The sequence below is a fragment of the Lissotriton vulgaris genome, chromosome 4_1, assembly GCF_964263255.1.
Source record: "Lissotriton vulgaris chromosome 4_1, aLisVul1.2, whole genome shotgun sequence".
NCBI lineage: Eukaryota > Metazoa > Chordata > Amphibia > Caudata > Salamandridae > Lissotriton > Lissotriton vulgaris.
In genome coordinates, this window is record NC_141691.1 from 82,222,457 (window position 1) to 83,375,889 (window position 1,153,433).

A 1,153,433-nucleotide genomic window follows, 5' to 3' on the forward strand; every position below is an offset into this window, starting at 1 on the left:
TGCGGTACATGGGCGTTCCGATGCAACCACCCATAGTTTTTGTCGCAAAACTCTATTTACTAAAAAAAAGTTGGCAGGGGATTGCTTTAAAAAATAACGCCCATATCAAATGGGTGCTATCACAGAGAAATGCTTTTATTTCTCCTTTCTCTTTCGACTTTGCATGACTTTGCACTTGTGCTGTAATGTACATTACACATTCACGGTAAGAAAAGATGTGCATGTGGCACTCAGAGGCAACTTTCTCCATCTGTGCTACGGAGAGGGGCGGAGAGAGCCCTGCCTCTAAAAATAAGGTGCTCTCCTGCTCACGCAACGCGGCACAGCACCGCATTTTTTAGTAAATCTGGCCCAAAGTCTTATTTTTCCAATATTATTCCTTGCATGCCCACCACCTCACCCCAAGAACGTTTCTGTTGCAAATACTAGGCTTTGTAAGACCCTCCTCCCCAACAGACCATTGCCATGGACAAATATTCCGATTATCTGGTGGTTTAACCATGGGTTGGCGTCAGTGTGAAATGATAACATGTGTATTTGTAAAGCGCACGTTCACCCCGGGGTATCTTGGCGCTGAATAACAGATGTTTATTGACACCCAACTCAATAGTACTCATTTTATCAACCTATGAAGCATGAAAGGCTGCGTGGCCCCACTGGGATTTGAACCCGCAGCCATAAGGTCGAACACATGCCCCTTACGTGGATGCATTAGACCACTAAGATACCAGACCCGGCTAATGTTGATACCAGCATGTTAGTTCGTCACACTGAAGAGAGGAATCCTGTTCTGAAACCAGTAGTTGAAGCAATTACACTATCAGACTAGATGGTGGTGACCAACAGCTGTTGCTATAGAACACGCTGAGGATCACTGAAACTGAGCATGAATAGCATTGATGTAGCTGTACGTGACAACCCTTAAGGCCGGCACTTTCGATGTCGCGCCTTCTTAAACGTCTGTCCAGTCCACTCCTCTGACTTGTAGCCTAATTCCAGAGGTTCTTGTACATCTCACTATTCCTTCTGACACAAGAACGCATCACACCTAGAAAAGTGGGAAAACATACACAAACTTGTGTGTGGACCTACAACCACCACCCAAGCACCAGTTGACCATCTTTCACATTTAGGGTTGTCCAGGAGAGCGCAGAGGAAGTCATATGCAAAGATCTGTAATTTGCTGAATCAGAGACTTTGCAAACTCTAAAATCTTTTGTGCATGAGGCCATGTGGTTTCTAGTTGTTCGGCTAACCCATACTATTGCAAACAGGTTTTAGAGATCCCCAAGGATGTATATGTGGGGACCCCGGCTCTAACGCTAATCCTTAGACACCACACTGGAAGAGTGAAATGCAATAAAAGATGTGACCCCTAGAAACAGTGATCACTCGTCTAGCCACTGTTGTTCAGTTGGGGATACGACACTAGTTGACTACAGTCTGCACCAATTCAGGACCCAAATGGTTCTTAGGATTTTTTCAAATAGATTCATGAAAGTAGTGGGTGTGTTTGCACTGCAAAGACCCAAAGTGCCTTTTGGCTCAGGGACCTTTATATTGAACATCTAAAAGTCATGATCAAGATTTTTTAGTGGTAAGAGCGGCCACTAGAAATGGGTCACTCAATGCAGTCATTACTGACACCAGTCTCAACTGGTGACTGGTTCGCTAGGTGTAGCTAGTGACCATGGTTTTAACAAATGATATCTCCAGTATAATAAGGACTACACAAATAGTACCGTTGGCTTATTTTAGTTCTGAATGCCCCACTCATGCTAGATGAGCCAGTCCCCAAACCAGGCTCCTGAAGCCCGACTGCCCCGGGCCCCTCTGAGGCTGACATCAGAAATAATATTTACTGTGTTGAGAAAAATACATCACAACGTTTTGAAGTGTAACTCTGCTTGTATGAGAGACATATTTTTGAAGCTGTAAATCCGCCACATGGCAACTTACTTCACATTTGCATAATCACGAATTCTTAAATGTTTCCAATGAACACTTCTGGGAACCTTAAATTCTCACATCTTCCCAGACATATGCCTGACAATCTTAGTGAATTCCAGAAACTCAGAAACCTGCACCCAAGACGAATTAGAGTAACATACCTGAAATCAATTCTTAGGTGAAAAGCTCAGAACTGGAGACAGTGCTCGTAATTCCCTGCAGTGAGTTGGTCACCCTAATTTTTATACACACCTACCTGGAACATACTTTCATAAATGCATCTATTTGTCCCTGCTGAGGTCTCTTGTAATACCTTATCATTATAAGCTCACTGATGCTTCCAGACTGTGTACAAACATAGCCCCACTCCATTCTGTGGATAGAATACGACATATGTTGATTATATAGTCGGGTGGGCAATAAATTCTCCTCCTCCTCCTCCCTTTTACGCATGTAAAACCACCACGTTACACATGTAATGCGGAGATCCTGACAAATTCCGCTATCCGCCACATGGTGGCGTATATATTGCGCACAGGACACCAGCGGTATATTCACAAGAGAGATTTGACTGGTGTGATTTCCGGGCTAGGAGGGCACCTGGAGAGATTTCCCCCCAACATGTGCAGTTGCGTCCATTCACACTCAGAAAACTGCGACTCGAGGAGAAAATCCACTCGAGAAGCAACAAAATCCTCTCGAGAAGCAGCGCCTTCCGATGCACCGCGTTGTGCCGTTTGCTCTGATTTTTCAGCATGGAACGAGCTCCGGCACTAAAAATCAGTGCGAGCAGCGCAGCGTGATTGATTGCACCCACTTGCAGTGCACTGTGGAATCTCACAGTTTTTGTGTAACGCCGTGAGTTCCGCCCACCCCGATTATTTTGGACTTATGATGTGTTTGATGAATGTGTGATGCATTTGATGAATATGTGATTGTATCTGCCCTTTTCTTAGGCCCTGGTTACATTTTCATTACGCTGGAATAATCTTGCTTAATTTCTGGCTTTTCCTGTTTTGCTTGTTTCATGACATTTCTAAAATTAAGCCATTTTGCCACATTGCACTATTTTGAGTCCATTCAGATAAACATTCTATCATGGGGGCAGGGAAAAATGTGATTAATCAGAACGCAAGCTGCTGTTGTTCACGCCCGCCATAAGGGCGGGGGTCCCGTGGGGGTACTAGGATGTGCCCGCCACAGTGGCGGGCACATCCTGTATTTTTAGCATTGTGGCGGGCGGTGCTCTCTGCACAGGGACCCCCGTGTTCACCCCCTACTCTCCTTCACTCTGGGGGCCCGCATGGGGCCCCCAGAGTGAAGTCCGCCTGCCTTTCCGTGGCGGCATTGCCGCCACGGAAAAACATCTGCAGAAGCCCATCCAAATATGGCTGGCGGTGTCTGATAGACACCGCCACCATATGAACCCTTTTCCACCCCGGCCGCAAGGCAACCGGGGCGGAAAAGTGGCGGCAGTGTTTGCCTCCGCTGCGCCCCCCCCCCGCCATTGTAATGTGGCGGGGGGAAAAGGGTGGCGGGTGGGCATTTATGTTGGGCGGATCGCCACAGCCACCATGGCGGTGGCGATCCGCCCGACATCGTAATTGGCCCCTTAGTTTTTTGCTCTAATTTTGTACTGTGAAATACGCCTTCAAATCCAAAATGTCCTAAAATATAGCACTAATTATAAGATTTGTGTTTCGTGTCCTTTAACATAATTTTTCCAAATTTGCGCACACTGCATAATTATGTGAAAGGAAATTATGCAAATGTTGTACCCTCCTGTTTGCAACTCGAAATAAACTGAAGTGGAGGTGATATTACCCCACCTAAAGCAGACATAATTTGGTCGTGCATCTTCGATAATCTTACCCCAAACACCATGGGCCTCATTTATGAGAAATGACGCACTCCTTGCGACATTCCTGATGCGTCATATTTAATGTATGACGCATCATGTCGCAAGGAGTTACAGATACGTCAGTATTTCTGACGTATCTGTAAGCGCAAAAGTGACGCATTGCTGGAGTGTGTCACAAAAGTGACGCAACTCCAGCAATGCATCCTTTCACATGGGGTAAGCCCCATCTGAAAGGGCCTGCGTCAGTCTTACGCCTGCTGTGAGGCAGGCGTATGATTTTGACGCAATGGCGTCCTAAAAGTGCCGCAGTGAAATCTCATAGATTTCACTGCGTCACTTCCACGACCCTTCCTTGCGTCAATACGCCCCCCTTGCATACATTATACCTGGCAAGGGTATAATGTGGCGCAGGTGTTTACAAAGTGACGCATCTACCTAAATGCGTCACTTTGTAAATATGGCGCAACAAGGTGCATTTTTTACGCCACTGGTGCATCACAAAAGTGACGCACCGGCGGCGTAAAAGTGAGGCACAGCCTCATAAATGAGGCCCCATGTCATTTGAAGGACATTTTGGCCTGCAGTGTCTTAATCCCCGCTCTTACACATATTTATAGTAAATGCTGCACTTAGAGCGGCTCTGCTGCTTTGTGTGATAAATGTGTTTTTCCTGGAGTGAAGACAGCCTATAAAAGATACATCTTTTCTTCCTAGATTCGATTTCCTTTTCGGTGCTAAATTTATGAGTTTTGAATTTTTATTTTACTCCAACAGCATTCCTGAGCACTACTGTACTGTCTGACACCTCCTTTCTACAGCGGTATTGTATCCACGGAAAGCGCTAGCGCTGCGGATACAAGAGGCGCTTTGTCCGCGCGCCGGTGGGAGGTAATGGTGAAGTTCACGCGGCTTCTGTCATGTCCGCTTGACAGCGCGCGCACTACATCCTCACGCACCTAATCAAGCGCCACAGGGCCTGCTCATTATTACCGCAGCACCCTAAAGACATTACACACTCACGGTTTCTCCCTCCGTCGGAAACTATCGAATTATCCTCCACTGCTCTGGTGTCTTTCATGTGAAGCCGAATTCCATGACCAGCTTGCACTGTTTCAGAAAGGTGAATTTTTCATATTTTGCAAATAGACTTGCGTCTGCAGCGATCCCACAGATGGACTATTCACCTCTTAAAGCACTTGGTAAGGGTATGTTTATCTATTGATATTCAACCCTAGTTTAGAGAATATTTGATAACATATATATTTGCAGGTGTTTTTGGACAAAGATAGATGCATAAATCACAGTTTCCCTTCTTGAATTGTGTGATCTTAGACAAATATTTTATGAAACAAACATTTTTTGTTCATTATCGCGGGTGAAAGCACTTTTGAATATGTCAGTTCAGAATACCAGTTGTACAAACTATCATTTTGAATAAGTACCTCTCAGTGCTGTACTTCCACATGTTAAAGAAGGACACTTTTTTCAATTTTGAAGAGACTGTATCAAATTTTACATGGTTTGTTGTATGATTTACATAACACATATTTGTAGGGCTTGGCTTGTGCATGGGCCAAGCCCTAAAATGATGATGGCGCTGAACAGTAAAATAAAATTGGTAGTGACAGGGCCTGTGAAATTATCATTTCATCAAGACGTGTTGCTAGAGAGCACTCTGTGCAGCCGCATGAAGTTTGTCAGAAACTTCCATAAAAGTTAAGGTTTTTCAGTTTTGCTCCCCAAATTCTTACCTTTTATGAAACTTTACGCGAGGCGTGGGTGGTGAACTTCGCTCCGTTTGCTGAGTTTGCGGGATTTTGTGCACTCTGCGGAGTTCACTGATTTCTGAATAACTCCATTTCATGTCGCTGAGTTTTTATCCCACTCGCGCTTGCCATCGGTAAATTGGCGAACGCAAGGGAGAAAAATCCAATGCTAGACCGCTTCCCTGCAAGATTTCTCAACGTGGGTGGATGTGGATGGTCGCTACCGCTTGCATTGAGAAACCTTCTGTTTGCATTGAGAAAGCTGCCGCTTGAGTAGAAAGAAGCTGCACCCTCTTGTGCTGACCGTGATCCCGCTCGCTCTGATTTTACACCATGGGCCAAACACCCGGCGCTAGAAATCAGCAAGAACGGAGCAAGGTAACACACTCCGCGGCTTGCGTAGCTTGGTGGAGCTTTTTTGTCACTTCGCTGAGAACTCCGCCCCGGCCTTCTTTATATGCGTTTTTGTTGTTTTGTCAAAAGAAACGTGGCTACCTGTTTGCATCACATTTTTACGAAACTTGCTGCCGCCTTGGCAGAAACTTTTAATACAGTCTTTACCCCAGCACCACTAATTACAGCAGGTGATTCAACACAGGACATGCAGTTTGACCGGTCATTGCAAAGTAATACGTATGCCACTATATGCAAACAAGCATTAGCAAATCCAATAGCTATCACCTGCGAAAGCTATTGGCTTTGGCAATTAGTTTTTGCCATGCTGTGCATCAGGGCTTAAAAAAAATGTTTTAAAGTGTTATCACGCAGTCAATGCTAATGTGCTTTTTTTAAAATTAAAAACCACAAACACAGGAGTGGGTTGGGGGACAAGGCAATACTGAGAGAGGAAAGGCAGGTGAATTCGGGTGGGGGAGAGGACACACAGACAATGGGGGTTGGGCAGGAGTCAAACGGACAGTGGAGGGTAGGTGGGGATGCGGAAGCAAATGGACAACAAAGGGCAGGCGGGAGTGGCTTGGGAAGCACACGGACAACTGAGGGTGGGCAATCAAGCTGGAAACATGCTGGGGGAGTAAGTTGACAACAGAAGGGCTGAGATAGCAAGCTGACAGTGGAGAGTGGGCAGAGGGGTTTATAGAGCAAGCTGACAATGAAGAATTAACATAAGAGGCTGATTAAGAAAGCTGATAGAAGAGAACGGGCAGGAGGGGCTAGTGAGAGCGACAGAACATGGAGGGTGGGCAGAAAGGGCTAGGGAAAGCAGATTGATAATGGAGAGCAGAAAGGAGGGGCTGGGATAGCAAGCAGCTGAAAATGGAGAACTGTCAGAAGGGGATGGGGCAGCAAGCTTACAGTGTATGGTGTGTGGAATGTGCTCAGATAGCAAACTTGCAACGGAAGGTGGGTGAGCGAAGATGGGGCAACAACCTGGCAGAGGAGGGTAGGTGGGAGGGGAAAGTGTAGTAAAGTGACAATGGGGGTGGACAGGAGGAGATGGGGAAACACACTAACAATGAACGGATGGAAAGCAGGAGGGCTGTAAGCCAACAAACAGCCGGTGGGCAAGTGGGGCTGGGGAAGCACAAGGACAACTGAGTGCGAGAGTCAATGAGGCAGCAATCAGACAATGGTTGGAGGGCAGGGGCTGGGGCTGCAAGCTAACAACAGGTGAGCAGGAGGGAGTGAGGAAACAAATAAACAGTGGTGGGCAGGAGGGGTTGGGGAAGCACGTAGACAATGGAGGGTGAGTGAGAGGGGAGGAACACACACAAGGACAATGGTGGGCAGGCAGAAGGGGTTGGAGAAGCAAATGGACCGTGGAGGGTAGAGCAAATCGACTAGAGAGTGGTGGAGAAACAAGAATGGCATGGGAAGGTGAGCAGGGAGGAAGCAAATATGGCCCCCGTGGGAAGGCTAGAAGAAGGATGATGGGAGAGACCTACATGAGGGAGACAAAGTGAAACTCCTGTATAATGGGTAAACAAAAAAAAACAGAATTGGCAGGGCCAATAGGTCTCGCCTGTGTAAAATCAATTCTCTTTGGTGGAGTGGAGTGGGTTGGAGTAGTGTAGAGTGGCGTGGGATCCAATGAAGTGACAAGTGTGATGTAGAGTGGAGTGTAGTGGCATTGTGTGCATGAAGTGGCATTATGTGACATGGAGTCAATCAATCAGGGAATTGTAAGCGTGCTACTCATCAGGGAGGGTCTCATGGCGCTGAGGGGAGGGGTCCACAGATCTGTTTAGCCGAAGAGCCAGGTCTTGAGGTTCTTCCGGAAGGTGTTCAGGGAGGAGGAGCGTCTGATGTCTACCGGTAGCTTGTTCCAGTTTGTGGCTGTAATATGAGAGATGTGGAGTAAATTGATATTGTGTGACAAGGAGTGGTGTGTGGCATGGAGTGGAGTGTAGTGACGTGGTGTGGAGGAGCACTGTGTGGAGTGGAGCAGGGTGATATTTTGTGATGTGGAGTGGAGTGGCATTGTGTGGAGTAGAGTGACGTTGAGTGGAGTGGCATGGCGTTGTGTGGAGTGGAATGAGTGGAGTAGTATTGTGTGGCACAAAGTGAAATGGAGTGGCATTGAGTGGAGTGGAAGGAAGTTTAATTGAGTGGAGTGGCATGCTGCAAAGTGCTTCAATGCCTCATCAGGGTTAGTAAGCACTATATAAATGTAATTGCAATTGAGTGGAGTGGAGCGGAGTAATGTTCAATGGAGTGAAGTGAAGTGGCATAAGTGGAGTGGCATTGTGTGGAGTAAAGTGGAGTGGAAGGTCATTGTGTGGCGTGGAATGGAGTAGCAGTGTGTGGAGTGGAGTAGAGTGGAGTGGAGTGTAGTGGCATTGTGTGGCATGAAGTAGAATCACATTGCATGGTGTGGAGTGGTGTGGGGTGGAGCGGCGTGGCACTGTGTGATATAGCGTGGAGTGGCATTGTGTGATGCGGATTGGTATTGAGTGGCATGGAGTGCAGTGGAATTCCATTGAGTGGAGTGGAATGACATTGTCTGGCATGTAGTTAAATGAAGTGGCACTCAGAGGAGTGGAGTGACATTGAGTGGAGAAGCATTGAGTGGCAGTGTGTGGAGTGGACTGAAGCAGCATTTTGTGGCTTGAAGCGGAGTGAAATTGTGTGGTACAGAGTGGCATTGTGTGCCATGGAATGGAGTGGCATTGCATGGAGTGGAATTATGTGGAGTGGCATTGTGTGGCATGGAGTAGAATTGTGTGGCACGGAGTGGAGTGATATTTATTTTTTGTTGTTCTGGTTTTAAACTCGGGTGGTCATATTGAATCAGACTGCGATTAACAATGATAATGTGGATCTATATTTTTACAGCTCATACCAGCGTCTCTAGGGCCACCATTTTTTTACTTTTATCTCCGGTTAGCTATTTCTTCGGTGTTACTGGGGCAAAGTGTTTTATTTTTTATTATTTAAGCTCCTAGTGGATTCTTATTGCTTACCTGGTATTTTGTGTGTTTTTTTGTAAGTGGGTGTCAAGAAAGCCTTCATTGTAATCCTGTTTGTGCTTCTATGCCAAAGAAATAAATGCAGGACTACCCTGAAGTCTCTCTGGCCACCTGATTTCTATTTAGAAACAAAAGCACTACTATGTCTAAGAATCAAAGATCACTTCACCACTTCTAGTTTTAATTTACTTATTATACTTATGCATGTGAAGTGTTGGCATGTACATATTTGCTTGCCTAAGTTTGCATGAGCTATAAAATTAACACCAAACATATTGGATTTGCCAATGCTTATTCCCTGGCGTCACTGCCTGGGAATAATGGTGGATAGTCCTGGGGTGCGCTCTACATATCGTAGATCCATCGCGCTATATCCAGGTGCGTTCCTGTCTCCCAATCTCCACTCCATGTCCCTTCACAGTCCTGCCCCCAACATCACTGGCCCCCTCACCTGTTCCTTCCTATAACTCCGTGTGCCCTCCTGCTGCTATCCCTCTGCAGGAACACAAGAATGACGTCACGCTGGTCCTTAAGTAGACGTCATTTACTTGTTCCATGGGTTTTGCACTGCCTGGGACATTTAAGGATCCATTTTATGTTGAAATCTGTACTGCAACTTCTGTTGCAAAGGCTCAAATGCAGGGCGGGCTTCACATTTTGTGCTCACTGAAGCTTTCTTTTGAGCACTTGTCTTAATGTATGCTGTAGTTTTTTATGGTTTTATTTTAATTTAACATAACTAATATCACTGTATAATATTTGACGTTATGGTTTTTAAATTTTCTTGTATGTATCTTTGATGATTATATTTTTAACCGAATAAAGAAAGAGTAAATGAATGAATAACAACACTGTTTCAACCCACAACACACCTGATTGTATCTTGAGATGGGGACTTCATCCGGGATGGAATCACTGTAGAGAACTTACAGCCTGGACGCCCCTAAGGAAAAGAATTCGCATTATCTTAGTTTTCACCTTTTGAGATCTGAATATGAATTATTTAAAAGATATGACTTTTCAGAAGTTTTCCTCAAAGCCTATTTTTAGAGCACAGTAGAGGGCTTTCATTTCATATATTGTACCACAATCCAACAATGTCAATGCCATAATGAGAAGAAGAATGTTCTTTCTCGCCTTCGGGAGCATCACAAATGGAACATTGTAAGTGACATGTTAAATTGCAGTAAATGAAGCTTAATTAAGAAAAGCAAATGAGCTTCATTAGGCATGATAAGAATCAGGAAATGACAAGAAAAATTAAACGTGCTGACAATTGTCTTTATGGAGGAAACACGCTCAGTCACAGTAAAGACAGGCTCTTTGTGGGGATGCTGAGCTTGAGTTGACCAAGTATGACAAATTAGGAATTCTAGTGACAGTGATTAGTATGTCATTATCACAATGTATTCCTAATGAAATATTGCAGCACCTAGGAGCGCTTTCAATGACACTTTTGTTCCACTCTGCTGGAGTTCAGGAAAGTACTCAAGACCTGGCTGTTCGACTGAGCCACCACGACAAGACCCTCCGTGCCTGGAGACCCTCAACGGGGGATAGTCCTGTTTGACGATGATGATGACGTGGGAGAGTAAGTGAGCATCCATTTATAAAGTGCAGATTTGGTATACAACCTTTACAACAAATCTTTTACCACGCACTACCATTACAACGCAGTCATTACAACGCAAACCATTACAACGCATTGCGCTGGGGGGCGCTCTAGGATAGGGAATAAGTTTAATTTACTATCCATCACCTTCCCTAGTGTCCACGGGGACTGGAGTTGGAATAGTAAATTAAACTATTCACTATCCAGCACCCCAAAGCGCTATGCGTTGTAAAGGCATGCGTTGTAAAAAACGCGTTGTAAAGGTATGCGTGGTAAAAGTATGCATTGTAACGTCATACATCCTGCAGATTTACACCTTAAGACTTCATGGCTCTAAGAATTGGAGGTAACATATGCCGCACTATCAATTAATTTAACAGAATAAATAGTTTCCAAACTATTTTCTATAAGGAATAAAGGGGCATATCATCAAGCAGCAGCGATAAATATCGCTGGCCCCGTGTAGCGTGCACATTTCTAACGCCATCTATCGCCGGATTCTAGCACCTGGTTAGCGCACTATTAACAGCACGCATCTCAGAGATGATAGAAATCCCGGCAATAGCTGCAAAAATGGGCAATATCACAAGGTTTCCAGCGATAGAAAACAGCGTTACGGAAAACATTGTTGATAGGGAGATGTGCACTTATCATTACAACCTCCCATGATACCTATGGCTAAGTCAGAAAATTAGCAGGCGTAAGAAACCAGCGATATACCAAGTTAGCGCTACTTTTTATGTCTGTAGGCGGGTTAGCGATTTCCTTGTTGATCGCGAGAATACCTGCAAGAGATTATTTTCGCTTTATTTCAGTCGGGAACGCCTACCTCGCATCTCATTAGCGATGCGATGCGAGGCGCAAAGAAAATGGGCGCTAAGGCATGGATTCACACGTTAGCGTGTCCATGCTGATAGGCCGATAGAATTATCACCACATTTCACCCGAAAACGGACGCTATAGCGGCGACCATTCTCTTGATAATAAGCCCCAAAGTTCTCCTTTTGCTGAAGCTGCTTTGGTAGTCATTCTACAAAGAGGGAATGACCACAGAAAAAGATCTTCCCCCTAAAATTGTTTTGTGAAATTAGGAAAATCGTTCATGGAGGGGAATTTTCATATCTCAGACACCTACCACAAGTATATCTTGGGAGCAACCTTTGAAAAAAAAAACCCTTCCTGTGGAAGGCTTTACAGCAATAACGTACGGCTTTAAATTTAACACATCTCTCAGCCAATGAAGGGGCAGATGAGCTTCAGGGACTGGATCAGATTTCCCAAGATTGAAAATAGTCCTTACAGCAAAATGCTGAATGAACTTCCAGAGAGCTCCATCTTGAAGCTGTAAAAAGCACGTATTAGCATAATTTAAAGGGAGACATGCCTGCAGAGTTAGCCAGCAGTGCTCTCAAATTACTTGGAATAAAAGGACAATTATCTGTAAAGCTAGAAGCTGCTGAAAACGAGTTTGTGATATCAGACTGAGATCTCTGCCCAGTACAAGGCCTGAGCCCTCAACTTTCAAAGCAGGCACTTTCAAGGAATTGAACACAAAATGATGGAAATCAAGAATCAGTTTTGCCAGAGTCAGCTCTTCTGTTTCCGAAACATTTTGGGCCTCATTTATGAAAAGTGACGCATCGCTGCGTGAAAATAGCGATGCGTCACCTTTCATTGTGCCCTCCTTGCGACATGCTGGATGCGTCATATTTACAGTATGATGCATCATGTCGCGAAGAGTTACAGATAAGTCAATATTTCTGTCGTATCTGTAGGCGCAAAAATGACGCATTGCTGGAGTGTGTTACAAAAGTGACGCAACTCCAGCAATGGGTCATTACACATGGGTAAGTCCCATGTGAGATGTGCTTGCGTAAGTCTTGCGCCTGCCTTGAGGCAGGCATAAGATATTTACACATTTGCGTCCTTGAAGTGGCGCAGTGCAGTCTCATAGATTTCACTGCGTCACATCTACGAGGCTTACTTGCGTCAGAATGCCCCCCCCTGCATACTTGGGGGCCGATTCACAGAACTAACTTAAGACAAAATCCTAAATGTACTACTTTTGGTCTTCACAAAAGGCATTTAGTGTAGTAAAGTTAGGATTTTATCTTAAGTTTGACTTAAGACAAACTTAAGACAAACTTAAGACAGACTTAAGATGAACTTAAGACAGACTTAAGTTAGACTTAAGACAGACTTAAGGCAAAATCCTAACTTAAGTCTGTCTCAAGTCTGTCTTAAACTTGTCTTACGTCAAACTTAAGACAAAATCCTAACTTTACTACTACTAAATGCCTTCCGTGAATACCAAAAGTAGTAAGTTTAGGATTGTGTCTTAAGTTAGTTCTGTGAATCAGGCCCATTATACCTGGTGCAGGTATAATGTGGCGTAGGGGTTTACAAAGTGACACATTTACTTGGATGCATCACTTACCCTGCTGGTGCGTCACAAAAAGAGACACACGGGCGGGGCAAAAGTGACGCAAGGGCTCATAAATAAGCCCCTCATTGTTTAAAAGCTGCAGTTCATCAAATTTAATACCACCGGTGAAGAAATATCTTCGTTACTATCTTGAACTGGTTTATAAGGCCTTAGGTTACCCTGTGCATCATTTGCATCAGATATTTTTCTACATGGAAGGTTTCCACCAAAAAAAGCCAGCAGACTACTGATGCAAATATAAAATAAGATTAGTGAAAGTGCAGACCCCTTGGGGACACTACCTAAGGATGGAAGGCCGCAGAACTTTCAGAGAGTAGAATAGTGGCACATATTCTATTACTAAAAAGGATTTAAGCCACTCTAGGGCTGTAGTCGTTATCAAATCTGCATGACCAGAATGAACTGCCTGCAGATTTACCACCTGGCCCATGAGGGTGGTCGGAGGTTTCCTAGCCTCCTGCAGTACAACAGGTGGCCCAACTTCGTATCCTGGTGGAGTGGAAACGTAAGGAGTCTGAAAAGTATTGGTGCTTTATGGATAGGGCGATAGCGGGAGAATATCTCTGCAAAATCCTCTGTTGGCAAAGGAAGCTGAGAGCCTGGGAGCTGTATTATTCCCCTGTTATTACAGCCACCCTCGGAGTTTGGGAACGAGTCTCCATTCAGAGGAATTTTACCTCGTTCCCCTTACTGGTGATGCCTATCCTAAAAAACTCACAGTTATCCCAGGTCTACACCCCACTGCTATGGGCTGTAGATCTATTGGGCACATGTTTGACTTTAAAGGTCCAATTTCCTTCAAACATCTAGAAGGCAACTACGGACTGCCTAATACCTGCAGGTTCGCCACTGGGTCACCCACCCTGACATTCGAGGGTGGGTGCAACGTACGCTCACACCCTTCGAAAAGGGACTACTGTCAATTACCAGCATCTCATCCCCTCTTACTGCAATCCCAAACAGAAGAGAAAACACTGAGTTAGAAAACATGGGAGTTGGGGTGGACCCTGTTGTATAAGGGGGAAGACCTGTTATAACTCCTTCACAGCAGGGGTAATTCCCCGGCTGTGCTGGGAGGCGGGGGCGCACACAGCCGCCCCATACTTTTGACGAGCTCAGCCACGGTGGTCGCCACACCCGTTCCTTTAGAACGCTCGCACAGCAGGGGAATTAGCTTGTCATGAGCATCGAAGGTGTTAAGGCACATCATACCCCACGCAACACAGCAAGAATAGAACCTGCCACTAAAATCGCAACTTACTGATATATAACACTTGGTAGGCTTTAGAGGGCAAGCCACAATCATAGTACGGACTGCTGGAAGGTTGTGGGGCTCCAGGGTCCTTACTTCACCTCCTCTGCACCTTCCCATATCTAACAAGGCACTAGGATGCAGTCTTGTCTGACTCTGACACAGACTTCAGCACAGAGCTTCCCAGTTTTCCAGCATAAATTCTCCTGGGGCTCCCAAATCTCTTTGCCTTTCCTCTTAAATCTAGGGGGGGACAGCACATTGCTTTGGCACTGGGAGCGGCGCTCCAAGAAATTCTCTTGCAATGGGGCATGAAGAAACTTTAGATGCACACAGCTTTGCTCCATAGGATATGGCCAGTGGTAGAAGTGGGCGGGATCGGAAGGGCATGGCGCGCCCCTTCTTTTTAAATTTAACACAGTGGGTTCCCCTACTTATTCATTTTAAAAATGCATCCCACAATGGCAGGAACGGTCTATAGGTACAAAATATTGTGTGATCGTCCAGCCCTGTGTGGTGCACATTGAGGAAGGCTTCTGGAGTTACCAAGACCTCTTCCCCTTTCCCCTCGGTATCTGTGGGCAGGGGCCTGCCCAGCAACACTGTAGGAGCAGTGTTGCAGTGCAGGAGCAATCAATCAGTTTTTCAAAATGGCTTCCCATGGTGGCCCCGCTGTTAAAGTGTGATTTACACCTCATTTAGTGACAAGGCCACCTTCCTACCCCACTGTGACCAATACAATGGTCACATCAGGATGCATTGGCGGCCCGCCCTTGACTTAATCTAGACTTTATTTTTGGGCTCCCCTGACTGAAGATGCCACAAGGAAAGGAAGAGCACTCCAGTGTGGAATTCATGGCGGACTGTGCCCAAACCTTGGAGCTTTTTAAAACAAATATCTGTAGAAAACGTTTAATGTCTCATCAGCTGTTATCCTTATTTTATAAAATGTGTACTGATGGTCTGTCTGTGTTCAGGGATGTGGTCTTTTTGAAACATACTGTTTACCTTTTTTAAGGATATAACTTAAAGAAGCCCGAGGTGTTAAGTTCTGTGACACCCGAGCACCAGAGCCCCTTGTGGACCCCATACAGGGAAAGAAATGGGTGCAGGCACCAAGGCATCAATGCAGGACTGTGCTAATGGGCATCGGGCAGGAGGCTGGAGGAGTGGGGCGCTGGCTTTGTTACTGGGGGCTGCAAAACCAGCCCCCTGTAACTAAACTAGCAGGACTGTCCAGCACAATAACTCACTCCTCACTCTCAGAAATGCATACATCACTGCAGAGTTCCTTGTAAGCCCAACAGTTTTCATGCAACAATAAAAGTGTAAAATTTGATGTCTCTGGTGGTTTCTCTTCCTGTTGGAGAGAGATTGGAGTATTGTGTATTGTAAGTTTTGACTCATCTATTGTAGGGCCGAGGGTTAATATGCCTGCTGGAAAGAACATGTACCAAACAGATCACAGAACTGAATTTAATATGCATAGCTCAGGGGGTTACTGCTTTTGTCACAGAGATACTTTAGTTACTTGCACTGCATAACTTACATTCGTAATAAATCTAGTACCTTGAGTTATGACCTGCCATCAAAGAGCTGCATGCAAACTACATGGCAGAGGTTTGGAAGTTATGTGTTTTCCCCCAGTCTTTCATTTTCCTAATACAACTAAAATAAGTTTGTTTGTGTAGAAATACATTGTTATTAGTAAATCCAACCACTGTGTTACGCTTTGAATCCTGGGTTTGAGCTTCTCCAGATCTTTAAAAATGCCTACCAGAATTGATGTAATGTGAATCATACATCTTCTAGTCCCTTTTGTCTTGTATAACATTTTCTAAACACTGATTTACACATGTATGATTCATCGTCTCTGTATGTGGGAATGAGGAACCCTCATCTTCCGACCTCCTGGGCCCCAACCCCGAGGAACCCCTGGACCCTGCGGACCTTTTAGCGAATCCATCATGGACATCATCTCCCTGCATGTCATCGCATCCACAAACTAGACCCAGCTGGGAGATCTCAACTTCCACCTCGACAACCAACTGGACCCCAGCACCGCATTCCTCCTGGACAACCTCCACAACATTGGACTCCGCCAGATCGTGACCGGACCCACGCACTCAGCAGTACACACCCTCGACCCCCTCTTCACAACCGGAAACTCCATTATCTTCAGCCAAACCACAGAAGTCCCATGGACTGACCATCAATGCGTCCACTTCACCTTCAGAACACCCACCATCCACAGACACCAGCACCTGCTCACACGAAGAAATTGGATAAGAATCACCGACGACCAGCTAACCTCATCACTCAGCAACTCCACCCCGAACTTCGAGAGTCCAGACGCACATGCAGCCACCTCGAAAAGGACTGGAGGATTACCAAATCCACAGAAGCCCACAACAACTTCAGAGCCACCACCAAAGCCCACCACCAATTCATCAGAAAAATGAGGAAAAAAGTGATCGAAGTCAGAATCTTCACCCAAGCACACAACAGCAAAGAACTCTTCAACATAATCAAGGAGTTCGCCCAACCTACCAGCGAGTCCACCGACATCCCACCCTCACAAGGCCTCTGCGACAAACTCAGCACCTTTTTCCACCACAAAATCAAGAGCATCTACGACAACTTCGACAAAGACAACCAACACACTGAACCCTCACCAACCACCCCATACACAATAAAGTCAACGATCAACAACTGGACAGCCCTCACCACCGTAGACATACTGAAGACGATGAACTCAATCCACTACGGGGCCTCCACGGACCCCCCACTACATTGTCAACATAGCCACCGACACCATCACACCCATGCTCTGCCACACCATCAACCGCTCCCTGGCAACTGCATCGTTCTCTGATGACTAGAAACACACCGAGATCAACCCCCTCCTCAAGAAACCCTTAGCAAACCCCAGCGACCTCATAAACTACAGCCCCATCTCCCTGCTCCCATTCCCAGTGAAAGTGATCAAGAAAGCCATCTACAGCCAACTCGCCACATTCATCGAAGAGCACAACATCCTTGACTCCTCCCAATCCAGCTTCAGAAAAAACCACAGCACGGAAACCACCCTCCTCGCCGCAACAGACAACATCTGCACCCTACTGGACAAAGGAGAAACCACAGACCTCATCCTCCTCGACCTCTCAGTGGCAATCAACACAGTCTCTCACCACACCCTAATACGCAGACTCCATGATGCAGGGATTCTAGACATGGCCCTTGACTGGATCCACACCTTCCTCTCTGGCAGAACACAGAGGGTCAGACTCCCCCCTTTCCTCTCGGACCCTAAACTAACCACCTGCGGAGTCCAAAAGGGGTCATCCCTCAGCCATACGCTCTTCAACATCTACATGGCTCAACTCGCCCCCATCATCAGAACCTACGGACTCAACTTTGTGTCATACGCAGACGACACCAAACTCATCCTCTCCCTATCCAATGAACCCAACACCGCCAGACACAATTTTCGAGAAGGCATGGAAGCCGTTGCCATATGGATGAAAAACAGCCGACTTCAACTAAACACCAACAAAACAGAAGTACTCATCATGGGCCCACACCCCGATGCCTGGAACAACATCTGGTGGCCCCCCGCCCTCCAAAGCCCGCCCACCGCCACGGACCACGCATGCAACTTGGGAATCATCCTGGACTCTGAACTCAAAATGGACCGCCAGATCAATGCCGTCTCGTCCTCCTGCTTCCACACCCTCCGCCTCCTACGCAAGACCTTCAAATGGATCCACATCGAACACAGAAAGACCGTCACTCATGCCCTGGTCACCAGCAGACTCGACTATGGCAAAGCACACTACGACGGAATTAACAAAACTTCACACGCCTATCTTTTTTATCGAAATAAAGCCTTCTTGACTTGACTTGACATTTCTCCCTATCTTCACAAGAAACCTCAACACTGGCTCTTCGACAGACCCCCTCCCTGATGCGTCACGTTGTAAAGCCCTGCGCCACATGTGGGCATTCCGGCGCAGGGTGGGCGTTCCGGGGCAGGTGCGCCTCACAAAAGTAGCTGAGTGAAATCTACAAGATTTCACTCAGTCACTTTTAGGCCAGTGCTGCATCAAAACCCTGTGCCTGCTTGAAGCAGGCGTAAGGCTTGACGCAGCATTGGACAGATAGGGCACCCCCGAACCTTGCTGGAGCTGCGTCGCGCTTGCGACGCAACTCCAACAATGCGCCGCCTTTACGGCACAGATAAGTCACGCATCTGTGCTGTTTTTGCCCCATGGTGCGCCGCATTGTAAATGCGGCGCACCATGGGTGCCGGGGCTGCGGCGCACAATAACTGGCGCATCCCTGGGGATGCGCCAGTTATTGTAAAATGTGCCCCATAATGTCTATGTTTGAGTATCTTGTTGACTGAGATGAGCCCTTGTGGTTTCCACAAGTCAGATAAGATTCTGCTGAAGAGTCCCTTTCTCTTCAGAGCCCTGCTTAACCCCCTCCTTGCTCTCCATGAGTGCAACAAAGGAACACATGTGTACAGGAGGAGCCCTGTGTTCATGTCCTCAATGTTTCAGGTAAAAAACACTCATTGATTTCAGAACAATGAGTGTAACAGAGTTAAGGTAACCATGTCGTTCCTGCTTATATTTCACATGTGTTTAATAATCTTGCACTGCCTATGAGTGTTTGCTTTTTCAATGATGTTGTTACTTTTTTCAGGCACTGCATAATTTGAATTGAGTTACATCCAGGTGTTTATAACGGGGCACAATTGGGTTGCAGCTGAAGGCAGTGTAAGTTTCTCTCAGTGGGGTAGAAAGGAAGTTGCTCAGGGGGTAAGAGGATGTGGCACTGTGGCCAGAGCAACTGAATTTGGAACTGGGGAACTAGGATCAGGCTTCATGACCAGTCCACCAGACCACTCTCCTGAGGGAGTACATTCCCCTAATAGACCTTTGAAGGCCCCGCTTGACCATAAAGCCCTGGTCTCTTAGCACCGGCAGGTCTAACCAAACAGTTGCCAGTGTGGGTAACCTTGAAGCCCTGGTTCACCTCCAGTCTTGGGGGCAGGCCTACAAAGCAGCACACCCTAGATCAACAGGGACATTGTCACTGCGGTCACAGGACCCGTGAGGCCAGTCCGCCTCACCCATTTGTGCCTCCATTGGCCTTGTTCCAGCAGTAGTAGTGCAACTCACCAAGGATCGGCAATGAAAGCTCACACCAAACTAAGGGGCATATTTACGAGGGCCTTGCATCATGCTTGCACACCAGGCATGGTAAATGCACAACATGAAACTCCAAGTCATATTTATGAAGCCACTCAATGCCACTTTGCATGGCTTCCTAAATATGGAGTAATGCAACACAGAGCAAATCTCTGCTCGCCTTACTCTGCACTAGGAAGAGATAGCGGTGGGTGCTCCCACACAACTCCAAAGATTGTTGACACATTCCAAGATTTACAAGGACTTGTAAACAGGGGAATGCATCAAAATCTTACGCTTCCCCAAGGGAGGCACAACAAGGAGAAATATCTGTATTTCTCCCTGTTTTTTTGTCTTTCTATAAGTGCAGCGCACATAGAACAAGGAAAAAGCCTCTCAGGACTGTTTTTGTGCAGAAAAGTACCCCTTCCTGCACAAAAACAATCCTGCATACAATGGAGGCACCCGTGCACCATGGTGGCAAGGGTGCCTGCATTGGGGCCTGGCTGATGAAACTGTGCCAGTGCAGGGGGAAAGGACAGGAATACATCGTATTGGATAAATACGATGCATATCTTCCCTTTCCCTGTGACGCAGGTGAGCACAGCACAGTAATTTACTATGCTGCCCTGCACCACCATTCCCATAAATATGCACCTAAGTTCACAACTTCACAGTCTCTCCGCTTCTTGCACAAGCACTTTTGACATGCTTTGGGGCCACTGCAAATATGCAGCAATGGAGAACAAAATTATGCTGCAGAGTAGACTAAATTATGCAGCAAAGAAATGCAGCGTAATGTGGTACATTTCCTGATACTTTATTATTTTGGCATTTTTACACATACTAACAGTTTCTGCAAAGCTTTCACCTCATTAATACCAATTAAACATACAAGTGCAGCAGCGAAAATGGTGACCAGTTAACCATTGTAAGGCGCCCTCCACTTCACAGCAACACAAGTCACACTGTTTTGATCCGTTTGAGCTACAAACAATTTTTTGTTAAAACCATCAGATTATGCAGCAGATGATGTATTATGTGGCAAATACAGCAGAGCTATAATATGTGCAAAACATATGCAAACTAGGACATTTTGCCATTCATGTATGAACTTCTCTCATGCAGTCTCTGTTTGGGGGTAGTTCTAGACATCTACAGTGCTCGCGGAGAGACAAAGGATGAAGGCGTTTTATAGTAATTGCAGAGGATGGCAGTCTGAAGGATAGAAATAACTGATTGAAATAATCCGCGGACCACTTCCTATTTCTGACTCTACCAATGTTTGAGTCTCATAATTTCAGAATGGATACATTTGCCATTCTCATTTTAAATAAGTTGAGTAGTAATTACACAAACCACTAACATAGTAGTTGTATCTCATTCATCTGATACTGCTAAAAGCATCTGCAAAACCAACAGGTTTGGCTCGTTTTAGGTGTATATATTCCTTTTTGAGTGCTATTTCTAGATAAAATACCAGAAAACTAGGAGGCATCTAATGCTGGCTTCATGACATGTTGCATGAAGCACATAAAAAGCTTAGGACTACAATTTTGCATTGACCAAGGGGCACAGAATGATGTAATCAACAGCGCTCCCCAACAGGTGGGTCCTCATGTCAAAGAATTTAAACCCAAATTTTATGTTCAGAAATAGTTGGAAAAAGGGAGAAGTGCTGATGAAAGAAACTGCATGGCTCGGAAGCAAAAGGCTTTTGGCTCTCATATAATTGTATTTGGGACATTCTGTGATTGTAAACATAACCCACATTATAAATGTATTTTAATGTCAATTACTCATATATTAAACCTTAAATAAACGTGTATCTATTGGTTGTATTAAATAACATTATAAGCTGTAACTGGTCAGTGAAATGCCAAACATAGTAAAAATTGGTATATTTTGCTCATTCTAGCCACACCTCTGACTCCGCCCACTGACCCAATCCACTGGTTATTCCGCCCCCTGATGCTCCGCCCACAGTTTCCCTACTTTTTTTCCACACTTTGACCACTAGGTGTGGCGCATAGTGGGCGTGGATCACCTGACTCTTGCATTGACTCATCACCTAGTAGCCTATCGAGAGCTGTGGCAAACTTACATATCACGGCTCACTGCAGAATTTTACAAAATGACATGCCCTAGATACCTACGCTTTCTGCGATTGTTACGCTAAATGACGGGGCATGACTTCAGTAGGAAGACGATGGGGTGCAGGACACAGGAGACTAACATGATACTTAAATGCTTTATGTCAGAGTGAGTACAAAGGGTAGGGGTTCAAGGGTGGGGGGAATAGTTTAATGTTTCGGTTGCTTCGTATCTCTTCCTTCTGTGCAGCACCCTAGGCAATGGGGGTTTGCTGCATACAGTATTTCTGTATTATTTAGCATTGGAATAATAAAATAAAACAGATTTGAACCATAAATCATTCAAGACTAACACCAGAACAGCCACTCCTGCTAAACACCAGTACCAGCATTACTTATGTGCTACATTTATCATATATTTATATAAACACTGCAAGGAAAACTGAGCGGAAGAATAGACACACAGCGCCACCAAGTGGTGTGATCCCATAATAGTTACCAGTGTTTAGAAATAAGTGCTTGTGCCGAGTACTGGAAAATACGGCACAAAATAAGCCCTGGTCCTATTGTCTCCATAACATTTAAGGACCTATGGCCATATTATCAAGAAAGGGCGATACATTATCGCCGCTTTAATCGGCAGGAAATTGCCGCTAAAGCGGCGATAATGGCCTTGATAATATGCCCTTGTGAATTCCCATAGAAGCCCAGGTTCTGGTGTTAACCTGGGCTTCTATGGGAATTCTCAAGGGCATATTATCAAGCCCATTATTGCCGCTTTAGCGGCAGTTTCCTGCCAATAAAAGCGGCAATAATGTATCGCCCTTTCTTGATAATATGGCCCCTATTCACCAACAATCATAAGCTAAACTGCACTCAGATTTTTAAATTTAAGTCTATCTGCAGTTTTACTACTTTATAGATTTCGCAATCTCCTCAAGACGTAAGAAGGAATGCTCTGCTTGTCGCAGCTCTCTGTGTGGATTCTTTGAGATACCACAGATAGTTTCCTTACTGTGAATGAATTCAGTCAGAGATGTCCACATCCGTGAAAGAGCTTATGGCTCTTTGTGGGTTCCTGGAAGGCATAGATAAGGTAACATGTGTTTGGTAATTCACGTTTATGGCCGTATTTGCCTTTGTGACTTGGCCAATCATAACCACACCTACATATGCAGGTGAAACTGTGGGGCTTTGTGAAAAACACATCTGTAAATCATGTGTAGCATGTTTTGTGGCTGAACGTACAAAAAGGAGCAGAGACATTCTGAAGGTGTAGTAGTAGCAAAGGACTTTTGAAGGTCACTTGAAGGTGATAATTTAATACTACATGAAAGGCGCCTTCATCACCCTTACGTCAAGTGACGTTTGTGCACCAGTCAGAACTCTTTCTGCCGCACACCTATGAATAGCAAACGTTTGTTCCAAGAAATGTCTAATATATCTAATCAAAGTCATTGCTGCCACCATCTATCTCCAAATGACTGAAAACACACCATACATCAGCTGTCCACTGGTAGAGTGAAGGTCTACCACCCTGGCCTTTATTGGCCCCCCTCATGACACTACCCTGACATTAGGGTTGCAGCCCGTGAGTCACCTTGGTAAGTGTTTCTCTTGCCAGCATGTTTTGCTTCATTTCTGCAGCTGTAGCTGTAGATAGCCCATCCATCCCTTTCACAGGGTGCAACAATAAATACTTGTGAAGTGCTGGATACTGAGGAAAAGGCAACCTATTCTGGAAGCCACAGTGTCTGTCCCTCTTGGAAAATAGGTTACAGGGTGTACGCCTTCAGGAAACACGAGGAGGAGAATGAGAAAGGCACAAACATCTACTGTGCTGGGATCTAAGCATACAGCAGTATTACAAGGCTGGAGGTTTGGGCCTGGGTAAGACCAGGTCTGGAGCACACCAAGAGCTGAATCTGGCAGTATTTGAGCAAGACTGGAGTAAGACCATGACTGGAGCAGAGCTGGAGAAGGCAGGCCTGGATCAGCTCTGGAGTAAGAATAGGACTAGAGCAGAGCTGAAACTGACAGGACTGGAGCTGAGCTAGATAAGACCAGAACTGGAGCAGGAGCTGGCAGGCCTGGAGCAGATCTGTTATAGCAAGACTGGAGAAGATCTGGAGTACAAATAGGACTAGAGCAGAGCTGAAACTGACAGGCCTAGAGCTGACCTAGATAAGGCCTGAGCTGGGGCTGGGAGGTTTGGGGTGGAGCTGGGATGGGATCTGGAATGGACCAGATTAGGAGCAGACAGGCATGGATCAGAGCTGGTGCTGAAGTGATTAATAGCTATGACGAGCAGAGCACGAGCCAAGACTCAAACAGGAGGAATGAGCTGCGTTGTGATGCAGAGATGTGGGCTCGAGGCTGGAGAACCAAGGTTGCATCTGTGTTCAATATCCCGTGGTTCTTAGCAAATCAATTAGGGCCATATGTAGGAAGCCTAATTGCGCTTGCAAATGCTGAAATTCGCAGAATTTCAGCATTTGCGATCGCAATTAGGGCAGTGTGCTATGTAGCACACAAAAACCCACATGCAAAATAAGGAATCGCAAAATTTGCGATTCCATATTTTGCTTTTGCATTTAAGGAATCGCAAATTGCGATTCGTTAAATACAATGTAGGAAGCACCCAAGTTGTGCGACTTCTGGCTTAAGGAATCGCAAAATACCACCAACTTCAGGCTGGTGGTATTTTGCGATTTCTTTGGAAAATGCACTTTTTGGCATTTTTCAAAGTGCCATGTGGGTTACATGCATGCCTTTGGAGCATGTATGTGGGCCACATGTGCACACATGTCAATTTCAGGGGGGGTGCAAAAGGGTGTCCTATTGACACTCTTACAACCCTGAAATTGCAATCTCAATTTGCGATTCTCTAATTGAGAATCACAAATTGAGAATGTCTTCCCACTCATTCCTATGGGGATTCTAGCCCATAGGAATGAATGAGAAATATTTGCGACTCGCAATTTGCGATTCGCAAATAAGGAATAAGTGGGATTCGCAATACAATTTTCTAATCCTACCTACATTTCGTTTTGCGATTCTCTAATTGCGATTCCCTAAAAATCGCAATTTGAGAATCGCAAAATGAAAATTACCTACACATGCCCCCATATCTCCCTTTGCCTTAAAATGGAAAAACATTTGAAAGAAATATACTGGTTCTGCTCTGAAGCAGTCTAATGCAGGTTCACACTATAAAATAATGCTGTGAATAAACTAGACTGCCACTCTGATCTGAGGCTTTTTATAAACTGTTAAGACAGGAACCACCATACAGAAACAGGCTAGTCTCTCAACAAGAATCACCGGACAGGAAGCAGCTGATCACAGTCAAGAACGTACAGGATTGGTGTTGAAGCTTGGTGGCCATCTTGAAATAGAATCTGCGTTTTGTGGCCATCTTCAAATGAAGCCTCACTAAAGGGGAGTTGGGCTCTATCTTCCTGTTTACAACTGTCCCCTTTGCTTTTCTTGAAATATAACAATGCTGACAACTGGGTCGGATGAGCCCCTTCTCCATATACCTACTCATGCCCCAACAACCCATGAACTGCAGGTCTGTAATGCCCTGTAGGGATGGTACAGATGTATCTGTGACTGTAGAGTTCCAGTAACATGGCACTTTTAGTGTCCTTCTGGGGACTGAAGGAACATCTTCAGGTAGAAAGAGATGACTATGCTCCAAAAGCAATTTCAAATGTATTAAAAGACAGATACAGCTCAAAGAGTGCAGGAGTACTGTGTGTCTCAGGCCAGCTGTGGATACAACTCACTGGTCCCTGTCTGAATGTAGTTACACATTCTACCAAAGGGGCCTGCCCCGAAATGTTTGTGTTTCCATCTGCAGTTCCTCAGCTGGTGTCATGGCCCAGTTTACAGAGCCAAGTGTTTGACAGAACATCCCATTAAATTGGTGTTTTTGGGTACATTATGGGGATGCAAAAATATGCTGGCCAAAGCTTTGAGGGTGGTGGGGGTTGGGGGGATCTGTCAGAAGTTTTAAAAAGTAATAGAACAATAATGAACAAACATAATTTAAGACTGTTTTTTTTTTTGTCCTCATCTCAACAATAGACATCTACAGATTTAACAAGCTGTCATATCTTACAGCTGGGCGCCCCAAGGCTAACTGCATTCGCCTAGGTCAGCCCAACCTGCCCCGGGTAGTAAGGGCTTGGTGTAATCATAGGACCCGGGGGGAAGACCAACACTCTTCAGATTACTATTGTCGAAGAAAAAAAAGAAAAAACTAATCGCAAATCCGGGCCCCAGCTTAACAAAGGTTGCCAAATGTTAATCAGTGTCTCCCTGCTCCCCTCTTGCTCTAATCGTGCCATAACAAACGAGGCATTAAGCCAGTCTTCTCTGTTCGGGGGGGATAGAGTCTTTCCACTTTATACATATCGTCCTCTGAGCGAGCAATATGAGGTAAGTTCAAGTTCAAGTTCGGAGATTTGTATAGCGCACTACTCACCCATAGGGTCTCAAGGCGCTTGATGGAGGGGGGGGAGCTTTACTTGTCGAATATCCAAGTTTTCAGTTGTTTTCTGAAGGCGAGGTGGTTCTGTGTAAGGCGGAGGTGGGTGGGGAGAGAATTCCAGGTTTTGGCCGCTAGGTAGGAGAAGGATCTTCCCCCCATGGTGGATTTATTGACGCGCGTAATGGCGGCGAGGGCTTGATTGGACGATCGTAGCAACAATCCCCTATGAATCTGTGATAAAGCTAATTTAGTAGAGCCATTACCCCCAAAAAACATCAACTGGAGGTTGATCTCGATGTTTACTTAGAAAATATCCGATAAGGAGTCTCCCACATATTTCCAGTAAGATCTTACCTCCAGACATTCAAAAAAGATGTGGATGTCGTCCGCATTCGGTGATTTACATCTAGGACATTTGGGGGGGGGGGAGCGGAGCAAACTTGGCTATCTTGGCCGGGGTATAGTAAAGTCTGTTAAGAACGAAAACATTATTCTTTTTTTAAGCTGGCTGGTTTGATGTGGTTATAAAGTAGTTTAAAAGATGGCTCAAAAAAATCTACTGTGTTGTATCCCTAATGGAACATTAAGGACATCCCCTTGGGCACACCTTATTTTCCTCCCTTGAAATCAGAGGATTCCACACATTTTATACTTCCTTAGTAAAGCACTTTCTTTTATTTCATTTTTTTGAATGATTTGTTTTCAACATCTTGTGAATATTCCAAAACAACTTTCTCATCTTTTCCACATCAGTGACAATCATTCCTTTTTATTCCAATGCATTTCGGGCGAGTTTAAATCGCCCTTCATCAGGGAATCAGTACTAAAAAAAAAAAAAAAAAATAACGAAAATAATTAAGTTAATGTTCCAGAGTACAGTGTATCATCTGTATGTTTGTTTGCAAACTGTGGGTCACCCAGTGTGTGTACCATATCTTATGCATGCTCCCTTAATCTGCCCGCGTGTCTGTCTATCTATTTAATAGCACATGCATTCACTTACGTGCCACTGTTCTGCACTAAACCGTCATCGTCTGAAAAACAACAATATCAAAAAACGTATAAGCCATGCGCTCTAACCAGGTTTCAAGCTACCTATATTACATTAACGACCTGAGAAGTTTTACCCAGTTCTAGAAGCAGAAACTGACCTGATACTCGCTATTTTGGGGTTTCGTTCCGCGTTCTCAAATCCACCATTGCGGGCGGTTGTCATAGTTACTAACATGCTGCTCAACTATACGCTGTAGTTCCGCTCACGTGACCATGGAGCGAAACGAAATACAACTATAGATACTCCGTCTGAGTCAGACGACCAGCCTCTATTCTCTATATCATTAGTCATTAATCCTTTATGAAGTTTCCCGTTTAGTCCAGATCAAATGTAAAGCCAAAAAACGCCCAAGCCTACTTCTAAATAAATATAATGAACTTCAAAAAAACTAAACCTACTGGTGATTCGAACCCCTGTTTACCATGTGACCAAAATCACCGGCTCTACTCGGTGTGCTATGGTATAAGTACGGTGTGTGATGTGACTTGGCTAATAGTGGGTACCTCCGATACACTCTGGAAACTGAAAACAAATGGTTAATCAAATGCAAATAATAACACATCATAGTCTGTCATATCGCAGGCCTCCTATCTATTGTAAGGAAGACAAGAGCACATGTTTCTGGATTCAATTACAAGTAACATGAATATTCACTCCGTTCATTAAGCCCATTCGGGCTATGGGTACACAGTTTATGTATCCAATAGTTCTCTCGTTGTAACATGTGTTTCGTGTTGTCTCTTCCCTCTGTTCTTTCTACTACCTCCAAAACTATGTATTGTAATTGGGAAATATTATGTTTCGCCTCCATAAAATGGGTGGCTACTGTGGATTTGGTGTTTTTCAGCCGTATGTTTGATTTATGCTCTGTCAATCGAGTCTTTATGCTTCTTTCCGTTTTGCCAATGTATAATTTCCCACACGGGCATTTCAGCGCGTAAATAACATTCTTAGTATTGCATGTCGCATTGACTCTGATCTTGATGTTGTTACCTTTCATTGGGTGATTTATGGCATTACCTCTAATGATACTGTTACAACTTCCACAACTTAAACATGGCTTTGTTCCTTTAAATACTTTAGAATGAGGTTGTCGGTGTTTCAGATTCTCTCCAACGTTTTGAGCTCTAGTGTGAGCGAATATAGGGACTTGATCAAAAGTTTGTTGAAAGTCGGGTTCAGACTTTAACATTTTCCAATGTTTGATGATGATTCTTTTGAAATTGTGACTTAGTGTAGAGTATTTTGAAACCGCTACTATACGTGCTTCCTCAGGTTTTTTGGACGGTTTAAGGAGATCCCTTCTTTCCATATTATCCACTCTTCTTCTTGCTTTATCAATGGTTTCTTTGGGGTAACCTCTATTCATGAACCTTGTGGCCATTTCCTCCAATGCAGTTTTTACCTTTGTGTTGTCTGATGTGATTCTTTTAACTCTTGTCATTTGGGAGTATGGTAGATGTTGCTTTAAACTGGGTTGGTGGAAGCTTGTGAAGTGTAGCAGGTTGTTTCTGTCTGTTTCTTTTCGATATACATTTGTTTCAAAGCCTTTATTGGTGATGGTGATTCTCACATCCAAAAAGGTTACTGTAGAGTCCGAAATCTCCCAAGTCAATTGTATGCGACTGTCCTCTTTGTTGAATTCACATAGGGCTGTTTCCAAAAGAAGTTTTTAAGATTTCCACAATATAAAGATGTCGTCTATGTAGCGAACCATAAATTTGAGATTTTCTTTCCACATTGGTTTAGAGAAAATATTGGTTTCCTCGTAGTTTTGCATGAAAATATTAGCGTACACCGGTGCCGCCGAATTTCCCATGGCTGTTCCTGTGAGTTGTTGATACCACTGATCTCCATATTTAAAATAGCTTTGATACAACGTGAAAGTCATTAGTTCCATGAGAAAAACCTGTAAGTCTTGGTTCAAATCAGTGTTAAGTAGGGCTCTTTCGATAGATTCCATTCCAAGTTGATGTGGTATCGATGTGTACAGAGACCGGACGTCTGCTGTGCACATGATAATAGTTTCATTTTGGTCTATGTTGATTTTTTCAAGTTTTAGTAAAAAGTCAGTTGTGTCTTTGACATACGTTCTCATATTTCTTACTGTTGGTTGGAGATGTTTATCAATCAATTGACCAATGGGTTCATGTAGACTTCCTCTTGTTGACACAATAGGTCGCAGGGGTGGATCCGTCAAATTTTTATGGATTTTCGGTATCATATAAAATACCGGACTTTTAGAATTTGGTTTCACTAAAAAGTTCTTTGTTTTGATATTGATGGTTCCCATTTCGTACGCTTTGTTCACAATGTTGCATAGTGTTTTTGAAAACTCCATTGTGGGGTTCCCACTTAGTTGAAGATAGGTGTTTGTATCTGAAATATGTTCTAGAACTTTTTCTTCATACATAGAATTGTTCATAATAACAAGGGCACCTCCCTTGTCAGCTTTTGTGAACCTTAAATCCGTATTCATAGCCAGTTTCTTTAAAGTGTCCAAATCCTTCTGTGTCATGTTTCTTTTGGAGTGTTTGTCACATTTTAGTTGGGATAGATCCTGTTTTACCATCTTCTCAAACAGATCCAATGTTTTATGACTTACAGGTGCTTGAAAAGTGCTGGTGGTTCGTAATCCGCACAGTTGGTCATCGGGCTCTTTGTCTGAATGAGGAAGAACATGATCAAAGAAGTGACGCAGCCTAAGTTTTCGCATGAGTTTGAAAAAACTTACTTCTAATTCCAATGTATTGGTGTTAGTCGTTGGAACAAAAGAAGTCCCTCTCTGTAATAAGTTAAGTTCATATTCACTTGGTTGGTAATTACTGATATTGATAACCAATTGATTCATATTTGTGTTTTCTTCTTGTCTTTGTCTTTTTTCAGAATCGTGGTACTCCTCGTGTTGGGGTGTTCCTTCTCTTTGTCTTTTTCTTTTGCTTTGTCCTCTCCGGGGTCGCCTTTTTGGGCCTGGCCTTGTTCTAAAAAAGGATTCACTGTTGCTGGCATGCTTGTCGTTGGTTGTTCTGTTTGGGTATCGTCTTGTATACTGCCTCCTGATTGTACTCTTGGATCTGGCTGAACTTGTTCTCGTTGTTTTGTACTTGGTTGTGGTCTGGGAGCTCTCTGTGAGGTATCACTTCCGGTGGAGGATGTATCCGTATTAGGTGAGTATGGTCGATTTTTTCTCTTCTGGGCGTAGATGTCAGCCCATGTATATACTTCCCCCAACTTGTAATCAAGGGTGTCCCTTTTAAATTTTCTGATTTTTCTTTCATTAATATCTTTGGTATGTTTTTCCATCTGTTCTTTGATATCTTTCAATGTTTGTGATAATTCCTCCTCAGTTAGCATCTTTGATAGATCCTCCGATACTTCAGCAATTTCTTTCGTGAGTTCTTCTAGTATTCCCGAAAGTTCCTCTATTATCAATAGGATGAGGTCCAGTGAGCATTTATTAAGGATTGCAAACCACTTATCCTGGAACTGTTTAGAGTTTTTACACAATGAGGGTTTTAGGGAAATCCTTAGGCCTCTCGGAATGCGCTGGGCTCGATGATATTTTATCAGTGTACTCGCGTGGAGTTTTTGATTTATTTTTCTCTTAGTCAGATAGATTAGTTGTTTAATGTTTTGTTCCTTACCTCGGGTACAGTGGCACGTAAGTGAATGCATGTGCTATTGAATAGATAGACAGACACACGGGTAGATTAAGGGAGCATGCATAAGATATGGTACACACACTGGGTGACCCACAGTTTGCAAACAAACATACAGATGATACACTGTACTCTGGAACATTAACTTAATTATTTTCGTTATTTTGGTTTTTTTTTTTAGTACTGATTCCCTGATGAAGGGCGATTTAAACTCGCCTGAAATGCATTGGAATAAAAAGGAATGATTGTCACTGATGTGGAAAAGATGAGAAAGTTGTTTTGGAATATTCACAAGATGTTGAAAACAAATCATTCAAAAAAATGAAATAAAAAATGAAATAGAAGAAAGTGCTTTACTAAGGAAGTATAAAATGTGTGGAATCCTCTGATTTCAAGGGAGGAAAATAAGGTGTGCCCAAGGGGATGTCCTTAATGTTCCATTAGGGATACAACACAGAATCTGTTAATTAGGCGCCCAGGGACGTTGGCCGCCACCTACGGAGCACCCAAAAAATATAAACCAATTGTGCAAAAGAAGTTGTGCACTCACCCTACCTTTCGTAGATCAAACAAATCTTCAACATTATGGTCAAGGGGAGATTGGTTCCAAACCTATGATTGGGAAGGAAGTTCTATGTCATCTGCTTCAAGAAGCCTCGTATACCACATGGATATCTCTTTCTTTTTTGGCTGGACATTTTGCAATAGCCGCTCTAGCTCCCAATTGCCTCTTATTTCACCTACTTCTGCCTCGTATCATTATTTAAGTTGAAAGTACTTAAACGTAGAGAGTGCAGGACCTATCTTAGCGCTTAAAACCACCCATGGAAGAATTCCATCTACATCCATCAAGTCAGACCACTTAGCCACACCTGCTCTCTTATTCGGTATCACCAGACTACCTCTAAGGCCGAGTGGGGTCCCGGGGGAATCCCATTGGGAGCAAAATCAGAGTAATATCCAATACCCCATTTGCGTCTCACTTTATACCATGTCTCCAGGGAGGCCTTAAGGACCTTGAGGCGCACACGTTTAAAATATCTTGGAGCCCCAAACATATATAGAAACCTTCTCCTTCACTTCCCCCCTCGACCATGACCATCTCACCCAGGAGCCTACCCCATGTTGTATCATCTGGGATTTAAAGCAGCATCCTAATACTCTTAAATTGAAAAGCAATTAAGTACCATCTGATGTCAGGAAGGGCCAACCCACCTTTCGTGAGCCTCCTCCTCTGCTTTTTCCAGGACATCCTTGCGCTTTTATCCCCCCAGATAAAACTCCCGATTTTATCCTGGATCTTACTAACGCTCTTACTGGGGAAGACTAAAGGAACTGCATTGAACAGATAGGTCAACTTAGGGAGAATACTCATCTTCACCAAATTGACCTTCTCATAGATTGTCAAGGGAAGATTTCTCCATCTGGCAAAGAGGTGGTCAATTTCCTTAATGGTTTTCTCCAAGTTGATCAGGGGATTTTATTCAGATCTTTAACAATTTTACTACCCAAATACTTAAATTCATTACTGATGCCGCCTCCCGTTTAGTCGATGTTCCAACACGTCACTTCTGTTTTAGAGGAACTGGCTAGATAGCCAGAAATAGAGTCAAATTCCTCCAACAGATTTTCGAGCCGTGGAATAGTTACCTCCGGATCACTAGTATGTATAATAATATCATCAGCATACAATGCTATTTTACAATGATAATTTAGTGATTTAAAAGGACAGATTAAATCATCTAACTAATAGCTTGCGCCAAGGGCTCAATATAAATGTTAAATAAAAGAGGGGACAAGGGGCACCCCTGCCTAGTCTATCTATGAATGTCAAAGCTAGTAGTCAGAGTGCCATTCAGCAGGATCTTTTTGGAGGCTCCCCAGTAACAATTCCGCAAGTTCTGGACAAAGACAGGACCCATGCCCAGCCCCTCGAGAACCCCCAGAGATACCTCCAGCAGACCCTGTCGAAGGCCTTGGCCGCATCCAAGGCCACCACTGCCAAAGGATCCGTTCTCACCACAGCCAAATCGATATTCCCAATCAACAATTGTCTCTGTTCCTGGATGTACCTCCCTGCAATAAAGCCCTTCTGGTCAATATTAATCAGACTAGGAACCAGTTTAGCAATTCTCCCTGCCAGAATGCCCCCTGAGAATTTAAGTAAAATAAACCAAGGTTGCCAACTAATCGTTTATAAACAGACTTTGGCAAGCAACACATTGCAATCTATCTGGAACAATCCAGAAATTTTAGGAACAAGCCAGAAGGTTTTGAAACAGCCATGCGATGTGGCAGCCATCTTTGATTTTAGTAGGGTATACATACCACTCTCTTGGATCCCACCTTTGCTCGGCAACCCGATTTCCGAGAAGACATCCCCCGTTTTTCTCCAGCCGACCCAGCTTACCTGCTCTTCCAGAACATCATCTTCTTCTGAGAAACTTGCGCTTCCTGGAGGGAGTTCCTGACGATATGCAATAGATTAAAGAGACAAGAGAAAACTAAGTCCATTTGATGTTTGCCTCGTTCATGCATGGAATTCGAGACAAAGGAATCATAATTGAGCACCAGTGAATGGATTTGGTGGACAAAAATGCCAAGATACTTCATTGTTTACATGACACTTAATTATTATTCAATGAATCGTGCAATCTGTGCTAACCAGAGAGAGATTTTAAGGAAACCAAGCAGTGTATGCCAAATCTAGGTACTAGTTTAATTTTAGTGAAGAAACATCTAGAAGAGTGACACCTCATTTTTAATGGATTCTCAAGCGAATTCACAGGTATATTGAGTCATGATTGAGAGAGACAATGTTTGAAACTATAAATCAAAAGCTGTAAAGGTATTTTCTTTGCTGTAATGACTAAATATTTGTTCTTGTTGTTGTTCAGACACCCGCACAGTGAGAGGCAGATGACAGACAAGCCTGAAGGAAGCTGTCAAACAGTCAGCGGTTGACTATTTTCATATTTTGTCACATTCCCCTTGGTTTTCCTCCATAATGAGTGCTGTGTACAACTCGCATGGTAGAGCATCATGGGATGTGGGAGGATAAAGATCGCTCATCGCTCCTGCTGGTCCGGTTATCACTGGTTAGTCACACTGCTCAGGTTTGGTGAGGCCGTTCCTAGACATTTGATAGGCTGCTGGTGCGGGAGCACACTGATGATTTACATGTGTTGTGAATTTAGAAAGCTTTGTGTTTCGAGCTTAAGAGGTACTGGCGGTGACCAACCAGTTGCTTCATCTCCAGCCAGTCTAGAGTAGTCATGAATGCTAAGATGTGCCATGCCCTCTTTAACATAAATGGGGTCCGACAACATCATTTTGTAAATGTTTAGGGTTTTGGTGGGAAACCTTGCCTAGGTTTTAGTGCACTAATAACTGAAGGACAAGAGTGGTGGGTAAGAGGAGTCACCAGAAGGTCACTTAGGCACTCGTTAACCTGCTGTGTGAAGGGTTTGTTTGTAATGGGGATTGCTCCCAGGTTATAGGCTTGATGATCAGGAATAATAGTTGGACTCCTAGAAATTGACCACGACAATGACAGGTGAGCACAGGTTCACCGGCTTCAGACTCATGACCTCTGTTGGATGCACTTACACATAAGTGAATGGTTGGCATTTGAACATGTATATTCATGAGGTATTCCACACAACCACACAGTAGGTCAAAGAGTATCTGGGCATGATCACATGTGTGTGGAAGGCAATCTTATTGCTTCTGAGGATGTGCACCAGAGGGCCTTACAGACCATAACCTCATGAGATGTTAGCGGTCAATCATCTGGAGAGACCCAAGGGCATATTTACAAGCCCCTATTGCCACAGGAGACTCACTTTTGGTGATGCTCCATTTCTATTTCCCACAATTACAAGGTGGAGCTAGGCCACTTAATGTGGTTAACAGCGCCTTGTAAATATGCCCCTTTCCGCCAAAGTCCTCGGCGGCAAAGGGGCGTGCATTGGGTGTTGCAGTGGACGGTCCACCTCAACACCCATTGCTTTTTGGTGCTGCCACAGATTTACAAGGCTGTGGCAGCCTCAAAAACAAACTCAAGGAAAAATCTGGTCTTAGAATGGCGATACTAGAAGAAATGATTAATTTCTCCTTGTTTTTGCTATTTCTATGTGTACTACGAGCATATCGCCATTATTGATTGTTTATGTGCAGGAAGATGTGCCTTCCTGCACATGAACAATCGCCCCTGGATCGCCTGTAACAGTGCAACATGGCAGGAGAGTGCCTGCACTGGCAATCAGCAGGTTTTTTTGCGCCACTCTTATGAGAAACACAGGATTGCGCTGTATTCATGTGAAGACGGAATATCACAGTGTTTTAAAAATGCCAGAGTGCAGCCTCACCGAATTTTTCATAACACCGCAGTGCAACATTTTTTTGTAAATATGTCCCTCTATCTTACTTAAGCATGACCAGACAGCAAGCTGGTGAACCTCAAGCATGCACATATACCATGGACCAAGTTATCAAATTGTGATGCAGATCTACACAAACTACCCAAACCACTGCCCACTATGTAATACCAATCTATAGACATCCTAAACTAAGATGTCTACCTGCGTTAGTCTTCCACTACTTCACTTGAGAGCATTTAACACTGAAAATGTAAAGGATGTGGACAAAGTTGGTTCTTGCCAGAGATGTGTAAATTGCATCTGAAGGCAGTAAAACCAGTAGCTGTGTATCCATCATCAAGTGTAGTTTACTTGTACCGTCTGCCAAGACATCAAAATAAACAAAGCTGTGGCAGCTGCCGCTCTATGTCCTTACTGAATCGTGACATCAAAATACTGGCCAGTATACCGGCATCCCAACACCGCAAAGTCATCCCATCTCACAAGTGGGATTCGTACCCGGACTCTCCTCCAGAAACCACATGCTCACTCTGGCCCACATGCTCTGGGCCACTACAGCTCTTCGGACGGATGCACTTGTGCTCTAATTGATGCAGAAAAAGCATTTGATTGCATCAAATGGAGCTACCTGTTCAAAGTAATGGAGAGCTTTGGCCTGTGCGACCAATTCATAGTCAATGGACAACTGCTATACGACAACGCCACAGCTCAGGTAAACGGCGGGGCTTTGTATCGGACCCATTCCCGATCCATGGGGGGACAGGTCAGGGGTCCCCCCTCTCCCCACTCCTTTTTCTCCTGCCCATGGAACCGCTAGCGGCCACCATCCGTAAATGTTGTAGGGATACCTCTCCCGATGGGTGTGTCCAAAATCTATCTTTATGCGGACAACATCCTGCTCACCCTCACGGACTTGCGTCGATGCCTGTCATCCCTACTTAACATTATAAATGATTTCTCATCATTTTCTGGTAACAAAACCAACTGGGACAAAAGCGAGGCGCTTCCCATCTCCGACGGCACCACGAAGGCTGCCATACATGGATTCCCCTTCCACTGGCAATCATCATGCCTTAAATACCTGGGCATCCTGGTAAACAAAAGAAAGATGGGGATGGTGATGGATAACCTACATCTCCGAATTGCACAGATGACTTGGACTTTGAAAAATGGAAGGTGCTAGGGCTTTCCATGTGGGGTAGGATACAGGGGGTGGTGATGGATGATAAATGCACGAGTCAGCAGATATTGGTTCTTCAACATTGATTTCTGTACGCCTGAATGCACATTAATCTGGCTGAGAAACCAGCAGTTTTCATGATGATGCCTTAAATTGGTAAACAATTTTTGTTAGATATTCAAAGTATTACACATTCATTATTAACTTTTGGGCCATTTGCTAAAAAACTGGATCACCAATTTTTTCTGGAAATGATTGAGTACAAATATATATAAATATACAAGTACGTAAGAAAAGTCTTTAAAAGGCTTTTTTTATTGTTTTGTGCTTAATTATCTGTTATTTCTCTCTGCTCTCCTCAATTTATGTAAGGGAGTGGATCTTTTAAAGACACACTGTGAACTCAAATGACTTGTAGGAATTGCTTTTTTATTAAGACATTCCAACTGCTTTACCTAATTGCAGGCAAGTTTTTGGGGGCTGGGTCGAAAACTTAAGAGGGGCCCTTCATTACAGTAGGACATTTGAGTTATTTAAAAAATAAAAATAAAATTGTAATAGAAAGAAAAATCCTGCAAAATGTGAGAAAACAAGATGGAGCAAGCATCTGGCCCCACCAAGTGGTATTAGCCACGCCAGCTGCATTGTGATTAATAAGTAAAGGCCTTATTAATGGCGGTCGGACCGCACACTGTCAGGTTATCAGTGGCAGTCTGACCGCCGACAGCCCTTGGGTCTCAGCAGATGGACCAACGGTGGTCGGTGGGAAGACCGCCATCTCCACCAGGATAAATAATCGCAACGGGGTGGCGATCAGAATCTTATTCCCAAATGGCAGCGATGCCGAGGCATGCACCACCATCGGGATTACAATATCCTTTTCTAACAGCCTTTTCATGTTGGGAAGACCGCCTTGAAAAGCAATAGCAGCTACTACCGGATGGGAGTGGTGGGGTGGGGGAGAAAATGAAAAAAATACAAACACCCCAATTACCTGGGCCGGCAGCCATCTCTCCTCGATCATCTTTCTTCTTCTTCCTGCAGTCCCAGTTTGTCCGAGAGGGCCAGTCAAGCAGTCATGCGCACTTGAGGAGTGAAAACCCCTTATCTCACTGCTTTTCCTAGCCCTGCCAATCCCCGATAGCCACTGAATCCAATAGAAAAAAATACAATGATAATAACAGTACGTTATTATCATTGTGTTTTTCCTTTTGATCAGTAGGGCAACTCTCCTCCGCCTTAGCGGAGGAGCTGCCACTGTTGAAAAAGTTGTCAGAAACAGAATTTGGGGGCCCCAAACAGGTCTCCCGTCTGTCATGGACCACTATAAAGTGACCCTGGGGGCACATGGAGGTGCAGGAAGTGCTCCATACCACAGTGGCTTGTGCTACGGCTCTTTTTCTTTGCCAACGCAGTGGTTATTTCATATTGCAGCGGTCGGGCCGCTGCATGCTTGTCGGGCAGTGTCCTGACCGCGGCAACAGTTGATGGCGGCCCAACTGTCCGCTATCAAAAGGATTCCCTGGGTGTTCAAATCTATAAATAAATGTTGCTGCATGAGTCAGAGGCCCTCAAAACCTGAGGACCCTGGAGAATAAAACCTCCTTAGCTCCTGCTTTCTGACAGCTCTGCATACATTTGTATTAATTTCTACTGGTATAGAGACAAAATATCGACTCCAAAATATCGACTGGACATAATATCGAGTTTTAAATATCGACTGGACAAAATATCGACTGGACATAATATCGACTACAAAAATATCGTTTTTCAGGTAAGTGAAGTAATATCGACTGTATAAAATATAGATAGCATAAATATCGATTTTTTAATAATATATAATATTTTATAGTCTATTTTTATGTAATAATATGTGTGAATAGTGTGTATTAATGTTATTAAATATTTTATTACATGAATTTTGTTTTGATAATAATTGCGTAATGTAATTCTGTAGCGGGTTGTGGGTTTATAGGGGAATAGGGTGGGAAGTAATTTAATAATAATTAATTAATTAATATATGTTTGTTAAAATTTTTAATTAATAATTAATTGATAATTAATTAATATTAATTAGTTAATTAATTAATATAATTTTGAATATATTTTGTATTAGTAAATAATTGTTAATTAATTAATTGTAATTAGTTAATTACATTAATTAGAGTACATTTTTTATATATTTAATTTTGGGTTATTTTTAAGTAATTAATTTTTATAAAATAATATTAATTATTAAAATAATTACACCTAATGTTCTAATATATTTACTTTATTGTTATTGTTAATTAATAATTAATTGGTAATTAAATAATATTGATAAATTTTGGGTAAAGGGGTATTTTTAGGGTTTAGGGTCAGTTTTCAGTTCATGGGTAAAGGGGTATTTTTAGGGTTCAGGGTCAGTTTTCAGGCCATGGGTAAAGGGGTATTTTTAGGGTTCAGGGTCAGTTTTCAGGCCATGGGTAAAGGGGTATTTTTAGGGTTCAGGGTCAGTTTTCAGGCCATGGGTAAAGGGGTATTTTTAGGGTTCAGGGTCAGTTTTCAGGCCATGGGTAAAGGGGTATTTTTAGGGTTCAGGGTCAGTTTTCAGGTCATGGGTAAAGGGGTCTTTTTAGGGTTCAGGGTCAGTTTTCAGGCCATGGGTAAAGGGGTATTTTTAGGGTTCAGGGTCAGTTTTCAGGCCATGGGTAAAGGGGTATTTTTAGGGTTCAGGGTCAGTTTTCAGGTCATGGGTAAAGGGGTATTTTTAGGGTTCAGGGTCAGTTTTGGGTTTTTGGGTAAAGGGGTATTTTTAGGGTTCAGGGTTAACAAATAAGATTTTAAAAAATTATTTTTATTATTTTCATTTATTATTTTATTATTATAATTTAATTTAAGTCGTTTAAAGTATATTTTAGTAATTAAAATTTAATATTAATTTAATTTAACACTGTTTTTAATAAAGTCGATATTTTTTACATCTATATTTTTGTTAACGATATTTTGTACTCGATATTTTTGTACTTACCTGTTTGTAGATACAAACTCGATATTTTGACTGTCGATATTTTGTCCACGATATTTTGGCAAGTCGATATTTTGTCAGTCGATATTATTTCAGTGATCCATTTCTACTAATGAAAGCTAACACAAAAATGCTTGCTTCCATATAATGCCTGCAAGCAAACATTAAATCTGTTTAAACAGATAACAAGCAAACTCATGCCTCAAGTGTAGCACATTTTGGGGATTATTTATGATTTGTGTTTGTGCAAATGGCTCAGATGCTCTTTTGCTTGAATAGGCAATGTCATGCCACAATCCTTTAACCGTATTTTGGAAAGAGCGGCCATAGGGCTGTAGTAGGGCACTGAAAAATAATGGAGGTATAGATGTGGCAGGAGGCTGAGCATTAATCAGTTCACCGCAGAAAAGTTGCAACAGCTTTTCTTGCTCTTATTCTTTATGTCTGAGGGTAGTGACGTCCAGACTATCAGACCAACTCCTGCAGGGCTAGGGCACTCACACCCTGCAAAGCCAGGCCCTTGGACCATTGGGAGATTACCTGATCTGGAACTTACAGATGAGCAATTATACGATTCTTATGCCCTGCTGCTACAATGAGGGATTTCTAATGGTATTTATAGGTCAAATAGACCAATTTATATAGTATACTTTTTCTTACAGGCTGCCAATGAGGAAGGCTAAGACCTGCAGGGATGCTGAGAAAACTTCCATAGAGTGACCCTGTGGCAGGCAGCTGCAGTGCTACAGGGTGGTAGACCTGGCTTGTCTGAACACTCCAAGTGCAAAAACAATATTTGAGCAGTTTCCCAGGCCGGGATAGAGCTGTAAAAATTCTCCCTGGTGCTGGTTTCTGGTATCTGGTTATCTCATGTCAGTGGGGTGCTTGGGGCAGATTCTAGATTGCTGACAATCTGAGAAGACTCAGACATTAATCTGAAGACAGATTCTAACAGGATAAACCTTTGGGTTGAAAAGCAAAACAACATGAATTAAAAAATGAATCAGTATAAAGCATGCATTGCCACAGCGTGCCTCTCTGCCTTGGTAACAGGGAAGGGTTAGGGACAGCTTCACCATGACGACGACGGTGAAACCTCACCTCGAATAGACAGTTCTTCCTTCCAGTTCATAGCATGTGTATTTTTAAAGCGCACATTCACCCAGAAGAAGGGTATTTTGGCGCTGAATAACAGATTTTTATTGTTGCCCAACTCAATGATACTCATTTTATCGACTGCAGAAGGATGAAAGGCTGAGTGGAATGGCCAGGTTTGAACCTGTGACCATGAGGTTGAATACAGGCCCCTACAGTGGGTGCATTAGTCCACTGAACCACCAGCCCCGGCATCAGGCAGCAGCTACCCAGCTCGAACATCAACTCGTGGAGATGGGCAGCGGTGCTTGAACATTACCCTGACCTGGACTCAATCTGAGCTGCTCGCAGAGAAGCCCAAACAGCACCATGATGAGGCCTTTGAACCATCCGTTCTTTTACAAGATGGACTGGAGCGCCTGGCGCGACAGCTGACGGACATGTGTCCGCTCACGTCTGTGCTCTGTGCCAACTGTGCTCTCTGAAACACACATCCTGCTATCTGATCACCTTCAACCAGATGTCACGGAATCGCCAACAAATGCTGACATGTGAAACCCTATAAATCTGCGTATTCTGCCATCCTTGGCGTCCCACATACTCTAAAGATCACAGAAGTCCCCCAGGCCCATGAGGCCGCCTCTTCTGAGCGATGACATGGATCAGTGCATTAATATGGGTCAGCCTTGCCTTCATCTCCAGTTCTTCTCTTTAGACAGACCTGAAATGGGAATCTTGGCTTATAATGGTATGTCCGTGTGGGCGGGGCTCGCAGCCCAACCTCTGGTCAACAGAATCCTGAAACTGAAGCAAGTCAAAACAATACCCAACCTTCTCCTGTTGATTCAGCGCGACAGAAGGTCTGGTCATCAATCCAAGACGCCTGCGGGTTAAGCTTCTCCCAACAAATATTGGTGTGCTAGAGGGATCTCTCCATTAGAGTTTGAAACTTCAAAAAAGAGCAAACATCCAGCGCACAGGTTGAGGCGGTCTTTGTAATATCGTCGACCACCTTGTTCTTCGTTTCTTAACTCTTGGTTGTAAACTTATCGAAACTAAAGACAAGGGGGACTTATTTATGAGAGGCTAGCACTGCTGGAGCATCACTTTCTGTACTCTCCGGCGGCTTGAGCCTCTCAATAATATCTATGAGGCCACGCGAAGCCACTCTGCGTGGCTTTGCATTGCCTCATAGATATGGATTTGGACAAAGCAGTGCAAGTCGCTGTGTTGCCTTACTCTGCACTCAGAAGGCGTTCCATGGGCGTTGCTGTGAGTTTCCCCACGCACCACACATGGATTTTCACGCTGCCCCATGTTTACTTTATCAAGTACACCTGTGGCAGTGTCAAAACCTTACAGCTCCCAGAGCAGCCGTAACAAGGAAAAATATGTTTAGTTCTCCTCTTTTTTCCCTCTTCCCTTGTGTGCTGCATTCTGTAGCACACATAGAAAGAGGAAAACAACACTGTGTTTTTGTGCAGAAAGGTCCCCCTACCTGCAGAAAAACAATCCTGCCTGGAACAAGGCACCATTGAACCATGGTGCATGGGTGCTTACGTTGGCACTAGGCAGCAAATTGTGCACCAGTGCAGGGGGAAAGTGCAGGAATGCACTATATTGCATAAATATGGTGTACTCCTGCCCTTACACATTGGAGTAGGGCAGCTCAGCTAGGTGTCTTGCAGCGCTGCCTTAGGCCAGTTCCTCATAAATACGGCCCTAAGTTTGAGCCCACCACAAATGGGTTTCAGTAAACTGTTGTCAGCAGAATCCAGGCCTTTAAGTGGGCGGGGTCTGCTAGTGCTCAGCACCATACTAATTGGCATCTTATTTTGAAACTGGCCCCAACCACACCCCATATGTTCATGGACTTAACTTTGCGGCAAAAACTCCAGGACAACAAGTGTGGTAATCCAAGTCAGCAATGTGTAACCTGCTTATATTTAAAGCTTTACGGCATCCTGCATTCCACACGAGTATTTGTTCTTTTACAGGTATTGTGTTTCTTTTGAGTGATGAGGTTGTGAATTTTGAGTCCGATGCAAGCCCTTGAGGTGACAAACCACCTGCTATGGCTCTGATAGTGACAGGAGGCCTGGTCAGCCATGTCCAGGACATTACCAGCAAAAGAACAATGACGTGCCCCCTCGAAATCTCTTTGTTACTAGCCGGATATAATACCCGAAGAGCGCAGGTGGATACAAAGTGTCCATTATTGTCGCCTTCCTCATTGTTAGTCATACATGCCAACAGACCCGTTTCAGGCGGGAAACTACCGATTTTTCAAGCCAAAAATGGCTTTAATTTAGCTTTCACCGGCCTGAAATTGCATTTTCTACTATAGAAGTCAATGGTGAATTTTTATTCTCCCGATGTTTAACTTTCAATCTCCCACATCCCATGTTTAGTTTCCTTCTTTTTCGTCGAAACCCTAGAGAAGGTTTGTCTACTGGGGCACCTTGCGCACCAAGGCCACGACGGGAAGCACTAATTAATCTCCATCACGCCACTTTATGATTAATGCGCCGCAGGAGGCGTGATGCGTCACATGTCATTGAGGTATCAATGGGCGCGAGGCGCTTTCTTCCTCCGGGAAGTGACTGAGCCATGTTGTGACTACGCATGGGCCTGACGTCGCCCACATGTCATTGGGATGGCGGGGGTCGTCTGGTTCCAGCCCCCCGAGCCCCCAGGCCGGGCAGCTGCTGTGCCACTCCGATGGCAGCGGCCGTCCCACGGCCTCTGATGAACGGCAGAGGCAGATGGGGTGAAGGTCGGCGCACTTTTATCACGATATGTCACCAGACGCCACTGTTGCGTTTGTTTTTAACATCATGCTTCAGAAATGGAAAGTGATCCCTTTGGATAAATGTGCAGTTTAACAGGTTCCTGCATTCTGCGACTCCAGCATTAGGGAAAAAATTGAAAACGCTCTCACGGTCTCTATTAAGAGGTACATGCCTAGAGCTCAACTTAAAGAGGGGAAGCGCTGACAGCAGTTTCTACTGTTACCCCACTCACTTCTAATTATTTTGGAGCACTTGGAAAGGTGAGAGACTTAAAGCAGCTACCAGATTTCGAACTTTTGACTTCCAGTTAATGCACAGAATTCTGCTGTGGATGCATAACTCTCTATGTAACATAACCAGTTCTGAGACAACGTGAATAATTAGATCTTTTTGAGCCAGCAGAACCATGTCTCATTAAATATAGTACTGGACAAAGTTTCACACTTGGGACCTTGAGTGCTAATTCTTGGTTTACCATTGGTCCAACATGTTGCGATCCAGAGGCAATTCCTTCCTCAGCCTTCCACAGGTTAGTCTGGTTGAAAGACCGGTTCTCTACTTCTGTAGGCGCTGTGCAACAAGGTGGCTAGGGCCATCCTTTCTAATGTGAATATACACCCAGCTAGCAAGATATAGATGGGACTGGTGTCAGATTAGTCGATCGGCAGGGCTTCCTCCTCTGGAAATCCACCTGACAATGTGAAGACAGTTGAACACTCATCCATTTCTGTGATGCCTGAAGTCTACAGATGTCGTCCTATGTGGGAGAGCCCACACACCAATGGTTGGTTATAAGGGCAAGGCCCCAGTGGACCGCACAGTGTCTGGGAGTGGCACAGAGCTCAAATGGCAGGGAAGATCACAAGGGGGGCAACGCATGGACCACGGAGAAAAATATCTCCTCTGATGAGGAGCCTCCTTACAAGGAAGCAACTGAGCCACACTCTTTTTTATCACATATCAAATGCAAATTGTCGCATAAATAACCTAACAGAAAAGAGTAACTACAAGTCCTCGAATTCACAATGTTGTTGTCTACAAGACCACAACTTACTGATGGTGTCTCCTAAGCCCTTGGACCACTTGATCCAGGAAACTACGCCAGGTAATTATGTTGGAAGCATGCATGTTGGGAGAGGTATTGAGAGCTTGGAGCAATCCCAAACTTGCTTTATGACTGTGTATCCCAGGTTCCTCCAGCAGGATATCAGGTCCTGGCACAGCTGTCTCAAGCAGTCAAGCTTCAGTGACCGCCCTCACATGCACAGGTAATGGTTGATCTGAGAAGGAGACAACAGCAGTCAAAGTTACGGTTTTAAACAAAGCTCTCAGGCTTGTGACACAAGTAGCTTGGTAAGTTAATATTTCCTCTTTGCATTCTGGTACTTGTAGTCCTGTTTATTTCATTATAAACTCGGGAATGTAACTATCACAATTTGGACTGGAGCAGCTACTCATACCTGGAAGTGGGAAAGATTGAGAGCTCTGATTTTGATCCCCTATAATATCCTGGTTCTGCAAAGAAGGCTGGACAGAGAACCACTCTTAAGATAGACTTCTGTTTTAGTCCAGCAAAGTCTCAATACTTATCGTTTTTAAATAAAGAGAATTTTCGGAGGAAATCAGACTTGTAAAGGAGGCGTAGCAGGAAGAGTGCTCAGATTTTATGCATATACAGAGAGAATATTTCCCAAATTGTTAGTTCAGGGACAGTCATACTTGTTGTGTTAGCTCGTTTTACAGTCAGTCACTGTGGGTAGCTGCAGTCACCCATAAAAGCACCCCAAGACATCGTTTTACTTGTGTCAATACTTCTCCGTACACTTGTCCGGGATCTTAGAGTACTGTTAATGTGTTGTCAGCTTGTTTTTTCTATGCTTAGGGATTGAATTTCACAAACTGCCCCGATGGGCAGTGGCTATTTGCACCTGCTTTTGGCATCACCAGGGTGACAGAAGCCGCTGCTGATTCTTATGCGGCTTCTTCTGTACTATGGATGAGAACGGTGCAAAACAGGCGCTGCCACCACCGTAAAAGTCTTTCCTTCATTTTCATCAAGGTGTGATTCCATGCAAATAACAGAATACTTTGACTCTTGTGCCCATGATGCACTGCAAACAATCCGTCGGCAGGCGAAATGATTGTACACCAATTATTAAGTGACACAGCGCACCCCACTGACACCCCTTAGTTGGGGATTGGAGGTCACTGGGACCCCCCTGCCATACAAACTGCAGGTGAGTCCCAACCCCCTTTTGAAAGTGAAGCTGGGTTTGCTGGCAGTTTTACACTGAGCTGCAGGTGCGTGATTGGCATAGTTCGGGGAGAGCATTTCTTCTTCTGTAATTATGTGGGTTGTCCCTGTCTTGCCCCAGGAAGATGCGGTTTAGGGTGGGCTGCAGCTCAGACAGGGATAGTGCTTCAGAACAGTAATATGGGCTCAGTTCTGCCTGGCCAAACGTCTGAAATCCTTAAAGCAGTGAGGGTTAATAACCCTTTGGAATGTGGTGGGGATGGTGTTGCCGTGGCATGGACACTTGCCAATGTGTGGGGCTGCTGCACCTCTATAGTTCCTTGGAAGAAGTGAGCCTGCTTCAGTGCCTTCCTCAGCTCCCCTTTTGCCTCTGGATTTGCCTGAAGTCCTTTTTTTTCTTTAAACTTTTTTCCCATTTTAAATGCTCCAAAACGAGTGCAACGTATGTGAAAGCAAACACCACGACTGGGTGAGCTATTCACACCTACCATGGGGAAACTTGAGAGCACCAGCTTCACCCCGTGTGTCATGCAATGCTCTGGCTACAACTGGAAGTTCAACACCATTTGCATAATGTTTGGAATATCTTTCATCTACAGCGATAAGACTATTTCATCCTGCGTACATTGCAACAGACCTCAAAACAGAAACAAACTGAATGACAGTCTCTTGGTGGACTACTTTGACTGCTGCATCAATAAAATATCTGTGTTCTGATTCATTGATCAATCAATTCAGTATTTATAAAGCGTGGCCAATCACCTGATAGGGTATCCAGGCACTTTCAGATTCCGGAGGCTTATTAGAACAGCCAGGTCTTGAGCTTCACTAACCAATCAACATGCTGCTCTCAATGCTGTTAACAAGCATGAGAGGAGGGCCAGGATTGGATGAAGTGGGTTGCACTGACTCTCCTCCAGCCCCTGGAGGCCTGTGCTTGCTCATCACCCAGCTGTCTAAGACAGTTGAGTGGAGAGTTACAAATTGTGCATGTCAGGCTGTCCGTCCTAAGACAGCCGGCCAAACTGACATGCGTAATTTGCAATGTCTTGGCAGTCCTCCATGCTACCAATTGGCTGCAGAGGACACTCAGGACACGCCCCCATTTCTCCTGGTTTAGGGGCAGAATGTTGGCTGCTTCGAGCCACGCTAAGTGTTAAAATTAAATGGCAATAAAATCATGTAATATACATTTTATTTTGCACATTTAGTGCGGCTCACAGCGGGCAGGGGGCAATGCTCCCCGCTCACATAAAGAAACCGCCACTGGTCTTCACGATTGTTGGTGGAAGGGATGATGATACTTCATCTCAAATGAATGACAGTTACAACAACCAATGGATGAGTAGAGGGCGGGGATCAATTGCACCTCAGGTGGTATAGACTGCATTAACCCTACTTAGCATAAGTTAATATCAATATGTCTTACTTTTCGTTTTTGGGAGCACGGCCAGACTGGGCCCCGGGTTCTTGGTGGGCTGGCAGGGAGGGGCCCAGTTTCTTTGCTGTGGGGGCTACTTGTTTATTTTGAAGTGCTGCAAGAAGGAATGCTGGCGGCATGTCCTCAACAACAAAGCGGGTCCCCACAGCTAAAAACCGGCCCCAAGCTGCAAGCCCGCTAAAATGCCCAGTGACCAGTACAACCCTGGGCGGGGCTTTCCAGGGTACCTAGCGGCTTATTCCGATCGTTTACTTATGAACTCGAAGAACGGAGCTCATGTGAATGCTTTCAGGTCTTTTCGCAACCATTCACACCATCATTCACCAGAATTTCAGTGGTCAGTGATTTTGGTTGTGTTTTGTATTCTTTACGGTGCCTTATTTTGGACTGTGTCCATTGAGGGTATACTAAGACACAGTGGGCCATATCAAGGACCGCGCAAACTTTATTGCCGCTTTACCGGCAGGAAACTGCAGCTAAAACAGCGATAAGGGGCTTGATAATATTCCCTAGAGAATTCCAATAGAAGCCCAGGTTTGATGTCCTTGACACCAGAACCTGGGCTTCTATTGGAATTCTGATTCTCTAGTGCAGGGGTCTCCAAACCGTTCCTGGAGGGCCGTATCTATGCCAGATTTTTATAATTACTATATGTATCTCAATGGGGATATCCCAAAAATCTGGCATAGATTCGGCCCTCCAGGACCGGTTTGGAGACCCATGCTCTAGTGCATATTATCAAGCCCCTTATCGTCACTTTAGAGGCAGAGATTGCCGGTAAAGAGGCAATACTGTTTGCACTGTTCTTGATAATATGGCCCAGTATTGGTTAGTGATAGCTTTATTGGGTACAATCTGGATAAATCTTTTCACTGATACATGTGAAGCAGTTTTTGTATGACTATGTGCGCCAAAGGACTTTGCTTAATTTTTTGGACTTTGCATCTCGTTTCTTTCTGCTAGGGTGCAGTGAGGTTCATTGATCAGCTAGGGTTGGCTTACACGCTCCCCGGTTACCCCTCCTATGTCTGAGTCCAGCATATTTCCTTCTGTTCCGCATTATACCTCATCTTCTACATATCTCTACATATCTCCAGACCAGCGCCGGACTGTCCTCTTATTTCACTGGGCATTTCCCCGGAGGGTCGGAGTCATGGGAGCCCAGAAAGCCAAGGGATGCTACTGATGCTTCTGCCACTTTCCCAGCACTTCCAGGTTAATTGCAGAAGGCAGGGGAGGCTTCAAGAGACAGAGAATAAAAGGCGGGAAGGGGAAGGTAGGGAGGAACAGATCAGACAGGGTGAAGGCAGAGAGGAGAGATGGAGAGAGAGAGAGAACGGATGGATGAAAAGAGGGAGATTGCTCAAGGAGGCGAAGGGATCGGGGTTGGTTTTAGCATTTGTATCATGACCTCTTTTGACTCGCCAGTCCCGCATTCCCCAGAGCTCGCTTTATTGAAATATGGAAATTGTTACCCTCTGACTTTCTTTCTCTCCTCATGCTCCCTTCACTGGTTTGGACAGAACTCCCCGTTATGAGTTGCCTTCTCTGCTTTCCTCACTTTTCCTTCAGCTTCATATTTCAGATTTTCTCATATTGTTTTGTATCAATAATACCAGCATTAACCATTAAAAGCCTTGTTTTTGCTTCTGTGCAGCGTAACCTTTCCGTAACAGGACGAACCATTCATTCCTGCATTTCAACCTGGAGCTTTTCAGACACTTTTTTATTCATTTACAGACACTTTTGGTGTAATCACTAAAAAATAAATACATTTACAAAACAATGAATACATTTATCAAATGTTGCTGAAGCAGTCGAAATCACAACCGTGGCCGTGAAGTTGTGGCTTCTCATTTTTCGCTTTGATGTGTGGGATTATATCCACAAGAAACCCCCATCCACCAGCCCCTATATAATAATAGGGTTGTTTTTTTATTACACTAGCAAACAGCTAATATTCCGGTTTACATTGCCGCTGGTCTGGATGGAAATGTCCTCAATATATACAAGTTATGTATATTTGTGGAGAAGGAGAAGACGTGTGCACGAATATCCAGAACTGCTACACTTTCCTTTTCACAAAGTGACAAAATGGCAAGTAATGTCTGAGGCTGACAAAATTTACTGAATAGCTAAAAAGATTTAGAATTACTCGTTTGGTGAAGTCTTGACAACTTTCATTTTGTTTTCCCACTTTTAGAAGGGAAATATTTTTGGGTGAATAGTGAAGGTGGAATGACACAATTCCTTAGAAGTGTTTGCTATGCGCATAGCTCTAGTTCCTAATAATGTATTTATTTTTCACATTTAACCTATAACTTTACCTTCTTGTTTCTTGTTCTTTTTTCCAATCTTTTCTCTCTTTTTTGCATGCCCCGCTTCCCGCCTCTCCCCCCACCTACATGTTTGATTGGAACATTCCTGTTTATGTTCACTATATACCGGTTTAAATTGAACAATATGCTTCACATTATTTGCTTGCGTGAATTCAGTTTATTTCTACTTTATGGTGCATAACTTCAATTTACTTTGCAATGTGTGTTTCACATTCAACGTACATTTTTTCCATACAGCATCTTATTCTCACGATATGCCCAGTTGCATAGAGCATGTGATACTGTACTACATTACAATTCACGTATAACAATTGTGTTCATTTTCACTATACTTTAATGTACATTTCTCATAACTCGTTTAAACTATTATTACTTAAATATCTGTGTTAACCGGCAACGTAATACCTAAAAGATTGATCTTCCTGTGTTATATTTATGTTCAGGGTTTTATAGTAATTGTGCACTGATTTCATTATGAAATTATTATGCTCTGAAGATTTATACTAAATATGCTGGTTCTCTTGATATGCTTGTTTGTTTACAGTGTTCATTCTTCTATACCAAATTTTTGTTTTGAATTAATTTTGCAGTTGTGTGCCTCAGATCCGTACTTTTCACGTTTCCTGGTTCTATTTAAACTAAACGAAAATAATATACTTTATGAATGAAGTCTATTGAGAAAACTCTTTTTTTGACCAAGCTTTACCCTCAAAATTAATGACACTCACAGGGTTGCCGAATCCATATGGTGAATGTCTTTCCTTTCTAAAGGGTTTTCCTAATAATTGTTATTCTTTGGCATCATACAGAATCTCAATTACCTAATTCTTTATTGTGGGGAGGGGATTCCTTTGGACAGAGTACACTGACTTCCATATATTCGGTATTTTTTACATCTGTAATTAGTAGTCAAAAATAATAATCTTTCGTTTACTTAGCCCAGAGTCTTCCTTGCCCACATTTAGCGCATTCTCTCTCAGCTTATCCCCACAAAACTGTATTCTTCTCTTCAAGTCTAACATATCTTTTCTCCACCCCTTCCTAATCATGTGCTTTCAGTTTTCCCTTTTTGCTTCTTTAACAGAGATGCAGTAGAATCTTTCTCCTTTATTTCCCTACTGATTCCTTTTTGCCGCTTTTTCCTTGGCCCCTCCGGCTCTACTCCTCTTTCATCTTCTTCATTTAAACATTTTTCTTTTTTTTTCCCGGGACTAACTTCTCAACTCCTCATGTACATTTCCCCATACTTTGCTGATTAAACATCCCTCTTCCTTTTACAGCGTTTTTGCCTCACCTGACCAGAGTTTTCACCCTTCTTCGACTTCACGTGATAGTCACAGTAAAAATAAAAAGACTACCACCACCTAATTTATCTCTCAATTTACCCTCTTTGCTATTTTTTTTTTAATCTAACTATATTCTACCTATCAGGTCCTAGTATTTTTGTAACTATAGTAAGTGCTTATGTTTTTTAAAAAGTTTGTTTTATGATCTGGCAATCTTTTATTTTCAATATTTGCCAATCTGTCAAAATAGGTTTTCTTCGGATTTGGCAGCCCAGGTAAACCAAATTAATTTTGTATAACATGTAGCAATTAATTATACATTAACTTCTAATGTTTTTATATCAGATATCGTTACCACAAAACATTTTTTCACTCAGGAGTTCACAATATCAAAGTCTGCTTTACGTTCATTTACAATGCATACAAAATGTATTTTCATTCCATATTTACAATCCAAACATGCACATTTTTGCTAGAAAATAATAAATTGCCAAAACCCAATGTAGTGTAATGATGTATTTACATATTTGGAGGCTATGTAATTCAAAACATTATTCGCATCTAAGCTCAGAAGACGTACAAAAAGACAATTTATCAAAATGCAGATGTCCACTGGCGCACATATGCTTAGTAAATCTGTTAGTCAATAATTTGTATATATTTTACAAACCAGACATATAGAAGATTTTTATGACATTCTGAGCCATTCCCAATGTTAATATGACTTCTAATGCAGCTTCAAAGAAAGAATCTCAAAAGAAATTCTTTCCCGTAATTTTCAGCATTTATACAGGGTACGTCCACCAACCAGTAAAAAAAACACGTCACAGGTAATAGGGGTACACAAAGGAGAACACAAAAAAATGTCATAATCGTCTCTCCACTATAATAATAAATCCTTGTTGAAGCAGGTTGGAGAACAATAAAGCAGAAAACAGTTTTAGTGACGTAATGGTATGTATTCATGTCCACAACTAGTATTCAATAAGGCACCAGCAGGACTTAGCACTCGTATCACTTTAGTACCAGTGTCCAATTTTACTGCTTCTCCTGGTTAATGAACATAACTTCCTTGTCTTGAAGATCTGGTGTAGGGTAACCCTGACCTCTAGAAACCCCCTCTTTGCTTGGAGATCGTGAAGTAGAATGTAGGAAGCGCAACTGGCACTTTAGTCAGAGGGCATCTCTATGCCACATTTAGATTTGCAGTTGTAATTGTATTTGACAATGGGTTCAGGTGCACACAATACCCTCTCTGACAAGACACTGGCAAACAGGCAGCTAAAACATGTCAAGTTGTCAACACATACTTAACCTACTATTTGTAACTACTACTTAGATTTTCATATGCTGCGATAGAATAGAATCATAAGGCATTGTACGAAGGATATTTCTTTCTGGAAAGACCAAAGATAAAAGGGGGTATGGTGTATTGGCCAGAGCTGCTGCCATTGGAGCTGGTGAACCAGGTTTGAGTCTTGGTGTCAGTTCAACATCTTGTGATTCTGGACAAATCACTTAACCTCCCTGTGCCTACACAAAATTAATGTGTCTTTGTGTTATGAAACTGGTGCTCATGTAAAGCGCTCCAATATATTTGGGTCGAGTTTGCGCTATGTAAAAATGCAAAAAAACCAAAATCTTGTTTTAGGCACTAATGTTCATCCCTAGAACGCATGTCAAGTTGTATGCAACTACAGTCCTCAAAGGTAGAGGGGTGACTCAGCTTTGCTTTCGTTCTTGGCTTTTAAAATGTTTGCTTCAGGCAGTTTATTAGATTTGGTCTTGAAGTATGGAGAACTGAACTCTCAAATGTCCTGCTGCTAACATATCGCTACACACTATTCATTAAATCTTTCTACATGCCGGTTGCCCAAACGTAGCAAGATTCCTGGCCTAACAACACTTTAAAAAATGGAAGTAAATAAATAAGTAAGAATAAACCACAATAACATGACACTACTTGAACACCTGCTGCAATGTGAACACAATAACCCTCACTTGCATGTTGTTGAGTAAGTTAATGGTGAGGCAAGTTTCATATCTGGTGAAGCTCTATGTGTGATTGTAGACTGTGAAGCAGTGGGTGATTTGTGAGAACTGATCCGCACCTCAGGGTGTCCAACATTTTAAAAGTAGTTACCACTAGATTAGATAAAGGCATGAACCAAATGGGGGAGCACAACTGCTCATGGTAACTGTAATGTTGTAAGACAGAAACTACAGGTTTTTAAGGATCCAACAGCAAGCCACGAAATTTCAATTTGACAAAGTATTTACCTACTGTTATGTGGGCCTGAGTGGAATTAGTAAATCCTATGCCACTAGAGTCCAACACTTTACCTACTGTTATGTGGACTTGAGATGAAATAGTTAATATAACCCCACAGGACTCCAACATTTTCTCCACTGTTATGTAGACTGGAGTGAGAATAGTAAATCTAACCCCTCTGAAGTCCAATACTTCGCCTAACCTATTGTTTCATAGAATGGTGTGCTTGCAAGGTAAATATTTAATGGAATGTTTGTTAAATTAGCGCAGACGCAAAAAAAACTCTTACAAATTAAGAGCCCGTTGAGGAAATGGATAGAGGCAAAGGGCATAGTTAAAACCCTCGCACTAAGACTTTCTGGGGGGAGCCCCTCGGACCCTATGGTCTTAGATCCCTCCTCAACTGAAACAACTCCCACAAGTGCTCTATCCAGCAATAATAGCTCACAGTCAGTGGAGCAGATCTTGGAACTGACACCAAAGGGAAATGGGGGCCCTACCACCTCTAACGCACTGGCGCCGACACCTACAGGAGCAGGAGGCACGGCTAATAGTGACACTACTAGGGGACATCAGATACCAGCCACCGAGTCGAGAAATGCATCATCGACTAAAATGACTTTTGAAGGCACTGACTTTGAAGTGTCACCTGGCTCAACTTCAGGAACTACAATGACCAACCAATCGCCTCTAGATGAAATTTTACAAATACTAAGTAACCAACGAGCGGAGGCACAAGAATATTACCTTCAACTGAGGGAAGACAATAACAAGATGCAATCTTCTCTCTCTGAACTTACAGCTAAAATAGGTGGAATATCACAAGAAACAATAGAGCTCCAACAGCGGGTCGCGGAGGTGGAGGAGACCTCTACCAAAATGGCTGCTTCATCTGAGAAACATGAAGATCAGATCTCTGGACTCCTTAGGAAAGTTGAGGACTTGGAAAATAGACAAAGACGCTCTAATCTGAGACTTTTTGGGATCCCAGAAAATTCAGAGGGGTCAGACCCAAGAGCGTATATTGTCGGTATACTTCAAAAGGCCCTACCTGACCTGTCTGATTGGGACTGGGACTCACAGATTCAACGAGCCCATCGTCTGCCACTATTTCAGAAAAACAAAAACTCACAGTTTCCTCGTCCATTTATAATTTATTTTGGGAATTTTCTTTTACGTCAGGCTGTTTGGCAGAGAGCACGTCCTAATTCACCAATCCGGGTTGGGGAGATGTCACTTTTCACTCGCTCAGACTTAAGTAAGGAAACAATGGACAGGCGGTGGCATCTCAGAAAATTGATTGATCCCATTAAAGCTTGCGGCGCCCAGATATTTCTACAAGAGCCAGCCCGCCTTAAAGTTATTAAGAATGGGCGCACGCATTATCTTAACGATCCTAAGGAGGCAGAAGCTTTTCTAGCCAATATAAATTCAGACAAAAGTTACACTAAATTCATAGAAGAGCTATGTAGGGAATTTTTATAGTCTTTCTAGCATAGTTTTTGATGAAGTAATCAGATTATACGGAGGTCTATAATGGTTTACTATAGGAAGGGGGTACAGGGAGCCCACAGTGACGACCCTCTACACGAGCTGCCTAACCAACGGCAGCCAAAGCTGAAGGGCGGTTCCACCCCGGCTGGGGTAGGCAACAGGGGGGGCAAGGGGGGAGGGACCTTCTCCGCAGGTCATGTTGGGTGGGGGGTGGGTGACGGGAGAATAGTAAAAATCAGTTTACAGGCTGACAAAGACTTATCTGAAGATGGACTAGACATGGATGGTATGGTATTGAATGAGAATTGTTTTAGACGATGTATCACTTTGCTGTGGAATCAAGAATTTATAAAGTTTTTGTTGTCTTTTTTGCTTTCTTGCATATACAACCACAAACGACTAATTGGCTTCTGGGAACGGGGATCGATGTATCTGTTAAAAAATGTTAATGCATGAAATAAAATGCCTAGCCTGGCATATAGCGGGTTTGAATAGCAAAGGTAAAAGATCTCTGGTCTCCGAAGAGCTGAAATTATATAAGCCACATTTTTGTTTATTATCAGAAACACATCTTATTTGGAAAGATAGGAAACTACCAAATCAACTAGGATACGAAATTATGGTTTGCTCTTCTGCTGGTACATCAATAAGAGGGGTGGCTATACTTAAAGACCGGCGAGTTAGGTTAGAATTGATGCAGACTGCTTATGATAAAGACGGTAGATGGGCAATAGTCCAGTTTAATTATGAGAATAATACATTTGTACTATGTGTGGTATATGGATCAAATATAGATGAGCCAAGGATCTTCGATCAATTGAACATTAAACTGTTGGACTGGGCTGGAGAACTTATAATTATGGGCGACTTTAATTGCATCATGGATTATAAAGTGGATACCACTAGACCAAATAGTCATCAACGGATGCATAAGACGAGGACAGCTATACTAGATATCTGCCACTTACATAACATTAAAGATGCCTGGCGCTACCTCTACGCTAAACGACCTGGGTATACATACTACTCGGCACCCCATAAACTATGCTCCAGACTGGATATGGCCTTGGTGAGCGATAATATATTAAAGACTTGCTCTATGACCCTCTGCCCTCGTATCTCATCTGACCACAATGCCATAATCATATCATTTTCCACACCACATAGTGTAGCCCCCCTCAGAGTGTTCTCCTTTCCTAGATATCTTATCTCAGATCAAACTTATACCTCGCAGCTGAAAGCCCATCTTGCTGAATTTATTAACATCAACAAGAACTCGGCATCATGCCATATAGTATGGGACGCCTGCAAGGCAAGTATCAGGGGCTTTACACAGGCCTATGTGTTCAGGCAGAATGCTGAACTTAAACAAAGTCAAGCGCGGGTAACCTCGCAAATAATTAACCAAGAAGAGCAATTAGCTCTAGCATTACGACATAATTTGCCTACCTGTATGGATATTAATCTTAAACTCAGTGAATTAAAAAATTATGCAAAGAAAGATCTCTACCGGAAATACAGTACTAATATTCATAAATATAAAATAGCCCAATATGAGGGAGGGGACAAAATTGGCCGTATTTTGGCTTACAAAGTGGCGGAAGCTAGAGCAGGCTCCTTAATCTCTAACATTCGGGGATCCGATAACAACATTTATAATAAACCACAGGAAGTTTTAGAACAATTTGCTAGCTTCTACAAAACTCTATACACCCCAGAAAATCAACCGGATCTATATCTTATACGGGACTATATAGATAAAAATACACCGAGGTATGATGACAGGCCAGATTTGAGCTTTTTGTCTGACGACTTAACAATGACAGAGCTTCACCAGGCTATCAATTCTTTGCCCGGGGGCAAAGCAGCAGGGGAAGACACCATCCCGCTAGAGTTATATAAGGCCTGTATGCCTGAACTAGATTCACTATTATTAGAAGTTATGCAGTCAGTAGGAAGGAACGGAATTGCACCTAAATCATGGAATAAGGCGAAAATAATATTTTTTTTAAAAAAAGATAAACCGAAAGAGGAGATGGGGTCATACCGACCAATCTCATTGATTAACACTGACGCTAAACTTTTTGCTAAAATTCTTGCACACAGACTGGCAACTGTTATGCCCCAATTAGTTAACACACAACAGCACGGATTTATTTTCGGGAGAGATACCACTTCACATGTAAACATGGCTATTACGGCGTTCGACGTTGCAGAGATGGAGTCCACCCCACTAGGCATGATCTTATTAGATGCAGAAAAAGCATTTGATCGAGTGGGGTGAAACTATCTCTGGAGTGCGCTGTCAAAAATAGGGCTAAAGGGAAGGTTCCTGAGGGGTATACAGGCTTTATATAATAACCCCATTGCCTGCACAAGTTATAATGGTTTAACTTCCTTAGATTTCCCAATTCTGCGGGGTACACGCCAAGGCTGCCCTCTCTCACCTCTTTTATTTGCTCTCTCTTTAGAACCTTTTTTAATGGCCCTCAACTCTCAAAACTTGATTGTTCCGTTTAGCTCTGGCTCAAAGGAGCTTAAACTGACCGCCTATGCTGACGATATTGCTGTTTATACACACGATATAAATCAGGCTTTAAGAGGAATTAAAATAGAAGCAACTAAATTTGGGGAAGTGTCGGCTACAGGCTTAATATACAAAAGACTCAAGTAATTGCCAATTACTCACCATCTACGGCTACCTTAGGGATTTGTAAGGTAGCTACCTATCTTGGCGTTAAGATTACGGCCAAAATACAAGAAATTTATCATATCAACTACAACGAATTAATCAAATCCACTGCTTTAATTTTAAAGAAATGGCATAGGCTACCTCTGAATATTATAGGTAGAATTAATCTTATTAAGATGAAGGTATTATCCAAATTCTTATATTTATTTAGATCGATCCCGATAGCATTGAATAATCGTTTTTTTCAACAACTAGACGGTATTTTTAATAGCTTTATATGGGGCTACAAAAAAGCGAGAAGATCATTGAAACACTTGAAAAACACCACGAACGAGGGAGGGCTTAATTTTCCTGACTTTAAGTTGTACTTTTGGTCTTCTTTTGTCTTACGATTACGTTCTTTACTTCTTAAAGGGGAAAGCAATTTTTTTCATCAATTTATGTTGAAACAAGAGTCAAACATGTTTTTGTTTAGAGTAAATGACCCAAACTATTTCAAGAGGGTAAGGTTCAAGACAGCCAGGGATATAGTAAAGATATGGAAAAACATATTGACTTATTGCAGGACTTCATTTTTCCATCCAAAGCTACCGCTTTGGGGCAACCCAGGTCTTCCAAGCTTATTCTCCGACATTACTAATAACATCTGGGCTGAGAAGGGAATTAATACTCTGGCTGATTTATATGGCCCACATCCAACAAACAATTGAGAAGGGTCTAAGGGCGGGTTTACCGACCAACCAGGTATGTGCCCCAAACACAATATACAACAACAATTAATACCTGGGGGTCTGAAATCATATAAGTAAGTCAGACAAATTGGATCACAAAACCAAGACTACGCAAATTAACACCAGTGAGATATAGTTAGTAACTGCAGGCCAAGTCAAGGCTCAAGAGCACATGGAGAAAAATAATTTCCATCAGAAGCCACACTGTACCGCCCTCTTTGTCATCATTTGGGTTCTCCTTACCCAGGAGACGAAACGGCCGGTCAGTTGTTACCGTGACCGAAAAATGTGATAAGTGGGAAGTACAGAAAAAATGCAAGTGGCTAATGAAAAGCAGTGTATAGTGATTAGGGTGAAAAGTGAGGGGTAATAATAAAATTAGGTGAACTGGGTAGAAAAAGAAATTTATTAGTATCTCCCAATCCCTAAGATTAAAAGGCAGGTGTGAGTGCGGGTTTGAAATAATAACCACACTTTTTAATGGTCAACATGTTTCTGCATTACATAGAACAGAGTTTCTAATGCATTCTTCAGGACCTTGTTGGAAGTACACTACTGCTTAGTGAATAATAATGAAAAAATATCACCTGAGAGTCCCAGGCGTGCTCAACCGTATACTGTTAATGCATAGTAGCATTGGATCCAAACGAAAGACAAACAAACACACAAATAGAGAAACAAATGAGCATGAATGAATTCCGCGCTGAAAATGATTTATAATTATCTTTAGAGCGGTGCTCCTTTTACCTGCGCTGCAGCCAGGTGGGGTGAAGCCTCTCAACCAACATATATGGGTGAGTGTGTATACTAAAGCCTGTGTCTTAGTATGAGTGAATATGTTGCAATCACAGTATGATTTAAAATAGGAACTATTTGAGTAGGATTCATTCATGCTCATTTGTTTCTCTATTTGTGTGTTTGTTTGTTTGTTTGATTTTTTTTATAAATTGGAATCAGTGATGTAATCAGTAATGTCAAATGAGATGTCAGTGATGTCATCAGTGATGTCATTTGAGATGTCATCAGTGATGTCATCAGTGATGTCATTTGAGATGTCATCAGTGATGTCATCAGTGATGTCATTTGAGATGTCATCAGTGATGTCATCAGTGATGTCACTGACCATGTCATGAATGATGTAATATGTGACATCATTAGCAGTGGATTGCGGGTCCGCGATATATAGTTAGTGCAACTAACTATATATGGAATTTCAATGGTTTTGTGCAAATAAAATAAGGTTTTTTAAATGCTAATCCCTAACTATATATGGTCTATAACCTATGGTTTTTTCATTGAATTTTCAAGGTTTTGTAAATGCAAATTCCTAACTATATATGGTCTATAACCTATGTTTTTTTCTGTGAATTTCATTGGTTTTTTAAAAGCTAATATCTATAGCTGTAAAATATATTCTTCATTAAGTGACGTATCACGTAGCCCATGAGACGCCTCATGATGCATCGCATAACCGTGACGTATCGTCTCTGCAGCGCAAACCAAACCCAAAACGTAAGCGCGCCAGAACACGCTTAAAGATATATATATATTTTTTTAACCTTAATTAGACAAAATCCACACGTGCACATATCACAAACGTTCAAAAAACACAATATGTCGGACTCCCGTTACGCTGCCGGTTAACTGCCCGGTTAACGTACCAGGAAGCACCTTTACCTCGAAAAATCGCAATTTTTTTTTTCTTTTGCCCCGCAGGGAACTTTAATAGCCCCCTCATCAATCCTAGGGGTTCAGGAGGGGTCTGCCTTACCCCTTTCATTCATTTACACCTTTTTTTTTTCCACCTCTTGTCTCTCGATCCCACAGAGAGACAAGATGGCGGCCGCTCCAGACTGTTTACAATGATAACAGCCAATCAGCTTCTCCTCATACTCCCGTTACACTGCCGGTTAGCTTCCCGGTTAGCTGCCCGGTTAGCTGCCCGGTTCGCGTACCAAGACGCGTCTCTACGGCGAAAAAATCGGATTCTTTTTTTTTGGGCCCCGCGTGGCTTTATAATATCCCCCTCATCAATCCTAGGGGATCAGAAGGGGTCTACCTTGCCCTCTTTCCTTCATTTCCCCCTTTGTTTTGGCCTCCTCTTGTCTCTCGATCCTACCGAGAGACAAGATGGCGGCCGCTCCGGACTGTTTACAATGTTGACAGCCAATCAGCTACTCCTCAGACTCCCGTTACACTGCCGGTTAGCTTCCCGGTTAGCTGCCCGGTTCGCGTACCAAGACGCGTCTCTACGGCGAAAAAAATCGGATTTTTTTTTTTTTTTTTTTTTGGGCCCCGCGTGGCTCTATAATATCCCCCTCATCAATCCTAGGGGGTCAGAAGGGGTCTACCTTGCCCCCTTTCCTTCATTTCCCCGTTTGTTTTGGCCTCCTCTTGTCTCTCGATCCGACCGAGAGACAAGATGGCGGCCGCTCCGGACTGTTTAGAATGTTGACAGACACCGGAGAGCCAATCAGCTTCGCTTCGCAAAGTTCCGATACGCGAAAAGTTCGCGAACCGGAGCGCTACCCAGAGCGCTGTTACAGATATATATCTTGTTTTAAACGTTAATTTCTCAAAATCCACTGAAGCACATATATTGAGACCTAGCAAAGGCACATCGGGCTAACAGTCCCTACAATTTTGCCAAGTTTCGTGGAAATCCATTCAGCCGTTCGGGCTAAAAGTGAGGCCAACCGCCCTATGGAAATTAACATGGGAAAAACGCGTTTTGGGACCCCCTTTTTTCTCGGCCCCCCCTTGACGAACCCCCCCCAAATTTTCAGGGGCTGCTCAGAAACAAAATGTGCCATTTTCCTGAAAATTTCAGCCAATTCCGTCCACAAACGCCAAAGTTATTAGACATAGAATTTTCAAAAGTTCCATAGAGAAAAAATCCTAACTATATATACCTACTGGCTATCGCCAGTAGGTAATATATATATATATATATATATATATATATATATATATATATATATATATATATATATATTACTGTTTTATGATTATGTGGTATATTTATTATAAGGGTAAAACAATTTTATATGGTTAAGTTAATAACGGAAATTAGTTATATTTCTTTGGTGGCTGTATATATTGTTAAACATATTCAATCTACTTTACTGTTAGTTTTTTCTTATAAACATATTTGGAAAACTGTTTTGTATTGTCCTGTTATTTTATAGCATATATATATATATATATATATATATATATATATATATATATATATATATATATATATATATATATATATATATATATATGAATATATAAAAATGTATGCCTACACATATAGTGTAATAATTGATTAAAACTATTTAGTTTACATTATATTACATTCAGCTATAATAGTTCTTTACAATTCTTCTTTACTGTTAAGTTTTCATTATAAATGTATTTGAAAAACAGTTGCTTACTGCTCTTTTTATTTCATAATGTATATCTATATGTCTATATACATATATATATATATACATAAATATACACGCACACAAATATAAGTATAGTGAAATAATTTATTAAAACTATTTAGTTTACATTATATTACATTTAGCTACAGTAATACTTTTAAAATATTGCCTATCAGTCTAAATTTGTATATAAAAAACGATATTCTTACCTTTTTTTTTATGATATTCAATTCAACTATATTTTTGGCACAATATTTTTGCCCTTCCTATTATATATTTTGGAGGATACAGCACGATATTCAAATGTCTTGATATAAGATGCTTTCCAAAAAACTGCACAAATAAATAAACAAATGAGCGGGTACCAAAATTCAGAAGAGTTTTCCATTTAACACACAGGACCTGGGACAGGAGTAAGAATTCATGAACTCGCCGTTGGTCATAGGACAGGATTCTTCACTAACTGTTCAGGCCCGTCCAGGCTCGGGGAAGGCCAAGCTAACAAGCATTTGCAATGCAATAGGTCTCGCATTAGGAAAGTTTGAGCTATTGGTATTGTAAATGACATTTTTTATTCATGCGTTGGTTTTAAAAATAGCGAAATTAATAGCTTTGTCATTTACAATGCCAATAGTTTTAACTTTCACAAATGTGACACCTATAGCTTTTGTAATGCAATATGTGTTGTATTTTCACGAAAATCCAAGAACAGAATTGAAATATTAACATCTTTTTGTGACATTTATAAGACAGACGTCATCGTTGTTCGAGTACTTTACGCTGGTGTTTGTATTCCTGTAAATCCCCAGCGTTGCAGGGTGCTTAAGAATTTTGTGATCACAGTTGTACTGTATTCTGTGCTGGGGGGGAGGGGAGGAGAGAGAGAGAGAGGGGAGGAGAAAGAGAGAAAGAGAGAGAGAGAGAGAGAGAGAGAGAGAGAGAGAGAGGAAGAGAGAGAGAGAGAGAGAGAGAGAGAGAGAGAGAGAGAGAGGGGAAGATAGAGAGAGAGAGAGAGAGAGAGAGGGGAAGAGAGAGAATTGGAGTTATGCTAATGCAACCAACACTTACCTTGTCAATGGTCCATCTCTGTGCAGACTTACAGATCCATCTACAAGGTTCATAAGACCTCCAGCACGTCCTGGTAACTGGCGTGTCACACTGGATTTGTTCCGGGTGCACTAACTTGTGTTAAATTCTATTGTAGCTAATACCGGTCCAGCGTTCGTCACAGAATATGTTTTTGACATTTTTCAAAAGTTTATGGTAGCAATAAACAATAACAAAGCCTCACTCATGAGTCGATTTCTTTCATCCACAGTGCTTTGCCCAACCTGACTCCTCCTTATCAAGGGGAATATCACGTAATTTCGCAAACCTGTCACTCAAATGTAGGAGGCGCAGCTACTGCTAGGCAGTGCAGTTTGTGAGGCATAATACTTTTAACTCTGCTTCAAAGTCCGCTCAAGCAGGACAAAACTGCAACAACATTATTGCATTTGATTTATGTCCACTGAAACCCGCTGCCATAACAGTTTTCTAGTCGAATAAAATCCGGCGCTCATACTTTATGTAAATGAGGAGCTCATAGGCTAGATTCTGTCGAATTAAAGAAAATGCAAGTACATCTTAATAAATCTAGTTTATTGGCCTTTAGCGCATCGGTCTGTTTGTGCGGATGGGAGAAAGGAGAGGGCAGAGATTTAGAAAGAGGGAATGGAGAAGAGCTAGCAAGAAAGAGAGGTTGTGAGTAATAGAAAGATCAAGAGAGAGAGTTAGATAAAATGGTGAGAAGGGGCAAGAGAGAGAGAAAGAAAGCGAGGGGACAGTGGAGGGGCTAAAGAGATAGAAAAACTATAGAGGGACAAAAAGAGAAACAAAAGTGGAGATAGAAAAGAAAAAGAGAGTGACAGTCAGAAAGAGAGAGAAACACAGAGAGAGAAAAGGAGAGCGATCCAGACTTGAACTTAGTCTGCCACTGGGGCACACCCTTTCTTCACCAAGGCTTCGGCAATAACTGTTGGCATCTGCGTGGGGGTTCTGATACAAGGCACCAGGGATTCGCCTGACAAGTGTCTGACTCCGCCCCTGTCCTAATGGCCTTCCAGACACGGGCTGTCGGAGCATTTCTTCCTTTGCACAAGAGCACACCGTTCGAACTGCTTTCCACTTGCACAGCTCCTCTGTAGAGTTCTAAGCAGTTGGTGGGGAGTGCCCCGTGAGCGAACAGCCTGTCCTTCGTGTTCACCTCGCTTGCCCAACGGAATTCTAACAAACATCACGACACAAGAGCCTGCCTATGGCCAAGAGGAGGCGCAGTGATACTCCAAGCAGGCAGGGGCCGTGCACTGTGCGTAGCACCAACACGCACATTCTGCACGCCATCACTATTCATGCACGGCTAAATCACAACAAACTAAAGTGGGCTCAAGTGCTTGCTAATAATGCATTACCATTTCAGGTACCTGTGAAGACTGGAAGTCTGAGCTGCTGAGCAGAGCCAGCTGGAAATCCAACAATCTCTGACTTGGTTTACCCTGGCAGGCGCACAGCCCGCTGAGCTATCTTACGATCACTGTCAGAGCACAGTGGAGGGACTGGGAAGTGGGGGATTCTTTTCAAAGGCATGCGCTTCTGGCGACGTGTTCACCAAGTAAAAGTAGTAGCAAGTAGTAATACAAGTATCAGTTCTGTCCCTATTGTGAAGCATTCTGACGCCTTCGGGTAAATTCCGCGCTATATAAAAACGCATTAAATAAATAAGTAAATAAAGAAGGGTGTGCGGAGTAATAAATCAAACCAATGAAAAATGCACTGACAAAAGAAACACTTGTTTGTGGCTTGGAGCATTCAGTGGAATCAAACGCACACATCTGCTTTGAAGATGACGGACGGTGCCTCGTTTCGGCCAGCTCTTTACCCGGGCACTTTGGAACTGAAAGGACATTGTTTTTAATGATAAAGTCACGCAATCCGGCAAACCGACCTGTCAGGCAGCGACATTCCGGATCTTCAAAGCGGCATTAGTTAGGAAGATCAACGGCATACACTTCAGGACAGTAATAATTCAACGTCCTTAACCACAGATGCCTCGTGACCGCCATTGCAGACGGACCCGGAAGCTCTTGGCCGGCCGGCCAATCCGCTCGCGGCCGACCGGAAGTCCCGCCTCCTGAGGTCCGCGAGCTGCCGGCGCATGGAGCGCCCTGCCGTCTGGTGTAGCCCGGGTCCCCAGGAGGGGGCCGGGGAGAAGGAGGAGTGTGGCGCCTGTTGCGGGGCTCCTCTGACGTGAGTGAGCCCCGATTTAGATGGAGACGCGCCGTGAGGAGCCCCGCCGGAAGAGCGCAGTTGGTGAGTGGGGCCCAGGGCTGATGTAAAGTGCGTGCATGCCTGTGTGTATGCGTGGGGGGGGGGAGTGTGTGCGCGCGTGTGTGCGCGAGGGAACGTGTGTGCGCATGCGTGACTGTGTGTGATTGAGAGAGAATGCGAGGTAGGGGATAGTGTGCCTGTATGGGTGCTGTATGCCTGCGTGTGCATGCGCGCGCCTGTGTGTGTGTGTGTGTGCGTGCGTGCGTGCATGCAGAGGGGTGGGGGCTGCCTGTGTGTGAGCAAGGGCTTTGCGCATGCGCAGCTACCAGACGCTCGCTCCCGAGGTGAAATCTGACCTCGTCAAAGCGCGCGTCTGGTAGCTGTCCACATTCCTAAATACGGGCCACAAAAGGTCTGAAGCAGACACTCTCAATGCTCACGCATTGAGAGTAGGTCTGCTCGACCTAAAAAAAACTGTGCCCTTTGAGCAGGTGGGCAAACTTTCCATGGTGAAGTTCAGCGCACCCAGCTCAAGGTAGCGGCAGCCCACGGAATACCGCTGACCAGAGACGTTTTTTGGCATGGGCAAAGTAGGCTCTGGCCCAGCCTTTCAGTGGGGGGGGGGGGGGGAGGGGGCTGAGAGAGTCTTGCCCTGGTGACCTAGATTAATTCCTAAACAGATTGTTGGCAATAGTGTTTTCCTTTACATCTATTTTTATTGTGGGTTATGTGTGAGAGTCTACTGCAGACATTTTTCAGACAAAAGTTGTGTTTATGTTTCATGCAAGATCCATAAAAAAAGTTTATTGTAGATAAAAACGGTACCTTGCATATGAGAATTGGTAGGGTGTCACAGCAGTGGCGTAAGGAAAGTTGAGGGGAAGCCCCTGCATGGTACATAGAGGAGCCCCCTCTCTGGATTTAATCCGGAGCTCTCAGGCCTGAGTACTGTGCTCAGGTGGATCCCTCGGGCTCGGGGCCCCCCAACCCCACAGAGCGGGCTGTGAGGACCTGTGTTACATTACTGTGTCACTGAGATTATTTTCAGATATATTACTGAACTGCTGCTGTGTTACAATCTGGACACATCAATATCCCTGAGTATTCGATTTAAACACATTGAGAATTTGGACCCAAGTGACTGTGCACTGTCAGTGACCTGTCCAAAGAGGGCATGAGAGAGATGAGATAGGATCACACACTTAAAGCTGTTCCGAACAAGGGTCCCCAAAATAGGTTTGGCCCAGGGCCCCCAAAATCCTTAAGACTCCCCTGCCTCTGACAGCTCTGAATGGCAGCGAGAGTCGGTTCTAACTACTGTGAACCTCCACCCAGCTCACACAGGGGCGGCTCACAGCAGGGGCAGCTCACAGCAGGGGCAGCTCACAGCAGGGGAAGCTCACAGCAGGGGCAGCTCACAGCAGGGGCGGTGCATAGCAGGGGCAGCTCACAGCAGGGGCAGCTCACAGCAGGGGCAGCGCATAGCAGGGGCAGTTCACAGCAGGGGCAGCTCACAGCAGGGGCAGCTCACAGCAGGGGCGGCTCACACAGGGGCGGCTCAAAGCAGGGGCAGCTCACAGCAGGGGCAGCGCATAGCAGGGGCAGTTCACAGCAGGGGCAGCGCATAGCAGGAGCAGCGCATAGCAGGGGCAGCTCACACAGGGGCGGGTCGAAGCAGGGGCAGCTCACAGCAGGGGCGGCGCATAGCAGGGGCAGCTCACAGCAGGGGCAGCGCATAGCAGGGGCAGCTCACAGCAGGGGCGGCTCACACAGGGGTAGCTCACACGGGCAGCTCACAGCAGGGGAAGCTCACAGCAGGGGCTGCTCACAGCAGGGGCGGCTCACAGCAGGGGCAGCGCACAGCAGGGGCAGCTCACAGCAGGGGCGGCGCATAGCAGGGGCAGCGCACAGCAGGGGCGGCGCATAGCAGGGGCAGCTCACAGCAGGGGCAGCGCATAGCAGGGGCAGCTCACAGCAGGGGCAGCTCAGAGCAGGGGCGGCTCACAGCAGGGGTAGCTCACACGGGCAGCTCACAGCAGGGGCAGCTCACAGCAGGGGCTGCTCACAGCAGGGGCGGCGCATAGCAGGGGCAGCTCACAGCAGGGGCGGCGCATAGCAGGGGCAGCTCACACAAGGGCGGCTCACAGCAGGGGCGGCGTATAGCAGGGGCAGCTCACAACAGGGGCAGCTCACAGCATACCTATGATCGGGTTCTCTCTGCCACAAACTTCTGACACGTTTTTCGTCTAAACTTGCACGCACCATCCTCCATATATCTTGCAAAGAAGTTATGTTAAAAACCCTGTGCAAGAATGCAAGTCAGCAATCTTTGCAACTATGCACACCTTTTGGCCTGAGAAATGGGAAGGGATATTATAAGTCTATTTATGTCCTTTGAAGCTGGCGTAATAGTGCTTTAATCAAAGCAATAACAAAACTAGAAAATAAAATAGAGTAAGACAGATGTATAAAACAGTTTTACCCATTTCGTGTCCATTGGAAAATGTGTTCATATATCTGGCCCTTAGAAAGCCCATGAACTGTAATTTGATTCACAAGAAGCACTTGTAAATTGCACAGCAACTTTTTTCTAAAAAATGGAAAGGTATTTTGCAAAGTTACCTATGTACTAATATGTCAGTTACCAAAATACCGAACACCAGCGGGTCACAGAACAACCTGCCTAATTAATATTCATGACGCAGGCTGTAATCACAGGCATCTTTCAAACCAGAAAAGTTTTTTTTTTTGTTTTTTAATGCAGCCAGTTCTCCATTTTGGAAAACTTCAGAGGGAGCAGGCAGTTGTCCCCCTGGACCAGTGCATTCTTCCTCCGAGGCTACCAACACGATCCCCAAAGAGGAAGTGGCCCCAGGGTGGCCTTATTCCCTTTGTGAATCAATTTGCATCCCAAGTGGGGGAGGGGGGTCAGTAACTCATCCGTGGTTTGCGAGCGCAGTTGCAATCCTGTATCATGGACAAATTCATCCAATCAATATTGGAGAGGGGCGCCCATTTCTGACACGTCCTTTTTGCAATTTGGAAAGGATCCCAAACGTTCTTTTTTGAATAGGAAACAATTTCCCAACTCCTAAAAACGACTCTTGCACATAAAGAAAACGTCATAATCGCAAACCCTGTGATTTTGCAATTTATAAGATTTGTGACCACATGAGGCCCATAAGGCCCAATACTCAGCAGGTCATTTCAGAATCAGATAATTGGCAGGAATATTGTGGCGTTGTTGAAAAATTATAACTCAGTGAATTTTCTAAAACTAAATGTTACCTTAAAAACCTTTTCACATATTCTCAGGATCTATATGGCCATGATCCATTATGATTTGTTTATTCATCAGCGGGGCTTCTTGGCGCTCTGTGAGGAAAACTAAGAACCCAGAACATTTTGAGCCTCTATATTACATGAGCAACGTCATAGGAATGTTTTTGAACCACAAGAGGTTTGCTGGACAGGGCGGGGTAAGAGGACGCAGCTGGCCAATAGGACAGCGCGTACGGTAAACTTACAGAAAAGGATCCTCAAATCTCCTCATCCTGTAATTACCGACACAACCAGGAACCACTGGAAACTGTTCATCACAGTTCATTAAAAGCCTATTCAAGCAGGAATGCGGACAAAACCTGCCAGTCAACACCACACAACTGCCTGTGAAGCCCCGTTCCAAATACACCGCTAAGAAAGTGTCAAATATATTTTTCTCTGTGAAGTCGGAAAGAATTGATGTTTAGACTCTCTTATTACCAAACCTCGTGTGCATTCAATACTTTAAACAAACATGCATTGGTTGTTTACATCGCATTTTAAACATGGTGAATTCCCAACCCCTACAGGCTGAGCGCCTGCTCTCCTTTCACGTCCTGCTATCTCTGCTAAAAGGATGTTGACAAATCCTTGGCCAAGATCACAAGTGGAGGGGCAGCGAGCCAGACCGCCCTTCACAGGCTTGACTCAGGCTTGCAGGTTCCAAGGCTGACCACAGAGGGAAGGTTTGCATACCCTGCAGAAGCTTTGTTTAACACCAGTGCCGGGAAGAGACGACGCCCAAGATGGGTCAGCCGAGTTTAAGTGAAATACGACAACTTTTCTTGAGCGCGGATCCTTGGCGCTTCTCGTGGACAACTTGCCAACAGCATCATTCATAACATGAGCTGTATGTACACAAAGGATACAGTTTATTCCATCTGTTCAACACCAGTCGACTTATTTGTGCTTGCGTGGTACTCTTCAGGACGGCGGTGGTGAGATGTCAACAGTGGCGGAAATGAGAGGCTGACGCCGACGCGTTAGGGGGCCTGGGCACCGACACAGTGTTGATGGATCCAGTTTCATCCTTCCACCCCCCCTATGGTTTTGGGATCAGAGTTGGACTTGGGTTGTGTTGAAGGAATTCGGCTGGGGACACTGACGTCTCTCGAAGGCTATGAGTCATTCCAGAAGCGCGCGGGGCTCGGGCATGCTGGGATTCCAGTCCAAGGCCATGGTCTGGATCTGTCAGTCTTCCTAACTCAATTTCCACCTGGAAAAAGCAATTGGCATTGGGAAACAAATGTAAATCCAAGCACGAGAGTTTACCAGGAAAATACACAGCATAAAGCAATCATATGGTGAACTTACAATTAAAACTGAACATGCCACAAATTATTATTTGTTTTTACATAGTAAGAAGAGGTTAGTCAAAGTGGGAAGATATTCCAAGAACAAGGGCCGAATGAAGTAAGTGACATCTGAAAGCAAGAGACAGAAAAGGTAGTTGATCTTACTAAAGAAAGCAAGTGCAGAGGATGTCTTAGCGCATTAGTAAAACACATACCTGGGTCAGAACAGATGCACAACAGCAGTGTGGCTAAGATGGCTCAAGACCCCTGACTCAACAAATAGGCAGCAGCTATTCTGAGAATCACTCGATCACTCCTGAGAAAGGATATGACTGACATGCTTTGCAGCAGCCCGTTGTTTTCCCAGAAGTCCTGTTGCATCTCAGAATTCCATCTGTGTCCTTCCTTCCCACCATGTGCACAGAGGCGTTTCATTTGCTGTCCCTTATCATTGAAAGCTGTGAGATTGGATAGGAACATTTACCTGTGCACATATCTGCCCAAGAGGAAGACCCAGCAGGGTCTAGTGGAAGAGAAAAGTTGATGGATCCAGCATGGCCGTCAGTTGGCGTTGTCAGGTGTGGCACCGGCCATCCAGGGCTTGCTGTTCGGTAACGCTTACACTGCCCTTGTCGTTAGTGCTTCATTTGCACCAGCGGTTGCACATGGTGGCACCCAGCCCTGCCAAGTACCACACATCAGGGGTTAGACTAACGCATTTTAGTGCTGCTGACCATTCCACCGCACTAGTGCATTAGTCATGCATACAGAGCTCCCTGACATCTTTGTGAACCCTTAGGCGCTCCAAAAAGCCATCTTGCACATAGCGCTTAATGTGTGCACTGGCGGGCACTAGCGCTCCGCGCTCCTTTTTTTGGGACCAGGGCTTATTTTTTATCATAAGACATTGGCCCAGAGCAGAAGACAGACGGGCAGCAAATGGAGGAAGTAGGAAGAGAAGGAAAGAAAGAAATACAGTGACAAAACATGACAGCGGGGATGGAAAATAACCTGCAACAGTGTGATAAAGTGACAGGAAGTGCAGAGTGGTCAAGGAACGTTGCTTGAGGTGGAGACGAAGCAGCCAGCCATTGTGTTCACGGGAAATCAGCTCCTAAGAAAATCTTTGGGCCCCCGTACTTAAAAAAAAATGAAGCACTCCTGTCAATTTGTTTTTTGTTTTTTTTTGTTAGGTTTTTATTACATTTTTCAAAAGCTAATCACAGACACCTCAGAAGTCTCACTAGCAATCCTGTACATAGATCTAAGGGATGGATTCTAAACAAGAACAAGGCAGTGCTCATTGGAGCAAAGTTAGAATAACACCATGCATATGTAGCCAAGAAGATTAATTGATTACAAGAAAATTTATAGAAGCTTTAAATCAGGAGCTAAATGACAGTATGGTGCCACACTAAGGGCCTGATTATGAATTTGGTGGTCCACCGACTGCCAGACTCATGGGGGTGCAGTGGTGGCGGTCTTCCCAACGTCCTATTACGATTAGCGCGGTTTAACCACCATTGCCCCACCGGAGCTGCCAGGGAACCACAGTCACCTGGCGGTGGTGCAGCAGTCTTGAGGCCGCAATATGATAGTCGGGTCCCCCTTGTCCATCTGCGCCATGGGGTGCATGCAGGGGGACACACACATGTGCCACCTGTGTGCATGCACCCGAGTTCCCGCCCAGTTCTCGCCAAATGCAATGCAGCACGCGCAACAAAATTCATTTTATTTATTTGTTTGTGTACTTACTTCTGTGCGGCCGTATTCCACAGTTTAGTACCCCCCACCCTGCCCCTCCCCCGCCCCACGTCAGCACCCGGCAGCACTCCCACCAAGGGCCGCAACTGCTCTATAGTCCGTGCCAGGCAGGAACTGTTTTTGCCGCTTCCATTGCGGTGCCTATTTTCAGGGCACTGCCGTGGGACCATAAAAAAAGCCCATCAAACATGAGAATCATTCTAAATCTGGTGGTCAAGTGTTTGGCCGGTGCCGCACCACGAAACTCGTAATCATGCCCAATGCCAAGCAAGAATAATCATTCACTGGTTTGTTCAACTGTCATTCACACTTTCCTTCCATCTACCACCTACCACAGCATAGAGCATGTAATCAACCCTCTTAAGCTATTGCCTTCCTTGCAGTGGGAGGGATGGCATTGGCCTGATCACATGTGAACATCCACCTAAAAGGAATGAATGGCAGAACCGGGGCTTAATTTGAGGCAGTATTTTCTGTTGCTCAGCACCGGCATTTAGTTATAAACAACTGCGCTTTTCATGAGAGCTAGATAAATACACATTCATTTATGAGGAGATTAAGTCATTTGCTCCGAATCATAGAATTTTGAGCCGAAGCTGAGACTCAAACCTGGTTCCCCAGCTCCAAAGGCGGCAGCTATGACCACTACATTACATCCTGTGCCCATGGTTAGTAGTTGGTTTTGTTTTAGGCGGCAGTAACTGGAAAAATTGGCTGGTGAAAGCTGCCTCCTGACCAGAGCCCAAGCACTTTTTTTTTTTGTACAAATTAACCACTGGGCAGTATCAGGGGTGAAGGCTTATACTTTACTTCCCTAGTGCTTTTTGTCTTTCTGTGCTTTATCCTTTCCTGATTTTTTTGTCAATCTTGCGTGTTTAAACTATGTCTTCAGGTTATAGCAACTAAAAGACAATAGTAACTTTTCTCTGGGCCTATAATAATAATATTTTCATATGATGTGTATTCGAACTAAAAAGTGTATTTGTATCTGTTGTAGGTACACCTGCCTGCTAGAACTTTAATCTGTACTGACTCGATGCAGTCTGGACACGTTTTCTTACTCAGCGGTCTGAAAAGCCAACTTTAAAACGATCATATTAATACTTTACTTGACCTGATCTCACCTTTCCCATGCCTGAATCTATTTATAGAGTACCATCTCCACCTTAGAAGTCCTTCAAAATATGATTGAACCTTTGAGAGTGGAATGAAGCACGCGCTGGCAGGGTTTCTGCTGATTCACATCATTGCAACGATTTCCATCTTCTGCTCTCAATAACATGATTAATAAGGACGTTTGATCTAAGGGACAGCAATATTTGAACTCTGACTATCAGCGATCAAATATTTTGACTTTGACCTTCCTTGTAATAAGTTGGTCTCCAAAATCCACATTTGAAAAGTTTGGGATGGGGAGGGAGAGGAGGAGGGGGGCGGGAGGTTGGCCCTGAAGAACAGCGGCTAAGGTAGGGTTCAGGCTCCGAGACAAAGAACAACAGAGTCCCTCTGCCAGAGGAAAAGCTATCACTCGCCACAGAATCAATGCCTTCACTACAAACCTGCCCGCCCCTTCTTCCTTCCTGGATCATGGCAGCACTGACTCACCTGTCTGCCCCCTCCACTGGCAAATCCTTATTGCCCTGACGGTAGCCATTTAAAATTATGCTGCTGATTGCAGCTGGTGAACACTGGTGAACACTGGCACTCACTTGGAGACTGGCACGTATTTTTCGTTATCATGCTTTGTGCCAGAGAAAAACAGAAAGGTAGGGAAACAATAAACGAGGAAGGAAAAGATAAGAAGAGAGTGACAAAGGGAGAATCATGGACGAAAAAAGAGCCTTATACAGTTTGCTAAAGAGACAAGAAATGGACGGATGTGGAAGAAGGAGTCCTGAAATGGAAACAAGAATAAGCCGGCTCAGGCTCCGGGACACGGACAATGTCGGGGCGGGCAGGGGCCGGGGCGGGCGAGGGCCTGGGTGGGCGTTTGACCCTGAAGCCTCATTGCCTCCGGACAATGTCGGTAAGTAACTAAACGGGTCTGGCGTGAAGCACAGTAAGGCTGCGCCCAAGTAGAAGTCAACAAAACAATTTGCCAGTACTGTGCAATAGTTAACAAAACTTTATGTTAAAGAGCTATTAATTGCTCTTTCCCCAATGACCACTCTTTCAGTCAAGGTAAGTTGTAGAAAATCTTTTGTTGATCTTTATTCTTTTGTAAAAATATTTTTTGTTTTTCTTGTATTTTTGTTTTCAGCTATATACAACATTAAACGTTATTTAACAATACGGAGGAGAAACAGATTCATAGACAGGGGGCTTGATCACTGGAGTGCATTATACAACATTTACACATGAACTCGACAAACGACATAGACACCAGACAACAAGTGAACACTGATCAGTAACTGAAGGGAAGGGGCGGTGGTAGTTGGTGGCGCGATTTTTTAGCAGTTTGTTCAAGAAAATCAAATTTGTTATTATCCTATGTAGAGTTTAACCTATTTACAATCAAAAACAAGTTGAGGCCAACTTAATGGGTACTGCACTTTGGATATGTGACAAATGCGAAACAATCGATTTTCAATAAAACTTTACGATTTCCAGTTAATACAAACAATTGGCCAAGCCACTGGCCAAACAGCCACAGAAGTGGCGCCAACTAACTAACACCTTGGTTGACGCGTTTCGAATCCTAGTTTGTTCGAAAGGATTCTCTTCAGGACCATACACATTAAATCTGTCAATGGTTTAACTGGGGCTTGAGCGTGTGATAGATAGAAGTATTTATGTCATGTCCAAATCCACATGGGGAAATCCAACAAGTAAACGTCATCCACTGGTTGTTTTGTGTTTTCTGACGGGCCTCGTGATTCAATCTGAGGCGATGCGTCTTTCTCCTCCAGGCTCGGTCGCGGTCAGCTGTAAGCGCGATGACAATGTCAGGGCGCGCTGCTAGTTTAAAATATTAATGGTTCCAAAAAAATAGAAAATCCTTGTTATTTTACCAATTCCTCTTTTCGATTCAGTTGTTTGTTGGGCTACTGTAGACTTTAATTGCTTGCTATTATGTGGCTGTATTGTTCTGTTACATTTATGTGCAATGGCCCATTTATTTTTTAATATAAAATGTTATTGTACATTAGACCACTACATTTAGGCAGTTTTCTTCGGTTTGTTTCCGTGGCATGTGCTTGTAATAAAAAGAATGTAAATGTAACCACTGCAACAGCTTGCCAAGGACAAACACTGCAACAGCTTGCCAAGGTGAAACATGTTAGCTTTGCCAATACCTGTTGTGCTACATTCGCAGATGGTGCATCTCAGACACATAGGATTATTATCACTGCTTACATCCAAATTGGAATCAAAATTAACTTGACGTGGGATTTAGGGCTTTTCTTGAAATCTCTATGGTAAACCTGCTTGAAGATGCTGGTGCATTAAGTCGATTTTCCTACTAGCAAGTACCTAATTTTTAAAGACGCAGGAATCTTTTTGACACCATATATTCATACTGTCATCAGACACTTTCTGGCTAATGGGCCGCGAGGTTGTGTTGGCCCTTGTGGGTGAACTTTGTGTGCTAGGCAAGTCTAATCACCAAGACACTTGTATTGCTAAAAATAGGGCTCATGAAGACCTCACCACACCAGGGGAGGGCCCAGAGACCGCCCATCTTCTGGGGCAGAGGTCAAAGATGCAATGGGCTGGTGGTGAAGGTTGTATGATGTTACAACACGATCAAAATGATCACGGTACATCACAACGCATCTTTTACAACGCAAGTCATTACCACGACTTGCGCTGTAGGGTGCTGGACTTAGGAATAGTAAGATTTACTATTCCAACTCCAGCCTACGTACAGTAGGGAATGTGTTGGAATAGTAAATCTACTATTCCTTAGTCTAGAGCGCCCTCCAGCGCAAGTCGTGGTAACGACTTGCGTTGTAAAAGATGCTTCGTAATGGCACTGCTGCGTTTTGACCGCGTTGTGAAGGATGTTCCCCGTGGTGAATGGGCCAGTTTCCCCATTGCCACTCACCTATATAGAGATATTTTTCGTTCTTTATTACCGCTTCAGTTTGAGTGTTTTGCATGATTTATAACAGGCAGTGCCTGTTAGAGACAGTATTTATTATATAATGATGGATCCTGAGTGTGTTATAAAATAGATTCCCAGTTGGTGTTTGCACCTACTCTACTGTATTCGTTTTTATTTTTTAACATATTGTGTCTCAAAAGTTGCGTTGTGCCACAGTGGGAGATGCTTGGAACATTGTAGCTTCAGCCATGTGTAGGTTGATTCAATCTTGTACTCGCTTCTGGATGACTAGAGACAGGAAGGAGGCGGACAAGATACTCACCACTTGCATGCCAGGGACAATCATTTGGGTACCAGAAACGCTGCTATGGAAGATGATGGGGTCTTTCTACACAAAAAAATTGACACATTCCTAGCACCCCTTGCAGGCCACAATGGGTTTTCATTTGCCAGTGCCTATGTGTGGCTATAGAGAAAAACTACTGTGGTGGTTGTAACCACATGTCCTAATGAGAGCGGTAGAGTTCCTGATGTTATGATTATGGTTCAGTAATTTCAAAGGCTCTTCTGAGGTCCTATCCATAGGTCATCCAGCTGATTCCTTGGCTGTATTTTAAGGTCCTTTATTTGTGGATTTTAGGGAGCGCCTGACTACCACTGAGGATATCCTGACACTGGGGGACACTGGGGAGCTGTGCAGATGCAAAAGGAATTATTGAGAGAAAAGCCAAGTTTTTAAGACTTTCCTGAATGCTAGATGATTGCCAGTAAGCCATAAAGCAATTGAAGAGAATTCTGTGATTTAACAGTCAGGTAGCAAAGGATTGGTCCCCCAACAGGTCTGAGTGGGGGATGTCAAATAGATTGGATAAAACAGAATGAATAGGGTTCTTAATAAAGAGTGGGCGTCGGCCAAAAGAAGCTTAGTGGAAGATGCAGAGACTCCTACAAATGATGTGTTTACCACCTGGGACCCATCGCAGATTGTCTGAGGTGCTGCAAGATGCAGGCCTGCCTAAGATGACCCATCAATAGCCGTGCTGATGCTTTCTGAATGAGCTGAAGTGTGTTAAGTTGAGACCCAACAAAGGGGTCTCCACATGCAATTGTCCAGTCATGAGCCCAACATTTCTCAGATAACATTGTGTGCAAAACAGTTGGTATCAATAGAGGAATCTTGTTGGGAATTGTAAGGTGGAAACTACAAGAAGATGTCACTTCAGTCAACTCTGGAGATCACCCATATTTTAATAATTAAGTATCCCCTACAAGGGACATGACATTGTACTTTTGAACAATAAACCATTTAAACAAATAAACAAATAGTTGTGGTTACAGGCAGCAATAGGCTTGATTATTTGCAATATTATGAGAACATCTCTGGCATGGCTTCCTTCGAAGCACAAGTTAGATACAGTATGAGAAGTTCCACCACAGAAAATATCCCACTATTTTCTATAAATGGAAAAGAACTCCAGCAGACCGAAGAATAAAATAGCATGTCGGTTCAGGAAGTCTGAGGCCCACTGATGTCTTATCGAAGTCTGATTATGCTAACTTACACACACTCAAATAAACATTATTTCTAATTTGTAAATCTGTTGTAACAGGACAAGGCAAGTTGTGAATGAGACATCGATTAGGGACTCCTGAGGCAAGATGGATGATGCACATACAACATGGACCCTTGGGGATACACAATGTTACACCCAGAATGATGGGTGGGAAGGACTTCTTGGTCAGTGATAGGCTGTGGGCCCTTCAACTAGGATTCATTACTGGCCTGGATGTTTTACCACGTCTGAAAACTGAGATAAACCATGAAAAGAATAAATGTGGCTTGAATGCTATGAATTTTAGTGCTGGAAAAGGGATGCTAGTGTTTCACAAACATCTTGAGAAGACCCGGCCGCAGTCTTACAGGCAGACAGTTCAGGTCGTTCATTGCAAATCATAAGTAGTTCCCTGGTAGAGTTACCTACAGCACTAATGTGTATGCCTGTAGTGTAGTTCCTATATCCCTAATAGGCTCTGCGCATTGGAATAACATAGATTATAGATTGTACTTAGGACTGAGGTCAGTATGTCTTTTTCGAGTATATTACACTTAATTGTGTGTGTGCCAGCTAACTCTGAGGTCACTAGAAACTTTCTCGATTAAACAAGAAGGGATTAGTTTCTGACAACCGCATAAACATGACAACTTTGTTTCCCCTAGAATCGGAACAATATCTTCAGAGTCGTGGAAACAATAGATAACGATTTCACTCAGTCAATCGTGCATGCTTCGTTTCTACAGAGTTGCATAGAAATAGTGTGATGGGCGTTTTCAATAAAAGGGTTTATTGAACAATCTTATTTCTCATGCAAGAGATATGAATGGCTACAATCGTAAGACAGAATGCGAAACAGAATATGTACATAGTTAGCAGTAATATAAAATATTATTGTAATCGCATGGTTTTGTGGCTATCACATATTCATTAACCTCATCCGTGCGGTGCATATTTACCGCCGGTGCTGGGCCCTAATGAAAACAGGCGTGGTCATGACGGAACGGTTCCATCATGAGCACAGCTCGACCAATGCTCATGACGGAACCGTTCCGTCATGAGCATCGAAGGGGTTAAAATGCATACATAAATGACACAAGCTAAAATACTCAACTGGGGCTTCTAAATAATCCTACCCCAGTGTACCCAACCTAAGTATAGTATGAGGGAATACGTAGGTGCTGTTTAGCTTTAGTTTAGTTGTGCCTAGAATTGCGAAATGTTTCTCTAGGCAGTGGCGTCACTAGGGGGTGCGGGGGGTGCGGACCGCACCGGGTGTCACCCCATCTGGGGGTGACACCAATTTACTACACTAAGAAGCGCACCACCCCCGTCACCACTCACAGTCACACAACGAAGGGTTTGCAATTGTTTCTTCTGTGAGTGAGTGTGACGATTCAAAACCGAAGAGCCGAACCCTGTTATGAATCATCAGGCAATGGCATGAGCAGCGACGTTGATTGTTGTTCAGACAGACTTTCAGAAAGTTTCAGTTTCACTTGCCCAGCAGTTTGGTCCCAGGGCCGTCAATCTAGCCCTACTACCAATGACGTGACGGCCCTGGGACAGCCCCTGCACGCTGTGCGCAGTGCGCAACTACACCTGCTACTCTTAGCCTGGGGGTGAGAATAATTAAAGAACAATTAATACCCACGCCACGTGTCACGGCCAGTCGGACGACGACATCAGACTCTGAGACCACCACCGGACCGGCACTATCTTTTGCTGTGACTGTCTGTCTCTCCCCTTCAAATTTTGAACGGTGAGAGAGTGCTGAAATAGTATAATTAATTTTAATTTATGTATATATCCTATGCATGCCCATGACGTAAGTAGTAGCAAGTTAAAAATGTGGCAGTGCAGTGGCACACATATGAAAACACGCACACGGCCCTGAGGGCAGGGCCCTGGCCTCAAGCTGGCTTTCTTTTCTTCCGGTAGTACTAGTATAAGTAAAAAATGTGGCAGTGCAGTGGCCAATGAAAAAAACACGGCCCTGAGGGCTCTCTTCGGGCGGGCGCACCACGGCTCAATCTGGTTTTCTTCCTAATGCCCCCACACATGCCCTTTTCGAGACGAGTCAGCGTCCAGCCCCCGCCGCCAAAACTACAAACTTGCTGATTTTTATTGCCCAGGCTGCAGGCAGGCTTGATATAATATGTCCCTAATTCTCTGCCGACACCTGCATATAGTCCTTAATTTTTTTGAGACTCATCACAAAGACCCTTGTGTAGCTGAGTCTTGTCACTCTTGTGGGAAGCAAATACTTTTTACCCTGCACCGCCACAAGGTCTAGTGGCATAACTATTGAATCATTTTCTGTCTCCGTACAGTACTAGCTCCACGTAATCTGTGTGCTGTTCTAGTGGTTCTCACGGGTCCCAGATTCTAGCCGGAATATCACGGAGGTGTCTGTGGCCTAAAACTGGGTTGGTTTCCTGCAACTTGCAAGCTGGAGATCCACAGAGCAAGCGTCTCCTGCCCTGGTCTCCTGACCCAGCCATGCACATGGCGTACACCGGACCTTCATATACTGCATGGCAGGGGGGGGCGGGAGGGGGGGGGGAGTGAGGAGAGGAGAAAAGAACACCATAGGCATTACTAAAGCACGCAGTAAACTTCACTGCTTACAACTTAATGGAAAGAGAGAGACAAAATTGGGTTCTTCCTGAAGGTACAGTTCTACAGTCTTGTTATCGTTTAAAAATTGGCATGCTTGAATTATTTCCTGAGGCCAAGCTGGGAGTCCCATGATTACATTAAAATTGCACCATAAACTTTTAAGTGTGAGTGAAAACCTCCAAACAGAAGTAGCACAATCGCCTCACTGGAAAACACTTCATTTCTACAAATCAGGTGACTGCGCTCCCGGCACCACTCCCCATACAGAAGCCACAATATCTAACATCGCAACAGGCAGAGGGGAGATGGTGCAGGAAGAGGGTGAGATGGTGCAGGAAGAGGATGAGATGGTGCAGGCAGAGGACGAGATGGTGCAGGCAGGGAGTGAGATGGTGCAGGCAGAGGGGAGATGGAGCCGACAGAGGGTGAGATGGTGCAGGCAGAGGGGAGATGGTGCAGGCGGAGGGGAGATGGTGCAGGCAGAGGGGAGATGGTGCAGGCAGAGGGGGAGATGGTGCAGGCAGAGGGGATATGGTGCAGGCAGGGGGAGATGGTGCAGGCAGGGGGAGATGGTGCAGGCAGAGGGAGGGATGGCGCAGGTGGAGGGAGAGATGGTGGAGGCAGAGGGAGACATTTTGCAGGCAGAAGGAGAGATGGTGCAGGCAGAGGGAGAGATGGTGCAGGCAGAGGGGAGATAATGCGAACAGAGGGAGAGACGGTGCAGGCAGAGGGGAGATGGTGCAGGCAGAGGGGAGATGGTGCAGGCAGAGGGTGAGATGGTGCAGGCAGGGGGTGAGATGGTGCAGGTGGAGGGGAGATGGTGCAGGCAGAGGGGACTTGGTGCAGAGGGTGAGATGGTTCATCCGGTAAGTTGTGAGGGGGTGACACCATGAGTTACCCGCACCGGGTGACACCAACCCTAGTGACGCCACTGTCTCTAGGTTCTAATCAGCTCCATACCTTAGAATGAAAGAGGTTGGTATCTCTTTCCTGGGACTCGATCTCTAATACCCCACCAGTGGAATCAGAAACACTGGAGCTTGATTCTCGGCGAGGAGGATGACAGCGTCTTGTCAGTGCGTCAGCTGGGGAGTTGGCTTCCTTGGGTACTTGCTGTGGCGAGCTGCGTCATGCAAGTAGGTAGTCGAACTGCACCGAACCACACTGTGTCTTGCCATAGCAAGTGAAGGTATATTTACACCTTGAAGATGTTTAGGAATGCCAGTATTGACATAAAAGTCGGGCATATGAACGTCATGAATGAACCCCTAAGGAATAGATTCCAGGCAAGGGGAAGTCCCTACAGCTTAAGAGACTGGTTTTTCAAGAAATCGTCGTGACATAGATGAACGGATGGAAAAAGCCATGCCTGAATTTGGGTAGCATGGACTATGCCTAAATAAGGACTGGATTTCTATGCCTATATAAGGGCAATGTGAATTGCACCTATATAAGGGCATGAATCTGGAAATTCATACGGAATCTAAATCAATACACAATATGCCATAGTAAGTGGACCGGCCCAATCTATCTCCCTATTTGTATTTTTTTATAGGTGTCTGATAGTTGCAAACAGTCGGGAGAGAATACTCAGAGCACCAAAGCCTTTTGAGAGCCTTCCAAGATCTTGTCAACATATTAAGGGTTTCAGTGTACAAGGAAGCAGAAAAAGTAGATCAAAGGGAGCCATTTGTTTTTAACAGAGTAATATTGTCAAATGCTTATTTCAGCCAAACTTGAGCATTTGAGATCACAGACTCAAGATTAGTCCCAGTGCTAAGGCTACGTTTTACCGGATGGGAAGAAAGCATACTGGTTGCAAATTTGGTGCAATTCCTTCTAACCATGGGGTGAAAGGTGTTGGGTTATTTTTACCTGGTATGAAGGTGGTAAACAAGATAGAAAACGAAATGGCTGTCTGGTTGGTGCTCTGAACTGGTGAGCAGTAGGGTTGACAAGTAAATTCGAATAAAGTGAAAATAGGGATAATGCAGTAGCGGCTGGTGTCAGAAAAATGTGGTGCGACTGCATGAAGGGGGGGCGCGCAAGGTGGGAGCAACACCAGGTAGGCCGGTAACAAATTAAATAATAAAAAAAATACCTGCCTGTCTTCTGCTCGCTGGTCTTCTGCTCGCTGGTCTTCTGCTCGCTGGTCTTCTGCTTGCTGATCTGCTCGCTGGTCTTCTGCTTGCTGGTCTTCTGCTCGCTGGTCTTCTGCTCATCTGGGCACAGGCTGAAGCTCCTAGCCTCCACTACAGCCAGTCCAGACACTGCTCTCATACCCATGTTTTGCGTCAATCACAAGCTGGGAGCCTGTGTCTGCTGCTCTGGGTTGGAGTGATGTTGATGGACATGATGGATTGGCCATCATAAGACAGCCGGCCAAGCCGTCACACGCACTGACAGCAGGGCCCACCTCTCTCCCCCTTCCCCCCAGCTGCAGTGCTGTGGCACACCCCCAAGACTTGGCTACGGGATGAAAAATAATATTATCTGTATTTTATTTTTTGTTTGCCTTTGCGGGCAGTGGGGAGAGCCACTGCTGGGCCAATCCTTTCATCGGCAGTGATGCACACGTGCACGTACGAGTTAGCGTAGACAAATAGATGAGCCAGAATCGAGCAGAGATTTGGATGCAGAGAGTGAAGCATATTAAAGTTGCTCATGAAGAGTAATTTTGAAGCTGTAACAGCAAAAGAAGAGATATATTCTCGGAGCAGGCTCCAAGATTGTGTTGCTATCCCAGCGATACACCAAAATACCAGAGAGAGTATTGGTGGGAAAGATGACATTTTGAAAGCCAGAATTTTGACACATGGAAGGACGGTGGTGACAAAGCTTAAGACTAGGTCGTTGCAGGACAGTACTGCTGCACCACCCCAGGGCACAAGTCCTAAAAAAAGAAGTGGGGGGACGCTGACGTCACGACAGGAAGTGACAGCACTCAGTTGCATTTATAGTTATCGTGCTCCCGGTAAAATAAGTGGAGGGATGCCGTCCACCCGCGTGGTACCCCGACTCGAGCCCTGCACCACCCCCATTCCCAGTCTTACCACAGCAGTTGCCACAAATACATTTATTAGAGTTACAAACAGCTAACGCTGTGTCAGGCTTGGACGTTTTTGGACACATGTTTCACTTATAAAGACTAAGGTCCTGATTTAGATCTTAGCGGACGGGTTTCTCATCACAACAACAGTGACGGATAACTTGTCCACCGAAATATAAATCCCATAGTATATATGGAGATGTATATTATGGGATATCTGCCACCTTTGTTATGGAGTGACCCATCTGCAGAGATCTAAATCAGGCCCTAAGTCCAATTTATTGTCCAAAATAAAATTCTGAATTTCTGTAGCGTGTTGTGGTAGCGTCGCTCATTGAGTCGTATAGCGCGGAGAAGCCGCTCATTAGTAAAGCGGTAGGTTTGTCAGTGGGAGGTTGATCGTGCTCTGCAGAGCAGATTTTGCCTAATATTAAAGTTTCAGGACCAGCAGCATGATTTGGGGGTGAGAATAAACTATTATCAGAAGATGATGATGTCCTGTCTTTCTTGCTTGTTGAAATGTTATTCTGCTGCAAAGGCTTGCGGGTGGGAGGCTGGGAGCGAGAAGTCGAAAGACGTTTGCCACAGCCGTGATCGGGGCATAGACAGGCACAGATGACTTGCCTTCTATCCATTTGCGGTGTGCCATTGCACACATCCCTTACACAGTTATGCACGCAAGAGACTTAAATGGACCCCTGTCTTCATAAAGTGGGAGGGAAGCAGAGATTCAGGGGTGGGGGGCGGGCATTGCATTGCTATGGCAACTGGACCCATTTGAGCCTTCTGAATAGCAATCAGTAGCAACAGCGTTAATGACAAATGTAATTATCATGATGCTCAGCATCATATATTCTATATGGTACATTTTTAGAATCCATACCTGCTTGATCTTGAAGCATCAAAGTATTTCCTTAATGAGGGTCGTAATTTCGATAGAATTGACACATATCCGTATAGGTATGTTTATCCAGTTTGCAAGGTTACCTGCAAAACATGGCTAAGTTATGTCTGTGCTGAGAAATATATCCTTCCCTTTAAATATAACAAGGCTTGGTCACAACGATGGCGACCCACCGTATTGAGGTCAGTACTACCCTCACTCATTAGCCGTGTCCTTGTCCTCCAAGCAAGGCATGGGGGAAACGGCATGGGGCGTGTTAAATGGCCCCATAGACTGTGGTGGATGCGCCCTTCACAGCAGAGAGAACCCCTCCAGCCAGGCAGAGATTTTTAAATGCGGCGGGCGGTCCTCCACCAGGATGGCGGATCATGACCGCTATCACCCTGGCAAGTTAGCACAGTACCCACCAAGGTCTAAATCAGACCACTGGTCCCCAAGCTGCACTGCCAGCATCTTTGTCTCATCTGATGTACTACAGTGGAGAGTGTGGCCTCATCCAGCAGACAGTTCGCAGGAAATTCAGCCTAATAACTGCAGCTCTGTTCACAGTGGCCGGCTAATGATTCACCGCCAACCGTATGAGGAATTGAAACCTCTCACAGATTCCATTTCCCTTTAGTTCTGAAACAGGAGCGTTTTAATGTCATCAATATTCCTATCAGCATCACACAAGTGCTCAAGTGTCAGGTGTCTCGAATTGCAGGAAAGTGACACCACTCAAATATATCTGCATTCTACTGCCATACCATCTGCCTAGACAATGCCATTGTTTCTGCACTCATTTCTTGTTTAGTGAATCACACTGAAAGACAAAGGGATTTATTTAAGGGCATCTCACAGATATTTATGAGCCAAAGTTTGCCAACCTTAAGGATTTGGGCAATTGTTGGAAAACGTTGACAGCTTAAACGGTGTGTATATTCCAGTTAAATAATCATATCATATCACAAATATCCAGTGCAGTGGAAGCGCCCACATTTTTGGCACTGATGTTGGGATCATTGGAATACATAAGAGGAGATAACTGGAAAGTGGGATAGAGAAAATAATAATTTTGGAACCCATTGATGTTTGGGAATCCTTTCAAGAAGATTTCAGTTACTTCCAGCTTTTCTGGAGTATATGAGGAGAAACCCTTCCAGGCTAGAAAACTCACCCACACCACAGAGCTGAGAGAGCAGGAGGTCTGAGAGCAGGACAGAGAGCCTGGAGCAAGAGAGCAGGAGGCTGAGAGCAGGACATCGAGTCTGGAACAAGAGAGCAGGAGGTCCGAGAGCAGGACATAGAGCCCGGAATAAGAGAGCAGGAGGCTGGAGAGCAGGATAGAGAGTCTGGAACAAGAGAGCAGGAGGTCTGAGAGCAGGGCATCAGGTCTGAAATAAGAGAGCAGGAGGTCTGAGAGCAGGACAGAGAGTCTGGAATAAGAGAGCAGGAGGCTGGAGAGCAGGACAGAGAGTCTGGAATAACAGACTAGGAGTTCTGAGAGCAGGACAGAGAGTTTGAAATAAGAGAGCAGGAGATCTGAGAGCAGGACTGCGAGTCTGGAATAAGAGAGCAGGAGGTCTGATAGCAGGACAGAGAGTTTGGAACAAGAGAGCAGGAGGTCTGAGAGCAGGACATCAAGTCTTGAACAAGAGAGCAGGAGACTGAGAGCAGGACATCGAGTCTGGAACAAGAGAGCAGGAGGTCCGAGAGCAGGACATAGAGTCTGGAACAAGAGAGCAGGAGGTCTGAGAGCAGGACAGAGAGTTTGAAATAAGAGAGCAGGAGGTCGGAGAGCTGGACATAGAGTCTGGAACAAGAGAGCAGGAGGTCTGAGAGCTGGACATAGAGTCTGGAATAAGAGAGCAGGAGGTCTGAGAGCAGGACATAGAGTCTGGAACAAGAGAGCAGGAGGTCCGAGAGCAGGACATAGAGTCTGGAACAAGAGAGCAGGAGGTCTGAGAGCTGGACTGCGAGTCTGGAATAAGAGAGCAGCAGGTCTGATATCAGGAGTGAGAGTCTGGAATAAGAGAGCAGGAGGTTCTAGAGCAGGACAGAGAGTTTGGAATAAGAGAGCAGGAGGTCTGAGAGCCTGGAATAAGACAGGCAGGAGTTAAGAGAGAGCAGGAGTTCTGACAGCAGGACAGAGAGTCTCAAATACGAGAGAAGGAAGTCCTAGAACAGGACAGAGAGTTTGGAAGAAGAGACCATGAGGTCTGAGAGCAGGACAGCATTTCTGGAATAAGAGAGCAGGAGGTCTGAGAGCAGGACAGTGAGTCTGGAAAAGAAAGGCAGGAGTTATAAGAGAGCAGAAGGTCTGACAGCAGGACAGAGAGTCTGGAATAAGAGAGAAGGAAATCATAGAGCAGGACTGTGAGTCTGGAATAAGAGAGCAGGAGGTCCTAGAGCAGGACAGATAGTCTGGAATAAGAGACTAGGAGGTCTGAGAGCAGGACAGAGAGTTTGAAATAAGAGAGCAGGAGGTCTGAGAGCAGGACTGCGAGTCTGGCATAAAATAGCAGGAGGTCTGAGAGCAGAACAGAGAGTCTGGAATAAGAGACCAGGAGGTCTGAGAGCAGGACAGAGAGTTTGGAACAAGAGAGCAGGAGGTCTGAGAGTAGGACTGCGAGTCTGGAACAAGAGAGCAGGAGGTCTGATATCAGGAGTGAGAGTCTAAAATAAGAGAGCAGGAGGTCCTAGAGCAGGACAGAGAGTCTGGAATAAGAGAGCAGGAGGTCTGAGAGCGGTACTTTGAGTCTGGAATAAGACAGGCAGGAGTTATGAGAGAGCAGAAGTTCTGACAGCAGGACAGAGAGTCTGAAATAAGAGAAAGGGAAGTCATAGTGCAGGACTGAGATTCTGGAATAAGAGAGCAGGTGGTCTAATATCAGGAGTGAGAGTCTGGAATAAGAGAGCAGGAGGTCCTAGAGCAGGACAGAGAGTTTGGAATAAGAGATCAGGAGGTCCGAGAGCAGGACATAGAGTCTGGAATAAGAGAGCAGGAGGTCCAAGAGCAGGACATAGAGTCTGGAACAAGAGAGCAGGAGGTCCGAGAGCAGGACATAGAGTCTGGAACAAGAGAGCAGGAGGTCTGAGAGCTGGACTGCGAGTCTGGAATAAAAGAGCAGCAGGTCTGATATCAGGAGTGAGAGTCTGGAATAAGAGAGCAGGAGGTTCTAGAGCAGGACAGAGAGTTTGGAATAAGAGAGCAGGAGGTCTGAGAGCCTGGAATAAGACAGGCAGGAGTTAAGAGAGAGCAGGAGTTCTGACAGCAGGACAGAGAGTCTCAAATACGAGAGAAGGAAGTCCTAGAACAGGACAGAGAGTTTGGAAGAAGAGACCATGAGGTCTGAGAGCAGGACAGCATTTCTGGAATAAGAGAGCAGGAGGTCTGAGAGCAGGACAGTGAGTCTGGAAAAGAAAGGCAGGAGTTATAAGAGAGCAGAAGGTCTGACAGCAGGACAGAGAGTCTGGAATAAGAGAGAAGGAAGTCATAGAGCAGGACTGTGAGTCTGGAATAAGAGAGCAGGAGGTCCTAGAGCAGGACAGATAGTCTGGAATAAGAGACTAGGAGGTCTTAGAGCAGGACAGAGAGTTTGAAATAAGAGAGCAGGAGGTCTGAGAGCAGGACTGCGAGTCTGGCATAAGATAGCAGGAGATCTGAGAGCAGAACAGAGAGTCTGGAATAAGAGAGCAGGAGGTCTGAGAGCAGGACAGAGAGTTTGGAACAAGAGAGCAGGAGGTCTGAGAGCAGGACAGAGAGTTTGGAACAAGAGAGCAGGAGGTCTGAGAGCAGGACTGCGAGTCTGGAACAAGAGAGCAGGAGGTCTGATATCAGGAGTGAGAGTCTAAAATAAGAGAGCAGGAGGTCCTAGAGCAGGACAGAGAGTCTGGAATAAGAGAGCAGGAGGTCTGAGAGCGGGACTTTGAGTCTGGAATAAGACAGGCAGGAGTTATGAGAGAGCAGAAGTTCTGACAGCAGGACAGAGAGTCTGAAATAAGAGAAAGGGAAGTCATAGTGCAGGACTGAGATTCTGGAATAAGAGAGCAGGAGGTCCTAGAGCAGGACAGAGAGTTTGGAATAAGAGATCAGGAGGTCCGAGAGCAGGACAGCATTTCTGCAATAAGAGAGAAGGAGGTTTGAGAGCAGGACAGAGAGTTTGGAACATGAGAGCAGGAGGTTAGAAAGCAGGACTGCGAGTGTGGCATAAGAGAGCAGGAGGTCTGAGAGCAGAACAGTGAGTCTGGAATAAGCGACCAGGAGGTCTGAGAGCAGGACAGAGAGTTTGGAACAAGAGAGCAGGAGTTCTGAGAGCAGGACAGCATTTCTGCAATAAGAGAGAAGGAGGTTTGAGAGCAGGACAGAGAGTCTGGAATAAGAGAGAAATAGGTCCTAGAGCAGGGCAGAAATTCTGGAATGTGAGAGCAGGATGTCTGAGAGCAAAACAGCAATTCTGGAATGAAAGAAAAGAAGGTCTGAAAGCAGGACAGCTAGACTAGAATAAGAGAGCAGAAGGTATAAGAGAGCATGAGGTCTGACAACAGGACAGAGAGTCTGGAATAAGAGAGAAGGAAGTCATGGAGCAGGACTGCGAGTCTGGAATATTCAATTCAATTTGACTTTATTCGGTTAAAAGAATAATAACCATAAAAGTACATTAAAAACTGTTCATAATAACACAGTGTCATACTCAATACATCATACAAACAGGTAGAATAAGAGAGCAGGAGGTCTGATATCAGGAGTGAGAGTCTGGAATAAGAGAGCAGGAGGTCTGAGAGCAGGACACAGAGCCTAGAATAAGAGAGCAGGAGGCTGGAGAGCAGGACAGAGAGTCTGGAATAAGAGAGCAGGAGGTCTGCTATCAGGAGAGAGAGTCTGGAATAAGAGAGAAATAGGTCATAGAGCAGTACAGAGAGTTTGGAATAAGAGAGCAGGATGTCTGAGAGCAAGACATCAATTCTGGAATAAAAGAAAAGGTCTGAAAGCAGGACAGCTAGTTTGGAATAAGAGAGCAGAAGGTATAAAGAGAGCATGAGGTCTGACAACAGGACAGAGAGTATAAAATAAGAGAACAGGAGGTCTGAGAGCATGACCACGAGTCTGGAATAACAGAGCAGGAGGTATAAGAGAACAGGAGGTCCAGGACAGGGGGTCTGGAATGAGAGAGCAGGAGGTCTAAGAGCAGGAGAACAATTCTGCAATAAGAGAGAAGGAGGTCTGAGAGCAGAACAGCGAGTATGAAATAAAAGGGTCAGGAGGTAAAATAGAGAGGAGTTCTGACAGCAGGACAGTGAGTCTGGCATAAGAGAGCAAAACACCAATTCTGTAATAAGAGAGCAGGAGGTCTGAGAGCTACACAGCGAGACTGGAATAAGAGAGCAGGGGATCTGAGGGCAGGACAGTGAGACTGTAATAGGAGAGTAGGAAGTATAAGAGAGCAGAAACCGGGAGTAAGAGAGCCAATCTGGAATGAGAGAGCAGGAGGTCGAACCAGGACTGAGAGTCTGAAATAAGAGAGCAGGAGGTCTGAGAGCAGAAGAGCGAGCCTGGAATAAGAGAGCAGATAGTCTAAGAGCAGGGCAGCAAGTCTGGAATAAGAGAGCACAAGGTCTGAAAGCAGGACAGCAAGTCTGGTATAAGAGAGCATGAAGTCCGAGAGCAGGACAACAATTCTGCAATATGAGAGAAGGAGGTCTAAGAGTAGGACAGCGAGTCTGGAATAAGACAGGCAGGAGGTATGAGAGAGCAGGAGGTCTGAGAGCTAGACAGCGAGACTGGAATAAGAGAGCAGGGGATCTGAGGGCAGGACAGTGAGACTGTAATAGGAGAGTAGGAAGTATAAGAGAGCAGGAATCTGAGAGTAAGAGAGTCAATCTGGAATGAGAGAGCAGGAGGTCGAACCAGGACTGAGAGTCTGAAATAAGAGAGCAGGAGGTCTGAGAGCAGAAGAGCGAGCCTGGAATAAGAGAGCAGATAGTCTAAGGGCAGGGCAGCAAGTCTGGAATAAGAGAGCACAAGGTCTGAAAGCAGGACAGCAAGTCTGGAATAAGAGAGCACAAGGTCTGAAAGCAGGACAGCAAGTCTGGAATAAGAGAGCACAAGGTCTGAAAGCAGGACAGCAAGTCTGGTATAAGAGAGCATGAGGTCCGAGAGCAGGACAACAATTCTGCAATATGAGAGAAGGAGGTCTAAGAGTAGGACAGCGAGTCTGGAATAAGACAGGCAGGAGGTATGAGAGAGCAGGAGGTCTGACAGCAGGCCAGAGAGTTTGGAATAAGAGAGCAGGAGGACAGAGAGCTGGGGGTCTGACAGCAGGACAAAGTGTCTGGAACTAGAGCAGGAGGTCTGAGAGCAGGACTGAGTGTCTGGAATAAGACAGGCAGGAGGTATGAGAGAGCAGGAGGTCTGACAGCAGGCCAGAGACTGAGTTTGGAATAAGAGAGCAGGAGGTCAGAGAGCTGGAGGTCTGACAGCAGGACAAAGAGTCTGGAACTAGAGCAGGAGGTCTGAGAGCAGGACTGAGTGTCTGGAATAAGACAGACAGGAGGTATGAGAAAGCAGGAGGTCTGACAGCAGGCCAGAGAGTTTGGAATAAGAGAGCAGGAGGACAGAGAGCTGGAGGTCTGACAGCAGGACAAAGTGTCTGGAACTAGAGCAGGAGGTCTGAGAGCAGGACTGAGTGTCTGGATTAAGAGAGCAGGAGGTCAGAGCAGGATTGAGAGTCTGGAAAGGGAGGGCACATGTAGAGTGAGATGTGGTATGTTAGATTGAATGGGTTTTACTTATCTATGTATTTATTTATTTTTTGTAGCCATGGTCTCAAACACAAAATACCATAGAGAATGCCTTACCCATTGAACCACCAGCTCCAGCTCAAACTGATCATGGTCTTAGCTTGCATGTACCTTGTGTGCTACTTACAGGTCTGTGCCTCAAATTATCAGGTACAGTTGTGGCTTAAACACATCTTGGGCTACAGGGGAGGCAGCAAAGCAGACCACCAGTTTCATAACTTACCCTGTAGGTTTGAGGTTCCCCTGAAAAGAAGAATGTCTTGTGGCTGTGACCCAGATTCATCATTAGGATTGGGTGATTAGCAGTGCTTTATAAATCCTGATTGGTTGATCAAACAGTGGCATTCCCATCCACCATCCAAATGGCTCTCTCTGGAAGCAGCTTTCTTTTCTTGGCAGTCCCCAAACTCTAAGATCACAGAATATATTTATGTGAATTTTGTCTGCCTTAATATTTATATAACCTTTTGACATGCTCTCAAACACATTGTTCTCACTGAAATTTTTCTATCACTAACTCTTTTCTCAATACCAATCCCCCTTGTGATGTTTAAGCAAAAACGTGAATTTCATAATCTATGTCAGAATTCAACAAAATAATTGTGATAGGCCCGACTACCTTCAGCTATCTGACCTCCCCTTTTGTTAGTATTGCTTTTCCATTGGTTGCACTTATATTTAAAAGACGATCTAATTTATTGTATTATCTGCAGTTCTCTCGGATTTTACTTGTATTGACTGTGATGTGATTGTCATTTAACAGCCAGGTTTTTTTCAGATTTGTACATTCTGGAGTTATTCTACAGTGCCAGATCTGTACATTCCGGTGTTATACTTCAGTGCACGATTTGTACTTTCTGGACAGATTTGTACATTCTGGAGTTATATTTCAGTGCCAGATTTGTATTTTGTGGAGTTATACTTCAGTGCCAGATTTGTACTTTTTGGTGTTATACTTCAGTTTAAGATTTGTACTTTCTGGACAGATTTGAACATTCTGGAGTTATACTACAGTGCCAGATTTTTATTTTGTGGTGTTATACTTCAGTGCCAGATTTGTACTTTCTGGACAGATTTGTACATTCTGGAGGTATACTTCAGTGCAGGATGTGTACTTTCTGCCCAGATTTGTACATTCTAGAGCTATACTCAGTGCCAGATTTGTACTTTGTGGTGTTATACTTCAGTGCCAGATGTGTGCTTTCTGCACAGATTCGTACCTTCTGGAGTTATACTTCAGTGTTACATTTGTACATTCCAGAGTTATGCGTTAGTGTCAGATTTGTACTATCTGGGCAGATTTGTTCATTCTGGTGTTATACTTCAGTGCCAGATGTGTACTTTATGCAGAGATTTGTACATTCTAGAGCTATACTCAGTGCCAGATTTGTACTTTGTGGTGTTATACTTCAGTGCCAGATTTGTACTTTCTGGACAGATTTGTACATTCTGGAGTTATACTTCAGTGCCAGATTTGTACATTCTGGAGTTATAATTTAGTGCTAGATTTGTACTTTCTAGAAAGATTTGTACGTTCTGGAGTTATACTTCAGTGCCAGTTTTGTACTTTCTGGAGTTATTCCTCAGTGCCAGATTTGTACATTCTGGAGTTATAATTTAGTGCCAGATTTGTACTTTCTGGAAAGATTTGTACATCCTGGAGTTATACTTCTGTTCCAGATTTGTACATTGTGGTGTTATAGTTCAGTGCCAGATTTGTACTTTCTGAACAGATTTGTACATTCTGGAGTTATACTTCAGTGCCAGATTTGTACTTTCTGCACATATTTGTACATTCTAAAGTTATACTTCAGTGCTAGATTTGTACTTTGTGGCGTTTTAATGCAGTGTCAGATTTGGACTTTGCAGAGTTATACTTCACCGCCAGATTGGTAGTTTGAAGACAATTTCCAGCAAAAAAACATATTTTGCTCTAATTCTTCTGCTAAACTTAGTTTTCGAGTTCTGGTTCCCTAGGGCTAAAACAAATAAAAACGACTCATAAAATAAGTTTGCTTATTTTTCTATTTCTAATATTTGCCGAGACACCTACACACTTTCACAAAGTGGTTCATTTTGCTGCATGGCACTTTTCCAGCACTTCTTGCCACTGGCCAGGCACTCTGCAGCATGCGGACAAATTTCTCCGCGGCAGCACAAAGTCAGCATGGTTTCTGGCTCCCGCTTGGTAGTGCTAACTTGATTGATGGAAAAGTGAAATTGTGGAAATATGCAGGTAGGTGGACGGATGAAAGAATGAATGGATAGATGCTTGGAAGGAAGAGACAAGAGAGCTATTCTGGGAGGGTCATGAAGACTTGATTTTCTTGGTTGGTGCCATAAGAGGTTTGGTTTGAAGTGGGGGGTATTTTCATTTTCTGGCAACTCCCTTGCCTCTGACAGTGCGTTGTGTGGGGAGCACACCCTGGGCCACTATCCCCAAGAGACAGGGGTAAAACAGTGTACTCCCCGAGTTAGAAGCCAGCCTCAAAATGCAGGGTATGACTTCCATAGCGCTTCGTAACCCTACTGTGCTTGCGGAGCACTGCAGCTGAACAAAGTTGATATTTTCTTTCCAGGCTCCTTGGTTCCACCCTATATCAACTTTAGCAAAGGTGTATCCTCACAGGGGGCCCGATTCACAGAACTAATTTAAGACAAAATCCTAAACTTACTACTTTTGGTATTCACAGAAGTTAGGATTTTGTTTTAAGTTTGTCTTAAGTCTGTCTTAAGTTTGTCTTAAGACAAACTTAAGACAAAATCCTAACTTCTGTGAATACCAAAAGTAGTAAGTTTAGGATTTTGTCTTAAATTAGTCTGTGAATCGGGCCCAGGGTTTCCTCCCCCCCCCCCCTAGTCAGCGCATGCAAGAATGAATAAATACACAAGACAACTTTGTTATGGGAAAATATTGTTGCAGGTTTATTCCATAATTGAGTATGCAATATGTGGGTTTTCTTACGGGCGATCCAAGGACGGGCAACTGTGCCAATCTATGCTGCCCCCGCCCGCCTGGTGAGCCAGCAATGTGGGACACCCCGTCCGAGGCTGGCAAACAGAGGCCGCCAGGAGGGTCGGGGAAGGCAAATATGCCCTCCCCCCACCTGGTGCACCGGAAGGTCGCCACAGTGGCGACCTGGCTACAGGGGCGGCCTTAGGCATGTGCAAGCTGTGCACCTGCACAGGGCCACCTGACCCCAGGGGCATCCACGCCAATATGTATCCTTAATATAATAATCCTCTGAGGATGGATGCATATTTGCGTGGTGGGCCCTGGCATCGATTTGGCCGCCTCCAGCTCTGTTCCACTTCCAAACACCCCGACCCCCCCCTTTCACTGGCCTCTGCGCTCCGCCCCACCCGGACCCCCTCTTCTGGGGCTCCCTACCTACGCTCCCTGAGCCTATGGCTGCCCCTGCTGGCTATTGGGCTCCTGCAGGAACCCCTCAAACAACTAGAGCCAGGGCCGGACTGGTGCTTTTGGGCACCGGGCAATCCCCCGGTCGGCTGGAAGGGGTGGGGGCCGGTTTTCAAATAGGGGGCCGGTTTTGTGGCTGGGGGCCGATTTTCGGTCCGACCGTCACAGCGTTACTCACGTCAGTCACCAGGTGTCGTGTGACTAGTGTCTGAGACTCTCACAGTCTCAGGCTTTCCAAGTGTTCCAAGTTCCCGTGTGCACTGCAGTGCAACCTAAACAAATGTTTCAGGAGGAGGTGCATGTGCGCAGCGTGCAGAATTATGCCCTATCTCCTCCTCCGGCGCGTCTACGCGCCTCTCTAGGGTGCGGCTGATGTAATTCCCGCATGCGCAATTGCGCATTGGGCAATTAAAACTGCGCGTGACTGGTGCTTTACAGGCTGCAGCATCACAAGTGGCGAGAGGAGCAGACCGGAGCGGCCATAATTTAATTGGCTAGCCTGTTTATGCCACTGCCACCGCCATCAACAGCAGGAGGTAAGTGTTTCCGCCCTGGGCTGGCCCCGGCACCAAATCAATTAATCATGACATGATGAATGTTTGCCTTCACATTCACAAACAGTTGGCGGGCGTCGGACAGTGGTGGTGGTCTCTGGTCTGGAGAGTTCAATCCGACAGTTACCAGCACTGACCGTATATGCACAGCTCTGTCTAATATCCGCTCCGGACACAGTAACCGGGTCACGGTGCCCGCAAGTCACTCACAACGCCCCAAAACGGTTCTTAAAGTGCTCTCCTAAATCCTAAGGACTTTACAAGCCCTCACCCAAAGGAAAAAAAAAAGGCGCGGTTACTCATTCTTTAGACCTCGGTGGGATGAAAGACTGAATGGGCCCTGTGGGTTTCCAAGCATGTGACTAGGTGGCGAAACACATATCACTGCAAAGCATGCATTGTACACTAAGAACAGATGTATTTGTAAAACTGGGCCGTAAAATGGATGGCGTGACGTCTCACTATTCTTGGGAGAAAGGCCACAGAACAGGATCAACAACAGCCACAACTATTTCTATGTGAACTCGCACTGGAACATTTCCCGGTTTGCAGGCGGTTTGCTTTTAAATGCCACCAGCCTGTCCATCCCTAATAGTTTGTTATAGGTTGAGTTTTGATTTTTGGGAGCGTGACTTTCCCCAAATGGCCATAAATTCTTTAACGGAAACCGTCGCTGCCTTGTCAACGGTGCTTTTTCAGTATTGGAAAAAAATAGGGAATGAGCCCAGGGGCTGAGAGACAGAAAAGTGAGAAACAAGAGCGCAAATATGTGCGTGGGTAGGAGAGAGAGAATCAGAGAGAAAGAGAAACAAAAAACAGCCACTCGTGCAGGACCTGGAAGCACGCGTCCTGTGCTGGGGAGGCTGAGACAAAACAACTGCTCTCTTCAACTTCACAAGCAAGGCCATCACTGGTGCTGTGTGTGATGGGAAGAGCATGAAGTAACAGTGATTGGCCATGTTCTCGGGAACACCCAGCCTCAGTGCTGACTGCTGAACATCGGTCAGCGGGAATATGCCTACCTACCTCAGCTACGGTGCATACAAAGCTAGGAGGAGTGAGGGGCAAATGCATCGGGGAAGTGAAGTCTCTCACCCGCCCTTCATAAACGTGTGAGCGTGTATGCTGGTAAGGTAGATCGGCAGCTCAATGCACCTGCAGCTGGCGACCCGAATTGACTGGCACAGTATTATTCTGTTGAAGAACTAGTGTTATTGAGCGTGGAGAACTATAGAGGGCTTCTTGTCAGTGCTCATGCTACCAATCTGACTTACAACAGCTGTAGTCACTACATCAACCAGTCTGTTAATGATATGGAAATTATCATAATATCGACAAGGCTGCTGCCTTGACCTCCCTTGAAGATACCTGACTCGTCAACTGGCAATTTAAGTGATACTATCTACATCTTCACTAAACGTATCTCTAAGATGGAAAAATATAGAGACAATCTCGCCTGTGAGAGGTATTGGCTTTGTCAACGTTGTTTAGCCATGTCACACAGCAGCGCGGCTGCCGGGCTGCAGGGCAGCATGACTGAAAGTAAAAAGAAAGTAAAGCAATAGGACATTGTACTTTTATTTTTGTGAGAGATAGGGCAGTAAGAGAGACCACGAGGGAGGAAGAATGAGCATGGAGGGCAGCACAGATAATGCAGTGTGTGAGAAAAAAGTGATGATGCGGGCAGCAGCGCCAGCGTTATAGTGTATTTTTTTGTTATTGTGGGTGGAGGAGCAAAACAGACAACGGAGGAGCATGCACAACATTGACAATGGAGGTAGAGCAGGTTATGGCTAACATGTGCAACAGTCAGAGAGAGGGCAGGTGAGGGGTTGAGACATGGACAACAGAGTGCAGTGGCAACACAGAAAATGGATAGGCAACACAACCATCAGAGTGGAGGGTGTGTTGGGGGTCAATACGGAGAACAAGGGGGTGGTGAGTGGAGGGCACACAGACTGAGACAACTGAGGGAGGGTGGATTGGCGCAACTTGGACAATGAAGGGAGAGCAGGTGGGGTGAACATGGACATTGGCGGGCGAGCGGGTTAGGGCAACTTAGGCAGTGGACAGAGGGCGGATGGGAGGTCAACACGAATAATGAAGGAAGGGCAGGTGCACACATAATAAAAATAACAAAATTTAAAGTTTTAAAATAGTACATAAAACAGCAAGTACTCCAATCGATTGGAGCGGGTGGCCAGGCCGGCAGGCTGCAATTAAAGTAGGAGAACTGAAGTAAGGTAATGCAGCAGGCTGGCTGGGTGCTTTGTTCGTTCTCCTACTTTAATCACGGCCTAGACATGGGTTGGATTAATATTGGTAATCAGCAATTGCCATATCATGTGTCTTAGTGATAACTCCTAACAGTGAAATCTACTTATTTTTGACTAAAAACCCAGTTGTGTTTAAACCTTGGAGATAATCGTATGATCACACATTTGTTTGCACTTTGAGGAGCAAAGGAAAGTTAGGCTGACAAACGTGATGTAAAAAAAGTTGTCTCTTCCTTTGGATCTGCTGCAGTTTACAAGTTTTGAAATGCTGACTCAGAGGCGTCCAAGTTTGGTCCAGGAAGGCTGGATCCTTGGCTGGTGTTCGGATAAGTACAGACTGTGTAATGTGTTCCATTTCAGATTCAGTGGATGTGCATTTATCTCATGTCCATTACCTTAAAACGTCTCTTTGACTATGGAGCTTTTGGTTTAATTGTTGCCTGCTGTCAATATTGGGAGGTACAGGTAGCACAGTCGTGCTCTGTCTAGCATGCATGTTGTGTTGCCCCATAGGTGGCTGAAGCAGAGCCAGTCGTGGGTGTAGAGATGAAAGGAAGAAGAAAAGACAAATGCGGACAGAAAAGGGAACAGTGTGATATCTCTCACTCTCTCTCGCGCCCCCTCTCTTTCGCCCTCCTTCTCCCTCCCTCTCTCTCTTTCTCGCTCCCTCTCTTGCTCCCTCTCTCTCTCTCTCTCTCTCTCTCTATCCCTCTCTCACTCTCCCTCTATCCCCCCTCTCTATCCCCATATCTCTCTCGGTTCCTCTCTCACTCTCAATCTTTCTCTCTATCATTTTTTTCTTTCTCCCTCTCTCTATCCCTCCCTCTCTTTTCTATCCCTGTATTTCTCTCCCCATTTCTCTCCCTCTCCCTATATCTCCTCTCTTTCTCCCTCTCTCCCACTTTCTTTCTCTCGCCCCTCACTCCCTTTCTCTCTCTCCCTCCCTTCCTCCCTCTCTCTTTATTTCTCTATCCCTCTCTCTCGCTCCCTCAGGCGCTCTCTATCCCTCTCGCTCTCTCTATACCTACCCCTCTCTCTCTCTCCCCCTTCTCACTCCCTCCATCCCTCCATCCCCCTCTCTATTTCTCTTTCCCTCTCTCTCGCTTCCTCACGCGCTCTCTCTCTCCCCTCTCTCTATCTCTCATCTCTCTCCTTCTATATTCTCCCTTCCCTCTCTCCCCCTCTCCTTTCTCTCCCTCTATCTCCCCCTCCCTCTCTCTCTCTCTTTCCATCCCTCGCCCCATCTTTCTCTCATTCAACTCCTTCTCTCTCATTCTCTTCCTCTTCTACTCCCTCTACTTCTCCCTTTCACTTCTTCTGTCTCCCTCTCCTCCCCACGTAGAAACATAGCCAGGCCCATTGCCGCAGTCAGTGCTTGTTCATGCTCCCAGCTAGTAGTGGTTGCTCACTTCGCTTGCTCTCTACACACCATGTGGGGGCTGGTTTCACTTTTACTTTGTTCTCTCTGATTCACTACTTGTGTCGATTTTTGGTGCTCTCTGAAAGAATGCCTATGGGTACATATGACTGGGTGGGTAACCTGATGTTCTTTAAGGTCATCATCTACTATTTACTGTGCTTTGAAAGTTGATACAATTTGAATATGTAATGAAAAAAGTGTTGTAAATTTAACCATTTTGGTCGGCTCGCTACGTGCCGGACGGAGGCTGGTCTGGCAAAATTTGCCTGGGCTGCTTTCAGTTCCCAGTCCGGCCCTGGCCCTGACTAGAGCGGCGGTGGGCTGTGCCGAAATGGCACTAAAGGGCCGCCCTGTGGGGGCCGCGGACGGCCGCATTCATTTAGGTGGTCTGTGGAACTCAAACAGATGCGCATCCAACCTTTTTGAAAGTGTGTAACAGGCCTGGCCTATTACACATCTCTCATAAACAAAAGGAATCCACTAGGTGGACGGCGGTTGTTACCACAATGGTGGGGAGCAACCAGTGTTGTTAAAATACCCCTCACACACCAACAGGCCCCTTGGTGTCATGCTTCATCATCGGGGTCTTCGCAAACCTCTACGGAATGCGGCGTGCTACGACTTCACGACTACGCAGGAGCACTTTATGAGTGAACTATGTGTTTGGTGTGTGAAGGTACCAATAATGTGAGTGGTGAGGTGAAAAGTGAGGAATTAAAAAATACCTGGCACGTGAGTGCTGAAAAAAATTTTTATTTAGTCTCCGGCTGGTATTATTAAAAAAAGTGCTAGAGTGGTTGTGGTTTACTAATTAGGGTAACCCAACCAAATTAGTGCGTCGACATGTTTCGGAGTACTGGAACTCCTTCTTCAGGACGGGAATATGCACTACTTATCCCCACCTTACTCACATGTGTGTAGATATTAAAAATTGTGCTCTACAAAAATAGATATGGTGAATAATGTACCTATCTATGTTGGATGTACGGTCCGTTGCGCCCAGTTGGCGGTTCAGGATACCTGTAAACAGAAAGGTTATGTAAAACAAGATGGCACATATTGTTGTGTCCATACTGTGCTAAAAAACACAGAAGGGTCATAAGGAACAAAAGTGAAGGTCCAGGAACCCTAAAAAAATTTTTACTACTAAGCAAGATAATACATATTTTTATGTTACTACTGTGTAAATACACAGAAGGGTAACAAGGAACAAAAGTGAAGGTCCAGGAACCCTAGAAAAGAAAAAAACGAACTACATATAGATTGAGACACACACACACATTCAAAATATCAGATAGGTCTTAGAGGGTATGGTTTGTGACCCAAATGCGTAGCTTACTTATTAATAGAGGTCCAATGGCCTCATGAGCCACAGCGTGTTGGGGCGTGGTCCGTTCTACCCGATATGGCAACCTGTGAGGTATTTAAGGGAATGGATCAAAAGGTAGTAATACCTCGGTAAAAATAGATCACACACCTTCAGGTTTGTTCATACATCCATACACACTCACGGTTCTGCACAGGGCTGTCTGGCTTGTTCCCCCTCCACGCGGCTCCGACGAGTGAGGTGGTGAACTAGGGAGCGAGTTTAAATAGTCTCAAAAAACCTCAATTAGCCCCTAATGGAAAACGGAAAAAGCCCATACTTGGTCCGGTCCCCTGGTTTGCTATCCGCATTTGCGTGCACCGGGAAGGGTGTTCCCGTGTGAATGCGCATGTGCGGAGGAGCAGTGTTGCGCATGCGCCCATGCTCTTTCGGTTAGTGGCAGCACTGAGTCGCTTCGCGCATGCGCGAAATCTAGATCCAGTGTCTGCCACCGCGCGCATGCGCAGTGACGGTGTTGTGGCCTGTAATCGACTCGATTTTGCTGAGAAACCTCATGTATTACCAAAGGGCGAGTTGTGATCCCTATGGTGACAGCGAAAAGTATAAGCCGCCTATACCCGGGGGTCCTGATAAAATTATGACCACATGCATTTGGGGTAAAACAGCAAATATTTAAGAAATATTAAGAAAAGCCTGCAAGCCATGAGGTAGGCAAGATTAAAAGGCAAAAACCTGAACCCCTATCAGCCAAATAGGAACATCATGGTTTTACCTGGATGTCCTCCAGTGGAATGAATAAATGGTATGGGGAACTGATTGAAGGGCAAGATGGTTTACAGATCTAAGGGTGCTGGTTTTGTTAAACGCAGTTTGCTTCATGCAATGGAGTTGATGGTTGAAAGGTCTCTGATTTTTTTGAGCAGAAAAAGGGGGTTATTATTTAGCGTAATTGGCTCCATGGAATGGAGTCATTCAACCCGGTCACATCTGAGCCCAGACGGAACACCCATCTTTGTTCCTTCTCAAACAAACCTCTTTCAGATTTTAATTGCTCAATAACAGTCCAATGTATGTCATTCACACAGTGCTGTGCCTCTAGGAAGTGAGATGCCATTTTCGTTGTCTGTTTTTTGCATCTCACATTGCTCTTGTGTTCATTAATTCTGGTTTTTACCGCACGCGTGGTCATTCCTACATACTCCTTACCGCAAGGGCATGTGATAAGATACACCACATTGCGGCTGTTGCAATTCGTGACAGCGCGTTGTTCCCATTTCTCGCCATTACTGAATTCAAGGGACAGGCTTTTCTTTGTCAGGTGGCAACTATTACAATTCCCACATGGGTGATGCCCATGCAGTCCTTTTAGCCTCGTCTGCTGTGTTACATTGGTTTGGGGTCTTGTATGGACCAGAATATCCTTCAAGTTTCTCCCTCTCCTATGTGCAAAGATTGGTTTTTCCAGATCTAGACTCACACTTGTAAGGATGCGCCAGTGTTTGTTTACCAGCTTGGTCACTTGGTTTGACACGGGGCTGAAGGTTGTGACACAGACTGGTCTAACAGATTCCTCTTTCCGTGGGTTGTCATCTAAAAGAGCTTCCCGGTTATTGTTCCGTGCTCTTTTCATTGCCTGGTTAATGATCTTGTCAGGGAATCTAGCACTTTTTTTAATAATACCAGCCGGAGACTAAATAAAAATTTTTTTCAGCACTCACGTGCCAGGTATTTTTTAATTCCTCACTTTTCACCTCACCACTCACATTATTGGTACCTTCACACACCAAACACATAGTTCACTCATAAAGTGCTCCTGCGTAGTCGTGAAGTCGTAGCACGCCGCATTCCGTAGAGGTTTGCGAAGACCCCGATGATGAAGCATGACACCAAGGGGCCTGTTGGTGTGTGAGGGGTATTTTAACAACACTGGTTGCTCCCCACCATTGTGGTAACAACCGCCGTCCACCTAGTGGATTCCTTTTGTTTATGATAGTTGCCAGGGGAGACAGAATCCACTTTTCCCTCTCCATCCCTCCTTTGTTAAAAACTATTACACATCTCTGCAGAGAGGGCTTTTTGGTGCAAAACCACCGCAGCCATTGACAGGCAGAAGAGGGCGCTGGAATTTATTTATGCAATTTTATATAGCGCGGACTTTACCCGAAGGTGTCAGAGCGCTTCACAATAGGAACAGAAAAGATACAAACTGAGAACATTACACGAGCAACAGATTGCAGAGGCATACGTTACGTTACATACGGTAAAGTGATAATTGTGAGCAACCAAGAATACATGAGGTAGTAAAAATTGTGAGAAACCAAAAATACATGAGCTGGAAAGGTCTGCCCCCACTGAACGCATAAGAGGAACATTGTGTTTCCTTGCACACATGCCTGCCTCGATACCGCTCGGGGGTCACCTTCATTCACACCCGTGTGCCCATCTATCAGGCCCGCCTGTCTGGGGCCGGTGTTACCAGATACCGAGGCGGGCTCGGCAGACGCCATATTTCTCCCAGACTGCTCCGGGATTAGTGGAGTGGACAAGCACTAAATTATGGAGGAGATCACGGGACAGGATTACAGGTGATAACTTATTCTGCAGCTACTGGAAGGACAGGGGATGAAAGGGAATGAAAGAAAAGAAAGGGTGAGGAGAGCAGGGGGGCATGGCATGGACGAAGGGGGGCACGGGGTTGTGAGGAGGGGGGTGGAGAGCAGGGGGGCATGGGCATGGAAAAGGGGGGTCAAAGGGGGTGGAGGCAAAGTGAAGTGAGCAGAGAGGGGCCATGGAGAGCAGGAGGGCATAGGCATGGAAGAGGGGGGCAAGGGGATGTGAGGAGGGGGTGGGGAGCAGAGGTGCATGGGCATGGAAGAGGGGGGCAAGGGGATGTGAGGAGAGAGGGAGAGTGGAGGTAAGGGAAGGGGTGCCTGGGCCTGCAAGAAGGGGCAAATAGATGTGAGGAGAGGGGCTGAGTGGGGAGCAGGGTGCATGTGCATGCAAGAAGCAGGTAAGACAAGGGGATATAAGATGAGAGTGGGTGTGGAGAGCAGTGCTGGATGGACATGCGAGAAGGGACAGGGATGAGGATGTGAGGAGAGAATGGATTTTGAAAGCAGGGGTGCATGGGCGTGCAAGAAGGGGAGCAAGGGAAGGGTTTCAAGGGGAGAGGGGCTGTGGGGAGCAGGGCTGCATAGGCATACAAGAAGGAGAGAAAGGAAGGTGTTTTCAAGGGGTTATGGAAAGCAGAGCTGCATGGGCGTGCAAGAAGGGGAGCAAGGAGAGAGACAGGCCAGGAGCTCCAGACAGCGCCATCTGAAGGGGGGCCTTTAGTCCTGCAGTGCCCAAGATACAAAGTATGAGCGACTCTCACCATCTCACACTCAGCCACTGAGGAGCATAAAAAAAGAAGAGAATTGTAATGATGAGTTCAATGGGGGTGCGGTCAGTGAGTGTGGGGCGGTTAGAGACATAGCAAAGAAGAAGAGAACATTCTGTAACTATTTTATTGGCCTTTCACTTAGATGTAAAGCATATATCGTAAATGAATTGTATCTGCAAGCTAACCTAATCTGTGGGCAATAAATGGCTCTTGTGGGAAAGATCATCTGGTTAATGTGATAATTTCAAATGTCTGTGCGTCTAACAGGAGGGTTATTGATTTGAATCATGGTTTGTGCACTGGGGAATGGGGACATTTATATATGTAGTGCTTTGATGTCCTTGCCTATGATAAAAATTACTATGAATATGCAAGTTATTAGTATATTTACACAGCGTAAGATAAGCCAAAGTGGTTATTAAAATGTATTACACACAGTACAAAATAGGCTTCTACATGTGCAAAAAATTCCAGTGGCGGCTCTTCCACGAAGGCGGAGGAGCGTCGCCCCACTGCTGCTGTGCAGCAGTAAGAGAAAGGAAAAATAAAATGATAATAACGCAATGTTAATGGCATTGTATTCTTCCCTGCTGAGGAACCAAGAGGGTGGGGCTGCTCTGCTTCCAGAGCAGGGGAGGAGTGGAGGGCACACTAAAGTGCGCATGATGCTTTGACCGGCCAAACAATCATGTGCACTTTAGCATGTTCTCCACGCAGGCTGTATTACAGCCTGCATGGAGAACATGTCCAGGACCCCAGTCCCCATCTCAGTGCCGAACCACGGTGCTGAGACCAATCACAGTGCTGCTTTACAGCGTTGTGATGAGTTTAGGGGAGCCAATCATGACACAGCATTGCGATTAGCTCGGGGGAGCCTGGCTGCTTCCTGTTCGGTGGAGGAGAGACGTCATGGGACAGAGCGGTGAAGAGTTAAGTGAATGTTCGTTTTTTTTAGAACTATACCACCTTACCCCTTTGCCCCCCGCACACATCCCAGATCCGTGCTGCCCGCCACTGAAAGAATCAATGTGTAAGAGCTTAGAGTGACTTCGAAAGTTAGACATTTAGTAATAGCAATGAAACTGTACCCAGTACAAACTTTTTTAAATATGCTTAATTTAAAAGAAGCCATTCCAGAAATGGGAAAACTCTTACAGAACCCGCTAAAAGAAACACTCTGTCACCATGAATCTTCATGTGATGCCATCAATTAAAGCCTATGCTTAAAGCAGCCTTTAGATTTTCTGATTAACCAATTGCACACATTTACATTCCTTTCAGGTAGCAGGTATCATGAAGGAAATGTTTGTTTCTTCTTTAGCTGTCTGTCTTCCTCTCCTACTCTGGTTCCAAGAGACCCTCCCCTTCTCTTTCTGTCTCAGGCATTGTAAGAAGTGGGTTATTAGTTGAGAGGGGTTAAAGCCCCACTCAAATAATAAACACAGTGTGTGTCAGGGTGAACTATAAAAGTCACTAAAAAATCTATGTTTAACCCTCTCACTATGGGGAGGGGCATAGTGGAAGATCATTGTTAAGGTGCAAAGAGCCAGTCCCCGCTGGAGCTTTCTGTTGGTGGTAATGTGAGCTATTGCTTCTGATGTAGCCTGTCGGGGATACCGCAAAGAACAGTAATCACTGGAGATTTGCGTTGGTGGGGGTCGTGGACAGTCGATGTTCAACATGAAGAGTCCATTTTGCGATCGCGAGGAGAACAAAACTTCTAGATTTTCCCCTAGAGTACAGAAGTAGTACACTCTCATGCCAGAGAAGGCTCCAGGGCCTGGGGGCACCTCTTGGGGATCAGGACTCATTCCAGCAGAGGCCAGCAGCAGGGCTCAGGCTGATCCAGTTGGTGTTGTCCAGCTGGGCAGCAGTAGGGACACCACTGAAAGCTTGTTGTGTCCCTGTAGCTCAAACAGCAGGTCAGCCAACTGACCCTTGAACTCACTTCTTGCTAGCCTGGGTTCAAAGCATACAGGTCCAGTATTCCTTCTTCAGAAACCAGAGCAGTTCTTATATTGAATCTTCCACAATTTCAGAAGAGTTAAAGGTTCTGAGGGTGCCACTTTTATACCTGGTGCCAGCGTTTGTGTTGGACAAATCACTAGTCTACTTTCCAAACTGGTTGTGGTCAGTTCTTCCCCTTCCTCTGGGTTTGGTTCCATATTGTCTAGGGCAATATAGTTAAAGGTCGACCTGGTGTCAATTTTCTTTGTGTGTCCTGTAGGCAGGGTCATTTGAAATGTGATCAGAGCAGGACACAACTACTAGCCAACCATCCTGTCAGGACGACACACTCCTTCCACACCCAGGTCTCTTTTATCCCCAAGGCTCGAAGAAATATACAACCCGTGACAGGAGAGCCATTCACAGCCATGTGACCCAGGATACTGGCAGAAAGGCTTAAACAGAAACATGCTAACTAAAAGTGGAATTTTCAGAATTGTAATTTATAATCTGATTTTACTAGTAAGGATGATATTAAATTACAATTCAAATGAGTAGAAGTTGCATTTTTCTATCTGGTCCCAAACTGAAGTTATTTTTTTTGTTTAAGACATTTTTATTAAGCATTGAAAAGTAATACAAAAAGCATGTCATGTAAAATTAGGAAAAGTACATAAGAATATATGAAGAAATGACATTAATCCAGAGGAATTTATATATGAGAAAGAAGGGTAGAAAGAAATAGAGAAAAGAAAGAGGGGGAAAGAGAGAAAGAGGAAAACAGAAAAGGAGGAAAGAGTAGAGGGGAGAAAGAGAGGAAAGGATAGATAACCAGAGGGATCATGAGGGGTGAGAAGCACGCGGTAAGGGAGAAGGATTAGAGGAAAGATAGGAGGTAAAGGGAAGCCATAATAGGTCGGATTTAATTTTCAGAGGGACAGAGGTGGAGGAAGCAATAGAAATTCTATGTTCATCGCAAATAAAATTCCACCAAGTGTGGACCGAAAGTTTTAAATTGTCTTTCCAACACGATAAAATAACTTTAAATGCAAGAGCAATAAACAGGTCTAACAATTTAGCAGAAGAGGGTGTAACAATATCAATATCATCAGATAAAGAACCTAAAAATATTCGTAAAAAAGACAATTGGGAGGAAAGAGATAACATTTTCATACATATAGTCCAAACATCAGTCCAAAAAGATAAAACAGGGGAACATTCGTACAGTTGGTGTTGTAGAGTACCTGTAACTTTGGAACAAGACCAACATAAAGGAGAAGAGGTTGGAGAAAATGTATGAATGGTAACCGGGGTAATAACAACTCTATGATATAAAAAAAGTAAGGATTGAGTAATGCGTGCAGCAACAGAAACTTTGAAAATCCTGGACCATAAACGATCCCACATTACAATGTCAAGGGAGACATCAAGATCGGTCTCCCAAGCAGTCTCTACTTTGGATTTAGAGCGAACAGAAGAATTGGACAGTAAAAGTGGATATACAAGAGCAGCTTTAGGGAGTTGAGTAGAAAAAAGAGGATAAAGTGGAGTGACAGGAGTGAAGGAAGAAAAAGCTGCAGAGGAAGAAGATAAGGAGGATAAGTGAGATTGAATAGCAGATGTTATAATAGAATATTCAGAGAGAAATGAGGAAGGTAAATTAAACATGTTTTGTAATACTGGAAAAGAAATAAGAGAGGAATCAAGGAAAAATTGATGTACAAACATTATATCCTTTTCTTTCCAGTGTTTAAAATAGAACGATTTACCTTTATATCTAAGAAATTTGTTATACCAAACGATAGAGGATAAAAAACATTGCAGAGGGGAGAGAGCAGAGGAAAAAACATTCTGTAACAGAGATTGGGAATACTTCAAAATGGGGTATTTGGATATAAAGGCACAATTTGACATAAAATTAATATGCTGAAAAGAGAAATCTTTTAGGAGAGAGCGTTCCAGAAGAAGCCATTTAGGGACAGGATTATCAAGGAAATTGTAAGCCAAGGAGAAGGATTGTTTGATCAAAAAGGCAGAGTGGTATGAGCCAAAATCGGGAAATCGAACACCACCTTCATTTTTAGGTCGGATCAGCTTATGTAAACCAATGCGGGGATGTTTATTATTCCACAGAAATTTTGTACATAAAGAGTTAATACGAGAAAAATAGGATTTGGGAATTTTGAAAGGGAGCATAGAAACAGTATACAATACATGTTGGGTAATCATCATTTTGATGGTGTCCAATCTACCCCACCAGGATAGAAATAAGGGGGACCAAATTTGCAGAAGGGATTGGATTTTACTAGTCAATGAAACAAAGGTTAATTTAAGGGTATCTTTTAAAGAGGAGGAGAATCATATACCAAGATATTTAATTTTGGTTGGACACCATGCAAAATCAGTATTATTAAACATGTATTGGAAACATAGTGAGTTAAGTGGTAGAACTTCCGTTTTGGATAAATTGAGTTTATAACCAGATATGGACGAATACAGCTGAACTTCATTTAAAAAGGGTGGAAGGGAGGATTCGGGATTAGACATGTAAATGAGGACATCATCAGCATACGCTGACAATTTAGTTTCGACAGAGGAAAATTTTACACCAGTAATATCAGGATTCGAACGAATGCGCTGTAGAAAGGGTTCAAGACATAAAATAAATAATAAAGGGGAAAGGGGACAACCTTGTCTTGTGCCTCTGGACAAAGAAAAGAATCTGGAGAATTGGTTGTTAACAAAAATACTGGCACGAGGGGATGAATAAAGAAGTTTAATTAAGGATATAAAATTTGTGCCAAAACCAAACCAATTAAGGGTACGGAACATATATTGCCAATTGATACGGTCAAAAGCTTTCTCGGCATCCAGAGAAAGGGCTGCCAGCGGAGCTTTGACATTTTTACTGTGATCAAGGACATTGGAAAATAGACGAGCATTGTCAGCAGCGAGTCTACCCTTAACAAAACCCACCTGATCTGTGTTAATTAAGCGAGGGATAATGGAATCCAAGCGAGAAGCGAGGATTTTAGCAAAAATTTTACAATCATAATTAATTAAGGATATGGGACGGTAATTTTTACACTGGGAATGATCTTTATCAGGTTTGGGGATAATTACAATGAGAGCATCCAAAAAGGAACCAGAGGCTTTAGCCTCCTGTAAGCGGGTTGGTAGGTAGAGGCAAGAAACGTGTCTTAGTTACCACTGGTATAGGTTTTATTTTAGACAAGAGCTGGTCTGTACATTTCAGTCTGACACTAGATTTCCTCGGAGAGCGACTTCTCTCGGTCCTGCTCTTGGAAAGGACTCCTTCTGTCCTTCTTTTCTTTAGTGTCCTCCTTCGGTCTCCAGCGTCTGGCTCCGTCGTGTCGTCCTCCCAGTCGGTGTTTATGCAAAGAAATCAGGAAACGCACGTTAATATCACGGCCTTTCTGAAAAGTGCCCAAATCACCCGGGGGGGGAAGTGCAGTAAGGTTCGACGAGTGCTCCCAACAAAAGGCAATGACAGACAGTGATTCTGTGAATTAGAAGGAGAAGTGAACACCCAGCACAATCCCCTTCACCAAATGCCGGGATGAAGAGCTCTAGCGCCTCACCCTTCTCCCTATCCAACCCGCTATACGGGAACGTACCTCGCGAAGCCACGCCCCTCCGGGGGAGTGGCTGGGCGAATCGCGATGCCGGTGGCCTCCTGGCTCCGCTGCTACCTCCGGTCTCCCGCTGTCAGCTTCAGGCTGCCTTTCGCCGCTGCTGTCCTCCTCTCGCTCCTCACAGACCTCGGCCACGTCCTCTCCGTAAACACCCTCCTGCCTCGCCTGCGGTCTCTCCTCTCCAGGTGCGCTGTCCCACGAGCTCCGCTCCTGCTCCGCGTCGGATTCGCGCCTGCCGTCCGGGTATGCCGCCTGTCTCAGAGGATCTTCCCGCATCCGCTGAAACCCCTGGATAGTCTCCTCTTCCTCCGTTCTCTCGCCCTGGGGGGTCCGTCGCTGCAGTCTCCAGTCAGGCGAATCGTCCTCCCACCACTCGCCGTCTTCTTCGTCCTTGCTCCACGCCGCACCGCTCCTTCCACAAACCGCTCCTCCGGTGTAAAGACACACCTGGTCTGGCGCACCCTCCTCTTTTCTAGCTGGGTCCGGCCACTCCCCCTCAGAACCAGGTATCCACTTAAAGGGGCCACCGTCCAGATCCTCCTCATCGCAGCTATAACGTTCCTCCACTCGGTGCCACGATGGAAGCTCCAGGCTGGGCTGTGGAAACATAAAGGGGGGTTCACAGGTTACTTGGACACCAGGGGGCCCCTCGGGCACCCCTTTACACACCTCCCCCCCTGAACTCTTCCGTTCGGGAAGGGGATAGCGAGAAAGAAAGTCAGCCCCAATATTGTCAGTTCCACGTTTATGTACCACAGTAAAGGCGTAGGGCTGTAGGGCCAGGAACCAGCGCATCACCCTGGCGTTATTCGCTTTGTTCCGGGCCATCCACTGTAGTGGAGCATGGTCAGTATACAGGGTAAACGGTCTGCCCTCCAGGTAATAAGAGAGTTTTTCAACCGCCCACCGAATTGCCAGACACTCCTTCTCTACCGTCGCATACTTCATCTCCCTGGGGAACAGTTTTCTACTAACGTACAGTATAGGGTGGTCTGTCCCCTCCTTTGACCTTTGGGATAACACCGCCCCTATCCCATATTCCGAGGCATCCGTGTGCAAAAAAAAAGGCTGTGAGAAATCTGGGGATGACAAGACTGGAGTGGAGGTGATACACCTTTTCAAGGCAGTGAATGCCTCTTCCATCTTGATCGTTGGATGTAGTAGAGTTTTCTCCGGTGTCCTACTTCTCAACGCGTCCGAAAGGGGGGCTGATATCTGGGAAAACAAGGGTATAAACCTACGGTAATAACCTATCAACCCCAAAAATGCTCTCATGTCTTTTTTTGTTTTGGGAAACGGGGTCTCTGCGATGGCTCGAACTTTTTCTATCTGGGGCTCTATCATCCCGTGACCTAATACATAGCCCAGATACTTTACTTTTTGATAGGCCATTCTTGATTTCTTGGCATTGATTTTTAAGCCTGCTTCTCGCAGAGTATCTAACACTCTCTGCAGATGAGTTAAGTGGGTTTCCCAGTCCGGACTGAAGACGACAATGTCGTCCAGATATGCTGATGTAAAAGAGGATAACTCTTTCAATACAGTGTTCATCAATCTCTGGAAAGTGGCTGGGGCACCGTGTAGTCCGAATGGCAGAACTGTAAACTCATAATGACCGTCATCTGTAGAGAAGGCTGTTTTATGTCGGTCGTCCTCATGGAGAGGCACCTGCCAGTATCCCTTGGTCAGATCGATGGTACTGATGTATTTGGCCTCTCCTAATTTCTCGATCAACTCATCAATGCGGGGGATCGGGTAGGCGTCAAACGAGGAAATTTCGTTGAGTGCGCGAAAGTCCATGCAGAATCTTCTTGTTCCATCTGGTTTAGGGATCAATACTATCGGACTAGACCAGTTGCTCTTTGAGGGGCGAATAACGCCCAGTTTCAACATATCCTGAATTTCCTGTTTGATCCCTTGTCTTCGGGCCTCGGGGACTCTGTAAGGCTTTATCTTCACGGTTTTTCCTGGTTCTGTAAGTATCCGATGAGTTGCTAACGTGGTTCTTCCGGGTATATCAGAGAACACCCCTGCGTTTTTCTGTAAGGTGTACATCAGCTCTTCTCTATCTTTTTCCATCAGGTCTTCATTCACTACTAGTTGGTCTATGGTACTAGGGGACTTGAGGGGGAGATCTTCCGTCAAGTGTACCCCTGTGGGAGGGGTCCTAGCCATTTCTTTAGTAGGTTGATATGAAAGACCTGGGCCTTCCTCTGGGAGAGTTGCAGTTTATAGCTCGTTTTTCCGATAGTGCTTATGATTCGAAAAGGACCTCCCCATTCGGCCTTAAACTTTTGAGTGGAGGAGGGTAGGAGTACCAGAGCCCAATCCCCTACCATCATCCTTCTCCATTTTTTCCCTTTATCGTAAAACGTCTTCTGACGTTGTTGACTTCTTTCAAGATTAGCATAGGCTAGTTCTCTCAGTTTTCCTATCTTGGATCTGAGATTTCTGGCGTATTCTAAGGTCTTCAGCGTCTCTTCTGGGGTCTCCTTCTCCCAAGCTTCTTTGGTCATTTCTAAGAGGGATCTGGGCTGCCGACCATACAACAATTCGAATGACGAGAACCCCAGACTGCTTTGTTTCTGACCCCTGATGACATACAAAGCCAGAGGCAGTACTTGATCCCACTCTGCTCCGTTGATCTCCAGCATTTTCCGAAGGGTTGTTTTCAGGGTTCGGTTATAGCGTTCCACTAGTCCGTCCGTTTGGGGGTGGTATACAGCAGTTCGGATTTGTTGTATGTGTAGGAGCTGGCAAACCTCCTTCATTAGACGCGATACAAATGGCGTTCCCTGATCGGTTACGATCTCTTTCGGAAACCCCACTCGAGAAAACATTTCTAGCATCCTGTCGGCTATTGGTTTGGTAGTGGTGACAGTCAAAGGATAGGCTTCTGGGAAGCGGGTGGCGTAGTCCACTACTACTAATACGTACTGGTAACCCTTCCGGGTTTTTGGTAAGGGTCCTATCAGATCCATCCCGATCCGCTCGAAAGGAGTTCCTATAATGGGCAGGGGTTGTAGAGGTACCGCAGGGGGTCGGGTCATGTTCTTTTTTTGACATACCTCGCACTCCTGACAATACTTTACAGTATCTTTATAAATTCCAGGTCAATAGAAGTGTCGGAGCAGATTTTGCGTAGTTTTTTCTGCTCCGGTGTGTCCGGCAACCAAATGGGCGTGGGAGTAGAACAACACCTGCTCAGGGAAAGACACGGGTACTAGTAGTTGTTCGGGATCATCCCTTTGGCCCTGGCGATAGAGCAAGTCGTTTTTCACCAGAAATCTGGGATATTGTAGGGGATGTTGGTCCTTGTCTCTTTCTGCCGCCTCCCAGGCGTTGGAGAGTGTAGCGTCATTGCATTGAGAGAAACGAAAACTACGGTCCAGCACCCATGGCTCGGCTGTCACTAAGGCCGGGACGTTTCCCTCACTCTTTTTCGTTTCTGAGGGGGGGTCTCCCTTATATAGGCTTTGACTAAACATACTTATAAAACCTGGGTTGTCAGTGCCTATTATGAGATCCTCGGGGAGAGTGGCCAATACCCCCACCCTTATCGTGTGGGGGCTCCCACCCAGAGGTTCTATGGGCAGCATCGCCACCGGATAGGCCCTAACATCTCCATGTACACAGCGTATATTCACCTGATTCTGTCATACTATCTGGGAGGGTCTTACGAGCCGTGCGTGTACCACTGACTGGCGACAGCCAGAGTCTAACAGGGCCTGGAGGGAGGTGCCGTTTACCCCAACACTTACTCGGAAAGCTTGACCCATTTCACTGGAGAACATCACCGCCCTTGGAAGATATCCGACTTCCATTGGTTCTTCCTGCTGCTTCCGTCGGGGACACAGGCGGGCTATATGTCCCCACGTGCCACAGTCAAAACATTGCGGCCCGGCAGGCAGGGGCCCCTCCGTTCTCCATGTTCTTGGCCTCGTGGTCTCTGGAGGTTTCACCTGCTTCCTTTCCGTCTTTCCTAGGGGTTTGTGTTTCTCGCTCTCCCAGGCCTGGGAGACCCTAGGTTGAACCCTTGAAAACGTTGTTGCCATATCCACGGCTTTTTCTGTTGTGAGATGGTGGTGCTGTCGTAACCACCTCTGCGTGGCGTAGGGCAAGGCCTCCAGGAATTGTTCTAGATATACTCTATCCATGATCTCTTCCTTAGTACTGACACTAGGGGTCAGCCACTTGTCGGCTGCCATCTTTAGTCTCACAAACAAGGTCTTTGGGGACTCGCCGGGTACTCCTCTCTCCTTTCGGAACCTAAGTCTGTAAGCTTCTTGGTCTAGACCTAAGTGGTCTAGGATTATCCGTTTCACCTCGGCATACGCTGTGTCACCCGTGGGGTTAGCCACCTGATAGGCCGCCTGGGCCTCTCCTACTAGAAGTGGCGCCAGAAAAAATGGCCACTTGGGCACCGGCCACCCACAAGCTCGGGCCGCCCTCTCAAAGTTAAGCAGAAAGGCGTCCGGATCCTCACCCGGCTGGTACTTTTGCAGGGACACCCCGCTGATATGTGGGTTAGATATGGAAGCTGTGACCGGTCCGGTCATAACCGGATTTTCCATTACCCTGGCGGTCACTGCATTCTTCATGGCTTCTCTGTCCGCAGCCGCTGTGATAATCTGTTGCTGAATAGCCCATTCAAGTCTCTCCTGCCCCTTAACCAGTGATTGTACCACCTCATCCATCTTGGGGTTACAGATGGCCACTCTGCCTGCATTCTCCACCAGTGTAAGCGGGTTGGTAGGTAGAGGCAAGAGACGTGTCTTAGTTACCACTGGTATAGGTTTTATTTTAGACAAGAGCTGGTCTGTACATTTGAGTCTGACACTAGATTTCCTCGGAGAGCGACTTCTCTCGGTCCTGCTCTTGGAAAGGACTCCTTCTGTCCTTCTTTTCTTTAGTGTCCTCCTTCGGTCTCCAGCGTCTGGCTCCGTCGTGTCGTCCTCCCAGTCGGTGTTTATGCAAAGAAATCAGGAAACGCACGTTAATATCACGGCCTTTCTGAAAAGTGCCCAAATCACCCGTGGGGGGGAAGTGCAGTAAGGTTCGACGAGTGCTCCCAACAAAAGGCAATGACAGACAGTGATTCTGTGAATTAGAAGGAGAAGTGAACACCCAGCACAATCCCCTTCACCAAATGCCGGGATGAAGAGCTCTAGCGCCTCACCCTTCTCCCTATCCAACCCGCTATACGGGAACGTACCTCGCGAAGCCACGCCCCTCCGGGGGAGTGGCTGGGCGAATCGCGATGCCGGTGGCCTCCTGGCTCCGCTGCTACCTCCGGTCTCCCGCTGTCAGCTTCAGGCTGTCTTTCGCCGCTGCTGTCCTCCTCTCGCTCCTCACAGACCTCGGCCACGTCCTCTCCGTAAACACCCTCCTGCCTCGCCTGCGGTCTCTCCTCTCCAGGTGCGCTGTCCCACGAGCTCCGCTCCTGCTCCGCGTCGGATTCGCGCCTGCCGTCCGGGTATGCCGCCTGTCTCAGAGGATCTTCCCGCATCCGCTGAAACCCCTGGATAGTCTCCTCTTCCTCCGTTCTCTCGCCCTGGGGGGTCCGTCGCTGCAGTCTCCAGTCAGGCGAATCGTCCTCCCACCACTCGCCGTCTTCTTCGTCCTTGCTCCACGCCGCACCGCTCCTTCCACAAACCGCTCCTCCGGTGTAAAGACACACCTGGTCTGGCGCACCCTCCTCTTTTCTAGCTGGGTCCGGCCACTCCCCCTCAGAACCAGGTATCCACTTAAAGGGGCCACCGTCCAGATCCTCCTCATCGCAGCTATAACGTTCCTCCACTCGGTGCCACGATGGAAGCTCCAGGCTGGGCTGTGGAAACATAAAGGGGGGTTCACAGGTTACTTGGACACCAGGGGGCCCCTTGGGCTCCCCTTTACACCTCCAAAATAAAGGAATTAAATAATTGAAGGAGTTTAGGGGCAAAAAAGGAATGGAAGGAGGAATAAAATTCAACAGGTAGACCATCAGGGCCAGGGGCTTTTGATTTTTTTAGAGAATGGATGGCTGTGGTGATCTCCTGGAGAGTAATTTCACGTTCCAAGTGAGAAAAATCAACGGGGAGGGAAGGAGGAGGAGGAAGGCCTTCAAAAAATGACGCTAAGTTTGCATCAGAGGGGTTTGTGTCATCTGTATATAGGGTTTGGAAATAGTTGTGAAAGACTTCCGCAATGTCTTCATCGGAAGTAACCAGTCTATTGAGAGAATGATTAAAAATTGGGCCGACAGCTTTGCGTTCAGACTTGATTTTTAAATAATTGGCCTGCATTTTCCCAGCTTTGTTCTGACCACCATGGAATTTAGATTTTATTTTAAGGAGGGTGTGACAGGCTTCATTGGTGATAATTTTATTAAGTGCTGTTTTGGCAAGAATCAAGTCCTGAAGGGTAGAGGGGGCTTTGGAGGTGAAGTAAATGTGTTCGAGAGTTTTAATCTGTTTAAGTTGATCTTCATATTTTTGCTTATTGAGCTTCTTTTTTGTAGAGACATAGGAAATAACAAAAGCTCGGAAAGAAGCCTTAAAAGCATCCCAGGTGTTAGAAATGGAGGTGTCAGCGGGGTTATTAAAGGAGAAGTATTCAGTAAAAAATTCTGTACATTTTTTCATGAAAGTGGCATCAGATAAAAGAAAAGAATTAAACTTCCAACGACTAAATTTAGAGGGACTTAGGGACAGATCAAGGGTAGTATATACAGGAGCATGGTCGGAAATAAAAATAGAACCAATAGCAGACTTTTGAATAGAGGGGAGAAGGGACTTACTAATCATAATATAATCAATTCTTGAACGTGTGTGGTGAACATTAGAAAAAAAAGTATATTCCAATAAATCAGGGTTACACACTTTCCACGAATCATACAAAGGGCGCGAGGCAATGGCAGATTGAAAGCTCTTATGAGTTTTATCAGGCTGAAATTTACTCGAAGACAACCGATCTGAAAAAGGGTCTAACCATTGGTTAAAATTACCAGCTACGATAAAATCGGGGCAATCTATAGATGCAATGAGTATTTTGATGTCTTTCCAAAATTTGGGATCCGGGCGTACAGGGCCATATACATTCAATAGAACCATCGTCTTATTTTGAATAACAACCTTTGCCATTGCCCAACGACCTTCATCATCATTCTGAGAGGAAATAATTTGAGCATTTAAAGCTTTATGGAATAATATAGCAACCCCTCCTTCTTTGTTAACTGCAGGAGAAAACACAACCTGACCCACCCAATGTCTCTTAAGCTTAAGCGATTCAACGCCTGAGCAATGCGTTTCTTGAAGGAAAACAACCTGTGAATGGAATTTGGTTAAGTGGGACAATACCTTCTGACGCTTGACAGGATGACCAAGAGCTCGAACATTCCAAGAGACAAAATTACACATGATGGGAGGAGGGGAGGATGGGCAACAAATGGAGGCGACACATGGCAAGGAGATCACTAGAAAAGGGGAGACAAAAAATACCAGGTAAACATCTGATTCGAGGAACGCTCATCATAAAAAAGTCAACACTAGTCAAAAAACGAGGAACCAATAATCGAACAAACAGAGAAAACAAGAGAGACCACTTAGGAAGTAGAAAGCAAAGATAAAGAGAAGAAAGAGAAAGGTAAGAAAGAGATGTAAAGAGAGAGAGAGAGAAAAGGAACAGATCGAAGCACGAAGGCTCGATCTGAGAAAAAAACAGTGACCAAAACATGTGAGACGAGGGTACACCAGAGAGAAGACGTGACCCACGAGCACACAGAACACGGACATTAGGAAAAGGAAAAACACAAGGATGTGAGGTAAATATCTGACGAAGAGAAAAAGGGGAGATACATTAAGAGAACAAAGAAAGACGTAAAAGCATTAGCTAGCAGTGTCCATAGTGGAAGGAGAGACACTTAGCAAGTAGTCGCGAAGAGTCTGTGGATCATCATAGGATTTGGTGCGACCGTTATGCGTGATCTTGCAGAAGCAGGGATGTAGAATTCCATATTGAATGTTGAGCTGTCTCATCATGGGACGGAGGTTCAGGAACTCTTTACGCCGAGCATTAGTAGCAGAAGATAGATCCTGGGAAATGAAAATGTTATGACCAGACCACTGGAGACGGCGTTTGGCCCTGGCGGCCTTCAGTACAGCCATTAATTCGGTGAACTCCAAGAAGAGCATAATGATGCCACGGGGTTTGGAGGCATTAGAATTGAGGCGGCCAAGACGGTGTGCTCGCTGGATGTTGAGAGGGTATGACGATGGTTGGAGTTCCAAAAGTTCCTGGAGAAATTTTCGAATAAAGGAGACCATGTCAGCCCCTTCCAAATTTTCCGGAACACCATAAACACGTAGGTTATTACGTCTATTGCGATTTTCCAAATCCTCAGTGTGTAGTTTGAGCTTGTGAATCTCTTGTTCCAATAATGGGATCTTAGTTGAGAGATCTTGGACATCGCTCACACGCTGTTCTAAATTCAAAACTTTATTTTCCATGACCACCCAGCGTTCCTCAATTTGTTGTAGTTTGGCATAAGTAGCAGACATAAAAGGTTGAAGACCACGCACCTCTTCAAGGATAGAGTCCAATACAGGATTAGTCGAAGAGTTAATTGGGGAAGGCGGGTCATTTTTAGGTCTTTTAGGCTTGGTTCCGGTCTGCGACAACTTCGGCGAGGTGAGACGTTCACCATGAGTAAGAATAACAGAAGCAGATATGTCCAATAAATCGTAGAATATGAGCCGGACTGGAGATGCACTATGGTGATAGGGGCACACACTGTGGCAAAAATAAGGCAATGAAAAAAGGAACCGCCAAGTAACGCACTATTGGTCAGTGCGAAAACAGCGAAAAGCCACACAACACCATGAAGGAGGCATCAACCAAGACCAGAATATGGACAAGGTGGTATTCCACAGCGCTAATATGAAGTGGCAGGCTGGAGAAGTAGTAGCCGGTACACAATAAGACTTGCAGAAACAGAAGAAGAACAAAATGCAGAAGGTAGCTGGTCACGGAAAGGCAGGAGAGCAAAGAGTATTGCAGTCACCACATAGCCTTTATGTAGAAGCAAAAAACATCACAGCCAGGAGATTCAAAATGGCGGCCATTTTACCTCAGAGGGGTTGTTGCGCATTAAAGCGAAATAGGCAAAGTGCGCAAAGTAGAAATAAAGTCCGAGCAGACAGCAAAAAAGAGCAGCACCATATTATTATGTCCAGAACGAGCTAATGCCAGAATGAAGGGGGGATTGAAGAGGGTGCGAAGAAAGACATTTGCGTCGGTGGTAAACAAAATGGCGGCCGTTCGTGATGAGATGTCAGAGAAAAGTTACCGTTACAAATTATTCGGTGAAATTGCGGTCTTCAAGGCTGCAAAAGCGCTCCATTGTAGACTGTCCACCTTCCGACACTGCTATATACCAAGAAAGCCGTCCAAAAAACGGCAGGAAGGGTCCTCACGGCATCCGCGGATCAGTCCGTAGCGGAGCTCACGGGAAAGACGTCCTCTGCAGATGGCGCGCAAGCCACGCCCCCCAAACTGAAGTTATGACTTATTAAACGCAATAAGGTAAGCTAGTGTTAGTCTATCTTTGCATCAGTGAAAATAAAACGACTTTCGGAGTCTCACGTTCAGGACATGTGAAACTTGAGAACACATGTTCTACTTTTGAAATACCATGCATCCTGTCCTCTGAGCCTTTTGAACCTATCTTAGTAGTGATTTCTAAGTATTAAAAAGGAAGGTGTAGGCCTGACATAAGGTTTATTTTGCCAGGTAGATATGTAGTTTAAAAGTGCACTACAGGAGGATGAGCTTAGCGCGCATCCAAGATGGTCGCGTGAGCTGTGAGCTCCCGAGACCCTCGCTGCCTCCACCGACTATCCTGGCATTAATCCTGTTTTAGACGACAGGTTCTTCTAGCCGCGACTCTCCTGATCTGGAAGACCCTTTTCAGAATTCGATTTGGACGCCGGATGCCTAACTTGCTCCTTCCTTGAGCCTAGAGGCCTACGTCGTGGCTAGTCCCGGACCTTGGGCATTAGGAGCACCCCGAAAGTAGTTGAACAACAACGGCCTGTGGCATGATACGGATGCCCGGGGCCTACTTTCGGTTTCGTTTCTCCTTGGCCGCGAGGATTGGAGATAGCTGTTTTCGAGCCTGCTGGCGACTGCCACTCCCTGATTGATCCCCATTGACGCCCTGTGTTTCAATACTTTGTGGATTTTTCCTTTGAGGGTGCCATTTACACCAGATCTCGGAAGCCCCTGCGGGGCGGGCAAGTCACCATCGCGGCTAAGTCTGTGGGTGACAAACGGTCTCTCAAAACTACAACTCGAGGTGGCGGGACCAAGCCTCCATCATGGACAGATTTGCACGCAAAAACGGCTCGCCGAGTGGGACTGGTAAAGCCTCGGAAGGCATGGTTAGTGGCCCCCCGGAGTCGGACGAACCGACTCTTCGAGACGTCATGGGTGCCATCGCCAGCATACAATCGTCGATGGGCCAACAATATGAGACCTTGGCACACGAGATCGACACAGTGGCGGTGGACGTGGGCCTGATCAGGGCAGATCTGGCTAAAACCAACGAGAGGGTGAAGTCGTTGGACATTAAGACTGCCAGTCTCACCACAGATGTATCCGAGCTCCAGACGGAGGTTCGTACCCTTCTATCCTCTAGCGATCAGTTTGCCCACCGGCTTGAGGATTTTGAAGGTCGTGCTAGGCGCAACAACGTACGCATAGTCGGAGTTCCGGAGACATCGGCGGATCAATCAACGGACCTTCTTGTTGAAGACCTGATCGTAAACCATCTTGCCCCCAAAGGCTTGAGCAAGCTATTTGCTGTGGAACGCGCCCATAGGATTCCGGGTGGCAGACGCACGCAGGGGACGGCCCCGCGGCCCATCATTGCGCGGATCTTCAATTATAGAGACAGAGACGCCATTTTGCAGGCTTCGAGGACCAACGGCCCCACCAGGTTTGAAAATGCCTCCGTCAACTTTTACCCTGACTTTACTCCCCTGGTGCAGAAACAGAGACTGGCGTTCTCCGGGGTGAAACGAAGACTGCGTGATTTGGGCATGAAATATGCCATGCTTTTCCCCGCTCGACTGCGCATTGAACACAATGAGCGGGTGCTCTTCTTCGATATGCCTGAGGTGGCCAGTGACTGGTTGGACACTTTATCTATGCCTAGAGACAATGCGGATCACACTGATGGTGTGGAAGGTGGCCGACGGGACCAGGAGGAGTAGAGGCACCGGTGTGAGCCTCCATTGTACTGTGCTACAATGGTTTGTTCTTCTTGTCTGGGTTGATGACTTTTATAATTTGGACCCCGGGGCGGCGGGGTGTTTGGGACTTCTCCTCCTCCGGGGGTGTTTTTCCTTTCCATCTGTAGTTTATTTTTGGGGTAGGGCGACAGGCACACTGCTGGATGGGGTGGTTACTTGGTTCATCGCAGGGGTGCAGGGTGAGGGGTTGTTGTTCTGGGGCTTTGGGGGAGGGGGGCTGGGTTTTTCTTTCTTTGTTCATACTGCATTTGGGGCTACGTATTGCTGCATATTCTGTGTTTCCTTCGTGGGGTTCGGTGGACCTAATTGCACACTTCCGGGATGGGGGGTAGGGGGCTACGGGTCTTGAGCTGGAATGTCAATGGCTTGGGGGACAAGATAAAGCGGGGGATTGCTCGGTTAAGAGCAGGCGTGAAGGCGTGGAGCAGGCTGCTTCTGTCCCTGGTGGGTAGAGCAGCCTTATTCAAGATGATGTCTCTCCCCAGATTTTTGTATGCTCTCCAGAACACTTTAGACCTAGTGCCCTCCAGTTACTTTCATGAGATAGAAAGCTTGCAACAGAAATTGGTGTGGGCCGGTCGTCCCTGGATTGCCTTAGCCAAGCTAACGCTACCATGGTACGATGGCGGAATTGTGCTACTGGATATCCGACGGTATTACTGGGCCTCCCAACTGAGCCCAGTTAACCATGCGATGTACGGTGCGGCTGCTAATCCGGCCTTTGCGATGGATAAATGGTTGCTTCCGGGCGGAGACTACAATAGGGCACTTTATTCGAAACGGTCTGATGTGGACCTAACCGGGCCTACTAAGGTCGCGGTGCGGGTTTGGTACAACGCCACCGCTGCCACGGGTTGGTCGGATGCCCTTACTCGAGCGACCCCACTCTATGCGTCTGAGAAGTTGGGTAAATTGTGGACGACTAAGGGGTTCGATAAATGGGATCTTATTGGAATCAGTGTGGTTGGTGATCTCTTGCGGAAGGACAAGATTAAATCGTTTGAGGAGCTGCGACAGGAATTTCAACTCGGCCCTCGCGAACACTTTCGTTATCTGCAAGTTCGACACGCCCTTTCTTCTGCAATGGTGCCTGGGACGTCTGTCCCGGACTCCTCGCCCCTAGAGGATAGAGTACTGGATGGGCATATCCCGGACAGTACGATTTCGCTAATATACAAGAAATTAATAAACCATAGGGCGGACCTTCTTTTACAGCTCCGCACGTCTTGGACCGGCGATGGAGTGGAGCTTGACGATGAGGACTGGCAGGCGGCGATATCCTCTCCAAAGGAGGTGGCGATCTTGGCTCGTCTGAGATTGGTGCAACTAAAAATCTTACACCGAATGTACATGACGGGTCCTCGATTGTTGCGGATGGGGTTTGTGTCGGATGCTTTGTGTAAACGTGGCTGTGGTATAGTGGGTACATTCCTCCATATCATATGGGAATGTCCTGCGGTAACATCATTCTGGACTCGTGTGCATGGTGTTATGTCTGAGGTGACGGGTGTCTCGCTTCTGCTTGAGGCCCGGAGATGTCTGTTAAATGTATGGGAACCCAACGACTATAATGTGGCCCAAACGCAGTGGGCCACCTTGGGCAACATGATTGCTAAACGTGACATTGTGCAATTGTGGGGGTCGGCAAAGCCACCGAGTCTGTCGGCCTGGTCTAGGAACATGGATTGGTGCATGTTCTGCGGAAAAACAGTATATATTGCCAGGGGCAGACCCAAGAAGTGGGGTAAAATATGGGGTCAGTGGAATCAATACCGCGGTGAGATCTGCACCCCTCCCTTTGAGTCGCCACCGGGGCATTTACAGTCCCCTTAACATGACATTCCCTCTTGTCCAGGTTCTGTTTACGTATTGTTGCTTACTACCTGTTCCCTCTCTTTTCCATTCCGGACATTCACTTTGGTGACTATATATCATTCGAGACACGGTACCCCTATCCAGAAGGATTCGCCAGGATTGTTCCCTTTTTATGTTGAGCCCTTGCAGTAGTTTCTTATGTTTGTTTGTTGGGGGGTTGTTTTTCAAAAAAGATAAAACCAAAACCTTACTTCTCCTGTACATGTACGTATGGTTCAACAGGATTTCTTACTTGCCGCCGGGCCCTGTGGGTTGTCGGCTGAAGGGCTGTGTAATTTTCATCCTACATTGATTTGGAACCGTTGCCAGCCGACCCACAGTGGCTGTATGATTGCTATTGTACCTTCATGTCTTTTTCAATAAAGGTTTAAAAAAAAAAAAAAGTGCACTACAGGTGCAGTGTCAGGCCTGTATTGTGTTTTACTGCTATACTATAGTGTGTGGCACAATGAGGGCCACAGGACACTATTAACATTTAATGTACAGGCCCTGGGTACATGCAGTACCATTTACTAGTAATAGGGAATTATAAGTAAATTATATGTGCCAAATGGGTGAATGCCAATTTTACAATGCTTAAAAGGGAGACACTCATAAGCGAGGAAAAAGTGCAAGTCCTAAAAGTCAATAAAAAGGGGTTCAACAAAGGTAGGCAAACAATTGGCTTAAGCCTGCAGAGAAGGCATGCAGGGCCCTAGTCCAACAGGCATTATTCCCGAGTAGTCAGCAGTAACTATTCAGAGAGTATTAAAACTGTTTTGGTAAAATAAAATAAAAAGTAGGAAGCATAGTTCTCAGTAGATTACACCCACTTTGACCTCTGTTTACATTCCAAGAGATGGAAAGATTTCAAGAGCAGACCAAAGAAAGAATGTACATAGCAGATATAGATGCATGATAAATGAGTTAAGTCAAAACACACCCTGCAAATCAATCATGCTTATGAAGATGGAGGGCTTGATTCACAAAAGTAAATTTATACTTACTAGTAAGGTGACTACTTTCCTCAGAATTCACAAACTACATACAGAGTTTTACGACTCCACACGTCCTATACTTATGTCTGCGGAGTTCTCTGCACCTGGAGGCCCGGCAGGCACAGGCATAAGTATGAGTGCAGAGTTGAAAAACTCTGCAGGTAGTTTGTGAATTTCATTTTTGAAGTACATTTTGTAGTCTACAAGGTGTAGTTTGTGAATCAGGCCCTATATATATAAGCAAGGGATGTAATAGTCTATGTATAAGTGTGAACAGAATCCCAAACTAACTAATTAGAAATATTATAGTCTCCTTTAGGTCACAAAACAACCCTGGCTTCTAGTACATTCTGACATGCAAGAGTTGACATTTGGATGAGGGGGACATAGAAAAAGGTGCTGGGCAAGTTGGGGGAAAGTTGAAAAAATAAATAAAATACATGAAAAAAGAGGGCATGTATAATACACAGCCACTTTCATGCATCAGCGAGCCCTTTTCATAATGAAGCACACTTACACACTACAGAGGCCGTGTTCTTAGAATGTTTCCTAAGCTGGCCTATACCAGTAGTTAATGCTTGAGTAGGAAGCATTCTGATTGGCTGCCTAGAGCTGTTGTACTAAATTCTTTCACCAAGTTAAAGTCCTGAAGCACCTTATTAAATACAGATATTAGACAATAACATTAGGTAACTCAGGTAATCAGAGCTGTTCTTGCTTTAAGGAAGTGATTCTTAACTTGTGGTCTGGAGACTCCTGGGGGTCTGCGTTGCCTGGTCCTTGACTGTTAAGAAATTAAATAATATTAACAGATTAACTTGTTCCATGCATGCTCATGTGTGTAGGATACCTCCTGGTCATCCTCGCACATGGCGCAGGAAATCCCTCTGGTGCGGGCACCAGAGGAATTTAATTTCAATCTAAACACCCTCAGGAACTGGGGAAGCTTGTTTCTCTGAAATGACGATCGGCGTGCAGGTCGTGCTGATGTCATTTCAGAGAAACCGAAACTGAAACTCAGTTTCAGTTTCACTGCCTCAGTGCTCAGGGAGCTATCTCAGCTCCCTGAGCATTGAGGCAGACGGGCGAGGAACCATTGGAAAGGGGAGAGTAGAAAGTCGACTGCTGCTTGAGGATTGCCTCAGTATGGCGATCCCAAAGCAGGGATCCACCCACCAGGCACCAGGGAGGGGGGAGCGACCCCTTGGGCCAGGGATTTTGCTCACCCCATATTTTTGGGCCAGATCAGTCTTTCTGCTCCCCCGGGAGGCAGATGGGGGAAGAAAGCACACTAGGCACCAGGGATTTTTTTATTTTATAGCTAAAGGATTGGGGGTGCCAAAAATGGGCATGTCAATGCCCACACACCCACAAAAAATTACACAGGCTTTCTGCCCCCCCAGGAGGCATATGGGGGCAATAGCCCCCGATATGCCCCCGGGGGGCATATCGGGGGCTATTATGGGTGGGAATGCCAATGCCCCCACCCCCAAAGAAATTCCAGTCTTTCGGCCCCCTCAGGCTAATGGAGGCAATAGCTCCTGAAAGCCCACTAGGCAACAGGATTGTTTTTTTTTTTACATGTAGGGGCAGGGGCTGCCCGAAATGGGCGTGCAAATGGCCCCACCCCCCAAAGTCCCCAAGGTGGCATATGTGGGCAATAGCCCCTGACCCCCCCCCCCCCCCCCCCCCGGAGTAGCAGAAAGCCCACTAGGCACCAGGGATTATGTTGCTTTCTTTTACATAGGGGTGAAGGCGGCCCAGAACGGGCATGCCAATGCCTCCACCCCCAAGAAAATGTATCATAGTCTTTCTGCCCCCACGGGAGGCAGATGGGTGCAATAGTCCTTTATCTGCCCCCTGGGTGTCAGAAAGTCCACTAGGCTCCAATGATTATGTTTTTTATTATACGTAGGGGGGGGATGCCCAGAATGGCATGCTTATGCTCCCATTCCCAAAAATATATTCCTGGAAGGCAGATCGGGGCAATACTCCTTATTTGCCCCAATAGGGCGGGGGGAAGAAAGTCCACTAGGCACCAGGAATATATTTATGGGCATGTCAGGGAGAAGCCCAATAGGCAAGGGTCATTCCCCTTTTTTAGGCACACATTGTGGCTGTTTCAGTTATATTTTTAGTCTCATCGTCCCACAAGTGAGGCCATAAAACCACTAGAAACCAGGGAGAGTTTGTGTGTTTGTGAACTGGAGTTTGGCTGACGGTCTGCGTGTACTGACCTTTGGCTGGCATTTTGCTGGCAGTGTGTGTGGACCTGCACTTGGCTAATGGTGTGTGTGGACTTGTGCTTGATGAAGGTGTGTGTAGATTGGAACTTGCCTGGTGGTGTGCGTGAAGTGGCACTTGGCTGGCGGTGTACCTGGACTGGTGCTTGGCTGACTGTGTGCATGGATGGTGCTTGGCTGCAGGGCCGGACTGGTGGTAGCGGGCACCGGGCGTTTCCCCGGTGGGCCGGAGGGGTAGGGGTTGGTTTTTCAGCCATGGGGACCGGTTTTGTCACTTGCGGCCGGGTACGCAGCAGTGCTGCAATATCGTCCGCCTGTAACAAAAGCAGGCGTCGTGCTTTTTACTAGAACGCCCCCTCCCCAGGGCCAGTCGAGCAGCAATCTGCCAAGACCGGTTGCTGTTCCTATTCCGGCTCTGCTTTGCTGGCATTGTGCATGGGTGGTGCTTAGCTGGAGGTGTGCTTGGATAGTGCTTTGCTGACTGTGTGCATCGATGGCATTTGGCTGGTGGTGTAAGTGGATGGCGCTTGGCTTGCAATGTGCATGGATGGCGCTTGGCTGGCAGTGTGTGTGGATGGTGCCTGGTTGGCGGTGTGCGTGGATGGCACTTGGCTGGTGGTATCCATGGATGGTGGTGTACGTGTACTGACTCTTGGCTGGTGGTGTGGCTTGCATGGATTTCCCAGCGTTTTCTTACCCAGAATCCCCCGCAAACCTCAAATTTACCTACAAAGTAAAATTTTCCTCACATTTCTGTGTGGGTAAGTTGTAGGATCACCGCACATGCACAAATTTCCTACCACCCAGAATTCCCCTTGGTCTCCCAAGAAAAATGATACCTCACTTGCGTGGATGGCCAAAGTAGCTTCAGCCTAAAAACAGATACCAGCGGAAAATGTGACTTTTGAGCTAAATTTGAGGTTTTTAGGGGATGCTGGAAAGGATAACATAGGGGGATCCATGCAAGCCACACATCCCTAGACTCCCATGGGTGGGTGCGGGGGAACACCCACACAACACCTATGGAAGGCCTTCCCAGGGCAGAGCAACACAAGGCAGTGATTTGTGCTGCCTTGCATTACTCAGGGCCACGCAAGTGGCCTTGCACGGCTTGATATATCTCACTTAGGTTTTGTATCACCCTTACTCCCCCTTGCTTGGCACAAGGGCAAAGCAAAACCTTGAGAAAATCTGGCCCTGTGATCATAATGCATGAGCAGTCAGATCTGAAGACTAAAGCTTCATTCAAAAGGAAGCGGCAATGAAAATGATCTAATTTCTGGGAAAGTGCTAAATCTGGAGGAGAATCCACTGATATAATTTCCTATGCCATTGGGAAACTGAGGAAATGGAGGGGAGGGAATTGAATTGCCAGTTTCTCCTCTGAATTTAACATTTCCTCTAGGAGTTGCAGATAAGTCTTTAAATATCCAACTACAGATTAGTAGCTAAACCTAGTCTTTCTGTGCTGCTAATGTGTGTGTTTGTGCGTGAATGTGAGTGTGTTGGTTCGTGATTGCATATGTGTGAGTAAAAGAGTTTATGCCTATTCAGCTCTAATTCTTCTGTAGTATTTCACTCCTAAATATTTATATTACCCAGTAGTTATAATTAGGTCTGCTTTTTTTAAAGAAAATGCATTTTTTTTAGTATTTATATTACCCAGTAGTAATAATTAGGTCTGCATTTCCATAGAAAATGTGTTTTTTGAGTTGCTAATAACTCTGCACCTTTTGACGAATCTCCACAAAACTTTCCAAAAAGTGCTCTTTTTTGCTTAGATTGTATAGTTTGTACATGGATAGTTTTGGGGTGATCTGTCAGGCTGAGAAAAAAGGGGGATTCCAAAACGCAAAATCCCCATGCTTTTTCTATAAACGACTTAGGCAGTGCTACTGCAAAAACTGCTAAATGGAATGACACCAAATTTGGCAGATAGCTACATCTTGGTCCGCAGATTGTGCTTTTTGTTATTTGGTGTGAATCCGTTTAGTAGTTTTTGAGAAATTAAGGTTCACAAATATATGGGTATCTGTACGGTTGGGTTCAAGGAACTCATGAGTGTCCCTCAAACCCAATTTTAAAGAATAGAACTTTCTGATCATGGGACTGATAGAGCACCATGTTATTCTGAAAATTTGTAGGGGTGCATTATAGTCACAGATAGTCAGCACCCGCATATTTAGAGGACTGTACTCATGTGTGATTATAAGAAATGTAGTAATTATTCAAATTATGTTAGCATTTTAGGAGTAATCATGTCGTTTGGAAACTAATGTAGTGTTAACATGAGAAAGTGCCCTAAGCAATGTAGAGGTGATTGCTTCACGTATAAAATGTTGCATTAGGTTTAAACGTGTACCACGCTAGAAAGTTGCATGTGTAGGTTGCTTATTAATGAGTGAAATGTAATGCATTAACATGATTTTGAATCTAACATTATAATGCAATTTAGAAATGTGTTTAAGTTGTGTAAAGGCCCAACTGTATGAAGGCATTATCAATAGGCCTAACTGTGGTTCTTAGCTTGTTGAGAAAGCTGTAGGCCTGAAAATGTATTTTTCCTTGGGATGGCTTCTTTTCAGTTGAATTTCACATTGCAGATTTGTGTGTGTACAAGGCCAATTTGTTCGCAAGCTTGCACGTGCAAGGACACATGTCTAGTTAGGTTGAATAACTCTTTGTTTCGGGAGTTAGGATGGTGGAGGCCCAGGGTGTAGGAAGACCCTGGAATGTGCAGAAGATACATTTGGGGGAGAAGGTGCCTGGGACCCAAGGGCACACCAACGGTTTTTGGACAAGGAGTTGGTTTTTATGGAAAAGCACAGCCTGAAGTCGTGCATCAGGGGTGTGTTTTAGGGCGTGCCCAACGTTTTGGGATTTTGTATTAGGGAAAGAGCCCAGAGGGAGGAGAGTCAGTTCTCAGTTCTCAGTGCGCAGTGTAGCTAGGTCAGATGGAGTAGGGTCTTGGGTTGCAGTGGAACTAGGCAGGAGAATCTAAGGAGTATCTTAGAACGAGCTCAGTGGCTTAGGCTATTTACCGATGGAAGGTGAATGTACTTCTTAGGAAGTCTTCACGGCTGACACCTTATTCTCTTGCCTGGAGATGATGCTAAGTAGTGCTATTGTAGGGGCAGACTAACTTTCTTTTCTTTCCTTTGAACGAATGCAGTCAAAACTTCAAGCAGGAACTGTCATTATTTGCCTAATGCTTTTAGAAATAAGTTTGCTCATCATTCTGAGTCGTATGAGACTTTTGCGAAGGATTATGTTTGTATTAGTGCCCGTTTTTTTTCTAAACCGCTTGCTGAGGTGTCTGTATGTTCAACTATTTTTGGCTTTGTAATAAAACAATTAAACAAGTTATTATGACCCTGTTGTTCTTCCCGTCACACTTCTTAGCAGACCAGACGGTCCAGTCTACCAAGGATTCTTAGGATTGGTAAGAGGAGAAATCTGGTTAAGAATCCAGCCCGTAACAGTTGGTAGCAAATGAGGATGGTTAGTCTCTAGAGTAAGGGGAGATCTATCAGGTCAGTCCTAGATTAGGATAAGAGTTGTCCAAGGCCCATAGAATTCAAGTGATGATTGTCCAGTGGATTACCGGCGGAAGACGACGTTCAATGGAAACCGACGGAGAGTGACAGTGCGGTGAAAGCAGCAGTTCGTGGGAGAGTGAGTATGAATAGGGTTTTGTGTTGTTAGATTGCGGTGTTTATGTTGTGGTGTTTATGTTGTGATGTCTAGTGGACTTGGAATGCCTGTTGTATGAAAGGAGATCAGGCTGTGAGCGCGCGCAGCCTGGGAAAGTCTTAGGCTCAAGGAGTAGCTTAAGCAGTTAGGTTGTGGCAGACACTCAGCGTAATTGTCGACCACCGTTAAGGGTGTCGTGAGGTACCATCGACTGCCTGTTTGGACCGAGATAGGGGGAGCGAATGTGTGAGTATGTGAGTAACTGATGCTGTTCGTGGGTTGCTGTATGTGGAATATCGAGTGTTTGTTACCTATCAGTATAGGTGATTGTCCGGTCATTTTGTGGACAGACAGTTGCCAGTTTTCGGTAGACAATTACATGAGACTGTGGACGTACAGTCAGACTGTAGACGTACAGTCAGTGAAGTGATTGCTTGGGCGTACAAGTGATTATTTCAGTGTATGAATAGGACGTATGCGTGAGTAAGAAACAAACTGTAAAGGAGAGGAACTGCTGTGGGCGGGGGAAAGTGACGTCAGAAGGTGCCGCTCTGTGAAAGGGCGGTTGGTGTGAAGCCGCGATGGTATTGGTGGATTGTCATTAGGAGTTAACAAGCGCTGCTAAAAAAGAAACTCTGGTTTCATCATGAAATGTTTTAAAGTGTTACGAGATTTGTTTAAAATAGAAAGGAAATTAGAAACTCGGGGAGGAGAAGAGGCTCCACACGGGGATACTCCAGCTCATTTCATGGCTACGAATGTGGGTTTGCACACCATACTTTGGCTTGAGAATTGGTGTAAAATGACAGTAGGAAATGAAGAGTTGACCTTTCCCAGATATGGAACCTTTAGATTGGAAGTGTTGTATCAGTTAAAATTATGGCTTCTTTGCGACCTTTGCCCAGACCAACACAGTTTGAGGCACTGCATGCCTGGATTAGGGCGGCACACAAAAGGAACAGGGACAGGAGACAAGAAAGAGTGAAAAGGTAGGTCAGTGCAGTTCAAGATGCGAGATGGGACGCTTTGGAGAAGAGATGGAGAGTACAGACGATCCAGGGGGATAAGCTGTACCCATTGTTGGTCAAGACAGGGAGCACGCAGAAGGGGGTTGCAGAGGAAGATGACAGTGATACATATGATAGCTTGATAGAAAGGTTACTATCTGAGAGACCACCCCCATACAATCCAGAGTCGGGGGGGGGGGAATCAGCTCCGGCGGAGGAAGCCAGAGAATCGCAGGCTCTGCCGAGTGCGGGAGTAGTGGGCAAGCTCTCGCTGGGAGGAATGGGAACGCAGAATACAGAAAATACAGATACTGGGAGGTTACCAGATGCCCTTACTGTGCCGGTTACCATTGGTCCCATAGAGTCGGTGTATGATTCAGATCAGTTGAGGAGTGGAGATACACTTCAGACAGGAGCCGAAAGGAATCCTAGCGTAGGAGAAAGTAGTTTAGTGGGTGGATTGGTTCAACTACCCAGACCTGTAGAATCGAGTACGCCATTGCCAGCCACGGCAGGCTCGTCAAGGGGACCCATGGATCTGTGAGGTCCGAGGCCGAAATCCTTAGCTGAGTTAAGACCTGACCTGAGGATGTGGGATTCACCGGAAGAGAATCAGAGCATCAGGGCAAGGAAAGATTGGGACCATGGGAATGCAGAAAAGAGGATAAGTTATAGGGGTACATCTGAAGTGAGTAGGTGCCGAGAACAAGATAGTGACTGCAGGGAGTCAGGTGGCACGTCCAGTCGAGACACACTGAAAGCAGCAATAAAGGCAAAGAGGTTAGATGTAATGGGGTTAAAAGCAGAAGTCGATGAGATTGTTGAAGGAAACTTGCCCATAGAGAGAGTGGACCTTTATGAGCCAGACGAGTTGTTGTTTGTAGCAAAAGATATGACTCGCAAAGCAAGATCAGCACATGAGAAACTAACTGAATCAGCAAAGAGATATGATGTGGAGTTGTCTAAAACAAAAATGTTACAAGGTGCTCACAAGTTACAGTACACTGATCAAGATCTAGCTGAAAAGAGAATAATTGGACTAAAGACTCACATTAGAGAGTTGATCATAGGAATGCGAGCGTGGATCAGGCTTGACAAGTGGGATGAAAGATGGTCCAAGAAAAAGAGTGTCAAAAGGGGTGTAGCAGAGACACCTCCTCCAGGAGGGGGAACACAAGGAATAGGGAACTACCCTTTACAAGAGGGAGCTAACAAAGGGTATGTGCATGTGCCGTGGAGTAGAGGTGATTTGGCAGCATTCACAAAAGATTTCCCAAAGCTGAGGGAGAGTCCATTTGAATGGTACAAGCAGATTGAGAGGTTTGTGGAGATTTCAAAGGTGTTGTGGATTGGTTTGAATACGCTGTTCGACATTGTGGTTCCTGGTGATTTGTGGGTAGCCTGTAAGGTTGCTGTAGAATGGCCCACTTCTGAACCAGACAGAGATCCTGTCACGAATGGCCCATCACCAATTGTCATGAAGAAACAGTTCAAGAACCAAAGGAGACAGTGCATGAGTATTATGAGAGGCTGTTACAGGTCTTCAAGCAGTACAGTGGGTTGGATGTGTTGGACCCTAAAGAGATGGGACAGTTTGTTTCAAAGTTTGTCCTAGGATTGAGACCAGAGTTTTGCCTCATGATGCAGCAGCATTTGATTTGCTGGCAGAATAGACCGCTAGATGAGATACTGAGGTACACAATATACTGCAGTGATGAAATAGAATCGAGACATAAAAAGCTTAAGGACAAATTGATGCTGGTCCAAATGCAAGGCAAGGGGAGTCAAGTGCAGCCTAGCGGAGGAACGTTAGGAAGGAAACAGAATGGTCAGAATAAAGGGAAGGGAAATATAGAGGACACTAAACCAAGAGTAGATTTGGCAACTTTGAAAAAGACCACAGAGTTTCACCTTTGTCATCAGATTAGACATTGGAGACGCGAATGTCCCTTAATCCTGCAAATCAGTTGCAGCAGGAGGAAGAAGTAGCTCAAGTACAGGTGCCTGAGATGACTGAGACAATAAAAAGGCTAAGATCGATGACATGGGGGACTTTGGCTCCATGAGTACAGGTTCCCCAGCTACCGAAGATCCCGGGAGGGACTCGGACTTACTAGCAGATGCCTCTTTTTGAAGAAGATGATGATTGTTACCTAGTTCCGTTGCAATGATGATGCCTGAGAGGGGAGGAAGACTGAACTCTTGGGGCAGTCTTGGAGGTAGACCAGAGGGGACCATTTGTGGAAGCTGATGTCGATGGTCAACCGACCACCTTTCTGGTTGATTCTGGTGCTACCCGTTCTACTGTATTTACAACAAGGGGTGGTGAGGGACAGAGTCTCTGAATTAAGCAGAAAGCTCTCACCCAGTCAAGAGATCAGGGCTAGATCCAACACCGTTTTTTAGCTCACTGCACCATCCCAGTTTCAGAACCTGGCTGTATGCAAATTAGTCTGTTCCTGTCCCAGTGCATGATGGGAACAGGGCAAACCAAACTACAAAAGCCAATTCTTACACTGGGAAGGAAACAAGCTCCCGGGGACCGGTTTCTGGCATTACAGCCGTCTTCGGCCCGGTTTGCTTGAATCCTGATGGTGCAATGAGCAAGGGTCTCACATCTGAGAATACCCTTCCACGCTTAGGGTGGACAAAAATATTAATATTTACAACAAGGGGTGGTGAGGGACAGAGTCTCTGAATTAAGCAGAAAGCTCTCACCCAGTCAAGAGATCAGGGCTAGATCCAACACCGTTTTTTAGCTCACTGCACCATCCCAGTTTCAGAACCTGGCTGTATGCAAATTAGTCTGTTCCTGTCCCAGTGCATGATGGGAACAGGGCAAACCAAACTACAAAAGCCAATTCTTACACTGGGAAGGAAACAAGCTCCCGGGGACCGGTTTCTGGCATTACAGCCGTCTTCGGCCCGGTTTGCTTGAATCCTGATGGTGCAATGAGCAAGGGTCTCACATCTGAGAATACCCTTCCACGCTTAGGGTGGACAAAAATATTTACAACAAGGGGTGGTGAGGGACAGAGTCTCTGAATTAAGCAGAAAGCTCTCACCCAGTCAAGAGATCAGGGCTAGATCCAACACCGTTTTTTAGCTCACTGCACCATCCCAGTTTCAGAACCTGGCTGTATGCAAATTAGTCTGTTCCTGTCCCAGTGCATGATGGGAACAGGGCAAACCAAACTACAAAAGCCAATTCTTACACTGGGAAGGAAACAAGCTCCCGGGGACCGGTTTCTGGCATTACAGCCGTCTTCGGCCCGGTTTGCTTGAATCCTGATGGTGCAATGAGCAAGGGTCTCACATCTGAGAATACCCTTCCACGCTTAGGGTGGACAAAAATATTTACAACAAGGGGTGGTGAGGGACAGAGTCTCTGAATTAAGCAGAAAGCTCTCACCCAGTCAAGAGATCAGGGCTAGATCCAACACCGTTTTTTAGCTCACTGCACCATCCCAGTTTCAGAACCTGGCTGTATGCAAATTAGTCTGTTCCTGTCCCAGTGCATGATGGGAACAGGGCAAACCAAACTACAAAAGCCAATTCTTACACTGGGAAGGAAACAAGCTCCCGGGGACCGGTTTCTGGCATTACAGCCGTCTTCGGCCCGGTTTGCTTGAATCCTGATGGTGCAATGAGCGGTGTGGTGATGAACTCAGACACTCTGTTCATCACCACCCCCTTTTTGTAAATCGTTTTTGGCCACTATAGGTGTGGCAGGGTATACTCAGACATGAGTCCCTTTCTCACTGCTCCATCAGGATCCAAGCAAGCCGGGCCGAAGAAGGCTGAAATGCCAGAAACCGGTCCCCGGTAGCTTGTCTCCTTTCTGGTGAAGAATTGGCTTGGTAGTTTAGTCTGCCCTGTTCCCATGATGCACTGGGCCAGGGACAGACTGATTTGCATATAGCCAGGTTCTGAGCTGGGATGGGGCAGTGAGATAAATAACGGTGATGGATCAAGCCCTGATCTTTGGACTGGGTAAGAGTGGTCTGTTTAACTCAGACACTCTGTTCATCACCACCCCCTTTTTGTAAATCGTTTTTGGCCACTATAGGTGTGGCAGGGTATACTCAGACATGAGTCCCTTTCTCACTGCTCCATCAGGATTCAAGCAAGCCGGGCCGAAGAAGGCTGAAATGCCCGAAACCGGTCCCCGGTAGCTTGTCTCCTTTCTGGTGAAGAATTGGCTTGGTAGTTTAGTCTGCCCTGTTCCCATGATGCACTGGGCCAGGGACAGACTGATTTGCATATAGCCAGGTTCTGAGCTGGGATGGGGCAGTGAGATAAATAACGGTGATGGATCAAGCCCTGATCTTTGGACTGGGTAAGAGTGGTCTGTTTAACTCAGACACTCTGTTCATCACCACCCCCTTTTTGTAAATCGTTTTTGGCCACTATAGGTGTGGCAGGGTATACTCAGACATGAGTCCCTTTCTCACTGCTCCATCAGGATTCAAGAAAGCCGGGCCGAAGAAGGCTGAAATGCCAGAAACCGGTCCCCGGTAGCTTGTCTCCTTTCTGGTGAAGAATTGGCTTGGTAGTTTAGTCTGCCCTGTTCCCATGATGCACTGGGCCAGGGACAGACTGATTTGCATATAGCCAGGTTCTGAGCTGGGATGGGGCAGTGAGATAAATAACGGTGATGGATCAAGCCCTGATCTTTGGACTGGGTAAGAGTGGTCTGTTTAACTCAGACACTCTGTTCATCACCACCCCCTTTTTGTAACCCGTTCTACTGTGACATCTGCAGTAGTCCCCAACCTACCCCTCTCAGGACAATCGATCCAAGTTGTAGGTGTTGATAATAGGAAAATGACCAACCCATTGACAGAACCGATTCCCGTGAGAATAGGGAATTTCCACGACAGGCATCAATTTGTAGTGTGCGACTCAAGTCCTGCTTGGGTATACACCTGTTACAACGCATTTGTTACAACGCACTACTGTTACAACGCGACTTTTACAACGCATACCATTACAACGCATTGCGCTGGGGGGCGCTCTAGGATAGGGAATAAGTATAATTTACTATCCAACACCTTCCCTAGGGTCCACGGGGACTGGAGTTAGAATAGTAAATTATACTTACCACTATCCAGCACCTCAAAGCGCTATGCGTTGTAATGGTATGCGTTGTAATGGTCGCGTTGTAACAGTAGGTAGTTGTAATAGTATGCGTTGTAACATGGTACATCCCCTGCTTGCCTGTTAGGGAAAGATCTTATGTGCAAACTCAATTGCACTATCTATTGCACCCCCAAGGGAGTGGAACCGCAAACCAATGATGGCGATGCTACCTTTAAGGTTGCAAATTAGCACGTGTGTATAGAATTGTATCCCGTGTTGACAGTGGAAGAACTTTCGCTTGATTTGAGAGATTCAGTCTCACAGAAGGTGTGGGATTTTACCGGTGAGGACATAGGCTTGATCAAAGGAGTTGAGCCAGTCAAAATTCAGATTAAGCAAAATGTTGATTTCCCCAGAACACCTCAGTACAATTTGACACCAGAAACAGTTGCAGGGATAAAACCTGTGATCGAGTCCATGGGAGTGCAAGGGATTCTGAAGGAAGTAATGAACTGTCCATGCAACTCGCCTTTTATGGGATTGCAGAAACCGAGCACGAAATTTAGGATTGTACAAGACCTGAGAAAAGTGAACAACATAGTTGTTTCATGTTGTCCAGTGGTACCAAATCCATCTGTGATACTGTTTCAAATTCCATACGAAGCGGAGTGGTTCATTGTGATTGACCTTTGTCAGGCTTTCTTTTCGATACCATTGCATGAGGAGAGCCAATTTGTTTTGCGTTCAAGCTGGAAAACCGTGTTTTAACATGGTGTCATATCCCTCAGGGGTATACAGAAATCCCATTGATCTTTAATCAGATTTTGAAATAAAATCTTGAGTGCCGGAGAACTCAGTGTTCGTACAGTACATAGACAACCTCTTTGTGGCGTCAGAAACTGAGGATGCATGCACGATTGGTACCATTGCCTTAGTGAATCATTTGACAGAGAATGGACACAAAGTGTCACCAAATAAGTTATAGTACTGATTGAACGAGGTGCAGTATTTGGGATCACAGAATAGAGAAAGGCAAGAGAAAGGTCTCACCTGACAGGATTGAGGCAATTATGACACAGAGAGAAGTCAGAATGTTTCTAGGGATGGTTGGCTACTGTTGACAGTGGATTGCCAACTTCTCATTGAAGGCAAAACATTTGTAGAAACTGACACACAAGCATGTGAGTGATCCGGTACCATGGGACAATGACTGTATGAAGGGGTTCCTTGAGTTGCGAGAGGACCTCTGTCGTGCTCCGGCACTTGGGATGCCTGACTACAACAAACCTTTTTCACTGTTGAAGGACTGGCTAATTTAAAGCCCAGCGGTGCCAGGGGACAACACCTGAAACCTTCGTGGGGATTCCATGTTCCGGCGTACAAATTACAGAGACACGGGACACTTCCTTCGGCGTCAAAGATCAGCGTTTATTTACTGCAGGGACACAGAAATCGCTAGAAGTACAACATAGTGTATGTTCAGAGAGTCTGCTTCAAATTGCAAAAGTGGATCGCTCCTTTTATACACGTTTTAGCCATTGCACAACATAACGAACAAAAGGTTACAACTCAGTTCCCACAGTAAACTTCAAAAGGATCACATTCATGTTTTCAGAAGCCCGGAACATAATTACAGAAACATGTCGGTTCCCAACTGTAAAAGCACACTATCCCACCATTAGGCGCATTCCATTCTAGTCGTAAACGACCTAAGAGAAGGGACAGAAACAGGTGCAAGGAAAACAAAGACAGACAACAGATTGAAAAGAGTGTGGGGGCAATATCGGAAGCGTGATCACAGGATCAAAGGATTCGAGCCTAACGTATGCAAGGCTGAAACAATAGACCGGCACGGCAAGATGAGCCTCGAGCGGAGCCATCTGCTTCTGCCGTGTCACTTCCCTAGTCATAAAGGCACACTCAAAGGAATATGCATCTTCCGCAAGAGCTTGGGAATCCCAGGGTCATCAAGCGGACATTGTCCGTTCGCCGACTACGTGAGGGCAAGAAACAAAATGGATGCCATATCTAAAATGGAACCCGAAGGTTCAGATGAAAAACCCGTAAATAAGACAAACCCTTCCAAGTAGTGTAACGAAAACACGTACATCTACTAATCTCATCATTTACGGTTCGTAGATACCAAACTCATCCGTATCCGACCAAGCCCAAAACGTTGTTCCGATTCTCACCGAACCTCAGACGCTCCTTTTGCCCTCATGTAGGCAAGCACTAATCGATATCAGAATCAATATCGATATTCATCAGATCGTTTAGATGTTGCTGGAGCATTATTCTATCCATCAATGTCTCTCTGGTAACAGATGGTCTTCTTATACATGTTGTAGCACAAAGGCTACATAAGGCTGGACCACACTGTACACAAAGACAACACGTGAACAGCAACGTCACAACAACCCCTACAATCATCAGAATCTTCCAACCCCAAGTCGACATCAAACCCCAAAACCATCCTAGAAGCGTCCAATCACCTTCGTCCACGTGTATGGACTCGGAGATTTTATGCAACTTCGAGATGGCTTGATAAACAGTTGGAGCATTGTCAGGTATGAAAATACAGCAGCTCGAATGGATCACCTTGTACACACCACCTCTATCTGCGAGTACAACATCTAGAACCATACGGTTCTGTAATGTCATCAGTCTATCCGCTTGCAGCTCTGCTGTCAGGTTACCAAGAGCACTTGCAGTTATGTTAGCAGTTGATTCTACCACACGAGTCAACTGTCTCAGGTTCCTACTATTAACCATAGGTCCCCAAAACGGTAGGAAACCCTTAAAGAAGTCTCCTGCTTCTTGACCGGCAGTATCCTCTTTGCTAATAACGCCTCTCACAACTCTTGTTTTGTGGTAGTCTGAGGCAACTGTGAAAGTCGGTGGCAAAAGATTTGCGATATAACATGTGCCCGAGAAGTCACGGGGCAACCACGTATAAGCGCGATCATAGCACACAAAATAGGTACCTTTGGCAGTCAGAAATACAGGGGAAGAGAGCATTGGTAAAACGTACGTCTCAGTACAAGCACTCTTCCCGAGCTGAGCTCTCGGATTTCGACCAAGACCTTGCAGACAGAAATGACCAAGGTGGGGTACAATCCAGATTGGAGACGAGCTCTTAAGCTGTCTATCACCTACTGAAATACTGTACTCAGCCTCACTCAGATCCTTGTAGGCTCGCACCTCCTCCTCTGGAATAAGCGATGTATCAAAAATATCTCTATCCAGATCAGCAATCGCTATCGTCAAAGACTTGTGGTACGGGCCAGAACCAAGGTCTGTGGAACGTGGCTCTCGACGGGGGTAGGAATCTAGTGCACTACGGAACATGGTTTGGAATGCCCGAGCTGACCCCTGGGAGCTGTAGGGAAGAACTAAATACGGGATACCCTTATCCATGGTATGTGGCATTAACCCACACACCCAACAGTTGGTAGTATTCATCACCAACTGATGCTGATGCAAAAGTTGGACAAATGAATTGTTCATAAATTCAGCACGTCTGACCTGTTCATGTTGGGGCAGAAGATGAAAAGAATGTGGAGAGATAGTGGGAACGAGAACAGAATTCAGATCATGAGAAGGGGGAGTAGGTGAAGTGGAAGTGGAAGGCAACAGAGACTGAATCCCAAAATACACTCCACCCACCAATAACATAGACACAGTTAGGAACAACATGAAAATATGAAACAAAAAACACTTTGTTTGTAAAATCTTACACAACTTAGATCTTTGCGCCAACATCATCTCTATTTCTGACAGCTTAGAGAACTCCATCCTCTAAGGACCGTCCGTAACGTTCTTGACGCACCTAATTCTGAGTAGCAATTTTCAATTCCCAGGAGTTCCCAGAAACTGACAAAAGTAACCGACCTAGTGTCAGAAACCTGCCAAACAGAAGTAGGTACCCGTACGGCCCTACGGCCAACCCAGATGGTAGGTTTAATCAATTAAGCATTCAATTTCATTTAAGTCTCCTAGCTGCACAGAAAAGGAACACACGTAATATATAAAACAAAATTAAAGAACTCAAGATCAGGAAAAATGCAAATATCCACAATATTCATAGCAACAGAGAGGGGGGTAATGTGGATTCAAAAACAAAAGGGAATTTTTTATTTGTCCTTAGTCACGCGATCGAAGGAAATATCGACATTTTCCAGGTAGAGTTTGTTCTTCAAACAATGGTTCAGGTGGCAAGACAGCGTTCGATTGTTCAGGTGACGGTTCAGAACTTGAATTCTCCGATGCTGAAGACACAGGTATAGTTCCAGATGATTCAACAGACGTATCTGGCTGAGCTGGATCGATCTCTACAGGTTGAGCATCACTAAATGGCACAAACTTTGGGATGACATCTGTTTCAGTCCTTATCCAATTATTTGCTGGCAATGGAAGCGGCACTCTCTTCGTGTGGGTGGCGTGCACCCAATGTTTCCTGCCGTCCAGCCGAACTGCAGTCCTCGTTGCCAACAAAACTTGGTAGGGTCCCACGAACCTTGGCTCGAGATTTCGTTTTCTCCCAAAATTACGAACCAGCACCCACTCTCCAGGTTGGAGTCGATGTCCAGGTCCTTCTGTTTGTGCCGGTAGAGCTTCAAAAACCTGTTGATGAATCAAACTCAATTTAGCAGTCAGATCGTAAAGATAGTCAATCAACATTGGATATTCAATTCTGCTAAATTCCTTAGGCCTTGAAACTCCCCAAATGTTCGCAGGACGGCCGAACACAATCTCATATGGGCTAAGCCCTACTCGAGAGTGCACAGTCGCCCTGGTTGACAGGAGTGCTAGAGGCAATGCGTCAGGCCATGATAACCCACTCGTTGCTTGGATTTTGGCAAGTTTCTGTTTCAGAGTACCATTGTACCCTTCTACCAAACCCGCCGATTGAGGATGGTTAGCACTATGAAATTTTTTGCGAATACCCAAACCCGCACACACACTCTTCATCACCTGTCCCACGAACTCACTACCATTATCCGACCATACGATCCGTGGCATTCCATACCATGGGAAATACTCTTTTAGTAGAACTTTTGCTGTGGACAGGGCAGTATTATCCTTAAGAGGGTATGCCTCAATCCATCTGGAGAACGCACAAACCACAACCAATACATATTTCAAATTATTGCATCTCTCCATATGGATGAAGTCCAACTGGATAACTTCAAAGGGGCATGTAGGAGGAGCAAAGTGACCAGGTGGAGTGGGGGTGCCCTTGCCAGGATTATGCATCAAACATACCATACAATTCTTAACCACTCTCTCAGCACGCTTAGCAATCCCATCATTCTTCCATACGGGAGACAACAACTTACATATACCTTTCGTGCTAATATGTGACATGCCATGGGCCATGGTAACAACAGCAAGCACATACGCATCCGGTAACATCCATCTCTGATACTCTGACAAATCAACCCAACATCCATTCATGTCTAACTTCCCCGTGCTTTCTTTCCACTTAGCCTTTTCAGTTTCGGTAGCCTCATTCTGAATCGCTTTCACACTCTCAACTGTGTCCTCACACATACCAGTCTCCGCCGGCCATCTCACTGAACTCGTAACATACATTTGGTTTGTCAGATTCTTGGCCGTTTCCATAGCAATCTCATCGGCAAACGCGTTACCACGACCAACATCATCTGTAACCTTTCGATGTGCACTGCATTTAATGATTGCCACTTGCTTAGGCAATGCAAGTGCATCTAAAAGATCGTTCACGAGCTGTCCATGTTGAATCTTCGTGCCATGAGACGTCATGAATCCTCTCTCTCTCCACAATCGACCAAAACTATGCGCTACGCCAAACGCATACTGACTGTCAGTAAACACATTCACTCGCTTTCCTTTAGACAAAACACACGCTCTCGTTAAAGCAATCAACTCTGCAGCTTGTGCCGAATTCTGACTCAGTCTCGCAGTTTCCACAACCGTACTCAACGTCACTACAGTATACGCAGTCGTCACATCACCATTCGGCAACTTGAAGCATGAACCATCTACATACAAAGTACCATCAGGATCTACCAATGGAGTGTTTTTCAGGTCGATACGACCCTTCGTCTCTTCTTCAGTTCTTAAGTAACAGTCATGTGGTGCTACATCACCTGATTCCATATGAATCGGCAACAGTGTCGCTGGATTCAACACAATACAACGTTTTATCTGTATATGACTTGCCAAAAGTGTCAACTCATAGCCGGACAACCTTGCACTCGTCAAGTGTTGAGTCTTCGTTCGATTCAAGAGAGTGTCAACTGCATGCGGAACCATCACTGTAAGCATATTATCCATGACCAGACCTGCGGACTGTCGAATGGACACCGCAGCTGCCGCTGTCGCCCTTAGACAACTTGGCAATGCTCTAGCTACTGGGTCTAAAGTCGAAGAAAAATATGCACATGGACGCTGTTTGCCGCCAAATTGTTGCGTCAAAACACTTAACGCACAACCTTCTCTCTCGTGAACATATAGTGTAAACGGCTTACTGTAATCAGGAGTACCTAACACAGGAGCCGAACACAACGCATCACGCAATTCAGAAAAACTTTTCTGACAATCTTCAGTCCATGGCAAAGGAGTCGGAACATCCTTGCACGTGAGAGCTAACAATGGCTTCGCTAACAATGAGAAGTTTGGAATCCATTGTCTGCAGTATGACGTGATACCTAGAAAGGCACGTACGTCTCTCTGAGTTGTTGGCACAGTCATTCGAGCAATCACTTCAATTCTTTCTGGGGTCAACCTTCTTCCCTCCTTTGACAATAAGTGACCTAAATAGGTTACTTCTTGACAACAATACTGCAACTTAGAAGGTGACACCTTGTGATGTAAGTCACATAAATGCTTTAACAACGATACCGTAGCAGTTTTACAAATTTGCTCAGTGTCGGCAGCCACTAACAGATCATCGACATACTGAATCAAGGCCGCACCAGCAGGTAACACAAATGCATCAAGTTGACTCTTAAGGGCCTGACTGTAGATCGATGGACTCTCACAGTAGCCCAGTGGTGCGCGTTTAAACCTAAAACTGCGACCACCTAATGAGAAGCCAAATAGATCTCTGCTTTCCTCAGCAATCGGAATACTAAAGAAAGCATTCTTTAGGTCTATCAACGAAAACCAGGAGGCAGAGGCTGGGATCAGGGTCAGCAAAGCTGTAATGTCAGGAACCACTGGAAACTGTGGAATCACAATGTTATTCACTTCTCTCAAATCAATTACAAAACGGTACACAGGAGGCTTGGATGGGTCAGTTCATTTCAAAATAGGTAACACCGGACTATTACACACATTTCCCCTAGTTTCTTCAATAACATCCTTTTCGATCAAGTCATAAATGATCGCTAATAGCGCTCGCTCGCCATCAAGAGAGATACGATACTGGGGGATACGCGGTCATCTCACATTTGATTTTAATTGGACTACATAAGGTGGTATGTCCAGTAGTCCCACATCATTGGGACCTGTTGCCCATAAAGACTCAGGAAGGGAACTCAATTCCGGCGGGAGCTTATCAGTTGACAAGTACATAGGAGAGATCACTCTCTGACCTAATGTAAGCTCCACCCCCGTAGGAGAGCAATACAGAGTCGCATATAACCGCTTCAACAAATCCAGACCCAAGAGATTCTCACCACAACCAGTAGTTAAAATCAAAGGAGCCTCCAGCTCATGTGTCCCGATCGTAAGGGACAAAGGGCTAGAAACTGGATTGCTAACCGGGGCGCCAGGAAATCCAACGGAAACATTCGTTAAGCCAGACAAAGGTGCGCCAGGGAGTTTCGAATTCATGATGAAACTTTTTGCTCCACCAGTGTCCAACAGAAAAGGCTCAACTACGCCCGATGTGGCAACTGCGACGTAAGGCCCTCTCAGCGCCGAGACGCCTAAGGGTAATTGTACGCGCTCTATAAATGGCATTAAATAAATAAATAAATAAATAAATAAATAAATAAATCAACCGGAACTGATACTACTCCCTCTCTTTGTCTATGGCTGTCCTAATAATCGCCGTCTGCACCAATCTCATGCTCAACATAATAGTCATCCACATGATACTGTGCAGATCTATCAGACGATGCATTCCGCTGATCAAAACAATTGTTCGTGTTCGATGGAGGAGCAGAACGCTCATTTTGATTTTGAGAGGTACCACGACCTCTACCTCGAGAGACTTGCTGATGACCACCACGACCTCCTCGAACCGAGACACCATTCGTTCGGTCACGTAAAACAGAGCAATTAAACTTATAATGGCCCTCACCCTTACAATATGCACACTGATTACTCCCAAGCATAGATCTGGATGCAGAGTATTCAGAGCGCGGCTGCATCCTAGAAGACTGCGCCTGTGGTCGATACTGCACATGCTGCTGTTGTGAGTCATTCTGATTCGAGCGCGGAGGATACGCTTGCTGCAATAAGACCTTAGTTTTTAGCTCCTTCGTTTTCTTTTCTGCACGATCATTCTCCTCTTTTTCTCTATTCTCATAATATTGAGCCGTTGCTAATATTTGAGCTGTGGTTGAAACAGCCCAAGCACTTTCAGAGTTTTTCAACTTGTTGCATAACTCAGGCAACAGATTGAACACAAACTTATCGACAAGCAATCGCTGACCTCCCTCAGTGCTCATATCCTGACCACTATGATCAATAAATGCCTCCTCAAACCTAGTAAAGAAATCGGAGACACTCTCGTCTTTCTTTTGCTTGCAAGCAGACAATTTATCCCAATTCACCTTCATCGCTGGCATGAGTGTTTTCATGAGCGTAATGATCCTTTGGGGCAGATCCGCAATTAACTGATCAGGCTTAGCCCCACCAACTTGCTGTCCATCGGCCGCTACAATTGCAGCCCAATCACCACCTAACTCAACTGCATGATTCTCGTTACGAATCTTCGCCCAGATTGGTTGCGGTACAACATTACCAAACAACATGTCGATATCAGCAAGGTTCATAATAGAAGCATCCACAAATTGGGATAACTCCTTGTAATAACCTGCCGGATTCTTCCGTGGGTCAGGCAAGGATTGTTTCACCTGCAAGACTTCTGATCGCTTCCATGGGAGATGTATCCAAACTCTCTGGAAGTGTGGCAAAATTGGAGGATTAACAGTAGCATCACCTGGCCTCCACACTGGGGGGACCTCTCGCATGGGATACTGACCAGATTTCATTTTTAGATCACCGGAGTCGTCGCCAAACGACACTCGTGAAGGCACTGTGGACCTAAAAGCTAACAATCGCTCTAATGCACGCCGTACATCACCACCTACAATCATACCGTTCGAAAACTGACTCTGAAGTTCAGTCATATCGGGCGGTACGATATCTAGCTCATCATTATCCCACTCTTCTCTCAATGATTTGCACATCTCTTCGAACACGAATCTCTGTGTGGGCTCATTAAACTGACAGAACGTATCGAAAACTATGCGTGAAGTGTACTTAGCAGGGTGTCTAATCCACCTACGCGCCATAGATACCAACATCTCACTCTCCTTTACACCAGGCATTTGACTTCGTCTCTGAGAAATTTCAGAGGCATCGGATTCAAATAACGATCCGAAAAGTGGAGAATAGAGATTAGCAACAGAATTAGGTATACGTTTACGAACAGAAGGAGAAGAGGAAAGAAGAACAGGAGCAACAATGTTAGGACTAAACGTAGGAGCAGTGGAAGTAGCCAAGATAACAGGAGTAGTAGTAGCAGTAGACTGAGAAGTTACGGGCAGAGGAGCAGTAGGAAGAAGAGGTGGTAAAGGAACAGAGCCCACTTGAGGAACAAGGGGATTCGGAGGAACAGGGCCAACTACAGGCTGACCAGCAGCCACCGGAACAACAGGCGGAAGAACAGGAGGAACTATAGGGGCTATAGTACCCTGTACATAAGGGGGTGGTGACTTTAGTAAATAAGATAACAAAGGATCCTCTTTCGATTCTTCTTCCATCTTTTCAGAACTCGACGGTAAAACCGGATAACATTTATCCACCGCCATGCTATGCTGTCTGATAGAAACTTCCCTTTCCTTCTCTGCCTTGTCTCACTGATGCTGTTCTGCACCTTGCATTATCGAAAGGACACCCTCTTTCTTATTTTTCTTAGTCAGCTTGATTTCTTTCTGTCTGGCCTCTTTGCGCCATAACCGAAAGGAATCAAACATTGCTGGCCTAGCTTTCTTTTTAAACAATTTTGCTTCAGGATTATCTAAAATCTCATGTTTCAAAGCTACCATGGGGTGGCCAACTAAGGACACCATCTTTTCTCGTATAACGGATCCAAAATGCGTTATATACAATGGGGCCCACTCCATGTCTACTATAGAGCTCATAAATCGGAGTTCCAACTGGAGGTATCGGACACGAGTCCTCCAACCGGGAATCCGTGTTGCAACATCTAAGGAAACCAAACAAGATACTACGGCCAGGCATCATGCACACTAACCGAGTTTCAAACTTCAAGGGTTATCAAATTACGATATCCTCGCAAAAATACGAGACCCTCGGTTTTTGGCAATTGCAATTGTCAAAGAAAAAAACTAAGGACCAAAAAATGCAATGGAACCATGCAATCAACCAAGTTTCGACAACAACAACCAAGTTTCAAAGTACATAGCAAATGTCAAGCAAATGCCAAGTTTTCAATTTTGAAACAAATGTTCCAAAAAGGAACCAAAGAGTTAACCTAAGAACTGGGAGCGACCCACAAATATTTAACTGAAAAAACAATGGCGTCACCAGGAAGGCCCGTCTATCGTCTCGCCGTACAAAGGACTACGCCAGGCGCCAAAACAGGTCGACAGTCAGGGCATCAGTCCGTCGCAGCCGTCGGGAAGCGGGAATCTTCACGGGAAAAATCTTCGGACCACTTATTTCGACAACAGGATCGATGAAGCGGGGTGCACCTTCCCTCGGAGATTTCACACGAAGTTCCTCACGATCGTCAGGCTTTGGACCGGTACCGCATGATGTTGCCCCACGTTGGGCGCCAACTGAAGGACTGGGCTAATTTAAAGCCCAGAGGTGCCTGGGGACAACACCTGAAACCTTCGTGGGGATACCTGTTCCGGCGTACATATTACAGAGACACGGGACACTTCCTTCGGCGTCAAAGATCAGCGTTTATTTACTGCAGGGACACAGAAATCGCTAGAAGTACAACATAGTGTATGTTCAGAGAGTCTGCTTCAAATTGCAAAAGTGGATCGCTCCTTTTATACACGTTTTAGCCATTGCACAACATAACGAACAAAAGGTTACAACTCAGTTCCCACAGTAAACTTCAAAAGGATCACATTCATGTTTTCAGAAGCCCGGAACATAATTACAGAAACATGTCGGTTCCCAACTGTAAAAGCACACTATCCCACCATTAGGCGCATTCCATTCTAGTCGTAAACGACCTAAGAGAAGGGACAGAAACAGGTGCAAGGAAAACAAAGACAGACAACAGATTGAAAAGAGTGTGGGGGCAATATCGGAAGCGTGATCACAGGATCAAAGGATTCGAGCCTAACATATGCAAGGCTGAAACAATAGACCGGCACGGCAAGATGAGCCTCGAGCGGAGCCATCTGCTTCTGCTGTGTCACTTCCCTAGTCATAAAGGCACACTCAAAGGAATATGCATCTTCCGCAAGAGCTTGTGAATCCCAGGGTCATCAAGCGGACATTGTCCGTTCGCCGACTACGTGAGGGCAAGAAACAAAATGGATGCCATATCTAAAATGGAACCCAAAGGTTCAGATGAAAAACCCGTAAATAAGACGAACCCTTCCCAGTAGTGTAGCGAAAACACGTACATCTACTAATCTCATCATTTACGGTTCGTAGATACCAAACTCATCCATATCCGACCAAGCCCAAAACGTCATTCCGATTCTCACCGAACCTCACTGTTCTACTGTGAGCAAGAAGGTTGTGCATTGTCAGTTCTAGTTCAGTATCATGGGGGTGTCCGTAGACCAGTTGCTTACTTCTCAGCTACTTTAGACCCAGTAGCTTCAGCGTTGCCTGGATGTCTCAAATCTGTTCCTTTAACGGGTGTCAGCATTGAGAGATGTGAAAGTATTGTCATGAGACATTCTCTAACTGTGTATGTTCCGCATTCAGTTGAACTGTTGATGAACAGGACCAAGACACAGCACCTGACCAACAATAGGCTCACACGCTACGAGCAAGTCATTCTTGCTGCAGAGAATGTGACCCTTAAATGGTGTTCTGTTTTGAATCCTGGCTTTTAAAGCCAAAAAGGCAGAGATAAAACTATTGCCCTATTTACAAGAAGGTGCTAACATGCATTAGCGCATGTTAGCACCCTTTTACCCAAAGCCTCCCTTTGCATCTCTAATGAGATGCAAAGTGGGCGTCACTGAGCAGAACAACCTTGTAAATATCGCTGATGTGCACATCACAATATTTACAAGTGGTGAGCAGCCTTTACAACGCGGGAATTAACACGCGCTGCCATTACTATGCTGCTTTTACAATGCAAGTCGTTACAACGACTTGCGCTGGAGGGCGCTATTGGATAGGCAATAGTTTAATTTTCTATTCCAACACCTTCCCTAGTGTAATGTGGGCTGGAGTTGGAATAGAAAATTAAACTATTCCACTAGTAACGACTTGCGTTGTAAAAACAGCGTTGTAATGGCACGCGTGGTAATAGCCCGCGTTGTAGTGACATACAACTTTTACAAGGCTGCCAACATATTTTAGCAGACATTATTTTGGGGCGAAAACCGCTGTTTTCACTGGAAACTAACGTCTGCTAAAATGCAGACTTAGGCATACCTATTATGGGTTATGGATTGTGCTGATACGATCCTGTGACCCTGTGGGTCGTATCAGCAAGGTAATCGCCGTTTTGCAGGGAACATTGCTGGAAAACCAGCAAAGTTCCCAGCAAACCAGTGATCTCCCCGCTATCGCTGGTAATTAAATCGCCCTGGGGAAACGCGTTGTATATAATGCGCTAACAGGGCAATATAATCAAGTGATAGACGGCGATAAATAGTAAAGCGCTAAGCGCGCTTTGCGTCTATTTATCGCCGTCCTTGTAGATATGCCCCACGGTGTGCTTAAGTTCTCTAATCTATTAATTTCTATCAAGATCACAACCAGTGCAGGGCAAGGTGCAAAGTGCAGGCAGTGCCGGATTTAACCCTGTGGCGGCTTCTAGGCAGTCGAAATTTCGGGGCCCCTCTAGCAAATGATCTCCGAATACCCAGTGCACCAGATTGTTTTTACAAACTGCGAGCTGTCAGAAGATGAGCTTTTTAGAGACAAACTGTTTTGTGAGTGGGATGTCTCTGGTTTATGTACTTTAAGTTGTTAACAGGTACATCACTTTAATACAGTATTTTCTCTAGTGAGTCTTTAATGTAAACTTTTCATTTCTTTAAGTTGATTCATTTTTTTCTATCTTTTGGAAACAATATATAAGAAAGCTTGAATGTAATTTTCTTTCATTATCAAATCAATAATATTTTGATATGTTGTTGTGGGGCCCTAAATGGATTTGGGCCCATAGGCCGGTGCCTACTTTGCCTATTTAGTAATCTGGCTCTGAGTGCAGGGTGTGGTACGTCCTGTCCTGTATTTAAAGTCTCCTATGCAATCTACTTTTTCCATTACTCAGTTTTACAATATACTGGATTCTATCATGATCTCGGCAAATACAGGATAGACTGCAATGAAGTATGTGATATTTTAGGTGTCCTGTGAAAAACGCATCTATTTCTACTCTAATTCTCGATGCTAACCATTAATAGGGGACTCATGCGGTGCTGTGGTTGATCAACTCGTGTGTTCTCTTATGTAGAGCTGTGTCACTTCTTACAGACTCATGCTATATTGTGCCTCATCTGCCCAAGTTTTCTCTTAGGTTGGGGTATGCTAACCATTGTGGTTGTCAGATGCAGTGTGCTAGCCCTTAATAAAGTGCTTAAACTATAGTTCAAGTTCAAGTTCACCCAGAGGGTCTCAAGGCGCTTGGGGAGGGGGTGCATTATTTATCGAATAGCCAGGTTTTAAGTTCCTTTCTGAAGGAAATGTGGTCCTGTGTAAGGCGGAGGTGAGTGGGTAGAGAATTCCAGGTTTTGGCCGCCAAGTAGGAGAAGGATCTTCCTCCCATGGTGGATCTGTGGATGTGCGGAACTGCGGCGAGGGCTTGATTGGAGGATCTTAGTTGGCGGGAGGGTGTGTAGAAGGACAGTCATGTGTTGAGACATTCTGGTCCTATTTTGTAGAGGGCTTTGTGTGTGTGGGTGAGGAGCCGGAACGTTATTCTCTTGTTGACGGGAAGCCAGTGGAGGTCTTTCAGGTGACCGGTAATGTGAGCTTGGCGTGGGATGTCTAATATGAGTCTGGCTGAGGCGTTTTGGATGCGTTGGAGTTTTTTCTGTAGTTTGGCTGTGGTTCCGGCGTTGAGGGTGTTTCCATAGTCCAGTCGGCTAGTGACCAGTGCGTGGGTGACAGTCTTTCTTGTTTCGGTGGGGCTCCAGCGAAAGATTTTTTTGAGCATACGAAGAACGTTGAAGCAAGAGGAAGAGACGGCGTTGACTTGTCTGGTCATCGAGAGGGAGGAGTCAAGGATGAAGCCTAGGTTACGTGCGTGGTCTGTGGGTATGGGTGCCGTGCCCAGGGCCGATGGCCACCATGAGTCGTCCCAGGCAGAGGGGGATGATCCTAGGATGAGGACTTCTGTTTTGTCTGAATTAAGTTTTAGGCGGCTGTTTTTCATCCATTCGGCTACTTCTTTCATGCCTTCGTGGAGATTGGTTTTGGCGGTGTTAGGGTCTTTGGTGAGGGAAAGGATCAGCTGGGTGTCGTCAGCGTAAGAGATGATGTTAAGGTTGTGTTGTCGCGCGATGGATGCGAGGGGACTCATGTAAACGTTGAAGAGGGTGGGACTGAGTGATGATCCTTGTGGAACTCCGCAGATGACTTCAGTGGCTTCTGATTTGAATGGGGGGAGTCGGACTCTCTGGGTTCTCCCGGCGAGCAACGAGATGATCCAGTCCAAGGCTTTTCCTTGTATGCCGATGTTGCTGAGGCGTTGTATGAGGGTGCTATGACAGACTGTGTCGAAGGCGGCGGAGAGGTCGAGTAGGATGAGGGCAACTGTTTCTCCGTTGTCCAGTAGTGTTCGGATGTCGTTTGTCGCTGCAATGAGGGCTGTTTCGGTGCTGTGTTTGGCTCGAAAGCCGGACTGTGAGGAGTCAAGGGAGTTGTTGTATTCAAGGAAGGCGGCAAGCTGGCTATTGACGGCTTTCTCAATGACTTTGGCAGGGAATGGGAGGAGGGAGATGGGGCGGTAGTTCTTAAGTTCAGAGGGGTCTGCTGTGGGTTTCTTCAGGAGGGCGCTGAGTTCGGCGTGTTTCCAGCTTTCTGGGAAGGTAGCGGAGTTGAAGGAGCAGTTGATGACATCACGGAGATGGGGTGCGATGATGGAGTCTGCTTTGTTGAAGATGTGGTGGGGACAGGGGTCGGTTGGCGAACCTGAATGGATGGAGTTCATTAGGCGGATGGTGTCTTCAGTGGTGATTGGGTTCCAGGTGCTAAGGTTGTTAGAGGGCGGTTTAGGTTCGGAGGTGGGTGGAGTGGAGTGTTCTTTGGAAATGTTCTCAAAGCTGTTATGTATGTCGGCGATTTTGTTGTAGAAGAAAGAGGATAACGAGTCGCAGAGGTCTTGGGAGGGAGTAATGTCGTTTGAGGCTGCGATGGGGTTGGTAAATTCTTTGACGATGTTGAATAGTTCCTTGCTGTTTTGGGCATTGTTGTCTAGTCGATCCTTGAATGCTGATTTCTTGGTGGCTCGGATCAATTGGTGGTGTTTGCGGGTGGCTGTCTTGAAGGTGGTCAGGTTGTCAGTGGTTGGGTTTTTTCTCCATGTTTTCTCGAGAGTACGGCATAGTTTCTTGGATTTCTTAAGGTCATCGTTGAACCAGGAGGCCTTTTTGCTACCCTGTTTGGTTTGGTGGTTTTTCAAGGGAGCTAGTTTGTCAACGCTGTGAGTGATCCATTGTTTGAGTTTGGTGGCAGTTTGGTTTGGGTCCGATGAGAGGGCGGGAGGGTTTTGTTTGAGCGATGTTAAGAGTTGGTCGGTGGTGATTTTGTTCCAGTTTCTTCGCGGAATCGGTTGTGGGGTGGTTGTGGGTCGAGGTAGTTTTGTAGCTGAAGTGAACACAGCTGTGGTCCGTCCAATGGAGAGCTGTGGTGTGATCGAAGGAGATGCGCTTGCTGGAGGTGAAGATTGGGTCGAGCGTATGTCCGGCTACATGGGTGGGGGTGTTAACAAGTTGTTTGAGTCCGAGATTGGCCAGGTTGTCCAGAAGGGTTGTGGTGTTGTTGTCGTTTTTCTTTTCCAGGTGGAAGTTGAGGTCTCCCAGTAGAATGTAATTCTCGGAGGTGAGGGCATGTGGGCTGATGAAGTCAGTGATGTCTTCGCAGAATTGTTTACGGGTTCCTGGTGGTCTGTAGATGAGGGTGCCTCTAAGTGTTGTCCTGGGGTCGGTGTGGAGGTGTTCGGCGGTTGCAAGGTTATCGTCAAGGCTGGTCGTGACTCTGATGGTGTTCTTATGGACGATGGCGATGCCTCCTACTGTTTGGTTGGTGCGGTCTTTTCGTATGATCTTGTAAGCGTCCGGGATGGCTATGGCGATGTCGGGTGTTGATGATGCGTTCATCCAGGTTTCTGTAAGGAAGGCGATGTCCGGTGAGGCAGTGTCGAGTAGGTCCCAGAGTTCAGTGGCGTGTCTGTGGACCGAGCGGGTGTTCAGCAGGATGCACTTCAGGAGGTTAGAGTCGGAGCTGTGTTTGGAGTTAGTGGATTTGGTGTGGGTCTTGATGCAGGGGAACTTGCAGGAGTGGCAGGCGAAGGGACCGTGGGTGCGTCCTGGGGCAGCTTCATAGCATTGTGGCGTGCGTCCGGGGTTAAGGGCTAAGAGGGTGGCGGCGTCATACGTTATGCGGGAGGAGTGCGGTTTGCGGGGACTAGGGGGTCTGGCGCTGGGCGCGGTCCAGGCGCGGACGGGCGTAGACGGGCTTACCTTTGGCGCACCTTCGGCGCGAATGGGGCGCGATCGCTGCGCATGAACGCTGCACGCAAATGCAACTGTCATAAGTGGAGAAGTGGAGAGGGGGGGGGCGAGGGAGGGTCAGCTGGGAGGTGGGGTGGAGATCAGGGAAGGAGGCAGGACAACAACAAACAAGATGGCAGCAAGCAGGCAATATCGAAACAACACTGGGGCACAATGTAAACTAGCGCGATGTAAATGGCGGAGGCGCGGGCAATCAGGCACAAATACAATTTCAGGCTGCACAGCACAACAACTGATGTCACACAAGCGCACCTTGGCAGTCGAGCGTTACAATTTAATTAGTCTCGGCGGAATTAATCAATAATGCAAAGCAGGCGGGCAATCTAGCGCTACGAACTAGCTAGATGATAATATGATAATGCAGGCTAAGGCAGAATGCGAGATAGGCGCTCAGTGGACAACGATACCAGTTTAAGGAGGCTGGGAGCAGCGTGTGGAGCGGCCGCTTCTGCTGAAGGCAGGACGGTCACAGCGCAAGCACGGTGGAGCTGTGAGGTCAGTATCAGTGGGAGGGAGGGTCAGCTGGGAGGCGGGGTGGAGATCAGGGAAGGAGGCTGGACAACAACAAACAAGATGGCAGCAAGCAGGCAATATCGAAACAACACTGGGGCACAATGTAAACTAGCGCAATGTAAATGGCGGCGGCGCGGGCAATCAGGCACAAATACAATTTCAGGCAGCACAGCACAACAACTGATGTCGCACAAGCGCACCTTGGCAGTCAAGCATTACAATTTAATTAGCCTCGGCGGAATTCATCAATAATGCAAAGCAGGCGGGGCAATCTAGCGCTACGAACTAGCTAGATGATAATATGATAATGCAGGCTAAGGCAGAATGCGAGATAGGCGCTCAGTGGACAACGATACCAGTTTAAGGAGGCTGGGAGCAGCGTGTGTCTCAAAGTTCTCTATTGCACAAGATAGAATCAAGTCTCTCAGCTGTTAAGAGATAAAGTGCAATAACGAAAGTACTTAAACTGTAAAGTGCCTAATGCCTTGAAGTTCTATATTGCATGAGATAGATTTAAATCTCATAGCTATTACGAGATAAAGTGCAATGTGCGGAAACTGCAGTATGTGTCTATCTTGTACTTGATTTCATCATGTCCTCCAGATAATTTTATTTTTTTAGAAACATCCTTACATATTACCAAGCCTGTCTAATGGCATTTGAATTTGCATACTTTTTCCTGAACCATCAGCTATATCAGTGGCAGCTGACATCTACGGGGAGGCCTTCTGGCATACTGATGGTTAGGGGAGGTCATTCCCTTGGCTCCAGAGGGTCCTAAAGTGCCAAGTACCCCTCCTGTTACCTCCTGTAATACCCACACTGCTGGATTGCTAAGAGGCAATCAGAGGCCACACTCTCTTCCTCCACCACTCTGAAAACGTGCCTCCTGGCGCACCATGTTATGTTATTTATGTTCTTTATGGGTCTTATATAGCGCAACGGCTACTCTAAAGGAGTGTCCCGGCGCTTTGAGCTCCAGACCCAGAAAGGAGACTGAAAAACATAACAAAGGAAACAGAGAATAAGGATAGAGGCGCTCTAACCAGAGAATAGCCAAGTCTTTAGACCCTTCCTAAAGGCAAGCAGATTGGATGTGGACCGTAAAGACAGCGGTAGAGAATTCCACAACTGAGGGGCCAGGAATCTGAAGGACCGACCGCCTACACGGGCCTTCTTGATACGGGGAACTACAGCAAGTGCTAATGACTCTGATCTTAAAGATCGTGTCGGCCGGTAAAAATCCAGCCTCTTCTGTAGGTATTTTGCACCAGTGGCGTGGAGGGCTTTGTGGGCTAATGTCAGAGCCTTAAACATTATCCTCTTCCGTATTGGGAGCCAATGGAGAGACTGCAGCAGGTTTGAAGCACTGGCTCGACGATGCAGACCAAAAATAGCTCGAGCTGCAGCATTCTGGGTCACCTGCATTCGCTGTAAGAGATATTCTGGAAGACCCAGATACAGAACATTAGCATAATCCAATCTGGATCCGACGAGGGCCTGTACAATTATTCTCCGATGTTCCTCAGAAAGCAAAGGAAAAAACCTTCGAAGCACCCTGAGGATGCCGAAACACGTCCCTGTGAGGGTGGACACCTGGGATTTGAGCGTAAGCCCGTTGTCAATTTTAATTCCCAGGTTCTTAGCCCATTTAGAGGACTGGGCTGGAGGGAACATGTCAGCAGGCCACCAACCATGCCAGTCCGGTTCCGATGGGCATCCGAAAAAAAGTATCTCGGATTTATCCGAGTTACACTTGAGGCTGTTCACAGTTGGAACCAGTTAAAAACAGCCCCAAGGCACTCTCGGATACTTTACCCATCGAAATCTTCGCTCTTGCGGCAGGTGAAAAGAAGCTGGGTGTCGTCAGCATATGAGACGATCTGGGCCCCGTAGGACTCCACCAATGTCGCCAGAGGGGTGGGGGAAGAAGTCCACTATAGACCTATGGCCCTCAAGAACCAAGGGACTTCATCCCCAACCAGCAGCGCCCCAACATGCGTGTTTGAAGAGTAGTGGAGAAAGGGGGCGTGGCCTGGCCTCCAGCGAGTTGTCAGGCTTTTTTTCCTTTTTTAGAGAAGGGTGGCTGCGTAGCCCCCCTTCCCTGGACTGATTTCAGCCCTAAGTATCCCATCCTCCGGTGCTAGTCCTTTATGAAATGGGGAGGGGGACTGCACAGCCCCCCTTTCCAGGTTGATTTTGGCCCCCCTTCCCAGGTTAATTTCAGCCCTGGGGACACCATCCCCCGGGGTCCAGCCTTTTTGTTATTTAATTCTTTATTTTTAATATTAAAGGGAGGGGGGCTGCATGGCCTCCTTCCCGGGCCTATTTAGGGCCCAGGGACCCCATCCGCTGGGGCCTGGCCACAATACTGGGTGCCCTGGTTCCACGAAGACCTTTTTTTTGCCAAATTTGGTGAAATTCCATATAGCCGTTTTGGCAACAGTCATATCTAAAATTTCCTGTGGGAATTACATGGGGAAATGTGTTTTGGGACCCCCTTTATTCTCAGCCCTCGCTTGGCAATTCACCCCAAAACCTTTAAGGATGGAGCTGAGGTGAATAAACTTTGTTTTGGAAAGCTTTTTGAAGATTCTTTAAACAATGTCAGAATTATTAGAAACCAAAAAAATAAATTCTATGGTATCTAGCTATAACGACATATACATTTTTTTAAAAGCACTAGTTATAGTTTACTGAGCTAACTATAACTTGCGCTCCAGCCATGCCCTGCTTATGACTTCACACATTACATCACTCATGATGTTTAATAGCATCCCTGATAACACCTCAAATGACCGAACTTCCTTACTGAGCAGATTTTGACCGCACACAGTAGCGGGTTGAATGCTGGGTCTGTCTGGTGGCCAGGTCCTGTGCCCAATCCAGCAAGAATGAAAAACTCCCCACCATGCACTGATGGGCAAAAGGCTCCCCCTGCTGTTCATGACTAAATACCATTTGTGGCTGTACATTGAGCCAGGCCCTCTGATGAGTTTTTTGTTGATACCAGCATAGAGGGTGCTCTGCAGTCCAGCTTACTTCTGACCAAGGCATGCCTGATGGTTTTCCAAGTGCTGATTGGGAGCCATTTGAAAATATTCCTCAGCGTCTTCATGGTATAGAAGCATAAGGCGGTGACGGTGTTGACTTGGGCTGTCATTTTGAGTTTGCTGTCGATGACAACCAGGAGGTTTTTGGTGTGGGTGTTGGAGATGGCGTCCCTAGCTCTGTTGGCCACCAAGTGGAGTCCCATGATTAAGTGCTCTTCCCAAAAATCACACAGCATAACATAACATAACATAACATAACACTCATTGACTTACTCTCATTGGCCTAAACTTTGAGACACTAACTTGCATGTTACTAAACTTTTCAGTCGCTTAAGAATGCTTCCTTCACCCACTTCCTCATTCACTAACTCCTCCAAGTACCTGCTCAGTCACTCATGTTCTAATTCACTTAATTATCCCCTCCCCTGCTGGTGATGGAACCACTCCGTCATCAGCCGCGGTCACGCTGTGCTGATGACGGACCGGTTCCGTCACGGCCTGCTCGGAACGCCTGCGCGGCGCGGATTCCGCGCCTTCGCTGAACGTTCTATTGAGCGGGCGGGGCCGTGACGGAACCGCTCCGTCATGAGCACAGCGCAACCGCGGCTGGTGACAGCGCGGTTCCGTCACCAGCATGCGCCCGCGGCGCGGCCGCCCCACCCCCTTACCACTGCGGCGGAATAGCCGGCGCAGTGAAGGGGTTAATGTACTTACTTACTAAATTACACTCTCACGCTTGCATAAACTTCGATTTACTTTCTATTCACTCACATGCACTAGATCGCTCACTCACTAGCTCATTCAGTTCAGTTCACTGATTTACACAGTCATTCACCTATTTGCTTTCTTTTTTGTAAACTTATTCCCCAACCTGCTCACTTTTTACTCATTAACTCTCTCATTCACTCATACATTTGGTGTCCTACTCACATTTGTCCATGACCTTTCTCTGGGGCTTTGGGCGCAGATCCCTATCAGAATCTGCTTGAAGGTCAGAGGATTACAATAATCTCAAAGAGATTGGCGACAAACAATGCTAGTGAATCACTTTAAATGACACATAATTATTGGACTTTATTCCATATAAAGCTGTTCCAGAAAGAGAAGGATTCTGGTTAAATGTGCAGAACGTCTGTGCAGTTAAATCGAAACCATTTGGAAATAAAGAGGTTCCGAGCCAGAAAAGTGCTGTGCAACCCACAGGGGTTTGAAGTGCATGTTCTGCTGCTGCTGTTCGTTCACACCATGCCTAGCTGAGACCTTTCCAGTAGGCCTGCACACTTCGCTGCCAGGGATCCTGCCTTTCACTTCCTCCAGCAGCTCAGGAGGACTTCCGGCCGGCTGCAGGTTTGCAGGAAGACTTTCCAGTTGATGAAGCAATCAAACCACCGAATGAAAGTGTGTGTGGAAGGGGAAATGAAATCCATTATCACAGCTGGAGCCTGCTCATCTGGACTGTCAATTACAAGTGAGACAGCCCAGCCTCGGCACATCCTCACACACATGGCTCACCGCCTGGAATGGGGGGGAGGGGGGTTCTCTTTCTTTGTGAGGGGGTTGTGGATCCTGTCTGCCTGCTGCGCATTTCCCATGGTGGGGGAGATCTGTCTAATCGACTGAGACACATTGTTACTCTACTTCCAAGAAGACGTAGAAAGGGCAAAGGCAACAGCCAGCATCAATGCGCGCGACTCCTTGGAGAGTGCGGTGCGCGCACCTGTGGTGCGCGGCAGGAGATCGTGCAGCCAGACAGATGGCAGCATTTACACACACCTCATACGGAGTGAGGTGAGACCTTTGCGGGTTTCTCCGTTGTCCAGAGATTGCAAGGCTTGCTATGAAGCTGAAGGTCCGCTGAGCAGCTGGCGTCCCTAGCTGCTAGTCACCTCAGGGGCAAGAGGTCTCCAATGACTAATGAATGACCAATCTCTCTGGAACCCATCAAGGGCAACATCAGGATTGCATTGGGGTTTAACATTGGTGGAATCCAGGAAGGACACATAGTGTCCAAAGTCCAATCTACTAGACCGGACAGGCAAGGCCAATCCACGAGACAGAATGGCCATGGAACTGCTCCCAATGTGGATAATTTAACCCATCTGAATGTTCTTAAGTAAGGCTAAATCTGCCAGAATTAGCCCAGGAGACCTGTCTTAGCTGACGTGACAGGCCTCTGATGATCAAATGCGGCTTCCACTCAAGAAGGGCGATAAGCGTTCAATAACTCTGAGGATGGAGATTGAAGTGGGAAGAGCTTTTCGGTGCTATACACCAAGGTATCTTTCACTTGTGAATAATTTATATGTGAACATTTTCTCTTGCGTAATTTTACTGCTTGCGGCTATCCACAAAACGCATGTGTAAAGTTACTCGACTATGTAGACTTACATGTCTACACCCCTGAAATAGGGGGTGGAGCCAAATTTACGGGTGTAAGTTACTACTGCCAAAAAATCCAGCAGTAATTTTAGTACGACGCGTGGCCAACCACTGATACAGCAATACGCTTCATAGAAAATATTGGAGGAAGGCACTTAAAATAAAACCTCACAGTAAATAATGATAAATTAAATACACTATTTAAAGTATTTAAGGATATACATAAATATAATTACATGTTAAAAAGAGACTAAAAATCAAAAATGATTATCATTTATATTTAGAGTTTTTATCAACATTTTATCATTTTAAAAATAATGTAAGATTAAATTTTAATAAAATATAATTAAATGACTTTAAATTAATTTATACACCACTTTTTAATAAATATGAATTCATAATAAATGCAGGTTTTTCATTTTAGGTCTAAATTTTTTTATTTTATTTAATCTTCTGGAAAAATATTTTTTATGTAATGTATATAAGTGGAGTTTAGCTGCCAAGTGCTGCATTATGTTACTTTCCAAAATGATTTATTGGTTTCAACAATTTCAAATGAACCGGATGAGTATTCACTGGAGAGATCTGAAGGTATTCTCCGCATGGATGCTTAGAAATTGGGCCGATAACTGAGGTCAATAAAAGGGATGCCAGTCACTAGGATAATAATTTCACCACTGGCTGGTACATTTTGTATGGTGCATTAATAAATGATGAATATACTAATAAGTAATAATTAATTAAATATTATTATTAATAAGGATAATAATAATATCATCATAAATGTTGTTCGAAAAATTTAAAGTAACAGCTCCAGAAACGTGATGCAGATATATCCATAGGTTAATGGTGTATGTCTAGGATGTTTCCAGATGTATGCCAAGTCACATCTGCTTACGACAGACAGACTTGGATTGTCCAATAGGTTATGAAGAGAATGTGGATGCCTGGTTGGGTGTAGTGATGAACAATGGAACGTCATGTGTAAGAAAATACAAGGTAACAGCTTCACGGCATCCTTAGACTGTCACACTGACTGGGACTAGGGTGGCTGGTTAAAGGCACAGCTGAAGGCAGCCTTACAGCAGGGAAGGACAAGTGAAGACAAACTCAGCAGGCACAGCTCAGGACGGCCCCAAAAGCGAGGAAGGACAAGGGAAGGCAAACTCAACAGGCACAGCTAGGGCGGCCCCAAAAGCGAGGAAGGACAAGGGAAGACAAACTCAACAGGCACAGCTCAGGACTGACAACCGCGCCACGCACGGTCTAGGCCACGTTTTGGGTCCTTTGAAAACTTCTTAAGAAATGTGAGCATGCTCACGTCGATCTCGGGCGTCTCCACCACCTTGTCCGGCAACTCCTGTCTGGGGCACTCCGATCTGAGTCGGTTACGCACTTCTCTCGAGAATCCCTTCCTCAGATTTTCATGAAGGTAATCTGAAACCGCAGGAGGCGGTATCCAGTCCGAGGACCGGGGGTGGACGATTTCTGAGGGGTCAAAGGTGAAAGGGGTGTTAGGAGGCTCGGCCGAGGCCTTGGGGCCAACCTTGGCTTTCTTCGGTGGAGGAGCAGGCTCCTCTGAAGTGTCAGTGTCTGTGTCAGTGTTAGTGGTAGTGGTATCCGTATCAACCTGAACCTTGGCCGTAGGTTTGGGTAAACCACTTGCGTAGGCATGGTCCGTCGACCCACTAGGAGGCAGGGTCGCAAGAGTCTGGGAGTGCAGCCATTGTTTGGGATTACTTGAGCCTGTGCCGGAAGTAGACACCTCAGATTTCTTTTTCTGATGTTCCTTGTCGTAGCCATGACGTTTGGCGAAACCCTCCAGTTGTTTCCTAATTGGGCGTAGGGCTACAGCCAGTGCTTGCTGCACAGTTTGAGGGACTTTGGTCTCCATAGCTTTATTTACTGAAACTTGGACGGAAGCATCTAGGGCTTCCACTAGGTTGTCCTCCAAGACAGCCTCCTGCTGTCCTTCACCAACTTCCTCCTCCTCTTCATAGTATTCTTCAGGATCTTAAACCCACTCATCCATAATTAGGGTTGGATAAATACTTATATTAGTGGAGCAACTCCAAATATTCACTACCAGGAGGGGTAATGGGGGGGGGGGGGTCAGCCCACATGCACACAATATAATGCAAAGTTACTTAGACCCCCCTCAGCAAAGCTGTAGTCATACAGGTCAGTGACCTGGGCCAAAATACTGTCCAGACAGCGTGTGCTCGCTCTAATGGCCGAGATTTTACAACCTTTGGTGCAGGCGATTACACAGAGAGGCTGCTGGTGTGCAGAACGCTCTAAAATGCGTTCCGAGTCTGCCAAGGAAATCGCGCCCAGGTGCGCAGCCCATACGCGACCAAAACCGCCCAAAAAAAGCCCAAATTGGTCGCGTTTTGGGCGCGTGCGTCGGCCGTGAGCCACCCGGCCTGTACGCGTAGGAGGGCTATTAGGGATGCCCAACATGAGTCGAAAGTGAACTTGCCGGTAACCAAGGCTCCTGTGAAGAGTCGCGGCCGCGCCTCTGCCGGTCAGGGACCGTATACTTAAAGTGCAACTATCGTCGTCTGGTCAGCAATGAACCTGACTTCAACTGAAGCCGTCGCACAGCCCCTTTTACCCCAGGCGATCGCGGCTTCATGAGGCGGACTGGAGCGAAGCTCGGAAATCATGAAAATACGGCACAATCGAACAAGTGAGCTAAGGCACCATACATAACCAGACAATGTCAATGAAACAATTCCCAAGTATTAAATGCATTCAACTATCCCCATGCCAAGCAAAGTATGGTCACCAGTAAATAGGTGCACTTAACTCTTGCTGTGAGCAGCAAAGAAAGAGGAGGATGGAGGCACGCAGAGGGTTCTTATGGACTATGGGGGCGTGCCTCTACATGTGTGTATCATGGGAAATGTAGTTTTGTTATACTGTGTTTATGAAAATATACATTTTCATTGGCTGCTGTGTTTTCGCAGTAAAGATTGAGAAGCATAATCCTCGCCTCCGTTTCCTTAATAGAATTGAAAATTCTTGTCGCGAATGCTAGCAAATTTTTGACTCAGCAGGCACAGCTCAGGACGGCCCCAAAAGCGAGGAAGGACAAGGGAAGACAAACTCAACAGGCACAGCTAGGGCGGCCCTAAAAGCGAGGAAGGACAAGGGAAGACAAACTCAACAGGCACAGCTCAGGACGGCCCCAAAAGCGAGGAAGACAAACTCAACAGGTACAGCGCAAGACAGTCTGAAAGCGGTAAAGGACAAAGGGAAGACAAACTAAGCACGTACAGCTCAGGGTGGCCCTGAAAGCGAGGAAGAACAAGGTAAGTCAAACTCAGCAGGCACAGCTCAAGGCAGCCTAACAGCAAGCGAGGACAAGGGAAGACAACATCAACAGGCACAGCTCAGGGTGGCCGGAAAGCGAAGAAGAACAACGGAAGACAAACTCAGCAGGCACACCTCCGGGTGGCCCGACAGCAAGGAAGGATCAGCAAGGAAGTATAGGGGAAGACATACTCAGCGGACCAGCTCAGAGTGCCCGAAAGTGAGGCAGGACAAGGGAAGACAAATTCGCCAGGTACAGCTCAGGGCGGACCGAAAGGAAGGCAGGGCAAGGGAAAACATACTCAGGTGGCACAGCTCAGGGCGGCCCGAAAGTGAGGTAGGACAAGGGAAGACAACCTCAGAAGGCACAGTTCAGGGTGGCCTGAAAGCGAGGAAGGACAAGGGAAGACAAACTCAGCAGGTACAGCTCAGGGTGGCCCGAAAGCGAGGAAGGACAAGGGAAGATACTATACCTCTGATGCTCGTATTTCAAAGTGCAACAGCTGCACTGAAATGAAGAAGTGACTGAAGAGTGTCTCAGATCAGGGGAGGGAAAACTGCATAAACATTGCCAGCACATGGATTCAAACTAGCCTGTCTGATGAGGGGTGTTAGTCTGAAACTGGTCCCAGGATGCTTCTTTCCGGTCCAGGGAAGACATGGCTTGGGAGTTCGGGCTGGACTGTTCCCATGAGGCACAGGGTCAAGACTGATTTGCATATAGCTATGACTGAACTGGGGTGGCAAAGTGAGCCACAGAATTATGATGGATTCAACCCAGATTCGTGACTGGGGGAAGGGTTTGGAAAGTTTCAGCGCTCCGACCATCATCTCCTTGTGTTTGCTACAAACCATACGTCATCTGTTAAACTAACCCTTGCACCCCTTGGCACTCCGCTCATGCATAGAATGTTGATACACGTGGCCATCCATAGCCTCAAGAGCACTTTCTGGGCCTCATGCAGAACACTACAACGCAACACTGAAGGATGAGACTGCAACCAACACCTGTCCCCATTCATTGACTGGAAGAATAGGAAACCACCTACTCAACCAGTTGGATAGTGCCTTGGGGCCTCTGCAATATGCAAGAAAGCACTGTAGATATTGCCCCAGGTGGTCTTCTTAAGACTTTTAGTTGCAGTTTTACAATGTCTGGCCTGTATGACATGGACCTCCTCTGGCTTCTGGGTGGAATCTGTATAGTGATTTACTATTGGTTAAGATGTGACACCAGGGGCTGGGCTCCTAAAGCACCTGGGATCGCTCTATAACGCTGTCTGTTCATGGTCTAACAGTATCTCCATGGACAGAACCTTCTACTGCTCTTGGGTGGATTCGATTAAGGGGTCAACTTATGGTTCTACAGTGCTAAATTTCTATAACAAATTACTGTCAGGGCCCTCGTCAAGAGGACACTACAGCTTGCACCATCCTTTGCCCTTGTCAGTGCTGCCAATGAGAGTGCCAACAAAACAACTAACAATCACACTCTTACAAGTGTAACAATGCATCCCATTCCAGTTACCCAAAGCTATAAGAATAGCTTGTGCGGAAGGTATTAATCGTTGTAAATGTAATTTGAATTAATAAACAGATGTTGTTGAGCTCATAGGTAAAGTAGGCAGACAGCACCACCATGTGGCAGACTGTCATAAGTGCTGGTACTGGCAATTAAGTGCCGGTGCTGAGCACTGGAAAACACCAACTCAAATTAAGCACTGTAGATTCTCTTGCTCTTTGGTGGACTTGATTAAGGGATCTACTGGTGGTTAATACATTGAGTTAACAGAAACCAGTATTTTACTAGTGGTTGAACTGTGCCTCCGTCCCCAGCTAGGACCTAATACTACTCTTGGGTTGACTCGATTAAGAAATCTACTGGTTGGTCTACTGCTCTTGAGTGGACTTAATTAAGTGGTTTACTGGTGGTTTAACACTGAATTAATAGAAACCAGTGTTCTACTAGTGGTTTCACTGTGCCCTCCTGGGTAGGACCTTCTACTACTCTTGGGTGCAATAGATTAAATGATTAACTGTTGGTTTAACAGTGTTTCCATGATCAGGACCTCTTATTACTCTTTGGTGGACGCCATTAAGCGGTGAACTGATGGTTTAACAGTGAGTTAACAAACACCAGTCTTCTACTAGTAGTTTAACAGTGCCCCCATGGTTATGACCTCCTACTGGTCTTGGGTGGACTCCACTAAGTGGTTTACTAGTGCTTTAACAATAAGTTTCTGTTTAAGACATTCTATTTCTCTTGGGTGGACTCCAAAGAGATGTCTAGCCATAGTTTAACAATGAATGCATGGTTAGGGTCCCACTTTACTTCTGGGTGCATTTCAATACTGCATAAAGTGGTTCTCCCAGACAGACAGGTTCCTCACGAGGCAGGTCAATCAACAGGCCCGCATCCCAGCACCAGAAAGTGTAGACTGCTTTTTTGAGCCCAGTGGGAGAGGCCCCATCCTAAGTACTTACTTTTTAGCTTCTACCTTGACTCCTCTGCATGTACACCCACAAGAGGTGCTCCCCCTCCAGTTCTTACCATGTCTGCTTTGTCATTCCTGAGCCAGATCCAATGTGCCATGCTTGTTTCCTTAACCCTTTCTCCTTCTGCCTTGAACTTTCAGCTGGGATTCAGCTGGGATTTCTGCATGTGGCCACCCAACATCCTCCTACCCACTGATGGCTCATGTGGTATTAGGGCAATTTCATTAAAACATTATTTAAACTGTGACTGTTCTGCAATTACTCATCAGCTTTGTCATGGTTGTAATACTTGTTCCCGTAGCTTTCTTGGCTTTGACCTGCCTCTCACCAATGAGTCAATACATCATTGGGCTTATCAGTCGATGAGATAGTGTCGAAGTTGTAATTCGTTGAGTCATAATTCAGTGGTGGAAAACATAACATTAGCAGAATCATGGGATACAACTTTACCCTTACTTCATGCCTTCTGAAGAGAAAGATGGCTTTTATGAACCGCATCACTGGTGGAAAGGGAGTGCAAACTCAATACCTCTGGAAGTTGAAGGGCTCAACTGCAGTTATTGAAAAACATATTTGCTTTACAGAATTGATGGCTGGTAGTTCTGAAGAAACATGAACCTCCTGGGCCCAGGACTCACCAGAGACAGTCAGAGGAAGCAAGTAAAGGCACTGCGCACCATCCTCCCTGCCGGGTCCATGATGAATTTTCTGTGATCGTGGTCACGCGGAGTGGTGTTCCGTGGTCCATTGGGGGCCATAACTCAGCATAGACAGTAGTGGAGCAGTGCAATCCTGCAACTGGCACAGGTGACACATATAGGGCCAGATGTTCGACCCGTTTTTGCATGCGCAAACGGGTTTGCGAACCAGTTTGCACGTGCAAAAACATATTGCACTATGTACATAGCCTATTAAGTGAGTTGCAATTTTTTCGACGCGCTAAATAGGTTTTGCGACTCGCTATTTGGAAGGGGCATTCCCTTCTAAATAGCGAGTCTCAAAACAATGTATTAATGTACTGCGACCGCAATTGTAGTCTCAAACCACTCAAAATGACCACCTACTTCAAGTAGGTGGTAATGCATTTGCAAAGGGGAAGGGGTACCAAAGGAACCCCTTTCCCTTTGCAATGGATGTGAAATAATTTTTTAAGGGCGGAAAGTGGTCCTAGGGTGAACACAGGGTGTCCCTGTGGCTCATGAGGGCAGTTACCCTTTCCCTGGAGAACAGGCTGTTGGAATAAGCTACATTAGATCATTCTGTGAAGTCAACTGCTATGCTCCAAGTAGTGAGAAAACTTTGCACCCCACCATACTCCAAACTTGTAGCATAATGACCACATCTCACCCACACTGACACAACTCCACTGCCTCTAGGCCAAACACCTGCACCCAATGCCATGTGCTTGTACAGATGGTTTTTCATAGTCAGAATCCCCCCTACTTAAACATGTGCTGCTGGCATACCATTGGAAAATATGCCAAAGGGCGTCCATCTAAAATAGATTTTCTACTCACCTGAGAGATACAGACGGATGCTTGGCAACATAAGTGATATTTCCATCCTGATTTGCTCAATGTTGACAAATATTACCCCCACCAGTCCACTTTGATCCTACTCAAAGCTACCTTTATCCCCACAGCCATCGAAACGTACTTTGAGCAACCTCTAGGTCTAAAAAATAAGCTACACAAAAATAAAAAATGAGAATAAACTTAAGGTTGTGTGCTTTGTGATGATGGCCCAGTGCAGCTGCTTGATGGTCCTGAGTTGGAGATTGAAAAGTACGCTGTCTCTTTACAACTTGGGGGAAGTTCTCATCTAGGCCTGGGGTTTGGGTCTGTCGTGAGCCTCATGTTTCACAGGTTACGGTGAGTTCCTGCTTCGGAGACGGCATACCCAAAGAAGCCGGGTTTATCAGTGAAGAAATCAAGTATATATATTTGTTGAGCCTGATTCAGGATTGCTCTGAGGCAAAAATGGCATGGCATTGCTGTGGTTGATGACACAGTGGAGCCAAGACCGTACTTTGCACATTAAACACTTCTTCCTAGAAAGAGATAAGCAAACGTAGGCATTTCTAGCATCTGAGACTCATATGTGTTGGAAAAGGTAGCTTGAGGTTTTCACTTTGTCGGATGGTAGCGTTTGGTATCTGGAGTGGTTGGCAGAACTTTGTCTTAGTATAAAGGATCAGGCTATCTAACCCCGTTCAATGAAGTTCGCGAGGGCCACACTTCGGAGAAATGAAGTGTCAACAGTGAATATTGTGCCACCATCTTAAACCAAACCTGCTCAAAGACTGATGGGCACATAGGGCAGCAATTATCTGACAAGGAAGTATGAGGAGAAGCAACTTAATGTTCTTTATGTAGGTATGGTGGCAGTAGTGTGGTCACCCTCATTAAGGCATGATGGCAGCAGCTTTTGTGTCCATCATCTAGTTATGTTGGGAGGTAACCTAGTGTCTGATGTGTGTATATGCAGGAGGGTTTTCATGCTGGTAGTTGTGGCAGTCGGGGAGGGGACAGCGGTGTGGTCTTTAAGCATGGGAAGGTCATGCAAGAGTGACTTGTGGCTTCAAGTGGGACACGCTCAGTGGAAATCCATAGGAAAGTACTTCAGCATAGCGCAAGTTTGCACGCCGCCCTGCGCAGTCGTATTATCTTTGATGTGGACTGCAGTACAATGTGATGTGAGCACACAAATGTAGCAAGGAAACTGGGGTCTTATGTTTCTCGTGAGATGGTGATGGTGCCAACATACTCTGATTGAGAACTTTTTTCAAACTATGGATCAGAGAATGGTGTATGGTGCCAGTGTCAGGTGATGATTCAATGCCTCAAAGATGGATATCAATGGGTGCAAAAGCGACACAACCTTCAAGGTTCGATGTGTCAACCCACGCAATGCCCCCTGAGTGGCTAGATGAATCCAGAGTAGCACAGCGCAAATTGGTGCATTGTGTTAATCTGCCCCAGGGAGATGTTTCATGAGTGGTGCATGTGTGTTCCCACACAAATCTCATGGATTTTGACACATTCCTAGGATTATCAGAACTGGTAAACCTGGGGATGAGTTAAAATGCTACATCTCCCCAGGAGGGACATAGAGAGGAGAAACATCTTTATTTCGCCTCGTTTTTTCCTCTCCTAACGCAGCACACATAGAAAGAGGAAAATACCTCAGAGGATTGTTTTTGTGCATCTTTGGGGGGATTTTTAAGTGGGGAAACTCTCCTCCCCTCAAATGGAGGCGCCGCCCCTGACAAAAATACAAGTGGCGGGAGCAGCAGCTGTTCATGTTCTGGCTTCTTGTGTTGTCATCCAATACGCACAGAGAAATTTTGCGACGAGCTGCACTTAAATATGCAAAGTGGCATAAAGTCGTTGTTATTTCAGGAGTTTCGCGTAGCACTCTTAAAATGAGATTCCCAAAATGTTGGAAATTACGCTGCCACCATGTAAATTTTGCAGGGCCTTCTGTAATCACATCCTAACCATATGTGGAGATTGACTGGAAATGGGCGGCGAGAGTGCTGAGGATGTAGGACACGTCTTATGACAAAAATTGCAGCTACATCTTATACGTATTTTGGAGGACAGATACAGACATTAAATTGGTCAACAGACATTTTTTTTAAATAAATGTAGGCCAAGGTGTGTGAGGACAGGAGAGCGCCATATCTCTATAGATATGGCGCTCTCCTCCTCCCTCCCTGTAAACTAACGCAGCACAGTATTTTTGGCTGCTGCGCTGTGTTCTGTGATTTGTTGAGATTCTGCGCTGTAGTCTTCCAACAGATATTTTGGAGGCAAAAACAATAAATGTAATCAAACAGTCACAACAGACAATTTTGGAAATAGTTGGGTAAATCTGCCAATCACATAGGGTATTTGTTTGAACTATAGGGGTGACAAAGGCACTGTATAAACCATCTGCATTGCCCTTTTCTGTTGGGCCCTACTCAGAGAGCCCTTACTTTAAAATTTGCTCCAGACAGATTTCTTAAATGTTTGGAGCACAGTTACAGGGATACCAGGAGTATACTAGGAAATCTATGACAGCCACGTATACCATTGAGAGTATTTACTCCAGGTATAACATTCTATAAGGGTAAATCTGATGGAAAAAATAATTAGCACATTTTAATGTTTCCTTTTGTTTTTCATGGAGAAAATTACCCCATATCTTTCCCAGGTGACGTCTTATTTGCCCTCCACCCATCCAATATGGGGGTTTTCCCTCCTCAGTGCCACACTTAAGGGCAAGCCTCTTGCTCTGCCGTGCATCATTTTGTTGATGCTCTGGCCGTGTAGAGTGCAGACCCATATCTACCAGTCCACGCAAAGCCACTTTGCATGGCCTTTTGTGGCCTCAAAGATAATTGTGTAAGGCAACGCAGCACAAGTCACTGCATTGCCTTACTCTGATCCCGGGAGGCATTCCACAGGCGTTGCGGTGGATGTTTCCATGCAACACTCATGGGTTTTGACGCATTCTGAGATTTACAAGGCTCTGTAAACTTGAGAGTGTGTCAAAACGGTATGCCCCCCCGGGCTGGTGTAACGAGGAGAAATATCTTTAGTTCTCCTCGTTTTTTCCTCTTTCTATGTGTTCTGCATTCTGTAGCACACATAGAAAGATGAAAACGCCTCCATGATTAACTTCCTGCACAAAAACAATCCTGCCAACAATGCAGACACCGGTTGAAAGGACAGGAATGTGCCGTATCCCACAAATATGGCGCATTCGTGCCCTTTCCTTTTGATGCAAGTGGATTGCATCTGGCTAGGTGGCATTCTACCGCGCTGCGGTTTTAAGCGCTGAAACTTTTAATCTTTATTATTTGACGCATTTAGCGCGCTTTTGCTTCGCTCTCATTTTGTCTGCATTTTAATTGTGTTCTGCTTGGGCTCTCCCCCCCCCTCATACCTGCACTTAATTCAGGAATCTTCACCACCGTTTTCGGTGGGCCCGGGTTCTGTGGGTGGTCCGGGGACTGTGAGTTGATCGGCGACCAGCGCCATCTTGGCTTGGGAACTGGCTTTCTTCGGCGGGCGCCATCTTGGAGCGTCCACGCGCTCCTCCCTCCATTCCGGCGCCTATTTTAAGTTGCTCTTTCCCGCGCAGCGGGAACGCGCAGCTGGGACGCCGTCGCATGCCGGAGTCGTGCCTGAGTCCTGCCCGTCTGCGCCCGTCCGCGCTCGGACGCGCTGGTCGTTGCGGGCAGTTGGGGTCCTGGAGAGTTGGTCTTGGCTCTCGTTACCATGCTGGTGTACTCTGGCGACACTCTGCGGGGTATAGGACGCTCAATTGTGAGTTGTACCCTTCCCCCAATACACCCACTAGCGGGCCCCTTACACTGTGCGTGTGGAAGGTGGTCTTTGGATCCCCCTACCCTGAGCTCACACGAAAATCCGGCGGTTTCCCTTAGTAGAAACCTCGCCGAGCACTCCCTTCGCATCTTCAGCCTGAACGCCAGGTCTCTGGTGCTGCATTATCAGGCCGTGTTTGACCTGATACAGGAAGAGGCCCCGGACATCGTAGCCATCACCGAGACGTGGTTGAAGGATGACGATGCAGCCATTATCAACTTGGCTTTTCCCTCTGCTTTTTCGGTTTTTACCCTTAATCGATCTACCAGGGGAGGGGGTATTGCGTTGGCCTTGCGACCTGGCCTTACTGGTAGTTGGTCTGGTCTGACCATTGCGGGATGTGAAAGTGCGGTGTTTAAAATCTCGGTCACCCCACAGTTCACACTCTCGGGGATGGTGGTTTATCGCCCCCCTGGGAGTGATGTGGCGTTTAGAGCGGCCCTCCCCGACATGGTTAGCTCCTTGGCAGTAGGCTGCCCCAATTTTTCGATCTTGGGAGACCTCAACTTACACTTTGAGAACCTCACCTCCCCCTCGGTTAGCGGTATTCTCGCTGACCTGGAGGCCCTTCAACTGGTGCAATTGGTCCGACAGCCTACTCATACAGGCGGCCATACCTTAGATCCTTTTTTCACTAATTTGGCAGACGCTGCTGTCTCCGCCGTCACACCTCTTGGCTGGACGGACCACTCTTTGGTTTCCATCTGTACCCCTTTGCCGGGAATGATTGTTGTTCCCCCGGCTAAGCTGGTTATTAGGCGGCAATGGAGTAAACTACGGCTGGAGGACTTACACCGTGCCCTCGCCGAGGAGCCTTTAGATCTTCCACTGCTGGTGGACTCAGGTTACGAGAAGTTCTGCTCCTGGATTTCCAAGGCGCTTGACGCCCTTATTCCACTTACCGCTTGTAAAGTCAGCTCCAGGGACTCCAGCCCGTGGTACGATGGCGCCCTACGTTCACTCAAGGGTAGTTGTAGGCGAGCAGAGAGGGCTTGGCGGAAGGCGTACGATACCGGGAAAAAGGCTATCTATCTCGCCTCCGTCAAAGTTTACCATCGGGCTGTTTGCCAAGCTCGGGCAGCTTACTATGCTACTGAATTCGGCAACAGCTCTAACCCCTCTAAAACCATCTTTAAAGTGATGAAGGATCTCCTGGCAAAGCGTGCCTGTACTACTACGACTGGCTCCACCACTCACTGTGAGGCTCTTGCTTGTTTCTTTTTGGAAAAGGTCCAAAACATCTATCGGACGTTCCCTTGTACAGAGCCTCCAGTTGAGACCCCGATCAACATCTTTGGTGATTCCACCCTGCACGTGCTGCCCCCGCTGACACCTGAGGGGTTTGACCTTCTGGCTCTGCAGGTCAAATCAGGGTCCCCCGCTGATCCACTTACTGCGACTCTCTTTAGGGAGCCGTCGTTTGTGGGACGGGCCGTGGTTCACTCCCTGATTAACATCTCTTTGGAATCAGGCACGGTACCTGCTAGCTGGAAGCGGGCAGTGGTTTCTCCCATTTTGAAGAAGCCGTCTCTGGATCCAGATAAGCCTGAAAACTATCGGCCCATCTCCTTACTCCCGTGGCCGACTAAAGTGTTGGAGGCCCATGTCAACAAAGCTCTTTCGGCTCACCTTATCCATGCTAACATCTTGGATTCCACCCAGAATGGGTTCCGTGCTGGACACAGCACGGAGACCGCCCTCCTCTCCATGGCTGAACACCTTCGCACGGTGATGGATGCGGGCCAGACAGCAGCGCTCGTCTTATTGGACTTGAGCGCTGCGTTTGATACTGTCTCGCATCCTATCCTGTTGCATCGCCTGGAGGAGATTGGGCTGGGTGGACCTGCCCTCCAGTGGTTCCGGTCTTTTCTAGACGATCGTTTCTTTAGCGTTGCTGTCCCACCGTTCCAGTCCCAATTCCATCCTTTGAAACAGGGGGTGCCGCAAGGATCCTCGCTGAGTCCCACGTTGTTTAATATCTACGTGAGACCGCTGGCTGAGGTCGTCAAGCAATGGGGCATGACTATGGTCTCATATGCTGACGACACTCAGCTAGCGGTTACGATCAGCGGGGATGCGGACCGGGATGCCCCCAGGTTTCAGAGCGGACTTAGGGCGGTGGCGAGCTGGATGAAGAACAACTGTCTCCAGCTCAACGCTAAGAAAACAGAGATCATGATCGTAGGCAAGAGATCGGAGCTTTGGGGGGACAGATGGTGGCCCACGGAGCTGGGGCCGGCCCCCCTCCCGGTCACGGAATTAAAGAACTTAGGAGTATGGATGGATCCTTCCCTCAGCTACGTTGGCCATACGAAGAAAATTGCGGCCTGTTGCTTTGGTATCATACGGTCGCTTCGCCCGGTTTTGAAGTTCTTTGACCATCGCACCAGGCAGCTGATAGTCCAGGCTACTGTGTTATCCCGCCTGGACTATGCCAGCTCTCTTCTGGTAGGGTCCAACGTGGCTGAGGTTACCCGCCTCCAACGCGTTCAGAACGCTGGGGCGAGAGCCATTGTTGGCCTTCCCCGTACTTGCTCTGCCTCCAGCACTTTGAGATCACTGCACTGGTTGCCTATCAAGGCCAGAATTCAGTTTAAAGTGCTGTGTATGGCGTTCAAGATTTTGAAGGGAGCAGGTCCCCCCATTCTTGCGGACCTTCTGTCATGGTATGTGCCTACTCGGCCCCTGAGATCCTTGGGTCATGCACTTACTGTGGTTCCCCGATACAGGCTGTGTCGGGTTGGCGGCCGTTCCTTCCGGGTCAGAGCAGCCGAGCTCTGGAACTCCCTTCCTGTAGAGTTGCGACTGTTAGATGATCTGCTAGTCTTTCGTAAAGCCTTGAAAACCGTTTTGTTTTAATAAATTCACTTTTTTCCCTTCTGTTCTGTTTCCTGTGGTGTTGCATTTTTACCTGCCATGCGCCTGGACGCCCCTTAGCTGAGGCAGCAGTGCGCATTACAAATGTATGTAACATAACATAACATAACATAACATTGCTGTACTGCAAAGCACCGCTAAACTCGTAAATGAGGTCCTTAGTACATTTTCTTCCAGGGTGGAAAACTATCTCTGAGGCTTCTGGAATACTCACAGTCTTACAGGTCTGCGAGTGGTTACCTACCATTAAAGGTAGGCCAAGAATCTCTCGCGAACACTAATTGAGAAATGACTTTCTAGCTGCTCGTAGTATTTGTATACTCAGATCATTCGCTTGGCTCACATACTATTCTGCCAATCTGGATTAATTGCATTCGATTTTTTGCTCCTAAGTGAACGGGACTGGTGGCCGCTTTCATTCTAGCTTTAGGACAGCGCACATACCCTGAGTGGAACCTGCAAACACTGCAACCTGCAAACACTGCAACCTGCAAACACTGCAACCCGCAAACACTGCAACCCGCAAACACTCCAACCCGCATACACTGCAACCCGCAAACACTGCAACTTGCAAACACTGCAACCTGCAAACACTGCAACCTGCAACCACTGCAACCTGCAACCTGCAAACACTGCAACCTGCAAACACTGCAACCAAACACTGCAACCTGAAAACACTGCAACCTGCAAACACTGCACCAATCCTGCCCCGGATGAGCTCACAAAACAAAAGCCAGCACTGTAATGAATTCAGCTTTATGACACTTGCACAGAGGGCCTTACAAATGCTCCCTGCACACCTGCAATGTTGCTCAGGGATGTGCACAGGTGCTTCAGACAATTGCCGGAGAGGATGTTTATTTGAAAAGATGTTTTTATAAAAGGCGATTTAAATGTTTTTCTGAAGAGACACCCGGCAGCAGATGGATCCAGGCTAATGGTGCCTTTGTGACACAATATCCTGTCCTTGAGTGGCCTTGCAGCCAGGAAATATTTCAAAGGACCAGGGTAGAAACAGAGGCTGTTCCCCTGGATAAACAGATTGGAATTCGGCCATGAATTCTCCAGTGAATGAGAATTATAAAATGAAAAGATTCTTGCATTAAATAGCACATAGGAGTGCTGGGTCTTAAAAGGGGTAGGTTTATGAGGCCAACATGGCTCAGAGGGGCACCGGGTGCCCATGAGTGGCAGGTTCAGCAAAGATGGTTAACATTTTAGGAGTGTCTGTATCTGATGTCATTAATTCTCTTGTTGAAGGGAGTGATTCATAAAAGCATTTATGAGGATGGGAAGTAATACTACAGGAGTACTCTTTTACATACTCTTACGCAGCTTTGTGACTTGGCTCCAAAATGTCAACTCCTCGCTAATAAAAGTGCAAAGCAGGCACAGCTCTTTCTATTTGTACTCACTGTATATGAATAGACATTTTATATTCCCATTTTAGAAGTTTTGAGGCCAATTCACAAGGGCATGACAATCATAAACAAAGATATGTAGATCATCACCTACACAATGCTGCTTGAGTTGCCTGATTCCATTAGCAGACTCCCTAATCCAAACAGTCTGTGGCAATCCAGGGTACACGTTACCGCACACTTATGAAGGGCATATCATCTTAGTCCAACTTTAACATCTATGCGGTGCCTTGAATTAAAAAGGCCCGTTGTAGGAATGTGGAATCTGACTACATGGTTGCCCCCACTTTTTTTCGAGGCGTTTTGATGGTTTTTGACTTAGTTTGGCTGGGATCCTGACATTCAGGGCCCCAGCCTATCTGCTTTCCTATCTAAGTTGATTGCAAGTACTTTAGGTACACTCCAGTTTGGTTACTGGGGTACCCTTATGAGTCCCTAGCATATGGTACCTTAGGTACCAAGGGCATAGGTACCCCAGAGGCCTACCAGGGGCTGCTGCATGTATTATGCAACCCCTGGGAAGCCTTCCAAAATGACACCACAGGACTGCTACTGCAGCCTGGGTAAGGTGGTGCATGCACCCCTTACTAAGATATAGGTTACCTATATCTACCTTAAATCACTGCACATAGAAACTTATCAGTCACCCCTATGGCAGGCCTTATCAATCCTGAAGGAAGGGTGCTTGGTTTTGTGTGAGAGGGTACCCATGCATGAGCAGGGCCCCTCTGCAGCTGTCTGAACCTATTCTCTGGGGCTGTTCTGTGATGCAGCCAGACCATATACTCTTAACTGCATTATAACCTCACTGTAAATCCTAACTTTGGAATGGCTGCACGGAAACATGTCGTGTTTGGTGTCAAACACTTTGGAATCCTACGCCCCACCAGTCCTAGCGGCGGGGGTAGAATTCCACCCTTCTAGAGGGAGAGACATGTACACACTGGTATACTCGGTAACAGTTTAATAGAGCCCTGGCATCACAAAATGGATGCTGCAGTCACAGACACAAGTCTGGCCTCCTGCTGCTGGACGAAACTCCAGCTGGGGAGGCCTGGACAATAGGTTTCCCGTCACAGGGAGGTGTAACCACCTCCCAGACAGACTTTAGTGTATTGTAGCTGGGTGGGTGCACTCTGCGAGTGTTTTGAAGTCTGCACTGGGGGCACATTTAGTGTCCCTGTTCTTAGCCCAGTTTAAACCGGTTACAGGGGCTACTAGTCCCTGCTTTGGCATGAAACTGGACAAAGAAAATGGGTATAGCCACCCCTCTTTCCAAACCCTCCCATAGGTGGGTCCCCAGAGTATGTCCAACCCCTTCCTTGGGTTTATGAAAGGAACCCCTGGCTACAGGACTTTAGATTATACCTGTACGAAACTCTGCTAAAGATATCCTGGAACTTCGACGATCTACACAACTAGATGACTGAAGAATCTCCCTAGGAGTAAAGGAGTTACTCCTCTGCTTGGCAAGCACCAAAGAAGCATCGGACCTGTATGCATCTCTGAAGCTCCCACCAGACGCCGAAGACTTTGTAACACCAGAGGTAGATTTCCATACTTCCCTGAGGCCAAACTGAGTCCCCAGCAAAGCTGAGACCAATAGCCCTCGGGGGTATCATGGAACCAGAACCCCTGGATACTCTGCACATTTGCAAGTGCATCAGCTTCCAGACCACTCTCGAGGCTGTGCATTGGGTTACTTGTAGCCCAGACTCCGAGCACATTTTGCACCAAAGATTGTGGGCCTACACTCCACGACTGTTCCATGAACTCGCTCGTTGCATTTCAGCTCGAGGTACCATCACGATCCCTGGTCTGTTGACTGGTGGGTACCTGAGAAGGTAACTTTTACTTTCCATGGGTTTTTCTGTTGCTCCAGAAGTTCCCTGACTCTTAACCACTTAGTGAGTCCCTCGGACCTTGCTGGTCCGCACAGAAGCATTTCTTCACTTTCTGTGTGTGGTTGCTGTTGCCAAGGCTTGTTGGGACCAATCCAGTCAACGACGCCGCAGCACTCGACATTTTTTGTGGGACAGCTTGAATCCAGCTCCTGGTTGTTGTCAATGCCTTCTGGTCCTCGTGGCTGCAAAGTCAAGCTTCACCTCTTCAACCTGAAATCACCAGACATCGGTGGGCATTCGTCTATTGTGCCCAGACTCTGTCCCCTCTGCTTTCAGGTTCTTCTCATCTTTGATCCAGGCTTGGATCACCCCGGACACTTTCCACTTCGACAGCAGCAGCACTTTGCAGCAGATCGCCATTGAAATCAACGACGATTCCCAACACCAAACGACACCTATGCACCCGCCTTCTCTGGGTGAGGTAACTTGAATACTCCGGTGCTCTCGTGGGTGTTGGCCCTAGAACCCCTTAAGTCTAAAGGAGTTTGATCAAAGTCCTCTCCTAAGTGCCCTCAATCTGTGAATTTCCAACCGCGACTTCCCCATAGAAGCTAACGGTGATTCGCAGCTGTGTTCTCACACTGAACGTGTCCCCCGTGGGTCTCCTGTGTCACTACCTTGGGTAGTTCCTTGAGGGCCCAGCGCTTCTACAGGCTCTAGGCCTTGTGTCTAGTCAAGTTTTGGTTCTAATACCACTTTCTTGATATATGGTTTGGTACGCCGTATATTGTGCTAATTTACTGTGTGATATTAAATGTAACGTATGTGCTTTTACATCTAGCCTCATAAAGAGACTAGTACGGTGTGTTTAGAATAAATACATATATTTTATATATATACCTGTTGTGGTCCTGCTCTCATTCATGAGATTATAGACTGGTAAAACAATCTGCTTTGCATTCCTTCAAGACTTAGCCTGAAGGCTGCTCTCCCTAGCTACCACTAGGATAGCTGTCAATCAAGGTTGTCTTTAACCTATCATCTCTAAGGGGTTGTTTGGACTGGTGCAAGGAGCCCACTATAACTAGTGGACAGCATATGCCAGGCCAACTTCTCACACTCGTGCACCCGTGGATGACAGGAACAACCACAGGGATGGGCGAAGTCCACATATATCGTAGGAAGCATCAGTGGTGGTGCAAGCTGTAGTATGCTTATGCATGGTGTACTGGTCCCTCAGAGTGTGGACTGCTGCAGTGGGATGTGTTGGTTGGGGATGAGTGCTTCCCTTACCTGGCCTTGTATACATATATAAGGTGCATCCAGGTTGCTTTAAAAACAAGTAAACCGCAACACAGCATAAAAACATGGAGTATCTTCAGCTTAAAAAAACAATGCTTTTATTGTATGAACACTTGGTGGGTATGGAAAGTAATATCTAAATGTGGAATAAGATATCCCTCACAGGGCAGAAGGTTCACATGAGGTCAAATGAAATCCTCACTGACTGGACTCATACACATGCAAGGAATCACTCATTTATGGCTTGTGCAGTGCATATCACCGATTAGAAGGGTCCTGGTCCTAGAGGAGGACCACAAGCTATCCTTCCCGCCTGGACCGCATCAGCGAAATAAGTGGCCCTACAGCCATAACTGGCTAAGCTTCTTCATAGCAGAGGACTTAAGCATGTCCTAGTGTCTGTGCTTGGCCGCACCAGGGCATGTGGCTGCACAGTGCCGTCAGGGAAAGACAAAGTTGCCTAGCACATGCATCGCTCCTGACACTGGAGGCCACTGGGAGACTGACACATCCCACTGCAGGCCGTGGAGGCCTGAATCGGACTGCACAAAGCCAACGGGCACGAAACTGGGGAAACAAAATTAATAAAGTGAACGAAGGGGGCAGAGTAACAGAGCCCCACATTGAGTGTGGACTTCCAGGCTAGAGGGGGCTGGATTAGCCCAGCGCAGGGTCCGCTTTCGTGCTTATGGTGCCCAGTGTCTCAATTATTTTTGGTGCCTCCACCCACGATGAAGCCTCCTCGGATTGTTTCACTACTACCAGCAAAATGTGCCCATCACCTCTTCAATCATAAGTTATTGCTAAAAACAGGTTCCCCCCACCCACCCCTGAGGTCTGCTCCCCCTCCACAGGTCAGAGCCGAGTGCGGCCGCACCGGTCGCACTGCCCTAAAGCCGGCCCTGGCCTGGCGGGCCTCTTCACAGACATGAGCCACAGCACATAGGGGTGAGACTGCCCCTTGCTGGGGGTGCGCTGTCAAGACCAAGCCTAGTAAGAGACAGAGTCTGATATTGAATTACCCACCACACAGCGTGATGTTGAACCCAGTATTGGCGAATGTAGATTTTAGGGAGCGAAAATGGCTGATGATGCGCAGGTTGGGGGAGCAGATCAAGAAGTGCAGAGAGCTGCTATCAGAACAGCTGTCAACATCCACTTCAGTGGTAGGGGCCCTTGCACCCTTCAGTGAGCTGTCGGACCTTGTGGCGGCATCCCCCAAATGGGAAACCTCGGTGGGGAAACTGGAGAACTACTTTAGAGCCATAAGAGACAAGGATGGCGAGGTCAAGAGATCCCCATCAACGCATCTTGGTGTGAGGGACAAACTCTACAGGATGTTTCAACACCTCCCAAACACGGAGACATTGATGACTGTGACACAGCCATAACTGCCCTGAATGCACACTTTAATCCACAACTGAACCAAGATTTTGAACTTTTCAAGTGACGCCATGCCCATCAACGAAAAGGAGAGTCCATGGACAATTTCTTTGCTCGCCTGAGAGCCTTAGCCAGCACTTGCATGGACGATGACCAGCAAAAAAAAGTCAGGGCATAGCTCATACAAGGGTTCAGGTCGAACAACCTTAGGAGACTGGCAACCCAGGACCAAACTCATAGACATGCTCATCCTACCTCGCACACATGACCCATCGAGTGCCAGGGTGGATGCGATAGAGCTGGCGCTGAACAGAGGAAAAGGGCAGTGAGTGAGCCCAAGATCACCAATGATCAAGACGTAGGCAGTAAATGCCATTAACAGCTGACGGCCAACACCGTGACCAAAGACGAAGCAGGAGTCCGACACACCCTGCAGATAATGTGGCCTGGAATACCACCCAATTGGGAGATGCCAAGTGGCTGGGCGCACGTGCTGTGCAAGCAACCAACCCAACCACTTAACAAAGGTCTGCAGGAGCAATGAGCTGAGACGTCAAGCCCGAGGTAGGGGAGCACTGACGAGAGCATATGGAATCTAATGCTCGAGGAACAAGCACCCCCTGGAGGTATCAAGGATAGCTGGCGGAGGGTGGATGAGGTCACAGTAGATGAACCGGAGCAGGAAGATTTGTTCCTCATATCATACATGGCCTAAAGGGAGCAAAGGCTGTCGCCGTCAGCCGCCCTACAGAGTGAGGACCACAATTGTGCCAGCCCTCATAGACACAGGCGCATCGGTAAATGTGATGATGCACAAGCAATACATGCTACTTAACCCCCAGGCCACCCATCAGCCCAGGCAGACTAACATATACACCTATGGGGGCAGGGAACTGCTCTCCCTAGTAGGGGCAATAGATGTGAGTGTACAACACGGAGACCATGAAACCTGCCCTGCATTCCATGTGATGACCTACATAGAGGGGACACTGATAGGATGCTACAATGCCAAAGACCTGGCTTTAGTCTTCTTCACCAGAGAAGTCCATGAATTACAAGTAGACCAGATACTGGAACAATTCCCCAAGCTATTCCAGGGACTCAGCTGCAGAAAAGGGGCTGACGTCAAGCTACACATAGATAAAACAATACAGCCCACAGCCCTCCGACACTACTGAGTGTCAATCCATCTGCCCAGCCTAGTGGAGGCTGTATTGGACAAAGTCGAATGCATGGACGTCATTGAAAAGGTATCGGAACCCCTTGTAATAACGGAAAAGCCAAAAGAGCCTAGGGCAATCTGCTTGTGCATCGACTAGAGGCTGCCAAACTGAGCAATCAAAAGAGAGTGCCACATCAAACCCACAATGGATGACATTATCACTGATTTGAATAACACCAAGTTGTTCTCTAAACTGGACTTGAGCGCGGGGTACCACCAGTTGGTACTCCATCCCAACAGTTGTTATATCATGACATTTTCAAAACACTGGCAGCTCAGGAGGTACAAAAATAAACTTTGGGATCTCCTCAGCCGTCAATGTGTTTCAAAACTCCATCAGGGAGACACTGTCCGGGCTGGAAGGGGTCCTAACCATTAGTGATGACATATTAATATACTCAACCGCACAAACCAATCATCATAAAACTCTCAAAGCCACTCTGCAAAAACTGAAAGACAGCGGGCTGACCCTTCACAAAGGAAAATGTTCCTTCTTTGAAGCAAAGATTGAGATCTTTGGATTTGTCTTCTAAGAAGATGGTCTACAGGTTTGAGGTTCTGTAAATCCTATCTTGTCCTGTGAGGTTATGGTTCCGTTACGATTTTGGTGATGTCGTACCGTATTTAGTGAGTTCGGCTAATATGGAGTGAATTTGTCACGTTAACTGGCGAGTTCATTGCGTATTCAGAGACTTTGTCTCGAATATGGGTTCCATTTTGTCCGTGCCTCCATTTTGTGTTGCCATCACGTAGGCCGATGAATGTGGTCGAACGAATAAAGCGACCTGGCCTTTTCATACCGGTATACATTAACTAGGTTCTTCTTGACTCTAAGGTGAACTGTAACGACCTGATCCCTTCACCTGAAACTGACCCTGCTAAGCCAATTTCCTTGGTTGGTCGTTTTCTGAGATTGCCAATCAATGTTCAGGACATCGTTAACTTTTAGTCTCTTTACACATGCCTTATCTTGCTCGTTATCTGTCATTGTTTCCTTTCTATGTTTCTTCATTACATGCATTGTGCTTTCAATTATGGGTTTGTCCGGCTTGGGACATTCCTAATAATTAACTTTGGGTTGGGTTATTGCAAACTGAGTTTTCTGTCATGTGATACTTTGTTTGAAAATGTACCTTATTGGTTAGAATTTTGTGCAATGGGTGTGCATTTGTAATGTGAATATTGTGTATAAAAGGAGATGTCTCGCCTTACAAAATTGAGCAGTCTCCTGAGAATTTACACAGTGATGTATTTCTAGGATCACTGTTACTAGCTGCAGCTAATAAATTTGGTCTCTGATGCCACCCAGAAGTATTCCGTGTCTCTGTATACCAAGACAGGTGAATCCGAAGACTTTGGGCATGCCCCTGGCGCCGCTGGGTTTAAGATCCGGTTCTTCAGGTTGACCCCAGAAAGTCTGCTGCAATCAAAGATGCCCCAGCCCCTAGTAGTGTCACAGAGAATCACAATTTGTTGGCATTGAAACATACTGTGGCCAATTTCTACCGAACCTAGCCACTTTGATGGAGCCGCTCAGAGCACTCACTAACGCCCGGCCGAAATGGTCTTTGGGATCCCAGGAACAAGAAGCCCTAGACAAAATCAAGGATGCTTTTCTGGCAGATGCCTCAATGGCATATTTCGATCCTGAGAAGGCCACTTAGCTGGTGGTGGATGCACGCCCAGTAGTCCTAGGAGTGGTTTTGACCAAGGAGCAAGAAGGACAAGTATGGGCACCACTCGCATTCTCCAGCCAGGTATTGAAGGCTACAGAGGCACTCTATGGGCAAATTGAACAGGAGGCCTTGGCCATCAAATGGGGCTGTTGCCACTTCCACATCCCCATTGATGCCAATGAATTTGGCAAAGAATTCAAGGTAATCACAGACTACAAACCACTGGTGAGCCTATTTTTCGGCACGGCCCCACACCCACCCCCCAGGATCTAGCAGTGGGTTTTGTAACTGCTGCCTATAACTTGCTGGTAGTTTACAGGCCAGGAGCTGGCAACCCAATGGAATTCCTTTCCCTGCTGCTTCCTGAGCAGATGGAAGGACAAGATGATGGCATGGAAGGAGAAGAAGAGTGTGCACAGATGGTGACAACAACTGCATGCTCCAAAGCGAAGACATCCGAAGACATTCAACAAGCCAACCCAGGATGACGATAGCCTCCCGAAAGTCATTGAGGCCATCAGCAACAATGCATGGAAACTGTACCTCCAAGATGCCAACCAGTGGCGCCCCTAGAAGAAGTCAGGGCTCTCACATCTGTGGAAGATCCTCGATGAGCTGACTTCCATGGCGAAGGGCATTGTAATGATGGGGCACTGCACCACGCGTCTGAGAGCACTGGAGAACCGTGAAATCGAACTAGCACATGAGGGTCACCAAGGAGTGGAGAGGACCAAGGCAAGGATGAGAGGAAAAGTGTTGTTCCCAGACTTTGATGCAAGGGTGGAGGAAGTGGTACAGCTATTCCAACACGCCAATTCATGGGGAGCCCTGTATTGCCTGTCCCTGTGGCCATGGAGGAACCGGCCACAGCCACATGGGAGAATAAGAGTCTGGACTGCAAGTACTGATAGAGCGCCAACTGGCCGTGGGGTGCACCTCAAACTGCAGCTGATCTGCTATCTTGTTGTGGGTCCTGTTTCGTACTATTTTTGTTACAAGTAACTTGTTACTCAATTGTATGTCTCACCGGGGCGAGTTGCCACGGTCTATACTCTTTGTATGTAACTCAATAAAGTCTGTTTTTTTTTTAAAAATGGGGGAATGAGAGTCTGGACTTTGGAAGTTTCCTGGACAGCATGCTGACCATGAGCATGGTCTATGATCGATCCAAATTCCCTCTCGTAGAATTGGTGGCTGCTAAGGAATTTACCCAGATCAAACCACTCTTGGAGAAAACATGTGTGGCCTATGGCATACCTGGCATGATCTGTGTCAACAACAGGCACAGTTACAGGGAGCTAAATTCAAAGATTATCTGGAGAACCCAGGGAATCCAACATCACAGAATACAGCCGCAGTGACTGCAGGCAAAGGGCACTGAGAAAAAGTTAATGTGGACACTCATTAAGACCCTACATGTGGCAGTGGCTGTGGGTGGGAACTGCATCACTTTGTCCACGCCTATCGAAAAAACCCTCACTGCACAATGCACCCCCATGCAGTTAATATTTCAAGGGCTGGTCAAGAACAGCATTCCAACTGGTCCCAGCTGGAGACCAAAAATATATGATGAGAGAAGAGCTCAGGCGAGATGGTGGAGAACACATGAGAGAGCGGACCCAGCCCACCATGCAGCCGAAAGGAACATCCAAGTAGGAGACTGGGTACAAGTCAGAGACCGACACCCAGGGTGGAAGTTTAGACCCCGCTTGAGAGGGGAGCATGGACAGGTATCAGGGTGAAGGGCCCCAGCGGTCAAAAAGTACAGCTCCTGGTTCCGACTGAAAGCATCTCCTGAACAAAGAGAGCGAGAGGGGGCCAACGAATGGGAAGCCAGCGATGTGCACCCAATGCAAGACAAGACACGTGGGATCCCGGTAACCAGTCCGGTCACACCACAGCCGAGGGCCACCGGCGACAGACAATACCCCACTCCGGTGGCCAGACAAGGTGAGGAGGTGGAGAGCCCCATGGTCCCATCGAGTGGACGGAACCACAGGTACGAACTGTGGACCAATCCTGCCCCCAGTCAGCAGCCACAGGACTTAGTGCATGTTTACTTGGAGACGCTCGTGCCATCTAACATTGGGTGGGATGTACTGAGCTACCCGGCTCTGTACCAACCCACAATGTATGCACAAGGTAATAAATAAATGCGGACAAACCTCTTGTGGTTCAGTCCCGGCACATTGAACACAGAGAGTGTGTTATTTGCCAGCGCCTGTTCCCCCCCATACTTGGGCCCATTTTAGTTGCCGCCATTGCTTGCTCATAAAGGCGCACTCGAGACACAGGTTGCATGGTGAGTCACTCACTTATGATTGATTCACCAGCGGGGTTTCTTGTGTTTTTATTCCTCCAAATGTTCAATAAAGGTTGTATTTGTATGTGTTGTTATTGTTTCAAAAGAGAACATTCTTCATCATGTGCAACATTCTTGACTGGAACAGCCGATTTTTGTCCAATGTCAAAAAACCTATTTCTACCTTTTTCAACTGTGAACGTGTTGATGTTCAAAATCTATATGTTAACATTTTTCTAGACTTTTCCAGCTAATCAGTATTGCTTCAGATTCAGTGCTCACATTAGGACTAGGTACACTAACACCTTATAAAGGCAAACTGGAACTCACTGGGAATAAAATGGAGACAACCTACAAGAAACTGAAGGAATTCATAATGCTTAAGCAACATGCCATTTTGCTTACGTAGTGATCCATCAAACAGAAAAGGTGTTTTTTTTCTATAGTTTGGTATTAAAACTTACGGCCTTATTATGAATTTGACTGCCCTACGGTAACTACACAACATATCGATTTAAAAATATCAACTTACATAAATATTGACTTCAAAATATAGAATGGACAATATATTGAATGGACAGAATATAGTCAACAAAAAAATCGAATTTAAGGTAAGTAATTTAATATCGAATTTCATAAATATAGAAAGTCAAAATATCGAATATATAATATAGGTATTAAATATATCGAATTTTTAATAATTTCGATTTTTTAAAGTGTTTTGTTTGTTAGTATATGTGTGAAAAGTGTATATTTATTTTACAATTTATTTTAAGTAATGAATTTTATGTTATTTAATGTTTGCGTAATTTACTTCTGTAGCGGGTTGTGGGTTTATAGGAGAATAGGGTGGGAAGTAATTTAATTATAATTAAATAAATATTTAAATTTATTTATTGGTATTTATTTTGAATTACTTGTTAATACATTTTTATTTGGTAATTATTTCAATTTTAATTGGCAATTAATTTTACTTAATTGATTAATTGATAAATATGTTAATTTTATTAATTTATTTTCCGTAGTGGTTTGTGGGTTTATAGGGGAATAGGATAGGAAGTAATTTAATTATAATTAATTAAATATTTTAATTTATTTTTTGGTATTGTTAATTAATTTTTCCTTTTCTATTTGATTAATTGTTAGTTGGTAATTAATTTGTATTAATAGGTAATTAATTTTAATAATTAATTTGTATTTATATTTTTAATTGATTAATTATTATATGATATTAAATTGTAATTACTTTTAATTCATTTTTATTGGTATTAATATTTTTTTAAAAATAATATAGGAAGTATTTACTTTCCCTACTGTTGCACTCACTGGAGTGGGAATAGTAATTTTTACCCCTACGTTATCCAACGCTTTCCCTACTGTTGCACTCACTGGAGTGGGAACAGTAATTTTTACCCCTACGCTATCCAGCGCTTTCCATACTGTTGCACTCACTGGAGTGGGAACAGTAATTTTTACCCCTACGCTATCCAGCGCTTTCTCTACTGTTGCACTCTCTGGAGTGGGAATAGTAATTTTTACCCCTACGCTATCCAACGCTTTCCCTACTGTTGCACTTACTGGAGTGGGAATAGTAATTTTTACCCCTACGCTATCCAACGCTTTCCCTACTGTTGCACTCACTGGAGTGGGAAAAGTAATTTTTACCCCTACGCTATCCAACGTTTTCCCTACTGTTGCACTCTCTGGAGTGGGAATAGTAATTTTTACTCCTACGCTATCCAAAGCTTTTCCTACTGTTGCACTCTCTGGATTGGGAATAGTAATTTTTACCTCTACGCTATCCAACGCTTTCCCTACTGTTGCACTCACTGGAGTGGGAATAGTAATTTTTACCCCTACGCTATCCAACGCTTTCCCTACTGTTGTACTCACTGGAGTGGTAATAGTAAATTTTACCCTCCCGCTATCCTACGGTAAAAATATTGTATATTTTTTTATTAATATTATGTTAATATATATATATATGTGTTGAAAAATATATATATTTTTTTATAACTTAAATTAATTATTTTGTAATTTTATGGTTATTTATGTATTTTTAAGTATATTTTAGTTAATTATTTTTATTATTTCATTAATTTTAAATTATTTTTAAGACATTTACAAAGATTCGATATTTTGACTAACTATATTTTTTTAAACAATATTTTTGTACTTACCTGTTTGTAGATAGGAATTCTATATTTTTGTATTTGATATTTTATCCTCGATATTTGTGTAATTCATTATTAGTGTAATTGATATTATGTCAGTGATCTTGTCCTACATCGGCGCAGCCACTGTGCCATCTGCTGGAGGACCACTAAGGCCGTGGTTACGAGTGCAATCCATGGAGGAAGTGCATTACAGCGGGGGTCTGATGGCGGTGGTCTGTTAGACTCATTGGAGAGCCTAACCTGCTGACTGCCATGGTGGGAGTGCAGAATACACGTTCTAGAGTGGTGTGGCATGCATCATTGTGCAGGAACTGGCGGTGCAAATCAAGGGGGGCACATGTAGTGTCCCCCCACATGCACCTCTTGGCCCAGGGTGCAGCAGGGATTAGGCCCCTCTCCGCCACCCTTTTCATGTCGGGCTCACCACCCTGAAAGGGAAGTCAGACAGGTAACTCATAATATGCTCGACAGTGCTGCAGCAGTATTGCCAGCATATTGCAGCTCCACTGTGGGATCCTGGATTCTTGGCAGACGCAATGGTCCTGTGGCGGTCTGACCGCCACACTCGTAATTCTGCAGGGAGGCCCACAGTGCGGTGATGGTCGGACCGCCACAATGAGTATGGCGGTCCTATGGAACAGGAACCTTGTAGTTCTCCATCCTGCAAAAATGAGAGGAGCTGCCTTAAGCCTTCTTGAAGGAAGGAGCACACTAACTGCTGAGGAGTAGTGCTCTTGATGTCCCCGAAAGAAGGAAAGCTGCCTAGAAAAGAAGGGTCATGAGGAGCTGAATAGGAAGAACTGAAGCTGGCCCACCGTTGTCCGGAAAAGGTGCTGCACTGCCAAAGTCATGTGGTGAGAATGGAATCTTGCTTTCATAGTCTGTGCTAGCTTTGGTCCAGTGCTTAACTTGGAATAAAATAAGTGCTAGGGGCCTTGTCAGGAGGCCACTACAGCTTGCACAACCCACTGCCACTACCCAGCGTTGCCAAATACAATTCAACAAAGCTACTAACCTTCACACTACTACAAGTGTGACAATTCAGACTATTCCAGGCCCCCAAAGATATAAGAATGATTTAGCTGAAGTTATTAGTCAATTTCTGGACCAATGCAAGCACAGAGTTTGAAAGCAAGATTCCATTCTCAAGGGGACACCTCTCAGACTGGCAGACTCACAGGGGCAAATTTACAATAACTGGCGCATCCCCGCACATCAGCAGGGATGCACCAGTTATTGTGTGCCACAGCTCCGCCATCATGGATACGCCGCATTGTAAATGCGGCGCACCATGGGGCAAAAACGGCAGAGATGCGCCATGCATCTTATGATAAAAAAGATCTCCCCCTACCTGCCCATAGACTCCTTGAAGACCATAGTGCACACCCTCATTACCTCCCACTTGGACTACTCTAATAGCCTATATGCGGGTGCCCCTGCATATCTCCTACAACGGTTGCCGATTGTTCAGAATGCTGCGGCTAAGCTGATTTGCAATGTTCCCTACCGCCATTCTATCTCCCCCCACTTAAAGAACCTGCACTGGCTCCTGATATCCTCCCGTATCCAGTGTAAGGCCTTTGTTCTTACTTTCAGGGCCTTGAATGGGAAGGGTCCTGGGTATCTCAGACATAGGCTGAAGTTAGTCCACTCATCTTGTGCTCTTAGATCCAACCATCTCCGTCTTCTGCTCCCCGCTCGCTTCCGTCGAGCCAGAAAAGAAGGTAGAGCGTTTCCGGTGGTCACGTCAAAATTGTGGAACTCTCTTCCTTTAAGCCTTCGATTGATCGAATCAGAATCTCAGTTCAGATGTAAACTGAAGAAATGGCTATTCTCCAGCTAATAACTTCTAGGTACTATGCTGCTGCTCTTCATAGCGCCGGGAAACCCCTGTTGGGGGTAACCGCGCGCTTAATAAATGTCATTAATAATAATAATAATAATAATAATCTGTGCTGTGAAAGTGGCGCATTGCTGGAGTTGTGTCGCAAGCGCGACGCAGCTCCAGCTATGCCCTGGGGGCCTTATCTAGTTAATGCTGCGTCAAACCTTACGCCTGCTTCAGGCAGGCGCAGGGTTTTGACGCAGCATGGGCCTACAAGTGACTGGGTAAAATCTTGTAGATTTCACTCAGCCAATTTTAGGAGGCGTTCCTGCGCCAGAACGCCTCCCCCTCCCCCCCCTCCCCTGCGCAGGAATGCCTACATGTGGCGCAGGGCCTTACAACGTTTACAACAAGGGGCTTATAAATCTGCCCCACAGTATTTGCCCTCTCTTGACAGCAGGACAGTGGGGTGGGGCTGAGAATCTCGCTGTTGGGAGACCCAAAAGAACAAAAAAGGGAGAGACTACCTCTTAACCTGTTGGGGCAAAATGGCACAGGAAGGAGTTAGGCCCTACTTCTACACTTCTCAGACACACTCTGACTCTGATCTTCCATAACATAAAGTCTGGAACACTACAACTACACTACTGATCAGATTCCTGTCTGACAAGTTCCTTCAACCTCCATCTTATATACCATTTATACTCAGACACCCCAAGAGGGATTGCTGGACTGCCAAAACCAGACACTGCAAATATGCTCCACGTGCAACCAACTACCTATACATTAGGTAAATATTTATTTATTTATTTATTTTGGATTAGTAATGCCCATGGCTGCCTCAGCAACGAGGCGTCCCAGCGCAACCAGAGACCAAAGACAGGGGCCTAAGAGTGCAGCATAGAGATTAAACAGCAAGAGTAGGGAAAAGCCAGGTCTTTAAGGCTTTTCGAAACGCCAGATGGTTCGGAGTGACTCTAATGGGAGCCGGAAGCGAGTTCCAGAGTTTCGCCGCCAAATAGCAGAAAGAGCGCCCCCGGCCCTCGCTCTCCAGACTCGAGGGACGTGGACCAGCGCAAGATCAGCAGATCTCAATGAGCGCCGAGGTACATAGGGCTCCGGTAAATGAAGTAGTCCTGTTGGGGCCTGGTATGCCAAGATCTTATGTGAAATATACAGCGCCTTAAACTGAAAGCGCTTTTCAACAGGCAGCCAGTGGAGTTTAGGGAGCACATGCCCCACTAGCAAGATCTAGGCAGTGCGACCAGAAGCTGTGCCGCCTCGTTCTGGACCCTCTGCAGGCGCTTGATGCTCACCTTATTCGTGCCCAAGAAGAGGGAATTACCATAGTCCAGTCTGGACAGAATGGACGCCTGGACAATGGTCTGGCACACCTTGGGAGGGAAGAATCCCAGCAACGGTCTCAGGCCACGCAAAAGCCCGAAGCAGACCCCTGCAATGGCTTTCATTTGCTTGTCGAAAGTCAAGCCATTATCAAACCACACACCCAAGTTCTCCACAACCTCCTTGGGGAGTGGAGTGGGTTTAAGGCGATCCGGCCAGCACTGCTCACACCATGACTCCCGGTCCTTACCGAACAGCAAAATCTCCGACTTACTGGCATTTAACTGTAAACAGTTTGCCGCCATCCAGTCGGAGACGGCCAGGAGAACCTCCTTGAACTTTCCCAAATTGGCATTGCATTTCTTTGAGAAAGCAATCACCAATTGGGTGTCGTCGGCGTACGACACCAAGGACAGCCTCCTGCCCTTTGCCACCTCTGCCAGGGGTCTAACATACAGGTTGAACAAGAGTGGACTTAATATGGAGCCCTGCTGCACCCCCTGATGTAAAGCAAACTCCTGAGAGTTAAAAGGTGGTACTTAAACCTGGAACGACCTTTCCTCTAAAAAAGACTGAATCCAGTCCAAGGCCACATCCCTGATCCCAACTTCCTGAAGGCGTTTAAGAAGTATATCATGGGAAACAGTGTTGAATGCGGCACTTAAGTCCAGAAGGACCAAGGCCGCTGAGTCCCCTACATCCAAACTGCCCCAAATGGCTTTCGATACTACCAATAACGTGGACTCGCTACTATACCGAGGTCGGAAACCAAGATAGCGTTCTGCTCAATGAATTTGGACAGAGTAGAATTCACATATAATTCCATCAACTTGGCCAGAAAAGGCAGATGGGAGATGGGACCTTCCAGGGACCGGGTCCAGGGAAGGTTTTTTTAGCAATGGGATAACTTTAGCATGTTTCCACGCCCGGGGTACTGATGCTGACCTCAAAGGCAAGTTGACCAAATCTACACTCACAGGAGAGATCAGTGAGTGAAACTAGCGATAAAGCGAAGGTGACAAGGGGTCAGCCGGGGAGCCTGATTTAATTTTTCAACACAAGACCTCAAATTCCGAGGGTTTCAAGAGCGGGAACGATGACAAGCAATTACCCTCCATGGTATCCCCCGTTTCTGGCGCCGCCCCCTCCGTAGGGAAGGCCGCCATTAGTAGGCTTTGGTAAATCTGCTCAACTTTGTTTACAAAGTACTGCGCTAGCTCGTTGCACTGATGGTTAGAGGCAATGGGAATGACCTTAGTAGCAGCCGCGCTCTTTATGCCTTTAAGCAGGGAGAAGATAGCCTTCGCAGAATTTGAACTGGCCAGGATTTTATTGGCCACAAACTCCGCACGTGCTCTCCGAATGCACTGGTGATATTGCTTAACAGCCGCCTGGTATTCTAATTTTGCAGACGTGTCGTAATAGTGTCGCCAGGCACGCTCTAACTACTTACAGCTCTTCTTTGCTAAAATTAGCGGCTCGTTGAAACACGGATTGGAAGATCCTCACCCCTTCTCTCCCCGTTTGGCCGGGATACAGCTATCATGGCCGGCCATCAGCCATTCTTGTGAAACACGAATTTGCCGCGTCAACATCTGGTGGTAGTTGAGGCCTATGCTCAGCTAACCAGGCAGAGAAAAGGTCCAAGTCTAGCTTGTGCCATGGGCATTTGAGACCTTGGGCAGGGCAGATCGCATCAGCTTTGCCCTGCAACTGCAGAGCAAATGAAACCAAAAAGTGATCAGTCCAAGCCTGCAGGACCGGCGAGTGGATTATTAAAGGACTGAGGTTGGAGAAAATAGGGTCCAGAAAATGGCCGAACACGTGTGTACCCTCGAGACCGTGCTGCGTTAGCTGGAAGGCCTCTAAATCAGCCAAGAAACTGGCGATCTCAGCTTCCCCCCCAGTTCTCAAGATGGAGAGTGAGATCCCTGAGGATGGTAAAATTTGCCGCCTTACTGGCTAATTGTCCCACTTAACTCAGTAGGTTTTCCCTGAACAAACTCGAAGGCCCGGGTGGCCTATAGATTAAGAGGCCAGATACTGTGGGCCTGATTCACAGAACTAATTTAGAACAAAATCCTAAACTTACTACCATTTTGGTATTCACAGAAGGCACTTACTCATTTCGGTATTCACAGAAGTTAGGAGTCCTAACTTTTGGAATCCTAAATGCCTTCTGTGAATACTGAAAGTCTTAAAGTTAGAATGTTTCTCAGTTTAGGAGTAGTAAAGTTAGGAGTCCTAACTTTACTACTCCTAAACTGAGAAAAATCCTAACTTTAAGACTTTCAGTATTCACAGAAGGCATTTAAGAGTCCAAAAGTTAGTACTCCTAACTTCTGGGAATACCGAAATGAGTAAGTGCCTTCTGTGAATACCAAAATGAGTAAATGCCTTCTGTGAATACCAAAATGGTAGTAAGTTTAGGATTTTGTCTTAAGTTAGTTCTGTGAATCGGGCCCTGTGAAGTTATGATTGAGACTGATTTTAAATGAAGCACTTTCGCAGTCCACTATATTCTCCTCACACAGGCTGAAGGAATAAGTTTCCTTAACCTCTTCGACGCTCATGACGGAGCGGTCCGTCATGAGCGCCGGTTGGGCTGTGCTTATGAGGGTACCGTTCCGTCACGACCACACACGTTTTTTAGAACTTTCAGCAGAGCGCGAAAATTCACGCCGCGCTGAAGGTGTTAAGAACCACTGCAATACAGCCCCCTCTTCCCCCCTCTCTATTGATGGTCTCCAACACAAACCCTTGAGGAAGAGCCAACCAAGGCTCTGCACGGAGTCTTGGGTGAGCCAGGTCTCCGTTAGAAATAGGGCATCGGGGGACTCATCAGCTAAGAGGTAAACACCTCGGCCTGATATTTCGCCAGCGAGTGGCAGTTCAAACTGAGGAACTTATACTTCTTGTGGCCAGTGAACACAGACCCGCTCCACTGGGGCCAGCTTGAATGCACAGAGTTCACAGTGGAAAGGTCGCTCATGAACAGCCCAGGGTAGAGAAGGGAAGTTGGATGTGAAAGCCGGGAGCTCTTCCCGCAAGTACCTGATGGAATCTGTGGCAAAAGATGCAGGGGTCCTGGCGAATAGCGACGGTCTGGCGCGAACGGGCGCAGACCGGCTTGCCTTGCACACCCGCTGCGTGGTCGCAGCTGTGCCTGCATTTAAACAATCAGGGCCACAACAACTGTCCCGCCAACTTTGCACTCCCCCCAAGATGGTGGAAACGCTCCAACAGCCTCGGGAGAGTTGCAGCCTAGTGCCTTGCCCACCACCTGCTGAAACTCAATGCCTCCCGCAATTCCCAGCAGTACAGAAAGCAGGTAAATTTGAAACGAAGCAATAAAGGTGTCAAAGGAAATTATTTTTAAAAGCAAATAATGCGCTAAAATAGCCGTATGCACTCCCGGCTCAAGCCTCAGGAGTCTGGTGCCAAACGCGGTTGCAGCTGTGCCTGCATTTAAACAATCAGGGCCACAACAACTGTCCCGCCAACCTTGCACTCCCCCCAAGATGGCGGAAATGCTCCAGCCGCCCCAGGAGAGCTGCAGCCTAGTGCCTTGCCCACCACCCGCTGAAACTCAATGCCTCCCGCAATTCCCAGCAGTACAGAAAGCAGGTAAATTTAAAACGAAGCAATAAAGGTGTCAAAGGAAATGATATTTTAAAGCAAATAATGCGCAAACCATACATGCATAATGAATGTCCCACATGAGCAGAGCTTCAGGGGATTGACAGACAAATTTAAGTAGGCAAAGGCATGTGTTGCTGGTAGAGTCCTTTCTGCCATCATTGTCTCTTCTCCACAGTCCAGTGTGCCGTGGGTCAGAGTACATGTGGTGTGCTCGTCCAGACCTCAAGGACCAGTTCAGCATTGCATTTTGGGCAGGGCCGGACTAGGAGCCCAAACCAGCCCTGCAATTCAGTCAGACCTGGCCTGTGAGGCGGGGAGGGCGGCTAGCGTGAAGCACTGCTGTTGCTTTTGTTACAGGAGGCCAATATGGCAACACTGCTGCAAAACCGACCCCTAGTCACAGAATTAGCCCCTACCCTTCTAGCCCACCTAGAAAAGGTCTGATGCCTGCTTCGGCCAGTCCTGCCCTGATTCTGTGTCTCAGCTGGGCATCAGCTTGTTCTCATAATTGTTGTGCTTGCAGGGGCTAAAAACTTAAGAAATCCCCTCAGTATGGGGAACTCAGAGCAGCGGTGCCTTCTCTCTTGAGCCTTTTCCATCCCAACACATTCAAGAAGTGCAAAAGTCGTCAACTTTGAACTACTTACTAGAAATGCTTTTATTATACGCACTACTACTGGCACTACAGAGCTGCTTGATATTGTGGTACATCTGAGGCCTCCTGCAGCTCCCAGAACTGATCCAGCCTCAGCATGTCTATGTCAGTGTCTTGTAAAAGCTATTTGTGAAGAGGAGCGCCTGAGATTAAGAGACAAAATACGGCAAAGATTGTGTTAGATGGAGGCAAGTATGGTATGGTATGGTATGTGGTATAGTTTGGTATGTATGGTGCAGTGTGATATGGTGAAGTGTGGTGTGGTGTGTTATGGTATGGTGTAGTGTGGTGTGGTATAGTATTGTGTGGTGTGGTATGGTAGGGTATGGTTTGATATGGTATGGTATGGCATGCTATTGTATGGCATGGTATGGTGTGGTATGGTGTAGTCTAGTATGGTGTAGTGTGGTGTGCTATGATGGGGAATGGTAGAGGTGGTAAGGTATGGAATGCTATGGTATGGTGTGGTATGGTATAGTGTGGTGTGGTGTGGTAGGGTGTGATATGATATGATATGGTATGGTATGTTGTAGTGTGGTTTGGTACAGTGTAGGGTAGCATGGTGTGGTATGGTGGAGTGTGGTGGGGTGGTATAGTGTGCTATGGTATTTCTTGCTATGGTATGGTATGGTATGGCATGCTATGGCATGGTATGGTATGGTATGCTATGGTGTGGTGTGGTGTGGTATGTTATAGTGTGATGTGGTGCAGTATGGTAAGGTATGGTAGGGTGTAGTATGATATGGCATGCTATGGTATGGTATGGTGTAGTGTAATAAAGTGTGATATGGTGGGGTGTGTTAGGGGTGGTATGGCAGGGGGTGGTATGGTATGGTATGGAATGGTATGGTATGGTATGGCATTCTATGACATGGTTTGGATGGTTTGGTATGGTATGCTATGATGTGGTCTGGTGTGGTATAGAATAGTGTGGTCTGGTGTGGTATGGAATAATGTGGTGTGGTGTGGTATGGAAGGGTATGGTATGGCATGCGATGGCATGGTTTGGTATGGTATGCTATGGTATAGAGTGGTGTGGTATGGTAGGGTATGGTAGAGTGTAGTATGATATGGCATTGTTTGGCATGCTGTGGTATAGTATGTTGTAGTGTGGTGTGGTGTGGTAGGGGGTGGTATGGTATGGCATGCTATGGTATGGTGTAGTGTGGTATGGTACAGTGTGGTGTGGTGTGGCATACTTGGCTGTGGTAGGATATCGTATGGTATGGCATGGCATGGCATGCTATGGTATGGTATGGTATGGTATGGCTTGGTATGGTATGCTATGGTGTGGTCTGGTGTGGTATAGTATAGTGTGGTGTGGTGTGGTATGGAAGGGTATGGTATGGCATGCAGTGGCATGGTTTGGTATGGTATGCTATGATATGGTGTGGTATGTTATAGAGTGGTGTGGTGTGGTATTGTAGGGTAAGGTAGGGTGTGGTATGATATGGCATTGTATGCATGTTGTGGTATAGTATGTTGTAGTGAGGTGTAGTGTGGTGTGGTGTGGTGTGGTGTGGTGTGGTGTGGTGTGGTGTGGTGTGGTAGGGGGTGGTATGGTATGGCATGCTATGGTATGGTATGGTATGGTGTAGTGTGGTATGGTACAGTGTGGTATGGTGTGGCATGGTTGGCTGTGGTGGGATGTGGAATGGTATGGCATGGTATGGTACGGCATGCTATGGTATGGTATGGTATGTTGTAGTGTGGTGTGGTGTGGTATGGTGGGGTGTGGTAGGTGGTGGTATGATATGGTATGCCATGCTATGGCATGGTGTAGTTTTTATGGTACAGTGTGTGTGGTGTGATATGGTAGAGTATGGTTGGGTGTGGTAGGGTATGGTATTGCATGGCATGCTATGGTGTGGTATGGTATGGAATGGCATGGCATGGTATGGTCTGGTATGGTATGTTGTAGTGTGGTGTTGTGTGGTATGGTGGGGTGTGGTAGGGGGTGGTATGGTATAGTATAACATGCTATGGTATGGTATGGTGTAGTGTGGTATGGTACAGTGTGGTGTGGTGTGGTATGGTAGGGTATGGTTAGGTGTTGTAGGATATGATATGGTATGGTATGGCATGGCATGCTATGGTATGGTATTGCATGCTATGGTATGGTATGGTATGGAATGGCATGTTATGGTATGGTATGGCAGGCTATGGCATGGTATGGCATGCTATGGTTTGATATGGTATGGCATGCTATGGCATGGTATGGTATGATTTGGTATAGTATGGTATGGCATGCTATGGTATGGCATGCTATTGTATGGTATGGCATGCTATTGTATGGTATGGCATGCTATAGCATGGTATGGTATGCTATAGTGTGGTGTGGTGTGGTATGCTATAGAGTGATGTGGTGTGGTATGGTAGGGTATGGTAGGGTGTGATGTGGTATGGCATGCTATGGCATGGTATAGTATGGTATGGTTTGGTATGGAATGGCATGCTATGGTATGGTATGGCATGATATGGCATGGTATGGTATGGCATGCTATGGTATGGTATGGTATGGTATGGTTTGGTATGGTATGGCATGCTATGGTATGGTATGCTATTGTATGGCATGGTATGGTACGGTATGTGGTATAGTATGGTATGTATGGTGCAGTGTGATGTGTAGTGTGGTGTGGTGTATTGTGGTATGGTGTAATGTGTTGTAGTATAGTATTGTGTGGTGTGGTGTGTGGTATGGTAAGGTATGGTAGGGTATGGTTTGATATGGTATGGTATGGCATGCTATTGTATGGCATGGTATGGTATGTGGTAAAGTATGGTTTGTATGGTGCAGTGTGATGTGTAGTGTTGTGTGATGTGTTGTGGTATGGTGTAGTGTGGTGTGGTGTGGTATAGTATTGTGTGGTGTGGTGTGGTATGGTAGGGTATGGTTTGATATGGTATGGTATGGCATGCTACTGTATGGCATGGTAATGTGTTGTGTGGTGTGCTATGGTATAGTGTGGTGTGGTATGGTAGGGAATGGTAGGGGGTGGTAAGGTATGGCATGCTATGGTATTGTCTGGTATGGTATAGTGTGGTGTGGTGTGGTAGGGTGTGGTATGATATGATATGGTATGGTATGTTGTAATGTGGTTTGGCATGGTGTAGGGTAGCATGGTGTGGTGTGGTATGGTGGGGTGTGGTAGGGGTGGTATGGTATGTCATGCTATAGTATGTTATGGCATGCTATGGCATGGTATTGTATGGTTTGGTATGGTATGCTATGCTGTGGTGTGGTATGGTGTGGTATGTTATAGTGTGATGTGGTGTGGTATGGTAGAGTATGGTAGAGTGTGGTATGATATGGCATGCTATGGCATGGTTTGGTATGGTTTGCTATGGTGTGGTGTGGTATGTTATAGTGTGATGTGGTGTGGTATGGTATGGTATGGTATGGTATGGTATGGTATGGTATGGTATGGTATGGTATGGTATGGTATGGTAAGGTATGGTAGGGTGTGGTATGATATGGCATGATATTGTATGGTATGGTATGGGGTAGTGTAATAAATTGTGGTATGGTGGGGTGCCTTAGGGGTGGTATGGCAGATGTTGTTATGGTATGGTATGGAATGGTATGGAATGGTATAGTATGGAATGCTATGGCATGGTATGGTATGGTTTGGTATGACATGCTATGGTGTGGTCTGGTGTGGTATAGTATAGTGTGGTGTGGTGTGGTATGAAAGGGTATGGTATGGCATGTGATGGCATGGTTTGGTATGGTATGCTATGGTATGGTGTGGTATTGTATAGAGTGGTGTGGTGTGGTATGGTAGGGTGTGGTATGATGTGGCATTTTATGGCATGCTGTGGTATAGTATGTTGTAGTGTGGTGTGGTGTGGTTGGGTGGGGTGGGGTGTGGTTGGGGGTGGTATGGTATGGCATGCTATGGTATGGTGTAGTGTGGTATTGTACAGTGTGGTGTGGTGTGACATGGGCGGCCGTGGTAGGATATGGTATGGTATGGCATGTTATGGTATGGTATGGCATGCTATGGTATGGTATGTTGTAGTGTGATGTGGTGGGGTGGGGTGTGGTGTGGTAGGGGGTGGTATGGTATGTTGTAGTGTGGTGTGGTGTGGTGTGGTGGTGTGGGGTGTGGGGTGGTAGGGGATGGTATGTTGTAGTGTGGTGTGGTGTGGTAGGGGTGGTATGGTATGGTATGGCATGCTATGGCATGGTGTAGTGTGGTATGGTACAGTGTGGTGTGGAATGGTAGAATATGGTTGAGTGTGGTAGGGTATGGTATTGCATGGCATGCTATGGTGTGGTATGGTATGTAATGGCATGGTATGGTCTGGTCTGGTATGGTATGTTGTAGTGTGGTGTGGTGTAGTATGGTGGGGTGTGGTAGGGGGTGGTATGCTATGGTATAGTATGGCATGCTATGGTATGGTATGGTGTAGTGTGGTATGGTACAGTGTGGTGTGGTGTGGTATGGTAGGGTATGTTTGGGTGTCATAGGATATGGTATGGCATGGCATGGCATATGGTATGGAATGGTATGGCATAGTGTGGTATGGTATGGCATGCTATGGTATGGTATGGTATGGAATGGTATGGCATGGTATGGTATGGCATGCTATGGCATGGTATGGCATGCTATGGTATGGTATGGCATGCTATGGCATGGTATGGTATGCTATGGTGTGGTATGCTATAGAGTGATGTGGTGTGGTATGGTAGTGTATGGTAGGTTATGGTAGGGTGTGGTATGATATGGTATGGTATGACATGCTATAGTATGGACTGGTACGGTATGGCATGCTATGGTATGATATGGTATGGTTTAGTATGCCATGCTGTGGAATTGTATTGCATGCTATGGTATGGAATGCTATGGTATAGTATGGTTGGCATGCTATGGCATGGTATAGTGTGTATGGTTTGGTATGGCATGCTATGGTGTGGTGTGGTATGCTATAGTGTGATGTGGTGTGGTATGGTAGGGTATGGTAGTGAAGAACCGGGTTTTAGAACCCAGCGGCGCCAGGGGCACGCCCAAAGTCTTCGGATTCTCCTGTCTTAGATTACAGAGACACGGGATACTTCGTGGTGGCGTCAAAGGTCGAATTTATTGGCTGCAGCCAGTAACAGAAGTCCTAGAAATCATCACAGTATGAGTTCTCAGGAGACTGCTCACTTTTACAAAGCAAGTCATCCCTTTTTATGCCAAAAATCACATTCCAGACAAACACCCAATATTTACGAAATGTCCAATCGCATGTATCCACACCAAAGGTATCGCATGACGGTAAAACCCACTTTTTCAGTTGTCCGGCCCATGGCCAATCATTGGACAAACCCAACATTCTTCTATAGACAAGCCGGACAAACCCAAAATAAAGAGGCCATGACCCATATCATAAATAGACCATAAAGGAAGAAACAGAAACAGGTAGAAGTAAGATAAGGCATATTTGTGTGCAGTAAAACTTTATGATGTCCTGCGCTCCGATCTTTAGTCTTGATCAGCTAGCGGCCAAGAACTAGCTTAGCAAGGTCGGCTTCAGGCAACGAGGTCAGTTCACTTCGGGTCATGTAAAAGTCAGCACAAACTCGAGCTAAGGGGCACAGGTCCTAAAGACTCGTTCGGCCGCAGTCATCGGCCTATGTGAGGGCAACCACAGAATGGCTGCCCTACATAAAATGAAAACTACGGTTCGGAACGAAATCTTCAAATAGACAGTGAATCCATGTGTGTAACATGACGAAAACACTCGTACTTGCCGAACTCGTTAGTTACGGTTCGCTGTTACCAAAATTGTAATGGAACCATGACATTTAAAACACGGGTTCAGAATTCACGGAACCTCAGTAGGGTGTGGTATGATATGGCATCTATGGCATTGTACGGTATGGTATGCTATGGTGTGGTGTGATATGCTATAGTGTGATGTGGTGTGGTATGGTATGGTGTGGTATGATATGGCATCTATGGCATGGTATGGTATGGTATGGTTTGGTATGGTATGCTAAGGTGTGGTGTGGTGTGGTATAGTATAGTGTGATGTGGTGTGGTGTGGTGTGGTATGGTAGGGTATGGTAGGGTGTGGTATGATATGGTATGGTATGGGATGGTATGGTATGGTATGCTATGGCATGGTTTGGTATGGTATGCTATGGTGTGGTGTGGTATAGTATAGTGTGGTGTAGTATGGTATGGCATTGTATGGTACGGCATGGCAGTGCATGGTATGGTAGCATGTGGCATGACATGGTGCTTTATTAGTCTTTTGTAAAGCCCTATGAGTGGCTGGCATAAGGCCACTTGGTGCATGTGAACACTGCTGGTGAAAATAGCTGCTTGTACTCGCTGTATAAGCATTTTTCATGGTGTAACGGCTGAATTTGGGACTGGGGTATAACTGTATAATTGGGGTATTGGCACTTGGCCCCTGCTTGCGTGACTCTGGGTGTTGCTGTGTCCCAAGGGTACTACGGTAAGCATGGTACTCCATACAGTGCCCATTCATCAGCCACCCCCTTTACGTTCTCTCTACTTGTATGTGTACATATGGTATTTCTATAGCGTGAACCTGGTCAAAAGGCGGTGGCAGCTACAAGGTCATCCGTCCACCAATGCCCTGATGTACCACTCTGTGGACTGTTTTGGGTGCCAATGCTGAAGTCATAAATAAATACATCCCAGCATTACTGCAACGCGCTGCATGTCTGTTATTGCATTCATTACCGGAGTCTTGTGACATTATAGCCATGATGCTCACTTGAATGTAAAACTCACTCCAGGAAGGCTGCCAGGGAGTTTAATGAGCATTTTTCTATGGAGACGCAATGGTTTGTACTCTCCCACAGATGTCTGCTTGAATGTCTGATCATTTCCTTATGATGCAAGAAGTGCGAGACCTTAATATCATTACCGGATCATCGCAGGATTTTATTAAAAATGAATGCATTCCAAATGTTTACAATCGAGTATAATGAGTACTTACTTAAAATATAAGAATAATGATGTGTCCTGCACACTTTGAAGATGAGGCTATTAGGTTCATCATTAGTATGTCTAGTATAGTACAATTCTTGTGCTTCTGTATGTACACTTGCAGTGCTTTGAAGTCCTCTGCCTGGAAGCAGACGCCTGTAGAGTGGAGCGGCACTGAGCAGGAAGTCACGTGAGCACTGACCGGAGCAGCAAACAGCGCCACACAGGGGCAAACACAGGTGGTGCGGGTTCAAGAGGGATAAAGAAACAAAAGGGCGGCACTAATACCGACTCAACAAAGGTGTGCACTCTGAATATCAAATCCAGAGTATCACAGGACGCAAATATCGAGGACAGAATATTGAATCCAAATTATCTAAAGGTAAGCAATAATCATTTTATATATCTAACTTCACAAACATGTAGCTTGATGATGTATACATCTTCAGGGAATGTAGAAGTGGAATTAAGAATAGTAAATCCTCACTCATGGCTACAAATGCATACACAACAATGGACCCAAATACCTCAACGACAGAATCAACTTCCACGTACCCAAAAGAAACCTCCGATCTTCCAACCTTTCACTGGCCGAAACCCCACGCATTCACAGAGCCAGAGCAGGCGGAAGATCTTTTTCTCACATCTCAGCCAAGACCTGGAACGAGCTACCGGCAAACATCGGACGCGCCCCTTCCCTGAACACCTTCAGGAAGACCCTCAAAACCTGGCTCTTCAGCTAAACAGACCTACGGACACTCCCTCCCCTCAGCGCCTTGAGACCCTAACGGGTGAGTAGTGCGCTTAGAATTCCCTGATTGATTGATAAATCTATACTGTCTTTAAATGCACTTACATTTACATATTTTTTAGTCTTCGAAATTTTGCCGACAATATTCTTTTGTGATGATATTCATGGCCTTTGTATTCAGTAATACAATCCTCAACAAATGGATGCAAATCTCAAACTTTGAAGCACAGTTTCACTCCTCATGTGCGAGTCTCACTTTCTGTGGTGCAGGACCTGCATATCAACTCCCAAACACTGCTTTCTATAACATAACCTCATAGGTAACATATCGTCCGTGTGAAAGTATGATGGGACTGAATATCGATGTCAAGTGAATTATTTTCATGTTATTAACAATATCAAAGTTTCAAATATAGGGGCGGGTTAGGTATGTAGTGGAGAGGGTCCTCCCTCTCCACCAAACCATTGGTCCGCCCACCTGATTTACAGGTGGGTGGACCTTAAGTACGTCTGCGACAGATCCTTCTCCGGCTCCGTCTCTTACGTACTCCTCCAATAGCATGATAGAGTACATATAACACCGTCTGCCTGATTTAGAGTGAATGGCGTAGAAAAGAAAATAGGTCCACGCCATATATGGCAACTTCTATGGTGTGTGGGTCAATATTTTTTCCTTTTCTAATTTTCAAAACCTTGCTTTGGGATTTTCCTTTTTTTTAACCCGTTAACCACGGCGGTAATTCCGCCGCGGTGCGGGCGTTTTCGTGCGCGGGGGAATGCCGTCGCCGACGGCAGCACTGGGGAGGTAGTGCTGCCGTCGGCCATTGGCCGACAGCAGCAGGGAAAGGGTTAAAAAAGCAAACACGTATTTATAGTTTGACAGGTGTCCGTTATGTTATGGTACCATCCGACAAACTTATAACCTATTGACACGAACTGCTATGACGGCAGTTCCTGCCAATAACTAGAGATGTCCTCCGGGCAGGTGGACATCTCTAAATTCAGAGTATGGATACTCCGTTAGGGCGATAGAGTAACTACCGTACTCCACACTCCAAATCAGGCAGATAGTGTACTAAAATATCATCATGAATAATATCAATTTTATGGATGATGATATTTGGATATATATGTTAGCAATATTTTTACATAAATGTATTATTTAACTTGGAATTTTATTTGCAATATTATTTTTTAGGGGGTTATTGGAATTATTGTGGACTAAGTCGGTTGTGTTTTATTTTCTTTTAAAATGTATTTGTAATATGTGTAGAACAGTAGATCTGATCTTACCCCCACCTTCCCAAATGGGTCCACTTTTCCCAACCTAAGTCGGTCTGGAATTAGCATAGTACATTACTCACCGCAATAGTTACACTTTCCTCAAAGTTTCTGGAATTGAAGTAAAAGTACTAAATGTGTCCCCCTTTAATTTACTCAATTTTGAACAATAGTTATGGGACTGTAGCTAGAATAGTAAATGTGCCTCGCTGGTTTCCTAATTCCTCTAACCATTGTTTTATTGGTGTTAGTACAGTAAATGTGTACCCTTTGATTATTTTTAATGTTCGTGAGTTACACATTCAGTTTTTAAATGTATTAATTGTTTATTTTATGCATTTCAAAGTTGTGAAAGATTTTTGAAGGCAATTAAAAATTGTAAATAGTATATTACAAAATCAGTTTTAAGAGAAAAAAAAGCATGCGCATTTTAGCAATTGTATAATTATATTTTTCGTGTTTTAAAAAAATGTATATCTATACTACAATTATAAAGAGAGAACGCAAACCTTTTGGCAAGGTAAACTCGAGAACCACAGCACCAATCCACACACCCAATACATCGTTGTAATTGTCAGGGTCTGCAGATGGACATAGGCTATATAAAAAAAATATATATACGTTCTTTAAAAAATTTACAAACAAAAAAAAAGTAGTCCCTTGGAAGTAGCGCCGGCCGGGACGTGCGTGCTGACATCAGAAGCGCAAACGCAGGACCCCTACTCGGCAGGAGAGGTGGCGTGGACCCAGGCGGTCAGGTAAGCTTTCTTTACTTTATTTTTAACACCCCCCAACCCCCCCCCCCCGGCCCTCACCCCCGTGCGACCCCCCCCCCCCCCCCCCCCGCAAGGATTGAGAGCAGTGTTTTTAAACTCTCTTTTCCGAAAACTGCTGGCGCAAATGCCAGGGCATAATCTGTGTAAGAGATGAGCAGAGTATAATGGCCCCTTTCTCCCGTCTGAAATAAGGGCATCTTATTGAAAGTTATTTGCATGCCTCGAGACTGGGTGTCAGGCTGGACGGACGGCGAGGAACACGAGGATTAAACGTACAAAACACATTGATGTACACAAAAGAAGCGCGAGGCTTGCAGGTAGAATTAATAACACAAGAAGGGGCCAAAGCCCCTCGGGAGCCTCCGTGGACGTGGGGCCCGCTACTCCTCGGCAAGGTGGGGGATGCTGCGTGCGCTCTGGGCAGGGGGCGAAGGACATTCGGTTGCCAGATTGCGCGTGGTCATATCCCGGCTGGCATGGGTCTTGACTCTTGCACCTTTAAACTTTGAGTTTCACTTCAAATGGACATGGAATGTTTTGTCCATCAGGGTGAAGGCACTGCACTGCATGTACTTAATAAGACTGCTCACATGCATCTCCATGCCTAGCCTTCTTTTAAGCATGGCTGTGTGCCGTGTGCAATCTCTACTCTGGACATCTGTCGGTGCATTTTTAGTATTAGTTCAGTCTCTCTGTGTGCATTGCCTTATGTAGATATGCGCGGGTGTGTTCAGAGCCGCGTTGTTACTTCTGTGTGCATCTCCACTTGGGATCTCTGTGTCTGTACTCTGTGTGTATGTAACACACCCTTTGGCTTCACCTGATTATCTACCACTTAGTATACCTGACAGACTCACCCGAGGCCTGGGTGGCCTGCTGCAGCTTCAGAGGCAGGCAGGCACCAGCACCAAGCAAGCAGCCGAAGAGAGGGCAAGGCCGGCTACCCTGGCAGCGGGGCAATAATTAAATTATGGCCTGGGGTGCTGCACTGTGACCGTGACGGTCTCTTTCTGTAGAAATTGTGGCTGGTGGCTGGGGCCTGGGTGGGATGCCAACCTCACTAGCCTGACGCGCACTTTTAATTGCGCTTCTGCGCATGACAATCGTCACCAGCCCCACCCTGAAGACGAGCACTTGCACAGACATCTGCGCGCGCGCGGGGCGCGCCAAGCACCATCTATACTACTAAATTAAAGAGAGAACTTTGAACCTTTGAGGCGGGTAAACTCTGGAACCACTGCGCCAATCCAAGGGTCTGCAGATGGACATAGGCTATATAAACAAAAAATATACGTACTTTAAAACATTTCAGAAAAAAAAGTAGTCCCTTGGAAGTAGCGCCGGCCGCGACGTGCGTGTTGACATCAGGAGCGCGGGGAGGAGCGGCGTACAGGAGTGCGAAGAGGAGCGGCGGACATGAGCGCGGGGAGGAGCGGCGGACAGGCGGGGAGGAGCGGTGGACAGGCGGGGAGGAGCGGTGGACAGGCGGGGAGGAGCGGTGGACAGGTGGGGAGGAGCTGCGGACAGGCGGGGAGGAGTGGTGAGGAGCGGCGGACAGGCGGGGAGGAGTGGTGAACCCAGGAGCGCGGGGAGGAGCGGCGGACAGGTGGGGAGGAGCGGTGGACAGGCGGGGAGGAGCGGTGGACAGGCGGGGAGGAGCGGTGGACAGGTGGGGAGGAGCTGCGGACAGGAGGGAGGAGTGGTGAGGAGCGGCGGACAGGCGGGGAGCAGCGGTGAACTCAGGAGCGCGGGGAGGAGCGGCGGCTGAGGTAGGTGAAGCGGCCGCGGGTGCGCTCCGGGGGACCCACGGACAATGTCGGGGCGGGCGGGGGCCCTGAAGCCTGATTGCTCCCGAACAACGTCGGGACGGGCTGCTAGTATTGAAATATAAACGTTATTTAAATTATTTTAGAGTAGGGGTTTTAGTTCATATACACTATAGTACTGAAATTTATTTTTTTGGTTACATCTATATCCATTTTAATAATATTAGATGTTTGTTGTCTATATTTTGGTGATCAATATTTTTCTGTTCACTCGATTTTTTATCACAATACTTTGTGCTCAATATTTTTGTACTTACCATTATACGCATTGAAATTCATTATCTTTGCTATTATATTTTTATTCAACATTTTTGTATCACAATATTTTTGTACTCCATATTCTGGCAGACAACCCTTCTGGGGAGTAACCACACGTATGTTAAACAAAGCAGATACATGTTGCACAGTTCCACTGATTGCGTTTGAGTTTCAGTTCTTGGAGAAAGAACATCGCCAGCTGTGGCCTGAAATACACTGACTGCAGGCCGTGGCTCACGGCACCTGCGATGAAGAAAACACAAAAAACGTATTGGAATATGGCATAGGAAAAAGGCAAGTACCAAAAGTACAACATGACGGGCGATGTGAGTCATGGCGTGGGTTGTAAGCTTTGATTGTCTTAACGGGCAAATGTCAGTGTTTTTTGCTCATTTGAGTCAGAATCATAACTCATTTTCTAACTGTAGTGCTTTTCACTGTAAACATATCTTTTATGATTTGATTTGCAGGGACAGACCTTGCTGTACATTTGTTATAAATTCATGCAGTTGCTAATTCCTGATTTATTATTAAATCTTTTCCCTCCCTATCGCCCCACTCCAGGCTGTCGAGGCACTATCCCCTGGCAGACAGATGTCGTGAGGGTGAGACGGCGCCCCTCACAGTCGTTTTCTCCAGACGGCGCAGTCTCCCTGACCTGCACTCAACCTCCTGCAGGCTCAGCTTTGACAGGCGGAGGAATCTGCTGGTTGACGATAGGAGTGCCTTTTTGATTACCCATGATGAGGGGGGGCCTCGCCCCCCAGACCAGTTCTCCAAGTCACGAAAGGGATCGATCGGAGCTACCAGATGTAGCGCCTAGCGCAGCGCCATCAGACATGCGCCCGGGTTCGGCGCTGTGTTACTTCACAGCCCGCCCCGAGCGGCCTCTGTGTTGGCAAGTGGCAGCTCGCGTCGTGTTTGCTTCGGAGGCACATTCGCTGTGTCTGGATGGAGCGGCGCTGGTACTTACACAGCGCATGCGCGCTCGTCAGCTCAGAGACAGCGGGGACTGCTTTTAATTACAGCTGCCAGCGCTTTTCATTCTGATCCAAACCTTCCCAAACTTGTTGCGGCCTAATCCGATTCCAACGATACATTTCAATGTCAGTCACACTTTAACTTACCCCGGTCCCCAAAGTCTCTCTTACTCTGTCACCTCGGGTGTGCGAATCACTGTCTCGAAACTCGTGAAGTTTTCCTGTAGGGCTTCGCCTAAGATATGAACTTTCCAAAGTTAACTAAAAAGCAGATTGATTTAACCTTTACGAATTTAACTGAACGACCTGAACTGTTGAAGATTTAAGGCATTGCCTCATGTAATCAAAGAGAAATATCCGTCTGCCTCTGACGTCTCCTCCACAGAATGATATGTGCACGCACGGCTAACTAATATGGGTCAGAGGCGAAATCCATTTTCTCTTGCACAATATCTGGCTTGCAACCATCATTGACTTGAAAGTGCTCTAGAGGGCTATTTGTGACATATTAATGTCACATACACATATACAGTCTACGACTCCAAACTTGTTTCTTCACTCCCCTTAATGACACCTTCGCCTCTATGACTTACGCGTACTCAAACTTGTTCATACTGCTCCGAACAAATCGTCTCCTTTTCTGTTTCTGCTATCTGCCGAACCTTGTTAAAAAAAAAAAAATTACACTTTGTCTGCTCTGTTTGTGCAAAATGTTCTATACTTACTCTGCCTCTTTGTAAAGTGCTCTGATACCCTATCCTGGGTCTTGTTCTCTAAAAATAAATAAAAAATAAATAAAATAGTCTGCTCTAGTGACACAAGTGCCCTGAGTTTACCCATCTAGCGAAGGCGTCAGCGTAAAATGATCCACATTGTTCCCCACATGTCTTGCCATGACACTCAGACTTGGGAAGGCAGAGCACGGTGTAGGTGTAACGATCCGTTGGGTTCTCTGCTTTCCATGTTTAGGCGTGACTTGTTTAACACGCTCTCCACTCCTCATGACAAACATTCTGTATTTTACATTTACTTTGGATCAAGCTCCATTAGCCATTGGCTGTTGTTTTCTTTAGAACCTTTAATCATTGGCTTTAGAGATTGTCTATCACATCTTGGATCACAGGAAGGAGTATTTGAATCACACAATTTTCTTTGAAAAAAATAAAGGCTCTGACCAGATTTGGAGGCCCTGTTCGGAAAGTAAAATAATCGTACAAGTAGGTTTTGACCGAATTTAGGTTTTGAAGCCTACCTGTGCCATGGCGCAGCTTTAAACAGGTGCCCAAGGTGCAAACAGGGACAGTGCGTGCGCCCTACTGGGATGAATGCACTGCCCTCAGGGCAGCCACAAGCGAGTGCAGCCTTGGGACAGCAGCACACTCAGATTCACACTGTCTTTACGCCATCCGGCTCGCATTATGGCTTCTTTCTGGTTTACATTTGACTCCCCCTCTATTTACTACTCCCCCCTCCTTTGCACTCCCCCTCTATCTTTGATGTTTCCCTACTGTCAATGCAGTTTCTCTCAAATATATATTTCTTGACTCAATCGCACTGTCTTCCTTCTTAAGGTTACTTTCTCTTCAGATTCTATTCTGCTTAGTTGAGGCTCCATTCTGTTCAGTCTCTATTGCTTCTCTTTATTGGTTCTTTTGCTTTTTCAATTCTTTCCACAGCTTTGACTTTTCCCTCTTTAATGTTTCCTTCCCTTTGATACCTCTTTCTCTATCTTTCATCAACCAATCAGTGATTTATATAGCATGGCTGCTCACCCGTAAGGGTCTCAAGGCGCTGGTGGGTAAGGGGGCTGCAGATCCGTCCGGGCGCAGGGGTTCAGTCGAAGAGCCAGATCTTGAGATCCTTCATCTTATGCTCTTTTCTACTTCTGTGGTGTCCTTTCTGCTCTCCTGATACACACATTAGCTTTTCCTGACATTTTTACGAAACTCCATGAAAATGTAGTAGGTTTATGCAAACGTGAATACAGACAAAAATGTGGTGTGCTTGGATCCGGCATAACCTTTTCACCTGAGTGTGCACCTCAAGAGATGCCAGCAGGAGACTCTATCGAGCAGGAAATGTTTCTCGGTGAGACGTTTTCTTCCCAAACTAGTCTTCCACTGTCAAAAATTGTGCACAATCACACAGCTATGAATGTCAAGCTATGTCTACTCCTGTTTCTAGAGATTTCAAACAAATTAAAAATAACAAGAAGCCATAACGTGGAGAGGAGTGCTGACTAAGGGCAGAGCAGAGCATCTGTGTGTTTTCCTCTGAGGTGTCTACAGTTAATGCCTTTAAGGCCAGATGTTCAAAGAATGGTGTCAGTAAAAATCATCGCGAATTGCGATCCGACTTTAACCGAATCCATTCTGGTCTTGCAAACCGATCTATGTACTAATGTCAGTGTGTAAAAACCTGGGGGCATATTATCAAGAACGGGGTTAACATTATCGCCGCTTTAGTGGCAGGAAAGTGGCGATAATGGGCTTGATAATATGTCCTTGTGAATTCCCATAGAAGCCCAGGTTCACACCAGAACATGGACTTCTATGGGAATTTACAAGGGCATATTATCAAGCCCATTATTGCCGCTTTAGCGTCAGTATCCAGCTGCTAAAGCGGCGATCATTTTTACGTGGTTCTTGATAATATGCTCCCTGATTCGAAGTGAGTCACAATTTGACTTACCAAATACATTTTAATGACATTGTTTGCATATTGTAACTTACTATGAATTGCTGCCATCACGGGGATGACAGTCTGTTATTTCTTTTCAATAAATCAATTTTCTTTTTGACACATCCCATTTGCAAAAAAAAACCTGGATGCATTTAAGAATACAACAAAGGTAAGTTTAACCCCTTGTGGGCTTCTGTCGCCCAACGGCCATCGCGCGCACTACCTTCATAGTGCTAAGTACTTCCGTTGGCCGACCCAGCCCCGCCCACTCCGCTAAACCGCCGCACCGCAGCGGAATTGCCGCCGCGGTTAAGCGGATAAGCAACGTCATGTTTAAGAATATGGACCACTTCATACTGAAAAAAATGTTTTTTCGAAATTGAGAAAGGGGAAGGGATCCTTGCAGGGTAGATGTTCCTGTTGGCAGTCATCGGTAATTAGCAATAGGTAAAATATTAATATTTTACAACTGGATTTCGGTCTCAAAACATTAATATATCTCACTGCAATTCCGTATTTGGGAGGGATGCCATTAACACACCCCTTTCAAATACTGAACCTGTATGAAGTTGCCAACCTAAATTGCTATTCGGTAATGTGTTACTGAATCACAGTTTGGGTATCTGTCAATCAGCCTATTTGCAAACAGAAAAAGGCTTGGAACATCTGCCTCCAAACTCAGAATCTCTCTTAATTAATTCATGAGATACATACTGCAAAAGTCGGGAACAGTGAGCCGTATTATTTTGTTCTGTTTCCAACTTGTGTGTACAGTTCATGCATTATCTTGGAAAAGTCAAATGTATGAACTAAAATAAAAACAAGAGGCACACAGCTCTGTGCTGAGTCAGCGCCACTATTCATGAGGCAGACCTTAGTGTTTAGAGTTGCTTGTGATTCGAAGTGCCTAAGAACCCTAAATTAATAAATACATACATTTGAAATATGCTGGTTATTATTCTACCGCTTAACTGCAACTGATGGACTGCATAATCCAAATTTCAATTGATTTATTTTGAGCTTCCTTCACCCTAAAACACTGGCACCAGTCATAGATGGTGTGTTTCAAAAGGTAAACTTACACTTATGTGTAAGTTTACTCTTTGTTTGGTATTCATAAACTATTAATTTAACCCCTTCGCTGCGGCGGCTATTCCGCCGCAGCACTAAGGGGCGGGGGGGGGGGGGCCACGTGGCGCCCCCATGCTGGTGACGGAACCGCTCCGTCACCAGCGTCAGTTGAGCTGTGCTCATGACGGAGCGGTTCCGTCACAGCTCCGCCCGCTCAATGGAACGCCCAGCGCAGGCGCGGAATCCACGCCGCGCAGGCTCGCCGAGCGGGCCATGACGGAACCGCTCCGTCATCAGCACAGCGCGACCGCGGCTGATGACGGAGCTGTTCTGTCACCAGCAGGGGAGGGGTTAATGTTACTAATGATAATTTCACAACTGTCCTATATTTTTATGTGCAGAGTTCTCCGCCCGACTGTGGAATCTCTGCAGTCATAAAACTATTAGCAAAATTAAGCTTGTGGTATATGAATACAGAAAAAAATTGTGAAGTTAGTGAAAAATTTGAGTTTACCTTTGTGAATCAGGCCCTGTGTCTTTTGTCAGACAGGATCCTTGCTTCGTGATGCCTCCCAGGAGTACCTGCCCCAGGTGGATCAAAAGCACAATGTGGTTCCTCAAACTCTGTGGGACTTAGACAGAATGTCCTGGGATGAGCTGTCTGTCATGCCCTCCCTTACACCAAGCATTGGAGGAGCGTATGTATTGACATCAAAGGCAATTGACAAGTCACTTTTTAGGGGTCAGATGCTAAATTGCATTTTCCCAGGCACTGTGAATGAGTCAGAACGGAGATATTGGGGGTTTTGAAATGTGATGCTGTGTACAGGTTTGAAAAATGAGACAGGTTGTGTACTAGCCAATGGGCAAGAAAGAGGGGCAGGTTAGGGAAGAGATGACTGATAACGTGACAGCTGGGGTTAGTCCTTTAGTATTTAGGGGTGTACAATTACTATTTACGACCTCTAGTTCTGAAAGGTTTCTACAGATGGAATTTCACTTTAAAACTGCACCTCCTTTACTTTGTATGGGAAAAATATATCCGCTACACATGTAGTTCCAAAGTGTCAAAGAAGGTTTCAAAGTTAACTTGCAAGAAAATGTCAGAGCCCTCTGTTAGTGCCAAGTAGCACAGCACAGACAATATTTCCATTTTCACGGCAAACACTAGACCAGATCACACACACACAAGAACAACAAGGAGCTGTTTGCTCTGTGGTTAGGCCTGTAACCGAGATCTTGCAGCATGGGCTTTATTGATCACACTAGGTTGCAATCACAATCCTTTTGGTTAGGTAGAAATCTATTTTGCCAGGAAAAGGTTAGGCATTATGCATGCATAATAGACCTGTGACGTACAAAGCCAGGTACGTCTAAAATATGTGCACACAGACATCAAATGAGGGCATCCGGGTGGCTCAGAGGGCTCAATGCCCCCTCTGTAGAATGCAGCGAGCGAAAAGGTCACAATTTCGGGTCCATGCGAGGCCGACTACAGGTTTAATCCTTCCGATATTGGTAAATTGAGTAACACTAACCTCTGTTATTTGCAGTGGCTAGAAATGGTAGAAGAGGGGTGAGAAGTAGCAATAAAAGAGAAACAAACAGGTTTGTAATGTTCTCTGAGATCCACTGCAGGATTTCCTGGAGCTTGGTCTGTGATAACAGAAAATATCGAAATTAACTAAATAATGTTTACTTGAGAGTATCTTTGGGAAAGTATAGTAAAATGTACTGAAAATTGCATTTATTGGTCTAGTACAGAAACGGCAGGATGTGTGCAGTAAAGTATTAAGACTGAAGGAAAATCAGCGCTATCAAAAATAAGTGTGCGGGAGAAGCTGAACACAGGGGCAGATTTATGTTAACTGGCGCATCCCGAGGGATGCGCCAGTTAACATGCGCCACAGTGCGCCACAGCTACGTAACCCATGGTGCGCCGCATTTATGATGCGGCGCACCATGGGGCAAAAACGGCACAGATGCGTGACGCATCTGTGCCGGAAATGTGGCGCATTGCTGGAGTTGCGTCGCAAGCGCGACGCAGCTCCAGCAATGCTCTGGGGGGGCCTATTCTTTCAATGCTGCCTCAAGCCTTACGCCTGCTTCAAGCAGGCGCAGGGTTTTGACGCAACATTGCCCTGAAAGTGACTGAGTGAAATCTCATAGATTTCACTCAGCCACTTTCAAGAGGCGTTCCTGCGCAGGAACGCCCCCCCTGCGCAGGAACGCCTCCTCATGGCGCAGTGCTGTACAACGTGACGCATCTCCTCGATGCGTCACGTTGTAAATAGGGCGCAGGGATGCGCCACGTTTCCGCGCCGTTGCGTCACGCAACGGCGGCGTAAACGTGGCGCAAGCCCTTCATAAATCTGCCCCTTAGTTAATGTAATGTTAGTATAATATATTTGTTGTGTGCATTGCACATGCCTATACTCACACAGTATACGTTACCATTCTGTGTAAATACCATACAATTACCAAAAAACTTTCAATAATGACCGACTCCCAAATTTCTTGAGCTAAGGTCGTTCACAAAAAAAACACACACACACCATCATTTACTAAGGCCTTGCATTGTCATTGCATCACAGAAGGTCACACAAAGACACTGTGATTGGCTCTGCAACACTTAGTAAATAAAGAGTAACCCAAATCAGCGCACGTCACTGCCTTGTGTGACTGTGCATTGGGAAGGCGTTTCGTGGGTGGAGTGTGGGTGTTCCCACACAGACTCCCACGGATTTTGGCACACTCCCAGAGTTACAAAGGGTAGCAAACCTGACAATGCGACAAAATGTTACGCCTTCCTAGCAGGTGTAACCAGGAGAAATCTCTTCCTAGTTATTTCCTCTTTTCAGGTGCTACAGTCTGCAGCACACACAGAAATATCCGTAAGGATTGCTTTTGTGCATGAAGGTGTCCCTTGCTGCACAAAACAATTCCTCCTGTAACGCAGGAACACCTGCATCATGGCGCAAGCCTGCCCGTCGTGGCACTATGCAGCCCTCAGTTCGACTGCGCAGAGAGAGAGCAGGAATTTGCCATACCTTAGTAAATATGGTGCATCCCTGCCCTCTGCAGTTGATTCAGCACAGCAAGTTGTCTTGCTTGAAATACTAGTAAATATGGGCCACAATTTCTGATGGTACACTCCACTTTATTCACCACAAGATTTGTTAAATGTTTCAACCATAAAGGGTTCTCGCGACACTGGAAATCAGGGTGCATTTTCTTCTATTGTAACTTTAGTTTTGGTCTGGGGATTTGGAACACTTTATGGTGGACCACCCCACTAATGCCACTAAACACCCACAAACTTCCACAATTCACTTCCAGTAGGTAATTATGAAAAGAAAGTTCCTAGGGGTTTGTGAAATGTAACTTCACTCCAGAATACAGGCGAAAAATGCACCTTTTGCACAGGTGGACAAAGTTTCCTGACTTTGATGGTTATAAAGAAGAGACTTGTAACTTTTCACTGCGGACCGAAATCCTATTAAAGGAAATAAGAGTGTCAGACCACAGAGAATGGCCCCCACTTTCCATCAGTACTACTCAGGGCTTTGTATGTCCTTGAGACAAAGTTGAGACATGCTGTGGCTCCCCCTATACCCTGCCGTTAAGTGCTGAACTTCCGGCATAGAGAAGACTGCCTGCCATGTCAACAACAGAAAATGTATTTATTTTTTATTTTATTTTATTTTAGTAGTTTTGTATAGTGCTAGCTAGACCAAAGGGTATTACAGCGCTTCACAACATATACATCATATACAATAGTGATAAGACATGAGATCCAGGAGAGTGGGGGAACATGTGGGTTACGGCAGACGTGGGACTAGCAAGTGGCTACAGGGTAGACGTGCCGAGGGTAGGATCATATCTTTGGCCAAACCAGATCGGGAATAAAAAATAAATAAATAAAATTTAAACATAGAAGGGTTTCTTGAACTGCTTCACAGGTTAGGGTCTGATATTCAACCATACAAAATCGGCCATCAAAATGTTTGTTCACAGAGGATATCTTGAGCTGCGACCATGTTGTCGGACTCGAATTTTAGTAAAGCTGGAGTGACAATTGAGGGACTGTCCAGGGTCTGTCAGTTCCCTCGAGTACGGTCGAGGAAGAGGTCTTTGAGTAGACTGTTGAATTTTGAAAACGAGGGGATTGTTCTAATGTGGGGTGGAATGGAGTTCCAGATTTTGGGAGCATTACCAGCAAAAGATTTGGCTGTGGTTCTGTGCTTGCGAGTTTTTGGTGGGATGAGCAGTAGAGAGCTGGCGCTCCTGAGGTTTCTGGACTGGCCTGCCCTGTTGAGTTTGGCGGCCAGGTATTCTGGTTCGCCTGTATGCAGGGCTTTGTGCGTGATGCAGGCTGTTCTAAAACTGGCTCACAACTCCACTGGGAGCCATCTGAGTTCTCTGAGGACTGGAGAGATGTGCTCAAATTTCTTAATTCCGGAGACCATTCTTGCTGCTGCGTTGAGTATCATCTTCAAGGGGGCAAGGTGGGTTTTTGCTGTCCCTGTCAAGGTCGCGATCCCGTAGTCTATTCTGGAGTGGACGAATGCTTGGGTGGCTTGTTGAAGGTCCTTGGGTGGGAGGAAGGGTTTTATTTTGTATAGTAATTTTAGGTTGAGAAAGGCACTTTTAGCAGATCTTGAGATGTGTTTCCTCATGTCAAGTTTTGGGTCTAGGGTGATCCCTAGAGATTTCACTGAGTCTGCCAAGGAGAGGTTACCATTGGGGGCATTGATGGCTTTGAGCCATTCTTTGATTTGAGGGTTATCATCTTTGTTGGATATGAGTAGTATTTCTGTTTTATCTTGGTTCAGTTTCAAGTGATTGGTTGTGAGCCAGTCTTGTATCTCCTTGAGCGTGTTGTTTAGTCTCTGGATGTCATCAATTGAGGTAGTTTCCAGATAGAGCTGCGTGTCGTCCGCATATATTTGAAAGTGGATGTAGGATTTTCTGAGTAGAGAGGTGAGGGGTTCGATGTAGACGTTGAAAAGCTGGGGGGAAAGTACTGACCCTTGTGGAACACCTCTGATGACTGGGTGGAGGTTGGATTCAAAGTTTTTGATTTGTATTCAAAGGAGGGCGCTCCTTTCAAGTCCGGGCTGCTCACCTCTGGAATGAACTCCCTATAGCAATCAGACAAGCGCCAGACATTCTGCACTTCAGGAAACTACTGAAGACATGGCTGTTTCAGCAGTAATTCTGGCTCCGCTCCGTATGCGCGCCTCCTTCTATCGCTCGGTTCCCGCTAGCGCCGGGACACTCTTCTGAGTAGCTGTGCGCTCTACAAATATGGTAAATAAATAAATAAAAATAAAAATATTCTCTGTGATCGGTTGTGAAGAAAGGAAGAGAACCAGTGAAGGACCGTCTCTTGTAGACCAGCTCTTTCTTGAAGAACCCTTAGGAGCAGATTGTGGTTGACTGTATCGAATGCAGCCGATAGGTCTAGGAGGATGAGAAGGCAGCATTAATCCGAGTAGAGTGACTTGAGTAGCTCGTCTATGACTTTGAGGATTGCAGATTCAGTGCATGGAATCTAGAAGTTTGATGTTTTTTAGGTGAAGGGTTAGCTGAGGGAGTACACATCTTTCCATGATTCTGGCCAAAAATGGAAGGTTCGACACCGGTCTGAAATTATTCAGATCTTCTGTGTCTAGACCTGGTTTCTTTAATAATGGTGTGACTTGCCCTACCTTGAGGCAGTCTGGTACAGATCCTGAGCTCAATGAGCTATTGATGATCTTGCACCAAATTGGAGCTAGGACTACCTTTAGGTCTTTGGTCAGGATAGGCGGTAGCTGGTCCAGGGCGTGAGCTGAGGGCTTGGCGTTGGAGACTAGATTGACTATCTCTGCTTACTGGATGGGAATGAATGATGACCACTGTTTTGGAGATTTCACGGAAGCGTTGACAAGGGTTTTGGACATTTTGATCTCATTGAGAGAGATAGGATTTAGGCCCAATGCGAGGTCGATCTTGACGATTTTATCGTTGAAAAAGGTTGCGAAGCTGTCACACCGAGCTTTGGATGCCTGAGTTAAATGGGTTTGGAGGTTTGATTCCTTATGATGTTGAAAAGTTCTTTGGGCCGGTTTTTTGCGTTATCTAATGCCGAGCAGAAGAAAGCTGACTTGTTTTTCTTGATGTGATTTTTGTACATCCTGCGGGCTGCTTGGAGTTGATCAAGGTGGAGGGTTGAGGGATTGTTCCTCCAGGTTCTTTCTTAAGCTCTTAGTTGTCTTCTTTCATCGTTGATGTCAGTGGTGAACCATGTTCTAGAGGGGATGTTCCTAGCTTTCTTTAGTTTCAAGGGAGAAATTTGGTCTAGGGTAAGCGTCAAATTGGTGTTGTAGAGAGAGGTGATATTGTTGGTTGAGAGGTGGTCCGTGGCGAAGAGGAGCAGCAAGCGGATTCTTTCTTCTAGGACCGCTCGTGGAATTTGGGCTGTGTTCCTGACCCATTTCGGAGGGTCTCGTTTGGGAATTGGATTGGTCAGGATCGAATGGTTGATGTGAATGTGCTCCGACTGTCACATGGGCGCTGTGCTTGCAACATTACTTATTATTTTAGAAAAAATTAAATGCAGACAAAATGTTATTAGGTGTGATTTCAACGTTTTTCACCATTAAAAGTTTACTTCGGTGAACAGTAGGTGCAAATGCCCTACCAGGGTAGGAAAGAAAGAGAATAACCCATCATTAAATGTCTGTGTAAGGTAATAGATTTGTGGCATGGAAAATATTTTCCAGCTGAAAAATAGAAAGAAAATGGTGCACGTGAAAATGCACAATGCCATAAGGTTACATCGTGTGGTTTTCTGGCTTAGTAGAAAGACATAAATTCACAAAAAATCCAGAGGTTTTGAAAGGGCATCACAGAAATGCTGTAATAAGTTCATGGTCCCAAAACAATTTTGAGAGAAAATGACTCTCTTTAAAGGATTTCCCTTCCCCTACAAGGCTACCCTGGCATGACGTCATGCCGTAACTTCTCCACTAGTTAGAAGTGAACAGTGTGAGCACGCGCACATCGATGTGCCTGCTGTCAGTGCAGGCTGGAAAAGAAGGACCCCCTGTGCCAGGGCACAAAACAGAGCTCGATAGAGACCTGTTTAGAGGCCCCCTTTAAAAAACTGCCGGTTCTCGGCACCGGTGAGACCCGGCCCACCTAAAGCCCTGTACTCAAGGGCAATTTAGTTCTAGTAATATATATATTGACTAGCTTACCCGTTGCGCATTGCTGCGATCTCAGAAGAAAGGAAATTTAAGGAAACTTGTTATGATAACATTCAATTTACATTGTGACATTTGTATTGAAACTTAGTCATTTTAATATGGAAAACATTTTAAAGTGTTGTTTTAATTCTGTTTATTTATTCGAGTGCTTGTGGATACACAGTATTTTTTGTTTTTCCGTCTGGTGCGTACACAAATAAATCAGAAGGTTTTCCGACGCGTGAACTGGCCACATACAGTTGTCCATGTGAGAAGCACGGATTCTCAAAATGTAGTCCATACACTTGCAGCGATTGTCCTTGTGCTTTGTTGATGGTCATTGCAAAAGCGAGTCGCACCGTAAACTGTAAACGTTCAGTATTGGAAAGATTATGAGGGCCCTGGTGGGCCAGGGGGCAGATATTTAACAAATTTTTCTTTTTTTCTTTTTTTTTTTTTTTTTGCCAGAGACCTTCGCGCGAGTTTACTCAACAACTTTTAACGCATTTTTTTTTTTCGCCAGAAACCTTTGCGGGAGTGTACTCAACAACTTCCCAAAGTTTCATAGCGATCGGATGAATGGTGTAGTAATGCATAAAGGACAAACAGACATACTTTCCTTTTTATATATATAGATTGATTAATTGGCTGAAACAATACGTGTTTTCTGAAACCAAGGTTAGAAAATTGTTTTTCAAACTTAGGAGGAATTATTACTGAAACATCAACTTTAAGAATGCAACCATAGTGCCGCCAAACGTCAGCTTGTCAGTTTCAGAAAATGGACACATTTCAATATTGAATATAGAGTTTTTATTTTGGACACATACGTTCAATACCCCCAAACATCAGCATTTTATTTTCATAAACAAAAAACAATTTTAGTCCTTAAGTGCCCCATTTTAAATTTTAGCAAAATCTATTTAGTCCCCAAACATCAGGGCTTATTTTCCATTGAGTAATTGCCAATCTTGGACAGATTCTAACTTTCATGCTCATGTATACCTGGTATGACATCATTTCGCTGGGATTTCCTTCATCATTATGGCAGGGATATCCAGAATTGTGTCACTAATGCCCAAAATACTATTAAGATAGGATTATCTTAAACATATTTCCAAGATAAGCCCTTCTCTTAAAACAGTCTTCATACAAAAATATGTAGTTTTCAAAATCTATTTACCCCCAGGGCCGGACTTGCCATAGAGGGCACCGGGCATCCACTGCTGCGCTGCATGGGTGGGGGCCAGTATTGGGGCCCTGGGGGCCGTTTTTGTTACAGGGCCATATTTGCAGCATATCGTCCGAAAACCGGTCCTCACCCCCCCAACCCCCCGGGGGGTGAGGACAGCCGAGTACTTTGCTAGGGCCGGTTTTGTTTCCCAGTCCGGCCCTGTTAACCCCCTCCCATTTGAAAGTGACTAGAGTTGAGCGCTGCAAGGAACATGGCCTGGTGGAGACGCAAGTCTGATCTGAAAATGCTAATTTAGATGCTCAAAATCCAAATATTTTTAGAAATAGGTAGGTTTACAACAAGATTCAAATCGTTCAGGAGGATGAGGTTGTCACGGACCTAATTATGCGTCAAATACACCTCCGCCATTAAACACTGAACTCTTTTGATAGACAATAGCTAGTAAAAACCTTTGATTGTATCTTAATCCATGCTTCTTAACAAGGGGAAAATATCATCACAAATATTTTCATTGATAATTGGCTAATGCAGATATCATTCATGACACCCGTAGCATGAACTTTGTATGTATTAAATGCCTACAAGACTTGTGTACAAATATTTGGACAATGTACTACAGACACCCCCAAAAAAACAGAATCTGGTAAAAAAAAATGTAAATGTAAATTGATACTTGTATAGTGCACTACTCACCCGCAAGGGTCTCAAGGCGCTTGTACGAATACCGCTGTGGAACCCATCCTGGCTTTCCCTGTGAGGCGTCCACTCCTGGGCACCCACAAGGTGGAGGCCAGGCATCCTTAGCGTTGTGGGGGCCGTTGTGGAGATTAAGCTAGCTATTGCCCAGAGTTGCAGACTGGGACTCCATGATTGGAATAGGCACCGAGGCGAGAATTAAGAACAATCTCCTTCTCGAGCGGTGAATGACTCTACTTGTCTATCCTTCAGGAACCAACTCACGCACTTCCGCTTCTCCCACATCCCTCTGCCTCTTGACCCCCACCATGCTACTTCCTTTCCGGAGATGACCAGGCCAACTCAAGCAACCTCTGGTTGGCACTGCTGCTACCCGCTCTATTGCTCGAACTTTGAATACACCTTTGCATCCTGCCTATGCCTTGCATCTTTTATTACATCTGCCTGTAATGAGGGAAGTTGGATCATTTCTGGGGCATCACCTCGGCTACAACCTCCAAGCGAGGGGAGTTAAGCAAGTCATAAAGCTTGGGAAGAGGAGCTATACTGAGTTCCTGCACAGCCATCAGCTGTACCTGCAAGCAAATGAAGAGCCGCAAAATTTAGAATCCACTTCCAACGAGAGAGCATCTTCACAGGGTGGACACACAATCACCACTCCGGGCACAGATTAAAATTCCACAGAGTGCTGGTCGGCTGGTCGGAGTGCTGTGATAAGATGTGAGCTCAGCCTTTTGTCTTACAAGGAGGAAGGGGTTGATAGATGTTGGTTCATCACCTGTCACAATACAGGAAGATCAAGTTATCTGAGCATGCTCTCAGAACTATTGTCCCAACACGCTTATCTAATCTGATGCAGTGGTCCGGTGCACGCTCCCAGGCATATCTTCCATCCCATGGGGTGTAGAAGGGAAACATCCAATACAAAGCAGTCATTACATCGTACTGCTTTTATAACACAACTGTTACAATGCAACTGCCTTTACATCGCATGCCATTACAACGCATGTCACTACAACGCATGCCACTACAAAGCATACCATTACAACGTATTATAAGTTAAGTAATGGAGATTTTTTTTAGTTTTAGGGTGGGTATGGGTTTTGGGGTAGATGGGAATAGTAATTGTTACCCCCACCCTATCAAACACATACCCTACTGTTGCACTCACTAGAGAGGGAATAGTAATTTGTACCCCTACACTATCCAACACTTACCCTACTGTAATGGTATGCGTTGTAATGGTCTGTGTTGTAATAGAAAGTGTTGTAAAATCATGCAATGTAATTGTAGTTGCGATGTAAAAACTGTTATAAAAGCATGCGTTGTAATTGCTTGCGTTGTAACATCATATATTCGGTGTAGAACCACAGATATCACATTCACTGTTTGTTGTGCACAGTCAGTATCTGATCTCATCAACCTTTGAGTCAAGTTTTGCAGCAAAGGGGGCACACCTTGTTTAGCACTGCATAAGACATGTTGAAAACAACTTATTCTACCAATGTGTGAAGTGACAATGCATTGGCAAGTATACATTATGGACGAAACATGGAACATTACATCCATGCTGCTGAACTCCCCGTGGCAAAGCTATGCCCACTCCATTTGTAGCACGTCACTGTCATCCAGGGTTAGCTCCAGGTAAAAAATGCCTCCAATAAAATGTTTTTTTTTAAGATAAAAAGTTGTATTACATAACGTGCATTTGTAACACGCGCATTCAACCGTAGGATTTTTGGCACTGAATAATAGATGTTTACTGTTGATCAACGCAATGCTACTCGTTATCGACCTCAGAAGGATGAAAAGCTGAGCGGACCCACTTTGATTTGAACCTTCCGCAGGGAACACAATAGCCCACTGAGCAACCAGAATTGCTCACAATGACATCTGGTCTGCTTACCCGTTGTAGGAGTTAAGGTTTTTAGTAGAGCGTGAGATGCACCGCAGGCCTCGACCACTTCCAGTGAGTTTGCAAGATTCAATATGTCCTGGTGACAGTCCATTACCGCTCACTGAGGAACGATGCTCATTCATTATAAATGTACCAGCATGTTCCTCTAGGTGAGAGACTGGAAGAACGTCCTCAATTTTCCTGCAAAAAGACAGCTTTTCTTTGAGATTGCCTTCTGCAACTCCAACATTCAGTGGATGTTTCATTAGCTATTTGTTATTATCTGTGACCTTCACAAACTTTGCAAAGTTTGAAAGTGCTGCAATTTAAAGGAAACAAAAGTTTAGGACCGGAGCATTCTGTCCTTAGAAACAGGGAGCCACCCTGTAACGTTCATTGAAATTATGTAGGTTTCCACATGTCCAGTCTTCTACCCGCACCACTGGTATGTTAATGTCCAAGCCGGTACAAAATAAGCAAACATAAACAGCAAATATAAACAGAATGGACTTTTAAATGTGCTCTAAAGCTGGATTAATGATCCCTCCCAAATAATTAAAGTAAACAAGGGCTAAAAGGTCATGTTACAAATGGATACATATGGTTTTGTTTAAAGTCCTATTTGATATCAAGTGCACACTGTTGCAGACTCCTAAACCAATAACAAATTGCCAGTATTACAGATTTTTAATAAGAATACATATGGGTCAAGTGAGTCTGATCAGATATTGTTGCCCAGTGTGTGTGGAAAGATTAGGTCAACTTTCTGTGGGGCAGTAAGAAGCAGTCATGCTATCAGCAGTAATTTGGGTATGAAAATGACCAGTCTAATGGAGAGGGAGTTTAACTGTAGAGAGGTGTAGGCCTGCTGGGAAATGCAGAGGTACCTCTATTGGTGTCCAACTCAGTTCCAGGAGGCCCAGATTCAGTTATTGTATAGTACGGTAACATTCATTTAGCGCGTACTACCCCTTTGTGCTTGCCAACATGAGTTGCACGCTACACCGACCAGCCAGGTGGGGTTATCATCTGTTTGAGATGCAGAGCTTAGCAGTGTAATAAATGAAATATTGTGAGAGACAGGCACACAGATTATGGTTTTTAGAGAGCCGGCAGCTTTGAGTGGGATACAGCGTTTACAACGCTGTAAGTACCACGCACGTTTGTAACAAGGCGGACGTTACACCTTCCACGTTGTTACGACGCATGGCATTCAATCGCCAGTCGTTTCAACGACTTGCGCTAGATGGCGTGCAACACCAGGGAATGTGTTGGATTTTAAGTCCAACACATTCCCTGCTGATGCGCTAACTCGAGTAGGAATAGTAATTTATACTATTCCTAAATCCAGCGCGCCATCTAGTGCAAGTCGTAGAAACAACATGCGCTGAATTGCCATGCGTGGTAGGAACGCGGACGATGTAGTGTCTGCGTTGTTACCTAAAGCGATGTAATATGTTGCGTTGTAACGTCACATATTCCTTTGAGCGGCTCTGCAGGTCCTTATATGATATTTCTTAGCATCATTGTCCACTTAAGTGTGCTGAGGGATCTATTCTGAGATATTTTCTTTAAAGTTTATGATCCTGAGCAGGCATAGATTGGAGGGAGAAAATGTGAAGAGATCTGCTGGGATGAACTGTAATATCATCCCATATCTAATTGTCACTGTGAGATGTCAAGAAGCCGTCACACAATGTAGGATGTAGGGATCTGCAGTGATGGACTAAATTAAAGTCATTCTTTGTCCATCAGCATGTGGCAGATCCTTGATTTATTCCACGTGTGTCCATTTGGGGATGAGCAGTTTAATGGCTGTGAACTGGTACAGTGCTGGGTGATAGACATGACCCATTGCAGTTTTATCTTATGTGAGAGCAAGAGTATCAAGCGGTACAACAGAAGTATTACGCATCCCTCATGAGCTACAATTGACTGTCTGAACACTGAGTGCTATGGTATAACAATTAGTGTAGGGCAAGAGATGTATTTATTGTATTGTAACTGCAAGTAAATAGTTCCTACTACATATGATGAGGTATTTAAGCACTTTATGGCTAGCAGTATGATGTTCCACAACTGAAGGTTAATTCTTTTTTATGGCTTACTCACCACCCTTAAGTCCATATCCTCACTTAAGAAGATGCTGCTGCTTACTTGTCTCTGACATTAAATCACATTGCACTTGCCACCACTTTATGCCTGAGGTGGATAGGCCTTACAATTGAACTCTACTGAACCCCATGCCAATCCAGATGTTGCACAACAATCAATCAATCAATCAAGAAATTTGTATAGCGCGCTACTCACCCGGAGGGTCTCAAGGCGCTTGGGGGAGAGGTGTCCGCTACTGCTCGAACAGCCAGGTCTTGATTTGCTTCCTGAAGGAGAGGTGGTCTTGGGTCAGACGGAGGTGGATGGGGAGGGAGTTCCAAATCTTGGCAGCCAGGTAGGAGAAGGATCTTCCTCCCATAGTGGCTCTTCAGATGCGTGGAACGGCGGCGAGGGCGTGGCTGGTCGATCGTAGCTGGCGGGTGGGAGTGTAGAAGCACCCCTACTTCCCAAAGCTAATAACAATAACAAATCTTCTTACCACAGCTAATAAACACAACACATCTCAAACATCCCCATTTTACACCCCACCAGATCGAATGTCTTAGCGGATCACATGCAGGCTCCATGACAAATTTTCAAGTTGACCACCCACTATGTAAGTTACTTATCTTTGGTTAATTGGAGGTGCATTTAACTTATGCAGCCACCCCGAAAGGCTACCATGGATCTAGATTGGTCTCAACGAATGTTTGAACCCCCTGCACCAAAGATTCATCAGAGGACTGTGGGGTAAGGAGAAGCAGATACTCTGCGAGAGAACACAAGGACTGACAGGGAAGCAGATACTCTGTGAGAGAACCCAAGGACTGACGGGGAAGTAGATACCCTGTGAGAAAACACAAGGACTGACAGGGAAGCAGATACTCTGTGAGAGACCCCAAGGACTGCCGGTGAAGCAGATACTCTGTGAGAGAACACAGGGACTGACGGAGAAGAGTGAGAGAACACAAGGACTGACGGGGAAGCAGATACTCTGTGAGAGAACAAAAGGACTGACAGGGAAGCAGATACTCTGTGAGAGAGCCCAAGGACTGACAGGGAAGCAGATACTCTGTGAGAGAACACAAGGACTGACAGGGAAGCAGATACTCTGTGAGAGAATGCAAGGACTGACGGGGAAGCAGAAACTCTGTGAGAGAACACAAGGACTGACAGGGAAGCAGATACTCTGTGAGAGAACCCAAGGACTGACGGGGAAGCAGATACTCTGTGAGAGAACACAAGGACTGACAGGGAAGCAGATACTCTGTGAGAGAACACAAGGACTGACAGGTATTTTGAATGCATAATTAGGGATCTTATGAAGCACTGCAGATACTTCAACGCGCCTGACAGATAGGATCCAAGGGAGGGCTCAGTATAAAGAATGGCGCATAAGTAGGGGATATGGAGGTTTTTTGGGGGAGCACAGTGCAGGCTGCCTGGCTTCAAAAGGTGGGGGGGGCTTGTGGTGTCTGCTCATGCTCGAGCTGGGGTCTTTGCAAGGTTGGTGGGACATCGGACTAAGGAGACAGGTAACAGTTGCTAAGTGCGGCTGTCACCCTCTACTGTAAGCAGCTGTAAGCAGCACAAGAACAGTTTCCCACTGAGGTATGCATGAGGGTTTCTATAGCACATAACAAAAATTATTAATGGGAGAGGCACACCAGAGTTCTATCAAATCTGAATCAATATATAATTAACTTCTCAATGCGTGCTACAGAGGTTAGCGCAATGCCCAAACTGCGCCAGGGAACATGAAATAATATAACCAAGCGAAACCGCTTGTCCTCTATGCACTGTTGCAAATCCGGATTGGAATTATAAACACAGTTCATCCAATATATCTCATGATATCATATGGAAACATCACTGAGAAAAATATTTTTGATTCAATACTTTTTTACTAAGATCTCTTAGTTCATCAGAACATTATTATGTATCATAACATTCCATAAGTGATAATAATATGTTGCTTTTTTAGAAATCCATTTTTTCTTTCAAAAGGTGCCCTTGCCCAATGCATTTCGGGCCACACGGCCCTTCGTCAGGGGCTGTACCTGAAAAACATAAAAAATGTATATACATTCACAACAAAGAAAAACCTCCAACTGTATAGGTTACAGTTCTTTGTAACAAAAACAACATTATGTCCAAAAATATATGTACTTCAACACATTCCTGGTATTCATATTGACTCTGAGAGAAGAAAAAAAATATTAGTAGTAAAGAGACCAGTATTGCAAACAAACTGTACCATCCTGTTATGTGATACTAATTTACACATTCTCCCTAGTGTAAAACTCACTTATGAGTGTGGAAGAGACGTTAATCGCGGTGACGAGAAGAAACAGTTTGGGAATCCGAGGTGGCGTGCCGATCTTCTAGGAACAAAAAAAATAGCTGATTGTGCTGTTCAACACCGTGACGGTGAATAGACCCAAATAAAACACACAGACCAAAACACTGACCTGAGTAAAAAAAGCAATGTAAAGATGAGGAAGTCTAGGCCGAATGTGTTCGGTTACATCAGGTGCCTGAAAAGCGCACAAATATAATGAGCCGCGTAATTGAGACAAATACAACCCACTAATCTGAAAACACTGACTCAAACTAGAAATACACAACCAAAACTGACCTTACGTGATATGATCAATCCAACGGGTTAACTCTTGATGAGGTTCAAACCAACCTGCTCCCACGTTACTGTTATACGGCTTTACCGTAGGTGTTGTTTCTGAATGTAACAACACAACAACGTATAAATGTTAGAGGTAAATCATGAAGCCTGTGACACGGTGAGTACGTCCACCGGTTCGTAATAATCCTGCATACCTTTGAGAAAGAAATAGCCGTCTTGCTTGAATCCTGATGGTGCAATGAGCAAGGGACTCACGTCTGAGTATACCCTCCCACACATACTGTGGACAAAATCGATTTTGGAAAAGGGGGTGGTGATGGACAGAGTTTCTGAATAATGCAGAATACTCCTACCCAGTCAAGAGATCAGGGCTTGATCCATCACCGTTTTTTAGCTCACTGCACCATCCCAGCTCAGAACCTGGCTACATGCAAATAAGTCTGTTCCTGTCCCAGTGCATGATGGGAACAGGGCAAACCAAACTACAAAGCCAATTCTTATACTGGGAAGGAAACAAGCTTCCGGGGACCGGTTTCTGGCACTAAGTGTGGGAGGGTATACTCAGACGTGAGTCCCTTGCTCATTGCACCATCAGGATTCAAGCAAGCCGGGCCGACGACGGCTGAAATGCCAGAAACCGGTCCCCGGAAGCTTGTTTCCTTCCCAGTATAAGAATTGGCTTGGTAGTTTGGTTTGCCCTGTTCCCATCATGCACTGGGACAGGAACAGACTAATTTGCATGTAGCCAGGTTCTGAGCTGGGATGGTGCAGTGAGCTAAAAAACGGTGATGGATCAAGCCCTGATCTCTTGACTGGGTAAGAGTATTCTGCATCATTCAGAAACTCTTCCATCACCACCCCCTTTTCCAAAATTGATTTTGTCCACACTAAGTGTGGGAGGGTATACTCGGACGTGAGTCCCTTGCTCATTGCACCATCAGGATTCAAGCAAGCCGGGCCGACGACGGCTGAATTGCCAGAAACCAGTCCCCGGGAGCTTGTTTCCTTCCCAGTGTAAGAATTGGCTTGGTAGTTTGGTTTGCCCTGTTCCCATCATGCACTGGGACAGGAACAGACTAATTTGCATATAGCCAGGTTCTGAGCTGGGATGGTGCAGTGAGCTAAAAAACGGTGATGGATCAAGCCCTGATCTCTTGACTGGGTAGGAGTATTCTGCATCATTCAGAAACTCTGTCCATCACCTTTTCCAAAATTGATTTTATCCACACTAAGTGTGGGAGGGTATACTCAGACATGAGTCCCTAGGTCATTGCACCATCAGGATTCAAGCAAGCCGGGCCGACGACGGCTGAATTGCCAGAAACCGGTCCCCGGTAGCTTGTTTCCTTCCCAGTGTAAGAATTGGCTTGGTAGTTTGGTTTGCCCTGTTCCCATCATGCACTGGGACAGGAACAGACTAATTTGCATATAGCCAGATTCTGAGCTGGGATGGTGCAGTGAGCTAAAAAACAGTGATGGATCAAGCCCTGATCTCTTGACTGTGTAAGAGTATTCTGCATCATTCAGAAGCTCTTCCATCACCACCCCCTTTTCCAAAATCGACATCAGAGGCCATGTCAGGTAATGTGAAGGGGACAGGCGGGATCAGAGGCCATGTCAGGTATTGTGAAGGGGGACAGGTGGGATCAGAGGCCATGTCAGGTAATGTGAAGGGGGACAGGCGGGATCAGAGGCCATGTCAGGTAATGTGAAGGGGGGACAGGTGGGATCAGAGGCCATGTCAGGTAGTGTGGAGGGGTACAGGTGGGATCAGAGGCCATGTCAGGTAATGTGAAGGGGGACAGGTGGGATCAGAGGCCATGTCAGGTAATGTGAAGGGGGGACAGGTGGGATCAGAGGCCATGTCAGGTAGTGTGGAGGGGGACAGGTGGGATCAGAGGCCATGTCAGGTAATGTGAAGGGGGACAGGTGGGATCAGAGGCCATGTCAGGTAGTGTGGAGGGGGACAGGTGGTATCAGAGACCATGTAAGGTAATGTGAAGGGGGACAAGCGGGATCAGAGGCCATGTCAGGTAGTGTGGAGGGGTACAGGTGGGATCAGAGGCCAAGTGAGAAACGTATGGTATTACAAGGGGAACAAATGTCATGTGAGGCAGTGTATGGGATAAAAACTGCGTCTATTCAGGGGCCATGTGAAGCGGTGCTGGGGGTACATATAGGAGCAGAGGCCATGTGAACAGTCACCTGGGGGCAAAGAGACGGACCGGCAGAGGCATGTGGTTTGATAATAGTGGCGGTACCACTTGGTAGTATGTGGAACGAATGAAAGTGGCTGACAGTCTAGCAGGGTTCAGTGGAGGAAGTACAGAAAGAGGGGTACGGAGGGAGGAATGTGTGGGAGATTGTGGCAGATGTAGGCAGTTTAAGTGGGCGTATCAAGAGATGCGTGGGAGCAGTTCTTGCGGTCATTGGCTCAGGAAATAGCGTGTCCTGTGGGACAGCGTGAGCGGATCAGTTGATTGTTTATACACAACGAGAGAGGGGATTAACCCTTTAACCGTGGCGGAAATTACGCCGCGATGTGGGCGAAATAAAAGGTGGGCGTGGTTCGGTCGTCCTCCGCACAAGCCCTCCGTAACGTCGGAAGGGGTTAAGAGGAGTGTGAGGTGTTTGGGGGGGGACTCAGATTGTTGTTTAGACACTATGGGGCCGATTCACAGAACTAATCTGAGACAAAATCCTAAATGTACTACTTTTGGTATTCACAGAAGGCATTTAGTAGTAGAAAAGTTAGGATTTTGTCTTAAATTAGGATTTTGTCTTAAATTAGGATTTTGTTTTAAAACCAAAATTTAAGACAAATTTAAGTTTAACTTAAGTTCAATTTATGACAAGATTCTAATTTAAGACAAAATCCTAACTTTACTACTACTAAATGCCTTCTGTAAATACCAAAAGTAGTAAATGTAGGATTTTGTCTCAGATTAGTTCTGTGAATCGGTCCCAATGAGAGAGAGGGTTTAGCATAGTTGAGGGGTTGGGGGGGCTCAGTGTGTCGTTTGAGCATAATGAGAGAGAGGGTTTAGCTGAGTGTGAGAGGGTCAGAGGGAAGCAGGAGTTCTTCAGAGCAGACACAGGGGTGAGTGGAGCCGCGCATGCGCAGACAGCTGACTAGCAGGCATTGTGAGCCCAGAAAACAGTTCTCACAAACAGTCCACGGTTTGCAAATGCAGCCCACATGGGAGAGGCCGGCAGCGCTGCAGAGCATTAAAGAAAGTTGATCTGGGAGGAATCCGCCGTGGCAGAACGGGCGAAAGGAAGTAATTACGCGAGAGTCCAGTTACCGCTTGTTTAGCAGGGCTGGGGGGGTCAGCATCTCGGGGCTGCTTTCCATCACCGCCTGTGTTGGGACCGCGTTCTCCCCGCCCCGAGTCATGTCAGGCACCGCTCCCATTTACCATGACAAGGCCAAGGTCACGGATCAGAGGGCCGGGCGAGTAAACACGAGGGGTGGACTGTGGGAGCAGCAGGGCGGCCACGCCACCAGCTGAGCGGTGCTGCGGGCTCTGGACGTGAAACAAACGGCCCTCAGTGCTGGGGGCGCGGGGAACGGTGGGCCACGCACGGGAGCGTTGCTCTCTTCGCTTCTCCTGCACAGTGGAAGGTCGGGCAGGGCCCCGGGAGTCACCGCGGGTCACCCTCCCTCAATGCCTGCCGGTGACTCATGGATGGGAACACACGGGCCTGCATCCGCTAACAGACTGTGAGGGCTCGCAAATATATAAAGGCAATACACACGCTCTCACGCTCAGCACATATCTACATGCACTCGTCTCGTGTGTGCGCGCGCACATATATGCATCCACTTCTATGCTATGTTTGAAGACACCCTCTGCAAAATAGTGTGTGGGGTATGGGAAACTATGCAAACTCCATAAATGGAGCAAAGTTCATTGCCCAGGGTCAGCCATAACCCTCCCTCATGGCTTCCAAGCTACTAGACAAGGCAGCCCATCCGATGGGGTCATGACAACCACTGCCCGACACTGGCTTCTCTGCAAACCGACCACTCAGTAATAACTGATTTAAAAAAAAAAACAGATGCATCCTAAAGACATAGGATGCACTCTTAGATTAACACTTACACCTACAGATGCACAAAATGAGATTGGAATGTTTTATGCTACTTCCAATGTCAAACTCAAAAACCCCTTGCCAATATCACATGTAAGGTAGCCACAGCAGTGATATCTTGGCCTGGGGTGAGTATCTTCAGCACTCTGTCTATGTCAGGCAATCATGCACCTAAACCAAGAAGCTGTATATTTATACTTCACCTTGAGCAGCCCCCAGCATGCAATGCAAGCCACCGAGGAGCGGAGCACATGTTGGCTGAGAACCAAGTGGAAACAATCTGAACTACACAAATTGAAATTATGCAAGAACCAACAAAGAAAAAACACAAAAGCAGTCAGTTGTACCTTATTTGTAACATCTGTATGAGTGCCCCATTACAAGTCTGGTGGTGCAGGTCCGCCCGCTCCCACACCGCCTAGCCTGTGGTTGAACTGTCCACCAGATTCTTGTTTTTCTCCTGTCTGGCGGACAATACTTTGGCGTTCCCACGGCGGTGCCTATCAAATAGGCACTGCAATGGTAACGTCAAAATCAGATCTTCCACTTCATGGACTGCTGCACTCCATGCCGTGCAGATATTGGGGTGCATGCACACAGGGGGGAACATCTGCCCCCCCTGCATGCACCCCATGGCGCAGAGACGCAAGAGGTCCCTGGAGGGCCCCCTATGTATCCTCACGCCACACTTTTCATGGCGGTCGCACTGCCATGAAAAGTGTGGTGGTGAGGAAACTTGAAATCTGCTTGGCGGTGCCGTAGTGGCCCCACCAAGCGGATGTCTATGTCTATGTGGGAATATTTATAGAGCACAATGTTGCTCCAAGAAGTGTCCTGGTACCAAAAAGCTGAAGGGTAGCAGCACGGAAGACAGGCTACGGGCATGAATAGAACCAAGTTTTCAGGTTTTTTTTGGAACAGAGGTGTAGATTTAATGTTTCTCAGATGGAGGGAAGAGGGCAGAGGGGCATATTGTGGCCTCAAAACTGCTGCGCCATTGCCAGAGATCTCTGATCCCTAGCAGTTGCGATGGTCCCAGGGTGGCTCGACCAGCCTAGTTGCAAGATGGCGGCTGAAAGAACGCCACTGCCGCACCCCCGCCAGTCTGTTGGTCCATAAGCCGCTAGACTCGTAATGAGGTCCTAAGTGTTTGACTAGCTTGATCTGCACTCATCATATGTGAAAACTCTGTATCTCTGCTACAGAAGGTGGACCATACCCATATTTACTAGTGCACCATTGAACAGATGACAGTTTAATAACTACATTTAAGACAGTGGATGGCAACAAAGGTTCCCCTTAACCTTAAAATTAACCTTAAAACCCCAATATCATATGCAAGAACCTCTTAAAAAATGAAGGAAAGAAAGGAACAAAGGGAGGAAAAACACAATTTCAATTTATTAAGTGTAACACCTCCTTTGGAATGCACTTGTTGAAGATGTATTAATACTACTTATAAAAAGTGAGGTTCTGGCATTTGGTAACTTCACGAAGCTTATACACGTCATAAAACTTCTAAAAAAGTGAAAAATCCATTAAAAAGTAGGGGTTTCAGGTCAGATAGCAAGAATACCTTATTGCAAGTGAAATATCTGCTGATAAATCAAACACGGAGCTATTTTTTGAAGGAAATTTTAGGAGCGTGCAATGTGGTTTTTAAATCTGATAAGCATGCAAGAATATCTCCATCGCAAATTATTGCCGGTGGAATTATAAATTAATGCACCTTAATTATCATATCAATGGGAGCTAAAAGAAAAGATAACTAAACTTAAGAAAGTGAGATTTCCTAATTAAAAAACGAAAAACAGAAATATTCATATTGTTGCATAAAGTTTCAGCAACACTGTGCAATCTTATTTTAGGATGTGAGTTTCTCATGCCAGTAAGACTTACTCAGCAAGGCTCTAAACCAGAGTGATCAGAATCATCTGTGGGAAACATTAAATATTAGAAATCAACTCCCTAAAGGTAGTAGCTAACCTCTCCTGTCTTTCGATGTATTCTACAACCAGGAGGAGTAAACGCTTTTAAAAAGTGATGAAAGGTTACAAGTTATATTTATGTGTCCACTGAAAAATGTTTTAACCTTAGTAAGTGTAGGAATACGGTACTAAAACACATGTTGGCATATGCGTAGCTAATGATTTTGAGTTAGGATGTGTTGAATTTCCAAAGATGGCACATATTGAAATCTTAAAGAAAGAATGTTCAATAAAATTTAAGACTGTGATTAAGATTGTGCCTCTTAGTTTATCTTTATATGTACTTTGATTAATAGGGAGGTATTCAAGGCTGTAATTAGAGGAGATGCCAGCACTGTTCCCCTGAAAATCATGTATTATGTTCAAGATCACAGTCCCGGAAAAATACTATGACCAGGAGCCAGGAAAACTTATAGAAAAGGACGGGGTTGTGATCACTGGGGACACTCTAGGACCAATAACTAAAGACTTAGACGCCTACGCTGGCACTACGTCAGCTCGCCGTCTCCAACGTCCTTCGTAGGAAATTGGCTAAATCAATAATATATTTTGTCTCAGAACTTTGGAGCCGCGTCTCTGGTGGGTCGGTACATTGCTCTCAGTAGTCACTAGTCCAGAGCCAGAATGCTGGACCCCTTTGTAGTGCTGGCGTCTCATGTTGATGGTCTCACGTTCAGGAACATCTGCCAGGAGACCCTACAGTAAATTTTCTTAGTCTTGAGTGCATGCCCGACTGGGTCATAAGTCTTCCCCTTCCCTTGTGCAGTCAGAAGTCCCCAACAAGAACTAAATTCAAGCTTGGGTCCGTCCTTCCAAGTCACCAAGCAACTGTTTTCAATAACTTTGCAGGAATGTTTTGGCTAATCCAGATGCTAAGCAGGGTTCATGTGCAGTTGAAATTCCATCTGCAGCCTTCCACATGTCACTTCCTCCGCATGTGGAGCGCGCGGTCTCTGGGTACCGCGTGGCGCGTACAAGGTGGGCGTCTGCTTCTTGCAGCCTACCTTGCGGTGTGACAGAGCCACTAATCACCTGTAATTAGCGTGCTCAACTACCAGGCTGTAATGTAAAAAAGACCACATGACATCATGGCATGGAGGGAAGCTGTAAAAACAAAATCAATGCAACTTTTTCCAGACCCCAGAAGAAAAACTACTGGAGGCTTCAAACTGGGCAGGAGAAACTGCTGAGTGAAGAGGGTGAGAAATGGGGTACTACACTGGCAACCCTGAGGGATATGTTTTACTAATTTTTCTAATAGCTTGTCTTTTATGCAGCCCTTTGTACAGCGCGTCTGCTGTCTCGAGGCACTGTAACAGGTGGTTCCATTAGCCCATTCATTATGGTGATTTTTACTGACTTTGGAAAAATGGAAGGCTGGGTCTGCCTGGCCGAGATTCTGTGTTGTGACTTTCAGATCACTGCATTTGGCAGCGGCAACCATCCAACACACTGCATGGCTCCCAACTTTTACACGGTGTCCATTCCTGCAAGGGCCACAAAGAGCGTTGTCTTGTCCAATTAACATGGAAAGAAGTTATGTCACTGGCAGTACTGGTTCTGATGATTCATGGATGTTATTTAGGGTTGTATGACAGAAGCTCGCATAGGTAAACCCCACATGCCTCTACATCGCTGCCCCAGCAAGGAAGCGTCTTAACAACACTTTCCTTTACCACACATACCTTTACCATGCATGCCTATCCCACACACGGTCATGGTAAAGATCACAACCCAGCCCCCCCACCCTGAGCCCTAAAACCCGGCCCCACGTACTAAAAACAATCCAACGCCAGATCCACCCTTGAGCCCTGAAAATGCCCCAGCCCTGAAAACGGTCCCTCCCCTCTGCCCCTCACATCCTAGAAACTACCCCTACCCCAGCACCCTCTCCCTAAGCTCTAAAAGATAACCCTCATTCCCTAATCCTGACCCCAGTCCCCCTACCTTGAGCACCAAAAACTGATGCCCACTCCTGAAAACTACCCTATCCCCTCTGTCCTAACCCTAAAATCTGCCCCCGCCTAATAAACAACTCAACCCCCCTGAGTCCTAGAAACTACCCACACACCTAAAACTACCCTCCCACCCCCCAAAAACCCAGCCCTAATCTCACTTACCAGACCGGGTCCTCTACCAATCCTTCCTCTTCCTAACCCCGCCCATCCACACATCTGAACCACACTCTGCCTTAACGACGCATATGCGTGGTTAAGGAGAAACAACCTTTACAACGCAGTCATCATATCACACTACATTTACAACACAGTCATTACACCGCAACATCCTTTACAACGCATGTCACTACAACGCAGCCATTACAACGCATGTCAGTACAAAGCAGGCATTTCAACGCATGTAATTACAACGCTTACCATTATAACACATAGCACCCCTACACTATCCAACACTTACCCTACTGTTGCAGACGCTGGAGTTAGAATAGTAACTTTTTACCCCAACACTATTCAACACTAACCCTATTGTTGCACCCCCTGGAGTTAGAATAGTAATTTGTACCCCTACACTATCCAACACTTACCTTAAATGCAATGTAATAGTATGCGTTGTAATGGTATGCGGTGTAAAGGTATAATGCGATGTAATAGAATGCGTTGTAAATTAATGTTAAAAAAATTGTTGTAATGGCATGCAATGTAAATGTATGCGTTGTAAGGAATATTGAGGTGTAAAAACTGCATTGTAAATATATGCGTTGTAACGTCATACATTCGTGGTTAAGGCATATGCGCGGTTAAGCGTAAGCGTCGTTCGGCTTGTGGGGAAACGGCACACCTGGCTCAGCCTACGTTGTAAAGGCTGTTTCCCAATATGTCGCTGTAGCCATGAGTAGCAACCGCCCATTGGCAACTCTGCAGTGTCCTTGCTGTCCCTGTTATCAGGCGGAACTGAGGAATCAGTAGGAACAAAAATTAATAAAAACATCATGAGCCATATCTGCTTCCTGTATCTTGCGCTCATTTACTTTCTCTTGGTGCTTCTGAAGCAGATAGGTGGCTCCTAAGGGGCTAAAGGCAAGACAAGTACACAACCCTGTGATGTCATTGGGGGTTAAAGGTCAGGTGAAATCATTTACACTAAACTTGGAATTTTGGAGAGTTGACATCCATGTCTGCAACCCTAGATCCTGTAAACAAAGATACAGAAGGAAATATAATATTAATTGAAGATAAATGTAGTTTTGATGAAAATGCTATACTATGATAAAAAATATTTTGGTTTATGTGTCTCAACCACTTTTCATAAAACCACGATTTGACATACGGTCCTAAACTGATGACTCGCAGCTGGTTTATGTGCATAACTTGCCACTGCAAATGAGACCCTACTGGCCAAATTGCGAGTTGTTCCAAACACAGCTGCCCGTATCATTTGCAAGCTTCTACCTGGTTCCGCCTCTACACCTTTTCTAAGATCCTTACATAGGTTGCCTGTCAAGAAAAGAACTCTCTTTAAAATCTGCTGTCTTACAGGTTACCAACACAGGTGCAATACAAGCTTCACAAACAGTTGCAAGGATAGGACTGATAATGTTAATGACCATCCTACTGTGTGGTTGGGTGAGTAATTCATCAGTTTACAGGTTTTGTTTTGTTATATTTGTTTATGTTAAGTTATTGATAACACGCATGGCAGCCCAGATGGTTCAATGGGGCTATACTGCAACAAAGAGAATTAGGGTAGATTTCTGTGGATTAGAGTGATGAAAGCAACCAGAATTCCAAACCTTGTCATAACCTCTGACAATTCTTCCTTAGACCTGGTCTGGTAGCAGCACAGGGGTAGGGATACGGAAGGTCCTTCATACCTAAAACTGACACTATATTATAGTGTCTGCCACTACCAGCACAGGATGTCGTATAGCCATGACTCGACTAGGGTTGGGGTATAGATCTGCCTGTACCACTTTTTAGGGTGCTGTATGGGTGGTCATACATGTACTTAATTGAAGGCCTGACCACCACCAAAAAGTGTAGGTAGATCAATTTCTGGTCCTGAGGAATTGCCATCAATAGATAACAGACAAAAAACATGTTGACCTAATACACCAGCACATATCCCCACAAACCTTAGGGTGGGAGTGTGCGCTTTTCCATTTTCAACCAGGGTAGTGACCTCAACTCATTAAAATTGTTCTGAGTGAACCACTATTCCCTGTTTTAATCCACACACTCACAGTAGAACCACCTACAATCCTATCTCACACCAGGGCCCTCACACGCACTGCACCCAACGGCTTAAGGAATAAAGATCTCCGCCATGTAGGCCCCATCACGTGCGCCTGGTCGGGTATTGCAGCGCCAACCCGAGTAGGAGCAGACCCAATGATGAAGCAAGACACCTGCTTGTTGGGTGTGTGAGGGTATTTTTTCAAAAAGGAGGAATCTCTTCTCCTGCCCTTGTGTACCCACACACCAGGGTTCACTTGCAAAATCACATACCTCCACCTGCAAACACTCATTAGGAACTGCATACCTTGTTGGTTACTCTAGTCATTGGGCATTTATGCTGGACCTCAATAAAAAAGCCCTTTGTTCCCCCTCTTGGAAACAATTCTTCCTTAATGGCAGGAGGTTTCATGATTATCGTCCCAGAGCTAACAATAAATGTCTACCTTTACTGTGAGTGTGGGGTACCACCATCAAGTAGTGGTCCTCTGAGGTAGGGATAATTGCAAGCCAGACTATAGTTCAAAATGTGAGGGTGCATGTTTTAAACAGCCTATGCATCATATGTATTACTTAGAAAAATATTAAGAATTTGAATAGCAAACTCTGACTGGGACACAGTTTTAAGAAGGTCCAAGTAAACCCAGTTGGCGCAGTCCGGCCTTGTCCTAGTTCTGCTCTGATGGAAGTGCCAGCTGTGGTTATCAGCAGAGGAGACTTGACATGTGGGTCCATGTGTAGGGAAAGAGAGATAGAAAAGATTAAAAACATGAAAGGGTATGAACTCAGGGACCCTGTCCTAGTGGTGTGGACACGCCTTGTAAAGATAGTATTGTAATGAGGGGGAAGTCTAATTTCCATAAACTATGATCTTTGTAAAATAACTTTCTTTGTGCATTTAGTAAAATAAATTTCTTTTATTTATTCATTTATGTATTTATTTATTAATGTATTTACTTATTTATTTCTAGAAGCACAACTATGCCCACTAAGAAGACGCTGCAGCACTTTGTAACTAGGTCTCCAACACAGAACATCAATATAAAATGTGAAATAGTTATTTTTGAAGGTTGCGTACTTGCAAGCGTTTAGTTTTTTTGCTAAGCATGGGCGGAAAATCCGTTCCGCTCGCGGATTTTGCGGATTTTCGGTAAATTCGCAATCCGCGAGATTCGCGAATTTCCCGCAAAATCCGCAAATTCGCATGCAGCGGATTTTTTTTCTTGGTGATACAATTTTGCGGCGTGCGGTGTTCACTTACCGTCATTCAGCGTTTGCTGAGTTGTTTTTCTCGATATTTTTGCGAGTGCTGCGCCATTTTGGATCTTGCTGCGGGATCCCGCTGGAGTTTGGCGACGCATCGGGAGAGTTCGCAATTGCGAACATGTAGGTGCGGCGGGCAGCAACAATCTCGCACTCGCGAAATTACAAAATTTGCAATTCTGCACAAGAAATCCTCTAGCAAGCAGCATAGACCTTCTGAAAATGATGATTTTTATCAGAATAACTCCTCAGGTTGACATTTGCCTGCACTTTTTTGGATTTGAGGCCTTTTGACTCTCTTTGGATCACTTTTGGATTAGAAATCAACTTTCATAAGTAAGTTTGTTTAGGGCATTACAGTTGCTGTTCTGCAGAAAGCACTCAACAGGTGAAAAAGTTCACTCATCATTAGTAACCATTCCCTGTAGTACTTCCTGAGGGCCCCCTCCAGAGTTCAGTTGCCTATGTTTGTTTGGGGCATTACAGTTGCTGCAAAAATGAAAGCACTCAGCAGGTGCAAAAGTTCAAACTCATCATTAGTAATAGTAACCATTCCCTGTAGTGCTTCCTGACTGGGGCCCCTCCAGAGTTCAGTTGCTAGTTGCAACAATTGTATGACCCTGCTCTGACCCTCACAGCAGGCTCATAGAATAGCTACAAGTAGGCCACAAAGGTCCTGGAAAAAAAAGTTGCACTGCAACAGAAAGCAAATTACAGATAAGGAAGCAGGTGCCAGACTGGAATTTTAAAACAGTGACACATTAATAAACCAACCCCAAATTAATTCATGTCAGTTGAAGCAGGGCAGGTGTGCTTGCTTTTCCCCCCCATAATCTACAGTGATGATGAACCAGAGGGTGGCATTGATGTACCAGAGGGTGGCATGGGTGAAACAGAGGGTGGCAGTGGTGAAACAGAGGGTGCTGGGAACCTGTGATGATGAACCAGACGTAGAAACAACATAGTCGCGACCGTTGCGAGCCGACAAGTAAGTTCGCAATTGCGAACTGGTACCAAATCCTCGCGAACTGGCAGAAACCCTTGCGAACACAAAAAAAAAATCCGCAAATTCGCGAGAATTCGCGGATTTTGCGGATTGCGAGTTCGCAAATACGCAAATTCGCGAACGCCAGATTCGCAAAATTCGCCCATGCTTATTTTTTGCACATATGAGACCTGACATGCTGGACTGTATCGTGATCATCCCAGGATCAAACATTTCGTTAAGTGAGCAATCCAGGACTAGAACTCTTGCCTTAGGTTGCTACTAACAAATTAGCCACTACGTCATCATAAACTCAGTCCACCTGCTGCTAAATGGCATTCTCCACCAGGGCTGGCTTTAGGGCGGTTCAACCGGTGCGGCCGCACTGGGTGCTAACCTGGAGAGGGGCACTGACTTCAGGGGGGGCGCTGTGTTTAACCATAACTTACGATTTAAAAGCACCTGCTACAGAGTTCTTTGGGCCTCATTTATGAGGCTGTGCGTCACTTTTACGTCGCTGGTGCGTCACTTTTTGTGACGCACCAGTGGCGTAAAAAATGCGCCCTTTTGCGCCATATTTACAAAGTGACGCATCTAGTTAGATGCGTCACTTTGTAAACCCCTGCGCCACATTATACCTGCGCCAGTTATAATGTATGCAAGGGGGGCGTTTTGACGCAAGAAATGGTCATAGAAGTGACGCAGTGAAGTCACTTCTAGGACACCATTGCGTCAAAATCTTGCGCCTGCCTCACAGCAGGCGTAAGACTGACGCAGGCCTTTACACATGGGGCTTGCCCCATGTGAAAGGACACATTGCTGGAGTTGTGTCACTTTTGTGACACACTCCAGCGATGCGTCACTTTTGCGCTTACAGATACGTCAGAAATACTGACGTATCTGTAACTCCTTGCGCAATGATGCGTCATAATGTAAATATGACGCATCATTGGTGTCGCAAAGAGGGCACAATGAAAAGTGACGCATCGCTGTTTTCACGCAGCGATGCATCACTTTTCATAAATGAGGCCCTTTGTGCGCTCGGGAGTTTTGTCTAGTGGCAGTTTTGACTCGCCATAAACTAGCGCAGAGGGTTTATATGTCTGCTTCAAAGAACAGATCTGTATTTTATGTGGATTGCTGAATGGATTAGTAAAGCCAGCCTTTACCAGCACTTTAAAACAAATTAAACGTATGTAAGAGGGGGGCTATGGAATGATGAGGGTCAGTTTTGCGGGTGGTAGTGAGGGAATCCGAGGAGGAGGTCATGGGGGAGGGGTTCCAACAAAGATTGTCACACTAGGCGCCATCAGAGCTAAAGCCGGCCCTGTTTGTCATATTGTTAATTTGTCAATCATTGGGCAAATCCGGTCCCCTCTGCTCCCCTTGGCAATGAGCGCTGCGCGGAAGCGGCTAGGACCGTGGAAGGAGTTACCAATGCTTACTCTCTGAGCCAGTATTAAAGCGATGAAAGAAGCAAGACAAGCGCCCCCGGTATCACTTTCCCCATTATGATGATTTGTATGATGCATTAAACAGCTGCTGTATAAAAGCATAAAAAAGATTCAGAGGGGAGCACTCAAAATGCTCTGCTTAATATCCCTTTGACTGGAATATAGGTCCTTTCTTAGGTTCCTCCTTTCTGGTTTACAATTCTTAAAGGTGCGATCAATTAGCTTTTATTTCGACTATTGAAATAAAAAGTGGTACCAATTATTTTTTAATCTGACTAGTCAAAGAAATAACTCCCCTGGTAAAGTAGAGCACTGCATTGGGGATATGCAAAGTTTATATTCTGCGAGCAAAGTTTTGCGAAATTCCTCATTATTGTTGCCTTTGGATTGTTGGCGGAGTTTCTAACTTTCCTTTCGACTTCGCCCATTCCAAATGTTTTCATGCTGAACCTTTTCTTGTAAATGTTATCGTTGTGCGGACTCTGTATGGGGTAGGCCGCTCTGAAACCGGATGTACATCCAATTTTCTGTGCCTTCTTTGTGACTCTGAAACTAGATGGATGCATGAAACTCACAAGATAAAGTTATGGCAGTTTAGTGCCCTCTTGCATCTGAAAAACAGTGCAGGAAACAGTATGGTAAAAATGGGAAGCAAGCCATAGAGAAGCATCAGCAAGTCCCAAATTTCAAGTGAAAACCCAAAGGCGAAGTTGTTGATTTTTATACAGTTTTACAGATTTTGCGACAAATAAGTGAAGGTGGCGAGAAAACATGCTTTTCAACACCAGGTCTGTGGGTTGTGATAATATTTTGAATGAATGCACAGCCAGAGACCTGCATATTGACAGTGCCTTCTCTGTCCCTTGAAGGGCCTGAGCGAAGGAGCCATGAAGTGGAGCCCAGCTGAGGTCTTAGAGAACCCCACCTTGCCTAACCAGCTAATTAATGCAACACAGTAGAGTACAGAGCACTGCCAGGTTCAGAGCCAGGCCTCAAGTATTTACACAACACCGAGCCCCCAAAGGCTGTCAATACACAGAGCAGAGTCCAACCGCTGTCAAGGCCATTGGAAAAAACAAGCGGCTAACATAAACCATGGAGCGGTGCGCTTCAGCAAAAACTGACGAGGAAGAAACCAGAGCTCAAGCCACTTGTCCCGCAACCGGTCCAGCAATGGCCAGATGCAGAGACCATTTCATGGGATGATGTTTGATGGAGACTCAATTTACATGCCACAGTACCAGTGTTCCAGAAGCCAATCAATTTACACGCCACAGGAGCAGCGTTCCAGAAGCCAATCAATTTACACGCCACAGGACCAGCGTTCCAGATTCCAATCAATTTAAATGCCACAGGGGCACCGTTCCAGAAGCCACTCAATTTACACACCACAGTACCAGCGATCCAGAAGCCAATCAATTTACACGCCACAGGAGCAGCGTTCCAGAAGACACTCAATTTACACACCACAGTACCAGCGATCCAGAAGCCAATCAATTTACACACCACAGTACCAGTGATCCAGAAGCCACTCAATTTACATGGCACAGGACCAGCGTTTCAGAAGCCAATCCATTTACACACCACAGTACCAGCGATCCAGAAGCCACTCAATTTACATGGCACAGGACCAGCGATCCAGAAGCCAATCAATTTACACACCACAGTATCAGCGATCCAGAAGCCACTCAATTTACACGCCACAGGAGCAGCGTTCCAGAAGCCACTCAATTTACACACCACAGTACCAGCGATCCAGAAGCCACTCAATTTACATGGCACAGGAGAAGTGATCCAGAAGCCACTCAATTTACACAGCACAGGACCAGCGTCCAGAAGCCACTCAATTTACACGCCACACGACCAGCATTCGAGAAGCCACTCAATTTACACGGCACATGACCAGCGTTCCAGAAGCCACTCAATTTACACGCCACAGGGCTAGTGATCCAGAAGCCACTCAATTTACACACCACTGGACCAGCGCCCAAGAAGCCACTGATCAAGGGTGGACCAGATCAAGCCAATGTACAGCATGTCTCATACAACCACTACCTAGGCTACTCTACCTTCTCAAGTGAATGGTATCATCTGGTATCTGAAGGAGGAAACAGCAACCCTACACAGAAATCAGTCAGTGGAGCTATTGTGCTTTCTGGAACCTAGGACCACACTTGTGCTCCTAACCACAAGGTGATGCGTGCTGTGGAACACATGAAGGCTGTTCATAGAGCAGACCGGCTAACACAAACACAGCACGTTAGTGTGTTCCTATTTATCTTGAGGTTGGTAGCAATGATGAGAACTGGCAATCACCATGAAGCACAACATCTGCAATCTGTGAATGAAAAAACTGCTTAGCTGGTTCATTTGTCCACATCGCATGATCAATTGGTGGAACTGACTAACCTATGTCCCACAAGCTTTTTTTCCTACAAACTTCTTACTCAGTTTTTCGATTCATTGATAAATCATGGTCTCCTGTTGCTTATACATGGTCAATTGTAGGTGAACATGGCTTAACTTTTTTCCGGCCACCTACTTTATTAGAATCGAGGACCAAGTGGTTTTAGCCTGCCCAGGCCTTGCAGCTACAATAATTGCATCAATTGTGCTTCCTCCCTTGAGATGTAAAATAGGTGAAGGTCAAAGTTTTTCGATCCAGGAGTCCACCTTCTGCAATGCCCTTCCAATAGTAATGTAAATGTTTCCCTCTTTACTTTCTTTTTATGAAGCCTTAGGGCCTAATGACAAGTTTGGCAGTACGGGAGCAGGGCGGTTCACCACAGCCCGACTCCCGCACGAACAAACCCGGACGCTGCACGCCCGCCAGATTACAATACAAATTGCCTGGTGGGTGGGCAGCATGGCGGTGACGCGGCAGTGCAGAAAATGGGGTCAATGAGCCTGTAATAATGGACTGGGGAGTGCTTGCACACAGGGGGGCACAATATGTGCCCCCTGCACCAGGCACCTACCTGCATAGGGCAATGGGGGCTGAAGGGCCTCCTTTATCTCCCCACTACCAGCTTTTACATGGCGGCGCTTACTGCCATGTAAGGCTGGCACCGGTGAAACTTAACATATGCATGACAGTGTCAAAGCAGCAAAGCCAGCATATTCTGTGCCCCTTAATGCTGTGCCACCACAAGGGTACACGATTCCCTGGCACTTGCGGTGGTCAAATGGCGGTCTGACCACCAAGCCTATAATACGCGGTTGAACTGCTGGTGTGGCGGTGGCTGGAGAGCCACCGTTGTGCCGCACCACCATGAGTTTGGACTGCCAGAACACAACACAGGATGACACCAGTAAGCTTTCAGCACTTCACCTGCACCCTTAGGACAGCAGTCCTAGGAAAACAGGGAAATAGGGAGGGGTAAATGTGAACCAGTGTAGAAATGTTGACCTTGCTCCTGTGTTCAGAGGAAAGGATCAAAAGGGGCAGTGTGAGTGAAGAAGAACTAGCCTCATGCTATGGAGGCAGGGAGGGGTGAGGGGGCTAGAATGATCCGACCCTGCTGAGTGAAGAATAAAAGTTAAGGACTCATAGGCCAGAGCCAAGCAAGTATGTGTGTTGGGGAAAGTAAGATAAGATTAAACAGGAACAGAACATACCAAGCAGAAACAAATGCAGAACTAACATGGTTTTGATAATTTCCAAGATGTATGTAACACGTAGTTCGACTTTGTGTGTGTGTTTTAGAGAGGGGGTAATAGTGTTTTTAGTTTCTAGGGGCCAGATGTAGGTGGCCATTTACCGGCCGGTAACGGCCGATTTCGGCCGTTACCGACCGGTAAATGCAAATTGAGATGTAGGGCCCTGTATTTTACAGAATCGGTAAATTTACCGATCGGTAAATTTACCAATTCTGTAAAATACCGAATCGGTATTTTATCAGATTCGGTAAAATTGATATGTAGGTGGGACTCTTCTGAGTCCCACAAGCATTACAGAATCGGTATTTTACCATCAAATTCTATTTGATGGTAAAATACCGATTCCGGTGTGCATGCACATGTGTGCATGCACACCTGTGCCATATGACAGGCAGACCTGCCCTTAGGGCAGGTATGCCTGCCACATGGCACCCGAACCTTTTTTGGGGGTGCTAGAGGGTGTCAAAGTGACACCCCCTGCACCCTTGTCAAAATCGGTATTTACCGATTCGGTAAATACCGACCGGTAATGCCCCATTCATTCCAATGGGCATTACCGGTCGGTATTTACCGAATCGGTAAATACCGATTTTTACCGATTCGGTAAAAGGGAACATCTGGATTCCCTACATACCCACCCCTCACATTTACCGATTGTTAATTACCGAATCGGTAAAATTCGGTAATTTTCGGTAATTAACAATCGGTAAATGTTACTTACCTACATCTGGCCCTAAGTGAATTGAGAAGAGTAGGAATGGTTCTACTGTTGATAGAAATGCTATTCTTCATTTGTGGGTGCTTAGATAGAGAGAAGGCCTGCCTATTGGTCTTTATCTTCTTGCATCTCTTCGTATCCCGTCTAGTAATGGTGATGCAATCTGCTTGAGGTGGTCGGTTTCTTGGCCAGGTATGTGGAGGTGTTTCATCTAATAGCTTTGCATGTGAGGCAGTTGCAGCCAGATTCATCAAGCCGAAATAGGCTCGCAAAGGGCCAGATTCTGAGAATATGGCCCTTTGCGAGCGCTATTTTTGCATTTGGGATTCATTATCCCAAATGCAAAAATCGCAATTTTAGAAATCGCTAAATTGCGATGAATTGCATTTAAGGAATCTCAATTTGAGATTCCTTAAATGCAATTCATGAACCATTTTAAAATTGCGAATTTGCAATCTGGGGCCGCTATTTACAGCGAAGTCTAAATAAGTGGTAAATAGCAAAAACTTAGAAAAATGCACTTTAGTGCATTTAGTTGTATGTTACACACACACACATGTCCTTTGGACATGTGTGTGCGCAACACCAGTGTACATTACCATTTCAGGGGTGCTACAGGGTGTCCTTTGGACACCCTGGCACCCTTGAAATTGCTTCCTTATTTGCGATTCGCTAATTGCGAATCGCAAATAAGGAATGACTCCCCATTCATTCCTATGGGCCTTTAGGCCCATAGGAATGAATGGGAAAGCCATTCCTTATTTGCAATTCGCAATTACCGAATCGCAAATAAGAAAGCTGTAGAAATCGCATAAAATATTGCGATTTCTACATGCATCCCGTTTTGCGAGTCTTTAATAGCGATTCCTTAAAATTCGCTATTAAGGACTCGCAAAACGTTACTTTGATGAATCTGGGGGTTTGTCTTTTAGATTCTACGGCAGATAGTGGAAGATAGATCCGGCAGTGGTGGTTATGAGTTAGAATAGTATTCTTTTCAGAGGTGCCAAAGTAAACTTTGGAAGACCATCGAGCAGAGAGTTACCTTCATCTCGGTAGGAGTTGGCCAGGGATTGCAAAGTTCTTCTGAAATCTGCCTGTGGTAGAAAGGGGTCCACTTTCTTCAGGAGGGAGAGCTGATACCAGGCTGGATTGGTTATCCTGGTGATATTTTCATTAATGTGATGTCAGTGTGATGGGTAAATCAAAGTGGCTTCATATTGTCAGCCAGTCCTGCACTGGCTTACCAGCAAGAAGCGCATCTCCTTTAAGGTTCTGAATTTGGTGTACAAGGCAATGCATAGTAACTGCTCATCGTACCTTAAAACTATGTTTCAGTGGTACACTCCAGTGAGGACCTTGAGAAGCTCTTCTCTTAAAAAACTGGTATCTCCCTGATTTTACAGATCCAAGTGGGGTGGCTGCTACTTCTCGGTGGCATCCGCAAAACTCTGGAACTCTTTGCCCCTTCCCATTTCCAAGGCGGACTCGCTTCCGGTCCTCAGGAAACTCTTAAAGACCTGGTTATTGCCTCCCAGCGGGTTGTTGGTGTTCTCACTTCTCCCTGTTCGCTTAGCGCCTTGACACCATCTGGTGTAAGTGTGCTTTATAAATACTATCCTATCCTAGCCATAAGAAGAAGTCAAGGTTGGAGTCAGAGAGACTCTTGCTGTTTGAAGCTGATGGAGAACAAGTGGATGTCAGACTTTGTCTGGCTTGAACTCATGCCGAATGGGATGTCACGTACCTACCCAATAATTAAACCAATAAAGACAGATTTTTTTTTATTCACCTACATATTTACATAACCACGGGTTCAAGCTGGGCTCTCTAGCATGAACCTTTGGAATTACAAGTCAGTTCACCTGGACAGGTAGGACAGTACACTCAGCATATACCTGGAACAATACTGGGTCGTAATGAGCCGAAATCCCAGGACCTTTGCTCCGTCATTGTGCCTAACATCTGGTAATGCAGGAGGAACAACTAATTGAAAGTGCTGCACAACATTTTAAGAAAAAAAGTTATGAATCAGGCGTACAATGATTTCTCGAAAACTCGCACTAACAGGATTGGAAAACAAAAATTGTCAGAAATCCTGCATATTGTTGAAGATCACATTAGGCTCATCCCATCTGTGAAGGAGACATAATTCTTTGCTGGTCACTACAAGACCACTTCAGTGGCCTTTCTTTTCTCCAACTACTGATGGGAATGCATGGGGGTCAGAAACAGAGATGTTCAGATCTTTGCCCTGAACACTATAGCAGATTCTGATTCTGATAAGAAGAAATGTTTTTGAATGTAGCCACCTCTAGATCACTAAAAGTCCAAAAATAAATCTGCTTTCTGGCAACACATTTCGCCTCTAAGACTAAATATACAACATCGATGACAGTGTCAAGGTTCAACTGGCTTCTACTCACGTCATCAGGACCCTATCACCCGCAGAGAGATAAAACAGCTTTTGCCACAAATGAAAGTGACAGACAACAGCCACTGAGGTTTTCTTAATCTAGATTAGTGTTTAAGAGAAACCCCATGTTTTAGTATTCTCTGACCTTGTAATCACAACTGAGATGGATTTAGGGATATCATACACAGGAGGTGTCCAGGGCCCATCATGAAAACTTCTGCTCTGCATCTGAAGTTGATGCCAGTTGGACCCTGTCCACTCGCTGATGTCTTCCAGACACGCAGACAATGAATCATACTAGCCGAGCATGCCAATTATCCATTGAAAAAACATGTGTCACTGCTGTATGAGTGCACACCAAGTCCATGTTAGTCTGCAAAGTCCAAAAGAAATGAGAAACTTTTGAACAGCAATTGATAAATCCCTGGATCTTCGACGAGTCGCCGTGAACTCCCGGGACCTGCCCCCCTCAGCCCTTTGAGACCTTCTCGGGTGAGTAGTTGTGCTTCACCAATCCCTGATTGATTGATTGATTGATTGATACATTTAGAAGGAACACCATTGGGATATCCATGAGTCTGCAGATCAGCACCATGGATCGCATCCCTTACGAAAGCCTCAGATGTGATGCGATGCATGCCATTTCATAGCTTCATGAGCTTCACTGTAATTTCTCACACATTATAGTAGGGCAACATCTGTGAACGTTTAATACGCAGGGGCATCGCAAGACTCAATGGAAGCTCGGCTTATTTATACATCTGCTGGAACAATTTGTGTTCAACTTACAGCGCAGAGTTTACTAATAGTGTGAGATGACGCAACAAGCAACATCTAACTTTAACAAGGCCGAAGACGTGCCAAACAGCTGCCAAAGATGAATATCTATAATTGACAGCACTACCGACGTACTATGAGGTGGACAATATGTTATTACAATGTATACTGCACACTATATATACACATTGAAGTATAGAGGTAAGTTAACATCAGTATATGTAAATGTTTCCAATTTTAAAATCTGAATTTTCATAAGCTTTTCGTTTGACGGTGTATCCTTAGGTGTGCTGCCAATATTATCAATTTATTGTAAAGTCGTTTTGCTTGAATTAAATTTTCAGTATCATTTTCCCATTCTCTTTTTGCATCTAACAGGGCTTTCTGCTGCCTTCACCATGGGTGTGGAGAATCTTTACAAGCGTTAATTGATGGATTAATAAATGGCTGGGTAAGAGAATGGCTTCTTGATGGCTTTCCTCGGTTCTTCAGCTTCTCACCCACCTTCATGCGCAGCACTGCAAGTTGCTGCTAGTAGACGTTCAGCAGCTGAAGGTTTCTCCAGCTCTAGCCAAGACTCCTTGGTTGTGTCTACATGTTGCATGAACCAATGAGGCTGTGTTTCCTTAAAGAGATTTGTTTACGTCATGGGTCCCATGGCTCATTGGTTAGAGCAGCAGATCCTGATGCAGAGGTCTGGCACGGGGGACCAGTGTTCAATTCCCGCCTCAGCAGCTCTTGCACTCAATCTCCCTGGACCTGATAATTCTCGCTCGGTGCCTAGTCTAATCATGGGTCCCACTCTGTGTCTCTGGGCAACAGCTCGCTTAATCTCCACAACGGCCCCAGCAGCGCTTGGATGCCTGGCTTCACCTTGGGAGTGCCCAGGAGTGGACGCCTCACAGGAAAGCCAGGAAGGGTTCCTCAGCGGTATGAATACAGCGCTACGAGACCTCTGGGTAGAAGGTGCTATAATAATACAAACACATTTACATTTATATCATGTATGTGAGTCATCTTCCATCTGGTACAAGAGAAAAGAGTAATATGTCTGCCATGCTCAAAGGAAGACAAAAGAGGCTCAACACCGTCTTTTAAAGTCCCTTGTTCATGACTTGGTACTCAAGGCACAACTCTGTTCCTGCTGATGGCACTGAATGTGAAACCAGGACCAGGCTTTGGCTCGTGCCCTTTGACCTTGATGGATTATGTGTTTATATTTATGTCTGAACTATAAGCAATGGAAGGAAAGTAGAACCGGTTGATCTTTTCACAATACTTTTCATAAAATGACGATGGAGACATCGTGCATAGACCACCATCGAAGAAGAGATACTTACGACCCCTGTGCCTTTGTCTGTTCAGAAATGGCCTCTTGCAGGATCTTTAAAGAAAGTTATTGTTTTGAGAAAGAGGCTCAAGCCACAAAATGCCAAGGCAAGTGGGGATCCAATTATATATTATATATTATATTGAGGAAAATGGAACTTTAAAGGAACATATGCCGCAGAGCTCCCCAGTTTTGCACACAAAGAACCCTGCCTCGATGATCATCGATAACATCGATCAATCTCCAACAGCTCCTGAATAAAATCCAACAGTGATCAAAACATCACTGCAGAGAGAAAATGGCCAATTTGCATTGCTCAGGATACTTTACATTTTAGAGATGGAATTAATAAGAGAATTACTAAGTATGCATCAGGCTTACGTTTTTAGAATGAACAGCATCCGCACTGGCACTGGGAAAGAAAATGTCCAAACACCAGGATAATGAAATATCTTAAGGTTGCTCCAAAAATGGATTTCGTCGCACTGCAGATAATTCATAATTCTGTGGCGACACTGAAACACCTAGACAAGCATATAGGAAATGTTAGAACCTGACCCTCGCACATCATTCATGTGGGAACTCCACAATAATTAATGTAAAAATACAAGACTCCCCCTCTCTCCCCCCTGTCCTTTCTAACCCCCTTTCTTCTTCAACACATCAGGACACCGTTTACATGTGCACACCTTGCAGTTACATCTGTTTCATCTCATCCAGTCCTATACCATGCCGTTGGCTCAACACCACATGCTTTTGTTACATCCTGAGAGCTGGATTTATGTCTATTGTTATCTTATGCACTTTAAGGTCATCAATTGTATGTACCACAGTTATGTTCAGATCACACTATTGTCAGGTGTTTTGTTTGATTTTTTCTTCTCCCTCCTCATTTCCTCTGTATTGCTTCTCATTATTAAAAAAACGGATAAAGCTTCTTGAACAAAATAATAGCTACAAAGTAACAGGTTGAATCTACAAGCCTCTAACCCCAACGCCTATTAGTAATCCCACAGGGGAAGCAATAAGTGGCCTTTCGTATCAGGGACTACTTGCTATGCAATGAGCTGCCAACAGCCCAATGCAACATAAAGTTGTTCATTAAAACAAAAAGTCAAAATCCCCTTTCAAATCTCATTTACTGACAAATGATGTCTCAAGAATGGTACATTGTATATATTGTGATCCTATTACTCTCAGGCATGCAGACACTCTTCTTCGTTTTTGTAGTTATTTTCTAATTCTTGAGATTGCCAAACTCAGGCTTCAAAGTTTCACCTTCAATTGGTCTTTGTGGCGTCATCAGAATGGTCCAGCCTGGATGCATCATCTTCACGGCAGAAGGCTTTTTCTGAAAACCTCCTCTGTGTTACCAAAATATACCACTTCCTCGGACTCCCTTAGTACCTCAGTTGGACACACGCACCATATATATATATCATCATGGAGAGAATGGGGTGGATTACAAGTCAAGAAAAGGTATGCATTAAATAACCCTTCCCACTGATCGCATGACAATTCATCCTGCCTTAAACTAGACTCAAAATCTGCAGTGATAAACAAGGGAGCACCATCATGGCTCCTTTGACTAGACCCAATAACCATTCACTGTGTCCTTGAGATAGATTCAGAAAAATAGCAAGTGACAAGACAGTATTGGGGGGTGTAAGCATGTAGCCTCTTCCCATTCATCACCAGGCCTAAATATTATTAATGTGCTTATATAAAGAGCAATAAATCCTTCAAATACACCTGACTAATAAGTGGCTTATTTATTTAAACTCTAGGTGTCAAAGACATCCTATAAAAAAACACAACACACAACAATACTGAACCTGTACCGTGTAATGGTGTACAACATCGAGAAGCATGTCTGTTCCCATTGCTGATGTCCCTGAAACCCCCATAGTACATAACCTTCACGCAGCAAAATAAGCACTGCATTGTAATCCATTCTGCTTTTGTTTGTAAGGACTCTCCAACAAAGGTCAATGCAAGGATAATCAAAATAAACAATAAAAGGCTTGTGATTCTCATCCAGTTGAGTCACGGTGACTGACCACTGTAATGGTTGGTCATAAAAGAGATGGTCTCATCTGATTGTGTTGTGACCAGAACAAAAACCCCTGGGAGGATGGACATACTACACCTTCCTATCAATGGCAAATTGCCTACTTGCCTACTTTGATGAGTTAGGCAGAGTGTGCCGCCATCTAGGATCTCTCTTCTGCCTACCATCAGATTGATTTTTGCCCAAAATCTTTCTATCTCCCATCATATGTCACGTTGTTTAGGGCATATCAGCATCATTGATGTCACTTGGGCTAGCATCTGCATTGGTAGTGTTGTATAGAGTATGCAGAGAATATTTATTGTGACGTTATGCAGACATATGCTTTGGCTTCAAGATCAAGAAGAGCAACAAGCTGATAATGTGCTGGGTTGGAATGGTCACCTTTTTATTGGATGGGGATTAGAATTGATCCCCTCCCGGAGAACGCTGACGTGTGATTAAAAAGTGGTGTACGAGCGGGCAGCAAAAACGCCCCCTGGTTCAACGATGAACTTAAGAAATCCAAGAAACTCTGTCGCCCCTTTGAGAAGGCCTGGAAAAAAAAACCAAACACCAGCACCAGAGACGCCTTCAAAAACGCCACCCGCATACACCACCAACTGATCCGGACTGCCAAGAAAGCCGCTTTCAAAGACCGACTAGACAACAACGCCCACAACAGCAAGGAATTATTCAACATCGTCAAAGAGTTTACTAACCCCACTGCCAACTCCAACGACATCACTCCCTCTCAAACCCTCTGCGACTCCCTAGCCTCATTCTTCCACGACAAAATCGCTGACATCCACAACAGCTTCGACAACCAACACAGAGACCAACCCACCCAACCTTCTGCCGCACCTTCACCCCCCTTGAACATCCTTAATGACTGGAACCCAATCTCCACTGAGGACACCATCCGCCTGATGAACTCCATCCACTCAGGATCCCCCACAGACCCTTGCCCTCACCACATCTTCAACAAAGCAGACTCCATCATAGCACCACACCTCCGAGACGTCATCAACTGCTCCCTGTACTCCGCCACCTTCTTGGAAAGCTGGAAACACGCCGAACTCAGCGCCCTTCTGAAAAAACCCACAGCTGGCCCCACCGAACTCAAAAACTACCGCCCCATCTCGCTTCTTCCATTCCCGGCCAAAGTCATCGAGAAAGCTGTCAACAACCAGCTCGCCGCCTTCCTCGAAACCAACAAATCCCTCGACTCCTCACAATCCGGCTTCCGAGCCAAACACAGCACTGAGACCACACTCATCGCAGCAACACACGGCATTCGAACTCTACTGGACAATGGAGACACAGTCGCCCTCATCCTCCTCGACCTCTCCCCAGCCTTCGACACAGTCTGTCATAGCACCCTGTTACAACGCCTCAGAAACGTCGGGATCCAAGGAAAAGCACTGGAATGGATCACCTCGTTCCTTGCCGGATGAACTCAGAGAGTCTGCCTCCCACCATTCAAGTCAGAAGCCACTGAAGTCATTTGTGGCGTACCACAAGGATCTTCACTCAGCCCCACCCTCTTCAACGTATACAAGAGCCCCCTCACGGCCATCGCACGCCAACACATCCTCAACATCATCTCCTACGCTGATGATACTCAACTGATCCTCTCACTCACCAAAGACCCTAACACCGCCAAAACCAACCTACATGAAGGAATGAAAGAAGTAGCCGAGTGTGAAGGACTGGGTTCTTTTGGACCCAGCGGTGCCAGGGCACAACACCTGAAACCTTCGTGGGTAACCTGCTCCGGCGTACAAGTCACAGAGACACGGGACACTTCCTTTGACGTCAAAGATTCAAGGTTTATTTGCTGCAGGGAACACAGAGATCACGACAAGTACACAGCGTGCAACTTGGGGAGACTGCTTCAAGTTGGTTCTGTGGATCGCTCCTTTTATACAGTTTTTACCCATAGGATAACATGATACACAAAAGTTTACAACCCGGTTCCCACAATTATCCCCCAGAGGGGTCGCTTTGGTCACTTTGAAACACACGAGGTCCGGAACATGAGTGCGGAAACATTTGGCGGTTCCCAACTGTAAAAACCCATCTTCCCACCATTAGCAAATTCCAATCAGCAGTAAAATAGATCGAAAATAGGAACGAAGACAGGTGCAGAGGAAGACGGAGACAGTGGGGAGATCGGAAAGGGTGTAAAAGGGGAGGTATCGGGAAACACGAGATACAGACATCAAAGGGACGTGCCTAATGAGATGCACGGCTGAGACAATAAGCCCGTGCGGCAAGATGAGCCTCGAGCGGCGCCATCTGCCTTACAGTAGCATCCCCCTCGTCATAAAGACACTTACAAAGAACATGTGTCTTCCGCAAATATCTTGGGAGTCCCAGGGTCGCGAAGCGGACAGCGTCCGTTCGCTGGCTACTTGAGGGCAAGAAACAAAATGGATGCCGTATCTAAGATGGAACCCGTGGGTACAGATGAAAAACCCACATAACAAACGAACGGTTTAAGTTAGCACAGCGAAACTGCGCACACTTACTAAACTCGTCATTTGCGGTTCATAGATACCAGACTCGACCATATTCGTGCGAGTCGAAAACACCACTTACAATTGTCACGGAACCTCAGACGCTCCTTTTGCCCTCATGTAGGCAAGCACTAGTCTGAATCATATTCAATATTCATCAAACCATCGAGATGTTGCTGTAGCATAGCTCTGTCCAACCGAGTCCCTCCGGTAACAGATGGTTGTCTCATACACGTTGTAGCACAGAGGCCACATAAGGCAGGACCACACTGCACACAAAGGCAACACGTGAACAGGAACACTACCACAACCCCAATGATCATCAGAATTTTCCAACCCCAAGTCGACATCAGGCCCCAAAACCATCCAAGTAGCGTCCAATCCCCTACATCCACGTGTATGGATTCGGAGATCTTATGCAACCTCGAGATGGCTTGATAGACGGTAGGAGCATTATCTGGAATGAAAATGCAGCAGCTCGAATGGATCACCTTACATACCCCACCGCGATCTGCTAAGATGACATCTAAAACCATACGGTTTTGTAACGTCATAAGTCTCTCCGCCTGAAGTTCTGTGGTGATATTACCAAGGGCACTGGCAGTAATATTAGCTGTTGATTCTACCACTCGAGTCAACTGTCTCAGGTTCCTACTATTAACCATAGGTCCCCAAAACGGGAGGAAACCCTTGAAAAAGTCTCCTGCCTCTTGACCGGCAGTATCCTCTTCGCTAATTACACCTCGCACAACTCTAGTCTTATGATAATCGGCATCTACAGTGAACGTCGGAGGCAACAGATTTGCAATAAAACATGAGCCCATGAAGTCAGCGGGCAACCATGTGTATGCACGATCATAACAGATAAAGTAGGTACCCTTGGCAGCCAGAAACACAGGGGACGAGAACATAGGCAGAATGTAATTTTCAGTGCAAGCACTTGCTCCAAGTCGGGCTTGCGATCTTCGGCCACGACCCATAAGACAAAAATTACCAGTGTGGGGTACGACCCATATTGGAGGCGAGCTTTTAAGCTGCTTTTCACTAGTGAACACACTATATTCACCTCTACTTAGGACCTTATAAGCTTGTACCTCTTCTTCAGGGATAAGCGAAGGATCATAGATCTCACTATCTAGGTCCTCTATAGCTATCGATAAAGGCTTCTGATACGAGGTAGGACCAGAGTAGGGGGAACGTGGTTCTCGAATGGGGTGGAAACCCAGTGCGCTTCGAAACATTGTTTGAAATGCTCGAGCAGACCCTTGGGAGCTATACGGTAACACCAAATATGGAATTCCCTTATCCGTAGTATGTGGCATCAACCCACACACCCAACAATTAGTAGTGTTAACCACTAACTGATGCTGATGGAGGAGCTGAATAAAGGAATTGTTGCGGAATTCTACACGTCTAGCCTGCTCGTGTTCCGGTAACATGTGAAAGGAATGGGGAGAAGCAGTAGAGGTAAGATTTGGGTAAGGAGTAGGAGTAGGTGTAGCAGGTAAGAAGTAAGACATCGTGTAATACACCCCACCCGCCAATAATGCAGAAGCAGTCAAAAACAATACAAACAGTTGGAATATAAAACATTTGGTACGACTGAGTTGCTGCAGCTTGAATCTATAGACTTGAGCCCCCTCCAAATCATTCAGCTTCGAGAATGCCATTCCCTACGACCGTCCGCAACGTTTCTTGACGCACTTCGTTCTGTGTAGCAATAGTCAATCCCTAGGAGTTCCTAGGAGCCGACGGCCTTTAACCTAGCGTCAAGACCTACTATCCAGAAGGAAGTACGCGCGCGGCCCTACGGCCTTCAATACACAATATGTATATACAAGCACAAAGTCTCTCGGCTGTGGAAGTAAAAAAAAGATACAAGGAAGGAAACTCAATATATATATATATACACAAATCACAGTGATACGAAAGTTCAAAATTGATCACGGGAAACGAGGATATGCAGTAGTCAATTTCAGCAAAGCAAGAAAATTTTATTTGTCCTTAGTGCGAGATCGCAAAGAATATCGATGTTTCCCGGGACGTGTCTGCTCGTCGAACAAAGGATCCGTTGAAGAGACAGCGTCCTGCTGATCAATTGATTGTTCTGGTCTTGAGTCTTTTGCTGACAAATGTTCAACAGTGGCTTTCTGCTGCGCTGAAGATTCTCCAACAGGCTGTGCGTCGCTGAAAGGCACAAACGCCGGCAATGTTTCTGTTTCTGTTGACGCAATGCCTTTCCTTACCCACGGGTCTGCCGGCAAAGGGATAGGGACTCGCTTGGTGTGCGTAGCGTGCACCCAATTTTTGCGCCCCTCAAGACGAACGGCAGTCCTCGTGGCCAGGAGCACCTGGTAGGGTCCAGTAAATCTTGGGTCCAGATTATTCTTGCGTGAAAAGTTGCGTGTTACCACCCAGTCTCCGGGCTGGAGCTGGTGGCCTGGACCCTCCGTCTGCGTCGGCAATGCGTCGTAAACCTGTTGGTGAATTAACCTCAGTTTAGCAGTCAAGTCATGTAAATAGTCATTCAACATTGGATACTCAAGATCAGAGAATACTCCTGGCCTAGGAACCCCCCACACATTCGCAGGACGGCCGAACACTATCTCATAGGGACTAAGCCCTACTCGGGAGTGTACAGTCGCCCTAGTTGACAGTAATGCTAAGGGTAAAGCGTCAGGCCACGAAAGACCAGTCGTAGCCTGAATCTTTGCTAGCTTTAGTTTAAGGGTGCCGTTATACCCCTCAACTAATCCAGCTGACTGGGGATGATTGGCGCTGTGGAATTTTTGGTTTATTCCAAGGCCCTTACACACACTCTTCATCACACTTCCAACAAACTCACTTCCGTTATCTGACCACATGACTCTAGGCATTCCATACCGAGGAAAGTATTCCTTCAGTAGGATTTTCGCAGTAGACAAAGCAGTATTGTCTTTGAGGGGATAGGCCTCAATCCATCGGGAGAATGCGCAAACCACAACTAAAACGTATTTCAGGTTATTGCATCGCTCCATATGGATGAAGTCCAATTGAATCACCTCAAAGGGATACGAAGGAGGAGCAAAACTGCCAGGGGGAGTTGGGGTTCCTTTGCCAGGATTGTACATTATACACACCATACAATTCTTCACCAGACGTTCAGCACATTTCGTAATGCCATCATTCTTCCACACAGCAGCCAACAACTTGCAAATACCTTTCGCGCTAATATGTGCTAACCCATGTGCCATTGTCACAACGGCCAGCACATACGCATCAGGCAACATCCATCTTTTCTGATCCGACAAATCAATCCAACAACCATTCGCATCCAACTTTCCCGTACTTTCTTTCCACTTCATCTTTTCAGTCTCAGTGGCCTCATTCTGAATTGCTTTCACACTCTCTATAGTATCTACACACATACTTGATTCTGTAGGCCACCTAACCGAACTCGTCACATACATTCGAGTGCTAAGGTTCCGGGCAGTCTCCTTAGCAATCTCGTCCGCAAACGCATTACCACGACCGACATCATCCGTCACTTTACGATGCGCACTACACTTAACAATCGCAACTTGTGTAGGCAAAGTCAATGCATCCAAAAGATCATTCACAAGCTGGCCATGCTGTATCTTCGTACCGTGCGATGTCAAGAAACCACGCTCTCGCCACAATCGTCCAAAACTATGCGCTACACCAAAAGCGTATTGGCTATCGGTGTACACATTCACACGTTTCCCTTTTGCTAACACACATGCTCTAGTAAGAGCAATCAGTTCTGCAGCTTGGGCAGAATTCTGATTCAATCTTGCAGTTTCAACCACAGTGTTCAACGTTACAACAGCATAAGCAGTAGTCACATCGCCATTCGGCAACTTAAAACATGACCCATCCACATACAGAGTGCCATCCGGATCTTCCAATGGGGTGTTTTTAAGGTCCACTCGACCTTTCGTTTCCTCTTCAGTCCTCAAGTAGCAGTCATGTTCTGCTACTTCATCTGACTCTGTGCTAATTGGTAACAAAGTTGCCGGGTTTAGGACATTACAACGTTTTATCTGAATGTGGCTTGCCAAGAGCGTCAATTCGTACCCAGACAACCTCGCACTCGTCAAGTGCTGAGTTTTCGTTCGATTTAAAAGAGTATCGACTGCATGCGGAACCATCACCGTAAGCATATTATCCATGACCAATCCTGCTGATTGTCGGATGGAGACCGCAGCTGCCGCAGTTGCTCTCAAACAACTCGGCAATGCTCTAGCTACTGGGTCTAAGGTCGAGGAAAAATATGCACATGGACGTTGCTTACCACCAAAAGGTTGCGTTAGAACACTCAAAGCACAACCTTCCCTCTCGTGAACATATAACGTGAACGGCTTGCCGTAGTCAGGGGTACCTAACACAGGAGCCGAACACAATGAATCACGCAGTTCAGAAAAACTTTTCTGACATTCTTCCGTCCATGGTAAAGGAGTTGAAACATCCTTGCACGTAAGAGCCACCAATGGTTTCGCTAGCAATGAAAAATTAGGAATCCATTGCCTGCAGTACGACGTGATACCTAGAAAGGCACGCACATCTCTTTGGGTGTTTGGCACAGCCATTCGCGCAATCGCTGCAATTCTCTCTGGGGTCAATCTCCTTCCCTCCTTTGACAATAAGTGACCTAGATAGGTTACTTCTTGACAACAATATTGGAGTTTAGAAGGTGACACCTTGTGATTTAATTCGCAGAGATGTTGCAGCAACGACACCGTGGCAATTTTGCAAATGTCCTGAGTATCGGCAGCCACCAATAAGTCATCGACGTATTGGATTAAAGCCGCACCAACCGGCAACCGAAACGCATCCAGTTGACCCTTCAAGGCTTGACTGTAAATCGAAGGACTTTCACAGTAGCCCTGAGGAGCGCGTTTAAACCGGAAGCTACGTCCACCGAGAGAGAAACCGAAAAGGTCCCTGCTCTCTTCGGCAATCGGGATGCTGAAAAACGCATTTTTCAAGTCAATCACCGAAAACCATGAAGCAGTAGCTGGAATCAGAGTCAGTAGCGCCGTGATGTCAGGCACAACAGGAAATTGAGGAACCACAATTTTATTTACCTCCCGTAAATCGATAACAAAGCGATAAACAGGCGGTTTTGTAGGATCTGAACGTTTAAGAATGGGCAGTACAGGGCTATTGCACACGTTTCCCCGAGTCTCTTCAATAACATCTTTCTCGATCAGATCATAAATGATCGCTAACAAAGCTCGTTCACCATCAAGGGAGATACGATATTGGGGAATACGCGGCAATCGCACATTCGATTTCAACTGAACAACATAGGGGGAGATATCAAGTAGGCCCACATCATTTGGACCCGTCGCCCACAAAGACGCAGGAAGAGAACTCAATTCCGGTGGAAGCTTATCGAGGGACAAATACATGGGAGAGACTACCCTCTCTCCTAACGTAAGCTTTACACCCGCAGGAGAACAATACAAAGTTGCATACAAACGTTTAAGCAAATCCAGACCCAAAAGATTTTCACCACAACCAGTAGTCAAAATCAACGGAGCTTCTAGCTCACGTGGCCCAATTTGAAGGGGCAAAGGGCGTGAAACTGGATTGCTAACGGGGGCGCCAGAGAATCCAACGGAAACATTTGTTAAGCCAGACAAAGGTGCGCCAGGGAGTTTCGAATGCATGATAGAACTTTTCGCTGCACCAGTGTCCAACAGAAAAGGCTCAACGACGCCCGATGTAGCAACTGCGACGTAAGGCCCTCTCTGATCAACCGGAACTGATACCACTCCCTCTCCTTGTCTTTGGCTGTCCTAGTAATTACTATCGTCAGTTCCCTGATCGACGTAATAATCATCTACATTGTACTGCGCAGATCGTCCTTGCGATGATCCACGTTGATCAAAACAGTTATTAGAATTTGATGAATTGTCTGAGCGATCGTTTTGAGCACCACGACCTCTACCTCGTGATGCCTGTTGTGAACCACCACGGCCTCCTTTAGACGAATTACCGCTGTTACGTTCGTTTAAAACAGGGCAATTAAATTTAATGTGTCCCTCCTGTCTACAATAAGCACATTGATTGTACCCTAACGAAGATCTTTGGGAGGAGGAATCATTACGCGGCTGCGATCGATTCGATTGCGACTGCGATCTATTCTGTTGAGGCGCATTCTGATTAGAACGCGGCGGATACGCTTGTTGCAACAACACTTTAGTTTTCAGTTCCTTCGTCTTTTTGTCAGCACGGTCATTCTCCTCTTTCTCTCTATTCTCGTAATATTGTGCCGTAGCCAATATCTGAGCTGAGGTAGAAACGGCCCATGCACTCTCCGAATTCTTTAATTTATTGCTCAAATCGGGCAACAAATTCGACACAAATTTATCCACAAACAACCTTTGTCCACCCTCAGTACCCATATCTTGTCCACTATGGTCAATGAATGCTTCCTCGAACCTCGTAAAGAAGTCGGAAACACTCTCATCTTTCTTTTGCTTACAAGCTGACAATTTGTCCCAATTCACCCTCATAGCTGGCATAAGAGTTTTCATTAATGTTATTATTCTTTGAGGGAGAGCAGCAATCAACTGTTCAGGCTTAGCACCACCCACTTGCAACCCATCTGCCGCTACAATGGCCGCCCAATCACCACCCAATTCATTTGCGTGATTTTCCTGACGAATCTAAGCCCATACCGGTTGCGGTACGACATTGCCGAACAACATATCGATATCGGCAAGATTCATTATCGTAGCGTCTACGAGCTGCGATAATTCCTTGTAATACCCTGCAGGATTTTTGCGAGGGTCAGGCAAAGATTGCTTCACCTGTAACACTTCCGATCTTTTCCATGGGAGATGTATCCATACTCTCTGGAAATGCGGCGGAACAATAGGAATGGCATTAGCATCGCCGGGCATCCACACTGGTGGAACTTCCCGCATAGGGTATTGGCCAGACTCGTCTGGTTGTTTTTCAATATCCTCAACAAACAATGCATGAGGTATCGGAGCGGGACGGAAAGATAGTAATCGTTCAACAGCACGTCGAACGTTGGTATCCACTATCAGCCCATTTGCGAACTGAAGCTGGAGATCAGACAGAGCGGTGAGCGCCTCGTCAGGCGCGTCGGCCGCTATCTGATCATGAAGGAACTTGCACATTTCGTCAAACACATATCTTTGAGTTGGTATGTTGAATTGACTAAACGTGTCGAGGACGACACGGGGTGGATTTCTCTGAGGGTTTACCATCCAACCCATCGCCATATTATATAGCGCAACGCGTTCCCTGTTACCAGGAAGCTGACTACGTCTCTGAGGACCATCGGAACCAGCAGACCCATGAACAGGTCCGAGCGACTGAAAGAAGCTAGCCGCAAGGGGAGAATTACGACTACGAGTAGAGGGGGAGAGATACGACACAGGACTAACAAGAGAAGGAGTAGAAACAGTGGCAGCAACAGGGGTTAACAAAACAGGAGCAGTAGCGGGAGCAGGAGTATGTGGAAGCGGAGGAGCAGTAGGAATAGAAACAGACAAAGGTGCAGGAACAGATGGAAGAGCGGGTGCAGGTTGAGGAACAGGCGGAGGAACAATAGGTGGAAGAACAGGTACGGCAGGGACCACAGGAACTGCGGTACCCTGTACGTACGGAGGTGGCGACTTCATAAGATAGGACATTAAAGGATCCTCAACCGCCTCTTCCTTCTTATCCGACTCCGTAGGCAAAGCAGGATAACATTTATCTACGGTCATACGCTGTAGTCTGTCAAACACTTCCTTATCCTTATCCTCCTTATCACGCTGGAACTGCTCAGCTTTCTTCACTATAGTAGCAACATTATCTCGCTGACTACGTTTATTCTGTCTGATCTCTTTCTGTCGGGCTTCTTTGCGCCACAATCGAAAGGCATCAAACATGGCCGGCCTTGATTTACGTTCGAACAACTTCATTTCTAGATTATCTAAGATCGACGCCTCGAAGCTACCGTGAGGTGGCCAACGAAGGTCGCCGTCTTTCTTTGTATATTTAATCCAATAATCGTTAAAGGTAATCGGGCCTAGCCCGTGTTTGCTATACAAGTCATAAGTAGGAGTCCCAACCGGAGGTATCGGACACGAGTCCTCCAGTCGGGAATCCGCACCACAAGGTCTGAAACAACTGAACAAAGTACTGCGACCAGGCATCTTGCACACTAGCCGAGTTTCACAAACTTCAAGGGTTACGGGATTTACCAAGTCCCAGCAAAGAACAAAACCCTCGGTTTTTGGCGGCTGCAGTCGTCAAACAATACAACAAAGTACGCTAGCAAAGTGTCACCGACAAAAACACTCACACAGCGTTAACAACAAAAACACTCGCTAAAGTGTTCAACAACCAAGAACTCTGGGAGCGACCCACAAATACTTAACTCAAAGATCGATGGCGTCACCAGGAAGGCCCGTCAATCGTCTCGCTATACCAAGGTCTACGCCAGGCGCCAAAACAGGTCTACAGTCAGGGCAGCAGTCCGTCGCAGCCGTCAGGAGGCGGGAATCTTCGCGGGAAAAGTCTTCGGGCCACTTATTTCGACAACAGGATCGATGAAGCGGGGTGCACCTTCCCTCTGAGATTTCACACGAAGTTCCTCACGATCGTCGGGCTTGGACCGGTACCACTGATGCAGCCCCACGTTGGGCGCCAACTGAAGGACTGGGTTCTTTTGGACCCAGCGGTGCCAGGGCACAACACCTGAAACCTTCGTGGGTAACCTGCTCCGGCGTACAAGTCACAGAGACACGGGACACTTCCTTTGACGTCAAAGATTCAAGGTTTATTTGCTGCAGGGAACACAGAGATCACGACAAGTACACAGCGTGCAACTTGGGGAGACTGCTTCAAGTTGGTTCTGTGGATCGCTCCTTTTATACAGTTTTTACCCATAGGATAACATGATACGCAAAAGTTTACAACCCGGTTCCCACAATTATCCCCCAGAGGGGTCGCTTTGGTCACTTTGAAACACACGAGGTCCGGAACATGAGTGCGGAAACATTTGGCGGTTCCCAACTGTAAAAACCCATCTTCCCACCATTAGCAAATTCCAATCAGCAGTAAAATAGATCGAAAATAGGAACGAAGACAGGTGCAGAGGAAGACGGAGACAGTGGGGAGATCGGAAAGGGTGTAAAAGGGGAGGTATCGGGAAACACGAGATACAGACATCAAAGGGACGTGCCTAATGAGATGCACGGCTGAGACAATAAGCCCGTGCGGCAAGATGAGCCTCGAGCGGCGCCATCTGCCTTACAGTAGCATCCCCCTCGTCATAAAGACACTTACAAAGAACATGTGTCTTCCGCAAATATCTTGGGAGTCCCAGGGTCGCGAAGCGGACAGCGTCCGTTCGCTGGCTACTTGAGGGCAAGAAACAAAATGGATGCCGTATCTAAGATGGAACCCGTGGGTACAGATGAAAAACCCACATAACAAACGAACGGTTTAAGTTAGCACAGCGAAACTGCGCACACTTACTAAACTCGTCATTTGCGGTTCATAGATACCAGACTCGACCATATTCGTGCGAGTCGAAAACACCACTTACAATTGTCACGGAACCTCAAGTGGATGAAACACAGCCGTCTGAAACTGAACTCAGACAAAACAGAAGTCCTTATCTTAGGTATCTCCCCCTCCGCCTGGGACGACTCTTGGTGGCCAGAGGCCCTTGGAAAAGCACCCATCCCGACGGACCACGCACGGAACCTGGGCGTCATCCTGGACTCCTCACTCTCGATGACCAGACAAGTCAACGCTGTTTCATCATCCTGTTTCAACATTCTTCGCATGCTCAAAAAAACATTTTGCTGGATCCCCACCGAAACTAGGAAAACGGTCACCCACGCACTGGTTACTAGCCGCCTGGACTACGGAAACACCCTATACGCCAGAACCACAGCAAAACTCCAGAAAAAACTCCAACGCATCCAGAACGCATCAGCCAAACTCATACTAGACATCCCGTGTAAAGACCACATTTCCGGTCACCTGAAAAACCTCCACTGGCTCCCCGTCAATAAGAGGATAACATTCCGCCTCCTAACCCATGCACACAAAGCACTTTACGAACTTGGACCCGAATGCCTCAACACACGACTTTCCTTCTACACCCCCTCCCGCCAGCTACGCTCTTCCAACCAAGCCCTTGCTGCTGTACCTCGCATCAACAAAACCACCATGGGAGGAAGATCCTTCTCCTACCTAGCGGCTAAAACCTGGAACTCACTTCCCACTCACCTTCGCCTCACTCAAAACCACCTAGCATTCAGAAAGCAACTTAAAACTTGGATATTCGACAAGTAATCCCCCACCCTTCTTCAAGCGCCTTGAGACCTTCTGGGTATGTAGCGCGCTATATAAATTATTTGACTTGACTTGACTTGACTCTCTTTTATCTGACATACTTTCTGCTTATAAGCTACCCTCAGTGCAGCGATAGTTTAGCCGTCTGTTGTTTTGCTGTGACAGCAGTCGATAGAGTAAATGACAGAGATTCTGAAACAATACACATGGGCGGCTGGCAACGATACCCGGAGACCACCTGCCAACCCCAGCAAGAACAAGAAAACCAGGGTCTCATCATAGTTGCTGTAACCGAAATCATCATTTAGGGGGTCATTACGATGGGGGATGGGTAGAATTGCCTCCAAAGGAGTTTGTTGTGCTAGCTAAGTTATTTTAGTTATGTAACTGAATTGAAAAAGATAACTTAATTATCCTGGGTGAAATTAATTAAAAAAGCTTAAATGAACATTCATAGACTAAACTAAACAAAACAGTACTTGACATAAGACAAAAACGAATAGACATGTGTATAGGCAAAAAGTGAATTTTATCAAAATTGAATCATAAAGGGAAAGATACAAAGCATAAAGAATCTGCAAAACAGGAATACAGGATAAATATAATGAAATAAATCAAAAAATCTCTGTAAAGCCTGTGAGCGGCCTATCCAAAATAAAGATTATGAGAAAATCTTCTTTGGATAAGGTTGAGGTCGACGTTTCGGTCTTTATGGATAGCTCTTCAAGACCATCATCAGGACAGTAGGCAATTAATATTTGTAAATCCCTTAAATCAAAAGCTTGAACTCCGTATGGTGGAGACAGGTGATTTGTAGAGCCGGGACAGAGGTAAATCTCTGAATTCACAAGGAAGTTAACATTTGGGGCTTATTCTTGTCGCTTGTTCGAGCCGCATCAACTATTGTGCAGAGAGTCACAAAGAGATTCAAGTCGTCTAAGTTGGACGATCTGTAAACGCGTTGGGCAGAGCAGGAACGCGAGCAATTAAAGCTCTGCTCTTTGTATATCGATCCTCACAAGTTTGTTGAGGAGATCTCTATTAATCGCCAAGTCGCCAGGAATGCGCGATCTGTAAAAGTTCTCAATTCCGAGGTAGTAGGAAGTGTAAGCCGTCACTCTGGAAGCAAGACGATGGGGGGCCATGCATGTGGCGGTCCCGCACACCCAATTAGGATGCGATCACATCATGGCAGTCGCATTTTGTAATTTAACATTGCAGCGGGTGCTGCTGACTGCAGCACCCGCCGCAATGTTAAAAATGCATGTTGTGCATTTCACTGCACAACGTGGCAGGCATCACACAGTGCCTGCCACTTGCTGCAGTGAAATTTAGGGGTATACCATGGGCACCCCTCAGTGCACAAACAGCACCCCCAAACGCAAAGGGGGCCCCCAAAACCAATCCCCGCCAGCCTTTCAATGGCTTTTTACCCGCCATTGAAAGGCTAGCTGAAGCCAGCATCCTAATTTGACAAGACGGTGCCTGCTAGGCACCGCCACCATTTTAGGGATGCAGACCGGTCCGCCAGGCCATTGGAACGATTGCCTGTGGCAGTTCCGTGGCTGACCGTCTTTGCGTCCGCCACGGTCGCAGTCTGGATCCCCCTGCATCGTAATATGTTGTATCTTGAGTCTCCCTGCTGCTCAGCTAGAATGCATGTGTTGTAGAATGTTGGATGAGTGGAATGTTAGTATGTTATGAATGTCAGTTGAGTGAGGGCTGAGCAGCAGGGAGACTCAAGATACAACATATCTCCCTTCGTTATAGGGGAAAGAATTGCATAGTGAACAAATAAGATGATGACCACATGTTAAGTACACATGTGGGGAAGAATCGCGGAAGGCCCGCCACCGCACGGCTGGTGGTGGAGGGACTTCCACCATCATAATGACCCCCTTCGATATTTCTTAAACATGCCTCATGGTATGTAATGGCGGGAAATGCATTCTGTGCCTATCCTACTAATAAAAAAGTTACTATTCAAAGATAATTTGAAAATGTGAAAAATAGGTCAAAATGTGGTTCAAAAGTCTGTTTTCCTTTTTTTTCATTCAATATGAAGTTCATGTGGTCTATATTCTACATGCAATAATGTGCTTTGACGCAATAACTTAAAGGATTGTCAGAAACAGTCAGGGATACTCAATAACTGAGTAAATTAGCAATAACTTGTGCTCTATATTTAAAAGTTTTATGCAGAAGGTCTTTGCAATTATTTCCAAGTCTGCATCTGGAAGACACAAGGATGTCATCCTTCAAGCTCCTGCAGGAGAGGATGAAACAGCAGAGGCAGAAGGGCGCGCAAGCAGGAGCAAGCAAGCAGCGCGCGACGTCAAACAAGGTAGTTAATGGAGCAAACAAAGAGGAAATGTGACTGGTCCAAATGCCTGCTGAAGGAAATAAAATGGTGCAGTGCACATACTCGGGCACGCGCCTGACACGCAGTTCTCGCAGGACAACTTGGAAACTACATCTGCGCTTGAAGACGTCTAAGACAAGATGGCGCGCGGCAAGTAAGGGCTCCTCAGCCAGAAAGGCCTTTTCATGCTGCTCGCAGCTCTCTCATGTCCCCTATCGAGAAAGAACTCAGTGCTGACAAAGTCAGGAGGTAGTAGAAACTGCGCGAGACATCAGCAGCCTCTTTGTAGAACACTTTCTGCGGGAATTTATCGCGCGACAAATGCAAAAGCGCAGCCCTGGCTTTCTCATTACTCCAACTCTTTCTAAAGCCAGATTTCACTTTTCTGCGCCTGAAGTCTTATTTTTTCCCGCTCCGACAGAATGCAAGAAAGGGGCTCTGTTGACAGCAGAGATGTGGCATTAAAATGCAGGGCGGAAGCAGCGATTTCAGATTTAATAGCGAGCTGTCACGGGGCTCAGGACGCCCGTGGCGGCGGCCCTCGCTTCACTGCGGCGGCTGCGAGCAAACATCACGACAGCGACGCGGACAGCTTTGCGCGCAATGCTCTAATATTTTTATTTTCGTCTGGACCTGTCTTGCGGTTGGGGGACGGGATGACTAAACTGCTTGGAGCTCGTTAAAAGCGCCATTATTTACATCCTGTTGTATATAATCTAATTCCCTCTCTCTTTTCTGCGTCCTTCATTAGCATAATGGGACTTTGTAATCATTTTAATTCCTTGTGCTCTTTCATTTATACATCAATGTTCCCAGGTTATATTTAGTGTTCATCAAAGGTACCAGATTGGGGGAAGATGAACATGAGATGGTCGTACATCATCAGACCGGGTGCAGGAACTTTAAAACACAACCAGAGCACATTCAGGACAGGCGCAGCGCAGGAACAAGCAGTGCAAACAGGCGCAGCGCAGGAACCAGGAGTGCAAACAGGTGCAGCGCAGGAACAAGCAGTGCAAACATGTGGAGCACAGGAACCAGGAGTGCAAACAGGTGCAGCGCAGGAACCAGGAGTGCAAACAGGTGCAGCGCAGGAACAAGCAGTGCAAACAGGCGCAGCGCAGGAACAAGCAGTGCAAACATGTGGAGCACAGGAACCAGGAGTGCAAACATGTGGAGCACAGGAACCAGGAGTGCAAACAGGTGCAGCGCAGGAACCAGGAGTGCAAACAGGTGCAGCGCAGGAACAAGCAGTGCAAACAGGTGCAGCGCAGGAACCAGGAGTGCAAACAGGTGCAGTGCAGGAACCAGGAGTGCAAACAGCTGCAGTGCAGGAACCAGGAGTGCAAACAGGTGCAGCGCAGGAACCATCAGTGCAAACAGATGCAGCGCAGGAACAAGCAGTGCAAAAAGGTGCAGCGCAGGAACCAGGAGTGCAAACAGGTGCAGTGCAGGAACCAGGAGTGCAAACAGCTGCAGTGCAGGAACCAGGAGTGCAAACAGGTGCAGCGCAGGAACCAGCAGTGCAAGCAGATGCAGCGCAGGAACAAGCAGTGCAAACAGGTGCAGCGCAGGAACCAGGAGTGCAAACAGGTGCAGTGCAGGAACCAGCAGTGCAGGAACCAGGAGTGGAAACAGGTGCAGCGCAGGAACCAGCAGTGCAAACAGGCGCAGCACAGGAACCAGGACTGCAAACAGGTGCAGCACAGGAACCAGGACTGCAAACAGGTGCAGTGCAGGAACCAGCAGTACAAACAACTGCAGTGCAGGAACCAGGAGTGCAAACAGGTGCAGCGCAGGAACCAGGAGTGCAAACAGGTGCAGCGCAGGAACCAGCAGTGCAAACAGGCGCAGCGCAGGAACCAGGACTGCAAACAGGTGCAGCGCAGGAACAAGCAGTGCAAACAGGTGCAGCACAGGAAGCAGGACTGCAAACAGGTGCAGTGCAGGAACCAGCAGTGCAAACAGCTGCAGTGCAGGAACCTGGAGTGCAAACAGGTGCAGCGCAGGAACCAGCAGTGCAAACAGGTGCAGCACAGGAACCAGGACTGCAAACAGGTGCAGCACAGGAACCAGGAATGCAAACAGGTGCAGCACAGGAACCAGAAGTACAAACAGCTGCAGTGCAGGAACCAGGAGTGCAAACAGGTGCAGCGCAGGAACCAGCAGTACAAACAGGCGCAGCGCAGGAACCAGGAGTGCAAACAGGTACAGCGCAGGAACCAGCAGTGCAAACAGGCGCAGCACAGGAACCAGGACTGCAAACAGGTGCAGCGCAGGAACAAGCAGTGCAAACAGGTGCAGCGCAGGAACCAGGAGTGCAAACAGGTGCAGCGCAGGAACCAGCAGTGCAAACAGGCGCAGCGCAGGAACCAGGAGTGCAAACAGGTGCAGCGCAGGAACCAGCAGTGCAAACAGATGCAGCGCAGGAACCAGGAGTGCAAACAGGTGCAGCGCAGGAACAAGCATTGCAAACAGGTGCAGCGCAGGAATCAGGAGTGCAAACAGGTGCAGCGCAGGAACCAGCAGTGCAAACAGCTGTAGCACAGGAACCAGGGGTGCAAACTGGTGCAGCGCAGGAACCAGCGGTGCCAACAGGCGCAGCGTAGGAACCAGGGCTGCCAACAGGTGCAGCGCAGGAACCAGGAGTGCAAACAGGTGCAGCGCAGGAACCAGCAGTGCAAACAGATGCAGCACAGAAACCAAGAGTGCAAACAGCTGTAGCACAGGAACCAGGGGTGCAAACAGGTGCAGTGCAGGAACCAGGAGTGCAAGCAGGTGCAGCGCAGGAACAAGCAGTGCAAACAGGTGCAGCGCAGGAACCCGGAGTGCAAACAGGTGCAGCGCAGGAACCAGCAGTGCAAACAGGCGCAGCGCAGGAACCAGGAGTGCAAACAGGTGAGGTGCAGGAACCAGCAGTGCAAACAGATGCAGCGCAGGAACCAGGAGTGCAAACAGGTGCAGCACAGGAACAAGCATTGCAAACAGGTGCAGCGCAGGAACCAGGAGTGCAAACAGGTGCAGCGTAGGAACCAGCAGTGCAAACAGCTTTAGCACAGGAACCAGGGGTGCAAACTGGTGCAGCGCAGGAACCAGCAGTGCCAACAGGCGCAGCGCAGGAACCAGGGCTGCCAACAGGTGCAGCGCAGGAACCAGGAGTGCAAACAGGTGCAGCGCAGGAACCAGCAGTGCAAACAGATGCAGCACAGAAACCAAGAGTGCAAACAGCTGTAGCACAGGAACCAGGGGTGCAAACAGGTGCAGTGCAGGAACCAGGAGTGCATGCAGGTGCAGCGCAGGAACCAGAAGTTCAAACATGTGCAGCGCAGGATCAGGAGTGTAAACAGGTGCAGCGCAGGAACCAGCAGTGCAAACAGGCGCAGCGCAGGAACCAGGAGTGCAAACAGGTGCAGCGCAGGAACCAGCAGTGCAAACAGATGCAGCACAGGAACCAAGAGTGCAAACAGCTGTAGCACAGGAACCAGGGGTGCAAACAGGTGCAGCGCAGGAACCAGCGGTTCAAACAGGCGCAGCACAGGAACCAGGGCTGCCAACAGGTGCAGCGCAGGAACCAGGAGTGCAAACAGGTGCAGCGCAGGAACCAGCAGTGCAAACAGGTGCAGCGCAGGAACCAGGAGTGCAAACAGGTGCAGCACAGGAACCAGCAGTGCAAACAGATGCAACACAGGAACCAAAAGTGCAAACAGCTGTAGCACAGGAACCAGGGGTGCAAACAGGTGCAGTGCAGGAACCAGCAGTGCAAACAGCTGCAGTGCAGGAACCTGGAGTGCAAACAGGTGCAGCGCAGGAACCAGCAGTGCAAACAGGTGCAGCACAGGAACCAGGACTGCAAACAGGTGCAGCACAGGAACCAGGACTGCAAACAGGTGCAGCACAGGAACCAGAAGTACAAACAGCTGCAGTGCAGGAACCAGGAGTGCAAACAGGTGCAGCGCAGGAACCAGCAGTGCAAACAGGCGCAGCGCAGGAACCAGGAGTGCAAACAGGTACAGCGCAGGAACCAGCAGTGCAAACAGGCGCAGCACAGGAACCAGGACTGCAAACAGGTGCAGCGCAGGAACAAGCAGTGCAAACAGGTGCAGCGCAGGAACCAGGAGTGCAAACAGGTGCAGCGCAGGAACCAGCAGTGCAAACAGGCGCAGCGCAGGAACCAGGAGTGCAAACAGGTGCAGCGCAGGAACCAGCAGTGCAAACAGATGCAGCGCAGGAACCAGGAGTGCAAACAGGTGCAGCGCAGGAACAAGCATTGCAAACAGGTGCAGCGCAGGAACCCGGAGTGCAAACAGGTGCAGCGCAGGAACCAGCAGTGCAAACAGCTGTAGCACAGGAACCAGGGGTGCAAACTGGTGCAGCGCAGGAACCAGCGGTGCCAACAGGCGCAGCGTAGGAACCAGGGCTGCCAACAGGTGCAGCGCAGGAACCAGGAGTGCAAACAGGTGCAGCGCAGGAACCAGCAGTGCAAACAGATGCAGCACAGAAACCAAGAGTGCAAACAGCTGTAGCACAGGAACCAGGGGTGCAAACAGGTGCAGTGCAGGAACCAGGAGTGCAAGCAGGTGCAGCGCAGGAACAAGCAGTGCAAACAGGTGCAGCGCAGGAACCCGGAGTGCAAACAGGTGCAGCGCAGGAACCAGCAGTGCAAACAGGCGCAGCGCAGGAACCAGGAGTGCAAACAGGTGAGGTGCAGGAACCAGCAGTGCAAACAGATGCAGCGCAGGAACCAGGAGTGCAAACAGGTGCAGCACAGGAACAAGCATTGCAAACAGGTGCAGCGCAGGAACCAGGAGTGCAAACAGGTGCAGCGTAGGAACCAGCAGTGCAAACAGCTTTAGCACAGGAACCAGGGGTGCAAACTGGTGCAGCGCAGGAACCAGCAGTGCCAACAGGCGCAGCGCAGGAACCAGGGCTGCCAACAGGTGCAGCGCAGGAACCAGGAGTGCAAACAGGTGCAGCGCAGGAACCAGCAGTGCAAACAGATGCAGCACAGAAACCAAGAGTGCAAACAGCTGTAGCACAGGAACCAGGGGTGCAAACAGGTGCAGTGCAGGAACCAGGAGTGCAAGCAGGTGCAGCGCAGGAACCAGAAGTTCAAACATGTGCAGCGCAGGATCAGGAGTGTAAACAGGTGCAGCGCAGGAACCAGCAGTGCAAACAGGCGCAGCGCAGGAACCAGGAGTGCAAACAGGTGCAGCGCAGGAACCAGCAGTGCAAACAGATGCAGCACAGGAACCAAGAGTGCAAACAGCTGTAGCACAGGAACCAGGGGTGCAAACAGGTGCAGCGCAGGAACCAGCGGTTCAAACAGGCGCAGCACAGGAACCAGGGCTGCCAACAGGTGCAGCGCAGGAACCAGGAGTGCAAACAGGTGCAGCGCAGGAACCAGCAGTGCAAACAGGTGCAGCGCAGGAACCAGGAGTGCAAACAGGTGCAGCACAGGAACCAGCAGTGCAAACAGATGCAACACAGGAACCAAAAGTGCAAACAGCTGTAGCACAGGAACCAGGGGTGCAAACAGGTGCAGTGCAGAAACCAGGAGTGCAAGCAGGTGCAGCGCAGGAACCAGGAGTTCAAACATGTGCAGCGCAGGATCAGGAGTGTAAACACCTGCAGCACAGGAACCAAGGGTGCAAAGCAGTGCAGCACAGGAACCAGGAGGGCAAACAGGTGCAGCGCAGGAATCAGCGGTGCAAACAGGTGCAGCGCAGGAACCAGCAGCAAACAGATGCAGCACAGGAACCAAGAGTGCAAACAGCTGTAGTGCAGGAACCAGCAGTGCAAACAGGTGCAGTGCAGGAACCAGGTGTGCTAACAGGTGCAGCGCAGGAACCAGGAGTGCAAACATGTGCAGCGCAGGAACGAACAGTGCAAACAGATGCAGCACAGGAACCAAGAGTGCAAACAGCTGCAGCAGAGGAACCAGGGGTGCAAACAGGTGCATCTTAGGAACCAGCAGTGCAAACAGGTGCAGTGCAGGAACCAGGAGTGCAAGCAGGTGCAGCGCCGGAACCAGGAGTTCAAACATGTGCAGCGCAGGATCAGGAGTGTAAACACCTGCAGCACAGGAACCAAGAGTGAAAAGCAGTGCAGCGCAGGAACCAGGAGGGCAAACAGCTGTAGTGCAGGAACTAAACAGTGCAAACAGGTGCAGTGCAGGAACCAGGTGTGCTAACAAGTGCAGCGCAGGAACCAGGAGTGCAAACATGTGCAACGCATTAACCAGCAGTGCAGAAAGGTCCAGCTCAGGATTCAGCAGTGCAAACAGGCACAGCGCAGGAACCAGCAGTGCAAACAGGTGCAGCGCAGGAACCCACAGTGCAAACAGGTGCAGCACAGAAACCAAGAGTGCAATCAGGTGCAGCGCAGTAACCAGGAGTGCACACAGGCGCAGCACAGAAACCAGTAGTGCAAACAGGTGCAGAGCAGGAACCAGGAGTGCAAGCAGGCGCAGCACAGGAACCAGGAGTACAAACATGTGCAGCGCAGGATCAGGAGTGTGAACAGCTGCAGCACAGGAACCAAGAGTGCAAAGCAGTTTAGCGCAGGAACCACGAGGGCAAACAGCTGTAGTGCAGGAACCAGCAGTGCAAACAGGCGCAGTGCAGGAACCAGGTGTGCTAACAGGTGCAGTGCAGGAACCAGGAGTGCAAACAGGTGCAATGCATTAACCAGCAGTGCAAAAAGGTGCAGCTCAGGATTCAGCAGTGCAAACAGGCACAGCGCAGGAACCAGCAGTGCAAACAGGTGCAGTGCAGGAACCAACACTGCAAACAGGTGCAGCGCAGAAACCAAGAGTGCAATCAGGTGCAGCGCAGGAACCAGGAGTGCACACAGGCGATGCGCCGAAACCAGCAGTGCAAACAGGTACAGAGCAGGAACCAGGAGTGCAAGCAGGCGCAGCACAGGAACCAGGAGTGCAAACAGGCGCAGCGCAGGAACCAGGAGTACGAACAGGTGCAGCACTGAAACCAGGAATGCAAACAGGTGCAGCGTAGGAACCAGCGGTTCAAACAGCTGCAGCACAGAAAACATGAGTGGAAACAGGTGCAGCGTAGGAACCAGGAGTGCAGACAGATGCAGCACAGGAACCAGGAGTGCAAACTATTGCAGCGCAGGAACCAGTAGTGCAAACAGGTGCAGCGTAGGAACCAGTGGTGCAAACAGGTGCAGCGCTGGAACCAGGTGTGCAAACAGGTGCAGTGCAGGAACCAGGATTGCAAACTGGTGCAGTGCAGGAACCAGGAGTGCAAACAGGTGCAGCGCAGGAACCAGGAGTGCAAACAGCTGCAGCACAGGAACCAGGGGTGGAAACAGGGGCAGCGTAGGAACCAGCGGTGCAAACAGGTGCAGCGCAGGAACTAGGATTGCAAACACGTGCAGCGCAGGTTTAGGAGTGCAAACAGCTGTAGTACAGGAACCGGGAGTGCAAAGAGGTGCAGCGCAGGAACCAGTAGGGCAAATAGCCGCAGCACATGAACAAGAAGTGGAAACAGGTGAAGAGCAGGAACAAGCAGTGCAATCAGCTGCAGCGCAGGAACCAGCAGTGCAGGAACCAGGTGTGCTAACAGGTACAGCGCAGGAACCAGGAGTGCAAACAGGTGCAATGCATTAACCAGCAGTGCAAAAAGGTGCAGCTCAGGATTCAGCAGTGCAAACAGGCACAGCGCAGGAACCAGCAGTGCAAACAGGTGCAGCGCAGGAACCAACACTGCAAACAGGTGCAGCGCAGAAACCAAGAGTGCAATCAGGTGCAGCGCAGGAACCAGGAGTGCACACAGGCGATGCGCCGAAACCAGCAGTGCAAACAGGTGCAGAGCAGGAACCAGGAGTGCAAGCAGGCGCAGCACAGGAACCAGGAGTGCAAACAGGTGCAGCGCAGGAACCAGGAGTACAAACAGGTGCAGCACTGAAACCAGGAATGCAAACAGGTGCAGCGTAGGAACCAGGAGTGCAGACAGATGCAGCACAGGAACCAGGAGTGCAAACTATTGCAGCGCAGGAACCAGGAGTGCAAACAGGTGCAGCGTAGGAACCAGTGGTGCAAACAGGTGCAGCACAGGAACCAGGGGTGGAAACAGGGGCAGCGTAGGAACCAGCGGTGCAAACAGGTGCAGCGCAGGAACTAGGATTGCAAACACGTGCAGCGCAGGTTCAGGAGTGCAAACAGCTGTAGTACAGGAACCGGGAGTGCAAAGAGGTGCAGCGCAGGAACCAGTAGGGCAAATAGCCGCAGCACATGAACAAGAAGTGGAAACAGGTGCAGAGCAGGAACAAGCAGTGCAAACAGCTGCAGCGCAGGAACCAGCAGTGCAGGAACCAGGTGTGCTAACAGGTACAGCGCAGGAACCAGGAGTGCAAACAGGTGCAATGCATTAACCAGCAGTGCAAAAAGGTGCAGCTCAGGATTCAGCAGTGCAAACAGGCACATCGCAGGAACCAGCAGTGCAAACAGCTGCAGTGCAGGAACCAGCAGTGCAAACAGGTGCAGTGCAGGAACCAAGAGTCCAAACAGCTGCAGCACAGGAACAAGCAGTGCAAACAGGTGCAGCGCAGGAACAAGCAGTGCAAACAGCTGCAGTGCAGGAACCAGCAGTGCAAACAGGTGCAGCGCAGAAACCAGCAGTGCAAACAGGTGCACCTAGGAACCAGCATTGCAAACAGGTGCAGCGCAAGAACAAGGAGTGCAAACAGGTGCAGCGTAGGAACCAGGAGTGCAAACAGGTGCAGCGCAGGAACCAGCAGTGCAAACAGGTGCACCGCAGGAACCAGGAGGGCAAACAGCTGCAGCACAGGAACCTGCAGTACACACTTCACTCACACAAACAGGGGAGCTAAAGCAATGGTTAGTACACAACCCAATCATCCATCACACAGACAGGAACCAACAGCGCACAATTCACTCACACAAATAGGAGAACTAAAGCAAGGGTTAGCACACAACCCAAGCATCCAATACTTTCCAGTCAAAGTTGCATCAAATACCAGGCGAAAAGTGGGGGGACTACTGCAATAGAACCCAGTTTCCTACAGTTAGTACACAACCCGAGCGTCGTGACACACTCAGAACAGGTGCAGCACAGGAACCAGCAGCACACACTTCACTCACACAAACAGGAGAACTACAGCAGGTTAGTACAAACCCAAGCATCCATTGCACACTCAGGAACCAGCAGCGCACACATTACTCACACAAACAGGAGAACTAAAAATGTGTATGCCCCGAAGAGTGTCACAAATGTTGTCAAATCCTGTGGCTCCATAGCATGTGTAACTGGGTGGTATGCCAACCTTAAGTCCAACAAGGAAAAATACTTTGCATGCCAATGTTGGCCAATAAATCATAAATTTTGAGTGATGGATGTCAATCTATAATGATATTTGTGTTCAATGGGCGCAAATCTGCACACAAGCGAATATCCCTTGTTTTTTCTGAACAATGAACAATTGGACTAACCAACTCTGAATACTCTGTGCTCTCAATAATGCCTTTATTAGTGTGTTTAACTAATAATGTTTTTAGATCATCTCTTATGCTAAGTGGTACTGGCCTAACTTTATGCTTGACTGGTATGGCATATTTTTTCAACTTTATAACATGTTCATATGTCTTTATGGTGGCAATCTTGGAATCAAATACTTTGCTTAACTGTTTGTTAATATAATTTACGTTGAAATTTGTGTGAACCATCACCAGCGAGATTACTGCAGTATATAATACCACCGGGTTTTCAGATCCTGGCACCAGCATTAAACCTAGCGTAGCTAAATCTTACCACCAATGATATTTTTAACTTTGATAGCCACATAAATTGTTATGAATTTGTTCCTTTCAAGACCTTGCAAAGTACTAATAAAGTATCCTATCATATCTATGTCCTGGTCACAACAGACTTTTGGATGCATGTCTTTTTCAGTTAATGTTACAGCACTAGTCAAATGCTCATTGAAAATAATATCTGAAATTACTGTGATAGGTGCACCTGAGTCTGCCATCGTTATGAATGAATTCTACCCCACCAATGGTGACATCGCATAAAGGATCTTTGACTTTGTTTGAAACCTTCCTCAAATGTCAACCGTAGGTACCACCTTAGATAGATCATGTGTACATTCTTCTGCTCTAACATCACTTGAACTGACAAATTGAATTTTTCATATTAGCTTTGTCTCAAAAATCAAAAGAGTAAGGGAAAAGTTAAAGTTCCAATCAACCTCCCTTAAATGAATATGTAAAATCAAAAGGAGTGGAAGACTTGTGTTAAGACAGTGGCAGGCATACTTAGCCATTGATCGTTACATCCTTGGATCTTCCCTCCACCAGGAAAGGATTGTCTCTTGAATCTGAGACCATTTGGGATCCATCATGTGAGGAAAAAAGGTTTAAAAATACCTCTTGCTTTTAGAAGGGACACATGTTATAAAAAAATATCAAAGGTAGGGGCATGATTACAAAATGTGAGCTGTGAAAAGAGAGGTATTAGGTATCTTTCACATCCATCTCTGGAAGAACCAGGTCAACATGTTTCAGTCTACTTTGCGCCCTATGGCTCAATGGCTATCATCAGGACCGAAAGGTTGTTTTGTAGGATTTCTTCATGAAGTCAAAATTAAATAAAATGGGACACTTTCCCTCCAAGATTTTTGTAATCTTTGTTTTGGTCCTATGGGACTCTTTGTTCAGGTCTTAGTTACTGTTCTAGAAGGTCTTCATAGGTCTGGGCAGAGGCACAGTATTATTATTCCTTTCATTAGAGAGAAGAAGCTTAGACTTTCAGTGTGGACCCGCCTCCATCTTGAAGCATGTTGGCCTGGCTCTTCCAGAGATAGATGTGAGAGACAACTAATACCTCTCTTTTCACATCTCACATTTTTTATTCATTTCACTACATTTGACCTTCTTAATAAAATGTGTCCTTTCTAAAGGCAGTAGGTATTTTTAAACCACTTTTTCCTCACATAGTGGATGCCATCTTGTCTCAGAATCAAGAGAAATCCCTCCCCGTGGAGGAAAAGACCTAATGAGGTTAAGATCAGTGGCTGAGTACGCAAACGAGAGACCTGCCTTTGGTGGAACAACACTGTTGTGGATCCCACAACAGTATTGGTGTTGCCCTCCTGTTCCCCCAGTCTCATCACAGATCTTCCACTCCTTTTGATTTTTCATAGTGTTAGCTTTAAGCACACTCTGATAGTGTGCAATCTTTTTGCATCTATTACATTGTTTACCAATTGCTGGAAAATTAGAATTGTTACTTAAATGCATCTTCGACCCAAATTTAAAACACACTGTAATATTTATTTTTTATTCTTAACTGCTTTGGTATTTTAGGTCGAGCCTAGCAGCAGCTCGCATGCACTGCTCGCTCTGCAAGGCATGCAGTAGTTGAGTATGCTGTGTACGCCTCTCCCACTCTCCGTCCATACTTTTCATTGGCTGGTGTCATTGTCCTTGGTAAATGCTGGCTTCAGGTTCATTTTGAGGCTTGTTAGTCCCTCCTTGTTACCGCTTTGTTGCCATTTGTTACCGCCCATGATGACTGGACCTTTTACCTGGCTCTGTACACGGTCAGCTTTATCCAGGGGGTCAGCACTATTTTGTTTATGGGCGCTTATGTGGACAATGGCAGATGCTATTTTATTGTATTTGTATCCTGAGTGCGGCACCCGCTTTAGGGACAGCAAGCTCAGTTTATTTATATATAATGTTAAATGTTAAATGTCGTATATTTGTAAAGCGCACAGCTGCCCCAGCAAAGGGGCGTCTCCGTGCTGTATACCGCTGGGGAACCCACCCTGGCTTTCCCTGTGAGATGGTCCTGAAGAACCGGGGGGCATATTATCAAGGGGGTTTATCTCCGTTTTTTGGCTTTAAAAGCCAAGAAAGCGGAGATAAAATTATCTCCCTATTACCTAGCTGTCGCTAACACCAGTTAGCGACAGCTAGTAGGAGATAGCGACCATCTTGGGCCCCACTTTGCATGTCAGTGATATTTATCACTAATGACATGCAAAGTGGGCGTGCCAAGATGTTAGCGACTGAAAACAGTCACTAACATCGCTATCTCCTATTACCAACTTTTGGAGATATTCGCGCTAAGCGCGAATATCTCCAAAAGCTAACACCTGCCCTGAGCAGTTCTTAGCCATGTTATCCAATGGGAGGTGGATAACATGGCTAAGAGCATTAGCTCGGTAATGCATGAATATCGCTGACTTTTCAGCGATATTCATGCATTGCGGCGATTTTTATCGCATTTGCGATAAACCTTGGTAATACCAAGGTTTATTTGCGGTAAAAATCGCCGCAGCTCTGTCTCTAACCAAGCAATAGCGATAATTATCGCTATTGCTTGGTAATATGCCCCCGGGTTTTTAGACCCCAACGGCGCCAGGGGCACGCCCAAAGTCTTCGGGTTCACCTGTCTTGGTATACATAGACACAGAATAATTCTGGATGGTGTCAGAGATCAAATTTATTAGCTGCAGCTAGTAACAGTAATCCCAGCAATACAACACAGTGTACAACTCAGGAAACTGTTCAATTTTTGTAGAGCAAGACATCACTTTTTATCCACATTTTGCTCATTATAAATGCATACCCACTGCGACAAACACTGGCGAATGAAATACATTTTCCCACACATTATCATATCAAAAAGGCTCGATTTACATTGTACCAACCCATAAGTTAATTATTAGGAATGTCCCAAATTCGATTTCCACAAGCCGGACAAAACCCATAATTGAAAGCACTACCCATGTAATGAAAAGTCATAAGAAAAGAAACAATTACAGATGCTGAATAGGATAAGATATGTGCAAGAGAACTAAGGTTAACGATATCCTGAACATTGATTGGCAATCTCAGACAACGGTCAGCCAGAGAAATTGGCTTCGCAAAAGGGTCAGTTTCAGGTGACGGGGTCAGCGTCCACCAGTTCACTCACAAGTCAGAAAAGGCCTAGTTAATACGTGCATGAACAACGAAGCCCATGCAACTTTGTTCGTTCGGTTACCTCCACGGGCCTACGTGAGGGCAACACAAAAATGGCGTCACTAACAACTCGAACAAAATGGAGTCCGGTCCGAGAATCACAGAACCTCAGACCCTCCTTTTGCCATTACGTAGGCAACAACCTAAACTCATGTCAATCTGAATCCAGGTCTATATCTATTCTCATCAGGTCACCAAGGTGTTGCTGTAACATCATCTTATTATCCTTTGCTTCTCTCGGGACAGGTCTTCTCACACACATTGTAGCACAGAGACTACAAATGGTGGGACCACACTGGAAGCACAAACAACACGAGAAAAGGATAGCTAGAACCATACCAAGGAACATCAGAATCTTCCATCTCCATCAGGATAACAGTCCCCCGATCCATCCAGTCAATGACCAGTCCCCTTCGTCTACATGTATAGACTCAGCGGACTTATGTAACTTCAAGATGGCTTGGTACACTGTCGGGGCATTATCTGGTATGAAAACACAGCAACTAGACCCGATCAAATTACATACTACACCTCTATCTGCAAGTATAATATCTAAAACCATACGATTTTGTAACGTCATAAGACGATCCGCCTGAAGCTCAGCTGTAATATTGCTAAGGGCACCAGCAGTTTCATTTATAGTGGCCTCAACCACTCTAGTAAGCTGATGAATATTCCTACTATTGGCCATAGGACCCCAAAAGGGCACGAAACCCTTAAAGAAGTCTCCAGCTGCTTGTGCGACAGTATCTTTCGCATCGATGACACCTCTACCATATCTTGTCTTATGGTAATTGAAAACATCAGTGTATGTAGGGGGAAGCACAAATGCCACATAACATGTACCTGAAAAATCAGGTGGCAACCATGTATATGCTCTGTCGTGACAAATAAAATATGTGCCTTTAGCTGGCACGAACGGTGGAGAATTCTGGGATGTATAGACATAGGTGTGAACACACACACTCTTACCAAGCTGAACTCTCAGATTCTGACCATTACCTTGCAGACAAAGATGACCTCAGTAGGGTACAATCCAAATAGGGGGAGACCTTTTTTGTCTCTCCTTCTCTGTCAAACTTATGCTATATCCAGTCTTGTTCCAACCAACATATGCTCGTACCTCATCCTTAGGGATAGCATTGTATGCATCGATATCTCTGATCATATCTACTATTCCCTGTATCAAGGCATTGTTACTCGCATTATCTTTGACAGAACGTACAGGAGATGCTTAATTCGCATAAATAAACATTGCTTGGAGTGCCCACACTGACCCATTAGGCGAAAAAGGCAAAACCAAATATGGCATTCCCTTATCTGTCGTATGTGGCATAAGACCACATACCCAGCAATTCGTAGTATTTACTACTAGCTGAGGCTGATGCAACAATTGTATAAATGAATTGTTAACAAATTCTGATCTTCGTGTCTGCTCATGTTCAGGGAACGTATGAAACTCATGTGGAGAAACAGTAGAAAAAGAAAGAGCAGGTTGGGACGTAGATGCAAGCGTCTGTTGTGTAATATAGACAATCCAACCCACACAAACCAATATAATATTCAAAAGCATCAGGAAATACAATATTAAAAAACATTTGCTACGGACCAATGTACACATTTTCATTTTAGCATCAATTCTCTCAACACCTTTTTCAGTTCCAAAAGACTCCATCCTCTAACGTGCTGCTCACGGCTATTACCTTCTTCACTTAAGTGTGCGCCAAGATGGTACTAACAACCAAGAACCACAGACCTTTCGTCAATTCGCGGCTCACCCCTTAAGGCTGTACCGCGACCCTGCAGCTAAGTCCGGATGGTGACTCGAAAAAGGGAAAAAAAAGAAAAATAGTCTTTTGTCTGAAAGGGTGTAACTCACAACAAAAATTCAAATTTGTATTTGTCCATTTATTGGTCCTTTCTCAAACTTCATATGTCCTTTCTCAGTCTTAGGTTGTAGCGCTCTTTGTTAGGCACAGTTTTCTCCTGAAAGAGTGTTTCTGGATCCATGGTGTCCAATCTTAAATGCAGTGGCACAGCAGCTTGCAAAGTTTCATCGTCCTCACGTTCTGACTGAGTCCATTCCAAATGTGCGTCACTAAAAGGTACGAACCTAGGAATTCTTTCACATTCAGAATCAGCTATACCTCCCCGCACCCACTTGTCATACGGTAAGGGCAATGGAACCTTTTTACAATGGGAACCATGTACCCAATTCTTTTTACAGGCTACTCTAACTGCCGTCCGAGTTGCTAGTAATACTAAACGCGGTCCAGTCCACCTTGGATCCAAGTTCTTAGTTTGTTGAAAATTCTTGGTGCGCACATAGTCACCAGGTTGAATTGTGTGGCCTGGATCCACAGTCGCTGTCGGTAAACTGTCATAGACCTGTTGGGGGAGAACACGTAATTTAGCAGTCAAGTCATGCAAGTGATCCACCAACATAGGGTACTCGATATCACTGTATTTCTTAGGCCTTGGCACACCCCAAACATTGGCCGGACGACCAAAAACAATTTCATATGGGCTAAGTCCCATACGAGAATGTACTGTCGTCCTCGTTGACAAAAGGGCCAATGGCAAGGCATCTGGCCAACTAAGACCAGAGCTAGCTTGTATTTTAGCTAACTTCAATTTCAGAGTGCCATTATAGGATTCGACAAGTCCAGCAGACTGGGGGTGATTTGCAGCATGAAATTTCTGATTGATACCCAAACCCGCACACACTTTCTTCATGATCTGGCCCACGAATTCACTTCCATTGTCACTCCATACCATTCTCGGCAAACCATACCTAGGGAAATACTCTTTGAGCAAAACCTTGGCTGTAGACAAGGCAGTATTATCCTTTAGGGGGGAGGCCTCTATCCATCTGGAAAAGCCACAAACAACCACAAGGACATACTTCAAATTGTTGCATCTCTCCATATGAATGTAATCTAGCTGTATCACTTCAAACGGATACATTGGAGGAGCAAAATGACCAGCTGGAGTTGGAGTTCCCTTTCCAGGATTATACATCAGACAAATCATACAATGCTTCCCCACATTCTCAGCACATTTAGGAATTCAAGCATTCTGCCATACTGGAGCCAACAACTTGCATATCCCTTTCGAACTAATGTGAGCCATTCCATGAGCCATAGTAACCACTGGGCGCACATACGCATAGGGCAACAACCATCGCCTGTGCTCCGACAACTCAACCAAACAACCTGTCGAATCCAACATACCCGTAGTTTCTCTCCACACACTAACTTCTTTTTCCGTAGCCTCAGCCTGAATCAACTTCACACTTTCTATTGTGTCTTCACACATTCCACCAGCCATAACCCATTTAGCAGGGCCCGCAACATACATTCGACTCGTCAGATCTTTCGCCGTTTCTTTCGCAACTTCATCCGCAAACGCATTCCCTCGACCCACATCATCCACAACCTTTGTATGCGCACTACACTTATCACAAAAAGGGTATCAGAGGGTCAGAATTTCTACAAGTGATTATTGGAGACAATAGTAGTGAGTTATTACCACTAGCCATACAACAGGTCTTTTTAGTGAAAATAACAAGAGCCAGGTCAGGTCAGTGTCTGGTCTCTAGCACCCATCAGTCACCACTCGGAGCCGCCCTTCATCATTTGGGGCTCCGAGGACCAACACAGCACCTGATCTTGTCTTTAACAGGAAAGGGCTGACCTTCCTGTAGGCAGGGCGCGTTCGCTTTCAGTTGGAAAGATATGTATGAGTGATGTAACTGACAGGGTGAAAAAGTGCAGTGCAAAGAACAAAGTGATATCAAAGGATAAAGAAAAGGTGAATAAAATTGGTTTAGGAAGCAAATTTTTTTTAATTGGATATAGCTCCCAATACCAATATTAAAAATAGCCAAGACAGGGAAAAATGTATAAACTGTCTAGTGGTGGAACGTGGTCAACATGTTTCAGCAAATAATGGCCAAGTGGCCTTGCTTTCTTCAGGACCTTAAAATGACGCTACTGCAAACAAAAAAACCCCAAAGTCTGAAGAAGTGTTTTTTGAAAAAAAGATTATTGGAACAACTTAGATACTGATATATATGTCACCTGGACCTCCTAGGTGTACTTGTTCCGTATCTTCTCACAAATTCAGTTGTCCACTGAAAAAGAAATGTATGGCATGAGTACGTCACGCACAACTTATCCCCCCCAAAAAAAAACTTGTTTCTATCGCCATTGATAAATTCCGACATTAGTGAAGCCTATATCTAAAAATGAGGCCAAATACACTGTATGTACTCATGCCTTCCAGTTCCTATAGAACTTGAAACTTTTCAAATTTCACATGCTACATCTTACCTGATTTGTAAGAAGTAGAGACCTCACCCCACCTGGCTGCGGCTCAGGACATAGGTGAAGCACCGCTCTGTAAGGGTGAATAAATTCAAACCATTAAATCATTCACCATAAACATGCCAACACACAACACAGGTTTAGTTATTGCCGAGAAATTCTGTCATGATATGAAGCTAGTGCATAAGTGGATTTCGTTACTCCTAATGTACTAGCATGGTAAGTAGAGCGATATAGGTGTTATTATATCAGCTCTTCGCAGTCTCTTGCCTGAACCTATTAAGCTAATGTGCCCACAAGGATCTATAGGAGTAAGGCGTGATAGCAAACCCGCCTCTCGAACCTGGTGGCGGAAAGTGTGTGCCCAAGAGCGATATTAATGTCATTCTATCAGCTCTTCAAAATCAATTGCCTTGACCCGTTATGCTCATGTGCCCAAAAAGAACCATCCAAGTATAGAGGTATGGCGTGATGGAAATCCCGCCTTTCAAAACCAGCAGCGGATGGTATGTGCCCCACAAAGTTACACGCTGCTGCCGGATAAGATAAATACTCTACTTACCATGCTAGTACATTAGGAGTAACGAAATCCACTTATGCACTAGCTTCATATCATGACAGAATTTCGGTGCTTCACCTATGTCCTGAGCCGCAGCCAGGTGGGGTGAGGTCTCTACTTCTTACAAATCAGGTAAGATGTAGCATGTGAAATTTGAAAAGTTTCAAGTTCTATAGGAACTGGAAGGCATTAGTACATACAGTGCATTTGGCCTCTTTTTTAGATATAGGCTTCACTAATGTCGGTATTTATCAATGGTGATAGAAACAAGGTTTTTTGGGGGGATAAGTTGTGCGTGACGTACTCATGCCATACATTTCTTTTTCAGTGGACAACTGAATTTGTGAGAAGATACGGAACAAGTACACCTAGGAGGTCCAGGTGACATATATATCAGTATCTAAGTTGTTCCAATAATCTTTTTTAAAAAAAACACTTCTTCACACTTTGGTTTTTTTTTGTTTGCAGTAGCGTCATTTTAAGGTCCTGAAGAAAGCAATGCCACTTGGCCATTATTTGCTGAAACATGTTGACCACGTTCCACCACTAGACAGTTTATACATTTTTCCCTGTCTTGGCTATTTTTAATATTGGTATTGGGAGCTATATCCAATTAAAAATTGTTTGCTTCCTAAACCAATTTTATTCACCTTTTCTTTATCCTTTGATATAGTTTTTGCTCTTTGCACTGCACTTTTTCACCCTGTCAGTTACATCACTCATACATATCTTTCCAACTGAAAGCAAACGCGCCCTGCCTACAGGAAGGTCAGCCCTTTCCTGTTAAAGACAAGATCAGGTGCTGTGTTGGTCCTCGGAGCCCCAAATGATGAAGGGCGGCTCCGAGTGGTGACTGATGGGTGCTAGAGACCAGACACTGACCTGACCTGGCTCTTGTTATTTTCACTAAAAAGACCTGTTGTATGGCTAGTGGTAATAACTCACTACTATTGTCTCCAATAATCACTTGTAGAAATTCTGAGCCTCTGATACCCTTTTTGTGATGAGTATTTGATAGGACATGTACTCAGAGCTGGTCATCAAATTAGCCCTAGGGTCCCCCATAATTATATGTGTTGTAGTTGCGCACTACACTTCACAATCGCAATCTGTTTTGGCAAAGTAAGTGATTCAAGAAGTTCATTCACTAATTGCCCATGCTGAATTTTCGTACCATGGGAAGTAAGAAATCCTCTCTCTCTCCACAAGCGGCCGAAGCTATGAGCCACACCAAACGCATACTGACTGTCAGTATAAACATTCACTCGCTTTCCTTCTGACAACACACATGCTCTAGTCAATGCTATCAATTCTGCTGCTTGCCCTGAATTCTGTGCTATACGTGCTGTTTCAACAACTGTATGTAAAGTTTGACAGCATATGCTGCAGTCGACACTCCATTTGAAAGCTTAAAACACGAACCATCTACCCATAGCGTACTATCAACATTCGGAAGAGGAGTATCTTTTAAATCGACTCTAGCCTTCGTTTCCTCCTCTGTCCAGAGAAAACAATCATGCTGTTCCTGAACATCTGTCTCTACAGAAATCGGCAACAATGTAGCTGGATTCAACACATTGCACCTTTTGATGTGTACATGGCTAGCCAAAAGCGTCAACTCATAACCTGACAAACGTGCACTAGTAAGATGCTGAGTCTTTGTCTTATTCAATAAGGTATCCACTGCATGTGAGACCATCACAATAAACGTATTATCCAATACCAAACCAGCAGACTGTCGGATAGAAACAGCCGCTGCCGCTGTAGCTCTCAGACAACTCGGCAACGCCCTAGCTACTGGATCTAACAAAGCTGAAAAATACGCACATGGGCACTGCTTGTCTCCAAATTGTTGCGTCAACACTGACAATGCACAACCTTCTCTCTCGTGTACATAAAGTGTAAAAGGTTTACTGTAGTCCGGGGTACCCAACACCGGAGCAGAACACAATGCATCACGTAATTCAGAAAAACTTTTCTGACATTTGTCAGACCAAGGGAGAGGATACGGAGTATCTTTAAGAGTCAGCACCAACAGAGGTTTTGCTAATAAAGAAAAATTTGGAATCCACTGTCTACAATACGAGGTGATACCTAAGAAGGAACGCACCTCTCTCTGTGTGCATGGCACAGTCATTTGGGCAATCGCTTGAATTCGTTCTGGGGTCAATCGTCTTCCCTCCTTCGACAAGAGATGACCTAAGTAGGTCACTTCTTGGCGGCAATACTGTAACTTTGAGGGTGACACTTTATGATGAAGGTCAGACAAATGTCATAACAAAGAAAGAGTAGCTTCTTCACAAATCTCTTCGTCATCAGCAGCGACCAACAAATCATCAACATACTGGATAAGAGTAGCACCATAAGGTAACACAAAATTGTCAAGCTGAGTTTTCAACGCCTGACTATAGAATGAGGGACTTTCACAATAACCTTGAGGAGCGCGTTTAAACCGGAAGCTACGACCTCCTAAAGAGAAGCTAAAAATATCTCTATTTTCCTCAGTGATCGGAATACTGAAGAAAGCGTTCTTCAGATCGATAAATGAAAACCAAGCAGCTGAAGCAGGGATCAGAGTCAACAAAGTGGTGATGTCCGGGACAACAGGAAACTGTGGCACAACAATCTTATTGACCTCTCGAAGATCGATCACAAACCGATACACAGGTGGCTGAGAAGCATCAGTACGCTTAAGGACAGGCAGAACAGGACTGTTACACACATTACCTCTCGTTTCTTCAATTACACCTTTCTCAACCAAATCATAGATAATCGCTAAAAGAGCTCTCTCGCCATCGCTAGATATTTTATATTGAGGAATACGAGGTAGCCTAGCATTTGACTTAAGGGTGACAACATAGGGTGGAATCTGCAAAAGACAAACATCATTGGGACCTGTACCACAAAGTGTATCAGGAAGAGAACGCAATTCCAGTGGAAGACAGTCTGTAGACAAATACATCGGGGAAATCACTCTCTTACCCATCGTAAGATGTACTCCCGAAGGAGAGCAATGTAATGTTGCATGCAATTTTTTTCAGCAAGTCCAAACCCAACAGATTCTCATCACAACCAGTCGTTAGAATAAGGGGGGCTTCCAATTCACAAGGACCAATAGAAAGGGGCAAGGGACTAGAAACCGGATTACGAACTGGGGTGCCAGAAAATCCTACTGAAACATTAGTCAAGCCAGAAAAAGGTGCGCCAGGGAGTTGAGAGTGCATAATAGAACTCTTCGTCGCACCAGTATCCAAAAGAAAAGGTTCTGCCACATCTAATGTAACCACTTCAACATAAGGTCCATGCTGGTCTACTGGAACTGACACTACTCCCTCTCTTTGCCCATGGCTGTCCTAACTATCATTATAACCAGCACTCTCACCCTCGACACAATAGTCATCAGCGTAGTACTGGGCAGACTGAACAGTTGGAACATTCTGTCTATCAAAACAATTCGTAGAATTCTGAGGGGGAAAGGAACGCTCATTCCGGGGAAACACACCACGTCCCCTACCCCTAGGAGCTTGTTGGAAACCACCACAACCTCTATGACCAGATACACCATTCGCACGCTGAAGCAAAATCGGACAACTACTCTTGAAGTGACCTTCTTCTCTGCAATAAGCGCACTGGTTAGGGCCTGGCGGAAATCGCTGAGCGAAAAACTCGGGCTCCTGTATCAATCTCTGAAACTGTGGGGGTTGCTGAAACTGAGGCTGATTCGGGCGAGGCGGATAAGCTTGCAGCAAAAGAACTTTCGTCTTTAGGTCTTTAGTCTTCTTCTCTACTTTATCCTTCTCATCCTTATCCCTATTCTCATAATATTGTGCAGTAGCCAATATCTGGGCCGACGAAGAAACAGCCCATGAACTCTCAGAATCCTTCACCTTATTACAAAGTTCAGGAAGCAAATTAAAAACAAATTTGTACACAAACAACCTTTGACCAACTTCTGTACTCATGTCCTGACCACTATGATCAATGAATGTTTCCTCAAACCTAGTGAAGAAATCAGACACACTCTCTTCTTACTTTTGTTTGCATGCTGCTAACTTATCCCAATTCACTTGTAAAGGAGGCATCATAGTTTTCATTAAATCAATAATCCTACCAGGTAATTCTGCAACTAAGGGCTCAGGTTTGGTACCTCCTACCTGCCGACCATCTGCAGCAGTAATATTAACCCAAGTATCTCCTAATTCTGGCGCATGATACTCATGATGGATCTTCGCCCACAAAGGTTGAGGAAATACATTACCCATCAACATATCTATGTCAGCTAAATTCATAACACACGCATCAACTGTCTGAGACAACTCTTTGTAATAACCAGCAAGATTTTTACGGGAGTCAGGTAAGGTCTGCTTAAGAGCCAGGACCTCTGCTCTTTTCCAAGGGACATGTACCCACACTCGCTGAAAATGAGCTGCTACACCCTGAATACCCTGATTAACATTAGCAACAACTTCCTCTCTCCATACAGGGGGAATTTCTCTCATAGGATACTGCTTCACTTTCCTCCTAACAGAGGAATCAGGCTCGTACAGTGTCTGAAGCGGAAGCCTAGACCTAAAAACAAGTATCGTCTCTACGGCATCTTCAACATCAGACTCCACTATCGTCCCTTTAGCAAATTCGGACTGAACATCAAGCACTTTCTGCGGAATCAGACCCAACTCATTATTTTCCCATTCCTGACGAAGAAAAGTACACATTACATCAAAAACATACCTTTGCTTAGGCGGATCCCACTGTAAGAAAACATCCATAACCGCTTGTAAATTATACCTAGAAAAATGTAAAACCCATCTACGAGCCAAAAGATCCAACACTACCCGCTCTACGGGACCAGGAAGCTGACTACGACTCTGCTTACGTTCCGAAACCGGGGTCATATTCAGTGACCCAAAGAGTAGAGACAAAAGACTAGCAACAGTCTCAGTCTTTCGTTTTCGAGCAGAAGGAGAAGAAGTTGACATAAGGACAGGAGAAAGAGTGGTTTGAGGTGACAGAGGCGTAGGGACAGAAGTAGCAGGAGTCGGAGATACAGGAATGTAAGGTACAAGAGCTTGAGGCAAAACTGGTAGCAAAGCTGGCGGCCCTGGAGGGGGCTGCACCTTAGGAGGGAGAACCATCTGTGAAGCGACGGGTGGCTGAACAACAGCAGGGGGCTGAACAACGAAGGGTGCCACAACCGGGGGTAATGGAGGTGCAGTAGCACCCTGCACATAAGGGGGTGGTAATCTCAGTAAATGAGACATCAAAGGATCTTTTTCAGGGTCTTCAGTCACCTTTGAAAAGGAAGACGGCAAGGCCGGATAACCTTTATCGATGGCCATGCAACGTTGTCTATCTGACACTTCACTCGCACGATCTTCCTCATCTTCCTTAAACTGCCTAGCAGCTTGTAATACTTACATATTCTTATCTTTCCTGTCTCTCTTTGCTTGTTTAATTTCTCACTGTTTGGCTTCCTTATGCCAAAGGCGGAAAGAATCAAACATCGCCGGCCAGGCTTTCTTCCTAAATAGCGCAACTTCCAGATTATCTAAAATATTTAATTCGAAACTACCATGTTGGGGCCATTGTAAAACACCATCTTTCTTCGTATAGCGAACCCATACTTCATTATAGGTGATAGGACCCACTCCATGTTTTGAATAGAGCTCGTAAGTCGGAGTTCCAATCGGAGGTATCGGACACAAATCCTCCAATCGGGAATCCCTGTTGCAACCACAACTAAACCATTTCCTAATTTTGCTAAGACCAGGCATGTTATAGCTCACTAATCTAGCTTCAAACTACAAGGGGTTATCAACTATCGATACACTCGCAAATATACAAGCCCCTCGGCTTCGACTATTGCAACAACCGTATCAAAAACCAAGAAACAAAACAAAGTCGTGGGAGCGACACACTTATACTTAACCAAAATATCTGTCACGCCACCAGAAGACCGTGTATCGTTTCGCTCTACAAATCATCAATCGAGGGTCCAAGACAGGGCGACAGTCAGGGCAGCAGTCCTTCATAGCCGTCGGAAAGGGGGAAGCCTCACAGCAAAAACCTTCGGACCACAGACGACATACAGGGGTCGATGAAGTGGATGGCCTTCTTCCAGAATTTCCTCGCGTGGCTCCTCAGGATCTTCGGGCTTGGACCGGTACCGCTGAAGTCGCCCCACGTCTGGGCGCCAACTGAAGAACCGGGTTTTTAGAACCCAGCAGTCTCCGGGTTCACCTGTCTTGGTATACAGAGACACGGAATACTTCTGGATGGCGTCAGAGATCAAATGTATTAACTGCAGCTAGTAACAGTAATCCCAGCAATACAACACGGTGTACAACTCAGGAAACTGTTCAACTTTTGTAGAGCAAGACATCACTTTTTATCCACATTTTGCTCATTATAAATGCATACCCACTGCGACAAACACTGAAGAATGAAATACATTTTCCCACACATTATCACATCATAAAAGCTCGATTTACATTGTACCAACCCATAAGTTAATTATTAGGAATGTCCCAAATTCGATTTCCACAAGCCGGACAAAACCCATAATTGAAAGCACTACCCATGTAATGAAAAGTCATAAGAAAAGAAACAATTTCAGATGCTGAATAGGATAAGATATGTGCAAGAGAACTAAGGTTAACGATATCCTGAACATTGATTGGCAATCTCAGACAACGTTCAGCCAGAGAAATTGGCTTCGCAAAAGGGTCAGTTTCTGGTGATGGGGTCAGCGTCCACCAGTTCACTCACAAGTCAGAAAAGGCCTAGCTAATACGTGCATGAACAACGAAGCCCTTGTAACTTTGTTCGTTCGGTTACCTCCACGGGCCTACGTGAGGGCAACACAAAAATAGCGTCACTAACAACTCAAACAAAATGGACTCCGGTCCGAGAATCACAGAACCTCAGTCCTTCCTGGGCATCTCCAAGGTTAAGATAAGCATCCCCGGCGCTGATGGGGCCGTTAGTAGAGATTAAGCAAGCTATTACCCAGAGTTGCTGAGTGGGACCCACGGTTGGAGAAGGCACAGAGGCGAGAATTATCGAGTCTGCTGACCATGGCCCAAGACCCTGCCACGTTGGGAATCGAACCCTGGTCCAGGGTCGACCTCTGCTTCCGGGTCTGCCGCCTCTAACCAGTGAGCCACACCACTCTACATTTACATTTAACTTTTATATTGAGCGCAGCTTCCACTTCTCGGACACAGCGCTCTGTTTATTTAATTATTTATTTTTTACTTTCATAATGAGCGTGGTGCCAGCTTCAGGGACACTGCGCTCGGTTTCTTTTCTTTTTTTTTCTACTTAAAACTGAGTGCGGCGCCGCATCAAGGACACCGTGCTCAGTGTTAAAGTTAAAACAACAAAAATGAAACCGAGCGCAGTGTCCTTGATGCAGCGTCGTGCTCAGTTTTAAACTTAAGCAAGCATTTGCAATGTAATAAGTCTCTCATTTAACATAAATAAAAGGCATTGTCATTTACAATGCCAATAGCTTAAACTATTGCATTGCAAATGCATGTAGTTACAGTATTGACATTGTCTCAATTATTCAATTACTTTACTGTATTAGACTCTGTAGTGCCCTATCATCCTGCTAGAGACTATGGAAGCTTCAATGCCTTTTGCTATATCTACTACTGATTACAAACTAGGAGCTCTACAACTTAATAAATCTACTCGAATTTTTCCTAAGTGACATCTATAAACAAATTGATTGTGAGTAAAGGTGTCGAATGAACTGCCAAAGTTACATGTTGAGGCAAAAAAACCTTAAAGCTGACACAACCTCTTCTACCAATACCTCTTGATCATGTTTTCCTTTGAAAAAATTTAACCTTTCTAATAAAATACTTGCCTGTTCTGTAAATTTATTTGACAACCTATCCATTGCTTCTGGATATTCATTCCAGTTTGTAAATTCTCCATATGGTGGTGCTTCCTCTGGCAGATTATCATAGATCTGCTGTCCTTCTTGACCAAGGTGACTGAATATTAAAGCTGCTTTCCTTTTTGGTTCAAACTTCTCCCCCTCAATAGCCACCCAAAAAATGTCAGAAGTACGAAACCAATCTTTCCATCGGACTAATAGTTTCCCAGGATGCGGCAGTAACAATGTGATAATAATCAGTTGAGGAGATGTAGCCATAGTAACACAAATCCTTTCCAAAAATAATACAATTATTTATGAAAGTTATTACACTTACCAATAGTTATGCAGTGGACATCAAAATGATGCAATGATCTGGTATTCTGGGCAAATAATGTGTCAAAACTAAAGTATGTTTCCTGACAGTCATTTCTGTTAAAGATGGCCGTCAGTCTGCGCGATAAAATGAAAACTTCATAATCTGTGTACTAATGCACTGAATGCATGCGCTATCCCGGCTGTGCTGGGTTTCCCAAAATAAAGATGGCCGCCAGGCTGTGGGCTGATGTCAGTAGTTAAACCACAGCACCTCCTACGCGATAGTCGCTGTTGACTTCTGTCGAGCTCTCGCACTGATGAGCCATGTGACACTTCCGCATCTTCTGTCTCATCAACAGCAAAGAGAAATCCTGGAGGCCTCCCAAAAGCGATCTCACCCACAGCTGACTGCAAATGGAAAGTTGTGGAAGACATCTTGAAGAAGAAGAGTAATGCAACACCCCAAGGTCCAGTTCTAGACCAGGTGGCACAGCGATTCTGATGTGCAGCGATGAGCTCCTGTCAGCCTCTAAGTTGTTGTCCCTCATCACCAATTGTTAAGAAGGGATTTGAATCCAAAGGTAAGTCTTGTAGTGCTTTACTTCGTATATAGGTAATGCGCTCACGTCCCATACCTCCTGCTCCAGTATTTCCTGTGACCAATGATGCAGCGCTACTCCGGAAATGCCTTCTAAAACCACATCACCTTTCCCTGAAGTACCAAATCATACATCTACTCATCAGTGGGGCCCATAACACTGCGAGTTACTCACAAAACACTTCCATCCTACTTCATGGATCGGCGAGATTCAAAGCGGAGCTGCTGTATCATAGCGGAGTGCCTAAATCAAAACTAAATATTTATACTATTTACACCTGCAGTTTAAATGAGTTTTACCATGGTTTTATTAACAAGACATTTTATTCAGACACACCACCATTATAGTTGATGGATCTGCTAGTAAAAAATTATGCTAAGGAAAATACAAGACCAGCTTAATTCTCCATTTGTCTAATTTTTTTTCAAACAATTATTTGGCATGTCAAGCATTTTATTCACTTTATTTATTTCTTTATTCAAAAATGACTTTTAAAAAGGAAAGTTTTATCTCAAACAGTTATATTAATTTGTTTTAAAGATTCAGAAATAGACATTATTATTTAGATTATAGGACACAAATATTAGCAAAAGACAGATAGTTCCCAAAGTTAATTTTTCTCCTAGCTTCCCTAACTAATAGCCTCAAATAAAATTCTGTTCCCATTCAAGGAAATAAAACATTTATTCAAAAATCTGACATCTCAGGAAAATCAGCATACCGACAGGAGGAAATCGAAAGAGAGTTTTTTCTTTAGAAAAGTCACGACTATTTATACCCTTTTCACTAACTTTATCTATCTACAAAAGTAACTATCAATACAAACTCAAGTCCTGATTGGACAACTTGAGGGTGGATGAGCATCAACTCATCATTCTAATATTCAATTTCTGTGGCATCAGCTGAATTTAAAGAGTCCTTTTTTTGAGAAAGTATTTGGCCTACTCACATCCTCAACTCGTTATTACAAGTTCCTTTCCCACGATCTGTAACTCAAATGTTCATTCTGTTGGCAGTCATCAGGACTTTCAGGGCAAGCCGTCCTTGAACTGCTTTCGTTCAGGCACAGGCAGCTCATATTCAGTCTTGTCTTGGGCTGCGCATGCTCAGTTTATCTTCCACTCACAGTTAATAAAGCAGCCATTTTTTTACTAGGCCCCACGGGCCAGAACGGGAACTACCATAGAAACAAACACAAATACATGTTAATTACTGGATTATAACACTTCTGTTTACCTCCCCCCATACTAAGGTTTTCCCTGTTAGTTGTTACCTAGCAAATAAGCAACACAAATGCATGATATACTCACTTATCTTCATGTTTTTGCCACAAAACACATAAACAGAAAGCACATTTATGCCGCTTTTGATTAATTTCAAGCGTTTGCATTAATAAACAACATGACAACATTACTAAATTAGTCAGTTATAGTTTTCCCATGCAAGCAGATTAGTATTCTCACGTGTATTTGTGTGCGCTTTCTATACTACGTTGATTAGTTTATCAAACTCACACAATTAATAAAGGTAACAGTTATGACGAAATGACTTCACGAGGGGTATACAAAATTTTGTTTCTCCACCTCGCTCCATCACCAACTGCCTTGAGTAGGGCGTTGGCTGGAACACCAATAGAGGAGAACCAGAACATGGAACTCCACATGAAAGAACACAACACAGCTAAGTACATATACAATCAACCAGTATATATACTACAGTGTGGTAACCACAAATAATGATGATACACATGTTTTTTCCTAACTCTATGTGGTAAAAAAGTAAGCAATATGAAGATTGTGGAAGCAGGTAGGGTAATTGGAACCATAATTTCATTCCAAGACACTTTTTGCTTGTAAAAATAACATTGGACATGACCAATATACACGCATTGACAGATTCCGATGAAGCAGAACGGGTTGGTGTACTTCCTTACATTTTTTGCGCATCGTATGTTACGCATGTGGCTGTAAGCTAGCAGCACAGATAATGGTATGCAAAACTATTTACCCTTACCTAGCAAGTTAGTACTATGGGGCAGATTTACAAGAAACTGACACATCTGTACAGATGCGTCAGTTTCCCCATGCCTCCATTCAAAACCCTTGCACCATCATGGATGCGCCATATTTACAATACGGGGCACCATAGTGCAAGGATTGACAGATGTGTTAGAAATGCTGACGCATCTGTTGACCAAAAGTGACGCATTGCTTGAGTTGCTCATGAAAGTGATGCGACCCCAACAATGCGCCACAACAGATAGGTGAGTCCCATCCAAAAAGCCCTGCATCATTCCTTACACCTGGTCTGAGAGGCGTTGGGATTTTGATGCAGTGAAGGCATACAGTGACGCAGTGAAATGTTGTAAATTTCACTGCTTCAGTTCTACATGGCTTTTTGAGTGGGAAAGCCCACCCTGCATACATTTTACCTGACACAGGTATAATGTGACGCAGGGCTTTACAACGTGATGCAGCTCACTAGATGCGTCACATTGTAAATGGGCCACAATGTGGCTCATTGTTTATGCCACTGCTGCGTCACAAAAGAGATGCAATGGCAGCGCTAAAATGTTGCAAGGGGCTTGTGAGGTTCCGTGAATTCTGAACCCGTTTCATAAAGGTCATGGTTTCGTTACAAATTTGATAGTAGCGAACCGTAACTAGTGAGTGCGGCAAGTACGAGGGATTTCGCCATGTTAGACCGATGGATTCACTACATATTTAGGGATTTCGTTCCGAACTCTTGGGTTCCATTTTGTGCATGGCAGCCATTTTGTGGTTGCCCTCACATAGGCCGATGACTACGGCCGAACGAGTCTTTAGTACACGTACACGTTACCTGACTCCTAGATAACCTGAGTGAACTAACCCCGTTGCCTGAAGCTGACCTTGTTAAGTCAGTTCCTTGCCCGGTAGCTGATCAAGATTAAGGATCAGAGCATAGGAGATTGTAAAGTTTGGTATGCACATACACACCCCTTATCCTACTTCTCATCTGTTTCTGTTCCTTCTTTTATGGTCTGTTTATGATATGGGTTGTGGTCCTTTATTATGGGTTTGTCCGGCCTGTTCGAGAAAAAGAATGTTGGGCTTTCCCGTGTAATTGATGGTGGGCTGGACAACTGAAAAGTGGGTTTGTCGTCATGCGATACTTTTTGCAATGTTACCTGTGATTGGACAAATTGTAAATAATGGGTGTTTGTCCAGAATGTGATTTTTGGCATAAAAGACGATGTCTCGCCATACGAAAATTGAGCAGTCTCTGACGAACCTACTTGTGTCATACTTCGTAGACATCTGTTCCTGGTTGCAGCCAATAAATTTGAACTTTGACGTCACTGAGAAGTATCCCGTGTCTCTGTATTCTAAGACAGGTGAACCCGAAGACTTTGGGCGTGCCCCTGGCGCCGCTGGGTTCTAAAACCCGGTTCTTCAGTTGGCGCCCAATGTGGGGCGACTACAGCGGTACCGGTCCAAGCCTGAAGATCGTGAGGAGCTTCGTGAGGAAATTCTGGAAGAGGGCCCCCACTTCATCGACCCCGGCATGTCGAACGTGGACTGAAGGTTTTTGCTGCAAGGCTTCCCGCTTTCCGACGGCTACGAAGGACTGCTGCCCTGACTGTCGCCCTGTCTTGGACCCTTCGTGACGATTTGTACGGCGAGATGATAGACGGGTCTTCTGGTGACCTGACTGATACCTTAGTTAAGTATAAGTGGGTCGCTCCCAGTCCTTTGTTTTGGGTTTCCCTTGGATCTTTGATTTGGTACTTGCAAGCACCAAAGCCGAGGGACTCGTATATTTCCGAGACTATCGTTTTTGGTTATCCCTTGAAGTTTGAAGCTAGATTAGTGAGCGAAGATGCCTGGTCTTAGCAAAATTAGGAATTTGTTTTGTTGTAGTTGTAACAGGGATTCCTGATTGGAGGACTCGTGTCCGATACCTCCGGTTGGAACTCCGACTTATGAGCTCTATTCTAAACATGGCGTGGGCCCCATTACGTTTAATAAAGTATGGGTCCGTTATACTAGGAAAGACGGTGTCTTAAAGTGGCCACAGCATGGTAGTTTCGATTCAGAGATTTTATATAATTTGGAAGTTAAACTATTTAAGAAGAAAGCCCGGCCGGTGATGTTTGACTCTTTCCGCCATTGGCGTAAGGAAGCCAAACAGAGAGCAATTAAACAAGCTAAAAGAGATAAAAGAGAGAAGGATATATCGATAAAGCAAGCTGCTAGGCAGTTTAAAGAAAATGAATAAGATCAAGTGAGTGAGGAGTTGCATAGGCAACATAAAATGGCCATCGATAAATGTTATCCAGCTTTGCCACCTCTTCTACAAGGTGCAACAAAGGACCCTGAAAAGGATCCTTTGATGTCACATTTGTTGAGTTCACCACCCCCTTATGTGCAAAGTGCTACGGTACCTCCACAACCTCCAGCTGTTCATCCTCTGGTTGCTGCTCAGCCGCCGGCTCCTCTTCAGCTGGCTCCTCCTCCTCTGGCACAGCCTCCTCTAGGGCCGCCGACTTTGCTATTAGTTCCGCCTCAAACTCCTACGACCTTTTCTCCTGTACTTGCAACTTCTTCTGCTACTACTTCTACGTTTGTTTCATCTCAGTCTGCTTTGTCTCCTGTCCTTATGACAACTTCTCCTTCTGTTCGACAGAGAATGACTGATACTGTTACTGGTCTTTTGTCTCCTTTCTTTGGGTCATTGAGTGTGACCCCTGTTTCTGCACGTAAACAATTACGTAGCCAGTTTCCTGGTCCCGAAGAACGGGCAGTGTTAGATCTTTTGGCTCGTAGATGGGTTTCTAATTCTTTGAGATATAATCTAGAGTCAGTTATGGATGTCTTCCATCAATGGGAAGCACCGAAGCAGAGGTATGTCTTCAATGTTATGTGTACTTTCCTCCGTGAGGAATGGGAAGATAGTGAGTTGGGTCAGACCCTATTGGAGTTACTTGATGTACAGTCCGAGTTTGCGAAAGGGACGATAGTGGGTTCCGATGTTGAGAAAGCAGTTGCGACGTTACTTGCGTTTAGGAGTGTGTTTCCTTCTCAGCCGTTGTTTGAGCCTGATCTTTCTGTTAGGAGGAAGGTGAGACAGTACCCTATGAGAGAGGTTCCTCCAGTATGGAAAGAGGAAGTTTTGGCCGATGTCCCTAATGGTGTCTTGGGAGAACCAGCTCATTTCCAGCGTGTTTGGGTACATGTTCTGTGGAAGAGAGCTGAAGTTTTGGCCCTTAAACAGACTCTGCCTGACCCCCGTAAGAATCCTGCAGGGTATTACAAGGAGTTGTCACAGACAGTTGACGCATGCATCATGAATTTAGCTGACATAGACATGTTGATGGGTAACGTAGTTCCTCAACCTTTGTGGGCGAAGATTCGCCACGAGAATCATGCGCAAGAGTTAGGTGATACATGGGCAAACATTGTTGCCGCAGTTGGTCTTCAAGGTGGAGGGGCTAAACCTGAGGCTTTAGTTGTGGAACTCCCCGGTAGGATTATTAATTTCATGAAGACTTTGATGCCTGCTATGCGAGTGAATTGGGATAAGTTAGCTGCATGCAAGCAGAAGAAAGATGAAAGTGTGTCTGATTTCTTCACGAGGTTTGAAGAGACGTTTATCGATCACAGTGGTCAAGACATGAGTACGGAAGGTGACCAAAGGTTGTTTGTGGATAAGTTTGTTCATAATTTGCTTCCCGAGTTGTGTAATAAGTTGAAGGATTCAGAGAGTTCATGGGCTGTTTCTTCGTCGGCCCAGATATTGGCTACTGCACAATATTACGAGAATAGAGATAAGGATGAGAAAGAGAAAGCAGAGAAAAAGACTAAAGTTTTAAAGACGAAGGTTCTTTTGCAACAGGCGTATCCGCCTCGTTATAATTAGCGCGAGTTTCAACAACCTCAGCAGTTTCAGAGAGGATCGCAAAGGTCCGAGTCTTTTCAGCAGCGTGTTCCTGTTGGCCCTAATCAATGTGCGTATTGTAAGGAAGAAGGCCACTTCAAGAATAGTTGTCCGGTTCTGTTACAGCGTGCGAATGGTGTGTCTGGTGTGAGAGGTAGAGGTGTTCAGCAAGCTCATAGAGGTAGAGGACGTGGTGTGTCCCCCCAGAATGGACGTTCCTTTCCTCCACAGAATTCTATGAATTGTTTTGATCAACAGAATGTTGCATCTGGTTAGTCGACTCAGTACTATGCTGATGATTACTATGTTGAGAGTGAGAATGCTGACGGTAACGATTGCTAGGACAGCCATAGACAAAGAGAGGGAGTAGTGTCAGTTCCAGTAGATCAGAGTGGACCTTATGTTGAAGTGAATACATCAGGTGTGTCAGAGCCTTTTCTGTTGGATACTGGTGCTGCGAAGAGTTCTATCATGCACTCTAAACTCCCTGGCGCACCTTTGTCTGGCTTGACGAATGTTTCTGTAGGTTTTTCTGGCGCCCCAGTTCGTGATACAGTTTCTAGTCCTTTGTCTCTTTCTGTTGGACCTTGTGAATTGGAAGCACCCCTCATTTTAACGACAGGTTGTGGTGAGAATCTGTTGGGTTTGAATTTGTTGAAGAGATTGTATGCGACATTGTATTGTTCTCCTTCATGAGTACAGCTTACATTGGGTAAGAGAGTTTTCTCTCCGATGTATTTGTCTAAAGATCGTCTTTCATTGGAATTGCGTTCTCTCCCTGATACTCTTTGGGCAACTGGTCCTAATGACGTGGGTCTTTTGGAGATTCCATCATACGTCGTGATGCTGAAAGCGAATGCTAGATTGCCACGTATTCCCCAAAATAGGATCTCTAGTGATGGTGAAAGAGCGCTTTTAGCGATCATCTATGATCTGATAGAGAAAGATGTGATTGAGGAAACGAGAGGTAATGTGTACAACAGTCCGGTTTTGCCTGTTCTTAAACGCACTGATTCTTCTCAGCTGCCTGTGTATAGGTTTGTGATCGACCTTCGAGAAGTGAATAAGATTGTTGTACCGCAGTTTCCTGTTGTTCCGGACATTACTGCTTTGTTGACTATGATTCCTGCTTCAGCTGCCTGGTTTTCGGTGATTGATCTGAAGAATGCTTTCTTCAGTATCTCTATTGCCGAGGAGAGTAGAGATATTTTTGGCTTCTCTTTAGGAGGCCGAAGCTTCCGGTTTAAACGCGCTCCTCAAGGCTATTGTGAAAGTCCATCCATCTATAGTCAGGCTTTGTAAACACAGCTTGATACGATTGTTTTACCTGATGGTGCTGCTCCTATTCAGTATGTGGACGATCTGTTAGTTGCTGCTGATGATGAGGAGATTTGTAAAGAAGCTACTCTTTCTTTGTTGCGAAATTTGTCTGACCTCCATCATAAAGTGTCACCTTCGAAGTTGCAGTATTGTCGACAAAAAGTGACCTACTTAGGTCATCTCTTATCGAAGGAGGGAAGAAGGTTGACCCCAGAACGAATTTAAGCGATTGCGAAAATGACTGTGCCAACTACACAGAGAGAAGTACGTGCTTTCTTGGGTAATACTTCATACTGTAGGCAATGGATTCCGAACTTTTCGCTACTTGCGAAACCTCTGTTAGCACTTACTCTTAAGGATACTCCGAATCCTCTTCCTTGGTCTGACGAATGTCAGAAGAGTTTTTCTGAATTGCGTGATGCATTGTGTTCGGCTCCAGTGTTGGGTACTCCCAACTACAGTAAGCCTTTTACACTCTATGTTCACGAGAGAGAGGGTTGTGCATTGTCAGTCCTGACACAGCAGTTTGGCGATAAGCAGCGTCCATGTGCGTATTTCTCGTCGACTTTGGATCCGGTAGCTAGAGAGTTGCCGAGTTGTTTGAGAGCTACAGCGGCAGCGGCTGTTTCTATCCGACAGTCTGCTGGTTTGGTGATGGATAATACGTTGATTGTGATGGTTCCACATGCAGTGGATACTTTATTAAACAGGACTAAAACACAGCACTTGACTAGTGCTCGATTGTCAGGTTACGAGTTGACGCTTTTGGCGAGTCATGTGCATATAAAGCGATGCAACACGTTGAATCCAGCTACGTTGTTGCCGATTTCTTTAGAGACAGATATTCAGGAACAGCATGATTGCTTTCTTAGGACAGAGGAAGAAACGAAGGGTAGAATTGATTTGAAAGATACTCCTCTTGTGAAGTCTGATGGTACCTTATGGGTGGATGGTTCATGCTTTAAGCTTCCGAATGGCGATACGACAGCAGCATATGCGGTTACGACTTTACATACGATTGTTGAAACTGCATGTGTCCCACAGAATTCAGCTCAAGCAGCAGAGTTGATTGCACTGACGAGAGCGTGTGTGTTGTCGAAAGGAAAGAGAGTGACTGTGTACACTGATAGTCAGTATGCGTTTGGTGTTGCCCATAGCTTCGGGCGTTTGGGGACAGAGCGTGGATTCCTTACTTCGCATGGTACAAAGATCCAGCATGGTCAGTTGGTGAATGAACTTCTTGAGTCACTTACGTTGCCGACGCAAGTTGCAATCGTGAAATGCAGTGCACATAAGAAGGTTACCGATGACGTTGGTCGTGGTAATGCGTTTGCGGATGAAGTAGCGAAAGAAGCGACGAAAGATGTGACGAGTCGAATGTATGTTGCGGTTCCAGCGAGATGGGTTCCGGATAGAGGAATGTGTGAAGATACGATAGAGAGTGTGAAGTAAATTCAGGCTGAAGCTACGGACAAAGAATTGAGTGTGTGGAGAGAGAGTACGGGAAAATTGGATTCGACTGGTTGTTGGATTGAGCTGTCGGAACATCAGCGATGGTTGTTACCTGATGCGTATGTGCTTGCAGTGGTTACGATGGCGCATGGAATGGATCACATTAGTGTGAAAGGGATTTGTAAGTTGTTGGCTCCAGTATGGCAGAATGCTGGAATTCCTAAGTGTGCGGAGAATCTGGTTAAGAATTGCATGGTTTGTCTGATGTATAATCCTGGCAAGGGAACTCCAACTCCAGCTGGTCACTTTGCGCCTCCGACGTATTCGTTCGAGGTGCTGCAATTGGATTTTATCCATATGGAGAGAGGCAACAATTTAAAATACGTCCTTGTAGTTGTTTGTGCCTTTTCAAGATGGGTAGAGGCATACCCTCTAAAAGATAATACTGCCTTGTCCACAGCCAAAGCCCCACTCAAGGAAATTTTCCCTAGATTTGGTTTGCCAAGGATGGTGTGGAGTGATAACGGAAGTGAATTTGTGGGTTCGGTTATGAAGAGAGTGTGTGAAGGTTTGGGCATTAGGCAGAAATTCCATGCTGCAAATCATCCCCAATCAGCCGGTCTAGTCGAATGCTACAATGGCACTCTGAAGCTGAAGTTAGCCAAGGTTCAGGCGAGTTCTGGTCTCCAATGGCCCGATGCTTTGCCGTTGGCACTTTTGTCAACAAGAACTACAGTGCACTCCCGAATTGGTCTTAGCCCTTATGAAATAGTTTTTGGTCGCCCGGCAAATGTGCGGGGAGTGCCGAGGCCGACAAAGTTTAGCGAGATTGAACATCCTGTGTTGATTGACTACTTGTATGACCTGATGGCTAAATTGCGTGTCTTACATCAACAGGTTCATGATAACCTTCCACAAGCATCTGAAGATCCAGGCCACGCTATCAAACCTGGAGAGTGGGTCCTCGTATGCAACTTTCAACGGATCATGAACGATCAGGCCCATTGGACAGGACCTCACCAGGTGCTTCTATCAACACGAACTTCAGTGAGAGTCCACGGCAAGAAGAATTGGATCCACGGCGTACATTGTAAGAGGATTCCTTTACCTCTGCCGTACGACCAGTGGGTCCTTGAAGGTGTTGGCGATTCAGAAACAGAGACATTGCCGAAATTTGTGCCGTTCAGTGACGCATGTTTGGTTGGAACAAGGTCTGAACGAGAGGACGATGACATTTTGCAAGCAGCTGTGCCTCCTTCTTTGAGATTGGACACCACTGAGCCTGAGTTGCTGTTTTGTGATCAGACATTGCCTGGTAAAGGCCGCTATAATGTACGACCGAGAGTCAATGGACAAATAAAACATTAATTCCTTTTTGCTTTTGAAAACTATGCTCTCTCATCCAGAAAGCTGTTTTGATCTATTTTTCTTTTTCGAACCGCCATCCGGGTTCAGCTGTAGGGTCGCGGTATAAAGCCTTGGAGTGTCAAGCCGTGTAGACGTACGATCGACGGTTCTAGTTTGTTCTAGGGCGTTCCCTGGACTTACAGACGTACACCTGAGAGAAGAGAACCAACTGCAGTGAACAGCACGGTTAGAGAATGGAGTTTTTTGAGATCGAGAGAGCTGTTGTAGAAATGAACTTTAAGACGAGACTGCGTAAACTAATGAGTAGCAAATGTTTTTTGATAATGTGTCTTTTAATGTTACTTAGCATGACGATGTTTTTGGTGGGATATCTTGTTTTTTCTTTCCAAGTGACTTTTGCACCCACCACACAACCTATGTCTTTTCCTACTACTATTTCTTTGCATTCTTTTCATCCTTTACCTGAACATGAGCTGATTAGAAGATCAGAGTTTGTTAATAATTCCTTTGAACAGCTTCTACATCAACACCAGGTAGTAGTTAACACCACTAATTGCTGGGTATGTGGGCTTATGCCTCATACTACGGATAAGGGTATTCCCTAATTGGTTCTGCCATTCAGCTACAATGGGTCTATATGGGCGTATCTAACGATGTTTATCTATGCCCATGAAGTCTATCCCCTGCGTTCTATGAAAGATAGTCCGAGTAATAGTGCTCTAGTGAAGGGAATAGTGGATATGATTAGAGGTATCGATTCCTATGAGACTATTCCTAAAGATGAGACACTAGCTTATATTGGATGGAACGTGACTGGATATGGTGTTAGTCTGAGTGAAAAGCAGCGAAGGAAAAGGTCATCTCCGATTTGGATCATACCCCATCGTGGTAATTTTTGTCTGCAAGGTAGTGGCAAGAATCCGAGAGCTCAGTTAGGGAAGAGTGTTTGTACTGAGACATATGTTTTTGCGTCCCAGACTTCCCCACCGTTTTTAGCAGCTAAGGGTACGTATTTTGTTTGCTATGATAGAGCATATACATGGTTGCCCCCTGATTGTTCGGGAACATGTTATGTTTCGTATCTGTTGCCCCCTACGTATACTGCAGCTGCAGATTACCACAGAACGAGAGTAGCTAGAGGTGTCTTCAGTAAGGAAGATACTGCAGGACAAGAATTGGGAGACTTTCTTAAGGGTTTCCTTCCGTTTTCAATCAATCAATCAATCAAGCATTTGTATAGCGTGCTACTCACCCGGAGGGTCTCAAGGTGCTTGGGGGAGGGGGGTCCTCTACTGTTCGAACAGCCAGGTCTTGAGTTGCTTCCTGAAGGAGAGGTGGTCTTGGGTCAGGCGGAGGTGGATGGGGAGGGAGTTCCACGTCTTGGCGGCCAGGTAGGAGAAGGATCTTCCTCCGGTTGTGGCTCTTCGGATGCGGGGAACGGCGGCTAGGGCGTGGTTGGTCGATCTTAGCTGGCGGGTGGGAGTGTAGAAGGTCAGGCGGTCGTTGAGGTATCCAGGGTCTTGGTTGTGGAGAGCGTGATTCTCTTGATGACGGGGAGCTAGTGCAGGTCTCTCAGGTGTCCGGCGATGTGGCTGTGCCGGGGGATGTACAGGATGAGTCGTGCTGAGGCGTTCTGGATGCGCTGGAGTCTTTTCTGAAGTTTGGCTGTGGTTCCGGCGTAGAGGGAGTTGCCGTAGTCCAGTCGGCTGGTGACGAGGGCCTGGGTGACCGTCTTCCTGGTTTCGGTGGGGATCCACCATAAGATCTTGCGTAGCATGCGTAGGATGTTGAAGCATGACGAGGAGACAGCGGTGACTTGTCTGGTCATCAAGAGGGAGGAGTCCAGGATGAAGCCCAGGTTGCGTGCGTGGTCCGTTGGTTTGGGTGCGCTGCCCAGGGCAGGGGGCCACCAGGAGTCGTCCCAGGCGGAGGGTGATGGTCCTAGGATGAGGACTTCCGTCTTATCTGAGTTCAGTTTCAGGCGGCTGTTCATCATCCACTCGGCTACGTCTTTCATCCCTTCGTGTAGGTTGGTTCTGGCGGTTCCGGGGTCGTTGGTGAGGGAGAGGATCAGCTGGGTGTCGTCTGCGTAGGAGATGATGTTGAGGTTGTGTTGGCGTGCGATGGCCACGAGGGGGCTCATGTAGATGTTGAACAGCGTGGGGCTGAGTGATGATCCTTGTGGTACGCCGCAGATGACTTTGGTGGCCTCGGATCTGAATGGGGGGAGGCGGACTCTCTAGGTTCTTCCGGCGAGGAAGGAGATTATCCACACCAGTCCCTTCTCCTGGATTCCGACATTGTTCAGGCGCTGCACTAGGGTGAGGTGGCAGACCGTGTCGAACGCTGCGGAGAGGTCCAGGAGGATGAGGGCCGCTGTTTCCCCGTTGTCGAGCAGGGCTCGGATATCGTTGGTGGCTGCGATGAGGGCGGTCTCGGTGCTGTGGTTGGCTTGAACCTATGGCTAATAGTAGGAACATATGGCAATTGACGAGAGTGGTTGAGTCCACCATAGTTGAGACTGCCGGTGCCCTTAGTAATTTGACTGCTGAGCTTCAATCGGATCATCTTATGACATTACAAAACCGTATGGTTTTAGATGTCATACTTGCAGATAGAGGAGGGGTATGCAAACTGATCCAATCGAGCTGCTGCGTTTTCATTCCAGACAATGCTCCTACAGTGTACAAGGCCATTACTAAGTTACATAAGATCTCTGAGTCTGTACATGTGGACGAAGGAGATTGGTCGTTGACTGAATGGTTTTGGGGATTGTTATCCACTTGGGGATGGAAGATTCTGATGATCATTGGGATGGTTTTAGCGATTCTTTTCCTGTTCTGTCTTTGTGTACAGTGTGCTCCTGCTATATGTGGCCTTTGTGCTACTACGTGTGCAAGGAGACCTGTCTCGAGAGAGGTACTAAGTAATAGAATTATGCTCCAGCAACATCTTGATGATCTGATGAATATAGACCTGGATTCAGATTGAAGTGAGTTTAGGTTATTGCCTATGTAAGGGCAAAAGGAGGGTCTGAGGTTCCGTGAATTCTGAACCCGTTTCATAAAGGTCATGGTTTTGTCACGAATTTGATAGTAGCAAACCGTAACTAGTGAGTGCGGCAAGTACGAGGGATTTCGCCATGTTAGACCGATGGATTCACTACATATTTACGGATTTCGTTCTGAACCCTTGGGTTCCATTTTGTGCATGGCAGCCATTTTGTGGTTGCCCTCACATAGGCCGATGACTACGGCCGAACGAGTCTTTAGTACAGTCACACGTTAGCTGACTCCTAGATGACCTGAGTGAACTAACCACTTTGTCTGAAGCTGACCTTGTTAAGCCAGTTCCTTGCCCGGTAGCTGATCAAGATTAAGGATCAGAGCACAGGAGATTGTAAAGTTTGGTATGCACAAATACACCCCTTATCCTACTTCTCATCTGTTTCTGTTCCTTCTTTTATGGTCTGTTTATGATATGGGTTGTGGTCCTTTATTATGGGTTTGTCCGGCCTGTTCGAGAAAGAATGTTGGGCTTTCCCGTGTAATTGATGGTGGGCTGGACAACTGAAAAGTGGGTTTGTCGTCATGCGATACCTTTTGCAATATTTCCTGTGATTGGACAAATTGTAAATAATGGGTGTTTGTCCAGAATGTGATTTTTGGCATAAAAGACGATGTCTCGCCATACGAAAATTGAGCAGTCTCTGACGAACCTACTTGTGTCGTACTTCGTAGACTTCTGTTCCTGGTTGCAGCCAATAAATTTGATCTTTGACGTCACCGAGAAGTATCCCGTGTCTCTGTATTCTAAGACAGGTGAACCCGAAGACTTTGGGCGTGCCCCTGGTGCAGCTGGGTTCTAAAACCCGTTCTTCAGTTGTAAATCTGCCCCTTCATGAATAGCAAACAAATTACGTTTCCCTGGCCACTTCTATAACACCTACCTGGGCAGGTCACAATTGTAGACAGAGGGCAGATGCATGTGTGCATAATGTGTGCATGTCTTTGCGATATTTTGCATGCACATATTAAACCCAGGTGTAATTACACTTTTGTGAGTCACCTCTTATGTACAAAATGACCTTTCCTAGGTGTAAGAATCAGGTTTACTGTATCCAGGTCAGAGTCAGTACAGTTATTCAGACAATCCGTGTGAACCCCCACCTGCTCTAAGGTGTGGTAAGTTGTGAGGCATCTCTCTCTTACAACAGCTTTATTCATCTATTAAACCCCCCTCCAAACGTTTTACAGGTGATTCTGTGGGGAATATAGTGACAGAAGAAAGAGTCCTTTTCATTCACTAGAAAATTGCTCAGGGAGACGCTCTAGAATAGTCTTTTGTGTCTGTGGTTGATTCGAAGCTTTTGTTCTCTGAAATGTCAATATGTTCTGAACAAGAAGTTCTCTTGTTGTCACGAGGGTGCAGCATTATGAGTCAGCTGTGCATTGAGCGAGGAAGCCATTCTGTGCCTTCAGACCCTCAGGGGGCAGGCTCTGCCAGCTAGAAGGGTTCTGGGTGCTGACTGCATTACCACTTGCTTTGTGTTCCATACTTTAAAAAATGAAGGGGCATATTAACAAGGGCAGTATCGCTGCTTTAGAGGCACTTTTTGCCGCTAAAGCGGGGATATTTTCAAGGGCCTATTTACAAGGTGGTGATAACATGCCTTAGCGCATGTTAGCACCCGTTTTCCCGACGCATCGCTTTGCATCTCTAATGAGATGCAAATTGGGCATCACTGGGCGAACCCCTGACGGACTAGCTTGTAAAATATCACTAGATGTACATCGCGATATTTACAAGGAGCCCCGCGCATTTTAGCAGACGTTAGTTTTCGCCAAAAGCTAAAGCCTGCTAAAATGCTGACTTACCTATACCTGACAATGGGGGTGGATTATACTGATACGACCACAGGGTCGTATCAGGAAGGTTATTGCCCTTTTCCATGGAACATCGCTGGAAAACCAGCGATGTTCTATGGAAAACACCGCTATCACTGGAAAATTATCGCCATTGCGCTATGCATTGTTGATACAGCGAAAGCATGTCGATAATGGCCAGCGATAAATAAGTTCTCACTAAGAGCTGCCAGCGATAATTATCGCTGCCGCTTGATAATATGCCCCGAAGGTCAATCGACTACTTAGGAGTGAAGCCTCTGGAGTACATATGTCTTATTGAGCAAATAAGAATAAAGCAGCAAAAATGCAAGCGTTGTGAGTGATGTTATCCTCTTAGAATTACAGGTTTAAATGTGGTTTCCAGCACATGGTAAATAGGCAGTAACACTAGTTCTCGTAGAACATTGACAATGAAGGTGAGGGGCTGATCTGCACTCACTTGCAATGCTCACAACGTGCTCATATATAGTTGTTTCAGGGCTTAACATCTCCAAAGGTCGTGTCAATGGTATTGAAACATCTGCCCCCTTTGGGAAGCCATCCCTCAATGCCATGATATGTACTACAGGAGCGACAACCAGAAACCGGACCTGAAAATCAAAGCCGGGCTCCTGTCACTCGGTCGCCAGGTACCAGTCACTGCTCATAATGTATCCGTGGCGTTCAAAGCCTCACTCTGTCTTCTCCCCAGTGGACTGCAGGCTGAGAGACTGCTTCCAGAGCAGGATGGACTGCCATGGTCCAACCACGAGAGACCCCACGGCCTCGATCTCGAGGAGGGGTGGACATTGTATCAGGCTGCAGACTGAGAGACTGCTTCCAGTGCAGGATGGACTGCCGCCGTGCAAGCACGAGAGACCCCAGGGCCTCGATCTAGAGCAGGGTTGGACATTGTGTCAGGCTGCAGGCTGAGAGACTGCTTCCAGTGCAGGATGGACTGGAGAAGTGTGGCTCAATGGTTAGAGAGGCAGACCCTGATGCAGAGCTCTGGCCCGGGACCAGGGTTCAATTCCCGCCTCGGTGGGTCTTGGGCTCAATTTCCTCGGACCTGATCATTCTCGCCTCGGTGCCTATTCTAATCATGGGTCCCACTCTGCAACTCTGGGCAAAAGCTTGCTTAATCTCCACAATGGCCCCAACAGCGCTGGGATGCCTGGCTTCACCTTGGGGGTGCCCAGGAGTGGACATTTCACAGGGAAAAGCCAGGAAGTGTTCCACAGCGGTATGCGTTACAGCGCCAGGACACCCCAGTTGGGGTATTAGTGCTCTTTACAAGTACAAATTACATTTACATTACTGCCGCAGTCCAAGCACAAGAGACCCCAGGGCCTCACTCTAGAGAGGGTTGGACATTGTATCAGGGTGCTGGCTGAGAGACTGCTTCCAGTGCAGGATGGACTGCCGCGGTGCAAGCACGAGAGACCCCAGGGCCTCACTCTAGAGGAGGGTTGGACATTGTGTCAGAGTACAGGCTGAGAGACTGCTTCCAGTACAGGATGGACTGCAGCGGTGCAAGCACGAGAGACCCCAGGGCCTCACTCTTGAGGAGGGTTGGACATTGTGTCAGAGTACAGGCTGAGAGACTGCTTCCAGTACAGGATGGACGGCAGCGGTCCAACCACAAGAGACCCCACAGCCTCATTCTCGAGGAGGGTTGGACATTGTGTCAGGGTACAGGCTGAGAGACTGCTTCCACTGCAGGATGGACTGCCGCGGTGCAAGCACGAGAGACCCAAGGGCCTCACTCTAGAGACCCCAGGGCCTCACTCTAGAGGAGGGTTGGACATTGTGTCAGAGTACAGGCTGAGAGACTGCTTCCACTGCAGGATGGACTGCCGCGATGCAAGCACGAGAGACCCCAGGGCCTCACTCTAGAGACCCCAGGGCCTCACTCTAGAGCAGGGTTGGACATTGTGACAGGCTGCAGGCTGAGAGACTGCTTCCAGTGCAGGATGGACTGCCATGGTCCAAGCACGAGAGACCCCAGGGCCTCACTCTAGAGACCCCAGGGCCTCACTCTAGAGCAGGGTTGGACAATGTGACAGGCTGCAGGCTGAGAGACTGCTTCCAGTGCAAGATGGACTGCAGCGGTCCAACCACGAGAGACCCCAGGGCCTCACTCTAGAGACCCCACGGCCTCACTCTAGAGACCCCACGGCCTCACTCTAGAGACCCCAGGGCCTCACTCTAGAGACCCCAGAGCCTCACTCTAGAGACCCCAGGGCCTCACTCTAGAGACTCCAGGGCCTCACTCTAGAGACCCCAGAGCCTCACTCTAGAGACCCCACGGCCTCACTCTAGAGCAGGGTTGGACATTGTGACAGGCTGCAGGCTAAGAGACTGCTTCCACTGCAGGATGGACTGCCGCGGTGCAAGCACGAGAGACCCCAGGGCCTCACTGTAGAGACCCCAGGGCCTCACTCTAGAGGAGGGTTGGACATTGTGTCAGAGTACAGGCTGAGAGACTGCGTCCACTGCAGGATGGACTGCCGCGGTGCAAGCACGAGAGACCCAAGGGCCTCACTCTAGAGACCCCAGGGCCTCACTCTGGAGACCCCAGGGCCTCACTCTATAGGAGGGTTGGACATTGTGGCAGGCCTGTGTTTGGTTTCCAGTCTGGCCCTGCTTCTTTCAGCTCCTGGTCCTGTGGTCCTCGTGTGCCTCTCAGTGGTGCAGTCTGTGCATTTGTCGCTGTTTGTGATGCCCACTCCTTTGGAATGTGGGTTCTTGGACAGAGCTCTCATGTCCAGAGGCAGGTTCACACTACTTGATTAAACCTGGACACACAGTGATCCAACTGACCCTGAAAAAGCTACAAAGACTGAAGGAGTTAGACAAGCTGAAGAGCTCTCCACGAGACATACGAGTGTTATTACACAGCATAGCCAGATGGCTTAGAGTCCTTGCATTGTCAGGTGATGTTTTCTTTTTGTCTAGGAGATACAGAGTAGACAATATTTTTATCTGAGAAGATTCACAACAGATCCCTTATCATGGTCAAGGCATAACACGTTCAGCCGTTTATGTAAACAATAAACTTATCTACCTCATTCATCTCTCATAAAGATCGTCTTCTAAATCTAGTTTACAAACATGTTGTCCTGTGGAATGTAGATTTTCTTATTATTGACTCACATCTGGCAATATTTCGGTAGACAATATTTAGATAAGATACTTCTGCAGGTTATATTTTGGTTATTCGGGTACCATACCCTGCTGGCAGATGCAAAACGCCTCTTCTCCTCCTGGTTCAGTTCCTCCAGCTCAAGGGGTGAGTTGAGGGGAGGATGGTGCTGGTGAGAAGGGTCTTAGGCTGTAGATTGCCTAAGCCTCTGACCCTTGCGATGATGCTGGCGCGTTGTATCAGGTCACAGCCTCCATGGTGGACTCAGGCGTCTGACCTGGGACTGGGATACTGCTAGCTAATACTTGCTGAGGGATCTTTGAATTAACTTCTGGTATTTGGGCCTCAGCTTTCGACCTATGGACCAGAATGGATGGAAGGAGGAAAAGCCCTTTCATCCAGTCAGATTTTTAAAATAATTTCATCCACATGACCCATGAATCCAAGTTTTTTAGATGAAAAGTTCTCGAAGACTCCTGAACGGATTTACACCCAATGAGGAAAAGGCACTGTAATGAACAACTTTCTGTTGTAATGCCAAGCTTGGTGTAAATCTATTGCATCATTTTTTCTATAGTGGAGAGCAAAGAATCCTACAGGGGTTAAAACGGGAAAATTCTGAGTTCAGCAGCCCCTGTTTTTGCCTCCTTCCCTCACGGAACTGCACAAAGCATCCAGTAGGAAATGCAAGTTGAAGTATGAGGGGCAGATTTACAAACCCCCTGCGCCGCCAGTATGTCACTGTTTGTGACGTACTGGTGGCGCAGAGGGCTCCTCCATATTTACAAGGAGAGGAAAAGCCACCCTGCGTGACTTTTCCTCTCCTTGTAAATAAAGCCCCTTCACACGCAGCATTTTGCGTTGAATGGGTGTTCCATGGGTGTTGCTGTGGGTGTTCCCACGCAACACCCATGGAATGAGACACAGCTCCAGATTTATGAGAAATCGTAAATCTAGAGATGCATGTGAATGCTACGCCACCCTAGAGGTGGTGTAGCGAGGCTCAACGAGGAGAAATGTTTTCATTTCTCCTAGTTTTTTCCTCTTTCAATGCGTGCTGCATTCTACAGCACACATTGAAAGATGAAAATGCCTGTAGTGATTATTTTTGTGCAGGAAGGTGCCCCTTCCTGCACAAAACAATCTCCCCACGACGCAGGCATCCTTGGACCATGGTGCAAGGGTGCCTGTGTCGGCGCATGGCTGCAGTTTGTGCACCAGTGCATGGGGATGCACAGACATGTGACATATTCTTGTAAATATGTTGCATCCCTGTACTTCGGAAGGGCCGCAGCGTACCGACCACAGCTGCGTTCACTTCACCTACAACAAGCCGAAAACCATCAACCACTCCCAACCTACCCTGCAAAGAAACTGGAACAAAATCACCACGGACCAAATCTCCGCATCGCTCCTTCGAAACTCCCCAGCCCTCTCTTCTAACGCCAACGAAGCCGCCGCCAACCTCACCCTATGGTTATCCAACACCGCCGACACCTTAGCTCCACTGAAAAAACGTCAAAGCAAACCTGGCAGCAAGAAAGCCTCATGGTTCAACGATGATCTCAAGAAGTCCAAGAAACTCTGCTGCTCCCTTGAAAAGGCCTGGAAAAAAGACCCAACCACCAGCACCAAGGACGCCTTCAAAAGCGCCACCCGCACTCACCACCAACTGATCCGAAAAGCCAAAAAAACAGCATTCAAGGATCGACTTGACAACAACGCCCACAACAGCAAGGAACTTTTCAACATCGTCAAGGAATTTTCCAATCCCTCGGCCAACTCCAACGACATCACCCCCTCTCAAACCCTCTGCGACTCCCTAGCCTCTTTTTTCCACAACAAGATTGCAGACATCCACAACAGCTTTGACAACCAACCCGTAAACCAACCCACCCTAACATCCGCTGACCATCTTTCCCCTGTAAACACCCTTAACGCCTGGAACCCAATCTCCACTGAAGACACCATCCGCCTGATGAATTCCATCCACTCAGGATCCCCCACAGACCCATGCCCTCACCACATCTTCAACAAAGCAGACTCCTTCATAGCACCGCACCTCCGAGACGTCATCAACTGCTCCTTCAACTCCGCTACCTTCCCAGAAGACTGGAAACACGCTGAACTCACCGCCCTCCTGAAAAAACCAACAGCGGACCCCACCGAACTCAAAAATTACCGCCCCATCTCGCTTCTTCCATTCCCGGCCAAAGTCATCGAGAAAGCCGTCAACAACCAGCTCGCCGCCTTCCTCGAAGCCAACAAATCCCTCGACCCCTCACAATCTGGCTTCCGAGCAAAACACAGCACTGAGACCGCCCTCATCGCAGCAACAGACGACATTCGAACTCTATTGGACAATGGAGACACAGTCGCCCTCATCCTCCTCGACCTCTCTGCAGCATTCGATACAGTCTGCCACAGCACCCTTCTACAACGCCTCAATAACATCGGAATCCAAGGAAAAGCACTTGAATGGATCACCTCGTTCCTCACCGGAAGAACCCAGAGAGTCCGCCTTCCTCCATTCAAGTCCGAGACCTCTGAAGTCATCTGCGGCGTACCTCAAGGATCCTCACTCAGTCCCACCCTCTTCAACGTATACATGAGCCCCCTCGCGACCATCGCACGCCAACACAACCTCAACATCATCTCTTACGCGGATGACACTCAACTGATCCTTTCTCTCACCAATGACCCCAGCACCGCCAAAACTAACCTACACGAAGGAATGAAAGAAGTTGCCGAATGGATGAAACAAAGCCGTCTGAAACTGAACTCAGACAAAACAGAAGTCCTCATCCTAGGCACATCCCCCTCTGCTTGGGACGACTCCTGGTGGCCGGAAGCCCTCGGAAAAGCACCCATCCCGACAGACCACGCACGGAACCTTGGCGTCATCCTGGATTCTTCACTCTCAATGAACAGACAAGTCAACGCCGTATCCTCTTCCTGCTTCAACATTCTTCGCATGCTCAGAAAAACATTTCGCTGGATCCCCTCCGAAACAAGGAAAACAGTCACCCACGCCCTGGTCACGAGCCGACTGGACTACGGAAACACCCTCTACGCAGGTACCACCGCTAAACTCCAAAAGAAACTCCAACGAATCCAAAACGCCTCAGCCAGGCTCATATTAGACATCCCACGCAACGAACACATCTCTGGTCACCTTAAAGACCTCCACTGGCTACCCGTCAATAAGAGGATCACTTTCCGACTGCTCACCCACGCACACAAATCACTCTACGACATCGGACCAGATTGCCTCAACTCTCGACTGTCCTTCTACACCCCCTCCCGCCAACTACGTTCTTCCAACCAAGCCCTCGCCACTGTACCTCGCATCAACAAGACCACCATGGGTGGCAGATCCTTTTCATACCTGGCTGCTAAAACATGGAACTCACTCCCCGCCTACCTTCGCCTCACCCAGAACCACCTAGCGTTCAGAAAGCAGCTTAAAACGTGGATATTTGACAAATAATCCTCCTCCCCTTCCTAAGCGCCTTGAAACCCTCTGGGTATGTAGTGCGCTATACAAATTTTATGACTTGACTTGACTTGACTTGTAGATCTGCCCCTGAGTGTGTTTTGGACAGTTTCAAGCTGATTTGTTGAACGGTGGCAAAGTTAAATATAACAAAGAGCCGTTTCCATGGAAGCTCTGACCTAACCATGACTACTGAGTAGTCATTCACTGAACTTAGGTTAAAGGGAAGTTATAGTTAGTTTTGGTTATAAGATCTTAACATATATTTTAAAAGCCCTAGACACTTTCAGTGATGTAATCAACAAAGAGAGGTTAATAGTGATTTTATCAATGCCCTTGCATCAGGCCTTATGCTCAACACACTGCAGAGGGCCAACCCCACTGCACATGGCCATTGGCCATTCACAATGGTAGTTGGCCGCAGGACCTAGTCTTCCACCTGGCTCTCCACCCGACCCACCACAGGCAGCCAACGCCACGCTGCGTAGGATCTTTGGCCATTACTGGTTGCCACGGCTGCTTAGTCTTCAATCCACTTCACACCTCTTTAATCCACCATCAGACCCTCCCTGCCTCTTTATCTCACTCTTGCCGGTCCCATTATGATGGTTTTTTCTGTCTCCTTCTTTCCCTTTTGCATGTTCTCCCTCTCTTGTTATCTGGAAATGTCTGATGTGGAAAAATAGGTGCCAGTCCCCATAAATGAATGCCGCTGGCCCCCACGAGCAACCACCGGCACACATTAAGCACTGGGTTTAATGATCCAAATGTGGGACCAGGGGCCCAAATTGGCCAACACGGGTACAAAACTCCTCGTCCAATGGCAAGATTTTATTTTGCAACTTCAGGCATGAGGATAGTCTGCAAAAAAGGTTCAGGCCCACCAACAATTTATTTTACTTGTTAATTTTTTTAAAACTATTTATCAGATTTATATCAAACCAAGCAAAGGCAAAGTAAAGCTCTAGTTTAATGCCAAGTTTGGTATAATTCCGTTCAGTGTTTTTTATTTGTGGAGAGGAGACCTAAAGAGTTCTATAGAACGTACAATGATAAAGATGCAGTTTTGTACATTGCATTATGTGTTTCCTTCCCTTATACAGATTTGCATGAAATGCAAAATATGAAAAGCATGCTAAACATGGTAAGGAGATGCACAGTGGGTCTGGCTGCTTGCTAAAGGTTGTGTGGCCCGGCAAAACTCCAGCCCCTTCACTAACTCCTGCAGGACAAGGCTGAAGGCTGTGTGCAGCGGCCTTCAGCTGCAAGTGGAGGGTTGGACATATTCAGAAACTCAATGCAAAAACAGTTGAAGAGACGTTATAGTTGGATTTGGCCATATAACATTGATAGAACTAAAAATAATCCCAACTTCACGTACAAGAACACAGCAAAATTGCAGTATGGTTCCAAAATTAAACCAAAAATCGCCTGAAATTCATCAGTTATGCATAACTTTGCAAACCATATCTTAACCATATTTTGCACACCTGCTAGACAAACCATAACTTGCAATTTAAATGAGACCCTTTGTAGAAGGTTCATTTATTACACTTGTGTACAGCTATTTGTTTACCATTCTATGCATTGGGTTTAAACTCACCTCATTTCATTATTCATTAATCACGTTGTACTTTAAGTGCATTTAAATGAATATGCTGCTGATTAGTCGCATTGTTGTCTAAGCCTCTCTAATGAGTCTCACTTAAGCAGGCATCACACAAACATGCCTCATTACAGTATTGGCAGTATTGACAGTTCCCTTAAATACAATAGTCTAAGCATCAATATTAGCATTAAGTAGTTCTTGATCAATTTCAAGCACCTCTGAGTCATTTAAGCCATAATGGATCTTATTAGAACGTGTAACCCAGTTAATTGCTTCTCTTCATTTAATTGCATTTATCATTTCCTAAGGGTAAAGTTACACAAAGAGCATCTGGGCCACTGATCACTCCAACAAGTAAGAAACTCACAGAACAGGAATGTGCTGCAAGCATCTCTGGAGGATGGTGTTTCTCAATCCTGTGCAGATAGTGGTAGGTCATTGCAGAGTTTGCATCTTTAAGTGGCTCTCACTCCAGTGCCTCCATCAATAATACTGAATGAGAACAGAAGAGTGGTTACTAACCCTAGCTTTGGAAAAGGAGCTCGCCTTAAAAAGCCTTTGGTTTTATAGGAAGTCAGTGCAGACTTCGACCCTGATTAAGAGTTCAGCGATCCATTCGACCACCGAACCTGTGGTGGAGGTTCGATGGCGGTCAGGAACTGCTGCGCCAGCGGTCCAAATGCTGTATTACCAGGGTTGGATTGGGATTACAAATCGGCCCCGGGCACGCATAAAAAAATCGGCCCAAATATGCATAATGCCTTCCCTCAAATAACTGCTTCGGCGTAATTTTACATTAAAAGGGGGGAGAGAGGGGGAATATACACGCATCAGTTTACACTAGTGAAGCACCCCTGAAAACAAGTGAGGCCACTTCTGCACAGGGCCCCTGTCCTGCTCAGTAGGCCTATATTAATGGGAAGCCCAGCAAGAGAAAAGGGGTGACACCTCTACCTGTTGCTGCTATACGGGAGGTAATGAGCGCCCTTCTCCATCCAGAAAGACCTACTTAGACACCAACTGGGCCGCTGGTGGCATCGAACAATAGAGACACTGCCCAAGTCAGCTCCCAAGCTGCTCAAAAGCAGCCCTCAGGTGGAAGTCGGCCCCCGGCCCCTCGGGATTTGCCCGAATGCCCCCATTACCAATCCGACGCTGTGTATGACGAATCCTGAGGTCAGACCTGCAGAGAACTGCTAGGGTTCTGCGATCGATGGTGATGGCACGGCGGTCTAGGGAAGCAATAATCTTGGCAGTGTTGGACGAGTTTCCCCACCGTTGGCCTTTTCACGGCAGTGAGCCCACCATGAAAATGCTGATGGTGGGGACACAGAGGCACCCCTACAGGGCCCCCTATTGCCCCTGCGCTTTGGGATGGATGCAGGGGTTCCCCCTGTGTGCAGACACCCCCTTTCCTGTGTGACGTGGACTGTGAAGGATCTAAATTTCTTAAGGCCGGACTATACTTACCGATAGTCCAAGGATATATATTAATATATCTATAATCAAAGAATAACAAGGCAGTCGCAATGGAGAAGTTCGAATCGTTTATTGAATCAAAATACAAGCCCTGACAGGGGAGCCTCGGTCTACACGACCCATAGAGTTGCGCAGAAGAGACGAAATACACATAAAACAAAGTATATATACGTTTTACATATTCTGGTTAACACCCAAAAAGGAAGTACACAAGTCGTCCATTAGTCTACAGGAACACCCATTTAAGATTCTTACACATTTGTCAATAGCTAAGCTAAAAGTTATTCCGAGGGTAGGTCAGTGAGGTGCCCTTCTTGCCTATCTTAGACCCGAGGAGTACAGAAACGGACCCTGCTAGAATGTATGCATCCTACGAGAAGAGCAAATGTGACCTTGGGTTTCCCTGAGCCATGTTCGAATGAGAAGAGAAGCAGACTAAGCAACTTAACCTGTTTTCGTATCCTGCGTTATACCATGTAACTTCTGAGACTGTATAGATAGATGAAGGGAGATGAAACAAAGTAGTCCTAACTACATCAATAAGTCAAAACGAACCTTCATAACCTATCATTAGGCTATCATACAATATTGGTTTATTCAAGATTATGAATACGGATATGCGGTTATATGGTACATAGTGGGACAATCATGATCATATATGATTTTATATTCCAACAACTGCACAGTCCGTGCCTCGCAGGAACAGCCTTTTACGCTCCCATTGCAGTACCTTTCCTATAGGCACCACCGTAGGACGGCCTCGCCGCCCGCCAGACCACAAGAAAACTTGTAATCTGGTGGGTGGCCGGTGGTTGGCTTTGGTGGTGTGGGAGCGGGCAGTGGTGTGTCGGCCTGCTCATACACCGCTAAAGTTATAATTAGGCCTTTTGTCTGGCCAGGGTGTTGTGCTAACATTGATCAAAGTCAGCAGCTTTCAAAATAGAAGCGTTTTGAACTGGTTTCTATCTGCCTACGATGCTTGCTAGGAGACAGCAGTGAAAGATATTGCCATAATCGAGAGCATGGAGCCGGAGGATACTTTCTCCTGAGTGGCTTTCATTATAAAAGATAGAAGGGTGGGAGTGCCAAGAGGGCCCATTGACTTGAAGGAGAGAGTTTCATTGATTAAGACTCCCAGCGAGCTTCAACAAAATATATCAGTCTTATAACCCCACATGGTGACGTTAAACATGTCACGCCAGCATCACTAGGAGGCTCTGGGATAAGGTCACAATTTGCAATCTATAGTGAGGGCATTTTGTACCTTGAGTTTAATTCATGAGATCTTTGTGCACTTGGGCCTTCTCAGGCATACCTCGTGATTGTTACACATTTTGCACCTGTAACCAGTGCCTCTTGCTCTTCTGCAGCGATGCACCCCCTGCTGCATGGATCCTCCCCTTAAAGTGCTTCACAGTGAGGTGGCCTCATCTAATGGCTTCCCAAAAGAAGGACATTAGATACATCAGCCTCTTGATGAAACCGGCTTTGAAGGCTGAGGCAATCTCTGGTTCAACATAGACCAAAGATGCCTTCCAGGAAAGCCATGTTTTTGCTTCCTGCCAGAACCTGGCTCACATTCTCCTGCCTGATTCTGTGCTATCAGTCTTTCCCTCTTTCATGTACACCTTTTTGAGTGCCACATATGATTGGCTGCATTCCCACCACAAACCAATCATTGCACCATGCAGTATGAGTGAAGATGGCTGCCTCCAAAGATGGAGATTCTCTCCACCATTGATATTGCTGGACTCCTTCCACCCTTGGACCTTCTCGCCTCTCTACGTCCTACACTTTACCCCAGCATTTGTGGTGTGACTGAGCAGACTAGCTTTCTCCACTGTAGTGTTGCGCCACCCTGCCCCAAAAACCTAGCAAAAACTTTTCCCATTCCTCTCAAACTAACTAACTAAATGTGTGTGTGTGGGGGCGTGGGGGGTTATGGCTGAGGGGCAAATCTACTCTTGTTTTCAACCAACAGCAGTGAAAGATACTGTGCTGCACTGAGAGAAAGGGATAGAGAAGGACAGTGCCCTATCCACACTTTCTGGAACACTTTCTGACCACCTGTCGCCAGACAACACAAAGGTGTCTGCACTAGTCTAGCACTTTCCAATACAATGCTTAGACTTACTATTAAACATTTCCCACTTTGCATGTGTGCTGTGCAGTACAGCACATATACAAAATTAGAAAGGATTGGAGAAAAGAAAACTTGTCTCCTTAAAGAAGCACAATTTTTTGGTGCAAAGCCCTGTCTACAAATGTTAAAAACTATAGGTGGTTGCCTGCGAACGCCCATGCACCACCAATGGCATGCCCCCTTAACACAAAGTAGAGCTTAACACTACTTTGCATTACTTTTAGACAACTTACCAACACAAAAATTGTTATTGCGCTGGAAAGTTGTATAAAAGTTTTGTAATGAAAAGTAAACCCCAAATCAGAACTTTGCACCGGTTGGCATTGCTCTTGGTGACCCTACCCCGGTGCAAGGCGTTGATAACTCCATTCCAGGGAGTCTTGATTGCATGGCCAGGGGTTTGCAAATTCGTCGGTCACTCCATCTCCCTCACTATCACCGTTTGCCAGTTGACCCTAGTCTCCTACCTCATACTACTCGGAGGAGGGAAGAGTCCAACAGTGGTCTTTCAAAGCCCTTGATGAAGCCAGGCACTTGTCCTCAACCTGCAGCACATCTGAGCTACCCTTTCTCTACTATCCGAAAATGTCCTTGTATGAACCAGTCCACAAATGGAAGGTCCTTTTGACCATTTGCTATTGATCTCTACTTGCTTATGCAGAAGGATTAAGTTCAATATAGGAATGTTGTTTTTGTTATTTTTCTTGCATTATCTATATACACTAATGCCCAAAACCTAGGTATTCAAGTAGAGCGTTGTAATTTATATTGTAATTGTATTTATGTAGCGCTCACTACCCCTGATGAGGCATTGATGCACTTTTTCAACGAGTAGCACGCTACTCTGTACACCCAGCTTTAGCAAATAGTTAAGTGTTGATTTGTAGTTTACGGGTCTGATTCCCACAGGGTCTCAACATTTGTGGTGGAGGCCCTGAAGTCGTAGGGGTGTCTCCGCACTTGGGCGGAATCTCGGCAATCAGATTTCTCATTGCGGAGAGTCCGCCCTGAGTGCGGAGACCCCCCCCCCCCCCCCGAGTCTACGTGGAGGGTCTATGTGGGGTTCAGGTGGAGCACAGAAGGAGGTGGTGTGAATATTCTGTTGGTGGCAGTCAGGTTGGGGGCTCCTGCGAGGAGGTGCTGTGCAAAGGGATACAGTCCGTGTAGTGTGTTGTCGATATTGATTATTTCAGAAGCTGAGAATTTTGAGGGGATTTGTGTTATTTCTGATGCTGATGTTGAGGTGATGAAGGGTTTAGAGATGATTGGGTGAAATGTGGGATCTTGAGAAGGAGCAGTGAGGTCCATGAGTGTTTCAGGAGATGATCCTAGTAGAGGGTAGGGTGAGGAAAGACTGGTAGGACTAGTAGTCAGGCCATGGGTGAGGGTAGGGGGAAGGGTCACGAGAAGAGTGTGATGCTATACAGATTAAGTTAGAGGATTTCAATGGGAAAGGAGTTAATGGGTTGAGAGGATTGGTAGGAGGCTGTAGGGATAGAGTAGGATGAGGAAGAGGAAGAGGGGGTACTGGTTGGCAAATATGTGCAAAGCAGGCATAGTCAAGGGAGAGAAGGTCAGGGAGGAAGAAGGGTGCAGGAGTAATGTACAGCAAAGTTTTAGTATAGATTGTGGGACAGACAAGAGATGTAGTGGGAAAATGTAAGCATGAGGTGAGAGATTAGAGGGAAGGATGGTTATTTGTGATCAGCTGGAGAGGTGGGGGTGAGTGTGTGAACTGGGGGTGCACAGGAGTGTGAGGCGGTGAGCACTGTGTGAGTGTCAATGCATGTATGTTGTATTTGAGAAGGAAATACCAGCAATGAGAGGTTTGAATCCCTTGGGGTGTGTCCTGTGTGGGTTGCGTCTGCAGGGACGGAGGAGTTACCCTAAGATCAGTTGTTGCACCATGCACAGGAAAGGGTTTAAAACCAGGGGAGGCTAGACTCAGTCTGTTGAGGAGAGGGTCTTGCCTGAGGGTAACACTCACACTGGCTGAGCAGCTAGTTACAAAGAGAAAGGGGACATATATACATAACCTGAGGATACTACAAGTTTCTGCACCTAGCTCCTTCCAAGCCCAAACAAGGACTTCTCACTGCACAAAATAGGCTGTTGCAGGAGGTCACGTTAGCTGGTCAGCTGGTTAACGAGCTGCCAACGTTTACTATCATGTTGTCATATATTACGTAGAAGAGCATGACAAGGGGCTCACACAGACAATTCCCATCATTAGCTCCAAATAGAAAAGTGTATGCAGTTATACCTACACAAAAGTTTTAGGATGCTGTTCAATGAGAAAACTGAAAATTATTTCGCTTTTAATTTGGAGGGAGTATATGAGGGCTATTTCAGGAGACTTTTGGGTGGTTGGTTGCCGTCTCCAAGAGATGTGCTGTTCTGATACCAAGTAGTTCCCACTGTGAGGTTTTTTGGGCACTTCCTGCCCCTTTGTTCTCCAAACCAGAAGAGGAAGTCGGAAGGCCAAAATGTCCCTTTCTAGGTCGTGGTAAATGAATCCTTCTACGATAACAGATCTGTGCTGGAGACCTTCGGCTCAGAGGAGATGCTAAAATGAAAGAGTCAAGTAAGTTCGCCCATTGTTTTCCTTCCGGGATGGGTCAAAGTTCACAGTTAGTAAACTGTTGCTGAATTCTGGAACCCTTGAGGCTCATAAATATTTGCAAAATGGTTTCCTTTGCTGGAAGTTCCCAGCTGGAGATTGCACAGACACGCCTCCTGAGCCTCTTCTGACACAGCTTTGAGGATGTCATGTCCCTGACTCATGTGGCATCTCGGAAATCAGAAGGGAAGGGTATGGCACCGCATACCATGTTCGTGCCCAGTTTCCTCTAAGAAAACTTGCATAAAATAGTTACTACCTTTTGACCAAGATCACAGGAGTGACACTAAAAGATACATGTTTCAGCCGGGTTTGGTGGCTCAGTGGACTAATGCATCCACGGCAGGGGCCTGTGTTCGACCTCATGGTCACAGGTACAAATCCCGGTGGATCCACTCAGCCTTTCATCCATTTGAGGTCGATAAAAGGAGTACCATTGAGTTGGGTAACAATCAACATCTGTTATTCAGCGCCAAGATGCCCCGTTGCAGAGGGGAACATGTGCTTTACAAATACACCTGTTAAGTCATGTTTCTGGTTATAGCCCAGCTCCTAATTACTGGGGAGCCATCATGTGCTCGATTTTCGTGACATATTATGTGATTCTTGACGGAGAACTTCTCAATGTGCCAGACCTCAAACTTCAACTGAAAGATTTTCTCCTTCTTGCACACGAGTGTGAGTTTGACCCTGATTTCTGCTGGTGGCTAATTGATGAGATAAGTTCAGTAGACTTAGAGAGGGTATTATTTCTCTTTTGATATTAGGGCACCCCTTAAGGAAAAAACAAATTTAACGTATCCTTAAAGTGGCATGTGTCCCAGTTGAGTGTTTAAAGAATACCTTGCCCGGTTATTCACACTCTCTCTCTGGAGTACTGCGCTGTCACTGAATAGGGGAAAGTGGTGGAAGGGCCAGAGATGCTGACTTTGGATTTGGGGAAACGGGGTCGCATCTCGGCGCCACTCAACATCCTGTGATTCTGGGCAAATCACTTAATCTCCCTGTGCCTACCACAAACGAATGCGTCCTTGTATAATGTAACTGGTGCTCATGTAAAGCGCTCTAATAACTTTGGGTCAAGTTTGTGCTATATAAAACTGCACATAATAAAATAAAAAAATAAGATAACTACACAGGTCTGCAGATGGGGTACCCCAGTCTTCAAGAGAGACGTTCGGTGCTTCTGGAGGGTCTGTTCTGGGGTGATTGCTGAGACTGGGTACAATATGACCGACAACAGTATAATTTCTCGTGCACACAAATAGTTGGCCACAGTGGGGGCAGCTCGAGCCTGCTGGAGCCTGTTCCCACCCTGCTGGGGGCTTGAGACAGTGAGCTACTGGTTCAAGTCCTTGGTCTCAACTGGTCCAGTCCTGTGAGGAAGCCGTCCACGAAACATCTGGTCAAACTCCCGTTCCAGGATCACACAGAGGGTGAGAATGGGGAGCTGAGACATCCTGGAAACTAGGCACTTCAGTGGCTGCCACTGCAGCTCTGGTGCCTTCGACAGATGTAGGAAGGAGCCTTACTGGCCATAGGGATCGCCACGAGGTGAGGCCACCATTAGACGTCAATGTAGAGAGGTGCTCAGGTGGTCACTGAGGCACAAGGTGCGATCCTCAGCAGAACCACACCAGTTGGAGAGGTCTTTTCTGAGCTCTCGTTCAGCTACAGCCATGAAGGCGAGAAATCTACTACTAGCCTGGGGAGGCAGCACCTCACTAGGATTCATATTACGCCTCCAGCAGATCCAACTCATTTGCTAAACAAAATACATAATGCAATGGTAAAAATGTAATGGGTATAGCAAGAAGGAAAGCAATAGAACCAAGACAGAAACTGAAATGAATACAAAGATGAGTCACAATAAAGCACAATAGCGGAGCAGATTTACAAGCCTCCTGCGCCACCAGTACGTCACTTTTTGTGACGTACTGGAGACACATTTCACTTCTCCATATTTACAAGGAGAGGAAAAGTCACGAGCCCCCTTCGTGACTTTTCCTCTCCTATTAAATATTGCCCCTTCGCACGCAGCATTTTGCGTGGAAGGGGCATTCCATGTGTGTTGCTGTGGGTGTTCCTACACAACACCCAAGGAACGAGACACATTTCCAGATTTATGAGGAATCGTAAATCTGGAAACGCATGTCAATGCTATGCCTCCCCAGGGGAGGTGTAGCGAGGCACAACGAGGAGAAATGTTTTCATTTCTCCTTGTTTTTACCTCTTTAAAAACGTGCTGCATTCTACAGCACACATTGAAAGAGGAAAATGCTTGTAAAAAGAGGTATAAAAAGGGGTGGGGCCTCGAACCACCTCTCTGCAACGCAGCCCTGTGGCGCCAACTGGAGGTACCTGGTGGGCTAGTTGGCCCCCAGGGACCCTCAGGATTGTAGGGGAATTAATTCCCCAGCATAAAACGTGCCAAAGGGCGCGTTTGCATAGTGTTGGTGGGAGGGGGCGGGGCCTCTGGCGCGATGGCAGCATTTTTTAAAATTTTGTTTTTTAGAAGGGGGGCTGTGTGGCCCCCCTTCCTTTCATATTTTTTTAGGTCCTGGGGACCCCATCCCCCAGGGCCTGACCCATACTAGGTTCATTTAATTTTTTTTAAACGAAGGGGGCTGCGTGGCCCCCTCGCCGAAGCCATTTTTAGCCCCAGGGACTCCATCCCCGTGGCATGGCCACTAAATATTTTTTCTCTATATTTTCAAAGGAGGGGGGCTGCGTGGTCCCCTCCTGAGGCTTCTGTTAGCCCCGGGGACCCCATCCCCCGGGGCTCAATCTCGTGTTTTTTTGTGTTTTATGACTGGGGAGGGGGGCCACTTGCCACACAAGGGCCACTTCTGGCCCCGGGGACCCCATCTCCCAGGGCTGGCACTCTCCTTTGGGGACCGTGGGGGAGCCCCAATGCCCCCACTGTCCCTGCCGGCTTTCAGCCTCCTGCGAGAATCGGCATTTCTTTTCCACATGGGGAGCTGCTAACATGCAGCTCCCCGTGTGGAAAAGCAATCTGGTTTGCTTCAATGAAGAGAGCAGGTTTCCCTGCTCGAGCTACAATGAAGCAAAGCAGAGTTTGCTATGGCAAGGCGGGAGCCGTGCTCCCACCCTACCATAGCAAACAGCAGTGTTCCGGGGGTTGGCACCCCAGGACACTGCAGGAGTCGGCCCTGTGGGTGGCCGCCCCCACGGCCATCATGGGCTCCAGGAAGAGGGCCGCATGGCCCCCCCTCCCTTCAATTACAAAACCCCTTGGAGGTAGTGGTCTCGTGTGTGCCCCCCGCAACTCATTAATCTTTCCCCTGGGAGGCAGCGGTCCCCGGGGCAGTGTGGGGGCGATTGGGGCCCCCCACACTTTTTTTACACTGCCCCCGAGACCTGGCCCACCCGGGGGCTTCAATATAACGAAGCGCTGTAGCACGCGCTTTGTTTTTTTTAATTTTCTCTGCTGGATCCACGCACCCAGAGCGAATTTGGCCGATTTTTTTTGTAATGCTTATTTGGGCCCTGGGGGTCCTTGTGGGACCCCCTGAGGAGGCCTAGGGGGTCAGGGTATTTCTGCCCTGCCCCCTTTTCTTGTTTTTCGCGTTTGTTTTTCTGTTTTCTTGGGACTCCGTTTTACCGAGTCACAAGATGGCTGCCAACACTTCCTGGTTTGGAGTGTTGACAGCCAATTAGAATAAAGCGCGTGGGTGGGAGGGTCCGCGGATCCACCGTGCCTCTAGATATCGAAACTTTTATTTTTTGATTTTCTCAGCAACTACTGAACGGATTTACACCATTTAAAAAAAGGGCGCTTTCTGAACCAAGCACTAACTTTTTGCCAAATTTGGTGTAATTCCGTTCAGCAGTTCGAGCTGCATCCGTGTCTAAAGTTTCCTATGGGAAATTCATTTTCCAACCTCTTTATTTTAATTTCTCAGGAACTACTGAACGGAATTACACCATTTAACAAAAAGAGTTCTTTTTGAAACAAGGGCTACCTTTTTGCCAAAGTTGGTGTAATTCTGTTCAGCAGTTCGGGCTGTAGCCGTGTCTGAAGTTTCCTATGGAAAATAACATGGAGAAAACAAGTTTTGGGACCCCCTTTTTTCTCGGCCACCGCTTGCCAAATCATCCCGAAACATTCAGGGTAGGAGCTGACCGGAACGCCCCACGAGTTTTGAAAATTTCGCTAAGATTTTCAACCGGCGCCAAAGTTATTGGGAAAACAAAAAACGCTTTTCCTATGGAAACTAGGTCCTAACTTTAACTATCTACTAGCGACCGCTAGTAGTTAATATGTATATATAACTTACTTGCTGTCATCAGTAGGTAGCTATAGTTAGGACCTAGTTTCCATAGTAAAAGCAATTTTTGTTTTGCTAACAACTTTGAATCAGTTCAACAAAGTTTCAGGAAATTTACAAAACTAGTACCCACAGGGATTCTAGACACGACTAAAGCCGGAACGATTGAATGGAATTACACAAAATTTGGCGGCAAGCTAGATCTTGGTCCAAAAGGAGCTCTTTTTGTAATCTGGTGTAAATCTGTTCAGTAGTTTTTCAGTAAATTAAAAAAAATTAGGTATATTGGTGAACAGCCATGACAACACAGGGATTACCCCGCAATGCTATTACAACGCAGGGATTACAACGAAAGTTGTTACAACGACTTTCGCTGGAGGGCGCTGTTGGATAGGGAATAGTTTAATTTTCTATCCAACACCTTCCCTACTGTCAATGTGGGCTGGAGTTGGAATAGAAAATTAAACTATTCCACTTTCCAGCGCCCCCCAGCGAAAGTCATTGTAACGACTTTCGTTGTAATCCCCGCGTTGTAATGGCATGCGGGGTAAATGCCCGTGTTGTAACGTCATACAACCGGTATATTTAGGGACGCAGAGGATCCGCAGATCATTGGCTGACACCACTTCAACCAGAAAGTGGTGGCAGTCATCTTGGAGACTCAGGACTTGGCCTTGGGTGATGGGGTTCCTTGGGCCTAATAAGGCTTGGGGATGGAGACAATGTGGCCCCTCTTACCTTTTATTTCCATTTTGGCCCCAGAGAATGGGGTCTCTGGGGCCACACTTTCCCCCTTTTATTAATTACTTGGCCCTTGTGGATAGGGTCCTCAGGCCTTATAAGGCTTGTGAAGGGGGGTGCTACTTGCCCCTTCCCTTTTTTTTAATTAAATTTGACCCCGGGGATAGGGTCCCAGGGCCAGAAAAGGCACACAGGGCTGCATCATCCCCCACCCCCTTTTAAATGCCCTTGGCCCGAGGGATCTGGTCCCCAGGGCATTTTATACAAAAAAACAGCCTTGGGTATGGGGGTCCCCTTCCCAATTTTATTGGTTTGGCCCCAGAGGAGGAGATCTCTGGGGCCCGAAGCCAACCGTACGCTGCGACCGAGAAAAGCTGTATGTGTAGTGGGGTTAACAGCCTGCCGGGGGATTGGCCACAGGGCCTGCGGCAAGCAAAGCCCTTTGGCCCACCCCCCGCTGCACATGGGAAAAGGCTGCCTGGGGAGTTGGATACAGGTCCTGTGGCAATCCCACACCATGCACGATGAAAGGCCGTGTGCCTTGTGAGGTTGGCTGTCTGAGGGGAAGTTGACTGCCTGCTAGGAGGTTGGCCACAGCAATGTCATAAATGATGTCATGAATTATCTAATATGTGAGGTTATAAGCAGTGCATGGTGGGGGCTCTGCTAACTATCCCTGGTGAGGTTTCGTGTGGTTGTTTTAGTTCAAAATGCTAATGTTATCACTGACATATTCACCTAACTATAACGTTACTTTAACCATTGGACTTTCAGTAAATATATACATTTATATCTAAGATGCAGGGGTTTCCTTGTGATCCAGCATTTGAAACCAAGACGCCAGCAGACATGACTAAAACATCTCGCAAAGTCCTGTTGAACTACGGATGAGCTCCACTCCAGAACCACCTTTGCCTGAACTTAAGATGGCTGCCCTTGGCGCAAAATCGGCAAATTGACCAAACTACACAGTTGCCTCAGCAACGACTTAAAAGAAACAACTGCGCTGGCAAGTCACCTTCCGCCTGACCCTCACTTGCATGCATACTGTAGTGCTGTGGGCACCCCAACTTGGGCATATCCATCAATGCCTAAGCTTGAGATGGCCGCCCTGAGCACTGAATCGGCAAATCAACCAAGCTACACAGCCACTATGACAGACCCCAGTTTCTTCTCTGATACCGAGCTGGACTACACCAAGCGTCGCCATCTCCACCTACACTTTGATTTTAGCAGCAAAATCATCCAGGGGGGATGTTCCCCTGAGCGGGGAGTCCCAGCAGGGTGGCCTCTCCTCTATCCTCTATTGGGGACTTGGTATTCTATGTTTGTCTATTTAACTGTAGCTAATATACCTACTCAAAATTGATTATTCCTGTCTTCACGACCACAGAGACCTGAGTAACATTTTTTATTTATTTATTTATTTAGTTTATATAGCGCAAACAGCTACCCAACAAAGGGTTTCCCGGCGCTGTGATTCAGTAATAGTTGACAGGACAACTGACTTAGATGTTGAATAGCCAGGTTTTCAAGGCCTTTCTGAATTTCATGTAGTTCACCTCCAGGCGCAAAGCTTGTTGCATCGCATTCCACAGTGAGGGCCTAAGGTAGGCGAAAGATTTGCCGCCCATGTGTGAAAGTCTTATTTTAGGGACAACAAACTTGTTGGCTGTTGCAGATCTTAGAGTCCTAGATGGATGATAACAATGTACCAGGTTTTGTAAATACTTGGGGGCTTTTTTTGTAAAGATCTTGTGCATGAAGCATAGGGACTTACATTTAATCCTATTTTTAGCCAGTGCAGCTCACGGATAAATTTGGTGGTAGATGAAAAAATAGGATTTTTTCCTAACAATCTCGCAGCTGCGTTCTGCACAGTTTGCAGTCTGCGGATTGTAGTTTTATTTGCCCCCATATATAACACATTCGCGTAATCTAACCTTGATGTTATTAAGGCATTGATGACCGTTTTTTTTGTGTGTTCTGGTAGCATCCAGCAAATTTTCTTTAGCCACTTTAGGATAGCAAAGCAAGTGGCCAATGTTTTAACTGCTTGCTGGTGCATACTCAACGAGTCATCGACAATAAAGCCTAGATTACGGGCCTGTGTAGTTGGAGTTGGGGGAGTACCCATTACAGATGGCCAATGTTGGGGTCCCCAGAGTTCTTTATTTTTCCCCAAGACAATTAACTCGGTAACATGGCTGATGCCCGGTGGAGCTGTTAGATAGCTGTAGAGGAGCTGTAGAGGAGATTGGCCCCAGTTCACCCCCTTGGCCATCTCCTAACCAGCCGGACTTTGGGCATAGTTCACCTTGTCACCCGTTGTGTCTCAACTCCCTCTCTGGCTTGTTTCTATGCCCTCCCCCTTACTTTCTTCTTTTACTTCCATCCGTGTAGCCTATACATCTATACTAAACTGTTTTTCCCGAATGTTGAGACATGGGCAACATGACTGATGCCCGATGGAGTTGCTAGACAACTAATGAGGAGATAGGCCCTGGTTTCCCCCTCGACCGTCACCTACCCAGCCGGACATTGGACACAGTTCTTCCTCGTCTCCCTGCTACGGCTCTCCCCTCCTTACGTATAAATCCTCTCAACATCGTTGTTTGTTTACTGTACATTATTATGATATTGCAACTGATGCAATTTGTAACGCAATGTTTCTCTGTTATTGCGCTCTGATACCTACGGGTCTAGCCAGCGCTTTATAATCATTTTGATGTACCTCCTAATGAAACGTTCCCCTGGTTAAGTGCTCTGATACCTCCGGGTCTAGACAGCGCTATATAACCGTCGCAAATCAAATAATCTAAAAACTTTTTTTTCCTGAAGGCTGAGGCCTGAGCTACATGGCTGATGACTGGTTGAGCTGCTTGACAGCTAATGAGGAGATTGGCCTGGTCCCCCTCTTGACCGTCACCTACCCAGCTGGATATTGGGCATAGTTCCTCCTCGTCTCCCCGCTATTACTCCTTCTTCCCCTCCCTCCTACAATTTATTGAAACATTATTTATGTGCACTGTACCTTACTATACTCTTGTATCTGATGTAATTTGTAATGCAACGATCCTAAATGTAAAGCGCTCTGATACCATCTAGGGTCAAGTTTGCGCTATAGAAAACTTTATAAATAAAATAAATAAATAAAAAAATCTAATTTCAAATACAACTAGCATATATTTATACCATGTACTGTCATTTTTACAAGAATTTGGCTACAATCATTTGCTCACATGGCTTACCTTTTACATCTATTCTGAAGACCATTTAGGCATGCTGAGACTAGAGGGACACAGTGCAAACTCTGCCCTTTAAAACAAATTGTTTCTACATTAGGTTGTGACGAGAAATCCTACAGTTTACTCTATTGAGTCTTTGTTGTGAGTGTGTACTTGTTTCTGCACAGTTTGACTGCGGTAACCGTATCTACTTAGGATTTCCTGCTAGGCTCATACCTTATCTGTGACACAAACACAATTTTGTGGCAAGATTACAGTGATGAGACGGAGTGGGTTTTAAACAGTGTGTATTATCCGTTGTATAACATACAATATAAATAACATTTTCAGACAACCCACAAAGCGCTTTGAACCTCACAAGGGGTAGGAAGATGCTCTTCAAATACCAATATATTAGAATACATCACTGACCCACCTTTTATGCCCACACGGCTCGTGTCAGGGAAAAGAGGCGGGCCGGTAGGGCCAGGTGGATGGGGGATGACAGAGATAACTAAAAAAAAAGAACGTCCCTGCCGCCCTCCAGCATCGCGCTCTTCCACTCCTCTACTCTGCAGGCACAGGCTCCCAGACTTCCCTGCGGCCAATACTGAAACTGCACTCATGCATGATAGCAGCTTCAGGATTGGCTTAAGGCAGACTGAATTTGCGCTCCCAGACAGACTGTGAGCCTGTGTCTGCTGTCTCCAACCCGGCAACACAGCTCGGTTGGAGAGAGCTTCAGTGTGCATGACAGTTTGGCCGCCCTGAGACAGCCGGTCAAATTGTCATGCGCTCTGATAACAGTGCCCACCATTACCCCTCCAGTACTGTCACCCCCATGGCCATGCCCGCAAGACTCAGCAGCAGAAAAATAAAATGATAATAAAACAGATTTTAAACCCGTTTTATCGTATTATTTTTCAAGTTAGTTGTAGTAGTGATGCTATCATCACTATAATTACTGTTAGTAGTATTGTTAGTTGTAGTAGTGTAGTAGTATTAGTGGTAGCAGTATTTCTGATAGCAGTAGTAATAATATGAGTTGTAGTTATAGTAGTAGTAGTCGCAGTAATAGAGGTTGGAATAGTGGTACTGGTAGAAGCAATAGTAGGAGTAGTAGCAATATTAGTAGTAGTGGTAAAAGTAATAGTATTAGTTGTGGTAGTAATAGTATTTGTAATAGTGGCAGGAGCAGTAATAGTTTTGGTAGTAGTAATGGTAGTATTAGTTGTTGCAGTAGTAATGGTAGTAATAGTAGTTGTAATAGTGGTAGCAACAGTGGTAGGAGCAGGAGTGTAGTTGTACTAGCAATATTATTAGTAGTAATAGTAGCATTGGTACTAATAGTATTAGTAATAGTAGTAGTGGCACTAGTAGTAGTAGCAGCAGCACTATTTGGAGTAGTGGTAGTATTAGTACTACTAATAATAGTAGTAGTAGTGGCAGTAGTAGTATTAGTATTAGTCGTAGTAGTAGTAGTAGTAGTAGTAGTAGTACTAGCACTGCAAGCAATAGAAGTAGTAGTGTAAAAGTTGGTTCATGTATTAAATATGTTTCCACTGCTCCAAAGTCCTACGTCTGGAAGTAGAAATCAGGCCGTGCGTGAGGTGCTCCTAGAGTAGAACAAGATAAAAAGAGAGCACAGAGCTGGCACCAGCGTGGAGCATAATGTAGGGACAGAGATGTGGCAAAGCACAAGAAGTACAAGCAAAAAGTTTTCAGAGTTTCTCTCACTGGGTGCAGGTCTCATGCCTCGGAGCACGGTCCCACTCATTGAATGGGAGTCTCGCTTGACTTCTCATTGTGAAGTATTCTGAATTATTTGTAAGTCTTGCTTTTGGGAGCACATCATCCCTCTCTTGTTGCGAATATCACACGTTGCTGCAGAGTCCTTCTCATTGGATGTGAGCCCCATGTCTTTCAGCATATTTCCTTTTGGTGAGCTTAAGTTTAATTTGGTGGTGCACGAGACACTCAAAGAATGTGATCATTATATTTTAGAAAACGTTTTCACTTACTGGGTACACGTATCACTCTTGGACAACAGTTTCATTCGCTCATTCTTATTCTTATGTCCATTCATTTGGCGTGAGTCTCACTCCAGGGTGCACCGTCAAATTAATGAGTGTGAACCCCACACCAGAAAGTACAGTCTCGGTCACTGAGTGTGACTGTGTGGAGTAACAAAATGTTTAACAGATAAAAAACAGTGCAATATTTAAGAAGCCCCATACCTCATTAACAGGGGTGGCTCCTCCATTAGGGCGTAGGTGCATTGCCCCACTGCTTTCTCGCAGTGGGAGAAGCAGAAACATAAAATGCCTTTTGTGAATACCGAATGTTATTAAGTTAGGATTTTGTCTCAGTTTAGGAGTAGTAAAGTTAGGAATCCTAACTTTATTACTCCTAAATGCCTTTTGTGAATACTGAAAGTCGTAAAGTTAGGATTTTGTCTCAGATTACTTTTGTGAATCGGGCCCCTGGTTTTTACCAAGTGAGCATTCAGAACCGCTTGGCTTATGGAAGTCCTACCAGCTGGGCACTTTGCACTCGCTTTTTGTTTAGTCAGTTAATGATTTTAGGACGGTTTGTAATGCTTAGGGTTTTAAATATATTTGAATCAAAAAAACAATATTTGAAGCATGTTTTTTCATCTCCCTTCTAAATGTTTTATGTGTTTGTCTTTAAGGTTGTTGTAGTCTCTGAGGAGCAGAAACAGTAAAATAACTTTCTGCAAACTTCTTGCGAACTTCTTGCCAACTTTAGAGCTTGATTGATGTTTTATTTATTTTTTTAAGCCTGTTTATACTAGAGGCTGTCATCATTGTGTTCAGAAGATGTCCCAACTTTTTCAGGCGCAGTTTCCAGAGGGTATGGTACGTGCGGGGAGTGGTGGGTTGTAGTTGTGTGTGTTAGTGTATTTGTTAGTGTGTGGGGCTGTGTCTTAGGTCTCAGAGTTTGTGTTGCTTTGTAGTTTAGGATGTCTCGGAACATTGTATATAGTGTAATTTGAAAGGTTTTGTTTGGAGTCTAGTCAATGGAATTTTGAGGTGAGGCGGTTAAACTTTCATTTAGTTTTGTGCCTTGAATGTGTAGATTTATCAATGATGGCGAAATACTTATTGGAAGAAAGCTGGTGTATTCTGTGCCATTCCTGTCACGCTGCCAGACTTTCATGATTACATATCTTGTGTGCATAAAGGATGTAATGCATCATTGTGAGTGTCCAGAAATTTGGTGGTAGGGCCTCATGTCTCAGAAGATGACAATACTTGCACGCCTCGGACTATTGTGCATTGCTAGTCACAATCTCATTTCATTCTTTGACATGAGGCATGGGGAACCTTAAGTTGTGATCCATTGATGAATTTCAGTGACTGGTATTGTGTTGTGTTTGTGTGACAATGTGGGTATTGGTGAGTTTAACAAGTTGTTGGGTGGATGTCTAAGCTAGACATCTGGGGGGTTGAGTGTGAGTGATTGTCCTTGTAATTTACGGGTAGGTGAATGGCTGTTCACTGTTTTGTTTGTAAGAAAGGGATGTGAGTAGTATCCTGTGTCTCACTTCCCTGTATGTCTGACCTTGCTTCTGGAAAGCTAAAAGTGAATGGTGTAATAGAATGTTTGTGTGTGGTGTGGAGTGGAAGACAGGAGATAAAGACATTTGGAAGGAGGATGGAAACCTGACGGTACCTACCTGCTGTTGCTGTAACTACCGACCCAACATGAAATAAAGGACTCACCTCCCGAGTGCCGTGTGGATCTTGTATGAATACCCTGCTCTTTAACTACAACATTGCAGAGCATTTTTGCACTGAAGTGGAAAGGCAAAGGAAAGGGACAAGAAACAACAAAAAGGGATATCAAATAAAACAAGAGGTAAACATGGGTGGAGTTAAGGAGGCAGACTGTGGCAGAAAGAATGGAAGATGCCATCAGCACGAGAAGCAGAAGACAGGAGTCACACCACGGTCTGCCCTCTCCAGCATGGTAGTTGGCAGCCTAGGGCTGGACTAGCCATTCTAGCACTCTGGCATGTCCCCGGTGGGCCTCAGGCTAGGAAGTTGTTTTCAAAGCATGATGGGCTGCCATGACCCAGCCATGACCTCATAACCCCATCATAGTAGGTAGGCAGTAGGGTTGCCACCTTTCCAAGAGAAAAATACTCGCCATCTGTTCACGTTTTAAAATTCTCACAAAGACCTGGCATGATTCTTAAGTAGAATGAACTTGTGTGTATTCATTTTGAACACTGTGTTTCTGTCTTTTAGGGCCATTAAGGCAGCCTCAGCAAAAATGTAACTTAATTTGTGTACCTTCAGGGACATTAAGGGTCATATGTATCAAGCAAATGTGCATTCTCAAAGGCCGAAATTCTGCGAATTTCGTCCTTTGCCAATGCGAATTTACTAAATGGTATGTATAAAGCAAAATCTGGTGCAAAACAAGGAATCACAAAATTTGTGATTCCTTATTTTGCAATTGCATTTAAGGAATCGCAAATTTTGCGATTCCTTAAATGCAATGTATGAAGCAAAAACAAATTAGCAAAATGTGCTTAAGGAATCGCAAATTGCCACCAACTTCTAGTTGGTGGTAAGTTGCGAATTCCTTGAAAAATGCAAATTTTTGCATTTTTCAAAGTGCCATGTGACGCACATACATGCCCTTAGGGCATGGCATGTATGTGCGCCACATGTGCACCCATGCATATTTTAGGGGTGCACCCTTGAAATTATTCTCAATTTGCGATTAGCAAATTGCGAATCCCAAATTGAGAATAACTTCCCATTCATTCCTATGGGCCTCCTGGCCCATAGAAATGAATGGGAAAGTATTCCTTAATTGCGATTCGCAATTTGCTAATCGCAATTAAGGAATTTTAAGAAATCGCAAAAAAATTGATTTTGTACATACATACCTATTTGCGATTCTCAAATAGTGATTTCTTAAAAATCGCTATTTGAGAATCGCAAATCAGGTTGTTGATACATATGGCCCTTAAATACTGGTTTTGACTGTGTAAAACCCACTAGGTGCAACCCTACATGATAGACTTCCTCAAAGTACAGGAGTCTGGCAGCAGCCGCTAGCACGGATCGGAGGTAGGAGGGCAGCGGCGGCAGGGGAAAGGTCGCTGGGATAGCGGGCAGCAAAAAATAAATAAAAAACGTACCTTCTCACTGCATCCTCGTCCTTCCTTGTTTCGGCGCTCAGATGCTGACTGGGAGCCTGGGCATGTTCTCCACGTAGGCTGTGATGCACCCTGCATGGAGAACATGCGAAGTGCGCAAGACTGTTTTAGCGGTCCCGGCGGGCCAGCCAAGCAGTGATTGTCCACTAAGGAGGGTGCAACCTCGCCTCACCTGCCCTCGCCCCCTCACGCAAAGCTGCGGATGTAGGACGAAATAAAATTATATTAAACGCAAGTTTTTAACATTTTATTTTCTCCATATTTCCCTGCTTAAAAGCAGTGAGGCGATGCCCCTCTGCCTTAGCGGACGAGCCGCCACTGGAATCTGGGCCATCAGCGACCATCAGAAGTGGGGGAAGTGGGTAGTTTAGACAGCTGTGCGCATTTCTTTTTACTTAGCTTGAGTAAGTGTCTTTTCCTCACACTGGCATGGTGATTACCTTGAAAACTTTGGTCGGAGCACTCTTCATGACATTGACATAATGAATGATTCATCAGTGCTTCCGAAGGATCTTATTCCTCGTGTGATGACATTTAAATGGCTCTGTCAGAGTTAATCAGGTACATATTTGCTTCTCGGAATAGCTCAGTGCTCCCTACTCCATAAATAGCCCGAGCCACGAATTGTTTCTTTTCGCATTGCATGGATGCAATATTTTCACAACTTGGAGGCATCCGCCTTTAATTCTAACATAAAATAATGAGATGGGAGTGCTGAGTGAGCACTTAGAATGCTAGCCTGGTGCTGCTGACGGTTCAGTGACGTCACTGACTAACTGAGCTGGTGTTGATGAGAGAGGGGGGAAAGTACATTTGTGTCAATACCACACAATATTAGGTTAACTGAAAGTGACAAAATGCACAGTATGACCCCTCATGGCATCACAGGTGATCCCTCCCCTGACCCATAGCCCCTCCACAGCAGTTTGAGGGAATAAGTGGAAGTGAACAGTGGGCAAACTTCAGTAAGAAGCAAACATGGTTCAAATAGCCCTGTTGTCTTTCTTTTCCCATTGCTGTTTCCATGGTCCATGAGATTGGGTGGGTCTAGCCAGCGCAGTCATAGGGCTACCAATGGGTATGCCAGGAGCTACCCTTGTATACACCCTAATCAGTGTCCTCAAGATTGAGAACGTTTTTTTCAAATCACTTCTTGCTTTGTCATTGGCTGGTAGCGTACAAGCGGGCTGTCTTTTCACTGATAAAAAAGTAATCCTAATTTCAAGTAACCAGCCTAGAGGGACAAGCGCAAAGCAGACCCGTGGCCCAGGACATGTCCAAATGTGTGGACAGGCGAAGAGCAGGCCCGTTTCCGTCCGTTTGATCCCAGTGGAGGCTGGACTGGGCTACACTCCTTGGTTTTAACTAATAATTGACAGGTACTGTATTTTATTATTATGGGCAAGAGGAAGGCTTCTGTAACAAAACCAGAAGTGGGCAGACGTCCCGCGGCTGCAGCTGATTAGCATCATACTTTACCACTGCAATGGATCTGTTAACTTCAGAAATTGGAAGGGAGGAGAGCGGCTATCTTCGGTGCACAGAGATTTTAATGGGGGTTGATCTGCTGGAGGCAAACGGGGTATTGACTCCACTAGTAGGCATTCTAGATATGATCCCCTAACCCGGCAACTTTGGTAGATACCGATAACAATCAGAGAGAAGAATAGCGCATGCAAGGGCACTACACTTGCATTCCAAGAGAGTCGCAAGCCTGTATTGAGCAAATTGAATCCCCATTGGCCAAAACTTTAAGGTCCCTTCTCCTAAGAGGGAAAGAAAGAGGGTTTGATGGGGGCTAGGACATGGATGGCTGACGATTGTGGAGGCAATGGGTCATCCGAAGATTTGCATGTTTCTACCATTTCCACAATTAACTCCCTGGATTTGAGTAAGCTAGAACAAACTATAGTAAGTTTCCTCACACAATCACTACAGAGCATATTAAGGACTATTCTGTCTCATCTAAAAGGACAAACAATCATCCCAGAGCTTGCATCATACAAACCCAAGGATAGCTTCAAACCGTGGAACAATAGTGGCTGGATCCACCAATGATCCATCCCTCTCGGTCAGCGCTCCTGGCGCTACGAGCATTTCTGGTGTGATGCCTCTCCCAAGTGATGGTGGACCTCAACCTCCGGCTAGTGTAGAGCAAACAGCTTCTCAATACAACTTGCCCTCGAATGCACACCTTACAAGATAGTTTTGGAGAATGTTCTGGTCATCTCAGGAAATCACATTCCTATTTTCAAAAGACATTCCTATTTACAATACTGCATTCCTAACATTTCATCATTCAAACATCAGTCATCCATCAATCATACAAATACAAAAAATTAAAAAGTGATAGGATTCAGTAAACCACAGATTCGTGTTCAGTATATAAAAAAACAGTCATTGGCTTTGTTTGTGAATACTTTGATTCCAGCACTTATTGAATCATTGATGTATCTTTGTTTTGTCTGTTTTTGTAAAAAAAAAATGTTGTATTTGTATGATTGATGGATGACTGATGTTTGAATGATGAAATGTTAGGAATGCAGTATTGTAAATAGGAACGTCTTTTGAAAATAGGAATGAGATTTCTGTTGGGTACATAAGGTTTTTTAAACATATGCAAAATTTGATAACGTATTTGATTTAATACAAGAGCATTGAATAAAATAAGAAGCAAATTAAATAATTGGAATTCAATCCATTAAACATAGTGTTCCTGTCGTATGTTTTTTACTAATAAGATGTCAGGATAACTTGGTAGCGGCACGTGCACTTATTCTGTTTAATATAAGCTTGTGGCAATCTGTGCCGTTGGGAGCCCAGACCCAGTGGTGTTTTTTTTATCTCAGGAGATAGGCATCACAGGTGGGAGGAGTTGAGAAATAGTGTAGTGCACTGGCTCAAACAGAACACTAGGTGGCACAAAAATGGACACAATGCGTTGTATACAGTCTGAAAGCTACTCCAGGGGACTGCGTAGTTATTAATTTCAAAAACCCATTGGTGGTGGAAAAGCTATAGTGCAGACTACACGCAAGTGTTATCATGCAAGGAAAGTTCAAAAGTATGCCACTGGATTAATTTAGAAGCCACCAAGAAGACTGTAAACCTTTGCTCACAATGGAGGAAGGTCGGCATTGGAATCCAGACCCCCAATAGGTCAATTTAGTGTCCCTGTTAGAAATCCGTATGGCCCTCTTCAGGATCTGAATATTGACTGACTCCAGTTATCACCCAATGCACATGGGGAGAACCCAACATTGTGACTCATTGGTCCCGATGCATCAAATCAACTTTACGATAATGGCGCCTGTCGAACTGTGGTCAATCACTCAGCAAGTGTTTCTGGGACCAATAGTATGACCAATATTGGCTATATTTTATGTATAAATTTGATTGAATCAGTTGCCAGGATTTTTATATTATTGCTTATCGTTCTTTTTGAACATCGGCTGTCCAAGCTAACATGGGAAGACCAAGTGGGAGATTGGCAGTTTTAGTATCAGTTAATAGTACTAGCCGTACAACAAAGGATATGTTTATTTCTCTTCATTGTCAACCGGTTCTGTTGTAAATAGAGGAAGGCCTTAAGATACTACTTGATTCTTCTTATCATAATGCTTTCAACAATGCGGATGTCTGAACGGTAAAAACTTTGAACATGATTTAGATACCCTGCTGAAGAAATTCCACAGCACAATTCCAATGTATTGGTTTGGTGAATTTAATATCACGCTCTGTACATACTCTAGTTGTTTGAATACAACAGGGGAGAACCATCCACACTTTAAACACAATCCTTATTCTTTCCAACTGTTCAGCAGAGGGGCCCTGAGTATCACTATCTTTCAACATTTATTGGGAGAGACTTAGGGAGTACTATGACTATCTTTTATTTTCAGTCGCCTTTGCGCCTGTTAAATCTCATTTCAAGGTTATACCGAAATACCATAGTGATCATACCCCAATCACAGGTGGCATCCTTGCTAGACTGAACTTTAGTCAGACGAAGGCCTTGCCACTAAAATACTCAAAAAATCAATGGTAGGAATAAAATGGGAAAACATCGATCTGATTAATTTTTCTAACACTTCTGTGTAAAGACAATCAATGATCCCTGCAGGTATGTCTAAACCCAGAAGGACATCCGGATAAAGTTATGCACCCCTCTCAGTTACTTACTAAGTCTATAAATTTAATTTAATCAGTAACGCTCAAATCAGCAATCAAGGTAGTAGTGGATGGTTAAATCAGGATTGTTCTGAGACTCAAACAGATTTCAGAGGCCCTTAAGAGGACGCAGAGATCATATATTGAAGATTACTGAGCCAAATCCAATTATAATCAGATCTTGAAAATTTGGAACAAAGAACTAAAAGAAAAAGCTTGGGCTGATTTGGAGATAGCTGGTAGACTTAAAGACACTGGGGCTTTTTGGCTTGTGATGAATGTACCATAATTTAATACGTCTAATTTGAACCCAATTGAGGTGATAACTACTACAGATACGTATGTCACAGATTTTGCTAAGGTTTTGAATCCCAGTCAAACAGGGACAAAAGGGGAGCTGCTTCCTCACCCCCTGATACAGACAGGCTTGAGTCTTTTGCTCATTCCATACAGGTACAAGAGGTTGAGGTGATTATACTGCTGGCTTTATCAGGAAAAGCGCCAGGAATGGATTGATTCACAGTTGATGATTTTGAAAGTAATATCTTATTTTGGGTCCCATTGCTAACAAACATGATAAGGGCAGCTATTGATGGATCTTCCCCTTTTCCTGGTCAGAAGCAATTTTAGTTCTGATTTTTTTAAAAGGGGATCGGAGTTTACTCTCTTGTTATTGCTCAGTTCTCTGCTCGTCTACGGTGAAGGTCTTGAGGAGAATTCTTCTTAATAGGCTACACATTTGGGCAGAGGAAAAAGAGATTAGCTCGTAAATCTAACAAAGCTTTCATGCTGGTTTTGGAACAATAGAGCAGTGTCTCAGTCCTGTCACCAACCCAAGAACAGCTTCATCCATATGGGCTTTATGGACTTAACAGAAGCTTTCGACTCAGTGAATAGGTCCAAATAATGGGTTTTATTGGAGTCCGCCAGAGTGGAAAAACCATTCAATAACATCCTAAGGAGGTTACATCTAGACACGCAGAACAGGCTACGTTGTGCTCCTTCCGGGGCTTATACAGAGAAATTAGCTTTAGGGTAATGGATGAGGCAGTAGTGTGTCTTGGCACCATTGTTATTTTCGTTTTATATTAATGGTTTTGATCAATTCTTGGTAGATAGAGGGAAAGACATCCCACAAGTGGGTAGATGGCCAGTTCTGATATTGCTATAATCGGATGATGTCGTATTGTTATCAAGAACAGCAAGTGGCCTTCAATTTTTTATTAATTCTTTTAACTTATTTATGAGGAATTTGGACCTAAATATTAACAGAACAAAATCTTATGTTACGACTAGTAGGCCTAGGAGTAATAAAAACAACACTAATTCTATGGATAGTTTAAAAGTTTAAGGGGTTCCCCATTTCACCTACTTGGCTTTTCCATTTGTGGCTACATTAGAATGGAAATACCTACTCACCATCAGAACCCACAGATGCTGAGATATTCAGAAGCAGCTAAGAGATTTGCCGCAAAGATAGGAGGTAAATCAACTAAATCCATATTGGAAATCTGTAGGACAAAATATTTGAAAGTGAGCACTTATTTGCAGGGGTTTGGGGCTATACCAATCCCGAACCCTTACAGAATTAAGAAAATACGTTTTTACAGTTTTTTGGGCCAGTCCTCAAATCTATTTCTAATTTTATTCATCATGCGGTAACCGGGATGCCTTATGTTTAGGATTTTATTAGAATTCGCCCCATTCTAAATTAGTTGCAAATTGCGAACTGCCTCATGAATATTGATGAGGGAGGTTCGTTTTGCGACCCACTGCGAATCGCTAACAGTGTCAGACACACCACTGTACATCGCAGTTTGTGATTTCCTAATAGCGAATTGCTAAAATCCACTATTAGGAAATCGCACATTTGTGATTTCGTGGCCCTATGACTGATCAATGATGGCATCTTTGAGATAGTTCTTTGTATATTATAATAATTGCTCCTGTGACAATGTTGTACTGTATTATTGATACCTTATCTGTTATGGCTCAATCATACCAGAATAAAGAATAATTTGATTTGATTTGATTTGATTAGAGTGGGAAACTGCGAGAGACACACAGTGGCTAATACGATCTGTAGGCAATAAGCAAGCCATTTATTGATTGAGTCTGTGAACCACTAGTGACTGCAGCCAGGTTTGTGCCTTTGAGCCAGTGTCACTGAACAATTCTTGAAAAAGATGCAGCTCCCAGGACCTGTAATGAAAATCCTGGAAACGACGCAGCTCTCAGGACCAGTAATGAACAATCCTGGAAAAGATGCAGCCCTCAGGACGAGTAATGAACAACCCTTGAAAAGATGCAGCTCTCAGGATCTGTAATGAACAATCCTGGAAAAGAGTTGTCTCTCAGGACCAGTAATGAACAATCCTGGAAAAGATGCGGCTCTCAGGATCAGTAATGAACAATCTTGGAAAAGATTTGTCTCTCTGGACCAGTAATGAACAATCCTGGAAAAGATGCGGCTCTCAGGATCAGTAATGAACAATCCTGGAAACGATGCATCTCTCAGGACCAGAAATGAACAATCCTGGAAAAGATGCGGCTCTCAGGATCAGTAATGAACAATCCTGGAAAAGATGCGGCTCTCAGGACCAGTAATGAACAATCCTGGAAAAGATTCAGCTCTCAGGATCAGTAATGAACAATCCTGGAAACGATGCAGCTCTCAGGATCAGTAATGAACAATCCTGGAAAAGATGCGGCTCTCAGGATCAGTAATGAACAATCCTGGAAACGATGCGGCTCTCAGGATCAGTAATGAACAATCCTGGAAAAGATGCGGCTCTCAGGACCAGTAATGATCAATCATGGATAAGATGCAGCTCTCAGGATCAGTAATGAACAATCCTGGAAACTATGCAGCTCTCAGGATCAGTAATGAACAATCCTGGAAAAAATGCGGCTCTCAGGATCAGTAATGAACAATCCTGGAAACGATGCAGCTCTCAGGATCAGTAATGAACAATCCTGGAAAAGATGCGGCTCTTAGGACCAGTAATAAACAATCCTGGAAAAGATGCGGCTCTCAGGATCAGTAATGAACAATCCTGGAAAAGATGCGGCTCTCAGGACCAGTAATGAACAATCCTGGAAATGACGCAGCTCTCAGGACCAGTAATGAACAATCCTGGAAAAGATTCAGCTCTCAGGATCAGTAATGAACAATCCTGGAAAAGATGCTGCTCTCAGGATCAGTAATGAACAATCCTGGAAACGATGCAGCTCTCAGGACCAGTAATGAACAATCCTGGAAAAGATGCTGCTCTCAGGATCAGTAATGAACAATCCTGGAAACGATGCAGCTCTCAGGACCAGTAATGAATAATCCTGGAAAGATGCAGCTCTTCAGGACGAGTAATGAACAACCCTTGAAAAGATGCAGCTCTCAGGATCAGTAATGTAAAATCCTGGAAACGATGCAGCTCTCAGGACCAGTAATGAACAATGTAGGAAAAGATGCTGCTCTTAGGACAAGTACTGAAAAACTCTTGGAAAAGATGGTGCCCCTTAGGACCAGTAATAAACAGCCCTTCGAAAAGATGAAGCCTCAGAACAGCCCTTGGAAAATGTGCTGCCTCTCAGGACAAGTTCTGAACTACCCTTGGAAAAGATGCAGCTATCCGGCGTAGTACTGAACAACCCTTGGTTAAACACTGCCTCTCTGGACCAGTACTGAATAACCCTTGGAAAAGAAGCAGGTCCCTCAGCCAGTACTCAATCCTTGTTTAAGGCCCAGTACTGAACAACTCTTGGAAAAGACAAAGTTCTCAGGAGTAGTACCGTGATGCTTGCAGTAAAGGAGAGGGGTCAGTCAGTACTGCTGATGTCCTGGAAAGGCTCCAGTCTTTTGTTGCCACAGGATTTAGGGACACTTTGAAGGGCTGATGTCTTACTCCTGTATTCTGGGAAGATGACCTGTTGGAAGCGACCCTGCTTGGAAGCCCCCGGGTTACACCATGTAGATAGAGTAAGTTCCGTACAGTAGCGCTGTCCTAGAACTGGCAAGGATTCTGTCTGACCTACTGGATTATTTCAGTCTGCACTGTAGCAGTGATTTGCAGCTAAAAAGATACACTGGAAAGAAAGCAAATATTGCTTACTTATGGTCTCTGTCCCCACTCTAATGGGAGTCAGCTGAAGCATCAAGAAATTCTATCACATGATGTATAGCTTTGTCCACAGGCTTTCCATCCACCAGTTGTGAACATACCTCCTCTGCCACACTATTGGATTCACTGCCAGGTCGCTGGAGGGTTCCCCTGGTGAAAATCCCTCAATTGCCCACACTGTGTGGTGGGATTTAGCCATCCATGTGGATCCCGACAATGCTGCTTGTCAGTGCCCACGTAGCATATTTCTCTGACATGCCACGGATGCTTCCCAGCATGTCAGGAAGAAAACCCTTTCTTATGAATTCATGCCATGTTATTCATGGCTGTCTTTTGCATTCTTGCACCTGCTGGATAAGGTGCCAGGCAACTCATCCTAGACTTGTAGGAGAAACCATCGTATCCTCCCAGACATAATAGCAGATCCTGTGGAGTCCCCTCTGCTGCCGGTCTACCCCAGAGGCAACTCCTATAGGGTGGGTCAACAGCTGAAAGCACAGGACAAGTTACATCACTTTACGCACACTAACTGCGTATTTTGGTGGGTTACTCAATTATCAACCCCTCTAAACCAGATTGTCCAAACTTTCATAACTAATATTAAGCACTTGAGGCTGCATTGCAGGAAGTAACTTTCAATAAATATCATGTAAGGGAACAAACAGCCTTAGGAATCCTAACTTTACTACTCCTAAATGCCTTTTGTGAATACCGAAAGTCGTAAAGTTAGGATTTTGACTCAGATTACTTTTGTGAATCAGGCCCACTGAGTCTATATAGAAAGAATCCAGGGGAATATTATCAAGGGGGTTTATCTCCGCTTTTTTGGCTTTAAAAGCCATGAAAGTGGAGATAAAATGATCTCCCTATTACCTAGCTGTCGCTAAAACCAGTTAGCAACAGCTAGTAGGAGATAGCGACCATCTTGGGCCCCACTTTGCATGTCAGTGATATTTATCACCAATGACATGCAAAGTGGGCGTGCCAAGATGTTAGCGACTGGAAACAGTCGCTAACATCGCTATCTCCTATTACCAACTTTTGGAGATATTCGCGCTAAGCGCGAATATCTCCAAAAGCTAACACCTGCCCTGAGCAGTTCTTAGCCATGTTATCCAATGGGAGGTGGATAACATGGCTAAGAGCAGTAGCTCGCTAATGCATGAATATCGCTGACTTTTCAGCGATATTCATGCATTGCGGACGATTTTTATCGCATTTGCGATAAACCTTGGTAATACCAAGGTTTATCTGCGATAAAAATCGCCGTAGCTCAGCGGTAAATATTTGTCTCTAACCAAGCAATAGCGATAATTATCGCTATTGCTTGTTAATATGCCCCCCAGTCCCTCACAGAGGGCACCACAATAGAAGCATGAAGTGGTGACAGTGAGTACACGTTGTGGTTGATGTTCTTAGTCACACAAATGTCTCTACTCCATGCTCCAGTCTATGGCCCCCATAGGGCTTTGGGACAAGTAAATTAGCTGATACGGACTGCGATGTCTTCTGCTCATCACTACCACCATGTTGTTTACGTTGCCATGTGCAACACACCGTTAATGTCCAATGTGTTATTTTAAAATGTAGGTTCGGTTCCAGAGACTCAGGTAAATACAACACATGCAAATATAAACAACTGTAAAAATCAAATTTGAAGTCACTGTGAGGCATACCATCATTAGGCAGCGATAAATATCGCAAAGCGCGCTTAGCACTTTCTTATTTATCGCCGTCTATCGCTGGAATTTATCGCCCGGTTAGCACGTTATAAACAATGCTTATCACTGAGGCGGTAAGAATTCCAGCAATAGCAGGGATATCGCCGTTTTCCATGGAACAACGCTGGTTTTCCAGCAATGTTCCATGGAAAACGGCAATATCCTTGATGATAGGGCTTGTGATCTTAGCCACACAATCCACCCCCATTTGAGGTATGCCTCAGTCTGGAATTTGACTGATGTTAAATTCAAGCGTTAAGGCATAGTTAACGCAATTTCAAATATCTCTACCCCTCGTTGATATTATCGCAAAGCTGGGTCAGCGATATTTTCCCATGGGGTATTGTCAGGCACACCTCCTTTGCATCTCATTAACGATGCGAGGCGTGCTGACAACGGGCGCTAAGACAAGAAAACACACGCTTGCGTGTCCTTGTTAATAAAGTGATAATATTATCGCCGCTTTTCGCCAGAAAACAGACGCTAAAGCGGAGATAATGTTATCGACAGCCCTTGATAATATGGCCCGTGTTCTCCCTCCTACTGATGTGTTTGATTTCTCTCACCCAGGTTTGTTGTGTATTTCGAAGGTGCACATGAAGAGACTGCAAAACAGACAAGAATAAAATGAAATGGTGCAGCACCTGTAAATGTGATTTTTGAATTGTTCAATCAAAAGTTTGACACAGTTGTGCCCCATCATGCTTCTTGCCTTAGCCCACTTAGCCCTGGCTTCTCAACTGTCAGATGTATTTGCAACTGTATGAAACAAGTAAAAGAACCAGGGGCAGATTTACAAGCCCCTTGCGCCGCCGGTGCATCACGTTGCGTGACGCACCGTTGGCACAACCTTCTGAGTGATATTTACAAGCACAGGAAAAGTCAACCTGCGTGACTTAACCTGTGCTTGTAAATATCGCCCCTGTTCGCGCAACACTTTGAGTGTTGCTGTGGGTGTTCCCACGCAACACCCATGTCCACTGATGCATTTCCAGAGTTACGAGAAATCGTAAATCCGGAACTGGGTCAGAATGCTACGCCACCCTAGAGGTGGCGTAGCAACGACGAGAAATGTTTTCATTTATCCTAGTTTTTTCCCCCTTTCAATGTGTGCTGCATTCTACAGCACACATTGGAAGAGAATATCACCTCAATTTATTGTTTTCGTCCAGGAAGGTGCCCCCTCCTGCACAATAACAATCTACCCACGACACAGGCATCCTTGCATCATGGTGCAAGGGTTCCTGTACTGCCGAATGGCAGCAGTTTATTCGCCAGTGCAGGGGGAAGCACAGAGATGCGACATGTTGTTGTGAATATGTCCCATCCCTGTGCCTTGAAACTAACGCAGTGCGGCGCAGCAAAATTACTTGTGGCACCACAATGTGTTCGTTTCTTGTAGATCTGCCCCTATGATTCAACAGTGCAGTAGCATTTTTGTTCTGTTTTGTAGTTATGCTCCTACTTGTAAAGCATTCAGAGTAATTACTATTATAGTTAAACTGGATACTTTATTATGAAACTTTAAAAAGTCCAAGAAGTGTACCACATCCCAGAGCTCATGAAATGCCTCAGAGTTATTGTTGTTGTATGTTCATCAGGGGGCAGATTTACAAGCCTCCTGCACCACCAGTACGTCACTTTTTTGAAACGTATCTTAGTGCTCCATATTTAAAAGGACAGGGAAAGCCACCCTGCTTGGCTTTTCCTGTCCTTGTAAATCTGGCCCCTTTACACGCAGCACTTTGCGTGAAAGGGGTGTTCCATGGGTGTTGCTGTTTGTGTTCCCATACAACACCCATGGAACAAGACACATCTCCAGACATACGAGGAATCATGAATCTGGAAATGCGAGTGAATGCTACGCCTCCCCATAGGAGGGGTAGGGAGGCACAACGAGGGGAAATGCTTTCATTTCTCCTTGTTTTTTTCCTCTTTCAAAGCGTGCTGCATTCTACAGCACGCATGGAAAGAGCAAAATGCCTGTAGTGATAGTTTTTGTGCAGGAAGGTGCCCATTCCTGCACAAAAACAATCTCCCTTCTACACAGGCATCCTTGCACCATTGTGCAAGGGTGCCTGCCCAGCGCATGGCAGCTGTTTGTGCACCAGCGCAGGGGGAAGCACAGAGATGCTTGTAAATATGTCGCACCCCTGTGCTTTGAAAGTGACTCAGTGCGGCGCAGATACCCCTGTTTTACTACACATTAAGGAAATGCTATCGGATATGCACTGAGTCACTTTCATTGTAAATCTGCCCCTTGGTTTTCAGCTGGATTCTTGGACCTTTGTCTTCCAAACCTCTCTTAGTGGTCATAACTTCATGAAAATCTCCAGTGAAAGATTGCAACTGGTATGCAAATCGGACTGCCCCCAATATGTCCAAAGGGGACTGATCCATGCCAGACCTTAAGGATGGTTACTATGAGAGTAGTACATATTAAAGTCAATTACAGGTAACTTGCTCCTAGGTGTAAATGTTCTATGACAGGGAACCACATGATGCAGTTCTCTGGAACCTGGTCAAGAGTTTACACGCCCGGCAGAATACATGAGTATATATATGTTCAATTTGCAGGCTGACTTCCCCTGCATGTGTCACACATGACGTATGAGTAAATACTGACAGGAGGTCGGCCCCTCGGGTCATCTTCTCTGAATGTTTTTATTGCATTTATTAAGGTTTTAAACAGAGTCAAGTACAGCACCGCATCTTTAGACATTTGATACTCAAGCAATATAAGTGACTCACTTTGCAACACAAACCCTCTAATGTTCAGTTCTGTCTCCCCCCCCTCACTGGTTCCCATCCCCCAGTCTGTTAGCCCAACTATGCCATCTAGTGGCTGACTCTAGAATGTCCCTCTTCCCATTCCGTCCAGCAACGGGTCCATGATCCCTCCAAGGATGTCTCCCCACACCGCCAGCTCCTCCTCTGCCTTATCCTCTTCTCTAATCGTTTGCCAGATTGATGCAGTATTGTCAACTCTACTTAACCTCCAACTTTACGTTTGCTCCTACACTACAGCATCACAACAGCGCAAGTTCCTAAATCCCCTGATGCACTCCAATTCCCTCACTAAGGATGACCTGATACATTTTAATGCAAAATTTTGCAAATCTCATTTGAATGGCATTTCCTGCATTTTATTATTATCCTTATAGACTGTAAGTGTCTTGGGGGGCTGGAGGGTTCCCTCAAAATACTGGGGATTATTACTACTGGCCGTCACCCAGTACTTGTTAACAGTACTCCCGAAGGCCCAGGTTAGATGTCCTGCACATCTAACCTGGGCTTCTATTGGAATTCTATAACTCATATTATCAAGCCCATTATCGCCGTTTTAGCTGCAGTTTCCTGCCACTAAAACAGCAATAATTTTTACGAGCTTCTTGCTAATATGGCCCCTGGTTCTGAGTTGACTTTTGAGAGAAAGAGCAGCACCTAAAGGACAGAATGAAGTCCTCCCCGCAGCCAACATCCTGGACAGATGGGATGGGACCAGCTGTCAGCAGCAGTGGCAGCCTCCAGTCATTATAGAGCACGTTCTTTCTAAGGTCCCGCCCTATACAGACCACAATGTGGAAGATGGAGGTCGGGCCTCATTGATGAACAGACTTTATCAGCACCGCAAAGCTCTGCCCTCAAATTAAAGAATTATTAAAAGGAGTCAGAAGATGAAGTTATTGTGGGGAAAGTGAAAGGATTATAAATGTAAATCCATACTTCTAAAGCGCGAACAACTCAACCTTACGGGTCTCAAGATGCTGGGGGCCATCGTGGAAATCAAGTGAGCTAATGTCCAGAGTCACATGTTGCTGGGTGGAGCTGCCGCCAGAGCCGGGGATTGAACCGTGAACTCTGTGCTCGGAAGCTAGCTGCCCCAGCCGCTGCACCACACCGCTCCAGAAGGGTTATAGTGCAATATATTGCATGCTAAATACTTTTAACATAAGATCAGCAGTTCTGATAGTGGCCTGCTGCCTATGGCATCCAGGGCAATTAAGATAAGCATTGGCAAAGCCAACATGTGTTTGGTGGCGTGATAGTTATGTTTTTTTAGTGCAAGCATATGCTACAAAATAGAAGAGATACAAATATGCTGCCACATGATTATCATAAAAATGTAAACATTTTAAAAAACATTCACTGGGGTGGCGAATTTGGTAATGGTACTCTTTAAAAATAAGCCTTTCAGTTTGGCCAGGCGTTTTATTATTATTTGTCAAGGAGATGCCAATAAATCACTACCAAGCCAAACACTCGAATTCCATCAGCTACAATGTGACAGTGTCGCTTAAACACTTTATTACAGCAACTTTAATAAAACAATCTGTTCTTAAAGCTAATATAGGAAATGTAAAATATATAAAGCACACATTGAACTAGCTTTGTCACGGAAGAGAAAGGAACTATGCACTGGCGGATGTGAGGTTTGTAGTCTCTCAAAGTGAAGTGAGCCAATGGGTAAAGTGGGCTGGCCCTTTGTTCAATTCAGGGTGCAGCCAGTGAGTAAAAGCAAAATATGAATGACAGTTTAACAGACCAATGGATGAAGCCCACTGACCCCAATCCCCTCTTTGTATGTATGTTATGTATCATGCCTTGGAAAAAGTATAGCTTGGTGAGACAGATAAAGATATCTCAAAGACCAGACCCGAAGAGGTGGAGAAAGATTTGGGACAGAGAGAGGAACACACTAAGACAGGGGTAGAACAGGCAGTCACAGGCTGTATAGTGGCTGTGGCTTGTCCATCTGGTCAGTTACACTGCTAAGGAACACTTGAATCAGGGAAAGCCTTTTAAGTGGATCGCTGCTATGTTATGAAATCAAAGATAACCTTTGATCTCATATTTTCTATTTACATGTTTATTGTGGGCCTTAATAATTTACAACTTATTTAGGAAATGTCTGAACAGGTGATCTCTGAGTTGTTTCCAGAAGGTGGATTGAGTGAACCCTTAGCTGATGAAGAAATATCTAGTCTAATATCTACTCCACCACTGAACAGGTAAAAACAAAGTAATCAGGTCTCTGAGTCACACAACTGGGTGACAAGTGGTGCCACGCTGAGCATAAATGCTAAATACACACTCGACCTTCAAATTCAAACAAACATATAAACTTTCTTGTGCTGAATTACTTACTTTAGTATTCTTGCTTCCTTGCTGCCTCCTGCCTACTGAAAACTGGCCCTGAGCCCTGAAACTGACCCCCAGCCTTGAAAACGATCCTGACCCCGTCCCTAAAAACACCTCAGTCCCTGCCCTGAGACCTAAAACCAGCCCCAACCCAAAAAACTACCCTGACTCTCCACCTTCAGCCCTAAAACCCGCCTCAGGCCTAAAAAAATACCCCTAACCCAGCCATAAAAACACCCCAGCAACCCGGCCTGTGCCTTAAAACCAGCCCTAGCCCTAAAAACGACCCCAAATCCCCGCGGACCTGAGCCCTAAAAACTTGGCCCCCCAGCCAAAAAACTACCTTGACCCCAGTTTACCCACCGAGCCGGAGCATATCCTTCCTGTCCCTTCTATTCTCTCCGCCCATCCGCTCTGAATCTAGTGAGCTGACTGCCTTCACCACACATATGTATGGCAAAGGCAAGCCTGGGAGGTAACACTTGCATGGTAATGTAACGCGTTGAAGGACTGGGCTATTCTAAGGCCCAGCGGTGCCTGGGGACAACACCTGAAACCTTCGTGGGTTACCTGTTCCGGCGTACAAATCACAGAGACACAGGACACTTCCTTCGGCGTCAAAGATCAAGGTTTATTTACTGCAGGGAATACAGAAATCGCAAGAAGTACACCATGTGTAGGTTCTTGGAGACTGCTTCAAATTGCAACAGTGGATCGCTCCTTTTATACATATTTTAGTCATAGCACAACATGGCGAACAAAAGGTTACAACTCAGTTCCCACAGTAAACTTCAAAAGGGTTGCTTTCATGTATTCAGGAGTCCGGAACATATTTACAGATGCATCGCCGGTTCCCAACTGTAAAAGAACATTATCCCATCATTAAGTACATTCCATTTTAGCTGTAAACGAGTTAAGGAAAGAGACAGAAACAGGTGCAAGGAAGACAGAGATAGACAACAGATTGGAAAAGAGTGTAGAGGGGCAATATCGGAAGCACGATTGCAGGATCAAAGGATTCGTGCCTAATGCATGCATGGCTGAAACAATAGACCGGCACGGCAAGATGAGCCTCGAGCGGGGCCATCTGCCTTTGCAGTGTCATCCCCCTCATCATAAAGACACCCTCGAAGGAACACGTGTCTTCCGCAAGAGCTTGGGAATCCCAGGGTTACGAAGCGGACAGTGTCCGTTCGCTGGCTACTTGAGGGCAAGAGACAAAATGGATGCCGTATCTAAAGTGGAACACGTGGGTTCAGATGGAGAAACCCACGAATAAGACGAACGGTTCAGGCCAGCATAGCGAAAACGCGTACACCCACTAAACTCGTCATTTGCGGTTCATAGATACCAAACTCGTCCATATTCGAACGAGTCGAAAACACCACTATAATTGTCACGGAACCTCAGACGCTCCTTTTGCCCTCATGTAGGCAAGCACTAGTCGATATCAGAATCGATCTCGATATTCATCAGATCATTCAGATGCTGCTGCAACATCATTCTATCCATCAATGCTTCCTTGGTAACAGATGGCCGTCTTATACACGTCGTAGCACAGAGGCCACATAAGGCAGGACCACACTGCACACAAAGACAATTAGTGAACAGAAATGCTACAAAAATCCCGATGATCACCAGAATCTTCCAACCCCACGTCGACATTAGGCCCCAAAACCATCCTAGTAGCGTCCAATCACCCATGCCCACGTGTATGGACTCGGAGAACTTATGCAACTTCGAGATGGCTTGATAAACAGTTGGAGCGTTATCAGGGATGAAAATACAACAACTCGAATGGATCACCTTGCACACACCACCTCTATCTGCAAGGACAACGTCTAAAACCATACGGTTCTGCAACGTCATAAGCCTATCCGCCTGAAGCTCTGCTGTCACATTACCAAGAGCACTTGCAGTTATATTAGCAGTCGATTCGACCACACGTGTCAATTGTCTCAGGTTCCTACTATTGACCATAGGTCCCCAAAACGGCAGGAAACCCTTAAAGAAGTCTCCTGCTTCTTGACCGGCAGTGTCCTCTTCGCTAATAACGCCTCTCACAACTCTAGTCTTGTGATAGTCCGAGGCAACTGTGAAGGTCGGTGGCAACAGATTCGCAATATAACAGGTGCCCGAGAAGTCACGAGGCAACCATGTATATGCGCGATCGTAACATACAAAGTATGTACCCTTGGCAGTCAGGAAAACAGGGGAAGAGAGCGTTGGTAAAACATACGTTTCAGTGCAAGCACTCTTCCCAAGCTGAGCTCGCGGATTTCGGCCAAGGCCTTTCAAGCAGAAATTTCCGAGATGGGGTACGATCCAGATCGGAGACGAGCTCTTAAGCTGTCTATCACCCACTGATATACTATACTCAGCCTCACTCAGATCCTTGTATGCTCGCACCTCTTCCTCTGGAATAAGTGATGCATCAAAAATATCTCTATCTAAGTCAGCAATCGCTCTTGCCAAAGGCTTGTGGTACGGGCCGGGACCAAGGTCTGCAGAGCGTGGCTCTCGATGGGGGTAGGAATCTAGTGCGCTACGGAACATAGTTTGGAATGCTCGGGCTGACCCCTGGGAGCTGTAAGGAAGAACCAAATATGGAATACCCCTATCCATGGTATGTGGCATTAACCCACACACCCAACAGTTAGTAGTATTCATCACCAACTGATGTTGATGTAGAAGCTGGACAAAGTTCATGAATTCCGCACGTCTAACCTGTGCGTGTTGGGGCAGAGGATGAAAGGAATGTGGAGAAACAGTGGGAATAGATTTCGGTTCAGAAGAAGAAGTGGGTGAAACAGAAGGCAATAACGACTGTATTCCGAAATACACTCCACCCACCAATAGCATAGAAACAGTCAGAAACAGCAGGAATACCTGAAACAGAAAGCATTTTGTTTGTACAACCCTGTGCAATTTCAATCTTCGAGCCCACATCGCCTCTACTACCAACAACTTAGAGAAATCTATCCTCTAAAAACCGTCCGCAACGTTCTTGACGTACTTCGTTCTGAGTAGCGATTATCAATTCCCAGGAGTTCCCAGGAATCGACAAAAGTAACCGACCTAGTGTCAGGAACCTGCTAAACAGAAGGAAGTACCCGCACGGCCCTACGGTCAACCCGGATGTAAGGTTTTCTTTAATCAAACATTCAATTTTAATGCAAATCTCCTAGCTGTGGAAGAAAACATACGTGGAAAAGAATTCAAGAATTAATAGAGGATGTAATTGTTCATAATGTTCATGGCAACAGTAAGGGGGTAATATGAATTCAAAAGGAAAAAACAAAAAAAATTCTTTTATTAGTCTTTGTTACGAGAACGAAGAAAATATCGACTTCTCCCAGGTCGAGTCTGTTCTTCAAATAATTGTTCAGATTGTGAAACAGCATCCAATCGATCAGATGACAGTTCAAGCCTCGAGTTCTCCAATGCTGATGGTTCAACAAATGTATCTGACTGCAATGAAGTATCTCCTACAGGTTGAGCATCACTAAACGGCACAAATTTTGTTGGGGTCTCCGTTTCCGTTGCGGCAATCCCAGTCCTCACCCAAGAATCTGCTGGCAAAGGGATAGGAACCTTTTTGGTGTGGGTGGCATGCACCCAATTCTTTCTGCCTTCCAACCGAACTGCAGTCCTTGTAGCCAGCAGGACTTGGAAGGGACCCACAAATCTCGGCTCCAAATTACGCTTTCTGCCAAAGTTGCGGGCGACGACCCAGTCACCCGGTTGGAGCCGATGTCCGGGACCCTCTGTCTGTGCCGGTAGAGCTTCAAAGACCTGTTGATGAATTAACCTCAGTTTAGCAGTCAGATCATGAAGATAATCAATTAACATTGGATACTCAAGACTATCAAAGGCCTTGGGCCTCGGGACTCCCCAGATGTTCGCAGGACGGCCGAACACAATCTCATATGGGCTAAGCCCTACTCGAGAGTGTACAGTCGCCCTGGTCGACAAAAGAGCCAGAGGCAAGGCATCAGGCCATGATAGACCAGTCGTAGCTTGAATCTTAGCAATTTTCAGTTTCAGAGTACCATTGTACCCTTCAACTAAACCCGCTGACTGGGGATGATTGGCGCTATGGAATTTTTGTCGAATTCCAAGGCCCTTACACACACTCTTCATCACACTCCCCACAAACTCACTTCCGTTATCTGACCATACAATCCGTGGCATTCCATACCGAGGAAAGTATTCCTTCAGTAGGACTTTCGCTGTGGACAGGGCAGTATTATCTTTAAGAGGATAGGCCTCAATCCATCTGGAGAACGCGCAAACCACAACTAAAACGTACTTCAGGTTATTGCATCTCTCCATATGGATAAAGTCCAGTTGGATAACCACAAAGGGACATGTAGGAGGAGCAAAATGTCCAGGTGGAGTGGGGGTGCCCTTGCCGGGATTGTACATCATACATACCATGCAATTCTTAACCACTCTCTCAGCACACTTAGCAATACCATCATTCTTCCATACAGGGGACAGTAATTTACATATACCTTTCGCGCTAATATATGGCAAGCCGTGAGCCATAGTCACAACGGCTAGCACATACACGTCCGGCAACATCCACCCCTGACACTCCAACAAATCAATCCAACATCCATGCGCATCTAACTTTCCCGTGCTTTCTTTGCACTTAGTCTTTTCAGTTTCAGTGGCCTCATTCTGAATCGCTTTCACGCTCTCAACAGTGTCCTCACACATACCAGTCTCCGCCGGCCACCTTACTGAATTCGTAACGTGCATTCGGGGCGCAAGATTCTTAGCTGTCTCTTTAGCTATCTCATCCGCAAATGCGTTACCACGACCAACATCATCCGTAACTTTTCGATGCGCGCTGCATTTAATGATTGCCACCTGCTAAGGCAATGTAAGTGCGTCCAAAAGATCGTTCACGAGCTGTCCGTGTTGGATCTTCGTACCATGCAATGTTATAAATCCTCTTTCTCTCCACAAACGACTAAAGCTATGTGCAACGCCAAATGCATACTGACTGTCGGTAAACACATTCACTCGCTTTCCCTTAGACAAAACACACGCTCTCGTCAACACAATCAACTCTGCCGCCTGCGCGGAATTCTGGCTCTATCTCGCAGTTTCCACAACCGTACTCAATGTCACCACAGCATACGCAGTCGTCCCATCACCATTCGGCAACTTGAAACACGAACCATCAACATACAAGGTACCATCGGGATCTGCCAATGGAGTGTTTTTTAGGTCAACATGACCCTTCGTTTCTTCCTCAGTTCGCAAATAGCAATCATGTGGTGGTACATCATCTGATTCCATATTAGTCAGCAACAACGTCGCCGGGTTCAGTACATTACAGCGCTTTATTTGTATATGACTTGCCAAAAGCATCAACTCATAACCGGACAACCTTGCGCTCGTCAAGTGTTGAGTTTTTGTACGATTCAAGAGAGTGTCAACTGCATGCGGAACCATCACCGTAAGCATATTATCCATGACCAATCCTGCAGATTGTCGAATGGACACCGCAGCTACCGCTGTCGCTCTTAGACAACTCGGCAAAGCTCTAGCTACTGGGTCCAAGGTCGAGGAAAAATATGCACATGGACGCTGCTTACCACCAAATTGTTGCGTCAAGACGCTCAACGCACAACCCTCTCTCTTGTGAACGTATAGTGTAAACGGCTTACTGTAGTCAGGAGTACCTAACACAGGGGCCGAACACAACGCATCACGCAATTCAGAAAAACTTTTCTGACACTCTTCAGTTCATGGCAAAGGATTCGGAACATCCTTGCACGTGAGGGCTACCAATGGCTTCGCTAGCAAAGAAAAATTTGGAATCCATTGCCTGCAGTATGACGTGATACCTAGAAAGGCACGCACATCTCTCTGAGTTGTTGGCACAGTCATTCGAGCGATCGCTGCAATTCTCTCTGGGGTCAACCTTCTTCCCTCCTTTGACAATAAGTGACCTAGATAGGTTACTTCTTGACAACAATATTGCAGCTTAGAAGGTGACACCTTGTGATGTAAGTCACAGAGATGCTGTAACAGCGATACTGTAGCAGTTTTGCAAATCTCTTTAGTGTCAGCAGCCACTAACAAGTCATCAACATACTGAATAAAGGCCACACCCGTCGGTAACACAAAAGCATCAAGTTGACTCTTTAGGGCTTGGCTGTAGATCGATGGACTTTCACAGTAGCCCTGAGGAGCGCGTTTAAACCTGAAGCTGCGACCACCTAATGAGAAACCGAATAGATCTCTGCTTTCCTCAGCAATCGGAATGCTAAAGAAAGCATTCTTCAGATCGATCACTGAGAACCAAGAGGCAGAGGCTGGAATCAGAGTCAGTAAAGCCGTAATGTCAGGCACCACAGGAAATTGTGGAATCACAATTTTGTTTACCTCCCTTAAATCGATGACAAAACGGTACACAGGAGGCTTGGATGGATCAGTTCGTTTCAAAATAGGTAACACAGGACTGTTACACACAGTTCCCCGAGTTTCCTCGATAACATCCTTCTTGATCAAGTCATAGATGATCGCTAACAGCGCTCGTTCACCATCGAGAGAGATACGATACTGGGGAATACGTGGTAATTGCACATTCGATTTCAATTGGACAACATAAGGTGAGATGTCCAGCAGGCCCACATCATTGGGACCTGTTGCCCACAAAGACTTAGGAAGAGAACTCAATTCCGGTGGGAGCTTATCAGTTGACAAATACATAGGAGAGATCACTCTCTGACCCAATGTAAGCTCCACTCCCGCAGGAGAACAGTACAGGGTCGCATAGGAGAACAGTACAGGGTCGCATATAACCGTTTCAGCAAATCCAGGCCCAATAGATTCTCACCACAACCAGTAGTTAAAATCAAAGGAGCTTCCAGCTCACGAGGCCCAATTGTGAGGGGCAAAGGGCTAGAAACCGGATTGCTAACGGGGGCGCCAGAGAATCCAACGGAAACATTCGTTAAGCCAGACTAAGGTGCGCCAGGGAGTTTCGAATGCATGATGGAACTTTTCGCTGCACCAGTGTCCAACAGAAAAGGCTCAACTACGCCCGATGTGGCAACTGCGACATAAGGCCCTCTCTGATCTACCGGAACTGATACTACTCCCTCTCTTTGTCTGTGGCTGTCCTAGTAATTACCGTCAGCATCGATATCATGCTCGACGTAACAGTCGTCCACATGATACTGTGCAGATCTACCAGACGATGAACCGCGCTGATCAAAGCAATTATTTGAGTCTGATGAAATGGTAGAACGCTCATTCTGATTCTGAGTAACACCACGACCTCTACCACGTGATGCCTGTTGAGGACCACTACGACCTCCTCGAGCCCAAAAATTTAACTTCAAATGGCCCTCACCCCTACAATATGCGCATTGATTATAGCCAAGCATAGGTCTCGGTGTAGAGGAGTCAGTACGCGACTGCGACCTAGAAGACTGTGATTGCGATCTATTTTGCTGCTGTCCGTCATTTTGATTCGAGCGCGGAGGATACGCTTGCTGCAACAGAACTTTAGTTTTAAGATCCTTCGTTTTCTTATCCGCACGATCATTTTCCTCCTTCTCTCTATTTTCGTAATATTGAGCCGTGGCTAATATTTGAGCAGAGGTAGAAACAGCCCATGAGCTTTCGGAATTTTTCAACTTGTTGCTGAGGTCAGGCAACAAATTCGATACAAATGTATCTACAAATAATCGCTGACCTCCCTCAGTGCTCATATCTTGACCACTGTGATCGATGAATGCCTCCTCAAATCTCGTAAAGAAATCGGAGACACTCTCGTCCTTCTTTTGCTTGCACGCGGACAGTTTGTCCCAATTAACTCTCATTGCTGGCATAAGTGTCTTCATAAGTGTAATTATCCTCTGGGGCAGATCAGTAATGAGCTGTTCAGGCTTGGCCCTGCCAATTTGTCGTCCGTCGGCCACCGTAAGAGCAGCCCAATCACCGCCTAACTCGGCTACGTGATCCTCTTGACGGATTTTTGCCCATATTGGTTGAGGTACTACGTTACCGAATAGCATGTCGATATCGGCAAGGTTCATAACAGTAGCATCCACTAATTGGGATAACTCCTTATAATAACCTGCCGGATTTTTGCGGGGGTCAGGCAAAGTTTGTTTCACCTGCAAAACTTCCGATCGCTTCCATGGGAGGTGTATCCAAACTCTCTGGAAGTGTGGCAAAATGGGAGGAACAGCAGCAGCATTACCTGGCATCCATACTGGAGGAACTTCTCGCATGGGATACTGACCAGGTTGTGCCATCCACTCCTCAGTTTCGTCCTTAAACAATGCTCGAGGTAGTATTGTAGATCGAAAGGATAGGAGAGGCTCTACAGCACGTCAAACATTACTACCCACAATCATACCGTTCGAAAACTGATTCTGGAGTTCAGTCATTTCGGCAGGCACATTGTCTACCTCATCAGTATCCCATACCTCTCGTAAGGATTTACACATTTCCTCAAACACAAATCTCTGCGTGGGCTCATTAAATTGAGAGAACGTTGTAGGAGAGTAGGGTCTGCAATCCTATGATCACCCAGATTTTTTTGCTTTTGTTTCACTGGTTTACGACTTTCTCGGGCTGTGGGCCTGCCAATCAGACCCACAGCCTAGCTGTTCTCTCGCTAAATTGATGTGTACCGCAGGTGCATTACCCAATTGGAACTGGGCCACCTTGTCAGACCCTGTAACTCAGGGCATCGGTGTACCCAGGGCCTACCAGGGGCTGAAGCATGTATTATGCCACCCCTGGATGGCCATCTAAATCTGACACAACTGGCTGCGCGACAGCTGGGGCAACGTGGCGTACTCGCCCGTTGCTTTAGATATAGTATACCTATAACATATCTAACCCTAAAATGGACACCCGAGTTCCTATCAGTCACTCCTATGGCAGGCCTTGACAATCCTGAAGGCAGAGTGCGTGGAATCGTGTGAATTGGACTCTGGCACGAGCCGAGCCTGGTTGCAGCTTGCGGAACCAAGACCCAATGGCTGGTCCATGATAACGCGTACCATATTGGTAACCTCGGTGTCGCGTTATCAAGACATGTCGAGTAAGGTGTCATACGAATCGGGATGCTGACCCCTCACCAATGCTGGCGACGAGGTTAGCATTCCGCCCTTCTAGAGGGACACGACATGTACGTAACTGTGAACCCCGGTTAAAGTTAACTGAAGCCTCAGCTCCACAAAATGGATGCTGCCACCACAGACACGAGTCTGACCTCCTGCTGCTGGGAGTCCTTCCAGCGAGGAGAGCCTGGACAAAGGGTTTCCTGTCCGGGGCGGTGTTCGCACCATCCCAGACAGGGTTTTGTGTATCCTGGGTAGGCAGGGCTTTACAAGAAGGTGACTGCGGAGTGGCACCCCGGTGCTCACTACGCATCTGCCGGCTAGAACCAGTTCCAGGGGCGCCAGCCCTTGACCTGGGGAAAGTCCGGCAGGGGGGAGGGGTGTAACTACCCCCCTTCCTGGTCCCACCCCTAGGGCAGGACCCAGTCACGTACCCACCCCTTTCTTTAGAATAAAGGCAGGAGCGGGGACCCTTCCAAATTAGATCATCTTTGAATCAAGAATACTTTCTACGAAAGGAACTCTCGACTCTTCTCAAGATTTCTCCCTTGTGGCTAAGGAGTAGTCACCCTGCATCCACAGGCACCATCTAAGAACTCTGCGGTTTGCTGCAAGTCCTTCCTCAGGAATCCGACTGCCCAGCTCGACGAGAACAGGCTTCCCTGGCACCTCTGACCTCTACCCACATCGTCAGCTCAGCTGAGATCTGTGGGTGCGACGAGACCTCGAGGGACCGGCCATCATCAAAACCTGCACGCTTTCTTAAACCAGCACGACCACTGAGGGATCCTCTGGTGAGTGCTCTGGGGTCCGAGAAGCCCCGACCCTGAGCAGCTCCAGCATCGAAGCGCAGCCTCCCAGCATCTCCACGATCTGCGTGGGGCCCTTCTGCTCTTTGCTGTTCAGCACGTTGTCTGGTCACTAGCCGCAGGCTTGTGACCTTCTTGACGACACCCGACAACCAACGCTGCTGGTCTGGTTGCTCCAGACTGGCCTTTGCTCCCTTCTGAGAGAGGAGTACCCCGGACCCTCCTGGTCCACTAAAGACGCCATTTTAGGCCCACCACGTGCCCCTGAAATTTGCCAAGGCTTGTTGCCCCAATCCTGGGCCCAGCGACGCCGACAGCATCAACCTTCGTGGGACAGCTCGCACCTCCATCCTGGTCGCCGACAACGCCTCCTGGTCCGTGAGACTGCAGAGCCTAGCATCGCCCACTCACCTAGTCGAGGTGACGATCATCCGGTGCCCTCCTGGTACCCTCTGACTACTGGCTAGTAGTACGAACTTGGTCCCCTCTGCTTTCAGGTGTCATCCATCTCTGATCCAGGCTTGGATCTCTACGAACTATTTCCACTGGTCGCCGGCCAGCAACTCCTTCCTTCCGGCTCCTGGCTCGTCAGCAAAGACTCTCGACGTCTGTAAAGACTTGTGCAGCCGCAGCCCTTGGGGCTAGGTAACTTCGGCATTTCGGTGCCTGCATAGCCTCTTTATTTAAGTGTCCCGAGTCCCTATCGCTTCCGACTTGCCTTATCGGGTCCGCCCGAGACCACTAAACTTTCCGTGCCCTCGGGCACTTGTATTGATTGTGCACTTGAAATATTTTCTCAAGAGTTTCGTTGTGTGCTTAGTACCCTGTCCTCATAAAGAGTACAGGGCTGTTGTGATTCTAATAAATACACTGTTTTTTTTCATAACACTTGTGTGGTGTCCTTTCACTTGGTGTTCAAGGGGTATGTGATGGTATAACAGCTGGCTTAACACGCCCTCTAGAGTTTAGCCCGAAGACTGCTCGTATCCACGCTACTAGGATAGCTGGTCTCAGGTTGACTTACAACCAATCACCATAAGGGTCGTTTGGACTGATGCATAGTGATCACTAGAATAGTGAGCACTGCATATCAGGCCAACTTCTCACATTGGTGAGCAGCGGTTGGGATTTGAGCTTGCTGTTGTTTTATCACGCGTATCCTAAGAATATCTTGTGAAAGATCGCATAAGTACTCCAGGTACATATAACTTAGCTTAGAATACTCTGAGTTCTACTGAACCAGCTGTTGTAGCTCCTCAAGGCTTAGCACACCTTGGCTACAACTCTTAGCAAGGGATCAGTAGGTAAACATATAGTGTAGGTAGGTGCATCACTTACACCACACTAGAAGCAGCATGTCAGACAAAGGAGGAAACTCTGAGTCTCCCCTTGTGTCAGTCGACCTTCCACAGGTCACTTCCAGATATGCTGCACTTAGCTTCCAAGAGATGCGACAAATCTGTACATCTCGGAAGCTAAAACAGGGTGCAAACCCTACCATTCCGTTTCTGATTGGTCTCTTGGAGACTTATGATGCTAGGAGGGCGGGTAACAGCGACCCTTCTCATCCAGAAGGGAATATGCCCCCCCTCGAGGGAACCTCAGGTGACCCTGACCTTATCCATCTCTCCGCAGAAGGTGAAGAGGAGGACGAGGATCTAGAGACATCTGGGGACGAGGCAGACAAAGGTCCAGTAGTGGTTAGCCAGCTAACTAGGGACAACTTAAGCAGGCACAAGAGTGGTACTAGGAGACCCCTGGGGCCCCTCTCCGGCCAGCTTAACATTGGGAATGGACGAGTTAGGTCTCTGTCGAGAGGCTCTAACAGATCCGTTCGAACCAATGGCTCTCGAGGCTCTTCTCGAAGAGGGATGACATCCCCTCAGAGGAGAGTGTACGAAGCTAAGGAGCGGGAAGTCAATCTGAGGATTGAAAGGGAAGAACTTGCCCTGGCCAAAGAAAGACTCGCCTTTGCTAGAGAGCAAGAATTGAGTGGGACAAATCCCACTGGTGGCAGCATTCCCCCACGGGAAAACAGGAGTTTAGACACTAGACACCTGAGTAAGATAGTGCCCCCCTTTAAGCAAGGGGACGACATCCACAAATGGATTACTGCTTTGGAGCGGGCCTGCACTGTACAGTGCGTCCCCCAGAGTCAGTGGGCAGCTATCTTGTGGCTCTCCTTTGAAGGTAAAGGTAGAGATAAGCTCCTCACTACTAGAGCTGAGGATGCTAACGATTACCAGGTCCTGAAGAGCACACTGATTGATGGGTTCGGCCTAACCACTGAGCAGTACAGGTTGCTGTTCAGGGATACCCAGAAAACTCAGTCTCAGGACTGGTCTGCTTTTGTCGATTTTGCCACTAAGGCTTTGGAGGGCTGGTTGCTGGGCAGTAAGGTTACTGATTAAACAGGATTGTATAATTTGATCATGCGAGAACAGATTTTAAACAATTGTCAGAACCAGTTATTGCATCAGCACCTTGTCGACTCGGATCTGACCTCTCCCCAAGAATTGGGAAAGAAGGCAGACAGATGGGTCAGAACAAGGGTTAAGCAAAACCAGGGCCAGAACCAGGGTGGTCAGAAGAAAGCAGACCAGAAGGGTAAAGATTTGAAAGGGGAACAAAATGACCAGAAGTCTTCGACAGGTCCCCAACAACCCAAAGAGGGGGGGGGGGTCAGGTTTCCCAGAAAAAGAAGAATCAAGAAGGCCAATCGAAAAGGTGGTGCCAATACTGTAAAAGTAAAACTCACTGGTTTAGTGAGTGCACCAAGAAAGGAGGGCAGACTCCTGCTACTGCAGCCCCTAAGGCCCCTGTGCCCCCTAGTACAGCCAGCAGTAGTAGTGCGCCTCCCAAGGGACTAGTTGGGTTAACCTTGGGTTCTGAGGGGTGTGACAACTTAGTCGGCACACTCACTCAGGCTGTCCTTGTCTGTACAGGGGATGTAGATATATCCCCTGATGTCAGTCCCAATACTTTGGGCAAATACCGACAGACGCCTTTGATCAATGGAAGAATGGCTCAGGCCTATAGGGACACTTGTGCCAGTGTCACCATGGTGATGCTTAACTTTGTGGACCCTGGACAGATCATGCCAGGTACAGATTTCCTGGTGACCAATGCCAGCAACGTCACTACCAGTCATAGTATGGCGATTGTTGCTTTCTCCTGGGGAGGGGTAAATGGCCAGAAAAAGGTTGTTGTTAGTTCAGACCTCCCAGTGGATTGTTTGTTGGGCAATGATTTGGAGTCATCACAATGGTCAGAAGTGGAGCACCGGACTCACATGGAAATGTTAGGCTTGCCAGCACATGTGCTTGCTGTGACTAGGTCACAGGTCAGAAGATGCCCCACTGAACCGGTGCTGGATCCTGGAACAATGGACCAGACACCTCCCAAGAAGAAGAGCAGTCGGGTTAAGGCATCGCCTTCCCCCTTGCCCCAGGTCGAGGATCAGGTCTCAGAGGAGGCTGACCTCCAGGAATTGTGGGAAACTGAACCTAAAGAACTCGAACTTGATCAAGTTGAGTTTCTGGGCTCAGGGGGACCCACACGAGAAGACCTGGGGAAGGACCAGTTAGACTGCCCTTCCCTTGAACCCCTCAGACAGCAGGCTGCTGCTGAGGCTGCTGGGAACGCCACAGGTACCCACAAGGTATACTGGGAGGATGGACTCCTGTACACTGAGGCAAGAGACCCCAAGCCTGGCATGACCAGGAGGCTGGTTATCCCCTTGTCTCAGCGTGGTTTCCTTCTTACCTTGGCCCACGAGATTCCCTTAGCAGGACACTTAGGCCAGACGAAGACGTGGGACAGGCTTGTCTCACACTTTCACTGGCCTCACATGAACGAGGATACCCGGGAGTTTTGTCGCTCCTGTGTCACTTGCCAAGCCAGTGGTAAGTCAGGTGGCACGACAAAGGCCCCCCTTATACCAATGCCTGTGGTGGGGGTGCCCTTTGAACGAGTGGGGATTGACATTGTCGGTCCAATGGAACCCCCAACAGCATCAGGGCACAAGTTTATACTGGTGGTAGTGGATCATGCAACCAGGTATCCTGAAGCTATTCCCCTTAGGACCACTACAGCACCTGTTGTGGCCAGAGCCCTAGTTGGAGTGTTCTCCAGAGTGGGCTTCCCTAAGGAGGTTGTCTCTGACAGAGGTGCAAACTTCATGTCGAGCTACTTGACTGCTATGTGGAAGGAATGTGGTGTCAACTACAAGTTCACTACACCCTATCATCCACAATGCAATGGGCTTGTTGAGCGGTTCAACAGGACCCTAAAAGGGATGATTCATGGACTACCTGAAAAGCTCCGGCGTAGATGGGACGTCCTGATTCCCTGCCTTTTATTCGCTTATAGAGAAGTCCCACAGAAGGGGGTTGGCTACAGCCCTTTTGAACTTTTGTACGGACATCCTGTAAGAGGACCCCTGTGTTTGGTGAAGGAAGGATGGGAGAGACCTCTCAAAAAGCCTGCAACCAGCATAGTGGACTATGTGCTTGGCCTCCGCTCCCGGATGGCTGAATACATGGAGAAGGCATCCGAAAACCTTAAGGCCAGCCAAGAACTCCAAAAAGCTTGGCATGACCAAAAGGCTGTCCTAACTGTTTACCAGCCTGGACAGAAGGTGTGGGTGTTGGAGCCAGTGGCCCCAGCAGCACTCAAAGACAAATGGTCTGGGCCCCACACGATTCTTGAGCAAAAGGGAGAGGTCACCTACCTGGTGGACCTGGGAACTCCCCGGAGCCCCCACCGGGTGCTCCATGTTAATCGGCTCAAAGCATATGTCGACAGGAAGGACATGAGCTTGCTCATGGCCATAGATGAGGGACAGGAGGAGGAGAGTGACCCTCTCCCAGACCTGCTCACTCAGAATCCTGACGATGGATCAGTAGACGGTGTTGTCTTTTGTGGCAGCCTCTCTGAACATCAACAGGAGGATTGTAAACAGGTTCTTCAATCCTTGCGGCATATGTTCTCTCTAACACCCAGTCAGACCAATTGGTGTACCCATGAGGTTGACACTGGTGACAGCTTGCCCGTCAAGAGTAAAATCTACAGGCAGCCCGATCACGTTAGAGACTGCATCAAAACTGAAGTGCAGAAAATGTTGGAGTTGGGAGTCATTGAACCCTCGGATAGCCCTTGGGCTAGTCCCGTAGTTCTAGTGCCGAAGCCTCACACCCCGGGTGGTAAGAAAGAGATGAGGTTCTGCGTAGACGACAGGGGTCTCAATGCAGTCACTAAGACTGATGCCCACCCAATACCAAGGGCAGATTAGCTTATAGATAGATTGGCTTCTGCCAACTACTTAAGTACATTTGACCTGACAGCTGGGTATTGGCAAATCAGGTTAGCTGAGGACCCCAAGCCTAAGACAGCATTTTCTACCCCTAGTGGGCATTATCAATTTGTGGTAATGCCCTTTGGTTTGAAAAATGCACCTGCCACCTTTCAAAGGTTGGTGAATCACGTTTTCACTGGGCTGGATGACTTCTGTGCGGCGTATCTTGACGATATTGCTGTCTTTAGCTCCACCTGGGAGGATCACCTGGTCCACCTGTGGAAAGTGTTTGAGGCTCTCCAAGCAGCAGGTCTCACTATCAAGGCTACCAAGTGCCAGATAGGGCAGACACAGGTTGTATACTTGGGCCACCTTGTCGGTGGAGGCCAAGTTCAGCCACTGGAGAGCAAGATACAGTCAATCAGGGACTGGGCTCCTCCAACCACCCAGACTCAGGTTCGAGCTTTCTTGGGCCTGACTGGTTACTACCGAAAGTTTGTCAGAAATTACGGGTCGATTGTGACTCCGCTTAATGAACTGACAAGTAAGAAAATGCCAAAAAGGTTCAGTGGACAGCGAGCTGTCAAAAAGCATTTGATGACCTAAAACAGGCCATGTGCACAGCACCTATCCTCAAGAGTCCAGACTACTCCAAACCATTCATTGTCCAAACAGATGCTTCTGAGTTGGGTGTGGGAGCTGTTGTATCCCAACTGAATCTTGATGGTAATGACCAGCCCATTGCTTTTATAAGCAGACGGCTGACCCCCAGAGAGAAAAATTGGTCAGCTATTGAGAGGGAGGCCTTCGCTGTGGTTTGGGCCCTGAAGAAACTGAGGCCATACTTGTTTGGCACTCATTTCAAGATTCAGACCGACCATAAGCCCCTCTTATGGCTAAATCAGATGAAGGGTGAAAACCCCAAACTGCTTAGGTGGTCCATTTCCCTACAGGGGATGGACTTCACAGTGGAGCATAGACCTGGCACTGATCATGGCAATGCAGATGGGCTCTCCAGGTATTTCCACTTAGAACAAGAAGACTCACCTGGTCAAGGTTAGTTTATTGTCCCAACGTTTGGGGGGGTCATGTAGGAGAGTAGGGTCTGCAATCCTATGATCACCCAGATTTTTTTGCTTTTGTTTCACTGGTTTACGACTTTCTCGGGCTGTGGGCCTGCCAATCAGACCCACAGCCTAGCTGTTCTCTCGCTAAATTGATGTGTACCGCAGGTGCATTACCCAATTGGAACTGGGCCACCTTGTCAGACCCTGTAACTCAGGGCATCGGTGTACCCAGGGCCTACCAGGGGCTGAAGCATGTATTATGCCACCCCTGGATGGCCATCTAAATCTGACACAACTGGCTGCGCGACAGCTGGGGCAATGTGGCGTACTTGCCCGTTGCTTTAGATATAGTATACCTATATCTAACCCTAAAATGGACACCCGAGTTCCTATCAGTCACTCCTATGGCAGGCCTTGACAATCCTGAAGGCAGAGTGCGTGGAATCGTGTGAATTGGACTCTGGCACGAGCCGAGCCTGGTTGCAGCTTGCGGAACCAAGACCCAATGGCTGGTCCATGATAACGCGTACCATATTGGTAACCTCGGTGTCGCGTTATCAAGACATGTCGAGTAAGGTGTCATACGAATCGGGATGCTGACCCCTCACCAATGCTGGCGACGAGGTTAGCATTCCGCCCTTCTAGAGGGACACGACATGTACGTAACTGTGAACCCCGGTTAAAGTTAACTGAAGCCTCAGCTCCACAAAATGGATGCTGCCACCACAGACACGAGTCTGACCTCCTGCTGCTGGGAGTCCTTCCAGCGAGGAGAGCTTGGACAAAGGGTTTCCTGTCCGGGCCGGTGTTCGCACCATCCCAGACAGGGTTTTGTGTATCCTGGGTAGGCAGGGCTTTACAAGAAGGTGACTGCGGAGTGGCACCCCGGTGCTCACTACGCATCTGCCGGCTAAAACCAGTTCCAGGGGCGCCAGCCCTTGACCTGGGGAAAGTCCGGTAGGGGAGAGGGGTGTAACTACCCCCCTTCCTGGTCCCACCCCTAGGGCAGGACCCAGTCACGTACCCACCCCTTTCTTTAGAATAAAGGCAGGAGCGGGGACCCTTCCAAATTAGATCATCTTTGAATCAAGAATACTTTCTACGAAAGGAACTCTCGACTCTTCTCAAGATTTCTCCCTTGTGGCTAAGGAGTAGTCACCCTGCATCCGCAGGCATCATCTAAGAACTCTGCGGTTTGCTGCAAGTCCTTCCTCAGGAATCCGACTGCCCAGCTCGACGAGAACCGGCTTCCCTGGCACCTCTGACCTCTACCCACATCGTCAGCTCAGCTGAGATCTGTGGGTGCGACGAGACCTCGAGGGACCGGCCATCATCAAAACCTGCACGCTTTCTTAAACCAGCACGACCACTGAGGGATCCTCTGGTGAGTGTTCTGGGGTCCGAGAAGCCCCGACCGTTAGCAGCTCCAGCATCAAAGCGCAGCCTCCCAGCATCTCCACGATCTGCGTGGGGCCCTTCTGCTCTTTGCTGTTCAGCACGTTGTCTGGTCACTAGCCGCAAGCTTGTGACCTTCTTGACGACACCCGACAACTAACACTGCTGGTCTGGTTGCTCCAGACTGGCCTTTGCTCCCTTCTGAGAGAGGAGTACCCCGGACCCTCCTGGTCCACTCAAGACGCCATTTTAGGCCCACCACGTGGCCCTGAAATTTGCCAAGGCTTGTTGCCCCAATCCTGGGCCCAGCGACGCCGACAGCATCAACCTTCGTGGGACAGCTCGCACCTCCATCCTGGTCGCCGACAACGCCTCCTGGTCCGTGAGACTGCAGAGCCTAGCGTCGCCCACTCACCTAGTCGAGGTGACGATCATCCGGTGCCCTCCTGGTACCCTCTGACTACTGGCTAGTAGTAGGAACTTGGTCCCCTCTGCTTTCAGGTGTCATCCATCTCTGATCCACGCTTGGATCTCTACGAACTATTTCCACTGGTCGCCGGCCAGCAACTCCTTCCTTCCGGCTCCTGGCTCGTCAGTGAAGACTCTCGACGTCTGTAAAGACTTGTGCAGCCGCAGTCCTTGGGGCTAGGTATCTTCGGCATTTCGGTGCCCGCATAGCCTCTTTATTTAAGGGTCCCGAGTCCCTATCACTTCCGACTTGCCTTATCGGATCCGCCCGAGACCACTAAACTTTCCGTGCCTTCGGGTACTTGTATTGATTGTGCACTTGAAGTATTTTCTTAAGAGTTTCGTTGTGTGCTTAGTACCCTGTCCTCATAAAGAGTACAGGGCTGTTGTGATTCTAATAAATACACTGTTTATTTTCATAACACTTGTGTGGTGTCCTTGCACTTGGTGTTCAAGGGGTATGTGATGGTATAACAGCTGGCTTAACACGCCCTCTAGAGTTTAGCCCGAAGACTGCTCGTATCCACGCTACTAGGATAGCTGGTCTCAGGTTGACTTACAACCAATCACCATAAGGGTCGTTTGGACTGATGCATAGTTGTAGTATCGGGTTCCCAAGGCCTACATGCTCCGAAGATAACCCACTTACATTGAAAGAACTGTTGGCACGGAAACTGAAAAGTACAAAGAACAAGTTTATTAAGACCCCATGGGGTGGTGGTACATTCCTACAGCACCCTTCGGTAATGCAAGAAGTATCACACCGAACATCGGTGTGACCCGTTCTTTTATACAATTTGCAGGTAATAAAAAGATAGGCGGTACAGAGTTACAGAGCGTTATGTACATATATGGTCATTTTTGGAACACAGCCAGCTCATTGGAGGGGTTACAACCCCGCTGGTCAGTTTGGCGGCACATTCCTGAGGGGTGACTGGTCAGTTGGGACTGCGCATGTACAGGCTTGACCGTTACTAAAAATAGCCTGTTGCTGGGCAAACTCGAGTGGTCAGCGGTGCGGACAACGGACTAAAGGGCACGCTGGCCATGAGGCCGCTCATGATCTAAGATGGCCGCCGTAACAAACAAGATGGCGTTTCCAAGTATAGCCAAGTTAAGCGGGAAAACGTGTAGCACAGCTAAGCGCTAACCCGGCCATTGTCAAATTACGACAGACGACCCTTTTAGCGTTTAGCTGAAGCTACCTCATAGTGAACATAATCAGGGTGTTCATCTTCAATATCAATTAGCATTATTTGGGCTACTTCTTTATGAAGCATCATTTTGTTGTGAGCAAGAGCTCGTTTTGATGGTATGCAAGCCGATAAGCACATGGAACATAAAGCTGGGCCACATTGTATACATAAACATACAAAAAACAATATCCCAACAATGATGCATAGAATCGTTAGCAGTTTCCAACCCCAAGTGGTAAGCATTGACCAGAACCATCCTGAAAGAGTCCAAGTTCCATTGTCTGGGTGTATTTCGGCAGCTATCTTGTGCAATTTCGAAATAGCATCATAAACAGATGGTGAATTATAAGGTACGTATACACAGCAGCTACTTCCGATGATTCTACATGCCCCCCCACGGTCAGCTAGAACCACATCTAAAACCATTCTGTTCTGTAGCGTAACAATCCTAGAAATCTGGAGTTCTTCAGTAATATTTCCTAGCGCAATAGCAGTATCATTGGCTACAGCCTCAACAACACGGGTCAATCGTCGTATTTTCCGACTATTCAAAGCAGCCCCCACAAAGGAAAACAGTCCCAAATTAAAGTCCACATATTGTTATAAAGCAGTATCAGTCTGATCGATTTCATCCAAAACAACAGTACGTTTAACACGATTCAACACGAAATCATGGTAAAGGACATAATCATTATGATACATTGGTGGGGCAATGAATACAGGGGGCAATACAAAGGATACATAACAAGTACCTAACCATCCCAACGGGAGCTGATGATAACCCTTCGTTCCACAAATAAAATAAGTATTGCGAGACGCTACAAACAATATGCCATTCGGGCTGTCAAATGTAAGTGTAATGTTGCATTCACTTTTCCCCACCGGAATTGTACCTTTATTACGTATGCACAAATCAGCTTTAGTGGCAGTAACATTAATAACATGTGAACTGGATACATTGATGTTCCTTTGGTTGCTGTAAACACGTGGGGCAGACGCATTATCGGGGCGGTACTCCTCCCATTCAAATCGAGTACCCTCGGCTCGTGGATACCCATCCCGGTCATGGTAGCAAATTTTATTCAAACGGAAAAGCACCCCCCCTTTTGTGGGCCATCTCAAAGTGAATAGAAGAGTGTACCAGGCATTGCAAGATCCATTATGTGAAAACGGGAGAGGAATGAGTGGAGTGCCCCCTTTCTTCTGGTGCCCAGGCAACATCCCACACACCCAACAATTTGACGTATTTGTCATGTTATGCGTATGATGCAGAATCTGAATAAAGCTATTGTTCAAATAAGTCTGTCGGTGCCGTTCTTCATGGTAGGGCAAGGTAAAGTGAAAATGTTCAGATGGAGCCGGGGTAGTCGGCAGCAGATGTTCACGTGCAGGCACCACAAGTTCAACTACCCAAGCTATCACTGCTATTACCACAATTGTCAAGACGAAAAGGATGGCACCAAGTATTCTTTTGTCTTGTGATGCAGAAGACACCATAGTTCAAAAAGTTCTTAATGTCTCAAATAGTTCAAAAAGTTCACAAAGTCTCAAATGTACATATGTATATACCTAAAAAAGAAAAATACGGTGCTGAGCTCCGAGGTAGCCGTTGTTTTCTTCTCCGGGGTCAAGACGGGTGTCGCTACTCTTGGCAGAACTGATCCCCCCCGCTTGAGATTCCCGGCTTCCGTTTCACAAACCCCAGAGCGGTAACCAACCAGTCTCGAAAACCAAAAAAAATCTTCTTATCGTGGCCGCAGATTATAGCGCTCTCGTCCAGAAACAGTGTGGTCCGGGAAGGCTCCCTCAACTTCGGCCGATGTCACAGCTGGGCTCTTTTCTTTCTCCAGAATCTCCTTGTAGTCGGTCAACACAGCAGGATTCACTAGATCAGGAGAGACACGACGGCAGTGGGTTGAATGCACCCACCGCTTTCTGTTGGTCACTCGTACAGCTGTTCGAGTCGCCAGGAGGACCTGCTCGGGGCCACGCCACCTCGGTTCCAAGCTGTTCACCCTCTCAAACGACTTTATCATGACAAAGTCGCCAGGGTGAAGATTGTGGGCCTCTCCAGTAGAGTTGTCAGGGAGCGCTTCTCGAACCTGTTGATGAATAGAAAGCAAATCATTTGTTAATCGTGCCAAATAATCGTTCATCATTATACAAGGCACATCATGTATCAATCGCGGCTTAGGCACTCCCCAAATATTCATAGGCCTTCCAAACACCACCTCATACGGTGTGAGGCCAGTTCGCGAGTGGGGCACTGATCTGAGAGAGAGCAATGCTAGCGGTAAGGCATCCGGCCACTTCAATGTCGTAGACGCCACAATCTTAGCCAGTTTTAGTTTCAACGTGGCATTATACCGCTCAACAAGACCTGCTGACTGAGGGTGGAACACAGCATGAAACTTCTGCTGAATCCCCAACCCCTTCAGCACATATTCCACAATTTTCCCAACAAAATGAGGCCCATTATCGCTCCATAAAAATTTGCAAATTCCAAATGGAGGGAAATACTCCTTGAGAAACACCTTAGCTGTTGTCAAAGCTGTATTGTCTTTCATGGGGAAAGCCTCGAACCATTTGCTAAAAGCACATACCACCAATAAGACATACTTAAGGTTGCTGCAACGCTCAAGCTGGATATAATCCATTTGGAGTACCTCGAATGGTGCCGAAGGTGGAACGAACCCTCCTTTCGGAGTATGGGTCCCCTGTGCAGGATTGTGCTGCAAACATATCAGGCAGGTCTGCACTACTCTCTTGGCAGTATTGGCAATCTCGGGATGCTCCCAAACTCGTGTTAACAATCGAGTAATTGTAAGAGCCCCCACGTGCGCCAACCCATGTGTCATCTGGACCATCGCTTGCAAGTAAGCTGCAGGCAATTTCCATCTCTCCATGTCCTTGCTTCTCCAACAACCTTCATCATCTAGCACCCCTTCTGCTGCCCATGCCGCAAGTTCTGATTCAGTAGCTGATTTCTGAATATCTAGTATCTCTGCTCTAGCATCATACCATCGCTCAGCCTGTGATTGTGTTACGTACATGGGGGAGTCAGTTCGAGACATAGCCGTTTGTCTCGCTATGCTGTCCGCAAAGGCATTTCCCTGACCCACTTTATCGGTGATCTTTTTATGGGCACTACATTTGATTATCGCTACTTTCTTTGGACAAAGCAACGCGTTTAGGAGATCATGCACTAGTTCTCCGTGCATAATGTGTACTCCATGAGACGTCAGAAACCCACGTTCTCTCCAGAGTAGCCCGAAGTCATGCGCTACTCCGAAGGCGTACCGGCTGTCTGTGTATATGTTCACACATAGGCCAGCACTCAATTCGCAGGCTCTTGTCAAGGCTATCAGCTCTGCTGCTTGAGCCGATTTCTGTGGTATTCTAGCTGTTTCTACCACTGTCTTAAGTGTCGTGATCGGGTATGCTGCGGAAGTCGTACCATCTGGCAGCCTCAAACACGATCCATCAACCCACAGTTCCCCATCCACATCTGGAAGTGGCATATCCTGTAAGTCGACACGACCCTTTGTCTGTTCCTCGGTCAGGAAAACACAGTCATGATGTTTTTCTTCCTGACCCTCCTCGACCGGATAGGGCAATAAAGTGGCAGGGTTCAGGGTAGCGCATCTTTTCAGTGTGATATGTGGCGCCAAAAGTGTGAGCTCATATCCTGTTAAACGTGCACTGGTGAGATATTGGGTCTTTGTTTGATTTAACAGGGCATCTACTGCATGGGGAACTAACACCAACAGTTTGTGCGATAACACTATTCCCTCACTCTGTCGTATAGCTACCGCTGTTGCTGCAACCGCTCGAAAACACCCAGGTAACCCTCGTGCTACAGGATCAAGAACCGCCGAGAAGTATGCGCACGGCCTCAGCTTATCCCCGTGTGCTTGCACTAACACTGATAACGCGCACCCATCTTTCTCGTGGACATAGAACGTGAAAATCTTTGTATAATCTGGTGTACCTAACACGGGTGCAGAACAGAGGGCTTGTCTCAATTGTTCAAAGGCATTTTGACATTCATCTGTCCATTCAAGGGGCATTGGTGTAGCTTTGGATAGTAACGCTAACAAAGGTTTTATAATGTGCGAAAACCCCATAATCCACTGCCTACAAAAGGACGTTAAACCTATGAAGGCACGTACATCTCTCTGCGTGCGGGGGACTGGTGTGTCTAAAATCGCCTGAATTCGATCTGATGTTAATGCACGCCCCTCCTTAGACAAAAGATGACCGAGGTAGGTCACCTTGGGTCTACAGTATTGAAGCTTTTTCTTAGAAACCTTGTGATTGTTCTGTGCCAGAAAAGAAAGCAAAGCAATCGTACTCTCCTCACATTGTGCATAAGAGTCTGCAGCAAGCAAAAGGTCATCTACATACTGGATAAGGACAACCCCAGACTGTAACTCAAATGAATCAAGCTGTCTTTTCAGGGCCTGGCTGTAGATACTAGGGCTCTCAGTGTAACCTTGAGGAACACGACAAAATCTATACGATTTATTATTTAACGTGAAGCCAAACAAATATCTGCTATCAGGATGGACAGGGATAGAAAAGAACGCATTTTTCAAGTCAATAACACTAAAGGTCGTCGCCGTTGGTGGCACCAGTGTAAGTAAAGTCGTAATGTCGGACACCACCGGGTATTGGGGAATGACAATTTTGTTAATTTCTGTCAAATCAATAATAAAACGATAGACTTTGTCGTCAGTATCTCTCTTAAGGATCGGAAGAATAGGGCTGTTACAAACATTGTAAGGAACCTCCTCCACCACTCCTGCAGTTATCAAATCTTGGACAATCTGTGTCAGGGCAATTTCACCTTCCCTGGAAATCTTATACTGTGGAACACGTGGCAGAGAGACTCCCTCCTTTACAGTAATTCGAATAGGTGGAATACGCATCTCTCCCACATCCGTGTCTGAGGTCGCCCACATCGTGTGCGGGAGAGAGGCCAAAGCTGGAGTGTCTAGTATAGTGCAAAACCTGTCTGATTCAGGATAATTGTCATTCAGGATAACCCACACTCCCTCGGGAGCGCACCGTATCGTTGCTCGAAAATATTTAAGCAAGTCAATGCCCAGGATATTATCTGGTGTATGGGGAGATAGCAAAAATTGACCAAAACTGAAAAATTTGTCAAGACAAAGTGCAAGGGGTTTTGACAATGGGCTAGGGGAGGGTGTGCCATCAAACCCTACACATGTTATCATTTCGCCAGACAGGGGAGCCCTCGGAACCAAGTTTTTTGACAAAGCGCTACGAGTAGCTCCTGTGTCGACTAAAAATTGATCAGTAGAACCCAAAATGCCCGCTGATACATATGGACCGTTCTGATCTACCGGCACTTCAACTGATTCCGTACCCCATCCTACGCAGTCCTATGCATGCACATAATCCTGATGCTCCACATTCTCACCCTCCGATATCTGATATTGATTTCGTCTATCAAAAGCATTTCGTTCATCCTGGCCACGGCCCCTCTCTTCAGCCCTTCCACGATCACCTCCGCCACCTCTCGCCCCCGTGTAACTGCTCCTCGACCTTCCACCTCCTCGACCACGCTGGCTACGTTGTTCACGAAGTACCGGACAATCTTCGGCCCAATGCCCAAACTCTTTACAATAAGCACATTGATCCTCCGCTATATCCGTGCGACCATACGACGTATTGCCTCCACCTCGTCTACCTCTATCATTCCCTCTATTTTGTGTTCCACGAACCTGTGCCAACATCACCTTCGTTTTCAATTCTTTCGCTTTTTTATCAACACTTTCTTTAGCCTCCAACTCCTGCCGCTCATAATACTGAGACATAGTTAACAAAGACGCAGGGGTCGCCGTGGCCCAGGAACTTTCACTCAATTTTAATTGTTTCGCAATCTCCGGTAGGAGATTAGCCACATACTTATCTACAAACAAATGCCGACCCGTATCGTCTGTTAATGATTGACCACTGTAATCATGAAACGCCTCTTCGAAGCGTGTAAAGAAATCTGAAACCGTTTCATCTGGCTTTTGTTTGCACGAAGCTAACATGGTCCAATCGATCTTTTTAGATGGGACGAGCGTTTTTAATTTAACCAAAATAGCCGCCGGGAGGTCTAAAATCAACTGACATGGCTTACATGCCGGTTCCCTATCTAAATCAGCTGCATTTATTTCTTTCCATGTTCCCCCAAGTATTGTTTCATCATTATTTTTACGAATTAGTCTCCACATGTCAGGTGGAAGAATTAACCCAAAAAACAAATCTATATCAACCAAAGTCATGACACAGGACGAAATAGCCCCTTCAACCCCTTCATAAAATGCTGCCGGGTTTTTACGAAGGTCAGGTAAAGAATTTTTCAACGCCATAACATTAGCTCTATTCCAAGGCGTATACACCCAATTATATATAAAATATCCCTTTGCATCCTTTGACAGTTTATCATCATCTGTACCTTCCCCTTTAGGCGGAACATACAAAGGTGCGGCTTCACGCATAGGCATAACATGCATTGTAGAACTCTTATCTGAACCCCGGAGAGAACACTCCTTAGATTGCCCAATAGACTCCGGCCCGGACTCCTTATTCTTTTTCCGCTCGTCCCGCAATCTGGACGTCTCATCCCGCAGCTGCATCAGTTGCTTGAAAAACATATTAACATCTGCAAGAACAAATAAACCTTTATCTAGATTCTCATGATGAACCGCTACAGCCTTAGGTTCTAACGTGTCCGAATATTTACGAAATGCGGTAACAACTTCATCAGCCAAAGTGGATAAAAAACACATCAATTCCAGTTCTGTCCATTTACCCCTCTCTGCAATAACTTCGGTCACAGTTACAAAATTTGTATTCAATTTACGGGCCCAACTACGCAAATCTGCGGATCTTTCTGCATGTAACCTGACACTCGACTTGCTCCCTTTTCCCGACTTATCCTGTTCGTCATCATCCGAGTCCGCAGTCGGAGCCGTGGGTGGAACGTACGGAGGCGGTGTTCGATCTAGTAACGAAAAATCATCAATTTCATTATTAAGGACAGGATAAAGCGATCGACGAATAGGGAATTGACCAGTTGTTTGCAATTTACGTTCCCGTTCCTCTCTCTCTCTCTTTTCCTGAGCCTCCTTTTCCTCAAACTGTAAAGCCTTATCACGAGCAGCCTTGCGCTGCTCTTTGTCCGCCAAGGCAACCTCACGTTTCATTCGCTCACGCACCGCTTTCTCCCACATTCGCACACAATCAAACATATTTTGTCTAGACCTTCGCTGAAACAAACATTGCTCCACAAACTGAACCTTACGCAAATCGAACGACCCATGTAGTGGCCATTGCAATTCAGGATCTGATTTGGTGTATTTATGCCATAGTTTACTGTACATTATAGGGGGAAGGCCGAATTTAATGTACATTTCACGGTTTGGTGTTCCTTCTGGGGGAGCCGGCTGTGATTCCGCTAACCTAATTGTGGTACCATTCCCAAGACAGCACATCCCTCGGAGTGTGCTTAAAACAGGCATGTTCAAAAAGTATCACGAAAGCGCGATACCGTATAAAATGGCACTTACAGTACTTCACACAAACGTGCCGCTCAGAGGAAAAAAAACAAAATTAGAGAAACATCTCTACATGCCTGCCTATGTGAAGTGCACTACACATATAGATTCAAAGTTCACAAATTCACAAATGTTAGCTAACTCAAATCAAAGTCACAAGTCATAGAACTTCGGCAAGCGTCCGAGGACTACCTTACCGATCACAAATCATAGAACTTCAGTAAGCGTCCGCAGACTACCTTACCGATCACAAATCTTACCCAAAGTCTCAAAGGTCCAGATTCCAACTGCCAAGGTCTTTTAATCGAATCAGCCAAACTGCACTTTATCCAGCAACGCAGACGATCAAGAACTCAGTCGGAGACCGGCGCCACCTGGAAGGTCAGATCAGAAGGAAAGGAAGAAACACCGCGGGTGCCAAGACTCGGGTCACTCGGTGGCAGCGTACGCGTCCATGGCGAGTTTCCAAACCTTCGTCACGACCTCTCCTTCGGGCATCCGAGTCGCCGATGAGTCCCTTCGTGGTCGCCAATTTGTAGTATCGGGTTCCCAAGGCCTACATGCTCCGAAGATAACCCACTTACATTGAAAGAACTGTTGGCACGGAAACTGAAAAGTACAAAGAACAAGTTTATTAAGACCCCATGGGGTGGTGGTACATTCCTACAGCACCCTTCGGTAATGCAAGAAGTATCACACCGAACATCGGTGTGACCCGTTCTTTTATACAATTTGCAGGTAATAAAAAGATAGGCGGTACAGAGTTACAGAGCGTTATGTACATATATGGTCATTTTTGGAACACAGCCAGCTCATTGGAGGGGTTACAACCCCGCTGGTCAGTTTGGCGGCACATTCCTGAGGGGTGACTGGTCAGTTGGGACTGCGCATGTACAGGCTTGACCGTTACTAAAAATAGCCTGTTGCTGGGCAAACTCGAGTGGTCAGCGGTGCGGACAACGGACTAAAGGGCACGCTGGCCACGAGGCCGCTCATGATCTAAGATGGCCGCCGTAACAAACAAGATGGCGTTTCCAAGTATAGCCAAGTTAAGCGGGAAAACGTGTAGCACAGCTAAGCGCTAACCCGGCCATTGTCAAATTACGACATAGTGGTCACTAGAATAGTGAGCACTGCATATCAGGCCAACTTCTCACAAACGTCTCAAAAACCATGCGCGGGGTGTATTTAATGGGATACCTAATCCAATTGCGTGCCATTTTCACTAACGTTTCACTCTCCCTACCACCAGGAATTTGACTTCGTCTTTGAGGGACATCAGAAACATCGGACCCAAGGATCGGTCTAAACGGAGAGTAAAGATTAGCAACAGCATTAGGTATGTGACTACGGACAGACGGAGAAGAGGAGAGAAGTACAGGGGCAACAACATGAGGACTAAACATAGGAGCAGTAGGAACAGTAGAAACAGTAGGAGTAGCCAAAAGAGCAGAAGTAGCGGGAACAGCAGACTGAGAAGGTATAGGCAGTGGAGCAGTAGGAAGAGGGGCAGGTAAGGGAACAGGGACGACTTGAGGAACAAGAGGATTCGGAAGAACAGGACCAGCGACAGGCTGACCAGCAGCTGCCGGAACAACAGGTTGAGCACCAGGAGGAACCACAGGGGCTGTAGTATCCTGTGCGTATGGAGATGGTGATTTCAGTAGATAGGACAACAAAGGGTCCTCTACCGCTTCCTCTCCCTTCTTATCAGTACTCGACGGTAAAACGGGATAACACTTATCCACCGCCATGTGTTGCAGTCTAGCAAAAACTTCCTTTTCCTTCTCTTCTTTGTCTCGCTGAAACTGCTCTGCATTTCTCATCACCGTAATGATACCTTCCCTCTTATTTTTCTTAATCTGTTTGATTTCTTTCTGCTTGGCCTCCTTGCGCCATAACCGAAAGGAATCAAACATGGCCGGCCTAGATTTCTTCTTAAACAATTTTGCTTCGAGATTATCCAAAATTGCTGTTTCGAAACCACCATGAGGTGGCCAACTAAGGACACCATCGTCTTTAGTGTAGCGGATCCAATAATCATTATATACGATAGGACCCACTCCATGGCGACTATAGAGCTCATAGATCGGAGTTCCAACTGGAGGTATCGGACATGAGTCCTCCAATCGGGAATCCGCGCCACAACATTTAAAGCAACCAAACAAAGTACCACGGCCAGGCATCGTGCACACTAACCGAGTTTACAAACTTCAAGGGTTATCGAATTACGATGTCCTCGCAAAAATGCAAGACCCTCGGTTTTTGGCAATTGCAATCGTCAAATAAAACCCAACAACTAAGAACCAATAACTAAAACCACAAATGCAATGGAACCATGCAAACAACCAAGTTTCAACAACAACCAAGGACTCTGGGAGCGACCCACAAATACTTAACTGAAAGAGCAATGGCGTCACCAGGAAGGCCCGTCTATCGTCTCGCCGTACAAAGAACTACGCCAGGCGCTAAAACAGGTTGACAGTCAGGGCATCAGTCCGTCGCAGCCATCAGGAGGCGGGAATCTTCGCGGGAAAAGTCTTCGGACCACTTATTTTGACAACAGGATCGATGAAGCGGGGTGCACCTTCCATCGGAGATTTCACATGAAGTTCCTCACGATTGTCGGGCTTTGGACCGGTACCGCTGATGTCGCCCTACGTTGGGCGCCAACTGAAGGACTGGGCTATTCTAATTCCCAGCGGTGCCAGGGGACAACACCTGAAACCTTCGTGGGTTACCTGTTCCGGCGTACAAATCACAGAGACACGGGACACTTCCTTCGGCATCAAAGATCAAGGTTTATTTACTGCAGGGAATACAGAAATCGCAAGAAGTACACCACGTGTAGGTTCTGGGAGACTGCTTCAAATTGCAACAGTGGATCGCTCCTTTTATACATATTTTAGTCATAGCACAACATGGCGAACAAAAGGTTACAACTCAGTTCCCACAGTAAACTTCAAAAGGGTTGCTTTCATGTATTCAGGAGCCCGGAACATAATTACAGTAGCATCTCCGGTTCCCAACTGTAAAAGTACGTTATCCCATCATTAAGTACATTCCATTCTAGCTGTAAACGAGTTAAGGAAAGAGACAGAAACAGGTGCAAGGAAGACAGAGATAGACAACAGATTGGAAAAGAGTGTAGAGGGGCAATATCGGAAGCACGATTGCAGAATCAAAGGATTCGTGCCTAATGCATGCACGGCTGAAACAATAGACCGGCACGGCAAGATGAGCCTCGAGTGGGGCCATCTGCCTTTGCAGTGTCATCCCCCTCATCATAAAGACACCCTCGAAGGAACACGTGTCTTCCGCAAGAGCTTGGGAATCCCAGGGTCACGAAGCGGACAGTGTCCGTTCGCTGGCTACTTGAGGGCAAGAGACAAAATGGATGCTGTATCTAAAATGGAACCCGTGGGTTCAGATGGAGAAACCCACGAATAAGACGAACGGTTCAGGCCAGCGTAGCAAAAACGCGTACACCCACTAAACTCGTCATTTGCGGTTCATAGATACCAAACTCGTCCATATTCGAACGAGTCGAAAACACCACTATAATTGTCACGGAACCTCAGCGTGGTCCGTCCACATTGTAGGTGCAGTTACCCTTCCAGAGTAGGTTTGTTTCTGTGCAGGTTTTGAAGGTAGATGATTCAAAGCAGAGGGTTTTATGAATTGTGAGGACCTGAGAATGCCCCAGATGATGAGACATGAATATGGAGGTTCCAGTAAGAGCCTCCTTCTCGCTTCTGGAATTCCGCAAGAGGCTGAAGATCTGACTCTTCAACTAACACCCAGCAGACGATGTCCACCACTGCTCCAACAGCTGGACATCCTTCGGGTGATACGACGATGTCCACAACTGCTCCAGCAGCTGGACACCCTTCGGGTGATATGACGGTGTCCGCCACTGCTCCAGCCGCTGGACATCCTTCGGGTGATAAAACGATGTCCGCCACTGCTCCCGTGGCTGGACACCCTTCGGGTGATACGACGGTGTCCACCACTGCTCCAGCAGCTCCGGGTGACAGACGATGTCCAGATCTGCTCCAGCAGCTGGACATCCTTTGGGTGATACGACGATGTCCACAACTGCTCCCGTGGCTGGACACCCTTTGAGTGATACCACGGTGTCCACAACTGCTCCAGCAGCTGGACATCCTTCGGGTGATACGATGATGTCTGCCACTGCTCCCGTGGCTGAACACCCTTCGGGTGATACGACGGTGTCCGCCACTGCTCCAGCGGCTGGACACCTTTCGGGAGATAGGACGGTGTCCGCCACTGCTCCCGTGGCTGGACACCCTTCGGGTGATACGATGGTGTCCGACACTGCTCCCGTGGCTAGACACCCTTCGGGTAATACAACGATGTCCACCACTGCTTGAGGTTTTGTAATTCTCGAGTCTGACTCCATTTTGTGTTGCCCTCACGTAGGCCTGTGAAGGTAGCCTGGCGAATAAAGTGGCCTGGCCTTCTTAGTTCATGTATACATTAACTAGGTTTCTTTTTGACTCTGAAATGAACTGTAAGAAACTGACCTCTTCACCTGAAACTGACCTCGCAAAGCCAATTTCCCTGACACGAACCCCTGAAATGCCTGTTACTAAACTGTCGTTCGGCAACGAAACATGCATCTGACATAGCTGCTCTCATTTTGAACAAGCAAATCCACCTGGCCTTCTTTACTGAAACTTGGCTCAGCGAATCATCTTCACCTAACTTAGATCTCCTAGTTCCTCCTCAATATAACATTGTCAGATTAGACAGACCTAAGAAAGTGGGAGGAGGCATAGCCTGCATCCACAGGTCTGAGATTGAGGTCAGCCAATTCCAATCTGACCCCCTAGAGTCTTGTGAATACCTCGGCCTCAATATAAGATCAGCAAACAACCTAAGATGCAGCATTCATGCGTTCTACCACCCCCCTGGAGATAACGCAAAGTTCTCAGAGCAACTCATGGAGATCATAACAACCAACTCTAACCCTGATGCCCACAATATATTCCTCGGTGACTTTAACCTCCATTGGGAGGACGGCAATGACAAACTAGTTAACTCACTTAAAGACTTCCTCATCGAGCTAAACCTTACACAAGCTTGCACACATCCCACTCACTCACAAGGAGGGACCATAGACTGGATTATTTCAAGGAATAAAGAGACTTCAATTCTCGCCATTGACCCGTGTGATTGGTCCGACCATCACGCCATAACTTTTGCGATAACCACAATGAAAAAGGGCAGGACCATACAACCCCGCAAGGCCAAAAAACTGGTCCGTGACACAAAAGAGGCTAATATGGAACTATTGGTGGAAAGATGTGAGAAAGTCTTGAAGCCACCAAACAACAGAATGAATGTCAGCGAGTTAACGGAGCACTACTTAACATCAATAGGAGATATCGTCAATGACACCATGCCACAGACACTGAAAAGAGTATCCGAGAAACCTAAAAATCCTTGGTTCAGTGAGTCACTAAATGAGGATAGGCGCAAATTGAGAATGGTCGAAAGGAAATGGAGGCAACATCCCTCCTCTCCCGAGCTGATAGCCCTTAGGAATACCAGAAGCCAATATAACAAGAAGATAATTAAATCCAAAAAAGATTTTATAAAAGCCGAACTTGACAATGCATCAAACAGACCTCGGAAACTCTTTGAGATTTTAAAACAACAGTCGAATAAGCTAGCTAAAACAGTTCACGAGAATCCAAATACTCCCTTAAGTTGTGAGGAATTCTCTACATTTTTCACGGAGAAAACCAAACTGCTTGAAGTGGAACTCTCAACTGCTGCAACTAACATCTCAACCCTTACCTCACCTACAAAAGAGGCCAATGAGCCAACAGAGAGTCCCCAAACAAAAAATAAGGCACAGTGGGACACATTCGAACTTTATGACCAAGATAAGATCACCAAAATGCTAAGGGAAATCAGACCGAACAACCATTATCAAGACCCTCTACCGGCAAAGTGCGTAAGAGTAATTAGCCATACCCTGGTTCCGATCTGGACTGAGATAATAAATGCCTCACTTACCCAAGGGACCCTGCCCGACTGCCTAAAAACAGGTCAGGTTGTGCCCATCATCAAAAAACCGACAGCGGATGCAACTGACCCGAACAACTATCGACCAGTGACCAACATACCTTTACTAGCCAAAACTATTGAGAAATGCGTACAAGGTCAACTGAGTCAACACATCGCTAAGTTCTCATTACTAGATGATTGCCAATCTGGATTCAGAGCTGGGCATAGTACTGAAACTGCGATCCTGCATATCGTGGACGACGCCCTACAAGCCCTAGACAGAAATCAAGCATGCCTGCTGATTCTCCTAGACCTGTCATCTGCATTTGACACGGTAAATCATGAAATGCTGATGACCAGGCTACAAGAAAGGATGGGCCTGTCGGGAAATGTGCTGAATTGGTTTAGATCTTTCCTGCAAAATAGGTCTCAACGTTTCCTGGTCAATCAAGCGACCTCTTCCCCTTGTCCTACTGCCGTCGGGGTCCCGCAAGGGTCAACATTATCCCCAGATCTATTCAACCTATATGTTGAACCTCTCACGGAGATTCTTCGGGGATCACAGATACCCTATCATATGTATGCAGATGACACGCAAATATACATAAAGATCGCCTCCCGTGTTGACATTGACCTAATGAACATGACACTAAAGAGAGCCCTACAGTGGTTAACCACGAACCATTTGAAACTAAATGTCCATAAAACGGAATTCCTGTTAATATCACCGACAAAGAACCGTCCTGAGGTAAAGGAATTGACGAAACTGGTGACAGCCCTGAACTGCACCCCGACCCTAGTTAAGTCAGCTAAATCACTTGGAATCACCTTGGATGAGAACCTGGACATGAAAGACCACATAAACTCAATGGCCAAGGGTGCCCGCTTCCATCTGAACTATCTAAGAAAATTGAAACCATACATCTCAAAGACGGACCTAAAACTGGCCGTACAATCCCTAGTTATTTCGAGGATTGAATACGGTTGCACTACGTTAGCGGGTCTACCCAAAACATCCATAGCTCCGCTAAAAGCCTGTCTCAATGCAGCGGCAAGACTGATCACGGGATCGAGGAAATTCGACCACATATCTCCTCACCTGAAGACACTAAACTGGCTACCCTATGAAGCCAGAATTCAAATGAAGATTGCTTGTATTACCCACAGAGCAGTCCACTTCAACATGCCGAGATACCTTGCCAAGAAAATTAAGCTATCGGGAAGCAACAGACCAACGAGAAGCGCTAAAGAACTGCTACTGAGGCCAGCCTTTTTCCGTAAGAAAAAGACCTACAACCGAGCGTTCTCAGGAGCCGCCCCCAGAGTCTGGAATTCTTTACCTCCGAACATCAGGAAGATTAAAAACTTGATATCATTCAAACGCGAACTGAAGAACCACTTGATGCGCAAACACCTCTCTTAGGAAAGAGTATTGAGTACTGACGAGAATATCCCCACCAAAGAGAGATGGCCTCGACTGGAACTTCTTGATGATCAATTATCTGTTAACTGACTGATTTCATGTTTATACATTGGCCACACACGTTACCACTACCTCAAATCAAGGTGATCCGATATCTGTAACTCTCAGACAATACGATATACCCTCTACCTCACTTTGTTTTATTGCCTAGGATCCGGCTACATAGCAGCACTTTTTACTCCTTAATGCTATTTATACACGATATTTGCACTGTTATGCTATACAACCCTACCTCATTCACCTCCTAATACTAATTGGATAGGCTGAAGAACTATTACCTATAATCCCCTGTACAGCTTACCGCCTTAGACCTTACACTCATGTATGTCTGCTGTTACAATTGCCTCCAAATGTTTGCAACTTATCCTACATGTGAAGCGCTCTGATACCCACGGGTCTTGTCCGCGCTATACAAAACTTTATAAATAAATAAATAAAATAAATCGATCTTTGTCTGAGATTGCCAATGTTCAGGACATTGTTAACTTTTAGTTTCCTTGCGAACGCCTTATCTTGTTCAGCATCTGTTATTGTTTCTTTTTTATGTTTCTTCATTACATGGGTTATGCTTTCAATTATAGGTTTGTCCGGCTTGTGGAGATTGAATTTGGGACATTCCTAATAATTAACTTTTGGGTTGGGATATCGTAAATTGAGTTTTTGTTATGTGATACTTTGTTTGAAGATGTACCTTATTTTCTAGAATTTTGTGCAGAGGGTGTACATTTATAATGTGAATATTGGGTATAAAAGGAGACGTCTCGCCTTAGTAAAATGAGCAGTCTCCTGAGAATATACATCGGGATGTATTTCTAGGATCGCTGTTACTAGCTGCAGCTAATAAACTTGGTCTCTGATGCCATCCAGAAGTATTCTGTGTCTCTGTATACCAAGACAGGTGAACTCGAAGATCTTAGGCGTGTCCCTGCCGCCACTGGGTTAAACCCCGGTTCTTCATGCTCCAGCCGCTGGACATCAATCGGGTGATAAAAACAATGTTCGCCACTGCTCCCGTGACTGGACACCCTTCGGGTGATACGACGGTTTCCGCCACTGCTCCAGCTGCTGGACATCCTTCGGGTGATAAAATGATGTCTGCCACTGCTCCAGCAGCTGGACACCCTTCGGGTGATACGACTGTGTCCGCCACTGCTCCAGCAGCTGGACACCCTTCAGGTGATACGTCGATGTCCACAACTGCTCCAGCAGCTGGACATCCTTCGAGTGACACGATGATGTCCACAACTGCTCCCGTGGCTGGACACCATTCGGGTGATACGATGATGTCCACAATTGCTCCAGCAGCTGGACATCCTTTGGGTGATACGACGATGTCTGCCACTGCTCCCGTGGCTGGACACCCTTCGGGTGATACGACGGTGTCCGCCACTGCTCCAGCGGCTGGACACCCTTCGGGAGATACAACGGTGTCCGCCACTGCTCCCTTGGCTGAACACCCTTCGGGTGATACGACGGTTTCCGCCACTGCTCCCATGGCTAGACACCCTTCGGGTGATACGACAATGTCCGCCACTGCTCCTGTGGCTGGACACCCTTCGGCTGATACGACGGTGCCTGCCACTGCTCCAGCCGCTGGACATCCTCGGGTGATAAAACAATGTCCGCCACTGCTCCCAAGGCTGGACACCCTTCGGGTGATACGACAGTGTCCGCCACTGCTCCAGCAGCTGGACACCCTTCGGGTGATACGACGATGTCCATAACTGCTCCAGCGGCTGGACACCCTTCGGGTGATACGACGGTGTCCGCCATTGCTCCAGCGACTGGACACCCTTCGGGTAATCCGACTATGTCCACCACTGCTTCCGTGGCTGGACACCCTTCGGGTGATACGACTATGTCCGCCACTGCTCCAGCCGCAGGACACCCTTCGGGTGATACGTCGTGCTTTACACATCTTGCTATGTTAACAGTAATGGGTGACTCTTAGAACAAGGCAGCAGATTTTAAATGGGATGCTTGCCAGGATGGAGAGGTTGTAGAGGTCATGGGGCGATATAGTCAGATTTTCTAGCAGAGTGAACTGGCCTAGGGCAGAGGGTGGCACATCCTTGAGATGGCAATGGATACTGAGAGGGATATACCTCGTTTGGTGTTTCCAGATCTCCTGACAAGATGAATACTGAATGGCTGGCTGTTTGGTGATGAACCAGGAAACGCGGTGATGCTGCACTTTAGCTGTCTTCATCACTTTGTTCATTTGGGGGACGGTAGTGCAAGTGTAATTGCTCAAAGCTTTAACATCAGGAAAAAGATTGCATCAAAGCACGTTTTTCTATAAGCAGACGCATGCATGTTAAACACGAGTATATACTAAAAGCACGCACCATGACACGTCACACGCATACGCACACTGCACGTATCCACAGCTGGATTTTAATTCAGTAGCCACCGCAGAGGAAGATTTCCTGTTTAGCTCTCCAGTTACGTAGTTGATACAATATTTATTTTCAGGGTGTTTGCACAAAACCTTCTGGATTATAAATATTTGGATGATAAGCGAGCTGCTCTCAGTCACCGCTGATTTACTGCAAACAGCTCCTCGGCGGTAGGTTAGTGAATGTGAAAGGAATGTCAGTGCCAGTCACTCCAAGCCTCAGTCCAACTGGAACCCAACCAGGAAAGGCGCGAGAGCCCGCCAAGAGAATGTCATTCACAGCAGCATCATCACGCATCTCATCTCGGGAGCAAGAAAAGGACAGCTAGCTGGTTAAGAGTCTTTCGTGTTCATTTCTGTTCCTCTCTCTCTCCCCCTCTCTCTCTCTCCCCCTCTCTCTCTCTCTCTCTCTCTCTCTCTCTCTCTCCCCCCCCTCTCTCTCTCTCTCTCTCTCTCTCTCTCTCTCTCTCTCTCTCTCTCTCTCTTTCTCATTCACTCATTTCATCTTCGTACTTCCCTTTTTCGCCTTCCCTTCCTTTCCCTTCCATCCATTTACATGTTTACATATCTTCCCTCCTCTCACCCTCCCTCTTGCCACCCTCAATACTACACTACTTTTCCTCCCTCCTACCCCTTACCTTCCTGCCTATGTGGGTCCTTTCTTTCTCCCATTGCCTCCTTTTTTTTACCCAATTCCTTTCGCACCCACTTACTTCTTCCCTCTATCCCTCCAACACTGTCTTCCTCCCTTGCTTCCTGCTCACTAACCTTCCTTCCCGGCTCTTTGTTTCCATAACACCTTCTTTAGTTTACCCTTTCCGTCTGCCCCTTCTTTTTTCTTTCCTCCCTTCTCTCCCTTCTTATTTTTCCCTTCTTTTATCATTCCTTCCCTCTTACATATGTCTACTTTTACCTTCCTTTGTCCCTTGCTTCTTTCTTTACCTCCCTTTGTTTCCACTGCTCTTTTCTTTTTCTTTCCTTGCATAACCTCTTTCTTTGTATCTCTTGTTCTGCCTTCCTTACTTTATACCTTTACTTTTATGTTTATTTTGCTTGTTTAACTCATTTACAGGAAGTGGGGAAGGAAAGAAGCAGATCCAAAAGCAGGGGCAGTTGCAAATGCACCTGATATTGCACTGGAACCTGATGTACAAAGCCCGTTTGTGGTTTGAACATTTCATAAGGTGCATATATATGCCCATTGGCATCTTGGCGCTAGCAAACTGTCTGGAACTGTTAGTTGGTGAGCAGCCAAGTTTTGAGCGATTTCCTGCAGTGAGTCAGGTTGGACTGAGAGGTAATCTGTTCCACCCCAAAATACTATCATCTGAGAGTGCCCTGTATCTCTATATTGCTGGATAATGTAGATTGGAAAATTCTCTTAGGGAGGTACCACTGAAATCTTGACTTCAATAATTCCGGGCCTGAGTCATGCAGTGTTTTATGGGCCATGCAGAGGGACTTCAAAGGGACCCTTTTCCTTACTGGCAGCCAGTGAAGAAGACTATTGCCTGGAAACTGACAGAAATCTTGGAATATTTCAGAGAAAAAAGGCTGCTGCGTTTTGTAGGACCTCAAGTTTATTCACTAATCAATTCAAGATAGCAATAGTCCAAACATCTGCATTCTCACTCTAGAACATATGTATAAAGTGGCCCCAAAACCACCACACTTGGTTTCAGCTCCAAGTCCTTCATGACCAAGGAAGGTCGGACGGATGTGTTCTGCACAGTATTTGGAGGACTTCTATGGAAAGGGGCCTGGTGTCTGCCTGATAGCTAGTCTTCCAAAGGTTTGGGACATCACTTAAAGTCTGCACTTTCTGGTGGAGAAGCTTAGAATATGCCTTAAGTGTCTAGAATGAGGGAGTAAACACTATTCAGAGGAGAAATACCCTGTGTGCCCCAGAGACAGAGACGGACTTAGGAACCAACATGCTGCAGATAGCCCGTTGGGTGCTACATATGCCGTGAGCATCACCTTGGCTTATTCTGCATCAACGGCATATATTCCATTGGTGATTAGTCACGAAAAGATGCTGTTAAAGCCCTGTTTCTTCGCCAGAAGTCAATTCACAACGTGAGTCGAGAAACCTACATAGCACCACTGTTCACCTGATATCAACCTTTGTGTATCCTAAGATCTAAACATGCATTCTTGATCAAAATGCCTACATTTTAAGAAGCAGGTCACTCTTTAGGGGTGGTGTCTGCTTAGGTATCGAATTCCTTGATGATAACTCTTTGAGCGCAATCTAATCTTACTATCTTCCGCAAATATCTTAAACTCTACCTGTTCATTACAAATGTCTTAGGAAATTACTCACATTAGGAAGTTGCAATCTCCTAGATTGAAATTTATATCAATTATCTTTCCTAGCAGCTCAAGGAGCAATTTGGTTTCTACCAGATTCTCATTACATCCCACCGTGGATACATATAGAACAAGACGTGTGCTTTCCTTTTAGCACATTCTACCTTTTCACAAGGTCAAAATTTACAATACCACATTCTCAGCGTATTCTCTCTGATACGGTTAGTGCTTTAAAATACCTTGATAGACGACTCTCTAAGCCCATCCATTAGTCCAGATGGACATCTTTATGGCTCCATTCTCAGCTCATTTCTGACATTGAACCTAGTGCGGCCTCACAATGGGCCTCTAAAGGTATCAGGTTAGTTAGGGACCTTTATGATACTAATCATGAACCTCTTCCTTGGCTATAAAGCATAACCTTAGAAACATGGATTTTTATATTTTTTTTAAACTTAAAGTTAAACTCTCTAAATTAGTTCTTTCTACAGACTCGGTAGTGGTCTTACCTCTCTCCCTGTGGCTACGCTCGCGTCATATAGCCTCCAAAATCTAAAAATTTCCCTCTACTCCACAATCTTCACAATCCACAATTACTGGTGTTAAATTGTCTCACCGCTTTGAGGAGGATGTCTTCAAACACATTTCCCATGCTATTTGGCAGCTGATTGGGAAAATATCCCTTAATAACAAAATTGCTCCACTGCCTATTCAATCCAAATTTTTCACAACGAATCTCCTACTTTGGACTCCTGTTTGCTTACATAAATTGAAACTACAAGATAACGATTTGTGCTGGAATTGCAACATAGAACCGAGCCCTCATCAACATATGTTTTTTAAATGTACACTATAAGAATAGTTTTAGGTTCCAATACAGAAGCATTTCTATAATCTTTAATAGCAGCATGTACGATGGGACCCCCTCAAAAAGGTTGGATGTGGCCAAGGAACAGAGGGGAAAAGGAAAACATCACTGTGAAAGAATTGTTCCTTCAATGGCCATAATCTTCAAATATTGGTATACATCCTATTGATTTGAACTTGGCGACAGAGTTATTCTAGACAAGTTTTATTTCATTATTTATTTTATTTTCATATTATATAGTTTCTTATTTTTAAATTTGTAAAAAACATTTCATCATGAATACATTTTTTATGAATATTTTTTCAAAATACATAATTCTTAACAAATACAAACAATTATCACAAAATAGTTATAAATATGTACAAAGTAATATGACACAAGATATATAAGAAAACACCACCTGATATCATACACACAAACTCAAAATACTGACACTCTCACACCCATACTTCATTCAAACCACACCATCAAAGGAAAAGGGAGAACTGAGTCTAAATTGGCAAGATCTAAGTACCAATTCTTGGGTCTCAAGATCCAATTTGAGACCCCTGCACCAGGTCGACGCGCGTTTCGGCGGCTCTAGGCCACCTTCCTCAGGACCTTTTTCTTATAATTTACTCCAAAGATATCAGGGGACGGTAAAAGCAGATATTTCCTATTTCTTCGGTCCTATTTTCATGTAAGATGACCGATTTGGAGAGACAGGATATATATAAAAGGCACCAGTTCTTAGCACCACACGTGGTTCGGAATTAACGATAGATCAATTCTCCATGGTACCACATGTAAGATCTTCCATGAATCAGGCTGACTCCTAGTCAGGTGATAGCTTCCACATTTCTTTAACCGGAGTAAAATGGTAAGACGTTTTCTTACGACAAGGGGGCTTGCTCTGCTTATACACGATATTTATCAATTCTGGGGTGCGTTTCCATGGAGATTAGAAGAGTTTTAAGACCGTTAGCTCTGCCCGACCATCAGGGCGTCTTACGTTGCAGAGTTCACTCTCCTCTATCTTAAATGTTCGCGGTAGATCGCGAACATTTAAGATAGAGGAGAGTGAACTAACAGTCTTAAAACTCTTCTAAATGAATAAGAGGACAAGTGAAAAGCATATGTTTAAGATCTGCGTATGAGTTGGAGCAAGACCAACATGTGGAGCGGATAGATGAATCAATAGTGTGTAATCTGGCAGGAGTGATGAAAAGCCTATTGTAAACAAAAAATAAAGTCTGAGTAGTATTAGCTGCTCTAGAAGATCTTATTTTATTCCATATGTCATGCTATAACGAACTAGAAAAAGTGTCTTCCAAGTCAGATTCCCAATCTTGTTCTGTCTTGGACTTATCTCTAAGTAGAGGAAAATCATGTAATTTTTTATAAACTTGTGAAGCCAAAGGCGAAGATAAAAGAAAAGGAAGAGTAAGAGAGGAAGTTATACGGGGAGAGGAAGGAGTAAGAAAGGAGTTATATGACGTTTTGAGAGCCTCACGCAGCAGATTATATTTACTAAGAAAGGATTGAGGGAGAGACAAACGAGACTGGAGAGACGAGAAAGGAAGGCAAAGGCCATCCTGAAAGAATTGATAAACCCAAATAAGACCAAGAGAATGCCAATCCTTCTAGAAAAAATTTCTATTTTTAATTTTAACAAAAGGGTTGTACCCAATGGGAGATTGCAAAAATTGAGCTCGATCATCAAGACCATTAAGGAAAAGAGGTAGAAAGAGTTTTCTAGTAGTTTTAAGAGTAGGAAGAGACATCCTAGATGGAACGTGAGAGAGAGAAATAAATTCTTTGAAAGTAAAAGGATGGAAGAAGGAGGATTCAATTGCAACCCATATCAGAAGTGAGGAGATATCTGATTCCGAATCTAATAAAAAAGAGGTTGAATGGGAAAGGAAGAATGAAGAGTGATAGGACACAAAATCCGGAAAGTTAACTCCACCTAGAGATTTGAGGCGTTTAAGCTTGGCAAAAGACATCCTAGCTTTCTTATGATGCCATAGAAATTTTGAAAGGACAGAATAAATGTTCTTAAAACAGGATTTAGGAAGATTACCAGGAAGGTTAGAAAGAAAAAATAAGATTACGGGAACCAGCATCATCTTAATAGAGTCTAATCTACCCCACCAGGACAAAAATAGAGGGTGCCATCTAGTTGTGGAGTCAGTTATAGTACCCAGTAGATTCTTAATATTTAAAGCCACCGTATCTTTAATAGAAGGAGTAAACTCAAAACCCAGATATTTAATTTTATTAGGACTCCAATGAAAAGATGAAATTAAAAAATCAGCATGGAAACAGTATTTATTGAGAGGGAGAATTTCACCTTTATCAACATTAAGTTTATAACCAGAGACTGTTGCATAGGAGGAAACTTAGGATAAAAAAGCTGGAATAGACGTCCGAGGATGGGAAATAAACAAAAGAATATCGTCTGCGTAAGCAGAAAGTGTTAGCTGCTTGTCTCCATATGGAAAACAAGAGATATCTTTATTTAGTCTAACTTTTGACAAAAACGGTTCTAAAGCAAGAATAAAAAGTACCGGAGAAAGAGGACATCCCTGACCAACACCACGAAAAAGAGGAATAGAAGAAGAAACAAGACCATTAGCAAATATAAAAGACCTAGGAAAGGAATATAATAGAGAAATATAAGATATGAATTTAGAGCCAAAACCAAAGCAAGAGAGAGTAGAGAGCATAAAAGACCAGTTAACTCTATTGAAAGCTTTCTCTGCATCTAATGCAATTGCAGCTAAGGAATGATTGAAAGTGGGAGATTTACTGAGAACATTAAAGAAAGGCGAGTATTATCAGAGAGAAGACGACCCTTAATGAAGCCACATTGTTCTCTACCTATCAGGTGTGGGAGAATTTTATCCAAACGAAGAGCTAAAATCTTTGCAAAAATGTTGTAATGTAAATTAATTAATGAGATAGGTCTATCATTATTACAGAGAGTGTGGTCCTTGTTGTCCTTAGGAAGGAGGCAAATCAGAGCTTCTTGGAAAGTACCTTCGGATTTCTGAGAGGATATAAAAAAGCAAAATAACTGGTGAAGTTTGGGAACAAGAAAAAAAGAAAATGGGAATAGAATTCTATAGAAAATCCATCGGGACCCGGTGCTTTACCTTTTTTAATTACATGAATGGCATCTAAAATATCTTTGAGAAGAATATCCTTATCTAAAGAAGAAAAATTAACATCTGCCGATTGTAGATGAGGAATAGAGGATAAGTACTGATCAATGTCGGAGGGTACTGGAGGAGATTCTGGAGTGTAAAGGTTTTGGTAAAAAGTAGTGAATTCATTTAAAATATCTTCATCTTTATGAAGTATATTATTATAAGAGGAAACAATCGATTCCATTTTTGTTCGTTCTTTTTTGACTTTAAGATAATTGGCAAGAATGTTCCCAGTCTTATTCTGTGCAGAGTAGAATTTAGCGCTAGACTTAAGGAAAAACAAATTGGCAGAATTGGTAGTTAATTTATTGAAATAGAGTTTAGCTTTAATGAGTTGAGTAAGGACCGACTGAGATTTGGTTGAGTGATAAGAAAGCTCCAATTGTTTAATCTGCGAAGTTGAAGAAGATAAAGACTGGTGTGCAAGACGAAGTTTCTTAGCAACATAAGAAATAATAAAGTCCCTAGAGGCAGATTTAAAAGTGTCCCAAATTAATTGAGGAGAAGATTGTGGTGTTTCATTTTCTGCAAAAAAGCGTGGTGCAAAATCAAGGAAAGCAGAAGTAAAAGATGTGTCCAAAAGAAGGGCATTATTAAATCACCATCTTCGTGTACATTTAACTGGAGGGAGTAAATCAAGACCTAATGAAACAGGGGCATGGTCAGAAATTAGTATAGACCCAATGTCAGAGTGAGTGATATGCTGTGATAGAGGCTTGGAAATAAAGAGATAATCAATTCGTGATTGAGAGGAATGGACGGGTGAGAAATATGTATGTCCTTGTAATGTTGGATTGGAAAGTCTCCAGGAATCAACAAGAGACCTCTGAGAAATAGTAGATGTAAATTGGGTATGAACCTGAGAAGGAAAAAATCGAGACTTGGATTTCCTATCTAGAAATGGATCCATAATCATATTACAATCTCCCCCAAGTATAAAGTAGTCATCAGTATAGTTCATAGAGGATTGAAGGATGGAAGGCCAAAACAATTTATCAGGAACAGTAGGGGCATATAAGTTGAAAATGGTTAAAGGAATTTTATTAACCAATAACGAAACCACAACCCATCTACCTTCCGTATCATTGTCTTGGGAAAGAATTTGAATGCTTAAACGTTTATGACATAAAATTGCAACCCCATTAAGCTTCCCCGAGCCAGGAGAGGCATAAACATGACCCACCCAGTTACGACATAACTTAGCTATTTCAACATCTTTAACATGAATTTCTTGCAATAAAACGATATCAGCTGTCAAATGGGCTAAATGTGAAAGAACACGTCTCTTAATCGGGGACCCCAAACCTTTGACATTCCACGAAATTACTTTAATAGACATTTAAGCTTATCAGCAATATCGAAAAACACGATACTTAGCAACATCAACATGAGTAACCAGCAAAATATAGAATTAGACCACAAGGTAGCAATGTTAGCAGAAGATGAAGAAGTATAAACCGGAGATGTGAAGAAAAATAAAGGAAGAAAAGCAGTGTAGAAAAAAAATGATTGAAATATAAGAGAAAGGAAAAGATTGAAAAAGATAAAAGAAAACGAAGGAAGATAGAGAAAAAAGAAAGGGAAAGAAAGGGAAGAGTACAGAACAAAAATAGGAGAAGTACATTATATGAAAAACATACCACAGGGAAACAGAAAAAATAGGGATGGTGCAGCCACATGAGGGAGATGGAACGAAAAATGGGAAAACTCAACGACGAGAGTGCAGAGAGGGAAACTACCCCAGGAAGCATCGCAGAAGTTAGAGAACAATTTGGTACCATACACGAAACCACCTAGAAGGGGAGAGAAAGGGGGAGAAAAAACGTTAACAACAGGGGAAAGCTTACAACAAAACCTACAAAAGAACACAAGCAAAGCCACAACCTCTGTATAGGTGAGGGATGACATCAAAAAATAAATATCAGCAAAATAAAAGACAAAAATCACCAATAAAGAGAGACATTATAGGAGAAAAAGAGAGTGAAGAAGGACAAAAAATCATGCAATGGAGGCTTCAGACTTCATGGTTGAGGAATGTTCATTGCATCCACTCTGCAGCTATTCAGGAACCGTTGGAGAAGAGCAGGATCTTCGTAAGTGGTGGTTTTATTGTTATATGTCACTTTGAAAAGGCAGGAATGGAATAGACCATATCTTGCATTCAAACTGAGTAACGCCAGCCTCATATCCATGAATTTCTTACGTCGTTCCGCTGAAGCTTTCGCATAGTCCTGGGCAAAAAATAGTGTAGAGCCATTCCAAATGATCTTCCCACGTTGTTTAGCAGCTTGCAACACACGAAGTAGTTCAGTATATTCAAGAAAGTACAAAATAACTCCCCTAGGCTTGGTGGAGGATGCTGAAGATGATGGACTTGGACCAAGACGATGCGCTCGCTGAATATTCAAAACTGGAGAATCAGGAAGACCAAGAAGTGTTGGCAAAAAAGTTTGAAAAAAGGAAATCGGTGACGGACTTTCCAAACCTTCTACTAGGCCATAAATGCGTAGATTATTACTTCTATTACGGTTTTCTAACTGTTCAACCTGCTGTTTAAGATGTGCGATCTCTTTAGACATGGGTGGAATCTGATCTGCAAGGCTTTGAATAAGATCAACACGGTTCTCCAACACTCCCACCTTCTGTTCAGTGACAGACCAGTTGGACTCTAGATTAAGCAGACGAAGATTAGTTTCCTCCATGTGAGGTTTAAGGGCACGTAGTTCTTCAAGAATGAGGTCTGAGGAATTCAAAGTGGATGATGCAGGAGGTGGGGAAGGAGGATTCACCTTGACTCGTTTGCCTTGTACAGAAGATGGATTTGGTACAGTAAGGGGCACTTTAGGGCTTTGCTTAGCATCTAAGCGTGACACCGAAGGAGCAGACCCCTTAGAGTAATAGAGTCAATGAGGGAATCTTCTTTAGAGTCTTGCAAGGCATTAAAAGGATTAAAGTCCTCCAAACTTGTGTCCTTTGGTTTAAAGGACCCATTGCGATTAGTACGTGCCTTAGCCATGATAGAAATGAAGGGAAAACCACTCCCTATTCGATAAAGGCACCGTGGAGAACCAACTGGTGTAAATAAACAGAAATTCTGCAATTACTGCGTTAAAAAACACCCATGTACACCAACAAGCAAATAATGTCAAAAGCAGGTCAAAAAGAGGAAAAAAACAGACTTATGGCCGAAAAGTAGAAGGTCTGTCGAGGTATTGTGAGGTAAATGCATCTGAGAAAGTGTGCAGACGGGAAAACGCGAACGCGCCGAAAAACAAAATGACGGCCACGACGCTGCTGTGGAGAACGGCAACAATAAACAAAAAGAAGGGTAACTTCTTACAAGGTGCAGCTGTCGTGGCAGCAAGGCAGGCAGCATCCATTCCGACGCCAGGAAATATCAAACTCCGGGTCCAAAAATGAAAACAAAGTCCTGGAAGCCGCTCGGACTCCTACGTCCCGACGGAGCTCCCGTGAAACGCGGCCATCTCCAGAGGCTCCTAAGCCACACCCCCAAACTATGCTTACCTTCTAATAGGTACATTCCTTTTAATCTTGTGTTCTTATTGACACTTGAGCAATAACATCTGCATTACCTTAATGGTCCTAGGGTCTCCAACTAAGGACATTGGGCAAAGCAAACCTTCAGCTCACCATTCAAGCAAGAGAAACCTCTGGTCCCCTTAAGGCAGGAACAGTCTACATGTATCTCTTATATGTGAGAAGAGTGCTAAGGCATCAGTCAGTCTATTTAGACATAGAGGGGAGGTTGAGACGTTTTCAACCTTTAACAAAAACATATTTTATACCATATCAGTGAAAACCTGATTAGATATAAGAACAACTTTATTTTCTAAGGGACCCCTCTGATCTGCTAACTGGGTTTCAAATCATGGTTGGTAAAAGTAATTCTTCAATCCTTCTCTCACTTCATGATTTCACTTCTAGCCGACCTATCCAAACACACCTAAAATCAAACTTTCCCATTAAATGGCAATAATCAATCTTGGCAGAAATCCATCAAAAAAATGTCAAGCACATGCCCTCAGTAAAATCCAACAGTCCACTTAAGAAACTCTTATCTCGCTGTTGGGACAGCGAAGTCCCAGACATCTTGGAGACAAAAAACCTACTGGACACCTCCTGCGGTGGTGGCAGCATATCATGTTTTGTAGTAATGAACAGTACAGTGAACATGCTCTTTTTTAGCTGTGTTACTGGAGTGTTACTGGAGTGGGCCTACTGGATCAATTGTGTAAACTTTTGCTGCTGTGTGCTTAATTCACCCTTGGCTTGCATCATGTTAGCGTGTAGTGCTGCAGTGTGTGAGCTTTGCTGTGTGTGTACTTGTGAATGGTACAATTCTTAGAGGCGTGTGGGTTCCATCTTGGAAACCCAGGGCCTTGGAAAGGCACACAGAGGTGGACGAGCCTTTCTAGGTAGATTTGTGTATTGCCACATTTCTGAGAGGTGGGTGGGACTAGAGGAAGGGAGGGTCAGGCTCTCCGGTGCACTTCAAAAGGGCTATATAAATATGGAAAGGTCACTAATCAGTGGGGCCTTGGCATATCATAAGAAGAAGATGGGGCTTATTAGGGAAACACTGCAGAGACAGGGAATAATAAGGAACAGCAATGGGGCCTTTGTAACAACTTGTTAGGCGTACATCAGTGTGGCTACCATCGAAGTGATATACTCGAGTCACTCCCACTTCCTGTGATGTGGAGCTATCAATTATTATGACTAATAGTGCATGAACACTTTGACTTCTAAGAAGACATTGTAGTACTTCTAGGTCTTGTGTTCATTAGCGGGATCTAACCTGAATATTAACTCACATAAATAAGGAATAACCAATGCTAGTAGCCTGGGAAATGGGACATAGGATCTTGCTCGGGTAACGCCAGAATGCTGGCTTTACGAAGGCTGTGTATATTGTTTGTGTGTGCCATATTACACTTTATTTTTGCATATAAATACAACTTTCGTCATAAAAGCAGGTATGGTTGAGCATTCATTTATTGGGGTTGCTGGATGTGCTTTGAGTCTTGTGCCTGTGCAAACCTTATACCGATTCCCCCCAGTATTCCCAGAAAGGCTTGGTCTCCTCGACCCGCACTACCACTGAGAATCAAGTGCTGAAGGGGTAGTACTTGGATCAGTTGCTCAGGATCCACAGGACGTCGGAATTAAAAGGCCTCAATGTCCACGCCTCAGCCTAGGAGCCCCTGATATCCCACTGGTCCTCTGAAAGAGGATATGGCACTCGCAGTAAAAGGTTCACACACTTTAGGTTTCATAGCAGGTTGCACTCTGCATCAGGCACAAAGCGCCTGGCATGACTCTCACCAAGAAATATGGATAGAGCCAATAAAGTATTATCCGGGGTAATCTCCTTCATGAGAGGAAATCTGTCAATGCCGATACAGATATATTCCAGTTTGAACTAATAACTACCCCTCTTCATTTGTAGCCTCCCAACATGCCTGCCTTTGCTCTTACAGCCAATCAGAAGACTCACATTGCAGATAATCACATATTCAAAGTCTTTGTAATTGGTCTAGATTATATTACTTCACTCTGGGGTAATCTGTACCCCTCTGGCTCACACTGTTCTGTAAAATAGCCACATAGCAGTCTAAATACTTCACTGGTTCTAACATAGAAAGTAGGGGTGGGCAGAAAGTTGTGGTGTTTTGCTGACACCACTCTATGCGTGTATTGCGGAGTTCTGGCAAAACTCTGCGATGCGCTGCATGGTGTTTTTTCTTGTGCGCGGCTTGCCAACATTAAATTGATGAGCTAGAATCCCCTAGTACAATGTTTAGGCTCTAGAACTCCTCCCGGTGAGATTTTCTCAGCACAGACAGTAGCGTCAGGTTGCAACCATTCGAGTAAAGAAAACTGCTGCTCAGGCCGCAAAAAGAAGCAACACCCTCTGGAGTGCCGCGTTGTGTCGTTTGTGCCATTTTTACAACGCGGATCACGCTCCTGCGGCGCAAGCAGTGCAACGTGCCAAATTCCGCCTGCTTATGGACCTCCGCGGAATCTTGCAGAGTTTTTGTGTAACTTTGCGGAATTCTGTGTAAAGTTTTTAAGTAGCTCCACCCACCCCTGATTGAAAGTAATACACATCCTGTCCAGCACGTCTTCTTGTGTTCAAACTGGAGGAGTATGAACTTGTGAATGTGGGTGCCCATAGCTTCTGGGCTGAGACGGTCGCCCAGAGCCAGGAGTGACAGCTGCTTATCTTTTTCATGTCCTTATTTTTGATGCATGTTATTTCCTGAGGCTATGATTCTAACTTCTAGCAGTGGAGAAACGAGAAGATGTGGCTGAGTGGGGGGTGGTATGTTTCCCTGCTGGTACTCAGATGACAACAGGGAAAAACAGATCCCTGTAGCTCTTTCGTTTGTCAATGGCCCTGACCATAAGTTGCATGGTACTGGTGGGTGCAAACTCCACACATGTAATTACTGTTCATTTTCAGTAACAGCTCTCTAGTACCGTGCAGTTACAAGTCAACCCCCCTCAGAATTGGGGATATCTGTGCAAATGGAATTACCAGGCAGTATTCCACAAGGTAATCTCTTTTTCAAGAATTTTAATGCGCGCATGTACTCGTAGCAGGTGGTAAATGTGTGCAGGGGATTTCTAGGTGGAATGAGGAGTTGGCGGTAGGGATTGAGAGAGCGCAAACTGACCAAAATGTAGAAATATATCACACTTACACGTAGTAAGCACAAATCATGAAGAGAAATGCCATGAGTGCTGATAGTATCCAAAGTTATATTCTGAAATGTGTAGTTAATATAGAAGTTTAAATAGAAGTGGAACTAATACAGAGTTGTGTGAAGTAATGCGATTTTATTAAACGTGATTATTCCTGAATCCATGTTGTGTAGCTGCTAGAATGTAAGATGGCATACGAAAACGTTGAAATGTGGTAGGCCTCAGGGCCAGAGCAAGGCGGGAGGGGGAAGGTGATTAAGATGCACAATTTGGATTGCACTAATGTTTAGTATTAATGAGTAGGCTTTTGATTTATAGATGTGTTTACCGAAATCAGTAGAAAATGAGTACTAACATGCTAATAATTAAAGAAGAAGTTGAATGCTATAAATGTAGTAGAGCTGGAAAGTTTTAATGTTGATTTATACGTATTAATCTAGGTTGGGGAATGTTGCAAGGCGGTTGGAAAACCATGAGAATTGGGAACAGGCTGCAGATGTCTGTCTGGAAGAGAAAAGGGGGGTATTCAATTATTAATATAATGAATAGAAGCTTGTTCAAGAAATGGACCAGACATGGAGGAGGGTTCCGGAATGTTTAAGGGGTATCAGCGGGCCGGAGACGAGTCTGAGAAGCAAGGTCGACTCTGACCGCAAGGCCTCATCATGGAAAAAGCCAGGAGCTACACCACGTGAGGGGCGTCTCACGAGGGGCGTCCTAAATGTTGTTGGATTTTTGTATTAGGGATAGCACCCCTGGGTGGAGTTAGAGCAGACGCCTGAGGACCCTTTAGAGAGCGGATGGGTAGGCAGAGAGGGGTCATGATTGGAGATCTATAGGTTTTCACCAAGAGTTTGAGAGTGGGTGGCTTCCCTTGGGAGTCATTCACTGCTGACACCTTTGATAGGTTGAGACCTGGTTAAGTAGGGATACCATCTAGAACAGGGTAGGGAAAGCCTAACCTGTATTTTCCTTCCGCCTGTAAATGAGTGATAGATTTCAATATGTGTCTATGCTAACGGCACTATTGTTTTTAGAACTGGTATTGATAGTTTCTGTTGTTCGTCTGAGGGCTTTCAGAGAACACATGTACGTAATTGGGCCAGTGTATTTAGTGAATCTCATCTTGAGATGCTTGTACCTGCAACTTATAATAAATCTTTGAAAGCTAGAAGTTGTTTGTGATCCTTTGAAGCAGAGTCCTTTATTGGGGAAACTAACTTGGTAAGAGATGCACTTTCTTTCCTCAAAGACAGGCAATAAAGATTCAGTCGGCCAGACCGGGGTTTTAGATCGATAGTGATAAGGTATTGATCAAAATCTCAACCCTTCCAGTTGGTAGCTATAGAGAATGGTTGCCTTCTTGAGGAAGGTGATCTAGGCCAGGTTAGATTACCCCAAGCCCCCTAGAGACCGAGGATCGGAAGAACAGCCCGCGGAAGAAGGACCGGATGACGTAAGGCAGAAAAGCAGCAGTATCGGTCGAGAGTGAGTATAAAGGGTCATGCGTGTTAAGATTGCGGTGTTTTGTATTGTATCTATGTGTAATGTTTGGCGGAGTTGAATGACTGTAGAGAGACTGTGGAACAGGTTGTGAGCGCGCGCAACCGGTGGAAATCTTAAGCTCAAGGAGAGCTTAAGTGGTTTGGGTGTATCGGACACTCAGAGTAATTGTTAATCAGTCTAAAGGGGGTCATGAGGTACCAGTGACCACCCGAAGGACCAGATAGGGGGAGTGAGTGCGCGAGTAACAGACGCTGGTCGGAAGTTACTGTGTGCGTAAAGAACCTATCAGAGTGACGACAGACATCTCGTCAGTTGTGTTGATAATTACAGATAGACTGTGGACGTACAGTCGAGGGAAGTGACCGCTTGGTCGGAAGTAGTCATTTTTCGGAGTATGAATGGGACGCATGCATGACCGCGAGGAGAGTTGAGAAAGGAGGGGTGCTGCTGCGAAGCGGAGACTAGTGACGTCAGAAGGTGCCGCGCTGGGATTGGCCGGCCGGTGAAAGACCGCGCTGCGATAGGCCAGCTAGCAAAGCCGCGCTAGGATTGGTGGATTGTCATCAGGAAGTAAACAGAGTATTCAAGCTGGAAATCTTGCGCATAATTATGAAGTGTTTTAAATGGTTAAAAGCGCTGTTTAAAAGAGAACGTAGGGGATCGTATGAAGGGGAAGAAGCCCCGCCGGAGGGTACGCCAGCTCATTACATGGGGGTAAATGTTGGGCTGCACACGATTCTGTGGATCTCAGAGTGGAGTAAGATGACAGATGGAAATGAGGAACTCACGTTCCCGAAGTACGGGACGTATAGATTAGAGGTGTTACACAGACTAAAAGCAATTATGACCTCTACGAGACCCTTGCCTAGACCAACACAGTTTGAAGCCCTTAATGCATGGATTAGGGCAGCGCATGAAAAGAACATGAACAGACGGCAGGAAAGAGTGAAACGCTCGGTAAGAGCAGTGCAGGATGCCAAGTGGGATGAGGATGCTAAAAGATGGAGGGCGCATAACATGGAAGTAAACAAATTGTATCCAGTGTTAGAGATGCCCGGAAATAAAAGCCCCCTAGAAGAGGATGACGAGAGCGAGACAGAGGATAGCCTGATAAACAGATTATTGACAGACAGGCCGCCTCCGTATAACAGAGCAGAAGGAGATGCCGAGAAAGGGGGGGGCAATGCAGGAGAGCATGGGCCACTTCCCAGTTCCGAATGGGATCCTGCTGCAAAGAAAGAACTGTCCCAGCCTAGCCAGGTGCCACAGGTGGTCGGGAGGTTTGTGGTGCAAAGAGCGCCAGAAATGGAGTGTGCCACATCCTACGCGTTACCTGATGCACTACAGGTACCTGTTACCATAGGTCCTATAGTATCAATATATGACCCAGAGGGAGCAAGAGGGGAGGAACGGGTACGGAGGGACAGAGAAAGAGCAGAGATGGCAAGGAGGAATGATACGATCAACTCCCCAAGCCAGTTGCCGATACCAAGAGAGTGGAGTACCCCAGTACCCACGGCAGGGGATCTGGGGAACATTAGATACCCAGAGGATATGAGGGGACCAGGACGGAAATCCTTCCAAGAGTTAAACGAGTACATGAAGCAATGGGATGAGGCAGTTGAGGCTCACAAGAGCATCATAGTGGCGGAAGCTGAAAGGGAAAGGCAGGACAGCAGAGCCCGAACTCACTGCGGGGCTGAAGAGAGCAGTCCGGAGTGGGACGGGAGGGAGAAAGACAGTAGGAGAGGCACCCATTGGGCCCGGAGTGGAGGTAGATCAGACCTGGAAAACGGAGGGGTGTCTCGCCCACTATGTAGTGATGAAGACAGAAGGGCTCGGGAGTACAGAGACAGCTTTAAGTGTATCCACTGCGTGCCAGACAATAGAGAGCAGAGTGGGAGTTGCGAAAGGCCGCACCACAGTCCCTGTGATGACGGACATGAGAACACCCCAGGGAATATGGGAAACAAGGAAGGATCGTATCAGATACTGAGTGATACGAGGCCAAGAGAGAATGGTGATCGAAGGGAGAATAACAGAGAGGCTTACTGTGAGAAAAGAGGAGAGAACGGGCAGAGTAAATTAGGGGGTAACAGGCCTGTGTTCCATCACCTTCCAAGATCGGATGGCCGAGCATGGGATCTGGAGAGATGGGAACAAGAGAGAGCACTCCCCAACTCTCCCGAACCCAAACGAAGGGCCCGGAGTTGGGATGGGAGAGACACCTGTGAACCTCCCTCGAAGGAGATATTACGAGCAGAAATAAAAGCCAAAAGGCTCGATGTCTCCAGCTTAAAGTCAGATCTGGATGACATGGTAGATGGTACCCTGCCCTTAGAAAGAATAGACATGTATGAGCAGGGTGAAATTCTGTTCATGGCAAAGGACGTAACTCGAAAGGCGAGAGCAACCCATGAGAAATTAGTGGAACTAGCAGGCAAGTACATGGTAGACCTGTCAAGAACCAAAGCCTTACAGGGCAACCACAGGCTACATTACACAGACCGAGACCTAGATGAGAGGCGAACCATCGGATTGAAAACACACATAAGGGAACTGATCACTGGAATAAGGACATGGAGGGCCCTAGATAAGTGGGAAGAGAGGTGGTCCAAGAGAGGGACCGTCAGGAGAAGCACACTTATGATGACACCAGGAGGACAGCAGGGAGTAGAGACATACCCTTTGAGGGAAGTCGCAAATGGGACCTATGTCCACGTCCCTTGGAGTAGGGGGGATTTAGCTGCTTTTACCACCTCTTTCCCCAAATTGCGGGAAAACCCAGTGGAGTGGTATAAGCAAGTTGAGAGATTCGTAAAAATCTCAAAGGTCTTATGGATAGATTTGAACACGCTGTTTGACATAGTAGTGCCAGGAGATTTGTGGACCGCATGCAAGGTTAGCGCTGAGTGGCCCACCATAGAGCCCGAGAGAGATGCTAAGACTAATGGGCCGTCTGAGAGTGTGATGGCAAAGTTCGAGAGAGTAATGACTTGGCTGAAAGATAAAGTGCCAATGCAAGACATAGATTGGGTAAAAATTGACCGAACAAGACAGGAACCCAAAGAGACAGTTCACGAATATTATGAGAGATTGCTGAAGGCGTTCAAACAGTATAGCGGTCTGGATGTAATGGATCCAAAGGACATAGGGCAATTTGTGTCCAAGTTCGTCTTGGGTCTGAGACCGGATATTGGTTTAATGATACAGCAACACTTGATCTGTTGGCAAAATAAACCCCTAGACGAAATATTGAGGTATGCCAGGTACTGCTGTGATGAAATAGACTCCAAGGCTAAGAAGTTAAAGGAGAAACTGATGGTGGTACAGATGCAGGCAGCAGGGAAGGGGGGACAGCAGCAACAGCAACCAGGAACAGGTACTGGAGGAAAGAAACAGTACAGTCAGAACAAAGGCAGATCCACGATCAGGTCAGCCGCCGTGCCAGGCCTGCCTATGTCTGGAGAGACCATACAAGTGGTGGGGGTCGCTAACAGGAGAATGACCAGTCCTCTGACGGAACCCGTACAGGTGAAAATAGGGAAGTACAGTGATGAGCACCAGTTTGTGGTTTGCGATTCTAGTCCTGTATGTCTGCTAGGAAGAGACCTTTTGTGCAAGTTAAATTGCACCATATATTGCACACCACAGGGCGTGGAGGTATTGACTAATGATGATGATGCTGACTTTAAAGTCGCCAATTCCAGAATATGTGTGGAACTGTATCCCACTTTGACAGTAGACGAGCTACCCTGGGATCTGAGAGAGACCGTTGCCCCGGAAGTATGGGATTTCACTGGGGAAGAGATTGGGTTGGTGAAAGGAGTAGACCCAGTGAAAATCGTAGTGAAACCTCATGCTGAGTTCCCAAGAACACCTCAGTATAAATTGACACCAGAAACGATTGCAGGTATACAACCCGTGATTGAGTCCATGATTAGGCAGGGAATACTGAAGGAAATCGTGGGTAGTCCATGTAACTCCCCGATTATGGGTCTGCAGAAACCAAATGGGAAGTTTCGGATAGTGCAGGACCTCAGAAAGATTAATAACATAGTCGTTTCGTGTTGTCCAGTGGTACCGAATCCATCAGTGATACTGTTTCAGATACCGTTCCAAGCAGAATGGTTCATGGTAATTGATCTTTGCCAGGCTTTCTTTTCGATCCCTTTGGACGAAGAAAGCCATTTCCTTTTCGCATTTAAGCTGGAAGGTCGCGTCCTAACATGGTGTCGTATTCCTCAGGGGTATACAGAGAGCCCATCGATCTTTAACCAGCTCCTGAAGAGAAATCTTGAAAGTCTAGTACTACCCCAGAGGTCAGTTCTGGTCCAGTACATAGACGACCTCCTTGTGGCGTCAGAGACAGAGGAAGCTTGCAGGGAAGACTCTATTGCCTTGTTAAACCATCTAGCCGAAAATGGGCATAAGGTGTCCCCGGGAAAATTACAGTACTGCCTGACAGAGGTACAGTACTTGGGACACAGAATTGAGAAAGGGAAACGGAAGGTGTCACCAGACAGGATAGAGGCCATCATGAAGATGAGTGCGCCTAAAACGCAGAGGGAAGTCAGGATGTTTCTAGGAATGGTGGGATATTGCCGACAGTGGATCGCAAACTTTTCACTGAAAGCAAAGCCCTTACAAAAACTGACGCACAAGGAGGTGAGTGATCCGGTACCATGGGACAAAGACTGTTTGATGGCGTTCCTGCAGCTGAGAGAGGACTTGTGTCGTGCTCCGGCTCTGGGAATGCCAGATTACGATAAACCATTCTTGCTCTACTGTTGTGAGAGAGAGGGATGCGCGCTGTCTGTGTTAGTCCAAATCCATGGGAATGCCCGTAGACCAGTCGCGTATTTCTCGGCTACTTTAGACCCAGTAGCCGCAGCGTTGCCCGGATGTCTCAAATCCGTTGCTGCAACAGGTGTCAGCATTGAGAGATGTGAGAATATTGTAATGGGGCACCCATTAGAGGTGCATGTGCCCCACTCTGTTGAATTGTTGATGACCAGGACTAAAACTCAGCATCTGACGAATAGCAGGCTCACGCGCTATGAGCAAGTCATTCTTGCTGCAGAGAACGTGACCCTCAGGAGATGCTCTGTTTTAAATCCTGCTACCTTAATGCCACTTCCAAATGATATTCAGGATGATGAAGAATGTACAGACCATGACTGCCTCGATGTGACTGAACTATGCACCAAACCAAGACCCGACATCGTAGATGAGCCACTGACTGACCCAGATGAAATTTTCTTTGTCGATGGCTCATGTGTAAGAGACGAAGTTGGGCAGTTAAGAGCAGCTTACGCTGTTTGTACAATTACTGGAGTAGTGGAAGCTGGATGCCTGGAAGGAGTACACTCCGCTCAGGTAGCCGAGATTATTGCCCTGACGCGTGCCTGCCTGGCAAGCAATCAAATCCGAGTCACCATATACACTGACAGTCAATATGGTTACGGGGTAGTTCATGATTACGGGCAGTTATGGTCTCAAAGAGGTTTCATGACCTCTTCAGGCTCTCCCATTCGCAATGGAGAGTTTGTGCGCCTGTTGTTAGAGGCATTGCAATGTCCAGCAGGTATCGCAGTTGTGAAATGCACCGCACATACCAGAAATATGGACTTCGTGTCACAAGGCAATAGATATGCCGACGAAGTCGCACGGTATTGCGCGGAAACAGGGTATTCTTTCACCGAGGTGGAAGTGGGTGGAATAAATGTAAGGACTGAATTAGCTATGATATTGGAAACTGTTGATACTTGGGACGAACTGAAGGAGATGCAAGAAAATGCTCCTGACTGTGAAAAGGAGACATGGCAAAAGGCAGGATGTGTGGTGGGGGAGGCCCATTTCTGGGTTTCAGCAGATGGCAGAGCAGTGTTGCCCAATGAGATGGTGAGCCCAATGGCCCGACACATACATGGTCCTGTCCATTTAGGAAGAGACGCAATGCTGAGAGTGTTTAGACAGACCTGGTACAACCCCAAGTTCAGAGTAGCAGCCGAAGCAGTGTGCCAGCGTTGTGTGACGTGCCAGCAGTTGAATGTAGGGAAGAAGACACCAGTTGCACTGAGCCACATAGGGAGGTCAGGAGGTCCATTCAATCGAATGCAGATAGATTTCATTGAAATGCCAAGGTGCAGCCGCCTCCGTTATATCCTGGTGGTTGTTTGCGTTTTCTCCAGATGGGTTGAGGCATATCCTACACGCAGGTGCGACACCCTCACAGTAGCTAAGATATTGCTCAGGGAGCTTATCCCGCGCTTCGGGGTGCCGGCCTCTTTGGAATCAGATAGGGGAACGCATTTCAACAGCTCGCTTGTGAAAATGATTTGTGCAGCTTTGAAAATAGACCAAAAACTGCATTGCAGTTATCGACCAGAGGCTTCAGGAATTGTGGAGCAAATAAATGGCACCATCAAGGCCAGAATTGCGAAAGTGTGTTCATCAACATCCTTGAGTTGGCCTGATGCGCTGCCATTGGTCCTTATGAGCCTCCGTAGTACCCCGGATAGGAGAACTGGTTTGTCTCCTCATGAGGTATTGATGGGAAGAGCAATGAGGTTACCTTCTGTCCCAACTGCTGCATTGATTAGCATCACAGATGATATGATCCTGGACTATTGTAAGGGGCTGTCTGACGCCATTCATTCTGTGTCCCTTCAGGTGCAGGCCGCCGAGGTACCATCGAGCCAGGACCCTTGTCATGACTTGCTTCCTGGGGACTGGGTCCTGGTGAAGAAGCACGTGAGAAGCAGCTGCTTGGATGTTCGTTGGCGTGGGCCCTTCCAGATCATCCTGACCACAAACACAGCCGTGAAAGTGGGAGGCCTGCCCAATTGGATCCACGCGTCGCACACGCGGAGAGTTCCAGCACCTCTGATAGAAACAGCTCCTCTCTCGGATAGACGTCCAGCAGCGGACCGAGAAGCCATAGAGGGGGCTAGCCAAGCTGTAGAGGTGCCAGCGGAAGCAGGGAACGAGTCTGACCAAGCTGAGGACGGTCAGTACAACAGCGAAACAGACAACGCTACTGAAGGAGAAAGTAGCTGGGAGTACGAGTCAGACACTGACAGGTCTGACAGAGAGCGTGAACCAACGAGAAGAAGACGGAGTAGAAGGGTACGCGGAGAAGCTGATTGGCCGCAGAGAAGGAGCTCTAGCCTAAGGTCAACTCTGGAGAGAACCCTTCCTCCAATATCAGAAGACTCAGACCCAGAAGACGGTGCTCAGGGCGCTGAGGCACCAGAGTTGAGGAGGTCAAGAAGAGTGCGTATGCCTAACAGAAGATACTCCACCCCTGAGTGGACATATCTGGCGACAGATGGCTTCGAAACCAGTGACAGGGAGGATCCGAGCGGTGGTGGTGTCCAGTTCTGAGCCCATCGTGACAGTGGAGATAAGATTGTTAGTGCCCGGTGTCGAACAAGAAGGGTCACTGACATTCATGCTCCCCCGTCCTCCCCGCCTCAGCAAGATAAAGGACATGTTTCTCACAGAATTGCAATTCCCTGATTTTGGTTCAAAGATATCAGCCGCAGAAGAGCACAATCTTCGTCTGGAAATATTGAATTTTGCTGTCGAAGCTGCAGGCGAGCGCCTGATAGTGGATGCTTAAAAAGACTTTGTAAATAAGCGTGAAGAAAAGAAGATTACCTAGCGCCTAGGAAGCAGAGAATCTTAGGGACTTTCCCTGAGTGGATGGAGAAGGGCTAGGGTTGTCTATATTGAACTAAAAGGAACTTTGGCGGAAAAGGTTGTCAGCTTCCAGTTGCGTGGTTCTCAAGACAAAAGGAGTAAAGAGACTGTAAAGGAAAGAAAGAAAGAAAGGAACTTTGTGCAGAGTTACGAGAGAGCCACACTATCTGACGAAATGGAGGCTGGTACCCAGAACCGCAGAGCAAAATGTATAATAGGTACACTAATAGTAGGAGTGATAATACTAATAGCTCTAGTAGTGACAGTCTCCTATGTAAAGGGACGTGAGGAAGAGGCAAAGGTAACTGATGTGAAATCTGTAGAGGTGCTTACACCCACCGTGGCTGGTGGGAAAGGGGAAAACACACAAGAGAAAGCGTTATTAGCTGCAGAAGCCCGCAGGTTACATGTAGATGAGTCCCAAGGTGACTTTAGGTCAAATGCTTATGCAAAATTATTGTATGAATATGTGGATGCCATGGAGGTCAAGGACTGCTATGTCTGCATGCAGTTGCCGGCGTCTGTAGATGAAGGCATTCGTTATCATCACCTCCCGCTGACATATGGCATTACATGTAGCTTATTGCTTAGTATATTTTATGGGAGAGATAGTTTTGAATACTATTTCTCCAATTTCGATTCAGTGTTGCCGGAAGTCCCAAATTATAAGCAGATGAACAAGTGGGACTACTGGAAAAGTGAAGACAGATTGGCAAAGTTTTTCATTCCTTGGATTACCTTAGATACTTCACATGCCCGCAGAAATAATCTGACATGCAAGGTGTCGGAAGTTGAGAAAAAGTTCATAGGGCAGGTGGATGATCGAAACAGGAGGCAAAGGATTTTGAAAAAATCAGGACAAGGGAAAACAGATTGGACCGATGAAGAAAGGGTACACAAAAGAAAGGGTAGTAGTGGTCCAATAGCTTTAGATAGAACGCAGAGAGGAAAGTTATGTCTTCACAGAGCCAAAACGTATTATGAAAATGTATACGTGGGAGAAGTTAGCTGTGAACATGCTTTCAATTTAGAGTACTACACCAAGGACTTCCTGAAGGGAATGCAAGTGATTCCAAATGTATATTTTGTATGTGGAAGAAATGCTTACGTGAAGCTACCTGATAATTGGTATGGCTCATGTTACTTGGCAATTATCTTCCCTAAAATATACCATGCCCAAGACTTAGAGATCATCGAGGGCAAGACATCATCGAGGGGAAGGAGAGATGTAGGAGGTGTAGAAATGGTTGGAGATGTCTTTGGAGCTGTGTTCCCTTTTCTAGGATTAATCCTTAATGATGTTAAAATTAGACGACTAGCAACAGTCGTAGACAGGTTGTCTGCCAGTACTGCTCAGTCCTTAATGCTGGTAGAAGGAGAGATGCAATCGATAAGGGCTATGGTTCTTCAGAACCGTCTTGCCTTAGATGTCCTATTAGCAAAAGAGGGCGGAGTCTGTAAGGCTTTGAAGGTCCAAGAATGTTGTACTTACATTCCAGACAATTCGAAGCCCCTTGAAAAGGTTATTAGGAACATAACTGATATTCACAAGGAGATCGAAGACCTAAGCAGAGAAAATGTCTGGGAGAAGGTGGGCCAAGGGATAAGTGACGCTGGAGGTTGGCTCACCACCTTAGGCAAAAGCTTTGTGTGGAAGGTACTAAAACCCATCATCATAATCTTGATCTGTGGGATCGTGTTGTGGGGATTGGTGAGGGTATTCAAATGGTACAGATCAAAAAGGTCAGAGAGAGCTCAGAGAAAACAGCTGCAGAGATTGGCTGCCATACAAGATAGTCAGTACCGGAGTCTGAGGGCTCTAGAAACGCAGAAACGAGTTATGCTAGCAATCACTGCAGTTTAAATGTTAATGATGACCCCGAGAGGTCATCAAAGGGGGGAACTGAGAGAGCGCAAACTGACCAAAATGTAGAAATATATCACACTTACACGTAGTAAGCACAAATCATGAAGAGAAATGCCATGAGTGCTGATAGTATCCAAAGTTATATTCTGAAATGTGTAGTTAATATAGAAGTTTAAATAGAAGTGGAACTAATACAGAGTTGTGTGAAGTAATGCGATTTTATTAAACGTGATTATTCCTGAATCCATGTTGTGTAGCTGCTAGAATGTAAGATGGCATACGAAAACGTTGAAATGTGGTAGGCCTCAGGGCCAGAGCAAGGCGGGAGGGGGAAGGTGATTAAGATGCACAATTTGGATTGCACTAATGTTTAGTATTAATGAGTAGGCTTTTGATGTATAGATGTGTTTACCGAAATCAGTAGAAAATGAGTACTAACATGCTAATAATTAAAGAAGAAGTTGAATGCTATAAATGTAGTAGAGCTGGAAAGTTTTAATGTTGATTTATACGTATTAATCTGGGTTGGGGAATGTTGCAAGGCGGTTGGAAAACCATGAGAATTGGGAACAGGCTGCAGATGTCTGTCTGGAAGAGAAAAGGGGGGTATTCAATTATTAATATAATGAATAGAAGCTTGTTCAAGAAATGGACCAGACATGGAGGAGGGTTCCGGAATGTTTAAGGGGTATCAGCGGGCCGGAGACGAGTCTGAGAAGCAAGGTCGACTCTGACCGCAAGGCCTCATCATGGAAAAAGCCAGGAGCTACACCACGTGAGGGGCGTCTCACGAGGGGCGTCCTAAATGTTGTTGGATTTTTGTATTAGGGATAGCACCCCTGGGTGGAGTTAGAGCAGACGCCTGAGGACCCTTTAGAGAGCGGATGGGTAGGCAGAGAGGGGTCATGATTGGAGATCTATAGGTTTTCACCAAGAGTTTGAGAGTGGGTGGCTTCCCTTGGGAGTCATTCACTGCTGACACCTTTGATAGGTTGAGACCTGGTTAAGTAGGGATACCATCTAGAACAGGGTAGGGAAAGCCTAACCTGTATTTTCCTTCCGCCTGTAAATGAGTGATAGATTTCAATATGTGTCTATGCTAACGGCACTATTGTTTTTAGAACTGGTATTGATAGTTTCTGTTGTTCGTCTGAGGGCTTTCAGAGAACACATGTACGTAATTGGGCCCGTGTATTTAGTGAATCTCATCTTGAGATGCTTGTACCTGCAACTTATAATAAATCTTTGAAAGCTAGAAGTTGTTTGTGATCCTTTGAAGCAGAGTCCTTTATTGGGGAAACTAACTTGGTAAGAGATGCACTTTCTTTCCTCAAAGACAGGCAATAAAGATTCAGTCGGCCAGACCGGGGTTTTAGATCGATAGTGATAAGGTATTGATCAAAATCTCAACCCTTCCAGGATGATAAGGGAGGGAAGGGCCTGGTTAGTTCTGGCAGGTGAAACCACTGACTACGTCCCCCTTGCCGGAGAAAAATGTCAGGGTGGAGTGGGGTCGAGGATTGGCTGCTGCCGCATCCAAAGTCTCATGCAATTTTACCAGTTGGAATTACCGGTTGGGACTATCTTGTACAGTGTTCCAAGAATCCAGAAAAACCTGGTGCAAGAACTCTGGACAATCTCTGGAGTGGCATTTACCTGGAGATACCTCTCCGCTTCACTCGTAACCAGGCCCTTTGTTGAACATTACATTGCCAGAATAGGTGTAGTTAAACTATTTCATCTAACTAGAAAAATAAATGAAACTGCAACCACACCCAGCTCAAACACCTACAAATCATCAATCAAACAATCTAACATTTATATAGTGCAGCAAATCACATGTGAGGGTCTTGAGACCTCACACATACCAGACTCTTGGTCCTTGGAGATTTTAACCTCTGGGCCAATGGAAGGCTGGATACAGCATTTAACAACCTGATCCAGTCCTGCGATAATCTGAGCCTAAGACAATGGGTGTCTGAACCTACACACACGGAAGGGCACATTCTGGACATGGTTTTTGCAGAGGAAGGCTTGGTCACAATGGGGAATATAATGGTAGCGGGTTGGACGGACCATCATCTGGTCATTTTCAGCCTGGATATCCGAAATCAGATGGGACCCGCCAAGGTGCTCGAAAGGACCTTCCGGGGGAGAGACTGGAAAGGTCTGCTGAGAAAGGCAAAAACGGGCCCTTTGTTCGATCTACTTTCACTGGTTGATCCAGAGAAGCAAGTCACAGTGAACTATACTGCTCTCTGTGAACAGCTCACCAGGAGTATATACCAACTCGCCCCACTAAAAGATATAAAAAAAAGAGGGAATCCCTCGGCCCCCTGGTACTCGGGAAAAGTTGAGAAACCTGAAGTTGGCCTGCAAGATGACCGAAAGAAACTGGAGGAAGACCTATGGTGAGAAAGAGAAAGCCAGATGGAGGCTTATTGTAATTAAATATAAAAATTAAATAGCCACGGCCAAGACAGAATACTTCGCCTCCACCATCCTTAATAGTGCTAACAAATCTAGGTTTATCTTTAGTATCGTAAGAGATATGACTCACCCCGACTCTATCAACAGTAAAGTCAAACCAACACAGGAGCTGTGTGATGGTTTGAATCATTTCTTCCTATAAAAGGTCAACACGATCATGGAAGGTCTGAAAGAGTCAACCACTCCTAGGCCATTAGATAAGCTGGAGGGGGAAAGGGGTGACAACAGGGACTAGGACATCGGGGTAACTGCCCCTAAGGTCATCCTGGATAGTTTCCCGAGTCCCTCGGAAGACGAGTTTACCCGAACAGCTTTGGGAATTTCATCTGGATCTCCTCTGGACCCTATCCCTCATAAAATACTGAAGGAACTCAGAGCCGAGTTGTTCCCCATTTTGTACCATCTGTGTTGCCAATCGCTCAGCAATGGACTGGTACCATCGAACTGGAAGCAGGCCATTATAACGCCTTTGCTGAAGAAATGAAATGAATGAAACTTATATAGCGCACGACTTACCCTGGGGCATCTCAGCGCTTGCTTAGGGAACCCGTCCTGGTATTCCCCTGTGAGATAACCCTGGCAGGGTATCCACAAGGTGAAAGCCAGGCATCCCACCGCGAGGGGCCGTTGTGGAGATTAAGCAAGGTATTGCCCAGAGTCGCAGAGTGTGAACCCGTGAGTCGAGAAGGCACCGGAGCGAGAATTAACGAGTCCGTGGAATTTTGAGCTCAAGACCCGCCGAGGCGGGGAATTGAACCCTGATCCCGGGCCGAACTCAAGCTCCAGGTCTGCCGCCTCTAACCCCTGAGCCACACTCAGGGCCACTGAGCCACAAGCCCACTCTTGATCCGGGTGGTTATAAAAACTACAGGCCCATCTCCCTCTTGCCTTACCTGACCAAGATAGTGGAGTGTCTGGTGAGCAGGGCGCTGTCCCTTTTTTGGGAGAAAAACAATAAGCTGGTGGAGGAGCAATTTGGCTTCCGACCACGCCACGGAACAGAGACGGCCATAGTGACCGTCTTGGATAATCTCCAAATCCGAGCGGACAGGGGTCAATCGGCAACTCTGGTTTTGCTAGACCTGTCCACCGCATTCAACACGGTTAACCACAATATCCTTCTAAAAAGATTGGAATCCCTAGTTGTAACTGGGGTGGCACTAGGTTGGATGCGTTCCTATCTATCAGTTAGGTGGCAAGCAGTAGCGCTTCCTCCTTACCAGTCGCAATTTCCACAGGGTTTGTCCATCAGCCCGTTTCTGCTTAATGTATATTTGCAACCATTGCTGGGAATCATCAAAAGGTATAACATCTGTGTGATCAATTACCCCGATGATACCCAGCTCATTGTCTCCCTGGACGGAAAGCAAGCAGACTCACTGGAAAGCTTTCACGCCTGTTTGTCTAAAATGGCCAATTGGCTAAGAGGCAACTCTCTCCAATTTAACAAGGAGAAGACAGAGATCCTTCCCTGTAAAGTAGGAAAGATCTCCCGAGGACTGCCAAATGATTTCTGGCCGACAAATGGAAACGGCCCACTGGCAGCAGTCTGTGCTGTATGGATCCTCGGGGTCAGTTTCAATGAAAAAATGAACCTGGAGTCACATGTAAATAAAGTAGTGGGAGCTTGCTTTACCCTCATTCGATGACTGCGTAACATACTGCCCTTGCTGCCGGTCCAGGCAAGAACGACAGTAGTCAAGAGCATTATTTTAAGTCATCTTGACTACTGCAATGCCCTCTTTTTGGAAACCCCGGGATATTTGAATGCCAGAATCTAAAGTGTACAGACCATAGCTGCAAAGCTCGCGCTGAGCCGACCACGCCAATCGTCAACAACACAGGCTTTAGCGGAGCTTCACTGGCTTCCGGTAGCACAAAGGATTTTGTTTAAATCCCTGTGCGTAACATTTAAGGCGCTTCATGGGCAAGGACCTAAGCCGATCCAAGCCAGGTTCCAATGGTACGTACCCAATCGCAATCTTCGTTCTGCATCTGCCCACCTGGTCAGGGTACCAAAGACAAAGAAGGCAACCATGGGAGGTAGAGCCTTCAGTGTGGCAGCTGCCCGTCTCTGGAACAGCCTGCCTCTGGATATCAGGAACACACGGAACCTGATGCTTTGTCGCAAGAAAGTAAAAACCTGGCTCTTTCCTAAAGCCCGCCCCCTGAGTCTCTAACTCTGTACCTAATATCTGCCTAGCGTTATCTGGTCCGTATGTTGTCTTAGCGCCAGGATGCCCGTAGGGTTACAGTACACTCTACAAATGGCAAAAATAAATGAAATAAATTGAGGCACTGACAAACAAAGGGGTATATTTACAATAAAGTAGTGGAGCGTGGGTTAGCTCCAAAATAACGCCTTGCTCCGTCACTTTGAAAACGCAGGGATGCACCATATTTACAAAAATACGGTTCACCCCTATGTTTCTTCCTGCATTGGCACTAAATTAAGCTGCATAGCGCCAACGCAGGCACCCTTGCACCATAGTGCGAGGGTGCCTGCGTTGAGGGCATGACTGTTTATGTGCAGGAAGGTGTCCCTTCCTGCACATAAACAATCACAAATGGCGAATTGTAACTTCTATGTGTGCTTCATTGTGCAGTACACATAAAAGTTGCAAATCATAATTTTTTTAATGATTGTTTATGTGCAGGAAGGGGCAAGTTCCTGCACATTAACAATCGAAGGCGTTTTGCTGTTTCTATGTGTGCTGCACAATGCAACACACATAGAAACAGCAAAAACAAGGAGAGATTGCCCTTTTGTAACGTTCCCTGGTGCAGGAGCCTGCTCCGGGAAACAACCATTAAAACGCAGTCATTACAACGCAACATCCTTTACATCGCATACCATTACAATGCAGCCATTACGACACATGTCACTACAATGCATGCCATTACAGCACAGACCACTACAACGCATGCCATTACAACACATTATTAGGTAAGTAATTGGAAATAGACATTTTTACCTTACACTATCCACCACTTACCCTACTGTTGCACTCACTGGAGTGGGAATAGTAATTTCCCTTCCTGCACAGAAATAATTATCCCTGCAATGCAGGCACCCTTGCATCATGGTTCAAAGATGCCTGCGTTGGCCACGGCAGCCCATTGTGCACGGCCACAGGGGAAAAGGACAATGAATGCGCTGTATCTGATAGATGCGGTGCATTCCTGCCCTTTTCTTTTACTGTAGGGCATTCAGCAGGAAGGCCTGTGGTGCTGCCCTACGGTAAAACCTCACAAATTATTCCAAAGCCTTTTTCCTCGTTTCACCATAAGACCAAGTTTTCCCCGGTTTTAAATTTGGTGCTGCTCCATATTAACGCCATCCTTGTAAATAGAGGGCAGCGTCAAAATCCATGGATTGTGGCAGAATGCCCACTGCAACACCCATTGCCCTCCCCTTTTACAACATGGGTGCCTTATTGAAAGGCAGCGTTAAACCACATTAAGTGGCTTAACACAGCCTTTTAAATAAGTCAAAGGCCTTGTCGCCACCACAACATCACTAAAAGTGCTTGTAAATATGCCTCAAAGTGATAAGAGTGCCGCATCCACACTCCTTTGGTCGCCCATGTGTTAAGTTTTCTGCTGCCTTTACGTACACCTCTGTTTTTACAAGGGGGAGAGTCGAGACGGCTCCAGTCTGGATCTGGGCCACTTGTTTTCGATACGCTTAATGTTCAGAAGCCAAAGGCCTGGGGGAAATTACAGCGCGCAGATTGTTGCTACGAGGAAACAGTGTTAGCGATGGCTGCGTTTCTAGGTAACACATTTCTGCTTCCACCTGCGTTTTTTAAAAATAAACACAGTGGCATGTACAGGAGCACTTCATGTCTGCAATTATCTCTGTTTTTCGGTGACAACGTTAAACTGAAGCGCCTCGTGATACCCGCCCCCTCGCCGAGGAGCGCCCCACTTTCCTCGCCGGCTCCACTCAGCCCCCAGACCTCAGGACTAGAAGACTTCTGCGGCGGAGCAGAGTTAAAAGCGCAGCCCGCTGCTCGCATCTCCTTCATGCCTCGCTGTGGGCAGCCAAGAGAGAAACATGTTTTACATTTTACACTTCCTTATGATCCTTTAGTTCCGGGGAAGCAATTATAATTTTTTCATAAAAGTTAAACTTTCACACAAGAAACCGGAGTAAAAAGGCAAAAAAAAGTATCCCACTGTTCAGGTCTCAGATTTATTTTTGCTGACGTTGGCGTGGATGAATCTGGAGAGATTTTCTGCAGTTGATAATCAGTTAGGGCCTCATTTATGAGGAATTGGCCTAGGGGCAGCACCACAAGTCTTCTTGCTGCGCTGCCCTACGCCAATGCGAAAGGGCAGGAATTCACGGCATTCATGAATTACGGTGCATTAATGTCCTTTTCCCCTGCACTGGTGCATAATTTGCTGCCTAGCGCCTAGACACGGCTACAGCCCGAAAGGCTGAACGGAATTACAAGAAATGTGGCAAAATGGTAGAGTCTGATTCGCAGATCACACTTTTGCTTAAATGGTGTAAATCCCTCCAGTAGTTCCTGAGAAAATCAAAAGAAGAAAAATATATATATCCATAAGTGTGCACGGTACGTGTACCCTCCCGTGCACGAGCTGCATGCTGATTGGCTGCCACTGTCTGTCAACACTCCAAAACAGAAATTGTTAGCAGCCATCTTGTGCCTTGGTAGACTGAGGCACAAGAAAGCAGAAAAAAAAACATGTAGAACTCCAAAAGGGGGCAGGGTAGAAGCACCCTGACCCCCTAGGCCTGCTTAGGGGGTCCCACAAGGCCCAACATTTTTTTTTTTAAACCTGGTCTGTTTTTTTTCAAATTACCCCCCGGGGGGACCAAATCACGGGGCATAGTGATAAAGAAGTGTGGGGGGGGGCAATCCCCCCCACACTGCCCCAGGGACCGCCACCCTCTGGGGCAAAGCAACTCAGCCCCTTGGCGCATACTGGAGACTCCTAGTTGGCCCCCAGGGTCCCCCAGTATGCAAGGGGAATAAGTTCCCCCTCTGCAAACGCGTCAGGGGGCTGCGTTGCAGAGAGGTGTAAAAATGGGCATAGTCTCATTACACCTCTCTGCAATGCAGTCCCCTTGCGCATACTGGAGGTTCCAGGTGGGCTAGTTGGCCCCCAGGGACCCCTAGTATGCCAGGGGAATAAGTTCCCCTCTGCAAACGTGCCCGGGGGTTGCGTTTCAGAGAGGTGTAAAAAAGGGTGTGGCCTCAATACACCTCTCTGCATGGCAGCCCCCTGGTGCATATTGGAGGTTCCAGGTGGGCTAGTTGGCCCCCAGGGACCCCCAGTATGCAACTGGAATTAGGTCCCCCTATGCAAACGCGCCAAGCGGCTGCGTCGCAGAGAGGTATAAAAAGGGGCATAGTCTCATTACACCTCTCTGCAATGCAGCCCCCTGGCGCATACTGGAGGTTCCAGGTGGGCTAGTTGGCCCCCAGGGACCCCCAGTATGCAAGGGGAATGAGTTCCCCCTCTGCAAACGCGCCAGGGGGCTGCATTGCAGAGAGGTGTAAAAAGGGGCATAGCCTCATTACACCTCTCTGCAATGCAGACCCCTGGCGTATACTGGAGGTTCCAGGTGGGGTATTTGGCCCCCAGAGACCCCTAGTATGCAAGGGGAATTAGTTCTCCCTCTGCAAACGTGCCCGGGGGCTGCGTTGCAGAGAGGTGTAAAAAAGGGTGTGGCCTCATTACACCTCTCTGCAATGCAGCCCCCTGGCGCATACTGGAGGTTCCAGGTGGGCTAGTTGGCCCCCAGGGACCCCCAGTATGCAAGGGGAATTAGTTCCCCCTCTGCAAATGCGCCTGGGGGGCTGCATTGCAGAGAGGTGTAAAAAAGGGTGTAGCCTCATTACAACTCTCTGCAATGTAGCCCCCTGGCGCATACTGGAGGTTCCAGGTGGGCTAGTTGGCCCCCAGGGACCACCTGTATGCAAGTTGAATTAGTTCCCCCTCTGCAAACGCGCTCGGGTGCTGCGTTGCAGAGAGGTGTAAAAAGAATTTTTTTTCAATTTATATTAAAAATATGTAATGTATTTTAAAAAATAAAATATCTAAAAATAAATAATTTAAAATAATGTAGTAAATCAGTATAAAAAATATAACAATTAATACATTTCAAAATTATCATTTACAAAACCATTGAAATTCACTGAAAAAAACATAGGTTTCACACACGTTATAGTTAGGAAATAGCATTTAAAAAACCTTTGAAATTCACTGAAAAAACCATAGGTTTCAGCCGCGTTATAGTTAGGAATTAGCATTTAAAAACCTTGCAAATTCACTGAAAAAACCATAGGTTTCACACACGTTTTAATTAGGAATTAGCATTTTAAAAACCTATGAAATTCACTAAAAAAACCATGGGCCTCATTTATGAGAAATGACGCATCGCTGCGTGAAAGCAGCGATGCGTCACTTCTCAGTGCGCACTCCTTGCGACATTCCTGATGAGTCATATTTAATGTATGACAAATCATGTCGCAAGGAGTTACAGACACGTCAGTATTTCTGACGTATCTGTAGGTGCAAAAGTGACGCATTGCTGGAGTGTGTCACAAAAGTGACGCAACTCAAGCAATGCATCCTTTCACATGAGGTAAGCCCCATGTGAAAGGGCATGCGTCAGTCTTATGCCTGCTGTGAGGCAGGCGCAAGATTTTGACGCAACGGGGTCCTAAAAGTGACGCAGTGAAATCTCATAGATTTCACTGCGTCACTTCTACGACCCTTCCTTGCGTCAATACGCCCCCCTTGCATACATTATACCTGTCGCAGGGGTTTACAAAGTGACGCATCTAACCTAGATGCGTCACTTTGTAAATATGGCGCAACAAGGTGCATTGTTTACGCCACTGGTGCGTCACAAAAAGTGACCCACCGGCGGCGTAAAAGTGCCGCACAGCCTCATAAATGAGGCCCCATAGGTTTCATACCAGTTATAGTTAGCTGGTCATTTTACTTATACATAACCTTTGAAATTCCCCCATTTTAGTTAGTTCAGCTAACTATAACTCGCGCGCCCGCAATGCACTGCTGATGACGTCACATATTACAACACTCATGACATGGTCAGTGACATCACTCATGACATCACTGATGACATTTCAAATGGCATCACTTTTTGGTTTTGTATGAGTACAATGACCAGCTAAATATAACTGGTCTGAAACCTATGGTTTTTTCAGTGAATTTCAAAGGTTTTTAAAATGCTAATTCCTAACTATAACGTGTGTGAAACCTGTGGTTTTTTCAGTGAATATATATATATATATATATATATATATATATAAATATATATATATATATATATATATATATATATATATATATATATATATATATATATATATATATATATATATATATATATATATATATATATATATATATATGGTATTGAAAATACAGCGCGACGCCCCCCCAACAGGCACAAACATCGACTGCGATCTTCAATACTGTTGGGGAGAGAGGTCCCTGCACCATATGGGGAAAGGTGTGTACTTAAAGAGACTTACCATCAATGCCTCCCAAAAAGACTGTCCGAAGGGTTTTGTTTCGTTGGCTAGTAAAGTGGGGCACCACAAGGTGTTCGGGGACCTAATCACTGCAATTCAGGACCCTGCAGCGGCTCGTACAAAACCCGGAGTGGACAAGGATTGGGACCTGCGTCTTCTGCAATCAAGGGTGATGGGCGTGACAACTAACTCCTGTAGGAGTGGACTGCCGTGTATTTAATCTGGCCCCCAGGTGCGATGTCAGCGCAGAAGTGAAACCGGCACTATATATATATATATATATATATATATATATATATATATATATATATATATATATATATATAAAATTTCTATGGCAAAATAAAACCCCTCATTTTGTTCCTTTTCAAATTAAATGTATTAAGTGTTACCACTTTATTCCAATCAAGATGACTTCAGGTGTGCCATACTTTTGTCATAAGTAAGACTGTTAGCGTTCTAGTTGTTCTTTAGAACACTCTGGGACATTCTGTCATTGGGCTATAGTTGGGCTACATCTGGCTGATATTTGGGCTACATTTGGGCTCTTTTTGTCTCTGGTAGCCATCTTTGGGCTACATTGGGCTACATTGGGCTACATTGGGCTACATTTGGGCTCTAACATATATATAGCCCAATGTAGCCCAATATATATTTTTTCAAAGTTAATTTTCGTAAAAACCACTGGAGCATATATCTTGAGACATAGCAAAGGCACATCGGGGTACCAGTCCCTACAATTTTGCCAAGTTTGGTGGAAATCCATTCAGCCGTTCGGGCTAAAAGTGAGGTCAACCGCCCTATGGAAATTAACATGGGGAAAACACGTTTTGGGACCCCCCTTATATCTCGGCCCCTGCTTGACCCCCCCAAACTTTCAAGGAAGGACCGGAGCTCCGCGAGGCAAATTTGAGGAAATGCACAAGACCTGGGATTCGCAGAGCCCAACATGGGTCATAAGGTGGTTGGAGGACTACGAATCCCAGAAGTCCAAAGATGACGTCAGCAATTTCTGCTATTAAACAGGACGTACCAGGGACTTGTTCTCTTCCTACGTCTGCCGCTGCATGCCCGCCCCGTGAGCAAGGAGCATAAGGAGCTCAGAAACACGTTGGGGCTTAATGAAATATCCAGCGCTGTGTCCCGTTGTGCCTCAAAAAAATGATTTAACCGTGGTGGCTGAGTTCGCCTGTCATTGGATGCATCTCCAACTGTGGCAGCGTAATGGAATATATATATATATATATGGTATACACAACATACCAAGATTAGAAGAGGTCTAACACCTCAGAAGCTGCAACTACAGTTACCAGCAAAACAAGGTCGTTCCTGCAGAGATAAAGGTCTTCCTGAGACAAAGGCGAAGTGCAGAGCTCTGCTGCACTCAGGCAGCTGTGCAAATGTGGTGATCAGGCGTTTTATGTATTTGATTAATTGCTGGTGCTGGTGCTGGTGCGACGCACAGGCTGGTCATGACTATCTTGCAGTCTATTCACTCCATGGCATCTTCCCAATCAGCCCCTCAGAGCTTAATAAAACTTGAAGAAAGACTTTGGCAAAGTGCTGCTGTCCCGCACCTTATCTGCTGTACAGGCGAAGGGGGGCCAGTTGGCGGCTTTTAACGTGATGTGCGAGCACGCAAGTCTTTAAACCTCAAGCAGAGCCAGTGCTTTATTTGTAAAACAATAAGTGCAGGAGCCCAAGTTTTGTTCAGAAGCCTGCAGCCATCGCTATCAAAGGTCAGGGTGCTGAATTCTAAGGCTGCATAGTCTTAATTCCTCCTGACCCTCTCATCTAACACAAGACAATTCCTGCCCCATTACGTCACTCCTGCAGGTTCTTTTCCTCCCTACTTTCTCCCTTTGCCACTGTTTTTGAGTCTTTCTCTTGCTCTTTCTTGACCTCTTTTGTCTCTCTCTTTCTCTTGGCGAAAGTTTGATGAGGAAAAATAAGTGCTGGTCCCCAAACGATGAGTGCCGGTGGGCCCCACCCATAACCACTGGCTCAAATTAAGCACTGAGCAGAGCCAGGCATCTGGCTCAAGCCTTCAGTGACTTGCCAACCTCTACCCACATCTCTGCTCCCATACCTCTTTCCCAGAGATGAATCCGCCTATAACTGTATTGCCACGAAACCCTGTGATCAGACCTACTACCAGATAAAATTCCATTGGAGGTGTCACTCCAACCACAGTCACACTGCCGACACCATTCCCAGCAGGTTTTTTTTCTATCACAACTGTCATGTCTACAATGCAGTTCCAGTCAGAAGATGCCCACAAAATACAAATGTTCCTTGTTCACAGGGAGAAAACTCTCAACACATGTAGTTTCGTTTTCTGGACACCATGAGCAGTAAACACTAAGTGACCTATTTACAAGAAATGACGTAGAGCAGTGCCACAAGGCTTTTTGCTGTGCTGCCGTACGCCAATTCAAAAGGGCAAGAATGCACCGTTGTTACAAGATACAGTGCATTCAGCCGGTGCACATTTTGCAGTCGTGCCCCAGCGCAGGCACCCTTACAACATTGTGCAAGTGTGTCTGTGTTGTAGGCAGGATGCCTTTTGTGGGCACCTTCCTGCACAAAAACAATCCACAGAGGTGTTTCCTCCTTCTATTCTATTAATAATGCAGCATACAAGGAAAAACAAAGGAGAAATTAAGACATTTCTCCCTGTCACACCTACTCTGGGGAGGCTAAACTTGTGGCGCTACCCCATGTTTATATGAATCTGTGGCAGCGTCAAAATCCATGGGTGTTGTTGCGTGAGAACAACCACCACAACGGCCATGGAACACTTACTCGACTGTGCTGTGTTGCCTCACTCCATATCTATGAGGCCATTCAAATCCACGCAGGGTGGCTTTGCGTGGCTGCATAGATATGATTGAGAGGTTTATGCTGCTGGAGCGTTAAAATAGGTGACACTCCAGTGGGACAGGCCTCTTGTAAATAAGCCCTTTTGTGTTTAACCTTACAAGGGCATCTTGAATAAAGGAAATCTGGGGTGTTCTCCTATATCATCTTATATTTCAGTTTTTCTTTACATCTTGGACCCCTTCTTGTTATGCTAAGAGGGTCCAGTGCTGGTTAAGACAGCCCTCACACAAGATATGTCGGTGATGAGATAAGACCTAGTGATAAAGCATGCCATAACCCATGAGAGAGGGTGCTTTCATCCAATAAAAGGGATAACACGAGGGAAAAAGGAATTATTTATTTAACTTTCCCTCGTCATTGTCCACTGTAGCACCTCCTATTACATATATGACTATTTTGTACTCCACATCCCCTTACCTAACGATAACTTGCACTGTAAGTCGTAAGGTCGAGGTAGTGGATGCCATATTTTTTGTGTCAATATTTGTACCTCAGTATAGTTGTAGAACGTGGTACTGAAATACGCAAACGTGAACTGTCTCTCTCACTCTCTCTCTCTCTCTCTCTCTCTCTCTCTCTCTTTCTCTCTCTCTCTTTCTCTCTCTCTCTTTCTCTCCCTCTCTCTCTTTCTTTCTCTCTGTTTCTCTCTCTGTCTTTTTCCGCTCCTTCTCTGGAATTATTTATGAGTTCAGTGACTTCCCGGTACATAAGTAGAGATGATGCAAATGCTGCCCCAACCAACCTAGGGAGGCACTGAGTCAACACCCGTTGCTGGTGTAGTGATGGCGGTGATGGTGGGCAGATGGGGCACAGCCACCAAGACCCACAACATAGCACATATGAAACAACATGACAGCCTCGCTTCTGAGGACAGAGACATTTATGGCTCGCACAAAACACAGTAAAATGATGCTAGAAAAGGGATTTCAATATTCTTAATAGTTCCTGTGTAAAATAGTTCTATGAAATTTAGCATGTTTCCCTAACATCACCATCTTTGGCAAGGTGGCATTGCATCCACTGGTTTCACATGTGTTGGGCACCAATTTACAATTTATTAAATCTAACTTAGGATATTGTTTTCCAGGTGCATTCTGTCACCATGTAATTTTGCATAAGGGGTAAGTCGTGTTGCTGTATCCCAGCCAATGCATTAGTCATGGCGAACTCCACAGCATCTACGTTTATTGTAGCCCCCTTGGAATCCTCGTGAACTTCTAAAAAGTACTACATTATTTTCCTTAATGCAAGGTAAGCCTCCTGGAGCCGCTTCCCGACTCTTGCACGCCGGGCCTTGGGAGCAGGGCGCGATGACACGATCCAAGAAGTAAGCAACAACTTTTACTGCATTTCAGTACAATGCACCTCGGCCTCTGCGTTTGGCCTCGCTCCACGGCCAGCTATTTCCAGAGGCTTCCACCACGTGCACGGTCCCACGGTAAGGGGGCTCCATGTGTGTGTGGAGTCGGGCCTAGCGTGACCCACCCCAGCTCCTCCGGTGCCACAGGAAATTAAACCATAACCGCCGGCGGGCGGCTGCAGGGAGAGGTCGGCGCGCTCTGGGCTCCGACATGCTCGCACGGACCCCGCGTCTGAACTTTCCAATTCTTGGATTTCCTGCTCTAAACAGACCCTAATCAAATCAGGACTGGTCGGTCCGCACCGACTCCTGCGCCGGGACCTCCGGGCGGTCCGTCTGCGTTCCTCGCAGCCAGTGGCGCAAATTGGATGCAGATGGAAGGCGGGGAGGGCCCCTGGGTACCACTCGCTGCTCCCCCAAGAGCCGCGCGCGCAGGCCCGGGACCAGGGATGGAGGTCTCGGGGCGCTGCTGCTGGTGGCTTCCTGACCCTCGCATGCTTGAACGAGGAGCCTCGCGGCGCTAGAGAATGAATGGGAGAACCAATCGCGTGGACCCGCATCAATTTCCCACACATCATCTACGCCTGGTTGTTCGTGTTTCATTTAACGTTTTTAATGTGCTTCGGCTTTAGTAAAGCAGGACCTATTCTTTGGTACTCGTTAGTTCTGCCTGGCTTCGTGCAGAGGTAGAAGAGTCTGATTTTCTGAAATGGACTTCGTAGAGGTGTGGCAAATCATCACACACAATCACGCGTAATTGTGCGAAAAGCCGCTCTGTAGTTTAGTGCTATATTTTAGTGCAAAATGCATCCTCGTGTCTATTTTTGGTGCAAGGACGCACGTTGTGCAAGAAAAAAATAGCGTGGAAAACACAATTGCCATGAACAATAGTTGGTCACATTCTGGGGCCTTATTTATGAGGCCTTGTGTCAGTTTTAAGCTTCTGTTGCGTCACTTTATGTGACGCATCAGCAGCGTAAAACATGCCTCCTGTTGCGCACTATTTACATAGTGACGCATCTAAGCAGATGCATCACTATGTAAACCCCTGAGCTACATTATACCTGCGTCAGGTATAATGTATGCAGGGGGGGGGGGCGTTCCCCCCGCAAACAGCCTCGTAGAAGTGACGCAGTGAAATCTATGAGATTTTACTGCGTCAGTTCTATGACGCCGTTGCTTCAAAATCTTGCGCCTGCCTCACAGCAGGCGTAAGACTGACGCAGGCCCTTTCAAATGGGGCTTGCCCCGTGTGAAAGGACGCATTGCTGGAGTTGCGTCACTTTTGTGACACACTCCAACAATGCGTCAGTTTTGCGCTTACAGATACGTCAGTATTTCTGACGTATCTGTAACTCCATGGAACATGATGCGTCATAAATTAAATATGACGCATCAGGTATGTCGCAAGGAGTGCGCACTGAGAAGTGACGCATCACTGCTTTCACACAGCGATGCGTCATTTCTCATAAATGAGGCCCCTGATTATTTGTGTTGTTCACGCTAGGATGTTGCCATAAATGCGGCAAATTACGCAACGCATAATTATGCGAATTTCCTATAAAAAGTAAAAGGTAAAATCACCAAAATTAAGAAATTAGGCTGGCATAATTACAATTTCGACCAGGCCTTATTAGTGAACTACCCTTTCGGATACCCCATCATAGACCTTTTGGACAACTCGTGCAGTATTTAGTCTTTATCAATCATTCTCAGAGTAAATGGGAAACCATGTTTGCTGTATTCTTTTTGGAGGTCTCTATTGTGCAAGTACGCATCCTAACAAATCACATTTATACAGTCCTGTGGTTTAACAGTGACATATTGCAAGTGATGCCCCCACCACCTTGCAGAGTGTGTCAAGGGGGCCCTGAGACTGCCATATGCCACAGATACTCATAGTCGGGATGAGAGGCAGATACTCTGAGAAAGTCAGTCCTGCTCTTCTGTATTTCAATTTCAAGCACTGATGCAGTCATGGAGCCATCCGAGGCTCAAATACAAAGACGTAGAACAGGCTAAAATTGGATACGTGCATCGGAGTCCTTATACATGGTAGCACAGGTGCGTAACTGGTGAATGCACCCACTTTTGCAACCCAAGGACACTTTGGTATTACAGAATAGGCCGAGGGATGCTTGCAAGGCCCATTCAATAACATGGATTGCACCAGCGCTAAATGTACACCAGCGTGATCCCAAGGGGCGTGCCCTCATTTGCATTGGGTGTGGTCTTATGCAAATTAGAATATACTTTCACATGTGCCATAATACAGATGGGAGATACAGAACAAAGAGGCCATAAGGAGGAGCAGGTGTGGTGCAGCGGCCAGGGCAGCTGACTTCGGACCACGGGGTTCATGGTTCGATCCCGGCTTTGGTGGCAGCTCAGCTCAGCACCATATGACTCTGGGTAATAGCTAACTTAATTTCCACGACGGCCCCCAGCGCCTTGAGTAGTGACCCCTAAGGGTGAGTAGTTTGCACTTTACAAATACAGAATTTATATCTGTCATAGAGGTGGCACACAGTCAGTGAGCCCATAAAGTTGCTCCATCAGAGGAGTGCATAGGGTTCACAAGAACCACCCAGCCATTCCCCTGCAGGTGGGTACAGTGACGCAAAGCACTTGCCCCCTTTAAAAGTGAGAGTGGGTCTCGACTACAGTGAAAGGTGCGCGGGCACCTTCAAACAGCAAGTCTGCCTTTCATTAAAGTGCTGTGTGCCGTGCAGTGCAGTGCAGGCTTCACCAGCACCGTGAACAGCTCATGCAGGGTAAAAAGGATGCACACCTCCAGTCTGCGAACAGTTCATCCGACCTGTACTGTGGCCCCAGGGGTTACTGCTTTAATCAGGAGGAAGCTCTGAAGGCTTAAGTCATGATACACAAAGTAGTACTTAATACAGAGGTTACCTGTAGTGTTGTAAGTACTGATGATCCATTGGGGTCCTGAGTTCAGGTTCAGGCAAGCCCCAGTGACGTGTGCGCACTTTGTCCCAGTGCCGACTCCGAGACACTTCCAGTAGTGCCAGCACTTTATATACTTTGCTTACAGCACGTCAGCCTGCAGGGGGAGGATGGCCGCTTCATTTCAGTCCCAGTTGAGCTCAACACAGATGCCTCATTTGAAAGGCCTTCAACACTGCTTTTGTTCGGGTCTTCCTCCTGGAGGGGCGTTATCTGGACCTTAGCACACCTTCATGCCATGCAACAAAGATAATCAGCTTGTCACTTCTCAATTTCTCAAGAAATGAACTATGATTTGCTGGCCATTTCTTTTTTAGTTTTATGAGGTGCGTATGTAGGAGATATGCATACACTGTAAGAATGTCAGGTTCATCTGTCTATATGAGTCATTACACGAATACCAATGTATATAGCAATTACAAATATGACTTTATTGCTACCCAAAGGGGCTCTTTTAGGAACCTTAGGATGGCGAAAGATTAATAAAAACAGTACGGTTGTAAATGTACGCTTTGCAGCATGCAGGCAGCTCCTTGAAAGCCAGTTCATAACTCACTAAGGATTCTTGCCACATAAGCAGTAACCCACTGAGCTATCTGCATAAACTACAACTCTTTGAACTGCCTGGCACAAGGTGTGCTTTTCAGCAGGCACATTAACCTTGTATGCTACTTTATGATGAGTCAAAGCTCTGGCTAGACTGCATGCAGATCTCTCCGGCAAATGCATTTATCACCAGATTTATCCTAGCCCTACTATATGACAGAACCTGTTGGTTACCCAGAGTTCTCTGCAGCATGCTTCTTAGCCCAATGATTTATTTTAAAATACCTCCTGTTCATGACAAAAAAATAAGCTAGAAAGATGTGCTATCATATTTTTTGGTTTTGCTTATTTCTTTGTAGCAGGGTCTTAAAAATAAATTAATGTACAAGTTGACTGTCAGACTCCACTCTTCATGATTTCCCCCATTTCCAATGCCACCAATTCACCCCTGATTTGCAGGATCCCAAAGTGAATTTTTCCATTCACTGGTTACCCTAGAGAGAGCCTAAGCCTGCCATGTCTGTGTGTTCACCCGCTGTGGCAAAATCTATTGGCCTCATTTATGAGGCCGTGCGTCACTTTTACGCCGCCGGTGCGTCACTTTTTGTGATGCACCAGCAGCGTAAAAAATGTGCCTTGTTGCACCATATTTACAAATTGACGCATCTAGGTAGATGCATCACTTTGTAAACCCCTGCACCACATTATACCTTCGCCAGGTATAATGTATGCAGGGGGGCGTTCTGACACAAGAAAGGGTCATAGAAGTGACGCAGTGAAATCTACAAGATTTCACTGCGCCACTTCAAAGACACAAATGCATCAATTTCTTACGCCTGCCTCACAGCAGGCGTAAGACTGACGCAGGCCCTTTCACATGGGGCTTGCCCCATGTGAAAGGACACATTGCTGGAGTTGCGTCACTTTTGTGACACACTCCAGCAATGCGTCACTTTTGCGCCATACAGATACATTAGAAATATTGAGGTATCTGTAACTCCTTGCGCCATGATGCGTCATACTGTAAATATGACGCATCATTGGTGTCGCAAGGAGGGCGCAGTGAAAAGTGACGCATCGCTGTTTTCACGCAGCAATGCGTCACTTTTCATAAATGAGGTCCTAGGAACTCACTCCCTTTCGTCCAGTTTCACCTACCTATACCTGTTTGTGAGTGATACACTTGGAATGTTCTGATAATTTGCCAACCACTACTTTTACATTGACACCCTAAAAACCAGACTTCAGTTACTGCTTGCTACAAGGACAGCAAACAATGACAGTTAGTGTAACATAATTATGGCAGCAAAGTGTTAGCATATCAAAAATATAAATATCTGAGATGGCATGAGGCATTCACAAGCATAGTTCCTTATTATGATACGTTATCAGGATCTATAGATTTATATCGCCATTAAGCTAAAAAAAATGAATGAAGACATTTAACATGTCATAAATGATGCAATATGTGAGGTCATACGCAGTGCATGGCAGGGGGAAAGTTATTGATAGCTCAGTAAGTTATAACTGCAAAATTTCAGAAGTGTTCATTTTTATTAAATGTTAGTTTTTATCTCATCATCATAAAACTTTATTTCGATTCACAGGAAGAATCATAAAAGTGTAAATTTTTAAAACATGAGTTACAAATGGTTTTCAAATCTATAGGTTCAGATTATTATCATACAATAAATTTCAGCCACATTTCAACACACTACCCAAAATAATTTCAATCCATATATAAAAAAGGTTAACAAAATTCATAAAAATCCGAAAGTACAAAATGTGCTGTAGTAAAGTGCATTATGCAATTTAAAAATTTGGGTATCACAAATATAAGCCAGTTCAACCTTTCAAGATATCCAGCTTATTTTGCCCTAAACTCTTTAAATAAGTGTTTCCTCAGTGTTCCCATTAAAGCAACCAAATTTCTTTAAAACAGGATCATATTTTCAATGTCGTTTCCTGATAATAAATGCTAATCTGATAAAACTAAGCATGGCACTGCATATAGCAGCAGTATGCAACGATCTTAAATACTCATATCCTTCTTTGTAATTGCATGATCGAATATCCATTAAAATAGCTTTGATAAACCGGTTTCTCGTTTTTTTATAAAAAGAGCAAAAACGAACAAAGTGCATTGTTGAGATTTGTTATCACATGGGCAGTGGGGTAGCCTCTCACACCAACCCCCTTGCTTTGGAAAAGCAAATAAAAAATGCTATACATTAAGTCAAAATCTCGTTAAATAGAAACGCCATTGTGTATGTGCAGTAAATGATAAATAAAATTGATGCTGCAATTTACCGAAGCGATATATTACTTGTTCGTCATTTTTTAACAAGCCCAAGGTATTACGGTAAGCGTTCTTAATTACCATCTTTGTCTCCTGCTCAATAAATTCTGGGTTATTATAAATATGTCCTAAGCCGATTTTGTGGAAAGTTTCCTTCACATATGACAACCAAGGGATCTGCATAGCAAAATCAAGCTTTATACAATCTTTCAGAATATCTTTCGAAAGCTGCAGATCCTCAGATAGCCACATTTCCCTCCATAAAAGTAATGGGGAAACATGAATGGCATCACTCACAAACTCTATACCCATCTCTGAATGGCAAAAAGTGTTTGGTGAGCTAATTGGAATTGACAAGAGACGCTTTAAAAAACTTGTTTTCCATCACTTGTATTTGGGTGCATTTATGTGTCCCCCACACCCCTGCCCCATAAGTGGCGACAGGCAAACATTTAGCGTTATACAAGGTCTTCAGTTCGGCAATTGGCTTTTGACCCAGTTTACTTGAGAAACGAAAAAGGGCCTCTATAGATCGCGTGGTCTTTTGTACTTGAGACGTTATTAGTGAATCCCAGCTTTTATTAAAGAGGTTTCCCAAGTAGTTGAAGTTTACAACTTTTTCAATGATCAAGTTATCTACAACAAACATACAGCTTTTTGTCCCCCTAGGACCACAATCCATTACAAAGGACTTTGTAAAATTGACCCTAAGGTCTAGTTCCTGCATAAAACCATTAAAAGCGTTCAGACAAGTTTGCATACTGTTAGCAGTGAGAGTCATTAGCACAGTGTCATCGGCATACGATAACAAAGGTATTTGTTTACCATTTACTTTAGGCGAGTCTTAATAATTCTCCAACAAAAACCTTTCTAAGCCATTTGTATAAACTAAAAACAAAAAAGGGGTCAAAATACAGCCCTGGCGTACACCTTCAGTCAATGGAATGGATTTTGTCTTTTCACCCCCGGGCCGTATCTAATAGTGACAGCAATAGCAGTGTGTAATCTGCGCAGCAAGGTGACCAAAGGCTCCTCAAACCCCATTGCCTCCATCATCCGCCATAGCTTATCCCTACATACAGTGTCAAATGCACTTGATAAGTCCATGAAGGCCAGGTGTATAGAAACACCCCTGGCCTTCATGACTTACCCATAATTTGGGCCAAATTAAGGCACTGCTCTGTTGTCCCCTTTCCTCTCCTGAACCCGTACTGTGAATCCACAATAAGGCCAGATGAGTCTGCCCATGTCTCCAGGCGAGCTAGTATAAACCTCCCCATCAGCTTACAAGAAGCATCTATCAAAGAAATTGGCCTGTAGCAGCACGGGTCACGTTTATCGCCTTTTTTAAATATTGGTACAACTACCGCCTCTTTCCATGATAAAGGGATATGCCCGACCACAATCGCCTTAAAAACATTAAGTAATAATGGTGCCCATAAATCAAGATTAATTTTTAAAAGATCCAATGGCACTGCATCTGGACCTGGGGCTTTCAACGAAATACCTTTCCTCAGAGCCTCCTCGACTTCAGGGAGGGAAAGTGAGGCTGTTTCATGGTTAAAGTCCAAGTGTCCCTCACTGTTGGTTGCCAAACAAACACCCTTTGGGTTAAAAATGTTTGCATAGTGGGCCTCCCAAACTTCCCCCGTTACATGGGTGATCACATTTCTTTTTTCTTCGCTATTTAGGAATGGTCGATTTATTACCACCCAAAAAAGCCTACTGTCTTTCAAATCTGAGGCTTTCCCAAGATCATCCCATGCCTTCTTTTTTAATTCTAATTTCCGTTTATTAACCGTATCATGTAAATTTTTCTTACGCTCTTGACCAGTTCCCTATCCCGGGGGACTTGATGCAATGCCTTTTTTAATAATGTTTGTGCTGCAGAGCATTCAGCATCAAACCATTTATACTCCCTTGGTTCTCCCTTCCCTACCGGTTTGAGGAGGTACGTTGCCACACTTCCGCAGAGAGCTTCAAAGTTCTGAATTATTGTTTCGGGCACACAGGTGGACGTAAGACAAGTGTCTATCTCCAAGCGATTTACATTAAAAATCTCCTCCTCCAACGTTCTCGCATCAACCCTATCCCATTTTAAAGTTAGACCTTGATTTTGACTATATTTAATTGATTGTTCAGAGGACTCATTCCTCCCAGTTATAGGGCACAACTTCAAAACAAGGGGATTGTGATCACTAGCGGGGTTTACTTCTATTTTAAATTCATCAACAAAATGAGTGTACCTATTAGAAACCATAGCAAAGTCAATTACACTCATTTGACCCCCCGTCCCTTGAAAAGTTGGTATCGGCAAGGATAAAGTAGAGAGGATGACATTTCCAGAATACAAAGATCGTTTGTCACGATGATATTGTTCAATGCTTCTCCTTGTATTGAATGCTTAAAATGGGCCAGTGGTTGCTCATTTATATGAACCAGGCCACAGGCCCCAGTCCCACTAAATTTGCATAAAGAACAATTAAAGTCCCCTACCCACATAATAAATGAGGTAGAAAAGCTTTCAGTCACATTAATTATCTCCAACTGTAGTTTGTCAATAACAGAAGTGGTTTGAGGGTCAAAGATGTTATAATACCAGTTAATCAAAATCAAAGGGACTGGGAACAAATTTTCTATCAAAAGCAGTTGATACCAAGGAGAGTCCACTAGTTTAAGTGTTTTCACAGCATTATATTTTGCAGAAATAGTGGTCATTAGTCCTCCCTTTGCCCTTTCAGCCAATGAGGGTTCGGCGTGCACGTTAAAGGATTGGTATCCGTCCAGGTCTTGATCATTTCTGCTCCAGGTTTCTTGGAGACAGATTATGTCAAAACCTTCTATATATTTTATCCAAGCCTCGTCCTGCAACCTTCGTGAAAGCCCTGCTATATTCCATGAAATCAGACGGAAAACACATCCATCTGATTGATTCCTTAAAAGTACTGGGTGTATACTTCCTACACATAATGTTGTCCTTTCCCCCATTTGGATAGCAATTCCCCTATCCCGATCATCATCCAAATCTATACTCAAAGACCGTGTATTGTAAGTGATATGGGATGACTGTGTGAATTCATTTCCTGCTATGGAGTTGCTGGCTAAGGCATCTATCTGCTTAGCTTTGTTATTTAATACTACTCCCACCGTATCTCAATCATTACTTGGCGTTACTTGGCCAACCTCCAGGCCACCCCCAGCCATATCCATATCAGACACTTTATGACATACAGAAACCACCACAGAAGAAACACATGGGTCTGTGTCACTACCAGCAACCATTTCAGCCACTGCTATTCCTTCCACTGTGCAAACCATCGCCCACCTAGACGACCTTCCAGAAGGTACCCTACCCAATGTCTTAATTATAGTATTCCATTAGTGCTGTATGGGAGTCAATCCACCCCCCCCAAACCTGCGAGTGACTCGAATCGGTTTCTCAGGGGGAGATACTGCACTGCCCAGTCAGGTGGATTTTCACTATAAGGTCTCCCCCTACAGTGATTGTGTAACGGGTGAGATACACTACGATTCACACAGGGATAAAAATAGTTTAGGCCTAAGGATTGAATATCTCTCACTCTACCAAACCTTGGTTCTCGACGAATATGATCGACTACCCATGGGTCTCTGAAATTCACATTGACACAGTCACCTTCAAGATCCTTTATGGTACAACCCACCCAACTTACCCTTCTAACATTTAGAATCTCTGCTTAGTTTAGAGCATGGGGGGCCTGTTCTATTTTTATCAAGCCAATGAATGACTTTGTTTTTCAACTCCCTATGTGATTCTAATTGCTCAGAACTAATCCCCGGGACGCCCGTCAGTAGAATCGTATATGGTGCGGATCCGGGGGAAAGGTTTACACAGGGCAGCCGCTTTGAAGAAACCTCATTGCCCAGTGATGTATGCCCTTTTGGCTGTCTTTCCGCTGATTTTTCATGCAGAATGGGCTGAGATCTGGCGACCACACCCACCCCCGTACCCCTATCTCCAGTAGAGCATGGAGGGTTACTCACTACAGAGTTCTTCTCTACACGTAATTGGGGGGGTCTAGTTTATGGGTACTACAACGGTGGCTGATTGAACAACCTTAATAGAATTGCTAGACCCTGGGGCTAGGGGAGCAGGAGCTATAACACTTTGGCCCTCTATACCCTGTAGTAGCATATCCAGTGAACATATGTTCGCAGTTACTAGCCTTTCTAGTTGGTCAAGTTTAGAGCCAATTATTTTCGTTCTTTCCAATAGGGGTAACATCAATGAGTTAACAAGTTTTTCCATTTTACATAAAAACCCCTCATTTACACTGCATTGGATAGGAGATTTGATTTGGTCAGGGGATGCCATAGTCGTGCTGGGGGACTGGACTGGAAATAGTGGTGCTCGATTCGAATTTTGTATTTTTGGTATTTTTGCAGAGCCGCCCTTCCCATGGCCACCCCCTCTTTTCCTTTTACTTGTTTTTGATGTAGATGTATGATTTTTACTAGCTATTAGCACATGATTTTGAGTTTTTGGAGAGGGTCTATGTGGCGATGGAGGTTTAGAAGCTCTATGACTCAGGCAATACTGGTTGAGCTTGAGCTTAAGGGAGAACAAGCCACCAGATTGTCAAGCCCCACCAACAATGAACTGGTGTTTAGACTCGGGGCGACTAAATGGTCTGTTGGTCTATGCTCTTCAGGGGTGACAGCTGACCCAATGATACCTAGAGATGAGCGCTTCCCTGTTAAGAGGTCTATAGACAAGCGCTTCTCCGTAAGGGCTATTTCTTTTTCCAAAACCACTGTTGCCCGTTTAATAAATTGGTCAATGGTACCAGTGGCCACCCCACCCTTAGTAGTGAGAGTCACTTTTCTTCCCTTCCCTGATCGTAGGGCCATTTCAGTAGAACACCAGATGACAACAAAAAATATAAATATAGGCTGATGAGAGATAGGCACAAGATAATTTAAAACAGAGAAGTACAAATACAACCCTTCTATGCCAGCAAGAAAAGTCTACACGATACCACAAATTAGGAGGGTAGCCCAGCCCGGCCTCACTCGGCCTCGGACGGCCACAGATGGCCCGCCCTTGTCCCGGGCTTCACCTGGCTCATCCCGCGCGCGTCCTGCGATGCGGGATGAGGAGGCTGGCTTTAACCCCCTGTGGAGGGCATGGCGGGAGGGTGTCTCCTAGCCCAGATGTCTTGTGGACAGTGTGGTCCAATCTCCCTGCTTGCCGCAAATAGCTGCAAGCGTTTCCCGCGCGGGAAACGCGAGAAGTAGTTCGCTGATGCCGCTGTAGTGAGGGGGAGCGTGACTCTGCTACGTGTCGTGGCCCCCGCAGCCTTCGAAGGTAATCCGCTGGTCCGTGGAAATGTTTCCCGCGATGCGGGATGAGGAGGCTGGCTTTAACCCCTTGAGGAGGGCGTGGCGGGAGGGTGTCTCCTAGCCCAGATGTCTTGTGGGCACTGTGGTCCAATCTCCCTGCCTGCCGCAAATAGCCCCCAGCTGCGAGCGTTTCCCTAACACCTAACTATAAATTCACTTGAACCTCTGTTTTTTCATTGAATTTCTATTTTTACTTTAATGTAAACTAATATTTTATTGCAATACTTAACTATAAAGTCAGTAAATTTCAGATTATTTTTTTAACATAGGGACAATCTTTTTTCATACCTAGCTATAAGGTCTCTTTAAGCTCTGGAAGTTTGAGTGAAATTCAGTTTTCTAAAAATCATAATCAGCCAACTCCCAGGCCCTGCGGCTAACCCTGCATGGGTGGCCCACCCCCGCTGCACATGGTCCAATGGGAGTACTGCAGTACAGGTGACATGAAAGATATATTTTATTTGACTTTGACGCGGGGGGAGGTCCTTCTGTGTCCCCTCACCAGTATCTTTTTGCCAGGTTATTGCTACACTGCCCCCTTTAAACTATTAAGTTGTTTTTTTTTGCAAGGAGACGGACATTGTGCCCTCAAATCCTGCAAATTGATGCCACAAACCTTTCTTGTAAGTTACAGTTGGCCAATCAAATCGCTCCATCAATATGTATAAAATAAAAATCAAAAAGTCTTGGCTAATGCCATACATAAATAGAATCCGGCAAACCCTGTGAAATGGATTTAAACAACAAAACTACAATACTGTTCTATACAAATTGAAATCTAATTCTTATGTAAATTGCAGCTGCACAGAAAGGAGAGGCTGTGGTGGGAGCATGCAGTAACAAAAACATGGACGTAGACAGAATAACAGCCATTTGAGGCAAGAGAGATGGGACAAAACCGAGCCAGTACAGCCAGGTAAAGGTAGCAAGGAAGTACTTGTAAACAGAGACCCCAAATTAAATCACCTTCTATTTAGGGTGCCAACTGTTAGCTGTGACTCCTGTCCCACTGCTTGCACAGAGAGACTGTGGGATGGCCTTTTTTTTAGATCTCCATCACTTGTAACCTTCTCAAAACACATGCAGCTCTCACTGGTTCAGCCCTTTATGAGCAGTAAAATAGATGCTTTTTGCTGGCTTGGAGGGAAGAGCAGCAGCACAGGAGGGGCCCTGCACCATCCAGCAACAGGAGCAAAGTCTGTTATAGAGATGCAAATCCATCCAGCTGCCATTAGACAGCCCTGAATGTTCCAATGAAACCATGCTGGGGACATCTGGAATATGCCCTTGGGTTTTATTTCCTCCATTAAGTCTTGTTTCCAAATGCTGATGTATTATCAGGTGAGAGGACAAAGGCACGCAGAGAGGATCAAACCGTTTCTTATCGTGCTGCATTTGCCGCCATATTTAATTTTGATAACTATATCATGAGACTGGGCACTTCTCCACTACATCAGGTAATATCTATTCCATTTTTAGTCACACACTTACAAGCCGCTTTTACAGTCCTTCTAAATACTTCATATCTTGTCAAAAAGGAAGCGTTGAATGTTCTCTGCAGTGATTGGGGCATTTAGAGTACCTTTAGAGTATCTTTTAGGTGCTGATTATGATGGTGGACGGTCAGTCCGTCTACCATCGTATCGGAAAGTGGGACCGCCCGCCTACAAGGGGCGGTCCCACAGGGCTGATTAAAATGCGACCCCCACCGCAGCGGACCCACATCCCATATTTTACATTGCGGCGGGTGCTGCTGGCAGCAACACCCCCCGCAATGTAAAAACGGCACATTTCACATTTCCCTGCATACGTGGCAGGCACCAGGCAGTGCCTGCCACATGGTGTATGAAGATGGTGGGCACCATAGGTGCCCCCCACCTGAAACAAAAGGGTCCTGATTCAAAGGGGGCCCGCTAAGGGCCCCCAATGTCAATCCCCGACAGCCTTTCCATGGCGGGTAATGCGCCATTGAAAGACTGTCGGGAATGGACCATCGTAACCCCTACGGCGGTGTCTGGTAGGCACTGCCGCCATTTCAGGTATTGGGAGGCCTCCGCAGCACCGGCGGGCTTAAGGAGCCCGTCGGATGCGTGGCAGTGGGATTTTCCGCCCGCCACGGACCCGCCCGCCACTATAATATGGTGGGTGGAAAATGGCCTCACATGGGCTTTCAACCCACCACCGACAGACTGTCGGTGGCGGGTTCACCGCTATCATAATCAGCGCCATAGTGTGGGGTTCAGAAGTTATCCCACAAACTCAAGAAAGCCCAATTCTTTCATTTTCATTTTTTTTTTCTCAGGATTGTGGCTTAAGATAATCAGAAACTTCCTGTGCTGTCTCCTCACTTCCTATCAGTAGGGTTCTCTGCCTATCCTTCATTGTCCCTATCCACCCTTGCCCCCTCTTAGTTCCAAAGCCATACAATAAATTTCTCTTTTATTCCTTAGCTCCTTCCTTCTGTCTGTCATTTCATTTTCCTTTCCTCCTTGACCCCTTGCTTCCCCACCTTCCTTTTCTCATTCTACCTTTCTTTCTTCCTTCCTTTCGTTCCTCTTCCCTATCTTCTCACGTCCATTCATTGAACCACCCATCATTCCTTCCATCATTCCTCCTTACATAATTCCCTCCTTTCCTATCCTCTAGCCTTATCAAATCGTACCCTTCTCGCTTCTTTTCTTCCCTCACTCCCTCTATACCTCATTCCCTCTTTCCTTTCATCTCTCCTTCATCTCTTCCTATTGACTTCTACACTTATTTCTTCCCTTCTTCCCCCACTTTCTCATTATCTACGTTTCTTTTAGCTTTCCTCCTTCCTTCTTCTCTCCCTATTGACTTCCACACTTCTCTAATCTTTTCTTCCCTCACTCACACTTGATCTCCTTCCCTCTTTCCTTTCCCCCTCCTGCCCCTCTCCCTATGGACTTACACACATCTCACTTATTTTCTTTCCTCACTCCCTCGATACCTCCTTTCCTCTTTCCTTCCCCCCTCCTTCTGCCCTCCCTATTGACTTCCACACTTCTTCCTTCTTTTCTTCCCTCACTCACTCACTCAACTCCTTCCCTCTTTCCTCCTTCCTTCCTCTCTCCCTATTGACTTCCACACTTCTTCCTTCTCACTTTCCTCGTTACCCCGCCCTCTTTCCTTCCTCCTTTTTGCTCTCTTCTTATTGACTCCCACACGTCTCCCTTCCTTCTTTCTCACTCCCTCATTACCTTATTCCATTTTTTCTTCCCCTCCTTCCTCTCTTCCTATTGACTGTCTCACTTTTTTCCCCTTCTTCCTTAACTCCCTTGTTACATCCTTCCCTCTTTCCTTTCCTCCCTCCTTCTTCTCTCCCTCTTGACTGCCACACTTTTTCCTTCCCATCTTCCTTCACTCCCTCGTTATCTCGTCCCTATTTCCTTTCCTACCTTCTTCACCTCCCGGTATTGACTTCCACACTTCTTCCTTCCCTTCTTTTCCCACTTCCTCGTTACGTCCTTCCCTCTTTCCTCCCTCCTTCCTCTCACTTCTTCTTTCCCTTCTTCCCTCACTCACTTCGTTACCTCCCTCCCTCTTCTCTTTCCTCCTTCCTTCCTCTCTCCCTATTGACTTCCACACTTCTTCCTTCTCACTTTCCTCGTTACCCCCGCCCTCTTTCCTTCCTCCTCCTTGCTCTCTTCTTATTGACTCCCACACGTCTCCCTTCCTTCTTTCTCACTCCCTCATTACCTTCTTCCATTTTTTCTTCCCCTCCTTCCTCTCTTCCTATTGACTGTCTCACTTTTTTCCCTTCTTCCTTAACTCCCTTGTTACATCCTTCCCTCTTTCCTTTCCTCCCTCCTTCTTCTCTCCCTCTTGACTTCCACACTTCTTCCTTCCCTTCTTTTCCCACTTCCTCGTTACGTCCTTCCCTCTTTCCTCCCTCCTTCCTCTCACTTCTTCTTTCCCTTCTTCCCTCACTCACTTCGTTACCTCCCTCCCTCTTCTCTTTCCTCCTTCCTTCTTCTCTCTCCATTGACTTCCACACTTCTCTAATCTTTTCTTCCCTCAATCACTCTTGATCTCCCCCTCCTTCCCCTCTGCCTATGGACTTACACACATCTCACTTATTTACTTTCCTCTCACTTCTTCTTTCCCTTCTTCCCTCACTCACTTCGTTACCTCCCTTTCTCCTCTCTTTCCTCCTTCCTTCCTCTCTACCTATTGAATTGCACACGATTTTTTTCAGTATCCCAAATGTTTCCTTCCCTCTCTGTTGTCGTGTTACTCTCTACGTGTTAAACAGAGTATTCTGTACGTTCCTGTTTTTAACACGTCATTATATCATTTGGCCTCTCCACAACACACAAATGGAATGATCTTTTCACACCCTCTCATCCCGTGCCAAGTGCAGCGCAGCGTGCCTTGCATGGTCCATCTCAGGCCCAGCCTGGGAGACACGAAGGGCATATGTTCAGATACACGAGGTGTTTGCAATTTTCCCACCATCCAACCGTAGCCTGCACGAGGTGTTTTATGGGCATTCTGCAAATTAGTGCAGCTCTCCAGGCTGAGCTCTCTAGTCTATGTCACGAAACTGGAAGGATGCTCAAATGACAATCAGCTGCAACAAGACATGGGTGCAGAGTGCCTATCCCAGCCGATGTCAGAAGACCATCACGCTGCAGTAAGACATGAGTGCAGAGTGCCTATCCATCACGCTGCAGTAAGACATGAGTGCAGAGTGCCTATCCCAGCAGGTGTCAGAAGATCATCATGCTGCAGCAAGACATGAGTGCAGAGTGCCTATCCATCACGCTGCAGTAAGACATGAGTGCAGAGTGCCTATCCCAGCAGGTGTCAGAAGATCATCATGCTGCAGCAAGACATGAGTGCAGAGTGCCTATCCCAGCCGGTGTCAGAAGACCATCACGCTGCAGTAAGACATGAGTGCAGAGTGCCTATCCCAGCCGATGTCAGAAGACCATCACGCGGCAGTAAGACATGAGTGCAGAGTGCCTATCCATCACGCTGCAGTAAGACATGAGTGCAGAGGGCCTATCCCAGCAGGTGTCAGAAGATCATCATGCTGCAGCAAGACATGAGTGCAGAGTGCCTATCCCAGCCGGTGTCAGAAGACCATCACACTGCAGTAAGACATGAGTGCAGAGTGCCTATCCCAGCCGATGTCAGAAGACCATCACGCTGCAGTAAGACATGAGTGCAGAGTGCCTATCCATCACGCTGCAGTAAGACATGAGTGCAGTGTGCCTATACCAGCAGGTGTCAGAAGATCATCACACTGCAGCAAGACATGAGTGCAGAGTGCCTATCCCAGCAGGTGTCAGAAGACCATCACGCTGCAGCAAGACATGAGTGCAGAGTGCCTATCCCAACAGGTGTCAGAAGATCATCACGCTGCAGCAAGACATGAGTGCAGAGTGCCTATCCCAGCCGATGTCAGAAGATCATCACGCTGCAGCAAGACATGAGTGCAGAGTGCCTATCCCAGCCGATGTCAGAAGACCATCACGCTGCAGCAAGACATGAGTGCAGAGTGCCTATCCCAGCAGGTGTCAGAAGACCATCACGCTGCAGCAAGACATGAGTGCAGAGTGCCTATCCCAGCAGGTGTCAGAAGATCATCACGCTGCAGCAAGACATGAGTGCAGAGTGCCTATCCCAGCAGGTGTCAGAGGACTATCACGCTGCAGCAAGACATGAGTGCAGAGTGCCTATCCCAGCCGATGTCAGAAGATCATCACGTTGCAGCAAGACACAAGTGCAGAGTGCCTATCCCAGTAGATGTCAGAAGATCATCAAGCTGCAGCAAGACATGAGTGCAGACTGCAGAGTGCCTATACCAGCAGAAGTCTCTGGGGCAAACATTGGTGGGCAGTGCCCCCACCCCTAAGTCGGCTGCAAAAAATTTAGGGGTCTGGCTCGAATCTAAGTTGGATTTCCAAGAGTATACCAAGAAGATCGCTGGTACCTGCTTCGGCCTCCTCCGGGGGTCCTATGCTTGGTTTCTTTGACCCTCCCACCTGCCAGCTGACAGTCCAAGCAACTATTTTGTCTAGGTTGGACTACGCTAATTCACTCCTACTGGGAGCCAACAAGACGGAAGTTACGCGCCTTTTAAGGGTCCAGAACGCAGCTGCCCGAGTTCTTCTGCGGCTCTCCAGAACGTGCTCTGCGACGAGCGCATTGCGACGCCTGCACTGGCTGCCTGTGCCTCAAAGGATTCAATTTAAGGCACTCTGTCTGACCTTGAAAATTCTCAAATGGTCCTCTCCTGAGATTTTGTCTAATCTGCTGATCCCCTATGTACCTACACACCAGCTGCGCTCGGCCGAGCATTTCCTGGCCACGGTCCCCCGGGTGAAGCGCCTTAGAGCTGGGGGTCGGTCCTTTCGGTACCTTGCTGCTAAACTATGGAACTCCCTCCCTGTGTAGATCCGCCGTCTAGACTGCCTTCTGTCCTTCCGTAAAGCAATTAAAACTCTTCTATTTCCTAGGGCCTAGCTTCCTTTCCTAGGGTCTAGCTTCTGCACTCTGTTGGCATGGCTAAAAGCGCCGGGACGCCTCTTTGCTGAAGCATCTGTCGCGCTATACAAAATTTCCAAATAAATAATAAGTCAGAAGACCATCACACTGCAGCAGGGCATGAGTGCAGAGTGCCTATCCCAGCAGGTATTAGAAGATCAACACTGCAGCAAGACTTAAGTGCAGAGGGCCTATCCCAGTGTTAAAAAGGGTTCCAAAGACAACCGGTAACCAAAGACCCTTTTATGTTGCCCGGCGGTATCGCCTCTATGACCCACCAATATTAATCAATGAAGAAGCGGGCGCTGGAGACTGGAAGGCAGGAAACGAGGATTTTATTCTCTCCGGAGGAGAACACATCAATTCAGACAGCAAGTATCGTCACGAGGTGCTCTAACCACATCTCTGAGGCCTGGCCTCTTATACTAGGGTTTATGACCTTTATTGCACATAACACATTCTCGCAATATTTTAGTACTTGAAAGAACATCCTCGGAATCTCCCCTTCAGACCCGTTCCCACATACATTTACAGTTGGATTCCCCACCCCGGTCACAACAGGTGATGGTTGTCGCACAGCAGGGCATTCCGCCGATTCACGGAATGCATGGGGTTGATCGGATCTCATGGGGTGGGGGCTTTGATCGGTTCGGGGGTCTTTTGATGGGGAGGGGAAAACTTCCTACTGTACGGGGTAATAAACAGTATCCGCAGAGCCAGGTGGCGGCCTGGGAACAGGGAAGACAAACGGGGACACAGGAAAAGGGGGTTTGCATCAGAGGGGTTTGAGGCCATGAAAGGAATGAGGGGAGGTGTCGCGCTGGGAACAGGATGGGATTCCGTGGTGAAGCTGCACTGAAGAGGGGTTTATGACCCAAGGCATGAGAGAGCGGGGGTTGTCAGCGTGCGGGGGAATGCTTGCGAGGTTAAGAGAGAGAGAGAGACGCGCTGGCTATCAGCGAGGGGCAGGGAGGCCATGGTGCTCAAAATGGCTGCCGCTTACGCGCACGAATGGGCTTGAAAAGGGGCAAGATGACGCCGATAATGTTCACCAAGTTTGAGTTAATTTTCCACAGTCCTCCCTTTAACATTTCCAAGACATCTTGCTGGCCTATTTCCTATCTATACCTATATGCAGCGATCATAAGTAAGGGAGAGGGGACTTAGGCGAAAGAGCTGTACATAAACATCACATTATAAACATTATATTGAAAAATCTCATCATCTAGTAGGCGGGTTCATCGTTAAGTTGGTTGCAGAAAAAGTCATCGTAATGCAATATCAGACTAGAATTACGTAGCGAGGGCGTTGGGTACAGATCATAGATGCTTATAGTCATTTGGAATAAGAACTGGTAAGTTATCATATAAGTAAGTCCTTTTTGTATACGGCGGGAGCATAGTTAGTCCAATGGTGATTGGGAGAGAAAGGAGAGATAGTAAAAATATCAGAGTTCTCGTTGTCTTTTGTCGTCTTCTGTTTTGCACTGTTGAGCACCTGGATTACAATTCGGTCTGTCAACAGGAATGTTCATGTGGATTGAATCGTTGGAGGTCTGCGGGCAGGGGTACATTTTGTCTTGTTTGGTCAAACCTCATAGGAGCAATGCGTTACGGGTTTGGAGCAGGTGCACTTTCTTTTGTAACGCAGAGCATAGATTTGCAATGGAAAGTGCAATTGTTCCAGAATTGTGAGATCTGTTCGTTTCTTGAGTCTCTGTGGTGGGCATTTCCTGTTGCTTCCATCATCTTCAGGGTGCTTGGTAGCGGGCAGAACCACAGACTTTGTTTATCTTTTCTTCGGAGGCGACCCTTGGTGGAGTTCTAGGTCACCGTTCTGGGATTTAACATAGTTCGTGGTCTACTTAGTCGGAGCTCCCTTCCTTCTGACGCAGGGAGTACTCTTCCCTGGGTAGCTCAGTAGGATTTGGAGGAACTTGGGAGTTCGGGTGGAAAGGTGCGGGTGTGAACAGTCCTTATGGTAGGTCGGAGGAGGAGGGGATGGAGCAAGGCCAAGTCGAGAACAGATCAGGGGGACGGAGGGTTTGCGACAGGCGGGTCCGTAACCATGTTCAGAGAGCGGGGACTTTTTGGCACACGTTGATCATAGAGCAGGGGCTTCAGGTCAGCCCTTTCCTTAGCTTTGTTTGAAACAGTGCCCCGTCCGGCGTCTCCTTACTGCTGTGGTCTCGCATCGGCCTCCGTCGCTGATGTTCCACAATCCGCAGTCAGGCCGCGTGCTCCCACATCCGGTCTCTTTCTCCTCCGACAGTGATACCCTTAAATGAGTTTTGAAAAGACAGTCTTTAGAGATATTGCAGAAGAAGGTAAGTACATAAATCTATTTCTCTCCCAACACCAAGCAACTGGGGTAAGCACTCGCTACATTGGAGATTCTTGCGGCTAACGTATAAACAATTGATGATGGATTTTGCTGGATTCCTTACAACTTCCTTTTGTTGGCTAATTCTTTGACGCTTTGATGATTATTACGTTCATTTGTCACATGTCTATTATAGTAGATGTCAGTTCTTCTGGCAGAGACCCATTTCCCTAGTACGAGTCTTGCAAGGCTAGGCTGGTCTTCAGGGCCTTGTATTTTACAAAAAGTGCAACGTGCTATTCACCATAGTCAGATAGGCATCCTTCTGAGGGATGAACATAGGCTAAACAAGTCTTCATTACATAAAAACATCTTATTTTCAACCAGGCTTACTGCAACAAGTTCTTTCGATTTTCAATCTAATTTTCAACTTTGCACACATCCTTCTAACTTTCTATATAAATCCCCGCAACCTGGTTACTACAAAAACTTGGGGGGTGGTTTGCGATAATTATTAAACTTATCCTCGGGGAAGGTGGGATCTTATGGAAAACGATTAGGAACATAGTGAATTAGAGCAGGGGCGTTTTTCAAGCTCTCGTTCAGGGCAGCTGACACCAAACTGGGGGCATTCTGGGAAGATGGGGGTGTCTCGATCATTTCTTACAGCTTGGGGTATGGAGACAATTTTCAATGGGGATGGTCGCATTACCACAGACATATTTTATCATAGAAGCCACTGACAAATAGTTCCCTGAGAGTGGGTCAAATTTAGGGAACCTTAGTCGTCTTACCTGTCCCTTTCCTTTCGGTCAATTTAAATTTCATCCACATTTTAGTAGAAAAGGAGAGGTAGTAACGTGGTACCGATACAATTTTATTTAGGACAAATTTGTGCAAATACTTGTGGTATTTGGGGCCAATCAGGAGGTGCACCAGGTTCGCCAATTAGGTGCCAGTCGCTAGGAAGAGGGAAAGTGTGGAGGGGTGAAAGAGTGAGAGAGAGAGAGAGAGAGAGAGAGAGAGAGAGAAAGAGAGAGAGAGAGAGACAATAGGCAAAACAGTACACATGGGACATAGAGAATGACCGTGTATTGTTTGGGCTATTCAGTGCGTTACCCAACGTTAGACGTTTCGGGTCTGTGTTAGGATGTAAAAAAGCATGCAGTTTTGGGACAGAAAAGCATTAGATCTAGTACAAAAAGGTCGTGCATTGGGTAGGGCGTCCCTTTTGTGTCGTCTTGCAGCGGTAGTCCGTTTTCATGCATCGGGCGTGACGTGGTTCCAGATCCTTTATGATACTCCAATCGGGATTCTAATGTAACCTGCAGAGGGAAAAAAGGGGGGAAAAAGGGGAGGTAGGGGACAACAATTCGAACACATCAAATGTATGGGCACGAAAGTCCTTTACTTACCACATACTCGTACTTATCTCTTCGGGATATAATCCCTTAGCTTTTTGGTTTCCTAAAGTCATGGGGGTAGGCAATGTGATAGGTGGTTCATGGGGAGGTTCGAGGATGGCATTAAGGATCGTGTGTAGTGAAAACGCTAAAAAGAGGAATCAGAGGTGCCTAGCGTGAGGTACCCGGTTTTGTAGATGTATCCGGCCATCGGGATCCCTAAATCATTCCCAAAGCTGTGATGTTCTAAGGCATATCAGTTCTTCGTTCAACCCTGTACCTTAGTACCTTCGACCACCATATCTTTATAACATTTTATCGATCACACCGTTTTACTTCACCCATTCTCAGAAGTCGAGGTCCTTCTTCATACGTCAGTTCCTGAGCTTAGTCGCATATCTTGGAGGCAGCGTATCATACCTTCGATTCGACCATCAACCCAGGGCCGAACAACCATTTCTCGGATAACCTTAAAAAAGAGCAGAACAGTTGCGCACAGAAAAACCCTCCCACCGATACCCGCATTTACAAAAGTATGCAATGCCTATCCATAGCTTTTTAAGACCTTTATTTGTAGAATTATTCAGTACGTAAAATGTGAGAGCGCAATTCATATTCTGGTCTGACATGTCGTCGATGGAAGCACATACAGTAGGGGGTTATTTTGTAGCACAAGAACATGTAAAAAAGGTCTAATTAATTATTTGCAAGTAACCAAAAACATTTCATTGCGTGACGAAGGAATCAGGGGCATTTCAGTTCATAAATGGAAACACAGTCAAGCTCATCGTAATCACATTTCCTAGATGTAAACCGCGGGTGTGCATCATGAGCGACGTTATGTATCAGTTACAACAAATACCAAAAATAAATTGTTCATTGAAATCAACATTTTACGGAACCCCTCTTAAATGTTCGCCAAGTGAACCCTCCTCCCTTTAACATCGAGTGCGCAATGGTTCGTATATATATATATATCTTAGTACATCAAGTTTCATTAGCTAAGGAACACCACGAGGCATCCGTTCGTTTCCATTGATACCAGCGCCATTTTGGGCGAGGCCGGTTTAGTCCGGAAGTAGCATCAGGGGCAAAGTATCCCCGACAATTGGCGGTTGGACCAGAGTCCCTTTCGGCAGTTCAAAAGAAAACTGTGCTAACAGAGGGGCTGGTGGTGTGGACCGTCAATCAAGAGAGGGAGGGGGTAGAGTCTCTCTTACCGGGTCATGTTGATGTTCAGCCGGAACTTGCTCGAGTTCGTTAGCCCATAATGTTCCTGGGTGGTTCAGACGGAAGCTGATGCAGACACGAGAGCACCGCCATCTTGTTGCTGTGCCGTGGTTATTTCATTTGAGATCAATGCAACTGTTCCTCACCGGAAGCCTGAAGGGGCCGAGGGCTCTTGGGACTTTGATAGAATCTTCAAAGTCGAGGGGATGTTTGTCGATGGTGGGGGCTTGCGCCCAGGTGGGCAAGTGCCCGAGTTGCAATTTCGGACAAAGTTACTCCAGCGGCCTAGACCCGCCTTTCGAGGGGCCCAGACGCCATTTTGAGATCCTGTGGCAACCGCCCTTCGTTGTTTCTATCAGGAGAGGAAGAAACTTCTTGTGATGGTGAAAGACGGAGCATCATGTTGCTGGAGCAGGACATTTTGGTTCGGGGCGCCAGGGTGCAGCAGTGGAGCCTTCATCTGGGGAGGTGAGGGAGGCTCGTCCATGCCGCCTTCCTCTCCCGGCGCATCCTACGCCGTCCCTTTGAATCAGGGGTGCACATGATGACCACCCTACACCCCTGATTCCGACTCTTGGGGGACCACTGTACATCCGGTGCTCCGTAAATATGCCCGTCGGACATTGTGTGTCCTGTACTACGCAAGTATACCAGCCGGGTCTTGTATGTCCTGTACTGTGAAAATATACCAGTCGGGCATTGTGTGTCCTGTGTTGCGGAAATATGGCCGTCGCCCGGCTGGAGGACATCGGCGCCGGGCCAGGGCAGGGAAGCCTCCTACCTGTGGAGGTGGAAGAGGCTCGTCCGCGTCGCCTCTTCCTCCCTGCCCACCCTGCATCCGTTTGATGGAGAAATTCGTGATGGCCGGACCAGGAGATACAGGGGAGGGGGTCATTTTCATCCGCCCCCTCCCTACTCGCGGTCCGGGGGACGCCATCCCTGGAAGGGCAGTATGGGAAGACCATTTCATTGCCTGCTGTGTGGAGTCTCCAGTACCTTCTCGCCAGCGGTCTCTTTTTGGCCCATGGTTGCTGGCAGGCCCCGCCCCACACGTGCTATGTGTTTCGGATGGGCGGGACCATCGAACTGTTACATTGGAAGACTTCCGGAGTGAGCATAATATGTTTTGTATTTTTCCTATTAGTAAAGTTGTTTTTTAGAGAGTTCTACTAGTTATTCTATTTACTGTTGGTTGTGTGTTTTACCGTAATTAAATCCTAAGTTATATAATAGACGCTTGGCTTCCTCGAGTCTTTTCTCTAACGGGGGGTTGCTTACACTGACCTGCAGTTGTGTTTGTTTTTCAGAGTGGGGGAGCAACAGAGAGCAATCAGTCCCAGAACTCTAACATGTCGTTAAAATTGGTCTGACGAAATCTGTGCCACCGAGCATAATCAAACGGGGTGGTCCTGTCTGCACTAGTCTGATTGGTTTTTATCTCGTGCCTTTTCCCTTTCTGTCGGCCTGTTCTTTCTGTCGACCCTCCGTTCTTACCTATGCTTTGCAGAGTCGGGCATTGGGCTTTCCAGTGTCCAAGACATTTACAGAAAGCACATTGGTTTTGTTTTACATCTGTTCGTCCTGTGCATAGTGTCCGGGGATTACCTTCAGGTCGTTGTGTTCCGGGGTTGGCTTGTCGGCACATCCCTTTACACCGTTCGCTTTTCATGTCTACTCCTCGGGACTGTGCCATCGCTGGCCCTTCCCTTTGCCTACTAGACGTTTGGAGGGTTATCCGTCGTGTCCCCTCATCTTTTCTAAATTCGTCGCCTTCCCTTCGTCGTGTGGCTTCTTTGCGCCACATGCCGAGACTATCGAGCATAATAGGTGTTGTTTCATTCCTACGAAGGGCTATTTCTACCGTTTCTATTTTGTCAAGATCAAAGGATCCTCTCAGTGGCCACTGACTTTCTCGATCCTTTTTCGTATATTTATGCCATAGTTCACTGTAGGCTATAGCGATTAATCCATGCTTCATGAACATGTCCTTATTAGGGGTGCCTTCCAGCGGAGCTGGATGGTTCATCTCTAATAAGCGGTCCGGGTAAAACAGGCTACTAACCAGTGGGGAGAAGACAGGCATGACGGATCACAATGGGATAATAGTCAGCACTACCTATCTTATCACTGCGCGCAAAGACTAGACAGAATATTTCTATTCTACGTTGTTTGCACATAGTGAATACCTCATGAACCAATTCTGAGCAATCAATGTTAGGTCAAAAATAAAAAATCAATATGGTCAATGGGGAGAATAAGTAGGCTCGCAAAGGTTCGCGTCACCTACCCTTTCACTATCTGTAAAGAGGGGACCTATTTTTCCCTGTTTGCAGACAGAGAATCTCCAGAAAACAATCTATAACAGTTAATCAATGTTTAGGTCAAAAATAAAAAATCAATATGGTCAATGGGGAGAATAAGTAGGCTCGCAAAGGTTCGCGTCACCTACCCTTTCACTATCTGTAAAGAGGGGACCTATTTTTCCCTGTTTGCAGACAGAGAATCTCCAGAAAACAATCTATAACAGTTAATCAATGGGGGAGAAAGATGGGTCCGATGGGTGCGTACCTATCCTTCGCTGTTTATAAAGGGAGAGCCTGTTGTTTCTCCGTTTGTAGACAGTGAATCTCCAATAAATTAACAAAAAGTAATACTAGTATTTTCTCAACAATTATCAATCACTTTCAACTATCTATCACTTTCGCAATTCGTCGTGTTTACACGACCTTACCCGGACCGCATGGACAGTTTCTCGTCTTCCGAATCCAGCGCCCGATCGTCCTCTTCTCTTCGTACTTCTCGTGGCACTCCTGATGGTTCCCAGTCAGGACCGCAGATCACTCGAGAGAGGTCTGTTCGGAACCAGTGAAGTTCGGATGATCGGCTGTCAGACGAGGGTCTATCGGACAGGGTACCTTCCGATCGTTGCAGTCGTTCACTCTGTCGTCGGGACCTCTCCCACTGGATCCACGAGTCGCTGATGGGCCCCACGTTTGGGACGCCAATTGTTAAAAAGGGTTCCAAAGACAACCGGTAACCAAAGACCCTTTTATGTTGCCCGGCGGTATCGCCTCTATGACCCACCAATATTAATCAATGAAGAAGCGGGCGCTGGAGACTGGAAGGCAGGAAACGAGGATTTTATTCTCTCCGGAGGAGAACACATCAATTCAGACAGCAAGTATCGTGACGAGGTGCTCTAACCACATCTCTGAGGCCTGGCCTCTTATACTAGGGTTTATGACCTTTATTGCACATAACACATTCTCGCAATATTTTAGTACTTGAAAGAACATCCTCGGAATCTCCCCTTCAGACCCGTTCCCACATACATTTACAGTTGGATTCCCCACCCCGGTCACAACAGGTGATGGTTGTCGCACAGCAGGGCATTCCGCCGATTCACGGAATGCATGGGGTTGATCGGATCTCATGGGGTGGGGGCTTTGATCGGTTCGGGGGTCTTTTGATGGGGAGGGGAAAACTTCCTACTGTACGGGGTAATAAACAGTATCCGCAGAGCCAGGTGGCGGCCTGGGAACAGGGAAGACAAACGGGGACACAGGAAAAGGGGGTTTGCATCAGAAGGGTTTGAGGCCATGAAAGGAATGAGGGGAGGTGTCGCGCTGGGAACAGGATGGGATTCCGTGGTGAAGCTGCACTGAAGAGGGGTTTATGACCCAAGGCATGAGAGAGCGGGGGTTGTCAGCGTGCGGGGGAATGCTTGCGAGGTTAAGAGAGAGAGAGAGACGCGCTGGCTATCAGCGAGGGGCAGGGAGGCCATGGTGCTCAAAATGGCTGCCGCTTACGCGCACAAATGGGCTTGAAAAGGGGCAAGATGACGCCGATAATGTTCACCAAGTTTGAGTTAATTTTCCACACCAGCAGGTATTAGAAGACTAACACACTGCAGCAAGACATGAGTGCAGAGTGCCTATCCCAGTAGATGTCAGAAGACATGGTCTGTTCAAAGGACAGGTAAACCACGGCCTCTCAGGTACATCTTCTCCCTCAGAGGCCTGACCCGTGTGCTATGGAACGGAGTGATGTTTGTAGTTCTTGGCTTGAACTCAGTGGGATTCTGAGTGGTGCTGATAGAAGACGGCTCCTCAAGGTTGATTCATGATGCTGCCAATTTCAACTCTTAATTCAACTAATACTGGAAATAGTTTGGTACCACAAAGCCCTTTTCCAAATCAGAGTAAAAGTCACTGGGCATCATTTATGGCAAATTGGCGTAAGGCAGCGCAACAAGGCACCTTGCTGCGTTGCCCTATGCCAAAGTGAAGGCGCAGTAATACCCTGTATTTAAGCAATAGAGGTGCATTCCTGTCCTTTCTGCTGTGCTGATGTATGGCTGCCTCTGTTACAGCCAGGATTTCTTTTATGCAGGAAGGTGCTTCTTCCGGCATACAAAAAAAACACTAAGAGACGTTTTTCTCCTACTACGTCTTCTGCAGAGTGCAGCACATATGGACAGTGGCGGCTCCTCCGCTAAGGCGGGGGAGCATCGCCCTACTGCTTTTTAGCAGTGAAATAAAGAAAAAATAAAATGATAAAAACTCATGTTGTTAAATCATTTATACTACATATTTTACCTAGTTATTTCTGCTTTTCCATAGACAGAGTTTTTTTTGGTTTGCTAATAACTTTGGCCCCGTTTGATGAATCTGCACGAAACATTCTCTAAATAAAGTTCAGCCACCTCAGCTCCTTCCTGGAAAGTTTCAGGATGATCCGTCAAGCAATGACAAAGTAAAAAGGGGGGTCCCCAGAACATAAAATCTCCATGCATTTTCCATAGACTTCTTTAAGACAGGTTATAGCAAACACTGCTAAAAGGAATTACACTAAATTCGTCAGGAAGCTAGATCTTGGTCCACAGACTATGCTTTTTGTGATTTGGTATAGATACGTTCAGTAGTTTTTCAGATATTAAGTGGGGAAAATAATTGTATGTTTTGGCACTTGGGCTCACAAGAGTCCTGGAGGAGTGCCGCAAGAGCGCAAAGTAAGAAATAGAGCCCTATGATTGGTCATTGTTTCCTGTAAGTCGTCATGCTCTTGCTGGAGCGAGAGGCTGCCACGAGTCTCGCAAGAGCGAGCGCTCTGATTAGCTGGCGGTTAGAATGTTCAGAATGAACAGGCCGCCATTATTGTTTGCTGTGAAAGATTGGAGGTGTTGTGGAAATGAAGTAAAAATGCTATTTAAGGCTGGAGGCAGAAAGGCATGCTGCTCTCCTAGATTTAGAGAGGAGGTGTCTAAGGCATAACTACTTTGAAGATAGATATATATTGTTTTTAACTCTTTTTTCTATCTTGCAGGACTCTCTAGGGATCGTGTACAGTAAAAGTGTGTAGATGAGTTCTCAATGCACACTATTTGTAGGAATACATAGTGTGGCCCTTGTTTTTGAGAGGGAGTGTATAAAAGATAAGTACTGTGATGAGAAGATAGTTCATTCTTTTTTTTTTAAAATTTACAATCGCAAGACTTTCATGGGATCGTGAACCATAGAAAGGAGTAGGTGGCCTTTGAATACACTGTGCTATGCACCCTTGCTACTGTAGGAAGGCGCATTACTGGAGATGGTGTTTGTCACAGTGTACTTTTTACGCCCATCAGCTTTGCAACAGTTGTGAGTACGGCATAGTCTCTTCCTAAACCCTACTATGCACACACATTATCAGCAAGAGGGGAATTAGCAGGGAAGACAGTCCCTGGACACAGAATATTATGCACAATTGTAAATCTAAGAGAGAGGTCTCAGGGGAGAGGCCAGTCCCTCTCCACACACCCTACTACACACACCCAGTACCTGAGAAAGAGGTCAGTAAGGAGTGACTAGTCCATGCATACACCCTACTATGCACACTTGTCATCTGATACAGCGATCTCATTGAGGAGGCCAGTCTTTCTCTACATCCTACTACGCATAGCCATCATCTGAAGGCAAGGGTACTCCATGTACACACCCTACTACGCACAGTCATCAACTGAAACAGAGGTTTGAGAGAAGAGGCTGGTCCATGTAAACACTCTAATGCAGACACCTGTCGTCTGAGAGAGAAGATTTAGTGGAGAGGCAATCTATCTCCATGCACCCTACTATGCGAACCCCTCATCTCATCGAAAGGTCTGGAAGGAGACTGCAGTCCATGTACACACTTTACTAAGCACTCTTTTCATCTTAGAAAGAGGTGTAGAAAGAGAGGGCAGTCCATGCAGACACCCTACTATGCATTCCTCCCATGTAATTGAGAAGTATGAGCAAAGAGGGCAGTCTCTCCCCACCCCCTACTACACACACACCCATCATCCAAGAGAGGTATCTCAGTAGAGAGGCCAGTCCCTCAATACACACTACTATGTACACCTGTCATCTGAGACAAAGACCTGTGTGGAGAGGCCTGTCTCTCCCAACACCCTATTGCACACACCTATCATGTAAGAAATAGGTCAGAGGTCTGTCGAGGGACCTCGCGTGAACCGAAGACCCGTGGTTATTGATGTTCCGCCAGAAGTCACCCCATACGTGGTCATCTTGAGCCATGTCCCTGCCCTTCCTATAGGAGAGTCTGAAAGTTATGATCAGTTGCTTAACAAGACCACGTTTTGGCTTCGCAAAAACATTCTGGAGGCAGCAAGTTTCACTAATAATATTATTATGGTGCATAGGGTAAATTGGATTGGCAGTTCTAGCAAGGCATGGAGTGGGGATTGTATTATTATCAACTTTGATAATCCTCACCCTGAGGGATGCTTGTTAACAAGTGGGCACCGGTTACAGTTGCTACAGGGTACTGACAATAAATTACTACCTCTAGGGTTTTTCTATAGGCCAGTACCAGGGAGGCATCCAGGTAGATTTGTTCAGGAGAAAAAATGGGGGTCAGGAGATTGGTCAAGGGTGAGATCTTCCTCCGACCATGTTCAGCCCTGGCCACCACAGAACTTGTTTGGTAACTTAATATCCAACAGACATAGACTCCCAGTCCACAACAGGTATGAAATCCTGTCTGGCCTGGAATCCTGTGATTGACTTGAAGAGACCAGTGCCTCTGGTAGTGGGAGGACTGATGTCTCAGGCACTGGGGTGGCTGAAACACATAGGGGAGCTCTAAACAACATTATCTCCTGGAACATTGCAGGGCTCGCTGCTAAACTATAGAATCCTAGATGGATTGTTTATATCAAACAATTTTTGATTATCTGTTTGCAAGAAACATGGTTGGTTGATTCTGAACTCCTCCTGGAAGGATACACAGCACATTTTGTGCCAGCTACTGTTTCCACCAGGGGAAGATCCAAGGGGGGTCTGGTTATTTAAGTCTCTGTAGCTTTGGCATGCAGAGTACGTGTAATCACTACCTCCAAACCGGGTATTCTTGCTTTAACCTTAACAAAAGGGAATTGTATGGTTGGTCTGGTAAACTTTTATAATTCACCTACCTCACGCTCAGATTTTATTCATTTAACTGCTCTGAATGCTTTTATTAACAAGTCCATGAGTCATAGCGTTCCCAATCTTATAGTTATGGGCGATTTTAATATTCATCCTTGTGGTAATCCTGTGACCGTATCTACTTCTCGTTTGAGTTGTACCCAAACCCAATGTTTTCATTTTGAGCACTCGACAGAGAGGGAGCTGCTCAATGATTTAATTAATGACTTTGAATTTAATATCAACTATGGCCTTAACGGACCCTTATACTACATTTGAAGTACCCACTTTTAAGGACCATGGGAAGGGGACATTTATTGACTTAATGCTGATCTCGTCCCATATGCAGTCCTTCGTGGACTCTTTTTTAATTGAGGAAAACGAATTCAGTGAACACAATCCCCTTTCTCTGCACCTAACTGGTCCTTGGGTCTCAAAATTAGGTTGAAATACAAATCAGGGTCAACTGCGTACTTCGGATGGCAAGCGCAGACTCAGATGGACTCAAGTCACCCCTGAGTTGTTTTATAATGACATCAAATTTGTTTGTGCAGAAGAAATTGATACCTGCATAAAGGGGGAGCAAGAACACTCTAAGGTATTAACAGCTTTCCAGACTATTTCCGATAGGGTCACGGAGTTACTTTCTGTACCAGTTAAGCAGCAGCGTAATGAAGGTCCTAGATGGTTTGAGGAGCACTGTTCTAAATCAGCACAAAATTTAAGGGCAGTTTTAGCCTATAACCTTAGAGTCCAAGCTGAAGTAACAGTCTGTCACAATGATTTTAAAAAAGCACTATCCAATCGTAAGGAGACCCTAAGGAGTGAGGCATGGAATGAGTTATTAGATCCTGAAACTCTCAAGAATAGCTCTAAGTTTTGAGGGCTAGAAAAAAAAACATTTCTTGTCCAGGAGACAGGTGATGGTCTCGAATGCCATATAGCTAAGGAGGCCTGGGAGGCTCATTTTGACGCAGCATGGACGTAAAAGTGACTCAGTGAAATCTTGTAGAGTTCACTGCATCTCTTTTACGGGGCTTACTTGCGAGGGCACGCCCACCCGGCATACATTGTACCTGACGCAGGTATAATGTAGCCCAGGGCTTTACAACGTGACGCATCTCACTAGATGCGTCATGTTGTAAATATGCTGCATAGTGGCGCATGGTTTACGATGCCTGTGCATCATAGAAGTGACGCAACGGTGTCGTAAAGATGATGCAAGGGGCTTGTAAATCTGCCCACAGTGTTTCTGAAATTATAAAATGAAGAAATTGCAACGTGTTAATGCAAGGCCTTGTGTTTTTGTGAACCTTACTGTACACATATTTTGTCCCTATGAGATGTTTGAGTGAACATATTTGCATTTCTGGAGTAAAACACTGTGCTCACTGTTAAGAGTCTCAATGGTATGGGTCCGGCATACCTGGCCACCAAATTTGTCCCCTACAAGCCCTCCCGCCCACTTCGCTCGAGCGAACAAGGCCTTCTAGTAGTGCCTAGGGCAAGGAAGGCAAGACAGGGCAGTAAAGCTCTCTCAATAGCTGGACCGTCTCTTTGGAATAGCCTTCCCATCTCCCTAAGCCTTTGCACAGAATACCTTCCCTTCAGGAAGATGCTAAAGACCCTCCTTTTCAGCTCCTAGACAGCTCACGTTCTCTCGATCGCACTGTGGCAGACGTCAAAAGCGCGGAGATGCTCCCATGGGAGTCGATACCAGCGCTATACAAGCCAGTAAATAAATAAATAAAATAAATACGGAAGGTGTGTATAGAAGAATGTATTACTTTAGAAATTATTATGCAACCATGTTTGTTTGCATGTTATAATTTCATTGTTTTTAGAAAATGCGCTGGTTGAGGGTGTTCATTTTTTAAGAGAAAGGAATATGAAGATAGTGGTACAGTACATATAACTATGTGATTGTGGGTGACAAATATAATAAACAAAGTTTACAGTATGTAGTGATTTATCACTGTTATCAATTATTGACCTGTATCTATCTTTTATGTTTTCGGTTATGTTGTCTTTTTTTAGGAGGAAAATGGAAAGTTGCCTTTGAGGAAATAAATATCTACTTACATAAGCAGCAAATAAGAGCATTGTTAGGTGATGCAGGATTATTGTGCTGTTCAGCAATAACTACCTCTTCAGGCACAGTGTATTCAGGTTGGAAGGATGTGAACACCCCTCGGGAGTTATCAAGCTGTGCAGGATGGGCCAACTCATCCTGAGCAAGGTTTTGAGGGTGCATAGCTATCATATATTGCCACAACTCATACTTGTTCCTGCGCCCCTGCCGAACTCCTTGTTGTATATTTTATATATGACATATTTAGAATATACGTTTTTCCCACCAAGCCTCATTTAAAATAATTGCCACACCAAGGTCTCCTTGGGTGGCTGAGTCATGGGGCCAGCACTAGGCTGTTCATCTGAATCTGAGGGTGACATTCTAGTGATAGGAAATTAGCAATGTCAGAGTTCACTTTGTTATTTTAATGTAACAATTGTTAATATTGTTTGTTAATGAAGTTGTAGTTTTGTATTATTGTTAAATTGTTTTGTTGTAAATGAATAGTTTTAACCCCTTAGCTGTGGCGGCTATTCCGCCGCAGCACTAAGGTGGAGGGGGGGCAGCGCAGCGCTCCCGTACTCATGACAAAACCGCTCCGTCATGGCCCTCGGGTGGGCTGTGCTTATGTCGGAACAGTTCCGTCACGGCCCCGCCCGCTCTTTAGAACGTCAGCGCAGGCGTGGAATTCGCGCCGCGCAGGCGCGGCGAGCGGGCCGTGACGGAACTGTTCCGTCACCACCACAGCCCACCCGAGGTTCGTGACGGAACGGGTCCGTCACGAGCATGGAAAGGGTTAAGTTACTTTAGATTAGTTTCCTTAAAACGTATTATACATTGCAAGTTTATTAGAGTTTTGCAAAATTCAATTAAACTGGCAGTACTGTGTTGAGGGACTGTGAATAAGCTTTTACATGTATAATAATTGCTAATATGTACACATCCACCCACAACGTGTATGGCATTGGGTCAATGTTGCACATAGCACACACTTGTTCCACACAAGGGGGTTGTATGTGTGATACATTAATGATGCTTAATATTATTCTGAGCTATTTTGTACTTACTTTCATTCCTCTAATGCCATGCTCGTTTATAGAGTAATGTGTACAAAAGAAGCTTGGATGATGTCATCAGTGATGTCATCAATTGTGTAATTTGGGATGTCATCAGTGATATCATAAATGATGTCATAGACATGTCATGCCTGATGTAATATGCCAAGTCAAAAGCAGTGCATGGCTCCTCACAAGTTATAGTTAGCTTTGCAAACTATAGTTGGTGAATTTCTGTGTTATTTCAGTTCAAAAATTATGTTGGCACTGACATATTCACCTACTTATAACACTACTATAACCTTTGTTTTTTTCAGTGAATATATATATATATACATATATATTGAGGTAGGGATTGATAGGCAGAATTATGTCAAGCAGGGACGACTACTCCGCTAATGCGGAGGAGCATCGACCCACTGCTGTGAGCAGTGAAAAAAGGAAAAATAAATTGATAATAATGCATTGTTACTATCATTTTATTTTTCTGTCATTCCTCAGCTGGTTAGGGGTGGGGTCGAGCTAGTCTGTGTCAGAGGAGCTGGGGGGGCAGTTTGTTCCGGCCGTCTTGGGCCAATCAGCCATGTGCACTTTGCATGTTCTCCCCCAGGCTGTGCTGCACAGACTGGGTGGAGAACATTCCCAGACTCTTAGTCCCTCGCTGCGTGCCGAAGAACAGCTCTCAGTCCAATCACAATGCTGCTATCAGTAGCGTCATGATTGGCTAGAGGATTCTGGAAGCTCGGGTGCTTCCTGCTCCTGCTTCCTGCTTCCTGCTTCTGGAGTCCTGGAAGCGGACGAAGAGGACCGAGGGACAGCGGCTGACAGACATTTAAGTGATTTATTTCTTATTTTTTTATTCCCTCCCATCTACCCCCACGACCCATCCCCATACCCCTGACGTTAAGTAGCAGTAACCACTGATGTCAAGAATGCCAAAAATATGTTAAGGAAGGTTAGTATATGGCCAGGGAAAGCCATAAATATTTCAGAGGTGTTCCAGATATCAATCAGAACCAATGGGGTTTTCATGAGATCGAAGCACCAGTGGAATAAAAGTATTTCCATATTCATCCTTAAATAAATGTCAATAAATTAAAAAGTATTGCATTTCTATCGGCCTGTTGGGAGTGGATTTGGAATGTTGCACAGTCTTAGTCAATAGTTGTTATAATGCCACAGCATGCAACTCTGTTGGTTTTAGCATTTTCTTAGCAGCAATAACTGTGGGGCATATTACCAAGCAATAGCGATAATTATCGCTATTGCTTGGTTAGCGTGAAAAATTTACCGCTGAGCTGCGGCGATTTTTACCGGAAATAAACCTTGGTATTACCAAGGTTTATCGCAAATGCGATAAAAATCGCCGCAATGCATGAATATCGCTGAAACGTCAGCGATATTCATGCATTACCGAGCTAATGCTCTTAGCCATGTTATCCACCTCCCATTGGATAACATGGCTAAGAACTGCTCAGGGCAGGTGTTAGCTTTTGGAGATATTCGCGCTTAGCGCAAATATCTCCAAAAGTTGGTAATAGGAGATAGCGATGTTAGCGACTGTTTTCAGTCGCTAACATCTTGGCACGCCCATTTTGCATGTCATTAGTGATAAATATCACTGACATGCAAAGTGGGGCCCAAGATGGTCGCTATCTCCTACTAGCTGTCGCTAACTGGTGTTAGCGACAGCTAGGTAATAGGGAGATAATTTTATCTCCGCTTTCTTGGCTCTTATAGCCAAAAGAGCGGAGATAAACCCCTTGATAATATACCCCTATGTTCTTCATTAGCATTGCCACTGTCAGGGGTCCAACGCCGCTGGGAACTGGAGTGATATAACCAGCTTTTTTCTTCACACCTTCAAAGTCTACATACCCAACCACAGCAGATCACTCATGAGGTTCTCAAGGCGCTGTAGTTGCAAGCTTCTTCATGGTGATCTGTTCATTCGAACAGCCAAGTCTTGAGTACTTTCCTGAATTCCCAGAGAGATAAGGTGGTCCTGAGGTGCAGAGAAAGGTCGTTCCAGGCTCTGACGACCAGGTGTGAGAAGGAGCGTCCCCGCTGTTGCACTGGTAGATCCAGGAGGTGTCTGCGAGGAAGAGTGTGGCCGACTGTGGGTGTCTGGTTTGTTGGTGGAAGGTCATGTGTTGGTTGATGTAATCTGGTCCTTCATCGTGCACGGCTTTGTATGCCGAGGTTAACATCTAGAACTGGCATCCCTTCTGGATCGAGAGCCAGAGTAACTTCTTGAGGTGCGGTGTGATGTGGGGGATATGACAAGGAAGGGCCTCGTTAGGTCAGTGCCAGCATTAACCTAAGGATAGCCACAAATTGATTATGTGATCACAATATATTAAGGCGGGTAAAATGATGAGAGGGCCTCAATTATGCCGGGAAGGACAGAATAATGCTAAAATGACACCAATATGTGAAGGATAAATACATTAAAAAAAACTGTTCTGAATCATCTATGGTACACACAACCATTTTGCGAGAAATCTAGCTGTTGATAAGAGGTATTAATCAAGTGTTAGTCCTCATTTTATTGACCTCCTAAAGATGAGTTACTTCTCTCTACAGTGGATGCATAAGTCCTATGACTTGGCTTGCTGGTTGCAGTATTGCAAGGAATAACCAGACTTTTCTCAGGAACACCCAAAATATGTCAAGAATGGCCACCATTCTGCCAGTGATAACATGAATGTTTTCAGAGTGGCATCACACCCTCGATTGCTGACCCTACGAAATGCTCTGTTCTGCTTCTGCCAATGTTGTAGACACTGATGCTGAGACATGTTTTAATGGCCTGGAAATAGTGTACAATTAAAAATACATTGGCCTGATTGGCTCAGCAGAAAGAGCTATAAATTGGACCCCTCCTATTACGCATCTGAAATATACAACTATTTTAAGGCTTGATGCATTATACCTGTGATAACAGAATATGAAAGCCACACCTCCTCCAAGCCTTACAATGGAAGGATGCTCTCTTGCCCCTATTGGCCAGTTACCGCAACCAATCAACGGCCAGAGTAATTCTATTATTATGTTGGTATTTCCCTCTGAGATGAAGAGAGCATCTGAAGTAGTATGTGAAGCTATCTGCGTTTTTTGTACAAACTGGCTCGGTGACATATGATAAACAAGTTTGTTCACGTTGCTCATCCCAGCCACAGCCGCGCGCGCGATATCCGGATTCCTATTGGCTCCCTGGCTATCATTGTGTCTTTTCATTTCTTGCCTACTGCCTTAGATGCTTTTACAGAAGTGATAAAGGTGGGGAGGCAGAGGGGGAAGCAGAACAAAATAGCACCATCAAAATTCATGAATTCCTCTTCTGGAAACCATCACAACACGGAGGACCCAATCCATTCTTCCCGATGCAGTTGTCGGAAATGAGCAGGTTAGAATGGCCTAAAATGACTTCACTTGAAGAGAAGACCCCGCCTGTCAGTTATCAGGCACAAAATTGTAAAAAAAAAAAAAAAAAAAATAGGGGCATATTATCAAGGACCGGTGCTAAAATTATCGCTGTTTTATCGGCAGGAAACTGCCGATAAAACGGCGATATTGATCTTGATAATATGCCCTTGTTAATTCCCATAGAAGCGCATGTTAACATCAGAACATGGGCTTCTATGGGAATTAACAAGGGCGTATTATCAAGCCCATTATCGCTGTTTTATCGGCAGCTTCCTGCCGATAATACGACGATAATTTTAACACCGGTCCTTGATAATATGCCCCATACATCTTTATGTCCTGTTTGTGCTTGCATGGTGCAGAATAAATGTAAGTTGTGCTAACATTAAAAGTCAGGGGCATATTACCAACAAGTAGCAATATTTATCGCTAAATAGGCTTAGCGACAATTTTTTTATCGCTGCCTATCGCTTGATATGTTAGTGGAGAAAACATGCTATTAGCAACGTTTTTCTCCATTGTGCTAAAAAATCCAGAGATAGCGACGAAATGCTTGAATATCGCTGAGAATACAGCGATATTCACACATTAGCGACAAAATGCTCTTAGCCATGTTATCCACCTCCCATTGGATAACATGGCTAAGTACTGGTCTGGGCAGGTGTTAGTATTTGGAGATATTCGCGCTTAGCGCGAATATTTCCAATGCTACGCCTGCCTTGCTAATAGGCGATAGCGACTTTAGCGACTGCTTTCAGTTGCTATCTGGTTGGGTACGCCCACATTGATTGTCATTAGCGATAAATATTGCTGACATGCAAAGGGGGAACCCAAACCGCTCGCGATACCCTAAAAGCTGTTGCTAACATCCGTTAGCGACAGCTTGCTAATAGGGCGATAGAATTATCGCCGTTTAGCGGCCGAAAATGGACGCTAAATCGTCGATAATTGCCTATCGCCCCCCTTGGTAATATGCCCCTCAATGCAGTAATACCACAGTCATTAAAAACACAGTGGTATTGGGACTTCTGGGTGCAGAATTACCACATTGGTTTACCACTGGAAAGGGAATGAGGCATTAAAGAGAACTGTTCCTTAATCGAGCTAATTAATTAACCCTTCCCTATTTGTCGGCCTCATTAAGATGGGAGTATTGTCCATAGAATGTAGCAGTGTGAAGAGGTGCTGTGCACTAGAGATTTTAAAATAGGCTGCAGGAATACTCAATTTTCAAGGTTTGAGAACTCCTGCATTCTAAAGCTGGAATTACATTATAAGTTGTCGCTTACTGAACTGATGCTGCAGCCCGGATTCTCTCTTCACCAGACCAGCTAATACCAAAAAGTCACCCTTGGTTTGGCACCTACAGGCAATTCAACATGTGTCCTACAGATAGACACGTAAATACATAAACTTACTTTTAACATTGGCTGGATCGAAAAGCGCCGGCTGTTTTTGGAGCTTGTATATCCACCTTAGAAGTCCTACTTTTCGTCATGCACAAAGCTCAGAATATGGCTGATCCTAAAAGCCCATCATGCAGTTACAGCCTGTGGTCATCCTCTTGTAGCCCACTCTACAACCACACGCATAGATCCAAGTAATCGCAGTCAGGTGACTCCATAGCCAAGTGTCCCCCTTCTATTAGGACACACTTCTCACAGCATCAAGAACCTGAAGATGTTTGCTTAATCTTGAGTAGAGTGCTAAAGACACCCCTTCTTTGTCCCTTAGGACAGACGATTCAGAAAAGGACAGACAGCTGGTGCCATGCCAGCAATGCTGCAGCACAGACTGAAACTCACTGTCTTGCAAAGACCAGCTGAGAGGCAGAGGTTGGTGGAGGTTGAGTGCCGTCCTCCTGTCCTCAAATTCCCTGAGGTTTGCATAGAGGTGAAGCAGTGGGAGAAGGTTGTAGAGATTCTCCAACGTTCCACCGCTTCATTCATGTCTCATGATGTGGGGCAAGATCAAAGATGCAAGCAGTTACCCAAGAGGTGTCAAAGACTTCGGGTCACATTTATGAGGAAGTCATGCAGCGCACTGAGGGGCATATTGCCAACAAGTAGCGATATTTATCGCTAAATAGGCTTAGCGACAATTTTTTTATCGCTGAGCATCGCCGGAATTTATCGCTGAGAAAACTTGCTATTAGCAACGTTTATCTCCAAAGCGATACATTTTCCGGCGATAGCAGCGAAATGCGTGAATATCGCTGAGAATACAGCGATATTCACGCATTAGCGACAAAATGCTCTTAGCCATGTTATCCACCTCCCATTGGATAACATGGCTAAGAACTGGACTGAGCAGGCGTTGGTTTTTGGCGATAACAGGAATATTTTCATCGCCATGCCTGCCTTGCTAATAGGCGATAGCGACGTTAGCGACTGCTTTCAGTCTCTAACAGGTTGGGTACGCCCACTTTGCATGTCATTAGCTATAAATATCGCTGACATGCAAAGTGGGCCCCAAACCGCTCGCTATCACCTAAAAGTTGTTGCTAACATCAGTTAGTGACAGCTTGCTAATAGGGCGATAGAATTATCGCCGCTTAGCGGCCAAAAACGGCCGCTAAACCGGCGATAATTGCCTATTAGTAATATGCCCCCAAGTCACCTGCATAACAGGGAAAGGGCAGGAATGCTCTGTATTTAAGGTAATAAGGCACTTTCTTGTCCTTTCCCTTGCACTCGGAGGCATATTCCTCTTTGTGCATCACATATAGAAAGAGGAAGAAACCCCCATGCAATGTCCATGGAATGCCGACCTAGGGCAAGTAATGCAACACAGTCGTTTGCGCTGCGTTACTCCAGATTTTTGAAGCCACTCAGCACCACGCAAAGTAGTTTTGCGATGTGTCTAAAATCCGACTTAGAAGTTTGCGTCACGCATGTACCACGTTGCGTGGTGGAAACGTAGCGCAAACCTCTCATCAATGAGCCCTTAAATATTCTGCTGCACTTTTCAATGTTTATAATCTGAGAACAGTGGATTACTAGACTGTGGGCCTGGTTACGATCTTGACGGACAGGTATCCCGTCTGCTGTATTACAAGTTCCATTGGATGTAATGGAATTGTAATTTGGCTGTCAGGATATCCGTCATGTTTGTGATGGAGTTACCCTGTCCGCCAATCTCGTAATCAGATCCTGAATCCGGCATTCATGCTAATGACTTCCAACAGACAATTTCGCAGTTTTATTCAAGAGTGAGGGCACTCCTAGGTATTATGGAAAAGGTAGGTTCAAGGGTTTTGAGGCAAAGTCGAGGATTTAATCCACCGTTCAGTGGGCAGCTACCTAGAGTCGCCCGCCCCTATCCAATGAACAGCGGTGGCCCGTGCAGGTAAGAGCGGTAGGGTGGTGGCTCAGGGGCGGGGTTTGGGTGGGGAATTAGAGCGACAAACAACAGGATTGGGAATGTAAAATAAATAAAAACAGTTACATTGCGCTCGCCACATTGCTGACTCGGCGATGCGGCGAGCACAAAGTAAGTAGTTTATTTTACATTTCCTATGCCATCGTTTGTCACTTTCAAGCCCGCCGCCCCGCCGCCTCACCGTACTTGTCTGCATGGGCTGCCACTGCCGATGAAAATGTAAATTTCCCTCTGTTTGGGTAAAAAATCATGAACTTAATAATGATTTCCAGGTAGATTTTATGCATCATGGGCCTCATTTATGAAGGCCTTGCGCCACTGGTACGACACTTTTTCCCATTTTAAAAGTGACGCACCGGCGGCGCAAGACCTTCATAAATAAGGCCCCACATCTTTAATGCAACTCAGTCAGCAGCAAGAGACAAGATAAACCAATGACATCACAGAAGCACCTGCCAGTTGTAAACTATTGCTAGAATACGGCCTGCCAGCCATGCCTTTATCCTAGATACTTCTGCTCTTTGTGTAGCAAGCTAGACCGTCTCAAAGAAAGAGGGCTGATGAAAATGAGAGGGAGAAGAAAGAAAATGGGCAAGGAAAAGAGGTGGAGGCATAAAATGAGGACATATGTTTTTTGCAGATCATGCTTGAAGCTGGGGACATTTTATTCAGACCGATGATAGTCAGGTAAAGGCCCAGTGCTTAATTTGTGCAATTGGTGGCTGGCAGCTTTTGGGGATCTTGCCTTATTTTTCATCATTAGATATTGGCCCAGAGTGTGTGTGAGAGAGAGAGAGAGAGAGAGAGAGAGAGAGAGAGAGAGAGATAAGGAGAGAGGCAGAAAAGAGTAAAATAAGAGAAAAAGTAACATAGAAGCAGACCCCGCAAGAGTGAGAACGAGAATGAGGAGGTGTAGGGTAGTGTAAGAAAGGCATGAGATAGAATCAAGAAGAGACAGCCAGGATGTACAGCACCCCTGGCATGTCTGCTGCACTAACAGCGGGCTCTGATGAAAACATATGGGCCCTTGCACATACTTTTTACAATTTAAGAACTGGGTAAAGGTTTACATAGTCGACCAAGTGGGACCTCAAATATCAGGTTTCTCTCAACTTTGGTTCTGTGGTCCCTCCTGGTCTACCTCTTGCTAGACGGCTTCCATTTCCACTCCACACATCAACTTGGATTCTGTGATGACACTGACAGTACCAGCAACATCACCTTACAATTGAAACATATATAAAACTGTTGTTTCCCAGTCCACACACAATCGTTGAAGCAGGTACCCCCAAATCACTGAAGCAGCTGATGACCTATTGACAAGTGCCTCTAGCCCTCGGTATGGACCATGACATCCTCTTGTAGGGTCTCTTGGAAGAGAAGGATTCAGGGATGTATCTTACCTGCTCGATTGAAGCCTTCCTGCTGCACAGAAATACAAGCATTGGCATAGCCAATCAGTCTCGCAATGGGAGTGACTAACTACAGAGATGGCGACAGGGGCGTTGCGATGGGGAATGCACCAATTAGCAAGCAGACTGCTGCATATGTCAAGATGCAAAATGCACACTCTGACACACGCTACCTAAGGTCCTGGGATGGTGTTTTAAATGCATTTTATTAACTTTTCAGAGTTGTGTTCCTCCTGAGAAACAATATCAAGCAATCTGAATGTACAGGCAAAAGGTACCAGGCGGCTGAAAGTCTGTCATGGCAGGGGGTAAGCCTGTGAAGCTGCTGTGGCCACCTCGGTCCCTGGGGGTTGCAGCCAGAAAGTCCGGAGCCGTCGCTGGTTAACTCGTTGTGTTATCCAAGTTCACCCTATTCGAGTGTGTTAAACGGAGACAGATTCAGGAAGTATACAGCAGACAGCATACACAGAAGTAAAGCATCTCCATGCTTCCGCAGTCGGACTTTCTTCTTGATAACACCTGTGTACAAAAAGCAGAGCGGGAAAAAGGCGTTCTTCCGAATGTGACCCTTGTACTTGCTGCATCTCTTCCCAAAACATGCGCACAGAAGCACCAAAGGCGCTGTAACCTACTCCTATGGAAAGCCTTCCCTGTAAATGGGGAAAGAATTGCCATGTGAAACTAGCAAGGGAAGGACGGCTCTTGCGGGGCTCCCAGCTGTTCACCTTCTCGCAACATATGGTTTATCGCTTGGCGGACAGGCCCCTAATTTGTTTGATGAGGAAAGAAGGCTTAGCCAGCAAACAAGGAGTGTGTCCTAATGTTGGTATTTTCAACTACGCGTTAACGATTGCCATATACGTGGGCACACAAAGCGAGGGCACAACAAGGTGGTTACAGATATGAAACAACTAGATTTCCTAGCATTTTAATTGCACTGTGTACATCCATCTGAAGATGCCAACAAAAACCAAGAGGCAGCATCGCAAATAAATATAAATAAAGAACTTAAAGGGCACGTTACCAGCTGGAGAAGGCATTTGAGCTTCCCCCTCGTTGTGGATATTGTCAGTCACTTTCTCTTTCCGGCTTGTGAAAGGAGTCCTTCGCAGGTATATTCTAAAGGAATGTTGACTCGAAAGGTGTATTACAATCTTGAAAAATGACACTTTTTTTCTGACTATATTCACTATCTTTTCCTGAAAGTTGCCCTTGAATGAGGGAATCATCCAGCGAACAGAGACATATGGCCAGTAGGTGGCTATGTTACAGGACTACATGCCCAAAGAAGAATAAACAAGGAGGCACTGCTCGCTCCCGCAGGCAAAATGCGGTGGCATGCGAGGAATGCAGCTGACACCCTGCGCGCCCATGCTCGCTCCCGACAGCAAAACACTGTGGGAGTGACCAGTAAACAAAGAGGTAGGACATGTGCCCACCTTTGGTCATTTGCGTGCTTTCATTATTGAAAGCCACATGCAAAGACCAATCCAATATGTGGGAGGAGTCAGACCCACAAGAAGAAGTTAAGATTGATTCCATGAAGCCTCCCCATAGAGCAACGCATGAGCGCAGCACTAGGCTCGACCTAAAAAAGGGCCCTATTGTGCCTCACACCAATCAGATGATGGAAGAAGAGTGCAGTTTCACAAGGACTGCACTAGATTGCACAAGTCTTCGATGTCACTCTGCAGCCTCCTGCAGCTCAAGAGTGAACACACGCTCTTCAGTCAGTAGCTCTCTGATTGCACTCAATGGTGCCTGTTGTGCAAATGTCCATCATGCAAAACTTACAAGGTGCAAAAAAATTCTATGTCTGCCATTAAATAATAGAGGACACGGACATTCTAACATGCTTTTTATTAAAATCATATGTGTCTCCAACACCGTCCATTCTCCGCCACTCATCCTTTGTGACTCAATCACACCAGCAACAAGATCAAAAGACTAAGGGGCATATTTACAAGGCAAGTGGTGGAGGGCGGAGTTAGCCTTTTTGGCTTAACGCCGCACACCGCAACTTTGGAAACGCAGGGCTGCACAGTATTTACAACAATACGCTGCAGCCCTGTGTTTCCCCCTGTACTTGTGCTAATTACATCTGCCTAGTGCCAACCCAAGCACCCTGGCACCATAGTGCAAGGGTGCCTGCATTCTGGGAATGATTGATTATGTGCAGGAAGGTGTCCCTTCCTGCACATTATCAATCTGAAATGGCGATTTGTAACTTCTATGTGTGCTGCTTTGTGCAGCACACATAGACGTGGCAACTCGTCATTTTTAAAATGATTGTTTATGTGCAGGAAGGGGCAAGTTCTTGCACATAAACAATCATGCATGGCATATTGCTGTTTCTATGTGTGCTGCACAAAGCAGCACACATAGAAATAGCGAAAACTAGGAGAAATAAAGAATTTCTCCTTGTTGTGCCATGTTTAGGCCAGGATTTATTTGGTCTTAATTTTGGTTCTGCCCCATATTTACACCACCCTTGTAAATATGGGGCAGCGTCAAAATCAATAAGTGTTGCAGTGGAAAGCCCAACGCAACACCTCTCCCCTTTCACGCTAAGTGTAGCATGAATGGATGCCTTATTTACAAGGCACACGTGGCTTAACACTGCTTTGTAAATAAGGCGAAGCCCTTACTGCAGCAGGAACATCTTTAAAAGTGATGTTCCTGTGGCGATAGGGGCTTGTAATTATACCCCTAGGAGTCAACTTCAATAGAAAAATTATTCTAGTATCAAGATCGCATTTGTAGGCCTTGACGTACTCTGATGGAGCTTCCCTGGCTCCTGAGCTCCCTCCCAACCGCTTCAAAGAGACCCACCTCACAGAAGCAGAGGCACATGTCTGGGCCTTTCCATTTATTGTTCGGCTCTAAGATCATTTCATACTCAGCTCAGCAAGTACATGTAGGATGTTGACTATGGATATTCCAACTCCACACAGTTCCTCCATCAGGAGGTGCTTGGGGCATATTATCAAGGGAGTTTATCTCCGCTTTTTTGGCTTTAAAAGCCAAGAAAGCGGAGGTAAAATTATCTCCCTATTGCCTAGCTGTCGTTAACACCAGTTAGCGACAGCTAGTAGGAGATAGCGACCATCTTGGGCCCCGCTTTGCATGTCAGTGATATTTATCACTAATGACATGCAAAGTGGGCGTGCCAAGATGTTAGCGACTGGAAACAGTCGCTAACATCGCTATCTCCTATTACCAACTTTTGGAGATATTCGCGCTAAGCGCGAATATCTCCAAAAGCTAACACCTGCCCTGAGCAGTTCTTAGCCATGTTATCCAATGGTAGTTGGATAACATGGCTAAGAGCATTTGCTCGGTAATGCATGAATATCGCTGACTTTACAGCGATATTCATGCATTTCGGCCGATTTTTATCGCTTAGGAGATAAACCTTGATAATAGCAAGGCTCCTAAGCGATAAAAATCGCCGCAGCTCGGCGATAAAAATATTGCCGCTAAACCAACATAGCGATAATTATCTCTAGTTGTTGTTAATATGTGCCCTTATTCCTTCTGTAATGGGCCTAGTTGGTCAATGGGCATTTTACCTGCCAGCTAAAGTAGCATAGGCAGTAAGGCACACAGAAAGACATCTCTAAGCCCAATCTTTATTTATAACAATACGGTGCAGCCCTGCGTTTCCCCCTGTACTTGCGCTAATTACATCTGCCTAGAGCCAATGCAAGCACCATGGCACCATAGTGCAAGGGTGCCTGCATTGTGGGAATGATTGTTTATATGCAGGAAGGTGTCCCTTCCTGCACATTATCAATCTTAAATGGCAATTTGTAACTTCTATGTGTGCTGCTTTGTGCAGCACACAAAGACGTTGCAACTCGTCATTTTTAAAATTATTGTTTATGTGCAGGAAGTGGCAAGATCCTGCACATAAACAATCATGCATGGCATATTGCTGTTTCTACGTGTGCTGCACAAAGCAGCACACATAGAAATAGCGAAAACTAGGAGAAATAAAGAATTTCTCCTTGTTGTGCCATGTTAAGGCCAGGATTTTTTTGGTCTTAATTTTGGTACTGCCCCATATTTACACCACCCTTGTAAGTATGGGGCAGCGTCAACATCAATGGCAATTATATCAATCATGGAGGGCTGACTCAGAGATCCATGGCGAGCCATAAAATAGGATAAGGATCCAAATATGTCAACACAGACCTCAGATTTGAATGCAAGGTCCATTCATTTGTATGCAAGTCAACAATGTGGGTTTTGTAAGACACACTTAGCTGGAGATACAAGAGACTGAAATTTCACACACAGAGCCCTATTCACAAAGGTAAATTGGGTCATGGACATACATGTACAAAAAGAATGTACATTTTTTTTGCCTGCTTGGTATCAACAAGGGGTCCTTGGCAGGGGTGAATTCATTAATGACTGCAAAGATCAGCACCACAAGTGTAACCTGCAGTCATAAGTCCTACTCGAGGGGTGTGAAGTGAGCGCTCCACGGTGTGGTTTGTCTTAAAAGTTTGGTAGTAGCCACAAACATTTTGTTGGCATTCTCAAACTCAAATCCGACATCTCCCCTGGTCAAAATAGTTGAATATTCCGGAGTAGTTCCCCTTCCGGGGTGGAAAGAGAAAGGGATCAACCCCAGATTTTGGAAAGGGGGGATAAACCTTCTTAGCAACACTGATAATTCTTGATTGAGGATAAGATGTACCACAGATAACTACCGTGTACTGATGTGTTCAAAAAGTTGCGTATAAACGGGGGGTGCGGAATGTTGACGCTCCCCCCGGGATGCCGTTATGCTTTTACTGATGATCCGTATGATGCAACAATAAAAAGAAATTTTCACAAAAAAAAAGATGTACCACAGAAATTGACAAGCAAGGCAAATAAAAGCATCCAGATTCAGGGTTGAAAGAAGTCAGGCACATGGTCTGGCAGTAGAAGGAACTCAACAAGAATCTGCATCTGAAGAAGGAAGCATCAGTAGTGACAAAATATGCTTCAAAGAGGGCGATAAACATGTAGAAGCCTCCTTGTGTATGCACTCAGCAGGATATTATGTCATAGGAAAAGAGATTGACACCAACTTGGATTGAGTGCTTCAGGCATGAAACATTGGGAAGCAACCATCTTGGATAGGGATAGATTTAAGGCTAGTCACACACACTGCTGCCGGAGATAACTGCTTACAAAACTGGGTTGAGATGAGAAGGAAACAAATATTTGACATCCTTTGTCTCCTCCATGCTTCCTCATTTTACTTGCTGTTTCCTTAGCCAGGCACTTGGGATGTGGACCAACCTGGGCTGACCACAACCAAGAAGACCCCTTAACGGCGGCAGCCATGCTGGATTTATTGAATAAAAGAAGACTCTTCACACACACCAAGCACGAGGACCCAAAATATGCTGCCATCTTGTATTCGACGTGCAATCAGGAAGTGTTGGACTTCAGACTACGGCGGCTTCACTGACCCTTTGGAAAAGTCAGGGTTTCACGTATGTTATGTTAAAAAATGCGGAGGTACGGTTGCATTCCGTTGTAACGCATGCCTTTTCCACGCATGCGTTACAAGGGAAAGCCTTTCCAACGCATAACCTTTACCACAAATATTCCTTTACCATGCATACTTTTACAACGATTTTTGTTGTAAATTCATGCATGGTAAAGACATACTCTTGGTAAAGTTTATGCCCCCACCCCTAAACCTTTCTTAAAAATACCCCTCCCCTGCCCTTAACCCTTAATTCGGACCCCTTTTTTTTCTTTCTTTAATATCATATTCCCCTTAACTCTCGTTTTCAGCTCTTCTCATTCTTCTTCCTGTTTACGTCGCACGTTGTTAAGAGGAAACGGAAGTGTCTTTCCCTTCCCTCTAACGGCATGGACTGCCTTCACATCGAAACAGCAACAGGTGCGTTTTTTTGGTTGGGAAACCCCCCCAAGCTCCCTGTTTTTTCACGTGTTTTTTTGGGAGGGAGACCCCCCAAAGCTACATTTTTATTTGTAGCCTTTACCACACATGCCTTTACTACGTATTTCGTAGTAAAGATTTGCGTGGTAAAGGATGTCGTAATCACGCATGCGTTGTAATGCATGCGTGGTTAAGTTAAGCGTGGAAATGGCCGCTTTGTAGTGGCCGTCAACCCAACCTTACTGTGTTTTAATTGGAACAAAGTCACAAAATAACGGCCTTAGATAGGCTGTGATCTCCCCAAATTGTTTGTTCACAATAAGGCGGGACGTTTGTGGGGAAACATGGACATCAAATTAACACCTTAGCTGCGTGTAAACATCCCTCCCCAGTGCTGCGCTGTCAATTGGAACCAGTGCTGAATGGACGTCCAATGGTCGTGCGCAGCACTGGGGAGGTAGCGCTGCTGACGACCGTTGGCCGTCAGCAGCACTTAAGGGGTTAAGGTATGGGGATGGTCACCAGAATCTGCGGCATATCATACATAAGAGGTGTAACAAGTACTGATTTCATTCACAGAAAGCATAAATCAACCCCACTCACATCACGAGGAAGCACTCACGTGAACATCTGGAGAACTAACTTCCATCTAGAACTGTGTAGAAAAGCACTCACTCAAATCTGCAAGGAAACCGTACAGCAAATGGGTCAGGAGCATAACGTATGTAATTCTGTGAGTTACAACAGTAATATCAATTTCTAGGTAAAAAAAACGAATTTAAAACTAAACTAAAACAGTAACACATTTTTTTAGGAGAGCCATGGGGCAGATTTACAAACCCTGTGTGCCACTTTTGCGCCACATGAAACCTGCATCAGGTTTCATGTGGGTGGTCCGGCGCAGCGTGTGCGTTCCGGCACAGGAACGCCTCAGAAAAGTGCCTGAGTGAAATCTAAAAGATTTCACTAAGTCACTTTTCCGACCCCGCTGCGTCAAAACCTTGCGCCTGCTTGAAGCAGGCATAAGGTGTGACGCACCATGTGGAAGATAGGCTGGGTTGGCACAGTGCTGGAGTTACGTTACGCCCCCGACACAACTCCAGCACTGCGCCAACCTTATGCCAGCAGATGCGACACGCATCTGCCTATCCTTGCGCCATTGCACGATGCATTGTAAATGCGGCGCATCCGAGGTGGCACAAAGATGCCATTGCGTGTTGCACGTGTCATGGCGCATCTCTGCTAATCTGCAGGGATGCGCCAGGAAACATAAATCTGCCCTGGTATGTAAATACATGGGTCAAGCTATCATAGGTTGTAAATATACAATATTCCAATATAGCATCATATACATACATTGTGGTGAATACTTGTGCATATTTTCTAGGTAAAAACATTCATGTAATTTTGATGCTATGGACACTTATGCACAACATTTATGGAGAAACATTTTTTTAAAGGACAATCCCACAAATTCCAAAGCCCAAAAAGGTTCCCACCAACTTGAAGAAAAATTGTGAAAAGTGTGTATTTCTCCCTATCGAAGCCCTGACATTTAAGCAATATTAGACGACACAGTCCTCTTTCAGAGTAATACTCATGACAAGAGGCGAGAGCAAACCTTCCTCTCATTTCCAAGAACCCATTCCATCCATACCTCACAAAGAGATAAGCTCTTCCATTACACTTTAATGGGAGGACTCGATTAAAGCCTCTCTGTCAGAGGCTACATCTAAAAATAGGTCAAGTCTCCCCTCTAAAGAAAAAAAAAAAAGCAGGCCCAGTGGATCTGAATAATTTACACGTGGTTTCTAATATTCCATCCTCTCAAGTTTAATAAAGAGCTGAATGTAGGCTCAGCTCAAAGTTTTCATATATGAAACTTACCTTCTAAATGAGTTTCAATCAGACTTGAAGTCAGGCGCCGGATTTGCATACTGCGTTAAGGTGACTCCTCCCCCCTCATACTCTTGCACCTGTCAGCGGCTTTCAGCAAGGTAAATTGCTCCATTCTGTTGAAAATCCTCAAGGAAGGAACGAGACTGGCTCTGGTCGCCCTTAGCCTTGATTTTAACTTTACAATCAACGCCACAGCATAAGATTGGCAAATTCTATCCCCAACCACTCCATGAGCCACCATGGCAGCCCCTCTGAAGCAATAATTGCAACAGCTAACAACCTACTTACACTGATGAGACCCAGGGATATATGTTCAAGGAAGTGGGGAAGTGAGATGTTAGCCGTCATGGCTTAACGCCTCACTCTGCAACTTCAGAAAGGCAAGGCTGCACCATATTTACAAGAATAAGATGCAGCCTTGCATTTCCCCTGACCTGGCGCTACACTTAGCAGGGTAGCGCAAACAAAGGCAACCTTGCACCATAGCGCAAGGGTGCCTGCGTGCAGGGGAAAGATTAGGTCGCCTTCCTGTACATAAACAATCTTTAAATGCCATTTTGTCACTTCTATGTGTGCAGCTTAATGCAGCACACATGTAAGTCACAAAATTGATTTTTTTAAAAAGATTTTTTATGTACAAGAAGGAGAACCTTCCTGTACATAAACAATCCAAGGCATTTTGCTTTTTCCATATGTGCTGCACAAGGCAGCACACATGGGAAAAGCAAAAACAAGGAGAAATAATGCATTTCTCCTTGCTTCGCCAAGATAAGACCAGGTCTTAATTTGGCGCTGCTTCCAATTTACGCTGTCCTTGTAAAATCGGGGGCAGCGTCAAAATCAATGGCTGTTGCGGTGGAACGCCTACCGCAACACTCACTGCCTACCCCTTTCACACTAAGCATAAAATGAAAGGGGGCCTTATTTACAAGGCAGTGTTAAGCCTTGTTAAGTGGCTTAACGCTGCCTTGTACATAAGGCACAGCCCCTATTGCCACCACAATGTCGATAAAAGTGATGTTGTGGTGGCTATAGGGGCTTGTACATATGCCCCTTGATTGATTGAACAGATGGCTTAGGTTCGCGCATGCGCACCTGCAGATGCCAGAAGCAAGGGTGCCAGGCTTGGCCCCAGGGCTACTAACTTATTAAGACGAAAACAATATAATGTTACTCAGATGATGAAGGGAAATTCAAATCCCCACAGCCTGTTGTTCCATCCTCTTTGGCTGGGTAATTAACTACACCCGCCTCAGACAAATTCAAGGAACTTTGGGGCATATTTACAAGAACTTAACTCTGCCATAGTGTCAATTTTTTCACGTACGCCAGCTTTTTTAAAATGCTTTTTCCAGCGTAAACATGAATTAGCAAGATTGCCAATTCTGTTACCGGGACTTAACGAAAATGAGTTGCGAGGTAGGCATTCCAGTGAAAAAACTGCTGCTAACCCCACTTCGCAATAGTTAAAATAAAATTCCAGTACGTTGATAACTCTCCAAAACTGACACTAACTCAAAATAGAGGCAGTTTTTAGGATAAGAAAATAGCTGGTCTTAAAATTGGTGGGTTCACATACAAGATTTCTGGGTGCTGGACAGCGCTGCAAGGACTATTGCTATGCTCCCCTGCACCAAATAAAACAGGCAGGAATGCGCCCTATCAATTCCTGGGCGCCCTTCATGAAAAATGTTGCTTCACTGCAATAAAACAGCAATTAGACAGTTTTCACTGCGCCCTCCTTGCGACACCATGGATGCGCCGTATTTCCTGTGCAGCACTCCTTATCACAATAAATACCAGATACGTCTGGAATCCTGACGTATCAGTCAGAGCTAAAGTCACTCATTGCTGCAGTTGTGTCGCAAGCATGATTCAACCGCAGCAATGAACGGGGCCAGCCTATCCCTAGGGTACTGTTGAAGGACTGGGTTCTTTAAGACCCAGCGGTGCCAGGGCACAACACCTGAAACCTTCGTGGGTAACCTGCTCCGGCGTACAAGTCACAGAGACACGGGACACTTCCTTCGGCGTCAAAGATTCAAGGTTTATTTGCTGCAGGGAACACAGAGATCACGACAATTACACAGCGTGCAACTTGGGGAGACTGCTTCAAATTGGTTCTGTGGATCGCTCCTTTTATACAGTTTTTACCCATAGGATAACATGATACACAAAAGTTTACAACCCGGTTCCCACAATTATCCCCCAGAGGGGTCGCTTTGGTTACTTTGAAACACACAAGGTCCGGAACATAAGTGCGGAAACATTTGGCGGTTCCCAACTGTAAAAACCATCTTCCCACCATTAGCAAATTCCAATCAGCAGTAAAACAGATCGAAATAAGAACAAAGACAGGTGCAGAGGAAGACGGAGACAGTGGGGAAATCGAAAAGGGTGTAAAAGGGGAGGTATCGGGAAACACGAGATACAGGCATCAAAGGGACGTGCCTAATGAGATGCACGGCTGAGACAATAAGTCCGTGCGGCAAGATGAGCCTAGAGCAGCACCATCTGCTTTACAGTAGCATCCCCCTCGTCATAAAGACACTTACAAAGGACATGTGTCTTCCGCAAATATCTTGGGAGTCCCAGGGTCGCAAAGCGGACAACGTCCGTTTGCTGGCTACTTGAGGGCAAGAGACAAAATGGATGCCGTACCTAAGATGGAACCCGTGGGTACAGATGAAAAACCCACATAACAAACGAACGGTTCAAGTTAGCACAGCGAAACTGCGCACACTTACTAAACTCATCATTTGCGGTTCATAGATACCAGACTCGACCATATTCGTGCGAGTCGAAAACACCACTTACAATTGTCACGGAACCTCAGACGCTCCTTTTGCCCTCATGTAGGCAAGCACTAGTCGGAATCATATTCGATATTCATCAGACCATCGAGATGTTGCTGTAGCATAGCTCTGTCCAACCGAGTCCCCTTGGTAACAGATGGTTGTCTCATACACGTTGTAGCACAGAGGCCACATAAGGCAGGACCACACTGCACACAAAGGCAACACGTGAACAGGAACACTACCACAACCCCAATGATCATCAGAATTTTCCAACCCCAAGTCGACATCAGGCCCCAAAACCATCCTAGTAGCGTCCAATCCCCTACATCCACGTGTATGGATTCGGAGATCTTATGCAACCTCGAGATGGCTTGATAGACAGTAGGAGCATTATCTGGAATGAAAATGCAGCAGCTCGAATGGATCACCTTACATACCCCACCGCGATCCGCTAAAATGACATCTAAAACCATACGGTTTTGTAACGTCATAAGTCTCTCCGCCTGAAGTTCTGTGGTGATATTACCAAGGGCACTGGCAGTAATATTAGCTGTCGATTCTACCACTCGAGTCAACTGTCTCAGGTTCCTACTGTTTACCATAGGTCCCCAAAACGGGAGGAAACCCTTGAAAAAGTCTCCTGCCTCTTGACCGGCAGTATCCTCTTCACTAATTACGCCTCGCACAACTCTAGTCTTATGATAATCGGCATCTACAGTGAACGTCGGAGGCAACAAATTTGCAATAAAACATGAGCCCATGAAGTCAGCGGGCAACCATGTGTATGCACGATCATAACAGATAAAGTATGTACCCTTGGCAGCCAGAAACACAGGGGACGAGAACATCGGCAGAATGTAATTTTCGGTGCAAGCACTTGCTCCAAGTCGGGCTTGCGATCTTCGACCACGACCCATAAGACAAAAATTACCAGTGTGGGGTACGACCCATATCGGAGGCGAGCTTTTAAGCTGCTTCTCACTAGTGAACACACTATATTCACCTCTACTTAGGACTCTATAGGCCTGTACCTCTTCTTCGGGAATAAGCGAAGGATCATAGATCTCACTATCTAAATCCTCTATTGCTATCGACAAAGGCTTCTGATACGAGGTAGGGCCAGAGTAGGGGGAACGTGGTTCTCGAATGGGGTGGAAACTCAGTGCGCTTCGAAACATTGTTTGAAATGCTCGAGCTGACCCTTGGGAACTATATGGTAACACCAGATATGGAATTCCCTTATCCGTAGTATGTGGCATCAACCCACACACCCAACAATTAGTAGTGTTAACCACTAACTGATGCTGATGAAGGAGCTGAATAAAGGAATTGTTGCGGAATTCTACACGTCTAGCCTGCTCGTGTTCCGGTAACATGTGAAAGGAATGGGGAGAAGCAGTAGAGGTAAGGTTAGGGTAAGGAGTAGGGGTAGGTGTAGCAGGTAAGAAATAAGACATCGCGTAATACACCCCACCCGCCAATAATGCAGAAGCAGTCAAAAACAATACAAACAGTTGGAATAGAAAACATTTGGTACGACTGAGTTGCTGCAGCTTAAGTCTGTGCGCCTGAGCTCCCTCCAAATCATTCAGCTTCGAAAATGCCATTCCCTACGACCGTCCGCAACGTTTCTTGACGCACTTCGTTCTGTGCAGCAATGGTCAATCCCTAGGAGTTCCTAGGAACCGACGGCCTTTAACCTAGTGTCAAGACCTACTGTCCAGAAGGAAGTACGCGCGCGGCCCTACGGCCTTCAATACACAATATGTATGTACAAGCACAAAGTCTCTCAGCTGTGGAAGTAAAAAGATACAAGGGAGGAAGCTCAATATATATGTACACAAATCACAGTGATACGAATGTTCAAAACTGATCACGGGAAACGGGGATAATGCAATTGTCAATTTCAGCAAGGCAAGAAAAATTTTATTTGTCCTTAGTGCGAGATCGCAGAGAATATCGGTGTTTCCCGGGACGTGTCTGCTCGTCGAACAAAGGATCCGTTGAAGAGACAGCGTCCTGCTGATCAGTTGATGGTTCTGGTCTTGAGTCTTTGGCTGACAATTGTTCGACAAGGACTTTCTGCTGCGCTGAGGATTCTCCAACAGGCTGTGCGTCGCTGAAAGGCACAAACGCCGGCAATGTTTCTATTTCTGTTGACGCAATGCCTTTCCTTACCCACGGGTCTGCCGGCAAAGGGATAGGGACTCGCTTGGTGTGCGTAGCATGCACCCAATTTTTACGGCCCTCAAGACGAACGGCAGTCCTCGTGGCCAGGAGCACCTGGTAAGGTCCGGTAAACCTTGGGTCCAGATTATTCTTGCGTGAAAAATTTCGTGTTACCACCCAGTCTCCAGGCTGGAGCTGGTGGCCTGGACCCTCCGTCTGCGTTGGCAATGCGTCGTAAACCTGTTGGTGAATTAACCTCAGTTTAGCAGTCAAGTCATGTAAATAGTCAATCAACATTGGATACTCAAGATCAGAGAATACTCCTGGCCTAGGAACCCCCCACACATTCGCAGGACGGCCGAACACTATCTCATAGGGACTAAGCCCTACTCGGGAGTGTACAGTCGCCCTAGTTGACAGTAATGCTAGAGGTAAAGCGTCAGGCCACGAAAGACCAGTCGTAGCCTGAATCTTCGCTAGCTTTAGTTTAAGGGTGCCGTTATACCCCTCAACTAATCCAGCTGACTGAGGATGATTGGCGCTATGGAATTTCTGATTATTCCAAGGCCCTTACACACACTCTTCATCACACTTCCAACAAACTCACTTCCGTTATCTGACCACACGACTCTAGGCATTCCATACCGAGGAAAATATTCCTTCAGTAGGATTTTCGCAGTGGACAAAGCAGTATTGTCTTTGAGGGGATAGGCCTCGATCCATCGGGAGAATGCGCAAACCACAACTAAAACGTATTTCAGATTATTGCATCGCTCCATATGGATGAAGTCCAATTGAATCACCTCAAAGGGATACGAAGGAGGAGCAAAACTGCCAGGAGGAGTTGGGGTTCCTTTGCCAGGATTGTACATTATACACACCATACAATTCTTCACCAGACGTTCAGCACATTTCGTAATGCCATCATTCTTCCACACAGCAGCCAGCAACTTACAAATACCTTTCGCGCTAATATGTGCTAACCCATGTGCCATTGTCACAACGGCCAGCACATACGCATCAGGCAACATCCATCTTTTCTGATCCGACAAATCAATCCAACAACCATTCGCATCCAACTTTCCCGTACTTTCTTTCCACTTCGTCTTTTCAATCTCAGTGGCCTCATTCTGAATTGCTTTCACGCTCTCGATAGTATCTTCACACATACTCGATTCGGTGGGCCACCTAACCGAACTCGTCACATACATTCGAGTGCTAAGGTTCCGGGCAGTCTCCTTAGCAATCTCATCCGCAAACGCATTACCACGACCAACATCATCCGTCACTTTACGATGCGCACTACACTTAACAATCGCAACCTGTGTGGGCAAAGTCAATGCATCCAAAAGATCGTTCACAAGCTGGCCATGCTGTATCTTCGTACCGTGCGACGTCAAGAAACCTCTCTCTCGCCACAATCGTCCAAAACTATGCGCTACACCAAAAGCGTATTGGCTATCGGTGTACACATTCACACGTTTCCCTTTCGCTAACACACATGCTCTAGTAAGAGCAATCAGCTCCGCAGCTTGGGCAGAATTCTGATTCAACCTTGCAGTCTCAACAACAGTGTTCAGTGTTACAACAGCATAAGCGGTAGTCACATCGCCATTCGGCAACTTAAAACATGACCCATCCACATACAGAGTGCCATCCGGATCTTCCAATGGGGTGTTTTTAAGGTCCACTCGACCTTTCGTTTCCTCTTCAGTCCTCAAGTAGCAGTCATGTTCTGCTACTTCATCTGACTCTGTGCTAATTGGTAACAAAGTTGCCGGGTTTAGGACATTACAACGTTTTATCTGAATGTGGCTTGCCAAGAGCGTCAATTCGTACCCAGACAACCTCGCACTCGTCAAGTGCTGAGTTTTCGTTCGATTCAAAAGAGTATCGACTGCATGCGGAACCATCACTGTAAGCATATTATCCATGACCAATCCTGCTGATTGTCGGATGGAGACCGCAGCTGCCGCCGTTGCTCGTAAACAACTCGGCAATGCTCTAGCTACTGGGTCCAAGGTCGAGGAAAAATATGCACATGGACGTTGCTTACCACCAAAAGGTTGCGTTAAAACACTCAAAGCACAACCTTCCCTCTCGTGAACATATAACGTGAACGGCTTACCGTAGTCAGGGGTACCTAACACAGGAGCCGAACACAATGAATCACGCAGTTCAGAAAAACTTTTCTGACATTCTTCCGTCCATGGTAAAGGAGTTATAACATCCTTGCACGTAAGAGCCACCAATGGTTTCGCTAGCAATGAAAAATTAGGAATCCATTGCCTGCAGTACGACGTGATACCTAGAAAGGCACGCACATCTCTTTGGGTTTTTGGCACAGCCATTCGCGCAATCGCTGCAATTCTCTCTGGGGTCAATCTCCTTCCCTCCTTTGACAATAAGTGACCTAGATAGGTTACTTCTTGACAACAATATTGGAGTTTAGAAGGTGACACCTTGTGATTTAACTCACAGAGATGTTGCAGCAATGACACCGTAGCTATTTTACAAATGTCCTGAGTATCAGCAGCCACCAATAAGTCATCGACGTATTGGATTAAAGCCGCACCAACCGGCAACCTAAATGCATCCAGTTGACCCTTCAAGGCTTGACTGTAAATAGATGGACTTTCACAGTAGCCCTGAGGAGCGCGTTTAAACCGGAAGCTACGTCCACCGAGAGAGAAACCGAAAAGGTCCCTGCTCTCTTCGGCAATCGGGATGCTGAAAAACGCATTTTTCAAATCAATCACCGAAAACCATGATGCAGTAGCTGGAATCAGAGTCAGTAGCGCCGTGATGTCAGGCACAACAGGGAATTGAGGAACCACAATTTTATTTACCTCCCGTAAATCGATAACAAAACGATAAACAGGCGGTTTTGAAGGATCAGTACGTTTAAGAATGGGCAACACAGGGCTGTTGCACACGTTTCCCCGGGTCTCTTCAATTACGTCTTTCTCGATCAAATCATAAATGATCGCTAACAAAGCTCGTTCCCCATCAAGGGAGATACGATATTGGGGAATACGCGGCAATCGCACATTAGCTTTCAACTGAACAACATAAGGGGAGATATCAAGTAGGCCCACGTCATTTGGACCCGTCGCCCACAAAGACGCAGGAAGAGAACTCAATTCCGGTGGAAGCTTATCGAGAGACAAATACATAGGAGAGACAACCCTCTCTCCTAACGTAAGCTTTACACCCGCAGGAGAACAATACAAAGTTGCGTACAAACGTTTAAGCAAATCCAGACCCAAAAGATTTTCACCACAACCAGTAGTCAAAATCAACGGAGCTTGGAGTTCACGTGGCCCTATTGTAAGGGGCAAAGGGCGCGAAACTGGATTGCTAACGGGGGCGCCAGAGAATCCAACAGAAACATTTGTTAAGCCAGACAAAGGTGCGCCAGGGAGTTTCGAATGCATGATAGAACTTTTCGCTGCACCAGTGTCCAACAGAAAAGGCTCAACGACGCCCGATGTAGCAACTGCGACGTAAGGCCCTCTCTGATCAACCGGAACTGATACCACCCCCTCTCCTTGTCTTTGGCTGTCCTAGTAATTACTGTCGTCAGTTCCCTGATCGACGTAATAATCGTCTACATTGTACTGCGCAGATCGTCCTTGCGACGATCCACGTTGATCGAAACAGTTATTAGAATTTGACAAATTGTCTGAGCGATCATTTTGAGCACCACGACCTCTACCACGTGATGCCTGCTGTGCACCACCACGGCCTCCTTTAGACGAATTACCGCTATTACGTTCATTCAAAACAGGGCAGTTGAATTTGATGTGTCCCTCCTGTCTACAATAAGCACATTGATTGTACCCTAACGAAGATCTTTGGGAGGAGGAATTATTACGCGGCTGCGACCGATTCGATTGCGACTGCGATCTATTCTGTTGGGGCGCAGTCTGATTAGAACGCGGCGGATACGCTTGTTGCAACAACACTTTGGTTTTTAGTTCTTTCGTCTTTTTGTCAGCACGGTCATTCTCCTCTTTCTCCCTATTCTCATAATATTGTGCCGTAGCCAATATCTGAGCTGAGGTAGAAACGGCCCATGCACTCTCCGAATTCTTTAATTTATTGCTCAAGTCGGGCAATAAGTTCGATACAAATTTATCCACAAACAACCTTTGTCCACCCTCAGTACCCATATCCTGTCCACTGTGGTCAATGAATGCTTCCTCAAACCTCGTAAAGAAGTCGGAAACACTCTCGTCTTTCTTTTGTTTGCAAGCTGATAATTTGTCCCAGTTTACCCTCATAGCTGGCATAAGAGTCTTCATTAATGTTATTATTCGCTGAGGAAGAGCAGTGATCAATTGATCGGGTTTAGTAGCAGCCACTTGTCCAGCATCTGCCGCTGTAATGGCAGCCCAATCACCGCCTAATTCATTTGCGTGATCTTGATGGCGAATTTTAGCCCATACCGGCTGCGGTACGACGTTGCCAAACAACATGTCGATATCGGCAAGATTCATTACCGTAGCATCCACGAGCTGCGATAATTCTTTATAATACCCTGTAGGATTTTTGCGTGGATCAGGCAAAGATTGCTTTACCTGTAACACTTCCGAACGTTTCCACGGGAGATGTATCCACACTCTCTGGAAATGCGCCGCTACCGGAGGATTAGCATTAGCATCAGCTGGTATCCAAACCGGCGGAACTTCACGCATAGGATATTGGCCAGATTCGTCTTGTTGGTTTTCAATATCCTCAACAAACAATGCATGAGGTATTGGAGCGGGACGGAAAGATAGTAACCGCTCAATAGCACGTCGGACATTAGTATCTACTATCAGTCCGTTGGCGAACTGAAGCCGAAGTTCAGACAGGGCGGTCAGCACCTCGTCAGGCGCATTGGCCGCTATCTGATCATGAAGGAACTTGCACATTTCATCAAACACATATCTCTGGGTTGGTATATTAAATTGACAAAACGTTTCGAGGACAACACGGGGTGGATTTCTAAGAGGGTTTACCATCCAACCCATCGCCATATTATATAGCGCAACATGTTCTCTGTTTCCAGGAAGCTGACTACGTCTCTGAGGACCATCGGAACCAGCAGACCCATGAACAGGTCCGAGCGACTGAAAGAAACTAGCCGCAAGAGGAGAATTGCGACTACGAGTGGAGGGAGAAGAATAAGACACAGGACTAACAAGAGAAGGAGTAGAAACAGTAGCAACGACAGGGGTTAACAAAACAGGAGCAGTAGCGGGAGCAGGAGTATGTGGAAGCGGAGGAGCAGTAGGGATAGAAACAGACAAAGGAGCAGGAACAGTCGGAAGAACGGGTGTAGGTTGAGGAACAGGCGGAGGAACAATAGGTGGAAGAATAGGTACGGCAGGGACCACAGGAGCTGCGGTACCCTGTACGTACGGAGGTGGCGACTTCATAAGATAGGACATTAAAGGATCCTCAACTGCCTCTTCCTTCTTATCCGACTCCTTAGGCAAAGCAGGATAACATTTGTCTATGGCCATACGCTGTAGTCTTTCAAACACTTCCTTATCCTTATCCTCCTTATCACGCTGGAACTGCTCAGCTTTCTTCACTATGGTAGCAACATTATCTCGCTGACTACGTTTATTCTGTCTGATCTCTTTCTGTCGGGCTTCTTTGCGCCACAACCGAAAGGCATCAAACATGGCCGGCCTTGATTTACGTTCGAACAGCTTCATTTCTAAATTATCTAAGATCGACGCCTCGAAGCTACCGTGAGGTGGCCAACGAAGGTCGCCGTCTTTCTTTGTATATTTAATCCAATAATCATTAAAGGTAATCGGGCCTAGCCCATGTTTGCTATACAAGTCATAAGTAGGAGTTCCAACCGGAGGTATCGGACACGAGTCCTCCAGTCGGGAATCCGCACCACAAGGTCTAAAACAACTGAACAAAGTACTACGACCAGGCATCTTGCACACTAGCCGAGTTTCACAAACTTCAAGGGTTACGGGATTTACCAAGTCCCAGCAAAGAACAAAACCCTCGGTTTTTGGCGGCTGCAGTCGTCAAACAACACAACAAAGTACGCTAGCAAAGTGTCACCGACAAAAACACTCACACAGCGTTAACAACAAAGACACTCGCTAAAGTGTCAACAACCAAGAACTATGGGAGCGACCCACAAATACTTAACTCAAAGATCGATGGCGTCACCAGGAAGGCCCGTCAATCGTCTCGCTATACCAAGGTCTACGCCAGGCGCCAAAACAGGTCTACAGTCAGGGCAGCAGTCCGTCGCAGCCGTCAGGAGGCGGGAATCTTCGCGGGAAAGGTCTTCGGGCCACTTATTTCGACAACAGGATCGATGAAGCGGAGTGCACCTTCCCTCGGAGATTTCACACGAAGTTCCTCACGATCGTCGGGCTTGGACCGGTATCACTGATGCAGCCCCACGTTGGGCGCCAACTGAAGGACTGGGTTCTTTAAGACCCAGCGGTGCCAGGGCACAACACCTGAAACCTTCGTGGGTAACCTGCTCCGGCGTACAAGTCACAGAGACACGGGACACTTCCTTCGGCGTCAAAGATTCAAGGTTTATTTGCTGCAGGGAACACAGAGATCACGACAAGTACACAGCGTGCAACTTGGGGAGACTGCTTCAAATTGGTTCTGTGGATCGCTCCTTTTATACAGTTTTTACCCATAGGATAACATGATACACAAAAGTTTACAACCCGGTTCCCACAATTATCCCCCAGAGGGGTCGCTTTGGTTACTTTGAAACACACAAGGTCCGGAACATAAGTGCGGAAACATTTGGCGGTTCCCAACTGTAAAAACCATCTTCCCACCATTAGCAAATTCCAATCAGCAGTAAAACAGATCGAAATAAGAACAAAGACAGGTGCAGAGGAAGACGGAGACAGTGGGGAAATCGAAAAGGGTGTAAAAGGGGAGGTATCGGGAAACACGAGATACAGGCATCAAAGGGACGTGCCTAATGAGATGCACGGCTGAGACAATAAGTCCGTGCGGCAAGATGAGCCTAGAGCAGCACCATCTGCTTTACAGTAGCATCCCCCTCGTCATAAAGACACTTACAAAGGACATGTGTCTTCCGCAAATATCTTGGGAGTCCCAGGGTCGCAAAGCGGACAACGTCCGTTTGCTGGCTACTTGAGGGCAAGAGACAAAATGGATGCCGTACCTAAGATGGAACCCGTGGGTACAGATGAAAAACCCACATAACAAACGAACGGTTCAAGTTAGCACAGCGAAACTGCGCACACTTACTAAACTCATCATTTGCGGTTCATAGATACCAGACTCGACCATATTCGTGCGAGTCGAAAACACCACTTACAATTGTCACGGAACCTCACTGTGTCACACTTACACCTGCCATGAGGCAGGCGTACGTTTTTGACACAGTGGCGCACTAGAATTGTCACAGGGAAATCTGATAGATTTCACTGTGCCACTCCTACGAGGCTTTGTTGGATGGGAACGCACACCCTGCATGCATCATTCCTGAAGTAGATATAATTTGGCACAGGGCTTTACAAAGTCACGCATATGCCTAGATGCGTCTCTACGTAATTACGGGACAACGTTGTGCAAAATTCATGCTGCAAGTATGTCAAGAAAATGACATCCCAGCGGCATTAAACTGTTGGAAGGGGCTCATGAAAAAGCCCCCCTGTATTTTTCCCCTACATTGACGCACAATCACTGCCATGCACCAACCCAGGCACCCTTGCGCCATGGTGCAAGGGTGACTGTGCTGCGGAGGTGATTGATGCTGTACAGGAAGCTACGCCTACCTGTACAAAACCTATCAGTCTAGGGTATGTATTTCCTTTTACACTATGTGCTGCAGAATGCTGCACACATGGGAAAAGTAAAAAAAAAAGAAGATAAATGAAAACATTTATCTTCGTAGCGCCTCCCAAACGACACCCTTGGGTTGGTATTAGATTCTGATTAGGTTTATGGTTTCTTGTAAACCTGGGAATGCTTCAGACTCCATTGGTTTGGCGTGGGAACGCCCTCAGCAACACCCATTGAGCCAGTGGCGGCTCCGCTGCTATGGCAGAGGAGCGTCGCCCCACTGCTTTGAAGCAGTGCAAGAAGTAGAAACATAAAATGATAACATCTTTCAGTTATAACATTTTATTTTTGTACTGCTTTGTGGGCGGGCGCGGCTGCTCTGCTCTCGGAGCAGGGCAAGCGAGGAGTAGTTTGCCCACTCCTAAGTTCACAATCGCTTGGGCCGCCAACACCAATCATGCGTACTTTCCCCATTCTCCATGCAGACTGCATTACAGCCTGCATGGAGAACATGCCGGGGGCCCCATTCTCTGGCTGAGCATCGAACCAGGATGCACAAAACCAATCACAACACTGCACTGCAGCATTGTGATTGGTCAGTGGGGCCTGGCTGAGCTTCCTGTTCCTCTGGGAGAGCAGGAGCAGAGATGCAGGACCCAATAGCAAGCTAAGTTATATATTTTTTTATTTTCAATTTATAATGTGCACCCTCCAGCAATCGCGACCCCCCTGCGACTTCATCGTGACAGCGTCACAATCCCTGAAGGAGGCAGAAAAGAAAGGGGGTAGGACCTATCCCCGGAAGCATGCGGCTTACCGGCACTTGATGGACCTGCTCCACAACAAGGAATGGTGAGAGTGCACCTGCAGGCAGTAGGTCACACAACCATGTCTCAGTATATGCCACTGCATCAGCCCCTTCTGCTCCCTTAGGCAGACCCAGCACCCTAGCCTTGTTATGCTGGGAGCGGCCACCTACATTCTTCCAGTTCTTTCCAGTGACTTCACATGTGCCATTAGCTGCTACACCTCCAACGCTGCACTCACGGTATTTGGAGGGACTTTAGTCAGTTCTTGCTCAGTGTCGTGTACCTTGCAAGTCAACTTCTGATGATCTGTGGGAAGTGCCTGTTTGTTTGAGGGAGTTACAGAGTCTAGTTTGGAGTCCAGGCTGTCCATTGTCACCTGCCCCGTCGGCCAATGATCCCATGCCACTCTGTTCACTGACACAAATGAGCGGCCAAATGTCGATGCCGCCCCCAAGCTGTAGGTGGGCCATCATTGTGCCAGACAAGCTGGCACTATATATGACATTCAGTGCAGTGCAGTGTGGTCGTCCTGGGCCCTCTCCTCCAGTCAGGTGTATGCTAGCCAGAAGTCTTTGTTTGGGTGGCACCTAGGAAAATCCCTTGTACACATAAGCGCTTTTCTCAGCAAAAATATTGGCAGCAGAGAACAAGTCCAGGGAGATCTTCTCCATTGTCTAGGACCTGGCGTATTCAGACAGAGCTTCCCCCAAACCTCCCCCTTCCCAGTCCCTCTGCGATTCATTGAACATCTATTTTTTGGAAAAAATTGTCAATATCAGAGCTAACATCCCACCTTCTTCCCACGCTTTTGTGGAGCCTACCCCTCCGACTGTTCATTGCTTTCTTTCCTCCTTCCCTCCGCTCACTGAGGAGGCATTCCTTGCAACACTCCCCAAAATAAAATCTGGTTCCCCGGCGGATACCTGCCCTGCCTATATCCTCCAACAAATCTACTCGGTCTGCCCCAAACCACCTTTATCTCTTCTTAACAGCTCGCTGGCTCAGGGTGTAGTAATTCCAGCCTTGAAATCTGCCACCGTAGTCCCTATTCTTAAGAAGCCTGGGCTGGACCCTTCTATCCCAGCCAACTACCGCCCCATTTCCCTCCTGCCCTATCTGGGCAAGGTACTAGAGCGACACGTTACATCTGTCCTCAGTGCCCATGTGGAAGCAAATGGTGGCCTTGCGTCCAGCCAGGCGGGCTTTCGGCCTAGGCACTCCACCGAGTCCGTCGTGGTGTCGGTCCTGAACCATCTCAGGGAGGGCATGGACCATGACAACAACCAGGCCTTGGTGCTCCTCGACCTCTCCGCCGCCTTCGACACGGTTGACCATACCATCCTACTGTCCCGTGTCGGAGCGGCGGGGGTCGAGGGCCCAGCCCTGGTGTGGTTAGCGTCCTTCCTGAGGGACCGTACCCAGGCGGTTCGGCTGGGGGATTTCTCGGCCACTCAACTCCAACTCACTTGTGGTGTCCCTCAGGGCTCTTCCCTTTCTCCCCTCCTATTCAATCTCTATATCTATCCTCTGATTTTTGCCCTTCAACAGCTGGAGGTCACTGTGTTTAACTACGCAGATGACCTCCAGCTTATCTTCAACCTTTCCTCTTCTCCTCATTCTATCTCTAACTTTCAGTCTATTATGATTTTTATCAGGGACTGGATGAACCACAATCATCTGAAGTTGAATCCTGATAAAACAGAGTTGGTCCTCACAGGTGGTTCATCCAGTCCCTGGAACTCCCTCTTCTGGCCCTCCTCTTTGGGACCCCCTCCCACACCCTCTTCCTCAGTTAAAACCCTGGGTATCAAACTCAATAACCATCTCAACCTCCACTCACAAATCAGTTCTGTTGTATCTTCTTGCTTTCTTGTTCTCCGCACCATTCGCTCTGTCTCCCGTTTCTTTTCTCCTTCTGCCCTCAGGTTAATCATGTCCGCCCTGGTTGTTTCCCGGCTGGACTACGCCAATGCCCTCTACAACGGCATCCCGGCTTACAGTCTCCAGAAGCTCCAGCTGGTTCAAAACCAGGCGGCCAGATTGATCCACGGACTTTCTCGTTTCCATCATTCCACCCCCCTGCTGAAGGCACTGCACTGGCTGCCTATAAAGGAGCGAACCTTATTTAAAACTGGCTGCATGATCTTCCAGGCACGCCAAGGGACTGCTCCGGCCTTCATTTCTTCTTTACTCAAAGAATACACCCCTGTTCGCGAGTTGCGGTCATCTACCCAATCACTCCTACAAGTCCCCAGATACAGACGTAAGAAATGGAGTGGATCCAATTTTTCTGTTTTGGCACCCTCCTTTTGGAACTCCCTTCCTGACCATTTACGTTCGGCTACTCACTACCCTGCCTTCCGAAAAGAGCTTAAGACTTTTCTTTTTACCCAAGCTTTCCCAGTGTAATTCCTTCCCCTCCCTGTCATCTCTAGTCTTGTTTGTGTCACTGCTAAAGTTTGCCTCCATAGCGCCAAGAAACCGCATGGTGAACGTTGCGCTCAACAAATACTTTTTAAATTAAAAATTAAATTAAATTACTACCAGGGGGCTACAAAAGGCAGCCCCAGCCGGTTGCCTCCTCCAATCTAACAGTGGCAACTAGGTTCGGTGTTTCCCAGTACCTTAGCGAGCGACGGCAGGTCAAGAGGCACACCCAAGGGCTTGGTCTCGAACCAAACCCGTGACCCTGGCACCCACCACCACCAACACCCAATGTCAGTGACTAGAGCCAGTTAGTGGAGTCCCCCACCAGTTTTGTGCGGTGCCCTTGGTAATGTTGGATACCTGCAGCGCAGGGATTGCTCAGGGCACAGTGTGCAACACCCACTGGCACTAGGCCTGGGCCAGACTCGACCCTCGGGCGCTCCATGTCTCACCTTCTCTACACCTGGACATCAACACCAGGGCTCAGTCCATCGCACTCTCTCTGAATCTATGACTCAGTCAGCAGGAGCCTCAGCAAGGCGGGATTTCACAGGCCTGGGTACAGCAGTGGCCCCCAAGTCCGCTGGGGGACCTCCCAATGCAGGTGATGCAACAGTGCCCCCTTAGGCATGCAGTTGCAGTGCTCCCGCCACACAAGCTCAGCGCAGCTCAGGGACACCACCCTCCAAAGCGTCCGGTCAGCGTCACATCCTCTGGCTTGTGGTGCAGAGAGGCGTGGCCTTGTGTAGCGGTGGTGCATGTTATGCAATGTAGACCTCGCTACGTTGGTGCGCAGGAGCGTCTCTACCGATCACAGCTCCAAAGGCCACCAGGACATCTTCTGACACAGGTCAGCAAGGTGTCTACATGTGACCTGCCAAACTTCATCACCAGGTAAGAGAGATCACCAACACCTCATGCTTGGGCCTGACTTAGCCCGCCTCCACCGTCAGGCTGCAGCGACTCCACAGCACCGCCGCCTCCCACTCCGGGTCTCAGACGCAGGCCCAGCAATGCCTCCAGTCCCCGCACACTGTCGGCGCTTCCAGGCATTGGCTGCCGTGGTGTCGCAAGGATGGCGCTATGAAAAATTACCGCCACTTTTCATAAATGAGGCACAGATTCTGCATTTCCTCTTCCCCTGGGACTCTGGCTGGTCATCTTGGCTGTTGGTAGGGTTGGGGGGGGGTGTAGACCTGTGTTGAACTTGACCCTGGCTGCTCCATTCTGCTTTCCATTGTTTTTATTTTTTTCATTGTTTTCATTACAGGTGTATTGATAGGCTATTTTTGAGGCCAAAAAGTAACATTGGGCCGACTAACGGGAATTTTTTGCCTCTAATTGGCCTTTTCTCACATTTCTCTCGCTAACGTCAATTTTTTATTGCCTTGACGCTAGTGTAGAAGCAGTTTTCGCTGGGGCTAGGTCATACTATCGCCATGTAGCGACCTATTGCAAATACAATGCTAACAGGGCGATAGTTTTCAGCGATAGACTGCATTAAAAAAATTGCTGTTAACTACCAAAAAAACTGGTTCGCACCAATTCTTGTAAATATACCCCTCTGTGCTTTTCCTCAAAGCTGTGAAAGTTCCAACATTGTTTGTGCAGACATAGTTAAAAATTTGACCACAGATGACTGCAAACTTAACTAACACAGATAATACTCCTTCAATGTTTTCTGTCAGGAATGACAAACACTTTCTTTAACAAGCATTGGCAAAGCCAATAGGTCTCATCTGTGATATCTATTGGCTTTGGCAATGTCTCATTGTCATGCTGTACAGCATGGCAAATGCTTTGCAGTGTGGCTAAAAATAATCTAAAAGTGCATTAGTGCTGGATGCATCATAGTCTTTTTTTTGTATTTATATTATTTTTAGCCACAGTGCTATACAGCTTGGCTAGAAATTATTGCCAAAGTCGACAATGCCCATGCTGTACATCATAAATAAAAAAGCATTGGCAGAGCTAATAGTATGAAAGGTGAGACCCATTGGCGTTGCCAATGCTTGTTTGTCCACACTTCATACATTCCGTGGACATTAGCCTATTGGTTCATGTACTTGATTACTTCAGCAAAATGTACAAATATGCAATTTACAAATATCTTCAGTAGCAGGCTCAAGAGTTGCCAGAGCTCATGTCTTCTTAGGGGTGTGTTCCCCTGCCCCCCACCCCTATTTAAGAGATCTGGTGTGGATGTCAAGGTAGCCCAGGGATGCCAATCATTCTTTCTGTGATGGTAAAGGTTGGAATATAGTCAATAATACCAGAGACCAGCACCTGATCAAATGTGAGAGACTCAACTGAGTGTTGAATTGATACTTTCCAAACAATTGGGGTGCTGGTTAGTGATTTATACTTACCATTTTTAATTGTCTGCTAAAACTAAATCAGTGACTATCCTCAAATCTTGTGTGAGTTAGCAAACAGCATCTGAGCTGTGGAATGTTCTTCCATCCATCCATCATTGTTCTAAAACACAGATTTGTTTTCTTCCTTTCCGTTCCCGCCACTCCCCTCTTCTACCCTCCCCCTCCCTTGCCTTTCCTTCCTTCTTCTATTTCACTCCCTCCAATTCAACTTCCTCATTCGTTCAAATTCATTTTTAGGTCTCGCCTGTCAATGCGCATGCGCATTGAGCTTGCGAGACTATGGGGGCTTAAACAGACTTTAACCAACTTGCAAGTCGATGGCGATTCCTTGCAGTGCCCGTGAAATTCAAGCTCAATGCGCATGTGCATTGACATTAAAAGCGCGTGCACATGCCCCCAGCCGCCTGCCTTGCATGTCTTTTCCCTCAGCCGCACTCCTCCCACACCCCCGCTCCGCCCCCTCCCCTGCCTGCCGTGTCGCATTTCTTCAGGACACCTCCCCTCATCAGTTCCCCAGCAGCATCTGTTCCCCAGCCTGCCGAGAGCAGCTCTTCCTGCTCCGCCCTCTCCCCACTCTCTCTCCCCTCACGACGCTCCTCCCGCTCCGTCCCCTCCCCACTCTCTCTCCCAGCACTCTAGCATACAGCACGGAATTCAGGCATCAGCTGAACATGCGGAAAATTTCCCAGATTCTTATAGTGCAACTTGTACAGATTGCATAAACTGCTCGACACTATTTTGTTCTGTGATGTTGAGATCACTCACACTGACACATAGACCTTGGTCTACTCTTACTCGAACAGCCTACAATCCACTTTACAGCAACACATCGCCCATAACAAGGATGCTCCGCCAGCAGCTCTTCCCCTCCCCACTCTCTCTCCCAGCACACCTCCCCCTCGCTCCGCCCCTTGCTCTCCGCCCCCTGCCTCCCCAGCCGCCAGCATTCCACACTGACACAGCCTGCCGTGAGCAGCTCTTCACGCTCCGCCCTCTCCTTACTCTCTCTCCCCTCACGACGCTCTTCCCGCTCCGCCCCCTCCCCCCCAGCACTCTAGCATACAGCACGGAATTCAGGCATCAGCTGGACATGCAGAAAATTTCCCAGATTCCTATAGCGCAACTTGTAGAGATTGCATAAACTGCTCGGTAAAGAAAGAAAGTTACACACTATTTTGTTCTGCAGCTCTTTCCACTCCGCCCCTTGCTCTCCGCCACCTGCCTCCCCAGCCGCCAGCACCTCCCCTCATCCGTTCCCCAGCAGCATCTGTTCCCCAGCCTGCCGACTCTTAGTCGATCAGCCTATAATCCACTTTACAGCAACACATCGCCCATAACAAGGATGCTCCGCCAGCAGCTCTTCCCCTCCCCGCTCTCTCTCCCAGCACACCTCCCCCTCGCTCCGCCCCTTGTTTAAAGCTTGAAAATACATCCCGCCTCTCCTCCCCCCTCCTTCCCTCCCCCCGGCTTCTTCCCACCCTCCTCCCTTTGCCCGAGGACATCACGAGAGCCGCTAACCCTCCTCCAGGATCCAGATGATGAGGGAGGAGACGCACAACTGCAGACCTCTCCTGCTGGCACACGAACAACGTCACCTTCTTCACTCTTCAGCACACCAGCCATATTTTTGGGGGACTAGCCAGAGTTGTTAAAGTTGAGCTATATGTACTGTGAAGCCAATGCAGACAGCGGCAAAGTCGCAAAGTGGCTTTGAACGAAACTCAAAACAAGTTACTCTCACTAGGGTCCGCAAGGCTTTAATGTCGAGAAAGAGTGCACGCTCTAAGAGCTGAAAAAATGGGACAACGTTCTCGTTCACTCAAATTCTGTGATGCTTCTATCCACAGCTCGAAAAGTTATTTATAAAGAAAGAGACAACTCTCACTTTCCTCTCGTTCCTGCCAGCTGTCGCCTCCACATTCCATATCCTCCGTACTTTTAATTTTGAATCATTATGTTGCCCTCCTTCTCCGTAACTCATTCTTTCAAGCCAATGCAGACAGCGGCAAAGTGGCTTTGAACGAAACTCAAAACAAGTAACTCTCACTAGGGTCCGCAAGACTTTAATGTCGAGAAAGAGTGCACGCTCTAAGAGCTGAAAAAATGGGACAACGTTCGCGTTCACTCAAATTCTGTGATGCTTCTATCCACAGCTCGAAAAGTTATTTATAAAGAAAGAGACATCTCTCACTTTCCTCTCGTTCCTGCCAGCTGTCACCTCCACATTCCATATCCTCCGTACTTTTAATTTTGAATCATTATGTTGTCCTCCTTCTCCGTAACTCATTCTTTCTCCCGACTTTTCTTCCCTTTACTCCTTTGTTATCTACTCCCAACGTACTTCTCTCTTCTAATTTCATTTAATAGGTCGAGCCTGGTCAGCCCATGCACTGCTATGCAAGGTGTGCTGTATTGGAGTATGGACTTGAAGCCCTGCCCACTCTCTCCCCACCACCACATCCACCACATCCACCACCACATCCACCACCACCGCATCCACCACCACATCCACCACCGCCACATCCACCACATCCACCACCACCACATCCACCACAGCCACATCCACCACAGCCACATCCACCACCACCACATCCACCACCACCACCACCACATCCACCACCACCACCACATCCACCATCACCACCACAACCACCACCACTTCACCACCGCATCCACCACCACCACATCCACCATCACAACCACATCCACCATGATATCCACCGCCACATCCACCACCGCATCCACCACCACATCCACCACCACCACATCCACCACCACCACATCCACCACATCCACCACCACCACATCCACCACCGCCACATCCACCACCACATCCACCACCACCACCACCACATCCACCACCACCACCACATCCACCGCATCCACATCCACCACCACATCCACCACCGCATCCACCACCACCACCACATCCACCACTGCATCCACCACCACCACCACATCCACCACCACCACATCCACCAGCACATCGCCACCTCATCCACCACCGCATCCACCACCACCACATCCACCGCATCCACATCCACCACCACATCCACCACCACATCCACCACCGCATCCACCACCACATCCACCACCGCATCCACCAACACCACATCCACCAGCACATCCGCCAACTCATCCACCACCGCATCCACCACCACCACATCCACCACACCCACCACCAGCACTTCCACCACCACATCCACCACCACTTTCACCACATCCACAACCACTACATCCACCACATCACCACCACATCCACCACCACCACCGCATCCACCACCACATCCACCCCCACATCCACCACCACATCCACCATCACCACCACCACCACATCCACCACAACCATATCCCCCAGATCCACCACTACCACATCTATATGTGTGTGGCTCTGTGTGTGTGTAGGTGCAAATGCAATGTTCTTGGATTTTTGTCACAATAAAATACACTGAACATAATCTTCACAAAAGTTATTTACAAACGTTTAAGCTATTGCCATTATGAAATTAAATAAATTATTTAAGTATTAATTATTTACAAAAATTAAAAGCCATTGTTATTTGTAATATCAATACATCTAAGTCACGTAAATACAAAACATGTTGCATTACAAATGCTATAGGTGTCACATTTGCAAAAGTTATAACTATTGGCATTGTAAATGACAAAGCTATTAATTTAGCTATTTTCAAAAACAACACATAAATAAAAAAAAGTCATTTACAAGACCAATAACTCCAACTTTTCTAATGCGAGACCTATTGCATTTCCAATGCTTGTTTCTTCTCTTTCCCTCTCTCCTTTCATTGTCCTGTGCCCACTTCACTTCTCCCTCATACCTGGATACATATTTCTCCTCTTTCCTATCCACTCTGACTCATCCCTCCCTCCTCGCGCCCCACCCCCCACATTCCCTCCCCTTTCCTCTTTATGCTCATTTATTTATTTGCAGTTTTATATAGCGCGAACCAGACCCACTCGAGTAGGAGCCGTTGCACATCATAATGACATTGTGAGAAGGACATTATTTGCTGCTCAAATTGACACACACTGGATAAAAGATCACTTGTCACCAGCGAGGGAAATAAAATATGCATTGTTAGGACCAGGGAGTTTCTTTATCCTCCGCCAGGGCTTCTCACACGCACAGCGGCCCCACTCTTCATCTGAGGTCTCAGCGCTCCACACGTCCCTGTCCTCAACCTTCCAAGCACATTTTTAAAATCATGGGGCATATTATCAAGGGGGTTTATCTCCGTTTTTTTGGTTTTAAAAGCCAAGAAAGCGGAGATAAAATTATCTCCCTATTACCTAGCTGCCGCTAACACCAGTTAGCGACAGCTAGTAGGAGATAGCGACCATCTTGGGCCCCACTTTGCATGTCAGTGATATTTATCACTAATGACATGCAAAGTGGGCGTGCCAAGATGTTAGCGACTGGAAACAGTTGCTAACATCGCTATCTCCTATTACCAACTTTTGGAGATATTCGCGCTAAGCGCGAATATCTCCAAAAGCTAACGCCTGCCCCTGAGCAGTTCTTAGCCATGTTATCCAATGGGAGGTGGATAACATGGCTAAGAGCATTTGCTCGGTAATGCATGAATATCGCTGACTTTTCAGCGATATTCATGCATTGCGGCCGATTTTTATCGCATTTGCGATAAACCTTGGTAATACCGATGTTTATCTGCGGCAAAAATCGCCACAGCTCGGCGATAATTTTTTCACGCTAACCAAGCAATAGCGATAATTATCGCTATTGAATTATCGCTATTGCTTGGTAATATGCCCCTAATATTTGAATGCCTGCTCCACTCTCTCTTTCTTTCTCTGTCTCTATCCTCTGTCTCTCTTACACTCCCTCTCTCACACTTCCTCTCACACATCCTATCTCTGACTCTCTCTCCAATGTCTCTCTTTCCTCTATCTCACACTGACTATATCTCTCTCTCGCCTCTGTATCTCTCTCACACTCCCTGTCTCTCTCTCCTCTGCTTCTCTCACGCTCCCTATCATGCTCCTCTGCCTCTGCCTCTGTCACACTTTCTTTCTCTCGCTCTCCTCTCACATGCCCTCTATCTTTTTCTCTCTTACACTCACTATCTCTCTTCTCTGTCTCTCTCACATTCCCTATCTCTCTCTGGTATTTCTCTCTCACTCTCCCTATCTTTATCTTTGTCTTTTTCTACTCTTTTTTCCTCACACTCCCTATCTCTCTCTCTTCTGTCTCTCTCACACTTCCTCTCTCTCTCTCTCTCCTCTGTATCTCTCTCACACTCCCTGTCTCTCTCTCTCTCTCCTCTGCCTCTCTCACGCTCCCTATCCCTCTTCTCTGCCTTTCTCACACTCCCAATGTCTTCACTTTGTCTCTCTCAGACTCCCTTTCTCTCCCATGCTCCTCTGCCTCTCTCACACTCACTATCTCTCTCCTCTGTCTCTCTCACACTCACTATCTCTCTCCTCTGCCTCTCTCACACTCACTATCTCTCTCCTCTGTCTCTCTCACACTCACTATCTCTCTCCTCTGTCTCTCTCACATTCCCTAACTCTCTGTGTCTCTCTGGCATGTCTCTCTGTTATGTTATGTTAAATCAATTTGTTAAGCGCGCTAACACCATTAGGTTTCTTGGCGCTGTACAGAGGGAGTCGGGAGGAGAGACAGAAAATAACATAACAGAGGAAGAGACTAGTGGTAGGCTACCGTAAACAGATGCGTTTTGAGGGAGGATCTGAACGTGGAGTAGGGGGAGAGCAACCTAAGAGAAAGAGGTAAGGAATTCCAAAAAGACGGGGCTGAGAAAGAAAACCTAAGACCACCGTGTTTCTTCCGCTTGAATCTGGGGACAGAAAGTAAAGCCAATTGGGAAGACCGAAGGGTACGGGAAGGGACATAAGGATGAAGCAAGGAAGAAATGAAGGAGGGGCCAAGACCAGTGAGAGATTTGAAAATGATGCAACCGAGCTTAAATTTACAGCGGGCAGAGACCGGGAGCCAGTGGAGACTTTTTAGGAGAGGTTGGACATGCTGATCTCTAGGTTGATGGTAGATCAAGCGAGCAGCTTGATTTTGGATCAGCTGGAGTCTCCTGAGTTGGTATGCAGGAATGCCTACATATAGCGCGTTTGCGTAGTCAAGCCTAGACATGACTAGCGCAAGCAGGGCCAAAGTAAGGGCATCGATGGTAAGTAGGCGGGAGATTTTACGTATTTTCCTGAGCTGGAAATGGCTGGAGGAAACTACAGCGCTGATCTGGGGTGTCATAGATAGGTCGTTACTTATGACAACTCCCAGACTTTTTGCAGAGTTGACGGGACAGGGGGGGCTGCCAAGACTGGCAGGCCAGAAAGAAGAGTTCCAGGGATTGGAGGGCCCCCCGACAAGAACCAGCTCAGTCTTGTCGGGGTTGAGTTTCAGGTGGTTTGTGCCCATCCAATCACTGATAGAGCAAAGGGTGTTTTGAAAAGTGAAGATAGATTGATCGCTGGAGTCAATGGTGAAAACCAGTTGGATGTCATCCGCGTAATTAAACGCGGAGACATTGAATCGGCGGAGGGAGCGGATAAGCGGGGCCATGTAGAAATTAAAAAGGAGAGGAGATAAAGAGGAGCCTTGCGGGACACCACAAGACAACTCGACTTGGGAGGCAGAGAACTGGGACAGCCTGACAGCTTGATGGCGATGGGTCAGGAAAGAGCGCACCCAGTCCAGAGCTGTGCCCTGGATGCCAGCCTCTCTGACACGGTCGACCAAAATGTCATGGTCGACCGTGTCAAAAGCGGCCGACAGGTCCAAGAGAACCAGGGCCTGATAGGTGTTAGAGTCGGCGCCCCTGCGTAGTTCGTCCATCACAGAGAGGATGACTGCTTCTGTGGAATGCGCAGGTCTAAACCCAGCCTGCTGGGGGTCCAAAACACCAGAGTCCTCTATAAAAGAAGTGAGGGTTTGAGTAACGTGGGACTCCAGGACTTTGCTGAGGAAAGGGAGGAGGGAAATAGGGCGATAGTTGCTCATGGTGGACGGATCAGCCACTCTCTCTTTGTCTCTCTCTACTCGTTTTCCCTCACACTTCCGATCTCTTTCCTCTGTCTCTCTCACACTTCCTATCCCTATCTTACATTCCCTCTCTCACACGTCCTCTCTCTCTCTGTCCCTCTCACATTCCTTATCTGTCTTTCTCTCCTCTGTCTCACTTTCCTCTGACTCACACTCACTATCTCTTTCTCTCTCTCCTCTGTATCTCTCTCATACTCTCTGTCTCACTCCCTTTCTCCTCTGCCTCTCTCACACTCCCTACACCTCTCTCACGCTCCCTATCTCTCTCACGCTCCCTGTCATGCTCCTCTGCCTCTCTCACACTATTCCTCTCCTCAGTCTCACTCCCTATTTCTCACATTCCCTATCTCTCTTACACGCCCTATCTCTAGTTCTCTCTCTTCCTTCGTCCCTACGGCCAGTCTAATAAAACATAAAACCTTGCACTGCAGTGTGCAGCAGAAACAGGTCCACAGCTAAAATATACAGACACCCCACCCTCCAAGGCCTTTATCAATAGATGTCACTATGAAGAGTGTAATTCCAGTCCACGCGCAACATTACATCCTAAGAATGACACCCACGTGCCGCTGATGGGTGCCAAACGTGGCGAACAAGGTCTGTAATTTCGAAAAGGACTTGAGGGACGTCTTTTCTCGGCTGATAAGGTGACCTTCAGAGTGCCTCTGCTTTAAATAATGAGCTTTCGCTTCGAATCTCCGGAGCTAGAATGTGGGCTGTTTCCAGTGAAAATTTGCATATTCACATTTGCGTCTCGAGCCGGGTCCTGGGATGAGGTTATCCGGTAAATGGTCGCCCGGGGGCTCTGCAGTGTTTAGATTTCCAAGGTGAATGTTTCTTTTGTGCTACAACACAAGCTTCTTTCAAGGACGTCTTCAAACGTGTTTCTTGGGGTGTTATAAGGCCCTGATTGTGACACGTGGAAATGCTCATTAGAATTCATGCAAAATACGGTGGCAATCCCATGAGCCTCTGGGACAGAGAGAAAACATATCACTGGATCGGTGGCTCAGAATCCAAATATATCACCTGCAAAGAAACACAGAAAAAAGTTTCTCTTTTAAACAAGAGCTGAGGACCCGGGCATAGAGAGTTCACTCACAGTCCTGCATAATGCATGCACAGAATAGACCCAGGATCGCTGATCCATGCTATATTTTCAGATTAACCAGGATCTATGTAAATAGGTTCCTTTTCAATTGTATTTTACCATTCCCGCGTTTTCGAAACCACACTGTCTCTAGTGGCTGTTTTGAGATGAGTTGACCTTCTCTTCACCCAGAATTAGCTCTCGGGGCTTAACACATTAGTGGCCGCTTCAGAGTTTATTTACTCCCTGGGGAGGGCACTATGGCCCTTGGTAACAAAAGTGCAGGAATGTACCATATTTAACATTGTACAGCGCATCCCTGTCCTTTCCTTGCGCGCACAATGCATAATGCAGCACACATAGAAAGAGGGAAAAACGAGGAGAAATAAAGATATTTCTCCTTGCTACGCCTCACCGGGGCAGGCGTTGCATTTTGTCGCATGCCGCGTCTAACAGTAATTGTAAATCTAGGAATGAGCCAAAATTCATGGGTGGGGAACATGGAACGTCTCCCTGGGGCAGAGTAGCGCAACGCAGCAATTTGAACTGCGTTCCTCTATCTTTATCTAGCCATGCAGTGCCACGCAAGGGGGCCTTGTGTGGCCTGATAAATCTCCCTTAGTAGTTGCGTCTCCATTGCGCCCCATTGCATGGCACGAAGCCTGCGCACTGATTGAAAAATCTGCTCCAGAATAAGCAAAACCCTTTGACACATTCGGCCCTGTGTCTCATTCTTTGTCTGGCAGGGCGACCAAGGTCTAGGACCCTCTTCCTTCTCGTGCTCGGCATGCCAACACCCTTCTATCGACACTCAAAAAGGAACAGAAAGCTTTCCTCTTTCAGAGACATTTCCAAGCCGTGGCCTCATGTTGCTCTACCTTCCCCCTCCACCCAGGGGACCCTTCGACACATGGGGGGCCCTAACCCTTCATGGAGCCCCAAATCTTCAGGGGGCCTACACAGACCTAGGCCATTGTACACCTGTGAGATATGGGAGACTAAAGGGGCCCCGTCATTTAGCGTATGTCACTGCGGTCACCCACTTGATGCTGTGATTTGTCCCCCGGCCCTGTGTGCCCGCCTCATCCAGTACCTTAACGTCACTTTATCTAATATTCCTCATGTATTGTGGATGGCCACATTTTATTCACATACATTAATATTACTTTGCACCTGTTACTGTATTTTCAGTCATACTTTCGTTTGCATTGCTCTTATCTCTGTACGGTTCTCATTGCAAAGAGCTCCATGTTCAATGTTCATGTTTTGTCCCAAAGACGCTTGGACTTCTTCAGGGCACATCATTGTAATCCATAAAGTGCGTCTATGATTCATTATTAACTTCAAGAGTCCCCTTGTAACTTCATAAAGAATGTAAAAAATGATATAAATTAAATCTAAGTGGCTGATTTTTTCGCCGCATGACTTCTCTTACAGAGCACCCACCCTGGGGTGTTCTCCCACTAGCCAAATCTTCTTCACCTGCCTTGCTGTTGGATGTCGATAGCTTCAATACCATGACCTGTATACATCGCTGCACACGCCCCAAAACAAGAAACCTTATGACTGCCAGATTGTAAAATAAATCAGACTGCCTCAACACAGCTCCAATTTAAGAAAGAGTTGACATCAGCTCACCTCTTTAAAGAACACTACATCACAATGTATTAACCGTCCTATTACAATCATGTACAGTGCTTTGTTGCTTTCTCAGTGGATTTGCGCTATAACAATACCACTTTTTTTTTGCTTTGGAGTTTTGTACAGCGCGACTTAGCCTGAAGGTATCAGAGTACTTTACACAGTGGCCTAGTCGAGGAAGTGCTGTGGGGCAGTGTTGCAGGACAGGGGAGCAGTAGGGTGGGGGGATAGTGGAGTCCAACATACAACGGACAGGAATAAGGTAAGTAATTAAATAAATAAAATAATTTACCTTGCGCACACGGATCGCCAACTCGGCAATGCAGCGCACACAAGGTAACTTATTTAATTTATTTAATTACTTACCTTACTCCTGTCCGTCGTATGTCGGACACCACTACCCCCACCCTGCCACACCCCAACCCCACAGCACTACCTCGGAGAGCCGCCACTGACTTTACGTGAGAAGTGTGGCTCAATGGTTAGAGCGGCACACCCTGTTTCAGAGGTCTGGGCCGGGACCAGGGTTCGATTCCCGCCTCGGCGGGTCTTGGGCTCGATTTCCTCGGGCCTGTTAATTCTCGCCTCGGTGCCTATTCTAATCATGGGTGCAACACTGGGCAATAGCTTGCTTAATCTCCATAACGGCCCCAACAACGCTAGGGTGCTTGGGGGTGCCTAGGAGTTGGCACTTCACAGGGAAAGGCCAGGAAGAGTTCCACAGCGGTATTCGTACAAGCGCTGAGAGGCCTCCGGGTAGTCGTGCGCTATACAAATACATTTACATGAGCACCAGTTACATTACAGATGGGCACATTCATTTTTGTTAGGCACTGGAGATTAAGGAATTTTCCCAGAATCACAGAATGTTGAGCTTCCCTTCCGTGACTCAAACCCGGTTCCCCAGCTTCAAGGTCAACTGCCCTAGCTGTTAGGCCACATTTTATCCCCAAACATATGCGGACAAAAATAATTAATTTTTTAAATAAGCATTCAAAACCGGAAGTCTCCCAGTAAATTTGAAAGTCTCACCTACCAAGGTGATATAAAAGGCTGTGTGGTGGGGAAAAGCTAGGAGAGGCACAAACGGCCGGGCAGCTCTAGGCTTCCCGGCTCTCTCTTTCCTGCAGAGGACTCCGGAGCAATTACTGCCAATGGTATCTGGGCATTAGAAAGACAACATTAAGATGTGGGAGTAGACCTCAGTAGATTTTACAAAGGTGCAAAACACACATTCTACATGTAGTTATAAGGGGGCTCTTGAAGTTAATAAGGCGGACGATGCAGCCATTGAATCATAGGAATACTTTATGGATTACAATAATGTGCCCTGAAGAACAAAACGCGTTGGCTGCATCTGTGTTTTACATCCGTATTTCAAGATTAGAATAAAGAACAACTTTGACTATATCCTTAATCATTTTGGACTTTTTCTATGAGATATTTTGATTTTGGATCAGAACAAATTTGGTTCCGGTCAGGGCATTAAGTGGGATCAAATAACTGGAGGAGGGGTCTCTTGAAGGGGCGTGGCTAGTGTAATTAAGGGCATGGCTTAAAACACATAAGCTAAAAATCTGTGCTTAGCATAGTGTGCCGCCCGACTTGTATTTTGCTGCTCTTGTCATTGATCAAGATATGTGATACAACAAGTAACATCATACCTACAACAACTCAGGACTATTGGCTTTGTCAATGGTCATTATTTGTATAAGATAAATAAGCAGGAACTATGGGTTTTATATAATATTGAAAAAGCTTCCACTTACAGCCCTGGTGACACCACAACAAATGTTGCTGCTCCTGCGTTTCGAGAAGGGAAATCCAGAGAAAACGACTCTCTTTAAAGGGTTACCCTTCCCCTACAACGCTCGCCTGGCATGACGTCATGCCGTAACTTCTCCACTTGTGACAGTGAGCAGTGTGAGCACGCGCACATGATGGGCCTGCTGTCACTGCAGTCTGGGAAAAACGGACCGCCGGTGCCAGGGCACCAAACAGAGCTCAATAGAGACCCGTTTCGAGGTCCCCTTTAAATAACTGCCGGTGCTCAGCACCGGTGAGACCCGGCCCACTTAAAGCCCTGGTTGCTGTGATAACATTTACAGAGTGCCTTTCCCACATCTTTTTAACATTCACTTGATATTTGGGTTTTCTTTGGAACGGTTATACCAGGAAAAAAACGCTATGCTGTGTAGTGTAGTGATATACAGCACAACCGTTCTTAGCTAACTCTTGGCCCCTAACCCAGCAGGGTGCACTCATGCACAGCTTCCCATCATTTTGTTTAATGTCATCATTTCATATAACCACTCCAAGGTGTCAACGGTAAAGGGCTTTAACCTCTAACCCGCGTGTTCTTCCCCCAAACTTTGTGGTTTTAAATTATTCACAAGTTTAGGGTCCACGAATCCTTCTTCTGTGGTTCCGACCCACAAGGCCATCTTTCTTACCTAAGATCTCAGTCATAAACCACTGTGTGACTGTGAGAGTTTCCGGTGAGAGGCAATCGTGGAGGGCATGCAGAGCTGAAGATGCAGTAAAGCATTCAGGCCCTCATTTATGGAAAGTTTCCCATCGCTGGGCAAAGACAGAGATGCGTCACTTTGTAAATAGGGTGCAGTATGGCACAGTATGGCGAATTGATTACACCGCTGCAGCGTCACAAAAAAAATGAGACAAAGGCGGTGCTAGCCCTTCACAAATAAGGGCCTCAATTTCTTATGTAGATGAATTAGGAAAAAACATGTTTTGTGTTTCATTTTGGACGATAAACGGATTGGAGATGTGAGTTCCGGGAGGTGGAAGGAATTCCATGTGAAGGACCCTCTAAAGAAACGCCAAGATCAGACTAGCATGAAAAAGAGAAGTCCTCCCGGTGTAACTGCACCTGCTGCACCAGTAGCCACGCCCCTGAAAAGATGCCGCAGATCTTCTCATCTTTTCGGGGACAGGCGTGCTGCATTTTCCCCTAGGGCCCCTGCCCATCCATCCATCCGGCCTTCCCTTTCTTGCAGTGGAGTTTGTTTTCGATGCAGGAAACAAGCTGTTAATTTCCGCGAGCCCGTCGCTGCCCTTGAGTAATACAAGTCCCAGGCGCGCACCTATTACGAGGCCACCAAACTCAGGCCTATTACAAAAACGTTTTCTTCTAAATGAAAGTGGAGTAGGTATATAATTGCTTCCACAGCGAGCCCAGGGAGTTCTTTGTTATAAATCAGAATAATGAGCATGGGAGTGGCCGGGGAATACCTTAGTCTGCGGCGCCATCTAGAGGCCACTCTTGGAACAGGCCCGTGCTCGCAGTGTGAGCAAGATGCGGGCAATGAGTCAGGTGGCGGGGCTTGCAGCCGGTCCAGCGAGGTAACGCGTGGATGGGCTCACTCTCTCCCTGAAAGACATGAAAAGAGGCTTTTCCAGACAGTCATGCGAGTAATGCTCTGCGACATTTCCAAGCGCTTGACAATTTGTCACGGCGCCAGTCCAAAACGGAATTGTACACCTTGGCGCTAGCGACACGTTTTACTGAACCGACAGAATGAGTCAGCAAGTGTTGAGGTGCATTGGGTTTTCCGGGCGCACGGCTCAGTGTTGTCTCCGTGTTTGTTGTTTTCGCTGCATTGCTCCTCCGACCAGCCACCCCTTGCAGAGATGCGCAGCTCCCCGCGCTCAGGTTTCAGCAGGGATGCTGCGCGCCTCCGGCCGCCCTGCGGCATCAGCAGAAAGCGTCGCTGGGCCCCGCCGCCTCATCTGCTGTCTCTTCTATTTATAGACCCCGCCAGAGACGCGGCGCGGTGTGCTTAAAGCCGCATAGTCGCCAGGTACACTGTCTCGGAGAGATACTGTCAGTGAAGCCGTTTAATAGGGATCCTCGTAAAGCGCCTTGTAAAATCTTCGGGTGAACGTTGTGCGCTTTCCAGAATAGGCAGCGTCTGCAATTACCATGAAATACTGCTACGTATCTCACTTCTGAGCACTGTTTAGGCAGCTAATGGCAGCCTCGTCACTGATCCATTGTTTACCGGGGGCTTCTGGGGGTCCATTGTTTTCCGGGGGCTTCTGGGGGTGGGGAGGAGGGGTTCTCAACCAGTCACACAGGTGCAGCACCAGGGGGCTGCGCGCCAGAGGCCGGGTTTCCCCACTCGGGGGCAGATCTAAAAGGACTGGCACATCTCTGCAAATCAGCAGGGATGAGCCAGTAAACTTGTGACACGCAAAACCACCCTTGCGCCACCACGGATGTGCCGCATGTACAATGTGGCGCACCGAGGGGCAAGGATAAGCAGATGCGTGTCGTACCTGCCAGCGTAAGGTTGGTGCAGTGCTCGAGTTGTGTCACGGGCGCAACGCAACTCCAGCACTGTACCAAACCAGCCTATCTTTCACATTCTGCGTCTCGCCTTACGCCTGCTTCGAGCAGGCACAAGGATTTAACGCAGCGTGTCAGAAAAGTGACTGAGTGAAATCTTTTAGACGGATGCCCACACTGCAACGGTATGCCCACATTATACCTGACTTAGGTATATTGTGGCATAGGGGTTTACGGCGTAACACATCTCCCTAGATGCGTCACATTGTAAATTCGTCGCAGCGTGGCGTTTGCTTTACGCCGCCACTACGTCACATAAGTGACTCAGCGGCAGTACAAATGTGTCGCACAGGGCTTGTAAATCTGTCCCTAGAAGGGTTCTTGTGTAAAGGAGGGGGTTTGTGGCGGAAGCTGCACTCCTGTGCTACCGCCGCCCGTAGACTGACCGGAATAGAATGGAATGGAATGAAATGAGATTTTTAAAGCGCATGGCTGTCCAAGAGCGTCCCAGCTCTGACAGAAAATCCAAGTAGTCAGGTCAGGCGGAAGCAAGAAGAAGGTCAGGGGAACAGCCACGTCTTCAAGGATTTGCGGAAGGACAGAAGGTTAGGTTGGGCGCGGAGGTCCAGTGGGAGAACATTCCACATCTTGGACGCCTGGTAGGAGAACCGCCGGCCTCCGGAGCGTGTTTTCTTAATTCTAGGTATTTGAGTGAGGTGGACATTAGAGGATCGGAGGGTTCTGTTTGTGATAAAAGGCATCACGAGATCTTTAAGGACAGGCGGGGTGTTTCCGTGGAGGATTCTGTGAGTTAAGCACATGGCCTTAAACTGCACCCTTTGCTCCACCGGAAGCCAATGGAGTGCTCTGATCACTGGTTTGGCCGAGCAACGATTTTTTGTGCCCATGAGAATCCGGGCGGCCGCGTTTTGCACCACCTGCAGCCTGGCAATAACTTTTTTTGGTGAACCGAGGTAAAGGGCATTGCCGTAATCCAGTCTCGACAGGATAAGACCCTGTAGGAGTAATTTTTTTGACTGGAAAGGAAGCAGGGGGAGGATCTTGCGGGTGGTGCCTAGTAGACCAAAGCATGTTCCCGTTGTTTTTCTGGCCTGGGTGTTAAGGGTTAGATTATTATCCAGCCAAATCCCCAAGCTTTTGATGTCAGTTTTGGGGATTGGGGGGTCCCATGCTCGGGGGCCATAGAGACTGCGGACGGTAATGGGACTGATTACCCAATACCATTAGCTCAGTTTTATCCCCATTGAGCTTTAAATGGGAGGCGTTCATCCAACTGACTATGTCCCCCAGGCAGGAATGCAGATCAATGATGGGGTTATCTGACTGGCTGAGGGAGACAACCAGCTGAGTGTCGTCCGCGTAGGTCAGAAGTTTAATACCATAAGGGACGACAATTTTTTCCAGGGGTGACATATACACGTTGAAGAGCGTTGGGCTCAATGACGAGCCCTGGGGCACTCCGCAACGTATAGGGGTCTCCCTGGAGATGAAGTCACCCTCCGCCACCTGGAAAGAGCGGTTGTGGAGATAGGATTTGAGCCAGGAAAGGGCAAACCCTGAAATACCAAGATTTTCCAGTCGCTGTGCCAGGATGCTATGGTTGACGGTGTCGAATGCTGCGCTGAGATCAGGAGGATCACTGCCACTGATCCTCCTGCATCAATGATCTTCCTAGCCTCTTCGACAACCGCCACCATCGCTGTTTCTGTGCCCTTGCCCGGGCGGAAACCGGTCTGAGATGTTTTGAGCAGATCGTTGGACTCCAAATAGTTTGATAGCTGGGAGTTGATGTATTTTTCAGCCATCTTGCTGATGCCAGGGAGGAGGGAGATCGGCCTGAAGTTAGCTAGGTTGCCAGTGAGGTTCCGTGACAATTGTAAGTGGTGTTTTCGCCTCGCACGAATATGGTCGAGTCTGGTATCTATGAACCGCAAATGACGAGTTTAGTGGGTGTACGCATTTTCGCTGTGCTAGCCTAAACCGTTCGTCTGTTTCGTGGGTTTCTTTATCTGAACCCAGGGGTTCCATTTTAGATACAGCATCCATTTTGTCTCTTGCGCTCAAGTAGCCAGCGAACGGACGCTGTCCGCTTCGCGACCCTGGGATTCCCAAACTCTTGCGGAAGACACGTTTCCTTTGAAGGTGTCTTTATGATGAGGGGGATGACACTGTAAGGCAGCTGGCCCCGCTCGAGGCTCATCTTGCCGTGTCGGTCTATTGTCTCAGTTGTGCATTCATTAGGCACGTCCCCTTTGATGCCTGCAGTTCGTGTTTCCTGGTACCACCCCTTTTACACCCTTTTCGATCTGTTCCCTGTCCTCGTCTTCCTCTGCACCTGTTTCTGTCCTATCCTCGACTCGTTTACTACTGAATGGAATGTACTAAAAGTGGGAAGATGTACTTTTACAATTGGGAAATGCCAAATGTTACTGTAATTAGGACATTGTTTTTAACTCTTCCACCTACTTGCACCTTAAATTGTGTCCCCCACCGCCGTTTGGGCGGGTTTGGTCCTGGGGTGGGTGCCTATTAGATCTTGGTCGCCATCTTTGAGTGGGGTCATTGGTTGGAGGCTGCTCGTTCTGCCTGCGCTTTACTGCGCATGCGCGGACTTGGAACACCTTTTTAAAGCTCCTCCCCTAGCGCAGCGGGATCGCGCAGCGGGCGTGTCCTCGCGTGGCCGGAGTCGTGCCAGAGTCCTGCCCGTCTGCGCCCGTCCGCGCTAGGGACGCGGGGGACGTGGGGGGCTCTGGGCTGCACCTGCCTTCCTTCACTGCCGCCATGCTTACGTATTCTAAGGAGCGCCTGTTTTCCATTGGCAAGGTGAGCGGTCATTGTACCTCACAGCCCGTTCATCCTTTATGTGGCCCTTACCGCTGTTCTTGTAATGGGTTTGGCCTTGACCCACCGCAGCTCCTATCTCGGCTCTGTCCCTCTGCCGTTCGGCATAATAGGGGGCTTCCGCCTTCGCTGCGGATTATGAATCTTAACGTCAGGTCGATCCTTAAACACCAACAGAATGTGTACGACCTGATCGAAAATGAAGCCCCGGATGTTTTAGCCTTAACTGAAACCTGGCTTCAGGAGGCCGACACTGCTATTCCCAATCTTGTCTGCCCTCCCGGTTACTCTATGTATGTTGCGAATCGGCTATCTAGAGGCGGGGGTATAGCCCTGATAGTGAGATCTAGCTTTTCCTGTGTGTGGACCATTCTTAAGATCGCTGGCTGTGAAAGTGCCTCCTTCAAAGTCTCCGTCAGCCCAGAATTTACACTCTCTGGGATGGTGGTGTATCGTCCGCCGGGCAGTGATGTAGCGTTTAGGAATGCTTTTCCGGACACTGTTGCCACCTTGGTCACGGATTGTGCCAATTTCTTCATTCTGGGCGATTTAAACCTGCATTTCGATGACCCATCCTGTCTGGCGGCGCGCTGCATTCTTACGGACTTAGAGGCTTTTCAACTCTCCCAGCTGGTCTCTCAGCCCACTCATTCCGGGGGGCATACTCTTGACCCTTTTTTCACCAACTTGACCGAGGCCAAAGTCACGTCGGTGGCTCCCGTAGAGTGGTCTGACCATTCTCTGGTATCCATCCATTGCCCTATGATTTCCAACATTTCCACCTCCTCAGCCAAGCAGGTACCCAGGAGACCCTGGAGTAAACTCAGGCTGGATGACTTTTACCATCTTTTGTCAGTGGAACCTTTGGGCCCTTTTAACAATGTAGAGGAGGGGTATGATCTCTTCTGCGCTTGGCTCACCAGGGCTCTGGATGTTCTGATACCTGTTGCAACCATGAAGATCAATCCTCGAGTGTCAAGCCCCTGGTATGATGACGCTTTGCGCGCTCTGAAGGGAGCCTGTAGAAGGGCGGAGAGGGCCTGGCGGAAGACATATGGGGCTGAGCTAAAAGCTACTTATGTCGCGTCCGTCAAGCTCTATCACCGGGCTATTTGTCGTGCCCGAGCGGCGTTCTATGCCGAGGAGTTCCGGAATAGCACCAACCCGTCGAAGGCCATCTTCAAGGCGGTAAAAGATCTTATGTCTAAGCGGTCTATATCGTCGGCTGAGAGCTCTGTCGCACACTGTGAGTCCCTCGCTTCCTATTTTCTGGGTAAAGTCCAGTCTATATATCGGACTTTCCCGAGTACGGGGACAGCGTTGGGTAGCCCTAAGGAGACACCCTACCAGCCCGCTCTCCTCACTCTTCCCCCTCTCACTCTGGAAGGGTTTGACAAACTTGCCACGCAAGTTAAATCTGGGTCTCCATCTGATCCTGTGAGGCCTGCGCTCTTTCGAGATCAGACCTTTGTGGGGCGTGTGGCTATACGCTCTCTTGTCAACCTCTCCCTAGAGACCGGGGTTGTTCCCATCAGTTGGAAGCAGGCGGTGGTGTCTCCGATTATTAAAAAGCCATCTCTTGACCCGTCTAAGCCGGAAAGCTACCGTCCCATCTCGCTGCTGCCCTGGCCAGCTAAATTGACAGAGGCCCATGTCAACCTGGCTCTGTCTGAACACTTAGCCCGGTCCAATGCTCTCGATCCCACACAGAATGGCTTCCGTGCTGGGCACAGCACGGAGACAGCCCTTCTGGTGATGGTGGAACACCTTCGCGCAAGGTTGGATGCTGGACAGACGTCGGCGCTGATCCTGTTAGATCTCAGCGCCGCATTCGATACTGTGTCGCACAGCATCCTCCTTGGGCGGCTCGAGGAGATTGGTATCGGCGGCCAGGCGCTACAATGGTTCCGCTCCTTCCTAGACAACCGCTCCTTCTGTGTTGCCATCCCTCCCTTCAAGTCCGGGTTCCAGCCTCTGGCCATGGGGGTTCCGCAGGGATCCTCGCTGAGTCCCACGTTGTTCAATCTTTACGTGAGACCGCTGGCTGATGTCGCTAGGCAGTGGGGCCTAACCATGGTCTCATATGCCGACGACACACAGCTGGCGGTTACTCTCAGCGGGGATGCGGAACAGGACGCCCCCAGGTTTCAGTCCGGCCTGAAGGCGGTGGCCAGCTGGCTGACAGGTAACTGTCTCCAGCTTAATGCCACAAAAACTGAGGTGATGGTTGTCGGGAAGGGAGTGGAGCTTTGGGGCGATCAGTGGTGGCCCTCGGAGCTTGGCCCCACTCCGATCCCAGTGCCGGAGGTGAAGAATCTCGGGGTCTGGCTAGACGCTGGTCTCACTTTCATAGGGCACACCAAAAAAATCGCAGCCTGTTGCTTTGGTCTCCTAAGAGGGCTTAGGCCGGTGCTTAAGTTTTTCGACGCCCCGACCAGACAGCTTGTGGTCCAGGCAACTATCATCTCACGTCTGGACTACGCCAGCTCTTTGCTGGCTGGGGCTAATCAGGCTGAGCTTACTCGCCTGCAGCGGGTGCAGAACGCCGCGGCGAGAGCTATTGTTGGTCTCCCTAAGTTCTCCCCGGTGTCTCATGTTATCCGCTCCCTGCACTGGCTCCCGGTCAGGAAGCGTATACTTTTTAAGGTACTGTGTTTGACCTTTAAAATTCTTAGAGGCATAGGCCCTGAGATCTTGGCCAACTCTATCTCCTTCTATGTCCCTACCCGCAACCTTCGATCGCAAGGTCAGGCCCTTGCTGTTGTCCCCAGATTTAGGCTCAGCAGGATGGGCGGCCGTTCTTTCAGGGTGAGAGCTGCGTCAATCTGGAACACCCTCCCTGTTGAAATTCGGCAGTTAGAAGACTTGCTGTCGTTTCGTAGAGCTATAAAAACTTTTCTATTTTAGTCCCCTTGGTTCAGCACTTTTCTGTTGCTTTTCGCCTTGCTGTGTTATGTTTGCTCCTTGTCTCTGCGCCAGGATGCTCCTTCGCTGGAGTCGCTGTGCGCATAATAAATTGTTATAACATTAACATTAACATTAACATCATGTTCCGGGCTCTGAATACATGAAAGCGACCCCTCATGATCTTTACGATGGGAACCGAGTTGTAATCCTTTGTGCACCATGTTATCCTATGCTTGAAAACTGTATAAAAGGAGCGACCCACAGATACAAGTGAAAACAGACTCCTCGAACATACACGTGTTGTACTTCCTGTGACTTCTGTGTTCCCTGCAGTAATAAACCTCGAATCTTTGACGCCGAAGGAAGTGTCCCGTGTCTCTGTCATTTGTACGACGGAATAGGTTACCCACGAAGGTTTTAGGTGTTATCCCTGGCACCGCTGGGTTTTAGAAAAACCCAGTCCTTCAGTTGGCGCCCAACGTGGGGCTGCATCAGTGGTACCGGTCCAAGCCCGACGATCATGAGGAACTTCGTGTGAAATCTCTGAGGGAAGGTGCACCCCGCTTCATCGATCCTGTTGTCGAAACAAGTGGCCCGACGACTTTTCCCGCGAAGATTCCCGCCTCCTGACGGCTGCGACGGACTGCTGCCCTGACTGTAGACCTGTTTTGGCGCCTGGCGTAGACCTTGGTACAGCGAGACGATTGACGGGCCTTCCTGGTGACGCCATTGATCTTTGAGTTAAGTATTTGTGGGTCGCTCCCAGAGTCCTTTGTTGTGGGTGCTTAGTTGTTGCATGGTTCCATTGCATTTGTGGTTCTTGGTATTTTGTTCTTTGTTGTGATATTTGACGTCTGCAGTCGCCAAAAACCGAGGGTTTTTGCTCTTTGCAGGGACATTGTACTCCTATAACCCTTGAAGTTTGTGAAACTCGGTTAGTGTGCATGATGCCTAGCCGGAGTACTTTGTTCAGTTGCTTTAGAGGTTGTGGTGCGGATTCCCGACTGGAGGACTCGTGTCCGATACCTCCGGTTGGAACTCCAACTTACGAATTGTACAGTCGACACGGATTAGGTCCAATTACATTCAATGAGTGTTGGGTTCGTTACACTAAAAAAGATGGTGTCCTTAGTTGGCCACCTCATGGTAGTTTTGAGGCTCCGATTCTAGATAATCTTGAAGCTAAATTGTTCCAAAGAAAAGCAAGGCCGGCCATGTTTGATTCCTTTCGGTTGTGGCGTAAAGAAGCCAAGCAGAAAGAAATCAAGCAGATTAAACGTAATAAGAGAGAAGGATTCGTCACTCCGATAAGAAACGCAGAGCAGTTTCAGCGAGATAAGGAGGAAAAGGAAAAGGAAGTTTTCAATAGATTGCAGCGCATGAATGTCGATAAGTGTTATCCCGTTTTACCGACGGGTACGGATAAGAAGGAGGACGTAGTAGAGGACTCCTTGTTGTCCTATCTCATGAAGTCACCACCTCCGTATGCACAGGGTACCGCAGTTCCTGTGGTCCCCCCTGTCCCTGCTCCTGTCCCTGTTCCTGCTCCTGTTCCCCAACCTGTACCCGTTCTTCCGCTTGTTCCTGCTCCTTTGCCTGCTTCCGTCCCTACTGCTCCTCCGCTTGTACTTCCTCATACTCCTGCTCCCGCTGCCTCTACTGTTTTACTTACTCCTGCTGTCCCTTCTGTTCCCGACACTTCTCTTGTTACCCCGGTGTGTTACTCTACTACCCCATCTGCTCGACGTCGTGTTCCTACTGTTGCTGCTAACTTTTTCGATTCTCTTGGACCAGTTCTTGAGTCCGCTGGTTCTGAAGGTCCCCAAAGATGAAGTCAGCTTCCAGGTAGTAGGGAGCGTGACTCGCTATATAATATGGCGATGGGTTGGATTAGATACCCTCTTAGGAATCCCCCACGTGTAGTACTTGATACGTTTTCTCAATTCAACATACCGACACAGAGGTTTGTGTTTGAGTAAATGTGCAAGCTTCTACGTGATCAAATATCGGCTGATGCATCTGATGAAGTATTGACTGCCTTATCTAATCTTCAGCTCCAGTTTGCGAGCGGAATATTGGTGGGTAGCAATGTTCGACGTGCTGTCGAGCAGTTATTATCTTTTCGTCCTTCTATAATGCCTCGGGCATTGTTTGTAGAAGACATTGAGGGACCGCTAGCAGCGCCTGGTCAATATCCCATGCGCGAAGTTCCACCAGTGTGGATGCCGGGTGATGCTGGTCAAGTTCCACCGATCTTGCCACATTTCCAGAGAGTGTGGATACATCTTCCATGGAAACTGTCAGAAGTTTTGCAAGTAAAACAATCGCTGCCTGACCCTCGCAAAAATCCTGCAGGGTACTATAAAGAATTGTCGCAGCTAGTGGATGCTACGGTTATGAACCTTGCTGACATCGATATGTTGTTCGGTAACGTAGTTCCGCAACCGGTTTGGGCGAAAATTCGTCAAGAAAATCATGCGGCAGAATTAGGTGGTGATTGGGCTGCTCTTATAGCAGCGGATACGCGACAAGTTGGTGGGGCTAAGCCTGAACAGTTAATTACGGCTTTGCCCCAGAGAATTATTACCCTTATGAAAACGCTTATGCCAGCTATGAAAGTGAATTGGGACAAGTTGTCCGCTTGCAAGCAAAAGAAGGACAAGAGTGTCTCTGATTTCTTTACGAGATTTGAGGAGGCATTCATCGATCATAGTGGTCAGGATATGGGTACCGAGGGAGGTCAGAGGTTGTTCGTAAACAAATTTGTGTCTAATCTGTTGCCAGACTTAAACAACAAATTAAGAAATTCTGAGAGTGCGCGGGCTGTTTCCACTTCTGCTCAAATATTGGCTACGGCCCAATATTATGAAATAGGGAGAAAGAGGAAAATGATTGTGCCGATAAAAAGACAAAAGAGCTCAAAACTAAAGTGTTGTTGCAACAAGCGTATCCTCCACGTTCTTATCAGAATGATTCGCAACAGCGGAATAGATCGCAGTCTCAGTCGAATAGGTCGCAATCACGAAGTGACTCCTCTTCGCAGAGATCTTCGTTGGGGTACAATCAGTGTGCCTATTGTGGGGGAGAGGGTCATTTGAAATTCGATTGTCCAGTTTTACGTGATCGTAATAGTGGTAATTCATCTAGAGGAGGTCGTAGTGGTCCACAACAAGCATCACGTGGTCGAGGTCGCGGTGCTCAAAATGATCGTTCTGATAATTCTTCAGATTCTAATAATTGTTTCGATCAGCGTGGATCATCACAAGGGAGATCTGCACAGTACAATGTGGACGATTATTACGTTGATCAGGGCACTGACGACAGTAATTACTAGGATAGCCATAGACAAGGAGAGGGAGTAGTATCAGTTCCGGTTGATCAGAGAGGGCCTTACGTCGCAGTTGCCACCTCGGGCGTCGTTGAGCCTTTTCTGTTGGACACTGGTGCAGCGAAAAGTTCCATCATGCATTCGAAACTCCCTGGCGCACCTTTGTCTGGCTTAACAAATGTTTCCGTTGGATTCTCTGGCGCCCCTGTTAGCAATCCAGTTTCGCGCCCTTTGCCCCTTACAATTGGGCCTCGTGAGCTGACAGCTCCTTTGATTTTGACTACTGGTTGTGGTGAAAATCTCTTGGGCCTGGATTTGCTAAAACGTCTGTATGCGACTCTGTATTGTTCTCCTGCGGGAGTAAAGCTTACTTTGGGTGAGAGAGTTATCTCTCCAATGTACTTGTCTCTCGATAAACTTCCACTGGAATTGAGTTCGCTTCCTGCATTTTTGTGGGCAAGAGGTCCCAATGACGTGGGCCTGCTTGATATCTCCCCTTATGTCGTTCACTTGAAATCTAATGTGCGTTTGCCACGTATTCCCCAGTATCGTATCTCCCTTGATGGTGAGCGAGCGCTGTTAGCAATCATCTACGATTTGATTGAGAAAGACGTTATCGAGGAGACTCGGGGAAACGTGTGCAATAGTCCTGTGCTGCCTATTCTGAAGCGTACTGATCCATCAAAGCCTCCTGTTTATCGTTTTGTTATCGATTTACGGGAGGTAAATAAAATTGTGATTCCTCAGTTCCCTGTGGTGCCTGACATTACGGCTCTACTGACTCTGATTCCAGCCTCCGCATCTTGGTTCTCAGTGATCGATTTGAAAAATGCGTTCTTCAGCATTCCGATTGCCGAGGAGAGTAGAGACCTTTTCGGTTTCTCTCTTGGTGGTCGCAGCTTTAGGTTTAAACGTGCTCCTCAGGGCTACTGTGAGAGTCCATCGATATACAGTCAAGCCTTGAAAGGCCAACTTGATGCGTTTGTGTTGCCGGCCGGTGCGGCCTTGATCCAATATGTCGACGACCTGTTGGTGGCTGCAGATACTCAGGACATTTGCAAAATCGCTACGGTGTCGTTGTTGCAGCATCTCTGTGACTTACATCATAAGGTGTCCCCTTCTAAACTGTAATATTGTTGCCAAGAAGTAACTTATCTAGGTCACTTATTGTCAAAGGAGGGAAGAAGGTTGACCCCAGAGAGAATTGCGGCAATTGCTCGAATGACTGTGCCAACAACCTTGAGAGATGTGCGTGCCTTTTTAGGTATCACGTCATACTGCAGGCAATGGATTCCAAATGTTTCATTGCTAGCGAAACCATTGGTAGCTCTTACGTGCAAGGATGTCCCAACCCCTTTGCCATGGACGGAAGAATGTCAGAAAAGTTTTTCTGAACTACGTGACGCGTTGTGTTCGGCTCCTGTGTTAGGTACCCCTGACTACAGTAAGCCGTTTACACTATACGTTCACGAGAGGGAAGGTTGTGCGTTGAGTGTTTTGACGCAACAATTCGGTGGTAAGCAGCGTCCATGTGCATATTTTTCCTCGACCTTGGACCCGGTAGCTAGAGCATTGCCAAGTTGTTTGAGAGCAACAGCGGCAGCTGCGGTGTCCATCCGACAATCTGCAGGATTGGTCATGGATAATATGCTTACGGTGATGGTTCCGCATGCGGTTGACACTCTCTTGAATCGTACGAAGACCCAACACCTGACGAGTGCAAGGTTGTCTGGGTACGAGTTGACGCTTTTGGCAAGTCACATTCAAATAAAACGTTGTAATGTCCTGAACCCGGCGACTTTGTTGCCAATTAGTATGGAATCAGACGAAGTAGCACCTCATGACTGCTACTTACGGACTGAGGAGGAAACAAAAGGTCGTGTTGACCTAAAAAACACGCCTTTGGAAAACCCTGATGGGACCCTGTATGTGGATGGTTCGTGTTTTAAGTTTCCGAATGGTGATGTAACGACTGCGTATGCTGTGGTAACGTTGAGTACGGTTGTGGAGACTGCGAGACTGAATCAGAATTCTGCGCAGGCGGCAGAGCTGATTGCTTTGACTAGGGCGTGTGTGTTGTCGAAAGGGAAGCGGGTGAATGTGTTTACTGACAGCCAGTATGCTTTTGGTGTTGCGCACAGTTTCGGGCGATTGTGGAGAGAGAGAGGTTTCATGACATCGCATGGTACGAAGATCCAGCATGGACAGCTTGTGAATGATCTTTTGGATGCACTTACATTGCCCGAGCAGGTGGCGATTATTAAATGTAGTGCACACCGTAAGGTGACGGATGATGTTGGTCGTGGCAATGCGTTTGCGGATGAGACTGCTAAGGAGACTGCCCGGAATCTTAGCACTAGAATGTATGTGACGAGTTCGGTAAGGTGGCCTACAGAAACGGGTATGTGTGAAGACACTATCGAGAGCCACGTTCTCCCCACTTTGGTCCCGGTCCGTACCACAAGTCTTTGGCAATAGCGATTGCTGATTTAGAAAGGGATATCTATGAGCCGTCGCTCATCCCAGAGGAAGAGGTGCGAGCTTATAGGGATTTGAGTGAGGTTGAATATAGTGTGCTCGTAGGCGAAAGACAGCTTAGAAGCTCGTCCCTGATATGGATCGTACCCCACCGTGGTAATTTCTGTCTGAAAGGGCGTGGCCGAAGCCCGAGAGCTCACCTTGGAGAGAGTGCTTGCTCTGAGACGTATGTCTTACCAATGCTCTCTTCCCCTGTTTTCTTGACTGCCAAGGGTACGTACTTTGTCTGTTACGACCGTGCATATACATGGTTGCCCATGGACTTCGCGGGCACCTGTTATATTGCAAACTCGTTGCCACCGACGTTTACGGTTGCCTCAGATTACCACAAGACTAGAGTTGTGAGGGGCGTGATTAGCAAAGAGGACACTGCCGGTCAAGAGGCAGGAGACTTTTTCAAGGGTTTATTTCCGTTTTGGGGACCTATGGTTAATAGGAGGAACCTGAGACAGTTGACTCGAGTGGTGGAATCGACTGCTAATATCACTGCCAGTGCCCTTGGCAACATTACAGCAGAGCTTCAGGCGTATAGGCTTATGACGTTACAAAATCGTATGGTTTTAGACGTTGTCCTAGCAGATCGAGGTGGAGTATGTAAGGTGATCCATTCGAGTTGTTGTATTTTCATTCCAGACAACGCTCCGACTGTCTATCAAGCCATCTCGAAGTTGCATAAGATCTCTGAGTCCATACACGTGGACGTAGGGGATTGGACACTTCTCGGGTGGCTTTGGGGCCTAATGTCGACTTGGGGTTGGAAGATTCTGATGATCATCGGGGTTGTTGTAGCATTCCTGTTCACGTGTTGCCTTTGTGTGCAGTGTGGTCCTGCCTTATGTGGCCTCTGTGCTACAACGTGTATGAGGCAGCCGCCTGCTACCAAAGAAACTCTGATGGATAGAGTTATGTTGCAGCAGCATCTAGATGGTCTGATGAATATCGAGATTGATTATGATTCCGACTAGTGCTTGCCTACATGAGGGCAAAAGGAGCGTCTGAGGTTCCGTGACAATTGTAAGTGGTGTTTTTGACTCGCACGAATATGGTCGAGTCTGGTATCTATGAACCGCAAATGACGAGTTTAGTGGGTGTACGCATTTTCGCTGTGCTAGCCTAAACCGTTTGTCTGTTTCGTGGATTTCTTTATCTGAACCCACGGGTTCCATTTTAGATACGGCATCCATTTTGTCTCTTGCCCTCAAGTAGCCAGCGAACGGACGCTGTCCGCTTTTCGACCCTGGGATTCCCAAACTCTTGCGGAAGACACGTTTCCTTTGAAGGTGTCTTTATGATGAGGGGGATGACACTGTAAGGCAGCTGGCCCCGCTCGAGGCTCATCTTGCCGTGTCGGTCTATTGTCTCAGTTGTGTATTCATTAGGCACGTCCCCTTTGATGCCTGCAGTTCGTGTTTCCTGGTACCACCCCTTTTACACCCTTTTCGATCTGTTCCCTGTCCTCGTCTTCCTCTGCACCTGTTTCTGTCCTATCCTCGACTCGTTTACTACTGAATGGAATGTACTAAAAGTGGGAAGATGTACTTTTACAGTTGGGAAATGCCAAATGTTACTGTAATCATGTTCCGGGCTCTGAATACATGAAAGCGACCCCTCATGATCTTTACGATGGGAACCGAGTTGTAATCCTTTGTGCACCATGTTATCCTATGCTTGAAAACTGTATAAAAGGAGCGACCCACAGATACAAGTGAAAACAGACTCCTCAAACATATACGTGTTGTACTTCCTGTGACTTCTGTGTTCCCTGCAGTAATAAACCTCGAATCTTTGACGCCGAAGGAAGTGTCCCGTGTCTCTGTCATTTGTACGCCGGAACAGGTTACCCACGAAGGTTTTAGGTGTTATCCCTGGCACCGCTGGGTTTTAGAAAAACCCAGTCCTTCACCAGGGTCAAGGTTGGGTTTTTTGATAAGGGCTTTCACCACCGCCTTCTTCCAGCTTGTGGGAACCGTTCCATTTTCAATGGAAGCGTTTATTAGGTTCACCATTGGTGCTAAGATAATAGGAGCAACCTGTTTTAGGTGTCTGACTGGTGCTGGGTCATGCGGAGATCTGCTTTTGAGGGATTGGAGAATGGGTCCTAGAGTTTCCTCACTGATTGGGGAAAACCTGCTTAAATCTCTATCCCTGTTCTGGCACTGTAAAGAATAAGAGAGAGAGGGGTCCACAGGGAGAAGAGGGGGGAGGTGTTGAAGAATGTTTTGTATTTTTAAATCGAAGAATGTGGCTAGCTCGTTACAATGATCGTTCGAGAGATTGTGTGTAACTGAAGGTACTGGAGTCTTTAAGAGTTTTTTCGCAATTAAAAACGTTTCTCTGGACGAACAAGCTGCCTCACTGATTTTTTCATTGAAAAAGGATATTTGAGCGTTTTTTAGAGCCTTTTTGTAATTGAGGATAGTCCGCCTGTAATCATTTTTACTATTAAGATCGAAGTCTTTCCTCCATACTCTTTCCGCTCTCTTACAGATTTTCTTTAAGAGGCGTACCTCCTGGGTGAACCATGGAGATGTGGCTTTTTTCCTCGGTTTCCGATGAGGTTTTTTGGGGAGGACTGTATCTAAAGAATTAGTAACCCAGGATGAGAAATCCACGTCTGCTAAATAAGGGTTCGAACTGGGATGTGGTCTGGTGTCCTCAAGAGCTTGTTTCCATTTATCATAATCTAGTTTCGCCCAAGGGCGAGATGGTCTACCAGGTGCTTGGGTGGGAGGCGGAGTGGACTGAATACGCCAACTAAATGGAGTGAGCAGATGGTCAGACCATGGCACAGGGATTGGCGTTCCCACCACAAGGTCAGGAAAGTTGCAAAAGATGGGATCAAACAAGTGTCCGGACCTTCATCTGTTGGGCTCTCACCCTGAGCTCTGTGTTTACAGTTTCCAATGGCTGACATGGCGACCACCCCAGTGCAGTGCTTAATTTCAGCCAGTGGTTGAAAGTTTGACCCGGCGGCACTCATTTTGGGGACCGCCAAAGTAAGAGAGAGGAAAACACAAAAGAGGAAAGAAGGAGGAAAAGAGAAGCGGAAAAACAGAGACAAAATGAGAACGCAAGGATGAAAAAGAGCCTACAAGATTGAGATAGAGAGGAAGCGATTGGCTGGGGTTCAACAAAAGAGTCACAAGATGAAATCCAGACTGTGCAGCTCTGGTATTCGGACAGGTGTGGCCTCTCTGCTAACGTGGAGGAGCGTCACCCCACTATCAGAGCAGTGAAAAAGGAAAAATAAAATGATAATAACATCGTTATAATAATAGGGGCAGTAGTAGTGCGCCATCTTGAGCTGGCTAAACAGTCATGCGCACCAGTCTGTAATGCACGGCCTGGTGGGGAACATGCACAGGCTCCTCCTGTCTGAGATCCAATCCATGGCGCTCAGACCAATCTGCTTCCCTTCCAGGACTAGGATGGAAAGCGAATGAGAGATGCGGCCAACTGAAGAGGTCAGTGTTTTTTTTGTCATTTGTTTCTCCTCAGATCCCCCAGCCCTGCCACCCCCGTTCCCTGCCAGCCGCCACTGTATTCGGAACACCAACTTTCAATAGCAGCGGCCTGGTTTCGGAGCAAAACTTTGAGCCAGACACTTATTCTTTTATAAATGAAGCACTACTCCAGTTACTGCAGACACACGGGCAGAAGGCACCGCACCAGAGGCGATGGGCTGGGGGTTTCACTGCATCCTTCCAGTGTCAGTGTGCCAATCTAAAAGTCTGGGAGGCACTGGGTGGTGGTGCACTTTCTGCTTGTTCAAAGCTAAATTAAAAACTAGGAAACATATGGACAGTTGTGAAAGAAAGCAATAAGAGCCCCTGCCCTCTCCAACCTTATTAACTCCCTGGAGGGCTTGCTTGTGGTGTTTAGTGCCTTACAAACACTCACAGAATTAAGAAAACACAAGGTGACACAATAAATCCAGATAACCTAACAGAACGTGTGACACATAATATCATAGCACAGGACATAAATACATATAGTACAACATTCCATACAATTGTTTATCATAACATAACGTGGCACGTAGGAATGTACCATTGCATATCATAGCCAAGGCCACTGGAAATTTGTAGCAGGAGAGGACCAAATTATGCAGCACGGTTGATTAAATTATGCAGCAAGGAAAAGCAAATTATGCAGCGTGATGCAGCACGTTTTGGGACAGTATTACTTCATTATTTAGCCATTTTACTCATGTTAACACTTTTATACCAAAGGATTCACTTCATTAGCACCACTCTAACAATCAAACACAGCAATAAGTTACTGAATGGTGACCAGTCACACTTTGCGAAGGGCTTTCCATATTGCGGCAAAACATGTTGCTCCTTGTCATAGCAACTTTTAATCCGTTTGAGCTAGAAACACATTTTTTTTAAACCTGCAAATTATGCAGCAGATGATGGATTTATGTAGCAAATGTGACAAATCCATAATTCTGTGGAAAACCCAGTGCCACAGAATCGCATAGTTCCAGTGGCCCAGAGCTTAGCATATCAAACAAGAAAATACCATATTATAGCATGACATATTGAATCCGAATATACCACAGTGTGCTAAAACATGCAACACCCTACAATAATATATTATACCTAGCATATCACATCATTATATACCATAGATTGTCCTGGCCTACAATATCATAACATCCCACAGTACATCACAATATACCATTGAATACAATAACGTAATACACCATAGCATACTTTATCATAATATAACATAGTACAGCATGGTGTATTGTATCCGAATATACCACACTGTACTATAACGCACAACAACATATCAATCAGGGTTTGTAAATCGTGGCTACTCACTGTGAGGGTCTCAAGGCGCTGGGGAGGGGGGCTGCTGAACCGTCTGAGCACTGGGGTTCAGTTGAAGAGCCAGGTCTTGAGATCTTTCCTGAATTGGGTCAGCGACGGGGACTGTCTGAGGTGGAGGGGCAGTGTGTTCCAGGTCTTTGGTGGCGAGGAAGGAGAAGGATATTCCTCTGGTTCCATTCTTGTGGATCTGTGGGAAGGTGGCAAGGCCCAGCTGGGCGGAGCAAAGGTCTCTGTTGGGTACGTGGAAAGAGAGGCGGTGGTTCAAGTATGCTGGTCCTGTATCACTGAGGGGTTTGTAGGCGTGTGTGAGGAGCCTGAAGGTGACTCTTTTGTGGACTGGGATCTAGGGGAGTTCTCAGAGGTGTTCAGTGATATGGCTGCGGTGGGGGATGTCGAGGACCAGTCTGGCCTGTAGTTTCTTGAGGAGTTTCTGGGTGATGTTGGTGTAGAGTGCATTGCCGTAGTCGAGTCTGTAATATACCGTAACCATAGCATATCATAACATATCATAGTGTAGCATGGTGAACTGTATCATAACATATCACAGTATAGTTTAACATACCAAAGCATATAATAATGTATCATGCCACATCATATTATAGAATAATATACTTTGGTATAGCATGCATAGGTATAATAACTTACCACATTATACCATAAGATGCTGTAAGATGCCAAATCATACACTAACATACCAGGTCATAGCATACAATATCACAATATAGAATACTATAGCATGGCATGCACATCATAACATATCACAGTATATCATAGCATACAATAGCATACCATACAATATATATTGTAGCACATCATCACATACCAAGAACTAATATGTGATAACAAACCTTAATCTACCAGAGTTTATTATCATTCCATAGCATACTGTAGCAAGCCATAATGTAACAAAGCTTACCATAGAGTAACATCTCATAGCATACTATATTGTAATACACCATAGTATAGCATGGCATAACGTATCATAACATATCACAGCATACTATACCATAGCATATATTAAAGTACCATACCATAGAAAGCTATCATAATATACTCTTGTGCACCATAATGTACCATGCAATAAGATGCCATTGCAAACCTCAGTAAACCATATCTTTCCATAGCATAACATACCAAGATATATTACAGCACACCAGAATATTCCATAGAATACTGAGAGTCAGTTGGTATCGGGGTCCAATAACAACAAAGGGTAGTATGAGGACTCAAGTAACCCACTAGAAGATTTGAAGCATGTGGCTCAGTGACTAGAACTTTTAAGACTAAATTCTGGCAAAGCCCGGTATGTGGAATCCCCAAGACACACCCGGCTCTCCTCAAGGCAGCTCCACATGCAGCGGGCGGACTTTTTCCAGGGGCGGAGAGATCTGATCCCATACCCCCACTTTGATTCTCACTCAAATGGCCATTAGTTGAAGCCAGAAGCCAATTCAGACTAGACTCAAAAGCTTACTGGGTGCTCCACTGAGGGATACCTGGCAAGCACATTACCATTAAGGGTGGGTGTAAAATCCGTTTCGCGGGCGAATTTGCGGATTTTCCGGAATTTCGCGATCCGCGAATCTCGCGAAATCGCGGTAAAATCCGCGAATCAGCGGGGACGAATTTTCAGCCAAGCAAGGGTTACAGCAGCAGGTGCAAAAGTTGAACCTAATTTCTTTGTAACCTTTTACAAAAGGGTTACAAACAAATTAACTTCAACTTGGACACCTGCTGCTAATTGCTTCCTGGCGCCTCGTTGCCTACTTGCAACTATTCTCTGACCCTGCTCTGACCCTTGAAGCAGGGTCAGAGAATAGTTACAAGTAGGCAACGAGGCAACTGTCTAAGGAATTAAACCTCATCAGGAAGCACTTACAGATATAAAAAACAGGAAGAAGGGAGAGGATGGCAAATACACCCATTTTGAGTTGTCAGGAGGGGTTAAACTAAAAGAGACCTTTACAGCACAATTTTCATATGCATTTTGCTAAAAATAAAAAGCTGTATGTTCTGTAGGGGCAACTCAGGAACCTGGCCCTTCAGAGATCAGGCCTCTCTTTCTTTCTCTCGTTCTCTCTCTCCCTATCTCTTTCCCTCTCTTTCTCTCTCTATCTATCTATCTATCTATCTATCTATCTATCTATCTATCTATCTATCTATCTATCTATCTATCTATCTATCTATCTATCTATCTATCTATCTATCTATCTCTCTCTCCCTCTCCCATAAACGACTGCATGGGTAACTTCACTATGCAAGCGGCTCGCGAAGACGCAAAAAACCCTGCGAACACGCAAAAAAACAAAAATCCGCAAATTCGCGAATTTTGCGGATCGCGAATTCGCAAATTTGCGGATTGCGAATTCGCAAAATTCTCCCATGCTTAATTACCATCCCAGACGGTCATCGAACAGCGATACCTGAGCACCTCAAGCACCCCATACTGGAAATCCCAGCACTCAAGAAAGAAAGAACCCCAAAACACTCCTAGAGATCTGCATGCAGCATAAGGAACCCCGGGCATATTATCAAGAACAGTGTTAAAAAGTATCACCCGTTTAGCAGCAGAAAACTGCTGCTAAAACGGCGATAATGGGCTTGATAATACGCCTTAGAGAATTCCCATAGAAGCCAAGGTTCAGGTGTTAACCTGGGCTTATATTGGAACTCTCCAGGGCATATTATCAAGCCCATTATCGCAGTTTTAGCTGCAGTTTTCCGCCGTTAAACCGGCGATAATGGTAACGCCGTTCTTGATAATATGCCCCCGATGTCTGCAAGGATCAGAACATGGACCTCCTACCAAACCTTTAAAAAAGGTCTAAAGCATTTACTTTATGATTGGCATTTTTTCTTTCAGCACCGGCTATTAAACGTCACACTTAACAGTGGAAAATCTCTAGATATTGTTAATATTCTGCTGTGAATCCTCATTTCCCCCACTCGTCCCCCTCCAAGCTCCATCAGAACTGAATATAAGACTGACATGTTTTATTTGCCTGTTGTATGAATGTTATTACTATATGTGCCATACCCCTTGGTTAAATCTTTGTCGAGGGCTCTGTCGAATGCTTTTGGTCAGGTTTGTGCTATATGAAACTAGTCGTAAATAGATAACATCTAATATACCATATCATAACATACAACAGTACACCAGAACATAAGCCATAGCACACCGTAATGTTACCTTCCAAGGTATAACATATCATTATCTACCATAGCATAGCATACCCGACCATATTATAGCGTATCTTGTCATAAGCTATTCAAACTAAGACCTATGAAATTCTTTGAGATATGGGAGCCTCAAGCCATACTCTGCAGCGAGATCACATCATTTCACATTATGCCACTCAACATACCATAGCGCACCATGCCATAAAGTGCCAAAGGATATTATAATATGCCATTGGAACTGGGACCAACACCTATCTAGTCGAGCCAAGCCATAAATCTGGGTATCGTGATCGACAACCAAATATTGCTGTCCAGCCAAGTCACATCACCTCCTCCTGCTTCAAGATCCAATTAAAGATCCTCAGATGGAGGCCTCGCTACACTTGTCCACCTACCTCCGTCAAGCTAGACAATGGGAGTGCACTCTATGATGGAATCTCTGTCCAGTTCACCCAGATCATCCAGAACACAGTGGCCTTACTCACGCAGGGCTTCTCACCTGGCCCCCAGATATGCACTCACCTCCAGGACCTCCACTGGCTCCCCATTCACAAGCACCCCAGTTCACACTACTCATTCACTCGTTCAAGGCACTGCACAACCTTGGTCCCCCCCCTACCTGCACAATACCATTAGCTTTCACAATACCACCAAGAACATTCGACCCACCAATCATCTTCTTGCCTTTGTATCATGCTCCAAAGAGCCAGAGGTGGTGGCCCGCCTTCTCTTACACAAACTAACCCATCACATTAGAGCTGCCAGCTCACCCCAACATTGCCGGCAGAAACAGAAAACCTGACTCTTCCTATAGGTCCAAGCCACAGCAGCATCCCCTTCTCAAAGCGCAAGGATACTCACCCAGACAATATGTTCACTCTACACGTACACATGACCTGGGGTGACATCCTTCCTATGTATGACCCTGCAGAGGGCTTGCTGCGATTTCATATTTGAAGTAAGGGCCTGGGGGCATACGTCTGAGCCCATGTGCCACCATTCACTGCCCCAGTTCAAGTACTATTTATTGATAGGGATATTCATTCCTGTGTGTTTTGTAGCTCCCACGTATGTGGTTGGCTGGTAACATAAATTGTGACGCTAATGATCCAGGGGGCAGATAGAAAGGCTTGGCAGTGCTTTTGTGTAAACCAGAAGGTGCCATAAGCTGAAGGAGCCTCTCATGTCAGTGCAGAAACAATGCAGGCTCTGGTGCAAAGGGCACTTCTGGAACAAACCCCTGCAAGTCAGGGCACTCTCATCTCTTTCTGAACATCTGGGTCAAAGACAATCCTCATGGCTTCTCTTTCCCTCACCTTCTCTCTTCGTACTTCTCCTTATCGCCCAACTCTCTCTCTTCTTTATTCTATCTCTATTCTACTCCTCTCTTCTCACATACTCTCACTTTCTATAGCTGGTCAATCACCTAAGAGTTGAGAAGTTGCAGGTACCACCACCACATTCTTGGCCCTGCAGCTAAATTAAGAATTTGCTGTTGATGTGGCGGGATAAGCTTGCCAAACGTGCTTCTGCTAAAATGTAGGCCCATGTTCAGACAAAATCTCCAATTCTAGACAGCTTGCCATGGGGTACTATGATTGGCTCTTTTTCCTAGCTAGGAAACCTTACTGTCCCTGGTGACCATGACACACAAAAAAACATACAGAGGACATAAACCGAACAGGTCCTTGGATACCATATTTTCAGCCATGTGTTAGTGGATGGCTCAGGATGAAGGCTCATCAATGGTAGAGCTGCCATCTTTGAGAGAACCACTATTTTCCATAAACGATAAGGTGGGGCATTGAAGAGTTTTATGGATGAAGCATCCATCATTTTTTGGGATGTAGACCGTAACTGCCAACATATAACTGAAGCCGTATGAGGTCTCTTATAAGAAGAAATCAAAGGAAATGTTTTTTGCATGCCCTCACCCATCCTAAAAGCTAGCTCAAAACCTCAATTCTAGCACCATCGCTACCATTAACAATCACCCTAACTTCAATCCTAACTATTGCTCAACCCCTCCCACTAACCATACTTCAAAAGCAAGCCACACCCCTAAACCTACCTATTTCACTAACAGAACTTTAAATCTAAACCTCACCCAATATGAACATCAGTCTTGACTGCTCCAATGGGAACAGTACATCCCTTACTGCCAAGCCAGGTCCTCTCTGAGCTGCAACAAAAGCAACTCAAGACCGACTTTGTCCTGATTGGGTCTCTTCAGTCGGGTATAGCTGATGAGCCCTACCTAGGGTGAAACTGTTCCTAGGTTACTTGCATTCCAGTTCAGGGAGGACCCGGCCTGGCAGTTCGGGCTGGACTGTTCCCATTATAGCAGGATCGAGACTGATTTGCATATAGCTAGGTCCAAAGTGAGGTGTCATGGTGTGCAAAATAAAGATAGACTGGGATTGGGAACTGAGTAATTAGAGATTGAGAGAGCAGGTAGGCTCCACCTACAGCACCTGTTTTGGTATAATGTGTATGATGAGAAGAGCGTTTCATTGGTTGCCTCTACAAGTGCGTTTCATTGTTTGCCTCTACACACAAGCAAAACTCTTATGCAGGCTCTTGCGGTCAGCCATCTGGCTCTGTAAACACTCTAATGGTAGCAGCCAATGAATCTCCCGTATTGAAACTACAGGTGGTTCCGAACACTCCACCTCACCTTGACCTCAAACTTCCTCCACACCCCCCCTTGGAGCTCACCCTAAGATCATTACACTGGCTTCCCATTAGGAAACAAGCCATTTTTAAGTTACTATGCCCGATACACCGACCCTTTTAGAAAAAGGCCTAGTGTACCTCCATAAAAAACTCCTCCGCTATCTACCCAATAGAAATCTCAGATCCAAGAATCAACTCTTGCTCTGTCCACGCCGCATTCGCACATCCAGACACAGCGGACGATCCTTTTCCTATCTTCGCCCACATCACTGGAACAGACTCCCGCTAAACATCTGAATGTGACCTAATTTTGTTTGTTTTAAAAAACTTCTCAAAACCTGGCTTTTCGAACTGCTCCTCTTTTCCTTTTTCCTTTCTCTGGGCCTGCGTTGTAGCACCAAGATACCCCTTTGGGGGTGATTCGTCACTCTTTATTAAGTATACATAACCTAACACACAATTATCATTGAGTGATATTAATTCAAGCATCCATCCATCCCTTTTTATATACTTTAGCGTTGAGGAACTTGCAATTATTTTCATGTATACCATGTGCATAATCGATATTTTATAGTTAGCATGATGTACCTAAATGTTACCCTATACATACGTAAACATTAGCATACACCCATCTGTCGTATTATAGAACTCCATCTTGTACCAGCCCCCGTATTTTACACTTTCTTAGCCTGACCGGCGCCATTTTGTGGCCTCGCTGGGAGCTGTACACTAACAGACTGCACTCATTCTTTTCTTCTTGTTAGCGTTCTCCTGAGAAATAATCCAACTGTTGCAGAATCGCTGCTTCAGCTCGTTAGGCCTGTCAAGGTTGTAGGTAGCAGAGGAAGGCCTGATAAGCACATTCCATGAGGGAGCGGGGTGGGCTGTGTCGGAGCCGGCAGAAGGGAGTCACCCATTCGACCTTGCTAAACTGAGATGAGCTGAACCAAGTGTTCTTTGTGTGCCTAATATGGTCTTTCCTTTTTGCACCAACCTGTACCAGCTTGTATTTTTCCATGTTGGGCCATGTTTTCATCAATGCAACTGTATATATGTGATGTCCTTACAGTGTGCCAGCAGTCTTCTTGGCGGACCTCGTGGGGTTAGGTCGCAAGGAGCTCTTCTGACAGAGTTTGTTTGTTCTAATAAATGCTTGGACCTTCTACACTGCCAACTGACTGATTATTGGTAATGGGAATGGGATTGTTTATGGAATGACTATAATTGGGGGTTTGTAAATAATTTTCGGTACTTCAGTTGGCGACTCCGCCGGGACTCCGCGTTTGGGTCGTCCCTCTGTATTGAAGATTAATCGGGACATTAAAAGGGGTGCTCTAGATCAGGGGGGAATTGCAGAATAGACCAACGAAGATTTGGGGTTTTGCTCTGCCCTCCCGGTCACGAGGACCTCAGCTGCTAGTGGCCCCACGCCGGAGTCCTTCGGGTGTGACCCGAGAACCGGCCACATTGGCCCTACCGAGAGTTGGCAGTGAAGAACGTGCAAACAGACTTGTGTGCACCAGGTAAGCGTTTTGTCCTGTTCTGTGTTGGATTACGTCTACAGATTTGGATTTGATGCTTAGCATTTGGTGGCTTGTGGTCACGGAGAAACTCTGAATACAGGGGGTCTGACGGGGCAATAGTGAGATTGCACGTGCAGATGCCTCTTGTTGGCTTTGTATAGAAATACTGGAGATAGGGGTTATACGCCTCTGGGGAACTGCGGTTCTCGCTCGGCCGGACTGTTCTCGGGAATGCCGATGGTTGAGATTGGGTAGCACTCGGACAGATCTGGAACGGCGCTTGAAAAAGCGGGCCTGACCAGTATAATCCGGGAGGTGAACCATGAATACTGTTGGATGGCCTGTAGGCTGGTCTGTGGTTTAAAACCTGTGCAGGCAGTCTAAGGATAAGACTGCGACTTGTTTGTGACTTTGGATATTGGCATATAGAGTTCTCGAAGGTGGGAGTCGACGGGCTCCACCTCTTCTCTGCACTTTTCGTTCATTGTTTGTGCGATTCCTGTATTGTTGGTGTGTTGTGTTCAATGGTTTGTTTGAAACGGGAGATTGATTTTGACTGAAAACATGGCCATGTGTCTGAGAGAACTGTGATTGACGAAATTGGAAATTGTTGTCCTGAATAATAACACCTGATTCCTTTCCAGCTCGCGTAAGGTAGAATAGCGAAGAGAAATGCCGTGCCTCAGCAAGTTGTGCTTTGGCTGTTTCCACCGAGGGGGCCCGAGACTGGATGAAAGCCAGCCTGCCCCTCCGGAGGGAACACCCAGTCATGATATGCATTGTAAACACAGTATTGGCCCCCTTCTCTTTAACTCCTTGTGGCATAAGTACACCAAGGATAATATAGAACTACAGTGGCCGAAAACTGGATCTTTTGATGAGAAAAAGATTGAGTATTTACAAGAACGCCTTTTTTTCAAACGCAGCCGACAGTCCATGTTTGACACTCTTAACCAGTGGCAGAAAGAGGCCAAGAGAAGACGTATTAGATCAGAGAAATTGCTTAAAATACAGCAAGGGCAAACACTTACACAGAAAGCTATTGCCCACGACAAAAATAAAACAGAAAAAAATATTGAAAAAGAAAATAGACGGTTTCGGCTACAAGTGGATAAAAGCTATGTAACTCGAAATGAAGCTGAAGATGAGATTGAGGAACTCTTAGACCAGAGACCTCCTCCCCCATATGCCCCGCAACGCATATATCATGCGGTCCCTGTCCAAACGACGGCTGCACCACAAGCATCCGCGCCGGAGCACCGAGCCCTTGTAGACCCTAGACGAAATGCTGGCAGTTTGTCTCCCTCTACGGGGGACCTGGCCACCCTCGTCCTTGATCCCAGCCAAGTCCTACCATCCCCTAGCGTACAGTTGAGCCTCCCGAGTCCCATCGGGGTCTCTCATTCAGCCAGCACTACACCCAGTGTGGTGGAACAGACCCCGAGGGGGGCAGCCGGTGGGTTGGATAGGAAACCTCTATTCACTAGATCATCTATAGCATATGGCGAGAAGGAGGTCTTGGCGGATCAGGCTGTTAAATGGATAAGGAGTGACGTTTATACGGTGGAAGACATATGGAGTACAGTGAAGGATTTAGAACCTATAATGCAGCAACATGTGATTTACCAAATGTCTAATTCCCTCATTTGGTCGTGGGAGGCCAGCTTCCATAATGGCAGCGCTCCGCAAATTTTGTATGAGATTCGTGACTGGGCCTATAAATTTAATTTGTCCCCGCAAGAAGTGTATAAAAATGTAGTCACTCTAGTCCAGTATCGAGGCAGATTGTTCTTAAAAAGTCCTCAATGGACTTCAGAACACCCCCTGCCTGAGTGGACTTCGCAGCATCCCATGCGCGAGGTGCATCCTATTTATCATCCTGAAGTTCCAGAACAGCGTGATGCTCAACAACAAGTTACCAGAGGACGAATAGATGCCCGATTCCAGGAGCAATGGATGTATACTCCATGGAAGAGGAGCAAGGTCCTTTCCCTGAAATCCCAACTGCCCGACCCAAGAAAGAACCCGACCGCCTATTACAAAGAGTTGACTGAAGCTGCAGCCTCTGCCATAATGACACTGGCAGATGTCGAGCTATTCTTTGGACTGCTTGTGCCCGTTGATATATGGCGGCAGGTGCATGACTCTGATCATGCTGAACTGGGCGGGACATGGGAAGAGTTACGAGGATGGGACCGAGATCGTAAACCAGGAGACAAGCCTAGGAATGAAATAACATCCTTGCCAGCAAGAATTATTGCCTTTATGCACACTTTGATACCTCCGAGGAAGGTTGATTGGGATAAACTGACTGCGTGCCGACAAAAGAAAGATGAAAGTGTGTCCGACTTTTTCACTAGGTTTGAAGGAGTCTTTATTGATTTTAGCGGGCAGGATTTGGCTACGGAAGGTGGAATTAGGCTGTTTGTGAATAGATTCGTCACCAACTTGGCCCCGGAAATTTCTGCACGTTTACAAGCAGCAGAAAGTACCTGGACTACCTCAACATCTTCCGTAATTTTAAGCATGGCTCAATATTATGAACATAGGGAAAATGAATGTAAAGAGAAGGTGGACAAGAAGGCCAAAGACCTTAAAACGCGAGTATTGCTACAGCAGGTAGTCCGAGGGCAGGGAGGAGGAAGAGGAGCTAGAGGGCCCATGTCCAGAGGGGCGGGTGCAGGCCGAGTTACGGGCGGGGTTCCGACTGTGGGTTTGAACCAGTGCTCCTATTGTAAAGAGGAGGGGCACTGGAAAGCACAGTGTCCGCTGTTGCTTGCCCAGAACGGAGCGGTCCGAGGGCGAGGACGTGGACGAGGAGGCCCCGACCGGAACGATATGCGCAGAGACGAAAGGTCAGGCAAGTCTGAATGTAATCATTTCGATAATAATCAGAGCAGACAGTACTATCACGACGATTACGGATATGAAGACCAGGATACCTATGTACAAGCATAGGACAGCCAAGGACAGAGTAAGGGCCAAGTGTCGATCCCGGTCAATCAAAAGGGACCTTATGTAAAAGGGGAAGTGATGGGGACTTCTGAGAATTTCCTAATTGACACGGGAGCAATGAATAGTTCTGTTGCTCGATCATTGGTTCCAGGGGCGGCTCTGTCCGGGCAAAATAATGTTTCATTGGGATTCTCGGGAGTTCCAGTTGTCAGTCCCATCTCCAGACCTCTCCCCTTCTCGATTGGTCCCGCCACTATTGACACCCCTCTTTTGCTGACCTCACATTGTGGAGAGAACTTACTGGGTTTGGACATGTTGAAAAAATTAAATGCGACAATACATTGTTCTGCTGATGGGGTTTACTTGACAATTCAGCCCAGCACCGAACACATGAAACAGTGTTTTGCCAAAAATGAACCCCTTCCCCCAGAGTTCGATGGCATCCCCGCCACACTTTGGGCAACTGGGGAAGCGGATGTGGGTAAGTTAGATATCCCCCCGGTTCACATCACGTTGAAGCAAGGTGCGAAAATGCCGCGCATCCCGCAGTATAAAATAGCACCCGCAGGGGAACAGGCTTTGTTGTCAATTATTCAAGATTTGATCGACAAGGGTGTTGTGGAGGAGATAGCTGCTAATGTTTGTAATAGCTCGATTTTCCCGATTTTGAAAAAAAGTTCTGATTCTGGCGAAAAGGGTCAGGGTGCTGCTTATCGTTTTATGATCGACCTTAGAGCCGTTAACAAAATTGTGGTACCACAGTATCCCGTGGTAACAGACATCACCACAATCCTTACCATGATTCCACAAACTGACAAATATTTTTCGGTCATTGATCTGAAGAATGCTTTCTTCAGTATCCCTATTCATCCTGATAGCAGACAGATTTTCGGATTCTCGTTATCTGGGCCCAGTTTCCGCTTCTGTCGCTCACCTCAAGGCTATACTGAAAGCCCGAGCACATATAGCCAGGCCCTCAAGGCCCTGTTGGATGACCTGGCCATGCCGGAGGGTAACGTCCTTTTGCAATACGTGGATGACTTACTGGTCGCCTCGGACACAGAAGAAAGTTGCAAAACTGCGACCGTTAAATTACTGCACCATTTAGCTGCGAAGAGAAATAAGGTATCATTGTCCAAATTCCAATACTGTCGACAGGAGGTGACCTACCTCGGTCATCTACTATCGAAGGAGGGTAGACGACTAACACCTGAACGAATTACTACTATTGCTAAAATGTCTGTTCCTTGCACGCAACGCGAAGTTCGCGCTTTTCTTGGCATAACCTCTTACTGTCGCCAATGGATACCTAATTTTTCACTTCTTGCTAAACCTTTGTTGCATCTGACTACTAAGGACGTGCACGAACCCCTCCCCTGGACGGATGAATGTCAGCACTCTTTTGATTCTTTGACAACTGCTTTATGTTCCGCCCCTGTCTTGGGCACTCCTGACTACCGTAAACCTTTTGTACTATATGTGCATGAGGTCGACGGTTGCTCGCTTTCAGTGTTAACGCAGGACTTTGGTGGTAAGCAAAGACCCTGCATGTATGTATCAGCTACATTGGATAATGTCGCAAGAGCACTTCCAAGCTGCCTGAGAGCCACAGCAGCTGTTGCAGTGGCCATCCGGCAGTCAGAAGGACTCGTCCTAAATTCTAATTTGACAGTGATGGTGCCGCATGCTGTGGACACATTACTAAACAAAACGAAAACACAGCATCTCACAAGTGCACGTCTCACTGGATATGAGCTAACATTATTTGCACCACATATTACGATCACCCGATGTGCAACATTGAATCCTGCCACGTTGTTACCACTACCTACGAGTGAACTTAATGATGACATACATGATTGCATTTACCGCACTGAGGAAGAGACTAAGGGTAGGATCGATCTCACAGACACTCCTCTAGCTGAACCCCAGGGGGAGTTATATGAAGATGGGTCCTGTTTTAAATTAGCAGATGGAACAACAACAGCTGCATATGCTATTGCGACTTTGAAGACAGTGGTCGAAACATTCCGAGTCCCTCACCAGTCAGCCCAGGCTGCTGAACTGATGGCTTTATTGCGAGCCTGTGAGCTGAGTGAAGGACTTGAAGTCAACATATACACAGACAGCCAGTACGCCTTTGGCGTAGCCCATAGCTTCGGCCGGCTGTGGAGGGAGCGGGGTTTTCTTACTTCCCATGGTCAAAAGATACAGAACGGTCCCCTGGTTTTGCGGCTGCTAGATGCCCTCACTTTACCAAAAAAACTAGCCATCATCAAGTGCAGTGCACACAAAGCAATAGTGGACGAGATGGGGGAGGGAAATGCCTTCGCAGACCAGGTGGCCAAGCAGACAGCTCAGTCCCCAATGTCAACAATGTTTGTAAATTCTTCCGCAACATGGGTGAAGGAATCTGAACTGTTCAATAACACTATGGAGAGTGTGCGAGTGTTACAGAAAGAAGCTACACCTGCAGAATTAGAGAGATGGGAAAAGGGGGTAGGAAGAATGGATGAGAATAATTGTTGGGTTGATTTGACAGAGAAACAAAGATGGCTACTGCCCAATGCTCTGGTACAGGCAGTTGTAACGATGGCACATGGTCGTGCACACATAGGAGCAAAAGGTATTTGTGGGCTCCTAGACCCGGTTTGGAACAACCCTCACATCCAAAGGACGGCTGTCCGGTTGGTCCAATACTGCATGGTTTGTCTACAACACAACCCGGGGAAGGGAGAGAATGTCCTGAGTGGAAATGTTGCACCCCCGACGCTGCCATTTGAAGTACTCCAAATGGATTACATTCATATGGAGCGTGTCAACAACTTGAAGTATGTTTTGGTAGTGGTTTGTGCTTTTAGCAAATGGGTTGAGGCCGACCCCACTAAAGAAAATACTGCCATGGCCACAGCTAAAGCCCTTCTCAAAGAATTCGTGCCCCGCTTCGGTTTGCCCCGCTTGATCTGGTCGGACAACGGGGGGCACTTCCATGGAGCTCTCATCAAGCATATCTGTGAGGGTCTGCAGATTAAGCAAAAGTTCCACGCAGCCCGACACCCACAATCCGCAGGGCTCGTGGAAAAATATAATGGTATTCTCAAGCTCAAGATGGCCAAAATACAAGAAAGCACAGGGTTAAAATGGCCTGACACCTTGCCTCTAGCCCTTACGTCACTGCGTGTTACCCCACACTCCCGATCTGGCCTTTCTCCATATGAAATTACCTTTGGTAGGCCAGCCAATATATGGGGGGTACCCAGGCCACGATCCTTTTCTGATATTGAATATCCAATGTTGATCGATTACCTCTATGCTTTGACTAAAGACCTCCGTTCTGTTCATCAGCAGGTAGCCTCCGTACTGCAGCCACTGCCAGAGGGCCCCGGACATCGGTTACAACCCGGCCAGTGGGTACTGGTGAAGAAGTTTGACCGAGACACCAGCCTGGCTCCAAGGCGGTCTGAGCCCCGGCAGATCCTCCTTGCTACCCGGACGGCGGTTAAAGTGATGGGAGAAAGCATTGGATACACGTCTCCCATCTGAAAAGGCTGCCGTTCCCACTTCCTTATGATCAGCAACACGCAGGGGGAATTCTGACGCAGGAAAGTGAGAGAGCTGCTGCATTTGTGCCCTTTTCTGACGCCTGTGAGATCGAAACAAGGCTAGAGGAGGGAGCGGTGAGACCGGACGACTTGGTCTCTACTGAATCTGTAAGCGCTCTGAATTCTGTTCTCAGTACCTCTGCAAACGAAGATTTTCATGTACAAAAAGTACCTGGTGTACTATTCTCTGATCAAGAAGTGCCGGGTACTGTGCGATACAACCTGCGGCCAAGGAAGCAGAAAAGCGGTGCCTCAGACTCCATTCTTAGGAGATAAGGAAAGACTTGATTGCATAGATAGGGCTTGCTAGCTGGTCTGGGGTACTGAGCGAGACACTGGACTGAACACGCTGAGAGCTGGAACTTTGATCATTGTGCTCTGTTCAGAAAGAAGACCAAGTAGCGAATAAGGCCAGGGTGTACAACGAAGTAAAGATTTGATTGCCACTCTTTTGTTGCCTGGATGAACGATAGGAGTCTGTCTGTGAGACTCTGACGGACACAGGGAGAAGAACCCTCTGGCAGGATGGACTGCTAGGCCCGAGTTTATTTTTGGACTTCTAGCTAGGAATGTACCCTTTTGGCCGCATCATTCGAGACGAAGAAATTCCCATTGCACCACGATTTATACCGTTTTATGAGCCAATGTTTTCCACATGGACCACGGCAGTCAAAGTGATATTTGTAGTAGTTATATCTGTCATAATAACTGTGTTTATGGGGTTGTTTGTATATCTGGAACATAAGTACCCTTTGCAAAATTTATTGCCGACTACTGTTGCCCCATCCGAACATTTGTTGTACACGTTAGCACCTCACAAAGAACGACATCGCCAGACTTACGCCAAAAATGTATTTGTCGAAATGCTCCATCAAACGCATAGTGTTACCAATGTTACTGATTGCTGGGTTTGTGGGCTCTTACCATCTGTAGTGCACAACCATGACCTCTTCCTCTCACTACCCTTGTCCTATATAGGAAGCTGTGAGGCCTGGTTTGGACTGTTTAACGCCATATATCGTCACTGGGGTCGCACTGGTAAAGATTCAGATGTGAAGGAATACAACGTGGTTATGTCATACATTGATGAACATGTAGGTTTTGATCCAAAAGGCAATGGGGGACGGGGATCGATTAACCAGCAGGCATATATGAATAGGTACATGGTGTTTGAAAATGACTTGTGGTTGCAAGACGAACTTAAAGACTTTAACAATTTCAATGCCACTCAATATTTCCAACTCTTTGTTTCACGGAATATAAGGGGGGATCGTACTGTACCGATTCCAATTTTGAATGTTTCCGCTGGATTTTGTGTGCAAGGGATAGGCCGTGTACAGGTTGGGGATTGTGTCTGCAATTATACCTTTCGCATGAAGAAACGCATTAGTCCCGCTTTGGTTACACCGCCTAACGTGTATTTTGTTTGTGGGGACCACGCATACCCTTGGCTACCATGCAACTGGGCTGGGCACTGTTACTTGTCCTTCCTATACCCACCTGTATACCTAGCACCATCTGATTATCACAGAACACATCAATTGCACCCTGCGCACCCAACTCCTACTGTGGTACCCGTTAGACAGCGCAGGCAGCTCATCAAGACAGAAGTTGATCAGACTGACACATCCTTAGAACAATTTACCGACATTAGCAAGGGGTTAGTGCCATTTTGGGGACCCATATTCAATAGCAGAGGGATTAGGAGGCTGTCCCGGATAGTGGAAAATGTCATTAATATAACTACTGACATCTTAACTAATTTAACTGTTGAACTTCAGGCGACGAGGCTCGTTGCGCTTCAAAACCGTATGGTTTTAGACGTCATCTTAGCTGATCGCGGTGGAGCATGCCGCGTGATCGGCAGCTCTTGCTGCGTGTATATTCCAGACTCCGCCCCCTCCGTTCACCTGGCAATCCAAAAGTTGCATCGCATTGCCTCTGAAATGCATATCGATAATGGGTCCTGGTCATTGTCCGGGTGGTTCTGGGGGCTCCTATCCACCTGGGGTTGGAAGCTATTGTTGATTCTGGCCGGGGCAGCAGGTATTATTTTTACTTGCTGCCTTTTGATACAATGTGGTCCGGCGTGTTGCTCTTATTGTGCTTCCCGGATCACCACTCTTTGTGTGCCCCCTCCAGTTCCGCCCAAAACTCAGATGTTGCAGAAGGAGATTCACAAATTGATGGCCATTAATGAAGACGTTTTTGAGGATTAGCATGCCTGATCTTAGTATTTAGCTACACCACGCTAAAAGGAGGGTTTGAGGAACTTGCAAATATTTTCATGTATACCATGTGCATAATCGATATTTTATAGTTAGCATGATGTACCTAAATGTTACCCTATGCGTACGTAAACATTAGCATACACCCATCTGTCGTATTATAGAACTCCATCTTGTACCAGCCCCCGTATTTTACACTTTCTTAGCCTGACTGGCGCCATTTTGTGGCCTCGCTGGGAGCTGTACACTAACAGACTGCACTCATTCTTTTCTTCTTGTCAGCGTTCTCCTGAGAAATAACCCAACTGTTGCAGAATCGCTGCTTCAGTTCGTTAGGCCTGTCAAGGTTGTAGGTAGCAGAGGAAGGCCCGATAAGCACATTCCATGAGGGAGCGGGGTGGGCTGTGTCGGAGCCGGCAGAAGGGAGTCACCCATTCGACCTTGCTAAACTGAGATGAGCTGAACCAAGTGTTCTTTGTGTGCCTAATATGGTCTTTCCTTTTTGCACCAACCTGTACCAGCTTGTATTTTTCCATGTTGGGCCATGTTTTCATCAATGCAACTGTATATATGTGATGTCCTGACAGTGTGCCAGCAGTCTTCTTGGCGGACCTCGTGGGGTTAGGTCGCAAGGAGCTCCTCTGGCAGAGTTTGTTTGTTCTAATAAATGCTTGAACCTTCTACACTGCCAACTGACTGATTATTGGTAATGGGAATGGGATTGTTTATGGAATGACTATAATTGGGGGTTTGTAAATAATTTTCGGTACTTCAGCGTGTCACCCTAAGTGAGACAAATGTGCTCTGATGTGGGTCCCATCTTTCACATTGTGTCCCTGGAGCCAGGCTTTACCTGACTGATAAGGCTTAATTAGGGAAAAATTGGTCCTAGGTTGCTTTTACTGTGCATTAGGGAGAGCCTGGCCTGGCAGTTCGGGATGTACTGTTCCCACTGGAGCAGGGTCAAGCCTTATTTGCATATAGCTGATCCAAACTGAGGTGGCATGGTGTGCAAAATAACAATGGACTTGGACACAGCCCAAGTAATTACCAGTGGCTGAGATTAAAAGCATTAAATCCATCACTTTTTGTATACTTTAGTTTATTGTCCTAAGTGTGACGAGTATGCCTAGACATGGGTCCCATGCACATTACATCACTGGAGTCATGCATTACCTGGCTGATGTGGGCCAATAAGGACAGCCACCCCCAGGAAACTGACCAGCGGGGTTCCCCAAGGATCTGCCTTATCGCAACTCTTATATAATTTATATTTGCAACCCTTGATCCGTTCTTTATGCAATGGCCCAGCCACTATCCTCAATTACGCTGATGATATTCAAACGGTTTTTAATCTTGACTCTTCTCCTACATCCATCGCCAATTTCCAGTCCATCATGATTTTTATTGGTGAATGGATGCGTCAAAGCCAATTGAAACTTAACCCTGACAAAACGGAACTTGTTCTAACTGGAGGGTCTCTTAATCCTTGGAACCCCAGTTTCTGGCCATCTTCCTGGGGCTCCCCTCCCTCCCCTGCAGACTCCGTGAAGAGTCTAGGGGTTATCATCAGCAAGGATCTTTGCTTAAAACCTCAGATTAACGCAGTCACTTCCTCATGTTTCTTCCATCTCCGGAGAATCCGAAAAATTTGCAGGTTCCTGACCACTGAGGCCCTCATATTAGTCATCATGGCATTGGTTACCTCCCGCCTTGACTATGCCAACGTTCTTTCTGTTGGCATTCCAGCCTACCAGCTTCGCCAACTACAACTGGTTCAGAATCAAGCGGCGTGACTTATTTTCCATCAACCTAAACATCAACATGTCTCCCCTTTGCTGGAGAGGCTTCATTGGCTCCCGGTGGCAAAACGTTGTATTTTCAAACTTGGCTGTACCACCTTTAAGTCACTAACTGGCCATGGGCCTGCTTTAATTGCATCTAGGATTCATCATTACGCTCCATCTCGTAACCTCCGTTCCTTACACCAGAACCTTCTTTCCGTCCCTTCTTTTAAAAGGAAAAAACATGGTGGCCTCAGGTTTTCATTTCTGGCACCCAAACTATGGAATTCTCTTCCACATGGACTCAGGTCTATCTGCTGTTACTCCTCTTTTAGGAAAATTTTAAAAACTCATTTGTTTCGTCAAGCCTATGAATAACTTCTGCATACCGTGTCCCTCTTTTGCTCATCCGTTTTCAGCGCCATGAAACCGTTTGGTGTCCGTGCGCTATATAAATAATTTTTACATTACATGAAAACGGTCCTGGGTTGCTTATATTCCTGTTCACTGAGGACCTAGCTTGGCAGTGTGGGTCGGACTATTCCCATTGAAGCAGAACCAAGACTAATTTGCATATAGCTGGATGCAGGGCCGTGCTGGCCGTATCGGGCACCGGGCATTTCCCCGGTTGGCTGCCAGGGTATAGCTGGTTTTGGGCCCCTTGGCTGTTTTTGTTACAGGGCTGCTTTTGCAGCATAGCTGCAATATCGGCCTCTGTAATAAAATTGGTCAAAACTGGCCCTGGCAAACAGCTCGGCCCGCACCCTCAACCCACCCGGGAGTCTGGCCGAGCACTTTGCCAGGGCCGGTTTGGTTCCCAGTCCGGCCCTGGCTGGATCCATCTTGAGGTGGCGTAGTGGGCTAAAGAATGATGGGTTGAAATGGTACCTCGAGCCATTGATAGTGGTTCAACTTATTAAAAGAATCCTCCCATCACCTTTTGTGTGTACGTAGTACAGCTCTAGGCCCCATATACTTTCTTTCGCATATTTATTTTGCTTACCTCAACATCTTTGTTGCTTGCCCCACAGCCGGGTGCTGAACTATGCATTGAAATTTCTTCAGTAAAAGTAATAGATGCCAGATCAGATGAATGATGTTCACAAAGTACATTGTGTCTGTGTACTTTAAAAGTAATAACACAGCATATCTCTGAGCGCAGTTCACATTTTTGTATTATCTGCTGACATTGTTTTGATCAACCTTTGTCATTTATCATTTTAAGGAGCTACAACTTCTGTTTGCCCTGATTCCAAGACCTGCAGCCTATTCCTCCATGTAGTATCTGGTCTCCATTTCTGCCACTTTAACCTCATTTTAAATAGGCAGGGAATTGCAGGATTAGGTAAAAACAGTGTTTGCAGCTAATCCAAATATTTCATAATTTGTGGAACTATTTCTCACCTTATATTTGTCCCAGGCACATTTTTCTAGGTAATATCTGATGTAATTTGCATGGTGAAAACTGGTTTCAAGCTTGAAAGAGGGAACAGGTGCAACATTTTGGCGCAGAAACTCAGAATTGGGTGGTAAGTTTGTCCTGTGGATACAACACATTTGGGCATATTTACGATCCCCGTTGCATCTCTCTTGCATGAATGACGCAACTAAAAAATGAGATTTATGAAGCCACACAAGGCCATCTTTGCATAGCTCTGAGCGGCTTCATAAATCTCGTGTAAAGCAACGCAGCGCACATTGCTGCATTGCCTTATGCCAAGGAGGTGTTCGTGGATGCTCCATGGGTCTTCCAATGCAACTTCCATGGTTTTTATTGCATTCCAACATTTACCAGAATTGTTAAACCAGGGAATATACCAAAAAGATACGCCTCCCCCGGTGAGGCGTAACAAGGAGAAATATCTTTTTTTTTCCTTGTTACTTCCTCTTTCTATGTGTGCTGCTGAATAGAAAGAGGAAAACGCTGCCTCTTCCTGCTCAAAAACAATCCTGCATGCAACACAGGCCCCCATGCACCATGGTGCAAGGGTGCCTGCGATGGTGCTAGACTGCCAAAATGGAACCAGCACAAGGACAGGAATGCATCAGAATCTTTTAAATATGGTGCATGTCTGTCCTTTCCCTGTGACACAGCTCAGCAAGGTTACTTGATGCACCACATTCTCATAATTATGCCCCTTAATGCAGTAGCAGATTTTCAACAAGATGACATTGTATCACAGTAACACTCCTCCCTCTGAATGAGGACCTGTGAGAAGAGGCAGCATCAGAGATGGGACACAGTCGTGTGCACTTGACCCCCCTCCCAGATCAGGATGAGTGGGAGGGATGGTTGCATGGAAGAGTGATCTTTTATCACCCTATTCTACACATGGTTCTAGCCTTCACTTTTGCAGACAGCATCATTCGAGCTTCAGGTTGCACTTTGGTTTCACTTGACTGACCCAGGCTGGTGCGCCTCTGTCCTGTAATACCTGTGCTTTCTGCAGTCGAATTAGACCCATGTGGCCTTTAGGTAGTGATATCAGCATCCCAGCATCAATATCTGTGGTAGGATTACATTCATGGCATTGTTAGAGTAATATTACCTTACTGTAAGTAGTGCAGTGGTGTTCCTCAGCATGTGTTTGTTTTTCTCGAGTTTAAATATTTGTTTACTTTGTTAAAAATATAAAAACATTTCATGTTGTTTAATGTAATGTCGTTGCATATAATTCCTGTTTCTGTTCTTTTGTAATTTTTCATGCTACAGTGCATTATTACTGTAATGTTATTTATTTGCCTTTTTTTACTGAAGTTTTTGGGGGGATTTTGTTCTAGACTTCAATAATGATTTTAAATTTAAATTGTTTTGGAGCTGGTGAAAATGGCGGCTCTTTGAGCTCTGAATACAGTGGCGGCTCCTACGCTAAGGCAGAGGAGCGTCGCCCCACTGCTTTTTTGCAGTGAAAGACAGAAAATAATAGGATAATACCTCACGTTATTATCATTTTATTTTCTCCTAATTCCGCCCGCAGCTGTGGGTGAGGGGGCAGGGGAGGAGTGGTAGCACCCACCTAACATGCGCAATGACTGCTTGGACGGCCCTCTCGGGCCGCCCAAAGCAGACTTGTGCACTTCACATGTTCTCCATGCAGGCTGTGCTGCAGCCTGCATGGAGAACATGCCCAGGCCCCAGTCAGCGTCTGAGCGCTGAAAAACAGCGCTCACACCAATCAAAACATTGCTAAGGCAGCGTTGTGATTGGCTGACTGGGAGCCTGGATGTGCTTCCTGTGGCCGAGCGAGGGAGGACTATAGAGGAGAAACTGGAGAGAAAGTGGCAAAAAGGTCAGTTTTTAATTTCTAATTTAAGTTTTTTCACAGCCGCTTCCCCTGCATCCTCCCCCCTCTTGCTTCCTCCCCCTACCTCACGCGTCACCCCCGCCTCGCCCCCCTACCTCTGTTTGGTGCCGGCCATACCCCTCTGAATCAACTCTCTCCGCCGAGGCCTTTTGCTGGCTTAACATGGTTGGGGTTCCAGAGAGACTCACATATGTAAGATAAGATAAGAAAAGATAAGTGGCCTAAATTAAGGGCCTCCCTATACAGTATCTGCACAATAACTTGGGCAAACACGAGACCCTGATATTATAGATATTGGCTACTAATACACTCACCTACATGTGTTTTAAAGAAGCAGGCCATGTTGGAAAGAGGAATTCTATTGGAAACCTGAGGTCAGGCTGGGACTGGGGAAATATGAATCATCCCAGACAAAAATACTCAAGCAAGTCCCTCACCTCTCGCTCCTTGCACAACTCCCTCCCTCCATCTATTATGTCTACCTTGATAAGGTCTCACCTTGCGATCTTTAGAATTCATATGGCAGATGACTTGGAACTTATTTTTAATAGGAAAATTACCTGTTTGACTGTCTTAGAGAACAATGAATTAAGTAGTCAACAGACATGTTTTACAGTGGATGAACTTAAAACTTCCAGGACAATCTCCCGGCAGAATAAAGATGCTTTAGGGGAGTTTGTCAATATAGGTGGCAATAATTCCCATAATGCTGCTGAGAAGGAAGTATTGCTTCAAGAAGCTAGACCCAAGGATTTATGATCTATGGACTTTCAAGCAGTAGAGACACACACAATGGATGGTCATGCACCGTCAGCTCAAGCAGCCAAACTTCAGAAGGGAGGTATCACCGGGGTTGATAAGCCTCCTTCCAATCAAGATCATGCCAATAAATTCAAGGAGTGGTCCATTCTTCCTGACACTGAGGAAGAGGATGAAGTAACATACCAGGAATGACAGACATCACAAGTACCCAATAAGAGCACACTTTTATTATTAATATTTAAAAATACACAAGGATGTGGACAAGGACAATTAGCCATGGGTAAAGAAGTTAATTATATTTATGAGACATTGGTAGATGTTGATAAACCATTGGAGGCTTTCTCTAATCACCCTGATGAGGTGGAAGGGAAGGTAAAGGAATCTATGAGAACATGTAAGAATCGACATGACTTTAATGGCTTTTGTTGGCTTTAGAAATCTGCACACTGTACCATTGCTAATCAGTGATGAAGTGTTTTTGCTCTCTCCCTAAAATCTGGTAGAATGGTCATATACCCTTTAAACTAAAGTGTCAAGGTCAGAGGACCTATTTATCAAAAGGACAGGAAACCTTTACGTGAAGCAAAGGATGCAGGGGTTACGTTTTCCCGGATCCCAAGAGCCAGATACGAGTGGACCTCAGTAGGTATACAGATGGTTAGGGACCGTTGAAGAAAGTGTGACGACAGGCCCAAACTCCATCCACTCCCCGTGGGGCCTGTAATAGTGCCACCCTGGGTACCTCTAATTAGGCAAGTATTTACTGCCTTCTACTCACCTAATAATTTTACAGAGCATGCCTGATTTATTGTTTTAAGAAACACGTTGACTGGGGAGCATTAGAAAAGCAATCCCACCCTGACGAATGGCTCGGACCATGTTCAGCCAGTAGAGTAGGCAGAAACATGTTGGCAGCACAAGGGTCGTAGGACCATTAAATCCCAATTGCCCATTAGCATAGTCTTTTTTAACCTTTGCCATCCACCCAGCTAATAAAGGGAAACCTTGGGAGTGGATGAGGAATTTTTAACATTCTCTCCCCAACTATTTCTATAGAGAGACCTCCCTGGAATACGGTCGAGCCCACCCTGGCCTTCAGGAGTCAGGGTGAACCCGATGATGAGGAATGTCACTTTTTTCCACCTTCCTTTGAAGTGGTGTATAATTGTGACACGCACTTCAATATATTTTCGCTTGTGTGGCAGATGGATACTCTAAGAATTGGCTTATATCCAATTGGCATATTTAATTTACATACACTTCCCTAGTAGAATGGCACTAACTGTGCCCAGGGCCTGAAAATTAAATGCTACTAGTGAGGCTGCAGCACTGATTGTGCCACCCACTTTTAAACATGTCTCAAGCCTGCCATTGCAGTCTGTGTGTGCAGTTTTAAACTGCCATGTCGACCTGGCAAAATAAACCTTTTGCCAGACCCAAACTTTACTTTTTAGTACATGTAACTCACCCCTAGGGTAGGCCCTGGACAGCCCAGAGGGAAGGGCGCAGTGTATTTAAAAAGGGGGACATGCACTTTTTAGTTTTACATGTCCGGGAACGGAAAAATTACTAGCCCTACCCCTCCCAAAGGCTAACATACCTTCCTAAATATAATGAGTGATAATTAATTTACAAATGGGAGCAGGTAGCCAGTTCATGTTTGTGGCTTTGGAATTGTAAGGAAAAGTCCTCTCTCAGTGTATAGTCGGATTTTAAATGACAATTTTGAAAATACCACTTTATCAAAGTTGGCATTTTCTTGCCTTAGTCATTTATTACCTGATGCTTGTCTCTGGATCACATGACTGGGTGCAGCTGATAGTTGGCCTTTGTGTATTCCTCCTTGACAGCCACACACAATAGAGAGCTTAGGTGTGCCTGGATGGGCCATCAGTGGCAGTGTGGGAAGGTAGATCTAAGCACAGTCCACCTTGCACTTGAATAGGCTGTGTTCTGCCTCCACACAAAGGCCTGCATAGCCCTGTCGTTAGTCTGCAGCTAATAAAGGGAAGGCAGGATGCCTGGGGACTTCAAAGTGAAACCTCTAGAAACTTCTCCCTAATTCAAAGGAAAGGCCCACGTAAAACTATTGGACCACAGACACCAACTCTTCAGTAATGTCCTGGAGCTATGTATTCTCTGCCAAGAAGTAGGAGGTTGTAGTGCTCAAAGGAGTGCCACTCTGTTGGACTGCTGCTATGAAGGTTTGCTGGTTGGTGGGCAAACCTGCTGCCCTCTTGCCTAGAGGAAAAGGACTGCACCTGCATTTGTTGAAAACATGACCCCAGAGTGAATCCAAGGGCTACTTGGCTGGCCTCCTGACTAGAGGCTCAGTGAGAGATGGCTCCAACAACCTCGACCCCATCACCTGGACTCTGCCACATGTGAGTCTATCCAGCCAATTGGTGCCACCTCAGTTCTTGATCCTTGGAAGTGAGCCTAGGGTGCTCTGCCAGCCCCTGAATGTCCTGGGGATCAAACCAATCTTCTATGATGTGCTTCACAACCCCAGACAGGACCGATGTATGCCTGCATATGCATGGATCACCCAGTCGCAAAAACCTGCATCACATCGCAGCTTGCCCTCGCATCCCTCAAAGACAAAAGCCGCTACAATAACACCAGACTCTGCATTGCAGCCTCACAGCTCCTCAGAAGCGATGCATCACCCTAACTGTGCATTGCATCATTGATGTAGAACTTTGGATCACAAGCCTCGTCACATGTCGGAATCAATGCATCACTTCGGCAGCACGATTCATGTTCGACATGGACCCTTGCAGCACCCGGCAAACCAGGATTTAAAGTTCTTTTTTCCACAGCCCTAACTGGGTTCCCGTAGCCAGCCCAAGCTCCATCTCAGTTGCCTAAACTTGTGACTTTGTCCCGGTCCGACATTATTTATTTATTTTATTTATTTATTTATTATTTATTTTAGGAGTGTTATATAGCGCTAGCTGGACCCGAGGGTATCAGAGCGCTTTACAGCAAGTACAGTTAACTGCAAATATACCAGCCATCCACTGTTGTCCCTGGGTGTTTTAGTGCTATTTTCACAAAAACCTTTAAAATTGCATCTCTCCAGTTCTAATGGTTTCTTTTGTGTTTTTGGTCTTGTTTTATTTATTACAAATCACTCTGTTTTTCTAATCTGATGTAATGTTCTTTTTGTGTGATGTTTCCTTCACGTTATTACTGTTTCAAGGGTGGCACAAATACTTTAAACATTGAGTCTATTAAATCTGACTGCCCTGTGCCAAGCTTCCTGGGGTTAAGCACAGGTTCATTTTGGGTTCCCTTATACCACACCCTGACAAGAACTGTGATTGCTGCTTGACCAGGCTCACACTTCAGTCAACCAACAACCCAATTTCTTACAGCTTTCAATAGATACAGAACAAAAAATGAAGATTTTAAAAATCAATTCTGCTGTTGCAATTTGAAATATGTTGGCATATCAGAGGACATTGAGGGTCAACTAATTTATTATAATGCTGAATGAGCTGGTCAATGAGACAGTCTTGGTAATTGAGAGCATGCAGGATTTAACAATAATTAGAGCATACCGGGTTCCCTTTCAGTTAAATCCCAAAAATCCTAAACCTTGCACAATTTAAGCTTGCTTCAATGATTATTTAATCAAGGAGAAAATACTGAACATAGCAAGGAACAAACGCAGTTTCAGGTCCTTAGCTGAATTTATTTTCAGTATAACCCATACATGTAATTTGAAACTGTGCTGCGTAGTTGAAAAATGATGGGCTTATTGCCTGAGATCAAGGTATTGGGTGGTCAGGCCAAGATTGCATAAAAATCATAAAATAACATTTTCTGGAAGGGAGGGTACTCTTTAGCTCAGGAAGTCAAACAAGTAGTGGCATCTATTACTAAAATGAGATAAGCTTCCGACTTTAAATAGTTCATTTATCACTGTTAGGTTAAGCGTATCATTACTCACTAGAAGGGCTGATTCCTATGCACACCATCTAGCTAGATTTGCCTAATAGCACATCGTTTAAAGGGAGGGAGAGGTATGACAATACCCAAGCTCATTAGATGGAAGTTGTAAATAAAGGGGGAGTGGAGAACAGTGGTGGGTGCTGAGTGAAGAGGAAAGGGGAAAGAGAGAGGAGGATGTCACACAAGGACTACAAGGGGGAAAATTAGAATGTAGAGAACACATTATAATACGGGTAATATGAGAGCAATATGCACAAAGTTGTATGTGTGCATTTTCATATATTTTGTAAGTTGTTGCTAAAAGTCTTAAGCTGGAATGTCAGTGGGTTGAACATAACCCAGGTGGTGGTTAAGGAAGAGCTGAAACTCTATCATTGCACCATTATATGTCTCCAAAAGATCCATATTTCTTGCGCAGAACATGCTTTGTTTAAACAGTTAGACTTGAACATATTATTAAATTATTAAAGGGGTTTGTAAAGCGCCTGGTGACGCCATCCGGCGTGTCCCCCGCGCTGTGGAGATAGAGAATTAGGAGGAGAGACAGAGATACCACTACGGAGTAAATAAATGGGTTTTCAGCACCTTTCTGAAAGATGCCTCGTTCGTTTCTAGTCTGATGTTCGTGGGGAGGACATTCCACTTCCTGGCTGCCAGAGTGCGGAAGGACCTACCTCCCATTCTAGCTCTTTTATGGAGCGAAGTTTTAAGCAAGCCCATTCCTTTAGATCTAAGAGATCTGTTGGGCTCATACAGTAATGCCAGATCGGATAGGTAGGAAGGGGCTTTTTGGTGAATAATCCTGTGGCACCAGAGTAGTGCTTTGAATAATATCCTCTTGCTAATGGGTAGCCAGTGGAGGGAGGCCAGGGAAGGTCTGGAGGGAGCTCTACGGGGAAGTCTTAGCACCAGGCGGGCTGCTGAGTTCTGCAAGACTTGTAATTTTCTGATGTTTTTGGCGGACGTGCCCAGCAGCAACACATTCCCATAATCTATTCGGGAAGTGATAAGTGCCTGAGTCATGGTACGCCTGGCATTCAGCGGGAGCAGATCCAGGGTACGATTGAGGGTTTTCATGACTCCAAAGCACTTACCTACTGTTTTTTTGACATGACTGTCAAAAGAGAGCTTATTGTCTATCCAGACGCCTAAGTTTTTTGCTTCCTGGTTGGGAGTAGGTAAAGGACCCAGACAGGTGGGCCACCATTCTTTCGTCCATTTTGTGTCATTTCCACCTATTATAAGTACCTCCGTTTTTGTGCCATTTAATTTAAGGCAGTGTTCAGTCATCCATGCAGCAAGCTTGCACATGCAGGATTTGAAGTTGTCGGCTTCAGAGGAGGGAGCTTGGGACAGAGAGATTAGAAGTTGAGTATCGTCGGCGTAAGAGACAAGCTCTACGCCGAACGATTGTACCACTTCTGCCAGTGGTGTCATGTATAAATTGAACAGGGTGGGACTCAGGGCAGAGCCCTGAGGTACCCCCTGTTCTAGCATCATACTGTCCGAAAGAAAAGTCCCTCTCTGGACCTGAAAGCTCCTGTTGGTAAGAAAGGCCTTCAGCCATCCCAGCGCCTTTTTGGTGACCCCCGCTCTGTTTAGACACTGCAGCAAGATGGAATGCGCTACAGTGTCAAACGCGGCACTGAGGTCCAGCATGATGAGAGCCATGGTCTTGCCCTCATCAGCTCCTTCCCGTAAGGTTTCAGTTGCTCTCAGGAGAGCTGTCTCCGTAGAGAAGCTCGATCTGAAGCCTGACTGTGATACATGAAAAGCATTCTGGGCTTCAAGATGGACCATAAGTTGGACATTAGCTACTTTCTCAGCTAATTTTGCTAGATAGGGTAGCAAGGAGATTGGGCGTAGATTCTCCAGTATGTCCTGACTCATATTAGGCTTTTTTTTAATTGGGAGCACTATGGCTTGTTTCCATTCGGCGGGTAAGCAAGCAGTAGAGAAAGACATAGTAAGCAACAGCTACACCTGAGACTGCATCCCAACCTATAGTAATGCTTGAGGTATACACTAGGGATACTAAAATGGTTAAGAAACTTGAAAACCGTCCGCATAAGTTTGGTAGATGTGTAATTGCACATATATAAATTAGTTGTCATCCCTTCAATATAAACTCAGTATATGGCACTAATACTGATGATTGATCTCAGTTTAATTTTTTTGCATTAGATCGTGCTGATTGGCAAGGACAATACATACACTGCAACAATTTAAGTTGTCCAGTGAAATGAATGTCAGATGCTACTAATTATTCATGGAATGAAAGGCTACCTCAGGTTAGAACAGCCCTTAAGAACTTGATCGCAATACTTGATCTTTCAGATATGTGGATTACATGTAATAAAGGCAAGGACGGATTTACATACTACTCACACCCACATCATCAATATTTAACACCTTGGCTGCTAGGGGGTTTCCCCTCCTGCGCTGGATTTGCAGGATCCCCATTGTTCATGACAAGGTCAACTCGTCATAAGCACAGGGCAGGTAAAACCCATGACGAGTTGACCTTTTCATGAGCACTGAACAGGTTAAAGACTATTTTCATGGCTCAGGGGAGTTAGATGCACACAGCAGTATTGAGAGGAGGGCCAGAATTAGCCCCGACCATAACCCAGTATTCGTTGAATAGTTACTAGACAGGAGAACTAGGATAATAAGTACATTCCCCAGAACATGGATGAAGACTTTAGGGACTAATTAACACATTCTATACAAGAATCCATTCACTGTAACAGACATTTTACTACTGCCATTACTGTATGGGATGCCATAAAGGCTACACTATGTGGTGCCATTACTAGCTATTCAATCAAGAAAAAATAGGATCACTTTAATGAGTTTAGAGGCTTATCACAAAAGATCACGCAATCAGAAAATAAACATGCATGTGCGGTAAGGAATCATATGCCTGTAAGCAACCATTCTCTATCTAGATATACTTCGGTCTAAGGCTCAGATTACTACTTGGATACAGAAACAAAATGTCCAGATATGTTTACAGCATCACATTTCCACATATGAGTCTAATGAGTCAGCTGAATGGATATTGGCATATACATTCAAGGAGGGGCAGACATTTATGAATATTAAGATTATTATTGAGACAATGGCATGGGTATTGTAGAACTAGACCAGATTCTGGATCAATTTTGCCAGTTTTAATAAAAATTGCATAATTAGTAAAATAAACATTACTGATGCGTGTTTCCTGCATGGCTCGTTGTCATTTTTCTTATGCTAGCCTAATTGGGCACGATGTAGGCACATTTTGTTTTACACACGTTACTATGTAAACACGCTCTCTTTTGTGCCACATAATATTTTCACACAGACCCTGCATATGTTTTCGTGTTCTGCTCTTTTCCTGGGATTTCGTCTGGACATCATAGAAAAAAATTCAAACAACAATGCCCCTTGTTATACTCTCTGGTCTGGCACCAGCACCTAGACATAACACCAAAGTACAGCTGCTGTTTATGACAAAGCATGTCTTGTCATATAATTGAGGACAGGAGTTCTAAACCACACACTGAGCGAAGGTCCTGAGGCAAGATTACTGCATCAGCTGAGATGTAGAACGTTCATTTATGTATGCTAAGGTATGGGGTCTGCCACTAATCCCAGAGAGCTTTGATATATAAACATCTAGCTTAAGTAGGAAGGTGAAGAGGGTTGGGTTAATCTGTTTTAAAAAATGAGAGGGCTTTTATAGTATATGGTTTATTAACCATGCTAAGAATATTATTGGTATGCATTTGTTTTCTAATTGTGGATCAAATTCTGCATCTTAGAGCACAATAGTTTAAATAAATAATCTAAACTTCCTTTGTGTCTCCTGCTTCTCTTATTGTGGAAAAGTGAGAGAGCAAAAGGGTGTGTCCTGTAACTGTGAACCCTGAGAGGATCGAGAGTGTTGTGTTCTGGGGTGCCACTTCACTTGTTTCTCTGGAAGGTTAAGAGGGCAAGTGAGGCGCTACAACTAGTCGGACTCGGGCTCATAGATACTGAGGTGGTATGGTGGCTCAGTCCCTACATGCTGATGTTCTATGGTCCAAACATAGTTCTGTTCCTGAGCAGAGACCCTGCAACATAACAAAGATTGATACCTACTTTGAATCCAGTAAGCCATTAAGCTCAAATAATTGTTACAGGGTGATGTGCTGGGTTAGAAACAGCAATGGACGAAATTACACTCACTGTACAGGCTCTTACAGAAGGTAAAGCCATGGGTGAGGAATCTATGTTAACTGAGTTCTATAAGGCTTTTTTTTAACCAAATTCTTCTATTGTACATGGATCTGGTAGACAATATCTATGCTGGACGTCAAGTTCCTAAATCTTGGGAATACACATTAATAGCTATGTTTCTAAAGAAGAGAAAGGATCATACGAGCCCATTTCAATGAATAATGTAGATGCTAAAATATATCCTAAAATGGTAGCCAGCCGACTCCCCACTGTAATAAAGAGGTTAGTTTCTGGTGAACTGCATAGCTTTGTACCTAGACTACAAAGCATGACACATACTAGTATGGCTTTCGCAGCTAATGCATTTTCTGAAAAGGCCGGTATGATCTTCCCTAATGTAAAAAAGGCATTTAATTATTCATTCAAAGCTTTATTTCGATATGCAAGATATCATAAAAGTACTTACAAAATATAAAAGCCACAATTCATAAAGGTTAAAATTTACAAAATGGATTTACAATAAAAACATTCATATTACAATAAATAGTTTAAAAGGCATATTAAACATTAGCAGCTTTGTGAATATTAAAAAATCAGCTAAAAATAGGGTCATCTCATGGCCTTTAATCTAATCAGCCAAGCCCAGCTCAGGAATTTGGCAACCCCGCACACTAGGCTTGTACTAGTATCAGTCTTGAGTATCCTAAGTGTGGAGGAATGGTCCCTAGTCCCGAGCAATAAGCATGCGGGTTTTAGCCATTTGTGTCTGGGTTTTACATAGGCCGGACATGCAAAGAAGAAGTGGGCAATACTTTCAGTGACACCTTTACAAATTGGGCAGTCTGGTGAGGTTTGATATGGGGACTTCCACTTGCAAGTGTACTCATGGAGGGGGAGCCTCCCAACCTGAACTGAATAAACAGGGATCTGTCTCTTGGTTTCTTAATAAAATCCAAGTAAGGCTCCAAGCGGGGTTTTGGTTTGTGCTGTTTAAACTCTTCAGTCAGCCTTCCTAGGGCTGGGTTTCTTAGATCTTGCTCATCAACCCAGTTCCAGTAAACTCGCTTAATTTCGGCCTTAGATCAAGGAACTCCAAGCTCCCAATCAATTGGCAAGCCAGTTTTGTGCAGAAGCTTCTTTAAGTTGCGGATCCAATACATTTTATAGCCTCTTTCACACCATCTAAATACTTTGAGAGCACCGGGGTCCGCCATAACCTAGCCCAATATAAAAGAGGCCGTAGCCTGGCTAGGTCCTGAATGGAGTGACGACCCAGATCGCTCAAAAGTGCTTTTATGGGGGTGCCCCTTGGGAGGGATACCTTTATATGTAAAGCCATATTTACTAAGACTATGGCCCACATGCATCAAGCACTTTTTCATTCGCAAACGGTGCGATTCCTTAAAATCGGCCGTTTGCAAATGCAAAAGTGCTTTTTGGGATGCATGAAGCAATTTTAGAATTCGCAACATTGTTGCGAGTTCTAAAATTGCGGGTGCTTTTAAGAAGTCGCAGATGTGCGACTTCTTAAAAGCAATGCATCATTACTTTGACAAGTGGAAATTCGCAATTAGGGTTCCAAATTTACCGAGTGGTTGAACCACTCGGTAAATTTGGAAAAAGTGTTTAAAATGCTTTAAATGTTTTATTTTCAACATTCATGTTTCACACACACATGTCCTTAGGACATGTGTGTGTGCAACATGATGCGAAAAATACATTTCAGAGGTGCATGGGGGGGTCCTTTGGACCCCCCCCTGCACTCATGAAATTTTCTAAGTGCCACTCGCAATTTGCATTGACTCCTATGGGCCTTTTGGCCCATTGGAATCAATGGGAATTGCGAAAATTAACTTAAGAATTCGGTATTTCTTTGGGATTCGGTAAAAATTGCGATTTTGCGATTTTTACCGAATCACAAAGAAATACCGAAAAAAATGATGCATAGCATTTTGTACTTCTTAATTTGCGATTCCTTATTTTTCGCAAATTAAGAAATGCAAAATGACACAATGATGCATGTGGGCCAATATGCAGTGTCTAATATATGTCTGATATCACTCAACAGCAGTTAAAAATAGTAGCATATGCTGACGTTGTAGCCATATTTTGAAATACGGTGCTAAATATATTTTAATGTTGTGTTATTATTTATTTTTATAAAGTTTCTGTTTATTTTTTTGCAAAATTATCATTATCATTTAATGTTTTAGCTTTGGTGGCTGATTGGTTTGTAGGAAGATATGGGGCACATGTTTTTAAATATATTTTTAATGATTTTAAATTGCATTAATTACTTAATCATTTGTAAATATAGTGCAATCATTTTCATTATGTAAATGAAGTGTTGAAATAAGTGATATTGATTATATACACTGTTTATAATTTATACATATACATTTTTAATAAGTTGCATTTTAATTAGCATGCACATTTATATGCTGCTTATTTATTTATAGTTTTAGAAATGTTTGAATTTAGATTTTATGTTACCAGTTTTTTAATTCTGTAACTATAAAAAATGTATATATTAGCATTTATTTATTTAAATTCTATATATATTGTACTTGTTATGTTTTAGTGGTAGTCATCTCTTACCTTTCTATTTCAATATTAATTTATTATACATTTGTTTACTTTGATTTTATGTATTTTTTATAAATTATGTTTGAGAATAGAAAATGTGGTTTGGTCGATTGGGAATAGTAAATTTGACCTTTTCAAAATCCACCTTTTTCCTACTGTTGTTTATATTGCAGTGAGAATAGCAAATATAACCTCTCCTAAGTCTAAATGTTTTAGCAACATTGCTCAGTTTTTAATGCGAACAGTAAGTATGACTCCTGCAACGTCCAACACTTTCCTTATTGTTTCTCACTTTGGAGTGAAAATAGTACATCTCACCTCGTCAATTTAACACTTTTCCTGCTGTTGCTCAGGCTGGAGTCAGAATAGTATATCAGAGTCCAGTAAAGTTGAACACTTTCCCCACGACTGCTCAGTTTGGAGTGGGAATAGTAAATCTTGTTAGTTAATGAAAAGCACATTGTATTTCAGAGAAAGTGAGGTGAGGAAGACTTGGCAAGGTTGAATAATTTTAATAAAGAACAAAGGGAGTTTTACCAGTTGGTATTATCAGATGAAGGGAGAAAACCAAGTACGCTTCGGAAAAGGAGACTGGATTATGGGAATAGTGTTCAAGGCGCCAAGTTCTCTCTTGGGAACTGGAAAAATACTGTGATATGAATGAGGTCATACTTCTTTAATGTTCTTTGTGCATTTTAATTAGTGAACCCACCTTGGGTATAGTCAGATTCTCTTTAGACTTGGAGTTGTACAGACCTCTCTTGTCATCTCTGATTGTGTGGCTTCATGCAATACATGACATCTTACCTATAGAATCTATAGAGGTTCTGATGCTGACACCTTTCTTGCTTCCTTGATTTAATAGGGTTTCCCCTATCCTTAGGTTAGTGTAGGGTTTAGTAGATGTTCCAAATCTTTTCCACGTATGGGGAGAAGGATTGAAACCATTCTTCTAGTCATCAAATCCATTTTCTTATTTTTTGTATCGCTGTCACTGAAATTCCTGTATGCTCTTTGCTATTGAGGACCAATATTGTACTCTGCTTTGGTCTTCTTTAACAATTTTTTAACCTTTACAGTATGTTCTAAAGATTTATTTATATTAGTCTGACATTGAGCATGTAGGAAACCTTTTAACTTCAAGTTACTGACTTAGACTTTTATTGTGTGGTCCTAATGATCATAAAGTGTTTTACGATTTGAGTTGTTGTTAACCCCTTTTCCTCCCAGGCTACTAAAATGGTCTATTGACCAGAGTTACTGGGAAGGAATGGCCCAGAGCGTTCTCAATATGGTGCATTTCTGCTGGTCCCTCTCACGCAACGCAGCAGAGCAAGTTGCCTTTTTTGCTACACTGCAGTGCATGAAAAGTTAGTATATCTGGCCCTGGATATTTAGGTTTGGAAGAGTAAAAGCAAGGCTACCTTTAGAAAATAAACAGTGACCTTTTAGCAGTGATCTGCTTGATTACTACCTCCTAAGCAATTCTAATAAATTAGATGGAGTGAGGAGGCAGAGACAGGAGTCTCCTCCCTTGTGGCGCAGGGTGGATTGTTCTAGCAGGACCTATCTTTTGTCTCTCCCACAGGTGCAACTTAAAAAAGATGGATGCAGGTCAGGTGCAACCTCTTCCCTCCTGCATTGCGCTCTTATTTTGGGTGCTGCACTTGGACATACATTTCATCACTCCCTGCTGTGGAACCATCACCTAGAAAGACAGACTGAGTCTGCTCTGGGGAAGAGGTCACACTCTCTGAACAAACGACCTCAAGCTGGTCCCTCAACAGTGGCTGTGGAATCAACATTGTATGTCCGGAAACTGACTGTTTGAAAGGTACTGAAACCTCCCAAAGGCGTTTCGGGACTTCTCAGTGACTGAAAAGGTGGCACTCTGCACAGTGTCAGTAAATTATTGTGGTCCATGGTTGGTGTCACTGGCAGTTAGCCTCTCCTAAGCCTACAGGGTTTCCTGATTATATATTGATGTAAAAAATATAGTTCACAAAAATATTGTGGTAAAAATATTGAATACAAAAAAATCGACTCCCTATACTTAAACAGGTAAGTACAATAATTGTGATACAAAAACATCGAAGTAAAAAATATAGATGTAAAAAAATATTGACTTAAAAAAGATATATAAATAAAATAAAATATATTAAATAATACTAATATTTTTTACAAAATAAATTTCATTTAATGTATATTTTAACTAAATATAACAAATAAACTTAATTAAATAAAATATAAACACACAAACATGTGTACAAATACATATATTTACTTAAAACATTTTATTAACTTTTACCTTTATCTAATTTATAAACTTTTTAAATTATATAAAAATAAAATATATACATATATGAATAATTTAAAATAAAATAAAATAGCAGTGAGCACCCCTAAAAGAGGAGGATTGTTTAGTTTAAAAGGGCAGCTGTAGTGCCTGGGAGGAGGGACCTGCCCAGGAGTATGGGCTGACAAGGGGATGAGGCAGGAGCTGTCTGGAATTCTAGTGTAGTCATCAGTGCATCCTTGTAATTGCAGCAAGCACTTTACACCATAGAGAAGCAAGGGAGTTTCTGCCCAGAGTCAAGTAGACAAGGGAGACATTGACAGAACAAAATAGTGTGTTTTCTTTCACTTAATACCCATAATAATCCACATTCCTCTCCCTTTCCACCGCCCCTTATACTCCTCTTTAGCGTCCTGCTTGTCTTATATGTACTTTCTTAATTGTTGGAAAATCTGAAGCTCACACTCCTCCCCCCCAACCTTACTGTCCGAGCTACGCCCCTGGGCAGAGCCTCATTACAACGCGATTGTTGAGTACAGACTCTCGCCCCCACAGTGTCTCCATGGGATGCCTTGGAGTGCCCACCCCGCTACTAGAGAGTCAAGTGCTGAAAGGGTGGACTAGGTGCTCGGTTTTCAGTGCCGTACTAGGTCAAGTCACTGGACAGCAGTGGAGAAGGGCCCGACCACAACTCTTAGGACTTCTAACTTTACTACTCCTAAACTGAGAAAAATCCTAACTTTAAGACTTTCGGTATTCACAGAAGGCATTTAGGAGTCCTAAAGTTAGGACTCCTAACTTCTGTGAGTACCGAAATGAGTAAGTGCCTTCTGTGAATACCAAAATGAATAAGTGCCTTCTGTGAATACAAAAGGGGTAGGAAGTGCCTTCTGTGAATACCAAAATAAGTTAGTGCCTTCTGTGAATACCAAAGTGGTAGTAAGTTTAGGATATTGTCTTAAGTTAGTTCTGTGAATCGAGCCCTTTGTGACCAGTAGCCCCTACTTGCCCTTTACTAGGTCACCACTTCCTTGGAATGTGTGACTTGAAACTGGCACCCTCTTGCAATGACATCACATATTTTTGGAAGAATCAAAGAACCATCTGCATCACTCTTCCCTCCCCCTACATAACAGCCTAGCACCCTACACTGGTTGTACGAACGTTACTCAGCAGCACACCATCACTCAGTCACCACAGGTTCAGTTTGGTGATATTTCTCAGCAGTGGACACCAGGATTGCTTTGGACTCACAAATGTATTTCCCATCTTCATCACCACTTGTAATATTTTTTGTATACCCAGACATAAGGAGTAGTATCTTCATTAATAACCCAGAATCAAGCAGTATTATTTTCTGTAATAAACCAGGCACAAATAGTATTGTCTTCTGAACTAACCCAGATATAATTAGTAGTATCTTCGGTAATAACCCCCACTCAAGGAGTATTATCTTCCGGAATAACCACAACACAAGGATTCTTATCGTTTGTAATGACCACAACTCAAGGAGGGCAGAGAGACAGGGACTCTTGATGATCCCTTTATTCCCATGACTTAATTACATTGTCTACTGCCAGTCAAAAGAGTTTCCTTCTCAGCTTCTCTTCCCGGGCCATTCCTTCTAAACAGGAAGTAAGGTGCATTGTCTCACCTGGAGGACAAAGAAACGCCTGCACACCAAGGGCCTCATTTATGAGGCTATGCGTCACTTTTACGCCGCCGGTGCGTCACTTTTTGTGACGCACCAGTGGCGTAAAAAATGCGCCTTGTTGCGCCATATTTACAAAGTGACGCATCTAGGTAGATGCATCACTTTGTAAACCCCTGCTCCACATTATACCTGCGCCAGGTATAATGTATGCAGGGGGGGCGTTCTGATGCAAGGAAGGGTTGTAGAAGTGACGCAGTGAAATCTATGAGATTACACTGCGTCACTTTTAGGACGTTGTTGCCTCAAAATCTTGCACCTGCCTCACAGCAGGCGTAAGACTGAGGTAGGCCCTTTCACATGGGGCTTGCCCCATGTGAAAGGACGCATTGCTGGAGTTGCGTCACTTTTGTGACACCCTCCAGCAATGCGTCACTTTTGCGCTTACAGATACGTCAGAAATACTGACGTATCTGTAACTCCTTGCGACATGATGCGTTATACATTAAATATGACGCATCAAGAATGTCGCAAGTAGTGCGCACTGAGAAGTGACACATCGCTGCTTTCAGAAGTGACCTATCACTGCAATATGGTAAATCTCTTTTTGGAAATATTCCAGCACAGTCTTTGCAGATATTAAACCCGGAAAAGTCGTATGGGGTGAGAACCGGCCCCCAAATAATGTGGGTATGGACACTCACCTGCATTGCTAGGTGAAGGCCCTCTGCACAGCGTGCATAACATCTGCCCGTGAAGACGGAACCACCCCTTCAACACACAGCGCGCGACCCAGGCTAGGAAATGCACAATGGAATGGTAGTCATTTTCTCCGGAAATGGCCTTTGTGATCGTGTGCTTTCAATCCGAATGCCTTGCAATGCATGCCGGGATCGTGCTACTTTCATTTTCTTGGTAAGGAGCTAATGTCTACCCGCATTAGAAACTCCAAATGGAACCGTTTGATTCAAGGCTCGGACCAGCCAGGAGTTGACCCCACGCTGTGCTTCAGGATTGCTTTTATGGATTAAGGGCCACATTTTTAAAGTTGTCACACAGCGCAGCACCCAACGTTGCTGCACTGCTCAGCAACTCAGAGGAAATGGAGGAAATGGCCATATCTAGAGTGGTATGGAAGGGTCCTGCTCTCCCCCTAGCGCTGGAGCACAATTAGGCTGCCGAGGGTCACACACAAAGTGGCAAAGTGCAAAGGTGTTTGCGTGAGTCTAGCATAGGTTTTACTTCAGTAAAACATTCTTAGCATTTCTCCATTTTAAAGACTGATTTATGTGTCATTATCTATTGGTGCAAAACCCTGTCGACTTTTGTTAGTAGATAGGGTTTTTCATGAAAAGAAATATTGGTGGTTGCACGGGAATACCCATGTACCACCAACGTGTGCTACCCGGCTTCTACCAAATATATTAACAGGCACCGCGCACCTGAAGGCCGGGTTTGGAGGAAGGCTGCACATGAAAGGGTTGCGTGCTGCTTGGGACCACAACCATACCAGGCACACTGAGTACCGTGTTGTCCAAGGTCTGTGCATCCAGGCCTATGCACCCCTCTACATCTGGCGATGAGGTGGGTCTGCTGCCCCGCTGTGCCTCACGTGCTTGCAGTGATCCTGAGAGGAGACAGTGTACCACTAACATCCGTGGCCGCCACAAACCTCTCTACTCATGTGCGAGTCTCTGCCGGTCTCTTGCACTCTGTCGGATCCTCCGCTGGCAGAGCAGAGGGGCGCACTCAGTAGGAGCACTCTGCTAGACCCCTGCCATGCCGGTGATTGTAAGATGAGTGTTGTGGCTCTGGAGGCAGCCGTCTCCTCTTGCTCATGGGGCCGAATGCTATGGGCCACAGTCTGCTCAAGGGGTCCAGCCATGTGGAAGGGTCCATTCCCAATCGAACAACGCCATCTGGTCGACACCAGGTTACTGCAGCAGAGCACCGGAGCTCCTACCCTATCTCTACCTAAGCTGCGGACCAGGAAGAACTGTGGAACTGTCTAGCTAGGGTAGGTCACGCCAGTGGAGACCCCGGGGCTTCCAAATACTCTACCCTTGCCCTGCACTACTCGAGTTCAGCCTATCAAGACCATTCTGGACTGCACTGTGTATCGGGAGTGACTCCCAGATCACTGACCAGGTCCCTGCACATCGCCCCCACAAAGCGTCTGGCATGGCTGATGATCAACAGCACATGCAATAATGGCTCAAACACCTCCGATGGGATCCAGCTCCCACGCATCCTTAACAGCGTTGCTCCCTTTCAGCTCCCTGACTCACCCTGTCACTGCAGCACATGGATCTGGAAGCTCAAGACAACAACTATTTCCACGCGACGTGGGAGACGGATGGCTCAGTGAAAAGGTCACTCCTTCTCCACTTCGGGGATGAAGAAGCCTACTAGCAAATTGATCCTCAGGTGATCCTCAGGTAAACTCTTACTTTGAATGTTGCAAACTGCACCAAGCCCGCCAACGTGAGGAGGAAGACATTGATGTCTTTCGTGCCCAGTTACTCGTGCAAGGATGATGATGATGATCAATCAAAGGAGATCTGTGCCCAGCTGATCCAGGGATGTAGGTCACCAACCTGTGGTGCCTGATCCCGCGTCAACCGCGCATGACACTGCACACCATTCTCATACTCGTCCATTCACCCATACTCTCAAACAGTCAGGCAGATGAGATGGAGCTGGCTTTGTCATGGGCCTTAAAGCATCCAGGCACATCTAAAAGGGGGACTGTCAGAGTCAAGAAGTGAAGAGTAGATGGCATCTGCAAGAGAACTTGGTGCCTGCAAAATACCATCCAAACATGACCAGCTCCTGGAAGGTTTGGTAACAGCGGCCTGGAATCACACTGAGGAGACATCTGCCTAGGAAAAGGTGAAACATGCTCCAAGTGCAGCAAAGTAAACCACTTCGCCCGCGCCTGTCGGAACACAGGCAAGGAAAAACCATTCCAGAGCAAGCGTCGCTGAAAAACTTCATGCTGGATGAAACCCCCCCCTGATGACAAGCCCATTAATCAACACCCGATCAGAGGTCCCCTAGACAGTGATGAAGAAGACATATTTACCATCTTCGCAGTGCTATCAGCGACCAACAACAGGCAGCTGTCCCCCCATGTGCACAGTAGCAATCGGTGCTGTACCAGTACTGGCCCTGATAGATACCGGGCATCAGTCAATGTCATGGATAATTCTCAGTTTCTCAAACTACAGGCCTGTCCTCGGCTAGAAACAATGACAGCCCAGATCTTTGCTTACGGCAGCCACCACCCACGTCCTTTAGCATGGACCATTGAGCAACTGGTAACTTGCAGGGACCGGAAGATTCAGGCCCATTTTCATATCATCAATGAGGGGACACCGACATTCATAAGCCACCACACTCCTGAAGACCTGGGCCGGTTGTTCATTGCCCGAAATGTCTCGGACACCCAAGTTGACACCACTCTGATGGACTTTCCTACAGTGTTTCAGGGCCTTGGGTGTCTGAGAGACATGTATGTATGTATTTAGAATGAATAAAGCACGTTAAACCAAATGGAATCAAAGCACTAACCCCAGTCAGAAAACCGCCAAACGTAAAATGTCAGAGCACCCTAAGGTTGAGAGAACAACCAGGTTTTGGGATGCTTGCTAAACACAGAGTAGAAATTCAAACTCGCAATATAAATTCCATAACCTGGTGTGGAAATCTAGTTTGCAGCGTGAACATTACCAGTGCCATCTTGTCTCTTCTTAGGCCTGTGCGAGCGCGTAAGCGGCAGCAATTTTAGACACTATGGCGTCTCCACTCATTTCCAGTCGCTGACACGTCTCCCTGACCTCGCTAGCATCCCCCGTGCACTGACATACCTCAAACTCGCTTGCCTGGGCCATAAACACACCTTCAGTGCGACCCTGCCTCGGAGCCACATCCCGTGCCGAACCCACATACCCTTTCATCCCTTTCATGTAAACAGGCCCTTTGATAACCCCTTCCTCCCTGCCCGATTGTCCGAGCTGATCCCAGGCCTTCACCTAGCCCTGTGGATGCAGTTTATTGCCCCCTACAGTAGAAACTCGCCTCTCTTCAAAGGAGCTGAGATTAATCAATGTCTCCACCCCATGAGATCCGACCGATCGCACACAATCCCGCTCCCGATGGAATGTCTAGCTGCGCGATAGCCATCACCTGCTGAGATTGGAGTGGGGACCTCTACTGTAGATATGTGTGAGAACGGGCCTTAAGCGGGGATTCCGAGGATGTCTTTCCGAATATCACAGTATTGACAAGAATGTGTTGTATGTAATAAAGCAATTAACCTGTGTATAAAAGGCCAAGCCACAGAGATGCGGTGAGAGCACCTCGAGACGATACCCTGTTTGTCCGAACCGACGTGTTCTGCTCCGGAGAGAATTAAAACTTGTTTCCTGCTTTCCTATTTCTGCCGCCTGCCTCTTTTATTTGTTAATCATCGAATGGTTTAGAGGCGACTAACGCCGAGCAGTGTGCGAAAGGTTATCCAGAGAAAACTGCTCTTTTACAATTGGCGTCCAAAACGTGGGGCCCATCAGCGACACGTCGACGACCAGCTCGCCACCTCCCTGAGCCAGCACTCTCCTGCCAGCTCAGCAAACCCCAGCCAGGCCGCCGACAACCTCACGAAGTGGATCAGCATCTGCGCGGACGAGCTCGCCCCGCTGAGGACCCCGCCCAGCAGACCCGGCAGCAAGAAAGCCCCGTGGTTCACCGACGAACTCAAGAGCTCCAAGAAGAACTGCCGAGCCCTCGAGAAAGTCTGGAGAAGGGAACCTACACCGGACAACAGGACCACCTTCAAGCTGGCCACCCAGAAGCACCACCAGCTGATCCGCGCCGCCAAGAAAACTGCATTCAAGGACCGGCTGGACAACAACGCACACAACTGCAAGGAACTCTTCAACATCGTGAAAGAGCTATCCAACCCCAGCGCAGGAAACAACGACATCACCCCATCGCACGACCTCTGCAACTCCCTCGCTTCATACTTCCACAACAAGATCGCGGACATATACAACAGCTTCAACAACCAACCAACGCACACCAAGACCGAACAACCACCCCCCACCACCACCCTCCACGCCTGGACCCCGATCAGCACCGAAGACACCATCCGCACGATGAACTCCATCCACTCCGGATCTCCGACGACCCCTGCCCTCACCACGTCTTCAACAAGGCCGACGCTGTCATCGCACCCCACCTGCGAGACATCATCAACACATCCTTTGACACCGCCACCTTCCCTGAGAGCTGGAAGCACGCCGAACTCAGCGCTCTACTCAAGAAACCCACAGTGGACCCCACCGAACTCAAGAATTACCGCCCCATCTCGCTCCTCCCGTTTCCAGCCAAAGTCATCGAGAAGACCGTCAACACGCAGATGGCCGCCTTCCACGAGACGAATGGATCCCTCGACCCCTCACAGTCTGGCTTCCGAGCCAATCACAGCACCGAGACCGCCCTCATCGCCGCCACCGATGACATCCGAGCCCTGATGGACAACGGAGAAACAGCGGCCCTCATCCTCCTAGACCTCTCCGCGGCATTCGACACTGTCTGCCACCGCACCCTAGTACAGCGCCTCAGCAACGTCGGAATCCAGGACAAGGCGCTGGAATGGATCATCTCCTTCCTCGACGGAAGAACACAGAGAGTCCGCTTACCACCGTACAAGTCAGAGGCCACCGAAGTCATCTGCGGCGTCCCTCAAGGATCCTCACTAAGCCCCACCCTCTTCAACGTCTACATGAGCCCCCTCGCGGCCATCGCATGCCAACACAACCTCAGCATAATCTCCTACGCCGACGACACCCAGCTGATCCTCTCGCTGACCAACGACCCCGCCGCCGCCAGAGCCAACCTGCACAAAGGGATGAAAGAGGTAGCCGAGTGGATGACGACCAGCCGCCTGAAACTGAACTCAGACAAGACGGAGGTCCTCATCCTGGGCTCTTCACCCTCCGCCTGGGACGACTCCTGGTGGCCTCCCGCCCTGGGCACCGCACCCAAACCGACCGACCATGCACGCAACCTGGGCTTCATCCTGGACTCCTCCCTCTCCATGACCAGGCAAGTCAACAACGTCTCCTCGGCGTGCTTCAACATCCTACGCATGCTACGGAAGATCTTCTGGTGGATCCCCACCGAGACCAGGAAGACCGTCACCCAGGCCCTCGTCACTAGCCGACTGGACTACGGCAACGCCCTCTACGCCGGTACCACCGCCAAGCTCCAGAAGAGACTCCAGCGGATCCAGAACGCCTCAGCCAGACTCATCCTCGACATCCCACGAACCAGCCACATCTCCGGACATCTGAGAGACCTTCACTGGCTCCCCGTCAACAAAAGAATCACCTTCCGCCTCCTCACCCACGCACACAAAGCCCTACACGACCAAGGCCCGAGCTACCTCAACAGCCGAATCAACTTCTACGCTCCCAAACGCCACCTCCGATCAGCCAACCACGCCCTCGCCGCCGTCCCCCGCATCCGAAGAGCGACTACAGGAGGAAGGTCCTTCTCCTACCTGGCTGCCAAGACCTGGAACTCCCTCCCGACTGACCTGCGCCTGACCCAAGACCACCTCTCCTTCAGGAAGAAGCTGAAGACCTGGCTGTTCGAGCAGTAACGGCACCCCCCCACCCCCAGCGCCTTGAGACCCTACGGGTATGTAGTGCGCTCTATAAATGTCATTGATTGATTGATTGATTGATTGATCCAACAGGAGAGGTCCTGACGACAGAGTGAACGACTGCAACGATCGGGAAGAGCTCACGCCCGATAGACCCTCGTCTGGCGGCCGATCATCCGAACTTTACTGGTTCCGAGCAGACCTCTCTCTCGAGTGATCTACGGTCCTGACTGGGAGCCCTCAGGAGTGCCACGGCAATAACGGAGAATAGAGGACGATCGGGCGCTGGAAGTGGAAGACGAGAAACTGTCCATACGGTCCGGGTAAGGTCGTGCAGCACAACTCTTTTTTGCTTGATTGATTGTTTATAAATACTAGTTAAAGATCATTTGATTTGAATCGCTTAACCCCGGTTGTTAAACGAGATTGGTTCTTTTTGAGACATTCTCTGCCTGCAAACAGTGAAGAATAGGAATATTCTCTCTCCCTTTACAGATAGTGAAGGATAGGTAGCGCAGACTTTTTGTCCATATCGGTACGGTCTGATAATACGTCGCGCCTATTTTCTCCCCACTGATTGTTTGGTTCTATTGGTTCTCTTGAGATATTCCCTATTTGCAAATAACGTAGAATAGAAATATTCTGTCTAGTCTTTGCAAGTAGCGAAGGATAGGTAGTGCGGACCTTTGTCCACTATTGTTTGAAATCTTTTTGACCGCTATACGTCATGCCTATCTTCTCCCCACTGATTGATAGTTGGTTTAGCCCGGACCGTTTATTGGAGGTGGATCATCCAGCTCCACTGGAAGGCACCCCTAATAAGGACATGTTCACGAAATATGGACTAGTCGCCGTAGCCTATAGTAAGCTATGGCATAAAAATACCAAGAAAGATCAAGAAAGTCAGAGGCCACTGGTAGGATCTTTTGATATAAATAAAATAGAAGCTCTAGAAATAGCCCTTCATAAACATAAAACCACGCCAACCATGCTTGATAGTCTCGGCATGTGGCGCAAAGAAGCAACACAACGTAAAAAGAGAGACGAAGCGAAGACAGACAAAGAGCTACGGAAGGCAGCTCACGTAGCAGGTAGAAAACTAGAAGAAGAGATCAAAGAAAGAGAGAGAGTTAAGAGAGAACAAGAGTCCAAAACATCGGGCCAATGCCCTGTTAGGACACCCTCCACGCTCTACCCCAAGCTACCCTCAAAGCAAAAAGCAAACGATGATTTACTCTTAGGTCCCCCAATCATCTATATGCCTCCTCCATATGCCCCCTCCCATCCTTCAGTACAGCACCAACAACCCTCGAACCTAAATGAAGTTAGTGCTAGGGCCTCGGTATCCACGGCCTCCGCGCCGGCCGAGCCTCTCGTACTAAATACCGCATCAACGGAAGCTTCAGACAAACCTGAAATTAAAGAAAAAGAACTTACAAGAACGAACCGCTTGAGCAAAAATGAACGAGCGGGTATCGACAAAATAGTAGAGACACTAGTGGAACGAAAAGAAACAGAAGAATACATTTCGGACATATGCAACTCATATGCCGATAGTCATAGACGACACTTTGTCGTACGCTTTTGCTACCACACCCTCACAGCCTATGAGGAAAGATACCAAAATAGAAGACCTGAACGCCTTGTACAGAAAGGTAGACATAGGAGATGAGAGCGAGTGTGATGTGACGGAACTCTTCTCGCACACGCTGGAGGTCTTCCGCCACCTCACTGAACAAGGACAGATCGCTAAAAGCGCAACTCCTGTAGCAACTGAACCCACGATGGAGAAAATTGATACGATGATGCCTATAAAGGAGGCCGCTTCCTACTGGGTCCCTCCACGAGGTCAGGGAACTAATGATAACATTAACCATCAGGACGCAAAGGGAAGAGTAGTGTATAACTAGGTATATCAACCCTGGGATCGACAAGATATCCTGACCTTCCGAAAATCCTTGCCGGACTTGCGGAAAACCCCACTGCCTTTTATACGGAACTAGGTAAAGCTTTAGGATCGACTATTATGACCCTAGCGGACATCGACTTGTTCTTCGGGCTATGTCTGCCAGCTGATGTGTGGAAGCAAATCCTGAAAGTCGACCACCTTGAGCTGTTCAGACATACTTGGGTACAACTCGATGGCATAGATAAACAACGAGATCCCGGGCAGAAACCCCTAAAGGATATTTTGGAACTCCCAGACAAAATTGTTCAGAAATTGAAGTCGCTAATCCCTGAGAAAAAGGTAGACTGGTCGATTGTAACGGCTTGCCGTCAGAAACCCGAAGAAGATGTCTCTGAATACTTTTCTCGATTCGAGACGGTGTTCTCTGACTATAGTGGTCAGGACATGACCACTGCAACCGGACATCCCCTGTTGGTCCAAAATTATGTCAAAGGTCTGTTGCAGGAAGTATCACAGAAACTACAGACCAGCGAGAGTAGTTGGGCGGCCTCCAAACCCGCGGCTATCCTTCAGATGGCCCAGTACTACGAACGTCCAAAGAACGAAAATGATAGGGCATCGGAGAAAAAGAAGAAAGACCTCAAAGAAAGGGTTATGATCGCACAATTGCAAGGGGTGACTATAGGAAAGGAACCCTACAAAGGAAACTATCAACTGAATGTCCCTAGAAACCCACCTCCTAGAGGCGATGCACCCACATCCTACGCTGGACGTAGAGATTTGAGTGAGAACCAGTGTGCGTTCTGTAAAGGACTTGGACATTGGAAGTTCCAGTGCCCGGTTCTGCTAGAGATGATCAAGAATAAGGAGGCAAGGGACTCAGCAAACGGACCGAGAAATAGAGGACGCGGACGAGGGTACACAAGCGACGCTAGTGACGAAAGGCCCGGTAAAACAAACACATTTGACCGTCCCCGACAGAACCAATGCCAACAGTCTGACTACGACAACACGTACGACTTTGCATAGGGCCGCCAAAGGAAAGGGAGGGATCCAGTCGAGCTCTATGTTGACCAGCAAGGCCCCGAAGTCTCCATTTTTGGTAGACACAGGAGCAACACGTAGTGCTTTATCTAAACGACTGATTCCAAGGGCACCCTTGTCTGACTTACATGTAACATCAATAGGTTTTGATGGAACGCCCTCCACTAATCCCTTGTCCACACCGATCCCTTTCAACTTGGTAAACAACACCACTGACACGACATTTCTGCTCTCCTCCAACACCCCCGACGCCATTATGGGTATTGACCTGTTGAAACATTTCCAAGCCACCATTAGATGCTCAACAGACGGACTCCGAGTCATTTTATATGATAACCCCGATCTGCTCAGACCTTGTCCCGCACGACGCATGTTCTCTGTGACTGGCACCGACATATCCCTGCCCGACACATTACCCTCGTACTTATGGGCGAAGACCGACTCAGATGTAGGACGGATGATGATTGACCCCGTGCATGTGACTGTACGACAGGACGCAACACTTCCGAAACTCCCACAATATAGAATATAACCCGAAGGCGAGAAGGCTTTGGTAGAGATTATCCAATCGTTAGTGGACGCAGGAGTGGTAGAGGAGGTAGTCAGCAACATATGTAACAGCCCTATCTTACCGATTGTCAAGAAGCAAGGAGAGGGAGATGAGAAAGCGTACCGCTTCATCATCGACCTGCGAGAAGTTAACAAAGTAGTTGTGCCACAATACCCCTTAGTCTCTGATATCACTACCATTCTGACCCTGATCCCGTCCACTGCCACCACATTCACTGTCATCGACCTCAAAAATGCCTTCTTTTCCATCCCCATTCACCCAGACAGCCGCTACCTCTTCGGATTCACCCTAAAATCCCGCTCGTACAGATTTTGTCGAGCACCCCAAGGCTACACTGAAAGTCCCAGCATCTATAGCCAGGCCCTCAAGAGACAGCTAGACGCAGTTCAGTTGCCGGATGGAGTGGTGTTGATACAGTACGTAGATGACATCCTTCTAGCAGCCGGCACCACACCACTTGCAGTCACAGCCACCATCCAGCCCTTACATTTCCTTGCAGAGAATGGCCACAAGGTCTCCAGGAAGAAATTGCAGTTAGGCCAACCCCAGGTGACATACCTAGGCCACCTCTTATCTAAAGAAGGGAGGAAACTTACGCCTGACAGAATCCAGACCATTTTGGAAATTCCCGTCCCTAAAACCCAGAAGCAAGTCCGCTCCCTGGTAGGCCTCACCTCATTCTGTCGACAGTGGTTGCCAAACTTTAGCCTTATTGTTAAACCCTTACTTTCCCTTCTGGCCAAAGATATTCCCATCCCACTCCCTTGGACCCCCGAATGCCAATCCTCCTTCAAAGAATTACGAGATGCCCTCTGTTCAGCTCCTGTTCTAGGTACCCCAGACTATTCCAAGCCCTTCTCCCTCTACACCCACGAGAGAGAGGGATGCGCTTTATCTGTCCTAACCCAATCCATTGGCCCCAAACAACGCCCTTGTGCCTACTTCTCTGCCACTCTTGACCCCGTAGCCAGAGCTTTGCCTGCCTTCCTTCGAGCTGTAGCCGCCGCTGCTGTCTCCATACGACGGAGTGAGGGAATTGTACTTTCTAACTCCCTCACAGTGCTAGTGCCCCATTCGGTTGACACCCTTCTGAACCAGACCAAAACCCAACATCTGACCAGCGCACGACTGACTGGGTATTAACTGACCCTACTGACACCCCACATAACTTTGAAAAGATGCACCACCCTGAATCCGGCTACCTTGCTGCCCCTACCCGAGAATGACCCCAATGTCGCTCCCCTACATGACTGTGTGACCCTCACTGATGAACAGACTAGGAGTAGAGTAGACCTCCGAGACACTGCCTTCCCGGAACCTGACGGAGAACTATGGGTAGATGGTATGTGTATCAAACTCCCCAACGGCACCACCTCAGCTGCATATGCCGTTACTACAGCACGAAATATTGTTGAGACAGCTCGTATCACACAACGATCCGCACAGGCAGCAGAACTGATTGCCCTCACACGAGCATGCATCCTAGCAGCAGGGACGACGGCCAACATATATATGGACAGCCAGTATGCCTTCGGAGTGGTTCACCATTTTGGGATCCTTTGTAAGGAGAGGGGATTTCTGACCTCACACGGCACACCGATCCTACATGGAGACCTAGGGCCAGATGTAGGTAAATCTAATTTACCGACTCATAAATACCGAATCATACCGAATCGGTATTTATGAATCGGTAAATTAGAAGGAGGGAGATGTAGGTAATTTTTTATTTTGAATTACCGAAGGTATTTACCGAGTCGGTAACTACCGAATCGGTATTCCCCATTGATTCCTATGGGCTTTGGAGCCCATAGGAATCAATGGGAAATACTGATTTGTTATTTACCGAATCGGTAAATACCGAATCCAGCAAGGGTGCAGGGGGTGTCACTTTGACACCCTCTAGCACCCCAAGTGCAGGCTTGTGTGCCATGTGGCACACAGACATGCCCTAAGGGCATGTCTGTGTGTCACATGGCACAGGTGTGCATGCACAGATGTGCCACCTACATCTTGATTTACCGAATTCGGTAAAATTACCGATTCAGTATTTTACAGAATCTGTAAATTTACCGATTCGGTAAATTTACCGATTCTGTAAAATAATGGCCCTTACATCTCACCAATTACTGGTCGGTAACGGCCGAATTCGTCCGTTACCGACCGGTAATTGGCGACCTACATCTGGCCCCTAGTCTCCGCCCTGACTGAAGCAGTCCTCCTCCCCAAACAGCTAGCTGTAATAAAGTGCCAGGCACACAAGAAAGTAACGGACATTGTAGGACAGGGAAACGCACTAGCTGACATCAGTGCCCGAACCACAGCTGAAAATAGGACGAAAAGCCGCATGTACGTGACCAGGTGTCATGGCCGGGTTTTCTGATTAGATGGGATCAGCCCCTAGGGGCCCCTCCAACCCAGCCAGAACGTAACCACATCCCTCCTCAGGACCATCTATCCAGGCACCTGGGTACCTACCTGAGGATGGGGAACTCGCAATATACAAGCTCATATTATCAGAAACACCACTAAATCTATAGGGATACTAAGAATACTCACTGATTACTAAGGATATCCATGCCCTACACTACACTCATATAGTCTCGCGGCCACTCAGACCCAGACTAATCTACCCTGGGGCAGATATGACACACAATCTGGCGTGTCTACACACGTGGGTCTGCAGCCCCAGTGCTCTCCCTTTTTTCCAAACGGTTTACAATCCAACAAACCTAGACGCTGGTAATCCTCCCCAGCGCTCTCACTTACACAAGCCACAATCCTGTGGGTATACACACAATCAGTGCTCTCATTAACGCCGTATATCAACGACGACCACATTCCTATGAACACCTTCAGTTTTCTGTCTCTTCACTAAGGGTCTGCTACTACAATAATATTATGGGATAGCCAAATTACTTAGTGTCAACAATTCCCTAGCTCAAGGGCTCCCTGTTCTCCCTATTTATTCAGACTTACCGGATCAGGGGCAGCATCTGTTCTGGCTGTAACATCTGACTAGGAGGAAAAAGGTTACCTATGCTTTGGAACAGAAGACGCTGTTTACAGGATTATGGGAGGGTGTACTAACTTGGTCCCTTAGTTGCAGGTCTCCTCTCTCCCTAATTATTCACTATTACTTACCTGATCAGGGGTAGCATCTGTTCAAACAGTAATACCTACCAGGAAAGGAGATTACCCTCACTGTATGGGGACAAAGATATACACACTATGTGATTGAGTTATTTCTTGATTTAAGCGCTCCTACTCCCTTCTGATCCATCAGTGGCTCAACGGCAACTGGCTAGAAGCCAGGCTAGCTTTATCATAAAAAAACTCATGCACTGTAGTTCACTAATTAATGGGGATGTTTATTGTAACAATAATAAAGTACACATATACAAAACTATGGGGTCTCTATAACTAGCAGTAACTTTAACACACCGCTGAAAGAAAAGGATTAAACATACAATTTATTTGCGGGGTAACAGGATCTTTTAACACACCGCTGAAAGGGAAAAGATTAGACATACAATAAAGGGGACTAGTTCAGACTACCTCACCTATTAGAAGGAAGATTTCTCTCTGCCTCTGGTGGGATTAGGGCTCTCTCTGTCTCTCCCTCCTTCACCACATCACCACGCCTCTGGTTCAGTTGCTCCAGCTGACAGCCTTCTTTGATGCTCTCTGCACTGCTCTCTCTCCTCATCTTCAGCAATCGTCTGCCTTCTTTCTCCATTCAAGAACTCCACTCTATTCTGCAGCTCCAGCAGACATCCTGTTCTCTCTCCAAGCTGAACTGAGCTCCAAGCTGAACTGAGCTCCAGGCTGAACTGAGCTCCAGGCTGAACTGCACACAAGCTGGAATGAACACTCCTCCTCTCCTGCAGGTCGCTATTATGGAAGCTTGTCCTTTCATGGAAAGTTACGGCCAGTAACCTGCCGCCCACCAAATTCTTGTACCTCCCCGTACCAAGGACACGTTCCCATCCGGCCGGCCTGAAGTTGTGTCTTCGGAGTGGAGAAAAATACATTCCTTCGATAAGGGCCAGCCTGAGCCGGTTCTCTCCAAGCGAACAACAGCTTTAACTATAAACTTTACCTTTACTCTAGAAAGCCTCTCAGCTCCCTCAAGATGGAGTCCCTCTAGTTCTAGGCCTGTAGGCCTGAAAGGGATGAAATACCCCTTAGCTCTGTCAGAATACCTACATAAACCATACCAATGTGTCTACTTATAAGCAAGTATGTCAAAGCCAATAGGCAATAGACAGATTAGAGTCAAGAATAAGGGATCTATCATCATATTAAGCAGCTATGCTCTTCTAGGTCTGGAAGAAAGGGCTTAAAAGGGCCAACACAAGCTAAGAATACCTATCCTAGATGTGAGCAAGATTAAAGTCTATATCACTGCTAAATAGAGCCAAAAACCCTGCCAAGACACCAGGTCACAAGCAGAAAAATGGAAAGATGCTAGGGAGACTATAAAGGACATTCAAATGACTTCCACACCACATGAACTGACTGAATGGGCACGGGTGGGGCTAAAAGAAGATGAAGGCTGCTGGTGGACGAAAGACGCAAACAAAGGGTTGTTAACCAATTCCTATCTGAACCCCATACTGACCATGACACACTCCCGGGCACACATAGGATCTTCTCCCATGACTGAACTTGTTTCCAGAATTTGGCACAACAACAAAATAGCAGACGCAGCAAAACACTTGGTTCAACAATGCCTGATATGCCTGCAACATAATCCAGGAAAAGGGACTGTAGTACTTCGGGGAGGGGTGGGGTCCCTGACAATCTCTTCGAAGTCCTTCAGATGGACTACATTCAGCTAGAAAGGTGCCATAGTCTGAAATACGTACTCCTCATTGTGTGTGTATTCAGCAAATGGGTGGAAGCTTATCCCATGCGCGACAATACCGCCATCACTACTGCAAAGGTGTTATTGAAAGAATTCTTCCCACGTTATGGCCTTTGTCGGATTTTGTGGAGCGACAACGGCCCCCACTTCGTAGCCGAAGTTATCCAACTCATACTGAAAGGGTTGGGCGTAAAACAGAAATTTCACGCAGTCTTCCACCCCCAATCTGCAGGCCTAGTAGAACGACATAAGGCCACACTGACACTCAAGCTAGCAAAGATAGTTGCACCACAGAACTGAAATGGCCAGACGCCCTCCCACTGGCATTGCTATCAATGCGCTCCACTCCTACCAAACACCACCTGACTCCATATGAAGTTGTCTTTGGCCGACCCATGAATATCTGGGCCACACCAAAGCCAACATCCATCCATGATGTACCGGACATCCTAATGTCTGATTATCTACATAACTTGACAAAAACGCTAACTGTTATCCACCAACAGGTGCAGCAAGCCATACCAGACGCATCCAGGGGCCCCGGACACGACATCCACCCCGGAGAGTTCGTCTTGATTCGAAATTTCCAAAGGACGAAAAGTCTGGAGCCCAGGTGGACGGGCCCCTGGCAAGTCTTGATCACCACCAAAACTGCACTCCGAGTGGAAGGGAAACAAAATTGGCTGCATGCACATCACTCAAAGAAGATATCACCTACCCTGACAACAAAGGAAGACGTGGACACCCAAGAAGAGCTCCTGAACAAAGACAGATCAGCCCTGAGTTGCTACCCTGACATAGAGACACTCGAATTGGCAGAATTTCCTGACCCCACTGTGCCATCCAGAAAAGGGTACAACTTGCAACGAAAGGAGATTGTCTCGACCAAGCAGACCACTAACTAAGTCAAAGATCTCAGAGCGGTAGCCAGCACTACAAAGGTTACCAGGAGAGAAAATAGACGAGGTGTGTGGTCCTGCCAGTCATCGAGCCTCTTAAAGGTGATGGAAGCTCCCAGCATGAAGGTGATGGAAGCAACCGGATGTCCGAAGATCCACCGTAAAGACCCCAAGACCGAACACTGCATAGCACAAAGACAATTGCCCTCTTCATTGCTTTTCTCTTCTGCCTCCTCCTCATGACCACCTTCTGGGTTGTGGAAGAAAGTGTAGCCGCCCATGAGACTTTGATACCCACTGTGCAACCCACCACCAAGAGAGAATACTATCTCATTTCATTTTCACCCCAGCTCCGAGAAAGACGCAAGGAGTTCTGGAACAATTCATTTGTGCAGTTGCTGAACCAACACAACCTTGCTACCAATGCCACAAACTGCTGGATCTGGAAAGGGACTCATTCCATTTTGGGGTCCGATGGAAAACAGCCATGCCATCTGACATCTGACCGAGACAGTCGAAACGACTATGAACATCACAGCCGGCATCCTCACGAACAACACAGCTGAGCTTCAGGCGGTCCGCCTGGTGGCTCTTCAAAACCGCCTTGTTCTAGACGTGGTTCTAGTGGATTGTAGTGGAGCATGTCGCATCATCGGATCTAGGTGCTGTACTTTCGTACCGGACAACTCACCCTCAGTCTACAAGGTGATTGAACACCTCCACAGACTTTCCTCAGAGGTTCATCAAGAACAAGAAGGATGGTCGCTTGGGAGCTGGTTCTGGAGTACTATAAAAGACTGGGGTTGGAAATTGCTAATGATCATACTGGTGCCGGTTCTGATAATATGTGGTTGCTGCCTGGGTATACAATGCCTACCACCTCTATGCTCTCTTTTTACAAACTGTATCTGCCCTAAGACTTTGGACTTAAAAGCTGAACGTATGAAAGCTTTATATGAATTAGAAATACACAATATAATGGGGATTGACACAGACTGACAAGCTGGCGGGATATGTTCAAAGGGAGGACTGTGGAAATCTATTTTTCACCGTGAACATTACCAGCGCCATCTTGTCTCTTCTTAGGCCTGTGCGAGCGCATAAGCGGCAACCATTTTAGACACTATGGCCTCTCCACGCATTTCCAGTCGCCTACACATCTCCATGACCTCGCTAGCATCCCCCGCGCACTGACAGTCCTCGAACTCGCTTGCCTGGGCCATAAACACACCTTCAGTGCGACCCTGCCTCGGAGCCACATCCTGTGCCGAACCCACATACCCTTTCATCCCTTTCATGCGAACAGGCCCTTTGATAACCTCTTCCTCCCTGCCCGATAGTCCGAGCTGATCCCAGGCCATCACCTAGCCCTGCGGATGCAGTTTATTGCCCCCTACAGTAGAAGCTCGCCTCTCTTCAAAGGAGCTGAGATTAATCAATGTCTCCACCCCATGAGATCCGACCGATCGCACACATTCCCGCTCCCGACGGAATGTCCAGCTGCGCGATAGCCATCACCTGCTGAGATTGGAGTGGGGACCTCTACTGTAGATAGTGTGGGAACGGGCCTGAAGCGGGGATTCCGAGGATGTCTTTCCGACCATCAAAGTATTGACAAGAATGTGTTGTATGTAATAAAGCAATTAACCTGTGTATAAAAAGCCAAGCCACAGAGATGCGGTGAGAGCACCTCGAGACGATACCGTGTTTCTCCGAACCGGCGTGTTCTGCTCCAGAGTGAATTAAAACTTGTTTCTTGCTTTCCAATTTCCAGCGCCTGCCTCTTTTATTTTTTAATCATCGAATGGTTTAGAGGCGACTAACGCCGAGTAGTGTGCAAAAGGTTATCCAGAGAAAACTGCTCTTTTACACTGGCTGCTGCCACAGAAAAGGCAAGGGCACCCCATCTAGTCTTTCGGAACTTTGGAATGGTCCCCTTCCTCAACGCTGCAGATCTAAGTAGTCTTTTAGGTAAATACCAGTAGAAAACAGTTTTCAAGTCCCAGGGGCCCTTCTGGTGCAGAGCTTTATAGACCATGCATTGAGATTTTAAGATCAACAGTTTCCTCATGGGTAACCAGTGAAGTGACCGCAATCCCTCCCTAACAGCAATGTGTTTAGGGACATCCAGGACCACCCATGCAGCCATGTTTGGATGACCTTCAATCTGTTAAGAGTACTGGTTGATGGTTAAATATAGAGCTTTGCAGTAATCGAGGCGGGATGTGATAAGGGCTATGAACACTGAAACTCTTCATTCTCCAGAAAGGAAGGGACACATCTTCGTCAAAATATTAATAATGACGAAGAAGCTCACCATCCTGTTGACCTTAGAATTATGGGTAAGCGTGTTATCAAAAATCATTCCGAGATTTCTTTATCTGACCACCGGAAGGGGTAACGGACCATGAATCTCAGGCCATCAGAGCTCAGACAACACAGAGTTATCCGCCTCAAAGACCACAATTGTAGTCTTCTAGACGTTGTGGGGCAGATTTATGTCGAGAATGCACCACGTTTGCGTCACGCAACTGCGGCGTAAACGTGGCGCATCCCTACGATCCATTTACAACGTGACGCATCTAGGCAGATGCGTCACGTTGTAAAGCCCAGCGCCACTTGTGGGCGTTCTGGCACAGGGTGGACGTTCCGGGCCAGGTGCGCCTCGCAAAAGTGGCTGAGTGAAATCTATAAGATTGCACTCAGTCACTTTCAGGCCAATGCTGTGTCAAAACCCTGCGCCTGCTTGAAGCAGGCGTAGGTCTTGATGCAGCATTGTAATGATGGGGCACCCCAGAGCCTTGCTGGAGCTGCGTCGCGCTTGCGACGCAACTCCAGCAATGCGCCACCTTTACGGCACAGATGCGTCACGCATCTGTGCCGTTTTTGCCACATGGTGCGCCGCATTGTAAATGCGGCGCACCATGGGTGGCGGAGCAATGGCGCAAAATAACTGGTGCATCCCTGGGGATGCGCCAGTTATTATAAATCTGCCCCTAAGTTTTAACCAGTTCTCCTTCATCCAGTTACTGACTTAGTAATGCAGGACATAAACTTGTCTACCACCAGTGCCACATTGTCAGATATAGAGACAATCATATGGGTGTCGTCCGTATAGGGCAGCACCTGAAACCAGAAGGATCACACCAATTTTGCCAGGGGGGCCATATAAAGAATAAACAAATTGGGAGTGACGTAGGACCCCTGCAGGACCCAGCAAGAGAGCTGGAAGGGTTTCGCCCTATAATCCCTGCAGCTGACAATTTGGGTTCTACTTTTCAGAAAGATCCTAAAAGATCCAGTGCAGAGTCCATCAGCTCTGCCTGTCACAGTGTTTGCTCCAAACGGGATGGAGATATTGTCTTGAAACCTGCGGATAGATCACGCATAATCAGGATAATTGCACCTCCCTGGTCCACCTGGCAGTGAAAAGAATCTGCTGCAAATAGCAATGTCAATTCGGTGCTGTGGCCACTCCGGAACCCGTTCTGGGATGGGTCCAGAAGATTGTGAGCAGTAAGAAACGGAGCTAATTCTCGATTGATGCACTTCTCAAGAATTTTAGCTGGAGTCGGCATAAGAGAAATTGGGAGAAGGTGTTTTAAGTCTCCAGGGCCCTCATTAGGGTCTTTTTAAGGGGGATAACAATAGCCTCTTCCCAGCACTGGGAGACACACTCCTGACTCAATAACCTGATCATAAACCTTCTCCAAGAAAACTTTAATTGGGTCAGGCACAAGTTGCAGAACTTTGGGGGGGGGGCAGGGATCATCAGGGGAACCAGAGGTTATATGTTAAAGGAGAGTTTTTATTTTCAAGGAGGATATGGGTAAAAACTTGGACAAGACACCATTAGCAAACATCATTAATGGGATTACATTCCGTTAATATAGGTGTGTGCCTATCCTCGATATTGTTAAATTTGTAAAAGTTCTTTAGAATCTTGTCATTAAGATAGGTGGCTACGTTGTCACAAAAACTTTGAGAATTCTCCAATGCCTGTAGAGTTGAAGGAGACGCAGGATCTTTTACTACTTTAAAGCGTTCATTAGGGATGTTAGTGGCTGATCCTATTTATTAATACAATCGATGATTTTGCCACTTTGATAGCATTCTTATACTTTGAAATAATTTCTTTATGTTTACTTTTCTCTTCTGAATTCAGTACCCGCCTCCACCTCCATTCTAGCCTGCTACATTGCAGTTGGAGGTCTTTGTGTTCCGCAGAGAACCACAGAGCCGAGGCTTTTGATCTGATATTTGTCTTGTTTTAATCTGGGTCACCTGATCTATGGCTGTCTTCACCCATTTGTTAAAGTCCTCTGCTGTCTGTGTGGAAAAATAATGAAATTGATGTACATAAGCAGCGTTCATTTGCCCTTTCCCATTCCCTTCCCTGTACGTTAGCCACACCACTCCGCCAGTAAAAGCCCGTGCCCACATGTACCTGATAGCCATTTTAGACACCATGGCCTTTTGCCCACTCATCAGAATCCCCGGCTTCCCTCCTGCGCGTGTTTGAACCCCCCCACCCCCTCACATCCATAGACCATGCAACCCTCTCCCTCTGCGCGACCCTGCAATGAAAAGCAATCCTCTTGCTTGACCCACGCAAAGCCCCCCATTTCCTCTTGAAAAAGCATCCCTCGCCTCAGCTGACATAACCCCCAGCTGTATCTGACTGCCCCCGTTCTCTCATGTACAGGTCACAAGACCTCTCTCTCTCTCTGTGCGACTCTGTCCCTGTGCGCACCCTGGCTCTCCCCTCCTCCCTCACATGGGCAAGTCATAAACCTCCTTCTTCTGCAAGACCCCGTCCTTGGGAGTCACAGCCGCACCTGACCAGCACCTCCTTTCCTTTCATGAATAACCCCTCTGTTAGTAAACCCTCCCTCCGCGATGGACTGTCTACATGTCCGAGGCCATCGCCTAAGCCGGAAGATACTGTTTATTGCCCCTTATTGTATGGAGTCACTCCTCTTCAAAGAACCCACTATTGATCCTGGCTTCCCCACCCCTTGGGATACGATCAGGCGCACATATCCTAATAATCAGCGGAACACTCAGCTGCGTCATTGCCCCTTCTCTTATCGACAGTTCAAGGGTCTCTATTGTAAACATATGTGGGGTAGGATTGACACGAGGATTATGGGAATGTCTTTTCTTTGTTTCACAATGTCATGATTGTAATGCCAAGTGTTTTGTAAGGTATAAAAGACGATGTCTCAGCTCACTTGTTAGAGCACCTCCCGACAGACACTGTGTTTCGTGTCCGAAATGACAGGCTCTCCTCATGAGTAATAAATCCTGTTCTTGTGATTCCTGCTTCCAGCGCCCGTCTCTTTATTTGGTAACTATTCAGAATGGGAACTAAGAGGCGACTTGCGCCAGCAGCCCGGGCATCGATAGTAATATGGGCTCACTTTCAACAATTGGCGTCCCAACGCGGGGCCCATCAGTGACATAAGGTCCAGTAAGAGAGATCCAGACGAAGAGGTGAACATCTAAAAGATCGGAGTATACCTGCCTTGAGAGGGCCCTCGTCCGGCTGCCGATCGAATGAACTTCACCGATTCTGAACGGACCTCTCTCGAGTGACCTATTGTCCTGACTGGGATCCCACAGGAATGCTGCATGGAGTAAGAGAACGATCGGGCGCTGGAGGAGGAAGACGAAGAACTGTTCGTATGGTCCGGTCCGGGTAAGATTAAGTAGGGCATTTTACGCCTGATTGGTAGGATGGTTTTATCCATCTGATTGTTTGATTGATTGTATTGGAATCGGTATTTAAATACTGATATTGTTTGGTTATTGGTTCATTTAGCTTTGGATGCTACTTGAAATATTGGTTCTCTTCTTGAGAACGAGACATTCTCTGTTTGCAAACAGCGGCGAATAGGAACGTTCGTCCCTTTTTGCAGATAGAGAAGGGTAGGTAATGCAGACTTTTGTCCCCGTTGTAATCCGTCATGCCTACCTTTCTCCCCACTGATTGTTTGAAATCGATTAAATAATCGATTGTTGCTCTTTGAGATCTTCCCTGTCCACAAACAGAGACGAATAGAAATATTCTGTCTCCCTTTGCAGATAGCGAAGGGCAGGTAATGCAGACGTTTGTCCCCGTTGTAATCCGTCATGCCTGTTTTTCTCCCCACTGATTGATTGATTGACTGGACATTGTTGTCCAAGGAATTGTTTGTTTGAGGTATTTTCTGTTTGCAAACAACGTGGAATAGAAATATTCTGACTAATCTTTGCAAGCAGTAAAGGGTAGGTTATGCCCCTTTATGATTCGTCAGTCCTACCCACTCCCCACTGATTGACTATTATTTGGGGGGTAGCTCACCTGGTCCGTCCAGGAGGCTACCCTAATGGAGGACACATGCCCCCACCCGTTGGCCATTTATTAGAAGTAACCCATCTTGTCCGTTCAGGAGGCTACCCTAGTAAGTGGAGGTACATCATTTGGTCCGTCCAGGATGATGCCCTGACAAAGGGATATGTGTTCCCCTCTGGTTGATAATCTAGTTCCAACCCGGACCATTTATTGGAGGTAACTCACCTGGTCCGTCCAGGAGTACCCCTAGTGAAAGGACATATAAAAATGAAGTGATCACTGTACCCTACTAACAGAAAACTTTAGCTCGAAACACGCTAAGGAAAGGAAGGAAAAATAAAAGAAATCGGGCTAAGTCAGTAACCCCCTGATGAGCTTTCGACTTCACTAAAAATAAGAAACATTAGAAACAGTTCGTAATAAGAAATATAAAATGGCAAAAAGTTTGACAGCAAAAATAGCCACGAGGTAGCTAGGCTCCGCTGCCTATTCCTGCTCCCAACATGTCTGCCTCATTGTCTGCCACACCCAAATAACGGTAACATGAAATAGATACAAATCAATAAGACACCTACCCCCATTCCGGAAAACTCCCGAAGTGCAACGGATCCGCGGTTACGCCCATCCGGAAGGCGAGGCCTCAGTGTGTGCAGAGCAGGGCCTGGCTGGCCGCCATCGGAGGGGGAGGCTGTAGGGCGGACGGCCCGAGGAATAATGGAGGTCTCCCCTTTTCCCCTCTTCTGCTGCCCTGCAGGCCACGGGGGGGGGGGGGAGCTGTCTTGCCTCAGCCACCGACCACCCCCCCCCCTCTCTTGCCTGATCTGGCCATCGTCGAGGACCGGAGCCAAGGCGAGGTCGGACAACCCTGAGAGTTGCAGGTAGTCCCGCCACATGGCCACGCCTGAGAGTTTCAGGTAGTCCCGCCACATGTCAGAAAGGGGGGGGATGTCTTGCCTCAGCCACCGACCCCCCCCCCCATCTTCATCAGCCGGCACGGCCAATACCGAAGTGCTGGAGCCGAGGAACGGCGCTGGGTCGCTGGAAGGGGGAGGCGGCGCGAACGAGCCTCCCCCACCTCCCTCCAGGTGGAGGCTTCCAGCGACACCCCAACGCTCCTGCTTAAAGAGGGTCCACATCGAAAAGCGGGTTTTTGCCCGGGACGGGCGCACGCCCCGTGCCTTCTCTCCTCAACTTTGAAGATTCTATGAGAGCCGGGGGGCCCCCCGACCCCTCAGCATGGGCGCCCCCGTCCCCCTCACTGGGAACCGCGACATCGGCACACTCCTGCTGGCACCAGCCTCAGTTTGGAAATGGCTACAATACAGCAAAGGTACAGACTTGTTCAGTTCCGGTAGAACACCAGAATGACCCGGTAGGGAAATTGTTACCGCCCTCCCCACTCTTTGACTGATGGTCCATATTGCTAAACTGTTAACCCATTGCGAAAAACTTTTGAAAAAAAAAAACGGAAGGTTCTGGTCCTACTACGAGTCAGTGGAGGCAATCTGACTATACTGGGACTTGCCTGACCTCGCCCAAAATGGCGCCGACACGAAATGAAAATTGAAAGTAGATAAGAAGGATATTGAGTATGTGCTTGGAACAGAAAGAGATATAAGATGGATATTGATTATGTGCTGGGACGATGAACTGATTTAGAGTGGGTACTAATTATGTGTTGGAAGAAATGAACTTGTATGAAATAGGCACTGATTGGGCATTTGAACAATGAATTGATATCCGTTAGGTATTGAGTAAATAGTAGGATAATGAGATGATATTATTGAACGCTTGATACGCATTATACTTGCCGCTTAAGAAAGTTCGATATGATTTTCATTGCACTGCTGCACTTTATGAAATAAATGGCCACCGACTTCGCTCCTCATGCCCAGTTCCAGTCTGCTCCGTAGCCGGCCCACTGGGTTGTAGGCCCGTATTTGTGCGCCAACCTTTTCATTAAAGTTTTTTGAACACGCAAATATTATCGTAGCGTTTGTATTTATGAATGTTATTGAAATGTATGGCTACTGTCACCAACATAAAATACGTGCAGTATGGCTAAGGTTGAAGGTTAAAGGGGCCCGGTGCTTAGCAACTACATTCTGTGTCATAGACAGCCGGAAAAGTGTTTCAGACGCCCTTAAAACGATACCGAAGAAATGTCCCCTGACCACCACCCTTGCACATGACCTAAAAAGCCACGATCAGGTGATTCATGTAGATACGCAGACCATCAACAATTATCTATCTAACACTGCTGGTCCCTCTGGGCTTAAACGCCAAGATGGTAGAGAATGCACCTCGTGGAGATAGGTCGAGTATGTGGTAGGTAAAAATATTCTCGGATTTATGCAAGTTGATGTATTTTGGATGTTGCCCCCACCCCCTTCCTTCTCCTCCCTTCTGCAGGTCGCGTTGGAACGTCGGCTGAAGTATGGAAGAGCGATGATCGAACAACCGACGATACGGGAAGGAGGAGATTTGAGCATAGTACTTATGCTAGACTTAGATATGACTGTTCCTCCTTAGAACATAGCGACTGGGAGGATGGACTGACATAGAATCTCGACGGGTACTGTATGACGGAAATTGACTAGAAATTAGCACGTTAGATCGACTGGGAGGATGGACTGACATAGAAACTTGACGGGTACTGTATGACGAAAATTGACTCGAAATTAGCACGTTAAATAATGCAACCATGACGTTTAACTAGATAGGGAAAGGACAAGGAAAAGTCCTGAGGTAAGGGTTACCCAGGCACCACCCGTCTGGGGAGTTAGAAACGTTGTTGATGTTCGAAATGTACCACCTCCTTCTCACCCTCTTATAGATATAACGAAGCTGCCTGACTGTTCTCCTGATCAATACCCTCTGTTGCCTCAGCCTGGAGAACATCCAACCAAAGGAAGAAATTCAAAGGTGGTTTAAGATCCACCTATGGGCAATAGCCCGACCAGGTTAATTTCTGACCGGCTGAACGAGGTGTAAGTATTGGCAATTGGGAGCGCTCGCAAAAATAGCAAACGAAAAAAAAAAAAAAAAAAAAGGAAAGGTAAAAAGAGCTCAGCCCATGGATAAATAGGATATTAAAAATGCGCAGCATGCGCAAGGAGATTTTTGTCTGGCCAACAACTGTTCTATGTTTTGTCGTGAATGTTTCTTTTTGTGTAAAACACGTACTGTTCTCCTCCCAACCCTTGTTTGAGTCTGTGTATGTGTAGTGTAGGGATTTATGTCTTCCCTCTGTTTTGTGTTTTCATGTTACCTGACCCTGCTGTTCTGTGTTGTGAGCGCACTAAATGACCTATTTTCGTACACGTCTCTCTCTCTCTCTCTCTTTCTCTCTCTGCATGTCATACGTGTACTGAATAGCTCGTTTAGGTTGCGGATGACTCTCGCTATCTACGAGAGTCCCCCTGTTCCATCTTCCTTTTTGATAAAATTGTGCCCCGCTGGCACCAGTCTGATTGGATACTTATCGAACACGAAGGTGTTCAGCGAAATTGACAGAAAATAAAATGATTGTAATTTGCCATATTACTACCTCTCCTTTCTGCAAAATGAATGAACTCGAATTGGCTAAGAAAGAAAGGACAAGTGAGACGACTAAGGTCCCCTAATCTGGCCCTCTTAAAAGGGGAACTATATGTCAATGGCACCCTATTTTTGTTGTTGTTAGAAACAAGCGCCAATGTCTAGATTGACCCCCAATACCCAGATTGTCCCACCCCTTTTGCACCCAAGCGCGAATGCCCGAGGAGTCCCCGCCCCACTTGATTGACCAAAGCTGCTGTCCCCGATATATGTAATGGCCATGAGTACCTGTCGCCCCTCGAGAGAAACTTGTTTAATCCTGTCTCACGATGATTGCACCCTCGCTCTGTTTAAAAAAAAAAAAAGAAAAAAAAAGAGGGAAATGTAAGACTGCCAAGGCTCGGGTTGGAAGGACGAGTCTCCCCTGAATGTTTATTTTTGATGAAATACGCAAGTGATAGGAATCTGACCTCCGCCCATATGTATCATGAATGAACGCCGATTAGACTTGGTACAAACACAGTAGAAATACCCACGTACGTACTTCGTGGTAATAGACTTCTGACTATGACCAATGAGCATGACCCCCAGGTGCTAGGATTGCGAGTGGAATTCAAATGTTAAACATCTCTTCTCCTGCCAGTTCTCTAAAAACTTGTTTTTACCCATTCCAAGATATACGATCATCGGAGGAGAAGGGTCGGACGTGGCGCACAGCCTGGCTGGAGATCATGAGACACATGCGACCTCGACCAAAGGTGGAGCCACAGCGCAGCAGGAATACGGGACGAGGCAGCACTCTCCAATGTGGTAAACGAAAGGATGAAAGGCTGTCCTGAAGCCCTCTGTCCGCCTACCCACGCGTGCCTGAAGCCTCCGTCCCCCTTTTTCAAGCCCGGTTGATGGGCCTGCCCGCTTGTTATCCATTGCTCCCTTGGTCCCTTTGGTGTGTCCCAGGAAATCCGACCCCACTCCGCTCTCTCTCTCTCTCCCATCGACTACTGAACCGTACCCCCTTTTCCACGTGACTTTTTGCCGAAAGGAAGAACAGCATTTAGGTGGAAATGGGGTTACGCCACAGGAATATAGGTGCCGAGCATAGGGCGCCACTAAAGGATTGGTTAGGGAACAGGACTGTGGTCTAACAGCAGAAGACTGACCGCACCCTGCAACGCGTAAGGATGGATCCGAGCTGGACCTATAGCTCCACCGCCGGTGCTCAACAGCGCCAACAAAAGGACACGGACTAGAGCCTACCAGTGATGGCTCATTGCTAAAAAGACACTGTGACGAAGAGATCTTATTTGGACTGAATTCCTCCCTCAATTGCTTGGTCAAAATGTTCATTGGTCACCTTTTTGAGAAAGTCGGAAGCATTTATGCTATGAAGTTCGTTTGCAGATGCAATTTCCTATGTGCTGCATTCTGCCAATCACACCAACTGTTCATGATTATATGCAATGTGTTAGTATTGACAAATGCCGTTTCGTCAACCACACATGTTTATATGTACACCCATTTACTAGGAAGAATAGGGAAAATGAACTTTGTTATGTAAAAAGCGGCGACTGTGGAAAAATAATGAAATTGATGTACATAAGCAGCGTTCATTTGCCCTTTCCCATTCCCTTCCCTGTACGTTAGCCACACCACTCCGCCAGTAAAAGCCCGTGCCCACATGTACCTGATAGCCATTTTAGACACCATGGCCTTTTGCCCACTCATCAGAATCCCCGGCTTCCCTCCTGCGCGTGTTTGAACCCCTCCCCCCCTCACATCCATAGACCATGCAACCCTCTCCCTCTGCGCGACCCTGCAATGAAAAGCAATCCTCTTGCTTGACCCACGCAAAGCCCCCCATTTCCTCTTGAAAAAGCATCCCTCGCCTCAGCTGACATAACCCCCCAGCTGTATCTGACTGCCCCCGTTCTCTCATGTACAGGTCACAAGACCTCTCTCTCTCTCTGTGCGACTCTGTCCCTGTGCGCACCCTGGCTCTCCCCTCCTCCCTCACATGGGCAAGTCATAAACCTCCTTCTTCTGCAAGACCCCGTCCTTGGGAGTCACAGCCGCACCTGACCAGCACCTCCTTTCCTTTCATGAATAACCCCTCTGTTAGTAAACCCTCCCTCCGCGATGGACTGTCTACATGTCCGAGGCCATCGCCTAAGCCGGAAGATACTGTTTATTGCCCCTTATTGTATGGAGTCACTCCTCTTCAAAGAACCCACTATTGATCCTGGCTTCCCCACCCCTTGGGATACGATCAGGCGCACATATCCTAATAATCAGCGGAACACTCAGCTGCGTCATTGCCCCTTCTCTTATTGACAGTTCAAGGGTCTCTATTGTAAACATATGTGGGGTAGGATTGACACGAGGATTATGGGAATGTCTTTTCTTTGTTTCACAATGTCATGATTGTAATGCCAAGTGTTTTGTAAGGTATAAAAAACGATGTCTCAGCTCACTTGTTAGAGCACCTCCCGACAGACACTGTGTTTCGTGTCCGAAATGACAGGCTCTCCTCATGAGTAATAAATCCTGTTCTTGTGATTCCTGCTTCCAGCGCCCGTCTCTTTATTTGGTAACTATTCAGAATGGGAACTAAGAGGCGACTTGCGCCAGCAGCCCGGGCATCGATAGTAATATGGGCTCACTTTCAACATCTGTGCCAGACCACAGTGGAGATTTTACTCCACTTTCTATATGTAATGTTTTTCCCCTGTTTAGACACCTCGGTCTTCTGCCTATGTATTTCAAACAGCACCATGAAGTGGTCTGGTCACTTCAAAGGAAGATAGCCCTCAACCACCAGTGCCAAATGATTAGAAAAAAATACTATCCAGTTTGTTGCTCACTGTGTGAGTCAACCAGTTGGACGAATCCAAAGCTGTTCATAAGTTCGAGCAATGCTTAAGTATCATTGCAGCCTTTATGATCCAAATGGAAGTTTAAATCCCCCAAAATAATAAAATGAGGGCATGAAATATAAGGTTCCAAGACTTGGTCCCATTTCTTGATAAACTGCGTTCTCGAGCCAGGAGGGTGATAAACAAATAGCCCAGCCAAAAATAAGTTGTATTGTTACTTTTGATTCTAAATATTGCTACCTCACTACCATCAAGTGAAGTTGCACTTATAGGATCTAGAGAACAGTCAGTGGCGGCTGGTGACATTTGAAAGTGGTAGGGCGTAACCTTAATTACCATTTCACAAACCCCCTGGGCTGTTGGAGATGCTTGTTTGTTTGACAGAGCTATCATATCTGCAGCTACCCATGCTGTGCAAATGCTTTCCATCTGTGGCAGGCTTGGATTATCCAATAGTAACAGAGTGGTTGTTATGCAGAGGCCTTAGGGGACAAGCAGAGGCGGCCTGGTCTGTAGGGAAATTAGGGGGTCTCCTACGGAAGGCCCAAACCGGTAGAAACAGACAGGGTAAATCACATGTCAGCTTGTGCCTTATAAAGGCTAGTAGGGCTCAAGCAAAGTCTACCGCATGTCAGTTCTGTGCCTCTGAAGCAAATGTAGGACTGGGGAAAAGTTAGTCAAATGTTCAAGCTTGTACCTCTGAAATGCCTTTATAGTGAGCGCAATGTACATAGCAGTGGCCACTGATATGCACACATTTGGGAATTCTGAGAAGGCTACCAGTTCATCACTACTGCCCTTCGAGAAATCTAAAAAGAAGCACAGCCCACTTCAGCTTGTGTGCTGGTATTCACCAAGAACATTTCATAACCCAAGATTGTGCATCTTTCTTTACTCTGCTGTGTAGTTACAATGCTAAGTCATAATCTGCAATCGCTGGTTTTAAAATGTAAATTATATTTGAGTGGGTGAGATTTTTATTAAAGCAACCTTAATGGTGAGTGAGTGCTGTACAAAAGATGCCTAACACAAGATTTCTGAATGTGAATTTTGTCCAGCTGTCTGTCCGCTCGATAAATTGCACTTTTTGATATGCTCGGTCTCAAGTGCAGCATTCGTTATTTTTAAGCCATAGAGCACCTTGGACTGTTGCTCCCTTTCTCCGTCTGTGCTCCCTAAATCTAGGTCTCTGCTGGATCTCGCTGGGAAAGATCATGCAACGTTAATTCTAGAGCCAAGGCACATTTAAATCAATGCTTAGGCATTTTAAAATACACATGAGTTCCTTTGCATTCACAGGTTGTTGCTCCATCACCTCCTACTGAGAGCTGGGCCAAAGGAGCGATCTAAATGAAGTAATTAAAACAACCTTTGTGCCTACGCCACATGACTCCACGGGAATGCGGCCGCCGCCTGCACCTACAGCATGGCGCGTGTCTTGAAATACATAGGTCAGCTCAAAGCGCTACAGCTCATTCAAGCAGCAGCAATAGACACCTTTAATTTGACTTACTCGCTGGGCTTCAAGAATGCTCCTCAGACAGTCATTATGAAATGTAAAGTGCAATCACAATTTCGCAGCCGAGGCAGACCTGTATCGCTGGCACTGTTTACCTTTGGTTCAGCGGGCTGAGGAGTATGCTTCTGCCTGAAGTGATTATAGAAATTCAAACGTAATAACTTTGCAAGGATAACTTTTAAGCCCGATGCTGCTTCAGGCTATAAACCACTATTTCCCAATAAGAAAACCTAGTTGTTTTCTCTTTATTAACGTCATCCTGACCCTTGGGCCAATCCAGTCGCGGCCTGCATTACACGGGGGGTGTGTGGAAATGGGGTTGTTGCGGATGAGTGGATGGGGGGGGAGGTGGGATAAATAACTTACCTTGGATTCCCGCTTTTCTCTTAAGTCCAGACTGAGACTCGAGACTTGCGACTCCCGCCGTCGCTGCATTCGAATTCCTCTGGGCTGAGCTCGTCATCAGGAAGGCGGCAGGCAGCCTCCGCTGTGATTGGTTCGGCCGCTGCCCTACCAACGTCATTTCTCTCTGTATGCTGCAGCACAGCAGCAGACAGAGAGACAGGGAGAGTGGGAGGGGTTACTCGAGGGGAGGGGGGAGCGGCTTGCCTACTGTGTTAATACTGTCTGTTTGGGTAGCCTCTCAGGCTGCCCAAACAGACAGTATTACCAACAGTGGGCAAGCCGCTCCACCCTGCCCTCGAGTAAAACCGCCCACACAGGAACTATTGCTTTCTCGCCGTTCGAGAAGGCAAGGCAGAAACAAATGGTAGTTATTATCATTGGTAATAATAACTACCTTTGTTTGCCTTCTTGCACGGCGAGAAAACAGGGGAGGCGGTGCCCAAACGCCCCCATGTACCAGCCGCCACTGAGAACAGTTAATAGGGTCCTTGGCAATAATGGCCAAGCCGCCTCCTTTCTGAGAAGATCAATCCAACCTGACCATGGTATATCCCGAAGAGGTGGCTGCAACCAATTCAAGTCCTGAAACTTCCCTCGCCCAGGTTTCCATGATAAACAGACAATCAAATTGTGAGCTCAGAATCAGCTTGCAGATTTCTGTACTGTGTTTTATCATGAAGTGAGTATTCACCAGAGCGTAGTAAAATGACACCCTCCCATACATAAACCCTACATCAGCACTTTCCCCAGATTGGCAGTGAATCCTTAATTCCCAGGATCCCAATTACAGTGATTGCATCTCCACCTGGTAGTGTTCATAGGATCCATACTGCCACCCTCCTCTCTCCTCACCTTAGGGTAAAGACGGATGAGGTCAAACCTGGAATAGGAGAGGCACTCCCTGTCCTTACTTAGACAGTGTCTCTGTCCTTGGCACCACCAGACAGGCAAAGATGGGCGCAGACGGGCTTGCCTTAGGCGTGCCTTTGGCGCACCAGCAGCGCATCGGGATTCTTTTGTAACATTGAGGTGCACACGTGATGAGCGCTAGAGGTCTGATATTGCCCTCTCGGTGGAATTAGTAAGATAGCCACTGGGAGGTAACGTAAACCCTCCCAAGCCGAAGATCAAAACCAGGCCGGCATGGGTTCTAACAGGCCCTTCAGAAACAGGGATAAGCGTCCTCTCTTAATAAAACAGAAAATGATAGAGACACTCACAGGTAAAATGCAGCACATGAACTGTACAAAAATAAGTATGAAAACCCATTTACTCACAGTTAAATATGAAAGAGCTCCTTGCTAATAGTACAGATCCCCTAGCAGCTTCTTTTCAAACCGGCAGACAGCTCAACGGGCCACATTTGTAACATCGAGGTGCACATGTCATCAGCGCTAGAACGCGGACCTCGCCCTCTAGGTGGAATTAGCAAGATGGCCGCCGGGTGGTAAAGCAAACCCTCTTACACCCAAGATCAAAACCAAGAAGGTACAGGCTCTAACATGCCCTTTAGAATCTGGAGAGTGGTGGCGGCAAGTGTCCTCTCTTAATGCAACAGAAAACAAGATAAACACTCACAGGTAAAATGCGGCAAATGGACATTAAAAAAGTAAGTACGATTATTCATACACTCATGAAAGTAGTTAGAAATGAAAGAGCACATTGCTAATAGTACAGATCCTCTAGCAGCTTTTTGCCAAGGCCAAGGTACACATTAACTAAGCACTCCACCCCATAGCTTTGCAACACAGAAGGTTCTCCTTCCAACTGAGGCCACTGGTACAGGAAGAATTGCAAAAGCTGGCGAAACTAGATGTGATTGAAAAAGTTGAGGGGGAATCCCCCCTTGTCGTAGTGCCTAAGCCCAAACAACCAGGGGCCATTGTATGGATATGCGCATACCAAATGCTGTGATCCACTGAGAACGTAACTTAACTCCTATCATAGATGACATCATCTCTGATTTGAATGGCGTGCAGTGGTTCTCTAAACTGGACTTCAATGCTAGGTACCACCAGCTTGTACTGGACCCTTCTTGTCGATAGACCACTCACATGAAGCTGATATGATACAAGTGCCTTAAATTTGGCTTCTCTTTGGCTGTGGAGGTCTTCTAAAACACCATTCGGGAGGTGCTGTCTGGCCTGATGGGAATCCTTAACATAAGTGACAATATCCTGATCCATTCCACAACGGTGGTAGAACACCACAGGCTACTCCAGGCCACACTGGCATGTCTAGCAGAACATGGCCTCACGTTGCACCAACAGCAGCATTTTTTTCTGGTACAGTCCTTTGAATTCTTTGTAAACATATTCTACAAATTAGGGGTACAAGTGGCTCCGAAAAATGCAGATGCAATAAAGAAGGCTTCAGTGCCAAAGTCTGCAGAAGAGGTGTAAACTTTCTTGGGCATGGCTACGTATTGTGGAAGGTTCATCATTGGTCTTGACAATGATATAAGAACGCCTGCGAACACTCACCAAATAGAAAATGATGTGGAACTGGGACACCAAAGCAGATGACACATTCTGCAAGATGAAAGCTGCCCTGTTGAGAGATGCAACAGTGGCATTCTATGGCCCACAGCAAAACACCAAAGTCCACAACACCAAAGTGATTGTGGATGCCAGGCCAGTGGGGCTAGGGGCCGTATTGTTGCAAGGACGAGCCCACAAGACATGGGTCATACCGCCTATGCCAGTCAAGCCCTCATAGAAACAGAAGTCAGATATGTCCAGATAGAGAGGGAAGCCATAGCACCCCGGTGGGGATGCTGGCAATTTTACCTCTATTTATGCATCAATCAATTTAATATCATGACAGACCACAAACTGCTAGTTCACCTTTTTGCGGGCCCCTCACACAACCCCCTACCAAGGATCAAGAGGTGGGCAGTGCAGCTACAAGCTTAGGACTCTAAGGTCATTTACCGGCCAAGCGCCCACAATCCTGCGGACATTTTGTCCCATCATCCTCACAATGAAGGCTCATCTTTCCAGAAGGAAGGTGAGTGAGCAGAGGACTTCGTCGACCTCCTTGCACTGAACTCTTGCCCGGTGGCAATGTCACCTGAGGAAATTCAAAGTGCAAAAGGAGCTGATGCTTGCCAGAAAAAGGTAGTAGACACCCTGTGTGACCACTCCCGGCATCATTTTCAGGAGGGCCGAGGAGACTGAAGCCTGAGGACAAGCACACTCTTACTCAGCTATGGCGGATTCTCCATGAGCTCAGCCACACTTCGGATGGACCGCTACTGAGAGAAAGCTGCATAGTAGTCCCACATGCCCTGTGGAGGTGGATGATTGACCTTGTAGAAGCTGTTCATGAATGAAATAATGTGTATGTATAATAATGTTTTTCATTTTCTAGGATTTTCAGGGCTTAGATTGTGAGAGGAATGTGCTAAAATGCATTCTAATGCAATGCATTCACCAGGGACTACAAAGGATGGATAATATGTAGTCATTTTATATTTATGTATTGCAGTTTAGTAATAAGAATATGAGTATATGTAAATACAGAAGGACAGTGTAGATTGAATAACTGCGCTTTGCATTATGCTGTTTTCAGGATATAATGGGTACAGGTTGAAAATGCACTTTAGTGTACAGGTGCTGTTTATAAAGATAAGTGCACATTTTATAAAGGTATAAGGAATTGGCACAGTTCGACAACTATGAGTATTTTGATTCCCAAAAGTGTTACAGTGAGAGAAAAGCTTCCCGTTTCCAACATGTTTGCATGCATTTGCTTAATGAAAAATGTTTTCACCCTCTCATATCTGGTTAGGAAGCTCCACTGGTGCTAATGTGTTCTGTTTTTCTGACAATTTGGCCCACCCATTGCACCACTACTGATTTCTCACCTAGCAATGGGTCATAGACAGGTAGTGTTTTGTAAAGAATAGTCCATGTGTGCTAGCCATGGATAAGTATGCAAATGTTGAACCTGATTTAAGAGACACACCTTTCCCCGATGGAGATGGAGATCTAATTGTTCATGGTTCATGCTTGAGCAATAACACAGGCGCACTGCATAATTCTTATGCAGTGGGCACGGCTAGAAATATACTGGAATGTACTGCAAGATTAACAACATGAAGGAAGAATAGTGCACATTTATACAGACGCTTTTGGGGTGGCCCCTGATCTAGGCCAGCTGTGGGCTATGAGGGGATTCCTTACCTACCTTACCTCAGCTGGCGAACAAATACTGCATGCACCATTAATAGTATAACTATTGCAAAGCCTATTGCTACCAAAGAGAGTTGCAATTATAGAATATGCTGCACACACCTCCTTCAAGGACTATGTATAATGAGGTAAAGCCTTCATTGATGCAGAAGTAAAAATGCCCCCCACAAGATTCGTGTCCCTTCCAATTTACTAGATAAACTGAGACAGCTGTTATATGTAAATTCCTTTTGGTACTTTGTCTACATGGTGGTTGGATCACTGAAATAATATCGAGTGTCAAAATATCGACTAGCAAAAATATCGTGGACAAAATATCGACAGTCAAAATATCGAGTTTGTATCTACAAACAGGTAAGTACAAAAATATCGAGTACAAAATATCGTTTACAATAATATAGTTGTAAAAAATATCGACTTTATAAAAAACAGTGTTAAATTAAATTAATATTAAAATGTAATTACTAAAATATACTTAAAAATACTTACATTAACTTATAATAATTAAATAATAAATGAAAGTAATAAAACAAATTTTTACAATATTATTTGTTAAAACATATATATATATTAACATACTATAATTAAATAAGATACTAAAAACTGACCCTGAACCCTAAAAATACCCCTTTACCCAAAAACACAAAACTGACCCTAAACCCTAAAAATACCCCTTTACCCAAAAACCCAAAACTGACCCTGAACCCTAAAAATACCCCTTTACCCTAAAACTGAAAACTGACCCTGAACCCTAAAAATACCCCTTTACCCTAAAACTGAAAACTGACCCTGAACCCTAAAAATACCCCTTTACCCTAAAACTGAAAACTGACCCTGAACCCTAAAAATACCCCTGTACCCTAAAACTGAAAACTGACCCTGAACCCTAAAAATACCCCTGTACCCTAAAACTGAAAACTGACCCTGAACCCTAAAAATACCCCTTTACCCTAAAACTGAAAACTGACCCTGAACCCTAAAAATACCCCTTTACCCTAAAACTGAAAACTGACCCTGAACACTAAAAATACCCCTGTACCCTAAAACTGAAAACTGACCCTGAACCCTAAAAATACTCCTTTACCCAAAATTAATCAATATTATTTAATTACCAATTAATTACTTAAAAAATATGTACTAAATTATATTAATTAATTAACTAATTAATATTAATTAATTATCAATTAATTATTAATTAAAAATATTTACAAACATATATTAATTAATTAATTATTATTAAATTACTTCCCACCCTATTCCCCTATAAACCCACAACCCGCTACAGAATTACATTACGCAATTATTATAAAAACAAAATTCATTTAATAAAATATTTTATAACATTAATACACACTTTGCACACATATTATTACATAAATATACACTATAAAGTATTATATATCATTAAAAATTCGATATTGTTGCTATCTATATTTTATACAGTCGTTATTACTTCACTTACCTTAAAAACGATATTTTTGTAGTCGATATTCTGTCCAGTCGATATTTTGTCCAGTCTATATTTTAAAGTCGATATTATGTCCAGTCGATATTTTGGAGTCGATATTTTGTCTGTTTACCATGGTGGTTATGAGGACAAAAAAAAAAAGACATTAACGGGTTGTGAGAACACAATGGTTCATACTGCTTCGACTCCACATGATCTCATGATATCAAGATAAAAGATGATGATATCGACTATGACACAAAGTATATTACACAAAGGACGGGTTGGAAGAAAAGGAAGAATGGAAAAGGGGAGGATGTAGGCAAACAGAAAAGGGAATATGGGTAGGCCCAAAAGGGAAAAATATGTTTACCAACGATAATGCTTGCTCCCACGGCCCGACTTTTTCTTGGTCCATCACATCAAGGACGTGATGGAATGCCCAGACCATTTTCCCAATGCTGGTACAGCGGTTACATTGAAAAGGGTACTTCCACTGCCCAAGGCCACTTCCCTTCACCACATGAAATGGACTTCATCAACATGCCCCCCTACTCAAAAGAACAAGTATGTGTTGGTTATTGTGTGCATGTTCAGCAAATGGACAGAGGCATTCCCATCCCAGAACTGCGATGCACAGACTGTTGCCAAATGCCTCCTGAAAAAGTTTATTCCGCTCTTTTAATTGCCTATGCTTTTGGATTCTGGCTCGGCGTTCATCTCACATGTGATTCAGGGGTTGTGCAATGGGCTAGGAGCTACACAGAAACTGCATTGTTCCTATCATCCTCCAGCAGCAGGCGCTGTTGAGAGAATAAACAGAATGTTGGAAAATAGGATAGGGAAGATTTGTGCCTTTGGTGTCCCAGTTCCACAATGTTTTCATTTTGGTGATTGGTCGCAGGTGTTCTGATAGCGTGGCAAGACCAATGATGAACCTTCCACAATCCGTAGCCATGCCCAAGAAACTTTACACCCCTGCTGCAGACGTTGGCACTGAAGCCTTCTTTAATGTGTCTGCCTTTGTCAGGTCCACTTGTACCCCAACTTTGGAGAATATGTATCCAAATATTTCAATGGCCTGGACCGGAGAAAAACACTTCTGTCGGTTCAGCGTGAGGCTATGTTCTGCTAGACATGCCAGTGTGGCTCGGAGTAGCCTGTGGTGTTCTTTCACCGTTGTGGAATGGTTTAGGATATCGTCACTTATGTTAAGGATTCCCAACAGGTCAGACAACACCTCCCGAATGGTGTTTTAGAAGACCTCCACGGCCAAAGAGAAGCCAAATTTAAGACACTTGTATCATATCAGCCCCATGTGAGTGGTGTAAACCCGCGTTGAAGTCCAGTTTAGAGAACCACTACACGCTATTCAATCAGAGATGATGTCATCTATGGTAGGAGTTAAGTTACGTTCTCAGCGAATCACAGCATTTAGTATGGGCATATCCATACAAAGGTGGACTTCCCCTGGCTGTTTCGGCTTAGGTGATTCCCATGGGTTAGCCCCTCAACTTTTTCAATCACATCTAGTTTCGCCAGCTTCTGCAATTCTCCTTGTACCAGTGGCCTCAGTTGGAAGGAAAATCTTCTGTGTTGCAGAGCTACGGGGTGGATCAATTAGTCAATGTGCAAAAAAGCTGCAGAAGGATCAGTACTATTAGCAATGTGCTCTTTCATTTTTAACTACTTTTATGAGTGTATGGATAATCGAACGTAGTTTTTTAATGTTCATCTCCCACATTTTACCTGTGAGTGTTTATCTTGTTTTCCGTTGTATTAAGAGAGGACACTTGCAGCCACCACTCACCCTATTCTAAAGGGCCTGTTAGAGCCCGTGCCTTTTGAGTTTTGACCTTGGGAGTAGGAGGGTTTGGAGAGGCCTTCACCTTCTGCATCACTATCAGATACCGCACAGTGAGAACAAGGAGCACGTCAGCACCATCCTCCCGTGACGCAAAAGGTCCGGTGTGATGGTCCCCTCCCATCCAGAGCGGCTGCCCTAGCTGGGTTATGTCACTTATCAGGCAAGAGTAATGCTGCGGGGATGACCCCCCTCTGCGCCTTGAACAGGCTGCTCTTGAGTTGTTCTCGGAAGGCTGTAAGTGGAGATCTCCAGCTGGTCTCTTCCAGCGACGTCAGGTCAAATACGGGAGCGATGGCCGTTCAGGAGGTAAAAAAACACTGTTTGGTATGAAGGATAACTTAACTTGTCAAACCTCCATTGACTATTTGGGTTGACTTTGAGGCCTGTTGGCATCTCCAAATTGTTTTTAAAAAAGGCATTCACTACTACTAGGTCTATGAGAAAGTTGAGCCTTCATGATGCTATAAACACTTTATAAAAACTGCATTCTGGTAAATACTTTTCTACATACCGGATCAAGATGGGAAACTGCTTTTGCACAGGTCAGTGCCATCCCGTATATATTGCCCATGGGATGAGTATCTCAGAGGTCTAAAAGGATGGATTTAGTGTCGCGTTGCGGTTCAAATGGATGAGGCATTGAAAGAAAGGCATTCACTGCCCACGTAAACAGAACATTCTCATCTTCCAAAAGAAGTAATGGAAATTGAATCTAGACCATTATGCGCATGCCCAGGCTATCGCTTTTCAAAGAGCTTGCCAAAAAATTATGAAACCGCTGAGAATGTTGGATGAGCAAAACTTACTTCCTCGCCCCTTTCACTATGCCAAATGGGCGCAAACTGCATTGTTTGTGGCTAGCACGTTCTCCTTCCTTTGGGAAAGAATACAAATAAGCACTGAGGACATTGTCAAGTGAATAACAGACTTCAGCTTTGATAAGTTTACCTTACAATCAAACCCTATAAGATGAACACTCTTGCCTAGATTTACTAAGATTTTGCATTGGGGTTGAGTCACTTTTGAAGCAACACCCCAACACAAAATCCTTTTCGGTATCTACTAAGTCATTCAAAGTTGATTTGGGCTGGTGCACTGTGTACCGCCTAGTGCCAACATAAGCAGTCTTGTACAAAAGTACAAAGGAGCCTGTGTTACGGGCAGGATTGTTTTTGTGCAGGAAGAGATACCCTCCTGCACAAAAACAATCTGAAGACGCACATTCCAGTTTCTATGTGTGCTGTAAAATGCAGCACAAATGCAAAGAGGAAGTAGCAAGGAGAAAGAAAAATATTTTTCCTCATTACACCTCTGTCGGGTAAGCACACCATGTTGGCGTAAACTCACATCTACAAGTTATTGTAAATCTGGGTTTGCACAGGAGTGGCCCGTGCAGGTAGGAGCGGCAGGCAGTGGGGCCGGGTGGGGGTGATTTCGAGAGATGACGCTGAGGGAAAATTAAATACATAATTCATTTTCCCTCGTGGACGTCTCTTTAAATCCCCCCTCACCCAGCCAAACCGCTCGCCGGTACTACATGCAAGGGGCAACGGATGGGTTTGCATCAAACTGAAAGGGTGGATGCATGGAAACACCCATGCTCGAAGTATGTAATACCTACCTGACGCAAAGCAACGCAAGGCAGGGCTATGTGCTACGTTGCATTACTTTGTAATTACTAAGCCACACAAAGCATTTGCTACAGATTGTTTTTGTGCAGAAGGGTCTCTCTTCCTGCACAAAATGGATCCTGCCCATAACACGTGTTAGACTGCTTATGTTGGAGCTAGGCAGCACGGTGCACCAGGTTTGGGAAAGAGCTGAAGAGCATCGTATCCTAGTGGATATGGTGCTCTTCAGATCTCTCTTGGTCACATAATGCAATGCAACAACTTTGCTTGCTGCCCTGTGTTGCGTGAATGTTTGATAAATGTGCCCCACAATATCTCCACAAATGAGAGAGAGAGAAGGGGCTGCAGCATGGTTAAATTAATGTCTATTGCAATTTACTCTTTTGATAACTTAAAGAACATTATAAAATCATCTCTGAGGTCATCACAAGCTTGTGCCACTTTTGTGATGCAAACCCATAGCAAAATGTTTTCTAACTTGTCTCTTAATGTAAAAATTTAAAATAGGGTGCTCTTTATCTGGCTTATGATGACATCAGAGATGATTTTATAATGTTCTTTAAGTTATCAGAAGAGTAAATTGCAATAGACATTCATTTAACCATGCTGTAGCCCCTTCCCTCTCTCATTTGTGGAGATATTGAGGGGCAAATTCATCAAACATTCACGCAACACAGGGCACCAAGCAAAGTTGTTGCACTGCACTGTGTGAACGAGTTATCTGAAGAGCACCATATACACTAGGATATCGTCCTCTTCAGCTCTTTCCCAAACCTGATGCACCGGGCTGCCTAGCTCCAACATAAGCAGTCTTGCACAAAAGTGCAAGGGTGCCTGCGTTATGGGCAAGATTCCTTTTGTGCAGCAAGAGAGACCCTCCTGCACAAAAACAATCTGTAGCAAAGGCTTTGTGTGGTTTAGTAAATACAAAGTAATGCAACGTATCACATAGCCCTGCCTTGCGTTGCTTTGTGTCAGGTAGGTATTATATGCTTGGAGCATGGGAGCTCCCATGCATCCACCCTTTTATTTTGATGCAAACCCAGCCACGGTCCGTGCAAGTAATAGCGCCAGAATACCTGCAGCGGGGGGATTTCGAAAGACGACCACGAGGGAAATTTTATTATTTATTTAATTTTTCCTCAGCGCCGTCTCTCGAAAGCCTCAGGGCCCTATTGCCTGCGGCTCTTACCTGCACGGGCCACTCCTGTGCAAACCCAGATTTACAAAAACTTGGTGTGCTTACCAGACAGAGGTTTAATAATGAAAAATATTGTCTTTCTCCTTTCTACTTCCTCTTTCCGTTTGTGCTGCATTTTGCAACATACACAGAAATAGGAATATGCCTCTGCAGATTGTTTTTGTGCAGGGGGGTATCTCTTCCTGCACAAAAACAATTGTGCCCATAACACAGGCTCCTTTGTACTTTTGTACAAGCCTGCTTATGTTAGCACTCAGTGGTATACAGTGCACCAGCCCAAATCAACTTTGAATGACTTAGTAAATACCAAAAAGGATTTTGTGTTGGGGTTGTGCTTCAAAAGTGACTCAACCCAAAATCTTAGTAAATCTATTCAAGAGTGTTCATTTTATAGTGTTGTATTGTAAGGTAAGTCCTCTGATCCATTTGGCCCATTTGGCATAGTGAAAGGGGCAAGGCTGAAAGTTTTGCTCATCCACCATTCTCAGCGGTTTCATAATTTTTTGGCAAGCTCTTCGAAAAGCGATAGCCTGGGCGTTCGCTTAATTGTCTAGATTCAATTTCCATTACTTCTGCTTCTGTTGGAAGATGAGAATGTTCTGTTTACGTGGGCAGTGAATGCCTTTTTTCACAATGCCTCATCCATTTGAACCGCAACGTGACACTAAATCCATACATTTAGACCTCAGGGATACTCATCCCATGGGCAATATATACGGGATGGCACTGACCTGTGCAAAAAATTAGTTTCACATCTTGATACGGTATGTAGAAAGTATTTACCAGAATGCAGTTTTTATAAAGTGTTTATAGCATCATCAAGGCTCAACTTTCTCATAGACTTAGTAGTGAATGCCTTTTTTAAAAACAATTTTATACAGAGCGACGCTGGGCCAAGGCAATTACAGTGCGTTACATGAGAACCGTGGGTGGACGTACTGTTGCATTCCCTCTGTGGAGCTGTTGGAATTTGGTGACTCCACATCACTCTTGTAACACAAAGTTCCGGCCAAATTCCACCAATCACCGTGTGGCAGAATTTTGTCCCACAAGAGTAAGCATGGGCGGAAAATCCATTCCGCTCGCGGATTTTGCGGATTTTCGGTAAATTCGCAATCCGCGAACTCTCGCGAATTTACCGAAAATCCAAAAATTCGCACGTCGCAGATTTTTTTTCTAGGTGATACAATATTGCGGCGTGCGGCTTTCACTTACCGTCATTCAGCGTTTGCCAAGTTGTTTTTCTCGATATTTTGCGAGTGCTGCGCCATTTTGGATCTTGCTGCGGGATCCCGCTGGAGTTTGGCGACGCATCGCGAGAGTTCGCAATTGCGAACATATAGGCAGCAACAATCTCGCACACTCGCGAAATTACAAAATTTGCAATTCTGCACAAGAAATCCACTAGCAAGCAGCATAGACCTTCTGAAAATGATGATTTTTATCAGAATAACTCATCAGGTTGACATTTGCCTGCACTTTTTTGGATTTGAGGCCTTTTGACTTTCTTTGGATCACTTTTGGATTAGAAATCAACTTTCACAAGTAAGTTTGTTTGGGGCATTACAGTTGCTGTTCTGCAGAAAAACGAGTTTTGCAAAACTGAAACACTCAGCAGGTGCATAAGTTCACTCATCATTAGTAACCATTCCCTGTAGTGCTTCCTGACTGGGGCCCCTCCAGAGTTCAGTTGCTAGTTGCAAAAATTCTATGACCCTGCTCTGACCCTCACAGCAGGCTCATAGAATAGCTACAAGTAGGCCACAAAGGTCCTGGAAAAAAATTGCACTGCAACAGAAAGCAAATTACAGATAAGGAAGCAGGTGCCAGACTGGTATTTTAAAACAGTGACACATTAATAAATCAAGCCCAAATTAATACATGTCAGTTGAAGCAGGGCAGGTGTGCTTGCTTTCCCCCCCCATTTTCTACAGTGATGAACCAGAGGGTGGCATTGATGTACCAGAGGGTGGCATGGGTGAAACAGAGGGTGGCAGTGGTGAAACTGAGGGTGCTGGGAACCTGTGATGATGAACCAGACGTAGAAACAACATAGTCGCGACCGTTGCGAGCCGACAAGTAAGTTCGCAATTGCGAACTGGTACAAAACCCTCGCGAACTGGCAGAAACCCTTGCGAACACAAAAATAAATCCGCAAATTCGTGAGAATTCGCGGATTTTGTGGATTGCGAGTTCTCAAATACGCAAATTCGCGAACGCCAGATTCGCAAAATTCGCCCATGCTTACACAAGAGTCCAGAATTGCGAGCTGGAGAGTGGGATTTGGCGTCCCCTAGCACGTTTTACTAACGCTGGCAGTCACAGCTGGTCATGGGTGGTTGCGGACAGAGGGCTGATTCTCGAGTAGGTTTGCTGTTGCTCAAGTAGATTTTCTACTTGAGCAGCAGAAAAATCAACTCAAATGGCCACGCGCTCTTGCTCAACGCATGGTGCTGTTCACACTGATTTTTCAGAGTGGCTCACGCTCTTGGCACAAAATTGCCGCACGAGCAGCTTGTCGTGCATATTTTCTGCCCATTTGAGAAACTCTGTGTAATCTCACTGAATTTATATGTAACTATGTGGAATTAAACAAAGTGAACTCCACAAGTTCCACACACCTCTAATGAGAACCAGAAGATACACTGCTTTTTATATTTATGTTTTGGTCATGGGACCACTGGTCAATAACTATACACACTCACACACCTATGTGCTATATTCAGAGACTGAGAAATAGTGGATCACAGCTAAGCATCACAGCTTTCCCGATTAGCGGGGTCACTCTCATGTGACTTAGTCATTTGGGTACGAATAAAATACACTTACAGTAGGTCTGAGTGACTCACTCACACTCAGAAGGCAAAGAAATATCTTGTTTCAACATAATCTCACTTAGGCTGTGTCACCTCTACCCACCCTTGCAAGAAGTGTTTTACATGTTCTCTGAAGGTTGCAGATCATCTGTGGTGAGGTGGAGTGGAAACCATGACTCATTGCAATGGTCAATGACGTCTAAATCCTGTATGTGTCCACCTGGTTTAATTGCATACTCCGCATCCCAGGTCAGGAAAGCGCCATACATCTAGTTGAGGGCTACGCTTCGTGTAAAGCCCAACCTCACGTCACAAGTGTTCTTACCTACTGTTTCATCTTGCCCAGAATAAGACCTGCAGTGCATTGCCCACCTACAGTCCATATAGAAGTCTTATGATTTGGATTCCTCCATTTTCTATTTCATATTCTGTGCCTGGACCCTCTTCTGGAAGAGGTCAGGGTGTGCAAGGGTATTCTGACAACTGAGCTTACAACTCTGAAGACCCAGTCCATCCTCCAAGAAATGCTTTTTCAGGATCAAGATCCTTCCAAATAAATACCTTTCCCTTCACCTGTGCTAGGGTGAGGGCCAAAGTCCCTCAGACACATGCAGTCGCCTTGCTCCACACGGATTGCTCCTTGAAACTCATGCTCTCTTTGTCATGTTAACTTTGCAGATCAGGTTGGGGATGCATCCCCACATGCAGTTGTGATATCTGAGGTTTCTTGTTGCCATCTTTTGAAGATCCTACTGGGACAAATGGCATGAAACCGGTGGCCAATGGGCCTTTCCCTTCAGTATGTCATCTGCTGGTCCTTCGACTACAGATGCCTTATTGCAGGGAATCACATGGTCTCTGGTCACTCCGCCTCCTCTATTTTGAGATGCAGCACTTCATTCAGCACTTCTCTCTGGTGCTTCTCCTGTAGTGTGGCCTGGAAAGAAGCAGGTAACAGGTGCTGGTTCTTTCTCTTCAGTGATACCAGTGCTACCAGCATCCTGACTTCTCTCAAGGTGTTGAGGCACTAACTCTTGCTACATACACCATCTCAGCAGTGCCTCCAATAAATTACACAGGTCTGCACTGTCTGCCTCATGCGCGTCTTTAGGCAGAGTATCTGGGTTAGTGCTGACCTGTTCAGCAGCAGACTTAGATCCTGAAAATGTATTGGCATGCATGCACTATCCATAGACATTCTAATAAACACCCTTCACTCATGCGATTTACAATGCGTTCATGTGTTTGTTTAGGTTCTGGAATCCTTCCATAGACACCACTGAGCAATAAAGACATCTGCTTTATATATACCACATTCATAGCTGTGTCAACAATGTGCATTACCACATCAATCCAGAATAGATCAAGTACTCATAGGTTACTCATTCATTGGTCAACATAAATCACACAGGCACACTTAGTGAGGCCCAAATGGCTTACTCACTCCAGCAGTGATGTATCTCATTAGACATTGTTCTTCCTTATTTCTATGGTGGTTGCAGAAAGCCAGCAGGGGGTTGGCTTGGGGTTGGTGAGAGAACACATCTCTCTAGCGTTTTGGATAGGAAGGGGATGTTGGAAACAGGTCTGAAGTTGTTAGGGTTGTTCAGGTGTACGCCCAATTATTTTAGGAAGTGGTGTGGCTTGACCGATTTTGAAACAGTTAAGGCGTGGTTATTTTTTTTTTTGGCTGGGATGGGATCGGCAAAGTGGGACCATTGTTTGAACGAGTTGGAGATCCTTACAGACATTGTGATTGGGTCTTTAGTCTGACAGAAAGTACACTCTCATGAATTCTTAAATGCAGTTATTCTAGTGATCAGGCTGGGAAATAACATTGATAAAGATGTATCTTTTTGGACTCACTGGTGACAGGAGAGTTTACTTGGATGGTCTCAAACCTTATGCTGCAGTTGGTTGTTTTGCTATTCTTTTCTATTCTGTAATTCACCTGATTGCATTTCTTCCTCTAAGTGTTTTTGAATTATGTATTCATTTTAAATATTTTACGTAGAAGTACAAATGTATTGTGGTCAATTCTGTAGATACTGGTTGATGTATGCTCACAACCAGAGACCTTTTGGTAAAGGTTTTCAGCTGCAGATTTAGAAAATTATATAAAATTCATTTAAAACAAAGAGATAATATTGCTGCATCCAGAAAACTTTCTGGCCTGAAACATTTTAGATTTAGGAAATTGCTCTAATAAGGCATGTTACACATTATGTCAGCTTTTACTTCAATCCGTCTCATGGTTAAGAGACATTTGCCAACTTTATCAAAGCTTTATAATAGCGTCCTCTTACTGTTACCTTGGGGAAATCCCATATTAAAGGGGACACTTTTGGAAACATCCTCAATTAAGTACATGCTCATAACAGCATTCTCTTGGGAAGGTTTGTATTGTGGTAACCCCATCTATCATTAGACTTTTGACAATTCACATTTTTAGTGTGGATGGTTTGAGAAATCCTGCCCCTCCAAAGACACAAGGCAAATGACGGATTTAAGTGCCCAATGCACAGTGCTGAACACCACTGGAATGGTTGCACTTACTGGATTTAAGTTTAAGATGAGTAGAGAATAAGTAGTCAATGTGAATCTAGAATGATTACAAATAAAGCAAATAATGATATCTCCAAATCGATAGCAAAATTTAAAAGAAAGTACAGAGTATGAAGCACCACAAAAGGAGATAAACATTAATAATTGGTACTGCATCTATACAAGTAAGGGAAACCTGCAAAAAGTAAGTCGTTCACTTGGTCAATGGCCATTTAGAGAACACGTCCTTGTCTGAACAACTCACTGGAGGAGCGTGGGACAGCTGATAAATCTACACAAACCACACTCTGGGGTGCCTTAGTGAAAGGTAACCAACATATACATCAGCATACAGTGCTGCTCCAAAACAGGGTGGTTTTTGTATGGCTATGCCCAATCCACACCAGTTCTATTGTTTGGCAGTTCCTAGCCCTATCTGTATTTAATGCAGCCATCACAGAAGGAGCCAGGACTCTGGAGCAAAGGAAAGCAAACCAAGAGCAATATGGGGAGGAGTGAAGGTGAGGAGGGGGGATAAGAGGTTGTAAATATGGGGGGAGGAGAAAGGTAAAGGGAAGGTGAAGGAGATCGAAGAATAGCACCATGGTTAGAATAAGAGGGAAGGGGAGAAGGAAGAAAGAGCATACATTAGCATATCTCCATTCCTAAGCAAAACACAAAGGGGCATATGTACAAGGAGTTAACACTGCTATTGCGTCAAGTTTTTGACTTTACAACAGGTTTTTTATTGCTGTATTTACAAGTTGCTGCTAACTACAGTTAGCAGCACTTTTCTGGCGTAAACGTGAATTTTTAAGATCGCCACTTCTGTTTGCGGGATTTAATGAATATGAGATGCAAGGTGGGTGTTCCCGCGCAAAAACTGCTGCTAACCCCACTTCGTGAGATTTACAAGGAATTCCTTGTATTGTGCGAAACCCAAAAACTGCCTCTAACTCCAATTACAGTTTCTTAAGACCAGAAAATAGCTGGTCTTAAAATTGGTGCAAACACTTGGGGCCCTAATTTCAGAAAGTTTTGGTGCTGGACAGAACTGCAAAGAATGTTGCTGCGCTGCCCTGTGACAAAACAAAATTGCAGGAATGCACACTATCAATAAGATAGACAGGGGGGCCTGTAGACGAGGGTGCCGTGGAGGGTGGTGTTAGGGTTGGTCCGGATCTGGAAGTGGATGTGTTCCATGGTCACTGTTGGGTTATTAGAGTGCGTGGTCAGTCAGAGTGTTCTTTTGTAGACAATGGCAATGCCTACTCCTGAACGGTTGGGATGGTCCTTGCGGGTGATTTTGTAGCCATCAGGGATGGCGAAGGCGATGTCCGGTCCAGAGCAGAGGTTGGTCCAGGTTTCCGTGGTATCAACGAGGTCCTAGATGTCAGTGGCGTATTTGTGGAGGGGCCGCATGTTGAGTAGGATGCAGTTAAGCCAGTCGGGTGAGCTGTTGGTCGGCTATGCGGCCAGAGGCACTGGTGTGTTAATGTGGCAGGAGGTATGTTTGCAATTTCAGCAGGTGCAGGGTGCAAGGGTATTCTTCGGTGATGCTAGATGGCAGGCGATGTGGCATCCAGAGTTGAGGACGAGGAGGGTGCTGGGATTATAGCGGTGAAGTGTCCGAGAGGCAGGGTCCCTGGTGTTGGGCACAGTACAGGGCAGACGGACGCTGATGGGCTTGCCATTGGCTTCCCTTCGGCGCGCCCACTGTGCATGGTCACACATCATCTGCCATTAAGAAGGGCTGCAGGGGGGCTGGACAGCTGGGAGGAGTGAAAGGTGGTAAAGGACAATGGAGGAGGCAGGGACGCGGGGGATCTCAGCAGCAACCAGGGAGAGGATAGGGAAAGAAGAACTGCAAAAAATCACAGGAATAAAAAGGCCAAACAAAGCAAAGATAAAAAAAAAGGTAGGAAAGCAACGGAGAAGAGCAGTAAGATGAACAGGAAGAACAGAAAAGAGGGACGGGAGGGCCGTCAAGCTGCAGAGCAGTGACGCTTTACCATTGGACCACCAGGGATGAGGCGCAGTCAGGAGGAACCAGCAGAAGGAGATGGGGACAGCAGGACACAGTGCAGCACTGTGGGAAGAGGAAGTCCACTAGGGGTTAGTCCCCTGTACACCGAAAAGCAAACTAGCAGGGGGCAAAGAAAGGCAGCACCACCCGGTTGCCTCTTCCGATCTGACAGTGGCAACCAGATTCTGTGTTCCCCAGCGAGTAATGGCATATCAAGCTGCATACCCAAGGGCCTGGCCCAGAACCGGCCCACGTGCCCCAGGCACCCACTGCCACCAATGGCCCATCTCAGCGATTTGAGCCGGTTAGTGGAGACCCCCACCAGTCTTTTGTGTGCCCTTGGTGATGTAGGTCAGCGTAGTGCAGGGATTGCTCAGGGCACAGTGTGCATCACTCACAGGCACTAGGCCTAGGCCTGGCCCAACTAGCCCCTGGACCTCCTCCACTACGCTTTCCACCTTCTTCTCACCTGGACATTGACACCGAGGCTCAATGCGCTGCACTTTCTCCAAATTTGTGACTCAGCTAGCAGAAGCCTGAGCCAGGTGGCATTTCACAAGTTCAAGTTCAAGTTCAGGGATTTATATAGCGCACTTCTCACCCAGAGGGTCTCAAGTCGCTTGGGGAGGGGGAGATTCATTATTTGTCGAATAGCCAGGTTTTAAGTTCTTTTCTGAAGGAAATGTGGTTTTGTGTAAGGCGGAGGTGAGTGGGGAGTGAGTTCCAGGTCTTGGCCGCCAGGAAGGAGAAGGATCTACCACCCATGGTGGATTTTCGGATGCGCAGGACTGCGGCAAGGGCTTGATTGGAGGATCTAAGTTGGCGGGTGGGTGTGTAGAAGGACAGTCGAGAGTTGAGGCATTCGGGTCCTAGTTTGTAGAGGGCCTTGTGTGCGTGGGTGAGGAGACGGAATGTAATTCTCTTGTTGACGGGAAGCCAGTGGAGGTCTTTTAGGTGTTCGGAAATGTGATCTTGGCGAGGGATGTCCAAAATGAGTCTCGCAGATGCGTTTTGGATGCGTTGGAGTTTTTTCTGTAATTTGGCTGTGATTCCGGCGTATAGTGTGTTTCCATAGTCCAGTCGACTCGTGACTAGTGCGTGGGTGACAATCTTTCTTGTTTCGGGGGGATCCAGCAGAAGATTTTTTTGAGAATACGAAGAACGTTGAAGCAGGAGGAAGAGACTGCGTTGACTTGCCTGGACATCGAGAGTGAGGAGTCTAGGATGAAGCCAAGGTTACATGCGTGGTCTGTGGGTATGGGTGCTGTGCCCAGAGCCGAAGGCCACCAAGAGTCGTCCCAGGCAGAGGTGGAAGATCCTAGGATGAGCACCTCCGTTTTGTCTGAGTTGAGTTTTAGGCGGCTGTGTTTCATCCATTCGGCTACTTCTTTCATGCCTTCGTGAAGATTGGTTTTGCCGGTGTTAGGGTCTTTGGTGAGGGAAAGGATTAGCTGGGTGTCGTCGGCGTGGGAGATGATGTTAAGGTTGTGTTGGCGTGTGATGGATGCGAGAGGGCTCATGTAAACGTTGAAGAGGGTGGGACTGAGTGATGATCCTTGTGGTACGCCACAGATGACTTCAGTGGCCTCTGAGTTGAATGGGGGGAGTCGGACTCTTTGAGTTCTCCCGGTGAGGAATGAGATGATCCAGTCCAAGGCTTTTCCTTGTATGCCGATGTCGCAGAGGCGTTGTATAAGGGTGCTGTGACAGACTGTGTTGAAAGCGGCGGAGAGGTCGAGTAGAATGAGGGCCACTGTTTCTCCGTTGTCCAGTAGTGTTCGGATGTCGTCTGTCGCTGCAATGAGGGCGGTTTCGGTGCTGTGTTTGGCTTGAAATCCGGATTGAGAGGTATCGAGGGAGTTGTTGGATTCAAGGAAGGCGGCCAGCTGGCTGTTGACGGCTTTCTCAATGACTTTGGCAGGGAATGGGAGGCGGGATATGGGTCGGTAGTTTTTAAGTTCAGAGGGGTCAGCTGTGGGTTTCTTCAGGAGGGCGCTGAGTTCGGCGTGTTTCCAGCTTTCTGGGAAGGTGGCAGAGTTGAATGAGCAGTTGATGACATCACCGAGATGGGGTGCGATGATGGAGTTTGCTTTGTTGAAGATGTGGTGGGGGCAGGGGTCGATTGGCAAGCCAGAGTGGATTGAGTTCATTAGGCGGATGGTGTCTTCAGTGGTGATAGGGTTCCAGGCGCTAAGGTTGTTAGTTGGCGGTGTAGGTTCTGAGGGGGGTGGGGAGGGATGTGCGCAGGGAATGTTCTCGAAGTTGTTGTGAATGTCGGCAATTTTGTTGTAGAAGAAGGAGGATAATGCATCGCAAAGATCTTGGGAGGGAGTGATGTCGTTAGATGCTGCGGTGGGGTTGGTGAATTCTTTGACGATGTTGAAAAGTTCCTTGCTGTTGTGGGCATTGTTGTTGAGTCGATCATTGAATGCTGATTTCTTGGTGGATCGAATCAGTTGGTGGTGTTTGCGGGAGGCTGCTTTGAGGGTGGTCATGTTGTCGGTGGTTGGGTTTTTCTCCATGTTTTCTCTAGGGTGCTGCATAGCTTCTTCGATTTTTTAAGGTCGTCATTGAACCAGGGAGCCTTTTTGCGATCTGCTTTGAACTGGTGGTTTTTCAGGGGTGCTAATTTGTCAGCGCTGTGGGTGATCCATTGCTTGAGTTTGGTGGCAGCTTGGTTTGGGTCCAATGAGAGGGTGGGAGGGTTTTGGTTGAGTGATGTGAAGAGTTGGTCGGTGGTGATTTTGTTCCAGTTTCTTCGAGGAATAGGTTGTGGGGGGTTGTGGGTCGAGGTGGTTTTGTAGCTGGAATGAACACAACTGCGGTCCGTCCATTGGAGAGCTGTGGTGCGATCGAAGGAGATGTGTTTGCTGGAGGTGAAGATAGGGTCGAGCGTGTGTCCGGCAAGGTGGGTGGGGGTGTCAACAAGTTGTTTGAGTCCAAGATTGGCCAGGTTGTCCAGAAGGGTGGTGGTGTTGCTGTTGTATTTGTTTTCAAGGTGGGAGTTGAGGTCTCCTAGTAAAATGTAGTTCTCGGAAGTGAGGGCATGTGGGCTGACGAAGTCAGTGATGTCATCGGTGAATTGTGTACGGGTTCCTGGAGGCCTGTATATGTGGGTGCCTCTAAGTGTGGTCCTAGGGTCGGTGTGGATCTGGAAGTGGAGGTGTTCGGCGGTTGCAAGAATATCGTCGGAGCTGGTCGTGATTTTGATGGTGTTCCTATGGACGATGGCGATGCCTCCTCCTGTTTGATTGGTGCGGTCTTTTCGGATGATCTTGTACGCGTCCGGGATGGCTATGGCAATGTCGGGTGCTGATGATGCGTTCATCCAGGTTTCAGTAAGGAAGGCGATGTCCTGTGACGCAGTGTCGAGTAGGTCCCAAAGTTCAGTGGCATGTCTGTGGACCGAGCGGGTGTTCAGCAGGATGCACCTCAGGTGGTTAGAGTTGGATCTGTGTTTGGAGGAAGTGGATTTGGAGTGGGTCCTGATGCCTGGGTACAATAGTCCAAAAGGGGATGATGGATGGAGCGTTTGAGCAAATCAAACACTCACCCCCAGTCAACTGATCTGGGTTTAATCAATCACCATTCTTTAGCTCACTCAGCCACCCCAGTTCAGACACCTCAGTCCATCGCCAACCCCTTTTGTACCGCTTTGTTCGCCATAAGTTGGCAGAGTATGCTCAGATGTGAGTCCCTTGCTCACTTTGCCACTGGATTCAGGCAAGCCGGGCTGAAGACGGCTGAAATGCCAGAAACCGGTCCTCGGAAGTTTGTTTCCGGTCCGGGGAAGGCATGGCTTGGCAGTTCGGGCTGGACTGTTCCCATGAGGTACAGGGTCAGACTGATTTGCATATGGACATGTCTGAACTGGGGTGGCAGAGTGGGCTAAAGAACGGTGATGGATTAAAACCAGATCTGTTGACTGGGTGTGAGTGTTTGATTGGTTCAGATGCTCCGTCCATCACCACCCCCTTTTGTACCGCTTTGTTCGCCATAAGTTGGCAGGGTATGCTCAGACGTGAGTTCCTTGCTCACTTTGCCACTGGATTCAGGCAAGCCGGGCTGAAGACGGCTGAAATGCCAGAAACCGGTCCTCGGAAGTTTGTTTCTGGCCCGAGGAAGGCATGGCTTGGCAGTTCGGGCTGCAATGTTCCCATGAGGCACAGGGTCAGACTGATTTGCATATGGCCTTGTCTGAACTGGGGTGGCAGAGTGGGCTAAAGAACGGTGATAGATTAAACCCGGGTGTGAGTGTTTGATTGGTTCAGATGCTCCGTCCATCACCAACCCCTTTTGTACCGCTTTGTTCGCCATAAGTTGGCAGGGTATGCTCAGACATGAGTCCCTTGCTCACTTTGCCACTGGATTCAGGCAAGCCGGGCTGAAAACGACTGAAATGCCAGAAACCGGTCCTCGGAATCTTGTTTACGGTCCGTGGAAGGCATGGCTTGGCCGTTCGGGCTGAACTGTTCCCATGATGCACAGGGTCAGACTGATTTGCATATGGCTATGCCTGAACTGGGATGGCAGAGTGGGCTAAAGAACAGTGATGGATTAAACCCAGATCTGTTGACTGGGTGTGAGTGTTTGATTGGTTCAGATGCTCCGTCCATCACCAACCCCTTTTGTACTGCTTTGTTCGCCATAAGTTGGCAGGCTATGCTCAGACATGAGTCCCTTGCTCACTTTGCCACTGGATTCAGGCAAGCTGGGCTGAAGACAGCTGAAATGCCAGAAACCGGTCCTCGGAAGCTTGTTTCCGTTCAGGGGAAGGCATGGCTTGGCAGTTCAGGCTGGACTGTTCCCATAAGGCAGAGGGTCAGACTGATTTGCATATGGCCATGTCTAAACTGGGGTGGCAGAGTGGGCTAAAGAACGGTGATGGATTAAACCCAGATCTGTTGACTGGGTGTGAGTTTTTGATTGGTTCAGATGCTCCGTCCATCACCAACCCCTTTTGTATGGCTGTGTTTGCCATAAGATGGCAGGGTATGCTCAGACGTGAGTCTCTAGCTCACTTTGCCACTGGATTCAGGCAAGCCGGGATGAAGGCGGCTGAAATGCCAGAAACCGGTGCTCGGAAGCTTGTTTCGGGTCCGGGGAAGGCATGCCTTGGCAGTTCGGGCTGGACTGTTCCCGTGACGATTTAGAAAAGGGGGGTGGTGATGAACAGAGTGTCTGAGTTAAACAGACCACTCTTACCCAGTCCAAAGATCAGGGCTTGATCCATCACCGTTATTTATCTCACTGCCCCATCCCAGCTCAGAACCTGGCTATATGCAAATCAGTCTGTCCCTGGCCCAGTGCATCATGGGAACAGGGCAGACTAAACTACCAAGCCAATTCGTCACCAGAAAGGAGACAAGCTACCGGGGACCGGTTTCTGGCATTTCAGCCTTCTTCGGCCCGGCTTGCTTGAATCCTGATGGAGCAGTGAGAAAGGGACTCATGTCTGAGTATACCCTGCCACACCTATAGTGGCCAAAAACGATTTAGAAAAGGGGGTGGTGATGAACAGAGTGTCTGAGTTAAACAGACCACTCTTACCCAGTCCAAAGATCAGGGCTTGATCCATCACCGTTATTTATCTCACTGCCCCATCCCAGCTCAGAACCTGGCTATATGCAAATCAGTCTGTCCCTGGCCCAGTGCATCATGGGAACAGGGCAGACTAAACTACCAAGCCAATTCTTCACCAGAAAGGAGACAAGCTACCGGGGACCGGTTTCTGGCATTTCAGCCTTCTTCGGCCCGGCTTGCTTGAATCCTGATGGAGCAGTGAGAAAGGGACTCATGTCTGAGTATACCCTGCCACACCTATAGTGGCCAAAAACGATTTAGAAAAGGGGGTGGTGATGAACAGAGTGTCTGAGTTAAACAGACCACTCTTACCCAGTCCAAAGATCAGGGCTTGATCCATCACCGTTATTTATCTCACTGCCCCATCCCAGCTCAGAACCTGGCTATATGCAAATCAGTCTGTCCCTGGCCCAGTGCATCATGGGAACAGGGTAGACTAAACTACCAAGCCAATTCTTCACCAGAAAGGAGACAAGCTACCGGGGACCGGTTTCTGGCATTTCAGCCTTCTTCGGCCCGGCTTGCTTGAATCCTGATGGAGCAGTGAGAAAGGGACTCATGTCTGAGTATACCCTGCCACACCTATAGTGGCCAAAAACGATTTAGAAAAGGGGGTGGTGATGAACAGAGTGTCTGAGTTAAACAGACCACTCTTACCCAGTCCAAAGATCAGGGCTTGATCCATCACCGTTATTTATCTCACTGCCCCATCCCAGCTCAGAACCTGGCTATATGCAAATCAGTCTGTCCCTGGCCCAGTGCATCATGGGAACAGGGCAGACTAAACTACCAAGCCAATTCTTCACCAGAAAGGAGACAAGCTACCGGGGACCGGTTTCTGGCATTTCAGCCTTCTTCGGCCCGGCTTGCTTGAATCCTGATGGAGCAGTGAGAAAGGGACTCATGTCTGAGTATACCCTGCCACACCTATAGTGGCCAAAAACGATTTAGAAAAGGGGGTGGTGGTTTTATTGGTTCAGATGCTCCGTCCATCACCAACCCCTTTTGTACCGCTTTGGGTACAGTAGTCAGCGCCAAGTCCGCTGGGGAACCTCCCAATGCAGGTGATGCAACAGGGCCCCCTTAGGTGTGAAGTTGCAGCGCTCCCGCCACACAAGTTCGGCGTTGCTCAGGGGCCTCATCCTCCATAGCATCCAGCCATTACCACATCCTCCAGACTTTGATGCAGAGATGCACGGCCCACGATTGGTAATCTCCCCGTGCACCCTGGTGTAGTGGTGGCATGTGGGATACAATGCAGACCTCCCTACATTGGTGCACATGAGCACCTTTACCGTTCACAACTCCAAGGGGCACCAGGCGGTCTTCTCACACAGTTCAGCAACGTGTCTCCATGTGACCTGCCAGACTTCACGACCAGGTACGGATGATCGCCAATGGCTCAATATGTACTGCCAGGGCCAGCAACTCCACAGCACCTCTGCCTCCCACTCAGGGTCACAGACGCAGGCCTAGCGAGGCCTCCGGGCCCCGGGGACTGCCAGCGCTTTCAAGGTTTTGGATGTCATGGTGTTGCAAGGGCTGCCTTTGGAGGCAAAAAAGTCACATTGGGCTGACTAGCGTGAGTTTTTTGCCCACAAATTGACCTTCTGTCAGTTTTCGCCCAATAACGCCAGAATTTGTATCGCCTTCACGCTAGTGTTAGCAGCAGTTTTCACCGTGGCTACCTGAAACTATCTCGATGTAGCGACGTATTGTAAATACAGCTCTAATAGGGCAATCGTTTTTGGCATTAAGAAAACTGCCGCTAACTAACGCTAACGCTAGTTAGCGGCAGTTTTTGTACTATATCCCAAAGTTAGTTGAGATTGAGAATGAACAGGAGAGTATCAAGGTCTCCCTTGTTAGTGTACCAAAGAATAATGGTGATTTTCAAAACAAAGGTCTGATTCGAATTGTTTCGAAATTACATGCATTCACCAGATTTCAATTGAGAACCTGAAAATGACATTCAGTTTTGAAAAATTCCAAGAATCAGGTTTATAGAGAACATGTCTCCAGAACAGGTTTCATCCAGTTCTGATTTCTCAAGGAGCGAATATAATTGTTCAATTTCTTTAGATAATTTCAATTATGAGCCATAGAAAATGCAGCATAAAGATGAACAAGAAAGGGCTCAAATCACTTGTAACTTCAATATCTGATTTTTAAAAAAATATTCTCATGACATGCCAGTTCAGGAAGATGACCGCCTACCCGCTCTGCCTTCCTCAGTCTTCGGAGATTCATAATTAGGCTGAGCACAGACTGAGACACCTGCAATGAATAGACATTTCCGCTTCTTTATTATGGCAAAGATAAGTGTTTAAATGAAAGCTGTTCATCACTTTATAAAATACCTGAATGTATAAAATACATGAAAGCATTTTAATTGCTAGGCAGGAGCAGGACACTGCAGGTGCGGCTGGGAGAAAAAGCACTTTGGGCCAGATGTAGGTAAAACACAGACTGCGACTTCTTTACAGCGATTTTTACCGAATAGCTATTAAGAAGTCGCAATTCCCGATGTAGCTAAAAAATCGCTAAAAGATAGCGATTCTGTAAGATCCGCTAAAATAAATACCGAATTCTTATTAACGATTCAGCATTAGCGAATCCTTATTACCGTATCGGTATTCAGCGAATCCGTTATTTCAAAAAATCGCAAATCTGTGAATCAGCCAATCCTGTGCTTCCTGATGACCTCACAACTACGAAGCGTCCACAACCATGCGGTTACACTGATCCTGAAGCTGTGGGAGAGGCAGGGAGCTGAAGCAAAACCCCAGGAGCTGCACAGTAACCACCTTGCTGACCCACCAAAGATATCATGGACACACAGGAGAAGGAAAAGGATGCTGGAGAGAGGAAGAGAAAACATAAGTTCAGTGAGAGGGAGTTGGAGGTACTGATTGAGGAGGTGGTGAAGGATCACGACCAGCTCTTAGGGAAAATATCACTGCACGTTCCCGAATCCCAAAAAAGGAAAATAAGGCTCGTGATCCAGCAAAAAATCAATGTCATCGGCGTGACCCAGCGCTCGAAAGAGGAACTTAAAAAGCCCTGGTACGATCTCAGGAAGCGTGCCATGGAGAGGGTGGCTGATAGGCTCAAACAAGCCAGAAAAACAGGTGAGGGAACATCAACAGTGCCTGCAGCGACTGCCTTGGAACAAATGGTGGTGTTCACCCTCCAACCGGAGAGCGTCAGTGGCATTGGAGACGTGGACAGTTGGGCCACAAAAGCCAACAGACAAGGTAAGAATCATGCACAGTATGCTGTGCCCCCTCTCCCTAACCCAATCCCCAGTTACCCTGCAAGAATGTCACTCCAGTCTATGCTTTGCCAATATCCAGCAATGCATCATGGGTGATGTAGTCCCAATCAACTAATAGCATAGCAGTCACTCCACTCAACCCAAATGCATGTCATACACATCAGTAGATAAGCAAGCGGGGGCCATACAGTTAGATTAGCAGGAATTAATTTATTGTAAGGCAAATGCTGCTACACAAGTGAGTAAATGGACATTCTGTATCCACAGGCGAGCCATCGCACCAGGCTGCAGGAGGGGAGACAGATGAGGCAACCAGGGAACCCAACACACTGGAGGAGGATGTCCTGTCACCTGCTGAGGTCACACCACCACTATCACCACCACCAACACTACCACCACCACCACCGAGAGCTAGGAGGCACACAGTGGCTAGCCTTCAGGAGATGGAGGGCTCAGAGGAAGAGAGAATGGGAGGCCAACAGACACTGCAGGATGAGGAAGGACACACAGCAGGAACACAGTCCCCTCATGGAGCTTGGCAACACTGGTGCCCGGAGACGCCGACTAAGGGCACACAGTCCTGAGGTAGAGGAGTCCAGTGTCTTTGCAGGTCTGGAGGGGAAGATATTGAAAGTGCAGCGCCCGCAAGGCAAAACAATGAGGGCAATGCAACTCCAGGTAGTGGCATACAAACACATGTGAGACATGAAGGAGGCCATATACTGCCTCAACAACACCGTGGCTGAGGGCATGCGGGACATGTCAGAGGCTGTTAGGCTGTTATGCAGCAAGATGGAAAGCAAACGTGGGGCAAAGGCGCAGGAACAGACAGCGGTTGGATGGGTACACAAAGGCAGTGAACCGGCTATGCAATGCCACCCATGTACTCAGCAGGCGCTTGGTGGCCATGCAGCTGGAGATGGCCAAGTGCAGCCGTGATGCACGAGGAGATTGGTCACAGTCACCAGTGCCCTGGAGGTGCTCTAGACTTTGCAAACAGCTGCCACAGGATCAGGGGAGGAGGGTGAAAGTGAGGAGGCAACAAGCTGCAGCAGCATCACTCCCCCATTACAGGAGTCCTGGAGGTGCAGTGGTAGGCACGGACCAGCTGCAGGACAGACCGCTAGGGAGGTCACTGTGCCTAATGAATGCAGCAGTGCTGCACGTGGGCACAGAAAATAAACCGGGCATCGCTTGGCATTGGTAGATGGGTGAAGTAACCCATCTGACATAATGATGGGATTGTGAACACTGCATGGGGAGTATCCATGCCATGTTGGGGTTGTTGAGGCAATGTGAGGCTATCATGGTGAGGCGGTGAGCTGTCCTATTAACTCACTGAAGGTCAATTAAACACCCTCACGCTATTGCAGTTACTCACTTTGGGGCATATCAACAAGGGGTGGTGATAATATTATCGCTGTTTAGAGCCCGTTTTCGGGTGAAAAGCAGCAATAATGTTATCGCATTATCAACAAGGACACGCTAGCGCGTGTTTCCTTGCAATAGCACCCCTTGTCAGCACGCCTCCAATCGCATCGCTAATGATTATTTACCTAGCAGGCATCCTTCTCCAAATTTATCCCCGCTAGATGAGTATAGATCCCACTGTTCCTGAAGATGTAGGAATCATGCGTGCTCCCTGGAAATTTTGCTACGATGTCGGTAATGATGTGCGATGCAACACATATGACCTGTACGTTGATTGAATATGTTGATTTGCGGTTACGGTAGATGTACTCAGTAGCAGCGGGGGGCAGATTGGTACATGGGTCCCGTCAATGCACCCTATTACAAGTGGGAACTGGGCCTTCTGATAAAAGTCCATCTTTGTCTTGTGCAGTTCTGCCTGTGTGCTGGGGAACTGGATGTAGTGGTGCATCCTTTGCATCATGGCATCCAAGAATTTGTGGAAAAAATGCAGCAGGCAACTCTGTGAGACACCACCAGCCACAGCTATTACCCCCTGATAACTGCTGGATGCTAGTAGGTGCAGGCAACAGAGGACCTGCACATGTGAAGGTATTGCGTGCGCCCTTGGTGTCTTGTGCTTCAGGAGTGGGTGCAGGTCACGTATCAGGTCCAGGATGGTGGTTGGGTAAAGCCTGTAACTCTCAAGGATTTCTGCCTCTGAGTGTTGGAATAGTGTGATGCGCAGTCTGTATACGTATTCCTGTCCTCTCCAGATCCTTTGACCTGCAGCTTGTGTCCGTATCCACCTTGCAATGACATAGAGGGCCACTATTGTGTTCACTAATGGATTCTGGGGCTGTTTATATGCTGTGCACCTGGTTACCACCTGCTTTGAGTTAGTGGTAATTTGCGACTCTTATTTAGCGAATTTTAATGGAATTGGTATTAGCGATTTTAGGTACATTGTTCTGCGACTTTATTTAGCGATTCATTATTTAGCGATTCGATAAATTGTGAGTCGGTGTGGCATAATCGCTAAATAAGGAATCGCTAGGTTCATTCCATTGGTTTTAGCGATTTCTTATTTTGCGATTCGGTGTTTCTGGCTTTACATTACGCATGGGGTTTTAACGATCGCAAACGTTGAAAGTCGGCGAATTTCAGCATTTGCGATCGCTAAATCACTACCTACATCTGGCCCTTAATTCTCACTCAAACATGCAGCACTTAGGCAGTGGAAAATTTGAGTAATGACCAATGAAGACCCTGGACTCTATCTAGACTTTTTGTCATGTTATCAATGTTGCATGAAACAGCTACAGGCTCTCAGTACTGGAAAGCATGGTAAAGTCCTGGGTGTATGTAAAAAAAGATTCATTTTGACATGCCTCTACATCCACCCTTCTTTCAGCTGCCGCTTTTATCTGTGATGGTCCCACTTTTAAAAATGCCTGATTTTCGATTTAGCTGCGAGATATTGCAAAGTCTGAGGGCTTGCAACTTTGCACATTTTTCTAAATGTTCCCCAAGTTCACTAAAGTAAAACTAATGAAGCTTTTTTTTTTTAAAGAACCACCAAAAAAAAAAAAAGGAAGTTAAAAGGGGGAACCCAGAGCAGGAGCTTCCACATTGCCATTTGGGTCCAAAGAGAAGCAGCCACACATTCATTCTCCTTTCTATGCTTCTGGAATTGCTAGAATAGAGTGGGACTTCCTAGAGCCACAAAAAGACATGACTAAGTAAGCTGAGTGATTTGCCCTCTGTGACTCATACAATAGTACAGAAACAGACAGCGCTGTAGTCTAATGCACCCTGCTAACGGTGTCATCTTGTAGGTGTGGACCATCTACCATTAATAAGGCGTACACTTGCCCTCACCTGATGCCACCCAAGAGTACTTGCTAGAAAATGCCCTGTCAATCAATTTAGAAAAAAACAAAAACCATGACAATAAACCACTTAAAAAGGAGAAAACCAAACTGGCATTAGGGCAAACACTATTTTGAACCAGTAACAGAATATAAATACTTAGGAGTCACCATATATAATAAGGGATCCTTCAAGGCGTAGAAAGAAGCAGTGAGATGGAAAGGTACCACCGTAGCATTAGCGCCGAGGTACTTGAAGAAAAAAGTGGCCTTCCCCACCTTAATACCTATAGTCCAGGTAATCCACGTGAAACTCCCACCAACAATATCACATCGGAGTGAGCCACTGCAAGGGAGAGACGCAGCTATCTTGGACAGCATTGTCATCGGGGCATACAGAATGATCTTTGGTAGACCAGGTAGATAATCCGGCCCAACAGCTTTTCCAGACGATACTGAGTCAAAGGCATCAACCAGATAAATAAGATGAACGGTGCATCCAGTATGCCACATTCATCAGGGGAGAGATGGTCTAGGTTGACCGCTTCCAAAAATCTATTAATTTCATCCTGAAGCCGGGATACATCCTCATCATCTTCATTATATAACTTTTGATAACATTTCTGAAAAGCAGCTAGGATTGCACTAGGATCATTCACTAATCCAATATCAGGGTCGATAATTCCCTTAATCCGTGCCTGTGCTTCTTTTTCCCTCACTCGCATAGCTAGTAAATGCCCTACCCTCTCGTTACTCTCATAAAGTTTCATCCGCCACGCAAGATATCTTCCCGCAGCCTTAGCGAAAGAAATCTCTGTTATAGCAGACCTTGCTGTTATGATCCCAGTTTGGGCCATCTCTATATCCCAGCTTTAGTCAGCGCCACATACAGCTCTCTAAACTTGTTTCTATCCTTCTTCTGTACCTCCCAGTCAAACTGAGTAGTCTCCCCCCTAATACCGGCCAATTCCAAACATCCTGAATATTAGTGCTGCCCAAATTCTCATTCAGAAATCTAGTAATCCACATAGCCATATGCCCAGATATAAATTGTCACTCAACAGTGCCCAATTAAAGGGCCACCCAGATGCACATTTTTGTTGCTTAATATTAAGTTCCAATACCAAAGGGTTATGATCAAACCTAACTCTTGGAAACTTAACGAGTTATTGCCCAGACGTTGACCAGATCGTGCAGTTCCTTTAACTGAGTGAGGGACTTAAATACTTTCTGCTTCCGACCTTGATATTTGATTTCGGGATAGTTAGCCATCGCACAATCAATATTGATGTTAAAATCTCCACAGAGTATAGCCGGCGTAAGCCAGCCCACCAATTCCACTTCAACCAGTTGAACAACTCAGGATCATCTAAAACAGAACACAATGTGAACAGATTATTGTCAATTGAGCACTGGGTGATGACCCATCGGCCAATTTTATCAGAAGAGAAATGTGAGAAGTTTGCCAAACCCCAACGGGCAAAGATTGCCACTCCCTTTGTCTTAACCTCCTGTTTAGACCATAAAATCAACTCATATCCATCCAGCTCCAGGATCTTATTTCTACTAGCTTCGATGTGGGTCTCCTGAAGGCAGATAATATCTGCCCTGAGGATACGAACATCTTCTTTTATCCTTTGGCGTTTCCCTGGATCATTTAATCCACAAATATTAATAGTGGCTATCCTAACACATCCCATAATCTGTAATAGATACACCATTAGCCAAAACCCGTGGGACAAACAGAAGCCCACATTTTACAACAGTCCCGAAAAGTTCCTTTGGTCTTCCTCTCGATGAGGATCCACCTCCCCCCTCAGATCCCACCCCACACCGATAGCTAAGGCAGGAAAGGTCCTCAGACTCTCGTGATGCTTCCTGCGTTGATGCGCCCCCCCAGGTGCTCCCTGATCTACAAAAAAAAAGAAGAAAGAAAGGGAGGGGGCCAAGCCCCACCAACCACCCCCTTGTCACCCATACTAACAATTGATAACTTATTTACTTGCCATATCCATTTTGACCCCACTTTGACCCCATTGTCCCCGACTTCACCCGTTTCCCCAATGGATAACCCGCGATGGAGAGAATTCAAAACACTGGCAAAACCTATTGGCACTAAATTATTTCAAACACAACCATAGGTCACCTATTTTCCAGCTATCTCCTTTAAGTAATTCCCCGCCTGGATCTCAGAAGTGAAAACCCTACCCCACCCCTGATATATAACTTTCAGCAGAGGGGGGGTCATCAAATAGACTTTGCAGTTAAGTTTCTGAAAAGGGGGGGATCAGTTGCCTAAGACGCCATCTTCTCTCAACAGTTGTATGACAAAAGTCTGGTTGTACGAAAAATGTATGTCCTTCTGCTACCTTTTAGAATATGGCCGGGCCTTTTGAAAACTTGCTTGTCGCAATAAAAAATTGCTAAAAAATATCAAAATTGCTCGTGGTTTTGTGGCCGGGCCAGGATTGTTTTTAACCATTAGTGGAAATCTGTAGACGCGCTGGATTTCCATCTCCCAGTTCCAATGTGAGAGCTCTGGGAAGGCAGATTTAAAGAGCTTCAACACAAAGCCACGTATATCCCCACCTTCCGCTTTCTCCTCAATACCCAGAGACGCAGATTATTTCTTCGTTGTCTATTTTTGGACCCCTTCAATTTCCACATAATGTCCAGAATGCTGCCATCATTGGAAGAAGTTATTTCCTCAGTGCTCCAGCCCAGACTCTAGCCCAACTACTCTCTCTTCCATAGCGGTTGTCCGTGCCATAACCTCTGTACAGGCTTTAGTGGTCTTACGAATAGCCCCCTGTATCTTTTTCATAGCCAATTGTGCTCTTTTATGTTCCTGGCGAGTCTCGACTTGCATCTCCTTAAGGGTTGCATACATTAGGGATATTGAAGGGATTGGCCCATTCTTGGCTCCTGAAGCACACAGATTTACATCTTGGAAACCAAGTCCTGTGCTCCCCTCTCCCCCTGGGTTGGTAGTAGAGTAATCCCACTGAAGGTGGGCATTGGGGTCCGAATGGGCGCTGTCATGTCTAGAATTGGTATGTTTTTTTCCCCTTGAGGCTTTCCTGAACGTATCCACAGTTGTAGGATCACTATCCATATCACTCTCATCAGCTGAGGCGTCTATATTTGTGTTATCCAAATCACTGCCAATCACAGAATCCGACTCTTCAGCAATAGAAAAAAATTCACCATTGGGGTGCCAGGTACTGTATTTCCTACTTCTTGTTGCTCACCAGACGTATTACTCAAGTTAGAGTCACCACCCGAGGCCCCCACGACCTGGACCACATGAGCCCTGGCCAATGATGCAGGTAGAGTAACTGTATGAGAATCTGCAGCCTCCGGAATCGTAAACACACTATCAGTCCCAAGTGTCACATTACTGGTTTTACTACAAACTGTGGCTCCATTGCTAGGGTCAGTGATAGTAGTATCCATAACAGATGAAGCTGCAGGTACTGCTGTGCTAGAAACAGAGCCTGACCTTCTCAGTTGTATTGGAGTTCTCTCAAGATGTAGTTTGGGTTGGGTACTCGATTTCCCATTTACCGGCTTGCCAGAAAACATCCCAGGAATTATTGGTGTTTTCTTCCTTGCCCCCCCTCATGCGAGACTTGCTCTGTATCAGAGGTCCTACTCTTCTACCTTACTTTCCCAGCCTTCTTGGAGGTGGGGGCCGCTTCGGCATCTTTCACCACCAGTGTCTTTTTGGCCATAGTGCTCACCTTCACACTTGCTGTCCCGTCTTTAGGGGTGACTCTGCGAGGCTCCATCTCTCTCAGCCTGGTGTGCTCCCCCAACGGATTACACCACCTGCACAGCTTGCCGAGACCCAAAAAAAAGCTGATTGCTCGATATATCGCGGAACCCGGAGCCGGAGTTCCGTCGCGCGGTTCCAAATCCCACAGAGTCCAGGCTCCAAAATCATCCAAGGATCCGGGGGTCCCACTGAGCAGTGTACTATCCTTTAATGAGCACAGAAGATCAAGCGCGCTCCCCAGATACTTTTTTCACCATGCAGTGCACACCAGACATCAAGCCTGAGTCCGATGTTTTTTCTCCCCCCGCAGAGCCCGGTACTCCCTCAACGGCTCAGACCGCCAAGACCGTGAGGCGGCTTCGCGGAGCTCCATTGAGCGACAGTCAAATCAGGCACAATCCAGGGCACCAGAATCATTGACGGAGGAAAAGCACCGTCCATGCGAGCACAGAGCCGTTAAAAAACCGCCGCCTTCACTGGGTGCTCCACCACGGTACCAATTGCTGCTCCAGCGGCTCTGCCGCTGGCATCAATCGCCCAAATGCAATGGTCACTATCAGGCTTAAGCACCTGAATAAGGGGTAAATTAAGGGTTGCAACGGCAATGGTGGGTTCAAGGTGAAGGGTGCCTCTGGAATAGATCCTGAATGTGATGTGCGGGGATAAGTAACGCCATTAGGTGAACAAATACATGAGGTAGCTAACAGTGCATTCAGAAGGGAAAGTGACAAGGGGCAGGCTACAAGAGAAACAAAGTACAATTGGGGGCGAAATACCGTGGCAAAGGTTCCACAGGGAATCAAGAGAGGCTTTCCCGATGGCGTCCTGGTTACACGGCCCCACCATCTGCGGGCGATACAATTGTTGCCTTGTAAGAATGCTCTTAGGTTGGGTACACTTGTCGGGACTGGGGTGAACATATCCCTCCCGGAAGTACAAGTGGAGCGAAAGAGAGAGCGAGGTGAAGTAGCTAGGTGGGTGGGGGGGCTCTGTCATCGACGGGGGCCTCCTCCAGAGCTGTGGCGGAGTACAGGGCGATCTGGAAGCAGATGGACAGTAAGGGTACCTCTGCGGCAGAAGGATACAGTCAATACCTCTGCCTGGCACAGTAGGGGTGCCTGAGCCAAGAACCTGGAGCCGAGGGGGCCCAGGAAACAGCGTCGGCGCCCCGTTAGTCCTTTGGGCGGTCGGGGGGCCTGAACCGACCGGGGGTGTGCCTCATCGCTCCGCCCTGACAGGGGGGGCGGGAGTAAACCGAAATAAAGTATTAACGTATTGCACCGTCAAGAGCATCGACTTACCGTGCAAGATGGCTAATTAGGCATGCGGGTCAGCGAGGGGCTGCCGCATTGGATCGCCTGTAAGATGACCCACCTTATCTGCTACTTGTTATGCAAAATAAACATGCACCACCGTTTTCCCACATTTATGTCTCATGAGTCTCCTTGGTATGGAAGTTGCATGGGGGCGCAAGGTGGAGGGAGCGCTGGCGTTGTGGGCACTATGCCGCTGGCCGCGCGACGCGAAGGGGAGATAACGCGAGACAGCGTCTTAGTGCCACATGCCGCGCGAGCACAACTAGCTCGCCGGCCCGGGAGCCGCCCCCTTTTGAAACGGCCAATCGGTGGCGAGACTGTGCAAGCGGGGGGCGGACTCACGGGACTTATAATCAGCAGAGCAAGCTTTGCTCGGTCTTTTCTGCCGCGTTTCCTGGGCTGCTCTGCGCTGTTCCCACCCTGGCCCCGACCCAGCAGCAGAGCGGCAGGCGAATTGTGAACAATTAATGGTCTGTTTTGTGTTGCAGGCGGAGTCACAGGGCGATCTGGAAGCAGATGGACAGTAAGGGTACCTCTGCGGCAGAAGGATACAGTCAATACCTCTGCCTGGCACAGTAGGGGTGCCTGAGCCAAGAACCTGGAGCCGAGGGGGCCCAGGAAACAGCGTCGGCGCCCCGTTAGTCCTTCGGGCGGTCGGGGGGCCTGAACCGACCGGGGGTGTGCCTCATCGCTCCGCCCTGACAGGGGGGGCGGGAGTAAACCGAAATAAAGTATTAACATATTGCACCGTCAAGAGCATCGACTTACCGTGCAAGATGGCTAATTAGGCATGCGGGTCAGCGAGGGGCTGCCGCATTGGATCGCCTGTAAGATGACCCACCTTATCTGCTACTTGTTATGCAAAATAAACCTGCACCACCGTTTTCCCACATTTATGTCTCATGAGTCTCCTTGGTATGGAAGTTGCATGGGGGCGCAAGGTGGAGGGAGCGCTGGCGTTGTGGGCACTATGACCGCCGCGCAGACCGCCGAAACCTGGGAGGCGGCTCCGCTCTGCTTCACACGGGCTCGCAGAGTTCCATTGAGCGGCAGCCAAGTCAGGTGCAATCCGGGCAGCAGAACCATCCAAAGCTCCCAAGATTGGCGGAAGAAGGGTACTGTCCGTGCGGGATACAGGGGTCAGGTTTAGCGGGGCGTTAGCTCCCCCAGCAGCATTTCCGAAAACAGAGCGGTCAGAGAGCAACTCCGCACAGCTCACACAGCCACCATCTTGCCTAATCAACAGTGGGGTGTTTCCATTGTAGGCCATTGCTCGATTGAACGTGCTTAAGTGGGGGTAGCATTGTGTACGCTGTTGTAGTAGCCAGCACTTTCATATTAACCCTGCAGTTGGTTAAAAGCAATGGCAAGTAAGGTAAAGTGTGGCGAAAAGCGCTTTAGTAAGGAATACATGATGGAGACAATGATGCGCAAGATGGTTACTATGGAAAGGAGATGGAAGAAGGGTGATAAATTAGGGCAGAGTCTTGCAGATCTCAGAGAGATGGTAGAGGGAGAAGGTGATGCTGTGGATAGGCCTAGGCGAACCATAGTGCCCCCCAAGCCTAGGGGAGAATTAACCCTCCTCCCCAAGCGAGCTAGGCCTAAGAAAGGGGTTACTAAAGAAAAGAATGTGCCAAAAGAACCTGTGCCAGTCCCCCAGCCCAGGGGTGAAGGGGCGGTGGCCGGTCCATCGGGAGTCGTTCCTTTGGGAGGTGTTCCTTTGGGTGCCCCGGTCCCGGTTGTTCCTGAGGGGGAGGTCCCTCTGGGAGGTTTTCCGTCAGGTGCCCCGGCCCTGGTTGTCCCTGCAGGGGTGGTCCCGGCAGGAAGTGACGCACAGGATCCAGTGGCTCCGGGGGGTGGGGACCTAAAGATGTTCCTGCGGGCTCTAACCCGGTTCCACAAGACTTAGTGGCACAGTTAGCCGCAGTTCTTTCATGGTTAGGGAAGGCAGGGATGTTGTCAGCATCGGTTGGGGCGAAGGAAATGGGGGAGGATCCATTGGCAGAAGCAAGGAGGATGGTAGCTCAGCTTGTTGCAATACCTCCCGCCTGCCTCGCTGCCCCTGCCACCGCCGTGTGACCACGCCCCCTGCCACCGAGCGGCGTGGTCTCCTGAGGTCTAGCGCTGTGCTCGCCTGTTACTGCAGGCTCCTGTACCCCGTTTTCATTGCTGTGTGCCCCTCTGCCTGTTTAACTTTTATTTTGTATATTTGTATTGTGCTTGCTGTATTTTTTTCTCGCCTGTCCCCCTGTTTTCGCTCCCCCCGGTCTCCTCCCTCCCCGCTCCCCGCTTCCCGCCTCCGTCGCTAACCACGCCCCCTTTTCTTTCTGTGCCCTCCCCGCTCCCGCCTCCCAGCTGCTCCGCCCTCCCTCGCACTTGGCCATATATGGTGACCGTGCGACGCAGGTGAGTGTGACCTAGCTTAGGACACCCCCCGCGCCGCACGGCCACCAGCTGCTGCGTGTGCCTCCCGCCTGCCTCGCTGCCCCTGCCGCCGCCGTGTGACCACGGCCCCTGCCACCGAGCGGCGTGGTCTCCTGAGGTCTAGCGCTGTGCTCGCCTGTTACTGCAGGCTCCTGTACCCCGTTTTCATTGCTGTGTGCCCCTCTGCCTGTTTAACTTTTATTTTGTATATTTGTATTGTGCTTGCTGTATTTTTTTCTCGCCTGTCCCCCTGTTTTTGCTCCCCCCGGTCTCCTCCCTCCCCGCTCCCCGCTTCCCGCCTCCGTCGCTAACCACGCCCCCTTTTCTTTCTGTGCCCTCCCCGCTCCCGCCTCCCAGCTGCTCTGCCCTCCCTCGCACTTCGCCATATATGGCGACCGTGCGAACGGGCAGCGGTCACGCGCAGCGGGCGCGCAGATTGTGCGCCGAAGGCGCGCCAAAGGTAAGCCCGTCTGCGCCCGTCCGCGCCTGGACCGCGCCCAGCGCCCGAACCCCTGGCCCCCGCAGAGGTCAGCCCACCCGCCGGACGTACACCGCTGCCACCCTCAACGCGCTCAACACCGGCCGAGTCCCGGGATGCCACCGAGCCACCCCGAGACGCACCCACGGACCCTTCAGCTGCCACGCCTGCAAGTTCACCTGCATCCGGACCTGCCTCGCACCAGCACCCGCCAAGCCGAACACCAGCAGCAACCACCTCAAGTGCATCCTGCTCAACACCCGCTCCGTCCACAGACACGCCATCGAACTCTGGAACCTCCTCGACACCACAGCTCCTAACGTTGCCTTCCTCACGGAAACCTGGATGAACGACTCCTCAGCACCCGACATCGCCATCCCAGAAGGATACAAGATCACCCGAAGAGACCGCGTCAAACAGACGGGAGGAGGCATCGCCATCATCCACAGGGACACCATCCATATCACGACCAACACCGACGACACCCTGACTACCGCCGAACACCTACACTTCCAGATCCGCACCGACCCGAAGACCACCCTCAGAGGCACCCTGATCTACCGACCCCCGGGACCACGCACACAATTCAGCGAGGACATCGCGGACTTCGTCAGCCCGCATGCCCTCCCCTCCGCTGACTGCATCCTCCTGGGGGACCTCAACTTCCACCTGGAGAACAACAACGACCGCAACACCATCACCCTGCTCGACAACCTCGCCAACCTCGGACTCAAGCAGCTGGTGTCCATTCCCACCCACCTCGCCGGACACACACTCGACGCCGTCTTCTCATCCAGCAAAGACATCGCCTTCAGCCACGCCACTGGACTCCACTGGACGGACCACAGCTGCGTCCACTTCACCTTCAGAAAAACAACAATCCACCACCACCAGCAACAGGTTGCTCGAAGAAGCTGGAACAAGATCACAGCCGACCAGCTCGCCGCCTCCCTGAGCCAGCACCCTCCCGCCAGCTCAGCGAACCCCAGCCAGGCCGCCGACAACCTCACGAAGTGGATCAGCAACTGCGCGGACGAACTCGCCCCACTGAGGACCCCGCCCAGCAGACCCGGCAGCAAGAAGGCCCCATGGTTCACCGACGAACTCAAGAGCTCCAAGAAGAACTGCCGAGCCCTCGAGAAAGCCTGGAGAAGGGAACCAACACCGGACAAAATGACCGCCCTCAAGCTTGCCACCCGGAAGCACCACCAACTGATCCGCGCCACCAAGAAAACTGCATTCAAGGACCGGCTGGACAACAACGCACACAACTGCAAGGAACTCTTCAACATCGTGAAAGAGCTCTCCAACCCCAACGCTGGAAACAACAACATCACCCCATCGCAAGACCTCTGCAATTCCCTCGCCTCCTACTTCCACAACAAGATCGCGGACATACACAACAGCTTCAGCACTCAACCGACGCACGTGACGTAAATAATTAATTTACTCTCTTAATTTCTATGCAGGTAAGTACTTAATCAATAATAACTCAGATCGGATGAAAAAAGACAGAGTCCGTGGTGTTAGAGTTTCTAAGGGTTTTATTCCTCATAAAGGAATGGTCAAGACCAAGATATCGGATTCTGAACACCACAGGGGTGTCAGAAGGGATAGATGAGCGCGCTGCTGTTTATTAACAATACATAGCTTATATACTTAATTCACATCATAAGTAATAGTGCAGGAGGCGTAACAGCTGAGAGAAGACAAGATAACAGTATACACGTGGCACTAGTACGTAATCAAGAGGCGTGAACTAGGCGTGAACTTGGAGGTGTATGCTAGAAAACGTCACTGATAGGTGACGCGGGTGGGTGGCACCAAGCAGAAATGTTGCAATGTCAGCAGAAATCGGAAGCTTGGATGCGCGCGCAGCTGCATGACGTGTGCTTGACGGGGTGCAGGGGACTTGACATTTACACTGACGGAAAGAGACAGAAGTCTGGTATGTCAGATCAACTTGTACTTCTATCATATCTGATATCTGATGTTTAGGAACCATATTATCTGGGCGGAAAGGTCTCTAGGGCAGAAGCTATTCTATGCTAACTGTGGATACGTGTATAAGCGCCTAAGTGTCTGCATGAGAAGCGTAGGGGGCACGGGGCCTTCCATGGAAGCATGGTAACAGAGCTATGAATTACTTGTACGGAGACGGGTCGGCCCTTTGGCTCTGCAGCTGGGGAGGATGTTTACTGAAGCTAGTAGGCAGGAATGCATTCTCGAGGAGCGGAACAGATAACTCGAAGGTTATAGTCAGTCTTGGCAGAAAGCAGGCTGAGCTGAGCGCGAGGGGCCGCGCTGGGAGTAAGTCAGAGTTCACGGGTACAGATGCAGCCTGGGCTTGAGGCTGTCATAGTCAGAAGCCAGAAAAAGAGGCTCGATGGCAGAAATTCAGGGCCTACTCTGTCAGAGCAGGAAAAACATGTAGAGTACACTACAAAAAGACGTTGGCATAGCATACTTAGGAACGGACTATTTAACCCATTCAGGGTGGGTCTGAAAGAGGACAAGTTAACGTTGGACGCAAATGTATTTGCGTCTTCATAGCTGGCACAGGAGGGAAGTTACATGCACTTTAAGCTTGTACATGGAGTCGGTGGGGTACGCGCTAGGGAACATAACTTGACCATAAAATTTATATTTCCTCATTCCCTCCTTGTTCCCTACGGACCCTTCATGATATATCGATCCTCATGAATCGATCAGTTTGTTCTTGTAACATCATTTGTTCTTCTTTCTTTCTTTTACGTTTTGAGAAAAAACTGGAATGTTCAATACAAGAAGTGGCACACAGTCCACAAATCGCTGGCCCACACTGTAGGCACAGGCAGCAACTGAATACTAGGACTAGGCCAATGCCTAGGAAGGATAGGATCTTCCATCCCCAAGCTGTTAACGTTGTCCAGAACCAACCGGACCAAGTCCAGGTGCCTGGATTCTGATGTATCTGATTTGCAATTTTATGGAGACGTGTAATAGCTTGATATACAGATGGTGCGTTTTGTGGTATGAAAACACAGCAACTTGACCCGATGACCTTACAGGCTCCACCTCTATCTGCCAAGATGACGTCAATAACAAGACGGTTCTGAAGGACAACAACCCGCATGGCGGACTGCTCTTCTGTTAAGTTACCTAAGGCGGAGGCAGTTTCATTCACTACTGCTTCAAGCGTTCTAGTTAATCTACGTATTAGTTTACTATTCTGAACAGGTCCCAAAAAGAAAAAGAATCCTTTATTAAAATCAGTGTACTGTTCCCATGCCGATTCTGTGTAGTCGACAAGTGGGATATCTCTTCTGGGTCTATTCTTTACTAGATTGGTATTTCTATGGTAATCAGGGGGAGCTAGGAAAACAGGTGGCAGAAGGAATGCAATGTAACAGGTACCATCCCAATCTGGAGGTAGACGTATGTATGCGGTATGACCACAAACAAAGTAAGAATGACTAATAGCTTTAAAGGACGATTTACCATGATCACTGAATTCGATCACAGTAGTGCATTTACTATGACCTAAGTGTACTGAACCTTTCTTCCTGATACATAATGCACCAGTGACTGGCAATACTGACATAGTGGGTATAACTGGCGTGTCTTCGGATTCAACAGTAAGAATCATGAGGCTAATTGTGTAATTACCTAATCCATACACTTCATTTTCTAAATCTGTTCCTATTCTAATGGGGAGTCCCTTCTCATCAGGGTACAGACGTCAAGCAGGACTAAGTTCAGGTTTCCCCAAACCCAGCCCCCATCGAAAACAGCAATATCAGGATCTAAGGAATTAATTATTTTAAACCATGCTCCGCAGGAGCCATTGTGAGTGAACGGGTACGGAAAGAGGGGCAGAGCTCCCTTGAAATTCTGGTAGGGAGGGAGTCGGCCACATATCCAGCAGTCTGTAGCATTGTTAGTTTGATGGGAATGATGTAGCATACTAATGAATGTATTGTTGCGCAGCGCAAGTCTGTAGGAAAGTTCGTGTGGAGGTAACTCACTAAAAGTGTGTTCAGCAGATACATTATAGGCAGATTGTTCACGCTTGAAAATAGGGTAATAGATTGGTAATAGGATGCTAGCAACAATAATTAGAATACTTAGAATAAACATGATTAATAGTGTCACTATACAGTGACTATGAAGTGATTTACAATATGTACGTTTCTTGGCTTCTCTCTCTCTCTCTCTATCTCGATCTAGGGGATACATGTCAGAAACTATTTAACCGATTCACCTAGGGGAGGACTTAAACAATTAAACTGTCTGACTTGCTAGATCGGAGTTTCATGCGATAATTTTCTTGGGGAGTCTTTTCTCGTTCAGATTCTGTAAAGTCTTTTGTCTCGACACAGTCTTTGGTGGGGGTGGACGAGTCTCGATCAGGTTTCAGTCCAAGGAATCTTTTCACATGACTCGTGTGAACCCACCCCTTTCTTCCTTCGATTTTCACGGCCGTCCTTGTGGTGAGAAGAACGGTCTTCGGGGACTTCCAGCGGGGCTCCAGCGGACTCTTTCTGTCGAAGTTGCGAACTAGCACAATGTCGCCAGGACGGACGTCGTGTGGCTTTACATCAGTGTTGTCAGGGAAGGCTGCGGCAACCTGTGAACGACATGATTGGAGTGCAGACATCAAGGAGGCAAGGTAATCTGTCAACATATTACAATTAACATCAGTAATCTTTTTCGGAATGGGCGTCCCCCACATATTCGGTGGTCTGCCAAAGACCACCTCGTACGGAGATAGCCCTGATCTCGAATGGGCAACCATTCTCATGTAGAATAGTGCCACTGGCAGGGCGACTATCCAGTCGACCCCTTTTTCCTGACATATTTTGGCAAGGCGGATCTTTAGTGTCTGGTTATGTCTTTCTACAAGGCCTGCGGCTTCGGGATGTCGGACACAATGGAATTTCCACTGGTATCCCAGTAATAAAGAAACTTCTTTCATTAAGGCAGACGAGAATGGCTGACCGTTATCTGAGTACACGACACGAGGCAGGCCGTATCGTGGGAAGAATTCACGAACCAGCTGCTTGGCAGTGGTCGGAGCAGTGTAATCTGGGACTGGGTATGCTTCGGTCCAGCGGGACAGAGCACAAACTACTACTAGAACATATTTAAATCCTCGACAACGGTCCATCTGGATATAATCCATCTGGAGGACTTCAAAAGGGTGATCGGGAGGATGAAATCCACCTTGCTCTACAGGGACGCTTTTACCTGGATTGAACTGACAACAGATCATGCAAGTACGCACTTTCTGTTTCGCTGCTGCTCGTAAGTGTTTATTGTTCCAGAGATTTGAAAAACTGTCTAACATCGCTTTCTCTCCTAGGTGTGCTGGGCTATGTGCTGTATTAATCATGACTTGAACCATAGAGTCAGGGAGAAACCATGTAGACTTTCCCTTCGTCATCCAACCTTGATCTGTCTGGATCCCTCCTAGTTCAATCCATTTCTTTATTTCTTCTGGAGTAGCATGTGTCTGAATATCGATAACATCTAGTGCGGGATCCCTGACTATCATGCAATTTGTCGGTCCTATTGTCTTTGTCATGTCAGTTGTCTGAATGTCAGTCAATGCTGTATGTTTTGCTGTCTGGTCTGCCAGGTCGTTACCCTGGGAAACAGAATCTGTGACTTTAGTATGTGCTTTACACTTCATAACGGATATGGCTGAAGGCAGATGTATTGCTTCTAACAGTTCTTGAATGAGGGGACCATGTTGGATCTTGGCACCATGAGAGGTCAAGAAACCTCGTTCTTGCCACAGTATGCCGAAGTCGTGTACAACTCCGAACGCATAACGGGAATCAGTGTATATGTTGAAATTTCTGTTCTTGGCTAGAATACAGGCTCGGGTCAGAGCGATGAGCTCTGCCGCTTGAGCAGACAGTGTATCTATAGGATGTGTTTCTTTAACTTCAGTTTCAGTGGTCACTGTGCGGGGAATGAGATTTTGATATCAAATTATGATTATGATCAATTTAATAAAGAATCCCATTCATCTGTTTGGACCGCTCGTATCTGTCATTGAGGAAAGGACCACCCCCGCATTGGTTAGATAAACCCCATTAACTGACGCCACTCTGAAGAACCACTTACAACCGATAAAGTTTAAAAGTTTTATATGAAGTAATTTTGAATGCAATACAATCCACTCGGGATAAAATCTCAAAGTATACAAAATACAAAATCAGTTACAATATCAGAATCTTAAGCTTCGATGTGAAGTGGTTCCTTCTGCGTCATCTGCAGTAAGATAAAAATCATCAAGTTAAAACTGTCCCTACTCTATGCTACGTGACATCCCTACTTCGCAAGTTTCTTCCCTAAAAAGGTGTCAGCAGTTTGACTTCCAAAGAAGTTCGAACTCTCTTAGCCTCTAAAGGAAATCTTAAGTTTAGGAAGCAGTACCCTATCTGCCTACCCATCTGCTCTCTAAGGGTCCTCGGCCTACTGCTCCCTTGCGCTCTGATCTCTCAGCGCATCTGCTCAAGGCATCTACCCTTGCCTTCGCTCTCGCCTTAGCCTAATGCTAATTGCTCTGCTGAAGGCTCTGCTCTCCTCCCCGGGGTGCTGTCCCTAAAATACACAACCATGGTGTGGGTGAAACGCCCCTTGACGCCCACCACGGACTTTCCCCGATGATGTCAACTTCCTGCTTCTTCCATTGGTCCACTCCTTGCGTCGTTCGTTAAGTTGACCTTTCTCCTTAGATGTCATCTTCATCATCTCATCGTCGACTTTTATTGATTCTTTCAGATCGAATGTCATGTGAACTTAGACAAGGCTTTAACTTATACCTGCAACTCTTTAACCTTCCAGATCCTGTGAATGGTCTTTTCAAAACATAGTTCACCTCAAAAGTGTCTCTCCTCACGTTCGAGCAATAAGCTCCATCCGGCATTGTCACCTTAAATCTAACAAGTGCTAGACTTCTTGGCTCTCACGTCCACATCAAGCTATTTACGACTTTTACAAGCCCACTAAATTACATACATTTGACTATGCTCCTGCGAACTCTTGGTCAGTCAGGTTATAATCACAAATGACCTAAACTCTTCCAGCATTCCTACAGAAACCCTTTACACAGTATAACCTTTGGCATACATTTATATACTTGTACTTTAGCAAAAAGTCTTAGTTATACTTGAATACATTTTACATCGAATATATAATACATAGAATACGACTGCGTAGAATATAACTTATGCATTCTCCTTGGTTACATCTTTATGTAAGTTCTCTTATACATTTATCCACGTTATTTCTCCACGTTTCTCCATTTAAAGTTACACACGTACACGAATTCTACTGTGCACGTTCTACATTTCCTAAGCATTTCTACACATTCCTATGTTTACCCATCATGTATACGGCCTTCTAAATCTAATGCATTTTAACACGTAAATACATTTACATTTCCTATACCATGTTATCACATTAGTTGGCCTTTATGCTATAATCGCCAACTTTACATTACAATATGCATTTCATTCCTACGTTTATAACATATACGTCTAAATATGGCTACGATATACTTTACATTCAAATTGCGCTCTCTCAGTTCCCCCCTTTGATGACTTTTAGGAGTCATCACTAAAAGCAATTTGAATACATCTCTTATACAGAACTAGTTACATCAGTTCCTCTTTTTATCGATTCAAGTGTTCTCAGACTTTTATACTGTTGATCTTGTAGAACAGCTAGTCTCCTTTCCTGGTCTCTCATCGATCTTTGTAACTGGTTCGACCTATACCATTTATACAACTTTACTAATCCTAATAACGTAATTATGCAAATTAATACTATTAATACAGGCTTTAATATGTACCATATTATACTTTTGCCAAGATTAGCAAACCAACTTCCAACCTTTCCCACTCGATTTCCTACTTTTTCCCAAACATTTATTTTTGATAAATCTTCGATTTCTTGATGAATCTGTGTAATGTTCCGTATGACTTTCTCAAGTGGTTTTGAATTATCAGGAATATAAGTACAACATTCCTGAACTTTCAAAGCTTTACAAACTCCGCCTTCTTTTGCTAATATCACATCTAAAGCAAGTCTGTTCTGTAAAACCATAGCTCTAATCGACTGCATCTCACCTTCTACTAACATTAATGATCTTGCAGTACTGGCAGACAATCTATCCACGACTGTCGCTAACCTTCTAATTTTAACATCGTTAAGAATCAAACCTAACAATGGAAACATCGCTCCAAATACATCTCCTACTACTTCCGCATCTCCTACTTCCCTTTTCGTTCTCGTCGAAGCCTTTCCTTCTATGATCGCTAAATCCTTTGCATGATATATTTTGGGGAAGACAATTGCCAAGTAACACGAACCATACCAATTGTCAGGCAGTTTTACATAGGCGTTTCTCCCACATACAAAATACACATTCGGAATAGCTTGCATCCCTTTCATAAAATCTTTCGTGTAGTACTCTAGTTTAAAAGAGTGCTCGCAACTAACTTCACCTACAAATTCGCTCTCATAATATGTCTTGCTTCGAGCTAAACATAACTTTCCCTTCTGCGTTCTATCCAATGCTATTGGACCATTGCTACCTTTCCTTTTATGTGCCTTCTCTTCTTCTGTCCAATCTGTTTTCCATTGTCCTGACATTTTTAGAATCTTCTGCCGTCTGCATCGATCATCTACTTGTGCTATAAACCTTTTCTCTACCTCTGATACCTTGCAAGTCAGATTATTTCTACGTGCATATGATGTATCTAATGTATCCCAAGGAAGAAAGAATTTAGCCAGTCTATCCTCCTTTTTGTAATAGTCCCACTTATTCATTTGCTTATAATTCGGAACTTCAGGCAGTACCGAATCATAATTTGAAAAGTAGTACTCAAATCCTTCTCTACCATAAAATATACTAAGCAGTAAACTACATGTTATCCCATAAGTTAATGGGAGATGGTGATATCTAATGCCCTCGTCTACAGAAGCCGGCAATTGCATACAAACGTAGCAATCTTTGGCCTCCATGGCATCGATATATTCGTACAATAATTTAGCAAACGCATTTGACCTAAAGTTTCCCTGTGACTCGTCTACGTGTAATCTACGAGCTTCATCTACAAGTAACGCCTTTTCACGTGTAACAGTGCTCTCTTCGTTCTTTCCCACAAGAGCAGGTTTCAAAGTCGTTACAGTTTTTACATTCGCTATTTCTTTATCATTCTCATCTCCTGTCATGTAAGATATCGTTACTACTATAATTATGAGAAATATCACTATCGCTATAAGTGTACCTACTATACATCTAGCTTTTCTGTTTGGGTTGCCGTTCTCCATGTCATCAAACAGCGTACCTCGTTCTCTAGCGAGAATTCTCTTTCCAGTCTTTGGTTGCTTGTTTGCTTTCACAGTCTTTAAAGTGCCCTTTTTATCAACAGGTATCTTTTTCACAAAACGGTCATTTCTCTTCTTAGCAGCAGACAACCCTAGCCCTTCTCCGTCCTCTAAATGTAATCCCTAATTTTATTCTTCTTTCCACTTGGCGCTAGGTTATCTTCTTCTTTATAACATACGTACAGAAGTCTTTTATGCATCTACAATTATTTTCGGACCTGCAGCTTTCACAACAAGTATCAATAATTCAAAGCGAATAACTTTTTCTTCTTCTTCGGACATTTGCTGACCAACTGTTGGAAATTGTAATCTTTTTAGCACTAGATCTTGAATTTTACTCAAACGTGGGGGTATGGGAAGTGTGAAAGTCAGTAACCCCTCAGTCTCGAGTCCAGGCGCCAACATCCATATCTCCACTGCCACAAATGGATCGAGATCGATTACTTTCACGCGCTTCACTCTCCCAGATTTCTGTCCCCAATACATCTGCTAGATAAGTCCACTCTGGGGTGGCGTACCTTCTGCAGGGCACACGTACCCTTCTCGATCTTCGTGGACTCTCCGTTCCTGAGTCTGTCGTGTCTTCCTCCTGATCCGATTCTTCAGCGATCGGAGCAAGAGTTCTTTCTTTCTTTCCTTCCGAACTTGGCCTTTTCCTTCTCTCCGGCCAACTGGCTTCGTCACTCTTTGTCTTTCCGCTCCTTGTTCTAGGACCTGTCTCTTGGTCACTCTCAGTTTGCTCGATATCTGTGTCGGACTCCCAATTACTTTCTTCTCCTGAGGCGACTTCGGTCTCACAAGTGTCCTGACCTTCGTCGTCCTGTTCCAACACAGTTTCAGTTTCTTCGATCACCTCCACAGCTTGGCTTTCCCCCTCTATGGCTTCTCCGCTTCCCGCCGGATTCTCATCCGAGAGAGGAGCTGTGTCTTCTGGAGGTGTTGGCACTCTTCGGGTGTGTGAGGCATGTATCCAGTTTGGCAGACCTCCACACTTAACTGCGGTATTCGTTACAAGTATGACTTGAAATGGTCCTCGCCAACGCACGTCTAAGCAGTTCTTCCTGACATGCTTCTTCACCAGGACCCAGTCTCCTGGACTCAGGTCATGGCACAAGTCTTGTACTGATGGAACCTCTGCAGCCTGGACCTGGACGGACACAGAATTAACGGCATCAGATAGTCCCTTGCAGTAGTCCAAGATCAAATCGTCTGTGATGTTCACTAGCGCTGCAGTCGGAACCGATGGCAATCTCATAGCTCTCCCCATTAGCACTTCATGTGGAGAGAGGCCTGTTCTTCTATCAGGTGTGCTACGTATGCTCATAAGAACTACTGGAAGTGCGTCTGGCCAACTCAGGGATGTCGATGAACAAACTTTAGCCAGTCTGGACTTGATAGTACTGTTAATTTGCTCTACAATCCCTGAAGCTTCTGGTCGATAGCTGCAGTGTAACTTCTGATCGATATTCAAAGCTGAACACAGCATCTTCACCACTTCGCTATTAAAATGAGTTCCTCTGTCCGATTCCAAAGAGGATGGCACCCCAAACCTCGGTATCAACTCCCTAAGTAACAATTTCGCTACTGTAAGTGTATCCCACCTACGTGTAGGGTAAGCCTCAACCCATCTAGAAAATATGCAGACAATCACTAAAACGTATCTAAGTCTGTTGCATGGAGGCATTTCTATAAAATCAAGCTGCATCCTATTGAAAGGCCCCCCAGACCTCCCAATGTGACTCAATGTAACTGGTGTTCTCTTACCCACGTTTAGTTGTTGACAGATCGCACATCGCTGACACACTGCTTCTGCCGCTACTCTAAACTTGGGATTGAACCACGTCTGTCTGAATACTCTCATCATAGCATCTCTTCCTATGTGTGCTGATCCATGCAACTTCCTTGCCATTGGACTAACAAGTTCATTTGGTAAAACTGCCCTTCGGCAGAAACCCAAAAATTCATTTCACTTTTCCCGCAACCTGCTGTTTCCCAGCTCCTTTTCTCATCATCTGGTGCATTTTCCTGTACTGCTCTCAATTCATCCCACGTATCTACAGTATCTAGTAACATGGTCAATTCAGTTCTTTCCTGGATTCCCCCCACTTTTACATCAGTGTGAGAATATCCCTGCTCTGCGCAGTAACGCGCTACTTCATCTGCGTATCTGTTTCCTAGCGATACAAAGTCAACATTTTTAGTATGCGCAACACATTTGACCACAGCTATGGCCATAGGTTTTTGCAAAGCCTCTAACAGGAGTCTCACGAATTCTCCATTCCTAATAGGAGAACCCGAGGAGGTCATGTAACCTCTTTGAGACCATAACTGCCCATAATCGTGAACTACCCCGAAACCGTACTGGCTATCGGTGTATATGGTGACTCGAAGTTTGTCGCCTGCTAAGCAAGCACGAGTCAAAGCTACAATTTCAGCTACCTGTGCGGAGTGTACTCCTTCCAGGCAAGCGGCTTCTATAACTCTGGTAATCGTGCATACTGCATAAGCTGCTCTCAGCTGACCGACATCGTTTCTTACGCATGAACCATCAACGAAGAAAATTTCGTCTGGGTCTGTCAATGGCTCATCTACGATATCAGGTCTCGGTTTGGTACATAGTTCAGTCACATCGAGGCAGTCATGATCTGTACAATTTTCATCTTCCACTTCATTCGGAAGTGGCATCAAAGTTGCAGGATTCAAGACAGAGCATCTCTTTAGGGTCACATTCTCGGCAGCCAGTATGACTTGCTCGTAGCGTGTGAGCCTGCTATTCGTCAGATGCTGAGTCTTTGTCCTGGTCATTAACAATTCCACAGAATGCGGTACATACACCACTAACTGGTGTCCCATCACTACACTCTCGGATCTCTCGATGCTGACACCCGTTGCAGCTACGGATTTGAGACATCCGGGCAACGCTGCGGCTACTGGATCTAATGTAGCCGAAAAATACGCCACTGGCCTGCGCGCATCTCCGTGGATCTGAGCTAATACCGCTAAAGCGCATCCCTCTCTCTCGCAGCAGTAAAGCAAAAAAGGCTTGGTGTAATCTGGCATTCCTAAAGCCGGGGCACGACATAAGTCTTCCCTCAGCTGCAAAAACGCCATCAAACAATCTTTGTCCCATGGTACCGGATCACTTACTCCTTTGTGCGTCAGTTGTAATAACGGTTTGGCCTTCAGTGAAAAGTTTGCTATCCACTGTCGACAATAACCAACCATGCCTAGAAACATCCTGACTTCTCTTTGTGTTGTAGGCGCGTTCATTTTCATAATCGCCTCTATTCTGTCTGGAGACACCTTCCGCTTTCCCTTTTCAATCCTGTGGCCCAAGTATTGCACCTCAGTCTTACAATATTGCAATTTACTTGGAGACACCTTGTGTCCGTTCTCGGCCAAGTGATTTAACAAGGTGATGGTGTCTTCTCTGCAAGCTTCCTCAGTTTCTGACGCAACTAGGAGGTCGTCTATGTACTGGACCAGAACTGAACTCTTGGGCAGTACTAGACTCTCAAGATTTTTCTTCAACAGCTGGTTAAAGATCGATGGGCTCTCTGTATACCCCTGAGGGATACGACACCACGTTAAAACGCGATCTTCCAGCTTGAAAGCGAAAAGATATTGGCTCTCTTCGTCTAACGGTATCGAAAAGAAAGCCTGGCACAAATCTATCACGGTAAACCATTCAGCTTGGAACGGTATCTGAAATAATATCACTCATGGATTCGGTACCACTGGACAACATGAGACAACAATGTTATTAATCTTTCGAAGATCCTGCACTATTCTGTATTTTCCACTAGGCTTCTGCAAACCCATGATCGGGGAGTTACATGGACTACCCACGATCTCCTTCAGTATTCCCTGCTTAATCATGGATTCGATCACAGGCTTTATTCCTGCAATCGTCTCTGTCGTTAGCTTATACTGTGGTGTTCTTGGATACTCAGCATGGGGTCTTACCAAGATTTTTACCGGTTCTACTCCTTTGATCAATCCTATTTCTTCCCCAGTAAAATCCCATACCTCAGCTGAGACTTTCTCTCTCAAGTCTTGTGGAAGCTCCTCCACTGTTAAGGTAGGATAAAGTTCCACACACTCTTTTGAGTTTACGACTTTAAAATCAGCATCCTCATCATTGGTCTGCACTTCTACTCCTTCTGGTGTGCAATGTATCGTGCAGTTCAGTTTGCACAGCAACTCTCTCCCTAATAAGCACACAGGACTAGAATCGCAGATCACAAACTGATGTTCGTCACTGTAATTCCCTATCCTTACTGACACTGGTTCGGTCAAGGGATTCGTCATCCTTTTGTTCGCAACTCCTACCACCTGAACCATTTCTCCTGATATTGGCAGACCTGGGACTACCGCAGATCTCAACGTGGATCGAGTGGCCCCTGTATCCACCAAAAAGGTTGTAGGACATCCCGCTATTTCAGCCTCTACGTATGGTCCTCTCTGATCTACTTCCAAGGCGGCTCCTAGAGTACAATCTTCCTCCCTATTCGCCCGCTGTCCTGTAAGTGGATCAACGTAGTAGCATTCCTCTCCTCCTACGAACAATGGCATCTGTCTGTAGGTTTTCCCTCCGTTTGAGATGCGAGGTGGTTGAGGAAACGGGGCTCGAGGAGTCTGAGTCCCCCCTTTGACAAACTTGCTCTTCGGGACTGTGGCTCCCTTAACCACGTTGTTCTGAACCTCTTCCTCCTCCTGCTCTAATTCCCCTGACTCAACATTGTAAGGACACTCGCGTCGCCAGTGTCCCACCTCGCTACACTGATGGCATCTCGTCATCTTTTTCAGTGTCGCGATATCCATTCTCGGTCTCGGTCTTTCTTCCTCATCTCTGCTCTGATTATTCTGTTTCTTTGCCTGCATTCCTGTTCCCTGCTGCCGCGGTTTATCTTTTCCGGCAGCTTGCATTTGCACTAGCATTAACTTTTCTTTAAGCTTCTTTGCCTTAGAATCTATCTCGTCACTACAGTACCTTGCATACCTCAGAATTTCATCTAAAGGTTTGTTCTGCCAACAGATCAGATGCTGTTGGATCATTAGGCATATTTCTGGTCTCAATCCGAGGACAAACTTTGAAACAAACTGTCCTATGTCCTTGGGATCCATCACATCTAACCCGCTGTACTGCTTGAATGCTTTCAGCAATCGCTCATAGAACTCATGAACTGTCTCCTTCGGTTCCTGAGTAGTTCGATCTATCTTAACCCAGTCTATGTCTTGCACCGGCACTTTCTCTTTTAGCCATGTTATTACTCTCTCGTATTTTTCCATGACTCTAACTGATGGACCATTCGTCCGGGTATCTCTCGGAGGCTCACAATTAGGCCATTCGACACTAAGCTTGCACGCTGTCCACAAGTCTCCGGGTACTACGATATCGAACAGTGTGTTCAAATCGATCCACAGTACCTTCGAGATCTTCACGAATCTTTCTACCTGTTTGTACCACTCGACGGGATTATCTCTAAGCTTTGGGAAGGAACTGGTAAATGCCGCCAAATCCCCCCTACTCCAGGGCACGTGAACGTAGCTTCCATTCGCGATTTCTCGCAAAGGGAAGGCTTCCATTCGCATCAAATCTGCGTCCTGGGGCTTCCCAAGCACACTCCGTCTAACGGAGCCCTTCTTGGACCATCTTTCCTCCCATCTATCCAGATCACTCCATATTCTGATACTTACGATCAATTCCCTTATGTGTACCTTCAGCGCGATCGTTCTACGGTCATCCAAATCCTGATCCGTGCAAGTTAGCCTATGGTTACTCTGTAAAGCCTTAGTTCGTGACAGATCTACCATATACCTGTCTGCCAAATTAGATAAGTTCTCGTGAGCTGACCTCGCCCTCCGAGTAATATCCTTGGATAAGAACAGTATTTCGTCTGGTGTATACAACTCTAATCTCTCTAGTGCCACTGTGCCATCAATCATTTCATCCAAGTCTGACTTCAAACTCATCACGTCAAGCCGTTTTGCTTTTATTTCAGCTTTCAGCATTTCAGTTCTATGTTCTTCTCTCATATCCCTCTCACCTCCACTATGCGCCCTACGCCTGAGCACAGGTGAGTTATGAGGAGTCTTCCTTCCATCTCTTCGTTCCCACCCCTCTAGATCCCAAGCCTTTCCATCTCCACGTGGGGTATGGTGGAATAATGCTCCGTCCCCCAACCCTACGTTCCGATTTTTAGGCTCGGTTTCTCCAGATGTGAGATAGGATCCACCGTTCTGCTCTAACCCACTATAACTTGCTTGTTGTCTGGTGTCGCTTAATAAACGATAAGATCCGTCATGACCCTCCATGTTCCCGTGATCTCTTTCGCGATCACCGGATGGATGGCGAGACGTTTCGCGACTTCCTATGTTCTCTTGACTCCGTCCACTATCGCCGGATGCATGTCGAGACGCTTCACGACTCTCCATGTTTCCGTGACTCCAATGTCTCACATCTTCACCTGGGGCATGGTGTGTGCACCTAAAGGTATTCCGGTACTCCTGTGTCCTACGTTCCCCTTCACTGAAGGTGACGCGAGGCACTTCGCCACACCCTGCACTTCTGTCTTCGCACATTAGCCTATTGCCGCTATTGGTAGGACAAGTATCTCTTCTGCTCTCTTGGCTTCCTCTCTCCCACTCGGGGCTGCTTTCGTCAGCTCCGCAATGAGAGAGAATCCTGTTGTCCTGCTCTCTCCATTCGGATCCCGTTTCTAAACTCCTACCCCGAACCTCTTCGGCAGTTTCCCAATCCTTCAAATATTCTCTTAACTCCTTAAAGGACTTCGGTTTAGGACCCCTCAAATCCATTGACCCTCTTTGATCTCCCTGTTCTATCCTGGGACCTGTTGCGGAATCTAATGGGGTACTCCTTCTTATCGGTGCTAGTATTTGCCTTTGGGGATTCATTGTGGCATTCCTATTCTCCACTTCTGCTCTTTCACTGTCCCATCGTGCCTGTTCCTCCTGCTGGACCCCTTCCGGGTTGTAGATTGACACAATAGGGCCTATGGTAACTGGAACCTGCAAAGCGTCTGGCATTTGGTACGACCTTGCGCATTGCGTCTCTGGAACCTTCTGGACCACAAATCTTCCCACTACTCTCTGTTCTGAACTAGTTTGGGGTATTTCCTCAGTCTTGTTAGCGTCCCACTCCGTTACCGGGATCGACTTATATTCCCCCCACCTAGCTCCGTCTGTTTGCGGTAATATGGGACTCGCAAGTTCACCGCTGTATGGAGGTGGTCTATCTGTTAATAACCTTTCTATCAGATCCTCCTCCGACTCGCTTTCCTCATCTTCTTGTTCTAGAGGTTTCCTTTCTCCCGTGGCCTCTATCATGGTGAACAGTTTGTCCGCTTCTATCTTCTGCACCCTCCATTTCTTTGCTTCATCGTCCCATTTAGCATCCTGCACTGCCTTTACCGATCTTCTCACTCTTTCTTGGCGCCTCTTTACGCCCCTTTCATGTGCTGTTCTAAACCACACACCAAGAGCTTCAAATTGTGTTGGCCTCGGTAGAGGTCTCATTGAAAGCATCGTCGCCTTCAGTTGGTTCAACACTTCTATTTTAAACGTTCCGAATCTTGGAAACGCCAGTTCTTTTTGCCCTTCAGTTAGTCTATGCCACTCGGAAATCCATAATATCGAATGTAAGCCTACATTGACTGCCATATGATATGCTGGTGTGCCTTCTGGTGGAGCTTCTTCTCCGGCATATAAATTTCTCCTTTTTCTTTTAAAGATTTTCCCTAAACCCTTGAAACACTTCATTTTCGATAACGTACGATACTCCTTACTAATTTACTTCCTTATTTGCGTCTTGATAACAACCACCAATCCCTGTACGACTCTCGCTACTCAGCCTATCCCAACACGGTTCTACACCAACCGACCAATCTCAGCGCGGCTCTACGCTGACGTCACTTGTCTCTTCTTCAGCAGCTTCTCTCGTTTCTCAACTCGTCTCACGATTTCACATGCGTTTTCATTCATACATTGAAAAATGACTACTTCCGTCCAAGCGATCACTTTTCTCTGACTGTACGGCCACAGTCTAACTGTAATTGCTACCTCAACTGGCACAGCGTCTTTCCTCTTACGGTCGGACACTTGCCTCAACTGATAGGTTACTTACACACAGTAAACGTACGACCAGCGTCCGCTACTCATTCACTCACACATACGCTCCCCCTATCATCGGTCTGTCGGGAAATCAATGGTACCTCATGACCCCCTTTCAATGGTAGACAAATTACTCTGGGTGTTCGATACACCCGAACCACTTAAGTCCTCTGGACATAAGATTTCATCCGGTTGCGCGCGCTCACAACTTTCCCTCAATCACACTACAGGCATTCAACTCCGCTTGACATTACAACACAGGAACAACATAAAACACCGCAATCTTACAAGGCATGACCCTTATACTCACTCTCGACCGACTCTGCTGCTTTTCTCTCGACGCACCGTCAGCACCGTCTTCGGCTGCAATTCTTCTTCTGGTCGACGATGACTAGGGACCTTGGGGTAAACTTAACCTGGCCTAGGTCGTCTTCCTCAAGAAGATAACCATCCTCTGCTACCAACTGCGGGGAATGAGATTTTGATATCAAATTATGATTATGATCAATTTAATAAAGAATCCCATTCATCTGTTTGGACCGCTCGTATCTGTCATTGAGGAAAGGACCACCCCCGCATTGGTTAGATAAACCCCATTAACTGACGCCACTCTGAAGAACCACTTACAACCGATAAAGTTTAAAAGTTTTATATGAAGTAATTTTGAATGCAATACAATCCACTCGGGATAAAATCTCAAAGTATACAAAATACAAAATCAGTTACAATATCAGAATCTTAAGCTTCGATGTGAAGTGGTTCCTTCTGCGTCATCTGCAGTAAGATAAAAATCATCAAGTTAAAACTGTCCCTACTCTATGCTACGTGACATCCCTACTTCGCAAGTTTCTTCCCTAAAAAGGTGTCAGCAGTTTGACTTCCAAAGAAGTTCGAACTCTCTTAGCCTCTAAAGGAAATCTTAAGTTTAGGAAGTAGTACCCTATCTGCCTACCCATCTGCTCTCTAAGGGTCCTCGGCCTACTGCTCCCTTGCGCTCTGATCTCTCAGCGCATCTGCTCAAGGCATCTACCCTTGCCTTCGCTCTCGCCTTAGCCTAATGCTAATTGCTCTGCTGATGGCTCTACTCTCCTCCCCGGGGTGCTGTCCCTAAAATACACAACCATGGTGTGGGTGAAACGCCCCTTGACGCCCACCACGGACTTTCCCCGATGATGTCAACTTCCTGCTTCTTCCATTGGTCCACTCCTTGCGTCGTTCGTTAAGTTGACCTTTCTCCTTAGATGTCATCTTCATCATCTCATCGTCGACTTTTATTGATTCTTTCAGATCGAATGTCATGTGAACTTAGACAAGGCTTTAACTTATACCTGCAACTCTTTAACCTTCCAGATCCTGTGAATGGTCTTTTCAAAACATAGTTCACCTCAAAAGTGTCTCTCCTCACGTTCGAGCAATAAGCTCCATCCGGCATTGTCACCTTAAATCTAACAAGTGCTAGACTTCTTGGCTCTCACGTCCACATCAAGCTATTTACGACTTTTACAAGCCCACTAAATTACATACATTTGACTATGCTCCTGCGAACTCTTGGTCAGTCAGGTTATAATCACAAATGACCTAAACTCTTCCAGCATTCCTACAGAAACCCTTTACACAGTATAACCTTTGGCATACATTTATATACTTGTACTTTAGCAAAAAGTCTTAGTTATACTTGAATACATTTTACATCGAATATATAATACATAGAATACGACTGCGTAGAATATAACTTATGCATTCTCCTTGGTTACATCTTTATGTAAGTTCTCTTATACATTTATCCACGTTATTTCTCCACGTTTCTCCATTTAAAGTTACACACGTACACGAATTCTACTGTGCACGTTCTACATTTCCTAAGCATTTCTACACATTCCTATGTTTACCCATCATGTATACGGCCTTCTAAATCTAATGCATTTTAACACGTAAATACATTTACATTTCCTATACCATGTTATCACATTAGTTGGCCTTTATGCTATAATCGCCAACTTTACATTACAATATGCATTTAATTCCTACGTTTATAACATATACGTCTAAATATGGCTACGATATACTTTACATTCAAATTGCGCTCTCTCAACTGCATACGCTGCCACTAATTCTCCTGTACTTGTTCTCATACATGAACCATCCACATAAAGTGTCAGGTCAGGATTTGTCAATGGAACATCTGTTAAATCTCGTCGGGGCTTTGTTACTGCATTAATGATCTCTATGCAATCATGCGGGGCTGGATCTGTCATGACTGTAGGTAACAGTGTTGCTGGGTTCAGGATACTGCAGCGTCTGATTTCTATGTGTGGCTGGAATAGTGTCAATTCGTAACCTCTCAGTCGTGCTATAGTCAAGTGTTGAGTCTGGGTTCTGTTTAAAAGAACCTCTACAGAATGTGGAACTTGTACTGTTAACTGATGGCCTAGAACAATTGAGTCGCTCTGTCTGATTGCTAACGCTGTTGCTGCTACTGACTTTAAGCACGCAGGGAGTGCCTGGGCTACTGAATCCAATGTACTTGAAAAATAAGCGCAAGGCTTATGTGAACCTGCTTGATCTTGAGTGAGGACAGACAATGCTGTACCATCACGTTCTGTAACAAAAAGTGTAAACGGTTTGCTGTAACATGGTGTCGCTAAAACTGGTGCTTGGCATAATGCTTTCTTTAATTCCTCAAAGGCTTGTGTGTGTTCCTGAGTCCAAGGGAGGACAATCGAAGTTGCTGCCTCCTGCGTCGTTAACTGGATGAGTGGTTTAGCTAGAAATGCATATTGAGGAATCCATTGTCTGCAGTACGAGGTGAGGCCTATGAAGGCCCGCACTTCCTTTTGTGTCTGGGGTCGAGGCATATTTACAATTAACTGAATGCGATCGGGAGTGAGCTGTCTCCCCACTTTGGACAGCAAGTGACCCAAGTACACAACTTGCTGAACACAGAATTGTAGCTTCGAAGGAGACACCTTGTGTCCCTTGTCTGCCAGAAAATGTAAAACTGTCAGTGATGCTTGTTCACATTCGGGCTCACTTCGTGCGGTGATCAGTAGATCATCGACGTATTGCAGTAAAGCGGTGTTAACTGGCATTTGAATACAATCTAGTTGTCTTTTCAGTGCTTGACTATAGATGCTGGGGCTTTCTGTGAATCCTTGAGGTGCGCGGGAAAATTTGAAACTTCGTCCATTTAAACTGAATCCGAAGAGATATTGGCTCTCCGGATCAATAGGTACACTGAAGAAAGCGTTCTTGAGATCGATTACAGTAAAGAACGTTGCTTCTGAATCAATAGCAGTCAATAGGGAAGAGATATCGGGGACCACAGGGTACTGTGGTAAAATGCATTTATTTAATTCTCGAAGATCAATCACCAGCCGATATACTGGCGGTGCATTGGGGTCTGTACGTTTAAGAATTGGAATGATGGGTGAATTACAGATATTGGAGTCGGTCTCTACGACCACTCCCTGGGCAATAAGCTCTTCAATTATTTTCAGTAAAGCCACTACAGCATCGGGTGGTAACTTGTATTGTCTGATTCTGGGTAGAACAACTCCTGTCTTGAGTGTAACACGGTATGGAGTGATATGCATACAACCTACGTCAGCTGGGCCTTTTGCCCATAGGTGATCTGGTACATTTTTCAATCTGACATCAAAATCTCGTAAAACATAATGACCCTTGAAATCCCGTAGAAAGAGTCCAACTCCCTCCGGGGAACAGCATATTATAGCTCCTAGAGCCTTCAGTGTTTTAATTCCTAACAGATTTTCTGGGCATGAGTTCGTAAGTAATAAATCTGTAACTCGTGATAATGGACCCACAGCCAATGGTACTGGTTCCGATACTTCATTTACAATAGGCTGTCCTGAAAAACCAAGGGAAACATTCTGCGAGCCTGAGAGGGGTGCCCCTGGGACTTCATTATGACTGATAGTGGTGCGGCTTGCCCCTGTGTCAATTAAAAACTTTCTGTCTTTTCCCAATACGTGACTGTGTACATAAGGACCTTCTTGATCTACAGGAATTTCAATAAGAGGCAAACCACCTTCCCTCTCTAGGCTGTTTCATGTATATCGGGGGTAATCTGGATATGCGGATTGGGCATACTGGTACATCTGTTGTGAAACTTGCTGAGTCGCGGCAATGGGCTGTGGTCCTGCTACTGTCTGTGCTGTATGAGATGGAGCATGCATAGGCTGTGTATTCTGCATTGGCTGTACATTTTGTGAGGTCTGTTGCTGAACCTGATCTTGTCTAGACGGATGCGGTCTTTCTTTAGTTTTACCTGTTGCTATGTTATGTTTCAGGACTGGGCATTCGTGTACGTAATGACCTGGCTGTTTACAGTAATTGCATGTCCCTTTAACGGAAACTGTAGTGTGACTTGTCTGGGTCCCACCTTTTCTCTGACCGTCGGCTGGAACTGTCTGAGCTACTAACATTTTCATTTTCGTGTCTTTCATACGCTTCTGTTCCTGATCTTGTTCTTCTCTAATTCTGTTCTGATGATATTGTAACATTTGTAACATCTGGGATGGCGTATTTGCCTGCCAAGTACTTTCAACCTTGTACACTCTATTTTTAACTAATGGTAGGGAGTTCTCAACTAGTTTTGATACAAAAAGGTGTGGATATGATTCGCTACTTGGTTGTAGGCCACTATTTATAATGAAACATTTCTCGAATCTTGAATAGAAGTCACTAGTATCTTCATCATGTTTCTGTTTACAGGACGAGATGGCGTCCCAATCTTCCTTTCTAGTTGTCAATAATCTTGGCAAAACCTGTACTATTAAACCGGGTAATGCTTTAGTCTTGTCCCCAAGGCCTACTCCGGGGACCCGTTTGCTTTCTTCGTCTTCTATTTCTGCCCATGCAATCTTGGTGTCCCCCACCTCCCATTCTTTTTCCTTTAATTTCTCGTAAATGCCCGTGGGCAACAGTACTTTTAACATTTTCATAATATCATCATACGTGTAATCCCCCATCAGTAACATGTCTTTAAGCTCTCTGTGAAAACCTGCAGGGTCTTTATCATGACACGGAACTAGTTTCTTCATTTCTAACAGTTCTAACTTAGTCAGCGGCGTGTGCACATATACACGTTTCAAGGCATGGTCCGCACCCATAACTGGGTGTTCTTCTCGTAAGGGGTTCTGACTTTCAATGCCACTCAGGCATTGCATGTGATACGTTTTCCTTTCCGGAGGCGGGGCGGGAACATATCCGGAACTTATGAAAGTGTTATATTTATGTCGTTGTTCTAGAATTATTTGTATTAACTTGGTACTGAAACCTCTCCATCTATCCATGAGTAGTGCTTCTAATGTTTCGTGTAAGGGACCTGGATCGGAATGGTGGTTTCTATACTTGATGAGGAGGTGCTGAATCATGTATACACCTGCTAATTTCTGCTCGTCTGGGGAGAGGTTCAAGAATGTCTGCGCTAACGTATCATCATTATATATGTCTGGATTTTCAGCCCATAATATGGCTGACCGGGCTAGTTCCTGTTCATCCATAGAATTGAGTACATGGTACCCCATTCGGTCTCGAAGCCTTTTATCAGTTTCCTGGAACTGATGTTCAGAAGAATTCGGATTTGTTAAAGCAGAGAGAAAAACTCTCTTGTTTTCTGGACGGATGCCTTTCCTAAGGTAAGTTCCCTTACCTACATACGCTATAGTATCTGTAGCTCGTTCTGGTTCTTCAGGTTCTTCTTCCTCCTCGGAGGAAGCTTTTTCTTTCTGGTGTGCTGTTATCACTGCTTTTCTGATTTTCTTGTACATACTGGCTATGCAAGCCCCCTTGTCATGTTTTCCTTCGGCTATATTTTGACCCCACTTGTTTAGTGCATCTAATTCACTTTGATCTGTTCCGGGTCTGTCTCGTTCTCTTATTAGGCAATTTATAAAAAATCGTAGTATTTGTGCTTGAATGTCAACTTTCTGTTTCTCCATGGCATCCTTGATACTGTCAGGGTCTTTCCCTGTCTGAACAAACTCATATATTCTGTCGAGACGCTCCTTCATTCCTACATAGCATAGCAAGATATCAGTGGCAGATCTTAACCGTAGTGATGCCAATATCATTAGATCGTTTTTACCGGGTACTGGATCATATCTGCAAACGGAAATGTTTTCTTTAAATGCGTCAAGTCGGGGTGACCTGAACGTGAGAGGACTCTGCATATCCCTGAGATTGAATCTGTGTGTTAATGGCGGGGTCCGTAGACCCGCGGTCGCACCTCCTGAAGCGGATGCTTGGGCATTATCTCCCTGTGGAGTCTGTACCTGAACTTGAATTTGTCGTTTGGTAGGATCAGGTAGGTGTGGTTTCGGTAGGTCAGTTTTCGGTATGGGAAGTGGCGGAGCTGGCGGAACATGATCTGGGGGCGTAGTGCCAACCCCGTCCCTGTCAGTAGGCAGGGCACGAACAGGCAAATTGGTGTAAGCTGGTGCTACATCCTCTAGATAAGAATTTAGGAATATGTCTTTAGTAGTCTTATGCATTACTTTAGTTGGAACTAATGGTGGCGGTAAGTTTTTCGGTATTTCTGATAGGGCCTCAGGTGTGCCCTCGGCTGCAAGATACATACCGTTTACAAGATTGTTTCGGGCACGGTCTATTTGTTCTGTTTTTACTCGAATTCCTTCAGTAACTAACTCGTTTTCTTGGGCCCTTTCTGATTCTTTAAGTCTGTCTTCTCTACGGAGTGCTTTCTCAGCACGCTTATGTGATTCCTTACGCCAAAATTCTATGGCGTCTTTCTGTGATTGTCTAGCTTTCTTTTTCCATAATGCTTCTTCTACCTTCATGATGCACTCGGCATCCCATGTTCCGGTAACAGGCCATCTGTGTCTTTCGTCTAGGTGCTTGGTGTAATCGGCCCATAAGTCTAGATACAATATGGCATCTATGCCATGTTTATGATACATAAAGTTACCTGGAGTGTCCCTAGGGGGAATAGGAATTTCTTCCTCCAGTATCCCTTTCCTAGTTCCTATCTGCTTTAACTTGTTGAAAAACGGCATCTTGTTTACTTATTACTGAATACTCGATCCTTACTACTTAATACTGGTTACAGCTAGTTGATACAAGAAACACAATAATGCACATTAAACGGTCACATTCATACCACGACATTAATCACATGAAAAGACATTTGAGACATAGATGACTACCCTCTATACTGGATGTACTGCTCAACAGTACAGATACACTGGTGTAACAGTGCAGAAATTCGGAATACTAGATATACTGCTAAACAGTACAGATACACTGCCTAAAAACAGTGCAGACCGGACTTGTGTACCCAAACCCGTCTAGATACGTCCCAGCAATGGTACTCACCGGGAAGCACGGAAACAGAAGGCCTCGGAAAACTCGACTGGACTCGACTCGACTCGGCTCGACTTCGGGAAACTTCGGAAAACTTCGGAAATTTCGGAAAACCTGGTGGGCCTCTTGACACCTCGGACCTTGCTTCTTTCGGCTAGGCTCTGGTCGGGATCCTCCGCACTCCTCACCGCCTCGTCTGGGCACTGATCGCAGTCTTCGTCACCTCCGTGGGTCAGAGGGAGATGCAGGAAATCCTGCCGGTACGCGTTTGTTCCATCTAACTGATGGCAGGGGACAGAGCTTGCAATGCGCCAACCGGCGCGTGAGGTGGGGGAGGGGTCCCTATTCGGGCGCCAAAATGACGTAAATAATTAATTTACTCTCTTAATTTCTATGCAGGTAAGTACTTAATCAATAATAACTCAGATCGGATGAAAAAAGACAGAGTCCGTGGTGTTAGAGTTTCTAAGGGTTTTATTCCTCATAAAGGAATGGTCAAGACCAAGATATCGGATTCTGAACACCACAGGGGTGTCAGAAGGGATAGATGAGCGCGCTGCTGTTTATTAACAATACATAGCTTATATACTTAATTCACATCATAAGTAATAGTGCAGGAGGCGTAACAGCTGAGAGAAGACAAGATAACAGTATACACGTGGCACTAGTACGTAATCAAGAGGCGTGAGCTAGGCGTGAACTTGGAGGTGTATGCTAGAAAACGTCACTGATAGGTGACGCGGGTGGGTGGCACCAAGCAGAAATGTTGCAATGTCAGCAGAAATCGGAAGCTTGGATGCGCGCGCAGCTGCATGACGTGTGCTTGACGGGGTGCAGGGGACTTGACATTTACACTGACGGAAAGAGACAGAAGTCTGGTATGTCAGATCAACTTGTACTTCTATCATATCTGATATCTGATGTTTAGGAACCATATTATCTGGGCGGAAAGGTCTCTAGGGCAGAAGCTATTCTATGCTAACTGTGGATACGTGTATAAGCGCCTAAGTGTCTGCATGAGAAGCGTAGGGGGCACGGGGCCTTCCATGGAAGCATGGTAACAGAGCTATGAATTACTTGTACGGAGACGGGTCGGCCCTTTGGCTCTGCAGCTGGGGAGGATGTTTACTGAAGCTAGTAGGCAGGAATGCATTCTCGAGGAGCGGAACAGATAACTCGAAGGTTATAGTCAGTCTTGGCAGAAAGCAGGCTGAGCTGAGCGCGAGGGGCCGCGCTGGGAGTAAGTCAGAGTTCACGGGTACAGATGCAGCCTGGGCTTGAGGCTGTCATAGTCAGAAGCCAGAAAAAGAGGCTCGATGGCAGAAATTCAGGGCCTACTCTGTCAGAGCAGGAAAAACATGTAGAGTACACTACAAAAAGACGTTGGCATAGCATACTTAGGAACGGACTATTTAACCCATTCAGGGTGGGTCTGAAAGAGGACAAGTTAACGTTGAACGCAAATGTATTTGCGTCTTCATAGCTGGCACAGGAGGGAAGTTACATGCACTTTAAGCTTGTACATGGAGTCGGTGGGGTACGCGCTAGGGAACATAACTTGACCATAAAATTTATATTTCCTCATACGCCACGACCGAACCACCGCCCCCCACCACCACCCTCCGCGCCTGGACTCCGATCAGCACCGAAGACACCGTCCGCATGATGAACTCTATCCACTCCGGATCTCCGACCGACCCCTGCCCTCACCACGTCTTCAACAAGGCCGACGCTGTCATCGCACCCCACCTGCGGGACATCATCAACACCTCCTTCGACACCGCCACCTTCCCGGAGAGCTGGAAGCACGCCGAACTCAGCGCCATACTAAAGAAACCTACAGCGGACCCCACCGAACTCAAGAATTACCGCCCCATCTCGCTCCTCCCGTTTCCAGCCAAAGTCATCGAGAAGACCTTCCTCGAGACGAATGGATCCCTCGACCCCTCACAGTCTGGCTTCCGAGCCAACCACAGCACCGACACCGCCCTCATCGCTGCCACCGATGACATCCGAGCCCTGATGGACAACGGAGAAACAGCGGCCCTCATCCACCTAGACCTCTCCGCGGAATTCGACACTGTCTGCCACCACAGCCTAGTGCAGCGCCTCAGCAACGTCGGAATCCAGGAGAAGGCTCTGGAATGGATCATCTCCTTCCTCGATGGAAGAACACAGAGAGTCCGTCTACCACCGTACAAGTCAGAGGCCACCGAAGTCATCTGCGGCGTCCCTCAAGGATCCTCGCTGAGCCCCACCCTCTTCAACGTCTACATGAGCCCCCTCGCGGCCATCGCACGCCAACACAACCTCAACATCATCTCCTACGCTGACGACACCCAGCTGATCCTCTCCCTGACCAACGACCCCGCCGCTGCCAGGACTTCAATGGCAGGGTAGTTTGGCCCGGTCCACCCACTACTTCTGCAGAGTTAGGTTTATGGACTGATGCTGCAGGTAGTGTGGGATTTGGTGCCATACTCGTTTATGAATAAGTGGTGTAGCATTGGCCTGCATGGTGGGTGCAGAATGGAGAGACAGCTAACATGGGATTCTTGGAATTGTTTCCCATCTGGGTCGCATTGACAGTTTGGCCTCAAAGATTGCGTAATCAATCAGTGGTGTTTTGGTCTGATAACATGACTGTAGTCTAATGCATCAACCAACAAGCAGCACGGCGTATAATGATTCTCCGCCTGTTGAAAGAGATAGTGCTGTTATGTATGAAATTGAACATGCAGTTTAAAGCTAAACATGTGCTGGGGGTGTTGAACTATGCGTCTGACGCACTCTCTCGCTTCAAGATGCAGGTTTTCAGGGCACACCTCCCCTCTGCAGAAGCGACTCCAACATCCTTCTCAGAAGTACTTTGGCAGATTGGTGCCCCCAACTACCGAACCTCGTGGCAGCTAGCCTAGCTCCCAGGACCAGGAAAGCTTATGAAGGGGCATTCTGGGCATAATGTAATTTTTTGGAATGGGATTGGGCAGAGAAGTGGCATGACACAGGGGCACTCATGCATTACTTGGGTGCCTTAAATGAAGAGGGGCGCTCAGCAGCAGCAGCCAGGCAACATGTGGCAGCAATCTCTTTCTTTGCACAAACTAGAGACAGGGGAGACCCCACCAATATCTTCATAGTTAGGAAAGCCTTGAAAGGATGGCAGTGCATCCAGGGGCCAGCCCCGGACACGAGACGGCCAATAGGGGTGGAGTTGCTAACATCTCTACTGGGGGCTCTTGACAATATTTGCAGCACCACAGGGGAAGCTCTGCTTTTCAGAGCTGCCTTTTCATTAGCCTTTTATGGGGCCTTTAGGATAGGGGAATTGGTGGCCTGGAATAAACAGGATGTGCAAGGGGGTCTACAGTTAGAACATGCAAAGGTACAAGGTGATGCTTTATTGATATTCATTAGGAAATCCAAGACTGACCAAGAGGCCTGTGGTAAGGGGGTAGTACTGCATCGGGCTCATGGTAATCCTTACTGCCCCGTAACACACTTAGAGGCATTCTTACAGGATAGACCTAGTACAAGTGGGGGGACATTGTTAATCCATGCTGATGGTACCCCATGGATATGGCGGTGCAGAAGGTAAGTTTGGATCCTAGTTGCTTGGAACTCATTCTATCAGAATAGGGGCTGCACTGAGGCGACAGCGAGAGGTTTTCATAGCAGCAATGTTAAAAGGATTGGGAGGTGGTCCTCCAATTGTTATAAATGCTACGTGCGGCTGCACATGTTGTGAGTAGGACATTTCTCTGGTGCTGATGCATGTTCCTTCTCTGCTTATATTTACAGTTTCTCAAGCCTGTCACGCAGGAGGTAAACTGGCAGCGGCACATCAGCAGCTTCTTTCAACACAAGGACATGCAAATCCACAGAAATCTGGACCACATGTCCTTTGGATGATTGGCCATTCATATGTGAGACGTTTGAATGCATTTTTCTTTTCTGGGAATTATAAATCCAAAGATGAACAGGCTGGTTTTAGGGTGTCATTTCATGGAAAAGGGGGTCTCTGCTTTAGTCAGTTCAGGGGTTTTGTAATGGATCTGTCGAGCAAGGGTGGGGCTCTCCCTAGTATCATTATCTTGCACCTGGGAGGGAATGATCTGGTAAATCTGGGTAGAAGGGGGCTAGTGGAAGCCATAATCACGGAAGTGTGTTAGTTAGCTAAGACATGTCAAAGATGCACCATAGTATGGTCACAGATGGTACCCAGATTTCAATGGAGGGGGGAATCTGTGAGGGAACTGAATCACTCATTAAGGAGGATCAATATCAAGATAGAGAGGTTGTTTAGGTTTCCTCATTTACAGACGATTGCCCACGGGTGTTTCGGGGGAGCAGTGCTTCTTAAAAGACGGTGTCCACTTGTCTAAAGTAGGTAATGAAATCCTTCTAGAGAATCTGCTAGCATGGTTCGGGGGCTTCAGAAGCAGGACATGACCCTCTAGTTAGCAATTGGGGGAGGGGGGCAGATAGTCGGTCAACTATGCTGGCCTGTGGCGGTAAGGTCATGATTGGTGAGCAGTAAATTTAAGGTCCTTAGAGTGTGGCGCCATTCTTGAATTGGGTAACCCAAGGGGAAGGGACAAGTGGTCTCTCCTAGAACTCCAGGGGCAGTTACAGCCGGATGGCTGGATGGGTGCGGGGGAGTGGGGAGTTATGCTTTAGCTAGGCTAGTTGGCCACCCCGCAGGTGCACAATGGCACCAGTAAAGGGCACAGAACTGCAAGGGCGATAGTATACAGAGCGTACGGTGGTAACCGGGGGGCGGGGAGTACCCTCATGGTGAGCAGGCCCTCTGTGCATGTGCACTCCGGTGGAAGGGAGGGCTTAATTTGATAAAGATCTGACACCAGTTATTGACCTTGCCATAGGGTCAAATAGGGATATGCAGAAAAGTAACTGCTATTATGAATATTGATGATGATATGTTTAGATTCGGATAGGAATAACTTGTATTAGAGTTATGTTAAGGTTAGCCATCTGACATCTATACTTATCATTGTAATCAATTTCATTTTATGTTTTCTGCGTATTTTGTAAGTATTGTAAATATTAAGTTTGTTTTAATTTTATGGTAATAAATACGGCCGGGGGTTATCTACGACCCCCTTATCCAAAAACTTGTGTTATTGATATTATCTGCGTCTTGACAAGGGAGGAGGGGTTATGGGTAGTAACAGGCCATACTCAATTGGGTGGGAGTGCGTAGCTCCCCTTGCACGATGCGAGCTGCGCAGGAAAAAATAAAAAGGCAATGAGATTTCATTGCCATTCTATTTTCTACCGCTATGCGTTCTGCAGCAGCCAGCACGCCCCGAGCCTAGAGACATGCGGGGCAAGTCCTCTGCTGTTGATTGCCAGCAGAGGAAAGGACCAGTGGCTGGCTGGATGCTCCAAAGCGTGCGTTTTACTTTGGCTGGCTCTCTTGAGACGGACAAAGTGACATGAGAACTTTGAAGCTCTCCACCTAGCTGGTTTAGCTGGATGGAGACTAGGCACAGGCCTAAAGGGTCTGAAGGAGCGTATAGCCAGGATGCTCCATCCAATCCTGGTGCTGCTCTTACAGTATGAGAGCAGCTCCAGGATTAGTTAATGAAGTCAGCTTGTCGCGTGCTGCAGAAAGAAAAAGATCCGTACCAGAGCGAGGAGCACGGTAAGGTAAGAGTTTTTTTGTTTGTTTTTTGTTATGTATATTGTGTGTATGTTTTGTTTTCCCTGCAGCAGTTTGCTCGCCTCACCACTCCCGAAAGCGAGCAGCCGCCACTGGCGAGACCAATACATTTCTCATCCACAGTTCCCTTAGAAGGTTGGATTAATGTTACTGGCAAACTAGATATACATTTCTAGTACTCTTCGTGTGCATGTTACAAAAACGAGGTTGCCTACATGGCTGTTACCGCAGGGGAGTACCAGTGTCCATTCAGGAGCACTGTGAAGAAGCTGTGACCGACCCCACCACTGCCTTAGAGCCAACCACATCTCCTCTCTCAAATAAAATCAGGATGTCTGATAATACTGGATTTTTTATGTAGAAGCCTAAGTGTCCACTACCTATGTAAAGCTCCATCTTTGTATTTTAAAGAGGCTGTTAATGTACAATCAACCCTAAAATTAGAGGCGGTGAATATTGAAGCAAAAATAAACATATTTATGGTGCTGAAAATTGGCCAATGAGCCAAGGTGCAAATATTAGGGAGAGGTCCGCCATCGCTTGGGCCGGTAGGATGGCGCACAAATCCACCCAATCAAGAGCTGATTCTGTACCTAGACATAGGCAGACTTTATACCAAAAATGGGATTCACACAGTATGCAGAGATAGGTATCAAAAGTGACGGTAAAATAACTTATCCAATTTGTGAAACCCTGTGTGGTCTTGACTCTATAGTGCAGGTAAACCATGAAGAGGATTAAAGATATTTCTCCTTGCTTCGCCTCCCCTGGGATAGCGTAGCATTTTGATGCATATCCAGGATTACCAGTCTTGCTAATGCGCCAAATCCATGGGTAGATGTGGGAACATACCCTGTCTCCACACATGGAACGCCTAGCCAGCACAGAGTAATGCACGGCAGTAACCTGCACTGCCTTGTGTTACAACAGATTTGCCAAGCACCGCGGGGCCGCGCAAGTTGACCTTGCGCGGCTTGGTGAATCTTACTTTAGTATTGCGTGCCCTTGCGCGACCCTGCGTGATGCAAGGATAATGCAACACTGCGATGAATCTGGGTCCAGATCTCTTTGCTGCACTTTGGCATGTAGGGATATTTGAGTGATATATTTGCAGAGTGCTCACTCCAAATGCCTTTCAGAAGCTCTCCCTGGTGAGGGGAACTGGGGCTGCGAGCTGTTTGTGTTCTAACGTGATGTAAATTCAGTTTCCCGTTTTTATTTGCCAATCGCACTTGGAGCGTTTTTAACATTGTATCGTTTGTAGGTTGGGGGCTTTTAGACAAATAAGGGGAATGCATTGTTGAGGTACACTGACACTCTGACCATCTCTCCTTCTCCCTTACTCGGCCCAGCCGCTTTTTAGCCAACACTCGGCGGCGGTGGGCGCCATCTTTAGTGAGACGGGGAGAGCGCTCCAGTCGCGCAGTCCTCCCGCCCTATTAGATTATTTAACGGATCCTTCTCCCGCGCTCGGTGCCTTTCAGAAGCTCTCCCTGGTGAGGGGAACTGGGGCTGCGAGCTGTTTGTGTTCTAACGTGATGTAAATTCTGTTTCCCGTTTTTATTGAGGTACACTGACACTCTGACCATCTCTCCTTCTCCCTTACTCGGCCCAGCCGCTTTTTAGCCGACACTCGGCGGCGGTGGGCGCCATCTTTAGTAAAGTGGGGAGAGCGCTCTAGTCGCGCAGTCCTCCCGCCCTCTTTTCTTTTCTACCTATATCATGTGTAGGCCGGCCAGACGGCGCAGCGGGCTGGATCAGCGGGCGCGCCGGACGTGCGCCGAAGCCGCGCCTAAGCCAAGCCCGTCTGCGCCCGTCCGCGACCTGAACGCGCCGGGCGCAGGGCATGCTGCCCAAAAATCCCCCACCATCAGGTATGACAGCAACGTTCTATACGCACTACGCTCTGCAATGGGCGATTATTGTAAGGGCTGCCCCCCCATTGACCCCCTCTCGAGCCCCCTCTCATGTCTACATTGCAAGTGGATGCCCCCTGCGATAATCTCTGAGGGACATGTACCGCCTTCCTCATCAAAGTATACTCCCATTTACTTTAAGGGAGGTCTTATCAATGCCAGGTCACTATCCTGTCACTGCCAAGATATACACAACTTAATATTAGTCCACGATTTGGATGCTCTTTTCATCACTGAAACCTGGCTCAATGATTCATCTAATCCTGATTTGGCAACTGCCCTCCCTCCAGATTTTACCATCTTTAGGCGCGACAGACCTCTTGGGCAAGGAGGCGGTGTAGCACTCGCTATCAAGAAAATCTTCCTCTGCCACACTTTCGACCTAGGCCACCTTAAAGGAAGCGAGGGCATAGGCTTCTCGATTAAAATTAATGCCTCCACCTCCTTCTCGGGGGGACTGATATATCGTCCTCCTGGCAATGCCACTCCTTTTCTAGAATCCTTAGATGATGTTCTCGGGGCACTCATGCTACATTATCCTAATTTTACGTTATTAGGCGATATGAACATACATCTGGAATCATGTGTCGACCCCCATACCATCTCACTTCAACACTCGTTAAATATCTTTGGACTATCCCAACTCATCTCTGCTCCCACTCACCATGCGGGCCATACCCTCAATGGCATCTGCTCTAATCTCATAACTTTGACCACGTCCCCTCCGATCCCTCAAATCTGGACTGATCATTGTTTCATTCCATTTGACATCGAGACACAAGCCCCTGCCGCATCCAGCAATAAGCGCTCCCACCCTTCCTTCACAGTCAATTGGAGGAAAGTAACGGAACGTATCAAGCTGGACTCCCAACCCCTGGCCAAGGCCCCCAAACTAATTGGAGACGTTGTAGTGGACTCTCGCAACTTTCATGCCTGGATGGATCAAATTGTTTCAGATAATTTCGACCCTAAAAACCAACAGGCGACATGCCACAAAAGAAAGCCAAATGCACCCTGGTTCACCCAGGCTCTAACTGATAGCCATCTTCTCTGCCGTAAATCAGAAAGGAAGTGGAGAAAAACTTATGATGTGGCCACAAGAACACTTTATGTCCAACAGAGGAAATTATATCTTTCCAGTATTAAAGTGGCTAAAAAGGAATACTTCACTACGGCCATAAATGAAGCCCACCAAAAACAAAAAACTGTTTTCTCTATAGTCAAGTCCTTCACCCACCCCAAAGCTCTCACGCCCGAAATTCCCCTGTCCGAAATTCTGTGCAATCAAATCGCAGATTTCTTTGTGGATAAAATCGCTAACATTCAGAGAGACTTTCCCCCTCCCTCGATTACTCCCCACGAAGCGACGGATAACTATCCCCCTCTCTGTAACTTTAAACCTGTTTCTCTTCAGCAAACAGGTAAGGCAATTCTGGCCTGTAAATCAGGAGCCCCCACCGACTCCTGCCCTCCCGGTATCCTCCACCATCTTATCGAGGTAGTTAATCCCTGCATCAACACTATCATCAACAAATCTCTAGAGTCGGGGATAGTGCCCAACGACTGGAAGAAGGCTATTGTGAAGCCCCTGATGAAGAAGCAGAACAAATCTCCTACTGATCTCACCAACATGCGCCCCATTTCACTACTACCTGTCCTAGGTAAGATCACGGAACAGTTAGTACATGGGGAGTTAAAAGCATTTGTAGAGACCCATAACATCCTGCATCCCCAACAGTCGGGGTTTCGCTCCGGTCATTCCACTGAAACAGCTTTGATAGAACTATCTGATTCCATCAAGTTCTTACAGGATGAGGGAAGGCAAGCCGTCCTCATCCTGCTTGATCTAACAGCAGCGTTCAACACTATCTCTCACGTCATTCTGATTAATAGAATGCGAGAGATTGGCGTGACAGACACTGTTCTGGCATGGGTAAAATCTTTCCTGTCTAACAGGTCCCAGACTGTGTCTTTGGGTCCCTACCTATCCAGCGAAATACCCATTACATCAGGAGTACCCCAGGGGTCCATATTAAGCCCCCTCTTCTTCAACATTTATATGGCTCCCCTCCTCGCTGTGATAGAATCTCATGGGATCCTCGTCACGTCATACGCTGACGACACTCAACTTGTCGTCTCCATTGATAAAAAGTGTATGGACGCAGACTCGCGATTCCGTAATTGCCTCTCTGATGTCTTTCAGTGGCTGAACAAAAACCACTTGAGATGCAACAGTGCGAAGACAGAAATTATACCGCTGGGTAAAGAGCTATCCTTCTGCCCGAAAGACTGGTGGCCCACAGGATCAGAGGCCCCACCCAGTGCAGTTTCTTCCGCACGGAACCTGGGCGTGCAATTTGACTCATCCCTTTCTTTCGATGACCACGTCAGGATCACTGCTGGACGCTGCTTTGGACTTATTAAATCCCTAAAGAAGTTCTTCGACTTCCTCCCCATTGCCGCTAGAAAATAAGTCGCGGTAGCCTTAATACTCTCCCGACTTGATTACTGCAATGGTCTAATGGCTGGAGTGAAGAAGTCCACCCTCAGGAAGCTACAGAGTATACAACATGCAGCCGCTAGATTGGTCCTGAAACTTCCCAGAAGGTCATCAGCTTCGGCAGCACTAAATTCCCTCCATTGGTTACCACTTCATAAAAAAATCCTTTTAAAACTTCTTCTTACTGTTTTCAAATCCATGAAAAGCACAGGGCCCCACTACCTTGCTAAACGCTTCACTCATTACAATCCCACACGATGTCTGAGATCCTCTGGGACCAATCTCATCACGATCCCAAGGTTCAAGTACAAAACTAGGGGTGGGAAAACCTTCACCGTTCTGGCAGCAAGGGCATGGAACAATCTACCCGTTAATCTCAGATTAATTGAAAAGGAGAGTCTTTCCAGAAAACTCCTTAAGACTTGGGTATACCAACAACTAGACACCCATGTACTGGCAGCCATCTAGACTCAGATTTTCGCCACGTATCACCCATCATCCACATGCATGCTCAGCGCCAAGATGCTCCTTTCGGAGCGAAAGTTTGCGCTCTACAAATACCCATAAATATCAAAATATCAAAATATCCAGATGTAATAGCATTCCTTGAGTTGAGGTCACTATTTCAACTGCCACATATTGGATGACGAAAATATCCTATCAGGTACATTAAATAGCACTAAACAGTGAAGGCAGGGGCATGTGATGTTAGGGAAGGTAAATATATACTTACATTGACAATGTGGTGGCAGGTGATATTGTTGATATGATAAAGTGATGACAAGGGTGACATACAACCGTTTCCGGGACAACGCAATTTATAGAAAGCATTTGTCCCCAAAACCCACTAATACTAAAGGGGACTTTGCAACTATTCTTAACGCCATACATTGCGAGCATTTTGCACCAGACGACAAAGAGTGAAGTCTACTGAGATATTATTGATAAACTTTTAGGGGCTTATTTACAATCCCCTTGAGCCTCGGGACGTCACGTTGCGAAACACACTGGCAGCGCAACCTGCTGCCCGATATTTGCAAGAACAAGTAAAGCCACCCTGTGTGGCTTTACGTGTGCTTGTAAATATCGCCCCTTCACACGCACCACTTTGCTTGTAAGAGGTCTAATATAGGTGCTGTGGGTATTTTCACGCAACACCCATGTATTCTACTGCATTTCCAGATTTACAAGAAATTGTAAACCTGGAAATGCGTCAGAATGCTAAGGCACCACAGGGATGGCATAGCGAGTTGCAACGAGGCGAAATGTATAAATGTCTCCTTGTTTTCTTCCTCTTTCAATGTGCGCTGCATTCTACAGCACGGATTGAAAGAGAAAATCACCTCAATTAATTATTTTTCTGCAGGAAGGTGTCTCTTCCTGCACAAAAACAATTGCCCCACCAGGCAGGCATCTGTGCACCATGGTGCAAGGGGGTCTGCACTGGCACATGGCAGTCGATTGTGCACCAGCGCAGCAGAAAGCACAGAGATGTAACATATTGTTGTAAATATGTCACATCCCTGTGCTTTGAAAGTGACTCAGTGTGGGGCAGCTAAATGGCTTGTGGCACGCACTGAGTCACTTTCGTTGTAAATATGTCCCTTAGAACTTATAACATTTGTAATACGACTAACAAAAATAATAACTAAATCCCTGTCCAGGAATATGCTTTAAAAAGTTTATAGCAAACATTTATGCACACAAATGTTTGCATCTTGGGCAATAAACTTTGGATTAATCTGTTTTGCCACAAGCTTAGTCCCATCTTTCAAATCTGCATAGTGTACAATGCATCGATTGAATTTCTTATTACATTAACATAGAAGAAATAGTGTAAATCAGTTTGATCAATGTCTTGTCTTATTAGACTATTTTTATTTGGGTCTCATACTGTCTACTCATTTGCTCTTACATGAACCTCATCATACATCAATCAGACCCTTGTCTCAGGCATGAAATATTTGTGAAATATCGCTCCTCGCTTGCTGAAACAATCTTGCACTTTTTGCATGCTCTTTAATCAGCCATTGCTTTGAAAAACTTGACTTTCAGCTTGAGTTAAAGGAAGAATCGAATTAAAGGCAGCAGACTGTGTCTAGAATTCCACATATTTCCAAGCAAAAAGACTGCCATTGGCTTAAAATGGCTTCAAGCTTTATTTACCAGTAGATGTGACCTGCTGGGGGAACGGAAAGAGTTACATCACTGAGGCACAGAGAGGGCTGCACCCCCTTCATTGAGACCACGGCTCTTAAAACAACAACTGCCCCCTCTCTTCCACAGTACTAGTGCCATCACCAGGAAGTTTCGGGAAGTAAGATTGGATACCCTGGTGGTCTCAAGGTGAGCCTAGTTATTCACCTGTCTGTGGCTGATGATTTACATCAACTGAGGACAGCTTCCTCCTCAAATCCTGACCCAGGGATTGTGTCAGAAGGGAAGACAACCCCTGCCCCTCCTGCTCCACTGGTGTCTGTCAGAGACTTGCACAGGGAGGCAACTCCTTTGTAACTATTGACCATCCAGCACGCAGTCACTAAACAGCATTTCAGCAGTGTCTGCTGTGCCAGTTCAATAGCCTGCTTTGATCATGATTTGCCAACGAGGACTGTTCAGGTTAAATACAGTGACCTCCCATCACAGATCTGGGGGGGCAAATACATTCTAGATACTAAAGTTCACTCTAGTGGGGGTGACACAATTGATGCAACCCTCATAGATCAAGACTCTACCCTCTCTAGTGCTGTTTAAAAAGGCCTTAAAAACGTGGTGCTTTTCTAGAGCCTACACAGGTTGAGCTGCAGGGTTTTTGTTATGAGCTGGATTTGGAAGTAGGCGCCTTGATGCCCATTGGGCTAATTTTGCGCACGATAAGACCCCTTTTATTATTATTATTATTATTAACCCCCTTGTAAAACTCTTCCTGCACCTTGGTAAGATCCCACTGCCCTTAGAATGAGGTCTTGTCAACTCTGAACCAGTAAGTGTAGAGTAACCGCTCTAGTTGTTCACGCTACGTCATTACGTAGCGTGAACGGCAGCCATTTTGGATCGCGCGTCCCAAGGGTGATCAGTTAGGTGCCGGAGCGGTGCAGAGACAGCTCGCTCGGCGCTCCTGTACAATTGTGATCTACCTAATAAAACCCTTAAAATATACGAAGGGTACTGTCTTCATTTACAGCAGTACCAACATTACAGTGGCGACGAGGGGGGATACGGAAAGAAAAAAAAAACAACAAAAAAAAAGGACCCCTATACCCACAGCACAGGAAGAAGGCAGAGAGGCCTGCACCACAAGCTGTGCCACAGGAAGGGGTTAGGAAGCACAGAGAGCGTGACAGAAGCAGCTGTACTCCTCAACCAACAAGAATAGCTCGAGGAGCCCAGGTACGAGGGGCACAACTCACCACCCAGGGCTGCAGGGAGGATAGAGCACCCCCAGGAAGGAGAGACAGAGGGAGACCGACACCCTAGGCCTACCACGTCCCGGAAGGACGAAAAAAGGGGTTACACTCCGTGGGAAGACCCTGACCGGGCAGAAGCACAGGCAAAAATCAGGGGGCAGAGATAGTGGAGACGAAGGAGGTCCCCAGCTCCAGCCAGAAAAAGGAGAGGAGAGCAGTGCACCAGGCAGCCCCAAGAGCCAGAGTGTAATGCCAGGGAAGCGCGAAACCATGTGCGCACAGTCATCCTCAGTGACGGCACCAGTACCATTCCTACCAAAACCAGGAGAGCCCCTAATGAAGTGGGAGGACTGTAGAGAGTACATCTCGAATTACATTGAAGTCCTGAAGGATGAAAACAAAGAGGTATTCACGAGCGTAAGGAAAAGAAGGATTTTACTACATAATCTAGGCCCGGAGGGGATCAGAGTATTCAAGAACCTAGTGCCCAAACATAGGCAAGCGGGAGATGACGATGTGTATGCCCATGCAATAGAAGAGCTCAACGAACATTACCGGACTGCAGTATGTGTGTCAATAGACCGCTACAACTTTCAACAGCGGAAGCAGGAAGATGGCGAATCTATCGACGAGTATGTGGCAGCGTTGAAAAAGTTAGCGTCCACGTGTCAATATGGCGCCCTCCATGATGATTTCATCAAGGACCAAATAGTGATGCACACAACTATGAAATCAGTACAGGACAAACTATGGGCATGCGGTGATACCACGTTGAAAGAGGTGATTGCAATAGTGAAGAAGGCGGAATTGGCGCGAAGATGTGCAGACGCGGCGAAAAGATAAATAGCGGCGAAGCCCATGGTTAACAGGATAGAAGAGGAAGAGCCCAAAGGAGGGAACAAGAACATGGGTGCGACCTACAAAGGACCTAACAAGGTGCAAGGGAAGCCGGGAATGCCAGGGAAGCAGATGAAAGGAAGTAAGAATTCATGTTACCGTTGCGGAAGTTGGGCCCATGAAACACATGACAAAAGATGCCCGGTCTTCCAGGCTAAATGCATGTTCTGTGGAGTGATGGGACATTACGAAAAGGTATGCCGGAGAAAAGCGAGCCGCAACACAGTGAAGTACGTTGACATAGACCAAGAAGACGGGGAAGGAAGATGCCAAGAGGAAGAAGACGAAGTGCTATGCATAGAGGAGCAAATTCTGAGTGTGGGCACCAGGAGATCAAACAAACCGGTGTTGGACATGCTCATAGGCGGCGTGATGATAAGCATCGTGGCGGACTCAGGCTCGCCATACACGTTGGTACAGAGAGCAGTATGGACAGAGAAATTCATGCCCCAATTGGATCCACAGTTGGAACCACCAGACATCAGACCAGTCACGTACCTGGGGGACCGCATCCCCATAGTGGGATTTAGACCGTTGACATTTGAATTCAGGGGACGCAGTGCTGATTGTAAATTATATGTAACGGAAAAAGGCCCGTCAGTACTAGGCTGGATGGACCAAGGAGACCTGGGCATCAAGCTGGACCCTGGCGGAGCAGTACAGGTACTGATGACGGAACCAGAAAAATGGCCAGACATAGAAAAATGGAAGAGAGACTTCCCCAAGGCGTTCGGCGGAAAGGTCGGGAAATTGGAAACATTTTCACACAAGATTGTCCTCAAGATGGATGCCACACCGGTATCACACAAAGTGAGGAACGTGCCGATAGCAGTGAGGGAAGCGATGCAACAGGAACTGCGTGAATTGGAAAGGAATGGTATAATTGAGCCGATCACATGTGCGGAGTGGCTGGCGCCCCTGGTGGTGGTCATGAAACCCAATGGAAAGGTCCGGCTGTGTGTGGACCTGCGCGAACTAAACAAAAATATTGTGGTGGAGAAGTTGCCGTGGCCCCGCATCGAGGAAATGCTGGCGAACACCAAAGGAAAAAAAATGGTACTCCACATTGATTTGACGTCGGCATAGCATCAGGTAGCGTTGCACCCGGAGAGCTGGAAACTGACGTCGTTCATAACCCCCTTTGGGCGTTACCAGTTCTGCAGAATGCCTTTTGGCCTAGCGTCAGCAGCAGCGGTCTTCCAGAAACTAATGCATCGCCTCTTTAGGGACATGGAAGGGATCCAATACTTCCAAGATGACATCTTGGTCATGGGAGGTGATCAACGAGACCACAACACCAAGTTGTCCAAAGTGCTGAAGGTGCTGGAAGATAAAGGTCTGACTGCAGAATGGGAGAAGTGCCACCTAGGAATGGCTTCTGTCACCTATCTGGGGCACGAAATTAGTGAACAAGGGATCACAGCAAAAAGGGAGAATGTAAAATCAATATGTGATGCTCCACCCCCTGCCAGCAAGGAAGATGTAAGGTCCTTCTTAAATATGGCTATATTATAGCAAGTTCATACAACACTTGGCTACGAAGACCCACCACATGATACAGCTAACGAGAGAGAAAACGGCATTTGCATGGACGGAAGAGACTCAGAAGGAGTTTGAAGGTGTTAAGAAGGATGTTGTCCAAGCCATACCCCTCCAAGGGTACGATCCACAGGGCCGAACGGTGGTAACAACGGATGCAAGTGACAAAGAACTGGGTGCAGTTCTAATGCAAGACAGGGGAGGCTGAACGTTGGAAGCGTTAAGCTTTGCATCCAGGGACCAGACGGACACTGCGAAAAAGTTCAGTGTCATCGAAAAAGAGATGCTGGCAGTTGTATGGGCAATAGGCAGATTTTGTCAGTTCTTGTGGGGCACGAGATTCCAGCTCAGAACGGACCACAAACCACTGTTGAGAGTTCTCACATCCAGTGGGCATGCGGGTGCTACTCCTAGAATAGCAAAAATGACCCTAAAACTGTTGGAGTATCGATACGATGTGGAATACATCCCGGGCAGCAGGAACAAGGTGGCAGATTACTTGAGCAGGCAGCTATGGACATTGCGGATGAAGAAAAAGAAGAGTGGGACGAAATGGTGGCATAGATGGAAGACCCGGAGAAGGTGATAAGCAACCAAGAATGGAAAGACACGTTCCAAGCTGACAGGAACATACAAGAGGTGAAAAGACACATCATACGAGGTTGGCCTGAAAAAAGGCATTTGAGTAAAGACATGAAGAAGTATTTTGAAGTAAGAGAGGAACTATCGCTGGGCGACAAAGGAGTGTTCGTGTACAGAGAGGGACAAAGTGGTACCCCCAGAAGGGCTAATCCTTAGGCTTATAGCAATATTGCACGAGGGTCCTCTCGGCATTGGGAAAACCAAACTGATGGCCAAACAGGGATACTGGTGGCCAGGCATGGACATACAAACGGAACGACACCTAAGGAAGTGTAACCAATGTCAACGAGCAGACAAGACTATGACACCATTGAGGCCGGCATTAGGAAAATTCGACACCCTGAAGAATCCTTGGGAAGAGCTCTCCATTGATATATTGGGACCAATTCTGAATGAACAAGGGACTCCGAAATATCTGTGCGTCCTGGTAGGCAGATACTCAAAATGGCCAGAAGTGCACATCAAAGAGGAGATGGACATGAAAACTATACTAAAGTTCCTTAAGGCTACCTTTCTCAGAGAAGGCCTTCCCAAATCCATATTGAGCGACAATGGTCCCCAATTTACTTCAGACAAATGGCTCAAATACATGGAAAGGAACGGAGTCATCTCCAAACACACGTCCATATATCACCCCGCAGGGAATGGACAAGTAGAACGATTCAACAGAGTCTTAATGGGATCCGTTCAAGCAGCCATCATGATGGGAAAGGACTGGGAAAAGGAAATCTTACACATGATTTGGGCGTATTGCATCACCCCCACCGGTACGGGGTACAGCCCTTTCCAGATTCTTAGAGGTAGAGACCCGTTCACCAAATGACAATTTGGCATGGGAAGAGAAGATGGTTACCAGCAAATTGTCTCCTGCAATAGTACGAGCAAATTTGGAAAAAGCTCAAACTATATACTCTGAACACTACAACAAGAGAAGGAATGTAAGGGACACGCAATTGGAAAAAGGAGAATGGGTGAGAGTCAAGTTGGCGATACTACAGAGAAAGGGGGACAGTAAATACAGCCGACCGCTCCAAGTCAAAGAGGTTTTTGGTCGAGCAGCACGATTGAGTGAATGGAATGTGTGGTCCCAGGATCGTATGGCTCGATGCAATAAGATAGTACAATGGGCTCCGGAAGATGGAGAACCAGGAGTGACGGATCAGAGCATATCAGAGGACGAGCCAGGCACCCAGGAAGGAGGCATGGATGGTGTGGAACCGGGGTTGGAGCAAGGAGGCAGAGAAACTCCCAGGGCTGAGACAATAAGGCAAGAACGGAGAGAGTCAGCGGACAGAGAGAGGTCGCATGTCCAAGAAGCGAGGGAGTCCTTGATGCCAGGAGGAAAAGAGGCGATGTCCACCCCGGTAAGATGCACGAGAGGTGGGTGACTGGTGGTGAGACCCTCCAGGCTTTGGGACTATTACATAGGGGATAAACATTGACACCCCTAAGACTGTGGTATTCTGTTTGGACAAAAAGGGGGAGATATGTAGAGTCGCCGCTCTAGTTGTTCACGCTACGTCATCACGTAGCATGAACGGCGGCCATTTTGGATCGCGCCCCGAGCGCGATCAGTCGGGTGCCGGAGCGGTGCAGAGACAGCACACTCGGCGCTCTTGTGCAATTGTGATCTTCCTAATAAACCCCTTAAAATATACAAAGGGTACTGTCTTCATTACAGCAGCACCAATATTACAGTAAGCTCACCTTTATCATGACTGCAACAATTGTCTATCATGTTAAATCAAGAAGTGACTGGTTGGAACTTGTGGATTTAGAGCAAAGTCCAGTTCCACTAATAGGCCGGTCCATCCCTAGATATAGAAGTGTAACCAGATCTTCAGTTCAGAAAAATAGTAAACCCACAATTTCATAGAATGTGCTCACAACCTTTTTCACGTAATTAATAGTTGTCTAAGTTGTTTATTACTATGTTAAGGCCTGCTAGAGGCCAACGCACATTAGCACATCTATCCTTCAAACTCACTGTGATTCTAAGAACTTTGAAATCCCAAAAATGATTCATTAAAGTACCACCAACCTATGTGAGTTACATATGAGAGGTGATATCTGTAGTATCCGGGACCCCTGTCTCTTGACAATAGCACTGTGCTCCACAAGCGACGTATGAGTGTCCAGGGCCTTATTTATGAAAAGTGACGCATCGCTGCATGAAAAAAGCGATGCGTCACTTTTCATTGCGACACCAATGATGCGTCATATTTACAGTATGACGCATCATGTCGCAAGGAGTTACAGATACGTCAGTATTTCTGACGTATCTGTTGGCGCAAAAGTGACGCATTGCTGGAGTGTGTCACAAAAGTGACGCAACTCCAGCAATGTGTCCTTTCACATGTTCATCACCACCACCCCCTTTTCTGAATCGTTTTTGGCCACTATAGGTGTGGCAGGGTATACTCAGACATGAGTCCCTTTCTCACTGCTCCATCAGGATTCAAGCAAGCCGGGCCGAAGACAGCTGAAATGCCAGAAACCGGTCCCCGGTAGCTTGTCTCCTTTCTGGTGAGGAATTGGCTTGGTAGTTTAGTCTGCCCTGTTCCCATGATGCACTGGGCCAGGGACAGACTGATTTGCATATAGCCAGGTTCTGAGCTGGGATGGGGCAGTGAGATAAATAACGGTGATGGATCAAGCCCTGATCTTTGGACTGGGTAAGAGTGGTCTGCTTAATTCAGACACTCTGTTCATCACCACCACCCCCTTTTCTGAATCGTTTTTGGCCACTATAGGTGTGGCAGGGTATACTCAGACATGAGTCCCTTTCTCACTGCTCCATCAGGATTCAAGCAAGCCGGGCCGAAGACGGCTGAAATGCCAGAAACCGGTCCCCGGTAGCTTGTCTCCTTTCTGGTGAGGAATTGGCTTGGTAGTTTAGTTTGCCCTGTTCCCATGATGCACTGGGCCAGGGACAGACTGATTTGCATATAGCCAGGTTCTGAGCTGGGATGGGGCAGTGAGATAAATAACGGTGATGGATCAAGCCCTGATCTTTGGACTGGGTAAGAGTGGTCTGCTTAATTCAGACACTCTGTTCATCACCACCACCCCCTTTTCTGAATCCTTTCACATGGGGCAAGCCCCATGTGAAAGGGCCTGCGTCAGGAGGCGTAAGATTTTGATGCATTTGAGTCCTAGAAGTGGTGCCGTGAAATCTAATAGATTTCACTGCGTCACTTCCTTGACCCTTTCTTGGGTCAATACGCCCCCCTTGCATACATTATACCTGGTGCAGGTATAATGTGGCGCAGGGGTTTACAAAGTGACGCATCTAGGTAGATGCGTCCCTTTGTAAACCCCTGTGTCACATTATACCTGCACCAGGTATAATGTATGCAAGGGGGGCATATTGTAAATATGGCGCAACAAGGCACATTTTTTACGCCACTGGTGCGTCACAAAAAGTGACGCACCGGCGGCGTAAAAGTGACGCACAGCCTCATAAATGAGGCCCCCTGAATCTTTATTTACTTATTCACTGTCCGGCACCTACCTCAATGTAGAGCACATCTTGTAGGCCTCGAAGGTTTTGGCAGAAATGTGGTTGTTTGGCTGCAAGGCCTATTCACAAATGCAGGTGTTGATGCAAGGTTTGCAATTCTCAGAACTACAGCACTTAGCAGGCTGTGTTCTCTGCTGATGGGTTAGAGCTTGGTAGCATCTGGAACTACAATTCCCAGCATGCTGAGTCTTTCAGCACTAAACCAGAATATTACGGAAGAAAACACCTTATGGAAAAAGTAGCAGCAGTAGTTAGAAGGAACTTTGAGTCACTGGATCATTCTGGGTTCATGGAGTTTCTACTGTGTTCTAAGGATTTTCTGTTTCATCTGCTGAGGAAAGAATTTGTAATTACTGCTGAGCAAGCCTGAAGGAGTTTCTTCAGAATTTCTACTTGATTTTAACTTTTAATTTTTAGGGTTAGTTTAGTTGGGGTTAGCCGGCATAGATGCCATCTGGAAGCTTAATTCTTTTTTTTTATTGATGGACATTAAACTGGATATGTGTTTGAGCTATTCCTTCATAGAACACATCTTGTTCTCTGTGCATGTTCTGCACCTGCAGAATATTACCTGGATGTATGGATAACATAGACTTTTTGGTTCACCTTAGGCGTTTGTCACATTTAAATCGGGTACATATCTTTCAATTATTTTTGTAATAAAGAAAACTATTTTGAGAGGTTAATTAATTCACCTTTCTTCTTTCTTATACAGTGATTTCGATTCTGCTACTGACGATCACTCTGAAACTAACGAGATTCCAGTCCCCTACAGGGTTTTACCCTTCTCCACTATTTAATATTATTAATCGTTAGCACCCATTAGTACGTGGACATTAGTCCGCGTACCATTACTACGCAAGCATTACAACGCATGCGATGTAACAACGCGTAGCCTTTAAAACGCAAGTTGTCACATCGCATGCGTTGTTACAACGCATGCGTAGTCGGTGAGGGGGTGTCCATTTTCAGGAAGAGGGTCTGCTCCATGCGCAAGTCGGCGAGGGGGCGAGCGCCTGCCCTCGGGACGCCTTCAACCGCCGGAGGAAGCCGGAGGAAGCCGGAGGAAGCAGGAAGGGGGAGAAGATTGGAACCAAGCGTGACGGTGAAGAGAGGAACCACGAGGAGAGAGAGGTATGAGGGGCTGTGTAGGGTCGTGTAGGGGCTGTGTAGGGTCATGCAGGGTTGTGTACTTGTGTTTGTGTAGTGTAGAGTAGTGCCAGGGGTCGTGCAGGGTAGTGTACTTCTGTTTGTGTAGTGTAGAGTAGTGTTAGGGTCGTGCAGGGTAGTGTTGGGGAGTAGGGACAGGACTGGGGTAGGGGCAAGGTCGTGCTGGGTGTAGTGTTTTAGGATTTAGGGTAGTGTTCTGATGTTAGTGTAGTGTAGGGTACTGTTTTAGGTTTTAGGGTAGTGTTGGGGTGTAGTGCAGGGTAGTGTTTGAGAGGACAGGGGCTAGGGGCAGTGTTGTGCTGGGGGTAGTGTTTTAGGGTTTAGAGTAGTGTCAGGGGGTCGTGCAGGGTAGTGTTTGGGAGTAGGGACAGGACTGGGGCTAGGGGCAGGGTCGTGCTGGGGATAGTGGTTTAGAGTAGTTTTGTGGTATTAGTGTAGTGTAGGGTAGTGTTTTAGGGTAGTGTAGGGTAGTCGTGCAGGGTAGTGTTTGGGAGTAGGGACAGGACTGGGGCTAGGGGCCGGGTCGTTCTGGGGGTAGTGTTTTAGGGTTTAGGGTAATGTTGGGTTGTCGTGCTGGGTAGTGTTTGGGAGTAGGGACAGGACTGGGGCTAGGGGTAGTATTGTGCAGGGGGTAGTGATATAGGGTTTAGGGTAGTGCAGTGGTGTCTTAGTAGTGTAGGTCTGTGTACTTGTTGTGGGTTTTGGTAGTGTTTTTAACTTTTAGATGTATAGTGTAGTGTATTTGTATGTAGTGTTGTTGTTTTTGTTTACTAGGCACGTTTTTAGTTTGCATTCATTAACAACTTCCTTGTAATGTTATGCAAACTAAAAACATACGTAGTGACGGTTATTGCTAAGAAACAAACGTGTAGTAATGGCATGCAAACTAATTACATGCAAAATAACGAGTCATATTCTTATTAATTGGGATTGGTGGTCTATTTTGCCAGATTTAATGTCGCTGTATAATTCTGATAGATCTAAAAGTTGCTTTTGCTAGGTGTTTTATAATGCGATTGCTGTCATTGTGACAGAGCTTGACACATTGACAGTGTTCATTTATGCAATGGTGTAGGATTGATGTAAAATATTAAAACTGGTAAAATTGTACAAAATGTGTCAGAGAGCCACAAAATGTGTCCATCATGGTGTCAAGCACTCTAGCAACCCACCTGAGGTATATCCTAATAATTTAAACCCAAAACTGTCACTGCAGACAGATTGTGAAGGACCCAACTGGGACTGCCCCTCCCTCCTCCATGCCTTTGTTCTCATGCCCTGTCTGGGCACACACAACCACTCTTCCAGCTCATTCTGCAGATCAATGTGATGCCCAGGTCTGCCTGTGCGGATCCCCACGTACACCACAAAACCACAAACCTGATGTAACACAAAACAAAAGAGGGCATTAGAATCTACATGTATCTCTGGAGCCAGACACATATACTCAGCGCGAACCTAGGACTTTTGTTCCATGGCACTCCTTAGCACAAGAAAGGTACACATGAGTGCATCGGAGCTATCTCTTGACCTGCAGAGCTGAGGTTTATGACTACCAGATACGAGGAGACCTGGGAATCCATGAACTTAGCTAGAAGTGCTGTTTGAATCTGTGCTAGCCGGAGGAAGCCCAGCATCTCTCAGGAGGAGCAACTGAGATGCCCTACATAAGGAGAACACTGTTCGGATCTGAGGATCACAGCCTAGCGACCTATCAACTGGGCAACCTGTGCAGAGGGATGTACAAAATCAACCTGCAAATTTGCTGTGAGTCCAAGTGAGAGAAGTTGCACTCTAACAACTGTGGTGCGGTCACTTCGGCATACCATAGGTCTCCCACTAGATTCAACCTTGCTACATCTGCCTCCCTGGTGTTATATGGCCATTAGGGTAATTGTCAACATTGCTAAATTAGCGGGAGCTCTGCTGCCATGATGCTGCTTTTGCGCACGTTACTAAATGACTTTATTTTGCAAGACTCTGTTTATGCCTTACACATGAGAACTGTCTGCTTTTCGCGTTCTTTGCTAGTTTCTGGAGTTTAGTCTGAACCCAATGTGCAAGGTCGATAAACAATGCCCCTTGTATTCTGTTCTGGTCAGTTTGTAGCATCTAGACAAAACATGCTAATACAGCTGCACTGCTGGAAAATCGTGCTTTGATATTACGGAGAGACATGTGGTCCTAGTCACACACTGGGAGAGGGACCTCTCAGGGGAGAAGAGCTGTGCTGTTCCTATGATCTAAAAATTCCATTGAGGCACTAAGGTATGGGGTCTGCTGACAAAGCCCAGAGATCTTCCTTTATATAATAAACTTCACCTTACCAAGAGGAGAGTGGTTTTCACTGTCTGTATTTGATTACATCCCCCCTTTATATTCTGAGGAATTGTAACTATGCTAACTGTTTTAGGTTTAACCATTTCGCCGCTGGTAATAGCTCGTATACTGCATTATAGAGCACGATAGTTAAAATAAACACTATAACTATAACCGTGACTGTGACAATTCTTACTGTGGACAAGTACAAGTGAGTGAGCGAAAGGGCATGTCTTGCTACCACGATTCCTGAGAGAGTCGGAAGTGTTGTGTTCTGGGTTGTCTAGTCATTTGTAGCTTCATGATTATGTAGGAGAACAAATGAGACACTATAGCTAGTCGGTTTTGGGACTTTGGGTACTAAAGTGGTAGAATGGTACAACTCCTATACACCAAGTTTCTGTTTTCCTGCGCATAGTTCTGTGTACGTGCAGAATCCCCGCTACACTGGTCTGGGAGTTGCCTGGGGTTCTTGTGTAAAAGGTTAGTAAATTTCGACCTATAAATTCAAGACAGATTATGCTGGGGCCTGCAGGGGCCAGTGTCATGAGCAAGTATGTGCTCTCTACCAGTGAGCCTCTCTGCTGTCCAGCATAACATTATTCTCTCTCACCTCACCACCGCTTGAATGAGCATGTGCACTTACTATCAGGTGAGGGCGGTGGAAGCGGCCCACACAACTTTGGTGAGTTGTTGATAAGACTTGGCTGTCCACAGGCAGCTGCTGAAATGGAGAGCTCAGATAGTTGCTAACCTGTGACGTATAATATATTCACTTTTACTTTTTGTGAACCCGGTGTAGTACTTGTTTCAGGTACATTGTTTCTACTTATATATGTGTATTTCAAATGTGTGCTATTTAGTTATGTGTAAGTATTAAAGCATTTATTTCTGATAAGACAAAGAGCTGTTTAGTCATTGACATTATTGCGCACTATTGTGGTGTCCTGAGTTCTGAGTCTCTATCATCTAGGACTGCCCTGCTAGCTTGAGCATCAAGCATAAAACAGAAGACCCGAAGTTCATGTTTTACCTCCAGCACTAAAAAGACAGAAGTATAAATAGCTCTGGCTATTTAAAGGGGCACTAAGTGACTAAGGGCCTGGTTAAGATCTTGGCGGATGGGTTACTCCGTCACAACGGTGACGGATATCCCGTCCGCTGAAATATAAATCCCATAGGATAGAATGGGATTTAAATTGTGGCAGACGGGATATCAATCACTGTTGCGAAGGAGTAACCTGTCCACCAAGATCTAAATCAGGCCCTACGAGGACTAAGTCATACACTGTCCTCAAGGCTTGGAAGGACCTCCCCGACCACAACAGGTACTCTGCGTCTCTTCTTGAATTCCACAAGAAGCTGAAGACCTGACTCTTCGATTAACCCCAGAAAAGCCCCCACCTACCTATCCACAAGTGTCCGGATACCCTCACGGGTGATTATCGTGCTATAAAAATCTACATAGCATAGTATTGCTGGTTCCCCCTAGAACCAGTTCCCACAGAATCTCTTATGCATCCTATCACCCAGTCCTTCTAATTTAAACTCTTGCACAGGCAGCAACAAAAACAAGATAGCACACAACTCGGGTATTCAGACGTGGCCTCTACCGTACCCACAAAGAGACACATTCTTCCGTCATGGCACTCCCATGGACTAGCAAACTACCCATCCAGAAGGCGGTTACAATTCAATTGTAAAAGTATATGCTCTATAGGGTTGTATGACGTTACAACGCATACTTTTACAACGCAGGCCTTTACAACACATTTTTTAAAACACAAAATCCTTTACAACGCATTCCATTACAACGCATGCCATTACAACGAATTGTCTAAAAACTACCTTTACAACGCATTCCATTACAACGCATACTACCTTTACAACGCATACCATTACAACGCATACCATTACATTGCATGTATGGTAAGTATTGGATAGTGTAGGGGTAAAAATTACTATTTTTACTCCAGGGGGTGCAATAGTAGGGTAAGTTTTGGATAGTGTAGGGGTAAAAATTACTATTCTAACTCCAGGGGGTGCAACAGTAGGGTAAGTTTTGGATAGTGTAAGGGTACTATGCGTTGTGATGGTATGCGTTGTAATGACTGCATTGTAATGACATGCGTTGTAGTGGTATGCGTTGTAGTGTCATGCGTTGTAATGGTTGCGTTGTAATGGCATGCGATGAAATGGATCTTGCATTGTAAAAGTTTCGTTGTAATGGTAGTGCGTTGTAAAAGTTGCGTTGTAAAGGTTGTTTCTCCTCTATAGCCATACATTTTGGGGAAAATATTTCTTGTTCCACAAAGTTCCCCATCCCTATTTTAAGTGTCACACTACCAGATAGCAGGCTGGGCGAAAAGTACTGACTTACATTAGGAAGCCGAATCTAAGCCACTTTGATTTCTCACAAGATTCATTTTTTTACATTTTTGGACAGCAGGGCATTACAAAAGACTTTTCTCCCAGCTCAACCTGCGAACATCTGTCAGAGGAATCCAGCAGGAGTGTGATAATGAGCACATAATTCAGATTTCTGATCCCGGTGCAAACTCCTGTTTACACAAGTTTGAAATTAACTTATATCTTGTAATTGGAGCCAGAGCCTCGTCATACTGAGGTGGTGCTATGTGTTGGCTATTTACTCTAGTTAATGTTTTATAGTATGTCCTGTAGTTACCACTCTTAGCTGGCAGTGAAGAATAAAACACAGGTCAGATCAAAACAACTCATCATGCTAAATTGATAATGCCTTGCCTATCCAGGGAGCAACAAACATAATTTCCCTACTGCTTATAGAGGCTGTTACCACCTGACCTTGGAAGAAGATGAGACACAAATGTCCTTTCAAAGCAAGGGAAGGAGAAAACTAGACCTTTGAGGACTTTGAGGGGAAAATATGAAAATAAGGATAAATCCATGTCACCAAATAGGCACTGTTCCAGTCCTAGGTTTTCCTTTCACAAACCACTGCACTCTGGTAGTTGGACTCATTTTGTTTCATTGGAGGGTGCAGAACTATAACTCCCAGAATGCATTAAGGTGTAATCTTAAAGCATGGGGCTGTTGTCATTGATGAGCTGAAGTACTCTGGTAACCATCACAAAAAGAGCAACCAAAATGACTTTTGGGATGTCTCCGGCTCGCGCTACTCTTGCGCTCGTGCTGGGGACAGCTCCGTTCCAACTTGGAGCGTTCTGGCTAAGTTCTGTGTCGGGCAGTTGCTGCCTGGGAGCTGTCAGGACTGGTCACAAATGAACGAGCTACCAACTTACCTGTGGTCCACTCTTCCTTTCATTGGCGACGAGGATTTCTATTGTGCCTAGTCCCATGATTGAATGTGTCAACAAGAGGTTCGGGATTCATACTTCTCTTAATTCTTGCCCTACTAATGTCCATGAGAGAAAAGTCATACAGTCTGACCATATTGCCCCAAGAGAAACCTCTTCCAGGGTAAGATCTGTTCCTGCCAAATTTCAGGACTACAAAATGTGGTAAATTGTTGCATTGCTTAATTCATTCTTGTTACTGCATGCTAAAACTTGTTTTTCTCTATTGTATGATTATTACTTGCTGCATTTCTTTCTTTTTGTTTCTTTCTTTCTATTAGTGTTATGAAGGAAGGGGGGTGTGTTGGGATGTCTCTGGTTCGTGCTACTCTTGTGCTCGTGCTGGGGAGAGCTCCATTCCAACTTGGAGCGTTCTGGCTAAGTTCTGTGTCGGGCAGTTGTTTCCTGGGAGCTGTCAGGACTAGTCACAAATGAACAAGCTACCAACTTACCTGTGGTCCGCTCTTCCTTTCAATGCCCCAATTACTTACTGGTAATGTTCATTACTGTGAGTAGAATAATTTATTGTAATCACTGTCATCTGCTTAGTTTGTAAAAATATATGTGCCAGGGCCCTCGTCAGGAGGCCATTGGAGCTTGCACCACCCATTGCCCCTGCCAGCACTGCCATAGGCAGCACTAAGACAACTGTTTTATTGATTCCAGGCCCCCAAAGCTATAAGAATGGCTTTGGCATCAGGTATTAGTCATTTTATTACATATTGAATTAATAGACAACTGTTGTTGTGCTTATCTCTAAATTTCAAAAAACACAGTTGATGGACAGAATGCAGAACAATGTCTTACATTCACCCCAGTACAAGGATCTGGGCCTAAATCCATCGTTTTTTTGCACTCCACACCACCCTGGGTTAGACACTGGCTATATGCAAATCAGCTCTGGCCCTGTGCCTCATGGGAACAGTCCAGTCCGAACTACCAAGCCATGTCTTTCCCAGACCGGAATCAAGCATCCAAGGACCGGTTTCTGGCTATCAGCCTTCATCAGCCTGGATAGCTTGACTCCAGTGGTGTCGAGAGCCTGGGACTCACGTCTGAGTATACCCAGCACACTCGTGGTGAAAATTGCAAAAAACACGGTTGATGGACAGAATGTAGAACAATGTCATACATTCACCCCAGCACAAGGATCTGGGCCTAAATCCATCGTTTTTTTGCACTCCACACCACCCTGGGTTAGACACTGGCTATATGCAAATCAGCTCTGGCCCTGTGCCTCATGGGAACAGTCCAGTCCGAACTACCAAGCCATGTCTTTCCCAGACCGGAATCAAGCATCCAAGGACCAGTTTCTGGCTATCAGCCTTCATCAGCCTGGATAGCTTGACTCCAGTGGTGTGGAGAGCCTGGGACTCACGTCTGAGTATACCCAGCACACTCGGGGTGAAAATTGCAAAAAACACGGTTGATGGACAGAATGTAGAACAATGTCATACATTCACCCCAGCACAAGGATCTGGGCCTAAATCCATCGTTTTTTTGCACTCCACACCACCCTGGGTTAGACACTGGCTATATGCAAATCAGCTCTGGCCCTGTGCCTCATGGGAACAGTCCAGTCCGAACTACCAAGCCATGTCTCTCCCAGACCGGAATCAAGCATCCAAGTGGTGTGGAGAGCCTGGGACTCACGTTCTGTCCATGCTTGATTCCGGTCAGGGAAAGACATGGCTTGGTAGTTCGGACTGGACTGTTCCCATGGGGCACAGGGTCAGAGCTGATTTGCATGTAGCCATTGTCTGACCCAGGGTGGTGTGGAGTGCAAAAAAACGATGGATTTAGGCCCAGATCCTTGTACTGGGGTGAATGTATGACATTGTTCTACATTCTGTCCATCAACTGTGCTTTTTGCAATTTTCACCCCGAGTGTGCTGGGTATACTCAGACGTGAGTCCCAGGCTCTCCACACCACTGGAGTCAAGCTATCCAGGCTGAATGAAGGCTGATAGCCAGAGACTGGTCCTTGGATGCTTGATTCCGGTCTGGGAAAGACATGGCTTGGTAGTTCGGACTGGACTGTTCCCATGGGGCACAGGGTCAGAGCTGATTTGCATATAGCCAGTGTCTAACCCAGGGTGGTGTGGAGTGCAAAAAAACGATGGATTTAGGCCCAGATCCCTGTACTGGGGTGAATGTATGACATTGTTCTACATTCTGTCCATCAACTGTGTTTTTTGCAATTTTCACCCCGAGTGTGCTGGGTATACTCAGACGTGAGTCCCAGGCTCTCCACACCACTGGAGTCAAGCTATCCAGACTGAATGAAGGCTGATAGCCAGAAACCGGTCCTTGGATGCTTGATTCCGGTCTGGGAAAGACATGGCTTGGTAGTTCGGACTGGACTGTTCCCATGAGGCACAGGGGCAGAGCTGATTTGCATAAACCCAGTGTCTAATCCAGGGTGGTGTGGAGTACAAAAAAATGATGGATTTAGGCCCAGATCCTTGTACTGGGGTGAATGTATGACATTGTTCTACATTCTGTCCATCAACCGTGTTTTTTGCAATTTTCACCCCGAGTGTGCTGGGTATACTCAGACGTGAGTCCCAGGCTCTCCACACCACTGGAGTCAAGCTATCCAGGCTGATGAAGGCTGATAGCCAGAAACCGGTCCTTGGATGCTTGATTCCGGTCAGGGAAAGACATGGTTTGGTAGTTCGGACTGGACTGTTCCCATGAGGCACAGGGTCAGAGCTGATTTGCATAAAGCCAGTGTCTAACCCAGGGTGGTGTGGAGTTCAAAAAAACGATGTATTTAGGCCCAGATCCTTGTACTGGGGTGAATGTATGACATTGTTCTACATTCTGTCCATCAACTGTGTTTTTTGCAATTATCTCTAAATTAGACAAACAGCGCCACCATGTGGCAGACTGTCATAGCTGCCGGTGTTGACAATTAAGTGCCTAAGCTGAGCAACGGAAACCACTGGCTCAAATTAAGTACATCACCCAGCCTCTCTTTCCATAAAGCCTTCTGAGACTTTGCTTTATATCAGTATTGATGAAACATAATAGGCAGTTCTGTGGAATCAGAGCATTCTAAAGAGGAATGGCATGGGATTTCCAAAAGTCACATTCAATAAAAAAAATGTTTTTAAATCAGAACATTTTTATATAGGGGAAGTGAATTTCCAGTCTTGAGTTTGAACTCTCATCAAGCAAGAAGAGTGATAACAAGGAGGACAAAGTGGAAAGGTCATATCTGATCATGATTGAAGTCAGTTATATGTGCACATGTACCCCGTCACACTGATAATGAAAGATATCTTTCGTATACACTCGCATGACAACTTTTTTCACAACACTCCTTGCTCAACCCCCTGAGACCAGATATAATGACACACACTTTCAAACATAAACATATGTCACCCCTAGGGTAGGTCCTGGATATCACAGAGGGCAAGGTGCAATGTAATTAAAAAGTAGGAAATGTACTTTTAAGTTTTACATGTCCTGGTAGTAGGTGAGAGAAGCGTGTCTTAGATGTGGATCTGAAAAGGCAGGCGTTTTTCATATGGTCCAGACATGTGAAGGGCTGAGACACATCTGGAATAGGTGACTGACAATGTGAAAGAACTGACAAGTTGTGCAACCGTATATTCAGCTTTTTAGCTTAAAGTAACTTAAAAAATATAAAGGCCCTTAAACAACTAGAGATTCCACTTTTGGGTGTTGGGATAGGATCACAGAGACCAGTGCCCCATCAAGATGCCACTTCAGGCTGCTCAGCAACTCCTACATAGCCCTCCACAACACAGGACCAGAACACCTCATCAACCGCCTGATCTTCCACCGGCCCACCAGATACCTGCAGTCTGCCTCCCTGGCCCTCGCCACTACCCCCGAACATACTCGAGCCGTAGGACGCGCCTTCTCCCACCTCGCTGCCAAGGCCTGGAACGACCTCCGCTTCCACCTCCGAACCTCCTCCTCTCCCTCCAAATTCAGGAGCAGCCTCAAGAGCTGGATGCATGAATATCTCCTGGCCCCTGCAGCGCCTGGATACCCCCGGGGTGATCAGCATGCTTTACAAATGCCTGTTGATTGATTGATAATGCCACCAGTCGATGCCAAGAGGGCGAGGAAGGATGAAGATGCTCAGACAATGATGAAACGGTGTTGTATAAACCCCTACACACTCCATAGCAGCTGCAGCCACTGCAGGTGGGAGCGGAGGGGCGGTGGAGCCACCTGGGAGGATTTTGAGAGACGACCACAAGGGAAAATTAAATAAATAATGAATTTTTACTCGTGGTCGTCTCTCGAAATCCCCCTAGCTGTCCCCACCGCTCTTAACTGCAGCTGCTCCATAGATGTAAGGCTGCCTTGAAGAGAGTGGTATGGACCTGACAGACCAATGGCTTCTCTTTAAGGGGTCTTAGGGAGTTTCTGCTATGGCTGGGAATCTGAGGTGTTGTTTTCGGGTACCAGAAGCTAATACAACAAGACCTGAGAGATGAGTGGATTTCTCAATGTTATGTCTATGAGGAAGGCTAAAACACTATGGGCCTCATTTATGAGGCGGTGCGTCACTTTTACGCCGCCGGTGCGTCACTTTTTGTGACGCACCAGTGATGTAAAAAATGCGCCTTGTTGCACCATATTTACAAAGTGACGCATCTAGGTAGATGCGTCTCTTTGTAAACCCCTGCGCCACATTATACCTGCGCCAGGTATAATGTATGCAAGGGAGGCGTATTGACGCAAGGAAGGGTCGTAGAAGTGACTCAGTGAAATCTATGAGATTTCACTGCGTCACTTTTAGGATGCCGTTGCGCCAAAATCTTGCGCCTGCCTCACAGCAGGCGTAAGACTGGCGCAGGCCCTTTTACATGGGGCTTGCCCCATGTGAAAGGACGCATTGCTTGAGTTGCGTCACTTTTGTGACACACTCCAGCAAAGCGTCACTTTTGCGCTTACAGATACGTCAGAAATACTGACGTATCTGTTACTCCTTGCGACATGATGCGTCATACATTAAATATGACGCATCAGGAATGTCGCAAGGAGTGCGCACTGAGAAGTGACGCATCGCTGCTTTCACGCAGTGATGCGTCATTTCTCATAAATGAGGCCCAATACCTCTTGACAATTATGTCACATAGGAAGAAGATTCCACATTGGTAATAACTAAACAATCATAGAAAAGTGGTGAGCAGTTAGACATGAGTGTCACTACAGGATTTCATTTTACAGAATGTTGCAGGAGTAATCCCACTCGGGTATTGAGTTCTTTCTGTCAGACACAGCCTTCACAAGCAAAGATAATGACTTGAAATGACGCCTGGAGAGGTTGGAAGCCAACAATAAAAAATAAAAAAATAAAACTCTTTTGCGCATTTAAATAGATAACATTTCTGTCTTCTCGAGCCCCAGTTTTCCTTTTCAAATCAGCCTTGACACTTCTGATAAGTTACTTTAATAAGCAGGGTTTGTTCATTAAATTCACTTCATCACAAATGTCAGAACCAATTGTGGAGAGGAGGCAGGTTGGAAGCCGTGCTGCAGCTCTGCATGTTGATGGCATCAGAAAGGCTCCAGAGGGAGGCTGCGGCGCGCAGGAGCGCGCTGTCCCCTCGCCTCAACTCTCCTCCTGGCTGCGGGCGAGGACACATGGCGAGGTGGGCACATTTCTCGCTTGAATGAGGGCAAGCGCCTGAGGGCAAACAATGCTCAGAGACCCTCTGCTTTGCAATCAGGATGGCCAATATGGACAGGCTCCAGCCCTCAGAGCTCAAGCCAGAGGAAACTTCACTGCTTACCTGGAATTTCAGATGCAGAAGGGCAAGGTTTCTGCTGCAGATAGAATGCAAAAGACTGTCTGAAATGTATGAAATGCTCATGCTTTGCCTCGCCAGAAGTAGTTTATTTACATGCTACCGGGCTGGGAGTACGCTATAACTACATTCTGCAACACTACTTTCTTAGTCCACAGTACTACCTTGATTACCACTACTTTACAAGTTAATTGCATGAGTGCTGGCACAGGAATATTCCTTGCATGGCACACAGGCATGTACCCCTGGCATAAATGCCCACCTGACTTTTTGGTTGCCCCTTACCATCTCTCTAGTGTGTGTGTAAAGGCCTAGGCTTGCACCTGGTAATGTGAGATCCAGAATCTGTTTTGTGACCTTAAGGGACACATATGTACAAAGCGTGCCCTCACAGCAGGTATAGGGCCTGTGCCCGTGCCCTGGGTTAGTCATATAAACTGTGGTGGCAGCAAACCATGTTTTGTAAAATGTTCTTTCTATCAGAGATTGGCAGTCTACAGACCCCTCTTGTGTAAGTGAATTCCATATCCCAGCACTGACATTATGTGTGTGTGTGTCTAATACATGTATATGCAGGTAGTGTGGCACATGTATGCCTGTGTACTGTTAAAGTCTAAATGCCTAAACCAGTAGGACAATTTTGGATGGCCCCTATGTTAGACCTGTCAGCCTTAGGGTGGTCTTTCCCCCAATGTTTAGTCTTTCTCCTTCATGTTTGTGCTATTCTCATTTGTGATGGCATTAGGACTCTGCACACTGCTAACCAGCGGTAAAGAGAGGTGTGCTCACTCCTCAAAACATGGTTATATTGGCTTAACTCAATTGGCATATTTCATTTACTTATACATCCCTAGTAAAGTGGTACTACATGTACCCAGAGACTGTAAACTAAATCCTACCAGTGGGCCTGCAACACTGAGTGTGCCACTCATGTAAGTATTCCTTTAAACATGTATCAAGCCTGTTATTGCAGCAATCCGTGTGGGCAGTTTTGAAATGCCATTACGACCTGGCAAAATAAATCTTTTGCCAGCCCTAAGCCATCCTTTTTAATACATGTAAGACACCCCCAGTGTAGGCCGTGGACAGCCAAGAGGGTTTGGGTGTCATGTATTTAAAAAGTAGGATTTGTACTTTTAGGTTTTACATGTGCTGGTAGTAAACACTTTACAATATGTTTTTCACTACTAGAAGGCCAATCTCTCACTTAGATAACATTGGAGCTACCTCATTGCATTTTATAAGCATAATTTCCAAATGGGAAGAGATATTCAGTTCATGTTTGATGTCTCTGGAATCACAATTTAAAATCCTAACTTATTGTAAAATCATATTTTAAATTGCGATTTTGAAAATGCCACTTTTAGAACACCATTATAACAATGGAGTAACCCAAAAGTAGTCTGTAGGACCTAGGTGTTGATTGATGCTGGAAACAATGGGACTAGACCTATTCTTTTAAACAATTCAGACAATAGTCATTTACTCAAATCCTTTATGAGCATGGAAAACATCAGCTCGCAGTAAACAAGGTTCCATAGACAGTAAAATGATGATGTGTACCAACCACTGGGTTACAAAGGCAGCATGCATTTATTTAATCATAAATTCAATACTAAACGAAGTTCCACTGTTTATAAAAAGAATGAAAGAAAAGGTTGTTCAAAAAAAGGAGAATCTGCTGAAAGGGGGTGCTCACTTTGAAGAAGGAAAGTAAGGTAAGGAAGGGGAAGAGTTCCCAAGGTAATCGTTAAACAATAATTTGAAAAATTCAAGAAGGATTGATAATAAGTTATCAATCTATGTAAGCCTAGCCAGAGATACTCAATAGTACAGAAATTCTCTATTCAACATATTTCTTTCAATATTCAAGCGATGTATCATTGTTTGCACATTGGAATAGTGGTGCTTGTGATCCAGGCCTAGAGAGGGATGTGGGCGTCGATTCTTCGACCCGACTTGGGGCACAGAGGGAAATTAAGGCCTCGGGTTGCGTATCTTCTTCAGGACAGGGGAAGGCAACCTGATCACGGTGTACTGGCTCCCGTGATGGCCACTTGCTGGATTGTGCGGTGTGGGCGGGGGGTTATGTAGGCTCCTATTAGTCCACATTCTTCAAAGATACTTCAGTCTTAATCCGTGTGAAGTAGGGTCGTGTGGACCGATTTAATCAGCGTAGGATAGTTAGGTTAGCAACTTATTTGTCCATAGTGGCTCCTCACTCAGGTGATTCAAACAATGATACATCACTTAAATATTGAAAAATAAGTTGAATAGAGAATTGCTGTACTATTGAGTATCTCTGGCTAGACTTACATAGATTGATAATTCGTTATCAATCCGTCTTGAATTTTTCCTGGTCCCAGCTGCATCAAATTCCTGACCCCTAAATTGTGCCTCACAGGTCCTGGCCCCTTAATGTAGCTCATGGGCTATTTAAATCAAACTTTTGGACTCTTCGCAACCACAAGCATGCCCTTTTGCACCAGAACAGGATTACTCACACCAAAATTGTGCGCAAGTCACCACCATTCTGTGTCTTCACACAGCAAGCGTTGATCGCCACAGAGGACCACCAACACGAAGCATCAGACTGCTCATCCATGATGCCCGGTCTGCTTCGCGCACCACGCCGACTGCCAACCACCGACCGAGACTCTCTCCTAGCTCCCTGCGACCGACTTCAACACGAACGGGACTGTTGACACAAAACTTGAGAAGGTAAACCTTCAGAGGGACTAATCTGGGACTGTATCCAACCTGCACTCCATTGTGGTGGGCCTAAACCTTTGACTTTGACCCGGTCCAACTCAGCCAAAATAACCACGGTTGGCGCTTTATGCTTTCTATGCTAAATTGCAGTTTATTCTTTAAAAAGTCAAAGCTCTAGTTCCACTGATTGGATGTTGGTCATTGTGGTCTTGTTTTATTCATTACATTCTTCTCTATTATTCTATACCTGTGTGGGATACATTTTGTGAGGTGTCTTCACTGTTTTCCTGTTTTAATTGTTGCACAAATACTTTACACACTGCCACGGAGATAAATCTGACTGCTCTAAGCCAAGCTACCGTACCTGAGGATTGTGCACAGGTTAATTTAGGGTTTTCATGTGTCTTTACCCTGAGAAAAAATGTGGTTTCACCCTCCTCCACCAGTAACCCAATTTCTTAGATCCTGATACATAATGAAACAAGTTATTGGTATCTGCTGTGAAAACACAATCAAAGGCTGTGGACAAGAAGCAGCCAGACTAAGACACTTGAAAGATAACCAACTCAAACTGTTTCTAAGACCCTAGACCATGATCTACATCCCGCTCTTGAAAAAGTGTATAAATGTGATATCCATTTTACCCCAGTTTTTTTCAATTCCTAGGGGCCCATGTTCTGGTGTGAACCTGGGCTTCTATGGGAATTCTCAAGGGCATATTACCAAGCCCATTATCGCCGCTTTAGCGGCAGTTTCCTGCCGCTAGAGCGGCGATAATTTTAACCCCGTTCTTGATAATATGCCCCAAGTTCTTTATGAGCAAGCAAGGGAGTAATCTTTAGGGTACTTGGAGATGTCTGGACTGAATGTCTGGAGCAGCATGAGAGATATAAGGGGTCATCATCTGAAGTCTATACATTCTACTAGAGGAGCTGGGAATCTAATTAGAGCCTAGACACCTGCCTGCTTGCCTGCTGGGAAATGTAAGGAGTGTTTTGCAGAGTTCCCTGAGCACAAAATTATGTAAGTGAATCTGTATGATTTACAGATAATATCAATTCAAACAATAAAAGTCCATATCCATGTATGCAAGTTTGAAAAAAGTCCTTATTTTATTTTTCATCCAGATGATCACGAAGACTTGTAGATACAGCAGTACAGTCCTGATATAATTTACAACAGCCAAACGCCAACACGTGTTTCGTCAGGGGGCATCACCCAATGACTTCCTCAGGGCATAAGAATGATATCACTTGTAGATGTAAGAGCGGCTGAGTATCAGGAAATTCTATAGAGCAATCCACCTTTAAATGGTATCGTAATTTTATTCCTCACTAGTGTCTTCAACAGTATAACAATCTCATTATGGAAACGATAGGCAAGATAAGCCTGTAATTCTTGAAACCATCAAGTATGTCTCGGGTTCCCGTATACGCTCTTTATCATTTGGATGGCGTGTTGCCTTGATGCCCCATTTTGAGATAGTAAGCTGTAAATTTATTGCTGCATAGGCTATGCGCTGACAATACCTCACTACCCATCCTTCGAAATGTAAGGAGTGTGTCTGGCCTTGCAGGAGGTTAGACTGTGCTAGAGGAATAGCCCACCATATTTAAGGTGTGGGAAATAGACATAGAGAGATAAAGACATCCAGGGTGCAAATCTTGGCATGACCTGTGAGTGAAAAGGGTTCCCCAGTCTATTTTAATAATTCTGGTTGTGAAAAATGGGAAAGGTTTTTTGAAAAAACTGGGGACCCCTACTAATATTGCATTTGCTACATGTAGGGAAATGATATTAGTTTTGAGAAGAAGGAGAACTGTAGCAAATTAATTGTAGCTAATGTGCCATATCCTATGGGGTGTACTTCAGTATAAATACGTTACATATAATAACATGAAAGCAACAATGATTGTTAAATTTTGTACAAATATATATTTTATTTATTTATATTATTTTTCTTATTTTGTTTTCATTTGATTATATTCATTTTCAAGATTTCATGTTAAATCAACATAAATTAACATTAAATAACAACCATTACAGAAACAAATGAGACAGCGTGGTAGCACGCTTCCGTTGTACGCAGATGCGACGTTGTGGTTGCTGGGACAACCGTCAATTTCTGTCGGTCTTTAGATGGAAGTTTAATAAATCGCGATTCTCTTAAGCGAATCGAGTCATCTGGCTTTGTGTCGATTCTATAATAGAGATAGGTTTTTGAAGTAGCCAGCCAATTCACATTCGGTTGGAACAATGATGGTACAGGTCCTTTTCTAATAGACGATTCTCAAAGGAAGGGAACCTTTTTTCTCTTTTATAATTCATTGACGTTCACCATCAGTTGTGGGAGCCATAGTCGATAAAGTGGCGTCCTCGGTAACTTTTCAATAGATCGAGTATTCCTGTATAAATGGGGTTCTATGGTGCGGACGCCGCTGTCTGTGTTCCAGAAAGGTACTACCACGCAGTCTCATTCATCATTAAAAACTGTGTTGTTGTTCTTTATTGTTTTGTTGCATATGACGGTCTCCTGATGAAGGCAGTGGCCGAAACGCGCGTAGTGCTCCAACCCACCGCATTGCCAACTTCTCTAGTCCCTCATACCAACTTGTCATTTGTTTCTGTAATGTTTGTTATTTAATGTTAATTTATGTTGATTTAACATGAAATCTTGAAAATGAAGAAAAATGGGAAAAGAATAGTTTTGCACAAATTGATGCAATTGCAAATGATGCACTTTTGGGCAAAACCTGGCTGAACTCTGAAAAGAGATTTTAATATTACGATTTTCTTTTTTTTAAATGATATCTTAGCACTTCTGCATTCCAGGTAAGTCACAATCACGCCGACACACTTCTGCATCCAGTCCTGTAAGTAAACAAACAAATAAAAATAATCAGTGTTAATTATATGTAAATAACCAAGAGCACCTATTCCACAAACTATTGAAGTACAAAATCTAAAAACATGTAAAATTACTGAGGCAAGGGCTGTTTAAGTAACTTTCATACACAAGTGTACATATCCTCATCGGTGTTCAATCCTTTAGTCTCTTTTGTTCCTAATTTCAAGATGTATCTGCATTCAAGTTGCCTTAGTGTATTTCTCTGTCTCCTCCGAGGAGGGATTCTTTTACCTGGTCTAACATACTATAAGTCAGAAGGTTGGATTACTTCTATAGCACTCCTTGAAATGCTGTGCTACAGGATATCTCTCATCTTAATTTTTTGCAGCCTGTATATGTTGTAAAATATGCTTTTGTACCTGTAGTTTTATAATGCCTATATTTCGGTTGGTATAAACAAGAAAGAGTGTAACTACTGCTACAGCAAGAAAGGGAGCATGGGACAAATTAAATCTTCTTAGATTTATATAGAAGAAGGCTCTAACTCACCAACCTGGTTGGTGACATGCTTCATCATTGGGTCCCACCTGGAGAGGCAGAGTGCCTTCCGGTGTGCTTCGACCCCAGAATTACTGCGGAGCTGTTTTTTTGTGTTGTGAAGGGTGAAGGGGTGACAATGTGATTACCTTAAAAATGTCTGAATTGTGTCCGAAAAAGTTTTTTTGAGTGGCCAATCAGACATATTAAAAACAAAGTGTGGGAAGGGGGACAAATTAATGATTCAGCTACTTCCTCTTAAGTGGGGTCAACATGTTTCTGCCATCGTGGTGTCAGTTAGCTGGCATTCATCAGGACCTAAAGGTTAAACCTCAGCAGTATGGGCGCGCTAAGGCCCACCCTGACCTAAGGACTTGAAAGTAAAAAAGTGTAAAAAGTGCAATCTGAAAAATATACGGTTGCTCAATTAAGTAACCGGGTTGCACGTTTGATGTGAGTCACATCATGGGTCTTGGGAGTGGGGGTGGTGGCATAATAGGCAAACCGCCCGCGTGGCCAGGCACCCACTCGACACCTGCGTGTCGCCCTCTATTACCGGACCCGGATAACGGTTGGGACAGAGGCATTTAAGTACTTACACTTCAAATTCTGATTTGCAATCTAATGGTTTCTGAATCTGTAATCGTTCACCCAAATCGGTTTGGATTTCAGTGAAATTTTCTACGCGTAGGCACGCTTTTCATTTATTGCATTTTCTGAAGTCATTTTTGGGTTTCACCCATTTGACCCCGGTAATGTTCTGATTCTTTACGAGGGTGTCTTTGATAGATTTTGATTTCCTATAGATGACTAGAGGTTTAGAGTTGATCTCTGATCCAACTATTGGATCATGTTAAAGCAAGTGCCAATGTATTTTGTAGAGCCTGTCTCACTGTATTATGATGCTCGTTATAGGTAGTAATAGGTCTACACTCACTATCACTTTGAGGTTTCTGTATAGGCATCCTGGAAAGCAGTTCTGCTGTGGTTTGCATGGCTACTTTAGATCATGCTCGTTCAATAGTTTCTTCATTGTGCCCCCTCTCCCTCAATCTTTCCGTCATTTGATCCTCTACTCTTTCAAATGGGGGTTGGGAACTACAGATTATATTTCACTGTAGTAATTTGCGATAAGTTATTTTGTTCTTAAGTGCTGTAGGGAGAAAACTCCTGGCATGTAATGTGGTGTTCCCTTAAGTCTCCTTTCTAAACACAGTAGTTGTGAGGCATGTACCTATTACTTTAAGTTTAACATACATAAGCTATTGTTGATACGGCTACCAAACGAAAGATTCAGATTGTTAATATTGATTTGCACAACAAAATCAGCTGCTGATTCCTGGCTTACTTTTCATAAAAAGAATCATCAATATATCTTGACCACATTACAATATGTGGGGACCAATCCTTGAATTCTGTGTTGCGAAGCACCTGCTCCTCCCACTAGACCATTTGCCAATTTACATAACTCAAGGCGTAGCAGGTGTCCATCGCTGTTCCTTGCATCTGTTGCAAAACTTTTGTTGTTAAATTAAAAGATGTTACTTTCAAGACACCATACAATCATGCCCAAGAGCATTTGATTATGTTTGTGAAAACGTATAGGCCTACATTTCAAAAAGTGTCTCACCACTCTTAACCCATCTGTTTGTCTTAAAGAGGTATATAATGAATTCACATCAAGGCCGACCAGTAGATATTCTTCCCCCAATGAATATCAAACATTCTTTCCAAGAAATCTGTAGTATCACTGACGTATGAGATCAAATGGTCTTTGTTTGAATAAATTTTGGATAGCAAGTATAATACAGGTAATTTAGCATGTGATATGTTCAAAAAGTTGCATTCTTCAGAGTTGAGTAAATCTGAAACCTTCCACCCTTTCAAATCAGTGTAAAAATCTTCTTTTAGTCTTTCATAGTCATTCCTTTAGACATTGCAAGAGAAGTTTGTGACATTTAGCTGTAAGAATGCCTCCTGCAGATACATCTCCTTGGGCCAAATAGAAACATTTCCACCTTTTGCTGTACTGCTTTGTCTGATATATTGATCGTTGAAAAACCACCTCTGCATTACTCTGTTGAATGTCAAGTTCCAAGATGTATTGCATTTGTTTTTCCTAACATCTTGTTTTTTTTTTTTTTTAATTCTTGTATTACACTTTCGCTAAAAGAGTCAATTCTGTCATGTCGCATAAGAGGATTGAACTTAGATTTAAGCCTAAAAGGAGTATCAGCCCCCTCACTAACCACAACTTGTTGTTCAAGCAATAATTTGGTGTCAGTGAGGATTTCCTATCCACCTACTTCCTCATATTTTCTAAGGTCTCTCATTAAATTGTAGTGTAGTTCCTATATTCCCAATAGGCTCTGCGCATTGGAATAATATATCCTATAGATTTGACGTAGGACTGGTATCTACTAGGTCTCTATCGAATATATTAAACTTATTTGTGATTGCCAGCTAGTTCAGAGGTCACTAGAAACTTTCTCGAATGAACAAGAAGGGATTTGTTTCTGACAACCGCATAAACATGACAACTTTGTTTCCCCAAGATAAAAACTGATCTTCAGAGTCGTGGAAACAATATATAGATGTTTCACTCAGTCAATCGTGCATGCTTTGTTTCACCAGAGGTGTTGAGAAAATAGATAGGCAGGCGATTTCAATAAAAGGATTTATTGAACAGTCTTCTTTCTCAGGCATAAGAAATTAACTGCTACAATCATGAAACTGGTTGCAAAATATAATGCATACAGTAAAAAGAGTAGAATAAAATAATACTGTAGGAGCATAGTATGGTTCCTAAACCATAAATAAATATACACATAAATAACAGAGGCTAAAAGTACTCAACTGGTGCTTCTAAAATACGCCTACCCCGATGTACCTAACCTAAGCTTAGTACGAGGGAAGAAGTAAGTGAGGTGTAGTATATATGTACTATTCTTTGCCAAGAATCTGTCCAAGATTTCTCTTAGAATCTAAAGGCTTTTGTTCAGTTTAGACTCGGGTGCACTGCCTGTTCATGCGCACAGCGGTTTCAAATTGATATAATTACAGGTGCAGATCGGCGAGTGGACAAACCTTAAACTACTCGGACTAAGTAGACAAACTTGCCACTTAACTAACTGAAAAAGGGGGTTGCCGATGCACTCAAACACAGTGATTAGATTGTTAGGTAACAATACAACAAAATTATAACAACATAAATGGCAGAAGTAATCCAACAGAACTCCAATGAAGGATAACTCGTGGAGTCTTTATTGTAGTATACAGCCAGCCGACACGTGTTTCATCGCACTCACGATTCCTCAGGGCTAGATGGCTGTGTTAAAGTCAGAAGGTCGCTCAGCTGGTGATAATTCCGACCCAGCCGGGCCCTTGACCGAAAATACTCGGTATGAGTATGCATGATGACAAGTAGGGTTTGAAATTATGTTAGTACTGTAGCCGTTTCTTTAAGGCTCGGAGGTCTCCGTATTTGATAGCTCCAATGTTGGGGGAAACATCGAACAGGGTACTGTTCTGTTGATCGGTTCGATCTTCGTTAAGATGCCGGGTATGGCTCTAAAACAACGGGATACCCCAGGCTGTGTGCAGCTCTGGAGCGACGTGTAGCGCTTTCTGACCTCCGAGCTGTGTTCCTGTTTGCTCCAGAGCTGCACACAGCCTGGGGTATCCCATCGTTTTAGAGCCATACCCGGCATCTTAATGAAGATCGAACCGATCAACAGAACAGTACCCTGTTCGATGTTTCCCACAACATTGGAGCTATCAAATACGGAGACCTCCGAGCCTTAAAGAAACGGCTACAGTACTAACATAATTGCGAACCCTACTTGTCATCATACATACTCATACCGAGTATTTTCGGTCAAGGGCCCGGCTGGGTCGGAATTATCACCAGCTGAGCGACCTTCTGACTTTAACACAGCCATCTAGCCCTGAGGAATCGCGAGTGCGATGAAACACGTGTCGGCTGGCTGTATACTGCAATAAAGACTCCACAAGTTACCCTTCATTGGAGTTCTGTTGGATTACTTCTGCCATTTATGTTGTTATAATTTTGTTGTATTGTTACTTAACAATCTAATCACTGTGTTTGAGTGCATCGGCAACCCCCTTTTTCAAGATTTCTCTTAGGGTCTAATCAGCTCCGTAGTCCGTACCTTGGTTCAGAATGAAGAAGGTCAGGCTCAGGACTTGATTTCCCAACAACCCGCGAGGGTAGCTTGGAAACACTGGAGCTGAATTTCTCGGCAAAAGAAAACACAGCGTCTCTCTCAGTGCGTCTGCTGGAGGGTCGGCTTCCTTCGGCACTTGCTGTAGCAGGATGCATCGGGCAAGTAGATAGTTGAACTGCTCCAAACCACTGTGTGTTTGCTATGGCAAGTGTGGGCATATTTATACCTTGAAGGTACCGAGTTTGACGTAAAGGTGGACATAATAACGTCATCAAAGAGTCTCAGGGGCTTATTATCGAGAACAGGCGATAAAATTATCGCCGCTTTATCGGCAGGAAGCTAAAGTGGCGATAATGGGCTTGATAATATGCCCTTGTGAATTCCTATAGCAGCCCAGGTTAACACCAGAACCTGGGCTACTATGGGAATTCACAAGGACATTTTATCAAGGCCATTATTGCCACTTTAGCGGCAGTTTCCTGCTGATAAAGCGGCCATTTTTTGTCGCCTATTCTTGGTAATATGCCCCTCAGTGCTTTGAAAACTCCATGAGTTCTTGGACAAGTCAGTTCTCGAGAAAGGGGAAGTTCCTACCTGCTGAAGCCGAGTTTTCCAAGAAATCGTTGTAGATTTTCAGAACTAGTAGAAGTAGCCGTGCCGTATTTGGACTGTATGAGCTATGTCTAAATATGGTTATGATTCCTATGCCTATTTAAGGATATGGTGAATTATACCTATATAAGGGCATGAATCGGGAAAATTACAATAGGGTCCTAAAATGGTACACAACACCCACTCCACGTTATCATGTTCATCTAAGATCAAGCACTAAAACATATAATCTAGAGCATGTGTTTACAATCCCACCCAAAAATACATACAAAATGCATTTGAAATGGTTGCACACGAAAAATTAGCATTTGTACTGAACGCATTTGAAAGCAATGATCTCATTGTAAGCATATAGTGTGACCTTGACAATGCTAACTGAATGAATAATGAAATAACATTTATGAAATGGCTCTTAGTTACAGAAGAAAAAGTCGAGACCATCCCGTAGCAGAGTATATAAACTGTTTTGTTTTGTGGATTAAGTCAATATTGTTTCTAGGAAGTATTCAAAGAATTCTTGTTCTCTAAGAATAGCTCTACTTTAAGCAGATTACTTAGTGCCAAAGTTCAGTTTTGGAAAAAAGTCAAATCAAATTGTAGAAAAATAGAGGACCAAAGTTAGAAGTTTTGTTTTGAAAAAGCGAAGGTCCACTTCAGAGTTCATGGAACGCTGTGTGCTAATTTTAAAAGTTATTCTCGGTGTCAGGAGAAAACATTAAGTCGTCTAGGCTGGCAAAGAAATTGTCTACCACAGTAGATGAAAGTTGACCTACTTCATAAGTAGATCAATCGTACACAGATGAGAAGCATCGCCGTCAGCGTCAGCAGCGTTAGCAATGTTCGTAGCAGATGGTACCTGTGTGCCTGTTGGTCCGCGTATCACACCTTCAGCTGCCGTCATCAGGATTGGTAGCCGTTGGGGGCAACACAATACATGTACCGTTACCGGACCCAGTAATGCGTCAACATTCGTTGGCATTGCTGATGGAAGCGTTAGACAGATATCTAACACGCATTTCTCTCCACAAAGCAGGCATCGTAGAACAGGTAAGATGCAATCTTGCCAGATTGGTCTGAATGATAGGAACCATGTGGTATTCAGATCTCTCAAACGAGCCATGCCAAGAATCTGTGTTATGCGTTCACGATACTGCATTGCCAGAAGAGCGTTTTCCATGGTAATCTGGGTATCGCTGGTGACCGGACTTGCCATAACGGAGCAGGAGAAATAGAAATAGTATCCCTGCTACGAGTCCCAAGATGAGAGGCAGGCCGCCGAACACAGAGTGCACGAAGTTTGGAAAAATGCCTAAGACTGATTCAAATGGTGCTAACAGTCCCGAAAAAATCATCTTAAATACATGTACAATACCACTGGTATCAGACATGTTTAAGATACGACCTAACATTTCTGCGAAATGTATTGGGCAGTTTGTTGTTAATAGGGCATGTATCTCTGCAGAAGTCCTTGCAACTTGCAGATCATGCGAGATCAGTGGAACAGTTTTTTGTAAAAGAATGGCTTTCATTCTGTTTAAAGTATCAATTCGTATAGAAGAGATGTTCAGTGAAGGCCACAGCAGTGACTCCCCGACTGTCTTAGTTTTAAGACACAATACTTGCATACAACAAGTGACCCTGGCTGACACACTAACTAGATACGCTATTACTGGCATCATTCCACAACAGCTGTGATCATTCAACACTATGTAGCTACCATTGGAAAGCTGCCTAAAAATTGGATCTATCACCACTGTCAGGGAACCCTGCAGGTGGCAAGAAAGGTTATTTGAAGAACCCTCGCAGGCTCCGTGTAAATTAATACCTTGACACAAAAGTGTAACGCTTAGTGAGTTTTTATAGTTTTTACCACTAAGAAATACCTCCTTTTCCCCACTCCAACATTTGTGTGTGTATGGTAAATCCCAGGTCCACTTAATGTATTCTTTACCCAACCTTTTATACAGGCCTGCTGGTATGTGTTTCATTATGTCTATCGCAGATGATACAATGCTGTCCAAAGAACACATTCTCGAAGACAGAGTTGTTAATCCATTGTCAACTACAGAGAGAGTTTTCTCTAGATTAATACAATCAATTTATCGTATTCGTTCAGCGGTTTCCATTTGCGTGACTTTCCATGCTTCCTTATAAGCAGCGTATATACCGGCGTATATGAAATGTTTATGACGCGGTCCAAGTAAGAAGTCTCGTAAGTCAACTCCATGTTCAAGCAAAGATAAGTGTTGTTTTATTTCTGGAAGTGTGGATTTCTGTAGCCACTCAAGGCATTGTTTTCCTACACTGTAAGTTATTATTATCCCTGAATGTTGTCTCTGGACATATCCTGGATCTGGTCTAGTTACTGTAAACCCTTGTGCCTTGTTCAGGAATCTATCTTGACAGTTATTCGTGTCCGTGGGCAAGATTAACCATTTATTTCCATTCAGGATTAGTTCTGTTCTGTTTTAAAATGTGGTTTACATCTACCTCCTCATCTGTGGTGTTACTACTATCAGATGTGGGCTTTGGGGGGGCGTGGCTTTGAAGCCGATGGAGGAGGAAGCGTGAGCCTGTAGCTCCGAACCAACCCCGCTGATTCTCCTGTTTTGGGGGCTGTCCAGGTCCCCCAAACCTAATCCTGCTTGAGCGGATGGGTAAGGAAAGCTACCCCTACGCGCACTGTGAAGAGAGGCGCCACCTGAGTGCCCTGGTGAAGATCCCGAGTCCGGAATTGGCCGCTTGTCAAAATGGTGGCGCCAGCAACGCCGTCTTTCCTGTAGAGCGTCGCCGATTGCGGAGGAGGCCAGACTGGTGTACCGCAGAGCGAGACTGGGAGACTACTGGTGCCAAATGTAGCGTGGTGACCCCCTGTGAGCCAGATTGAGCGGAAGGAGCAGAGGTGGTGCGCCGGAGCTGGGTCGTGACGTGAGGCTTATGGGAGTGTTATTGACCTGCCGTCCTGCAAGGGGCCTTTGGCTGAGGAGTAATGCGGGATCTGTGATTGCCCCTGAGTGACGCTGCCGGATGCCGCTCGAGACCTAGACTCTTAGCCTGAGGTGAGCTGCGGTGTGGGGACTGCGCGGGAGCGACGCTGCTGGCCGTGCCCTCCCTCCCCTCCCCCGGGCAGCAACGCGGAGGACACAGAATGCTCGCGGAGAGCGGTTGATGGGCTGCCGGCTCTGATCTGCTGGTGTGGCTTAGCTGGGGAAGTTGCCTGGTGCCCCTCCCGGAGCGGTTATGTGCAGACAAGGAGGCTGTGCCCGTGCGTGCAGCAGCCCAGAAGCTGAGAAAAGGGGGTAGAGATCGGCCCATGCGAAGGGCACCCCTGTGAGTAGGCGTGAAATGTCCAATCGCCTGCGGGGCATGTCAAAAGCCCAAAGCGTGAAGACGGTCAAATGGAGTCCACCCACGTCAGCTGCGACGGAGTAACCCCCACCGGGGGGAAGCCGAGCAGGAGCCCACCCCGCATAGGAGGAGTCCGGCCTTTGAAATGACTGTGTGAAGCCTAAGGAGTGGGCCGAAGGTGAGGAACTGCGTGGGGGGAGACCTCAGAGAGAAACGGCCCAGCACAACGAGAGCCAGCGGGAGTGCACCCCGTTTCTTTAGCCCCGCAGCGGAACGCTAAATGCCCCAACAGTCAAGGGGAATGTGAAGAGCTCCTGTTTCAGCGGAGCCTACCCGCGGCAGAGGTGATGACCGGCATGCTGGCCAAGTAAATTGAGTGGGAAGCGGCTTAATGTGAATAACTGGCTGCCGTGCCCAGCAAGCAAAAGGAAACACAGGAGAAGAGCGTTTGCCCCGGAGCCCCACTGAGGTCCACTATGCAGTCTGGCAAGAAGTGAAAGTCTTCCCAAGACGGGGTTAGCAGGTTCAGGCAGCAGCGCCGACCCTCCTCCGCCCCGCTCAGCACGTGAGTTCGAAAGGTTTCTGCGGCCTGGGAGAGCAACAGGAAAGACTGCGTGAGCAAGGGGCAGTGAGAAGTGCCAGCGTGCGGCCCGTGGCCGATTAGAGCGACCCCCCCCACTGCACACCCTGCGAACTGGAAGGGCCTGTGGAGAGGGGCGGAGAGGAGACAAAATGACTGCATGCGGCCAGCGCCGCCAGGAATAGGTGGAGGAGAAAGCGTTGTGGAACCAGCTCCGCTCCCCCACCCCGCGCAGTCCATGAAGAGTGAAGGCCTGCTGTGAGGTGGGCCTGAGGTGAGGGATGAACAGCAGCAATGACTGCACTGGGAGGCGAAGCTGAGTTCCTTCATTTGCTTTGGCCATTAGTTATTTCAATTGGGCATCCCTTTCCTGAGGTGCATTGACTCTATAGCGTGTGCACTGTTTACAATTGGACAGTGGTGTGTGGGGACGGGGCAGATTTGTTAAGCAAGCCATCAGTTGGGAGGAGTATCTCATTGGAAACCTACTACCTGTACCACTATAATTGGTAGTGCCTTGTCAGAGACTACAGCTCCTGAAATTCCGGATTTCTGAGGACCCCCACCTCTATTGCACTGTGGAGCTGGAACTGTCCGGATTTGCCCTCACTGTGTTGCAGTGCTTGCACATGTTATGTTATGTTATGTTATCGATATTTGTTGTGCGCACAGCTGCTCCAGCTAATGAGCGTCCTGGCGCAGTGACAAGGTAGGATTGCTGCTGCACCCATTCATTCGTTGATCCCCACTGTGAGAAGTGAAGAGGACAGCCAATACAGACGTACCTGGACCCCCCCTCCTGTGTGGAGCTGGATTATGGGGAAACCCCAGGAAAGCAGGGGGGCGCCTCCCTGGATAGTGTGGAGCCGGATCCAGAGCGAGGGTCGCGAGACCCGGAGACTGCTCCTCCTGGATCACTCCCGCACCACCAGGTGGAACAAATCCTGCAGGCCATAACGGACACTAGAGCAGCCCTGCAACAGGATATAACGCAGGTGGCAACTGGATTGGGGCTCTTGAAAGCTGATCATGCAAAATTATCCGACAGGGTGCGGCAGACAGAGGTCAAGCTAGCAGAAATAGAGCCTGGACAGCGTAAACTGGATACTCAAATGGGTGAAGTCCTATCCCTACTGCGGTCTCTGGAGAAGCGAGCTGATGATGTGGAAGGCCGCAATAGAAGATACAAACATTCGAGTAGTGGGCCTGCGGAAAGCATTGAGGGGTCTGACATGGTGGCCTACTTAGAGCGCTGGTTCCGGGACGTGGTCGCACCAGAAGGGCAGTTGCAGTTTTATACACTGGAAATGGCTCACAGAGTACCGGCGCTCCCGCCAGATCCTGAACGCCCACCTCATCCTGTGGTGGCACACCTCCTTCATTATAGAGATAGCGAATTGCTCCTTCAGAAGGCCAGGACCTCGGGCCCCTACGCTGTGGACAACAGCAATGTCACATTATTCCCAGATTATACACTTGAAGTACAGCGTGCCAGGACATCCTTTTTGGCAGTCAAACGAGCGCTTAGAGACGAGGGCATACAATATTCTTTGATGTTCTCAGCCCGATTGTGAATCGTACTAGATGGTAAAATGCATTTTAGCAATAGCCCTGGACATGGCTGGAGGAATACCGAGCTGGCAAGGGAACAGCTGACCTACCCTCGCGGCACCCGGCAATGGAGCAGCGACTTCGTCGACCTCGCCGAGATAGGAGACGACGATCGGTGCCTGGAGGTCCTTCTGTGTCTCAGACGGAGACAGAACGATTGGCGGCACTACAGGCTGTTGCCAATATTGCTGGAGCTGCGTCATCCACGTCGGTGGCATCCACAGGCTCTGAGAAAGGAGCTGATGATACAGAAGCTGCGCTATCTGAGACAGGCAGCCAGATTCTTCCTAAAGTGACACCGGGTACGGTGGATGATATCGTGGACACTCCATGACAAGCAAGGTAGACTCTGTGACTCATCCTGAGGGCGCTGCCACTATGCACCTCGCGATTCGCTGTGCACGAGCTACCTACGCTTGGGGTGGCTGGGACGCTTGGTGATCAGTGAAGGCAATTGGTAGTTGAAATGCTTTTACTTTATCGACTGGGGGCGCTGTCAACTTCACTATTGAAATATCAGACCTTACTGGGGGGTTGGTGCTGGATGCATCAGCCGGTAATTGTTGCTCTGTTCGGTTCTTTTCAACCCCCACCGTATGGTTCCCAGTTAGTACGCCTTTGATACTATCTTGAGGGTGTTTGTTGGGGTCAGTTTGGATGGGATTCACTATGTTAGTGCCTGTTCTGGGGGGGGGGGGGGTGATGATCAGGGTGGGTTTGGGGCTGTGTGGGATGTTGGGAGACTTGGTTGGGGAAGGGGACTCACTGGTGTGTCTTGGAGGGATCGGCAACCTACTGTGTTTGTACAATTCGTTTATGGGTCCGTTACCTGATGTAAAATGTATGACTTGGAATGTGCGGTGGTTACACTCTATGCAACGGCGATACAAGGTCCATTCCTATCTGGTACACAGAGGCGTGCAGATAGTATTCCTTCAGGATGACACATCTAACTAAGACTGAAGGATTAGCATTGCAGCGCAGGTGGAGAGGGCAGCTTTATTATACTACTTATTCGTCTTTTGCAAGAGGAGTATTGATGTGGGTCAGGGCAGGGGTCCCCTTCCAGATGACTGACCAGTTAGTAGATCCTGGGGGCCGCTATGTGGTGGTTGTAGGACACGTTCACGGGCGGGATGTGACCATTTGCAGTATTTACGCCCCTAATGTGAAACAGGCGACTTTCTTCGCTCACATGTCTGAAACTCTTGCCTCTACTTAAGGAACCCGGTACTTTTAGGAGGGGGCTTTAACTCCATAGCGGATGTGACCATTGATAGATCCCATCCCCCGTTGGCTGATGCCCCAATACATAAGTTATCGAAAATCAGATGCCAGTGGCAGGATAGCTGGGGACTTTAGGATGTGTGGCGCGCACAACACCCTGGAGAACAAGATTATTCGTACTTCTCAGCCTTGCATGATTTGCATGTGAGACTGGATACGATTTTATGTAGCGCTGGCCTCACTACGATGGTAGCTCATAGTGAATATTTATCGCGCACCATTTCGAATCATAACCCGCTGCTAGTAAGCTTTTGCTCGGCCCTGGAGCGCCCGGCTATACCGTCCTGGCAGTTACGTCCGGAGATGCTAGATGACCCGACCTACCGTGCTGAGTTAGAGACGGGATTAGAACGATATTTTAGTGACAATGACGGTATAGCCACAACGACTGCAATAGAGTGGGTCGCCTTTAAAGGGGTGATCCGGGGCTTATGTATTACTAAATGGGTGAGAGTGCGGAAGATGTTGTTACAAGAAATAGACTTAGCAGAGAGAAAGCTTAGGGAGGCCGAGCGAGCCCACTCAGCTAACTCTGAGGCGCAAGATCTGGTGTTAGGTTCTAAGGAGGCCGTGGCTACGGTGGTAGAACGCTTGAGGTCTTTTGACACATAGGGCTTATCTGGCCAGAGCATGAGATAAATGTCTGATTTCGTAACTATTATGCAGATTTGTATGATAGTCGGCTGCAGGCCAATGAAACCGACATGCAAGAATTTCTGGTATATTTAGAGCTACCCATCGTAGATGAGGAACAGGCTAATTCCCTTGGCCAAGACATTACACTGTCTGAAATAAGGTGCACTATCAAGCAGATGGCGGGTAACAAGACTCCGGGAATCGACGGTCTGCCCATTGAGTTTTACTCGACCTATATAGATATCCTTGCCCCTAGATTACTGTTGGTCTTTAAAGAGCCAGGAAGCTGGGGGTTCTACCGAAATCTGCTTGGGAGGCGGTCATCATCCCCCTACTTAAACCAGGGAAGGCCCCCATTGACCTTTCTGCGCATCGCCCCCTGTCCATGCTCACCACGGATTATAAAACCTTGAGCCGTATTCTGGCCACTCGACTCCTCCCGTACATGGTGCGTTTGAGTCATCCTGATCAGGCAGGTGTTATTCCTACTTGCAACTCCGCAGGTAATGTACACTGGTTGCTACGTATTCTTGGTGAGGACCATGGTGGGGAAAAACTGGCTGTAATCCTCTCTGTGGATATTGCAAAAGCATTCGATAGTTTGGAGTGGCCCTACTTGTTTTTTATTATGAGAGCCTTTGGACTCGGAGAGGGTTACGTGCGTTGGACGGAAATACTATATTCTTCGGCGAGTGCCAGAGTGAAGGTTGGAACGGTCATCTCTTCCTCGTACCCAGTGGGGCGTGGTACACAACAGGGATGCCCGCTATCTCTGTTGTTATTTGCCCTGGCCCTAGAGCCATTGGCTATTCGTGCCAGGTTGGGGAGAGCATACTAGGGCCTGAGACTCCGAGGTCATATGCACTTTATCTCATTATACGCAGATGATCTCTTGAAGTTTTTAAGGGACGCAGAAGATGCCTTGGAGGGGGCACATGCGCTGCTTCACAGGTTTGGAGACATTTCTGGACTCAGAGTAAATTGAGCAAAGACTTGTGTTTTCCCAGTTGATCCGTCATGCGACTCGCAAGCACCCATGCAGGACATCAAGTGAGAACTCCGCTGTCTTCCTTATCTTGGGAGGCATATTTATCATACCCAGAAAGACTTACTGGATGGTAACATTGGCAGGGTGCTGCGAGGTCTTAAGAGTAGCATGCAGTTTTGGGGAACCTTGCCTCTCTCAGTGGCAGGACGTGTGGCCCTACTGGAAAAGGTGGCACTTCTTCGTCTGCTTTATTATTTCCGAACCTTACCAGTGTGGATACCTGCCGCCTTTTTTCGGCAGCTCCGATCTATGGTTGGTGGCTTTATCTGGGGGAACGGGAGACAGAGGATGGCATTAGATACACTGATACACCAGAGAGCAGAGGGGGGACTTGCAGTACCCGATTTCGAATTGTATTATTTGGCTGCACAGTTCCAGGGGCTCACCCAGGCGGTAGCACTGGAATTCAGAGGTCCCGAGCAAGAAATTGAACTGGATATACCTCGGCACGTGTTGTTGTTTGTTGTACTCCAGCAAAACGCACATATGGCCTCACTATCCATTGAAGAACGCACTCTGAAACTTTGCTGGAGGCGCTACCACTGTAGAGTTAAGATCCAGCGTCCTTATGCCCTGGAAATACCCTTGTGTATGTGTACCGCTCCCCCACATGGTGGGGACTGGTCGGCACTTGCGGAGTGGGAGTCACTTGGAATACATGTAGTAGGAGACCTATACGAAGATGGTGATTTACTACCTTAAAGTGAACTGCAGGAGAGATTTGGGCTTCCGCGGGGGCACCATTTAATTCACACGGCCCTAATAGCTGCCATCCAAAAGTACTGGGGGGAGGCCTATCTGAGCCACCGGTGAGCTCAGCATGCCAATATATGGTAATGGCAGCGAGCACCAATAAAGCTGTCACCTGCTTATATCGACGCATGCTTGGGGAGGGCTTACCACCGCTGCAGAAGATTCATGATCAATGGATGACAGATATTGATAAAGAAATACTAGACTCGGCCTGGTCAAAGATAGTTAAGAGGGCATGGAAGAGCACTAGAAATGCCAGATTCCAATTGTTTCTCGCTAAAAGGGAAATCACAACCAACTGGAAGGCTGCAGGAGGGCCCTGTTTCGCTAGATGGAAGTCTGCATTGCTTAAATGGGCAGGGAGTGAGAGCATAGTTCGCCAGCAGCAGGCCCAGAGATCCCATAATGATAGGGCGCTAGAAGCAGCGAGGGCATGGGAAGGCCTGGTCATGGACTTGAAGGCAGCAGATGCAGACTCTGGTTCGGAGTCAAGGGAACATGCAGGAGATGGTGCCTCGTAAATGATTAAGTCAATAGACAGATATAGGAGCATGTGAGTGTGTTTCCCCCCTACTACAGTCAAGTTCTTGTACACCGACATACACACGGAGCCCCGTTTTACTTGTACTGATCCAGTATAGTATTGCGATATGTTACACTGTAGTAAATGACACGCCAGTGGGAGTGGGTGAGTTGAGGGTGGGATGTGGGAGGATGGGATAGTTTGATTTATTAATATATGGCTCTGCAGCACATACATACCTACAATGCAGTTGTGCATTTTGGTGATAGCATGAGAATATTGGAACTACTTAGCTGTTACCTAGCGATTGGACTCATCCTGCCTAATATGCTGATTGTGTTATCACATGTATTATGCTTTTACCATTGCCTAACAGAGATCGGAGAGCACGTATTTGTATATTTGATCATTATGTAAGTTGATTGTTTTTGAAAATTATAAACAGATTAAAAAAAAATAAAAAATGTAAATCAGATGTGGGCTTTGGTATGGACGGTTTGTTTAAATCTTTGATCTTAGCCAGGCCAAGACATGATGTCTGTTGAACAGTCTCATTTAAGAACAACATTTGTGCTGGGATGATACAGGCTCTGAATAATGCTTCTAGACGTGTACCTGCCAGTCTTTTGTGCCCCAAACTGTTTTTTTTCTCAATGTTGTCTTTCAAAAAGTTAAAGCCTAATGTGGACAATTGAGCACAGAAGGCCGCAGAATAGATCTGTTTAGTATTAGTCAACATACTTTTCATGCCTGTCTTATTAACATTTCTAAAGTAAAATGTTTCTGGATTTGTGGTATTAAAACCTGAAAAGTATGGACATTTTTCAAAAAATGTTTTAGAGCTACCCATTGGTGGTGTTGGACAATGTTCCCATTGATTATAAGTTAAAACATTTCTAGGATTTGCAGATTTGTGCAAATAAGGGTGAGCAAAATGATTAAAACAATAGATTTGTTCATAATCTGATAAACCTACTAATTATTCATGTTTCACAAATTTTGCTGACATCTCTAAGTCTGCCATCATGTTATTAACAGTCTCAAAGTCCCAATCATCAGAAAATGTGCTGGGTGAATCAAAGTCACTCAAGGAAACCTTAAACTGGTGTGGAATTTTCAGCAGCTCGACAGGGCCATAAATGTCATAATCAGTTCTATCCCATGCTATTCCACCAGGTACAGGAACGGCTGTGATATTTACTGATGACAGGTCTCTTTGTTCACGATGAGATGATTTGTGTGGCTTCACGAGCAAGTTGATGTTCTTACTTGCTGTCTCCATTTTACTACATTTTCCATCTATCAGATTTCCCAAACTTAAAACGAGAAAGAGCCATAGTAGGAGAAAAAGTACACCTAACACAATCCAAAATTCAACACATGGTGAAACCAGATATGTATTTGTAAGCTGGTGACAAAGTTCAGTTAATTGTTCCTTGAAAGTTTTATTTGTTGGCGTTGTTTCCGGTTCACTTGGATTCTTGGAAAACGTATCAAAGTTAATGAAATAGCCAGAGGTGGTCCCTTCACATGATAGTAAAGTCAGATGCTACATCAGTATAGACGGGAGTTTCTTGACGAACTGTTATTTAGGTTTCAAGAAGCACAAGTACCATGGCTTTGTTACATAGTCCTTCTTTACTCACTGTAGATTCTTCACACGTGATGAGTCTTTCAGTTTGAACCTCTTGGATTGTAGTAAGATTTGGTCTTCTGCTACATCTTTGGAGTCCACTGGGCCTACTACTTATTATCGGTGACATGATGTGGTTTTACCAGGTCGATTGATACGGACCGGTTCTCTTTTCTTCCAGCAAGGGGCGGCAGTAACACTGTTCTTCATCCGTGGACTGCTAGTACAGGTACTGGCTTTCTGTAAGAAGGCCCAAATTCCTTCTTGTCCGCAATTTTTTCTCTGACTAGATACCCAATATTTGGAATCCAGACAGGCCTTGCTGGGACAGGTGGTTTCTCTTCAGTGGTCATTGGCGTCTGTATTGTGTTGCTTAGACTTCTTCGTGTTTCATTTAAGTCCGTCAAAAAAGCCAAACGGTCTTAGATATCAAAGGGCTTTTGTTCCATCACTGAAGTGTGACGATCAAGATCCTGGACAAGCATTCTAGTACCAAAAAGGATTTCATATGGAGTGATTCCACTCAGAGAATTTCTTGGCAGGTTATTTAGACTATGTTGAACATTTATTAGATGTTTGACCCACCCATCACCCGAACCTAATACCCTAGCTGTTATAGATTGCTTTATGTCACGTTTTTTTCTCTCCACAACCGAATTTCCTTCAGGATGGAATGGACTCGAAAATCGCAATGCAACGCCCAGATTGGCCATGGCCTCATTGTAAGCTTTGGAGCTAAACGCAGGACCCTGGTCAGAATGTAGCGTGCCAATTGCGTATGAGCCGATAAAGACTCGCAAAGCTTTTATAACAGTTCGGGCGTCAGCCGAGCGCTGAGGCCACATCCAAATGAATCTTGAGCATGAATCCACTGCAACCATGATATATTTATAGTTGCCATCCCTGTGTAAGGGACCGCAGTGGTCCAGGTAAACGCATGCTAATGGTTTATATGAAATTAGAAGGGGCATCTGCGCCGGGTGTTTCTCACTGTTGAAACTTTCATTTTCTGGCAGATTTCACATTCCAAAACATAGTTTCTGGTCTGTTTCCTCATGCGCGGCCACCAGTATCTCTGCTTTAATAATGACACTGTGGCGGAAACACCTGCGTGTGCAGAAGCGAGCCCTTCATCTGCTGCTTAGATTAGCCCTAACCTGCGTTTCATGTTTGGGATTACTCTATCCCCCACTCCAGGGATTCGAGCAAATAGAACATTATTTGCATCAGCTATATATGAGTACTTGAGTGGAAAGCATTCTGGTAGTGTTTTACCACTGTATTTTACTGAGGCAGTGACAGCTTGCATTATTTTGCTGTCTACTTTTGTTTTTGAACGAGTGATTGCAGCTCCGGAAGCCATTTGGCACAGCTGCCTTCGCGGCTTCATCAGGCAATGAATTCCCTTCAACATGAACGTTCATATCCTAAGACTAGGACGTTGAGGTTGGCAATTCTTGATTTCTTGAAATTGAATTTGTACCCTTCAGATGCGAAACCGAGTATTATGATGTTCACTCTGTTCAAGTGCCTGTCTAAGCCATCATCTGTAAGATAGATGTCATCGACATAAGATAATGCCTCATCATCATACATTTGTAGTAACTCTGTAACTCTGGCTGAAAATAACCCTGGACTATTCATGAATCCCTGTGGAAGACGACAGAAGTGACGCTGTGTCCCCATGATTGAGAAAGCGGTCAAGTACCTGCTTTCCGGTGCAATGTTTTGACAGAAAAATGTGTTTGAAATATCTAATGTTGTTTTATATTTTTTACGCACGATGTTATTCATCAGTGCTGCACTGTGTGCATTTTGTACTGCAAAGGTTTTGCAGCAGGAGTTTAATTGTCTGTAATCCAAAACTAGACGATATGTTTTGTCTGGTTTGGAGACAGGAAACAAAGTATTGTTCATTGACGAGGTGCATGTTTCAATCACCCCCTGGTATTCAAGTTGATCTAAGATCTCCCTGACTTGTTTTTTAGCTTCCTGCTTTACTGGATACTGCCTATGAGCAGTAGGTTGATTTTTTAACTGGATTTTATGGTGAGGAGTGTCCTCATTCCATCCCACATGATTTTTATATAATGCTGGAGCCCGGGCTACAGCCCATTTTCTGGCATAAGTGTATTTTTTATGAATAGGAATATGGATTGAGAAGGCTGGCATAATGATCTCTTTGCCATGTGGGCACTCTGTGACAAATTCTGGTGGCGACTCTTTTTCAGCCAGAAGAATGTCATAAACCTTTGAGAGCTTCTCCCAAAAGAGTGCTCTTATTTTTCTAGTTATGTCCCCCTCTATACGGAGTGTTACTTCATACAACTTATGGGGTACGCTAACCTTGGTATCTGCAATTTCAACCTGAATGCATTCATTCAGATCCAATGTCTCCAGATGATCTTTCAGGATCCTGCGAGCTATGGTGGCCTCTGCTGCGCTGTCCAGTATTGTCTGGGCCCATTACCTGTTCTTGAGTTGTGTCCTCAAGATCCTCGGCATGTCTGATTTTGATACTTGCTACCTTCTTTTTGGAGAATTGAGTCTTCATATTTTTTGGAACGTGTTGATCGTCTTTGGACTTCACACGTTCTTCTTTATGTTCTGATCGTCCTCTTCTTTCGGATTTCTACAAGGAAGTCTGAAAGGTACGAGAGGAACGTGTATCAGTATCTTGATATCTATCAGGTTTTCACAAATATCCCTATTTCTGAGGTTATATCTTTCAGAGGGCTCCCTTTGAGGAGACCTACCTATTGATTGAGAACGCTTCTCGTTAGGAAGTGTCTGTTTAGTATTTTCCCACTTCTTTTTAGGAGTAGTGAGAGTGTTTTTAATAAAAACCTTTTAGGGATTTTCTGTTAGTTTGGGCTTTACAGGTTTCCTTCCCAAACTATCTCTTCCTAGTTCTTCATAGGATTTTTCAATAATTCTGGCAAGTTCATACGGTTGCTCAGTTACATCAAGTTCTTTTAGTTTTTGGCGGATTGTAACGGATGCTGCTTCACCTTTAATGTTAGCTAAAAATATAGCTGAGACCTGTTTGTAATCTTTTAGTAATTTCGTACCAAGATTCAAGGCAGGTTCTGGTCCATATTCATTTTGAATCTGCTTCAGGACGTCTGGTATTACCGCCATAGAAGGAACACCATATGTTTTTGTGTGGATTAAAGCAAAGACTGTATCCCAAGTGTCACAGTCCTCCACGTGTGGTGCTATCCCCATTAGTACACAGATTGTTAGAATCCTGTGTTTCTGATGAGGTGTACTATCGGGAAATACTGCCTCTATTTGAGTAATTTTTGAGCTAACCAGAATGGAATTTGTTCCCTTTTTGCAGGTAACTTACCAATGACTGATTGTATAGTCTGTGGTGTAATTTTGTTTGTGTTCCCCTGATGAGGGGTTTGCTGTGGAATTCTTATAGCAGGTTGGACTGTTAGAGTCTGCATGACATATTATACCAATTGTCTATGTATTTTAATTAATTGTTTTAGCTGAGCTAACAGTTATGGACCTGTCATTCTTTCAATGTCAGGATGTGGTGAATAGCTGGCTAGTACCGGCCATGTTGCTCCTGGTCTACCTAGTGGACAGAGCCTGGTAATGTGATTTTGATGTTGTAGGGCACCTTTAAACCAGAGCTGATGCTCTTGGTAAGTTAGTGGAATTTCAACCTCCTTTAAAGGAGCGTATTCCACTGGAGGTTCCTCTATCTTATAGAAGTGGAACACATGTGTTGTTGGATTTACTTGTGGAAAGATACTCCATGAATAGAATACCTCTGTCTGCCGATATTCATGTGCCTCTATGACAAATATAACCCTTCCACCTCTTGGTGACAGGCCATTTTCTATAAGCTTTATAGCTATAGTTTTCCTTAAGTTTTCCGGGATGATTATAGCATCATCGTCGTCTTCTTTAAACCCAGTGGTGTCAAAACCTGGTTGGTTTGCATTTACTGAAGCTCCACCGGTTGCATTGTTGTCGCCGTTAAGGGACATTGTTTAATGAATGTTGCAGAGCAAATTTCAAGGAAACAAAGATAAGGTGCACAATATTTTGGAACACTGTATCCTTGAACGTTGAACAAAACCAAAAACGAATACATTGGATTTTTCGTCCTACTCAGTTATGGCAGATTTTTTATCCTTTAACCCACTCCAGACGTTTATTGGAGTATTTTACGGGAAAAAAGGTCTCTGTGAAAAGCACAACTGAGTTACTCTAGTATCTAGCGTTAAATTAGTGCCTTACCAAACGTTGGGCGCCATGTACTGTAGTTCCTATATATCCCCATAGGCTCTGCGTATTGAAATAATATATCCTATAGATTTGACGTAGGACTGATGTCTACTAGGTCTCTATTGAATATATTAAACTTAATTGTGAGTGCCAGTTAGCTCAGAGGTCACTTGAAACTTTCTCGAATGAACAAGAAGGTTTAGTTTCTGACAACTGCATAAACATGACAACTTTGTTTCCCCAAGATAAAAACTGATCTTCAGAGTCATAGAAACAATAGATAGATATTTCACTCAGTCAATCGTGCATGCTTCATTTCACCAGAGGTGCCGAGAAAATAGATAGACAGGCGTTTTTAATAAACGGATTATTGAACAGTCTTCTTTCTCAGGCATAAGAAATGAACTGCTACAATCGTAAAACTGGTTGCAAAATATAATGCATACAGTAGAAAGAGTAGGATAAAATAATACTGTAAGAGCATTGTATGGTTCCTAACCCATAAATACATACATAAATAACAGAGGCTAAAAGTACTCAACTGGTGCTTCTAAAATACGCCTACCCCTATGTAGCTAACCTAAGCTTAGTATGAGGGAAGAAGTAAGTGAGGTGTAGTATAAATGTACTATTCTTTGCCAAGAATCTGTCCAAGATTTCTCTTAGGGTCTAATGAGCTCCGTACCTTGGTTCAGAATGAAGACGGTCAGGCTCAGGGCTCGATTTTCCAACAAACCGAGAGGATAGCTTGGAAACACTGGAGCTAGATTTCTCCTCAAGAGAAAAGACAGCGTCTCTCTCAGTGCGTCTGCTGGAGGGTCGGCTTCCTTCAGCACTTGCTGTAGCAGGATGCGTCGGGCAAGTAGATAGTCAAACTGCTCTAAACCACTGTGTGTTTGCTATGGCAAGTGTGGGCATATTTATACCTTGAAGGTACCGAGTTTGACGTAAAGATGGACATAATAACGTCATCTAAGAGTCTCAGTTCTTTGAAAACTCTGTGAGTTCTTGGACAAGTCAGTTCTCGAGCAAGGGGAAGCCCCTGGCTGCTAAAGCCGAGTTTTCCAAGAAATCGTTGTAGATTTTCGGAACTAGTGGAAGTAGCCCTGCCGTATTTGGACTTCATAAGCTATGTCTAAATATGGTTATGATTCCTATGCCTATATAAGGATATGGTGATTTACACCTATATAAGGGCATGAATCGGGAAAATTACAATAGGGTCCTAAAATGGTACACAAAAAAATCATTGTCCGTTGGCTAAGAGATTACTCTGAATAGTTGCATCTAAAATCTTCTTGTTATTCTTTTGTTGCAATTTGAAATATTTCTTAGTTTCAGCTTGCGAATGAACATATACATGGCTATCCTACTTTTTTCATAGTTAAAAGAGGGGTATGGGAAGTGAGTTTGGCCTTAACCAAGAATCTCTTTGTCCTTAGCTGTTAAAGACTCAATAGTAAGATTAATTACCATATTGGATTCCTTTATTTCTTGCTGTGGGTCCTGGTTCTAACCCCAACAGAGTTGTCTCCTTCTTTTTCCCTTGCCTGCCATGCCTCTGCTTCCTATTCCTCTTCTTTGTTACTGTTAAGGTTGATGGTTTGTGAATTCGTCAAGCCTTAAAAAATAAAACTCATCTTGGACAGTTGTAATTAGTCCACTTTTGCCAATGGATCCTTCACAATCTGATTCAGAACCAGTGTCTGAGCTAAGATCACGTAATGAGATGTCTTATCTTACTTTATTTGTTGCTTTTAGTTGTTCTCTTCTGATGTTATCAAGTTTTCTAGCAAACGTACAATTTTCCATTTTCATAATCTTTCCTGTCTCTTTTGAATTTGTGGCATTTTCTTGCTGTAATCACTTCTTCATGTTTTTTCATCCATAGCTTCATTTCCTTTAAACATTTGCTCACAGCTTCTTTGTCGTTGTGTAGTTGTCATTGCTCATTGAGTTCTTTAATTTGTGTCTTGATGGTGTCCCTGTCAATAGATGCTTATTTAATCAGAAGCATATTCCTTTTTCTAGAGCTTTCGACATTAAGCTCCTCCTATTCTTTGATTAATTCTTGAATTGGGTTTTCATACAAAGGCGGTAATCATTATTCTTAGTCCCCTCATGACTCTTCCTACTTCCAAATATCTCTATAAAGGCTGGACCTCCCACCATTGGGAGATTTCTTTTTTGTTTAAACTCTCTAATTTGTTAAACAGGGTCTGAAATGTTGCCTGACAAAAGCCAATTGTGTGCAACGATGTAGCTGCCTCTTCCATTTGTCCAGATGGTTCCTTGAATACTCCTTGAGCAGTTCTCAGCCTTGCCTCAATCTCCTCATCCTCCACGGATGTGGTGGTATGTTAGATGTCCTCCAAACACTAAGCTTTCTTTAAACTACGCCCTGAGAGCAATCCTGAGTAATAAAAGAAATTGCTTTACCACTGACTTCTGCTTACGCTGTTGTTAGAAATGGGGGTATCTAGTTGTCAGAGGTAGGTACCTTTGTCTAAATATGGACCATTGCTTCTAGTCAGGGTAAGGGAGAAACACACTTTAGGTACCCCCTGAGTAGCTTGGCACGAGTGCACAAGCCTATCCCAGAGGCAATGTGTAAAGTATTTGTACTCAAAACACACAGAAATACAGTGATTACACCACAAATTCACACTGTACCAGTTTAGAAAAATAAAGTATCTTTATGTAAACTCAACAAGACCAAAACAAAAAAAATCAAACATACAAGTAACAATATGACTTTAATGTTTTAATCAACTGGGTCCATAGAAAACTATGGATGCGTGATTTCTCATAAAGTACCTGTAGATGCAAAAAAATTCACAAGAACAAAAATCCGCAGAGATAGGAAGTGTGGATAAAGAAGAGATGCGCCACTTCCTGAGAACGTGGGGAGGCAATGCGACAGTACTGCTCCACGCAAGAGAAGTGATGCCTTGTGTCAGGTCTGTAGGGGGAAGTGATGTGTTGACTCCAAGATGGTTCTGGTCTACAGGTGATGCAGCTGGAAAACTTGCCACACAGGTACGATGTGTGGAAATCCAGGATGCATTGGAGATCGATGGGGCGGTGTTGAGCAGCGCTGCGTCGGTTTCTTCAGCAGGGATCCCTCCATGCGTTGGTTCTTGACACTTCGGCATGTGCTGCATCAGTTTTGGCAGCGACGCGGCGAAGCATAGAGATTCTTCTCACACAGCAGTTCTGCGTCAGGAAAACAGCAGCAAGAAGAGCGATGCATCTATTTTCTTAGTTCTTCAGGTTTCTTCCAGCTCTCAGCAGCAAGCACAACCTCCAGAGGCCTGGACCTTCTGGCAGGTCAGAACTCTCAGCAGCAGAGCTCAGGGCAGCTGGGGGTGAAGACTTTATGGCTGTGACACTTCAGAAAAGGAGGCCAGCACACACAGGGCCTTGGAGATCTTCTTCTAGCAGGTTCAGAGCAAAGTTCCAGTCTTTGTCCTCTCCTTGGCAGAAACAGCAAGTGCAGGCCAGTCTAATACGTGTACCGCAAAATCTCTTTGTTCTTTTTCTGCAAGGTTCTCTAAGCCCTGTCCAAACCACTTCTTTCCTAATTGGTGCAGTATGACCACAGGTGGTGGAGACAGGATTGTGTAAGTGAGACATGCCCTATTCAGGTGCAAGAAAATCTGCTCCCACTGCTCTAAATGCAGCCAAGCCCTATTCAGCTCAGATCTGAGTCACCCAGGAAGGGCCAGGCACACTTCAACCCCCCTAGTGGCTGCCAACAGTGAATGCACATCCCCAGCCACAGCCCCTGTCACTCCACAATCAGACAGTCAATTAACAAATAGGCAGAGGCACACAGAATGGTTAAACAAGAAAATGCCTACTTTCTAAAAGTGCGAACAAACACAATGTCTAGGTGCTAAATTTTGTATCCCAATTCAAAAGAGGACCAAACATTTCGTTTTTAATGGCCCTTGTGTTTTATTAAACTTTTCTTCTATATGAATCTCAAAATCTTTTCAATCCTTTCTCACATGTCCTTTTGAAGGGCAAACTTTTTTTGGGAAGAAGATTCAAATGTGCACTTCAAAACACGTTTTGACATCACACTCAATAAAACAACATATAATGACAGAATAAAGTTTTTTACAATTTCGAAAGAAACTGTGACGTAGACCAGTCCTTCATTTTGTTAATAACACAATGTGTCCTGCCGGTGCACACTAATGGGGTCACTAGCACGGACTGTTTTTACAAAAGGAATGGTCACCATTACCTTCATCTGGATACATAGTTGCTCGCACTGACGGCAGATTGTAGAGGCACCAGCGAGTCACAGCAGCGTTTCAAGCAACATCTTGCCACACCCGCTCCGCGGGTGCCGCTTCGCTGTGTGTGGCGGGACTTGAAAGTACGTGGAGAGGAGCCCGGTTTCACGGAGGCAGTCAGGCGGTCTGGGCGTGTGTAACTAGCGGGGCTGCGAGCGTGCGGGGACTTCAATACCCAGAAGTCCCTGCAAGACCGTTCCGGTCTGCTCTCCCTGCTGGCCCGCCCACCGCCCCCTGAGACCTGAAAAGGGTGTTACAGCGGCCAAGCGAGTGGGTCACCATTACCTTCATCTGGATACATAGTTGCTCGCACTGACGGCGGATTGTAGAGGCACCAGCGAGTCACAGCAGCGTTTCAAGCAACATCTTGCCGCACCTGCTCCGCGGGTGCCGCTTCGCTGTGTGTGGCGGGACTTGAAAGTACGTGGAGAGGAGCCCGGTTTCACGGAGGCAGTCAGGCGGTCTGGGCGTGTGTAACTAGCGGGGCTGCGAGCGTGCGGGGACTTCAATACCCAGAAGTCCCTGCAAGACCGTTCCGGTCCGCTCTCCCTGCTGGCCCGCCCACCGCCCTCCACGCCCCTATTTAAGTTCACTAAACTCCCGCAGCGCGGGACGCAGCGTGGGCGAAGACGGGGCAAAGACAGGGCCGTTTCAGGCTGTTACAGACCGAATAAGACCGGGCCGGGCCATCCCCCTTGGTTGTGGTTCATCCAAAACGTAGTAAAATCTATTTATATTTTAATTCCTTAAGGGCTACATTCTCAACCATTAATATGTCTGTTCGAGCCACACGAAGCAAAACCACAGAAAAAGGCAAAAAGGCTACTGGGACACTTGATGACTTTATCACAAGGACTAGCCTGTCTATTGATAACGAGATTACTAAGCTCCAGCACAGAGTCTCTTTAGAGCTGGAGTCTGCTAGGAAATTGTCAATAGAACTGGCACTGAAAAAGAAATCTTCCTTGGGTCATATTGCTACCTCCAAAACGCCGGAGCGCGCTACTGGCCCTGTCCCCATAATCGCCTTGGCTGAAATACACTCTATTAATGAGGGGGCAGCTTCCGTTGATATCACAGAAGTAAGCAGCAAAGATTTATCTGATAGCATAGTTCCAGAAAACACCTTACCCCCTGAACCCTCAACTGAGTCCAATCAGGGGGCCAAAGTACTGGGGGGAATTGACCCAAGTGTTACTTGTGACAATGTTAAGCCACCACCCAAACGCAAACGTAAAAACCTTTCCGTCTATGCTAGAAAGAAGGCCAAGGTAGCATCAAACCAAACTTTTTCGGGGGGTCTTGAACAGCCAACCATTAGCACAACTACAGGGACTGATCCTATTCTCCCTAATAACCAATGTAGCACGGACAATACAGGGCTGTCCAACCCGGTACAAAGCATGGATACACTAATAGAAGAGGGCGAGAATATCTCTACATCTAGGTACTCTACACAAGGGGACAGGGAAGAATTTTTGAAAATAGTGTGGGAAACGCTTAAAGTATTGCTGAGGCCATTAGAAGTCAGGTTAGCTGGTATTGAAAATCAATTACTCGAAGTAGAGAAGAGGGTTATTACATTAGCAAGTATAAGCCTTAATGGCAATGATGGGCCCATACATGCTCAAACCTTGCCATTGGCTGTTACCCCAAATACCAACCCATTTAGCGTCCTAAAACAAAAAGAAGGGGTAGCCAAAAATAAAAATTCTAACTTGAAAGTTACCACTCAAACAGCACATTCTTCCACACTCTTGAATGGGCCACCGGCAAATACAACTGCATCTCAGCTTCCTGGGACTGCTCAAAGTAAAAAATCACAGCCAGCAAATGCCTCCACAACTAATCCTCTGGCCACTAAATCTTCTGCCTCCCAGAAGCCTGTGGAGACAATCAGACCCCACCAGGGCCCTAACAAACCCATGCACGATAGGTCCCAAGCGCATAGAACCGACTCATATAACCACCAGACAGCTTATCCCAAAAATAACTTTAGGGGAGGATATATCGATTTGCCACCAGATGCTAGCCCTTTTGTTATAGTCCTCACTGGTGTCCCCGAATTACAAAATCACAACGAAGAGAACTTTGCTTCATTAAAAAACAAGGTGATTTATTGGTTAAATTCAAATAAACCGATTCCAAATCACATGAGAAGCAAAATTCTGATGGTACGCAGGGTGCCATGGGTTGGGCAAATGACTAAGTCAGTTCCGGGCGAATGTATAGTTGTCTCGTTTGAGGAACCGCATAGTGCGGAACAAATCTGTGCATGGAAATCGTATGGAGATACATTCCCTATTACAGCTAGACCCCTCTCTTTTTTTTACCCTCCTCCTAGAATTCCAAAGTATGGCCCTGGTTGGAACACTCCTAATCTGTTTCATGGCTACGCACCAAATACAGCAAGACAAGCCGAGCTCAATGCGTGGTCTGGGGTCCCAACATTCAATAGGTTCAGCTGTTTGGACGCAGTGGACTGACTCAAAACCATGCCTAACTGTATTCCTATGCTTTATGATCTGTACTGTACATTGGGAGTGGGGCAGGATCTCCATAGATCAGGAATAACTATTTCACATAACCAAATCAGTTCTGAAGGCAATTCAGTATGTACCAGCATGCCGACAGAACGTCATGGTGAAATTCTTACTTGTACAATAGGGGCAGTGGCATCCAATACTGAGAACCAAATAAATAATATACATTTAATTACTACTGCTCCTTCACCTTCCCTAGTAGTGCCTACTGTTAACCGTAACCTTTCTGATAAACCACTAATCCCTAAACTGAAATTTTTATCTTGGAATATTGCTGGGGTTGGGAAAAACTTGAAGGACCCTGATTGGGCGGATTATATTGACTCTGGTGAAATCTGCCTCTTGCAGGAAACATGGGCCATGGATACCCCACATAGGATGGGCTTTAAAACCTTTGACAAAGTGGCAACTCAATCAGAGAGGGGAAGACCAGCTGGGGGTCTAATTATTTGGATTAAAATTACACTAACTGTAAAGGCTGAAAGCATAGACATAGGAACTCCGGATATCCTAGCCTTAAAGATCACTACTGCAATGGGGCATCAATATTATATTATTAATATTTACAATAGACCTATAGGTCGCTCTAGAGTTTCACCCACGCTGGAAATTTTGGATTCTTTCCTAAAAACAGTAGTCGGTGATGTCCCAGTAATTTTGGGGGGTGACTTGAATTGTAATTTCGAACCGATTCATGGCATTACTGAAGCCCTCAAGGATGAAGACCATGCCTATAACATCCCCCAGCTCGAGACTGCCAAACACGTCAAGTGCACTACGTTAGCAGTCCAACTTCTAAGGCTAACAGTTGAACACGGTTTGCGAGCTTGCAATGGTCGCTTTCCGTCTGACCTATCCAAACAACCAACCTTTGTAAAGTCTGAAAGTAGGCTTGACTTTATTCTTGTATCATTGAGCATTTGGCACTTTATGATGGACTTTAGAGTATCTAACAGGGTCGAGAGTGATCATTTTCCCCTGGAACTCCATATTGAAGCACATATGTTCAGTGACTCTATGCCCAATGAAGATGCAGATGCACCATGTGAAACTGTACACATTAATAATAATAGACGTGCTCTAAAATGGCCGCATCTGCTATCAGATGGCACAACCCTTGCAGCTGTTTATTCTCTCTTTGATTCGATCTTCGGCCCCATAGCTGGCTCTCCTCTTCTAACTGAGAACTATGCACATTTTGTTGAATTGCACAAAACCTTCTTTGACAAGCTCAAGATTCACATGTCTAAAATGCCAAAGAAGCATCAGCAAAATATAAGAATGGGTTGCCATGGGAAGCTTTGGTTTAATCGTTCATGTAAGATGGCCAAAAGGAATCTTCTGACTGCAATCAAAGAGGGCTCTAAATTGGATGTCAAACTTGCAAGGGAAGAATACAAGCACGTCATAAAGGATTCCAAAAAAGCCTGGGAAGAGCTTCTCTGGGCAGACATGTTGGCTGCTGCCAAAACAAACGACAATGTTGGCTTTTGGAGGTTGGTTGCTAATGGGGGGCATGCAGGAAGAGCAGTTAAGGACACTTTTTTGGATGAACTAACATGGGTAAACCACTTTACATCCCTGTATAAACAATATGACAGTGCTGCTGTTGAGGACACATGGTTACCCCCACCTCCTGAATGCCTTGATTTCACCTTGGAAGAAACAATGAAGGCAATTAACGAACTAAAAAGCAGTAAAGCCCCCGGTCCGGATAAAATACCTGGCGACCTTTACAAACATGCAATCGAAGTTTGGGCTCCTTATATTAATTGTTTATTTAATGTTTTGTCTATTGATTGTTCGTTTCCTGAAAGCTGGCGTGCAGCAGAAGTTGTACTAATTTTTAAAAAGGGTAGCAAATCTGATCCCTCTAATTATAGACCCATTAGCTTAATGGACACCCTGCAGAAACTCTATGCCAAGCATTTATTATTTAGAATGAACGACTGGCTGGAGGAGTCAAAAATATTTACTAAATTTCAGGCAGGCTTTAGGTCTAAGACCAGTACACTAGACCAGGTCTTCAGATTCTGTTGTATTTACTGGAAGTATGTACATATTAGGAAGGGTCATTTGTATGTAGCGTTTGTTGACCTTAGAGCTGCATTTGATCTTGTTCCTAGGAATCTGCTCTGGAGCTCCTTAAATAAAGCCGGGATGCCAGGGTGCCTGTTAAGCCAGATAATTGAGTTACATGCTAGAAACCATGCCAACATTAGATGGGGACCAAATGGCGAACTGTCTCGCGATATTCCAATCGAGCGCGGCGTTCGTCAGGGTTGTGTCCTGGCCCCCACTCTATTTTCTATATTTGTTAATGATGTTCCTGAACATTTAAATGCCTGTAACAACGATTCACCCCAGCTAAATGGAGAGAGAGTACCTGCGTTGCTCTTCGCGGATGATACCATCCTTATCTCCCAGACTAAGAGGGGCCTCCAGATACTCTTAAACTCATTTAGTGGTTACTGTGAAAAAAAAGGCCTGGAAATAAATACTAACAAAACCAAATGTATGGCATTAAACCCTAGCAGACCAGATAGAGGGATTTTGACTCTAAATGGACAAACTCTTGGGGTCGTTGATAACTTTTCTTACTTGGGGGTGGTAATTGACTCAAAGTTAACATTGAAGGCCCAAATTGAGAAGAGTAGGGTGGTATATGCTCAAAATACCAAACCTATAATGAGCAAGTTGAATGCTAGTATAAGTAAGAGTGCAACACCAGCTCTTGAACTCTTCAAATTTAAAATCCAATCTGCCACTCTATACGGGGCTGAAATATGGGGTCCCTGGGCCAGAGAGTGCTTCCAAGGATTGGATAACAAATTTATGAGATTTATTGTAAGGGTTCCTACTAGCACCCCCCCTAATCCCCCTCCAACTTGACCTAAATTTTAAACGAACTGATCATTTTACAATTCTAAGACCCTTGATGTTCTGGATTAGAGTTTGGTCCACCCCAGAACTGTTGGACTATAGGAACTGTCTTCAAGAGGTACTAAACCTCGACACTTTTAACTCCATCCTATGGTATGGGCATATACAAAAATGGTTTAGACTGCTGGGGTTGTACTCTTTATGGGAACACCCTGAGAACCTGCCACCATCTGCAAAAACCATGGTGAAGAGAGCTTTTTGGTCCTATATGTATAACAAGGTTGTACACGAGAGTAGAACTGGCACTCTAACTAAAGAATTCCTATTGTTTAAAGTTGAACCTTGTTTTGAAACATTTCTGGATGAAATTGAGCCTCCTGTGGCCAAGACCCTCTACCTGAAATTCAGATACGGGATTCTTATGTTAACTTCTAATCTAGAACGATGGTCAAAGAAAAATGTGGAATGTACAATTGACAATAACAGAATATGTCCTATGTGCTCTGCCTCCTGCTTGGAGAATGAAATTCACATGCTCTTTGTATGCAATGCTTACATAAAAGCACGGAAAAAATGGTTAAAACCTATGTGTGCTCTCCTAGGAACTAGAAGTTGTCATACTGCATATAGGATTGTTAAAACGAATACTGCCCAGTTCATTGTGTTTAGTATTAGCAGATTTTTAACTTCAGTTTTCTTTATTCGAAAAAAATTGGGTCAAATGCTTTGAGAAATTGTGTCAGATTCTCCAAAGAGGTATACTCTGTAGTGCACTTCTGTTTCTAAACTGAATCATGCCAAATGAACTATTTTTGATTGGTGACCTTTTTTTTAAGGAAAATGCTTATGCATGTTCTCTTATGAATTGATAATTGGAATTTAAATTCTCTTGTTTTATGTATGTATATTCATGTGTCTTTTATGGCTATTTTGCCGAAATAAAGATTTTAAATAAATAAAACAAAAGGAATGTGCACCCTGCCATATCTCCTAACCAGGAGTAGATGAGATGTGAGTGTTCTTGTCCCAGAGAAAATAAAATAAAAATATTTCTGCTCTTCTGATTCCAGGTAAGTAAAAATCACGACAAGACACACTTCTGCATCCAGTCCTGTAAGTAAACAAAAAAATAAAAAGAATCAGTGTTAATTATATCAAAATAACAAGGAGCGCTTATTCCGTGCACTAATAAAGTACAAAATCTAAAAACTTGAAATTACTGGGGCAAGGGCTATTTAGTTAACTTTCATAAATATGTGTACATTTCCTCATTGGTGTTCAATCCTAATTTCAAGATGTGTCTGCATTCAAGTTGCCTTAGTGTTTTTAACTGTTGTTTTATATTAGGAGTTTCTGTGACATTGCAGTATGGGAGGGATGATATACCATAGCCAATATCATATGTCATTTGTATTCTCTTCTACATCTTATCCATCCGTAGCCTTACATTATGCCCTTTACTTATTCCTGAATGGTCCTAATCCCAATTCCTCAATTAGAAAAAAAGGTTATTGGTTGAATTAATCGCTACCTGTTTTTTAATTGTTGTCAAGCAATAGGTAATACAATCCTCCCAAAGTGATGATTACTTTTAGATGAAGATACTAATAGATAGCGAACCTAACTGTAGTGAGGTATTGCTGTAAATTGTGTAAAATAAATACTCAGGTGGCTGTCTATCTGGTAACAAAAATGGGTGCATTATGTTTTTCACCAGGTGCACAGACCACCAACAGTGCCGTCTTAGCAGGGACGTCAGTGGAGTTACAGGCAGTCCAAGAATAGGGAGACGTACCAGTGGTGGCATGGACAAGTGGTGTAGTCACCTTGCTTTCTTTTTGACAATACTGTATTTGTTCAGAGAGGCAGATATCCACCAATCACCTAGAGTCCAATCTTCAATGCACAAACCACAAACCGAAGACAAGGCAAGTTTCCCAGTGTGCATTTTGTTATCTACTATTGCCTCTATCTTTCAGTCCCAGTGTAACTAAGATAGTACATTCTATCTTGGCATGTGATGCCTGTGCCCCATTTCTCTGCCCAAGTAATCAAAGTGAGACCCAAACCTTCTATAGCTAAACCTCTCTGTAACCTAATACCTATAAGGTATTTCACTGTGGATTAATTGTATCCCATTGCCAAGTGTCGGTATTATTTCTTGAGAGTAATCAGTGTTAGAAGCCTGGGTGTAATGTGGGACAAAGGGCCTGATTAAGAGTATGCAGATAGGAAACTGTGTGATAAATAAAATATAGCGTTCACTGCACCACCATTCATCATATTATATTCTGCAATGCACTCTGTACTGTAATACAATGGATGGGATCTCTGTTTTCCACTAAGTGCGTCCCATCTGCCACACGCTATTAGCATAAGCCTATAACCTAAGTTTGGATTTAAGGGAGTAGAATGGAGGAGGGAGCTGGAGAAGAAGAGCAGGGACATTGGAATTTAAAGTTCATAACATGCTACAGCTCAGCTGCCCTTAAAACATGCTGGAGAGTAAGCAGACCCACTAGCATGCCTCCTTTAATGATGCATAGTGAAGTATCAATTGTGCAGCATATGCGATATATCTCTTTATATGCACCTTGCTCATTAAAGGAAGGTAATTCATTTTTAACACGCATGCAGTGTCTGTTCAGTTTCACTATTAACTACTTAAAACCAAAAATTAAGGAGAATTGATTATGTTGGTGTTCTGGGCTGGCTCAATTATTCATTTCAGTCAGTGCTATGATTGAGTACCTAGCTTTGATGATGTGATGGCCCAGGCTATGTGACTACTACTATATCATCAATCATTACATCCAATTACAGATTATATTCCAAAGGCTCTAGGGCAGGGGTCTCCAAACCGGCCCTGGAGTGCCGGATCCATGCCAGATTTTTGGGATATCCCCATTGAGATGCATGTAGTTATTTTAAAAATCTGGCATGGATCCAGCCCTCCAGGACCGGTTTGGAGACCCCTGCTCTAGGGGAACAGCATTGTTCTGCTTCTGAACTGTGCCAACATAGACAGGCTAAAGGAGTGTTTGAGCTGAATATGATTGATAATTAGAGTTTTTTCTTTTTTTTTCTTCTTACTTTCTTGATATAGCTACTTCTGTAGCTGGAGCTGGTAACATCCAGCAAACAGCGCCGGGCCGACAACAGCAGGAGATAGCCGCCCAGCTGGGGAAGCAGAAATTGGAGGAAGTGGCAGTCGAATAACGCCAGATAATGACCCCGTAAAAAGGGAAAGAAGAGGAAGCACAGGTCTCAAGTTTTGTGGGCTGCCAACCAGGTCTGCCACCAGCTCAGTCACACCACTGCCAACTGTAACCGGGGTCCACTGCCGCCCCTGTTACCACCAGTCTCCCCTCTTCCTCTTCCTCATCACCACACCTTTTCCAGTGCATCTTATAAGAGCAGGCACACCTGAAACATAAGACGGGCTAGCTGTGGGGTGAGATGGCTCACATACAGCGTGGGCCTCAGAACTTGGCCTGAGAAATTGATGCCCTCAAGGCCCTTTTTTTTATTATTTTTTGGTTTTGGTGGGTAGGCATGCTGTGGGTGGGGGACAAAAAGTTGGGGAAAGATTGGACATTGGACTTTAAGGAACATTTTGTCCCATGTGCAAAGGGTGGGCTTATTATGAGTGCATAGGGTGAGTCATAAAATAGATAGGTTTGACTACATTTTTTTTGTCAACATCATTATCTGTCTTTCCTTAGCAAGTCAGCATGGTCTAGCAGCTTTGAGCGTTACTGTTGTTGGTACAAGAGTACGACATGGAGCTGCCCTTTGAAACTGTCACAGTGACTTATAGATCGCCTTTTATCCTACACTTTCCCTATCTCAAGATCCTTGCCATGCATGTGCTCTTCAGCAGGTCACTAACCTCTTACTGCTGTCCAGTAATTAATACACTGCCACCAGAGTGGCACTGTCCGGCAGCACTGTTAGTGACTAGTTTAATTCTGTTTTACTTGATAAGGTTTTGTAACACCCATACCACAATGAATTATGCTTTATAGCAGTAACTGCCCTTGTCCTACCCTCAGTAACTATTTGCCCAGTAAGGTATCTGCCAACACATTACTCAAAAATGTAGTATACTATTTATTAAAGGACAACTTCACTACTAAATCATCAGCTAGTTCTTTAAGTTCAGTACTTTCTTACCTGAATTTATTAAGCGATGGTACCTCGTCCAATCTTCCCAAGCCTTACTGCTGGGTTTCCCAATTGAGTCTTCTTAATGATGGTGGAATAACATTCTTGTGATAACAGGAAGACATGTAACTCCCATCAATTACAAATGAGATAAACTCAAACTGTTCGATTATTTGGAAAGATTATTCATCACAGTCAACTAGACTTCAATAGAAAACACAAAGTTTGTGGGTTTTTACGGACGGAGATCAGAGTAGACCAGAGTAGACAACAATGACAAAAAACTCTTACAACAATAACTAGCAGTAATAACTCCTAAGCAATCCATGGTCCCTAATTTATATATTTTTTAAAGATTACAACTAAACATACAAAATCTTCGAAACAGGAGAAGAAGGTTTAGTTTATCCATGTTGCATAGATTCTGTAACTATTAGAGTACCTGATTCACAAAGGTACAGTTAGACTTTTGCTGTTACTTTACTGACTCTTGCAGTGTACGTTTATTACTAGTAGTAGTAACTTCTGCATCAGTAACTTTGTGAGTAGTAACTTTGTGAGTAGTATCTGAGTACTAAGAAGATCTCAAAGTACGTTAGTTCTCTCTTACCACATCTGTCCCACTAAGTGTGTGATCCATTTATGATGTACATTCGTAGGTCACACCTCAATATATATATATTTACCACTCAAGGCATAGTGTTAAAGCTTTGAATTAGTAAAATACCAGGCAAGCCCTTAGAGCTCTTCAGAGATGTATTGCTTTGTCCAGAAACAAGGAAGCACCCAGTATAAGTGAAAACAACAACCTTTCAGGAATAGAGGAGAAAGGTCAAAAGTCTTTGTCCCTTTCTATCTTGGTATGGATGTCACTGTGCTAATCCTATGCTTAAAAACTTTGATAAAAAGCATAGATTTGAGGTGAGCAGATTTAGAGTGTTGCTGGTGTTGAGAGAGCTCTATACAGGTATGCAGAAGCTGCTTTCCACCTACACTTGCAAACTACCCATAGTTCTCTGCTTCTTTTTTTCATAATTTGTGTTACTCTGTTGCTGAAAGAGTGTCATTTTGACTTATACTGGGAGCTCCATTGTGTCTGGACAAAGCTATACCTCTCTTACATCCTAGCACCCACACAGAGAGAAATCGCTGGGGGCCTCCAAGGGGCGACCCACCTACATGCACCCGCCGGGGATGGCAGCGGAAGCACTTCCGCTGACACATCTGACCCCCCCCCCCCCCCCCCCCCCCCCACCCTTGGTGATCTCATGACATTATGAGATTGTTCATATTTTTAGGCTGAAACCGACAAGACATCATGGATAATATAATTTGTCATGTGGGAAGTGGTCCCTTAGGCAAGAGCACTGCCACTTTTTTGGGGCATTAATTTGGTCGTTTCCGACTCCAAGGGAGTCAGAAACCAACTACATATCAGAAATTGTACTTATTGCACATATTGATATGTTGGGGATATGCCCCTTGGGCAAGGGTCACTCCCCTATATGACGGCAATATTGTGGCCATTTTCTGCCCTCCTTAAAGGAAAACCGGTCACATTTTTAGGCCTCTCTGCCCCCAAGGGGGGCAGAAAGCCAGCAGACACCTGGGATTTTCTTTATTTACAGACAGGGAGTGGCATCTTGGACAAAAGTCACTTCCCATTAGGGGGGCAATATGTTGGTCATTTTATGCCCTCATTGGGGGCAGATCAGCCTTATTTTTAGGCCCATCCACCTAAAGGGAGGCAGAAAGCCACTAGATGGTAGGTATTTTACTCATTTATAGGTTGGAGAGTGGCCGCTTGGGTAAGGGTCACTTCCCATTATGAGGGCAATATTTTACCCATTTTCTGTCCTCCCCGGGGGCTAATCGGCCTTATTTGTAGGCTCATCTAGCCCCAATGGGGTCAGGAGCCACTGGACTCAAGGGGTTCTCATCATTTATATGTCGGGGAGCAATCCTTTGGGTGAGGGTTGATCCCTATTATAGGGGCAATATTGTGTCCGTTTTCTGCCATCCGCCCTTGGGGCATAACAGACATATTTTAGAGACCTTTGCCAAAGAGGGTCAGAAAACCACTAGACACCAGGGGAAGTTTGTGTGTGTATGTTTGAAGTGGAGTTCGACTGACGGTCTGTGTGTACTGGTGCTTGGCTGGTGGTGTGTGTGGAATAGCGCTTGGCTGGCGGTGTGTGGATGGGCGCTTCACTGGAGGTGCACATAGATTGGTGCTTGGCGGGTGGTGCGTGTGTATAAGCGTTTGGCTGGCACTGCGTGTGGACGGGTGGTTGTCTGGCAGTGTGCATGTACTGGCAGTGTGTTGATGGCTGGTAGCCAGTATCTGTACTGAGTTGCTTGAGGTGTGCTTGTCAGTTGGATGCTTAGTGGTGAGATTGGTGTGTTAGTCCTGTTGACGTTTAAGAGTGATGGGCAATTGAATGGCCCTGTGTGTAAATGCAAGTGTTATATTGTGTTGGGACCGCAGCCAGCAATGTGAATGTTTTTTTGTGTCTGACGCATGAAAGGTGTGTGAATGAACTGTAAAGCGGTCGGTGCCTTAATGTGGCTTTACAGCTGGTTCTTTGATCTAATGTTGAAATTATTAACAATGACTTTTGCGAATTGTATTGTATAAAGTAATTGGTGAATAAAGGTTTTTTTCTGAACCATTTACTTAACCTTGTGCCAAATCCAACCAGAATGCCTGTGACTGACTGGTGTATGGGTGGACAGTAACGTTTTTTTTTGTTGCTTTTTACCATCAGCGCATACTTTCTCTGTAGTGAACACCTTTTACCCTCACTTCTTTTTGGAAACTGGACACAAAGGGAATAACATGAGGTATGTTTTGCGTGGAACCCACAAGGTTTGCTTACCCAAAAGCCCTAGTAAATTTGATTAATTGACAAAAAAACATATTGTTTCCTCACACTTCTGGGTGGGAAATTTGTGGGATCACTGGGTCGGCACAAATTCCCTACCACCCAGCATTTCCCCATGTCTCCTGATAAAAATGCTAACTCACTTTTGTGGGTGGGCTAAGTGCCAGCTTTATGGAAGAGCCTAAAACATATTATGGAGGCATCAAAAATCATCGATCACAAAACGACCTTGTTTTGTAAAGGGGTCACCTGCGTTTTTGGTCCTGGGCTCGGCGGCCATCTAGGGAAACCTACCAATACTGCACATTTCTGAAAACTAGACCCTGGGAGAGTCTTGGAAGGTATGGATTGCGTGGATCCCCCAACATGTTCTTACCCACAATCCCCTGCAAACCTCAAATAAAAAAAAAACATGTTTTTCTCACATTTCTGTGCGGGATCAGAGCACCAGCACACATTCCCGATCAACCAGCATTCCCCATGGTCTCCTGGGTGAAATGATACCTCACTTGTACAAGTTTGCCGGGTTTCCCATGGTGCAAGCTGAGCTAGGCCCCAAAATCCACAGCTAGGCATATTGCAACAATAAGGGTCAGTTTTCAGTGGAAAAATCGGATGTGTCCAAGTTGTGTTTTGAGCCATTTCCTGTCATAGGCACTAGGTCTACCTTCCCAAGTGAGGTACCATTTGTATAGGGATACTTGTGGGTTTTATTTGCAAAAGTTGAGGTTTGCAAGGGATTTTGGCTAACAGACCCTGCTGAGAACCACTCAAGTCACTCCATCCTGGATTTACCAGGGTATCTTGTTTTCAAAACTTCGCAGGTTTGCTACATTTCCATACTTGTCGACTGAGCTATGGCCCAAAATCCACAGCAAGCCTCATTGCAAAAAAGATCTGTTTCATTACAAAAATGATATCTGTCCACATTGTGTTTTGGACCACTTCCTGTGGCGGGTACTAGGTTTACCCACCCAAGTGTGGTACCATTTTTATAGGGAGGCCTAAGGTAATGCTGGGTGGAAGGAAGGTTGTGGCTCCCCTCAGGTTCCAGAGCTTTCCCTTACAGAAATATGAGGAAAATGTGTTTTTTAAACAATGTTGAGGTTTGCAAAGGTTTCTGGGTAGCAAAACCTGGTGAGAGCCACACAAGTCACCTCATCCTGGATTTCCCAAGGTGTATCATTTTTATAAAACCTACAGGTTTTCTACGATTCCCCCATGTGCCGGCTGTGCTACGACACAAAATCCACAGCTAGGCACATTGCAAACAAGGGTCAGTTTTCAATGGAAAAAGGTGATGTGTTCATGTTAATTTTTGGGCTGTTTACTGTTGTGGGCACTTGGCCTACCCACACAAGTGAGGTACCATTTTTTATTGGGAGACTTAATGGAAAACCGAACAGTAGAACAATTGTTGTTACCTATTGACTTTCTATATGTTTCTGTCTCTCAAACATAAGACAGTGTACAGGGCTGGTCTGAGAATGCAAACCAGCCCTGGCATTTAAGCCGGCCACGGGGTTGGGGGCTTGTGGGAAGCCCTGCTGCTGCTTTTGTTACAGGGGGCTGATATTGAAGCACTGCTGCAAAACCTGCCCCCAGTAGCAAAAGTGGCCCCAAATGGTTCAAAACCGGCCCCACCCTGTCGGTCCATTGGGAAATTGCCTTGTGCCCGCTATGGTCAGTCCGCCCATGAGTGTGTGTAAAAAATAAGTCATTTTGAAAAATGCCCTCTTATTCGCATGATAGTATGGAGACCCATAAATTCAGAGATGTGCTAATAACCACAGCTTCTAAACTTCTTATCTTATTCCTTGATACCTGTTTTTCACCTTATATATTTTACCAAATGAATTGCTGTATACCCAGTACAGAATGAAAAACCATTGCAAGGTGCAGCTCAGGTATTGGCTCAAGGAATCTCAGGTTCTTGGTGAACCTTTTAGTCCTACATATCCCCACAGCCAGAAGGGTCGTGCAGATTTAACAGTATATTGATTATGAATGTTGCAGCTGCAAATGTAGGCACAAATGGCTGTTCTTTTCAACTCAATTTCAATATTTTTATATTTCAACTGTTAATCTCTATAGGAAAACCTTGAAGGGTCTACTCAAATGCCCCCTTGCCAAATTCAGAATGTTGTCTACTTTTCAGAAATGTATAGCTTTCTGGGATCCATTGTTGGTTTCACATCCATTTCTACCACTAACTGGAAGACTGTTGACAGCACAAACGTTAGGGAAAATAGGCTATATCTCAGTGAAATTCTAAAAATGTGCCAAAAAGTTTGGTTTTTCTGACAAAAGCTGCCTGTTCCTGAAAGCTGGGAAGATGGTGATTTTAGCACCATAAAAGCTTTTGTTGACACCATTTGCAAAGAAAAAAACAGACGCTTTCTTCTGCAGCATTTTTTCCTCTTTTCTTTCCCAAAAAACCCAAACTTTAGTTGTATTTTGGCTAATTTCTCGGTCCCCTCCTGGGTACCTTTAGAATCCTCAGGATGTTGGAAAAAATTGACACAAATTGGAATGGATGCCTTATTTGGACAAAAAGTTATGGGGGCCTGAGCACAAACTACCCCATATAGCCCAAAAACTGCATGGCACAGGGGTGGGGGAGAAGGCCTAGCAGAGGAGGGGTTACTTGTATGTACTATACATTATACTATAGTTATGTATTTAAATGTTTAGGTTTTACTATTTTAAAATGTGCATTTATTGAAAAGATATATGTCTTATCATTAATTGTATTAGTCAGACAACATTTCTGACCCAATATTTTGAACTTACCTTTACACATATAGAAAAATGATATTTGTGTCAACAATATTTTTGACATGATATGTGTGTATCATGATATTTGTGTGCTCGATATTATGTCACTGATCACAATTTATGTATTGTATAGTGAAACATCCTCTTCTGAAAAATGAAAAAAAGTAACCAGTATTTTTATGTTCCGTGGATCAAGTATTGTGGCACGGTGTACTTTTTGGATGGCACGATGTCCTGCTTGCTAATCGTAAAGAAGTCAAACTGGGGCGAACACTTTTTTTAAGGGTGGGCGATAAACTCTGCTCCTCCAGCAGGGCTTGTGGAGATTTGCCCACTCCATGCTCCGTGTGGAGTTCTGAAAGAACCAGACCTGGACGTAGTTTGCGGAGTTTTGCCATGCGGAACTCTGCAAAGTGACAAAAACCTCTCCGCAAGTGACAACGTGCAGTGCGAACTGCCGTTTGCACTTATCTTCCTGCCGCTCTGGTAAAAATTCTACCTGAGCGGCAGTTCGTGAGCGTGAACTTTCCGTTCACGAGCAAAACTCTGCTGCACTTTGTGGAGCGGAGTTTTCTGCACTCCGCATACTCCACAGAGTGCAGAAAACTCCGCAAACAGAGAGGAGCTCTCTGCCCAGGCCTAGAAAAAACTCTTGTGGTTCACGAACATTAAATAGATGAGCGTAATTAAAGAAATCAAACACTAGACCTCCTTCCAGTGAGATTTATCAATGCTGGCAGGCACTTCAGGTTGATAGTTCTCGCACTGAGAAAGCTGTAGCTGAGCTAAAAAATCTACTAGGGTAGCAGTATGCAGCAGCGCCCTCTGGCTTGCCCCTTAGTGCTATTCGCTCTGATTATACAGTGCGGGCAAGCTCCCGGCATTAAAAATCAGCATGAGCAATGCGATGTACCGTCTCTACTGCTCGCAGAACTTTGCAGAATCTCATGGAATTTTTGGGTAACTGCAGAATTCTGTGGAGTGAAACTCTGTGAGTTTTGCTCATGCCTAACTATTTTAGTGCACCACTGGTGCCACTGCCACTACCAATGGCCGAAAAACAGGAGGGTAAGTGGGTTTGTTGACGATTGCCTCTCTGCAGTGCGTACTTCGACTGAGGTAGTGGTGGATGAAGGTCTCAGCCAAAGTCTTACCAATATGGAAGCTGGTGGTGGTGGTAACACTGCCACATCCCCCAGAGCAGGTTGAATAGGAGGGAAATTGTCTGTGCCCATTGAGCCAACTTCCATGACAATATCTGACTCAACCTCCTCATCTCCTTCCATAACTGTAAGGTTATCATGAACTTTCCATTTCCCTGGTCTATTATGGCAGGTCTTGGACTCAGCCGGGATCCAATCCATCTCTAAATCATCAGAAGGGAGGCTTGGAGAAAATTGTGGAATGGTGGAAGCCAATGGTTTAATTAGAGGCACATTTTGCTCAGCAGGAGCAGGAAGCTCAACGTACTGTTTTGCTCCTACTTCAGGAAGATCTACAATTGCTGGCTGCTACTCCTGTTGTCCACTATGCTCAGTGTCCTGCGACGATTGGGTACCAGTTTGAGGCTGAGACAAATCCAATTCAGACTCACTGCTCGTCTCCATAATTGCAATGTCGGCCTCAATGACAGACAAGGGCTTGGGCTTCGCTTTGGGTGGTGCTATCGTTGCTGCAGTAGTGCTCTCCTAGCTTGCAGCCCGGAGGATGGTGTGGCAGCCACACAAACTGTCTTCAAAAACGAGGAGGGCGTCAAACCAGTGGTGGAAATCTGCTTCTTCTTCTCCTCACTGGCCCCTTTCTTGGCAGCACCTTTCTTTGGGGCCATCTTCAAGCTCTGTCAGTTCCCACTTAGCTGCTCAAGCGGAAAGGAGGAGGACTCACAATGTGTGGTCATATCACTTTGTGCCAGGCTTCTGTCTGGCAGTAATGTGGGTGATGTCTCTTCTGAACCTAAAAGCAAACAAGCAAGAAAAACATTTAGTGAAATATGACATGTTTGCAGTTTGAATTATTTATAGTACAGACAATATAATTTAGTGTGGTTACATATTATCCTAAATAATTAACAACATTAGTGTATTATTCATTCCAAAATCAAACTACACCACCATGACATAATATTTCAATCAGGATAACAACATACAGATGGAACTGTATGCATTCTCTGCATATAAGGAGAGACAACTGTGGCCGGCAGGGAGGTGCAGGGGAAAATTGAATAATCCTCAAAAAATGTATACTGGTGGGTGCCTATGGCAGGCAGGCAGGGGAGTGAGGGGAAAATGTAATAATTCTTAAAATATTCAAGCTTATGCGCAGCTGTGTGCCTATGACAGGAGGGGGTTCCAGGGGAAAATGAGTATTGACAATCCTTTAAACAAATAAATGTGTGTGTGCTGCAGGAACGTATGGCAGACAGGGGGTGGAGGCAAAATGAAAAAATAAAAATAAATAAATAAATATAATTTAAAAAATGGATTGGTGGAGTACTAGGGGACTATGAGAAACCCACTGGGAGGCAAGGAGGTGCAGGTGAAAAATAGAAAAAATGCATATATACACAGAACATATATACATATACTACAATGACCCTCAAGAATATTAAACTAATATCAGGGAAGAAAAAAATGAACAACAACAAAAAGGCATAGCCCTCTCTGATAATGTCCCTAGAAAATGGGTTTGAAAACTGGAAAAAAGGTTTTACACACTTGATGGCTGCACAAAATGGCCACCAGCCACATGGTCAAACCACAACAACAAACAAGGAGGAATGGTCAACAGAGAACATGCAGGCCTATGGCAAAAGCACACTGGCTGGCTGCAAAAATGGCCATCGGCCACATGGCCAAATAACAACAACAAGCAAAGAGGCATGGACAAAACAAAGAACACATGCAGGCCTATTGCAAAAGCACACTGGCTGGTTACATAAAATGGTCACAGACCACATTCAGGCCTCTCAACACATACTAAAGAAAATGGTCCCCGACAAATGGAATGGAGAGCAAACAAAATGGTGGCCTGTGGCAAACACATGGAGGCCTATGGCAAAAGCACACTGGCTGGTTGCAAAAATGACCATCGGCCACATGGCCAAATAACAACAAGCAAGGAGGCCTGGACAAAACAAAGAACACATGCAGACCTATTGCAAAAGCACACTGGCTGGTTACATAAAATGGTCGCAGGCCACATGGTCAAACAACAAGCAAGAAGGAATGGACAACACAGAACACATGCAGGCCTCTCAACACTTACTAAAGAAAATGGTCCCCGACAAACGGAATGGAGAGCAAAAACAAATGGTGACCTGTGGCAAACACACACACACACTGGCCAGACAAAGGAGGCATGGTAAACAATGAAAAAAACATTACCATTAATTAAGCAATGCCACAAATGAAAATTAAGTGCGCCATAAAAATGTTACAGCAACACACATCATCCCAAGACATCAAAATTTACCCCAACAAAATACACTTTTTGCAGACAAAAACGTGAAATACAAAGAAAAACATATTTATTTTAATCCAGTGCCATCCCTGCCCTAAATGATGTTTTAAAAAAACTTTTTTTTCCTGAGTTTAATACATCGCAAACTTGACCAGAAGGTATCAGGGCACTTTCCATGAGAGCTAGTTGTGTTACAGATGGCCATATTCATATTTTTCTTGTTGGGCATGGTGAGATTCAGTGATTTGGCCAGAACCACGGGATGTTGAGTGTTCCTGCCGAGGCTCGAACCTGGTTCCCCAGGGTCAAGGTCGACCATTATAGCCTTAAGGCTACATCTTCTCCCCAACAACAGAAAAGTAGTTTCATGTGCCCAGTGACAAGTCCTGGCTGAATGACCCATGGGCAGACAAGGCCACATAGTAAAATAAATAGTGCAGATTGAACAATCATGAAGAAAATGTACTGAACTGTGCAACCTTTTTCCCTTACAAAAGCAAAGTAATAACATGCAAAACAAACTAGGCCCGACTGAAACTCCAGGCGACTCACCACAGCCACAATCAAATTAAAAATCTAATAAGTAGACAAGATGTATTTAGCATGAAAGGGGTGGGCAATGGGTGTAAAAAAATGAAATGTTGTAACTTTTATGTGTGCTGCACTAAGCAACACACATAAAAGTGACAAAACACCATTTAAAGATTAAATGAAAGTCCTGTGCACACGTTGGGATGAGTAATAAATAGTGGTTATTCAAAAGCAAATGGCAATTAGTATTCAATGAGACAAGGTAGACTCAGGTGTTTGGGTTAAAAAAATGCATTGTATTAGGCCTTCCTTTTTATGGAAGGTTGACATCAAAGAAAGAAGCTACCAGCCGACACGTGTTTCGTCAGAAGGGCACTAGACCCATGACTTTTCAGGTCTGTATGTAGTTAAAAGTAAACAATTTGTTTAGCCGGTGATAATTTCAACCCGGCGTAAAAGCGAGTGAAAAACGGGAGTGTAAATCGCATGGGAATTATGCGTATATGAGAGCGAGGATCGGTGGTACAACCGTCATCGTGGCGATCTGTCAGTATCAGTATAGTTGATAGCCGTGAGGTACCGACGGAGAGAGCGGGGCCTCCCTTTTATCCTGAGCAGTTGCCAGGTGAGGTGAGGTATTTTCCTTGCAATGTCAAGAGGCCATTCAATGTAACGGGTGATTCCAAAGGAAGATCTATACATACCTATAAATTAGGTGATTTAGTTGTATTGTTTCCAACCATTTCATTGTTTTTTGGTTTAACTTTTTGTTTAGTTTCTCTAATTGCAGTAGTAAATATGGGTGGGTCCTGACGAAGGCACTTGCGTTATCAGATTGTTCTAAAACATGTTAACCACTGTATAAGAATTTAGAAGACAGCTATTTGGTAAAACTGTCTTGTTTTGCACTTTTTTTAATTTGAATTGTGGGAAACAGTAATAAATGTATGGTTTCTCATAGTCTCAATTTTATACTTCACTTTACACCTATACACTGCACCTAGTTCCCTCACACTCCACTAGTCTCATCACCTATGAGTCATAATAAGTACATCCTCGGGCTCCCCATCACTATGATAAGGTTGTAGCCCTTAGAGTCACTAGTGTGACTATAGAGGGTTGACCCAGATGATGAAGCATGTCACCATTTGGTGAGTGATGGGAATCCATAAAAATTATTTTGATTTTGTCACGTTTTTTCTTATTAGTCCCGGCAAGTGTCTCTTTGGTGCGTTCCTTTCTGCAGTTCTTGCAAGTGCATTGGAATGGTACACAGACAAAATATTGAGTTTTAAATTTCGATATACAATTATATCGAAGTTTAAATATTGATGGGACAAAATATCGAAGGTAAGTAATATCGACAGTCTTAATATCGATATTAGTATGATATCAGTAATATCGAAGTTTTAAATATCGATGTCAATTATATCGAAATAAATAACTTTGATGTTACTAATATCAATTTTTAAATAAATTTAGTGTATATTATATTGTATTTATTATGTTTTATTATTTATTTTTAATGTAATTTAATTAAATATTGTCTTTTACTAGTGTAGCGGGTTGTGGGTTTATAGGGGAATAGGGTGGGAAGTAATTTAATTATGTTAAATTAATTATTAATTAGTAGGAATTATTAATTAATTAATTGAGAATTAATTTTTAATTAATTTTAATTAATTGATTAATTGATAAATATGTTCTGTAGCGGGTTATGGGTTTATAGGGGAATAGGGCGGGAAGTAATTTAATAATTAATTAATTAATATATATTTGTACATATTTTAATTAATAATTAATTGGTAATTCATTTATATTAATTAGTTAATTAATATAATTTTGTACATATTTTTAATTATTAATTAGTTGGTAATTAATTAATATTAATTAGTTAATTACATTAATTAGAGTATTTTTGTATATATAATTTTTTGTTATTCTTAATTAATTAATTGGGGAAAATAATATTAATTATTAAATTAAATTAATTACAGCTAATGTGCTAATATATTTACTTTATTGTTATTGTTAATTAATAATTAATTGGTAATTAAATAATATTAATTAATTTTGGGTAAAGGGGTATTTTTAGGGTTCAGGGTCAGTTTTCAGTTTTTGGGTAAAGTGGTATTTTTAGGGTTCAGGGTCAGTTTTCAGTTTTTGGGTAAAGGGGTATTTTTAGGGTTCAGGGTCAGTTTTCAGTTCTTGGGTAAAGGGGTATTTTTAGGGTTCAGGGTCAGTTTTCAGTTTTTGGGTAAAGGGGTATTTTTAAGGTTCAGGGTCAGTTTTCAGTTTTTGGGTAAAGGGGTATTTTTAGGGTTCAGGGTCACTTTTCAGTTCTTGGGTAAAGGGGTATTTTTAGGGTTCAGGGTCTCAAATTCTCAAATAATACTTTATTCGGTTCAAATTTTCAAAACCATAAAAGTACAGACATACATAAAAAAGGTCCAGACATTTGAGTTCATCATTAAAAAAAATAGTTACAATTTAGAAAAGCAGCAAGATAAAACATTACAGAATAAAAAACCAAATGGTTGGAACATAAACTACACCCAATTGATCTTTTTGCCCATTCTCATTGCAATGGTTAAAAACTTGGCCACATTGTAGATTTCCCAGATGTTAGTTAGCATCTGGAGATATAACACCGCTGGTTTGACCTGCCTAAATCCCTTCCCCTTCAGCAGGGGAATGATGAATTTTTCCCTAATGATTTTAAAATGGGTACAAAAAAACAGAAAATGGGCGGTGTCCATAATTGAGTAACCGTCACAATTGCATACGCTCAGTGCCGAGTCCCTGGTCCAACCAGGGCGACCACAAATTAGTAAGTGAACCTTGTTTAACCGGAACTTGGTAAGGAGGTACCTGTGGGTTGGGTTATTTACAACTTTCAGGTAAAGCTCCGGTTCACAATCTGAGGAAACAATCAATTGGTGTGACCTAACAGACGGTTTTATCAACTCCTTGCTTTCTCTGTCCATTCCACTGTGTAGCAAGAAGGTATTTTTAGCCCACTTCAAGTCGGCCTTGACGAGGGCAGAGGGATTGCGGAACAATTCAGGCCTGCCCAGTTTAACACAGGGCTGTTCGACGTATTTTAGCCAGGGAATCTTATTCCAATGATCTAATTTTAAACAATCCTTCAAAATTTCATGGTTGACATCAATCTCTGAATTAAGCCACACAGATATCCATTTCAGGAGGGGGGCCATAGCAATTCGATCCTCCAAGAAATCCACCCCACATTCCTGATGAACAATGAAATTAGCTGTGGATGTTGGTAAAGAGAGAATGGACTTCAAGAAGTTGTCTTCAATCACTTGGAGGGATTTAGTGGGCATAATGCCCCACAGGTCCGCACCATACATAGCAATAGCTATGCATTTAGCGGCGTACACTTTTAGGACAGCCTCTATTGGCTTCACCCCGATTTTGCGTGAGAAACCAAGGACTGCGGATATAGCGCGCATCAAGACCTTTTTTTTCTCCAGCAATTGGGGAAGCCAGGTGGAGCGATCGTCGAACACTACGCCCAGATAGGGGAATCTTGAGACTCTAGATAGTTTATGTCCATTGCAATGTATAGACAAGGCGCGCTTTTTGGCCTTAACATGAGTTCCGACCACCATTACATGGGATTTGCCAAAGTTAATACTTAGGTCCAGGTTTGTCATAAACTTATAAAAGGAATTCAGCAGACCTTGCAAACCCACCGCAGTTCTAGCTATAAGAGCCGCATCATCTGCGTATAGTAATGCGGGCAGTGTATATTTCCCCGCTCTGGGTATATCTTTACAGGCTAAATCCAATGCTCCACCCAAGTTATTAATGTATAAGGTGAACAGCAGGGGAGCAAGAATGCAACCCTGCCTAACACCATTAGTAATATGGATTTTCCCTGTACAATTCCCTTTTCTGTCATAACGAACAGTGGCGGTGAGGTCCTTGTGAAGGTCTGCCAAAAAGTACACAATGTTTGGATCGATGCCTATACTGAGGAGCTGGGCCCACAGCTTGGACCTGTTCACTCGGTCGAAAGCCGAGGACAGATCCATAAAGGCAATGAATAGGGAGCCTGGTTTAGCTTGAGTATATTTTCCGATCAGCAATTGTAAATTTAAACTCTGATCGATAGTGCTCCTTCCTTTTCTAAAGCCATACTGAATTGGGGACAAGGTATTAGTCTCCTCTAACCAATCATTGAGTTTACTAAGGACCACTCTCCCTATGACCTTAACCGCAGAGTCTATCAGGGATATGGGGCGGTAATTTCCCGGTTCCCCCCTGTCACCTTTTTTAAAAATAGGCACTATAACAGATTGGGACCAGGAATCAGGAATACCCGTTTTAAAAATGCTATTAAAAACTCTAGCTAAAATTTTGGACCAGAATAAAATATCCACTTTAAAAAGGTCAGCTGGGACCCCGTCCGGCCCCGGAGCCTTGTTGCTGGTCATTTTTTCAATGGCTAAACCCACCTCTTCCTCATCCACCGTTAAGCTATACGGGAGCTGAAGAAAACTAGCCGTATCCTCCGCCCCGTTAGCTTCCTGCTCATACACAGATTTAAAGTGCGAGTGCCATTTATCTTCTTGGATGCCACAATCTAAATCGCTATTGCATGTATCTACGAAATATGGTTGATTTACCACGGCCCAGAATTTGGTGCTGCTTTTTAAGACATCAATTGAGGTCAGGTCGGCCCAGGCATCCTCTCTGATCTCGCGCCGCCTTTTCTCAATGGTAGTCTTATATGCTTTCCTAAGGGTAGCCACAAGTTTTCTATCTACAGGGCTAGATTTTAAAGCTAGTTTTAATTTGTGGTTGGCAGCAGAGCATTTACTGTCGAACCAGCCTACCCTATCCTGATTTTTCCTTTTGCAATGTTGTGTCAGATTAGACACGATGTTAATGCATACCCTCTTATATGCGTCTAAGACCTCAGTGTCCCCCGCCTGGTCATTTAAACAGAGTTCAAGATCCTCCTGACTATTTAAACACAAATTGCCGAAGAAATCCTCAGGAATTATTTTGCACCATTTAATTCGCCGTGCCTGATCAGTTGATCGTAAGTCACATTTATCAACCAGACCCAAGCTAGTGTCATTAAGTTCTAATACATTTCTAACTTTAAGTACAACAAGATTATGATCACTAAAATGGGATCTAACAACGGTATAACAGATAATATGACTACTGCAAATACTGCTCACAAAAATATAATCAATAGTAGACCCGCTACCATGACCCGTGAAGGTTGGAATGTCCTCTCCCCCCCCAGAAGGCAACATTAAACCATTTTCGGCTAACAGAGATTCTAAGAAAACGCCCTGTTCTGAATGTTCAAAATGGGTATTTTCATCATCAGGGGAACCAAAAAGAAGGTTAGGGGGACAGTCTTCCTGGCAGCCGTGTACATTAAAATCTCCTAATAAAATAACAATACAATTGGCCTTCATGGACTCTTGAAACTTAATTAAAAAAGAGTTTAGCCTCTGCAGGTTGTCAACTGAGTTTTCTCTATCAAAAGAATTATAGAAGTTCACTAATAATACAGCATTTGAACTCCTATATGTAATTAAGACTGCAAGGCAGTAAGGGCTACCAGTGGGGATTTCTTTATAGGAGCCTGAAATTTTTGCTGATATCAGGGTGATCAGCCCACCTCTAGCCCGCCCTCTCAGTGAATTTACGGCAGGGAGGAAAAAGGTGGTGTATCCATCCAATGTAAGCAAGTTTTCGGTCACCCACGTTTCTTGCATAGCAACAATGTCCATGGAGCCTATGAGATCTCTCCAGTGAGGGTCATCGATTTTATTCCTGAGGCCCGCTATGTTCCATGAGGCCATGGTGATCCCCTGCCTGCCTTCTTTATTTCCATCAATTACGGACAAATCTGTCCCCCCCTCCATGAACTGTTCTGCAATGGACATTTGCTCAGTACTTGGGTCAGAGTTTAAATCTTCTGGGGAGGGACTACTCTGTAGGGTGGTGTGTGGGGAAGTTAGAGATTGTGTTGCATGGTGACCCAGTGTTTGTCAATCTACCCAGTCCATAAAGGACGGGTGATCGTAATGATTGAACGTGGGGACATTGAAGTAATTTTCCTGCCCATTTACGTAGTGATGGTCATGGTGTGGATATTTGTTTTGGGGGCCCGCACAAAAACCACCCTGAAAAGGACCAGCTCTTCTTCTCCTGACCATGGTCCACCCGTCTTCCCCCCCCTCCTCCCAGCCACGTGATTGAACCTCCCAGGGGGGATTAAACCTCTGTCTATGATTGAGCTCCTGAGGGCCCTTTAACCAACTCCATCTTTTGTCCGGTTGGTTCCCATGGACGTAAAAGTAGGAGAGAGGCCTAGCCGTGACCGTACTCGCCTGATGGCGCGGGGTACCGGCACAAATGTAGTTTACTGTTTGTGGGTGCTCAAAGGTGACCACCACGCAGTCACCTTGTAGATTTTTCCTATTGCCTCCCACCCAAGGTGCTCTCTCCAACATTAAGATGTTACTAGGCATGCCGGGCGGTAATGGAAAATTTTTAGAGAGCCAGTGACACACCTTGTTTTTTAGGGTTTGGTAAGACTCCGTTTCAGTTTGCCCAAGTTCAGTGACCCCTGTCAGGATGACTACATAGGAGCATGCATCCGGGGGAAGATGAATGTTTCTCCGTGATTCTCTCCTTTCCTTAGGTGTCTGATCCAATTTAGGAGTCGGGGGTACAGGGTCTTTAAACTTAACCTGCGGGGCAACCTTAGGATTAACAGGGTTAGGGACTAGTTTAGTGTCAGGGGTTATTAAGGAAGTGCCCCCAGTGGTAATAGAATTAACAGGATTGGTGGGCGCACTTTTTTTTAGGGATGGGGTGTTCTTGTTAACCAGCGGAGGCTTGTTCATGGGCTTTTTTGCGGGGGGTATCTTATTATCCAGGCTGAAGCTAGGAGCGCTTATATCTTTATGAATGTTTTTTAAGATGGTTTCTAGACAACGCAACCTTGCTTCAATAGGTTCGAGCAGGATTTTTAACATTTGGAAGATATTGTTATTTACCATGTTGAAGCTATTCCTATCCTCATCACTTCTAACATGGTTGTCTACATCGCCACCTAGATCCAAAATTTCCTCTAGACTACTGTCTATGACTGTGTCATCTGGTAAGCTTAAAGACATGGCCACATTGGTATGTTTGAGACCATCAGTGTCAGCAGTGTTAGTCGCCAGAACACTGTTAGGGTTTAGGGTCACCAGGTCTGGGGTAGTCTGGTCTAGGTTCTCTGTGTTCAAAGCTTTCTTTCGCTTACGTGTGACGGGTTTAGACTTTTTTTTGGGTATTGCTCCCTCTTTCAGGCCCCTTTCAAGAGCGTTTTCCAACGAAACATTTCCAGGCTCATTTAGTGAGCCACTCTCAGCTAACAAAGCGAGATTAGGTGTTGCCTCCAAACCTTCTTGTGAGCTAATGTCGTCATGAGCCCCCTCGTTATGTACAATTGCTAAGGTGTTAGGATTTGTTACTGCGTGTGGAGTACGGGCTTGTGCTATGAGGCCTAGAGAGGATCTCCTGGCTAATGCCAGATCTTGAGATACCCTTCTATCCATTAAAATAATCCCCTGATCTATTAAAGCATGGGTCCGAACAATAAAATCATCAAGGGTACCCGTCAATTTTTTGGCTCCAGCAGCTGCCATGCTTCTGGTCTCTCGACAGTTCATTACAGACCGAACAAAAAATACAATTACCGTGCAAGGCAGCCGAGGTTACGTGTAAATAATGGGATATGAGTCTCTAATATTAGTCCCGATAAAAAACACAAATATACCAATATGCAGACTTACAGTTAAGTAGTAATGGGTCCGTTAGTCCGAAATATAGGGCGGCCAAATGACAAGTGGTGTGGCCCAGACCAGGCTCCTCAGGCCTCTGAGGGCCACAGAGGGCCCGCCCTTTGCCCGGGCTTAGCCCCGGGCGTCCCGCACGCGTCCCGCGTAGCGGATATCAGCTATTGCTAATGAGGAAATGAGGTGGTTGGGGGCGGGGCTACCCGGGAGAGCGTCCAGGTGCAGGGGATGGCTACACAGGGACTCCTGGGAAATGGAGTCCCTGTCCCTCACCTGGTGCTCGCAGCCCGGGCCGAGTGTTTCCTTCTTCGCCCCTGTAGAGCAGCCAAAGTTCTTCCCTTGCCAAAGTTAGCCCAGCAGAGCGGGCGATGCGGGACCCGCGGAGCGGGTTCCGCGAGGTAGGGGATGGAAGGCAAAAGGTCAATCCAGGTCAAACAGGAACGATGCAGGGGTCATCCACAGAGCTCCCTGGTCGGCGGTAGTCAGTGTAAGCGTTTCCCGAGTTGCTGCGGTGGACGGCAGCTTTTACTCCGGCGGTCGGGGGCGGGGCTACCCGGGAGAGCGTCCAGGTGCAGGGGATGGCTACACAGGGACTCCTGGGAAATGGAGTCCCTGTCCCTCACCTGGTGCTCGCAGCCCGGGCCGAGTGTTTCCTTCTTCGCCCCTGTAGAGCAGCCAAAGTTCTTCCCTTGCCAAAGTTAGCCCAGCAGAGCGGGCGATGCGGGACCCGCGGAGCGGGTTCCGCGAGGTAGGGGATGGAAGGCAAAAGGTCAATCCAGGTCAAACAGGAACGATGCAGGGGTCATCCACAGAGCTCCCTGGTCGGCGGTAGTCAGTGTAAGCGTTTCCCGAGTTGCTGCGGTGGACGGCAGCTTTTACTCCGGCGGTCGGGGGCGGGGCTACCTTGGAGAGCGTCCAGGTGCAGGGGATGGCTACACAGGGACTCCTGGGAAATGGAGTCCCTGTCCCTCACCTGGTGCTTGCAGCCCGGGCCGAGTGTTTCCTTCTTCGCCCCTGTAGAGCAGCCAAAGTTCTTCCCTTGCCAAAGTTAGCCCAGCAGAGCGGGCGATGCGGGACCCGCGGAGCGGGTTCCGCGAGGTAGGGGATGGAAGGCAAAAGGTCAATCCAGGTCAAACAGGAACGATGCAGGGGTCATCCACAGAGCTCCCTGGTCGGCGGTAGTCAGTGTAAGCGTTTCCGGGTCAGTTTTCAGTTTTTGGGTAAAGGGGTATTTTTAGGGTTCAGGGTCAGTTTTCAGTTTTTGGGTAAAGGGGTATTTTTAGCGTTCAGGGTCAGTTTTGGGTTTTTAGGGTACAGGGATATTTTCAGGGTTCAGGGTCAGTTTTGGGTTTTTGGGGTACAGGGATATTTTTAGGGTTCAGGGTCAGTTTTGGGTTTTTGGGGTACAGGCGTACAGGGTAAAAATATTTTTTTTTTTACATTAAATCAATTAAATGAAATTTTAAAAAAATTACATTAAATTATCAAGTGTTTTATTTATTTTAAATGTATATGTATTAGTTTTAATTTTGTTTTAATATTTTTATTTAATATTTGTAAAATTATATGTATTTTAAAATTATTTTTACATTATTATTAATACATTTAAAAAAACGATATTTCTAATTTCGATATTTTTGTACTACGATATTATTTTTTTGATATTTTTGTACTTACCTTTATGAAGATATGACTATGATATTTTTGATGTCGATATTTTTGTGCCAATATTTTTGTATTTCGATATTCTGTCTGTCGATATTATGTCAGACATTCCATTGGAATAATGCTGCAGACCCTTGGATTCTTTTTGTATTTAAGTAGCCTAATCAGATCACAGACATGTAGGAAGCCACTACCAACAGCAACAACACCCCTCACAGGGTAGCAGCCACACATTACAGGGACACCCTCACATCCCTAACAAACAAGATGGTCTGGCTTAACGACTCAAAGACCATCTCCATTACGTGACGTAACAGACGCTTGGTGACGTTTTGTGTACAGTATTGTGGATGTGTGAGTGAGTGAATTAAAGAATGAGTAAATGGGTATATGATGCATGAATGCAAGAATGAGTGAGTGAGTGCATGTCGTTTGCAGTCGCTTTTGTGGTGTGGGTTAACAGAGCAACTGTTGCCAGACAATTATGTGCAAAAGGAACAAATAATGGAAGGAATGCTGAGCAATGCCAACACTCACCCCCAGTCACAAATATCTTGGTTTAATCCATCATTCTTTAGCTCACCACACCTCCCCTGTTTGGGCCTAGCCATAGGCAAATCAGTAATGACCCTGTGCCTCATTGGAACTGTCCAGACCAAACTGCCAGGCCAGGTCCTACCTGGACCAGAAACAAGCATCCTGTGACCGGTTTCGAGGCATCACCCTTCATCAGCCAGGCTAGCTTGAATCCAGTGGCGCAGTGAGCACAGGCACCACATCTGGGAATACCCATCCCACTTAGGGTGATAAATGCAAAAGGAACAAATGATGGATGGAATGATGGACAATACAAACATTCACCCCAGGTCACAAAGATCTGTGTGAACATCACTAGAGAGGGTCTTTGGCTCCGCCCACACATTGGGGGCCGGGAGTACGTGTTTCGATTGGCAGAGGTTGTGTGCTTCAACCAAAAAAAGTGATTGGCCCCACACAGCTGTGATTCATTTTTTTAATTTATACAGCTGCCTGGGCTTGAATTTTCAAGGTCACACACGTCACACTGTAACACTATTAAAGTGTGTTAGATAACTAGATACCTTATGGTAATTTTCTGTGACAGCACCACAGTTGGGAGAAGGCATTTATCCTACATAGTTGTATTGGTCTGGCTTGACAGTGCAGCTGCACCTGACCCTTTTAACATATAATGTTCTTCTACAGTTCTTTCCTCCCACACAAATGCATATCATTTCTCATGCTGTTTACGTGTAATGCATCTCAATAGCATACAACATTCCTTTAAAGATGGAACGACTGTGATTGCGAATGCTTGTCATTCGTGTTATCATGGAATTAGAGGCCTGACAAATTCTGCCACGAAATATTTCCTTAACCAAGGCCTCCCTCAAATATATTCCCCAGCAATGTTTCACCAAGTTTGTTGAAAGACAATTGCAATAAGTCAATTTATGGTTTTATTTCTGAATCAAAAACTGGTTGCCGACAAGTTTAAAAAAGCTTTACACATTTTATCACACTTGCCAAGATTTTCAGGCAATTTCATATGTCAACATATCCTTGCTCAATTTCGTAGCTCCCTTCCCAGTATTCAAAGCCATGGCCTACCTGTGACGTGCAGACGTTTGCAGAGTTCTGCGACAAATTTAAACTGGACCAAAAAGTGCATTAAAAACTTCCTCTTCCTGCAACATCCAGAACTATGAACTCGCAGCCCGGTCCCGGCTGGAAGTCAAGCGCTGACATTGGAATCCGCTCGCCTCCAGGCACTGCCCCGACGCTCTTTCACGGCTGCTGAGCGGGGCGGGCCCCCGCCTCATTGTACGAGATTGACAGCGCGCGCGGCACCTGCAGCACATTACCGGGGTGACAGTCATCATTTACAGCGGCCTTTATTAAATTGTTTCATCTCCGCGTTAGCGCCGCCGCCGCCGCAGTACCGGGGACTTCATTTGTGTATCCGCGCAGAGAGCAGATTAGACAACCTAATTTGCTTTTCTGCTGCAGAATGTAATAGTGTCTGCCATTGCGATCCACCGCGTGCCTCCAATATGAATCAAACCCCGCACCGGCTATAAATCACCCATCGGCCGCGCGTTTAAAGCGATCATTCCTTCCTCACCCCGAGGAGATGAAAACATTATCCCGCGTGCCTGCGGAGAGGGGCGCCGCGCGCCGGAATGGAACACTCACGTCGCCGCATTCCGGGCATATTTAGAATATCTGAAGCCGTCTTTTGGTGATGGTGGACCTGTTAAGCCACACCTCTCACCCGGAAGTCTGCGGTCCTAGGGGTCATACTTATCATAGTGTTGGGTCGGCCTTGCAAGGGTGGCTGACCACTCAACTAGTCAGATGTGTCAAGCCAATCAAGGTAGCTTGATAAATCTAGTGGGGCTTATTTACAAGGCACTTGCGCCGCCGATGCGTCACTATTAATATAAGAAAAAGTGACGCACCGGCGGCGCAAGGGCTTGTAAATAAGCCTCAGAGTCAGGCAAGTCAGCGCAAATCGCGGCCTTGCGTTATTTTGCCTCCGGGAGGCGTTCCATGGTTAGAGCGTGGGTCCCACACATCCACCCACAGAGCCTCATTTATGAAGGTTTACCATAGGGCAGCGCAGCAGGCCTCCCTGCAGCGCTGACCTAAGGTAAGAGAAAAGGACAGGAATGCGCTGTATCTCTGTCCTTTTCTCCTGCGCAGGCGCACAATGGGCTATCCTGCGCCAACGCAGGCACCCATGGTGCAAGAGTGTCTCCGTTGCGGGGATCATTGTTTTTGTGCAGGAAGGGACACCTTCCTGCACAAAAACAATCACAAGAGGCTTTTTCCTTTTTCTATGTGTGCTGAATGAAGCACACACAGATAAAGGAAAACAAGCATTAGAAATGCAATCGGGCTCGGATTTATTTGAGTTTGAGCTAATGGCATTGTAAATGCCAATGTATTGTTGCTATGTGTTATTGAGTGTGTTCATGTGGTGTGTACTGCCAGTGATCTCCTTGTGAGTATGAGAATATTGCAACACTTGCCTGTGATGTCCTTCTTGTGAGTGTGAGAAACTTGCACCTCTGCTGCCTGTGGTCTCCTTGTGAGTGTAAGAAGCTTGCACTGCTGCTGCCTGTCATGTCGTTCTTGTTTAGTGGGAGAAGATTGCACCTCAGCTGCCTGTGGTCTCCTTGTGAGTGTAAGAAGCTTGCACAGCTGCTGCCTGTGATGTCCTACTCACTACTCTACTTACTACTCTGCACTCACTACTCTGCTACTCTGCACCCACTACTCACTACTCTACTCACTACTCTCCACTCACTACTCACTACTCTACTCACTACTCACTACTCTACTCACTACTCTACTCACTACTCTACTCACTACTCTACTCACTACTCACTACTCTACTCACTACTCTGCACTCACTACTCTACTCACTACTCACTACTCTCCACTCACTACTCTACTCACTACTCACTACTCTACTTTCTACTCACTACTCTACTCACTACTCACTACTCTACTCACTACTCACTACTCTCCACTCACTACTCACTACTCTCCACTCACTACTCACTACTCTCCACTCACTACTCTACTTTTTACTCACTACTCTACTCACTACTCTACTCACTGCTCACTACTCTACTCACTACTCACTACTCACTACTCACTTCTCTACTCACTACTCTGCACTCACTACTTTACTCACTACTCTACTCACCTCACTACTCTACTCACTACTCTACTCACTACTCTACTCGCTACTCTGCACTCACTACTCTGCACTCACTACTCTACTCACTACTCACTACTCGGCACTCACTACTCACTACTGTACTCACTACTCTACTCACTACTCTACTCTACTCACTACTCTACTCACTACTCTACTCACTACTCACTACTCTGCACTCACTACTCACTACTCTGCACTCACTACTCTACTCACTACTCTCCACTCACTACTCTACTCACTACTCTACTTTCTACTCACTACTCTACTCACTACTCACTACTCTACTCACTACTCTACTCACTACTCACTACTCTACACTCACTACTCTGCACTCACTACTCACTACTCTGCACTCACTACTCTACTCACTACTCACTACTCTACACTCACTACTCTACTCACTACTCTACTTTCTACTCACTACTCTACTCACTACTCTACTCACTACTCTACTCACTACTCACTACTCTACACTCACTGCTCTGCACTCACTACTCACTACTCTGCACTCACTACTCTACTCACTACTCACTACTCTCCACTCACTACTCTACTCACTACTCTACTTTCTACTCACTACTCTACTCACTACTCACTACTCTACTCCATTGGTTGCAACTTCAATTTTTACATATTTATTTTTGCAGGCACAAGGAGAGTAAGCGATTAGCGCAGAATCAATATTTTTGGACAGGTACCAAGTACATGGTTCAAACCCATATTACTAGGCTCCAAAATTGGCAGTTAGTTACTAGAACATTTCTCCTCCTAATAAAGTAGAGTGGACAGAAGAAAAAAATCCGGTCTTAGTATGTGGAATATCTGTTTAATGACTCAGGAGAGGAAGCCATATGGAGTAACAGGAGTTCATCTTGAGTAGCCTACAGTGGCTAAGGCTGGGCTGCTGTTTTGTGCATGGTGTGGTTGGATCCTCAGTTAAACCATTGGCCCACGCTCTCACTCTTGGTGGTTGCAACTTCACTGGTTAGTGGCAATGCAACATCACATCCCTCAAGGGCATATATTGCATTGCCTTTATGAATTGCTTCTAACCATTTTGGGGGTGGTTGGAATGTAACGTTAGGGACATGGAGTTGCCAAGCTGTGTTCCACCAACAGTAAGTAGCCAAACTAGCAGTGTCCAAGACGACTCCATTAACTATAGACCTACCTTCTAGATTTCACTAAAATTCCTGTAGCCTCTCGAGAAGCAAACTCCTGTCTACTCTCCCTTGTTAATCTGAGGAAGTCAGCGGAGCGCTAATGGCGTGGAGTTTTAATGGTGTGGAGGCCAGATGGACTTAACTAGTAGAACAAGGTCAGGAAAGCTCCAGTAAAGTGTCCATTGTGGAGCTCCATCACATTCTCGGCTACTACTTACGGTGCCCATGAACAGACCAAGTGGAAGAGCTGAAAAACCTTGCAAGGAGTTATTGTGAGGCTGGTAAACCTTCCTGCCATACTTAATGTTGATAATTAAAGGACAGATGAAGGGTGCCTTGACTGTGTTTAGAAGGTGGTGCCCACAACCTAGGAGTATGTTTACCTAATTCGGAGGTGTTTTTTGAATTGTGTAGGCTATTGAATCTGCACCAAGACAAGTACTGCAATACTCCATGAATAATCTTCAACTAACATAATGCTGCTTTGTGTTCATGTGATCCCCGGGAGCAGTGGGTGTATGCTAAGTGAACCTTGAATATCCAACTGAAGGGCTTCTGCTCCTGCAGGATTTAATACAAGAAAAAACACTAAGCACTTGTCTTGCGTAAATTCACCAGGGGGTGCTCTTGCAAGATGAAAAGAAAAGTCACAGGTTCATAGAGCTGTAAGTTGATAGACCTCTGTGACGGGCAGAGCATATCTCATGACGTTGAGACCGCAGGTAAAATGCAATTGTTCGTTGCAGAAATGCATGAACTAACTTTACAGTGAAGCTTAGCCAGAGCAGTTTCAAGATGGGTCATTTGTTGCATTCATTCAAAGTCTTAATGTGGCGTTGTATCAACAAAAAGTTGAGCGCCCTATCCCAAGGCAAATGGAAGAAGCAGTTTCACCTAAAACTTTAATTTGTGGTAACATGCTGCTAATGCGCAAGTTTATATTAGGGAAGTGTGCCATTTTAAGCAGCTTTTGCGCCTGTGTCTGGCCGAAGTGCCACCTTGCTAAATATGGAATGTGTTGTCTGTGTATTTGCTAGGTTCAGCTGTAAAGACCCAGTGCTAAAAGCCACTTCGAGGTGATCTTTACTACAGTGTGAGCAACCATGTAATATGAATTGTAGCATCAGAAATCCCACAAATTAAAGTTTGGCCATATGTGGAAATACTGAGGGACCACCAACAGACTGCGTAGGTGAAATTATCTGTGTGCCAGATGTCGTTGTTAACACACCAATTACTTTGCCCCCATTTGTTGTGGTTACTGCTTTTCTCAGTAAGGACATGCTGTTTCAATAGCTGGCGGGAATCCTGTATAAAAGATCGCCAAGCAGTGGTGGCTTGCTGCTGAAGTGCAGGTGCACAGGCTATCTTTGTGTTGTTTCCTTATGTAACCAGGGTGTAGTGATCCAGATATTGTATTGTTATGCACTTCGACTCCTGGGTAATGAAGGCATGTTGATGGTCTGAGATTAGAGGGGCCTTCTCAGAGCAGACATCCTCTAGAGTGCCAGCGGGTTGCCTTCTGTTGTCGCGGCGTTACTGCTGTCTGCCGGAATGCCTGATCAATAATGGGGTATTTATATATAATTCTACACACATGAAAAAGCCCGTTGTGTAGCAGTTTCCAGAAATAGTGGAACATGCAGAGGTGCTTCCATGGAATTCCTGGTGGTCAGCTTTGCGCATCTAATCAGCGAGCACAAACAGGCTTCGTGCGCAACTCTCTTTAAATCAAAGGATATCCTCTCTGTCCTGTAATTGTATGCAAGGAACAGGCGATGACGCTGCCGCTTGGGAGCCAATCCCAGCGCGGCGTTCGGTGAGGGGGCTCGGCACTTCGAGCCAATCAGGGCTCTGCTCCTTCGGTTCTCGCCCTCGGCGGCCCCGGCCAGCTGCCGACCTTTGCAGGGATGATTCCGGCCACGGGCAGCGGCGATTCACAGGCGGCCAGCAGATTGTACGCGGCCAGGAGCGGGCAGAGTGCTTGTGAAGCCCCCACTCTTGCTAGGGGGATACCTTAAAAAATACTGTGCCTGCCCTTGAAGCTACAGGAAACTTCTTCCATTATCTCTGCCGTGAACGCGGCACCGTGCATGATACATGCAATGCAATGGTGAACGCGCTCGCAGCATCTGGATTGCATTACACGGGCACTCTGACAGCTCCTAATTAAGATTAATCACTCTCCGTGCTCGTTCGCGCACAGAATATGCCAAATCGGGCACGCGTACATTACATACAGCCTATCACGTCAACGCTACTAAATACACAGCACAGCGAAGACGAATCACTAGGCAGATGCCATAAAAAACTAAGGAATTTGCCAGCCGGAGCCCTTTCTGAATTTTTTTTTCTAAATACTAAAGGGCTCGCAAGCTCCGCCTCCACTTCGTGGAAGGCGAGGCCCGAGCCCTAACAAGCTCCGCCTCCACTTCATGGAAGGCGAGGCCCGTGCCCTAAAAAGGAGAAATAAAGACATTTCTCCTCGTTGAGCCTCCTGTGGAGGCGTACGTTTTTGGCGCTGCCTCTGATTGAGCTGTGGCAGTGTCAAAAACCCTGGATGTTGCTGGGAACGCCCCCAGCAGCACCCATCGCAAGCCCCTTTAATGCAGAAAACTGCATTAATGGCGACAATATTTATGAGGCAGCGTTAACCCCTTCCATGCTGATGACGAACCCCAGCCGTCATGCACTACGGTGCTCGTGTGCTGATGACGGCTGGGGTTTGTCACGGCCCGCCCCTGTTCGTGTTGTTTACAGCACACCAGGGAATTGCGGCCGCATGGAAGGGGTTAAGCCAAAAAAAGTGGCTTAGTGCTGCCTCATAAATATGGGGCAGGCTCATGCGCCATCGGAGCATCACAAAAGTGACGTTCCGATGGCACAAGGGGCCTCATAAATGAGGCCCATAGAATTTGGTTTATTCCCAGATTTACCATTACTATCAGACCTGGGAATGAGTCAAAACTCCTCGCAGGGGAGGCGTAACGAGGAGAAATACCTTTATTTTTCCACGTTTTTTCCACTTTCTGTAATGCCAATCCCTCTGAGCATTGTTTTTGTACAGGAAGTTGTCCCTTTCTTCATGAAACCAATCCTGCTTTGCAACACAGACAAATTTGCACCATAACACAAGCATGCCTACATTAGCGCTAGGTAGCCACAAGTGCGCCATCACTAGGAAAGGACAGCAATAGCCCATAAAATGTTAAAAATGGCACATTCATGCCCTTTGCAGATGTGTTGTGCGAAAGTATAATAAATCTGGGCCCTAGTTTGTCCTTCCTTTGTATTCTTGGTGTCTTTTTGATTCTTAGCCTCTTCTATGCTCATGACGAGCTCAGCTCGTCATGATGCACAGTGCAGCTGCACTCATGACGAGCTGAGCTCGTCACGGCCGTTGGAACGTTCGCACACTGGGATAAATACCCCGCTGTGCTGATCGTTCGAAAACGGGTGTGGTTGTGACGAGCTCCGCTCATCATGAGTGCAGCTGCACTGTGCCTCATGACGCGCCGAGCTCGTCACAAGCACAGCAGCACCGTGCGCAGGCTCCATCCCCCCGCAGAGCTCGGGGAAACACCCCACAGCGAATGGGTTAAGTACTCTGTGCATTTTCACGACTGTCAAAGGAAAGTCATAGCCGAGCTTCAAATATAGTGGTTCTAGAATATAGGGCCCTACTAAAGGTCTAATGACACTAACCCCCTGGATGTCACTTAGGGGTACCCCCTGCTGTGTCTTGCTTGACCTTTGTAACTGCCTATGTGCCTATATTAACACTCTGACTACACTCTATACGTGCTCTCACTCTCCATTCACATAGTTTGTACTATGCACCAATCATTTTGTAAACTTTCCCTAATTTCCAATATCTCAATGTCGTGCTTGGGCCACATGAATTCACTTGCCTCTAACAGTACTTGGAGTAATCTCTGTTCAACCTGAAACCGGTTTTGGGGTAGCAAGGTTAATTTTAAGGGGTTCAGGGTGGGTATGGTTTTGGTGTGGCAGGGAACATTTTAGGGTTCAGGGTGAGTATGGGTTTTGGGTTGCCAAGGGTAATTTTAGGATTCAGGGTGGGTATGGGTTTTGAGTATCAAGGGTAATGTTAGCGTTCACTGTGGGTATGGGTTTTAGGATACCAAGGGTCATTTTTGGGTTCAGAGTGGGTATGGGTAAGGGGTGGCAACAGTAATTTTAGGGTTTACAGGGTGGGCGTCTTGGGGTGGGAAGGTTAATTTTGGGGTTTTAGGGGTATGGGTATTGGGGTAGTAAGGGTAGTTTTAGGGGTATTTGTGTATATATATACATATATATATATATATATATATATATATATATATATATATATATATATACATGCATATATAGATAGATAGATAGATAGATAGATAGATAGATAGATAGATAGATAGATAGATAGATATACCTTAACCACTTTTACCAAGTGTATGCCTTTACCATGCATGCCTTTGCCTTGTAATGGCATGCGTGGTAAAGGCATATTCGTGGCAAATTTTTTCGTTGTGATGGTAGATCGTTGTAAACGTATTGCTGCAGTATTACCCACTCTGTAATGGCACGCTTGGTACTAGTAAGCGTTGTAACGCCACATATTCATCCTGAAACCACACCTATTCTTTTTTAAGCCTAGTTTGTAATAGCTTGTAGTCTGTCTTGACCAAGAAACTTGTTCCCCATACGAAATTATTGACTTCCCTCATAGCCCTATGTACTGCTAACTTTTCTCTTTCAGTCACCGAATACTCAGTCTGTGCCTTTTTCAAATCACTAGAAAAACATGTAATTGCCTTTTCTCCCTTTCCTTCTTCTTGAACACGCAATTACCCGAATTCTTTCATTCTGGCACCTGCTCTGCTTATACTATTCACTTTTGGGTCAAGGCTCTGCAGACTGGAAGCTTCATCTAAGCCATTTACTGCTCTCAACGCATTTATGGATTTATCATCCAATTTAATCTCATTTGTTATTTTTTAATACACTTTTCATATTAGTTATGTAACTCAAATTAGATAGTAATTCTTAAAAATCTCTGGCATTCACAGAAATGTTACTAATTCTTTCTTTTCTGGCGCTTGCGTGTTACAAATTGTTTTTACTAACTCTTCATTTGATTTGATTTCCTCACTTTATAAAGTCTGCTCTAGAAAATGCATCTTTGTCCTGTTAAGTTTACAGACACCAGTTTCCCCATTTGCAGTTATATTTCATTGATTCAGGACACCACACAAAACTTCACATTTCTGCTGGTGCCTGACAGTCTCGTGAGGAGGTTCAGTGAGATTCCCAGCTGAAGTGGTAAAATAGAGTTAAGTTTTAATCCCGCAGTCACTTGCATCTTCTGTATTCTCCTCCAAATAAACCAGATCCTCTGTTTCATTCAGATTATAAGTGAATAAATGATTAAAGAGCGAACTAATTAGTTATCGATTTCGGTTAAGAGTAGACAAAACAAATTCAGGTGTCAGAAGTGGAGTGAACAATACTGAGGACGCTACTTAATTATACAGAAGCCACACGTCAGGTGCTCTCTGGCGACCTGTCAACAGGCTTGCAAGAGGCACTCTGGCCACAAGTTCTGACTTCAGTTTCCTAGTTTTAGTCTGAGGTGTTCCCATACCCAGTCTATTTCCCTCCCCTCCACCTTCTACCACCATGCTGTGATCTTTGTCACTCTTTAATGGTTTAAATCATTTTGTTGAATTTTGGTAGCAACCAGTAAACATAAGGTTGTTAAAGAGAGAGATAGATGAGTGAAAGAAAAGGAGAGAAGGAGGAAAACTAAAGAATAGAGAGGGAGAAGAAAGACAGTACCCTATCCAATGCCCAATGCTCAACATATCATGGTTCTAGCCCTCGTGTGGCATCAAATCGTCGCGGTAGGGTAACTCGCCGGTGAGAGGAGTAGTGTGAAACCGCAGGACCCTTACGTAACGTGGGCAGGTGAGCTCAATGAATTCAGAGGATAAGTAAGCCCCGGTTGATTCCCCAAGTCTTTTCAAACTTGGGCAACGTGTGGTTAATCCCTGCTGTAATCCTTTCCATCCCCACTGCCTCCCAAACTCTGTGAAGCCAATCTAGTTTATTTGGGATGTCTTCCGTGCCCCACCTTGCTAGTAGCAGCTGGTTAGCCGCCCCAAGTGCCAGGGTAATCGCTCTCCCCCTACAGGACTTAAGAGGGTTAGTAAGAGGGTTGGGAAGTCCCAACAAGATGTAGCTAGGCAACCTAGGAAGCTCCGGCTGGAATATATGGTCAACAACTGGTAGAATAGTGTCCCATGAGGTTTGTATTTTAGGACAATGCGACAGTATGTGGGTCAGTGTGCCTACCTGTCTGCATCTGCGCAAGCAGATGTCATCACTATGGGGTCGCCATCGGGCAATACGTGCCGGGGTACAGTACCAATAATGCGCTATTTTTAGTAGCATTTCCTTTCCCGTGGTACTGTACGAGGAACATTGGACCCTGTGGATAATGTCTGCCCACTTCTTCGGGGAGAATTCCCATTCCTGTTCCGACTCCCACCTGCGCTGTGCTGGAGACTTGGCGGGATTCTTGGCCTTGTTGGGAATGTTATAGATATCTGATAAGAGATGTTTGTTTGAGGTGCGGGTGATAAACCAAAGCTCAAATTTGGGAAGAAGATGGCCTGCGTATACACGCACCTGTGGTTACTTGACCCAGTGGCATAGTGCCAGGTACTGCCAGTACACCTCCTTGGGAATCCCAAAGCCCGTCACTAGTTGAGGGAAGTCCATAACTCCATGCGTGTCAAAAAGGTTGCCTATGCGTTTACAGTTAGCTTCCTGCCATTTCAAATACGCGTTCCCTACGTGAGCAGGAGGGAAGTCCTGGTTCCCTATAAAGGGGGTCGAGGAAGACACAGCAGTCAAGAGCCCACATCTCCCCTGCACCTTGTCCCATACCTTTATGGCGGATATCAATACGGGGAGATGTACACGCCCAGCAGACGGTGTTTTTTGGGAAGCCAGGGGACCTTCCAAATGTGGATACCTGCCATTTCTCGGTCTATGAAACACCAGTGTTTTTCCGATTCTAGTTGGTACCACTCTAGCATACAGCGTAATTGCGCTGCTTTGTAATAGCGCCCAAAATGCAGGACCCGAGTCCCCCATCCTTTTGCCTCAAATACATTAGGTGGCAAGCGATACGCGCCTTCTTCCCGCCCCATATGAAGCCATCGACTAGCTGATGTAGCTAGACCAATATTTTAGGTGGTGGACATAGTGGTGGCGTCTGCATTATGTAAAGGAACGGGGCAAAATCGTCATCTTGATGGCAGCCACTTTGCCCAGCCATGAGAGGACGTGTTTCTTTCAACTTTGCAGCTCTTGCTGAACCTTGGCCAAGATCTCTGATTAATTCACCTGAGCAACCTTCGCAGTTGTCAGAAAGATCCAGATCCCCGTATAAGTGATGCCGCTAGAGGCCCATGAGAATGGGAACTGCGCCGCTATCTGGTGTTGATATGTGTTAGGCAACGTTAAACTAAGAGCCTGAGTCTTTCTCATGTTGATTTTAAATCCAAATGCCGCGCTGAATGCACTGATCTCTGCTAGCGGGTGGGAGATAGAGCAACAGACGAGACAGAAAGAGCAACATGTCATCTGCGTAGAGTGCGATTTTGTGCTCTCTATCTCCCATCTAGATCCCTCTGACAGTGGGACGTTGTCAAACTCGTTTGGCGAAAGGCTCCATATAAAGCACGAATAGGAGAAGAAAGTGGGCACCCCTGCTTCGTGCCCCGCCCAATCTGAAAGGGACGAGAGGCCACCCTGTTCACTCTGATGCGAACCTGGGGCCTCTGGTACACGCAATTCACCCACTTCATGAATCACATACCTATACCAAACCTACATAAGACCTGGCTGAGGTAGGGCCAGTGGACCCGGTCAAATGCCTGCTTGCCATCCACCGCCAGAAGTATCGCCGAGTGCGTTGCGTCTTATCCAGGAGATGACATATTCACCGGGTCCCGGTGCTGCAGTTACACTCCGGGATAAAGCCTGACTGATCCGGATCAACCAGGCCTTGCATGTGGGGGGCGCTCCTCGATGCTATAATGCTTGTGAATATCTTCAGGTTGACATTCAACAGTGATATAGGGCGGTATGATGCACATTCTTAGGGGTCCTTCCCTGGCTTGGGATTAACTACCACTTCAGCCATGGACATCAATGGGGCTAGCCTCTCATTTGTGCTAAAAGTCAGGAGGAAGCAAGGTCCGCAAGCCATACTCGCCCGGGCTTTCCCGGTGGATAGACCCTGGATGGCTTGTAAGACCTCCTCTGGTCTAATATACTCTCCCAGGTGGGCTGCCTCTGATGCCGGTAGATGGGTCACTGGTGCCGCGTGTGCGTATTCCTCAGCCCCCACAGGGTTTAGGCATTCCACCAAGTAGAGGGTGGCGTAGACGGCCTTGACCTCGGTCACAATGTCTGAATCCAACCTCAGGATCTCTCCCCGGTCGTCCTTGATCTCAGCAACCCATCATGCCGCAGTTCGGGCCCGGAGTGTTTTTGCCAGAAGTTTCCCAGCCTTGATCCTCCCCTCATAGTAGCACTGCCTAGTGATAAGCAGAGCGTATGCAGCGTGGTTGAGATTGAGGGCCCTCAACTGTTTCCTCATCTTAGCAAGTAACTGCCGTGTTTGAACTGCCCCAGTGCGGCGGTGGACTCCCTCCAGCTCCTTTAAATGATTCTATAACTCCTCCCTTTTGGCTCCACAATCTTTGTTCAGGCCCGCTACGATAGCTATACAACATCCTCTCGGGACCGCCTTCAGGGCATCCCAGAGCGTGTCTATGCTGACAGAGCCCATGTCATTCACTTCCAGGTAGGCTTGGATAGCTCCCTGTGTCTCGGCAATGTTGGCGTTGTATGTGAGCAGTTTGTGGTTCAATCTCCATGACCTCTGTCGAGGGGAACCTCCAGGGAGGAGCAGTGTTAATACAATCGGGGAATGGTCCGAGAACGCCGCCACCCTGATATAGACATCCTTTGTAGCCGTGACCCTGTGCGATGTTCAAAATATATCTATATGGGCATACGTTTGGTGTGCCGCCGAGAAAAAGGTGTATTCCCGAGCGTTCCGGTAGCGGTGACACCAGGCATCTTTGACCCCAACCTCACCCAACCTCTGTAGCAGTGTGCCAAAAATGGATCCAGATTGTCCCACCCTGAGCGCCGATCTGTCCAGATGGGCATCCGGAACCAAACTGAAATCCCCCCAATTACCAAATCCTTGTCAGCTCACTCCAGAATTGTATGTATCGTATCACGGCGAAAGGCTCCCTGTTGCTCGTTGGGACTATAAACAGAAGCTACTGTGTATATGCATGCCCCCATCGATACCCTCAATGCCAATAATCTATCCGCTACATCCGCATGTACCCATACGACTGTCCCTTGGAATTGCACGGATAAGAGGATTGCCACCCCTGCCTTCCTACCCAATCCAGATGAAAAATATTGTCTATCAAACCATTTTGACAGGAGCCTCTTCCAGTCGGCCCGCAGGAAGTGTGTCTCTTGTAACAGACAGATATCACATTTGGCATCTCTCAAAAAAGCAAGAAGCGCCTGTCTCTTAAAAGGTGAGTTAAGGCCACGGACATTGAAGCTCACAATAACTACCTTAAGCCCTGTCATGGGTATATGAATTGAGTGTACGCCTGGGCAGCAGCGGTGCGATACTAACCTCTGTGGCACTGCTGCCCCCCTCATGAGCGGCACCTAGGCTCCCTGCCTTGCCCTGCTTACCACCCATGTGTTTCAATATCGAGGGATTACCCTATGTGAAGGCTTCAGATCTCTAATGAGTAGAAAGAAGAAGAAAGGAAAGAGAAATATAGAAGTGAGAGAGAGAACAAATAAACCTCCATAACGCCCTCCAACAACGATGAGTTGCACATTTGTGCAAGGGTCTATGTGTCTGATGGACGGTCATCACCTCTCCGGAAGTTGGGCTCCACCCACCAAGACCGACAACTCTGGCTCCTGGACTTGGACCTTCTTCACCATCACTGGGCCTCAAGTCGGCAACTGCTGGATTCAGTCATTGGTCTGGTCGCCAGTACCCTCCACAACCTGGATTTGAGCAGAAGGTCTTCCCTTTCTTTCTGACACTCCTTCTCTGATGGCTTTGTGTTGTTTCCGCTCCTGGGGCCTCTTCTCTGGGTCGATTTAGGTAGCTTCCCCGAGGATGGGCCTCCCTCTGTCACCTCCATGTCACCAGCCTCGCCAAGGCACTCCTAAGGACTTCCCTTGTCTCCTTTAGCTTCTGCACCCCATGCGTCTCCTTGTTACAGATGAAGGACAGTCGAAACGGGTGCCCCTACCTGTAACAAATGCCTTGCTCTCGTAGGAAAACTGTGACCGGTTGAAGCTCTTCGCGCCACTGAAGGGTGAGGGGCTAGAGGTCCTGGAATACCCCTACCTGAAGCCCCTCGAACTCCACCCTCGTTCGGTCCCGAGTGGAAGCCATGATTATTTTCTTTCGGCGGTACGAGTGTAGGCAGGTGAGAATGTCCTGAGGCTGGTCAGAGGTGGGCCGTCCGGCACTGTCGGAGCGATCCAGCGGGATCTCATTGTCCCACAGATCTGTTGCTATATGTTTGAAAAAATGGATTACCCAGTCCTCCAGCCTGCCACCATCCGCTTGGAGTAACACACCTTTGATGCAGATATTGGACCGCCTCAAGTGGTTTTCCAAATCTTCTTGAGCTCCTCATTCCATTCACGCAGATCGACAAGTTCCCGGGCTTGTTCATTGATTTCTTCCTCTCTGAGGTCCCCGTTACGTTCCAGGGAGTCCACGCTGTCTCCCACCTCCTGGAGTTCTGACCACAGCTGTTTGATATCGGAGGCCACATCATGCCGCAGTCCAGCGAAGTAGTCTCGGAGCGAGCTAAACAGCTTCTTCAAAAAGCCTTTTGTGATCGGGTCCTGTGCATGCCTGGTGTCCGGGTCCATCTCTCTCTCGCTCGGCTGGGTAACCTGTGGGTCAGGTCTGGGCCCCCCTGCTTTCTGGACCAAGTTCTTAATCGATGTGTCCTTCTTTGACGGCAGTGTGGTCATTGCTGTGTTCTGATGTGGCACGGGCCCGCAAACCGTCTTCATGGCTTTGTTTCAAATAGGGATGAGTGCTCCTCCGTCGTCCACTGGGCCTGGTCCCGAGAAACCCAGTGCAGGACCCTACGTTCCGTTGCTGTGGGGTGCGTATGAGGGTCAATTCTGGGCATCAACCACCCGAACTCTGCGATCTCCTTATGGTCTCCCCCTCTGGGCTGTTGCCTCTGGACTGTTTGGGGTGAGCCTAGGCACAGTGGTCACTATGGACGTTTCGCCAAACAGAGGCAGCTTCCACCACGGACCTGCTCAAGACTCTCAGCCATTGCTCTGGGGGAGTAAACTGCTGGTCATGAGGTAGGGCGTGGCTCGGTAGTGGGCCCTCCGGACCAATTTGTGAACTTGCCCCTATAGTCACTCTACCCATTGGATGGGGTCAGATCCTGGCCGGGACACCCGGGATGGCATAGGGTGGAGCCAGACGAATAGGCCCAGTCCTATGTCGTGCCACTGGAAATTTGTTTAATGTGGGTTCCGCAGGGTCTGGGGTTGGAATCCGCCTCTATTTCCCTTAGGCCACTAGGTGTGGTGGGGGCTGATGCCATCAGAGGCATGCTCGGCCTCGTCTTTGCGCCACTCACCGCGGCTCCTACTCGGTCCGGGGAACATCCTTTACAATGCGGATGTTACACCGCAGTTCCCTTATGACGCAACTTTTACAACGCAAGTTGTAACAACGAATTGCGCTGGGGGGTGCTCCAGGATAGTAAATAGTTTAATTTATTATCCAACTTCTTCCCTACTATCCACGGGGACTGGAGTTGGAATAGTAAATTAAACTATTCACTATCCAGCCCCCAACAACGCAAGTCGTGGTAACGACTTGCGTTGTAAAACATGCGTCGTAAAGTACTGCGATGTAAAACATCGTGTTGTAACAACATACATCCACTCGGTACTGGCGCCCCTCCATGTAGTTGCATCCTCTTTGCTCCAATATAGCCGGAGTTTCTATATTTGTGCGTTGCTTATCGGGGGTGTCTCCCCTATGCCTGGAATCGGGCCACCTGCCCTGGATCTGCAGGTAGCGCTGTGATACCTCACTGCACACCCTCACTCATGCAGCATACCGTGAGAGTTGTCGGTGGCGGGCCGCTAGGTGCTGTCAAACCCTTTTAAGCAGTCCCAGCAGGACAGGACCTGTGGGATGTCTCTGCATGCATCACTGGGGCACGGGCCCCGGGGCCGCACCCCTCCCGCCCGGTGCTGTCGCTAGGCCTCACCTCCAGCCTGCACCTCGTGGTCTCGGACTCCAGTGCTATCTCCCCACGACGCCAGGAAGTACCGCTTTTCTGCTAAGTCAGGGGCCCTTCCGCATCGCCACCTCACCTCCCTTAGCGGCAGAGGCTCCGATGGTGACTGTGGCAGCCCGTAGTACAGACGCTGCACCCCTCTTCCAACTGTGGGCTCCTCGCGGCTACCTCAACTGGAGCCCCGTCTCCGTGGGCCCAAGTCACCCGGAGGGCACTGCCGCTGGACACTGCGGGATTCCGATGTCTCCTCCGGGTCAGTGCTATTCACCAGTGTTCTGTACGTACACTGCCTGCCTCATGGGTCTCAAGACTGCAAATGGATGCCTTTTGTCAGCCTCGGCAAGCGGCGCCCCAGAGAAACGGTGCTACTCTGCCGCCATCTTGGCCACGCCCCTTTGTCATTCTTTTTATAACATTTTACCCACGTCTCTGCATATATCACCTGCCACACCACAACTTGGCATAGTCAATTCCTACTCTCTCCTATATATCAGTCAATTTGCTTTGTGGGAGAGGGTTGTCTCATTTGATTGTGCAGGGTAAGTGGTTTTATTTATTTTATTTTTCCTATCCTGCCATCTGTTGACTACCCCCCTGCCCGCCCCACCTCTTTTACGTATATCGGCTGCACCTGCTTCAGTCTCATGACCATGCAGACAATAGGCAAGGCTTCATCCAAGATCTCAATGTTAATAGTCCAAAGAGTGTGATGTGAGGGGTTTTCGACTCAAATCTTTTTATATCACCATGTTAAAGCCAATAGGAGCATTGAGAAAGGCCAAGCCTGAGACTGGACCCGGTACATGAGATTCACACCTAGTGCATGAGGCTGTAACAAAAGAGCTGGAACTCACACAAAATTTATGAGATTGTGTTCTAAGGCAGGGGACACTCACTAAATGAGTGCGTTCAAATATGACTAATTTCATTCTGTTCAATGAATCACTGACAGAATTTCGACTTCAAAAATATCGACCTACAAGAATATCGAGTCAACAATATCGAGGGCAAAAATATCGACATCCTATCTACAACATGGTAAGTACACAAATATCGGAAAAAAAATATCGATGTTAAAAATATCGATGTTAAATATATCGGTTTTTTTTTTAATATATAAATGTAAAATTAAGTCTATAAGACTAATAAATAAAAGAAACATATTTAAAAGTATCTAATAATATTTAAAAGTAATAAATAAAACATATATTAAGAATACATTAATTAAATATATACAGTAAATATGTAATATATATACATTGAACAATAAGTATTAATAATTATTTTACGAATTTATAAATTAATGAAATATATTGTAATTTACTAACACATTTACAAACATAAAAAAGTAACATAAATAAAATGTAAGTAATATAAAAAATAAAATAAATATTTGATATATTAACAATTAATTAAATAAAACGTTGCATAGCGTAAGGGTAAAAATTTCTATTCCTACTCCAGAGAGTACAACAGTAGGGAAAACTGACCCTGAACTCAAAAAACACCCCTTTACCCAAGAACTGAAACTGACCCTGAACCCTAAAAATACCCCTTTACCCAAAAACTGAAAACTGACCCTGAACTCAAAAAATACCCCTTTACCCAAGAACTGAAAACTGACCCTGAACCCAAAAAATACCCCCTTACCCAAAAACTGAAAACTGACCCTGAACCCCAAAAATACCCATTTACCCACGAACTGAAAACTGACACTGAACCAAAAAATACCCCCATACCCAAAAACTGAAAACTGACCCTGAACCCTAAAAATACCCCTTTACCCAAGAACTGAAAACTGACCCTGAACCCTAAAAATACCCCTTTACCCATAAACTGAAAACTGACCCTGAACCCTAAAAATACCCCTTTACCCAAGAACTGAAAACTGACCCTGAACCCAAAAAATACCCCTTTACCCACGAACTGAAAACTGACACTGAACCAAAAAATACCCCCTTACCCATAAACTGAAAACTGACCCTGAACACTAAAAATACCCCTTTACCCATAAACAGAAAACTGACCCTGAAACCAAAAAATACCTTTACCCAAGAACTGAAAACTGACCCTGAACCCAAAAAATACCCCTTTACCCACGAACTGAAAACTGACACTGAACCAAAAAATACCCCCTTACCCATAAACTGAAAACTGACCCTGAACACTAAAAATACCCCTTTACCCATAAACAGAAAACTGACCCTGAACCAAAAAATACCCCCTTACCCAAAAACTGAAAACTGACCCTAAACACTAAAAATACTCCTTTACCCAAAATTAATGATTATTATTTAATTAGCAATTAATTAATAATGAACAATAACATATAAAGTAAATATATTATCACATTAGCTGTAATTATTATAATTTAATAATTAATATTTTTTTCCCAATTATTAATTAACAGTAATTAAAAATTATAAATCAATAAATAACTCTAATTAATGTAACTTATTATTATTATTTAATTACCAATTAATTAATAATGTTAAATATGTACAAAATAATAATAATTAATTAACTAATTAATAATAATTATTTTCCAATAAATTAAATATAAATTTATAAAAACATATATTAATTAATTAATTATTATTAATATACTCCCCACCCCATTCCCCTATAAACCCACATCCCGCTACAGAAAATATATATCAATTAATCAATTAATTTTTTTCCCAATTAATCAATATTAATTAGCAATTAATTATAATTATTAATTAATCCTACTAATTATTAATCAACTTACCATAATTAAATTACTTCCCACCCTATTCCCCTATAAACCCACAACCCGCTACAGAACATATATATCAATTAATAAATTAATTAAAATTATTTTCCTATTATTTTCACATAATTACCAATTAATTATAATTTATTAATAAATCCTACTAATTACTAAACAATTTACCATAATTAAATTACTTCCCACCCTATTCCCCTATAAACCCACAACCCGCTCCGGTACAAAAACATAAAAGTTACTTATAAAATTATTTATTATTAAATAAAATTTATACACATATAATAGTAATTATTTTAAATAGTTAAATTAAACATATAACACATACATAATAAAAAACTATACAATAATACAAATATCGATATTAGTGTCATCGAAATTAGTAACATCGATATATATGCTATCGATATTACTTACTTCGATATTACTTACATCGATATTAAGTATTTCGATATTACTTACCTTGGGTCGATATTCTGTCCTACGATATTCTTGCCTTCGATATTATGCACCTTCGATATTTCAGACTCGATATTATGGTAGGTCGATATTTACAACTCGATATTTTGACTGTGTACCCTGTTGAATATATGCCATTTTTTATGAGGATATTTTTCGTCTGTTTGATATTTTAATTAAGGGTGGGCGCCCAATTCCGTTCTCTGCGGAGAATGCCGAAATGTCGAAATTTCCGCAATCCGCAGTGCAGCAGAGATTTTTTTCATGTTCCCTGCGTTCACCGACGAGTTTTTCGATCTTTTGGGGGGAGAGGGAGGAAGTGCCACAGTCTCCAACTTCCTGTCCAGCAGGCTCCACCCAGTGGTTTGTCCTTCTCCTGTTCATTCTGCCTTTGGATTATAAGCTGGAAGGATCACTCTTTGTGTCTGCTGCATCATTATAATTGGATTTGAGGGCTTTGATATTTTACAAATAAGTTGGTGTTGTGTGTTTGATTGGGGCATTGTAGTTGCTGCAACTACAATTTTGGTACTTATCATTCTTTTTTGTATTGTTGTGGTTAGCCAGTAGGCTCAGAGATAGTCATGGGTGAGTGCTTGATGAAGAAACTGTTCCTTTGGTGTGTGTTGAATTTATTTCAAACATCATTTAGGGCATGGATGGCATTGGATTGAGTTGCAAAATGTGTTTTTGGGGGGTAACACTGTTTTTTGGTGGTGTTAAATAAATACCTTTGTTGTGTGTGTGTGGTGTGTGTTCCTTGAAGACCTTGTTTCGCCCTGTGGATTTTCGTTTTTGCATTATATTGCATTAAAAAGTCAAATCAGTGTGGTTTAGCATGCATCCTTTGCCTGGCTCTTATAGGCCTTTTGTCAGTACATTGTTTCCCAGGCCTCCTGCTTGTTGGTTGTGATTTGTGAGTGTCCATGTGGCTGGTGGCCATTTCTGGTGGGAGTTATTAGTGTGCTGCTTTTGCCATATAGGCCTGTATGGTATTCCTTTGTGGCCTAGGCTTCTTGTTGTGGACCTGGCCTTGGGGCTGGTGGCCATCTTGAAGACAGGCAGTGTGCATTTTGCAATAGGCCTGCATTGCTGTCTTCAGTTTCTTGTAGTTGTGTGGGCCTGGCCATGTGGCTGGTAGCCATTTTGAAGCCAGGTAGTGTGCTTTTGCCATAGGCCTGCAAGCTTGTGTGGCCTAGTCTGCCAACAGGCCTTTCACCCAGCAAGCTCAGAGGTAGCCACAGGTGCATGAAACAAGTGTTTCTGGGTGTTTTGTTGAACATAAACATCATTTAGGGCATGGATCGCATTGGATTGATTTGCAAAATGTGTTTTTTGGGGGGTATTTCTGTTTTTGGGTGTGTGTTAAATAAATGCCTTTGTTGTGTGTGTGTGTGTGTGTGTGTGTGGTGTGTTGGTGTGTACCTAGCAGATCTTGTTTAGCCCTGTGGATTTTTATTTTTGCATTTTCTTACAATAAAAAAGACAAAGCAGTGTGGTTTAGCATGCATCCTTTGCCTGGCTAATATAGGTCTTTTCTCAGTACATTGTTTCCCTGGCTTCCTACTTGTTGCTTGTGATTTGTGAGTGTCCATGTGACTGGTGGACATTTCTGGTGGGAGTCATTAGTGTGCTGCTTTTGCCATATAGGCCTGCATGGTTTTCCTCTTGGCTTACTGCTTCTATCCATCTCCTTTGCCAGCAGCAGCAGCTCCCTAAATGATGTGATGATCAAATAATTTAATGCCAAACAGGGTCCACTTCCATTACATTTGTATTTTGGTGGTTGTTCTTATTCTTTCCTATCCTTCCCGAGAGTGTTGTGTGTACACAGTATACCATGAAAGCCCTTGCTGACAATGTCTCACAAATTGTTACTCTATATGTTTTATTTGCTTGTTTGTACTAGTATTAATTGAAACACAACAACAAATGCAACATTTCACTGATGTTCTTCTCCTGACTTCTTTGCTTTTAGGTGCACAAAAAGCTAGAGGAGGAGGTGTCATCATCATCACATGTAGTACTGTCAGACAGAAGTCCTGCTGCGCATCACGTCCACGTGTGACCACAGACATCTCTCCAACTTGTGGACCTGCGGCCTGCTGACATCTGAAGAAAATGGGCCCAAAGAAAGGTAACAGGCCCTCCAGTGCCAAGAAAGTTGTCAGTGAGAAGAAGGAACTGAAAAAAGGATGTGGATCTTACGACAAGTGTGGCTCCCAATGTGTTTTTTGGGAGAAAAAAAAAACGCCTGCAGCAGCGTTGTCCGGGGACCAAGCTGGGAACAGCACCTCGGCGCAAGCGGGCCAACACCACTAAACTAGGCCCACACCCATGAGTGCCGCAGAAGTAGCCAGTCTACTAACGAGCAGCGATGTTGAAATGTCATTATCGCAAAGTAGTACACAATCAACGCAGGCGGAAACTCAGCAGATAAGTGTGCATCAGCAGCAGCAGCCGTAAGAACAGCAGAAGCCGCAAGAACAGCAGCAGCCACAAGAACAGCCACAAAAACAACCACAACAACAGCCCACAATAGTAGTTGTTCGTCCTGAAGTAGGGGCATTTCAAGAAAATCAAGCTTCCTGCAGACAAAGTGGAGCAAGCCACTGTTTCAGAAGATCCATTGTCTTCCAGACACCCAGCAATGGTCCGGCAGGGACCTACATCCAGCTCAACCACCACCTCAGTAGGTAGTGGTAGTGTAGCTGTACAGAGTCACATTCCAAGCCCACCCTCATCATCTGGTATTCAATGTGGCACATCCAGCAGTGCTAGAAAGTTCTCCTCCCCACTTTGGGACTTCTTTTCGGTTAGCAGCAAGGAGGAGAACATTGCTGTAAACTCAATTTGTCGACATGCTGTAAAACGGGGTAATCTTGGTACAAACGATGATACTGGAGGCCAAACAAGTCATCTCAAAATACACCACAATAACGTGTGGGAGGCTCACCTACTTCGCTTAGAAAAAAGTTAAACTCAACACGTTGTTGTTGGACAGGAAGAATCAGGGGAAGATATTACTAGTACTATGTATATAATGTTACCAAATGATTACTATCTTTATTGAAAAATACAACCTTTTTATTTATGCAACAAACTCTGATGTTTGGAACCTTGTTTTCTTATCAGACATCCCTCAGTAATCCCTCAAAATGTTTTATTGCTATTAAGCTGCGTATCGACTATTGTTTGTACATTGATTGCTCCACTGGAACCATTGTTTTCCTATAATAAGTTAAACATCAAGCAAATGTAAGAGAAGTTTGGGGGAGGCATAATTAATAATGAACATTTTTCATTAGTACAATTTCACACACCCCTTTGAGTCCAGTTGCAAAATGCATAGACTAGGAGGAGAGACTGACAATACTTGTTGGACAAGTCCCTATCTGTTTGTGTCTTACAAAGTCAGCCAATTATTTAAATCAAACACTGGCTGTGGACCTGCACCAGCAAGGAAACAGTGTGACGTAAAACAGTAGCCCCACCCTCAAAACATTAACAACATTGTATGTAAAGTATAAATATATAATTTAATCCCCTAACAAAAATAAACTATGTAAAAATCCCACAACAACACCCGACCCACCCATTCCGCTAATGCTTTTACTAATGCTAAGTAAATTGTGTCTTCAACAGTTCACAACAACTACTTACGTAAGTAAGTCTCAACAGTACAGTATGCAGTATACAGTACACCTTTGTAGTGACTGTAATGTCAATAAGTAAGGATTAGGAATATAACTTACCACTGCCTGCCACTGCTGCTGGCTCACCCCCTGCAGCTCCTCCTACAACTGCCGCATCTTCTCCTCCCTCAGCAGCCGCGTCGCCTTCGCCGCTGGCCCTCCCTGGCACTGGTGGTCGGTAGTACGCCTAGAAAAAACATTACATATTTTTTAGATGCCATATACACCTCCCCCTATTTTTCACTAGCAAGATTGAAAAAAGAGTTAATACATACATATACAACATACATCGCTAGTGCAAACCAGGTAGTAGAGTATGCACTAGTAGTGTTATATGGTCCCTAGTGTAATTCTTTACTTTACTTAGGTAGCCCGAGCCATGCAACGATTTTACCTTTGTGTCTTTTATTTTTGCGCATGTTACCTCGCAGCTTGTTGTGTGAGACGCCTTTGAGCCCACATGTGCTCATACTGCTACTGTCTAAGCACTGCATACAAGGTAAAAAAAACAAGCCACTTTGTTATGGAGTTCTGATGTTAGTCCATATTGCTTATCAATAAAAATGCTACACTTTTTGGCAAGACTGAGAAAAGCTTGCAATATACTAACGAGCACCATTTTTCTCATAACAGACGGAAGATTCCCTTGTATGAACCAGAGCTTTGCAGAGCTTATGATGTAACCACTAGGTTCTTCGAAGGTGAGGGGTCCCAAGAATTCGCCCCAGAGTTCGCTCAGAGATCTTCATTTATAATTTTATATAAACTATATTCCTACTAAGGGGAGGGTGGTGCTTCCACCAATGTTCAGTAATCATGGTTTCACATTTTGTCTTTGTTCTAAGGACTTGTAGTTGTTGTAAGTGTAACTAAGTGTAACAATGTTTATTGATTCAATCTTATGCATTTTGCTCTTAGTGCAGCATTATAGAACAACGTAGAGCTTGTCTGTTGAAAATAAACCTTTTGAACTTGCATAGACTCAGTGGTATTTGGTGTGGACATACATGAGTGAGTGAGCGAAAGGGTGTGTCTGTGAATTGCTTCTGCGACTGAGAGGTCAGTAGTGTTATGTTCTGGGTTGTCTACTCATTGGGTATCTTGGGGGGGTTTGGAGAGCCAATAGTAATGAGACACTACTATAACTAGTCGGGCAGGGGATTGTGGTGGGTTCTGATCGAGGTGTGAGGACGGTCCAATCTCCCATCACCAATGTCCTATTTTCTTGTGCAAAGTTCTGTTTGTGCCGAATCCCTACAACAGTAGTAGTATGTCCTATCGTATAAAAAATAGTAAAATCTGGTTGGGTATTTTGTTGGTGGGAATTGTCGAAAAGCCTCAAGATTAAGAAGACTAGAAGTAGTAGAAGAGGACAACCCAAAGGACTGAACTCAATGGATAGAGCTATTGGTGCATCTGAGTTTTATTTAAAAACTTTAAAAAAAAAGAGTAGCCAACAGGGCAAGCTTAGCTACAGACAGACTAATAGTAGTAGTACAGAGAGTCATAGCAGAGGCAATTAGAGGCAGGGATAACAAGAATTTAGAAACAGATAGTCTCGATCGCAGGAGACTTGGTCAAAAATAGCATTAGGAAACGGAAACAATAGTTCTGAAAAAATAAGGTGCAGTAAAAGCTAGGGAATAATAATTATCAATATTAAAAACAGGAAGACCTACAGGTGTGAGAGAGCGCAAATTTGAATAAAAGTTATGTATAAGGCCATATTTACAACCACATCGTATAACGTAGTAATGAAACGTATATCGTAATGTGAAGTTGACACTTATAGCATATAGATAACTGATATAATCCAAAGTAGTATAGGAAATGTAACTGTATTCACTTTAGAACATGTATTAGATTTAGAAGGCCCGTATATGTAGTGGGCTGATGTAGAAATGTGTAGAAATGCTTACGAAATGTAGAACGTGCAAAGTAGAATTCATGTACGTGTGTAACTTAAACCGGAGAAGCGGCGAGAAATGAAACGTGAAGAAATGTGTAGAACATGTATAACACGATATAGCGAATGAGAATATAAAGTTATACTTTACGTAGTTTATATTCTATGTACAATGTATTCACATATATATAACAGACTTTTGCTAAATACGAAAAATATATGTTAAAGGTTATACTGTGTAGAAGGCTTTTTGTAAGAATGTTAGAAAGGTTTAGGTCATTTGTGATTCTAACCTGACTGACCAAGGGTTAGCAGGAGCACAGTCCAATGTGTGTAATTTAGTGGACTCACAGGAGTCGTGAATAGCTTGATGTGGACGTGAGAGCCAAGAAGTCTAGCACTTGTTAGATTTAAGGTGACAACGCTGGACAAGGTTTATGGCCTGAACGTGATAGGAAGCGCTTAGAATTTGAGACTTGTTTTGAATGACCATTCACAGGACCTAGAAGGGTCAAGAATAGCAGTTGTAAGTTAAAGTCTTGTTTAAGTTCATATGACTTTTGATCTGAAAGTGTCAGTATAAGTTGCCAACAAGAAGATGAAGATGACATCTAAAGAAGAAAGGTCAACTTAACGGACGGCGAAAGAGATGAAGCAATGGAAGAAGCTAGAAGCTGACATCATCGGGGACAGTCCATGGTGGGCGTCAAGGGGCGTTCCACCCACACTGTGATTGTGTATTTTAGGGACAGCACCCCGGGGATAAGATAGCGAATTGCTCAGAGGGAAACAGCGAAGGCGAGGGCGAACAGCTCAGAGCAGAAGTCATCATAGAGAGCAAGAGGGTAGATGACTTGAGCAGATGTGCTGAGAGAGATCAGAGCGCAAGAGAGCAGTAGGCCGAGGACCCTTAAGAAGAGCGGATGGGTAGGCAGAGAGGGTACTGCTTCTTAAACTTAAGTTACCTTTAGAGGCTAAGAGAGTTTGAACTTCTTTGGGAGTCAAACTGCTGACACCTTTTTAGGTTAGGAACTTGCGAAGTAGGGATGTCACATAGCACAGAGTAGGGACAGATTTAACGTGATACTTTTCTCTTTCTGTAGATGACGCCAAGGAACCACTTCACATCGAAGCTTTAAATTGCTGATATCGGAATTGATTTTGTATTCTTTTGTATACTTTGAGGTTTATCCTGAGCAGATTGTAATTGCATCCAAATTTGACTTTTATATAAAACTTTCAAACTTTATCAGTTGTAAGTGGTTCTTCAGAGTGGCGTCAGTTAATGGGGTTTGTCTAACCTATGCGGGGGTTGTCTTTTACTCAATGACAGATACTAGCGGTCCAAAATAGATGAATGAGATAAGTTATTAAATTGATCATAAATTGATATCAAAATCTCATTCCCCGCAGTTGGTAGCAGAGTAATGATGGTTATCTTCTTGAGGAAGACGACCTAGGCCAGGTTTAGTTTACCCCAAGGTCCCTAGTCATCGACGACCAGAGGAAGAATCCCTGCCGAAGACGGTGCTGACGGTGCGACGAGAGAAAAGCAGCAGAGTCGGTCGAGAGTGAGTATAAGGGACATGCGTTGTAAGATTGCGGTGTTTTATGTTGTTCCTGTGTTGTAATGTCAAGCGGAGTTGAATGCCTGTAGTGTGATTGAGGGAAGGTTGTGAGCGCGCGCAACCGGATGAAATCTTAAGCTCCAGGGAAGGACTTAAGTGGTTCGGGTGTATCGAACACCCAGAGTAATTTGTCTACCATTGAAAGGGAGTCATGAGGTACCATTGATTTCCCGACAGACCGATGATAGGGGGAGCGTATGAGTGAGTGAATGAGTAACGGACGCTGGTCGTACGTTTACTGTGTGTAAGTAACCTATCAGTTGAGGCGATCGTCTGACCGTAAGAGGGAAGACGTTTCGTCAGTTAAGGTGACAATTACAGTTAGACTGTGGCCGTACAGTCAGAGAAAAGTGATCGCTTGGATGAAAGTAGTCATTTTTCGGTGTATGAATGAAAACGCATGCGAAATCGTGAGACGAATTGAGAAAGAAGGAGAACTGCTGCAGAGGGAACGAGTGACGTCAGCATAGAACCGCGCTGAGATTGGTCGGTCAGCGTAGAGTCGCACTGAGATAGGCCGATTAGCGAGAGCCGCGTAGGGATTGGTTGGTGGTTGTCATCGGGACGTAAACAAGGAAGAGTAAGGGGAAATCGTACATTATCAAAAAATGAAGTATTTTAAGAGTTTAAGAGCACTCTTTAGGAGGAATAGAAGAAACTTATATGCCGGAGAGGAAGCTCCACCAGAAGGCACACCAGCTTATTATATGGCAGTGAATGTAGGCTTGCACTCGATATTATGGATTTCCGAGTGGAATAAGCTGACTGAAGGGAGTAAGGAACTGACGTTTCCGAGATTCGGAACGTTTAAGCTAGATGTGTTGAACGAACTAAAAGCGGTAATGCTTGCAACAAGACCTCTACCGAGGCCAACACAGTTCGAAGCACTTAGTGTATGGTTTAGAACAGCACACGAAAAGAGCGTAAAGAGGCGCCAAGAAAGAGTGAGAAGATCGGTAAAAGCAGTGCAGGATGCTAAATGGGACGAGGAAGCGAAAAAGTGGAGAGTACAAAAGATAGAAGCAGATAAACTGTACCCGATGCTAGAAGTTACGGGAGAAAGGAAACCTCTAGAGGAAGAAGAAGAAAGCGAGACAGAAGAGGAACTGATAGAGAGGCTATTAACAGATAGACCACCTCCGTACAGCGGAGGGGCCGCAAGTCCTATATTACCACAAGAGGACGGAGCTAGATGGGGGGAATATAAATCGATCCCAGTAACAGAGTGGGATGCTAAGAAAGAGGAGGAAGTACCTCAATCTAGTTCCGAACAGAGAGTAGTGGGAAGATTCGTGGTCCAGAAAATGCCAGAAACGCAACATGCAAGGTCTTATCAAATGCCGGATGCTCTACAAGTACCGGTTACCATAGGCCCTATTGTGTCAATCTACAACCCAGAAGGGGTCCAGCAGGAGGAACAGGCACGATGGGACAGGGAAAGGGCAGAGATGGAGAATAGGGATACCATGATGAATCCTCAGAGACAGATATTAGCACCGATGAGTCGGAGTACTCCATTAGATGCCGCAACAGGTCCCTGGGTAGAACAGGGGGGTCAAAGAGGGCCAATGGACTTAAGGGGACCAAAACCGAAATCCCATAAGGAATTAAGGGAATATCTGAAAGAATGGGATACTGCTGAAGAGATTCGGAATAAAAGTTTAGAAACAGGAGCAGAGTGGAGAGATCAGGATAACAGGATCCTCTCTCATTGTGGAGCTGGCGAAAGCAGCCCGGAGTGGGAGAGAGGGAGCCAGGAAAGCAGAGGAAATAATTGTCCTACTATCAGCGGCAATAGGCAAATGTGCGAAGACAGGAGTACAGGGTGTGGCGAAGTGCCTCGCGTCACCTTTAGTGAAGGAGAACGAAGGACGCAGGAGTACCGTAATACTTTCAGATGCACTCACCATACCCCGGGTGAAACAGTGCAACATTGGAATCACGGGAACATGGAGAGTCGTGAAGGGTCTCGCCATGCATCCGGTGAGCGCGAGCGAAGTCATGAGAATATAGGGAGTCGCGAAACGTCTCGCCATACTTCTGGTGATCAGGATCGAGATCGCGGGAGCATGGGGAGCCATGAAGGACCTTATCGTTTACTGAGCGACACCAGACAGCAAGCGAGTTACAGTGATTTAGAACAGAACGGTGGATCCTATCTCGTATCTGGAGAAACCGAGCCAAAAAGACGAAGTGTAGGGATGGGGGATGGAGTAATGTTCCACCACACCCCACGGGAAGATGGAAAGGCTTGGGATCTAGAGAGATGGGAACAAAGAGATGGAAGGAAAACTCCTCATAACTCACCTGTGTTTAGGCGTAGGGCGCATAGTGGAGGTGAGAGGGGTATGAGCGAACCGCCTAGGACTGACATACTGAGAGCTGAAATAAAAGCCAGACGGATTGACGTAATGAGCTTAAAATCAGACTTGGATGAAATAATTGATGGCACAGTGGCAATAGAGAGGTTAGAATTGTACGCACCAGATGAAATACTGTTTTTATCAAAGGATGTTACTCGGAAAGCAAGGGCAGCTCATGAAAAACTATCCGAATTAGCAGAAAAGTATATGATAGACATGTCACGAACCAAAGCCTTGCAGCCCAATCATAGGCTAAATTGCACAGACCTAGATTTGGATGAACGTAGAACAATTGGACTAAGAGTACACATAAGGGAACTAGTCATGTGCATTAGAATATGGAGAGACTTGGATAGATGGGAGGAAAAGTGGTCTAAGAGGGGATCGGTCAGAAGAAGTACAATTGTGAAATCCCAGGATACAGACCTAATGAGAATGGAAGCTTTCCCTTTGCGAGAAATCGCGAACGGAAATTACGTTCATGTACCCTGGAGTAGGGGGGATTTGGCGGCATTTACCAATTCCTTCCCAAAGCTTAGAGAAAACCCCGTTGAGTGGTACAAGCAGGTAGAGAGGTTCGTGAAGATCTCTAAGGTGCTGTGGATCGATTTGAACACCTTGTTCGATATCGTAGTACCCGGAGATTTATGGACGGCATGCAAACTTAATGTTGAATGGCCTACTTGTGAGCCTCCGAGAGATAACCGGACAAATGGTCCGTCAGACAGAGTCATGGAAAAATACGAAAGAGTAATAACATGGCTAAAGGAGAAAGTGCCAGTACAAGACATAGACTGGGTTAAGATAGATCGAACAACTCAGGAGCCCAAAGAGACAGTTCACGAGTTCTATGAGAGGCTACTGAAAGCATTTAAACAATACAGTGGGTTAGACGTAATGGATCCTAAGGACATAGGACAGTTTGTGTCGAAGTTTGTTTTAGGATTAAGACCAGACATAAGCCTGATGATACAACAGCATTTGATCTGTTGGCAGAACAAACCTTTAGACGAAATTCTGAGGTATGCAAGGTACTGTAGCGATGAGATAGATTCGAAAGCGAAGAAACTCAAGGAAAAATTAATGCTGGTACAAATGCAAGCAGCTGGAAAGGGTGGACAGCGGCAACAGGGAACAGGAACGCAAGCAAAGAAACAGAATAATCAGAGCAGAGATGAGGAAGAAAGACCGAGACCGAGAATGGATATCGCGACACTGAAAAAGACAACGAGGTGTCATCAGTGTAACGAGGTGGGACATTGGAGACGCGAGTGTCCTTACAATGTTGAGAAAGGGGAATTAGAACAAGAGGAGGAAGAGGTACAGAATAACGTGGTTAAGGGAGCCGCAGCCCCGAAGGGAAAGTTTATCAAAGGGGGGACTCAGACTCCTCGAGCCCCGTTTCCTCAACCGCCTCGCATCACAAACGGAGGGAAAACCTATAGACAAATGCCATTGTTTGTAGGAGGAGAGGAATGCTATTACGTTGATCCTCTTACAGGGCAACGAGTAAATAGGGAGGAAGACTGTACTCTAGGAGCAGCCCTGGAAGTAGATCAGAGAGGACCATACGTAGAGGCTGAAGTAGCTGGATGTCCTACAACCTTTTTGGTAGATACGGGTGCTACTCGATCCACGTTGAGATCAGCGGTAGTCCCAGGTTTGCCAATGTCGGGAGAAACGATTCAGGTGGTAGGAGTCGCAAACAAGAGGATGACTAATCCTTTGACAGAACCAGTGTCAGTAAAGATAGGGAATTACAGTGACGAACATCAGTTTGTGATCTGTGATTCTAGCCCTGTGTGTTTGCTAGGAAGAGATCTATTGTGTAAACTGAATTGCACAATACATTGTACACCTGAAGGGGTAGAAGTGCAGACCAATGATGAGGACGCCGATTTTAAAGTTGTAAACTCGCAAGAGTGCGTGGAACTATATCCTACTTTAACAATGGAAGAACTTCCACAGGATTTGAGGGAGAAAGTGTCAGCTGAGGTGTGGGATTTTACTGGAGAAGAAATAGGACTGATCAAAGGAGTAGAACCAGTAAAAATCTTGGTAAGACCCAATGCTGAGTATCCAAGAACTCCACAATACAAATTGACACCAGAGACGATTGCAGGAATAAAGCCTGTGATCGAATCCATGATTAAACAGGGAATACTGAAGGAGATCGTGGGTAGTCCATGTAACTCCCCGATTATGGGTTTGCAGAAGCCTAGTGGAAAATACAGAATAGTGCAGGATCTTCGGAAGATTAATAATATTGTTGTCTCATGTTGTCCAGTGGTACCGAATCCATCAGTGATATTATTTCAGATACCGTTCCAAGCTGAATGGTTTACCGTGATAGATTTATGCCAGGCTTTCTTTTCGATACCTTTAGATGAAGAGAGCCGGTATCTTTTCGCTTTTAAGCTGGAAGATCGCGTCTTAACATGGTGTCGTATCCCTCAGGGGTATACAGAAAGCCCATCGATCTTTAACCAGCTATTAAAAAGAAATCTTGAAAGTCTAGTACTGCCCAAGAACTCGGTTCTAGTCCAGTACATAGACAACCTCCTAGTTGCGTCAGAAACTGAGGAAGCTTGCAGAGAAGACACCATAACCTTGTTAAATCACTTGGCCGAGAACGGACACAAGGTGTCTCCAAGTAAATTGCAATATTGTAAGACTGAGGTGCAATACTTGGGCCATAGGATTGAAAAGGGAAAGCGGAAGGTGTCTCCAGACAGAATAGAGGCGATCATGAAAATGAATGCGCCTACAACGCAAAGAGAAGTCAGGATGTTTCTAGGCATGGTCGGTTATTGTCGGCAGTGGATAGCCAACTTCTCACTGAAGGCAAAACCTTTGTTGCAACTGACGCATAAGGGAGTAAGTGATCCGGTACCATGGGACAAAGATTGTTTGATGGCGTTTTTGCAGCTGAGGGAGGACTTATGTCGTGCCCCGGCTTTAGGAATGCCTGATTACACAAAACCATTTTTGCTTTACTGCTGCGAAAGAGAGGGATGCGCGTTAGCAGTTTTAGCTCAGATCCACGGAGATGCGCGCAGGCCAGTAGCGTATTTTTCGGCTACATTAGATCCAGTAGCCGCAGCGTTGCCCGGATGTCTCAAATCCGTAGCTGCAACGGGTGTCAGCATTGAACGTTCCGAAAGCGTAGTCATGGGTCATCAGTTAGTGGTGTATGTACCTCATTCTGTAGAATTGTTAATGACCAGGACTAAGACTCAGCATCTGACAAATAGCAGGCTCACACGCTACGAGCAAGTCATACTGGCTGCCGAGAATGTGACCCTAAAAAGATGCTCCGTCTTGAATCCTGCAACTTTGATGCCACTTCCAAACGAGATTGATGACGAAATTTGTACAGATCATGACTGCCTTGATGTGACTGAACTATGCACCAAACCGAGACCCGATATTGTGGATGAACCATTGACTGACCCAGATGAAATTTTCTTTGTTGATGGTTCATGTGTAAGAGACAATGTCGGTCAGCTGAGAGCAGCTTATGCAGTTTGCACAATTACGAGAGTAATAGAAGCCGCTTGCCTGGAAGGAGTACACTCCGCTCAGGTAGCTGAAATTGTTGCTTTGACTCGTGCTTGCTTAGCGGGCGACAAACTTCGAGTCACCATATACACCGATAGCCAGTATGGTTTCGGGGTAGTTCACGACTACGGGCAGTTATGGTCTCAAAGAGGTTACATGACCTCCTCGGGTTCTCCCATTAGGAATGGAGAATTCGTGAGACTTTTGTTAGAGGCATTGCAAGGCCCGACAGCTATAGCAGTGGTCAAATGTGCAGCGCATACGAAAAACGTAGACTTTGTATCACTAGGTAACCGCTATGCTGATGAAGTAGCGCGTTACTGCGCAGAACAGGGATATTCTCACACTGATGTAAGAGTGGGGGGAATCCAGGAAAGAACTGAATTGACAATGTTGTTGGATACTGTAGATACGTGGGATGAATTAAGAAGTGTTCAGGAAAATGCACCAGATGAAGAGAAAAAGAGTTGGGAAACAGCGGGTTGTTCCAGAAGCGAGATGAATTTCTGGATCTCCGCCGATGGGAGAGCAGTTTTACCAAATGAACTTATTAGTCCAATGGCAAGGAAATTGCATGGATCAGCGCACATAGGTAGAGATGCTATGGTGAGAGTATTCAGACAAACGTGGTTTAATCCCAAATTTAGAGTAGCGGCAGAAGCAGTGTGTCAGCGATGTGCGATCTGTCAGCAACTAAACGTGGGAAAGAGAACACCAGTTACATTGAGTCACATTGGGAGGTCTGGGGGGCCTTTCAATAGAATGCAGCTTGATTTTATAGAAATGCCTCCGTGCAACAGACTCAGATACATTTTAGTGATTGTGTGCATATTTTCTAGATGGGTTGAGGCTTACCCTACACGTAGGTGCGATACACTTACAGTAGCAAAATTGTTACTTAGAGAGTTGATACCGAGGTTTGGGGTGCCATCCTCTTTGGAATCGGACAGAGGAACTCATTTTAACAGCGAAATAGTGAAGATGCTATGTTCAGCTTTGGGTATCGATCAGAAACTTCATTGCAGCTATCGACCAGAAGCTTCAGGGATTGTAGAGCAAATCAACAGCACGATAAAGTCCAGACTTGCCAAAGTTTGTTCAGCAACATCCCTGAGTTGGCCAGACGCACTTCCAGTGGTTCTTATGAGCATACGTAGCACACCGGATAGAAAAACAGGTCTCTCTCCTCATGAAGTGCTAATGGGGAGAGCCATGAGATTGCCATCGGTTCCGACTGCAGCTCTAGTAAACATCACAGACGATTTGATCTTGGACTACTGTAAGGGACTATCTGATGCCGTTAATTCTGTGTCCCTCCAGGTCCAGGCTGCAGAGGTTCCATCAGCACAAGATTTGTGCCATGACCTGAGTCCAGGGGACTGGGTCCTGGTGAAGAAGCATGTCAGGAAGAACTGCTTAGACGTGCGCTGGAGAGGACCGTTTCAAGTTATACTAGTGACAAATACTGCAGTAAAGTGTGGAGGTCTGCCAAACTGGATACATGCCTCACACACCCGAAGAGTGCCAACACCTCTAGAAGAAACAGCTCCTCTCTCGGATGAGAATCCAGCGGAAAGCGGAGAAGCCATAGAGGGGGAAAGCCAAGCTGTGGAGGTGAGCGAAGAGGCTGAGATTGAGACGGAACAGGTCGACGAAGGTCAGGACATCAGTGAGACCGAAGTCGCCTCAGGAGAAGAAAGTAATTGGGAGTCCGACACAGATATCGAACAAACTGAGAGTGACCAAGAGACTGGTCCAAGAACAAGGAGCAGGAGGACAAAGAGAGACGAAGCCAGTTGGCCGGAGAGAAGGAAAAGGCCAAGCTCGGAAGAAAAGCAAGAAAGAACTCTTGTTCCGATTGCAGAAGAATCAGACCAGGAGGAGGAAACTACAGACTCAGGAACTGAAAGTCCAAGGAGATCGAGAAGGGTACGTGTGCCCTGCAGAAGGTACGCCACCCCAGAGTGGACTTATCTAGCAGATGTCTTGGGGACAGAAATCTGGAGAGTGAAGAAAGTGAAAGTAATCGATCACGATCCATTTGTGGCAGTGGAGATATGGATGTTGACGCCTGGACTCGAGACTGAGGGGTTACTGACTTTCACACTTCCCATACCCCCATATTTGAGTCAAATTCAAGATCTAGTGCTAAATAGATTACAATTTCCAACTTTTGGCCAGCAAATGCCAGAAGAAGAAGAAAAAGTTATTCGTTTTGAATTATTAGAAATTGTTGTGAAAGCTGCAGGTGCGAGAATAATTGTTGATGCATAAGAGACTTTTGTATATAAGCTATAAAGAGGAAGATAACTTAGCGCCGAGTGGAAAGAAGAATAAAATTAGGGATTACATTTAGAGGACGGAGAAGGGTTAGGGTTGTCTGTTGCTAAAAGAGAGAAAGACATTGTTGCGAAAAAGAGACTTTGTTAATAAAAAGCACTTTACAGACTGAGAAAGCAAATAAAGCAAACCAAGACTGCAGAAGGAAAAACTTTTTCGCAAAAGAAGGAGCTACGCTGTTTTGATAACATGGAGAACGGCAACCCAAACCGAAAAGCTAGATGCATAATAGGTACACTAATAGCAGTAGTAATTTTTCTTATAATTACGGTAGTGACAATATCATACGTAATAGGACATGAAAGTGATAAGGAAACAGCAAATGTACAGCCTGTAACGACTTTGAGACCTGCTCTCGTGGGGAAAAAGGAGGAGAGCAATGTTATACGTGAAAAGGCGTTATTGGCAGATGAAGCTCGTAGATTACATGTAGACGAGTCACAGGGAAACTTTAGGTCAAACGCATATGCCAAATTGTTATATGAGTATATCGATGCCATGGAGGCCAAAGATTGCTATGTTTGTATGCAATTGCCGGCTTCTGTAGACGAAGGCATTAGATATCATCATCTCCCACTGACTTATGGGATAACATGTAGTTTACTGCTTAGTATATTTTATGGTAGGGAAGGATTTGAGTACTACTTTTCAAATTATGATTCGGTGCTGCCTGAAGTTCCGAATTATAAGCAAATGAATAAGTGGGACTATTACAAAAAGGAGGATAGACTAGCCAAATTCTTTCTTCCTTGGGATACACTAGATACATCATATGCACGCAGAAATAATCTAACTTGCAAAGTATCAGAGGTTGAGAAGAAGTTCATAGGACAAGTAGATGATAGATACAGAAGACAGAAGATTCTAAAAATGTCAGGACAATGGAAAACGGATTGGACCGAAGAAGAGAAGGCACATAAAAAGAAGGGTAGCAATGGTCCAATAGCTTTGGATAGAACGCAGAAAGGAAAGTTATGTTTAACTCGAAGCAAAACGTATTACGAGAATGTATTTGTAGGTGAAGTAAATTGCGAACATGCTTTTAGATTGGAGTACAATACGAAAGACTTTATGAAAGAGATGCAAGTTATTCCGAATGTGTATTTTGTATGTGGAAGAAATGCCTATGTAAAACTACCTGACAATTGGTATGGTTCGTGTTACTTGGCAATTGTCTTCCCCAAAATATATCATGCAAAAGATGTAGCGATAATAGAAGGAAAGGCTTCGAGGAGAGTGAAAAGGGAAGTAGGAGATGCAGAAGTAGTAGGAGATGTATTTGGAGCAATGTTTCCGATGTTAGGTTTAATACTTAACGATGTTAAGATCAGGAGACTGGCTACAGTTGTAGATAGATTGTCTGCAAGTACTGCAAGGTCATAAATGTTGGTAGAAGGCGAGATGCAGTCGATTAGAGCAATGGTTCTTCAGAACCGACTTGCTTTAGATGTACTGCTAGCAAAAGAAGGCGGAGTTTGCAAGGCTTTGAAGGTTCAGGAATGTTGTACTTATATTCCTGATAATTCAAAACCACTTGAGAAAGTCATACGGAACATTACACAGATTCATCAAGAGATCGAAGATTTATCAAAAATAAATGTTTGGGAAAAAGTTGGTCATGGAGTAGGAAAGGTTGGGAGTTGGTTTTCCAACCTTGGGAAAAGCATAGTGTGGTACATAATAAAGCCTGTATTGATAGTATTAATTTGTATAATCACATTGTTAGGTTTAGTAAAATTATATAAATGGTATAGGTCGAACCGGTTACAACGAAACATGAGAGAGCAAGAAAGGAGATTAGCTGCTTTACAAGATCAACAGTACAAAAGCTTAAGAGCTCTCGAAACGATGAAAAGAGGGAATATTGTAACTAGTCCTGTTTAGAGATGTTATTCAAATTGCATTTAGTGATGACTCCTAGAAGTCATCAAAGGGGGGACTGAGAGAGCGCAAATTTGAATAAAAGTTATGTATAGGCCATATTTACAACCACATCGTATAACGTAGTAATGAAACGTATATCGTAATGTGAAGTTGACACTTATAGCATATAGATAACTGATATAATCCAAAGTAGTATAGGAAATGTAACTGTATTCACTTTAGAACATGTATTAGATTTAGAAGGCCCGTATATGTAGTGGGCTGATGTAGAAATGTGTAGAAATGCTTACGAAATGTAGAACGTGCAAAGTAGAATTCATGTACGTGTGTAACTTAAACCGGAGAAGCGGCGAGAAATGAAACGTGAAGAAATGTGTAGAACATGTATAACACGATATAGCGAATGAGAATATAAAGTTATACTTTACGTAGTTTATATTCTATGTACAATGTATTCACATATATATAACAGACTTTTGCTAAATACGAAAAATATATGTTAAAGATTATACTGTGTAGAAGGCTTTTTGTAAGAATGTTAGAAAGGTTTAGGTCATTTGTGATTCTAACCTGACTGACCAAGGGTTAGCAGGAGCACAGTCCAATGTGTGTAATTTAGTGGACTCACAGGAGTCGTGAATAGCTTGATGTGGACGTGAGAGCCAAGAAGTCTAGCACTTGTTAGATTTAAGGTGACAACGCTGGACAAGGTTTATGGCCTGAACGTGATAGGAAGCGCTTAGAATTTGAGACTTGTTTTGAATGACCATTCACAGGACCTAGAAGGGTCAAGAATAGCAGTTGTAAGTTAAAGTCTTGTTTAAGTTCATATGACTTTTGATCTGAAAGTGTCAGTATAAGTTGCCAACAAGAAGATGAAGATGACATCTAAAGAAGAAAGGTCAACTTAACGGACGGCGAAAGAGATGAAGCAATGGAAGAAGCTAGAAGCTGACATCATCGGGGAAAGTCCGTGGTGGGCGTCAAGGGGCGTTCCACCCACACTGTGATTGTGTATTTTAGGGACAGCACCCCGGGGATAAGATAGCGAATTGCTCAGAGGGAAACAGCGAAGGCGAGGGCGAACAGCTCAGAGCAGAAGTCATCATAGAGAGCAAGAGGGTAGATGACTTGAGCAGATGCGCTGAGAGAGATCCGAGCGCAAGAGAGCAGTAGGCCGAGGACCCTTAAGAAGAGCGGATGGGTAGGCAGAGAGGGTACTGCTTCTTAAACTTAAGTTACCTTTAGAGGCTAAGAGAGTTTGAACTTCTTTGGGAGTCAAACTGCTGACACCTTTTTAGGTTAGGAACTTGCGAAGTAGGGATGTCACATAGCACAGAGTAGGGACAGATTTAACGTGATACTTTTCTCTTTCTGTAGATGACGCCAAGGAACCACTTCACATCGAAGCTTTAAATTGCTGATATCGGAATTGATTTTGTATTCTTTTGTATACTTTGAGGTTTATCCTGAGCAGATTGTAATTGCATCCAAATTTGACTTTTATATAAAACTTTCAAACTTTATCAGTTGTAAGTGGTTCTTCAGAGTGGCGTCAGTTAATGGGGTTTGTCTAACCTATGCGGGGGTTGTCTTTTACTCAATGACAGATACTAGCGGTCCAAAATAGATGAATGAGATAAGTTATTAAATTGATCATAAATTGATATCAAAATCTCATTCCCCGCAGGTGCATGCAGCAGAAACCCTCAATAGACGAGAGGTCCTGGTCCTGTTCTCCAACTGAACCGCTGACTCTGACCCCGTCTTCTTGCCCCTGGATGCTCATCATGAAAGGTATAAGAAATAAATCAGAAAAAGACAAACATTGATGATTGGTGTGAAACAAATAAAATATTTTTTAAAATGCTCGAAAAAACATTTGCAATAAAATTGACCTATCTAAATCTGGTCGACTAGTAGTATTGCAGGGTTCTCGCCACGGTCTGTCTTGGTATTATTTAATATATTTATGAACACCATTCCAGTGTTCCATTTTGATTCCAGGACTTCCTGAAGAGTCGAAAGGGATGATGCTGATGGCAGAGCTGGTAAAGACACCACGAAAGCCACACCACCCATATTAACTCCCGTATCACGGCAATAAGCTGCATCGCGCACGCGTTTTCAATGCGGCCGATGCCCAGCTGGGCTGCCCTGGTGGCTGTTAAGGAGATGGGCTGGGGACTATGCCCTCTGGCTGTCGCCTGCCTTCGGGGCTTGCGGTCGCCTGGCTTCACGCTTCGCATTCCGGATCAGCGGAGAATTGTCCAGCGTGGGTGCTGCTGCACTGCTGCCCAGAGAAATCATGCTTGCTTTTCTTCCTATGCGCTTGCTTGTGGGAGTTCACTCCAGACTCTGCAGTCGCCTTGCCCCCCTTTCATTCAGGGCTGCTGCCGGGCTTCTGAGAAGAACTCTCCTTCCAGCACGGCATGTTGAGCGGAGGCACTGCTGCTCTGTACCCCTGAGTGTCTTTGTCTGTTGGGACCTGGGAGTGACCAGCACTTGCCAGCCTTCCATCCCGATTGTTCGTGTGGCTGCCTCCCCCGTACAATCCTGCTCCATGGGGTTGATTTTTCCATTGTGGCTTTTCCGATTTGGTTTCTCACCAAAGAGCAAAACCGCCATTTTGTAGTGCTGTCGTTGTGGTCTTTCACTTAGATCCTAGATGTACTTACAGGACAATGCGTGACCCTGGACTGTGCCTTGTGCCCCCGCCAGCCCCCTCTAACCCTTTCCTTGATCAAAATTCTTTTATTGCAAAATCAGAACCCGATTTTGGTCTTTTTGTTTGCGGGTCCCCAACCGGTTTTGCTGATATTAACCCCAACTTTTGGTTTCCCTTTAAGTTTCTTTTTTCGCCCTTACCTGTTACTCTTGCTCCGCTCCTCATTCCGACCCTTTTACTTTCCCCTGCTACCCAGCTCTTTGCCCTACCTATCTTGTGGCATGAAACTGTGTAATGTGTTTTATGTTCCTATGTAATGGTGTATTTACTATTTGTATATATATACCACTCTAACCACTAGTATATGTAGTAGACATTTGTACTTACTACCATTCCTATGTGTTTTAGAGTTTATACCTCTTCCTTGAGTGACTTTGCAACTCGTACATTTGCAATTTTTCTGTTTATATCTCTTCCTTGAGTAACTTTACAACTTGTACATTTGCAATTTTTCCAGTTTATATCTCTTCCTTGAGTGACTTTACAACTTGTACATTTGCAATTTTTTCTGTTTGTGTGTCTTATGTAACTCATGTAATCCAAAGTCCTTATGTAATGCAACTGGTTCTTTTGTAAAGCGCTTTAACACCTTCGGGTAATGTTCGCGCGATATAAAATCGCATTAAATAAAATAAAATAAATAATAAATAAAAATAAGAACCACATGAATTCTATTCCAGACGGGTCAATTGTTTACTAAGTCTACAAAAATGCAATAGAGGACACATGCATACATTTTGGCATACACCAAATTGTAGATTTGGTTGGTTACTGCTGATGTTCTGCTAGTAATGAATAATAAGCCTATATTACCACTCAATAAACATACTACAAAAGGTTCTACTAAGGACTGGGGTAAGCAGCAATCAGCAACATGTGACGTGACGGAAGATGTGTCATGCAGACCACAAAAAAACGTACCTACTAATAACAAGTAACTAAACTAAACCTAATAATCCATCACTATCTCTTCTTAGTGGCAGGAGGACAAAGGAAGGACTAGAGTCTCTCTAGCATTACCTAACTTAAGTTCTCTAAAGTAAATTCTTACATAATCATGCCAAGCGAGCACAAAGTTGCAAACAAGTAAGATTAGTAGCACCGAGCACCTGTGTCATAACAATCACAGAAGATTTTTAAACGTAATTTAAGCCGCAATGTAAGCAGCAGCATTCTTGCTGGTCGGAAAAAAAATATATTCGCAATATATAACACAGAGCAGAAGAACAGACACAAATTAGTAATAATTAAATAGCTGCTCACCAAGCCCCGGGACCTCCTCTCCTAGCAGGTCCAACAGGTCCTGCTCCTGGTCCAGGATATCGGACCACCGGTGCGTCAACTGGTTATGGGTGCGCCGGACACCAGAGCAGCAAAACACTACCCGGAGCACCTTTCCCCACCGCTGCCGAAGCTCCTGGAGCCCGGACCCGGACCCAGTTCTGCTACCTGCTGCCAGAGTTAAGGGGAGGTGGCATGGGACGCAAAAAACAAGTGCAGCCACCTCCAACTCCCCAAATAAGGCCCGTGCATGCACCCCATGTGGGTGCACCCTTCCACAGGGAAGGCGGTCGAGGCTGTGGCTTTGACTGCGAGCAATCCTTCCCTTGCCCTTCATCTTGCCCTCTCCCTTGGCCATGGCTCCCGGACTCTGGGGGGACGGGACGGAAAAGAAAAGGGAGGAATTGGAAAAATAGGTAAAAGAAAAAGCAAGTTATAGCAAAAGAGTAAAACAGTATGAGAAAAAGTATCAAAAAGTAGAAAAAAAACTCAAAATATAGAATCAGGAAAATAGAGAGATAGATAACAAATAAAAAAGATAAAAAAGTGTACAGAAATAAAGGATTGGAAAGATAGAGGGAGGATAGAAAACCAGGCCCAGAACCATAGAATAGAGTGAAAAACAAGATGGCCGTGCCCATTGCGACCGCGTGGGCAAGTTCACGCGATATTTCCCCCGAACATTCTAAAAGCGTTGCGAACACATAATACGCGTTTCCGAACTGGAAATACTCATCGCGAATGAGTGGGAACATGCAATACGCGACCCGGAAAAGGAAATAGGCATCTCGAACGGGAGGGACACGTGAAAACAAGATGGCCACGCCTATTAGCGACCACATGGGCAAGTTGCCAACACATTTCCAACGCATTCACGTAAAAAAACATCGCGAACAGGCGGGGCAAGCACTTCCGTGTCTTCACGATATTTCCGCGTGTTTGCAGGGATATGTGGTGTTTTCGCAGACATTTGCATACCACGATTACGCAATATCCGTCCACCACTAATTTTAATCTATGAAATAATAGTTGTTATATTTATTTATTTATTTGCAAAGTTTTATATAGCGCTGGCTAGACCTGGGGGTATTAGAGCGCTTTACATGAGGATCAGCAAGTTACAGTATACATAGTTATATTAGTTGAATCAGCGAGTTACAGGTTACATAGTTACAACCGTTTGAATCAAAGAATCACAGAGGGAGGGGAAGTGAAGGAGACACGAACAGGGAGAAGAGGAAAACAATGTCAGATGACCAGCTGGGTAGGTGACGGCCAAGGGGCCAGACTCCTCTATAGCTGCATATGACAGCTCCACCGGGCATCGGCCAAGGTTGATCGGTCTCCGCGGTAGGTGCAAACAGATTTGGTATCCGCCCAGGGGGCGTCGTCATTGTTCCATCGGAGGGGGAGAGAAGGAGACACTTAACGGGGAGACAAGGAAAAACAATGTCATATGACTGGCTGGGTAGGTGACGGCCAAGGGGCCAGACTCCACTATAGCTGCATAGGACAGCCCCACCGAGCACCCGCCAAGGTTGCTCAGGCTTCGTGGTAGGTACAAACAGTTTGGTAATTTACATCATTTGAATCAGCGAGTTACGGGTTATATAACTAGATCAGTTTGAATCAAAAGAGGGAGGAGGAGGGGGAGGGAAGGAGACACATATGTGGAGCTGTGTAGGTGATGGCCAAATAGGTGCTGGAGAATAGTTACATGAGTTACAAAAGCATAGCATAGACATAGGGTGGAGGGGGTGAGAAATACAACGGGGAGATGAGGAGAAACAGTGTCCGACGTCCGGCTGGGTAGGTGACGGCCGATGGGTGAACCCAAGTCAAACTCCTCTTAGCTGCATAGGGCAGCTCCACCGGTCATCGGCCAAAGTTTTCTCCGGCACCGTAGTACATACAGAGGGTTCTAGATTCTGCCTTTGAGGGTATCATTAAAAAGTTCCATCATGGGCTCCGGTCACGGTGCTGCTCTTGCCGGAACTTGATAGGTATAATAAACCAAGAGATATGCCAAAACTGAGATACTGATTCAACCTGGAAATTTTGTTCATAAGTTAGAAAAACACATTCCAACCTACGATGTTGCTTGGCCACCTTCTTTTCTGATAACCCAAGTACCGCCACTCCTGAAGTTACGGGGCTCCGCAACAAATCAGTTTTTTGCCCTCCAGGGCATAAAATTCCTAAGGAGATATTAGTTTTTGAAAAAACTGTACTATCTGCTATCTCGGCCATGGAATCACAAAAAACATTTGTCAAGTTTAATACCTCACTAGAAGAAAAGAAAGCCCTCACAGAGTTAAGGAATGATCCCACTATCACCATAAAGCAAGCCGACAAGGGCGGGGCTATAGTGGTGTGGGATACTGCCAACTATAATGAGGAAGTTCTCAGGCAATTGAACGACCAAGAATGTTACAAGAAAATTCAGAAAGATCCAACATCTGAATTACAGAACCATCTGTTCTATATCATCAAGGAAGGCTATGACCAGGGCTTCGTAGGCCCCAAAGAACTGGAATTCTTGCAGAAAAAACACCCCAAGACACCCTTATTTTACATCTTGCCAAAGATACATAAGGATGCAAATAAACCCCCGGGAAGACCAATTGTAGCAGGCTGTGATTCATTACTTGAGCCCGTTGCCAAATATGTCGACGTGTTCTTGAAAGATTTCATGAGCCTAGTAAAATCATATCTACAAGACACGACGGACTTTATCAATAAACTTGAGCCCGTAGAATTTTGTAAGGGCAGGGACATACTAGTCACCCTGGATGTCAATGCCCTTTACACCCAGATACCTCAGGATGAAGCCATAGCAGTCCTGACGCATTTTTTGGAGCTAAGAACACAACCAGTACAGGTTCCGACCAAATTCTTGATCGATCTGGCATCCTTTGCCTTAAAAAAGAATTATTTTTGTTTTGGGAACGAATTCTATTACCAAATAAAAGGTGTAGCAATGGGATGTCCCTTTGCCCCTGAATTGGCTATTCTTTTTATGGCCCTCTACGAGGACACTTTCATTTACAACAACAACCCCTTTAAGGATCTCATTGGAGCGTGGCTACGCTTCATTGATGATGTTTTTATGGTATGGAAGGGCACTGAGACAGAACTGGATTGCTTTTACAACTGGCTGAACGCACGAACAAGGGATATAAAATTCAGCATATCCTCGTCCAGAGAAAAAATAGCTTTTTTGGACGTAGAGGTCTTTCCCAATGAAGGAAAATTATCCACATCGCTCTTTGTCAAGCCAACAGATAGGAATAAAGCCCTCCTGTTTTCGAGCAATCACCCAAGGAGTCTACGAGAGAATCTACCTCTGGGGCAGTTCCTTCGGATTCGAAGGAACTGTGCCCTAAATGAGGATTATAAACACCATGCAAGCAACCTAGTGACCAAGCTATGCGATCGTGGATATCCCAAAAAACTGGTTTCAAACTGTATGAAAAGAGCCAGGTGGACTCCGAGGGAGACCCTCTTGGAACGACGTATTAAGCCCAAGCTTAAACGCCAAGTGTGTGTGACCACGTTCTGTCCCAATGCCAACCAGTTAAAGAAAGTGATAAATCAGAACTGGCACCTCGTAAAAAATCTTGAGGAATGCCTAAGGGAACCCCCCCTTTTTGCATTCAAAAAAGATAAAAGCATTGCCAATTTTGTGGTAAGAGCAGCCACCCCCAAACAAACCCCTCCTACCATCAGACAAATGATGGGACTCAATCCGATCACAGGGCACCACAAATGTGGCACCTGTGTATGCTGTGAGTCCACAATAGAGGGATCTCTGTTCCAGCACAGAGGCATTTCATGGAAACACGAAACCCACAGTAATTGTAAATCGAAATACGTGGTTTATGGGATCTTGTGCCCCTGTGGACTCCTGTATATCGGGAAAACCAACCAAGAGGCAAGACAAAGGATTTCCCAACACAAATCCAGATTAAAAAATCGGGTTGAAACAGCTCCTTTGGTGAATCATTGGAACAGACTGGGTCACCAAATCAAGGACTTGCAATGGACAATAATCTCCAAGGTGGAGCGCGACCCCAGAGGAGGAGACTGGGATGCCAGACTCTCCAAAAGGGAAGCACTCCTAATTGTTAAGTTCAACACGGCCGTGACTGGCCTTAATGAACTATCAGAAATATATAAACTCTGAGGTCTCTGGAAACTCGCTGTCCTCTACAGGGCCACCCGTCCGCCTGCACGATGTGACCCTAATCTAACACAAGTACCTGGTGTCCCACCGGTACCCTGTCTGTAGAAACCAGGTTGCGTGTGTCGTTGCTCCAACACTGCCTCCGTTTTTCAATTCATTTTTTCTCCTCCACAGCGCTCCAGCGCCAGAGAGTAGCGTTCCTCCTGTACTCTGTCTGTTGAAACATGCCAACACTACCCCTTTCAATCCCCACAGCGCCCATGCGCCAGAGAGTAGCGTCCCTCCAGGACCCAGCTACATTAATGGCTCCTCCTTCGGACCCGCTATCCACAGCGCATGCGCGAAGGATCAGCGCTCCGGAGACGCCGACCGACACGAGGAAACCAATCCCCTCAGGTTTGCTAACATTTTCCCCCCCATGCGGAGCCGCCTTATGCTTGTGATACCCCGTTCTTAAAGCACCTCGGTGATTTATACCTTCTTGACTCTTTTCTAGGAGTTCATAGAATATTTTCCAGCATTCGTCCAAATTCAAGTGGGACGCCTGCTGATTTAGTCCAAAGCCTTACCCACACAGGTATGATTTTCACATTTACCTATATAGGGACTCCAGTCCTCCCAGGCGGCGTTCAATTTCTCATGTTCCGCCCACTTCATATTTCCTCAAGGTACTTCATACCCCGTTGGTCTCCACCTTGGGTTCACCACTTTTGAGAATACCTCCTCGGTCCATTTGGATTAAGTAAGGTAAGAACTTGCCCATCCCAGTGCATATTAATAAGCTCTACCTCTTTACTCAGTATGTAGGCTAACCGTTGCCCTTCACCCCCCAGTGTGACTTCGTCACCCCCCCAGTGAGCGCGACCGACCGCATCCCCGTGTTCTACACCTGCGAAGTGGCCTTGCAGACCAGTAGGGTAAGCTGAGTGAGGGAACGGGTTTCATTGCTTATAAGTTTCCGAAATGGTCTTGACACTGAAGACATTCCATTTCTCTTTTTAGATAACTTCCCCGGCCCTGATGAGAGCCCCCTCATTGTATAGGACTCGAAACGCGTAGGCCCCGTGCAGAGTGCTGCTCTCTCTAAATTGAAAATTCAAACAATTGTGAATTCCGATACTCTGAACCTGTGTATATACAATGTGTGACATCATCTAAGTTGTTTATGATTAATCTCCAGTTTTGTATATATGTATAGATATATGGTATATCACAGATGAATATTGTATGAGCAGCCTTTGTTTCTTTGTCTCTCCCTTTCTAATCTCTGTTTCGTTGTTTTTCCTTTGTGATCATTCTTAAATTCTGTGTACATATGGATGTCTGATTTTGTATGTTTGTGATATGGATGACTAGTTGAATGAGTGTTGTATAAATAATGGTGTAGTGTTGTATAAAATGTATTAAATTGTTTAAAAATTCTCTTTGAAACTAATTGAATAAATTGCTATTGACTAGCAACATCGTAGGTTGGAATGTGTTTTTCTAACTTATGAACAAAATTTCCAGGTTGAATCAGTATCTCAGTTTTGGCATATCTCTTGGTTTATTATGTTTAAATGCTCAGCCTAACTGATGAAGAGCAAACTCTCCGTTGTTCATTGGAACTTGATAGGTGGCATCTGAAGTGCCATACTCGGAGCCGGCGGAGTCTCGCAGTCAGAGATGACCTGCTGGGGCTTCTGCTGCTTTCTCCTGGACATCTCCCACCTGTGGGATTCGGCTCTCGTCACACCCAGGGTGCCCCCCGGATGCAGTGGGAGCTACCTGAGGCGTCAGATTGCGTTCAGTGTGATCCGCACCTATCCCCCCGGCTTCAGCGCCCTCCTGTCGGAGTCCGCCCAAGGCTATATGGCTGAAAAGGGATGCAGATTAACAATAAGCATCTAGTAGTAAATGTAAAAATGTAAATTGATACTTGTATAGCACACTACTCACCCACAAGGGTCTCAAGGCGCTTGTACGAATACCGCTGTGGAACCCATCCTGGCTTTCCCTGTGAGGCGTCCACTCCTGGGCACCCCCAAGGTGGAGGCCAGGCATCCTTAGCGTTGTGGGGGCCGTTGTGGAGATTAAGTAAGCTATTGCCCAGAGTTGCAGAGTGGGACTCCATGATTGGAATAGGCACCGAGGCGAGAATTATCAGGTCCGTGGAATTTTTTAGCCCAAGACCCGTCGAGGCGGGGAATTGAACCCTGTTCCTGGGCCAGACCTCTGCATCAGGGTTCGCCTCTCTAACCATTGAGCCACACTTCTCCACTTCTAGTAGTAGTGCCTGTAATGGAAGACCCCTGGAGGTAATAATGTCACACGGCGGCTATCTTAAGGTCAGGCAGTGGGTATGTACTCCTGTGTATCACTGACCCTGAGTCTTCATTCCAAACAGTCCACGACAAACCTCGGGGCATATTATCAAGGGGGTTTATCTCTGCTTTTTTGGCTTTAAAAGCCAGGAAAGCGGAGATAAAATTATCTCCCTATTACCTAGCTGTCGCTAACACCAGTTAGCGACAGCTAGTAGGAGATAGCGACCATCTTGGGCCCCACTTTGCATGGCAGTGATATGTAACACTAATGACATGCAAAGTGGGCGTGCCAAGATGTTAGCGACTGGAAACAGTCACTAACATCGCTATCTCCTATTACCAACTTTTGGAGATATTCGCTTTAAGCGCAAATATCTCCAAAAGCTAACACCTGCCCTGAGCAGTTCTTAGCCATGTTATCCAATGGGAGGTGGATAACATGGCTAAGAGCATTAGCTCAGTAATGCATGAATATCGCTGACTTTTCAGTGATATTCATGCATTGCGGCCAATTTTTATCGCATTTGCGATAAACTTTGGTAATACCAAGGTTTATCTGCGATAAAAATCGCTGCATCTCAGCGGTAAATCTTTGTCTCTAACCAAGCAATAGCGGTAATTTTCGATATTGCTTGGTAATATGCCCCCAGGTATCTGTAATTCAGTTCTACATACCCTCAAAGGACTACAGGGAAGCCTCCTGTACTCCTCCTGTGTGAAGGGATGTGATGTCGCCCGCCATTTTGGGATCAGGCAGGCCGAGATGTTTGTATTCCTCCTTTACTGTGGCCAAGTTGTAGAATCCCCAGCATCGGCCGCACGAAGCCTACAGTCCGCAGCACTATCTCCCCATCTTTGCTACCAACAGGATAGCTCCTTGTGTTGGCGTTCGTATTCCAGACCTTTAAGGTGCTGTGTGATGGCGGTGAACTCTGGCGAATTGCAGTTGCCATGCAGTGCTGTGCAGACACTCTCCTGTGCAGGGTGCTCTGTGGGTGCAGTGGAGCTCGGGGTGTTATTGGGTGTAGGATGCACTACACTGGATGGGGGCCGGTGGGTGCAATGCACAGGGTCCTTAGATTCAGCGCCGAGGCACCCAGGGTGCAGGGCAGGGAGCGCTAGAGTTCAGTACCGGGGCAGTAGGTTGCTGGACAGGGGGACCTGATGTGCAGTGTGCGGGGCAGACGAGTTGGTCTCCGACTCCATGTTTCAAGTGTGAGAGGGTCCTGGCAGCCCGGCTCGGGCTTCCCTCGACTCTTATTTTATGTGCTTTTATGATTGTTTTATATGGCAATTGACCTTGACCTTGAGTGTGTTCAAGCAAAATCTTCCTTTACTCCAACTAAGTTCCAGACAGAACGAAAATGGGTGTCTGCTCTGACTCCAAAGCACCTGCCCAAAGCTCAAAGCTCCTTCCCTCAATATCTGTCTTTTGAAAAAATAGCTAAGACCACACAAAGCTTAACATTTAGCTGATGGGTGAAAGCTGGACAAATGATTCAAACAGAGCTCTGGTGCTTTGTGCTGTTTTAAATACACAGTTTCGATCTGAACAGATACCTATGGCTTGCAAAACCAATCCTTAACAAAGACTGGCAAAGCCACTGGAGCTGGATTTTTTACAATGAAAAGCTTTGATGTGTTAGAGTTGTTGTGCATTTATAAAACTGTTCATTATTGAAAACAGCCAAAATGCAGATTTACATTTGATCATACATGTATGCACTTGATGTAATTGCTTTTGAAAGAAATTCACAATGACATGTTAAAGTGTCATTGTTGTGACTCATGCTACCTAGGTCTCAGTTATGACTCGAAGATATCTTGCTCAAAATGGATGTCTTCTCCTGCATGTTCTCTCTTTATCATTTCTGTAGCACACAGGCAAGCGTAGTCATATTTGTTTATTTGTAATTGATGTTGTTCTTGCTTTTCCGGAAGAAATATTTTCAATATGGGCACTGTTTTAAATCCCCAAGGCCCTTCCACTAGCTCACTGTACTGCATTCATACACAGTAGTTTGCTACTGTTTTTGTAACTAATTTGTTCTGCCATCTCCCGTTGATATTAGCATAGAGTGGAAACAATCAATATTCATCTAGGCATTATGATGTTTAATAAACCTGTGCTCTGATTTGCTAAAAATTTAATTGTTTTTCTCGCTTCATGATGATTTTTCAGAAATGAATGTTTTCCTAGGCAATGAAATTGCATATAAATCATAGATTTTGGCGATGAGCAGGGATTTCCTGAAGACTGTATGATGCTGCTAGGGATGCTACCTGAATTAATATTGCTTTTGCTGATCTTTTGGGACCTGATTTTGCTCCATATTCTGCATTGCTGTGTTTACTGAGAGCCTTCATGGCAATGTCCTCATGCATTTGCATTTCCAATTTCTGTACATCACCCTTTTAATTTTAGTAATACATCTTTTTAAAATGTCTGTTCCTGCCCCAGAGCTCAATTATTGAGCTTGTCCTTACTTACAGTATTTTCATATGTTGTAGGGTTCCTTATCTTGGGGGACACCATGCCTCAGGAAATGGAGGTTTACCACCATCTCTGATTCATCTACACTGGGTCTGCAGTTGAGGTATTATTTTGGGGTTTCCTGTGAGGTCTGAAATTCACATTGCTGCAACGCACTCATTTCATGCTATATTAGGTTAGCAGTGCGTGGCTAAATAGATGCCATTTCTATTCACGTCATACAACCCACTGAGTTATCCCCGTAATGTGCAGGCTTCAGTTAGCGAGTGTGACTCCATTTTGCATTTCGTTATCCCTATTAGGCTGCTTAGACTGTGCCCGAGTTAGGGCTCCTTACTCGTATTGCTTTCCTCAGCAGAACACCGTATTTCATTATTATTTTTTCTTCTTTTCAAGGCTGTTTCTCAACTTACAGATGAATAGGCCATTCTGCCCTCGCATACCTATCCAAATGTGTAGTTTCTGCTCCCACATTAGGAGGAGCTGAGACCCAGCACTGTGGCCTTGGAGCCCTGATAACATGTACCCATCTGGCAGGTGTTAGCTCATCCTGATGTGCCTCTTTGTTCTTGTTCGGCACAGGCCAGTAGTTTTCCATTATGGGCGTGGTTGGAGGCTTCTCGGGAGCAATGATTACTCACTGTAGACTGTTGGTTGGCCAGTCCCTCTTCAGACATCTTAGGGTGCAGGTCATGACGGACTCCACTGCAGAGTATTGCTAATAAAGATGTAAGTTTGTATTGTCTACTGTCTGACCAACTCTTCATTCTTGGAAGGCATAGCAGGTGGTTGAAAGTAACCCGGGTGGCCCCTAAGGGCCACTTCCTTCAGTCCTGCACCGACAATGGGATGAGTAGGATAATGTGGTATGAGTGATATCTTACAGGGTATCTGAAATGGAAACTTGAAATTTGTAATGGGTCTCAAAAGTGAGAGTAAGGTTTTAAACTTTAAGATTGGAAGTTTATATTGATTATATTCGATAGGTCTGAGTCTCTGGCCATCAGTGGTTTTTTGGCTGACCTAGAGGCTTTGCAGTTGATCCAGCTTGTCTCTCAGCCCACACACGTGGCCGGCCACACTCTTGATCCGTTTTTCACAACTATCTCGGATGCCCAGATTGTGGCGGTCGATCCTGTGATATGGTCTGACCACTATCTGGTGTCTGTTTGGCTCCCCCTTCCTGCCAATCCCACTATTCCATCTCCTTTGCGGATACCTCGACGCCACTGGAACAAACTCAGGTTAGAGGACCTTCACCGCATTATGGGTGTTGAGCCTCTAGGTCTTCTGCTGGATGTTACCTCGGGCTACGACCAGTTCTGTAACTGGATTACCAGAGCGCTGGACGCCCTGGTACCTATCATCTCCAGTAAGTCCAGTCCCCGGCAGGCTAGCCCCTGGTATGACAGCGCGCTGCGTGCAATGAAGTCCTCTTGTAGACGGGCAGAAAGGGATTGGCGTAAGTCGTATGATGCCGATAAGAAATCTATCTACCTGGCCTTAGTTAAGCTCTACCATCGAGCTATATGTAGGGCCCGGGCGGCGTTTTACGCAGCCGAATTCCGAAATAGCCCCAATCCTACCAAAACCATCTTTAAAACCATAAAAGACCTGATGGCAAAGAGAGTTCCCCCACAGTTGGACAGTTCCACCTCTCACTGCGAAGCCCTAGCCACTTTCTTCCTGGACAAAGTTAAGAAAATCTACCAGGCGTTTCCGAGCACGCTGTCGCCAGTGATTCCCTGGAGCGGCTCTAGTAGCTGTCCATCGTTGCACTCCCTTCCCACTCTCTCTAATGAGGAGTTTGCTAAATGGGCCCTGCGAGTCAAGTCTGGCTCGCCTGCAGACCCGGTAAGATCTGCTCTTTTCAGGGATGTCGCTTTTCAGGGACGCACAGTAGTATGCTCGCTAATTAACCTCTCCCTGACTTCCGGCCTGGTCCCTGCCAAGTGGAAGCAAGCGGTGGTTTCCCCGATCCTAAAAAAACCATCTCTGGATCCGCTGAGACCAGAAAACTACCGCCCTATATCTTTGCTCCCGTGGCCGGCCAAGGTCATGGAGGCCCATGTAAATCTGGCCCTCACGGAGCATATGACCCAAGTTAATGTCCTGGATCCCACGCAGAATGGGTTTCGTGCTGGCCACAGCACTGAGACGGCCCTTCTGGCAATGGTTGAGCATTTGCGGAGTGTGCTTGATGCAGGTCAAACGGCAGCGCTTATTTTATTAGACCTGAGCGCTGCCTTTGACACTGTTTCCCATCGCATCCTGCTACACCGCTTGCAGGACATTGGCATTTGTGGTTCAGCTCTGCAGTGGTTCCGCTCCTTCCTCAGTGATCGCTCCTTCTGCGTTGCCACCCCTCCATTTCAGTCCAAGTACCATCCTTTGGACCTGGGGGTCCCTCAGGGCTCCTCGCTGAGTCCTACGCTTTTCAACCTGTACGTGCAGCCGCTGGCTGAGGTCGCCAGGCAATGGGGCCTAACCATGGTCTCCTATGCCGACGACACTCAGTTGGCGGTTACGATCAGCGGGGATGCCAAGCAGGATGCCCTCAGGTTCCGAAGTGGACTGAGAGAGGTGGCCAGCTGGATGAATAACAACTGTCTCCAGCTGAACGCGACAAAAACGGAGGTGATGATCGTTGGAAGGGAAGCGGATCACTGGGGGGACGGATGGTGGCCTCCGGAGCTGGGATCAGCGCCGGCCCCTGTCCTGGAACTCAGGAATCTGGGAGTATGGCTTGACCACACGCTAAGCTTTGTGACGCACATGAAGAGAGTGGCGGCCTGCTGTTTTGGAGTATTACGCGGGCTCAGACCCCTGCTCAGATTTTTTGATGCTCCTACAAGACAGCTGGTCATTCAAGCAATGATTATCTCCCGGCTGGACTACGCTAGTTCACTCCTTTTAGGAGCGAACCAAGCCGAGATTCTTCGTTTACAGCGAGTCCAGAACGCTGCGGCTAGGGCGGTGGTAGGTTTGCCCCGAACCTGCCCCACCTCTAACACTCTACGGTCCCTGCACTGGCTCCCGATAAGCAAGCGAATCCAATTTAAGGCTCTTTGCCTGGTTTTTAAAATTCTTAGAGAGTTGGCACCCGTGATCCTTAACGAATTGATCTCTCCCTACGTTCCCACCCGCTCACTCCGATCCCTTGGACAAGCCTTGGTGGTTGTCCCCCGTTTTAGACTTAGTCGGATGGGGGGTCACTCCTTCCGCGTGAAAGCTGCAACCCACTGGAATGCGCTCCCCTTGGAAATCCGCCTCTTGAATGATTTAATATCCTTTCGTAGGGCTTTGAAAACCTTCCTGTTTTAAATTGTTCCCTGTTTTAATGCTTCTGCTTTTTTGTTACTGGATTTAGTGTTGTGTTGTGTTCACCTTTCCCTGCGCCAGGACGCTCCTTCGCTGGAGCAGCTGTGCGCATTAAAATGCAAATAACATAACATAACAATGCTTAATCAGGTGTAGCTCACACTAGTAGAAAGCGCAACAAGCTTCATCTTCTTCTCAAAAGGGCTTCTATACGTTTAATGCTGCAATTACAACATTACTTAGAAATGGTGTCCTACTTTCGATGGAACAGGCCCATGAGTCGTGAGCAATGGCCTATGCTTTAAATCAGACTGTACCAGCAACCCCAATCCATGGCTGGGTGAGGCACAAGCAAACCCAAAATTAACCTGTGCTCAACCTTCTGGTAGCTTGGCACAGAGCAGTCAGGCTTAACTTAGAAGCAATGTGTAAAGTATTTATGCAGCATTACACACAGCAATAAAATAATAACACAACAAAAGAAATATCCCACGCCAATTTAGAACAACAGAGTACAGTTTTAGAAACAGAACAAGCTCAAAATGACAAAATTCCAATAAGTAGAACCAGAGATATGCAAGTATAAAGATGTCAGTGAAAATAGTGCCAAAAAACACAAAGCTGGAACTGTGGATATCTGGTCACACCGGACCAGGACAAAGTTCAAGTCAACTGTGATGGAGCTTGGGTCGGCTACAGGCACCCAGTTAGGCTCGCTGAACAAGAGCACCTTAAATTCTGGTTGTGGAGCATTGCGAGGTCCCGCACAGAGGATGAGTCATGCAGTTGAAGCAATGTGTAGTTTCTGAAGTGCTGAGGAGCTGCGATGCGAGAACCTGCATCATTGTTGAGGCTGCCATTGGCGAGAGATTTGCGATGCCAGACCCGGTGTTGGTGAAGATTCACACAGCAGCGTTTCCAAAGTGGGCTGCAAGGTCAGTGCAAAGCCTTTGCACTGAGAGACTCCTTGTAGCAGAGAGGATGTGTAGGTTCAGCTCAGGTTTGCATCATGCAGCAGAGGAGATGCGTCGGCTCTGCTGGATACACCAGATGGGCTGGCAGAGCATCTTCGGGTCCACTTCCAAGGGTCCAGGACTGGGGTGGTACCACTTGGCAGGGAAGGACATACAAATGGCGGAGTCTAGGTGTTCGGTTCAAGGTTGTTTGAGACTTCTGTACCTGAGGCTCTAGTCAGGAGGCCAGCCAATTTGCCAAATCATCGCCATGGGAGTCAATCTGGAGTCCTGGATTTAACAAATGCAGGTCCAGTCCTTCTCACCTTGGTAAGAGGGCAGCAGGAAGCAGGTCAGAACAGCAGGGCAGCAGTTCCTCAGAGCAGAGTGGCAGTTCTTACAGCACTCCTTCTTCCTGGCAGAATATCCACAGGAAGACGTGTACCGAAATGTTGATGACTGGGTTTCAATATTTACACCTGGGCCTTCCTTTGATGTAGGGGAAGTTTCTAGATGTTTCCCTTTGAAATCCACAGGCTTCCTGTCTTCCCTGCCATGGTTCCAGACTAAGTACAGGGGGTATGCAGCCCTTTGTGTTGAGGCAGGATACAGCCTATTGAAGTGTAAATAGTGCTGTGCCTAACTCCACCCTCCCATTCTGCCAGTGAGGGCCCATCCAGGCATACCTAAGCTCTCTATTGTGTATGGCTGTCTAGAAGGAACACACAAAGCCAAATTGTCAGTATGCTGTGCTGGAAATTCTGTGCATGCACACAGGGGGGCACACGTTGTGCCCCCCTGAGTGCAGCCTCAAAGCATGGGGCTTTCTTTCCTCACCACCACTGTTTTCATGGAGGAAAGACCTCCATGAAATCAGTTCTGGTGAGGAAAGTTGCAATATGCTTGGCAGGACTAAGCATATTAATGCCTCTTGACCGCTGTGCCACCACCAGGGAATGGTGGTTCCCTGGCAGAGTTGGCGGTCCCTAGGCGCCACGACCACTAGACTGTAATATGGTGGTTGCAAGATTGCCATTGCCGCACCACCATGAGTCTAGCAGTCCTCGGACCGCCAGACTTGTAATCGGGCCCCAAGTGGGTAAGGCAGGAAAATGCCAACTTTTTATAAGTAACAATTTCAAAATTGTAAGCTAAAATCGGATTTCTCAGTGAGAGAGGCTTTTTCATTGTAGTTCCAAAGACACCAACATGAACTGGTTACCTGCTCCCATTTGGAAGTTATCTCTTATTACATGTAATAAGGTAACTCCAATGTCATCCTACGAGAGAGGTAGGCCATGCAGTAGCGAAAAATTAATTAAAGAGTTATTCACTACCATGGCTTGTAAAACTAAAATGTCTAAGTCCAACGTTTTAAATACACTGCTACTTGCCCTCTGGGCTGTCGAGGGTGACTTATATGTATTAAAAAGCAAAGGTAGGGCCTGACAAAGGTTTTTTCTGCTAGGTCGAAACTGGCAGTTTAAAACTGTATACACATGCTCAAATGGTGCTACTTAAGTGGGTGGCACAACTGTTATTGTTATTGTTATCATCACTTATAATGCACACTATCACCCTACGGGCATCCTGGTGCTATCATACGTGTGCCCAACTGAGGTCATGGTATGTGGGGTGTCAAACCGATGGAGTGAATTAATTCTCTAGGATAGAGCCATGTTTTCAGCCACTTCCTGAACTGAAGATCTTCCAGCTGTCTCATGTCGGGTGGAAGATTATTCCAGAGTCGTGCAGCTGCGGTGCTCAAGGCCCTACCTCCTGATTTTGTTTTTTAAAACTTGGTACCTTCACCAACTTGGCGGAGGAAGAGCGGAGGCTCAAGGCAGGAGCATACCAAGCAAATTTGTTCTGAATTAGTTTAGGTCCAGGCCAATGCAGAGCCTTGAACACTATACAAAGCGACTTAAATTGACCTCTTTGCAATACAAGAAGCCAGCGCAGCTCTGACAAAGTCTGGGAGGCAGATGAGCATCTCGGCTTTCTCAGAACTAACTTAGCTGCCATTGTTTGGATCCTCTAGAGTCTTTCAATCAAATATCTTGGGGACTCCAGCAGCAAGGCCTTACAGTAGTCCAGCCTGCTCAAGATGGTGCTTCTTATTATCCACGCTCGGGCTTGAGCTGGTAGTAACAGGAGTACCTTACAAAGGGCTCTAATAATAGAAAAGCAGCTCCTCACTGTTTTCAATTCAATTCAAATGATCTTTATTTGGAGTTTTGATACATCCATAAAAGTACATACAGAATGAAACACATTAAAACATATCACTGTTTTATTTACGTGTGTTTCTAGGCTTAGTCTGTCATTGAACATAACTCCTAAGTTACCCACTGTCTCAGAAGGTGCCGGTGCAGTGGCTGTGGGTAGGAGCCAAAAGCACAGTAAAGGACCTTGGTCTTATCAGCATTAAATTGTAACAAATTCTCTCTCAACCAGTGTGCCGTATCCTGCATACACGGTACAAAAGGGGGTGGTGATGGACGGAGCATCTGAATCAATCAAACACTCACACCCAGTCAAAAGATCTGGGTTTAATCCATTACTGTTCTTTAGCCCACTCTGCCACCCCAGTTCAGACATGGCTATATGCAAATCAGTCTGACCCTGTGCCTCATGGGAACAGTCCAGCCCGAACCGCCAAGCCATGTCTTCCCTGGACCGGAAACAAGCTTCCGAGGACCGGTTTCTGGCATTCCAGCCGTCTTCAGCCCGGCGTGCTTGAATCCAGTGGCAAAGTGAGCAAGGGACTCACGTCTGAGCATACTTGGCAGGTCGGGCTTGACTGTTCCCATGAGGCACAGGGTCAGACTGATTTGCATATAGCCATGTCTGAACTGGGGTGGCAGAGTGGGCTAAAGAACGGTGATGGATCAAACCCAGATCTTTTGACTGGGTGTGAGTGTTTGATTGATTCAGATGCTCCGTATATCACCACCCCCTTTTGTATCCTGCATACAGGCATGAAAGTCTTCCAAAGACATAGACTGGTTCCCCTCTAAAGATAGAATAAGTTGGGTATCATCTGCATAGTTTACAATATTGACATTTCATGAGCCCTTATAACAGCAATCAGAGGGCTCATAAAGATGTTAAACAATATTGGGCTGATCGCAGATTCCTGAGGGACACCATGCAGAATGTTGGTGAATTCAGATTGATAAGGGGGAAGGCCACTGCCTGTCTCCTATTAGATAGGTAAAATTGGAGCCACTTCATCGCTGTGCCCACTACCCCAACCTCTTCGAGTCTAGCCAGAAGGACCTCATGGTTGACTGAGTCAAATGCGGCAGACAGGTCAAGCAAAACCAGTATAGCTGATTGACCCCTGTCTGCTCGCACTCGAAGATCATCCAACACGGTCACCAGAGCAGTCACCGTTCCATGTCCGGGACGGAAGCCAAATAGCACGTCCTCCAGAATGTTATTGGTTTCTAGGTACTTGGAAGGTGTACTACCGACCAGTCGTTCTACGATCTTTACTGGGTAGGGTAGCACAGAAATAGGTCTATAATTTTTTGGGCAAGTTGGATCAAGCGTTGTTTTTTTTCGGAAGTGATGTCACCACCACAATCAGTGCTGCTGGTCCCCTAAAAGTATTTAATTTACAGGCACTGGACACAGATAGTGCCACTTTACTAGAGACTTACAAGTAATTTAAAATGCTGATTGGGTATAAGCCAATTCCATCATGTTTTAAGGAGAGAGCACTAGCACTTCAGCACTGGTTAGCAGTGGTAAAGTGTGCATAGTCCTAAAGCCAGACAAAAATGAAGTCAGCAAAACAGGAGAGATAAAGGCAATACCAACAGGGTTGAAACATGCATGCCGCCTAACGTCATCAATAAGCATACAAATGAGGTGAACCTGATTCAAGATGGCTGCAGGTTTCATTGATCACTAAAGTAGATGAGGCCTGATTGGCTGGTTACCGCTCAGGGGTTGAAAGTGGCCAGTCTTCTTATCTGATCGGCATCAAGCCTAGTGTGACTGGAAACGTAATATAGTATTCTACCTGATCACTTCTCCTCTCACTTCCCATTGTCTCATTGCAATCAGTGAAATGAAGATTAAGTGTAACACCTCTGTTGAAGTTTGCTTGCAATTAAAATCACTCCTCTTGCTCCCAAGACTGTTGTGGCAAGGCAATAAATGTTTGTACACTGGGCTTACATGTGTACTATTTATTAGTACCAACCCATGGAACAACAGGAAGACAGCCATAGATTAACCCCTTGTCTGCATCTAGTGGGACAGGAAGTCTCCTGCATGTCTCTGGAGAGAGTGCTCCCCTGCCTTATGTTACTCTCGAGGCAAGTCACTCAAAAGCTACTGTATGGTTTCTAGATCTCTACCTCAGTGTGCATGACAATCATATGTGTCCACTGAGGGCCACCCTGTTTACATGGATTGAGACCCTAGAGCTTGGCTCTGAGGTCAAAGAGGCATGCCTAATGCAACCCTATTTTTCAGAGAGTGGCTACTGCAATCTCTACCTTGGCTGTGGTAGACTGACAGTGGTGGCAGTAATACATCTATAGTCGGGGTGAGTCACTAGCCACCCTCCTGAACAATTCTGTGAACTCTCCCCTTGCCTGGGGTCCTGTTGCCTTTGCCTACCTGACATGAGTATGAGAGCCAGTGGGTGGGCTGGGGAGGGGGGGTGAGTTTAGCAATTATGTGTAATGTAAGCTGTTCTGCTGGACATCTCAGCTCCCCTGTCCCCCTCCCAATTCCTTGGAGAGGCCTGGTGGGCTGGAGTAGAAACTCCGTTCTTATCTGGGTTTAGCTGCACCAACTCTGCTAAGAGGACTCCACCCTCCCATGGTCCGTGCCTCCTGGTCTGGAATTAATTAAAATTCCTCTTTAGGGAATGGCATGGGCTGGTCCGAGGGAAGACAGTAGGTCATCTGTGCATGCTTTGGTCACGCATTGAACACACCATGAAGGGTTTGTGATTGGAGGTGTAATCAGGTTCAAAAGTAGCAGACCCTCTGATTGGATCAACCTATCAATCAGAGATGATGAAAGTCTGGCCTAAGTGGTCATGAGTTGTTCAAGACTGGCATGAAGAGGGGGCTCACACCAGGTCCATCAAAGGAAGCCAGACTTGACATGCGGTGTGAAGGCAAGATAAGACTCTTGCTCACTGCGTCTGGAACTTGAGGACATTTTCTTTATGACGGATGGATTCTACTGCAAAGAGTTAGATGAGGATCAAGGGCATCAGCAGCATGGGAAAGGACCAGTTGTTTCTGTGAGACTTTCTGATTTGGCGCTTTGAACAAGAAAATTGCAGAAAGTTTCGCAAGAAGGAAAGGAAGCTTGCAGCACATCAAGGGAGCCAGAGAAGGGGAAGCTCAATCCTAGTCCCCTTCTCTGTGCTGCGGGAGCCTTTGTGGAAAGGAAGCTTGCAGCACATCAAGGGAGACAAAGAAGTGGAAGCTTGATCCTCAGAAGCTGCAACCTCAGACGCTGGATCAACGAATGCACCAACACCCTCGCCCCGCTGAAGAAACCCACCCACAGAGATACCAGCAAGAGAGCTAGCTGGTTCATCCCAGAACTCCTAGCCTCCAAGCGAACCTGCCGGAAACTAGAGAAGAAACAGCACAATGAAAAGACAACAGACAGCCTCGCAGCCCACAAAGACGGCATCCGCAAACACCATCACCTCATCGGGTCTGCCAAGAGGACCTCCTTCAAAGACCGCCTCGACAACAACGCACACAACAGCAAAGAGCTCTTAAACATCGTAAAGGAACTCTCCAACCCCAGCTCCAACACCGACGACATTCTGCCGTCGCAAGCCCTGTGCGACTCCCTCGCCATCTTCCTCCACCGCAAGATAGAAGACATCCACAACAGCTTCAACACCTAGACAGCCCCCACAGACAGCAACACAACAGAACCTATGCACACCATCCACCACGTCCCCTTGCTAGCCTGGACCAGCGTGACCGTCGATGACACCATCAAGACCATGAGCACAATCCACTCTGGCTCTCCCTCAGACCCATTCCCGCACCATGTCTTCAAGAAAAGCAAGCAGCTCCATCGCACCCCACCTACGCAACGTCATCAATCTCTCCCTTGAGACCGCGACCTTCCCAGAGAACTGGAAACACGCCGAGATCAACGCCCTGCTCAAAAAACCCAAGGCGGACCCGAGAGACCTCAAGAACTTCCGGCCCATCTCCCTGCTTTGTTCCCAGCCAAGGTCATTGAGAAGATCGTCAACAGACAGCTAACCGGATACTTCGAAAAAACACAGCATCCTGGACCCATCCCAGTCAGGGTTCTGCAGCAACCACAGCACCGAGACAGCCCCCATCGCCGCCATTAACAACATCAGGACCCTGCTGGACAATGGTGAGACCGCGGCCCTCATCCTCCAGGACCTCTCCGCCGCCTTCGACACCGTCTGCCACCGCACACTACGCACACACTTCCACAACGTAGGGATCTGAGACAAGGCATTAGAATGGACCACCTCCTTCCTCTCCAGCAGAACCCAGAGCGTCCACCTCCCTCCATTCCGATCCAAAGCCTCCAAGACCATCTGCGGCATACCCCAGGGATCATCCCTCAGCCCGACACTGTTCAACATCTATATGGCCCCGCTCGCACAAGTCGCCCGACAGCACAACCTCAAAATAATCTCCTACGCCAACGACACTCAACTGATCCTCTCCCTCACTAAGGACCCCCTCACCGCCAAATCCAACCTCCACGAAGGAATGACGGCAGTCGCCGACTGAATGAAGATCAGCCGACTGAAGCTGAACACTGACAAGACGGAGGTCCTCATCTTCAGCTCCAACCCTTCAGCCTGGGACGACTCTTGGTGGCCTACGGCACTGGGAGCAGCCCCGACACCCACCGACCACGTACGCAACCTGGGAGTCATCCTCAACACTCTCCATGACAAAGCAAGTCAACTGAGTCTCCTCCTCCTGCTTCAACAACCTCTGCATGCTCTGCCAGATCTACAGGTGGAGCCCAACAGATACAAGAAGAACAGTCACCCAGGCCCTCGTCAGTAGAAGACTCAACTATGGAAATGCCCTCCATGCGAGAATCCCGGCCAAGCTCATCAAATGACTGCAACGCATTCAAAACAACTCTGCACGCCTGATCCTCGACGTGCCACAGCCACATCACCCCCCACCTGAGAAACCTGCACTGGCTCCCCATCAACAAGAGGATGTCCTTCAAGCTCGTCATCCATGCACACAAGGCGCTCCACAAGACCAGCCCAGCCTACCTCAACAGACGACTCTTCTTCTACATCCCCAACCGCCAGCTCCGTTCTGCTGACTTCGCCCTCACCACTGGTGGCAGATCCTTTTCCCACCTCACCACCAAGACCTGGAACATCCTCCCATTGAGCCTACGACAGATCCAAGACCTGCTGACATTAAGGAGGCTACTCAAGACCTGGCCGTTTGACCAGTAGTGCCCCTACCCCATTTTCCTCCAGCGCCTTGAGACCCTCATGGGTAAGTAGTGCGCTCTACAAATTCTTGATTGAGCGCAGTCCTTGATGACGAGATTGCTTTGCCCAGACCACTCCCCTGCACTGTGGGAGCCTGTAGAAGCTGTAGCTAGGAAAGAGAGGCCAGTGAAACCTTTCTTTTTGTGATTTCTGGGGGTATCAGGCTGAACTGGCACTTTGTCCACACTACCCTCCTACAGTTAGCCAGTGGCTACTGGACTAGTGGGACTCCAGTAAACTGTGCCAAGACATCAAGCACCTGTGGATCATATCCCTGATGCCACTGGAGCTGTGTCCTCACTCAGGACGGGAGGGCACTTCTGTTGCTTTGGGTGGGTGTAAGAGGGCTAATCAAGAACCTTTGACTACACCTCATATGCTGAAACTATATCCATTCAATACAAAGATTGGTATCATGGTTCTAGCGAATGAGAGCAACCCTCTGCAACATGGTCTGCAAGATGCAATGCTAGTTGCGTGTCTTCATGTTAACTGTATTTTTATAGTGGTGGTATCTAGGTGCTATAATACTATTTGGGGTCAGAACTTATGTGTCCAAAGCAGCACAATCGTTCAGCACCCCACACAATGTACAGTTGAAAATGACAGTCAAAACAGTAATCCGGAAGAAAACAATTCAGTAGGACTTAAAGTTTTCTTTCTTGCTTTTATTGAAAGTCTTCAAGTAAAAAAACGTAGCCAACGCATTTCGTCCGTAGGACTTCTTTAGGGCTACAACAAACAGATATACAAAATGCATATATTATACAAACGGCTATTTACAATTAAAACACAAATTTGTGATACATTTTGATTATAATGAAACAATTACATATCACTACATCATTTGACATAAATGTCCTACTTAGAAGGTTTACTTCTAAACCTATGTTACTCATTGAGGAGTGAGAAAAACAAACTCTAAAGCACACAACTAAATGTTTTATTTTTTACATTTTTTACAAATGTTTATTAGTTATTAGCAATTTGCGCTCATCGTTGGGGGAAGGAAGAATCATTTCATTTTTTAAATAAAGTGTCAGCTTCACTACAGAATAAGGCGAAAAGAGGGGAGAATCATTTCATTTATTAAAATGAAGTCTAAGCTTCACTACAGATTGAAGTAAAACTAAGAATAAACCAGAACTGGATCTTACCGAAAGGTATCAATACGTTTTTTCAAAGGTTTTCTCTCAGGACTTATTTTATTATATATTTTCAAAGCTTCGGCTGTGAATGGCATTAATGGCCTATTTTAAGAGAAATACAGTATTTTATAATTATGCACCGCATAAACACGAGTATTTTGCAAATACGATGGGCATGTATGCCACAAACCTTATTGCGTAGAACTGTAGTCAAATCCTTTTTTCTAATAAAAAAAAAGTCAAAAATACTATCATTTTTTATTTTAAAACAAATGGGTTGTGGATAATGAAAAAAACGTCTCTGATGGCCCTTTGATCATGATGCATAGAAGGATTTGACTGCTATCCTTCACAATAAGGTATGTGATATATATACGTGGTGCAAATATAAATGAACACACTTACATTAGTGTGATTTATAATGATATAATATTGTACCCCCTTTTAAATTAAACCATTTATGCCCTGCACATCTGAAGTTCTGACCACAAAGTTTTGAGAAAAAAGGATTTGACTACAGTTCTACGCAATAAGGTTTGTGGCATACAAGCCCATCGAATTTGCAAAATACTTGTGTTTACGCGGTGTATAATTATAAAATACTGTATTTCTCTTAAAATAGACCATTAATGCCATTTACAGCCGAAGCTTTGAAAATATATAATAAAAAAAGTCCTGAGAGAAAACCTTTGAAAAAACGTATTAATACCTTTCAGTAAGATCCAGTTCGGGTTTATTCTTAGTTTTACTTCAATCTGTAGTGAAGCTTAGACTTCATTTTAATAAATGAAATGATTCTCCCCTCTTTTCGCCTTATTCTGTAGTGAAGCTGACACTTTATTTAAAAAATGAAATGATTCTTCCTTCCTCCAACGATGACCGCAAATTGCTAATAACTAATAAACTTTTGTAAAAAAAAATGTAAAAAATAAAACATTTAGTTGTGTGCTTTAGAGTTTGTTTTTCTCACTCCTCAATGAGTAACATAGGTTTAGAAGTAAACATTCTCAGTAGGACATTTATGTCAAATGATGTAGTGATATGTAATTGTTTCATTATAATCAAAATGTATCACAAATGTGTGTTTTAATTGTAAATAGCCGTTTGTATAATATATGTATTTTGTATATCTTTTTGTTGTAGCCCTGAAGAAGTCCTACGGACGAAACGCGTTGGCTACGTTTTTTTACTTGAAGACTTTCAATAAAAGCAAGAAAGAAAACTTTAAGTCCTACTGAATTGTTTTCTTCCGGATTACTGTTTTGACTGTCATTTTCAACTGTACATTATGTGGGGTGCTGAACTATTGTGCTGCTTTGGATTTATGTCGGGAGTCTAGGTGTATATGACTCCAGGTTCTTAGCACCCACAACGAATGAATTATAGCACAATACATTGGATAAAGTGCAGCTTTCTTGGCCCGATACCCCTGTTCTAGTGTTCTGTATCAGAACTTATGTGTATTAAAGTAATTTTCTTTATTAAAAAGTAAAGCACTGACTGGACATTGATTTTTCATCTGGTAGTATGGTGTGTATTGCATTCTGAATGTCTAACCCCGCCTCACCTCCTCGAGTAGCCTTAGACTGCTCTGTATCGCTACCCTGAGAGAGTAAAGGGCTGGAGAGGAGTACTTGGTTATCCAGTTTTGGGTGCACGAGTACTGAGGCCCCAGGACATCTGTGGGGAACACTCCAGTTGATGAGATTGGAGTTCAGTAACTCCTGTGTGCCCTGGTGCCCAGGAAGCTGGGTCTAACAGCATATAACTGCCTTCACAATCAAACATCTACTTATCACCAACATTCCACTTTCCACCCACACTGTACCTAACCCTACAGTCTGTATTCCTCACCTGTAGTCTGGTTCCATATGCCAATATACCAAAGGAATTTGAGAAGATGAGTGAATTCTGTTCACTCAGGTGACTATTAGGAATGAAAGTGATGATGTGATGTCATGGGTTGGTGAAGTTGTGGCCAGTAGGGAGGTTAGAATCCACTACAGTATGGCCAGGAGGTTGTTCATGACATAGAAATAAATTCAAGAATTATTTGGTCTGAAATACATTTCAAGGATGGTAAGTTGACTGGGAAAGAATTTATTTAACCTATTTTATGTTGGGTCCATCAAGAAAAATCAGCTATACAACTGAATACCAGAGCTCCTGTGTGTGCAATGGATGCCCATCCCAGGAGCTGTGAAAAATATGACACACTTGAGGTTGAATTCCAAGAAGTGTTTAAAATGAAATTTGGACTATTCAAAGGTAACAAACATAAGATTGTGATCCAAGAAAATGTTAAACCTGCTTGATATAAATGACTAAATGTTTTGTTGACATATAGAGGAAAACCCAAGGGTTATTGCAGGATTTGTACATAAAAGACATAATAGAACACATAGGGCCCGATTCACAGAACTAACTTAAGACAAAATCCTAAACTTACTACCATTTTGGTATTCACAGAAGGCACATACTCATTTTGGTATTCACAGAAGGCACTTACTCATTTCGGTATTCACAGAAGTTAGGAGTCCTAACTTTAGGACTCCTAAATGCCTTCTGTGAATACCGAAAGTCCTAAAATTAGGATGTTTCTCAGTTTAGTAGTAGTAAAGTTAGGACTCCTAACTTTAGGACTCCTAAATGCCTTCTGTGAATACCGAAAGTTTTAAAGTTAAGATTTTTCTCAGTTTAGTAGTAGTAAAGTTAGGACTCCTAACTTCAGGACTCCTAAACTGAGAAAAATCCTAATTTTAAGACTTTTGGTATTCACAGAAGGCATTTAGGGGTCCTAAAGTTGGGAGTCCTAACTTTAATACTACTAAGCTGAGAACAATCCTAATTTTAAGACTTCAGGTATTCACAGAAGGCATTTAGGAGTCCTAACTTCTGTAAATACCGAAATGAGTAAGTGTCTTCTGTGAATACCAAAATGAGTAAGTCCCTTCTGTGAATACGAAAATTGTAGTAAGTTTAGGATTTTGCCTTAAGTTAGTTCTGTGAATCAGGCCCATAGACTTTTCGGACTGGTTATCTTAAGTGTTTGTTTTGTTGAAAATTTCAGAAGATTTTAGATATGTGCATAGACCATAGCATTCTAAATTATACTATTTAGATAGATATTTTGCCATTACCAAGTTTACAAGAACTATTGGCACTGTGGTGAGAACCATAGTATTTTCTACAATCAATCTCACAAGTGCTTAACACTAGGAGTCTGTGAAATGTGAATAAAGTGCTTTCATATAATCATAAGAAATGTTCTGCAAAATTGTGCGTAAATACACTAATGCTAATCTGGTATTTTGTGCTATATTTAGTGCAAATACGTTGTGGACACAAGGATGTACTTAGCAAAAGCATTGCTTACCAGAGTCACTACGGTTCTGCGGTTTCATGTGTTGATAGTAAATATTTACCATGAATGGCACGTAATTATGCGAAACGGAGTGATTTGGGGATTTTCACTTAACAAGCGTAACATGAATTGTGCAGCTTAATTTACATTTTGCACAAGCCTACTTAGTACCAAGTGGTATTTGAAGAGGAATCTAAGCACGTTACTGCTTTCATCAATCCAGATGAACATACCAGTACAAAAGAATGCCTTTTGGTTTTGCCAGTCCCTCAGCTGCTGTGTGTATAGCCATGACCACTGAAATTATGGGGCAAGAGTGTATCAAGGGCTAAGACTGGATTGTTGCCAAATAGTAACTGTCCTGTGGACTCTTCTGTTCCCTTTTTTCTATCTCTGCCTCAAAGTGCAGGCACGCACCTGCATGTAGCTTAAAGGTAAATCTCTCGCCTCCATACCTGGTGAGACTCTGTACCCTTTACCTCCACGCCCCACTTGACCTTTCCCCGGCACCTGGTACACGGTGATTGTGGGAGGACTTGAGGCTCCAATAATCTCCTGGTCAATGATGTCTCTCCCACAGAACATCCTAGATGAGGAAATCTTGATAGGATGCCAAATAAGGTAACAATTGCTTTTTGTTCACAGGTACAGGTGCATTCACTATGGTCAGATTAAGGCATCACCCAATGCTTAGATATTGTATGTCACAAATAGACCAGCATCTTGTTAGACAGCCAATACTTATCTTCAACTTACATCATGAACTTGCATATACTTACCAAAAATGAGAATGTCATCTTGAAAGACTCTTGCACCTACTGTCCCTTCCAAAACCATGTTCTTTAGATTCTGATGGATCATCAATATTCATGCACAGCATCTCTTTATTTTTTATTTTGGAGTTTTTTATGGGCATCGGGTATCAGAGCGCTTTACATGAGCACCAGTTTCGTTACAGATTAACACATTAATTTTTGTTAGGCATCAAACTCCTAAATTGCGATTGTTTAGAAATCTCTATTTGGTAATCGCAAAAGTCTATGCATTAAAAAATTCTCTATTTTTTTGCAAATCGCTAAAATTTGCTATCACTATTAGCGATTGCGCATTACTGAATCACAAAAAGCAAATCCGCTATTACTGAATCGCAAATAGCGATTTGCAAATATCGATGCAGCATGATGACATCACAACCAGGAAGTGATGCTGGAATTGCTCACACCTGTGTACTGAGAGAGACAGAGGAGGAGACAGACTGCTGGAGCAGGGCAGAAGGAAGCATTTTGGAGAGCAGAACCTGTGCAAGAACACCTGCATGGCTTCTGAAACAGGTCACAAGAAAGTAGAAGGGCGCAAGAGGAAGCTGAGATTCAGCGACAAAGTACTTGAAGTCCTCATTGAGGAAGTCGTCCAGAGCCACGAAAAATTGTTTGGTAAGCAGTCACCCCACGTCCCAGAGTCAGTTAAAAGGAAGATATGGCTTGGGATCTAATCCAGAATCAATGCTGTGGTAGTCACACAGCGCTCCATATCAGACCTACGCAAGCGTTAGTATGACCTGCGGAGCCGTGCAAAGGAAATGGTGACCGCAAAGCTTGCAGGTGCCAAAAAGATAGGAGGGGGACCTTCAACAGAAACTGTCAACACACCCCTGGAGGACATGGTGGAGCCAACACTGCAGCCGGAAGCAGCAGTTGGCATAACACAGCTTGACACCTCTGAACAGGCCGGTACTTCACAAGGTAAGATCCATGCAGATTATCATTCATTGTTAAGTCTTAAAAATCTCCCCTCTATGCAGATCAGGCTTAGTGTAGCAAATCTGACTCCAGTCTACATTTTACTTGCCATACCCAAATGCATTATGGTATTAGCAGACAGCAAATACATTATGAAAGGCATGGAGGGATCCAAACAGAATTAGTTCATCATAGTACAACAAGCAAGTGAACAAACTAGACATTGTGTGTAACTAAATGAATTTATTAAACAATGCCACACGCAATGTGACATACATGTCCACATAAAAACTGAACTTGCACTGTTTAACATCACAAATGCAGCTGTGCAGGAGACTGACGGTAGTGAAGTCCATAACACCCAGTATACTGAGGCCCAGTCAGAAGTGGAGACACAAGTGGTACCAGCAACACCAACACCTGCATCCACTAGACGCAGGACCACAGTCCCACCACTGCCAGATTTTAAAAGTGAAGAGGGGAACCAACCTGACCCTCCAACATCACAGGCTGACCATATCCCCACAACAAGAGCAGAACCGTCCATTTCCGTAGGCGCAGGGCAAGGGCACACATGGCAGCTGCAGGAGATGATGGGTCTGTTGTCTGGGGTGGCCTGGAGAAACAGATGTTGGAGGTTCAGTGCCTTCAATGTAAGAACATGCACTTAATACAGGCCCAACTTGGTACATTGGCCACAAACATTTGAGAAATCAGGAACTGCATGAAAGAGCTCACCACTGCAGTTGTGGAAGGACAGAGGGCTACAAATTACAATTTTATTAATGTCACCAAAGCCATACATGAGTTGTGCAGGGTGATGCAGGATGACCATGCGTCACAATGTAAAAGGCATCATAATTTGATGGTGCGCCTAGATGTGTACACTAGGGCCATCAATCGACTGAGCACAACCACAGCTGAGCTATCCTGTCATGCTGTGGGGATGCATGTGGAAATGACCCATTGTTGTGGGGATGTGGCCAGGGTCACCAATGCGGTGGAGCAACTCCAGACTGCTGCAGTTGGTGGCAACAATGTCTTGGGGGTGGGAGAGTGAGGAGGCATCCTGCCTAAGTAGTCTCCTGGCACCAATAACCACAAGCAGGAGGTGCAGTACTTGGAGCACCACTGGCTCCAAAGGCACAACAAGAGATGTGTCAGAGCCCACAGAAAGGTCCCCAGGAGTGCGTGGACAAAGTTAAATCTGGTGAGGTAAATAGTAGCATGCAAGTTGTCTGTACTGCCATTAAACTCCCTTGGCAATGTCAAGTTGTTTAATTTTTATAAAACACAATACAAGTTTGCACCTGGTATCTGTGCATTAACACTACCACATTTTGTTTAATTAAACATTTGCACATGTAGTGTGTTGTCTCATCATTACCCACCTTAAAAAAAATGCTGTGATTTCTGCACGTCTCTGCCTCTACTGCGCTCAGACCGTGTGCTGCTTGTGGTGGTTGTCCTGGCTGATTGTCTTCCTCAGGCTCGCTGTCCGAGAGTTCCAGGGGTATGCCTCTAGTACTAGCAATGTTGTGCAACATGTGGCCACAATTTTGCAGCAGGTATCTGGCCTGTACTGCAATGCACCACCAGTTTTGTGGAGGCAGCAAAACCTAGATTTCAGTAATCCAAATGTCCTCTCAATCATGTTGTGGGAGGAAATATGTGCCTCATTATATCGCTGGTCACTTGGGGTACTTGAAATTAGGTATGGCGTCCGTATGAAGGAGAGCACAGCATATGCACTATCATCTACAGGGTGTAAAACAAAAACATAACCCACTGCTATGTGTCACCATGGCCAAAGAGTCTGCAAGACAGTGTTGCATATGTTTACCAACCGGGTATCCTTCGCCAAATTCACCCGCAAGGAGACCTCTGTACATGCCACTGTGTCTGAAGATGTAGGAGTCATGTGTACTGCTAGGGTAACCATCCACTATGTCTGTGATGATGCTTTTGGAATTGCAGATGACTTGTACGTCAACTGCCGCCAATTTTAGATCTTGCATGGAGGCAGTTGGCCAGTGGATGATCCACAATTCACTAAAGCTGAATGGGGAGAAGACGGAGGTGATGGTTTTTGGAGGAAAGGAATCGATCTGGTCGGCGGAGTGGTGGCCGAACTCGCTGGGCGCATGTCCCGAGCCCACCTTGTCAGCAAAAAACTTGGGAGTTATGATCGACCCCAACCTCAGTATGTGCCAACAGGTCAACAGGACTGTTTCGACCTGCTGGGGGATTATCCACACACTGAGGAAAATCAGGCACTTCTTGTCACCCCAGGCAAGAAAGCAACTTGCTGTCGCTTTTCTGGGCTCGCGACTGGACTACTGCAATGCGCTGTATGCAGGGCTTAACAAGAGTCACCTACAGCGCTTGCAGGTGGTCCAGAACGCTGCAGCGAGATTTGCTCTTGACCTGCCAAAGCGTGCCTCTGCCACTGAAGCCCGAAAACAACTGCACTGGCTCCCCGTTGAATACCGGATCCTTTTCAAATCCATGTGCCTGGTGTATAAAGCTCTTGCTAAACCCAGCCCTACAAGCATGGGATCCATTCTTTCTCGGCATAACCCTAGTAGGAATCTTCGCTCCAGTCACAAACTCCTCCTCTCTGTACCCCGTGTCAGAAAAGCAAGATGGGGAGGTAAGGCCTTTTCCTTTCTGGCACCCAAGTGGTGGAATGCCCTCCCTCTGGAAGTAAGATCTAGCCCCTCTTTGCAAACTTTTAGATCCGCGCTTAAAACTCATCTTTTCACACTTGCATACCCGTAGTGGTATTCTGTATTTTCTGTTTATTGATTTTGATAGGCGCCTTGATACCTTCGGGTTTAGTCTGCGCGATACAAGTTGCTTAATAAAATAAATAAATAAATAAACTTGTATGTTCAATGCATGGTATGATTCTCTGTTACTGTAAATGTACTCATTTACTGAGGGCGGACAAATGGCTACATACGTCCCATCAATGCAACCAATTATGTGGGGAACATGGGCTACATGATAGAAATCATATTTGGTTTGCTGCAATTCCTGTGGTATTGTGGGAAACCTTATGTGGTGGTGCATCCTCTGCAACATGGCATCAAGGATTGAGTTGAAAAAACGCAATAGGGCACTTTGGGAGACACCTCCAGCTACAGCTATTATTCCCTGGAGCTACCTGACGCTAGGAGGGGCAGAGAACATAGGACCTGAACATCAGTGGGGATGGCATGTGTCCTGCGAATCTGACACTGAAGTTGTGGATCTAATTCATGTATGAGATCATGGATCAAGTCTGCATTCAACCTATATTTGTCATATATCTCTTCCACTGTCTGGCCTAGCAATGTAACGCGCACTCTGAAAATGCACTCCTGTATCCTCCTTCTTCTCTGCGCTGCTGATCGTAGCCTCATCCTCCTTGCTATGACGTAGAGTGCTGCCATTGTGATACATTCTGAGGACTTCTGGGCCTGCTTAAGTGGTTTGCCAATGGCTACCACTTGACTTGTTAAGTTTGAAAAGGTTACCACCTGATTTCATTTGGTGGTATTAAGCAAATGAAATTTGCGATTCGCAGTTGATTCGCAATTTGCGAATAATTCATGCATTGGTTTGCGATTACCAATTAGCGATTACCTATTATGGATTCGCTAATTGAGAATTGGTATTTAGGTAATTGCTAAATTTTGCGATTTTGCTGATGATTCTGCGAATTTGCTTCATGCATTGCTTATGGCTACTTTGCGATCACAAAGGGCCAATTTTTGCGATTCGTAACGTTGGCGATCACAAAATAGCTTTTGCCCAGAAGCACAGGATGTGGAGCGTCGTTGCAGAGACTCGAACCCGTTTCTCCAGGTCCTAGGTCAACCGCTCTAGCTCAAGGCTACATCCTCTCTTTATACATCTGAGTCAGCATTAATCTGGGATACAGCCCAGTGGCGTAACAAAACTTGACGAGGCCTCTCTGCAAAATATATGGAGGGCCTCCCTTCTATTTATTTATGCATTTTTATATAGAGCGGACTTTACCCGAAGGTGTCTGAGCGCTTCACAATAGGAACAGAACTGATACAGGAGAACATTACAAGTGAACAAATTACAAAAGCAAATGCTAAGTTAAATGAGGCAAAAGTAACAATTGTGAGCAAACAAATACAAGAGGTAGAAAACGGTGCATTACAAGAGGAAAAAGTGACACGTGTGCAGGTTACAAAAGCGTACAATGTACAAGTAGAGGTAAAATACTGCAATACATGTCAGACACTCAAACACAGGAACAAACGTTACGTAGGCAATGGTGGCACTTGTGCAAGTATCGAAAGCAAACAAAATGTAAAAGGTAGCAAACAGTGTGTTACAAGAGAAAAGTGACGTGTGCATGTTACACACTCCGGGCCCAGTCAGGAGCTCTCAGGTCAGGGGCCTGCCGCCTGTGCACAGTGCCTGAGGGGGGCCCTGGAGCTCAGGGCCAAGCTGCACCACGAGGGCTGCTGAGGCTGCTACAGCCCCTTCCAAAGCCCCCACTCGCCCACCTCCTGCCTCCACACTGTCCTCTGTGCTCCCCTAGGTCTGGCTAAGACCACGTGCCTTCGAACACCCAGCAGCGAGCAGAAGCACCTCCGATCAATAACAGAAATGCCGGTTTCATCCCGCTCTGTTCTTCCCACCTTCCGTGACTTGGGCGGCGTGTCCTGGCACAGTCATGCTTTGCTTGCTTTTAATAAAATAAAGTGGCCTCCTAATTTGCCAGTAATGGAAAGATAAAACTGACTGCTTGGGACCATCATCAGGAGTTACTGCCTGCACCAGGCCATACATCAGCCTAATCTCCTCATTCTGGGGAAGGAGAGAAAGCGCGCGGCGGCGCCTTGACCGCCCCGAGCCGCGCGCCGCGCACTGATTTCTCTGCTGTGAGGTTTCAATCTCCTCCCGCCCCGGGCAGACAGGGCCTTTTTACTGCGCCTCGCCGCCGCTATTTGTGCAGGCGCGTTAACTCTGAAGCTGCTGCATTTTGAGACCTGCCATAAAATGGGCGCGGAGATGCATAACTGGAGCAATTAATTTCGAGGACCAATCAAAAGACGAGGCAGGAGCATATGCACAGAAAATGTTATTACCAGCGGAAACCAGAGAGGTGATAAGTCGCGGTTTACACTTTTATGGGAAAACCTCTGTACCTCTGAGGGGGAAACTGGCCTTCTTGATAAATCCAAATAGGATGTATGCTGAGGTTTTATGTATTTATGTAAATATATTTTTATAAAGGCCAGACCAGACTTCTTGAGCTCTGTGTAACATGAACCATTTTGTTGGTGCCAGTGGTCGAAGTGGGGGAACTGTGGGCGGAGAATCAGGGGGCGGGAATAAACAGAGGACTGGATCAGTGGGCAGTGTCAGAGGTGGGGCTAGAAATAGGAAAACATACCAATTTTGTGTACGTTTGGCCAGTTACAGCTAATAACGGTATTTAATTCAAACAATCGATAAACATGTTTATTTGAGGTTTAACCCCTTCCAGCTGCAAGGCTACCTCGCTGGTGCTGCCGTCGGCCAATGGCCGACGAGGCCCCGCCTGTTTTGCGGAAGTGCCGCACTTCCGCAAAATTGCGGGCACAGTAAACGGGTGAATATATAAGTTCTTTACATTTAATTCATTTACAATGTGGGACATGTTTTAAATCACAGAATATTTCAAATACACTTATAAGTGGAATCATAAACCATTTGTTTCCTAGTCTTCTTATTTAACGTAACCAGGTTCGGGTCTGGCAGGAGGCTCAAGCATCCTTTGATTCTGGGCAAACCACTTAATCTCCTTTTGCCTAAAAAAGCAACAATTTGCAATGCAATAGGCCTCACATTACTGAAAAGTTGAGCTTTTGGTGTTGCATTATTATTTGCAACGCCAATAGGTCAAACTTTCAGTAATGCGAGACCTATTGCATTGCAAATGCTTGTTTTAATACACCACATCCCTAAACAGAGACAAAGTAGTGGTACACCTTAAAAAAATAACAACAAAACAGTGGATAAGACATTCAACATTTTCCGGTTATTTAAAAAAAATGCACCAGGGGCCTTATTTATGAAGGCCTTGCGCCACCGGTGCGTCACTTTTTCCCCATGTTAAAAGTGACGCACTGGCGGCGCAAGGCCTTCATGAATAAGGCCCCAGGTATTTTATTTTCCGAACTTACGTGTTGGTTGTGGAGTTCAGAAGCAGCCCAGGCTCCTCTTGCTCCTTTTGCAAGCTCCGGTACAGTGAAAAGAGAAGAGCTGTGAAGGAGGGGCCTGGGACCTCTGGGCAGGCACAGAGAACAATTTCCAGGAGAGGCTGGTGGGGCTGGGTCAGCTGAGGGCCTCTTCTACAGCAGCCGCTGTCCCCCCTATTTTTCAGTTCTGGCTGGGTGGGGAGCAAATTTACAGCAAGTCACAAAGTCCTCAGTGAAGCCCTTTTTAGGTCTCGCCTGGCATGTGCTGCACTCGCCATGGGAGGGTCTTTTGGAATCAATACGGTTTGAGAAGGGAACTTTAGGCCTCGCCCTTCTTTTTAATTGGCTTGCGTCAGCCTTTATGTTAAACACTGGCACGCGATTGGCAATGAGGCTTTTTGGTTACCACCTTGTCCATTTCAAGGACAGCCCATTTGGACAGCCCAACACCATCTTGAATGCACTGCCCTTGCCATGCGAGGGCCTTTTGGAATAGATACGGTTTGAGAAGGGGACTTTAGGCCACGCCCTTCTTTTTAATTGGCTTGCGTCAGCGTTTATGTTAAACACTGGCGCGTGATTGGCAATCGGGCTTTTGGGTTACCGCCTTCTCCACTTTAAGGATGGCCCATTTGGACAGCTCGACACCATCTTTGTTCCCGTGACTTGGGAGGGTTTTGTGTGAATGTTGATGTTTCAGCCCTGCACGTGGAGTGCACTATCAGAAATGGAGAAAGTACGTGCCTGTCATAAACCTGAAGAATAGGCAATTATCTATGCCGGTCTTGCATGGGTGTGTTATATTTCTCTCTATACTACCTTGATCTTCTTCTGCTTGCTTTGACCCAGGAGCTACATTTTCCTAAAAAAGTTCTCAACACCATCCTGAGAATATGGGATGCGCTGGGTGCTGAAGCTGTTTGTCCTGCAGTACGTCACGCACAGCATATAAATTCTGCAACTTGAGTTATCACGCCAACTTCACGATACGTTAGTTCTGCAGCAATAGACGTTTGATAGCTCAGCGATCCATCTTGTTTGGGTTGCATGAGCGCCTTCGGCTTTCGATTCAAACCGGAAATGCCTGAAAAGCTGGCTGCCAATCAACATACGAGCCTGTGGAGCAGTGGAAGGGAGAGAAATACAGCTGGTCGGGACACTTACAGGGCGAGAGATACAGCCTGTCGGAACACCTATAGGTAAACCTGCAGAACTAGTGCACCAAGCCCCTGCAACTCGGTCATTAGAAAGGTTAGAATTGTGCTGGGAATTGGTTGCCGTACACCTATTTTTGAGTTCTTTTCAGCTTGGGTATATATGAGCTTCTCCTTATCGCTGTACAGAGGTTCATCAATTAGATTGTTAGAGAAAATGAGCTGTTCAAAGAGAGGAATTGTGGTGGCAAGTGTGCTGATATTTCTGAAGGAGCCTGTCTCTTCAGTAAAGGGATCAGTGGACACATTAAGCTAAGCATTGGTCGTCGTTGGAGAAGAAGCATTGACTGCATTAGATCTGCGACCACGGAGCTTCTAGACTGAACCGACACCCAACCTATCCATGTCTAGTCATAAGAATTACTATGATATCCCCAGGTATTGATGCCAGTGCAGCACCGCCTAATACATTTCAGTGGGAGGATATGGGTAATGTAAGATGGAGTCAGTGACAGCCTCTGGGCTATATGTACAAATGCTAATATTTACATATTCAACCACTAAAAAAATTAACAAATAGAGGAGAAACGTAACACAACTCTTCCGGTTTACTTATTGATGTAACAAGCAGATCTTATTTTATGATAGTGAAGGGTTACACAGAATCTGCCCCTGAGAAGCTTGTGTGGATTGGGATATAGTACTTTATAGAGTTTATGAAATGTAATCTGTTTATCGTTAGCGAAAAAGCAAAAGACGGTTCATTGTCTGCAAATACTTAACTATAGTGGTTATGACTGACGCTTTAAACAAAAATAATCTGCAGTTGAACCGTGCAACTGTGTGCACTTCATAGAGTCCTATGCTCTTTATCATCGTTTAATACTCTATTACACATCGTCCGTGATAGATTGGGATAAAAATATGTATACAAAACTGTACATTGTGGGCATAATGCTGCATTTTTTAAGGAGTTGATATTATTTTATGCGTTTAAAAAAGCACACTTGCGTGACTGACTACAGGTGAGACATGGCATCCGATACCTTTGTCCACTAATGCAAAAAGAACTATTGATGGACAGAATGCAGAACAATGTCATACATTCACCACAGTTCAGAGATCTGGGCCTAAATGCATGTTTTTTTTGCTCACCATGCCATTCCAGTTTAGACCCAGCCATATGCAAATCAGTCTTGACTCTGCACCCAATGGGAACAGTCCAGGCCTAACTGCCAGGCCATGTCCTCCCTGGACTGGAAACAAGCATCCTAGGACCGGTTTCTGGGTTTCACCTCTCTTCAGCCAGCATAGCTTGATTCCCTTTGGTATCACTTTGTTCGCCCTAAGTTGGCAGGGTATGCCCAGACGTGGGTTCCTTGCTCACTTTGCCACTGGATTCAAGCAAGCCTGGCTGATGACGGCTGATTAGCCAGAAACCGGTCCCAGGATGCTTGTTTCCGGTCCAGGGAAGACATGGCTTGGCAGTTCAGGCTGGACTGTACCCATGAGGCACAGGGTCAGACTGATTTGCATATGGACATGTCTGAACTAGGGTGGTGGAGTGAGCTAAAGAATGATGATCGATAAACCCAGATCAGTTGACTGGGGATGAGTGTTTGATTTGCTCAAACGCTCCGTCCATCATCCCCTTTGGTATCATCTTTGTCCACTGAGACCGTTCAAAACCTGCCTTGGACCTTAGTTAGTACACATTTTCATTATAGCTAGGCTCAGTATTTTCGCATACATTGAGTGAGCTTTGCATTATTGAGGGGCAGTTTTGATACATCTCAACATTTGTGGTTACACTACATGATCCAGAGCCGCTTGATAAAGGACCTTTGCCTCTGCTACTCCCTTATATTGGATGAAGGCCACTAGCATTTTATACCCTTTTGTGGCAAAGTGAACAAATTAGACATATTTATGACCCAGTGATACCAGCTATTTGGCAATTATCTGTACTTCAACTATGGTTTCTGGCTTGCAAAATGATGACAAAATTAAGAGAGTTTTATTTGCTTAATGGAATCTTTCCTAGGGTTTAGGGTGAATCAGGACTGTGCTGATGATAGGTCCAGCGGTAACTCCTAATGTTAATAATTCCACATAAATGGGATGAAGTTATATTGAAAAAACATAAATCTGTGCCTTTTGAGATGTGTGAGATTTACGTCTGATTTTTAATTGCAATAGACTATGTTACTAATTTTAATTGATAAAATCATGGATACCCTCGCGTACAATTATACTAATCACAAGAAGATCACACTGTATCTGTGTCACTGCGGGGTGGGGGTCCTTCACTCATCTCCCGCTACTATCTGCGTCTCAGTTGCTTATCGTTCCTGCACGTATTGTATTCTTATAACAATACTATATTCCGCTACTCAGTGCACTTCTGATCAGGAAAAAAAGCAGTGTGCCCATGTTGTTCCTTATTGCTTATGATTTTAACCGCTGTAATACCTAGTGTTTGTGCTGCCTAGCTCAATAGTATGCTTTTTAATCAATCCTTCATGAAATATGTAATAGTCCTGCAGTATTTTTAATTGTTAGACTCACCAGCTTGGTGTTACATTGTTATCTACATAAACCTTTTTGGACCTGTTTCTGCTCATTATATTCCAAATATTAATAATAAGTGAAGTTTACTTATCATTAGGATTCACAGGTGAGGTTTTGCTAACAATTCATTTCTTAAAACACACACTCAGTTGCTTCCCGTTCTAGTCAATACTTATTATTTTGTTTTTACAAGTGAGTGAAGAGATGTCCTGACGTTATATTGGAAAGGGGCGACCACTCGGTCCCCCCGAACGTATGGCAGGGTGCCCGGATCCCCCCGGGAAACCATTTTGGGCGGGGGGCTTGTCTCGGCTGGTATGCCCGAAGCGGCGTAGCCGGGGCGCGCCTTTTCCCACCCAAGAAGGGGTTGTCCTAGACACCTACACCGTTGGTCACGCCCCGTAGGCGTACCAGAGGAGGGTACACGCCCTCCCGAAGAGGAATAAAAGGAGCAACAATCCAGAGAAGCATCCTCTTGTTCCTGTGCTTGGAAGCTGCACCCTCTCGTTGCACGTGAGCCCTAGACGGAACAGGGAGCAATTTTGAGAACTTGTAATTTTTGTGTTTCTCTTCCAGGAGCCCTTCTCTCCCAGCGTCTGCGGACCTCCGGATCCAGGACCTCGTCGAGCAGCTAAGCAACAAGGGTCGAGTCTCTGACAACGATGCCTGGCAAGAAGGTCGGAAAGAAGGCAGGGACGGAGCAGATGCTCCGCATGCTGGTGAAAGATATGGCGAACATGAAAAAGCAAATGGCGGCAATGAATAATGCGGGCAGACCGAAGAAGGTCATCGGACCAGCATTGCCGGGAGTAGTCCCCGCAGGGAGAGGTAAAAGGGCCAGGAATAGGGCGGCAGGGGGAGAGTCCCCAGTTCCCGAGTCACCCCCGGTAAGCCCGGTTAGTCCAGTCGAGGCCCCGGTACCTGTACCGATCCCGGATGCAGGCCAGCCGATTCCGGTAGTAGTTACGCCCACCAGCGAGGAGGAAATGCCTCCTGAGTTGGCCGCCCAGTTGGCCGCATGGCTTGGAAAGAATACCGAGGGTGCAGCGGCGCCCGGAGACACGGCTAAAGAGGCTAGGTTACTAATGAAGCAGTTGCGGAAATCGCGAGATGCTGCGAAGGCGAAAGTCCCTCTTGTCCCCTCACAGATTCCCTCGGAAGATCCAGCGGCTGGCGGTGGAAAATCAGCGGGACCAGCTATGGAGTCTGGTAAGCAGCCATTGCCAATGGCAAATGGGGGGTCTTTGCCCTCAAGGAGGGAGAAAGTAGTTCAGCATATTCCTCTGGCCACGAAAGAGATGATTTGGGCTGATAAATATGTAAATATGTTTTCGCTCCTGACTGATCATCATGAGATTGAGTATGTTAAGGCCCAGAAGGATTTGTTGCATCCGAGTGTGTGGCGCGCAAAAATGGCGGGCTTCAGGGTGGATGAGACGATCTCTAATTGGGCCAAGGCCTTTGGGATGTTTACTGCTATCATGGGTGAACGTAAGCCAGAGATTATGACTGAATTAGCCTGTTATCAGACACGTATAATGGATTTCTATGAGACATATGAGGGCGATCTATGGAGGGGTTATGATAGTAAGTTTCGTAAGGCCAAGGAGCACGATTCGTCTCTGACGTGGGACTGTCTCGACTCCGTCTCTTGGCAGAAGCAGCTCTTGCCGGGCACGACGAAGTCGTCCTCGCTTGGCAAGTATGGGTCGGCGCCTTCCCGCCATCAATCGGCGGCGCCCTTTCGAACAAACCCCGCAGGTGATCACCAACCCAGGAGTGGTGGGAATGGGGGTAGAAAAGGGGTTTGCTGGAATTTTAACAGAGGCAAGTGCACGAGGCCACGTGGGACATGTAAGTTCAGGCATGAGTGTGCAGGTTGCAGACATTCTTCACACCCGGAGAGTTCGTGCAGAGCCAAGAATGGGGATACCGGGGGTAGAGGAGGTACCAAACAGGTCTAATATCGGCCAAGGGGTACCACTACCTACCCCCGTAGATATCATGGCAATGATCCCCTGGCTAAACGAATACCCTGATCATGTCTCCGCTGGGGTGTTACGGGACGGCTTCTCGTATGGTTTACACATCCCGCGGGGGATTTTCGGGGGAACTCACTGTGCAGAAATCAACTGTCCGTTCAGCAGCACCCGATGGTGGTAGAAAGCAAGATTGCGAAGGAAGTTGCCCGGGGCCGGGTCGCCTGCCCATATAGGCACCCGCCTGTTCCTAATTTCATTTGTTCACCGTTGGGAGTGGTCCCCAAGAAGGACCCAGGTGAGTTTAGGTTGATTCATAACTTGTCGGCTCCTAGGGGTCTTTCGGTAAACGATGCGATCGATCCAGGAGTCTGTTCGGTGCGGTACGCATCCTTTGATGAGGCCGTCGCCATGTTGAATCGCCTGGGGCCCGGAGCGCTGATGGCTAAATCGGATATTGAGTCAGCATTCCGGTTGCTCCTGGTACATCCTCAGGATCAGCCTCTGTTGAGTTTTGTGTTTCAAGGACGCTATTACATGGATAGATGTATGCCAATGGGTTGCTCCATCTCTTGTGCTTATTTTGAGAAATTCAGCTGTTTTCTGCAATGGGCGTTCACCAGAGCTACGGGCTATACACAGGTTATGCACTACCTAGATGATTTCTTGTTCTTGGGGCCAGCCGGGGACACGGAATGTGCGCAGGCTTTACTTGAATTTTGCAATCTCATGAAACGATTCGGCGTGCCATTGGCATCAGGGAAAACTGTGGGGCCATCTGCTTCACTCGAGTTTCTTGGAATCAAGCTCGATTCAGTGGAGGGATGCTTCCGTTTGCCCAGGGACAAAGTTATGAAATTTAGGGCCTCGCTAGAATTATGCATTAGCAAAGAGAAGGTAACTCTCCATCAGTTGCAAAAAGCGGTGGGCCAGCTTAACTTCGCCCTCAGAGTGATACCAATGGCCCGCCCCTTTTCCCGCTCTATTGCACAAGCCATGGTCGGTCTCAAAGAAGGACACCACCGCACAAGACTGTCTGCAGAGGTTCGCCAGGATATGCGCATATGGTTGGCATTTCTGGCGGATTTCAACGGTCAAGTGGTATGGAGCAAACCACCAGCGTCCTCGGACGAGCTGGGTTTGTGGACCGACTTGGCAGGGAGCGTGGGATTTGGCGCCATCCTTGGTAATCGATGGTCGGCGCAGACATGGCCGACGTGGTGGCACACCAGTGGGCTAACAGGTAACATTGGGTTTCTTGAATTGTTCCCCATTTTGGTGGCCCTTAAGGCATGGCCGGACAATTTCCGTGATCGCTCTGTGGTATTTTGGTCCGATAACATGACCGTGGTTGAATGCATAAATAACCAGGCAGCACGCTGCAAGTTGATTCTGAGATTGTTGAAGGAAATTGTACTACTGTGCATGAGACTGAACGTTCAGTTTAGGGCAAGACATGTGCCGGGTGTACTGAACCAGGCGGCTGATGCACTCTCTCGTTCCCACATGCAGGCCTTCAGGGGTTATCTACCTTCTGCGGATCTAGTGGCGGCACCATTTTCCGAAGCTCTCTGGTCACTCGGTGCCCTGGATTACAGGACCTCGTGGGAGCCAGCTTAGCCCCCAGGACAAGGTAGGCGTACGAAGGAGCGTTTCGTTCCTATTGTGCATTTTTGGGTCCAGCATGAGGGGATAAGTGGGGACAGGAGGAGTATGTACTGAAGTTTTTAGTAGCACTCCACAAGGCAGGCCAATCAGCAGCGACGGCCAATAGGCACCGGGCCGCAATTGCATTCATGGCGCAGGCTTACGGCATTAAGGACCCTACATCGTCCTTTTTGGTTAAGAAGGCACTACGAGGGTGGCAACGCCTCGAGGGTCATAGAGTAGATGAGAGGCGCCCGATTGGGTTAGAAAGATTGTCTCTGTTGATGTCAGTGCTCCCCGCGACATGTTCCTCCCAGTCCGAAGCAGTGCTGTTTCGGGCCGCTTTCGCATTAGCATTCCATGGGGCTATGCGGGTGAGCGAGCTGGTGGCAAGTAATAAGAAGGATGTGGGGGGAGGTCTATGTCGGGAACACGTTCTGATCAAGGTTGATTCAATGATAATCACAATAGCCAGGTCTAAAACCGACCAGGGTGCGATGGGGGACAGTATTGTGGTCCAGCGCATGCGAGGGTCTCCCATGTGCCCGGTGCAGTGCGTTGAGGAATACCTGGCGCAAAGGGCGGTAGCATGGGGGGGTAGCTTGCTGAGACACACCGACGCCACCCCACTGACAAGGTTTCAGTTTCAGCGGGTGTTAACTTTGGCAATCGCGGCAGCGGGCTTGGACCCGATCGATTTTGGGACCCATTCCTTCAGGATCGGGGCTGCTACGGAAGCTACAGCCAGGGGTCAAAGTGTGGAAATGGTGAAACAATTGGGACGATGGTCCTCGAACTGTTGTAAAAGGTATGTGCGGTTGCACATGTTGTGAAGCTAATGTCATACACTCACGCTTCTTGTCTTTTTTTTGGTTTACAGTTTCGCGAGCTTGCGAGGCGGGGCGGACTGTGCAGTCGACCCGACACCTGGGAACCAGCGGTCAAAGATCACCGGCTGAGGAAAGAGTGGTGTGGGTCGTGGGCCACTCATACGTGAGGCGTGCCGCGGACGTATTCAAAGCAGGTGACATGATTCACGCAGCTGGGGAATACGGGTACAGGGTGACCTTCCATGGAAGGGGCGGGCTCTGTATTGACCGGTTTCAGTGTTTTGTCGAGGAACTGTTAGGGCGGACAAGGTCACCGCCGTCTATAATCATAGTGCATCTGGGGGGCAATGACTTGGTGGCGCTCGGTCGGCGAGTACTCCTCGAGCGGGTTCAATCCACTGTTAGCTGGTTGGCAAAGAGGATTCCGGGGTGCACGATAGCATGGTCACACATGATTCCAAGGAAGGTGTGGCGGGGGGCCCTCTCTGTGTCAGCTTTGAATCATTCAGTAAAGAAAGTTAATAACAAGCTGGGTAGATTGTTTCGTTCAGGACAGTAGCACTGTATTCCGCATGGATGTATCCGGGGGGATAACATGTATCTCGAAGACGGGGTTCATCTGTCCCGGGAGGGGAATGTCTTACTCATAGGAGACTTCATAGCATGGTTACAGTGTTTGTATAGTCATGACCTTTAGTAGGAGTGTGGGGGGTCCGGATAGCCGGTCAACTATCCGGCCTGTGGCGGTAAGGTCATGATCGGTGAGCAGTAATTTCAAGATCCCTAGAGGGGGCGCCACCCATTATGGATGGGAGCGCCCGGGGGGAGGCGGCCATTGGCCCCTCACACGGGGAGGCGGCACCCACTAAGTATGGGGTCGCCGAAGGGAAGGCAGTCATAGGCCCCTCCCAGGGGAGGAGGCGGCTCGATGCCCCTCCTAAGAATTTCCCGGGGCCAGGATATCCGCGACGGCGGATGTGGTGAACAGTGTGGGGTGGGAGGGGGGTCCACGCTACCTTCTAGACACCTCACACGAGTCCTCGGACGACCACTAAGATGGTGTCGAGTTAAATAAGGGGCCCCCGCTAAGACAAGGGAAATTGGAAGTTGGCACAGAGGTACAGTCCTCTGTGCGACCGCCCCTCACACCGGGAAGGCGGTCATAGGCCCCTCCCAGGGGAGGAGGCGGCTCGATGCCCCTCCTAAGAATTTCCCGGGGCCAGGATATCCTGGAGTTCTGGTAGTAGGGATCTGACACCGGTTACGACCTTGCCGTTGGCCCGTAATGTTAGGATGTACAATTTTTATTTAGAAAGTATGCATTTGCAGGATGTTTAGACTCGGCTAGGAGAACCTTTGTATTAGAGATTTGTTAAGGTTAGCCAATAAACGTGACTGCAGTGAAATGTATAAATGAAAAATTGTACATGATATGAAACTGTTATTTTAATGTTTTAATTTTGTTTCATATTTTTAATAAATACGGCCGGGAGGGTAACTCCCTCCCGCCTTCCAAAAGTTCAGAACTGTGTCCGTCTTCCCATCCTTGGGGATTGTGTTGGGAGGGGGTGATAGGCATCCCGGCCATATGGAAAGGGGCGACCACTCGGTCCCCCCGAACGTATTGCAGGGTGCCCGTATCCCCCCGGAAAACCATTTTGGGCGGGGGGCGTGTCTCGGCTGGTATGCCCGAAGCGGCGTAGCCGGGGCGCGCCTTTTCCCGCCCAAGAAGGGGTTGTCCTAGACACCTACACCGTTGGTCACGCCCCGTAGGCGTACCAGAGGAGGGTACACGCCCTCCCGAAGAGGAATAAAAGGAGCAACAATCCAGAGAAGCATCCTCTTGTTCCTGTGCTTGGAAGCTGCACCCTCTCGTTGCACGTGAGCCCTAGACGGAACAAGGAGCAATTTTGACCCACCCACCAGCCCCTTATGGCAACGTTAGTAAATGCAATAAAGTTGATTTGCGTTGATAGTATCTTTTTTCCAAGGTTTTTTAGTGTGTAATAAAGGTGTCATTGTTCGAACTGCAATAAAGTGATTTGCTTCATAACAATTTTCTCGTCCAGTTGAGCGAAGTTTCACAGTCTAATTAAATGTGTGGCATGTGTAGATAAGTGGATGAATAGGACAATGTCCAGTTAACCGTTTTATCGCTCTCTTCATTAGGTTCAAAAACGTCGTATTAATTTTGGTCGGGCGGTAAGGTCATGATCGGTGAGCAGTAATTTCAAGATCCCTAGAGGGGACGCCACCCATTATGGATGGGAGCGCCCGCGGGGAGGCGGCCATTGGCCCCTCACAGGGGGAGGCGGCACCCACTAAGTATGGGGTCGCCGAAGGGAAGGCGGTCATAGGCCCCTCCCAGGGGAGGAGGCGGCTCGATGCCCCTCCTAAGAATTTCCCGGGGCCAGGATATCCGCGACGGCGGATGTGGTGAACAGTGTGGGGTGGGAGGGGGGTCCACGCTACCTTCTAGACACCTCACACGAGTCCTCGGACGACCACTAAGATGGCGTCGAGTTAAATAAGGGGCCCCCGCTAAGACAAGGGAAATTGGAAGTTGGCACAGAGGTACAGTCCTCTGTGCGACCGCCCCTCACACCGTGAGGGGGGAGTTCTGGTAGTAGGGATCTGACACCGGTTACGACCTTGCCGTTGGCCCGTAATGTTAGGATGTACAATTTTTATTTAGAAAGTATGCATTTGCAGGATGTTTAGACTCGGCTAGGAGAACCTTTGTATTAGAGATTTGTTAAGGTTAGCCAATAAACGTGACTGCAGTGAAATGTATAAATGAAAAATTGTACATGATATGAAACTGTTATTTTAATGTTTTATTTTGTTTCATATTTTTAATAAATACGGCCGGGAGGGTAACTCCCTCCCGCCTTCCAAAAGTTCAGAACTGTGTCCGTCTTCCCATCCTTGGGGATTGTGTTGGGAGGGGGTGATAGGCATCCCGGCCATATAACATCAAGAACAAAAAAAGCATTATTTTAATAAATAATGCTCATAACTTTGTTCGCCCTCCCTTCCACATCGCTCATAAAAATGCAGGTTAAATCGCTAACAAACACCTTTGCATCCTTGACAGCACACAGGCTAGCACTGTTATAATACAGTTAATAAATACATTTATACTTCACTCTTTCTGACACGTTATATCAAGTAGAAAACCCACACAACAAAAATCGGCAGAATAAGCACTCCGCTGCAAACAAAAACTCCTAATTAAAAACATTATTAAGAACGCCAATATCTCTAAGTATAAGAAATGCTAGACTTATTGCATTTCAAATGTTTGTGTTTTTTTCCAGGTGGCGTCCCTCAGTCTGAGTGATCCCAAAAATAAAGGGCAGGCGAAGGTCAAGGGCGGGGACACCAAAGTATCCTGATGTCACCATTGTATTGGTAACAGGGGGGGCAAGCAGGCAGAGTCTTTACAAAATGAGGTGTGAATAGCTGCAGCAGCAGGGCCATCAGAGGCAGCCGTTTTGTGCTATGCTAGACTGATGTGCCCTTTGGGGCCCATCGAGAGAGGGGGGGAGGGACACAGACCAACCGGAGACAAAATTAAGGTGTGACAAAGGCCGCTTTATTGGAAGCAGGTGCACCCTAACAATACCAAAAACCCTTGGCCTATGCCGTACAAAACTAGGCCTAACTAAATATGCACTACCTGACAAACCCCCACCCCCACCCCTAAAATGGTCCCCCCCCCCAAAGAACAACATACACATAAATGCAAACTGCACAATGCCAGCAGAAACCCTTCTCCCCGACACCTGTCCCCCCGCTATCACCCACCACAAAGCCAGAGCAGATGGAGAACCGCAGCCTTAAGGCCCGGTGGCGCAGGGTCGTCTAAATCCCCGGGATTCACCTGCCTTGTCAAAACAGAGACACAGACTCTTCGTCTGGCGTAGACGATGGAATTTATTGGCTGCAGCCAGTACAGTGGTTTTAGAAGTCGTCAATACAACGAGGTTCAAAAGAGACTGCCACTTAACTCCGTGGCGCACAGGTTTATATATCATACAACACAATGCAAAAATGCAATCACACAAGAACATGAGCTATAGGCAAATGTTGCAGACAATACTTTAAGTCCAAAACAACTCAATTGCCCGAGTATGTTTGTCACTCGACCGTTTAAGCAAATCACAAGTGAATCCACACAATTCAATTTACTAGCAGAGAAAACACAGTTTACTAGCAAAGAAAAACACAGCTGTGTGTCGTAGAAGGACAGTCGAGAAACAGGAGAATGCATGAGACGTGTAGCGAAGGACAGCAGATAAGATAACTTAAAGGAAACAATGGTGTGAAATGACATGTAGTCCGGACGGGGATTATTTAGCTCAGACAGGAATTAGTGTACTCGGCCAGACCCTGACACTCGTTAATAAACATAGGCGAGGAAGCCACCTGACACGTAAAGCAGAAAGGAAAAAAAACATCGCGGTCGCCGAGCTGCCTGAGTGAGGGCAACACAAAATGGCAGTGATCTCAAAATGGAGGCTGAGCACGAACAAATTCGTAATTTACAAAACCTAAGACCCTCCTTTTTCCATTACTCAGGCAAAAACAAACCAACTCATGCTAATCTGAGTCAGAGTCAACACTAATATTCATGAAATCTTCAAGTTGTTGCTGCACCATCACTCTAATATTCGCTGTCTTCTGAGCAGCAGATCGTGGAACGCACAAGGTAGCCAATAGGCCACACACTGCAGGACCACACTGAATGCACAAACAACAAGAGAATATGACAGCTAGAATTGCTCCAATGAATGTTAAGATTTTCCATCCCCAAGTTGACAGTATTCCCCACAACCATCCCATAAAACACCAATCTCCTTCATCCTGATGTATCGATTCGGAGACTGTGTGCAATTTGGAAATAACCTGGTATACTGCTGGAGCGTCACTCGGAATATAAATGCAGCAACTAGATCCGATCAATCTACAGACACCTCCTCGATCTGCTAGAATCACGTCTAGCGCAATTCGGTTCTGAAGCGTCATAAGACGGCCCGCTTGAAGCTCTGCTGTAATGTTACCTATCGCACCTGCATTAACATTAATAGTGGTCTCAACCACTCGAACCAGTTGCCTAATGTGTCTGCTGTTAACCATTGGACCCCAAAAGGGAAGGAATCCCTTAAGGAAATCTCCTCCCTCTTGCTCTACTGTGTCTTTGGCATCGAAATACGCCTCTGCTATGTCTAACTCTGTGATGATCTGACGAAGCCGTATATGTAGGGGGCAGAAGAAAAGCTATGTAGCAAGTTCCAGAAAAGTTAGAAGGTAAACAAGTATAGGCTTGATCATTACAAACAAAATATGTTCCTTGAGATGGAACTAGCAGAGGGAAATCAAGAGATGAAATAACATAGGTGTATGTACATTTCTGGACATCATCAATCTTCTTGCTGTTAATCTGGAGACAAAGATTTCATTTATGGGGTACAGTCCACACTAGGAAAGAATCGCCTTTTCTAGTTTTATCGCTGAGAATGTAGACATAGTGGGTAACATTCCATCCATCATAAGCTTTCTTTTCATCCAATGGAATCTTTCTCTTCTCTACAATCTTGGACTTTACCACTATGCTTTTTATTAAGGAACTATGACTAAAATCTAATCCATTACCAGGGGGTCTCACAGGGCTTCTAAGTCTGTTGTGGTATGCGGCCGAAAACATTGTCAAATAGGCCCAAGCTGAACCTTCGTATGAGAAAGGAAGAACCAGATATGGCATTCCCTTTTATTTATTATGTGGCATGAGTCCGCACACCCAACAGTCAGTCATATTGATAGCTAATTGATGTTGGTGCAACAACTGAATAAACTTATTATTCATATACTCGGCTATCCTTATCTGTTCATGTGGGGGTAAAGTATGCATTTTGTGTGAAAAGACAGAAAGTCGAGAAGGCATAGAAATCGTAGTATTAGCAACATTTCTTGATTGTAAGATATGAACAATCCATCCTGTGCAGGCTAATAAAATACACAAAAACATAAGAAAACACAAAGCTATGCCAAATCGGCTATGCAATAGTTTACAATATTTTACTCTCATTTCTTGTTTCCTATTTTCCCTACCTACAATTATAGTACCATCCATCTTTATCTTAAAAAAAATGTCGCTCACGGCACTCTTCTCCAATCACTCAGCTAACCACTTCTGTATACCTGAGGCAATAGCCGCTTACTAAAGAACAGAATCAGGTTACAGTTTGAGTCTCCTACCGTGACCCTGCGACGGAGACAGATGGCACATCTAATACTAATATTACATAAAAAAAGGCAGAAAGACCAAAAGAATGTCTTTAATTAATAAAAAAATGTGTTCAAGAGTTCAGTTCGTTGGGTCTTGGCCTTAAATTATAGCGTGTTTTGCTCGGCACGGTCTGGTCTTGAAACAGTATTTCTGGGTTGGTGGTGTCTATTCGACGATGCACAGGCACAGCAGCTTGAAGAATTTCGTCATCCGCTTTTTCAGACAGAGTCCCATAAATCTGAGCATCACTGAACGGGACAAAACAAGGAACAGCTGCAGTGTCCGATTCTCTTACACCACTACGAGTCCACTGGTCAAAGGGTAATGGAAGTGGCACCTTTTTACAGTGCACTCCATGCAGCCAGTTGCGCTTTCCCACCACCTTGACAGCCGTGCGAGTAGCGAGCAGCACCTGCGTAGGTGGGGACCACCTAGGCTCCAAAATCTTGGTCTGTTGAAAGTTCTTCACACAGACCAAGTCGCCGGAAACAATGGTGTGACCTGGGTCTTTAGAGGCCTCAGGCAGAACACTTTGTAACTGTTGACGAATAATACTCAATTTAGTAGTCAAATCATGCAGATAATCAATTAACAGAGGATATGGTATATCTGAGTATCTTTTGGGACTAGGGACACCCCAAACATTTGCTGGGCGTCCAAATACCACTTCAAATGGGCTAAGTCCCATACGAGATTGCGCAGTAGTTCTGGTTGACAAAAGAGCTAGGGGCAGAGCATCCGGCCAAGCAAGACCTGTACTGGCTTGAATCTTCGCCAGCTTAAGCTTGAGCGTACCATTGTAGCACTCAACCAAACCCGCTGACTGTGGGTGGTTTGCCGCATGGAATTTTTGCCTAATACCAAGACCAGAACACACTTTCTGCATAATCTGGCCCACAAATTCACTTCCATTGTCACTCCAGACAATGCGCGGCAAACCAAATCTTGGAAAGAATTCCTTAATTAGCACTTTAGCAGTTGACAAAGCAGTGTTATCTTTCAAGGGGTAGGCCTCTATCCAGCGGGAAAAGGCACATACCACCACCAGAACATACTTGAGGTTGTTACAGCGATCAATATGAATGTAATCGATCTGCAACACCACGAAGGGATATGACGGAGGAGCAAAATGGCCTGCTGGAGTTGGGGTTCCTTTTCCTGGGTTATGCATTAAGCAAACAATGCAGTGTTTAACCACATTTTCTGCACATTTCGGAATTCCTTCATTCTGCCATACCGGAGCCAAAAGCTTGCATATGCCTTTTGCACTAATGTGAGCCGGGCCATGAGCCATAGTCACGACTGGCAGCACACAAGCGTCCGGTAACAACCATCGCTGATGTTCCGACAACTCTGTCCAACCACCCGTTGGATCTAACATTCCTGTCCTTTCTTTCCACATTCTCAATTATTTCTCAGTAGCTTCTCCCTGAATCATTTTCACACTTTAAATTGTATCTTCACACATTCCAATTTCCCTCACCCAATTTGCAGGGCCTGCCACATACATTCGACTAGTAGTGTTTCTAGCTGTAGTTTTCGCTATCTCGTCTGCAAAAGCATTTCCACGACCCACATCATCAGTGATTTTCTTATGTGCACTGCACTTTATGATCGCTATCTGTGCTGGCAAAGTAAGTGACACAAGAAGATCAGTTGCCAACTGACCATGCTGAATCTTTGTCCCATGAGAGGTAAAAAATCCTCTCTCCCTCCATAACTTTCCAAAACTATGTGCAACACCGAACGCATACTGACTATCTGTATACACATTCACTCTCTTTCCCTTCGACAGTACACATGCTCTAGTCAAAGCTATTAATTCTGCTGCTTGGGCTGAATTATGTCCAATACGTGCTGTCTCAACAATAGTGCACAAGGTAGTAACAGCATAGGCAGAAGTGGTTTCTCCATTTGGAAGCTTAAAACAAGAACCGTCCACCCATAGGACCCCGTCCGGGTCCTTGAGCGGAGTGTCCTTTAAATCAATCCTCCCCTTCGTCTCTTCTTCTGTTCGAAGAAAACAATAATGTTTTTCCTGATCCTCTTTCTCATCTGGGAGTGGCAACAGTGTAGCTGGATTTAACATGTTACATCTTTTGATATGTACATAGCTCGGTAGAAGTGTCAGCTCGTAACCAGACAAACGAGCACTTGTGAGATGCTGCGTCTTGGTTCTATTTAGCAAAGTATCCACTGCATGTGGAACCATAACAATGAGTGTGTTGTCTAATACTAATCCGGAAGACTGTCTAATAGAAATTGCGGCAGCTGCTGTAGCTCTAAGACATTTGGGCAAAGCTTTAGCTACTGGGTCTAATGTAGCAGAGAAATAGGCACATGGCCTTTGCTTATCTCCGAATTGCTGTGTCAAGACTGACAATGCGCAACTTTCTCTCTCATGAACGTACAGCGTAAAGATCTTACTATAATCTGGGGTACCCAACACTGGGGCAGAACACAAGGCAGTACGTAAATCAACAAAATGTTTCTGACATTCATCCGTCCAAGGGAGCGGATGGGGTGTATCTTTCAGCGTTAATGCCACCAATGGTGTTGCCAAAAGGGAAAAATTGGGAATCCATTGTCTACAGTAGGAAGTGATACCCAAAAATGCACGCAGTTCTCTCTGTGTGGTGGGTACAGACATTTGTGAAATCGCATGAATACGTTCTGGGGTCAATCGCCTTCCCTCCTTCGACAAGAGATGACCTAAATAGGTCTCTTCTTGTCGGACATACTGTAACTTGGAGGGCGAAACTTTATGATTCAAAACAGCCAAATGATGCAACAACGCCACAGTCACACTCCTACACACATCTTCCGTATCAGCAGCCCCCAGCAAATCATCCACATACTGAACAAGCATAGCACCTGGAGGCAAAGGAAAGGTATCAAGTTGGTATTTAAGAGCTTTACTGTAATTAGAGGGACTTTCACAATAGCCTTGAGGAGCTCTCTTGAAGCGAAAACTTCGGCCACCTAAAGAGAAACCAAAAATATCCCTACTCTCCTCAGCAATAGGAATGCTAAAGAAAGCATTCTTAAGGTCGATCTCTGAAAACCAAGCTGCCGAAGCAGGAATCATCGTCAATAAGACTGTAATGTCCGGAACAACAGGGAACTGCGGTACCACTATTTTGTTAACTCCCCTTAAATCAATAACAAATCTATAGACAGGAGGCTGTGAAGGATCCGTCCTTTTAAGTATTGGAAGAACAGGGCTATAACAAACATTGCCTCTAGTCTCTTCAACCACACCTTTCTGAATGAAGTCATCAACAATGGCTAATAATGCTTTCTCTCCATCACTAGAGATACGATATTGAGGAATACGTGGCATTCGAACATTATGCTTAACTGTGACGACATACGGTGGGATCGCAAGATGACCCACGTCATTCGAACCCGTGGCCCAAAGACTTTCTGGGAGAGAACATAACTCAGGTGGAAACTTGTCCCGAGATAAATACGTAGGGGACATTAATCTTTTTCCCAACGTGAGATGCACACCAGAAGGGGAACAATACAATGTTGCATGCAACCTTTTGAGTAAATCTAAACCCAGTAAGTTCTGGTTACAACCAGTTGTCAATATCAGTGGAGCTTCCAAATCATAAGGACCAATTGAAACAGGCAGGGGGCAAGAAACCGGATTACAAACTGGAGCACCAGAAAATCCTACAGAAGTATTCATTAAGCCAGACAAAGGGGCCCCAGGGAGTTTAGAATGAATAATCAAACTTCTCATCGCTCCAGTATCCAAAAGAAACGGTTCTGAGAGACCCATTGTATTAACAGTGACATATGGCCCATCTTGATCTACTGGAATCAACACAACTCCCTCACTTCGTCCTTGGCTGTCCTATTCGGTCTGAAAATTGTCAGCCCTTTCTTCAACGTAGTAATCATCGTTGTAATACTGCGTAGTGCGTAGACGGAGCTGCCTGCTGGTAAAAGTATTTTGATGTAGATGGGACACGAGAACGCTGCTCCTTAGAGGGCGTACCTCGTCCTCTTCCCCTAGATCCTGTCTAAAAATTACCACGACCTCGAGAAGCAGACAACCCATAATTACGCTGTAGCAGGACTGGACAATTACTTTTAAAATGTCCTTTCTCCCTACAATATGCACATTGATTAGGACCTAATGAAGGTCTCGGCATAAAATACTCAGGTTTTTGCAACATCTCTGAAACTGTGGAGGCTGCTGAAACTGAGTGTTTTGCTGATGCTGATTCGAACGAGGCGGATACGCCTGTTGTAAAAGAACTTTAGTTTTCAAATCCTTATTTTTCTTCTCTTGCTTCTCTTTCTCCTCCTTATCCCTATTCTCATAATACTGTGCAGTAGCCAATATTTTGGCAGGAGAAGAGACAGCCCATGCACTTTCAGAACTCTTCAGTTTATTTGATAATTCGGGGAGTAAATTATATACAAACTTGTCCACAAATAATCGCTGGCCACCCTCTACACTCAAATCCTGACCGCTATGGTCTATAAATGTTTCTTCGAAACGAGCGAAAAAATCCGAAACACTTTCATCTTTCTTTTGCTTACACGCGGCCAACTTATCCCAATTCGTACCGCCGGCATCAGCGTCTTCATTAACTCAATTATTCTACCTGGAAGAGCCGTAATCAAATCCTCGGGCTTTGCACCACCCACCTGATTCGCATCCGCAGCTCTAATAGCAGCCCAATCACCACCTAATTCGGCCAAATGATCTTCCCTACGAATCCGCGCCCATATACCTTGCGGAACAACATTCCCAAATAACATATCAATATCGGCCAAATTCATGATACAAGCATCAACTGTTTGGGACAATTCTTTGTAATATCCAGCAGGATTCTTACGGGGGTCGGGAAGAGTTTGCTTAAGCGCCAATACTTCAGACCTCTTCCAGGGTTCGTGAACCCATATACGCTGGAAATGAGCAGAGACAGCAGGTGGACCAACCACCGCGTCTCTCCATACGGGAGGGACTTCACACATCGAATAATTCTTACTACCCTTTTTATTAACGGAATCAACCTCGGAAAAGGTCAGGGATAAAAACATTGTTCGAAACGCAATGATTCTAGTTACCGCTTCCTCAACTCGGTGTCCTACAATAAAACCTTTATCAAAATCACCTTGTAATTTCAGAAGGTCCGAAGGGACTGTATCTAACTCCATATCTTCCCAGCCTTTGATAAGAGTTTGACACATGATGTTGAAAACATATCTCTGTGTGGGCTCCCCCATTGATGAAAACAACTCATGATATCATCTGTAGTATATTCTGGCCCATGCTCAATCCATTTGCGAGCGAGAGAACCCAGAGCTATTTTCTCATCCGCAAAAGGAAGCTGACAACGAGATTGTCGTCTCGAAAAAGCTGGAGACATTTTCAGGGACCTAACAAAAGGAAAAAAGAAATTTGTAACAGCATCTGCGATCCTCCTCTGTGAAACAGGGGAATCCCTTGAAAGAATAGGTGGTATTACAGATGCAGAAGGCAATGGAGACTGAGACGCAGCAGACTGAAGAGTAAGAGCAGGAGAAGGCGGGGGCTGGAGTACAAGCGGTGAAGGCAAAGCAGAAGTAGACAAAGAAGCATTAAGGGGCTGAGCTGGTCGCTGGACAATCGGTAATTGAGCAACCACTTGTTGAGCAACAGGAGGGGGTAACGGAGGTGCAGTCGCATTCTGAACATAGGGCGGAGGTGAACTCAATAAGCAAGTCATTAGGGGATCTTCTTCTAATTCCTTACTTTTATCTGAAGAGGAAGTAGGCATTATCGGATAGCATCTATCTATCGCCATACGATGTTGTCTCTCTGATATCTCTTTTGAATCATCTACTTCGCTATCTTTAAACTGCTGAGCAGCCTGAAGGACTGACATGTCTTGTGCTTTCTTATCCTTTTTCGCTTGTTTTATTTCTTTCTGTTTGGCTTCTTTACGCCAGAGGCGAAAGGAGTCAAACATAGCCGGCCGGGCTTTTCTCCTGAACAGGATTGTTTCCAAATTATCCAATATAGCGGGATCGAAGCTACCATTCTGTGGCCTACTCAAAACTCCACTATTTTTCGTGTATCGGACCCATGTCTCGTTAAAGGTAATGGGACCAATACCATGTTTCGAATAGAGCTCATAAGTCCGGAGGAATCAGACATGACTCCTCCAACTGGGAATCCCTTGTACAACCCAAACAACAAAATCTTTTGAACTTACTCAGCCCAGGCATCGTCACTTCTCTAGACTGATCACAAACAACAAAGGGTATAAATCAGTAACAGTACAATCGTACTTACCCCTTGGCTTCAGTTATTGCAATGACTGAACAAAGACTAAGAATAAAAACAAAACAAAGGTCTGTGGGAGCGACCCACCAAATACTTAACTAAAAATCGTTCTGCGCCAGCGAAGGTCCATCTATCGTCTCGCTCTATCAAAACTTCAGAAGGGTCCAAGGCAAGGCGACAGTCAGGGCAGCAGTCATCAGCAGCCGTCGGAGAGGAGTAGCCGCGCCGTCAAAGACCACTTCCGACATGCAGGGGTCGATTACGTGGTGCGCTTCCTCTGGAGTTTTCCTGTGGGGCTCCTCACGACCCTCGGGCTCAACCGCTACCACTGAAGTCGCCCTACGTTGGGCGCCAGTTGGAGAACCGCAGCATTAATGCCCGGTGGCGCAGGGTACGCCTAAATCCCTAGGATTCACCTGCCTTGTCAAAACAGAGACACAGACTCTTCGTCTGGCGTAGAAGATGGTATTTATTGGCTGCAGCTGGTACAGTGGTCTTAGTAATCGTCAATACAACGAGGTTCAAAAGAGACTGCCACTTAACTCCGTGGCGCACAGGTTTATATATCATACAATACAATGCAAAAATGCAATCACACACGAACATGAGCTATAGGCAAATGTTGCAGACAATACTTTAAGTCCAAAACAACTCAAATTCCCGAGTATGTTTGTCACTCGACCGTTTAAGAAAATCACAAGTGAATCCACACAAATCAATTTACTAGCAGAGAAAACACAGTTTACTAGCAAGGAAAACACAGCTGTGTGTCGTAGAAGGACAGTCGAGAAACAGGAGAATGCATGAGACGTGTAGCGAAGGACAGCAGATAAGATTACTTAAAGGAAACAATGGTGTGAAATGACATGTAGTCCAGATGGGGATTATTCAGCTCAGACAGGAATTAGTGTACTCGGCCAGACCCTGACACTCGTTAGTAAACATAGGCGAGGAAGCCACCTGACACGTAAAGCTGAAACGAAAAAAAACATCGCCTTTGCCGAGCTGCCTGAGTGAGGGCAACACAAAATGGCAGCGATCTCAAAATGGAGGCTGAGCACGAACAAATTTGTAACTTACAAAACCTCACAGACCCGAGCTCCCCCCCCAATGTCCTGCATCATAGGGAAGGTGGGTGGGCAAAAACGCCCCTGCCTAACCACCGGCTGCCTTGTCACTGTCCCTAAAATGGTGGACAGTGACCTGACATGGCCGGTTATATAACCCCACAAGCCCAAGGAGCTCAAGACTAGCCCACTATTATTATTATTATTATTATTGCATTTATTGAGCGCACAGCTACCCGGAGGTTTCCCGGCGCTTGCCTTGGGAACCCGTCCTGGCTTTTCCCTGTGAGATAGCCCCTACAGGGCATCCCCAAGGTGAAAGCCAGGCATCCCGCCGCAGGGGGGCCGTTGTGGAGATTAAGCAAGCTTAATGCCCAGAGTTGCAGAGTGAGAACCCATGATTAGAGCAGGCACCGAAGCGAGAATTATCGAGTCCGTGGACATTTGAGCTCAAGACCCTGCCGCGTCGGGAATTGAACCCTGGTCCCGGGTCTGACCTCAGCTTCCGGGTCTGCCTGCTCTACACCGTGAGCCACACTTCTCCACTATAAGACCAATGACAGCCCAACCAGCCCAAAGCATACTCGCCCAAGTCTCCTGCCTGTCAACCCCCGACCCCCCCTCCCAGGGCCCTAAAACACCCTAGGGGGCAAGCCTCCCCCCTCCGGTCGGCCGCCCCCACAAAGCCCCATTGGGGCCCATCGGGGGGGGGGGGACACAGACCAACCGGAGACAAAATTAAGGTGTGACAAAGCCCGCTTTATTGGAAGCAGGTGCGCCCTAACAATACCAAAAACCCTTGGCCTGTGCTGTACAAAACTAGGCCTAACTAAATATGCACTACCTGACAAACCCCCACCCCTACCCCTAAAATGGTTCCCCCCGAAGAACAACATACACATAAATGCAAACTGCACAATGCCTTAACAGTTTAAATACTTGTCATATGTACACTCCCCCCCTCTGTCCAGGAACACCTCAGTCCTCATCTCCTGACCCCCCCTAGACTAGGAAAAAGCGCCACTCGAAAGCCCCACTACGGCTTTCGACACCCCCAGGACACCAGCACCCTCGGATACCTACACACCCCCATAGCCTGGTCCACTGCCTCCTTCAGCTGCACAATATATAACTCCATCCCATACCTGGACAAATGTACACCGTCCTCCCTAAAGAAATACACTGTACCATATCTCAACTCCGGGTGCTCCATCCTACCCAAACCCTCCTTCACACAAAACCCCTGCATCTCCCTGGTAATCTTCCTCCTTGTCCTTTCTATAGCCGCCGGCCTCTCTGATCCCCTCTAGCAACGCCTAAGAACAAACTCCGACCAAATTACATAACACCCCACCCACTGTTTTCGTATCTCCAGCAAGTCCCCTTTCATCTGCTTCACCAGCGCTAGTCCCTTACACTGTACCAAATCATTTTCCCTATAAATTAATGACCAACACGTCAGGGCAAACTCCCCCTCGCACAACATTGTTCAATGCCGGCACCAACTCGTGCCCGTGCATGCCCTCTTTTCCCGCCAATGACAACGAAACAACTGTGCACCTAGCTCCAACTTGAGGATCCTGTGCTTGTCCCATTCAGACCTCTCCGCTCTTTTAACAAAGGAATGGCCCACAATGTAAATGCTCATCGCCGCTGCAGCTGGCCCCGCCACCGCACCTGCGAAGACACACATGTAAGCAGCGGGCAAAACATTTCTGTCCTCACTCCATGCCTACCCCCGTATCCTGCATAGGTCCTGTAACAGTCTGATTTCCAGCGCCCAAACCGTTTAATGTCCCCTTTCCCCCAACCCCACCGCGCCCCCTCCGTCGCCGCCCAAATGTGAAAAGAATGCATCCCGAACTCTTTCGGGTTCTCACCCATAGACCGTAGGGCGTGCCGCAGGACCCACAACACTTGAGCCACCGTCACCCTACCGGTCCCCTTCCGTCCAAAAACTTCCACATCCCCCTGTGTCTTCCCCCCCGCCTGTCTCCTCCCCCAGTCTGCTGCGCACACCTCCCTGGCCCCAGCACCACCCAAGTACCCTCTACACGCTGATCCGTCTTTGATTGCTGCAATGGCACCACCACTTCCTGGCCCCGCACGTCCAGGTCCCCCCACAGCACCCACGTACCCCCTTTTACCCACCAACTCCGACACCCAGAACGCTCCAAAAAACATCCATGACATCAGTGTGGAGAACAGAACTGGTTCAACCTGGTCCTTGCAAACCGACGGTAAGCGCCGCACCAACTCTTCCAGGATCCCTTCCGTGATCTGCCACCGCTGGCGCACCCGCGCCCCCTTTCTCCCTCTCCCACCCTTCCCATAGACGCACCCCCAACTCCCCCGCCGTCGGCGCATAACCCAACCACAGCTTCCCCATGAACGCCACCGCCGAGAGTTTGCCCGCAATCGTCATCCTCTGTCCATCAAACCGAGCATGAACTGCACCACCTGTTCCTCTCGCCGCCACCTGCCCCCTTGTCTTACCGCTCCGAAGCGCAGAAATTCCTGCCAAGCCTGTTCATACGCCTTCCATGTGGATGCTGCCACCGAGGCCTTCACCAGTTGAATGACCCGCGGTCTCCCACCGACCAAAGCTCCGCTGATACCGGCTTCTTGACCTTGTCTGCCTCCGTGGCTAGCCCATGGAACCTCTGCCACTGTGAACGAGACAAAGCATCCGCAATGTCATTGTCCACCCCCAGCACGTGCCGTGCCTGAAACAGAATGTCATGCTCCAAGCACGTCAACATGGACACGCGCATCAACTTCAACACCCGGGGATCCCTAGCAGACTGCCTGTTCACCACCTGCACCACCGCCATATTGTCCACTCGGAACGAAACCCGTTTGTGCGCCAAGTCCTGCGCCCACACCATAACGGCCACCACCAATGGGAACAACTCGAGAAAGGCAATACTCCTCCCCCCTGCCTGCCAGTGCGCCAGCCACTGCTCTGCGTACCATCTCCCTGACCATTAAAGGCCGAAACCGCCGACTCCCGCCGCATCCAATGACATTGTGACGTCCCATTCCCAGTCCTCCGGCGGTGCCATAGGCACCCCATTGAAGCGCCCTAGGAAAGCCAACCACATGCGCAAGTCTTCCTTCTATCCCACCGACAGGCATACATGATAATGCGGCAGCGTCAAACCTGACAGTGCCAGCCCTAATCGACGGCAGAAAGTCCGCCCTGCTCGCACCACGCGAAATTCAAGTGGCCCAGTAGAACCTGCACCTCCCTCACCGTCACCTTCTGCTTGGCCAGCATGTCTCCCACCAGTGCCACCATCACCGTCCGCTTATCGCCCGGTAGGCGTGCTTCCATGGCCACTGAGTCGAGCTCTATACCGAGAAAGGGGGCGATAAGCGTGCTTCCATGGCCACTGAGTCGAGCTCTATACCGAGAAAGGACAGCACCGTGCTGGGACCATGAATCTTCTCTGGCGCCAAGGGGACCCCGAGGTAGCCCATAAGGTCCGTAAAACTGTCCAGCTGCCTCAGGCAGTCCGTTGAACTGGGCCGACTCACCAGGAAGAAGTCATCCAGGTAATGCGTCACTGCCTCTGAGCCTGTGCGCCAGGAAAAAGCCCACTGCAAGAAGGAACTGAACCTCTCGAACAATGCACAGGAGACCTAGCACCCCATGGGAAGCGCTTTATCCACAAAGATGAGACCATCAAACTGGATCCCCAGCAACTGGTGATCCGCCGGATGTACCCGCAGCAACCGAAATGCTGATTTGATGTTGCATTTCGCCATAAAGGCACCCTGTCCCGCCGCCGTCACCAACCTCTTCGCCACGTCAACCGATTAGTACGACACGGATGTATGATGTTACAACGCTTACTTTTACAATGCATACCTTTACAATGCATTTTTTACACCGCAACATTCTTTACAACGCATTCCATTACAACGCACACCTTTACAACGCATCTTTTAAAACTACCTTTACAACGCATTCCATTACAACGCAGACTACCTTTACAACGCATACCATTACAAAGCATACCTGTTTGGTAAGTATTGGATAGTGTGGGGGTAAAAATTACTATTCTAACTCCAGGGGGGTGCAACAGTAGGGTAAGTGTTGCATAGTGTAGGGGTATAAATTACTATTCTAACTCCAGGGGGTGCAACAGTAGGGTAAGTGTTGGATAGTGTAGGGGTAAAAATTACTATTCTAACTCCAGGGGATGCAACAGTAGGGTAAGTGTTGGATAGTGTAACTATGCATTGTAATGGTATGCGTTGTAATGACTGCGTTTTAATGACATGTGTTGTAGTGGTATGCGTTGTAGTGACATGCATTGTAATGGTTGCGTTGTAATGGCATGCGTTGTAATGGATGTTGTGGTGTAAAACTTTTGTTGTAAAGATAGTGCGTTGTAAAAGTTGCATTGTAAAGGTTGTTCCCCGTAAGACACCGACGCTTGGTCTGCCGATATATAGTCATTCACTGACGTGCCCTCTGGCCATGACAGGTGCTGAATCAATCAAAATTGTCCCAGCTCTTTTTTGGGAACAACCCCGATCGGGGAAATGATCAAGTCGGGCAGGGGCGGCTCATGAAAGGGGGCCCAACATCCTTCCCTCTTTTACCTCCTTGAACAGCTTCTCCTGGACGATCCCTTTGTGTGCGTTCACGGACTTCAGGTTATCGGCCCACCGCGCGATCCGCGGACCCTCGTACCCTAACCGAAAACCCTCTCTGAAGCCCCAGCGCAGCACAGTCGCATCATCCGCCCGCGGATAAGCCGCCAACAAGGGCTCAATCCGATCCAGCCTAACCGGTGTATGAGCCTTTGCCCATGTTACCGGCCCCCCCTGCCGCCTCCCCCCCCCCTGCGGAAGCCGTTGCTGACTCCCCCAAACCCCCAGCAGCGCACCACTGGGTGTCTCTTCCCGCACTTGGAACATTTGTGCCGGAAACGGCACACTTGTCTGGTGCATGCACCCTTGTTAAAGTCCCAGCAGGCCCGATGATGGTTTGACTAGCGGTGACCCCCGACCCCACCCCCCCCATGGGTGGGTCGGGCCGAAATGGGGGTCGGCGCAAGCGGTAACCCTCTGGCCGTGTAGATGGCGCATCCAAACTTCGCACCACTCATCGTCTGCTGGTATAGATCCGTATCCAGCTCCCCCCGCCTAGCCTCCGGATCCGACACCATGCGGGACCGGAACTCCTCGTCGTAGTGTGACCACGCATACCCGCCATAGTTTACTTGGGCCGGCCGCACCACATCCATATATTTGAATAAGGCGACCGACCGATACGGATACTTCTCACAGTATAGGCAAGCGTATATCAGGAAAGCTGCCAACCAATTCTCGATGGTCACAAGCACCTTGGGCCGCCTGGCCAGCTCTTGCTCTTCCTCCTTCGAAGCCTCCTTGGCCATTAACTCCATGTGGAGCAATTTCAAGATCTCCAGGTATTCCCTCTTCCAAATCTTTTCCTTGGTTGCTAAGGACAAATGCACCCCCATTGGCTTCGCCACCCCCATATAGGGAAGCCTCCGGACCGGTACGTCGCAACTCTCCTTCGTCCCCGCGGCGCTCGCCTTAACCCCCCAGGCGTCGCAGTATCCGTCGTCGCTGCACCACCCCCCCCTGTCCCGGTGCTCGCCAACGCCGTATCCACCACCCCCCCTTCCTTGTCCATATTCACCTCGGCATCCGTCACATACCTGCCCTTCACCAGCCTCACCAAGTCTTCCCCCCTTGCATTCGTACCCACCGACACATGGCCTCCATGAGGCGTGCCCAAGCCACTCCCCACTCTACCACCATCCTTACCTGGCATCAAGGCTGGCGTCTGCGTGGGATCCCGCACCTAACTAGTTCTGCTGGGGGGCCGTCACTCTTGGCGCTGCCTGCCTGGGGCGTACCTGTAAGACACTTTCAACAGCATTACTCCTCTCCCCACCCCCTCCCGAATCTCCCCCTCCTCCTCTGACTCCAGGTCCCTGCTTTCCAAAACGTCCCCCCACTGCCTCACCTGTCCCCCCACCGTAGTCATCCTGCTAAGCCCTGCCTTCTCCCTACACCTGCTCATCAAAATCCCCCAATCCACACTCTCTGTCCGTCCGCACTCATCTTGAAAGTCCGCTTGGTCTGTTGCAGCAACACTCCATCCCCGGCCCCCGGCGGCCGTCTCGACCCTTCGTGGTGGGGCTGGCGGAGACCTACCCCACCACCCTCTTACACTCTCCCGTGAGGGGTCCCACGTTGGAGCGCTACCGCCCGTACAAAGCTGATCTGGCCCATCCTCTCGGTGAGTCGGAGCCGCAGGCTGCTCATCCGAGCACCCAGCCAACTGCTCCTGCCAAGAAAAAAGGGGGGGAGTCCAGCATGCCGGGAAAAACTGGCCACCCGTATACCCCCACCCCGTGGTGCGCCCCTCCCCCATGCAGCGGAATGTCCCCTCACCTTGCTGGCCGCCGCCCAAATTCCCCCATCCCACCACTCCTCCCTGCCTCCCACCGCACTCCCCCACCTTCCTCCCGCACTCGCCCACACCCCCGCAGACCTCACACCCTCTTGCACCCCTCCCCCAGCCACCTGACGCCCCACTCTCCCTGCAACCCATGTCTCAGGACTTCCCCCCCGCCCCTCCAGCACATCCCAATCCCCACCCTCTGTCCGCCTGCGCGCCCGGCGGTGACGGCAGACTGCTGGGCCCCACCATGCCCCCTTCCCCACCCGAGGACGACCCCCAGTCCAACTCGCTCCCCCCCTGCCTCTCCCCCCCTCCACGTCTGACTCTTCAATCAGTAGCGGTGACCCCCTATTAGTCCCCCACTACCCTCCCCTTTCCACACTCCGATCCCCCCCTTGGGCCCCCCTCCATCTCCCCATCCCTTCACTCCCCCGAACCACCAGCCACATCCCCCCCTGCACCCCCAACCGCGTCCACCCCGACGTTCATAAAGGCTGAAAACAAACTTCTGCAGCTGTGTGCACAACTAATTTAAGATCACCAGCTCTTGGCAAGGCCGATTTCTCCATTTGATACTAGACCACAAAAAGCCCACCTTTCAGCCCATTGGTTAGTGTTCATCAGTCAGTTTGTTTTCCATATTTACATGGCCTAATGCCTGGAAAAAGACATGATATTGACTAATGTATTTATATTTTAGGTAAGTTATATAAAGTGTCTGCAGATAGACTTACAACCTCCTCTCCACAAGGATGGACCTGTTTATGCGAACTCACTTTTAACCTACTGGAGCATTTTAAGAATTTCTAGTTTGGGTGCTCTTTGATATTGATCACATGGTTGACGTCACAGGCATGTCAGAATCTCTTGTGGACCCTGAGACAACAAACCAAAGCAAGGCTTCGAACTTTAAATTAAATTCTGCAGGGAAACCTAGAGAATTCCGTGATTTCCGGGAGAAATCCTCTGGCTTCTCCCGGAAGCAGCTAGAATCATCCTAGGCGGTCGCCCACGGGCCCTGCTCTTGCTAAACTGCCCTGGCTACCTTTGAAGGAAAGGCTCTTATTTTGCGCTGTTGCCACAAAATCTTTCACAATAAAGGCCCTCGATATCTGCATCCCTTTAGTAAACCCTGGACTCCCAAAAGAAACTTCAGATAAGCAGAGGCTCTTTTAACTTGCATTCCAATTGTGAAAAGAGCCCACATCAGAGGGTGTTCCTTCAGTTTTCTAGCATCTAAGATGTGGAATTCCCTCCCCCTTTCACTCAGACAGAAAAAAAACTATCATTTTGAAAAAAATGTAAAACTGTTTGTTTAGATTGATCTGATTGGGCTGTCTTCTTAGCATGTTGTCTGGTCCTGCCTTCAGGAGTGATACCTAGCGCTGGGACACTTCATTAGCAGAAAGTAGGCGCTCTATAAATTACTTTATAATTATTCTCATTTTTATTAGAACACTGCAGACCCAGCATGTGGAGCCATTTGTCCTATGTTGAGAAATCGGGCAGACTTACTTCAAAATCTATAAATAAATGTTGCAGTACAAGTGGGAGGCCCATAATAAGTGTGCCACTGGGGGAATAAGGACACCTCTGCCTGCCCACCTGAGATGCACCCCTACTATCTCTCCAAACGCCCTGCCTGTCCCCCAGAGTTGATGATGGAGTACTCTCACCACTGCTGAACACAGGGCGGTCACATGACAAACTATCAGAAGAAGAATGCCCCCAAAATCGAGGCGCAAACTATTTTACCTGTTTATGTTGAAGCAAAGATCTTGATGTGAACCGAATGTGCATATGTGTGGCAACAACATGCACAGGCCCCCTAGCTGCACAGAGGCAATCAATCAATCAATCATAACATTTGTATAGCGCGCTACTCACCCGGAGGGGTCTCAAGGCGCTGGGGGAGAGGGGTCCGTTACTGCTCGAAAAGCCAGGTCTTGAGTTGCTTCCTGAAGGAGAGATGGTCCTAGGTTAGCCGGAGGTGGATGGGGAGGGAGTTCCATGTCTTGGCTGCCAGGTAGGAGAAGGATCTTCCTCCGGTGGTGGCTCTGCGAATGCGTGGAACGGCGGCGAGGGCGAGGCTGGTCGATCGTAGCTGGCGGGTGGGAGTGTAGAAGGTCAGGCGGTTGTTGAGGTACTTGGGGCCCAGGTCATGGAGAGCCTTGTGTGCGTGGGTGAGGAGTCTGAACGTGATCCTCTTGCTGACGGGGAGCCAGTGGAGGTCTCTCAGGTGGCCGGAGATGTGGCTGTGTCGGGGGATGTCCAGGACGAGTCGTGCGGAGGCGTTCTGGATGCGTTGGAGACTTTTCTGAAGTTTGGCTGTGGTTCCGGCATAGAGGGTGTTTCCATAGTCCAGTCGGCCGGTGACAAGTGCCTGGGTGACCGTCTTCCTGGTTTCGGTGGGGATCCACCGGAAGATCTTTCGGAGCATGCGCAGGGCAGAATGCAAGTCCCATCTAGGACATTCTTTTAGTTTTGAATTTATCCATAAATAAGAGGGTTGGCATATGAAAGGGATCCCACTGCCTGAAAACCAGAACAATTTCCAGTAGTGGAGTCACCCAGGGCACAAGTCCTGAAAAAAGAAGTGGGGGGACGCTGTCACCGGAAGTGACGTCACGACAGGAAGGGACGTCACGAAAGATGCCGAGCTCCTCGTCCCAGAGAGGCCAAAGAGTGAAGTCCAGCTGTTTGGCAGGGGGGATGGCGTCCCCCCGGTAAAATAAGTGGGGGGACGCTGTCGACCCACGTGGTACCTCAACTCGAGCCCTGGTGTCACCTCGACAATCTCAAGTTACAAAGGGGCCTCGGTCTCTTAAGAAGTGATCCAAAATTGTAATGAATTTAGTTAAAAACACATTGAAGCTGCTTCTCACAAGTTAGGTCACCATCCACTTTTCTAAAAATGTATATTATGTTATGTTATGTTATGTTATGTTATGTTATGTTATGTTATGTTATGTTATCTGCCTTTGTATAGCACACTTCCAACATTTGTAGGCCACCCTACTTCTTTCAGAACTTCCTCTCCCTCTGCCAACATGTCTGGGTTTTAGTCTCTTGGGGTGAGTTATGAGAGGCCGTCGGGTTTGGTTAGTGAAGATTGTTGTATCCGATGCATTGTTTAATACAGTGCTTAATTTGGAAAAAATTGTGCTGGGACTTGACGTTTCCCTGCGAGCCCCCGCCCGCACTGCCAAATTACTTGTTACTGAATACCAAGGCCGCCCAAACTTCATTCCACCTTACACCTCTTTCTTTCACTGGCCTGTACTTCCTGTCTTTCTACTGCACTCTTGTAGGCTCTTTCCATCCCTGATATCTCTTTTTCTCACTATTTTTGTATCTTTCCTCCTCCTTTTGCCTGTTCTACTCTCCCCTCTCTTTCTCTCTCTTGCTTTGGGTCAAAGTCTGATGAAAAATAATTACCGGTTCCCAAAAGTGAGCTCTGATTCCCACCACCAGCACCCCTGGAGTAAATTAAGTTGGTTTAATATTGATTGATATGGGTTAGTGTGAAAAATAACATCTGCTTGGGGTCCTTGCAGTGTACTATGTGTGCAGATGCATGTGTTGAAGGTCTCTGCCATTTATTTTATATTTTCACTGGGGTGAATGGGTATCCATTGCCCAGCCTGAGTAGAGTGTGCTGGTGAGCTGCACAGTTAGCCAATGGAATAGCTCCAATGCAATGATGTGCATGACAGGATATAGTATGTTTAAGCTAGTTTGTTCGTAAAGGTTTAGCAGGTCTGACTGTGCAGTGAAATGGATGTGCTATTGAGATGGCACAGCTTTACCAAATAAAAGGGTATGGTGGATAAGAGTTAGAGTGAATTCCTTGAATTATTTGTACATATGGAAAGAACAGAAAAGATGCATTATTTGATGGAAAATTCTGTTGGGAATTCAGTCCTAGCCAACAATAAAGCATAGATGAACTTTGATGTATGCAAGAAGGTATGTATTATGTGCTCAGTTTGATGTTGAACTGTCCTAGGGGAACAAAGCAAATAAAGCAAGTAACACAGATATTCCATTACCAAGAACTATACATCAATTGGAATCATTCACCTAACAAAAACCATCGAGCAAGATAAAGTAGTTTTTTTTCAACTCATAATATGTATTTGATGTTGCAACTGTATGTGTATGGTTTTGATTTGTACCTTGGCACAATATTTGTTCTTAAAATGTGTTTGTTTCTGCTGTCATATTTCTAAGCAAGTACAGTGTAAAAGTATCGATTGCTGTAATTTCCTATATGTTCATAAAAGTGCAACACATTATATTCTAGAGGAGCTTTGTAATTTACTATATATTACTAAACGTGCAACGCATTATATTCCAGAGAAGATACGCTGGACCTTTGCAAAGGCCATCGCTGGCTTGAATATCCTGGCGCAAGGAAATTTGGTTTACTGTGAATTTCTAAAAAATCATGCTACAAGCATTTGATTGATTGTAAGTAAATACTAGGCCTCGCTGGGAAGCAATGGAAAATTGAATATAGGCTGAAATCTCATAGGCATAATTCAATAATGCCACTGTTAGACTTCTTGCAAGCATTCCTCCTATCACCTTTTGTGGGTCTGATGTAATGCCCTAAGTGGCCAAGTCCAGGGGCGGCTCTAGGCTCATGGCGGCCCTGCGCAGGGAGCGTAGGTAGGGGGCCCCGGATGAGGGGGTCCGGGCGGGGCGGAGCATGGAGGCCAGTGATGAGGGGGGCGTGAGGGTGTTTGGAAGTGGAACAGAGCCGGAGGCTGCCAAATCCCTGCCAGAGGCCACCACGCAAATATGTATCGATCCTCAGAGGATTATTATATTAAGGATATATATTGGCGTGGTGGCCCCTGGGGTTTGGTGGCCCTGTGCAGGTGCACAGCTTGCACATGCCTAAGGCCGCCCCTGCCAAGTCTATGCCCTCACTCGGATCCCTTGCTCACTGTGCCACTGGTACCAAGCCACACTTGACTGAAGGGGCCCAATTAAGCCAAACCTGCTCTTGGGTGGCTTAGGTTCTAGTTCAGAGAGGACCAGCTTTGTATTTTAGGCTCGACTGTTCGTATTGGAGCAGAACCAACACTGTGTCTAATCTGAGGTGACATGGTGGGCAAAACAACAATAGGCTTGAATGGTTCCTGGAGAAATTGCCAGTGGTAAGACGTATTGCAAGAATTCTTCCTGTCTCCTTTTGTGCGTTTGATTGAAACTGAACAGTGTCCATAACTCGGCAGGCTGGCAAATAGGTATCAAGTAAGTCTGTTAGCCACTGTGCCCTTATAGTGGGTAAACGGTGCAGCTGGTCCAGTTGCCTCGGTCATGAGAACCATTTGTAAGATGTATTGTGGTCTAATCTATTTCTTCCATCAATAGACCTCGTCCACATCACCCCTCTTATCCTGGCCCTGAGACATCATGGTGCAGACATTTTTTTTATAAAAGTACTCCTGGGTAGGCCAGTGCCAGGGAGTAGGAACTTGCTTTTAGAATCTCCACACCACAGTTAATCTACCTGTCGAAGTAACCTCTTCCAAACCTGTATGTGGGTTTGTCAACTGCTGCATGCAAACATTGTGGTAGATGGTGAATAATACATTCCTGCTCAGTTAAGAAATTGAAGGAGGTAGTGGATAGGTTTGGATTTGGCAGGTAGCAAAATGTGCCCTTTATTCCATACTCCTGAGAGGTGACTGCAGGGGATAGGACAGAACACAGTTGATGCAGAGGTGAGGGTGCTCAAGCCATGTCAAGTCATGAAGTGGGTGCGTGGAGGCTGGGCGTGGTCTGTTTCCAACACTAACTGCAGTCAGGTGAAGGCCTTTCTTGGGGGTAGATTCGCAAGGGAGTTTATTTAGAGTGAGAGTAGAGAAAGAGGATTATAAATGAACAATTGGACATTCTCTTTATTCCTCGTGGTGTACCAGCTTTGGGGCTCAGCCTCTGTTGATAGTTAGGTGAATCTTCCTTGTTAAATAGGTTTGCTCCTAACTTAAAGTGATGAATGTGGGTGGAGGTCGCACTCGGTTGAACAATTGAACAGGTTACTTAGGTATGTGTGCGCGCTGAATTACTGTCTGCTAAACAGTGAGCAATGCATGAATGAAGCCTGCCCCAAACTAATGGCTGTAAGGACTCCAGCACGCAACAACATGAGTGTGTATACTCAGTATTGAATATTTAATACATATTCATCATGTACTTTTCAAACTGAAAATTTTCATTCAATGAACATACATCATTTTACACAATCGAAAAAGAAATAATTTTCATTTTGAAGCTGATAACACAACACAAAACACCACATTAGTTTAAAACCCAATGCATTTCGGGACTCGAAGTCCCTTCGTCAGGGGTTCCTGAAAGGCAAAGGAAACAAATTATACGATGCCAGTACCTACTAGTTTTCAAGCATAAAAATTGCTACCTGAATAAGAACTATGAAATACGAGATTGCAAAGCATAAACCTGACCCAACAGATCTTCACACTACAAGTTACACAACCTAAATCACACCGAACCATGACCTAAACAAGAACAACGCAAAGGTATCTCTCACCTTTCTGAAAATATGGAAAACGTTGTTATGGCGTTTAAATGTTCAATCTGTTGCCTGTAACCTAAATATAAGCAAATCCATAATCAGAACGTAACTGTACGAAAGTTGTCATCTTGCAATACCAGCAAGACATATCACCAGACTTACCAAATAAATGATTAGCAGAGAGTTTGCCTGAAACAATAAAAAAGCGAACATGAGTATTCTGAACTTATCAATGCCACGAGTCTTTACTACAGGTGAAAGACTGAACTAATATCTCACCTTAAATATCTGGGCTCGCGTCAAAACCAAACATGCGTACTCGACTGCCTATATAAGAATGAGGAAATAATTATATGCGTTCTAACTCATAAGAACTGTATAAGCATACAAGGTCGTTGACCACAAACATGATCACAGCTCACCTCGGCGTTCGTGAAATCAGTCAGGATGTATATTGATGATCATATTGATGTGTATGAAAAATGTCCATTATGCTTGAAGTCAAAAAATTATGAGATGGTTCTTCATACATATTTTTGTGCATTCTAAATGGTTTTTTGCACTCAAAATGGTTTGATGCCTGTGATCATGATATAGTCGTGCAACATGGTGTTATGCTCTTTGAGTCCATTTGGTACGAAAACCTGTTGATTTCGGTAGTCCACCGTTTGTGTCGCTAGTTCACTCGTTAAACCGCCGCCATAGGAGGGGAACGAAAATCTGTTTAGTGAGGGAGTCCATTGTTTGTGTCGTTTGTTCACTCGTGAAACCGCCGCCATAGGACTTAGAGGAAATCTTTGGTAGTCCGTTATTTCTGTTGATGAAGTAAACATGCCAGTAAATAGAGCATGCCGGTAATGCGGAAGTGCGTCCAACGATTGGGAGTCGAGTTCTTGTTGAGTCCATCAATTACAGCTTCGGTAAGCGTTTTGTTATGTTTAAAATCTAGTTGTGTCTTTTCACCACTCAACTATAGTGTCATTCGTGGGATGATTTCACAGCGCTCGTAACTTTTTCTGCCTAGGTTGTAATCCCAGGACGAGCTTTTCACTGCACGGCTTAGTCCCGACTTCACGAACGCCGAGGTGAGCTGTGATCATGTTTGTGGTCAACGACCTTGTATGCTTATACAGTTCTTATGAGTTAGAACGCATATAATTATTTCCTCATTCTTATATAGGCAGTCGAGTACGCATGTTTGGTTTTGACGCGACCCCAGATATTTAAGGTGAGATATTAGTTCAGTCTTTCACCTGTAGCAAAGACTCGTGGCATTGATAAGTTCAGAATGCTCATGTTCGCTTTTTTATTGTTTCAGGCAAACTCTCTGCTAATCATTTATTTGGTAAGTCTGGTGATATGTCTTGCTGGTATTGCAAGATGACAACTTTCGTACAGTTACATTCTGATTATGGATTTGCTTATATTTAGGTTACAGGCAACAGATTGAACATTTAAACGCCATAACAACTTTTTCCATTTTTTCAGAAAGGTGAGAGATACCTTTGCGTTGTTCTTGTTTAGGTCATGGTTCGGTGTGATTTAGGTTGTGTAACTTGTAGTGTGAAGATCTGTTGGGTCAGGTTTATGCTTTGCAATCTCGTTTTTCATAGTTCTTATTCAGGTAGCATTTTTTATGCTTGAAAACTAGTAGGTACTGGCATCGTATAATTTGTTTCCTTTGTCTTTCAGGAACCCCTGACGAAGGGACTTCGAGTCCCGAAATGCATTGGGTTTTAAACTAATGTGATGTTTTGTGTTGTGTTATCAGCTTCAAAATGAAAATTATTTCTTTTTCGATTGTGTAAAATGATGTATGTTCATTGAATGAAAATTTTCTGTTTGAAAAGTACATGATGAATATGTATTAAATATTCAATACTGAGTATACACACTCATGTTGTTGCGTGCTGGAGTCCTTACAGCCATTAGTTTGGGGTCAGGCTTCATTCATGCATTGCTCACTGTTTAGCAGACAGTAATTCAGCGCGCACACATACCTAAGTAACCTGTTCAATTGTTCAACCGAGTGCGACCTCCACCCACATTCATTAATTTTTCCCCACTGCTAAATTGTGGAAGTCAGCACCACTTGATCACCATGTCATTCGAATCAATAGCTAGCATCACGGAAAATCGTGCATCCACGAAAGCTTATACCACTGAAGAAGCAAACGACATTTATAAATTGATCAAGGAAGCAAAAACATTCGATGCCCAGAGCGGCTCAGTCACGCAACAACTAAAACAATTGGAGTACCTAACTAGGCGAGAACTAAATCAAAGACTCCATGCTTCAACACTTATCCAATACCATCGTGTGAAGCGGATCCCACGTGGGCTAAGGCTGGCAATACGGCCAATGTTATTTCGTTTGAAGAACAATCAGAAATTTATGGAGAAGTGGTACTCTATTTTAAATAAGTGCTCACTGGATCTTATTCTACTGCTCATTGAGGAATTATCCAAAACCATCACGGAAATTGAAGAAGAAATCTATCATATCAAAAATGAATTATCTAAACCTATTGAAGAAGAACCTTGGTCTAAATTCCTACAAGAACTGGATGAACGCCTAGATAAATATGGCAAAGAACTTCAGGAAACCAAATTAAGGAAGTTCAAAAGAGACACAATTGATTATAAATTGAATGAAGCCTACACATGGGCAGAAGTTTATGCTCAGCGGAGGTACACTCAAAAGAAGACTCAACCAGCTTATTCTGAAGAGAGTGTTGTATCTGAGAAAGAAACTGATATTTCCAGACCACCAGTAACTCAGCTATTGAAAACTAAAACCACTGGGCAGACTAAGGAAGTAACAGGCCTAACATCAAGTGAAAATGCCTCTTCATCAACTCCTTTTTTAAGAGAAAGTTGTGGAACAAACCAGACCTCCGGATGCAACCATGTCCAAATTAACCGGAAAAAAACAAGAAGAGGACAAGGACAAAGAAAAAGAAAAGAAAAAAGGACTGAGGAGTCAAGGGAAAGCCTTATAGTCAACATTTCTCACAAGCAATTAACCAAATTTGAAGAAGATCTCCTTAATAAAGGAACATCATTTGTTGGGACATACCATACCACTGAACTTGAAACTGAAGTTTCTTTTTTCAAATTTATGAGGATTCTACGCCTTAGGCACTTCTTCACGAACATTTGTCCACTACAAGTGGGTGATGACACACAAACAAAATTTAAACCAAAAAGCACATTTCAGGCACCAGTGTCACACAAGACTCTTGATACATTCGAAACTCTAGTGAAAACAGATTTGAAAAAAGTACACTACAAACGGAAAATCAGGAATTTGACACGCGCTGAATATAGCGCCTTACAACACTTGGCACAAGATCCTACGCTTACATTCCAGAAGGCAGATAAAGGAGGTGGCCTTGTCATCATGGATACCGACTTTTATTTACAGAAAGGCACTGAACATGTAATGGATGACACCATCTATGGATCACTTAATCATGATCCCACCATGGAAATCTCTGACACATTAAGCAAAATATTGGATCAGGCAGAAGACATGAATTGGATTGACACGAGAACTAAGGCTTACCTACTGGAAACATTTCCAAGGAGACCAAAGATTTACTTCTTGCCCAAAATACATAAAAACTACAATGACCCTCCTTTCAGACCTATTGTGTCTGGTTGCCAGTCAATATTTGAACATCCTGGAACTTTCATTGATGAATATCTACAACCATTCATCAAAAAATGTCCGACTTACATTGAGGATACTTCAGACTTTTTGAGAAGCTTGGCAGAGTTACCAATTGAGCAAACAGACACCTTAATCTTATGTACAATTGATGTAGTTGCTCTCTATACCTCAATCCCACACAAAATGGGGTTAGAAGCTATCGAATGGGCTCTGTTGCAAGAGGACATACCAGATTACTTGAAAGTTTTTCTTCTTCAGATCCTTGAATTTTGTCTAATTCACAGCTATTTTGAATGGCAGGGGAAGTTCTTTTGTCAACTTAATGGAACCTCCATGGGTTTTCCTGGAGCACCCATGTACGCGAATACGTTCATGGCAAAATTTGAGCAGGACTACATACTAACAGACCAAACATGGAGAACTGGTCTGTTGTATTTCAGACGATATATCGATGATATATTCCTGATCTGGCGGAATTCAGAAAGAATGCTAATTGACAACATTAAAACTCTTAATGCTGTAGACCCAAGGATACAGTTCACTTATTCCATCAGTGACAAGGTTATACCATTTTTAGACGTCTTGGTAGAATTGAAAGAAAATAAAATCCAGACTCGTCTCTACAAGAAACCCACAGATAAAAACAATGCCCTACAATTTCATAGTTTCCACCCAAAAAATCTCATTCAGAATTTACCACTATCGCAGTTTATGCGCATCAAAAGAATATCTTCAGACGAGGAAATTTGTGAGCTTACACTTGATGAGCAAAAACAGAGGTACATCGCAAGAGGATATCCACATACCAATCTAGACAAACAAATTACAAAAGTCAAAGCTTTATCAAGAGAAACTCTACTGACAAAATCTGAAAAGAAGAAAACAGAGAAAATGGTCTTTGTATCTAAATTTTCATCGTCATCAAGAGACATAAAAAATATAATTATGAAGAGGTGGGATATTCTCCAAGCTGAAAGAGACTTTGGTGATTTGTTTTTGGAAAAACGATGTTTGCTTATAAGAGAGCTCAAAATTTAAAGGAAATCCTAAGCAGACGCAAAATTGAGAAACCCAATGTTGACACACAACCTCGTGGAACACTGAAATGTTGGAACTGTAAACATTGCAATAATGCTATACTAGGCAATGTACTTTCACACCCGAGATCTGGTGAGAATATCAAACTCAAACACACGTCCAATTGTGACTCCGAACATTTGGTTTACGCAATCAAGTGCCCTTGTGGCCTACTGTATATCGGGAAGACTACACGCAAAATGAAAATCCGTCTATCGGAACATAAAAGTCGAATTCCCACAAGAAATTTGACGTCACCTTTAGCCCTTCATTGGACAGAATATCGCCATTCCATCACTCAGCTCAAATTTCAAATAATCGAACAAGTTCCCAAAAGGCCAGACATTGACAATTCAAAGATCCTCCTTCAACGGGAAGTCTTTTGGACTAAGAAATTGGGAACCCTTGTTCCTTTTGGACTTAATGATAAGATAGAAATGAGTTGCTTCCTATAAAATAGTTAGTCATAGATTGTTTGATCCCACGATGCCCCGTTTCACCCCTGTTCACACTGTCCATCACCCACACATACATTTTTCATAAACACACACATTTCATTTATTAGGTGCATGTGTAACTGTTTTGGTAACATATGACTGTAATATTTCTTATGTTTTGCATTTTTATCAGTTTTTATCAGTCAGGTTGTATATTGATGATCATATTGATGTGTATGAAAAATGTCCATTATGCTTGAAGTCAAAAAATTATGAGATGGTTCTTCAAACATATTTTTGTGCATTCTAAATGGTTTTTTGCACTCAAAATGGTTTGATGCCTGTGATCATGATATAGTCATGCAACATGGTGTTATGCTCTTTGAGTCTATTTGGTACGAAAACCTGTTGATTTCGGTAGTCCACCGTTTGTGTCGCTAGTTCACTCGTTAAACCGCCGCCATAGGAGGGGAACGAAAATCTGTTTAGTGAGGGAGTCCATTGTTTGTGTCGTTTGTTCACTCGTGAAACCGCCGCCATAGGACTTAGAGGAAATCTTTGGTAGTCCGTTATTTCTGTTGATGAAGTAAACATGCCAGTAAATAGAGCATGCCGGTAATGCGGAAGTGCGTCCAACGATTGGGAGTCGAGTTCTTGTTGAGTCCATCAATTACAGCTTCGGTAAGCGTTTTGTTACGTTTAAAATCTAGTTGTGTCTTTTCACCTCACAACTATAGTGTCATTCGTGGGATGATTTCACAGCGCTCGTAACTTTTTCTGCCTAGGTTGTAATCCCAGGACGAGCTTTTCACTGCACGGCTTAGTCCCGACTTCACGAACGCCGAGGTGAGCTGTGATCATGTTTGTGGTCAACGACCTTGTATGCTTATACAGTTCTTATGAGTTAGAACGCATATAATTATTTCCTCATTCTTATATAGGCAGTCGAGTACGCATGTTTGGTTTTGACGCGACCCCAGATATTTAAGGTGAGATATTAGTTCAGTCTTTTACCTGTAGCAAAGACTCGTGGCATTGATAAGTTCAGAATACTCATGTTCGCTTTTTTATTGTTTCAGGCAAACTCTCTGCTAATCATTTATTTGGTAAGTCTGGTGATATGTCTTGCTGGTATTGCAAGATGACAACTTTCGTACAGTTACGTTCTGATTATGGATTTGCTTATATTTAGGTTACAGGCAACAGATTGAACATTTAAACGCCATAACAACGTTTTCCATTTTTTCAGAAAGGTGAGAGATACCTTTGCGTTGTTCTTGTTTAGGTCATGGTTCGGCGTGATTTGGGTTGTGTAACTTGTAGTGTGAAGATCTGTTGGGTCAGGTTTATGCTTTGCAATCTCGTATTTCATAGTTCTTATTCAGGTAGCATTTTTTATGCTTGAAAACTAGTAGGTACTGGCATCGTATAATTTGTTTCCTTTGCCTTTCAGGAACCCCTGACGAAGGGACTTCGAGTCCCGAAATGCATTGGGTTTTAAACTAATGTGGTGTTTTGTGTTGTGTTATCAGCTTCAAAATGAAAATTATTTCTTTTTCGATTGTGTAAAATGATGTATGTTCATTGAATGAAAATTTTCTGTTTGAAAAGTACATGATGAATATGTATTAAATATTCAATACTGAGTATACACACTCATGTTGTTGTGTGCTGGAGTCCTTACAGCCATTAGTTTGGGGTCAGGCTTCATTCATGCCTAACTTAAAGTAAACAGTAAAGCAAACAACTAATAATACTAATCTAATTAAAGAAACCACTTTTATGTGTAAAAAAAGCATGTATTTATTTTTAAAAATCCAGCCATGCATTCCACCTTCAGTAGATCGGGCACTCCATAAACTCTAAAATACACTATTTTCTACTCCTTACCCAACCTGCTCTACCAAGTCCACTCACAACAAACACCCCCTTGCCTAATCTCTAAAAAAGCATCAATTCCTACCTCTTTCCCAACTTGCCACACCCAAACCACAAGAAACAGACCCACCATCACATTAATGCAAACCTCCATTTAAATGGTCCAAATGTCTCTTAGTGTGCTCCAGTCCAGTCCTATGAGTTTCTAGACCCTTAAGAGCTTGTGAAGGAGGACACCTATGGATGTGGGACAAGGAGGTTGCTGGTAGAACTGACTGTAGGGAGGTAGCAGGGGTGGCATGCTTTGACTTGCTGAGGTGGCTGCAATGGTTACCAGCCAACTGGGATATTCTCATTGAAGCTGTTTTTCTTCCTTGTCTTCCTCTAGGGCCCCAGCTGGCAGAAGGGCTTGATTTTTGCTTGCTGCAGCAGAGTCTCTAGCTCCTGCTAGGCCCTTTTCTTCGGGTCCTCTTCATGGTGATGACCTTCAGTGGGAGAAGCAGAATGGCCCATAGAAAGCAGAAAACACATGAAAACAGTACCCACAGCAAACATTTAGTTGTATATTCTTAGGCAGACTCCATATTACTCCTTTAGGTAGGGTTGACTGTCAGTGAAATTGTAGAATACTGTTTGGTTTGACAATGGAGGCCAGTCATAAAAGGTAGAACATGGGCTTGTGAAAGGTGTGGACACTTAGGAAGAAGGCATGGGAGAAATGTGGCACATGTTGGTCTGGGGAGAGACTTAGTTGTGGTGGGTATGGGCGAGCAGTTGGCCACTGATCATCACACTATTTCTACTCATTCGTTTGACTGAGAGTCTTAGAAATGTTGTTTCTAGTTATCAGAGATATGCACCCTGTCCAAGTAGGGACCCTCACTCAAGTCAGGATAAGTGTGGTACACAGAATTCGTTTGCCTATGCTCACTCCCTGGTATCTTGGCACAGTGCAGTCAGGCTAAACTAAAGAGGCAATGTGTAAAGTATTCGTGTACACAACCACAGTAACACAGTGAAAACACCACAAAAGTACTCTGCACCAGTTCAGAAAAATAGCCAAAATGTATCTGAGTAACACAAGAACAAAACAACAAAAATTTAACATGCACAAGTTAAGATATGGCAAGAAGCAGAAGACCAACACAGCAAAGCAAGATGGAAAGTGGCAGTCCCTCCTGGCAGCGCAACTGCTCTTCTTCCTGGCAGAATGTCCTGAGTACACAAGTGTTCTGAGTATATACATTCAGAGGTCCAGTACAATACTTCTACCCTTTTAAATACACTGCACACTGCCCATGGGGCTACCCAGGGCCTACCTTAGGGATGCCTTAAATGTAATAAAAGGGAAGGTTTGGGCCTGGCAAGTAGATGAACTTGCCATGTCGAAATAGCAGTTTAACACTGCACACACAGGCTTGTGCAGGCCTGAGACAAATTTGAAGGACTAGTCATATGGGTGACACAATTGGTGCTGCAGGCCCACTAGTAGCATTTGATTAACAAGCCCTAGACACATGTAGTGCACTTTACTTGGGACTTATTAGTAAATCAAATATGCCAATCATGGAGAAACCAAATGCCCTTACATTTTAGACACAGAGCACATGCACTTTTAGTACTGGTCAGCAGTGATAACGCACCCAGGGGCTTATTTACAACCCCCTTACGCTGCCGGTACGTCACTTTCTGTGACGCACCAGTGGCACATTTTGCTGCCCAATGTTTACATGGACATGTAAAGCCATGCTGTGTGGCTTTTCGTTTCCTTGTAAATACGGACTCTTTCCACGTAGTACTTTGCATGAAAGGGGCGTGCCATGGGTGTTGCTGTGAGTGTTCACACGTAACACCCATGGCTTCTTCCGCATTCCCAGATTTACAATCTTTTGTAAACTTGGTAATGCGTTAGAATGTTACGCCTCCCCAGGGGAAGCGTAGAGAGATGCAATAAGGAGAACTGTCTTAATTGCTTCTTGTTTTTTCCTCTTCCTATGCGAGCTGCCCCTTCCTGCACAAAAGCAATCTCCCCTGAAATGCAGACACCCTTGCACCATGGCGCAAGGGGGCCTCCATTGGCTCATGGCAGCCAATTGTGTGCCAGCGCAGGGGAAAGCACAGGTATGTGACATATTATTGTAGATATGTTGCATCCCTGTGCTTTGAAAGTGACTCAGTGCAGCGCAGCCAAATGACTTGTGATGCTCCATTGAATCACTTTCTTGTAGATAAGACCCCCAGAGTCCTTAAACCAGAAAGAATGAAGTTCAGCTCACGGTCAAAAAAAGGAGGTCAGAAGCAAAGAGCCAGGGGAAACCACGCCAAAAGATGCCACGTCTAACAGACATGCAGAGACAGAAATATTGCAAGGTACTTTGGATACTTTGAAATGGACTTAGTAGGCTAGGAAGGAATATCTTAATAATGCAGCAGAGTCGTTGAGAAAGAAAGTAAAGACCGTGGAGCATATTAACAACACGTAGCGATAATTATTGCTAAACACGCTTAGCGTGTTTTTGCTATCGCTGGATTTTATCGCCATGATAGCGCTGTATTAACAATGCTTTACGCATTGGCGATATAAAACCCAGCGATGGTGGCCAAAAACCCCTTCAACGCGAGAAATCCAGAGATAAATGATCAGTGATAATGGCAGAGCTCGTTGAGACTGAAGTGTGGATTTAACTTTACAATCCACCTCCTATGGGACGTAATGCTAAGTCTGCTTGTTTTGCAGACGTTAAAATCATGCGATAATAGGAGCTTAACGCGAGTTCAGACATCACTTCAAGGGTCGGCTGCCGGCTTGTTAATTTGGCGAAGCCGTGTCAGCGCGTATTGCAATGCTGTTTTCTTCAGGAACGCCTACTTTGCATCTAATTAGCGATGCAAAGCGAGGTGTTAGGAAAACTGCTGCTAACATACGGTAATGCATTAGCGGCACATTGTAAATGTTGCGAAATTGTGATCGCCGCAATATGTCAGTTGTTAATATGCCCCCATGATTTATCACTCACTACTGCAGCCCCCTTCTCCTGACCTCCTCCTCCATGTTCTCCTGGGCAACTCCAAAAAAGGCACATACTTAGTGATATCACTGCCATCAACAGTGAATTTGAACAATAAAAGAAAATCGAAACAATTTGAAGTTAGTGCTAGCCAACGTATCACTATGAAAAGTTTCATCGTACATTTGAAAAATTAAATAGTCATAAATTTGATACCTTAAAATAATTCTCAAACTTAGAGGTCACTGTATTCTTACCTTACTTTTTTCCATACAGGCTAATTGGTAACCGAGAGAGGCAAAATGGAGACATTCTAAAAGAAATCATCGTAAAGTTTGTATGAGTTAATTTTGCCCACTGGGGCTTGACTCCGTTTCAGTGGGGTGGGAAGGGGGCGGGGGTTATGGGAAATGCTGTTCGCTGTGATTTGCGAGTAGTAAAAATGAATTTTATGCAGCACTTACATTCATTTAGGTCCAATGGGACTTGACTGAGTATGCACAAACTATAGGAAATGTGTTCTATTTTACTTGTGGGGATCAACTATGATCTAATGCTGTTTTTTGGATTCAGCCACAATGGTGTTGAGTATTCATGAGGCACATACAGTAATGCAGACATTATTGCACTTATTTTTAGAGATTGATTATATTGTAACGCCTGATAATTGCATCACTGCATATGAATACAAAAGTTTTTCATAAATGAAATGTTAAGTTGCTTGAGGTATGTTTGTACACATATGACTAATAATTTCTCATATATTCAGCTCCACCAGTTTCTGGTTATATTTCCTTACACATTATGTGATAAGGGTCTCTTTTGAAGTCTAACCCCTTCCGTGCTCATGACGGCTCCACGCCGTCATGAGTCACGAACGGCGTGTGCTCATGACGGTGTGGAGCCGTCATGCCGCTGCCGGTCTGCCTACGCCGCACTGATTCCCCGCTTGTGCGGGCGAATTAATGAGCGGGCGGGGTCATGACGGCACCACGCCATCATGAGCACATGCCGCCCATGACTCATGACGACGTGGAGCCGTCATTAGTACCAATGCACCGTGCACACACCCTACCCCCCCCCCCCCAGCGCCGCAGAGGAATTTGTGGCGCCGGGAAGGGGTTAAACACGTTTTCAAGTATTTATTTTATGTTTATGATTGTAACAATGAGTCCTGTCTCTATAGCTGTGTTTTGGAAACTAGTCGAAATTTGGTTTGACGAAGGTCTGTTACACCGAAATGCGATACTGCTAGTCTTGTGGGTTTGTCATTGCACTTTTAAATGATATAATAAACTGAAGTGAAGACTTTGTGTCTGTCTCCAGTGTGCTATACATTTTGTGTGGTGGAACACCAGTAGCGCATTTTCCTTTGAGATTTCAATCGCTTGGTCGAGCGGAACTACATACTGGACTCTCAGTGGATATCAAGCTGTGTTTGGGCAGTTTCAATGACAGATAAACACACACATATCTATCTATCTATCTATCTATCTATCTATCTATCTATCTATCTATCTATCTATCTATCTATCTATCTATCTATCTATACTAAGCATGGGCGGAAAATCCGTTATGCTCGCGAATTTTGCGGATTTTCGGTAAATTCGCAATCCGCGAGATTCGCGAATTTCCCGCAAAATCCGCAAATTCGCACGCAGCGGATTTTTTTTCTTTGCGGTGTAAGTTCGCAATTGCGAACATGTAGGTGCGGCGGGCAGCAACAATCTCGCACTCGCGAAATTACAAAAATTGCAATTCCGCACAAGAAATCTACTAGCAAGCAGCATAGACCTTCTGAAAATGATTATTTTTATCAGAATAACTCCTCAGGTTGACATTTGCCTGCACTTTTTTTAGATTTGAGGCCTTTTGATTTTCTTTGGATAACTTTTAGATTAGAAATCAACTTTCTCATATAAGCTTGGTGGAGCATTAAAGTTGCTGTAATGCTGCTCTGCAGAAAAACGAGTTTTGCAAAAGTGAAAGCAGGTTCAAAAGTTCAAACTCATCATTAGTAACCGTTCCCTGTAGTGCTTCCTGACAAGGGCCCCTCCAAAGTTCAGTTGCTAGTTGCAACAATTGTATGACCCTGCTCTGACCCTCACAGCAGGCTCATAGAATAGCTACAAGTAGGCCACAAAGGTCCTGGAAAAAAAAATTGCACTGCAACAGAAAGCAAATTACAGATAAGGATGCAGGTGCCAGACTGGAATTTTAAAACAGTGACACATTAATAAATCAACCCCAAATTAATTCATGTCAGTTGAAGCAGGCAGGTGTGCTTGCTTTTTCCCCCCATAATCTACAGTGATGATGAACCAGAGGGTGGCATAAGGCATTGATGTACCAGAGGGTGGCATGGGTAAAACAGAGGGTGGCAGGGGTGAACCAGAGGGTGCTGGGAACCTGTGATGATGAACCAGACGTAGAAACAACATAATCGTGACCGTTGCGAGCCGACATGTAAGTTCGCAATTGCGAACTGGTACAAAACCCTCGCGAACTGGCAGAAATCCTTGCGAACTGGCAGAATTCCTTGCGAACACAAAAAAAGCATTCAGCAGGTTCAAAAGTTCAAACTCATCATTAGTAACCATTCCCTGTAGTGCTTCCTGACAAGGGCCCCTCCAGAGTTCAGTTGCTAGTTGCAACAATTGTATGACCCTGCGCTGACCCTCACAGCAGGCTCATAGAATAGCTACAAGTAGGCCACAAAGGTCCTGGAAAAAAAATTGCACTGCAACAGAAAGCAAATTACAGATAAGGATGCAGGTGCCAGACTGGAATTTTAAAACAGTGACACATTAATAAATCAACCCCAAATTAATTCATGTCAGTTGAAGCAGGCAGGTGTGCTTGCTTTTTCCCCCCATAATCTACAGTGATGATGAACCAGAGGGTGGCATAAGGCATTGATGTACCAGAGGGTGGCATGGGTAAAACAGAGGGTGGCAGGGGTGAAACAGAGGGTGCTGGGAACCTATGATGATGAACCAGACGTAGAAACAACATAATCGTGACCGTTGCGAGCCGACATGTAAGTTCACGATTGCGAACTGTTACAAAACCCTCGCGAACTGGCAGAAATCCTTGCAAACACACAAAAAAAAATCCTCAAATTCGCGAGAATTCGCGGATTTTGCGGATTGCGCGTTCGCAAATTCGCAAAATTTGCGAACGCCAGATTCTCAAAATTCGCCCATGCTTAATCTATACTACTATTATAAAGGAAGAACTTTGAACCTTTGAGGCGGGTAAACTCAGAAACCACAGCGCCAATCCACACACCCAATACATCGTTGAAATTGTCAGGGTGTGCAGATGGACATAGGCTATGTAAATTTTAAAAATATACGTTATTTAAAAAATTTACGAGAAAAAAAAAAGTAGTCCCATGGAAGTAGTGCCGTCCGCGACGTGCGTGCTGACATCAGGAGCGCGGCGAGGAGCGATGTCCAGGTGCGCGAGGAGGAGCGGCGGACATGAGCGCGGGGAGGAGCGGCGGACAGGCGGGGAGGAGCGGTGAGGAGCGGCGGACAGGCTGGGAGGAGCGGAGAGGAGCGGTGGACAGGGGGGGTAGGAGAGGGGAGGAGCGGCGAGGAGCGGCAGACCAGTGAACTCAGGAGCGCGGGGAGGTGCGGCGGATGAGGTAAGGCTCTGGGGGACCCACGGACAATGTGGGGGCGGGCGGGGGCCCTGAAGCCAAGGTCGGGATGGGCTGCTACTCCGGGGGTCCCTCGGACAATGTCGGGGCGGGCGGGGGCCGTGGCGGGCGGGGGCCCTGAAGCCTTATTGCTCCCGGACAAGGTCGGGCCGGGATGCTAGTCTATATATATATACATATATATATATATATATATTCACTTAAAAAACCATAGGTTTCAGGCCTTATACAGTTAGGAATTAGCATTTAAAAAACCATTGAAATTGCTCCTATATAGTTAGTTGTACTAACAATATTTCGCGCACCCGCAATCCACTGCTGATGATGTCACATATTACATCATTCGTGACATGGTCAGTGACACCACTGATGACATCTCAAATGACATCACTGATGACATCACTGATGACATCTCATTTGACATCAGTGATGACATCACTGATGACATCATCCAGTGACTGTGTGTTTCTGTAAAGTTTAAATATGTTTTACATATTGAAGAATGAGTGGATGTATAAGTGCCTGGATGAAGGATTTAGTAGGTGCGTGACTGACTGTATGAGTGAGTGATTAAATGTGTCTTACTAAATGCATGGGTTAGTGACTAAACTGTCTGAATGTGTGCATCAGTATGTCTGTTGTTGTGTAAGCTGCTGTATGTATTGATCAGTAGCTATATGATTGGCTATATGGGTTATTGATTGTTTGCCCAAGTATTTGAATGGGAGTCTGAGTGTGTGTGTGGGTGGCTGGGAGGTGTGTGACTCTGTGCATAGATGTGTGAGCAGTTGATTCACTAGGTGTATGAGTTCAAGAGTGCATGTTGAAACAGCTATATGGGCGGTTGACTGTGTGCATGGGTGGGTTGGTAAGTGAATGGATATCTCAGTGCTACTTGTCCAAGTAAGTACATATGGAAAACACTGTGCATGTGAGAGTTGGCATATATAAATGACTATACATGAGAGACAGTGAATGTGCGAGTGGCTGTATGGATCATTGTGTACTTGTATCAGTGATTGTATAATTGAGTAAGTATGTGTTAGTATATATTTGAATAAGTAAGGTGTTGTGTGTATAACTGTATAGTTGAGGAAATGGAAGTGTGAGTGAATCTTTGCATGACTGACTAGGTGTGTGAGTAACTCCATGGATGAGTGGCAGTGTGTGAGTGTCTGTATAGGTGTATGAGTGCATATGATAGTGTTGTATTGATGAGTGACTGTATGTGTGAGTGATTCTATGGGTGAATGAGTGAATGTGTGTGTAGACCTAGGAATCAGTGAGTGCGTATGTAGTAACTGGTATTGGTGTGTCAATGGTTTCAAGAATGGTAGTCTGTATTTAACAGTGGGTGTATCAAAGGTTATATTAGAGTGTGAGGAGGTGCATCGTATTATCACATGAATGATATCATCAGTGATGTGATCAGTGATGTCAAATGAGATGTCATCAGTGATGTCATCAGTGATGTCACTGACCATGTCATGAATGATGTAATATGTGACATCATCAGCAGTGGATTGCGGGTGCGCGAAATATAGTTAGTATAACTAACTATATAGGAGCAATTTCAATGTTTTTTTTTTTAAAACCTTTATTGTACCTTCTTACAATTACACAGCAAGTCGCCTACAACCCCGAGGGGCCAGCCGCTATATGAGAAGAAATAGCAATGACAGCCTTGCGGAAATGAGGTCCATGTGTTAAAGAAGCTACTGTAGTGAAAAGGCTCGCCACAAAAATAAATGAAGGTCATTAGTCCAAGTCACATTTCAAAATAAATGAGGTTTTCATTTATTGTTTTTTGAAAAGAACCAAAAGAACAACAGGAAATCACATTGCAATCATTGAGGAATAACATTGCAGGATAGCAGTAGGAAGGATCCTCAGGACAGGATAAGGTGCAGTGTAATATCTAGGATCTAATGTCGAACGTGGGAGAACTGCCACCCCCCCACCCCTCTGCCCAAAAGGTTCCCCTACCTCAATTGCCCCCCTTCACACCATCCCTCCCTCATCATCCGATTCCAACTGGTCATCTTCTGGCAGTGGATCGCAAATGTCACTTCGATACACATTCCATGGGGACCACACCTTATTCCACTTGCCTGGACATGCACGACTCAAGTACACCGCCCTTTCAGTTACCATTGTTCTGTCCATATTCATGCACCATTGTGACGTTGTTGGAAGGTCTGCCGCCCCCCAACGCTGTGCAATATCCCGCTTCGCTACAATCATCCCTAACGTAACCCAGAGTCGACCATGCCGGGACAGATCTGTCGGTTCCCACACGTTGAGGAGACACCGCCTTGGCTCTCTAGTACCTGGGATACAGTACGCAGTATCTGTCGCCAATAATTTTGTATGCGTGGGCAGTCCCAAAACGTATGGAAGAAGGTGCCCTCTTCCCCGCAGCCACGCAGACAAAATGGGTGTGGTGTTCTGTGTTCTGTGGATGCGGTGTAGCAGTTTTCCTGTGTAGTATACCCTATGAAGAACCTTGAGCTGGACTAGTCTCATCCTAGCCGAGATGCCCACCTCTTTCGGTGACGCCAGAGCCTCATTCCACTCATACTCATCTAGGGCGCCCACCTCCTGTTCCCACCTGTCCTTCAGGGGAGCCAGAGGATCTGGCGAGTTGTTCAGGAGCTTACGATACGTCAGTGAAGTTGCTCTCTCCACCATGAAGTCAGTCAGGAGGCGATCCTCCAGTGGGGAGGACTCAGGGAGAGTCGATCCAGAGGGGATGGCCGAGAGCAGTGCATGACGAATCTGCACGTATCGGTATGATTCGTGCGGCCCTAGGTCGTATATTTCTCTCAGGCGGGTGAATGAAATAACGTCACCCCGTTCCCATATGTCCCCCACCGTGGAGATGCCGATGGAATCCCAGAGGGAAAATCCCTTGCTATTTCTCAAATTGCCCAAGGCGCGTGCGTCCCAGAGCGGGGTGAGTTTGGTGATCTTCCCTTTCCAGCCTAGCGCAGCTGTCGCCGCGTGCCAGGTTTCCACAGTGAGTTTAGTGGGTCCTGTGAGAAGTCGCAGCTTTCTCCGGTCATAAAGTGGGGCAAGTATGTTGTTAACGCCCAGCTGCGCCCTGTCTGCTTGAAATGCCGGATCAGACTGCGGGGCGTGCAGCCACTGGTTAATGGGCCTAAGTTGTGCTGCCCAGTAGTACAAGTGCAAATTCGGAAGTGCAATGCCCCCATCATACCAGCCTCTGCAGAGTTTAGCTTGAGCTATGCGCGCCGGCCGATTGCCCCACAATAGCCCCGAAACCACCGCTGCGACCTTCTTGAAATAACCCGCTGCCACCGGGAATGGCGTATTATCTAGGATGTACAGAAAACGGGGCAACGATTTCATTTTGTACAATGCTGCTTTCCCCAGCATAGTCAATGGCAACCCCACCCAGAAGTTGGCGTCTTGCTTGAGACGCTCCAGCGGTGGTACCAAGTTCAGTCTCTTGTATTCAAGTGGATCCCCCGTAACATGGATGCCCAAATATTTGAAGGAGGAACCAGCCAGTTCACAAAGGGCAGTCTGGTCCGAGCGTCGGGGTCTGACCTGCCAGCACGTACATATCCGACTTGCTCCAATTTATGGTGTAACCAGAAACCTTGCCATGCTCGTCGCACAAGTTCAGAAGAGCTGGTACTCCATGCTCGGGATCCGTTAAATACACCAGCATGTCGTTCGCATAGAGGGACAGGCGGTCTTCCCACCCATCCTTCCATTGTATCCCCTTGAGCAAGGGAGTTTGTCTTATGCGATTAGCCAGCGGTTCCAGGGTTAACGCAAAGAGCAGGGGAGACAGAGGGCAGCCCTGCCGGGTGCCCCTCCCAAGTGGAAACGTGCGCGAAATGTGGCCATTTGCAACTACGTGTGCCACAGGTGCCGCGTAGAGTAGCTTTATCCAAGATATGAAGTTCGGGCCAAAGCCCATGTGGGACAGCACCTCGAAAAGGTAGACCCACTCCACCAGGTCGAAAGTCATCTTCGCGTCCAGGGCCAATATAACTGCACTATCACTAATTTGGTCTGCCCTCGCCAACATCCCATGAACCCTACGAAGATTAAGCGCAGTGTTTCTATGAGGCATGAACCCCGATTGATCTGGGTGGATAAGATCAGGCAGGTGAGCCAGCAGTCGGTTGGCCAGGAGTTTAGCCAAGATTTTACTTTCTGCATTCAGTAGGGAGATGGGGCGGTACGAGGAGCATTCCTCCTGAGGCTTACCGGGCTTTGGTATAGCCACGATCGTGGCCGTTCGCTGGTCCAGTGGGAGCAGCCCCTTCTCGCGGCATTCTTCATACATTTTAAGTAAATGAGGACAAAGGTTCTCAGATCGCGCTTGGTACCATTCCACCGGAATGCCGTTCGGACCGTGGGCCTTGCCAGGTTTGAGCGCCCCTATGGCTATCCGCAGTTCGTCGGTGGTTAATGCCGCATCTAGGTCGGCCATTGCCTCCGGTTGCAGTATCGGGATATCTATGTCGCTCAATGCACACTGGGCCATAATCGCGGTCACCTCCCTTTCGGGAGTATACACCCTTTCGAAGTGGGCCGCCAGTTTCTCCACTACCTGTTCGGGGTCAGTTAGCATCACACCATTCACATCCTTCACCTGTTGAATCCCTCTGGAGCTACCCCCTCTCTTATCGAGCCAGGCTAACATCTTTCCCGCCTTGTCGCCTACATCGTACACCCGATTCTGTGTCTCAGTGATATGTCCCTGTACTGTGAGGCGTGCATGGTCTGTGTACAGTCGCTGCTGGAGTGCAAGATTGTGTGCTGTGTCCTCTGTAGGGTCAGCCTCGTGTGTAGTTGTGGCAGTGCGCAGTTGGAGCTCAAGTGTAGACTGCTCAGCTGCTTGTTCCCTCCTATGAGCCGTTATGGAGCTTATGGCCTGCCCCCTTAGCACTGTTTTGTAGGCCTCCCAGAGAACCTCGGCGGACGCCACAGTCGACTCGTTCTCAACAAAGTATTGCTCCGTGGCCCTTTGAAGAGCCCTCCTGATTTTCGGGACTTTAAGGTAAGAGACCTGAATAGGCTATATGCGGTGACGCGACTTTGTCTGGGTGGAAATGGTGAGAGTCACTGGAGAGTGATCTGAAATGCCTCGGGGGTGTATGTCTACAGTGTCTACTCGCTGTATCCCCTCCCCCAACGCCAACAAATAATCAATGCGGGAGAGACTGTTATGGACTGTGGAGTGGAACGTGTATTGTCTGACCAGAGGGTGAACATGACGCCAAATATCTACCAGTCCCAGTGCCTCTAGGAACCGCTGAAACCAGGAGGGTCCCCCCGGCAAAGCAGCTACCGGAAACCTGTCGAGCTGTGGGTCCGCCGCTGCATTGAAGTCCCCACCCAGAATTACATACCTGTCGCGGAGAGATAACAAGAAATCACCCAGGGCTGGAAGCATTACTGAATGGAGGGACGGTGGAACATACACAGAAACCACTGTCAATGGACGACCGTCCCACTGCCCCACCACCGCCGCAAAGCATCCCTGATTATCGGCTTTCGTACTCAGTGGAATAAAGTGTGAGGATTTTTTAATCAGGACACCCGTGCCCCGCGAACCAGATGAAAATTCCGAATGTACAATCATCCTATACCCCCTCCTATCTAAGGCCTTGGTAGCCCCCCCCACCAAATGAGTTTCTTGCAAGAGTGCCATTTGGGGTTTATGTCGCTTCAGCTCAGTTAGAACTAGGCCACGTTTCACCTTGTCCCCTAGGCCCCGTACGTTCCAGGAAAGTATTCGAAGGGCGGAGCCACTAGTCCGCGCCCCATCCAGCCCCGCGGCATTGAGTTGTTCATCCGCCATCTTCAATCACACCACACATGAAACGTCCAGAAGGAATCAATCGCACCTGCAATAACACAATTCTACTAACAACACACTTTACAGTTCTTGATCGACTTAGCAAATTTCCCATGTCGAGCTTGGCCTGAGTGGCGGTTTGTCGGGGTCCCTTCCATTGTGGCTCGACGTCGGAGCACTCTCGGTAGACGGGTAGTCAGGTCGCCTTTGTTCAGTGGCGCCAAGGCGTCTTGGCGGACAGACACGCCAGGTATAGTTTGCAAGTAACTAATGGCGTTTAGACCCGTCGGCAGTGAGTCTGCATCAGCACTGGCAGACGAGATGCAAGATGGCGGCGACTACGCAGTGACTTTCGAACTTCAGTTGTAATTATCGCCGCCGTTATCCACTGCGCTGCCTTGACGCCGGAGAGTTAGAGCCTGAATTTGAGTGGGACCTGCCAGTCTGAAGTTCCGCTGGCGTCGGTCAGTGGCCGCTGCGGGCACTTCCGTTTGGCCGCGCCGGCGATGGTCCACTTCCGCCCGGATAGAACTCAACTCAGCCACCGCGGCTGCACTCGTGCCACCAGGCCGCACTCTGAGACTAGCCGAAGTAGTTCCTTCCTCCTGTTCCCGGGGCGTAAACGCACTCAGATTTCTCCTGCGGCCGTCGTTCGGTCACCGGACCCGGGGCACCCCTTCTGGGTTTGTTGTTGAGCGGATAGGCATGCGGATGGATGCGGGAAGCCGCCACGCTACAGGAGCCTCTCTAGTTTGCTGCCGCCATCATCGGCTGCTAGCCACGCCCCCCTTCAATGGGTTTTTAAATGCTAATTCCTAACTATATAAGGCCTAAAACCTATGGTTTTTTAAGTGAATTTGCAAGGTTTTTAAAATGCTAATTCCTAACTATATAAGGCCTGAAACCTATGGATTTTTTCAGTGAATTTGCAAGGTTTTTTTAATGCTAATTCCTAACTATATAAGGCCTGAAACCTATGGTTTTTTAAGTGAATTTGCAAGGTTTTTTAGATGCTAATTCCTAATTATATAAGGCTTGAAACCTATGGGGCCTCATTTATGAGGCCTTGCGTCAGTTTTGCGCTGCGGATGCGTCACTTTTTGTGACGCATCGGCAGCGTAAAACATGCGCCTTGTTGCGCCATATTTAAAAAGTGACGCGGAGGAGGAGCCTAGCCTGCAGCCGAGATGGCCGCCTAGCTCTTCGGCTCCGCCGACCCTTGCGCCCTTCGTCGATATCCTGGCAAGAATCCTGTGCCTCCGAGCCCCACGCTTACCTGCGCCACGTTCCTGACCACGCTGCTGTGACTCCGGTCGTGAACGGAGCTGCCCCGGCGGAGTTGAGCCCCGGCTTCCTTTCTGGCCTTCCAAACGGTCGCAGCCGGGCCATTGTTTAGCGGGGACGGCCGGCGGCGACAACGACAGCAGCGGCCGCAGCGGAGAGGGAGGAGCCGGTGCACCGGACCTGGAGCGTGGCGCTGGGAATCTCACAGCAGCCCTTTCCTTGCTCGGCTGCCCAGTGCGCCCCGCTCGCAACATTGTATCCGGCTCCCGTATATTGTATCCAGGCCCAGCTGGGAGAGGGCCGGGATCGCTTCTTTGTTGCAGCCTTCAGCAGCGGACGCCATCTTCCGCATCGGAAACCCTGGGCTTGCCGGTGGGTTTCCCTGCACCGCAAACTCTTCTGTCCTTGGAGCCTCTCCACGACCGGCTGCCTCCACATTTCCTGCACCACCAGGGCCCCGCAGAGAGCTCATCGCCTTTTGGATACCGATGGCTGGTGAAGGGGGCTTGCTTCCCGGGGCGCTCGATGGTTGCTTGCCTAAGATGGCGGACGCAACAGCACCCTCCATCCTTGATCCACCGCTGGGGCTTCGCGACATCCTGGCTGCACTAGAAGACCTGCGGTTGGCCTTTCGCGACTTTGCCACTGGTTTGGGGGACCGGCTTGATGGGACTTTTTCAGCTGGCCAGGATGATTCTCCAGTGCGGCATGTTAAGCCACATCCTCAGCTGACGGTCGGTGGATCACCCGAGTTGAGGTATGTGACAGCGACGGGGGGACGTGTCCCAGTGCCCGCTGCGGTACTCTTCGGCTCCGCCCTGGAGGAGTCAGACAATACTGCTCCCTTGGTATGGCCGGAGCTTGTGTCTCAGACGCCGTTTTGCCATCTCCTTTGTCCTTTGGTGCCACGTTTCTGAGCGTCCTCCTGGACTTGCTTCCTGCACATCGGCCGGCCGCTACTTTGGAACTTATGCATCGTCTTGCTCCCTGTTGTGCTAGCCACGGCATGGCAGTGGCGCTTTCTCTGGCCCTTTACTATCGAGCTTCACTCCAGTTTGACTTGTCTCTTACGCCTCGACTTCTGCAACGGTCTCCATGGTGGCCCATCCCGCCCAGGTTGGCGGTACTGCAATTGGATTCTGTTGGACTGCGGATTCGAAGGGGCCAAGGCTGAGGAAGGGGGTTTTTCTTGTTGTACATTGAGACGTATATGGCTGGGACTGGGACTTGTGACTGTTGGAGGTACACGTAACATGGGTGCTAGGTCGGGGCCTGGGGTTGGGTGACCGCGGGTAACGATTTTGCTTGCTTTGAATAGATCCTTGGCCCTCCTCCGATCAACCGTGACATTCTTTTTCTTTTTCTTCTCTTTCTCTTCTTCTACATTTCGGGTACTCTTTTGGGGCGACAGACACACTGCTAGGGGGGGTAGGCCGTAGCCTCTGCATGCGTGTAGGGTGGGGGGTATATTCCTTGTTGTTTTTTTTTTTTCCTATGGGCCTTCTTTTTCTATCTTTCTTTTCTCTTTTTCTCTTCTCCCTTTCTTCTCTTTACCTTTCTCGCTTGTTCTTCCTTTCTTATTTCTTGGGTCGATGGGAGGGTTGGGAACTTGTGGGTAGTGCTTGGGGATCATCATGTGATATGCTTCTTTTCTATCCTGATTTCATTGAGTGCGATTGATTACCTTATGGATAATGCTTGCTGACTCTTCTGATGCTCGTTGCCCACCATAGTCCTAACTGCATTGCTCTGATTCGGATCCTTCCAGACCTGTTGCTATGGACTTATTTCAAAACTTTATTAAAAAATTAAACCTCATCATCCTGGCGCTTGGCGGCACAATTGTGTATAATGTAACCTGGTCTATTCGTGCCTGTACTGATATGCTGCCGAGTGGTATAATTGCTTGCTGATGTGCCCTTTGTTGTCGAGGCCGGCCTGAGGGTTGTAGGCCCGTATTTGTCTGCACATACTGTTAAATAAAGGTTTTCCAAAAAAAAATAATAATAATAAAAAAAAAAAAGTGACGCATCTAGGTAGATGCGTCACTTTTTAAACCCCTGCGCCACATTATACCTGCGTCAGGTATAATGTATGCAGAGGGGGCGTTCCCCCGCAAAAAGCCTCGTAATAGTGACCAGTGAAATCTATGAGATTTCACTGCTTCACTTTTAGGATGCTGTTGCGTCAAAATCTTGCGCCTGCCTCACAGCAGGCGTAAGACTGACGCAAGCCCTTTCACATGGGGCTTTCCCCATGTGAAAGGACGCATTGCTGGAGTTGCGTCACTTTTGTGACACACTCCAGCAATGCGTCACTTTTGCGCTTACAGATGCGTCAGAAATACTGACGTATCTGTAAGTCCTTGCGACATGATGCGTCATACAATAAATATGACGCATCATTGGTGTCGCAAGGAGTGTGCACTGAAAAGTGACGCATCGCTGTTTTCACGCAGCGATGCGTCACTTTTCATAAATGAGGCCCTATGTTTTTTCAGTGAATTTGCAAGGTTTTTTAAATGCTAATTCCTAACTATATCAGGCGTGAAACCTATATTTTTTTCAAATAAATTTCAAAGGTTTTGTAAATGCTAATTCTATTAGCGGATAACGTTTATATATGTTACTAGCAGCCCGCCCCGGCGTTGCCCGGGCAGAAGGGGGCTGGGGGCAGCATTTTAAGGCTATGTGTACTCCCGCCCGCACCGGCATTGCCCAGACCACATCCGAGTGTAAATTCAATCCTTTTATTATGTTAGGGATAGTTTATTTTGTGTATCCTTCCACCACCAGTGAGCCTCGTTGTTTGTTCTGTGCAAGTTAATGGTTGAGCATGAGATGGTTCCTTCCCGCTGTTGGAGGCATTGCCGCCTCACCATCTTCTGAGTCATTAAAGCGGTTCTTTTCAAAGGAAGAGGGCAGCAGCGGTGACTCTGGTGAATATTATAGGGACAGTCTTTGCAGTTCGGAGTGATGTGTGGTTTTTTATTAATATCACATGAATAGTATTGCTTTTTGGCCATTTGTTGGTCTGTTGCTGGTGTTTCCCGAGCTGCGAGGGATGGCTAGAGTACATCAAAATCAATTGCCCAGATCGCATCCCTCCCGCCTCCCGCCTCGCCGCCGCCCTCCCCGACATTGCCCAGCCTGCCCCCCGCCCCGACATTGCCCAGCCTGCCCCCCGCCGCCCGCCCCGACATTGCCCAGCCCGCCTCCCGTCTCGATCCTCCCGCCTGCCTTTGCCTTACCTGAGCCGCCCGCAACTGACTTCACCGCCACTCCTCGCCGCTCTTTGCCTTACCTGAGCACCGCCCACTCCGGACTCCACCGCCACTCCTCGCCACACATCACCGCTCCTCCCCGCATATCGTCATTACCTGTAGGTCGCGGTCAGCGCTACGTCGCGGCCGGCGCTTGTTTTAGGGGACTACTTCGTTTACAAATTTTAATTTTTTAATTTAAGTTTCTTTTTTTTAATGTAATGTCGCCTATGTCCATCTACACACCCTGAGAATTCCAACAATGTATTGGGTGTGTGGATTGGCGCTGTGGTTCCAGAGTTTACCTTGCCAAAAGGTTTCTGTTCTCTCTTTATAATAGTAGTATAGATAATAGTAGTATAGATATACCTACTGAGATATACCTCGTCAGTAGGTTATATATATATATATATATATATATATATATATATATATATATATATATATATATATACACACATATATACAAACATATATTTGATGTTTTAATATACTTTTACAATGTATATGACTTTACCACACATGCATTTGCGTTATAATGGTATGCGTGATAAAGTCATATGCGTTGTAAAAGTTTTAGAAATTATGTCTTTGCGAAGTAATAGTCCTGCGTTATAAAAATTGCGGAGTGATGGTATGCTGGATGTTGGTTTGCGGAAAATTATCACATGTCACTCACTGTCAGCTGACTCGCAGGGCACTGCCCAGCCCGGCAGCCTTAGCAGTCAGTTTAATCAGTTTGTTACTTTGGTGCAGGAGCTTCTAATGAGAGATCATGTTTTAAACAGATTTGCTTTTGGTGGGCGGGATCTGGCTGTCAGATTCCTCCCCAACCACCACAGCTCCTTGCTCTGATCCTGACGAGGCCTGGTGAAGGGCTGATGATTCCCTTTCTCCCTGGGAGTCCCGGCCCGGACTGTTCTGGTGGGGCATCATGCACGAAGCAGGGCCTAGTCAGGTGTATTGTATTGAATCACAGAGAATAGAAAGCCAGGCAGTAAGCACTTACTGGCTTAGCACAGTGAGGACTGACACTTAAAAATGAATATAATAGCATTTAAAATTACCAAGTTGAGACTTGTGAATGTCTGGCTCTGGCAGAGCGGGGTACCGGCGGGGCCAGCGTTATGAGAAGCTGCAGGCACCAAATTCTCTCTGGCAGCCGAGTCCGGTCCGGACTTACACAGCATGATCATTACAGGCTGCAAGCACCAAACTCAGTCTGCCTGGCAGGCTCTGCGATGGTACTCACTCGAGAGGCATCTTGTGAAAGGTTGCAGGCACGCACCAAATACTACCTGCAGTGAGAGTAGGGGCGAGTTGACTCCAGCCAGAAACTGTAGGAAATCGTGATACCTGACGCCCGTGAAGCAGGCGGCCCGCCTTAATTAGGGCACTTGGCATCTCGACCGGCATTAGGCAAATAAAACATTGTTGCAGTAAGTTTCCTGGACTCCATGTCACATGAATAGTAAATTAAGCCGCAGCAGGCAGAGTCTGTGACAGCAGCCTGAACCGTGCTCTGCTTCGTTCACTTATAGCACTCTGGGCTTTACAAATACACGCAGCTGCCGCCATGTGGATAGCGACGGCGCAGGGAGAAATTAGGTGCATGGCATGAAATGATTACAAAAGCTGTACGGACTCTTCCGGGATTCCAGGCTTCAAAGTATGCCTGCATTTTCATGCTTGAGGAGTGGAAATGGGTAGAGATGAGGGCAGGGGTGAACGCGGCTCAAGCAGCGCTCGTGTCTGGCCTGCCTACGGCAGTACCTGCGCATTGAGAAGGGACCAACAGCAGGAGTGCAGGGTAGATAGGGGCGAGAGAGCACGGACAGCGGGTGGGGAAAAGCATTACGAGTGGTGCAGAAAGGGCAGTAACGGAGGGCCCGGGGGCTGCGGCTCGGACCTGGTGGGGGCTGTAGATGCTCCGTGTAGATATCACTGCAAAATCAAGTACTGTTAGAATGGGCTTTATTTTTAACCCCTCCCAATCCACCCTTCGGCTGTGTTTGCTTGTATACCCGCTCTATGGCATGCTCTTCACCACGTTCCATCAACTATCCCGCCTCTGCCCCTCACCCTCGATCTCCCCATCGTATTCACTCACCCACCACACTTTGCCACGCTCCAGTTGTCTTCATCTTATGCTCTACGGGACAACCGAGTCCATCAGTTTAACCAAACCTAGCTCGGAAATAAGCAAACAACTGCCGCCACCCGTTCGAATGTTTTAGCGTCAGCTTCCAGGATGACTGCAGTCCACTCATTGGTTCGTTAACACTATCCCAACCTTGCTGCTATTGGACAAAGGCACCAAAAGTCTAAAAGTAAATAAAGCGTCTGATTGGTCAGTGCTGGATCAAGGTGTGCTTGGGTGAACTTACGACGTATTAACAAACCAAGGAAGGCACCTTCGGCCGGCCGGCGCTACTTCCAAGGGACTACTTTTTTTTTAATCGTACATTTTTTAAATAAGGTATATATATTTTTTTTATATAGCCTATGTCCTTCTGCTTGTCCTGACGTTTTCAAACATGTATTGGGTGTTTGGATTGGTGGTGTAGTTTTCGAGTTTACCTGGCTCAAAGGTCACAGTTCTCTCTTTATAATAGTAGTATAGATTATCCTTCTGGGACCACCTGAGCAGCCATCTTGTTTCTCAGGAGAAGTGAGGCACAAGAGAGCACAAAAAAGAGTGGAAAACACGAAAAGGGGGCAGGGTTGAGACCCCCTTACCCCCTAGCCCTTCTCAGGGGGTCCCAGAAGGTCCACCAAATGAAACAAAAATATATATTTTTTTTAAATCGCGGGGTACGCGCACGGTACGCGTAACGTACGCGTACGGTACGCGTACTGTACGCGTACGGTGCGCGTACCCCGCGATTTTTTGTTTGTTTTTTTGCCCTTGGGGTTCCTTTTGGGACCCCTGAGAAGAGCTAGAGGGTTGGGGGGGTCTCTACCCTGCCCTCTTTTCGTGTTTTCCACTCTTGTTTTGGGCTCTCTTGTGCCTCAGTTCTCCTGAAAAACAAGATGGTGGCCAACACTTCCTGGTTTGACAGTTTGGAATGTTGACAGTCGACTGCCAGCCAATCAGAAACTCGCTCGCGCATGTAAGGGTACGCGCACGAACGCGTACGTTACGCGTACCGTACGTGTATGGTGTGCGTACGGTGAGCGCATATAGATATATAAATTGCTCAAATTCAATTTCCCCAACAACTACTGTAGGGATTTTCACCAAATATAGAAAAGGCACTACTGCATACCTGTCCCTACCATTTTGCCAAGTTTGGTGTAATTCCGTTCAGCCGTTCGAGCTGTAGCCCTGTCTGAAGGTCCCATAGAAAATGCCATTTGAAAAATGTCAAATTCAATTTTCTAAAGAACTACTGGAGGGATTTTCACCAAACATAGCAAAGGCACATATGCATACCAGGCCCTACCATTTTGCCAAGTTTGGTGTAATTCCATTCAGCCGTTCGGGCTGTAGCCGTGTCTAAAAGTCCCTATGGAAATTAACATGGGGAAAACATGTTTTGGGACCCCCCCTTTCGGCCCCGCTTGACGAATCCCCCCGAAACTTTCAGGGAAGGAGTGGAGCGGAGCTGGGCACAATTCTGGAAAATTACACACAGATTCCTCAATCGGCGCCAAAGTTATTCCCAATAAAATGTTGAGCGCATATAGATATATAATTTGCTCAAATTAAATTTCTCAACAACTACTGGAGGGATTTTCACCAAATATAGAAAAGGCACTACTGCGTACCTGTCCCTACCATTTTGCCAAGTTTGGTGTAATTCCGTTCTGCCGTTCGGGCTGTAGCTGAGTCTAAAAGTCCCTATGGAAATTAACATGGGGAAAACATGTTTTGGGACCCCCCTTTCTGCCCCGCTTGACGAATCCCCCCGAAACTTTCGGGGAAGGGGTGGAGCAGAGCTGGTCACAATTCTGCAAAATTACACACAGATTCCTCAATCGGCGCCAAAGTTATTCCCAATAAAATGTTGAGCGCATATAGATATATAATTTGCTCAAATTAAATTTCTCAACAACTACTGGAGGGATTTTCACCAAATATAGAAAAGGCACTACTGCATACCTGTCCCTACCATTTTGCCAAGTTTGGTGTAGTTCCGTTCAGCTATTTGGGCTGTAGCCGTGTCTAAAGGTCCCATAGAAAATGCCATTTGAAAAATTTCAAATTCAATTTTCTCAAGAACTACTGGAGGGATTTTCACCAAACATACAAAAGGCACTGCTGCATACCAGTCTCTACCATTTTGGCAAATCTGGTGTAATTCCGTTCAGCCATTCGAGTTGTAACCTTGTCAGAATGTCCCTATGGAAATTAACATGGGGAAAACACGTTTTGGGACCCCCCTTTTTTCTCAGCCCCCGCTTGACGAATCCCCCCGAAACTTTAAGGGAAGGAGCGGAGCGCAGCGAGGCAAATTTAAGGAAAATTACAGGCAAATCCCTCAATCGCCGCTAAAGTTATTCCCAATAGAATGTTCGGAATTTCCTATGGTAACTAGGTCCTAACTATATATACCTACTGGCTATCGCCAGTAGGTAATATATGTATATAGTAGGTGCACTTGCCATGTCGAAATAGCAGTTTAAAACTGCACACACAGGCTTTGCAGTGCAGGCCTGAGACACATTTGAAGGACTACTCCTATGGGTGACACAATTGGTGCTGCAGGCCCACTAGTAGCATTTGATTACCAGGCCCTAGACACATGTAGTGCACTTTACTTGGCACTTATTAGTAAATCGAATATGCCAATCATGGAGAAAACAAATGCCCTTACATTTTAGACACAGAGCACATGCACTTTTAGTACTGGTCAGCAGTGATAACGCACCCAGAGGCTTATGTACACTCCCCTTACGCTGCCGGTACGTCACTTTCTGTGACGCACCAGTGGCGCATTTTGCTGCCCAATGTTTACATGGACATGTAAAGCCACGCTGTGTGGCTTTTCGTTTCCTTGTAAATACGGACCCTTTCCACGTAGTACTTTGCATGAAAGGGACGTGCCATGGGTGTTGCTGTGAGTGTTCACACGTAACACCCATGGCTTCTTCCGCATCCTAGATTTACAATCTTTTGTAAACCTGGAAATGCGTTAGAATTTTACACCTCCCCAGGGAAAGCGTAGAGAGATGCAATAAGGAGAAATGTCTTAATTGCTTCTCGGTTTTTCCTCTTTCTATGCGAGCTGCCCCTTCCTGCGCAAAAGCAATCTCCCCTGAAATGCAGACACCCTTGCACCATGGCGCAAGCGGGCCTCCATTGGCTCATGGCAGCCAATTGTGCACCAGCACAGGGGGAAAGCACAGGTATGTGACATATTATTGTAGATATGTTGCATCCCTGTGCTTTGAAAGTGACTCAGTGCAGCGCAGCCAAATGACTTGTAATGCCCCACTGAGTCACTTTCTTGTAGATAAGACCCCCAGAGTCCTTAAACCAGAAAAAATGAAGTTCAACACACGGTCAAAAAAAGGAGGTCAGAAGCAAAGAACCAGGGGGAACCACGCCAAAAGATGCCACGTCTAACAGACATGCAGAGACAGAAATATTGCAAGGTACTTCGGATTCTTTGAAATGGACTTAGTAGGCTAGGAAACAGTGTAACATATGACTCAATGTGTATATTTAAGTGTTGACACTGTTGGGTGTATTTTGCGAAACTACTTATTGAAATCGCAAGCCACTCTTTGGCTCTAAAAAACTTTTTTCTTGCCTGAAAAACCTCTTTCCTTCCTTCTATCTTTCTTGACTCTATTGGTTTTTCAACCTTTTCGGGATAGGTACAGGATTGTACCCTATCTTGTTGTTCATATTTGACCCTCTCCAGGTCAATGTAATTCTATGTTATTTCTTAATAAATTACTCCATGCCCGGCTGGGCGTCGAAAAATATAGTACTGATTGTGGTCTATATTACCATCTCTTGTTACATCGTAACTCCTTAGGACCCCTGTTTCCTATAATAAGTAAATTAACCCATGGTCCGAAGGCCCCTTTTTGGGTTTCCTTGTGTTCCAAAATGAAAGCAATTATAGCAACATTGAAAGAGAATCTCTGAGAATTGTTTGGGTGGTGCAAATATTTAAGACATATATTTGAGGCAAAGGATGTGAAATCTTTCTGATCATAAACCTTTAGTCTTCTTATTAGCTGGAAATGGTGTGGACAAGGCCTCTGCACACCTGGTTAGATTGTTGTCAAAAATACAAGCGTATGATCATGTAGTCAAGTACATTTAAGGTGGAAAGAACATCCAGGCAGACTGTTTATCTCGTATTCTTCTTTCTTGTAATAGTGATAGTGTAGACGAGTTTCACAATGATTGTGTTGTTGTTTTTCTTGTTGATGCTGTGTCAGCTTGTAATGGGAGTGTCACTCAAAAAGAGTGGTCAGCAGCTATGAAGGAGGATAAAATATTAAGAAAGGTAGGGGCATATTCTCAAGGTTGTACATGTACATTTTCATCTCACAGTTTCCTGCTATGTCAGATGTGATTGGCCAGTTTCTACACACAAGCGGACCCAGTTGTGTCCTCTGTTCTGCAGTGTAAGTGTTGCGCTTTGTACCACATTGTCGTCAATGTGGATGTGCTGTTATTGCTATGTGTGTGTGCTGCATTGTGGGAGAGTCGCCCCTACAGCCATGATTTAGCTGCCCCTTATCCCTTGAGGCGGTGTGCCTTTGACTTGTGTGCTTTTACGGTGCTGAGATTTTGGCAACTTGGGTTTTTTGTGCTCTTGGAGGCTTTTTGTACTCTTGTGCATTGTTTGTCTGCAGATGTATTGTTGACGTCAGGGGTTGTTTGTGCATGTGGATGTGTCCACCAGTCCTACTTTCAACGGAAAGCCGTAGTTTGACAATAACCTATTTAATGAATGGATCCTGTCGATGGTCAACACTTTAGCCCTGCTAAAGAAAACCACCATCACCAAAAAATCAGCCCCTTGGTTCACCCCCATTTGAAAGCCTTAAAAGGACTTTGCAGACAAGTAGAAAAACAATGGAGGACGCACTATGAGGCTGAAGATTTGAAGCTTTTCAAATCAGCTCTCAGAGAATACCAACAACAAATTAGAATAGAGAAAAAGACGCACTATGCTAATCTAATAAACAGGGCATATAACAATCAGAAAACTATCTTTCATATAGTGAAATCCTTCACTAACCCTACAACCCTAGATCGTGAAATTCCTCCTTCACAGGACCTATGCAATGACATTGCTGAGTTCTTTGACACGAAAATCAAAGACCTAAAGAAAGATTTTACTAACATACCACCCCAGTCAAACAAAGCCCAAGCTGTAGGAACTAAAAAGGAACTCACACATTTCAAGGAAACAAATCTAGAACAATCCAGGCAGGCCATCCTTTCCTGTAAGTCAGTCTCACCTTTCGACCCAGGCTCTCCAAAAATCCTACATGCATTGGTAGACACAGTAAATCCCGTTATCAATCAGATGATCAATGCCACTTTTAGCCTATCAAAAATCCCTGATATCTGGAGAAATGCTGCTGTAAAGCAACTCCAAAAAAAGAAACTTCCCGACCCTACCACTCTTTCCAACCTCAGACCTATCTCACTATTACCATGCATTAGTAAAATCGCGGAGAAACTAGTCAATAATAACTTCCTGCAAGAAACTAATACCCTGCATCCCAAACAATCAGGTTTCAGACCAGGCCGTTCAACTGAATCAGTACTGCTCCATACCACTAAAACCCTAAAGTTTGCCTTGGATCAGGGCAAGCAGGCAGTGATGATTCAGTTGGACCTATCGGCGGCGTTGAATACTGTCTCTCATGATATCCTGAGAGACAGATTGGAACACAGCAGAATAAAAAACAAGGCTCTGGCCTGGATTACATCTTTCCTAGATAAAATACATCAGATTGTAACATTGGGTAGATCGGCAGAGAAGTGGCTGTCATCAGGGGTCCCCCAGGGCTCATCCCTGAGCCCTACACTTTTCAAACTTTACATGACACCACTTATCTCTGATAGCTACTTTCGATATTGAATCAATTGCATACACTGATATCACCCAGCTGATCCTCACTCTGGACAAAAACTCCACAACGGTGGAAGAGAAGTTCCACCACTGTCTCACTTCAGTAATGAACTGGATGAAACTAAATCACCTTAAATGTAATAGTTCCAAAACAGAAATTATGCTGTGTCCAATGTTTTTAGACCTAACTAATCGTGGCCCTCTGACTCTGATGCCCCACCCACAATAGTAGATACAGCCAAAAATCTAGGAATACAATTTGACCCCACACTATCTTTCCACAAGCAAGCATTTGCCATCGCAGGCATGCGCTTCAAATCATAAAAACTCTCTGAATTTTTGACCTACTCCAGCTGCCTGCTAGGAAGACGGTAGCAATGGCCCTAATTTTATTATGTTTTGACTACTGCAACAGCCTTTATGCAGGAACAAAAAAGACGGTTGTGAAAAGATTGCAGGTGATCCTGAACTCTGCGAGGAGATTGGTACTCAAGCTCCCTAGGGACTCTCCCTCAGCTGTGGCATTAAAAGCGCTTCACTGGCTACCAGTTCACAAAAGGATTCTCTTTAAAATCTTGACCATCACTTACAAAGCCATAGGCAAAACTGGACCAGAATATCTTAGATCCAAAATCAAGCCCCACAACACCAAACGTACTTTGCGGTCCACATCAGAGAACCTGCTAACTGTCCCCAATTTCAAATTAAAAACCCGGGTTGGGATGACTATGGCTGTACTAGGGACAAAAGCCTGGAACCCCATACCCACCCAGCTGGGGCACACACATACAGGATTCACCTTTTGGAAGCTCCTCAAAACATGGATCTTTGCTACCCCTGGTGACCTAGTGCTATCTCTAATCAAATTCAGATTCAAATATGAATTCAAATTTTATTATTTGATTACTAAAAATCATAACAAAATGTTAAAACCAAATGACTCATGCATACATATACAAATTTAAAAGGTCCTTCCATCATGTAGCAGAGCTGGGCATGCGCAAGCTATGTGCTCCAAACTTTCGGAGTGGTAGCCGCATTCCCTGCATTCGATTTTGTGACTAAGGCTCCGCCATTGTGGTAAATACTTTAAAAAGGGCCATTCGCCTAGCCTTAGGGCCATACATTTGACCTTCTAGGAGAGTGAATAAGTACTTGATAGGTAGGATGACTCAACCCCCGGTTTGTAATCGGAAACAACGGCCCAAGCATTCTTCCTTCTGGATCATTTTTCTCTGTTGGAGTGGAAAGACCAGAGCCGAATGCTTCACTTGATTATGCTCTTCAGTGCCTGTTGTGGTGGATTTGTCCCCCAAAATTCCGAAACTCCGAGGAGCTGTAGGGATTGGTCCAAGTGGTGCCGATGTTTTTGGCTAGATGCGCTGGTCGATATTTCGTTCCAGAGTTTGATCTCAAGACTGTTGTCCCAGGAGTTGCGCAGTCTGTTGCAGAACTTAATAAAAGCACCAGCCTCAACACCAATGTGAACTAGAAGGCTGAGTTCTAGTCTGACTTGTGCAGGGGATGAAGACCACGGCAGACGCCATGCTTGCTTGAAGATTCTGGTGGTTGATTTATTTAGTAATATGTTTGTTGAGCCCATCATAATCTCGTGGCCATATGATAAGGATTTGTGATCTTGTTCTTCATCACCTTGAGCAGAGGAGTTAGGCTTGGTCCTAGTAGGTGTTTTGAGAGTTTTGCTGACGCAACCTCCAGCGACAGTGCCTTAGCCTTGATGACGTCTTTTTGTTTGGCGAAAGAAGCTCTGGAATGAAGGAAAATTCCCAAATATTTGTAGTGTGGCACTGTGTCGATGCTTTTGTAGTTAAAAAACCTCCTGCTTTTCTGCTGCTTCTGTTTGCTAAAATGAATTATTTTTGTTTTTGAGAGGTTCAATTCGAGGGTGTTTTCAAATGTTTAAGGAAGCAGCTCGTCAGCAAGCCTCTGCAAACCAACCTTTGTGTGGCTCAATAACACAAGGTCATCAGCGTATAGCAGGTTGCTGATGTTGGTCCTGTCCAGTGGGGGCGGAAGGGAGTTGACCTTGTCAAGTATGGGGGATAGGTCAGAAATAAACAGGTTAAAAAGAAGGGGCGCCAAAGACGCAGCCTTGTTTAACGCCGCTTCTTTATTGGATCTTTTTTGAGACATGGGACCTGTCGCCCAAATTTATCCTTATCCAGGTCTGTGTGTGGAGTTGAATGATGGCTTGTAAGAGGGCTGGGGGTATACCCCAGCGGACCAATTTTTGCCATAGGCGGCCGAGTGAGACTCGAACAAAAGCCGCCTTGAAGTCGACAAAGCAGCAATATAGTTGCCTGCGACGGACCTCGGCCTTCTCCATCAATACAGATAATTGAAATAGGTGACTGGTTGTGCCTGACATGGCTACGAAGCCGGTCTGGTTGAAGGGAAGACGCTGTGTTGATTCAACCCAGGATGTCAGTTCATCTAGTAAAATGCTGGCATAGTATATGGATTCAATGTCAAGGAGGGCTATCATTCTATAATTTTTTGGGTCGTCTCTTTTATCACTTTTATAGATTGGATGAATGATGGCGCCTTTCCAAGAATCTGGGATGTAGTTGTTGAGCCTGCAGTGTAAGAACAGTGGTGCGAGGAGACCTGACCACAACGTTTCGTCTGATTTAAACAAGGCCTGAGGTAGCTCTTCGGGACTGTGTGCTCCATCTGACTTACCCCTCCTGATAATCCGGGCAATGGTGTTTATTGAAATTCCGTGTGTCGTCAACGTCATTTTGTGTCTCCTCGAATATGGGTATATCCAAGACACCTTCAACCTTGGTAGTAGGCCCAGTGTTTCCTGTGGAAAGGTCATCGATGGGTGGTGGCCGGTATTTGAATGTCAAATGGGGGCCAGGTGGCTGTTGCCCACTTGAGTTTTTTCTAAAGTGATTGAATAGAAACTTAGTCCAGTCGTCAGCACTTATGTTTGCGGTGATATGTCCTCTGCCTCCTAGTAGGCCTTTGTTCACAAGGGCCCAAAATAACTTTGTGTTGGACTTTTTGCTGGCATGGACTAACTTCAGCTAGAACTGGTCTGACGCTGATTGTTTGTCTCTATGTACGGATGCCTTGAAAGCTTATTGAGCTTAATCTAAAGTTTCCCTCTCAGTCACCCCTTCCTCTGTGAACATCGCCAGTTGTCTTTTTCCTTTCCCGCTAAGCGCCAAGATGCTCCTTGGAGTGAACGGCCCGCCTTACAAAAACTTTTTCATTCATTCATTCATTCAGTCATTCATTCATTCAGAGTGTGACCTGCTCCTTACCGGATGTGGTCCACAGTCAGCCACCTCAGTGTCGTGGTGTGCACAATGTCATGATGATTGTACTGCAGCCATGCTGAACATCATGTAGTGTCACTTGCATTGTCAGTGTGGCTCACAAATACGCATCTTTGCTGGGTTTCGCACGTGTGCATGTGTTAGTTGTGAGATTGGTGATGTGTGGGGAGGGACCACTTTGCACCTTGCACCGTCTCCAAACAGAAGTTTCCCCTTCTTCTTTCCCTGATATAAAGTCTACTCCAATCTTGGCCTTAATTGACAGGTATTGTCGCATGCCATTTTTCTTGTGCACATTTTTCTCACCATCTCTGTGTTTATGACGTATCTTCACCCTGTCTTTTTTCTTGATTAATGACTAATACTCGGATGCACGCTATACCGTACTTAGTGTTGTTTTTTGGACTTGCCCCCTACCGGGTTGGAATTATCCCTGGTACAGGGGTAAGTTCTGGACGCCATTTCTTTATCAGTTTCATTTCGACCTTTTCCTTTCTGTGTAACTCTTTTTCCCCTTGGTGCTAGTAGTTACGGAATGACTCCTCCTTTCTTTCCCCCCTTTTTCTTCATATTCGTATCCCTCAGACAAGACTGTCCTTTGAACATACCAAACAAGGTATTTTGATTTTAGTAGACTGGCTTTGCCTATCCCACCCGAGCTACTTATTCCATTTCTCACTGGAGCATGGGGAGTAGACACTGGGAAATATTACTTATATGTATGCCACCATGTGATATTGAATTGAGTTCTGATGCATTGCATGCATGGACAAAAACTGTCTTGCAGAATGATTGGTGCATTTTCACATACCTTATCATGCTTCGATGTGTAAAGTACTGCGTTAAACAAGTGATTGACAAGGGGTCTGCCCCACACCTATGCTTTATGGGTTTCCTACTGTAATGGTTTCCACTAGTACTGAGTGGAGTTGTTCACCACATGTGTGAGAACGTGTGTTCTCTTGACCTGTCAGTGTATACGTTGTTCTCAGGTTATTATTTTGTATCATCCCAGCTCTGAAGAGTCGGAGACCATTGTTTCTCTGACGAAACACGTGTCGGCTGGCTGTTTTTGTATCACAACTAATTAAAGAAATCAGGATACCAACGTGGAATCTTGTTCCAATTGTTTTCAAATCACTTCCACATTGTTGACTTTATATTGTATGTGTGCACGGGACTGTTGCTACATGGTGGACGGAGGCCTACTTGGAGTTTGTATGTGTGCTGCAGTGTGCCACGGGGATCAAGGACATGATCCAGGGTCATTGTGGGTGTGCAGTGTGCTACACATCATTGTGCATGTGTGCCATTGTGCCCATCTCCCCCTGTCCCCTCAGTCTCTAGTTGATGTTGTGTCAGGTCGTATCGAGCTTTGTCCGGACTCCCAACTCCTTGCACCGTCTCCAAACTGATGACTGTGGCCAACATTTCCTCCAGCTCCTCCTGTGGCGTTGGACTCCCTCCTCCAGTCGCCCTTGCTGCCTTCCTGTTGGCAGCGGGTTTCTGCTTGGTTTGACTTTTCACATCATGCCGGCGCCTCTTGACCTCCTCCATTGACCTCCTTGACGACACTCCGACTGCATTCATGTTGTTCACGATGGACTGCCATATTTCCGTTTGTATTGCCAATGACACAGTGGAGGTGCTGAACAGTTGTTGGTAGTGTTCTATCACCTCAGTTGCAATGATCCGGTTTTCCTGAAGTCTGAACCTCGTCTTCCTCTTCTCCTTGGTCTTCCCTGACCCCGAGTTTCCTTGCTGGTGGTCTGTGGGGTGTTTGTCAAGTTCGTGTTGACCTCTGCACTCGGTCCGGGTGCATCTATGGTGCGATGCAGTTTATTTTTTTTCCCTTTTTTTGTTCTGCTTTTATGGTGCATTTTCCCACAAGACGCGTGGGAATTGCAGGCCTGTCGCTGGTTATCGCTGATTTTTGTATCGCGATTGGCCTCATCGCAACTTTTTCCTCGTTTGTGTTTCACGTTTTTTTGGCATTGCGTTAATTTTAACACGGTCATTTGGCGCGTTATTGTGAGACTATCGCATGGAACATCTTTAAGATTGAAGGCGCTCCCTGATGCATTGTGACAGACAATGGTTTATCCTTTGTGTCAAGGCAGATTACAAGCTTTATGGAAAGGTTTGCGATCAAGCACTGTCAAGTTGCATTGTGCAGTCCGTCTTTTAATGGACTGGTTGAAAGGGCCAACCGTATTTTGAAGGAGGGAATTCAAACTGCTATCGAAGCCAATGTTAATGTAGCTGATTTTTTTGCCAGAGAAAGTATGGGCATATCTCACTTCACCACATTATACCACAGGAGTGGCACCTTTTAAAGCACTCAGGGGTAGAGAAGCCAGGGCACAATTAATGCCCACATGGTTTTCCGACTTGGCAGTGATGTCTTTTCTAGCCAAAGAAGGAATATGGGCGAAGATCAACAACGGACTAGAGATAGAGGTAGTTGTCAAACAACTTTTGCTGAAAAAACAGTATGAAAGCAAGTCAGGTGTCAGAATTGAGCACTTAGCTGTGAATGATTGGGTTCTGATTAAGAAACCATACAAGGTTGGTAAAGGGGAATCCAGGTTCTCTCTACCTGTACAAGTGGTTAGGGTCAGTAAACTTTCTGTTTTGTTGGAAGGGTAAGGTTGGTGGAATAAAAATTGTGTGGTCAAACTTACGCACATTTTCGATTGCATGTAAGTTAATAGAAAGAATGAGAATTACTCTGATCCGGCTTATGATGCTGCTTGTGGTACTGCATTTAATTCTGCTGTTCTGGGTCACAGTCCATCTAGGGCAGCTGACTTGAATGTTGTGGGTAACTTTATGTTATTGTCTCTTCAAGTATGTAATTGAATTGGTGTATGTCATTGAGAATTCTTGTGCTTCGGAATGTACTCTCTTTTTTGCCAGGTGATGGTCAATTGGCTCAGTTCTTTGCCTCTTTAGCTGCTCCCTAGCCCTGGGCTCTTGTCTCTGGACTTCCTACAATAAATCTTCATTTAACTAAGCTTCTGCTCCAGCCTCTGTCATTCCAGCTTTCCCAATACCACATACTCTTTGCCAATTTGTTGTGTTGAAATAACCACGACATGTAGTAATCCAAGTGAGTTTATTACAGTAATGGATGGCAGCTCCTGCAGGGTTCCCTTAGAACACTCCAGGCATCCTGCTCTACAAAGACCCATTACAAGCAATAACAATTCCATAGAGGAGCACAAAGCATGTAATACACACATAATACATTACTTATCTGTAGCCCTCTCCTCTAACAACAGCAGGTCATATAGGACTTGCTCCCTGTGGATGAAGATATTGGCCAGCAGAGCATGACGTTTCTCTAGGTACAGGTGATGCATTGTCCTCAACAAAGGGTTTGCCCTTCTAGTGTGTATCCCTGTTTCAGGGATTCTGCGCATATACAGAACTATGCACAGGAACCCAGGCCTTCCGTGTATTGTGGTGTACCAAAAACATGCCTCAGTGCCCAGAGCCCCTATCCGGCTAGCTGTAGTATCCCATTCGTTCTCCGTACTACAGCAGAGCTACCAAATGATTGGATATCCTAGAACATGCAACTCAGGGCCTCTCAGAATTAGTGGGAACAAGACACTCTTTCGCTTAGAAACTCATAACCTGTTGACAATGCGAGTAACCAGAGACAGTGTATAGTTTAAAACGTTTATTTCAACTAACATGCTCTGTAATGCAGTACATGTGCTAACATTAGCAAAGAAATGCATACAAACAATATAATCAGCATAGTTGCAATTCCATATAATAAGAACAGGGACAGCATATTATAATGACAGTGGATGAAGCCTTATAGCGCTTTACCACCCTCCCCTTGCTACAAGTTATGTTTATTATATAAGTGGAAGACCTCTGGCCTTGGATGGCAGAATCCTCTACCTCAAGTCTTATATGATAGGATTTAAATCTCCGGACAGCACAGCTCTTCCTCAGGAAAGGATTTCTCCAAGTGTGTCTAACTTGCATCCCGTGCAATATTAAAAGCACCTGAAAAATCAGTAGCACAGTTGTGTTCCATGTTGTCTATATGTGTGTGGGATGGACCAAAGCCGATAAACCAGTGAAGTTGTTTTCTGGCCTTGAACACGATGTGCAGATGAGAACTCAAAGCACAGCAGAAATAGTGAAAGGCAGACAACTCCCATGCGAAGCAGCACAAGCAAGGGTGTTTACGGAAACCAAACCATGTAGTGTTGTGTGCATAAGCGGCAAGATGGCGGTGAAGCAAAGCACAAACTAATGCTAACTTAGCAACGTCCGCTGGCACCCCTGAACCCTCACAACACCCTCCTCTTGGGCACTCCTACACACAGGGATCGAAGTAGAACACAGAGTTCAAAAAGTCTGAGCAACAAGAGCTTATGAGACCTGTATGCGAAGAACGTCAAGTGGGTGACAAAAAGATCAAAGGTCTTGTTTGTTTTAAAAATATCCTTTTGGCATTCCGTAAAAAAATTAAGAAAAAAAGAATAGTAATTTTAAAAAAAGGTTCAGGTTGCCTGGTCTATCCATCAGTGTGTAGGCGAGCAAAGATCATTAATTCAGCACCAACAGTGGGCAACTTGCGTGATACTTGATGTAACTCTGTTGCAGGAAATCAAGTGCTGCTGCAGCGATAACCCACTGAGCTAGTACTCTTAGCACGGCTGCACATGCAATCAAACCCATTCCAGAACAGTCCTTCTTGTGAGACACTAGAGGGCTCATCAATAAGGCAATGTCCGGGTCAGGAGAAGCTGTGTTTGTAGGACTGAGATCCAAAGCCTATTAAAAGGACATTCCATGCATGAGAAAACTTGTTGCATGCAAGTGTACCATGGAAATCGGAAAGATAGATTATAAGCCAGGTACGGCAGTATTGAAGCCTGCGATTACGAAGCAGTTGTAGCTGGGCCGGTTTGTGAATGACCACAAGAGGGGCAGCCATTTCTGAGCAGGCAAATCAACAGAAAGACCCCGGCAGCTAACACCAGCATTAGTGGCAACCGCCAAAGACACTGGAAAAAATGGAATGAATGAAAGCTGGGATCACACCAAAAATAGTTTGAAAAGATGTTACAAGGCCTGAGCCCACAGCTTTAAAAAAATGAGCCAGCCCCGTTGTATGCGAAGCATTGAAGATAGAATGTATTAGCTCACCAAAATGTTGTGGAAGGTCAGTGTTTAAAAGTGCCTGAACTTCTGTTATTGTATTAGCCACCTGCAGGACATAGGTCTCACGGGCAGAAGTGAGAAAAACTTCTTTCTGGGACAATAAAGCTCTTATTTGGCTCAGCTTGTCGAACTTTGCCTTCCAGGTTGGAATTGAAGGCCAAATTGAGATATCGGGACTCCCACGAGGTGGAAGAAACAGCACATTTTTGCAGCAAACCACACATTGTGACACAGTCACAATGTACGGTATGCCTATTAACATGCCACATCATTTTTTATTATTCAGAAGTAAATAACTGCGATTCGAAAGCATTTTGAATGTTGCATTTTTAAATAAAGACTGCAACTCCTCAAATGTGTAATTGTTAGTAGCATTCCAGACTCGATATTCAGAAAGGGAAGGAAAAGCAGAGTCTTCAGTTGTTTAGCCGTAGCTAAACCCAAACAAGTAGTCTGATAAATAGAATCGTTCAAAAACTGGATTTGTGTTGGTATAAGACATGTACAATACACCTGCACCTGCCAGGTTTTGGAACCCCAAACTGATTTCACATCAACTGTATTTTTCCAATGTTCATAGCCACCCACCGCCAATTTAAGGATGAAATCATCAGAGTATAACAATTTAGTGTTAGTAAGCATACCTTTCGTATTTGATTTAGAATTTAATTTAAAATAGTAAGATTCAGGGTTTGCCTTATCAGAACTCCCTTTTGTGGGTGCGAGGCAATGTTCCCATTGAGTGTAATTAAAAACAACCCTATAAGTAGTTGCCTTATGCAAATAATGCTGGCCAAAAAGCTGATAGCAAAACAAGTCAGCATAATTTGCAGAATTCAAATACATGTCTTTAGCATCAAATGCTGCATAGTATTTTAAATCGGAAAACAGTGAATGTATTGCCCGCACATCCCAGTCATTTAAACGTATGTTATATTTAACCACATCATCCATTGATACACGAAGTACATTTGGAACATTAACAATCTCTGTTGTTCATGAATTTGAAACAGGACTTTATCCCACACTATGCCTTCCGTAACTGGCCGGGCTGTGATGTTGACGAAAGACAGCTCCCTTGATGTGCGATGAAAAATGTGGGGCCAAAGTTCCATCTACCAGTTTTACAGCAGAGCGTTTTTTAAGGTAGTGTCCATTGATCAAACGAAAAAAACACTGTCACAAATCCAATGGACATGAATAAAAAACATAAGGATGAGCACCAGCCAAATATATATCAATGGGGGAACCAAATAAGTTTGTTTAAACCAGGGGATAAAAATTGCAAATTTTGAAGGGGGCAAGGTCGATGTTGAATGAGAATCAAATGAAAAACGCAACTCGTTCCTGGCTGTAGCATCCAATCCAGGCAAAGTTTCACTTATAGGGTAAGTATAATCTGGCTATTCAATAGCAGCTGAGGATTGTAGGACCAGCAAAGGATTATCAACAGAGTCCATCTCTATGGCAGTTTCAGAATTCCCAGGAATAGTGGCATACGATGAAGCCAGTGGCAAACTATTCAGAATCAGCCAGATGTTGTAGCTTGACATTGTCAATTGAGACATTTCTGTTGTCCTTACGACCTGGAAGTGGTGGTAAAATTACTGTACAAGTTCCCTGCATGCCAAGCACTAGAACCGGAGGTCGATAGAATGGACCAAATTCTTTTTTGTTCTCCACCTTCTCCCAGACCAATTCTACAACTTTAGGCAGCCAGCCGATCCCTGGAATCAGCAGTGCACTATTAGCAGCGGCAATGTTCTTTTGCAAGACTGTCTCGTGTGTCTTGTAGGTTCTGTAATACAGAACAATGTTTATCATTGTCAAAAGGGACAGTAGCAGCCGCCAAGTCTAGACCATCAAGATCTGGCACATACATTTTCATGCCAAAGAGCAATTTGTAAGGGGTCCACTCACCCAGAGGTCTTCTAGGGAGATTATTAAGTGCACGTTGTATGCTATACAAATGGGCGAGCCAGTTCCTGCCAGTGCCTAGGACTCTAGCTGTTAAGAATTGCTTTAAGTCACGGTTCATTTGCTCCACCACGGAAGTGCCCTCAGGCTGTTATGGAGATGAAAATTTGACCTGCACCCCCAAAGGCCGCATGGATTCTTTGTACGCCTTAGAGGCGAACGCCAGACCCCGGTCCGAATGTAAGGTGCCCACTGCAAAAATTCCCACAAAGACACGCAAATCCCTGACTACAGTTTGAGCGTCAGCGCTGCTTTGTGACCAAACCCATAGAAAAAGTGTGCACGAATCAACTGCAACTAAGATGAATTTATAGGCAGTATCTGAAGAAAATGGACTGCAGTGATCCAAATAAACACAGGCAAAGGGTCTATTGGATTTGCATAACAGTGTTTGTGGTGGCCGGTCACAGAAGGCGGCTTGATTTGCTGATAAATGTCACAAGAAAGCACATAAGTATGTGTTTGTTTATATAAGCCACGCCACCAGTAACGTTGTTGCAAAATACTGGCTGTAGCAGACACACCAGCATGTGCCGAGGCCATGCTCTCATGTGCTGCGATTATTAATGTAAGTCTGCGGTCCGCGTTGGGAATCAATCTTTCACCAACGCTATTAATTGTCACATAGGGTACATTATCAGGATTTAAATGATAAGAGTATTTGGAAGGGAATCCCTCTGGATAATTACCTCCATTCTCAGTAGCAGCAATAGTTGCCAAGATGTCATCATCAATTTTACTCATGGATATTGTAACTGCTGCTACTAAGCACGTGTCCACTGCTGTCAAGAGTATGAATTACTTGTGTGAGCAGGAGGCTTTCTTTCAGCTCTGCCACTCGAACCCATAGCAATTTATGCTTATTTGTCTTGCCGTTGGAATCACAGTAGTCATTTTGAGACCAAAACAATAAATTGTCATTAAAAGATTCTACACAGTAAAAGGAATCGCTTACAATCAAAGTAGTCACTTTAAGATCTGCAAACTCCAGTGCGAGCACCAAAGCACGCAGCTCGGCCAATTGGCAGTGCAGTCACCGAGGGCCCGCGTGTGAATCACACTGGACTTTAACTCACCGTTCACTATACAACCTGCCACAATCGCACAGGCTGCAGAATAAGAATGCTTAGATCCAATCGCCGGTTGCGCCGAACCGTCAGTGCAAATGATACAATGGTAATCTTCAAGCAGGCACATAGACAGAGGAGATGGATGAACAAATTCATATTGCAGTGGCTCCTGACCTCGTTACAGACTCCTGAGTCTGTAACGAGGAATCATAGATAAATGTGACATCCAGGGAAGTCAATGATGCAGCCATTGTATCCACTGTGGATGTAAAGCTTTAGAATTAGGTACACTCGCCTTTGTCACTGCTTCCGGAGCTTCCTTGTGCCAGGGCGCCTTCTTTCAGAAATGCCATCTGGACCGCTGTCAAGAGCTTCTCGACTGAGGAAAACATCAGTTTTGCTGAAGTGTACAAGTGTGACTTATAAACAATAGGAACTGTGTCTCCTTCATTAAACATCAAGTATGTGAAACCCACCGCTACTGGCACAATTCTTACCACCAGGTTAGTATGGTTGTCACGAGATAACAATAGTTTAGAGTCAAGTAAATCAGACTGCAAAGACGGCAGTATATTTGGTTGTTCCTGAAGCCAGCATGCTTTTACAAATGTAGGAGCATGCCCAGCTTGATACGCTGGGCATACTCTGGTATGTACGTACGACCAAAGTCTAAGAAACCCAGCAGAGATTGTAATTTTTTCAGGGTTGTAGAAGGACGCAAACATGCGCACTTTTACAGGAAGTGCGGTGGCAAACCGGGTCCATCATTGTTGAGCTCTTAGCCACAGAACAACACTGCGAATTCAGCAATGTGAGATTTTGCAAAATTACATTTGTAACCGTAGTCCGCAAACTCCACTATGATGCGGTCCACACGACAAAGATGCAGATATAACTCGGCGTCTGTAAGATAAATATCATCTACATACGGATATGAATCAACGTCGATTGTGTCTAACAATGAGACCACACGGGCGGCGAAAACACCTGGGCTGTTTTTGTAGCCCATGGGCAACCTTTTAAATTTCTTTTGTTTGCTGCTGTGTGGAAAAGCTGTTTATGGACTGGACATGGGGGACAGATTGTGGTTAAAACACCAATTGGCTATAGCTAATGGGTGCCCCTTTTGCCTTCTGTTCCTAGAGTTGTATTCTTTTTTTTGTGAAGTAGACTGTCCACTAGGGCTGAACTATGGGTGTTCTGTACCGCATTTGTCCGACAATGAGAGTTCAAATGACAGTAATCCAAAATTATGCAGTAAGACACGTCTGGCTTGGTTACGGTAAAAAGAGGGTTATTCATTGGTGACATGCATGTCTCAATTACCCCTTGATACTCCAATTGGTCAAGTATGTCGGCTACCGGAGCCTTTGCCTCCCTACGGATGGGATATTGGGGATGTGCCTGTGGCATGGACCACAATGGAATCTCATGATGGGGAGATGTTACATCCCAACCCACCTGAGCACGGTATAAAGGTGGTGCAAGTACTGAAGCCCACTGTTCTGCAAAATGTTGTGCATGCTCTTTCTGGACATTATGTGAAAAACTAGGGAGGATCACTTCCTCCCCTCTGGGAGCAGCTAGAACAAAAGACGGGGGCCAGTCTGCCTCCGCTAACAGGATGTCATAGGAAGAAGTCAGATTTTCCCCAAGAAACCCTTTGATAATGTGTTTTATATCACCTTCCATGAGAATAATAATTTCATATACTCTATCAGGGGGAGCCACTCGGGTGTCAGCAGTTTCAACTGTGATGAAAGTATCAGTTGCTGTCGCCTCCAGAAATGTACGCAGTGCTTGCTACACTACAGTAACCTACGCTGCGCTGTCTAGCAGCGTTACCGCCCATGTTTGATTCCGGAGCTGGGTCCTCAACGTCAGTGGCATACCTCGCAGTTAAAGCGTCCACTTTCTTCTTCTGGAACAGAGGGCGCTGATGAGTAAAGTCCTCTTGTTTACCCTTCCCGTCATTTTTCCGTGGCTGCTAACGTCCCTTCGGGCCACCTCGACCTCTTCCGCGATCTTGGCGACCACTTCCACCGGCATATGCGCCTGATGCTTCCTGTGAAGAAGGAGGAGAACGCGTATCAGGAACCTGAAATCGATCAGGGGATTTAATTATTGCGCGGTCTCACAGTTCATAAGTGCGTTCTGGGATCAAAGGTGCAGGGGACAATGCACGACCCCCTTGCTTTTGTTGTGCTTTCCCCTGTTTATTATTCTTCCAATTCTTTTTAAAGACGGCTTCCTTGATCATTTTGAGATGCATATTGTGTCTGCGGCTGGGCCTGCACTTTAGCAAAAGGCTAAACACCCAAACTATCATGCCCGACTGTCTTATAAGCCTGGGCTATAATCTTAGTTAATTCGCGGGGCTTGTCTATATCTGGGACAAGTGCCAAAGCATTATACACTTGAAAGTTGACTGCATCACTCTTAACATTAGCAAGGATTAGATCAGCAACCATGTCATACACTCCAACTAACCTCATCCCCAATTCAACTGCCGCCTCTGGTCCGTGCTCATCCTGAACATGCTTAATCACAGACGGAAGAACTGTCATGGATGGTGTGCCAAAACACTTTGCATAAACTGCCGCAAATATTTTACCCTATCTCTCACAATCAGTAATTTTGGGTACTAAGTTTTTCTGCAGACTAATTATCAAAATTCAGTGCTTCTCCACCGGCGTGGTATGTGGAAACACCGCTTCCAGCTGGTCAAATTTCTCAGCCAGCCAATAAGTTAAATCTTCCTAATTTGGGGGAGGCTTGCCCATAACTGAACTAACCACTACGGGGCTAATAGTAACACCCCCAGCTCCAACTGGTTGCTGTGCAACTCCAGGTACTCCCGCCTGGACGTTGCGGTTTACATATTAAACCATTGCTCGATACACACAGCACTGCCTGTGTCTCCCTGCCTCAGCTGCCGCTGCTGAGGAAGTTCGAGGCCCTCCTCCACCCTCAGGCTTCCACCTGAGCCTCATCCCTGGTGACCAGTGCTAGGCTGTAGGTAGGTTTGTTCATCCTCGCTTTATTGCTTTTATTGTATTGCCTGTATTTTCATTGTTGTGTCTGTGACTGCTGTTGTCTGTCTTCCCCCGCTGCCTGTACGTGGTCCGTGCCCCTTTTTCTTCCCTCTGTTCCCCTTGCTGTCCCCGTGCTCTCTCTGCCTAGACTCTCCTTCTGTACCCATCGCTGCCCCCGTGTCCCTGCCCGGTTTTCCCTTCTGTTCCCCTCACTGCCCCGTGCCTCGCTGCCCTTCTGCCTTCTGTTCTTAGCTGCCCTGTATTTCTGTATTCTGTTTTTTTGCCTCTGTGCCACTTGTTTTTCCGGTATTTCTGTGCCCTTTTTGCCTTTTGTGCCACTCGTTTTTCCCTCGTTTTTGTGCCTCTTTTGCTTTCTGTTCCACTCATTTTTGTGCCTGTCTGCCTACTGTGCCACTCGTTTTTTCCTCATTTTTGTGCCTCTTTCGCCTTCTGTTCCACTCGGTTTTTGTGCCCTTCTTCCCTCTGTTCCACTCGCTTTTTTGTGCCCTTCTGCCCTCTGTGCCACTCGTTTTTTCCTCATTTTTGTGCCTCTTTTGCCTTCTGTTCCACTCGTTTTTTGTGCCCTTCTGCCCTCTGTGCCACTCGTTTGCCCTCATTTTTTGTGCCCTTCTGCCCTCTGTTCCACTCATTTTTTGTGCCCTTCCGCCCTCTGTTCCACTCGTTTTTTGCGCCCTTCTGCCCTCTGTGCCACTCATTTTTGGGATTTTTTGCCCTTCTGCCCTCTGTGCCACTCGTTTTTCCCTTGTTTTTGTGCCCCTTTTGCCTTCTGTTCCACTCGTTTTTTGTGCCCTTCTGCCCTCTGTTCCACACGTTTTTTGTGCCCTTCTGCCCTCTGTGCCACTCGTTTTTCCCTCGTTTTTTGTGCCTCTTTTGCCTTCTGTTACACTCGTTTTTTGTGTCCATCTGCCCTCTGTTCCACTCGTTTTTTTGTGCCCTTCTGCCCTCTGTGCCACTCGTTTTTCCCTCATTTCTGTGCCCCTTTTTCCTTCTGTTACCTTTGTTGTCCCTCACCGCCCTCGCCACCGCGTCCCCTGCAGCCCGGCCCCCCTGACTGCCCACTGCCCATTCACTGCCCCCGCCTCCCTGCTGCTCCTCCCTCCAACATCCCCATATATGCTGGCCGAAGGCGCGCCTAAGGCAAGCCGGTCTGCGCCCGTCCGGGCCTGGACCGCGCCCAGCACCAGAACCCCTGGCCCCCGCACCCGCCACGACAACCGTCGCCACTACGACGCCAGCACTCTGCAAGCTCTCAACTCCGGACTGAGTGACACCTGCTTCAAGGCTGCCCCAAAATGCACACACGGCGCCTTCACCTTCCGTAACTACAGCTACACCAGCCTCAGAGCCGATGAACCACCCGCCAAGATAGACCCCAACCACCCGATGCATACTACTGAACACCCGCTCCGCACGCGACAGCATGCCGTCGAGCTCTGGGACCTGCTCGACACAACATCCCCGGACATCACCTTCCAGATTGAGACCTGGTTTAATGACTCCTTCGCACCTGACATCGCCATAGCCATCCCAGACGGCTACAAGATCACCCGCTGAGACCGCACCAACGGAGTCGGAGGAGGAATCGCCATCATCCACAAGAACAGCATTAGGGTCTTGAGTCGCACCGACGACGCTCTCAGCACCGCCGAACACATGCATTTCCAGACCCACACAGACCCTAACTCCACCCTCAGAGGCATCCTCGTCTACTGACCCCCCGGACCCTGCCCCCAGTTCAGCGACTCCGTCACCGACTTGATCAGCACGCATGCCCTGACCTCCACCGACTACATCCTCCTTGGAGACCTGAACTTTCATCCTGAGAACAACAGCGACAACAACTTCACAACCCTGATCGATAACCTCGTCAACCTCGGACTGAAGCAACTCGTCACAATGCCCACCCACTCCGCAGGCCACACGCTCCACCCCATCTTCTCCTCAAGCCTGCACGTCTCTGTCTGCCACACCACCAAACTCCTCTGGACTGACCACCGTGGCATCCATTTCACCTTCCAGAAACCCACCACACACCACCGCACCCAACGGATCCCCCGCCGCTGCTGGAGCAAAATCTCTGAAGACCAATGTACTACACGCAAATCTCACTCTCAGCCCACCCACCGAACCCTCCAACACCGACGACACTGCCCACAGCCTCAGACGCTGGATCGAGGACTGCACCAACACCCTCGCCTGCTGAAGAAACCCCCCACAGAAACATCAGCAAGAGGGCCAGCTGGTTCACACCAGAACTCCTAGCCTGCAAGCAAGCCTGCCGGAAACTAGAGAAGAAATGGCACAGTGAACAAACTCCGGACAGCCACGCAGCACACAAGGACACCATCCACAACCACCACCACCTCATCAGGGCGGCCAAGAGGACCTCCTTCAAAGGCCGCCTCGACAACAACACACACAATAGCAAGGAGCTCTTTAACATTGTGAAGGAACTCTCCAACCCCAGCTCCAACACCAACGACCTCCCGCCGTCGCAAGCCCTGAGCGACTCCCTCGCCTCCTTCTTCCACCACAAGATAGCAGACATCCACATCAGCTTCAACACCCAGACAGCCCCAACAGACAAAAACACAACAGACCCTCCGCACACCATCGACCATGAGCCCCTGATAGCCTGGGCCAGCGTGAACATCGATGACACCTTCAAGACCATGCGCACAATTCACTACGGCTCTCTGTCAGACCCATTCCTGCACCACGTCTTCAACAGAGAAAGCAGCTCCATCGCACCCCACCTGTGCAACATCATCAATCTCTCCCTCGAGAACGCGACCTTCCCAGAGATCTGGTAACATGCCGAGATCCACGCCCTACTCAAATAACATAAGGCATAACCGAGAGACCTCAAGAACTTCCGGGCCATCTCTCTGCTCCCCTTCCCAGCCAAGGGCATCGAGAAAAATGTCTTTAGGCAGCTAACCCGATACCTAGAAGAAAACAGAATCCTGGACCCTTCCCAGTCAGGGTTCCACAGCAACCTCAGCACGAGACTGCCCTCATTGCCGTCACCGACGACATCAGGACCCTGCTGGACAATGGCGAAATCGCAGCACTCATCCTCCTAGACCTCTCTGCCGCCTTCGACACCGTCTGCCACCACACACTATGCGCATGCCTCCACGCCGCAGAGATCCGAGACAAGGCTCTGGACTGGACCACCTCCTTCCTCTCCGGCAGAACCCAGAGCATCCGCCTCCCCTCATTAAGTTCCAAAGCCTCCGAGATCATTTGCGGCGTACCCCAGGGATCATCCCTCAGCCCAACGCTGTTCAACATTTACATGGCCCACTCGCACACGTAGCCCGACAGCACAACCTCAACATTATTTCCTACGCCGATGACACTCAGCTGATCCTCTCCCTCACCAAGGACCCCATCACCGCCAAAGCCAACCTCCACGAAGGAAGGAAGGCCGTCGCCGACTGGATAAAGACCAGCCGGCTGAAGCTGAACTCGGACAAGACGGAGGTCCTCATCCTCAGCTCCAACCCTTCAGCTTGGGATGACTCCTGGTGGCCGACGGCACTGGGGGCAGCCCCGACACCCACCGACCACGCACGCAACCTGGGAATCACCCTCGACTCAACAGTCTCAATGACCAAGCAAGTCAACGCCGTCTCCTCCTCCTGCTTCAAACACCCTCTGCATGCTCCGCAAGATCTACCGATGGATCCCGACAGATACAAGAAAGACAGTCACCCAGGCCCTCGTCAGCAGCAGACTCAACTATGGAAACGCCCTCTACGCGGGAGCCCCGACCAAGCTCTTCAAACGACTACAACGCATCCAAAACGCCTCGGCACAACTGATCCTCGATGTACCACGCGACAGCCACATCACCCCACACCTGAGAAACCTGCACTGGCTCCCCGTCAACAAGAGGATATCCTTCAAGCTCCTCACCCACGCACACAAGGCACTCCACAAGACCGGCCAAGCCTACCTCAACAGACAGCTCTCCTTCTACATCCCCAACCGCCAGCTACGCTCTGCCGACCTCGCACTTGCCACCGTCCTGCGCATCTGAAGAACAACCACCGGTGAGAGATCCTTCTCCCACCTCGCCACCAATACATGGAACACCCTCCCACTGAGCCTACGACAGACCCAGGACCTGCTGACCTTCAGGAGGATACTCAAGACCTGGCTGTTCGATCAGTAGCGACCCCCCCAGCGCCTTGAGACCCTCACGGGTATGTAGTGCGCTTTACAAATGATTGATTGATTGATTGATTAGTGTAGTGTGCATGAGACGGAGTGCCGTCACATCGCACATCAAATATCGTGAATGCGGCACAACCTGCCAACACAGGCCAAGTGGCACCATCAATTAATAAGGGGCCTAACATGACAGGTGTCAGGGGTACAGGAAGGGGGCTATTAAACCAAATGCAATGCTGCCAAGCCGTCAACAGAACCTCCACAGTTCTATATGGCCGATACTCAGCAGGAAGGGCAATAGGGTTGTATTTATGCCACAAATTATCCACTCCTTCAACTGCCGGAAACGTCACCCAAGAATAAAGCACCTCATAAGTGTATACTGGGTCGGATTGGACCACAAAGATCAGATTCCGGCACTCCAAATGCGTGAAAGTGTTGCCGGACTGCCGCGTGACTGTGCGCCGCAATGTCAACGTCAGCTATATAGAAACGCAAAAAGAAAATTTAATTAAAAAGGCGGCAAGACAAAGTTGGGTTTAATTCAAAATACGAGCAACACCTTTTTATAAATTACAAGCTTGAATCACCTATAAAAGCGTCAATATAGGTAGGTAAACCATCACCAATGTTTTCCGAAAACAGAGGCGAGGGGATTGTGAACAAGTACTGAGAACTACTAAATTGCCTCGTAAATAAGTAACAGACCAAATGTTAGGTGCGCCATGTTGCAGGGATTCTGCACATATACAGAACTATGCATAGGAACCCAGGCCTTCCGTGTATTGTGGGGTACCAAAAACACGCCTCAGTGCCCAGAGCCCCTATCCGGCTAGCTGTAGTATCCCATTTGTCTCCGTACTACAGCGGAGCTACCAAATGATTGGATATCCTAGAACATGCACTCATACCTGTTCACAATGCAAGTAACCAGAGACACTGTACAGTTTAAAATGTTTTTTTCAACTAACATGCTCTCTAATGCAGTAAACGTGCTAACATTAGCAAAGAAATGCATAAAAACAATATCATCAGCATAGTTACAATTCCATATAATAAGAACGGGGACATATTATAATGACAGTGGATGAAGCCTCATAGCGCTTTACCACCCTCCCCATGCCTCAAGCTATGTTTATTATATAAGTGGAGGACCTCTGGGCTTGGATGGCGGCACCCCCTACCTCAAGTCTTAGATGATAGGATTTACAGCTCGGACAAGCACAGCTCTTCCTCTGGAAAGGTTTTCTCCAAGTGTGTCTACCTTGCATCCCGTGCAATAATAAAAGCACCTGAAAAGTCAGTAGCGCAGCTGTGTTCCATGTTGTCTATATGTGTGTGGGACGGACCAAAGTCGAAAAACCAGTGAAGTTGTTTTCTGGCCTTGAACACGATGTGCAGACGAGAACTCAAAGCACAGCAGAAATGGTGAAAGGCAGACAGTTCCCATGCAAAGCAGCACGAGCAAGAGTGTTTACGGGAACCAAAGCATGTAGTGTTGTGTGCATAAGCGGCAAGATGGTGGTGAAGCAAAGCACAAACTAATGCGAACATTGCAACGTCCGCTCGCACCCCTGAACCCTCACGAACCCTCACGACACCCCTTGCTGGGCCTGCCACCTGCTGCCAGCACGAGGGGGAGGTGATGCAGCGTATAAAACATGTGTCTCCACCTCCTTCTTATCAAAAAAATATCAAAAAAATATTCCACAAGGTCAGTCCTGTGCGTCACCTGTGGGAGTGGGATGCTCAGGACATAACAAGGGGCGGGAGGTGAAAAAATGCTCCAAAAAAAACAAACAGCCAAGACAAAAAAATCAAATGTGAAAGCCCAGGGCAGGGCGAGGGAAACAAGACAGCAAGTGAAAATAAAGTTATAAAAATAGGACAGGTTGATGGAAATGGGTAAAAAATTTACCTGGCTGGGCAGTGAAACAGAGAGGCAAGAAGGAGCAGGTTGGAGTAAAGAAATAGTCACTCTCATCCGTGGCGTCGCACAGGATTTCTCATTATTATTGGCACTTTGGAGAACAGATGCAAAAAGCAACATTTCTCACGTTAATGTGAACGTTTGCATCAGATTTTCACATATCTTCCACTAGGGAGATGGCGTGGGTTTCTCCCGGGGGTCTTAATAATGTCTTTGTTCAGTAGTAGGTTGGCCTGATCAGAATTCTTCTATGGGATCCACCTTCCACTAATCCTCAAGTTATTGAGCTGGTGGGAATAGTTGTATTAATCGAATCAAGAGATCTACAGATCTTCTAAGAGGTAACCGAGGTTCAGCTCATTGCGAGGATGAGTGTCACCAGGGCAATCACAAGCATTGTCCTCTGTGCAAACAACTGCTCTCAGCAGAGCTTCGAATGATAACTGAAAGGGCACCGTAGACAGCACAGAGCGGATCAATACTTAATTTGTTTGCAGAAAAAGAATCGGGCAGGAGCTAATGCAGAGAGACAGGTGGAGTGGCCAGAAAACATGTCCAGGGGATCTCCGCAGCTACCTTCTATTAGCCTCTAAAAGACACTAGACACTCTCCGGCCTTCACTGCCAGCTGATACATGCAGGATACATGTGTTTAAGAGCCCCTGTCTGCAAGGGTGCCTGCCGTGTGCTATCCAAGAGTCTTTTCTCTGAACGAGCCTGCTAGAGCTTTGCAAAAGCATGAATGATCGCCCTGCATTCCTCCGTGTTTAAAAAAAAAGATACGAATTTGATGTGTTGCAAACATAATAAAATTTGAATTGCAGAATTCATTGAGCGCAACTGAGGAAACTTCTGTTTGCTTCAATCCCTTCTGAGTAAGCGATCGAGTGAATAAACCAAGGGAGCTTGTAGCATTGCATGGCTGTGATTATCTGTGAAACACATTTCTTCTGCTTAGCCACATGCGGTGTGACTTTTGTTCTTGCTTCCGTTGTTTCGCCTGAGCAATACTTTTTTCTCTTAGTTTGGTCAGACATCAGCATCATCTGAGTGCTTGGCAGTTTGTCGGTACTTTTCTGCCTGCCTTCTCCCATGACTGAGGCGCCTAGCCATCATCTTGGCATGTAGTAGCCATCTTTTTTTTAACATTGAGGTAGCATGTGCAAGCAAGTCTGAGTCTGTCGTTCAGACGCACGGACTGCATCCTGCCTCGCCTTTTGAGGTATTTCTAGTACCATTGTCCCTGCTGAGCCATTTCTTGTCTCTGTCCCTCTCTCATTGGTTAAGCTGTTATCATCATACAAGTGCATTTCAATGTGTAACCTCACTTAGGGGCAGATTTACAAGACACTGAGCCATCTCTGCAACTTAGCAGAGATGCGTCAGTTTAATTGCGTCTCACCAAAAAACACTTGCGCCACCATGGATGCGTCACATTTACAATGCGGCGTACCGTGGCGTCAGGATTGTCAGATACATCACACATCTGTTGGCGTTAAAGGTAACGCAATGTTGGAGTCATGTCGGCCCATAGGAATGAATGGAAAGACATTCTTAATTTGCAATTCACCATTAGAAATTCGCAAATTAAGAATGCAATTTCAAGGGTGCAGGGGTGTCCAAAGGACACCCTATTGCACCCCTGAAATCTGCTTAGAAGTACATTTAGCACACTCACATGCCCCAAGGGCATGTGTGTATGTAAAATGGAAGTTTTCGCAAATTACCATGAAGGTCAACTTCATGGTAATTTGTTCCCCTTATTTGCGAATTCGCAAATTTTTAGAGTTTGATGCATTGCATTTAAGGAATCTCAATTTGAGATTCCTTAAATGCAATCGCAATTTAAGAAATCGCAATTTTGTGATTTCTTAAATTGCGAAACTTACAAAAATGTTAATGCATCCCAAAAATGGGAATTGCATTCGCAAATGGCCGAATTTTGCGATTCGCACCATTTGCGAATGCAATTTCCTTTGATGCATGTGCCCAGTAGTATATTATATTTCACAACTGAAGTCACCCTGCATGTGACTGTCCAGGAGTATTAATAATTATTTGCATATTTGAATGTCACGTTTGACCTGATAATTGACTATTGTGTAAAAGTTTTTTTTTTTTATATTGTCCTTTAATTACTCTCTGGCCCTGATGAAGTGACATTAGAAGTCATGAAACAGTGTTGGCCTTTCCTCCTGTGTGATACTTTTTAAGCATGAACTTAGAACCTTTCTGCCCCCGCAGCCACACTGGTGACAGCTCCATTAGTGAACAACGAAGCAAAACAGTTGTCAAGTGCACCCTGTACATGGCCGCGATTCCTGTAGATAATGGAACATCATAGTCTTTTAAATCAAACACAATATATTTTTGTACAGCTTATATTTGTAACACCGGATTTTGAATGTGCTTTTATTTGCTACAGTGAGAAAAAAAGATCAATAAAATAAAATCTTTGCGGTTTTCTCCGTTTGGTTAAGTGGGGAATCTGTGTTTAATGCTGGTTTTCCAGTTTCACTTTATTCAAAACAACCACTAGACAGATATCCATTTATGTTTCCTTGGTAACTCAAATATTAGTGCTTTGTTTTACCTCTTTGTGCATGATGGTAGATAAGTGATGAACAGGCAGAAGCCATACTAAAAGCTGGCCTCCGGGTACCAACAGAACCTCGAGCAGGGCCAGGCTTCAGGTTTGAGCTTTCAGCGGCTCGCCCACCTCTAGGTGCAATTTACGCAGGCAATGACTAGAAGGATGCTCAAGAGGTGGACTAGTTTTAAACCCATGTTTGCAAATAGGAGTTTGCTTCTGAATTAGATAATGGACCACAATTCACTTCTGACAAATGGCTAAAATAAATGGAAAGGAATGGAGTCTGTTCCAAACACACGTCCATATACAATCCCGCAGGGAATAAACAAGTTGAACGATTCAATAGGGTCTTAATGGGCTCCATTCAAGCAGCCGTCATGATGGGGAAGGATTGGGAAAAGGAACTGTTGCACATGATCTGGGCGTATCACATCACCCCCGCTGGAACGGGGTACAGTCCTTTCCAGATTCTAAGAGGTAGAGACCCATTCACCAAGGACAATTTGGCGTGGAAAGAGAAGATGGTGACCAGCAAGTGGTCCCCGGCGGTAGTACAAGCAAATCTAGAAAGGGCCCAGAGAATATATTCGGAACACTACAATAAGAGGAAGAATGTAAAGGACACGCAGTTGGAGAAGGAGAATGGGTGAGAGTCAAGCTGGCCACACTTCAACGGAAAGGGGATAGTAAATACAGCAGGCCTCTCCAAGTCCAAGAGGTTTTTGGCCGAGCAGCTAGGCTGAGTGATGGGAATGTGTGGTCCCAGGATCGCATGGCTCGGTGTAACAAAATAGTACAATGGGCTCCAGAGGCGCGAAACCCAGACGAGATGGACCAGTGCACATCGGGAAATGATACAGACATGCAGGAAGGAGAAATGGAAAGCACGGAGACAGGGGTGGAACAAGAAGACAGAGAATCCCCACGCGCAAGCAGGATAAGTCGAGAAGGAAAAGAACCAGTGGACAGGGAAAGATTGTTGTCCACAAAGGCAAGGAGGGGTAGTCCCTGACCCAAGGGGAACTGGAAGCAACATCCACTCCGGTAAGGTGCACCAGAGATGGGCGATTGGTGGTGAGGCCCTCCAGATTTCGGGACTACGAGATGGGTGATGGGCTCTGAAGCCACCACAGACTAAGTTACTTGTTTGGACAAAAAAGGGGAGATATGTAGAGTCGCCGCTCTAGTTGTTCACGCTACGTGATGAGGTAGCGTGAACGGCGGCCATCTTGGGGATCGCGCATTCCCGAGCACGATCAGTCGGGCGCCGGAGCTGTGTGAACACAACACGCTCGGCGCTCTGTGTGCTTGATATTTGTAATAAATAATTTACTTAGAAACCGACAAAGGGCCTCTGTCATCCATATAGAAGTGCATCTTTACAGGGTCATTTGACACACCAGAATGAATTTCTTTTTTTGTTCTGTAAAATGGGTCTATATTTGAAGCCTGTGGAACAAAGGCAAAATACCAAGGAAGGGTTGTGGGAAATGAGAATACGCAATTTAAAAGAACGAGGGTGGTGGTGCCGAAGGAGCAACGATTTACCGGGAAATGGGAGAACACAAAAGTAAGGTGGGAGAGAGGCCATGAGGGGGTGGAGCAAACTGAGGTGGGGTGAGCAAAGGATGACAGAAACAACAGGGAAGCAGGGTGCTAAGATGCACAAAAATACGGGACCGAAGCTGAACACGCTCCAAAAAAAGACTCTGGGAAGGATGCTGTGTACAAAATAAGTCAATAAGCAGAAAGCAAAAAAGGTCTGGTGGCTTTGTGGACCAATGAATACACTGCAGGGGCCTGTGTTCGCCCTCATGGTCACAGGGTAAAATCCCGGCGGGTCCACTCAGCCTTTCATCCATTTGAGGTCGATAAAATGAGTACCATTGAGTTGGGTAACAATATACATCTGTTATTTCAGCGCCAAGATGCCCCATTGCTGGGGTGAACGTGCGCTTTACAAATACATGCTATGTTATGTTAAGTCTAGCACCAATACTCCAGAGACCACAAAGTACATACAACAGATGATCCTTCAACGCAAGCACTGTAGGCTTGACCTAAAAAAGTAGGGACCTCAAACTTTGTCTCTGTGATTCACTTCTTGCGGTCGTCAACTCACTTTAAAGATGGCTTTATATCAAACTATGCCAATAAAAGCAGGCCGAGTAAAAGGGCTAGAATCAAACTGGGGAACAACTTCAAATTCACCAAGTAGCGAAAAATGAATCAAAAATCACTCTCGAGACACTGCGTACTCTACAAAATTAAAATTCATGTGTATGAAGAAGCCTTGGCTGAAGCTAAGACAAAATGTTTTATGTTCGCTTCTTCATGGCCATAATTTTTTCTCACCAACTTCTAAAAGTTCTAGACTCGTTCCCACACCCAAACTCTACAATCAAAAGTGTCCCTGCCTCACAGCATTTCGGAAATAATCTGGTGTCTTTATTCACCTCCAAAACAGAAACCATGTATCAGAGCATCAAATCTTCTGAGTCTTCTATGGTCTTTTTGCAACATTTTGTACAATCACATCATGCCCTCAGGCACTGGTCTACCTGTACCCCGACTTGTTCCACAGCATGCAGGGGTATATCATCAAGGGACGGCGATAAATAAAGCAAAGCGCGCATAACGCTTTTTTATTTATCGTCGTCTATCTCTGGAATTTATCTCCCTGGTAGCGCGTTATTAACAATGCATTTCTCCAAGGAGATAAAAATTCCAGCGATAGCGGGGAAATCACTGTTTTGCAGGGAACATCACTGGTTTTCCAGGGATATTCCCTGCAAAACGGTATTAACTTTGCTGATACGACCTTGGGGTCGTATCAGCATAATCCACCTGCAATGTTAGGGATTGGCAAATCTGCATTTTAGCAGACGTTAGTTTTTGGCAAAAACAGCGGTTTTCGCCAAAAACTAAAGTCTGCTTAAATGCTGGGTCAGCCTTGTAAATATCACGATGTGCACATCAGCGATATTTGCAAGGTTGTACTGCCCAGTGACTCCCACTTTAGAACTCATTAGAGATGCAAAGAAAGGCGTCGGGTAAAAGGAAGCTAACATGCACTAATGCATGTTAGCACCCACTTGTAAATAGGGCGAAAAGATTATCTCGGCTTTTTTTGGCTTTTAAAGCCAAAAAAGCGGAGATAATGCCCTTGTTAATATGCCCCGCAGCTCTTCCAAAACCTGCTATCTTTAAATCAGGCGCCCCAAAGAAATGCGTCCCATGTCTGTAGTCAGATTTCTCGTGCCCTCTAAGGATAATAGAATTTTTGGACTCTGTCATCCGTGTGTGTTTCCGAATGGTGGGAGGCGGATGTGCTTACCTCTCATCGAAGAACTAAATTGTAGACAACGCTTCTGTTGACTTAACTGTTTTCTTTTTGGCTCTGTACACCTTAATGCTGCATGGAAGAAGGGTTTAACAAATTGCATGGCTTTCTTTAAAAGTGGGAAGGAAACATTTAGCAATGTCATTTGCTTCTGGCTGCCGGGGTGTAATGTTGCTAAGAGAAAAACTCATGGAGTTGGCACAATCTGTGAAGCGTTGTCTCCTGAGGCACATTGCCTGGTTTTTGAGCATTCCCCAGCTTGAGAAGATTGTGTTCAGTGCCAGAATGTCCACATCCACAGAAGAGGTATGAACGGCAGTGAACTCTGGAAATTATTTTATTTTACAGAGTTTTACATAGCGCGAACTTGACCCGAATCGGGTATCCAAGCTCTTTACATAGCACCAGTTGCATTAAATGAGGACACATTCATTTTTGTTAGGCACGGGGAGATCAAGTGATCTGCCCAGAATCACAGGATGTTCAGCGTCATCGCACAGACTCCAACCCAGTTCCCTAGATTCAAGGTCGACCACCTTAGCCGTTAGGCCAACTCCTCTCCCCAAAATTGGATTGGCGCAAAAACATCAATGGCAGCTTCGTGTTACATGCTTTCCACAGCCGAGACATTTGTTGCAGCTCTTGGATGTTTTCCTTTCCTGATTTCATGAGAGTTGCGAAGAAAGTTCTCAACCATTTAATCCAGAGAAGATAGTTATACTTTCTGCCTCAGAAGTCACTTTCCAACAGGTATGCCTTAGTGACCTACATGTGCGAAGTCCACCGCTCACCTTCTTATGGCCTGGAAACGACCAATCGCGAACCTCTGAGCACCAGACTGGTGGATGCGTGCTCTTCTTGAATAAGTAGACTTCAGTTCCTCAAAGCTGGATCTTCAGAGCACTCGCTCCAGGTTCTTCCATCACTGAGTATTCATCACTTTAGACAAAGACAATAGTGTGGATCCACTTAAGTGGCCTTTATGGTGTCTTTCTTGTTCATCATCACTGCCATTGTCCCTGCTGTTTAGTATTTGAGAGTTTGGAGAGGTTGTGTCAGACAACGGAGATCATGAGGGCAAGACCCCATGTTTATGAACCTTCGCTGAGAAAAGGATAGCCTTATATCAGTCCTTCATTGAAAAGTGGAAAAGTTGGGATTACCAAAACTGTAAATGAGAGCCCAGTGGTCACTGACATCTGAGAAGACCTTGCCATAAAAAAACAATAGAAAAAACATGCTAGTCTAGTCCCAGAGTTTTAACTATTGCTCGGGATACACTTTTTCTCAATTTTTCAGACCACTTCTGGCATACTCAATGTTGCCTCTAGGTCAGTATAAACCAAGCTGCTGTGCTATAGTTGGTCAAAAGCCCACAGGGCTCCCATCCACATTATCGTCTGCATGCAGTCCAGGTTAAAAGTAGGGCACGTTGTTCATCCCTACAATGTGTAACATCATAGCTCCTGAAGCAGACTCCTGAAACCACGTGTATGATTGTTCTTTCTTCATGAGGTCTCTTACCAGATAACTAACAGGAAGTAACGTTATCTTTGATTATTCACAGTAGAATGATGGGTTGGAATGCTACCCAAGCGATTGACAAGGCTTAGCCAATTTACAAGTATACCCGCCATCACCTTTTGTGTATTTGATGTACCACCCTAAGTGGCCACGGGTATGCCAAAACGTGGCATTGCTCACTGTGCCACTGGAACCAAGCTACACATGACTGAAGAGCCCATCGAGGGTGAAACTAGTCTTGGGTTGACTTCCAGTTCGGGAGGATCTGGGGTGTCAGTTTGGGCTGGACAGCTCCTATTGTAGCGGGGTCAGGACTGATTTGCATATGGCTGAGTCTAATCTGAGGCAGCATGGTGGGTAAAAGAACTATTAGTTGGAATGTTGTGGAGTGGTGTGGCTCACTAGTTAGAGGCGGCAGACCCGGAAGCAGAGAACGGCCCGGGACCAGGGTTCAATTCCCGACGCGGCAGGGTCGTGGACCAGGGTCAGCGGACTTGATAATTCTCACCTCGGTGCCTACTCTAACCAAGGATCACACTCGGCAACTCTGGGCATTAGCTTGCCTCATCTCCACAACGGCCCCCCACATACGCCGGGGATGCCTGGTTTCACCTTGGAGATACCCAGGAGGGAACATCTCACAGGGAAAGCCAGGACGGGTTCCCCAGCGGTCTGCAGTGCGGAGATACCCCATGTGGGGTGATTCAGGCGCTTTACAAGACATCATTACAATGTTAGCCCGGGCAATTGCCAGCCAGGGGTTAGACAAATTGGAACCTTTTGTATGCATCAGTCACTTTCTGTAGCTCACCAAGGTTAATTGTAGCAGGCATGGGGAGGTTTTAAGAGAGGGAGAAAGAGAGGGAGGGGATAGGAAAGATATAGAGAAAGAAGAGGAAGACGAGAGAGAGAGAATTGATGTATAGAGAGAGATTGCTTGAGGGAATGGTCTGATTTGCAGTTTTTGGCCAGGGCTGCGTTTGGCTCCCTAATCTTGCCCTGTTGCACTTAAGATTGTGTACTCCCTGTGCTTCAGGGTCATTAAAGTGGCAATCAACAAGATGGTGTCCCACACATAGGATGCATGCCATCCTTACCAGTGCATCCTATTAGCTGTCACTGGTACTGGAGTGCAGCCATAGAAACTTCCTTTTATTCTCAGTCATAGTTTCTTAGGAGCATATGTAGGTAGGCGTTTGCGATTCGCAAACACCGAAATTCAGCGAATTTCGCCGTTTGCGAATCGCAAACGGTGCTTTGGTATGTAGGTGCACATTAGCAAAATAAGGAATCGCAAAAATTGTGATTCCTTATTTTGCTCAAGCATTTAAGGAATCTCTATTATGTGATTCCTTAAATGCTATGTAGGAGTGAATTTTAAAATGCGATTTTGGCTTAAGGAATCGCAAAATACCAACAACCTCAAGTAGATGGTATTTTCCGATTTCCTTTCAAAATTAATATTTTGAAAATATTCAAAGCGTCATGTGGCGCAAAGACATGCTCTTAGGGCATGTATGTGCGCCACATGTACTTAGAGGCACATTCCAGGGGTGCAACAGGTGTCCTTTGGACACCCTGGCACCCTTGGAATTTCGATTCTCAAATTGCGATTTTCTCATAGAAAATCGCAATTTGAGAATGTATCCCCATTCATTCCTATGGGCCTCTTAGCCCATAGGAATGAATGGGACACTCATTCCTTAATTGCGATTCACAATTTGCTAATCGCAATTAAGGAATGTTAGAGATTCGCAAAAAAATGCGAATTTTTACCTACATTCCATTTTGCTATTCTCAAATAGCGATTCCTTAAAAATCGCTATTTGGGAATCGCAAAATGGAAATTACCTACATATGCCCCCAAGTGAAGTAACCGTTTCATGTGTCCTGCCATGCAGGCACCAGGCAGGATTGCCAGCTTGTCAGAGCCTGTTTGCACTCTATTAAAATGTAAACCAAATAAAAGTTGCTATGACGTGGCCATTGCGATTGAGCATCTTGTAGGCATGTGCATCATGCATGCATGGCACCTACAAAAAGTGCTGGTGCTTTTCTTTCTATTTATTTCCTCATCCAACATGGATGGGTAAATAAAAAAGGTAGTGCGCATGCGTTTTCTTTAATAAGTAGGTGGAGGAAACAACAAGGAGAGTTTGGGTGGAAGCAGCAGGGAGTGGAGGGAAGCATCATGGAGGGTGTGGATGGGGGAAGCATCGCTGAGGGCAGGGTTGGAAGCAACACGGAGGATGGCGGGAGAAGTGCATAACACAGGCAAGAGAGAACAACATGGAGCACAGGGGAACAGAAGCACACGGGTGAGAGAGAGTGCAATGTGGAGCAGGGGAGAAGCACACGGGTGATAAAGCAATGCGAGGGGGAGAAGCACACAAGAGAAAGAACAACATGGAGGGGACTGAGAGAGAACCACACAGGTGAGAGCAAACTGGATCAGGGCCGCGGAGCAAAGAGAAGTGCACAAGGGACACAAAAGGAAAACACATGCACTCGCATGGAGTTATAAACCAAAAAAAAGAAGTGCCTAAACACTAATCAGTGGAAGGAAACAAGTAATGAGGGCCTGCTCCCCAGGTGGGGCACACAAAAGAGTAGGATTGAAAGCCTACACACTCTGTCTTCGAAGCAGGATTGACGGTGTGTTATTTGAAAGCAGGCCATCTAATGTGATGTGATGAACGCTTTGTTTTCTTTTTCCCACTGCACAGCATTTAAAATGTACAAGGCAATCAAATATGAAGTTTATGCAAATGGGAATCTGCCCTTTAAGCACTTACCCCAGGGTTCACAGCAACATCCTACCAGATGTTTCTCAATGTTCACATATTGATTTCCATGGAACAGCGCAACAAGTCTATAGATGGGTATAGATGACATGTAAATGTTTCTCAGTCTTTGATCTGACTTAGCTTTACCAGATACCTAGATGCATAGTTTCAGGTGAGAACAAGCTACTCGAGAGGAAACAAATGCAAACCTAGGCCTCAACTTTTCTTGAAAGCAACAAAGAAATAATGAGTAGAAATCATTGCTCGATTTTATAATTAATCGATGGAACATATGAGCAAGAATTATTTCCAAAATAGTTGATTTGATATTACTTGTTTGGCCACCTTTAACTTGTGACTATATTAATCATTACAGTTTGAATGCTTAATACAAATGTTTTTTTAAATGTAATAAATTGAAAATGGTTATTAAAAAATGAAGCGCCTCTGCAGGAATTGGAAGTCATGTTGAGTGAAAGGGTGGGGTTTAGGGTGGTGGTGGTTTGCGTGGTGGTGATGATTAGAATGGTGGTTACGGTTTTGAGGAGGGTGAGCGTGGTGGATTTGAGGGTGGTGTTGATAAGGGTGGTGGTGTGGGTGGTTGTGAGAGTGGTGGTGGTCTTGAAGGTGGTGGTGGTTAGGTTGTTTGTGGTAGTGATTAGGATGGTTGTGGGGATAGGGTGGCTGTGTTGTGAGAGTGGTGGTAGGGTGATAGTGATTGTAGGGTAGATTTGTGATAAGGGGGTTTAGTGGTGGTGTGGAGGGTGAGGATGGTGAAGGTGGTGTTGGTGGTTAGGGTGGCGGTTGTGAGGAAGGAGGCTAAGGTAGTGGTTATGTTGATAGGGTGGTGGTTGGAGTGTTGGTGATGGTGGTCAGAATAGTTAGGGTGAGGGGGTTAGGTTGATGGTGATAGTGGTGGTTAGGGTGGTTATGGTAATGGCTAGTGTGGTGGTGGTTGTGATGATGGCGGTTAGACTAGGATGGTGGTAGTGGTAAGGGTGGTGGTGTTTAGTGTAGGGGTGGTGGTTATGTTGGTTATGATGCTAGCAGTGGTGATGGGGGCTAGGGTGGTGGTTGTAATGTTGATGGGTAGGGTGTTGGTACTGTGGTGGTGGTTTTGACCAAGTGGTGGTGGTAGAGTGGTTAGGGTAGTTTATTTGGTGACAGGTAGGGTAGGCTGGTGGTTTGGGTAGTGATGGTTGAGGTAATGGTTAGGGTGGTGGTGGTTAAGGTGGTGGTGGCTAGGGTGGTGGTGATGGTGGCCGTAGGGTAGTGGTGATGGTAGGGTGGAGGTGGTAGGGGTAGGTTGGTTGTGGTGGTAGGGTAGTGATGGCAGGGTGGGACTTGTGGTTGGATGGTGGTGGGGTAAATGAGTGTTGGTGGTGGTTTGAGGTGGTGTGTTGGTTATAGTATGGTGGTGGTGGGTGGTGTGAAAGGTTTGTTATGGTAGGATAGTGCTTGTAGGGTGGTTGTTTGTAGTGTGGTGGTTGTAGAATCGTGGGAGGAGGTTGGTCGTAGAGTGGCGGTGGTTGGGTGGTAGAGTGGTGGTGGTGGTAGATTTGTGGTAGTAAGGTGATAGAGTGATGGCAGTGGTAAGGTGGTTGTGGTAGGGTGGTGGGTGATGGGTGAGGGGTTGTGGATATAGGTGGAGAGTGTAAGTGTATTTGTGTTTGGTAGGCCTGCATGTGTGTCTGAGAGAGGTCATTTAGATGATTATGATCCTTGGTTTCCCCCCAAAAAATATAATCCCAGAAATATTTTTCTAAAAGTCTACATGAACATTTCATTTTAAAAAGAAAATATTGATTGATAAAGGGCGGCTCACAATTTGGGACTGTTCCCAGATGACATAATTCCTTCGCAGAATTTGATCGATGAAACATGGAACATTGCGAGTGGGGTGGTGGTGATGGTTGTAGAGTGGTGGTAGAGTGATCGTGGTAGGGTTGTGGTAGTCAGTTGATGTTGTTGGGGGTGTTTTAGTAGGGTTGTGGGGCTTTGGTGATAAGGTGGTTGTGGTAGGAGGGTGGTGGTAAAAGGTTGATGGTAGAGTGGTAGGGTCTTGGGGTGAGGGTGTTGAGCTGGTGATACAGTGGTAGTGCGGTGGTAGTGGTAGTAGTGTTGGGGATAGGTAGTGTTTCATTTTGGTGTGCCTGCATGTGTCTGAGTGGGTGTGAGTGAGAGAGTATCTTTGGATGTTTATGACCCTCTATTTCCCCCAATTCAAGCTATATTTTTACAAAACCCTACATGAAATAACTTTTGAAATGGGCAAAAGAAAATATTGAAGAAAGGCTGCACGAAAGACAGGATAATTCACAGATTACAGAGTTCCCTTGTAAAATTGGAATGATGATGAGACATGAGGTTCTGTGAGCATAGGTCTGCTGTATAGAAGAATAAATAACGTGCTCTTTATCCTCCTCAGTGACACCAGAGAGCCTTTATCTCATATCACATTTGCCTTGCTAGCTCAGCCCCTCAGCCTGGATCACCTTGCTCTGCTGGTGTGCCGCTGCCCCTGTGCAGGAAGGGGTTTGAGGCATTCCTCCACCCGCAGGCTCCTGCCTGCGCCTCATCCCCGGTGGTCCAATGGGAGAGCCTTGCTCTTCTGCTGGTCCTCTGTTGTCTGTCCTGTGTTTGTGCCCGTTTTTCTGCCTGCTGTCTGTCTCCTTGTTTTTGTACCTGTAAATTGTCTTTTACCTATTTTGTCTTTTTTTTCCTGTTTGTACGCTGCTGCTGCCCCCACGGCCCCTCTCCCTGCTGGTTCCCACTCCCGCCTCCCAGCTGCACTTCCCCCCCTTCCCTATTTAATGGCCATGCTGCTGGACTGCCAAATGCAAGCCAGTCCATGACCCGACCGCGACCAGCGCCAGGGACCCTGGATCTCCGTCCACCTACCTCTACGAATCAGTTTCCCTCCTCGCACTCAACCACGGAAGGAATAACAACTGCCAGCTGTCCACACCGAGCACCGCCCACGGCCAGTTTTCTTGCTGTCACTGCCGACAGACTTTCACCGCCATCTGCACCGAACTACAACCGCCCCCACGTCGATTGCCAACGCAACTGAAGCCCTGAGGTGCATCCTCCTCAACGTGCGCTCCCTGAACAGACAGGCTGTAGATATCTGGGACCTCCTCGACACCCTCTCGCCAGATGTCGCTTTCTTCATAGAAACCTGGACCAACCCCACCACCGCCATCCCCAATGGATACAAGATCCAGAGGCAAGACCATCCAATCGCCCAGGAAGAAGACTCGCCTTCGCACACAAGAGCTCCCTCTGACTCACGACCTCCAGCTCGAGCAACAGCCCTCCCACCACCGAATACCTCAATTTCCAGATCCAGACCAGCACCAGGACGACCCTAAGAGGCACCCTCGCCTACAGACCTCCCGGAGCTCAAACTGCATTCACCACCATCATTACTAGCCTCGTTGCGCCCCACGCCATCGCCTCCATGGACCACATACTCATCGGAGAGCTCAGCTTCCACCTCGAAAACCTCAGCAACCCCAACCCTGCCACCCTCCTGGACAATCTCTTCAACCTCAGGCTAAAACAACTCATCACCACCCCACCCACAAGCAGGACACACCCTCAACCCCATCTTCGCAGTAGATAACAACATCCACTTCAGCTACACCACGTAACCCCCAATGGACGGACAACCAGTGCGTACACTTCCACATCGACAAACCCACAGCGCCCAAACCTGCACCCCGTCCTCCAGGAAGAAACTGGAGCAAGATCACAGAAGAACAGCTCAACCCCACCCACAACCGCAATGCCCCGCCACCCCTACAGACGCCAACATTGCAGTCTAAGAACTCCACAGCTGGAGCTCCCAACTGCGCAGATGTGCTCACACCCCTATGTAACCACGACAGACAGAGTCCAAAGAAGGCCAATTGGTTCACTGCCGACCTCCAAGAAACCAGACGCACCTGCAGATGTCTCGAGAACAACTGGAGAAACAGCAAGTCTTCGGAAGAACACACCACCTGTAAGAACACCATGACAGAATACCACCAACGCATCAGATCCACCAAAAGGACCTTCACCCAGAGCAATATCCTTGCCAACTCCAGCAACTCCAAGGAATTCATCAGCATCCTCCAGGAATGCAGCAAAGCCAGCAGCGAAACCACGGACATCTCCCCCTAGGACCTCTGCAACAAGCTCGCTCCTACTTCCATCTGAAGTTCAAGGGCCTCTACGATAACTTCAACAACCAGACAACTGACCCTGAAACCACTCCATTCCCCAGCAACATCATGATAAGCGTGGCTCAAATCCACCCGAGTGACTTACCGCACTCACTTATAGTCGCTATATAGGAAGTCAGCCGGACAGTGGAGAAGAATAAACAAAAGTCTTTATTAGGCCAAACAACACTCATATGAGAGGGCCCTGTCCGACCTCACTCCTAAGAGTGCGAACGAGAGGACTGACTCTCTGCATCACAGCAATACATTATAATGCAATACAGCAAAAAGGGGTACGCCCCTTGTGGAAAGTTACCGAGCCTCGGACCAGTGGACAATGCTCTCACACAGTAGGCATCTGCACCTGCAAGGGATACATCATTATCTCTACTCAAGGCCATGGAGCTAGGCTTCGGCGTCTCTGGGCATGAGAACATTACTGATAAAGGGACTTGTTAGTTTCGGCCACAGCAAGCTGAGAAATTAAAACTGCTGTCTTAGTACATTTCTGTATTCCTGCGGGAGGGGCATATGAGCGAGCAAGGCCCGCAGGCACAGAGGGTTACACAAAATGGTGGCACACAGGCTAAGCTAAGAAACTAATATGGTCACACATACATTTGAATATGCGTAGGGAGCAAGTGGAATAATTCAGCATAAGTGCATATACGAACTTCATCAGTTAGCCATATGATGCTAACTCATACATCAGCAATGGGTAATTAGGGTATCGAAAAGTGAACTCTATCAGACCCTCCTTTTAGCATCATTGGCTAACTATGGCCTCATTTATTTGCCAAAAGGTAGTGCCGACATCCATTCTAGGGGCAGGACTTTATTTCTTTAATCTAGAACATCTTCTGCAATGAACATCAACCAACTTGCATCAGCAGGAATTTCAGTAATCATAGAAGTGGTATATTGACCAGGTAACTTCTTTTTCGGACGTATATTCGCAGCACACATTGAACAACATGGAGGGAGGCAGTATATGCAAAGGCAGCAAGTTAGAATTACACTCACCACACCAACCAAACCCATCAATATTTTCCAACCCCAGGAAGAGAAGGCACCCCAGAGCCACCCCTGCAGGGACCATGTCCCATTATCCTGATGTAGTTCAGTCGCTAATCTATGTAATTTTTGTACTGCCAAGTTAACAGTCGGGGCTGAGTCAGGTATATAAACACAGCAAGACGTCCCGATGACGCGACAGGCCCAACCCCGATCGGCCAGTATGACGTCAAGCACCATCCTGTTCTGGATCGTGAATAATCTCATAGCCTGAATCTCAACAGATATGTTAGTCGTAATGTCAGCTTCAGTTAGAACCACTTTTTCCATTACCCTAGACAGTCGTCTAATAGCTCTGCTGTTAAATATCGGACCCCAGAAAGGTAGCAAACCCTTAGAAAAATCAGTCCATTGTTGGTACGAGGTGTCCGTCTGATCAACGTCATCTACCTGAAGTTCCCTCCTTTTGCGCTGATCTTGCGGCTGCTCCTGAGGACTGGGAAATCGACGATGAGTTTTGTGGTAATCAGAGGGAGCCACATACACAGGGGGAATCATGTAGGCTAGGTAGCACACCCTACCCCAACCCTCGGGCAACCATAAGTATCCATTATCACCGCAGATGAAATAGATACTGGGTGGGGCAATCAAAGAGGGGCTAAGAGGCAAGCGTATTGAAGCAGTCACATTACAAGAGCTATTACCAACTTTGATGGGACCCCTTCCCTCTATACAGAAAAATGGAGAAGGACCCACCACAGCCAGGGGTATCAGAGACTTGGAACTGTCGTTACTCTTCGGGGGGTGTCTGTAGGACAGAGTGGCATTCAATTTCAGGAAACTATCCCTAAGTCTGTCAGTATCATTTGGTATCAGGAATCGACCCAGCCTTTTCTCACACGTCTCTATAAAAGTCTGGTCAAAACGTCCATCAGTATATATTCGTCCAAGGGAAGATGGAGGCAGGGGGCGTACTCGCATTGTCATTGTCCACCCCCTATTCTGCAGTCGGGGAGTCAGGGAATCTGGCTGTTGGAAATATTTAACAAGACCTATAAGAGTATACCACCCCACACAACTATTCACCGGCGTCAAAGGGAGAGCAAGGAATCTATCTTTCTTATAGGCAGCAGAAGGCAAAAGCCCACAAACCCAGCAATCTGTCATGTTGGTAGTGGCGTGTGCATGGTGCAAAGTCTTAATAAAAACATTATCTTGGTAATTTTTTCTCAGCATTCTTTCACCGTAATCAACAGTAATCATATTGTGTTCAGGAACAGCAGTGGGTGTGGGTGCAAACACATGAACAGGGTAAGCTTTATCCAAGAAAAATAATATTCCAAGAGTCACTATAAAAGCAATCAGAACAATGATGATGACCACTATCTTTCCTCTTCGGGGAAGGGCCAACCAAGGGGAATCAGGCACAGGTCTTGGAGGAGCCGCAGAGGGCTGCTCCTCATCAGGAATGGGACGCCCAAAGGGATACATTCTGTATAATCTTTCAAAAATATCAAAAATCAAAAAAAAAATAAAAAATCACACTACTACTAGAAAAAATAGTCCCAGACAATCCTCAACCGGCCAGAGGGGTTCTTCAACCCTTAAAAAGGGATCTTCTCCCTATGTCCTTCAAAGCCTCACAGGCAGGCTTTTACCGTCCATACCTAGTTCCAACGACGCTGTTCAACAATGTGGAAACAAGGGAAGCACTTAATTCGGGCCCCGCACCACTCTATAGTCTCATAGAACACAATCTTTGGCTAGACACCAGGGCTCTTTTAAGTCCATCCCTACCACTAAATCTTCTTATTCAGAAAGTCCACTAAGCCCTTCTTCCGGTGTATAGTCCATCATTTTCAGCACTGTTACTTATTATTTTTTTTTTCGGGGCCTCAAATTGTAGCGAGTGCTCCCTGGCACTTCGGGGTCAGTGAACAAAACAGGTGTATCTGTGGCAGACGCTGGACTCTCTGATGTCTCTTCACTAGTAGCAAGGGGAGTAGTAGAGCTCACTGAATTCTCTATTCCGCTACGCTCTTCTCCAATCAGTGAAGCATCCGAGAAAGGAGCATACCTCGGTATAGACTCATGCTCTTCGTCAGCGATGCCATCCTGTACCCATTTGTCATAGGGCAACGGGAGCGGGACTCTCTTCACATGTGAGGCATGTGTCCACGCCTTCCTTCCGTCGATCCGAAGTGCTGTGCGCGTGGTGAGGAGCACCTGGCGCGGCTCTGACCTCCTTGGCTCCAGACAAGACTTCCGCTGATATCTTCTTACCACAACCCAGTCCCCTGGGTGGATGGAGTGTCCAGGCCCCTCGGGCAACGGCTTCAGAGTGTCTGCTACCTGCTGATGAATAGAACGAAGATCTTTAGTCAAAGCATACAGATAGTCTGTCAACAAAGGGTATGGCACTTCAGAAAAACATTTAGGCCTGGGCACTCCCCAGATATTGGCCGGACGGCCGAATACCACCTCGTGGGGGGAGACGCCCATTTTTGCATTCACAGTGACTCTCGTTGAAAGCAAAGCTAGGGGAAGTGCGTCTGGCCAACGGAGACCTGTACTCTCACATATTTTGGCCATCTTTAGCTTGAGCGTGCCGTTAAACCGCTCCACAAGTCCTGCTGCCTGGGGATGTAAGGCTGAATGGAATTTCTGGGAAATGTGCAAACCTTTACATATTTGTTTCACTAATTCTGCATTAAAGGACGTACCATTATCACTCCAGATCACCCTAGGTAACCCGAAACGGGAGAAATACTCCTTTATCAACATTTTTGCGGTAGAAATGGCTGTGCAATCTTTCGTAGCGTACGCCTCCACCCACCTACTAAAGGCACATACGACTACAAGGACGTACTTCAAGTTATTGACCCTTTCCATTTCGATGTAATCCATCTGGATCACCTCGAAAGGGAAAGAAGGGGGTGCAAAATTTCCAGTTGGGACAGGAGTACCCTTTCCAGGATTGTGTCTCAAACACACCATGCACTGACGAACCAGGTGAGTGGCCATTTTAGAGATATTTTTATTGCTCCACACCGGGTCTAACAGTTTACAGATGCCCTTGGCGCTAACATGGGCAGGCCCATGCGCCATCGTCACTACTGGAAGAACATACGCATTCGGGAGCAACCATCGTCTCTTATCTGTCACATCTGTCCAACATTCATCCGCATCCAGTCGTCCCTGCCCATCCTTCCATGCTCTCAATTCCTCGTCTGTCGCTTTGCCCTGTATGTTCTTGACACTCTGTACAGTGTCTGCGAACATATGAACATCTGGGACCCATCTAGCTGGTCCTGCCACAAACATCCGTGGTAATTTTTCTCTAGCAGTTTCCTTTGCTGTCTCATCAGCGAAAGGATTGCCTTGTCCTACATCATCCACTATTGTCTTGTGTGCGCTACATTTTATCACAGCCAATCGTTTGGGTAGTGTCAGTGCCGTTAGCAGTCGTAATATCAGTGGACCATGTTGTATGCGTTGTCCGTGAGAAGTCAGAAATCCCCGTTCTGCCAAAAGTCGCCCATAATTATGAGCCACGCCAAAGGCGTATTGGCTGTCAGTATAAATGTTCACGTCTAGCCCCTCACTCAATTCACATGCTCTCAGTAAGGCAATAATCTCCGCAGCCTGGGCAGAATTGTAAGGTATCCTAGAAGTCTCCACCACCGTCTGTAATGTTGTTATTGCATATGCTGCTGTCGATGTACCGTCTGGTAATTTAAAACAGGACCCATCCACATACAACTCCCCGTCTGGTTCGTCCAAGGGCCTGTCTGTCAGATCCACCCTCCCCTTTGTCTCCTCTTCAGTCTTGTACAAACAGTCATGTATGTCATCGTCTTTTGTATCTGTGTCTGTGGGGATAGGTAACAAGGTGGCGGGATTCAGTGTAGCACACCTTTTGATCGTGACATGGGGTGCAAAAAGAGTCATCTCATAACCCGTAAGACGAGCACTAGTTAAGTGCTGCGTCTGTGTCCTGTTCAGCAAAATGTCCACAGCATGCGGTACCATTACTGTGAGGTCTGATCCCAGTACGAGCCCTGCCGATTGTCTTATGGAGACCGCAGCAGCCGCCGTGGCTCTCAGACAGCTCGGCAGCGCTCTTGCCACATTATCAAGCATGGCAGAGAAATAAGCACAAGGTCTCTGCTTCCCCCCAAAACACTGAGTTAAGACAGACAACGCGCAACCTTCCGCCTCATGCACGTAAAGAACAAAAGGCTTCTGGTAATCAGGTGTCCCAAGAACTGGCGCAGAACACAAAGACCTTTTTAGTGACTCAAACGCTTCTTGACATGCAGGGGTCCAGGGTAGGGGCTCGCGCACTTCCTTGGTAGTCAGATACAATAGGGGTTTTGTTAGTAACGCATAGTTAGGTATCCACTGACGACAATACGATGTTATGCCCAAGAACGCGCGCACCTCTCGCTGCGTGTTAGGTACCTGCATGTTAGTGATCGCCTTTATGCGCTCTGGCGTCAATCTCCTCCCCACTTTCGAAAGGAGGTGACCGAGGTAGGTGACCTCCGTTCGACAGTATTGAAATTTTGGAAGGGACAGTTTATGTCCTCTTGTAGCCAAATGATGGAGTAATTTCACAGTAGCATCCCGACAACCCTGTTCGTCATCCGATGCTATCAGGATATCATCCACATACTGCAACATGATGTTGCCAGGTGGAAGTTCCAGATCATCCAATTGTGCCTTCAACGCTTGACTATTGATGCTCGGACTCTCAGTGTACCCCTGAGGAATTCTCTTAAAGCGGAAGCTTCGGCCAGCCAATGAGAATCCGAAGAGATACCTGCTCTCTTCATGTACTGGGATACTGAAGAAAGCATTTTTCAAGTCTAGGACAGAGAAATATTTAGCCGAAGGGGGGATCATGGTCAATATCGTTGTAATGTCCGAGACTACCGGGTACTGTGGCTCCACTACCCTATTTACATGTCGCAAATCAATCACAAATCTATAAACATCAGGGGTATTATCAGTGGCCTCAGGTGACCGTCTTTTGAGGATAGGTAAAATAGGGCTGTTGCATATGTTCGAATCAGTCTCTTCCACTACACCAGACCGTATTAAATCTTGTATTATTTGTAACAGGGCCTTCTCCCCCTCCCTAGGAATCCTGTACTGTGGAACTCTGGGCAATTTCGCTCCCACTTTCACTCTTATTGTCACCGGAGCAATATCCATTTTACCTACATCTGTATCATTGACAGCCCACAAGCTGTCGGGTATGCCTTGGAATTCAGGTGGTAATGGGTCATCTTTCGAAAAACACTGCAATGGGCGGGCAACGTTCGGGCCCAAAGTAAGGTACACACCGTCTGGAGAACAATAGATGGTGGCGTGCAACCTTTTTAATAAATCTAGGCCCAACAAATTTTCCCCACAATTGGATGTCAATAGAAACGGTGAATCAACAGTAAAAGGGCCAATCGTCAACGTGAGAGGTTTAGAAATGGGGCTAATCACCGGAGTTCCTGCGAAACCCACGGAGATGTTATTCTTGCCAGACAGAGCCGCCCCTGGGACCCGAGAACGAGCCACTGAACTTTTCATTGCACCCGTATCCACTAGAAATTTTTGTTGAGACCCCGATAAGTCGGCTTCGACATAAGGTCCCCTCTGATCAACTTCCATAAGTACTGGTCCCATGCTCTGTCCTACGCTGTCCTAGTTGTGGGAAAACCCTGTCAAATCGTCCACTGAGTAATCATCGTTATAATACTGGCCACCACCCCTTTGCAACTGCTGTCTGTCTGCACCATTGTCAAAGTAATTTCCTCCCGGTCTCCCGCCTCCTTCTGACCGTGCAGCCTGTCTCCCAAAATCACCACTACCTCGTCCTCGTCCTCGTCCTGGACCGGTGCCCGACTGAAACAGTGGGCAATCCCGCCACCAATGCCCTTCCTGCTTACACTTCGCACACTGATTCGGTCCCAGCCTCTCCCTACTTTCACCTCTCCCAAAACCTCCCCCACGACTCGGCGCTGCACCTCTTCCCCTTCCTCTAGCCACTTGCTGTAACAAAACTCTCGTCTTTAAATCCTTAGCCTTCTTTTCCTGTTTGTCCTTACTTTCATTTTCCCTGTGTTCATAATACTGCGCCATACTGAGGATACCTGAAGGAGAGGACGTTGTCCACGTGCTCTCCGACGCTTGCAGTCTAGCTGATATTTCAGGCAATAAGTTCGTAACAAACCTATTAACAAAAAGCCGCAATCCGCCATCTTGTGACACATCCTGTCCACTGAAATCCATAAACGTTTCCTCAAACCTCGTAAAGAAATCCGAGACCGCTTCATCCTTTTTCTGCTTACAAGCCGTCAACTTGTCCCAATCTACCTTTTTCGGGGGAATGAGAGAGTGCATATACTTTATTATGCGCCCTGGCAGAGCTAATATTTCGGCCTTCGGCTTCTCCCCTGGCTTACGCTCCTTGTCCCAATCCTGCAACTCCTGCCATGTACCTCCCAACTCTTCCGTATGATCAGTACCTTTAACTTGCCGCCACACATCAACCGGGACCAAAAGTCCGAAAAACAATTCAACATCAGCCAACGTCATCACAGTAGAAGACGCCGCTTCCGTAAGCTCTTTGTAATAGGCAGTCGGGTTCTTTCTAGAATCCGGTAGCTGAGCCTTCAATGATAATACCTCACTTCTCTTCCATGGCGTATACACCCATTGCTCCTGGAAATGTGCGTCGATCCTGTTCCTAGTAACAGCCTTCGTTACTGGGTCTAGCAACTCGGGGACCTCGGGATGAAAAATAGGGTGCACCTCGCGCATTGGGTGGAGACCTGGGAAATGGGGTGTGCCAGCAGAGGGTAATTCATTCCTGTATTGCAATAGTGCACGCAAACTACTCATCACTTCTTTCACCCCTGTGTTCGTTCTATATGCTCCAGCCTGTATGTCTCGTAAAACCGCTGGAGCCACACCTCCATACCCCTGCTCCCATAGCGGTATCAATACATTGGACATATGCCACAAAGCGTGCTGCTGCATCAAAGGCTCAAAATCTTTCATAGTGGACCAAATATCCTCAAATGAATAAACATTGTTCCTGGCCCACTGACATGCCTGATTGGCCACCATACTCTTTTCATCTAAACCAACTGTAGAACGCGTAAGCAACTTCCGTACCTGCGAGAGTAATCCGCTACCTGCGCCTCGACTCGGCGTTAGCATCTCCTGACTGGGGGTGGTACTGGCTGAAACACTAGGGAGTGCCAAAGAAAATTGGGAGGGTGCAGGTGAGGTGGTCTGGAGTAAGGAAACGAGGGGTGTCGAGGGCGAAGATTGTTGGGGGACACTGGCTGAAGGACCCGGAACTTCACTACTAGGGGCCGAAAGTGGCAAGGAGGGATACAAGGGCTGTGGGGCATAAGGGGGAGGGGGTCGGGTATTCAAAATGTCTTCCATCTCATCTGGGTGGTCTTCGCGCACTACATAACTCTTATTTTCTTTCAACCTGCAGAGCCTGTCTGCGCGCTCCAAACGCTGTTCATTCTCATTCTTAGTGTGTTCTCTCGCCTTCTGCGCCATAGTCTGGGTGGACTTTTTATAAGCTTCTTTCTCTTCTCTCATCTTACGCTTCCGAGCTTCCTTCTGCCACAATCTCAGGGAATCAAACATGCTCTGGCGGCTACGCCTAGCAAACAATTTGTCCTGTAAATAATCCAACTTTTCTTCCTCAAAAGAACCCGTCAAAGGCCATTGCAAATCCACATTATCAGCAGTGTACCGATGCCATAAAGTACCAAACAAAATCGGGGGCAATCCATGCTTGACATACATATCAAAGCTTGGAGTGCCCTCAGGAGGGGCAGGTTGGCTTTTAGTAGCACTTCTCCACAGACTGCGTTACCTTGAATCACAAGCTCGAGCTCGTTCACTCACACATATAGACATACATCGGAAAACCATGCATACACATATACAATATCTCCAAACACGTGTTACCAAATGGGACAAGGCCCGTCGACCAAGTCCTGGGGAACCTGGACTCTACCGCAGACCGAACAGTACGCTAACTGTTCTGAGGACGGGGAACAGATCCGCCACCCGTGCGGCACTATGGATCACTGCGCACTTTACCGTGGGAAACCCAGATCTCACCTCCACTGAACCACCACACTAGGAGTTCAGGGTAAGTACCGGAGTCTGCCCACAATGAGCCACGCCTTCACCACAGTACCACCCGGTCGGATCGCTACAAACAATTACATCTAAATACATCCCCAACCTCATCAAGTCTGTCAGAGCACCAACTCGTACTCTGAGTTCCCCGGAGCACACTAGCCCCAGGAGCACACCGGCTCCTCAAACCATTGGAGACACTCTAGTCTCCCGGAACACTCCCGTTCCTGCAACAATCACAGGTGGACCACTCACCTTCCGTAGGCGGCACCGACCTCTACCGTTCTCCACCTCCGGCTGCCAGGACCAACACGTCAGCTTCAAGTTCCGCCTTCTGGACCCCGGCGTAAGATCCGAACCGGGACCTCTCCCGATCAGCAGGGTGGGGCAGCGCTGCGAGAACCAAGCTCGGCATCAGATGGGTACCCGGGCCCACCGTGCCAACCAGCGGGTCCCCGGTCTTCTGCTACCCACTTACGGGTGAGAAAGATCCTTATCGCGGGGTCCCTGTTCGGGCACCATCTGATAAGCGTGGCTCAAATCCACCCGAGTGACTTACCGCACTCACCTATAGTCGCTATATAGGAAGTCAGCCGGACAGTGGAGAAGAATAAACAAAAGTCTTTATTAGACCAAACAACACTCATATGAGAGGGCCCTGTCCGACCTCACTCCTAAGAGTGCGAACGAGAGGACTGACTCTCTGCATCACAGCAATACATTATAATGCAATACAGCAAAAAGGGGTACGCCCCTTGTGGAAAGTTACCGAGCCTCGGACCAGTGGACAATGCTCTCACACAGTAGGCATCTGCACCTGCAAGGGATACATCATTATCTCTACTCAAGGCCATGGAGCTAGGCTTCGGCGTCTCTGGGCATGAGAACATTACTGATAAAGGGACTTGTTAGTTTCGGCCACAGCAAGCTGAGAAATGAAAACTGCTGTCTTAGTACATTTCTGTATTCCTGCGGGAGGGGCATATGAGCGAGCAAGGCCCGCAGGCACAGAGGGTTACACAAAATGGTGGCACACAGGCTAAGCTAAGAAACTAATATGGTCACACATACATTTGAATATGCGTAGGGAGCAAGTGGAATAATTCAGCATAAGTGCATATAGGAACTTCATCAGTTAGCCATATGATGCTAACTCATACATCAGCAATGGGTAATTAGGGTATCGAAAAGTGAACTCTATCAATCAGTCAGCCTATCATATCCTCCTGGACCCCAGTCACCACCAAAGACACTGCATCGACCCTGAAGGCATCCACTCAGGAGCACCCACAGACCTCTGCCCCGCGCACATTATCCACACAGCCGCCACCATCGCCCTGGAACTATGATGCACCATCAACACCATCCTCGAAACTGGCATCTTTCCAGATGACAGGAAACAAGCACAAGTCAGACCCCTACTCAAGAAGCCCTCAGCAGATCTCAAGAACTACTGGCCCATCTCCCTCCTCCCCTTTGCGGCAAACGTCACTTAGAAGACTGTCAACATCCAACTAACAAAATTCACCAAAGAAAACTCCATCCTCGACCCCTCCCAATCCGGATTCCGCAGCCACCACAGCACTGAGACCACTCTATTTGCTGCCACAGATGACATCCGCACCCTCCTTGACCAAGTACACCCCGCAGTCCTGATCCTACTCAACCTCTTTGCAGCCTCTGACACCATCTTATAACCGCACACTCACCACCTGATTACACAAAGCTGGCATACAGGGAACCACACTCGACTGGCTCCGCTCCTTCCTCACTGGCAGAACCCAAAGAATCAGACTCCCACCTTTCCTCTCCGAACCCTCGAAAATCAACTGAGTAGTACCCAAGGATCGTTGCTCAGCCCCACGTTCTTCAACATCTACATGGCCCCCCTCGCTGCCATAGTCAGACAGCACTGACTCAGCATAGTATCTTACTCTGACAACACCCAGCTCATCCTCTCCCTCACCAAGGACCCCATCACTGCCAGACTCACCTTCCAGGAAGGAATGAAAGACATCCATTCTGTATGAGCAGCAGCTGCCTGAAGCTCAACTTGCAGAAGCAAGAGGTCCTCGTCCTCAGACCCTCCCCTTCTGCATGGGACAACTCCTGGAGCCTTATCGCCCTCATCAGCCCCCACTCCCACAGACCACACCCAAAACCTCGGCATCGTACTCGACTCCTCCCTCTCCATGACCAGACAGGTCAACGCTGTTGCCTCCACCTGCTTCAACACCCTCCGCACTCTCTGAAAGACCTTCAAATATGGATACCCCCTACCCCCCCGAATCAAGGAACACCATCATGCAGGCACTCATAGCCAGCATACTAAACTATGGAAATGCCTTCTATGCCGGATCATCAAGTCTCTGCTCCACAAACTCAAGACCATACAGAAAACCGCAGCCAGACTATTCCTCTGCATTCCTCGACACAAGCACATCACCCAGCACCTGCGTAACCTCCACTGGCTCCCCGTCGAGAAAAGAGTAACTTTCAAGATACTCACCCACGCCTATAAATGCCTCCACAGCACCGGACCCCAATATCTCAACAACATATTCTCCTTCCATTTACCCAAGAGGAACCTCCGATCCGCCGCCCTCGCCCTTGCCGAACCCCTACACATCCGCAGAGTGTGGAAGAACCTTCTCCTATATCGCGGCCACGAACCTGGAATGAGCTGCCAATCAACAACAGACGCCCCCTACCCATCACATCTTCAGGAAAACCCTCAAGACCTGGCTCTTCGACTGACCAGAGCTGCTCCCCCCGCACCTAGTGCCTTGAGCCCCTCACAGGTGAGTAGCGCGCTTGAAACTTCCCTGATTGATTGATTGATTGATCATCCTTCTTGCATTTTGCATCAGCACTTGAGGGACCTGTAGTCTCGCTTGTGCCTTTTTAATTAGGTATTCACAGAAATAATGTGCCACTTATTAAAGAGGCAGTTCTGTCTCAAGGGTCCAAATGTTATCTTCCCAACTTGGCATTTATAGCAGGGGTACATGAATGTCTTAGGGTTGTGAAATCATACCTATGGGTTAGTAGGTGGTGGCCCTCAGAAGATTGCTGTAGGGTTTTAATGTGTTTCTCGGGGCACTCAGTCACCATAAATGTTCCTCTTATTCTGTCCAACCCTAACAATGACAGAATTGCATTATGTGCAACTTTGGTTGCCACAAACTTGGTGTGCTGGTGATGGTGGTAGTGTGCTTGTTTCATGTAAAATGGGATTAGACTTAGTAGGATCAACTTCATGACTTTTAACCACACCCTTTTTATGCAACTTGGAGAGGGACGGGAGGGCGGAGTGAGGCAAGCAACAATATAGGGATGGAAGGGTGGTAGACAGCTTGCAAGCACATGCAATCTTATGTAGGCCTAGGAGTAATTTCAATTATTGGCATGTAAACTCTAGACTACCTTAATGTACATACAGTAAAGATACGAATGCTACTATACAATACGTATAAATAGTTTATTATTTTCTTTTGGATATTATTATATCTTTTTCACATAGAAAATGTGTTTTATAAATATATAGACAATAATAAATAGATTTAAAATCTCAATAATATTCTACGAACCACATGTATTCTCTTCCTTAGACAGTAGATGCATTTCAAATTATTTCATGACTTATTGTTTCAAATAACACCATTGTCTGAATTTCAATTCAATTACATACACATCATTTTTTTCTTATTTTTGATTTACTACTATAATTAGAAAAAGTGAATAAAGAAATTCATGAATCACAAATAGCTTAATGCACAGAGACTGGCGGTTTGTTTTAAAACAACGCATTTCGGCTAAACCTTCATCAAGAACTCCGTCGCAGCGGTTGCCAAACAAAAAATATATAATAACACAATTATAGTCTAGCGTTTGAATGTCCTTATGAATAGTTAAAACAGCTAATAAAACTATAGGTACCCATGTTGATAAGAGGGATCTAGTCAAAGGTTTCTTTTCTCAAGTTAGTATTAAACAACAACAATATATGAGAACTAAATTTGATCGAACTATAGATTTCCAGCATTATCTGAGAGTCTGATTAAATGCTGTTGATGTCCCAATAGAAAACAGTCTCAAAGGAAGAAATCATGCAAGTGTCATTAGTTTGTGTTATCAGTGCTTGGAACCGAACTTCCCAACATCAGAGCATAAAATAAAATAAAATAGAGTAGATAGATATTAACACCTCTGTTTAACCCCTTCGATGCGGATGACAAAGCCAGCTCGTCATGGGCGTTACCTGCGCTACGCGGATGACGAGCTGGCTTTGTCACGTTACCCGCGATTTTCAAATTTCAGCGCACAGCGGGAAAACCCGCTAGCGCGCATGCGGTTAATGTAACCTCACATACTGTTATTATTTTCAAGTGTGAGCAAAAGATTATAATTCTTAAGCCTACCTCGTGTGCTTAAAGATGACACTTTCTTTAAACAGATTTAGGTATGACATTTTTCGTACTGAATATACAGTGCCTGTATTGAGAGAGTAAAAGGGGCAATGTTATAACCTCCTTTTATATTATTCGGTTTTAGGTTATAGCTTTACTTCATTTCTAGATTAGTACCTTTTAAAAAAAACTACTTTTCAGGCCACTAAGTAGTTGTTGTTGAAATTCTTCTAACAATGCTCCTTATGGGGAAGCTACTGGAAAGACTTAGGGCCCCATTTGGATGGCGGGCGGATTGCCCCCGCCAAGCTGGCGGTAGCCAGCGCCAGCCTGGTGGGGGAAATCCGCCCGCCATCCTTCCCTGTATTTCCCCCGCCATATTAGAATGGCGGGGGGACCACGGCGGAGCAAAACACCGCCCGCCACTTTTCCGCCCCGGTCGTCTTGCGGACGGGGCGGAAAACGAGTAACATGCAGGCGGTGTCTGTCAGACACCGCCCGCAATACAATGTCGCCACGGAAAGGCATGCGGTGTTCACTCTGGGGGCCCCCTTAGGGCCCCCAGAGTGAAGGCCAAAGGGGGGTGGCACACGGGGGGTACCTGTGGTACCCCCCTGCATTTACATAATCAAAGTGGTAGGTACCGCGCGGTGCCTGCCGCTTTGATTATGTAAATGCTGCACAGCATTTTTAGTATTGTGGCGGGCGGAGCACAGAGCTCCGCCCGCCACAATACTAAAAATACAGGATGCGCCCGCCACTGTGGCGGGCACATCCTAATGGTGCGTGCGGGACCCCCGCCCTTAGGGCGGGCGGTCCCGATTTCCGATAGGATGGCGGGCGGGCAAAGCCCGCCCGCCATCCTAATGGGGCCCTTACAATCTGGTAACAGCAATAGCTATAATATATAGAACAAGCATTGGCATAGCCAATAGGTCTCGCCTTTGGGACCTTATAAGTGTTTAGCCATGCAACAGTTAATGTTGTTGCACCAAGGATATTGTACTGCATAACTAAATACTTAGAAGGGCCCAAAAGCGAGACCTATTGGCGATGCCAATGCTTGTCGCCCACACCTTGCCACAAAGAGAATTTGCATAATTGGGAAGGTATCCATTTCTAATGTTGGATGGGTTGGCTGCTTGAAAACACAAAGATCAATACATTCTTGAGAAATGCACTCCAGGGAGACGGGGTCCTGGCAAGTTTATGATTAGGTGAGGGTGAAGTCCATTCAATATTTCTTCTAAATATTTTACCTGCTGACTTTGTGCTCCCACTGAGTCATATCAGGAATCCCCCCATGTTTTATACCTAGTAATCATTATGTCCAAAGGGTAGGGCACTTAATTGAGGGTAAAGCATTTGTGCATCTAACATGTAACTTGTTGACTATGCCTTCATGGTTTTAAGGGAGGCATTTTAAAAGACATCTCAAGAAGTAAATTAATTTTTCACCAAATGATGAAGATAAGTCAACATTATCCGTCATGTTAAGAGAGAGGAAGGAAAGAAAGGAGAGAGGTGAAGTGGCCAGAGAAGATCAAACAAGAAGTGATAGAGAAAGATCCCTTGTATGCTGAAGGCTGGGTGAAATGTTTCAAAAAGGGCAATAGATCTGCTGTAACTCCCATGATTTTCTATATACTTTTTTCAACCCTTGAAATTTTTCAACAAAGATATTTCTAACATTGTTTTGTAGTGTGGGGGCGTGGTAATACTGAGGGAGGAATAAGACATGCCCCACCCTCTGCATTCTGGCCCTGAGTAAACTAGCAATAATCCTAAACAAAGGAATCAAAATTGTCAGATTATGGGGAGGATAGCCCTAGACCCTAAAGACGCAAACACAGACTGCTCAGCCGACATAAATAAAACAAGCATTTACAATGCAATGGTTTTGCCTTTGTTAAAGTTAGAGCTATTGGCATTGCTCATGACATTATTTTTATTTATGTTTTTTTAACATAAATAAATGGCATTGTCATTTACAATGCCAATAGCTTAATCTCTCGCAAATGCCACACACAAACACCCACACAGAGCCCCCCCCACACACACACAGCCCCCCCCCACACACACACCCACACAGAGCCCCCACACACACACCCACACAGAGCCCCCCACACACACAGCCACACAGAGCCCCCACACACTGCGAGCCCCCCCACACACACTGCGAGCCCCCACACACACTGCGAGCCCCCACACATTGCAGGCAACAGAGGCACGTAAACAGGGTCACAAGCAGGCAACAGAGGCACGAAAACAGGGTCACAAGCAGGCAACAGAGTCACACGCAGGCAACAGAGGCACGAAAACAGGGTCACAAGCAGGCAACAGAGGAATGAAAACAGGGTCACAAGATACTGTTTTATGTATGGACTGTTATGGTGTGTACCAACCCACTGGCCTATTTTTGTTTCCTACGTTTTGAACGTATCATTATTTATGTTAATCATTTCCACATTTTAGCACCAAACAGGGCTGACCAAAACAAAAATCTAAAGCATTAGGTTTTTTGAAATCTGATTTTGCTCCTGCTTTTTGCAGATCGAGCCCCAGGATTGTAATGAAAATCACCACTACAAAAATATAACAACTTGCCAATAATGAAACATAACAATCATAGCCTCTTGATTAAACGCCACGGTCATGCTTTTAGTACGAGGGCAGGTGTTTGTGAATTTCTGGCTCATGCAAGCATTGGGAAACCACCACCTCAACACCCCATCACTTCATCTTTAACAAATCCAAGACCACAAAAAATATTCTAATCATGAAAAATATATGCACTGTTCAGGCAGACATTCCATGCACTTCTAACAATAGAATATAATAAAGCCATAGAGGGAATGTGGTCATATGTAACCAAACTTCTTTTTTGAGCATAAGGAATTGGACGGCTACAGAAGAACAAAAAGTTAAAACCTGGACTATGGGTAACCTGTGGGCATTATTTTTGTTCTGTGGATGTAGTAAAGCACACACGGCTTGTATTTCTTTGTAATAAAGTAACATATTCTCTCTAAATTTTACTAATCATGCATTATCTCCTTTCTCTCACGGTGAAGAAAATGAAATGAAAACATTTAGGAACATAACAAAATACTAAACTTGTTCACCAAGTGGATGGATTTTGAAACAATTGTGCTAATTTCATGGGCAACATCTGGAGATGGCTTTCTTTATAAGGTGTGTGTTATTTGTTGTAAAGAACCATCAAAGCTGATACTCCTTCGGAATATGATATTGCATTCTGCACTATACCGCATACACCAGCCACGGTGAAACACCTATTTTTCTGTAGGCTGATTTTCTGCCTTTGATACTCTTTATTCTCCCTAGCTGTCTGCAGCGCTAAACACAAGCTGTGGACATAGGGACTAGTGCGCGATCAGGGCCATGGCTAGTGGTGAGACAAGGGACTCACAAAAGAACAAGTTGGAGATGTGCTGGAGGGTCGGTATTTGAGAGGGCTACATCTATTTCAGTTTCTTCACAGGTCACTGGGAAAAGCATCCCGGCCCTTCATAAGTTCAGCCACTAAGTCTGCCTAATGCAACCCTTTTTGACCCAATAGGCTGACCTCAGCTAATCAGTGGTCATTACCATTCACTCAACTTCTACAAAATGCTCCATTTACTGTGCACCTCATGGGAACATACTGCATGTGTTGTCAATTTGTCAGTATTCTCTGAAGTTTAGGTCTTTCTCTGTGTGCCAACTCTTCCATACCAGTCCTCAAGGGCCTGAGGCATTCTGGAATAACCAGGCAATCCTTGAATTCATTATTGCCTGTTGTGCCTGTGGTCTTGCTGGATTTCCTGTTCAGACATCTCTGTAAAGGAATACCAGAGGCGAGCAGTAACGGCGTAATTATGTGGGTTGATGAAGGCTATAGATTCATATACAGGTATCATTTAAATGACGCACAGCGACTATGTGCATCAATACTCTTTATGCCACGTCATCGCTAGGCACAGTGCTAGCTGTATTAAGAGTGAGAGATGTTAATTTAGTTTGAAAGGAAAAGTGTAATGCATAGCCTTGCAGTAAACTACATTTTAAGCATATAATGGGCAGGTCAGTACTGCTCCTCCACGGCTGCAGAAGACACTACTCACACAAGAAGCCATGTGGTCTGAGTGCAGCGTCCAGTCTCATTATCGAGTCAGAATTGTCGGATTTGGTAAAGGGACTTGGGGGTGGGGGGGACGGGACGGGACTTGGGGGTGCGGGGGGCGGGACTTGGGGGTGCGGGGGGGGGGGACGGGACTTGGTCTTAAAGCCTGCCAGCTGTGTTCCTTCATACCTCACTCAGGAATCCTTGCCCTGGGCCGATAGAACTCACCGGACTCGTATCTCCTCCCTGGGGCCATACCTGGGGATTGGATTAACTCCTCAAACAGAGTAAGCGTTTGCCCAATACCTGCTACGCTAGTTAACTGGTCCCCCTTGGAGGTCATGGTGATTGAGGGATGTAGGGCGGCTGTGTATGGAAAAGACCACAAATAAGGAAACAGATCAAATAGGAAGGGACTTTCCCTACGTAATAGTAGGCCTTCCGTGAGGCAGCCAAAAGGGGGTGGCCCGTCCCGTCCTTATCCGGCCTTTGCGGGACGGAATAGGGTTCTGGTTAAATTGGACAAAGAGGCGGGGCCGACCGGGGAAGAGTACCAGCTGCAGGTAGTAGAAGGGAATGCTGGTACTCGCAGTCCCTGGCCGCCGCACCCGCCGATTCCCCACAAGGAAAGAAGGTGATTCAATTAATCTTGGTAGTGGGGTAAGTGTCCTCCGGTCCTCCCGCAGTCCCAGCAGTGGCAACCCTCGAGCCGTGAGTCGCACCCCAGAGTCACAAAGAAACAAAGTCACAAGTCAGGTGAGACTCAGGGCTCCCGTTATTTATTTATTTATTTTTTTCCACCCCCTGAGCTGCCCGTTTTTACTGCTGCTCAAACGCGATGTTTCTTCCAGCCATAAAAAAAAAAGGGGTACCTCAACTTGGCTGAGCAACTTCCGACAGCCAAACTACTCGAGCGGAGCAGCTCGCATACGTCCCTCCACACAACGTCGGAGATGTAGGGATACACCAAGAGCTTTAGGCAGCCTCAGCCTCAGGGGAGTCCAGGGAGTGGCTCACGTATTTCGCCTCTAACCGCAGCAATGCTCCATTCCGCTCAGCTCCTTCACTCCTCGCACCGCTGCTACTGCAGTTTTCTCCTCACGGCTGCCGGTTGCAAGGCAAGCAGGATACCTCAGGCAAGACCAGGGGCGGATCACAAGCTTCGCCTCCAGACGCCTCCAGACGCGGCAGAACAAAGCTCCGCTTCTCCGCTGCAGCAACAGTTTCCCCTAGCGGCTGCCGATATCAAGGGATACAAAGTGCCTCAGGTGAGTTCAGAAGCAATTCACAACTTTCGGCTCCGAGAGCGGCACAGCTCCGCTCCTCTGCTCAGCAAACCGCTACTCCAGCAGTTTCTCCTCGCAGGTCTCGGTAACAAGAAAACAGATCCCGCTTAGGTACTCTCTCCTCTCGCCTATACTAAGCTCCCGGTTCACTGCTCCTCATGGCGATTAAACGGGACACGGGCAGGTCGGATTCCGGGCGGGACCGCTCTCACACACAGCGTCTCACTCGGCGCACTGAATCACTAAAGTGCCACAGTCTGAAAGCCTGCCAGCTGTGTTCCTTCATAGCTCACTCAGGAATCCTTGGCCTGGGCCGACAGAACTCACCGGACTCGTATCTCCTCCCTGGGGCCATACCTGGGGATTGGAAGCGGTGTTTGTGCAGCCGGCAGAGCGCCGACAGAGTTCACTCGAAAAGTGAAAACACGAGGGTCTGATGTCAATCAGCGACATGCGAGCCCTGCGCAGGGGAAATATGCGGCGGGAACTGTACTCGGAAAGGCGCGCTTTTCATGAGGCTTTTTCGCAGAGACTTGCCTGTCTGTCAAAATAATGGACCTTCTGGTCGGTCATATCTGGTGAGTGGGATCTGAGTGACTGACGGAGGTGCTGTCAACAGTCCGCCCCTCGCGCTCCCGTCAGGTGCCCCCTGAAGCTGTATGGATTTCGCGCCCTGGGGCCCTCGCGCTTCCCCGGATCAGCCTGGCAGTGTTTTGATTGGACGCAAAGGCAGTGGAAAGACCAATGGGGAATGCCGCTGTCTGACTGAAGTTACCGGAGTGCCGTGGGAGTCCGGCTCGTTTATTATTTATTTGTGTATATTTATAAAGCTCGGACTTTACCCGAAGGTGTCAGAGCGTTGTACAATAGAGCCAGTTACATTACAAAAGAACCGTGTGAAGTGTAGGCACGAAGGAAACAAAATTAAAATGGAGGGAATAAAAATATATAGATAAGAGGTGGGAACAAGGAAGGATGTAAAACTGGGAGACAAAAAGGAAACAAGTCAGGTCCCGGGCCGGCAGCCAATCACAGCGCGGCCCGGGAATGACGTCACGGGGGTGTCCCGGGCCGGCAGCCAATCGCAGCGCGGCCCGGGACAAAGGGGTGGGGCTTAAAAAAAGCACCAGAAACGCCCCCGAATCGCGTTTTCGGGAGAAAGCGCGATTGACAGCCTCTGTCTCCCAATGGCTAGCCTCCATTTATGGAGCTAGCCAATGAGAGGCAGAGGCGGGTCATCGATCATATATAGAACTCAATAGGTTTTTTAGCGAATGCTCACTACGTGAGCATTTGCAGGCAAAACCTAAAAAACGAAAGGTAAAAGGCACAACATACAGCAGTCACATACTGGAGTTCTGGAGAAGAGACGAGCGAGGACATTGTTAGAAACTATGCCTGATGACAGCAGTGGAAAGAGAAAGGTCTGCCATCGCCTGCACCTGTCCTGAGATCGGTGAAAAACGAGAATCCCAGGGATATGACTGCAGCCCTAAGTTGAGGGGACCCGATGGCGTGACCCAAACAACTAAGATTGTAGGCAACTGGAGCCATCAAGCAGCTCTCCCGGAAAGAAGCAGGTTAGGCAGCGGGGCAGAACTTGCTGCGGCAGCCCCAGGTGAGGGTACGGGTATCAGCATGTCAGACAAAGATGGCAAACGCACAAGATGGCATCAGGCAAGCAGCATCTGACGATACCGGTGCTCCTGAGGTGTGGTTGAGGTGACCAGCGGAGACCACACCACGCAAGCAGCGGTAGCCCAGGGCAGCATTGAGATTTAATAGAGAGGGATGGCCTTTACTCAACAGAGATGACGTTTAGAGGATCTGACTGCATGGCCCAGGAGATGATAGCCACAGGGCTTTGACCACTTAACAGCAACACACAACAGAAGATGACGCAACCACACACAGCTTAAATAGAGGTGAGGTCAAAAGAGTGCTGGATACTAGGCAATCCACCTTGCAGAGGATCACAATGGGCTGGTGAAGTGATGCCTACCAGGCAATGGAGCCGAATTAGAATATCAGAATAGAGATTAGATTTTTAACCAGTGAGACAGGAAGTCATACTGTTGTCATACGCAGAGATGGGGATCGCATCCATTAGAAACTCCATACAGCATCAGTACATAAAACAAGCACTGGCCGCGCGGCCGTAAAAGTAAAGCCACGTGGCCATGAAATGAAATTTAAAAAAAAAACGCGAGTGGTGACGCGAGTTGCGCGCACGCGCGTCACTGCAAATGCTACCTTGCCGGCCACCAGCTTGCTATTACGCGCATGAGCGCATGCTCTCGTGTGCGTGATAGTAAGCTGGTCGTCGGGAAAGTAGCACTTTTCAAAGGAGCTACTAAATGTCTCGGCCAGGCTAGCGCATGAGCTGGATCAGGCCGACACATAAAAAAGAGGCAATAATCAAAACCTCCTATTGTACTAAAAAGTTCAGTGCCCCCATGTGATGGCATACAGACTTCTCTTTATATGTTGGTTTCGTATCTTTTCTTAAAATCTTCTTTTCTGGCCACTTTGGGTAATCTTTTAAAATTCATGTAGCGATACTCCTTGTAGAGAAGCTATCAGGGAAACTTGTAACCTAATGGTAACATGATACATAAAAGTTGAGGGAATCTCCCAGACTGCAGGCATGGATAAGAACAAGTCTATCTCTTTTCAAACCATGGTACCGCATACATGTCCCATGTAATGAGGGCTTTAAAGAATAGAACCATTTCTTACCTCTCTACAGTGATTCTCCTTGCAAATCTGGGGCAGCATCAAAAAGCAAGGGGTGTTGAGGTGGAACATGCACAGCAACACCCATTGCACGCCCCTTTGCAGCAGAGGACTGCGGTGGAAAGGGACATATTTATAAGGTGGTATTACGCCAAGCTAACTGGCTTAGCGCTAATTTGTAAATATTGAAAATGGCGCTACGCCACCGGAGCATCAAAAAAAGTAATGCTCCGGTAGTGATAGAGGCTTGTAAATATGCCCCCTAGACCTGCTTACCTGTTGATAATCTTTTGAATAGTGTGTCCTAGATATTGTGTTGCAGTGATATACTGGGGTCACTATCCAGGGTGCACCCCATTTCTGAGGGTCCATCTTTGAATTTAACTAAAAAAAAACTAAAAAGAGGCCTTCAATGGTAATGTAAGTGATTTTCAAAAAACCTACTTTCACACATAGAAAACCCACAAATTAGTTGGCAGTAAGTACCAAGAGTGAATAAAAAGCACGCTCTAATGGTCGTGCCGAGGCAACAAGCCTGACAGTGTGTGATTACTGTGTGTTTACAAGAGTAAATAGTGCATTAAGGGGCAGCAGAAAAAAAACCTTTCTAAATGCAAGCACTTACAGTAAGTAATGCCTGTGATCTAAAGAAGCCATAAACGTTGTGACAATCATTAGCAGGCTGTCAGGAGCGTTTATTTTCCCACAGACATCCTAAAATGAGGGTCTAACGAGGCTGGGCCTGGCCCCCGTCCACCGCCCCTCCGATCGGGCACGTGCACTTCTCCCTGTCATGTGGAATACATTTAGAGCATTTTGGAATTCATTTGTAGATTGTATGCATTTCTACATTTCTTGCCCTTGCAAAATGTCTATTTGATCAACATTAGGGGCAGGCATGACTGATTCTGACACCCTTTTGAATACAACAACAAAAAAACAGAAATCACGGTGCCACTTCTTTTTAACGACTGATAACATTCCATGCAACTGATTTGTTGCTTGACTGTGTCCTTATATGCTAATCAGTCTTGACCCTGCCACAAAAGAGCGGTGTTACCCAAACTTGTAGGTGGCACCTCTGTGACATGGGACCACAAGTAGCCCTTGACAGAGTTTCTGGGCCTGGATCTGGTGACTCAGTTGACCAGAGCAATACCAAAGGGAATGATAGACGCTTTGTTCGCCCTGAGTTGGCAGGGTATGCTGAGACGTGGGTCCCTTGCTCACTCTACCACTGGGTTCAAGATAGCCTGGCTGATGAGAATTATGAATCCGAAACCGGCCCCAGGATGCTTGTTTTCGGTCCTGGGAAGACATAATTTGGCAGTTCGGACAGGACTGTTCCCATGAGGCACAGGGTCAGACTGTTTTGCATATGGCTATTTCTGAACTGGGGTGGTGGAGTGAGCTAAATAATGATGATGGATTAAACCCAGATAAGTTGACTGGGGGTGAGTGTTTGATTTGCTCAAACACTCCGTCCATCATCCCCTTTGGTATCGCTTTGTTAGCCGTGAGTTGGCAGGGTATGCCCAGACGTGGGTCCCTTGCTCACTCTAACACTGGATTCAAGATAGCCTGGCTGATGAGGATTATGAATCTGAAACCGGTCCAAGGATGCTTGTTTCCGGTCCAGGGAAGACATGGCTTGGCAGTTTGGGCTGGACTGTTCCCATGAGGCACAGGGTCAGACTGATTTGCATATGGCTATGTCTGAACTGGGGTGGTGGAGTGAGCGAAAGAATGATGATGGATTAAACCCAGATCAGTTGACTTGGGGTGAGTGTTTGATTTGATCAAACGCTCCGCGCATCCTCCCCTTTGGTATCAGTTAACCGGGGCATTCATTGCAAAGGTTAATGTTTGATCTCGTGGTCACAGGTTGAAATCCAGGTGGCCCAGTCAAGCTTTCGTCGTCTGAGATGGATAAAATGAGCACTGAGTTGGGTACCAAGAAATACTTCTGATCTGTCCATAGCACAAAAAAACCCATCTGTTATGTTACATTGTGAATCATTGTGAGGTGCAGCTGCAGTCCACAGCTGGCCTGCACCCTTTCTATTTGCTGATGTTACTTGAAAATTGTAGATCCAAAGGTTTTCTTAGATAGAATTCCTTTACGTGACATTCTATTCCATCATGTTCTGCTCATCTACCCTTTACATATGGTTAACCATATGTTAAGGGTGGGGGGTTAACCATATGTAAATTTGCCTTAGCCCCACATCCTGAAAAGAACAGTCCAGCCAGAGCTGCAAGGCCCAATCACCTCTGCAGGGCAACACAAACAACCCCTTAACTTGTGCAGGTCTTTTTGGCGCCATCTGTGAGGTACTAATTATGTACCATGTTTCACATTAATATTACATTTCTAGCATTGCAACGACATTGAGTAGTCTTTTTCAGATGCATAATTTGCCAAATATATTGCATTGTGGTTGCATTAATTTAGCGCTGCAGATCCCCGATGAGGCGCTGGTGTCGTCCTTGGGTGACAAAAGTGGTGCTCTTTAACTGTTTTAGGTTGCGGCACATTGATGAAATCATTTTGTTTTTCACCCCCTACCTCTGCTTCTTGCCACAAGAATGTCATCTTGGAAACCCATTGGACAGTCCTTCGTGTACCCTGGTGGTGGCACAGCCCACTGCTTGAAGACCAATACCACAACATCGAACATGGAAATATTGTGCCATATATCCACGCATATTTTCCGATAGACACAGAATGGGCAAAGCCCTTTCATACATCTGGCCCATTGTGACAGAAGAATATCCTGGAAAAAATATGGAGAACCTAAACATCGAAAGGTAAGTGCATAGAGCGGAAGTATACATGTACTGCGTTCCCTTAAATGCTCTCTCACGTCTACACAACCTGAAGATATAGGTATTGTCAAGGTATATATATGCAGGAATCGAGTCGGGGTACCACGCAGAGGGACGGCGTCCCCCCACTTATTTTACCGGGTGGATGCCGTCCCCCCTGCCCAAAAGATGGAGCCGGTCGCCGAGTCTGCACCTGCGCGCGAATGATAGCCTTTCAAATGCACCTGAGGCTCAGACTAATCTCCCCTTCCACCTCGCGCCCTGCCCTTGCCAGCATTTCTCAGAGCACAGCCGAGGCGCCAAGGCTTCATGGAGCTGCTCTGTCAACACGCCGAGCACGTCACTTCCAGGGACCCAGACAGATGCCCTAGTGCCTACGGCCAGAGTCTGTAATAACCGTGTAATCCGAGGAAAGGGTCCTGTGTATGGTGTGTTCTTGTGTTTTGAGTGACTGCCACTTATGCAGTATGTAGTAGCGCGCTCTAGTGTACGCACGTCACGTAGGCCACGTGACGTGCCACGCCCGCGCAAGGCTACGCGCGCTGCGTAAAGGTTTGGCGCGCAGAGCCGTTAATCGGCAGTTGAGGCTCGGCGCTCTTTAGGCATAGATGTGTTAAATAAAGTGAAGTTAACTACTTACAAGGTTGCAGCGTCATCATTGTTGGGGGAATCGATAACATTACAATGGCGACGAGGATGGGATAGCCGATCCCTACCCCCGCAGCGAACACCGACGGCAACCGCTTAGCAAGCACCCTGAAGAGCGCGGCAGAGCCAAACAACCTGAAGTCCCCAGAGGTCGAAAATTGCGCGAGCTGAAGAAAACACAGTAAGCCAAACAAGGTCAGCGTCCACCTAGTCAAAGAAACGAGCTGGATACCCTGGTAAAGAGCGAGGGGGCCGACGCAGGCAGTCCCCAGGACCACGCATACAAGGTAGAACAGGACAGCGCGCCGGGAAGCCCCAAAGGCCACACGAGCCACCAGCCCATGATCAAGAGCGACAGAATGAGCGTGCAAACAGGATATGCGACAGCGCCGGTACAATTCCTGCCCAGACCGGGAGAACCGTTGATGAAGTGGGAGGAGTGGAGAGAGTACATCGACAACTTCATCTGCATTCTAGAAGACGAAAGTGAAGAGACATTTAAACCATCGAGGAAGAAACTAATCTTGCTATTGAACTTAGGCCCTGAAGGGTTGAGAGTCTACAAAAGCCTGGTGCCGAAGCAAAGAAACAGCACGGACGATGATGTGTACGCTCATGCAATCGACGATTTGAATGAACATTTCAGACCGGCGGTGTGTGTGTCGGTGGACAGATTTAACTTCCAACAAAGAAAACAACGCCCTGGGGAGACAGTAGAGGAGTACGTGGCAGCATTAAAACGGCTAACCGCCACGTGCAAGTATGACAACTGTGAGGAAGAATTTATAAAGGACCAAGTAGTAATGCACACCACTTGCACCTCCGTGCAAGACAAGCTGTGGGCCAGTGGAGAAACTACCCTGAAAGACATACTGGTCATCGTCAAGAGGGCAGAACTGGCGAGGAGGTGTGCGGACGCAACAAAGAAAGAGACGGCGTCCAGCGTCATGGTGAACAAGGTGGACGAGGAAGAGTCCCGCAAGGACCACCAGACAAAAAGGATAGCAGACAAGAGCAACACCAGGTGGAGCAGCAAGGGCGGTCCGCCAGGAAGGCAAGCGGGAACCAACCGGAAACCATGCTACAGGTGCGGGAACTGGGCGCACGAAGCACACAATAGGAAATGTCCAGCATTTGGCGCCAAATGCATGTACTGTGGAATAATCAGTCACTTCGAGAAGGTGTGCAGAAAAAAAGCCTCAAAAAGCATAGTGAAATTAATCAGCCATGACAGCGACACCCAGGAGGAAGCGCCGGAGGAAGAGGTGGCCACGGAGCTATGCATATATGACCAGGTACTGGAAGTGGATGGACAAATAATGAGTATAGATGGCAAAAGGACCATGAAACCTGACCTGGAGATGGCCATAGGAGGAGTCACTATCAACGTAGTGGCCGACACCGGCTCACCGTACACCATCGTCCAGAGGGCAGTGTGGGAAGAGAAGTTTGCACCACGACTAGGCTCGGAACTGGAGAGACTAGACATCCGCCCAGTAACGTACAACGGGGACCGCATACCAATGGCAGGCTTCCGGCCACTGAAATTTGAGTTCCGGGGTCGATCGGCCTATTGAAAACTCTATGTATCAGAGAAGGGTCCCTCCGTACTGGGGTGGCTGGACCAGGGCGATCTAGGCATCAAGTTGGATCCAGGAGGCAAGGAACAGATCTTATTAACTGAACAAGGAACAGGGCCTGACCTGGATCTTGTATGTATTCACGCATTTCAGACGGAGACGGGCACATTTTGTGACATCACTTCCTGTCGTGACGTCACTTCCGGTGACACTACCTAACTTGGAGCGTCCCCCCAGTTCTTTTTATAGGACTTGTGCCCTGCATATATGCATCGTTTTTAAAGGAGCTTAAAATCCTCTTGTTCCGTTTATATCTCATCAACTTACTGACAGTCTCCTGTGGCAGAGAACCCTTGAGATGTGACCTACTTCTGTTCTCGTTGTCCTTCCCTTGGATTTAAATTCTTGCATCGATTTTGTTCAATACTGTCTAATCCGGTTCTGTTGTGAAGCCCTCTAACGCCCTTGGTTCATGCTATAGAAAACTGCATAAATAAACGCACATGTAGATGACACCTCAGAAACAATGTCAAACACAGGTGTTTAAGCCACATCGAGCTCATGCACACAGTTGGGGAGACTTTTCCAATGCATAAGTGACCAGCATGTGGCGAGCACAAAGGAACTTTTTGCTAAATTAGGCATAACAACGACTCATAAATTACGCTTATGCCTGTTCTGAACAGTCATAAAAGTATCAGATTTACTACAAAATGAACTTCTGACTGCCTTCATAGCTATAGTTTTGCTCAGTTTAGTGTTAGAAAATGTCTTGCATTTTTAAATTAAATATAGAAAATCTTGTTTTATCACACTTCAAGGTATTCTTGTCCCTTTCCCAACATGTTGAGAAAATGTGTGCTGGTGCCTGGTTCTTCTTTTCACACTTTGCAGTGATTATGATTTATCTTCCATTTCTTAATTAAGGGCCAGATATATGATCCTTTTTTGTGTTGGCAAAAGGTCTGATTCACAGAATCAAGCCATTTGCAACCGCAAAAAAACTTTCTGTTATGTACGATACCCAAATTGTGATTCAGTAACATGGTACCAAATCACAATTTGGGCTTGCGACAAATGCCAAATCAGTATGTGGAAAAGGCGTGGTTAGGATGTCCATTTGAGATAAAAATTTGGAATCGGGTCCAAAAAATATTTTACCAGTTACACAATTTTAGTGGTAACCCATTCACAAACATGTGTCTACAGGGGACCCCTTCCCCTTTACAGATATTGACAAATATATTTTTTAAGAGTAGGTGTAGGTTCCATGGACCATTGCCTACTCTTGAAAAATGTTGCATAAACTTTTTCTCTTTTTTTAGTAATATATCTGCATTCTTTCTTTAACCAACACAATGATTTATTTAAAAGCAATCACAAACATGGTGATCGGCTGACCAAAGCAGGCCACTGTGATGGCTGTGATTCATAGTGGGTCTCAATTTGTTTCCTACAACACAGGTAAGTAAACATATAAATAAATAAAATGAATTTCGTTGCGCGCACTGCAGCACCAAATGCGATGCAGTGCGTGCAACGAAATTCGTTTTATTTATTTATATGTTTACTTACCTGTTAAACTCCTTAATCCATAAATTACTACCCCACACCCTGCGCCTCCCCCTCCCCACGTCCCCGCCCTGCAGGAACTCCTACTACCGACCGCGGGTGTGCTACGGGGCGCAGAAAATATGCCACGTTGCTCCATATTTATGAAGGGACGCATCTAGGCAGATGCGTCACTTCGTAAACCCCTGACCTACATTATACATACATCAGGTATAATGTATGCAGGGTGGGCGGCACCACCAATCAAAGCCTCGTAGAAGTGGCGCAATGAAATCTATACATAATGCGCCGTACCGTAAATACGGCACATCCATGGTGTCACAAGGAGGACGCACTGAGAAGTGTTGCATAGCTGCTTTGTCAAAGCGATGCAACACTTCTCATAAATAGGGCCCTAAGAGCGTACAAGGTTTACACATCAGCATAAGTTGTTCATTTTTCACTGTCATGCACTATTTCCAGCACTTTTTAAAAATAATTCTTTTTATTAGATTTGACGATACTTTGCAAAGGTATTTACAAATAAAGAAATACGATAATGGTACGGTTGGGTATACGTATTTTCAGCCCTTTTATAAATACGCTGTGACGTACACAGGTGTAAGAAGCTCCTACGTTAGTCATTAGACAGAATTCTTCCATTTTGTAAACAGGGCCCGTTCTTGCCTGACCACTCTCTGGGCTATTACAGAAAATCTGTCTCCCATTGTTGCTGCATTTTTTAAGCACTGAATACCGTGCAATGCTCATTTCCGCAAAGGAAACACAGCCCGGGGGCAGAATCGGGCCCTCTTAGCGCACACAGGCCCATATTGTTTATTCAACTCAAATTAAAACGCGCAGCGCTCGAGAGCTCCTAGCCCTGGAGATAAAAGCGTTCTGCCAGGCGGTTCTCATTACACCGGGAGGTACCGTTCGGCTTCTAAAGACGAGCAAAAAAGCACGTCCCTTCCTTCTCATTCAAGTGAAGCAGCGCGGTTAGGGAAGGGTTTTTAGCTGTTTGATCTCTTCCTAAAATATCCTGTTGCAAAAAAAGACAATTAATACAAATGGTACTCAACGTATCAGCTTTGGAAAGATGAAAGGCGGAGTTTGCCCTGAGTGAATCAGGATTGCAGTTTGTACGACAATAATGCGCTCTTAAACTCATAAAGCTTGCCTAGAAAAGATTAGCGGTATTTATGTGGGCAAAATAGTACACATTACACGTTTTGCATCTCGGACTGTGACGGAGAAAATAGGCCCTATTACTGCATTAAATTCCACGCATGGTGGCAGATCTTGTAACAGGAGGTACTACCGTCCCTGGTGACCGACTAACATGTTCACTTCTTAAATTACATGTTCACTTCTCAAATTACATATTCATCTATACTAATTCACCACTAATCCTTTATTGGATTCCAGAATAGCGTGCTACTCGCCAATAAAGAGTCTTAACACCCCATCAGGGTTACAAGCGCTAAATAAATGCAAACCTTTTTCCTTTTCGACCCCTCCCCAAACCTTCTCATTCCAAATAACTGACTAATATCCACCACTGAAATTAATTAATATTTCACCATATTAATTCACCACTAATCCGTTATAGGCTTCCTGAATAGCGTGCGTCAACAAGCGCTATATAAATGCAAACCTTTGTCCTCCTCTATCCTTCTGCTATCATTCCAAATCCAAATAACTGACTAACCTATCCACCACTTAAAATGTACTTGCATGTTTCACTATACTAATTCAAAACTAATCCTCTTTGGGTCCCGGAGTAGCATGCTAGTCCCCGAAAAAGCGCTTTGACGCCTCGTCAGGGGTAGTAAGCGCAATATAAATGCAATTACAATACAATACAATTCTACATTAGCCGATATCGCTGCCTACTACCCATATTATTATCACCCAAACTACCAGGGCGTGGTGAATAAAGTGCCTTGAATTGATTTGATTTCTTGTAGAGTGCTACATTTAATCTCAGTATTGTTGGTGCTCCGGAACAATGAAACAAGGCAAGAGAAAGCGCCAGTCAGACCTTTAACCCCTTCGATGCTGGTGACAAAGCCAGCTCGTCATGGGCGTTACCTGCGCTGTGAGCATGACAAGCTGGCTTTATCACGTAACGCGGGATTTTTTAAATTTCAGCGCGCAGCGAGAAAACCCGCTAGCGCGCATGCGGTTAAAAGAGTCCAAAGAGTGTATGGACTTTTGCAGAGGTGATTCAGTGCTTACTTCGTATAAGGTGCAGCTGGAGTTGATTCCAGAGTCTGGTACCAAGAACCACGAAGGAGAAGCCTCCTGCACAGGTTTGTTTGACAGAATTGGACTCTTTGATCCTGTGCAGCCGGTGCTGCTCCTACAGGGTGTTTGGACAAAATATCAGAGACACAAATATCGTGGGACAGAAGACTGCACCAAAAATATGGAGGACAAGAATATTACTTAAGTCCTTTTCTATGGGTAAGTAAAGTTTTACGACATATAACTTCATATATATGTACCTTGACGATATACCTATCTTCAAGGAGCAAAGATCTGTAGTTAAGAATAGTAAATTTATGCTGACCAATTTGCACTTACCTACCCAATATTCTAGTCCTCTTTTACTATGTATACCTCCACATATGTGTACCATGACAATATATCTATCTTCAAGGTGCGTAGATCTGGAGTAAAGAATAGTCATTTTATACTTACCTATTTGCACTTACCTACTCAGTATTCTTGTCCTCTTTTATTATATACAACTCCACATATGCACCTAGACTATATATCTTCAAGTGACATAGATCTGGAGTAAAGAATAGTAAATTTATACTTACCTCGATATTTTTGACATGACATTCTGTCCACACAAGATTTGTGTTTCCGATACTCTGTCACTGATCCTCGAAAACATGGCTGTATTTTGATAGACGGCAAATAATGCGGGTCTCAGCATTCTGACCTCGTTGAAGCTTTAAGAGAGGTGCGGCTGGTGGATCCAGATAAAGACCTTCACAATAGTCTACTTTCGACCTCAGGCAGGCTGTGACAATGGATGCTTGTCACTCTCTGCAAAGAAGGGAAGACAGCACAAAAGCACATAGAAGCTGACACCACAGACTGCTTTCATTTGAGAATGCATAGAGAGCCTGTGCTACAATAACATGCCGAGAGGGCTTAGCTTGAGTTAAAGGACAGGGTGCAGTTTTGAGATACTTGTCCAGAGAAATGCCTGCCATCGTTCTTTATCTCTGCCAATTATTTAGAATTTCTGTTTTATCAGGATTTAGTGTAAGGGGGGCGTGGCAAGATGGCGGCGTAATCCTGGAAGTCCGGCGCTGACCTCCACACGAAGGCGATTTCTGGCAGCCTTACGGGGGTTTATGAATATTTGAAGATTGTTCTGCTGACCGGAGCATGAGGTGAGCCTTGCGCCCTCACTGTTTCCTGGTTTCCATGAAGATTTCTGACAGGCGCTCGTCGGTCCCGGCTCCCGTAACTTCAACCGCCATTTTGAACGCCGGCCGCGACTCCTGATGGCGTTTGGCCCACGCAGTCACTGGTGTGCCTGCCTGATATCCCGGCATCATGTTCACTGGCCTGCACAGAAGGTGAGCCTCCTGCTTAACGTTGGCTGTGTTTCCTGGACATTTTTCCTCACAATTCCAGTACCGCGGCCCGGACTCTGCAGCCCCAGTCGCCATTTTGTGTACTGGCTACGCTCCTCTCCACAAGGATATCTATGCCTCTTGCAATTCATATATGGGCTCCTGGTTTTGTGAACAGCTTTCTTGGCATACACCGAAGCCTGCATCCCCTTTCGTGTCTTCCTGTCACACGATGACTGGCTGTTATCAACATTACCGGGACTTGTCACCCCAACGATTGTCTCTCTGAGCCTGCAACACACTCTTTCTTCCAATGCCGAATCACATTCCAGATAGGCTGGGGAACAACGTTGCCAAACAACATGTCTATGTCTGCTAAATTCATGACGCACGAACCCACAGTTTGAGTGAGCTCTTTATAATATCCCGCAGGATTTTTGCGCAGATCAGGTAAAGACTGCTTAAGCGCTAAAACTTCAGCATGCTTCCAAGGAACATGTACCCACACTCACTGAAAGTGCGCAGGAACAGCTCCATCTTGAGGTCTCCAAACTGGAGGAACCTCTCGCATTGGATACTGACGCGCTTTTCTCCTAACTCACGAATCAGGCTCAAACAACCGCTCAGCCAACAACGTCGACACCGCTCTCTCGATGTCAAGGAGACTCACAATCTTCCCTTTCGCAAACTCGGAACGCACTTGATACAATTCTTCAGGAGCTTTACCTACTTCATCACTCCATTGTTCGTGGCGGAACACACACATCATTTCAAAGACGTACCGTTGCTTCGGTGCTTTCCATTGCCGAAAAACATCCATAATACCCTCAAGATCATACTGGGAGGTATACGTAACCCATCTACGTGCCATATGATCCAAAACCACACGCTCATCTGTATCAGGCAATTGACTACCCAATTGTCTACTCTCACTCACAGGAGACATACCCAATTGTCTCAACAAAGGAGTCAAGAAACCAGAAAGAGCAGCAGTCATTCGCGGTCTAGTAGAAGGAGAAGACGGAATCATAAGGGAAGACGGAACAACAGCGGAAGAATCCAAAGTCGGAATAGAAGGAGTATTAAGGACAGACGTAGGAGTAGCAGGCAAAGGAGAAGGCAAAGTTGGCGGCCCCTGAGGAGGCTGCGCCAAAGGAACAGTAGCCAACGGAAGAGGAGCTGGCTGTGGAGGAATCACAGGTGGCACAAGAACGGGATGTTGCACGGCCACAACTGGTGGCGGTGGTGCCCTAGCACTCTGTGCATAAGGTGGCGGTGAACTCAATAGATGCAACATTAAAGGATCTTTCACAAGATCTGTCTCTTCTTTCTGCTCTTTAAGCGGCAAAACTGGGTAGCATCTATCTACCGCTAACTTCTTCGCTCTAAGCGTCTGTTCGCTCTCTTGCTCTTCCTCATTATCCCTAAACGCAATGGCAGCTTGCACCATTGACATACCTCGTTCTCGTTTATTTTTCTTTGCTAATTTAATTTCTATCTGTTTGGCTTCTTTGTGCCATATGTGAAAAGAGTCAAACATTGCCGGCCGGGCTTTCTTCTTAAAAAGTTTAACCTCCAGATTATCCAAAATCTCCCTGTCAAAACTACCATATTGGGGCCATTTTAAAACACCATCTTTTCTGGTGTATCGGATCCATACTGCATTATATGTGATGGGGCCTACGCCATGCTTCACATAAAGTTCATAGGTTGGAGTTCCAATCGGAGGAACCGGACACGAGTCCTCCAATCGGGAATCCCTACTACAACTAAGACAAAACAAATTTCCAAGTCTGCTAAGACCAGGCATCTTCGCTCTCTAGTCTAGCTTCAAACTTCAAAGGATTATCGAATACGATAGTCTCGTGAATACACGAGTCCCTCGGCTTTGGTACTTGCAAGTTCCAAATCAAAGCGATCCCAAGGGATACCAAAAACTAAGAACCAAACTAAGGACTGGGAGACGCTCCACTTATACTTAACTGAGGTATCGATGATCGATGACGTCACCAGAAGACCCGTCTATCGTTTCGCTCTACCAATCATCAAGGGTCCAAAACAGGGTGATAGTCAGGGCAGCAGTCCTTCGTAGCCGTCGGGAAGCGGGGCACCTCGCAGCAAAGACTTTCGGACCACGTCGACATACAGAGGTCGATGAAGTGGCGGCCTTCCTCCAGAATTTTCACACGAAGCTCCTCACGAACCTCTGGCTTGGACCGGTACCGCTGAAATCGACCCACAAAACTCTTTATACCCCAGAACAGGTCCCAGACTCTACAGACCTTCTTTCTTACTTCCAGTCCCTTCCCTCTCCCCCCCTCTCCCCCGGCATCCCATGTTAATTTCACTTCTTTGGAACTGGACATATCACTTTATGAAATTTCTCATGCTGTCTCTAAATTACGGCACGGCAAGGCTCCCGGGCCTGACGGCTTTGCTATCGAATTTTATAATCATTTCGCCTCCCTCCTCCTTCCAAAACTTCTACTCTTATTTCAATACTTTCTTACTCCTGGGTCTTCGAGCGGTTCCTTCCAACAGGCTTTAATATCCTTAATTCCTAAAGAGGATAAAGACCATTCCTTCTGCAAGAATTATCACCCGATTTCCCTGGTTAACACAGATTATAAGATACTAGCTAAGATTCTGGCCTTACGAATGGATCCCTTCTTGCCTGACTTAGTCGGTCCTGACCAATCGGGTTTTGTCAAAGGTCGTCTTTTCTCTGACAATTCGCGGGTCTTCCTTAACATTCTCAGCAGAGCTTCGTCTTTGGATCTTCCTTTCGCAGCTATCTCCTTAGATGCGGAGAAGCCTTTTTAAAGGATTGAATGGGATTTTATGTTTCAGGCTCTCCGTTGGCTTGGCATCCCTCCCAAATTCATTTCTTTTATCTCCTTACTTTATTCTAACCCCCAGGCATCCATTTTTGTCAATGGTATGTCCTCGGATTATTTCTCTTCACATAGAGGTGTTTAACAAGGTTGCCCACTATCCCCCTTACTAATTGTTTTAGCCTTAGAGCCCTTCCTTACTAAAATTCGTCAGGATGACAATATATCTGGTTTTCACTTTGGTTTCCGTCAGGTTAAGCTCTCGGTATATGCGGATGATATCCTCTGTTATTGCTCCGTCCTCTCTCTTCTTTACCCTCTTTTCTTCAGCAAGTTTCTTCCTTTTCCGCTGTTTCTGGCTATCGTCTGAACGCCGATAAATGTGAAATCCTCCCTTTAGATTCTCTTTGCCAGAAACATCTTTTTTCTCAGTCCGCTTTTCGTGCCAACTGAAGTACTGGGTTTTTAGAACCCAGGGGTGCCAGGGAACACACCCGAAGACTTCGAGTTCTTCCTGTTTCAGACTACAGAAACACAGAGTCTTCTTGGTGAAGTCAAAGATCGAATTTATTGGCTGCAGCCAGTAACAGGTATCCTAGAACTACAACACGGTGTATATTCTCAGGAGACTGCTCAATCTTACAAAGCCAGCCTTCTTCTTTTATACAGAATATTACGCTTTAGGCAAACATTCTTTATTTTACAGTTGACCATTCACATATTTTCACTACAAAGGAAAAGCAGAGTCATGATGACAAGCCCATATTTCAGTTTGTCCAGCCCATAATCAATTAACCGGCAAGGCCCAGTATTTTCATCAGAGATCGACGGACCCTCAATAAAAACGGGCACCTCCTCCTCGTAAAGCAAGTCATAAAGAAAGAAACAGGGACAGGTGTGTGTAAGATTAGGCATGGTTTGTGTGCAATGAATGGTTTACGACATGTTGCGCCTTGATGCTAATCTCATTCAGCCACTGGGAAAGGAACTGGCCGAACAGGTTTGGCTTCAGGCAGTGGAGTCAGCTTGCCCAGGTCACAGAGGAGTCAGCAAAGGTGTACGTGTCCTTCAGACTCGTTGCTGGCCTGAGTCATTGGCTTATGTGAGGGCAATCACAAAATGGCTGCCGTTCACAAAATGGAACCCAAGGGTTCAGGACGGAAACTCTCATTTTGGGGTGATTTCGTCACCCGAATATGACGGAAATGCTTGTGCATAGTATTCTTACCCAATTGCGGTCTGCTGATACCAAAATCGTCATGATAGGACGATGTTTATCGAACGGGTTCGGAATTTTCAGTACCACACAACCTTCTAAAATCAAATATTTGGGTGTTTGGTTCGCTCCTCTTTTATCTGATACTCTCAAATTGAACTTTGATTATATTTCTAAGAAAATGGAAACAACTATCACACGTTGGCATCCGCTCTTCTTGTCCTGGTGGGGCCGGCTTAATTCTATTAAGATGATGCTCTCTCCCCTTCTTCTTTATACTATTTCTATGCTCCCAATGCGTATTCCAACTTCTTTCTTCAAAAAGATTGACTCTTTACTATTGAATTTCTTATGGAATGGTAAACGTCCTCGGATAGCTATTACTTCCTTACGGAAGGACAAGGCCCAGGCCGGTGTCCGTTTCCCGGATTTTAGAGAATATCATCGAGCTTTTTCTCTGAAACAATCAACTCGCTGCTTTTCTTCTGATCTTCCTTTTTATCCTCCCGTCTGGTTAACCATGGATTCCTCCTTTATTTCCCCTTTCAACTTCCGTGAACTCCGGTCTTTCACGTCCTGCCCGGCTCGCCTTCACACGCCTACTATTTCTCATTCTCGTACCCTTCTCCTTCCTCTCTTATCTTCGTCTTATCCTTTCCTTCTTTCCATTCATGAGCAACCGATCTGGAATAATTCTCTACTTAAAATTCGTAATCGCACCATTTTTTGGAAGGTCTGGCACTCTCGAGGATTGTGTTGGATCTCTCAATTGCTCTCACATGACGTCCCTCTTACCTTTTCGGGACTTAAGTCCTCTTTCTCATTACCCTCTAGTGCTCGTTCACAATATGATGCACTTTATCCAGCTCTAACTCTTTACCTCCAATCTTTATCACCTACCAATGATGTTCCTTTAGATCGCAAATCCACTACCTTACTGTTAGAATCCTCTCCCTCCGCCTCTGCCCTTTATAATTCTTTCCGATGTACGGTTGATAGAGTAAAATCTAAAATTGAAGCCGCATGGGAATATGATCTCTCCCAAGATTGGTTGGTTCTTTTCTGGGATAAAATCTGGACCAAACTTCATAAGACTTCTAAAGCTGCTAATAATACCCAAACTTCATATTTTATTTATAACAGGATTTTATTTACCCCACTTGCACTGTCACATTTTTCGTCAGACACTCCTTCTACTAGTTTGTCTTGCCCCTCTCCTTCTGCAGACCTAAAACACATATTGTTTGACTATCCTCCTATATCCAGGTTTTTGAATTTAGTCTGGACTCACATACAAAAGATTTTTCAATTTCAGATTTCCTTCTCCCCATCTCATATTTTTCTAAGTTCTCTCTCACCTGACCTACCCCAATCTCCACGTCATTACCTGCTCCTTGACCTTTTGATTGCTGTTGCTTTCCACAATATCACTTCTAATTGGAAACGAGCTGCAAATGTTTCCCACTGGTGGAATGCAGTCTGTTTTCATCATCGACTAGACACCAACTATGTATCCCCCATCTCCCTGGCAATTAATTCTGATTTGTCTTCCTTTGGTAACTTATCTTTCCTCCTCTGCTCCAATAAGCACTTCTCTAGATCCTGATGCAGTTGAAGTGCGCAAACCACCGTGACTCTCCTATTGCCTTTTTATTCAAAATTTAAATTCCAATGTAATTTCACTGTAATTTTGCTTTATACATATTTATTTTGTACATGTAATTCTCATGCTCGTTGTACATGCCTTTCATGAGATTTTAGTGTAATGCTTAATTCCTTTATGTATTTTACACTTGCTAATGTTCTCCTTAAGGATGTACTTTATTGTCATATCCATTTTCCTGTTTTTTCCTTTCTCTCCCCCCTCTCCCTTTTTCTTTCTTCAATAAAATCAAACTTAAAAAAAAAAGGATTTAGTGTAAGGAAATTGAAAGCTATCCATTGTTGTCAATTTTGAAAGTTGGACATGGATGTAGGCCTCAATGTCCTAGGCATGTGTTGGCCTTGGTTCAGTCCACATATGATAAAGTGGTGCACACCAAGTATTAAATAAGGCTGGACAGAGTATGACAGACAGGCTGAAAAGCAATGAGACAACGATGAAGCTTGGGGAACTCTCAAAAAAGATTCCACGTGAGCTGAAGCAAAATTTTCCAGTTAAACCATTTGCAAGAGTTCATCAAGAAATGTTATAAACCGCTGGAGGACGATGCCTGTGATCCCCACCTTTTTTAAGCAATTCACTAGAATTTTATATTTAACCATATCGAAAGCAGCAAAGAGATCCACAAATATCCCTCCCCTTGCGTCTTCCATATCCATGATTTTACATATTTGTGCCATGGCCAGTAAGGTAAGATTCTGTGCCTTTCCTTGTGCAGAATCTGACTTGCCTATAATTGATGATATTATACTGTCCCAAGTATTCTAACAGCTGCGTGGTTGCACATTTTTTAATTATTCCTAAATCTAGGAGGAGGGTAATGGACACTTATTGGCTATCATCTCTGGGTCTAATTTGCTTTTCTTCAGTAACGGGCAACCCCCTATTCCGTCCTTTTTGTACTACGCCTGAGGATAACAACAGCTGAATGAGTTGCAATACAGTATTGAAAATGATGGGGGAAAGATGCTGACAAATGCATGCTGGGAATTGGTATGGACAGGGGGGCCAGATTAGGATCTAACAGACTAAACAAAGGATTCCACATTGTATTTCCTAAACATGCTGAAGAATGAGGGGTTTCCAAGTAGACAAGGCGTAAGAGCTGAACCTGTGGGACCATCTGTTAAGACATGATCAGCTGTTATATATGAATAATTATCATGAATTATTGCATAGAAGAAAATTGCTAATATCACAGAGTATTTGAAACGGTTGAGCACCATTAGCAGGGCACTTTGCACTGAGGAAGATATTTAGGGCATAGAAAATGTTTTTAGGACATTGTTAGCTTTTTATCCTGCGACGTTACGGACTCTGTGTTAGCCTTACTTAGGATGATTTCTAGACCTATAGCTGTCTTTAGATACCGCTAGGTGTTCTGCCTAATAGGATCTGAACCATTTCTGTTCCATGTGTCCACATGTCTGGTAAATAGCTTTTCTTCATTCAGATGGTCATTAAACCACTAATGTTGAAGGTCAAAAAGATCTAAGTTCATGTGGTTATTTGGAGTGCATCACTGTAACGTTCTATTCACTATGGTATTAACTATCTATGCAAAAGAAACAGTTGATGGACGGAATGCTGTCACAAGGATCTGGGTTTAATCCATCATTCTTTTGCTCACCACACCACCCCAGTTTGGACCGAGCCATATGCAAACCAGTCTTGACCCTGTTCCTTATAGGAACAATGCAGCCCAAACTGTCAAGCCAGGTCCTCTCTGGACTGGCAACAAGCATCCTGGGACCGGTTTCAGGGCATCACCCTTCATCAGCCAGGCTAGCGTGAATCCAGTGGTGTACTGAGCATGGGACCCACATCTAGGCATACCCTTTCCACTTAGGGCAACATATGCAAAAGAAACAGTTGACAGACGGAATGCTGGACAATGCAAACATTCACCCCCAGTAACAAGGATCTGGGTTTAATCCGTCATTCTTTTGCTCACCACACCACCCCAGTTTGGACCCAGCCATATGCAAACCAGTCTTGACCCTATTCCTTATAGGAACAATCCAGCCCAAACTGCCAAGCCAGGTCCTCCCTGGACTGGCAACAAGCATCCTGGGACCGGTTTCAGGGCATCACCCTTCATCAGCCAGGCTAGCGTGAATCCAGTGGTGTACTGAGCATGGTACCCACATCTAGGCATACCCTTCCCACTTAGGGCAACATATGCAAAAGAAACAGTTGACAGACGGAATGCTGGACAATGCAAACATTCACCCCCAGTAACAAGGATCTGGGTTTAATCCATTATTCTTTTGCTCACCACATCACCCCAGTTTCGACCCAGCCATATGCAAACCAGTCTTGACCCTGTTCCTTATAGGAACAATCCAGCCCAAACTGCCAAGCCAGGTCCTCCCTGTACTGGCAACAAGCATCCTGGGACCGGTTTCAGGGCATCACCCTTCATCAGCCAGGCTAGCGTGAATCCTGTGGTATAGTGAGCATGGGACCCACATCTAGGCATACCCTTCCCACTTAGGGCAACATATGCAAAAGAAACAGTTGACAGACGGAATGCTGGACAATGCAAATATTCACCCCCAGTAACAAGGTCTGGGTTTAATCCATCATTCTTTTGCTTTGATTTTTGATTTTGATTTGAATATTGGATTTATAGAGCGCTCGATAGCCCGGGGGCGTCTTTGCTCACCACACCACCCCAGTTCGGACCCAGCCATATGCAAATCATTCTTGACGCTGTTCCTTGTGGGAACAGTCCTGCCCAAACTGCCAAGCCAGGTCCTCCCTATAGCAGAAACAAGCATCCTAGGACCGGTTTCAGGGCATCACCCTTCATCAGCCAGGCCAGCTTGAATCCAGTGATGTAGTGAGCACGGAACCCACGTCTGGGCATACCCTTCGCACTTAGGGCAACTTATGCAAAAAAAACAGTTGATGGACGAAATGCTGGACAATGTAAACATTCACCCCCAGTCATAAGGATCTGGGTTTAATCCATCATTCTTTTGCTCACCACACCATCCCAGTTTGGACCCAGCCATATGCAAATCAGTCTTGACCCTGTTCTGCCCGAACTGCAAGCCAGGTCCTCCCTGTACCGGAAACAAGCATCCTGTGACCGGTTTTAGGACATCATCCTTCATCAGTCAGGTTGGCTGAATCAAGTGGTGTAGTGAGCAAGGGACCCGCATCTGGGCATACCCTTCCCACTTAGGGTAACATATGCAAAAGAAACATTTGATGGACGGAATGCTGGACAATGCAAACATTCAGCCCCAGTCACAAAGATCTGGGCTTAATCCATCATTCTTTTGCTCACCACACCACCCCCTGGTTTGGACCCAGGCATTTGCAAATGTAAATGTACATGTATTTATATAGCGCAAATCACTGACCGAGGTCGGTATCTAAGCGCTTGCTTAGGGAACCCGTCCTGGTATTCCCTGTGAGATAACCCTGGCAGGGTATCCACAAGGTGAAAGCTTGGCATTCCGCCGCGAGGGGCCGTTGTGGAGATTAAGCAAGCTATTGCCCAGAGTCACAGAGTGTGAACCCGTGAGTCAAGAAGGCACCGGAGCGAGAATTATCGAGTCTGTGGAATTTTTTAGCCCAAGACCCGCCGAGGCGGGGAATTGAACCCTGGTCCAGGGCCGATCTCAGCTTCCGGGTCTGCCGCCTCTAACCCCTGAGCCACACTTCTCCACAAATCAGTGTTGACACTGCTCCTTGTGGGAACAGTCCAGCTTAAACTGCCAAGACTGGTCCTTCCTGGACCGGAAACAAGCATCAGGATTGGCACTTGGGATGGACTGTTCTCATTGGGCGCAGGGTCAAGACTGAGTTGCATATGGCTGGGTCCAAACTGGAATGGCATGGTGAGCAAAAAAAATGATGGATTTAGTTCCAGATCTCTGTACTGGGGTGAATGTGTGACATTGTTCTGCATTCTGTCCATCAATTGTTCTTTTTGCATTTGTCCCCCCAAGTGGGACGAGTATGTCCAGAATTGCGTCCCGTACTCTCCATGCCCCTGGAGTCAAGCTATACTGGCTGATGAGGGGTGAAACCCCGAAACCAGTCCTTGAATGCTTGTTTTCAGTCAATGAAGGACCTTGCCTGGCACTTCGGGTTGGACTGTTCCCATTGGGCGCAGGGTCAAGACTGATTTGCATATGGCTGGGTCCAAAGTGGAATGGCATGGTGAGCAAAAAAACAATGGATTTAGGCCCAGATCTCTGTAATGGGGTGAATGTGTGACATTGTTCTGCATTCTGTCCATCAATTGTTCTTTTTGCATTTGTCAACCCGAGTGGGACGGGTATCTTCAGACGTGGGTCCGTGCTCTCAATGCCCCTGGAGTCAAGCAATCCTGGCTGATGAGGGGTGAAACCCCGAAACATGGTCCTAGGATGCTTGTTTCCTGTCCAGGTAGGACCTGGCCTGGTAGTTCAGACTGTTGCCATTGGGCACAGGGTCAAGACTGATTTGCATACGGCTGCGTCGACACTTGAATGGCATGGTGAGCAAAAGAACGATGGATTTAGGCCCACATCTCTGTACTGGGGTAAATGTGTGACATTGTCTGCACTATGTCCATCAACTGTTCTTTGTGCACTAACTATCTGGACACCATGGTCCTTAATATGATAGCGGATAGTGGGACCACCAACCAATATCATTGCGGTCAGGAGACCACCTGACAAGCATACAGCAGTCTGACCGCCACATTATGATATGACAGCTGTGCTTGCGGGTGGAAAGTGCTCCATACCACAGCGGCTTGTGCTGCGGCCAAGGAAAAGGGTAGCAGCACAAGCCAACGTTGTATGGAGCACCTCTTGCACCTCAATGCACCAGGTGCCATGCACTATGTTGTGAATGGTGACATTTGCCCCCAGGGCCACTTTACAGTGGCCGAGGACAGATGGGAGACCTGTTTGAGACCCCCCAGCCTTTTCATGGCAGTCTTCCCAACATGAAAAGGCTGTTCAAAACGGACATCGTAATCTCGAATGTGTTCCATGACTTGGCACCTCTGCCATTTGGGAATTCGATTCTGACCGCTGCTCCATTGAGATCACTGATCCTGGCAGAAGCGGTGCTTTTCCCCCCGACTGCTATGGGTCCACCCACCGGATTTGTAATCAAGCATTCGGACCGTCGCCGAAGGCCTGACCATCGTAATAAGACCCCATGCTATTATATTTACACTGCAGCTAATATTCCAGGAAGGGCATGTTGGTAAATTGGAGGAATGAAGGTGAAAACGCCAAGCAAAACAGGAATTCCTCATTCTGGGCATTTGTGAATACAACACTCGGAATTCTTGTGTCCCTGGTACTGTCAGGTGCTGACTTTTGTAATTAACGTAATGCTAAATACATGAAGCTACTTACTGTGTCTGGGCTCTTGCAGTGATCTTCAAATAAACTTTCTCAGCATGGGAGCCTGAGTGTGGTGCCTGGTTTGCAGTACACTCTCAGGGGTCTGGGCAGAGTATTACCCTAATGGAGCTACAATTAAGGTAAATACATTACTCTGCTCCTCAAAGTGCTTTCAAAAGCAACTGTGCTTTTTGTTCTTTTTATCTGCCCACAGGGCAGCGGGTCTGCCCCAATTCCTCTTCAAAGGCAGCAAAACAAGCAAAATTCCCCTATTTCGCTTTTCAGGCAGGAATTTCACCCACCTCTACACACTAGCACCTTGTCTGTGCTGCCTCACTGCTGATGTGGTTAAATGGGAGGAAGCAAGTCTAAGAATGGCATAGTTATCTAGCATTAATGCGCTGGCTCCCACTGAACCAGGAGGGAAGGAGAGGGATCACGCAGCCCCCCCTCTCCTTCATGAATATAGCTCCGGGGGTGGGGGGGCCCAGGGCATAAACACAATAAATGCGGCCCGGTTGCCCTGAGCCTTTGGTGGCCCTGGAGACCACATCTTCCTGGACAAGGTCACTTGCCGTGCCCCGGAAAGCCCAGCTTCAAGACACAGTGGTATACCTGGCCTCACCGGTGCGGGCAGGTAGCGTTGTGTTTGCTCCCATCTGGCAATAGTATTTTAAAATCTACAGCCAAATGGAAGTAGAATCAAAGTCTGTTCCCAGTCAGCCGGGAGCTTTAAAAAATGACAGGCCAGGGCCAGCCCTTTTTCCAACTCCCTGCTGTGCTTTGCTGAAGTGCTACGCAAACAAATGATGGACGGAATGCTGAATAAATCATACATTCACCCCCAGTCAAGAGATCTGGGTTGCATCCATCATTCTTATGCTCACTATGCCACCCCAGTTTAGATCCGGCCATGTGCAAATCAGTCTTGACCCTGTGCCTCATCGGAACAGTCAAGACCGAACTGCCAAGCCAGGTCCTCTCTGGACCAGAATCAAGCATCCTGGGACCACTTTCTGGGTATTACCCTTCATCAGCCAGGTTAGCTTGAATCCAGTGGCACAGTGACCAAGGGACCCACGTCTGGGCATACCCATCCCACTTAGGGTGAAAAGTGCTATGCAAACAAATGATGGAGGGAATGCTGAATGAATAATACATTCAACCCCAGTCAAGAGATCAAGCTTAAATCCACCGTTCTTTTGCTCACCATGCCAACCCAGTTTAGAGTCAGCCATATGCAAATCAGTCTTGACCCTGTGCCTCATGGGAACAGTGCAGACTGAACTGCCAAGCCAGGTCCTCTCTGGACCGGAAACAAGCATCCTGGGACCGGTTTCTGGGTATTACCCTTCATCAGCCAGGCTAGCTTGAATCCAGTGGCACAGTGACCAAGGAACCCACGTCTGGGCATACCAATCCCACTTAGGGAGAAAAGTGCTATACAAACAAATGATGTTCGGAATGCTGAATGAATCATATATTCACCCCCAGTCAAGAGATCTGGGTTAAATCCATTATTCTTTTGCTCACCATCCCACCTCAGTTTAGACCCAGCCATATGCAAATCAGTCTTGACCCCGTACCTCATAGGAACAGTCCAGACCGAACTGCCAAGCCAGGTCCTCCCTGGACCAGAAACAAGCATCCTGGGACGGATTCTGGGTATTACTCTTCATCAGCCAGGCTACCTTGTATCCTGTGGCACAGTGATCATGGGATCCACGTCTGGGCATACCCATCCCACTTAGGGTGAAAAGTGCTACGCATACAAATGATGGAATGAATGCTAAATAAATCATACATCCCCCCAGTCAAGAGATCTTGGTTAAATCCATCATTTTGGGGGTGAGTGTTTGAAAAGTTTCATTGCTCCGTCCATCATCTCCTTGTGTTTGCTTTGTTCGTGCTTTGCTGTAGGGCATGTGCAGTGTGGAATTGTATACCTGTGTGGGGGGTTTTCATTGCGGCTGAGCCCCTCCACTGCGCACAGCCAAAGGTCATACAGAGAGGATGGTTGGCTTTAAGTATGGTAATAAAATATTACTTTGCTTTAAAAAGAATCCTCGAAATTCACTGAAAAAAGCAAAGGATATAGTAACATTGTATTTAGGTGTGATAAAAATGATGTTTCTCTTTAAAACAAAACCTTAGAATTTCACTGAAACACCAAAGGCTAAAGTAACGTTATAGTTAAGGGAATATGTCTGTGACAACATTAACGTTTTTAACAAAAAAAAAGAAAAAAACAGAAATTCAACAGTTATATTTAGCACAGCTAACTATAACTTGAACCCCCACCATGCACTGCTTATTATCTCACATTTTACACCCTTCATGACATGTTCTATTTCATCATTAATTACATCCCTGATGACATCTCAAATCACATCATTGATAGCATCAATGCATGGAGACCAGTAGCCCCCTAGTAACATTAAAAACAAGTGCATAATAAAGGCACCTGTTTGGTGTAACAGTGCTATTTGTATTGCAGAAGCTGAAACAATATAGCTGAATTTAAAAATAAAGATATTGACTCAGTAGATCTTGTAATTACACAGTGACGGCTTATATAATATGCAGAAGCGCAAATTGGAGTTTAGATTGTATGCTACCCAATTATGTCAGCACCTAACACAATTTATCAAGGGGTATTAGGAAGCCACAGTCGCTTGACTGGAAGAGTGTGGACGAGAAGTCAGTGATTCGCAGTGAACAACAAGGAGCGGTAGCGAGTGTGGGAGACGTTATTCTTTGGTGTAATGGAGTGGTGAGTGAAGGTGAATGGGCTGATGCTATGAAAAAGGATGGTTTCTTGGGAAAAGGTAAGAAAGGTGGGAGAAGAGAGAGCATACCCTGCCATCGGTCCTTCAGCATTGCGCTAAAGTCCTAAATAAGCTTTTCGAATTCATGGGGATGATGGTGATGCGTGGAAATAGAATTGTTCCTCCCAGTGATGTGCATAAGGGCTGTTTGACACAGCTCCTGAGGGACATTTGGGACAGACTGTCACAAAGGAAAGGTTGAGAAAGGAGTTTTGGTGGCCAGCAATAGACAGTGGCATTGTTGTATGGGTATAAAGGATCCTATCAGCACACCGAGTACAGGTTTAAGGCCATTATAAGTAAAACCAATGTCTCTCGACATGGGGCTGCCTTCGTCAGTCAGCAGGCAACTGCCGACTAACAGAATACCACACCGGCACAAAGCAAATAGAACATAGAACCCTAGGGACAATCGCGTAGCCGACTACCTTAGAGAACCATGTACTTACAATATAACATAGTTGCTCCTGACTCCACAGTATTTCAATATTTACACTTATGGGATACTTATAAGGGAGTGTTGTCAGGGCTCTACTGAATTTTAAATAGACAGCCCTTTACGATTGCATTAGCTCAAGAATTAAAAGAATGGTGGTCAAGTATATTGCGCATAGATTACTCAGAGAATGTTTGGATCAAGCTAATACAAACTCATGGCAAACATCTCAGAGTAGGTTGACTGAAATTTAGGGGCATATTAGCAAAGGCAGTATCGCTGCTTTAGTGGCACTTTTTGCCGCTAAAGCGGCGATATTTCTTTTGCCCTATCAGCAAGCTGTCGCTAACAGCAGTTAGCGACAGCTTCCAGGCGATAGCGACCGGTTTGGGGCCCGCTTTACATGTCAGCGATATTCATCGCTAATGACATGCAAAGTGGGCGTACCCAAGTATGCAAGTTCTTGCTAATATGCCCCTTAGTTTCCATAAAATTTTCCTCCAGTGATATGGTCCCCCGAAGTGACTGAGATCAGCCAGCATATGGCCTTGGTAGCCTGTATGAGATGCAAACACCCAGATAGCGACATTGAGCATACATTGTGAGAATGTCAGCTTATACAGAAGTAATGCTCTCATATTTGGAATGCTATGAATGAGGCCCTAGGGGTGGTGGGCCGCCAATCACAGAGACTCCCTCACTGTCACAAGGGGTGGCTCCCAACAGCAATGGAGGCAGCTAAACTCAGACTAAGGTGTCTATGGAAGATGACAACATCCCTAAGTACAAAACGTGGCTACAGGACAAGTTTAACATGGTATCTTACCAGAGAACCATTTATCAATGTATTAGCAGCTGGGGAAATTGAAAAAGAGCTGGGAAAGCATAGCTATGTAAAAACAGAAGAGACATGGATGGACAATATGAGATCGTGGGAGGTGAGGAAGGCATTTGAAGCCTATTAAAAGAGAGACCGTGTTGGGAAAGTGGTGGGTTATTTTGAAATGATTTGAGACTTTAGTTATTAAAATTGTTAATGTATGGAGTTATTAGGTTTTTCCTTCATTTGTCTTTGTCTCACCCTCCCTTTAGCTTTCCTTCTTCTTTCAATGTCCTGTCAGTTTCATTAATGGTCAATACAACAGTTAAAAATCAATGTTTCTTCAGATATCAATCATGAGGTGGATCAATTGGACAAAAGGATACAAAAACAAACCGTAGTTGATGTACTTACTGATTACATATTAATGTGGGCACGTAAGATACTTATCTGTAAATGTTCTGTTGATGCATTTATTCCTAAATGCCAATAAAGAATTGACACTCAAAATTAAATAGTTACTAACTAGTTGCAGGACTTTTTAGACAACAACAAATATCTTTCCTCAATTCACTCCAGTTTCCGCCCTTCACATGGATCCAAAGTGCATTGCTCACCTTTTGCGACGGTACTCTAAAGTTCACAGATGATGGGGCTGGATGTCAGCAGGCGATGCTGCAGCTTTCAGTGGCCTTTGATATGTTAGATCTCTCCATCCTATGTGAGAGATTTGCCCTGGTAGCACGTCCTACAGAGTTTTACCTCCTTCCTGCGGGCCCTTTCATGCCATAGGAGGCTACTCCTTTTTTCATGTTTCACCAGCCTTTTCAAAAATCTGTTAGCCCTCCTCCCCCATATACAATATCTACAACTCCTTTGTAGGGTGCATTTTAATGTCAATGACACCCATGTTTAGCTCACATTTTCCAGTGATATTACCCTAATCAACCATTTGCAAACTATCCTTAGCAGAGTGCAGACATGGATGTGAAAATTAAGTCAGACCTGATAACAAGCACAACTCTTCATATTGGGGGCTGACGTTAGAACTACCTAATCCTCACTCCCCAGATCGAACTTCTAAGACAATACCTGACAGTCTCCATCAAGGTAAAAAAACATAAGGGCGTATTTGCAAGGGGTTGCCCCAACGGAATGTCACTTTTTGTTTGCATGCCCAGCACCATATTTACAAAGTGGTGTTAACGCCACTTTGTAAAAATGGTTCCTTCCACGCAGTTATCTGTGGGAAAGTGATGTGCAATGGGTGTTGCTGGGGGTGTTCCACTGCATCACGCTTTGCTTTTTGATGCTGCCTCAGGTTTACAAGGATCTGTAAATCTGAGGCAGCGCCAAAAAACTAACACCATGCAAAATAGCAGGCGTCTAGAACGGCACAACGAGGAGAAATACATTTATTTCTTCTCATTCTTGCTTTTTCCATGTGTGCTCCATTCTGAATGTATGACATTACAACGCATACATTTGCAAAGCATGCCTTTACAACACAGTTTTTACATCGCAACATCCTTTACAACACACTCCATTACATCGCATGACACTACATCGCATTTTAGAACCTTCCTTTACAACGCATTCCATTACAACGCATTATACCTTTACAATGCATGCCATTACAACGCATAACATTACATTGCATGTAAGGTAAGTATTGGATAGTGTAGGGGTAGAAATTACCATTCTAACTCCAGGGGGTGCAACAGTAGGGTAAGTGTTGGATAGTGTAGGGGTAAAAATTACTATTCTAACTCCAGGGGGTGCAACAGTAGGAAAAGCATTGGATAGTGTAGGGGTAAAACATACTTTTCTAACTCCAGGCGGTGCAACAGTAGGGTAAGTGTTGGATAGTGTAGGGATAAAAATTACTATTCTAACTCCAGTGGGTGCAACAGTAGGGTCATTGTTGGATAGTGTAGGGGTTAGACGTACTTTTCTAACTCCAGGGGGTGCAACAGTAGGGTAATTGTTGGATAGTGTAGGGGTAAAAATTACTATTCTAACTCCAGGGGGTGCAACAGTAGGGTAGTGTTGGATAGTGTATGGGTACTATCCGTTGTAATGGTTTGCGTTGTAATGGTATGCATTATAATACCTGCGTTGTAATGGCATGCGATGTAGTGCCATGCGATGTAGTGTCATGTGTCGTAATGCCTGCGTTGTAGTGACATATATTGTAAAGGATGTTGCGCTGTAATGACTGCTTTGTAACTGTAGTGCAATGTGTTGGTTGCATTGTAAAGGATGTTTCCCCTCCATTCTGCAGCACACATAGAAAGAACACATTGCCATTTATTATTGTTTATGGGTAGGGAGGTGTCGCTTCTCGCACATCAACAATCATTAAATATTAGTGATTTGCTTCTTCTATGTGAATGCAGCACACATAACAAAAGCAAAAACAAGGAGAAATAAATGCAGCACACATAAAAGTAAAAAATCGCCATTATTAATTGTTTATATGAAGAAAGGGATACCTTCCTGCACATAAACAATCATTCCCTGCAATGCAGGCATCCTTGCACTATGGAGAAAGGGTGCCTGTGTTGGTGCTAGGCAGCTATTTTTAACGCCAGTACCAGGGAAAACACAGGGGTGTGCAGTATAGTTGTAAATATGGCGCTTCCCTGAGTTCTGGAAATGGCAGAGTGTGGCACTGCAAAATTTGCCACAGCCCCGCGCCCCAGCATTTTCTTGAAATCTGCCCCTTAAAGTTCACCTTCAATGCGGACGTGCCTCTCTACATCGAAGTCAGCATATTAGTCAATAGTTGCGACCCTCGCCTTGCCAAATTCCGATCCATGCTTCTCTTTTATCTGCCCCGCTTATCCCTCCCACACAGAACTCTGGTTATTGGGTGACCCTCAATGCTGGCCTCACTTTTGTTAAGTTGGTCTTACTGCCTTTTAGATTAATCATATGCAGAGAATTTGCAGGACTGGGATGCGATCTGTTATCGGCTCTGGGAACTAGGAGCATGTATCACATGTTTAACGATTTCTCCACTGCCTCACGCTATCGGACAGAATCGATTTCAAACTAGCCTGCTGGATGTACAATTTAGAGAGCAATCTTCCCTGCAACTACCTTACTAGGCTTATCCTTACCTATCTACCTCCGAGCCTACTACATAGTGAATCTTTTGCAGTTTCCATGTACCAAATTTAAATCTTAACCCCTTCACTGCGGCGGCTATTCCGCCTCAGTGCTAAGGGGGTAGGGCGGAAATGAGGCGGGCGCATGCTGGTGACGGAACCACTACGTCACCAGCGTCGGTTGCGCTGTGCTTATGACGGAGCGGTTCCATCATGGCCCCGCCCGCTCAATAGAACGCTCAGCGCAGGCACGGAATTTGCGCCGCGCAGGAGCGTCGGGCAGGCCATGACGGAACCGCTCCGTCATCAGCAGAGCGCCACCACAGCTGATGACGGAGCGGTTCCGTCATCAGCAGGGGAGGGGTTAAGGAGGGCAAGCACTCGCAGTTGTGATACAGAATCTTTTGAACTCTCTGCCAGAATACCTTCATCACTCTTTACCTTATTCTAGGATCTGGAAAGTTCTAAGGAACATACATCTTCTAGGGGAACATGATGGCTTGTGCCAAGAGACCCTAAAGGGGAGTGTGTGCCTTATAAGTGTAATTATACATATGGAGCAGCGTAATTTTGGCTCCACTCTTACACGTCTCAAATGCACACTATATATACGTGCATTTAGCACTACATTTACAGTGTGTCCTAACGTTATTAATATAAAGTGTTGCACTTGAACTCAGTAAAGAAGTGCATTCACTGTAGAACTAGGAATTCATACATGCTGTGTGTCCTAACCTTATTAAAATGAAATGCAGCCTTTAAAGATTGGATAAAATTCATGCTCATACTATTATAATATATTTACTTTAGAAACAAGAAAGATTAATGTAAACGTGTGCACTAATGTTTCCACATTTGAATTTAGAATGTAGTTCGCATTTACGTTTATGTTCATGCATTTCAAGGTATCTTATATTTACATAAACTGCAAAATGAATCTAATTTTGAATTTATGCACTGACATTTTCATTTATTTGTGGTAATATGTGCCCAAATGAAACATATTAAATATGCACCATTGATTTAGTACGTTTAAGTTAACTCGAGCAGTCCTGTATTTGTTTCTGCATAAATACTGCTTTTCCATTTCTGCTTGCTTTGGTTTGTTAGTTTGAGAATGGATGTAGCACTGTTTTTGCAATCGAGAGCCTGAGAGGAGGCCCTTGACCAAGAACATGGAGACCCAGAGTGATAACTGACAGTCTTTATTCAGTAATGTAATGAGGACTTGCAGGTGACCAAGGTTGACATCGTTCCCAGGTCTAGTCTGGGAGAATCTGCTAATGTTGTAGCTCACAAGTGAGAGTGGAAAAGGCACTTGAGCCCCCGATGGCACGAACAAGGGGTGTTACTCAGAAGATTCATGTGGTAAAAACTGGTGTTCTCACAGGTTGAGGTTTGCCACTATTCCTTTAGACTTTGAGAGGTGCAGACCTCCATGTTTCCCCTTTAACTCTCTGCTGAGTGTGGCTTGGGCTAACACTGATTTCCCCTTCCCTCAAAGACTCTTGACTGAGCTTCTGAAATGCTGACACCTTCCCATATTTTTCTCATTTTCTGGAAAATCCTGACCTTTTTGAGATTCATTTAGACTAAATCACCCTTTTTGATTTATACCCAAATTAGAGGATTTTTGACATTACGCATGTCTAGGAGAGAGGATTAGAAAGTCTTCTCTGAACATCAAATTCTGTTATTAATGTTCTGTATTGAGTGACTGAAATTCTTGTTTGCCTTATGCTGATGCACCTGAACTTCTTTTGGTGTTTGGGTTATCCAGTTGTTTTCCTGTAAGCAACGATTTAGGATTTGTTTATCTGAACTTGACTGCTAACTTGTAATAAACCTTTTCACTTTATTCACTGATTCCTGGATTTTATTTGTGTAGGCAAGTGGGTTACACTCTTAATTAGATTGTTAGATTAATGCTAACACCCTTTATCTCCCAGTTGACATATAAAAGATCCATCGGATAATTGATGGTAAGAGGTTGGCCCGGCGCTGGATCACATAGATGAAATTCACCTGAGCTTCAAAAGCACAACAGCCCTTACAAGTTGTTCAAATGTGGGTTACCTATCCTATTAATGTCAAAAAAACTATCTTTATGGCATATATTGCTATGGACATTTGGAATTCCTACTTCTAAAGTCAATAGACCCAGTCTCATGCATTCTGCTCGAAGGTATTTGTTTTTATTCTCTTAATTGCTTTAAGTGCCCTTCTTGTAAAACAGATGTCTGTGTAACAGTTAGATCACATGTGGGTTTTCCTGGTGGCCGTTGCTACAGAAACATACATACTCTTTAGTAAATTGTAGTTGGTCATTAGAAAGTTTTAATAGTAAAATTTGTTCAGACCCATATTTGTAACATGCATGTAAGCTGGAGCAAGTACAGCATTGGTGAAGTTAAATTCCACTTTAGCTCTACACTGGTTTAGCAATTAAGAGACATAGCATAAAACATATATTTGTTAAGCGTACGCTCACCCAGAAAGGTATGTTGGTGCTAAATAGCAGACGTTTATTGTTATTCAACTCAATGGTGCTAGTTTTATCAACCTCACAAGGATGGAAGGCTGATTTGGACCCAATAGGATTTGAACCTGTGAGCATTAGGTCAAATAAAGACCCCTACAGTGGAGGCCTTAGTCCACTAAACCACCAGACCCGGACATGAGAACTACTACTGTATAGTGCATTCCAATGACAGACACACTCTCAGTGGAAGTACTTGCAGTTCACACCTCATCATTGCTCTGCTCTCCATGAGCCACTCCAAACAGCTCTCACACAAAAACAAAACTGCATTGGGTCTGGCTGCAAAACAGTAGGAACAATAAAGGACTTGTAACACCCCTCTTCTTCAGAGGAAGGGCTCGAGATTTCCATTCATGACCTATGATTCTGGAAAAGGACCTGAGCGCCAGCACTGTGGTTGTTCAGCCAGCGGGTGAGAATTTAGCTGCCTGCAGCATGTTTCTACCTGTGGTTGCACCATCAGCAGTCACACTCGCACTCGAATGAAGAGGGACAGCATTGGAGCATCTCTAGGGAACGGATTGGAATGACCCCCCAAGCTGGGCCAAGTTGAATTCACCCTTACAGTGAGAGCTTGGCCTCATATCTCCCAGAGAGGATGGAGTTTATACAACTTAGGAACAGATTCATCAAGGTTTTGCGTAGCCTTTGTGCCATGCCAGAGGATGCAAGAGCAACGTAAAACCTACGTGAGATTTAGCAAGCCATTCAAGTCCACCTTGCACGGCCCTGCATGGCTTGATAAATCTAGAAGATTTCAGGCAGCGCAAATCGCTGCCCTGCGTTACTCTGCACTGGGAAGGCGTTCCATGGGTAGAGCGTGGTTGTGGCCACGCATCCACCCATGGTTTTTATCACATTCCCATATTTACCATTAGCAGGAGACCTGGGAATGCATCAAAATGCTACGTCTCCCCAGGGGAGGCATAACAAGGAGAAATATCTTTATTTCTCCTCGTTTTTCTCTTTCTGCGTATGCCGTATTCTGCAACACACATAGAAAGAGGAAAAGCCTCTCAGGATGTCCCTTCCTGCACAAAACCAATGGTGCCTACAATGCAGGCACCCTTGCACCACGACGCACGGGTGTCTGCGTTGGCGCTAGGCAGACAAAAGTGCGCCAGTGCTAGGAAAGGACAGGAATGCGCCATTTAATGTTAAGTACAGCATATTCCTGCCATTTCTCTTTCATGCAACGCAGCAAGGTGGCTAGCTGCGTTGCGCTGCATGGAAAATGAAAAATATGGGCCTTAGTTCAAAAAGTGCCTCACACAGGAGGCCTAAAAACAACGTCAGGGCAGGGTAAAAGGAGTCGAGCAGTTACCGTCTCCGACTTGTGATAGTAGCCATGCACATTTGTCCTCTCAAAGGAGTGCAGAGCAAAGTAGAATCATTCTCAGCTATTTTCATACACAGTCAGTTGCTTGTCCTATAAATCCTGGTCGTCATTTCATTCAAGGTGGTTTGAAGTCTTAGAGCCCGGGGCTCGGCGCTTTTTAGCAGGCCACGATGCAGGGTGGGAAACACACGGTTTTAGCAAGGGGGGAAATGCCTGTTTATTTGCAAGCATGCATTCTAATTTAACATTATTTCTTAATGCTTATTTCTATTTTTTTTAAACTAAGCAATGTTCTGCTCTTGACGGAAAAGCATTATACATTTTCTAATATCTTTTCAACCATCTTTCATGCACAGGAAGCATCTTACCAACCTTCAACTGTATCTGACCATCAATAAATCTTAGAAAGTCACTCTGCTAATCTTAGTCACAAGTGGAATGTATCCTCGTTCTCACCATTCACATTTATTTATATCCCTATGAAGTTTCATTCTGGTAACACGGACATCTGGAGACAGCGTGTGATGTGTTTCCATTCGCATTACCCTTTTCAGTGTTTATTTTACCAGGTACCCACCAAAATGCCCTGTAATTGTAAAACTGTGGTTCAAAAACTGAATTGCATCATGTTTCTGTAGCAGAAAGTTTGTGAATGTGTAGGAAACAAAAGCCCCAACACCCAATGTTTCAACACTTCTACCATATGAGCAGTACCTCATGTGTGTCTGAGTCTTTTGCTATGCACAGGATCCGGCAAAAACTGGAGCCAGAAATCAATACAGTCTCAATGTGATCTTCACGTGGGGAATATTTTGGCTTATTTCTATACCATGCAGAAAGGCCACCCACACATGCAGGGTGTTGTTTTTATGAAGAAAACTGCAGAAACGTTGGATGACCAGGGCTGTTGCTGTTTCTCAGATGTTCTGGAGAATTTTGTCATTGAAAATTGAAGAAATTGATATTTTTTTTAGCCATGCATTTGTTTTGTAGGGGATTCTATTTAGTAAAATATATCAGATTTCATAGAAGTCACAACAGATGCATTCATCTGGTCTAAAGTTTGCAGAAATTTCTGAGGAAGAAATGTCTGAAGTTGGTGAGTATCCCTTGGTACAAACTGACCCCTGGTCAATATGTTATGTTAATTAAATTTATACCGCGTGCAGATACTCAAAAGTGTCCAAGCACATACCCGAGGGGGGCCATAATCATATATTAAGCAAAGATGTGTGTTTTCAGTTTTTTTTTTAAAATTAGCGGATCCTGAGTATTCCGCAGGCAAAGAGGAAGGGCGTTCCAAGCCACTGCCGCCTTCCAGGCAAAGGAGCTGCCTCCAAGCCTCTTACATTTGAAACGCGGAAACTGAACCAAACGCTGAGACGTGGCGCGTAGATGTCACTTCGGGGCATAAAAAGAGAGCTGCTTTTGTAGGTAAATTGGGCCATGACCATGAAGAGCGCGGTGGGCCATAACTAAAACTTTGAATTTAACCCGAAGGGCCACCAGAAACCAGTGCAAGGAGCGTTAGTGTAAACTCACGCTCTTCCTGGAAGGAATCTCAAGAAGTCTGGCTGCCGCATTTAGAAGCACCTGGAGTTTTTTTAACAGATGGCCCGGAATGACCACCAGAAGAGCATTGGCATAGTCCAGTCAAGACAGAATAAGAGCGCAGATGACAGTTTCTTTTGCCGCCCTGGGCAGAAGAGGAAAACATTTCCTTAAGGTTTTCAAAAGGCCAAAACAAGTCGTGCAAGTTTCCTAATGTGAGTGGAGAAAGACAAGTTCTCCTCAACCCACACCCCCCGTTTCTTGGTGGGCTTGCCTGTAGAAGTGGGTAGGGGGAACTCAGACGGCCAGAGTTTCCTTAAAATTGGGAGGAAATTTCCCAAATAAGAGGATCTTAGACTTCTCTTCGTTGCACTTCAGTTGCGCACCGGCTAGCCATTTAAAAATGGAAGACAGACAGTGTTGAACAGAAGAGACAGAGTCCCTAGTCTTATCCCAGAAGAAAAAAGAAGAAAAAAAGAAGCTGAGTGTCATCAGCGTAGGCCATAACCTTAGTTCCAAGGCCTTCTGCCAAGTACACAAGAGCTGTAACATAAGTATTAAAGAGAAGGGTGCTAAGGAAGGACTCCTGAGGAACACCGGTGGTCACGGGGTGGGGAGTAGAAGAGGACGGCGGAAGCCAGATCTGCTGGAGCCGTCCTTCCAAGAAGGACCTAAGCCAACCCCAGGCGGTGCCCGACACCTCAATCTTGGCCAGGCGTGAGAGAAGGAGAGTGTGCAGAACTGTATCAAATGGTTGCCGACAGGTTGAGTAAAATCAATGCAGCCCTCCCGCAGGTGTCCAAACACTCTCATATTGCCTCTGAGACCTCCACCAGGGCCGACTCAGTGCTGTGAGAGGCCCTAAACCCTGACTGAGCTGGGTGCATCAAGCCCTTCCTCTCCACAAACTCAGTGAGCTGTTTATTCACCACTTTCTTGCACACTTTGGCCAAACCAGGCAGTAGAGAGATGAGGCGATAATTTGCTGGGATCAGTGGATCAAGGGACAGCTTTTTTAAGAATGGCAAAATCTTGGCCTCCTTCCAGGCCTCTGGAACGCAAGCTTCATGGAGGGACAGATTGATAATGCCATTCACTTCGGGTTTAATGGTCTCTGCAACTGCTGCCAGCATTCTGGCCAGGCACGGATCAGAGGGCGAGCCCGACTTCAGTCCCTTAGGAATTTTAGGGGAATCCGAGAGGTCTACACACCTACAGGCTTGCAGAGAGTGAGTAGGGTCAGTAGGAAATAACTCTAAGGCATCCTCAATGCCACTGTCACAGGGGGAGAAAGCCGCCTGAATGAAAAGAATTTTATCTCTGAAAAAACTAGAAAGATTTTCGCACCAGGCGACTGTAGATAAAGACGCCCTCAATTGGGCAGTAGGTGACATAAAGCTTTGAACAATTGCAAATATTTCTTTAGTGGTTTTTTTGACGGAGTCAATGCAAGCTGAATAAAATTCCCTTTTGGCCTGCATTATGTCCTCATAATAGGTTCTTTGTTTAAGTCTAAGCTTCCTCTTAGCATCAGGGCAGTAGTCACTGTGCGCCACGCAGCTCAAGGGTCTTGCATTCGTGTTTAAGAGATTTGAGGGGAGGGTTAAACCAGGATTTAGATGGAGACCACCTAGACAACTGGCGACTAGGGGGCGAGGCAAGTGAACCAGCTGCAGTAGCCACCCAACTGGTAAATCCAGCAAGTCGACCCTCAAGGTCTCCCCGGAGATCAGGCCTGGATATATCCAATACCTGGTTAAACACAAGGGGATTGATTTTGCCATGAGCTGGTTTACAGTAGGATTGTGACGAAGGCTCCACATTGGTGACTTCCCATGAAAAATACGTGCGAAAGTGATCCGACTAAGGGACCGGGCGCAGTTCCTCTGTCACAATGGAAAAGTTAGTACAGATCGGGTCTAATATACGCCTGGTGAGTGGGAATGCTGATCCATTGGGCGAGTTGGGCCAGGTTCAAAGTATCCAACAAGTGAAGTGAATCTTTTTTGGCAGGCTGATCAAGATGAATATTGAGATCTTCTAAGACAATGTAATAGGAGAATCGCAGCGCACAAGGAATAACAGCATCGCCCCAAGCTTGGAGAAAGGGGCCTGCAGGACCAGGCAGCCTGTAAATCAGGGACCCTCCCAAAGTGAAATGTGCGGAAAAGCGAATACTAAAATCGAGGGCCTCACAGTCCCCCAAGGAGGTAACCTCACCCCTGCAAAGGTCCCACTTATTTTTATAAATAACCGCCACTCCTCCCCTCTCGGCGATCGGCTCTGGAAATCTTATAGCCCTCGGGCAGAGCCAGGGTGACGGTGGGATCAGACGTGGCATCAAGCCAGGTCTCCCTAATAACCAGGAGGTCAACTGTTCTACTTGAGGCTTTCTTAGTGAGGGAACATTAAGCAAGGTGGCCAAAATAGGAGGGGCCCTCATATATCCGCACAAAGATGCTGAAATGACTGTCCCTAAGTCTGGCTTAAAACCGCAGATCAGACAAATGAAATTAATGCATCCCGCCACATCCCAATTACCTTGATGGGAACAAGATGGGGGCAGAAAGCCATCAAGGAGTCCCTGGCGTAGCACAGTCTACCCTGTGACCCTGGGGCCCAACGGACATCAAGAAGACATCATCCATGACAGCTCCTTCCATCAAAACATTGCCTGGTGACCAAGGTGTGCATGCCCTGATTACGCCCATTGCAAACCCATACATGTCAGATACCCCCTCACTTACAGGACCAAGGAGAACACTGACGTGAGTTAAGCCTTAGCAGAATGTCTTCATGTGGAAGGAAAAATGAATGGAACGACAATGTTTTCGCGAAAAAAAAATCGGATAAGATGACAGGCTTCATGTTCAGCACATTATCCTGCTGAGCACATTAGGGCGAGGAAATGTGTTTTACAACTTTATGATTACAATCGGTTTCCATTGAGCCCAAGAGTGATATCTAGAAACCTAAAAAAAGTTACATAAACTGGAATATCACTTTGATTTGTTTTCAAAAGTTCTCAAATTCGCTTTACACAGTTTTACGCCTCTGGGCACTCGGAACCCATAGAAAACCCATATCTGTCTGATACACTCCTTGCTAAGGTGGCTCAGGAGACATTAAGGTGATGGTCAAGCTTTGGCCGAGATGTGGTCCTGTGTGTGGGAGTGTAATTGCCATGTTCTTAAAGCATTTGATAAAAAGCAACCAGATTTCATGTCATTCTCCTGGCCATCCAAGAGAGCAGTGGACGTCTGACACCAAGCAATACAATCCTGAGGATGTTCACATGTTGATAATGTATGAATGTATATTTAGTGTCCATGCTGTTAGGGTTGATGCATGTGACCAAAAGATACATTCTCTAAACCAGCATTCCACTTTCAGTTGCTTTCCAAATTTCCTGACTGCACAGCCCCTAGTTTATCACCTCCAGGCACCAGGAACCCATAGAAGTCCCACACATTTATGATAGCCTCATGATCAGGGAATGCAGAGAAACATAGATGTGGACCAAGCCTTATCAGTGATATGATGCCATGTGAGTCACACTTAGGGGAATAACCATGTTTTGGGAACAAATTGCTAACAGTGGACATCCCTTTCAGCACGTTCTCCCAGCCAAGGCAGCCATGACAAAGAAAACCTGGCTTCCGCCACTAGATTCCTTTGGTTGTACAAATTTAAAAAATATAGGGGCATATGTATGAAAATCCCCGTTTGCTATTTTCAAATAGCGATTTTTTGAGAAACTCTGTTTGAGAATTGGAAAAAGGGATGTATGTAAAAAATCACAATTTTTTAGCAATTTCTTAGTTTTCCTTAATTGCGATTAGCAAATTGCGAAATCGCAATTAAGGATTACTTTCCTATTCATTTCTTTGGGCCAGTAGGCCCATAGGAATGAATGTGAAGTCATTCTCAATTTGCGATTCTCAAATCGCAAATTGAGAATAACTTCAAGGGTGCAAGGGTGTCATAAGGACACCCTGATGCACCCCTGAAATAAACAAGCGTGCGCATATGGCGCACCTACATGCCCTCAGGGCATGTATGTGCACCATATGGCACCTTCACAAATCCCAAAAAGTGCATTTGTGAAAGAAATCGCAAATTACCACCAACTTGAAGTTGGTGGTAATTTGTGATTTCTTAAGGAGAAATCGCAAAAGTTGAATGCTTGTTGCATAGCATTTAATGAATTGCAATTTGCGATTCCTTAAATGCTTACGCAAAATTAAGGAATTGCAACATTTTCGATTCCTTCATTTTGCAATACGATTTTCCTATTACATACCGTTTTGCAAATTGTTACTCGTAAACGCAGCTTTTTTTGCGAATTCCATTGATACATCTGCCCCGTATTGTTTTCAAACTTTATATTTATTATAAGGTGAATTTTATATTTGTCATTAACTGAAGGATACTTTATAAACAGTTATTCTGCCACAATATGTGATCAGTGCTAATATTTTATAATTGATTGTGGTTTCCCAGGAAAACTCACATATTTAGTATTGCTGGACTCCAGATAATCCGTGAAACATTTCCTTTGTGAACCTTACAAGTTTTATGCTTGTAAATTTTTGAAATGTACCAAAATATTGAGCAAATGCATTTTAAAAAAAAAATGAAAACATCTCCACAAATCTCAGTATATTTTCAGGCTGCAATGTCAAAAGAATGAAGGGATTGAAATAGTAAATATGGCTGCAAAAGAGACTAAACAGCCTAACACTTATTTGTTTGAAAAACAAAAAAAAAGCTGCAGCAAAGAGGTGTATAGCCACACTTTAATATCATGTATATAGTTTTCCGCCATGGAGCACAGAAACTCTCATTAAGTGCATTACTTTTTGGGGTCACTCATTTAGAGTGAGCCAAACGCCTTAAAGTTTAGCCTTAGTCACTGAGCTTGATTTCGCTTTTTAAACCACAATGTCTCTCGCTGAATATAAGTCTCATTCTTGGAGCACCGTCTCACTCCCTGGGTGTGAATCGAATGCCTTTGACTCACTCGTTTATTGTGAGTCCCATATATTGGTGAATAGTCTAAGACATTAAACCCACAGTCACTTGAATCTCACTCTGCGTACTCTTGCCCTTGCGCATATCCAGTGATGCCTTTCTGCAGTCCTCGCTGGTCATGAGTGCACCTATGGAGTTGTAAGGACTGAGGCAGCTGAAGACACTCTTATTTAAGGTAATAATTACAAAAAGGTGGGGCTTCTAATTCAAAATGCACATAACCTATCTGCTGGCACCCTGTTTGAGTGGTAAGAACTCAAGACACAACAGCGAAGAACTCTTTGCCACTGTCAAGGAGTTTTCCAGGCCCAATAGCAAGACCATAGACGTACCACCCTTCCAACACCTCTGCAACAAACTCTGCATCTTCTTACAGCGCAAGATCAGGCAGATATACAACAGTTTTGACACCCAAGACCCTCCCACCACGCCTGACATCACCTCACCCAACCACACTGTACTCCAGCAGATCCTGCTCAACTGAACCCCACTCACCACAGACAACACAATCAAGACCATGAAGAGCATCAACTCTGGAGCCCTCTCCGACCCTTGCCCGCAACCCATCTTCCATAGAGCAGGCGCCTCCATCGCCCTTGAGTTTCATCACACCATCAACTGCTCCATCTATTCTGTCTCTTTCCCCCGATGACTGGAAACATGAAAAGATCAATCCCCTGCTGAAGAAGCCATCCACCGACCCTATATACCTCAAAAACTACTACCCATCTCCCTGTTCCCCTTCCCAGCCAAGGTCATGTAGAGTGGGCTAAAGAACGGTGATGGATTAAACCCAGATCTTTTGACTGGGTGTGAGTGTTTGATTGGTTCAGATGCTCCGTCCATTACCACCCCCTTTTGTACCGCTTTTGGCCGCCATAAGTGTGGCAGGGTATGCTCAGGCGTGAATCCCTTGCTCACTTTGCCACTGGATTCAAGCAAGCCGGGCTGAAGACGGCTGGAATGCCAGAAACCGGTCCTCGGAAGCTTGTTTCCGGTCCAGGGAAGGCATGGCTTGGCAGTTCGGGCTGGACTGTTCCCATTAGGCACAGGGTCAGACTGATTTGCATATAGCCATGTCTGAACTGGGGGGGCAGATTGGGCTAAAGAACTGTGATTGATTAAACCCAGATCTTTTGACTGGGTGTGAGTGTTTGATTGGTTCAGATGCTCCGTCCATTACCACCCCCTTTTGTACCGCGCCTGAAGCAACCACAGCACGAAGACTGCACTCTTCGTCGCCACCAACGAAATCCGCTCCTTCCTCGACCAGGGTGAAACCACAGTCCTCATCGTGCTGGACCCCTCGTTCTCCATCGATACGTCTCCACAACGCCAGCATCAGCGACAACGCCCTGACCTGGACCCAATCCTTCCTCACCGGCCCAACACAGCGAATTATACTACCTTTCTTCCTCTCAGAACCCACAGAGATCAGCTGCGGAGTGCCCCAGGGCTCCTCCCTGAGCCTCACCTTCTTCAACATTTACATGGCCTCCCTCGCTGCCATCGTCAGGAATCCTGGATTCAACATCTTCTCTTATGCCAATGACACCTAGCTGATCCTTTCCCTCACCAACGAACCCACAGCTGCAAGAATCAACTTCCCCAGAGGGACGAAGGCCGCTGCCACCTGGATGAAAGACAGTTGCCTCAAACTCATCTAGGACAAGACAGAAGTACTCATCTTGGGACCCACCCCCTCAGCTAAGGACAATTCCTGGTGGCCCGCCGTGTTGGAAACCCCCCACCTCCATGGACCGCGCATGTAACCTGGGCATCATACTGGACTAGTTGCTCCCAATGAACTGCCAGATCAAAGATGTATCCTCATCAAGCTTCCCCACGCTCTTCCTGCTTCGAAAGACATTCGGATGGATCCCCATCGAATCGAGATAGACGGTGACCTATGCACTCATCACCAGCAGACTTGACTGCGGCAACACACTCTACATCATCGTCATCCAGAAACTCCTCAGAAGACTACATAACATTTAAAATACTGCAGCCAGACTGGTCCTCAGCATCCCCCTCCACAGCCACATCACCGAACAACTTCGAGAACTCCACTGGCTCCCATTGAACAAAAGGATCACCTTCAAGCTACTCACACATGCCTACCAAGCCCGTCATGATGCAGGACCAGCATATCTGAAAGACCGTCTCTCATTTCACATCCCCACCAGACAGTTTCGATCCACCCCAACTGGCACTGGCCACCATCCCACGGATCCAAAAGACCAGAGCCAGAGAAAGATCCTTCTCCTACCTCACGGCCACGACCTGGAACACAATGCCCCTCCACCTCAGGTGATCCCAGTCGAAAACCCAACTTAGGAGGGATCTCAAGACTATGCTCTTCGACTGAACCCCAGCGCCCCTCAGCGTCTTGAGATCTTCACGGGTGAGTAGCCATGCTCTATAAACCCCTGACTGATTAATTGATAGACAATTAAAGAGGAAAGACTGAAGGGCAAGAATGAAGAAAGACAGTGGAGGAACACAGAATAGAAAAGAATTGTCATTGCATATCACTTCATCTAGACAGAACTAGAAATATTTAGTACAGGATCTCACAAGTCAGAAGATTCCAGTCTGGGAATCAGCAGTGAGCTGACCTCTAGGATGGCATGAAGGCGGCCAAAAACACTGGATAAGAAGACCATGTAAGGTGTGATGTGGTGGTGGTAAAAGGCAGTGGATGAAGTAATTTCAAGAAGATCCCAATAATCTGTGGCTGCTGACAAAACATAGCTATGGGTGGAGTGCAGCATGGAGCAGAGGCAGGCTTATGCAGCATGCGCGGCAGGGAAGAGTGTGAGTCAGGTGGAGGAGTACAACCTAAAAAAATCCCAAAACCATCCTCACAACATGGTGTCTCTGACACTGATAATATACATGTGAGAGGCAGATATGGTACTGAGAGAGAGGCAGACTGTGGCAGTGTAAAGGGAGGTAGAAGAGACACTGTCCATACCAGTCAAGTGTGGTACCGTGGAGACCACCAAAGTCCAGGCTGCTGTGAGGCGCACAAAGCTGTGCTGCGAGGAGCAACCGAAGCCGGTTCGGTGGGTGGTCACCAGGTCTAGCATTCCCTTGTGCTCAGGAAGAAAATCTGTATGCAATAAACCTGCCTTGAATTTCTTGGTAAAAATATAGTAAGTATTGCAGAGGCCGCCGCACCCGCCCGAAGGGTGGGGGAGGCTCGAAGGCCGGCGCCATAACCCTCGTGGTGCCACCAGCGGGGAAAAACTGGTTCTGGGCGCTTCGATGCGCACAGGAACCAGCGGAAACGGGGTGCGCACCAGCCACCCGACCGGAAGTGACCTGTTGACCTGGCGCCCCCCAAAGGACGTCCAATGGTCAACCTGGCTTTGTTTGAACCCCCCAATCAGGGGGACTCACCTGAGGCCTGCATGGAAGGCTCAGGAGGATTTAAGCGACGCCGCCCTCCCAGCAGAAGCACATCGCATTCGAGGAGCTGGGAGAACGGCGCGACAGCAACAACGACTGAAGAACAACTGAAGAAGAGAGGCGACGCGGCGAAGGACGAGGCAGGAAGACGGTGGGACTACGGTAGAAGATCCAGGTCATCATCACCGAGGACGCCTTACGGAGCGCGGCGCGCCGTGCCAGCTCCCCCGAAACAACAACAGGTAAAGACCGCGGCAAGCTCAGGGCTCGGGATAAGCACACGCAGTCAGCTGTGCCCCCGGCAGACGGCCTGACGCAGACGCGGGAAACTAAGAAGCCACACACAAGTGCGCAGAGACTCACGACATGTCGGAAGGCCAGCCGGACGAGATGGCGGAGGTACTGTTGAAGATCCGCGAGTTATCGGCCATCCACGGCGACGACTGGCTTCACCCCCACCTGGGCAAGGGGAAAGAGAACAGACCGGTCGAACAGGCGGACGAAGAACCAGGGCCTTCCGCACCCAAGAAGCTGAAAAGCACGCCGATGAAGAGAACATCGAAGAGGAACCCTCCGAGGAAGGTACGGCAGAAACCTCTCACGCCGAGGCCGGAGGGCAGTGAACAGGGCGAGACGACCGACAAAAAGAAAAAGGGTGAGCATATTAGCAACATCGTAAAGGAATGTCTGAAATCGCTAGCGCCGGGGCTACTTAATGGCATAGGGCAGGGGGTACCAGGGCCTAGGGAGCAGCGCGCGGAGGAAGCGGCAGGTCTCACGTGGCATATGGTCGACCCGGGGTGGGCCCGTCAGACAAGAGTGCAGGAGCAGGTAAGCTTGTCCGCCCAGGGGGAACAGATTTCCCCGCTACCCGGTTGGGGTTACGGCCCCGTTGCAGGAAGCCCACCTCCGAGTGGGGTAGTCAACGATCATTACATCAGGCCATCCCCCGGCCCGGCGTCCCTGACTACGAAAGCCACCGGCCTGGCATGTCTCATCCCCCTAGCGGTAAAAGAGAGGATATGGCGCAAAGAATTCATCGACATATTTTCGCTGCTTGAAATACAGCTAGAAGGTCTTGATCTAACCACGTGCGACAGGAAAGAAGAGGACAGGAGAGAAAGGCGTGGGGCCAGAAAAGAGCGCAGTTTCGAAAATTGGTTAGACGCCTTCAGAATCATGGCGTGCATTATAGTGGAGAGGTTCCCCCATTGCGCGGCTGACTTGTGGCTGTACGAGGCCAATATTCACCTAGCACAGAGGCAGTTCCCAGGGGATGCCTGGCTAGAATACGATAAAGGGTTTAGATTAAAAATGCAGAGGCACCCTGAAATGGAGTGGAATGAGGAGGATGTCTCCGGCTTCATCCACAAGATGCTCACAGCCAAAGACGTTAGGACCTGGGCCGGAAAAGGCGACCAGCCCTTTCGGAGCTCATACCAAAAAGGGAAGAGTGGTTCTTATCAAAGGCGGTCGAACGGGAGATCAGACTCCCCAACCGCAACTAAGGCGATCTGTTGGAGATACGAGGCGGGGGACTGCTCATGGGGCTCGTCTTGTAAGTTTCAACACGCATGCGCGACCTGCGGGGGCAAGCATGCCACCTCCGCATGCAAAGGTTCCAAACGTGAAGCGAAAAGGGAGAAGAGAGAAAAGAGCAAGAAGCGTTAGCCCCAACGCAGGGGAAAAGAGGGGACTGGTGGACATTTGTAGGCGCCAGCTGGCCAGATCCCCCATTATTACACAACAGCTGCGCAGATTAACAAACAAATACCCGAACAAAGCAGAGGCCAGGTCACTGGTAGAGGGCTTCGAGCAAGGCTTCGTTATTCCATTTCATGGCCCGCTCCCCTCGGCGGGGGCGAACAACCTGAAGTCGGCAAGCCAACACCCCGAAGTGGTTAGCGCCAAGATTGAGAAAGAAGTGAAACTGGGCAGAGTTGAGGGCCCTATCCCAAAGGAATTACAAGGAGACATAGTCATCTCCCCGCTAGGCGGGGTCCCCAAGAAAGAACAAGGTCAATTCAGGCTGATACACCACCTTTCGTTTCCGGAAGGTTCCTCCGTGAACGACGGTATCGACCCCGAAGCTTGCTCAGTGGGATATGCGTCAGTCGATGACGCAATCGAGCTGGTGAAGGCGACAGGCAGAGGGGCTCTTATGGCGAAAGCCGATATTGAATCCGCGTTCCGACTACTGCCGGTCCACCCTTCCAGTTTCCACTTACTGGGTTTCCAATGGGGAGAGGACGTGTTCATTGACAAAGCCATGCCCATGGGATGCGCGATATCATGCGCATACTTTGAGCAGTTCGCCACCTTCTTAGAATGGGCGCTGCATGACCGGCACCAGGAAGGGGGGAAACTGCACTACTTAGACGATTTTCTGTTCACGGGCCCGGCAGGTTCCTCAGTGTGCGCAAGCACATTGGCAGCCTTCGAGGAGCTAGCCAGGTCTCTGGGGGTCCCCCTCGCAAGGGAAAAAACTACAAGCCCGACCACAAGTCTCACGTTCCTGGGCATAGAGTTGGACTCTATAGCGGGAACGGCCAGGCTGCCTCCAGGCAAAGTAAAGGAATTTCGCGAGGAAGTATCGAAGCTACGGGGTCGGGACAAGGCCACCCTGAGGGAGATCCAGCGAGTAATAGGTAGACTCAACTTCGCGGCTCGGGTAATCCCGCCCGCCAGGGTATTTTCAAGGCGCCTAACAGGGCTAACGGCCGGCGTCACCCACAAGCACCACCACATCAGACTGAGCGCAGGCGTGAAACAGGACCTGCGGGTGTGGGACGAGTTCCTACAGAATTTCAACGGGGTGCGGATTTGGAGGGCAGGTTGGGTAACGGCCGAACAGATAGCCCTTTACACTGACGCGGCTGGAAGCCTTGGCTTCGGCGCGGTCCTGGGAAACAGCTGGTGCGCCAGCCAGTGGCCAGACGAGTGGCATGCGCAGGGGCTCACCAGGAACATCACGTTTCTCGAGCTGTTCCCGATCATTGTGGCAATGACCATTTGGAGCGAGAAAATAAAAAACCTGAAACTCACCCTTTGGTCAGATAACATGGGAGTGGTGCAGGCCATTAACAGAGGCGCAGCGAGATGCCCGGACATGCTGAGGCTAATGCGACGGTTAATTAAATTACAGCTAGAAGGGAACCTGGAGCTGAAAGCACGCCACGTGCCAGGGGCAGAGAACTCGGCAGCAGACGCACTCTCACGGTCTCAAATGAAGCGCTTCAGAGAACTGGTGCCCGGGGCGGACAAGGAGATGACCCCCTTTCCATCGTCCCTTTGGGACCTGGGGGAGTAGACTTATCATGGCTAGTAGGGCAATCACTCACCGCGGAAGCTAGCAGAAGATACAGGACATACGCGGGCACAGTTATGAAAGTTGGGGGCCTAAAATCGCTGGAAAACGGGGCTAAGACTCGCACAGCGGTCGAGAAATTCGTGCAATGGGCATTCGAGTCGAAAAAAACGAGATCATGGGCCCAGGCGCATCTGTCCGCCATTGCCCATTTTGCGAGGCTTTACACAGGCGAGGACCCCACTACCTCGGCCTATCTAAAGACGGCCTTAAAAGGCTGGAGGAGGGTTGAAGGAAAAAAGAAGGACAACAGGCGTCCCATCGATTTTGCCAAACTGGGTCAGCTCCTTGGAGCCCTCACAGGCTTAATATCGGATGAGTACGAGCTGCTGCTATTTAGGGCGGCTTTCACGACGGCGTTCTTTGGAGCATTCCGTGTCAGCGAATTGGTAGCCCCCAGCAAGTCGGGCCCAGCGCAGCAATGCCTGCAGGCAAGAGACATTAAACCAATGGAGAGGGCAGTGGAGTTAACACTGAGACAGTCCAAAACAGACAGGGCAAGGATGGGGACGACGATACGTCTCCATTGCATACCGGAGTCAGGGCTCTGCGCGGTATGCTGGTTGTTCAGGTACATGGGGGCTCGACCAGCTGGCGATGGCCCTCTCTTCATACATAAGGACGGGAGGAACCTGAGCAAGTTCCAGTTTACAGCCATAATGCGCCAGGGCCTTGGTAAAGCCGGGTATTGCGCGGCTTCGTTCGCCTCTCACTCTTTCAGGATCGGCGCGGCAACCTCGGCATCGCAGCATGGCATGCCAGAGGACAGGATCCAGGCAGTGGGCAGATGGCGCTCCAGGGCGTACAAGTCGTACATACGCCCTCACCTCGTATAAAAAAAAAAAAAAAAAAAAAAAAAAAAGGGGTGTAGAGAAAAGACAAAAAAAAAAAAAAAAAAGACAAAAAGGGAGAGAAAGCCCCGAAGGTGGGAGGGGGGGGAAGGAGTGGGAGTTGCCTTGGGATGCCGCACGGCAGGGTGACAACACACCCCCGCCCTCTCTTGAATGCACACGGTGCGCAGTAAAAGCCACCTAACGGAATGCTTTCTCTCGACAGGGGGACGCCCGCAGCTGGTCTGGGTGGTGGGGCACTCATTCGTGTCCCGGATGGAGGCCTGGTGGCGGCAGGGGGACCGCAGCATACGCAGGCCCAAAGCGACGTACATCAGGTGGATAGGGCAGCCAGGCATGAGATGGGAGCAGCTACTGCCGACGCTGGACGGCCTCATGGCAGATTCGGCCTGGTTGCCTGACGTCCTGATCATCCACCTAGGGGGCAATGACCTGACCCGGCTAGGGCGAAAAGCTGTCGGGCAAGCCATCCAAAGGGATCTCACCAAGACAGCTGCGTGGCTGGGACCCACGACGGTGGTCTGGTCCGAAATGATCAGCAGGAAACATTGGAGAGGTGCTGATTCCAACAAGGCCGTCGACAACGCAAGGAGGAAGCTAAACGTGGCAATGCACAAGTTCTGCCTCGCCAATGGCCTGGAATCAGTTCGGCACGGCCTCATCCACCCGGGCCGCCCAGAGCTCTATGGGCAAGACGGGGTACACCTATCCGAAAAAGGGATGAAGGTGTTTTGGGATAACTTGTGGGGTGCAATGTCACTCGCAGGTTGCAACTAAAAAAAAAAAAAAAAAAAATGAAAGATGGTGAAAGGTGGGAGCCACGAACCAGGTGCAGGGGGGGAGCCGCAGTGAGACGTGCGCCTCCCTGCGGCGTGGCGGAAATCCTACACTGGTTGGCTAAGAAAACACACCGGCGGGCGGTGTGTAAGAGGATGGCCACTCACTTTTGAATGCCGCACGGCAGGGTGACGTGGCGGCATAAAGGAGGGGAGTAGCAGGAGGAGACGGCACTCGCGGCCCAGACCCGGCCGGACGGCAGGGCGCAATTTGGTAGCGAGCTGGGGACCTAACTCCCGACTGGAAAGCGTAAAGCTCCCCTCCACAACACGCAGAAGGCGTGGGCAACCAACCACTGGAGCACCAATAGACTGACAACAAACTGGTTGTGTACAAGCCCCATTTTCGAACTAAGGAGGGCACAAAGAGACTGACACCTGCTACTAGAAGAGGGTGTCATAATGTGTAATATGCCAATTATGATTGATGAGTAATGTTCAAAAATGGAAGATTGCTTGATACCAGTTTGTGTTATTAATATGTCTTTGGTTATTAATAAACTGCGGCCAACAACGACCACTACGGATACCAGGCTTTGTTGGCTGACATTATTTCCCACCTTCGGCAGCAGCAGTATGCGGGGGCCGGTAAGTATGGTGAGTATGGGTCTCCGCAGAATAGGCACATGCGAGGGTTATTGCAGAGGCCGCCGCACCCGCCCGAAGGGTGGGGGAGGCTCGAAGGCCGGCGCCATAACCCTCGTGGTGCCACCAGCGGGGAAAAACTGGTTCTGGGCGCTTCGATGCGCACAGGAACCAGCGGAAACGGGGTGCGCACCAGCCACCCGACCGGAAGTGACCTGTTGACCTGGCGCCCCCCAAAGGACGTCCAATGGTCAACCTGTATGACGCATCATGTTGCAAGGAGTTACAGATACGTCAGTATTTCTGACGTATCGTTAAGCGCAAAAGTGACGCATTGCTGGAGTGTGTCACAAAAGTGACGGAACTCCAGCAATGCGTCCTTTCACATGGGGCAAGCCCCATGTGAAAGGGCCTGCGTCAGTCTTACGCCTGCTGTGAGGCAGGCGCAAGATTTTGACGCAACGGCGTCCTAAAAGTGACACAGTGAAATTTTCATAGATTTCACTGCGCCACTTCTACGACCCTTCCTTGCGTCATTACGCCCCCCTTGCATACATTATACCTGGCGCAGGTATAATGTGGCGCAGGGGTTTACAAAGTGACGCATCTACCTAGATGCGTCACTTTGTAAATATGGCACAACAAGGCACATTTTTTACGCCACTGGTGTGTCACAAAAAGTGACGCACCAGCGGCGTAAAAGTGACGCACAGCCTCATAAATGAGGCCCCTTGTGTTTAACATTTTCCTGAAATGTGTCAGGTTGGTGTGAGATCTTAAGTAAAAGGACATGCTGTTCCAAAGAGTGCATGCCAAGAATGAAACACTTTCGCCTGCCCATCTTGCTTTATTAATCCTTGGTTGCAATGGCCACTAATTTATCGTCACTGGACCTGAGTTTATGACTGGGGACCTGCCAAGAGACACTTTTCTGAAAGCAGAGAGGACCAGTCTTGTAAAGTGCCTTTTGAACCCGACAAAAGTCCTTAAACTGGACCTTCTCGCAAACAGGCAAGCAATGAAGGCTAAATATGCTCTGTCAGACAGGACTGGATTTGGGAACTTTTAGAAGCAGACGAGCTGCCACGTTGTGCAAAGATTGGAGCTTCAAGTGCAAGCGTTTCCGAATTCCCCAATGTTGTATCTGCAATGATGGATTTTAGAGAGGTCAAGCGCGGAACTCAGAGCAGGTAAAGTTCCACTGACACATTTTCTACTCACATCCTTATGAATCATTCTTTTCCCAATTACTCAGACAGTAAAGTGAACCCTACCTACAAGTGAACAAGCAGCACCAAGGCACATGAATACTGGATCAGACGAAGGATGCAGCAGTTTACAGATGTGGTTTGTACTCTTTACTAGTAACAGCAAGGATGAGATGACCCTTGCCTCACACCAATCCAGGGATGCTGCTTTCAACAAGAGCATCAGAGTATCGGTGGTTTCAGCCAGTCAAACGAGGAGAGAGCCGGAGATGAGGGGCTTAGAGAAGCAAACACCCCACAAAGGCCATGATTCTAAACTTCAGGCAACACCTCTGGCGGTGTGCGGAGCCTTACTCGTAGCACACATCCAAAGAAGCACCGCTGACCCCTGGGCTGGCAAATGCACTGGACAGGGGTTATTCTTTATTCTGCAGGCCTGGCCGGCTTCGAGGCACTGTTTCCAGCCCGCAGAGCAACACATTGCACAATGAGCCTGCTAAAGTCGAACATCAAAGCTAATGCATTAGTCGAAACATACAATGAATCACAGGAACACAAAAAAGCAGGTCTCTGCCAGTCTAAAATGAATGAAACAGGAATGAACCCAGCGTGGGATGCGGTAGACTTCTGGCCACTCCCGCCTTGGAGTCTCGCGGTTCCAGTGGTTACTCTTCTCATTAAAGCCCCATTTACATGCCCTGGCCCTGTGTCCTTGTGCGGGTGATGTCACCCCTCCGCCGGGGCGCGCGTGGCACGGCCCAGCACGCGCAGCGTCCCGTGCCGTGGCGCGCTCCAGTGGCGCCTCTTTCAGCGCCGGTTCTGCGCAGCCGAGCAGGGCCCCGTCAGCCGGACAGGGTCCGGCCACCTCTGGAATCCTTCTCGCGCGGGCCTTTGATGGCTTCTCTTTGTTTCTGTGCCCGTAATAACATCTGCCGCTTTGAAGTGGCCAGGGCAGCGTGATCGGCTCGACAATGCACCCCTGCAATGCAAACAACCGGCAATTACATCTCTGTGTGAATGGGCCACCGGCAGCCAGAAAACCTCCAGAAAAAAATGCATTCACAATATGTTTCTGAGGACGGGAGAGGGTTCGTTTCATTTCCCATCCCAAGACAATCTCCCCTCTCTGGTTCTGTGTGAGCATACACCGGTCCCTGCTTCTAGGTCCTGGCCGGACAGGTGGGCGGGAGCCAGGAAAGATGACCTCTGGTCTAGGATGCTGGGTCAGGTAGCAGTGGCATGTCTGCTGCTTGTGTCTTCCTCTGACACGCTGCCCAAGAGGGATGAAATCAATATCCGGGAACTTTCTGTTAAGGCAGCACGCTCAGATAGATGCCTGCACTCTAGGAATTTCAAATACTTGTTGTTCCAATGATAAGCCCCAGCCGTAGCATCTTTGATCAGTCAATTCTTGCTTTGTTTTAAGATACTGATAGTTCTTCAGTGCCTCCCATACAAGTTGTTTAGTCCCAAGAGGCCTTAAGGTGGACGTTTTAGCACTTTATGGGGACTATTTACAAGAAAGTGGCAAAGCGTGTCGTTAAGTCAAGAAGGCTAACAATTCTAGTAAATATGGTGCTGCTCTGCGTTTCCCACTGCACTGGCGCTAAAACAAGCATTGGCAAAGGTAATAAGTCTCAACTTTGTGACCTATTGGCTTTGCTAATGGTTTTAGCAATATGCTAATATGTACATAAATTGCATATTTTAAGTAATTAAAGACTTTGACTTTGTTAACGTTTGTAAACTCTGTTTAGTGTAATTTTGTATTGCAATTGGAATTAACTTTACTAATTATTGGCAACACCAAGATGTCTCAGTTCTAAAGGGCTGAGTTACTGTGTTTTCCAATGCTTCGGAGGTACATGTGGCTGAATCGCATGTAGGTTTGTGGGTGATTTCTAGTTGTGGGAGGGTGCTCATAATGGTGAATGACTGAGTTCTCTGGAGATAAGGCTGAAGGCCACAGTAGGCAGTTGGAAATAATAGTGTTTATATTACATTCTCGTACAATTCTTGGCCTCTCTTCAGTTTGCACACAGTGATGGTCACATACGTACCATTTGTAGTTACCAATTCTAAATATCATTAAAAAAATCATTGTTGTCACTCGTTTATGTCACTTTGCTATAACAACCACTCACAAAGCTAATAGCCCTGCCTTGTTTTAGGCACATGTTTGTTGTGTGCTACGTCTGGCACTATCTGAAAGCTCTGAAACAGGCCCTGAAATGGTGGTCAGGCAGAATGATGTGTATAGCATAGGATTGTATTTCACATATGTTAAGTGACACACTTTATTTCTTAGGCCACATCCCTTTTAAAGACACCCCCACCTTTTCCGTAAAGGTCTGTGGTCAACAATAGGCTTTTGCCTAAAGACAACTAAAAGCTGTCTAGCAAGGCCTACAAATTGTGTGATGTTGTAAAACTGTGGAGTTCTTGGAGTCAAATCTAAAACTTGTGAGTAGAAAGAAGTAGTGACTGCTTTGTTCCTTATGGCCAATCACACTGCAGCATCTCTGGGAGGGAAGGAGTAGAGCTGTTGTTATGTGTAAGGGAGAGAAGGTATTATGATGCACTTCGGTGAAAGAAAGCCAAATGCTTGACAGCCTCTACTGTGACACCCAAGGCCTTGGCTGTAGGTCCAGGAGCTCTTGGTGTCACCGCACCCTTTAAAACTAGAGCCCAGTAGTTGCTCCCCAGTGAAGTTGATCCAAACGCCATACAGGTCATTGCTCCCTGGTAAACCAGATTCCAACATCCTCATCACTATGGGTGTCAAGTGCAAAAGTAGAAAAAGAGTTGAGAAGCTTTTTTAGCAGCAACTATGTGGGTATAACAAGAGGCTGCCATTGAAAAACAAACCCAGTTTGCAGACCTTTTCCACGGACTTTCAAGGGCACCCAGGAATTGAGGACAGGGAAAAGAAAGATGGGTCAGAAAAATTAAACTCATTAGGAGAATGTCTGTTTTGTCATTATTCAGTCACAGTCTGTTCCACATCCATTGATGAAGCTGAGATAAACAGTGTAAGACCTTCAAAGAGATGCTAGAGCTACTGTCTAGCCTTATGTAAAGCTGGGTATCATCAACGTACACATGGCATCCTAGGTCGTAGGAGTCAAGGGATCTGGAGAGAGGTACATGTAGATATTGAAGAGTATAAGAGATAGAGTTGGGGCTTGTGGGACTCCACAGAGGATCGCAACAGATCTGAAGTGAAAAGGGACCAGTTTGACCTGACGAGTGCAGATTAGGAGGAAGAAGAAAAATTAGCTGTGTTCCATTCATGTGGATGAGAATTTCAAGCCATTGATCAGTACCTAGTTGTCAATAGTTTCTGGGTCCTATAGTTCATCTGCTGCATGGGTTTAATCTTAGATTTTATAAGTATGCAAGGAGCACAGAGGTACTGACCCAAGAAAAAGATCTGAATGAGGATGCATGTCTTTCACTTACAGTCGAGTACGTTCACTGGTTAGTGGACAAACATTTTCTAATGTTCTGTCCTTCCAAAACAGATACAGTGCTGTCAAAAATAATCCCGTCGGGGGTAGGAGCCTAGCTCGCGACCGCGATGGCCGCCTGATTCCTCGGCTCCGCTGACCCTGTAGCTATCCTCCCGGTTTCCGCACCATCCTGCCTCCAAACTGCATACTACGTTACAGCAGCGGAACCGGGAGGCAAACCTGGTCACGCCGGTGTGTCTCTTTCTCCGATCCCGGCAGCAGAAGCTCCCGGACGCCTTCCCCCTCCGGACGCCGATCAGTGCAGCCTGGGTCTTTGTTTGCGGAGGCGGCCGGCCCTGGAAGCGAAGACGGCGGCCATTGCGGGACGGACGGAGCTGGTTACAGTATCTCGTCGGTGGCGCTTGATTCTTCCACCTGGCCCCGCTGCTTCTGATCCTGGGCACCGCCGCTACCGGAGCAACAAAGTATCTGTTCTCCAGCCCCGGGACGGCTCCTCCGCTACATTGTTTCTCCTGACGCCGCAGTGAGCGCCATCTTTTTGCCTGCTCTCGGATCTTACAGCTGCAAGCCCAGGCTGCCGGTGAGACGTGGGCATCGGCCAGCACCATTTCACGACTGTGCCGGAATGGAGAAGGCAGCGCCTGCACCCCCAGACTGTTTCCACCGCACCTCGACCCGGCAGGGGGCTCGAAGGCTCGCTGAGGGTGAGGATGTACGACCAGTGGGACTGCCTCTCGTCTGCCATACTCGAGTTCTGGAGGGGGTTGCGTCCCTGCCCTTTGAGGCGCCTTTGCAACTTGGAGACATCCTGAGCGCCCTAGACGACCTCAGGTCCGCCATGCGTACTGTTATCTGTGAATTGGGGGCTCAGATGGATGCCACTCTGCTTGCTGCCCCCCAGTCTGTCCGCATGCGGGACACCGCGCCACATCCTACAGCTGCAATTCATGGCTCCCTCGCCAACGTCGCCACTGAATCACTGCGGTCACGAGACCCGGTCATTGCTGGGGTGCTGGCGGTAGCACCCCCCAAGGAACGCAAACTCTCTGGGGTGGCGAACTGGCCTGGGAGACGCCGCGAGACACCATGCTTGGGGGCTTTCTTGGGGACTCATGGCGGACCTCCGTTTTCCATCCTGGAACGGCCACTACCGGGTGGACCAGCTGCCCTCTGTGAACCATTGTGGTGCTATGGATCCTCTGCTACGATTGCGGACCACATGACTACGTCTTGGATGGACTTTGGTGATTGTCCCCTCATTCAGCTGTGGTTCCTTTGTCTGTTCCCATCTTCCAAGAGGTCTACCGCGCAGCTGGATTGTACAGTAACACCGCATCGTAGGGGACAGGGTTGAGGCAGCCCCCTCCTGTATCAGGACCGTCTCCTTTTTTGAACTGCTGGGTTGCTGACGGACTGCCGGGGATATTGAGTATTGGTATTGTACTGGTCTTGGGGTCGGGGTAAGGGCGGCCAGGGAACTGTTTTACTTGCGTTGGATATATTTCATTGGCCCTCCTCCGGTCTTATGTGAATTGCATTCTTTCTTCTTTCTCCTTTTTCCTCCTTTCTTTTTCTCCTTCTCAATTTTCTCTTCTCATACTATATTTCGGGTTCTGGGGTGACAAACACTCTGCTAGGGGGGGGGGGGGGGTAGGCCGTAGCCTCTGCATGTGTGTAGGGTGGGGGGGTAAGTTTTAGTTCATGTTTTTTTCTATGGTGCCTTCTTGTTATTACTTAACTTCTTCTTTCTAGGCCCGTGTTAGGCGTACTGGGGGATGGGTGGTAGCGTGGTGTTAGCTGAGATGTTGCGTCTTCTTTAGGCATGAGCATAATTTGTGGCCATCCTCTGGCTGGAACTTGCATGTTGCGAACTGCACTGACTGGTAAGGATATCTATTGCCGAGTCCCACCTACATGGACCTAATTTCTCTTTCTTACTGGTATAAGTATGGAACAGTAGACCTGACCTTAATTGTTGCGCTGAAAACTTTTAAAACTAACCTTCGCTGATTCTGGGACACGGTAATATGGTAACTACAGTGTAACCTTATTAATGCTTGCTTACAATGAGAGATATTACTGTGCCGCCGTAAAGTTGCATAGGTGCTTAACTGTTTTCGTGGCCGGCCGGCAGGTTGTAGGCCCGTATTTGTTCTGATCTGATGCACAATAAAGGTTTTCAAAAATTTAAAAAAAAAAAAAAAAAAAAATAACCCCGTCGAGGAATGGTAGTTTAGGACCTAACTTTCTTGGTCCACACCCTTAACCTTCTCAGGTAGTGTGGAATCTTGGGATTTGGTTTGATTCCGACTTCTGTTCTATGGAAGAGGTGACTTCCACATCCAAGGCACCCTCGCCTACAGACCCCCCGGGGCTCGTACTTCGTTCTCCACTACCATCGCTGACCTCATCGCACCCCACACCATCGCCTCCATGGACTACATACTCATCAGAGACCTGAACTTCCACCTCAACAACCTCAGCAACCCCAACTCCACCGCCCTCCTGAACAACCTTGCCAACATCAATCAATCAATCAATCAGGCAATTTGTAGAGCACGCTACTCACCCGCTAGTGTCTCAAGGTGCTGGGAGGGGGGGGGGGGTCTGCAACTGCTCGAATAGCCAGGTCTTGAGTTGTTTCCTGAAGGAGAGATGGTCCTGGGTTAGTCGTAGGTGGATGGGGAGGGAGTTCCATGTCTTGGCCGCCAGGTAGGAGAAGCATCTTCCTCCAGCGGTGGCTCTGCGAATACGTGGGACGGTTGCGAGGGCGACGCTGGTCGAGCAGAGTTGACGGGTGGGTGTGTAAAATGTGAGGCGGATATTGAGGTACTTGGGGCCCAAGTCGTGGAGAGCCTTGTGTGCGTGGGTGAGGAGTCTGAACGTGATTCTCTTGCTGACGGGGAGCCAGTGAAGGTCTCTCAGGTGGGCAGAGATGTGGTTGTGGCGGGGATGTCCAGGATGAGTCGTGCTGAGGCGTTTTGTATGCGCTGGAGTCTTTTCTGAAGTTTGGCTGTGGTTCCCGCATAGAGGGTGTTCCCGTAGTCCAGTCGGCTGGTGAAGAGGGCCTGGGTGACCGTCTTCCTGGTTTCGGTGGAGATCCATCGGAAGATCTTGCGGAGCATGCTCAGGGTGTTGAAGCAGGATGACGAGACGGCGTTGACTAGTTTGGTCATCGTGAGGGAGGAGTCCAGGATGAAACCCAGGTTGCGTGCGTGGTCCGTTGGTTTGGGGGTGGTGCCCAGGGCAGGGGTCCACCAGGAGTCGTCCCAGGCGGAGGGGGATGATCCCAGGATGAGGACTTCTGTCTTGTCTCAGTTCAGTTTCAGGCGGCTGGTCTTCATCCACTCTGCGACGTCTTTCATTCCTTCCTGGAGGCTGGCTCTGGCTGTGGCGGGGTCGTTGGTGAGGGAGAGGATCAGCTGGGTGTCGTCAGCGTAGGAAATGATGTTAAGGTTGTGTTGGCGTGCGATGGCTGCGAGGGGGCTCATGTAGACGTTGAAGAGGGTGGGGCTGAGTGAGGATCCTTGAGGTACGCCGCAGATGATAATAAAATGCATTTTGATAACCTAATATCGTCCAATACCGTACAGGATAATACATTCTTAATTTGAATGATGGCAGTGCTGATTAATAAAATGGTGCTATAAAAAAAGGATATTATGACAGTATCATATGCATACTTAAATAGACTATAAATAACGAGTATTTGAATAAATAATATCCCGTCTGAGAAAACTAACGCACAGGGCCAATTGAATATAAAACACTTTAGGGAGGCTAAGATGGCCACCGCTATTGCAGAAGGAAACTCAACAAAGCATTGTTCACGTGAGTGCCGGTATACCGGAAGTGAACAAGGTCAGGTGACATGGAACTATTCTTAAATTGAATATATGGCACCAAAGCAGGGAAGTAGGCACTGCACCATAGAAACGGCAGCGGGGACGGAACTTGAAACACGAGAGCTACAGCGAAAGGTAAGATAGTGCATTAAGTGCCGGGAACACAGAAATGCGCGAGTCGCCCGTATTTTAAAGCGCAACCGCACCTTAGATTCTGTGTTAACATGAGACCCCAAGAGCATTTTTGGGTAAACGAACATTATTGTCGCCCTAATAACGAGCGCCACAATAACCAAGATTTTGCTCATAAACTTAAACCATAAGCACGCGTTTTGGTTAATTGCCTTACACGTGGGAACGTTTCTTTGGTTACATGCCGAATATGGAATAAAAACCAGACTCCCTTCAACAAATATTCGGGTTTGACAAGGGTAGCAAGATCACATTAGCCCACATTTGAACATATGTACCCTCCACTATCAAACACTTAAAAAACGGCTTAATAAAGGTTGGATTAATAACATGGTGGCCTACAACCATATTAAGATTAATTAGCATTAATAATGTGTATACTTATTCCTGAATGGAACCTGATAATTTTAATACGACTAATTAGATAATATTAAATAAGAAATCCCCACATTACGAACTCGGCAAGGTAACTGCGATTTCATACGTTTAGAATTCTAAAAAAGCAACAGATGTATAACATACGTATAAATTAGTTTACAGCTGTCCAATGGATAACCGACACTCCGGTTTAAACTTTGATGAACTTGCATACCACGAGCAAAGTCCCCTTACAGAACCCCTTTGAGGGTTGGAATTATCACCTCAACAAATATGAGAAAACTTCATGTAAACAGAGATAAGAGAACTTGAAATGTGAAAACACGTATAACGTATTAAGGTTGGGACTTGATCTAAAGTTTCCTTCCATTTTCTTCCTCACAGAAAGAACAACATTTCGGAGAGTAGGTACCTTAAGCACGATTTACGCTTATGCATGCTATCACCGGTCTAAGTAGACCACTACGGCACAACCTCTAATATAAGAACACTTCGCACATCAATAATCTGATGCACGTGACAAATTGAACCACAGGTTTCTCCATACTTTCTAAATGGGTCCATATACCTTCTGAACTTTCAGAAGCACTCAATGTACACCAACTGGTTAAAATAATAACTAACTATGCACATATACCTGCAATTACCAATGTAACTATGCATAAGATGTATAACCTTAATCACCACCTGATCACGTTAGCATGATCAACACACAAACTGTATTTAAATGTACTAAACAACATGTAATGACCGTAAACAGTATGTTAAAACATCAAATTTTTTTACCTGACAGCCTTGAGAAAGTCGTGGGTTACATTCCCTTAACAACGAAACACGTGTCGGCTGTGACGTCTCCAGAAATAAAACAACACCAACGACAACCCTGAATAAAAAGGATTTGAAATTTCTTATGAATGTATGACTGGTGTATGGTGGAAACACATGTATATTGCTGAAACCACAATACGAAACGTGTGCTAAGGAGCATTAAGCATACGCCGCAGATGACTTCGGTGGCCGCGGATTGGAACGGGGGGAGGCGGACTCTCTGGGTTCTTCTGGTGAGGAACGAGATGATCCACTCCAGTGCCTTCCCAACATCGGACTGAAACAGCTCGTCACCACCCCTACCCACAAGGTAGGACACACACTCAACCCCATCTTCGCAGGAACAACATCCGCTTCAGCCACACCAAGCAGCCTCTCCAGACGGACCACCATTGCATACACTTCTCTTTCAACACTGCCACTGCTCACAAATCCACTCCACACCCTCAATGAAGAAACTGGAGCAAGATCACAGAGGAGCAACCAAATTCCACCATCATTCACACTTCCTTCCCTCTGCCTCGACCAATGCCAACTCTGCAAGTAGCTACTCCGCTGGATCACCAACTGCCCAGAAAAGCTTGCAAACCTCCGCACCACCAACACACAACACCCCCTGAAGGCCACCTGGCTAACCACTGACTTCCAAGATGCCAGACACTCCTGCAGATGTCTGGAAAAACGATGAAGAAACAGCAAAACCACTGAAGACCTGACCACCTACAGGAACGCCATGACAGAATACCGCCAACTCATAATATCTACCAAGAGGACCTTCATCCGGACAAAATCCTCACCAACTGCAGCAACTCAAAGAAACTCTTCTGCATCATCCAGCAATTCATCAAACCCTCCAGCGAAGCCACAGATGTCACACCCTCCCAGGACCTCTGCAACATGCTCGCCTCCTACTTCCACCTGAAAATCAAGGCCCTCTACGAAAACCTCAGCGAACAGACTCCAGAAACCACTCACCCTCCAGCGATGACATCCAGTCTAACCATCACCACCTGGCCGCCGGTCACCACCGAACATACCACCACGACCTTGAAGAGCACTCACTAAGGAGCCGCCACGGACCCCTGCCCGCTGCACATATTCCACAGAGCCTCCACCGCTATAGAGTCCGAGCTACGATGCACCATCAACTCCTCCTTCGGATCTGGCACTTTCTACAATGACAGGAAACGCGCAAAAGTCAAGCCCCTCCTCAAGAAATCCTCTGCAGACCCGACAGTCCTGAATAACTACCGACCCATCTCTCCCCTTCCCTTCGCAGACAAAGTCACAGAGAAGATCGTCAACGCCCAGCTGACAAACTTCATCAAAGAGAACACTATCCTTGACTCATCCCAATCCGGATTCCGCAGTAACCACAGCACTGAGACTGCCCTCCTTGCTGCCACAGACGACATTTGCACGATCGGTAGCCCTCATCCTGCTGAACCTCTCCGCAGCCTTCAATACCGTCCCCCACTGCACTCTCGCAGCCAGACTCCATGACGCCGGCATACAGGACACCGTCCTCAACTGGCTCCTCTTCTTCCTCGCCAGCAGCACCCAAAGGATCAGACTCCCGCCTTTCCTCTCCAAAGCCACAGAGATCAACTGCGGAGTAACCCAAGGATCATCGCTCAGTCCCATGCTCATCAACATCTACATGGTCCACCTCGCTGCCATAGTCAGACAGCATGGACTCAGCAGAGTATCCTATGCTGACAACACCCAGCTCATCCTCTTCCTCATGAAGGACCCCAAACCCACCAGACTCAGCTTCCAGGAAGGAATGAAAGACGTTGCAGCTGTCTGAAACTTAACTCGGAGAAGACAGAAGTCCTAGTCCTGTGACCTACCCCCTCTGCTTGGGACAACACCTGGTGGCCCACCGCCCTTGGCAACCTCCCGCTCCCACGGACCATGCCCGGAACCTCAGCATCATATTCATCTCCTTCCTCACCATGACCCGACAGATCAACATTATCACCTCCACCTGCTTCAACACCTTCAGCATCCTCTGCAAGACCTTCAAGTGGATCCCCCCCAAAGCCAGAAAGATCGTCACCCACACACTCATAACAAGCAGCCTGGACTACGGAAACGCCCACTACGCTGGAATCAACAAATCCCTGCTACGCAGACTCCAGACCATCCTGAAGACCACGGCTAGTCTCGTCCTTGGCATCCCATGACATGAGCACATCACCCAACACATGCAAGAGACCTCCCCTGGCTCCCCGTAGAGAAGAGAGTAATCTTCAAGCTTCTCACCCACACCTACAAATCCCTCCACAACACCAGACCAAATACCTCAACGAAAAAGTCTCCTTCTATGATCCCAAAAAAACCTCTGCTCTGCCGATCTCACCCTAGCAGAAACCTCAAGCATCCGCAGAACCAGAGCGGGTAGAACCTTCTCCTACATCACAGCCAAAGCCTGTCACAAGTTCCCAGTCAACATCAGATGCTCCCCTACTCTACACACTTTCAGGAAGAGCCTCAAGACCTGGCTTTTCGGCTGACTTGGAGCAGCACAGCCCCCTTCCTTACCCCCCCTCCAGCACCTTGAGACCCTCACGGGTGAGTAGCGCACTTTAAACTCCCTGATTGATTGATTGATTGATTGATTGAAGGTGACTTTTTTTCTCATACACAGGTTTCCCTTTCTTCTTTTTGTGCAGATGATTATAGTGATTAATGTCATTGCGCCACGTTGGTTGGACTTTTGGCAGCAGAGAAAATGTAGGTCTTTCAAAGAATCCATCATTCGACTCCAGCATATAAAATGTTGCAAGTAGGACCCTTTCTGCTTTGAAAGTATTCACTGTATCTCCAATAGACTCTGGCACTTTCAGAGAATTGTCCTCAAGGCAACATGCCTGATGTATCATATCTACCATGATATGGGACCAATATTTCTACCAAAAAAACTCATAAAATATTCCCCTTCCTCATCCGTGAGATCAGCATCTTAGTATCCTTTGTCTGTTAGCAGATTAAGGACAATAATTGGGATGTAAGTACTTTAGAGTATGAAGTGTGTCCATATGCAATAGTATTCCCCTTGAACTTATTTGTAAGGAATCTCTTCATTTGGGATACCAAAAGAAACGTAAAAACCTATTTGTTGTCAGGCTAATCCTCACAGCAGCTTGATTGGAACAGCATTTTCCCCCTTGTTGATGTTATCTTCTGCAGCTCCAAGATACGTCGCCAAGGAGCAAGTCAGGCCACGTAAAAACAGAGAGATGGCTTGGTAGTTGGGCCTGGATTGTTCCCATGGGGAGCAGGGGACAAGACTTATTTGCACATGGCTAGGTCCAAACTGGAATGACTGAGGGTGAATTTTTGATTTATTCAGCTTTCCGCCCAACATCTGTTCTTTAAGCATTTTTTGTCCTAAGTGGGAAAGGTATGCCCTGACATGCCACCCATGCTCGACATGCCACAGGATTCAAGCTAGTCTGGCTGATGAGGGGTGATAGACCGAAACCTGGTCCCAGGATGCTTGTTTCTGGTCCAGGGAGGGCCTGACTTGGCATTTCGGGCTGAACTGTTCCCATGTGGAGCAGGGTCAAAACTGATTTGCATATGAATGGGTCCAAACTGGAATGGTATGGTGAGTAAAAGAACTATGAATTTAACCCAAATCTGTGACTTAAGGTGAATGTCTGATTTGTTCAGCATTCCATCCATCATTGTTTTTTTTTTCTTTCCACAATACCTTAGACAGGCCTACTGCTTATGTCATAATGTTTCGTAATGAACAGATTAGATTTACAGAATAACTTTTACAAGTGCGCAAATCATACCTAGGACTTGTCACCATACCAACTGATGGCTAATGTTTTGAGTGTAAACTTTCCCACAACACAACCATCTGGCACACTGCCATAAAGTTACAAAGTTATACAAAATTACAGTTGGCTAGCATCTCTCTTAAAATGGCCTAACAACAATTACCACACAGCACAGTTTCTATATCCAAGGTGTGCCATGTGGTACCAACACCAAATTCCTTATCTACTACAGTAATCGGTGGCCACAATCAGATTACAGGCTGTGACCTTCCATTACCAGACATTCTGCCGCTGGCCCTTAACTTGGAGGGCCACGTCATTGCTCGGGGACCACACTGAGTGATGCTTTGTGATGTTCAAGATTCAGCTAGTGACGTGTTCTTTCCACCTCATGCTTGCCCTGACGAAGTTCATTTTATGAACAAAATGCGGTGGCTGATGTTTGTTTATATGCATTTGGATATTTCTAAATAAAGAATACACCTACGGAGAAACTGATCAAGCTTCATTATTAATGTTACAGCTCTCTGGTAGTGCACCGCTCCATTGTCCTCACTTTTTTGTTTGCTGGCCTTGCGGGTTGCATCCTTCAACAGCGGGTGCAGGAGCTGATTGTGCACACCACTCACCAACAGATACTCTAACTTACTCTTCGGGAACGGACAGAGGTTAGTGCGACAGTTGGAGTCCTGCGATGGTTCTTCTTGTGTACAACCACCTTGGAGTGATACTAACTCAGCTGGCGCTTGGTTCCTTCATGCCCCAAACGGACTTAACGTGATTCTGGAGTGGTACCAATTCCACTTGAGCTTGATTTCTCCACGGCCCACTCAGAGTAAACAGGACCTTGGTATTGTACCAAATATACTTGCACTTGGTTCCACCTGGCCACCTCTGACTGAACTCGATGTTGGAGTGGTACCAACATGAAGGCCCACTCAGAAAAAATACAAACTTTCGAGGGGTACCAACTGCACTTGTACTTGGTTCCTTCACGCTCCAACCCGACTTAACATGACCTTGGTGTAGTACCAACTCCACGCTTGGTTTCTCCACTGCCCGCTCAAAATAAACAGGCCCTTGGAGTGGTACAAATATGAAGGCCCACTCAGACAAAACACAAACTTTGGAGTGGTACCAACACCACTTGCACTTGGTTCCTTCATGTTCCATCCCAACTTGACATGACCTTAGAGGGATACGAACTCCAGGCTGGGTTTCTCCATGGCCCGCTCAGAGTAAACAGGACTTTGAATTGGTACCAATATGAAGGCCCACTCAGACAAAACACAAGCGTTTGAGTGGTACCAACTCCACTTGAACTTGGTTCCTCTATGGCCCACTCGGAGTAAACTAGACCTTGGAGTTGTACCATTTCTACTTGCACTTGGTTTCTCCATGGCCCACTCAGAGTAAACTGGACCTTGGAGTGGGACCAACTCTACTTGCACTTGGTTTCTCCACGGCCAACTCAGATTAAACATGACCTTGGAGTTATACCATTTCTACTTGCACTTGGTTTCTCCACTGCACACTCAGATTAAACAGGACTTTGGGGTTGTACCATTTCTACTTGCACTTGGTTTCTCCATGGCCCACTCGGAGTAAACTAGACCTTGGAGTGGGACCAACGCTCCTTGCACTTGGTTTCTCCATGGCCCACTCAGAGTAAACTGGACCTTGGAGTGGGACCAACTCTACTTGCACTTGGTTTCTCCACGGCCAACTCAGATTAAACTGGACCTTAGAGTTGTACCGTTTCTACTTGCACTTGGTTTCTCCACAGCCAAATCAGATTAAACATGACCTTGGAGTTATACCATTTCTACTTGCACTTGGTTTCTCCACTGCACACTCAGATTAAACAGGACTTTGGGGTTGTACCATTTCTACTTGCACTTGGTTTCTCCATGGCCCACTCGGAGTAAACTAGACCTTGGAATGGGACCAACGCTCCTTGCACTTGGTTTCTCCATGGCCCACTCAGAGTAAACTGGACCTTGGAGTGGGACCAACTCTACTTGCACTTGGTTTCTCCACGGCCAACTCAGATTAAACTGGAACTTAGAGTTGTACAGTTTCTACTTGCACTTGGTTTCTCCACAGCCAAATCAGATTAAACATGACCTTGGAGTTATACCATTTCTACTTGCACTTGGTTTATCCACTGCACACTCAGATTAAACAGGACTTTGGGGTTGTACCATTTCTACTTGCACTTGGTTTCTCCATGGCCCACTCGGAGTAAGCTAGACCTTGGAGTGGGACCAACGCTCCTTGCACTTGGTTTCTCTATGGCCCACTCAGAGTAAACTGGATCATGGAATGGTACCAACTCTACTTGCACTTGGTTTAACCCCACCCCCTCTGACTGAACTCGATGTTGGAGTGATACCAACAAGAAGGCCCACTCTGACAAAACACAAACTTTGGAGGTACCAACTTCGCTAGCATGTGATCCTCTACAGTTTCACACTGTGGCCACGGTAGGCTACGGTGTGAATGTCGTTGCACAAGTCCACATGAAATCCTGGAAGCTGCATGCATATTTGTGTTAAGTCCTGAAATTCTCTAATCACTGCATGCTTTAATCTTCTCTTCTAAATTCAGCTCACATATGGCTGGCAGATGCAGCGTGAAGCACTTCCCTTCATGTCTCCTTGGCACCCACTCTCGCTGTCTTCCCTCTACAGAGCAGGTCATCTGTCTCTGCCTCATGTCTGCTTTCTTTGGCAGATCCTACTAGATATTACACAAAACACAAGCTGACCACTCCCCAGCCATCCTCCTTCATCATGGGGGAGAGGAAGGGCGGAGGCAGAGACCGGCTAGCCGCCTTCTTGCAACACTCTCTTACCGCCTGTGATTGGTGTCTAAAAATCCCGCCCTGCCAAGCGGAGCCATTTATCTTCAGCAGACTTTAGTGAAGATGTGTGTCTTAGTAGCCAAACTGTTCCAGTGTTAGAGAAGGATGGCGAGTGTGGAGCCTGGGTCTGGCAGTGAGCCCACCCTATTCATACAAGAAGCACTGACATGACATCACACCGGAACTCTCCATTGCCCCGCCTTCAAGCATCGAGGAATCACTCCATTGCACGCCCCTCACGTCAATCAAGCAATGACGCCAGGTGCAGGGAAAACACTATCAACAGTGAGGTTGCAGGTGTTCTTACTGAATTAGAACACAAGACATATGGGCAGCGACTGAAAGGTGGTCCCAGAAGTTTTCTCGATTCTCCAGGAAGCTGTGGTTGAAGCCTCCATCAAAGCGGGTGGGGTGAAGGTTGGGAAGAGGTAAAGTAGATCACAGGTACCACAAGTGCAATAAAGATGGATCCCCCAGCTGGCAATGTGAGTTGTAAAGTCACAACGCTTAGAAATACTTTTAAATATGTTAATTCATGAAAAGCAAAAACTAAGATCAAACAGTAAAAATCACACAATTAAAACAAAGGATAAACTATAAATGCAACGCACTATGACCCTGGAAATAAGCAGTAAATACTGGCCAAAATCGCCGGATAATCCATCGAACACTCCTGAAAAACTGAAAATACTAAAATAACAACAGTAAATGACTATAAAGATTGGATATTTCACACAATTTTTGTAAAACGAAAGGCTTGTGATGTATGCCTGATGAGGAACACTCGTCTATAATTTTCCCGCAACAATTTGAGGGGCTTATTTATAAGCCCTTGCGTCACTTTTGTGCCGCCGGTGCGTCACTTTTTGTGATGCACCAGTGGCGTAAAAAATGCATCATGTTGCATCATATTTACAAAGTGAAGCATTTAGGTAGATGCGTCACTTTGTAAACCCCTGTGCCACATTATACCTGTGCCAGGTATAATGTATGCAGGGGGGGGAGTTCTGACGCAAGTAAGCCTCGTAGAAGTGACGCAGTAAAATCTATGAGATTTCAAAGCGCCACTTCTAAGACGCAAATTCGTCAATATCTCACGCCTGCCTCACAGCAAGCGTAAGACTGATGCAGGCACATTGAAATGGCACTTGCCCATGTTAAATGACCCATTGCTGAAGTTGCGTCACTTTTGTGACACTCTCCAGCAATGCGTAATATTTGCGCCTACAGATACGTCAGAAATACTGACGTATCTGTAACTCTTTGAGACATGAAGCGTCATATTGTAAATATGACACATCCAGCATGTCGCAAGGAGGGCACAATGAAAAGTGTTTTTATGCAGCGATGCATCACTTTTTATAAATAAGGCCATGAGTACTTTGCCTTACCACTCATGAGCATGGTTGATGCAAAAACACACAAACAGCAATGGAGAAAACAGTGATCAATCAACAATGCAGAGTAAAGAAAATAAACTCAGAAATTAGTCAACTAAATGAGGCATTCATGAATATTAATTCTGCAGTCTAGAGTTAGTGGTGATCAGACCCTACATATGTAAATATCTCACAACATGGAAGAGGTCACAGAGACTCTGGGTCAGTGGCATCTCAATCAGGATGGAATGCTCTTCCTCCCGAAATCAGGCATAATCCTTCGATTGTCACATTCAAAAAGGAAGCCAAAGGTTTGCTGATGAATAGCTACTTGCAAAACTAGACATGAAACCATCCAAACCAGCTAATACTTCAGGTCTTCAGTACTCCTAAATGATTAATGATGCCTTTGTATTGCTTTATACCTCCTATTCATTTCTTTTTTATGTTATTATTTAACTGTCTGCTTATTTGTAAAATCTGCTACCTTTCCTGTTCATATTGTTTGCTTTTGTATACAGCCCTCTGATACCCGTATTGGTCATGTTCGTGCTTTATAAAACTTTTAAAATAAATAAATAAATAGTCATCTTCACAGTAAAAAATGTGGTGAGGGAGCACCTCACCATCAAATCCACAAGGACATGACATGATGGCCTGGATTTATTAAGTTTTGTGTTGTGGTTGCATCACTTTTTTTGGGGCAGCCCTAACGCAAAATCAGTTTGGGCAGTTTCTAAGATGCACAGAGCCACTTTGAGTGGCTTTGCTTTGGGGAGGCATTCCGTGGGCTGAGCATGGGTGCTTCCAAGCATCCACCCATGTATTTTGATGTCATCCTAGATTTACTAAGGGGAGAAAACCAGGGATTACCCCAAAAAGCCAACCCCCCTGAAGCAGGCACGATGCATAAAAATATCTTTATTTCCCCTTGTTACTTCCTTTCGATGTGTACTGCATTCTGAAGCACACATAGAAAGACCAACCGCCCGATTCATGGAGCGAAATAGCGCCCGCAATGGCTGCGAAAACGCAATTGCGGGTGCAAAACACGGAATCGGCATTCAAGTACGAAATAGCGAAATCGCTAAAAAATAATAGCGATTGGAATAGCGATTACGCAGTAATAGTCGCAGACTCCGGGAAGTCGAGCATTAGCGACACGGAAATAGCGACCAACCACGGAATCTGCGAAATGATTAGCGAAACGCAATATTGTCGCAATCGGCATTCATGAAAGAAATACATTAGCGAAAAAGCGCAAAATCGCACGTTTGCGCGGCGCAATTTAAGGACAACTCAAAGCAGGTGGTAACCATAAAAGCCATGATGAAGCCAAATTTCACCAACAGGTCCAGGCCCGACCAATCACACATAAGGACATTCAGCAGCAGCATTAGGCGTTCCACAATGCCTGGGATGTACATGGTGGTGAGGCGGCGAAGGCTACAGCGAGCAGCACGGAGGAGACGCATGAGGCAGGCAAGGATTTACGGGCAGCGGGTCACCTTGCTGGGCCAAACCAGAGAACAGATTTATGCAAAATACAGGCTGAATGGGGAAATGATCACCTGGCTGATACAAGAACTCGACCCCATCATGCAGCACCCAACAAGGCGAAACAATTCTGTGCCCACACATGTGCAGGTATTGTGCAGCCTGCACCTCCTGGCCTCCGGCAGTTTCCAGGGCATAGCAGCCGCTGCTGGGGGGATATCCCAGCCCACCATGTCACGCTGCCTCCACACTTTTGTTGACGCCATGCTCAGCCAGCTCCACCGGCACATCACATTCCCCACGAGCCAACAGGAATTGGACCTCACTAAACTACAATTTTATAATGTTGCCCATTTTCCCCATGTCCTCGGCTGCATAGACTGTACCCACGTCGCCATCTGCCCACCAGCTGGCACGGAGTATATGTACCGCAACAGGAAGTCCTACCACTCCCTCAACATACAGATGGTCTGCAATGCCAAGACCATCATCACTGACATTGTGGCCCAGTACCCAGGGAGTACCCATGACTCCTTTATCTTCAGGCACAGCAGACTCCACACACGACTGATCAGGGGAGAGTTTGGGGAAGGACACCTACTTGGTAAGTACACTTTGTCGACAATGTCACATTGCCATGAAGTAACTGCGCTGCACAGGCAATCAACATCTGCTCCTCTCATTCAGGTGACAGTGGCTACGCCCTACGGGAATACCTCCTGACCCCTTACCTCAACCCTGCCACACCTCAGCAACGGCGATACAATGTTGCGCACATCCGGACAAGGAACTGTATTGAAAGGACATTTGGCCTGCTCAAGAGCAGGTTCCGTATACTGCACAAGACAGGTGGGGCCATGTATTACAGTCCTGCAGCGTGCTGCCGCATTGTGGCTGTCTGTGCAATGCTTCATAACATCGCAACCAAGCGCCGGATTACAGTTGACATCTCAGGCAGTGAATCTGAGGGGGACGACCGGCCACCAGCACATGCGCACCATGCACGCGGGGAGAACCCAGCTGAAGGCCACAGACGTCGCAACCACATCACAGCTAACAATTTCTAGCCCACCCCCTTCCCCCACCCCACATATCACAATAGCATGCAGAATGTAATGATTACACAAGGCCAATGTGTGCAGCAAAATAAATGTATTTGTTTCAATCACAAGATAAAAGGGTCATGGTAACAACTATTTACAAAATCCAGTATTCCAGCATACTGCATGTAAAGGTTCATGGCAGGCTTAGCATCAGCCTGCGCCTGTGTCCCTGACACAATGTCATTGGTGCTTCCGGCGCACATTTCCCAGGCGCCTGTGAGGCTCTTCCTCATCCTGGGCAGCTGGACCAGGCGTAGCCCTGGTGCTGCGCCTAGGTGGGGGGGCCTGCGTGGCAGAGTTGCTGCTCACGCTGGAGGCAGCCTCACTCGCATCATCTCCCCCTACGATGGCCGGTAGGACAGGTGCAAGCAGTGGGATCACGGCGGTGGTCAAGTGCTCCAGCACCCGGGTAATCTCCTCGCAGCACTGGACCAGTTGGTGCTGCTGGGTCATAGAGCGCCGCGACAGCTGGGTGGTGGCATTTGCTGCCACATAATTTGATCGACTATAGGTCGACAGCTGGCTCACCAGCTGGTGGTGGCGCCTGCGTGCAACACTGCGCTGCTTCCCCAGCGCTGCAGTATTGGCCTCCATTGCCGCCGTCATGCGCTCCATGGCCGCCGTCATGCGGTCCACCCGCTCGCCGACTCCCGCCACATTGCGGCCGATCTTCTGCAGCTGGAGGTGGATTGCTCCTTGCTGCTGCGACTGGCGGTGGTGTAGACGGAGCATTCGCCGCTCCACGCTCATGCAGGCATAGAGATGCCCATTGCCCCTCCTGCTGTTCCGCCTCTGTGTGGCGGATGTGGCTGGCCCAAATCGTGTAGGACGAGCTGCAGGTGTTGTAGCAGCTGGTGTTGCAGGTGCGGCAGGCACTGGAGGCACATTGGTGGGGGGCCTGGCCTTGGCAGCCGGTGGTCCTGCAGATTTTGCAGCAGGTAAGGTGGGGGGCCTGGCCTTGGCAGCCGGTGGGCCTGCAGATTTTGCAGCAGGTAAGGTGGGGGGCCTGGCTGCTGCTGTTGGCGCTGCGGCAGGGGCTGGTGGCTGGGTAGCGGGTAGGGATTCCTCCTCCTGGGCCTCCTCGTTGATCACCAGCCTCTCGCTGTCACTGCTATCATCCGCACCTGTGAGGGTAAGTGGATACTCATTAGGTGCATGTGACTGTCAGACGTGCAGATGTTACATGCATGCTGGGTGACATTCCCTGGATGGCTGTGGATGTGCGCACTTAGGAACCTTTCTGGCCGCATTGTGGTAGTACTACATTGTGGACATACTACGTCTCCTACAATGCCTCAGGGCATTTCCTGATGCACAACATGGGCATGATTAAGGGCCAATAAGTGAGCCTATTTGGTCAGGGACGGTCATAGGGGACAGGGTCGCAGTCGCATGCCACTTACCTTGGGTGTCTTGTGTGGGGCGGGAGGAGTCCAGAGTGGTCACGCCAACACACGCCTCCCTCTCCAAGGTGTCCTCTACCTGGTCCTCCAGCGGGGTGTTGGGTGGGACAGTCGGTCCACCACCTCCAGTGCCTGATGCCTCACCAAGGCGCGCCGCCACCTTCTCCTTTGCACGCCCTCGGAGGTCGTACCAGCGCTTTTTCAGCTCCCCCAACGACCTGTCCGCAACGCCCACAGAGTTGACGCTGGAGGCAATCCCCACCCAGATCCTCCGCTTCTCCTGTTCTGGGACCCTCTTGGAGTTGGCACCAAAGAGCTGGTCGTGTTTGGCCACCACCCCCTCTATAAGGTTCTCCAGCTCCTGCTCGGAGAACTTTAGTTTGCGCTTGCGGCCAGCGCTGTTGCTGGGGCCAGGCTGAGGTTCAGGTTCGTCGGACATGGCGGTCGCTATTTCGCCCGGGTCGGGAGTCGCTAACGGAGGTTTAGCGTCAGCTTTCCGTCGTCTTCACTCGTATGGTAGCGTCACTGTGGTGTTTGGGGGTGGGATTTGGCTGCTTCCTGGTTGTGATGTCATCACGGTGCTCGGAATGCGTCTTCCCGTTTTCCAGATCCCGCGAGGATGCGACTCGCAATCCCGATCGCACGGGATTGCGAGTCGCAATCCCGTGCGATCGGGATTGCGTGTCGCAATCCCGATCGCTGGTGGCCGGAAATTGCGATTATTCTGCGTTTTTTGTAGGTCGCTAACGGCTTTAGCGCCCACGTGCGAGTCGCTATTTTTTCCCCGAAAAGTACATGAATGCCGTTTTGCGTTTCCTCAATTGCGAGTCGCTATTATTCGCTATTAGGGACACGCAAAACGGCATGTACATGAATCAGGCTGCAAATTCCTTCTAAGGATTCTTTTTGCGCAGGACGGCATTACTTCCTCCTCAAAAACAAACCTGCCTATAACGCAGACACCCTTGCACCATGGTGCAGTGGTGCCTGTATTGGCAGTAGGTGGCACACAGTGCACCAGCATTAGGAGACAGCAGAAATGTGTTACATGTTAGTAGACAATGCACATTCTTCTGTCCCCCTTTCATGCAATGAAGCAACTTTGCTAGCTGCCCTGCATTGGGAAAAATATTGGTAAATGTGCCCCAGTGTGTGAGCTCACGGAAGTAAAGGGCACATACTGGGAGCACTGAAACTTTTCTAAGTCCGACTAGTGCACAGGAAGGTGAGGGACATATGCACACAAACTCAGGATCGTCGAGAACCAAAAAAACAATAAAAGGTACTGTAGAGAGGGATGTAGTGCAGCACACATGACCTAATTCTTTTTTTTTTTTAAACATGGATACAGAAGTAGAATACAAGGTTTTCAGACTAGAAAGGGTCACACAAATCGACAAGACATCCTGTTCCCCACGAGTGTAGGGAGATGCAAGAAGGCCAGGTGTCTGTTTCGGAGTCACTTAGAGGCAAATTTACCATTCTTTCATGCAACACAGCAAGGCAATTTGCTATGTTGCATGAAAGGGAGAGAGAAGAAATGATCCATATTTACAAATATATTTTTGCTCTTTCCTTGCGCAGGTAATCTTGCACTGCATTAGGGCAAGATTGTTTTTTTGTGTGACTTGATTGCGATGTTAGCCTCACTACAGACGATTTTTCATCCGTTCGATACCAGAATTTACTAAGGGAATTATTGGAAATTTAAAATAGAAAGAGAGACCCGATTCCTCCATTACACGTGAGGTTCCTTCTGGGAATTACATAGGATACACCATAAATGTACCGCAAAAGTTTTCTTTCCATTTTTCTTTAACAGAACTTCCTTTCCCGGGACCCCTTTAGTTAACTGATAATTGGTGTCCTCGGGTGTTTCAACGAGCCGGAACAGTTTCAGGTTTTCTTGTTGTTACCTCAGTCCTGATGAGGCCCTAAGTAACCGGGCTGAAACGTGTCAACACACTATTTGGAGAAGCCCCAAAAAATCTAAATTATATGCAAAAAGGAACTGTTAAGCACAACCTAAAAAGTGAAGAAGGTTCAGGAGCTTGACTTTTTAAAAAATATATATAAATAGAAACACCATGTTGGACCACATACTGGTATATGGTGTTTGAATACACAAAGAAATCTTTTGGATATATATTCCTGGTGAAGGATTAATTTAAGTGTCCATCCAATATAAAAAAAATGTCAAATTGATTCCGCCGCATAATTATTTCGATTTTCCATTGTTTTTGTACAGGGACATTTTCCAGGAGAAAAACAAATATTCAAGGCACATTACTCTTTATATGTGTGCTGCAAACGTGTGGAAAGAGGAATTAAAGAGGAGAAAAAACAATATTTCTTCTCCTTATGCCTCTATCCGGTAGGCTCACCATTTTACTAAATCCGCCCCTTCATCTCCAGCATCTAACATGAGCCATTATGTAATTACACATCTTACACACTTGACTTCTGCATTCAAAGCTTGTAACTCAGTAGTGTCAGGGTCGGGTGTGATGGCTTTGGCTCGTAGTAAGTGCACAGAGGTAGGTCTGTCAGCTAGACGTTCTGTCAGCCTGTAATCATTCTGTGTTGCCTTATATGAGCCTCCTCTGCTCTTATCCACTTCTCAATTGGTTTTATAATTAAGAAATCTCATTCAAAGATGGCAACAGGCGTCACAATACAGGCACATACACGTGTTGTGATGTTTACATCATGACATGTGCTTGTCCATATATCATGACACCATTGTCAATTTTTAATATGCCAGTCTAACATGGCACATTCTCATGTTAGATCAGTATATTAAAATATGTCAAATATGATAGAGAAAGTGTGCAAAGCACAGAGAGGTTTGAGAGGGGCACATTAGTGCTTTGCAGCTGCTGGGCCCTCTTAAGAACATATATATCTGTATATAAGAAAAAACACCAGAGCTTGGGCCAGGTTTCATCCTTCTTGCCAAGGGGAGGACTGCCCTGACCCAGAATGCACTGCATCATTGTTGACTATCTATCACCATAGGCCGCCGTAGTCACAAGATGGCTGCTCTGGCAGGAAGCCTCTGTATCCCGTGGAGTAATTCAAGATTAACAACTAAATGATGAATAGTTTGGCTTATGTACAATTAGAAGGTTTGGGTTCATCCGGTGCAGTGTATGTTAGGGAGTGAAATGTCATTAATAGAATAATGTATGACAGTGATTCTTATGTATAGCTGTAAATACTATTTAGAGAAATTAGTAATGGGCCTTGTGTTTAGTACAGCAACATTCAGGTCAGTGGCAGTAGGTCTGAATGTGAATCAGGTTAATAGAAAAGTAAATAGCCCTACAACTGGTGGAAAGTGAGTGTGACTCAATGTAGGAATCATGTTATGTTAAGTGTATTTGTAATGTGCACTATTGTCCGTGAGGGTATCCTGGCTCTGAAGAGGTGTGTGCACCAAGCCCTGCCTATGCTAGGTTGGTTAATTGAAAAGCCAGGTCTTCTGCTTCATGCGGGCTTTAAAAAGAGACAAGGCAGCTCTTTTGTTCAGGAGTGAGGTGTTTAGAAGCGGTGTAAGAGACTGCCCGTCCTCCTGATTTTGTTCTGTGTATGAATAGGATGTGTGCAAGTAGGAGTCCTGCAGTGTAGTGGTATGTGAGTGATTGTGGAAGGTGATGCACCTGTTCTGGGCCTAAGTGGTGTAGTGCCTTGAATATGTGTTTGAGGAGTTTGAAATTAGTGTTTTTGTTTATCAGGACACTAAGTCAGACAAAACGTCGCTTTGGGCATACCATCATGGATACATTACACATTCATACACATCCAAAATTCACTGATGAGTATCACTGAAGCCAGAAGCTAATATAAAAATGTTTTATTCAATAGATCCTTTATTTAAATTTAAAACAATTAAAAATATATCTTTTATTTACAATATAGACAATTAGTCAAAAGTTAGCAGAGTTTGTAGAGTGCAGAGAGCTCAAGCACACCTGAGACGACCACTAAATTGTGCCTGACCTTAAGATGGTCGCCTGAGGCTATAACTCGCTCAAACCCACTCTGGTGAGTCACTAACTCCCAGAATTATTTCCTCTCTTCCTGAATCGTTCCTCGCCTTGACCCTCTGGCCACATCATCTATGTGACATTAGCCCGCGCACTGTTGAGGCTACTAGCCCCCCCTCCCTACTGTGCCTGACCCTAAGATAGCCACCATAGCTTACAACATCTATCTCCCCACATAAGCAATTCTCTAACTTTCTGCACACAGTGGTGACCCCAGCATTCTCCACTGCCCGCACCTTAATCCACCAGCACCCTCGAGTCTACTCCCAATAACTAGCCCAAGAATAACAGTACAAGTCTGTACCTCACTCATACTACCCTCTATAGACGACTCTGGAAACACTTTCCCAACTTCCCTAAAGGGAGTTTGTCCCCGTCCTACCTAGACACAATGCCTTCCGCCACGTCAACCCATACCATCCCCTTGTCTGTGAACCACTTAAAACCGCACGGCCCGAACTCCTTCTCGATCAGTTTCCGGCCTAACCTCTCACCCAAATAACTTTAAGCAAAAACTGATCAGAAAACATCCTGACTCACTATTCACAGACATCTTCCACTGCTCCTCCAGAGGACAGGTAAAAATGGATCTTATTTTACACACTTAAAGACCCGAAATATGGAACTCTATCCTCAGATCGCAGGTAAATATCTCCAAAACAACCAACACCTCACATAGCTGCAAACTGACACTGTCAGGTCCAAACCTCACAGGCGTACTGGAAATAAAACTGTGACCATCTACTCCAATGGCACAGTCCTGATACAAGCCAATAACGACAATCTAGAGTCCTTTGACGCCCTCTTCCCATCTCTCAGGGCTGCCCCCTCTCACGCCCTCCTCCCCTCCCCGCCCCTACTCCTTCCCCTGAAGAACTGGACCCGCCATCAGAACTCACCCACCTTTCAGATGCTCCCTAGTAACCACACCCACCCTTCGCCACACGACATCACACGGTACCTCACCGACTTAGAGACTGAACAGCGACTCTTCCTGCTGGAAACTCAGATAGCAACCATAATTCAGGGTTTTAGCAAAATCCTATCCAACCTCGCCATGCCCCATCAGTCTCTGCATACCCGCTCCTTCCCCACCCACACACAACAAAGGCCTTCCAAGGCTCCCCACCAGAGATGGATCTCTACCCCCTCTCCAATCAGACACAGAGACCCAAAAGAACCAAAGATGCTATGTCTGAGAATGAGACAACAGGCTTCACCTCCTCGTACGACAATCCTATCACTGTCACCCTCCAATTCAAAATCCAGGTGATCACCGGACTAGGAAGAGATCAGGCCCCTCCGAAATCCCCCAGATCCACGGCCATCCACACTATCATCCCCACAGCCCCCGTATAAAGAAGAAACCCAAAACAGACACAACCCCCACCAACTGTATGCTCATAAAGTGCAGATCTGCCACCAAGCATGCCACAGAGCTAGCAGAATCCATCCTCACTCACGACATAGACATAGCATTCATCACCGAAACTTGGCTACCACCCCCCAGGCTTTACAATCACCAACAAAGATAGAAAAGACCAAAGAGGAGGAGACGTAGCATAGCAATCATCCACAGAGACAATATTACTGTGACGGAAACAGACTCCTTCAACTATAGCACCTTTGAATGCCTTACAGTTAACATCAACACTAGCAACAACAAAACATTAATCTGCCACCTTATCTACCACCCCCCAGGCAACTCCACCACATCCACTTAACACCTGTCTGACCTGATTGCCCACTGCTCTCTCAGAGATGCGAATAACTTAATTTTGTGGGACCTCAACCCACACTGGAATGGAGAAAACAATCTGCTAATCCAGAACCTGAATGAGCTTCTACACAATAACAACTTTACCCAACACTGCACAGAGGAAACTCACAACAAAGGAGCAATCCTAGATGCCATTATCACCAAATGCAATACAGTCACGATAAACCACACCCTGCCTGTGGATTGGTCAGATCATCACTTAATCCTCTTACACCTCACTCAAACGATCACTCTCCAACCGCCTACCCAAAACCATCCCAAATGGACCAGAAACTTCACTCAGATCAACTTGACTGACCTGGAGGAAAGGGTTGACTTCCTCCTCACTACTTCCGCGGATGATCTACAGAACTCACGCCCACTACAACACTACCCTGACATCCATTCTAGACCAAGTAGTCCCCCTGAAACTAAAAAAAACCCAGCAACATCCCATCGAGATCCTGGTTCAACACGGGCATTAACAACGAAAGGAGACAATTTAGAGCTACAGAAAGGCTATGGAGAAACAACCCCTCCACAAGCCTACTCAAACAACTCAAAGTAGCTCGAAGGAAGTACAAAAAATACATCTGTAATGAAAAATCCACCTTTTTCTACTCCGACCTGGACAACGCAAAAAAACGACCCATCAAACTGTTTAAAATCATCAAGCAACAAACCTCCAAGCCCTCCGAATCCTCTATGCAGGCCATCAAGGAATTGTGCGAAAACTTTGCCAACTTCTTCGAAGAAAAAGTCACAAAGATTGAGCTCTCACTACACATCAAACATCAACCCGTCTGCAAAAGCCTGCCTCCAGTGACAATAGAAAGCACGTGCTTGCACCCCACGAAAACATGGGAGTCCTCCAACCCCATCCCGGAAGCCGAGATCCTCAAGCTAATCTCCACCTCCAAACCCGCCTCTCACATCCTTGACATTATACCCACCCTATTAACCAAAAAACGAAGGGCCATATTAGTAAGAAGCTCGTTAAAATGATTGCCATTTTAGCGGCAGAAAACTGTTGCTAAAGTGGCGATAATGGGCTTGATAATATGCGCTAAAGAATTCCAATAAAAGCCCAGGTTAGATGTGCAGGACATCTAACAAGGCTTCTATTGGAATTCTATAGTGCATATTATCAAGCCCTCTATCGCCGCTTTAACAGCAGTTTCCTGCCGCTAAAACGGCGATCATTTTAATGAGCTTCTTGCTAATATGCCCGTAAAACTCTCCATAGTTCCGTTCTGGTGCAGGATCATTAACAGCTCCCTAAGAACCGGCATCATACCTGAATGCCTCAAAGTCGACCAAACAAGTACCAACCACACTTTTTTCACTCCTTTTACTGAAGGAAAAAACAAACCAATATTACTCTTAGGTCTGTTGGGCTTTTCTTACCCTTTTAATTTCTATTTTTACTTTTCAAGCAAAGATTTTTATGTGTAAAAAGAACACAAAACATTTAGAACATTTATACAAAAATACAAGACATTCATCACATATATATACAAACTGTACAATATTTACTTATTTCAATTAATGTTCTCAGATCCTTGTCTAAATTTGACAAAGTGACGCTCGGTATCAAATGACAATATATTCAAATAATATAAACCAGATTTCAATTCTTTGGTCTATAGATCAATTGATGTCATATTTTCTATGCCTACGCGTTTCGAACCAGATGACTTGAATTCCTAGGTTCTCTTCAGGGCTCTGTCTTTTAGTAAGTATCTGCAAATATGTACAAAGATAACACATTTATTTTGAGTTCTATATTAATAGTTTCTTCTCTCCATAGCTTCTTGATCTTCTCACGATCTGTGAATTTAGAGATATCTCTATCAATTCGGTTTGTTTTAAACTCTCATTCTTTAACTGGCTTTCACATTATTTGACTAGCTTTCACATGAGAGGAGGCATACCTTCAGTTTAGTTTAGTTTAATCCGTGTATAATGTTGCAAAAATCGTAATGAGAAATCCACCTCTACCAAAATGGCCGACACGCTATGCATGTTGTTGGCTATATGAATCCAACTAAAGATGGCGATGGCGTCCACAGATTGTTTCTGCAGTTGCCGGATCACGCCAAACTGAGGTAAGGGGCAGATAGAATAATCCAGGGTAATGTTAATTTCAGGTCAAACATATAAACAGAGACTGATTCTAGCGTTCATTTAAACAGGTGAATGAAACGAGTGTCCCCGCGATTCCTATCGTGTGCGAGGCAAACGAAAATAAACGCGGAGCTCCGCTCAAAGACTGAATCTTAGAGTTCCGTCCTGATACACAAAAATGGAATGCGCTGATGATACGAGATTGCAATACTGCAACAGGTATGCTCATTGCACTCCAATGACAGTAATGTAAAGGCGATTTGCATCAGAGGCCTGATATACAATAAGACACCTTTATAAATTACAGGTTACCTATAGAAAGGCAGGAAGAACATCCAAAAAAGAGAAATAACTATAACCCAGGAGAACTTGAACTACCTGCTAAAGAAAAAAAGGTATGTCTGGGGAGTCAAGGCTTGGCATTGTTGGACATAGGTATGTTTTCAAAAATAGTGATGAATTTATTCTCCACCTTGGGTGTAGGATCAAGATCGATAAAAAAGAAAAATGTGAAACCTGTAGACCGGCGGCTGCTGGACGGACAGGTACAAATAGTGATAAGCTTGAAGATATGGAGAGAAGAAACTATTAATATTGAACTCAAAATAAATTTGTTATCTTTGTACATATTTGCAGATACTTACTAAAAGACAGAGCCCTGAACAGAACCTAGGAATTCAAGTCATCTGGTTCGAAACGCGTAGGCATAGAAAATATGACATCAATTGATCTATAGACCAAAGAATTGAAATCTGATTTATATTATTTGAATATATTGTCATTTGATACCGAGCGTCACTTTGTCAAATTTAGACAAGGATCTGAGTACATTAATTGAAATAAGTAAATATTGTACAGTTTGTATATATATGTGATGAATGTCTTGTATTTTTGTATAAATGTTCTAAATGTTTTGTGTTCTTTTTACACATAAAAATCTTTGCTTGAAAAGTAAAAATAGAAATTAAAAGGGTAAGAAACGCCCAACAGACCTAAGAGTAATATTGGTTTGTTTTTTCCTTCAGTAAAAGGAGTGAAAAAAGTGTGGTTGGTACTTGCTTGTTTTTACCAGATATATATGGTCCAACCAACCACAAGTCCCAGGGCCTGACTCCACTTATTGTATCAATCAAAGTCGACCAAGTCACGCCACTACAAAAAATAAACAGGCCTTGACTGCAAGGACCTGAATAACTTCAGACCCTTCTCCAATATCTCCCTCCTATCAAAAATCCTCGAAAAATGTGTCCTCTCTCAACTGACTAAGCACATGGACAACATCAACCTTCTTGATCCCCACCAATTGGGGTTCAGAAAAGGCTATAGCACCGAGACCTCGTTCCTCAACATCACAGACGATATCTACAAATCCCTCGATACCTATCAATGCTGCCTACTCATTCTCCTGGACCTATCGGCAGCATTCAACACGGTCGATCACCAACTACTCTTCAAGGACCGACAAGAAAGCGTGGGAGCTGTCAAGGTGGTCCTACACAGCTTCTCCTCTTTCTTACACAACTGTTCGCAAAGGATAAAAATCAAAAACTTTACCTCCAACCTACACCCCATCCGCCGGGGCGTACCCCAAGGTTCAGTGCTCTCACGACAACTGTTCAACATATACAGGGAACCCATCAACACCATACTTAAAAATGCCAACATCTCCTTCTACCTATATGCAGATGAATCCCAGATCTATCTCGAAACCTCCTCCTGAGATGACATCCTCAGACTAAATGACACTCTAAAAGAAATCCAACATTGGCTGTCTCTAAATCACCCAAAACTCAATCAAGACAAAACTGAGATCCTCCTCATCTCCACCAAAGAAGAGAACCCTCAAATTGTATAATGGCTGAAAGCGTTGGATGCTCTCAACGGTAATCTTACTGTGGCGAACTCCGTAAAATCACTACTAATCACCCCAGACCCAAAACTCAACATGACCAATCACATAAAAAACTCTGCAAAGAGTGCCTTCCTCAATTTGAAGCTACTCTACAAAATTAAACCATTCATCCCTGCCAAAGATCTCAAACAAGCCATCCAATCACTGGTGCTATCCAGACTCGACTATAGGAACGCAACCCTTACTGGTACAACAAAATCCCACCTAGCTCCCCTCAAAACAACCCTCAATTCAGCAGCCAGAATGGTCACTGGAATCAGGAAATGCAATCACATTTACCAAGCACTAAGAGAACTAAAATGGCTCCCAGTCGAACAGCGTGGTAACTTCAGAACTGCCTTCCTCACGCACAAAGCCCTACACACAGGAAAACCGGACTATCTGGCCGCCAAACCCAAAAGGGCTGGTCCGAAAAGAAACCTCAGGAGCTCCAACACCCTACTTCTCATCCCTATGAAAACACGCAAATAAAAAAACGTTGCAAGGTCCTTCGCCGGAAACGCGCCCAAAATCTGGAACTCCATCCCAGCAGATATCAGAACTATCTCGTCCTCCACAAAATTAAAAAAACACATAAAAGTTCTCTTCCTCAACTGCTCTCTCCCAAATGGATAGCTGCCGCCTTAACGCAAACCCTGACTCCGCTGCTCTCTGACTCTGTATCACAAAGAGTTCAACCGAAGACAATGTCCAATCAACGAGGATACCTCAGGACTCACTACTACTTCAATACTGCACAACACGATTGGACCTCCGAACCATGATGTAACACTGCTCTATTATATAACTCTTGGGGAAAACTGTTGTAAAGCACTCCGATACATCCGAGTTTGGCCAGCGCTATATAAAACTCCTTAAATTAAATTAAATTAAATTAGCTCAACATATGTAAAATAGTCCTCATAACATTCAATAAATGGGAGAATGCAGTTAATAATAAGGTTTCAAGTTTAAAACACACAAAGCACCAGACCAATGATCATTACAGGTTCAACAGCTCATAATATACTGCTGTTATTTTATCAATGGGAACCAGATCGATTTGGTGCCTATAAGTAGCAAGTGGAGATGCGTTTCGGTGGAATAAGCTGATCCGACGACCTTCTTCATGCTTAATAATATGATGTCTTCCAACACTTTCATCAAAGATGGTGATGAACAGATTCTAGGGAGGGGATCTAACTCCTCCAGAATAACAGATCTTCTTTCTCGTATCTCCCACCATCATTGAAGGACTGAAGGCGAGAAAAACTCACTTATGTCCTTTATTTGGGCCAGTTGGTATGCAGGCACAGATGAACCTGCCTTGAAATATAAAACAGGCCAATTTCCAGGTGTTTCAACAAAATTTCTTGTGGCAACTACTTATCCTTAACTCAGAGCTTAATGCCGGCACTAAACATCTTCCTGGCATGCTATATGCCTAGTTCCTCCCACAAAGCTGGCCCCCTGCATATGCCGAGCGCAGAGAACTAAGGGGAAATGTAAAAGAACTGCCGCCAACTAGCGTTAGCGTTAGTTAGCAATAGTTTTCTTAAGGAGGCATATCACCAAAAACCATCGCCCAGTTAGCGATGTATTTACAATACGTCGATACATGGTGCTCGCTTCAGGTAGTCGCAGTGAAAACTGCCGCTAACACTAGCATGAACGTGATACAAATTCTGACGTTAGCGGGTGAAAACTGATGAAAGGCCAATTTGCAGGCAAAAAGCTCAAATTAATCAGAAGAACTTCACCTTTTTTTTGCCCCTAGAGGCAACCTCCAATTAAAAAAGTCAAAGAAAAAGAACGGAATGCAGAGTGGAGCAGGCAGGGAGGGACAAGTGCAGCACAGATTAACAACCTCCCAAAAAAAACTCTACAGCCAGGGTGACCAGCCAGAGTCCCAGGGGAAGATGAAATGCAGAATCAGGGCTGCATATATGAAAAGTGGAGCATCGATGGGGAAAACCTGTGATGCATCACTTTTCATAGCGCCCTCTTTGCAACACCATGGCAGCCAAAACCTTGAAAGCACAGACAGTCCCTGGGGCCCGGACACCTTACTGTGCCTGCGTTTAGAACCTGGAGTGGGATGCATAGGTGCTGTGGAATTGCTGGTCTGTGGTTATGTTATGTTATGTTATGTTATGCGTTTTTATTTGGCGCACAGATGCTCCAGCTAAGGAGCGTCCTGGCGCCCGACAAGGCAGCTGCACAACACAACTAAACAATAGACAAACAGTGTAAACAAACTAAGGGAATAAAAAGGTTTTCACCGCACGGCGAAAGGAAAGCAGATCCCTCATAGCACGAATCGCCGGGGCAGGGAGTTCCACAGGACCGCCGCGCGCACTCGGAACGAACGTCCTCCAGCTCTACTCCGCTTGAAGCGCGGCACAACAGCCAGTTCTAGGTCCGCAGATCTTAAGAGTCGAGCTGGGGTGTAATGAGCGAGGAGGGCCATAAGAATCGTTGCTGGGGACCCCTTCAGAATTTTATAGGCGACACAGAGGACCTTAAACTGGATCCGCTGGACCACCGGGAGCCAATGCAATGACCGCAGGGTACTGGAGGTAGGACAGAATCTTGGGAGGCCTACCACCGCTCTTGCTGCGGCATTCTGAATCCGTTGTAAACGCCCAATCTCCGCCTGATTCAAACCAACCAGTAAGGAACTCGCATAATCCAGCCTAGAGATGACAGTGGCTTGGATCATGAGTTGCCTGGTGGGGGCATCGAAGAACTTAAGCACTGGACGGAGCCCGCGCAGGATGCCAAAGGAGCAGGCCGCCGTACGTTTGGTATGACACACAAACGTAAGGGAAGGGTCCAGCCAGACCCCGAGGTTCTTAAGCTCGGCGACTGGGATGGGAGCAGGACCCAAATCCCCAGGCCACCACCTCTCTCCCCAAAGATCCGGCTGTCTGCCAAAGACCATGACCTCGGTCTTACTAGCGTTCAGCTGGAGACAGTTGGACGTCATCCAGCTGGCGACCGCCCGCAGTCCTTGTTGAAACCTGGGGGCATCGACTTCGGCATCCCCGCTGATCGTAACCGCTAGCTGGGTGTCATCGGCGTATGACACCATCGTCATACCCCATTGCCTGACAACCTCAGCTAGCGGCCTTACGTACAGATTAAACAACGTAGGGCTCAGCGAGGAGCCTTGGGGGACCCCCAGGTTCAATGGATGGAATTTGGACTGATAAGGTGGGATGGTCACGCTAAAGGCCCGGTTGGCTAAAAACGACCGAAACCACTGGAGAGCGATACCGGTGACACCAGCCTCCTCTAGGCGCCGCAGAAGGATCGGGTGCGAGACGGTGTCGAAGGCAGCGCTCAGATCTAATAGCACGAGCGCTGCCGTTTGTCCCGCGTCAAGCACGGAGCGAAGGTGCTCCACCATATAAAGCAGAGCCGTCTCCGTGCTATGACCAGCCCTAAACCCATTCTGCGTCGCGTCGAGGATATCTGCGCGGCGGAGATGTTCCGAGAGGACAGCATTTACATGCGCCTCCGTAACCTTAGCCGGCCACGGCAAGAGTGAGATCGGCCGATAGCTCTCAGGCTTGCTGCCGTCCAGGCTGGGTTTCTTGAGGATAGGCCGAACCATGGCTCGCTTCCACTTTAGTGGAACATCGCCAGATGTTAATGACGAGTTGATCAGAGAGCATAGCGGTGAGATATCATGCACCGCTAGGTCCTTGAACACATCTGGGCAAAGTGGATCCTCTGGGGACCCAGACTTCACTTGACGGGCCAATGAGTCTAGACTATCAGATGTTAAGATAGGAAAGGAATGCAATCCCTCAGATGGTAGCGGCTTAAGAGATGGATTAGCCGAGGGAGTGGCCAAAGGAAAGACCCGATAAATGGCATTCACCTTTTCCAGGAAGAACTCTGCCAATTTTTCACAGTGCTCAACAGAGCTCTGGCACGTCGTTGTTACCTTTTTGGCAGTAAGGTCTTTCAATACCTTAAAAATAGCCTTAGACGGGTTCGAACTAGTCCTGAATTGTGCAGCATAAAATGCGGCACGAGTTCTGCATACCGCCCGGTGATACACTTTCACAGTAGACAGGTAGAGAACTTTCTTCGTGCTGTTGTAGGCTTTGCGCCAAGCCCGCTCTGCACGCCTACAAGAGACCTTCAATGCACGCAGTGAGTCATCGTACCAGGGGCTGGCTTTACCGGTCCCAGTTTTACAGCTTACCAAGGGAATAAGAGTGTCCAAAGCCCTAGATACCCAATTGCAAAACCTGTCATAGACCAGATCAGGCGACCCCGTGATGACAAATGGGTCAGCCGATAGGAGGTGGAAAAACTCGTCCAGCTTAAGTTTGTTCCAGCGTCGTCTTGGAATCGAACACACCACTGGCTTGGGTTGAATAGCCGGAGTAGGGCAATGGATCTGTATCAAGTAATGATCAGTCCATGCTAGAGGTGTGTAGCTGGTAATGCAGGCTTCCGTAAGATTAGTAAAAAACGGATCAAGGGTATGACCCCCTGAATGGGTGGGCTGTGCCACCAGCTGAATCAGCTGGAGCGCCTCAAGATCTGCCACAAAACTGGACACCGAGGGGCTGGTTAGGTTGTCAAAGTGCAGATTTAGGTCTCCAATGATGGAAAAATTGGAGCACCCCGTAGCCAGTTCAATTATGGCGTCAGGTAGCGCCGCTCTAAAGGCCACTTCACTCCCCGGGGGCCGATAAATCAATAGCCCCGACAGGGTGAAGTTAGGTGTAATAGCTACCTTGAACATTGCACTTTCACAACCCGGGATTTTTTGACCATGCCACGTACAAGAATAGCAAGATTTAACAGCAAGAGCTATTCCTCCGCCTCTAGAAGCTCGGTTTAAAGTGAATACCGAGTATTCCGGCGGGAAGGCCAGATTGACAACGGCCGTGTCGGCATCCTGCAGCCAGGTCTCCGTCACGCAGAATAGGTCAGGCAGCTCCTCATCTAGCAGATCGCGAATATCTAGATGATGCCTAACAAGCGACGTGGCATTGAGATTCCATAAGCTGATAAAAGGCTGTGGGCTAATGGCCGCACGGGTGGCCTCCCTGCAGTTCCTACTTACGGGGGCAGACAAGGTAAAACATCCGCAACCACGCGAAAACGGGCCGCATAAGGGATCCACCCGAGGTGCAGTACAGGTCACCCAGGACCGGTTGATGGCAACCAGACTGTCTCTGGTGTAGCACCGCATGATGAACAGAAGTACGGCCAGGAGGGGGGTCAGAGTCCTGCCATGTCCAGCACGTCCTGTCGCGGACGGGCGCAGACGGGCAGGACTCTGGCACGACTCCGGCCACGCGAGGACGCGCCTGCTCCGCGATCCCGCTACGGAAGGGAGGAGCATTTAGTAGGCGTCCCCTCGCTGACACATGCGCAGTCAAGCGCTGGCGGAAGGAAGCTGCTCTGCCCCTCTCAACGATGGCGCCCACCCCAGGAACCAAGCCCGCCAAGCGGCGGCGGGGGACACAATTTACTGTGCGGGTAAGAGGGAGTTTTAAAAAGCCCAACTGTCTACGCGCAGCACAAATTCAGAACACAAAATGCAATTAAAAAGCGGTCAACACGCAACGCGCTCCTGTAACAAAGCGCTCCGCTACCTTGTCTGCTGGAAAACGCCAGGGACTCGCCTTTAGTAGGCGTCCCCTCGCTGACACATGCGCAGTCAAGCGCTGGCGGAAGGAAGCTGCTCTGCCTCTCTCAACGATGGCGCCCACCCCAGGAACCAAGCCCGCCAAGCGGCGGTGGGGGACACAATTTACTGTGCGGGTAAGAGGGAGTTTTAAAAAGCCCAACTGTCTACGCGCAGCACACATTCAGCACCACACAAAATGCAATTAAAAAGCGGTCAACACGCAACGCGCTCCTGTAACAAAGCGCTCCGCTACCTTGTCTGCTGGAAAACGCCAGGGACTCGCCTTTAGTAGGCGTCCCCTCGCTGACACATGCGCAGTCAAGCACTGGCGGAAGGAAGCTGCTCTGCCCCTCTCAACGATGGCGCCCACCCCAGGAACCAAGCCCGCTAAGCGGCGGTGGGGGACACAATTTACTGTGCGGGTAAGAGGGAGTTTTAAAAAGCCCAACTGTCTACGCGCAGCACAAATTCAGCACACAAAATGCAATTAAAAAGCGGTCAACACGCAACGCGCTCCTGTAACAAAGCGCTCCGCTACCTTGTCTGGTGGTAGACATTGAGGCGTCGGCGATCGCCCTTACGTGGTGGTGAAGTCAGCCAGGTCACATGGAGACACGTAGCTGGCCTGTGTGACAAGACTGCCTGGTACCCCTTGGACCTGTGAACGATAGGGGTACTCCTGTGCACCAACATGGGGAGGTCTGAATCACATACCACGCGCCACCACTATACCGAGGTGCGCGAGGTAGATTTACCAATGGTGTGCTCCGCATCTCTGCGTCACAGGCCGGAGGATGTTGCTCTGGCGGGACACTGTGGAGGGTGAGGCCCCTGAGCTGTGCTAAACTTGTGTGGTGGGAGCACTGCAAATTCATGCATAAGGGGTCCCTCCTGCAATACCTGCATCTGGAGGTTATCCAGCAGACATGGTGGTGACTGCCGTATCCAGGCTTGTGAAATCCCGCTTAGCTGAGGCTCCTGCTGGCTGAGTCACAGATTTGGAGAAAGTGCTGAGGAATGCTCAGCACTTGTGGGACACCCCCGCGCCGCACGGCCACCAGCTGCTGCGTGTGTTCCCCTCTGCCTGCCTTCTGCCTCGCTGACGCCGTGGTCGCTCCCCTCTGGTTTCCCAGTTGTTTTGCCCTAAATTTGTGCTTGTCTGTTTCTGCCGTCTGCTCGCGTATTTTGCCGTTTTTCCTTGTTTTGCCCTAAATTTGTGCTTGTCTGTTTCTGCCGTCTGCTCGCGTATTTTGCTGTTTTTCCTCGTTTTGCCCGTAATTTGTGCTTGTCTGTTTCTGCCGTCTGCTCGCGTATTTTGCCGTTTTTATTTGTTTTGCCCTAAATTTGTGCCTGTTAATTTCTTTGTATCCCCTGTGCCGTGTCCAGTTTCCTTCCTGATTGGCCGCCTACCTCGCCGCCCTCCGCTCTCGCTTCCCGCCACCGACATTGGCCCCGCCCCTTTTCTCTTCTGTTCCCTCCCCGCTCCCGCCTCCCAGCTGCTCCGCCCACCCGCGCACTTGGCCTTAAATGGCGACCGTGCAGCGCAGGTGAGTGTGACCCACTTGTGGGACACCCCCGCGCCGCACGGCCACCAGCTGCTGCGTGTGTTCCCCTCTGCCTGCCTTCTGCCTCGCTGACGCCGTGGTCGCTCCCCTCTGGTTTCCCAGTTGTTTTGCCCTAAATTTGTGCTTGTCTGTTTCTGCCGTCTGCTCGCGTATTTTGCCGTTTTTCCTTGTTTTGCCCTAAATTTGTGCTTGTCTGTTTCTGCCGTCTGCTCGCGTATTTTGCTGTTTTTCCTCGTTTTGCCCGTAATTTGTGCTTGTCTGTTTCTGCCGTCTGCTCGCGTATTTTGCCGTTTTTATTTGTTTTGCCCTAAATTTGTGCCTGTTAATTTCTTTGTATCCCCTGTGCCGTGTCCAGTTTCCTTCCTGATTGGCCGCCTACCTCGCCGCCCTCCGCTCTCGCTTCCCGCCACCGACATTGGCCCCGCCCCTTTTTCTCTTCTGTTCCCTCCCCGCTCCCGCCTCCCAGCTGCTCCGCCCACCCGCGCACTTCGCCTTAAATGGCGACCGTGCGGACGCGCAGCGGTCACGCGCAGCGGGCGCGCCGAAGGCGCGCCAAAGGTAAGCCCGTCTACGCCCGTCCGCGACCGGATCGCGACCAGCGCCAGGACCCCTGGCCCACGAAGACCCCGACCGACCCGCCTGACGTACTCCGCCGCCACCCTCACCGCTCTCAACACCGGCCGACTCCCAGAATGCCATCAAGCCTCTCCACGACGTACCCACGGACCCTTCAGCTGCCACGCCTGCAAGTTCACCTGCATCCGGACCTGCCTCGCACCAGCACCCACCAAGCCGAACACCAGCAGTACCCACCTCAAGTGCATCCTGCTCAACACCCGCTCCATCCACAGACATGCCATCGAACTCTGGAACCTCCTCGACACCACAGCTCCAGACGTTGCCTTCCTCACGGAGACCTGGATGAACGCCTCTTCAGCTCCCGACATCGCCATCGCCATCCCAGAGGGCTACAAGATCGTCCGGAGGGACCGAAACGCCAACCAGATGGGAGGAGGCATCGCCATCATCCACAGGAGCACCATCCGTCTCACGACCAGCACCGACAACTCCCTGACCACCGCCGAACACCTGCATTTCCAGATCCACACCAACCCGAACACCACCCTCAGAGGCACCCTGATCTACCGACCCCCTGGACCACGCACACAATTCAGCGAGGACATCGCCGACTTCGTCAGCCCACATGCCCTCCCCTCCGCTGACTACATCCTCCTGGGAGACCTCAACTTCCATCTGGAGAACAACAACGACCGCAACACCAGCACCCTGCTCGACAACCTCACCAACCTGGGACTCAAGCAACTGGTGTCCACCCCCACCCACCTCGCCGGACACACACTCGACGCTGTCTTCTCATCCAGCAAGGACATCAACTTCAGCCACACCACAGAGCTTCAATGGACGGACCACAGCTGCGTCCACTTCACCTTCAAGAAAACAACGACCCACCACCACCAGCAACAGACCGCCCGCAGAAGCTGGAACAAGATCACAGCAGACCAGCTCGCCACCTCCCTGAGCCAGCACCCTCCTGCCAGCTCAGCGAACCCCAGCCAGGCCGCCGACAACCTCACGAAGTGGATCAGCAACTGCGCGGACGAACTCGCCCCACTGAGGACCCCGCCCAGCAGACCCGGCAGCAAGAAAGCCCCATGGTTCACCGACGAACTCAAGAGCTCCAAGAAGAACTGCCGAGCCCTCGAGAAAGTCTGGAGAAGGGAACCGACACCGGACAACAGGACCTCCTTCAAACTTGCCACCCGGAAACACCACCAGCTGATCCGCGCCGCCAAGAAAACAGCATTCAAGGACCGGTTGGACAACAACGCACACAACTGCAAGGAACTCTTCAACATCGTCAAAGAGCTTTCCAACCCCAGCGCAGGAAACAACGACATCACCCCATCGCAAGACCTCTGCAACTCCCTGGCTTCATACTTCCACAACAAGATCGCGGACATACACAACAGCTTCAACAACCAACCAACGCACACCATGACCGAACAGCCACCCCCCACCACCACCCTCCGCGCCTGGACCCCGATCAGCACCGAAGACACCATCCGCACGATGAACTCCATCCACTCCGGATCACCGACCGACCCCTGCCCTCACCACGTCTTCAACAAAGCCGACGCTGTCATCGCACCCCACCTGCGAGACATCATCAACACATCCCTCGACACCACCATCTTCCCCGAGAGCTGGAAACACGCCGAACTCAGCGCCCTACTCAAGAAACCAACAGCGGACCCCACCGACCTCAAGAATTACCGCCCCATCTCGCTCCTCCCGTTTCCAGCCAAAGTCATCGAGAAGACCGTCAACAAGCAGATGGCCGCTTTCCTCGAGACGAACGGATCCCTCGACCCCTCACAGTCCGGCTTCCGAGCCAACCACAGCACCGAGACCGCCCTCATCGCCGCCACCGACGACATCCGAGCCCTGATGGACAATGGAGAAACAGCGGCCCTCATCCTCCTAGACCTCTCCGCGGCATTCGACACGGTCTGCCACCGCACCCTAGTACGGCGCCTCAGCAACGTCGGAATCCAGGACAAGGCGCTGGAGTGGATCACCTCCTTCCTCGACGGGAGAACACAGAGAGTCCGCCTACCACCGTACAAGTCAGAGGCCACCGAAGTCATCTGCGGCGTCCCCCAAGGATCATCTCTGAGCCCCACCCTCTTCAACGTCTACATGAGCCCCCTCGCGGCCATCGTACGCAAACACAACCTCAGCATAATCTCCTACGCCGACGACACCCAGCTGATCCTCTCCCTGACCAATGACCCCGCCGCCGCCAGAGCCAACCTGCACGAAGGGATGAAAGAGGTAGCCGAGTGGATGACGACCAGCCGCCTGAAACTGAACTCGGACAAGACGGAGGTCCTCATCCTGGGCTCCTCTCCCTCCGCCTGGGACGACTCCTGGTGGCCTCCCGCCCTGGGCACCGCACCCAAACCGACAGACCATGCACGCAACCTGGGCTTCATCCTGGACTCCTCCCTCTCCATGACCAGGCAAGTCAACAACGTCTCCTCGGCATGCTTCAACATCCTACGCATGCTACGGAAGATCTTCTGGTGGATCCCCACCGAGACCAGGAAGACCGTCACCCAGGCCCTCGTCACCAGCCGACTGGACTACGGCAACGCCCTCTACGCCGGGACCACCGCCAAGCTCCAGAAGAGACTCCAGCGGATCCAGAACGCCTCAGCCAGACTCATCCTCGACATCCCACGAACCAGCCACATCTCCGGACATCTGCGAGACCTTCACTGGCTCCCCGTCAACAAAAGAATCACCTTCCGCCTCCTCACCCACGCACACAAAGCCCTACACGACCAAGGCCCGAGCTACCTCAACAGCCGAGTCAACTTCTACGCTCCCAAACGCCACCTCCGATCAGCCAACCACGCCCTCGCCGCCGTCCCCCGCATCCGAAGAGCGACTACAGGAGGAAGGTCCTTCTCCCACCTGGCCGCCAAGACCTGGAACTCCCTCCCGACCGACCTGCGCCTGACCCAAGACCACCTCTCCTTCAGGAAGAAGCTGAAGACCTGGCTGTTCGAGCAGTAGCGGCTCCCCCCCCCCCAGCGCCTTGAGACCCCACGGGTATGTAGCGCGCTTTATAAGTGTCACTGATTGATTGATTGAATGCACACTGTCACAATGTCCAGGTGATGAGAAGGTGGGATGCATAGCGGAGGAACCCGGGGGTCGAGTTGGGCCCATGCATAACGCCAGTGGGTGAAGCCAGCCCAGTGGCGGCTCCTCTGCTATGGCAGAAGAGCGTTGCCTCACTGCTTTCAAGTAGTGCAAGAAGGGAAAACATAACATGATGATAACTTTCTGATATTCTCATGCTATGTTTCCTTTGCGGGCGGGAGGGTGGTGGGCTGCTCTACTCACGGAGCAGGGCAGGGGCGGAGTGGTATGCCCACTCAAGTGTGCAATAACTGTTTGGTCTGCCCTCTCAGGCTGCCCAACGCATTCATGCACACTTCCCTGTTCTCCATGCAGGCTGCATTACAGCCTTCATGGAGAACATGCCCACCCCTCCAGCCCCGGGCTGAATGCCTTGTCACGGCACTCAAGAACAATCACAATGCTTACTCGAGGTAAGATTTGTAATAAATATATTTACAGCCCCGATCCCCTCCTATGTTCCCACCCCCTACAGGGTCCTTTCCCAGGGTTGCCTCCTCCCAGCTGTTCAGTCCCCTCCTCAGCACTACTTAATGGCTGATGCTGTCCAGCTATGCTCTGCATGCATACCACTGGTGGGCCGAGGCAGGTCTGTCTGTGTCCGTCTGCCCCTGGACTTTGCCCACACTAAGGACCCTTTGTCTTGGACACTCCACCGCTACGACATCAGCACCCTCCTCGCCATCAGACCTGGATGCCACACCTCCTGCCATCAAGCATCACTGTAGATTTCCCTGCCAGATCAGCACTCCAGTACCTCCTGCCGCCCAGCCGACCAACATGCAGTCACTCCACAAACACGCAACAGAAATCTGGGACCTCCTCGACGCCACCTCTTCAGACATTGCCTTGTTCATGGAAATCTGGACCACCCTCTGCTTCGGACCGGACATTGCCATCACCATCCACGACGGCAACAAGTTCACCCCCACGGACCACCCCGAGCGCTCAGGAAGAGGCATTGCCATTGTCTAAAAAAGCACACTGTCATGACCCAACGATTACCATAGAACCCCTCTGCTTCCAGATCTGGACCAACCCCAAACTCCGTGGCACCCTCGTCTATAGAGGCCCCGGCCCATGAACCCCCATTCACCGATGCCATTGTAGATCTCAACTTCCACCTGGACAACCCCAGTGACCAGAACACCACCCCCCTCCTGGCGAACCTTGCCATCATCAGGCTCAAGCAGCTAGACTGTATATCATAGTAAACATTATGCCTTCACCACGCCCACCGTACACCACGGCCATCATCGCCCCACCCCCAGCCGGATCAGGCCATCAAAGAAATTTTCAGCAACTCCCTCAGCACCACCACTCCGCCAACGCTAACAGATACCAACAACGCAGCCCACAACTCCACTGATGGAGTTCCAACTGTGCCGACACCATAGCCGCTCCTCCGTGTCAGTGGATCGAGCATCTGGGTGTCGCTGGCTGCAGGGGAAGGTGACAGAAGACACCCTGGACAACAAACTAGACACTGTACAAAGGGACGAATCTAGGCATATCTGTGACCTTGTGAAACCCTATGCAATATTATATCTGCGTCAAGTAGGATGTATGCAGGGTGGGCGTTCCCATGCAACAAAGCCTCGTAGGAGTGGCGCACTGTGACAATTCTAGGACGCCACTGCCTCAAATCCTTACGCCTCCCTCATGGCATTATGGATAGGCCTGCCCCATGCATTGCTGGAGTTGCCTCATGATTGTGACAAAATTGCTGCAATGCATGACTTTAGCACCAGCATATACAGCAGGAATAATGATATATCTGTAAATCCTTGCAAAATGGAGCACCATACAGTAAATCCAGCGCATACCTGGTGTCGCAAGGTGGGCCCAGTAAAAAGTGTGCCAACGCTGTTTTGTTGCAGCAATGCAACACTTTTCATGGATGAGTTCCAAGACTGAGCCCTAGCTTATTGTGGGGTGCATTCCTAAGCTTTTGGTCTGGTGCAGGGCGGCACAGCAATATTCTTTGCTGCGCTGTCCAGCACCATAACCTCTGAAATGAGGCTCCAAGTGTTAGCACCAATTTTAAGACCAGCTATTATCTGGTCTTAAAAAACTGTCTCTAACTGAACGTAGAGGCAGTTTTGGGTTTTGCACCATAAAAGGAATTCCTTGTAAATATCGCAAAGAGGGGTTAGCGTCAGTTTTTGCATGGGAACCCTCATCTTGCATCTTATTTTCATTAACTCTCGCTAACAGAAGTGGCGATCTTTAAAATTCACGTTTACGCCGGATAAGTGCCGCTAACTCCAGTAAGCGACAACTTGTAAATAAGAATTGAGAGTAGGTGAGCAACCCAATATACCCTTGCGGGCTTGGGCAGATAATCGATTGAGGGAAATGGGCCAGCAAGGGCCTTTATTTGAGTTATCAAATCTCAGCAAGTTCAGGACTCTAATTAATTGAGAACCCACACTACTATGGATTAGTGGCTGAGGATAATGAATTTCTCTAATACAGGAAAATAATGTTACCACACTAACATAATAAATGAATACAATAACCAGGTGTTTAGAGTCAAAAGTTTGTTATTTACTTAAAGACAAAGAATTAATTAATGATAAAATAGGGTACAGAAAAATGCATTTCAGATATGCAGGGAGTGTATTATATGTTCCACCAATATATCAGAAAGTAAGTCTAAACTGCTAACAGATAACAACACAATGATTTCAAATCCAAAAGTAAATGAAAATCAATCGTGGTTGGTGAATCACGTGCAGAATTAGACACAATTGTCGACGTTTCGGTCTTTGCGGTATAAATCAATTGACGACAACAGTTTGTCGAAGTTGAAAACAGGAGCTTCAATTGAAAGAAAGCTTTAAATATTGGTTCAGAAAAATGAACAAAACTCGTTCAATGGCAGCTAATGCGTTGTCGCGATTTCAAGAGTCGAGAACACGGAGCAACTTCGTTGACTACGTCAGCGGCGGCAGCGTAATTGCCAAAAACAGCTGTTTTGGAGTTTTCAATGGTACACCTTTTTGTAAATACAGCATCTGTACATTTTGTGGATACTTTACAGACCTAAGCGGGTTAGATCTGCATAGTGTTTAGTAAATATACCCCTATTTTTCCCTGTCATTGGAATAAATAACTATTATTATACTTCATCATACAAGTGAAGGTCCTGATCCCCTTTGTCCTCCTTTTAAAGTTGGATTAAAGGAATCCGCTGTGCTAAGATTCAAACAAAGTTCCAATAAGCAGGTACATTTTGTCCAACATAAGTGGTTCTGTAGAACAATATTCAACACGCCATATTGTCCCAGAGTTTGCAAAAATGACTATAAAATTGGACACCTCCATCACAAGGATACTGAAACTTCCCAGCAAAATTATGTTTTTCCATTTGGGCAGGCCCTTTCTTCTTGCAACAAGGACATATATTTTGGTCATTTGTTACACTATGGCACACTCCTGTGGCCATATGTGGTGTTGACACAAGACAGCTTTAGGTATTGGCCTTAATGTAACATCAGCCTTATTTTTGGATATCATGTGGTGCAATGGCTACAGCTTCTTTGCTTCTTATTCAGCCAAGTAGAAATTGTTGGGAGGTCTCTTTTAACATGAGCAGGAGAAACTAGGCAGAAACAGTTTTATTGTTATGTGAAATAATTTTAGGGAGTGGGAACAGGATAGAAAAAGACACATAGAATTTATTTTAAATCTGGCTCGGTGAATCTTCACGAGAATCTCTGCTGTGCTCGCAATGTTTTACAAGGAACGCTTCCAGGCCGCCTCGGAGTACAAGATTTTCTCTAATGATAAAGCAGAAACTTGGCAATGTAGCCTTGTAACTCATTGTACATTACTTTTATAAGTGCTAAACACCAGCTGGAGATAAAGGGAAGCAAGAGAGGCAGCATCATTTGTTTACTGAAATGTCTTCCCTCTAGTGATAGCGATGGATGAACCCTAGTGGGTCATGAAGATAGTTCTTCTTTCTAATTATATCTGGGGCCAGATTGATCATAGTATTGCATCGCCTTTGTGCAGCCAGGATTGTTTTCGTGCAGGAAGGTGAGGAATCCTTTGAGGCTTTTTAACTCCTCCCCTGCTGGTGACGGAACCACTCCGTCATCAGCCGTGATCGCGCTGTGCTGATGACGGAGCGGTTCCGTCACGGCCCGCTCGGCACGTCTGCGCGGCGCGGATTCCGCGCCTGCACTGAGCGTTCTATTGAGCGGGCGGAGCCGTGACGGAACCGCTCCGTCATGAGCACAGCGCAACCGCGGCTGGTGACGGAGCAGTTCCGTCACCAGCATGCGCCCGGCCCGCCCCCTTAGCACTGCGGCGGAAAGGGGTTAATCTTTCTATGCAGCACATGCAGAAAGCAACAAAAAAACAACGGGTGAAAGAAACATATTTCTCCTCACCGCATGGCCCTGGGAAGTCGTACCATTTTGGTGCATTGCCAGGTTTGCATGTGTCAATAAATCTGAGAATGCAGCAATAACCACGGGTGGATTCATGAGAACACCCACGCTCCACTCATGTAACACCTTCCGACGGCAGAGTAACGCAAGGCAGTGCAAGATGCTGCCTATCGTTACTCCATATTTGCTATGCCACCCTGAGCCATGCAAGGCAGCTCTGTGTGGCATAGTAAATCAAACGTCAGGGCTAGCGTGGGTCTTGTGTGACAGAAGGGCAATGCAAGCTCTTGGTATATCTAGTCCTTGGTGTGAGATGTACTTCAGGGTGAATGTCTTCGCATTTCCACTCAAAGGTTACTAGAGCTAGGTGGTCCACATTTTGCAAGACCATAGATAATTATTTACCACTAGGTCATTCGTTCAGAATCAATTTCACATGCCTAGTTCAGTAATTACTGTGTCAATGACATCATACATGCACGGAGAATGCACACTTGAGTAATGACATACTCAATGACAACAAACTTGCAAAATAATGCATAGTTTAGTAATGGCATAGTCCTTGACATTATAATTGCACGGAGAATCCCTACACGAGCTGCAGTATAGCACAGCAACCTTTGAGAGGGGCTGTGGAATGAGGCAAGTGAAGAAGTCACACTGGGGAGCCTTACTTTGGGAACTGTTCTCTGGTAACTGCAGAGCCAGCCTCAGTGGGCCCAATGCGGAATCCTTGGACCTCATGAAGGGCACCCTGGTTGAGGGCTTTGGACTCACAACTGAGGAGTATAGATTAAGGGGAGCTCACAAAATCCTAAGCAAATCCTGGTTGACGTCATGGGCTACTCAGTAAAAACACTAGATGGTTGGTGAACTAGAAGTGATGTGCATAACTATATTAGACTTTACAATCTTTTTTATGAAAGAACACATGTTGAGTAATTGCACCAATGAAAAGTTGCATCAGTATCTGGTGGACCTAGGTCTAATGTCTCCCCAAGACTTGGGAAAGAAGGCAGACCACTGGGTCAAGACTAGGGTGACGAAAACGTCCACTGGGTGTGACCAAAAGAAGGGGCTACAAACCCTCCCCATGGGAAAGAGGGTGTGCATCCTAAAGATAAGAGTAGGGAGTCCCAGATAGGGCCCCAAAAACCTGTTCATGAGGGTGGGCGCAGTAATACTTCACAACCTAAAACTGGGTACCAAGGTAAGAATTAGGATCCCAACAAGGTATGGTGTCACAACTGACAAAATACAGGAAAACACACCAAGGACCCTAGCTGTCCTAAACATAAAGCACCTCGTGTAGCTCCAGGGGTTGCCAGTGTAGCTTTGGAGGGTGGCTGCTCAGATGAGGAAGTTCACATAGCCTTCAACTGGAAAATGAGCCAGGAGAAAGTTAGTAGTCATTAAAGACCACCCCCTAGACTGTCTCCTTGGAAATGACCATTTAGCAGTTGGTCTGAGCCAAAGGGAAGGACTGGTCCAGTGCTAGTCCTCACCCAAGGAATCTGGGGTTTAGGGGTCACCTTACAGCTAGAGTTAACCTGTTTCCTAATGTCCTGTGTTGATTAGACTGTGTATGAGTTTGTTTCATGCCAAACTAGAAAAGTAATTGCAAAGTAATCCAAAAGTAATTTCACGTGTTTCTAAACAGTTTATAGATCGTTTTCTCAAATGTAATCTAAATGTTCCTACTGAACCAGTATTCACTGTCTTTTGAAAAAAGTAACATTGTATGAAGAGTTTAACTTACCTGCTTCTAAGTCAATCTTGGATCTAAAAATAAAAGCACAAAATAACTTTTTATACAAACAATTGGTCTGGATTCAGTCTTTGTGTGTGTGTGTGAGACATAATTTCTTGCCTGGGTGTGTACACAATTGCTTAACACTACCCTCTGATAAGCCTGACTGCTCAACCACACTACCACAAAAGAGAGTAAGGTATTATCTACTTTAGCCCCTGCTAAACCTTTAGGGATTCACTGGACTCTGTGCACACGATACCTTATTTTGGTATAGTATATACAAAGCCAGCCTCCTAAACTCCCATACCAGCACTAGAGGCATCCATGAAGGCAAGCATTCGAAATGCTTGTACCATCTACCCAGAATGAGTACAGTGGGCCTCTTCTTTAAGTGCAGTGGATGTTAATTTTCAGTAACATCCCTCTCTTTGTATGTTCTCCACCAGGCTGTATTGTATTGTAGCAGCAGTGTTGTGATTTGCTTAGGGGGAGACTGTGGGCTTCCTGCTTCTGAGATTGTCAGGAAGAGAAGAGACAATGGAGAAGAGATGGCAACCATGAAGAGGTATGCATAAAATTATTTTTTAGCCCCTCTCCCACCCCTGCCCCCACCAAATTCAGTTCTTAGTTCATACCATAATCTGTATGGAGTTTCAAGAGCATTAAATAACTTGCCTAGACACGTTTTGGGAAGGTGGCGGATAAAGATACATTTGACTTGGAGAAACATGTGCATGTGTTTCAGAGCATCCAAGAAGTCAGAGACAATCTGTCTAACAAGCCACTCAGGCACCAACATCTGTGAAGATGAGGTTATCATTGCTTCCGACGTGTAGGTTCCCAAAGTTGGGTACCTAGTTTGGGAGAAAATCCACAACAAGCCAGCTTTTGAACCATCATACAGACCACATATCACTGTACTTGGGGAAAAGGCAACAGCACTGTTATTCTGCCTCCTCTGCCTGGTTTAAAGAGAAACAGGCAGATGTCTATCAACCACATTAAAAGCACACTTTGAGGCCAGTCCACTACAGCCAACCGCTGCAGTCACCCAGAAGGATTCAGAGTAGTGCCTCTAAGCCACTCCCTACTTTGAAAACCATGCAGTAACATTTGTGGCTCAAGCTCCCAGTCGGCGATATTTAAGCGCAATACCCTACGCACAACATTGAGTTCAACAAATACAGCTGATGCTGCTGGCAACATGAGAACTGCTATTGTCCAATGAAAAAACATGGTTTACTGTAAAATACCACCTGATGCTAAGTCATTTGAACTGGTGAACCTTTGAGAGACCAATGACAATGGAAAGGGGCGACCATTCGGTCCCCCCGAACGTATGGCAGAGTACCACGATCCCCCCGGGAAGCCATCTTGGGCGGGAGGCGAGTCTCGGCTGGTATGCCCGAAGCGGCGTAGCCGGGGCGCGCCTTTTCCCGCCCTAGAGTGGGTTGGCCTAGACACGGACGCGGCTGGCCACGCCCTTGGGCAGGCAGGGGCGGGTTTACGCCCGCCCTGAAGACGGATAAAAGGAGAAGTAAGACCAGAAGGCATCCTCTTGTTCCTGTGCTCTGAAGCTGCACCTCCTCGCTGCACGTGAGCTCGAGACGGAACGAAGAGCCAATTTTGAGCGTTGTAATCGTTCTTGTTTGTTTTTCAGATACTCTGTCGGAGAATGCCGAAGAAGGCGGGAAAGCGCATGACTACCGACCAGATGCTGCGTGTTCTCATGAAAGAGGTGACCGACCTAAAAAGGCGAATGGATAAAGAAGAGGAAGGGGGGCCGAAACGTCCTTTGGCGGGAGCAGCCCCGGGAGGAAAAGGCAAGAGGCCCAGGAGGGGAGCAGCTGGGGGAGACATCCCGGGTCCCAGTACCCCGCTCGACGCACCCACTCCCGTGCCGGAAGAAGGGAACCCGATTCCCGTAGTGGTCACTCCCGTGTCCGGGGAAGATATGCCGCCCGAACTGGCAGCACAATTAGCAGCGTGGTTGGGTAAAGGTAGCGAGGGCGCCACGGCTGTCGACGCGCAGGTCTGATGAAGCAACTGCGTGAAACTCGGGAAGCAGCGAAGGTATCCACGCCGGCTGCGGCAGTAGAGAAGTCACAGGGGACTGGTTCAGTCGCAGAGACAGCGTCCGGTTCAGGTAAGCGGCCATTGCCGATTGCGAGGGATGAGTCAGCACCCTCTCGAAGGGAAAAGTTGGGGCAGCATGTCCCTGTAGCTATTAAAGAAAAAATATGGGCAGGGGAGTATGTAAACATCTTCTCGTTGCTTACTGATCATTATGAGATGGAGCATGTTAAGGGCCAGAAAGACCTCATGCATCCGAGTGTGTGGCGCGCAAAGATGGCCGCCTTTAAGGTAAATGAAAACATTGGCAATTGGGGCAAAGCGTGGGGAATATTTACATCGATCTTGGGGGAACGAAGGCCCGAATTGCTACCCGAATTGCCGATTTATCAGTCACGGATCATGGGGTACTCTGTATCACACGAGGGTAATCATTGGTTCTGCTATGATAATCTGTTCAGAAAGGCAAAAGAACACGATAAGAATTTAACTTGGGATTGTTACGATTCTGTGTCCTGGTCCAAAATGGAGGATACTGGTATGTTGAAATTGCCATTGGTAGGGAGTAGCGTTGGCGAACCCTCCCGCCAGTATGCGGGGACGCCCTTTCGATCAGGTACGGGTACCGACAGTCACTCGAGGCCTACCGGCAATACAGGTAAAAGGGGGGTCTGTTGGAACTTTAACAGGGGTAAATGTACTAGGCCCCAGGGGTCGTGCAAATTTAGACACGAATGTAGTGGGTGTGGGCAATCATCCCATCCTGAGTCCACGTGCAGAGCCAAAATGGGTGATAACGGGGGTAGAGGAAGCGCCAAACAGGTCTAACATAGGCCGAGGGGCGCCTTTACCTACCCCGATTGATACCTTGGCAATGATTCCCTGGCTCAGCGAATATCCAGATCGTACTTCCGCTGGGGTGTTACGAAATGGGTTTTCATATGGTTTCCGCATCCCAGTGGGGGACTTTCAAGGAATAGAGAAATGACTGTGGTACAGGAAAAGATCCGGAAGGAGGTTACTCGAGGTCGAGTCGCCGGTCCGTTTAGTGTACCCCCGGTGGCTAACTTTGTTTGTTCTCCTTTAGGGGTGGTCCCCAAGAAGGACCCGGGGGAGTTTCGGCTGATACATAATTTATCAGCCCCACGTGGTGCTTCCGTAAACGAAGCGATAGACCCGGAAGTGTGTTCGGTGCGGTACGCATCCTTCGATGAGGCCGTAGCCATTTTGAATCGCCTGGGGCCCGGTGCGCTGATGGCAAAATCGGATATCGAGTCAGCGTTCCGGTTGCTCCCGGTACACCCAGACGATCAGCGTCTCCTAGGTTTCATGTTCCAGGGTCATTATTACATGGATAGGTGTATGCCGATGGGGTGCTCTATATCTTGTGCCTATTTTGAGAAATTCAGTAGTTTCCTACAATGGGTCCTCACAAAGAAGACGGGTTTCCAACATGTGATGCATTATCTCGATGATTTTTTGTTCCTGGGGGCAGCCGGGGATCCGGAATGTGGGCAGGCTTTGTCTGCATTTTGTGTCTTAATGAATCAGTTTGGCGTGCCATTGGCACCAGGTAAGACTGTTGGTCCTTCGACTTGCCTCGAGTTTCTGGGGATCGAGTTGGACTCCGGTGAGGGTTGTTTCCGTTTACCAGGGGACAAAGTGTTAAGGTTCAGGTCATCCCTGCAAATGTGTATAAGTGAATCTAAGGTTAAGCTGCATCAATTACAGCAGTTAGTGGGACAGTTGAATTTTGCCCTGAGAGTTATACCAATGGCCCGCCCCTTTTCCCGCTCGATCGCTCAAGCCATGGTCGACCTGAAAGAGGGCCATCATCGCACAAGGCTCTCGGCAGAGGTCCGCCAGGACATGCGCATTTGGTTGGCATTTCTGGCGGATTTCAATGGTCGAGTCGTCTGGAGCAAACCGGCCGTGTCCTCTGAAGAGCTGGGGCTGTGGACAGATTCGGCTGGGAGCATAGGTTTTGGGGCCATTTTTGGCACTCGTTGGTCTGCACAAAAGTGGCCGGCATGGTGGCATGACAGTGGACTGACAAGTAACATTGCTTTCCTGGAACTTTTCCCCATTTTGGTGGCCCTGAGAACATGGCCTGAAGGGTTCAGAGATCACTCTGTGGTATTCTGGTCTGACAATATGACCGTGGTTGAGTGTATCAATAGCCAGGCAGCACGATGCAAATGGATTTTGAGGCTGCTCAAGGAAATCGTATTACTGTGTATGCAATTGAATGTGCTATTCAAAGCAAGACATGTCCCTGGGGTAATGAACCAGGCGGCTGATGCCCTTTCTCGTTTTCGTATGCAGGCCTTCTGGGGTTTTCTTCCCACAGCGGACCCGGAGCCGGCACCCTTTCCCGAAGCTCTCTGGTCTCTCGGTGCCCCGAACTTCGTAACCTCGTGGGAGAGAGTTTAGCACCCAGGACGAGGAAGGCATATGAAGGGGCGTTCCGGTCCTATTTTGCCTTCTTGGGGACTGCTAGACAGGAGCTTTGGGGTCAGGAGGAATGGGTAGTGAACTTTCTGATGTCTTTACATCTGGCTGGGAAATCGGTGGCCACGGCCCAGAGGCATCGGGCTGCCATTTCCTTTGTTGCTAGGGCTCATGGGATCCAGGACCCGACAGCGTCTTTCGTTGTACAAAAAGCGCTACGTGGGTGGCAACGCCTTGAGGGTCGCAGAGTAGATGAAAGGCGCCCGATAGGTTTGGATAGGTTGGCCCAGTTATTATCCAGACTCCCTGCAACTTGTTCATCTCAGTTTGAGACAGTGTTATTCCGGGCCGCTTTTACGCTGGCATTTCATGGGGCTATGCGGGTAAGCGAATTAGTGGCAAGGAACAAGCAGGATGTGACGGGAGGGCTGTGCGCAGAACACGTACAGATCAGAGGGGAGACAATGACTGTCTCGTTTGTGATGTCCAAGACCGATCAGAGTGGGATGGGTGACTGCATAATCATACGCAGGATTCCCGGGTCCTCCATGTGCCCGGTGAAGTGTTTAGAGGATTATTTAACACGAAGGGTGGCATCATGGGGGGGGACCTTGTTGAGACACGCTGACGCCACCCCACTGACAAGGTTTCAGTTTCAGCGGGTGCTTGCGATGTCGATTACAGCTGCGGGCTTGAACCCGGGCGAGTTTGGGACCCATTCCTTTCGGATAGGGGCTGCTACAGAGGCTACAGCCAGGGGTCTGAATGTGGAACAAGTTAAACGAGTGGGGCGTTGGTCCTCCAATTGTTATAAGAGGTATGTGCGTTTGCACATGTTGTGAAGCTGTAATGATGTACTCATGCTTCTTGTTTGTTTGGTTTTCAGTTACGCAAGCCTACGAGGCGGGGCGGACTATGCAGTCGACCCAACACCGGGCCAGCGGTCAGACATCACCGGCTGTGAAAAGGGAGGTGTGGGTCGTGGGCCACTCATACGTGAGGCGTGCCGCGGACGTATTCAAGACAGGTGACATGATTCACGTGGCTGGGGAATACGGGTACAGTGTGTCCTTCTACGGAAGGGGCGGTCTCTGTATTGACCAGTTTCAATCGTTTTTCGAGGGTTTGCTAGGGCGGATGAGGTCACCGCCGTCTGTAGTCATAGTACATCTTGGGGGCAATGATTTGGTCACCACTGGTAGACGACTTCTCCTTGAGGCAATGCTTTCCACTGTAAGTTGGTTAGCAGGGAGAGTTCCAGGGTGCACGATTGCGTGGTCCCATATGATCCCACGGAAAGTGTGGCGGGGGGCGTTTTCTGTTTCAGCTTTGAATCGTTCTGTAAGGAAAATTAATAACAAAGTGAGTAGGTTGTTCCGTTCCAGTACACTGCATTCTATTTCGCATGGTTGTATTAATGGGGACAGTATGTATTTGAGTGATGGTGTGCATCTGTCTCGGGTGGGGAATGAGTTACTCATAGGAGACTTCATAGCTTGGCTAAAAACGTTAAAACATGACCTTTAGGTAGGAGTGTTGTGGGGGGTCCGGATAGCCGGTCAACTATCCGGTCCTGTGGCGGTAAGGTCATGATCGGTGAGCACTAATTGGAAGATCCCTATGAGTGGGCGTCACCCATTACGGATGGGAGCGCGCGGGGGAGGTGGCCATTGGCCCCTCAACGGGGAGGCGGTCCCTTCTAAGGATGGGTCGCCGAAAGGAAAGGAAAGGCGGTCAAGACCCCTTCCTGGGTAGGAGGGGTTACAGCCCCCTCCTGGGGAATTTCCCGGGGCCAGGACGTCTGCGACGGCAGATGTGGTAAGTTGTGTGGGGTTTGGGGGGGGGTCTACGCTACCTTCTAGATACCTCACACGAGTCCTCGTACGACCTTTAAGTGGCGTCGAGTTTTATTGGGGCCCCCGTCAAGTCAAGGGAAATTGGTAAGTTGCACTTGAGGTACGCCTCTGTGCCGCCCCTCACAAGTGAGGGGGATATTTCTGGGTTAGGGATCTTGACACCGGTTACGACCTTGCCGTTGGCCCTTAAACGTTAGGATGTACAATTTCAAAATTTCAAGTAAATGTTTTGTAGGATGTTAGTTCGGCTAGGAGGACCTTTGTATTAGAGAATATGTTAAGGTTAGCCAAACATCGCAATGTGGTTATGAAATTGTACATAATATGAAACTGTTAATTTTGTTTTAATTTTGTTTCATATTTTAATAAATACGGCCGGGAGGGTCACTCCCTCCCGACTTCCAAAAACTTCAGAATTGTTTCCGGTTCCCCATCCTTGGGGATTTGTGTTGAGAGGGGGTGGCGGGTATCTCAGCCATATGGAAAGGGGCGACCATTCGGTCCCCCCGAACGTATGGCAGAGTACCACGATCCCCCCGGGAAGCCATCTTGGGCGGGAGGCGAGTCTCGGCTGGTATGCCCGAAGCGGCGTAGCCGGGGCGTGCCTTTTCCCGCCCTAGAGTGGGTTGGCCTAGACACGGACGCGGCTGGCCACGCCCTTGGGCAGGCAGGGGCGGGTTTACGCCCGCCCTGAAGATGGATAAAAGGAGAAGTAAGACCAGAAGGCATCCTCTTGTTCCTGTGCTCTGAAGCTGCACCTCCTCGCTGCACGTGAGCTCGAGACGGAACGAAGAGCCAATTTTGACCCACCCACCAGCCCCTGAAGACAGCGAATGGTTTTGAAAAAAGTTTGATGCTAATTCGGATTTTTTCGTTTACAGGTTGTCGTATTATCGTGATGACTTTGAGTATGCAATAAAGAATGGTCGATTGGTGTTATGTTTTGCAAATAAAGTAATTCTGCTTTAATGTCCCTGAGTAAGCATGCATTTAATAAAGTTGTTGTTGCTACTGTATTTTAGAATTAGTCATTTGTAAGTTAGTTAGCATTGTCGTATTTATTTTGGTCGGGCGGTAAGGTCATGATCGGTGAGCACTAATTGGAAGATCCCTATGAGTGGGCGTCACCCATTACGGATGGGAGCGCGCGGGGGAGGTGGCCATTGGCCCCTCAACGGGGAGGCGGTCCCTTCTAAGGATGGGTCGCCGAAAGGAAAGGAAAGGCGGTCAAGACCCCTTCCTGGGTAGGAGGGGTTACAGCCCCCTCCTGGGGAATTTCCCGGGGCCAGGACGTCTGCGACGGCAGATGTGGTAAGTTGTGTGGGGTTTGGGGGGGGGGTCTACGCTACCTTCTAGATACCTCACACGAGTCCTCGTACGACCTTTAAGTGGCGTCGAGTTTTATTGGGGCCCCCGTCAAGTCAAGGGAAATTGGTAAGTTGCACTTGAGGTACGCCTCTGTGCCGCCCCTCACAAGTGAGGGGGATATTTCTGGGTTAGGGATCTTGACACCGGTTACGACCTTGCCGTTGGCCTTTAAACGTTAGGATGTACAATTTCAAAATTTCAAGTAAATGTTTTGTAGGATGTTAGTTCGGCTAGGAGGACCTTTGTATTAGAGAATATGTTAAGGTTAGCCAAACATCGCAATGTGGTTATGAAATTGTACATAATATGAAACTGTTAATTTTGTTTTAATTTTGTTTCATATTTTAATAAATACGGCCGGGAGGGTCACTCCCTCCCGACTTCCAAAAACTTCAGAATTGTTTCCGGTTTCCCATCCTTGGGGATTTGTGTTGAGAGGGGGTGGCGGGTATCTCAGCCATATGAAAATAACTCTGGATATTTCACAGGAGATTTTCTCTCCTTCTACGGTTACTTACCACCAGAGTACTTCACGCTTGTCAATAGATTTGTGACAAGTATTTGATTCCTCCATGGCCCTATGCCTGGATCACTTTAGAAACATTTGTTTTCATCATGTGGTTGTCAGTGATACTCGTCTTTATACTGCTACTAAATGGACATTCCGTCCCTGCTAAGCCATTTGCTTCGCCTGTGGTCTGTGAACTACAGACACGTTCTTTATCCCACACAACCCAAAGAGGTCTCTATGCTGTGAACATTACAGCTTATCCTGTGCCCGGGGCATAGCATGGGAGAGGGTTCTATATCAGATTATGGGACCCACAGAGACATCTGCCCTCAGCAAGCACTGGATGCTTACATTTCACAAAATGAATGCTACACAAATAAAACCTCTGCTCTGGTGTATAAACTGTCCAACTGAAATTACCTTGGACTAACAGCCCCAATGGCATTTCTTGCTGGGAAACAATTTTTTAACCTTTAAATGAGCATCCGGGGGAAATGCCAAGCAATGCCTCTGTCCCTTCAACAAGATGTAACCTATGACAGAGTAATTTCATCAGTGGCACTTTCAAACGCAGCTCTTGATGAGTGGCTTGACTCACTGTTATCCTTTGAGGCCCCTGGCGGGGAGCCCCAATTACCATCAAGTGGCTCAGAGCAGCAACTGATTGCTGGTCCATCAAATACACAGATGCTCTGTGTGTCTTTCATAAAGATCACACATATGCTGCGTGTGCCCCCAATGATGTCGACATGTCCTCTGATGAGGAATGAACTCAACAAGTAAGTCATCCAATAAAAAGTATGCAACTAATATAACACAAATGCCTGTATGAACTATGGGCTCAAGAAAACATTTTCTTTTGAATACATTTATTTTAAAATTTAGCTTTATATTAAGTATATACTGCATATTTTTAATCTGCCCTATTTTCATATTGTCAATGGTATGTGTAATCACAAACACACATAAAATACTTTAGATAGATGGCAATATTCATATTTATATATATATAGTTACGCCTGTATTTTTATGGGCTGGTGGGAGAAGCTGGTCCTTAAGGGCACACATTCAGATTGGTACAAAAAACATGTAAAGTTGTACTATAGGTACATTGACGACTTAATCTTAGTCTGGGATGGTACAGCAAGTGAGGCGCAAGAGTGGGTTAATACCCTCAACACCAACACGATAAACCTCACTTTCACAAGTACCATCAGTAAAACAAACATCCATTTCTTGGACACAGAATTGTACATTGTCAACAACATTTTGGAAACCAAACTATATAGGAAGGAAACGGCAGGTAACTCTATCCTGCATTACTCTAGCTTTCACCCCAAACATTTGATTCACAGCATTCCCTACGGGGAAATGCTGCGAATCAAAAGAATTTGCAGTAACCCCAGAGATCTAATTAATGCCCAGCAAGAATGCAAAGAGAGATTCCTTGCCAGACGTTACCCACTAGCTATCATTGAAACAGCCATAAATAAAACAAAAAAGCTAGATAGAAATGCTCTCCTCATTCCCCAAAAATCAGAAAACCCTATCGACATCAAAGGTAACTCCCCCCAAAGCACCTCAGGAGTCAGACTTATCATACCCTATAGTGCCCAAAAAAACGCCATACCCAAAATTATCAACAAGAATTGGCCCATCATACGCAGCGACCCTATCATAGGCACAGATATGCCCGCCAAGCCCAGCATAACTTACAAAAGAGCCATATCTTTACATAATAGCCTGGTCTCCAACTGCCCTGAATCCAAGCCTTCCACAGATTGGCTTAGGGCACCCAATGGTTTTACCAAATGTCACTCTTGCAAAGCGTGTCAATACGGTATTAATAAAACCAGTTATCGCACAGCTTTCAGCGATAAAGAAATCAAAATCACCAAAAATCTACATTGTAAGACCGAATTTGCTATTTATGTACTTGAGTGCACGTGTCCTCTAAGATACGTGGGTAGCACCAAGCTACCAGCCAACATGAGGGTCTTACAGCATATGAGGGCCATCACTAACCATGATCCCACCTACCCCATGGCCAGACATTTTCATGAGGTCCACAACGACAACCTACAGGACCTCAAATACTATGTCATTGACACAGTCCCTAAAACTAAACAAGGTGGAGATAGAGAACACAAAATGCGTAAACTAGAAACTCGCTACATCTTGAACTTCAATAGCAAAAATCCGGGAGGTCTCAATAACACCGAAGATTTACACACGAGCCTATAATGATTCTATAACCATTTTTGTCATCATTTCTGCTCAGCAAACCATTTCACCATTTGAGCTTCACCCTTGCGTCTCCTTTTTCCGACGTTCTCCTTTTTTTATCCATTCATTTATGCAAGGTCATTGGGGTTGCCTTTCTAAATTTCCCCATTACCCAGAGGAGCTTTAACAAATTTCTTCATGCATTCTTTCTTTATCCCCACAGCCGCCTACCACTTACCCCACCATATGTACATTGGTTTTTAAGTTTCTCTTCTCACCACACTTAGCACTTTCTATCTTGTGCTCCCTAACCAACATGCACTTTAGTTCCAGTACTCATGGCATTCTTCTTCAAACAGGGGGCTCTCCATGAATTTTGTCAGGTCTGGCCCGAGTCGGAAACCACAATACTATTTGTGTACTGCATTTAGGCATGTATTATGAAATGAAAATCTTTTTAAATTATCGATTTGTTTATAATTACAAATGTGTATATATATGAAATTATTTTAACACAAACATTACATATTTTTGTATAGAACTACATACATACCGACACCTTGACAGCTGCATGTGTCTAATAGTTAATTATTACTGGTTTCCGTTTCTCTGGTGCGCCTGTGTATTTATACTGCTAATTTGAACCTAATGTTCTTTCCCCCTGACATTTGCCTGTTTTAATTCTATGAAATTTGCCATTGCTTTTGTTCAATTATTCAGTGCATCCTACTTGTAATTTGGGAACGACAAAAATTTAGAAACTTGTTTATGTCTATCACTCACCTCACAGTCACGTGCTATATTTGCAGCCTTTTTAATGGTCCGTGGAAATGTTAGTGTTGTCATGTGATCAAGCCACTCCGGTGGTGAAACGCGTTATGGCCGTCAACAAATAAACGCACAAATTTTGCACATAGCTTGGGTTCGTGTCTGCTTGTTTCCTGCTCACAGGAGTTCCACGTGGGAAACGGTCTTTCTGAGCAGTTCTCTGGATATATATATATATATATATATATATATATATATATATATATATATATATATATATATATATATATATATATATATATATATATATATATATATATATATATATATATATCAACAAGGATTTGAAAAGATGCAAAGCTTAACAGTATTCATGCTTCGCTATTCTTACTTACCATATTAATCATCTTTACTGCCACTTTTTGCTATATTAATTGCCTTTGTTTTATATTTCATTTACATTCTCAATATGTTGATTGCTTTTTATCTTGCACATACAGTTTAATCAGGTTTATATTTTACCTTAGGTATTTTTAACCTCAATAACGTGAGAGCATGGGTTTTCCTGTACATTGAAAAAAATCCCAATTGGCTAGATACGCTGCTATGACATCACATTCAGATATACAAGCCAGGGATGACGTAAAGCCCTTTAGGGCGGACTCCATTCTATGTAGGCTCAGACTCCATCTTGGATAATAGAAGTCACCATATTCAAAATCTCACACAATGGAAATTGCCATCTTTTATAATTTATGCAGAATCATTGTCATGCCTGCCATTAGACACAGATGTTGCCTGAACTTATCTTTCTTAGAACTATGAAAGTGTCAAGCTGGTTGATCAATAACATAGATACAAAACTTGATATGGCACTTGTCTGTGTTAAATGTCTACTTTTCCTCAGGTCAAGATTGAATCAGAACAGACATTAAGCCAAAATAGTGTAGTCTGAATTGACATCCTTTTACCTTTATATGCTAATAAGAAAACATCTGGGACTGTCTTGGCCACCCAGTTTACACTGTCAGGCATTTCACAGAGCATCCCGGAGGTTAGTCTTTTTGGGTGTGCTTGTGGACATGCAAAAATATGGTTCCCAAAGTTTTGCAGGCAGGGGGGAGTCGCAAGTATTAAAATATAATAGAACTGTAACAAACAAACATAATTAATAATTGTAAAATGTAACTACGTTTTCATCTAATCGTTATATAAATAGACTTTGAAAGCACTTTGCAACCTATCTGGAACAATCCAGAAGGTTCTGGAACAAGCCACAAGGTTCAGGAACAAACCAGAAGGTTCTGGAACAAACCAGTCAATAGACATTCACAGCATCCATCTGGACCAAGCCAGAAGGTTCCAAAAACAGCCATGTGATTTTGGCAGTCATCTTTGATTTCAGAAGGGTATCAATACCACTCCCTTGGTACACACACTTTGCTTGGCAATAGGAGCTCCAGTGAATACATCTCTTGTGTTTCTTCCACTAACCCAGCTTACCTGTGCATCCAGGACATCTGCTTCCACTGTGAACCTTACACTTCCTGGAGAGAATTCAATGATCTGAAAGAGATAAAAGAGACAAGAGAAAGCTAAATATATTTAATGTTTACCTCCTTTATGTACGCATGCAAGTCTGGAATTTTAGACAAACGAATCATGATTGAGCATCAGTAAAAGAGCTTGGTGGACACAATGATACTTGATTATTTAAAGGTACTTCTGTAATATTTGGTGAATCGCGCACTCCGTACTAATTAGAGAGAGACATTTAGGAAACAACTCAGCATGTGCCAAATCCATAGACTAGTTCAATTGTGAAGTTACAACTAGAAGAGAAATAACTAATGTTTTAAAGGATTCTCATGTGAATTAATAGGAATATTGAGTCTAAATTGAAAGAGACAATGTAAATGATCGAAAATGTAAATCAAAAGCTGTAAAGGTTTTAAAAAAATAAAATAAACTATAAATCTGTTCTTGTTTTAGTTTAGGCACTTTCACACTGAGAGGCAGTTGACAGACGAGCCTGAAGGGTGATACAAGGAAGAGGAAATAAGTCAGCGGTTGGCTATATTCATATTATGTCCCATTTCCTCATTCCACTTGGTGTTTGTCCAGAATGAGTGCTGTATACTACTTGCTTGGTTGAGCATCGGGGTGCGAAAGAACACGCATCATGCATCACTCCTGCTGCGCAGTTATCACAAGTTGATCACTCTCTGTTCAGTATTTGTGGTATCTGACAGGGACGCACACATTGATGCACATAACCTATGTCCGACATTGCCTAAACTTATGTCAGAAATTCTAATTTCTGTTAATATTTAGTATATAAGGACTGCCACTTGACCACTTCTCAGGAGAGGCCCTTCGCCTAGATTATCACATGAGATTCTGCCAGAGATTGCCTCACCTTCTGTCGGCAAACTTTGCATCTTAACTGAACCGAAAAAGCTAAGGGGCATATTATAAGAGCCTATCGCCACAGAAACGTCCCTTTTTTTATGTCGCTGCGGCGCTATGGACTTCGCCTTATTTAACAGTCAGTGTTGAGCCTCTTTATGTGGCTTAACGCTGTCTTGTAAATAAGGCACCCTTTCATGCTATACTTAGCATGAAAGGGGTGGTTAATGGATGTTGGGTTGGGGGTTCCGCTTCAACACCTATTGATTTTTACACTGCCCCTTATTTTCAAGGGTGGTGTAAATATGGGGCAGCACCAGAATTAAGACCAAAAAACCTTATCTTAACATGGCGCAACAAGGAGAAGTGCTTCATTTCTCCTACTTTTTGCTGTTTCTATGTGTGCTGCATTGTGCAGCACACATAGAAACAGCAACACAGCATGCTTGATTGTTTATGTGCAGGAAGATATCCCTTCCTGAACACAAACAATCATTTAAAAATGACGAGTTGCAACTTCTTTGTGTGCTGCACAGTAACCCAAAGCAATGGCTCTATTTCATAAACACATGAAATAGTGTTTTGTGGGGCTACAATAACCTGTCTTTCAAGTTCATCACTGGTGCATTGAACCAACTTCAACCATGTCGCCCATAGATGGAAAAGCATACATTGTAGAGCTATGCCAAGGTCAAAGCTTATGCAACACCCAATTCAGTGTGAGCACTTTGTCTATGATATGTTTGGGAGTGGCTGGTGATCCACCCACATATTATGGGTGACTGCGCAAATCCACATACAATCTCAATGATTTCGTAGGTTAGACCTCTGAACTCCTGGTCAGAGACCTGCTCTCTCCCCCAGCACCTCCGCGCTTGTGATGCTGTTGTTGCCCCTGTGCAGATAGGTGTTCAAGGCCCTCCTCCACCCGCAGGCTCCTGTCTGTGCCTCATCCATGGTGGTCCAGTGGGAGAGCTTTGCTCTTCTGCTGGCTGCTGTTGTCTGTCTCTGTTTTAGTGTTGTTTTTCTATCTTTCTGTGCCCGTTTTCTGTTTTCCTTCGAGCCTGTTTCACTGTCCCATTATTGTGCCTGTCCTGTTATTGTACCTGTGCTTGTATTGTATTTGTGCCGCTTTTCTCACCATGCCTGTTGCTCTGCGTGCCCTTTTCCCACTGATGCTGCCCCTGCGGCCCCTCCCACCCCACCGGTTACCGCTCACGCCTTCCCGACAACTGGAAGTGCGCCGAAGTCAGACCCCTGCTCAAGAAGCCCTCATCAGAACCCACCAACCTCAAGAACTATCGACCCATCTCCTTCCTACCCTTCAGGGCCAAAGTCACAGAGAGGCCCATCAATGCACAACTAACCATATTCATCAAAGAAAACTCCATCCTCGACCCCTCTCAATCCGGATTTCACAGCAACCCCTCTCAATCCGGATTCCACAGCAACCACAGCACTGAAACCTCTCTACTCGCCGCCACAGACAACATCCCACCCTCCTTGATCAAGGACACAGCGCAGCGCTGATCCTACTCAACCTCTCTGCAGCGTTCGACACCGTCTTACACCGTACACTCACCACCAGACTCCACGATGCCTGCATACAAGGAACCATCCTCGACTATATCTGCACGGTCGTCACTGGCAGAACCCAAAAAATCAGACTACCACCTTTCCTCTCTCAACCCACAGAAATCGACTGAGTAGATTTTAAGCCCACATAGATAGGGAGAGGATGTAATACGACAATTGATTTTGTCTTATTATCAAAAAAAAAGAATTTCATAAGGATTTTAACATTTATGACACTTTGTACCGTGGCGAGAGACCATTACCCTAATAGTGTCTCCCTTGAACTTGAGAATTGCACCCCCAATGGAATGGGAAAAGTTGGTATTTTATATAACCAGGAAATATATCTATCGAGTACAAATGGGTATATATTGAAATGGCAGAAGGTTGATCCCACTACATTCCTGGGGCAGCTTGTAAAGGAAACACAAGAGGATTTTAATGTGTGTTTACCTGAGGAGAATAAGGATGTAGATGTGATAGAAGCTTTCTTGAATATTTCAGCTAAAATTAAAAAAATCCTTACGGTCAAACAGAAGTCGACCATGAGTTAAAGACGGGGGTGGTTTGATCATGAATGTAGCAAAGCATACAAGAATCTAAAAAAAATCCCTGAAAAAGACCCCTAGAAACAGAGAAGAGAAGAGATTGCACTATAAACAGGCTAAAAAAAGAAGGTTAAAATTAAAAGAGGAAGTATGGCAAGATCTACACGAAGCATATATAAAGAAAGACAATATTAAGTTTTGGAAGATAGTGAATTGCCCATACCTCTCAGAGAGGGATTGTGATAATATGGATATAGCCATCACAAAAGATAGATGTATTCGTTATTTTAGTGGTCTATACAGTGACGGCGTGAGTGGAGCGGAAAATGAGCTGGAGAGGGAAATATCCCAAGAAAGAGGTATTGAGGTAGATGGTATTTATGAGAAAAATGAGTGGTTATCTGTATACCCTCTCGATATCAGTTTTACTCTGGATGAGAAAGTTTGTGCAATACAAAATAGTGCACCGGGTAAGGCCCCAGGGCCAGATGGTGTCCCAGTCGATGTGTATCGGTCAAATACCGGCATTTGGGCACCACTTATAATGAATGTTTTAAATAAGTGCTGTCAAATTGGTTTTATAAAGTGCTGGTCAGATGCTATTTTAATACCCATTTTGAAAAAGGGAAATCGTGATGACCCTAAATGCTACAGCCCTATATCTTTGCTAGACTCTTTTTTAAAGGTGGTGGGGAGGGTAATTTTAAACAAGTTACAATCATGGGCGGAGGAAATGGGTGTGCTATCCCGGTTACAATATGGATTAGAACTGGACTGGGCACAATTGAGCAAAGCCTGAACCGTAGCCTAATAATTGATAAATATACTAGGGTAAAAAGCGGAAATTTGTTTTTAACTTTCGTAGATTTATCTTCCGCATTTGATTGTGTTGTACACAAGAAATTATGTGACACCTTATCTGAGCTAGGAGTAGAAAAAGCCATATTGTTATTTATTAGAGAACTTTACGGGGAGGCGGGAGCAAGGGTGAGATATGGGATAAATGGGTAGTGTTCGGCCAGATTTAGCATTGGCAAAGGAGTGAGGCAAGGATGTATCCTTGCCCCGTTCCTTTTCTCATTATATAATAATAGCCTGGTAGAACGATTGGCCGAACTCCCTTCTGACTACCCAATAATAAATAAAAACCCGGTCCCAATATAATTATATGCGGATGACGTGGTTTTAATGTCAAGGACTCAATTAGGCCGCCAGAAAACAGTCACACGTTTTGTTAACTATATGCAGGTGAGGGGCTTCAAGTGAATATAAGCAAAACATTTAGTATTAAGTGTGGGACAAGAACTGCAAAGAAATGTGATATCTTCATTAATGGCAAAAAAACTGAGTGTGTGGAAAAATGTGCCTACTTAGGGAGACATTTTGACCAGAAGGGAACTTGGCCAGCACGGAAAACTATGTTCTCAAGAGCTACTGGGGCGCCTATTAGTCTGTCAAGACAATTGGGTTGTCAACCTGTCCCAGAGTTGCTTGCAATTTATAAACCGAAATGTGTTTCAACAGCCACATATGGCGCAGGTATATGGGGGTTTACTATTGCACATTGTGTCCAGAATTGTGAAAACATCTTCCTGCTTTACCTATTAGCAAAACTCAGTTCAACTGCCACATACATTTGCCATTCTGAAGTAGGCATGAAGCATATTACTGATATTATAAAGATTTGCCCTTTATTACTTTGGCATAAGATATGAAATACCCCGCAACAGTTTTTAACCAGGATGTGATTACGGACTGTTTAAAACTGGATAATGTGCATCGCATCCCATGGCTACGACACATTAAGGACACGGCAGATGAACTTGGCCACCCAGAATTCTTTGTAAACCCGGACTGCATGACAACTATCCCCAGAAAGGTCCTTAAAAAGGATTACCTGTCCCATCTGGAGGAAAAGCGATGGTTAAAGGAGAAAGAAAAACCCTCTGTCATGGATAACCATATTATGATGACATGCACAGGGATACAGCCATATCTGTCATATGTGACAAGACCCTTTGATCGGATGCTATTGACACGCTTTCGCTTAGGTATTGTGCACAGGCTCACCACATTCCCTGAGATGAATGACTGGTCACGCACTTTAGTACCTTGTCCGTGTGACGGTATTTCGGTACAATCCACATTGGATGTAACTCTTTTTTGTAGGTTCTTCACGCTGCCGGGGAGATTTTCTCTACTAGCGATTCTAAGGCAGCATGGGTTAAGACAATGCAGAGCAGCATACCTAAAGTTACAATGTATGGAAGATTAATTGACAGTGGGGCTTGTAGCAAGTTACTTAAAATGTGCGATGAGACTAAGAAATACAATTTGGATGTAAATTAAGTAAGATAGTAGCTTTTTCCTTCGTGGTTTAAATGTAATTAAATTGTATTGCCTTATTTATTTCCAGGAAATGTAACTTTATCTGTGCTTTTAAGTTTTTCAAAAATGAAATACGAATAAAGTCATTTGACTTGACTTGACTTGACTGCGGAGTCCCCAAGGATCATCGCTCAGCCCCAGGCTCTTCAACATCTACATGTGTTCCGCTATCTTTAGTGCATATTCCGTTGCACATAGTAATTCATCAGTTCCTTGGGCAAAACAAATGACTCAATGTGTAGAGAAATCGTCAACTCCATCTTATGGCATGCATGGTCATCTTTTGCAGCAGTACAGCAGCAGATCAGTTGAGTGGAGCAGTAGATTTAATTGACTATACATTACTGTACATATGGGCTGTGGTAGATGTATCTCATGAAAGTAACCTAAAATGGCTTCCAACATGATGCATGGGAATACTGCACAATACTTGCATAACACATGTGTCAGTAAGGCTTTGGGTGCTGTAGTTTGCCTGATTACTGCATCCTTACATCTGATATCACTTACGGATGACGTGGCCTCCAAACGGTTGGGCATCATTTTCTTTTCCTTCAGACTACTTCGGAGTGTGCTAGCACGGATGCATCTTTGGAATGGATTAGCCTCTGGGGATAGTGGTACATGAGATCCTAGATCACAGTCATCACTAGGCTTGGGCGTAATTCTTTTTCCGCAAGCAGAATTGGAGAATTTTTGTGACTCCATATTACTCTTGTAAAACAGAGTTCCCACCAAATTCCATCAATCAATCAATCAATCAGTCATTTGTAGAGCACGCTACTCACCTCTGAGGGTCTTAAGGCGCTAAGGGGGGGAGTGGCGACTCAGCCACTGGTTGAACAGCTAGGTTTTGAGGAGTCTCCTGAAGGTTAGCAGGTCCTGGGTCTGTCACAGGTTGATGGGGAGGGTGTTCCATGTCTTGGCGGCGAGGTGGGAGAATGACCTACCACCGGTAGTCATTCGGCGGATGCGTGGGACGGTGGCGAGGGCAAGGTCGACAGAGCGAAGCTGGCAGTTCGGGGTGTATAAGGTGAGTTGTTCGTTGAGGTAGGCTGGTCTGGCATTGTGGAGAGCTTTGTGCATGTGGGTGAGAAGCTTAAAGGTGATCCTTTGTTGATCTGGAGCCAGTGCAGGTCTCTCAGGTGGGCAGCGATGTGGCTGTGGTGGGGGATTCTGAAAATGAGGTGTGCGGAGGCGTTTTGTATGTGCTGGAGCCATTTCTGGAGTTTGGCCGTGGTTTCCGTGTAGAGGGCGTTGCCGTATTCCAGCCTGCTGCTGATGAGGTCTTGGGTGACCGTCCTTCTGATTTTTGTGGGGATCCATCTGTAGATCTTGCGGAGCATGCATAGGGTGTTGAAGCAGGTGGAGGAAACAGCGCTGACTTGCTGGGTCATAGAGAGTGCTGAGTCCAAGATGAAATCCAGGTTGCATGCATGGTTGGTGGGTGTAGGGGCCGCTCCCAAAGTTGTCAGCCACCAGGAGTTGTCACATGCGCATGGTGAGGAGCCGAGGATGAGGATCTACATTTTGTCCCAGTTCAGATTCAGACGGCTGGTCTTCATCCACTCTGCGATGGCCTTCATTCCCTTGTGAAGGTTGGATTAAGCGGTGGCTGGGTCCTTGGTGAGGGAGAGGATCAGCTGGGTGTCGTCAGCGTATGAGATGATGTTGAGGTGGTGTGCTCGGAAGATGTCAGCGAGCGGTGCCATATAGATGTTGAAGAGGGTCGGGCTGAGGGATGATCCTTGAGGTACGCCGCAGGTGATAGTGGTGGCTTCGGATCTGAATGGGGGAGGCAGACTCTCTGGGTTCTGCCGGTGAGGAAGGAGGTGATCCAGTTCTGGGTTTTGTCGATCCCTACGTCGTGGAGGCGTGTGCAGCATGGTGTGGTGGCAGACTGTGTCAAAGGCGGCCAAGAGGTCTAGTAGGATGAGGGCCGCTATTTCGCCGTTGTCCAGCAGGGTCCTGATGTCATCGGTGGCGGTGATGAGGGCGGTTTTGGTGCTGCGGTTGCTGCAGAAACCGGAGTGGGAGGAGTATAGGATGTTGTTCTCCTCCAGGAAGTTGGTAGGTTGTCGGTTTGTGGTCTACTCAATGACTTTCGCCAGGAACGGGAGCAGGGAGATGGGTTCTTGAGGTCCTTAGGGTCCGCTTTGGGATTTTTGAGTAGGGCGTTAATTTCAGCGTGATTCCAGCTCTCCGGGAATGTGGCGGTTTCGAAGGCGTTGTTGATGATCTTTCGAAGTTGGGGTGCGATGATGGAGCTTCCTTTGTTGAAGATGTGGTGGGGGCAGGGGTCGGAGGGTGAGCCTGAGTGGATGATGTTCATGATTTTGATGGTGTCTTCGTCGTTGACGTTGTTCCAGGAGAGCAGGAGGTCGGTGTGTTTGGAGGGCGTTGAGTCGGGGATGTCGGTGATTGTCGTCAGTGTCTGGGTGTCGAAGCAGTCGTAGATGTCTGCGATCATGCATTGGAAGAAGGTGGCCAGGGAGTTGCAGAGTTCTTGCGATGGCTGGATGTCTTTTTAGCTGGAATTGGGAGAGTTGAGCTCTTTCACGATGCTGAAGAGCTATTTGCTGTTGTGTGAGTTGTTGTAGTTGTGTTCCTTGAAGAAGGTCCTTTTTGCGGATCGGATGAGTTGGTGGTGCTTGCATCTGGCGTCCTTGAGGGCTGCATGGTTGTCTGGTGTCTGGTCTTGGCGCTACTGTTTCTCGAGTCTTCGGCAGGTTTGCTTGGAAGTCTGGAGGTCGGCGTTGAACCAGATGGCTCTGGTGTTGGTGCGCCTGTTGGTGGGTTTCCTGAATGGGGCTAGGGTGTTGGCGCAGTTGTCGATGCATTGTCTGAAGTTGTGGGCTGCTGCGTTGGTGTCCTAACTTTACTACTCCTAAATTGAGAAAAATCCTAACTTTAACACTTTCGGTATTCACAGAAGGCATTTAGGAGTCCTAAAGTTAGGAGTCCTATTTTTACTACTCCTAAACTGAGAAAAATCCTAAATTTAAGACTTCGGCATTCAAAGAAGACATTTAGGAGTCCTAAAGTTAGGACTCCTAACTTTTGTGAATACCAAAATGAGTAAGTGCCTTCTGTGAATACCAAAATGAGTAAGTGCCTTCTGTGAATATCAAAATGGTAGTAAGTTTAGGATTTTGTCTTAAGTTAGTTCTGTGAATCGGGCCAACTGTGATGAATGGGTGTAGAGCTAAGTCTTCAGGGCCTTATGGAAGCAAAAGTGAGGAAGCAAAAGTGAGACTCCAGTCCAGAGATTGAAGAGGGAAGGGAATTCCAGAGCACTAACACTAGCACTAACACTGCGTCCATACCGGCAAACTTTCCCACTTCTGAAGGTATTTCAGAGCATTGCACTTCCATGCAAGATCAGTGTGAGGAGGTAAGTAGGACACAGATTAAGACAAATATGCCCTTGCTCTATTTTGTTGGGATAAGTGTGTTACACTGTTATGATTATTATGTTTTTTTTCTCTTCTAGGTATTCCCTTTTAGGTTACGCATGTTAATCGTTTAAAAGGTAAAGTAGGTGTTTATGTGGTGCATACTTGTTTTATGTCACTTTACTGTGCAAGGTGATAATCCAGCCTGCTCGGAAATATTCATGGTTTTTAGGTCTCGCCTAGACGAAAGCAAAAAGCAAAGCTTTTTGCTGTCTAGGGAAACAACTAATGTAATCACTTTCGGGGGAATGTAGACAGCATACTGTCACGAGGAGATTCTACCTCGTGAGTGCGCACGTCGCCGTGCCTCATTTTCCCATTCTCAATCAAAGCCACACTCACGCATGCGCACATACACACACTGCATACACACACACACGCACCCCCCCTTAAACAGACAAACGCTGCATACACACATGCACCCCCCCCTTAAGCAGACACACGCACGCACATACACACTCAGACACACGCGCGTACACCCCCACCCTCAACCCCACTCACCGGGCTCCTCTCCCCTTACGCATGGGAAGGCACTGTGGAGCTCTGTGCAAGAAGGAGCGCTGTTTAAAATCACCACCGCCTCCCACAGCGGCATTGTAGGGAAATTCTAAGTAAGTTGCCTCACCGTAAACACCGCCGCAGCCCGGGAACTTCGGGAGCCTCAGAAATCCTGAGCGCAGCTCCTCTGACGTCAGACGAGGAGCCGCGCTGGGATTGGTGCCGGTGGAAGTCAAGGTTTCTGATTGGTTGGTTTCTCGATAGGTTTCTGATTGGTTTCTGACTGATAGCCAACCAACCAAGAAGACTTGAAACGGAAAATTCATCGACGCCAGGCGGGAGGGGCTTCTTCGCTCCTCACCCGGGCAGCGCCTGCTTTTCACGGCGTGTCTATCGGTACACAGTCAAAATATCGAGTAGGAAATATCGACCTACCATAATATCGAGTCTGAAATATCGAAGGAGCATAATATCGAAGGCAAGAATATCGTAGGATAGAATATCGACCCAAGGTAAGTAATATCGAAATACTTAATATCGATGTAAGTAATATCGAAGTTAGTAATATCGATAGCATATATATCGATGTTACTAATTTCGATGACACTAATATCGATATTTGTATTATTTTATAGTTTTTTATTATGTATGTGTTATATGTTTAATTTAAGTATTTACAATAATTACTATTATATGTGTATACATTTTCTATAATAATATATAAATTTATAAGTAAATTTTATGTTTTATTACCGGAGCGGGTTGTGGGTTTATAGGGGAATAGGGTGGGAAGTAATTTAATTATGGTAAGTTGATTAATAATTAGTAGGATTAATTAATTAATTATTAATTAATCCTACTAATTATTAATAATAATAATAATTATTTGCTAATTAATATTGATTAATTGGGAAAAAATTAATTGATTAATTGATATATATTTTCTGTAGCGGGATGTGGGTTTATAGGGGAATAGGGTGGGGAGTAATTTAATAATAATTAATTAATTAATATATGTTTTTAAATATTTATAATTAATTAATTGGCAAATAATTAATATTAATTAGTTAATTAATTAATATAATTTTGTACATATTTTAAATTAGTAATTAATTGGTAATTAAATAATATTAATTAGTTAATTACATTAATTAGAGTAATTTATTAATATATATAATTTTTAGTTACTGTTAATTAATTAATTGGGGAAAAATTATATTAATTATTAAAATATATTAATTACAGCTAATGTGCTAATATATTTACTTTATTGTTATTGTTAATTAATAATTAATTGCTAATTAAATAATATTAATTACGTTTGGGTTAAGGAGTATTTTTAGGGTTCAGGGTCAGTTTGGGGTTTTTGGGTAAAGGGGTATTTTTAGTGTTCAGGGTCAGTTTTGGGTTTTTGGGTAAAGGGTTTTTTTTAGTGTTCAGAGTCAGTTTTCAGTTCTTGGGTAAAGGGGTATTTTTAGGGTTTAGGGTCAGTTTTCAGTTTTTGGGTAAAGGGGTATTTTTAGGATTCAGGGTCAGTTTTCAGTTCTTGGGTAAAGGGGTATTTTTAGGGTTCAGGGTCAGTTTTCAGTTTTTGGGTAAAGGGGTATTTTTAGGGTTCAGGGTCAGTTTTCAGTTTTTGGGTAAAGGGGTATTTTTTGGTTTCAGGGTCAGTTTTCAGTTTTTGGGTAAAGGGGTATTTTTAGGGTTCAGGGTCAGTTTTTAGTTCTTGGGTAAAGGGTTTTTTTTAGGGTTCAGGGTCAGTTTTCAGTTCTTGGGTAAAGGGGTATTTTTAGGGTTAAGGGTCAGTTTTCAGTTTTTGGGTAAAGGGGTATTTTTAGGGTTCAGGGTCAGTTTTCAGTTTTTGGGTAAAGGGGTATTTTTACTTATCTATTTCCATAGCGCAAGGATTCTATAGCGTTTCAGCGTTTATTTATTAATTTAAACAGCGCCAGGACTCATTAGCGTTTTTCATCGCCTGGTCACTGCTTTACTGGATGCTTGCTTGCTCGCTCCAATATTTACCTGCGCATTGTGAAATTGACCTCGTGTATTATCCCCCGGCGCCCTGCTCTGCCCTCCCCTCCATTTTTGATTCTGTTGTTGTTGTTGTTCCCTTGAGCCCGCCACGCCTCCCAGCTGAGCCGCCCTCCCACTACCAATATAGAGCGCCCTCTGACCTCACAGCGACGTGATCCACTCCTCGCTCCTGCCTTGAGTGGTCGCTCCCCTGTCTGCTTGCTGAAAGGCGGTATCGTACTGTAAAGCTGCTTTTTACGAAGTGTTGCTCATTTATTTATTTATTTAAACAGCGCCAGGACTCTACAGCGTTTCAGTGTTGTTTACTTATCTATTTCCATAGCGCCAGGACTCTACAGCGTTTCAGTGTTGTTTACTTATCTATTTCCATAGCGCCAGGACTCTACAGCGTTTCAGTGTTGTTTACTTATCTATTTCCATAGCGCCAGGACTCTATAGCGTTTCAGTGTTGTTTACTTATCTATTTCCATAGCGCAAGGATCCTATAGCGTTTTAGCGTTTATTTAATAATTTAAACAGCGCCAGGACTCATTAGCGTTTTTCATCGCCAGGTCACTGCTTTACTGGATGCTTGCTTGCTCGCTCCAATATTTACCTGCGCATTGTGAAATTGACCTCGTGTGTTATCCCCCGGCGCCCTGCTCTGCCCTCCCCTCCATTTTGATTCTGTTGTTGTTGTTGTTCCCTTGAGCCCGCCACGCCTCCCAGCTGAGCCGCCCTCCCACTACCAATATAGAGTGCCCTCTGACCTCACAGCGACGTGATCCACTCCTCGCTCCTGCCTTGAGTGGTCGCTCCCCTGTCTGCTTGCTGAAAGGTGGTATCGTACTGTAAAGCTGCTTTTTACGAAGTGTTGCTCATTTATTTATTTATTTAAACAGCGCCAGGACTCTACAGCGTTTCAGTGTTGTTTACTTATCTATTTCCATAGCGCCAGGACTCTACAGCGTTTCAGTGTTGTTTACTTATCTATTTCCATAGCGCCAGGACTCTACAGCGTTTCAGTGTTGTTTACTTATCTATTTCCATAGCGCCAGGACTCTATAGCGTTTCAGTGTTGTTTACTTATCTATTTCCATAGCGCAAGGATTCTATAGCGTTTCAGCGTTTATTTATTAATTTAAACTGCGCCAGGACTCATTAGCGTTTTTCATCGCCTGGTCACTGCTTTACTGGATGCTTGCTTGCTCGCTCCAATATTTACCTGCGCATTGTGAAATTGACCTCGTGTGTTATCCCCCGGCGCCCTGCTCTGCCCTCCCCTCCATTTTGATTCTGTTGTTGTTGTTGTTCCCTTGAGCCCGCCACGCCTCCCAGCTGAGCCGCCCTCCCACTACCAATATAGAGCGCCCTCTGACCTCACAGCGACGTGATCCACTCCTCGCTCCTGCCTTGAGTGGTCGCTCCCCTGTCTGCTTGCTGAAAGGCGGTATCGTACTGTAAAGCTGCATTTTACGAAGTGTTGCTCATTTATTTATTTATTTAAACAGCGCCAGGACTCTACAGCGTTTCAGTGTTGTTTACTTATCTATTTCCATAGCGCCAGGACTCTACAGCGTTTCAGTGTTGTTTACTTATCTATTTCCATAGCGCCAGGACTCTACAGCGTTCAGTGTTGTTTACTTATCTATTTCCATAGCGCCAGGACTCTATAGCGTTTCAGTGTTGTTTACTTATATATTTCCATAGCGCAAGGATTCTATAGCGTTTCAGCGTTTATTTATTAATTTAAACAGCGCCAGGACTCATTAGCGTTTTTCATCGCCTGGTCACTGCTTTACTTGATGCTTGCTTGCTCGCTCCAATATTTACCTGCGCATTGTGAAATTGACCTCGTGTGTTATCCCCCGGCGCCCTGCTCTGCCCTCCCCTCCATTTTGATTCTGTTGTTGTTGTTGTTCCCTTGAGCCCGCCACGCCTCCCAGCTGAGCCGCCCTCCCACTACCAATATAGAGCGCCCTCTGACCTCACAGCGACGTGATCCACTCATCGCTCCTGCCTTGAGTGGTCGCTCCCCTGTCTGCTTGCTGAAAGGCGGTATCGTACTGTAAAGCTGCTTTTTACGAAGTGTTGCTCATTTATTTATTTATTTAAACAGCGCCAGGACTCTACAGCGTTTCAGTGTTGTTTACTTATCTATTTCCATAGCGCCAGGACTCTACAGCGTTTCAGTGTTGTTTACTTATCTATTTCCATAGCGCCAGGACTCTACAGCGTTTCAGTGTTGTTTACTTATCTATTTCCATAGCGCCAGGACTCTATAGCGTTTCAGTGTTGTTTACTTATCTATTTCCATAGCGCAAGGATTCTATAGCGTTTATTTATTAATTTAAACAGCGCCAGGACTCATTAGCGTTTTTCATCACCTGGTCACTGCTTTACTGGATGCTTGCTTGCTCGCTCCAATATTTACCTGCGCATTGTGAAATTGACCTCGTGTGTTATCCCCCGGCGCCCTGCTCTGCCCTCCCCTCCATTTTGATTCTGTTGTTGTTGTTGTTCCCTTGAGCCCGCCACGCCTCCCAGCTGAGCCGCCCTCGCCCCTCCCCCCTCCACTATCCATATATGACAGGAGTTCCCGCGCGCAGCATTCACGCGCAGCGACCGCGCCCAATTCGCGCCGAAGGTGCGCCAAAGGTAAGCCCGTCTACGCCCATCCGCGCCTGGACCGCGCCCAGTGCCAGACCCCCTGCCCCTCGCGGTGCCCAGCCCTCCCGCATTACCTACGATACCACCACCCTCCTAGCCCTTAACCCTGGCCGCTACCCCAACTGCGTCCAAGCCGCTCCTGGACACACCCATGGACCTTTCTCTTGCTACTCCTGCAAATTAATCGGCACCGTCCTCAACTCCGCTACGATCACACCTCAGATTCCCGACCCCAACCACCTACAATGCATCCTCCTCAACACCCGATCGGTCCACAGGCACGTCATTGACCTATGGAATCTACTAGACACCACCTCTCCGGACGTCGCTTTCCTAACGGAAACATGGATGAACGCTTCCTCCGCCCCAGACATCACCATTGCAATCCCTGAAGACTATAAGATCATTCACAAGGACCGTACCGGCCACACAGGAGGAGGAATCGCCATCGTCCTTAAAAAATCAATCCGCATCTCAACCAGCTCTGACGTCAACCTCGCCAACTCCGAACACCTTCACTTCCAGATCCACACCGACCCCAAGACCACACTCAGAGGCACCCTCCTCTACAGACCACCAGGACCCCGCGCAAAATTCAGTGAAGACATCACGGACTTCATCACTCCACACGCGCTCCCCTCCAAAGACTACATCCTTCTGGGAGACCTCAACTTTCACCTTGAAAAGAACAACGACCGGAACACCACCACCCTCTTGGACAACCTCGCCAACCTCGGACTTAAACAACTCGTCACTTCCCCCACCCACATCGCAGGTCACACACTCGACCCCATCTTCACCTCCAGCAATCATGTCTCCTTCAGCCACACTACGGATCTCCTCTGGACTGACCACAGCTGCGTTCACTTCACCTACAACAAGCCAAAACCCATCAACCACCTCCAACCAACTCTGCAAAGAAACTGGAACAAAATCACCATCGACCAAATCTCCTCATCGCTCCTTCTAAACACCCCAGCCCACTCTTCTAACCCAGACCAAGCCGCCGCCAACTTCACCCTATGGTTATCCAACACCGCCGACACCTTAGCACCACTGAAAAAACGCCAAAGCAAACCTGACAGCAAGAAGGCCTCATGGTTCAACGATGATCTTAAGAAGTCCAAGAAACTTTGCCGCTCCCTTGAAAAGACCTGGAAAAAAGTCCCAACCACGAGCACCAAGGACGCCTTCAAAAACGCCACCCGCACACACCACCAACTAATCCGAAACCAAGAAAACAGCATTCAAGGATCGACTTGACAACAACGCCCACAACAGCAAGGAACTTTTCAACATCGTCAAGGAATTTACCAATCCCTCGGCCAACTCCAACGACATCACCCCCTCTCAAGCCCTCTGCGACTCACTAGCCTCATTCTTCCACAACAAAATTGCAGACATCCACAACAGCTTCGACAACCAACCCGGAGACCAACCCACCCAACCATATGCTGAACATTCTCCCCCCTTGAACACCCTTAACGACTGGAACCCAATCTCCACTGAGGACACCATCCGCCTGATGAACTCCATCCACTCAGGATCCCCCACAGACCCATGTCCTCACCACATCTTCAACAAAGCAGACTCCGTCATAGCACCGCACCTCCGAGACGTCATCAACTGCTCCTTCAACTCCGCCACCTTCCCGGAAAGCTGGAAACACGCTGAACTCACCGCCCTTCTGAAAAAACCAACAGCGGACCCCACCGAACTCAAAAACTACCGTCCCATCTCGCTCCTTCCTTTCCCGGCCAAAGTCATCGAGAAAGCTGTCAACAACCAGCTCGCCGCCTTCCTCGAAACCAACAAATCCCTCGACTCCTCACAGTCCGGCTTCCGAGCAAAACACAGCACTGAGACCGCCCTCATCGCAGCAACAGACGACATTCGAACTCTACTGGACAATGGAGACACAGTCGCCCTCATCCTCCTCGACCTCTCTGCAGCCTTCGACACAGTCTGCCACAGCACCCTTTTACAACGCATCAAAAACATCGGAATACAAGGAAAAGCACTTGAATGGATCACCTCGTTCCTCACCGGAAGAACCCAGAGAGTCCGCCTTCCACCATTCAAGTCCGAGGCCACTGAAGTCATCTGTGGCGTACCACAAGGATCCTCACTCAGCCCCACCCTCTTCAACGTATACATGAGCCCCCTCGCGGCCATCGCCCGCCAACACAACCTCAACATCATCTCTTACGCGGATGACACTCAACTGATCCTTTCTCTCACCAATGACCCCAGCACCGCCAAAACTAACCTACACGAAGGAATGAAAGAAGTCGCCGAATGGATGAAACACAGCCGTCTGAAACTGAACTCAGATAAAACAGAAGTCCTCATCTTAGGTTCATCCCCCTCTGCATGGGACGACTCTTGGTGGCCAGAGGCCCTTGGAAAAGCACCCATCCCGACAGACCACGCACGTAACCTAGGCGTTATCCTGGATTCTTCACTCTCAATGAACAGACAAGTCAACGCCGTATCCTCATCCTGCTTCAACATTCTCCGCATGCTCAAAAAAACATTTCGCTGGATCCCCACCGAAACCAGAAAAACAGTCACCCATGCTCTGGTCACGAGCCGACTGGACTACGGAAACACCCTCTACGCAGGCACCACCGCTAAACTCCAGAAGAAACTCCAACGAATCCAAAACGCCTCAGCCAGGATCATATTAGACATCCCGCGCAACGAACACATCTCTGGTCACCTGAAAGACCTCCACTGGCTACCCGTCAATAAGAGGATCACTTCTGACTGCTAACCCACGCACACAAATCACTCTACGACATCGGACCAGAATGTCTCAACTCACGACTGTCCTTCTACACCCCCTCCCGCCAACTACGTTCTTCCAGCCAAGCCCTCGCCACTGTACCCCGCATCAACAAGACCACCATGGGAGGCAGATCCTTTTCATACCTGGCTGCTAAAACATGGAACTCACTCCCCACTTACCTTCGCCTTACCCAGAACCACCTAGCATTCAGAAAGCAACTTAAAACGTGGATATTTGACAAGTAATCCTCCTCCCCTCCCTAAGCGCCTTGAGACCCTCTGGGTATGTAGTGCGCTATATAAATTCTTTGACTTGACTTGACTTGACTTTTGGGTTCAGGGTCAGTTTTCCCTACTGTTGCACTCTCTGGAGTGGGAATAGTAATTTTTACTCTTACGCTATCCAACGTTTTATATAATTAATTGTTAAAATATCAAATGTTTATTTTATTTTTTATATTACTTACATTTTATTTATGTTATTGTTTTATGTTTGTAAATGTATTAGTAAATTAGAATATATTTCATTAATTTATAAATTAGTAAAATAATTATTAATACTTATTGTTCAGTACTTATATATTATATATTTACTGTATATATTTAATTAATGTATTATTAATATATATGTATTATTTATTAATTTTAAACATTATTAGATACTTTTAAATATGTATATTTTATTTATTAGTGTTATATACTTACTTTTACATTTATATATATATAAAAAAAATCGATATTTTTAACATCGATATTTTTTACATCTATATTATTTTTTCGATATGTTTGTACTTACCATGTTGTAGATAGGATGTCGATATTTTTGCCCTCGATATTGTTGACTCGATATTCTTGTAGGTCGATATTTCTGAGGTCGAAATTCTGTCAGTGATTCGTGTCTATCAGCACATGGGCATGCGCACGGCTTGTCTTTCAGCTTGCGCCTGGATCTTGCCCCCGGACAGCAGATGAGCACGCGCAGGGGCCTCTTAACTTTCAAGCGCTCCCACCTACCACGCGCTCGCCTGGACAGCCCCATCAGCCTGAGTTGTCAGCGGGTCGGCGCTTTGTGCAAGGCTGAGGAGAAGCGCTGTTTGTCATTCAGGAGGGACTCCACTTGCGCTGTCCCTGCCGGCATCATCCCAATGCACTCGAGGTTGAAGGCGGGAGCCTTCTGCGGCCCCCGTGCCTGCGGCGGTTCTCCGTGTGAGACGTACTTACGAGGCTGTCAGGAACAAGAGGCGCAGACTGGTGTTGGGAGAACACAAGGAGGCGAGATGGAGACCAGGCTGATGCTGGTGGCCACCCTGTGCTGCAACATGAGACCCAACGGTGAGACACGCTCTACGGTTCCCTGCGCACTAGGCATTCCGGCAGTTCCTTTTTTTCTTATCTCTGCAACTTGCTGTGTTTATGTCACATCCCCACCCACAGGCTTGTCATTTTAGTATTCTCCACCTTGGTGCTAATACCACCTCCACCGCTGTTCCCTCCTCGTCGCTAGGTGTCCAGGAGCAAATAGCGTGGACGAGAAGCGTGAACTAAGCATTTCAACTCCCCTGGAAAAGTACTGTTAAGATACGTCAGTAGGAAACCTATATGAGTCAAGCATTTCATCCTTAAACAGTGTTGTTTACGCACATGAATGGAAGGCATATATGGGCCTTGCATTTTTTCCCCCAATAGTGTTGTTAGAATAGATTAGTGGAAGGGAGAGATGCGAGTCAAGCATTTCAATCCTCAATAAGCGCTGTAAAGGCAGCTGAATGGAATACAGGTATGAGTCAAGCATTTCATCCCCCAATGGTGCTGTTAAGGAAGATGAGTGTAAGACAGGTATGAGAAAAGCGTTACATGTGCGCAACAGTATCCCGAAGGCAGATGAGTGGAAGATTATAGATTCAAGTCATGCATTTCTGTTAAGGAAGATGATTGTAAGAGAGGTATGGGAGGAGCGTTTCATGTGCGCAACAGTATCCCGAAGGCATACACATCAAAGTCATGCCTTTCAACCGAAAAGTGCTTTTAAGCAAACTAGTGTAAGAGGGGAGTGAGACAAGAACCCCCTCCCCCCAAACAGTGCAGGGGAGCTGTGAGTGAGTCACGTATGTCATTCCCCAGCAGGGGCTGGAAGACAGAGTTGAAGAGAGCTGTGAGGCAAGCACTTCCTCAAAGGAGCTATATCCTTTCTTTCATGTAGTTGTGCAAAAGGGGATTCTGGAATATTCGGTAGCACGGGGATCTGGTAGTTGTCCTCTTTCCTAACTATGGTTAAAGGGTTTACAATTGCGTTTGTTCTGTCTGGTGGCCTCCCACAAAAACACACAACTTGTTTCTCCCAACCACACTGTAGCCATCCACCACCATCGGTATGCACCTGTTACAACGCAATTTTTACTCCGCACTACCACTACAACGCAGGCATTACAACGCATACCGTTACAACGCATTGCGCTGGGGGCGCTCTAGGATAAGAGGTAAGTTTAATTTACTATCCAACACCTTCCCTAGGGTCCACGGGGACTGGAGTTAGAATAGTAAATTATACTTACCACTATCCAGCACCCCAAAGCGCTATGCGTTGTAGCGGTATGCGTTGTAAATACCGCGTTGTAATGGTATGCGGAGTAAAAGTATGCATTGTAACGACATACATCCACCACCACCTCATCCACCACCACCTCCTCATCCACCAACACCTCATCCACATGCACCACACCCACCACCACATCCATCACCACCACCACATTCACCACCACCACATCCAACACCACATCCACCACCAACACCACATACACCACCACCACATGCACCACACCCACCACATCCACCTCCTCATCCACCACCACCTCATCCACCAGCACCACATCCATCACCACCACCACATTCACCACCACCACATCCACCCCATCCACCACCACATCCACCACCACATCCTCCACCACCACATCCTCCACCACCACATCATCCCCCACCACCACATCCACCACCACCACCACATCCACCAGATCCACTACCACCACATCCATGTGTGTGTGTGTGTGGGGGGGGGGGCTGCAAATGGGTCTCACATTTGCGAGAGATTAAGCTATTGGCATTGTAAATGACAATGCCATTTATTTATCTGTTTTCAAAACGAACACATAAATACAAAATTTGTCATTTACAATGCCAATAGCTCTAACTTTTGCAAAGGCGAGACCGTTGCATTGTAAATGCTTGTTAATTTAAGGTGACTGTTCTGTTCTAAATATTTGTAATTAAGTTGTGAACAAAGTTTCATGAGAAGCTAGTAGCTACATATTGGGACTGAAAAGTTCTCCGCATTATAACGGACGTGCAGCCCTGCCCTGAGTGCCCCAACTGCACTAATGTCTGGATCCCTAATGCTGATTTTTGTTGTCAGGGATAAACACAGATCATGCATATGCGCCAAGACATAGACCAGTCTCACAGATTGTGGTCTTGTTTGACCAGGAGGGGTGCCCAAAGTGCTACCTCATGTTGGTGGATGTCTACCATTGTTACTGGAATATGAATTTACTTTGAAAAAACTAAAGCTAAGAGGCATTTGGCAAAACAGGAACAAATGGTTTAATAAATAAATGCGTCAGCTGGGAAACAACCACAGAAATGGGTCTGAGGACTGTCTCGTTCTGAGTGCCATTATATACAGTCTTTGGAGCATAATAAAACACTTTAAATCACATTTCAGAGGAAAGAATGCGGGCCTAGTTATGAGTTTGTAAATCAGGGCACCTAATAGTTATTGCAGGTGGGTCTCGACCTTGTGTGGACACAATAGGGGCCAGTTGAAGAAGTGTCCAGATATCCGGTATGGGGAGTGCATGATCACTGAGTGTACTGTGTGCCGTGCCCTGATTGGCTGAGTGTTCCTAACTTCATTTGGCATCTCACTTTATGATGCTTTGGGAATGCAAGCACCCCTCTGACCATATGTGTTTTATTGGGACCATTGTGATATTGCTGCTTATCTGTGGGACTAATCTTGGTTTTGTCTTGTTTGTATGCTTGTCCGTCTGCTTAAGTGACACCCCACCTGCGATCTGCGAATAGGTAGCCTCAGGCCTAGGCCGCAGGGCCTGCCTGACCACATATTTCAATGGAGAGGGCATAAGGACTTGATCTCATTTTTTAGTATACATGTATTGTTGCATAAATTGACATCAATATTAACACCTTCTTCACCAGGAATTTAACAACGCAAGGTCATTGGTGGCAGAATATTGTGTAGTGATCAGCTGGAGTGAACAGGTCATTTTTAAAGTGTGCCACTGGAGTGAGGTCTACAGGATCACTCAGTTAATGTTCCGCTGCTGTGTGCTTAGCTCACCCTTGGCCTATGTAGATTTGTTGTGTAGTGATGCTAAGTTTATGAGTATTGTCTGTGCACCAGTTATACATGTACACGCTACGGCTACTGTGAGAAATATAGTTGTTAGTTGAGGGGGGTGGGAGCCTTTCTCAAGCAATAGCCACAGTCTCTATTAGTGTGAGCCATGAAAAGTCACTAAATGAACCTGCGATTAACCCTCTGGTAGCTTGGCATGAAAGCAGTCAGGCTTAACTTGGAGGCAATGAGTAAAGTATTTATGCAGTACTTAAACAGTAACAAAACTGAAAACAAACACAAGAAAAATCCTACACTCATTTTGAAAAGTACAGTAAATTATAATAAATTATTTGACACCAAAACAAAAAAAATAAAATCATTCATTCATTTCATCTTTATTTCGACATTGTTGTCATAAAAGAATTCACACAATTGAGCATTTTAAAAAACATAACTACAGTGCATACAATTTAGTAAAGGCGAGAAAGTAAAATCAGTAGGTATGACTTTTTTAAAATCTTTAAAGTGAAAAATAGCACTAAACCATCAAAGTGACACCTGCGTAATCTAGCCCACTTGCCCCGCGGACTTCTGAAAAGGGTTCAAACATGGTGTGTCTTGATAATGTTATTGTTAAAAATAATCACAGTCTTGCAGAATGAAAATAACTAAAAGGACATGAAGCCACTTTCTGCTAATTGTTTATGCTGAAAGATTCAATGCTGAATAAATAATTTTATATAAGCAAAGCACAGGGTGTGAAAGGCTAGGGAGGAATTTTGTGCCAGGTGATACAGATGAGACAGGCCGTGCAGAATCCCACCACTTATTTTTGCTAAAGGTTAATAGGGAGGTATTCAACCCGGGAGACAACACTTACAACGCAACTTTTACAACGCACTACCTTTACAACAAAACTTTTACACCGCAGCATCCATTACAATGCATGCCATTACAACACAACCATTACAACGCATGACACCACAACGCATACCACTACAACGCATATCTTTACAATGCAGTCATTACAACGCATACCTACACTATCCAACACTTACCCTACTGTTGGACCCCCTGAAGTTTGAACAGTAATTTGTACCCCTAGACTATCCAATACTTAACCTACTGTTTCACCCCCTGGAGTTAGAATAGTAATTTTTACCCCTACACTATCCAATACTTACCATATATGCAATGTAATGGTATGCGTTGTAATGGTATGCGTTGTAAATGTAGTGTGCGTTGTAGTGGAATGCGTTGTAAAGGTAGTTTCAAAGATTTCGTTGTAATGGCATGCGTTGTAATGGAATGCGGTGTAATGGATGTTGCGGTGTAAAAAATGCGTTGTAAAGGTATGCATTGTAAAAGTATTCGTTGTAACGACATACATCTATTCAACCCAGCTGCTAGAACAAGACAAGAACAGTGGGCTCTGCTATTATATTAAATATAAACCCTTACTGTTCAAACAGGTATGTGGGTGCGACCCATCTCTGAAAATAAAATGTGGCTTTTACTTTGGTGCTAAGAGGTGCGCAGCAAATATAAGCAATGAAGGAATGATTGGTATAAAGTTACACAGCAAATATGTTGGAATATTTTTTGTTGTTCATGCTTTTGGTAAACATTTCAGCTACAATTATGTTTATCTTTATTTCAGTTTCAATTCATACTTTGGGCAGTAGGATAGGATTTTGATTTTAAAATATATCTTTAAAATATATCCAGTGTTTTTTTGGTGTGTTATTTCCTATTGAAAGTGGGGTTCAAGTAGACTAATAACCCTGTGACATTTCATAGTATTGATCCTTACCTAAAAAAACATCTCCCACAAATATTGCTTAGTTTGTTGAGGGCTCGTGGCAGGCCAACAGGTTTTCTGTCTAGAGTTAGCACATTGGCTAAGTCCTGTGTGCCAGATGGTCTAGAAAACCAAAATCTGGGCCACAATATGGAGGATAATCTAGCAATCCCATCAACATATTTAATCAAGAAAGAACCCCCTAATGACCACAAAGGTTTAATTTTTCTGGGGCAATATTACAACCAAATCTCTTCAGAAGCTAAGGTGGTGGAAACCTATTTGATTTATCAGTAATAAGATTGGTGTACTTCTTCAGAGATAAATTCAGTGGGATTGTGTGGGGAATTCAATGTCAAAATATCATAAGACTGTAATACAAGATCCTTATAAACTAACACTTTGTTCAAAAGTATCTAGATAAACATTGACTACTTCTCTCCTTCATATCAGAGCAAGAATTCATCCTAGTGCATGGCTAATTATAATTACTGATATTGCCATTATTAAATTGGTCACAATTTTATTACATTGCTCCATACTATGTATTATTATAGTATATCGTCACATCTGACAAATGTTGAAAGAGGAAATTCTGTGAACAGGGCCCACACGTTTTAGAGTGAAAGAAGAGTTAATCAATTATTTCTGCCATAGTCAAGGGACTCAGTGTACCTATTGGCTTTGGTGGCTTGCCAATTGAGTATCACTGTCCTGATATTATTGCAATGATTGATGATGAAGGAGCTAACAAAATTGAAAGAAGGGATTAAAGCTTCAATAATTGTATTATAAAGTGTATAATTTCTCTGTTTGTTTTTAGTGATATGCCACGCTTTGCAAATTCGGAATAATTAACAACGGCAAATAAATGTTATTTTTAGGACTAAAAGATAAAAAAAGGACATTCCTGGACTTCAAAATGTACCTTGTGCATACCTTAAATTTTCTAAGGAGATTGGATGTCACAGTATTAAGGTCAATATTATCACCCATCATATGTATGATAATTCCACAAAACTGACAAGCAACATAGGGCCCGATCGCTCGGAGGCACTCCGCCCACACTCCTGAGTTTCCCTCGGACCTCCATATTTTGAATTCAGATGTCAGAAGGAAACCAGCGGGGAGGTTCCGCTCCTCTTTTAACGGGCTCTGTGAGCCTGCGAAATAGGAGAGGAACAGGTATTCATCCAATGAACGCAGAGTCAGACTCGGCTCCACCGTCGGGATTATGATGTCGGTTTCCGACAGCCAATCCAAGTCGGCCTTTCCTACATGGATTGGCTATCGGACACTGAATTTGGGGGCCCCTAGCAGGGCCCCCTTCCTCCTTGGCCTGCCAGATTTTCCCCTCTTAAAACCCCTGCATGTGTGGCAGGCACCATGTGGTGCTTGCCACATGGTGCAAGGATGTTTTTAAACCTTCATTTCTTGGGCTGCAGGCCTTTTCCGCCCACCGCACAAGCATCATCATAGAGCTGTCAGAACTGCTAACCTGAGGTCAGGTAGTTCCTTTTCCACAACTGTTACATTCGTCCAACATCGAAATAAGGCCCATTATGTGAAGATGGGCATATGTAGGGAGTGCAGATTTACTGTTCTTAAATCCACATCTATGTCACGTGATGATATGTTGGTCATTGATACTGTGGAATCAACATAAGCAAAGGACGATTTTGGAACAAAAATATTGCGGGTGAGCACTTTCCAAAGGGTAATGGCCTGATTTAGCATTTAGAGGCCAGGATACTCTGTCGCAAGCATGGCGGATGTCCCGTCTGCCATAATACAAGTGCATTCTAGCTTATGGCACTTGCAACATGCTGGGGAGGAAATCCATGATCTTTAATTGAAGTATCCCATCCACCAAACTGTATATCAGGCACAACATGTCTTGAAACTAACGGTGTTTATGGCCCCAAGTACATACATTAAGTTGTTCAATTGAAGTGCAACTGAACAACTATCTGTTTAGAGATTTCAAGATGTATTTTCAAAGATGTTGACAAACATGTAATACTGAAATATTTCTCATTTACACTAGTGTTCCATTCCAAGGTGTTTCCCTAGGCTAAGAGGCTGTTGGCAGGTACATGAAGTAACAACAACCTGGGTAACAGACAGCGATTACTAAATATTAAATGCATTATTTTTTTATTTCAATAACTTTTTATTTTCACATCAAAAAGCAAAATAAGTAACAACAGCATACCATATACTCCTGTTACAATGCATCTGGAAAGAAAAACAGCATTGATTAAGAGTTATGGTGGGAGACCTACTGATAAATATCAAGATCTGCATTCAGAGTGAAGCAAAAGGTGCTGTGATGGTGTACTGTGGAGCCTGGTTCAGCAGGAGAGTAACATGGTGAACTGAGTGGCTCACAGCAGAAGAGAGATAACAATATCAGGAGAGCTAGATTGAAGGGGAAGAGAGAGAAGCAGGCAAGGGGAGGGTGGAGAGGAAGAGAGGCAACACTGGGGTCCATCATTCAGAAGCCTGCCCACAAATGAAGGGGAAAGAAACCTTTATTAAACCTTAGAGTAGACTTAGACCTTGGGGCAAGTTTCAGGGTGTGTTATTTTCTTATAAGTACTTGTAAAGGGCATCCTACAGACATCTGGGTCCGGCAGAGGTGTGTATTTTGGAATATAGCATGTTGTCTGCTCCCTGAATCAAGCATTGTAGGTTCCACCGTTTGTCAATCTGAGCGATAGGATATCTCCTGCATCTAAGTTATCCAAGGAACTGTGGGGCATATTACCAACAACTAGTGATATTTATCGCTAAATGGTCTTAGCGAAATTTTTTCTATCGCCGGGCTTCGCCTGATTTTATCGCAGAGATAACTTGCTATTAGCACGTTTATCTCAAATGCGATAAAATTTCAGGCGTTAGCGGCGAAATGCGTGAATATCGCAGGTAATCCAGCGATATTCACACATTATCGCTAATGTGGATTTAGCCATAATATCCAACTCTCATTGGATATAATGACTAAGAACTGGTCTGAGCAGGCGTTAGTTTTTGGAGACATTCGCGCTTAGCGCAAATATTCCCATCGCTACGCCTGCCTTGCTAATAGGCGATAGCGATGTTAGCGACTGCTTTCAGTCGCTAACAGGTTGGGTATGCCCACTTTGCATGTGATTAGCGATAAATATCGCTGACATGCAAAGCGGGCCCAAACCGCTCGCTATCGCCTACAAGCTGTCGCTAACTGCTGTTAGCGACAGCTTGCTAATAGGGCTATAGAGTTATCGCCGCTTAGCGGCTGAAAACGGCCGCTAAAGCGGTGATAATCACATATCGCCCATCTTGGTAACATGCCCCTGAGTTCATTTAAAATTACAACTACTTTGGCTTTGTACCTAATGACTAGAGGAGTATATACTTGAGTGTATCGCCCTCCCGTATGAAACCACCCCTCAAAAAGCTCTTGATTATCAAGCAATATGCACACATTTCAGAGAAAGAGAGTATGTTTTTGTCTGCACCCCATTCCTCACAGTTGAGCACAGATTTTTTTTTTCACTAAGGACATGTTGTTGAGCCTATCTGAAGTGAACATTATATATATTCCTCTCTCTTTTCATGTATCAGTCATGTTAAGTGACTTTAAGCTAATAGTCCCAGAGGAAACGTAATAGTTAACTCAAGGCTTCTGTTGAGTTCATCATTTACAGATAAAAATAATAATTGAGAATATCTTAACTAGACATTTCCTCATAGATACTTCAATAATAAGAGTTGGGCTGACTTTTAAGCTGTGAATATTGGGGATACTGCAGTTGTGCTTTTTGTAAAGGAATAGAATATTTTATTGCCTTACAATTTTCAAGATGTGCAGGTCTTGATAGACAGAATCTGGAGGCTGAACTGAATGGACAGCAGAAGAGGCAATACAACACGGACAGTTACCAGGCAACTCCCTATGGGAAGTCGACTTTATGACGTAAAAGTCCCTCTGTTTGACCTCCCCCACTGATGATCCTGGCGCCCCAGCCACCACAGTGTTGTGTTTGCACTCTTAATTGTACTGTTTCTTTAATTGTGTTTGTACTAGTTATGTCATTTCTAGAATATGGAATGTTACATATGTCATGTACTGTGCATCTTTTGTAAGGGACAGTTGTTCCTGTGTTGCTGAACTTACTGGATGACATGTACTGAGCTCTTCGATTAATTAAAGGATTACTTCATTTCAATCCTGAATTTATTCTTCATTTCACTGGCGACGGGATTCGAAAGCAGAACCTACGTGGGCAACTTATTTGGACTTTATTCTGGAATACTTTATTTTTTTTTCTTCTTTTCGAGTTTAAGTGGATTGAAAAGGACTTTGGTAACTATACTGAATACCTCATTGGCGATTTTTTATGACATTGAGATTGGTGTATTTGTTGCAGTGCTTGAGCTGATTCCTTTCACTGACTTTCAAACGGATTGAATTTGATACACTTATAGATATGGATTTTGTGATTGCATGAAGTTGAGAAAGCATCGCAATGACTTTTTAACCATCGTGTCAAATTTTGTCAGCGCATAAGGATTTAAGTTGAGAAAACGGAGTTTCCTTACTGTTTTCAATTCGGTTATCAGCGAGCTGCAGCTCGCACCATATTTTGAAAGTAATCGCCTGCAGTGTTCCATCGCTGACGGACCATTCAAGAGCTGATCGTCTCCCGGTTCCATCTTCGAAGGACTTCTCCTTTGGAACTCTTCTCGTTTCCTGGATTCGGCGCCCCGACGTCTTCAAGTGTATTGTGGGTACGCTTGCGTGTGACGTCACCCGTACCGGCGGCCATCTTGGTAAAACATGAAGTTTTAGGCAACGAACAATCTTCACCAACGAACTTCAGCTGTGATTCGCACACCATGTGCGATATCTTCATCGTTGGTTGGTCACCTTTTGGATTACTTTCATCGGTGATACGCACACCAGTTGTGATTTAGCATTATTTTTATTATTATCGTTTTATCGATTTTAACGTTATTATTTTGAGGTATTTGTGCATTTTCTTTGATTCTAAATTTGAGGTATTTTTCCAACCTTGATTCTACTGTATTGATGTGACATTGATTACTTCTTTTTTGCTACATGAGTCATCCAGTTTCGTTCTTATCTGTTCATTTTTAATTCATTATGTCTCAGCCCAATTATAATATAAGTGCACCTCAGGCTTTTTGGGTTTCAGGAAGCGAGCCTCCACTTAAATGGTTGGAGTGGAAACCTTATTTCTGTAATTATATTGATGCATTGGATGAAGATGGAAAAATGTCTTATGCTCAAAAGAAAAGATTACTTTTACATTCTTTAGGTCCTGTTGGATTGAAAGTGTATGAGACTATGACTAAACCTTCTTTTCCTGGTGATTTAAATGTGTATATGTTGGTGCTGCTGCATTTAGACACGTATTTTGCGCCTAAAGTTTGTATAGGTGTAACTAGGTACAATTTTTTTTCAAGAAAACAAGCTAAAGATGAAAATATTGATCACTATCTTGCTGACCTTAAGAAATTGTCGTTAGACTGCAAATTTGGTGTGTTACAAGAAGAACTTATTAAAGACCAAATTGTTATGCATTCTTATAATGCTTCTATTCAAGATAGATTGTGGATTAATGGAGATTCTCCTTTAGATGACATTCTAGCAATCGCGCGTAAAGCGGAAATGTCTGGCAGATGAGCTAATTTTATCAAACTTGATAATACTTCTATTAATAATGAAGTTGTAAGTAAAGTTAATGCTGTTGACAGAAAGAAATTTAACTATAACTCAAAGAACAATTTGGGTACTGGTAACAGACAATTTTATGCAAAACAGTCTCAGGGCTCTAAACTTAAGTGTTACAGATGTAGTAGTTCTGAACATTTAGCAGACTTTAAGGGATGCCCAGGTCTCAAAATGAAATGCGTTAATTGTGGATTAAAAGGTCATTTAACAAAGGCTTGTAACAGGAAGAAGAAAAACAAAGTTAGTTTTGTGAATGATATCGATGAGGATGAAATTCTGGAGAATGATCCGGAAGGCAATTTGGTTATGAATTTGAATGACAAATTAGTTTTAAAAATCCGTGATGAGGATGTGGTTAACAAACCCATTTGTCTGATGAGTATTGGTGGGGTGGGTATCAAGATTTACGCTGATTCTGGTTTGCCCTATACAATTATTAACGAAGAAATGTGGAAATCTTCTTTTGTCCAACAAGTGGGAGACAAATTATTGGCTCCAGACATTCACCCTGAAGGCTATATGGTGGAACCTATTAATATCCTTGGTTTCCGTTGGTTTGTATTTAGATTCAAGGGTAGAGAATGTAGAGGGAAGCTTTACATTGCAAAAAAGGGTCCACCAGTTTTAGGGTGGTTTGAGCAAAAACAATTACACATCATTCTAGACCCAAATAGTCGTGAACAAGTTTTGGTGGTGGATGACAGTACTACTGTGACTAAGGAAATTTTACATAAGTTTCCGAAGGTATTTAGTAAAACTTTGGGGAATTTAGTTGGATTCGAGCACAAAATCATAATTAAGGATGATGCTTGCCCTAAAGTGCATAAATGTAGAAATGTTCCCATCCTTGGAGAGAGGAAGTGAGTAAAGAATTGGATAAGTAAGTTTCTACTGATATAATTGAACCTATTGAAGCTAGCGAATGGGTTTCTCCGATCGTCGTTGCGAGACGGAGCAATGGAAAAATTAGGCTATGTGTAGATCTAAGGTATTTAAATAACAACATTGTGGTTGACAAATTTCCACTGCCTAAAATTAATGAAATGGTCTCTAGTCTGGGAAATGCACAATGGTTCTCGACCATAGATCTATCATCGGCATATCATCAAATTTCTTTGTGTCCTGAATCAATGAAATTTACGTCTTTTGTGACCCCTTTTGGGTGCTTCCGTTATAAGCGGATGCCCTTCGGCTTAGCCTTGGCGGCCACTGTCTTCCAACATTTAATGTATCAGCTTTTTAAGGGAGAAAAAGGTGTCAGATTTTTTCAGGATGATATACTTGTTTTTGGGGATGATGAGAGCGAGTATTTGTCTAGATTGGAGAGAGTTTTGAGCATTCTTGAGAGCAAAGGCCTTACGGTAGAACATTCCAAGTGTAAATTTGCACAAAGGAGTGTGACTTACCTAGGTCATATTATCGATAAGGAGGGTGTTAGACCTAAACCTACTCTGGTTTCAGCTATTTCTGATGCTCCTGTTCCTACGTGTAAGGATGACATTAAGTCATTTCTAGGCATGGCTGAATTTTGCTCAAAATATGTTCCTAATTTTGCAAATGTCACTTATAATATTCGGCAGCTGTTAAAAAAGAATGTGAAATTTGAGTGGTCTAGTTCTTGTGATGAAGATTTTAAGAATATCAAGTTAGCTATTGCTAAAGCCACTTCCCTGCGGAATTTCGATCCATCTCTGGAAAGCATAATTACGACTGATGCTAGTAACAGAGGTCTTGGAGCTGTATTAGTTCAAGTGGATGAGAAGGGCAGGGAGAAAGTTATTGCTTATGCTTCAAGATCCTTGTCTCCTTGTGAAGAAAAGTACCCAATAATAGAAAGGGAAGCCTTAGCGTGTGCTTGGGCATTAGAACATTTTAAATCTTTTGTTTGGGGGAAAATGTGTTTATTACGTAGTGATCACAAGCCGTTGGTAAAAATTTTGACAACGGAAGGTGTGATCAATGCGTCTGCGAGGTTGGCTAGGATTTCAATGAGGTTGCAAAATTTCATTTACAAGATTGTATACGTTCCAGGCAAAAGTAATGTCCTAGCGGATTTTTTGTCAAGGATGCCAGTCATGTTAGAAGAGTGTGACAATAATGAGTGGAATGGTTTGCAAGTTGCTTTTGTCCATGATGAAGGTCTTTCAGCCTTCAGTAAGGAGGAGTGGATTAAGGAGTATTCGGCTGATGTTATTTTGCAGAAGGTAATTTCATTTACTATGGATTTTAGGCCAAGTAAAAAGGATTTGTTGGATGAGGCTATCAGACCTTTTTGGGAGGTTAGGTCCGAACTTTCCGTAGTGCATGAAACACTTTTAAGAGGTGAAAGGATAATTCCTCCTGTGACTTTGCGTGAGGGGATTATTGAACTCTGCCAAGAAGGACATCCAGGTATTGTGCGATCAAAGTCATTGATTAAGCATTTGTTTTGGTGGCCGGGTTGTGATTCTCAGACAGAAAAAGTGGTTAGAAACTGTGTTATTTGTGCTTCTGCAGATAAGACTTTGCATACTTTTCGTCCTCCAATGTTAGAGTGTTCCTTTCCTGAGCATCCTTGGGAGTGTGTAGCAGTTGATATTATGGGTCCTATTCAAAGGGGTGATGATTCCCATCAATTTTTAATTGTTATTATGGACCTTTTCTCGAAATGGCCTGTGGTTAAGGTGGTTGAGAAGGCTGACACGGATATCTGTACTTTCTTTTCTTGATGAGACTTTTGTTACCGAGGGAATTCCTTCTTGCATCCTCACGGATAATGGGGTTCAATTCTTGTCCATTAGAGCAAAAGCGTACTTTAAAAAACTAGGTATTAGACACAGGACTACATCGCTTTATAATCCTAGTGGGAATGGTGTTGTTGAGCGTTTTAACAGGGTTTTGAAGAATACCATTCAGTTGTCTTTGAGTAATAATTTAGATTGGCCTACACAAGTGGGGAAGGTAGTTTGGAATTACTGCATCACTAATAATGACTCTACTGGAGTCTCACCATTTGTGTTAATGAAAGGTAGGAATGCACGTTCTAAGGGCATTCCTGCTTGGCTATTCACTAGCAATGTGGAACCCTGGTCTAGGGAATTAGTGAAAGCACGTATGGAACTCATGCATGATAAAAGTAAAAAATATCATGACTTAAAGCATGGTTCTAAAGAAGTTCTGATTAAGGTTGGAGATTGGATTAGAATCAAGAAACCTTTAAAGGTCCGGAAAGGTGATTCACAATTCTCTGAGCCTTTTCAGGTGGCGGAAGTTTTGAGAAACTCTGTTAAACTGAATGATGGGAAGGTTTGAAATCTGAGTAGGATTGCGAAATGTAAGCCTGGTAATTCTCAAATTCTTTGGAAACCAGAGGATTTGGATGTAGATAGTTCTTCTGAGAATGACAAGTCTCAGGTTGATTCTGATGTGGTTAATAGCCCTAGTATTGATGAGGTTCCTTCTACGAATGGTGTTGTAGTTTCTTCTGGTGAGGTCTCAGGAGAAAATGTTGTTCCTGAAGTTCTGTTCCTGTGGATGAGGACTCATCATTGTGTCGTCATTCCTCAAGGAGGAGGATGGTTCCTCTTTGGCTTAAAGATTATATTATGAGTAATAAGTAGTTATCAGAATTTAATTTTTTGTGTTTTTATAGTTTGTGGTATTAATTATATCCTTAGTGTTATTTTGTTTTTTGTTTATCATTAGGAATGGGGGATGTGTTGTGTTTGCACTCTTAATTGTACTGTTTCTTTAATTGTGTTTGTACTAGTTATGTCATTTCTAGAATATGGAATGTTACATATGTCATGTACTGTGCATCTTTTGTAAGGGACAGTTGTTCCTGTGTTGCTGAACTTACTGGATGACATGTACTGAGCTCTTCGATTAATTAAAGGATTACTTCATTTCAATCCTGAATTTATTCTTCATTCCACACAGACCGGTCCTCCATAACCTTCTTGGCTTTCGGATGCATATTCTATGGTAGCCTGTCCCCGAGTTCACACAAGTCCCTTATTCCTCCCAATAATGCTGTTGAGCTGGTTTATAATAATGAAGATTCCCCATGCACGATATTTGGGAGCATTTCTGAGAAAACATTTTAACTGACCTTGGGCCACACCCTTTTCCCCAGACTTCCTTTGAACGTTTGGTGCTGGTCATGGATGCTTCTTGCTTCATGATGCACTAATGAGCAGTTGAGAAGCGAGAGGGGCTGCTGAATGCATCTGAAATTAGGTAAATCACTACAATTTAAGGAGCGGCCTATTTATTTGGTGTCTGATTTTCAAGGTGACCAACGAGCTAATGTAGCAATGCTGTTACCAGGACATGATATTTATCCGAACCAGCTATTTCTATTTGTATTTCTAAATTATTATTTTCACTTGAAATGTGTGGGGTTGGTTATACAGATATAGGAAATGAATCTGATGCATTTCAATTTCAGGCAATACGGCAGCAAAAAGTGATCGTTTTGAAATGCAATCTAGCCATTTTGTAAAACATAAATTACCTAAACTGATGATAGAATTCGCGAAAAGTAAGTATTGTTTCTCTCTAAAGGCTTCTGCAGACTCAGGAAAATCTGTGAGAACATAATATCTGCCAGAAAGCCATGGAAGTGAAATGAAATGGCAGTGCAGATAAGGTGAAGCCATTATACAGCCATGCCTCCAGGAAAACTGTCTTGTATATCTTTCAGTGCAGAAAAAGCTCCATTTATCTCTCATTTGCATATAACGCGCTCTGTAAATGCCACCTTCATTATCCTCATAACTCAAGCGTGTACCGAGTCTGCATGTTCAACATGCATGGTCAGTAAACTAGCAGTTCAGTTTCAGTGAGCTAGCAGGACACCACTACAGTCTGGTGTCCGTGAACGGTTGAATCCCTTTCATGCAATTGTGCAACCCAGAGACAATGGGCCTCATTTATGAGAAATGACGCATCGCTGCGTGAAAGCAGCGATGCGTCAATTCTCAGTGCGCCCTCCTTGCGATATTATTGATGCGTCATATTTATAATATGACGCATCATGTCGCAAGGAGTTACAGATACGTCAGTATTTCTGCCATATCTGTATGGCGCAAAAGTGACGCATTGCTGGAGTGTGTCCCAAAAGTGACGCAACCCCAGCAATGTGTCCATTTATATGGGGAAAGGTCCATGTGAAAGGGCCTGCGTCAGTCTTACGCCTTCTGTGAGGCAGACATAAGATATTGACGCATTTGCGTCCTAGAAGTGACGCAGTGAAATGTCATAGATTTCACTGTTTCACTGCGTCACTTCTACGACCCTTTCTTGAGTCAATACGCCCCTCTTGCATACATTATACCTTTCACAGGTATAATGTGGCGCAAGAGTTTACAAAGTGACGCATTTACCTAGATGCGTCACTTTGTAAATATGGCAAATAAAGGCGCATTTTTTATGCCACTGGTGCGTCACAAAAAGTGACGCACCGGTGGCATAAAAGTGACGCACAGCCTCATAAATGAGGCACATTGTGGTTTAAGTGCCAGTGGTACCCACTTTAGAAATGGGGAACCGAGTTCGAGTCCCAGCGTCGGCTCACCATCCTGTGATCTTGCACACATTACTTAATCTACCTGCACCTTAAAAAAAAATTAAAAATTAAAGAACCGGTGTGTAATGTAATCAGGTGCTCATGTAAAGCACTCTAATGTCCTTGGGCCACGGTCATACTATATAAAAAAATGCTGTTTAATGATGTACCACAGGTCATGAGTGAAAAACATTAATTGTTATATTTTCATCCCATGTCTAAAAAACCTACATATGCTAGATGGCCAACCTCCTCCTACTGTAACTGTAACAGATTAAATCTCGAGGGGTCCCCCATGAATTGTAGCTATCTGAGCGAACCCTCCAAGACTGTGAATCGAGACCCTCCAAGACTGTCAATCTCGATTCATGCCACGGTGTTGAGCAGAGACTGCACCTACTGCACTGGGCATCACCACTGTCTCTCTGTTCTGCTTGACCCTTCAGCAGTCTTTGATGCTTTGGACCAGCAGCCTTCTGCAGCCTCCTGGCTATGAAGAAAGGCTCCTATCCGATCCTTCTACAGTGGTTCATGTGGCACCTGAACCACCCATTCCAGTTTGTCGAGTGCACTCCTCTAGATTCAGGTCCTGATTTAGATTTATAGGATATAACGGGATTTATATTTCGGCGGATGGGATATCCGTTGCAGTTGTGATGCAGTAACCAGTCCACTAAGATCTAAATCTGGCCCTAAATCTTCCATCACTCTACAAGGAAGCCTGTGGGCTTCACCTGGCAAACAGGAATATCAATATACATCACTATACAGATCACACCCAGCTTTACTTGAACGTTCTATCAGGAGCAAACAATGACCATTACAAGGACCCCCTTGCTGCCATCCCGGCCTGGAGGCCGAAGATCTGTGCAAATGAAACTTAACTCCTTGAGAATGGAGTTTCTGATTATCACCCTCTTCGCCAAGCATGATTGGCTCTCTTCAATTAACCTCAACAGTCTCCCAACAATGAGCCATCAATATCACCAAGTCCCCAGGATGCATAATAGCATCAGCTTGGAAAGTTCACATTGTGACAAAGGCACAGATTGTCTGTCAGAAGCTCATTCTTCTAATCAGCCACCTTCAAAGAACTCTGACGAAGTCCACCTGCCTCAACAACAAGTAAAGAAGTCATCAAGCTCAAGCACCTCACCATACCTGTCACCTGCATCAGCGACAAGTAATCAAACTCAGGTACCTCGCCATACCAGCCCATCTGCATCAGCAACACATCAACAAGCTCAGGTACCACGTCATACCTGTCCACCGGTATCAGCAACAAGTCATCAAACTCAGCTACCTTGCAATACCTGTTGAGATCAAGCTCTTGCAGCTAAGGTACATAATACTGCCCATCCCTCTTGTTGCCCCTTGCCCTCTCTGCAGGCTCACCCCAGAGTGTTAGCCTTTCTCTGCCTTCCTCTGCTTAGCCCATTTTTGTTGACTTTTAGGCCTCTGTGCATTTTTTCCCTCCTAGCCAGTGGTGAAGTGCTTGTGATCTCTCCTTTAAACATTTCACATTTGGCATACACCCATTTGGCACATTTAATTTACTTCTAAGTCCCTAGTAAATGTTATTACATGTACCCAGGGACTGTACATTAAATGCTACTAGTGCGCTGCAACACCCATTGTGCCATCCAGTGACGTAGCCTCAGGGGCGTTGTGACCCGCCCATACTATGGCAGCTACGGCGAGGGGAAGAGTGAGTGGTCTTCGTTTTTAGGGTTCTTCTGTCAGTAACTCAGCAGACACAAAATCATCATTAACGCTGGAAGACAGCATCAATAGAAAGCAAACATGAGCAAGGAAAAACAACACTAGGTAATAGAACAGGGAAAGAAACAATTATTATTGGAAGGAAGAGTGAAAAGAAGACTGCATGGATGAATGAGAATGTGAATGAATGAGTGAAATGATGATTATATGACAAGTGGATGGGCTAGTGAAAGGATGGCGAAGTAAAGGGATGTGTGGATGAGTGAGTGAATGAATGGATAGATGGATGGACAGCTGAAAAGATGGTAGAGTAAAAGTTTGGATGGATGAGTGAATGGACAGGTGGATGGACAAATGAAAGGATGGCAGAGTAAAGGGATGGATGAATGAGTGGGTGAATAGATGACAGAATGGATGGATAGCAGGTTGGAAGGATGGATGGGTGATTGTAAATGGATGAATGGTAGATTGAATGGATGGATGGCTGGCCGAGTGGATAGATGGATGACAAAGTGGATGGATGGATGACAGAGTGGATAGATGGATGACAGAGTGTCTACATGGCTGGACGGATGGGATGATTGATGGCTTGATGGAGGATGGATGGATGGATGGATAACAAAGTGTTTGGATAGATGGCTGAATGGCAGAATGAATGGATATTAGCAGAGTGTAGGGAAGGATGAAGGTATGGAGGATGAATGCAGGGATGAATGTAGAGATAGGTGGATGGATGGATGGATGGATGGAGGGAGGGAGGGAGGGAGGGAAGCAGAGAGGGAGGAAGGGATGGATGGAAGGATGGATGGCAGGGACCCTAGATGGATGGCAGAGCGGATGGATAGCAGAGTGGATGGATGGCAAAATGGATGTATGGATAATTGGATGGATGGTAGAATGTAGGGATATATGGATAGCAGAACAGATGCTTGGATGGATGACAGAGTGGAGAGATTGATGAGTGGCAGGTGGAGGGATGGGTGGAATGGGGAAAGACTGAATGATGGATAAAATAATACAATAGCGAAATAGTGGATAAGAGCAGGTAGATGGAAAGGTTAAAGAATCGATTGATAGATGCATGAACAGAAAAGACAAGAAAGCTGTCACTTGCTTTGCTTCCTATGTGGTATCAGTGCTATTTTAATTTTCTCTGTACTACCTGGCGTAGCCTTTTTAAACACTTCTGAGGCTTGCCACTGCATCCTGAAGTGTAGTTTTAAGCCACCATTTTGACCTGGCAACTTAAACCTTTTCCAGGCCAAACCTTACATTGCAATACTTATAAGTCACCCATACAGTAGGTCCTAAAGCACAGAGGGCTGGGTGGAAGGCATCTACACGTTTGGACATGTGAGTTTAAGTTCTACATGTCCTGGCAGAGAAAAACTCCCAAAGTCTTTTTTCACTGCTGTAAGGCTAACTCTCCCACAGACTAACACTGGCCCACCTTCTTTCAATTAATAAATGCTGACGTCAGTTTGGTACCAAATGAGAAACTAAAAATCCTCGTTAATGATAAAGTCGAATTTAAAGTGATACAATTAAAAATCCCACTTTTCGAAAGTTTACATTTTTCTACCTAAACCAACTGTGCCTTCGTGCCAGTTTTTTTTTTAAATTTTTGGAAGACCTTTATTTAGAAAAGGGTGCACACAGCTTTTCAGCCAAACATCCCGGAGGCATGGCAGCAAAAATAGGAAATCGAACTGTTTCGGCACCCCCAGGAGAGCAGCTTAGGATAAGAGAGGTCAATTTAAAAAAAATAAAACAGGATATACACGGTAAGTACGTAATACAGTTCCATATGTTAGCGAGAAGAAAAGAGAGAAAAGAGAACAGGAGGGGGCCGGCTACGGGATATAAAGTAGATACAATCACCAGGTGGGCCGGGAAGCATTTCCAACTGCAGAGACGACAACATTTTGAGGCGAACAATATAAGCAAGCATACATTTCTGAAGACTCACGACTAATGCCCCACCCAACGAATCCGATGACAGGAGAGACCGAGCGGCCACAGTCCCAGCCCCGCCCAAATAGTCCAAACAGTAACCCGGCACACTGACCCCCAACCCAGGGAGAAAGAAAAAAGGGAAGTCCAGTCAAACTAAAAGAAGAGAAAAAGGCCATAGAAACAGAAAACGGACAAAACAAAAATGCCCCACCACCTACCCCCCCCCCCCTGCACCCCTGCAGATGGCTACGGCCTACCCCCCTAGCAGCGTGCCTATCGCCCAGCGACCAAAAACCTGAAATATAGTAGAAAAGAGATGTATAAAGGAAGGAAACACAGAAAAAGAAAGAAAAGAAAAGTTAAGGGAGGAGGAGAACCACGCATCCCGGGTCGCACTACCCCCCTCCTGCGACGTACAGTCCTGGTCATTAAACAATCAGCAGCCAAGAAAAGTAGATTCGGTAGAACCCAGGAAAGACGTCCTACACCGGCCCGCCCCCTAATACAAGAAAATGGCGGATCCCGGGTCCCTCACAAACCCCTAGCATCCGAGTCGAACACCAGGCTCACCCTTGACCTCTACGAGTGTTCACCATGAGTTCCGCACACCGCACCCGCATATTCACTGGATAAATCAAGAGTCCAGCCAGTCCACGAATCTGTGCGGCGAGTCCAACAGATATCCACAGTCCACCACAATCCTCAGTCGCCATGACACTCGCCACATTACAACCAGATCCCGACCGTCCCATACTCCACCACACTGCACAGCTCAACCGATCGATAGATGTTCGATGTTTCCGTCGGGTCACAGTTTCAATAAAGTCATTGGGGGACGAGCACTTGAACACGACCACAGGCGGTTTCGTCAACGTGGGCGGGCGATACACCATGGCGGCGGGTTCAGCCACACACTGCGGCACAGACATTGCTATCCAGGCTTCGACACTAGATGGGCCTCGAGTCGTAAATTCCGGGATCAAAGTGGGAGAAACGGCTCGCTTAGGGGGACCAGACAGATCAGAGTCCTTATGCGATCGGGTAGTTTCGGTGTCATCCACGATCGACTTATGTGAAAGAGCAACCATGTAGGAGCACAGACCCTTAATGGCGGCCATCACAGTTCGCAATGATGGCTCTACTTCACCCCGCACTGCCGCGAACTGATCGACTCCAGACATCAATGCGCCCTTCGGGTCACCCGATTCCCCCAGGGACCGAAGTGCGATGAGGGTGGGCGGGGGCAGGAGGTACACAGTCCAGCAACGATAGGGCCTCTCGGAAGGGGGCCCCACCCCGGCGGGAAGGGAACGCCGAGAAGGGGACCCCCAACCTCTCAGCCACTCACAGGATCATTACACCTCCACAGTGCGGGTAGAACCGCAGGCTCTCCACCAATCCAGGGGCAGGTTGCTCTTCACTGCTATCGACCGGACCGTTTCTGGGTCCCCCGGCCGCCGTTGTTGCACTGCAACCCGGCAGGGACAGTACTCGAGGTCCCGGCTCTCGGTCAGCGTTAGGCCAAGAACTTCCACTCGATGTAACTCCGGCAATCCGGGCCGTGAGTGTCCCAGGACCACACCGCCAGTATCAGCGACGAGTCACCCACACGGGGGTGAGGCGAAAAAGCAGGATTTGTAGCAGGATATTCAAGCAGCAGGAGGAGGTCGACGGAGCCGAGAGCTTATGCGGCCATCTTCGTTCCTCGCTAGGCTCCTCCCCTTCTTGCCAGTTTCTTGATCACATAACTATTAATGGCCCTCCTGTTTTGGGTTGTGTATTGTTTTCAAAAACGGAGAAAAAAAGAGTCTTTGATGTGAAGAGAGAAGGTCTTCCTTTTGTGGCTCTCCTTGACAAGGAATGTGTTTATTATTTGAGTGGGCTTCCAACTCTCAGCTAAGCCAGTTTCTTGCACTACTCAAGCAATTCTCTGAGCACATGCAAATTAGAAAGGAAGGAGTTTCTTTCCAGTACATCATCCGGTCATATAAAGTTAATATATATTCAGCATCTCGCTCCTTGTCTTCAAGCCCTTCTTCTACTTAAAGAAGGGGACAGATGTTTTAATATTGTGCAGATTCCATACCTAGGCAATGTTTCTACATAACCAATTTATACTTCCCACTTACATTGCCTTGGTAATATTATCAGGGTACATCTCAAGCACTCTCCATAAATCTCTCATTGACTAATTATTTCTAAAGGAATCTATCACAATGCAACTGGCAATGTAACATTTTCATCAGTATCAGCAAACACCTGAACTCCACAGCCCTTCGAACAGTACCACATTAGCATTAACACTTGTCTTTTGGGAGGTCCACAGGCTGCACCTATGACACAAAAGGTTGAGGAGATGATGCTGTATCTCAAGAACTCTGTGTCAGATACTGGTGTTGCCTACCAAACCAAATGGGAAGCGGACCCCCTTGTCACATGACAAGTGTACCTCGACCTATAATAGGATCACTGCTGTATAAAGTTTGCATTATATATTTTCTATAAGTGGCAGCACTGCATCATACCATCAAACACCTGGTCTATCACTTGCCATACTTTCTAGTGATTCTAGGGCCATATGTAGGAAGCCAAATTGTGATCGCAAATGCTGAAATTTGCAGAATTTCAGTGTTTGCGATCGCAATTTGGGCAGTGTGCTATGTAGCACACAAAAACCCACATGCAAAATAAGGAATCGCAAAATTTGTGAATCCTTATTTTTTCAAATGCATTAAGTAATCCCAAATTGCGATTAAATGCAATGTAGGAAGCACCCAGGTTGTGCGATTTTGGCTTAAGGAATCGCAAGTTTTTGCATTTTTCAAAGTGCCATATGGTGCACATACATGACCTTAGAGAATGTATGTGTGCCACATGTGCACACATGTTTATTTCAGGGGTGCAAAAGGGTAACCTATTGACACCCTTGCAACCTTGAAATGGCATTCTCAATTTTGGATTCTCTAATTGAGAATTGCAAATTGAGAATGCCTTCCCATTCATTCCTATGGGCTTTCTAGCCCATAGGAATGAATGGGAAGGTATTCCTTATTTGCGAATCTCAATTTGCAACTCGCAAATAAGGAATATGTGGGGTTCGCAAAACATAAGACTGGAAGCAAGTCAGCAAGGTCAGATGGACTACCGCAAGTGTCAGCATCCAAGCATCCAGGAGGACCTTTTGCCTCTAGTCAGGAAGTCTAGCGGTTCCCTCTGTAGGACACAACCTCCCTGCTCAGTGTGTTTAGTTATTCCTGCTCTGATGTTTCTCACCTCAGAGGCAGAGAATATTTATTCCCAGTACTCGTTTGGTGGTACCACCCTATTGTATTGTATTCTGTTTTATTCTATGAGGCATGTATAAAGCACAGAGCATCCTGGTGCTGCCAGTGCAACATGGAGTGGACCACATGCTCTAAAAGGATTAGATCTCAAAAAGGCAGGTTTTTAAGAGTTTGCGTAAAGTGAATTATTTTTCAGTTGTGTGCAAGGTGTGAGGGAGGGCATTCCAATGTTCGGCTATGTTGTAGCCGTAGGATCTTCCCCCACTTCCTGCCTTTTTAACAAAGGGTACTGCTATCTGTCGGGAGTTGGAGGAATGAAGGGTTTTCCTAGGAATACAGTAGGAGCTCAAAAGTAGTAGGATGGGAGTTCCATCATCCGACACTGCCCTGTAGGCTATACAGAGGGCTTTGAATGTAATAATTTTCTCAATTGGAAGCCAATGAAGGGACGTCAGAGCCTGACTTAAACCTGGGGATATTCAACAGGATACGCGCCACCGTGCTCTGTACCACTTGAAATTTCCACGTGACGGATTTTGGAGCTCCTGGATAGAGTGAATTTCCGTAGTCCAGGCGAGAAAGTGTCAATAACGCCAGGGCCACCAGCCTTCTGGAGAGCGAGGGGAGTAGATACAGAACTTTGCAGAGCATTCTGAGAATACTGTGGCAACTGGATGAGAATTTATTGGCCTGGGCTTCAATCGACAAAGGTTTGTTGAGCCATACTCCAAGACTTTTTATGATTTCATAGTATTTTATTCATTTTCTAAGCAGAAACATTAGCATTTATGTTACGAGGTTAGCCAAACGTAGCTTGTGGAGCAGTGATTACAGGTACTTTGAAATGTATGTTGAGATAATCCCCTCTACCTTGACTTGCTGGGAAATTAGGCAAAGGATGATAGAAAGAAAGAAGCAGGAAAGAAAGGGGTGAAAAGAGGATACAAGAGAGGTTCTGTAACCGCCTTTGGGTGGGATGCAAACCCAGGCATTCTAGTCAGCCCAGTCTAAAGTGGGGGCTGAGGTTGCCTCCTAACGTCATTGGTCCATAGTCGCGCCTACAGCCCATAGTGGTTGTGGTTCATGAGGTCAGGCACTATCAACGCACAGACATCAATCACCAGAATGTGGTACCTGGAAAAGACTTATCTGAGGGAATTTGGGGGCATATTATCAAGGGGGTTTATCTCCGCTTTTTTGGCTTTAAAAGCCAAGAAAGCGGAGATAAAATTATCTCCCTATTACCTAGCTGTCGCTAACACCAGTTAGCGACAGCTAGTAGGAGATAGCGACCATCTTGGGCCCCACTTTGCATGTCAGTGATATTTATCACTAATGACATGCAAAGTGGGCGTGCCAAGATGTTAGCGACTGAAAACAGTTGCTAACATCGCTATCTCCTATTACCAACTTTTGGAGATATTCGCGCTACGCGCGAATATCTCCAAAAGCTAACACCTGCCCTGAGCAGTTCTTAGCCATGTTATCCAATGGGAGGAGGATAACATGGCTAAGAGCATTAGCTCGGTAATGCATGAATATCGCTGACTTTTCAGCGATATTCATGCATTGCAGCGATTTTTATCGCATTTGCGATAAACCTTGGTAATACCAAGGTTTATTTGCAGTAAAAATCGCCGCAGCTCAGCGGTAAATTTTTCACGCTAACCAAGCAATGGCGATAATTATCGCTATTGCTTGGTAATATGCCCCTTATTGTTACCCTTCTTACGATACACAGTTTGGTCCCTCCTCCTCCCCCACCTCGATGAGTTAGTCACCCCTCCCCTCGCTTGGCCGGTGAGCGGTGTTACCTGTACACGTACCTGCTTTGACGCCCCAGAGCCCATACTTTCTTCTCCCTATAAATAGTAGGAACTACTGAAAATGTAATGAATGCCCTAAAACCAGTACTTTTGTGACAAATGTTCGGATTAAAGGCTGAGTCAGACTGCCCCAGCAAATTGGCTCAAACGCGTAAGCAATGGATTTTCCAGGCGACACAGTTCTGTGGAAAGCAGTCTCATTAAAAACTCCCATCCTGCCTGCCAAAGGGCATAGAATTGTTTTACTTGGCGCAGAACAATGCGGAACCTCAAAAAGCAATATATGTGACCAAGTGCATATTGCAAAAATAACTCTTCTAAAGTCAGCGCGTGGCTCCTGCACGACATTAATATTCATACCGACTGATTGGAAAGAGAGTATATATATTTAGTAATTGCTCGGTATTTTTTTGATCTATACCGTTTCCGTTTATGGATTTCAAAGTGAGCTCGCAGGAACAGTTTACATGCATTTGCCTGAACGAAAAGTGTATTTATTTATTTCATCAGTGTTCCATTGTAAGGAGAGAGTGAATTGTAGTGATTATATTAAATACTTATATTCGACAGAGCAGTTGTTCTTAAGTGACACGGAAAATGGAATCGAACCTGTTTTGTTTTTTTGCCATAAAGAAAATAGGCATTACTTGTTTATCACAGAAGCAACATGCATTGCTTTTTACTTTGCATAATGCATAATACCTTTACTGAATCTCATTATAGAAACAATAAGCATTGCAACTGTAAGAATCCAAAATCCTAATTGCTTTCGGAGAATATTTATTTAATCATTTCTCAAAAGTGCTGAATCTGAAGAAGGATTACACAAACTGAACACCGTGTGGTTACCGCCATTCATGCTGGCATGGGTTTGTTCCTGGGTACTGTACAATTTGTGTCGATCCTGGGATTCCTTCTTGAGAGTCTGCTTCAGTACATCGTTTTTGCTCATGGTCTTTATTTGCGCGGGACTTGGGCAAGGAGCTTATTGGTCTATGGAAGGACTATAATGAGAGTTGGCATAGCTGCTAAGTAAGTTTCCAAGCTCCATGCAGGACTACTTATGCCAGGCTTTGTTTTTTTCTTGGAATTGTGGGACTTGCAGTCCTGGTTTTATACTAGTTACCCATGGACTAATGGGAATAGGCAGCTATGAGTTGGGATTTACCAAGTGTCATACATGTGTGTGTGTGTGTGTGTGTATATACATATATATCACCCTGTTGTATTGGAAGAGTCGATCCTTGAGGTATATACTAGTGCACAGTTATCCCACAAGAAACCTGGGAGCCGCGGGCTCGTGGCTTAGTGAACAACAGGGGCGCTTCAAAAGTGGGAGGTGCCCAGCGTGTGCACACAACACTAATAAGAATTCATACACTTTACCCACAGATGGGGAAGGTAGAATCAGGAGATTCATTACCTGTGGTACTGATATAGTTGTTCAAGTTTTGGTCTGTCATTGCGGGTTTCAATATGCGGGGAGTACAATCTTCCCTGTGAAGAAAAGAATTCTTGAATATATGCATGCCATAAAGAACAATGGTTCAAGTTATCCTGTGGTGGACATTGGTAACAGATCCATACCAGTGACACTGAAAAGATTTATTTTCATGGCATTGACAGAGTGCTGACGAATGCAAGAGGCGGGGACAGGAAACATATTGTGAGGATGATGAAGACCAAATATATTATTAAACTCAACAGTAGACACCCTAGGAGCTCAACCAAGATGAGGAACTCCATGTCCATATGGGATAAGTCTATTTTTCATCATTGATACTTTCTGTTTTTCTGGGGGGTTTTCTCAGTCTGTGTAATAGACACATGTAATATGAAATTCCTTTCCGGTCATTCTAGTCTTCAACCAATTGATTTTTAGATTCTAGACCCGCCACCATTTCAAATTATTTTGGTATGCAATGTTTATGTGTTTTCTTTTTGCTCCTTTATTGATTTTTTAGGGGTTTTGCACGAGTAAGGCACGGGGTGTTAATGTATTTAGTGTTGTATTTTTAGGTACACATGCACTGCGATCGTGTTTTTTGCGAGACTTGTTATTTTCTGCCACTTGTCAATTTATTTATATATATATATATCTGTTTGTGATGAGCTTTTTGAAGGAACATGGAGTGATATAAATTTTGTGTTGTCCGATAGTTTGCAGCCTTCAACGCAGGCATGTGACTTGGTGCACTTTTGCTTAGAGATGTAAGGCACTTGGCTGGTCTATTTATGAAATCTGCCAACATCATGGTTCATACTTGCTTGGAGGCGTAGGGCCTTTTTTCTATAAATATAGGGCATATTTACAAGCCCCTATCGCCAGGGGAACTCCACTTTTTGTGATGATCCTGTGGCGATAGGCGCTGCGCCTTATGTACAAGGCAGCATTAAATCACTTAACATGGCTTAACATTGCCTTGTACATAAGGCACCCTTTCACGCTATGCTTAGCGTGAAAGGGGCGTGCAGTAGGTGTTGTGGTGGGCATTCCACCGCAACACCCATTTTATTTGATGCTGCCCCCTATGTACAAGGGTGGCGTACATATGAGGCAGCGCCAAAATTAAGACTAGGAAAATTCTGGTCTTAAATTGGCGAAACGAGGAGAAATGCATTATTTCTCCTCGTTTTGCTTTTTCCATGTGTGCTGCCATGTGCAGCACACATGGAAAAAGCAAAACACCATGGATTGTTTATGTACATAAACAAACCTTTTTAAAAAAAAATGCCATTTTGTAACGTTCATGAGTACTGCACGAAGCAGTACACATGAAAATTACAAAATGGCATTTTATGATTGTTTATGTGCTGGAAGGCAATTTTAATAAACCAATTTTATTACACAAAACGAAACATTATCAATTATTAATTTTTTTTAAATGTATAATTAACCAACACAACTTTAAATATTCACTTTCCTCAATTTGTTTGTTGTGAAATCTTTCAGGATATCTTGGAAGTCTACCTTTTGCAAGATGTTGTATTCAGTGGCCTTAATGGCTAGCGAGTTCAGTCGTTCTTGTGTCACTAAAGATCGATGAAAATTTTTCAGTAGTATTAACTTTGAAAAGGTTTGTTCACCAGTAGTGTTCGTGATTATGAGACACCTATACATTCTTAACACTGTCATAACATTTGGTAACATTGATTTAATCATATTTTCAAAAATGAGTATGTATGATTGCAATGGTGGTTCTGTTTAATCAGAATCTTCTATTTTCTTTCAAGATCAAATCAATATTACTTTGATCCGTCATCGAGGGGCCACTAAAAGGAATGGGACCCATAGGCCAGTGCCTACTTTGCCTATTTGGGAATCCGAAACTGCGAATAACAATGCTAAACAAACAGTAATAGTTCCCTCTAGTCTTTCCGAATGAAGTATCAGCAAATGGATTTGTCACTGTTCCCTAGCTCAGCCTGCAGCATGTGAATTGTGATTGGCCAATATGTTGCTCGTGATTGACCAATAGTAAGGAGAATAATTTCACCCAAAAACGTGTACCAGCACTGGTGAAACGGCCCCACCATGCGTCATTGTTTTCGGTCATGAAAAGGTCATTTGACAGGAATATTCTCCTGTTCTGGATAATAAACAATTTGGGTAATGTAAACATTGATTTTAAAGGCATATTGTCCTCAAAACTGGAAGTGATTGCCGCTCGCAGCCGGGACTAAAGGGAGCAGAGATCTTCTTTTGCTGGATTTCCCTGTGCTGGGTCTTTGAAAGGCCCCTGAAAGGCTCCAGAAATATCGTGAACGCCAACTGGGACAGAGGGAGGTGTTCCTTGGAAGGCGTGAGGGACTGCGAGGACTGTCAGATCCAGAAGCTAGTGCGTGAATCAATCACACGCAGCTGGCCCTCTTCCCGCCCACTGCCTCACTGACAGCTCAATGCGGCTTGCGGACCGGTCCCCTGCTTCGCGGGGGGCGCTCGCAGCCGGGACTAAAGGGAGCAGAGATCTTCTTTTGCTGGATTTCCCTGTGCTGGGTCTTTGAAAGGCTCCAGAAATATCGTGAACGCCAACTGGGACCGAGGGAGGTGTTCCTTGGAAGGCGTGCTGGACTGCGAGGACTGCCAGTTCCAGAAGCCAGTGCGTGAATCAATCACACGCAGCTGGCCCTCTTCCCGCCCACTGCATCCTCCTATATAGCAACAACCATTCCCGCAGACCGCGGGACGCGCGCGGGCACCTGCCGCGCTACGCCCGGGCCAAGATCGGGCCCGTTTAAGCCCGTTAAAGACCGATCAAGACCGGACCGGGCCCTTCCTCTTTGCTTGTGGCTACTCGCCCAGGAGGCACGGTACCCTCCATTATAGTTCTAGTGGGGGATTCAGTCAAGAGTAAGGACAATGACATCCAGGGAAACGAGAAGTAAAGCCACGGCATCAACTTCCATGGTGGCAGGTACTTTGGACAACTTTCTCACTAGAGCTAACTCACTGGTGAATAATGAACTAACCATTCTAGAAAGGCGGCTCTTGCAGGGGATTGAAAGTCAAGTCAAGTCAAGTCAAGTCAAAGTATTTATATAGCGCACTACATACCCAGAGGGTCTCAAGGCGCTTATGGAGGGGTGGGGTCAAATATCCACGTTTTAAGTTGCTTTCTGAATGCTAGGTGGTTCTGGGTAAGGCGAAGGTAAGTGGGAAGTGAGTTCCAGGTTTTAGCTGCCAGGTAGGAGAAGGATCTACCTCCCATGGTGGTCTTGTTGATGCGAGGTACGATCCTCTTTGGGTCTATTAGCTAACGCTAAAACCCCTGAAAAGGCCGATGTTTCCGACAAAGCCCTCTTAGACAGAATTGATCAAACGATAACAACTGTTTTGCAAGAGTTAAGGTCTAACCCACTACCTCATAGAGACTCTCGCCAGGCTATACCTGAGGTTACCCCAGCCCCACTTACTGAAGTTGGTTTGATATCAGGAGAGGGGAGTGTGTCCAGTACACCCAAGTAACGAGGAACGAGGGAAGGGGCTGTCCCAAAAAGGAAACGAGGGGGGCAGACTAAGGGTGGAAAAAAGGTTAAATTAGATCAAGGCCTCACTATTCCTGAGATCACGGGTCCTACAGCGGACTGGGTGCCCCCTCCATCTGTTAATGTTAATGATAGCCGCAGTCAGCCCCCCCAAACCTTGTCGGTGGTGCAGCCTGCTGCTTTTAGATTTGGGGAGGGGCCCACTGGTGGGGGGGAACAGATTACCCATGCTTTTAGTAACACTCTGAAAACTCTGTTGGATCCCCTGGTGGCTAGGCTTGACCGCATTGATTGCAGGTTACAAGTAATAGAAACGGCCACCGGGGGTATTGTGGACCATTTGAAAAGTATGGGGAGTATCCAAAGAGTGTCTGTGGTTAATGGGGGGGCTGTTTTTCCAGCCAACCCCCCCAGTTCGGCAATTGCCCAGCCACCTAACCCCCGACTTCAGTAACTGCTCAACCACCTAACCCCCCAACTTTAGCAGTTGCATATCCACCCAACCACCCCATCTCAGTAATTCCCCCTGCGCAATCAATCCCTTCTTTTTTAGAACAGAGTTCTGAGTCTGCAGTAGCGCGAACTCGATTAGGTTGGCAAGGAAGACCACGGTGACTGGTGATTGTCCTGCCCATGATCCCAGCAGAGCAAACCGGAAAAATGTAGTCAATCTACCCCCAGAGGCTGCTCCTCACGTAGTGGTCTTAACTGGTGTCCCTGAGCTCAGTAATTCTGCATTAGAAACTTTTGATTCCTCAAAAAAAAAAAGTGGCTAGTTGGTTGAATATCCATAGGCCCCTTCCCCCCAATATTAAAAGTGAAATGTTGATGGTTCGGAGGGTTCCGTGGGTGGGATACACTACGAAGAAAATCAAGGGTGATTGTATCCTGGTAAACTTTAGGAACCCAGTGATTGTCTCTCATATCTGCAATTGGTTGGGCAGCCCGGGAGACACAGTAATTCAGCCATTCCCATTGTCTTTTTTCTATCCACCTTCAAATAGTCAATTGTACCCAGGGCTCGAAGAAGGGTGGACCAGGGTGGGTCCAAGGTGTCAAAGCAGAGGGTTTAGGTCTAACCAATATGAAGCATCTATGCCCATTGATTATTTACACACTAATAGGTATAGCTGCCTTGACCAGGTAGACTGACTACAGCGGGAAGTAGGCCTCAGGGGTAGAGATGGGGGGCGGCCCCCTCAAATCTGTGTAGAAACCAGGAAGCAGGCCCTGGGAGGACCGCTCAGTCGGGGATAGTGGTGGACATCCCCGATAGTTGGCCCCTGTGCCAAGAACCTTTGCACCATGCCCGATGGGTGTTACTGATGAAGAACACACTTCGTAAGCCCAATGTAGCCCTTCTGGCTCAACTGTATTAAAAATCATTTCCTGGAATGTGGCAGTTCTCAGCAATAAACTGGCCTACCCCGAGTGGGGTTCCTTTATAGACTTGAATGATATATGTCTCTTCCAGGAAACCTGGGCACGGGAAGAGCAATTCCGTTCAGGTTTTGCCTCATTCTCAGTCGCTGCAAGGTGGGTGGGGAGAGGCAGACCGTCGAGGGGACTAACGATTTGGATAGGAGCCCATTTGGGTTGCAGTGTCAGGGTATTGGATACGGTATCAGAGGATGTGCAATGTGTGGTCTTAGAGTGGCAGAATGGCTCCAGACTCGCCTTGGTCAATATTTATTCTAGACCTGTGAGTGTTACATCCGAGTCTGGAGCCATTGATGAGCTCTCCTCTTTCCTAAATGAGATTCCTGAGGGAGTCACGCTCGTGGTAGGGGGAGACCTCAACTCCCACTTTGAACCACTTGAGGGTCTGCTGGATGTGTACTTTCAACAAACCTGGGAGGGGGGCACACCTTGACTGTATCTTTGTTGAGTGCAGTGCCTGGCATAGGGTACTAGATTTCAGGGTGGTACCCATGGGAGAGAGTGACCACAACACATTGAACTTAGACTTTTCCTCGCCCGGCATCCCTAAGGACAGTTCAGCCTTAGAGTCCGGACCAGTTAATAGGGCCATTCTATCATTCTATCAAACAACAGACGCCGGGTAAGATGGGATAAGCTGGTCACCAACCCAGATCAAGTAGCAGAGTTATATGCCTGGGCTATCCCAGTATTAGAAGCTGCTGGTGCCATAAAGGTACAATACCCCCCGCATGAATTACACGCAAGGCTAGCAAAACTTAATAGGGTACTAGTTAATTGCTTGTCAGATATCTTAAATCCCCCAGGTCCTAGTGGGAGAACGGCTGGAAGCAAACCCAGCTGGTACGACAGGGCCTGTAGACTGGCGAAAAGAGAACTCCTTGAGGCACTAAAACAGAACAATAACAGGGCACTTATAAAGCTTAGGAGGCTAGCATATCGGCAATTAATTCATCATGCTAAGATCGTGTGGGGGAATGAGAATTGGGTGAAGCTAACGTCTGCTTTAGCCGTTAAAGATGCACGGAAGTTCTGGCAGATTGTGAGCACTGGATCGGTTGAACCCGAGTTGGCAGTAGCGCCGAATATCGCAGCGTTGGTGTGGGAAGAACACTTTCACACCTTGTATCAGGGGGACAAATCCCTTACGGAACTGCCCCTAGGTGACACAGTGCTTAGATCTGTCCCTGGTTCATCCGAGATTGCGTTCACTGAAGGTGTGGTTTTGGCTTCTATCTCTAAACTCCCTGCTGGTAAAGCCCCAGGGCTGGATAAGGTCCCTGGTGATCTTTTTAAACATGAACCCGGGATCTGGGCTCCTTATCGATTGATGATTTTTAATGCAATTCTAGGGGACATGGCGGTCCCAAGTACTTGGTTGGAAGCAGAGTTAGTCCCTATCTTTAAGAAGGGCTCGACCCTGCTCCCATTCAACTGCAGGCCAATCAGCCTAATAGATGTATCACAGAAACTTTTCGCTAGGCTGATTTTAGACCGCCTCCTGGGCTGGATGGAGGAGTCTGAAATCTTAAGCCCATATCAGGCGGGCTTTAGAAAGAACGTACCACCACGGACCAGATTTTCTGATTAACTATGCTTTTTTGGAAAACGGTTAATGTCGAGGGCGGTTCACTATATACTGTTTTCGTGGATCTCCGTGCGGCCTTCGATCTGGTTCCATGCCGGAAACTGTGGAGCGTCCTTACGGATTTGGGCATTCCTGTCCCTCTTCTGATCATTATAATCCGACTCCACACTCAGAATTTCGCACAGGTTAGGTGTGGGAAAGAAGCTAATTTGTCATCTAGCTTGCCCGTTGGCAGGGGGGTGAGGCAGGGGTGCGTCTTGGCGCCCACCCTGTTTTGCCTCTATATCAACGGGGTAATCCCCCACCTGAATGCGGTCCCCAACAGAGATGCTCCAAGGATTGCTGGGTTTGGGATCTCTGCGATTATGTTCGCAGATGATACCCTACTACTTTCTAAGACCCCTATGGGTATACAGCGAGTCTTGGACGGTTTTGTGACCTTTTGTCATGATAGGGGGCTGGAAATAAATACATCAAAAACGAAATTCATGATTTTTAACCCCCCGAAAACAGCACGCCCAAACCCCGCGATAGGAGGAGCCCGGCTTGAAAGAGTGCAGACGTATGAGTATCTGGGTCTTACTCTTAACAAAAGTATGACCTGGGCTCAACACCAAATTAAATCTCAACTAAAGCTCTCTCAAAAGGTGGGGGGCATTCTCAAACTTCTAAGTAAATCCACGGTTAAACCTATTGGACCACCTCTTGAAATTTAAAAATTGCAGGCACGCGGGGCGGTAATTTATGGTGGCGAATTGTGGGGTCACAATTGTGTTCCTGCAATTATCGTCACGGAAAATAAGTTTCTTAGGCAGCTGGTATCACTGCCACCTAGTACACCTTTGCTGCCCCTCAGGCTCGACTTGGGCCTCAGACCACTAAAAGAGGAACTGGCCCTTAAACCCCTAACTTTTTGGAGGCGACTCTGGGTAACCCCAGAGCTTAACAACTATAGGCAAGAACTTTCGGAGGTGTTAAAACTGCCGAACGCGTGGAAACTTCCCTGGTTAAAACATATAAGACAGGAATTTGAGACGTTAGGCTGCCCCCTTATGTGGATCAATCTGGAGCAAGCCTGCAGAAGCATATCGCGCAAACAGCTGGTTAACCTGTATTATGATTATAATCTATCTGCCCGTTTATCGAATGCCCAAATGGGAACCCTGTCCAGCACGTTTTTCACAATGAAAGACTATTACAAATTTGAGATTGTATTCAATGATATTAGTCCTGCTGGTTTTAGGAAGTTGTATCGCCAATGGAGATACGGCTCTTTGCCAATTAGAACCATCACGAGTACATGGTGCCCACCTACTCCTAAATATTGTCCAGGTTGTTCTGCGGAGTCAGAACATGAATTGCACGTCCTGTTTTTTTGCCAATCCTACCAGACCCCCAGGAAGAAGTGGATTGTTCCAATCTGTAAAAACTTGGGGATTAGGCAGTGCTCCCAATCATACCGAATATTAAAAACTGATCTTTCTCCTCTAATTGTTTTTGCTGTAACCAAATTTTTAGCAGCCATGTGGAACATTAGAAGGAAATATGTGAATGCTCGTCTCAATGGGATATAGTATACACATGTATAGTTCGAGGGAGCTTGAATACCAACCAGAGAAGGGAGGGGCTTTGAGTCGATCATGCTTTTAATTGCTTTTATCATTTTTGTATTTTACTGTCATGAAATAGCCCAATGGACATGATGTAATTTTAGCTTTTTAATGTGTTGAAAGGAAATGGATTGTGCTAATTTTATTGTTGATTGTAATGTGATCTCTTTTATGACAATACTGTCGAAATAAAGAAATAAAGAAGAAGATTGCCTTTTCAGGAAAATAGACTAACTGTAGTATACATGTTATACTGTTTATCAGGAGAACACAAGAGATTTTTCTTAAATTACAAATTTCAATACAGCTGAAAATCATATTTAGGAAAAAAGGGTTGATATGAAAAATAGTAATTTCCATCTTCATGTGCTGTATGGGAAATGGCCTGGCATTGCACCAAGGTCGAACCATATGGATAAGCACTCTGAAGGGTGCATACAAATCTGCACAAGAAAATGTAATTAATGAATGTAAAATTAGAAAGCATGCACGTCAAACCGGCAGACAAGGGCAGACAAGGTGAGCACTGTAGATCTCCTGCAGCCTTCTCTCTACACAGGTGCTCAGGGCATGAGAAACCAGCCTGACCTGCTCTTCAGAACCGGTACCTCTACTGGGACACAATTATTGTACAGCACTATACCACTGGAAGGCTGTGAAGTGCATGTTTTTAAGTCCATCTTGTCAAATAGCAATGCTGGGGAACAGAAGTTATTGATAAAGGCAACATTTCTTATGAATCTGGAAAAGTAAAAAAAAAAGACATTATACATGTGGCCAAGTTTCTATAAAACTTTATGGAAAAGAAAATTCTCAAATTTGCAAACTTTTAGTCAGTGCTGACTACTGAGCCCTGGTTGTGAACAGTGGTCTGACTTTGAACTGCACTGATTTTACTGGAGTGTTATCCACAGATGGCTGCACCCATGGGCGCAGAGACACTAGGGCAGAGGGCAGCTATGTCACGTGTAAGCTGATGCATTGTGTGTTTCTCTCCTGCTCCCCTGCCCTATTGATTGTAGGGTGTGTGGACGAAATATCGTGGGACAGAATATCGTGTCAAAAATATCGAGGACAAGAATATCGTGAATGTCATTTCTTATGGGTAAGTCACGTTTTACTATGTGTAACTTCACATATATGTACTTTGATGATATATCTAGATTCAAGGTATGTAGATCTGGAGTTAAGAATAGTACATGTTTACCTATGTATTTGCTCTTACCTACTCGATATTCTTGTCCTCCGTATTTTCGGCACGATATTCTGTCCACACGATATTTGTGTGTTCGATATTCGGTCAGTGAACCGTTTACAATACAATATTAAAGCCACTGGGCCAGGGATTACAAACAATAGCTCACACATGGCTGAACACCGCCCATGTTACTTGTTTGGGTAGCCAAGAGCAGCCTCTCTCTCCTCTACTTGTCCTGCAACACTTTACATCAAACCTGACAGATATCCTGTCTGCCAAATTACAATCCCATTATATCCTATGGCACTTGAAATAGTGCGGGTGGAATATCCATCGGCGAAGATCGTAATCAGGTCTTGTAGTTGCCATGCAGGGTTCCACTGGGCTCAGCGTTCTTCCCTATCTGCTTTTATATTCTACTACCGCGTGTCCTCAAGGTTATTCGGTTTCTTATCTTAGACTGTGCAGAGGACACACAGCTACTGCTTAGGTTCGGCCATCCGTCCTCCAATTCTATCGACAGCCATGTGGCTCCCTATCAGGTACCCCACAATGGAAGCCTTGCAACTGTTTGAAATAGAATGCCGACAACAATGAGGTGTTAATTGTGGTAGTGACTCTATAATTAGATCTTCTGGATTTTGGCCAGACCAACTAGGACCTCCTTCCAACCCGGCAGAGACGGCCAAGAATATGTGGGATATATTTCATTGCAAGCTGTCTTTCTGCCCTTATACTGGGATAGTCTGGGCCACAAGGTTAGCCCAGCTTAAAAATGTCATGAAAATCCACCCCTTTGTCCCTGTGCACAAGTTCAGCCAGGAGGTGGGATCGCGTGCTGCCTCTCACCTGGCCTACTGTAATGTGATCTACATGGGTCTCACAGATCGGGCCATTTTGAAACTTCAGAGGATCCACAATTTGGCTTTGAGTGTGACACCGACTAAAGGTAACAGAACACTTCCCAAGCAAGATTACATTTGTCCTGGCTTCCCATTACAGACAGGACCCATTTCTAGGCTATTTGACTACTTCATATCACCTACAAGACAGGCCTTGACTTTTGATCTCGACTAGCGTCCATTGCTAGCACTCTCGGACACTATACTCTAAGGCTGCTCTTCGTCTTTAAAAGGAAGCACTGAATAGGCAGAGTATTTTGTATTCATGCCCAAAATTCCACAAGAGATGGAATGCATCACCAATTGTGGAGCTTTCAAGATTGTTTAGAAGGCTACCACTTCTCCTAGACTTCAAGATTAGGTATAATTCCTGCTATCTTTCTTCCTGTAGCTGTCTCTCGTTAGTTGTTGTTATTGCTTAACTTTTATCTGTTACTGTGTCTTTTGAATGCCACTCTTAGCATCAATAATAATATATGAGATAAAGTACCCCCTGCTGTACATTATAAGTATAGGCACTCTCTGCCAAGCCTAGCCATTTGGGACTGCCTTCCATTTTATACTATACATATCATACCCTCTCAGACAACTTGTTGCAATACTTGGCTCTTCGCATTATAAGCATTAAAGGATGTGAAGAGAATTCACTTATTATTATGAACACCTGTAGCCTCCTTGTTTACTTACAGCCAGATGTAAACATTAGTTAACTGAATCTTCAACTATAGCACTACCACAAGTTGGAGACAGCAGCGTACTTCTTTTAGTTGTAGGGGATGGCGCATCTGGTCTCTGTTTTATTCTCAGTATCGAGAAGTCTGGTCTCATGCCATATGTGCAGTAATGAGTTACTTAATACAGTGGGGCAGTCCTTACACGTGCTATTACACACACTTCAAAAACAAACATATGTTAAAGTATCTGAACTCCCCTCAAGAGAAACCTCCTGAGTGATGGATGAGAAGGTTTGTTTTGATTGGATTAAACAAGAGCAGAACGACCTCTTCCATAGTGTAAAATGCTGAGCTGCCAAGAATATCCCAAAATACAACGACTGGGCACTTCACAGCCCGTCATATCCTCTTTCATTGCATGACATGTCTAACACGTGGATATCATTGAGTCAGTTTCACATGTTTAAGGACATACTGATCGTAAAAATTTGATTATACAAACAAATGTGGAGTATTTCTTTATCGCATGAGTCTACACAACAACATACACACCCCATATTGCTACATCATCCATAATATAAATAAATACCAGTCTACCTCACACCATCTAACAGCACACCAAATTGCGGGCCTCATTTACGAGAAGTGGCGCATGGCTGCGTGAAAGCAGCGACGCGCCTCTTCTCAGTGCGCCCCTCCATGCGACACCAATAATGCATCATGTTTACAATATGACGCATCATGTCACAAGGAAGGACAGATACGTCAGCATAACTGATGTATCTGTCAGCGCAAAAAGTGGCGCATTGCTAGAGTTGTGTCGGAAGCCTGACGCAACTCCAGCAATGTTCCTTTCACATGGGGCAAGCCCCATGTGAAAGGGCCTGCGTCACCCTTACGCCTGCCATGACGCAGGTGTAAGGTTTTGACGCATTGTTGTCCTAGAAGTGGCGCAGCGAAATCTCATTGATTTCGCTGCCCTACTCCTACGACCCTTTCTTGCAGGGAATGCCCACCCTGCATACATTATACCTGGGGCAGGGTTTTACGAAGTAACGCATCTACCTAGATGCGTCACTTCGTAAATATGGCACAACATGGTGCATTTTTTACACCACAGGTGCGTCACAAAAAGTGACGCACTGGTGGCGCAAAAGTGACGCTGGGGCTCATAAATAAGCGTCCGCATATCTAACCATAGTGCGCCATCCCATACCACATCCTATTGGACAAGATCATATAAAGCCACAAAGGACTATATCAGAATTCTACACTGTATCACAACTGCCGGGGAGCAAATCTGTATCACGTTGACTTACTCAGTGTGCACCAATGGCTCGGGTCTGGAGTGGTGTAGACCCTATACGGGCTTTGGTGCTCCCTGATTGGACCCGTCTCTACCTGTTGTAAGACTCGTCATAAACTAGGACTCAGACATTCTCAATAAGAATGACAGACACGGGCCAAAGTTTCAAGGCTTTATGTAGAAAATGATTAGGCAAATAAATACATGAAATAGCATTGAACAGGTTAGCAGCAAGAATACACATCGAAAGTACATAGAACTCAGTAAAGTTCAATATTAAATCAAGCATCAATGTGCCTTCGAATAGAGGGTAAATGGGGGTTTCATCAACGTGGAAAATCAGGTTCTTTTATAGGACTTTAGACAAAGGATTTCACACATTACTACATGAACACACGGTTCCCAGGATATGCACAAATAAGGAACAGGAAACAAGAAATATTTCACCACAGAATACCCTGTGCAGCATAATATAACATTCTGGACATCATGAAAGAACTTTCCACACTTGCAAGAAATTTGGGGGCATATTACCAAGCAATAGCGATAATTATCGCTATTGCTTGGTTAGAGACAAAAATTTACCGCAGAGCTCCGGCGATTTTTATCGCAAATAAACCTTGGTATTACCAAGGTTTATCGCAAATGCGATAAAAATCGCCGCAATGCATGAATATCGCTGAAAAGTTAGCTTAGCGCGAATATCTCCAAAAGTTGGTAATAGGAGATAGCGATGTTAGCGACTGTTTTCAGTCGCTAACATCTTGGCACGCCCACTTTGCATGTCATTAGTGATAAATATCACTGACATGCAAAGTGGGGCCCAAGATGGTCGCTATCTCCTACTAGCTGTCGCTAACTGGTGTTAGCGACAGCTAGGTAATAGGGAGATAATTTTATCTCCGCTTTCTTGGCTTTTAAAGCCAAAAAAGCGGAGATAAACCCCCTTGATAATATGCCCCGAAGTTATTAGTTGAGGGGATAGCTACCTAACTCAAGTAATAATAACATTCATTGTCAGCTTGAAACTCTAAAGTCACTAACAAACCTGACCTCAACTTCCTGGTAGCTATGCTACAGAGCAAACAGGCTTAACTTGTGCTAATAAGCACTGGTAAAGTCAAATGGCCTGACTTGCTTTATGTGTTCCTCCAGTTATGTATATGGACTCGCTAACAGGAGAGGTATTCAAATACTGATTAGGTGGCCAAGTTTGAAAGCATAGGTTACGTTAAAAGCCTTGTCCATGGTTACATTAACGCGTCTCTTATGTGTGACCACAATTATTGTAAAGACGCCATCCATCTTTTGCATCCCACTTAAACCAGTAGCTCAATTTCAATGGCTTGTTTAAAAATACTTCGATTTTAGGCTTTATCATGCTGTACACTCTTCAGCTATTAAACTATCTGACAATAGGCCAGGAAATAGCTCAGTGAGATGAGCGTTCATCACCTGACCCGACTGGTTATTGGCAGGAGTTTCATTTACCCATTATATATCTCCAACATTAACTCATTGACACTGACCAATAAATGTTTTATGAAATGATGCAAACGGTGAATGGGGGGGGGCTTGGTGAATGGGAGGGGCACATATTTAAGAGTGCCAGGCCTATTTTTTTTTATCCCAATCTGACTTCACTAACACCCAATTGGCTCATTTGATGTACTAAAAGTCCTTAGCAGAGTGGCACTACATATGCCCAGGGCTTGTAAATTAAATTATACTAGTGGGCCTGAGCCTCCCACTTAAGTAGCCCTTTAAAACAGGTCTCATGACTGGCATTGCAGCCTGTTTGCAGTTTTAAACTGCATTTCAACCTGCCAAATAACCCCTTTGCCGGGCCTAAACATTCCTTTTTAATGTATATAGGCCACCATTAAGTAGGCCGTAAACAACCCATAGGGCATGGTACAGTGTAATAAAAAAGTTGGTGAGGTACTTTTACGTGTTATATGTCCTGGTAGTGGCAAACTCTTAAATGTATTTTTCATAGCCTTATGGCCTATCTCTCTCATAGGATAACATTGGGTTAACTTAATACATTTATTAAGTGGCAGCGTTTGTTCGGGAGCAGGTAGGAATGTTATGATTACTCTCAAATGAATTTTAACTTAAAACCCACTTTAATGGTATAGGCTTGATTAAAGCAGGAAAATACACTTGGCTTTGTTCATGACCCCATGAAATTGTGCCTTAGTAAAAAGCGAAGTAGAAGAGCCTAATGCAATGATCCACTGAATGGGATGGTGATAATGTATTGGTGCAGCCATTTCTGTACAAACCAATAAGCTCTATGGCGTGATGGTGAGTTAACAAGAATTTAAAGCTAATTTCTCTCAAAAGGTTCTACGAGTTGTGCAGTATCAATTTAATTGGGATATCTATAAAGAAAGATTCATTTCTATAGCTGGAGTAGAGAAGCTCGCAGCACACACGACCTCAACATTTCCAATCAGATTTCTGTGATTCATATGTGCTCTGGGGTAACTGCAAAGTGATACTACAATCACAGCACTGGGAGAGAGACCAAGAGCATGCCTTTAGCCCAGTAGAATTGATTTATTTGAGAGCTTTTTATAGTGCTAGCTAGACCTGAAGGTATAAGAACGCCTTACAACAGTAATGGCCCGATTACAAATTTGTTGGTCTGAGAGAGGGCTGCCAGGCCACCGCCCGCTCCCACACCAACAAACAAGGCTGCCACCCACCCGCCAGATTACGAGTGAAATCGTGGTCTGGTCAGTGGCATGCCGGTCCCATGGCAGTGCAGTATAAAGGTTGCCATAATGTTGCTTGAACTGGAGGTGCTTGCACACAGGGGAGCACAGCATGTGCCCCCCTCCATACACCAACATGCATGGGGCAAGGGGGGGCCTGCAGGGCCCCCTCTGTTTTATGAGCATCAGCAGTTTCATGGAGTAAGAACGTCTAAGAGACTGCTGGCAGTCTCTTAGACTTCTCAGTGGAGAAGTGTGGCTCAATGGTTAGAGTGGCAGACCCTTATGCAGAGGTCTAGCCCGGGACCAGGGTTCAATTCCCCGCCTCGGCGGGTCTTGGGCTCAAAATTCCACGGACCTGATAATTCTCGCCTCGGTGCCTATTCCAATCATGGAGTCCCACTCTGCAACTCTGGGCAATAGCTTGCTTAATCTCCACAACGGCCCCCACAACGCTAAGGATGCCTGGCCTCCACCTTGGGGGTGCCCAGGAGTGGACGCCTCATAGGGAAAGCCAGGATGGGTTTCACAGCAGTATTCGTACAAGCGCCTTGAGACCCTTGTGGGTGAGTAGTGCGCTATACAAGTATCAATTTACATTACATTACATTACATTACAGGACACTCGTAATACGCAATGCGGTGCTGCAGCGGTACTGCCAACATATTCTGAGCGCCTGACCACCGTGCAACTGCCAGGGCACGCAGGAAAGTGGTGATTCAACCGCCTAAGTTGTAATAACCGCTTTCCCACCATGAGTTTGGTGGCCCATGGACCATCAAACTCATAACGAGGGCCTAAATGTTGACCTCAACGGTAAGTCTATACAGAGCATTGAGGTCAGAGCGATTTATAACAGTAAAAGCTCACAGAATAGATGACAAGTATAGTATTATTATTAAAATTATTATTTTGAGTCCCATACGGCAGCAGCTAGACCTAAAGGCACCAGAGCTCCCCACATGCCATGCGACAAAATCCACAAGAGGGACACGAGGGGACCCACACGAGTCACAGCTCAACAATACAGCATTACGTGGCTACAGTCACACAAGTACAACACCAGGACACATAGAGGAATGGCATCAGGGACAGAACAGGAGACGGAAAGAGTCAATGACCATTAAAGTAACAATCAAAACAGATAATGCAACACCCACTTGGTCTACCTTGACCAAAGAGTCAAAGAGAAAAGATGAAAATCTCCTACCCAAAGATAAGTCCTAAGTTTGGAGCTGCTTCGCAAACATTTTAAGAATCACAAAGAAACCCATGATTACTTCAGGATTTTTACTACAGTCAAATATTTACTGGAATAGCCAAATGCTGAACTTTTACTTATATAGATTTTCCACCAGATAGAAACTACTGTAGTCATGTCACACAAATGTGCTTTTTCACATGTAACCTGTTTTTGTTTCTCAACAGTGAGCATATTTTTACACTGACATATTCTCCTACATCGCAGCCAAGACCCGGAACAAGCTCCCTGTGAACATCAGACGCTCCCCAACCCTGCACACGTTCAGGAAGCACCTCAAGACCTGGCTCTTCGGCTGATCCGGAACCGCCCCCTCCCCCCTAGTGCCTTGAGACCCTCACAGGTGAGTAGCACGCTTTATAATCCCCTGATTGATTGATTGATTGATTGATTGATTGGCATATTCCTCTTTCCTCAAATGCCCAGATTATGAGGGAGCATGACACCTCCTATCCCAAACTTGGACTCAGTTTACTCTTGTCTTTGACAACAAAACATCTGGGTATCTTTCCAGGGTGAGTTTACCTGTAAGAGTAAGAGAATGTCAATAAATGTATATGTTTGTAGGTGTTCATCCAGGTTTGTCAGCTGTGCCACCCAGGAACTCCCAGAATCTAAACCCTAATCCTGCGACCACACTAATTAGCTCCACTGTAGGGGAATGGCATTTTCATAAGTGAACCCCATACATTTAAAATCCCATCCCTTCTTTTTCTGTAAATTGGCATAACGCTATTTCAATGCAGGAGTGCTCATTGTTTTACGAACCAAGTGCAGTATTGGCATATTTAATGGCAGGGCACTGAACATATTTTATTCCATTGCATTCATGCCATGTACTAATAATTCATGGCAACTCTTCCAGGAATGGGTCTAATTATTTTTAGTGAGAAAGCCACATGTAACTTAACTGCAGTATAAAACATAAAATAAAATCAATTTGCAAATAATTTTTGAAAATAATGTATTCAATTTACAGTTTTATGATATCCCTGATGTGAAGCTTGGGGTTATGGCTGTCCTATCCTCTTGATTACAATTTTAACAATTAAATTGATTTTGTTTCCGAACCCAGACTATATCTCATTTGCTCTTGACTTTTTCAGTGTGCTATGAGGGCACACATTCAGTTAATATTAATCCCCTAAACTTGACATTGTGGATTGATTAATAGGGCAGGTTTGCGAATAAGGGGAAATAGTTTAGTGTCTTTGGCTATCTGCAAAAGCAGTTTTTGTTACTGTTTTCATTGTCATGTTAAAATGCTGTTAGAGCATCAGTGATGGTAGGAGGTATGCAATACCGCCACATCATCCACCTTCCACAACTTATTTTAAATAAGTGGGGCATCATTGAGAAACCAGCCCGATTTGCCTCTAAAGGCAGACAAACAGGCCCAAAGATGTTTTTAAGATTTGTTTACGTCGTGAGTATGTCTTCCTTTCCTTACACTTCCTTCCCTTCCAAAACATTTAGCAGACTCCACTGAGGCAACATACTTATTTATTTATTTTGCAGTTTTATACAGTGCAATCTTGGCCAAAGGGCATTATAGCATGAAGAGCCTAAGGGATCTTCCCAGAATCAAGGATGTTGGATCAATGTAGGGGATTTGAGCCAAGGCATGCTAATCTATTCACAATGATGTTATGATCATGGAAATAGTAAGTAGACTGGCACAAAGTGGAAGAGATAAGTATATGCTCAGCAGCCCATCTGCCGTTAGTTACTCCTTTTTAGGTCCTTTTTGACCAAACACACCAAATTTGTTAGAGACATGATTCGTGACTTTAGTGGTTCACAAGACTATTGTTTGTCCCCAAAAATGTAGACATATTTGTTGTACTCAAAGAGAAGATGGATACTTCAAGTTGGATAGAGCAAGTTACTTTATTTAAGTTAGTTAGTTAAGATATAAAGGAAACCCCATCAGGAGCAGCTGTCCTGCTGCTCAGCCCTCACTCAACTGACATTCACAGCACAGCAACATTCCAATCATCCAACAATCCATATGACATACATACCAGCTGAGCAGCAGGGAAACACAAGTTATAACAATATTCTTATTTATAATCTTAGAAACCGCAACAGCTACCATAGGGTTTCCCGGCGCTAATCAAGAAGTTTAGAATTCCTAAGCCTTCGCTTTTTTTTAAATGCGAGAACTGAAGTACACTTTCTAAGAGACTAAGGATGAGTGTTCCACAGTTTGGGGCATGAAACAGTGAAAGAGCACCCACCCATATGGACCGGTCTGAACCTAGGTACAGTACACAGGTCCCGGTTCATTGATCTTAGCAAATGTGTGGGCGTTGTTACATCGCGAACGATTACATCGCAATTCGTTCAAACGACTTGCAATAGGGGGCCGAGGGTGTTGGATTCCACAAACTGGAGTAGGAATAGTAAATTATACTATTCCTAAATCCAGCGCACCCCTTACAGCAAGTCGTTGCAATGTAACGGTTCACGATGTAACAACGGGGTCGTTGTAACAACTGCCTTGTAATGGCATGAAATGTAAAGCATGCGTAGTAACAACATATATTCATAGGGCACCACCAGCTCCTGAATATAGTGCGGACCCAAACCAGCTTTTGCCCTGCACATATAGCGAGCTTAGTGATCGAAAGCCAGTGGAGCTCATGGAAAGATGAGAAACAGAAGCATGTTTTAGCAGCTGAAACAGAAGTCTGGCAGCTGAGATCTGGACAATCTGTATTTGTCGAATCGAAGTATTATCAGTGCCAATATATAACACATTACTGAAATCTAGTGTTGATAAAACAAGAGCTTGAATCAGAGTTGTTTGAGCTGGAAAGGGGAGCATTCACATACAAATTCTCACTCATTTAGGCACCCCAAAGCAGGAAGAGGTGACCTTAGCTACCTGAGGCTTCATAGATAGACTATTGTCCAGCAGAAGGCCAAGGTTTTAGACTTTAAATTAAGGATTGTGAGAGCCCCTAAAGAAGCCAGACAATGCTGTAGACCCCAGAGAGAAGATTTCTTAACTAGGACCATGACCTCCATCATATCCCCATTGAGCTGAAGTAGGTTGTCATTCATCCTTCAAGAGATTTTGCTCAAGCCTGGTTAGGACCGGTGGATCCAGGGTCCTGTGCAAAGAAAAGATGACTCTCATTGGCAGAGAAAACTTGGAACGTCCAATCTTTAAGGAATGATGTAAAGCAGTTCAGTACTGTATTGCCAAGGCCCAACATTTTCAGCCTTTTAACTAAAATAGGCTGGGATACAGTACCAAAGGCCTCGCTGAGGTCAAGTAAAATGAGCGCGGCAGCTTCACCCTCATCTAGACGTAATTTAAGATGTTCAGTGACGTCTAGGTGGATGGATTCAGCCCTGTGGCCTGCCCTAGAGCCTCACTGTGAGATGTGTAGAACATTTTGGGCCTTGACAATTGAAGCAAGCCATGAATTAACATGCTTCTTCAAAATTTTGGAAAAAATAGGCAACAAAGATATCGGACACACATTTGACTAATTGTTCGGGTCAAGATTGAGTTTTTAAAAAAAGAGGGACAATCATAGAATGCTTCAAACTATGGGGCACTTTCCTTTAGAGAGAGAAAGGTTAAGAATGTCCAGCACCACCTGCAAAGGCTTTGGGTCTAGGAGACCAAGCATAAAATACATACAGAGAGGGTCTTTTGGTGAGCAGCTTTGATTTATTGGTCTATTGAATTGTCACTCACATTTTGCTTCTGCCAACCACAACTTACAGCATGGGACAATGGGTCTGCCCGCAATTCCTGTTGGTTCCCTGAACTTTGAGTCAAAGCCTGTGCATACTGATCACATCTGCCTAACAACCATTGGCAAAGCCAATAAATCTGGCACTGGGTAACAGCTATTTACCTTTATCAATGCCTGTTTATTTTTGTCATGGGTTTTGTAAAATGTATTGATGCCTTCCCCAATTAAAAGTAATGACTACAACAAGCCAATGTTTTGGTCTCCAAAAGCACACATTGCCATAATAACTACTGGTACTGAAGGGAACTACGTTGTGTGCAAACTGTTCCACAAAAAAGCTTGCCAGTAGCTGAAGTAGGCTGACTCACTGCCCCATGCTGTAGTGGGTGGAACAAACATGAATAACGCAACAGACCAATGGAGGAAGCGAGACTGCTGAATGCCATTTTCATAATATCAAAGGTTTTTCACTTAAGTCAGACCTAAACAGTTTCTTGATTTATTTTTTAGATTAACTGTAAATATGGGCTAGTTATGGTATCTTCACTCCTTTATAAAGTTAATGTTATAAAGTATTTAAATGACAGTGAAACATCATAGCTGCCTGCAATTTGAGTGTTTGGTTAGGTGCTTGTTAGAAATGGGGGTCTCTAGTTGGCAATGGTTTGCACCGTTGTCCTTTAGGGACCTTCTTCTAAGTCAGGGTAAGGGGGATACAATTCTAAAATACCCCTGACCCCCCCCCCCTTGGTAGCTTAGCACGAGCAGACAGGCTTATCTCAGAGGCAGTAGGTAAAGCATTTGTGCACATATACAGTAATACTGTGAAAACACTACTAACGGACACCACACCAGTTTAGAAAAATAAGCAATCTTTTACTAAACCAAACAAGACCAAAACGACAAAAATCCACAGTACAGTAATCAAAATTATGACTTTTAAAAGGTAGAAACAGTTCTGTCCATAGCAAACTATAGATGCAACACTTTCAAGACAAAGTACCTTGGATGCGTCAAAGTCATAAACTAAAACAACCGCAAGGAAAGTGGCGCGTTGGTTCCTTATGCGCAGGGAAGGAAATGCATTAGTTCCTTACTCCAGGGGAGGTGATGCATCGGTTCCTTACGGCCACACAGGGGAGGAGATGAGTTGGTTCCTTATGTAAGGGGAGGTGATGCGTCAGTTTCTCACTGTGTGCGGAGGTGATGCATTGGTTTCTTACTGCGGCCCCAGCATTGATGTAGACTTGGCACCGTGGTGTGATGCGTGAGAATCGGGAATGCGTCAGTTCTTGATGTGGGGGCGGCAACAGCGCTGCATTTGTTTCTCCAGCAGCGGTCTCACGATTGCAGTTGGTTCTTGTAACCGCACAGCAGGGCCTGCATCAAAATCGGTTGGTGATCTCGGACTTCGTAGATTGGTGCACTTGATACGGCATGTGGCAATTTCTACCGCCGTAGGCAGGCACTGCGTTGGTTTCTCCGGGAATGCATCAGAAACAGGTGAGGTTGCATCCCGCTTCTCGTCGTTGCGTTACTTTTCCAGCTCCCAACAGCAGGAACAACCTCCATAGGCCCAGAACAGTAACAATCACCTTTTGGAAGGTCAGAACTCCCAGCAAGGAAGTTCAGGGGAGCTAGGGGTGAAGTCTTTAAAATCCCTGAGACTTCAAAACAGGAGGCAAGCTCTACTTCAGGCCCTTGGAGATTTTCCTCGATCAGGAGACACAGCACACAGCAAAGTCCTTGTCCTTTCCTTGGTAGAAACAGCCACTATAGGCCAACCCTAGACAGCACAGAGCAAAGAGTCAGAAATTCTCCTTCAGTTTCTCCAGCTCTTCTCCTTGGCAACAATTCCTCGTAAATTCCAGCATTAATCTAAAGTTCAGGGGTCTGGGCCCCACTTCATATAGCACAAATTCCTTTGTTTTCTGGTGGCAGAAAAGCTCTATGCCCAGTCAAAACTAGTTCTGTCCTCTCTGGTGAAGCTACTCGGCAGGAGGTGGAGACAGCATTGTACAGAGCAGACCGTGCCCATTCAGGTGCAAGTAAATCTCCTCCCTCTACTCTAAATGCAGCCCAGGTCTATTCAGCCCAGCCCTAACTCATTCAGGAAAGGCAAGACACATATCAACCCCTGTGGTTGTCTGAGAGAATGCACATCCCCAGCCCCTGTCACTCCAAATGCAGACATTCAATCCACAAACCAGCGATGCACTCAGGATGGCTAGGCAAGAAGATACCAACTTTCTAAAAGTGGTATTTTCAAACACACAATATAAAAATCATCATTACTAAAAGATGCATTTTATATTCTTAGTTCGGGCATACTAAACTCCAGCTTACTATCTTGTCCCAATGGGAAGTTCTATTTATAAGATGTTATTAACAAACTCCCATTCTATCCTATGGGACAGATAGCATTTCCATAAGTGAAAAAACGAAATACACTGTATTTAACTATCAGGACTTGTCACACACCTCAGTACATGTCCTTCCTTTCACATACATTGCACCCTGCCCATGGGGCTAGCTCAGGTCTACCTTATGGGTGTCTTACATGTAAGTAAAACGGGAAGGTTAGGGCCTGGCATGTGGGTGGACTTACCAGGTCGACATGGCAGTACCAATCAGTGCACAGACGCTGCAGTGGCAGGTCTGAGTTACATTTACAGGCTGCACATGTGGGTGGCACAATCAGTGCTGCAGGCCCACTAGCAGCATTTGATTTACAGGCACCCACAGTGCATTGTACTAGGGACTTATCAGGGAGAGCATATGCAGTGGTAAACAGAGTCCAAAACAGGAGGACAAAAAGAAAAGCTTTTGGGGATAAACCCGCTGGAAAAGCCAGATCTAACCGTGCTGATTTATTCAGAGAATGTTTTTTTAAATGTAAACGTTTTATTGCAAGCATAAGTTGACCATGTGTTTGTGATGGCATATTTTTGTTTCTTTCTGTTTTTACTTTTGTGACATATATTTACCGCAAACAAAATAGATAAATAACCCTCCCACCAAAATGCAAAGGTCAGGCCTATTGGCTTTGCTAATGCTTGGTTTTAATGTGTTACTGCCCACCCTCCCAAGGCCCCGCCTCCCGGGCCTACCCTCCCCATAGTGCTGGTAAAACAAGTGGATAGCCTCTACTTGGGAGTCTGCCATAATTCAGAGGCCCTCACACATCAGAGAAGTTATGTGGTCTGCAAACCTTAACTCACCTGAGCAGTGGGGTAGCTAGACATTTAGCTGCCTGTGTCAGCCACCCGCGGCAGCCGCAAGTTAGATGTGGGATGGGCTAGGGGGGGTTCAGGCGATTCCTGCCTGTGCCGCCTGCGAAGGCTGCAGGTAACAGCAGGAGGGTGGGTGAGGAGAGGTGTGGATGGCTGCCACACGCACAACTCATGCCGCCCAGGGCGGACTGGCGCCCGCTTGCTACACCACTTGGACTAGACCAACACTTGAATATGTACAGATGCCTAGCTGTGATTACCCCCTCTTCTATCAAGGAGCCAGTCTGCTTCCTCAGTGCAAGCTGGGTAGCTTCACTAAGGCAATTTGCAAATATGAAGACCATTTGCCACCCAAGTATCATAGCCACAAGAGTCACTGCCCCCACTGTACCCCAAGTACAATAGGTATTGGATGGTGCACCTTGTATCGGATATTATAAGGATATTTGAAACCAAGGCTTCTATTAGCAAATAGAGGAAGGGGGCTGAATGATAAATGTCCACATACATAGACACAAAACTCAGAAGTCCCTTTCTGTGTGCATTCAACACATGAGATATGGAACCCCTTCCTGCCTGCTTCCTTCTTCCCACAGACACCAAAGATCTCTTGTACGGAGAATACACGTAAAATCTGTACTCATAGTATAAATGCACCAAAATGTAGCTTCTAATTTGTTGCAAAAACATATGAAGCAGTTTAATGCAAGTAAATATAATTATAAAACAAACCTAGGAGTTTACAAAGTGGCGGTACTCTTGGAGACAGACTCCTGTCCCCCTGCATGGCTCTAACGTAAGACGGTACAATCAATAAACAGCTCAGCATATACATCTCCTTATAAGAACAGCAAGCAAGGAATGAGGGCTGAGGAGAAACTCATGGTCTCTTTATCTGTTCGAGGGGGAGCAGCTGGCGTCCTACTCGCGTTTTACCACTGCAGCAGGCACTGTGGTACTGCGGCATCCCAACTCAGTGGTGAAAGAGAATTATATATTTAAATGTCCTTGTGTAAGTATCAACATGGCTGTTTTCCATTCAGGGTTCAAGTGACGTCACAGACCACATGAGTAGAGCTCCCCTGAGCCTCCAGGTGGCGAGCACATCTGTCATGTGGCTTCATGTCGGCTGTAGCACCTACAGACAGCCCTTGCTTTTTAGCAGACCACGCCTTGAATCCTGGGTAATATCCACATTGGTAAAAAAAAACTACATGTTTCAGAATGCAACATGCTGTAGACTAAAATGTCAGGTTTAGTAGAAGGTGTTGCTTATGACATGCTACTGAGTGATGGCAGCCGTGAAATGCAGCTCTGGCTTTCCCACGTCACTGAAGTCAACACATTGTGGGCTTCTGTTTATTATTATTATTATAATTATTTTTATTATATGCTAATAGATATTTGCAGAATAGTGGCTTTGCCACTAGACAAGTAGAGCCCTTACATACACACAGCGGCACATTCACATATAGGGGTAGCGCGCTTTTATTGTGCATTGCCATGAGCCCCTCTGGCCGCCTCGCCAGGAGAGGGACAATTTACTTAAGAACTGAGAAAGAGGTGAGTTTTCACAGCCGCCATACTTCCGTGTGACTAGCATATTAACTTATCTCATTTTCTCCTGTGCAGGGTAGGTAGGAGGATGTGTCCCCCACGTCCATGCTGATGTTATTCCTGTCTTCAGGCTGCTGGCAGGCATGACAGGGGAGAGCAGACATCTGCCTCCCACATACGACAGTTTTCAGATCCTGTGAGTAGTTTATTCAAGCCAGGGGTATTCTCTGGATTTTGGAATTTGTAGTCATTAGATCAGTTAGGAATGCAGAACTACAAGTGCCTGATTACAAAGAACCAGTGCTTAATTTGTAAAATATTAAGTGCAGATGCTCCAATTTATTTAGGAGGCCACACCCACGTCTCCAGCTCCACCCACTTCCTCCACTGGCTCCACCCACTTACTCAATTGTCTCCAACCACATTCTCAGCTGAATATGGAACACCCAATCTGAATTTTTCAGCAAGGGAGCCTTCCTCAAGTAAGGTTTAGATAGGAGGTCCCCCCACCAAAGTGATACCCTGCCACCCTTCAATGTTTCCCCCAATTACCGAATCGGTATTTACTGATTCAGTAATTGACATTCATTCCTATGGGCCTCCAGGCCCATAGGTATGAATGTCAATTACCGAATCGGTAAATACTGATTCGGTAATTACCGAAACTTACCGATTCAGTAATTTTTTAGGAAAAATTACCTACATCCCATTTGCCTGTTCTTAAATACCGAATCGGTATGATTCGGTATTTAAGAATCGGTAATCTGGGATTACCTACATCTGGCCCAAAATGTTCAGAAAAAGCTCCAAACAGATACATTGAATAAAATCATGTAATACACTTGAATGGACCACTTGTCACTTCCAATGAACGAAGGGGTTTGGTTCATAATTAATTGAGTATTCCGTTCAAGCAATTCATTTTGAAGAAACAATTTCAAAAAGATGATTACCAATTGGGCTTGTTACTATTACTCACTCCCCCAGAGCAATATATGTGCATTTAATAAAAATTTAGAACAGTAAACAACATGCAACTTAATTGATGTTTCCAAATGTAGTTTTCTATCACACAGACAAGAAAGAGATAACAAAAGAGGCACACGTTCAAAATAATACTTTGTAATTAAAGATTTGTATCATAACATAATGCACAGCATAATGTCACCTCCCTAAAAAGGTCCTGTGAATTGTCGTACATATTAGTTCAGAATCAGCACAGTGCCATACAAAATATATAAAGACAAATTAACTAAAAATAAAATATAGGTAAATACAAATAAATACAAATGCACATAAATGAATGTTCTTAAGTAAAAAGTCTTATAAACAAGCATTGGAAATGCAATAGGTCTCACATTAGGAAAGTTTGAGCTATTGGTCTTATAAATGACTTTTTTTTTATTTATGTGTTGTTTTTTAAAATAGCTAAGTTAATAGCTTTGTCATTTACAATGCCAATAGTTATAACTTACGCAAATGTGACACCTATAGCATTTGTAATGCAACATGTTTTGTATTTACGTGACTTATATGTGTTGATATTACAAATAACAATGGCTTTTAATTTTTTTAGATAATTAATACTTAAATTATTTATTTAATTTGTAATTCCAATAGCTTAAACTTTTCTAAATAACTTTTGTGAAGATTATGTTCAGTGTTTTTATTGTGACGAAAATCCAAGAACAGAAGTGAAATATTAACATCGTAATAAAGCTTGAAAGCTTGAAAACAGCTAGAAACATTGAAATAACATATTTGAACCAGTGATGCTGTGGTGGTGCTGAGTGATGCTGTGGTTGCGCTGAGTGATGCTGTGGTGGTGCTGAGTGATGCTGTGGTGGTGCTGAGTGGGAGATGGGGAGAGGGAGAAAAAGGAGAGCAGGGAGAGGGTAAAGAGAGGGAGAGAGGAGAGAGAGAGGGAGAGAGGAGAGAGAGAGGGGGAGAGAGGAGAGAGACGGAGATGGGGAGAGAGACGGAGACGGGGAGAGAGGAAAGGGAAGAGAGGGAAAGGGAGAGAGGAAGAGGGAAGTGAGGGAAAGGGAGAGAGGGAAAGGGAGAGAGGGTAGAGGGAGAGACGGAGGGTAAGAAGAGAGGGGGAGGACGAGAGAGAATGACGGAGGGGAGAGAGAGGGGAGGGAGGGAGAGAGAGGAGAGCAAGCAGAGGGGGAAATGGGGATAGGGAGAAAAAGGAGAGCAGGGGGAAGGTAAAGAGAGGGAGACCGGAGAGAGAGGGGGAGAGAGGAGAGAGAGAAGGAGAGGGTGAGGGAGGAGAGAGGAAAGTGAGGGAAAGGGAGAGAGGTAGACGGAGAGAGGGAGAGTGAGAGAGTGAGGGGAGAGAGAGGGAGAGAGAGGGAGGACGAGAGGGAAGGAGGGAGAGGAGAGGGAGTGGAGTGAGAGAGGGAGAGAGAGAGAGAGAGAGAGGAGAGCAGGGAGAGGGATAGAGGAGGAGAGAGTGAGAACCATGTTATCGACTCCAGCATCATGAAATGCCAGGAAGGCACGTTTGGTTTAGGAGCTTGATGCATAAGAAAAAAAAATCACAGACGCATTACTCCACTTTAAGGAGTAACACGCATAATGATTTGGTCTAGTAGTTTGTGAAATATTGCTCTGTGTCACATATACACACACATGCCTAGTAAATATTTGTTTTGATTCATCTCAATGTTCTGCTTTAAACAGTGAATGTAACTGACAGTCTCACAAGATGTCCTCGGCAAAATGAGTATGAGATACTGCATACATTTAAGACCACGTGTGTCCCACAAAGGCCGCTTGCCTTGCCACTTCGATTTTTTTTATTGTTCTTTTTATTAAAGACAAATTAATACATAAAATAGCACATTACAAACAAGTTAAAAGAAAAGGAGACACGGCCTGGCGGCCGTGAAACTGAAAGCACGGCCGGCCGGCCGTGAAAGCCTTTGATGCGGCAGGGGGCGGAGCGGGAAGAGCTGCTGGCGACACCAAGCTGGGCAACAGAAAAGGAGAATCGGCCTGGCGGCCGTGAAACTAAAAGCACGGCCGGCCGGCCGTGAAAGCTGAAGAGAGAAAGAAGGAGCCATTGCTTGTGTGAATTATGTAGTGGTTTGGAGCAGTGGTACTGTCACGATCGAGTAGTGGGAGAAAGCTATGGCTAGTGAGGATGTTCTGCCTGAAATAATGTTCTTGGTAAAAAAAAGTAGTAGGAGAGAGAGTTCTGTAGCTTTATTTTTATTTTTTTATTATGATAAACACATTTAATTATCAATTCACTCTTAACAAAATATTCTCCCTCAGCACATTATTCCTGGGGCAGATGATGTGGGTATAATATTAGCAAAAAATGAAAGTCTGGCAAGGGAAACTAAGAACGAGAAAATCTTCAGTAAACAATATAGCAACACACATAATGATTTGGTCTAGTAGTTTGTGAAATATTGCTCTGTGTCACTTATACACACAAACGCCTAGTAAATATTGTTTTGATTCATCTCAATGTTATGCTTTAAACAGTGAATGTAACTGACAGTCTCACAAGATGTCCTCGGCAAAATGAGTATGAGATACATACATGAGTATGCATACATTTAAGACCGCATGTGTCCCACAAAGGCCGCTTGCCTTGCCACATCGATTTTTTTTATTGTTCTTTTTATTAAGGACAAATTAATACATAAAATAGCACATTACAGACAAGTTAAAAGAAAAGGAGAAACGGCCTGGCGGCCGTGAAACTGAAAGCACGGCCGGCTGTCCGTGAAAGCGTTTCATGCAGTAGGGGGCGGAGCGGGAAGAGCTGCTGGCGGCACCAAGCTGGGCAACAGATGGCTGGCGATTTGATGCTGTGCACGCGCATTTTAACTCATTGCGCTTGCGCATTGACCTAAAAGCGCACGTGCACTGCATCAAATCACCACTTTGGTTAAACTCCGGATAGGCCACTATATCTCGAGCCAGCTCAAAAGCGCAAGCGCATCGGCAGGCGTGAGCTAAAAACCGGGTTGGGAGTTTTACACCGGTTCTGAGATTTCTCGAATAATCCTCCAGACCTACAGCCCTGAAGAGTCACATCTGTTGCACGGTGTGATGAAACACGTGTTGGCTGGTTTGTTTCTCTCTGTACTGATCAAATTGAAATATAAATCTTTTCCACATAAAACCCTGGATATTGACCTTCGTTACTCTTCCTACGAACATTGTTAAATACACTTGGTTTTGACTTCAAAACCCAACTACTCTCTAATACTTGTGCACAGGACTTTGACTTAATCAAGTCAAAGAGATCTAGTTTGCTGGAGTTGGTGCTGCAGAGGAGAATTGGGTTGTATGTGTAAAGGAGGACAGGCCAGTCAGTGAGAAGTTCACTCAGTGGTTCTAATCTGAAATAGTTTGGACTGGGGGACAAATAGAATTTCATGCCACTGGCAACGAGACCAGCCAGGGGTGTGGAAGAGTATGGAGAGAACTTTTGAAGGGCATAGTTTCTGAGAGAGAGGTTTTTTTTTTTTTTTTTTTGCAGTTTCATATTGCGTGACCTCGACCAGAAGAAATTATAACCCTTTACATGAGTACCACCAGTTACATTACACTAGGCAAGCCTAGCTTCAGAAAGTAGAGCCGATCACTACTTCGAAAAGATGAGTGCAATTCTTATGAGGGAATGCAAGTGGAGTTTGCAAATGCCTGGATGGAGGTTTTAAGTAACAGAAGACTAGCACAGGTGGCAAGGGGTCATTTAGTGGACCCTGGGCAGACGCAGTATGGGTGCCTGGATGCAAGATTGTTCCTGTAAGTGAAGCAGCATGACTGTAGCTAGTGGTGGGTTTTCTACAGTACCTATCTCAAAGGACTGTAAGCCAATGTTGAAAAAGAGATGCCTTTTTACGGTTTTAGGTCAGGATTAACAAGCTATCCCCACATGAAAGTTCTATCTCTTTGTTTTACAGAATGTCAGCACTTCGTGAGCAACAGCTCTATAAACACTATGGTTTCTCATGGGTTTACATCTCAGTTTAAGATCATTCTAGTTGTGGTTTCCAGGTATTGCCTTGCAGTTGTTTTTTGAACCAATATGACATGGAAGGTCCAGAACCACGCAGTTAGCTGAATGAAGTCAAGTGGGGTCAGTGTGGCAGTCTTTTCTGGCACCCTTCCTCCCCATAACCTCCTTCTCCATGAGCCGCCGAGCTGACGAGCTCGGGAGCTTGCGCCTTCATGTTGTGAGTGGAACTGGTCCTGAGAGATGAGGCAGCACACCCTGCAACCTATGAACTTTGCCTATTTTCCCTACTGATGATTGAGGAATCATGAAACACGTGTCTAGGGATACGAATTGGAAATAAATAATATAGCACTGGCCATGAACACTTTGAACTGAGTATTGAGCGAGAAATCATGAACTACGTGAACCATCATGCAAGAGGTAATTACGCTGGGGCGTGTCTGGTGCACTCCCACCCCTCTAATAGTTTAAAAATGGCTCTCACGAGCCGCCGAGCTGACGAGCTCGGGAGCTTGCGCCCTCATGCTGTGAGTGGAACTGGTCCTGAGAGATGAGGCAGCACGCCCTGCAACCTATGAACTTTGCTTATTTTCCCTACTGACGATTGAGGAATCATGAAACACGTGTCTAGGGATACGAATTGGAAATAAATAATATAGCACTGGCTATGAACACTTTGAACTGAGTATTGAGCGAGAAATCATGAACTACGTGAACCATCATGCAAGAGGTAATTACGCTGGGGCGTGTCTGGTGCGCTCCCACCCCTCTAATAGTTTAAAAATGGCTCTCACGAGCCGCAGAGCTGACGAGCTCGGGAGCTTGCGCCTTCATGCTGTGAGTGGAACTGGTCCTGAGAGATGAGGCAGCACACCCTGCAACCTATGAACTTTGCTTATTTTACCTACTGACGATTGAGGAATCATGAAACACGTGTCTAGGGATACGAATTGGAAATAAATATTATAGCACTGGCTATGAACACTTAGAACTGAGTATTGAGCGAGAAATCATGAACTACGTGAACCATCATGCAAGAGGTAATTAAGCTGGGGCGTGTCTGGTGCGCTCCCACTCCTCTAATAGTTTAAAAATGGCTCACACGAGCCGCCGAGCTGACGAGCTCGGGAGCTTGCGCCTGCATGCTGTGAGTAGAACTGTTTAACAACAAGGGGTGGTGATGGACAGAGTTTCTGAATTAAGCAGAATACTCTCACCCAATCAAGAGATCAGGGCTAGATCCAACACCGTTTTTTAGCTCACTGCACCATCCCAGCTCAGAACCTGGCTATATGCAAATTAGTCTGTTCCTGTCCCAGTGCATGATGGGAACAGGGCAAACCAAACTACCAAGCCAAATCTTACACTGGGAAGGAAACAAGCTTCCGGGGACCGGGTGCTGGCATTTCAGCCGTCGTTGGCCCGGCTTGCTTGAATCCTGATGGTGCAATGAGCAAGGGACTCACATCTGAGTATACCCTTCCACGCTTATGGTGGACAAAATATTTAACAACAAGGGGTGGTGATGGACAGAGTTTCTGAATTAAGCAGAATATTCACACCCAGTCAAGAGATCAGGGCTAGATCCAACGCCGTTTTTTAGCTCACTGCACCATCCCAGCTCAGAACCTGGCTATATGCAAATTAGTCTGTTCCTGTCCCAGTACATGATGGGAACAGGGCAAACCAAACTACCAAGCCAAATCTTACACTGGGAAGGAAACAAGCTTCCGGGGACCGGTTTCTGGCATTTCCGCTGTTCCCATGATGCACTGGGCCAGGGACAGACTGATTTGCATATAGCCAGGTTCTGAGCTGGGATGGTGCAGTGAGATAAATAACGGTGATGGATCAAGCCCAGATCTTTGGACTGGGTAAGAGTGGTCTGCTTAATTCAGACACTCTGTTCATCACCACCCCCTTTTCTGAATCGTGAGTAGAACTGGTCCTGAGAGATGAGGCAGCACGCCCTGCAACCTATGAACTTTGCTTATTTTCCCTACTGACGATTGAGGAATCATGAAACACGTGTCTAGGGATACGAATTGGAAATAAATAATATAGCACTGGCTATGAACACTTTGAACTGAGTATTGAGCGAGAAATCATGAACTACGTGAACCATCATGCAAGTAGTAATTACGCTGGGGCGTGTCTGTTGCGCTCCCAACCCTCTAATAGTTTAACCACTTCCTTTCCTCAACTTCCCTTTCTCTCAACCCCCCTCACTCTGCCAGATGCCCGCTACCTCACAGCCACCTCTCCTAGCTGACAGGTCCTCCACAACCACTGCACCTCTTTTCCTCCCAAACCTCCTATATTCTCATGACTCCACACAGGCCTCTCCTCTCCTTCTACCCTACCGCTGTGTTCCGCACCCCTCTCCCCCTAAATTTGTCCTTAATTCCTCTCCCCCTTGCAACACCAACAAAGACAACTCTCCCTTAACCTCCGTTTCACTAACTCCCGCTCTCACCCACCACCCTTCCCCACTTATGAACCCCACACCCCAAATTACCTCCTATCCTGCCACCTCTCCCTGCCTGCCACCACCTACTCCACCCCCCCTTGTTTCAATCGAGCAACCCAACCTTCCCCAACCCAACCTTCCGTGCTCTGCCTCATTCTCATTGGAAAACACGCTAGGCACTCTTATCACCTCCATCTCTCAGCTTACAGCTGCCATTTCACTGTTATGCTCTAAGATTGTCACCCCTTCTTGCACCGCTACTCCTTCCCAACTTCCCACGAGATGCACCTCGCCCCCTCACCCCAGTACAGCCAAACTTAACCTATCATCGGAAAACTCTGTTAACTCACTCAAGCCCCTGAACGCCACCCTTCCTCAACCGGCATACCCTAGCAACCCCACTATCTACACCATTCCGATCATCACCTCTGTCAGAACAAAGCATCCACCTAGACCCTCCCGAGCACCCCCTCATAAGTACAATATCCCGATCACCCTTCAGAGCCCTAGTGCCCCCGTCAGCAAAACAGTCTTGACAGAGCTGCGCTGCATGCTTCACAATTGCAGATCTGCAGTAAAACACAAACTTGAAATCTCCGATACCATCACCCTTCATAATATTGACATGCTCTTCCTCACAGAGACCTGGTTCAAAGATACATCTCACTCTATATTTGATCTCCTATTACCCACACGCTACTCTTTATTTAGGAATGACAGAACTGACAACACGGGGGGAGGTGTTGCAGTCATCTTTAGAAACACCCTCCAACTCAAGGCCTCTCCTAACAGCTCCTCCAAAACCTTTGAATGCCTTTCTCTTGAGCTTGAATTGCAACACCGTTCACCCCTCAGATTCCATGTCATTTACCGCCCGCCTCGTAGTGGCCCTTCGTTTATGGATGAACTCACCGACTTCATCAGCGACCAATACTCGCGAAGTGACAATCAGACCTTCGTGGGTGACTTCAATCTCCACTGGGGAGTACCGCAAGACTCCTCTGCGAACTCACTGGCCACTTTCCTCTCTGCAAACGATCTTATCCAACACTGCACTGAATCAACGCATTCTAAGGGCGCAATCCTGGACCTTGTTATTTCTAAAGCAGGCATGCTCTCTACCACTACCCCAATTCATGTAGATTGGTCTGACCACCTCATCATCCCATTCTCTCTTCAACTTTCACACTCTATAACTCTTGGCCAACCCAAGAGGGCCATCTCATGGTTCCGGGATGCCAAAAATATTGATGTCGGTTCCCTCTGTGAATCAGCTTTGTCATCACTTCCAAGGCTCGACCCGAACCTAGATGTTGACGAACTCACCTCCCAAAGCCTCATAGTTCTTGCAGCTGAAATTAATAACGTCGCTCCACTCAAAAGCAAAAGGTTAAGGCCCACTCCCTCAGCACCTTGGTTCAACAAATCCCTGTATGAGGAAAGGAAGCAGCTAAGATTCCTGGAGAAACAATGGAGGCAAGTGCCCTCCTCCGACAATTTGGCCATGCTTCGCTCAGCAAGATCCAAGTACCACAAGCACATCTTCCTTGGGAAAGCGACACACTTCAAAACCCTCCTTGACTCCGCCAAGAATAGACCCAAACAACTATTCAATCTCATCAAAATGCCTAATTTCTCTCCCCCAACCTCCAAGGTGGATGACTCTACAAAGAGAGCAGCGGATTTTGCTACTTTCTTCGATGAAAAAGTGAAATCACTTGTGGATCATGTCGCTCATCCTACCCCTCCAGAGGAGCGCAAATCCTTAGCCATTTGGCAGAGCTTTGACCCCATATCTGAAGATGCCCTTCTCAAGTGTATACGAGAAACGAAGCCATCCAACCATTCTCTTGACCCTATCCCCAGTGCCATTGCCATTGAATTCTATACCCATTCCCTCTCCTATTGGACCACCCTGATCAACCTCTCCCTCTGGCAAGGCTCCCTTCCTGCCTCCTTCAAAACTGGGCAGGTCACCCCTCTTCTTAAAAAACCCACTGCTGATGCAAATGACCTCAACAACTTCCGCCCCATAACTAACCTTCCCTTTCTGGCAAAGATCACAGAAAGTTGTGTAGCAAAACAACTCTCCCGTCATATCAAGGACAATGATCTTCTTGACAACTGTCAGTCTGGCTTCATCCAAAACTGCAGCACTGAAACAGCCCTACTGCAAGTGGTTGATGACGCTTTGAGGATACTCGATTCAGGGGGGTCCTGTCTTCTAATTCTCCTTGACCTTTCCGCAGCCTTTGACACTGTCAATCACAACACCCTCCTCAATATTCTTCAACAGAGAATGGGCATGGAGGGCACTGTGCTTAAATGGTTTGCATCCTTCCTTTCTGGCAGATCCCAAATAGCGAACAGTCTTTCACCTCCTGTGGCGGTAGGTCAAGGTGTTCCCCAAGGCTCGATACTTGCTCCCACACTGTTCAATCTCTATTTAGAACCACTGGGAAATCTCCTAAGTAAATCCGGGATTCACTATCATCTCTATGCTGACGACACTCAACTCTACCTCAAGATTGCCTCTAGTCACGATCTCTCCATCCTAAGCTCCACTCTCGACTCCATTCAAAACTGGATGTCAACTCATCAACTGATTCTGAATCCCTCCAGAACTGAATTCCTCCTCTTCTCCTCCTCACTCTCTCCTCCCCCGGTTCAATCATGGATGTATCAGATGAATCTACTAAACAATAAACCCATCATTGTCGACAGCGCCAAATCCCTTGGTGTCATACTAGACAAAAAACTCAATCTAATTCCCCACATCAATTCCATTGCAAAATCTGCTCGATACCAACTGCGCCTTCTTTGGGGAATCCGTCGCTTCTTCCCGGAGCGGGACCTTATAATCCTGGTGCAAGCACTGGTCCTCTCCAGACTCGACTACTGCAATTCTCTTCTTACTGGCCTCCCCAAATCCCACTTGTCCCCACTTAAGTCTGTTTTCCACTCAGCAGCTCGTTTCATTTATGGGGCCAAAAGAAGCGATCACATCACACCGATGTTATCTACCCTCCGCTGGCTTCCCTTTGAGGCTAGAGCTATCTACAAGACCGCTTGTATCACCCACAAAGCCCTGCACTCCTCTTCTCCTCGCTACCTGGCGAATAAACTGAAACTCTCTGGAGGTTCTAGACCTTCATGCAATGCGGAGAATCTACTGCTTGAACCTCCCACTTTCAAGAAGGAAAGAACGATGGCCCAATCCTTTTCAGGCAACGCAGTGAGAATCTGGAACTCATTCCCGCCTCAGCTCCGGACCACCGCCTCCTCCCAGGCCTTTAAAAGGGACCTCAAAGCTCTCCTCCTCCAGAGACACCTCCAAAAGTAATTCACGTCCTCTCTATTATCTGAAGGAAGACCTCCCACTACTGAAAATTTCTACTTCTCATGTCCACGGAAGTGCCTTCCCAGTGTGTTCTTGTGGTTAGAGTGTTTGCCTTTTATTGCAGTATTATCCATGTACTTGTGTTTGGTACCCTCTTGCAACTTGCACTCACCACTTTGCCCCTGTAACACACGGTTTGCTTCCTCTCACATGTTTTATACCTTTGATACTTGCACAAGTGCCACCTTTGCCTACGTAACGTTTGTTCTTGTGCATGAGTGTCTAGCATATATTGCAGTATTATACCGCAAATTATACTCTTATTTTCTCTTGTAGCCTGCACACTTGTCACTTTTTCCTCCTGTGCACTTTTTACTACCTCATGTATTTTTGGCAGCTCACATTTTTACTACCTCATGTATTTTGTTTGCTCACAAGTGTCACTATTACCTTGTCTACCTCATGTATTTTTGGTTGCTCACAATTTTTACTACCTCATGTATTTTTGTTTGCTCACAATTATCACTTTACCATATGTAACGTAACGTATGCTTTTGCAATCTGTTGTTCGTGTAATGTTCTCAGTTTGTATCATTTCTGTTCCTTTTGTGAAGCGCTCTGACGCCTCCGGGTAAAGTCCGCGCTATATAAAATTGCATAAATAAATAAATAAATAAATAAATAAAAATGGCTCTCACGAGCTGTGAGTAGAACTGGTCCTGAGAGATGAGGCAGCACGCCCTGCAACCTATGAACTTTGCTTATTTTCCCTACTGACGATTGAGGAATCATGAAACACGTGTCTAGGGATACGAATTGGACATAAATAATATAGCACTGGCTATGAACACTTTGAACTGAGTGTTGAGCGAGAAATCATGAACTACGTGAACCATCATGCAAGAGGTAATTACGCTGGGGCGTGTCTGGTGCGCTCCCACCCCTCTAATAGCAGAGAGTTAATGTGCCTGCTTTAAAGAAAGGGTCCTATCCAGATCACAGAACGGAGTGTGAGTGAACTATGGGTAGCACTATAAAAGAAATTCAATTTTGGGATGGTATGCAGGGCTGGACTGGCCGTAGCGGGCACCGGCATTTCCCCGGTGGGCCGCTTAGGTGGGTGCAGATTTGTGTGCAGGAAATCACCTAATTGGCAGGCAACGCCGATTAACCAGGCATGAATTTGCAATTTCATGATATTCCAGGCTCATTACTGGGAGATAGTGTGGGGTGCATTTAAATCACTTGACACATATTGCCACCTCTTCGTGTGAATTTGATGGAATGTTATAGACCCACACCTGAGAAATAAGTGCTGGTGGAAAGCACCAGAAACCACTGGCACAAATTAATCAACCAACGAATCAATCAAGAGGTTTGTAAAGCGCGACTACTCATCCGTGAGGCTATCAAGGTGCTGAGGGGGGGTGAGAGGGGGGGGGGGTGGATGGCTGCAGATCTGTTCCAAGGGACTATGGTTCAGTTGAAGAGCCATTTCTTGAGGTCCTTCCTGAATTGGGGCAGTGACGGTGATTTCCTTAGGGAGAGAGGCAAGGTGTTCCAGGTCTTTTCTCCCCGCCTGGCCCTCTGCTTTGGGGGCTAGGGGGCAACACTAAACATCCCTCGACCATGTGGCAGGCACCTAATGATTAGACCGTGTCTAATCCGCAGTTTTGGTAGACTGTTCTTTTCCCCTTACTATAATCTCGCCGGGGCAATGCGCAAGCGCATTGGCTCAGGCGAGACCTAAAAACGAGGAGAAATGAAAACATTTCTCCTCGTTTTGCTTGGCTACGCCACCCCTATGGTGGCGCAGCAATCTGCCGCATTTCCAGGTTTACGATTTCTCGGCAATCTGGAAATGCATCAGTGGACATGGGTGTTGCGTGGGAACACCCATAGCAACATCCATGTCCCGCCTCTAACACGCAAAGTGCTGTGTGAACTAGGGCGATATTTACAAGTACAGGTTAAGTCACGCAGTGTGACTTTACCTGTGCTTGTAAATATCCCTTAGCAGGCTGCGCCACCGGTGCGTCACGCAACGTGATGCATCAGCGGTGCATGGGACTTGTAAATCTGCCCCCACACTGCTTTTAAAAGCAATGTTTGTCTTTGGCTACTGAGTTAATTAAACGTATTAGTCTGCACCATGTGGATCGTCTATTTACAAGGTGAGCAATTTAGGGGTGTATGGCTTAATGTCCATGGAACGCCTCCCTTGACCAGAGGGAGGCAACGCAGCGATTTGCGCTGGCTTGCCTTACTCCAATATCTATGTTGCCATTCGAAGCCATGTAAAGCGGCTTTGCGTGGCCTCATAAATATGGTTTGGTAGCTTTCCCCTCTGGAGCGTCACAAAAAGTGACGCTACGGCGGCTCAAAGGGCTCATAAATGTGCACATAATCCAGCGGTAGAAGTGGGCGGGGACGGAAGGGCACGGCGTGCCTCTACTTCTAAAAATAATTTCAGCCCGTTCCCCTGCTTCTTTCTTTGAAAAAAGCATCCCGGGACGGCCAGAATAATCCTACTTAAAATGATAACTTTTTCTTTCTGCTTCCAGGGGCTGCTCCCACATCTCTGTTGAACTTCAGAGGCTGCAGCAGCCCCTCCCTGAGCTCTCACAGACTGCGGGCAGGCCCATTGTCATTCCGATTGAGGCTGATTATCCCCTTTGGAATGACAATGCGCCCGCGCTGCCTGCCTTTAGCATATGCCAGTGAGATCTGCATGAGGTGTCTCTGGTATCTGGGTGCAGGCCATGGCTCGTTGTGCAACAAAAAAACGAGATGGGTCCGCAAAGGTGTAGTCAATACTTTAAAACAATCCCGCTGGGGCGTGAGAGGTGCGCTGTGGGCAGTGTAAGCTGTGTTTTTATAAGTGTGTTTTGCTGCTCGGTATGTGATGTATTAAAGGGGAAATCCGGCGAATATTACATTAGTCTCAACACCCAGCAGACGTAATTGAACAAGGGAACATCGTGGGATGCCTATTGTTGGCTATTATTCGAAATACAGGTCTTGATAAAGAGAACGGGGTTATCCTTTAAACTGCCAGACCCCTTTAACTGGAGGACAACGTGATCTTAAGCCCTCCTCTGCGATCCTGTGACCTTTAAGGTGTGAGGCTCTGCTCAGGGGAGAAGCCAGAAAATCAAAATGCCCCGAACTTTGAACTACACTTATAATGGCAAGCAGCACGTGACGAGAGTGTGCTTTGAACTCCCTAAAAGAGCGGCCTTCACTGCTCCATTCAACCAAGGGAGTAGTCAGAAAATTAGAATGCCCCCCATTTTGCAGTAAACCTCTGATGCACACCAAGCAAAATAAGTAAATGTGCCCATCCTCCACTCGAAGAGCTCCTTGGTCTCTTTAATCCAAGCATCTATCCATTCATCAATTCACCCACTTATCTCACCTTTACATTCTGTCATCCATTAATTCATTTATTCATCATTCAATCTATTCCTATCCCAAACGTTCACCAACTCTGCAATCCGCCCATCATACATTCTTCCACTGCCATCCATTCATTTGTCACCATGTTTAATTTGTTAATGTTGTACACAGAGTTAATTGGGCAGGAGCAGTGGCCAGACAGAAAAGGCGACAGGAGCGTCAGGAAAGGAGTGGTACTAGGGCAGGAGAGGTGACCGGGCAGGAGAAGTAAAGGATAGGAGAAGTGACGGGGCAGGAGAGTTGACGTGTCAGGAGCCAGGGGCGGCCTTAGGCATGTGCAAGCTGTGCACCTGCACAGGGCCACCAAACCCCAGGGGCCACCACACCAATATATATCCTTAATATAATAATCCTCTGAGGATGGATACATATTTGCGTGGCGGCCCCTGGCTGGGATTTGGCGGCCTCCGGCTCTGTTCCACTTCCAAACACCTTCCTGAGCTCTGAGGGGGTCAGGGGAGGGGGGAGAGGAGGGCTCCACCCCACCTGGACCCCCTCTTCCAGGGCCCCCTACCGACATTCCTTGCTCAGGGCCACCATGAGCCTAGAGCCGCCCCTGCAGGAGCAGTGACGGGACAGGAGAGGTGATAGGAAAGGAGAGGTGACGGGAGCAGGAGAAGTGAGGGAGTAGGAGAAGTGAAGGGGCAGGAGTGGTGATTAGGCATAGGCAGGAGCGGTAACCGGCAGGAGCAGTGAACGGATAGGGGCAGTGAACAGATAAGAGCTGTGAACGGGGCAGGAGAAGTGATGAGGCAGGAGTGCTGACCGGGCAGGAGTGCTGACCGGGAATGAGCAGTGACAGGCCAGGAGCAGTGACGGGGCAGGAGCAGTGACGGGGAAAGGAGAAGTGACGGGGACAGGAGAAGTGACGGAGACAGGAGAAGTGACCGGACAGGAGAAGGAGAAGTGAAGTGACTGGGACAGGAGAAGGAGAAGTGACGGGGACAGGAGCAGTGAATGGGGCAGAAGTGAAGGGACATGAGGTTCCGTGACAATTGTAAGTGGTGTTTTTTTGACTCGCACGAATATAGTCGAGTCTGGTATCTATGAACCGCAAATGACGAGTTTAGTAAGTGTGCGCAGTTTCGCTGTGCTAACTTAAACCGTTCGTTTGTTATGTGGGTTTTTCATCTGTACCCATGGGTTCCATCTTAGATACGGCATCCATTTTGTCTCTTGCCCTCAAGTAGCCAGCGAACGGACGTTGTCCGCTTCGCGACCCTGGGACTCCCAAGATATTTGCGAAAGACACATGTTCTTTGTAAGTGTCTTTATGACGAGGGGGATGCTACTGTAAGGCAGATGGCGCCGCTCGAGGCTCATCTTGCCGCACGGACTTATTGTCTTAGCCGTGCATCTCATTAGGCACGTCCCTTTGATGCCTGTATCTCGTGTTTCCCGATACCTCCCCTTTTACACCCTTTCCGATCTCCCCACTGTCTCCGTCTTCCTCTGCACCTGTCTTTGTTCCTATTTCGATCTGTTTTACTGCTGATTGGAATTTGCTAATGGTGGGAAGATGGTTTTTACAGTTGGGAACCGTCAAATGTTTCCGCACTTATGTTCCGGACCTGATGTGTTTCAAAGTGACCAAAGCGACCCCTCTGGGGGATAATTGTGGGAACAGGGTTGTAAACTTTTGTGCTCAATGTAATCCTATGGGTAAAAACTGTATAAAAGGAGCGATCCACAGAACCAATTTGAAGCAGTCTCCCCAAGTTGCACGCTGTGTACTTGTCGTGATCTCTGTGTTCCCTGCAGCAAATAAACCTTGAATCTTTGACGCCGAAGGAAGTGTCCCGTGTCTCTGTGACTTGTACGCCGGAGCAGGTTACCCACGAAGGTTTCAGGTGTTGTGCCCTGGCACCGCTGGGTCTTAAAGAACCCAGTCCTTCAGTTGGCGCCCAACGTGGGGCTGCATCAGTGGTACCGGTCCAAGCCCGACGATCGTGAGGAACTTCGTGTGAAATCTCCGAGGGAAGGTGCACTCCGCTTCATCGATCCTGTTGTCGAAATAAGTGGCCCGAAGACTTTTCCCGCGAAGATTCCCGCCTCCTGACGGCTGCGACGGACTGCTGCCCTGACTGTAGACCTGTTTTGGCGCCTGGCGTAGACCTTGGTATAGCGAGACGATTGACGGGCCTTCCTGGTGACGCCATCGATCTTTGAGTTAAGTATTTGTGGGTCGCTCCCAGAGTTCTTGGTTGTGGTTACTTAGTGGTTGCATGGTTCCATTGCATTTGTGGTTCTTGGTACTTTGTTGTGTTGTTTGACGACTGCAGCCGCCAAAAACCGAGGGTTTTGTTCTTTGCTGGGACTTGGTAACTCCCGTAACCCTTGAAGTTTGTGAAACTCGGCTAGTGTGCAAGATGCCTGGTCGCAGTACTTTGTTCAGTTGTTTTAGGCCTTGTGGTGCGGATCCCCGACTGGAGGACTCGTGTCCGATACCTCCGGTTGGGACTCCTACTTATGACTTGTATAGCAAACATGGGCTAGGCCCGATTACCTTTAACGATTATTGGATTAAATATACAAAGAAAGACGGCGACCTTCGTTGGCCACCTCACGGTAGCTTCGAGGCGTCGATCTTAGATAATCTAGAAATGAAGTTGTTCGAACGTAAATCAAGGCCGGCCATGTTTGATGCCTTTCGGTTGTGGCGCAAAGAAGCCCGACAGAAAGAGATCAGACAGAATAAACGTAGTCAGCGAGATAATGTTGCTACCATAGTGAAGAAAGCTGAGCAGTTCCAGCGTGATAAGGAGGATAAGGATAAGGAAGTGTTTGAAAGACTACAGCGTATGACCATAGATAAATGTTATCCTGCATTGCCTATGGAGTCGGATAAGAAGGAAGAGGCAGTTGAGGATCCTTTAATGTCCTATCTTATGAAGTCGCCACCTCCGTACGTACAGGGTACCGCAGCTCCTGTGGTCCCTGCCGTACCTGTTCTTCCACCTATTGTTCCTCCGCCTGTTCCTCAACCTGCACCCGCTCTTCCGTCTGTACCTGCACCTTTGTCTGTTTCTATTCCTACTGCTCCTCCGCTTCCACATACTCCTGCTCCCGCTACTGCTCCTGTTTTGTTAACCCCTGTTGTTGCTACTGTTTCTACTCCTTCTCTTGTTAGCCCTGTGTCTTATTCTTCTCCCTCTACTCGTAGTCGCAATTCTCCCCTTGCGGCTAGCTTCTTTCAGTCGCTCGGACCTGTTCATGGGTCTGCTGGTTCCGATGGTCCTCAGAGACGTAGTCAGCTTCCTGGAAACAGAGAACGTGTTGCGCTATATAATATGGTGATGGGTTGGATGGTAAATCCGCAGAGAAGTCCACCCCGTGTTGTTCTCGAAACGTTCTGTCAATTCAATATACCAACCCAGAGATATGTGTTTAATGAAATGTGTAAGTTCCTTTATGATCAGATAGCGGCCAATGCGCCTGACGAGGTGCTCGCCGCCCTGTCTGATCTCCAGCTTCAGTTCGCAAATGGGCTGATAGTGGATACCAACGTTGGACGTGCTGTTGAACGATTGCTATCTCTTCGTCCCGCTCCCATCCCTCATGCATTATTTGTTGAGGATATTGAAAAACAACCAGACGAGTCTGGTCAATATCCTATGCGTGAAGTTCCACCGGTTTGGATGCCTGGTAACCCCGCAGCTGCCCCTCCGGTCCCGCCGTATTTTCAGAGAGTATGGATACACCTCCCATGGAAAAGATCGGAAGTGGTACAGGTGAAGCAATCTTTGCCTGACCCTCGCAAAAATCCTGCAGGGTATTATAAAGAATTATCGCAGCTCGTGGATGCTACGGTAATGAATCTTGCCGATATCGACATGTTGTTTGGCAATGTCGTACCGCAACCGGTATGGGCTAAGATTCGTCAGGAAGATCACGCAAATGAATTAGGTGGTGATTGGGCGGCCATTTTAGCGGCAGATGGGTTGCAAGTTGGTGGTGCAAAGCCTGAGCAGTTGATTGCTGCTCTTCCCCAGCGAATAATTACATTGATGAAGACTCTTATGCCAGCTATGAGGGTAAATTGGGATAAATTGTCAGCTTGCAAACAAAAGAAAGACGAGAGTGTTTCCGACTTCTTTACGAGGTTTGAGGAAGCATTCATTGACCACAGTGGACAAGATATGGGTACTGAGGGTGGACAAAGGTTGTTTGTGGATAAATTTGTGTCGAACTTGTTGCCCGATTTGAGCAATAAATTAAAGAATTCGGAGAGTGCATGGGCCGTTTCTACCTCAGCTCAGATATTGGCTACGGCACAATATTATGAGAATAGGGAGAAAGAGGAGAATGACCGTGCTGACAAAAAGACGAAAGAACTGAAAACTAAAGTATTGTTGCAACAAGCGTATCCGCCGCGTTCTAATCAGAATGCGCCCCCACAGAATAGATCGCAGTCGCAATCGAATCGATCGCAGCCGCGTAATGATTCCTCCTCCCAAAGATCATCGTTAGGGTACAATCAATGTGCTTATTGTAGACAGGAAGGACACATTAAATTCAATTGCCCCGTTCTAAATGAACGTAATAGTGGTAACTCGTCTAAAGGAGGTCGTGGTGGTTCACAGCAGGCATCGCGTGGTAGAGGTCGTGGTGCTCAAAACGATCGCTCAGACAACTCATCTAATTCTAATAACTGTTTCGATCAACGTGGATCATCGCAAGGACGATCTGCGCAGTACAATGTAGATGATTATTACGTCGATCAGGGTACTGACGACAGTAATTACTAGGACAGCCAAAGACAAGGAGAGGGAGTGGTATCAGTTCCGGTTGATCAGAGAGGGCCTTACGTCGCAGTTGCTACATCGGGCGTCGTTGAGCCTTTTCTGTTGGACACTGGTGCAGCGAAAAGTTCTATCATGTATTCGAAACTCCCTGGCGCACCTTTGTCTGGCTTAACAAATATTTCCGTTGGATTCTCTGGCGCCCCTGTTAGCAATCCAGTTTAGCGCCCTTTGCCCCTTCAAATTGGGCCACGTGAGCTCCAAGCTCCGTTGATTTTGACTACTGGTTGTGGTGAAAATCTTTTGGGCCTGGATTTGCTTAAACGTTTGTACGCAACTTTGTATTGTTCTCCTGCGGGTGTAAAGCTTACGTTAGGAGAGAGGGTTGCCTCTCCTATGTATTTGTCTCTCGATAAGCTTCCACCGGAATTGAGTTCTCTTCCTGCGTCTTTGTGGGCAACAGGTCCAAATGACGTGGGCCTGCTTGATATCTCCCCTTATGTTGTTCAGTTGAAAGCTAATGTGCGATTGCCACGTATTCCCCAGTATCGTATCTCCCTTGATGGTGAACGAGCACTGTTGGCGATCATTTATGATCTGATCGAGAAAGATGTTATTGAGGAAACTCGGGGAAACGTGTGCAATAGCCCTGTACTGCCCATTCTTAAACGTACAGATCCTACAAAACCGCCTGTTTATCGTTTTGTTATCGATTTACGGGAGGTCAATAAAATTGTGGTTCCTCAATTCCCCGTTGTGCCTGACATCACGGCGCTACTGACTCTGATTCCAGCTACTGCATCATGGTTTTCGGTGATTGATTTGAAAAATGCGTTTTTCAGCATCCCGATTGCCGAAGAGAGCAGGGACCTTTTCGGTTTCTCTCTCGGTGGACGTAGTTTCCGGTTCAAACGCGCTCCTCAGGGCTACTGTGAAAGTCCATCTATTTACAGTCAAGCCTTGAAGGGTCAACTGGATGCGTTTCGGTTGCCGGTTGGTGCGGCTTTAATCCAATACGTCGACGACTTATTGGTGGCCGCTGATACTCAGGACATTTGCAAAATTGCTACTGTGTCGTTGCTGCAACATCTCTGTGAGTTAAATCACAAGGTGTCACCTTCTAAACTCCAATATTGTTGTCAAGAAGTAACCTATCTAGGTCACTTATTGTCAAAGGAGGGAAGGAGATTGACCCCAGAGAGAATTGCAGCGATTGCGCGAATGGCTGTGCCAAAAACCCAAAGAGATGTGCGTGCCTTTTTAGGTATCACGTCGTACTGCAGGCAATGGATTCCTAATTTTTCATTGCTAGCGAAACCATTGGTGGCTCTTACGTGCAAGGATGTTTCAACTCCTTTACCATGGACGGAAGAATGTCAGAAAAGTTTTTCTGAACTACGTGATTCATTGTGTTCGGCTCCTGTGTTAGGTACTCCTGACTACGGTAAGCCGTTCACGTTATATGTTCACGAGAGGGAAGGTTGTGCTTTGAGTGTTTTAACGCAACCATTTGGTGGTAAACAGCGTCCATGTGCATATTTTTCCTCGACCTTAGACCCAGTAGCTAGAGCATTGCCGAGTTGTTTGAGAGCAACAGCGGCAGCTGCGGTCTCTATCCGACAATCAGCAGGATTGGTCATGGATAATATGCTTACGGTGATGGTTCCGCATGCAGTCGATACTCTTTTGAATCGAACGAAAACTCAGCACTTGACGAGTGCGAGGTTGTCTGGGTACGAATTGACGCTCTTGGCAAGCCACATTCAGATAAAACGTTGTAATGTCCTAAACCCGGCAACTTTGTTACCAATTAGCACAGAGTCAGATGAAGTAGCAGAACATGACTGCTACTTGAGGACTGAAGAGGAAACGAAAGGTCGAGTGGACCTTAAAAACACCCCATTGGAAGATCCGGATGGCACTCTGTATGTGGATGGGTCATGTTTTAAGTTGCCGAATGGCGATGTGACTACCGCTTATGCTGTTGTAACACTGAATACTGTTGTTGAAACCGCAAGATTGAATCAGAATTCTGCCCAAGCTGCGGAATTGATTGCTCTTACTAGAGCATGTGTGTTAGCAAAAGGGAAACGTGTGAATGTGTACACCGATAGTCAATACGCTTTTGGTGTAGCGCATAGTTTTGGACGATTGTGGCGAGAGAGAGGTTTTTTGACGTCGCACGGTACGAAGATACAGCATGGCCAGCTTGTGAACGATCTTTTGGATGCATTGACTTTGCCTATGCAAGTTGCGATTGTTAAGTGTAGTGCGCATCGTAAAGTGACGGATGATGTTGGTCGTGGTAATGCGTTTGCGGATGAGACTGCTAAGGAGACTGCCCGGAACCTTAGCACTCGAATGTATGTGACGAGTTCGGTTAGGTGGCCTATAGAATCGAGTATGTGTGAAGATACTATCGAGAGTGTGAAAGCAATTCAGAATGAGACCACCGAGACTGAAAAGACGAAGTGGAAAGAAAGTACGGGAAAGTTGGATGCGAATGGTTGTTGGATCGATTTTTCGGATCAGAAAAGATGGATGTTGCCTGATGCGTATGTGCTGGCTGTTGTGACAATGGCACATGGGTTAGCACATATTAGCGCGAAAGGTATTTGTAAGTTGCTAGCTGCTGTGTGGAAGAATGATGGCATTACGAAATGTGCTGAACGTCTGGTGAAGAATTGTATGGTGTGCATAATGTACAACCCTGGCAAAGGAACCCCAACTCCTCCTGGCAGTTTTGCTCCTCCTTCGTATCCCTTTGAGGTGATTCAATTGGACTTCATCCATATGGAGCGATGCAATAACCTGAAATACGTTTTAGTTGTGGTTTGCGCATTCTCCCGATGGATCGAGGCCTATCCCCTCAAAGACAATACTGCTTTGTCCACTGCGAAAATCCTACTAAAGGAATATTTTCCTCGGTATGGAATGCCTAGAGTCGTGTGGTCAGATAACGGAAGTGAGTTTGTTGGAAGTGTGATGAAGAGTGTGTGTAAGGGCCTTGGAATAAATCAAAAATTCCACAGCGCCAATCATCCCCAGTCAGCTGGATTAGTTGAAGGGTACAATGGCACCCTTAAACTAAAGCTAGCAAAGATTCAGGCTACGACTGGTCTTTCGTGGCCTGACGCTTTACCTCTAGCATTACTGTCAACTAGGGCGACTGTACACTCCCGAGTAGGGCTTAGTCCCTATGAAATAGTGTTCGGCCGTCCTGCGAATGTGTGGGGGGTTCCTAGGCCAGGAATGTTTTCTGATCTTGAGTATCCAATGTTGATTGACTATTTACATGACTTGACTGCTAAACTGAGGTTAATTCACCAACAGGTTTACGACGCATTGCCGACGCAGACGGAGGGTCCAGGCCACCAGCTCCAGCCCGGAGACTGGGTGGTAACACGAAACTTTTCACGCAAGAATAATCTGGACCCGAGGTTTACCGGACCTTACCAGGTGCTCCTGGCCACGAGGACTGCCGTTCGTCTTGAGGGGCGTAAAAACTGGGTGCATGCCACCCACACTAAGCGAGTCCCTATCCCTTTGCCGGCAGACCCGTGGGTAAGGAAAGGCATTGCGTCAACAGAAACAGAAACATTGCCGGCGTTTGTGCCTTTCAGCGACGCACAGCCTGTTGGAGAATCCTCAGCGCAGCAGAAAGCCACTGTTGAACACTTGTCAGCAAAAGACTCAAGACCATCAACTGATCAGCAGGACGCTGTCTCTTCAACGGATCCTTTGTTCGACGAGCAGACACGTCCCGGGAAACACCGATATTCTTTGCGATCTCGCACTAAGGACAAATAAAATTTTCCTTGCTTTGCTGAAATTGACAATTGCATTATCCCCGTTTTCCCGTGATCAGTTTTGAACATTCGTATCACTGTGATTTGTATATATATATATATTGATCTTCCTCCCTTGTATCTTTTTACTTCCACAGCTGAGAGACTTTGTGCTTGTATATACATATTGTGTATTGAAGGCCGTAGGGCCGCGCGCGTACTTCCTTCTGGATAGTAGGTCTTGACGCTAGGTTAAAGGCCGTCGGTTCCTAGGAACTCCTAGGGATTGACTATCGCTACACAGAACGAAGTGCGTCAAGAAACGTTGCGGACGGTCATAGGGAATGGCATTCTCGAAGCTGAATGATTTGGAGGGAGCTAAGGCGCACAGACTTAAGCTGCAGCAACTCAGTCGTACCAAATGTTTCATATTCCAATTGTTTGTATTGTTTTTGACTGCTTCTGCATTATTGGCGGGTGGGGTGTATTACACGATGTCTTATTTCTTACCTGCTACACCTACTCCTACTTCTTACCCTAATCTTACCTCCACTGTTTCTCCCCATTCCTTTCACATGTTACCGGAACACGAGCAGGCTAGACGTGTAGAATTCCGCAACAATTCCTTTATTCAGCTCCTCCATCAGCATCAGTTAGTGGTTAACACTACTAATTGTTGGGTGTGTGGGTTGATGCCACATACTACTGATAAGGGAATTCCATATCTGGTGTTACCGTATAGTTCCCAAGGGTCAGCTCGAGCATTTCAAACAATGTTTCGAAGCGCACTGGGTTTCCACCCCATTCGAGAACCACGTTCCCCCTACTCTGGCCCTACCTCGTATCAGAAGCCTTTGTCGATAGCCATAGAGGATTTAGATAGTGAGATCTATGATCCTTCGCTTATTCCCGAAGAAGAGGTACAGGCCTATAAGGTCCTATGTAGAGGTGAATATAGTGTGTTCACTAGTGAAAAGCAGCTTAAAAGCTCGCCTCCAATATGGGTCGTACCCCACACTGGTAATTTTTGTCTTATGGGTCGTGGCCGAAGATCGCAAGCCCGACTTGGAGCAAGTGCTTGCACTGAAAATTACATTCTGCCGATGTTCTCGTCCCCTGTGTTTCTGGCTGCCAAGGGTACATACTTTATCTGTTATGATCGTGCATACACATGGTTGCCCGCAGACTTCATGGGCTCATGTTTTATTGCAAATCTGTTGCCTCCGACGTTCACTGTAGATGCCGATTATCATAAGACTAGAGTTGTGCGAGGCGTAATTAGCGAAGAAGACACTGCCGGTCAAGAGGCAGGAGACTTTTTCAAGGGTTTCCTCCCGTTTTGGGGACCTATGGTTAACAGTAGGAACCTGAGACAGTTGACTCGAGTGGTAGAATCGACAGCTAATATTACTGCCAGTGCCCTTGGTAATATCACCACAGAACTTCAGGCGGAGAGACTTATGACATTACAAAACCGTATGGTTTTAGATGTCATTTTAGCAGATCGCGGTGGGGTATGTAAGGTGATCCATTCGAGCTGCTGCATTTTCATTCCAGATAATGCTCCTACTGTCTATCAAGCCATCTCGAGGTTGCATAAGATCTCCGAATCCATACACGTGGATGTAGGGGATTGGACGCTATTTGGATGGTTTTGGGGCCTGATGTCGACTTGGGGTTGGAAAATTCTGATGATCATTGGGGTTGTGGTAGTGTTCCTGTTCACGTGTTGCCTTTGTGTGCAGTGTGGTCCTGCCTTATGTGGCCTCTGTGCTACAACGTGTATGAGACAACCATCTGTTACCAAGGGGACTCGGTTGGACAGAGCTATGCTACAGCAACATCTCGATGGTCTGATGAATATCGAATATGATTCCGACTAGTGCTTGCCTACATGAGGGCAAAAGGAGCGTCTGAGGTTCCGTGACAATTGTAAGTGGTGTTTTTTTGACTCGCACGAATATAGTCGAGTCTGGTATCTATGAACCGCAAATGACGAGTTTAGTAAGTGTGCGCAGTTTCGCTGTGCTAACTTAAACCGTTCGTTTGTTATGTGGGTTTTTCATCTGTACCCACGGGTTCCATCTTAGATACGGCATCCATTTTGTCTCTTGCCCTCAAGTAGCCAGCGAACGGACGTTGTCCGCTTCGCGACCCTGGGACTCCCAAGATATTTGCGGAAGACACATGTTCTTTGTAAGTGTCTTTATGACGAGGGGGATGCTACTGTAAGGCAGATGGCGCCGCTCGAGGCTCATCTTGCCGCACGGACTTATTGTCTTAGCCGTGCATCTCATTAGGCACGTCCCTTTGATGCCTGTATCTCGTGTTTCCCGATACCTCCCCTTTTACACCCTTTCCGATCTCCCCACTGTCTCCGTCTTCCTCTGCACCTGTCTTTGTTCCTATTTCGATCTGTTTTACTGCTGATTGGAATTTGCTAATGGTGGGAAGATGGTTTTTACAGTTGGGAACCGTCAAATGTTTCCGCACTTATGTTCCGGACCTGATGTGTTTCAAAGTGACCAAAGCGACCCCTCTGGGGGATAATTGTGGGAACTGGGTTGTAAACTTTTGTGCTCAATGTAATCCTATGGGTAAAAACTGTATAAAAGGAGCGATCCACAGAACCAATTTGAAGCAGTCTCCCCAAGTTGCACGCTGTGTACTTGTCGTGATCTCTGTGTTCCCTGCAGCAAATAAACCTTGAATCTTTGACGCCGAAGGAAGTGTCCCGTGTCTCTGTGACCTGTACGCCGGAGCAGGTTACCCACGAAGGTTTCAGGTGTTGTGCCCTGGCACCGCTGGGTCTTAAAGAACCCAGTCCTTCAGACAGGAGAAGTGAAGGGACAGGAGAAGTGAAGGGACAGGAGAAGTGAAAGGACAGGAGAAGTGAAGGGACAGGAGAAGGAGAAGTGACAGGACAGGAGACGGAGAAGTGACAGGAGAAGTGACGGGACATAAGAAGTGACAGGGCCAGGAGAAGTGATGGGGGCAGGAGAAGTGATGGGGACAGGAGAAGTGATGGGGACAGGAGAAGTGAAGGGACAGGAGAAGTGAAGGGACAGGAGAAGTGAAGGGACAGGAGAAGTGAAGTGGCAGGAGAAGTGAAGGGACAGTAGAAGTGACGGGACAGGAGAAGGAGAAGTGACTGGACAGGAGAAGGAGAAGTGACTGGACAGGAGAAGGAGAAGTGACGGGACAGGAGAAGGAGAAGTGACGGGACAGGAGAAGGAGAAGTGAAGGGACCAGGAGAAGGAGAAGTGACGGGGCAGGAGAAGTGACGGGACAGGAGAAGTGACGGGACAGGAGAAGTGAAGGGACAGGAGAAGTGAAGGGACAGGAGAAGTGAAGGAACAGGAGAAGTGAAGGGACAGGAGAAGTGAAGGGACAGGAGAAGTGACGGGACAGGAGAAGGAGAAGTGACGGGACAGGAGAAGTGATGGTACAGGAGAAGTGACGGGACAGGAGAAGTGATGGGACAGGAGAAGTGACGGGACAGGAGAAGTGACGGGGCAGGAGAAGTGAAGGGACAGAAGAAGTGAAGGGACAGGAGAAGTGAAGGGACAGGAGAAGTGAAGGGACAGGAGAAGTGAAGGGACAGGAGAAGGAGAAGTGAAGGGGACAGGAGAAGTGAAGGGGACAGGAGAAGTGAAGGGACAGGAGAAGTGACAGGGGCAGGAGAAGTGACGGGGGCAGGAGAAGTGACAGGGGCAGGAGAAGTGACGGGGGCAGGAGCGGTGACGGGGGCAGGAGAAGGGAGGGGGCATGGGAATTGGTGAAGCAGGAGTGTTGATCGGGCATGAGCAGGAGTACTGACTGGACAGGAGCAGTGAAAGGGCAAGTACAGGCGTTTCCCAGGGTGACTTGAAGGGTAGGGGGCCAGTTTAGTTTGGGGGGACCGGTTTTGTATAAGTGCAGGAGTTTTAAAAACACTGCAAAGTTCTTTGTATATTCAGCAGGTTTCGGTCAACAATACAAGTGCCAAGATAACTTTGGTGATCAATGTACCTGTTGGAGAGAGATGGGAGCATGTTTTGTCTAGTGGCAGTTTTACTCATCTAAGGTAGTGCAGAGGGGTAATATGCCTGCTGCAAAGAACATGTACCATGCATATCAAAGAGCAATATGTTATGTGCATAGTTCAGTGGGTACTGCTTTGTGTTCACTTCCCGAATGAAAGGACACTTGAATACATATGGCTTGGCAGTTCGGGCTGGAATGTTCCCATTGGGCGCAGAATCTAGACTGATTTGCATATGGCTGGGTCCAAACTGGAATGGCATGGTGAGCAAAAAACGATGGATTTAAGCCCAGATCTCTGAACTGGGATGAATGTATGATATTGTTCTGCATTCTGTCCATCAATTGTTCTTTTTTGCATTTGTCACCCGAGTGGGAGAGGTATGCTCAGACATGAGTCCCGTGCTCTCCATGCCACTGGAATCAAGCTATCCTGGCTGATGAGGGCTGAAAGCCCAAAACCGGTCCTAGGATGCTTGTTTCCAGTCCAGGGAGAGCCTGGCCTGGCAGTTCGGGCTGGACTGTTCCCATTAGGTGCAGGATCAAGACTGATTTGCATATGGCTGGGTCTAAACTGGAATGGCATGGGGAGCAAAGAAACAATGGATTTAGGCCCAGATCTGTGTACTGGGGTGAACGTATGACATTGTTCTGCTTTCAGCTGTTCTTTTTGCTATATTATGATTGAGCAGCTAGCTGGCGACATGAATATGAAGGAGCCTTTGTGGGTTTCCGTGAGTCTAGATTCTCCTGAAAAGTCTTTCTCTTCTGAGCCCTGCTTAACACATGTGTACAGGAGGAGCCCTGCATTCATGACCTCAATGTTTGAGACAAAAAATAATCATGGATTTCTGAACAATGAGTAAAAGCATTAAGGTAACATGTTGTTCCTGCTTATATTTCACACGCTTTACATAAACCTGTATTCCATTTGAGTGTTTGCTTTTTCCTGAATTAAACCTCAAACATGTTTATCCATTGTTTTAATTAAATAACGTTATAAGCTGTAACTGGTCAGTGAAATGCTAAACGTACAAAAAATTGGTATGTTTTGCTATCTCTAGCCACACCCCTGACTCCGCCCACTGATTCAATCTTCGGTTATTCCCGCCCCTGATTCTCCACCCACAGTTCCCCTACTTTTTTTTCCCCACTTCGACCACTGACATAATCACTAGTTACGTCCACTGTGGTTCAAAACAACACCCGGGACCTTGGAAGAAATAACCAATCACACTGCCTTCCATGTAGCCTTGGCAAACTTCATAGTGCCAAATGAACATCTCTGGATTGCACAGCGCTTTCCAGACCCAGTAACAAATTGACGTAGCCAATACCGCAAGACGGCCAGTTCCCGGCGCAACAGCCAGCCGAGAGTGTCATCTCCAGCACAGCCTCTGCTCTCGGCTGTTTGTTTTGGGCCATTTATAGCCAATCCCCGGCCGGATCCTTCCCAGCTCCATCACACAGAAGTTCTACTTAATGACGGGCTTGGGAGAGAAGCGGAAGGCACAAGCGCCGCGTTGCCAATGCGGCCTCTAGCCACAGGGAGCTGGCAAGGCCAGAGCCTGGCCTGCTCGCCTGCTGTTCTGCGCGTTCTTCCTCCTCTAGCAGACAGGAGCTAAGCTGCATGTTAATTACAATCCAAGTATGAAATTGAAAAAGCCCTCTGACGCGCCAGAGGTGGAAGGCGCCCGGGCGCATCTCTGCGGGCCCTCGCAGCAGCCAGGGCGGCTACGCGCATCCCGGGAGCGCGCAGACGCGGAAGGACGGGTCCCTGTCATTCCCGTGTCTCTGGCAGCCCGCAGCTAAGGGACGCAGCAGGGAGGAAGCAGCCAGCATCCTGCCCTTTCAGATGCGTCCTCGGACGAGACAAGCATCAGAAAATGAAAGTGGTCTGAGAGAGCCGGCATATTCTAAGTGCCCCTTCGCTGGCTCAGTTGGACGTTTGAGGGCAAGCAATTTATTATGTCCCATATGTCTTAGGACTGATAAGAAATTAAAACACGCCGCTCTTAAGATGTGGTCCAGTTCACCCTCTATCCTTGAAGCACGTGCCGGATATTTTTACAGGTACTTGAGAGGGTGCTGGCCTGTCCTGGGCACTGCCAGTTGGCCGTGTGGTCCTGAGCCACACGGCCAGCATTTGGTGCCATCAGCCCCTGCAGAGACGGACTGAAGGCACCAAGTGCTGGAAGAACATCTGGATTAACCCATGCATGGGACAGAGGGTCTCCACCAACGGGTGGCACTGGGTCCTTCCCTGGCCCTTTTTGGACGTTGCCGTGCCACTGTATACAATTACTCTCGGCCCTGACCCTCCCTGCCCAGCCGTGACCCCATGAGGAAACCTCCGTACTAAGCGTCTAACGTATGACGCCATCAGAGCCAGCGTTGGCCTTTGCTCAGGTAGCGCCTAGACAAAGCCAAACTGGCACCCGCCTTTTGTGAAAAAATACTGCGCTCACCTACTTCTTGTTATGAGGATAAGTCTGTCACACGGCTTCCTTACTGCCAGGGCCAGTGAAATTGTGCGGTGGGGAGGACCTAATTATACAACAGGGTTGACTCATTTAGGCAAATTATGTGGCACAATGTGGCACATTTTGTGTTAGTATTACCTTGTTATTTTTGCATTTTTACACGATATCACCTTCTGGGCAAAAGTTTTATCTAATTATGATCGTTTTGACACCCAAACACAGAAATAAGCAACTAAAAGTTGACTAGTCCAACAACACGTTGCTGAGTCTTAAGTAATTGTTGATCGGTGTAATCTAGAAGTAAGCTAATTGGTTCTTGCTGAGAACAGCAGATTATGCAAAAGAGGATGGACTGACAAATGCAGCAAATGCATAATTATAACTTAAGGCAAAAGCTGCAGCCGCAAAATCAAACACCTCACCTGAGGTAGCTGTTCGCGCTCTATAAGCATCTGTATTATTATTATTATTATTTCAGTGGTCCTACCTCCTGCCCAAATCTTCATTGCATGAGACATGACCTCATATATTTTGTTTTTACTTTAGACACTCCATCCACTGCTCAGGAAGCGCTGCACTGCGCCTTGAGCACCATTCACAGAGGACTGCTGTAATGCACTAAGGGCCTCATTTACGAGGCCCTAGCAGCACTTTTACACCGCCGCAGCGTCACTTATTTGACGCTTCGATGGGGCATATTTACAAGACCACGCAAAGCCACTTTATGTAGATTTTCATGGTCTTATAAATATGTGCCCCTTTCACGCAGAACACTGCATGCAAGGAGGGGTTCCATGGGTGTTGCTGTGGGTGTTCCCACGCAACACCCATGGATTCTGAAGCATTCCCACATTTATGAGAAATCGTAAATCTGAGAAGGCGTCAGATTCTGATGAATTTCTCATTGTTTTTTCCTCTTTCTACGTGTGCTGCATTCTGCATATACATATATATATA